Source organism: Erithacus rubecula (assembly GCF_903797595.1).
Source record: "Erithacus rubecula genome assembly, chromosome: 4".
Taxonomy (NCBI): domain Eukaryota; kingdom Metazoa; phylum Chordata; class Aves; order Passeriformes; family Muscicapidae; genus Erithacus; species Erithacus rubecula.
In genome coordinates this window covers 43,116,511-44,269,943 of record NC_136686.1, presented here as the reverse complement: position 1 = coordinate 44,269,943, position 1,153,433 = coordinate 43,116,511, and the positions used below count along the sequence as shown (strand labels likewise).

Sequence of the window (1,153,433 nt, the reverse complement as noted above, 5' to 3'; positions counted from 1 at the left end):
ATGAAAAGGGATATGTTGTAACATCAACTGGTTCTACATCTGCCAAAAGAAAAATACAGCTCATGGAAGGGTTCTTTAGAGGCCTGCTGGTATTTGGTACAAAAATTGGAACTTTCAGATGTCTAAAACCAGGTGATAACACCCAGTTTTCTTGATCACAATCACTGTTAAATATTAAGGGGTGGTGTCATTTCTCACAACTACATGGGGTAATGGCTTTTGCAGAATTTCCTGTCCCCACTTTCTCTTTGGAAAAGCACTTGGCTGATGCTGCTGAAGGCATAATCAATGTGTGGAGCACAGTGGTGATCCATGAGCTGACTTTCCATAAAGATTTCCCATGAGCTCTGATTTTGTGTGTCCTTCCTCCAGCACCTGCTGCACTGTGTCCTGCCTTCCCCTTTCAATAAGAGAAGGAACCCAAGTCCTGAACTAGTCTTGACTCATAGTTTAGACTCTAAAACTCAGTTCTGCTTGCTGTCCTGGTAAGTCTTCTAAAGCTTCCACTTAGAGGAGCCTTAAAATAGAGAGGAATTTGGCCTGACACATTTTTAGTCATATAACTAAACAGTGTTGTATTCAGCAGAGAGAGGTTATTTTTGCTGGATCCATAAATGGATTTCCATGGGAATGCTGTACCTAGGAAGTGAAAATCTTGTGTTAGCAGTGATATGGATAAAAGACTGGGAGCTGTTTATATCACATTTGGTGTTGGTGTTTGGTATCTGGCTAGGTATATTTGCACGCACCTGCAGACAGAAGAGTTCCTATCAAATCAAGCTTAAAGCCAGATTCTAAAAATAATTGATACACTCACTCATTGCAAATTTCCAGTAGAAGCTGTATTTTTTTAGCTTTCACTAGCCAAGTTCCACACCAACATAAATTAAATGTAAACATTACTATGCCTAATTTGCATCAGAAAACTGACATGAGCTCTCAAAATTGAAATAGGGATGGGAGCAGATACTTCTGGATTAAAATAAAACTTAAATAAAGTATTTTTACCTTTTATATTTATCTCTAAAAATTTCTGAATGGAAGCACTATAATTTAATCTAAACAAGACCTTTAAATTGTGCATAATTTATGAGGGATAAGAAAATTTCCTTTTCAACTGTTCCAGTCGATTAGACCTGACCACATTTGAAAACACTTTACTTTTTGCATTGAGAAATGGATATTCTGAAATGAGTACATATTCAATCATAATAAGAGGTTATATTTGTTAGGATCTGCTCCTATGCATCCGCCACAGCTCCCTGAAGGGTTTGGGGGTCAAACTGGAAGTGTGGGCAGCTGTGGGGACAGGGCTGCGTGCAGCCCCCAGCCAGGCTCCCCACAGAATCTGGGGCAAGGCAGCCAGGGCAGGGTCTCAGCCAGGAGCCACAGCTTCAAATCAGCAAGTCAGGTCAGAACTTCAGCACTGCATAAGAAGAAGCATATTTTCAAAGTAGTTTTGTACATCACATATAAATTAAAAGTACTATTCAAAAACTTTTTTTAAAGTATTCTTCAGTCTTTTAGAGTCGTTGTGAGTGGAGGAAACTGCCCTTTCCCTGACACTTTCTGTCTTTTATGTTTGCCTTCAGATGTGAAAACAAATCCTCTCATTTGGGACAAACATCACACAATGGCTGTGTTTCACAAAGCTCTTGCTTATCAGATACTGCTTGTCTTCATTTTCTTGTCAAAAATACAATCTTAGTATCCATTTCATAATAAAAATTCAAAGACCTTTCAACCTCAGAAACACGAGTAGAAAATTTCCAAGTAGATCTTAAAGTGCAAGGAGGCACATTTCTGGTACAGCTGTCACCAGTGTAAAAGCCAAGTTTTCCTCTGGCTGGCTCAATCCTGACCTGCATAGATCTTGAAGTATGCAGAGCACATTGAAATAAGCTTGTGACTAGAATGCTAAAATACCTTAAGGGACCTGATCTTTCCTTCACTCAGCACTCTTCATGCTTGTGTCATTGGCCTCTTGGTAAGAGACACCATGTTTTTCTGAAATCTTCTGATTACCAGTTTTGAACTCTTGGGTCCTCCTCAGTTCCCTGAAACAAAATTATCTCCCACAGGAAATTTACAAAGGAAACTTGAAATCCTGTGAGAGTATGTGAATTTGATGGAAATTTATCTTGGATTGTCCTACCTTTGTGATTCTTAAGGTGTTCAAAAGGAAAAATGAGTCAAAAATGTGTCAAGTAGGAAGCCTGGGTCATTTCTTACTGATTCAGACTACTCCTGCTCCAAAATCTTGCATGAAATGTAATTACAAATGGATGTTCAATGAAGTCTTGTCAAGGAATCAAATGCTTTAAATTTGAAATGCCAGAATGAGTTAATCCATTTTTTTCTCAATAGAGACTTTAGTGAAGGAAACAGTTTTATATTATATCACGATAAGGCTTTAGCAAGTAATTCTGTAGTCAGAAATGGATTTTAAGAGATCATTTTTTCGTCCCCACAGCACAAGACAGCTCTGCAGCTCTGGGTGCTGAGGTTGCACCAGTGCTGTTGAACTGAGTGGTGCCAGTGCTCACACCACAGCAGTTCTGGGAGTGCCTGCCTGTGTACCAGCCTTCTGGCACCATTCCTGAATCCCAGCATGACAGAGATTCAGCCCAGCACACACACTAGAGCTCAAAAAGTAATATTTTAAATTCTATTGATAGGTGAATGACAATACTGTGGTTTCAGAAAATTGAAAAACAAAGTGGGTTTTTTTGTCATGTTGACTTTAAATATATAAATTAACTCCTGGACTTATGAACAGAAATCAGTCAGAAAATCATAGGAAAGTTTGTGCTAGAAGAGGCCTTTAAATGTCATCTAGTCCAACCTTCCTGTCACGGGCAGGGGCATCTTCCATTAGAGCTGATTGCTCAGAGCTCCATCCAGCCTCACCTTGAATGTTTCCAGGGCTGGTGCATTTACCACCTCTGTGGGTAACCTGAGCCAATGTTTCACCACTCTCATTTTAAAAAAAATCTTTTATATCTAGTAGAAATTTATCCTCCTTTAATTTGACTACCCTTTGTCCTATCACTACAGGCTCTACTAAAAGTGAGTCACCAAATGTCTTCTCATGGTTAGAAAAAAGACCTTTCTCTTGGTAGAATAACTTCGGAAGATCACAGCCATTTTTGCTCAGTAACTAATAAAATTAAAATATCTTCTGTCATTTTTCTTCTTAATTGTTCTGTGGCTTATGAGTCAATTCAATTTAAACAGTGTCAAATTTTGTTTAGACCCAACTGATTTATAGTACATTTTGTGACCTCACCTTACTGAAAAAGCCACTTTGAAAATAATAATTTTTGTTTAAGAAGCACCACAATTATCTGATATAGCTCAGGCACAACCTGTCTTCTCCTCTAGGAAAACATTTCTCATATATTAGTTATCTGGGGTTATATAACATGAAGATATAGGAGGAAAACTTTTAGTTTGATAACTAAAACATTATACTGCCCAGTACTTAATTTATAGAAACAGAAAATTTTAAAATTTAAGTATTGAATTGTAATGCATAATTTTCAGTAATGTCATAAACTCACACATTATTTTTTAATTATTGGGTTGTTTGCAGACCAATTTGGCAGATTTACACTTATAGCTTAAAATATGCCAGTTGTAAACTTTGTGGTGTTGACTTACTTCAATAATGTTCCCTTAATTGTAAGTATTAATTTTTAGACAACAAGGATTAGATAGAAATAATAGGCCACAAAAAATAAATTTAAAACAGCAAAATGTGCAATCTAAATTTTTTTGCCTCTTTTCTGATGCTGAGCACTCTTGACTTGTTTGAAAGGAAACCCATTAGTTGTGTTCCTAAAATTTCTTTCTAAAGCAGGTAAGTTAAATTCTTATCAACAAATTATCTGTCATCACTTTGATCCAAACTGTTATTACTACCTAGTTGGTCAAAATTTTTTATCAAAATTGATTTGGTTGAAACTGAGCTATAAAGTTATGTCATGAGAAAACAGATAGGAGACAAACAACTTGAACTGGAAGGGAATGAAATAGAAATCTCTGCTAGCCATCATCTTCCTTAATACCAGATGTTGTAACTATGAGAATTTAACTTAAAAATGTAGAAATACAGATTAATTTTCAGGTATTTCCATTAACATAATTAAAATTTGCAAGTTAAGTTTTCCAAAACTCCCCATCATGGGAAATACTGAGCATATTTTTGATGTTTCATGACAACAAAATTCAAAATATCAATAAGCCATCAATTCTAGGGTTTAACCAATTCAGATAAATGCAGAAAAAAAAAAAAAAAGGACAGGATGCTATCTAATAATTTTGTCATTCAGCCAAGGAGGATTGGAAAATGAAGCATGAAGTAATATGTTTCTGATCTTCACAGGCAAAGAAGTCAGGAGAAATAATACAGTGTGCTGAGCTTTCAGACATTTCCTTTTGTTCTTTTGAGACTCCCAGCAATAAGTATCAGACATTTATTCTTTCTTCTTGGTCCACACATTTTTCTGAGGTGTTTGAAGCTTCCTCTGTGATTAAATAGTCCCATTTGTTTACAGTGAGACATGCAGAAAACTTGTCTGTAGCCTGTGTTCATTTTGTGTCAAGTCTCTTCAGGCATCTTTGAAGTCATGTGAATCATCTTTTTTTCCCCCTTCTTTTTCTCTATTTAATAATCTAGCTCTGTGACTAAAGTTGAATAGTTAATAATTTTCTTTCCCAGACTGAGGTCTCTATTAAAAACAGTCAAAAATATATATCTTAAGATGATTTACAGTCTTGCTGTATCCATGGAAACATGATGGGTGCAGAGAGTTCCAACAGACAACTGTTTACCCAGCTGTTTACACTTGCTGGAAACACATCATTTTTGGCTGTCTTTGTAACTTTTCTTATTGCTCTGCCTTCCAGGTCAGAGACCTTGAATGCAGAATGTGAGCATCTGATTTTCACCTGTGTTTATGGAAATCTCCATTTTTATATTATCTTCATGCTACACAAGTGTACTTGGTCATTCTTTGGAATGATGTTTGGAATTATTAGATTTTTTTATTTATTTTTATATAATTTATAGTTGTGAATAATTTTATTATGATATTTCAATAAATATCAGTCTAACAAGTCCCCATCTTAATTTTTGTTATTGCATTGAGAGAGGAAAAAGAATATTCATTACTGTTATATTTTAAAAATCAGATGGAAACTATAAATGAGGGAAACACTGGTATATAAGTGAACACTGAAATTCTTCTGTGCTCAATTATACACTCACTGCTCATTTACTCACTGTGTTATTAATAGACAGAGGTTCTATTTTTGTCAAACTGGCTCAAGTCATCTATTCTTTTCATTACAATGCTCAAGAGCACTATAAGACATTTGGGAACAGGATTAGAATAGTAGAAAAACAACACAGAAAAGCACTGCACCAAGCTTTAATTTGCCATAATCAAGTACTAGAAAAGGAGAAAAGCAAAGGAATGGTTTCCAGAGAACTTCCTCTTTCCTTGAGACACTCTTACAACCCAAATATCCATCTCACACCTTTTACACACATGGAACACCTTGCTAACTCCTTACTAACAAACACAGTGTTGACAGTCATTTAGAAAAGCTTTTCATGTTGTATCTCAAAGACAGTTACCTTTTTTGTTCTTTGTATTCTAACTGGGAAACTTGTGACCCCTATTCCTGTGATCAGAAACAATTTAATAATTTCCATTCAAAAATAGCTAATTAAATATTAGATATTAAGGATGCTTTGTTCATTAACTCAAAGGGCATTTATTCAACTATGATGTCTACTTTCTTTTCATAATTACAGACACAATCTTATCATCTTGAATCCATTTAATTTCGTTTGGTCAGATTGAGCAAAGTAATTTATTTTATGGTTTGACTACTTGAACAAGAACTCATGTCTTTATATATTTATCATTACCTATCTCCTGACCACTTCCATAACATTTCTTCTGCTAAATTCAAGACAGCTTATCTTTTAGTGAGAATGAAGAAAAACTAACTTGAACTTACCATGAAGTGAGTGCAGGCAGGCAAACACCAAGTAGATATTACCTATTGGTAACTACTAAATCAGCATTCTTTCCAAATTGGCACTAACTCATGCACATATCAATATTGTGAGTCTCCTTTTTCATTGCAGCACTTATTCAGTTTTAATTTCTTAGGGTAATTTTCATACACACACTTGAATATACTAAAAAAAACCACATTTCAAACATTTGAGTAAAGATTTTTCCATTTCTAGCATCACTGGAAACACTTTGCATGTACTTTTTTGACAGGCATATCCTTAATTGGCTCACAGGCATTCTGTAGTTAACACTTGCAGATTTTCCCTCATTTCTTATTTGCACCTGTTGTATTTCCAGTTTATGGCAGTCATTCTTCTTCTCAGTCCTTGGCTGCATGACCTTGATACCCCATGTTATCCTTCTTATCACTCCAGTTCTCAAGGTCATACAGCTCTTCCTGTATGATATTCTGATGCTTCTCTGTATTGATTGCTGCTCCCAGCTTTGTCTCATCAGCAGATTTTATCAGGGCACAGTTATTCTTTGTGCCAAGGTCACCAATAAAAACATGACATATAATTGGCCTCAAGACCTATCCTTGAAGATAGCTACCTTCTCTCAGGAATGCTGTTCTCCTTGTAGCAGTCTCCCTGTTAGTCACTTTTTACCTGATCTGCAGCTCTTTCGTTGTGCTTCAGTGTTGCCTAGAATTGGAAATAAAACCCTCCAAATAATATTAGAATTGATAACATAAAGGGCAGTCTTTTACTCAAAGCTTTCAGGAGCACAAAATATGTGCACATGTGGCATCAGATTTTCCCAATTTTTAAAAGTATGATTAATTAGTATATCTAGCAAGTATATCCTACAGGAGACAAGTTGCCCTGGTAACCCACCCTTGGACCTGTCCCACTGGAATCCCTCCAAGGAGTTCTGAGCCCTATGTCTTGTTATGTTTCCCAAAAATACTGGTGCCAAACAGGATGACCTCGTTAGAAATTTTTTTCTTTAAAAAAAGACTAAATATTATTTCAATAAGGTGACATGATGTGTGAGAAAGGGTAACTACTACCCTAAAGTGTAAGAAAGTTCTAGAAACTATATAGCTATATATTAAAAATCTACAAAGCTACAAATATGTAAAAAAGGTGAACATCTTTAGGCGTCATTTTCATCCCCAGAAAACTGTGTTTAAAAGCAGGTGAATTAATCCTTTAAGATTTTTCTCTCTTTCCTTTGTCCATGGTGTTTGCTATGTCAGCAAAGACAGACCAGGTTACTCTGGTGTGATCTGTCATGCATTATCCTCCATTGTCTCTTCTCCTATTTTCCATCTGCCCCCTCTGTCTTTGTCTTTTCCTTTAAATGCTCTAATGCTTTGCAGATTATTGTAATCAGACAGTCTGTTCATAGTAGAACAGGCATATGTGACTATGACCTAGCTTGTAAATAATTAGCAAATGCAAATTCAGATTTTTTCCATAGGGCATAGTGGTAAAGCCAATGCCTACCCACCTCCTGCTGTTATTAAAACAAAGCCCTAAGGTCTGTGTTTAAGTCTCTTATACCTTCATAAGTATCCTTTCTACCAGTCTTTAGGTTAAAAGGACATTAAGACTTGCACTTCCACTCATCTCTTGGAACAAAAAATTTCCCTTTGAATGTTGAAAATAATTAAGTTGGGTTCCTTGTTATGAAAGCGGTTCCCACATCTGCCTCAGAGAAGTTAACTGCCTGTCATAGGCAGGATGTAAACAATTCCCCTCTCCTTTTTATTTCTGTTACAGCAAACCCTGTCTTTAAAGCACTCTCCCTGCATTAAATAAGTGAGCATGAGTGCCTCATCCAGGATTGTGAACTATGTTGGGTGCCAAGGAACTGTAAATTGCTCACATTATTATTAATTCCATTTAAGAACCCTTCCTAATGTGATCTAGAGTTAGATTTTTTTAAAAAAACAGCACGAAGAGTGCTCAACAGAGAGCGTTCATTTCATCATCCCGTATTTTTTCTGTTCTAAGCAAGGAGAAAAGGATAGCAAAATATCTCCTCAAGGTTGCAAACCTCCCAGGGCAAGTGTCTAACTCAGTGTTTAGCATCATCTCAGATCCAATATACTTTACCAAGATGATTTTGTTTTACATTTGCCAGGAATACCAAGAGGCTCACCTCACCTTTGTAGTATTTTGACCCACAAAAATCTGTAAGGACTTTCAAAGGCACTCACTACAGTAAAGTAGGCTTTAGCTTTCACAGACATTCTTCTCTGTTTTCCTGTTCACATCATATACTGAGAGACAGGCTAAATCCTCCTCCCCAAATTAGCTTCTCTATTAGAGAAGTTTGTGATAATAAGATGTTGCTTTATGCACAATGGGTTTACTTTAGCTTGTTTCTAACATTTGCTGCATTATTTTGGTTGCTTAGTCCTTCAGAAAACTCTCATTCATTGACCAGATGCACATTATGGTCTTTTTGCATGTGTTCTAAAAGAAAATACTTTCACAACTTCTTACTTGTAGAGAGAGTAAAAAAATAAAACTCATTAATCATGTCCTGTAGAATGTCACTATTATAGATGCTGTGGAGAGATTCCACAGTGGCAGTAAAATATTCATATTTTCAGAGAGCCAATTACAAGGTACAGTAAATCATTTAAAGGTGTTATTGGTGATATTCGGAAAGCAGTCAGAATTTCTTCCTGCACACATGATTACCTGAGGCAACCACCTCTTTTCATGGTCAGTGAGGGGAAAATTATAGTTGATGGTGAAAAGAGGAGCTTATGTTTGCAGAGGAAATGTATGGCATTAAAAATCACCATTCTCTACCTTTGACTTCAGAACTGAAATGCAGTGTTCACCTCAGTAGGTAGCAGAAAACAAGCTCCAAAATTCCTTTTAAAACCTTACCAATGTCCTACTGAAAGTACAATTTGATTACCCTTCCCACTCCTGTAGTACTCCTGTCCATTTTGTCTGCACTTTCTGTGAAAACAAGACCAAAGTGAATTTTCCTAGCACTCTAAAAAAGACACAGTTGCTTTGTTTTCTGACAGAGGTCCTTTTTCTTAGTAGTATTCCTTAACTCACACAATAATGTGTAAGTTAAAGAGAAACAAATTCTCTGTCGCCATTCCTCATGTTTTCAACTTTTTGTGTTCCAAATCCCTCTCTCACAGCTTGTCCTGTCATAATGCTGCCAGGTCACTGGTATTTGGCTTTGGGGACATTGTGACCATTTTATATTATATAGGAAAGCACATGGTCATTGTCACCTTACTCCCTTCCTTAGGTCCATACCCCTCATGTATCTGCATGCCTTTCACAAATTACTATAAATATGATTGCCATATCTCTGGATTAGAGAGTAGCCTTTTCTTTGTATGTTTTTTAGCCAGGAACTCCTGTCAATTGAAATTATGATATAACAGGAGAAAAAAGTCCCACAGGTGCATCTTTTCAAGCTGCTGCATACAGCTGAGCAATACTGGGTATGTGGCAGTGTAATTGTTGAACAAAAGCTGCACACATTTTCCCTGCCTAGTTTCTGCTAATAGTTACTATGGAAATCTAAATTAAATAATTAGACTATAAATATACCTCTAAATGCTTTTTGAAGTTCCTGATTTTTAAAGCAAGATTATTTTGAATGAATATATATTCAACTTGTTTCTGAAACACAAGAGATGTCCTGCCACCATTACTGAACTGCCCTCTGGACAGCACTCTCACACCTGAGTGAGAAGATATGTTTGGTTTTGGCAGAAAATAAAAAAATCTCTCTCCTTTCTCAACATCTCCTTGTTTTATTCCTTTCCTTGTCGTTCTAATTTTCTATTTTTGTTGTCTTTTTTGTTTACTTTTCTGTTTAGGTGGTTTCTTTGGTTCTGTTTGACATCTTTGTCTCAACTATAATTATTCACTCTTGTCAGAGGAATTCTTTGGAGTTAAACTGCAAATTTGAAAATATGGAGAAATGTTTTTAAGCATGCTTGTCTGAGTTCAATTAGTTTTGCTTGATCAGTCTAAATCTCCTTCTTGTGATAACCTCCTTCCTTTGCCATTAGTGACTTGATCTTCACAACCTTCTTCTCTCACCCTGCCAGACCTCCCAGAGAAATAATGGATCCTTCAAAGTAACACTGACCTTCTTTGACTGTGGAATGATTATGCTGTGCTTTCCTGAAAAACATGTCACCCAAGAGCCAGCAGACAGCAACCTCTGATTGCAATCAGGGTGATTCTCCTGTGTTTACACTGACATTGATAGTAAATAACCCCACTGAAATCAGTGAGTCAGCTCTGTGCATTGGTATATATCTGAAATGAGAATCAAACCTCTGTGCTCTTATCTCCACACATTGATGAAAGCTTCCTAGAGACCCGCTGTGGTATAAAGTCTACACACAGCAGCTTTAATGCCCATGGGCACAGCTCTTACTTATAAAAGTTAACTGAAATTAAGTGTCTAAATAAAGGTAGGCTCTTTGAAGATCACATCATTTACCATTGCTTCACTGGTTATCACTATTGCAAAGCACTACTGTGATTGTTATCAGCTGTAAAAAGGTACATGGCTTTGCTTTTAAAGAAGCCTTCATAACAGGGGTGACACTTGGCAGTTTCTTATGGCAGCACTCTGAAATGTATTTGCAATGCATTAGCCCTCCACACACACACATAAATGTGTTGGGCTTGTAAATGGTACTCACATACACATAACCCACCTTACCTAACTGCACACAGGTTGTGCTGCTCTACAAGGCTTGAAATGAAGCCACATAATCAATCACTTAGCACTGATTTCATGGGCAGAAACCATTACTTCATCCCTCCTATTTTCTAAAATGTTTAAAATTATATGATCAGAACTTTTCCTGCTGGTATGTGTGTGTGCATAATTATATACAGACATATATAACTGCATTCACAAAGACACAAAACCACATGCATCTGTTACAGAGATTTTATTGTTGAGTTCAGTGAGAGATGCATTTCATCTGTGTGAAAGTGTGGACTGATGACAAGAAATAAATTACAGCTTTTTGCTCTTTGACCACCTTTTCTCTGTACATGCCAATGCATCACCCTTGAGAATGCCTCTGCATAGGAAACCAATGGGCCTTCTGAAAGACAGATTGAAGTGGTTTAAATTAGTCCCCAAGACAAATGTGCTCTGCTTCTTCCATATAGCAGAATTTCAACATGCCTAACTGATATAACGATTGATTTTTTTTTTAATTTTTTTTTTTTTTGCTATGCTTCAAATCCTATAATGAACTTCACTTGCTACTAGGTTATTTTCAAAATGCTTGTCTTAAAGCAGACAGCATAATGCACATGTCTGTGTACTATAAAGTCATCAGTAGGAAGTTCATAGTTAAATAGTTTGAGATTTGAAGGATTAAAATTACTTTATTTCACACTTTAAGGACTGGATTTAATGTCCAAATTAAACAATTCAACAAGCTAATTCTTCAGAGGACAACAGAATTACTATACTATTGTTTAATTTGATACTTGGTGACTGTTGCATCAGAAACAATTAAAATGAGTCCACTGGAGCAATTAAATATGAAGAGATGGACAACCATAATCCCTAAAATTTTCAAATTTCAAATACGCCTTCATTGTTACAACTTTTCATATTTATAAATTTTATAAGTTTTTAATATTTATAAATTTTTAAACATAAACAGAAATTATTTCCAGTACTTTCCATAAACAGTATTTTTACAGAAAGACTGTTGAAATCTCTTATTATCATAAACAAATAAACATCCTTAATACTTCTTAAAGTTAAGGTACTATGTGCCTTCTATGGGTTTGAAAGTAGCTGTGTCAGTAAATATTATTAAAATTCCACATTATCTGAATTAGAACTATATAGACATGGATATGTCAATTCATGTTGTGCTGAAGAATGAAGGGAAATTCCTGTGGAAATAAGAGGTGTGTAGCTATATTTGGATCTGTTGAGTATAACGGCAAGACACAGGAGCAGTAGCATTGTGTGACCCAGGACACCCTGTGAACTTAGGAAATACCTTGAACTGCAAAGTTAATGGTTCAGTAGTCATTACTGTTACAGCTGTTAATATAAAATATCTCAAGAGCTTCCATGAGGTTTAAGAACTGAAAAATCATCATTAATATAACTGTACATTTTCAGTGACAAGAGTTCCTGAGAGATTGAACACTAGTACATTTACCTGTCACAATTCAAGTGTTCATTTAAAACCAAACAACAATCTTCAAGAATATTTACTTAACGTATTGCCAACAGAAGAAAGAAAAATAAGAAGAAAAATATTTCAGTAGAAAAGAAAAATGCATTATATTTCAATGAATTCCATTATCTTCTTTAATTAACCATGATTGCACCCCTTAATGGATTCACTTAACTTACTGTTTTAATCATTCATTTAATTTATCTATAAAAATAATGTAAATTATAAGTAGTAAATCATGCAACAAGGAATAAAGACAGATAACATAGTTACTCTATTTTATTCTGCATGTAATGCAATGATATTACTTTATCAGAGGAAGGAAAGAGCAACATTACCTGATTTGTCAGTGATCTCTTTATACATGCAGGAAGTTTGGAGGCATGGTTTTGAGTCTGGGAGAACTGATCCCAAAGTCTTGAGACAAAGATGGGGCCTAGGTCACTGTCTGAGAGTCATTTGTTCCAGGGAGGAGCAACAAAACAACAATAAAACAGCAATTCTGAAATATTTTGACCTAGAATTTTCCCAGTCCATGGCTGTGCACCTGCAAAAAGTCAGAAGAATGTGTATAGGGTTGTCCCCTGAGCATGGGTACACATGTACATAACCCAAACCAACGCAAGAAAAATGTCTGTGAGCAATAAAATACCATCTTATCTTCTTTAAAGAGATACTTTTGTCAGTCAAATGCCTAAAGTAATTTCCTCCTGCTATTTCAACAGTGATTGGGTTTATGAACTGGTCCTGAGGAGTGTGTTTGGCAGTACTATAGTATAAATATGTACCTCTCCTCTTATGAACCCTCAGGCCTGTGATGTACCAATCCTGGACCACTCCAAGCACATGAAAATCTATTGAAAACAAACAGAAATGAAGACTGGCAAAAACAGATGTTTCTTTTAAAGTCTAAGAAACAAAGGTAATACTGTAGCCCACATTTTTTACAAATCTGCAGAATCTATGATACCTATATTTTGTATTGAATGGCAGAATTGCTCAGCATGATCAGTTCATACCTGTCTTCCTCTATTTCCCAACCACATGATGATGTACAATAATTGTGTGAAGTATAAAAGTAGAACTTTTGAGTAAATTATTTTAGAAAACAAGCAGTGAATTTTCTTTGTCTTCTTAGGCAAAAAAAATTATTGTGACAGTGCAAAATAAAAGCTGTAGTAGCATCCAGACCACACTGATAATTATCCACTTTAAGAGAATATTATGTTTAACCAAAATAGCAGTTGCTTGCACTTATCATTATATTCACTCCACATATAGGATCAATTGTAATATCTGTTTGAAGAATGAAAAAAGCCAGCTACAGTTTTCAGAACAAAATGCTTTTCAATTTTCTTTACATAAGCTGATAAGGTATATTTGAACATTTTAGTAAAACTTTATTTAAAATAACTTCAACTATGACTAATTTCCTGCTTTGTTCAGTGAATAAGTTTTTTTCTGTAAATACACAGAACTTTATAATCTAAAATTTAGGGTTTTTTTCCTCTGGGAAAAAAAAAAAGTACATTTTTTTGGTCAAAGACTAAAACAAATATCTTTTTTCTACATTATTTTTTTTATAAAGTAGAGGATTCAGCTGTTCTGCCAAGACAGACTTTAAGTTGATCATAGAATATTTCCTTCCTCCAAATTGCTGAGAACTTGATAGAGAATTGACACTTTTAATTTCATTTAGCAAAAACCACCATTTTTCTTGAAAAAAGCCATTTCAGTACTTCGTTTTTATAATTCAATAATCGAGCTTTCAGATAGCTAAAGAATCAGGTTGTACAGTATTTTTTCTGTGCATGAATTGTTTTTCATTTTTTATCTGAAAGAATTTGCAATCCCAGTTACAAATGTGATCAGAACAATCACTGTGAGGATATACTGAGGACTGAGGAAAGGCTTTGAGCCATGTAAAGCAGCTGAGAAAGTGCTAATAGAGGAGTGCTTAATGGAAACAGCGTACAAAATCTGTAAAAAATCCCTTTTTTAATGTTTCTGCCCCCAGAAGACCTTTTTTCTCTGTGTAATACCATTTACCATGATCTGTTGGGGGCTTGAGCTCTAGCAGATGACTGCTGATAACTCAGTATGGTGATTTAAAACATGGTCAGCTTCAATTCTCTGTTTCCTTTCCTCTGTTGAAGGCTATGACTGCCATTGCAAAGGCATTATCAAGCAGCCTGCTCCTAGCATCAAACAAACAAGGCTTCAAACAGCCTGTGCTGCCTCTGAAGGGGTGATGAAACACTTTTTGAGCTGCTGAAGGTAAGGCAAGCTGGCTGCTGTGCACACTTCCAGCAGAAGGTAATTCTGCTCCACAGGACCACCACATCCAGGGCACCACAGCACCCTGCCCAGCAAATGTGATTCAGACCTGCACATCCACCTCAACAGAAAATTCTCCATGATAAAGCTGTTTGTCATACTGGTTGCTTTGTCATACTCTATGTTCTGTCACAGTATATTTCCATATAAAACAGTACAAAATAAGGAAATGAAAAAATGACAAAATGTGCCGAAAGAATTCGCAACACGTGACACTGTGTAAATTTGGATTGTGATTGCAGTTTTATGAGAACATAAAACCAGATCAGGATCACCATAGTAATGATACTGCCAGTTCTTTAGTTGCCCTGCTTTTCATTGGTTCTGAAAGTGGTTGAAGAGATGCCTGTGTTGGATCATGACGCAAAGCCATTGGATCTTGTGTCACATCAATTAACACAAATAAACTCTCCCTGGAGAGTCATGGTGTGCCTGACACCTGAGAGCCTTCAGTGCCACCTATGGCCCCTGGGAGACTTTCTGCTTTTTTATTATTTATATTTTATTTTATTTCAGAGCTGCCTGCACAGATCCCTCCTCTCCTTTCTGGCTACAGAGAGGACATGCAGGGCTCTGAGCAATTGCTAGGATGCTCCAGAGTCTTTCTTTGTAGATTTGCCATGCTCAGGGACGAGGAGTGTTTTGTCATTTTGCAGCTCACCTTAGAAACATCTGTCTTCAAGAAGGTTAAGGCAACTGCAACTCAACATAATTTCCAAGGCAAATTACCTGAGGAAAGGAAACATCTACTGCATTACTTGATCTGAACAGCACAAATGTAAAAGCTCTTGAATGCTGAAAAGGTTTCACAACGTTTTAAAGAATTGCTCATCGGAAGAGCAAGTTTGGAAAACTTTTTCTTGCAAAATGAAGGCTCTCCATTGCCAGCATGCTGACAGTTTAAGTGTGCTTCTTCTCATGGTAGTTTATTGCTAGTGGCACTTGTGGTTGCTGATCCACCAGTCAATATGCACAGCACGTTTCTCTTTGGCAGTGGCAGCCATATGAAAGTTTGGCTCATGTATGAATTTTTATGTTACTGAGAAAATAAAAAAACCCTCTGGACTGCTGTATATCTGCCTTATTCTTCACCTCAGAAAAGCCAATGTGAAAACAAACACATAAGCAATATCCAGTACTGCACGTTAATTAATAAACAAAGTTAACAAAGAGAGAGTTATTTTCTTCCTTAATATTTTATATGAAATCTTTATGAAGAAAACAGCTTACTAATCAAATAACATTTTCTATCCCCCAGAGGAGCAAAAAAACTGTCTTAATCTCTATTTCTTACATTACTTTTGTAACCCAGCAGTGAATATCTGCATCACAACATACCCAATTATTCATGTTTTTTCTCAAGCCATTGCAGGTCCTTCATTTAGCTCTAGAAGTCCTGTATCTTGTCACAAGTACCCTGCCCTACTCTGAGTACAAGACTGCAGTACTGCTGACACTGTGGTACCATGGCAAACACAGATTTCCATCATTCCTACCACCATCCCATTCATTCCATGAACAGTCCAACTTCATGCTGCCAAACTCAGGAGTCTGACCAAAAGCACATTTTGATTTCCAGCAAACATACTAACTTCAAGAAAATGTGAGGGAAACTGGAGTCATTACATGTAGGTAGGTATTCATCTTTTTCTTCTTTGATCATTAAATAAGTAATAACCTAATATTTCTTATGCTCTTGCACCACAGAATATGAAATAATTTGTATGATTAACTGATAAAGAAAGTATGGAGAAAATAAGTATTTAGAGATGAGTAGAATATACTTTTCTGAACTGAAAATTTACCACTGTGTTACATTATCCCTGCTTTTGACTACAATGGCAAAAATCAGAAGATTAAAGTATAATCTACCATCCATTAAGGAAAAAATATAATAATAATCACTTAACCCAGACAACCAGCAGAGTAATATTTTGCAAATCTGGTTTTAATCTCGAGGGAATCACTTTTCCCTTTTTGACTTCTCTATGCTGTCCTAGTTCATGTCACCCCAGGCCTCTAATCCATCTGGCCTATAGGTGAATCTTTGACTGCTATCCATCATTTGTGACAATTTCATAAAAGTTGTAGTATATATAGGAAGAGCAAGAAAAACTAATTCTGGTTGACCTTTCCTTACTGAAGAATCAAGAACAACTCCATTACTGACTCTTCCTGATATCTAAATAGAATAAAAAGAAGCAAAGAGGAAACATTAATTATCTTGTTCTTCAAAGACACATTATTGAGCAAAGTAAATTCCTTGTTGGATCAGCAGCTTGGAATGGAGGATAAAAATGGTGTTTGCTATACATAATTATGTTTTTATAGAATTCTTGTTTGGTGAATTCCACAAAAAAAAAAAAAAAAAAAAAAAAAAAAAAAAAAAAAAAAAAAAAAAAAAAGAAAAAAAAAAAAAAAAAAAAAAAAAAAAAAAAAAAAAAAAAAAAAAAAAAAAAAAAACCACAAAGAAAGCAAGGATAAAAAAAAGAAAAGTTGCCACTCCATCCCCAGGCTCCTCACTTGATATTCTCCAGCCTCCTCTAAGCTGGCCATCAATGCCACTAGCAGGGAAAGTGAGAACCACAGGGCTGCTGATGCCAGCACCTCTGTGTCAATTGCTGTAATATCCAGTGCCCTTGGGATGAGAATATTTCTCCAAGCTGCAAGCCATTAATGCCCCTGTTAAGGGTCCTCCTCAAAAAGCCATTGACAGAAAAAAGAGAATGTTCTTCCTATACTCAATAAAAACAAAATGCAGCATATGAGAAAATTAGGTAATTGCAAGAACAGAGAGGCACATTTAAAATATGATTTAACTCCTCAGGTATCCAGCATAAGTACTGCATCTGTGAAAAAAATCAAGAACTAGGATTCATCTGAACATACATAATATCAAAGCATTAGTCAAATATTTTGCATAGAAATGGGCACACCTGAGGTTCTGTTTATGTAAACTCTTCAAGATGTAGGCAATCCCTGTCTGAAAATAGTGTAGGAATTAATTTTCTACTGAGGTTTCTAGATTTTTTTGGTCTTTGCTAAGATGGTCATAGCTTCTTGTCTCTCTGGTACTTCAACCAGTATCTCAAAATCACAACCTGTAAAAAAAACCCAAAAAAACAAACAAAACACCCCATCCTAAAATACTGGTGCTTTAAGCTATCTTCCAGTGATAATGTCCTTAATTTTCATTTTATAAATCACCTGAATAGTCACTTGGAGAATAATCTTATCTCAGGTCATTTCCATTCACTGGAAAACTTCAAGATGGAATGGTGGAAAAATATAGCAAGGAACTCCTTCAGGCTGCAGGTGAGAGGTCAGTGGAGTTGCCACTACCTATATCCACTGAGATTAAAGTATGCTTGTTACATATTAATAGACAGCAAGTAATTATGCTGCAGTTCATTGACCATGAGAAAAATCTGATTTTGGGAAAAAAGCAAAATTGTTTCCAAGTTCCTCCAGCAATATATGTTTATAGCTGTGAAAAATAGCCTATGTATGTGAGCATTCTCTTAAATCAATCAGTGGCTTTTTCAGTTGTTTTAAACATTGATATAAATCAAAACACAAATGCTTTTATCTACATCCAATGCTGCAGACGCAATGCTGATAAACACAATATACCATCTGGATTGAATAACACTGATCCCTTCCTCCCAGTCTCACTTTTCCCAGAGAAAATTATTACTAAAAATAGTAAATAAAATGAGATGGATTAAGAAAGAATGCCTTTGTCAGTGTATCTTTATGATTTAATAAGTAAGGGATGCTTTGATCTGGAATATTGAATAATAATAATAATACATTTACAAATATCAGATTTTTTTAATAATGAAATGTATATAATAGAAAGTAGTGGAAAGTGTCATTATGCAATGCATTATGAAGTTACAAAAAGATATTCCATCAGGGATAAGTATAAAATTAAATTGAGTGATTAGCTGCATGATGAAGTTTAAGTCAAACTTAGATCCTCTAAATGAAGGAAATCACTACACATCATGAACTGAATATTTTAATACAAATTTAGTAATAAAATGTATTAGGGGCAGAGAAAAAAAATATTTTCACTGTTGATAATGTAAATTTTATATATTTTTAAATGGGCTCCTAGAGAAAAAAATTAAAATTAATGTCACAAATTGTGAATCAAAAATGGAACTGAAAGAGGGTAGGTTTAGATTTTATATTATGAAGACATTCCTTCCTGTGAGGGTGGTGAGACAGTGGACCAGGTTGCCCAAAGAAATTGTAGATCCCTGGAAGTGTTCAAGGTTTTGGATAGGGCCCTGGGCAACTTGGTCTAGTGCCTCATGGCAGAGGGACTGGAACTGCATGATGTGAAAGGTCCTTTCTAACTCAAACCATTTAATGATTCCATAAATCCAAAATCTACTTTACAAATAAAAGCCCTGGAAGTACCTTTTATCTCTGCAAGCTGTCCTTAAACTGGTTGTTTCTGTGAAGAAACATTCTTTAGCCTGTATTGTCCTGTAGTTATTCAAGATTTTTTGCACATTCCTCTGAAACATTTAGAATAGACCAGTACTGGAAACAACACACAGGTCTTGATAGTTTGTTCCTTTCTTGACAGTTCCTGTCATCTGTGCTGCATCATTTTCTATCAGTGCAGGGGACAGCACTAGAAAGTATGTCATGAACACAGGATGTATTTCTTGCTGACATTCCATCCATATCCTCTGCAGCTGTCTCTGCAAGAGCCTCTAAGACAAACCTGCTGTATCACACACCTTAATTGCTTCTGCATTGATCAAAATTATAATTATATGTGGATAGTAGGATGCAGCTGAACTAAAGTGTTATGAAAAAAGATCTCACAGGGAAGAGGAGAAGGGAAATGAAACTCAGGAGTCTGAGATCTGTTGCTTGGGCTAATCTCTACTTAATTTAAATATTTAAGAATTCCTGGATTAAGTGAGAAGCAATGGACATGTAAAAAAATATTATGATCACTAACAAATGAAGGTAAAAATCTCTTAGATGGGAATAATTGCAGTGCTGGAACCTATATGGAAAAAGAATCAAAGTTTTGACATTCTTATGATATGAACTAACTTTCCCAGTGTTATCCAGGAAAACAATTTACTTTTCCAAAATGTTGATGGCTGGAATTCTCCAGTTCTAAAATTAACTAAAACTTTCAAAATCAATTATTACCCACCAGCTACTTTGCAATCCAGATGCCTTAGGGAAATGGAAACATCCATGCTATTCTGATAAATCAGATAGTAACTGCAGGGCTGACAGATCTGATGGAAGCTATCATAATTAGCCTTATCTATATTTCCTTGTTTATTACAGCCATTTGCTTCTTCAAGAAAATACTCCTGTCTGCCTGCAGGATAGCTTAGAGCTACAGTAAAAGCAATCTGTCTTTTCTCACTATACACAAGCAGACTAACACACCCATCATTACACAGAACAGGCATGGAGAACAGAAACTCAGAATGTTCCATCAATGTCACATTCTCAATTCTTGTAAATCCCTTTTGAACAGGACTTCTACAGTCAAAAATAGCCAGTTAGGGCCTTATGGCCTCTTTAAAACTTCATCCTAGTAGTTCATGCTGATTTCTATCCTATCAATAACTGGTAGCTCAGTTCCTGCAGAGCCAGTGCATAACAAGCATTTACAATGGCACTGTGTTATTTTATCTAGGGTACCCCAGGCTAGAATGCTAACAAAACTCATGGGAGAAAAACAAAGCAGAAAGCTCTTGAAGATCCATCAGGAAGCAGGCAATGCTCATTATCCATTCCAGTCCTATGGATTTGAAAGTAGCACAGGGGAATATCAAAGAGACCACGGGTACCTTGCAAGGATTCAATCACCTTTGCAAGGTGCCCAGCATCCAAAGGGACCTAGGACTTACTCACTCTCTACCTTTTCTCATTCTGTTTGATTGAAGCAGTCATTAAGACACTTTTTGTCAAGCTTTTGTCATCATGATGCAGGAAGGATCCTGTACTGCCTCTCTTCCTTTGCATCCCCCCATCACAACTGGTGCAGAGCATTCTGGGACCCCAAACCTCCAAAAATCCTAGAATACTTCAATGCCTTTTTTTCAGGAAATCTGATCAGCACCACACTTTACCTTTGCTTTCCAGTTGTCATAGTTTGAACGTTATGAGATTACTAATTCAGTAGCCAGAAATAATTAGCATTTCTGTATGACCAAATTTTGTTACTATTAATCGTACTTCAAAAGGACTTTCTGTAAAGGTTTTTATTTTAGTGAGACTGAAAACTCCCATTTTTTCACAAAAAATGTATTAAGCATTTTCTTCAATATGAAAGATAACTCATTTTACAATATTGTTTTACTCTGTAACATGATTTGGGAAGTAATCAGCCTCAAATGGATACTGACTGTTGCAGTCTAGTTTCTGCTGCATTGACTTCCACTCTGATTTGAATAATCTTGATTCCTACCAAATGGAGAGTCAAATGTTCAAATCCTTGAAAAATCAGGCCATATCTAACAGTGCTGATATCCTCTAATCCTTCCTCTCCTTGCTTGCTTCTTAATTCACAAAGGGTATAGCAATATCTTTGAACATACTCTGTGGATTTTCTGGTGATTAGTTCCCCAGTCACGATATTTCCTCTGGTTATGTGTCAACCATGGACTAGATCTGAAGTGTCAGTACAGGGGTGACAAGTAATAGAAATACTTGGCAATGTTTGGCATCCATAAAAATCAGTTTAACATGCTTGGTGGTTTGGCCTTGACTGAATGTCAAGAGCCTGCCAAAGGCATGCTGTCCCTCCCCTCCAGCTGAACAGGGGAGAGAAAAAAAATTAAAGGCTCCTGGGTCAGGATAAGGACAGGAAAAAAATAATCCACTGATTACTGTCACAGGCCAAACAGATTTGACTAAGGGAATTAATTGGACTTATTACCAATCAAAGCAGAGAAGAAAAGTGCGAAGTAAAAAAAAAACCAAACCTTTAAAACACCTTCCCTCCTCCCCTTCCTCCATCTTGGGCTCAACTGAATTCCCAGTTCTCGACCTGCTCCCCTGCAGAGGTGCAAAAGTGTAGGGAATGGGGACTGTGGTCAGTTCATCACGTTTCTGCTGCTCATTCCTATTCAGAGAGAGGACGCCCCTGCTCCAGCACGGGGTCTCTCCCATGGGAGACAGTCCTCCATGAAGCTGTCTGTGTGATGTCCTTCCCACAAGCTGCAGTTCCTCACAAGCCACTCCAGCATGGGCTCCCCACGGGATCACAAGTCCTGCCAGCAAACCTGCTCCAGTGTGGGATCCTCTCTCCATGGGGCCAGCCCTGTCATCTTGGGTGGATTGGGCTGACTGAGACAAAGCTCATTTCCCCACAGCAGCCCTCACAGGGCTGTGCTGTAGCTGCAAAGCTGGAAAGGTGCTGATAACACACTGGAGTTTTGTCTGCAGCACTGGCACATCATCAGTGCTGTCTTCCCAACTTTCCATCCCCCCCACCAGAAAGATGGGCAGGATATTGGGAGGGGACACAACTAGGACAGCTAAATCAAATTGACCGAAGGGATATATTGCATTTCATATGATGTTGACATAGATATAAATGCACAGAAAAGGGGGGAGAAAAGGGGGGCATTCATTATTTACAATATTTGCTTTCTTGAGAAACCACTACACCTGCTGAAGCCCGGCTTCCCACAAAGTGGCTGGACAACACACACTGCTGGGAAGTACAGAATAAAATCTTTGGGTTTTTTTCCTTTGCTTCTGCATGAAATATTTCACTTTAGTAAGCTGCCTTATCTCAATCTATGAGTTGTTTTCCATCGTATTTTCTCTATTCTGACAAGCTGAATAAGAAGAATGACAGAGCATCTTGGTGAGCACTTGGCATCCAATCAAAGTCAATCCTCTACAGTCCTTTTTGGTGCCCAACACACAAGGTGAGACAATGGCAGTTTTATATTAAAAATGCTATAGGTAATATCAAATAAAATGTATGTGGAGTTTGTCAGCTTCTGTGCTTCTCTCTTTATTTTGCTGAGTTAGGGAACATATTAACACAAACAATGGCCTGTGCTTTGCCCTTACACTGAAAGCCTTGCTGTTTTGGGAGAGCTGTCTTGTGGAGATGAGTGAACACATCTCTCTCCCTCTACTCAGGATTAACATTGATGTTTATTCATGCAGGCTCCCATGCTCCTTGTTCATGTCTGCATGCATTTTTAATATTATTTCATACTGTTAGCAAATTACAGGGTTTGTGAAATATGGTGCTGGCCTGGTATAAGACAAAACAAATTTTGGGTGAGAAGATATTGAAATGTGTCCTGAAGTGGGCAGTCTGTGGGTGGCAGAGTGTGTGGGAGGATTTGGGAAGGTTCTGAGGGTGGTTATCACCTCCCATTTCCTAGAACTTAACACATGAAGAGATGATCAACCCTGACAAATTGACATGTCAACTGCTAGAAAGGTGCCTTCCCTGCCCCAGTGACAACCAGCAGCCTCCAGCTGGGGCACAGTTCAGTACTCTCAAGGGACTGTAGTTGAGGCAGGAACCCAAACTGCAGTTGAGGACACTATAGCTGTGATAGGGATGGAAAAAACAACTACAGTAACTGCTGAAGAAGGAGCAGGAGGAAAACCAACAACAACAAGGAAATTGAAGAAAGTAGTGAGGCAATTCAAATAGAAAGACAGTATTTATCCAGTTTCTGACTTTATCAGAATTCTCTCACTATTTATAGCAGTAAAGCTGGAAATTCTAAGGACCACCACAATGTTTCTGGAATTGTCTCAAAATCTCACTTGGAAAACGTAGAATAACTTAGATAAATAATAATTTTTATGTCTTATTGTTTTATTTTATCTTAGTATCTTCACATATGATATGGCTGCCAGATTAGTGTGCAAAAATAAATAGTCTCTGTTCAAACATATCTTCAAATCTTATTATCAAATTTAGACCAAAATACTACAATGCCTGAGGAGACTGGTATGAAACACACACTTCAACTTTTTCTTGACTTTTTTAATGAACAAAACCTTTATGTGCTATTTGCTTGAAGACAGAGAAATGATTGATGTCAGTCATTCTCAGATGGGGTGTAGCAATTCAAATATCTTCTCCTGAAATTATTTGGCTTTTTTTTGGTAGTGATGTTCATCTGATACATATGAATTCTGGACAGCACTGCAACTTACAATAAGGCCTGTGAAAAGCCAAAGAAATGCACTACTGCAAAAGTTGTATCTGTGCTGGTGTTGTATAAAAAAGTAAGTATGAGAACTCTGCATTGATAATGAGTACAGAACCCCTGAATATCAGCAGTCAGTAGCTCATAAAAATTCAGAGTTTTGTTTTGAGTCCATTGGAAGTTGGATGACAGAAGAAGCTATGACAGCAGGAAGAGAAGCTGTCAAAGGAGCACCAATGTGTAATGAGAGAAGACATTTCAGAAAATAGAATATGCCTTCATTTCTGCTTGTCAGGATTCATTGGGCTGAATAGGTCTGAGTTCACTGCTCAAAATGGACAGTGTACACTGATGACTAGTAGCAACCAGCCGTTCTTCAACTACAAATTCATCTTGGAATGGAATGCATGCCCAAGCACTTCCAGAGCAGAGTGTCTGGTTGCATAAGGCTCTCCTTTCATGGTGATTAACATGATTGTCAAGCACTTACCAGCACTGGCACTGTGGCCCATTTACAGTGGAAAATGTTTATTATTGAAACATGATTTCTCCCATTTTTATAGCACGTGCTCAAGAAGGAGTTAGTTCTTCCCTTTTTTGGCTTGCAAAATTTATGTGCACCTTGGAGTAAATTCATTATTGGGAAAATATGGGAACGTGCAAAGAAATGCACGGAACATTTTCTAACACTAGACAGCTGTAGACTATTACATATGTCAGGAAAGTGCCATTTGAGTTAAATATAGCTCAAATAAAATTTAGTTTTGCATTGTGTCTTTCGAGTAGCAATCAAGAAAATACAGGTTCTTTTATCTCTGTATTCCTTTAAAAGACCTGTTTCCAATGAATCAGAGCTAGAAATTCTTAGAAGCTGAGTGTCCACAAATAAATTTATAAGACACTTTTATCTGAAAGGAAACCTCCAAGGCTAATTGTTCTAATGTGCTGAATGACATTTTACAGACACACCACAAGGATGCATGTCCTAAATACCCTGATACAAAATCTTTGCTTTCCAATTCCCACATACAGACCTCAAAATGCTGTTGTTTTACCTAAAATTGTTTACAAATCTGAGTCCTGCTACAAAACTTAATGAGAGATATAGAGAAAAACTGGTGTTAATTTTGTTGTTGACCAAGCTCTAACATATACATTGTGTCCTGTCTCCACATGGGTGAGCAGAGAGCATATGAATCATATTACAGAATAAGTAAAAGGGACCAAGAGAGTCAACAGTGAATAATAAAGCAAAAGCAAGTTCAAAAAAGAACCTCAGAAGTTGCAGGTTAGAATATATCTTCCAACAAGCCTAAACCTGCCCAGGAAAATCTCCAGAGCTCTTCATGGGCTGGTCCTAGAAAAGGCCAGACACTCCAAAATGAAGATTGACCTGGTGAAGTCTGAATCCCACCCCTCTGAGGGATTCAGGACTCTAATTAGAGGCACATCCCTGACACAGCCCAGCCATACCCTTGGCTCAGGCTGTCAAGGAAACTGTGAAGCTGTGAGAAAGAGAACTCAGAAGATATGTAGAGCAGCAGCAAAGATAAGGAAGTTAAAACTGTAGACACAAGGATGGTGAGACAGGTTGCTAGCATCTTAAGGAGGAAAGTTCAAGAGGAAAAATATGAACTTTAGAAGGTACAAAATTCTTGAATCTTTATTTTAAAAGAAAACCCAAGGATTTGAGGAGAAGCAGCTCATCCCCTCCAAGAATGGACTCCAGTGAGTAGTGAAGTCTAGCCTGCAAATCATTACCATCTTGTACTTGTGTTAGCCACTAAAAAATTATTCTATACATGTAAGTATATCCTATTTGCAGCCCCTTTGCATATGGTAAGAGGTGCCTGACCTGAAAAATTACAACTGACAAAAAGAATATGAGCAATTAAAAAATCCCTTAGGATGAGGAATAGGCAAAACTGAAAACAAACTAAATAAAATATGACCATGAATAAGCCATGGATGTGTGCCTACAGCCTATTTAGCAAATGCTACCAAGAGAGAGATTGCTGTGACTGCCTGCTGTGCATGTTCTCTGCAATACATGATATTTATTTAAAAATAAGTATGCCCCATCAGGAGGTAGATTTCCAATGAGTACCAATAACACCAAATAAAATCAGCATTGCATTTCAACTTTTCATATACATGAATTGTTAATCTGACATCAGCTATGCCTGCACTGCATTTGCAGATTGACATCATGATATCTTATACTGTACTAACTAGCCTGAATGTTTGTGGCAGTCTATCTCCAGCAAAAAAGAGGGATAATTTCCCAGGAAAAGCAGACAAATTCTGCCTAGGTCCATCTGGTGAGTACCATGATACTGCAGCTAGACTTCTGCTAATGTTTGAATAAAGCCTCCATTGCTGTAGCTGAACTGCAAATAAACTGTTTTGTTCAAAGAGGGGACAGACATCACCAAAAAGAGTCACTTAAATGAAATGCTGAATGCAGCTGAGGATGCTGCTGATCAACAGGAGGTTAGTAGAGAAGGGTTTTGAGACAGACTGCTGGCACACTACAGATGGGCCCCCAGGAATGAATGCCACAGCAACACAGACTCAGACACCCCTTCCTGTCTCAGAGTTGTGGCAGAGGAAGGACTCAGGCTCTTACACACTCTCAGAAACTTTTCTGGAAAGAGTAGTATCAAGCCTCGGGTTCCAGCCTTAAGCAAAACTTAGTAGAAAATAATAAAAATCAATAAATCTTATTATTACAAGAAACTATACAAGTAAGAAGAAGAATAAACAAAATTTAGAGAAGAGTTAGAAAGAGTACTGAAGCCATGCTACTTGAAACTTGGCCAGATGGTAGGATTTCATTTTTAAAAAAAAATCAAACAACTAAACCCCAGTAGAGCTACTTTATTTTTAGTAACTGTCCCATTTTCCCTTCACCATTAATCTACTTGGATTGATTCTGCACAATGATTAGCCACAGTTCTTTCATTTCCATCTTTGGACCTGGTCTGGTTTCAAGAGTGTTCTCCAAATGCTTTCCAGCCAAAGCTGGTATCCAGTGCTCCCTCCTTGTTATCTTTGAATAGTCAGCCCACTCTGGCACTGGTTTTCTAAATTTCCATGTTTTTATCTAGTCCTTTCTCTCATCTTGTAGGTTATAACTGATGACCTCTCTAGCTAGTTGGATAGAATGATGAGATGCTCCAGAAAAAGTAAATTTATTGTTTTTGTGATAATCTTTGTCTGACACTTTATACTAAGAAGAAAATTAATTAATAATAACACAGTTTTTCTCTGTAAAATAAACTTATTTTCTGTGGCAAGAGTTTAATTTTGTTTGGCAAGAAGACAGGAGGAAATATAGCAATTTAAATTTGAGTTCTCATTACAGAAGAAGAAGGTTTTTAGATGAACTATGCTTTATGTTTTTCTCTCTTCTGTTATTCCTCACTCCCTGTTTCAATTCTTGTTAAGCTGTCACTTAGCATTTTTTCCCTCTGGAATGACAGCAGGACATGCTGCTTACACTGGCTAGACAGATGCCTACCCCAGAGAGTGAGTATATCAGCTTCTGGACTGCACAGCCTGTACCAACATGGTATGTACTCTTGACATTAGATCTCTGGAATTAATGTGTGTCAGTGACAAGCTCATTAGCAAATCAGGTGGTGCAAAAGTTATGCAGTGAAAATAACAAAGAGCTAATTTTATCCCCTGAGAATAAATTTAAAATATTCCTGGTTATGGTATAAATAGCTGTCTGATAATTAAAATCAAATAAAATTCCTGCAATGATATTTAAATTGCTAACATTTTCTTATAAATCCAGAATTACTGAAAAATACTTACAGTTTAGCCTTACTTGAGCAATATTTTACAAGCACTGAATTATTGCCATTGAAGTGCTTAGAGCACCAGCAAAAATACAAATTCTGCTGTGAGAGGGGATATTACGTCTTCATAAAGTTTCCTGTTTCTAGAATCTTTGAGGAACATGTGCAGAACTGAAACTTTGACAAGATATAGCTCACCTGCTTATACCAGCATACGAGTCATTAAGAAGAATGAATTCTCTTTGCCAGTGCTCAAGCTTTAAGGGTGGCTGCACTAATTTTATCCTAACCTGTTTCCCTCATAAGAGCAGACATTACTATTATGTTATTGTGGGTCCTCATTTTCCACTTTCACTCCTTCTAAGTCCATTCAGTATCAGCATGGCAATATCTTAACCAAGACTTAACATTTCTCAAAGGAAAGGAAGAAGACAATCATCCCAAGCTCTTTTGAAGGATTGTCTTGATGAAGTGCACATAAGTGCACAAGATATAAAAGAATTTAAAGCAAAGAGTTCAATTTCACACTCACAGTAATTTTGGATTAGGTGGCATTCCAGCATAGGTAGTGATTTTATTGTAGATAAATGCAACAATATATAATAAATACAAGTTTCAGCTGATCCCACCAGTTTGTGGTTGAAATCACCACACTTACAGAGACATGGGGTTAGATCCATATGATTCACCATTATAAAAATATCTGAACTATGTTTGACTTTTACCATTTATAGAGGGGAGATCAGTTCCTCTGCACTGTGATTCCACCCATCCTAAAGTATGCTTACAAAACACATCAGAAAACTTGCAAGTGCATCTATTTCTCTACTGACTATTATGGGAGTCAAGGCTGACTACATGAAAAAGAGTTGCCTACCTCAGTTATCTCTAAAACCAGCTGTGATTAATCCCATCCTGGTGTCTCGACACCTCAATCAATGGAGAATCATTGAGGCTAATTTGCAAGATGGTTTTGGTTTGCATTTTCACTTGGACAGCAGACTGCTTCAGGTTTTTTATTTGCTTATGCTTTCACCAACCAGTCAACCAGCACTTTCTGTGTGCCATGGAAAAACACACTGTCCTATCTTACTGCCAGTTGGAGAACGTGTGAATGGAACATCTTCAGATTTCAGGTTGTACTGTAATGTGAATTTCAAACAGCAAAGATTTGGCACAGTTCTCATTTCATCCTAGCTGGTTCTCCCCTCCTGAGGCCCAGGTAGGTTGTCAGCTTTCAAACGGGATGAGATCCATTTAAAGACTGCAACATTGCTGGTGTCAGAAAAATCACAGATTCTACTTGAAACCAACATTTTTAATTATATTTGGCATTCCCATGCATATTGCTGTCACTTCTCTACCACTGATGGCAATAGGCTAGGGAATGTTCAACATAATTAAAAGCTTCCATTTCTAACACATTCTGTGATCTGTGACTTCTATGTACTTTCAAACCTTAGGAGTTCTGTACTGAGCAAAGTTGAATGGAAACTATAGGAGTCTTGACACCTCAAACACCACATAGAAAGTAAGATCCTGTCCAGGTACTTCTAAAAAGTGTGTGCCAAAACCAATCATAAGGAAGCAGCTGATTTTATTCTGCTACTCCACTACAGAGCCTGAGCCTTTTTCTAGTAGTAGCTGCTTAAATAATCACACTTACTTTTGAAGCCAGGCCTGAAGGAGAGGTTATAACATCGGTGCTGCTCTCTACATTCTTCAGAATTGCATTGTGTCACTCTAGAATGTAGAAAATGCATTTTAGGCTCTCTTCCAGGTGACAGATTTAAAACTTCCCCAGCAGACAAAAACAACATTAGGTAAAAATTTGTTTTCCCCCTTCTGCCAAAGCAAAATCAGTATAAAAATAAGGCATCAATAGTCTTGAGATCAAAAGTTGAAAGGTGATCAGATAAGAAAGGTGCCAGCACTATGATTTTGTGATCAGGGCATTCATTTAAGATAGGGTAGGAATGAGTGGTCTTGCTCCCTATTCCCAGAAGAAGTTGGGCAGCTGACAATCAGATGGAAAAACAGGCATGATTCACAGTGAAGAGTGTTGAACTTTTCATCCTCCCTTTTGAATTACCTCATTCAAAAGAGAGCAAATTAGCAGCAAAGGTTTTTAAGGCTCTTCTAGATCAACTTCAGCAAAAGCTCTCCCAAACATATACCTCAGGTGTTCAATTCCTCCAACTTAAAAGGCACACACCATCAATCTCCTACAATACAATACTTCTCTCTGAGCAAAGCTTCAGAACCTGAGGATATATATTATAATTTGGTGGCAGGTGTTAACTCTCCCAGCTCCACAGGACACCTAAAGGAGAATTCACTTATGGCTGCTGAAAGTGAGTGGGAACATAAGCACTATGTCTGATCCCTTCCTGAAGCAATTTATCAGAAGATTATCTGTTAGGTCAAATGGCACTACAGTTTTACTCACAAGTTTTCTTACAATGAATTAGGGAAAAGGACAAATTGGAATGACAGTGCAACACATGCCTCCTGTCCCATAATGTGATCTCCATGCAGCAAAATTTTAGAGCATCCTTAACTTCAATATCCTATCCATAGCAGTACATCCAGTGTAGAACAACCACACATTTTGTCCATATCATTTCTATGACAGTGAGTCAAAGAACACCTGACATCATAGATCCATACTGTAAGGAAAACTTGGATTTTGGTCTGAAGAATTGTACTAAAAATTAATGAAGGCATTTCGGAAGATTTAGCCATTGGATTGATAGGCATCTCTTAAGTTACTCTTAAACTGATATGTCAAAAAAATTCCCTCTATGCCACTGATATGTAACCCTGGGAACATCACATTTTCTATTTCCTCTTCAGTCATGTTTTTTTAAATAAATTCTGCCATGATTGAACATGAAGTCCATAATCAGAAGAGTAATTTATCTCAATTATGAGATAAATTTAAGGAATACCAGACTTACTGTTAGCTGGTCACTCTTCCAAAGGAGTTTCACAACAGCAACCCAGGACTAGCAAAGTTTACAAAGCAGTGATCCAGAGAGTTAAGCAATTGGAACATAATTTTGAATGAACCTTGCATCCTGTGATTAAAGGCCTCAAACAAACAAAAAAAAAAAAGGTTACAGTAAGACATTGTCTGCAAGTTTATGAGTCACCAAAAAAAAAAAACCCAACAAAATAGCCAGTTGTCTGGCAAGATATTTTAAAAAGTTACAAAGGAATAATGCAGAACAGTTTCTCAGAATGTTTTGTGTAAGTAATCTTTAAAATCTTGTGCATCATCAAGATAAAATTAAACAATTGTGGGCATTTCTAAATGCCTGGATTACAAATGTCTCCAGTACATATACAGCCAAGCAGAACTAAGCAGTTTGGTGCAACAAATGCTGTCACATGTCTGCTATCCTAATAATATAATGGTTCACATGCTATAACTTAGAAGTGAAATGAGCAAACAGATTTGTTCCTAAATGCTTTACAAAGGTATATTTTATAAACATAAGTGATTTTTATTCACCTTATACCTATATTCACAAATTTAATGGATAATCACAATATTTTTCTTTCATCTGCTTTGGGAAACAGTTGTCATGGCATACTAAGAATTCTCATCATTTGTTCACTGGTGCTTTATTTGGCTGCTTTAAACTTTTACAGTAAAACCTCTCCCTTTCTAAAGGAGAACAGTAAGCAGTGGCATTTGTCATCCAAACATCATATTTGATTGGCTTTTATTTTAGCAGGCCAATCTTTTTGCAAAGAAAGGTAGGGGGATATTTTTGTACTGCCTTAACAACAGCAGACCCTGTCTGAAACCCAGGATTCTAAAGAGTGGCCACGACCTCCTGAAGGAGCTGTTGTGATCCAGAAGTCTCTGCCCAGAGTGGAAATGTGGTTATGCACAGTTATGAATGTCACCATCCAAGTATGTGCCAATCTTAGTTTCATGTGAAGAATGGCAAACATGGGTATTAAATTCCTCCCATAGATGTTCCTAGGCTCAGAAAGCAGTAGGCTTCAGCTAAATAAATCAGTAGTACAACAAATGCTGATCCAGTATCTGACATTAATTCAATAGCCTGAGGCTGCTTTCCTGATGCAGAAGAAACATTAGCAAAACACAGGATTGCATCTGCCAGGTATTTCAGGCAGCTTCTGTCCACATTCAGAACATTAGCATATGGCAGAGAGATTTTATCTGTTTGTTGGTTAGACTGGGAACTACAACTAGACCTTCACAAAATGTCCAGCCTTTTCACATGCTTGCATCCCATGTTTTTCTTGGAATTCATAGTGAAACATATAGATTATGGGATAGACACACAGCAGTGAAATGAGCTTGTTTTGTGCATTTTAAAACTTCATAATTTTTTTTTTTAGGTTTTGCTTTCAGCTGCATTTGTTTATGTGATGTGGGCAATGTTGAAATCCCTTGACTAAGTGCCTTTATGTCATCCACCACCAGACTTTGTCTGATACAAGTACTGGCAAGTCCAATCCAAGTAGTAACTACTCTCTAATAAGAAATGCAATTATTTTAAATAACAGAATTTTGAATAACATAAATTTTCAATAACAGAATAACTCAAGAAAGAGTCTTACTTTCATTTAGTCTCTTGAACTAAATTAATAGTGTTCACTTCTAATAGTCAGTTTAAGAGCCAAAAAACTTCTCCATTGGTGTGAAGCCTTTAACATGTCCATTTTTAAAAGGAGTGTAGGGTACATTTTTTTCTACCAAAACGCTGCATTAACAACACACCTCAGACACTGCAGAGTTTTTTGACATTCATATTGAATTTTTGGTTTCAAAGACTTTAATACACAAATGAAAAGTAACTGAAGGCTTACTCAGGCTTTGCAGAGACAGCATAAGAAAGTTCAGGGATGAGCAAGTTGGTAATTCACTATATAACAAGAAGAAAGAGTAATCCAAATTCATTAGTGAGGTTATTAAACAAAGTAGAGTGAATGCCAGAGGACAGGCCCTGCATCCCCTTAGTGGTCCTGTCTTCTTCCTCCCTTCCTTAATATTGCCAGTTCCTCTTCCATCAACAAAGACAAGGGCATTTGCACCACATGCAGCAACACTTGCACTCCTTTCTTCAGTTTAACTTTTCTTATCTCTTAAATCTACCACATCTTCTTGCTTTACTACTGGGATATACTAAGCACATACAATGAGCAGGATATGCCAAAGATCTCGTTCCCTTTAAGACTTAAACATCACTGTTGCTTCAAGATTCAAACACTTTATAACTTTCATTGTGAAACTATTTTCTAATTTGCAATGCACATGGAAAACTCACAGCAGGTTGGCCATACCAAGTCAGGTAGACAATTTTTCCTTCTCTTTGTAGCAGGGAAGATATCAGATGCCCCAGGTCAGATTCACTTCTCTGACTGTAGATTAGAGATGTGTTTTGGTGTGGCATCTCACTTCACAGTGCCAATCCAGGACAGCATGTGGACTGTCTGAGGTAAAGCTTCCTGCAGATTTCTTGGAAATGAAAAATACCTTAAATGGCCATCAAAAAGCATGTTTAAGCAGCTGGATGCAGACATTCACTTAGGAGTCAGTCTGAGACTGACATCTAAATCACAGTTTGGAAGAAGAGTGAGATCACATAGTAGAACACCTGCTAAAATTAATTTTATCCATGCTAGAGTGACAAACTTATCCTCATTTCTATTTAGAGGCTGAAACCTTGCAACAGTAAGGAAATCAGGAGATATTATCACCTGCATTTTGTAAAGAATGAAGCTGAAGTGGACAGGATTAAGGGCTGGGCTTTGATTCCATGCTGGAGCAGTGTGTTTCTGAAAGACAAGCACCATGGTCTAGAGAGGGCACTCCAGCCTCAAGGCTCAGGAAATTGTCCAAAATTTTAGGGCAGTACAGGACACTACATAGGCAGAAAGCTTGTGCCCAACCACTCTGTGGTTTAGCAGCTGTGGATATCCTGAATTTTTTTCTGATAGCCATCATTAACAGTGTTTGCTTCATTTGTATGTGGTATTGCTGCTCTTTGGACTGTTTCTGTTGTATCAATGGTGTTTTGATATTGATGTTAAGCCCTAACATTTGAGTGATTTAAGTACTTGCACCCCTTGCAGCCCATGGTGGCCATGTCCAGGTGCTGCCCATGGCCAGGGCTGCTCCAGGCAGGGCACAGCTGGCTGCAGCTGGCTCCTGCCCACTGCCCCAGGCACGGCAGAGCTGAACCCCTCGGGCACGATGGTGCTGGTGCCCCAGGGACACAGATCCAAGAAAGGGCAGCATGCCTGATGGAGTGGAGTGAGAAACAGCCTTGCAAACAACCAGGTCAGAGACCCATGTTTGAAAAGTTGGTGAAGAACTGCATTAATTGACAAAAAATTAAATTAATCTGCCGCAAGTGGAGTCTGTTTTGTCTGTGACAATAATTGGTGTAATCTCCTTATCCTCTCAACCCATGGGCTTTTATTTTATTTTGTTTCCTGTTGAGAAGGTGGAGTGAGAGAATGGCCAGGTGGGCATCTGGCAGTCAGATCAGGTCAGCCCAACACATGTTTATAGTGAGTGGTAGTTACACTGATTGCATTTAAATTTGACCGCAGCATAGATTTGATGAAAGCTCAACTGGGCAGTTGCAAGTCTCCAAATCATACTGGCTACTTGTTGCTGTTAAAAATCATTGTAGTAGATCTATTTTCATGCACAGGGTCCCCTGCTTTGATGTGTATGAATGACCCCACCTTCCACAGAACAGTTTTCCCTACACCATGCAGGCTGCTGGCTCTGTAGTGCCCTGTAGTTGTCTCTGCTCCCTAGGCACTGTTCTCACAGCCACTCTGGTTCCTATGCCCCACTTTGTGTCCTCCTCCCCCCAGCTCCCTTTTCTACCCTAGATGAGCTCTTCTTCCACAGCTATTCTGCACTGTAGGCAGACCTGTGCACAGGGTCTTTGACCAGTCAGAGCCCAAATTGAACAAATAACCATTCAGATCACGTTTCAGCCTGTGCAGGCATTTAAATGGATGTTTGCCAGTGTGGGCTTTTATTCTGATGTCATTCCTCTACTCTACCCCTGCTTTTATGACATTTTTGAGAGCTTAATGTCTTCACGACTTCATTTCAGTAAAATTTTGGGGAAATTGGCCAGCCACTTCAAAATGGACTTGTGGTAGGGGAAATGACTTGTAGACAGAGACAGAACAATCACAAAAAAAAAAAAAAAAAAAAAAAAAAAAAAAAAAAAAAAAAAAAAAGGAAAGCAAGCTAAAAGTCAATTGAACTATATTGAGCTATAAGTCTTTTTAACTTTAATGCACAGAAAAAATCTGTAAAGTCTTCAGAGACAACAGGTGTCATCTACAACATTTCATCTTGATCTAAACAGCGTGAAATTGTATATTTGTACCTGTGACTCCTGCCATCTGCCCCTGAGATCACTATGAAGTGTTATATGCTGGGACTGCATATTCTATTATGAAACATTACTTGCAGTAACCTTCAGTCTCCAGGGGACACACTTCAGTTATTAAAGATCAAAGAGGCAACAATCTTCACAATTTGATTTCTGGCATAGAAACTTCTCCCTCTGCAAGAGATTAACAGTATTTCTAAAATTATTTTCTACAGCTTTCTAGAGTCAACTTGGTGGAATCATTTTCTTAAGAAAGAATGGAACTATGCATCAAAACCATGTTGAAAGGACAAATTTGAAAGTTGTTTTAGAATTAATGCAACTGCCTTTTATGCTGGGTGGGTAAATAATAACCTTATCAAGAAGATTGCCTAGGGAATATATGAAAATATATAACTGGCATCTCAGTGCTTCCTCCTCCACATTTGAACTCAGAAACTATCTGTGTTGCTTAGCCAACTCATCATGCCTTATCTGAGAAAATGTCTTTCTCCCTCTGAAATTTGAAAGCAAGATTACAAATATGAACATGCTGTATTTTTATTGACATTCCATTTCTATTAAATACTGTCTGCAAATAGTGGGAGAGTCCTTCCACCAGCAGGGGATCAGACAACTGAGATCCTCACTTTGCCCAAACTCCCTCAGGCTAATCACAGAATCATAGACCCATTCAGGCTGTGCAGGAGCTCAATGCTCTGTACTTAATGCTCATTAGCACAGGATGTATCAGCTCTGGAGGAGACCCAGGGTGGCAGAGCTGCATGGTTCTGCTCTGCAGGCTAGTGCAGATGGCTCCACAAACTGCTTTGTGCTGCACAGTTGTGTCCTGATAACCCCAGTCAGCAGAAGAGGGGGAAAAAAACCTCTTTGGAAATTGGTTAGAAGCCAGAAATCCAACCTTTCATAATGCAGAAATGTATACCATTCATACTGGTGTGCATGCAAAATGCAGGACAGTTTTTTCTGTGGTGACTCGACAGATATCATAAAAGTGCAAAATGGGGATTGGTTTTAATAGTCCTGAAAACTGCCACAGAATTTATAAAGTGGGATATAAACCCAAAGGGTCACAACTTACCAGTTCCATGGGATTTCAGTGTTTCAAAGACACCAACACAGCTATATGTATACTCTAATTTGCACTTTCTCTAATTGCTTCAATATTTTCTTCCCCATTAGAATTAAAGTTTTCCACTTTGGGAGCTGGTAGGATCTTAAAGAAATTAGAAAATATAACAGAAAATGTTCAGGGTTTACTTAATGCCCATTAAGTGATTTATATGTTTCCTACCTTGAGTTTAGAAGTGGGAGTTGAGGCAGAAAGGCCAATTTTATCACACATTAAACATTCACTGTGTTGAGAGGTAGCGTGTTCCTTTCATTTCACTGGCAAAAAGGAGAGCAAGTCCCCTGAGATTCCTAAAGCAGGCCTGGGCTAGTAAACAACCTCGGAGAGGTGAAATGAAACAAAATGAATATAAAAGTGAACTCTATGCAAGAGTGCTCCATCTTCACCTACATACTTTGCAGTCAGAAAACCTGGCCACTGTCAGCAAAGTGAACCATTAGTTTTTAAGATATGCTAGAAATTTTCTTCCTGTTTTCTCTTCCCCCCAACACATGACCAGAGGAGGAGTGTCCTTGATGCACAATGCCTCCAAGGGCTGCTTGCACCACAAGGTGCTTCAGCCTGTGCCACTTGTCTAAAGACACAGACATGCTGGAAGGGCTAGCAGCCAACATCAGCATTGTAGTCAGGCATAAGAACAGTAAACCAACTGAAAAAACATGACAGCTTCACTGGTTGAGATGAAGAAAATATTAACTGTGCATAAAAATTAATTTAGTTTGAAAAATGTATTTTAATGTAACAAGACCTGTCTAGGCACTGCATGGTGTTGGTCATCACACAAGGAAAATATTTTAAATATAATTTTCATCTTCATCCTTTTAAACTGTCATATATAGACTCCACTTGTACTGGTTATAATAATTTTGATCCACAGGAAAAACTCTACCAAGATATGACTGCAAATAAGGCATAGGAACAAGCAATTCCCAAGCAGTTTAAAATATTTTTTTCTCTGTGTCCTCCCCACTCCAAATCTCTTCAGATTCTCTGTAGTAGAAATAGAATGCAGTGTCTTGTGGTATGGATTTCCATTTAATTTAAAAAGCCAACACCTGCATATTTTGTCCAATAAAGCTCTCTACTTTTGCCAAACTATCTGATCTCTTAATGTCCTTCTTAAGACAGATGTAGAGCCTCCAGTAGCATTTGAGTGTTTTGGATATGTGAGACCATGAATTCTTTAAAGTGTACAAATTCCTTTAATTTGAATGAGTTAATTAGATACACCTAAGGAATTGGAGTACAACAACACTACAGGTGAAATTAAAAGGTAAAGCATCTACAATATGAATGATGTATGACAGGCTGGTTCTTTGAAGGTTCAGATGTGAGAATGGAGAATGTGCTCTTCTGCTCTCTATAAATTTGAGAAAACTAATTTAACATTTACCTACCTATTTTAGCTTCTGCTGCACATAAATGACTATATATTATTCATAATATTTCCTTCATTTTGATTTGATCTTCCCACTCGACTCTTAATAAGTCTTGGTTTTAATTAGGCCAGCTGCATCTTGTAAAGTAATGGAGGCACAACTTTAAAACTATGAATTCCAAACAGTAAGTGCAGCCTCACATGAAGAAATTTATCATGAAAAATAATTTGACATTAATGTTCGAAGCTTTGCATTTCTGTAATGTGATAAGTGAGAATAATTTCCTCTTGCTGTAATTCTTATAGGACACAATGTTCGTTTAATATAAAATTTAATAGAGCAGAATGTGCTCATGAAATGCAAAAAGACTAGAAGAAGTTATGCGGCGTGCATTTCAATGCAACTTGTCCCACATATCTATTTCAGTTATTGCAGACCACCTGTTAACTAAATGCCTCATGTGACTAGACACAAGTATCATGTATCTGCTGTGGCTGTGCCACTTGGAACACTAAGGAAGAATAACACTTGTCACTCACATAATTGCCTTGACAGAAGATAGCAGTCCAATTTCCTGATGGCTGGTATGCATCACTAGGACAGGATTCACTGCTGAATTGTCATTTGTCATTTAAAGGCACAATAGTTATTACATTTCTTGCTAAAACATTTGAGGGGTATCCTAATGATGTGTAAGTAACACCTAATCAACACATTGATATTCATAATGATTCACCACAAACAAATATGCTTCAAATAAGTAATTTATTTGCAGAGACACTCCATGCAAACTAAGACTAGTGAGCTCAGTCCACATTTCAAGGTAGTCTTGGTTCAGTAGAATAAACAAGGAATCAGACATGAATAACAAGAATTCATGACTAATAACAATTAACAAACTATATTCATTATCTATTCATCCACAAGTTGATAAAATGCAGTTAAATCTCTGAACTGCAATTTCTGAAAATCAGAGAATGACAAAGTAGTTAGTGTTGGAAGGGACTTCTGGGGATCCAATCCCTATGACAAGGCAGGGTCACCTAAAGCAGGTGGGTTTTGAATGTCTCCAGGGAGGGAGACTCCACAGCCTCCCTGGGCTGATCCAGCACTCTGACAACCTCAACATGAGGTTCTTTGTCATGCCAAGGTGAACTTCATGTGTTTCAGTTTCTGGCCACTGCTCCTTGTCTTGTCACTGAGCACAACTGAAAAAAGTCTAGAACCATCCTCTTGACACCTGCCTTTGAGATATTTGTGTGCTCAGTGTTCTCAGCTCCCGCAGTTCTCCTTGTAAGAGAGATGCTCCAGACCCCAAATGACCTTTGTGGCCTCTCAGGGACCCTCTCCAGGAACTCCTTGTCTTTCTCATACTGATGAGCCCAGAACTGAACACAGCACTCCAGATGAAGCCTCACTAGGGCCAAGTAGAGGGGCAGGATCACTTCCCTTGATTTGATATTCTTCCCAAGGCACCCCAGGATACCATCAGCCTGCCCTACATAATTTGGCAAAAACATTTGTCAAAACTAATAATCCACTAGAGGTGATATTTTGAATTGTCATTTTCTATATCACAAAGTCTTTATAATTCCACGGTTTACTCACAAAAGATTTATCTTTAAAAAGTGTGATAAGAATATACTATGTACTGAATGCTTTTATTACTGGTTTATTTAATAACTTTTTTTAGTGCAAGAATGACATTTTAAGTGTGCAAATGTGAAACAAGATATGATTATGTGAAAACACCAGGGTTTGTGAGATCATGCTAACTGGATTAAAGAAACAGAAATATCTGATGTAAGATAAACCTGTTTCAGCATCAATTTCCATTGCTGACAGATCTTATTTAGTTTCTAAAACTGCTTCCTACTTCCATATCACATCATTGCATGAAACTGTCAATTAATTTTGAAATTTTCCTTCTGCCATTTTTAATTACATGAAATAAAACTATCAATATGATACCTCTCAGTAATTGGAACTGTTAACATTTTAAAGTTTGCTTGTGAAATTACTGAATAATTACTTCTTACTCTAGCAGAAGAATTTAAATATGTTCTACTGTGAGTATGCAGCAAGTCAGAAACTTTGAAACAGTATTGTGTAGCTAGAAGTTTGAATATGCACAAAGTTTGAATACACAAGAAATAATTTTCTTTACCTCTGTGCTCCAAGATTGTCTCTACAGTCAACATTTTGGCTAACATTGCATGATTCCTTCCCATTCATGCCTTTCCCCAGACCTGAATCACAGCATTTCCTGACTGTCCCTCATTTAAATCTGTTATGAGATTGATAAAAATCTGTGAGATTGTAGTGTTTTGACCCTGGCTGGATGCCAGATACCAGAGCTGCTCTGCCACTCCTCTCCACAACTGGATGGTGGAGACAAAATGTAACAAAATGGTTACATGGGTTGAGATAACGTCTGGGAGAGAGATCATCCACCAAGTACTGTTATGGCTAAAACAGACTTGAGGATATTAATTGAATTCATTACTAACAGAATCAGAGCAGAATAATGAGAATTAAAATACATCTTAAAAACAGGTTCCCCCCCCCTCCCTCCTCCCCAGAGGAGGCAGACAGGCAATGGGGGCTATGGTCAGTTCATCACCTGCTGTTTCTGACCCCACTCAGGATGAGTCCTTCCCCTGCTCCAGTGTGGGTCCCCCCAGTGCCACAAGCCCTTCCAGGAATCCTGCTCCAGTCTGGGCTCCTCTCTCCAGGGCCTGCAGCTCCCTGCAGGGCTCCCATGGATTCACAGCCTCCTCTCAGGCACCCACCTGCTCTGGTGTGGGGTTCTCCATGGGCTGCAGGTGGATCTCCAATATGATTTGCAGGGGAATCACCTCTGCTGCTTGGAGCAGCTCCTTCCCCTTCTTCTCTACTAACTTTAAGGTCTGCAGGGCTGTTCCTCTCACATATTCACTTCACTCTTCCCTGGTCTCCATTACATCTGTGCAATAATTTTGGGGTTTTTTTCTTTTTAAATATCACAGAGGTGTGGCACTATTTCAGCCTGGCTTGGCCTTGGCCAGCAGGGGGTCTGTCTTGGAGCTGGCTGGCATTGGGTGAAGCTTCTGGCAGCTCATCACAGAAGCCACCCATTACCAAAACCTGGCCATGTGAGCCCAGCACAGCGACTTTGCTTCAAGCCCTTCAAACATGCTTCAAGATATGCCAAAGTTTGCCTAGATTTGGCATATCTGAGCATCCTTACTCCTCCATGAATTGAAAAGCCTGGTTCAAAAACCATCCAGAGACTTATTATCTGTGGATCACTGACACAATAAACAAGAAGCTTTCAAGGAACCATTTGGGTCAGTCATATTGCTTTGTGCACAGTACCTGAGGAATCTTTAATGTATCACTCATTGCAATTCAGAACCATGTCAGACTACTCAGGATGTGCTTAGGGAGGATTAATGCAATAAACCTGTACAAAATCCTAAGCTCAGCCTCTTAAAAATCCTTACTCAATTTTTTCAGCTAAAATTATTCACAATTTTGTGAGTGACCAGTCCTTTGTGTGAAGTAATTTGTTTCAAAGCATGTGCCTGCCACAACATAATCCTGAATGCCACTCTGGCACCATCTGGAGACCGAGAATTGTGTCACTTCAGGAGTAACTGAAAGATATCCAAGGATTTTGTGTCCCTTATTTGTAATCCAGAGGAGCACTAAGAATGCCATAAATGACCTGCCAAGGCTTAGAAGAATGAGCACTCTCACTATTGGCCTGATGACTGTTTTGCTTACAGGTGCACACCTTACAAGTTGTGAGCTGCAAGCAATAAATTAGAGAATTACTAAGCTAGAAACTTCAAGAACTAAGAATTAGTGAACTCAGGGACTGAGCCCCTGCAGGTTGTGTTTGTTTTCTCTTCTAACAAGCTCATATAATAGTTTATTTCACAGAACACCCCACCTGTAAATTTGAGAGATCCAAACAGACCATGACAGTTGTCATCTTCCAGGGTTTAACTGCCCATACCCAAGCTCTGTCCTGATCTGGTGCAGCCAAATAATCTGGGACCTGACTTTGCAGAAGAGACCCAAGTGGATCTTGCTTGATCTCCCACTGCTTGATAAAAAACTGATTGGACAACTGGAGGCTAGATAGCAACTGACAGTAGTTAAGTGTCAATTTCAGAAGGCTTTCTATGCTGTTTCTATTCCATTATTACAATGATTGCATTTCTGAAAGATAAAACTAAAAGGGGCTGCACATATCTAGGCTAATATCATTACAGTTCAAATATCCTTAACAAACAAGAAATTATGTACTGAAAACCAGGAAACTATTCACCATAAATAAATGCAGTCAATAATGGACTGCACAAATGTAGGATGTACAGAATTTGAATTTCATAGCAGATATTCAAAAACAGGGATTACAATGGAACACAAACTGAACATGAGTGAATAATGGATGAGATAAAAACATCCAACCATGCAAAGATTTATAGTTAGAAATATGTGAAGACAAGAGAAATAGTCTCCTTGCTCTGCCTAACACGGATTACAGATTAAGTTTCAGTCTGAATATGGGATCCTGGACACAGAATTTCAAGAAAGTGTAGCAATCTAAGCATAAAACATAAAGAGTCAATAAAAATGGAAAACTGTAGTTATTTAGTCAAAGTTACAATTAACTTGGAAATGGCTTATGCTGCAGCAATAAATATTCATGGTGGACACTGGGAAATCTTACTAACAATGAAGGAGCAAAGCCCTTAAACAGGTTGCATATTCTGAAGGAGGATATTCTGAACAGGGGATATTCTGAATTCTTCTGTACTGGAAGCATATTAAAAATTGTTATAATAAATGCCTTTGTCAGAAAAGATATTATATATATTACAGTGCCCATACTGGAAGTGGAAGGTCATTCTAGCCTATTCCAAATGTTAAAAATAAAGTATCACAAGGCTGCCATGAAAAATTTTAATTTTGATTATTCTTGTTCTTGTCATTGCCTTTATTTGTATTACAAAAGCTGCATTCATTGTGATGATGTTTGCTCAGTTTTCATCCATTTATAATCCTTTTCCAAAGTCTATTTCTTCTCTTAATGAAGCAAGATATTTTTGAAAATCATAACAAAGTCTAAATATTAACAGACATATAACATATTTGATAGTTAAGTAAGCTGTCTTTACATGCAACAAGACTTCCAAATATAAATCAATAAACATATATCAGATTCAATATTTAATCTCCCAACAAGAGAACAAGTATATTTTATGTTATTTTACCCTTAAAGCTGTATATCAATATTATTAGGTTATATATTGTGTATAATCCCAGTATGGTTTCCTCAGCAACTATATTTTGGGTATCTTTGCTATGGCAACCAAAGATGATTGCTTATTTTACTGTTTCAATTAATAATCCATGGCCTGAACCATAAAAGCAATAGTTAGATAATACATCTACAAAAGACTAAATAAACATGTGTTATACAAGTGCAAGTTTTCTAAAAGAGTTATTACTCTTAATATTTTATCTATTTCTCTTGTAGGAATAATACATATGTACATCACTAGTTAGGCTCTGTATTCCAATGCTTAAAATAGAAACACTGGGCTCAGTTCTAGCCTTATACTGAGGAGGGCACAATAGTGGGGTTTATGTGACAATCATCTATTATGCAAGAATCACATTATGTCAGAATCAACTTTTATATGAAGGCAGGAGAATGAATTTCCCAGTATGCCCTTCTGCTACAATCCTGCCCTCAAATGCATGGGAACAAATCTATTCAGTCAAAGGAGTGTCTCTGTAAACTGAAATTGAATTTCTGACTGGAAACCCAGAAAACCAAAAGAGAATTGGGCCATTGTCAATTTTGTTTGTAGAATTTCTAATTGCACTTAGCTTATTATTATGTAACAGACAAACTGTGTTTCCATAAGAGTTCATAAACCTGGTGACAAAATAATCTCAATCAAGAGCATTTTTGATTTCAGGATGGCAAACACCAATGCTGAGTATATCTCTAAGTAAACATGTTTTCTCTCTTTACTTTAAACAAATATAAAGAGTATCTAGATTATCTTAACCATTTTGCAATTTCCACTTATATAAGAATTATTTTATATATATAATTTTTGCAGCTCTCCACATTTCAGCACTCTGTCATCTGACAATGAAGTGGCTCACAGATTTAATTATAAACACAAGTCTAGAAACCTGGTCTATGTTACCAGTCTGGACTTGAATATTGCTTTCATAAACCACATTTACACAACAAATACACAACTTTTATTATGAATGCCCTTTCTCCAATCTGGTGAGACCCCACGTGGAGTGCTGCATCTGTGCAGCTGAGTGCCCCAGCTCTGGGGCCCCATCACAGAGTATGGGGAGTATTGGGAATGTTCAGCCTGGAAAAGAGGGGCTTTGGGGTGTCTTCATTTGGGGTTCCATTCCAGTACCTGAACAGAACATGCAAGAATGATGGAGATGGACTTTTTACAAGAGCCTGCAGTTACAGAACAAGGGCCAACATCTCCAAAAAGTGAGTAATTAGATGTTAGGAAGAAATTCTTTACTGTGAGAATAGTGAGGCACTGGGACAGGTTGCCCAGAGAAGCTCTAGATGCCTCATCCCTACAACTGCCTAAAGCCAGGCTAAATGGGGTTTTGAGCAGCCTGGTCTAGTGAAAGGTGGCCCTGCCCACAGCAAGGTGTTTGGAAATGGATGATTTTTAAGATCTCTTCAAATCCAATCCGTTCTATGACTATGAATTACTATGTTATGATGTTATGTTATGACTGTGCACTTGGTGAAGAGGCAACAAATGCATCTAGTGCATAATGTTATTTCTTGTGGAGAGTTAAGTTCTGAAGACAATACTCCCATGGAAAAACATCAAAATCTACTTAGCCACACAAACTTTTTTCTTATTTTAGTCTTGGCCCCATTGTCTTGTGCCTCAATCTATCCACAGAAATATCTTTCCTACCTCAAAACATGTAAGATCTCAAGCTATACATGTGGTAAAGTAGTATCTAAAGATGTGATGTGGTTCCATAATTAGCTATATTATTCTCCATGTCATTCAATATTTAACTGTTTCCCAACTCAGATAGATGGGAATCCATGATTAACAAAATCACCCTCTCTACATAAACCAGGGTTTCATAATTTTAATGGTCGTTGATGCTCAGATCCTAATACTTCATGCTTCAGTTATTCCATTTATTTGAAGAACTGAATAATCCTAAAACAGCCACTCTCACCTAGTCTTTTTTTACAGCAACTTTGCTAGCTGATGTGAGCAAACCACAGCAATCATTTTCTTAAGAGATTTCTGAAAAGAACATTACTTCCTGAGAAATCTAAATAAAGATGGAAATACAGATCAAAATCCTCATGTGCAGATGCAGAAGCACCCACTGAATTTTCAAAATACAACACCTGTGTATACTTTTCATGAATGAATACAAATGTTTTCAGTGGTACACAGCACCTTGACATTAAATGTCAAGATGACCTTATCGTTTATAATCAAATCTTCTAAGTGCTCTAAAATCCATATGCTGGCCTAGATTTCCTTCAAAATCTCCATACCTTAAGATAGTCAGACACAGATGCCTGAGCAAGCCACAATGCAGTCAAATAATAGTTAAAAAAAGCAAAGACAAACCAACCAAAACAGACAAACAAACAAACAAACAAAAACCACAAAACAACAAACAACCAAAAAAAAATTTAAAAAAGGAAAAAAAATCACATTCATAATTTTTTTCTTACGTACCCTGAAAAACTATGTCCCTGTCTCAAACTGGTATGTTGAGCTTTTTTTTGTGAAAACATTTCCCACAGTTTTTTTCCATGGTTAAAGTCTGAATATCTACAAACTGCAGGTAAAGCTTATTAAAAAAGCATTTTCCATGAGCAACTGGCTATTTAAAAAGGGAGCCTGGTGATTCTACTGCTGCATGACTCCCATTAATGTGCATTAATCATAGACTATGTCAGATTCTGAGTCTGGATCCCCAAAAGTTATTTACTAGGAACATGTAATTCTCCATCTGTAGCAGTGCATCTCTTCCAAGACTAACACTTCTGATTTAAAACATGATGGGTAAGATTCATTTGCTATAATTTTAGGTATTTTAAAATTTGGACATCACATTATGAGCTATATACCCAATGACCAGTGGACATTTATAAAAAGATGTTTTATCTCAAGAAAGAGGTCTAGAAGATGTTCAATAACTTCTAGAGAAGCTAATTTCCTCATTATTGAGTACCTGGTGACAGAGTCAAATGGATGCATCATTTTTGCACTGGTGAGGTGAAAGAGGAAAAGGAAGGGAGAGGAAGATGGAGGAAACCAGAAAATGGCACATTTTCCTTATGTAGAAAATTATGCCTCACTGGACAAAACTGTTGTTTTGTGTTGTCAAGTGAGATGCAGCTACAGTGGATTTGGAGAAAGAATCAATATCAAACGTGATTTTTCTTCTCCAGATATCATTCTCAGTAAAATGGTAATCCAAGTATAGAATTTCTCCTGGGTGCCAGTGTTCTATCCTGGTTTTCTTTTTTTGTAGATACCAGTATAACAGTACTTAAATAGTTTACTCTTATTTTCATTGCATTTTCCTTGGTATTTTATAAAGAAATTTTTCCTTCTATTTCAAGATGAAAATTCTCCCACTTTTACTTATAAATGCATTTAATCTTTCTTAATTAAAAACCCTCACCAAATTGTAAATGGTTCATTTCACTGAAATGTCTGGACCAGAATTATAATTAAAACACCAAAGACAAAAAAATCCAAAAGGAAGCTCTTCCGAAAAATACCATATTATAACCATTAAAGAAAAAGGAAAGGATTAGGAGGAATCTTAGCAAAAAATGTAGCAGATGAAGACCTCCTACACATCGTGGTTACATTATTTTGAAATTAATTTCAACACTTTTAGATATTTCAGCATTAAATATTACCAATTCTAATTTTATTTTTCCCATTAAATAGTGCAAATGACTTCGATAATCAGTTCCAAGAAGAACATATACATGCAATTTGAGACTGAGTTCTTTGCTTAATGCATGCATTTGTGTTGGTTTTCACACTCTAGTAATTATCAAGCAACTTGCCAATGTTAACCTTAGTTCTTGCCAAAAGCCCTGTTCTAGTAGTAATCAATCAACACTTGCTCAAGAGTAGATTAGGTTCCACAGAAACATTCAAAATATGCCACCAAGTATAGGAATACACTTGTGAGGAAATTGCAGACACTGTTTTCATACTTAACTGCATGATTCTTTTCTGGTTTTACCTTAGTAAATATGACAATGGTAAAAATAGTGCCTTGAATTCTGAATTAAAATAAATAAATTTTAATAGGTGATTATAAGCAGGCAATTTAGCCTTTGAAATCAATTCCTTTTGAGTGAGGAGGTAAACACAAGGGCAAAAATCAGCAAATGCCTTCCAGGCAACAATAGAAATGTCACAGTTGAAGGATGACCTCTTTAGGGTTATAGGGATTTGGGATTACCAAAAGTCAAAGATGTAGCTGCCTTAGAGAGAAAATGCTATGGAAGAAGATACAAAAAAAGGAGATAACCAACTTCCAAATTAGCTATTGGACAAAAGAGCGCTGAGCTGAACTGTGAAGAGTGTTGTTTCAAATGGAGATCCTGTACTAAGAAGCATGGACAAGGACACCTGCAGCCTTGAAACAAAATGCCAGTGTCTTTTGAATACTGAGCATTTCTTCCTGATGATACATAAGTATATACAAACCATCAATTAAATTTTGGTTTGTCAACAGTTATGATCCTGGGGGAAAAAATAAATCTAAGAAATAAATATATACTAGGAGGGTTGTGGGTTTTTTTCCTGGTTTTATTACTAGATGATGAATAGCTACTAGAAAATTCAGAAAAACTGACTTAACTTGTATAGTAACTTATTTAAGTGTGTTGATGATACTATGCAGAGAAGCAACAGCTTGCTACTATTCAGGACTGATGGAGCATAACAAGAAAAGATTTATGCAAGAACAACTTATGGAAGAAGTAAGGACAAAATAGTTGCTATTTGATTAACCTGACAACATTAAACATGAGAAGCACAATGGAGAAGTTCTCAAACAAATACTAAAATACAGGGTAAACATGAACATTCAAAAGTATATGTATACAAACTTCAGAGAATGAAGAACAAAGGAAATGCAGAAAATTCTAGCAAGTTCAAGAGATATCTATATCTGGTTTGAAATAGACACAGTTCCCAAAGACTCAAGGTAGTATAAGGAAACAAATTTTAAAACTTTTTCAGCTTCTAACAGAGCACACCAATAATGGTATCTATGTCAGAATTGCACAGCTGAGGCACACACCTTCAGCAGCTGTAAATTACTCTGAAAAAATAGCCCTATTATTGCTTCTTTATGTGTTCTGAATTTAACAGCAGCAATGAATGAGACTGAAAGAAGATCACTGTAATGTTGTGATTGCTGAAATGAAATCTATTTCTTATACTCAGTTTTAAGCTATTACAAGCACAGTGGGAGGAAATCAAGCTGTTCCATTGAGAAAACTGGTATTGAGGTTCTGGGATCCCTTCAGTGGGTACAAGGACTCCTGTTAAAGAATGAGATGGCTCCTGACTATGATCAGCCTCAACTTCTGCCACCAAAACATATTTCTGGGAGCAGATTGTCACTCCTACGTTCTCCAGATAAAGTGTGTGTGTGTCACCTGAGTAACAAGTGCAGATGTGTTGGCTTTTCCTAGAACTTTTTTTAGCCAGACATTCAACATGTGGATGCCTACGAGCATGTCCATGCCAAGTATGTCCAGTGAGATGCTCTTGCTGTGTCTTGCTGCTATAACTGCTTCTAATCTGAGACAAGCTTCAGCCTCTTTGACATGCAACAGTTCTTATATCACATGGCATGTGAACCCAAACTATTTTGTACAGAGCTCCTTAGCAAAGAGAGTGTTGCATACAGGTGCAACAACTGCACCAGAATTTCTCAAAGATTCTCTGTCCCATGTGAACTGAGAGAAAATTTTTTCACTCTCATAAAAGACATTTCAGAAGGAAATTAAATATTTATCCATCATAATGCATCATTGAAGAAGTTAAAGGACAGCATCATATCTTAAACCACAGCAGGAGAGAAACAATCTTGTCTTTTTTTTTTTTAGCAAGAAACTTTCCTAATACTTCTGCACCCCATTTCTGTCCCCACCATAAGACAGTACACAACCACAACTATAGTAAATGTTCCCAGAGATACCAGAGGTGTCAGGCACCCAGATTCCCAGAGGTATCTGGAGAGCAACTTTTATGGGGGCTTCTTACACACTGTCCTCACAATCATCTTCAGATTGCTCTTACTTAGCCATACCTCAAACATACAGTATTTTTTATGCCATAAGAAAAATGTGCCTACACAGCTTTAATCACTGCAAATGTCTACAATCCTGCTTAGCAAGGCACTGATGTAAAGATCACTACTGCCTGGAAAGCCCAGGGAAAGTTTTACACATCCCCTTCCTTCACACAGGGACTTAGACCCTGACACTTTCTGTCAGCAGCCTGAACTGCCCATACTGCACCCTCCAGCCCTTCCTGATATGATGTGATGAACACAGGCAGGGATCCAAGGAAGTCAGTTTCTTCACCAGGCAGGAAAAGTTCATTTTCTTTAGTGAAATTAACATATTTACAAGGGCAAAGCCAACACAAGACAGAGAAGAATCAGACCTAGATTCGTGCTTATCCACTTGTCTGAAGACATACATTAGAAAATGGTTTTACTGTTGAGAATAGTAAATGCAGACTGCTACAGAAGTACAAAATATTACATTATTATATCATTTGTACCACATTCTTTGAAAAATAGCATGAAAAAATGTCATTTCTAATATCCTCCAAGAAGCCTTTCTTCTTAGGAAAAAAACTTATTTAAGGGAGCTTAAAAATAAGAATAGCAGCAATGAAAACATGCTCAGAGCACCCCTCCAGGGACACTAATCTTAGACCTAACTAAGACCTGCTAATAGACATGCAAAAGAAGCAATGCTGCCCTTGCAGACAGCCATGGCAGACAGACAGGCTGCATAAGGCCCTGAGCAAGCTGGTCTAGTGTAGGATTATCTAGTTGGGACTAGATAATCACCCCAAACCCTTAACATTGTGTGACTTTATGATTGGCTTTGGGAGATGTCTCTGCAGTGGCTGATGCAAGAGAGATCCACCTGCAAATCTTCTAAAAAGGAAATATACAGGAAGTGCAAATGCAAATTATTCATTTTGTGCATTTGTTTTACCAGAACCAAATTAGAACAGAGATAAAAGCATTTTACCACCACACAGCTATTTAGTGTGCAGTGATACCTTTGACATGCAATTTGTCTTTCAGATGAGGAATCTGTCTATTCAGAGTGGCATGCCTTTGTGTTCCCTCTCTGATCTGAGGCAGTGGAGTCGACAGCAATGTTGCTTGGTGTCACAGCCTGGCTGCAATCATCAAGCTGCCCACTTCCAGAGAGGTGAAAATTTACCATGTTGACATATTCTTACTGGCAGTGTAGCTGTTTCATTTCATGTAGAAGGAACATACTGCCATGTTAGGTTTTGACAGGTCTCCAGAAAAATAAATGCACTTAGCTGGCAATTTCTCTGCATAGACACTACGATACTTAACCCACTTCCATGAAGACCAAGAGAAAGATTTTCATTATTATTGACAATGCAATCAGCATTATATGGATTTTCATTACAATACTTTCTTGTTGTAGAGTTTTAGAGAAGCTTTAAGATTAAAAAATGTTGTTTTAAGAGTATAATCTCTACCAAGAAATTAAGGCCACAAATTTCAAGCTCTAATTACTATCATTTTCTCTCATCCATAGTTCCTTTCTCTCTGTCAGGAGCTGACTGGAAGAAGTTTTGACATTGTTGCTCACCCTGTAGAATTCACTATCATTTGAAACCTTAAGTCTAGGCTATTGCAGTGTGTGACCTGTCTACCTGAGAGAAGTTAACTAAATTCAATCTCCTTTGTCTTCAAAGTATCTAATAAGGACTGGTGTGCTGTTAAAAAGCAATGCTCATTTATCCTTAACACAAACATATTCTCTCAGAAAAGAAATTCATTCTAGTTCAGCAGACTTTAGTCACTAAAGTAAACAGGATGTTGCCATAATTGGGGGATAAACACCCTGCCCTGCTGCATGTCCTCTCCTCACTTGGTTGTTCTTCATGATGCCTTCCTCTGGCTTTTGTTTGTCCTGAGTTATCCTTGGTGTGATCTCCAATATACTTCACACTTTGCTGTACTGCCTGTGCTCCACTTTTGGTTACTGAACAAGTCTGACTCTGGGGTTGTAGAGGAAAGAATATATTGGTTATAAAGAATAATAATACGTGGACTACATTAAAAAACAAAGAGCAAACATCAGTAATTAATTATCTAAAGCTATTTTAAGGGCTTGTATGTATATATTTTGCACACTACCTAGGCATAATTATCACTTTATGGTATAGAACCAAAAACAGCACTGGGGATACAGAAACTGTCCCAGTATACCTAAAAACTTGGTGGTGTTGCTGGAATCAGAATAGCCTCTGTAGCCTGCATGGCAAGAATAAGGTATGTCTTTGCAGTGACTGAGCAGTATTGGACCACTCAAAGATCTCAGCATGGTGGGGTGAAATGGGAAATAACCCTCTTAGGCTGGTAGCACCCACATATCTTTTTTCTTACATTAAAAATCCCTGTTTGTTCAAATAATGGTGGTTGAAATCATTCCCATCAATCATCTTTCCTACCTGACGCTGCTCATACCATGCAGGCTCATAATTCCCATAGGATAGAACTGAATCTGTGGTACTTTTGTGAGATTGTGTACAAAGACAATCTTCATTTCCAGAACTATCCATACCAAGGAAAAAACACTATGTCTATGTTACACTGCCAGCTAGAGCAGGGAGGCCTTGGGGTACTTCTCACCAGTTAAACAACCCAGGAGGGTTTATCATAGCCAGAATGGGAGCAGAAAAGCCTGTGGAAGGACAGAGATGAAAGTACATTGGTTTGGTACATATCCAGCAGAGAGGAACTAAGATCTAACCAGAAAAGAAAAATCTGATCAATCAGTTTAGGCCTTGCACTAACATAAGCCTTCAAGTCATCCTAACAAAGCAGTGAATAGAAGGGAATTTAATTATTTGTGATTCTAAATTCCAGTTTGTTATATTGTAAATGGTGCCTGGCATATTATAGAATTTTTAAGGTTGGAAAAGACCTCTAAGATCATTGAGGCCAACACTTGACTCTTAACCCAAGTCTTCCTCTAAATCCCATCCTTAAGTGCCCATCTGCATGTCTTTTAAACAGCTTCAGGGATGGTGACTTCCCTGCCAGCTCATCATTCAGCACATGGGGACAGTCTGCTGCTGTATCTTGAAGGTTTTATTCTGGAAGGATGCCCAGCCTTCCTGGACTCCTTTGCCCTTCAGGAATGCCTCCCAAGGTACTCTCACAACTAGTCTCCTAAACAAGCTGAAGTCTGCCCTCCTACAAGAGTCAAAAATTATCATTTAATGATTGCTGTGTCAAAACAACCTCCAACTATGAAACCACCCACAAGGGGATCCAAACCCACACCCCTGCCCCCTCCCCGCAAAAAAAAAAAAAAAATTAAGTTATTGAGTCCAGAGTCCTGCACTGGTTTTTTAATGACTTGGAATCTAAACTCCTGAATCAAACTACTTGGCATCCTCTGCAGTGATGCCAAGATGACTTTTTGTCTTTATTTTTTTTATACAACTTTCATATATCTTCAATATTCTTAACATGCATACTTGTAATTTCTCAAGTCTAATAACTTAGTATAACCCTAGTATTTTATTAGGCCAAGGGACCAAACATCCCAAAGGCCTCATAGTAAGAGGCTGGAAAACCCTACACTATCTTGGGAAAACAACGTCCTCTCTAGAACATATCCTATAAACTAAAATTTGGCCCAACCAGGAAGAAGTTACTCAAATGAAGAAATATCACACCATTCATCCAGGCCTCCCATTAGAGCATCTTTATTATATATGCTAATTTCTAAGGCCTATAAATTATATATGTGATTTATCACATGGAACATCGCACATACCACCTTGATGAACTGGTACACCAAAAAGGATCCTTATTAAAATACCAAGGTAAAAACCCCTTATGCTTTAAGTATGTCTGTTTAAATTCTTTTCAGACCAGAAAAAGGCATCAGCAGCATGCAGGAGACCTGCAGGCCAAGGACAGGACTCTTCCTAGGAAACTAACTGAGGAAGATGCAGCTTAGTGCCAGCCCTTTCACACGACTTGTGTTTCATTTGTTTAACACAGGTGAAATATATAAACCTGTTCTGGTCTGGTTGCTGTGTCCAGACCCGGTTCAGAGTGAACAAACATCACCAGGAGTGCTGAAAGCAGCCTTGCCATCCCAGAACAGTGCCAGGACTGCATTGGCAGAAACTGGAGCATGGCACGTGGTGGTGGTTGTGTACACACCTTTGAACTTTCCCTTACAAACTAAATGCAGGGGGACACCAGGCATGGGCAAGAGATGGTTTGAAAAACACTATCTTAATACAATTCAAATATAACCCTCCACTGAATGACAATTCACAACCTTGGACCCTTGTGTGTGCTTTGAAAAAATAGTCTGTAGGAAATTTAAATTGCAAATGAAGCTACTCTAATCTTAGCTTCTTTAAATACCTTACTACATGGATCCTTCAGGGTGACAGATTACTAGATTTAGATTTCTTTCAAGTTAGTCTCATGACAACCATTTGGGAGATAATATAATCTCCATTTCTCTGCAACTCTGTGGTAGGCTTTGGCTGTTTGATGCACACTAAAGATACCTTTGCTCCAGCTCCTTAATACCCTGCCCCACAGAAAGCTCAGCTACCCCTTTTAGTCCAGGGTCTGTGTAAGTCTTTGCCTGTCAACAATAACAAAAACCCCCCTTCAAATCACCAACATCACACAAACTATGGCTGAGCACATAGCCATAGCTCATCCACATGGACAATTACAGCATTTCTAGTGACTAAACCTTTCTGGCAGAGTGATTGAGATTTCTCATGCAGGGAAAATATTGTTTTAAAGCTAAAATATATTGCAAGCTATTTAATGGTTAATCACCAAACTGTAAAGTTCTTGGTACAATTTCTCAGTAGAAGTATATTAAATTCAACTGAAGCAATTTAGGGAAAGAGATAATGCTCTGTACTCTAATAATATTTTATTCAAGTGTTTACTACTGCTAAATTTTCTTTGGACATATAATCTCAAGCTACATATTTCAAACCCACAAATCTCATGCCAAAATTACTAGGAAAAATGTCCTCTATTATTCCACATCTTGGTAGCTACAGTGGGATTAAATTGAAGAACAGAGTTCTAAACTGAACCATAACTATTGTCACTGATGTAAATAATACAGTATTTCAGAACTAAACTTCCAAAAAAAAGTCAAAACCTTTTTAGTTTAGCTAAAAACTAAAATATCAAAACCTGATTGTTTTTGATCTTGCTAGATAACATCATAAAAAACTCCTATATCAATGTCCACATGTAGCAATGGATCTTTTCCTTTGAAAATCTTTTTTTTAAATAGTCTGACAAAAATCTGATATTCATATTCTCAAAGTAGAACTAATGACCTATGCACAAACCCCAGTATTTCTTCCATATCTTAGAAATAAATCTGAACTGATACTTTCAAATAAAATATCCACAGCTATGTTGTCACAATGAACATTTCTAGGAGGACATTAGACTGCACCTTAGGACTATTGCAATAAGAGTAAATTCCCTTTGTACCATTTCCTACTCCTTCTACAGATTTTGTCAGAAAAATTAATATGTCTTATACTGCATTCTGTACTTGCTGTAGTCTGTCTCAGGAATGAATTATCACCAAATTTTAATGCTTCAATACTGTGCATTTTTATTCTCATTATATTCTCCCTTTTTTCTCAATCTTGTGAGAAAAATTATAATAATAAAGAGAAAATAGCAGAACATTTATCCATTTATCCATTCCCTTGACATCCTTAATATTGTAACCAGAACAGAAAATTATATGAAAATGATTTGTTCTTATACTAAATATAGACCCAAGAAAAGAAATAAGTTTAAAATTAATCAGTCCCCTGAAGAATATGAATCCTTAGTCCATCTCCAGTGTCCTAAAATGTACTTCTACACTGAGTATTGTCATCAATTAAAGCTACAGTCAGTATTAAACATTGACATCTGCTACTGCAATGAGGGCTGCTGTGAAGTAAGACTGCAATTGGACATGATACCATTTTGGTAAAATGAGGCATAGAAAAAAGAAAGGACAAGCACTAGATCTCTGAAATGTTTTATAGAAGCACAGACATTAGGAAATCTGAACTCTGCAAGTCCTTGTCTCTAAAACGAAGATGATCACATTTCTGCTAAATATGCAGAATATGTTACATTTTAATGCTATTTGGTCATTCCTTCTTTTATAACAGAATGAGATACAAATATGTAAATTATCATTTTCTTGGTATATAACACTTCAATCCAAGGAAGAAAATAAACCCATCAAACTGTTTATTAGAGTACCATTTCATAACTAAAATTCATCTTTAAGTACATATATATTTCTTTAAATACACATCATTACAATATCTATACACACATACAGAACAATGATAGTCCAAGTAAAAACAACTTTTTGTAAGTGAGCTTAGGATAAGCTTGCAGCTAAGTAAGTTGTCAAACCTGTCTGCATGTCTTTACCAAGGAAGAAGCATAAAGAAAATTATCCTAGATGCCTGCAGACTCTGTGTGTACTCAATAGCAGTGACCATGATCAAATTTAAATTGCATTTTTTTTGGACATGACTAGTTCACCTGATCCTCCCAGTGTCAGGTCTGTCCTTTAGGGTGCTCTACTATCATGTAGTCAAGAACTATTCCTGTCCCAAAGAGATCATCAGCTGCCCCAGTAAGAAATGGGAGAAGAGGCTGAGGCACAAAGACTTGTCAGAGGGACAGAAAAATCAGTGACAAAGAATATTATACAAATTTCATTACTGTCATGCCAATATCCTTTCACTTTCTCAGAGTCTATTCACCAATCTGAAAAGCAAGATAATTTAATGACTGGAGCTGATGTGAAGGTTTTTATTTTGATATTGGTGGAATACTTCCAAATGCACCTGATATTTCAGCTGCCTTTACAAAATACTTTATATGCCATAAAGCTCATCCAAAGTCTAAATATTTTACAGACTACATGTATTTAACAATCTGTGTGAATCTGAATTCAAGTTCAGATTAGAAGCAGTGTGAGTTGAGGAGCTGTGAATTCCATTATGGGATAGAAAACCCAGGACCCCTGGGTGATGCTGGGAGGGATGCTGCAGCTTGTTTCCCTCTGCTGGTAAATCTGTACATCTGTCCTGTCCCTGTACTCTCTTGGTAATGCCTCACTGTGTTTTAAAGCATTGCTATTTACTAATAATTCATTCTTTTGCCCACAGTATCTTCCAATGCATTCTAAGAACATGAAAACCTGTTCTTATAACTGTAAGAATAACTACTAAACTAGTGTGTTAATACACTCATATTGGTGAGTTCCCACTAAAGCAGAGGCATCCACTGGATTTAAGGTAGCACAACACACACTAGCTTATTGTTTGCTTTGATCAAATAAACAACTAGTATTGTGTAATAATCAAAATGAACCTTTGGTTTGATTTTTAGTGAGCATAAGAATGTATCATATTATGCAACTGGCCTCCTCCCTACCTTCAATGCATCATTTTTGCTCAAAAAGGAATTTATTTTATTTTATTTGGTTTAAAAAGAGAAGTTTCTTCCTGGCACTAAATTATACTATCTAGTCCAAATCTGAGTTTAGGAAAGGCATAACAAATAACCTGATTATTATCCTAAAATGCACTTCTGTGGATATACACACACACAAAAAAAATATCCTATTGTTGACAAGAAGCAATTAACTACAAGCCTTAGCAGAGTCTTGGAGTACCTAGAAGTTCATGCTATTTGGGAAACTAGTAACTAGGTCTGTTAGCTCTGTATATGCATTGTACTACTTTAAAAGTCAAATAAAATCTCCATTATCCCTGAAAAGCAAGTAAATTATTTTCATATTAATAATACAGTGATATTATTATGGTACTATAGTCAAGGTCTTTTTCTACTTACGCACTCGATAGTGAACACAAAGGAAATAGAAATAGACTATATGCAGGAAGAAAATGGAAAAGTATGGTCAAAGTCCATGAAGATGTTAGATCCTGTGGGCAAGGAAAACAGTTATTTTCAAAGATCATGAATTTTGGAAACATGAGTCACATGGCTTAAAATCATAGGGAAAGAAATCACAGTTAAAAGTTTCCTATTTTCTTATTTGAATGTGTGATGAACAAACTGCAAATTACTGCTTTCAAGAGTCCTTTTCTGTATCAAGACCTTGGCAGAACTACTCCTACCACAAGAATTTCTGAAAATTCAAGAAATTTTATGTATCCAATGTGTTGGTAATGCATAAGAACAGCAAATCTGGGAAAACTGAAAATGAAGGAAAATATAAATGAATGAAGTTGAATATCTCAATTTAAAAGAGCAAACCCATGGAATTAAGATTTTTTTAAATGTAAGAGCTTGAAGAAGAAACTAAGAGCAACGTACAGAAATACTTTTGCATTCACCACTAAAAGTAAAAAGGTGTCTTAACTCCGTCTTCAATCATCTGAAATGACAGTAGCTTGAAAAAAGTGGCAAGAATAACAAGATTTCAGATCAACGAAGATAAAAACAGATTTGTGCTTGTAAATGGACCAAAATAACTTGCTGAAGTTTATGTAATAGCCAATAACCAGGGATATTAATGCAACCATCTTAAATACCTAGCAACATCAATTATTAGTAGCTATTGAATTCAGAAACATAGTAGGACATGAGAATTACATTTTTAAGCTATTAAACTCTACAAGAAGTAAGTAAATAAGCAATAGAATGAATTTTGGGGTCAGAAAGAAAGCAAGATTAAGAAAAGATTTAATAAGAAAGTGTGGAAAGCCTCGGACAAAATATCTGTACAAATACAGTGAAATTCTGTCAGCCTTGATGGGTGATCAGTATGATGAGTCAAGGAGACATGAGGTACATCCTCTATAAATATGAATTTACCTCTCTTAAGCCTTTGCAAACTGTTTAACTAACTACTTTTTCCTGTATGCTTTAGAGATCTCCTGCAGTTCTCAGCATTTTGTCTGAAACAGGTCGGGGTCTCCTAAAAGCACCTTTCTCTGTTTTTGGCTGTAAAACCAAGAAATAGTATCTCACTATGCATTATTAATATTCACAAGAAATATGCTCTTAGAGGAAAGTGATGCAGTGAAATTCTGAGAGCAGAGAGGGATCTTTCAAGTGCACAGTTTCAGCATGCCAGGAGCCCACCCTGCTAAACACACTCTTTTAACATAAGGGGACTTTTGGTATGACTCCTTGCTACCTCCACTACTGGCCATGGTGGCAGACTGCTGGTGTCTCCTCCTCTTCATTTCTCCTCCAGGCTAAATTCCACACTACATCTTCCTGCTTCTCCATAGCCTGATGCCTAGAAAATTTACAGCAGTGTGTCATCATTTTACTCAATCATTTACTTAACCTCCAGTTTTCATGCACCTGGCTGTCACAGCCTGTTTTGAAGGGCAGTTTATCTCCACACCATCAGTTTGGCACTGTCTTTGCAAGAAGTTATTATAGCAAGTAGCTATTAGGCATTAGTATGCTTAAAAACCCAAAATCTTTGCAGGTGGGGAGGGACTGATAACGATGACTCAACTCCATTACTGATTCCTAGGCTAACTCTTGACCAAACTTCTTGGTTTTTTCCTTTAAGATTTTATATCTTTTCTTGTTGTGTTTTCTTCTTGAATGCTTCAGCTGCTAACAATCCTGTCTCAAAAATTTCACCTTTATCTCTAAGTTCACCTTTGTGACCTTTCTGCATAATTTCTGACAGGTCTTCCTCAGCAGCATGAGCAAAGGTTATGCAGTGGGGCTATATGAGGACTTAGGACTTGTGACACAGATGCAGACTCCTGGGTTCATCTGGGTGCACACCCCTTGCTATTCTTTGCCAAGCTTTGGATCCTCATTCCCACATTCCTAGCAAAAGATTCTCTTCATCTCTCCCAGAGCTGACCTAAAACCACATGCAGACTGAACAGTGTAGCTCCCCACCCATTACCAGGTCCAGCTCAGGGTCAATCATCTGAGATGTCAAAGTCCCAACAAAAAGAATTTTTAAAACAAAGTGAGATTTATTGCTAGTTCTAGGACAGAGATTGTGTCTTTTAAGGCCTGGGTTCTTAGTGAGGGAGCTTTGATGTGCTATTCAAAGCCTTTTTTTTTTGTTCACAGCCCACTGTACAAAGGGACCAAAATGCAGCCAGAGAGCTGACATGGTATAGGAAACATGGCAAGCTTTTAGCAGTGTGATATCTCACAGCTGGTGTTTGATACAGCCATTTGCTTGACCAGCTGTGACAGAACACATCACTGGCCAGATGCTGCCTTCTTCTGCAGGACAGTTGGGACAGGGTTGATAATCTTTTCTTCTGTTCTAAAAGAGATTTATACAGTCCAGGGATCTTAACATGCATGACCAACTGTTCATTCTCTTCAGTGGTCATGGGAGCTTCATTTTTCCTGCCTGACCAGGAAAGGAGAGTCTGCACATTAATCACTGACTCAGGAGTTAGTTCAGGAAGACATGATGGAGGGTTATGACACATGATATAGCAAAGCTGCATTTGCCAGGCTTGGGTGCAGTGCTGAAAAAGTGCTTTGAAACACAGGAAGAGCCCAAGCACTCCTCTCCTATTATAACCATTCTGAGAGAGGAGGAGTGAGCAACCACTGATCACTCTGGATGCTTTTTGCTCAAGTGCATAGACCATGTGTAATCTTTTGACTACCAGCTGTGCTAAAGTCTGGCCAAAGAATTTGGCATCACCATTACCTACAGTTTATAACATAGAGGAATAGGACTCATATTTTATCAAATTTATCCTATATATTAATCGAATATTTTCTCTGAGGCATTTGCAACTCCAAAAGTCTAGCTAATGACCTTAGAAATATCAAATCTTGTTGCACAAGTGCTAAGTATCTTGGGAAGATGTTGGGTTGGAAATGGAGATGGGGACCCAAGACTTTTCAGTAGAAAATAAAATATATTTATTATGACAGGCCCTGCATAAAGGGCATTTTCATCAGAGGGAAAATGCATAAAATGTTTATACTGATAAACAAAAGCAACATATAATTTTCAATCTGTGTTTTGGAAAAAATTGATATGACATAGTGGTAGAAATAAAAAGTTTGAGAATTTGCACAAGTTGCCTAAAAGACTCTTCAGCCTGGATGTACAGTGACAATAAATACACCATTAAATACTCCACAAACATCCAGAGGGAGCACTTGAAGAAGACCTGTTACCATGAAATTATCACAATGAAGGGCCAAAGTTAATACCATGGTATCTAACTAGTTCAGGCTTTTTGAGCTTTTACACTGATTGACAAAAATTAGGTAACCCTACTACATTTCCCCAAGATAACTACAACTGCAATTTGGTGAGAATTTTTTTGCTAACAAATCTGCTTTTGCCAGACATGATATATCTGACAGCAGCTATATCTGACAACAGGCTTACAGCTTGAAGGACATTTTAGGATTTTAAAACTATATATGTGACTACCTATAGGATAGTGAGTCCATATTAATTCCCAATACAGAATAAAACATGGTAAAACAACAAAACAATACTGAGGTGGTTGTTCTTTCTGTGTTGGGTGATACAGAAGAACAGGGATGTTGGCTACTGAGTCCTAATCATTTTTTTGGGGTCTTCTTAGGTTAGTGATGGTTTTGGATGTGCTTTCCAGTACTTCTCAGAAAGGGAATGCAATTCAAATTCCTTCTCCATCAAGTCTAAGGATTTATTCAGTGTCTCTTGGTTTCTGATCTGGGTATCCTGAGAAGCTGTACATATATGCATTGAGATCCTGAAGACCTGCTGATATTGGTGTCATCAATACATGCCAGCTTTCTCTTGTTCTTTTTGGTGCCTCTGCATTTCCATTCACTATGCACTCATGTCAGTCTTCATGGTTCTTTATAATGCCTTTCATAGATAATATAATCACAAAATTATATCAATGAATCATGTGCTGACAGCTCCTGACACTTTGCTAAACAAAAACAAAATACCTGCACAGTAAGAAAACAACGTCAGAGTTACTGAAGAACTGCAGGATGAGTAAAAGACAAATTTGGGTATAAAAAAAGACCTATCAGTATTGTAGGAGCTGCCACCACCTCCTGAAAACAACACTGTTCATCTCTGGGATAAGAAACTAATCACCAGCATCTGTTTTTCAGGAGATTGACCCAAGACTTATGCAAGACTTTTTCTTGACAAATATGAGAGATGAACAAAAGTGTTTAGGAGACTGGAAAAAAGGAAGTGGAGAAGTGGGGAAAATGTGCCAAAAAAGGCCACAGAGAGACTAATCACATCAAATTAATCATGGTATAAATGGGTATCTGGACCTGCCACCCTCAAAAGTAGTTATGCTACAAGACCACAGACTTGTTCATCGAAGAGCAACTCAAAGAGTAAATGAACATGGTCAACATAGTATTTGTTTGGTGGCATCTTTATTTATAATGGCATGGCATATTACTATTATTTTTAATGCTAATCATCGGCAGGAAGAGCAAAATACAACACTGGACAGTACTGCTTTCAGAGACTGAGCTTCCCAGGCAGAATGTCTGTGAGCAGCACAGCAGAGCCCTTGAAGCTGCTGACTGAGTCAAACATGGACTAAGCCTGACCCCTGGCAGGATCCCCAGCACTGCACAGCCACAAGCAGAGGATGTTTCTTCAACAGTGCTTAGCTCTGAGACATTCTCAGTTAGGCCTGCAACCTGATAACCAGACATCTAAGCCCCTGCTACCAGTGGCAGGTCAGATAATAGTGCATAATTCCACACTGATAGAGCCTTGTCCCTGCACTTCAGGGGGTAAGGAGAGACCAGAGACCTGCTCTATGAGACCCTTAGAAGCTATGAAAACTTGATTTCACAGGAAAAAGTTTGGGTGCAAGCAAAGCAGCTAACCTCTCTGGGTTAACCCCTCATTTTTGCCTGAAACACTCAATTGTACATCTTTCTGTATTTAAGGACACTTGGCCTTCCAAGAGGCAGAGCAGCTTGGCAGCCAGGACACTCCTGCCTTATGTCTGAGTCTGAGCTCCTACATTGAAACAAGCCCAAGTAAAGATTTGAAGCCGAATATTTTGGGCTGCTTCCCACAGTACACCCTTGTGTATGTGCACTGGCATTTACACACCTGGGTCCTGGGCTGTGTTGAGCTCAGCCAGAGGCTGGGGCTGCACTGCCACAGTGGAGAGACCCACAGCCACACTGAGGATCCCTTCCTTGGAGCTGCCACTTACCCCTCTTGAGCAATTAACAGGCAGCTTGTTAATCATGCAGCAGTGTCAACTCACAGATGGTTCTGCACATGCCTGGTGGCAGGATTATTACTGATTAAGAGAATGACAACAGTGGTATCACATGGAGATACACTCAGGAAATAACTCCCCTTGATGAATTTGACCTGTAATTGCCAGGGTTACTACTACAGTGCTTTCTAGGTGTGATAATGTGAATTGTTGTCTACTGCTTTTTCATCAATAAATTTAAACTGCTAAATTGATAAAGCAAATACTTTAATTCAAATTCAGTTACTCATTATCTGCTGTCACAACTGAAACACTGAAAACAATTCTGAGTTCAGTTCAGTAACTTATAGAAAGAGTAAGCATATAGTAAAAAAAAGGTGCTGTGCCAGATTTTCTTAAGTGATCACAGCGAGGATTAAACAACATTTATCCTCTAGTTAACATTAGTCATCTCGTCATAAGGCCTATTGCATCTAAAGGCTAGATAATATGTTTTTCTGTAATACTGCTTCTTCAGGAAAGTATGACTGCATTTATCAGCTTGGAAATGTCAATTGGAGGAAGTGAACCAAAGAAATCAAGGTTTATTCTACTTCAGAATTATCCTAAACTCAGAGCAGATACTCAAAAAATTGTCAGAAAGAAAAATGGTAATAAATACATTCCATTTACAGGAATAAGTTATGGCTCTAGTATCAGGTAAATGAGGGAAAACAATTTGTACTGAACTTCTTCAACACATTAGACAAAGCACTAATGTTTCTATTAGTCACTCACTAGGGTTTATAATGCTAACAAGTAGTAACACTTTTCCTACCACAAACTGACATCAAGGGCTTATCATTCATCCTTCATGTATGCAGCATGAAAATTGACACTCCACAGAGATACTATGAATAAAGCCAAACACCATAGGATTATTAAGCAGTCCAAGTAACTTTCCTGATCTTCCAAAGAGACCTTTTAGCACACTATAACTTTCTACAAATGCATTACTGTCACAATGACTTGCTCTTGAGGTTTTTAGTCCAGGCACAGAGAAAAAAGTGTTCCTGTGCAATGTGAAGGACTACAACATGGAAAACTGTCAGTAACACTAGTTGACCTTTCACTGTAGAAAGCTGTCAGAACAGTGAAACTGAATATGAGGATTTTTTCAGTGGCTGCTGGGGTGTTATACAGCCTTTCATGTGTGCACTAAGTCAAATCCTGCCTGGGCCAGTATTCTTCTTTCAGCCATACTCAGCTGACAATTACTCTGCTAAAGTTAAATGATTGCCATAAACCTTCTCCTGAAGAAAGCAAACAAACAAACAAAACTCTTAGCCTCTCTCTTGTGTTCTACATAATCCTAGTTCTGTAAGACTTCCCCAGACAGCACCAGCATCGAAGTGCAAGGTACCTGTTCTAGTGGCAATGAAAGTTACAGAACTGATGAGAAATTATCGCTTTACAGCAATAAATTTAGATGACACCCATATGGCTTCACAATTGAACACTCACCAGAACTAATCTTCTGTTTTCTTTCCCATAGTATGAATAATACAACCAGTATCTGCAGCTCCAGCATAATCTTCTATCCATCAATACATTCTACCAGCACCTAAATGTCAATTGGCCTTGACATAGCTTTCTTTTTAAATAAAAATCAAACCTTTTCACTATATTCCTCCTGTTAAAATACTAGTCCATGCTCCTATCATCTTCCTCTTTGTCCCATGCAACCTTCTTCTTCATGGCCTCCCCACAATCTGCATAAATATTTTCTGATGCATTAAAAATAAAATAAAATAAAATAAAATAAAATAAAATAAAATAAAATAAAATAAAATAAAATAAAATAAAATAAAATAAAATAAAATAAAATAAAATAAGCAAGAAATAGAAGGACAGTATTTGTAAGGAAAGCAATGTCTAAACCAATCTGCATACAGCTATGGTACTCCAAAACACACACCCTAATCAATACAGGCTTTCTCACTTCCTGCAATCATGGATGAAGAAGAGGCTACATTACTACAAGCTAGGAAGAGAAAGTGTTGACTTATTATCTCAATTTGGACTGCAAATCATAAAAGTGTCAGAATAAATTTTGAATCCTTCAGTGCTTTACACTTCGAGAAGATGACAGATACTGCAAAAGAAGACCCCAGAGACTATGAATAGAAACAATTAATGTCACCTATTAAATATTTTCAAGATATTCTGCAATAGGAACAAATAGGCAATGGGTTTGTAATTTAGTCAAAAGCATTAGAATGCAGATGCTCAGACAAAATTGGTTTCAAATTCAGTAATCTTCTGTCACCCCTTTTTTGGGGAGTTTACTCTCTACATCCTCAGGAAGCATTACATAATAGAACCTATTTTCAAATGGTGTGGATCATAGATGCCTTTCTACATGCTTGCATGAAATCACAAAGTTTGTCTGAAAGGCCCCTGTTTGCAGGTATGCAATGGTACATAACACTGGGGCATAAAACTCAGCTTCTATACACTGAACATCCAACCTCAGCACCTAGAAAAGTCTTACCAAAAATTGGGATACTAGTTGAAGGAATTCATTGCCTTCTCTGCCTGCTGGGATACACATTTAGGGGTTGATCTGGCAAGGTCCTAAATGCACTGCTCCTGACACTGAGCAATCAAGCATGTGAGTAAATTTAAACAGCTGACTCATTTCTGTGACTCTCTGTGTTCCATGTACATGCACTGGGTGGCATGTGACTGATGAAATGCTTCATGGGATGTCAGCCAAAATGTGCAGACTCTCACACTGCTCAGACTGAGGGGAAGTTAAACATCCTAAATACTTCAAGAGAGTGTGTGTGTTTATGCACAAACATACATATACACATATACATATATATGTTTATATACATATAAAAACATTTACATTTTCATATATATATTATATATATATATATAATATGTATTATCTATTGTATATAAGAAGTGACAAAGTTTGAGCCTTGTCCTGCTGCTACTGATGAGTTTACAGCCACAGATGAAATTATTGCAGACCATATTTCTAGACACTTCTGAAGAGAAGTAACACATCCTTAATGCATAAATGTGGAATTTTCCCTAGTCCTGCTCTAGAGTTACATCAAACAGCCAATACCCCTCTAAGTGAGGCAGCCTTGATCCCATTTGAATTTGAGCATTAATAAAAGCAAATGGTTTGAAATTAAGGATGCTACAAATAAATTCTGAAATAGTGACAAGAGTATATATCTATATTACATATAACTTTACAGCTTCCATCACAGTTTGTGTTCTTTGTATCCCCACTGGAACATAAGGGCAGTCAGCACAGAAAAGATTGAGCTCTGTCATTGCAAAAGACATTTCCTCAGTCATTCAGGGGCACTGTGGTTTGGAAGGAAATTTTGTACATCCTGGCAGAGATGATGCATTTTCACAAAAGGATTTTCCTTTTCCACCTAAATCTGTGGAAGTTGCCACAACTACAATGGGAACAGAAGTGGCAAGAGTAAGAAGGCACAAGATCCTTTCCTGACTTTGCTGTTGAACTTCTGCAAGAATTACAGAGATTCATTTCATCTGTCCATTGACCGATTATCTCAGATGTAAACTGGTGATGAATACCAGAGTATTTAATGTGTGGTAACTTTAAGAGTTGTCAAGGGGTGTATAAATTCCTCCCAAACCCCTCCACTCCTCAGATCAGTGTAGAGTTTATAGGGCACAGCAACCTTGTAGGGACATTTTGCCAACAGCATCCTCGGCTGTGTTAGATAAAGCACTGCCAGCAGTTAAAGGGAGGTGATCCTGCCACTCTACCCAGCACTTTGCTCTCCAGTACAGTGACATGGATATGACTGGAATGAGTCTAGAAAAGGGCCAGGAATGTGACTTAGGGTCTGAAGGGTCTGGCATGTGAGGAGAAACAGAAGTTAGAGGGATGCATTAGCTTGGAGAAGGCAGGCAGGCTGTTAGCAGTGCATATACATATATACAGCAGTGAGTATACTCACCTGATGGGGGCTTAAAAAGTCATCTTTTCAGTGATGTCCAGTGACAATGGGTTCAAATTGAAATAAACAAAACTCCATTTAAACATGTGAAAAAACTTCTTTACCATGACAGCAGACACCAACAGGCTGCCCAGAGAGGGTGTGGAGTACCCAGGTGGTTGGACTAAGTAATCTCCAGAGATGCCTTTCACAGTCAGCAGTTCTGTGATTCTCCTTCCCTAGATAAGGAATTTTGGCATGTAGAGAAGCTCCTCCTTCTGAATTTTGTCCCTTCATCTGACAAAGATATACCACCTTCAGCCTAACTGTAATTTCATTTTTTCCAAACTGGCTTCTAATTTCAGCAAACATTTCTTGGGGCACCAATCTTGAAGAAAACATATTTTAGGCATGCAAATATGAGGGACAATTTATATAATGTCAGTTTTCTCATTTATAACTAACATGCTTAGATTTAGATGGTTCAAATTCCCTGAGAAGATAAACTTTATTTCTAATAATACCTAAAGATTGGGAAAAGAAACAAAAAACAATATGGATATTTCCCTCTAAACAGGTATCCAAATGTTGATTAGATCTAGATCTAGATTTGAAACATATTATTACACAAGTTTATGATGTTAAAATCAATTTTTATTTTCATGAAACTTCTACTTGTAACAACCATATGCACAGAAGTCAAGAAAATGTCTGACAGCATAGCTTGGGAAAAAAAAAGATGCACTATAGAAAACAACATGTGGCTGACAGCTGGTACTCTCCTTTTAACTCTTATTCAGTGACTCGTGTGGTAAACAGCATCTTCTTTTATTTACCATTCAATACTAATGAAGTTGTCATCACCAGCCCCTCTGAAGCTGAATTGTTTCTGCTGTATACATTTTCCTGGCTAATATGGTATAATACACTTTTTCTCAAAAAGAAACAGGCAAACAATATAAAATATTCAAACTACCTGTGAAAGCACTCTTGAAGAATGTGAGAACATCTCAGAAGCTTACACAAGTACAAACACTGAAATCAAGAAGACTAGATCCAGACTTTACTTTCTCAAGGCTGGAGGTCGTGTGGATGCATCATCCCAGTTGATGTCTACCTCTATTTTTGTTATGCTTCTACAAAAACCCAAGAAACCTGCTCCTTACAACCCACAAAAAGCATAACAGTGTTTATAATAATCACAGGGAATCCCCAGATTTGCCATTATTGATGAGTAGCTCTCACACTCCCCTGTGGAGTTCAGGGAGAAGTCAATCAATGGGTGTTTAACTCTGGCTGGCATCCTCTGCACTCACTCCTGCAGTCTGGCTGCTCCTGCCTCCTGCCAGCACCAACTCCAGAGCTTTCTTTATTGCAGGGCTGGCAGCTGCCTCCATGTCTCTCTGCTCCAGCCAGCACTGCACAGAGACATCTCTCAAGCGCTGGCAAGAGAGCTCAAAGAGATTCCAGCAGGCAGAGGAGATCCCCTGCCAGGCTAAAGGACTGGGGGAAAAGGAATCACTGGGCTATTTAATCCTTTATTTTCATGTCTGTATAAAGGACAGCAGGAAGTACGTGACCCCAAAGGAAAGAATTTTCTATCAAAAAAATGGCACCATTCTTTCTGTAAGCCTTTCTGTGCTCTCAGAAAGAAGCAACTTTTGCTTCTTGGAGGGATCAGAAGGAGTCTGCCAGGGTGACAAAATAAAAGGAGAAGTTAACCTCCTGACAATGGTAATAGGTTAAGCCAGTGTGAAGGAAGCTTATACTGCAAAGATCTTCTAGAACAGAGGAGAAAATTGTCTTTGGTTCAACAAAAGAGGAAATGCAACACCAGAGGATTAAGAAGAGAAGGAACACAGTAAAAATGAGAAGAGAGAGAGATGCCCCTTTGCAGCAGCACTTTGAATAAACAAAGTCACAACAAAAAGACAGGACGTGACTAAGTCTCACAGTCAGAGACAACTATTAGTAGGCCTGTGCTACAAGCAGCAAGACCTCAACACAATTAAGTGAGAATAAAAAAAAGAGGCAAGATGAAAACATGAGTCATGGATGAAATTCAAGACTCTATTTGTCAATAGGAGCATCCAAGGGACAATATTAGACAGTCAAAAACTGAAAAAAAACACAGATGGAAGCCTAGCACACTCCCAGCAGCAGAAGAGGAGCCAGCATTAAAGATTCAGAAAGCAAAAGCGAAGAAGAAATGGGAAGAGACGATTTTTTTAGAAGTGCACTGGGGTTTTTTAAGTGTTTTCTGGATTTGGGAAGAGGAATGAAAATTTCTAAAGCAGTCCATCAGTCAGAGCCAATGATGAAACAGGCCCTTATGTCTAAGTCATTAAGTGGAGATATCAATATGATATCCAGATGATGGAAGAAGGATTGAGCCATACTGAAGGAGATGTAGGATTAGAGCAGTTTTGAACAGAATGTTTGGAGAGGTTAGAGATGACATTAATAAAATAGATGAAGTGATAGCTACAGGAAGAGAATCCAATGGGTGTTTTTACAACAGGGATGATTCATGACTACCTACCGTTATTTGAGAGGATACTTAAGGAATTTGAGAAATAGAAAGGAAAAAAGGTAGGATGAAGCAGACACAAAGGATAGGAGGGGAAAAGATAATAAGAGAGGAAGCAAGAGAAATAATGAAATCAACATTTGTGTGACAGCAGATCAAGAAGCAAATATGGAAAAGGTTAACGATACAAGAAATTAATTCTGTATTTTAACTTTGGGTTTTTTCTGCAGAAGCAAATGAGGTAGTTGCAGTAGAGCCTATTTGTTCAAAGAAGGAGAAAGATATGGTGAATTCCAAATGTAAAAAGTAATGCTTGTTGTAGGAGAAAAACTGGATGTAGATATATGACTGAAGTGAAAAGATGAGGACATAGTGATAGTCAGCTAAAATGTCAGATTAAGTATCATCAGAGAAAAGTAGCTCAAGGGTGAACATGTGCATGCAGAAGTGATAATCACTGCCCCATAGTCAGCATCTTATCTATAATCAGTTAGTCTTTCTCATTACAGCAGTACAACTGATGTCCAAAAATTATTCAGAAAGCTTCTCAGACATGCTCATTTCAGCTAGGGTAGAGTTAATTTTCTTCACAGTGGCTGGTATGGAGCTGTGTTTTGGATTTGTGCTGCCCACAGTGCTGATAATGGGGGATGTTGTTTGCTGTTTCTGAGCAGGGCTTACACAGAGCCAAGGCCTCCTCTGCTTTTCATGCTGCCACACTGGCAAGGGCGCTCAGGGTCCATGGGAGGCTGGGAGGAGACAGAGCCAGAGCAGGTGACCCCAGCTGACCAAGGGCACATTACAGACCATATGACATCATGTTCAGTATGTAAAGTGGGGGGAAGAAGGAGGAAGGAGGTGACATATTGGAGTGATGGCATTTGTCTTCCCAAGTGTAGTGGGTTAAGCTTGGCTGGGTGCCAAATGCCCCCCCAAGCTACTTTATCACTCCCCTTCCTAGGGGGGAGAGGAAATAAGATAGAAAAAACACATAGGTTGAGATAATGCAGTTTACAAGGAAGAAAAATTAATTTTAAAAAAATCAAACAGAAGTTTATGTGTGCATAAGCAAAAGGGGAGAAATTGATCTCTACTTCCCATCAGCAAGCAATGCTCAGCTACTTCCCAGGAAACAGGACTTCAGCGTGCATAATGGCAGCTCTGGAAGGTACACACTGTAAAATAATGAATGCTCCTCATTCCTCCTCTCTCCCTTAACTCTGAGCTGACATCATATGTTATGGAATAACCCTTTGGTTAATTTGGGTCAGCTGGCCTCGTTTTGTTCCCTCCCAGAATCTTGTCCACTCCCCATCCCTTGATGAGAGCAGATGGAGGAAATGTTAGAAAAACAGCTCTGCTCAGCTGTAGCCAAAACACTGGTGTGTTATCAGCATCTTTCCATCTACCAAAGCAGAGCACAGTACTGTAAGGGCTGCTTGGGCAGCAGAACTGAACTCCAGCTCAGCTAGACCCAATACAATCTCTACCCCTTATTCCGTACCATTTACATCATACTCAGATCCCACACAATTTATCTATCTTCCGACTGTTCCACTGTATTTATTTCTCATTACTGGAATCCTTTCTTGCCCACACATACAACTTAAACTTCATCCTTAAACCATTTCTATCAACCAAACCAAACATACCTTTTCATTAACTGCTGTCTCCTGTCCTTTCACAGACAGATATTATCTTCCCATTTCATGGGCTTCCTCCATCCCTGCAGATCAATGATATGGGCACTACTCCATCAGGATGCTTAGTCAGGACAGGAGAAGGGGCACACTTGATCATTGGGCACCAACACCAGCCCAACAGAGGAACCTCAGCTCTGGTGCCTGGAGCACCTCCTCCCCCTCCTGCACTGACTTTGGTGTCTGCACAGTTTTCCTCTCACATATTCTCATCCTGCTCTTCTCTGGCCACAATTACAACTTTCCTTTTTTTCTTCTTAAATCTGTTATCACAGAGGCATTATTGCCATTTCTGATTGGCCCAGCCTTGATTAGTGGCATCTCTTGGGAGCTGCCAGGGATTGTTTTTGTCCAACATGGAAAAAGGTTCTAGCAGCTTCTCACAGAAGGCACCCATGTGGTCTCTCTGCTACCAAAGCCTGGCCATGCAAACCCAATGCACCAAGGAACTCTTATTTGTGAAGGGGCTCTGCCCTCCTGGGGATGGCTGAACACTTGACTGCCCACAGGAAGCAGTGAATTAATTCCTTCTTTTGCTTTGTCTGTGAGTGCAGCTTTTGCTGTCCCTATCAAATTGTCTTTATCTCAACCCATGAGTTTTCTAACTCTTACCCTTCTGATTCTCTCTCCCAAGCCTGGTGGTGGGGAAGGGAGTGAGTGGCCATCTGGGGCTGGACTGCTAGCTGGGGTGAAAGTATGAAATCAGATCAGTGTGGTCATGCAATACACAAAGGGCTCTCAAAAAACTAGATGAACCAAGAAAGAGGAAGAAAAAACAACCTAAAAACCCCACAAGTACCCCCCTCAGGGTGTAGCTGATTATAACTTTTTCTGCTCCAGAAAGTACACTTTATTTTCAATTTCCAGTCTCACACATACCTACCTCCTTAGCCTTGTGCTCAAAATTTACAAAGCTTTAGCTTGTCAGCTCTGGGAATTCTCAGACTTTCCTCTGAATATTAGTTACATAATAGTTTCAGCTAAGCAATCAAAGCAGTGATAGGTCAAAAGGAAGATTTGCCTGGGGTGATGCAGGAAGTTGATGGCAGAGCTTGAAGCTGAATACACATTTCTCTTCTATTCTGACAGCACAAAAACCAATAGAGCCTTCTTGACTGTTTGGATTTTGTTGGCTTTTTTCCAAAGAAACACTGTTTCTGAAGCCAAAGCTACAAAATGCAATGGCACTGAAACAGCTAATAAGCCAAAGAAATATCCCCAAATGGCACTGTTTTCTAGCTCTCAATGGCACTTCCAGGATGTTACTAATAAATTATAACTTACAATCAATATCTTCCCCATGCATACTGTACTTTGTGTCATTTCAACTACATGTGATTATGTACAGTTCTTGAGATATTAAAGAAGTGTGTTAAGCCCAGTCTTTCTCTTGGATTTTACAATCCTCATCTTCAAAATACTTAGGTCCACAGCTTTTTGGTACTGACATTTCTAGTTATAAAAAACAGACGTGAAAGTCATTGTTCAATCCCTTTGAGTCTGCTGTGTGGGACTAAATGACAATTACCGAAAATTTTAGTTGGTAAGTGGTGGCGACAACAAATTCAGCACTGAAATTGAGAGGGATTAATTCAACATTTTTGACATTGCAGAACAGTGTAATATTTACTTGTCAACAGTGCAGGATGCAGTAAATAGACTAAGCAAGGAACTAAGAGGGCCAGGACTCCAAGGCCCACTCTTCTGAGGTAACAGCAGTGATTGAGATGACACATCCTGTTCTTCAGGTTTTTTAGGGGTTATGATTTATCTGTGACTGATTAAGCAATGGGCTAGACATCACGGCATTACTCTCCATGCCATGGCATTCTCAGAAATTTCAGAACTGAATACAAAGAATGAAGTATTTAAGATCTGAAAAATTGTGAAATGAACATTTGGTTAATTAAAAGGATGTTTATGAGTTATAATTGGTACTAATATTAATTATTATTTGCATTATCAGAGTCTAGGGTGCTGCTAGTCTGCTGCTTCAAAGATGATGCCTTCATGGTACTTTGAATAATGGAGAGGAAGGATGTTTCTATCCCTGGAAATTTGCTATCTATGACAATTGATAACTGATGGATCCCGACTGATGGGGAAAAGAAGAAAGAATTAATAAAATTATGATCAGCACAATAGTAACATCCCACCTCAGACATGTGAAGTTCCTATAGCCAAGAAGAATGGCTGCTCAAAAGCAATTACAGTGAAATTACACAAGGCAGAGGCAAAGCTGTTGAGTGCCCTATCTGGATATCCATTTCTCTTTAAAGGAGCTCATCAGAAACTGTTTTGCTAAAGAGAAATGTTTATAAAAGTTGGTTTTTTTTACAGAGGTCACGGGGAACATTGTGAGGACATGGCTTCTCAGTCATGAGTTCATGCTTGTCATAATGAATTACAAATTCTATATTGATTTTGACATTAAATTAGCACAATTTCTTTGGGTATTTCTCTGAGCACTCCAAAGAGACATACTATGAACTTATAATAATTGCTTACTGGTCTTTTAGCCAAACTTAGGCACACACCTTGCCAAAAATAAAGACTGAGCTCTGCTTAGGAACTTCATAGTACAACAAAACGGCCCACTACACAATTTCTACAAGCAGCCTTATTCAAAGCCTAAATAAGATACAAACTAGGATGAGCTAAGATCTTGGGGAGTGCTCTTGATCACCTGTTAACACTTCCCTTATTTTTTTCTTTTACAAGGTGCAGGCTGCTCTCCACCATGTAAAAGGGCTTTAACTGCTTTCCTCAGAGTAGGAATTGGTTATGACGGCACACATTAGTAGTTATTAAAAGCGCCTAAATCTGAAAAGATGCAAACTCATGGTGACTTCTTCTACTCGTTTATTTGTAGAAAAAACCATCACACGACCAGCCCAAACACGGTGTGTTTCAGCGATACTTTGCCTCCAGTGGGGCCGCAGGGAGCGCAGGCGGCCCCAGCTCGCTCTGCTGACACTGTCACGGGCCGAGCTCCATCGGCACCGCGGGGCTGCGGCCGGGAGCCGCCCCGGGGAGCAGCCGGCACCGGCAGGGCTCCCTCCGCCCCGCCGCATCCCTGCAGGCCAGGCCGGTCCGCCGAGCACCGCTCCCGGGGCCACCGCCGGGCCTGGGGCCGCCCGAGCTGGTAGAGGCGTCCCGAGCCGCCCCGGCAATCCCGGTGGGCATGGCAGCGGAGCGAAGCGCAGCCGAGCGGAGGCGGCCCGGCCCAGCACGGCCCGGCCCGGCCGGGTCACGCCCGCCCCCGGCCGCGCCACCGCCCTTCCTGTCATGGCCGCGGCCGGGCAGCGGCGGCTCGGCGGGGCGGCGCGGGCCGGCGCCTTCGGCTGCTGAGCGCCCGCGGGCGGCGCGGAGCGGAGCGCAGCGCAGCGGGACGGCCCCAGCCCGGAGCCGGCGGCAGGAGGTGACTGAGGGCACCGTGCGGGCAGGGCCTGCCCCAAGCAGCGGCCGTCCCGCAGCGGGTGCCCCGGGGCTGGCGGGATCCGGGCGTGCGGGCGGAGCCCGGCTCTGGCCCCGCCGGGGTGCCAGCGGAGCAGCCGCTTATTCGGGCGTCCCGGCGCGGGAATTTGTCACTTGTTTGTGTGCCGTCTCCGCGGGAGGAGCTACTGCGGAAAGGCGGTCCGGGCCGGTCCCGGCGGCTCCTGCTGGGGGGGCACCCTTCCAAGTTGTAGGAACCATGGCAGACATTTGTCCCGCAGTGAGGGTGTGCACGGTGGCACTGCCCGGGAGGTTAAGTTCACGCTCTCCCCGGTGTACCGTGGTGTACGCTGCTGTACGGTGCTCAGGGATCCCGAGGGTGCCCCGTGTTAGCAAGTGTGGTGCGTGATGAGCAGCAGCCATCAGCCCTGAGCACCTGGTGGAACAGGCCCGCACAGCAAAGCACCAGGTAAGCAGGCAGGGGAGCCTGCTCTGACTTCACCTCACGGTAAGTCTTCAAAAGATTAGTTTCCACTGAGTTACCTAACAAGACAGCAAATCCACCGTGGTTGTCTCATGATAATAAGTCAATTGCTTTTGTAATTGGGAAGATAAAACCTAAACTTCATGAGCCCCACACAGATACCTGTAATGCATCAATCAGTTGGCTTTTGGCCAGACAGTTCTAGGGGGAAGGGAGGAAAATCCTGTAACGTTCCTTGTTTTCCTTGTAGACACCAGTGAAGTACCTGCTGTCCACCACTTCATTTATTTAACTTCCCCTTGGGGTCAGCTGGTTGTCAGCATGCCTTCAACCGAGAACACCTCAAAACTTCTCCTGGTCCTCGTGTCACTGCTGCTGGTGCTGCCAGCAGTTGAAGCCCTGGACGCAGGAGACACCATTGCCTTCCTCCTGGGGCTGGCTGTCAGCGTCGTCGGATTCTGCGCCTGCCTCGGCTTGTATGCAAGGAGAAGGAACGGGCTGCAGTGACTTCAGGAGAATGCTCAGATGAAGTGGATTTCCAAACACAGCTTGGGGTTGGGTGTAAGACTGAGCTTTGGTTCTGGATAACTTACAAAAAATACGTAGTAATTTCTGCAAGCCCCTCTTACTGTTCAGTACAATAGAGTCAAGATAGTACCCAGCGAAAGGGATTTGTACATCTGTCCTCATTACAAAGAGATAATTTTATATTGTCTGTGATTAAATATTGCCTTAGAGAAGGGTAAAAACTTTTTGAATGGAGAAGTAAAACTATGTAGTGGCTCACAGTAGAAGTTTATAAATTTAGCATGTGAGGGAGGCCATCAACAAGTTCTATAATTTTGGTTTCGATGTTTAATCAGGAGGAAGCAGCTATTAATCTTCCAGCCAAGATGACAAGAGTTTTGAAATTAGTCCTAACTAGATTGCTAGTAAGCAGACTGCTCTAACTTGTATGCTCACATTCTCTGTAATGACAGTTAACACCTAACAGCTCACTTCTGCTGTCACATGGATGAGACTTAAAAAGACTAAGGAAAACAGGAAAGGCTTTTTTTTTCTTTCAGAGTATTTTTATTTTAGAATATGCCGCTCCTGTAGCCTGTGTTCTTATTACCAAGTAGATACACCTAAGAATGAGATCACCATTTTTATTTAACATCTGTTTCACAGAAAAGTGCATGTAAAGCTCTATAAATCAGATTAGGGGTATGGTCTTTGTCTCTTGTTTATTTTTTGAACTCAGCTTTTTTCTAGGCACACCAGGTTAAAATTTAGTTCATTTGGTGTTTGTACTTCTTTTCTTCAAAATTGAAGACTTAACTATTTTGATGAGGAATTCAGTGTATTTCTGCATTAGAAGGTTATTACAATTATAATAAGACCATTGTGAACAACAGCTTTTTTTACAATGTAGAAAGAACTTTTTAAAATCCTGGGTTTAGTCAATTAGTCCATTCTTCTTGAGTGTATTCCTCATCACAAACCTATGTTGCTAGCTAAACATTTAGGCTTCTTTAAGTGATGACTTCCACAGAAGATTAGGACCAAAACCAAAGTAAAATATTCTAGTTAAAAATGGGAGATGTAAATAGTATTCTGTTCATGCTCAGTCAGATTGCGTGGTATATGGTTGAAAGACAGTAGTATGTCTAGGACCTCTGTCTTTAAGTACCAAAGGTGAAATGGCTCAGCCAAGAATGTCTGCCACACGTCTCTGACTTGTTAGGGTGTTCTAGCTTGAGCCAAGGAGCACAATCTGTAACAGCAGCAGAATAAGGAGCATAGGAAGGTGAGCTCTCCACAGTTCACAGAATTTCCTTCTGATCTTGTGCTGTGGACACTGCCACTCTTTGCTAGAACTCTTGGCTTTTATCTTTCAGAGTTACCTATTTTGATACTATTCTTCTACTTCCTCTGTGTCTCTGTTCAGTAGAGCATAAAGCAGTGGCTATGGGCAGGTCTTACATAAGTAATTGTGTGGGCAGATCATGTTCTCCAGATCCTGATTTCTGCATGCCATTTTTGGCAGAAAGGGACACAATGCACAATTACTGTGTACAAAAGAAATTTACAACCCTAAGAGGAGCTTCAGACAGAAGTATCATCTTTGAAAGCTGCCTAGCAGCATTAGATGATCCTGTACATGATAATTCAACTGGGTGGGTGCAAGCAGAGATCGAAGTGTGATCTTTGATATTCCAGCTTAGCTAAATAAAAAAAAAGCAAAAAGCAAACAAAACAAAAATAACCAATAGAAGCCCCACAAAATTTCCACTCAATTCACTTTATAGTTCCCAAAGTTTAAAAATTCTGTAAACATTTTTTCAGTAAAATATTAAGCATTGCTCTTTCAATAGAATGCATTTTAACACAAGCAGATTTTTACAGACTCCTTTATCTACACCCTGGGAATGATCCCTGGCAAGTTTCACAGAATCAGGCAACAGTTTGACTGCAGGAGAACAAAAATTTAAGAGAGTTAATTATCTTCAGGCAATAGGGATATGAGAAATTGTATTATTTGCCCAAAGCTGTATGTACTTCATTGAAAAGTGTTTTCACAACATAATGGCTTTGTTTCCTGGATTCTGATAGAAGCTTTATTGTTAGACTTGAACTTGTCAATTACCTGAGTGTAAAATCAAATACCCCTGTTCTTCCTCTGTCTTAATAAACTTTGGCATATGATTTGTCATCATCTTAATGAAGTAATTCTTATGAAAAGAAAAATTGAGATGACAGAAATTACTGAAACTATTGAAATTCCTTCTGTTGGCTATTATTTTCTTACCTACTTTTACATATGTTAGATAACTCTATGAACTACTGGACCGTAAGGTGTGATTTTAGTTAACATTTGTGCAGTGATTGTACTTCTCTTGGTCCTACTACTTGTTTATCCCATTTCAGTAACTTACTTTAAAACATTTCAGGGAACTGGTCCTCTTAACTTTGACACAGTCAGCTTGCAGTTGCAAAAAAAACTTGAAGTATTTCTTTTTCCTTTTACTATGAATTTTCAACATATCTTATGTAGTTTCCTTTATACCCAAAAAACTATTTTCAGTTTTCTAGCTGGAGACACAAAGATATAAAAGACCATTTTATGTTGGATTTTGGTTTTTGGTTTTTTTTTCTTCTAATGAAATATTATGTTCTATTGTTTTAGTTATTTGAGTTATATATTTTTTTTAACTTTAAAGGAGCTAGTTTTATCCCAGCGTTTTGTGAAAACAGAGTTCTAGCTCTTTCAGGATTACAGCTGCTGCACAGATCAGTTCACTTTCTGCACTATGCTAATACTTTTAGTAGCTGTTTTCAGAGCAGAAAGTAGAAACAGCCTGACAATGTCCACCTCTTAACAAACACAACCTACCCTCTGATAAAAAAACCTGCAGGACAAGAAAGAGTTGCTTTTGACTGCTATGATTTCCATATGCTTTAACAATAGTGTAGCTAAAAAAAAAAAAAACACCCATCCTAAAACATTTAAGTCTCTTTATGAATGGACAGAAGGCCTTCACTTCTGACATACCTTCAAGTGCTTGCACATCAGCTAGGCCTTACCATTCTGCTGTGTACAGCAGTACCTGGGGCTGGAATACAAAGGGCTTCACACAGTTCCTAATGCACTTGCTTCTCCGGGTATATGAACACTGGCAAACCTCTTTTTCCTACTCAGATAAATCCTGCTGCTGCTGGTGATGCTGCTTTAATACTGTTGTGGGACCTGGCAATTCTATGACATCTTGCATTTGAGGACCTTTACATGTTTACATTAGTGCTTGCATCCCCATTGTATCCTTGGGGCAAAGTGGAAAGAGAATGACTGGCTTATGATGGAGTCACAGGAAGCAGTTGGTATCTCCAGGATACTCACTGAGTTTTCTGGAGTGTGTTGGGCTTGTGGTTGTCAGCCACTATGCCTTTCCATGGGAGCTGTCCCTGGACTAGCCCAGACTTGTGTACTGGCTAGACACAGTTAGACACAGTCTGAAGCCCTGGTTCCCCTTTGCATAATGCTCTTTATGTAAGGTTTGTGAGAAGGGGAGTTCTTGTTTATAACAAGATGAACATGGCTAAATGGATGAACTGGGATGAATAGGTCTGTTAACGTGGTAGATGTACTAATTACTATGCTACAGAAGTAACCCTTCCATTCATTCCTACATCTGATTAAAGGTTTGGCAGATCTAAAATGGTGTAATTATGAAATTGTTAGGAGTGGTGGAAAGGAGAGATTGAGAGAATGGTTGTCCTCCCAGTTTACACTTGAACTAATAGTAAGTGATCTGAAGTCAATAGGAAGTATGTGTTCACCAGATGAAAAAGTGAGACTGATTCTGAACCAAATGCATTAAAACATACTGAGCAAGATCTGATGTGACTATTGATGCACAGGACCCAGACTACTTAATTCCTGCCAAAATCAATCTTCAGAACTTTCAAGTGACAAGTTTTTAATACTTTAGACACTGACTACACTGCTGTTTAATTCTTTAAGAATGTAATCAGTTTTTAAATTCCAAACATTGTCAGTTCATAGAATACACAGTAACACCAAATTACATTTGGAAAACAGGTTTTCCAGCAAGCAACCTGAAATTTACATACCAGGTATGATATGGTAAATAACATAAAGGTGCATCTTTCTTTGAACTAAAATTAAAAGAACAATAAAATAATATAGGCATTCAAAAAAATTTCCAGACCTTGTACTGTCTCCTCAGCTCAGTTTCTCTGTAATGGAATGTGAAAACGTGTGGGAAGCTCTGTCACATTAAGGTACAGGCATACTAGACAGTCAGCAGAGCCTTTTGTTTCTGGATCATTCATCTGATCAGATCAAAACAGAGATTTTTGTGAGGAAAAATAAAAATGTCCCTTTTGTGTGCTAAGCAGAGAGACCTGTAGAATCATAGAATCATAGAGTGTTAAGGGGTTGGAATGACTCTTAAATACATCCAGTCCCAACCCTCCCTGCCATGGGCAGGGACACCTCCCACCAAACCAGGATACCAAGACCTCATCCAGCCTGGCTTTGAACACTGCTGGGGCTGGAGCATCCACACCCTCCCTGGGCAACCTGTTCCATTATCTCACCACCATCACAGTTAAAAATTTCTTCCTGATATCTAACCTAAATTTCCCTTCTTTCAGTTTGTACCCATTACTCACTACAGTCCTCTCACTACAGTTCCTGATGAAGTGTCCATCTCTGGCCCCACTCAGATATTAGAAGGCTGCTATGAGGTGTCTATGCAACCTTTTCTTCTCCAGGCTGAGCAGCCCTAACTTTCTCAGCCTGTCTTTTAGGGGAGCGCTCCAGTCATCAGCTTCATGGCCCTCCTCTGAACTTGCTTCTAGAGTTACATCCCCTTCTTCTGTTTGGAGCACCAGGGCTGTACTTAATAGTCCAGGTGGGATCTTACAAGAGCAGAGTAGAACAGGAGAATGGCCTCCTTCGACCTGCTGGCCACACTCCTTTTGATACAGCTCAGGACACAGTTGCTTTTATGGGCTGCAAGTGACACTGCTGGCTCACGTTGAGTTTTTCATCGACCATTACCCCCAAGTCATTCTCTGCAAGGCTCTGAATCACCTCTCCACTCAGCCTGTAGGTGTGTCTGGGACTGCCCTGAACCAGGTATAGGACCTTGCACTTGGCCTTGCTGAACTTCATGAGATGAGGTTCACATGGGAACAGCATTTGAGCCTGTCAAGGTTCCTCTGGAAGGCCTCCCTTTACTCTGGTGGGTCATCTGCACAACACAGCTTGGTGTCATCAGCAAATTTGATTACAGAGCATAAGTGAAGGCTGGAAAGCAGTGTCCTCCATCAGACCTAGGAGCTGCAAACAGTAGAGGCAGGGAAGGGAGAATTGTGTCCACATGCACACTGATGCAGAAATCTAGATGTTGCTGCTGGGTTGGGTTAAAGTTTGTGTTCTGCTTCAGTCTTCCTGTATTGGCCATGTTCATTGTCTTGGAAATTTCGACTGGAACCAAAAGTACTGGCAACTCTCTAAGCTGCCATCCATTCAAGGCACTAAAAGTTTACATACATCTTCATACTAATACTCTCCACTTGGCAAGTATAAAAGCATGAAAATTACCTTCTTTTCCTGACCAGAGCTAAGACACTGAAGAGCAACACAGTTATGTAAAACTTAGAAAAGAAGGGTCTTTTTCTTCTGTTTTTCCATTCTTCTGTTTGTGCAGCTGATTGCACACACTGTGATAGTGCTAATAATAAATAATATAACTCCATGTCATTCCCTAGCATCTCACAGAAAAACAACCATCCTAAAACATGACCAATTTTCATCTTGGCAGAATTAAAGTGAAGAAAATGGTCACTTTATCAAAATCTGTTCACTTTCCATTTCCTGAGTTACCTGTGAAATGAGAATGTCTTTAATTCTAGAACATTTCAAGGACATTTTCAGCCAACATATTTCTTAATTAATGGTTATGGAAATTACATGCTCAATACCTGCACTTATTTCTCAGTCTTTAACCTAACATGATTGTTCATAAGTCCCATGGTAGCAGTTAAAAATTTTATTTTTTACCTATTCAAGATCAGCAGAAGCCATATTGACACATTCTTCCTCCACAGCACATATTTATTTCAGCATCTGTATGAAAAGCAAGGAACAATTAAGCTTTTTAAAACTTTGATCTTTTCAGAAATTCCATTTGTGCAATTTCCAAAAGTCTATCTGATACTTGCAGAGTATATAATCTATAAAGTTGTCTATATATATATTGAAAAAAAGTCCTTTTTAATAAAAAGTAATGACTAAAAAAAAAAATTAAGGATGTTGATTGTATATATGGAGCAGAAGCCAAAAAGAAACCACTATTCAGCACTAAATGCCACACAGACATGTTTTTCATCCTACTGAAGTTGCAGAAAAAAACCCACAAATCACAAAAATATATTTTATATTAAAAATAGACAAAAAGTGCTTTTCAGAGAGCAAGTGCATATTATTTAGTAAGAACTATGGCTCTAGTGCAAATCTCAATGAAATCAGCTCAAAAAAAAATTTTAGTCCTTAATTGCAATCAAGCTCTTCTAAAGGGATGACCATACTGCCTTCGGAATCCCATATAACTTTGCCACAACCATCCCCCCATGCCGGGGCTCTGGCAGCAGGCTGTCCTGATGCACAGGATGCTGACTAACCTCAAATCCTGCCTAGGAAGTGACAGACAGCTGTGTCTCCCTGGGTGACAAATGCATGCCCAGGCCACTGCTACGCTCTTGCTCTGTAGAATTCATCTCCTACTGTGAAAAAAGCCAAATAGGTGATGAGTTATTTGTTTAAGCATTCAGGAATAGCTGTGTGGGTGATATATCTTTAACCTTCTATGCCAGATTTTATAGTTCAAAATTCAATATTCTTGGTACACTAAATTTTTAAATACCAGCATATAATCTTTCAAAATACAACATCCATGTGGGCTTGGGTGAATAGATCTAGGAGAAGTAGAAAAGCAGAGGACACTGTCAGATGAAAGGATATTCTAAATTGTCCATCCAAAAAAAGGGAAACAGAAATCATCTTTGGTAAGAGTCTGAGCCAAGAAATGTACAAGGTGACCTCCAGAGGTCCTTTCCAACCTAATTTACTATATGATTCCATGAAATCCTAGTTGCAAATGGGATGCATAAACAGAAGCTCAATTCATTCGTATCTTCATCGCAAACAAGGATATATTTGTGGTGAACAAATCTAATCACAGTGTGAGCCCATAGGGAACCTGACTGCAAAAGCTGTGAGGCTGTTCAGTCATCATGTAAGACCACAGGGAAACCAGATGTACCAGGATTCTCCCACTGTGTCTAGTGAAACTCAATCCCTGAGGCATTAAAAGGTTATGGAAAAAAGGGAGCAAATGCAACACATGTACACTAATCCTCTTTTCAGAGTGGGATTTTTAGAGATGGGTTTATGGGGGCTAGTACTGTACTCCAAATGGAATTCAACTGCTTCAGTGTAAAGCCTCAAATGTAAATTATGTCAACTCCTGCCCAAGTCAACATTTTGAAAATATTAAGATTTGACAGCCAGAATAAAAGACCTTGTTGCACATGGATTTCCCATTGGCATCAGTGGGAGTTTAGGATAAGGTCAAATACAAAATACAGGTTTGGATGCAGTAGATAGGATGGAGGGGTCCCTGCATTTGACCAGTAGTGCACCATGCACCACATGGTGCTCATCGGGAACTGCAGCCATGTTAGTCTCCACCTACATCTCTTTCCTTAGAAAAATATTAGCTGAATTATTTATTGTGATATCTGAATGCCAAATTTTCATCTGGTTTAAAAACAGCCTGAAGTTTCTGAAATCAGTGCAGTCATCCTGATTTAAATTCATTTTGAACAGAAAACACAAGAGGCTTCATTCTGACCTTGCACCAGCCCTTATACTTCTGTGTAATGCACTAGAATTATTCTTGATTTCCATTTCTGTGAAAATCTAAATTGGTTCTTAAAATAGATTCTGTCTTTTCTTTTTCCTCCCAGTCTGCTACCAGTAAATTATTTGACCTACATCTTATAAAATATTAGAAAAAAAATATTCTCCTTACTCTTATTCCACAAATACACTTCAGAACTTTTATATTCAATTTAGACTCTACTGTTTTGCCCCCCCCCCCAAGATTTATCAAGAAAGGAAAGGAAAATCCACAAGTCAGCCCATTCTCAAGGACATCATACTAATATAAAGTGCCTCTTTGTACACTTTTAATGTATGTGTGCCATACATGACTACTGTACATCTGCTTCCTTTCTGCCTTGTTGTTCTTACTATTTCAGCAATAATAGCAATCTGTTTGTGTCAAACTGTTCCTTAGGAACTTTTTTCACCTAGTCTATATGAGGTTCTATGTATTAAATAAGAACTTCATAGATTTTCTTTTCCTGTCCAAAAGTAACACTGAAATCCCAGTAAAAAGGATTACAGGCTCTCAATTTCAGAAGGGCCAGCAAGGAAATTAATATAGCTATAGATAGAAATGTAAAGGACTAGAAATCTGAAATTTCATGAGTTTTGCCAGAGGTTTCTCTGCTCAACTCCCAATAGATTTAATAAGAATTAAGAATTAAAATCTCTTCTACTTCCAAAGGGATACTGACCTTCCAGTAGTGAATGTAAAGCATGTGATCACTTTATGCACACTACCAAAATAATCTGAATTTGACTTTACGTAATAATTGCCAGTCTTCTGCCTTAATATATGATAATGCCAACTGTTATAACTCAGGAAAGTTGCCTAATTCAGTGTCAAATACAGGCATTAGGAAATAAATGTCATAGAAACAGGGCAGGGACACTGACAGACATATCTTAAATATACTCTTTCATGCAGTAAGTAGCTAAGCAATTTGGTCAGTAAGAATTCTATGTCCTCTTACAGCACTGGTTTGTTTTGTTTTTTTCACTATCTGGTGTTGCAATCCCACTTTCCTTTTGTCCTGTACTTCAAAAGCTGCAACCTGGTCTCACAAGAAATAAATTGTAAGCAAATAAACCTCATGAGTGAAAAAAAGTGTTTTTCATTCTTGAAATGGTGGATCCCTGTCACCTGCTTACAGTAACTGTAATTTCTAGTCCTATTACAAAGGTAGAGAAAGATGTAGCTTTTATAAAACCAGGACATTTGTAGAGTATTATAAGTATATATGTTTCTTTAAACTTACCATCATAGTAATAGAAATCCATAATCTACACAGGTTCCAAAAGTTCTTTCTAGGATGCTCACACTGAACAGACCAGAACAAATCTTTCACCAACCCCTGGTAGAGAGGCATAAGAAATCCTTTCTCAAAACTGCTTTATAATGCACTTTTTTCACATCACAGCAAACCTAAGCCTTAAACCATAATGCTGAGTCAAAATCTACTAGACATGTATCTCTTTCTTAATTTTAGTACTTGGAAGTTCAATGTTTAAGTCTCAAGTCATATTCTTAGTACAATCAATTATTCATCCTCTTACTCTTCTTGTATTTTTCAATTTCAAAAGCTCCCAGGCATTAATTAAAATGTAGGCTTTTTACATTAAAAAGAAGCATTTGCTTTCTGTTTTGGAAGTGTATCTATTCACTAGGAGACATATTTGAATATCCATACCCCAAATTTACAGATTTTTAAGTAAAGGTTAAAGAGTTTAAGGGTTGAAAAACCTACCTCACCTTAAAACAGTTTTGGTTTTAGTATGTTCATAACTGTATTTCAAGACTGCCAAGTATACCAGAAGTCTGAAAGTTTCATAACTAAGGCCTTTACTTTCGCTCTATCCAACTTCTCACTGTATCCACTGAAGGTTATCCCAGCTCCATTTATTGTCCAACTAGGTTTGCCTAAACTGGTCAAAAATTAATTTGAATTTAGCACTTTAATTCCACTAATTTTATGTTTTCAACTGTCTCTGTCTGACTGTGGCAGCAGAAAATAACTTCTTACATTCCTGCAACAAACTTTTCTTCTGATTTCTTATGTCTTACTTCAGAATGGCCATTAAGTTACCTTCACTTTTTTAACTTTTGCTTCTTTTCCTTTTTTTTACTTCTCTTTCAGGATCCCCAAGCTTTCCCAAGATGTAATCCATGTTTTGGTAACTAACCTACATAGGAATATAAATCATTCTCAGCAATTGCCAGCTCTTTATGTCTGAAGGTCTTCCATCTGATTTCAGCTTGCCAGCACTTCATTATGTCCCATGGTTGGCCTTGTGGCAGTGTCCTTTAAAAATTCAGTGCACTAAAAAGGCTAGGAAAAAAGAAAGACGTTTCTTTTCAGCAATATAGAGCAGGCAGGTTGAAACAGATATACCTTGAGGACCCATAATTTCAAAGAGAATTCGTAAGTTTTACACAAATTCTTCAAATTGCCGGTTTTGTTATGCATGAATATCTATGAAGACATATTATACATAATAGAGAGATACAGTATCAACTAAATGTTCTGTTATCTTTTGAAGCTTTACATTAATACCAAATGTACAATGCAGCACAGAATTACACAACAGGTCTGTTTTACTTGATTACTGCTGTGAGGAGCTGGAGTGTTGACTCATTAAAAGAGCACTTTTCTGTTCACATACGTATCTCAGAGTGGGAAAAACTAATATTATTTGGATCTCTTTTTTCCATAGTTTGTTTTAATAATGTACAAATAAGTACAGTAAGACTTAACAAAATTATGCAGTGAAGAACTCTAATAGCTTAAGAGGTATTTTAATTATCTAAAACAGGACTTGAGCAGAATCCTTAAAAAAAGGACACATAAATCCCATTGGCAGCAACAGAAAGACTTATCAGTGCAAACTTTTCAACTGACAGCTGACATTTGCCCTTTAGACATGAGGTTTCAAGCTTTCCTTTCATATGCAGAACTGACCAAGAGTGTGCAGTGCAGAATGCCAGTGGTCCAGATGTGATACAGAGCATAACCTAAATGTCTTGCTTCCAGCAATGTCCCTACAAGAGTCTAATCTGAGTCGTGTGTTCAGGTCAAGTACATCAGCAGAAGTGCTGAATCCAGTGAATGCCCAAATGCTGCAGGAAATCCAGATTTTTTTCCACCTTGTACTTACTGACATTGCACATAACAAGATCTGGAATTCAAGCCCAGTCTCCCACCTCCAAAAAGAGTTCTCTGAAGTACTAGATGGGACAGTCTTGGAAAGAACAGTCTCCTATTTATCCTGGACTCTCCAGCTATAAAAATGCAAGAGCAATGAGAGAGGGAGAGTAGGATATGGGCAAAAGAGAATGACTTCCACTGCTTAGGATACCTGCCTCTTAGGGCAAAATTTAGGTCCTAGTCTCAGCTTCATAGCTTAATATTATTCAGAAAACACAGCAAAACCAGCACTAAACAATCTGTGTAGCTGGGATCAGATCCCATGCATTCCTCCTGCCACCAGACTATCTTATCTAGTACAGTGCAACATCCTGATTCTGCTCTGTTTCACTCTTTTCTTCAAATAACACACTCAAACTTTGGCTGACCACATGGAAATACTACTCCAATTTGGCAAAAAATATCTGCCATTTACTACTATTAGGCTTGACTACTTTTGCAGGTGACATTTCGAATTAAACATTCATGCTTTCATACCTCCATGAAACAGGCAATGCAGTAGTAAATTAATATTTACAGTTTTAGAGTTACATCAGAGCTGCATTCAGACAGCTCCTACTGTGCCCTCACAGTGCTGTTCTGATAGTATTTGCAGAATTCAAACTGTTGTGTTTCCTAACAAGATGACCTACCTTTATTGAGAGAGACTGTTCTGTGCATCTTAACAAGTATAAAACTTAAAATTATTTCTCCTTATGCTACATATAAATGAGAATTTTACATTTAATATCCAGCAAACTGACAAAATGGGATCATGGCATAAGGTTCTAGGTATCAAATTATTTGTAGTGAACAGTTAACAGCTGATCTGACATGAATATTCACTTTCTAGATCATAAGACCTGAAGCTTGGTAGTAAAACATATATTCATGGTAACTGCTTGCAAAACCAATCCTCACCTCCACTTCAGACTTTACAGATTTGACTCTCCATTGTCTCAATCTTGTGCATCCAAAGCAATTATCATTCAACAGTATACCTAAAAATCAATCCAGAGTCATTATACAATACTCTATAATACAAATATATAGACATATAAATATAATATCTATACATAAATATATAAAATGTGTACAGTGCATGTGTTATCTTGAAACTTGAAAAAGATATTTGCAGGAAGGCTAATGCCTAGATGTGAACTGGTTATATCAGAAAAAACCAAATATTTCTTATATTGACACTGTTAATTTTTGTCCCTAAGCACAGCCTAAAAGACAGGCTTTGAAAGATGTCAGTGACAGTTATCCTATTTTATCCTATTATTTTTAAATCCCCCTCAGTATATTGCTAGAAATAGAAAATTCTATTGTCAAATAGTCTCTCTAATCCTACAACATACTGTCCATTCCATGGTTCACCTCTAACCTACCTTAAAGATAGCAGAAAATTGAAGTATTCATATATCTCAGCTCTACAAAAATGATTGATTTGACATATATCCCTATGCACTGATAATATCCATGCAAATATGAACATGAGCACAAGAAAAAACGGTGCAGTAACTGCAGCAGAGGCAAGAGGAGCTCAGCAGCATGGCTGTGGATCAGTATCAAACTGATACTGAACTGGTCAACAGGATGTGCAGCCTGTCACAAAACCAGCATGGCCTTTGGTACCTGCCATTCTGCCCTGGATGCAGAAACCACAGCAACATATCCAGGGACTGTTCAGCTGCACAGTGTAGCCAAGTGTAGCCAAGCCTGGTCACCAAGACACCAAAAAATAAATGGATTAAAACTCCACATCATGACCAGTTTTGGCCAGCAGATGAATCACTGTATGCTAAAGCCTCAGTTACAGAACAGGGTCCCTAGGGAGTTGTGACCAGTCTGAAACTGGAGGCCAGCCAAAGGAAAAAGGTAAACTCTAGGACAAGCAGCCAACATCTACATTCACAAAATTTATAGGAAGCTTACTTGCCTCTGACACCTCTCTGCTCATGTATCAGACTTCACTAAAATCAGCTTTCAGGTTTAAAAGAGAAGAAAGGGAAGAAATATGCATAAATTCACTTAGGCATTATATAACTTGATGACAGAAGGTATATGAAAAATAATGAACCATAATCACTCCTTTCATTGGGCCCCAACTACATCCTAATAATCTCTAGTGAACCAACAGCACTAAAAAACATGTGAGAAAAACCTGCTAACCCAGCAGACAAAGAATATTCTGCTCATATCCATAATGTTGGAAAACTATGAAAGAGCTTGGGATAGAACTAGGTTTACATAACAGGTAAAGTTACATGCATCTCACATAAGTCTGTCTTTGCTTTATATTGGATGCATAAAAATGTTGAACACAGCTCAGCTGGAAGAAGTCATCTTTCCTCTGTCTCTCAAGCATTTTCAAGTTTGTCTCTCAAGGCAAGCATTCTGTTCTGTAATGTCACTAACCCCATTCATTTTGCTCCACAGTGTTCCATTGGCGCCTGTAATGGTGATAGGAAAACCTGTTCCTCAATACTGTGATTGGCACTGTTAATGACCATGACACTGCAGAGCTGCTCTGTGCTTCAGCAGGGTTAGCTGATTTCAAGACCTGAATTTCCATTTAACAAGGTAAACCAGGAGTATTGTATAACTGTGGGAAAGAATTTTACTGAAAATCTAATGTTAAAATCGCATAGGCAAAAGGATTATAAAACATAATACCTGAGAAGGGGTGAGGTGCACAAAAAACACAAAACACTTTGTTTAAAAAATAAAAACTACAAGCTTTCTAAAGCCAAATTTACTGTAAACAGATTCCCCCCCTGCAGCAAATTAACAAAGCTTTCCATGTTAGTGGTCCTGAGGTACTGGCTTGTATTGACAGGAAATCTTTTTTTTGTATGGGAGTGCTCCCCTTCGACTCAAAAGTCATTGATACAGTGCCATACAGCAAGATAGAACAATCACTGAAGACACCAAGGTTGCTTAGCTGTGCATCAGAAACAAAACATCATTAACACAGCCCTGGGTCAGTGCTCCCAATTCAGCTGGAATACTTTCTACCTGTTTCTCACCAGATTGTTTCCATATTATTTGTTAAATAAGCCTCACGCAAAAATCATGCTTTTCACTCATGGTGATTTAGTCATGAATTCCTAATGTGCTCAGCTGCTTTCAAATATTTTGGTTCTTGAATTCTACCAGTGTGATGTATTCACATTACCATATGTCATGCAGAGGAAAAACAAATAGTGAATGGAATGTATTTACAGTGGTTGAAAGACATACTGTATTGTAGATTATACTAAAAGATCAACAATTAATTGCATTAATTAAACAGCAGATGAAAATATATTAAATAAATGAATCACAATTTATGTAAGACTATTCCTTGTGTCTATGCATATGCTTCAACAAATCACATCCACAAGATTTGTAAGGAATGCTTGTTTTTTGTTTTTCTATAGAGAAAGAAGAAAGTATTCTCCCTCCTGTTCCACATTCAATTACCAAAACACCAACAGGTTTTCTAGCATAGAAAGAGAGTGAAGAGAATAGATTTAGCAGGAACTTCACTAAGCTTGGTTCAGATTCTCTTGATGTTCTGGCAGGTAAAAATAGTCTTCCTGAAGTCAGCAGCTCAAGGTCCTGCTGTAGACACTATTACTGAGACATCTTTACAGTGCTGCCCATATTAACTAAAAATGTTGATGGAATAAGAATTTCAATGCTTCCCACTAACAAAAATGCAAGTTCAGAATAATTCACATTAAAAGACTTGTTACAGAGACATGCAAGATAGTCCCTACCCTCCACTACGAAAAAAATCTAACCAAACAACCCAAAACTTGAACTAAACAAATTGCATAAAGATTACATTTTTAATATTACATTATTTATATATTTGCATGGAGAGATCCAAGATGAAAGTATTAGAGAAATACTCTCAAGTATTCTCAACCACTCAAAAATGCTATCTCAACAAATCTTCTTGAAACTACTTCTTCAGATACTACAAAGTTGCTTTTTTTTTTTTCTTCCACGGAGCTCAGTCAAAGATGTGCATCACTGTGAGTATGACTTGCTTTATCTTTTTTAAGTCACTTGTTATCACTCATGCTTGGCTGTGAAAACAAGCATTTCGGTGATTCTTCAGCATGCATACATATATGGTGCACAAACAACAAAGACAGCATATGAACCTTTCTTTGACTAGCACTCTCTTTTCTCTTTTCCCTCTAATCATATATGTGAAATCACCATTTGTGAAGTCCAGCAATTTAAAAATGTACCTTATCTTTTTTCAGGCACAAGTAATTAGCAGCACAATTTAACACTGTTAATTACTCATGGCCACTGTTAAATTCATTTGCATTTTTAACTACCTGATATGCAAGTGAAGTCAAATAATTCCATGTCCACACTACCTAAACTACACAATAACTGAACTTAACAGTGCAACAGTGCAAATCTAACAGTTCATCCACAAAACCTAGATGCAAATTATGTGTCCAGTCTTTCAAATGCAGTCCTGGTGAACAAACTGGTAAAAGGTATTTAGAAGCCTAAGGATACAGGTAAGTATCTAAAGAGATTTTTAGGAGCATATAGGTGCCTCACTCCATTGGAATCACGTAGAGCAGTTTTCCTCTGCAGGACAAAACATTTTTCATGTTTGGCAGATAAGTGTATTTGCATTTATTCCTGTGTAAAAGTGCAACATAGATCTACTTTTAAGAACCAAAATTAATTTTCAAAGGCACCTATGAAATATTCAATACTGAATTAAATGTTTTTGAGAAATATTTATAAAACATCAGAGGGTCTGACTAAATGTTAACATTAAAAAAAATATAATTATTATCCATAAGAATTGTTATAGCCACATTAATGTAATTTTGTTGTAGGTGAAAACATGCAGTGACCACTAAAGAGATTTTCAGTGTGGGGTGAAATTTATGTTTGTGTTGAGAGCCAACCCAGGAGCCAGACACTGCCAACAAATATCTTTGCTCTGAAATCACTTTACTAAGGATAAGAACCAAATATATTGCATGTGACATTCTCTGTTGTGCAGGGGTCCTACACAGGTCTCTGTATTATATAAGTCCTACTTAAATACTACTCAGAAGTTGCACAAATCTACTGCATGGGCAAGAAAGTTCCCTTTGAAAAGGATGCACTTTAGTAGCATCTATCACAGTTTCTCAAGCAATACATAAATCTCATGCTGGCCTCTGCACAGGGGTAGGCACTCCTTGTAGATTATCTCTCCTGTGTTGTAGAAACATTGTAAAATCCTACAGTGCTTAAATTTACATTTTGCAGAATAGATTGACACTGCATGTATATAAATTTCAAGATAATCAGTAAACACATTAATTACTGAAATGTTGAAGACAAAGGGAGTTGAGTACTTTAGATTTTAGCTATTCACATCTTCTGGCCCCATGCTGAAATCCTCACTCCACTAAAATAATTGAGAGACATTACTGACCTTAGTGAGCACAATATCTCACCCCATCTTTTCAACTGTCATCACTAGCCTTTCTTCTAACACAATCTCTACCTCAGATTCCATTAGTGAGATTTCTCAGTGTCAGACTCTCAAAAACCTCTCCCATTCTGAGGAAAAGGTTCAAAACAATGGGAACCACTCAGCATCCTTACCTGGTTCAGAACTGTGGTGCAGAATTTCAGGGCACATATCCTCAAAAGAAATAGATGGCAAGTACCACAAATGCTGCTTACACACCAATAAATTCCTCTGTAATAGTATTTAACTCCACCCCATCTCCACAAGCAGGTTCCTGGCTCCTTGGCCACAAGTACCCAAGCATCACCTCATGGGAATGAGCTGCTCAGACCTGCAGATGATATCAAAGACTGAGAGTATCAAAGTAGGGCTCTCCAAAAAGATGAGCTTGATCTGGGAACGGGCTTAGTGGATCCAATTCACTAAACAATGTTCCTTGGTCATTCTTGAATAGTATCTAATTTGGAAAAAAAACCCCAAAGACTTGGAATACAGAATCCTCAGTCATCATCAACAAAGCTGAGTATTTCATCAGTTATTTTCTTGGCCATGATTACCAAATAACTCAAACAGAAGAAAATGAAAGAGCTCTGTACCATAACTCTCAAGATCTTTATTTTAGAGTTGTCCAAATCTGGAGATGGTTCTCATCTTTGATCTAAATAAGAAAATCAGCAAAATTGCCTTGCCTTCCTCATTTTCCAGTGGAAGTTCTAATCAGTCTGCTGCTAACTCTCATAAGGTACATGAACCCTCTTGTACTTGTGCTTGTACTTCACTTACACTCTCTTCTTCTACCCTTCCTTCATGAGGCACAACAGTACAGAAGCAGGAAAAGAAAGAAAATTCAAGGAAACATATCTATTTTCCTAAGAGTAATCACTTCTGATATGCTTGTTTGGGACAATGCATCCTCTGTGTTTTGGAGCCTCCTTTGGGTTGCCCTTAGTGTTACCACTGCTTATATTGTATGGTGGGCAATTTATTCAAGATTCGGGATCCTTTCTTGTGCCAAAACCCCAAGAAATTCTTCCTGGCTACCCCTAGTCCACTCAGTTTGCAACATGTTAGCACAGACCTCATCACCTTTCCTTACATATCTCTTCTCCCTGCCTTCCAGTTGTTCATACTTCCTGGAGCCATCTTTTCCTGATATCTGCCTTCACCTTCCACATTCTCAGCCCCATGACTCTTGGAGATTTTTTTTCTCTACATGGAGGACATGACCTGCTACCTGTGCAACAGTTAAACACAGCATTATGTCACCCCACTCTCTTACTTTGCAACAAAGATTTCTCTTGACTGACTCTACCCTTACAACGAACAGAATGGAGTTCAAGCTATGTGATGGACTTTAGATTTGTGACTCAGAATGAGATAATCTGCTCCCTAATGTATCTCTTTCTCAGTGACTTCTATGATAGGAAACTAACTTTGCTATGTGCCACTTCAATCTAGATGTCTACATTCTGTTGAAAAAAATTGGAAGACTTGTTCTCAGGTTACGCCTATGATGACAAATGGGTTTATGCTGAACTGGTGGTTGAACACTGAATGAATTCTGAAATTCACAGATTACTTCTAAGCAGTTTGTTACATGTCTAGAAGGAGTGTGAGTTTTAAAATGCTATATAGCAACATAATTTTGTAACATTCTCTAAAAGAAAGCACAGACAGAAAAAAAGTTAAAACCTACGGCAATGGGTCTATTTTATGGCAATGATGGTGTTGCATTGTTTACTCCTAACAAAACATCATTCTTGCACATATCAGAGTATAAGAATAGACCCTGACCATGACAACAGTATAGTCATTCTGTACCACGTATTATAAATCTTCCTAATCTTGCACTGTAAATGTTTCATTTCCATGCATGGCATTTGGAGAACTCTTTGCTATATTAGACAGACCATTAAAGCCACTTCCTTGTCCTTCGCATTTTAAGAATTACTTCGGACGTGATTGTTTGTGTCTCAACAAAGAAATGATACCTGGAGAGTCTGCATAGCTTAGGTGATTGTGACATGAGAAGTGCAACTTGAATTAGTAACTTTAACAACCACCCAATATGCCAGTTTTTAAAAGTGGAGCTAACGCCTGCCACCCCAAAGATGAGCACCATCATGTCCTTGTGATTACATTTGCACAAAAAAAAAGAAATTGTGTGGTACCTGAGTTTTGTGTCAGTTTTCTGTATGAATGAAATTTATCTGAAACAAGCCACATAGTTGAAATAGTGCAGTGTTGGTTTTAAATACGTGCATTTTCCAGTGGCTGCAGACCTCTAGGCTTGGTCAGGTTGCTACTGGAGATAATTTTGTGGTTTGGCAACCAATTCCAAGGCCTTTTAGTGAGTGTCAAAAAAACCCCAAACCTGACAACAGCCTTAAAAAATGCCTGTAGTCTACTAACGGTCTCACAGATGTGACACACATTATGAATCAACCCCATAAATCTGTCCCACAGAAGGATTTATTCTGGCTTGAGTGGAAGCTCCCAGCGAAGAAGTTCCTCAGGATCCAAATCTCTCGATCCCAAAACAAGCTGTTCCTTAACTGCCTTGCAGCCAAAGCCAATTACTCTTGGGGCACGGCTTTCCCGCTCCCACTTCTCCCGGATAAACTTCCGTACAAACCCAGGAGGCGGGAGGGCGGAGGGATCCCAACCCTTCCCGCTCCCTGCCGGGTTTGCGGCGGCGGCAGCGCGGGTCGGTGCGGGCGGAGCGGGGGCCGCGGGAGGCCCTGCGGCGGCCCAGGCCACAGCCCGCCGCCTCCCGGCGCCGCCGCCCCGGCCCGGCGGCCCGCATGACATCATCGGGACGGCTCGGCATCGATCCCCGCCGGCCGCCGGCTCGGGCGGGCGCTCCTCCGCGGCGGCCGCCGCTGCCGCCCTGCGCGCCCACGGGGAGCGCCGGCCCTGCCGCGGACCGAACGGGCTGACACCCGATTCATCTCCCCCGCCATGCAGCGAGCGCGCTGACGGCTCTGCGCCGGCTTCGGGCTGCGCGACGGGAGCTGCTCCACGGGCTGCCGGGGGAAAGATGCGCTGTCCTCACGGCCCCGCGGCGAATGCGCCCTCCGCGGACAACGGCACTTGTTAAGGAGCCCTCCCTGGCTCGGGGCTCAGGAAGAAGGAATTCACCGGGTGGGAATCGGGAGGAAGGAAACCGAGCCACGAGCGGGAGGATCAAGCAGCGGCAGCTGAAGAAAGCGCCCGGTCCCTCTCCTGACAGGCTGCGACGCGCAGCGCGGCGGGCGCCTCCAGACCCCCGCTGTAAGCCAACGGGGCGGGAGGGGGAGCCCAGAGGCATAAACAAGGAGCGCAGGACCTAATTCCTTCCCCTCCCTTTCCTCACTGGCTTGCCCGGACTCGCCAATAAATCCAGCTCGGCTATACATCGCGATGGGAACGTGCTGCCAAGGAGGCTGCCTTCCCGTCACTGAGGATGCTGCCTTCCCCTCACTGAGGAGGCTGCTGCCGCCGGGGCCGCCTGCACACCCCTGAGCACGCTGCTGCTGCCGCGGAGGTGGCCGTGCCCTCGCTGAGACAGCAGCGGCCGCCGCCGCCGAGCCTGCCGTGCCTGCCGTGCCCTCATTGAGGCGGCCGCCGCCGCGGCGTTACAGGCAGAGATTGTGGCGCTGCGACAGGGGAGGACGGGGCTCGGCGCGCAGGGGGGCGGCGCGAGGAGCATGCGCCGCCCGAGCCGCTGACTGGATCCTCAGCCAAGGTACCGAGGCAAAAAAAAAAAAAAAAAAAAAAAAAAAAAAAAAAAAAGGGAAATAACAAAAAAAAAAAAAAAAAAAAAAAAAAAAAAAAAGGAAAAGGATTGAGAGAAAGAAGAATGAATGACGGTAGAGGAGAATAGAAAAGACCGCCAGGGCAAAGCAGCCCCCGGTCGGCGGGAAGGAGCTGCTCTGGCATGTGGGGATCTCCGGCACCAACAGGTAGGAGGAGAGGGGCTGGGGGCGCCGAGGGCTGCCGCGGCTGCAGGTGCGTGCCGAGAGGGCTCTCCCGCTCGGGGCTGCGGGGCTGATTTCCAAAGAAGTGGCGTGATGGAAGCCCTCACAGACAATGCCTCTTCCGCTCTCCCCAGCTCCCCGCCGCGGGGGGCTCTCTCACGGCTCCGGCAGATGCGGCTGATGCCAGGCAGCGGCAGCCGGGCTGCCTTGCAGCGCGGCGCAGTCCAGCCCTGCGCGGCCGGGCGCGGGGGAGCGGCGGCGGCCGCGGGTGCGTGTGCCGGCGGCGGTGAGGTGCCCGCGGTGCCGGTGCGTGTGCGGCGAGCGGGCCGGTGTGCGGAGGCTGGGCCGGCCGCGGGGACAGCTCCGCCGAGGAGGGGGAGCGGCGGGGCTGAGGGAGGGGGAGGGGGAGCCTGATTTCATGGCTTTAAAACGATGCCATGATCTGATCAGCCTCTGTTTACACAGCAGCAATCAGGCTCTTTTGTGGACGGTAAGAATGGAAGGATTTTGCTGGGATTCAGTGGGAATATCCTTTGTACACCCGAGGTGGCATAGGAAACACTTCGTGTGGATAACGAAGGAGCCTGATCGTGCCTGCTGTGGCTCCTGTCCCTGGCTCTGGAGGGGGAAAAAAGGAAAACAGAACGGAACCAAGAAAAAAAAAAAAAAAAAGAAAAGAAAAAAGCAAAAGCAGCAGACAGTTCTTAATTTTATTTTATTGCATGATATGGATTCTGGTACGATTCGCTGGGAGGATTAATGGGAATCGCGGAGCCCTAATTAGCTAAAAATAATTTTTAAAAAACCAAAACGAAAAAAAGCCACACAGACAATAATTTATATGTTAATTTAAGCATAACTAATGCTGTCCCTCCTGAAAGGATGGGCACTATATATTGGCTGTGCTGCCTATTTTTGCTCAGTATTTACACTGACCGTTGCTTATTATGAATTATGTCGAGGCTTTAACGATTTGCATTAAAGCACGGGGGAAGGGGGGGAGGCCGGGGGGACGACACCCTAAAGCATGCTGCTGTCGACTGTCTAGATACCTGTTTATCTAAAAGCCTAAATAATAAAATTATGGCTTATAGCAGGAAGGGAGGGGGATAGTGGATACTGTTTCTCTTACAAAATGCATAAAGTAACACTGTGTGATTAATGTGCTTTGGTGACTTGGGTTAAAAAACATAAATTCTGCAGGGTTTCTTTGGGTGTGATCCATATCAACACAGCAGTTGCCTCTTAAAACATTGACAACTACTGTATCCATAAAATAAATGTAGGTAATGTCAGAATATCAGCAGTCTTTGGGGATTCTTTAAAAAAGATGTCAGTGATTAACTCTTGGGCTTGCAAACTGGGTATCTTTTGATTCATAAAATCTCTGAGGCTTTAACTGGGAAACTGTATGTGCTACCAAATATAAGGGGCATTGGTCAGTTGTGAAACTGTAACAAGCCAAATCTGCCAATAGTCCATCATACTAGATAGTAAAAAAAAAAAAAAAAAAAAAAAAAGCCTCATGTTTTTTAAAAACAAACAATAGTACTCAAATTTACAACTTCATTTGGTTCTCCATAAATTAACATCTTTGTTAGCACTTTCTGACATCATTTTGTGTTAACTTAAGAACTGATAGCTCGATTTTTTTTCAGATATTTTGATGGCATGACAAATCAGAAAGAAGAGGATGTACTGTATGACTAGACACAAGATCAGTTCTGTTTGTGGATTACATTTTCAGTAAGATGTATGGATCTATTTTTTCCTTGTTCTTAAATATAGATCATGAGACTTGACTGAGGCAATATACATATCATCCATCCATCTATGGCGAACTACAGCCATGCAGCTGACAACATTTTACAAAATCTCTCTCCTTTAACAGCTTTTCTGAAATTGACTTCACTGGGTTTCATAATAGGAGTCAGTGTGGTGGGTAACCTTCTGATCTCCATTTTGCTAGTCAAAGATAAGACCTTGCATAGAGCTCCTTACTACTTCCTGTTGGATCTTTGCTGCTCAGATATCCTCAGATCTGCAATTTGTTTCCCTTTTGTTTTCACCTCGGTAAAAAATGGCTCTACGTGGACGTATGGGACTCTTACTTGCAAAGTGATTGCCTTTTTGGGGGTTTTGTCCTGCTTTCACACTGCTTTCATGTTATTCTGCATAAGCGTCACGAGATACTTAGCTATTGCCCACCACCGTTTTTATACGAAAAGACTGACCTTCTGGACTTGTTTGGCTGTTATCTGTATGGTGTGGACTCTCTCTGTAGCCATGGCTTTCCCCCCAGTTCTAGATGTGGGCACCTACTCATTCATTAGGGAGGAAGACCAATGCACTTTCCAGCATCGTTCCTTCAGGGCTAATGATTCCTTGGGATTTATGCTTCTTCTTGCCCTTATCCTCCTAGCCACACAGCTTGTCTACCTCAAGCTGATATTTTTTGTTCACGATCGCAGGAAAATGAAGCCAGTCCAGTTTGTTGCAGCAGTGAGCCAGAACTGGACTTTCCATGGTCCTGGAGCCAGTGGTCAAGCAGCTGCTAATTGGCTGGCTGGATTCGGAAGGGGTCCCACACCTCCAACCTTGCTGGGAATCAGGCAAAACGCGAACACCACAGGCAGGAGGAGGCTACTGGTTTTAGATGAATTCAAAATGGAGAAGAGAATCAGCAGAATGTTCTACATCATGACATTCCTCTTTCTGACCTTGTGGGGTCCCTATTTGGTAGCCTGTTACTGGAGAGTTTTTGCAAGAGGGCCTGTAGTACCTGGGGGATTTCTAACGGCCGCTGTCTGGATGAGTTTTGCCCAAGCTGGAATCAATCCTTTTGTCTGCATTTTCTCCAACAGGGAGCTGAGGCGCTGTTTCAGCACAACCCTTCTTTACTGCAGAAAATCCAGGTTACCAAGGGAACCTTACTGTGTTATATGAGGGAGCATCTGTAAATCTTTAGCCTTGTGAAACACTACCATTCTCTGCTAAGCAATTGTGGCCTGTAGCCATGTCTTGAGGAGAAAATCAAGAATGGGATGTCAGCAGCTGTAAGGATTTGGGCAACATTCTGCAGTCTCTGCAATAGCTCACCTCTAATCCTGTTTTAAACCTAAACATGTTGCTGCTGACCACTGCTGAAGGTTTGTAATTAAGAACAAAGGACTGAACTACTGCCCTGAATTCCTTTATGTGGTTGAAATCTAGATTATGAAAGTAGCAGGTGCTAAGTATCAGTGCTAAATGCTGTGTATATCACTACATAAAATAAGAACATCAAAAAGATTAGCATTGGACATCTTAATAAATTAAGTTGATATGAGGTTAATGTGTTGATAAAACTAATTTTAGACATCTGAAGACCTTTAAAACATTTCATACAATTATTATTTTGCAAAGACTGAAAACTGGGGACTCAAGTACTGTAACTGATTAAAGATGTGCCATGCATTATTGGATTATCACACTTACAAATCTGTTTGCCTTGTGAGTAAGTTTTGGGGAGCATTCCAAAGCAGTATTTTTGTTCAGATTTTGACTTTTTTTTTTTTTTCTCCAAATATATTACTCTTTCTAATTACCATTTTCCTTAACAGTGAAATTACTAACATTTAACTGTATTCTGTGTTTTTTGCTGATTTGGTATAAAGTTTAATAGACTCTTATTTATATTTTTTAAAAAGCTAGATATCAGTCTGTTAGGCAACGTTAATGATAATATCCAGTCATAATTGAACAGTTATAATTATACAGAATAAACACATGTTGCCTTAAAGGGTTATCTAGTATCTTCCATTTTGTTTAGCATTGAAGCAAATAAGCAAGGAAAATTGAATCAATAACTCTGGTCAGTCATTTGGGAGTGCATGAAAGACCACTTAGTCCTCTTTTTTCCTTTTTACTCCAACGGTTCCCAAAATCAATATGCACATCACTGGGATTATATGATTTTTTTTTTCTAGGTGTGCCGCCCTTTCTAGTTTGTTCTGAGAAACACAGGCAGTTGATGTATGTTTATATTTTAAGACAGCTGTCATGGGGAGACCGCAGCCTTAGTATGATATCTTGCACAATTTGTGAAGCATTTATTCTACTGAAGGCACAGTCTTGTTTATATTTTCTGCACATTTTGGTGTATTGGTTGTTTTAAATTATTTAAGTTTTAACTTGTGAAAGCATATAATATGATTTCTTAGTATTTTAGAAATACATTAGAGTCTGTGAGTCTTTCCTTCTTTAAGATACAGATGTGTGGATTTCAATATAAAGTTGCATTTGCCAAAATTTACCTGTGTAGCTTGTTAATTTTCTTGGAATAAAATTTTACATTTTTCCAGTTATACAATTAACCTTTTTTATTTTGTCTAGTGAGCTAGCATGAAGTACTGAGAATGTAGCCATTATGAATTATTATCCTTTGCAGTCACTGTATTCCCAAACTGTAAATGCATGAATGATGGGGACCACAGGATTGATAAATTATATTATCTGCAGTAGCACTATTGTGTAGTTTATCATAATTACCCATCTATCTGTTCTAATATGTCAGTTGTATTTAAAGTTACAACACAGTATTTGACTTTAACTTCACAGTTTAATTTTGGAAAATGTGTATAACTGAAGCACAAAATCATGAGTTTGTCAGTCATAAAGAACATAGATTTTTCTTAATTTTGGGAGAGACAAGACTAGAGGTCTTAATTCAGTATTGGTATATCTTGTCCTTTGTTGTAGTTTTATGACCAGCAAGTTAACCTATAGATACATGAGCAGCAGTCAACAATGGAAATGCTTAAATTTGTATGATAACATTATATAACATATGCAACAATTCAGACAGTTGTGTCTATATGTGATCAGACAACTTGATCAAAGATTTGGTGAGCAATCTGTTTGACCTCACTTACACTTTTATACTGAGGTTGAGTAGTTGAGAGGCATGGCTTTATATACTGTGTTGAAACAGAAAAATTGCTAAAATAATGAGTCCTCATCAGTATAGGAATGTTTCAGAACGTAATTTGAAATGGGACCAATAAACTTCTACCAGAAGGACATTTTTATTACATTGAAAAAGGCTTTGAAATTAAGGCAGTTAAGCAATTGTCGAAGATAGCAGGAGTGAATAAAAACTGAATCGTGTGTTGAGAAAAATTCTGAAAGTCATCCCACTTAAGTTTATTAAAAGGTTGATTGGCAATAACTTCAGTCTAATTTCTTTAAAATAGTAACCTTTACAAGGAACATTGATATTACATATTGTAATAAAGAACTACATATAAATAAAGTTGTAAATAGTATATAGTTGTAGAAGTAGTCAGTTCTGAGGATTAGCCAGAAAATTTTCAACTATGAAATTTCAAAAGCTGCAAATCTGGGGCCTGACCTAACTCTCAATAAAGTCAGTTGGTGTTTTCCCATTAACTTCATTTGGAGTAGAAGCAGGCCCTAGCATTTCTATAGTACTATACTTCTGAAATACTAAGAAGGCTGTATTTACTATGCAGTGGGAAAAGAAAAAAAAAATTATTTCCCTGGAAGTTTTGCAAGCAGCAACTGATGTAAATTAAAATAATAAACAGTAAACAAGTCTGAAAGCAAATATTTTGCTAAATGTTTTTCTTTTGATATGAATATGATTCCTTTGGCTATATGACAATACTGTATTGCTACCTGAGAAAGGGCAGGTACTTTTTATTAAGTGGATTTTTTAGAATTGTGCCAGTAAGAAATCTTGTGAAAGTATTTAGTTTTCTTTTTCTCCAGTGTTAAAAGGACAAGGGGATGTTCAGTGAAATTAAAAGCCAACATATAAAGTAGCATTTTATGCAAAGTTGTTACTCAGTGGAACACACTGGTAAACGATGTCAAGTAGTTTGGAGAGATTCCTACAAAAACTAGATGTATACATGAATTAAAGCAGTGCTTGTACTTTTGGCCATCAGTGTCATTTTGATCCTAGTCAGGATATCAAAACTAATGCATTAAGGTATAAATTCAAAGGAGCAAAAAGGTTAACTCCAATTCAGTACACTGTTATGTCACAGTATGAAAAGCCTTTTGCTTTCATTTTAGTACAGGAGTTAAGGTGTTGTGAAAGCTAGAATACAGGACTGGTGGATTAGTCCTTTCTTTTCAGAATAGCAAAAAATACCATATTATTTTATATCTGCATTGATCTTTAATACTCATGGGTAATGTGAAGTCAATAGCTTTAATTTTCTGGTGAGAGAAAAAAAAAAACAGATTTCCTGAAGAAAAAGCTGTCTACCCCTGTTCCTTTCCTGCCTTCCATTGCCCCACCAGCCCTTCAGCAGCCTGTCCATCAATCCTGTTACAAGAGTAAATGTTTCATACAATGGGTATTGTATTTCTCCTGCTCCTCAGAAGTGTCTCAGCCATTCCTTCTCCCCAGCAGATAAGCTCCTGCAGCAGCTTCCCAGGGTTTGTCAGTGTCTGGGTTCCCTTCCTGAGGATGGAGAGGGACCTTCAGTTCCTTCCAGGTGCCTTTGTAGTTCATGGATCTTAGAGCACTTGGCTAGCACACTAGGTATCTCTGTCTTTTGGCTTTCTCATGAAGTAGATGCTGTAAAAAGTGAGAATGAGGAGGGGGCAGCAGGAAACAACCTTCCCTATCACAAAATTTTCACAAGGAAACCACTGTTTTTGTTTCATTGCCCAAGCACATATTATATTTTAAAAGCATAATCGGTGTTAATTACCCTCTAAATAAATAAAATGTACAGTTAGCCAGTTAAGTAAAGGTTTTTGGGACAACTACAGAATCTTGTTATAAAATGGCTTTTTGTCAGTCTCTAGGCCTTGAGGGCAGACGAGTTCACTCTCTGTCTGCTTTTAGGTGCATTGTGTTTGTTCAGTTGTTTTGCTTTTGCTTTGACTTTCAAGCATCTCAACATTTTATTTTTATTAATAGGAATCCAGTATTGTATCTGATTGTTATCACTAATGGGTTTTAAAATAATATTAAAGGGAACTCTGATGATTTTTGAGGTGAGTTAGGAAGGTATTTTGGCAAGTGATTGGTTTTTAGCAAATGTTAAATAAACCTGTGCGCTGCTGGGCTCATCCATATTTGTACAGTTACACAGTCCATTCTTAATTATTGAAACTAGCATTGGAGTAGACTCACCCACATAAAGCTAACACACAGGTAATACAAAGTATGTCCACACTGGATAAGAGCTTCCTATGTGTATTTATCAAGGAATAGAGTTAAACTCAAGTAAAGAGTGAGATCAGAAATTCAAAGAATAATGGTGGGTGTTTTTCCCTTTTTTTCTGCTTTGTTTTAGCATAGCACTGCTAATCTGCAACCTGGGTTACACACCCACATACAACTGAGAGTTGCCTGTACAATTCTGCATAGCACATAGGCAACTTCCTTCTAGTTTATATTCATTGAGAGCTCTATGAGTGCACACTAGTAATCTGATTGACTTTTCAGAGAAAAGAGGAGGCTCAGTCTGAAATATTGTTTTTCAAAATTAAAACTCAACAGAACTTCTCTGATATTGTGTACTGAAGTGATTTTGAGTGTGAAGAAATCAGTGATTTAAATCAGCAATGATCATAAGTATACTCTGGCCATGGCCGTTAAAAACAGGACAGGACATTTTGCAATGCATATGCCACAAATTGAAGAGTTTGATGTTATATGCCAAGACTTTGTGTGAGTGGGCTGAAAATAGTTCCTATTTTGCATTTAGAAAAAAGTATGATGAAGCTATACATTTAAATGGATAAAGTCTTTAACTAACTGGTGTGGAAAAAGAAGGGCAAACTTAAAAAATGCTCATTATAAATAGTAAACAGTTTTGGTGGTGTTTTTGTTCAGCTGAGCTGTGTAATTATATAACTATATGATAACCAAGGAGTATCACAGCAAGTTAGGTATTTTAGTAGTCTGGAAAGGAAATAAGTAACAACTACCTTTAGACATTTGAAATCAAGTAATTAGAGTCATCTATGTTTTATAAGATTTAGATAACAAAATAGTTATTTACATTTTCTGTACTGATTGATTTATGTACTTAAAGAACAATGTCTTTGGACAGTGAGTTGGCTGATGCAGTCCATTGAAAGATTCTGTGTCACAAGTTTTGTGCTATGTTTTGTATGTAATAAGCACAAGAGATACAAAACCAGACTTTATCTGATACCAATTCCAAGCTGTGCATTAGGTACAAAACTTCTCCCAGTGCTAGGCAAATTACTGTCTCCAGAGATTATTTGAAAGTGTTCTGTGCTATTTCACAAGAATTCTACTTCACATTTGTTAAAGAGCAGTCTGGTTAAAGATGTGTGTTTCTTTTCATTCTATAACCATCAAGTTCAGGCATGCTCATATCTGTATGAAAACTGAAGAAATTGAAAATAGAAAGTTTTTGCACTATTATAATCTTGGTGGGTCAGGTTCTTGAGATAGTATAAAACGGTGTTACAGATACTCAATAACTACTCTAGGCAGAGGGTGGAAGGATGCAAAAAAGTATTCCTCCCTGTTTAAAATCTTGCTGTTGTACCATAGTGAAACTATCTTCTGTGGAACTGGCCCACCACAGGCCTGCAACCCACTCCATGTTGAGTTAAAGCAGGACTTTGCACATACTGTGAGTATTCATGGGAGAAATTCAGCATTAGCAGAAGTCAGAAATTCCTAGGTGATATTCATAGGCTACAGACAAGTGATAGGTGCTTATCTCCTCAAAACAGAAGTCACAGAATAAACAAAGGCCAAGAGATAAATGCTATTGTAAATTGCTTGGGATTTCATGCCCTCTTGACCCCCTCAGAGGTGACTGAGAAGACCTGTTCCATTCTTTCATTCTTTGTTTGGGTTTTTATTTGTTTGTTTGTTGGCTTGTTTTGAAAATACATGCCATCTCAGTTGCTGCCTTCCATCCCACCCATTGCCAGTTGAACATTTCATGTAATGCTTAATCAAGTCTGTATATTCTTTAAAATACACATCTAATAGTGAAATGTGTTTGTAGCTTTGCACTGATTATGCAGATATGTATTACTGTTTGTTCTTGCTCATTTCCATAAGCATTTTCTGTGTTTCAAATACACAAATCCTATTTTTGAAATGAAGGCACTCTACAATCATGTGTTTCCTCATTTTTCTGTGAAGACCTTTTAAGTTTTGGATGTTTCTCCTGTTTCTTCCAAAACACTAAATGCAGATTCTTAGGATCCATCACAGGGAACATTTGATTTTCTTTGGCAGAAGGACTGTTTGGACATCATGAGACTGGAAATGTATATTTAGGTCCTGTATAAGAATTTATGGTCATGACTGGGCTATAGAATCGATAGTGGTGGAACTGCTGGAATAGGATATTTTGGTAACTGTGGCTTTAAATTACATTGTAAGACATCTAGCACAAAGGAGAAATTCTCCTTTTGTAGGATAATTATGTAAATGAAAAGTAAACACACACACAAATGAGTAGACTTCTATAGGATTTTGATTAACATATTTGATTAACATTTTTAGTCATAGCTGTAGCAAGATGGGCATAAAGCAAAAAAACAGAGAAAGTATTTTCCATTTGAAACCTAATCCTTGTAAGTTTGGCTTGATTCCTGCAATCTCTACTATAGGAAAATTTCCCCTCTCTTTTGTGGAAACTCATCTCAATAAAGACTACAAGACCTTGGTAATTTATATCAATGTTTATTTTTTTTTACTTGACTAGTTCTCAGTGAGAGCATGACACAACAGGACTGTTAATGTAATCTCTGTCATAGCATATGTGCAAAAGGAATCTTTCAGTGGGTTTCAAGAGGGAGTCTGCACACACATAAATATATTTCTCAGACTGTCCAAAATCATGCAGTATAGTTGATACTGTGTAGGGAGAGCTCAAGCCCTGTAAAGGCACGAGGTATCACACTTGAGTATGATAAGTGAGTTTAAAATCAGATGCAAGGAAGGTGAGGGACATTTAGTAATAGCTTCCTATTAATAGTTGTAAATAATGCTTTTGGACTAATTTGTAAATCTCCTTCTAAGTTCCTAAGTAGTGGCAAGGGCATCTGCAGAAGGTGGGGTGAAATGCTGCAGCTCAGTCTTTATGTCCCACTGTTTTAGATGGGGATGGACTGAAAGCAGTACACATTATAGGCTGGTTCCTCCACCAACCACTTTGTGTGGTAGTAACTTTCATTAAGCTCATCAGCCTAGAGATCTGCTCCAGATGGATCATTTGGTCACTCAAATTTTTGAAACTTTTCTTTCCATTTTTTCTGTGAGTGGTTTCTGTTTGTAAGAGGTAGGAAGAAATGCATGTAGAGGGAACACGTATGTTGAGCAAATCCTTTTCAGCCCAGAATTGGAGTGAGGAATTCTTGTAAGGGTACAGATAGGCATGAAAGCCCCTCATAGGTTTACCACGTGTCAGACACGCCTGTTCTTTGGCATAGTTAGTGTACACACACACAAGGATCTCACATGTCCTTTTGTTAGTGTTCAGTCCCCCTTTCTCCTGTACACCACCAGAAGGACAGACACCATTGTGGAAACACTTCTGTAGAAATGACCTTCCTCCAAGAGACACTGTCACAAAAGCTGAAATTTGCTGTATCCTTTTGTATCAGAGAATGCAAATCAAATTTATTAGAACTTTGTGTTAAATTTTCTTCTTCTTGGCCTACTAGCTGAAAGGCAGTATCATATAAAATCCAATTCCCAACCAGGAAGACCATCAATCTAACTGGTAGACACACTTTCATTATTATGATCCTTCTTTATCAGTTTAATGAATATTTAATGTGATAATAAATATAAAAAATATTTGATTATACTAAAGCCCTGAAAGAGTTAACTTTCTGCTTTGGCATTTTCCTTATGTAAATATCCTCATTCCATTTCATGCGAGACAGGTTTGGCAAATGTGGATGTTTTGGGTGGCTTTGACATCTAAGTTATGCCACCTAAGGACAAGTGCTGGCTGATGAATAATTTATTCACTTAAATTTCAGAAGAGACCATGTAAAACCAGCTACCACAAAAAAACAAAAAAAAACCCAAAAAAACCCCACAAAAAAACCCCAGCAATGTTTTCTAAATTCATGCATGTGATCCTCTAAGTATTGGCTTTGGAACCTGGATATTGTCAAACTTAGCATTCAAACCTAATACAGAATTAGAAACCAAGCTGTAAAGATAATTTCTATTCACTGACTTTAACTACAAAATGTTATTGTTATATCTATTCTACCTGTCTTCTCCTTCACAAATATTGAAAAAATAGTTATGATAAGATTCGGATGGAAAATCCTTGACCATACTGAAATTAGTAACAAAATATCTATAGCTTACAGTGAAGACAGGATTCTATGTATAAACCTTTATTTCTAAAGACAATGGATGTATGCCATACAATTGATGTATATCTTGCACTCTTGTATGGCCATCTAAGAAAAGAGTTTTTAAGTCCCAGTTCACATTCTCAAGCTTTATAGTTCTGTTGTCTTTATATCAAGGTCTTCATACCATGCTCTTACAGTACTGAAATCTAAAGTCCTGTTGTAATTTGTATTTATATAATACTTGGTCCTTGATAGCCTCTTTATAGAAAATTATCTTTTTATGTTAGATGCTGTGAAAAAGCATCCTCTGTCTAAAAAGAAATAATTAAAAGATAACACAAGAAGGATACAGAAAAGTGGGATTTAGAGAAATTATGAGGCAGTGCTGTTAGATTTGTTTTGAGGCAGTGCTGGCAAATATGATGAGCAAGGCAATCCCAACATATTTCATCTTTTTTTTCTTTTTTTTTTTTTTTTTTTCTTTTTTTTTTTTTTTTTTTTTGAGCGAAAGAGATGATTGAAAAGTAAATTTTCAAAAGAATTGAAAAATAACAAGGGGGTGGATTCTCAGAAGAGAAGAGCAGCTTGGGAGAAAGTACAAAGGCTGTTCCCTGAAAATGTAATTGTCAGTGATAATTGTCAGTGGTAGTCTGTCAACATGAGCAGATTGGAATCTCTTGATAAAGAGAAAAAGATGATAGGCCAAGAGGAGCAGAATGAAGTCACATTGAAGCAGAGGGAGGAACTGCAAATGACTACTGATTCACAGCATTAGTTAGAAAGAGGTAATTAGAGGTCGTGTTGAAAGTAAGGTTGAATGAAAACAGTTGGTGAAAGCCAAGAACATTGACTCCAGGTAGTGATTGCAGTCTGAGAGCTTAAAAGGGAGATGCAGAATAAAATATCAGAATGATAACCAAAATAAGGGGGATGCAGACCACTGTCCTCTTTCTTTTTCTTTACAAATTAAGAAAGAGACTGCATGATGTCAGAATGGTGAGCAGAGAGAGGACAGAAGGTGATAAACCATAAAGAAGATGTTGAGAGTCAGAGCTAGTTATTGGAAAGGGTGATGGGAGGTGAGAATAGCTGACAGGAAGCTGGCAAAAAGAACAAATCTGGGTGAATGTCCTTGGAGTAACATGGGAAGATATGGATTGACATTCCAGAAGATGGAGGACTCTGAAAAATGGAGAGCATGACAAGAAGAAATGGGAATGATATCAGTCAGGGACTGGGAGGCACAAAGAAGCACTGAGCAGTGGTCTTGCCAGGAGGATGACAAGAGCCAGCAGTGAGGGTTCCCAGACAGGAACAGGTCTATTAGAGGGTCTGCTTGTCAATGGTGTTATGCTGACCCATGGCAAAAGGAAGGGAAGGGATACCAGGTAAGGGATTCCAACCTTTGTGAGATCTGGACAGCTGCCCCTCCACAGCTGAAGGGTTGGACTAGATCACCTTTAAAGGGTCCCTTCCAATTTCCAACTATTCCATGATTCTGTGAACTGTCATCTCAAAGTCTTGTAGCTAGTATTGCATCTGAGTCCAGTAGAACCTTGAGGAATGACAGTAGTTTCCAGTACTTACTATTCTTTCCATTTTAACATTTTAGCAGGATCTTCTGCTCTCTTTCCATATTCTTTCTCTTGCTCTTTTTGCAAAATTACTAAGCAAAACTACATTCTTTGTGTCACTATCTATTTAGAGCATGTTGGCCCAGCAGTTTTGGAAACTTTCAGACAGAATTATAGCTTTTCAGAACAGTGAAAGTGCTGTTTTAGTGCAATTTGAGAGCACTGCCATGTTTTATTATCATTGTCTCCCATAATGGTGGTATCTTAGTTTGGTGAAGTGACCATTAGGACGAAAGCCAGTAACTTCCAGGTTCTCATTGCAGCTTTGCCACTAAAATCAGTGCATAGGTGACCTTGGGTGATTTGTATAAGCCAACTTTTCAGTTATCCACTAATTTTAAGCAACTCAAGGACATTTTGGGCTTCCAGTTTAAGACATTAGTGAATAAATTCCCAAGGGAATGCTGCACCCTTAAGTATAGATTCTATTAATGTTGTTGGTGTATAGGTGATAAAATTGATCAGAAATTTTCTGTTTGACTTGTTTTGACAAGTTTCTGCAGGAAATTTCAACTTACATGTCTCAGACTTTTCCTTCCTGAAAATACTCCTTAAAGTTCTCTTTCCTGACCACTCTTTAAGATTAGAGCAAACAGTACTTGCAGCTAGTCTTTCAAAAAGAGGTAACCAGATTAGTGGTCATCTTGAAAATGTGTTCTAAAATTTTTTTTTCTGCATAATTTGCCAGTTAAATTAAATGGTTAACAAAATAACCTGATAACAAAATAAAATAACCTACTTGAAGGGTGAGAGATTTAGTTACATAAAGTTTCTAGATTTCTGAAACTCATTATAAATCAGGATTTACCCCCTTTACAAAGCCATGGTAAGATGCTGTGCTAGGAAGTAAATAATTGTTTTTTCAGCTAAAGGTCAATGAGGCAGTGTGGTGGTCAGCTTTCATTGCTGACTACAGCCCAAAAATTTAGAGACAAATGTGACAGATGATTTGGGATGTTCAGATAACCTCATCTTGCCAAGAGATATGTTCATTAAGTTGTCAAAGAACTGAAATGTATGCATTGCCCATCCATCTGGCATATAATTTAAATGCAGCTGAATTCCTGACCTCAGATATGATATAAGCATTTCTAAGTAGACATGACTGATAAATGTGCATAAACAGAGGCTCTTAGAACAAAATTGTGTTTTAAAAGCAGAGTAAAAAAACTCTTCTGTGATCTAGAGGCTCGTGACAATATTGATAGATGGTAACATACTCATAAAAAAATTAACTGAGTACTAAATAATATTTTAAAAATATTTGCACAGGATTTTTAGTACAATTAATAAAGCTCTCTGTAGCCTGAAGAAAGGTGTCAGAAGTTGAAGTGCTGAAACTGAGATACTGAATTAATCACAATGAGTTTTCTGAGGGCTGAATAGATAATCTGCATTATTTTAAATATTAAAAACCTTTGTCAGGGTAGATGTGCCTGCAAAAATGCAAGCTGGCAGTTGCACATGATTAAGTCACAGTTGTCTAGGCAATTCTATATCTGGGTTACCACGAACTATTATAAATATAAACAAGTATTGCTACCTGAGGTTTTTGTAAATTTACTTCTGTCAGGCAGCAATGTTGTCATCATTCAGGTGAATGTTAGCAATGTAATTTTAAACTTTATATTTGGAATTGTATCATACCAATATAATGTTAGAACCCAAAAACTGGGTGACCCATAATGACACTGTGGAAAGAGTAGGACTGTGGAGATTTGATGTGTCCCTTGGGGGTTCACATGAGCAACCCAGCTTCCCTTGAGTCTCAGTGGAGCTTCAGCAAACAGGATGATGGTGCAATTGATATTTTTGGAGAGAGGTTCTCTGATTTCTGGAGATTTTCAATGTAGGCATCTGAATCAGAGGCTGAGGCTGATGGTGAACACTCTTTCAGTCTATTTTCAAGTCTTGCTATATGAACACTGCCTCAACTCTCAAGACTGTAAGAAAAAGAGAAGATTCATCTTTCACAGTGCAGGGGATCTGATGGATGAATTTAAACTTCCACACAAACAGATGGTTACATTTTCTTTTGCACTCCCTTTTCTTGGCATGGGGCATCACTGTCTTCAAGTCTCAAATCCCGAGATATGTTTATCAGCAGAGCTAATAGCAAAGCCTGCTTGTGCTGTGTGAGCAGTTTTAAAGAGTGATGTGTTTCTGTCTCATGAGGACATTGAAAACCTCCTTCACTTGTGAGCAGTTCCAAGCACCTTGTCAAGGCTGTTCGTGTCATTGAGGCTATTGTAGATACCCATGGGGCACCCATGTCACCAGTGTAGGTGCAAGTGACACCTCCTAGTAGATCCTCAAAATTCATATAGAATTAGTAGATTCATAGGGCAGAGACTCCTGCCAACATCCAACACAAGGAATATAAAAACAGACTTGTAACATTTTGCTACTGAAGATACAGGGTTTAAGTATTTCTATGGCAACTGTCCCATCAGCACTTGATATGCCCAAGTACTGCCCCACTCTTATTTTATCCTTCCTCTTTTTCCATTTGATACAGTCTTAAGACAATGTGTTCTGGAGGGCAACAACTGAAGAATTGAATCATATTTGTCCCTATTCAACAAAAATTCAAAAACTAATTCATGTCCTGATCTCTCTCTGCAGGATGCACCATGCCAAGTGTCTCACTGTAGGAAGACAGAGTTCGTGCCCCAGTGAAAATTATATTTACCCTGCCAGGGCCACTTTAATCTGTAAAGATGTACAGCACCCACTCTTTATTCTGTCTTCATTGTTCAGTGGTATAGAGGTTCAAGAGCAACCTAAAGTGCAAAACATTCCATACCCCTTGTCACAGGTTCTTGTTTCAGCTTTCAGTGGCCATCCCATAGTACCTTCCTATATATATTGTCTGCAAAGGGTCCAAACAGACTGGTGTTCTGGGACACATCTGGTGAGTTCAAGCTGTGCTATGGGGGTTATGCCTGTCCAATTGCTACTGCTTGAAGGGCTTGCTTTAAAAAGATGGCTTGCCAGCTCTTGAAAGTGTCCTCCTGAATGTAGGCTTGCATCCAAACAGTTTGAGCTATGGCTGTAAGCCACACACAACTCACAAGGTGATTTCTACAGTCTAAGGGGGTAAACAAGCACTTCTGTACTTGAGAGCTGTGGTGGCACAGGATGTCCTTAGACAACTGGTTGATGAGTTAGAATACTCCTAGCTTTGTTATCATTGCTCGTGCCTCTAACTCAATAGCATCCTGAGCAGCAAGAGTTGTCTCTGAGGACCAAAGAAAGAATAAACCATGGTCACTGCAAGGAGGGCAAAGGGAAGCACTGCAGCAGGAGAGAGGTGGTGGACATTGGACTTTAATCTGAAAGAGGAGGACATAGCAGGTGACAGGAATTAGAGTCACAAGGCAGGGTACTTGGGAGCAGTGTGGGTGGTCAGAAAAGAGGTATGTGGACAGATGACAAGAGACAGAGGGATTTGGGGCAAGGATTATAAGAAACACATGGACGGGTAGACATGGATCTGAGTGGGAGAGTGTGGTGGTTGAAAGGCTGCTGGAATGTAACCATTTGTTAGTAGCCATTCTATGCATCCCACAGTCAGTTAAGACACAGACGAAGTGTCCATGTGAAACATGCCTGAAAAATGAGAAAAAATGAGTCTGAAAACTTTCAAGGACTCTAGAGGCAGTGGCAATTGGACCTGGTGATCCTGCTTTTTTTCAGGTCTGTAACAATTCTGGTGTACACCTCAGCGAAGCAGGAAAAGTAAGAGGGAAGGTGTGAGAGACCATACTTGAAGGAAGTGTGTAGTTTGATGCTTTCCCTGCAGGCTTTTTCACAGTGTGCTCCTGAGAGGCCTTAACTGGAGCTGAAAACTGTTCTTTTGCAGAACTCCAGAGGGAGAAGGGGAAAAGCATTGCCTTGCACTCTCGTGGGTGCTTCTTTCCTCGTTTCTTTGCAGTGTGACACAAGGAGGCAAATTAATGATTCATCCCATTGAACCTTCTTGGTGCATCTGGCATAGCATTATTTATGATGACTGATATTTTACCTCTATTTTTAAATTGATTTCATCTATACCAGCATTTGAAAAACCTTGCAGATCGTAGCATGTGCACAGACTCAGCTAATTTGTTTGTTGCAAGGACCCCAACCATAAAGTGTGTATATCCAAGGCACTTGTGAATTAAGACTTAAGCCATTCAAGCAAGTCTGTAAATAACATTCAGTAAATAACATTCAGCCTCCTGGTTCCCAAAAAATATCCAGGCAGAGCCAAGAGAATCAATGCTTTCAGCACAACACTGCCCTCTGGAGCTCTCAGAGAGACTTCACTTGTTACAAACCAAACAAAGAAAAAATAGAGGGGAAAATTAGGGAAAGGACTTGGTCTCCAATGTAAAAATGCACAGCACAGTGTACACAGTGTAGTGAGTAATGAAAGCAGCTATACTGAAAAAACAGTGTTAAAATAAAGACATTCATCCCCATCTCAAATGCCAGGAAATATTTTCCAGCATTGGATGGAGGGCGGAAAGAAATTGAGAATCTTAAACAGACCTGGAAAGAGTGACCTACCGTAACAAAAATTCTTTTGAATTTTACTTAAAAGCATTGGCAAAATTCTAACCAAAAAAAAAAAAAATCTAACTATTGGGAAGGAAAAAAATAATTTGCTGTCTCAAAAATCTATTTTAGATGCAGTTCTTTTTCTGCTGTGCATCCTTTCATATTTTGATAGTGTTTGTGTCAACACAAAGATGATATGTTACCTTGTGCTGTCAAAAGCTTACCAAAATAAACCTCATCAACAAGGCATTAAATAATAATATCACCTTTCCCCTGAAGTTTTTATATTCTCTGTGATGTACTTATGCATATTTTTAAAAGAACTTAAATTATTGATTCCCACCTTCCATCAAACCTGTCTAGGCAGTGAAGTGTATATAGAATGTTGTGTTGTACTAAACTCTGTTAAAGAACAACCCACAACCCTTAGTTGAAAGCATGGACATGTTAGAAGAGAATTTCTTGAGTTTATGAAAGGCTGAGTCTTGCAAATACAGCCTATAACCAGGAACAACCCATCATTGCTATTTCTGATGGCAGGTATTATTCTCAGTAATATACGTGCATGGAATTGGATTCCAGGATTCATGAGCCATTCCAATACCTTCTCCACTAAGTATTTTTCTGTTAAAGTAAATGATGGAAAATATGAGGTTGGAAGGAACCTCTGGAGATTATCTATGGCAAACATCTGCTCTGAGAATGGTCAGCTATAAAAGGTTGCTAAGGGCCATGCTGCCAGATTTTGTGTGCTTTCAGGGAAGGAGAATCCACAAATTTGTTTTGGGCAAATTGTTCCTTGTTCTGATCACCCTTACAATAAGGAAATTTCTTCTTATTTTAAAGTTGTATTTCCTGATTTTCAGTTTATGCCTATTGATCTTCATCCTGACACAGTGAGGAGTCTGACTGTGACTTTTGTACTCTCCCAGTCAGGCATTTATACACCCTGATAAGATCCCTCCCTTAAGCAGTTCCATCTCTCTCAGCCTCTCTCTATATGTCAGATGTTCTAAACCCATAATTGTCTTTGTGGCTCTTTGTTGAACTGTCTCCAGTGTGTTCATGTCCCTTGACATGAGGAGTCCAGTGCTGGATCCAGCATGCCAGATGTGTGTCTGCAGTGCTGGGAGATGGGAAGGATCACTTCCTTCATCCTGCAGATGAGGTTCTCCTAGAGCAGCTCTGGATGCTGTTGGCTGCCTTTGCTGCAGGAGCTTATTGCTGGCCTGTGCTCAGTTTGGGGTCCACAAGGATCTCAAGGGCCTTTTCTGCAAAGCAGCTTTGAAGACAGTCAGCCCCCAGCCTGTGCCAGTGCCTGGGGCTCTTCCTCCTGAGAAGAATTCGTTGTGCAGTTCAATGTTATCAGGACAGTAGCTGCCAAATTTGAAAAGAACTGAAAGGATGACTTGGGAATAAATAACTTGTGTTACTGTAGTTGAAAGAAAGGTTATTTGAATACCAGTAGACTAGGGAGAATGGTTTGATACAAACACAAATGGCAGCAGAAAGGAAACAGTGATCCTCATGTGAGTGAATGTTTGATCATAGAAACAGAATTCCTGAATTAATCCCTCAGGGCTTGAGCCAGTATGTATTTAAGCCTGTAAGAGCAGTGGATTTGGGGGCAAATGTACTATGTACATTGCCAAAATGTACTATGAAGAAAGGGGAAAAGTTTGCATCACATTTTTTCTATCTTGCTAATAATAAGCAGCAGCTAAGCAAGGATCTGGAAATACTGGGAAATTCTGAAAATATTGAATAAATTGAATTTAGGTTATGGAAAATGTAAAAATACTAAGAGCCTTAGAAGTCAGCCTCAGTGAGGTAATTTTTTACCTGCAAGAAATTAGTAATGTGCATAAATGTTTGGAGGACTGATACATATATGGGAAAGGAGATCCAATGTAAATAATAACGCAGAAGATCTACTGTCTTCTGTCCGTTGATCAGGGAAAAAAATTATCTTGGCACTACAAGATTCAAATTCCTATAAGTGTCCTAGATAGTTGACTGCTGTGCAAGTAGGAGGAAAAAGAAATGATTATACATTTTACTGTGAGGCTAGTTATGAAATACTGATGCCAACACTGCAGTATATGATAGAGCTAATACTAATTAGCAGGTTTCCTTGGCATCCTTAGTGCAGATGGCCAAGTTTAATAGCATGTTTTAATTTCACATCAGATCCAAATGGATAGCATGGGTCAGTTTGGCTGATCTGCATATGTTTATCAAGATCATTCTTAAAAGCTGCTTTTCCCTTAATTTCCCCAATACTTGGTTTTGTAAAATTTGTATGACAGCAGCTGTAATTGAAATGCCTTTTCTTCATAGAATACAAGCTGGAATAAAATTTGAATACAATGTTTCCAGCACATGTCCTGGTTAGGTAAGTGATATGATCTGATTTTAGGACCATGGATTAGGGCTGGTTTGAAAGATAATTTATGAAGAAGATATGGCCCTTTATCTGTGTCCTAAAGTAAAAATAGATCAGGGACCTGAGTTGCTTGTTTTTATTTCAGTATTGTATTAGATAATGTAAGTTTTCTATACAGCATTCCAAAGTTTACTTATTTTACTCTTTCCTTAATTTCAAAACTCTAAATGCAGGCTCTTCTTTTTAAAAGGTGAAGATGTCTTCACTTCCATGTGCATTGTATATTCACTTTACAAATACACTGAAGAACATTTAAACTTATTTCTGAGTCCTTCCAGATAGGATTGCCAAAGAAGAAATCATTAATGAGAAACCACTGCAGGAGTTACTTTTTTTCTTTCCAATGTTTATACAATTATCTCTATCATCCAGCCACTTTTTGATGGATGCTAGTATTATGACTTGTGATCTTTGGGTTTTGGTTTTTTTCTAGCTGAATACCTGCAGACACAAAGTTTTTACAGTGTTCATTTTCAGTATGGATAGTCAAATTTGTCTCAACTAATTTCTCACTGATAGCATTGTTGTCATTGTTTAATCACTAAAGGAGAGGAAGGTCTTGTCCTCAAGAACATCTGTTTAAGTTCAGCTCTATGTGTGTCTTTAGCTAGCTCAGAGGACATGATGTGGCTCATAGTGATTAATAACTATGTTCTCCAGAAGCTGGCATCTTCACTGAGTTCTGCAGTATATCTAATTGAATTGGCCTCACTGAATTTAATCTTGAGATCCTCAACACACCAAGATTAAGTACAATTTTAAGTATAGTTATTAAATTAAACTTTCATTTTGCTAGAAAATATGGGCATCTAACACTTTAGGGACACATGAGATGAGAGATTAATAATAACACAATTAAATTTAGAACAATATACAGCTTTTCCTTAGAAATAGAATGGAATTACTTTTCTTAAAAAAAAAGAAAGGAAAAAACCCAATTATTTGGATATTTACCGATTATAGGCTAAGTCTTTATTTGCTGTAGGTTCACTGATATTAGGAGTTAGACTGAATCCTGATGGGATCCTTTCAACTCAGCATATTCTATGGTAGTAGTGAAATCAATAAGCAGTTGAGAATGAGGAATATCACCTGGGCACAATGCTAATAAAGTCAAGGACTCTACCCTTGACTTAACCAAAATGACCATCAAAATGACCATAATTTAGGCATGGGAATGGCTAAAGATGAGGCAACTGTTTCATAATTGTTGGTTCAGAGGAGTGTCAACCTATCATTAGGGAGAGTATCAAATTAACAGATCTATACAGAGGGCAACCAGGAAAGCCTGTGAACTGAGCAAAGAGCTCACTGATAAGTGACAGTGGGTCCAGAAACACTCTGCTGACCTTCTACGCTGTTCAAACAAGATCCAGAGCACAAAATCCTCTCCTGGGGAAGCTGAAAACCAAAAGGAGACCAAGCATGAAAGAATTTAGGATAATATCTTAGAGATTGTAACTCTTTACTAAGAGATGTCTGCACTGGATTGTAGCCTACCTGACAGTCTCTAAAATAATTTCTAATAGCTTTGACCCAAATCCTGCAAAAAGAGTTTATGCTGAGTGAATAATACCAGAGGTTTTTCTGAAGTTGCAAACTGATGAGTCTGGTATCAGTATCAGGGTAGATAAGGAACAGATAGAAAAACCTAGACAAGAATTAGTCCCAGTGATAGGATTCATGATAGGATTATTGAATGATTAATTCTAATGAAAACAAAATTAATTTACCCATACTCCAATACTTCTTACTCAAATACAAATGTAATTGTTAAAAGAAATATTGCAGATGTGACATACTTGCACTTTGGTACATCACTTGACCTAGACTTGTACAACCTTTTACTTAAGAAACAGGATATAAAAATAACTGATTAAAGCTATTGAAACTGAACTGACAGTGTGACACTGGAGACTCTGAAATTTCATCAAATAGAAAAAAAATTACCACACTCTTCAAGGGTTTATTCTTGGCCTCAGATGATTTCGCTTTTTATCAGTGACATGGAAGAAAAACAAATCATGATGGAGAAAGTGTGCAGGAGTAGGGGGAGCAGTAAACCATGAGGGAGCAGTAAACAATGAGGCTGACAGATCACTGATAGAATTTGGATTGTGTTTTTGAGCAGGCACAAGCAAACAATATGCATTTCTGTTCAGTTTATTGGCTCATACTTAAAGATCAGGAGCTGTGTACTAATGAGTAATCACTCTGATGATGACTTACTGCCCAGGTAATCAGCCAGACACCAATTCTTAGAGCACAATTGTGGCTGAAGGGACTAAATTAAATCCTTCAGTATTAAAACAAAGCCACGTGGAAGAGGAGTAAAGAGTCCATCTCACTTTCACATTTGGTATGGATGTCACTGCTACCAGAATACTGTGACCAATTTCTGGCTGAGGAAGTGTGAAAAATTGATCAAGATTTAGAAAAGCAGAGAGAAGCACTTAAAAGAAATTTGTGCAAAGACTATTAAGCTTGAAAGACTAGAGGAACTTTTTTATTTGAGGCTATTGCTTAATCCCATCTAGGAAAAAAGAATTTGTTTAGCTGAAAGATCAGCCTGGTATAGGTCAGTAGAAGGGCTGATCAAACAGCAGCTCTACCAAGGTCCCTTACTGGGTTCTTGTGTTCACAGGAAGAGTTAGAAATATAATGTTTTAGTACTGGAGTCCTGTTGGGACTGAGTGGTTCTACAGAAACAAAAGATTGTAAAAACAGTCTAAATTAAAGAAAGAATCCTATGACTTGGCCCCTCATTGCTGTCACTGCTGTGCAGTGCCAGGTGAACAAAAGAAACAGAGAAGGTCAGATTAGATAATCATCTTAGATCTCGGTACTTATCTGAACCATATGGTTATCGTACCCTACTTTAATCATTCGTATCAGCAGAATTATTTTTTAATCTTATTAGGACAAAATGTCCTAAGACATTTAATATTTCACATGTCTAGTCAAGCTCTCCTTTTTGGGAAAAGTGTATTTTTCCATAATATCTCAATGCTAAGTCAGAAGTGCACCAGCTTGCAAAAATGAGGAATGGGAGGCAATCTTGATTAAATTTCTCCATTAAAATAACTTAGTCCCTAGCGAGGGCTTTGTTGGGATTTTGCAGCACATTGTTGTGACTAAAAGGGCAAAGCCATCAGCATTTGTTAGTTTGGAAATGGCAAAAATGCAGAAGATAACATTTGCAGTGCAGTAACCCACTGCAAGCATTCCTGCATTTCCCTTGCATTTCATATGCAAGCTGCCTTCCAATTAGTGCAAGCCAGATGAAGTTCTGAGCACTGCATAGAAGTTGGTGAAATGATTTTGCACAGTAATTGACCTCCCACCACATGTCACTGATACAGTGTCCTTTCCCCTAGCTGTGGCCTATAATAGAATTTTTTGGAAGAATATTAACCTGGCTGTATATTATTTTCTGGTTCATTAAATATAATAGCAATTCTGGCAAAGGCTCCAGTTGATGAGAGAGGTTTGCCCTCCACAAGAAAGCATCACTATACTAAATGCTGGATCCCTATCTAATTTGCTTACAGTCAATATATTTTTGAATACAGACATTAGATGGAAAACCCACACAGGACCATTTATAAATCACAGTCCACAAAACTCTCTTAGTTCTCAACTTTATCTTTACTGGCAAGCATTCCCCATGTCCTGTGAGATGTTTAATGGGTTTTGGTGCTCTTTGGCCATGAGGATTCTGAAGGAGGCATAAGCATATCACCATCTTGGTGGTATCACTCCCATACATAAGAAGGACCCTATAAAACAAAAGGGCTTAAGGGTCTGGTTTCAATACTTCATGCAACCTTAGAGCATCTTCTCTTGCCCTTAGAGTATCTCCCTCTTTCAGGTCATTTGTCACTGTCCCACCTTGACTGGCAGTGATAGTTAACCTTTGCTTAGCACCTGAAGGTATTTACTTTGTATTTAAATATATTTTCTCTCTTGCATACTGATAAAATACCCACATTTACAGAGGATTTTTTTATCCCAGAGGATTTCAACAAGCTCTGCAAACTATGAATTTACAGCAAGTCTGTACAGTAATGTAGCTTTTTGCTCAGTACAAAAGACAGTAGACAAAGTCTAGGAATCCTGATGTTTTAACAAGCAACAGCTGAACACAGAATTTAAGCAGAGGGATCTGAATTTTGCTGAACATTATTCTAGGTTGTAGAGTTAGGTTCAAGTTGCTAATGAACCCATGACCACAAAACTTTCCCAAGTGTCCTATGGGACTCATGGAGGAGCTAGTGCAGACCCTCAAAGCACATGGACACTAACATTGGAGTCAGTGGAACTGAAGCACTTTGTCCTAATGGTGCAACCCTCAAAGCTATGCCTGGGTCCTTAGACAATAGTAGATGTATCAACACCTTCATTTGTATGTTTATAATGATGACCAAAAAAAAAAAAAAAAAAAAAAAAAAAAAAAAAACTAGCAATGCTAATATTTTGCATACACAATATTCAAACTACAATGATGCTGCCCAGACTGAAAAACCAGGTGTGTCTCAAACCCTTTCCTGGTTAAGATTCACAGACAAGCTGTCCATGTCCTTGCCAGGCCTTCTCCATTTTGCTGGTTTAGGCCAAGCTGAATGCAGGGTGGCAACAGCTCATTTCAGTACTAAACACAGAATTACAACTACAGCAGGAGAAATCCTAATTCAGATTCCTGGCCTTGGCATTATCTGTCACAGATGGCTGAGGGGGAAAGAATGTGTTGTTTTCCATGCAGTCCTGGTTGAATATGAAATTGATAAAGAGCAAGAAGAATGAGGAATTTTCTCCAGCTTTGCTTTGGTCAGTGTGGGGATTGTATCACTGATGCTGAGGAGAGCCTAAAACTTGATGCTCCTTCTCCCTGAGCAGGCATGGTAACTATTAGACTGGCTTTACAGAAGACAGTGCTTGGTGGAATGGAAACCATGAGGCTTGCTCCACCGTTGGAAGGATATTTATTGGTGGGCATTAAACCTCAGAAAAGTTCTTGTCTATCTTGTGCCAAAGGTATAGATCTGGATTCAGAGACTGTAAGGAAACTACTGAGCAGTCTGTCAGATCCCTTGAGGTGAAGGATTGAAGGAGGGAGACCTTGAGTTACAGTACAAAGGATATCCACATTCAGCCCAGACACAGTTTTTATGTCTCACCCACCAAAAAGACCTAAGAAAAGAACCCACAACAAAATCAGCTTTCCTTCTTCACACTAGGAGGCTGCAGTGATATAGTAACATTTGAAGTCAGGATTACTTCCAAGTTTAAAAATCTGACATATTCAGAATCTCACTTACTTAAACTAAGCAGTCATTTTTAAAATTTTTGGCCTCAATATTAAAAGTTGGCTTTGAATCACTCTTAGTTAAAAAAAGATAAACATTTATACTGGATTTCTATCATAAACCAAATGCAAATTTTTACCTTTCCTCATTTTCAGTTACCTCTGGCTATTTAATACATGCTCCACTAATTCTGTTCTGCACTATTGGTCTGGAATTTAGTTTGCATCATGAGAATCCTCTAGTTGATAGCACTTTATACTTGTCTATAAACAGCTTTTGATGACTAATATACATTTTTCTGTTCCTGCATTAAATTTGTTTCAAGAAAAAGGAGGCTGTTTGGAAACAACACATTAAGTTCTCTGATAAATGAACTACTTAATATTTAATTTCAATCATACTAGGAAAACAAATTAATTTTTTCTCAGCTCAGGCTAACATCTGAAGAGAAAGATGTAAGATAGCCACAAAAAAACAGAATTAGCATCATTCTGATATGGATTATGTACTCTTAAACCATAAGGAGAATAATTTTATATGTGTGCTTTATATTGTTCTATATTAAAAGACAGTCACTTTAGATTAATTTAATTTTAATTCCTACATGACAGCTCCAAATAAAGAGGATGAATAACCAAATAGAAAATGCCTTTGCTTATTCCCTGCTCTGAAAGGGATTCATTATTTAAAATATTACCATTAAAAATGAACCATTTTCACAGATACAATGAAACGGATAATTTTTTACAGGCATCCTTACAACTCTGAAAAATGTGAATATCTGTTTACTGACAAGCTTTTGGAAGGTATCCTTAGTAGTAAAGGCACAAAGAGACATCACAGCTGTCTTCTGTCCTACATTTTTTATGCCACTGTCACACTAAATGGCACCAGACTTTATAATACCTTTCTTGTGGATTCTTCTTTTTGTGCTGTGTGCAGTCCCTGCTTGCATCTGCAGCTAACCAAACTAGCTCCCATTTTTCACAGTTGCTTCTCCTGTTCTGTGTTGTAAGACATCACTGCTGCTACTTAATGATACTTGATTTACACAGCTGCCTTATCCTGCCCAAGGACAGTGTGTAAGTGCCCTGTTCAGGTTTGAAAAAGCAGCCCAGCACACAGAGGGTGCACTGAGCATTTTTTGTGTTACTGTCAGTGGCTCTGGTAGTCTTATGTGGCTGCCTGCAGTTTAACCAAGGAAAACAATTTCATGGATTGACAAATATGATCTGAAGCAGAATCTCAAGGATGAGAAGTCCTGTCAAACCAAAATATAAATTCTTCCCCTCTCCACAAACTTAAAATGTGTGATTAGAGAGGATTCCTGATGGAGGTATGATGCACTGTGGACACATGCAGGCATGTAAAATTGGCATCCCAGAGGAGCAGCAGACCCAAACCCCATCTTTTAGGCAATTTGGCTGATTATTTCCTTCTCTGAGTTTTCTTACAATTCTTGGGATCTCTGTTTTAGCCAAAGTAAGCAGCAGAGAACTGCATTACCTAAAATAGTTCTTGAAGGAAATGGGAAACAAGCAAATTGAAGACAGAGAGTTTGACATTAATATTTTCAAGAGGTAACACAATTCTGTTGCAAACTCAAATTTTCATAGTTGTTTCTGCTGACTCCACGCAAAGGATTTTGCTACTAATATGCAATTGTATTTTGTGATGCAGGTCCTTACTAAGCCAGCTAAGCTTCTATGCCAGTGGAATTACAGGATTGACTATGCTATCCTGACTACATTAGGAAAGGTACAAGAAATTTATTCCACTAAAAGTGACCAGATCAGCACAAAATGACCTCTAGCTAAAAGTTGAGATACAGGTAATATTTTTAGCTTTCAGGCCAACTCATAGAGTCTTACTCATTCTGAGGTGGTTCATGCTCTTCAACATGAAGTATGTGTGGTTCATGGGTTTAGTCCACTCAGACTCCTTTACTGTCTACTAATATCTACTGTACAGGAGCATCATCTCTTGGTGTCATGAATTGCATCTTCTTCAGTAGTCTAATTTGGTTGGTATGATTTGGCTGATGTGGCTGCTGGGCTTTCTTTTTAGCCAAAAAGAAGTACAGAACATACTTTTTAGTAATTCAGAGCATTTTAAACTCCAATATGGACTTTTTGAGAAGCACTAGAACAAGTTATTATTGAGGAAAATAGTACATTGGAGAAAAAAAAGTAATGTTTTTAGCTTAAAACTGAAACTGATGGGAGGGTGGAGTTTTTCAGCTTGTTTGAAGAGCTGCACTGATTGATTGTCAGAATTCAATCACACAAGCCATTCACATTCCTTCAACAATGTTCCTATTCTCATTCATAATTTTGCTGTGTCCTCTCTTGATGAATTAAGATGGTCCTAATGGGCTCTTTTACCAGGAGAACTGTTTTAACCAAGAAAGGGTCATTTTCATTAGTCGAAGCAATAATTTTCCCTGTTGCAGTCTACAAGTTGTATTGTTCCTTATCATTCAATAATAAAAGGAAGTGTCAACATTATTTCTTTCTGCAATTTTGAAAAATCTGTTTCTTTGTGCAAAATAGCTGGTGCCATCATAGTCTATGATATTCTGGGCCATATCCAAAACACCTGACAGGTTAGCTGCATTCAGCAGCCTACCCTCTCACAGTATTTTCCCTTAGCTTTTGTGAAAGTACCTCAAGACTGTCCCCTGAAGATTTTTTTTCTTTACAGTGAATAAAACTCTATGATGATCAAGTAGTGCATAATGTTTATGTAATATCTTTGGCTATTTAATTGTCCTGTAGTTCTTCATTAGGTCCCTATCAAGGCATGAAGCAATTTGACACTTTGTCTGGTTATCAAACAACAGGAGATAATCTATAAAAATATAATTCTTGATTATTTCTACACTTCAGCAATGTAGTTGTTATTATTGCTTCAGAAGGAAAACTTCCTCTGGGGATTTCAGAGTCAGCCAGCTACCAGTCATGGCTTACAGTAATTTAAGCCATAGAGTTCATTTTAAAGGCTTAAAATATTTACTGATATTTATTTCAATTAAATGTATCCATTCAAAACAAATACTTTGCAGCTATTCAAATGCTGAAAAGTGTAATGCAGATCATATTTCTGTTCAAATTAATATGGCTCAGTATTTGCAATATTTTGTGATCAGAGTATAGAGACAGCTGGAGGAGCTTATACCAGAATGCCTTCAGGTTTAGTTCTCTAGTATAGTTTCTTTAATGACATAATTTCAATTTATCTTAGCTAGCAATAAGATTATACCATATGATACTGTGTTAAATGTTGGGCTCGATCTCTATCTTTAAAAATGCATTAAATACAAAACATATAAAACATAAGAAAAGTGTAAAAGAGCATGATAGTTCACAAATTAGCAAGGTTTTGTAGTTAAGACCATCTGGTTAGCTGTTTTACTATGCAGCCTACTCATCCCCAGCACAAAACTCTTAAGCAGCATCTGCTTTTTGACACAACTTAAAGACATTGGTCTAAGTTATGCAAAGACTTAGCCTGTGTGTGGGTATGCAGCAAACATGAAATGACATCTGAAACATTTATCATTAAGCTGCATATTCTTTGTATTGTGCTTTTTATATTAATAATGGAGACTTTTTGCCTCACCACCTCACCTTCACTGCATAGGCTAACAGAGCAGATCCTGGGCATCCAGGCAGTTGTGCATCACTCTTGAGCCAAGATTTTTCCTGGTCATGTGCATTTCCACTATACCCTCCTAACCAGAAACTCTGAAAAATTGCAACCCTATTTGGTATGCAGAGGGCAAGTCTAAGGTACCATTAATTTAATCAGTTAGAGTAAAATATTTGTGTCTTAACTTGTGTTCCCTAACCTTATTTTCTGTGTGAAAAAGGGAACAGCAGCAATAGGAGGCTGTCAGCCAGACTCTGCCCAACGTTGGGGCAGAACCAGCCCTCTCTGCACACTGTAGATGCTGAAATGCTGAGAGCAGATTGTCAGCCAGAAGAGAACACATTCTGTAGCCTTTGTTTCTCCTTGCCTTGTGTAAAGCAAAAATTGTAGGAGGATTTCTTTTCACAAACAAAATGTTTGCTTATGTTCAAAAGGACTGAAGCAATTCCTCCATGATTTTTCTAGCTTCTGCCATTGAATTCAGCCTTGTTTCACAGCAGTGCCTATACAATGCCAGTATTACATATAACCCTGTGAACTCGTTCAGGGAACATCTTGTTGAATGAGCTGGGATGTTTCCTTCATTCTCTGCTACAAGCCACTTGGAATAAATCCTATTAAAATAATGCTAATTGCTGTCATTAAGAAGATAATCCTGTTTGGCCTATATAGAGTACACATTTTTCTCCAGCAAAACGTTAGAAATTATTGTTTTTTTCATCAAACAGCATATAGGCTATGCCACTGGAGCTGAAAAATAACACAATATCCACTTTTCATTTTGTACCCACCCTCAAGTTATCATTGTTTTATGCAAAACAACTGTAAACCCTGGATTTAACTTAGCAGTTTTTATAGGTGAGAGTTACCTGAAGCAGGCATCACTAGTGTGATTACTAGTGCATGGGGTCTGACACTGACCTGAATGAACTTGTGCATATTCAGTATATCTCACAGTACTTAACACTAATATTTTAATTCTGGTAATCTATTATACTACGCATCATACAGTCATTCATAATGAGATTTTGTTGCTGGGGAAATGACAGCAGATCCTATGACAAAAGAATTTTAGCTTCTAGGACTTTGTTTGTATGGAAGATAGCACAGTCTGTCCAAATTAAATCCAAAAGACTGGCACCCCATAAGCTTAATTCACAGTCCTAAAAATATCATGCTGTCCTTTCTGAAAGTAATGTAAACCGTGACATTAACTCACTTCAAAAATTCCAGTGAAGGGTTTGGCTTGGAGATGGAATAGATTAAGCAGGGAAATTGACTGCAATAAAATACCAGTTTTATTTAGAAACAGGGATTTTCAGCTGATGCTTGATGCACATTATTAAATTAAAAATTGAAAGAATACTTTAAATGACCTGCTTTTGGCTCAAGATAGCTTTCCTCATATTCTTCATTCAGAGTACTAAGAGTATCTTCTCAGATTTCCTGGAAATTTGATTTATATAGAATTAGCAAAAAATTTTATGCAAAAGGAGCTTATTGTATTTATATATATGGATGGCAGTATAATTCCTTTCTAATTGTTTATTAGTACCTTAAAATCTGCCTAATACAGCAATGTTTATAATAACTATCAAACTTGTTTACTAATTCTTTCATTTTCTTCAGACTACAACAACTGTCTTCATAGGAAAATGCCTGAGCTACTGGCCATAGGCATTTTTAGAATAAAGGGATTATTAAAATTCCCTGTCATAGCAGTGCATGGAAAAACTGCAAAAGAGAGCACATAGCCAAAGCCAAACATGGATTCACAAACAGCAGGCAAAGCTTGAATAACAGGATGTCCTTCTATGAAATAGAGTGGCTTGGTAGATAAGGAGAGAGCAGGTGGTGTTTTTTTTTACCTGGACTTCAATAACACTGTCTCCCACGGGCTGGATGACCAGTCAGATGGATTTAAAGCTGCCCATAGAGATAGGCAGGAGGTGGGGATTTGTGCTAGGAAGTCGTGGTGGAGGCCAGTAGGTAGCAGTGCATCCAAAGGGGTGACACTGTGCACAATTCTGTTCAGTATGATCAGGGTGTGCCCTCAGCAAATCTGCTGAATAGACATAACTGGTGGGAGTGGCTGATACACCAGAGGGGTCTTGGCTGGAGAACTGGGCTAACAGGGACATCCTGAAGCTCAACAAGGGGAAGTGCACAATCTTGTACCTGCAGTAGAACAAGCCCAGCAGCTGTACTTGCTGGGCACTGACAGGGTGGAAAGTAGAAAAGGATCTGGGTGTCCTGGTGGAGACCACATCAACCATGAGTCAGCAATAGTCATTGTGGCAAAGACTAGTTGTATATCCTGTATGTTGTATATCCATTAGGAGTGTTGCCAGCAGGTTGAGAGAGGTAATCCTTCCCCTCTACTCAGGCAGGAAGGGCCACCACTGAAGTCACCAGAGTCCAGTTCTGTTCTCTTCAGTATGAGAGACATGGACATGCTGGAAAGAGTCCAGTGAAGGGCTGTGAGCATGATTAAGGAGCTGGAGTATCTCTCCCATGAGAAAAGGCTGGGAGTGTTAAGCCTAAAGAAGAGCTGGCTCCAGGGGAGCTCATCAATGTACATAAATAGGTGAAAGGAGGATACAAAAACAGATCCAGGCTCATTTTAGTAGCATCCAGTGACAGCATCAGAGTCAACAGGCACAAACTGAAACACAGGAGCTGCAGGCTGACCATCACCTTATGTGAAGGTGACTGAGCCTCAGCAGCGGTTGTGCAGGGAGACTGAGGGATTTTCATACTGGAAAATGTGACTGGACACAGTTCTGTGCAACATGCTCTATGTGGCCTGCTTGGGGAAGGAGGTGTCTTTGAACATCAGCCCTTCTGTGGTTCTGTGAACCACAACTCTATTGTTATGGTCAAAGATTGCAAAGGGAAGAGTGGTTATGTCTTCTGCAAGGACTAATTATTTTATCCAATGATGCTGACAGTTACACTTCTTTTTGGCTATACTGAGGCAGTCCCAGAAGCAGTGGGAAGTTCAGACTTTGGTGTTCAGCCTTCTAATAAAGCCTATCCTGTCCAGACCTCAGCACACACTTCAGACAAAAGGCCAAGCAAAAATTTTTACTTGAAACTTACCTGTTTATAGAACTGTGATAAACATCTGGGGATATTGGACATGGATTCATTAGCTTTCCATGCCATAATGTGTGCTGCTCAAATTATGTCAATCATTACAAATGTTTGGGTTTTTTTGCTTTCCTCACATTTGTTCAACAGATAACCACATCTTAAACATCGGATCCTAAATGTTCCCTCCTATAGACATAAGTTCCACCATTAGTCTTTCAGTCTGTTTTCAGACTCAGGATCTCTTCTTATCAGGTATTGCATAATTTTTTATTATATTTTAAAAAGAAAGAACAAAATATGGTTTTTTTCAGTTGGTAAAAAATAGTAAGTCAGATTTCAATGCAGCTTGCAAGTTTTCTATGGATTTCAAATGCTAAGGGAATAACTCCCCATTAAAAAATCTTGAACATCATTCCATACCCACAGCATTAATTTAGTATTTATTTCCATCAAGGAATATTTCTACTTCTATTTTCTTTTTCAGTTACTACAGTGACATGAAGAAGTATGAAGTCCCATCTTTATTCAAGATGACAGTAATATCAGTCCCTATAGCAAGGTTCTTTTGTCATTTTATGACTTAAAAAATTCCACTTAAAGGGTGAGAAAGCAGTCTCTATAAAAATTAATAACTCACAAAAAATGTATACTACTAATGCTGGATATACTACATCAGAATATTAATTTCCATAATTTCTGTGAACTGCCATTTGCAAATCCCTAGGATGGTTTTCATCCAACTGTGATCATAACAAACCTTTCCATCTGTGTATTTTTCTCTGAGAAATCTTCATCAGAGTTGTTCCCCAAGGCCTTACAGGCTCAAAAAATCTCAACATAGTTCCATCATTCTCACAGGAAAAGTGATAAGGAGTTTTGGAAAAAGTTATGATTTTCTTAGGTTTTCTCAGATATTTCAATGAGTAAATAAACTATATTTTTTCTTTGAAAACACTGATGTTATCAATACTATGTGTTGATGTCCTTCTAAGTTCTAAAATATATTTTCCTGCACACAATTCATACGGAGTATTTGTCACTTCAAATCTTCTAAATCCGACACAACTTTATAAACAAGGTTGATTATTCTGAAAAATAATAATTCTACATTTTTATTTGATTTCTGTTATATTTCCTGGAGGCTCCAAAAGTTCTCCCCAGAGACTTGCAAATTAAACAAATCAGTATTCCAGAAATACTGGAATATTGATGTAGGTAAAATGAGGCCATAAGAAAAAAGCCTGCTATTTCCAAAGTATTTCTTGTTCATGTCAAATAGTTGCCTGTGGTGCTGGATACAAACATATTTGACAAGTAATTTATAGCAAGGTCCCAGAGAAAAAACTTGTTAGAAGAAAAAGATCTAGATATACTGAATCTCAGTTCTGTTTTAACCTTAAAATGATTGTTTGATTTTTATTGATGAAATCAGAACAGCTATAGTGTATTGCAACAAAATGTTGTATATAAAATAAAGAAGTTACAGTTTCTTGAAACCAAATTCTCAGAGAAATTAAATTCAGGAAAGCACTTCAGTGCACATCTGAACCCATTCTTGTTTGCAAAACTGATTTGCAAAAATGAGTTTTTGGTGTTTCCTGGTTCAGCACACAATTCCCCTCCATTCCAGAAACTTGCAGGTGAAGAGGTAAATGGAACTAAGGGAATGAGAATCTTGCCAAGAAGCAGGAAGACTGAGGAAGGAAATAAGCACTATCTGAAAAATGCATCACAGCTTCTTTTAAAATAAAACATCTTATAAAGTAGGCCATGCAATGAAAATATGCATTTTCCTACTTTCTACTGAAATAAATACATTGAAAGAAAAACATTTAAGTGAGTTTTAAACTTTTAAGAGTGTACCTAGGTGAGGCACTGAGTAAACAGACCAGCAGAATCAGAGCACAATAAAGGTAGGAAATTGCTTTTGCAGGAAGGATGAACACAAAGACAAGCAATGTGCTCTGAAATGAACAGGAATATTAATCTAAATGAGATATCTGACTTAATACTTTTATTTATTATTCTCTTTTAAGTCAGAAAACAAGCATTTTCAGATAAGATATACCTTTCAAATCCAGTAAGGCACATCTCTCATGTGAGGTAACAGAGACACTCTAACAGCTGACATCAACAGGAACCAATATCAAAAGACATTAAAGAATCAATCAGCATGGAAAAAAAAATTTCAGACACCGTAGCAAACAAACATCATTTAAACATAGGCCAGTGCATTCCTGGGACCAGAACCAGACCCCTAATTTAGTGGGAGATGCTGTCACTTTTGCCACATGATAGAAGCACGTCTATCCAGTCATGTGTTGATGGGGGACTGTGGAGGGAAGGAACAAAGTAAGCAGGGAACACATCACAGGCTGGCAAAACCGTGATTTCAATCACCATCCCACTCCTTGCTCATGCCCGTGGGTACTTGGAAAAGAGGCAGCAGGAACAGGTTGTGGGCTATGAAAACTCTTAGCTGACTGTATCCATATGATGGGTCATGCTTTGGGATAAATTATCAAAGAGTTTTAAAGAAACAGTTTGAGAAGCCAACAGGTGCTGCTGAGAAGTTAAACTTTTTTACACTGCTGCTTGTCAGAGAGAATATAGAAGCACCCTCTTGGTCTAATAGAGTGGATGGTATTAAGGTCATGTGTTCAACACATCACTAAAACAAAGTGACAAAGGGAAACTAATCCCATAGTACAGAATGAATTTTCAGTGAAACTCAAAAGGAAGTTGAGATAGAGAGACAGTCTCACCCATGCACTGGGACAGGGAAACCAGAGTTCTTACACTGGACTCCTGTCACTTCCTCATCCCATGCTTCTGTTTCTACAGCTCCAAAACTCTCATGAAAATTAAGTGATTTTGAGACTTGATTTTGCCAATAAAAGTTGAGATGAATGTTTAAAAGGAAATGCAAGCAGAGGTATATGATCTGTTGCTAAAATGGTTATTGGAGGATTACATTAAAAAAATGTGTTTTACTGTTCTTTTAAGAAAACATTTGAAGGGTGAACCTGAAATTACAAATTAATAAGACTTAATCCACTTTAAGGTCTTTCTAAATGCAAGAAATAATTAAAACCAAAACAAAATGCAACTATGGCTGTGACAACAGAGCTTCGTAATTTAAAATAAATACTAACAAAGCACAAATAAACAAGATAACAAGACTTAAATTTATTTGCATTGTTTTGTTTACAAACAAAATACAAAATAGAGGGGAAATTGTTTATATTTATATTTTTACTAGTTTTACTGTGTTTTTGGACCCGTGAGAAAGAGCTGGTTTTTGAAAGCTCAAGGAACTTTCAGCTGGAAGGGTACAGTGACAGATTCTAGATTACCTCAAACCACACAAAAGAAATATCTGGGGCTTGGAGAGCTGAAAAAAAAATAATAGTAATTAAAAAAAAAAAAAAAAAAAAAAAAGGTAGATATCATTTTAAAAGGCTTAGAAAGCAACCAATAGTATTTCTAATCCACATCCTTGACTAACCTTCACAAAACACTAAGTGGAGATTAGAAGGATCAGAAACATGATGACTGTTGGAGAGAGGGGATGGCAGCAGCCCTGTCCAGAGGCTCCTACAGAGAGAAAGGGTCTGGGACAAAATTCACCTTTGCATTCATAAAAATGCCTTGCATGCTGCTAAATTATAGTACTTCATTTAGATAGCCTGCAGGCCCTGCTAATGAACTACAGCACAGAGAGTGCTATAATGTCATCACAGTCATTAATGTCACAATTTCCCCTTCAACATTGTCATAGAGCTTATGCGTAAAGCAGTTTAATTCCCAATAATTTTTGTGATCAATCTGTAGTAAAAGGTACCTTTTAGCACTCAAAATTTCATATTGTCACAATAAATAGGCTAAAATTTTCTTTCAAGGGTTAATTTAATTATTTAGACTTGTAGAATTACAAGCAGTGCTATGCCTATGAAATTTGGTAAGATATAGTTTTCATTTCTGGAAGAAATATTTTAGAAGACTTTGCAAATACATTTCTGGGAACTGTGATTTGATTTTAATGTTATTTTACAGAGAGTGGGATGGAGGAGTGTGTTGAACAAGATGAATAATATGTAAAAAAAATTATATCACTGTACAAAAATGCAGTGGTTTCCAAAGAGGCAGGTGATCCTCTGCAATGTATTTTATAGGAACCTTGTACTCAATTAAAACTTTTTCTGATGTCTAGGGTGGTGCAGCAAGTAAACAAAAGTGTAAATTTAATGTTTACTCAGCATTTGTACAAGGGGTTGTGCACTGTGATACAAAGCAAGGAAAGATTGGATTTCTGATTTCATATTGGTAGGTCAGAAATTCATATAGCTCTTATGAGCAAGGCACCTTGATGATTACCAGTTCCTAATCAATTCCTGGACTTCCTTTGATGCACAGAGTTTTGTTTCCTCGATAGGAATGTTGTCAGACTAGGTTTCATTAACTATGTTTGCCTATTAGATATCTTTGCTCATTAAAAGCATGAGTTAATTAAATGAGTCCCAAACAGTGAAAAAATATTCTGTCTAAAAAAAACCAAAAAACATCTAGCTGGAGGGCTCCTAATGAGACAAGATATTGACAATGGAGAAAAAATAAAACATTGTCCCTGTGCAAGATTTTGAAAAGCATTTTTAAGGATAGCTTAATATTGCATTAAATGAAAGAAAGAGAGCAGCCTGGAAGCTCTTTCCATGGTATTTTTTTAATAGCAGAATTTGCCATAATTTTGAGGCAGTCAGGTTTCCCAAATTCCAAAAAGGACGTGAGTGTTTTCAGCCTAACCTTTTTGAGGTTCAAGACTGCCACACAGCACAGGTCCATAACATTAAGATAGCAGTTCTCAGCAAGTGACAGAAGTATTTCTACAAATACATCAGCAACAAAAGGAGGGACAAGAACAATCTCCAGCCTTTATTGGATTTGGGGGGCAACATTGTGACACCAGATTAAGATTAGCTACTTAATGCTCTCGTAGTTTCAGTCTTTAATGGTAAGACTATTAAAGTGTTCACCCCTGTGGGCTGGAAGACAGGGACAGAGAGCATAATAAAGCCCCCATGACCCAAGGGGAAATGGTCAGTGACCAGCTGCATCACTTAGAAACAAACAAATGTATGGAGCTGGATGGCATCCACCTGAAGGTGCAGAGGGAACTTGTAGAATAGCTCACCAAACTACTTTAGCAGCAGCCCTAGATAGCTGGGGAAGTCCAAGTTGGGCAGGAGTGTTGATCTGCTGGAGGCTAGGCAGGCTCTACAGAGGGATCTGGACAGGCTGGGTTGATGGGCCAAGGCCAATGGTATCAGGTTCAACAAGGAGAAATGCTGGGTCCTGCACTGGGGTCACAGCAATCCCAGGCAGTGCTTCAGGCTGGCAGCAGAGTGGCTGGAGTTTGCTCAGGGGAAAAGGACCTGGGGCTGCTGACAGCCAGCTGAGCATGAGCCAGTGTGTGCCTGGAGCAGTGTGGCCAGCAGGACCAGGGCAGTGACTGTCACCCTGTGCCTGGCACTGCTGAGGCTGCACCTCAGTGCCACGTCCAGGTCTGGGCAAGAAAGGACAGTGGAGCTGGGGAAGGGTCTGGAGCACAAGTGCTGTGAGCAGCAGCTGGGGGAGATGGGTCTATTCACCCTGGAGGAGAGGAGGCTCGGGGGCACCTTATTGCTGCCTACAACCACCTGAAAGGAGGCTGCAGCCAGGTGGGCTTTGGCCTCTTCTTCCAAGTAACAAGCAATAGGACAAGAGGAAACAGCCTCAAGTTGTGCCAGGAGATATTTAGATTGCATATTAAGAACAATTTCTTCCCTGAAAGGGTGGTCAATCATTTGAATAAGCTGCCCAGGGAAGTGGTTGAGTCACCATCCCTACAGGTATTTAAAATACATGTAAATGTGGCACTCAGGAACAGGGTTTAGTTGTGGGCTTGGCAGTGCTGGGTTAGCTGTTAAACTCTATGATCCTAAAGGTCTTTTCCAACCGAAACAATTTTACAGCTTTATAATTCTGTGAAATAACATCTGACTTTCTCACAACAAAAGTTGCTGAAGGACAGCCAGCATTTTCTCAACTCTTTTAAAATGCCTTTAAAATAAATACATATTCCTATTTTTCCCAACTGTAAAAAATGATGACCGTTTTCCCTTACATTTTCAGAAATAGTAGCATTCCAACATGCCATGGCCAAAGCACACTGACGCTGTCAGAAATTATTAGATCAGTGAATTAAAGATGTCAAAAAGTATATCTTATCTGAAGGGAAAGAAATTTAGTGTGAGACATTTTCAAGAGAGGAAATGACCACCTTTTCCTTAAAGGAAAAATGCTTAGGAATTCTCAATTAAATTAGAAACTTATAGCAACACAGCAAAGAGATGGGTTACAGAGAGATACCTTTTTTAAACAGATTCTATTCATAAACATTGTGCCATGTAGGAGAATGAATGACACAAAGGAGATTTTTGTTAAGGTTAATTTTACATAACAGCAATTTACCCATGGGATCAGTGCTTATATGAAAATCACATCCCCATGCCAGCCAGTCTCCTTGGTGGAGGATTAATTCTCCCAGCAAAGTCAGGCAGTGGCTCTGTCACTACCCTCTGTGGACTTTCACTGTGGGGCAGAAGCTGTATTTTATCCAGGGTGTGTAGGAGCCCTGCCAATAACACAGAGCATCTCAGCTCCTTGAATGCACAGTTCCCAGTTAAGGTAGGAAAAGCAGAAAACGCTCTCAGGGGCCAAGACTTGTAGCTGCTTTTGTTCACAGTAGACTTTTATGTTTTTCTCTAGACCAATTTAGTTTTATATTATTCTTTATTCTGTCATCCTTATCTGAGAAAAATAATAGGAGCCAGTCTTTTCCAAAAGTACACCACAGTCTCACACACAAATGATATCTTACATTTCTTTCATTAAAACTGAGGCTTCTATTTAAAAGATGTTGATATTAAATTATAACAACACTTCTAAGGAGGTACACACATTTATTTGAGCACCTAAAGACATGACTAATGTGATTTCAACCAATTACAAGGTAATGTAAAATAAATATCACCATAAATATCACATATGTTATTTTTAGAGTATCCACACCAGTAGCAAAAACATCGTGGGGAACTGGGCACAACTTTCACAAACACAGTATAAGATGAGAAACCTAAGAAGACTATATTAAGTTACTGGCATCTGTTTTTCTAGAAATAGAATCATCTTACAGTATGCTCTGTATAGAGAAGGAAAACACACGCTTTTGAAAATGAATCAACATTTTCTAAAAAAGACACTAATTCTGAGTGTGTCATGTTCTGGTTGTTCAGTGTGGACTCATGGATGGTGCTTTGTTCCTTGAACATCCCTCCATATCTCCAGCCCCTCTGTCCATGTGTTTTCTGTCACATATAGAATGGAAAGCATGACCTCAGATACTTGGAGGTCCTAGACACCAGATCTCATCTATTTCTCTCCCTGCTTGGTATCTGCCCAGTGCTGAAAGAAAATAACCATTTTGATATATGTTGATTTTAGCCTTTCATTTCTCTTAAATGTTGAAAATTTTATTTCACTCATTAAAACTCCTATGAAGTGATACCCAAGATCTACAACATTGCCCAGTTTGTTGAAAGGCAAGCTGTCTTACAGACCATAAAAAAAATATTAGCATGATCTCCAGAAACTACAGTCACGATATGAATAAGCAAATAAAGTACTCACTTTGTTGGTTTTCATAAAGTTCACTAAAATTTTCAAATGCAAAATTTGATTCACTTACCCAGCTCCACAAGACATGACAATATGAAAGAAGTTATATTTTCAAAAAAACATAAAGGCCATGTTTCATGATATTTCCAAAGGGCATAATTCTTTAATTCATGTTTCTGAAACACTTTTGAAAAGTTCTGTGTGCACACATTCCTGTTGCTATTAACAATATTAAATTAGTCGTATTTAAACAGAAAAAGAAGAAATCATTATTAATATTGGTTATGAAGGACAAACAATAGATATTACAGATGTCTATTTATTTGCTGGATAATATTTTATTGTGAAAATTCAATGGAAATTCTGATAGCAGCATATTCCAGTATCTTCCCTCACACATTTCTTGACAGCTCCAGCCCAGGAAAGCACCAATGTTTCAATTGATGCAAATTTCTAAGCAAAATTCTACTGAAATCAAAACAATGAAAACACAGGTTCAAATTAAAACATATGTATGAGTGTTTACATAAAAAGAGATGGATTTGTGCACCCTTTTATATAACTTCTAAGAAAAAAATACATCTATTGAATTATTTTGTCTTATACCTTGCTACCTGCAGTAAAAATAACTCTGTAGAGTTATAATACCTGTGCTTAGCAGGGCTCTGCAAAAGTTGGTAAACTCAAGTTCAATTGTAAGTATATGTAAGTGATGAAAGTTGTAAGTAAAATTACAATTTTGTCAAATAAGATGAATTTTAACTGTTTGTCTTTGCACCATATTATGTTTAATCTTTTCATTCTAAATGAAATTCTGTCATGACGAAGGACAGCATGTGGATACTGTTCTGGAGCAAACATTAATGAAAACATGTTTTTTCATAAAGCCTGTCCCATTATCACAGTGGAGCTGGGTTTTGTCACTGAGAAGGGCTGTCAGGTCCTGTAGGACTGTATCATTAGAGACCAAGAGGACCATTGATAATCAATACCACCAACAGAAGTGATTATAAAAGCTTTCAGAATGCAATGGACTACTATAAATCATTCAAAATTCCATACACTTGATTAGAAAAAAGTCTGGAAGAATGCTTCTAATTAAATTCTGTAGAACTTTATAATTATGTGTGGATCATGTTGTATCTGGAATGTTTTAGCTGCTGTCTCTTAACTCAAAGAGAATATTGCAAAAAGCAAGGTAAACCTGTTATTTTGACTCAGCAATTTGTGTATCTTCTCCACATGTTTCTGTATAACTGTTAATCTATTTTCTGGACAGAGTTACACCTATGAATCTTTTTCTTCAGCTTCAAGTAAGTATCTCATGTTTGAGTCAAATTTGTGTAACCAAACCATGTTGCATGCTCTTGGTTTGGTTTTTCTAATTGTTTCAGGTCATTGTTGATTGGTTCCTAGGCCACAACCAGAAATACTGGAACATAAGTTCAAAATACTAATTTCTGCTTCTCAATGGGAAATTAATTTGTGAGAGATGGCTCAGAAGGATATCTGTGCAGATGAACATGGAGTGCAACATCTTCTCAGAAATAATCAAAGTCCCAAAAAAGAGAATGGGAGGTTTTCATTCCATCCTCCATAAGGTGAAAGAAGTGTTAATGAAGAATTTTAATTTTCCTCTTCGATGGTTCCTGGGAAACTTATTTTGTTGATGATGTAAGGTAAGACAGCAAACTTCAGTCATGTTCAAATTATTGAAAAGTCAAAAGTGGTCCCAGAATTTGGTTTCTGTTATAATTTATTATTATGAATGTTCCATTACAGTATAATTGGACAGGTCAAAACTGCACATTATTCACAAATTAATTCATTCCCAAACATTAAACAGTTAAAACTTGCAACAGATCTTTTGTTTCTATTAAACTCACAAGAAAATTCTGATTCATGTTAAGTAATTAAAATGTTGTGAACAACCAAAGACTAAGTCTCACAAAGCCTTTAGGTCTCCATTTCACTATGCAAAGATGTCATATTTAAGAATCACTTGGGGTCCACAATTTTTCTGCATGAAATCTCAGCCTTACAGCTGAAGTAGGAGATGGATGGATGGATGGATGGATGGATGGATGGATGGATGGATGGATGGATGGATGGATGGATTTTATTAAAAAATGTGAAGGTTTCATCACAAAGCAAGCTGACTTGTGCGCTTTCCTCTGCTCCATTGCTACTAACATGGAAGAGGCAGTTCTTACAGAGAGTAAGGGAAACACTGCCCTAGGAAAACACTGTATATTTTCCTCCATCTCAAAACTAAAGAATTAATTTCTCTTCAACTAATGAGAGACAAGCTTCTTCATACTAAGCATTCTTCCCTGAACAATGCTAGACTGGGATCTCCAATCACCCATCCTCTATTATATTCTGAAGGAATCTATTATTTTGAATTGCATCATAATAAACTCAGTTTTGCTGTCCTTCCTCGGGTCTTTGTAAATAAGTTCCCTTTTTTCAGTAATCATATTTTAGACATTTTAATATTTCTTTTTAAACTCTGGCATCACTTAGCTCAGGTAAGAGAAAAATAAAGTGTGAAATGGATTGTCAGATTCATCTGACCTAGTAACACTGGGAATGTTTGTGTGTCAAAAGCTTTGAAATATTTTATACCCTTCCAATAAAAAAACCCTCACAAACTGTAACCTTGCACTCTAAATCCATTTTTAATGGTGACTGATAAAAGTGAATGAAAACCCAGTACTTTTTTCTTATCTGCTATACTTCCATTCATGTTATAAGTGAAATTCAGGCCCCAGTGAAACAATAGATGATTTGTCATTGATTCACTAAGATCAAAAAATCTTTTCATTTTTTTGCATCTTCAATGATTTGTTGGTTACCTGGTTATGGTGAGAAATTAATATTAAATCCACATATGTTTTAAAAATATGAGTTTTCTTACAATTAAATTTGGACCAACCTTTTTATTCAATTATTCACTTTTTGTTTGTGGGTTTACATAATCAAGTAGTCAAATTGCCATTGATACAGGATTTCCAAAAATTGGAAAAAAGTGAAGATTGCTACCTTCTTTAGAAAATACTAGAGATTTTTACTTTAAAATCTTTGTTGCTGTTGTTGTTGTTGTGTCAGACTTTTTGCCAAAATATTTTTAGATATTGTACTTTATGGGCCAAGTTACTGATATCTCAGTAGACCTTACACCTTTAAGTAAGAGAGTGGTATCTTTCCTATTTCCCAGGGGTATAAAATCTTTTCACTCTAATCTCCCATATTTTCAGGCCGTTCTGTTCCATTTAGTGACTCCCAGACTGAGCAGAACAACCATGATCTGAAAAGAAAACTAGAAAGTTATTCAGCTCTGTTTCAAAAGTAATAAAAATTATGAACTGAAGCAGAAACAATGAGCTGTCATAGGGAAGATGATAGTGGAGCTGAATATTGAGCTTGTTTCTCCTGGGTCTGTGCTAACCATGCTAACACCTTACCCTCCAATCCACTCTACCCAAGGCAGCTTCCAACAAAAAACTTGAGATTTTAAGCAATATTAGAGCTCATGAAATGCTCCTGACTAAATGCCACCTTGTCAATCTTAGAACTTTGCAAAATAATTGTTCACCCTGTACTCCTGTTAAAATTCACCTAAATACATATGATCTAATTAAAAGACTTGTCCTGCAAATTTACTGCGAGTTTTGTTTTCAAATCCTGGTTATTTAATGCCTCCTTGAGTTGGCCTCTTGGACAGTCAACTGGCTGTAGCTTATTAGTTATGCCAAGACTGGGAGCCCTCTAAGGTGTTGACAGACACTGATAAATTCTACTCACAGATGAATTTTGTGGCTGGACATCAGGTGCCTACCAAAGGTGCTCCACCACTCCACTCCTCAGCTGGACAAGGGAGAGCAAACAAAACAAAAGGCTCATGGGTTGGAATAAGGACAAGGAGAGATCACTCTGTAGCTACCATCATGAGCAAAACAGACTCAGCTTGGGATATTAGTTCAATTTATTGCCAATCAAACCAGTGTAGAACAATGAGAAATAAAGCCAAATCTTAAAAACATCTTCCCCCCACACTTCCCTTTGTCTTGGGCTGAACTTCACTCCCACCCTGCCTATAGTGACACAGGAGCAAATGGAGTGGGGCTATGGACAGTTTATCACATGCTGTCTCTGCTGCTCCTTATTTCTCAGGGAGAGGACTCCTCACACTCTACTCTACAGGTGACTCTCACAGGAGACAGCTCTCCATGAACTTCTGCAGTGTGAGTTCTTCCCATGGGCTGCAGTTCTTCACCAACTGCCAGGAACTGCGTGGGTGCAGTCCTTCAGGAACAGACTGCTCCAGGGTGGGTCCCCTGCAGGGTCACAAGTCCAGAAAACCTGCTCCAGTGTGGGTTCCTCTTTCCATATGTCCATGGGTCCTGAAAGGAGTCTGGTCCAGCGTGGGCTTCCCACAGGCTCACAAACAGAAGGCATCCCCCTGCTCTGGTGTGGGTTCCCCCATGGGCTGCAGGTGCATCTTTGCTCCTCCATGGACTCCCATGGGCTTCAGGTGCATCTCTGCTCCACCATGGACATCCCTGGGCTGCAGGAGGATCTCTGCTCCTCCATGGACCCCCATGGGCTGCAGGAGGATCTCTGCTCCTCCATGGACCCCCATGGTTGCAGAGGGACAGCCTGATCACCAGGGTCTGCTCCAGGAGTTCAGGGGAATCTCAGCTCTGGTGCCTGGAGTGACTCTGTTCCCTGCTTCACTGACCTGGGTGGCTGCAGAGCTCTTCCTCTCATATTTTCTCACTCCTCTCTCTGGTTGAAATTCTGCAGGGTTTTTTCCTCCCCTTCTTACTACTACTGTCTAGCTCTACTACTGTCACTGATTATCTTGGCCTTGGCCAGTGGCAGATCTTTCTTGGAGCCAGCTGGCATTGTCTCTGTCAAGCATGCAGTTCCTGGAAGTTTCTAACAGAAGCTACTTCTGTAGCCCCCTACTGATAATACCCGACCATCCAAACCCAGTAAAGCCTTATAACTCTCAGGAGAAAAATTATTTTATAGACAAAGGGGAAATTCTGAATTTCTGCTGCATTGGTACCAAATCATTTGAACCTCTTTCGGTGAACAAATGCAGTTTCACAGCTCATTGCTCAGACAATGCATAACAGATAAACAAACGAAACAAAGGAAGAGAAGAAATGTAGCCCTTAGTAAATCTAGTGGTACCTAACCAGAGAAAGGTTTTCATTCCAAGGAGGGATTGTAATTTCCCTCATATAAAGCCCTGAAGCAGTGCAGAGATATTGCCACTTCAATTTGGCAAATAGACATATGGCCTTGTATTTTCCTTAAGCCATCAAGAATAGATATAGGTTTGTAAAACTTGGTCTTGTAATCTTTGGAAGTAAACACATGCAAGACAAATTAAAAAAGCTGAGAGTCACTTCAGCAGACTGTGGTAGTTTTCCATGAAGGCATTACACATCAGCTGAATAAGGTAACCCAAAAACAGCATAAGGTGATCTGCATTTTTCTACATTCAGAAAATAACTGCACAAAATGAACTTAATTGTTCTCACATTTGCCCAGTTTTTAAATGAATTCCTGTATGGTTTCTCTTTTGAGGATCCTGAATTAGAATGAAATGTGGTTATACACAGCAGCAATAAATCCAAATAAGCTGGATTGCCTTTCAGTGGTGAAAATGGGCATACTATTTTGGAACATCCTATGCATCTGCCATATATATATATATGACACGTCCAAATGTCTTCAGTTAGAATAAGGGAAGGTACTACAAGGGGCAGTGCTGTGAGAGGCATCAATTGTGCCAGGAACACAAGCCCCTCTCCCACTCCCACCAGGATCACAGAAAGTGTGCCTATCTCCTCCCATGAGCATTTGTATTTTTTTCTCAGCTGTTAGCACCTTGATTAATTTTCCAAGGAGATTAGAAGCAAGGCCTTAGGAATGACAAATGCTACTGAAAATAAAAGGGGAGAATTAAGAAGGCAGGCCCCAAAACCAATACCTATTTTACTGGGATTTGGTTCTGCTGAGGAATGCTTTCTAGTGGATAAGAATAAGAAGACATCCTCTTTTCCAGATGATAGGAACACGTAATAGCTGCACTCTTAGGAATCTCTTCTGAGTATCTGCTCTTTACTTTTTTCCAAATGAGTTCCATGTAAAAATGTCTCATTGTAGCACTGCTCAAAGGCTACTTGATATTTTTCTTTTCCTAAAAGAGCTGTGTATTCCCTGACATCTGAGATTTCTCTAATCTGCTCTGAAAATGGCTCTTCTTCTACATTGTTTTTCTTACCAAATTAGAAGGAAACACACAAAACCCCCTCTAATCTGTATATTTCCCGTTTGACTTAGAAAAATAATTAGTTTTGGAAGCAACATTTAAATTGTTGAGAGTCTTCTGTTGACTAAAATATTACTAAAGATAAAGGATTTGCTCTAGTCATGATTTTTAAAAGCACTTACATGCCTAAGCATTTTACAGAATATGACTCCCTATCTTCAAGCTTAGAATACACCAAGCAAATCATTATAAACTTCCTGCTCATGATATGGAACATTACCAGGTTTGAACAGGTTTTAGTGGCATTTTTTGAATAGTGAAATAGAACCTGTAAGAAAACAGAATGTGTAGATCAGTGGAAAATACTGTATTTCACAGTGCTTTACTCCAAACAGGGATAAAAATGTAAAATCAGAATTATATTTATGCAGAAGTAATATGATTTCTTAATATTGGAACACCTATGTTTTATATAAGAACATTAGAAAATATTGATATGAAAAATATTACATTAAAAGGGATACTTTAGAAATTAAAATCTACAGTGATTCTGAATGATACTTGAACTGAGAATTTTGCCTCATAAAGATGAGCCTTTTTGCTTCACTTATATTTAATAAAATTTAATAAATTTAAATAAATTGTTAAAAATGGAGAAACATGTTTTACTAACACTTAAACATTAATAAAACTATAGTCATAAGATGTTTAACAAAGAAATTATGAATCTTAAATTAAATAATCCTCTAAATACCTGCACAGGTGCAAGGTTTGACATGTATTTTGAACCTGTAAAACTGAAATAGGGAAATTTTGCATGTGTATGATTTTAAATTGTGCAAACATTAATTTCCAAGCTGCAAGTAAGAACAAAAACTGCATTTAACATTGCTTATGGAGCAACATAAGCACTGTTGAGTGTGTTGAAACTAATTTTAACTGATTTTTTTTTTAAATTCAAATTATTTTCCTTCTCTCCACAAGTATATCTAGAGCTCTGGAAGGCACAACACTCCAGCTTCATTACAAATGTCCCTCAAAAGCCCTCAAAAACACCAGCCATAGGATCTGTCATGTATGGATACATCCCATGACAGTTTGTTGGAGCCAAGTACAAAAATCAGGAGAGTGAGGAATGTACAGAAGGATCATGGATGTTTGCAGGTTCTGCTATTCTCCAGTACAAAGTGCAAGAAGAGCAAACTACACCTACAAAGTTTGCTTGAGTTATAAAATAAACAGCATACTAGGTTTTACTATTACTCCTGCAACCTGTGATGAAATTCCCTCTATGGATCCTAACAAAAAAGTTTCCTGTTCCCTCCCCAGAAAAATGAATGAAGGTTATATCAATTGTCTCAAATATTAACAATAAAATAGTTGAGGAAAATTATAAATTCCATGTTAATATTTTAATAATTTTTAACAAATATACCTTTACTTATTTATTGATTTTCTTGCAAGTGTGAAAGTTGTAACAATAAAAATTTAACAAATATTTTTTTCCTTAGTTGTTATATTTGTGTTTATGAACAGGTGGTATTCTTTATGTGTCATAATTTCAAGAGTTACTTGGTTCCTACCAGAACAGCTCCATTGAAATAGGTATGAAAAGCCAGATAGAAAGCAAAATCTTTATGGTTTATTTCAGTCTTCACAAGTTCTAGACATTGAATTTCCTGTAAGTTGAAAGGAAGAGTATGATGAAAATTGCAAAGATCATAAGGATGTTTGGTCTGTCTGAATGAAAATGTCACAATTCCCAAAAGACAGGAAATCTTAAGCTTATAAAGAATTCACCCACAGTGAAAGAGATGAATACTTTAAAGACTCATCAGCACCTCTTCTGTGACATGCTCTGGCCTTAAAATGAACTTTGGTTTGGCAGAGCTGCAGAAAAATTGTGTAAGTTCTAGAGGAGCAGCAGTGAGTGGGTTAGCAAAAGGGAGAATAGGCAGCAAGCAGGGGAAAGCAGAGGCATTTACACATATTGTCTATTACATATATCTAAAATAACTTAATTCTACCCAGTACCTGCCACAAAGTGGGGGGTCTGTGGGCACCCTTAGGGCTTGAAACTGCTGTTTATCTTTTATTTGAGTTCTTTTCCAGCCTGCTGGAAAAGTTTCTGATACACAGCACTTAAACATGTGCAGCAATGGGAACCTGAGCTTGAATGAGTGATGAATGGGTTCCTAAAATTGCATTAGGTTTGTCACTTCAGGGAGGGGTGTACATACATTTCCATACTAAAGCACATATCAGAATCACCAGGAGTTGAAGTACAGCACACAAAACCAAAGAAGGAACAGTTGCCAGAGAAATTTCAGATTATCACAATTTTTATACTAACTCGGTGAAATTGTACATGGTACTTAAAGCATGTCTTGATTTTCAGTTCGGGAGTTGTGTTTACAAGCATGAAGTTTGTGTGGCTTAGCTAGCAATATTGTTTTATTGAGCAAGTGCATACTTTGCACAAATTATGAAGCTTGAATATGAAACATCAAGGTTGCATTTTTAGCAAGAAAATCTGGCACGTTTAGCCAAAAGCCAAAATTTTAAGACGATTTTTACTTCATGATGAATTCTTTAAAAATTAGCTGCAGCCAAAGAGAAAATTGTGATGGTTCAGCCTTGTGGCTGAAATGTCTGCTGACCTCTCCTGTGCCAGAGCAGCTCCTTTACTGTGTTCCCACGACTCCCTCTGCTGGCAAACCTCTCATCCAAACTGCAGGACAGCATCTTCCCCTGGCTTTCATCTTTCACATGGATTAAGAGCCATGCTGGTGGATTCTCAGCTCGTTCAGGCAGTGGAAATCCCATTAAAGGGGTTTTTTTGAGCTTTAAGAACTATATTTTTTTCTTCATTCCAGTAAGAACTACCTCTTCAACCTAATAAAGAAACTACCATTAAATATGCATAGTATTGAAAAAACTGTATAATAATGCTAACTTGAATCAATGATTTGTAAATACAAATAATGTTTCTGGTTTATGTAATTCTCTTTCACATAGCCCAGTATATATACACCCTGGAAATGGTCCTGGTTTTTCTCAGGTCAGGCTGCTAAGGGCAAGAGCCTCATCACAAATGCAAATATAGGGACTTGCCATTCCCAGTTAGTGTCATGCTAAAAAAATGAAACCTGGATTTGCTTCTGAAGTGGGGAAATTTACAGCACTTGGTTATATAAAAGAACCTTAATGCCTATTGACTCACTTCCACTTTAAAGGTTTTTGCTTCCTTGCCACAGCAGTGCCCAGCTGCTGCAGCCCTTGCAGACCATCCTCCCTACCTGCTGCACAGGCACATGGCAGTGGAGCCTGCCAGTATCTAAGAATCCTGGAAACATGGTAGGAATCTGATGACAAAAGACCCCCACACAGCCTGGCTAGTGGACCAAATTGATTTGGTACCAAAATCATCTTACCTACTTAAGTCACTTTAAGGATGGCTAAAATAATTTAACATTGAGTTGCAATTTTTTTCTTGAGACTTGTTCTTTCTTGTGCACATCTGACCTCATCAAGCAATATCAATGGCTAAAATATTAAAAGAAATAATAGATTTTAAAGAAAAAGTGATCACCTTCAAACTCACATCTGAAAAGAAGATGAAAATACTTCTGTTTATTCTGTTGTCAAATCAAATGTGTTTATTGGTTACAATACAGAGATCATTAACAGGTTTTTGCAAGGGCACTTTGTTGGTAAGTCACATTCCACACCCACACCAAACATGTAATTCCTCCTCTCATCATGAATAAATTGTCTCAGCTGAGTACAAAAGGATGATGTGCAAAAGCAGCATGACTGACCCAGAAGGCAGAATGGTAAGTGGTGTGTCTGAGAAATGAAGGGAGAATGAGATATGAAGCACTGTAATGCAGGATGATGATGTACTGCTGTTCAAAATAGAGCAGGCTGCTATTAAACCATAGTGTGCATTACTGGGAGGCTAAGGAGGTTCTCTTTATGTTTCTTCTCCTAAACAGGCTCCTACTATTTTTAACATTTTAATTCAGGTTATAATTTAGGTCTCTCTTTCAGTCATATATATCCCTGCTGATATATACACTCACAATATATGTGATATAATTTTCCATTGCCTAAAGTGGAAATTTTTATTCACTGATTTCTTATTCCAAGGCTGTTGTTATTCTGAAGAAAGGTAGTTCCAGTTATGTGATCTTAGTGAATTCATTATGACTAAGACTCTGGTCTTTATTCTGTAAGTATCTATGCATGGGCTTTTTATGCTTGAATTTTATTTATTATAAATGAATCATACCTATTGCAGCTCCCATGAAGCAGAAGCATGTCTCTTGCAAGTGATGTGGAATGAGAATAATGGTGCAAATGGAACCTGAACACATCAGTCTTGTCCCTGTCTGACAAAATAGAGTAAACCCTTGCAACATATTTTGTCCTCTTCAGTTTGCCCTGTATTGGAACTTCTTAGAGTGAATTGAGGAGTGCCAATAATTAAAAAAATAAAAAATAAAAAATCAACACCAGGGACTATTTCCAGAGCCCAGTCCCATACCAATGTCATAACATTTGGTTGCATTTTCCATCCTGAAACTTTTTTTCTTTGTCCAAATGTTTTGTTTATTTTTTCAAGCTGCAGAGTGATTCAACTACAGCTGAAGGTAGAGCTAGCTAAACCAGCTGAAAAAAAAAAAAAAAAGGGCTCTCCTGGTAGAGGGACAGTGTGGATCCAAGCATCTACAAACTCAGGAATGGGTAGAAATCAGAATTTCCTGTTCCTGGGTCAGTGCTTCCAAATGTCAGCTATAAGCATGGCCATGTTGGTAATGAATTAAACAGTATTTTCTGCAAAGTCTCTGGATTTTGTCTCAAGTATTCAGTGCTGGGGAGCCCAAAACTGAACTGTTCAGTGTGGAGTTGCTGGCATTACAGTCTGTGAATGAGATGAAGCACACAAGAGAAAACACTGTAACTATGAGAATGATGCAATGGCTAAAATCAGAATTTAGAAGGAAGGTTGTGGGAGAGTTGGAATTGTCGGTAGAGGTCATGATCAGAAATATGAGTATCTCAAAGACTGACTGCTGCTAAGTGGGTAGGATCTGATATCAATATCTGTGGTGATAAGACAAGAAACAGTGACCTTTAATCAAACAGATAGTTAGGCTAGATAAAAAAGGCACATTTTCTTGCAGTAAGGTAATTATGCACTAGAATAGCTCACAGGCAAAACAGTAAATTATCCATCACCAGAATTCTTGAGCTATAGGCTATATACATATACAAACTCATCCAGCCTGGTGCAAGTGGAGTATTTGATGACCCTTAGCTTCTAATTCTAATCCTGTTTTTCTAGGTGTTAGGATTTTCAGAACACATCTGAGGGGTGAACTGAGGTGAAAAGTCACCTTTATTCTGGATTGCAATAGATGTTCTTCAGGGAATATATTTTGCATGTCTCCAAGTGAAGTAGATGCCTGCATTTAGGTGCCTGAGGAACTTTCAGAGTAACCTTGAGTACATCTCCAGGAATAGGCAAGGGCAAAGATGCTCTTTGCAAAGATGTTTTAGACATGTTTACAGCTGAACACAGTAATATCCATTCACAGTGTATTGGCATGTGATAAGAAGAGAATTTTAGACTTCAGTGAAACATGACTAGCTAATAAAAATAATTGCATAGTTTACTTATGGATGTAAACTTTCCCAAGTCTGCAACAAAACTATGCAATTATATACACACGAAAAACATACAGTTATTTCTAGATTAATAATTTCTTACCCAAGTTGTAAATGTGTACAAGTCAGGCTTAAACATGGCATAATAAGGCACAAAATCCTTTCCATACCTAGGCAAGACTAAGTATCCACAGAAAAAGTTCCACTTTTTCTTCCTGCTCTGCTTCTTCATTAACCAGACCAGCACTTACCCCAAGTGCTTCAGAGGCAGCTCCTCTTTTAGATTCTTCATGAGTTCAACTGTCTGAATGAACAGAAACCATAATTGCCTCCCATCCATATCAGGATCTCCTTGAATATCCCTGTTTTTAAGTCCAACATTGATGGTGCATCCTCAGGTAAAACTACTGTGTTCAGGATCACACACACTTAACCATTTATCAAAGGATAGTGTAAGTATAGATTTGTGGTCCAATACATGCAGGTATTTTTCTATGCAACTCCCTGAGCCATTACTTGTCAACACATTCTTGGGTAAAAGTGGATCTTGTTAGATCTTGTACAAAAATACATGTATCAGTGGCACCATATGTAATGAAGACACACACAGTATCATTTGAATTATACCCCTGTTGTTCAGTGACTTTATTAATCAAATAGTCTTGTGGAATAGATATAATTAGCATTGCCCATGTATTTCATTTCCTCCAGGGCTTAAAGCACTAGTTGTCACATTACACCCCAGCCATTATTTCTAGCCCCAATCCTTTGTGTCTTTACCCCACATTCCTGCTCTTTCCCCAGCCACAAGCTGCAGCCCAGCTGTAGAGATGGGACAGCAGCTGGCCAAAGGGAAGAGCTTCACTGTAGGTTTGCTGGCATTGAGCAAGGGCACAGCAAGGCTCTGGCTTCCTTCAGCTCCTTTTGCCAAGAGCCTGGTCTCTGACCGTGGCACATTCTGGCACCAGGATGCTGAGTTTCCCTCTGTGTGTCCTCTTCATTGCTGGTTTTTAACTCCATAAGTCATGGCCATGGTTCCAGCTGTGTGTGGGTGGATGCTGGAGTCCCAGGGCAGAACAAATCTCCATCTCATTAAGATTTGTGGTCATTCCTACTAATGCAGCAATGTTACTGATACTCTTGGAGAAGGGTGGTTTGTTGACATATTGCAAAAGCACATACTTTTGCTAACAGGTAGTTAAACTATTAAAGGTAATGTTCTCATTCCTGTAAATGAGCTCATTGGCTTAGTCCAGGAGAAAGGATGCATATAGACAGGAAATGGATTCAACAACTTTTTTTTTTTAATAAAGTCCTATTAGTTTGCCAAGGTTGAAGGATCATATTTATATATAGGTTGGTTCTGGGAATAGACTTTGTGGTCAGATAGGATTAAAAACTGTTTCCCATAGGTATGTTTTCCCCTCTACCAGGGCAATTTCTTTCCCCAAGTTACTTCTGAATAATAGTTTTTTCATCACCTCCTTTTCTCTATTTTTCTCTGGTCACTGGATACTTTATTTTTCACTTACTGCAATATTTTTCATGTACATTTTGAATCTACTTCTAAAAACTTCTTGGTGATTTAATGAAATTCATATGACTTTGATTTCTTTCCAGAATTATAGCCTAAAACATATTTCCCATCCTCTCTTTGATGTTTTGCTTTAGGGGAATGTTCTTTAGCTGGACTGTTCTTAAATGACACCCTCTGTGGAGACTCTATTCCTTTCTGTAAGTACATTTTAAGTTCCCTCTTAATAGTGAACTCTAGTATTCACCTTTAATGTCACCCTGCTTATCACATCAAAGTGATGTTTGTCCATAGTGCTTCACTGAGGTGTGATGAACAGTGTCTGACAAACAGCCAAAGAGCTCTTTTCAGTGGGGTATCTGCACTCCTTTCCAGCAAATAAAGAGTGTAGATAAATAAGCAAATAAACAAATTTGTCTCCAAGCTGAAGTAACAGAATCTCTTACTGAATTCCTGTCTAGAGGAATAAAACTCTTCAGAATACCCTGTGGTGAGATCCATGAAGCCTGGAGAGAACAGAGCTGCTCTGCAGCCTTGCAGGCTGTCTGCAGGGTGGGAATGGCAGGGTGGAGCAGCTCTGGTAGTCAGCACTGCCTCTCCAAGCACAGGTCACACAGGGCTCTGTGCTGCTGCACGGGTGGTTACTGCCCTTTGCGCTGGAGTCTCACTATTTTTGAATCATAGGAAGGTCAGAGATTTCAGATCACAATCTCACTAGACATGACTAAGTGTTTTCATAACATGTGCATTCCTCAGTAGCCTGCCACCACTGTAATTCATGCTGTTCAGCCCCTAAAGAGTGATTCTGAAATAGCCTTTTCCCCAGGCAAGCACCTCCCCAGCTGCAGAGTTCAGAGCCCAGGCAAGGGCAGACTGAGGAGTGCTGCTCCAAAGACACCTTCAGGGCTGATGTGTTTGACATTGTTTTGCTTACACTTCCTGCTGCAAATCAATTTGACACTTAGGAAATTAATATGTAAAGACCCTTTATTGACCCACTACATCCCGTCAGCAGCTCAGAGACCAGCTGTGAACACTTGCTTGCCAAAGCTTCCTACTGACATCATGAAAGCATAAAGCTTTTAATCAGACCACACAGAGATAATTTTTTAACAGTTTTTCACCACACCTCTTCACTTTTCCCTCACCAGTGTTGCTGGCCTTGGTGTTTTGTAACCCAGGAGAAATGCATTCTTAGAAAAAATTGTCAAATTTGTCAAATTCTAATGCCCCATTTGATACCATTCAAACAATAGCATACATGAAAGAAGGGTCTTCATTTGATTTTTCAGTGATTAAATATATATCAGAAGGATGTCACAGGGATACTGCACCTAAAAATTAATATCTGGAGGGGAAAATACATACATATGTTCTTTAATAGAACATTTTCTCTGCACTTTGGCCACATTAGACTTAGTGGTGAAGATAATTTTTCAAAAATAATTGCTATTGGAGCTGTTCATTGTATTAGTTTTCATAAATTCATCCAGTTATAATTAATATGTGCCTTTCAAGGACCTAAAAGGGAAGGCATTCAATATTTCTTGTCTCTAATTTTAGTATGATCTGATTTTCCTCTGGTTGCCTTTCCAAACACCTGGGGCCAGCCATATGAGTAAATTAGATTGTGCTAAAATGCATATTAATGAAGCTAAAGCAATGACTCCCTAAAGGGACAGTAAAACTATATATAGCTCCTTTTTTCCCTTCTCTTGGTTAATGTGCCTTTCAACACATTTAGATCCAAGTAAAAACATGCCATTTTGGAATAGCCAAACTAAACAAAACAAAACAGCAATGAAACTGTTAGAACAAAAACTAAGAAGCATGTTTATTTAAAGTGTCTAAATGATCTTTTAATACTTGTATTTTTAAATTGTTTCCTATTAAAAATGAATTTTCTATTAGTTGACTTATCCTATGAGAAAAAGATAATATAAAGACATTTGGGGTAGTAAGAAGTGGCTTACTTTTAAATTGCCTGTGGCAATCTCTACATTCTCTTCTCTATTAAAAAAAAAAAAAAAAAACAATTGCTCATTATAATGGATAGCTGTGGAGGGAGACAAGCAATTATCACAGGTGACTCAGTACACAGACTGAAGAGTTTTGGAAAAGGACACAGTACTAAATCCCAGTTCCTCAAGAAAGTCTAGTGGGGCTATCAGGGATTGTCTACAGAGCATTTCAGTCTGGACAAGGTGGGTGTTTTTCAAGTGGATAATTTCTCACTATGCCTTGGTTCACACCACAGAGTAGTCAAAGAACACACAGACCTGATCCATGGAGGAGAAACTAAACTGGAAGATAAACTCAAAGGGCACATTGAAAGGGCCCTGATTGCTGACAGGCATTCAGCTCACAGAAAGAGGATAAGTCCAAAATGGAAACCTCCTAAATGTGTGGGCACTGGGTCCTCAGCACCACCACTTTTAAGCCAGGTAGATGCAGAGGAAACTGCTTGAATGACTAAGGAAGGCCAGGTTATCATACCAGAAAAAAATGGTTTGGTTATGAAAACAAAGGATTAGAAAGGATGTGACTCAGTTATTAACTGCAGGAAGAAAACAGAACTACCAAGTCACAAAACAAATGACACAAGAACAAGTATTAATTACCTACATTCTTGAAATAAGAAGGAAGGTCTAAACACAGATCTAAGAATTAGAAAGAATATCTAAACAAAACAGAACTTTTGCAACAGCTTTTCAACTGGAATACCATGGCTTATGAGAGTTCCAAATGTTTTTAAAATGCAGCTTGTGGAAGAAATTGTGTAATGCTTTTTATTTGTTTAAGTGTAGGAGGCAGAACATGAGAGTTTAATCTGTTTGAAAGTGATGATTCATTTCTAAGCATTTTCAAAGCACTTATCTAAGTTCTCCTTCTTGCTATAATCAAACCACTTCTTAAACAGGTTGAAGTAATTTTAAGTGCCTTTCAGGGGAAATATAAGATAACTTACCACTAAAAAAAAAAAAAAAAATTGAGCCCATCTTTAGGATGAAGAATAATATCTCTGTTCACTTGTTAATTGCTTACAGCAATCTCTGCCTTTCTCTCTTTCAAGGTACTGTAGTACCTGTGTATAATGGATGACAATTTCAAACAGTGTTTTTACAAACAGAGTAATGGTCATGCAATTGCAGCTTGTGGCATGCCAGTAATTGCTAGCCATCAGTCCTGCCCAGTTATGTATTTATTTTTATTGCACATTGTAAAGCATATCAGAAGAGGCAATCAAGAACAGTGACACAGATTCAGTGCCTACTTTTCCAAGAGTTGCCTGTCAGCCAGAGACTTTGCCATGCATGTTTTTCAATTAGAAAGAGGAGATAATGTATTCAAGAAGCTTTCATACAGTTATTCAGGTTTTCATTTTCTTCTGAGCACGCTTGCAGAGTCAACAATTGAAAATACAGCCTAAAAGCTCTCTCTGTATTTAATGAAATTTACTGTTTTCATTCCACTCTTCTCTCCCAGTGAAATTAAAATTTTAACTGTGCCAAAGCCTTACTTGTTACTTTAGGAGCAGCATTCAATTTTACAACTACTGACGTTTCATTTGTTATTACCATTCTTTGCTTTCTTCCCCTACTGCTTGTGCTGTTTCCTTCTCTCCTCAAATACCCACCCTCTTGCTTTCCTCTTGGAAGACAATCCCAGCCTCCCCTTGCCACCGTGGGCAATGCTTGGAGTCTACTGGTTTCCATCACCAAGAACTGCAGGAATAAGCATCTCCTGTCTGCTCCCCTCTCCCTCCTCACCATCACTGCAATTCCATTATGTTCCCCCAGCAATGAAACATTAAATCAGAGCTCTCAAAGAGTTTCCAGAGACTCTGCTCTTCTTCTATAGGTTTGGATGGCTTAATTAGGCTTTGAAAAATTAAAATGCAAAAAAATAAATTTGTGCACGTAATAATAAATGCAGAATTCCAAACTGAAAATAGTGACAAAGCAAGATGTAGCTAAGATATTTTTTTTTACTACATCTGACAGCATCTTTTTATAAGAGCAATTCCAGGTCAGTTAAATTGCTCCTGGAAAAATTAAAACTTATGCATAAATATGCAAGACCTTTAACTTCTCATCTTTTATGTTTTAATTGTATGGCAAAACATTTTGCTAGAGTAATTTTGTGCATTTAACTTTGAAGCAGTTTTAAAAGTCAATGACATGGTTTTAAAATATAGCACATGAAATTATATTTCCATCAACATGCTGCAGTTGCCATAAACAGCCTTAATTTCCAGTCTAAATTACTGCTCTAAATATATTCAGACAAATTAATGCAATGGAAAATTATAGAACCCAAATTGTATATTTATTTATTGCAACATGTTTCACTTGCATCTCATCTGCCATTCATACAAGGTTACTTCAAGTTTAGTAATTTTTCCCCTTTTCATGCTTAAAATGAGAGGAAAACATGTCTCCAAATGTTCATAACCGAGCTGAAAAACATATTTTGGACAAATCTGTTCACTAATCAGCAATATTATTTCCTATATATCATACGTTATAATTTAATTTAAATTGTTACTGCTGTGTTCAGCTGTTCAAGACTTTAAGTGAACAATATGTAAAATTGGTTTTTCAGTTTGTGTGTGGGCTGGTTTTGAATCAGCCAGCCCTGCAAAGTGAACTGAGGTGCAGAGAATCACCAGTACATGTGCAGGGTTTTTTTCACCATCTGTCTCCTGGTAACAGCTTTGTAATTGGTTCTGGAGTGGCACACCGTGAACTGGGGCACTACTGAGACTGGCTCCACTGAGAGACAGTTGTACCAATAACAAACAAAACCTACTAATAGCAAAGAAAACCCTCTTAGATAGTGATATACCATTCATCATCTCAGGCTGGGATAACAGAAAGTAGATTACCTCCCCTAGTAATTGCAAATGCTGAAAATCAAAATTGGGGAGTGGTAAAATTTATTTCATAGTCCTAAAAAAGAGAAGGCTTCTACTATATTACAAAGTAAGGGCTGGTTTCTATCAGACAGACTGTCCCTGATTTTCCAGATTTTAAAATGAAGTATTTTTCTCTTCTTTTAGACATTGTAGATTATTATGAACAGAAACCTTAATTGTTCAGTGTGCCACCTGTTTGACAGAAGGAAATTACAGTCCGTGGATTTCACACAGAGCTGGAAAAGACAATGAAAAATGAAGCAAGATATGTTTTATACAGGAAAATGGAAAGAAACTATGAGCACCAGAAATAATAGCTCTCTTTGAGATTTTTTTTATTTTTAATTATGTCTCACAATTGAATTACAGTAGCCTCACCTTCTCTCTGGTAATTCTCAAATCTCTCTCGTCACACTGTGATATGGTGTGGGGAGATTGGGGTGGGAATGGTACCAATAGACTGAGGATCTTCTGCTCCTGCCTGCCCATGAGAGCCAAAGAAAACTGCTCTGCTCATCCCAGGGAGGAGAAGCCTTTGTGAACAAAACACATGTCCTGGTCCCTCACAGGAACTCCTTAAACATCATTAAACTGATTGCATTCCAGTTGTGTCTGATGCCAGTCAAACAGGCACAGCCTGGTTGTCAGGAGCTGACGTCATCACAAACATGAAATAAAAATGGAATAAGAATGCAGAGATAAAGAGAATAAAATTACATAAAGTAATGACAAATGAATTACAAATACAGTTGAGTCACTGGCAAATCTGCTGGCTCTTCTACATCACCTCTGTCCCTTCTTCCATTCACTTCAATGATTAAAATACTCACTTTGTGTCATGTCTGACATCAAGTAAGAGGAATTTTGAAAATCCCACCCAGTACTAGTCAAGACCAGGTGCTTCCAAAATATCCAGATTTTCCCTGGACACCAGTTGGATTTTGAGATTCTCAAAACCACAAAACGCTTGTGGTGAATGACTTCAAGCAGGGAAACCAATGGCTGCCTTTCTCCAATTTCTCAGAGCAGTGAACTTCTAGCAAATAAATAGATGCTATCTTGCAACACTGATATTAATATACCATCTGGGAAAGTCCCTATTGGTTGTGTGATTTGTCATAAAAAGCTAGAAGAGCCATTACTGCCAGCACACAGGTCAATCATGGGCACAAAAAAAAAAAAAATTTGTGTGGGCAGCATAGGGTCACCCAGCTCCAGATGTATAAAAACTCCTTTATATACAAAAGCACAAGGAAAGCTGTGTCTCATATGATTTTCATGCAGAAAAGGAAATTTCAGCCTTTCACATGTGCCATCCTAAAGTGGTCCAGAATGGTTTTTCCTCTTAGAACAATAAAACAAATGTAATATCATCTCTCAAATGTGAAACTTATTCCCCCAAAGTTCCATAAAGAAAACAAAATTGAAAAGGTTTTTCAAATGGAACTCTACTCCAGTACAGCACTGTGGTGGTGGGTTGACCCTGGCTGGACACCAGGTGTCCAGCAAAGCCTCTCCATCTCTATTACCCTCAGCTGGACAAGGGAGAGAAAATAGAATGAAACACTCAGATTGAGATAAGAAGAAGGAGAGATCACTCATCCACTACTTTCATGTGCAAAAATCATTTGACTTGGGAAAATAATTTTCATTTATTGACAATTAAAACAGAGGAGGTAAATGAAAAATAAAACCAAATCTTTAATACCTCTCCCACATCCCTTTTTTCTTCCTAGGTTTAATTTCACTCATGATGTTTTCTCCCTCCTTGTCCACAGCAGCACAGGGTGGCAGGACATGGGTGTTGGTGTCAGCTCATCACACATTGTCTCTGCTGCTCTCCCTCAGAGGGAGGACTCCTCACACTCTTCCCCTGCTTCAGGGTGGGATCCCTCCATGGGAGACAGTTCTCCATGTCTGTAGAAATTATGTCAAGATGGACCCAACAGGCACCATCACTGGTCCTTTATTAAAAACTTCCAATGCCTTTCTCAGCAACTCCACACAGTCCTGACTGCTTCCCTCTGTAAGTTTCCTTCTTCCCTCTGCATGACTGGCTAACCCCAAGCTGTCCCTTACCCAGTCACCTAGCCCTGTCTGTCCCTCACACAGCATTTTCTTACCTTGTCTGTCCCTTGCACAACCACATGTCCCTTCCTCCCCACAGCAGACCCCATCCCAAACTGCAGCAGATTCTGGGTATCAAGCTCCCAGTCCAACTTACTTGTGGCCAGCTACCCCACTCTTTTGTAAGCCCCATCCTCACTGAGCAGGCAAGGCTGTGTCCACTCCTTGGTAATCAGTACAGCAGTAATTCACTGGGGAAGGTTGCCTTCTGCACTATGCTTACAAACTATGCTCCTACAAGTGTAGGAGAAGGACTCACTCTTCTGTAAGTCCTTCACCTGGCTTTCTCCAGCATGGGTCCTTCAATGGGGTGCAGTCCTTCAGTAACAGACTGTTTCAGCTTGGGTCCCCCAAAAATCACAAATCTGCCAGGATCCATCCCACTCACTCTCAGTCTCCTTTGGATATCCATGTGCTCCAATGTGGGGTGCTCTGCAGGCTGCAGGTGGTTCTCTGTGCCATCACATATCCATGTGCTGCAGGGGGACAGCCTGACTCACCAGGGTCTTCCCTACTGCCAGGGGATCACAGGGAATCTCTGGAGCAATTGCTGCTTGGGTAGGATTTTTGCCCCCTTAAACACATTATCCCAGAGGCACTGCCACCATGGCTGATGGGCCCAGCCTTGGCTAATGATGGGTCTTTCTTGGAGCCATCCAACATATGGGAAGCTTCTGGCAGCTTCTCCTAGGAGCCACCCCTGTAGACCCCTGCTGCTGAAACCTGGCCCTGCAATCCCAATACAAGCACCTTTCCTGCCTCTCACCTCCCTGCCTCCCCAGCTTACCCAAAAAAATGTCCTGGGAAAATATGTTGTTCTTGTAGTAGCTTTTGATGACTGTTTTGTTCAGATTTTGGTGAAGTATGGCAGAAGACATAAGAACCACTGAGTATTTGAATTAGTCTCAGCAGGTCAATTACTACAAAGATTTTCTGCTCTAGTTGCTTGCAGAACAAAGATGTGCACCTCTTAAAATCCCAGTTATTTCCTGTTTAATTTATTTGCAAAGCAAGACATAACAGGGTAAAAAGATCATTTGAACACAACGATTTTATTGGAGTTCACCTGCTACAACAACGTGTATGAACACAAGGCTTCTAGCAAGACAAGCAAGCAATCCTGGAGCTGTTTTCAAAGATATCTGCTGTTTGCAGCAATGTAGGATGAGCACACAGTCAGTTTCATACATTTCCTCCTTGATAAATTATTTAGCCTTTCCCTTTGTTTTCCTGAAAGTTTGTGTTTGTTTGTTTTATTTAGTACAATCACTAACTTTAATAAAGGGTATCCCTGTACTTCTGCATGTTTGGGTTTGGAACACTATAAATCCCTGTTTTCATATCTCTGCTTCAGTGGTTCCTCTCTATCCCCAGTAGTTTGTCAGGCAGGAGAAGGATGAGAAGTCAAAAGAAGTTCCAGCAGATCAAAGAATAGGATGTGTCAGGTCTCCACTGCCTCCACATCCAATATTGTGTTGAGGTCTCCAGGGGCCAAAGCAGAGCTTTTAATATGGAAACTTGCACTGAAGAAGTTCCAGAATGCCAAAAAAATTGGTTGAAAGCCAAATAAAGTCTGTAGGCTTGGGATTCACAGGAATAAGGGGAGAATTAACACCATTGCACACAACCAGAGCTGCTGTATTAAAAAAAAAGAATATAGAAAATAAGATGTCTGAATAAAATTAGCTAAAAGTGCACTGTAATCTCCAATAGAAAAATAGATCCTTTAAAAAAAATTCCTTCCAGAAATCTTGTATTTATTTCCATGCATTCTTTTTTTGCTTTTATTCAAATACCTTATATACACTAAGATGCAATTGATATTTAAATTTGTTTCAATCCCTATGAGGTTCAGTAAACAGAAGCAATTCAATCAGAAACAGAGAATGATGAGAAAAGAAGTGAGGGAGTGCCTATTCATTCAGTGTACAGAAAAATTAACATCCACAGGACAGCTGTTAAATAGGGAAGATTTTTTTTCATTGCTTCAATACTAAAAAATCACACTGATTTTGCATGAAGCAAGCATAATAGGCTTGAGAAAAATGGGTGACAGAGCTGAAATTTGCTGAAAGGTGGCAGGGGAGAAAGTGTTCTACTTATTTGTAATGAAAAATACCACAGTAAACCACTAACAGCTGTTATTTTACTCACATTAATGACTTTTGTTTAAAACAAATGACAAAAAAAAGCAACAAAACAACTGATTTTGTCAATAGAACAATAGAAAAATCTCCTAGCTGCACACTGGAAAAGTAGACAGTGTTGAGTAAGATGTAATAATTAGTGAAACTTACCAGTTTATATCTCCAGTTAGAAGGAAATTATCTTACCATTAATAATCAGCAATTAAGTAAATAGCAGTGGAGGGAAACTGGACAAGCAAAGCAGCAAAAGAGACACAAGTTCTCTGCAAAAGCTGCAAAGCCTCAGGAGCCCTGGGACAGCAGGGGCAGAGCACAGCAGGCACCAGCCTTGAGTCACCTCCTGGGTCTGCCCAGCTCCTCTAGGCTCAGCCCAGTCAAGGCTGGGTCTAAAATAGCACATAGTTCTGCTTCTTGTCAGAGGAGTGGAACAAGATGCTGCAACAGCTAAAGGAGAAACAGGAGAAGCCCCAGGCTGGGCAGGACTTTTCCAGCATGTTGAGCAGAAATGGAGATCTGGTCAAAGCAACTGGCTTCTTTGCAAACTCTGGATGGTGAGAAATAGCTGAAACCTAAACCATTCAAACAGCTTCATCTCCTAATGCACTGCCATGACACATCTTATTCTCAACAAGATTCTGCACAATGACACCCAGCTTTAGCTCCTTAGAATTTAGAAGTACAGGCTAGGAAAACTCCTCTCCACAGCTCCAACATGGACTGTGGTAAAACCACCTTCTTCCCATGGGTCCCAAAACTTCCTGCACCACGGTCATGTATCAGCCAAGGCAGCACAAGACCTAAACTCTCCTCCCCCAAAGGGAGGTCCACATTTTCAGTACAGTATAACAAGAAGTTTTGTAACTAATTTGAGCTCAGAGGAGAAATGGCCTACTGTTCCTCATCATCTAATCAATGCTTCTGCCAGTTGAGGGCATTAAAATTATAATGTATCTGCTTCATACTTGTATCAAAATATAAAGAAGACATCAGCAGAAAAAAACTTCTATTCTTCTCCATACTACACTAGAGCAAATTTCCTGTATTATGGACAAAGGACCCATCTTTGCACAGAATTCACAATAATTAAAGAATAAATTAAAAAATCAGATTTTCCTCCCAAGACTAGAAAGAAATATGAAAAAACTGTTGGGAGGAAGTTGGAGGGGAACATTTACATAAAGTCCTTTTTATTAGAAAAGTGACAGAAATTTGAAGTAACATTTGAAACTCCACTCTTAGAGCTGAATTTCGATTTCTCACCCATTTTGACATACTAATTATAGAAAGACAAGTTATTTTAATCTAAGCTTACATATGAAAATTCCTGTAAAGTGTACAGATGTAACACCCTGATGTGTTACAATGGTTTATGGGATGGCTGGCTTTGTGTACAGTGATGACACTATATATGACATTTAGATTTTATTAAAGTGGTTGGTAATAATAATAAAGCCTATACAGCCTCAGTTTTAGGGTTGTTTGATAACACAGTGTTGTTTTAAAAACTTTATAATGAATCTACATAGAGATGGTGTGGTGCCAAAGAAAAATGGATATGTGTTTGTTCTGTACCAACACTATAAAATTGGAGAATTTTAAAAATCCCGTTTTTGGACCACATAAGCTCTTTTACTTTCTGCTCTTCGTTTTGTTATTGTGGGAATATGTAAACAGGAAAAAACCTTTCCTTAAGTACACTTTTTTCATCAATTTAAAGATGCATATGTCCTCAGTTATGAATATACAGCACTGATAACACTGATAAGTAAGTTATATGTGTATTTCCTACTTTTCTACTAGAGATGAGTTTTCATTAGCAAGTATCTACTGGAAAACTTTCATTTTTTTCATGTTTCCTAACCAGGTTGTGGAAGAAGGAAGCCATGCTGCCACCTATTAATTTTAATACTGTGATGGAAATAGAAAAAAAAGTTACAATTTTTAACAGGTAAGGAAAAAACAATAAAAACCAAATCTATAAAACCTAAAACCTTGAATGCAGCTTCAACACTATGAAACCACTAGATTTTGTGACAGTTTAACAGCTGAGACACCAGTGGGAAAAGAGAGCACATCACCTACAAGTAAGCAAGGGAAGATAGTGTAAGGAAAGCTGATGATAAGCATGTAATCATGGCAGGCAAATAAGAGACAGGTCTCACATCCGGATTTCTATCATCTGGAAGACTCAGGGAAGGGTCATTTCAGTACCAGCTAATGGGCCCTGTAAGGAGGAAGAAACCCCATGGCACACTGTGTTCCCTGTCAGAGCAGAATGGCTGCTAAGGAAAGACAGAACATTTCAGCATGGCCCAAACCCCTTTCACACTCTGAGTGCAGAGCCAGCTGTGCTCTCAGCACAGCTGGATGTGGAGGACACAGGGATGCTGCTGCAGGGTGCTCTCCACACACAGAGCAGGAGTGGCTCTGGAAGCAGGGGTCTCTCCTTGCTATTACCTTCTCTCTTATATGTCACACACAAATTATCTCTAGATAACTTTTATACAAGTTAAATAGAACCAGCTATATTCATATACCAAAATGTATCACTTTGATGTATCCCTTTTGAGTTCCACTGTACCTTTTCTTATGAGCTGGGAGAAGTTAGAAACAAGGATATGTCCTTTTTAGAGCAAGGATCAGCAGATTTGTTATGACTGCATTGGAGTATTCAAAGTGCCTAGTACCCAGATATAACATTTAGTTTTAGTAAAATATATGAGGTTATTTAAGTGTATTAAAAACCAACAAAACTGTTCCAAGAGTGGGAGAGACCTGAGCTGATGGGGCATGGTAACAGTTGTTTATTAATTAGTGAGAAAACAGAGCCATTAAACTCCAGAAACCTCAGATTTCTATGCCTATGAAACCAACCCAGATTTAAACCAGGAAAGCACAGACAACACTTAAAAAAAAGCATTAAAATTTCCAAAAACTGATTTCAGAAATGTTTACTGTTAGATGGGTGATAGCAAAAAAATTTAGATGTTTGAAGGGAGAGCCTGGGTAAAGAGTCTTCTTCTGGTAACTTTTACCTAGCAAAACATTCTGGCCAACTGGTGTCTACTAGAATCAGATGTAAAATATGTTAGTTCTTGAATTAGTTTTCTACACAAGCTCAAGGGAATCTGAGGTATAAAATAAATGTTTACACTACCCTTTATGAGCCAGTCATTCTTATTAGGGCACAAAACAATTGAGGTGATAGGCTGAAAATTGGCCAGAGCAGAATGCAGATAAGACCCAATTAAAACAAAAAGCAATTTGAGTTTACTGAATAATCTATAAGAGCAAATGACAAATTTAAAAAAGCTTAAGGAAATTATATGTAGGTTTTGCTATCAGTGCACAACTAGAAGTGCTGAAAGACAACAAACAAAACATTACCAAATAATTAGAGTGGGAAAACTTCACATTCAGTCTTAACAGTGAAAGATAAAAAAGGTATCAGCAATTTAAAAAGGTTCCTGCATTAAACCAGCTGTTTTTTGTTAAACAGAGGAAAGCTAGGACAAATCAAAATGCATAAAATGTCCCAAATCCAAGACATCAGCCAAAGGATCTTGCAGAGTTTATGCCAACAGCCCTCCTGACCAAACAGGTGCACAGATGTCTGGCCATGCTTCCTCACACCCTTACCCCACTCCTGGATGAGAATGTTGGTTTTCCTCTTCTTCTCTTAATCCTCAGCTCTGGCCATGTCCTTTCATCTTCTCTGACAGTGGTCACACTGGAGTTTTCCAACAAGGAGTGTTTGCACAGAGCTGCTCCTGCAGCCCCAGAGTCCTGCTTCCTTTCCCCCTCCCATCAAGCTTGGAGACAAAGGAGCTCTTGCCACAAGAGAAATAACTGATATGAGTTCCCTCAAATCAAAGATTTTTTTTTTAAAAAGCAATTTATTTTTTCTTAACTGGAAGATTTAGGTTCATCCATACTTGTGTGCTCTGGCTCTTGTGTATCTCTTCTGTGAAAGAAACACAGACACTAAAATGAAAGTGGCTTCTACAAAGACACTGATTTCAAGTCTTACCTGTCACCATCAGAGCACATAAGTGTTAGTGTACATCTTTGCTCCATCACTATTAACATCAGCAGCACCAGTCTGAAATACAGTATCCCAATTCATCAGCTCTGTGCAAAGCTATGAAAGCATATTAGTATTATTTATTTTTTGGCATATACATTTCACAACCTTCAAAGTAAACTCTGAATGCTCAGTGGCACTTACTGGAATTCCCAAAGGCATTTTGGTGCCTTGGCTGTTAACTGAAAGGATAACTTCACAAGTTTGGTTGCAAGACAAGCCCGGAGTTATTCTTCAGACCTTTATAAAGATTGCACCATCAAAACACAAGCAAATCCAGCATAAAGTCTGCAGGCATAAATATGACCCAGAGGGTTCTTTTGAACTTGCAAGGCTGAAGCATGACTAGAGAGAAAACAGAATAGGCTTTTTCTCTTCTTGTTCTGAAAACAAGTTCTAATAATTTAACTACTAGGTAATAAACTGCTAAAAGTAAGGAGCAAACTGAAAAGACACAGAAAATGATAATTTGTAACAGGATTATAAATGGCTGATTTATCTTTGAATATACATTAAAGTTACACCAAAGAATAGAAATCCTTAATGTTAACATTTTGGTACCTGTTTTTCATGGGAAAGAAGCCATATTATTATTGCAGTACTTAGTAGAATATTCACTGCAGTTGGTTATTTAATTTCTATTTTAGGCAGGACTTCCTTTACCAGGAAGAAAAAATAAAAGACCAGTAGGAAATGCTTATTAGGGCCAGGAGTTTTTTGGAAAGAAATATAACATATGAAATTAATTTAATGTCTTTCTGCTTTGAAATATGTTGCAAACAGATTGTGATTTTCTTCAACACATTATACAAAACTATTCAAGGATTCATTTCAACAATAATTGACATCCTGAACCTCATTAGAAAGTAGTTTGCTGCCAGTAGTCAGTATTAAAAATGAACTATTCCAATAGATTAGTCATGTTGCTTTGTCGAGCTTCTTTTTAAAACTTGATTTCACTGATGTAAATGAGACAATAAATTTACCCATGAGAAGACAGGACTTCAGTACTATGTTTCACCAATATTTTTCAATATTCAGTTATTCTCCATTTTGGCAATTACTCCTACTCCCTAACTTAGTTGCTATCCCTGAAAAATGAAACCACCAAAACAGTAGGAATATAGGCTACACGAGTTTCTTAACAAATGGGCTAACTAAAGCATCAGCCACTCTTTAGTGACTCTACAATTAAATTTTGTTGAGGTTTTTTTTTTTCTCATTTACATGAACATCATGGAGGCATCACTTTCTATTTGTACAAGTGACTGCAGTGGTAGAGAAGGCAACACCAGGTTTATCCACTTGCAGACCAGAGAAGTGTTATCAAAAGCAGAGCAGGGCTTTACAGTTAAAGTTTCAGTGACAAATAAGGTAACACAACAGACACAGGAGCTCTCCAACAGCAGTGTATTCCATAAATTGTATTTAGTTTCTTTACTTTTATACATGTAAGTTCTAGAGAGCCATGCTGGGCTGGCTGTTCTTCAGAAGGAGGGAGGGAGCTGCAGTCCTTCACCTTCTCTGCTGCTGTGGCTTCAAAGAGCCCATTAAGGACACAGAGCTGTGCTTTGATCCAGTGCCTCCTTCGTGAAGACAGGCAGACAATGGTCTGCCCTTCAGGTCATGCAAGTGGAGTCCCTCCAGATCACAGAGACAGACCTGCCCTGTGTCAGACTCTGGGAAATTGAACTCTGCAGCTTCTATTATAGAATGCAATTTTGCTCCTTACAAAGTCACTGCTACTTTACTAAAAGAAGCTTCAGCATCCCAAAAATCACTTCAGGAGCATAAGACTTACTAGGCTCAGTGGAAGCACTGCCTATACAGGAGCTGTTTATAGGGCTGACAAACACAAATCCAAAATGTACCACAGGATTATGCTTTGGTCACAGCTTATACAGCTTCACACATAACAGTTTCCATCCTTTCTCTTATTTAAAAAAATTTAGGAGAAAGAAAAATGTAATAGGAAATTGCTTAATATTTAACTGCACTGGTTTTGGGGGTTTTTTCATTTGTTTTTGTTTTTGGGTTTTTTTGCATTTTCACAAACATCTGGAACAATCATTCAGTTATGAAGACAGCAATCTTCATCTGCAATAGGAGGGTTGTCACATTTTAGTGGTCCTCCTTGTAACTATGTAATATTCTGTACTTCAGGTCAGTTATGAGCTAAAGTTCACAAAAATGAACTGGATGTGGTCACACAGCAAAACTTTTACACAACATTTTCCTTATGATTTCTAGAAGGGGGTTCATCTCTTCTCAACAAAACACTGTGAAGCTAAAAGCAATCTAACAGTCCTTACTGTTGCTTTCTGCTAAGATGTTTTCTTCTCCTGTTACTCTCTGTACTGGAAGACAAGAGTTAGATTTTGAGATATCTAAACACTGATGTCACACCAAGCTGTTACATGCTTTACAGCTGTTCTGCACAAGAGGATGTCTCCCCATTCACCACCCAGCCCCTGATTGTGGAAAGTCAGAGCTGCAGACTGGATTTCAGCTTCTCATGACATGACTATGCCAGTCCCCCTGCAGGCTGAAAAGACCTGACCTTTCAAAAGTAAAAATAGAAAACTGAATTCCCTGGAGAGAGAAGACAGCTAGAATTTGAAGCAGGAGGATATTTACTTTGTTTTCCTATTCAATTAAATAGATTCCTTAGACCACATATGCCCTTCAAACTCTCTTAAATTAATAACATTAAAATCTTAATTGGTAACCAGCCCCTTCTACTCCCCCAGGCAATTACAACAACAGAATTAGACTCAGGTAATTCAATTAGACATCAGCCCAAAACAGCACCCTCCAAGTCTAAGAAAAACTCACCATGAGCTTGATGAAAACAGCATTAGGATTGCTTTGTTGAGGTCAAATAGCATATGCTTTCAATAATCACTGAAGGCAAAACCATGTTTTAATTTTGTTTAGTCTATAAACCTCTCCACCTGGCTCTTGAAACTCTCATCCATTCTCACACAGAAATTATGCTGATCTCCTAGGTGCAGTATGAGGTTGACCTGGTGCTTTTTTTCCCTTCAGTCCTGTATCTTCCCAGACAACACAGCTTCAGACACATATGTGAAGCACAAGGGGCCAGGTAGCACCAAGCCTGAGCCTCATTTCAGCAATCTACCTTGCCTTTCCTCTTCTGCACATCCCCCCTTTGCACCTGAATGCAGAAGCAGGACTTTACCTTTCATATGAAAACACAACATGAACATGAAGGAGGTGGGAAAAAAGGCCTTAGTACTCAGTCTAAGTAAACTTGTGGCCATTTTAAAATGAATCCTTAGGTTCTTGCCTCTAAAGGATAAGGCACAGAATCATCAATGCAGTATATTGGGAGAGGCAGGTGCCTCCAACCAGCCATCCTGTTCCCTGAAAACTTGATGTGTTGTAATTTGGCTTACATTCACTAGCCAAAACCCTGTACTTTCTATGGAACAAGAATTTTCTTGTTCTGGGGAAATTCCCCTCCTCTGTGCTACCACCCTAGACTTGCAGCTATCTGCTCTCCAAACACCTCGTGGCTGTGCTCCTTCCTCCCTGGTATCCCACAGCTGCAGAAGGGTGGGAGGTGCCTTCCCTGGTGAAACAGGCAGTAACCAGTGCAGTTTTCCAGGCTGAGAAAGATGATGCCCTGGGCTTGCTCCTCTTCTCTGGGCAACTGCTCCATCTGCTCAGATGTTATGCAGAAAGTGAGAAGCACAACCAGACAGAAGGCAAGGCTTCTAAAATTATGTGTGTTTGCAGACATCCAAAAATGGGTTGGAGCCCTTGACACAGGCTCACAACCTCTTTTTTGAGGCTAGACATTAAAACTCCAAAAAAGAGCAAAAGTTCAGATATAACTCTGTACTCAACATCCCCCATCACTAACTCAGAGGAGATTCCTGCTGTACAAGGGCTGGTTCAAACCCCATCTGAGGCACGGATTTCTTCCCACTGCCTGTATGAGGAGCTTTAATATATGATTGCAATTTACTCCAAGCACTAAGAATTTGGGCACTGGAGCCATCTAATCCATGGGTATTAAGCCCTTTATAATACCTGCACACCATCAGTAACTTACTGACACAAACAAAATTGATATACACAAGGGTTAAAAGGATTGACAGAAACCTACATTACAGATTTGCACCAGATGAACCAGATTGATTTTTAAATTCACTTGATTAAATGGGTGTACTTTTTCAAGACTGATTCATTTAGCAATTTCTCCCTTTAAGGCTTCACTGGTATTTCACATACAGTGACTAATTACTTTTCAGAACACTGTGTACTTGTTCTCTGCTTCTGTGGACTTTAGTGACTTCTGCACAGTCACTATGTCTGGATAAAGTGGGTTTAAAGTACTATTCTGCTTGACAGTATTCCATAGCATTCTGCAGGAGTGTGTGAGGGATCACAAATGGGGCAAGAAAGTGTCTGACAACTGCTGTGGGAGGTGGAGCTGCAAACAGTGGGAAAATCCACTGCCAAAGCCATTCCAGGTGGTGGGGCTGTCATAATGGCTCTGTGAGGTGAAAAAAGCAAAGTCATGGTGGGAGCAGAGCCTGGAGGTGGTTGAGCCCTTGTTATGGAGAGCACAGAGGAGTTGAAGAAGGAGGAAGAAAGGGAAGAAATGCAGCCCTTCACCACCTGCCCCCTCCACCACTGCTGTGCCACAGGGCACAAAACTGTCTTCAGGATACCTGCAGTATTTGTGACAGGCACAGACAACAAGCAATGATTAAATACCTACTCTTCTCCTTTTCAGCATTCTTTTTATGCTAAATTGCTGAACTCTCTTCTCCACCACTATGCCTAGATTTACTTCCTCCCCTTTCTTCATAAGCAGTTTTTGTGCAGCTATGTGTAAGGTTTTCATATCTTGGTTTTTTTTCCCATGTTTTCTTTTCCCCATGTTTCCTTCATGTAGAAGTGGATTTCAGCTGAACATTTTACTCCCCAGTTAAGTGTATGTCAGTATACAAGTCTGCAAAGTCTTCTAAAACCTCCTGAAACTTCTCCTCCACAGCAATGCCCACAGAACCTGGGCAGGATGCAGGTTTGGCTGGCAGTTACTATTGTACATTCTGCTCCCTGATACTTTCTTATTTTATTTCTGTGATGTGCTTTAGCTTACACATCAACTGTTTACTTCATGGGATAGAGGCAGAATTTGTGTTCACAGAATCATATAGTTTTAAGGTCTCTCCAGCTATAAAATACCTGTTTTTTACCATCCACTGTTTCCTTGGGCAAAAGGAGTGTACTCATATGTTCAGGTGCTTTGCCTCACAGGAAAACAGGGCTTGTAGTCTTGTTTGTAAAGCCCTCTTGTCTTGAGGGGTTGTTTGTAATGGACAATTAGTCCAAGAGAAGACTCAGGCTGTGCCAGCTTTGACAGGCAGGGAGATCTGCATTCACTCCCCTCATGGTTACCCCAGTGGCAGAAGCACATAGGATCCAGTTCTGGAAGAGCTGACATAGCTGGACACGAGCCAGCACAGCTCTGGCTTTAGCCTATATTTGCTTCTCTACCATGAGCACAGTAACTGCCCCAGACAAGGCTCCAGCAAATATGTTCAGATCTCCAAATTCATCAAGTTATGGTAGTCATATGCTGCCCTGAACTGACCATCTCATTAAAATTAATGCTGCATACTAATGTATTTATCTAATACCAGTAGCCTTGTGCTACCAATGCTGTCATGAACAGGAAGAAGAAAGCCTGTGGTCAAAACAAGCTGTAGAAATCTGTACAAAGGGGATCTTTTTTCTTAAACTTCATGACTTTGCTTATCGTAGTGGTTAAACTCACATGCCCCATAATGGCAAGAAAAGCAAAACTGGGACAAAACCTCCCCAGAGACATGTCTCTAGAGCACTGAGATATATGCTTTTGCACTCTGTTGCAGTGTAGGAAACCTGGCTGATTTGCCTGACGTTAGTATCAGTTCACCCCAGCTCACACAACAGGAGTCTGGTGTCCCTAAACCTTCCCAACACAGACTGCTCATTTCAGAGCTGACCTTTACTCCAGTTACTCTGCTGCTTTGGAGTTGCTAGAAATGTAAAAATTCACTTCAGGTGTGTTCACAGATCTTCTCATAATGTTCTGTATTTAAAAGACAAAGAGTTCTCTGAAAAATTTATTTTAGTTTTCTTCCATGTAGCCAGTCAGGGCTGGAAGGGCAGTTTACAGCTACAACTCCTCTGTTACTCAAAGGCAGCTTGAAAACAATTTTGAAATTTCCAGAGCTGTTAGTGCCACCACATGCTCCCTGCTAAAGCTGCAGGAGCCACTTGCAAGCATACATGACCTCTGTTCTGACCAGTACATGGCTCAGTCTGAAGGAATAAACACTGATATTCAGTGCAGGAGAGGTGCATGCCAAGGCCAGCTCCAACTGGGCTCTGCTGCTGACTGAAGGAATGAAGTTCCTGTTCCAGAGTCCTCAGCTACAGAACAAGATATCTGCCCACACTGGGATGATGTAATGCTTAGAGAACAATACAACAGTGTAAACCCTTGTCATACTCTAATAACTGACTACCATCGATGGATAAGATGTGAATCACAGTGGAAATGAGCATTTCTAAATTGTTACAAGCACTGAGCAATTGAAAGAAAGGTAAGAAAGGTCATGCCTGACCTCAAAGAGACGAAGCTACAGAGACAAGGATTTTTCAACAGGGAGTAGCTGAAGAGGATAGGAAAGAGAGGAAATGGATAAGGAAAAAAAGTACGAAAATTTAACTAAGAAAGGAAAAAAGCCAAGAATAGGAAAACATTTTTAGAGGGGAAAATTGCAAATTTAAAAAAAAACCAAAATGTTGAGGAAAGTCAACACATGCCAATTAAAAAGGAAAACAAAAACAAAACCAAACAACAAAAACAAACGAAAACAAACCACAAAACCAAAACAAAATAAAACACAAAACAAAACAAACAAAATCCCCAGCACAAATAAAAAGAACAGAAATAAAAAGCTCCCCAAACATTTACAAGTGGTTTTCCCACAATACTCTTGGTTCTTCCTGTTAACACTTTGTGCTCATTCCTAATGTACTTTTAAAATCACAAGATCTGGTTAATCAAATACAGATAATATAGATATCCTCCTTGCTAAAAAGCTCAGGAAAAATACTGTACAAGTTCTAGGATAGAACTGGTATCTGCTTTTCCCATTAGTCTCACAAATTTGAATACTAAATGAATATGATTTCAATACATAATGATTTTATTCTCTTATTCCCAACCAATCATCCATTAGAATTCCTGATATATTTTGTCAGACACCACTTGTAGGAGTTTAAAACATTTGATAAAAGAAGACACTCATGACATTTAAATAATCACTGTGTGATTAATCCAAATTTTGAGGTTGTTCTCCTATATGGTTGACAAGGTTAGCACTTCCAAGGTCCCTCCTCTTTGTTCACATTCTGATTGGACTAATGACTTTGACACGACATAGATTTTATTGTCCTACTTTCCACTTTAGATAGTAATTCACCTCTTCCTCTGTCAATTAAGATTTATCTTGGAAAATTACTAAACTATACACTACATTGAACATAAGTCAAAACCATTTTCCATTCAGTTTGCAGGCCCCAGAGGAAACTGCTAGCATGTGCATGTTGCACCCTCCATAAATGAGTGCATGAATTATACATCAACATTATACATCTCAATTCTTTTTAGATTATTAGTTGTTTATAGAGTACATTAAGATTATACAGAGCTTATCATGCAAAGTCACACAAAGCCAGTCTTGCTTACTGCATAATAAAGGCACCAGATCATATCTTCAGAGAACATCACTATACAATTTACAAAAACAAAACCAATGGAAAGCTTCAGAAAGCAAAATATAAGAAGTTCACCTGCATATCAGAAATGTCCCACTGACAGACCATCAACAGAAAAACATCATCCATAGGCCTTACATGCATGAGTGACTATCTAGTCTAGTCTACCAAAACCTCTAAACCTGACATCTTTCCCTGGACACCTGTGAAAGTTAGCAGTAGATGTGGATTCTCCAACTGCATATTTTTTTCTGAGGATGATTTGAAGCTAGCATGAACCTTCAAGGTTACACAGGCTGCAATTTTATGATCCTGGAATCAAAGATTTCAAGCAAGGGAGAATCCACCTTTCTGAAGAACTAATCCAAACAATCACCATTTTCTTGGCATAACATGAAAAGATCTATTTTCAGCCTGTAAACAGCTGTATCCCAAGAAGCAAATTTCAAGGACTTCAGAAAGAGCAAGAACATCAAAAAGAGCAATGCATGTTAGTAATGCTGGACAAATGGGTAAGAGGATTATGAAGAGCTTTATCATGTACATATGTGAAAGAGTAATAGGTTGAGGGCTGGGGCAGAAATTAATGATTGAGAAATTACTACAGTCATTTGATATTGAACAGAGTTTGGAAATCCAAGCACATGGTAAGAGATGAGCCATTAATATAATGAGACAAATTCAGGTAAAGGAAAACATGATGACCTTCACATTTAGATGATGCACCAGGAAAAGAGAATTTGACTGCTTTTTCTGTATTCAGGGAGTGCAAGCATTGAAAGAAGGAATCAGAAAATAAATCCCCTTCCAAAAAATGGATTTGAAATTCAATGCAGGTAGAAAAAGACACTTTCAAACTACGATCCCCAAAAGTCTAATTTTAGCATTCATAAGAAGGACTGCCACTACTTTACCAGTACCTTTAAATGGATATACTGAACAGTAGAGATAGAAGACATTTTTAGAGATCAGAAATTACAAGCAGAAAGGCAAATCTTAAGACTGGTTTGAATTAAGTCAATAGTTTTAATGTTTTTTTTAATTAAAACAATTATCATTCCAAATTTACAGTTCCATTCCCAGTCAGAATGATGCATTTAATGTGAAGTTGATCCAAACAATTTAAAATCTGGTTTTTATGCTTGCCCCACAACAATATCCATTACTCACACAAGTCTGGTAAGAACCTTTCAGTCAGATGAAGGAAGCAGTAATTAAATATACCTGTGTATGATGACACCTGAAACAGAAACTCCTGCCTAAGGTTAAAGTCAGTATTGTAAGCAGTTAAGCCAGTTCAGTCAAAAGGCTTCTCTGATTTCTCAGTTGATTGCCAGGCAATGGGTAGAGGCATAGGTGTTTTTAGCTCTGCATTATCAGAGGCTGAGGAAAACCAAAACACTAAAAGGAACCCAGCAGACAGCACAAATTTTGTTCATTGGGAGCAAATGCAGGGCTTAGTGTTGACAAAACCAGATGGAAAGTCACACTTGGCTACTATAAGTTAAAAAGTTGCTGTGGAAGTCTGTTTGTACACTGTGTTAGGGGAATTAAGCTAACAGAGTTGCAAAACATAATTACCAAGGATTATCAAAATCTGCTGATTATTGAAGGAAGCCAGAAGAGCTTCCAAATATTGGCAAACCATTTATGCCAAAGGACAAGGAATTACTATGAAGCCATTGTTCAGAAAAATCATCCATATGAGAAGGCATGAAACCCAAGAAACAGAACCTTGCAGTCCTTATCTGAATTGGCCTCCTAGATCACAAGGCCCCCGTGAAAATGCACAGTGAAGGGGGAGAAAGATGCATCCACATACCTAGGAAATATTTAAATGTTTATGACTGCATAGAAGCCTTAGATAAAGGACAATTGACAGTAACAGTAGGCCTGACCATGCAGCACCATTCAGGTTTTCATGTCACTTTTTTGTGCCATGCTTTCAAATCATAACACACGAGGGGGAAAAAAACCAAAAAACAACAACAAGAAAAAAACCACCACAAACCACAGCATGTCATATACAGAGTCCATCCAATTGTTTGCAATAGAAGTTTAACATGTGTTCATTCATAATCAGGTCTTTTTGTACATGAAGGCAGGCCTCAAGCTCCTGATCTGTCTAACACAGAGCAATGAGATCAGAAGTGATCCTGGATCAGTGTCCAGGAAAGTGCTGCCTCATCCCCTGTCTTTCCTGCTGTGACAGTCAGATTCTTTGTACCTGAGTTGACAGCTGCTGTCTTAACTCAGATGTGTAGCATAAAATGTCTTTAAGGGCCTTATAGATGAGGAAGGTGACCTTGAACCTAATGTATTTATTCAGTGCAGAGAAGGAAAGCTGTGAAGGTAAGATAGGTCACATGTTCATGGAAATTTCTGTACCTGATGAGATGTATTTTGAACAGCACTGAAGAAGCCAGGAGAACAATCCCCCTCTTTAGGATTCAGCCATCAGCAGGGATGAATAGGCCCTTCAAGGACACAAAATGCCAATAAGCAACAAGCAAAAAGATTCTTACTTTTTGCAAGCTCCCACTTGCATGACCAGAAGCAGATCTTACATTAATATTATCCCTACCTTTGATGTAGCTTGTGTGTAATACAGGAAATGCTGGGAAAAGGATGGCAGTAGAGTTTGAATGTATCTGACAAACGTGTTACTTCTCTTTATAAATAAGATAAAATTGATTGATAAATTTGACTGATGATTGATTATGTTCATAAATACTTGTTTCCTAAGGAAAAATATCCTCCTTTAAAGGAGAAGTTAGCAATTAAAACTTTGTTCAACTTTTTGGTGTTGCTCTTTTCTTATGTAGACACCTCTCACAAAAACAGTTTTTAATTCTTCCATTGGATATTTATTAATAGAAGAAATTAATAAGATATTAATATGATATTAAAGTATTATTAATTATTAATAATACATTAGTATTTACTAACTACTTAAGCCTAGAAGCAAAAATTTTTACTTCCAGTCACCAAATCTTTTTTCAGCTCTTTTTGGAGTTTGAAGCAAAACTCTGTTACAAGAGCATGCAGTTTAAAGACCTTTTTTTTTTTTTTTTGTATTAACCATATAACCTCTACTTGTACACTAAAGTAGCATCAAAATATGTTTGACATCATGTTGGTATTTAGCATCCATGATGTTTTTATCTACAGAAGATATATTAGAGATGTAAAATCAGAGTAGGTAAGGATCTGCTTTTCCCATATTACTTGTAAAGCAACTGGACAAATATAGAGCTTAGGTTTTTTGGGGTTTTTTTTGGTCTCATGTTATAGACAGATCCAGTATTTTTATGTATTACATACTAAAACCACTGTAAACAGTGAGAACTCATGACAGCCTGTGAAAACTTTGAAGCTGTTTGGAATTAGTGCATACACTCAGTCTGGCAGCTCCTAATTACATCATCAGCTGTTTGCCTGTTTTTAATCCACAATGTTAACATTGACTGCCCTAAGCAAATGGCTAATACCTCGAGCTAGGAAACTTATTTGTCTTTAGTATTCTACCCATCTACTAATACTTAGCACCAGGCCTATGTTTTTAGGTGAAGCACATTTCATGACTGATATACTGCTATGTTTATGCATGGCTACAGAAGGAAAGAAATATGCATTCTTAATTTATGTTTGCTCAGAAGCAGTAACTCACATGTTGTAAAATTATGGAAAAGAATAACTTGTATTTTTAAGATCTGCTGGCAGACAAGCTGATATGGGGGAGTTTAGTGCCTACTTCCATCCTGGTTTTGATACATCTCTGACAATTTTCTGTGATCCAGGAAATACTTCATGGACCTAAAATGGTACACAAAACCACTCTTGAAAGGGGGCAAAATCATCAAAGCTCATTTAGATTTAAATAGTGGGACAGTTATTTTAATTTCAGGACATTCTCTTTGTTTTACATCAGCAACAGTCTCGCATGACTAAAATATCATAGGTTATTCCAGGATAAGGAACCAGAGTGAAACCTCAGCTTTTTCTTTTTAGACTTAAATTCCTTTTTAATTCCTTAGGAATGATTCCCTAAAACCTTAGGATTACTGTCAGCTGTCCAGGATTCCATTAAATTTCCAAAATATTTTTAAGACTGGAAACAGTATTCCTAAGTGTAAGCAAAGTTGCATGAAGCAGAATTATTTTCCTGTCCTTAAAAGTCTATTCTATTTATGTATCTGGTACAATACTAATTTTTTGCAGCTTCATCACATTGTGAACTCCTGTCTCATTTGCTCTCCATCACCCTCAGGTCTTCCTCTGCATTTCTGCAACTCATGATTAGGGAACAGGCCTTAAGTAAAAATAACCAACTCAATCAACCCTTACCCAGAATTTTGAGAATTCTGACAATCCAACAGAATATTTCCCTGCTCTCCCAACTCCATCTTCTCTAGTCACACTGCAAATAAGCACATTTACTCCCACCAGATAGTAATCCTATTATAATTACTTCTCAGAAAACCTTTGCTGTGGGTTGAGAGGAAATAGAGATAATAAAAAAATAAATAATAAAATTTTTAATAATAAAAAAACCCCTGAGACAGAGGCTCCAGTCCTGTCAGGGAAAGGTTAAGTGTTCCTTCAAGCACCTGCCACAATCCTGCCATTCTTTACACTGCAGAGTAGAAATAAGAACTCCTGCTTTATTATCCCTCACTCCAGCACCTTTTCATTAACAACTCCTATCTGAAGCATTTTGTTACCATCTCTGGTTTCCCTCCAAGCCCCACACAGCTGAAAAATTCCTGCTTGGTAGCAATGGACCATTCTCTTCTGCTTGGCAAGGGCACTACACTATTAAATTTGGAGCACGCTGAAGTTACATTTTATATTGCATTTCTGCAATCAATAACATCACAAACTTACACATAAAGCAGAGTAAGATGACGTTCTTAGCTGGTATGAGTCTAAAAGTTGACGCTTCATGAAAATCAAGAAAATAAAACAAACCTCTCTTTACAACATTAGTTACTTTTTATCAAAAAGGTTAACTGCTGCAAATTTAGCTTCCTGATTTGAAAGGCAGTCTCTCTTCTGCTGACTGCATTCCTACCAAGCAGCAAACTTGTGAAAAAGGAAACACTATGGTCAGCTTGTTTCTACTCGTGCTATACTGCACACGCTGCTAAAGGCAAAGGGATCCTCACCCCTGGAAGTTTTCCAGACTTGGCTAAACAAAGCCATGGCTGATCTGATTTAGTTCCAGGATAAGTTCTGCTGCAAGCAGGAGATGAGGTAGATGGCATCCAGAGGTTCTTTCTAAACACTCCTGGGAATCTGGTCTGTCTGTGAAAGTGGTGGGAAAGTCAATTGTATCCCAGTGCTTTATAGATGTCAAATACTGAATAAGGCCAGAGGAGCAAATGCATCTAAAAATAAAAACAGAGTCGAAGGATGCTTTGTTTTTCCTGTCTCACAACAGCAACAAGAGCCAGGAGCAGGCAGAAAACAAAAAAGATCTTTCTCTCTCTGGCAGCTTGGGTGGGTGACTCACAGCAAGTAATGAACTCTTTGCATACTGCTCCTGTCAGCACTGAGCAAATTCGCCTTTGAGCCCTGACCTGAGCCATGTAACTGCAGACAGAAAGAGGGAGCTTGGCTTCTTCCTGGAAGTTTAGTCAACAAGACACAATGCCAAGGACAGCTGAGGACAGCAATCACTGAAACTGAGACTTTGCAAAGCAGCTAAAAACCAAGTGACGAGAAAGCAGGTTTAGAAAATCCCAGCATCCCACAGCTGCTCTGAATTGCAGCATGCTGAGTGTCTCCCAAGACTTTTCTCCCCAGAACACAGAGTGCCTTTAGATCCTTTTACACCTACCTACTTCAAGCCAGAAAAATATAAGATGTGTGTTCTTGTAATTCTTTAGCAGCTAAGTTCCCCACCAGAATTTTCAACTTTCCTTGTGATTTCTAGCTTACAAGCCAAACCTAAAGACTGAACAAAGGCAGCATTTGCTTGTGGGGAGCAGGAAACAGGATTTGAGTATGATTTTGTAATTAACTCATTTTTGTCCAGATACTATATAATGTAATTGCACACAGTCGCTGAGGCATTGATGACACATTTCACTGAGATTGAAATTTTATGCATTTTCACAGTGCTTATATACCTGGAGAAACCTGATCACATTCACACTCTCCCAGAGTAACAGGAAGACAAGGTCTTGCTGTGATGATTTTGTTCTAAATTTCCACTTGTGTTTTCAAGATCAGATGCACTTGTGTATCAGCAAAACTTGCTATTACATTTATTAGACACACACAGTTTAATTATATTTCATTAGACTTTCATCCACAGGGGCTGGTTTTTAGTCTCCATAGCTCAGATACCCTCACACCAGGGTCTTGCTTCTCCATGTCAGTAGGATTTTTCACATATATGTAAAAGCAATGGGCATTATGCTGTGACATCTGCTCCAGTGCAGCTGTGGCTCCAGCTGATTTTCCTCCCTGGGGTAAATGTACAGCACAGTGCTTGGATTCTGGGGAGGAGGTGGTGGGAGGGTGAGTTTACTGTAGACAATATCTTCATGAACACCAGTAATATCAGTTATCTGTTTTCAAACAAGTTCTTTCACAGGAATTATAATTTAAGAAGTATTTCCAACATTTCTCAAGCTTAAGAATGACAAACCTGGGTTCTCTAGTCTTTACTGCAAACAATGTGTTACTGTTTTCACCCCAGGTAGAACATGAGCATCTTTTGTCTGCTTTGCACAGCTCAAGGCTAAACACAACCATCTCTACACTGTGCAGGCTTTAAAACTGGAAGTTTTCCTGATGAATTCACCAACACAGGGACAAAAGTGACTGTTCACATTCAATGCAGGGTTGGAAGCTTTTAGGTTCATACCCTGAAATGGATCCTTCTTGCCCACATTCTGGAAATGGCTCAGGAAGTGACAGCACACTTTCCTCTTTCCTGAGGATTTCCTCCTTTATATTAAAATATAAAATATTCTGTAAAGAGAGGTGCTTTTATTCCATGCTGAAACAGTCCTTCCCAAGAAGTCCTTTCCTCACTTACACTTTCTAACCCCCTACTTCAAATCTACGTCAGTTCAGTTTTAAGAGCAGCAGATTTAAGAGTTGCACATGAAGTAGGATGACCTATGGATGCTTAGAAGAACAACATCTCACAGGCTCTGCTGTGACTGTGGTGGAGGAGTCCTATTGAACAGTGTCTCCCTTCACCACTCCTAAAACAGCCTGCAGACACCATGAGTGACCCACCTGCCATGCAGGCATTTGTCCATTTGAAACTGTCCCTGACAGATATGAAAATCACTAATAGGAAATTAATAATTTCAAATTCCAGTTAGGATAGATCTGAATCTGTGACTTCAGCATGAAAGAGAAGGAGTTCTCTGAACTTCCTACAGTTCTAAGTTCCTACAGTTCTGAGGAAAGTTGCATGATATCAGTGCTTGCCTCCTTTCTGGTAGCCAGTCTCTGTTCAAGGTCGGGTAAGGACAAAATAAGTGAATACAAAAGTAATCGTTTAAGGAAAAAAGAGGCAACAAGACTTGGAATTTCAACTGACATGAAAGGAGTTTATGCTTATCTTAAAGATGCAAATGTTGGTAAATAAACACATGTTTTCATTTGAAGACAGAACCATTGATCTGTTTGCCCTTGCTATGTTGTCTAATTGATCAGTCTGGATGATTTGATTTAATAGTGTTTCTGGCACATGATCCTTCCTCCTCTTGGTTCTTATTTCTCAAATTTTTAGAGCATATGAGAAATCAGTTTGCAAGTCTTTTTTCTAATTGCTTACTTACACTCTTACAGTATCTTTTTTTATTTTAAACACATTATGAGCATTAGAAAAATGTTTTATTTGTTATTTTATTTTTATTTTATATTTGTCTCTGAGTACTGTCACACATGTGGTCACTTTCTATTTACTGGTAAGAAATCTAGTTTTTACTTACAGGAGATCCGCAAGTACTAGAATTCAGCTTCACCAGTATAAATAAAAAAAAAGTCTTTGTGAGACTACAGTCTCATAAGTCTTATTTTCACTTAGTCTGTAAACTTAAAATCAATCTGGTGAAATCTAGAAAGACAGATATTTAACATAAATTTTAAGTTTTGCTTTTCTTCTGCAGTTCATTAAGCCACTTTCAATCATGTACAAGGCCCATTGTAAATTTTGGATTTTTAAAATAACACTTGGCTAAAGTTACCATTTCAAACTATATACTCTTCAAAAATGAAGTACTATTTGCAATTAAAATACCAAATTGGGAGGCAGAAATTATAGATTATCAAGACCAAAAACCTGATTTATGGCAAGTTGCTCCTGTGGTACTCATGACCGTATTAAACACAATTATGGGAAAGGTAAAAACAGTGTAAAGTGCCAATAATTTGTATATAAGATTGAAAAACTGGTTTGGTATTTTTTTGGGGTTTTTTTTTATTCTGTTTACAAATCCCTTCTGATTGCAATCTCTTCTGCTCTTCTTATTTAAGGACTCAACTCTATAAGTATGTATATAAATACATTTACACTTAATTCTACCTATGTGAAATTGCAAAACCACACAAGAAACACTGAAGGACTTAAGTGAGAACATACCTCCTCTGAACACACTGACTACTATTCCTGCAGTCAGAATTGCAGCCTCTTAAAAACCTGTGAAGCTATTTTGCCTATTTATCAATCAAGATTTACACATTCACACACTAGCTGCCAGCATGTGATCTAATGGCCATTACCAGTTCTGTGGTAGAAAAAAGACTGATTGCATTAGTCTGGAGCCAACCATTTGTAAAACTGTTGTAAAAACAGTATATGCAGAGGAACAGTGATCACAAGTCATTTACTAAGCATATTGACCCAAGTCTTGCCACTGAGTTTAAGAGATTCAAATTTAGACCTGATAAGCACCTGCTGTCAGAAGTGATAGCTGCTTATGTCAGTCATCTCCAAGACCCAGCAAGCACATGTGAATTCATCTCCAGCAGCAAAGAAGGACCTCAGACTATAGTCATTGGCTTGTCACCTTCATTTAGGGGCCAGGTTCTTTAGGAAGAGGACTCTCAGAAACATTCACAGATGACCTGGTAACTTGATATAAGAACAGCAAGTATGATAGTCACTGAGCATATATCCCAGAGTGGAGAGAATGTAGAAGATAATTTGTTTAAAATAAAATTCCATTAGAAATGTGACTCACTGAAGATTAGCTAAGTCTTTCATAAGTCTCTTACCCCATAAGAGTAACACAGGCATTTTGGAAAGTCCCTCTCTTCACAAATTAAAAAATCTCACAAAGTAGATCAGATAGCAAAAAAGAAATCCTAGCAACGAAGTTTCAGCAATGGAGAGCTTGAAAAGCTCACCCTTGTGTTAGTATTTCTCTTATTCAGGATAAAAGACTGGACTAGAATTAAAAATAACAGGATCAACCTCTGTATTGTCTCTTCACTGCCCAAAGATTACATGCTGCCATTACTTTTAGGGTGTGTTAGAAAAATCTCTAGTTTGTAATTTCCAGCTAAGCTTCTTCAGAAAGAAGTTGAGTTCCTGTCTTCCAAAGACCTTTAGTAATGTAACTTAACGTCAACATCAAGTGTAGGAGATTCACAGGCAAGGGCAACTCACATCACAGAAACATTTCTGTAGAGCTTTTAACTGCTAATGTAGGCAGACCCATTCAATCCCCAGAAGCAAATGTTCCTTCCAGCAAAAGAGAATTGGCTAAGGTCCCATTCATGACCATCTGCCTGAAGCAGCTATTGCAAAACTAACAAGTCAGGTATGACTTTGAAGTACAATAGCCATTGTTTCTCAGTCTCCTGCATGTAACACTGGGGTGGCTACAGAAGCTGCTGCTCACAGCTGGGCACATTGTCTATCATTCAGAGGTTTTCCCTCCATTATTCATGAAGCAACAGGTGGGCCACCACCAATTCCATCCGAAAACTAAGAAAAAATTTCAGCCATAAATCATAACTAAGAATGCATTTTTGTCCTAGGTAATCCTAGGCATCCTAAGCAACATCAAGACCATAGAATAAATAAGATTTGTAGATAGCCTGAAAAAAAACTGTCCACAGTCCTGAGGATTCACAGGAGGCCTTGTGCTGGATCTGAGAACAAGGTGGAAATACGAGTGATCCTGGCAGTACACACCAAACATGATTTAAATATAACCAGTGGCCATACCAAACACAATGTCTTTCATATTCCATCTCATTTGAGATGCTTCTTTCATAAATGAGCCTCCACAGGCAAACAGAATTCTATTTGCCCCACACAGACAACTTCTTTTGAAACAGCTAATTGTGTAAAAATAATTACTCACATGGACAATCCTTCAACAACTGTAAGGTCAGGTATATCTTCTGAAAAAAAAGGATGTAGCCTTTTTTTCCAAAGGGAGTACAATCTACAATATTTTTAAACCCAAAAGAAAAAAAAAAGTTAATAAAATGACTGGCTTCAATATTATTTTTAAAATAGATTTTTGGTTATGCTTCTAGTTCTGGTTCAGGGACCTTTTAGGTAATGATGAGTAAAATTCACCTTTGTGAGTACAGAGCTTGAAAGGTCACAAATTATTTCATAAAATTGGCCACAATTACTTTTTTTGATGCTTCAGAACTATTTCTATGTCTCCTAAGAAAATGCTGTTTCTATTTATGTAGAAAAGCCTCCAGGAGACCATTCTACCTTCTAAAAAAGGCAAGGACAGCAATACTTCAAGTACCTGTCAGGCTGTGTGATAAGCCACAGGCTGCATTTTGCTGATCATGTTAGGCTCCAAAAGAGGAAAATACTTTAACTTTATAATATGAAATTATGTTCCTGCTGAGAATATGTCCTGGTAGCTGACAGCCATTTCTCTTGAATTTAAAGGAGCCATTCAGCCAAAATCCACCTGTCATGTTTCAGCCAGCAGGAGTACTGTCCCTGGTTCTTACAACCTTCTTACATTACCTCCCACATTATAATTTTATCTGTTTTGTAGTATGCTGTCATTATGCTATCATTCCAAAATGAAGTCTTCTCCTTAGTGACCAGTGAAGGGAAGTGAGTAGCCAAAATAGACATTTTTATTATTCAAGCATTCTTTACATTATCTTCCTGTAATGAAGTCATCAACATTTATAAGGAACGTTTGCATTGGTTTCAGAAATTTGAAAGTTAAAGTGGTAACTAAAATCTGAACATCAGTATGAGATATATCTCCATTAACTGCTACAGTACCTTTCTGTTCTATTTCCTATCTTTTTAAATACAACAGTCTGTCAGTATATCCTCAAGAATTGGAATGGTCGTTTAATTTTTCTCACAAATCTACCCAGGTTTAAATAAGCATTTCAGAACTGCCTTCTTCTTCTTCTTCTTCTGAAGTCTGTAGTACAGTTCATACCTCAGGGCAGCTGGTACCAGATTATTCTTAAGCCATAGTAATGAAGATAAAATTTTGACAAAATCTAGTGTGGAGGATGCTCACTTCATGGTATTTGTGTCACAGTTCTTTTATTAGATATTCTGGAGAAGTAAAAAGAAAACATTCTTTGAACAGATAATATTTATTTGTGGTGCTTATATGGGAAAACTACTGCAAATCTAAGTGAACTTCCAGTCAAAATTTCTGAAGCAGCATTAATATTAATATTGATTATTTCATTTTTCCTACCACCATTCTTTAGACTCCTTCAAAGCAATGAAAAGAATAAAAGCCCTTTTAATTTGATTGATTACATTTTAGATATTACTATCACTGAGACCAGACTCAACCAAACCTAACACTTAATTTGTGCACAAGCCAAATATCATATGTGCAGGACAAGTTAGAGCTTTGGCATTCCTTGCTCTTCCTGAAGTATATCATACTGCTTGCAATATGCTGTCCTGAAGATAAAGCTCTGTTTGATGTTGTATGAATAGACTTTGGTGTTGTTCTCTCATGTGCTTAGCCAAAAATTGACTTGAACTTCAGCAGAGTCCCAAATAAGCCACATGACAGCATTCAAGAGGCAAGAGAGATTAAAAGGAGTTGGGCAATCATTGGAACAGACAAGAACCCTTTATTCATTCTAGAGATGTATTTCTTTTATAGGTCATATCTAAAGATACCTAAAATATCTTCTCCCACGCCCTCCCAGGACTTAGGAGGGGAAAGAAGGAGAAAAGTGAAATGACACAGCATATGCTGAGCTATACACAGCATCACAGAAATAGATTATTCCTCACAAATTTATTTCTTTTCCTGACTCAAAAATTCACATGCACCTTAGCCTTTCTCTGGGTAATTTTTAGCATACTTTACTCCAATCAGACTTTGAGGTCATCTTAGTTTATGAGTCAGACTATCATACCTGCAGTACAAGATTACAGGAAACAGCAGTATTTCCCAAGTTGAAAATTACCTACAGTACAGCTATATTGCTGTTGAGTGGTACTGGAATTATACACACCTGACCCGTACAGGAAGACTGGAATTTTAATCCCAAAAATTGAGAACATCTTTAAGACTATCAGATATCACAGATGCACAAATAATCAAACATAAAAGTTTTTCTAGTAGTATCAAACTTCCTTAAAGTTAGTGTGTCTGAATCGATTACACAGCAAGTTTATACATAGCAGCTGACAGAAACATGAATCAGTGTTAAATCACATACTATTTTGACTGACATTGGAAGAAAACCAGTTAGACCTGCTTGATGTTTTGACATCTCTTGCTAAATCAAAGTGATTTTATGAGTTAACCTTTCATGGCAGCAAGAAATCAGCTAAGAAGAAACTCGATCTATAAAGAGTGGCTAGTACTCTTGTTAAAGCTATCAAGATATTGATTCTGGTCATTGAATAATTAATGCATTCCCAAAACAAGGGGAATGTGCTCAGACTAAAATCTATTTAAAAAATCCAACAGGTTTTTAAGGGAATTTAGGATTGATTTTCAAAAAATTATGTTTATATAATGATCTTTGTTACTATAGTACTAGTATGTTTGTGATGCTCATGTTGCAAAGAAGTTCCAATTAATACAGCAATTATTAGAAAGTGCATTGTCTGTTCCCAGCATTAAAAGCTTGTTTTACTTTCTACTCATGTACATAATGTCCAGGATAATTTAGGTATAAAGTGCTTTGCTGCTTTTCAGTAAATATTTCAGTAGTTTCATGACATTTAATTCCCACTTTAGTATTACACAAGCGATAGTCTGAAGGGATTTAGAAATTCTTTACTTTTCCCTCCTGTGTCAAAAGAAACAGCTCATTTATATGGACAGACATGGATGGTACCTGCTGGCCAGAATGGACAAAGAGAATGTATTCTTTATCAGAAATGCTGGCTGCTGTTAAAACTATCCCTGCCATTTTGCAACACAAGCTAGCAACTAAAAAACACAATTTCAATAAATAAAATCTTATACCAGTATCTAATTCTCATGATCTTAAAGATACTTAAATAGATGCCTCAATAAGCCCCTGTGTGGGAAGTACTTCAATCCTTCTACAAGCTGGGTGTCTCTACCTACTTGAGGAGCAACTTTAATTTGCCCTGCAGTAGAAAAATCTCTGCTTTCCAAAAGCAAAATGTTTATTTATGTAAATATTGGAATGTCAGATGCAAACCAAAGCCAATATTAAGCCTATTTTTTAATTAAGCCTAAAATACACAGGTTTCTAAGTAAAGGAACTACTGGTGTGTATGTCAGTCTCCAGAAATGGAATCCAAGATCTGTAGTAATAAAATTATTGTTATGGGGTAGCAGTTTTAATTACTATATAACTTTAATTACTAAATGACTGCAGTGTGTAATCTGGGGAATGTAATAATGGGCCAACTCTAAATAACTGCATCAATGCAAATTCAGATGTGACTCCCATTTTTTAAGCCAAATTATATTGTTTTCATGGTTTGTAAGACTCCACAGTTATTGAAGAAAATCTTAATTTCAACCCAAATATTCCATTGCTGCCTGTTTGTCTGCCATTCAGATACATATAGCAAAACCATGTCCACATCTAACAAAGAGTATTTTATTCCTTTTAAATCACCACCATGTTTCAGTGTTCCATTAAAAGAATTACATGTTTTTGGTAAAATTTTTGCAGATTACATTGCATTAGGGACTCTTATGATGATGTCATCACACTGGACAGATTCTTCTCATTTATGCCTTTTTTCCAATTGATTTTCAAACAGTTGAAATGACAGGAGAGAGGAAGAGGTTGAGAAGACTTGATTGTCAAAAGTGCCACTGATAAAGATGGAAGTAAAGCATTGCTGATTCCCAGCTCACAAAGTTTTTGTGTTACTTTTCCTCCACAGTTACACTGGGAGACAGACTGAAAATAAAGGCTGCTATCACCTTTCCCTTGGGAAGAGCACTTCCACTTCATATAATCTCATGGTGAAGATGTGGGTTCAGATCCCTGCGGGCAGAGTAGAGATGTGAACTGGTTTTCCCACATCCTCAGTGAATATTCCAGCCACACAAGTACTGGAAAATGCTGTCATTATTTGTCCTCCCAGCCTGTGAACCAAGAGTTTTTATTCCTCCAATGCTATTCACGAAATTGATTGGCAATACAATATTTCACAAAAGTCAAAAGAAACTATGCTAGTCTTCCCTAAATTGGATTTTAAGATTAATTTATTTAGGAAGTAACTAATACATAGAGGATCACTCATCCATTTTTTACATTCAAGGTAGTAAGTCTAGCTGATCAAAACTATTCTTTCCCAGAAAGTGAAATTCTATCACCCCTATCAGGACACTAGTAGTTTATTGTTTTTATCCCCTTGGAGTAAGTGCATGCATCCTTATTGCTCATTCTATTCCCATACCTTGGGGACAAATACATTTATGTTCGTCTTAATTTGTTCCTTGACTCTTTCCATAATGTGTTCAAGAAATGTATAGCACATGGTTTTTCTCCACCTTGACAGAGCACTGGGACACCAGTTCCATGAGGCTTTAGAGAACCAGTCCTGCTTTAACTGCCCACCAGTATCTCCATGAAGTGCTCTGGGTAAGCACCTCCTTCAAACATTTTGCATTTGAAGCCTGACACTGGGACCCAACTCCCAGCACATATTCCATCACATATTCTGTGTGTCCTGTGAGTATAATGCCTCTTCAGATATTATTTAATTTTCAAGACTGGAAAGACTTGACATCTGATAAATGCTCCCTACTTGCTTATTGAAACCAAACTTCTGTGTTATCTCATTGTGATAAATTAAAACTACTTTGTATTTAAAACCACTTTGCTAGTTTTAGAAAGAAATCCTGAGAACTGAAAAACAACAGTGATAACATAATTCAAACCTGTTATTCTGAGAGAGTGTATTTCACACAAGTGTAATTTCACCCCAGTTTTCCAATTCTAAATTAGATTTCTGATTTTCCAAATCACAAACACACTCATGTTTTGACTGTGTAACCTACACTTCCAAGTCTGGAGGCTCATGACTGGGAGTGTTGATGCCACAGCAGTATGTCAGGCATCTTCCAAATGCCTCCATCTCTCTTCTGTCACTCTGATACTCCTACTCTTCTGAGATGCCTCCCTCAGTGCTCTCCTGGTATGATGCCACACACAGAACACTGGCTCATGCTTTTCCTCCTCAGCCTGTGCTTCACCAAATCCTACACAATGTAAAAATGTAAAGAACATTACCACCATGTAGGCTCCCTGTTAACTGAAATGTTCCCAGCAATTATCACGGTAATCTCTTTTTACACCATCTTAATCCTTCTTAGGTGGACTTGCATATAAAACTAGAAATAAAAATATTCCAGAAAGATATAATTAAGCCTAGCATAATGTTTTATTTCTGATTCAGATTAAACTTCCTGAACTGGTTTAGTGAGAATGGAATACAATAATCCACACTAGAAGATGACTCTTGGATGTTTTCCAAGTCAAAGTAAAATTAATACACACCGGTATGTTTTTTTCATTGACACATGATCAGCTATTTCATTTTCAGAACTTAAGAGGAAAACATAACTAAAGGAAAAACTCAGTCACTACATTGAATTTTTCTTTCTTAATGCTGATGTTAGTTGCAAAAATTTAAATTCTCCTTCCATTATTCTGTATTTTGAGGGAAAATCCCACACCCAATAAAACAAAATGGAAATACTCTGACAATAAAATAAATAATAACATATAAACATAGTGATGAAATATCCAAAATATGATGAAGTTGTTTAAACACTCTCTAAAAAATATCAGCACAGAAAAAGTTAGACCTTTGAGCATTATTTGGGCACTTCACTCAGAGTGAGCAAAAAAGGGATGATTTCGCAGTCAGTAACAACGAAAACCTTTTCTTTTGACATAAGAGTTTTGCCTTGTTAATTGCCCCTTCAAAATAACTTTATCAGAAAAGCAAAAAAACACTATGTTTTGTATTAGCTGGTTTTTTTTTTTTTTTTCTGGCAGGACCATCGTGGTGCTGGTAAGAACCTGTTGTGCACTGCACAAAGTCGTGTGTCACAGACTTCTCATCAGGATGAAATCCCAACCCTACCCACTGTCAGATTTGTCACAGATTTAATTGTAGCTGCAACTACCCCCTCAAAGTTTTGTTATCATCTTCAAAGAAGACAATTAGCCGCTTTTGGCCACGTCAAACATGCAGCTTCGTGGGCTATTTCCCTGCCATGATATCGTAAGGAATGGTTTTGTCTATGCTATTTCCAACAACTGGTAATAGGGAGAAGTGAAGTCCTTTGGGTTTGGGGAAAGGCTGAGGCCGGGCACAGAGAGCTGCAAAGTGCCCGGTGCCTGCGGGTGTGTTCTGGGCTCAGGATTTTTCCTCCATCCCTTTGCGGGTGCGAGTGGGTTTTTTCAGACGCATTCCCTGCGGCTCTCCCACGGGGGGCTCTCGGCACGGCCGCGAGCTGCGGTAGCGCACAAGCTACGGGGCAAGTCGCGCTGTCCCTCACACTTGGTGTGTTTTCCGCCTCCCTGTTTCGCTGAACAGAGCGGCGTGACCCGCTCCAGACGTGCGGCGTGGGGAGTTCGCTCGGCGATAGCGCGTCCCGCAGCCCGGCCCGCAGCGGGCAGACGGCGGCGCCGGAGCGCGGGCAGGCGGGGCGGCGGGCGCGCGGACTACATGTCCCGGCAGCCCGCGCGGCGGGGGCGGCGCGCGCATGCCCGGCCCGGCGCGGCCCCGGCCCGGCGCGCGCCTCCCCCTGGGCCGGGCGGTGCGCGGCGAGCAGCGGGAACATCATGGAGGCCGCTCCGCAGCCCCGGCCCCGGCCCGGCGGGGCCGCCGCCGCCGCGCCGCCACCCCCGGAGCAGGAGCGGAAGCTGGAGCAGGAGAAGCTGTCGGGGGTGGTGAAGAGCGTCCACCGGCGGCTGCGCAAGAAGTACCGGGAAGGTAACGCGGGGGAGGGGGCCGGCCCGGCCCGGCCCGGCGCGGCGGATCGGGGTGTCCCCCGGGCGGGGGGCGGCGCGCCCGCCGGTGTCGGGCAGGGCGGCCGGGAGCCGCTCCGCGCTCGCTTCCTGCTCCTGCTCCTGGCCGGGAGCGGGGTCGCCGCCGCTGCCCGGTGGGGTCTGCGGGGCTGTGCCGCTTGCCCGGAGCGATCCCCCCTCCTGGCGGAGGGACGAGCCCCCGGCCCATGGCAGTGCTTTCCTGACTGCAAACGTGAGGACTGTAGGTGATGAATGCCAAGAGAGATTGAATGGCGATCTGGAAAGGCGCAGGTCTTTGTGAATTATTTGTGCCTCTTGTCTTTCAGTCATAGTGCAGTAGTTCAGGCAGAGGGATTGGGTTAAAGCAGTTGTAATTGCTCGTAGTCTTTGAAAAATCTACTTTTTCATCGGTGTTAATGCCCTTATGCAAGGTTTTTATGGGTGGTATTGGAATGCTTTAAAACCTTCCTGAAATTCTGGAGCAGGTTACAGAAACTTAATCCATCCGTTCTTTTAGGGAGCCCAGAGCTCACCTCCAGAGGAGCACACATGAAATGGGAGCTCTTCCTCTTGTAGGCACAAGTTCTTGCCTCTCCTCTCTATTTGCATATGACACTACTGTTAAAGAAACAAGGTCGTACTTCCTTCTGGACTACCAAAATCTCCCGTGGAGCCAGTTCATGGGATTTGGGCACAAACACCGACCTATCTAGATACTGATCAAAAGTCGCTGTTTATTTTGGCCTTGATGAGACAAAACTTAAGGGAGGATCTCTTTTCTCCACTCAAATGTTGGGAGAATTAACACAGTAGATTTAAACATTCAAATCCTGACAAAGGAGTCCAGCTTTTAGCAGTACATATTTCTGTGTTATTTCAGAGTGCCTGAAAGATTAAGACAGACAAGGGTTGGCTTTGTTAGCCTTTTTTTTTTTTTGAAGTGAGCAATCTTTAGCAACTGATTTTTTTTTTTTAGATGAGAGCCTAAATAAGGAGGAAGTTTTTATAAGCCTACTTCTTAGGAAAAAGCAAGTTCGTGCTCAGGGGTAAGTTGTGTGTAGCTGGTTAAGTGGAAGAGCCAACAGCATTTTCATTTACTTCCTGTGACTTGTAAATCGTGCATCATCATGTTAGTGAAAACTAACAATGCTTTTTCTAGTCAGTAGCAACATGATATGTCATTTCATTGAGAGAGTTAAAACCAAATAATTCAGCACATCTGTGCAACGGGAAGAGCTCTACCCATTACCTACTCATCCAATAATAGGTGGTCCTTGCAAGTTACCAGTGCTTACTAGCCAGTAGTACTTCCTATGTTAGGTTCTTTCAGCTTACAAAATTCAGTTTTGGAGTCTTTTCTGCCTACATCTGCCTTTGCTTTTAAAGGCAGACTCGAGAATCTCCTTCTTAAATGTCTTTAATGTTGTTCTGAAGTTGTAATACCAGGACATGCTTGATCTCTGAAAGGTCTTTTCTTGCAATTTTTTTTTTCTAATACTTTGTGATACTGGCTGACAAGTACTTTACCCTGAGAAAATGAAAGTGGGCAGTTTGTTAAATAGAAGTAAAAAATCAATAAATCATCTGTAATTCTGCTGTACAATTGGAATTATGGCTTGTTTATGGAAAAGCAAAGATCAAAATCTCTTCATCCTTCCTTATGTGTTTACAGCTTATACACAGGGAAAGCAAAGCCTCTTGACTCCAAAATTTAGTGCTCTCACCTCCATATGAAGCAGAAATATTATTCTGTATTAGTCCACAATCTTGTATTGTCTTTACTTCTCTTTTCTTTTTCTACTCTGCCTCCTCTCATGTTTTGCTAGAGTTCTATGAAGCTAGTTTCCATTTTGTCTAAATAAGCAAACATTACTAGCATTGCTGTTGTGTGGACTTCAGTGCTTTGTCTGTAGAAGCCAAAGTAGAATATCATATGAATTTTGTTGGTAGATGAAAAATCATGTTTATTATCCTGAAAGCTAGCTTATTATTTTGCACAGGATAGGTAAGTCTAAGAAACCCCTTGGTATTGTAATATGATCCTAAGTTACTGTCTTCTGTTAGAAGTGTTGAAAGGAAATAGATTCATCTTTGAGACACTGAGATGTGTGTTGATAGATTTTGTTTGGACTCTATTTAAATAAGCTGATTTCTTTGCTAATTCATTTGCCTGACAGGAGCAAGGTTTGTGTTTTAATGGGCAATTGTAACAGGCAAGCCAGTATATTATTTGAGCTGCTAATAACTGCAGCAGTGTTATGATTTTGTTTCATTTTCTGCAATGGATCCCCTCTTTTTTGAAGATGAGCCAGTAAAAAAGTGACAATATGCTCTGAAATTGCAAGCCAATGTGTTTTTGAAGAAGTTGCATACTTGTCAGAAGTGCAAGAATATTATTTCTTAACTAGGGAAGCATTGCAGCAAATTTTTTGCAGTTAGTAGGGAATTACTAGAATGAAGTTTTACTCATAATTCATGTAAAGGGTTTGATTTTGATTTTTTTTTTTTTTAATGAAAAACTAAGTCTGAAGATTAATCAAAGCTGAACCTTGGCTTATTTTTTAATTTCTGCAGTTATTGAATCACTCATATTTGTAAGTATGATGCATGGACTTCGTATATAGTTCTGCACTGTACCTCATGTCATATCATAGACATCATATCTTTTTTTTTAATCCTAATTTATTTCCTTCTCTTACCCTCTCTGTTAATAAGAAAATAAAGGGAAGCATGTAATCATAAATACCATGGCAGATTTGGTATTTTACAATCGTAGGCTGCTTTTTTTTTTTTTCTACTGTGGGTCCTGCAGTATTCTATATGATATTTTAAAATTATTTTAATTAAGTTTAGCAAATGAGTGTAGGTTTTAAATAAAAGTGGTTGGTTCTTGTTCACACTGAGTGAATGTCAGACTACTTTTAAGTAGTGATAGAGAAAGAGTACCTATAGAGAGGTTTCTAAAACTAAACATAATTCCTGAGGTTAGCCTGTAAGTTTTCTTATCATAAAGAAAGCTTTAAGTGAGAATAACTCAGATATGTAACATGTTCACTTAGGAGTCTCTCTCACTACTATAAGGCTCATGGGGTTTTTTGGTTTTATTCCTGCTTCCTGTTCAAATGGAGTCGTTTTAATCTTAATTATTTTACACACTGCCACCAGTAAAATCCAAAACTGGAACTGCTCTCAAGTATTAAGTTAATCACTTATCAGCAATTTCAGGGTGGTTCCGAATGCTTTACACAAGCACTTAGAAAGTTCAGAAATTTGGGTTTTTCATGATGTTTGAATTTCTGTTACTACATGGAGATGGAGAAAAAACAATGTTTGATTTAATCACTTCCTCTTGGTTCTGTTGCTGGGTACCACAGGTGACCCCAGGTTTTACAGAGCTTTCCTCTGTGCATCTTTTGGGCACTTGCAGCCCTGGGCTGGAGCATGTTGTATGGGTTGCATATAGGCATCAATGTTTCATGTACTGCATGTAGACTGATGTGTGTCAAGCCTGACAGGCAGACCTGTAAAAGCAGATTTAGTGTTCCTAAGGAACTACACAAGATCTCCTGAACATCTGCTGTTTGATATATACTTGTTTGCTTCCAATTGCTTGTAGTAACCAAATAGGTTTAATTTTTACTGGGATAAAAATCCCTTCCCCTGATGCAGAGGCATCCTGTTTTTCTGTCAGATATTTATTACCTTTGTAATCATGCAGAACTGTATTTATCAAGTACACATTTTCTCTGTAGCATGACCCTCAGTTATAGACACTTTGTGTATAGTCTGAAAGATTATTTTCATGACTACTTTTACTTGTAATAAGTGCAAGTGGAAAAAATTGCTGAGGTATCTGCAAAGGTATTTTATGAAATGTCTTCCTGTGTGTTCACTAAAATAGTTCATTTCTCCTGGTACATGCCTGCTAAGGCTGTTGAGGCTTAGAGAACCACACAGAATTGTTGTTTGTCCTGTTACTAATTACCACATCACAGAAGCTGACAAAAACATTTCGAGGTGGCAGTTTGATTCCTTAAAAGAAATATTTGCTGCAACTTCAAAGAAAAGGAACTTTCTAGAGGTTTTCTCAGAAAATTTACAGGACCCTACCTGATGATAATAAGCAACCAAAGAAGTGAGTGATTTAGACATTTAGAATTTAGTTGTTTCATGGTCTGTTCATGTCCTGTTTTCATGAAAAACCATGAGAGCTTAAGTTCTTCCTGATGTGAAACAGGAAACATTTTGAAATGGTGTCATTTTTCACAGGACAGGAAAAACTTTGTCATTGAACTTTTTATGATAAGTTAACAGTTGCTAACTTATTTTTCTTAAATATAACTGTTTTACAGTAGAAATAGACTTAAGTTTTTAAGATACTAATTTGTGTTTTACCACTTGCATTAATTTCCTGGAAGAGGAAGGCATTTTGTAATACTAACTATTGAATTTTCCAGTAAAAGAAACTAAATTTTATTTAATTAAAATGAAAATTGGTGCTACTTTATGACACGAGCTTTAAGGTATGATTGCCCTTACTGTTTGCCACCACAGTTTTGCAACACGGCTTTCATTAAGAATCATGTAAGATTTACATTTGGGGGATATAATTGCTGCTATCATTTAGTTAGCATGTAAATTGGAAAACATACTGGCTACAGCATGGGCTTGCATTCACTGAACAAACAGGTCTATGTCACCTTCCCTGCTCCTTTGTTGCCCTGGCAGGGAAGATGGTGATCCTGTTACAGGGTCAGCATAATAAAATCTATGCATCAGATACTTCTAAGTTTTGTGCCTGCATTTGCAAATTTTAAAAAATTCAGTAATTTCTGTTGACGTATTCATCTCTGTATTGATTGTGATATGGTGCAGCACATCCCAGAAAGTGAGGTTTGGGAAAGAGAAGTTTCCAGTAGAGTAGATCCAACACCTGGGGGCAGTAATTGCTTAAACTGTCACATACATGCTGCTTGTGTGACAGCCATCAGAGATTTATAGCAGAACAGAGACAAAAATTATTCTTCAGAGTGATCTAAACTGACCCCCAGTAGGTGCTGAAATATCAGTCATTTGGGCTGTCAGAGTCTGTTTCATGTAAACAGGTGGAAAGGAAGTTTACCTGAGAGGTCAGATAAAGAAATGCACATTTGGTCAAATGAATCCTCTCCAAGTAAGTTGAAGGGAGGAACATTGATACTGTGATAGAGAAAATTAGATTCTTGCACTTGATTTTTTAAAAAATATTTTATTCTGAAGTTGTTGAGGTTGCTCCTAAGAAATGTGAAGCAAATACTAGTCAGACATGAGAAGGAAAATATTAACTCTGATTGCTTGAACTTTGTCCAAGTTGAAGTTCATGTTCTGTATATGGACACGTGAAATTGGAAAACAGAGAAACCAAAAATACCTAATGCTGTTTGCAAGGAATGCTGAATATGCTTTTAGTAAGACAGATGTTCTGTAAGTTTATCTAGTATTCAATGAAAATTATGAATGTCATAATATTTGCTGAAATTTCTCATGTAATTAATTTTTCTTATCTAGTGAACAGTATAGGACTGCTTTTCTCATTTACTGTTTAGCATGTTATAGAAGCTAGTATACTGTTTCCAGCAAGTGAGAGGTGATCTTAAGAGACTGAAAATGAGATGGGTTGTTTTCATTCTGCAGTGCATTGCCATCAACAAACAAAAAAATGCTCAGAAATCTTGCTAGGCATTGCTATGGCCAGCAGCTGGTCATCTGAAGTTGTCCAGCATTGTCACGGACACTTAATTGTGAGGATAGGTTTCCTTTTGACAATGAACAATATTTATTAATTTTTATTAAGGTAATGTTAATACTGTGCAAATACTAACATGTTGGTTTTGGTTTTGCCTTTTGTTGTTAGTTAATATATTGAGGTTATTTTCTCTTCTACCAGAGCCATCAAAATTGTTAAATTAAGGTATTGAGAAGGGAGTGGATTGAATCTGGTTTTCTACATTACTAAGTTATACCTGTATGTAGGAAACTTCAAACCCTTAAACACTTGAGGGTGGGTTTTGGTGGGTTGGGAAATTTTCTGGTGGTTTTGGGGGATTGGTTTTTGTTTTTGTTGTGGTTTTTCCAGTTAGAGTTACCTTGAACTGAAAAAATTTTACTTTCCCAGAAGGAAATAATGGCAGCTCTAATTACTATTTTTGTCGAGTTTTTGTTTTTGTTTGTTTTGGTAGTTGGTTGGTTTTTGTTTGGGTTTTTTGGTTGTTTTTTAATTATTATTTTTTAGATTCTTATTAGTAATAGCAGTAGTATTTTATTTCTTTTTGTGGAGGAAGTTGTTGCTTCAATGATCTAAATGTGCATACCTGAAGACTTAAATGCACAGTGTCAGTGTCAGTTAACTTTTGATGTGCCAAGTCTTTTTTGATTGAGATTGTCAGAGATAACTGCACTGTTTTTCCAAAGAGCACCAGTGGATTTATGAAAAATAGCAATTATAAAGCTCTTCTTGTGGGTTCAGATAGCACTTCTGTAACTCTGTGTGACAACTGTTACGTTGTTTGATAAAACAGAATTATTCAAATCAGTTGTTTTGGGTTTCATCCCATTGCAAAATGAAAAATGCTGCCTTTGGCAGAACTGAGCTGTATTTTATGTTACAGAAAGTTGCGTTTTCATCAAATAACATTGTTTTTTTCTGTCAGAAGTTGAAGAAAAACTGCCTAATTAATTTTTTTTGTTTATTTTATAAGCATACCTTAAATGACAGTTCAATTTAACACTCTACAAATAAATGGCCTTTTAAAGTAAAATAATTTTTTTTAATAGGATGGAAGAAAGATGGATTTTTTTTTTTTCTTAATAACAGACTACCTGGAGAGAAGAATTACGATGTAGGTTTGTCTCACCAAGAATGGCAAACCTGATATTCTCATGCTGTGCTGGGAACCTCTGATAAGGACTTGTAAAATAAGTACAGAACAAGGGGAGTTCTTGCTAATTTTGTATGATTCTTTTCTGTTAAAAATGTTTCTGGTTGTTAGAAGTTACAGCTAAAATTTGGCCTCTATTGCTGTTACCCACAATGAAAATTATCTTGTAATTAGGATCATTTAAAAATAACTTTTATGTGCCTGACCTGTTTTCAGTAACTGCTGATTAGTCTGTGGTTGAGTTCAGGGTTATGACTTGGCTATTCTGTGGTCAATGTTGATGTGGGTGGAAATTACTTAGGATTCATCTGTTCTAGGTAAATAATATTGGATTTTTGTTACTGTAAAGTCCATGTTAGGAAGAACAAGTCGATCAGTCATTTGTTCAGTGACAGAATTCTAGGAAGCAGTGGGCTTTGACCTTTTTTGTTTTTAAAGGAATAGTTAATCTTCAAGGCAAAGAGTAGGTTTTTATTTTCTAGGTAATTCTGAATAAAATAAAACAAGCATTAATTAATTTAAAAATAGCATGAGTATAGTGGTTTGAGAGGTGTGTGAAACTCCTATTATGAGCTAGTTTTGCTGGTCATGCTTTTCAAATGGACAGAGGCATATTTGGCTCCTTGATGGAGATGTTAGGCCTATGAAGATCTCTGAAGGTTCAGCATTCAAAAGAGGCTGTAAATTGCTTAAAAGGTAATCTGTAATTATAGAGTAGAAGCAGTTAGTGTCTTCAACTTTATGTTGGGGTATGGTCATGAGTATAATGGGTTTAATACACAAAATCAAATATTAACTTTAAGATGTGATCAAAGATCCAAGACACTTCTATTTGGTTAGCCTACCACAAACTGCTGTTCAATTTACAGTGTTACTAATTGGTTAATACAAGATTTTATGTATCTTATTTCTCAAGTAACTACTAGTTTTGTCATGAAATCTTCCTGCATATTTTGCTGCCTGTCTGGTTATATAAGTAAAAATGTGAAATAATACATAATGATTTGTGTCATTATGGAAGTACATCATGGGATCAATATAAACAAGAATACTGAACTTAAAGCATGGACATGAAACAAAGGAAAATACAATTATTTCATTATATTTGTTTAAATCACCTTGCTGTGAATTGCTGGCTTTTGCTGTTATGTATTTTTTCTCTTTTTTTTGCCACTATAATATGAACTGTATCCAGTTTTTATGTATAAGGAAAACACAGGCTGGTCCAAACATGAAAAGGCTTGTCCCTGCTGTTCCCTGCTTGCTAGGAGTGTAACCTGAGAACATGTTCCAGCCTTGTCCAGACCTGGTGGGGACTTGTGGCCACTGCTGCTTGAGCCCTTGCCAGCATGTTCAGGCTTGTACCCCAGCACAGGGGCATGTCACAGCCCACCAGGAACTGCCTGGAAAAGGGGCAGTGACCAGGGTTAGGGTGGAGCACAGACTCCCTGCATCCCCAGGGCTGCATGGCCTGTTCCTTATCAATGAATTAATAAATTGCCTTATTGATTGACCTACCCAATTGTGGTGAGTAATTTATAACAAAAATTTATTGATTCATAAATAAATGTTTAACTCTAGAGTATAGAGTTAATGCCATATTTGCACCTGAATTATAATGTATTGCTTATAATTGGGATTATAATATAGTGATTGAAAAAAATTAATACATAACTTTTCTGTGTTCTGGATATTGGTTTGAAATTGAATGCTGAAGACTTCTTGTAGCCACTGTCTCAATAGATAGGAAGAACTGCTTGCATTTTCTACTCAGTATTGGAGCATGATTCTGGATTTAAAGTTCCTATACCTGGTGTGCCTGTTTGTGTCTTCTCAAAGTTCACTACGTTAGAGTATGGGGGGGGAAAAAAAAACACAGCAAGACAATGCACTGCCATACTACTTGCTTAAAGGAAATTAGATGCCAGACCCTTTTGAAAAGCCATTCACAATGGTGCCAGTGCCTTAAAATGACCCATTATCTGCAGTTGTTTGGAGCTTGTAGCCATGGAAGGGCAGAGAAATGGGCATCGTATCAAAATCAGTATTGACAGTGGGTCAGCAGCAGATGCTTAGACAAGAGTAAGTGAAAAATGCTGCTGGAGTGTCACTGTGTGCTTGCATATCATTCTGTCTTCTAGTGATTTTGTGTCTAGGAGCTCATGAGTTAGAAATTTCATCTTTGAATATGGAGTTTGTAATAGTTTTTTTCTTCCTGTCGTTTTCCCAGCTGCATGAACTTCACAAGCTTCAAGCTTAGTTATACATTTTATGAGGAAATAACTGGGTTTTTTTCCTTTTAAGCAGCTCTTCTTGAGTGTCTCATATTCTTGAAACAGCCAGTTGTTCCATATTCCAGAGTATTCCACAACTCTGTCAGTTGTGATCTTGTGGAAGTTAGTCCTCTCCTTATTTCATTTGCTGCCTTCTTTCCTCTGTTTAAGTGCTTCTGATACAAAAGCAGGGTGGTATCTGTTCCATGTAGACAATTTCTGTATCTCTGTATTGATAAATAAAAATAAACCAAAAGTGCTCACAGAATTGACTTAGTATGTGTGATAGAATTACTTTGTGACTAATTTTTCACTTTTGTTCTGCATCTCTCTCCTCATGGTCTGTATAATTAAATTTTATTTTCTTGTCAGCTCAGAGCCAAGAAGCTGTTACTGTTATAGGCAGCTCTGTTGTAACTCGAAGTTCATTTCTCAGTGTGCTGGCACTCAGCTCTGGGTCTGTTGCTGTATGTCTCAGTTTGAGACCCCTTATCTTCAGATGCTCTTAACCCTTGTCTGACTTCCAGGAAGAGGTGCAAATCTGTGCCTTGTTCAGAAGGAAATCAGAGCAGCTGCTATGAGAGCAGGATTTGGTGTTAGAAGGCATCACTGCTGTTACTAAGGGTAGGCTAGTTAAGAACATCTGGTCTTTGCATATTTCTTCTTTCCCATCTGTCTTATTTCTTAAGCTTTAAGGAAAAGAGGCATTTGGAAATAGAATAATTGCTTCAGGATAGACCAGATGAAGTAGTGAAATAAAAGAACAGTCATAAACTTCAGATTTGGTATTTTTGATATTTTCCTTCAGTTAGTGTTCATTCATTTACTTTTTACCTTTCTGATTGGCCGTGTGTTCAAACAAATCTTTAGCAACTGCAAGCATTGAAGCATTTCACAGATGTCTGGTGCATGCAGTAAGATTCAGAATATAGAGCTGGAGAAACTGCAACACTTTGTCTAAGTTGCCCCAGAATTAATTTGCTATTGAGAATCACTTCAGACTTTGCTTGTGCTTCGATGGATAGGAGTTGTGTTTGTTTTGCCCCCATGTTTGTAGGCCACTGTTGATGCTGTTTTTTGCTCCCTTTTGTCAGTAGAGTATGCTCCATTGTGCATGTTTGTTTCTACAGAAGGTTCTCCTGAAAGCTCTGGAAAAGTGCCCTGCAGGTTTTAGCAGAAACCCCTGTGAGGATTTGCCTGCAACTTGGGTGTTTGCTCTGCTCTGGTCTGCTGGTGGTCTTGCTGGTACCATTTCTTATAAAGCATACTTCTGAATTCGGATCATTTGGAAAATAATGAGGGATACTGTTCAGTATTACACCTTTTTTTTTTTTTTTTTTTTTTTGTCCAACGTAATAACTTTCTATATATGCTTGTTGAACAGCAAGTAGAATACATAATTTCTTACACAGCTTCCCCATTTTGATAACATTAAATTTTGGCCACTCCCTTCCATCTCAGCTGCCATCTTAGACAAGGGGAGTATAAACACCTAATTTTAAACATGACTCACTTTGATGATTGTACAAGTGTGCTAGATGCTTATTTCTGAAAATTGCTATGACATCCCTAAACCAAACCTAAGTAGGGAATAATCTGGATGGTTGATTAAAATCTTTTAAGTATACATCCTATAGATGTCCATCAGGGCCAGTCTTTCTGTGAGTGGAAGACAAATGAGGTGAGGATTGTTGCTGCTTTGCACAGGAGGGAAAAAATAAAAAGGTTGTCACTGGAAAAGATCCTTGATTTACTGCAAAGAAATCACCATAAGTGTGTTAGAAACAGAAATCTTACTGGTGTGAGGACAAGTCACTGTAAGCTACTTTCAGGCTTTAACAGACATTAATTGCTAGCTTATGGTTGATAAACTTATAAAGTATTTCCTTCTTATATTGCTACAAGATGAAACCATATTGTGAAAGGTTGTTTGTCCAAGTTAAAGCTTAAAATATAGCTATGTTCTTGTAAAGTAATATTTAACTGTATTAGCTTGTAAGTTAAAAATCAGTACGTACTTTTTATTCTGCAGATTGTCAGATTGTCATATATGCTAGATATGTGCATACATTTGTGATTAAAAAACACAAAAGAAATTAGTGAACACCATAACAGTTAAGCATCTTTCTTTGGGCAGAAATATCCTTTGGAAGGTACACCAAGGGTTTGCATGCTGTATAGGAATTGGGGCTAGCCATGACTAGCATTTATCTTGTTTTTGTTTAGCAGTACGTTATGTAAAGCAAGCTAGGAGAAGTGGATACTTAGGAGCAAAGAAGGAAAATCATCATGTTTAATTACTTGGAAGTGCCAGAATTTAACCTGCAAAACTTCTTTTCAGCGAGGTGAGGAGCATGGAAATAAATCTGTCCCTGGAGATCAGCAGAGGAGTTTGTCTGAGATTTTCTGATCATAGTTGGTTTGATTCTTCAGTACTATCCCTAGAAGCTAATTTACTAGGCCTGGCTAGATTAGACAGCAATCAATGAGAGTTTGAATTCCTTTTTCTTTTTCAGTATACCCAAAAGAAATTTATATTGTAGGGTTAACTTTCATGGCTTTTTCACGTAATGTCATCACAGTATTTGCCATGGATGTGAATGCTAGTAGAAACCTTTAAATCTTTGATTTCTAAAATGTTTTTTCATGTTAATGCTCATGCACAGAAACCTGCAAGCAAGTTCCCAGGGACTTTAATTTCACAGAACAAATGGAACAAAATCTGTGTACTGATATTTCTAATTTCTCAAGTACCTGACAGCCCCTTCCTGTCCCAAAACTTGGAATTTTGTGTTTATGACTAGAGAAAGGTGAACTTGTTTTTGTTATGTGCACGTAATGTAATCTCTTGGTGCATTATGTAACTTTTTACTGGATGGGGATTTTGCCATGGAGATAATGAGAGACTTTGTATCTGATGTGGAATTTTTTTGTTTTGTTTTGTTTAGTGGGAGACTTCGATAAGATCTGGCGTGAGCACTGTGAGGATGAAGAAACTTTGTGTGAATATGCTGTGGCAATGAAAAACCTTGCAGATAATCACTGGGCAAAAACTTGTGAAGGTGAAGGCCGAATTGAATGGTGTTGCAGGTAAATAGTGTATTGGAAACACACAGTTGCATGCTTTTGCTTGCAATTATTTATAATATAAAGCTTAATTTTATTTTTTTTACTTTTTGCCAATATTTAATATTTGTCCTACAGCATATTAATAATTTATTGCTTTTTAAAAAAATACCTTCTTAGTGTTCCAGCTTAGTAAGGGAATAGATTATGAAGTGTTTTGTTATTAGGTGATCTTTTTTTGAAGTATTTTCAACAATTTTTTTTTTCTCAAATGCTGAAGCTGCTTGCAAATAAATGTATGAAGTAATTTTCCATGCTTTTGAACCTAAGCTGAATAAATGCAGTGAGTGTAACTCAAGTTTAATTTTCAGGGGTTTGGTTTGACTTGTACATATAATAGTGTTTGATCTTTAAATGCAGATCTCTGGTGCTTAATTTTCAATTCTTAATCTCCTGTGACAGACTTTACCCCTGTGAAACTTGTTTTAAATGTATTTAATACTCTAAAATTCTGTTACTCATGAACATTTAGTTTTTGTTGCAATATGTGAACGCACAAAAGTCGTGAAATGGGAAGCCAAACTATTTCAGTCCCTGAGGAAAATAAATAGTAAAAAGAGGAGAAATGTTGGTTATTCAGAATTCCTGCATACAGCTGGCATCCAAGACATACTATGGAATCTGTACAGCAGGATAAAACAAAATGCTGTTGAGATTTGAATGGGAAGAGGGTGTATCAATGGTCTTGCTGTTTGGAAGAGAATGACTTCAGAAAACCAAAAAGTAATCGTGTTTGCCCGTTTATAGGTCCTGCAGGTGAGTGTTGCAAAGTGCTGAGTGAAGAACAGTAGATGTGGTATTGTTAAATTTAAATTCTCTTGAGCCCATAAAACAAAAGAGAGACGAGGGAATTGACTGTGAAAGAGTTGATCTTGGTGGCAGCTTGAGCTGTTCTGTGGCTTCTGGAAATGGACCAATTAATAAAAAGCTGAGGTTTTTTTCCCAAGCATAAAGTCTTAAATATTTGGAAACCATTCCTTTATTTCCAATGTTTTGTCCTTTAGCTTAGAAAAAAGCTGCCATATTCAAGTGTTTCTTTATAGACACCTTTCTGGACATGCCTTGTGTATCTATATCCCAATTACAGGAGAGGTGTCTCAGTTAAAAAGAACTAAGCCCAAAAATGGACAGAGCATTTCAACTGCTTTTTCAGGGATAAATAAAACAGATTTTACTGAGGTTATAGTAGACTCTCATTTATGCTATTGGCCTTGTTTGGTGGTGGTTTGATATTTTGTTTGGGGTCTTATTTGGCTTTTTTTGTTGGTTTTGTTCTTTTGTTTGTGTGCTTGTTTTGCTTTTTGGTAATTGGCATGGCACTGACTTTCACTCCTTTTTGATCCCCAGCTGACTATTTCTGTGTTGCAGCCTTCCTCAGTTGCTAGTTGTTTACTTGTATTTGGGCTATTCATTACTTCTGTGGAAATGCTGATACTTACATTTCTCTTTACTACATTACACTCTCTTGAATGTTATTGAATTCTAATACTGCAATGTCTTGCAGCATTGTCCTCCCACGCTGCCCTGATTTGGTACCATTCTTAGATCAGTTATAAGGAACTGAAACTGACTGTTCCACAGTTCAGGTTATCTGTGGGAAAAAAAATAGTTGTACTGGAGCCAGGGCAGACAGATTCCATGGAACATTGCTTGATATTTTCTTACAGTTTGATTGTCAACTAATAAGTGAAACACTTTCAGTAGAACTGAGAGTGTGTTCTTTAATTTCATCTAAGCAGTAATCCCTTAGTTTGTGGCAAGTTTGTCTGTTATCCTGTAGGACAGAATAATGTTTCTTGTGCACAGTGATGACTTGTATATAGAAGGTTTTGAGCTCCCACTTAGTTTCTGTTACGTATCATTTACAAAGGAAACATTGAAGTCAATTTCCAGTTTGGGCTTTGCAGCCTAAACTCATATTAGTAAGAGAATCCACCCTCTAAGAGACACTAAAATGTGCTGTCTTGGTATAAAGCTTCAGATAAAGCACATAGCTTTTCACTTTGCAAAGTCAAAGGATCAGGAGTTTTTACATTAGTAGAGAAAGACAGGGTACTTTTCAATTCTCAGATTATACCAAGGCCTGGATTGCTAAATACCAGAATATATCAGATTGACTTCGTGTTCTGCAGTTTTTTTGTTTCTTCTCGGGGGTCAAGAGGTGTGCCTGACAGGTGGCAGGTCCCATTTGTTATTCCTCCTTGTGCCTGGGTGCAGAACTGCATGCAAGATAACTTGCATGAGACTTAAGTGAAAGCTTTTGCTCAGTGGTTATTATTACTATGTTACAGCAGGAAGGTAACTGTTTCATATTAGATGATTTTAATTTGTGAGTGGAGTGCTGCAAATAGTTTGGAACCATCAGTGTATGCCTCCTGAAGAAAGGAGAGAGTTTTGCTTTAATTTGAAGGAATACCTTTTCAGCAATCTGAAATTGAGAAGTGTTTTTTTCCATTAGTTAAAAGGAAAAAGAAAAGTACAGAAGACTTTGTGGTGTTTTTTTCTTTCCTTCATTTTCCTTGTATTCTCCTAGGATCTGATAAAATAGATAGTGTAGAATAACCACTAGAGAAGCTATGTGTACTTCTCAGGATCAAGACTAACAATTTTGTTTTTCTTTCAAAAGTTTTTCTAGCTATTTAGTTGAAGACACTGAAAAAATTCTGACAATAATTCTTAAGCCAGATGACATAAATCTTACTGTTTTACTTCTTCATTAGTGTTGATTTAAGGAACATGTATTCAAACTCTAGAAACTGTAAAAGATGGAAAGCAGTACATCATAGACTGTGCTGGTAGCTGTTTGCTGAGTTGTGTAGAGCCAATTTTGTTTATTGGTTCAGGGAAATATTGCAGAATTGTTAAATGGAGAGAGGGAAGGGGGATTAAAACTATATCTGCTTTCAGATCCAGGTTTATGATCCCCTGAGTGGTAATGTAAAAAGCTTGGACAGCACTCAACTGTTTCTTCCTTCCTTTCTCTATACATATTTAGAAAATTTAATGCAAGTAGCAAGTGGTATTTGCAAATTAGCACTTCTGTTACTCTTTCATTTCTATTACAACACAAAACTTAAACAAAACATGTTAAGATGGTGTTTACCCTGAATAATTGTTGTAACTCTTTAATTTTTGCTGGCATAGGTAGGCTGGTGAACCTTTGTATGGACAATGAATGCCAGCCTGTTCTAGTTCTAGTTAGAACAGAATAAGCCAGACCAGCAGGTTTGCTTCCTTCTGTTGCTTTTGCATCAGTGCTGAGACTTGTGTTGACTGTTTTTTTAAAGAGCAAAAAATAAAATCTGTTCTAATTATCATGGCAAAACACTATTGAGATCTAGTCTTTTGACTGTTTAATGAGCAAAGAAATACAGTTTGATTAAATTAATGGCAGGTGAGTACAGAACTGTTTGGAAACATTTGCAGCGAATAGATGTGAGAAGCTTATCTTAAAAATGAGGTTTACTGAGTAGGATTTGTCAAAGTTTGTCTCTGTATCCATAACTAATCAATACTTTTATTAGCAGCCTGCTAAAGTGTATTTATTAAATTTGGAAATGAGACCAGAGAGAGAGGAACTGTCACTCTGAGAGCAGAATTAAAATTAATACAGTGATAAAGTATACTAAATAATATCTACTATATAAAGGCCTGGGAATAATTTATTGTTTCAGTCTTTCAAAAAACTATTTGGATTCTGAAGCAGGCCATAAACTGAATATGAAGTGGTCATGGGATACTTTTGCAGTAGAGGCAAATATCATACTTGAGTGTGTTAATGAGATTGTCCACAAGATATGCAAAGTACTACTCTGACTTTGTTTAGCATTGGTCTTAGCCAAAATGTCACCTTGGCCACTGCATTTAAAAAATACCAAACTGCATCTCAACTCCAAGAAAGATAAAGAATTATCAAAAACCTTCTTATTTTTTCCACAAAAGCCTTGGTGTTCTTTTCTAGAAACTGGAGCTGTCTAGTCAAAAGAAGAGAAGGCTAAGTAATCTGTAAGAGGATCTTTGAGAATAGCAGATCTCTGATAGAACTGGAAAGCTGATCCTATTTAATTGGAAGATTGAATGAATGAGTTGTTGAAGTCCCTTCAACACCATTTTGCAGTTTTTTTTTTTAATTAATGCGATTGGTGGAGGAATTCACTGCACGGAGAATGGAATTGAGGAAAGTGGCAGAAACAGCAGGAGGGGAGCCATTTAAAATGGGAAAGGATAATGTTCACATTCATATGACAGTCTTAATTTTTTGCTGTTAAACACATTGTTTGCTGGTGATATCAAGTTGTGAGGAGCTGTTACTCCCTTGAAGGCAGACAGGCTCTCCAGAGAAACCTCAACAAGTCAGAGGGCTGGGTAATCACCAACTATATGAATTTTAACAAAAACACATGCCAAATTCTATGCTTAGGATGGGGCAACACTGGATGTATGGGTGGCCTGGGGAATGAGATACAGGAAAGCAGTGCTGAGGAAAGGGACATGGGGTCCTGGTCTGTGGCCAGTTGAATGTGAGCCAGCAGTGCCCTGGCAGCCAGGAGGGCCAGCCCTGTCCTGGGGTGCATCACAGCCAGACAAGGGAGGGGATTGTCCTCCCCTGCTCTGGGGCAGCCTCACCTCCCGTGCTGGGGACAGTTTTGGGTGTCACAATAAAAGAAAGATGCAAAGCTATGAGAGAGCATCCAAAGGAAGGCAACCAAGATGCTGAAGGGCTTTGAGGAGACTGAGGAGAGACCTCATTGCAGTTCCTTCCTTTTTAGGGGAATGGCATGAAATTGTGTCAAGGGAGGTTTAGGTTGGGTATTATGAAAAGGTTCTCCACCCAGAGTGTGTGGGGCACTAGAACGGACTCCTCAGTGAAGTGGTCACAGCACCAGCCTGACAGGGTTCAAGAAGTGTTTGAACAGTACTTTTGTGCACATGGTGTGACTCTTGGGGCTGTTTTCTGCAGGCCCAGGAGCTGAACTTCAGTGGCTCTGATGAATCCCTTCCAACTCACGATATTCTATGATTCTATGACTATTCTGATCTGACAAGAGCATCTTTTGTTTGTTGAATGCTAGGGCTAATTAAAGCAATGATCATATGATAACTGCTGACAATTTTCAACTTCTTTGAATCCTCTGGCACTAAAAAATATTGCCTCCAGAAACTGGCTTGGGGTGGCCACAGTTCAAGATAAACGTATAATTACAGATCCAGTTGCATTTCCCAAAAGGAAAATGTCTCAAACTCCTAGAACTGAGACCAAATATCAAAGTGGAAAAATGTATTATATACAAGTTTCTCAAATTGAAGTTAAAAAAATATAATTACACTGATAAAAAATTATCATACTTTACATTGAGAAACCTGGTGTTCTCACTTATGCTGAACACTCTATTTCCTTAACTTAAAGCTGGGTGCACATGACAATCATGAAATATTTTTAGTCCAGGGAAACTTGACTGCTCTTCTGAGTATTATTAATATGTGCAAGGGCAATTGAGACTTCTCCCTCCCTTCACTTTGGTGGTTGGGACATAGATGGGTTAAATCTCTAGAAGCATTTGCAATTATATTTTTTTTCAGACTAGCAGCTCTGAGAGTGAACATGTATAAACTTGTTCCTCAGTTCAGGAGGAGAGGAGATATGTTTCGGAATAGAAACCCTGATGAAAAGTCCAGACATTCCTTCAGCTCTGAAGGGAAGTTTGCTATTTATCTGTACCCTCACTGAAAGCCATCTTAGGTTTTAGTAAGTAAATACTCTAAGGAACATGAGTCAAGCTCACCTTTTCCTCATTATAAAGCAGAAGGAGGGAGTGAGTCAATAAAACTGGGTGCTTGAAATCCTCAGACATTGATTACAGAAGCAATATCAGAGACTGCTTTTTGCCATGATAAAAATCAACCACATCAGCTTTAATTTAGTTCATTATTACTTGAGCAGAAGAACTAATTAACGATTCTGTTATGGTTTTTTAATTTCATATAGTGTTTCTTGGCAATGTCCCCCTTATTTTTTTTTTTTTTTTTCATTTTATGTTCTACTAAAACTCGTGGATTTAGTCTTTTTGAAAACAAAGAGTATTAACAAAATCATATGTATTCATATTGGCTTTTTCTGAGACTTCCTTTATGTATCCTGCCCAAGTGGCAGACAGAGCAGGGGAGTCAGCTGGAGCTTTGAGATTTGAAATATGGAAAATAAGTTTCACTGGGGAAATACAAAAAATTTGGGTTTTTATATTTCTTTTTTTAAAGCAAAGACATGAACTGCATATTTCACCCAGAAACCTAACCTGTCTCATCTAGGAAACTGAAACAGTTTAGACCTGAAATATTTATTTCACAGTTTGTGTGAACTGTAGCATCAGCTCAGATAGTATTTACATTGCACAATTCTTCACAAGCAAGTATGTTAAGTGTAGAGCTAATAGTGTCATCAGAGACTGAATATTTGTCAGCTAAAAATGGAGCCATGACAGTTTTTTGAATTATAAAACAGATTCCTTAATTGTATTTTGTAGATAATTGAGGTGCTCTGTTCCTTACTTGAGACAGTTATTAAATATATAGTCTTGTACAACTACATACTCAAAACCAGAGTGATCAATGATGGCTTTTAATGTCTGTGAAGTTAAACATCTTGTATCAGCAAGTTACCATGGAGTAAATTAGAGTTTACAGAGCAATATCTCTGCTAACTACCAGTGCATTGAGTGCTCATGTACTCACTGTTAACCCACAGGAGGTGTGGGGGTCACTTCTACAGAAAGAGTAGAAAGACAAGTCCCCTGAGAGTTCAGGACCATGTAGCAATCGTGCCAGAATGACTGTGAGGTCAGAAAAGCATAAAGGGAAGATAATCCTCTGTGGCTATGAAGTACAGTGTGATCTGAGGGTTTTTTTGTTTGGAGTGGTTTTTTGGTAACCTATGGCACTGCACCAGTATGCAGAGCCTGGGATGTGGATATGAAGAATTTTATCAATTATTGGGCCTTCCTGTGGCACTGGCCAGTTGTCCTCCAGGGGAAATACAGAAGTAGGAGAATGCTTCTCTTTGTAGTTGACTTCGGTAGTGTCTTAAGTGCAAATGAGGAAGGTCTGTTATGAAGAATATAGAATTATGACAACTCAGTTGACGTGATAGTGATTGAGGGATGGAAAAAACACTTATATGCATTAGTACCAAGAATGAAGAAGAAATGGCTTTTCAGTGGCAAGAGGAATTTGCACTTTACAAGTAAGTGGTTCTTCTGTGCTCATGAAGTGTTAAGCTGTGTAGCATACTAGCTCCTAGGGAATTAAAAGGTTGATAACATGATTAGTTAAGAAAAAAAAGAACCCATTCTTCCAAGGTTGAGAATTCTCTCATGTCTTAATGTCAGTGCAGCACTACTTAAACTGCCCTTGATTCTGGGTGTTTTAAGAGATGTACATTGAAGAAAGTTCTCTAGCTTGGGAAAAAAAAACTAGCTGAGCCTGAGAAAGTTAGACTAGAAAAATCCTCAAGATTTTTCCCTGGGCCTGTAACAGCCACACCTTCTAACCTGACCCTTTCTGTGATTACACATTTCTGGCTCAAGGTGCTTCTTTCCTACCTATCTTGGCATAAATTTACTTCTATCAGTACCTGCTTGTATATGTTTCCACCTAAGAAACTCAGTGCCACTCCAATGACAATTTTTTTCATTGTCCTTCACATTTTACATGATGAAGAGACTTGCTCCTGCTTTGTATAAGATATTATTAAACTGCACTTGAATTTATGTTTTGTGGAATGTTTCGTTCAAACCTCTGCAGTTTTGTTAGCAGAAAATGGAGTGAATTTCTAGAAAGCATCAAACAAATGAGTTGTTCAGAAAACATCATTCAAACAAGTATTATTTATGTTAAAATTTTCATGCAAATATTTGGATAGCAAATTTAATTTAAAAAAACTGAACTGTGCAGGGTGAGTCCGGCTTTTTCATTTCACAGCAACAATTTTTTTCTTTTTCTAGTAACATTTTGTGGATTAAATTCAGTTATTCTCAAACATGGTGCTTTCTTCTTATACACTAATGCTGGCCACTGATTGAAGAATGCAAGTGCTGTTTAACTTCTGTTGTAACATTAATTGGTTTAAACTGGCTAATATTTCTGTTCAGGTGTGATTAGATTATTTTGTTCTAGTTCCTATGAGAAAAATTAGTAAATATGGGGGGAAATGTTCTGACAAGACTTCTGCTGTCTTACTTCAAAAGTCTATCCAGATAAAAATATTTTGAATCTGTATACTCAGCTGTGGCTTATGGCATGATTTGGGGGAAAAAAAACCCCAACAATTCAATTTTGTGTTGTTGGGTGTATCACATCTTTTTTCAAGCTGATTTACCGAAGTTGAAATAAAACCAAGATTTGTTTAAGAGCTGACAGCACTTGTATCTCTCTAGTATGTATCTTAGTTATAGTAGTGACTAAGAGCATTCCATTTTCCTGGGGAATTTTTGTCTTTTCAGCGTATGCCGAGAATATTTTCAGAACGGTGGAAAAAGAAAAGCACTTGAAAAAGATGAAAAAAGAGCACTTCTTGCTTCTAAGACCACTCCAGCTTTAAATGTTCCTCAGACTCCCAAGATTGAAGATCCTTTGCCAAGCTTTGGCTTGGCAAATCATGAAGTTATGACAGAAGAGTAAGTTTTACTTGTTTTGACTTTTTTTCCCTTTTTAAAGTGTTAAAATCTATTCTCACATTTTTTCTCCTTAACGTGTTAGATCAGTTTGATGTATTTTTAATAGTTAAGAAAGGGAATTTCCATGTGAATATATAAATTTCTAGAGCTGTTTGTCTTGGAGTATATTTTGGTGAATGTCATAAAAAAATTGCTTGAGAATGACAACGTGGTCATCTTCATTTTAGTGCTAGAGCAATTTCACTTGAGTATTCATTGGTGTGCAATGCAATTTATATTAAACCTTGAGGTGAAATAAGGGAGATGTTAATTAAGTTAGAATCTAATGGCTGTTCAGCACTGTTGAAAAGTCAATTGCTTATGTAAGTACTAAGTGCCAAATGTAAATATCAGAGTACTTAAAACTTTCTCTTCATAAATAATTGCAGAGAAACTCTTGATTCCAATTACACACTTCAAAAGCAATTTGGAATTACAACCCTTAACTTTTAATGTGCTAGTTTTCTGATGACTGGCTCTGCAGAACTTGTAGTATCCTTGAGGTATTTTCCAAACAACAGTCTTAATTTTGTTTGTGACCTTCACTCAAGCAAGAATTTTATTTTTGGCATCCAAGACTAACTTCATTATTTCTGAAGTCCTGCTCTTTTTTTTTTCCTAAATAACATGGGTCATGTTTGGGACTCTTTGATGTGTGATGGAAAATATTAATATTTTACAGGTACAATGAAATATTTAATGCATAACCATGGAATCTATAAAAGTTATACTCACAATTTGTTTCATATTGTCTATTGATTAGTTCTTAGAACTTCCTGCAATTGTGTAAGGAAAATTGTTGCCTTTATTGTAGCATGTCTGCTATGATCAGCACTTACTTGAAGCTAGGTGTAGTATCAGTTGAGGAAAGAATGACGTGTTCCTAATGTTATTAGTAGGAGTGTTTGTCCTTAGGAGCTGGTGTCTTTTGTCTCTCATGTTTGTTTAAATCAATAGGTTTGATGATCATATACACTTTAAAGCTGTCTACTAGTAGGAGGCATTGGTCAGGATAAAGCATTGGTTCTTGCTTTGCATCTCTTTGCTCTCTCTTTGATCTCTGTCTTCATACTTTCTGCAGCTAATAGTGGCTGTTGCAGAGCTAACTTCACCTGCCTCCTTGGTGCCACTTCTTTGTAGCCTTCCCTTTTGTTTTAATGTGTACAGAAAGGAATTAATAGAGAATTTTTATAAATTATTGTAAAGTATTTGTTAGTATAGTGAGTACTGATGATTTTTATTTTCATTCTCAAAACTTTAAAAAGATACACAGTCCTTAAGACATACCTGGCAAAGGCAAATTTTACTATATTTACATGAGTAAGCTACAAATGACAGTTAGTTTTCAGTAGCCATACAGACCTTGAACAACATGGCATAACTGGTCTAAGTTGCTACCCAGAAAAATCAAAATTCATTTTCTTTATTGACACCTTACAGAAGAAATTACAGAATTTATTAGAAAGAAAATGGATTGTATATTACACAAAGCAGAGATCTCTCCTGCAATGCTTTATCTTGTCTACACTGATCTAGTAGTGAAGTCTCAAACTTGGTACAAGGGATATGGGGGAACCTACACACAGTGTTTAAAGACTGTCACTCCATTCTGGTCATGTACACTACAAGTAAGAGTTGTGGGTTTGTCTCTCAGTATTACTAAGCCTGTGTTTCTTTGTTTCACTCTGGTAGGTGTAAAGACAATAATTCTGTTCATCCCATATATAATCCTCTCTCAAGTAATACATAAAGATACATAAATAAGGTAGCTTTTGTAAATAGGCAGACAGAATACATCATAGTGATTTTTTTTCTCTGTATCATAGGTGAAGTGGCTGTCCTGTAAATCAGAGGCTTCTGGGATTTGCTGCTTAATTTTAATCCGTACAAGTATTTCATTGAATGAACACTTTAAAGGGAACAAGTTTAGATCTCTAGAGGCTCTCTTTTTTTTATGGGAAGTTTTCTCTGCACTATAGTGTCCTGTTTCCTCTTGTTATGCTTCCTGTAGTCCCATGTGCCCATTGATTTGTTGTTACCATATTGGATTCTCACATAGAATGCAAGCATACATACAGGCATACATTTTTGTGTTTGAATGAGGAAGGATCTGCCATTGGTGTCTCCAATTGCTAGACAAGGTCTAGCAATGGTGGTCTGAGAAACCTCAAGCTACCCTTATGTGAGAAAAGGCACTACTTGACTTCAGTCCCTGTTTGTGATTTATGGCTACTAGCATCTGCCTACTCAGTATGCAAATTTCTGTTTCAAATCTGTAAAAATTGTTGCTTTCATCTTCATTCTGAAATCTCAGTACTGATTGACTTACAGGGTAGCTTGGTCATGTTTGCAGCTTTAACTTAAAGGTAATTGTTGCACTATATGCCTTGGTCATAGTGGTGTTTTGAGAGAAGTGTGCTCTCAAATATCTTCTGTTCCATGTAGAAGCAAAATGCTTAAACTTACCATTATTATTTTGCCAAATGTAGCAAGATATTTTTCTCTTGCTATTCCAACATCCTCTTTCTGGTAGGTTACTTCTAGAAGGAGCCCAGATATCCCTGCTCTCTTACTGCTGCTTGGAGGCTTTTTTTTTCCTTTCTGCTTTCTTATGAGTAGAGCCATGGCTTGGTTTTACTCCATTGGCCCTGCATCTCTGTTCCTGAAAGTTTTTGCAGTTATCTGTCTCTCGGGCTGAGCCTTTCCCAGAAACAAGACAAGTTATATTGTGGAGAGGCCAATTGGTTTTGGCTACAGAAACTTGAAGCAAAAAACCAATTTCTTTCTGGAAAGTTATTAGCATTTGCATCTCTGTGAAAGCTGTGACTTTGTTTGCCTCCACTAATGGATCTTGGATATTCTAAAATGTTACAAATCATTATGCAATTTTTTTAGATTGCAGCCCTGTAAATTATGCAGTTAATATAGTTATTCTCTGTTTCTCTTTTCAACTGATGAAATTTTAACTCGGGTCTCTAGTGGGACTTCAAAATACTACAAAAAGTTAAGTGAGAAACACAAAACAATATGAGAAAGCCTGTCTAGTGTACAATTTGCCATTTTATTTACTTACAACAAGTGCACAAGTTAATAGTATTAGAGCTGCTCTGAACAAAACTCTTCTGCTTGAGGACCATCTGCTTTTCTTGATGGAGCTTGGTTCTTTACATATCAATTGAAGTAAGGCATTCACTTCTGTTAGTCATTACTGTGGTGTTCTGTGAGAATCTTTTGCTTAAGTTACCTGAAATTGTGACTCAGAATACAGCTTTTAAAGTTACATTTGATAAAACTTAATTCTTGCTGCTTCTTAGGTTCCTTCACTCCTTGGGAAAGATCAGATTACTTGATGTGGGTAGCTGCTTTAATCCATTTCTGAAGTTTGAAGAATTTCTGACAGTTGGCATAGACATTGTTCCAGCTGTTGAGGTATGTAATGTTTGCTGTATTTGATATAAACTTGATTGTCAGATTTGTGGAATGCCTCAAAATTACTGTAAAAAAGTACATTTAATACTTACATGCTTTCTAAATATCTGTTTTCTTTTAAAAATACTATTTTTTTCCTAGAGCCATGCCTTTATAACAGTGTTACTAATCTTGTAATTGGAAAATTTTAATAACCATCTATTAATGGTATTTCAGATGAGTCCTTGCATCTTAAAAGGTATAAATAATGATAAAGTAGGCTTATGCTTAGGCAAGAACCTCTCAGAAGCTGCATTCACTGACAGAAGGAAATGATCAGTGACTGTATTTGGTGAGGTTTTTCTGCGGAAGTTTAGTAATCAGAGTGTGCTATAAGGGAGCAGGGAGCATTTCTATTTACTGCTGAGTAAAAAGCAGAAATACTTTTGAGCTTCCAAAGTCCAGAGGACAAATCTATCTGCATATTTGGGGTAAACTGCTTCATTTTCTCCAGGCAGTAAGGTTCTCAAATGCCTTAATTCTGGTGTAATCATACAATCTTTGTCTTTTGCCCTTCACCCAGCTTCTGTCAACAGTAATTGCATTTATCAACCACACAAGAGAATAAAATGGAATAATTTTTTTTAAAGACACAGAAATACATTTCTGACAGAAAACAGAAGAGCCTTTGACTATACACACCTTGACTACTTACAGTTAAAAATCAGTCTCTATTAAAATCTGTGGCCTAAGGTAACCCTCTTTAGAAGCAGAGAGGTAAAAAGAAGTGTACAGGTGAAATAATACAGTTGACTGGAAAGTAATGTTCTGTTATTTGCTGCAGTGTGAATGACATGCTAAATGCCTGGTATTTTGTTGTTATTACTGTGTTTAGTCCATTAGCACCTCATTTGTATTTTTGAATATATAATGAGAGATACTGAAAGATATTCTTTAAAAATTCAAGTCTGATAAATTGCTTTCAAAAGCAATTCAGTGTTTGTTCCATCTAAAATACAAACTTTGAGTAGATTTTGTCTTGCCTAATATGAAACACAAGCATCATGATTGCATTGCACCAGTTTGGAGGCTGTAGGACTGTGTTGGGCATCATACAGGAGGTAAAAAAGATACATGCTACTTAAATAGCAGCCTGTGGCATTTAAAATGGCAAATTAATTTCTAGCTATGATCTATAGATCCTCAGTGTCTACATCTCAGGTTCTAAGTTCTAATTACAGTCAGCTAATATCTATTAAAAATAGTTAAACCTAAATATCTGCTGTTTGATGATATGAATTGTGTTCTGTATTCACTAATTCTCCAGTAGTTATAATGGCAGCCTAGGTACCTGAGTTGAACTTAAACGTTAATTTTTGGGAATGCCTAGTTAATATTTTTCTATCTACTAATCTGTTGTTCAGCTTTCATAAGAAAGTTACATTTGTTCTCATGAAAATCAATTTAAATATACAGTGACCAAAACCTTTATTGTGAAAAGTCCTGAAAAAGTAACTTCTGTGGATTTAATGGAGGGGCAAAAACAATTTCTATCTACTAACCAGTTCTTTAGATTCTCTCCCAGTAGAAAGGAATAATCAGACATTTGATTTCTGGTTATCTGACGTGGTTAGTACCACAGCTTCATGGTAGGAGCTTCCCAGAGTGTTAATGTACATGTGGATACACACATGCCTACTCTGAGGCTGTCTCAGGCTCTCCACCTTCTTTGATTCTCTTGGATGCTTTGGCTTGTTTAGGGCACCTTGAAGCCTGGCTAGCAAGTGTTCTTGGAGGGACAGGGAGTACAGTTTGAGCAGTCAAATGCATCTGCTAGAGTAAGCTGAGTCCTACCTCCAAAACAGAATTAATGAGCCCTGATGTACTGAAGATGTCTCTACTTTGAGCTGTATCAGCACCATAACCTTCTGAATAAATTTATCTTTAGGCCAGCAGTTGCCTGGGCTGATTTAAGGTTTTCAGAACAATGGCCAGAGTTTTATTATGGTAGTTAATGTCATCTCCTGACTTGAAAAATTTATCTTGGTAAGTTGTGGTAAAAGCTGAAAATAAAATAAACTGGTAAAATTTTCTGATTTAGCAGATTTCTTAAGTAAGATACTAAAGTACCTTTTAGAACAAATGGAAGCACAGAGACTTCTTGCAAAGCCACTTTCTTAAATAATTTTGATTAGAGGGTTAAATAGTTCTTTCTTTAGTAAAAAAAAAGATTATTCACCTTCATATAGACATGCTTTGGCTATAGACTAAGTAGTTGAGTGGTACTTCAGTTTATTTGGAGGAATAAGAATGATGCAATTGTGGAAAGACAAGGAAAGGAATAGAAATACTAGTTATGTAACTGAAGGATAAATATCTTCAAAATTTTTAGAACCTGTATTTCACATACAGAGAATACAAACTGGAATATGGAAATATATTTCCATTGAAGGGTTTTGAGAGAGAGGGAAACTCCTTACAAGAAAAGATTAATATTTTCTTTAGTTAGGCAGCATGCACTCACTTCCACTGTCCTGGTGTAAAGCACACTAGCTAGGAGGATGGAAAGTGAGACTGGAGTGTGCAGCAGATGTTGTATTGGAGTAAATATAGTCTGAGACAAAAAATAAGGCTGGAAGGGTACTGGAGTTTAAAATTAGAATATATATCTCGATACTTCTGTGAACTATCTGTGCAAATTATTCACATAAGTAGGACTGTGTTCTGAATGTCTGTGGATGCACTGAGATGTAACTGAGATGTAACCAGTGTCTCTGAGGACTTAAACATTAGTTCAAGACTTGAATATCAAAAGTTTAGTAGCAAATTCCAATTTAGCAGCATTTTTTGTCCTAAAGCTGATTACAGATTCCACTTGAAACATACTACCTTAGTTCTGAAATTGTCTTTTACATTATTTCTGCATTACTAATCTTCACTTCTTCACTACTCAGAAACACTTGCAGTCTAAATTGGATTTTTCAACTTTGTGTGACCACTAACTTTTTAACTTTTGAAGTTTTGACGTTCTAAGTAAAGTTAGCACGTCACTCTGAACAATCAGTTTTCAAACTGCTTCATTCTTTTAAAACTTACTAGAGGATATAATGAAATTGCTGCTGTAATTTCCTGTTCTCAATATTGCAGGGAAACAGAATATAGCCCTACAGGTATAATAGTTGTAATTAATATTTCTTGGTTATAGTCACATAATGAAAATCTTTTTCTGGGTCTTAGCATATTGAAGGCCAAGATTAAAGCTAACGAAAATAAATCAGTGGTTTTTTGAGCATTGATTACTTTTTGTAATTTTCTGCTACTCTTGGAAGAGAATGTGATTTTATATGAACAGAAATAGCATTATTTTCTACTTGAAAACAATTGTGGATATGGGTTCCTTTATTAACACCCTTGCAAAAGTGTTCTAGTAATCTTTTTTGAATATTGCTTCATAAAACACACTTTTTCTACTATTTTTCTACTGTTACTGCTTTCATGATATAAAAATGGAACACACCATTCAGGTGTGTTCCACAGAATGTTTTGTGTCTGCTTTCATATTTGCCTACCTGTTTAGTATCTCTCATTCACTGCACGTTCTTTAGGCATTAAGAACAATTTTTGTTGCTATCAGATAGCAACATTATATCCTACTACTTTTTTTTATTAAAAGTCAATCGAGGGTTTTGATGAAGTGTCAAAACTTAAGTTCACTAAAGTGCATGCATTTTGTTTTTGAATGTTTTGTAATTAAGGATATTAAGAATTTATTTTTCTGTATGTTGCATTGTCATTTATAGTGTGTCATTTCTAGTCTTCAACAGCTTGAGTGCACAAATGATTAACAGATGATTTGTAGTCCTTAGCTTACTTTGTAACTGCCCCATCACTGCTGAAAATCAGTATTGTAACTTCAGAATCCATATTGCCTTGTTATTTCTTGTGTCTTTACCAGTAAAAAATGACGCTTTTTTTCCAAGTGACCAAACTACTGAGTGTTTTTGATTATTTTTAAAGAACTGGTAGAAATTCTGAGGTATCAAGTTTAGCTTCCCATTACTTACTTCAGGTTTATAAAAACCTATAAAAGGCTTTCAGCACCTGCAATGTTCTGAGTTCTTAAATAATTTGTGAGATAGTTGATTCAATACTTTTTTCTTTGGAGATAAGTATTTTTAAATTAACTGTTCTCAGATATTAAATCTCTAGTAAAACACTTCACATCTAAAATTTTGCATATATGTTAATTTTTTCTTTTAGATTGATTTAATAGCAATAGGAATGTTCAATAGGCTTGACATTTCTTAAAGGGAATCATTGATTTTTCTGTGGATTTTGCTTGTATTTGCTCTTTAAACTAACCTTGATGTTTGGTTTTCTGTGTTTGTCATTCCACCAGAGCGTGTACAAATGTGACTTCCTAAATCTTCAAATTCAGCAACCTCTTCAACTGGCACAAGATGCTATAGATGCCTTTCTTAAACAACTGAAAAATCCCATTGATTCTCTACCTGGAGAACTGTTCCATGTTGTCGTTTTCTCACTCCTTCTTTCTTACTTTCCATCACCCTATCAACGATGGATATGCTGCAAGAAGGCACATGAACTTCTCGTATTAAATGGCTTATTGCTCGTAATAACTCCTGATTCATCTCACCAGAATCGCCGGGCTATGATGATGAAAAGCTGGAAAATTGCCATAGAGTCCTTGGGTTTTAAACGCTTCAAGTATTCCAAGTTTTCACACATGCACCTGATGGCATTTAGGAAAACTTCCCTGCAAACAACAAGTGACTTAGTTAGCAGGAATTACCCAGGAATGTTGTATATCCCACAGGATTTCAACAGTATAGAGGATGAGGAGTATTCCAGCACTGCCTGCTATGTTCGGTCAGACACAGAAGATGAACAGCTAGCTTACGGTTTCATGGAGCTGCCTGATGCTCCCTATGACTCAGACTCTGGAGAAAGCCAGTCTAGTTCTATTCCTTTCTATGAGCTAGAAGATCCTATATTGCTTCTAAGTTAATGTAGTTGTTGAAATGCCCTTTCAGTGAAACCTCTTGCTTAACTAATTTTGCTATACTAACATGGGCTCAACACAGAAAAACGGTTTGCATAAAGAAAATGCAAAGGTTTACAGAGTTTGCTATTTTTTTCTACTTTTGAATTTTAAAATTTATTCTTGTATGAAAGTGAAAAAATACAAGTTTTATGCAAATGACTCATGTCATAGCATAAATTACTGTTACTTTCTTTAGATTTGTATCGCTATTTTTTTTTTCCAGAAAGGTACCATTCTTTTCTTTAGTGCTGTGAAGTGTGAATTCTATTTAATTTGTTAAATGTTGTTTCAGTATTTTAACTCAATGTGGTTGAGCTTAAGGCACTGGAGTTGGTGGGCTTCTGGGAAGTATATGTAGGAAGAAATAATTTGCACTTTAATTAAAATGTGCAGATAGGTTAAGACACTTGGTTACAAATGTCCCTTCTTAATTATGGAACAAAACTTTTTTCTTCCAAAATTTGTTTCACTCTGGTTAAGCCTGGGCTGGAGAAACTATAATGCTTGCACATTTGATTTTATGTTTATTGCAGCCCTCTTGATGTAACACCAAAACACTGGAATATATTCATCCATAGTTGTACATACTGTGTAATTTCATTGCATAACTAGCAATTTCTGAAGAGGCTTTTCCCCCGGAGGAGTATGGTACGTTTAGACAATTATGTTTCACTTCAAAGCTGGAATATGTTTTGCAGTTTTATGAGTATATAAGCACTAACATATATCAGTATTTCCCCAACTATGGTGTTCTGTATTCTCTTCCAGTTGTGTTTTTTTGGGGGATAGGGTGGGGTTTGTCATGTTTTAAAGTAAATTATTTATACAATTTAAAAAGAAACAACTTTTTCTTGAATTGTTCTTATTTGTAGAACTTCTAAGTCAGCCAGTGACTACAAACTGATTTTGTGAGAAGGAACGTAACTGTACAAGTTTTTCAAGGATACACATATTTGCATAAAGCCATGTAATTCAGACCACAGAAATGAAGTTAAACATGCTTTTTCTTTGCTTATTAGGACCCAAAAAATCTCCAGTTAAATGAAAATTCCATAGCTGGCTGAAAACTGGTCAGCACTGTAAGGAAATGAAATATCTATTAAGTTTTTAATTTGTGCAATGAATCTTAAGAGTTTTTGCAGGAAAAAAATCAATTCTGTTCAGCGGTTTATAAAAGAGGATTCATTATTAGTTTAGCTTAGATTTTCTTTCATTTAAAAATAATGGCCAGAATTTTCAGATTTGGATATTAGTCTCTTAAATCTATATGTAAGTGCCTAGTAGTAAATTATTTGAACTAGGTGCCAGATCATGATTTATTTCTGACTTCTAAAAATTGGTAAAAAAATATTAATACAGTTTCGCAGGTGATTATGATGAAATACATTTATCCATATTAAATCTCCATGTTGTATTTACAATATGAAAGTTGCTAGATAAATTGAAGTTGTAGGATTTTACAGTGATTGCTACAAAAATGAAACTTACTCCTTCCACTGAAGTTTTGCACTGAATGTGTCACAGTTTGAACTACCTGTTTTTCTTTTATAGTATTTCCTAGAGTAATTGCATTGGTTATATTGCATTGAGTTTACACTCAAATGTGATCTGGACTGTGGTGCTGTATTCTTTACCATAAGCTTTTTTGTGTGTTTCTTCTTGAATTTAAAGCATTCCCACATACTTAATTCAAATTTGTTATTCAATCTGAATGATAGGGTTATGCAAACCAAACAATTAAATTCTGATGTAAGAAAAGAAAAAAAAAAATTAAGGTTAGACAACAAGAGTGATGGTTCAATTGATAATTTTTGTTACAGAGAATACTTCTCTAATGAAATACACAAAGGCTTCAAAATTGGCTTTAAGTCAGTATTGAAAGCCTTTCTTCCCAATTAGCCACTGCTTTCAGCAGTGCTCATGTTAAAATATTGCTGCTGTAAAATCAGGTGTTTATAGGAGGTTAATATGTGCATTCTTCAAAGTATGCCTAATACTTAAACTGATAGTCATTTTAAAAACTAGTACACCATCAAACATGTTGGCATTGATTACTGTGAATTGGTTTGTGATTCATGCACAAAGAAATGCAATTCAGGTCAAGATTTATCCCTCAAAATAGCTTAAATATTGAGATTTAAAGTTTAATTCATTCTGGGAGGTTGGTAACAACACTGTGAGATTCATAAGTTTGGTTTTCTTGCTGATCATTCTAAATGCCCAAAGTGGGTTTATTGGTTATTTCGTGGGGTTTTTTTCTCGTTTGGTTTGGTTTGTATTGTTTTTTTCACAAGGGACAGTAGCTTGTGGTGGCAGAGGAAAGTGTGATTTACATAAATACTTACATCTCCCTTAATAATAAAGTGATGATATCAGGAGTTGTTGTATATTTGGCTTTGGTGCAAGAATATTATTTCTAGGTTATGAAATATTTGAAAATTATGACTGTGCAAGATGTTTCATTCTTAAGGTGCCGGAGAAGAAAAGGAAGAAAACATGTATTGGCATCTCTGTTGTCTTTTATGTCACTACTTTTGTGAACAAAGCACATTTATTAAAAAAAATCTGAAAAACCGAAAACATTTTTTAAAATTTCTTTGGGGTAGAGCTGTTGTATTATTTTCTTTCTGTGTAATCTGTTTATGCTGAAATCCAGTGAAATCAATGCAAAGCTATTTTCTTGATTCCCAAGGAGATAGTTGTCTTGAGTTGATTTTATAACTCATAATGATGTTAAATTTGGTACTTCAGTTTCAGTTTCCACTTCTCAGTTGTGGCCTTTGCTTTTCAGAAGGGTTTTTTAAGTTCCTCCATGTTGCTTTGCCTGCCCACTTAGATGTGGCCACTTTCTAATGCACTTTCTCTTATCCATCTCTACATGTTCTTGATTTCTTCTCTATCTCACTGAAATACTTTTACAATGCCTAGTGTATATTGTCTCTTTGATATCATTATTGTATTTTTCTACATTGTGGTTCTGAATACTGAAGGTGTTGGGAAAAGGATGGCAGCGGGAAACTGAAAAATAAGTCTCCTGCTCAGATATGAGTTGTAGGAAGACTGGTTATCAGTAGAACTGAAGTGTGTCCCTAGCCCTGCACAGCCTGCCTGCCATGTTCTGGTCTCTTAAATGAGAGTGAAGATGACTAAATAGCATTTCACAGATGTGTTCAGTGTTGCTTTTTGTATATCCTTTCTGCCTTCTTCTGCTTCAGGAAGACTGCCTGACTTGCTTTACAAGCGTAATCATTCTAAGGCTTTTCAATCATGTCTCCATGAATCAGCAGCGGGTTTTCTGCTCATTTTACCTTCTCTTTCTGTTTCCCTCTGTTTTCGACATGTAGAATAGCAAGATGTCTTTCTAAAAAGGTTTCATTTCAAAAACTTGCACAGAAACTTAGTTGGGTTATTTTACTTTCTAAGTAAAACATTGACGCAGAAGTTTCCACAGTTGCTTGGGGAGTGTAACGATATCATGGTTGAATCAATACAATACCAATCAAGTGTTGTCCATAATGCTGGCACAAAGCACCTGAAGCATGTGACCTTCACTAGGCAACTGAGATTTCTACTGTAGTGCTTCTAAGGAAAATATCTTAGCTTGGGAATTTTTTTTTTTTTTTTGGCTTTTGTTTATTTGTGGGGAGGGGGGTTCATTGTTTTTGTTCGCTGTTTTTAACCTGTGTAACTTTTAGGCCTTTGGTCTAATTTTATCTAATATTTGAAGAGGTGTAATAATTTGGGGGATGACTGAGGTTCTTGTGAATCAGTTGGAATAATTGAGTCAGGAAAGAGGGGCAAGTTTAGATGCTTAGGCTGCCCTAGTGCTTCTTGACCAGGGGCAGAAGCACTGATGATGGTTGTGATGAAGGATTACAGGAACAAAGGATTCGTCTTCTTCAGTTGAAAGAGTCCTTAAGCAGCACTGTCAGTCAAGCTCTTCCTTTTTTGCCATTCTCGGCCAGGGCATGGAGTTATTATGTTCCAGAACCTTCCCGCTATATGCTCACCTCGCTGCGAGGGCCGATCAAAACGTGCATTTCCAGCAGCGAGTGCGGAGAAACGCACTCCGAGTCACGCCGGACTACGGGATGGGGAGGGCTCAGTCTGCCTTGCATCCTGATTTAAACGCAGTTGTCCGTTTCCGTGCCTAAGCATCAGTTGCCGCTGTTTGTGGGTTTGGTCGGGGCTATTGCTTGGTTGGGTTTTTTCACAATTCCATCCGGCCGCGCTCGGGCGGCGCGGCGGCGTTTGAGCCTCGGCGCGGCCCGTAGCGGGAAGGGCCGCGCACGGCCTCGACATGGCGGCGGCCGGCGCGGGGGGCGGGAAGGTTCCGGGCCGCCTGCTGAGGTGAGAGCGGGCCGGGCGGACTCGGCTGTGGGACGCGGGGCCGCCAGCGCGGGTCGGCGTGGCGGGGAGCTGCTCGGGGACCCCGCGCCGTCACCGAGCTTCCCGGGCCCGCCCCGCAGTGGGGCTGCACCGGGAACGCGCCCTTCCCCCGAGCCGGCGATCCGCGCTGGGGCGCGGTGTTACATCTGGAAAGAAACGCAGCCCTTCCCCGCGGGTTAAACCTGCTGGGTTAATGCATCGCCTAAACAGGACTTTTTGTTTTAAAAAAACTCTTGCAGAATGGCTGTAAAAAGAAGAAAAGTGCTAAACTGGAATAATAAGTGTAGGAAAGTGGATTCACTATTTTAGATAGGTCTCACCTGGGCTTAACTACTGAAACAGCTTCGGGGTTTGGTTGTTTTTTCAACTTTGCTACAAGTTAGGGTAAGAACTACATAGTGAGCCGTGCTTGTTTATATATAGGAAAGTTATTAGATAGTTTATTCTCTAAATGTTAATGAGGCTCCACGTTTTCCTTGAAATTATACTTGTAAAAGTTGACAAATACTTAAAAGTGGGTGTCCACATTCTGTTTTGAATCTAAATGTGATTTGCTGAGATATGTAGGTCGTGTTCAACCCGAAACCTTAAGGTCACTAGTTTAAAACAAACACAACAGCATTACCTCCCCCAAGCCCCAGGACTTTGAACAGTCCTTGTATAAACAAAGTATTGACAGAAATTGCTAGCAAATAGTTGTATTTTAGAGAACAAATCAGTCATTGAAATTTCTCTTTGAAATTGAATTTCTGTGGTTTTATTTGGTGATGGCTGTGTGATGGGATCTATTAATCATGAAAATGCACCTTTTCCTCTTCACAAAAAGTCGACCATGTATTTTGGTTAAAAAATGCTAATGTTTAATAGTGTTACTTAGGAGTACACATTATTGCTAATTGTCTCGAAGGTGGGGTCAGGAAGAAGAGATTGCATTCACAGTCTGAGCTGTCATTTTGCAAATCCTTTGTGCCCGGGTATATTTTGTGTCTTTGCAGTAGGAACAGATCTGTTGCCCCATTTGTTCCCCCACCCCAGCACCCAAAGCAGCTGGCGGGGCAGGAGCAGAGGAGTTTCATTTTCCTCGTTTTGCTGGCAGCAAAACTCCATTTCCACAAGCTGACGCAGTGAGAGATGTGTGCTGTCAGAGTGGGTTGTTGCTTGCCTGGAAGGGAGTTTGCTACTGTTAGCGATCCCACAGAAAACAATTTAGTGATCAAAGCAAAATTTTAAGCCAGGTGTGAGGCAGGAGCTTTACCACTTGCTCGTGTGAAAAGGGCTCATTCCTGCTGGTTTCTGAGGCTGTTGTACAACTGAACGTTTATAGGGTTAGCCCCTTGATTTGGAGGGGTTCCAGAAAGGCTCAGGAGCCCAGCTAAACGGGATGGCACGGCATGTTCTTCAGAGCAGCAATCACATCTCAGTGCTGTGGGTTTAAAGGAGATGAGAAATCATTTCCCTGTATTCATGGTTTGAACTAGAGAGAGGAGAGGCAGGGAGAGAGCATGTGTAGCAGCTGAAATAAATGGTTCGAGCTGTCCATAAAATGAACGTTTATTGTAGCACAGGAAACAGTGAGATCCGGTCAGTGCTATGAAATCATGACCTGGAATATGAAAGCAAATTCGTGTTTGTGTTATCTGTGTAACGGAGAAACGAAAGGGTGAGAGGAATCGAAAGTACATTGTGAAAGGAGGGGAGAGATATAGTGAGGTATAAAGCATGCTGGCAACTCTGAATTAAGTCAGTATCAGTGAAGCTCTCGTAATAACAAATACTATGAAAATGCACGATTGAATTCCAAAGAACTTTTCACTTACGATAACTTAATGTAATAGCAATTTAAATATAAGGTATGTATTCTGATTCAAGTAAGCAGGTTTTTATTGCATAGTTCTTCCAAGTAATATCTGCACTGTTGTTGGGTATATAACATTATTTGAAAATACTTGTTACCAAATAAGTAGTTTAAATAATAGGATTTCTTAAGCCTAGTTTTTCTCTGCAGCAATTACTTAAGCTGGTTTTACACTGTCAGTCTTCAAATCTGCCAAAACATGGGCAAATCAGTCAATTCACTTTATCATTTGTTGTTCATTGGTTTAAAAAATGAGAATTTAAAAATCAAGAGAGACTAAAGGCTAAATTTTGCATTTAGGGTGTCTTTTAACACTTCCCTCACCATTATAAATAAAAGCAGTAAGCTATAACCAAGCACTGAGTGTTCTTGGCACGCTGGTATGTCTATCATACCAGTAATGATAGTCATAAGTAATTTTCAAAGTCTCTGTAAGATGGGCAATTAGTTTAATTACTTAAAAAATTATGGAGGTTACAGATAAGTCTTTTGGAGACTCTGCCCATAACTTTACAAAATGCCCCTTAAAAATACTACTGTCTATTCCTAGCTATATTAAAATCACATCAGTTAAATGGATCTGAGTAGGAAGTGCTTGTGTTCTAAATGTAATATTTATCCTGATCAGCTTGTTTGTTTTCTTGTTTTTTGAGGAAGGGGAAACTGGCTTGAAGGAATGCAAATAAGGCTTTGATTTTGCATTAGGAGAAATCTCTGAAAATCATGTCAAATCAGTTATTAAATCTGTGTGTCCACTCTCCTTTTCTGAGATGGAGATAATAATATCTTTTTTACTGTAGGTTAAGTTCATTAATTGAGTTGAAAATTGTTTTTGTAAATCATATACTTATTTGACTGCTAAAAGGAAGTTTTGCAAAGCATACTGAAAAAATTTAAGATAAAGTGAGAACTTACTAATACAATGCTGAAATAAAATAGTGTTTTAAAATAATTATAAAATCTTCTAGAAACAAGTAGCTGTCATAGAAGGATTTTGGAAATGCATAGATATCTTATATAGATAACTAATCGATGAATTTTGTTGAAAACTACCCAGGCCAGGATTGTTTTCCTCTCATTCAAGTTGTGAAATAAAGTTTATGCAGAACCCATTTTATATTGGCTTTTACACTTTAATGGTATTTTTAATTTGTTTTTTGAAACTAGTTATTAAACTTTTTTGTGAGATGGGATGGGTCATGTTTGTGTTCTGTATGTTTAAAAGGAATTATTTGCCCCTAAAACATTTCTTAATTCTTTTCCAGGACTTCAAGGATTCTTGACCACTGTTGCTGAAATGATATTACAGAGGGCAGCAGTTGCATTGTGTTCATTGGATGAAACCTGTGTATTTACTGTCAGTCAAGTGGGTGAAACCCCTCCCTGCAGTTTACATGTGCAGGTCACTGCGTTACTGTGTTAGTCACTGTCTCTATGCAGCAATGACAAGGCTTGAAGAGGCAAACAGAGAAGTGAACATGCACTCATCAGTCAGATACCTTGGCTATCTTGCCCGAATCAACCTACTGGTTGCCATTTGCATGGGCCTTTATGTCAGGTGGGAAAAAACTGCAGATGCACTGATTTTAGTAATATTTATTCTGGGACTCTTTGTTCTTGGAATTGCTAGCATACTGTACTACTATTTTTCAATGGAAAAAGCAAGTTTGAGTCTCTCCAATCTTTGGTTTGGTTTTTTGCTTGGCCTTCTCTGTTTTCTCAATAATTCTGCCTTCAAAACAGATGTGAAAGAAGAAGCTACAAAATATTTGCTTCTCTCTGCCATCGTTTTAAGGATATTATGTGCTTTAGTTGAGAGGATTTGTGGTTGTGTCCATCATCGACCAACTCTGCTGACAACGGTTGAATTTTTGGAGCTAGTTGGATTTGCAATTGCCAGCACAACTATGCTGGTAGAAAAATCTGTAAGCATTATTCTGTTGGTCTTGGCTTTGGCCGTGTTGATTATTGACTTACGTATGAAGTCTTTTTTGGCAATTCCAAATTTGGCAATTTTTGGAGCCATTGCATCCCTGCTCTTTTTTCCATCACTGGAAATCCCCACAAACCCTTTTGCCTTGGCATGTTTCTTCAGCTGCCTCATTTCAGATCCCCTTCTGGACGTTTACTTCAGCGGGCTTTCCGTTACCGAGCGATGGAAGCCTTACCTGTACCGTGGTAAAATTTGCAGGCGGCTTTCTGTCATCTCAGTTGGAGTCATTGAACTCATCTTTTTCATTCTTGCAGCCTTTAAACTACGTGATTTGGGTCTCTGGTATTTTGTGATACCTGGTTTTTCTGTTTTTGGGATTTTCTGGATGATCTGTCACGTGATTTTTTTTATAACACTGTGGGGATTTCACACAAAACTGAATGACTGCCACAGGGTGTACTATACTCACCGTGCAGAAAACAGCAGCCTGGACAGAGTCATGGCATCTAAAGGAATGCGTCACTTCTGTTTGATCTCAGAACAGCTGGTATTTTTCAGCCTTGTTGCAACTGCTGTTTTGGGAGCTGTCTCTTGGCAGGTAAATAATAATCTCTTTATATTGATCTCTTCTTGACAATAAACCTGATAATTTCTGGCTCCATAAAAATCCTAAAATTTGATGGTGTGCTGTGGGTTAGCAGTTCAGAGTTGGAAAGCGTGGTTTTGCCATCGTGTACTTTGAACTTAGCACTTTGAGCTGCCTTGACTGTGATCTGTTAAAGCAAGTGCAACTGCCAGCTTCCTTATGTTGGCAGCATGAAAAACATAATGCTTCCAAGGCAGAAGAGGTGAGCAAAATATTTTGCATTCACCTACTTGGGAAATTGTTTTGCTTTTGAATTCATTGTGCCATAAAATTTGTTTTCAAAATAAATCACTGTGTTAAACCCTCACTCTTTAGTGAACATTTAGTGATGCTTTCTAAATCTAGGGCTTTTGTTGTGTACCATTTTAATTAGATTTAAATGTATTAAATAATGTGTTTTTCAATAATTTTGCTTTGCTTTTCATCAATTACATGGAATCAGAGATCAGCTGATAAAGTTCATGTAATACCAACAATTTATGAGTTTAAGTGTCTCAGTTCAAATCTGTTTATGTGATGTGATATCTGAAAGATCAATCATTAAAATCACACAGTATACTTTGACTTTTCTTTCCACTTATGAGTTAAGGATGTTATCTTTTCTTTAGCAGAAAGCATACATTTCTTTCAAAATGTTTGTTTGGTGCCCAAGTTAAGATACATGGTGTGTTGTCATAGTTGCAGGAGGGCATTCAGAGTCTGTTTTCTTTTTCAAGTTGATATAAACAACAATAGCTATTAATTTTGTGTCCATTCACCTCCTATATGAATTCCAAACATATATTAATATATATAAAATATCATTTACAGTCGATCAGATTTACAGATATGTCTTTGTGTTCCCAGAACAATTTCTTGCCCACTCCTGTAGAATTTGTAATCCTGCAGATTTTCTTAGATTAAATAACCTTGTGAATGAATGGTATTAGATAAGATAGTGGAAGATGAAATTAACAGTTACTTTGTAAGATCCTTTGTTGGGGTTTGGTTGGTATTGTTTTTTTGTATGAAGAGCCTGCAAGGAACACTGGGTAGTTTTGCTTTTTTTTTGGAAGATTGTCAGCACTCATAGCTATGGTGTTTGGACTTGCAGAAAGGACAGAAGGAAACAGAACCAAAAAAGTAGAGATAATAAACAATCCTGATAATAAACAATAAGCAATCAGTTCAGTGCAAAAGTTGAGGGGAGTCAAGTTGGCAAGAAGCAGGTTGGAGCCAGGTAGGTAGGAATAGTTCTTCATATGGTTCTGAGCTGTATATCGTGGCGTGGCATGTGTTCCCCATGGTTGCAGAGGCTCAGGGGGAAGCAGGACTAAATTCACTGGGGTATGTGTACTATCTGGAAACCACATCTGGCTCAGGAAGTTCTTCACTACTGGTTGAAGTGCTTGGGAAACATTTGGTCTATCCTTATAGGCATTCTAGGCATCCATTTGACCTCTTTGGAGATTAGATATTCTTCTGGATGGTACATATTAATACAGCCATTGATACATTATTTTATTAAGGAAATTTTTTGCATTTTACTTCTACATTTTTACTGTATTTTTCCTTAGAGTTTCTTAGGAATCCCAAGTATTCCTTGGTCACCAGTTCCTGAAAATGTGTTTGCTCTTCTAAAGACCATTTAAAAACATTTTTTGCATGTGTAAGAGGAACAGTTTTTAGTCTTTGCAACATTAGTTTGGGATTTCTCTAGTTGTTTCAGTATGTGTGAATTATATGTGATATCTGTTAAATGTTACCTGGAAGATGAAGCAATTTTTTTTTAATACGTTTCCTCACTACTGAAAACGTGTTTAATGATAGTGCATTTGGTAAGAGAGGTGGATGAAATCACTTTGTCTGCCATTTGACCTCATATGAATAGAATTGCTAGAAATCTGGAAAGGTGCTTCCTAACAGTCAGCTATAAATAAATAGCAATAGCTTATAAAAACATCTCACTTATAGCCAGAAATGGTGTAGTGGAAAGTGGGGGGTTCCCTTTCTTGGAAAATGTTTTGCAAGCACATTATATATGCCCTGTTAACATTCCTAATAACTCTGACATCTGTGCTTCAAATGAATCTCACGTGTATGAAAAGTCAAGACCTAAAGTGCCAGTTGTCTGTTAATTGGTGTCTAGAAGCATCCTATTTTATTAAAAATTTCGGGAAAATAGAAAACCTTCTTTTGTGGAAAGGTTTTTAAAGTAAGGTGAATTAATTTGCTGTAACAGAGACTGTGGTATTTCTTACTGATGTAGAACTGTTGAGGCTAAAAGTCCTGTTAGCCAAGGATCTTTCTTTAAGGGGAACACAGCCTTTGTAATAAGACAAGGATTTAAAGTTTCTGTTCATGGTACTTGGGTATGGGATTGGGGAAAACTGTAGAAGTAATGTGTTAAAGTTGGGTGCATTATAAAATGGAATAACAGCATTTCTTTCAGTGGGGCATGCTTAAGCTGGGACATGGTCTGCTCTGAGAATAATCCTTGTGATAGCTGCAGAGGAAAGACATCTTGTTGGTAAAAATATATGGACATTTTATTTGCAAAATCTACAGGATATGGTCAGCACTCGCCTTTACATTTGTGTGAGTAATTTCAGTCAGATCAATAGAGCACTCCAGCTCCAACTTATTTCAGCAATTAATCATATGCCTGTTCATAATTAGACCCTTGGATTGGACAAGATCCAGAAGAAGTAATGCAAATTACTCAGATATTACTTCTTCAAGAATCCAATAAAATGATGAAAAATTTGCAGATGAAGAGCTTGTAATTTTCAGACAAAGATCTTGGAAAGGTTTGGGGCACTCTTTTTCTCAAGAACTTATAATCAAATTTTGTTAAGTGCTCTATCTAAAGGTAACTACAGGTTTTTTGAATTACTGGCCAAAGAGAATTATTATCCCTGGAAGTCTTATATTTAATATTACCAAGGGAAAAATTAACTATGTTAGAGCAGGTAAAGTATAAATGAAGTATTTTTAGTACATTATTCTTGGTTTTAGTGAATTTTATGGGTTAGTAAAATAGTATTTTTCATTAAATGCTTGAATACTCATACTTAAATGGACAGTACCATTTAACTCAAATTATTTATAGGAGACATAATAAGTTTACTGTGCTTTCCTGTTTGGGGAAGAGCTAATGATTTTGTAGTTCTTATTCTGGTGTGGTTGCCTGTATATATAGTAACAGCTGTATTTGTTTAGACGTATTTTTGTTAACATCACAGGTTAAATAATTTGAATGTCAATCATATCCAGTCCTTCTTTTTCTCCTTACCCCTGCTTTTCTTCCTGGTTTGTATTTTTAATCCAATGCTCCTCAGGCTTTGCTTATTTGGGGCTATTTTTTGTTGTTTGTTTGTTTGTTTATTTGCCCAGAGGCCCTTCTGCATCCTCTGGCTTTTTTCCTTATTTTCTCAAATATCTGTGCTGCTCCTGGTTTTTTCATCTGTCTGCCTGGTCATGTTTAGTTCCTCCCTTTCTTTTTGTCACAGTTTTTCCCCTTCTTGCTGATTTGCTTTCAATACCTGTGCTTTGCTGTTATTTTAAAGACTTTTCTGTTGAGTTTCTTCTCTAATAGCTTTATTCCCTCTTTTCCTACTGTTCCATCAGCTCTTAAGCTGCATCCTAAGTGTCCATTGCTCACTGCTCACCATTTCTTCTCAAGCTCACACTCTATTGTATACTTTTGCTGCCTGTTTTCTTCTCTGTGGTGTGTGGTCAGCCCTCCTTGGCTCTCTACCTCTTCAGTCCTGTCCCAAGGGCTACCTCAGGTTGCTCTGAAATCCACAGTGGCAGCTCACCTTGCTGCTGTCACCACCACTTCCAGATCTCCTCAGTCCTGAGGAGGATCTCTGGTGACAAGGGAAAGTATTCATCTGAAATATGCATCTGAGTGTCCTCATCTGAAATAAGCTATTCATCAAATGCTTGTAGATTACTTAGCATGTTACCCTTTTTCTCCTGAGCCTTCTCTGTCGTAGAAGGTATTCTTGGTTTATAGTTCTTTTCTTTGGGGGGGTTTTGTGTATCTCTGTGTGTCTGTGTATAAAAACAGGTAAATATTCAGCTTGGATAATGGAAAGCAGGGCAGTATTTTTTGCTTGAAAGTGCACAAAGGCATCTTTGTAAGCTTTCTCAGTTATTGGTCTGTTAGATATAATCCCAGGCACCCTGCTGTGTGAACTGTGAATTGGACCAAACAATTTCCAGAGGCTCCTCCCGACCCCAACAGTTTGAGGATCCTGTGATCATCTTAGCTGACGTGTTTAGTGTTTCATTTCTGTTCTAAACAGAAGTTTTCTTCTATAGGTCTTTGTAATTGGCTTGCAATTACATTTTATGCATTTTTGGGTTTTTTTTTCTTAAGTCACACATCCATAGTTATAGTTCCAGAGTTACTGTGATTCAAAAAGTGGCTATTCCTTTGGATGGAAGGTGCCCTGTCCCTGAGTATAAAATGACATATTAGTTGTAAAATACCTCTAAATTTTTCTCATGTTCTGACTGTTCCACTTAACAATAAACAGTGTTCAAAAACAAAGAGAAAATGGGAAGGTGCAACTAGTAAAATCTCACCAATCTTTTATTGTCTGTCATTTTAGTCATCAGAGGCAAGAAATAGATTTTTTTCTTTTACATTTTCTGTGTTATTTTAAATGAGACTTCATTGTTAATTCCTTTAGAACTAGATAAACAAAGGAAAAAAACACCCAAACCTAAAGATTAGGAGAGAAAATTATTTCTCATAGTTTTTTGCCTAGATGGTCCCTGTCTTCTGTTTGCTTTCTGAGCAGTCAGTCTGGAATCAATGGGCACTTGGAGTTCAGGGATGTACTGCAGACTCACATTGCTAGTGCAATCAAAAATTATGAAAATGGGTGGAACAGATGAAAGAACAAAATCCTTTTCTGGCTCTGCCTGTGCATCCATGGCCATCTGCTCCATTAAGGGCCAATCATCAAATCTCTGGGATTTAATAAAGCACTGACAGTTTCCACTGGAATTTTAGGTGTTTATCTTCAGGGAGGATCCTGACTTTAGTTTTACTACAATTGCTAAATCAGATATTTTTTGCTATTTAAAGTTCTTATTTTTTAAGTGCTGCCAGTCATTTTTTTGCCATGCTGGATTAAGATTTTTTATTGTCCTACTATAGATTTGTTCTAATCATCATTAGTCATTTTTACATTTGTGACGTATTTCTTCTGAATTGAAACTGTTGAAAAAGTGCTGACAGAAGCATCAGCATGTTTACATTGGATAGATGCCTACAAATGTAAAATATACAACATTTTCCTAGTCCATAGCAGAAGATGGCCTCTAAAAACAACACAATTGAAACCTCAGATGGAGCTGATTCATAACACTATAGATCTTATTTCCCATTCCTATTATAATATTTGGTACAGGCTCAAAGCAGGATACAGAGCAAGATGGATCACTGAGATAATCCTGAGTGTTTCTGTGTGAGATATTTATTTCACAAGTACTTGGGAATTTTCTTTGCCAGTATCTTCATATTAGTAGGAGCATTTTCAATAATTAATTGTGAATATTTTTTAAGAGTTAAACTCGGAGTGAGTCTTTGTGACAATTTCTCTTTGTGGCAGAATGCTGTGGGTTTAATAAGTTGCATGTGTTTAGGGGATTGGGGAAGTGCAGGAAGTATTTAGAACAAGGTGGCATGTTGTAAGAAAACTGCAATAAAATTCATAAAAAGTAGTATTATAATAGTATTATTTAGGATATTACGATCACTCTAGTTTTTACAGGCAAATGTTCTTTTTTTATTTTGTAATATGTTTACTGCAATCAAAACACTAATGCAATATAGAAGCAGTTTGCTCTAGCCAAGTCCAAGAAAAGATATTTATATGTGGTAGAAAAGCTGAACTTGTCACAAAAATACTTCCCCTTTTTTTTTTTTTTTTTTGTTTGTTTTTTTTTTTTGTTTTGTTTTTGTTTTGTTTTGTCACTTAAAACACATTGCCTTTCTGCAATCTACAGTTGGAAATTAAGTCTCCAAGTCTTGAAATTAATTTTAGCTATAAGACTCTGCTCTTTCATCAAAGTCTTACACTTCATAAGGTTGCTACAGAAGAAAAACTAACCAGAGCTTTCTAAGCTTTTGTTGCTGTCACTCTGGGTCTTTTTCAGTGTATTGGGGAAACAGAGCAGCAAAAAAGAGGCCTGCTGCTGATATATTTGAAACAGAAATTATGTTTCCTTAGTTAAAGGATTTATTTTTTCCATATTTACAACAAAACGAATTGCAGTGGTACCATAATAGTTACAGTGTTTTAAGCTTTCCTGTCTTCTGGTGATTTCAGGTAATTAATGCTGTCAGTTAATAATGCCGTCAGTTAGTTATTATTTCATAGGAGTTTCTGGTGTTTTTTTGTGATTAGAAGTATTGCTGTCACCATTTCAAGGACACATAGGTGAGATCCTTCCATAGCACAGTTTTTAAAAGCAAGACAGGTAGCAAACTATTCTTTCTCAGCCCATTAGACAGGTAAAGATATTCTTTCAGGCTCAGTAATTGTGTTTAAAAACTGAATGTAGTTGAGCTAGTACCATGTGCCAACAAGATCTGTGTTGGTTTGCATGTCATTTTTTTTTTTCAGTATAATATAACTTCTAAATTATTAATAGTGTTAAGTTGAATTACCAGTGCATATCAAGTCACTGAGTCTTACACAGTAAGGCAATATCCAGATTTAAAAAAAAATTGATACTGCAGATTTGTACAAAGAGGGCAAATAAAACAGAGAAGAGGTCAGAGACCACAGGATACTTCTCAAGACAGAAATCTCTAGCTATAAATTTACTTCCTTTGCTGCATAGCAAACATCAATATTTAACAAATGTACCATGGATATTAAAGTTTTTGTTTAATTGTGTATTATAATACTGTTTCTATCTTTCCTAAAGGATTTAATACCTCATTAAACCTTTTCACATCATGCTGAAATAATTAAAATTAATCTTTATTTGTTCTGCCTCTCAGAGACATCTGGAATTTCAGAAGTCCATTTTTATTTTATTTTAATCTACTGGTTGACATGTAACTGTTGAAACTTCTTGTTTGTTTGTTTTTACAGAAATCAGCTATGTATTAGTAAGTGTAATATTTTTCAAAACTGCTTTTTGCCTATGAGGCAGAAAAGCTCAATATAGGGTATTAGCTCTGTGAATGCTGTGAAGTCCTGTAGGGGATGTTCCTTACTCATCTGATATTTATGTAACTGACAAAGAGCTGTCTTTTTAATTGAAATAATGTTCACAAATTAACTAAGAATTCATCTCTTGTGTGATACATAGTATTCCACAAGTTGAATGTATATTTTTAATGACCATAGAATGGTTTAGGTTGGAAAAGACCTCTGTGATCATCACATCCAGCCATTAGCCCAGCACTGCTAAGTCCAGCACTAAACCACCTCCCAAAGTGTCAGACGGACATGTCTTACATACCTCCAGGGATGGATGCAATAGAGTTCTGGCATCTGATGCTAGATCTGATGCTAGAATATCTGTTCTGTACCTTACTGATGAAGGCCTGACTCTGCAGATGCTTGCAAATCTTATTTTATGCACACAGTTAGTTTTGATTTTCTTGCCTCGGTTGGTCAAACTAAGCTATGATGAGACTTATTACATCTAAATTCTGTGCTGTCAGTATTTTCAAATGCATTCCTTTCAGAAGAGTGATCCTTGCTTACCAGCCACCTTCTCCCCAAGCTTTTCATTTGTATTTACAGTAACTCACCATGTAATATGTGGAAAAAGAAATATGCATGGCCAGTAATACTTTGCATGAATCAGGATTCAATTATGTGGGATCAAACAAAGGGACTTTTATACAGTGCCTAATCTCTTGATTTTTTTTTTTTAGCCAACCAATGGGATCTTCATGAGTGCATTTCTCATTGTTCTACCTTTGGAGTCTATGGCTCATGGGCTTTTCCACGAACTGGGGAACTGCTTAGGAGGAACATGTGTTGGGTATGCTGTTGTGATTCCCACCAACTTTTGCAGGTATGTTATGTGCATTTCAGCTTCATAGTGTGTAAATGTACTGTTTGCTCAAGGAGGCAGTGCAATGCTGTTGCTTGCATTTTTCAGCAATTAAATACAAATTCAAACAATAGGCAGATTTTCTGTTTCTCTTTTTTCTCACCCTGGAATGAATAACTCCACCTTTCTATCTAGGTAACTTGCTTTTAGAAAGCTGATGAATGCAGTCCAGCTGTGCATAGGTAGATTACACAGTCCACATCTCATGCAAAAGAGGGCTGGGGCATTTGACTGACACCAGGAGGAGATTTAAAAAACCAAACAGATCAGTTCAAAATATTTTTAATTCAATTGAGTGAGGTAATATCTACATTTAAAGTTCATTAAAATTAGATTTGCAAGTGGACTATATGTCATGTATTGGTTGAGAATTTGAAGCTGGTTTTTGTTCCAACATAAATGTTACCATATGTGAAATGTGTGATTGTACTATTATTATTTGCCCATTTTTGTGTTTTCCTTATAAGCCTTAAACTTGCAAATGCTGCTTTTGCCATAAAATTGTGTGCACCATGTTTTTTTTTAATAAATAATAAACAAGAACTATATAAATTATCTCTTCAAGTTACAAGAGAAATACAGTAATAAGTTGAAATGAGAAGCTTCAAAATAGAACTGCTCAATTTATGAAAACTTCACAGCTTCAGTATGTGTAATGGATTTAGGGGATAAGAAAGAACTTGACATCAAAGAAACCAAAGACAATCTTAGATAACTGTATCTTAAATATTGTAAAAAACAGATTTTCTGAGCTTCTGAACTACAGTCTTTCAGCTGTGCACCCTTAAAAAAAATCCCTGTCAATTGTTGTTGCAGATTTGAAAAACAGATTTTCAAAATTTACATTACAATAAAAATAAATTAATTTTGTTTCCATAGTAACAGTTTAATTCTTTCTTTGTATTATATTGTTGTGGCACAGGCAGTTCCCTCTAATTTTGAGCAAATGAGATACACTTGAGCAACTGTTTAGGACCTGACAGAACTATGCTTCCTTATTAACAAAGCTTGACTGTTTCAGTGATGGACCCAGTCTCCACTTGCTTAGACAAACAGTAATGATGAGCTATTCAATGTAGCTATACCAGAATATTAATTTTCATAAAAGCCCTAGACAGGAGAGAAGATGTAAAATTTAATTAGCTAGACCAATAAAGAGACCAATGTAGCTTTACACACTGAGTTGCAAACAAAATGCATAAAGAATACACACATATAAAGGAAAAAAAACATATTGTCATGTTTTGTGTTAGTAGAGTAAAACTTATCTCCATATTTTCGCCCACAGTACCTCTCCATGTAACTGAACATAAATGAGCCCAATTTGTCAGTCATGTTCCTTATCATTACCCTTATTACATCTGAAGCAATGAATGCTTTTCTCTTTCTGAAAATATATGCTGGAGAGCACTCCCCTAACTGGGTGTCTTGCACCAAATTTCCTATTATATGGTTAATGAATAGCCATGTAGACCTAAAAATATGTGTTTTTATTAGATATTTTATATACTATGTATATTTGGATTATTTGTTATATATTTATCTGTATTTTCTATAAAATAAATTAATTTTAGGGACTCTTTTTTATTATATATGCATTTTCATATGTGTAGACATGAATACACATACATGGTTTGGTCCAGGTCTAGTTTGTAACTTTCTTAAAACTTTGTTTTTCTAAGCTGAGAATACTTTATCTGAAACACATTTCTTATGTTGAAAGAACAGCATCTGAACAGCACAAACAAGAAAGAATTGCTGTATTTGTGAGTTCTATATTTCAGGGTATCTGAGCAAAGTGTGTATGTAGATTTCTCTTTGGTTTATTATTGGAAACTAGTTGGTATTATGGTTTGTGCAGATTAGCACTCATTTCCCCTGCACTTCTTTCCAGCTGTCCATGAAAATTTGCCTGTGTGAAGGAAGTGCTCCTCTGTGGGACTTTATGAAATTGTTGGAGCCTTGCTTCTTCCCACTGCAGCTTCCTTCTCCCTCTCTGTCTCTCAGTTGCAGGAATAGCATAGGGCTGAATAACGACTATGCTTCGAATTGAAGTGTGACAGAAGGGAGATAGTGGTCCCTTACTCAAATACAGTAATTTGAGTTGTTTATAAATGGTAAATTTAAAGTAAATTTGAATTTAGAACAGTGCTACCTCATAGCCAGGAAAATACACACTGGGGAAAAAAATCACCAGTTACTAAAAGTCCACTAAGCATGAAATATCAACCATAATAATTAACTTCTTTCCTTCTCTTTAGTCCTGATGGTCAACTCACTCTTCTTCCACCTGAGCATGTCCAAGAGTTAAATCTAAGGTCTACTGGCATGCTTAATGCCATCCAAAGATTTTTTGCCTATCACATGATTGAGATATACGGTTGTGACTACTCTACAAGCGGACTGACCTTTGACACCCTTCACTCCAAGATCAAGTCTTTTCTTGAGCTTCGGACTGTGGATGGGCCCAGACATGATACCTACATTCTGTATTACAGTGGTCACTCACATGGCACTGGTGAATGGGCACTGGCAGGTAAGTGGTTTGGGGATTTTTTTGTTGTTGTTGTTTTAGTTATTGGTAAACTTTCCAAATCAACTCATTAATTCTGTAGAAAATCATACTGTATTGCAAAACTTTGAAGTTTTGAATGTACTTACTATAGGATTGTTCAAAATGGCAAAGAACCATCAGTCTTTGGAAAACAGGTTTGTAGAAGTTCCTGACAGGGAGGGAAGAAAGGAAAAGGTGGTATTACAGAGCATGACTGTTATGAGATTCAGAGACTACAAGAAATTGAGAAAACAAGCCAGGTTGCAGGCTGACTACGTCTGCTAATGGAGAGAATGGAGAAATGCAGAAGCCCCTTTAGTATTCAGGTAAGTTATTGTTAAGAGGTGGCTCTTTCCTTCCCTTGCATTAAATGACAGTCAGGTATATTACTTCATGAACTTTGTAATTTTAGTATTTACTTATTTTGACAAAAATTCTTTTACAGCCAGCTAATCTTACACTTACTCTCAAAATTGTCTAATACTGTTGACCCCAAATTCCTTCAAGTTTAAGTACAGTTTCATATTCCCCTGATTTTCTTCCCATATGATTTTTGTATTCAACAAGTTAACTTTAAAGATTGCTATTTTCCCCACATAGAATTTTAAGTGGAAATTACACACTCCTGCTCTAAAGACAGATTTTTCTCTCTATTTTTGAGGAATATTTGTTCACTGTAATGAGCAAGCATGATCTTTTCTCATTCCTTGGACATAACAGGGAATTACAGTGTTCTGTGACACTGTGTCAGACTGTCACAAAGGACTGCATTTATGTCCTTAAGATGTGCTTTGCATTTTTTTGTAAAAGACAATCAGTAAAAGAAACAGGAGTCAGATACACAATTCACACTAGAAAAACAGGTCTTCAAATGTATAAGAAACCTTGTATCATAAAAACAGGTATGATGTGCTGACATTGCAGACTTTGGAAGTGATTGTGGGCACAGTGTACCCTCAGGACTGTAAAGCTGTATTTAATGCCTTGTCATACATTTGGCATGGACTTCACCATTTCCTCCTTTCTTGGCTGAAGAGCAGTGTGTATTTTTTCTCAAGGGCTTTATCTGTATCAGAAGTTTTAAAGAGCTACAGCTGTACTGTGAGCTTAGTGCAAGTGGTGGACTAGAGTGTTTGTAGGATGGCCAAATGACTTCTCTGGGAAGGGGGTGGTTTGTTTATGAGCAGCTGTCCCCCTGTGCAATTGCTCAGTGTCTCCACATTGTGTGTGGAGCAGACTATCAGCAAACCTTCACCTCCCACCTGTGCTCCAGCCAGCAGCATAGACAAAGTCAGCTTTCTTGCATTTGTCTAAATGTTGCTGCAAAAATTGGACAGCTTCCACCCCAGTCCTGGCTTACTACATCTAGCCACCCTGGAGTGTGACTGGGGAGCTCAGATCTCTCTGTACCATATAGGTAGCTGTAACCTAAATTAATACCTAGCTTTTAGGATAAAGGCCAAGATAACTCTTAAAACTTTCAGTGCTGAAAGATACAGTGTATAAAGCAGTGGAGCATTTCTCAAAAAGCTCCTTTTCAGTTCTCTGTCCAACCACATCTTCAGCTTCTACTTGGATACATGTATAGTCACATAAAGAGCAGGCAGGTGTCACAGGTCTTGCATGCTTTTTTAGTAATTAATTTTAGTTAAATGATGGAGTGTAATGTGATCCTCCTTCCAGATATCACTGCTCCCTCGTGTAACTTGAAAGTATAAACTGAAAAGATAAAGGCTGTAATTGTTCCCCATGTGTTGGACACTGGCATTTTGTGACAGATGGAACCTTGGTCATCAGTTCCAGTAATGTGTACTATCCTCTGTCCTGTAAGGAGGGTGAAAAGAGATGACAACAATGTAACTAAACATTCATCTGATTGAAAAAGTAGTGTCTCCTTGCTGGTTTATGCCATGGTACAGCACAGCAGTAGCAGTGTAGTCTTTGCTTTGTAATGACAAGTTTCAAAATAGGCTTACCGAATTTATTAATTCAGTAGTGATGTTTGTTGTTGGAAGCTGAGATACAACACAGTGGTATATAAAAGAAATTGTTAACTAGTCACACATAATATATGAGCAGTCAAATGACCTGGGGCTTATATTGTCTGAGTGAAGGCAAAGGCATGAGCTGGGCTAATAAAGTTTTATCTCTGTTCCTGAAACTGTTGAAGTACCTGTTGTCCTGCTAAATTTGCCAGAGAGACAGAGGTAGCCAGACACCTGCATGTCTTGGTGCCTAAATCTTGTGCTGGGTGATAAGCCCACATGTTTGATATCCATAGGGTTGGAAGCCAAGTGTATGTTTGCTTGCATCTGTGAAGGATGAGATGGTTTTCTTTAGGTGATTCTATCCAATGCTGTTTTGAAATCACCTACATAGCTATACTTAAATAAAGTTTATTCATAAGCCTTTAAAATGTGAACAAATAAAGAAATTTTTATAGATAATTCAGAAGGGAAACAACTTGTGTATAAGTCTCTGCTGTAAATAACTCCAGCAGTATGAGAGTCACATATGAAGACAAGTCATTCCTTTAGGTGAGCTTTGTAGAGATTTTTTTTGGTATTAAATTTTCCAGTTTTTCAGTTTCTTGGAGAAAGGTGTAGCTCTGTAATTTTCTTTTGCTTTAACCACAGTAGCATGCACAACCCTTTAATTGTGAGATACTGCTTTGAAGGACTTTTTTGTCACCCCTTACAGGTAGTACTCTAAGTGCTGAAATATGGAGTTAACAACATTTTAAACACTGCTTAATTATATTCCATAGTGAAAAATCCCTCTGGAAGTAAAATTCAGTTATTTTAAATACCTTTCTTCTTCATTTTTTTAAGCTGATATTTTCAGACTAGAGTGTTTTTGTTGTAAACCTGTATCATAGCTTCAACTAGCCAAAACCAAGACATACCATTTCTTTAGTTGAATATCACTGGGGAGACAATGGAGAGTTATTCTTGTTTCCAAGATGTTGCTGTTAGGTACCTGAGTAAGTACTCTGCTTTTCAAAGCTACATAGATCCTCCAGAATTCAGTACACTTCAGCAGAAGGACTTCCCAATATAGGTAACACTTCAGGTTCAATTGCAATCTCCTCTTTCAAAGTGCTTTTGGAGCAGGAGCTGAGACAGAACATGAGAAGTTGGACACAGTTGTGAAGGTCTTCTGACCTGACAGGAAAAAAATACTGTGCAAAAAATTCCAATGACATTTTTGTTTCACTGAGTTGAAAATCAGTACCAGTTTTCTTGAAGCTCTGAAAACAGGTGTCTATAGAGAAAATTTCTTTATTCCTGGTCATGTGAATTTTTGGGCTTGCATGTGGCCATCTCACTGTGCTTTGAAACTGTTATTGTTCCCACCATTTGAAAATGTATTTAATTCTAAATTCATGTGTTAGAGGAGCCTTTTTTTAATATTCATAAAACATGAAAAGTATCATATTCTGGTTCCTAAAATTCTTAAGATTTAATACTAAATAAATTTTATGTCATGTTTTTTCTTGTTTATCTGTATTTTCCAGATTTCTTCATTTGGCTATCATTTCATTCACTCTGTAAAGGAATTTCTTTTTTGTTATTGGTGGTGGTGGGTTTTCTTTCTAATAAAGGGTAAGTTAATGGCTTTGTGTGTCACAGCAAGTCAGTTAATACCTGTGTGGAGATATGCAACATTTACAGACAGAAAAGATGAATTGAAAACATCTGCCCAATTGTTGAAGTAAAGGATTTTTGGAACCAGGCAAAACAGTTAAAGTTCTGCAGAAGTTCCTGTTTCTTCATCCTGATATTAAATCTTTTTGTCCTTGTGGCAGGGGGTGATGCTTTACGACTTGACACGCTGTTGGAGTGGTGGAGAGAAAAGAACGGCACCTTTTGTTCTCGACTGATCATTGTTTTAGACTGTGAGAACTCTCAGCCTTGGGTTAAGGAAGTAAGAAAAGTCAATGATCAGTATGTTGCTGTGCAAGGAGCAGAAATGGCCAAAGTTGTAGACATCGAGGAAGCAGACCCTCCACAGCTTGGTGACTTCACCAGGCAGTGGGTGGAGTACAACTGTAACCCTGACAGCAACATCAGCTGGTCCGAGAAGGGCCGCACGGTGAAAGCCATGTACGGAGTGTCAAAGCGCTGGAGCGACTACACTTTGCATTTGCCAACGGGAAGTGATGTTGCCAAACACTGGATGATGTACTTCCCACGCATCACCTACCCATTAGTACATTTGGCAAACTGGTTTTGTGGTCTCAATCTGTTTTGGGTCTGTAAAGCATGCTTTAGGTGCTTAAAAAGATTGAAAATGAGTTGGTTTCTTCCCACAGTGCTGGATACAGGACAGGGCTTCAAACTCGTGAAATCCTAATCATCAACCAAAGAGAAAATGAAGTGAGAACTCTGTGAACTTTCTCACTGTACCATACTTAAAACTTTTTCTATGACTGTTTTTCTCTGAAAAAGTCTGCTCTACTCACTTTATTCAGCTTTTTGAGCAGCTACAATATATGCAACGGTTAGAAATTGTAATCTTATACAGAAGAGGGTAGAACTACAATATTTTGAATTTTGTAACATGTTCATATATAAGAGACTTATTTAATATGACCATGCATTTTGGAGACAGGTCACATGTTCATATGCCTTATTTAAGGCAGCCTTTGTTTAGAGAGACCAGTTTGATGGACAGGAACTCCTGTGAATGCTATACTACGCTGATCTGTCATTTATGTTCACTACAGAGTTTAAAAGCAGGAAAGGAACCAAACTAGTACTCCAGTCAATTTACATGTCCTTGAAATTATGTGGTGGGGCCACTGAGCCAAAAACCCCAGAATATATAGCTGCTCTATATAAGTAGCTACCAAGAAGTTTTAGTTTTATTTGCTTTTACATCTTGTGCCCTGCCTCAGTTCTCTATTGCCATCAGTGGAAATTTGCCATGGAAAACTAGGAAATCAGACAACCCTCTAATGCTCTGATGCTTCTCAGATGGTGTGTTCTGAAGTGAGTTTTAAAAACATTCAGTATTGCTTTCAACATTAAATATCTTGCTGGTGATCTTTGAGCATACATTCCCAGTAGTTAATTCATACTTGGAATAAAAACTGCACTGAGCATTTTTCCCTCACCTGTTAAGAGATTCGGAATTTTCCAGGCTCTTACAAGTTTGTATTTTGTAAAGCTACTCTGAAGAAAACAAAGCAAAACAAAACCCAAAGAATTTAACAAAGAAAATAATCCATAGATAAAAAACAGGAATACAAGTGTTGCCTTGCTTCCATGTTTATCTGAAGTCATAGGTGTGCCTAAGATCTTCATTCTGTGAAATTCTGAGTACAGAGTTGGACCAGTGAGTTCATTATTTATTTAAACCACAGGCAAGGTTTGTTTGAGTGGATTGTTCTCTTGGGAGAAGAGGGTATCCTCAGTATTGCTTAAGTCTTTTCTCCAACCCACAAGGTCTAGAGCTGGATGGGGACTAGAAATCCTTTCCTTCAGTCATAGAAGTTTCATAGCTTTTTTATGCTGTTTTCTCAAGTACAAAAAATAAGGGGTAAAACAAGTAAGTGGCTAAGACAGTTAAATTTGTGGTGGTTTATTTGCATATGTGTGTGCAATTCAGTAGGCCTACAGTTTGCTTTTTTTCTGTTTCCATCAGTATTTTAATAAAAGTATTAGGGAGTAGCTGATATTTGTCTAAAATACAACTTACTAATTTTTTTAAAATTTAAATACATTCAAATAGTATGTAGCTCTTTAAGTCTGCTGTTATGGCTTTTTCTAATGCCATTTGAGCTTTTTAGCCATATAGAAAATCTGCTAACAGTGATAACCATCAGTAACTCCCAAATTAAATAATAAAAACTACAACAGCCAAAGCAATTTGTACCCACCAACTTCAAAATGGTGATTTCTCAGATGTACAAGTGGCAACCACTACATTTCTTCATTAGTATGTATTACACAATGTTATTTAGCAGCACACCACACTGCTTTCCCTTTCTCCATCTCCTTCCATAACCTGAAAAGGGGATAAAGAAATGAGAGATTAATTATATCCTATGAGGACTCAATGCCTTTGGTCATCTCTGAGTAAATGTGATTACAGCTCTGTCAGTAAGGATAGAGAGTTCTCACACCATCTGACTTCAGATATCCACCTTAAGTTCCTAATGTGGGAGCCAGAGCTAGGAGTGATCTCATTTAAATTCAGATGTCCAAAAGCCAGAAATCTGAATCCATACTAGTGACCTGAAGTGTTCCACTGCTCATTAGCAAGGAGAAGTAAATATTTCCAGAGGAAAACTGATATGGTCTCTATTCTAGGATGAATTTTCCTGTGATTGAGGGCATTACATTGTTTTTTTGTTGTTTTGTTTTGGTTTGGTTTCCTGTGCCAAAGGTCAAGCAGACAAATCCCATATTTCTCTTGAATAACCTTAGAACACCTCTATGCTATACTCTGAAGCCTGAGCTGGGTACCTAAGCTCCTTGTTCAAGCATATAAACTACAAGCACAAATACTTGAAGATGGGTTGAACAAGCATCCATCAGGTTGCAGAAAAGCAGCACTGCCTTCTGCAGAAGTAACTGTCTTCCTTTCCTGGTCATCAGCTATTGAGTATAGATTCATAAAGACTGCCTTTACATTTGGTTTGTAAAAACATCATTATTTTGACTTCTCTTTCAGTAAAAGTTCACCTGATTGCATCATAAACTGTTACAGCTTGGGCCTTAGAAATTTTTAATGAGGTCCCTATAAACATGTGATAGTAACCCTGGTAACATCTGAAGTCAAAAAGTTAGTTCTGTAAAAGCTTTAAATATCAACCGTAACAACTGCCACTAGTTATAATTGACGGATCTGAATGGATAAATTTCTACATGCTACTGTTAGATGTTTATAGTCATCATCTGTATCTTTGTACATGAAGGGGAACAAGAAAAGTGTGGGATTCCTGACCTCTCCTGAATGTGTGAGCAGGAATCTGCTATGCTGTGCAGTGACTTAGCTCTGGGCAGAATAAATGCAACAGTTTGTCCTGCTGTTTTGCCTCTGGATATTAAATGGTTTCCAGCTTACTTACCAAAGTTAATTTTTTTCCTAGGATAGGCTGGTTGATACTCAGCTGTTTGCTGACAGATAAAGAGCTGGAAAACAGAGCAAAAATACTATTTGCAAAGCTAATCATGTGTTTGCAGATTTGTTTCTATTTTCTCAATAATAGACCTCTGGTTTGCTGAAATTTAAACAGTTCTGACATGAGCTAAGGTGTTCCTACTTCTGATATTGTTACAGTTTTAAACAGCAAAGGCACGGTGAAAATGCTAACTTTAAAAGAAATGTTTACAGCTGTTTAAATTATGAGGCCTTTTTGACAAAGAGACTGTCATGTGTTTCAAAACAATCAAACCAGGGCTATGGATGATGAGGACTTCAACTTCATCAGTTCTTCACTTCTGCACTGACTTATATCAAGGCATCCTACAGTGACCCACATTCCCAGGTGGAATTTCTCTCCAGCTCCTGGTGCTTACTCCTCTCCACAGGTCTCTGCCCAGCCTCAGGCATGTGCCTGAGGGAGAAACCCTGGGAGCCCCTGTAATCCAAGTGAGGAGTTATCCTTCTGCTGTTCCTGTATAAAAGACAAGGCCTGAAAGAAATTTAAATCTAATTCCAAAGAATGTTACATATGCTATCAATTACATACATGTTGTTTAGTGGTAATGTGTACAAATTTCTGGGTGGAGAAGAACTTTTTTGCAAGGTTTGTCTCTGTATTGTATATTCAGACATTTTGCTATAAACTTTGTTATAAATCTGTGTCACAGTATAATTTTATGTTGATTTTGTTTCATTTACCTTCTGCATAATATCAGCCTTGCTGAAGCATGAAAATGCACTGAGTCCTACAAATATAAGTCTTTTAAAGGGGTTCAAATTGCATATTCACAGTAGTATTTTTCTCTGAACAAGTATTGGAAGGGGAAAAAAGCCATTATTCTTAATTTTTGCACTACTAGAGTTATGTATTTGCAGTTCCTTATGCTTTGTATGCTTTGTAGTTGTTGTCCAGTCTTCAAGTTTTTCCAGAATAATTTTGTTTATTTTGTAAAAGCATAGTTAATGCTATGTTACCAGTAAGTGCATCTGTTGCCAGCATAGACAATGAAATAGGATTAATTTTCTTGTTTATAAATACCTTTTGTGGGAGAATTTTTACTGAATATACATTTTTAGATATGTAAATAGATTTTTTGAGTGTATTTGTGATACTACTTAAATATATTTTGCTGGTTTTGATGCTCATTTCAATTTCATTTTTTTTGTTCGTCTTGATAGCTTTCTAGATTTCTGTGCTCCCTCTTGAATTACATGGGGGTTTGCTATACAGGTTGCTTCACAGGAGGTTTTTTATAACTAGAAATTGCAGCAGAGTTTATGGGAAATTGAGTATTTTGAAAATACTCTAAGGAATATTTTTAGTTTAGTAATTTAATAGAAATGAGAAATACTAGCTTAAATTATCAATGCCTTTCACGTTGTCTTTTTTATCACTTATTCAACAAGCTAGTAAAAATGCTGTTGATACTTCAATACATAATTTTATAGAGATCTAATTAAAGACTTCCTTTACATGAGTACTTGTAGTTAGTCAAATTTCTTATCTCCAGAAGGATCAAGTTAATGGAGGTAGCCCTAGAGAACAGCACAGCCCACCTTCAGTGCTGCAGATAATTCTAAGGCTCTTTGAATGAAGTCAGGCAACCAAAGATATGTCTCCATCCATGGCACTGGTTTTGGGGGCTTTGGTAACTGCTTTTGGTTTCCTAGGAAATAAAAGTCAGTGCAAATAGCTCTGTCAGTGTTGAAAGAATGTTTCTCCTTCGGTTACACAGATACATTATTATTATTGGAAAACAGGTGTAGCAAAAATTTCAACCCGTTGATTTGGAGCAAGAAAGGCACCAAGGCATTGGTCAGTGTTATCTGCTGCACCAGCACTGCCCTCAGCTGGTCTCTGTTGGCTCTGCAAAGTCAAAATCAAACTTACTGCTGGGTTATGCTGGAGACCAGAAAGCTGGATCAGTAAAGACCCTCAGTATACAGAGCTCACCTTTACAGACTCAGGCCTTGAAGGAGTTCAAATTCCTCAGACAATCATGTGCACACACCTTAGGTGTTTGTGAGGGGTTGGTCACCCTGCAAGTAGCAGTCAAAATCTTAAGGATTTCAAAATTTTCTGAGGAGGAAGATATTCCCTAGAGGTGCCTGCAACATCCAGCTGCTTACTGCTAGTGACACAGAAATTTAAAATTTCACTCCTTGCCAGCACTGAATTATTTTTTCTACATAGTAGTTATACAGTCACTTCAAGGTGTAATGAAACATTCTGGGCTCTTACCTGAGATACTGCTCTGCATGGAGCTAAGGAAGTGCCAGTGCTGATGCTGATGGACAAACACAGCCAGCTCTGCTTATTACAGACAGTTCTGTGGTTAACTGCTAAAACAAATCCCAGCAAACCTGGTTTTACTATCCCAAGTGCAAAACCAGGATTCTCTAAGACAGTCTGTGTCAAGAGTGTAAAACAGGCAACTTGGCTTCTTAAGCAAATCAAGAAGAAGAGATTCAGAGATTGGCAATAGCCAGAAGAGAAGCAGAAACTTTTTACAAAAAAAATGTTTGCTCTATAAATTCTTTATAAGCTCCCTGGATACTGTGGTACTGACTACATTATAAATGCATAAGAGATCCATTAAGAGAGATGAGGAGGGGGAAAAAAACTGACAAATTAGGTTTTTATAGCTGAAAGCCCTGAAGATTTCTTCTGCCTTGCAAAAGAGAGGAAGGATTTTTTATCCTTAGACAAAGCTTACTTCTTTTCTTAGGAAGAAAAGAAGGGGCTGAAGAAAACTAAGAAAATAATGAAGAAAACAAAAAGGCAAGGGAAAAAGTATAATGAGGTGGCTCATGTTCAATGCTGTGGCCAGAAGAATAGAATTCTGGACCTGGAACTAGAGAAAGGCTCCAGAACTGATCTGTTTGCTTTCTCGTGGAGGCAACCTTTGTAACCTCACACCAGAAATATTCTGTGGCCCATCCTAACAAACTGACAGGATGGACAGGCAAGTTTCCATTCTGGGCTCATGTCCTGACACCATTTAACATTCTGGAGATGGCTTCTAAAAATGATGATGATTATATGTGGAATACAGTGCCTGTAAACAGGTAAGGCTGCACAGCTATGGCTGGCTGAGCACTGGGGCTTTTCTAGTACAAGCCAATGTAGTGGGTGTTACCTGCCCTTGGGCACATCCCCACAGTGGTGTTTGTGCATGATACATCTGCTGCAGCACTGAAACAATTTACATCTTCTGCCAGGGCTTGTGAGGAAGGTAGCTCAAATCACTTAAGCTGGGTCTCTGCCTCTGTTTCATTTCTACTCTCAGGTGAGTCTCCAGATGCTTCTCTGGATGAGGAAACATGGTACCTTCCAGCCTGAATTAGAACCAGGTTTCTAACATGAAAAACTGCTCACTAAATTGTTTAAAGATTGAACATGTGGTAAGGGATTTGATGGAGACAGAATACTGTTATAGCATACATGGATGAGGTGTGTGAACTGGAGCAAGGCAGAAAGCAGGGCTGGGAAGAGAGCCCTGTAAAGGAACAGTATCCTGCTTGTCTTACATCCACAATACTGCTTGAATTAGGAAGTTAAATATTTTGTAATTCCTGCTTGTTTGGCATAGGTGTGTAAAGAGATAAAGGTGTATAAAACTAATATAAGTACCAGGAAGGACTCAAATGAGGGACCTGCAGCCTTCCTCAGCTACAAATAAGAAAGAGCACAATGAGCCAGGGCCACTCAGGACCTTGCCCTTCAAGCCAGAACAGACTTGTACCACCAAAGACAAGAGTAAGAAAGTTAGGATCAGCAGCTCTTGATGCACAAAAGTGTGTACATAAACACAATGATTAACTGTTGAAGATGTAATAGATGTAGAGAGTCTTTCAGGCATCTTCACTTTGGGACAAGCAGTTTGGAGATGCTAGACTTAACTTAGTAAGTATGGGACTCCTGAACATTTGCTCCAAAATGTCTATTGGATATTACAAAATTGTGTTATTTAGAGACAATTTCTGTCTCTTCTGAAGGGGGCAAAAAAATACCAGAACCCAACTATCTGAAATACTAGTACATTTCTGCAATTTATTGCTGTGTGTCAGGTGCCCTGTGGCTCTTCTGAGGAAAGAAAAGAAATTGATGGCAGCTGGGATGTTGCTGCTCACAACTGCACAATGAACTGTTGTCAGAGAAAAGTAAACAGCTCTCACTTGTGCACACCCTGGACAGAAGTTTTGTTGGTCATTGCAGCATGCTGAATATCAAGTTGCAGCTGGAGTATTGTTACCGTTGTTTATTTTCCAACTTTTTACCCAGCTATTCACTAAATAACCTTAAACTATTAAACCTAAATAGAGATAAGCAGAGGATGGTGCAGATGCTTGTATTGATTTGAGAGATTAATGGGAAAAAGCTGTACCCTGGGCTCTGAGACACAAGGCTACTAGCCTAAGATCAGGACTGTTTGAACCATTCTTAAAGCTCATCCCATTTTGGTAGCTCTGAGAAAATGGTGCTGGGCTGGATGGGGCTCTGACCAGTTCCAATGCAGCTGCTCTCATTTTGCATCCTCCTTCCCCCTAGAAAGCCAGCTGCCCTCCTGTCTCCACAGTGACCAAAGTGTGAAACAGCCCCCAAGACCAGCACACTTGGTGGTTGCTAAATGGCTTCTATGATGTGTCACCTTACAGCTGAGGTGCATGAGCAGGTATTTGTTTGGGGATCCCAGGATCTTTTAAGATCCATCAGTAAAGTATCTTTATCTCTAGGCCCATAGTAGATTACAGGACAGTTGCTGTGTGGTCCTGAATACCCACAATTTGTTTGTGTGCTGGTTTGATCTGTAATGTTAAAACTGAAGTAAATACCCAAAACCAGCACTTTAAGGAGAGAACTCATTCCCTTCTCACTGTCTCTTCTCTTCTAGCTAATTACTGTTCATTGTAATTCCAGCGAACCTAGGGTGGTTTTAGTTGAGTTGGTTAGTGTTTTTATGTCTTCAGAATTTCTGAGGCACTCAGCTTTAGACCACAAAAAGAAAATAAGTCAAAACCAGTCACAAAGCTGTCAGTTCACAGCTCATTACAGCTCATCCATCTTTCACTTCTCATTTATTTATGTGGTAGTATTTCCCACAGCAGAAATCCCCAGTCTGAGTGCATGGTTTAGATACAGCTCCTATTCAACCTGTCACAGATTTACCTCAAACCCCACTCAGACAAAACCATAATGAGAATGGCACCAGCAGAGTAACCACTGAGCTTTCAGGCAGCTGTGTGAAGCATCCCTGTGCTCTCATGGAAGCATCCTGTATCTGTAAAGCTCTGGACACCAACGTCAGTGCTTCTGCCTGCACATTGTACAGTCTGAGAAACACTGGTTTACTTATTGACAAGTCAAAAGGAGACATAACATACCTCAAAATCCCTTGATTTTGTGGGATATGTAGTAGGACCCAGCTAGCACTTTTCCACCAGATGTTATTCAGACAACTAAACAAATTCAACTTTGCTTTCAGCCCTCCATTTGGGTTTCCTTAACATACAGCAACATCCTCTCCTTCACCTGAGCTGTGTACAGTCTCACATGCATTGCACAGCAAGGCTGCACCTTCAGGGCTAGAGAAGAGCTGCATTCTGGAGAAGCACTTATGGCCATTTCCCCCTCTCCAGGAGGAAAAGTGCCCGAGAGCCTCCACCTGCTATCAGTGCATGGTTTGAAGGTGCAGTGCTGCCACACCCAGCATTTCAAGTAGGCAAGCTGAGCAAGTGTCTCTGAGGCACCAGCAAGGCAGGACAAGGTTGATGAACTCTGAATAGATAGAGTGGCTTTTGGTGGGTACTTGGCCTCCAGCCAGAATCAGCTGGACACAATTTCCTTCTAAAGCTCAGGCTTGTGGGTGTGATTGGACAAGACCTCCAAACATGAGCTCTGTACAAGAGCTGGTAACAGGGGAAAGAAACTTTCCTATTTAACTCAATGATGGGTTCCAGTACTCATTGAGGATTTTGTCCTTGATTGCTGTCCCAGTCTGGGGTTCCTCCTCTGCCCCAAGATCACCCCAGAGGGACACGAAGGTGGTTCAAAACCTGGTTTTCCCCGAAGCCGCCGAAGAGAGACTGCCGGAGACAGTTTTCTCTTTTTCCAAGGACAGTTTATTGTTTCTTATCTCTGGGACACTTTGCCTGGCCAGCAGCGGTCTGCTCAGCCTGGCATCCATGGTGGGATCCGCCTGGTCAAGGCAGGGCTTATCTTATATAGTTAGTACTACGTATTACATGTTTACAAAATTTTCCCAATACAATACAATTTTATTAAATGGTCCAGCCCTGACCCCAACCAATCCAAGAGGCCAACGTGTCACCCAACATGGATGACATGGAGAAGAAGGAGGAAAAGGTGTCCACCCCCCCAAATTCTCCATCTTGGCCACGTGTCCCTTATCATAAACATTCAAGAAAACCTATTTATCTACGTTCTAACATTCTAATTTGCACTCTACTCATCATTATTTTCTGTGTCTCTTCTCTCAATGTGGGCAGATTCTCCCAAGGAGCCAAATCCAGCCCCTGCAGCTCCTGGGCAGCACTCAGGAGTCTCTGAGGGGTCTGCCAGGGGGGTTTTTGCACCCCCAAAGGAGCCAGGGAAAAACCCTGGACTCCCACAGATTGCCAACACTCCAGCTAAATTAAAGTGTTTAAAGATACTTGGGGTTAGGTTTCCTCTCTCAGGGGAATGTGATGCTCCTCAGGAAGTGAACTGTGACACCCACATCAGGGATGATGATTTTGGGTAAAAAAGAAAATTCCTGTCTCCTTGCCAAACAGCTGTTGATTTAGTAGGGCAAGGGTTGTAAGATTCCAGAAGCAGTTTGTCCTTGTGTAAAACAAAATCCCATCCTGTACAGCTTCATGGTGTTCACAGGAAAACTAGCAGTGAGTATTTACTTACCCCTCTTCATCTCAGGAAACCATGCATGAATGCAAGCACAGGAAGCTGCATTTTAAATGTCAAAATATGCTTTAAAAGCTTTGTATCAGCTATACTTTTCCAAACTGGAAAAATACCAACAAGAATAATACAAGGCAAGAAGAAATTAAATTACATTTTTCTATTCTCCTTTCATAAACCACACCAGCACTAATATATTAAAATGTTTTTCACCAGTGTCATTTTGCACATCAGGAATAGCTCCTAATTTTATTTTCAATTGGCATTTACATATTCAGTTAGTCAAATCTATTTCCTCTCATGATTAAGCATGCTGTATAATTGATATTCTTCTTTCCTGTAGTGTGGCACAGCATGTGACTCAAAACTTGCCTTCATAAAGATACTCATGAATGCTAAAGCACAACACATGCAGAAAAACATGTTGCATTCCCATATGCTTAGGTTGGAATAGCTGTAGTGCTCCCTAAACTAGCTTTCTTCAGATGACTGGGTGGTGTCTTTGATCTGAGAGAGAAATATTTGCCAGGAAATACTAAGAAAGTTCTCTCCACTTGTAATTTTTTGAGTTTAAAGAATGTTGAGAGAAATGAGCTGATCAGACTGAGAATGTGTCAATTTCTTGTAAGGACACCAATGTCAAGGACTGTTTTTGGCTTCTTTTTCATGGTTTTTTTTTGGGGTTGGTTTTAAAATATTGAATTTGCTTTAGGAAATGAGCCAAATTTATACTTAGAAAGTTGCTCCAAAAGTGCACAACCATCCCCATGGAGTTTTTGCCCTTACAGAATATGGAAAACAAGAACAGAGCCCTCTACTTCATCAAGCATTTAGAGAGGTATCACATGCCCAGCCACCTTTTCCCTGTATTTAAAACTCCTTCCACCCCAACCAGACTTTTCAAACTTTTGCTAATTGAAAAGTATGCCCCTGGCAAGTATAAAATTTTAATATTAACCCACCTGAGACATCCAGCGAAGAAGAAAAGTTTTTAAAGAAATTGAATCTGAGGAAAGGATAATTGCTGAAGCAGCCCCTGGAGTAAGTGAAAACCTTTGCAAACCAGGACCCAGGTGCTGACCACAGGCTTAGAAACTACTCTGCAGTGCTGGGGCAGCATGCAATGCATTCTGCCTACAGCTGTACGTGTTTCTCACTTCTTAGCAAGCCTTAATTTCTTATTCAGATCAATTTCTCTAATTCTAAAATGATACATAATACCAGGCAATGTCATTATATTACAAGACAGCTTAATTTGCAAATTCATTTCATGCCAAGAGAAAGGAAGCAGAATCCCTAGTTCTAAATAAGGTCTATTTTATGCCAAATATCCTTGCCAAAGCACTCTAATGAGCTGGCACCAAATGGCTTCACAGGAACATCCTACTGTCAGCAGTGTTTTGTGTTTTCCAGGCATTATTGGCACTGTATGCCAACTCTTCTTTTTCCTGCATGTGATTGTCAGTTTTTTTCTACCCTTCTCCAAATAGTAAGCATGTGAACTTCCTCTCCCAGCCACTACACATGCTAAAAAAGCAAGTCACTTCAGTATATTGTTCTTCAGTTTTGTCATATCTGGAAATAAATTTAACACTACTATTAAATATTTATGTATTGAAGCAGTTCTGTGACTGAGAAAATGGTCATTGTTGGAGTCTGAATTACAAATGCCAACATAACACCTCTCATTCATACACAGACAGGAGAAAAACAGTGTGGGATTCAATTGCTTCAGGTGCTTACATGAATTATCCTGAAGACTGCTTAGCCCAAATGCTCTTCACCTGTGAAAAAGTTGAAGATGGCCACTCACTGGCCTAGCAGGAGCTTAAAGAATGCTTTAAGGCCTCTCTTGACAAGTAAGTAATTTTCACTAAGGAGGAACCAAAAAATTAAACCAAAACACTGCTTTATCTCTAATTATTAAGACATAGTGAGACAAATTCTAAGGTAGTTTCTTACAGAACTGCCATTAGAAGAAACTTTCCCTAAGAAGTAATAGAATGAGCTCCAGAAAGAATCCCAATGTCTCTCCCCATTGCCCAGTAAATACAGCACATCCCTGCAGTAGCAAAATCCCAGTGGTACATTTTAACACAGCAGGTAAGGTATTGTTATTGTTATAGAGTATTGTTATTATTATCATGAGTAGTTGCACACATTAATTGAGACATTTTGTACTGTATTGCCATCTACAGGCATTGACAGTTGAGTATAACAAAATGTTTTAAAAAGAGAAACACAGGAGAAATAATTTCTTTGGATGCAGGGAGGATGTGTTCCTCACACCTGCCCCAACTGAAGAACCTCCTAACAGGACAGATCATGTCTCTAGAGATACAATAAAAAGCCAGCAAAGCTGGGGAAGCAGCACACCAATACCAGGCTCCTAAGGTCTGCACAATCCAGTCACATCACCCAGAAACCTGCTGCTTCTGCTCATCAGCCAGTGCTTGGGCTGGCTCGGGGTGGGACTGGCCTCTGCTGACATAAAGAAAATTCAGCTGCTGCAGGTAGGACATTATATGATTTCAAAAGGATGAAAGCAATTAAAGACCTTTATTTACTCCTCCGTGGTGTTCCATGGTGTCTGTGTTTTGGTAGGGTCCCTTACTCCAAAGGATTGTTTGGTGCAGTGATGTTTGTGAGCATTAATACCCTGTGCTGTAAAGCACCTACTTCCCTCAGTTTTCCTCTGAAGACCCATGTTATCCTCCTCTCCCCTGCTCAACAAAGCCTTATCCTGAATGGCTGATTAGCTGCAAGGTAAGGATGAAGTATGGATTTAGAAAACCAGAAGGCAAGTTGTAAGTTTGGAGACTTTCATTTAGCAGGCTTTAGTGCTAAGATTATATACTTGAAGGCACAGAGGTACAAATTGTGAGCAACTTTCTAGTTGCTCTCCAGAAGAGCTTTTTGCTGTCTCTGGTCAAGGCTGTCAGATCCCTGCTATGATGGAAAGGGATTATTTTCAATAATTAATAATTTAAAATAAATTCCAGTGAAGCTGCAGGAGTGCTGCCTTCATGTTTTCTGAATGGTCAGCCTATGAACAGCTGGTGTGAATTTAAGATCTATTTTGTGAATCTACTACAAAATATTACTTGTCTTCCTTTAGCAAAATGTAAGAAAAATGAAGAAAGATGTCTATTTTCTTACAGGTTGGAAGACAATTTATATTCCTTGTGGCTTTGATGGGTTTTTTTATTCTTTAATATTGTATGCACATTGCTATTACATGTCATGAATATTGCTATGAAACATAATGAATATTTTAAAATGTGGGGTCTGAACAATTCATGAAATGCAGCATACAATTTCATAAAAACTGGGCATGTGTTGGCTTGGAGTATGCCCAACTTAGAACATATTTCACTGAGATCTTAATTATTTTCATTATACACTGACATCTATATTTTATGAAAACCGCAGGGAGTCTTTTTAAAATACTTTAGATATTTCATGAAAATTGCTGAATATGAGAGGAGAACTTCTCTGGCTGAAAGTTATGTTTTTATAGAACTTTATTCAGTTGTACAGATGAAAAATACTTCATTTTAGAAAATGAGGCAGTGATACTCATCTTGTTTTTCCAAGTCTTTTTGCTTATAGTGAGATTTTCTTCAGTTGTAAAATGGCTAACCCCTCATCTTTCTCTTTCCTACCTTACAACAACTTTAAAAACGCTGTCAACACCTTGGAATCACAGAGTGTCTTGGGTTGGAAGGGGCCTTAAAGATCATCTAGCTCAACTCCTCTGTTGTGGACAGGGCTGCTTCTCCCTGGACCAGCTCAATGATCCATCCAGCGTGGCCTTGAACACTGCCTGGGGTGGAGCATCCACAGCCTCTCTGGGGAACCTGTTCCAGTGCTCAGCACCCTCACAGTAAAGGATTTATTTCATATACTTCTAATCTAAATTTCCCCTCTTTCAGTGAGAACCCATTATTTATTGTCCTATTACTTCAGTTCCTGATGAAGAGCCCTTCTCTGGCTTTCCTGCAGGGACCCTTCAGGTACTGGAATCTTGCTACCAGGTGTCCATTCAACCTTCTCTTCTCCAGGCTGAGCAGCCCTGACTCTCATAGCTTGTCCCCATAGGAGAGTTGCCCAGTCTCCTTACCAACTTCATGGCCCACTTCTGGACTTCAACTACTTACTCTATGTTGTTCAATCGCTTCCTCTTTTGATTCTTGTCTCCTTCTCGTTCAGAATTGCAAAAAAAGGAGGAAATTGTGCTTGACAGCATAAATGGCTCATGTTGCATTACTGTGTAGAGCAAGCAGAGTAGCATGAACTTATTTGGATGACTAAAAGATGCAGTGTCCCACACCCTTCAGTTAAGAGAAGTTTGCATCTTCCCTAGACTGGAAACAAAATTTGTTTCCTCACTTTGTTTTCCACAAGTATGCCACCATATGGTGAGATGTCCTCTCTGTGTGCTCCCATGGCATGTGGCCAGTGGGGATAGGGGGATGATTTTCTGTTGTGGACCAAGAAGGGCTGCCTGCCAGCAGAAACAGTTCCCATCACTTCAGCAGGAAAGGGAAGAAGAGCTTTCAGAGGATGTTGGCAGGGGAGTACTTGGGAAGGCCATAGAAGAAATGTCATGCTTTGAGTGTCTGCAGGAAGAAAACTAACAGTTGTTTGGTGTTTTCCACTTGCAGACTGTATCTAGTGTTAAAAAGCACAGCTGTACTTGTTCAAGAAGGCAAATGGAAACTCAGTGAGACTCAGGCAGATTGATTCCCTCACAGGATGCTGCTGGCATGAAAGGCTGTATCTCGATGTAGCAGAGCAGATGAGAAGGGAATGCTGCCTGGCAGGGTTACAGGTGTACCTTCAGTGTATCCTGCAGACAGGTACAAAGTTCATTCACAGTTATAATAACCCCTGTAGGATTCCCTTGTAGAATTGCCTTGTTAGGCAATTAAATGCTCTATCACTGTGGCATAATTCTGAGTGATCTGTCATAAATGTCATCTCAACAACCTAATGAAAAAAGTGAATCTAACTGCTTTAAATGATGCTTTGCTGCTAGACTGATCCATAAAATTGCTTCACTGTAATGTCCTATAACCCTAAGTCTAGCAAGTGGCACATTGAAAAGATTCCAGGTTAGGTTAGTCTGATCTTGTCAGCCCTGTGCAGCAGGAGCTGTCCTCAGATCTGAGGGCCTGGGTTTGTCAGCAGCTGAGAGAGGCTCACTGTAAACTGCTCTCTGATGAAATGCCACCCAGATTGTTAAGTCAATAATAAAAGTACTGCTGGACATCTGGAGTTTGCCCAGCTTCCTGTGGCAATGACACTTAGTAACTCTGTGTATGCACAAGTACATTCTCAGTAATCAATATAAAAATTGTTTCATGTCAAGTTAGACATGTTAGGTTCCTACAGGTTTCACAAAAGTATGCAGAGGACATGGAGGGGCATCTTTCATAAGCACCCCTTTTGAATGTAAGGCTGAATCCACTTCAGATGCTGGTAACCACACAGAGGAGTAAATACATCCTGTGTGTCCTATTGCCATAGTGTAAAACATGGCTAGTGTCACCAAATCATTCCAGCTGGGGGATTCAAATCTACTAATTTCTTTTTGGTTTTGCTACTCATGAAACCTGCTGTTTGCTATTTGGATATTCTACAGTTTCCTTTTACCTTGCAGGTTAATAAAATGGGCTAACCCAGATGCCTCTTGGTTCCCCTTCATGGGATACTTCACAAGTCCATTTGGAACCTTCTCTTCTTCCCCAAAGTCACAGAAGGCTGACCCTTGCTGACTGACACAGCACCTCTGTCATATTCTGCTGCTGCTGAAGCCAGCAATGTGCAGGTAAAAATGCCCACACTTTTCTCCACAGCTGGATAAGGCCTGAAGGCAAAAGGATTTCTTGGTCCTGTTGTGAAACACAACAGAAGGGCTGCTATGCATTAAAGCTTATCTTTGCTGTACTACATCAATAAGCAGTGAACTGAAAGTACCTTCAAAACAAACCAAAGAACAAACACTGTCTTGGCAGTCAGTACACTCTAATTGGTTTGCAATTTTAGTTTGCTGCAGCTTCTTTTATGAGCAGTAGCTGAGCTTAATGCAAAATAAAAACCCTTGTGAAGACACATCTTTAGTTTTGGATTTATCATCTCATCCAAAATGTTGCAGTGTCATGGGAAAATATCTATTTTTAGACAATCATTCTCTATACCACTTTCTTGAACTGTTTGTAAAGTAACCTTCAAGGAACATTTGTGTGGCTGTTAATGGTGAGTGGGATGACTTGGCCAAAGCAAAGCAGGTACCCTCAGATGGGTGTTTTTGCAGAGTGAGCCATGCAGTATCACAGGCCCAGCTCAGGAGAGCCCAGAACAGCCCCCATAACTCAGCAGCAGCCCCTGCCCTCCCCCTCCAGCTGGCTGAGCACCTGCAGAGGCAGCAAGAAGCTGGAGCCTGCCAGCATTACTCTGTACTGACAAAACTAAAAGTGGCTGCCAAAAGTTGAAGGCTGCTTTGTGGTGTCTAATGCCCTCCTCAGCTTGTTCAAGGCAGAGTCTGGGACATGGAGACAGAGGTGATCAGGGGGTAAGTAGTTCTCCTCCTCTTTAAGGTAAGAGACCTGTGTCAGGACTCACAGAAGGACACCAGGGTCACAGGCTCATGGTGGATGGGTTCTTCCAAGATTCTGGGAGCAACAGACCTCTACCCCCTACATATCAGTACAAATCTACCCCCAGTTCCTCCTATTTCTCTAGTTTTGCACATCTGATCATTCTCCCAGTATTGCCCCAACACTTCACCTTTTCCCATTATTTGTCTTTCTCTTCATTGTAACCCCAAGTTTTCTCTTCCTCAGCTTTTGATCCTGTAGTCTCTGTCCTTGGCAAACATTCACAGGTAGTTTATTTTTTAATTATCTGACTTGTAACTCATAAAAATCAGATCATTTCATAGGGTATTTCCTATAAGTAAACAGAAAAGATAGGTTCCTGCAACAGTCTTTTCTAAATTCAGCACTTTGAATTATTTCTGTCAATGAGGAGCATGAACATTACATGAACTGGATGGTGTTGCAGTTCAGTGGCCACACTATATCACCACTGAGTCATTGTCAAATGGAAACTTCTCAAGGCCACATTTTATTGACCCAAGAGACCTCCTCGAGTACCTCTAAAGAGAGAATTAAGCTCTCTGTGCAGAGAAGGGCACGAGGTGCTTTGCTCTGGCTAGATCAGTGTTGAGTAGCTAAGAATATTTGGGATATAAAGAAATGAATGATTTTCAGTTCACATCTTCACAAAATGTGGGATCTTCACTTGCTAGCACTTAAAAAGTCTTGTTTTATGAAATATAAATTAAATCTGAGGAACTGCTGCCTATATTTAAGTCACAAGAGCTATTCCACCTAAGTACAGGACATGCTAAATTTCAAGGCAGCCTTGAGTACATGTGTGTAATTTATACTTCAAAAAAACTACTCTTTATATTTGAAGGGCATATCAGCTTCATTCTAGCAGCCAGCACTGTAACATGAGCTGCAGATGAAGCTGAAGACTGCAATTCATGAATGCACAGATTACCTGTCATGGTGACTTAACCCCTTGGAAGGGTAACATGCCCTGCTTCAGGTGTGCCTCTGCACAGCTGCTAAAATGTCAAAGATTTGCAGAGATTACTCCTGAAATGTAATCCTTCAGCTGCTGGTACAGACACATCTGGGACCACAATAAAAATGAAAGAAGCAGGGCAGAAAACAGGAGCATGACAAGTCTCTGCATTACAGCAACAAACAATTATACTGAACAAAAAGATACATGGATTTCAAAGAGATTTTCTTGTGCCTACAGAACCTGCAGAACTAGGTCACGTGTTTTAGTGGCTAAATGTAAGAATTCAAATACCATCAATTTAGTTAAATTAGACATGAAATTTTACCTTCTTATTCTAAACAAGCCTATCACAGACCTACTGTCTTAAGATCACCTTCCCTGGTTGCATTTTCTGGGTGCAGGCTGACTTGGAATTCTGTCCAAAATTGCTGCAATGTAGTTTAAAGTTTCCTATCTGTATTTCTGAGATCCCACCTGGGACAGGTGAGTATGAGTACAGGGTTGTGTGTGCACCTTCAGGACATATCCTGGTAGAATGCTAAGGTATGAACTAACACATGCACAAAGGCAGCTAGGCTGAACTTCACACTGTGATATCCAAGACCATTGTGATGTTACAAGTTCTATTAAAGCCTGACACTTAACAATAATACTAAGATAAAATCATTTTACTATAAATTTTACTGCTAATTTTAAAGAAGCTAAATACCTGAAATCATTTGAGGTTTATTAATTACTTATCAGTATTCACAAAAGCATGAAAAAGATAACTATGCCGACATTCAATTTAACCTTTGTTTCTTTTCACTTCCATTTACTACAGATTTGCCACATAAACAAAACTGGTTTCTAGTCTGTGAACAAAGGACAGTTGGAGATTTATAATGTCAAGGTGAGAGCTGTGCAAGCATAGATTCAGAAACTGTTCCACCTGGAGTAGATAGAGATCTCCAGAGCAAGAGCAGGGAGTGTACAGAAGGTGGACACTGACTGGCCACTGTAGTTATCAGAGTTATTTACACTGAGGAAATCAAAATAAAATACTCTGATGCTACAATAATGTTTCTTTTTGGCAAACTTAAATAGCTACTAAGCATGTAATAGATTGACAAGAAAAATATTATATAGCCTTTGTAATCTGTTTTCTTTACATTATTTGTTGTCTGAATTAACAGAGGAGGATCACAATTTTGCTGCATTATGGTCATAACGTTGCATGTTTAAAAAAAGTTTTTGCATATAGGCTTGGATAAAAGTGACTGAAAATATTTTTTGCTTAGTAGCATCATAGATGGACATCTATGTCACAGGAACTGTTAAATGCAGTTAATGATTCTGGAGTTTCTGGTAAAGAGTCTTCCATTTTCTATCAAAAACAGGAATCTGCAAAACTTTTTTTTTTTTTTTTTTTTTTTTATTAGCAGCAACTCTAAATACTGTAACGGTGCCACAAATAGAAATGAAATAAAAGGAGAAAATTATAATGTTTTAATGCTTTGAATATAATGAGCAATAATGCTTTTGAGACCAGTTTTTCAAGACTGCTCAGCTTCCCCAAGTTGTGTGTGAATAAACAGCATTCAGTACCTCCTTAGGAGGATGGGTCCCACAGCATCCAGTCTGGGAATACTGTAAAGTTCTAGCACCTCCCAGAGGATGCTGACTGCTGCCAGCTCTGTAGCACCCAAACAGTCCATTCTCCCAGGTAGTAATCTCTTTTTTTGAGTGCACGTGTTGATGCAGGTGTGAGTTAGGGTGTGACATATCTTGCAAATACTACACAGGAAGACCTCAGGTGAAACCCTCACTTAGATACAGTCACACTGCCTTCAGTCACAGCCAGGCAATAATTTTCTGGTGAAACAGAGATCTTCCCACTCCAGGAACAAGGTGTAAGAGCTTCAGAAACTCAGAGCATTCAGCTCATGCTGAATCAGGAGTATAAAGCAGACACTTCGATTTCTAAAAGGAAAATGTTTTGAAACAATTAAGTGCTGAGAAATTTCTGAGGAACTTTTGTTATTTCACCTTACTTGAGTTATAAGTCATAGCAAGAGTATGAACATGGCAGAAGTTAAATCCTCAGATTTTTAAGGAATTAGGTTAAATCAATTGCATATAAAACTGATATGTGAGTAAGCATAAAATAATCCCAGTCCAGGACTAAAACTGATACATATTACTGCAGGAGACTTGTTTTATTTCCTCTGGTAATGGCTAGACTCAAAACAGTAAAGTGCAATTATTTAGAGTCCTACAATTCTGCAGGATTAAGAAGTCTTAAATTCTTCACCAGATTATCCATGCCAATAATCCAGAAATTGTTTCTTTTAAAATGCTCTATGATTAGCTGATTGCTGACCATACACATGTCAACATATTCTCCCCTTTCCTTTTTAACCAGATGGATCTAAATGAAAACATAGGCTTGATGAGACCAATGGAGTATTTATTACCTAACCCTCAACTGCAGGAAGCATATTCCATGGTGACATAACAAATACTTCCTGTTAGAGGATGATACTTCTAAGAGTAAACTTATTAACATTTAAGCAAGTGCTCTAAGAGCTTTGAAAGCCAGCAAACCCCAAATGATCCAAAGGAGTTCAAAAGAATTTGTTCCTTCTTTAACACCAGAGAAAAAAAAAATTTCATAATTCAAACAAAACATGGGAACATTCCTATTCCTATAGCCACTGATTTAAATAGAAATAAGAAGGAAACCTGAAATACAAGGTGTTATGTGCTGAAAGAATATGAGTTCACAAGAGCTGTCTCAAACTTGAAGTTTGGTAGAAGAATCAAAACATCTAATGCTAACTAATCAAATCACATGCTTGAACTAAACTGGAAAACAGTATAAACTTATAGCCTCAAAACCATATATGTGTGCAATTGCAGAATTTTGATACCTCCACTATGTCTTCAGTGCTGAGGCCCAAAATTGAATTACTGAACACTCATTCAGCTGTTGCCTGTCAGGAAGCATTAAACTACTATTTCATAGAAGAATGTAGGTGTCTAAAGTGGAATTTAAATCCAACACATGTATTTAAATCCAGCAGTACCAGTCAAAGCAACAGAGCCCCACATTTCCACCAGTGCAGGAGATACACACAGTTCTTCTTGAAAGAAAACAGTGAAAGAAGCCCATCATAGGGCATTAAGCTCAAAGCCTTGCCTTACAAAACATGTTCTCTCCTTAAGGCCCAAAAAATATTTAAGTATTCCATTTTAAAGTGGAACAATTTCAAATAGAGATTGCGATCACTCCTTCAATTAGGAACAATTCCTTTCTTCAAGAGTTATGTCCTGTTCAAATTCTTGTAAGAGGTCAAATCCTCTTCAGGGAAAGTGAGAAACTGAAACACTTCTCCAAGGTCTGAAATGAGTGGCCTGAGATATTAATTCAAACATTTGATATTTTCAAATAGTATGATTTTTTTCTTGATGCATTTCTAAGAGTATTCTGAAGTTTATCAATTTCTTACCTTCAGGGAAAAAATACTCTGTTAAGTAAACATAAAGTTATGAGCGTTTATCAGTGCCCAAAATACAAATATAGTCTCAGAAAAGCTACTTGATTTTTCAAAATAGAGTAAATGAAAATTAAGCATTCTTCCTACAGAAACATTAAACGTGCTTTAAATTGAGAGCCCCAGCTTTCATTTCCTCCAAACTGAGAAATGCAGAATGAAATCTCATGTTAGTGCAGTTCAAGGGGAGGAGCTCCCGAGGATCTCAGAGAATCAGAATAAGTCTGGATGTCAAACAGATTACATTAAGCATTGGCAAATACAAGGTAATGTGTGCAGAAAGGAACAATGTGTTGAGTTCTAAACTAACTTTACATCCCACCAAAATGAAATCTTGAGATTAAAACTATAATTCAGTGTACTATGACAGTTTACAACGCACACAGTCTTAGAAAAACAAAGATGCTGTGAGAAGAGTGTATTTCAACATGTTTGTCTATCATTGGGCTAGACTCCTACAAAACCAAGCCAAAGGAAGACAACCAAAGGATTGCAAGAATTAGAATCAGAGAAGAATAGAAATACTGTAGAGGGACAAGAAATAATGACACAAAGGAGGAGAGTTGAATGTTTCTGCCCACGTGTTCTTGGAAATGCAAGAAATAATATATAATATTTTTGATAAATATCATTCATAAGGTTTTCCATTCCAATGTAATAAATCCCAAGTGCTTGTCATCAGATTTTCTTTGGTGTGCAGCAGTCATGAGGAACCCCAGCTGAATTCTAAATGTCCTTATGCCTCATGTTGGAGCAGTCCTTTGCTCTTGCATTATGTAATACTATAGAGATTTACAATGGAAAGCTGTTTTAACCATGGAATCCACAGCGAATCATCTTCATTTCTGCAACAAATATTCTATTCTTTCTTTTTCAAGTATGTTTCTTCATGGATAATGAAATCAGCAGAGATGAGCCACAAAATTGCTGTTCAGGTTAGAGATTTGTGGGGAAAAAAAAAAAAATTTGCTTCTATTAGCGAATATAATAGAAGCAGTTCAAATTATAATGGAATGGGGTTGTTTCATAACAGTATCTGTCACAGTAAGATATTAATTTAAATAGTATTAAATATAAAAATCTTGACCTCTATTCTGTTTGTAATGGGCCACAAAGCCAAAGTGAGTTCCAAAGGATTCTGTCCTGTCAAGGTTGTCTTAAAGACCCCTGATCATGTCACTGGTTAGAATTTCAGCATTTTCCTAGATCAGATTGAGCTTGGTCAATGAGAAAGTTTATTAACAGTAAAAGCAAAAATGAAAGATTATCTTTGGTAGGATATAAAAAATATTAAATAATTTAGGAAGAATCTGTTTTGCAAATAACAACGCCATTTTTCCATAAATTTATCAGCATCCCTGGTTTTGCTCAAACCAAAGTCAGAAAAGTCTTTCAATATTCTGCCTATTAAATAATTACAGATATTTCCTGTGCCTATTAACATTCATTTCCTTATAGTCTCAGATTACCACTACCAGTTACAGTGTCACTATTACTAGATAACAACCAGCAAAGTACACCATTATCTTTAAAGAATATAAAGCTGTAGGGTCAGAAATAAATAGGATCTTGGTCGAGTTGAGACATGCAAGACTTGGATATAAAAATCCTGAAGAGTAAGAGGTGTTCTAACATCTCACTGGGGCAGCTTTGAGAGAGAATTTATGGAACTTTTGAGTTAATGCAATACAATCTCATCCACATTTCAGAGATGCAAGCTGCAGCTTTGGAGATATTGCTCTGAACAACAGAGTTGCTTCATTGCAAGTTTTCACTGGAAAGAGAGAAAAGACCCACAGAGATCCAAGCATTTTGAGTTAACCAAATTTCAGGCATTATTTTTTGTCATGTGGTTGTTGACCAGTTTGGACTGGTCTTCTGAATGTCTCCTCCACTGATCACTACATGTGACTATTCCTGCACTGAGAAATAGTGCAAACTGCAAAACAAAGAAACAGTTCTTGCCTGCAAAACCAAGATGGAGCAATAGAAAACCATGCCTTTTCTTCCCAATTACTTTTGCCTTTTGAAACCTACATATTTCTGATAAACACCCTCAGTCAGCATCCATGCTCTTAGTACAGGGGTTCTGGAGGAGACACATGCACTACAGTAAACCTGAATTGTCATGACTGATGTTTATGTCTAATCAGTCTCACAGATGTGACAGGATAATTCAGCCTGAATTGTTTACTTTCAGCAGTCTGAGTCATATAAGGTGTCAATTATACTGAAGTTAATAAAAAGATATTTAATTTTCCAACTGCGGATTCATATAATGAATCAGACAGAAGAAACAGGATTAGTTAAGAAACAACAAACAATAATTGCCTGTATTTTAAAAAAAATCACTCTAACAATTTAAAATCTAGTTCAGTCTTATTTTCCACATGCTAGTCAGATTATTTAAAGTCATGAATAATAGATATATCTCTTCTGTGATGTCTTGTTGCTTTCTATAGTATGAAAAGACAAGCATTATGGAAATGTTGTATCCTAAAAAAGTATCTTGTCAAATAGTCACCATTTTAAATTCATGTTGCTAATATAATTGACAAAATACTTGATACTACTAATTATATCTTTTCTTGTAAACCACTTATTTGATGGGCTTAAACAGCTGTGGGCTTGCCTTTATAAGTTTGTGAAGTTGTAAACAGGATATGAAAGAGCAATAGGGAAAGCTCTAGGCATACCATTCTACCAGCTGATAAACAACTTTTCAGAGCAGCAAAGATATAATTAATCAACATTACTACATTTCCAAAAAAAAAGGGAGAAGGTTACTTTTTTTCTCCCCTCCTCTTTCCCAAGTAGCCCAACTCATGTGAAATGAATTGAGATTTCATTTGCAAATCTGAATATAGATGTGCTTTATTTATATAGAATAACTTCAGAGATCAGTAAACTTCTATCACTATTAATCAATCTACATCTCACCCTGGGACCCCTTCAGTCAATTCATCTCTTTTCAAAAATTTTTTTAGGATCCATCATATCTGATATAAAATTAGACCAAAGGCTTATTCGAACATAGTGGCTTCAAGTTTAGAGAAAAAAGGTTAGAGTCAAAACATGTCTTGCTCATCACTACATTGCACCATTTCTGCAAGTGCAACCTTCTCAAATTCTGCTACAATGAAACTATTACAAACGAGAGGAAAATTCTGGCCAAAGATTTTGTTTTGAAACACTTACTACAAAGTTATTTGCCACTAGAGTACTTCAAACTTTTCAAGTACCACACCTTATTAATTCTACATTATCACAGACACTGAGTGAAAAATTCTCTTCTCAAAAATATCACTTTGATCAGTTTGATGAGACATTGGGGTTCAAGCTAGAGAAATGTCCATTCAGCAGCCAAGACAGAGAACTCAGAGACAGCACATCAAACTGGAATCCAACTGACTGAAGAGCAGCCCTGCTGGAAAAGGGGTCATGGTGGTGAGTCTCAGGCCAGCAGAGCTGATAGAAAGCAAACAATGCACACCCTGGGAGGAGTAAGGACACCAAACTGCAGGAGATGGCAACATCTCCCTGTTCTTAGCATTGGTGAGGCACCTGTGGAATAGTGGATCTAGCCTTGTACCACCTGGCTAGTACAGAAAATTGAGATAACTGGAGAAGGTGCAGGGGAGGGCTCGTGAGGCAGAGGACACACGGGCTGTGAAGAGAGGTTGAGGGAAAAAGTCTTGTTAAGATTGGCAAGGAGGAGAGGAAGGCTGAGAGGAACTAACTGCAGCCTACAGGAAAGGGGTTGCCAAAATGCTGGTGTCAACATTTTCTAAACATGGCATCATGTTTGAAATTGTATCATGGCATCAATTGTACATTAATACTGAATACTAAAAAATGCCAACACAGGTACATTAAAGCTATTTTGAGCTCTGTCTGGGTTTCCAGACAAAATGACCCCTTATTACCTACAGAGCTGTCTGTTGGTCTGAAAATACTGGCATGGATTATTATGGCCCAAAGCCTCACTTTCTTTCATATTTCACAATGGCAAAATGTGGAGGAAACATCTGGAAAGGAATTGTATAAAACTGCTTATGTCAATTCTGCTATTTTCTCCTTTGCAAATTTTGATGAGGCTATTTTAGGCTCATGAAAACAGAAATCTCATCTTACCTCCACATTAGTGCTTAGGTAAACTAACAATGCAAAACAATCTGTAGAGAAACAACAACCAGAAATGAGTTTACATTTGCACTTCAATTAGTTTACTTTTCTCTCCTCTGTTATTTCACCCTTTGACCTACACATGCAAATATACTCTGTATTTGGAAAAAAAAATCTGCTTTGAACCTTCCTGTGGTTATAATATTTCTTCCTCATGCCACTAACTAAAAGATGTTACTATTCTTTAACTGTTTTCATTCAGTTTAATCAATTTGACATATCCAAGGAAAAAAATCTTTCTTTGCAATTGAATTTTAAAAAACTCCATCCTTTTAATCAGCAAGTCAGTATTTCTGGTAAGTATCACTGAAAGATATTAATTTAGGTACCAGGATCTATGCCAGACTTTGAAAGTCATAACTTGATCATTTGCCTGCAATGATTTTATTTGTAAAGTTTTACATATCTTATATTTTTCAGATTGTTCAGGAAATGTAATCTACCTGTCTTGAAAATCCACATCTATAAGCTTTACATTTCCCACCTGTCCATTCTTTCCATATTGTCAATTAAAAAACAAAACAAAACAAAAAAAACTCCAATAATAACAATAATGAAAATTATAGTAATATCAATTAAAAACCCACAAATAAAAAATTCTCAGGCCACACTTTGTATAGGGGCTGAGTAGAACTCTGCTTTATTTTCCATAAAACCACTATGTACTTCTATATTTACCTAGAAATTCTTCTCAATAAAATGAACAGAACTAAAACTTCTAGGGGGAAAGAAATAGGCCTTTGAGAATAGACTTCTGGTGTTGCACCCATATTGTCTCCACATGTCTCCACTCCTTAAAAACAGCAGTGTTGTCTGATTATCTAGTTGGAGTATTGTGCTTAAAAGGCTACACTTTTTAACATGGAAGTTATTTAGTTGTATGCTTTCTCCTTAATGCTACACTGAAAGAAAACAGGCTTTCTTAGAGATGGAAGAATTTAAATATTTTAGTAGAGCATGTTTTATGGTTCAGAAACACATTTCTTGAAACAGTATGTAGTAAAACCTTCAGTGCATTCAGAATTATGGTGTGTAGAGTGTAGAGTTGAGGATGTTAACCCAGTGAGATGTATGGAAAATTTTAATGGCTATAAATGCTCTGGTAATGCATGGTGATAGTTTTACCTGTCTCTAAGCACTCCTGAGGCTGCCCCAGAGGCAGAGCTGCTGTGACCACAGCTCCAAGGCCAGCTCCCACACAGCCAGGTGTGAAACCTTAGCTCTGAGCACCAAGCAACCTGCAATGTGAGAAAGAGCACTGAGAGGATCTGCAGAGGGAAGCCAGGCAAGGTAAGAAAGGGAAAACTGCAAATGGAGGATTGCTGAGATAAGGATCCCTAGGAGCTTAAGGGGCAAAGAAAAACAACATACAAATGTAGAAAAACTTTCAGGGAAAAAACAGAGAATCAAAAGATGAAATTCAGCATCATCAAGGATCTGTTCCAAGAAGGAGCAGAAATCAACCTCCCCACTCCTGAATGACACCAGTCTGGCTAGCATTTATATCACATTTGCAGTAAGAAATATCTGTTTCCTTGTCAAGTTGTATCATCTGATACATACTAAGTGAATGATCTCTTTCAGTTTGACTTACTTTGTCTGATATTCATATTTTGTGACTGGTATTCAGATCACCTAAATTCTGACTGAACAGTAATGCAGGAGAACTTTTAGTGACCAACAAGCAAAACCATAATAGATCAAAGCTTTTTCTGACTGGCCATTTCAGGTAGGCTCTTTATTCTCTATATAATCAAATGAGTTCTCACTTATCACAGAAACATGCCATTTTAAGACTATAGGATCCTCCTTATCAAAACACTGGTAATTTTTCTTGGACAGTTGAAAGACCTGTTAAGGGAATAGAAATAAAATTTTACCTAAACAATCAACCACATAGGATTAAAGGTATAACAATGCAGTGATGATTCCTTGAGCAAGCTTGAGCATGTGGAGAAGCTATAGATACCAGATTCCCAAAACCATCACTCCTGATTCCTTGAGGGATTAATAATGAGAACAAGGTGTCCACCCAGGCAGCTTTAATACACATGATGTCAGTGTTGATCAAGAATCACTTAATCTGTGAAGAACAGCCTTTTGCCTGAGCAAGTCTCACAAACTTAAGGGGACTTCATACAGCACTAGCACTATGAGGATCAAAAGTTGCACTAAAAACACTTTTTATGGGTGGACCTTGCATCCCTATATCTTCTGTCTCCAGAGCAAGTACAAAGTCTACTGGAAAGGCACTTTTGGAAGGCAGAATACATGCTCATTATTCTATAATCAGAATAAACAGCAGCTTAGAAAAATTAGGAAAGTTCCTAAACTGAAGCCTAATTTCACCTTATGCTTTCTTTTTTTTTAAAAACAGAAGCAAAATAAACTAAAATTCCTATACATGTTCATGGTCTTCACAAACATTGTTTGTACCGTGGTTACTTACAGGGTTTGCAGGGTTCAACTATACAGTGTCATTAGCATCATGCATTGATTCTTTCCAATTTTTTTATTACCAATGCAGAATAAGTGGCAGAGAGCAAAACAATAAACTGTGGACATTTTTCTTATGAATAGAAGTTTTTCATAATGACATCAGAACATTTAATACATACATTATGAGTATGCAATACCATAATTTTTAAAACTTGTCCTTGATAATTTCTGAAAGTCTTCTTCTAAAAATCTGAAGTTTGCTTTATTCCAAGTTCAGCATGCATTGAAATCCCCAATGTGAGAAGCCTTTCCCCCAGAAACTTTGACACTTTGTACCAATAGCACTCCTAGCACTGAAAAGTAGTGCCATATTATACTTACAGCATATAAATCTGTGACAGACTGCACAATTCTAATTTTGATCCAAAATTGGTTCAGAAATTAATAAAAAGTTAATACCATTAACTTCTAAAACAATGTGTTCTAAAGGCAGTGTTTATGCAATGAGCATTTTAGATTCATTTTTGCATAAACAGAGGGTGCTTTCAATTATGCAAGTTGCTTTACATACAATTTTCCTAGCATCTACCAAAAAAATCTTGTGGAAAATCAATTTCTACTCAAAAATGTATTGGATTTTTTTTACTATAATTTTATTCCTATGATATTGCTGAATTTATTCTAAGGGAATATATCTTCTATTAAAAAGTAATATTTTGAAGAATTTTCTACTATGTAATTTGTACACATTGAAAACAAAGATTGATAAAAATCCCTAGAGTAGTTTCTTTTCAGATTGACTGTTTTAATTTTGTATTTTAAGATCATCTTTTACTTTCTCTGCATGTCAAGGAAGGGAGAATAGCATGGAGTATTGATGGGAATTTAGTACTGGTGAAGAAGTTACTGAAAGAGAAGAAGACCATCAGGCTGCCCAGCTGCCAAATTCACACTGTGCTCAGGCACAAAGAAATGAAAAACCCCTTTTGGACCCAAACACCACCCTACTGAACATGGGTGACTAGCAAATGAAACTATCTTCATTATTCAATTTCTGCACCTTTTCTAACACTCTGATTATGGTAAGAAACAGAAAAATTAAAAATAAAAATTATCCCCATTGGCAAATTTTTGTACCTGAACTTCAATGTACGTTGACTAAATTTAACCAGGGTTCTAGAGGATCTCAACACATTTCCCATTTCGTGTGTGTGTGCTTTCCACCAAGTGCTGGAGTGGAGATCAGATGTGGAAACAAGGCCAACCTGGCACACCCTCTGAATAAAAGAGACAGGATCATGAACTGTACAGATATGATTTAAGCAGCAGCATTACACTACATGAGTCTTATTACACCAAGTAAACAATTCCATTACAAACTTAATGATATTCTTGAGACACCCACATTAGCACCACTGGTCTTTTATTTATTTCAAATTACTGTTCTTATTTACCTCAGCAGGGCTCTAGGTGATTAACTCCCCAGACTGCTCAGACTCCTATGGGGATGATTTATATTGTCATTCCAATATAATGTTTCCCATAATTGTACTGTGTTTAAAAAACATTAGAACCCAAGGGGCTAGACAAGGAGTTATAATATTAACAGCATGCTCATATAAATCAATTTATTCCTTTGGAGGGGAAAAAAAATGAAAAAAATAAGTTAATAAGATTACAGAAGTACAAAGCCAATGCAACTGCTTTAAGTGTGTTTAATCAATAACTGTAAAAGCATCACAGATAATGCCTGAAAATGAAAACAAGCAGGAATCAATTTCCACATGTGTAGTACTATTGATGTTAATAGACAGATCACAAAAAAAAGAAAAAACATCATTTCACTGAAAAGACTCAATCCCAAAAAAGGAGTGAGTGCCCCCAGTACTTGCACTATATTTTTAAGCACTCTCAGACTCTTGTAAGATCAGCCTGGCATTAGTGGCAGACTTAGATTTATAAATGCATAATTTTAAAGATTCCAAGTGCATTGCAGGGATCAACAGGTAACACACGATTTCAGAAATTGACCACTAAGGATAAAACATAATGATAAGGGTTATGTGAGTAGAAAACCGGGGAACTTAAGTGTCTCTTTTCCATTACTCACTAAAATATTAAAAAAAAAAAAACCAAAAAAATTTCACAATTCAATTTTTAATATGCTTAATGCTATGTGCAAGTATAACTTAATACATGCAGAAGATGGATTACTTGTAGCTCAGTCTGGCCTGAGCCTCTAGATGCAGTATTGTTTATTACATTCACTGATCTAATTTTGCTGTACTGTAGCTATAGTTTAAGACACAGCTGCCAATCACTTTAGAATAAATTGGGTAAAAATGACCCCTATGAGACTGAAACAAGGCAACAAATATTTTAACAACACTTTTCTGATATACTGACTGTTTGAAAATGTAGCAGCCTCACTAAGCCCAGGATGTTCTTCTCCCCACTAAAGAACAGGCTATTATGCAATGAAGACACCATAAATCCTGCTGCAGATGTACCTTTAGGATAGATGAAATTTCTATTGCTTTAGTGAGTTCATCCAGAGCCTCTTTATGGTGATGCCATTTCTGTGAGGCTACAGCTAAGTGATCAGAATCACAACTAGTTTTTGTGGTTTTAATCTTAAATTTCCTTTACCCTAATGAAAACTACTTTTAATCTTTTTCCTGTGCAGCCATTTTATCCAAGTATCTGTCTACTTCAAATGCCTCCTCTAAGATACTTCCAGGCAGTGTCAGTCTTAGGACAGACACTTGCTTTCTGTAAAGCCCTCTGCTTTTTGGGATTAAATGGAAATATGCTGCTTCACAGCAGCTGAAAACAAAATCCTTCACTCATTAACTACAACAATGAAACTTTCTTGCTGATGTAAGAATTGAGTTATTATCTCACATTAAAAAATCTTCAGAAATAAAGGAGATGGTTTGTAAATCTGGCAAGTTAATTTAAATGTTGTAAACTTATCATTGTACCAAGTCACACAAAAAATATTATTTACTTCAGGCTTGTATAAAAAACTTAGTACTATGAACAGCAAAAGAAGGGACCACTGAAGGGGTAATCTTGGACCTAATGTAAGAGATAAATGGAGTGGCACTAGAGCAGATCAGATAGAAAGGGGCGACTAATTAATTGAGTATTGGGTGATATCAGCCAGTAATGGAGGAAATTGGAGTTCCTTCCCCCTGCACAACTGTCTTTTGAAATCAGGTTAAAAATTTGGCTTGAAAAAGAGTGTACTGAACAGCACTAAGACCTGTGCCTGTTTCAACTTGGCACTGCCCCATCTTGACAAAAAATGAAAGCACAGCACAAGACCAGTAATGGTCATACATAGAACATTTGCATGAGTTGGCCAGGTGACTGTGTTACCCTCATTAGGAAAAAAAAACAGGTAAATCAGGTGAACTAAACAGATAAAACATTTATCTCAGTCTTTTCGTAGTAGGATTTCAATTTTTTCCCAAAACAGCTTTAAAAGCCAAATCCATTTATAAGCATGGCACCATTCCTTGGAAAATACAACTGTTCAGTGTTATCTGTGGGTTTTGTGATTCCTGGCTTCTGCCTCTCATTAAAACAGGAAATAAAGAGCACATCATGTCATGAAGACCCATAACAGAGAATTTAAATGTCTGAATAATTTAAAGAACATAGGGTATATTTAAAAATTTTAAATTGATACAATATCTTATAATTCCTTAGTCATGAACTCCTCAAAATTATTGTCTTTATTTTATTTTTTAAGTGTTTCTCTAAAAGTATTTCTCTACACTGAGGATGGCAAAATGTTAGAAAGATATAGAGAAATACCTTTTTTCTGTGGTTTTTTCTAACTTGTTTTCTCCTGTATCATGTACATGGTGTATGGTTAAGCATCAGGCAGCCATGGGTTTCCCAAGTGCAGCTGCACACTCCAACAAAGAGCTGCCACATTAAAGCAATAACAAAACAACTCTTAGCAGGGAAATAGATCCTGTTTATTAATTCTTTGCATATTCATTAGCAAATTCTGACAAGTCATGAATGCATTGGGTCTCTTGCCCCTGTCCATATTTAGTCTCTGTCAATGTGCACATCAGAGATGCTGCAGACACATCCAGGTGTGCTGGTGCTTTTCACAGCAAACCATCCCAGGTGAAATATCTCAATAATGCAAGAGCTCCTGCACTTTCTCATTAAATATGTGACTGGTGCAGTTGTCTCTCATCTGGGTAGTTAAAATTTGAGTTTGGCATGGCATAAACATAATTCAAAACCCCCTGTGCACAGAAGGGCAATTTGGGAAGGTATCTCATCTCTACCTGCTGCCAAAAGAGGCAGCAGTGCCACTGCCTTCCCCAGCCTGAGCACTTGGCCCAAGGCTGCCTGGTGCCAGGGAAAGGCAGCTCCTGGAACCAGACTGGCAGCAAGCTGGAACAGTTCCTCTGCAGGACCAGCCAGACACCAGTGCCAACTGAGAGACTAGTGTAGCACACAGATTAAAGGAGGGAGCAGAGGTGAAAATAGATGTCTGGACTTGCAGCAACTGCCTCAGTTTAGCCATGCCACCTCACAAGCAACAGTGTCTAATACTGACAAGAAAGATTAAATGCAGACTAGGAAACCCAATATCCTATTAGCTCTGCAGAGTTTATGTTCCTGAAGTAGCTTTCATCCACAGAGGCAGCAGAGGCTAAGGTGCTCTCTCAAGAGTTGGTACTTACAAATGTCATCACCAAGAGCAGAGCAGGGCGTGCTATTCTTCTGTTTAAATCACAGAGAGATACATTTGTAAGTGACAGCAGGATGGTAGTATGTGAAAGATCAATATGGAAACCTCTTTTTGTTCATGGAGAAGTTTGAACCACATCTTCCATTTTCTTGAATAGTCCCCTCTCCATCAGGCCCTATTCTGATCAGAACAGTAGAGCAACATCCACAGCTCACAGTTCCCAGTGAATTGCAGGCTCTAATCCCAAGCACAATAAGAATTACACTTTCTCCAGCTGACCAAGGCAGCAGCTATAGCACACAACAAGCCAGTTTGAAACTATCAGCCCATCTAAGTTCAGAATCACACTACTGAAATGGTAAAATAGAAGTCCTTTAAAACTCAGGCTGTAGAATACATGAAAGGCCTAATTCATAACAAAATGATATTGTATGAAAAATAACCTTCATCACAAAGGTTATTTTACTGTTCATAGGTGCTAGAATTATCCACAAAAGAGATAGTTCAAATAGACTTACATAAAAGTGAACAGTTGTGTTCCTTTAAAGCAGCTGTCTCTAAGATGAAAATGCTTTGGCTTTTACCAAAGATGGGATCTGTAGGAGAGTCACAGTTCCCCAAATTGTAATGTAGATCTTGAGAAACAGGTGCTGTGAAACCTGGGAAGAATTTGCCTTGGAGCAAAAAAGGTAGACTGTAATGACAGCCCATTTTATGCCACTGTGACTGAAGAGGGGATTAGGTTAAAAAAAAATAGTTATAGCATGGTTAACAGAGACTCTGAGACCTGAGCTTTACTTCAGGCTACTGAAAAGGTTCTTTGAATGTTCCTTTCTCTACTCCATTAATATTGTTCCCACAGAGAACAAAGGGAAACAAGCAAGCAAACATTCCCATTCCATGCTTTCTGCTCTATTCTGTGATTGATGCTCCCAGTACTTAAGAAACAATGTGGCTTAAACTCTCATTTCCAAGTGAAGAGGAGCAACATTAGACATATATTTTGTTCCAAGAACAGAAGTTTAAGGGGGAAAACAAGGAGAAAATTTTGATTGTTCCAGTTCTAAATTGCTGACAGCTGATGAATCTGTAAGTGTATTTTTCCTAAAAAATTACCTGGTGAGATTTCAGGTAAATCCAGAAGGACTATATGGGCACTAAAGTCCATGTATCCCCCAAGTGACAGGGGCAGTGGCAGGGGTGCTCTTTTCGCCATCCATCACCTCTCTTGAACCAGTATAAATGTGCAACAAATTCACAAAACTAGCACTGGAGGAGATGAGATGAGCATGAATCTCATGAATTGATAGTTAGCAATGCCATCTTGGAAGGAGAACTTAAGCTTCTATTAATTGCAACCAAAGCTCAGATTTATGTTTTGTGTATTTTATTTCACATAATTAGATATAAAAGAGGAATTCTACGTGCAGAGAAAAAGTATCTGGAGCATCACCTGTCAGGAGAAGGTCTCAAGTTCAGAGCCTTTTCTACAGTTGCACTTACATGATCTCTGAGGGAGTTTGAATTTTTCTCTGCATGTCTGCAGTTTCAATGAACAAAACAGAGCCACATGCAGTAATCCACAGGTAACTGCACCTTCTTTTTTCTTTTTGTTTTTTGTTTTTTGGTTTTGGTTTTTTTTTTGAGATGGGAGATAAAGTTTTAGCATCTCTCATGCCTCAAGTTGGAGGGAGACATGGGATAGGTCTCAGCTGCTAAACAGATATTACCTGGGCTTCAAAATACAGCCAAGTCAGCTTCAAGTGCACGAAGGGCTGTACAACACAGCCTTCTGAAGCCAGCCACTCCTGGGAATGGAGGGACAAAGCTCAGTTTCTGGTTTCTGGTTAGGCTGAAGCTGGAGTCATGCAAGGAGCTGCAACCTTCATGGTTCTGGCCACCTCTGCAGGCAGGCAGCAATCCAGGTGCTGGCATCTTCTTTAAGATACACAAGCTTATGCTTAGTTACCTAAACTCTTACTGAGCCTTACTTCCAGCCCCTAATCCCCCTCTCTGATTGAGCAAATTGTTGTGCTATGAAGATATGCAATTATTAAAAATATAACCACAAATAATAAGCAAATTTTATAAAACTGGGAGTAAAATGTTTTTGGGTTTTTTTTTTTTAATTTAAAACATCATTCTAAAACTTATAGCATGCTCTTACTTACAAAATCAAATATTTGATATTCTGCAGTTGGTTCCACAGTTCAATTTAAGCTTGAGCATCTCTAATTGGCTCCCTCTTCCTTTCTGTGAAGAACAGAGAAAATCAGGCCTTTGACACTGAATCCAACATAAAATCTACCAGGGGGAAAAAAAACCCCAAACAATTCATATTCTGCCTGAAAAACACCATTGTAAGGCCTTGTTCTCCTCTGTGGATCAGCATGTTTTTCTATTAAATCTTAATACACTGAATAACTGCTTCTGTCATATAAAATGGACTAAAAGATTATAACTCATAGTAGAGAGAATAAATGGCTAATTTAAAAAACTGTAAAACAGTACCTACATCATTTTGAGAGATGCTGTATTGTGCTATCCAATACTAAGCATTATATTTTACTTCAAAAATATAAACACCTTCCACCTCTTGTCAGTTTTCAAAATAGATTTACATAACATGTTCTATTGATTTATGGAAATCTGGTCTGGAGTGTGGTGAAAATGACATTTAGTCTATTTTCAGTATGAATCATAAATGCAAGAGCAGGGAAAATGCTACCACAACTTTCATCCAACAATACAGAATAAACTTAATTCTTTCCCTTTCTGTGACAAAAAAAAAAAAAAAAAAAAAAAAAAAGAAAAAAAATGCAGTTTTTAGACTTTCATTATCCACATAGATCTTGGAAATGTTGTCAGAGGCAAAGGCCATCTGTGCAGAGATTTTGTGTTCCCATACAGCTGCTCTGAACATGCTTTGTTAATCAGAATTAGAGGACATTAAAGGTATAGTGCTGTTGGTTCTAGGCTCCCTTGTCTTATAGCAAAGGAATCACATAATAGGATATATTTATACCTAATCCCTTTATCAAGTAGCAAAAGCCTAGTACTGAGCTAATGATGTTTTTTTGTCAGCATTAATTATCAGTGGATGCTGGTATTTTGCTCTCCTGTTAATGAGAGGAAGAATCAGGTTGCAAATTTGAGAAAGATTTACAGAAAACTTTCAGGTGGCAGGTGCTTGTGTTTTTAAACAAGGAAAGTTACACTGTTAGTGCTCTCACTGTCCCAGCCATTCCAGGAGTTCCAGGGCATAAGGACACAGAGAAAATCCCAAGCTGATTTTTTCAGCTCAAAGCCAATGTCTCAAACTGCATGGGGAAATAAACAGACTTTCCACATCATGAAGTACTTTTGTTATATTCTCTTGGAAAATAATTAGGCTGCTCATTTCTCCACAGCACCACTTCCTTTTTCAAGACAGAACAGTAAAAAATGTGTCACAGGCCAGTATTTAATACCAGAGTTAGGCACCAAGGTCTTTCTCCAAAACAAATATTCATAGCTTACTGGGCAGCAGAAGCAGAAAACTCCTGTATCAATCCTTTCATGCTTAGTCAGGAGCAGCAAGCAATGTGCAATTTCCCATAAATTAGAACTTTATTCACAGCTGTCAATCACACATATTTAAAATGAAGATGTATTGTTTTCCACACCTTCCAGCAGGTCTCCTCAACTTCATACCATTGCCTCAGTTCAAAATACTGAATTGCATCCACCTGTGCCCCAGCTCTGTCCTGTTCAGAACCTCTTAACTGATAAAGTGGTGAACAGCATCATTATTATAATACTATATAATTCCTTCTGAAGAAAACATTAACCACCCACCTCCAGTGTTGGCTATTTTCTCTAAATTGAAGATTAACTGTTTCAGCCACAATTACTGCAGTGGTCATTAGAGGGTGAAAATAGTTCAGCACAATTAGATGATGAATCTAGCCAAAAATGTGAAGACTATTGCTTAGACAGCAAGGAAAAAATATCTACCTATTGGCATTGAATTTCAGTTAAAAAGTGATTAAGAAACATCAGGATAGCAGTTATCTCCACTATACCTCCTTCCTTTCAGGACAATTTCTGGTACTGGAGACTTTTTTCTCATCTTGAAGTGTGTAAGACTGGAAAACTATATTCCAAATTTCAGACTGAATTTCATAATGCTACATTGTAAAAAGCTCTTGTCTCTCCAAAGCATTGGTATCTAACCAGATGTGGATCAGATTAGATTACTTGTAGATTAGATTCCAAAGCATTAAATACTCAAAATTCAGGTCAAGTGTAATGATCTACTTGTCTATTTTTTATGAGCTTGGTTATCTGCCATTTCAGACTGCAACCATCTCAAGGCAGTACAGAGAAATTTCAAACTTTGATCAGCCATGAGCTCATAAATGTACTCAGTCTCTTAAATTCTTATCCTTCCTTGGTTCCAGGTGCCATCTCCAGGTAAATATTTAGTCATGTACAACAGTCTTTCTTTGTTACACATCTCTACTATGATTTTCCCAATGATATTGTATCATGAGATTGTCTCTCAAAAGTAACCTTCACCTCAAAGTTCTGAGAAGTTCTGCTTGGTCATTTTTGGTCTGTATTGTCACCTAACAAGGCTCAAACTGAAAGATGTCGAAATTTACATATTCAGAATGCTTCTGGAAGATGTAATGTCTGCCTAAGGAAGGTTATCACTAATAGACTTTTTTGGAAAGCATGTAGTCTCTGAAAGGAATATCTACAATGATGCACAGCACTTTTCTCTCAGTACCCTGATTGCCTCTATGCTCCTCTCCTCTCCTCTCCTCTCCTCTCCTCTCCTCTCCTCTCCTCTCCTCTCCTCTCCTCTCCTCTCCTCTCCTCTCCTCTCCTCTCCTCTCCTCTCCTCTCCTCTCCTCTCCTCTCCTCTCCTCTCCTCTCCTCTCCTCTCCTCTCCTCTCCTCTCCTCTCCTCTCCTCTCCTCTCCTCTCCTCTCCTCTCCTCTCCTCTCCTCTCCTCTCCTCTCCTCTCCTCTCCTCTCCTCTCCTCTCCTCTCCTCTCCTCTCCTCTCCTCTCCTCTCCTCTCCTCTCCTCTCCTCTCCTCTCCTCTCCTCTCCTCTCCTCTCCTCTCCTCTCCTCTCCTCTCCTCTCCTCTCCTCTCCTCTCCTCTCCTCTCCTCTCCTCTCCTCTCCTCTCCTCTCCTCTCCTCTCCTCCCTCCCTTCATTCCATTAAAATTTTGAAGATGAGAGACTGCCATTCCTTAAGAACAACCTACCCTTCAGAAGGTAAGTGCATCCAAATAAAATACCACAAAACAAATGTGTGAGTTATTCAAGCCATAATTCTCAATTCAGTGTTGGCAAGCATGAAGAAGCAAAATAATTTAAATTCCAGCATCCTGAATGGAGTATCTGTTTGTTTATAGCACACATCTGTTCTGAAAAAGATCTATGTAAGTAAAAAGATCAATGCACAAGTCTTGTCTTATGGGGGTAATGCTGTGGAAAGGGTAGAAAGTCAATGACATGCTTCTACAGAAGATCAGTCTGTCTACTTGGGGACCAGGATCACAGTGCAGTTTTATTTTCTGGAAGCATAAATCACAAGAGGAGATGCCTTTTTTGAAGATGGTTGTCTTTTTCTGGCACACAAAAAGAGAACTAAGCAGTCAGGCATGAGCAGCAGTAGCAATAAATATTCAGCACTCCAATATCTAATTCCTAAGCATTTACACTCTAAAACACAGTTTTTGCCAACAGTCTATTTTGGCATGATCCCAATTTTTATTAATGACTCCCAATTGCAGATGAACAACTAGAACACAAAATAGTATATCACTTCTGGAATTATGTCTTTGTCATTATCAAAAATAATTGTTGTCCTTCACTGTGAATAAACCAATTTTCTAAATGTTTAAATGTTGAACAGGAATAATCCCAAATTTTCTAAGTTAATTGCTTTTTTTTCTCCTCAGAAAAAAATCAGTCACATAAAACAAGCTTGCTTTCTTTTTCTTTCTTTCTTTCTTTCTTTCTTTCTTTCTTTCTTTCTTTCTTTCTTTCTTTCTTTCTTTCTTTCTTTCTTTCTTTCTTTCTTTCTTTCTTTCTTTCTTTCTTTCTTTCTTTCTTTCTTTCTTTCTTTCTTTCTTTCTTTCTTTCTTTCTTTCTTTCTTTCTTTTCTTTCCCATTACTACAGTATTATGCAATATGAGATTGGTAACACTCAGGCCCAGCTAAGACCTATTATTTTTATTGTTTTTATGTTTATAGGTCTGCTTTCATTGAATCATTTTCTTCCCATAAATCATTTGGTCCCTTAAAATTACTTAAAATATAGGCAGATCCACAGATGTCATTGTCTATAAAAAAAATATCCCAGCAAATCCTTTGAAGCAGTAAATAGAATCTCTTTAAATATATGTATTTATGAGGCCAGTAAGAAATTATCAAAACGATAGGTAGGCTCTGTGTCTCCTCACAGATAGGGTCTGGTATATGTACTAAAGAAAACTCCCTGGATATATTTCATGCCACTTTCCAAGCAGAATTTAGATGAATTTAGAATCTGTCACTGAAAAAGTTTAATTATTCCAAAAAAGAAACACCAACATTTTAATAAATTGTATGGTGACCTGCAAACAAACATTCTGCTAAGAAGTAAATACAAACTGTGTTCTCACTATTGAGTTAATTTTATCAAAACCTGTGACCTTGGATTAAACATAGAAAAAGATTCAGGTAACAAGATTTACAGAAGAAATGCAACTAGTGAAGTTAGATTTACCAAATAAAGGCTCAAAGCACATCCGGGAATCATAAATGAGGTAACTTTATTGATTGTATTATTTTCATGTTGTCATTTTTTCCTCAAAAAGCAGTAAATTATAAAGACTGCTATCCTTTTTGACAGGTACATCATAGAGAAAGCACTTTCTACTCTAGTAGAGTCAAATTCAGATTTTGCATTAGATGATTACCAGCATTAGGTCTTCATTAAAATAGGAACAACAATGCTTAACTGTAATAAAATTAAATCCCAGGGAATGTCTTAAAAGGATCATATACAGTGGAACTTCATAATCCTGAGCACTTGGGACCTTTTACCATTTCAGAGGACGGAAATTTTCCAGTGTTAAAATGTGATTGCTACTAGCATAAATCTATCTTCTTCCTTTTTTTTTTTATAGAATGTGAGGAATTTGACCTGAGATACAATATGCAATAGCTTTAAAATGAGTGCACTGAATGCATACAAGACAGGGCTGGGTTAGCAGCTCAGGAAGCACCAAGGTAATGCTCAGATGAGATTCAAAATGTACCTTCCATGGCACATTCTAGAATGGTTAGACAGAAAACAAGGGGAATTTCTCTCATGCAGTTATGTAGCATGGATAGGCATTAGGAACAAGAAGCAGCAGAGGTGACAGGTAAACAGAGCCCACATCAGTGAGTTTTACCTGTCCCTGCACAGGACTTGACTTCTTTTGGTTTTGACCTGATGCTCCAGTCATTACCCTGTACTTTCTGTAGCCATGTCTACATTTTTAACTCCCTTTGCAAAAGTTTTAATTAGCTATTAGACTGAGTACTTTATCCTTTCTGTATCCACCAGCTATACTGGTGGCACAAGAATTTGTACTCTGCTTACACTGGTCACCATACTTACTGGGTTTGTGTTTCATAAAACAGAAATCTAACCATTTCCTTTTTAAAAACAAATAAGATGCAACACTTATTCCTCAAAGTTGTAGCTCTTTTTTTCTTTTTTCTCCCACAGTTTCAATGCTTTTACAATTTAAAAATAAATTCATTAGTTGTTTCCTGACTAAAATGTAATTAAATCTGAGTTTATTAAGACTGCTTCTATGCTGTATTAAACAGAGTATAACAAAGATACAGAGTTTACACAATTAGAGTAAAAAAATCTTGTGACTAAGCCTTAATTAAAAAAGTAAATTACAATAATTTATGTTATTAAAATTCTTTCAAAATCTTTGTGTGTTCCATATCAGGATAAATTGCTCAGCTCTATCAGTACTGAACTGTAAGTGTGTGTTTTTTCTTGTCTTTTCAAGGATGGAGTTAGAAATGAATGCATGTTGTATCTGCATGTGTGTTCACAAATAAAAGTGAAGATGTTGCAGAATACTTTAATAGCTGTATCTAAAAGTCTAGAACAAGTAAATGCACAAGAGAATGTTCCATGGACTAAACAGATGAGATCCCAGGTAGAGATGATAGATCAGACTCTATATTTGTTAATGCTTTTACACCACCAAGGCACAAGCCTTTTTTTTTGAGTGTGAGAAAAGCAACATGTTGCCTCATTACCAATTCTGATACAGAAGCAGTAACCTGATTCTGCTCTCATTTGGAGATAAAAGCCATTTTTGGGTAAATCATGCATAACTTTCCTGAAATCAATAGGTTTAAAACAGTGCAAAATTGGAATGAAAGAGAAGACTTATATCTTTCAGCTGCATAGAAAAACCATTTCCATGATATATTCCATAAATTTGTAGGAAGCTTACATAAAATTTTCCATTTAGGCAATTTCCTGTAGCATAGCTAATTACTGTCATCTAACTAAGGGGAAACATGTAATTGCAATATGAGTCACTAGAATATTAAACTACTCGACAGAAGATATAGTTTGCATAAACAATCTCAGCAGCAAATTAATCTTTGAACAATACTGTTCTTTATTTATTTCAATATTTTTCAGAGATATTTAAAAACAGAAAAACTGCTCTATGGTTAAAGTTGAAGACCAGGAGAATGTGAGATGGCTTCTTTTCTCAATGTCACTGCCAGGTTGCCATAGCAGACCCAGGATTTTAACTATAAGGTTTTCTACAATAATATCTCCTGCATACTTCAATGCCTATTTCTGGGCAGGCTGAGATACATCTTAATTTTGACAGAACTCAGAAGCTCCCACCCTGAGGGACCCAGAGACAGGCATTTCTTCTCTGCTGTCCATGGGATGACCTGGTGAATGTTTTGTCACATCTGCCAAGTCAACACAAGGTAGAGTACTTGAGTATGTTAAACACGCCCAGGGGATGCAGAACAGCTCCCTAGGCTTTTTCTCCATTTCAAGAAAATAATTAAGTTCTTTGTGTAGGTTAAAAGTTTAGGAGGGCTTCACTCTTCAGCCTGTTGGTGGATACTCAGTCTGTCACAAAAGTTAAGTCACCTCTGTCAGTCGAAGTTTCCTCAGATCAGCACTCAGCCTTTTCCAGATTAAGTTGTGGCACTCTCAGGTATTCCAGCTGTATCCAGCCTGTTGATGACAGATGCCACCTGGCCCTGCAAGCCTTGCCTACCTCACATGCTTGTTCTCCTGGCTGTAACAGTACTGCTGGGGGTGTGGGGTGCACAGAGCACAAGGCTGCAGAGCCTGTTCAGTGGCAAAGCATTTAAAAAGTTTGGGGACAGCCAGGTAGACACAGTCAGAATAGTACTGATATCCACAGACCAGAATTCCCTTCAGTACTGGAAGCGAATAGAATTGTCCTTTAAAGCTGTTGGATTAATTTTGATGCAGTGTACAGACTTTGAGAATTAAAAGTGTTAACACAGCTCTGTCACAATATGAAATTCAATAGTTGCTTATAATCTGTCAGTTCTGCTACTGAAGCCTGCTTACTGTCAACTACCGTTAAAAATCTTTTGTTCTCTTTATCAAAGTACAGACAGTGAAGGGGGAAAATGAAAGCACTAGCAACTGAAAGTATTAAGCCTTAATTATATGCTTTCTTTCCAGTTGCCTTTTAGAGGGCAGTGGTTATCCTATTCAAAGGGCAAAAAGGAAAAGTTACAGGGATTGCAACTGCAACTGCTGTTATTGCTATTGAAATCTAATTTTGTGTTGTGAAGATAAACCAAACCAAGCAGGTACAAAGCAGGACAGAAAAGCTAAGATAACCTGCAGTTTTTGTTCTGCTATTGATTGGTTTTCAGTGCTGGAGCACCTGGTGTAACAAACCTTCCCTCAATCTTAGATTGCTCCCCTGGTAGCAACTGATATCTGAGCACAAAGGCTGCTTTGTAACTCTGCTTTCTGAGCTCCCCAGGTGTGTATGGATCCTCATCCTCTGGATGAGGACCAGAAGCATCCAACTTTGCCACGTGCTTTGTACTGAAGCTCTTAAACATGAGCCCTGCCCTCTTCTTCCTTATATCAATATTCAGAAGGAGACAAGCAACCCAGATAGAGCCAGGTAAAATGAAATTCAAAAAAAGCATTTCAGTCAGTAAAGACTGTCCTATATGTTCTTCAGTTAAGGGGCAATCTGCCAGTGCAAGTAGACAAACAGATGAATTAATTTCTCTCAAGCAGAGGACTAAAAAGATATTTCTGAACAATTTGGATGGGTATCCAAAAAGGCCCAGCAAAAAAAGGAACATACAAAACTGCTGCAGTAGACCAAAAGGGGAATTCAGCTTTATTTCACTGCTCCATCTTGGGAAGCCGAGCCAGGACAACTGGACCAAATTCTTTCCAACATGGTTTTTAATAGCATAGCTGACAGAACAAAAGAGGAAAGATTCTTAAGCACTGCTGTAAAATTATGTTGTCAGAGCCTTTTTTTTTTCCTATTTCAGTGCCAGATACATGTCACTGGATACTTAAGAGTTGTGTCTAAAGCTAAGAATGCTGCTGTGCTCTGCTATTTAGCTTTGGTCTGCTACATCTACTCAGGTACCCAGGCTGAGCCTGGGCTGATCTGATGTGGCCCTCAAGATCCATGGAGAGAGGGAATCTAACCTCTTTGGGAATGTTCTGGACATCACTTAATGTTGATTATCTCTAACTAGCACTTGCTTATTCCTGTAGTTCTTGTATGCTTGTCTAATATTTAGATCCTCATTGTTTTCAGAATATAACTTGGTATCTGTAGGACGATGTTCAGAGGAAAGAAAAAAATTAGTAATAGTAATTTAAAACTATAACCAGAGTTAAACGTATCTGTAAATTCATTCAATATACTGGCTCTTCTTTTTTTTTTTTTATCAGAAAATTTGACTTTTATACTGAAAACTGTTTCCTTCTAACCTCCATGCAGATTTGTTCATCGCAGACAAACTAGTAACTGCTTTGTTCTCTAGAATTACAAACATGGCAGTGTTTAACCTGATTTATGGTTATACTTTGAAGCCACAACTGTTTTTCATGTATAAAAATAAGTAACAGAAGAAATTCAAAAGAGTACCGATTTCTCAAGCATTCCTACAACTTTATCACTACTGAAATTCACAAATTATACTAAATATAACCAGACAAAATGAGTGCTTATATACAAATAGATGAAAGAGTTTCTAATTCTGCAGCTTCAGAAAGATTTTATTGGAAATAGAATGTAGCTCAAAACAGAACAAGCATCAGCATAATCACCATTAACTGCTACTAGATAGAGTTATATTTTTCTCACACAGATCAGAGAAGTGTGAGGGACAGCATCTGCTATATGTGCATCTGCTAAGTTGACCATGTATTTCAATGGATTTCCTGGTATGGCTAAACATTGAAGATCTCTACCAGAAAAATATCAGATTTGGGTTTTTTTTCCTGAATATCTCTGTTCTTTGAAGAGAGGACATTGGGAAATGACCAGGGATCAACTCTTAACATTACTGGTTATGTGTCTAATAAAATACAGAAAACAATATGAAGTGTTGTATTCTATTCTTCTTGCTTACAAAAATGTTATTAAGTCAATGCTTTCCTGAGGAAGAATGGCACATCTGAACCCCAAACTCATATATTGTAATATGGAGATATTTCCTCTATTATAGAACATTCTCTTCTACCTAGCCCAAATATAGTTTATGTTACTCACATTACCCTTCCCACCTCAGCATTTCCCAAGGTGATCTGCAGGGTGTGAGCATAAAGGAGCAACAATCAAATACTGACCAAATGACCACAGCTTACACAGGACAGCGAGGAAAAGACATTATTTTATATGACACATAAATATGCCTTTCCCAAAATTTCTAAAGTAAAACCAAACACAGCACCATTCCTCAGTAGACAGCAATCTCTTTTGACTGTAACCTCTCTGTTCAAATCTAGTCTCTTCAAACCACAAAACCCAGTTCACACCTGTTACTTTTGTTTCAGTGCAACTCCAGCAATTCTGCACCAAAAAAAAAAAAAAAAAATGGAATTACACTGGGTGTTGCTGCTGCAAAGTGAAAAGAGCCTGTTATTTGAGAGTGTTTGAGGAAGAGCAATTTTTGCCACCTAATTGCCACTGAAGTCAGATTATACATCAAAAAGAAAGTAGCTTTGGTATGTAAGGACAGCTTTTACCTCACAACATTTTTTAGGAAGCAGGAATTGATACCAAAAATGGAATTGCAATTAAACTGTGCCATTTGTGTCCAGCCCTGAGGTTGCTCAGGATGTTTGCTATGCATGACATTTTCAGATCCTTCAAACTGCCAGATTAGAGATAGCTGGCATGGAGAAATAATAAAAATATAAAACTGAATCAGCTCTTTTCATTTGTTTGTTGTTTAAAATTCAAAAGGCATTTCTAGGCCTACAGAGATTGAACTCCTAAGTTATTTCTACACAAAAATTCATAGATGGTAAAGCACTGTAAAGAAATAACCTGCAGCCAAGTTTTTCTTCATGCCCATTTTCTCTCTTTTGTAACAGTTCACATACTGTGACTGACTCAACATCCCATTCTAATATAACTACACTTCATCATTTCTAGCAAATAAGGTATAATGCAGTTTAGGATAAAAATCCCATAATACCAGTTTTTTTCAAATATTCCAAACCATTGAAAATCTTTATGAAACCATTTCTGGCAACATATCAATAAAATGGAAGCCTGAACCTACAGTCTCAAGTGAGATTTTAGAATGCTAAAATATTCTCTTCAACACTGAATATTTTAATATATTTTTAACATGCTCTGGGTTTCAGAACAGCAGAAGATGGCCAAAGGTTCAAGCTTCAGATCTAAAGAACGATTTTATTTATATAATCAAAATATTTTTTATTATTACAACTTTTCCCAAAATCACATCAAAAGTAATTTGGGGTCCACCAGGACTTGAAGCTCTGGCTAAATATTTTTTCAGATGAGCAGGTGCACTGAGAAAGTATTGCAAAGGTTTGGTTTAAGTCTGTTCTCATGATGAAAACTGCTGCTTATCCCAGTTTTCTTCTAAAGAGTGAATGATGCTAATATCTGACATGAGAGCTGACAGTAAATGAAACAATTTGGCTGCACTGGAATTGCCTTGCTCCTCTGTTTCACATGCATGTCCCAGTCATATTCTTCATTTCACCTCTGCTGTTGGAGCCATTTTCTTTCTCTTTCCCTCTACACAGTTCTTGGTTTATAGTTCTCATGCCATGGGGTGTCTCAAGAAACTGTAAATGTTGGGCTCTCCCTGCACCTCTGGGACTGAGGAGCAGGGCAGGCAAACCCAAATTTAGCTCTTTGGCTTAGGGTGTCAGGAACACACACACAGCTGAGTGCTGTCTACAGGACCACAAGAATTCTGCACTGAGACCTTCTCTGTCCTTTCTGTGGGCACTTTGAACCCAGAGTGAATATTTCATGATTCACATGCAAATTCAGAACACAAGAAAGAAAAAAATACATATAATCAGCAACCTAAAGCATTGCTAACAGGATATGGAAGATCCAGCTTAGTCCATAATCTGTAACAAGGAGTTTTTATGCACATTGCCTCAGCTGACATTTTTCTGTATCATTTAGGGAACACAGTATTTCAGGAAAATTGACATTCCCAGGGGTCACAGGGAGAGAAACACAGCTTTAGCCACCTGGCAAGTTTCCAAGAGCTTCTGCACCTAGTTCTAGACATAACTGGGTGAAAATCTCTGAAGTCAGTGGCAAAACTCCCATTGGTATCCATATGGGAAAAATATTCCAGGAAGGAAGCTATGTGCTCAGATGAGTAGAAGTTTTTACTGACTTCGGATGTCACAAAAAAATAAAAATTAGTTCTCACCACACTGAAGTTAAGAGAAGGACTGATGCAATCTTGTCCTCATTATTAAAGCAACTGATTTCAGTAGCCATGTCTGTCCTAGCTTTGCATGATGGCTGGTGATCCTACACATGACAGTAATCTCTACAAAAGAAAAGTTGCAAATTATTGTTAGTATTTGTTGAGAATCCATAGAAGAGGACAGAAAACCCATTGGCTTACCTGTGTACAGGTTAAAGTGCTCTTGCTGTCTGTGGGTACAGCTTTTTCTCTTCATTTCTATGGTAAAAATTAAGATCAGGATGACTATTAAATAGAAAATAAAAATTCTTTTAATCAGTTTCATGATAGAAAGGAAAATGGTAGAAATTGGTAGAGGGGATATTTTCAGTACAAGAGTAGGTGAAACCATTTCTTTTAATCATAAATGTAGGGAGTCTGATAAGGGATTTATATGATTCTGGACTTTGCAATATAGGAAAATTGCTCCTATAACAAGTTCAGTCTGCAATTTCCCATCATTTCAGTGTCAGACATAACACTTAACACTTGAAATTTGCCTCGTGCTTACCAAGCAATCTTCTAGAATTGTGTAAAATTGTTCCCATTGGATAGAAGCATTTTTTAAATTAAGATTAAATGTGATCACTTTTCCTAAAAAAAGTACATGTTAAGATAAAATGTTACATCTGTATGACCCTACATTTCTGGATTTTTTTAAATCTGTTTTTGCAATGTATCTGTAAGTAATACAACATTTTAGAGGAGCAATAACTTTTTTTAAATTTTTTATTTTATGTGCTTAGCTGTATGTGACTTTACTACAGTTTGCATGTGTGAATTTGGGCATGTCCATGGTATGCATATGTCTGTGTGTAATATTCAAAAACTTATGGCAAAAGAATATTCAGATTCCTATTTCAGACATTCAGAAATCAGAAAATGCTTGAAGGGAAGCTGTTGGTGCACTTCATTAGCTCCCTTATCCAGATGTAAGAATATTAATAGACAGTTTTTCACTTTTTAATGTTATTTCTGTTTCTCCCAAAGTGTCACAATGCTCTTCACAGACACATATAGATTTCTACTAGTTCCACCCATGCATAAAACACTCTTGTCAGCCTTTCAGAAAACACAAGCATGCATATAAATGATACCATATTATTACTATTATTATTATTATTATTATTATTATTATTATTATTATTTACTCATTTAATAAATTTATCTGCAATTCCATATTCATAGTCCTTTTTAAACTGGTATTACCATTTTACTTTTTTTCCTTTTCACACATGGACAGCCATTTCAAATATAGGAATTAGGAGAGTACAGTACTTTCCTCCATCAAGTTTCCTTCTCATTTTCTACCTTTCCTTTGGTTGCCTCCCCAGTTCACAGCTCTGAAATTCCTCTTTTGCCATAGTGGTATGAATTATAAAAATCACATCTCTGAAGCAGCCAGAGTGATTTGCTTCATTGTACTCCAATATATGAAGTGCTCTGTCCCCCAGGCACCTGCTTATCTTGCTCTCTTTCTTCCTCTTGCACTAAGGGAATTACAACACCTTCCAATTACCACTGATGCATGGATGTGTTGCACATGTTTCTGACCTGAATATAATTTATTTGGTATATTGTGAATCTTAAGACCATCTGAATTTGAATTTGCTTTGTTCTAGTCAAAATACAAGATAAAAGCCCCAGCACCTACCACAAAGAGCTTACAGTAAAAATGTAAAGGAAGAGGGAACATGTGCACCACCTGTCAATAGCTTGAGCAATTTGTGTTGGGAGCTACCAAATCACACCAGACATAGAAGAATGGACAAAAAAACCCAATTTCTTCAGGTTGCTGTTGTGCTTATTTCTCTTCAGTGTTACAATGCTGGTGCTAGAGAAATTCCTGAGTAGACTTTCCAACAAATGATCTGATGCCATGATGAATCCAGTGATCCACAATCTCTTGGGAATATTTCATCCTGGCAGACTGACCTTGGGCCACCAGAGCTCCTGGCAGTGGTGTTGCCTCTCAGTGGTGGATCAAAGACAAGACTACTGCACTGAACATCTGTCTTGTGGTACATGTAGGAATTAATAATGTCAACAATAGTGAGCAAACAAAATCAAAGGATAAAGGATTTGGAAGGGGTCTCAGGAAGTCTGTAGTCCAACCTTCTTCTCAAAGCAGGGTCACCTGTGAGCTCAGAGCAACTTCCTCAAGGATTTATCTGGGCAGCTCTTGACAAACTCCAAAGCTGAGACAGTGCAACCTTGTTAAGAAGTCCTTACCAGTGCCTGCCTGTCCTCTGAAACAACTGCACCTTATACCCAGTCAGAACCTCTCTCACTGCACTTCATGCTCCTTGTCTCTCATCATCCTGCCATGCACAACTTTGTAGAGTCTGGCTCACTCTCCTTGACACATTCCCCATTCATACTGACAGGATTCTGTTAGGTGCCCCCAAAGAATCTATCTCTTCTCCAAATAGAGTTGAATAAAAGTACTGTAATTCTTACATTTTAATACTATTGTCCTGGCTGGAAGTCACTACATAGTGAAGAAATTGTTTGGATTGTTAATGTAATCCTCTGTAATAGAAGCTTCTGAAATAACCTTTATATAAGTGACACTACATTTTTGAGGGTGAAGAATAACACTGCAAAATGAGAGACCTAAAATTAGGTGCAACATTTAATGAATAGTAATAGATTTCTGGAAACTATTAAAGAGTATCTGTGGAATGCAGAAATTCTGCTCCTTATAATTAGGCAGAATAGAAAATGAGGTTATTTTGAATTCTTAAAAAAACTTAACTTTTTGTATGACACACCAGAAATCAAATAAAAAAAGGGATATCTATCTCTTTTATTAGAATTTTCAACATAGTATTATTTGCTGTGGTTATCAGTGGTCCATAAAAAACACTCTGGGAAAAAAGTCTCAACTTTAAGTAATAGGAGAAAAGTGGTCTAGATATGATCACACTGTCTAAGTTTTGCTAGCTAACTGGAGATTTGCTGTCAGTCATCACTACAGCACTGCATTTCAGGTCATGCCATTTTAGCTTATATGTAGCCAGAACACGTGGGTTAGATCTCAGCTGAGCAGCAACACAGTATTTATCTAAAAAAAAAAAAAAAATAAAAACCAACACAAGCAAACAATCCCCCCCCCACACACACACAAAAACCCCCAAGCTCCCCAAAACTAAAAATCTCACAGAAAAAGCCTAAGTGCTTCAGTAACCACACAAGCCCATGAATGATTGATTCATTGAGAAGTATGTTACACTACTACTACAAGCACTGTATGCTCCACTAATGTCTGGCAATCACATAGGAAATGTTGCCAGGCATCCTGGAATTCCAGTGTGTGACAAAAGCACTGGCACTCTCTGCCTGCAAGGTTACTGGGTGTGAAGCTGCTCTGGCTCTGCACAGCCTCCCTGCTTGCAACATCACTGCACAAACCACAGTCAGAAATCACTGTCTGGCTCTGAGAGTAAAGGAAAGCACTGTGGAAGAACAGTGCAGAGGCAGGTATTTCAGGAGATGGCAGGGAAAATGGTGTTGGCCATACTTAAAAATGCAAGACCTCTTCAGCAGCAAGAGCAAGAACCACAACCTCTGCACAAATCAGTGGGTACCCACACAAAGTAGAGGCTGCTCAGAGATCAGACAGGCCAAGGACAGAGACCAAATGGCAAAATCATGTTTCCTGGCAATGCCATGGAGAAGCAGAGCTGGTATGACCCTCACTGGCAGGACCAAAGAGCACTGATTAGCTGCACCTCAGTAGCTGAAGGCATCTCACCATCTTTTTTTTCAAAATGGTGTGTTGATGACTGCACTTCTGGGATGTGTTGCTGAGATCAGAGCCATGAATTTCAGTGAAAACAAAACATCCTCAATGAAAACTATGATAGTTGCTTTCATCTTACAACATGAATCATGTCAGGTATGGCTTGGGTGTAGCTTTGAAGAAAAATGCATAGAATAAAGTCAGCAACAGCTGTTTGTTGGTGCTGTACTAGAAGAGTTACCAAAGCCTTGATCCTTCTGTGATGTTAGCATCAGAGCATGTAGTTTGTCTCTGCTGTTTCAGCCAAGAAATATGCCAAAACCAACATAAAATGGTGTGATTTACAAGTCTGTTGTTAAATAATTGATTGTTTTACTGCCACCATGAGGATGCCTTTAGAAACAATGCTTGCATGGCAGCAAGTCCTGGGTTGTGAGAGATCTTTGATGCATGTTAATTAAAAGTGCTAATTTAAAAAATGTATTTTGGCAGTTGAAGATAAATAAATGCATGAGAGATTTGTTTCTTGAGTTCTATGGTCTGAAATTACAGATGACAGTCCTTCTGTAGAGGGTGAGAGAATTCATTTAGATTAAATTATCCTTTCATTTCCTTTTCTAAAACATCAGAAAACCTCCCTAACTGACATTTTTGCCTTTGTGTCGGGGATAACATTAAGAATAATTTTCTATGATTGTCTCTTCGACAGGCAGCGAACTCATTTTAATCGATACATCATAAGCTGTTATTACAGCTATTTTCTATTTTAATTCAGCCTGCCCTTCATAATTATGTGGGTTTTTCCTGTTTTTTAAAGCTCAGGATGGTGGCAGATTTCCACCACCTAGTGGGAAAAGTATGTACTGTCTCAAAGCTTTGCTCAGATTTCCCCTTAATGCCTGTTTTAAACCTTCCCATTGTAAGCCCCTTTTACCAGCACTTATTACCAAAGTATTATTTTTTTCCCATAAACTGGTGAATGTGCCAAGCTGTATGAAACTCTCCTTGAAGGTGTCAGGCATTATATACTTCACAAAAAGTATGTCTCAATATAGAGGAACTCTATGCATGTTTTTTCAATTCAGTGATTTTTAATTGAAAGGAAAACTGAAAAGCTTAAAAAATTTGAGGAAGATCTGCCAATGAATGTCACTGTGACCCTTTCTCTGCTTCACAGAGACCCCTCATCCCCACTCAGGTTTTTCCTCATGAGCAAACTATGCCAAAACCCACCGTATTCATTCAGGCAACCTTCTGTGTCTAAATGCTCTGTGTTTTAGGTGCCAAGACTGAAATGCCAAATTAAGTCAGGGGAAACTTTCAGAAGGGAGAAGGTCAATGAAATCCAAATACAATTGCTATTATTACCTCTTCCTATTTGCTGCCAGGACTGTCTTGCACATTCATGGAGTATCCTCTTCCTTCCCAGCTCTTCCAAAGTGAGCAAGATGCTTCCTTTGGCCTTAAAAGAGCAAAAATTACTTTTCAGATCCAGCTTTGATCAGCAGGAAGAGCAAAAGCTTTTTTCCTTTTGCATAATACAGATGGAATAATGATTCAGAAAAATCCTGTGCCCATTGATCCTACCTACTGTTTTCCCAGGGGAGGGAGGGGAGAAAGCCAAAACCCAAAACAACAAAAACCAAACCAACCAACCAACCAACCAAACAACAAGACACCACCACAAAACCAGAACAAACTAAAACAAAACAAACTATACTGCTGATTCTTATCACTAGATGCCTCAAATTATATAGCTTATCCTAATAATGATTCTTTGAATTTTTTCATCCTGCAGCTTTTTGCCAGCACTTTATTTCCTTCTGCCACTTCATTCATCTGTGTTCAAAATTCAGATCTTCAAAACTCCACCTAATTTACCATGTAACTTTGGAAGTATGCAAACACACTTTTGCACCAGAAAAATGTCCTGAGCATCTAAACAGCCTCTCCTGGCAGCAGTGGTCAGTCAGTATCTAGTCCACAATTCAGAAATCAGCTTTCTGCATATCACTCTGTTCTAAAGTACCCAGTCTATTCAAGAATTTAGAGCCTTTCTGATGAATCATGGTTTACATAGGACAAGAAAGCAATGATAGTGTTATTGTCCCCTCTCCCACTTTGTCCACGAGCTCAAACAGAGGCTGCTCAGCTATCCTATGGTAGGCATATGGAGATGTGCAGATTTCAGCTCTTGCTTCCTGTTTCCTAGGTGAAGGCTACAGCTCTCAAATTGCAGGGCATTTATATGTACCTCTCAGTGACAGCTGTTCACCTTGTACCATTTATATGGAAAACATTTGAGAAAGAAAATGTTTAAAGTACAAGTGTCAGCAGTCAGGACTGCAGCTGGGGAAGGACAGCACAGGCTGGAGGCTGACCTGCTGAAAAACAGCTCTGTGGAGAAAGTCCTGGGGGTCCTGTGCACAACAAGCTGTCCCTGAGCCAGCAGTGTGCCTGGTCCCATGGTATTCCCATTAGGAAAAGCACTGCCAGCAGAGCAAGGAAGGTAATCCTATCCTCTACTCAGCCTAGTGAGGCTTCATCTGGGGTGCTGTGCCCAGTTTTGCACTGCTCAGAGAGACATGGAGCTCCTGGAGTCCAGTGGAGGGCTACAGAGATGAGCAAGGGACTGAAGCATCACTCTTACAAGGAGAGCTCAGTGCTGAGAAGATATGAATGAGAGGGGACCTCCTCAATGTTTATAAGTCTCTAGTGGAAGGGTGTCAAGAGGGTGGACCAGGCTCTGCTTGGTCATGCCAGGCAATGGGACAAGAGACAATGAGCAAAACCTGATGCACAGAAAGTTCCACCTGAATATGAAGAAGAGGTTCTTTTCTTTACTGTGCAGGTGATTGAGCATGGGAACAGACTGTCCAGGAGGCTGTGGACACTCTTTGGCTGGAGAGACTGAAGAGCCATCTGATACTCTGCCATGTGCTCTGGGATGGTCCTGCTTGAGCAGGGAGCTTGGATCAGACAACACTCTGTGGCCCCTTCCAACCTGACCCATTCTGTGAGTCTGTGACTTTCATATGAAGTTGATTTTTTTTTGCAGTAGGAACAAGAAAATACAGTGCATGAGTAGCTGGCAAGAAATTTACGGCAGGTGAGGAGTACAGTCTGTGGTACTCATAAAAGAATCCCTCAGGAAGAGGCAACTTAATTAGAAATGAGAAACCCCATTGCTTTTTAAGGTATCTAACAAAGAACTAGAACCAAGCTATGCAACATAAATTGTTGGGAACTACCATAAAGACTTTTTTACTTATCAAGGACACCTGGAGCTGGCAAGGAGAACCTGGATGGAAAATTTTCCAAATAGTTATTGCATGCCAAGTAATGGTATTAGTACTTGCTATTTCTAAGTAGAGGATAGAAGACTATATCAACAATTTGGGAAGGGTAAGTGTTCCTTCCAATTACACTGTGTAATACTTTTGTGGTTGCAAAAATGTGAAGACTTCTGTCCTTTAAATGCAGAAATAACTCTCTGTACTGAGATGCACAGAATCATCATGATATCTCTTACAAATAAGATGCTTCACTTCCTGCCAAGATGGGTAGCTTAATTGACTATAAATACAAGTTACAATTCCTTATATGCTAGGCTGACAGTTTTGAGGAGAGAAGCAAGAGACAGGTAGTGTAGCTATTTCAGTAGGGAGATAGAATTTCAAAGTACAAATACCAGATTCTTACAGAAAGGGAAATGTAGCAAGGGGTCCATAAAGCATAATGGAGGACATTTATTGAAGGATCTGGATTCATCATTACTAGCCCTATAGTGTACTGGGAAGGCTTCTTAAAGTGACATAAGAAATTCTGCATCTCAAAATAAGTGAATATACGAGATCATGGATATAAAATTGCCCCTTATCTTATGAAAATTTTCCAGAGGGCCTACATCTCATCCTAATCAATGTATGTGCTAAAGTGTGTGCTTGCATGTCAATGATGGTCTAACAGGCTAAGCAGTACATTCTCCATGTATATACATTCTCCTTTCTCTCCAGCATGTGAAAGGCCATTCCAGTCACTGGCAAATTGTCATTTTATCACAAATCTAAAGAAAGAAGAAATAATGCTGAATAGACTAGTGTACATCCAAGTTAACTACCTCTCAGAAAACATAACCCAACTCCCAGGCCTGGCAGTGCCACATGCTGAGCACAGGGCTCCTGCCTTGTCTGCCCCCAGACAGGGCAGCTTTTCACATACCCATAGGGGCACCACAGACAGACCTTTCCATGCACACCACAGGCTCCACTGCCCAAAAAATGCCCATTCCCTATCTCCAAGATGTGATGAGATGTGGGACTGGGATGAGAGTCCCTATCCCAGCTGTGCCCCTTACATGGCCAAAGCAGGTATTTGAGAGGTTCATGTTTTCCAGGATTGTCAGACACCATCTGTCTTCATCATCCAGTGCAAGACTCACCTGCTTGCTTGCTTGTTTGCTTGCTTCCTTCATTCCCTCCTTCCTGTGAAGGGGAATGCTGAAAGGCTTGGGCACATTTGAAAGGTCACTTACATAGTTTAATTCCTTTCTAGACTGGATTTGATCATGGCCCCCTGGGTGCACTGCTGTAGTCCACAGCAGAGTAGCTTCACCAACCTCAGGTAATGGAGTCAGCAGTGTTTGGATTATAAATACTAAAAGGCATACTGACACTAGTCCATGTTTATGATACATATTGCACATATACTAGATCATATCTCTCTCTCTTCAAGGTAGTATTTTTGACCAGATGCACTTTTGCTGAGCCTTTTCACTCTTTCTCCACCTGCAAGCCTGGTGAGTACATGACTCAACAACTTTCAGCAAAATAGCAACAGGCATCCTGAAATTCATTACAAAGGGATGCCAGGGTGGTGCCTCAGTGTCCCCGGGGTCTCCTTGCCCTGCTGGGGCCACCTGGCTGCCTGCAGCTGTCAGGGACTGCCTGCAGGGTGCTGCTGACCCCAATGGGATGGGATGGGATGGGATGGGATGGGATGGGATGGGATGGGATGGGATGGGATGGGATGGGATGGGATGGGATGGGATGGGATGGGATGGGATGGGATGGGATGGGATGGGATGGGATGGGATGGGATGGGATGGGATGGGATGGGATGGGGATGGGATGGGATGGGATGGGATGGGATGGGATGGGATGGGATGGGATGGGATGGGATGGGATGGGATGGGATGGGATGGGATGGGATGGGAGGGATGGGATGGGATGGGATGGGATGGGATGGGATGGGATGGGATGGGATGGGATGGGATGGGATGGGATGGGATGGGATGGGATGGGATGGGATGGGATGGGATGGATGGGATGGGATGGGATGGGATGGGATGGAGGATGGGATGGGATGGGATGGGAGGGATGGGATGGGATGGGATGGATGGGATGGGATGGGATGGGATGGGATGGGATGGATGGGATGGATGGATGGGAGGGATGGGATGGGATGGATGGGATGGGATGGGATGGGATGGGATGGGATGGGATGGGATGGGATGGATGGGATGGGATGGATGGGATGGGATGGGATGGGATAGGATAGGATTGGATAGGATAGGATTGGATAGGATAGGATAGGATAGGATAGGATAGGATAGGATAGGATAGGATAGGATAGGATAGGATAGGATAGGATAGGATAGGATAGGATAGGATAGGATAGGATAGGATAGGATAGGATAGGATAGGATAGGATAGGATAGGATAGGATAGGATAGGATAGGATAGGATTTCCAGCATGCTGCACTGGCTGGCACCTGCCTCCCCCTCAGCACAGGTGCCTGAAGAGGCCCCAAAGCATCTGCACCAGCTGGAGGCAGCTTCCTGTGGGAGACACAAAAGAGGTGAATAGCTTTAGGGAACAGCTTTCAAATTCTGGAGTCATTCCTCTTTCACCAGTTTATCTAGATGTGTTGTCAGTACCACCCTTCCTGGAGGAGAAGGCATTCAGTGAGCCCATCAGTGTTTATTTATAGGTGCTGAATCAGTTCCCTGGAATTCATCCACTTCCCTGCACTTCTGCGAGCTGACTCGTGCCCATAGCTGGGAATCCTCCTGCTATCTGCACTCAGATTTTTGTATGAAGTTGAATGTAGTTTCAAGCCTAGGTCTCTAGCTAAACACTAGGACCTCAGGAAGCTGGAGCATTGATTCACAATATCCATGCAAGAAGTGCAATCTAAAAGCTGTTTCAGATAAAAATAGCAGCTCAAGCACACCAATCTGAATGCATGAAAAGATATGGAATCCATGTCATACCTTCTGTTAAAAATCACTGAAAATATTTTTGTTATTACCTACATATACAATCATAGCATGGTTTGGGTTGGAAAGGAATTTTCACATCAACCAGTTCCAGCCCCCTGCCATGGACAGAGACACCTACCACTTAACCAGGTTGCTCAATACCCCATCCAGCTTGGCCTTTAACTCTGCCAGGGATGGGGCATCCACAACTTCCTGGGCAATGGGTACCTGTGCTTCACCACCCTCACAGCAAAGAATTTGTTCTGTATATCTAACCTAAATTTTCTGTCTTCAATTTGAACCCATTCCTCATTATCCTATCACCTTAATTCACAATGAATATCTACCCATATAATTTTGAGTCTCAGGGAGATTTCTTCTAAGAAAATGTTTCAGTGTTGCTTTAAGAAAAAAACTAAAGCTTAAAAAAAAGTCCACCCTAAAAATGGGAAGTTAATGAATTACCCATGAGCTTTTGCTGAGGAGTAAAGGGTGTCTGGGAGTTTTTGTGTCACCTTGTAGACAGACACTGTTTTCCAAAGTCAGTTATGTGATGAAGAAGATATTAAGATTAAATGAGCAGTGCAGAGCTCAAAAGCAAACCCATAATTATTAATAGATATTTAAATTGGCAGGCAATCGATTTTTAAATTGTCCTTTCACCCTTGTGTGTAATGCAGTATTCCTCGCAGTGACAAATTAGCAGCAGCACTGTGCTGTGTCTGTTCCTACTGGAAGGTTCTCATTACCATTCAGGGTGTTGCTGGCTCATCAGTGAATCGTGGACAGCATTTTGATCACTGAAGAGTGGCCCAGAAAACAGAGAAAGGATAGGAAACAGAGTCTGTAAAAACCTTTTCTGAATTCTAAGATTGATTGGGTTCTTGAATAGCACTGTGCTCTGTGACCTCAGTGTTATTATTTCTTATGTATCTCAGAGGAAGTGACAGTGCATGCATCCCCTCCATCCCTCTCTTTAAATCTTAGTACTCTTGTTAATCTGTCAGGAAAATAAGAACTGTAACATGTAATGAACTGAATGTGCTTTTTTTTCCTTAATTGAAAGGAACAATCCCCTTAATCCCAGTACACTGGGTTGGGATCTAAGGTTTTGATCCAACTTTCATTATTCACCAACATCTCCAAGATAATTATGCTAGCAGCCTGTAAGATCAAGGTAAGCATCTTCTAGGACAAATGATTTTCAGTTACTAGTCAAAACATACATCCATTTTTTAGTTGCTGCTTGGCCTTTGTTTTATCTAGGTTTTGCTTAATCAGAGTTCTAATTTTAATTAATTGCTATTTTCTCTGTTGAAATAGATATTTTTAAAACAGTAAAGCTTTCATGGGGCACATTGCTTTGCTACCATTTCCATGGGGTAGGCTCTGTATCTCAAGAACAGAAACTCCAGTCAGACAGGGTGAAGTTAATAAGAAAACTTGGAGTTTTGGACCTGGCCATTCATATTTGAAGGCAGCCTTGTGTAATTTTACAAGACCATGATTTGATAAAACAAAAGTAAATATTTGATCTTCAAAGACTTCAAAACTCCATGAATGGGGATTTTGTTCTTCATAGATTTTGTGTTCTGACAATAGTTCTTTTCTTTGTTCAACATTATTCCACTCTGCTCATTTTTCAAACACTTTGACCATATTTGGGGTTCCTGAACAGTTTGGATTGTGTGCCACACACAACACATCACCTTTGAGAGCGTGTGGTCTAACAGACTTGTGACAATCCTTTTACCACTTCTGATATTTTCTCTTATCTTTTTCCACATTCAGAGTTTGCACATCATCATTATTGTTTTTTATAACCTGTGTTCAGATTTGTACTGATACCAGTGAACAAAGCACATGAGCTGAACTCACAGTAGACTTTAAGAATAAATCTGAGATTAAAATTCCAAGTATCTCAAAGGGCAAAAAAACTTTCTCAAGGTTAAAATTGCTTTGCAGTTAGCATAATATCAAATAAATGAAAAAATGGAAGGTACAAATTATTTTTCATGTTCACAAGGAATTGGTCAGGTGATAATGGGCTTAAATTTCATCAAGGAAAATTTTAGTTAGCCTTCAGGAAAAATGGATTTAACCATGTTCATTTAGTTGAACATTAGAAGGGGAGGCCAATAGACAGTTTGTTATTTGAATATTTTACAATTTGAATAGACAAGCCTCTGTCAGGAATTTTTTGAGTAAGCTGAATGCTCCTGTCAGGTAGAGGGATGAATTTGATTGTCTCTTGGAATCTCTCTTTATTGTCTGTGCTTCATTTTCATTTGGAGCTGTCCTCTGTTAAGATTCATGTAACCTTTGACATGGACAGATATCTATGAAGGATATTTTGCCCTCATTTTTTATGTGCTGTTTGCAGATATTGAGCTGTTTCATTCTAGAACAGCACAAGGCCAAGTACAAGCTGATATTCTCAAGGTAACATGATCCCAAGCAAGGCAAGCAAATGCCTGCCCCAGTTGACCCTCTACCATTTAGTAATGCACATTCTCCCCATGGGTACTGTCAGATCCTATTCTCTACTCAGACACTGTCTGATGGTTTGAGGTTAGCAAGAACAAGGGCTGATGTGGTATCTGGAACAAAGGGGTGAGTTTCTCAGCAGGCTAACCAAGGCAAGAAAGTATTTTGTCAGCAGATTACCTAACAACATAAAGATTCAGCCACTCCTTCAGTGGCATGATGATGCTTTTGATGGAAGGTGGGGGGATATTATTGGTTAAGTGGCCCATGTTTTCCTCTTTGCTTACCAGTATTTTTCTAATACTGTCCAGGTATATTCAGCAGAAAATTGCCTGAAACCATGTTGTCATTTCAGCAATGATAGTACTTGCAGCAGATGAGTGTCAGTGGTATATTGTGAAATCTATCTGAACCCTCTGTGCACTCTTTTCATTTACAGTGGAATCACTGAAAGGTGAATGAATTACTTTGGGTAGATATCTCTACTGCCTGCAAATAAGAGAAAAAGGGAAGAAGCAGTACAGCCAAGAACAGCTGTGACTACTGTAAGGTGAAGCTGTCAGATCATCTTCCTCCAGCTGTAATACCAGACATTGCAAAGGCTCTGAGATGTGCAGCTATGCAGGAACAGAGATCTTACCCACGTCTGCAGGACACATTGAAACATCCATACACAGCACAGTGGTTGTGTCACATGCAGCTGAAGGTTGGAGTTTACTTAGCTGTTAATTTGAGATAAGGATTATGGTCTGATGAACTGAGCTGAAATTCACTTCAGGGTCAGGTTTCAAGGAGGTTTTAAGAGTCAAGGATTGGTTTGTTTGGGAATACTTCACTGTCAGTAGATTAGACATAGGAAAAATTCCCCTAAAGGAGTTTGTAGGGGGTCCTCCAGAAAATGTTGATAGAGGGATTGAGGCACTCTGCTCTCAACCCTTGCCTTGTCATACAGAAGCAGTTCTGACAGCAAATGATGTTGTTAACTATTGTTAACTCAAGCCAAAGGCAGCCACAAGCAGTGCCACCCCACACCATCTGTGTCTGCAAGGTGTCTCCCAACAACTAGCAGGATGAGCATTGGACCTTTGCACTTTTTCAGTCACTGATCTTAACTGCTGATCACTGCAAGTGAAGAAGCAATTAAATATTAAAAAGATGATCAGTCTTGTATGATACTGAGCATGCCTAGACATTGCTATGGCTCAGCTGGTCCTAAGTCTGGGGCAGTTGAGGTCACTCACCATCTTGCAGGATGAAAACATAGAATGAAACAACACTTCTAATCAATAGCAGAGACGGAAACGTGGACTTATTATGAGTACTGATTGAACAACCAGATTAAGAATAATTGAGGACATCAGAGACACGAGGAAACTTTCATTTCTTTGGGGACTGTTGCTCTCAGCACACATTTTATTTACAGTGGCCTGTCAAAAAAAAAAAAAAAAAAAAAAGTCTATTGGCTCTTGGTGTGTTTCTAGTGGACCACAGACTGCTCTGATAACTGCAGTTGCAATGAGGGGATGCAACAAATCCATGTTTGAGATAAATTGAGTGCCAAATACTAGTGTTTTTCTCTGGCTCACAAGTATGAATGTGTGTCAATGCAAGGCAGGAGTTTGAGGGCAGATACAGTAACTACAATGGGAGTGGGAGAGATGAGAAATTAACAGTCACTAAAAAGCAGTTGACAACTCAGAGCAGAACAGAGAAGCAACATGCAGGTGTCATGATTTTAGTCTTAAGATACCTTTTATCATTTAACAGCATTTACAGTAAGATGTTTGAGCTAGACTTTCAGGTTTCCTTTCCTTACAAGCTTTCTATACTAATTTTTATCATTCTCTGATACTAGAGTAACATTTGTAAAAACTACTTGTGATGTCCAGAGGAGATAGCTAAAACTGCAGCAGGGAAGTAACAGTAGGAGTAAAAAAATTCTTGAAACCATTTTCTTCACCATTTTCATGTGAATGACTTGATAGTAATACATCAGGAAAATAAAAATCAGGAAATAGAAAGAAGATGATGTAAAACATAGGTGTAAAGCAAAGCACTCATAATAGAAGGAATAGAATTGGTGGGCAAATCCAGGGAGAGTGATAGTAAGAAATTCTCCAGGACTTAATTCTTCACTTTGTTGCAGACAGTGAAGTAGCCATCACAGAAAGGACTGTCATGAATTCTGGAAAAGAAGACTGCAATGTAAGCTGTTGACTTGATAACTTTTTCTGTAAAACTGTCCAGAAGAGGTAAGAAAAAACTGGATGAGAATGAGAACTTTAAGTAAAAGAGATGATGGTAACAAATTTATTGCTTGATTATGGAGGTGCCTTCTTAATGTACATTTCAGTGGAAGGTTCTGAACCAAAAATGGCAAAGCTACCCAGCAGTCCCTTATACAATCACACTTTCAGGTGTCTGTCCCAACTGTGTAAATTCAGAGACGGTGGCTCCTTCCATCCTCTGAGATATTGCTTGCCATTAAAACCGTGAAGGTTCCAACCGTATTTCATCTGTCCCTTCTCTGGTGGTGACCAGCAGCAACTACAGGGGAGAGTACAAGAACATCTAATATTTTCCCCACATCACTTGGGCTTCACTTGCTAATTTTGAGTACAGTGTATTGGCATTGCTATGTGATAAAGTGCTGTGATGATGCTGTGACATTTCCAGACTGAGTCCTCTAAACACATTTTCCATGTAAGGCAATAGGCCACTCACTCTGTCAATAAAAATTTGGGCTGATTATGATATCTTATAAAAGGGTTTGTTGTTATTCAAGTTTGAAGGGGTTTTTGTTTGGTTGGTTGGTTGTTGTTTTTTGGGTTTGGGGTTTTTTTTTCCACAAAAAAAGTAGTATATCAGTATGTTTAGATGCACAGAAGAGAAAACCATGAAACTCTAGACTAGAAATGGATTTATTTATAAGTTATGAAATCTGAAGTTATCCTTAAATACAAATAGTAATAGAAATAAACAGAAAGCTTGTACAAAGGAAACAGAAGAATAATTAAGTGAGCAAGGTCATGCTGGAATCATGTGAATTAAACTTGTGATTTTCTGTGATCATTCTCTTACATTTAGAGTAAAACTAGGCCCTTACCCCTGTGATTTACTATGTACAGGGAATCTGGCAGTCTTGTCCCAAACTGAAAATCCATTGTTTATCATGAATCATATGAGCTTAGTATTAAAAATCTATGTCCAGATAAAACAGGATAAAATACTATTTGCTAATATTTTTCATTCAGCTGGCTTTTCCAGCAATGTTTCAGCAACCATGTTTCTGCAATCTGTGTGCCATATGTGAAAATATCTGAGTTATGAATATGCTGAATTTCTTTCCTAAGAAGATTTATTCTCCAGGGACTTTGAGCTCAGCATGGGTAAAGAAGAAATAATGAAGATCAGAAGGCTTTTCCATAATTCTGGATTGATTCAGATGCTTTAATATAATATTGTTGAGTTTCTTCAGCTGTTCTATGTTCTTCTTTTCAGATAGTAGTCTGCTTGATATTTGGTCCACCTCATTTCTAGTTTGAACTTTAAAAGGAAAACATATCACATTAAATTGGCAACATTTAAGTCAAAAGCATCACTACTCTCACTTGTATTCCTGTGAGACTTTGTAAAAAATTATGATGACTAAAAACATTAAACAGGAAGACAACTGCAGAACCTAGTATTAAGAAGTTATACATCTGGTGGGTTAACCTGCTCATTGCATTTTTTTTTTGCTTATTTGCTGGATTTTTTCTTTAATTTAGTGCAGAGTAATAAAATCATATATGGCTCAGATAATTTTTGCAGTTTTCAGGAGCATATCCATTAGTGTCCACAGGAAAATGTCTTATTTAGGGGCTTCAAGATCCAGTTTGTGGTAAATATCTGCATGCATTTTAAATTAATAAAAAATTCATGCTAATACTGGCATTTCAAGGCCAGCCTCCTTTGGCATGCCAATATGCACTTTTGGAGCTATTTTTATTTTGGCCTTCTGAAGTTAAAAAATTTTCCCATGGGTTTTGAAGCTTAAATGTAATAGTGGCAATGCTAAATGAATCTATGCATGTGGTTTGCAAGTATCTCAGGTTATATAACACACTATATCTATATGTATCTAATAAAACATTGTAACAAACTGAAACACCACTGGAAATCAGTTTCAAAAACCACAGGCCTCCACCAACCTGAGCCCAAGCAAACTGCTTTAATTTTTGTGTGAATTTTTTTCATTCCAGTTTATAATTTTTCCACTAGAGCAACCCAATACTAATTTTTCTATGCCAAGGCTCTACTTTTAGCAGCTCCTTGTTACATAAATCAGGATTTTTGCAATGTTTCAGTGAATTCCCTACTACAGGATATAAGAAATCTTGATTTCATATGGGTTTCAATTCTTTCAAAATAGACTTTAAATTGAAACAATGCACCTCAGATTCTGTTCAATATTATTAGCTCAGAAAACCCCAAGATGACAAGGGTTCCATTAACCAGCCATGTCTTTAGCTAAACCTGCTTGATCAGTCCTAAAAAACTGGAACAGTAATTACATCTATAGACTCAGTGCTACATACAAATCTTGATAAATGTCTAATTCTTTTTCTAATGCTTAAGACTTCCTTAGTTCCAAATCAATTTCCAGTCAGTACTTTGATGAAAAAAGGCCAGTTCTTCTCCAGGTAGCCTGATTTAAGTGTTAGCCCGAGTGGAATTCCAGTTTCAGTGAAATGACCCCAGTACTGAGTTTTATCAGGAAAGGACTGGAAGGCACGTTGCCAAAGTATCTCACTGCCATACAATTACCTTTAAATTTTAATATCATTTCCATTTTTTCAGCATTTCTAGCAACACAGTATAATGCTGCTGAGATGAACTCTTCGCAGCTGTTGAAGCTCACAAATCCTTAGCACTAAGAATAAAATTGTGCCTTTTAGCTCTGAGAGAATGTTGTTTGTCTGTGTTTCTGCCCCCAGGACCACGACCCAGTGCCCAGAGCCAGCCAAAGCCTTTGACCATACAAATACAGGAGTAGCATGTCATAAGGCAGCATGACACATTTCAACAAAGTTCTTTTTCTAATTGGTCCTATATTTTTAAGAACTACTCTTTGGTTTACTTACATATTAAGAATATTACAAATGAAACAAGTGCCAAAGTGACAGCCAAAGTAAGAATAAAGGTGGTGAAGAGTAAGCACTGGTTTCTTGTGTTGCTCCCTGCCATGTTTTCTTCAGTACCACCAGTGTTCTCCTCCTCATCTGTTAAGAGATAACAAATCATTTGGTGATACAGTTTTTAAAGGTTGGCTAGAATAAGCATGAAAAAATGCTTCTGGCTTCATGAAATGATGCAGAATACATCATATATTTGGCCACCAGATTTTATTTCCTGTGATATTTCATGAAAAGAAATCTACTTTATGAACTCAGCTTGAATTTGGAAATATGAAAAAATGATACATCTTTTATAGTTGTTAGAACATGTTCAACAAAAATGTTTCTGTTGTTGAAATACAGTGTTTGGTTGAAGTTGACCTGTTTTACAGTTCAGAGTTTTACATCTGATTTACACCTACAAGGTTTGCAATGAAGTTGTCACCAGGCAGCTTTGTAAGAGCTTGATTGCATTTTACCTTTCCAAAAGGGAAGAAAGCAAAATTCATGTTGAAAACCAAGGTGGAGATTGATCATTTACTGATCCTCCAGGTATGCTTCCTTTTCTGTTTGATGAGAAGTATCCCTGGAATGATTAACATCCCAAAGTAAACACCTCAGTTCAGCTTCTAATGTTGGATAGAATGAATGCAGGTCTTGACTGTTTAATCTTAAAACAAATGTTTTCAATATTCTTCTTCATCTTTAGGATTTGCTGGTTTCATTCAAGTAATAAATGAGGTACCTATCCTCCCAGTTGTCAAGAATGGAACACTCTCATATAGACTGCATAAGTTGTCCTTTAAGCACAGGAAGAATGAGGGGGGAAAGGAAAGACACTTGCAATGCTGACCTTGAGACAGCTCAACAAGTCAGTTAATTGCTTTTTAAAGAATATGTTGCATATATAGGGAAAGTCAGCAGTTTCTCTCTTAGAAATAGTTGCAATTAGTGTGAGGTGGCAGCAAGCCCCAAAGATAACAAGTCAAGTGAACACCACGAGGAAATTCATGTGAATGTAAAAAATTTACACTTGAGCCAGATTTGTTTAATCTTAAGTTTGTATACTCCTGTTATAACTTACAAAGATTTGGGTTTATTTTCTGCTTTGGAGGGAGGAGGAAACTCATGTAATTTCACTTTGGTGTCAGTCTCATACATACATACTAAAATTACATGCAAATTACTGTAATTTATCCTTCTGTAATTGATGTCTTGCAATTCTGAAAGGGAAAGTAGCGTGTGCATCTGTGAAAAATGTATTTCTAGATCATGTTCTTGTTTTAGCTGGTGGAAATCTCTGATGTCTTTGCAACTGAACCTGTAGTGATAAAGCTGAAGAAAGGCTGCATATGCCATATCAGCACTTTTATAGTGACCCTACTGAGGGATGAGCAATTCACTGAGCTGGTAGATCTCTGGGAATATCTTATTTTTCTTTATTTTGTGTTTAACACACTCCTGTCCATGAGTAACCTGATTTTCACATTTGCCCTTTGAGGTTCTATTGTTATTCCCTTCGCATTCCTAACAAATGTACCCAATATTAAGTGTTTGCACTAATATTATAAACAATATATATGCTTTCTATACAGAATAATAGGGATGGGCAGGGCCTGCTCCTGCTGCCTGCCAAGCATCCTAAGTTATCAATAGTGGTCTCAAAAGTGGTCTGAGCTTGCTCTGCCTAATGAATGCCTCTGAGCATTTCATCAGGCTGAACGTGCCAGGCTGCAGTGTTGTGAGGAATTGGTGAATACACATTCTTGTCCAACTGCAAACAGTGGGAACATTTTACCATCTAAAACATGAAATTACTGCATGGCTCCTACTGAAGCAAGCAAACAGTATAAATAACAGTATAAATTTTAAACAGCTTTTGACATGTCTCTGATTTTCTGGCAAGAGAACCAGAGTTTTATGCTGCTGAGTAAGGTAGCTGACAGCATGAGATATCTACAGACTCCCAAGCTTAAAAGCTACATTTAAAGAATAATCTTAGAAGGAACCAAAGAATTTTACTAATTTATTAAAGAAATACTTATTAAGCTACCACTTTTTACTGCTGAAATGTAGGGAGGGGGATGCATGTGATTTTTCCAGAGAATCACATATGTTTCCACAGAACCTTGAATATTGACCCAAAAAGTAAATAATACTGTCCAATAAAATTACAAAAGAAAGCAAAAGTCATACTGAAAGAAGTTTCTTTAACATTAAAATTGATGTATGCCATTGTCTCATTTTCTATATGTAGAAGTGACAATCAAGACTATCTACATATGAGAATTTAATACTTCATGTCTAAAATGTTTGCATGAAATGCAGAAACCAGCACCACTCTGTTAGTTGGATTAGGAAAAGTTAGGGGACTTGGAAACAGGAGTAATGAGAAAACATTTAACTAGAAGTATGATTAAGTAATGACCACTCAAAACATATTTCAATATAGCTTTTGATCTATGAACTTCTTCAAATTTGCCAAATTTCTCAAATTTGCCATTACAAGAAAGGAAATAAAAGCAGACTCAAATATTGTTATGGGGAATGCTGCTGAAGAGCTCCAGGTTTTAAGATATTTTCAGGTCATGAAGAACTTTAACTGTAGCTATCACTGGGTAAAAATATTCTTGTTGCTGTGAGAAATCAAAGGCAAAGACCTTACCAAACCAGTAAAAATGTGGGAGCCATGACAAAAACTAAGTAAAGGAAGTCCAGAAAATAAAATACTTAAAGATTTCAGAGGATATTTCAGGTAACTGAGTTCTTAGGGGATGTGTCTTAAAGGAATGAACAGAAATTCTCAGGTGCTTCTATTGCCACATATGAATTTTAGTGCTTGGGAAGATGCTATTTATTTAGTAGGTGTATCTTGGGCATTACTAGAGACATTGTCCTGCAAGTGATAACCTCATAATTCCCAACTAAAAGGGAAGATAAATTCAGATTTGACAGTAAATCCCTTTTTAAATGCAAAGATTTTTGGGAACCTAAAGTGGAAATACTCAGCAGGAACAGCTAAATCATTGTCTGATCTGTCTAAATGATGCTATTTTCAATCTTTCTCTTACATTTTTCAGTACAGAGCTTTGGCATACCTATTGGCTTATTAGGCTGTTGACATCAGTGGTGCACAATACTGATTGCATAAATAGAAATCCACTGATCACCTGTCATACATACCTAGTGAACGTTGGGATTCAGCTGGACAAACATTTAGCTTGTTTAGGTTGTTTAGGGAATCAACTACATAAAGTTTTCCTTCTTGATGAGTATCAGGCAGGCTAAATTCCAAGGAAGGCCTCTCCATTGTCTCTAAAAGAAATAATAATTTAAAAGGTAAATTAACACATGGCTATCAGAAATAACTTGTAACAGTTGGTATCCTGCTCTAAGGAAATACTGAGCAGCCTAAATGATCTTTAAAATACAGAGACTTGAAGAACTAGCAGACTTACTAGATCTTGAAGGCAGGGATAACTCAATATCTTGGAAATCTTTGAAGATTAAAACATTTCATTTTTATATTGTGTTTGTGCAGATGTGTATGTGTGTGGGAAAAGAGAGAAAGAGAAAAGTCAATTTGACTGGCTCCAGTACTGATTTGAATGCTCCCTTATTAGCATATTATCCTTTGATTTGTTAAGTACTTGGTAAGAGATCTTGGTGTGAGATCCTGACCACAGTGAAAGCCAAAACTTCACCAACATTTCCAGAAAGGATATCACTCAGATCCTCTTCTTTCAGCATCAAGCAATTGAGAGACATGGCAGGGAAAGTAGGTATAAATGTAGGAGATAAGCAACAAAAGTATGTGTCTGTTTATACACCTTAGAATGTCATTGTGAAGTTATTGTGAAAAATGGAACAAAAAATGTAATGTGGTTGTACTTCAGTTTTGGACAAATTTAGAAAGCTTTTTCTTCAGAGTAATACCCCTTGCTTTAAAAAAGGCAGTGGATGACGTTCAATTAGTAAAACCAGATTTTGTGTAGAGCATGAGCTCAGTGAATGATTCTTAATATAAATATTAATACAGTTTTGAAAGAAGATTATATATAGCAAATAAGCAATACCTAGGGAGGCAGCCTCTATGTATTGCACATTATTCCTTATAAGTCTTTTGCTTTTCTTCACACCACTCTGATTGCAAAAATATCTTCCAGAAACCAGCTATGCTTCTAGCCATAAGGAGATACAAACACTCTTAAGTAGGCATGTTTTTCTACAATTGTGACTGAAAATTCCCTCTTTAATTATTGAAGAAAAATATATTCCTCCAGGTAATATCCCTCTTATTCTAAGATATGCCTTTCTCACCTTAGAATTGCAGACTAAATGTACATTTTTCTTGCTGGTGAATGTAAGGAGGGAGCCCCTGCAGATTAGTTTAAATTTGGAGTAGAATGCATTTTAGCCATTTAGTATTTTATAAAGCTCCCAAGTGCAGTTAATCTGCTAACATAAATTGGCACTTCATGGGATGCAAACCTCCCTTGATGATGTGTTAAGCACCTACAGGTGATTTCTGAATTCTAGATGGGTTGAACTGTTCTCTCTGAGCCTTCTCTTCCTCTCCAAGGAATACAGAACACAGTGTGTTCCTAATAAAACACTTAAAAACCTAAAATTTGAGGCCTGGTCATTTGCAGAAAGTACTCACTCATTCCCTCATCAAGCCAAATGCAGAAGATTGCTGTAATTCCCCCAAATCTGAGCACACTGCAAAGTGGACATTCAATGAGCCTCAGTAAGTCTGAAGACTAAGCACTGAAACCAATCCTGACAATGGAGCATGCTCTCCTGCTAGTGGAGACTGACAGGACTATATGGATACTTCCATATTTATTTTTATCAGTCATAAGAAAAGATTCCCACTTTATTTTTTCTCAGTTCAGAAGTGTTGCTTCAAAGTACAAGGAAAATGTAGAAAAGCTGGCATAATAGGGGTTAACCTTACCTAGTACACGATTTTCAGGTGTGCAGCAGTAACTTCAGGACAGAAGGCTGTGCCCACTGCCCTTCCTCTAGAACATGACGTGGCAGCAGAGTCTGTGAGCCTCATCCCCACCAGAGCTGCTCTGCTGTGTCCCCACATGCACATCCTGAGCCAACACAATCACTATGGAGCCCTGGGTGTGCTAAAAGTTACCAATTCGTGCACAAAGGCTTCTGGTTATTTTTAGATTCTGAAGACCAGTTGTTTCTCTATTTTCATTAATACCTCTCTGCAGCTTCAGGGAAGACTCTTCTTAACAACTTGAGCTGTAACAAATGTGAGCACCTTTGATTCATTAGTATTATGAATTATATGTTTCTGCACTCATTATTAATTATTGAAGTATTTGTACAAGTAAATACAGCAAAGATTACCATTATTAATTCAAGAAAGTTTATATTACATTTGTTTGATTCCATTGACACGCCAGAGGAGAAAGAATACAAACATCAGTGTTACTGGACAAAGTACTGATTATTTTCCCAACAAACCAATCTAAATACTGGGGCCTTTGGATTCACTTTACCTTGTACTTGTAATATTTCCTAAAGACTTTTTTTCCCCAATGCAACTTTTAAATTTCTTCCTACGTCATTGTGGTAAAAAAGAAATTTAGAATGAGAACAAACTGAAAATTCTTCACAGAAAAAAAAAAAAAAAAAAGGAAATAAAATCTAAAAGGTTAAAAAACAAGAGAATGAAATATTACTTACAACATAATTACATTCAAGTAATGTGCCAGCATGGAAGAAATCAGCCAGTGAAAATAATGTGAAGAAAACTTGTTCTGCAGTTCCTCTCTCTACTTTCAGTCCCGTAGGAACCTGTAGAGTTCTGCAGTACCCATAAAGATAGCTGTGAAACAGACTGCCCCTTTCAGTCTATATTTAGAGTTCAACTTGGCAAAGTACACTCACTTCACAATATTGATCTGCCAAAACAGAAATCAGTACATTCACAGCTCTTTATTATTATACTGGAGTCATAATATCCCATCATGGAGAATGAGGGTTACTGATGATCAGGATTTCACTAACCTTTTTGTTAGTGCCAAACCTCTTAGGTTTAGGGCTTGTTTAAAATGCATTTGCTATGTAGAAGTCATATCTACAGTACTGCAGCTATGAGTAACCAGTTTGCTATGCAGAAGAGTCATATCTACAGTATTGCAGCCATGAGTATTTTAAAGTCATAGACATGAAAAATCAGGATCTTTTCCACCTTCTCCCATACACTTTATGAATTCAAATGGGACAGTAGTACATGGTGGACTAATTTGTCCAAAGGTCAAATTCTGATCAGCTGGGAATGAGTCATGTAATTGCTCCTTTGCTGCCTTTTGATCACTTGTTTCCTTGCTAATAGCACAGAGGGCAGCATTACAGCACACAGCAGTGACAGGCAACTGACAGAGGCAGCTCAAATAAATTCTTTCTGAAGCCATCTCACACCTAAAACTCTGAATCCCTTTAAACTGCCCATAAACACATTCCTCTCTCAGGAAACAACAGAGAATATATTGCCTTAGTCATATTTGCCACCCTAAGCAGACATATTCTGCTGCTCCCTTTCTCCAGGAATTGCCTGGAAGTCCTCTCTCCCAATAAAATGTTCAAGCCAGAAAAAAAAAAAAAAACAGTACAATTTCCATACCCCAAAAAGTAACACCAACACAACTGTAAGACAAGGACCCAGCCCTCTCCATTTGGAAAGGTCTGCAAACCCAAGGGATGTCTGCAGGGCTGCAGAAAAGCCAGCCACCCCTGCAACAGCCCTGGCAGCCACACAAGTCACTGTGGGTGGCAGCTAGTCTAGGAGGGAAAGGGGCAAGCCCCTGCTTGGGCCCCTGCCAGGAGGTGCTGCAGAAACCCTGGGCAGGAAGCTAACAATAGTGCCTGGCAAAGGACAGCAAAAGTGACTGTGCAGAAGCCACAGGAGACAGCACTGGGCTCAAGCGAGCAGTTTCGCTCAAAGGGAATGGCTCTGGGCCAGGATCAGTTTCACTTCAAGGATCATGTTTTTTCTCCACTTGTATGACACTGACATACTCACCATCACAGATTTCAGTTCAAGTGATCAATTTTGCAAGCCCAACAAGTTCTTACATAGTAGATTTTTTGAGGGGAAAAAAAAAAAAAATAGAAAGTACTACTCATTAGTATTCACTGACTTTCTGGAATAGGTTCAGCTCTAATCAGAAACTGGGAGGGGAAAAATGAAATCAACCACTCCACCCCAAACCCAACTTCCCCTTATCGGAGCAGGCAACAGGGGGTGGTGTTGTTTTCAATGCAATGTTTACTTCATCTGGTGACAAACACTTTAAGAATATTTATTCAAAGAAGCATTTCTATAGATCATGTTCAGAAACTGAAGTTTAGCTATGGTTTAGTGTCTTTATTACATAAAAGCCCCTGCCTCCCCCAATTCATAAGACAGTTCTCAGTCACTGGCACATTTCAGTTCTATACAACCAGAAATTGAGGTTAGAAGAGCAGTTTTTGACATGACTAATGCAGGGAAGCTGGAATGGTTCCTCTAAGATAGAACAGTATGTTTTGCAGCAAAACCAGAAAACTTTTGACCATTATAGAAGCAATGACAAATCCAGATCAGGCTGCTCTGCAGACTGCATGCAAATATGAGGCATCTTTGAAACACAGCAAGGTAGACTTGCATGTAGCATCTACTAGTGCACTGAGAATAACCAAGTATGTGTCTCAACCAGCAAGTAAACAAATCCATCTCTTTCAACCTTTAGGTTTTGCCAGTGTTACAGTTTTTCATTCATGGAATGACTGCTTCTACACAGAGAGCAGGCAGTGAGAAACTTCTTTATTCCAAAAATTAAATATTCAGTTTCAGAACACAAGAATCTTGTTTTCAATTTATGTGGAGGCCACTATTTTGTCATTCACTACTTGATTGTCAGTGGAAGTTACTGAACTTCATAGTCTCTGTCAGGATAAAGTTATATTTACATAGGAATTTCTTGTCTGCCTACCACTGGAGTTTTAAAAAGTTACTAAAATAATTTCACACAAACATGGTTATCTTTTTATATTCGCACATTTTTACCAGAACACTTGGCCAATGAATTACTTTATATAAAGAATCCAATCTGACACACAGCATTTGACTACAGTTATCCACCCCATTTAAGGTATCAGTTACAACACAATCAACCCTTGGAGCTAGTGGGGGGGGGTTAATGTATTTATAATGTATCCCTGCACCAAATGTTACATCAATCTATATACAGTGTATACACAACTAAGCAACAACATGCATTTTATTTACAGACTATGTAACAAGCATGTGCACAACTGCAAGCTGACTACAGAAGTTAAAAAATTTAAATGTTACAAATTTATTCGAATTATGAAAATTGAGCCCTATTGAAAAAGGGAATCTAAAAAAATTCCCCCACATCTGCTCTTTTATCACGACATTTACTTCTAGCCTTTGTCCGAGCCTTGAATGCTGCAGAGTTGTACAAGTGCTACAAAAGAAAAAAAGAAAAAATTATTACATATTGTCATAAGGCTTACACCTTTCAGAGATTTTTCACATTAGAAAACAAATGAAAATATCCTTTTATTAATCTTTGAAGTAAACTAGTAGGGCTTCTGAAATTTATAGTATGTGATCTTTGCACCAAAGGCTAATTTTAGTGTGTGTATATATATATACACAGATATATAGATATATATATGTATAAAAGAAATTTGGCCTGTATAAAAAAGACTGAACTATGAGCAGTTCTGGAAGCCAGCCAGTCTTGAACATCAAGCAGATACCATGTAGGTTACATTCACTCCCACATTAAACTTGATTATACACAGGATTAATGTATTCAAAACCAACAGAACACTGCCAGTCTCCTAATGCCCATTTCACACTGCATAGTTTGGGATACTGTCTTTACAAAGACAAAGTTGCCACAGTTGCCTGTAAGCCACTCCCCAAAAACATGCATCTCTTAGAAGAGATCAAGTTTCACAAATGTGGAGCATGTAGCTAGCACCCATTATCAACCACATCAGCAACCTTCATACTCCTTGGAAAAAAGACAAGCAGACATGCCCAGTGAAAAACCTAAGAACTCACAGATGCAAACAAGTAGCGCTGGGTTTCATTTAAGACAACATGAGACACTCTCAGAACTACAGTGACAAGTACAACAATGACAGCTTCTGAAGTGCAGGAATAATTAGAGTAAGAAGTAAAGAGAACATTAAGGTGCAGTAACCTACCCTTTCAAAACGGGATATCTTCATTGTTTTAAGAGTCGCAGCATCCAGCATTACTGGTGGACCAAGCTCAAACACATTCCGAAGAAAGTCATTTGACTAAACAAGAAACACATCAATTGATCAGTTTAGCTTCTAATCACCAAGTCTCTAAAGCTGACTACTATGAAATACCAAGTATTCCAGTAAGGAATACTAAGATTTGTGTCAAATTGCTGCTATCTTTTGCAATTAAGTCAGTAACTTCCTCTTTTAACCAGAGTAAGGCTAAAAGTGGAAACTGCCATCTTAAGACAGACAGCTCCTCCTAGCTCCTTTGATATTTTTGTCCCAGCAAATAAAACATTGTTCTGTTCTACACAAAAATCAGGCAGCTGAACAGACCTGTATGGTTTCACAACACCAGTTTAAAAACACCTGGATGTGAAAGCTGTACTTGAAAAAACCTGCTACATGCCTGAGCTCCCTCAGTCACATAGAAATGCAATTAACACAGGACTAAAGATTTTAACCCCATGATTATCACAGCAATTTGGGAGCATATATTCTTAAGCTACAGCTTCTGTTACATATGTAAACAGATGACTAGTAAACAAGCAGTTCCCAGAACAGAGAAAAAGATTTATGCCTTCTCTTCTGGAATGCTGTCATCACTGGGCTGCAAGTTGTGCCTGTTATTTTTGACTAAAACTCTGCCTTTCTTTTTCAGGCTTTAACAGGAAAGGTGGAGGCATACAGCTTTATAGCAGCCAGATGACTATACTACTCTGTTAAAAGAGGATAAGGATTCAGGAAAAACCCTGAAGCTAAAAAGATATTCTGCTTAAATTTCTTACCTCTTGGAGAAGTCAATTACTAAGCTAGCACACTCAGGCAACAAGCAGCTTACCCAGAACACTGTAGTTAATCTTTTTTTTTTAAGTGCTATCTTTTAACACCTCAAATGCAAAGCTCATCACTTCACTAAGTTCTACTCAGGATTTTGTAATTCAGACTGAATTACATTAAAGAAGCCAGACAGTGAGCAACAGTCTGAGCAAGTGTTAAGGAGCAGCTCACCTGCAGATGATATTGCATCCCCGACCCCAGAATCTCCTTGAATGTCTCGTAGGTTTGTTTTTTAACCCAGCAGTCAATATACATGCGCTCAGGTCCAAACTTCACCATCTCTGTGGGAAAGTCACGCTCCTGTGCAAAAATCAAAGCAAACAACATCTATCATTTTAATTTAAACAATCCTTTGTACTAGGAATTTTATGCATCTCAGTGAATTTTATTTTCACTGATAAATTTGACATGCCAAAGTCTTCCAAATTACATCGTATATGTATGCTAAAGATTGCATTTGTTCATAAAGCAAATGCACACTTACAGTCAAATCTCATGTAGAACCTGAAGCTTCATTATTAGAAAGCTTTTTAAAAAACAAAACACTAAACTTTCATCTTAAAGATTACTTAAAGAATTAGACTTATCTCCAGGAAAACCAGTTCTGAGTGCAGAAGTCACCTTTAAGTCACCCTGTAAGTCTCATTTAGTCTCTACTTTACAGGTAGGAGTAACTGCATTTGAGACAATGGAATGTAACAAGTGCTAATAGGTAACTGGGATCCTTCTACATGCAGAATCCTAAAGGTGACTTCAAATCATGAAGCCTCCTCCTTAGCTTACACAATGTTTAACTATTCCCACTATCTTTGTTCAACATTCCTAAAAAAAAAAGGCAGTTCTATTCCACTTATGGGATCAGACTACAAAACCTCACTTAAAATAGCTTTCTTCTGCTTCCTTCACTAAAACAGTAATTCTGTTTAATAATAAAATTATTTTCACTGAATTGTACACCACATATTTTGAAGGTCTAGATTATAACTAAGACAAAAGAATCACCTCAACAGCCCGTAAAACATCTCTGAAGACAGATCGCTGCTTTCTTTTATCCACTTTGGCCCGGTGCTTGTTTCCATCAGTAGCCAGAGCTCTTAGTTTCTCTGTTAGAAGGTCCATATCCTCATAAAAGAAATCCTAGGTTACAAAAAAAAAAAAAATTTTTTTTTTTAGATTTTAGTTTATTTTATGGCCTTAACCTCTTCCCCCACAAATAAGAAAATGGATCTATAAATTTTGGGCATGCAGATCTCTACAACCTCTTACTTTATTTAAAAGGACAAAGAGCACTTCTGCAGTTCCCATTTGCAGCATTGAAACCAGAAAGAATGAAGTCACAGCACCTAGTTTACCAGGAAAGGCATTAACAAAGTCTATTTTGGTCAGCCATGTGAGCCATATAGCTCCATCAGTATTCATATACACTTGCCAATCTGTTCTACTCCATAATCCCAAGGGAGTCAAACTGATTAACAGATTTGCTGAACTACAGTCAAGAAGCTGAGGGTGCCTTAATGTTGCTAGCACAGAAGTCATGCTGCTGGAGGCAAGCTGTGGGACAGCACTAGACTGACAGTACAGAACATTTAGCTATGAGTCATGTATGGAACGGAAAATTAAGAAGCATGTTTGCTTTTTTAAATGCTTAACAAAACACTTTAAGTAAACTGCAATAAAAAGCTTAGTGTTATTCACTGTATTCATGAATATGAGCTTTATGTATATATAAGTATTTTCTCCACTGCATTTAATAATTTGGCAGTAGTTCACCTGGACCAGTGAGAATGCATGCAAACTTATGCAAAAATGAGTTTTTGTGGTTTGTGGCATTTTCTAATCTGAATGTTTTGTCATGTCAATTGACTAGTGTGAGCTGACTGCTGATTATGCTTTCTGAAAGGAACTGGTGAAAATTAAATACATCAAGTATTTTTCATTTGCACTGATTGTTAAAGACTCAATGAGAATAACCTGCAATATACAATAATACCTGAATAATAATAATACTAAAGGGGCATTTCCTCAATGGAACAGAAGAGATTGCAGTGAATACAGTCTCATTTGTCAACACATTTTAAGATTTTAATTACCTGCAGTCAGCTTGACCAAATAAAGGATCAAGTTATAGTTTCCATTTATTTTTTCTTTCAAAGTTGACTTCCATAGCCAAGAGACTCAAACCCACACTGCTTGCACTTACACAGAAGCCTTAACATTGTTTCAGATTATGCTGTGCTAGTGTGACTTAAACGGAGTTATCCTTTCACTTTCGACAGCACTCTGACAAAGTGCAGCAGCCTTGATTGAGTTGGGAGCCCTTCAGGCAACTCTCCCAAACTGTGCCATATGTAAGCAGAGGAGGCTGCTCCTTCAGTGCTGTCAAGAAAAGTCTGAAAACTAGTAAGGCATATTGAAGAATGTAAAGGCAACTTCAGCTGTGGACAAGCTAATATTGAGCAGCTTGCACCTAATCCAATTCAAAAGCAAACGCCAAGAAATCTCACCAAGGTAGTATTACTGATACCTGTGCAAAATTTGTGCCAATTCTTAACAAATCTCCCCCTATGACTGCCTAGTTTTTAACTGACTAAAAAAACCAAATGTTGTGAAACCATCATGCAATACAAGTTCTTCTTAAGTTGGCTAAGTAAGAACACTGAACAAAACATTACTTAAAGTCAACATTCTTTCTACCTGATGATAGATTTTTGGATGAGAGCATAACTGTGTAGATTGTGAATTACTCAAACTTGTCTGCACAAGCATCTTATGAGTGTTCCCACTACAGTAAATAACATTTCATCCTGGAATCTCTCTAGACATAACTTTTTATTGTATTTTAAAAGCAGATATTGGATTTAAATTTAAATTTTGCATTCCATATTTCTAGCTATTAAGTAGTACTTGATGCATTTAATTGTATTTCTCTTGTTTCTCAATATCAAAATTAAGTGTAAAAAATGACAGCCGTGAATTATTGCTATACCCACTTATGCTGGGACAGACTCACTAGAACATAAACCATGGAATTATTTGCTACTTGCTGAGATCCAGGATGTTATGCAACACAGTTAAGTGACTTGTCTCATCACTGTCCCAATGACAGAAGGTTTAGCTGCTGACATCTACTTACAGAATCTGTTTCACGTGCCAGTTCAAACAGAAGTGCTAGTGTTTCTCCAGCAGCTATTCTCATGTTGAGATCATCACAAGACAGCAGACTTGGAAGTTTATGCAAGTGCCTAAGGAGTAAGTCATATTCCATTAAAATCCAGATTTTACTGACACTGTTTCATTGCATATAGAGAGTCGTTACAAACTCCACTTTCCAAGATACTCACATTTCAATTTTCTTCTTCACTTCATTCATTGGACAAATGGTCAACAACAGTGTCCATGCTAAGAGAGCACTGACGTGAAGCACAGTATTATGGGTGCTTGATACACCATTAGTGTCTCTATCCCGTTGATAGGCCTTTGTGAAGATGTTTTCCAGGCATTCCATAGTAGAGTACAGTTCCTGTACAAGGGAAGAAAATAATGGAAGTGGTTTAGGAGCCACACATTTTCACCTTGACGGTTTGCTACATTTGAAAGGTATCAATCATCCTCACCGTAATGTCATCAGTCACAATGAAACAGCAAATCCCTAAGCAGGTTGCACACTAGACACAAAAGAAAAAAGTGTCAGTATTTGACAATAATATCATAGTTGACAAAACTTCCAAACTTGGGACCTTTGAAATATAACATCTGGAGTAACAAACTTGAGATTAAAACCTTAGAGTCTAGAAGTCTCCAATACTGTTTTAATTCAGCTTATTTGCAATACTTAGCTCCCGGTTCCCATCTATTCTCAGGATGATTTTACAGCATTTGCTACTCATAAGCCTTTGCTTTTCATGTATTATTTTTTTTTAAACAGCTTACAAAGCCCTTGAAAAAGCTACACATGACACTCTTTTCACCCAATTACTTTAAATTCACTATGATTTACAAGCAGAAATTATGCTGATACTTACAGGATACTTATACAAGGCTGTGGGAAATATTTTCCCCTTCTGACCACTACTGCAATTAAATAACATTAAAACTCTGCCCTTGAAAAGCCTTTCCTGGAACTTTCCAACTTCCCCTGCAGATCTGCTCCCTGTGACCCATTTTCTAGTCCAATTTCTCTTAGTTAAGGAAAGTAACATTTGAAAGTGATGTTTGCACCAACTACACAGGACTCAAAACTACATTTGAGCAGGACAAACTTTTAATGCCTTTTGTTTATTTGTAGAAATAACTGCTGTTGAACTAACACTACCTACTGTTTGCAGGTGACAGTATCTCTTGTGCTATAGCTTGACTAGAATAGGAATAGCCAGCCACACCATGATAAAGGGAAGCTAAAGAATAGTAGTTAAATCTCTTAAGTTGAAGAGGTGAAACTTTTGGCAAGAGATTTGGACAATCTTCCCTCACTACTTCAAGCATAATGCTGATGTATAAATGAGAACTGGGCGAAAGTAACTTAAAAATACCTTTGATGGTATGGCTGTACTTTTTATGTAGTTTCCCGATGCACTCTATATGATTTTATCACAAATAAATGTAAATGCTTAAATAACATTCCTGTGTTGCTTAAGAATAAGATTAGATTTCAATAATAAAATTAACACAGGAAAGATATATCACTCGGTGGGAAAGAGGGAAAATGCTCTCTAGGACCCCAAAACTGCAGTAAGCAAGCTGCAATACAGTGAGTTCAGACACCTGACAAAGCATTACATGTATCAGCTGAAGAAGAGAATCATGGTCAACCTTCAGGTGGAACTTTTTAAGCCAGTGAAAACTGCTACACGTCATTTAGGGCACATGACATTATGAGTACACACTAGTGTGGTAACCTTTAGTTCTGGATTACACAACAGTGAGCTGGTCAAAAGCAGCCCTCTGTCCCTGCATGGCAAATATTAACATTTCTCATACTCACAGCCTGTCTGGCTTGGATACTGGCTGTTCCATCACAGACAATCTTCTTCAGAACTGGACCAAGGGTCTTAAAAATCTCCTCACTCTCAATGCCTGACCCCATCTGCACACACAGGAGACACGCCAGTCCAGCAGCTGCACACTGTTCATCGCTCTTACCTAGGGATTAACACAGTGAGAAGCAATCACCTTCTGCACTGCTTTCCTCCTTTAATCTTTTAAAGATAAAAGTCTGAAAGCATGTAAGTGGAAATTCAGAAACCAATAGATAGAACATAACTTCAGTCAATTTTCTAGGACAGGTAAAATGTGACACCTAAATTTTGAAGGTAATGTTACCTAAATTATTATGCACTCTGTAAAGTATGGGAGAACATTCACAATCTTGATTTAAACAATGTGCTATTTAATAGGGATTATTGCCTCCTAATAGAATGCATGCTAATTACCTTTCTTTATGCAGCGTTCAATGCTATCAGTTAGAGTCATTCTCCTTTCCATGATAAATTCATACAGTATTTTAGAAGAAAATGCACTTTTCAGACTTTCAAGGGCTGCTTGTCTTGTCTTGGCACTGTTAGAAAAGAGAAGGAAGACACCCTGAAATCAGCACATATCAGCTAAGTTCCACCCTTACTTTATTGAGGTTTATATCTGTCTGCACCCAACAGTAGAGTAACCCACAGAAGTACCATGAAGAATTAGATGCTCTGAATTGCCTCCTTACTCAAGGACAGCAAAATTTTGTTTGGAGAGAAGTGTTCACAGTAGTATTGCAGGCCAGAAATAAAGTCATTCTACTTCAATATACTAGGAAAGTCTAACCCATCCTAAAAAATCAGTAGAAGGAAAAGGGTTTTCTAAATCCCGAAGTCCTCCCCAGAGTAAAAATCTCAGTAAGCATAGAAAAGATTTGATGCGTATTTTCCTTAATAAATCATAGAAAACAAGAAAACAATGTATGAATGAGTTTCTTCAAAGCAGACTATACCTCTTGTCCAATGTAAGATCAATAAATCCCTTCAACTTGTATTCTAAGTCTTCTTGAGTGGCTTCTTCATCAACTTCAGGCCCTAATCCAGAAGAAATAATTGAGTCCGATTGATAGACATTTCATTAGCAGACACAGTAGTTCCAACACAATGTTTTTAACACTAATAAGAAAGCAGCTTAACAAAGACAACAGCTACAGAATTGTTCAGTATCACACCAGCACAATGGTGCTAAACATACTACATCAGACTGCACCCCAAAATACTTTCATAAAAACTGGCCTGTGGATAGATTTGTGGATACATTGCCAGATCTGTTTATTACACATGCCAAGATTAAATGAGGGAGTGAATCAGGTTTTACATAAATTTTCTCCATCTGATGACCATCAGACAATCCTTTCAACAACACATTTCTACCCAGTCCACTACCTCTACCCCTGGAGTACAGTGAGGTGCTCACAGCTGATGCAGTGAGTCAAAGCAGCCTATCCTACATGACATCAATTCAGACACCTCTGCAACAGGAGCCCAGCTAAGAGAAGAACGTATCCAGAGATGGCTCCCTGCTTATCCCCCTGTAGCAGGCTTTCAGGTCCTCTCCTCTCAACAAAATGACATTAGAGCAGTCTAGGTAGCAATAATACCAAAGGAAACAAAGCACAAAACAGGCAAATGTGACTCTTCCCATGTTAAACTCTTGTGCAGTCCTTACTGCTTCAACTATCTGTAATGAAAATCTGTATCTTATAATTCACTTTAAAATTCTTATTGTGTCTGTATCAGCACTCTGTATTTTATTGTCTCTATATCTATTGTCTACTCTAATAGGAAAGAGCCTGACAGTTGCACAAGGCTCATGAAACCTGGAATATATTCTTACCAAACAAAAACAAATAGCCACTGGGTTAACCATCACATAGTGTTAATGTGATGCCATTACTTCATTACTAATACTTGCAGTCTACTACTTAAAACCACTAAATCAGGTCAGGTTTATGTTTTTAAAAGATGAATTGATATAAATAAAAGAACTTACCATCCTCAGTGAAGCTAGCAGGATCACTGAAGCCACTGCAGTGGCTCATAGTTTCAATTGAAGCATCTTCATCACTAAAAGGCTGCACGTTTCTGGGCTGACCACCTTAAGGAAAGATGAATACAACAGTCTGGTCATTTCTCAGACAAAAAGGAAAATCTGAGCACCAAATTAGAACTGAACCCTCCTAGAGAAGACTGGCACTCCCTGACCCAACCACAGAAAGAACATTTCCATCCTCTGATGGTTCCTTCACTCCCACCTATTCTGAAGACTTAGTTGGCTCTGTTCTGAAAGATTATTTTTGAACAGTGAACAAGGGCCTGCCTAGTACAGGTCCAATTCCTATTCTAGATATTGGATAAATTCCTACTCTAAATATAGGATCTTTCTACAATCAGCTTCATATTATTGCAGTTTTCTGTGATGACACTTTAAAAATAGGTCTATGTTAATTTAACTGTTATAATGAGCTCCCTACAAAAACTGCCACACAGTCTTTATTTTTTAACTTTGGGGAACTTCAAGACAAATAAGTTCAACCTCCAGGCAAACATACATTACCCAGTTCAATGCAGGATTTATGGGATTAAGTGTAGTATGTGCAGTATCAGCAATGCCCAACTCTTTTGCTACTGAATTACAAATACAAGCCAGAACATCAAATGCTTCAACAGGGGATAGAAGCTTGCCCTCTTGGGGCCAAGAAGGCCTTGGTGCAGCAGCTTCAGACTTTTTGAAAAAAGTAGTATTTTTACCAGTGTTCACCTCCCTTTTCATATCTGCTATTTCTCCAACGGTCCCCAAAACACCATTTAGAGAACTCTAAATTCTGTTATTTTCTGCCACTTTTTAAAAAATTATTTATAAGGTTGTCCATATGGCTTACTTGTGTGAGCTCCAGGCACACTCCCAGATTACCAAGATCCCCCCAAAAAAACTATTTTTATCTAGGCAGAATCAACTTTCAGTTGGATCAGTGTCCAAGTGCTTTCCAATGAAGTTAGTCACACTCCGGAAGTTTTGCTGTTTTCAGCTGCATCCACGTGTATCATTAACCATAACCCAAAAAAACTCCACCAGCTAATGCACAAAAGAACAAACTTGAAAGCTCATAGCTCTCACAGAGCCACCTTCTCGCTATTGCTGCTATCCAACAGGGATTCAACAGAAGTGACAAGAACGACAGAAAGCGCTTCACAAAATAAGAGCATATAAAAATTGCGCACTTCCTGAAAAATCGGTATTAGAAACCGATGCTGCGCACAGCTATGCCAGCCTGAAGTGCAATTTCTCACCACCCACAAAACCTCCGTTCTGCCCCAAGCATCAGCACCTCAGACACGCACATTCGGCGCTCGCATTTAGACTGCTAATTTCGTAATATCCTATTTGAGGCTAAGAACAGGGGATCGTTTCAGCACGCAGCTGCCTTTCGGGCCGCGGCGGCACAGCGGCGGCAGCTGGGCCGGTGCGGGGGCAGACTCGCGGCCGGGCCGCCGCTGCCCGGGGCGCTCCCGTCGCCGCCGGCGGCGCCAGCGCGGCCGCGCCCGCCGGCCCCGGCTCCCGGCGCATGCGCGCAGCGGCGTGAGGTGGCGGTTTCAGGAACGGCTCCTGTCACCCGCCCGGCGCGGCCCGGCCGGCGAGAGCCCCGCGCCGCCCGTCCTGCCGCGGCCCTCCCGCGGCCACGCGCAGCGCCGTCTAGAGCCCGCGCCGCCACCCGCCGGCCCCGCCGCGCTCACCGGCTCCGCGCTGGTGGTTGCTCCCCCGCTTCTTAGGCTTGGGCATGGTCGCAGCGGCGCTCGGCTCGGCTCCCGCGGCCCCTCTCCGGGTCTCGGTCTCTCTGCTCCCCCCCGCCCGGGAATCAGCGACAATCAGCCGATGGAAGAGCAGGAGCGCTTTTTACTCCAACGCCTCTGCGAGGCTGACTTCTCGGGCCGGGGCAGCGGGGGTGATTGGCGAGAGCAGGCGGAGGGCGAACTGGCGGCAAAGGCAGAAATCCCCGTGGAGGCCCGTGAGCGGAGTCGATGCATCTTTCTCCTCTCAGACACCCGGGGCTAAAGGCGCGGAGGGGGCGCCGGAGCCGCTTTTATAGCCCCACCGGGCTGCGGGGGCGGGGCCCCGCGCCGCTGCAGCCAATGGCCGGGCGCTGCGACGGTGGGCCGCTGACTCAGCAGCGCGAGCTCGTGACGGCAGAGCACCGCTGCCCAGTGGCGGGGCTGGGACGTCAGCGGCGCCTCGCGCGTCGCGCCGCGGTGCACGCCGGGAGCGGCGGGCGGCCGCGCCAGTCAGGGGCGGCGCTGGGGGCGCCTGAGGCCGCGCGGGGCGGGGGAACAAAGCGCGGGGGCCCTCAGGGCCGGCTCGGCTCGGCTCGGCCCGGCCCGGCGCCATGTGCTCGGCTGCCAGCGGGAAGGCGAGCTCGGCTGGGCCGCGCGTAGCCCTGTGCGTGTGCGGGGCCTTGGCCGGCCCTGCTCGCCATGTGGGCGGGGAATGCCGGAAGGGTTCACAAAATCACAAAACGGTTTGTTTTGGAAGGGACCTCTGAAAATCATCCAGTCCAACCCCCTGCCAAGGCAGGATCACCTGGAGCAGGTGGCACAGGAACGTGTCCGGCTGGGGTTTGCGTGTCCCCAGAGGAGAACCCACCATCTCCCCGGGCAGCCTGTTCCAGTGCACCCCCGCTGGAAAAGTTCATCTTCATGTGAGGGGCAGCATGTCTGCTAGTCTATGGACACTACTTGTCATCCTGTCACTGAGAAGAGTCTGGCACCATCCTCTTGGCACCCACCTTTGAGTTACTTGTATGCATTACTGTGATCCCATCACAGTGTTCTCGACTAAAGGCCCAGCCTCCAGTCTCCATAAAAGAGAGGATCCAGACCCCAAATTATCTCTGTGGACCTCCACTGAGCCTTCTCCAGTAGCTCCTTGTTTTTCTTGTACAGCGTGCCTTCTCACTTTAAAACAGATATGCAGGATAGATGCCTAACTCCTTCATAGCAGAAATTAGTTTTGTCAATTATATCTTCCAATTTAGAGACTTGTATTTTTAATCCAATGTTTTTTAATTCAAAATTGATTTTGAAAGTTCTCTGCTAAACATCAAATAAATAACAAAATTAATTAATTAATAGAGATACAGTAGCTTTCCTGTCCACCAAACAGAGATTGGTTTGTATTTCTGAGCTCTGAATGTTTGTGAATGTTCACTGATAGGCCGTATCAGAGCTGCAGTGTTTGAGGAACGGAAGGCAGTTTTACAGAATGTGCTGAAAGGTTACATAAGACACAATAGTGATTACACTGTTTGAATTTTGTACAAAATGTATTTACAGTGACTTCCAGAAAGGTAAACTTCCATAACAATTCTCTATATGTATGCTGCACGAAAAACAAAGGAGTTAGTGACCCATTTGTGCATGCTGGGTCGGGAAATGCTAGAGGTCTCTATTTCTAGAAAATGGTGGCTGGCTGTACCCGAGCCCAATGTTTTCCACTGCTGCACAGCATGAAACTCCTGGTGAACAATTCCCTGGGCATAGGAGGTTCAAATTTCTAAAAAGGCTTAGCCAGGTCTTTTAGCATCCAGTTTAAGAAGAGCAGAGAAAGGACAGAAGTCCTTTCAGGGCAACACGTAAATGTCTCAAGGGCACTAGTTTTCCTCCTTCAGGATGAAATGTTAGTGAAAAGGACACCCTTCCAGGTAAGTTGGCAAGGGAGTGGCAATGAAATGCAGAAGGCAAAACTACTCCTGGGTACACAAGATGTTATTAGAACTAGGGAGCAGCACTGGACACACTACAACACCCAATAAGAGCCAAGCAAACTTGTATGGTGGGAGTATTTGAGTTGTGAGATGCCAATGCCACTGGAGTGAGAGCAGTCATGTCCTGACTATTTCCTGTGTGTTCACCCTCATAATATACAGATTGATTTTGGGGTGCAGGCCAACTGGCCTCAATAGAACTGAAGTGTTTGCCTTCTAGTTTATAGCTGTCTCATAACTGCTGTCTGAGGCTGCCAGGTTTGGTTTAATGCTGAAATCCTTGCAGGTGTGGCAGTCTGAATTGTGTGCTGAACTGTGCATGTCCATGTGGCAGCTCAGGTGTGTAACACCAGTGGTACCTCATGATAGAGTTGAAAGAATTAATATACCCTTGTGTACTTGAAGATGGTCCCACCAGGAAAGGAACCCTGGAGAGGAGAGAATGCTGCAGATGAGGTGGAAAAATCTACAGCTGAAATATAAAGTGCTGTTGCCAGATTTAGACAACTAGAATAAATTACAAAAGGTGACAAAGAACTTTTGACAACTTTGGGTTTGTGACCACTTTGCATTTTACTTGGGCCTTTGAAACATGATGTCTCCAGGTTACTGAGATTCCCTGGTTATTTGACTAACAGTTAAGTGAGGTCACACAAGGGGTGTTATGTATCACTGCTTAGTTTTGCTGTCTGTCTGTGATAGAACAGACTCTTTGTCTTGATTGCTGACTTCTTGCCCACTCTCCTGATTTATCCTATTGGCAGGAATGCATGGCACCAGTAAACTGGCTCAAGACAGCTTTCTAACAAAAATCTCTGGCTAAAAGGAGAGTCACGTGGTGTCAGCAATCCATGTTCCTATTGTCTGGCTTGTGCTGGAACTACTGGTGTCAGAAGTTTCACAGTTACAGTGGCACGATACCAGTGGTAGGTGAGAGGTGACATCCTTTGGAGTAAAGTGTTTTATGGAGTAACAAGGCAAGCTGGGAGTGGAAGGTGATAGTAAGACTTGCATAACAGTGGCTTCCTTAGCAAGTACCACAGCACCCAAACAAGAATAGCAAAGCAGTACTGGTGATGGCTACAAGTTCAGCCAAGAGTACAAATCACCAGTAACCATCCCAGTGAGCACAGTGACAAGGAGATCTGAGGCCAAGCCAGAAAAGCCAAGCCAGTGAGTCAGGATCAGAATCAGGTTCAGTGACAATAACCAGAACCAACCAAGCACCAGGTGGTCATCATTAAATAAGCCCACAGTGATGGGAAGGATCCAGGACCTTCTCAGTTGGGTCAGGGTCTGGATACGTGTGTGTGGCCAGATACAGTCATACCCATAGCTGAGGCAAGGACTAAGGGAGAGTGCTTCAGTGCAGGAAAGTGAGTGGCCCTCAATTCTTACAGCTCTTTTTCACACAGTGCTCTAATCCAAGGTCACTCAGCTGCACCACAGCAGAGCTGCATTTAAGCACAGGCAGCTTAATGCTGACTAAGGCCCCAGGAAAAGGTGTAATTAAGAACTTCACCCCAGTTGATACGTATGTGACTGACTCCATTTATGTGGCTTAGTATTTGTGTGCCAGAGTTTATTTTAAAGACATGTAAACCATCATAATTTATGACCAACTGGAGGTATGGCCAGACATACTCTCTGTACACTATTAAGTGTTGTAAAGAAGTCAGAATCGTATGGATCCTTGATTCTTATGGGTGTATTTTCTTCTTCTTTTGACACAATGCTCCTGTATGTTGGCATACAAAATTCTTTGAATTTTCTTTTTCCTTTCTCCTGTTCCTTAAGACATGACTGTCTTTGAATACAGAAGAGCACCCCAAGCTCATCCAAACTTGGAAAATGAGCCATGCTAAGGCATTCCCTGAAAAAATATTGCAAAATGCCTGTTTTTAGTGATGAATCAGAACTGACAGGCTTTCACAGTGCGTGCCTCAAAGCAGTGCCATGGTCCTCTCTCTGGAACACTTAATGCTACAAATGCTGTCAGCACTGACATGTAGTCACACTGCTGAAAATAAATTGCTTATGATAAATTACAGCCACAGCCCCCTCAATTCTGGCTGCAGTTTCTACAGTGGAATGCTTGCTTGGGGGCTGACTTGACTCCAGGCAGAAGAAAGTCATTCATCTCTTTTGCATAGGTAGGGCACCCAGTCTTGTGTCTTGGGAGAAAAAGTAAGACTTAGAAGGGAAATCTCATGTCAGGTCTTCACTGGGAAGATACTCAGATGAATGCATGTACTTTCAGGTGTACATGCAAGACATATCTGATCAGTTATCACAGAACTCCTCTTATTTCTGAGATAGGGATTGCAAGTGATATGAATTTTTAATGGACAACATTAGCCAAGAGCTGCAGCCTTTTTCCCTTTGAATGCTGGAAAACATATTGGAGGGCTAAGCAGTTCTCCATATAATATTTCAGGAGTATTACACTGTAGCAAAAAATACACACCATCCATGTTGGAGGTTCTTTCATATTTCTTACGTTATTTACCTCTCATCTTCTTGCTTATGTTTTAGAAGCCTGACCAGTAAGTAGTGGTGCAAGCACGTCCAAGAACCCCAAGTCCAGAATAAAATAAATGTGATGGCAGGCTTACTACTAGAGTCACTATTATTAGCTCCTGAGGGAGGTTTGGTCTTAGCTGCTGGATTAACTTCAGACACTGGGGGAAGCTCTTGATATCTGTAGGTGGCTGAAGTCCAAAGCTGTAAGGTGGCACAAAATGAACTCATACTTTTTTCCGAATTTTGGCAGTCGTGTGTGAGTAGACACACAGAGGACATTTTGAAGGGAAAATAAACCAGTCAGGAAAGAAGTTCAATTATTTATGGTGAGCAGATGGATTTAGCAAGCCTGCCTGCTCTGAGACAGAGCCATGACTGTGCAAATCAGGTAAGTGCCTAGTGGTCACAAATAAATCCTCTCCACAGCCGTGGTACTGTTCATACTATATGTAAGGTGCTAGAGGCATATATTGCACTCAAATTTATAGTCCTTTTAAAATTAACAATTTCTGCAGTAGAGTATATGTGGACTTTATGAAACAGTGCATTTATACAGCTGAGCACATCCTCAGTGGCACACTATCCTGGCTTTCCACAGCAGAGGGTTTCAACTGCATTCATAGTCCAGATATTTTGTCTCTTTTTATGCAGGTTATACTGATCCTTACATCCATTTTCTGAGGCAGATCCTTCACTCTGTATATATGATTTATTCATGCTAAGCCTTCTTGGCCCTCAGAAAGAATTTTTCCTGGTAAGTCATGAAGAAACAATGCATACTTAGGCTCTCTGGTACAAATGCCATTATTAATTTCATGTCTAAATTTGGTTGCCTGAACTTTGACTGTCACTGCCAATAGCAACTGACCACAAACATTATCCTTAACAGTAACAGCATTACAGAGCAACTGTGACCCCATGGAAAAAGAAAGATAAGACTCTGACAAACACAAAGCCCTTGTGAACATTTTGCAACAGCTAATAAGATTTTGTTGGAATAGGGATTAACTTTTTTTTAAAAACGAAAAATATACATGACTCTATATTTGTCTCCCATTTATTGTTTCTTGTGGGGCAAGCCACAACAAACAAATGACTTTGAATAATGAATGTAACTGCTATTGTAAAACTGTGTTGTAAAATCATGTATTTCATGCATCTTAAAGCCTTGTATGTTGTCAGTTTGAGTCTTGCTTCACTTGGTTCTCTGTCTTTTGCAAAATTTTGTCTTTCCTAATATCAACCACCAAGTTCACGTTAAGAATTACCGAGGAAAACAAGCTACTTTCTGCTATTCTGAAATGAAAGATGTATATATATAATATATATATAATTTTAGACACAGGCTCAAGCTTAAACATAACATTCAAAATTACTTTCATCCTTCCAAATTATTTTCAAAATACAAGGGTTGCATAGAATTAGGGGACTGTGACACAGCAATTCCACATCATGCAATGAAATAATCAGGAATATACATCTTGTTTCTTTTAGCACACATTACTGTTGCATTAGAATACTGTTGACCCAACTGGTTAGCTAATATCAGTGTAGGACAATCTGATATTTCTCTGTTTCTGCCACATTATTTTTTTGTCAGTGTGCATAGAGGGTCATTTCCCTGAAAATTAGGAAGGATTAAATAGCAGGAGAGAATACTCCAGTCTCATTTCTGCTAATGCTTCTGCCAAAATCCCTCTGTGCTTACATTCCCATGTCCTCTTCTATCCGTTTGCCAGGCCCTTGGCTGTGCTCTCCCACCCTTTTGGCAATACACAGCTGTGATCAATAGTCCGTGTTTGTATTTGCTGGGACACTTTTAACTGCATGGTTCAAGCACTTCAGGCTTGTACATGGGGCTGGTCCATGGACAATGAGTTTCCATTGCTGCAACAACTAAGACACTACCTTGCCTGACTTGCCATCAGTTGTACACCCTACTGCACACACTGCCTGTGCCACGACTGGGAGCATGCTGACACACTTCTGTTCCTTCCCAACAGCGCCTTGCCATGCATTGTCCATCACTTGGCATCCCTTGCTTTGGACAGCAAGCATTTTGCTCAGTTTGCTGAGTGTAGGTCAGTTGTTCAGCTGTAGCTGTTTTTTATTTTGGTCTTGAGCAATTCTGGTCTCAGGAAACAAATTTTTCAGTCCTTCCCCTTGATACAGATGGAGAATGACAAGGCAGCAGCACCTTCCAATAATTCTTTTTCAAAACACATGTGATTTTACAAGTCCCTTTTATGCCAGTATAAAGGATTAGTCCTGTTTGTAACAAAAAATCCAAATAAAACAGCATAGCAAAACACATGAGAAAGGAACTTTTTGTATCTGCCAGTCCAAATGTTTGCTCTTTCAGCAAATGTTCATATAACTCTTTCATATAACCTCTTAAATGAACACCTTCAGCTGCATTTTAATTCTAGGCAACTAGCTTATTCCTCCATGTATATATGGAAAGCTGTTTCCAAAGATCAACCTTCTGTTTATCAGAAAAATTTATTTGTGCCTAGAACATATCTGTTTGTCTTGCTGCTAAACCTCACCTTGACCTTTTCTGTGATGTTTACACTTCTGGGAGCACCTGGTTTCTTTCTGACCCTCTGTTTTTCAGGGTGCAATGCACATTCCCTAGGGCAATATGCTCCCTTTGTAGTTTGAGTATTTAAATAAATCATCTAATTTAGAAGCCAAGTCAGAACTTAGGTAGGCTGAATGACTGGAGGTGTCCATTTCCTTCCAGTGGCTACAGGAGACCCTGTGACTGTGCTCCTATTTTATGTAACTTTGTGAAATGCCTGAAGTTGGGCAGCATGAATCTAAACTTCAGTGCTATTGTTTTTTGTCTCCTAACTGGTCTTAAGTCTTTTTCTGCACTGGTTCCCATGGCAATTATTCTTTCTTGAGATGACCAGTATTCCAAATGAATTCTCCTGAGTGTCATTGATAGCTTTCCCATCTCTCTGTCAATTGGAAGTACCCTGTCTGAAATAGTTTGTCATTGTGCTTTTTTAAAAACAGGCCTGAAATTTGTATTTTATTTTCTCCCTCCCTCCCCATGAAGTTCATTATCAACCTAGCTGACTCCTGAAATTTTTTTGAATCCTAAAATCCATGATCTTTCACTATGCATTATTAATTCTTACCTTATTTCTGTTATTCTGGGACATCATAGTCAATTCTTCATAGGCAGTATTTAAAACCTCCTTTATAAAGGCACCACCTTTCAATTTACATGACAATTTTAAGTTTCATTAACAACCCCTTGTTTCTGGTGTCCTGGTAATTAGAGGCAGCATTAGGCTGCTTCCTCTCGAGAGCAAGAAATTCCTGTCAGAAGTCCACATTTTTGTGTTGCATAGTCACCCACTTGTTGTTTATACATTTGCAGGCTACCAAAATAATGACTATTAAAAGGAGTTGTTTCTTAATCATATTTTTTCCTTGAAATGGAGGGAAATGTAACAATATGGCTCTTACCATCTACCATGTAATTGCAGTTCTTTTTCCATTCCATCATTGGCAACTGCTGCTTATTTGAAAGATTATTATTTAATTGCTGCTTATATGAAAGGTGATTTCTCTCTGCAAGTCACACTGAAGCTGCTGGGACCTGCTAAAGCTCATACTCTACACTCTGAATGATATGCAGACTTCATGCTTCTCTTCACACTAAAAATTGAAAATACGAAGAGTGCTTCATTGTCAGAGGGAAAAGATTGTTTCAGCTGCTGGCTTACAGAGAGCTGATTAAGCAAGAATTGGCAAGGGTCATTTCCAAGGAAGGGGGAGCTGGTCTTTTTCTGTGGTATCAAAAGAGATGACAGCTACATGGCTTTTATACTACCAAAGGCAAAGCATGGAAGTACCAGGCTTATGCCTTATGGTTACCTCAAGATCAAAGTCCTGGCACATCCCAGATACTTCTGCATTCCTGCCTTTCTCTTCCCTGCAGGATGACTGTGTGACTCTTTTCTTGACTCTCCATTCACTGTCTCCAAGCCCTCTCTCCTCTCCCAGCACTTGTATCTGGGTACACTTTTCCTTCCTCAAGTGATTCAGTGCCCTTATATCCTTTTCCCTCAGCATGGCCACCATGAGCCTGTTATCTTTCATCCTGCTCCCCTCCTCTTTCACTTATTTGAACATTTTGGACTTAAACTGAGAAGACTGAGATATTCTCAGTGATTTCATCAACTTATTTTCTCAGAGCTGGGCTGTTCCAAGTGCTGTTGGAAGTGCAGGACATGCTAACTAGAGGCTCCAACTACTGTCTTCTGGTTGACTGGTCTCAGAATCAGGGAATTCCTGCCCAAGGATGTCTGTAATATCCTTTCTGTTCTCTGTAAATGATTGAATGCCATGTTGTATACTTACCCTATTATAAATAAGCAGATGGGCATGAAGGGTTTTTGTGAGCCTTGGCTTTGTCTCCCAAAGGACTCAAAAGGTTTTGACTTTTCATTGCCATTTCAAGCACTGATGTATAAATTTACAGAACCAAGTAGTCACCATTTGCTCAAAGAGAAACTATACAGAGGAGTTTTTGCACCAAGGGGAAGAAAGTATGTATCCAGTAGATACTGGCGTTGGAGAGCTCTTTCCAGCAAAACAAGAATACTCTCAGATGCAAAAACAGAAAAGAGGGTGTGGACAGAGCAGAAATAGGATGCAACCTATAAAAAACTACTGTGCAATCTATAGAGTGCAGGGGATGCACAGTTCAATAATGTTTGGATTTTCCAATTACTGTCAGTGCTGGCCAAAAATAATGACTCATTCAAATATGTTTAAGAGCTTCATTTTAAAATTAAGAATCTGGACAGACAGGTACTGTCATGGAAATGTACACAACAGTTTGTTTAAACAGTGTATTTCACAAGCAGCTACTCAGTGACACGTGACAAGCCACAATACTTTTGCCACGTCAGTTGCCTGTGCCACATGTCCCAGCTTTGTCACCTTGCTCTGTGTCCGTGCTTGGCATGTCCACTGCAATGATGTTGCCACACAAATCTCATTTGCTCTCAAGCATGTTTCAGACCTGAGGGTGCAGGAGTACAAACTCTTAGTCTTGTGCACCTGCTGTCCTTTCAAGGTTTTTCTACAGCATGTGAGCAGTTTTTTCAGGTTGCTTAAGAAAAGTGGTATTTTATCATGAGAAGTGTTGTGTAAATATCCATCCCCAAGAGAAACTTTGGAAAATACCCACATATTTGCTGTCAGAAATACCAAATTTCATTTGAGGTTTGTGGGTAAAAAACATGCTGTGTTCCCGATTATTCCCAGCAAAAGCACCTTAAGACAGAAGCAGAAAAAGGAAACTGTTTAAAACAAAAAAAAAAACAAAACTAAGCAAAAAAACAAACAAAAAAAAAATGAGAAGAGAGAGAAAGAGGGAGAGGACAATATTTGTTCCTGCATCAGATTCATATTGAGTATTTGCAAATGTGTGACTCCACATGGGTGAGATTTTTGCCTCCAGCAGTTTGCTTCCTCATATAAGAGAGAAAACTACTGAACATAGTTCCCGCTGGACCCTCAGCATGCAAAAAGAAACATGGAACTCTCAGACAGACAATGTGCCTCTAGACTCAGAGATTCCCCTGTGGCCTCCACACCATCGTCTCTGATGGCTGTCCCTGCAGGCAGCAGCATGAAGGGGCTGCACTCCCATCCCTGAGGGTGCCCCGTGGTGACAGTGTTGGGAATAGTGTAGCAGAGACACAGTGGAAATACCCAGAGATGTGGTGCCTCGTGAGCTGCCTGGCTGCCTTGGTAATCACAGTGTGTAGTGCTGGCAGCATTCCTCTGCCTTGAGGTCAGCACCCTGAACCAGTCAGACTGATGCCAACACCTCACCACACCTGCCAGTAATCTCATTACAACTCAAATCCTCATCTCCAGAAGATCAGCACTCAAGCCCTGTTCAGGCCTTGATTACCTTTTTGGCAGCCCTACTCCTATCAGACATATGCATGGGGATGGGGACAGCCTGAGGCCAGGCTGGGACATCAGCCTGCCTGCATGCTGGGGTCAGGATCAGGACTGGTAAGGGATGTCCTTACCTCTAGCAGCTCCATTCCACTAGTCTCCCTGCTACTTCTAGGACAGAGACAGTGGGGTCAGGACTGAAAACAGCATGAACAAGGCTATAATGGAAAAGATAAGATACTGCAAGATAGAATACAGTACCATGCAGTACTGTATTGTGTAAGATATTACTGCTGTGGTTATGAAAGGTGATCAAGTGACAAGGCAGGACAAGGTCATGCTATCAGGTTGTCTTCTATTTGTGCAATTTTTGTTGGGTTTTTGGTGTATTTTTTTGGTTGGAGGCGGTTGGGTTTTTTTGTTGTTGTTGTTAGATTTCACTATTGAATCTATAGAAAGCTCTCTTTTGTCTGGTGGCACTGGTGAGAGACAATCACTATTCCAGTCTGGATAATAAATCTGCTTCTAAATTCAGGTGTTTCAGAGGGCATCTCATTTTTAAAGGAGGCTCACAGAAATGCCGTGTTGCTACTATTAAAGGCAGCCAGACTCACTGAAGCAGGGAGAGGGGAGGAGCTCACAAGCCTCCCAGTGCCCTTTCCTCCTCCTGCAGGACAAAGCCGATGGAATGAAAAACCAGAGCATGGATGCTGCTGTCCAGGACCCCCATGCTTCTCTGTGATACCACACCTCTCCAGGCCTTCTTGGTCAGCATTAAGAAAATTTGCTCAGAGGGCATTTAGACACTGTTTTCTTCTTCCTACATCTCAGATTTTTTCTATTTTTAATTGTACCTAGAATTGTTAAAACATCTTTAAATCTCTCTTGTTTATTTATATGTTATATAATTAGGGCTGGAACAATGAGGGGCATATCCTATAGTTCAATAACATACCAGTAATGCTGCATGTACCTTCCCTTCCATTTTTTATTTAAAAGCATCTAAGACCAGTAGGATAACATGCTGAAAATATAAATCATGTTGCCTTTTGATGCAATTGAGGAGCTAGAAATAAGGAAGAGAAAAACATTACATATTAGAGTATTATAGACCCACCTAGGATGAATACTCACTGTAGCTTGTAGAAAAATTTTTAACACAGGTAGTAATAGGACATAATTGCAATTTAAGAAAGGGTGCTTCTTATACAAACTAACCACAGGAATAATTAGAGGTGCAAAAGTCCATGTTCCTCGTGTGCTCTTAGTCACAAAGTATATTCCACTATGAGCAAACCCAGAGGTTGTGATCTTTTGTTCTGAAAATCAACTAACCTCATAATTAAAGGTTTTTATATAGCTAAATGAGGCTTCATTTGATCTGCATTTCTTTTAGACCATTTGGCTTTACATCAAAATAATCACTGACCTGGGTTGCACGGAGGATCTCTGAGCAGTGTAAGTGATATTTTCTTGCAATAAAGCTCCCTTCACCCGGAGGGTTGTGGATCTTTAATTTACAGAAGGCAAAATTGCTTGGAAGTCTCTACCATGATTGAAGTGGCTTGTAGTTACAAAAAACATGTATCCCTCCTGGCAATATTAGCCTTTTTAAACTCAAGCAAGCCCCATAAAATCTTAGAATATAATTTGTTTCCAGTAGTTGCAACTAATTTCCCACTAATGGAAAAAGTGTGATGCAGGACAGATTGATTTCCATAAACATGATTTATTGTGTTATCTGTCTCATTAAGACAAGCAATTAGCCAAAGCTTTAAGTGTTACAGACTTTCTGTGAAGATACATTGATGATGAAAGCACATGTTTCTCCAGGATGGGAGTTCCTGTTTATTCACAAAGGCAGCACGACAATTTACAGCCCCAGATTTGACAAGAAACATGACAAGGATCTGAGTCTTTTCTCATCACTCAATTTTTTTTTCGGGGGAGCATAACTAGCAACCTTTTGCTTCTTAACCCTTTGTGGAGACACATGCCCAGGGTTGTCCTAGCTGTGCTGAAAGCCATGGACCAGGGCAGAACTGGGACTGTGCCACAGCCCCCAGCTCCACTACTCCTTCTGTTCAGTGGCATACAAACATTACCTCCTGGTGGGGAAGCTTATTTTCCCCATATGCTCTTAATTTTGGGCAATAAATAAATAATATGCTTGGAACAAAAGCTTGTAAGCGAGGCTGAGACAGTTTTGCATTTATCATGCATGATAAATCCTGGCTGTAACACAGGCATCCATGCCAGTAAATTTAGCAGCTGTATTGCCCTGAAGACTGGCCTGTATTTAGAAGGGTAAATAAGATCCTTTTTTTCCTCAGTGGTTGCTGACAAAGTTTGTAACAGGTCTAATAATGCTTGTGTCCTGTGGGAAATATGTATGGTAATTTGCCTGTGTAAACACTCAATTCTCCTAAGTAGATGTTCTGTCTGGCTCTGCATGTCCCTTCACCTGTTTCCTAAAAACAGTTAAATAAGCAGCTTGCTCCCTGTGCCTCTTCTCATCAAATCAGAGACATGGGTCAAAGTCCAGCAGCCTCAAACCCAATCTCTGATCTTTATAATTTTGCAGACTCCTCAGTCCTCCTCTGCTCTGGACTCAAATGTTTTCTCTTCCATGCCATGAAGATCAGATGAATTAAAGCTATTTCATACCCTTTTGGTTATGGTAGCCTGGGAAAGTCATGCCTTCCAATAGTTCTATCTATTGACATCTATCTGTGGCCTTTGCAAGTTACGTGGTGAAAAAATGACCTTCAGATCCTGGGAAGGGATCCCATAGTTCCTTTCACGCTTCATAGCTCTTTTTTTTTTCTTTTTTTTTTTTTTTCCCCGAATATTTCAGTGTCTACAACTGTGAAGACTGCTTTGCTTGGTTTTTCAAAACAATTTTTAAACATTGGTTGATAATCACATTGTTGTTGCAGCCCAGCACGACAGATCATTTCTGAACAGAGGGCACAAAGAGGTTTCTATTGCTGCCATCTCCTGGTGCAGCTAATGAACTCCACACCACAGTAACAAAGGCACATTAGCAGGGAAGAGAAATTAAACAAACGAAAATAGCATATCAATTTTCCCAAAGGCAGCTGGTAGATGCCAGGAAAGCATGTTAAAAGATCATATACACCAGAAGGACCATTGCCAGATGGAAATTTCAATGCTCCCTGGAACTGCCTTGCTCGTTGTTGTAGTACTGATATAACACCCATGATGATATTAGAAAACATAAGGAAAAAATTATATTTCTCTGTGTTTTGGTAGGCATTTGACATAATGACTCTGCAATCAATTTTAGGGTCTTACTGAAGTAATTTCTCTGTTGTTTGAAGGGCTCTTTCAGAGTGGGAAAGAAAAGAGCATTTTGAGGTTTAAGCAGGTAAATGCTTAATGCTTTAACAATGGAAATTACCCATGAAAGTTCAAGGAGAGGTGCAAGGTTAGAAATGTCTTTATTTAAAACTTCTGGAACTGATCACTTAATAGTGTCCCTATAATTGCTGATGTTTGGTAAGTGTGGTAAATGAAAGAAAAATTAATAAATCTCCTGGAGTTCAGTAAAGGCAAAATAAGAAATTCAGTGACCTGAACAATAAATAAATAAATATCTTTAGACGATGTTTTTTGCTCCATACTTAACACATTTCACTGAGAAAAATTAGGCTCTGCTGTGCTTTGCAAGACAGAAACTCCATGTGGTGCACAGCTGAATCCAGTGGGAATCCATCATACCAATAGAAAATACACTGAATTTCTGCCCTTATTCTGTGAACAAAAGTGCATTATTCTGTCTGTATTTCCTTCACTCGTGCTGAATTTCAGATTCTTTAGAGTTTTGTCATTGCTTTGGCTTCCTTGTGAGTTCAAATTAATTTTTAATGATTTAAAGGTGGAAAAAAACCTCTCAATATTTCCTGATATCACACCTATATACTTCAATTGCAAGCTTCACTAATGCTCAGAAATTCATTATGGGAGAATTGGAGCACTTGATAGCTTTTTGATCTCTTCCACAATCGTTACTCCGTTCCTCAGCCATCCAGCTGGCTGCATCAGCTCCCTTTGGAGTCCCTTTCCCTGACTAAGCAGCGCTGCCATAAAACTGCATTGTGCCCTGTGCTCTGCCCTTCCTCCACAGATGTTACTGCTTCAATGGGCATACACAGTCCCTCTGCAAAGCTAAAATACTGCTCTGCCAAGTTCCTCTTGGCCAAGATACTTCCTGATGCTGATTTTTTTTTTTTTTCTAAGAGCTTCTGTGAACTATGTACCTTTCCCACTCCAAGGACAGAATATCTTTGGTTTACCCTGGGTGGCAGCCTGCCAATATGGCATCCAAATTTCTGGAGTTAAGAATGGTTTCCATATGATCAGAAAAAATTATTTTTGGATCAAAAAAGTTCTGGCAGTGCACAGCACTCTCTGGAGCATAGTCATTAATGCTCAACAAATATTTTCATCTAAAAATGAATGTAAACCTCAGAAATGTAAAACTTAACCATTTAGCTGAACTATTTTCTTGGCATTGTGTAGTAAAGTAATATTCCTCGATAAAATGTTCTGTAGGAACCCCTGCCCCATGCAATGAACGAAGTAATTTTTTACCTGTAAATCTCTATTTTTAAATCCCACTATCACAATGTGAAATACAGCTGTCTCTCATGAAACTGCTCAAGAATAACCACAACCACAATCAAAATTTGGACTTACTTTGTATATGATATCACTGTTACTCAGAATAAAATAACTAAGGATGCACTCCTCTTTGCTCTACTTATGGCCTTCCTAGTTCATGTGTCACATTAAGAAGGTGTGGGCAAGAGAAAGAATTAGCACTCATTAGAGACAACTGTGAAGACCTAATGAAGAATTTATGGGGAGGCACAGGATGAGCAGGGAGTGCACAGGGAGTGCAGTGTGACAGCCATGCTGGCGGGTGGGTGTCTGGTGTGATTCAAGGCTGCTTACAGCAGTGAACATCAGATTTATTGCTTTCTCAAAGACTGGGTGAGAATTAAGGTGCACAGAAAATATAAAATATTTATGGTTTATTTGTCTTTTCATAACCACAATAAATGGCAGACGTACCTGTGGGAAAACTCCCCCTATCTTTGTCAGAGGCAGATGCCTGGAAGCATTTGCTGGTGGATTGCAGCCTGAACAAAGCATTTCAGTGAGCTCTGTGTGTGTTTGTGGAACAGGAGGAATGCTGGAAGCACGCATATTTTAGTGTAATGGCTCTCTAAGTGAGGGTCAGTACACGTTCCAAAATGTCTCCACTGCATTTACACTGCCCAGTAATTTTAGCATTGACCCCAGGACAAAAATGGGAGATAGGCTCAGTGAACAACAGGCTCACCCTTCCATGAAGGTATTTCATACTAATGGGGAACATGTTGTTTTGCTGTTGACTCTATTTCTCCCCAATCTAAAGAAGGGACATGGGTTGCCATGTTTTCCAACCCAGCAGTTTTCTCAGGCACGCAGTTACATCAACACACTGGTCAATTCCCAGTGTTGTTCTATAGACAGTTTAGTTCCTATAGATAATTTCAAATGCTGCTAAATGCTGCTCCTACATCCTCGTCACCTGCTCAGCATCTCTGCACTTGCTCTCATGTAGCACTGGCCAGATTCTGCTCTATCTCTTACTCTTTCCCTCATTTCTGTACTCACTGTGGTGCTTTCTCTCCCTCTCATGCCTGTGTATTTTTGGCAGCCCAAGAGGCAGCATATGCTCAGTGGGGTTGGGAGCTTGGCGTGTGCTGCCCATTGTGCCAGCAGCTCATGCTGTTCCACAGCAGGACCGTGCATCCTGCAGTGCAGGAGGCTCAGCTACCCTTTCCTCTCCTCCTCCAGGCCACTTCCTCAGCCCTCTCTGCCAGTCACCTGCATTCTTTGATCCTCCTAGGAGCTAAATATCTATCAGACTTCTACTTCTTTGGTAAATTTGGTAAAAATAGCAGGATGGCTTCAGGAGTCTTCGCACAGTGGGAAGGCAGATAGGAGGAGAGGCAGTTACTGCAATTATACTACTCCAATTCCCTAGAAAATAGAGCTAAAAATTAATTACTTTGAAAAATGGATCATAAGGAACTGGATTCAGTACCCTCTCATTTTGTCTGCCTACCAGACTTCCTGTCTCTCATCCTGACTTTGTATCAGAAGATCCACAAGGAAAGAAATATATTTTTGCTCTATGTTTTCTCTATTACAATAAAAAAATGAAAATAATAAAAACTTAAATATTAATGTAGTAATATGTAAAAATACACAGTACTTGGCTGTTTGTTTTTTTTTTTTTCCTATATGGCAATTGCTTCTTACAACATTATTTTAGAAGCCCCAGCACATGGAGCCAGTGAACTCAGAACTGCAATATGATTGAAGATGCTGCAAGATGCCCCTTGATCTCTTCCCCAGCTGCTCTTTTCCTCCCCCTATACGTTTTTGTTTTTATTTGGTTTTGGTTGGTTTTGGTTTTTTTTGTTTTTTTTTCTGCAGTGACCTTCTGTCACTCAGCATGCCAGGTCTCCATTCCAACTGTTGTCATGGAGATTTGGGCCAGCAATCCTGGGGGACAGTGTGCCCCTCTCAGCCATCCCAGTGACAAGTCCTGAGCAAACCTGGAGCATGGTCCCCAGCAATGTCTGCCTGCCACACAAAGCCTGCTGGCACCACTAGGGAAGCACCTGGTGAGTGTGCTGCAGGGAGACAAACCCTGAATTGTTAAAAACCCAAGTTTTTTCCAGATTTCCCTGCAAATCTGCAAGCTAATCACAGGAGGTCACCCTCTGGCTGGCTGCACTGCTGCAGCATTGTTATAGTGAAATAATAAAGCAAGAAGGGCTGAGTTCATAACAATAACATCTCTAGAGTTCATAACAATAACATCTCTAGAGGGGCCTGAAGAAGATGAAGTGGCTGAAACTTTGCTTTGATATACTCATTGTCAAGGGACTGAGGATGAGTGACACCTTAAAATAATGACTCAGCTTAGAGATAAATTTTCTTTTTTTCAGTTTGAGGAGTAGGATAAGCAATTGTTATTCTTACATGTTATGAGGGGGACAGAAAGACAGAGATTAGCTTACACAGAAAGAAAAGACAGTCCTAAATATCTCATCAAGATGAATGTATGAAAAACATTGAAACGGATAAGAGTAAGCCTGTTCTCAGTGGTTTGAAATACGGCAATATTTATGACTGCTCTTCAGCAAATTTGCCTGTCTTAGGTAGCTTGTCAAATGAAAATAAAAATTTCTCTTTTTCAAATGTAGTAGGCTAGAGCTATGTTGCTAGATCACCATTTCCAGTCTTCTGTCCCTGTTGAAGGTCTTGCTCCTTGCATGTTAAACCATTCCTCAAATCCACAGAACTCATTATGTTCTGCCTGTAATCCAGCCTGAGGCAACAGAGAATATTGCTGTTTGCACCTGCTAAAGCAGAAGTGAACCAGGGCTGGGGAGTTTCCCAGAAGCTTTGTTTCTGTTTTCATGCACTTCAGATACCTGCTGTTACCCTGAGTTTGAACCCAATAAATGTGATGTTTGGCAAGTGGACAGATACAGATATCACACAAGAAAGGCCAAGGGCTCAGCCAACTAACTGCATGCTATTATCCATGTTGGCCCCTGTAAAGTCATCTGTCAAGACTCTGAATACCAAAACTGCCCCAGGGGTAGCTGGAAGCCCCCGAGCAAAGTCCCATCTCCAGTGTGTGAGCCCAGCAATGCTCTGCCTCAAGCTAGCTGGTAGTGAGGGAAGATGAAAAATTCTGTCTGACTGTTAATTACAGAGGGTGGGAGGAGCTGATGTGCTCTTTGTTCAGTGTGGACAAGGAGGGGCTCTTTAAGGGACTTTCTGGGTGTGCTGACCCTTGCCAGCACTGGCTGGCAGGTGGGTGCCACAGCAGGCAGTGCCCCCTGAGCATGGCCTGGCAGCTGAGAGACACAGAGGCAAGGGCTGTGCTCACAGGGAGAGAGCACAGGAGAGTCCTGCTGGCTGCTCTGGGCTGCCTGGCAAGGATAGCTGCCTTTGCTTTCTGCCTCCAGATGTGAGGCCAGCTGCTGCCTGCTGGGTGCACACAGGAGAAGGTTCCTTCTGTGGCTCCTGGGGTGTGGGCTGGGAGGAAGACTCTGCATTTCTGTCACTTTGCAAGTCTAATGATCCCAGGGACCTTGTCCTTGGAGAGGTGAAGAGGTGCAGGTTTGAGTCAGGCTGGTGTGGGAGCTCAGCAAACCCTCAGAGGCAGCTGTGCCACCCCGCTGGTGCGCTGTGGCCACCCTGCTGCCTGCTGTCCTGCTGTCCCCATTCTGTCTGCCTGTCAGTCTCCACTGGCAGCACATGCCAGCCCTGTAGTGTCCAGCAGCTTCCAGCCAGCTCTGTTGGGGCAGGTGGGCCCCTGAGAGGCTTTATTTCTGTGGCTGCAGCCTGACCTGCTTCCCCCTATGGCCATGGTGCACGTGAAGCTCACCACAGCTTGCTCTGCCTCACACTGAATTTGCTTTCCCCCTCTGCAGGTGAAGGTAGGGTGGTTCTGACTCCTTTGTGTACTGCTTGCAGTGTCCTAAGCGAGTAGCTCTCAGTGGGTGTATGAAGCCAGGGCTGGGGTGGGTGTTTGGCTCTCACCTCCCTCCTTGCCTCTTGCCTGGGGCGGTGGCAGCTCTCTCTTCCACTGTGTGACAAATGGCTGCTGGGATGAAACTCTCTCCTGCTGGGGGCAACACACAAATGCAAGAGAAAATGAGAGCAAGAAAATGCTGAGGTTTCATAGAAATTAGTAATTAAACATGCAGCCTTTGAGGCATGGCTCCTGTCTGTATGCATGTGATGAGAGCTCTGTCAGCCTTTGGGGAACAGCAGATCACAGCTGCTGACACAAACACTCTTCCTGGCTGGTTTACACACTGTGTAAAACTGCCCAGTGCAGGACTGCTTTGCATTCAAAGGTGAGGAGAGGAACAGCTGGGCCTGTTACAGAAGAGCTGTACCAGTAGGAACCCTACCAGGAGTGCAACACCCAAGGAAAGCTGCAGCAGATCATCGTGTACATGTGCTTAAGTGACAAGGAGGTACTTGGATGCTCAGGCATGTACAGCTTGTACTGCACCTTGTTTAAATTCCGAGGAAGTAATGAGACAAAAAGTCACTGAAACTTGTGTCTTAAAGAACAGAAACCAAATCCTATTTTCACATAATTTCTGATATTGTTGCAATACATTGGATATAAAATTCTACTGTCAATAACTGTAAAAATACTCTGGTTTCACCAAATGGACATCCTGACATCCGTTCCTTTAAGGTGCTAGCCCAGAATCTACTGTAACCAGCTGCTTGTCTTTGGTTCTTATTTCTATCCTATTTAGCCTTAGGATAAGTCATTCAGGCCAAGACTGATTAGAGAAAAGGCCAGGCAGGGCCAGGCAGGACCAGGAGCTCTGTGTACATGGGAGGATGGGCAGTATCATGGGAGCAAACAAGGACATGACAACCACTGGCTGATCTCTGCATTCACTTGCAAGGCCCCCGGGAAGAAGGTGCTGGCACAGCTTAGGAAACCTACAGGAATGGATGGAGAAAGAGCTCTTGAGACCAATGACATATGTGAAGTTACAGTCTTGTGTGAACACTGAGTCAGTGGTTCAACAGGATGAGTTAATTTTGCAAGCTGCTTGGGCAAAGACTACTCAGTGAGTATGCCCTGTTTCCTGGCTCAGTTATGAAACACTGCTAATGGCATAGGAGCATATGACTAAATGATCAGCAGGGTGCACAAGCAAGGCTTCTCTGCAGAGGAGTGTCCTAACCAAGGATCTGCCTCTGAACCTCCCTGCCTGGGTAAGATGTGATGTCCCTAATCCTGCTGTCTGACTGCATATACACGCTGCCTCCTACAGCCTGCCAGACCCTTGGCACTTGTGTCCTTTGCCTTGGCCCCCTTCCAGGATGCCTGCTCTTCCTCCTCTGCTGGAGGCCACCTTAAAGTCATCTTTCTGAGTTAAAATGAGCTCAGTAGCCATGTACTCAGGAAATAAGACTGAATCAGGCACATTCTTCATCACCTTTTCTGGAATTTGAGTTTTGGCACTAATTTCCCAAAATGTTGTTCTCCTGAACTCGCTCTTTTGTAGACATGAGACAGCCTTTTGAATCACTCTTCTAATGATTTAACCATCCTTTTGCTTCCCTATATGTAACATGAAAACCTGCTTTCCTTTTCCTTGCTGATTTTTTTTTTGTTGCTTCCACCCATTTACTAGTGAGTGAGAACACTTCAATCACAGCAGCTTTTCTAACACACCTTTTTCTTCTCACTTTTGTAGGTCACACTTTCTCTGCCAGATGTTTCTTTTTTTATCCCACCTGTCTCTATGATGCATTTGGAACCAGCTTGCCTGAAATAAAGGTTTAATATAAAAGAAATTGCCTCAAATTGTACTGAGAATGTAGTTGGGCTTTCATAACACCACAGACCAACAGGGTGCAGTACCACACTGCACGCTGTGCCTTGCAGACACAGCACATACATTGGCTTATTATATGAGCAGAAAGCAATTTTCCAGTCACAAAACATGAAATTCACTTGGTTCTCCCCATCTTAACACCTATCTCTCAAGCACATGCTAGCATTCTTAGCTAAATGAATTTGAGTTGGGCATACATAAGAGAGGGCAGATGCAAAAAAATGGCTTTTTTTGTAAAGGCACTTATATACTTTTTACCTGTTCAGTCAAAACCCTCACAGCAGCAATTATCCACAGTGTGTTTTCCTGGCTATAGAGCATCAGCAAACAGCCATGAGTCTTGGCATGCACATGCTGACTGCAAAGGGGATTTAAAGTGATCTCTTATAAATACTTAATACCGTGTAAATGGAGTATAAAGAAAAAGAATTGCTAAGCAGGAGAAAGAGAATGGTGTCTTACTTATGCATGGCACTTGAAATCAGCCTGAATGCTTTTCCTCTAGCACAGTACACTAATTTCACTCATGGCTTGCCATTTCAATCTTCCAGCTCAGCTAGTACTGCTGCCTGAAAATTAGAGGAGCTGCAAGCCCATGTTTGCCATCTGCATCACAACATTCTGGGGAGCAGGGACTTGGGCTGCTGTGGAATGGCATGGATCCACAGAAAAGCAAAGAAAACCTCTCTGGCAAGGCACTGCTCTCTATGGTCATGCCATAACCTGCTTGGCATGGCCAGGTTATTTAGTTTTCAATCTGAAGGTATTTTATTTTCGCTTGACAATGAGAACAAAGAGCCCAACAAGCCTGTGTGTGAGCTATCTAGAAACTAACTCCGATAATACTTAATTTTTTTTTCCCATCGCCCAAACTCTGAAGGCTAAAATTACCTATAAATCCCCTGCAAGTATATGCAGAAATACCATGTATTTGGGGGTTTCATTTTCAAGGGGACCATTCATTATTTCTGGGGCAAGCAGAGAGCCCTGCAGCAGCAGGAGCAGCAAGGATGGTACAAGCTGACTGCTACCTCAGGGAGCAGAGCTCCTGGCTGCACAGCCTGTGAGGAGGAGATCTTCCTCCACTGTCACACCAGCAGCTGGTGCCTTTGGGTGTGCCTGTGTCTGAAGTTCAGCTCTCCCCTTGCACAGCCCAGTTCTGTCTCTGCTCACACCCACAGAGAGGCTGGGTGACCAGCTTGGGTGCAGCCATGCAGGTACCACTGGAGCCAAAGCAATCCGCTGAGTCCTGAGCAAACTGTCCTAAGTCAGTGGCTTCAGTCCTGCTTTTGGCAGAGCCTGAAATGCATCTCTGTTTGTGGAGGCAGTCCTAGTTAAATACTGCTCTGCAATGAGTACCTATTGCTACTTTTAAACAACCACAAGAAACCAACCTTCCTTGGATATTTCCTTCATTTTTTGGTTAGGCTAAGGAAGTATTTTTGACAACCTCTCAATGAATAAGGAAAATTATGATTTCTACTAGCGTTCTCAGATATTTGCAAATAACATTATCTCCCTAAAATTGCTTTGTTCTGTTTCCTTCCTGACTTCTGTGTGCCAACATTGGTAGCAAGCAGAAGACAAAGGACAAGGAAGTGAGAGTTCAGTTGTTCAGATATGAGATCGTCCCCAAAGAGAAACAGCCTTTATTTTTGTAATCTTCTTCCTTTTCTCCTCTAACTTATCTTCAGCTTCCCATTTATTCAGTCATAGTGCACTGCCTGAAGCACAAAGATGCCTTTTAGTAGAGTCAGTGTTGTGTCCTTCCATCTCTTGGAGTTCCTGACCTTTCCTACCATTTTTTTTGCACTAACATAGACTGAAGTCAGCAAAACTTGCTGTGGGACCAAAAAGGGAAATACAAACACTTAAGAAAAAAAAACCAAACCTGTTAGGCACTTCCCTATTGGCAGTATTAGGAAGTTTTTCAAGCAAATTTATTGTAGATAGTGCAGGTACAGGTAGCAGTGAGCATTGTCCAGACAGATACCAAAGGGGAGAAGGAGTGGGGAGACCAAAATCTACTGGAAAAATTACCCATGGGGAGTTCTGATGACTCAAAAAACTAGGACAAACAAAAGCCAAGCCTATTGCTCATACCTCTCCTCTGATGAGCAAATCTACAGAATGTGGCAGAGATTCTGCCCAAAGATGTGGGCAACACTGTGGTGGCTGTTGGAAGGAGAAGTGCCAAAGAACTCTCCTGAGAGCACCAGTGACATCTTTTATGGTGAGGAAGTATTTAATTGAGGAAGATTGTCAGAACACCAAAGGAGGATTAAAAAGTTCTAAAAACCTTTTGAAAGCCTTTATATTATTTCTAAAAAATATTGTGCTTTTTTTCCTCTGTGCTGTCAAACTAACACTTCAAAAGATGTAGTCATGGAGTAGAAGTGGATTAAAATGCTCCTTAAAATCCATTCTGTTTTCTGTCAACTTTTGCTTAATTTCTGTTTTATTCAGGTGCATCCATGTTATGTTTTTATGCTTTTGATCCCTAATACAGAGTGTAAAGTTACCCTCACAAAAAAGGAGATTTTACTTGCAAAAACCCTCCACATTGAGGCACGAGCAGGCACCATGCTCTGCTGTACCCATGCAAGCGAGTGCTTCCCCCATCCCTTGGCTTTTAACCCAGCACATACAACAGTACCCCCAGAAGGACTCTGCCTTGCAGTTACTCATTTCTCCACAACAGTGCATGCAATTTTAAAATGAGACACAGATGATGGCAAATAACAGTTTTAAGGTGCAGTTGCATTTTCTTCATTACCTGTGGTTTTTTTGGTGCCTTGCAACCAGACACCAGCTTTGTAAGCAGGGGGCAGCCCTGACTTGCTGGACCCCCAGCAAGCCCTGCAGCATCTTATTTGCTGATGACAAACCACTCTGATCTCCTTCTCTTTTTGCAAGATTCTAGTCAAAACCTGCAAAAATGTGATTGAGACTTTCAGGCCATCAATGGAAGACAGAGACTGCAGTAGCAACACAAATGATTAGGGAAGATAGGCAAAAACCAGTGAGGTACCAAGAAGTACGAAGCTGAAATAGTACTTCTTCTTCTTCTTCTTCTTCTTCTTCTTCTTCTTCTTCTTCTTCTTCTTCTTCTTCTTCTTCTTCTTCTTCTTCTTCTTCTTCTTCTTCTTCTTCTTCTTCTTCTTCTTCTCCTCTATGATGTAAACTTGGCTCCTGTGTAAACAGTGTCTGCAGCACTGACATCTCCAGCCAGAAGGACTGTAATGCAGAAACATATAATTCATGAAACTGTGCTGTATTTACTAAATCTTGCCTGTGTCAAGGTATGTCACTCATGCTGCATACCAAGTAACCTGAATAAAACATGGAAGCAGTGCCTTGAAAGATATTTGCTTTGGAGGTAAAATACATGAAACTGGGATGAGATTGTCTCTGCAGAGAGATGAATTCTGCAGTATTCTGGATTTCCTGCATGAATCATTTTGTGTACCTGTGTGTTCCTCTTTTGATGATGACTTGGCAGAACAGAAGGAATGAGTTGCACATATTTAACACTGGTTTGAATTCTGCTCTGGGTTTCCATCAGCATTACTGTTTGTGCAGTTTAGTTATTCAAGTGACAATGGTTTACATGGAGATTTGATTTTTTCTTTGATTTTAAGCTTTCTCAAATGGCCTGTCCAAGCATAAGATAGTATTTGTGTCAACAGAGAAATAGAGAGATTATGATTTTTTGGTTTATTCAAATGGTAATTCTAGTGGTAATGAAATAAAGATGCAGACATGAAAATCATAATTTGTTGTTTGTGTGACCCTGTCTATGACTAGGGTTAAAATACCTCATTTTACAAAGAAACTGGACCACCTGAAAGGGCAGAACACACAGGAACTAGATTGTTAAAGACACCAGAGTAGATTATTAGATCTGTCTTGTAATTGTTCACCCAAAGAGAAAGTTATTTTAAACCACCTCTGCAGACACACAGACATGTTTTAAACCAGCAATCACTGTCCTGTCTTCTGAAGCTTCTGCCAAGGAACAGAGATAAGATCAGCTCCTCCATAATTGCAGCCAGAGAAGAGTTGGTTTAACATACCTAAATCTGAGCTGTCTCTGAGTCTCTGTAGTTATGATGTGCTTATTTTATTTGACTTTCTATGTGGTTTTGCTACCACATTTCCAGAGAAGTTCCAGAGAAGTTCCAAACTTCCAGAGAAGTTTGCAGCAGTCTCAGTCACAGTGCTTTGGTCAGGTTGCCTTGTGCACTGCCTTGTGTATGCAGCCTTTGTCCTGAGATTCAGCTTGGAGCTGAGGAAGCTGCTGGGGCAGTGGTCTTCTTCTTGGCCACAAAGGACCATGTTCTCCTCCTCATCTTCACAAAGCTCCTCCCCAGATATGACTTCTTGTGATTGCTCTGTTGGGAAATCTTGGTTTTGCACCTACCACTCATGGCAGTTGCAGCACCTTCCACTTTCCATGCAGTTTTCAACTCCTGAAAATGTGCTACAAAATACATACTAATTCCAAAGAAAGACACTTCTTTTGGTGTATGGTCTACTGAAGATGTATGGTCCTTTTTTAGCATTAGATACACAAGCAGTTTAGCACACAGCAGTGGCTGGAGACAACCTGATTCAGATGGTGCATCTTCCACTGTGCTAGCTGGGAAGTGTCAGACTCTTCTCCTGGGGAAAACAGAGGAAAACTCAAAGCCAGGCTTGGCTTTGATACAGCCCTGGAGAAGGCCTTTTGTGCTGTGTGTGGAAAAGCCCCTGCAGGGACTGGAAATGTTCCCAGCCTTTGGTGCTACAAAAGGATGACCTGGCCCAGGGAGCTGCTGGTGACAGGTGGCAGTGGTGGGTGGATCTGTCTGGGCTGGCCAGTGGCACAGTGTGATGCTCTCCAGAGGGGGATTTGGCTTAAGAAAGGTTTTTATTTCCTTTTCTATTCCGGGTGTGAATGTACAGCCTAAGATATGAAAAAGTTACTTTAAATGAAAATAAATGTTCTTCTTTCTAACACTAATGTGGGCACTTGGTTGTTTGGAGCTGTTACTTGAAACATGAATGGGTAAGGTTAGACTGTGTAACACAGCTGTACATCACCATGTTTTTCCAACAGTTTACCTGATCAGTATTCCAGATTCAAGTTTCTGTAGCTGCCTGTAGAGAATCTATTTTAGGCTTATCTATTTCAACCAGCTCAGCAAGTGTTTCAGAGCTTTCTTAGGCATTATCAAGCTGGGATCCTATTTTTTAAGGAATAAAGAAAAAATGTCCTTCCATCTTTTTAAGGAAATTAGGTCCCAGTTGCTACACAGGTTTCAAAGCAATTGCCTTCTCTTCCAGATATGGATGATGCCCTAACAATACCTCTAACGCTGAAAGAAACTGGGAACTGGCAAACCCACTGCTGCCAGCAGGGACTGGGGTTGTAAGGGGTTTGAATATGTGTGAAGATCCAAAAGCAAATGAAGTAAGAGGCCTGAACTCTGGATTCTGGAGCTACAAATGCTTTTTTTTTTTTTTTTCTTTTTTTGGCTGGTGCTCCCATAGCTCTGCTTCCCCATGAAGCAAGAACGCAATGTTCAAAGGAAAAAAAAATCTTCAAAAGAGGTAGAGGTAGACAGTGGACTCAAACCTGAAAGGGAAACATCATAGAAAAGAAGAAGCTGGCATGGAGCCTGTTTCCAACAGAAGGGTTTCACAAGCAGTCATCCAAGTTGCCCCTTGCCTCACTTGTTTTCCTGACTTACTTCTAGCCCTGTAGAGCCTGATTTGCAAAACAGCAGTCTGCAAAACGCTGTGCAGAGCCCCTAACTTGCATGTCTGATAGCTGGAAATGCCAGATTTTCAGGGCATTCACAGTAATTGAGGATTTAACTGAGCCCTGCTGTTGTACATGAACTTTAGAGTGCAGCCCTGGGCAGTTATCAGAGCTTTTCTGTCATGTCTGTGGATCATTCTGTGTCTCCAACCAGAGCAGACTGCTCAATGGGATTAGTATATGAATGATTCTTAAAAAGGACTTGACAAGTTGGGGTTTAACCTCTACCTCCCTGTCTGTAGAGAGATCAGAGGCAGTATTTCTGGAATGGCCCTTTCACACCCTCTTACTGGGAGTGAAGATTTAAAGCAAGAATGTTTAGTCAGCACAAACTTCCAGCAGACCTTGCCTTGTCCTTTTGCTAACACAGACATCTTTTAATGGCCATCCTAGTTTCCATATGCACAATTTTTGCACCATGCAAGCACAATGAAACAATTGGTACAGCTTGAGGATTGTCTGCAAGGCATAATAGCACACCCAAATGCTCTTATGTGGAGGTGACGTGGTGTTTCTCTAATGAATTGCCTCATGCCTGAGACATGTACTTCTGTGTGTTTTGAGAAGGAAAGGCTTCCAAAATAAACTCAAAGCAGACCCAGGTCAAGTCAGAAAAAATGTTTGGATAAAGAGCCTAAAAATACAGCCATGGTTTCACAGCTCTCCTTGCAGAATAGCACAATTATTGTAAAGTGAAAGGATTTTTTTCCTCCACAGATAATGGAAGATTGAGATAAGACTCTGTGCGTTTCAGTGACATAGAAATTGCAGAGAGAAGATTAGAAATGATTTCTCATTCCCACTGGGTAACTATGGGTTTTCATTCAAATTCCTCTGCTCCTGTTGAGCAATACCTCTGTTTGGAAGAGGTGTTCAGCATCTAGTGAGTAACAACTGCAGAGCATTATCCCATGTGAATGCAAATGAATGTGTATTGGAAAGAGAAAAAGGTTTTCAGTATAATATCCTATAACAATCACTTCAAGCAGATACACAGTGAGGAAAGATGGAGAGCAGGTTCCACCTGATCCTGAAGATCTTGAAGTGCCTGGAATTCTTGCATGATAGTGCACAGTGTTTTTCCCTCTTGCCCAAAGCTTATTACTGTATACCTATGGTGTATATTGCTCTACTGTCACTATATTTGAGTATTTCAGCATATTTAATTCAAAGAGCTGAAGAAATGCAGTGCAATGTTTAGAAATGCTTTTCATCCTCAAACAAACACTGCTGCCTCAGCTCTCAGGTGCACCCAAGCACGAGTGCTGGAGACTGTTTGAATAGTGCTTGCTTCCTTCTCCAACTAACAGCCTTAGTGACAAGTGCCCTATTGACTTCAAAGTAATTCTGGAGAATAACTTTCCCTACAAGGGCATTGGTCTGCACTTGACTCCAGCATTTAAGGGTTAGACCTTCATGTTGCAGTTGCACTATCATCAAGTCTCTGCTTTAGGAGAATCCAATAGCTTCTGTAAGTATGAGTGTAGAACTGGGCTGTCTTAGAAAACATGAGGGTAATACATTAATGAAGTACTTCAGGGAGAGAAGGATGTGGTTTCTGAGAGTATTAAGAGAGTATTATTTACCTGCCAGCAGGAAAATTATGTGGAATTCTACAGTGAAGTAGCAGTGCCTGATTATAAATTGATGATAACCATCCATGGAGGATGAGAGAACACACTCACCTGATGCTTGAAAGAAGGAGCTGGGAGCTAATGTTATTATATATTTTTTTATATTACACCAGACCTAAGTCAAAGCAGAAAAGGTGCTTGGGATATTTTTGAGCTCTGCAAATACACATGGATGTATTTCTGATGGTCAGAGTCCAGGACTTAAATAGGATTAATGATGCAAGAGGAAAGAAGGAGAGGGAAGCAAGAGCAAGAATGTAGTAATGCTGTTTGTATTGGTTAATGGAACTGCAAGGCTTCCAAATATTTTTTAGTGAGAGCCTAATGAAACATAAAATAATCATTCCACCCAGACCAAATGTGGGGAATCACTGCTCATACCCACAGGGCACTTCTGAGCTCTGCTCTCCAGAGATCCTGTCTTTTCCTTAAGAACACAGCACCATGACAGAACTCTTTAGCATATTGGGGGTGCTTATGAGCATGGACAAAGAGCACTGACATGGAGCCACAAGGAAACTTGTTAAAAAAAAAATTAAAAAAGGGCTGGAAGTTAATATGCAGAAAAAAATAGAAGAAAATCCTTTATTTTTCTTCAATGTAGTAACTCCCTCAATAATTTATTTTTTATCATAAGTGAACAATCCTATAAATAAATTCATCTTTTTCTCCTTCAATTGCAGAAAGAAAGGCTATCATTAATCTTGTTTTCTAACATGTGAAATACATTCAGTAAGTTCTCTAGAGAAGAGAACTTATTATTTTCTCTTTAAATTTGTTTGCTAATTTGTCCCTTGATATAGAATACTGGCCAAATTGTAAATATGGAAAACCTGATTAGGATCAGATAAGCTTCTTTGTATTAAAAGAGATGGCTGAACACCACTTATACAAATATGCTTTTTAGAAATCTATCAGTAGATTAGACTAATAAATAGATTTTGTGGTTTTGAAACTCTTAAAATTTGCTTTGCAAGAAAACTTGCTTGGCAAATTGTTCCAATGCAAGAAGTGCAGTCATACTGATAAAAGAAGACACTGCAGTGTGTTACTTTGTAATATTGTATTGGGCTGCTTTTGCCCTTCTATGTGTAGTTTTATCTAATACAACTGATTTTCTGTCTTTTTCTCCCCAGTTTTTCACTAAAAAAAGCCAAGTGCCAACACAGAAGTTTTGGGTAGCAAACTTCTGAGGCTGGAATAAACTGCCTTTCTAATACAAAGGCACAAATATAATGAGAAATTTTCAATTCCCTTCAATTTCCCAGAAGAGCAAATGCAGCTGCTTGGCCTTGTATCCTCTTCTTAGATTGCCTGACCTGCATTAAATTGCATTGCACTCAAGCAAGTTGGAGAGAGACTATCTGACATGTGTTCTCACAAAAATGAGCTGAGTGGTCCATGAGGCTGTTGAAAGAAAAGAACTTGCAGCAGATAATTATGTACGTGCTTGATTTACTACTCTGAGTACAAATACAAATATTTGCTAAACCCTCAGACTGATTTCCTGTAAGAAAACCTTTTGGATAGTCAGAGAGACTAGAATTTATTCCCAGGAAATTAATTACAAAATACAAAATGCTAGACACTAAAGGGAGCATGGCTGAGGGCACAAGTTCCAAATACCTCTCCCTACACTCATAGTGAACCCCTACACACTCTCTGCATGTGCTGCCTGCAGAAACCATTGAGGTGGGAGTAGTTCAGATTCCTCATCTTACCTTTTGGACATTAGCAGGCTACTGAAAAGCAGTGAATAAGTACATGTTTAACATCCTGAAATTAATCTGGAGGCCAGGAGATGCCTCCAGACCAACTGTCAGATGTTACAAACTTTCAGCTCCTGAATGCAATTGAATTCCCTTTGAGCAAACAAGCAAAAGACACAATCAATAATGCACAGAAAATAATGAATAAAAGATCATCAGATGTATCAGTGGTTCAAAATAACATTTGAGCTCTTTTCAGTGTTACTGGGCTGAAGTGCTTGATTTGAGTTCAGTGACCCAGATTGGTATCTCTGTGAACATTTACTTCATTAAGAAAAGCAATGCAGCAGGAATGGTGAGGTGAAGCACTGCCCAGATGGGTACAGGGGTTTCAGCTCAGCTATTTACCTCTTGTAGTCTCTAGGTAACTTTTATGTGACTGAACGTGTCCTCACACAAAACCCTCTAATTGTCATTAACCAGAACTGGGACACACTTTGTCCATTCATTTCTTCTGAGAGTTCTGTCTGTGGTTTCCAGCTCCAGTGGTGCTCCAGTGGCTGCTTCCCAAATGACTGAGAAAAGCAAGTATGTATCCTTCATGTGGGACTCTCTTGGTGCCACCAGTTTCCAAGGTGTCTGTTCCTCCTGAAAAAAACAGGGTTTAATATTCCTGCTCTGTACTATTCCTGTCAGCCCAAAGCTGGCACATTTCAATTTTTCTACTTCAGTGACAGTGGTTTTGCCTATCTCAGGTAGAACTTGCCTTGCATGCTAAGCAATATTTGCTGTCAAAACATCACATCTGATTTTTTCATAGGAAGTTTGTAGCATGTTGCATGGAAGCAGCTGTTTCTACATTTCTCTCAGTGTGTTAAATGACAGTAATGGATGCAGAGCCTAAAGCAGTCAACTTTCTAAAGGTGAGGTAGTTTGCAATCTGTCACTGGTGACAAAATCAATTTCAAGTAAGAACAGCAACGCTACATAGAAAAGGACAGGAGGGATCTCTGCAGCTTGTTAATCCAATAATGGCAAACTTGTGGCAATTGTGTGCTTTCTACTTTTTAGCAACTACCTGCAGGACCCAGAGAGGTTAAACAGCATTGAAACAAAAAAGCTGCCCCAGTCCAGGGGTTGGGGCTCATTAACTCACTGTGTAGGGCTCATTAACTGCTCCTGTGTAGATGCTGTGGGAGCCTTATGAGCAGCTCAGAGGCTGTGTACTAACTCCTAGATACCTAACCTTGCCACAAAATACAGAACCCCCAGCTTCTACCAGCATTCCCTAGTCCATAGGGACAAGCACAGTAAACAAAGTCCAAACCAGTCAGCACAAAAATCAGGGATCCAGCGAAAAGATGTTTGCATCCATGCTCTCTAGTGTATAGTTACCTGTATGAGAGATGCAGAAATTCCATCTAGGTGAGATATGGAGCTCACACACTTCCCTGGAGGTTGTTTTCATCTGGTTTTAAATTATTGAAATGTGTTCATTGCTTGCTCTCATGCTGTGAGAGGAAGTGCTATGTAAGAGTCAGTGCAGATGTGCAGGGAGTGGGGATGTGGTCTGGCACCTTCCCTGCCTAAAAATATTTAAAGCATTTTTTACACAAGCAGCCTCAACTTAAACATTTTTAAGTTTCATGGATGTTTTGCCACAATAGAGATGCAACAAGAATGTGGCACCAAAACAGACACATGTCTAAAGCCTCATGCTGAGGGAGTCAGCCTGGAGGGACAATTCCTGCTTCAGAGAGCAGCATAAAATCTAGATAAACAGCCACTGGAGTAAAACCTAATAATTTGAACACTGCTTAGCTCAATTTTAAAGCACCCAAAGCCTTACTTGGATATGACCATGAAATGCTCAGATTTCACTGAAAATAATCTGTGCATATGTATGAACTTCCATATCAGCAATCATTGGGCACAAAAAAAAAATATCAGTAAGTAGTGCTGTAGTTATGTTTTAGCTGGCATATTAGCTATTTCCCTCAAGAGAAAGGAGGGATGAGAGAAATCTGGAGCCTGACAGTGAACCATCTGCCTGCAACCCCCTACAAGACCTGATGAGGCAGGGATAAAAATCTGTGTTCTTCCTCAAAACAGAGAAGGGGGAATGTAAACAATGTGCTCTTGGAAGAAGGAATCAGGCAGGTTTCTCATTCTTCTGCTGTCCTTGAATGATGGGGAGGTCATACCTTCCAGCACCACAGGAAAAGGTGAATTTTGGACAAGGCAAGTTGTCAGTTGCTGCAGAACAGGATAGAAGTGGTGTCACCTGCTGGAGATGGGAGGGGAGAAAATGAGTCTTTCCCTTCCTTGGTGTCTGTGCAAGCACTTGTGAGGCTCTTTGTCATAAAAACAGGCACTGCTCCCTAGAAAAATATTTTATAGTGTGACATATAATTCTGGCTTAATTTGCCAGTTCCTGGCTACAGCAGTCTGCAATGGGAATGAATACATTGGGTGACTGAATTTGAAAGCTGCTCCTGGCAACTCTCATTGAAGCCATGGAAAAACAAGGGCCCTCAAGATCTTCCAGGAGATTTGAGGACTAATAGAAGGGTGGAAGAAAAATATCTAGAAAGGATTCATAAGGTCTAGGTGGTCTGGCTATTGCTTAGTATTCAAGTGTAAACAAGCTGCATCTACTTCTTATATAGGCCTTCTAATAATTTCTGTGTGCTAAGAATGTTTCCAATTTCTGAGAACTAAAATTTAATTCCAGAAAACAAAAAATTAATTTCAGATTTTTGCAAGATTTCTGATTATTCTGGGCAAAAATGCATGTATTGGCATTGACAGTTTTGGAGATCCTGCATCTCAAGCTGTATCACCATCACATGGCTCCTGCCTTTTCTTAAATTTTCATTTCCAGGTTCTTAGCCTCCTGTCTTCCACATAATGTGATATAAAAATAAAATAAATGAAAAATAATTAATAAAACATATTAATAAAATGAAAGCAGCTAAAGAAAAAGGGTATTTTAATTGTCACTGAAAATGAGATTTATTGGACCCCTTTTTAAACAGATGGCTGCCTTATTACCATGTGTCTCACCAAGGGCTACTTTAATTGCTATTTAAATTCAGACAGGCAAACAGTGTCTACCTAAATACCTGGACAAAAAGTTCAAATCTCTTGAATGGATATAGCCTTCTCAAAGGAAGCCATAAAATACTATTTGATTATTTGAAATTAGAAAAAAATCCCTAAAATTCTGATTTCCTCAACCATTTGTAGTCACCAGAGCACTAATTTGCAGCCTGCACAACAGATGACACCAGTCATCTGTTTATATTATGCTCAAATATTATGTCCAATAGATTAGTACATATTTTATCATTATTTTAATAATGGTTTAATAAAAGCAGTTTTGCAAGACAGCTAGTGTTAACTACTGCTTTTACATAGATCATCCCATGTACATGCAGAAAACATGTTCTTGCCTTTTACTACAGAACACCAAAACATTTAACCAGTATCTTCCCCTGTCTCTGCAAAGGCCTTAGTCTGCATAGAAGGCATTCTGCACATGTATTGAACTCTACTAAATCCTTAGCTTGGAATAATATTGGAAAAAGATTTAGTCTAGCTTCCAGATCAAAGATTGCAAGGTAAACCTGACTGAGGAGGGGGAAGTGTCCAGTGATAATGGGAGGGATGGTGGCAGAGGAAGAAATGAGGAATAAAATGGTAGAAACAAGAAAAGGCAAACTCTAGAACTGTACTATTTTTATTCAGCACAAAGCCCCCCAAAATGTAGTAGATAAGCACTGTCACATATATTTAGGATTTTTTTCCCAATTGGAAATAAAACTAAACAGCAGGAAATCTTTGCTCTACAGGATGCTGACATTAATTTTAGATATTGATTAGAATCCTATCTATCTGGTTTCAAATCAGTCATTAGGGGTATTTAAACAGCTTTCCCAGTATCACCAAATAGGAGGCAGCAGGAACAACATCTCTTTCATCTTTAGATCCCTAGGGACAATCCAGCATCAATGGGAAAATGATCCACACTGTTGCATTGAAGCATGTATCCCAATATCAGTCTTTTAACAGGTTGCTTACTTGAAATGTAACTGTTTGTCTGAGTGGCTCAAGGCAAAGTAAAAGACTCAGGCCTCTGGCTACAATGGCAATATGAACAGAAGTACCATTGCAGCAACTTTTGAGAAGAAAATAACCAAGTGTCAGCTCTAATAGTGAAAAGAAGTCCTGTCTTGATCAGAAATTTTCCCACACTGAAGGAAAGGCAAGGTACATGCAATAACAAGCTTAAGTGAATCTGAGAAATCTAATCTACCTCACATGTGTACATTTGGAGAAAAATACCAAACCTTCACCTGAAACCTTCTTAAAGAGCTAGGATTTTAAATAGAGACTTATATAGCAATGGATTTAAAAGCAATAAAGCAATTTAAAAGTTTATAAAGCAATGGATTAATTAAATGAATTAAGGGATGCACAGTATTTTGCAATATGTTTTCTTTCTTTAATCTCAGCAAACTCATGAAGCAAGCTTTATACCTTTTAAGGCTAAAGCAGACTAGCAATGGACATTTTCTCTCACCTGTGCCAGCCATGGGTACTCTGTGCTACACAATAATTTTTTTCTCACAGGAAAACCATTTTCCTTAGTATGCAGCTGAACACTTGGAAGATCTGCAATATGACTAAAAGCAAAGGATTTTTTAGAAAATATACATTCTTTACTCGAAAACCTCAACTGAAGGCAAATCAGAAATATCCTGAAAATCTGGTTCAGAAGTTGACAAGTTGACTTTTCTTTTAAAAAAATGTCATTTTCAAAATGTTCAAATTTTGTTTCCTTATGGGAATGTAATCCCAGTATTAAGTTTCTTTCTCTTGAATGAGTAAACCTTTTGATTGTGATCTAGTCACCCTCTGAACTAAGTATTTCAAATCTGAAAGCACACCTAATGCAGATAAGCTGCATGCATACATTGGAATCCTATCTTCTATGTGTGGTTTTCTTCTTAATAGTTGTTATTATATAATCACAATCTTGTTGTTTAGGAAACTGAGGCAGAGGGAAGTAACAATATTTGCCAAAGAATGCATGCAAATCACTGTTTGCAAAAATACAAGAGGCAAGCATTGTCACATATTCATGATCCTTCTTCACAAATGCTAAACTCCATCCTTGCTTATTTGCTCTTCCTTTCACCTAGACTCTAACAAAAACCAGTTTATTACAACTGGTTAAATATTTGTGAAGATCCATAGCAACATTTCCATACGTGGTTTGAAGACACAGATATGCATCAGAAAGTAACAAAATGGCCTCAGCACAACTGGAAGCCTAAATTTACAACCACCTAAAGATTAAAGCAGTGCTTGGCACTTCAAAGCTGTGCAGGCAGTTTACAAAGACAGACTCTAATGAGCAATTAGCAATTCCTGCATTATTTATTCCTAGATTGTTCTGTTATTTCCAGAAAGCATAGAAATAAAAAGTGAGTCTCCTGACATTCAATGAAGCAGTGGCTGGAGGTGATACCAAAAGTCTGCCTGTATTTATTCTGAGGGATTTCACTACACACTCGTGATATGTGTCAGACAAATGCATTGTATGATCCCCTCAAAATGTGAAATTTTGAAATATTTGTTTATACTGAGAATTTCAATTACAGCATATCAGTGTTCCAGCAGTAACACCAGAAATCTTCCACTGGCATTTCTTTAGGGTGAGGTGAATGACTGTAAGATCCACAGAGTACATTAATCAATGCAAGGTTAGATACTAGACCTGTACGTAATCTACACACAGTCAGTTTTTCAGTCTCAATATAGCAAACCAAATGGAGAGAATTGTGTTCCAAGGTACATTTGTGGAAGAAAACCACTTTTATTTCTATCTAAATTTATGCAAACACAACTTATGTATTTTTAGTTCCAAATATTCTTAACTCCCTTGCTCTTCTTCTGGAGAGAGTGAATTTATCAAAGACTTAAAATATCAAATGTGAATTCAATGAAAGGGTTACATGTTAATCTCTAAAATAGTTAGTTTGTCTGCATCTTCCTGAGCAAGAGTTTGGCAAAATATGTAAAATCCAACTAAAAATTTCTTCCTGGTGGAAGAAGTCAACTTGAGCACGGCTTAGTAGGAGAAAACTTCCTAGAGAAAGGAACAAAACCTGCACTCAGAACAACAGCACATGGAATGATCATGAAGAAAAGGGATTAATTTTACATGCAAGCACTGCTGCATATATTTCTACAGCAGGTGAATTTAATCACTACTACATGGAAGCAGTAATTCCTTCTAGGGCTACAGATTACCCCTTTTATGTGACAATTGCTATCTAACCAAGTTTGACATACCTGGCAGAGGTAGACAAGGGCGTAAGTGGACCAACAGATGCTGCAGTTGTTGTATTGTAACTAAGCCTCAGAAAGCATAGTCTCTTAACAAAACCTCCTAGGGAAACAAAGTATTTTTCATGTTGCCAATGTGACATATGGCTTTTCTCCAGGGATCTTTGATTCTCTTTGGCCTCTGTATGCATCTAAGTAAAATGCAAACAATGCAAGAACATTTAATACAACATCAAGTCGTGAGCAAAGCCATGAAATTTGCTGCTGTTCATTGTCAGTAGACAGTAAATGATGCCAAGGTCTATGTCCACTGTCTGCTCTGGACTTGAATTTGAGGATGGACGCTGGTAACCTTGCTTACTTTACTCAAAGTTCAGGGTCTTGTGTCAGATTTAGGTCAAACACTGTTAAATGGAAGGAGACAGAGAGAGACTGTAACAACCATCTCACTCAACAGAGATCTGACTGGAATTCAGAGGCTGCTGAGAAAGGACAACAGCAGAGAGACTTTTCAGAGACTTAGTCTGGTGTTTCTCACATCAGGTACCATTTAGCCAGCTAAGAGAAGACACTGGCAGCTCTCACAGCATGCCAGACAAATGTAGACAGAAATAGAAAACAGTGTAGTAATGGAAGCCAACAACCATTAACTCCTTAAGTCAGATTAAGTCTGCACAGACTTGTCAGACTAAACTGAGTGTGGAGAAGCATCAAAGACATAACTAAGATATTTGTAAAAAGGGCAGGAAAGACCACCAGTCACCTGGACACAAGCATTTTTCTTCCTTTAACCCAGGTCCTTCTAAACAAGCCTTTAGACATAGAAAAGTGAATGTGTATAAGGAGTCCAGGTCAAGGTAGGAAGAATTATTGTAAAAAATGTTAATTGGAGTTAAACTAGTACAGATTTTATGCCAATTAGAAGTACTCATTCTCCTGATCTGTCTCTCTCAAGAGCATTTACCAACCTGAACTCTGTCCACTCCAAGAATTAAGGCATTTTTATATTCTTTTTGTTGCAATGCTTCCAAAAATACTTCTTTTTTTTTTTTTTTTAGAAGACTGTATTTGCCCCTAATAACTGTATGCAGTCATTACTGTGTCCTGTGTTTGTGTCAAAATATAGCTTCAGGTTTGAAACAGGTAAGAGGAAAGAATGCTTAGGGAAAATTGTGGGCATGATATGAACAAATAAGTATGCTCCTGCAAAATGACAAGCATCATTGTGCTAAATGAAAACTCTTGATTTTTACTCTAGAAATCATAACCAACCCTCTCTGTGAACCTACAAAAGACTTAAATCTACTTTGTTGCCTGTTCATAACTGAAGCAACAAGTTCAACCCTGATTCTTCATGTTCTTGATATTTCCAGTGAACACTGCTTATGAATTCTTCCTAAGTCCCTTTTTCTCTTTACTCAAAATAGACAACCAGTCTGTGTTATTTATACAATTTATCTTTAGATAGTCTCTTAATTCTACACTGAAAAATTGCTTTTTCAAATTTCTCTTAGAAATAACAGCAGTCATTTCATATTGCTGACACTGTTTTCATTTTGTAGGAATTTGAATGACTCAGCATTACATTCCTTATGATTAGGAAATGTTTTGCAATTTCACTTTATTATATATCAGTCAATTTTTATGTTTCCCTTAAAGTGCCCTCCTGAGATGGGCTTGCCATAAAACTCATTTGTGTGCTGCTGCCATAGTTCTTTTGCTGATTTTTTTCCATTGCTCAACTCACATCACTGATGTAAGCCCCATTAACTCTTATTCCCTCAGCTAAGAATATGACTAAAAGGCAAAGACTGAAATCAATTTCTAAGTTAGGAAGAAAATAATTGCTTGGAGAAAATTAGGGGGGAAAAAGGCAGCAACATCCCTTGCAATTACTGTATGAAATTGAGAATTTTACAAATGCAAGAAATACAGATTATAGCTTATTTAAGATGGTCAGGACATTTTAGCTCGAAAATACTGGGCTTGTGCTTGCTCCTCCTAGATTTTTGTATCAATGCAAACATACCAATGACAATATCTGTTTCCTTTTTCTGTCTGTATTCTCAACACCTGCTGCATTTCCTATATCCCATTTACTCTTGATAGAGTCAGATACTGTTTCTGTCTCTGTTTCACTCTGCAGTTATGTGGCTGATCTGTCTTACTCAGTGCATTTTCAGTATCCTGTTGGTCTAACTTATCTCCAGAGCACCCAGGCCTAAGAAAAAATATGAAAGAGAAAGCAAAGAGAGGTGCTAGAGGGTGATGTGTAATGGCAGGAGAAAACCAGTTCATGCAAAGGAAAAAAAAATAAGATTGCAGGGTGAATTAGGTGGGACGTAGAAGCTTAGCAGAACATGGCTAAAGATTTACATTTAGCCCCTGCTCCTAGAGACTGCTTTATAATTCACAATCCCCATATAAAGACAAGCAACAACTCTTATTGATAGCAAGGAATTTCAGGTAACAAGGGCTGTGCAAAGGCAAAGCTGCAGCTTTGAATCTTCTCAGGCAGGGAAGAGCACTGAGCTGAGACTTCCATTCTTTCAGCAAGTGTACTAACACTGACCTGAAGAAGAAAAAAGAATGTACTAACACTTTTGGAAGACTTTATACATATTATGGAAAGCTGAATTCTAAAACTACCTAACATTTCAGGAATACTTAGTTTGGATCATCCTAGCAGGACCTATGCCCTGAGCAGCTTTACCCTACTAGGACTGAAATTTTTTCTGGACACGCTGAAAACCTTCTGCCACTTTGAGAACTTTAAAAGGAAATATGGCAACTTTTTTGGACTTGAGATTCTTAGGATTTAATTTGGATTATGCGTCTGCAATTCCCTAAGTCATTCTTTAACATCACAGTTCATAACCATACAAGAAATAAACTTTAAATTCTTTGGGTTTTTAATACAACCAATATTGCAATCATTCCTATGCTTTTGTAGATTCCGGATTAACAGCTTATCATGCAGTCAGATATTCATGGGGCAGGCAGAACTTTACTGATGTTTCTGAGCAAATTTCAGAATAGGCACCATACATCTTAAATACTGATGATTAATAATACAGATATACAGATTTATTTTTATTTTCCAAAATGTCTAAAGCAAAAATTAGCAAGAATTCCTTCACACACCAGACCAAGAATTACATTTTCTGTCTGCTCTCTAACAGCAATAATCCACTGGCTTTCCACACTGTCTTAGTTGTTCCCACCTTTTACAAGGTGGCCTTAAAATAGAACTCATATTCTGATTAAGTCAGGAAAAAATTTTTAAAAAGATGAAAATTTTTTAAGTAACACTAATGCATTAATGGTATTTGAAGATCCTAGCAGAAAATCAAGCATTCAATTTTAAAATGAAGCTAAAATTTAAAAGAAGATAAACAGACAAAGTTAGCACTTGAATTTTTATTTAGCATTCACTTTCTAATATTTGTCTAGTGATAATAACATTTGTGAGTGTAACTGTATTCCAATAGTATTTAAATACATTTTTTTTTGTCTTGCTGAAAAAGCACTAAAGGTCAGCCACTGTACTTCCAGGTCAAAACTTCTCCTAACTCTTGTTCTCTTGACACAGAAGCTGGTTTAAAACACTGCTCTGTTTGAGAGCTTTTAGACTGGATATATCTTCACTTACAACAGGCACTTCTTCACTTTGATCCTCAGTTTGTGCATCTTCACTGTCTGACAGTGTACACAGGAGGGTATCATTTTCATAGGTAGGGAAATAATACCTGAAAGCAACAAAGACATGATTACTAGACAGTCACACATTTTGTTTGAAAGGATGAGATAAGAATTTTAAAAAAGGAAAAATGAGCAAGTCTGGTTATCTGGAATGACAGTAAACAGCATACTCAAAAAATCAACTGCACTCTGCAGGTATGCACAGTGCAGAAGAGTCACAGGGAAGAGCTGACAACAGATGAGCCCTTCCTCCTGTTTCTTCATCCATATGATGTTACAAAAGAGACTACAGATCCATATTTGTCCCTCAACAAGTGCTGAACTGAGGTGTTTGAGTTAGAATACCCCTGTGCTCTATCAACTGGTATAGAGCATCATTCTCTGGACTCATACAGCCTACTTAAGAGTCTGGACCAGTGTTTTGTTACACTCTCTCTATTTCCCATAGAAAAAACTATGGGTAAACAATCAACTTGCTCTGATGCCTAAAGTAGACATCATGCACATATCTACATTAGGCATGCAAAAGAAGGGGTTTGACTTGGTTCTGGAACAATTTGGCAACAACAAACTTCTCTGGCATAGTGACTTGAAAGATCCCATGTATAGGGACACTGTGTCCTGGATGTAACTAGAAGAGCCATATCCCATGCACACCTTCAGAAGGTAAAGAGATTTCTAATTCTGAGAAGTTCTGAGACCACTTATTATTTTATTTGGGCCACTAGAGCTAGGGAGTTTAGGGCACTGTTATATTCACAAACCCCAGAACTTTCAACTTACTGTTTCATAGAAATTATCAATTATTTATTATTATAAATGCTGGAAGAAATGTATTTGCCCTTACTGTGGTTGATCCCATGTAGACCTGGCTGGCAGGAATGCAATGTGTTTGGTCTCTTCCATGTGACTTATCAATCCTCCTTTGGATTCAAATTTCTCCTGGCAGTTGTAACAACGACAGTGATGGATTTCTCTTCTGATGAAATTCACTAGCTTTACTTGCTGATAGAAGTTCAGACCTGGGAGAGATGGTAGTGAACAAAGTGTATGGGCAACAGAAGTCTTAATTTAAAAATGCTTTCTTGGATTAAGCATATGGATTGATAAGAGTTTACTGAAGACAGCACAGCCTGAATGCTGTATCTTAGCAAATTAACTAAATAAGGTGTTTATTTCTAGCTGCTGGGAAGCCAACCCTTCTTTTAGTGCAAAAACTGCAAACATTTTGCTTCCTCTCAGTCTAAGCCTTTAGGCTTAGTGACAGAGCTTCAGGAGGAGACAAGTAGGTTGAAGAATATTGGGAAATGAGAGAGAGAGATTGACTATTGGCATTTTACTCTGGCTTCCCTGTGGCCAGCTACATCCATGTAACAAGTGATAGGGGGAGATTTAAGTTGGATATTAAGAAAGATTTCTGCACCAAAAGGCTTGTCAAGCCTTGGCACAGGCTGCTTAGAGAAGTAGTTGAGTCACCATGCCTAAAGGTATTTAAAATATGTGTAGATGTGACACTCAAGGACATGGTTTAGTGGTGGACTTGGCAGTGCTGGGTTAATAGGTGGCATCAATGATCTTAAAAGTCTTCCACAACCTAAATGATTCTGTTCTGCAGCAGAAAACAAACATTGACCATACAAAGCTTCTAGCTTGCAAGCAAACATTAACAGGCATAACAATAATAATAAAAAAAAAATATTTCCAAGTCTCCAGCAGCCAGATCTGGAACTCAGAGCAGGTATTTGTAGAAGCTACTCTGCAAAAGAATCCAATGTGTCTAATCCTTGGCAGTAACAACAGTTCCATAAAAATAAAGTGTTCTTGGCTTGCTTTTGTAAGCTGGCAGAAAAGTTTCCACAATGGAAAAGTTAAACGTCTCTACAAAAATAAAACAGATAAACTTGTTTTCCACTATTCTTATTATGTGGTTTTCTCCACACTAGTGGCAAATGCTGACAATTACAGCACCTCTTACTCACCATGCTCTGACTTTATTTTAAGAAAGTGAAATCCATGTGATTTCTGGAGGGACAGAAAAAAGAAAGAAAGAAAAAAAATCTTATTTCCACTACTTATACTATTCCAAGTTAAAAACAGCTCAGCTTTTCATGGGCTGACACAGACATATGCATATAGACACACAAACATGAATGCATGAAACAAACCCCAAAAATTTTGGTTCATCAGAAACTTTCACATTCATATTTAATACTGTTAAATAGTTTACTGAAACTGAAACAGATGCTAACCATAAAATATATTAAATCATGAAACCACTATCATATCAAAGATGCTATTTCTTTACTGCCTGTAGCAGTCTGTACACTCACAAGAAATAGCTGTCAATGCAAAGCTTGACTTCTCTGCATTTTTTAAAGAACAGATGCTGGAGGTGCATGCAGTACTTTAGTTCTGTGCTGAAGAGGGCATTCTAATGCAGCAACTGATTTGACCTTAATAAAGATGTTACAAACACAATTTTTCATTCCAAAGTGATGAAAAAACCTGTTATTTAAACGAAGTCTTACCTGCATGTGAAGATACAGTTTTTCTGTGGTGTCTGCTTGTTGTTCACAAAACAGGCAAACTGCACATACAGGATGCTCTTCCCAGTCAGACCAATCTCTTATGAATAAAAGTCAAAAAGATTAATTTAGTTGTGGAAAAGAGAAGAGACATTTTGAGAAAGGGCAATTCAGATTCTGCTTTCACGACATTAGAAATAAATCCAGAGAAACTGAATATTTTAAAGGGTTTGAAAAGACAGCTGGATTTATAGCTGGATACTTGATTATAGTCTTGTGTAGAGTCCAAAAAAATTACAAATTTCAGAATAACTGAGCAGTTAATATTGGGTAATTCCTATGCAGACAGGCATTTAATCCTACTTGAAACTGTCTGCACTCATAAATAGAATACTAACTTCAATTTCTATCCAGTTTGACAAATCATTAAATACTGATTTTAGTATTTATTTTTCTAAGGGCTTTTAAAATCCTTGTATACCTTTCTAATCTTTCAATTTACCAGCCAAAGTCATAATCATCAGGCAGAGCTAACTCTAAGTGTTATTTACTTATGAAATATTAATTACTCACATATGCTACAATTAGACACGTACACAGAGAATACTTTACCAAAATATTCATTTAAATCCTAGTAGTGCTGAGAGATAGAACTATTATTGACCAGGTAGAGCCAAGTAAAATTCACCTCAAGTCACAGAGAGAACCAGGAAGATCAGGGACCTTGATACCCATAAATTACTTCCTGCTTATTCAATTTTCTGTGGCCAAGGAAATCACCTCTGCAGTGATCTGAGGGCACAGAAGAATGCCCAGCAGGTGGATGCAGCACTGCTGAGAAGCTTCCTTTGAAATCCCTTTTTAGTCTCCAGTTATTACCTTTTTATCAATTTTTTCATACAATTTCTTCTTCATAGTGACTTTTTTGATGCTTATTTTTAATTTTTTAATTTGAGCAAAAGCTGTTTGACTATTTTCTGGTACAAAAGTAAAAAATAATGCATTTTATCTACTTCATTACAAATCCAGAAGGCTTCTGTTTGAGCCCTAGGGAAACAAAAAACAGGCTTGTGGTTGAAATATGAAGTTTACAGCTCTCATTGCTGAGAAGTGTTTTTAATGAGGACAATTTGGAGTTGAATTGATTGGCTTAAATGAATTTAAACTGTGTGCTAACTGTGCACAGCATTTTCCCTGCAACTACTTTAAGAAATAATGGTCCTTCAAGTCTGTGTAATGGATTCATGAGTAACTCTTACTCTTCCAGGTTATCTAGTAATTCCCGGTCATCCTCTGACTGCACTTCCTCCCAGGACTTTCCAAATTCCTGGCGGGGAAAAAGAAAAGAAAATTAAAAAAACATTTCCTGATTCTCATCACACATTGTCACTCAACTGAATGAACATCCCAGAAGTTGCAATCAATGTCTTATTTTGGATCACTTCAATATTGCTGTGAGTAAAAAGTAGTCATACAACATTGCTTTAGTAAGAATTTTAAAATAAGAATTATTTTCATTTTTAACAGGGCATTTCCCACACTATAGTTGAAAGGAAGATGATTTGGCACAGAGTTCTCAAGAACACCAGTAGTGTAACACTTCCCAAGTGTTCCTGAGGTGGGTATGTTATCACTGTCTCAAGCTTGACTTCACACTTCTCAATCCAATCTGCTCACCTTGCTTTTGAAGCAGCACCTGCTGCTCGAAGCAGCTGCCACACCTGAGGCTGGCACAGGCAGGCAGGGCTGTGCCTTGCTCAAGGCTGTGCAGTGAAAACATGGTGTAAACTCATCCACAGAGTGCTCCAGAAAGGCAGCATGAGCCAGGGCACAGACCTGTGAGACAGACTCCAGCTTGTCTTCCCTCCTCTCCTCGGCCATCAGCACATCTATTCATGGTGTTCTGTTCTTCCTTTCACTCTTTGGGTGGTTTATTTATACTCAAAGACCTTCAGCACAAAGTATATCACAATGCATTTGTGCAGCATTCAGCACAATGGCAAACTCTCTCAGCATGACTGAGATATAAATAACAGGCAATAAAAAGCTGAAGGGCTTTACTCAAATACCAGCAGTGATCTTTAGCTAGTGTTTTTCTTCCCTCAGAGTCTTCTTGTCTTTAAAAATAAACCCAAGCCAAGTAACCAGTAATCAGAATAGTATTTTTGAACCCATACTTTTGATGGCTGTGGAGGATTCACAAAGATTATAGTTGACAATCTCATCCCCATTAAAAAAAAAAAAAAAGCTAATAAAAAGAGAATCCTTTAATTGATTTTATTAACATATTCCTACAAATAAATATATTTAATAACATTCTTAGTAACAAGTAAGATTGCTGCCTTTATGGGTGTTTGGAAAAAGAAGGAGAATATATCCATCATGTTACAATTGAATGAGAATTTAAAAAGTTGTTAGTGTCTATCAGGAAAATTGTAAACAATTGTCTCTAGACAGCTCTAAACATAATGTCATCACATATTACAGAATGAAAATTCTGTAATTAATTCAGTGATGCTACATGGTAGTGTGTGAGAGGGGAGACTCATTAATGTCACCATTACTGAGAGATAACATGAAGCCATTAACACCTCTCACCACATGTTCTCCCAGCTGCACACTAGCTTCCTATGTCTGCTAATGTTAACACCTTAATCAGCAGATAGTGGCTCACAACCACTGCAAAATGCAGATGAATGCTCACCACTTTTCCCTTTACCAGCTCAAAGTATATCAGCATAAGAGAGCACATTCAAAAGTGCAACAAGTATTAAGCTTCACCTTCTAATTGAAGGTGAAAGGGAAAAAACATGCCTGAGCTTTGTTATTGCTGATGTTTTTTATGGTGTTTCTGTGAAGAAGGCAGAGAGGGAGCTTGTAAGATGTCTCTGTTTCCCTCATCTATTTGTATTCAGAGGAGAAAAAATAAAGAAAAACCAAAAAGCTAACTAGTCTTGTATCACTGAAAAATTGCATAGTGAATGGATAACTAGGAACACAGATGAAAATGCCAAGAGACTGAATCTGAGCAATTGGGTGGAAAAAAGTTCTTTGAAACATTCTTAAAAATCTTTCAGGTTTTTAATTTTTCTTTTTTTTTAAACACTTTTTCAGTTCTCCAGCTTGATGGGCATCTGGGACCAAGTGTGCCTTTGTTAAGTATTCAACTTTCTTTGCTTTTTCATCCAAGATGCAAGAGCTGCCAGGAATGACCTCTAGAGATTCCCAAGAAATTCTTAACAAAACCAGAGAAAAAATGAGACTTGACATTGTTAATAGTTCAAACACTAGAAAATGTATAATTAAATAAACCCTGAAGGCCTTGTTATATATTCAAGAAAAAAACACTTTCTCTTTTAAATACTTTCTGTGTACCTCACAGAGAGAATGATCCTACAGAAAAGTGAGAGTGTGCAAATGTGTGTGGTGTGATGATTTCCTCTTCCAAAATGCACAGAGATTATTGCCCTCACTGGCAATTTACCCTCTCAACCTGAGTGCAGTTCTACAGGCAGAAAGTCTGAGTGCCTCACTGAGGCAACACACCCCAGCTTGAAAAAAAAATGCAGAGATGGGAGAAACTAGAAACAGCAGCTGGTATCTCAAGCAGTGCTCCCTAAAGAGCAATTCCCAAACTAGATGAAAATGGAGCTCCAGGCCTGTGGAGCTCAGAAACTCCAAACATATGTTGATTTCCCCTGCAAATTTTCTCCTGCCCTTCTTCTCACCTGTCTTGCTGTGATCACCTGAGCTTTGTCATCTGTTTTATATTGCTGCAGAACAAGAGATGCTCTGGCTGGAAGAAGAGATGGCCTTACCCCTACATTAGTTAATCCATGTTGGATGAATTGCAATATGAAGCATTCCCCAGTTGGGTGATTTTCTTAAATCTTGAACCATCATCAACTGATGAAGGGTTTCCTTTACTATTTTACAAAATACACATCGTGAAAATCAAAAGAGGATAAATATAAGTAGTGACTCCCATAATAAAATAAGGGAGTTTTAATACTGCCTTCTGCTCTTTTATGGCCTCCAGCAGGCACCATAGATTACAAAGTTCTTCCCTCTCCTTTTTTACTTGGCTCTTTGTACAAGGTGTGTCATGGGACCATAATATAATATATGCAGAGAAACAAGGAAATTAGGTTGGAACTTGTGTTTTTTGAAGAAAACAAAAATAAGGAATTCTTCACCTATGAATCATGGATACATTGTTGCTCAGTTTTTCACACTCCAGTACCAGTTCATCTCTTTGAATTAACACTTCAAGCTATTCTGTAGGATTGGTATAATCTTCCACACTTACACAACAGAGATATTTCAGATACAATATGTAAACGATGTTTGTGTCATTGAAACTGTATAATCCCCTGGATATTCAGAGCAATGTGAAGCACAGACCTCTAACACTCATTGGTAAAAGTGAGTAAATCTTGATAGTACACATTAAAAAAAAATTCTGGTAAATTGTGAGGTGTTAGGGGAGAGGAAGCAAAATCACTACATTGAGCCATTACAAAAAGCAGATCTTGTGTAACATCTAGAATTTACTGAATACAGACTCAGCCTGAAAAAACCCATCCTATTACCCTTAATATAATCTACTGTAGAGCATGTATGTGCACTACAGAATATTTCCTCCTTACAATGCATAGGCCAATCTACTGAACTCATAGTAAGCAAACTGAGGTTCTTCCTTTTAGTCTTCTTGTCTCTGTGCAGAAAAATAAGGGGTTGTCAAAGGCTGTTTGGAAAGCAAACACTTTCCATTATGTAGGAACACTCCTAAAAAGTTCCTGAGTGCAAATATACATTATAAAGTGAAGTATAAGTGTTTAAGACAGAGTTTTTAGGTTGTTTTCAAGCTTTTTTTTTTTTTTAATTATTTCTTTAAAAGAAGAAATGTCAGAAATTCTGATGTGGGTGTAGTCTGAAGGATCAAAAAAGCTGAGTAGAAACAGTCCCCTGAGTAGACTGTGGTGCAGACAACTGAAAAACTGTGGAAAGACAACTTGGCTGTAGCAGAGCATGTAGAGCCAGACAAAGAATTGTGATCATTCAAGTCTGTCCCAGAAGATGCACTGGCACAGATCTTGCATACACAGTACCCACTGCCCAATTTTAAACATTTTGGTGATTTGACATAGCTTATTTGAGTTATATTTACTATTGTCTGTAATTTCAAGAAACTGAAAGAATACATGTCTGAGTGATGCTACTCAGTGACCAATACTCTGGCTGGTTCAGGCTGGCATGAGAGGGCACTCTGCAAAGTTCTGGCCAGAATCCCAGCTGCAGGCAAAGGGGACCAAGGACTTTTAACAGTTTGCATGTTCTGTGGCCATGCAAAGAGCATCTCCCAGACCACACCTGGATGTGGTTCAGGAAGCACACAGGCCACAGTGGGCAAAGCCACCAGTTTTGGAGCAACTGGAGAAAAGAGGTTAGCTATGTGAATATTAGCCTTGCTGTTATATTAACTTTGGCATATCCTGTTCATTAACATGGCACAGCCATTGTGTCTGTATTCATGTTATGATGTCCCTGCATGTCTTTCAAATTTCTCAAGTAGTACTTCATAGAGATTCTGGGTAGTCATCTAGCTCAATTTCCTGATCTACAATGGAACAGATTAAAATGTGAACAATGAATGCAAATGAGAGACAAAAGATAATTTAAAAAGATGCCAAGTTCTGAAAATATAGTATTATGTGCAGGACAAGCAGAGAAGAAAGAAACTATTAAAATCACTTAAAACAATTACATTAAATTAAAATCTGTTAACTGCCAAAGGAGAAGTAAAAAACATTTACCCTACACAGCTCCAAAACCTTTTCCACACTGTGCAACAAATACAGGTCAGTTTTCTAAGTTGTGAAATTTGAATATCTAGAAAAAAAACCCCCAGGTCTCAGATCATTGATCTTTGAAAGAAAAATATGAAATACCACCAAAGAAACTCATTCTCTCTTAGGTAGAAGGGACTCGGCAGAGCATTAAACAAATTTTTGTTCTCAGTATTAAAGTAACACCCATGGAGAGAAATTAAAAGGAAAGGGTAGGTAAACAGTCAAGAATGGCTGTTTTATTTATATTCTAGATATTAGCACATGTAGAAGGCACAAAGACTACTTCAGGTGAACTATAATTATTTCTGGGACAGAACATTGCAGCTTTTGAAGCAGCTCCCATATTTGTAAGTTGACGGCAGCGAGTAAAAATCTGTTACATACACATGCACACACACCCAAAGGTCTGAGATAAAAAAAATATTTAGCAACACACACCTACCTGGAGTCTAAAAACTAACTGTTTTTCTTTCATCTCTGTATCTTTCACTTTCCTCCTCTTTGTATTTAATTTACCCTCTAAAGAGCACTTCTAGCTTAAGGTTTGTAGAAAATAAGCTCAAAACCGACTTGCTTTAAGTTATATCCCATTTACTTCATTGCTTTATCTCACTTTCCCTTCTGTTTTAAAACAGAGAATGAGCACTAATGACATGATTAGTGTCTCTTCAAGCTACATTCTTGCATCTCTCAAAATTAAATCTCAACAAAAAATGTTTACTAGTGCTTAGTTTGACAATTATCCAGAATATCATACCATAAATGAGCATCCTTCTTAAGAACCCTTCACTTGACTTTTGACCTTTATACTAATTGCTACTTTGGATTTATTCACTTTTAACTAGATCAGGTATGTATCTATTTAGTCAATTTGCTAATTATTCATAGAACTACTTACCAAGTAATTAATGATATAAAATTTGTCATATTCTTTATTTTTGGCATTGATTCTGCGATGCTGCTTCTTTCTCATGTGATCTTTAAGTGTGTTTTTGTCCCTGAAGACTTTTTCACAGTATAAACACTGCAAGCTAAGATAAAAAAAGTAAAAGGTCAACATGTTAAAATGAAAATAGTACAAAATAATAAAATTAAATAAGCTGGAGTTATATATAGTAAGATTTATCTAAGCATTTCAGATCAAAGTAAAAAAACCAGAAAGCTTATTTGAAAAAAAAATTACCAGATAATCTTAGATCACAATAGAGTCATTTAAACAGAAATAACAATGACAGAAAATGAAAAATATAGATAACAAAAAAGTTTACTGTTTGCCCCATATGCAAAATGAGAGAAAAATCTGATTACCCAAAATTGGCACAGAAAGGCTGCTGATTGCTCACTGTGTGAGCTCTGTAACTCAGCATCCAATCCATCTGTAATTGTTTCTTTGTAATTCTGAGTGAAAAAAAACAAACTCTAAACATACTGCTTATCTTTTGAAACAATTTAAAGTAGCTATAGTTCTACAGTTACAGTTCTAGTTCTACTTCAACAGGGAGAGCAAATGCAAGTTTGCCAGGGTGGTCAATGCGTTTTGAAATCCTAAGAAGTAAAATTCAGTAGGTAAATTCATATCCACACACTCAGAAGTATATATAATTCATAGACAGACATACATACACATATATACACAGACATGAAAATATAATTTAATATTATTATGTCTTCCAGAGCAATTCAAACAAAGCAGAAGTATATGCACTGCTTTGGTCAACCAGCATCATAAAACTGTTTTGGTTCCAGATTCCCATCAGATGTTTTGTGTAGAGCAGAAATTCAGGATTCTCAGTATCATTTTGCCTTTCAAGAGATTTAAGAAGTTTTGAGTTCTCCCTGTGCTTGCAGACTTCAAACCAAGGTTGCCTTGCTGGTGAATCATAGGAATGATGCCAGAATACATCCATGAATTCTAATATCTGCTTTGCTCCACCTGCTAACAGCAGTGTTTGCTCTTCTTGAGAAAGGCATTCCCATGAAGAGTACAGAAGGCTTTCTGTCAGCATACATAATATGGTCTTATTTCCCTCAAACAAGATTTTTCTCCTTTAGTAATTTATTCTCAGGTGCTACTCTACTAGCATAGCTAATGAGTGTATTCTTAGCCGTAGGGGGAGTGGTGTTTCACTACTCTGGACACAATTTCAGCATGTGCATTAACTACAGAGAGGATCAGCTTTGAGAAAACTCCCTCTAACTGAAAGCCTCAGGTCATACTGATAAACAGTAGAGCTGCAAATCATCAGTGAGCATGGCAATTCAGTGCATTAGGCAACACCAATGATAAAAGTAAAGGCACTCTTAATATGTCTTTATTTCTGCAAAAAGTTAACATGTATCTATCCCCTTCTGCTCTGTGTTTACTCTGTAAGCAGTACAAAAGGGAGAGACCAAACATCCCACAGTAATGGTACATGGAGGCAAATGAAGACTGGAACAAGGACTCTGTATTCAGTGATTAAAGAGATGTTTGGCAGAAAGTTTGTCATGATGAGAAAGAACATTAATGCTAACAGCTTTGAGAAAAAGGCATGTGATATTATTGATGTCAAACTGTGCAACTCATAACTGAAACACTGCACTAGACTTCAAACTATGAACTGTTACAAATTAGCTTTCAGTAATTCAATAGAGACCTCTAAGAGGACTCACAATAAACTTACATGCTCTCTTTGCTTCTTCTTAACTAGCCACAAATGTGGAGTTCATTTAATTCATTTTTACCTACAATTTCCAAGCTAAAAGAAATACAACTCAAGTTTATTGAAAACAGAAAAATGAAACTCTACTTACTTGTCAAGCTTCCCCTGTAATACAGCCAAAAACTCATAGCAGTTCACAATGTTATCTGGCAGCCCAATGTTAAAGGCATGTTCTCTTGCCATATGATTGAGAAGAACAGATCTACAAAAGACATTCAAATAGAATGTTACATATTTTTGGGTATATATAAGAATTATTCAATTAGTGGTTTAAAATACACCAATGGCTCTAAAACAGCATACAATCCAATGTTAAATAAACAATAATGGTCTTGCTGCCACTGTTAGGAAAAAAAGGAATGCAATTTTATTGAAAGAGGAAATTTTTCATTTTCAGCTCTGCTGAACATTCAGTAACATTTCAACTGCTCCATCCACATGCATGAAATATAACTCTTTAAATCAAAATTACAGTATAGTTTATTTTGACCCTCACTGTTAGCAAAGCTCATTCATTGCCCTGTATAAGCAAATCACATTTCAAACAACCCTCTTGAGAAACATTGTAAAAAGCCATTTGTCAGACTTCTCTGTGCTGGTTAGCAGAGCAGAAATTCTTGGATGCAATGTGCTTCTACATCAATTTTGCTTCACACAGCAGTAGCAACATGAATGGCACTCAAAAGTGTACACAAATAAACATAATGGATGTTCAAATAAGACACTCTTCTAACAGAGAAGTTTCTGCTTTTGGGGTGTCTTGGGTTTGCCCATAACAGGAGACTAAAGAAAAATCCCAATATTGACACTTTCTTTTACCATTGTCCAGAAATGATTTTCAAACATGCACTCTGCTGCCAGACCCAAGAGGAAGCAGAGGATGAAGTTCCTCTACTGTCAGCAGACAGTAGAGAGGGAGGGACACTCATAGAACACTGGGATGAGCTGCAGGAATATGACCCTGGGTGCTTCTACCCTTCCAGACTAGCAGAACTACCCATGCAAACAGACTTAGCCTCTCCAACTGCAACTGATTTACTCTGAATAAACAAAGATTCTTTGGAGCATGCACTTCAATGCAATTCTTGTTTGGATGCTTTAAAGCCCTCTGTTCACACTCTAATTTTTCTCTCCTCTTTTTCATTTGATATTCAAATTCACACTAGTTAGGTGAGTTTTAAATAAGAAAATGTACAACTGGATAAAAAAAAAAAATTAACCATCACAATTGCTTACACAGCTGTCTGTAACTAAATCAGCTGCCAAAAATAGTTTCCCTTTAAAATGGTTTGTTCCCAGCTCCAGCCTACTGTGTAGTAGAAATAATTGCACTGGAATAAATGAAATAAAGGTTTGAGAAGTAGGACAGGATCTATTTAAAATGGCACTTCAGTTGAAAGAAACACTTAAACTATACTTTAAAGTTAATTCTATTTTCTGAGTCCTACCATTATGCATTAACTAGTTCAATGCCATTGAAAACATAAACAAAGATGCTTAGTAGATACTAAAAAATAAAACAAAAGCAAACAGGGCAACAAACAAACCTGTTTCCTGTGAATTCTTGATCACAGAACATACATATACTATGAAAACTTGTGTCATATCTCTCTTGTTGTTGCTGTTCTAGAATTTCTCTCTATGAAAAGGAACAGATATAGTTATTCAGACAAAACCATAATCATAAAATAATTCCATCAAATAAGCTTATTATACATATTTATCCCTGGTAACAACGAACACATAAAATTCAAATGTGCTGCTGGCACAAACCAGATGTTAAAATGTTTTCAGTGTGGGTTCTCACAAAAATTCCAAGTTTTTTCCAAAGGCAGTATGTGTCCCAGTTAACTTTCAGTAAAATTTTCTTAACTTTATATACATGGTGCATGGACATAAATACAATTCACAGTGAGATCTTACACAACTATTGAAATAATTCTGTATAAAATGTATCAGTTTAATGTTTCTAGCTGTGACTCAGGTTTACCTCTGCTATCAATGAGCAGGTTTATGGGTAACCACCTAACACCAAGTGGAATGGCAAACTCAATCCTACATGGCTAATTGCAGGCAACCTAGAGGGCTTTCTCCTAATACAGGACACAGCCTTGGCTGTTTCTGTAAGAAGCACATACCAACAGAATTTTAAAAATTTAAAAAAGGTGGACTCTCCTTTTTATGAAATATTGGCATCTTTCATTGCTACAGGGAACTGTCCAAACCAGAAAGCATATCTGATACTTGGACAGGTGAGGAATTAAAAGCACCAGTTCACATCAAATACAGCAAAAGCAACAAGGCTGCTCTTCTTCCCTAAAGACATTTCCAACCTTCTATTTCACTGCTGGGACTCCAAAAGGAGAACAGTAATTACAATAACTTACATAAACCAGAAATTTTTCTGAGCACAGACATTCTGGTAATGCATGTCAAGCAGAAACTGAAGTTATGAGGCAGGAAATGAGCAATTTGCTTAAATACTTGCACCAGCTTCCAACCTCCTTGAATGTTTGGGGATGTCAGCATTTATTCATTGTTGATACCAAGACAAAAACACCCGAAACATTTAAAAAATGTGTTTGTTACCTTTTTTATCCTTTTTTTCCTGTACCTCACCCTTGATTCCAGCCTACTCCACAAAACTAACATTGGAATGACTAACTGGGACAGGTATAAGGGATTGTTCCTCTAGCTGTCTGTCCCATTTGCTCCTCCTTTCTTTGCTACTGCTCCTCTTCTTGAGTTGACTCAGCTACTGAAGAGCTACAGGCTAAAACCTACACCTGAAAAGGCTGTAATCAAAGACAGGTCAGATGACAGACTTTGAAGGGTACAGTGACACTGATGTAGAAGACATCATTCCTTCAGCTCATTCAGGAAGCTGGGTCAATTAAAACAAAGGAAGGAAGGAAGAGCTTTGTGTTAGGATGAAGACTAACTATGTAAAGATGTACGAAAAGAAAAAGAGGGCAGAAATTACATTGGACACATACCACAAGCTGCCAAGCTGAAGCAGGAGAAAGGTGAAGTTTGTTTGAACTAAGACAAGCAAAAGAATATGGAGATAGGCTAATACAGTAAAAGGAAATAGGAAAAACTGACTTTCCCCCACCCTCAAATACATCAGAAATGAACAACAAAAAAGAGCATAGATCCAATGCAGCAAGAGACCAAACATGGACAAAGAGGAATGCTTGGAACATGCAGGGCTTCAGTCTAATTATGCCACAAAACTATTGAAGAACTGCATTTAAAACAAAATAAAAAAAGAACCAAGATCAGCAAAGGATAAGAAAGGGTTAAAGGTTGGACATTAAATGTATTTGAACCTGACATAATTTATCCAACAGTCATTATGGAATCAGATAAAACTGTTTCTGGCCATTATAATGACAAGTCTTAATGAACTGATAGAGGATGGGCAAGATTCCAGAGTGCTTGAGAAACACAATGAAATACCCAAAAGAGGCAAAGAAGGGCCTATAGAACTCAGAAACAGGTTTAACATGCTGACATTACCAGCTACTCAGTAAGCACTTCTGATGTTGTATTACATTAAACTGGACTAACATCTCCATCCCTTCCAGTGTGTATCTTCAACCTCCTGAACCTTGTCTCAGCTTAAGATTGTGACAAACTGGGGATCACACAAACAGCTCTTCCTGGGAAGCTTGCAGTCTTGGTGAAGACTCCTCTTCAGGGTCTTCACTTTTTGGGAGAAAAAGTCCCTTCACCTAGAGCTACCAGTCAGATAATGGGTGCATAGCTGTATACATGACAGCAAGACAAGGTCAGTGCTAATGTAGGAAGTATGTAATTTAAAAAAAAAACAGGTTTGGGGATGTTACATTTTTATGTAAACACCCAGGTGGCTTATATTGACACTGCCTCTCCATACATCTCTAGTTTTGCTGCCAGGACTTCCTTCCCTGGTAGTGCTTCACAAATACGAAGTCTTTGTCAAGACTGTTTTTACAAAAGACCATATCTGTTTTGTATTTCACAGCCTTGTCAGCTATTTCAGCAAGCTGTACTCTCTAACCTACTTCAGCCTCATTCCTTGGCCTCTCTCAATATATCACAGTCACCATTATGTCTCTGCATGACATCCACCTTGGCTAGCTCCCTGCTGCAATACAGCCTGAAATATTCCTAAACTGGAGTTTCAAAACTGCAGAATGAAATGCTTCAGGCAGCACATTTTAAAGACAGCATTTTTCCTGTTTGGGCTTGCTGTTGGAGACAGCAGTTAGGATTCAAAGGTTGCAGAAAAATCACCAGAAGTTGTATAGTTCTGTCTTTATTCTATGCAACTCACATGAACTAATTTGCCAGCTCACTCTTAATTGCTGGACTTGTCTGGAGGTAAAAGGCTTTACAAGCAAAATATCTATTTAACTTGCAAGTCAACACTCAGATTGCAGCAAAAGGAAATGAAAAAATAAACAGACTTTATTGCTGTAACTAAAGTAGTGGTTCCTTTAGCCCCAACTATAGCTGCAGCTTGATTTCACAAAATTCTTCTGTAAAAACTGAGGATACAATTCTGATATTAAAAACAATGACAATTGCAAACTATTTTGCACCATAATAAGAATGCATATTTATTTTTTTCCTAATTGAATTACTCTGTAAGCAAAATCAGCAATTGCTTTGGGCAAATTCTCCACTCATTCCAGAGTTTGAGGAAATGTCTACTTGCAGAGCAGATGAGATTGCTCACCTGCTAACAGACTCCTCATGCCCTTGGCACTGCAGTGGAGAAAAGGTTTAGTTGGTACAGGACTGTATAGCACAAAACACTATAAAAATACAAACAAATGTCCTTTAAAAACAAAAAAAAGTACAGTCCAATTTATAGTAGCCAGGAGGAATTATTTGTAATAAGATGAAATCATTTTTTCTCCCTCAAAAGCCACAAACATGATATACACTTTGAAAACAAATATCATTATGACACTTCATGACCACATGCAAAATTCAAGATATATTTCACAAACCTAAAAGGATTGTTGAAAACCATAAAAGACACAGGGAAGTGCAGTAATGATGCACTGTGAAGAACCACCAAATAGCATTCCTCAACCTCAAATCATCTAATCATTGATCAAAGGATCTCTTGAGAGATACAAGTCCAAGCCTTGTGCCCAAGCAAGGCCACCTCTACCTGGTTACCCAGGAGTGTGTTGAGTTTTCTTTTGAGTGTCTGCACAGAGGAAGAATTTACAACCTCTCTGGGTAACTTGCTCTAGTGTTTGACCACCCTCAGAGTAAAAAAAAAGTGAGTTTTTTATGTTTTTGGGGAAATTTCCTGAGTTTTAATTCATGCCCATTACTTCTTGTCCTGTTGGTGGGCACAACTGAGAAGAATCCTTTTCCATTCATCAAATATTTATACACATCACTAAGTTCCCCAGTGAGCCTTGTCTTCCAGACTTAACAGTCCAAGCTGTCTCAGCCTCTCCTTGTATTCAGGATGTTGCAGCCCCTTCAGCACCTTTGTGACTTTGCACCAGAGGTGCTCAAGGAAGTCCATATCTTTCTTGCCCTGGGGAGCCCTGAGCTGGACCCAGCACTCCAGATGTGGTCTCAGCAGAGCTGGGTAGAGGGGAAGGATCATCTCCCTTGACCTGACTGCAACACTCCTCCTAATATAGCCCAGGATGCTGCTATCCTTCTTAGCCATGAGTGTGCACTCCAGCACAGGACTAATGAAAGACATAATGTAAGGCAGATAAACCAGGAGACAAATCATTAATGGTTTGGATGATACTAAAGACAAATTCTTCACTCTCTCTTCTAATACAAAAACCTACCAGGTGTGACATGACAGGTTCAAAAGGACCAAACAGATGGTTCTCTCCCAGTGTGTGGTTAGCCTGAGCAACTCACTCCTGCAGGTACTGGGGATCCTGGAAGTTTTTCTGGGTTCAGAGTTGGAAGCTCACATTACCGAATTCAGATTTTCTTTTTTTTCCAATTGCAAGAGACCTAAGTGAGCATTTGAGAAAGAATCACCACTAGATCAGAAGACAGCACATACCAGAGACACTTAGCTGCTGTCAAGGGTAAGATACTGATCCAGACAAAACTTTTTTACTGATTCCAGATAGCTTTGGAAGGGAAGCATGCAAGGCATGAGTGCATCAGCTGTTTTTTTCTGAGACCATGCCAATCCAATGGGCCCTACATAGGAGATGCAGGTTTCAGCTCAGGCAACTCCAACTCTGTGGGAAATCCCCAGTGGAAGAACAACCACATTTCTTCTTTGCAGGAGCTGGGATCCTATAGAAAGCTGTGTAAGACTTGTACATACTCCTCCAATTCTGGGAATTCACTAGTCACATAGTTCAAGCTAAGAAGAATATTACTGCTGCCAGCAAATGGAAATAGCACTCACAGAGTAGCTGAACTAACTGGATTTTGCCCGCCAATCCCAATTTCTCTAGGACGAGAATTTGGGGTTTTTTAGGGTTCCCCTTCATTCTGAATGTATATCACTTAACGTGTCTTTATTTGCATGCTTGCAAACTTATAATATAAACACACCAGAACAAACAGCATAACAAAGGGTTAAAAGGCTGTGTTGACAAGTCTCAGGACACGGCTGCTAGCACTTAACTGAGAAATGTCTACTAAGTTACATTTTATTCTATTGGAGTGTTTACCTTAAAAAATGAAACAATTGTAATTTCTTACCAGTCTCTTTTGCTGAAGCTGTTCTCTAAGTAATCTGTCTTCTGGTAAAACATCACATAAAAGAAAATAATTGTCCTGTTCCTCTGTTAAGAGATTACAAAGTGTGAGTAAGGAATGGGAAGTGCAGCTGCTTTGAATATTACTGGCAGATAATATGCTAAGACTTTGGAATACATTAAAAATGTAAGAATGTGATTTTTAACCTATAAAAGTCAGTTACTTAAATTTCATAATTTAATGAAACATGTTTAAATATTTGTGCACATTTATATTGGAGTATGAAGGCAAAAGTCTTGCATAGCTTTTCTCCACTACCAGCTTTATTCATTTTTGTGATAGTTCATCTGGACACCGAAAACAATTAGCATTTATATTGGTTAGAGATTAAAGTCAGCATGAAAGAAATATGAAATCACCTTTAATGTTATCACTTGTTTCCCTAAGTAATTGTCAGTTTTCAGTTGCTATCATAATTTGGTTTATCTTCCCCTTGCTCTGATCTATCACATTACCTTTTACCATCAAGTATTTTTCCACCAGTGGATATACACAATGTTCACATGTTCAGTACCATATATTGAGACTTGCCTAATTTACATTTCTACTTACATATTGTACACATATTTTATCTTTAGTAATCTTTTTACTATTTATGGTCATAGGCATTTGAAGAAGGCAACAAATTTTATTCAAAGGAATTAAAACAAATCAGTATGTAGAAAATACAAAAGATAATGGGTTGATGTAAGAATCATTTTCTGGAGGGAGAGGGAAGGGGTGAGGAGGGAAGGAGAGAGAGAAAGAGAGAGAGAGGTTGAGAGAGAGAGAGAGAGGGAGAAGGTTCAATGGTATTTCATAATTCTGCCATTCAGGTGTTTGATTTGCAGTTTTCAAAGTGGTAAATGTTTGTGAGAGAAACAGAATTATGATTTTTGGAGTGATTTTCATGTTTTCCAGGGCTACTTTTCTTAAAATTATTTTGAATAATTTAAAAAGTTACTTTCATCCATTTTTTCACTTTCTATCCATCTCTGACATCAGCTGTGTGTATTGTCTTTTCTCTTTTAAGATCTCCATTGAGAATTAAAGACTCAGAAAAGCTATAAAGTTCTTATCTATTTTAGATAAACAATGTTTTTGTTAGAAAAGGAAAGCCAAAGTAATGCATCAGCTACTTCTGAGAAAACCACTTCCTTCTCACAGTCAACACTGTCCCTCTGATGGAATGTGCCACCACACCAATGCAGAACAGTGAACTATGGTTTTAGAGTTGTGTTGGAGCCCAGAAAGCTGCAGAGTTGTATGGCTTCTGTGAAGAAAACATCTGCTGACACTCTTGGGACAGGGAGCACTGTGGCAGGGGAAAGGAAGGCAGGTTGTGGCCCTGATGTCCAAGAAGAATTAGCAGCAGCATTGCAGGTGGTGGCAGGGTGAAGTCAGAAAAGGCAGCTTGCTGAGAATGTTTCTCATAATTTGGAAGGACAGTCAGTATTTTTTTATGCAGTGGGTACCAATGTATCCCCAGGCACGATGTGAGCAGCTCTGCTTCCAGACCTTGATTTGCACCAGGCCCCACTTCACAGGGCATTTAAGCATGTACTGAGCTCATCCTCACTCAGCACAGTGCTGAAGCACCTGCTGTAATCCTTGGAAAAGGTAAGTTTAAATATGTGCTTAAGAGTTAAACATTACTTCTGTGGTTTTCTGACCTAGTGTCAGACTCACTTGGCTGATCAAAGCAGCAGTATATGCCAGGAATTATCACATGATCTGCCCATCAGAGAGCAAGCAAGCAGCATACTTACCTAATGGAGCTTTTGAATTTGTTCTTATCACACTACAAAAGTCTGTGATAGGCTGTTCTGCAAACCTTCTCTTCCAGTACAATATGTAGCTTTAAAAATAAGGGGGAGATGATCAGTGAAAAAGCAAACACCAAAAAACTTTTAATAAAAAACTGATTAGTTCTTGTTTTTTTCATGCTCTAAATTCTTAAATGTTTTTATTTTTTTTAAAACTCCTGTGTCCCTCTTTTCTTCCTTCATATTAGTTTTCAATTTTATGAAATTAATTCAGTTTCACTGAAACTGGGTTTACCCATGCTGCCAAAGTGAAGAACTCAATAAGCAGATTTGCACCAAGCTTTACATAAACATGGTGACCTATTCACATCTTCAGACAGAAGTGCCACTCAGATGCATCTTTACCAAAAGGATATATTACAGAGCATTCTCAAATTCCCAAAATATTGTGCTTTGTGTTCTGCAAGATGCAGTCAGGCAGCTGAAACTCAGTAAAAACACCAACTTGACAAAAGTGAGGTTTTGGCAGGTCTCCTGTGGAGTTACAGTGAAAGCTGTAGCTTGGCAGACAAGCAGAAAGACAGAAAAATGAAGTCCCTGAACACCTGGGGGTGAGACAGCAGACAGAATAAGAAAAGACCTAAACACATCTTGAAAGTTTAACCCATCCAGTACAGTTGTTTAAAAACATTCTGTACTATCTTTGTTGGTATTACAGCTGCACCAACAGAACACAAATGAGATTAGATTTCCACTGAACTAGGAAGCTACTGTCTAACCAAGAAGAACTCATCTCTTCACTTAAATGATTAAGGGAACCAAGCAACTCTTGTGCTAATTATTCGGAATTCTACTATAAAAAATAATCTGAAATTGCTTAAGTGCTTGCTTAAAATTATACTAATGTATGATACAAATCATGTGAGAGCTGGTAAGGTAAAGGTTATTCAATGATTGCTTCTTATTATGTGACATCAAATTAGGAAAAGAATAAATGAAAACCCAGATATCATTATTATGAGAGCATTTTTAGATAGCTGTAGCTTTTAATACTTGTGCAATTGGTAAGTTTACTTGCCACAGCTATCACATCCCAGAGTGGCTCACACTGCCTCTACCATCTCACCTGATATATTTGAGGACTGCAACTGCAGCAGCCAAGGAATCAGCACATCTTTCTTTCTGCTAACCCTGACATGGAGAGTACTAACCTCTGGTGCAGCTGGGCACAGTGAAGCCAGCACATCTGGCTGAGGCTCATTCAGCAGCACCATCAGAAGTCAGTAAGTGAAAGGTGAGTCTGGTTCTCCCCCTGCCTACTGTTTGCAATGCACATCAAAAGAAATGCTAAACAGAACTGCAATTCTTCCAGACTAAGTCATCCTTGAGCTTTTAGGACATAAATGTAAAAATGGAGAGATTTCAAGAGCTCATTTAATAAATGTCTGTCCCTTGCACTGAGAGAAAAGAACACTGGTACAAGCTCACCTGCCCATAACTGTCTGTGACATGGAAATTACAGTTAAGGGATTTCATATCATAAGACTTAACCCAAATAATCAATGACCAGATAAAACCAATGCCTTGTGATACTTCCAGGGAGGCAGAATGAGCGATCATGTTGAGTCATGAAGCAGAAGCTTATTCCCCTTATCTCTTCCCTCTGCTCTTATGCCAACTTATCTTTATTCTTCAAAGTTAAAATGGAAAGAAAAAATTTTTCCATTAGCATTCATCTTTTCTGGATTATCCACTTCTTGCAGCTCTGTGAAGAAATGTATTCCCAGAACTGGCTGTAACTCATTTCTAAGCATAAAAATAATACTATCTTTACAGAGTTGATCCCCATATTTTCCACACCTAGGTTCAACACTTCAGAATATACTCTCTTTTTTTGTGCATAGTATTAGATGATTTTACTAATACAGCAAATCAAGAGAAAGCACACTTCAGAGCAACAACTCCATCATTTCATGTCCTGGGGCCACTGTCTGTAAGATTTGGCTACCTTCCAATTGCATTAGCAGCAAAAAGAATCTAAATGGGCACTTTTCGAAGGGGTGATTTTAAAATACATTTCTATTAATGCAAAATAATTCCCCCAAGCACACTGAGACTGGTGGTCCATGACTGAGCAGCTCTGATTCCTTTACTTACCCAAAGATACTAGCACTATCTCCAAAAAAAAGTACATTCTCCTTCTGCCTGCCTTCAGCAGAAAAAGCAAACAAAAACTACCATCCATTTTCAATTTTAAGCAATGTTAAGCTCATACATTTGATTAAGGATTTATTGCTAAAATCCAGCTTTCTAGTTTGCATACAACTTGTTGATTAGTGACAGGACCTGAGAAGACCCTAGGATATATTAAAAAAATGTCAAACACAGGAATTGACATATATTCTAAAACTGAGCTCCCTAGTCCCAGCAACATCGAGGAATAAGGGAGAGGGAAAGAAATAGGAAAACAATCTTACAATCCAGCAGCAAATTGCTCAAAAGAAAAGTTAACAGAAATCCTCCTACAATGTCTTTTAAAAGAGATGATCTCTACTTTTCCAAAGCTTTCAATAACACCAAACAGACACACACACTCATTTTAAAAGATATAATCCTTACCTTCTAAAATCTGCAACCAGTTTCACATCTGCTATGACAAGCTTGTGTTCAATAATCATGTGCTTCAGAAGCAGGTTTTGTTCTGCTAAGACATAGCATTCTTTGCAGAAAATACAAGGCACATAGGGGGTACTTTCTACTGCATCAATACCACCTGGACTTTCTGGCAGAGACAGAGGCTCCAAAATACACTCGGTATCTAAAATTAATAAAAATAATAATAATTAATTTTGACTAAATAAATATATGTGCATCTTTTGGAGTACTTTTAGGTAGTACATGAACAACCTGTTTGAGTCTCAGTTTTGTTGCATGGATCACTTGAGGAACAAGATGTTTTGTAAGCAGGTTGACTGCATTGATTCCAAGAAGGACAGTGGGAGGTTAGCAGAGGACAGTTCTCAGATGTCTGTCTCAAATGAAACTCCTAGTTGACACCAAGTCAGTCACACACCCTGCTTACTACTAAAGAAATTTTATGATGGGAAACCTATCTTCCTTCTCACTATCCAATCTACCTGTTGTTATGAATGAAGCTATTCTCTTTGTGGCTCCCTGAGCCACATTGCTCAGAGTATCAGGAAATATTTAGACTGTATAGCACCAACTGTTTTGCATGTTAATTTTTCCTAATCATACTTCTATTTATTGCAGGCTACTTCTGTAATTTTCTGACTGACTCTTGAAGAAATGTATTTGCCTTGCCTTTTTTCCCCATTAGCATCTAATTTACTGTTCTGTGACAAAACACTATCCTTGGTAAAGATTACTGCCATGGATGCTTATGCCCACTGGAACACCTTCTAACTGCATAGATGTTGAGGAAGGGGCAGCCATGCTCCATGTGGAAAGGTCAGTGGGCCATGTTTGTACCAGTCAGACACAGATTCCTGTGTGACACCACACAGAGTGAGTCACTGCCACATGCTGTCCTGGGGTTATGTGTGTGTGTTCCCCATTTAAACAATATATTTGTATATTCATTAGCTCTTCCATTGGTATAAATTAGTGTAATTTATTAAGAAACACTGACCAAGAGATAGTTCAACTGTCAGCCCCATTAGTCTAACCAAATTCTAGCTGTCCAGAAGTAAACTGTGGTTTTTCCAAATTAATCATACCTCAGTCCTGGGTTAGGGGTTATCTTGGAAGCAATTGCTAATTTAACAAGTATCTTGAATTTTAGCTACCTCAATTGCTCTACCCTGCCTTCTACCAAGACTCTGAAATAACCAAAGAAGGGCTGGAGAATCCCATTCAGAGAGAGACCTGGGAAGCCTCTATAAATCTGTGACAAATCTGTGTTCAGGCAGAGGAACAGGAGAGGGGAATGAGACTTTGTCCTCCACCACACAGGCTGTCCAGCAGTGTCTGTCCTGCCAGTGTTGACACTGAGTGCTCCAAAGGCTTCCTGATGGGGCTGCTCCAGGGGACTGAGGGTGAGCTGGAGCACAGGTGGTAAAGGGTATAAAACCATGGAAACACAGCTTTATCAGCTGCTCCTGGAATAATATATATGCTCTGCACAACTCTTGAGGCTTCTACTCAGGACTTCTGAAAAATACAGCTTCCTGGAAAAGCACTGACTTGACTGAAGACTGATGGCTGGGTTACACTGAATTCAATTTATCCCATAAAACTAAGCACTGTGGAAACATGGCAGCACACAGAGCGTGGTATTACCTGGAGCAATGCAGCTGCTGTGCACAGTCTAACACTTTTCTCATAATTTTATCTACACTTCAGCCCATTCCCTTCCCCCAGAAATTTCTTTATTAAACCGGCATTGCAGAAATTTTTCAATTTTGTTGTACTTTAAGAACAGCTGGGGCTACACTATGTGCTCGAGCAATCCTCATGAAAGGGTCAAATCTCCCAAGCAAAATTGATGGCACCTACAAGAGTCCAGGTTTGTCCATTCTTACAGTCAGTTCTGTTGCCTGAAGAAGCATTAAGCCATGTTTATTGAGAAAAGTAGAACTTAATTTCTTCTGCAATTGCTCATGCCAAGTGAACTAAGAAGATACTCTGTCAGCCAGTTTAACTGTACCCAGTAAGCAGCAACACTACTTTTTGCTAATTTTTGGTATAGTTCTCTTGCAATAACCTATTCAAACCTTGAGAAATCCAAATACATAAGCACCTCTCTGCCTCAAGAAATCAACTTTCAACAGATAGGTGTGTACAGCAGGAACTGGTAGGAAACTCAGACAAGGAGCTGATACAGTTATTTCATAAGGGTGCTTGTGAATAGCAACTGCTTGGGCTAGAAAAACAGAACCACTAAATCTTTGACTGTAGTCATTAGGTGCTGAAAGGAATAAACTGGGCTGAAGACTTTTTTTGCTGCCCAAACAGAGTAGCTAGTACTAAAAGAGAATAACTTTAGGCTACCAGGGCAGTTTGGCAAATGCAGAAGCTTATGCAATTTCTTTCAAAGGCACTTAAAAGAAGAGGCAAAGGAAAAAGAAATCCAGTGAATATCTTTTTACTCATCCGCTACCAAAAAACACTGAACAAGAGAGCAAATGCACAGAGCTGAACAAATGCACAGCCTTTAGCATAGCACTTACTGGACTAATGTAGCACAAACCTCAAAAAAGTACAAATAAATCTAAGCATAATATTGAAATCTCTGAAAAGCAGCTAATTTTGTTTTTATATTTGGAGCAGAGTGGTTACAGGTACTGAATAAAAGCTGTTAACTATAGCACAGCTCAGGGCTACCAGGGAAATAAAAAACTCTGAGATGCATTCTCAGACTCCAAGACTCCTACTTGCAGAAACACTTGAAAATAAGGGAAAAGTAGCAAGCTTTACTCTTAGACTCTACTGCAACAAGAATAACTTCACAGGGACAGATTATATATTATATTATATTATATTATATTATATTATATTATATTATATTATATTATATTATATTATATTATATTATATTATATTATATTATATTATATTATATTATATTATATTATATTATATTATATTATATTATATTATATTATATTATATTATATTATATTATATTATATTATATTATATTCCCCTCTAAAGCATGTGCCCTGGTTGACAAGGGTGAGAAGCAATTATCTAGGAATGCTATAACAATAGGACAAACAAACAGTAATCACACAAATAGAGTAGTCTTCCAGAAGGCTACATAAGCCCCTCAGTTAAGCAGCTTTTTTTTTTTCCTCTCCATTCACTTATTCCTGCATTATTATAAATTGTTGGTCTTTCAGCACCTACAAAAACTTGCATAAACTTTTCATGTTTTTGCAATGGTTCTTTATTCCTTGATGTTCTGGTTTAACTTGAGGCTAGTTCTATCTACCCTTCATATAAGAGGCAGCTTGAAAATGTCCAAGAGTGGAAGAAAATACAATTCTAAATCAGCACATGTTTTTTCTTTTTCAATCTCTCCTCTATTTACTTTTGATTTCTGGTATTTTGCTTGCTTTTAGGATTGCTGAATTAACCACTGAATTCTCTTCAAAGATTCAAAGTCTCCTAAGTTGTGAATCAGGTGTTAATGCATAAGACAGCAGTCATATTCTCTGTGTGTCCACTCCTGTGTATTACTCTGCATTTGTTAGCATTGAATAGAACTTCTTTGGGTACAATTTGCCCAAATAACATGAGATTTCCTGCAATGCTTCAGCTGGCCCTCCTGCTCACCACTTAGGGAAGAAAAACATAAATAAAGGCTGTCTGTTATAGAAATTATATGGCTTTATTTTATTTTAAGAATTGTTATAATACAGACTAGTTAATCTTCACAGCTAGTGAAACAACAAGACGAAAATTGATTCATTTTCCTTACTGGAACATTTTTGCTTTTGAATACAATTATTCTAAGATCCAAACCAATGTTCGTTTGCACAGTTAAGTAAATGTTACACCCACACAGCTATAACACAGACTACAGCAGAACAGGCAATGTACTCCACCTGCACAATCACATATGCAATTATTATAAAGCAATATGCCATGCAATTTTATGGCCAATGCAACAGGTATTATTATCAGAAAGAAAAGGAAGGAAAGATTCAGCATTTGAATGGGAGTTTTAAAAGGCAAGGTCTCCAGAGGTGGTTTAGCCAGTGCAATCACTTGCTGCCACTGAGAAGCACAGAGATGTCTCATTATCCTGTCTTTCTCCACCTTATCCCACTATTCCTAACCATCTGCCCCTGCCCTTCTGCTTGTGCTGGCTCCCAGGCTTGCCAAATTCTTAGATGAATCAATCCAAGTCTTTGCCATTAAGAATCATTCCTTCCTTTTTTTTTTTTTTTTTTTTGCTCAAGAATGTTGAAAATGTGCACACGAGAGTCCACCAAGGGCAAGAGCAAATTAAGGAGTGCACAGTGAGAAGCAGTAAGGTGAACCAGAACCTTCCTCTCAGCTTCCTCCTCAATCTCAGCTTTACAGCCTCAGCTGTCTCATACTATTTCAGCATAAGCCTGCCACAGTGTGCAAGGTTTCTTCAAAGGCATTACACACAAAGAAAAATAAGCCACTAAGATTTTATTGCTGCTTTCTAACCAGGACACTCAGCACTGGCTTCAGTTTGCAGAATCCACTGTTGACAGCATGGGCACACCTAACACACCAAATGCAGTGTGGAGCTCTTGTGCTCAATTCCACTTGGTTGCACATCTGAACTATGTGCTCTGACTAGCTCTGGGGACAAACTGAACACTGCTGCATAAATGACATTCTATAACTAGGAAGTGGAGCTATATGGGTTCAGATAAATGAAGTCAGTTCACTGTTAGAACTCTTCACTCTCACAGCCTGTCCCTGGTGCAACCTGCAGCTGTGCCTCCAGTTCAGAGCTCAGGGAGCAGCCAGCTCCTCCAGAAGGCAACAGAGGGAGGAGCTCCATAAACTGGTCTGCAGGGAATGCTGAGGACAGGGGCACTCACATCCTTCTCTTTGAAGCTTTGCCACTAGATAAAAAGGAATGAGAGTCGTAAGACAAGAGGAAAAGCAGGGAAGTCCAAAGACAAGGGTTTTTAACTAGGGAATAAGCAATCAAACTATTTTAAAACAGATTAATTGATTTATAATTAAATGAATAATACTCTGAAAATTAAAGGCATTGCAAAGTCTGAGAATTGAAATTATGAAAATGGAATTAATATAAATTTCCCTAAGATATATTTATGGATTTCCTGTAATTTTTTGTAGTCCATGGCACAGCAACGAGGCCTTAGGCTGAGGACTTTATGATGTAAATATCCCACTGTTGGCAACACAAAGATAATGAAACAAAATAAGAACATCTGCTGGAATGTTAAGTGTCTTTCTAATTAAATTCAATAGTTGAATGGATCAATTAATTACCAACAAATCTGGTTTATTATCTCATTAATACAGCTGGTTAATATTATGAGGAGATCAGCACAAGAACTTGAAATGATCCTAAAACAAAAATGAACACAATAAAGACATACTGGTGAATATAGCAGTCCAAATAATGAGCAAAAGACAGGTTTTTAGACATGCAAAGAACAAAGAGAAGAAGGAATGACAGGAAAACAAAAGACACCTAGCAAACCTGGCACTCCACACAAGCAGCCCAGCAGATGCCGAATGGAAAACACAAAGGCTGAGCAGCCTCCCCCAAGTTCTCACTGATTACATGGCAAAACCATTTAGCTGCCAAAACAACCAAACCCCTATGGAGAGTACACTGGGGGACCAACCTGTATTCCTCTGGGTAACTCTGCATAAAAGAGTGCTGCACCTAAAATTCTTCAGGAACAGAGGAGTTTTAAAGCTTTGTCTTAGAATCAATTGTTTTTGAAATGATGGAAGAGTATCGAGAAGGATTGGCTTGACACTCGGAATACATAGATGACAGCTTCCCCATTTTGCAGCCTTGGCACTGCAGCAGCTATTTGTTGGCACAGCAGCGTTCCCTAATTTGTGGTCATATTCTTGGAAGCAATTTTATACTGATTACAGGATTTTTCCTTTGTTTTTCAGAGTACAAAAGATGGATGACTAATGACTTGCCAAATAAACAGTATTCAAAGCCAAAACTCAGAATAATGAAAATAAAACACCCTGTCATGGTCCTCACCAATACTACATGCAAATATGTTTCCTAGTGAAAGAAGAATCAATGTACATAATCATCTCCTACCTCGATATATTAAAGCCCTCAAGTACTTCTATTAAGTTGAATTAAGTCTGAGTTAATGAGGAATTATTTAGCTATTACTTCTGCTTGTTAACACACTATGAATGATATTTAGTTAAAATGTCCAGGTGCTCTAGGGGACAACACATCCTGTAGCTTCCCCCAAGATCAATCAGTCTCAACCCTGCCTGTTTTTTCATTGAATGCAAATGAGCACTTCAAAAGAACACTTAATCCTACAGCTAAAGCTTGTCAGTTTTACAGGAACTGTACATACTCTGTAGCATTTGCTGTCTAGGAATATGAGAATTTTATTCCAGTTAAATGACAGCTTTAAGAAAAGCTGTAAGTTACCGAATCTTAATAACTCAGAACAGAGTTTCTATAGAGCAGGTGTCTGCTGGGAGCTGGAACTAACAGAAATACAACTGTGCTTAATAGCCATATTTAACAGGGCTGCTCTGTCGGGGAGCTTAGGATGTTGCAGTTTCATTAGCATTAACAAGTGTTGCTATGGGTACCGCAGCACAGGCACCAGAACACACTGAATAGCACTGGGAAAGTGATTAATAAAAATGTGAAGTGTTGGAATTTTAATAAAACAAAACCAATTTGCTTCCCAATAAGATCATGTTTAAATAATAGACTACATTATTGCCCAGTTCAGCAGCAGATACATGCCACTGCTTGTTGTCTTTCTGCAGGAGCCCAGACAAACCCCCACATCTGTAAAGACCAGAGCAAATCTACTGTTCTCACACAGAGGGACACACATGCCCACACACACACACTAATGAAAGTGACCTAATAAGAATTCAATATTTAACACACTACAGCAGGTTCTGTTGCAAGCTTGGAGCTGTATAATGCCTCGTTCCTGGGTAAATGACACAGACTTACATTAGTGCAACTAAATTCAAGGTTTGATATTTTGGTCACAGATATGAAACTATTTATCTACCTCAGAATTATATACTGAATAATTTTACTATACTTTTTAGAGCTTCTCTGATTTCTTAAGACTTGTTAAACAAAATTTCTATTTACCTTTTCTTGTTTAGTGCGATCACATGACTTGCTAGATGTGGAGAGCTGAGATCCATATTATGTGCTAAAATAAGGGATTAGAAGCAATGATTAAACCCTAGACTATTATCTGGAAAGATAACAAAACAACTGTGCATCCTGAATCTCAGAATGTGGAGTTACAAAGAAGAGGAAGAAAATATCCAACAGAAGAATTTGAAATGCAAGGACAAAAGTGACCATCCAGGTTTTTTCTTTTGTACTTATCACCCAAATTTAGCTAATAAAAGTTAGCAGCTTCTTTCAGTTAAACTTGCTATTTAGTACAAAGGCATAGGAAAACATCATAATAAAGCATAAAAAATGCTATTTAAATTTAAGGTATAAAGATTGAATTTCTGCTATTTTCACATGAAAACTCCTGGGGGAAAAAAGAAGAAAACAAAAAAGAAGTAAAATTTTGTGTCAAGGTGATCTAGGCCATCACTTAAAAACATTTAAAAATATATACCGGAAGGCACTGTATGTAAAAAAATGTATAGGCAAACGCAGTGCTTGTGTATATTACCACTGCAACTGTTCTGCTTAACACTCTGCAAAGAGCAGCAAGCTGGAAGAAGGCATGTCTTACTTTACATTTACTGTGTCTACCCTTCTTAACAATGTGTTTAATATGGATAGCAATACTTAATTGCTATCATTTATCTTTGCAATGCCTTTAACAAATACTGTACTGAGCCCATAACTTCTATGCCAGCATTGCTATGTAAAGCAGGTTAATTACTTTACTCTCTATTTTTTATCATGATCATTTAGTAGTGATCACTAATGCCTTATTACAAGGATTTTCCATTTCTGGTCACATGTTCTTTTCCTCTAACAGGATTCAATTTCCAAGCACGTTTATCCTTTTGATGTTAAAAGAATTGCCTTGTGGTCTTTTTAAACAATTGCTTTACACTCTGTAACTGAAGGAAAGGCTGTGTGATTTGCCTTAAAAACATAAAGCCTGCTTTAGCAGCTTCTGTAAGACATCCCTACGTCATTATGATGGGAATTTCTACCATGCTCCTAAGACATGTACATTGTAGGATTTATAACTTTTCCACTGGTAGACCTTTCTTGAAAAAGGCAACTATGTGAAAAAAACAACTGCAAATAGTGTGAAACTTTTATTTTAAATAGACCTTTAACTTTTTCAGACTCATACAAATTAGAACTAACCTCAAAATGCATCCTGAGAGGTCTTGTTTCTGCCATCCTTGTGTGTGTGGGTGTCATACTAACAGAACAGGCTGAAATCTCTCTCAGATATTCTGACTGAGCTTCCTGACACACAGAGAGCCTTCAAGGCTGAATTAAGTGAATTTTGTACTTAATGAAGAATCCGTATGAAGAAGAGGCCCTCATGTTAGAATCTCTGTGGTTTATTGCTGCTTTCTCAGTGAACTGGAGCTTTTCCAGATGGAGAGTAGCAAAATAAGTTGTTTCCACTTTTAGAATCAAACTTCCATAAACCGGTATACAAACTGGAAAACACAGTATCTCAAAAGGAAAGTTCATTATAGTGTGCAGTGATATGAATCAACATATTTCAGCCAACTGATACCATGATTCAGGAAAACAAAGCTTTGACTGTACTTAAAATAATCCACTATTTATACTCCTTACACATACATTTTTGAAAATTATTTTGAGAGGAAAGTATTTTTAAGTCAGGACTCAAATAATTATGTCTTATAGATCTCAGGGACATCTCACAGCAGACCATATAAAATTTCTATGAGTGTATTCTGACTTTGTACCAGAGTTTGAAATAAATATTTTTATGATGCTGACCTCCATGCATTTACAAAACATATAACACAGATCTTAATTTCCTAAGTATGACATATGCTTACTGATACTGCTAATATAGCTTTTGGACATGGATGATACAATAATTGAAATTAACTTCATTGAGAAACAGAATTAGAATCTTTGAATTACTGATACAAGTTGTTTCTATTTTTCAGGCAACATTCTCCTAACTGTATAAATACATGAAGGTTCCTTAACATTAAATTAGTACTGTAACAACACATACTGCATGCTTTCATTCCATATAAGACAAAATCAAATTAAAACCTCTAGCAGGATGTGTTTTTTTCCATACCAGTCTTTAGAGAAAAAGCTCTACCTCATTTATTAATGCATTATGGAGTCATAATAAAATTTGGTGCTGGCACACTGGTCAAGACAAATGCTAGCAAAATGCTCCTCTGACAGCAGTATCACTTAGAACTGCACATATTTGTTTCATAACCATTGCTGTTTTTATATTGTGAGCTTTGTGCACTTCCACCATGGAACTCCCAGACCTATCCTGGGGCATGTGCCACGAACTTGGCATGAGGTTGTGGATGGGAGGGTTCTGTGCCAAGCTTCCCCATGCTGCCCAGCAGCCCTGGGTCTCCTCTTGCATCTCAGCACAGGAGTCCTGCAGATCACTCTCAGCTGCTTTGTGCATTGGCTGGCTTTAGAGGTCAGTTTCAGTTTCCTGTTCAGTACATGAACAGGATTTGTTTGGAGCCCAGGTATATGAAAAATGCATCCCAACCCTTAACAGAAATGCCTGAGTCTAAACCAAGAGGGTGTTCAGTGTGGGAACACTCACTGCAGTATCACTCACTGCAGTATCCCAAAGCAGAAATGCCAAACCATGCAGTACAGCTGCAGGGACTGTGGCACCTTTATCTACTGTGGCTTATTACTTGTTCAGGGGAAGAGTAAAAACATACCACAAAAAATCACGAGGCTGAAACAGATGGCATGTCACGTTACAGAGTTTCTATACCAGAGGGATAGAGAGAAGGCGTTTTACCTGCTACAACTACACCGGGAAAGCAGCTACTTCTTTGCTACAAAGTCTCCAAAGACGAAGGGGAAGTTTACATCTCAATGAGCAAGAATGAAACAGAAACAGTTGGGCCATTTCACACTGGCCACTGCCTGTAAGTCATAAAAATCAGAGAAAAATATGCAAAATATTTAAAGAAAACAAAACAAAAAGACCAGCTGGAAGACATGGTCCAGTGAAAGCAGGAGGCAAAATACCAAAAGGAAAGTTTCAAGAAACACAGCTGAAATGTATTACATGGAACAGAGAGGTGTGGACCACTGAAGCTATTGACAAAACACCTACTACAAATCCTAACTTAAAGGTCTGCTATAGCAGAGTATTAGGACAGAATGGCAAACAAGCAGCGATGACAGAAAGGATGTGCTGTGGCAAGGATGCCACAGCACAATTTCAGTCTTGTTATGTGGCTTTAGTGGTACTAATACATTATTTAATACAACAATTATCAGGTCATTGAACACTAGCGTTTTCCCATTCAAGTGACTGTAATTAAGAACTGTAGACAACAACTCTGCAAAAAACCCAGACTTTTACAATCACATTGTCCTGATTTCAGTGAGACATTGGTCAGAATGACGTGTCCAGCTCTTCAGAGGCACAGACCTGCTTTAAAGTTGTACAAAACTCACCACAGTTTTTTCCTCCAGCTTCTTGAATGTCATGTTCTTTCCTGCATTGTGTGAGGCTTTTATTGATGCAATATTTAAAGCTACTTTAAAAAGCCCACAGAAAGACATTCAAATGCTTTCAGGCTTTTCTCCTGGTTTCAGCCTGCTGGGAGTTTGTGGATGAGAATGTGAAGCAAAAACCTCAAAGTGAGACTGGGAACAACTGCAGTTTTAGGATATAAATGGTGACACAAAGTTGCAGAGCTCTAGCAGAGATTTCAAGACAGGATATGGTGGAAAAAAACACACAGGGCTAGGAAAGGCTGTGAAGGCTGTTTGGATAGACAAATTTAACTTATACTGAAGTTAAAATACTTGACACTTCTAATTTCACAATACTTCCAACTGTTCATATGCACAACCATTGGTTAGTTCAAACCCTACATCTCCTCATCGAGAAAGCTGGCCAAAGCCTCAGAGCGTGAACTCTAAGAGCTGTTTAAGACATGACAGGCCCACCCTGTGGCAATCACCATTGCTGACAAGAACCTGCAACTCTGGTGCTCTTCCAGAAAACCAGCACACCCCAGCAGTGAACAAGGTGTTTCAATAGGCATAACAAATTATCCTGGCATCTGTGTCACACTCAGAAAATTCAAAACACTTGAACTACCTCTCTAGCCCATACCTCTATGCACATCTATTATTTGTTCAAGGGGTGAGAAAGCTTTTTGGGTAAGAGTCAGATATTTGCCAATACAGAAACAGTTTAAAGGTCTTCATCAGTCTGAGGACTGATGAAACACCACTCACTCTTGCTCCCCTGCAGGTAAGAAAGACTGAGCAGAGGTTTCAAAGAACTTGAAGGCTTTAGCACACAAACAAGTTACCATGTTTAAGACGTGTATCTGCTCACCAGGCAGTCTGAAGCAGCTCACTTCTAAATGTTCTTTGGTTAGAGAATAGAGGAGCTGATACTCAGTAGCTTGTTCATGTATCAAAGCCTTTACTTGCTACTCAAGAATTGGCTGAGACTACTAGAATGAAATACAAAGATAAAGGCCATCCATCATTTGCTTTGAAGCTATGAAAGTTTTCTGAATTCAGAGGAAAACAAAGAGTAAATCTTTATTGGGTATTTTTGGGGAATACAACATATCCTATGCCTTGTGCTAGCAGAAGTTATGCACTCGTGCTGAGGCGTGGGGATGCCCCTTGTCTTCAGATAAAATACACTGTAACACAATTATTTGTAACATTATGACAGGCATCACCGGCACTTCAGATCTCTATTACAAACCAATACAATCCATCATTTATTCTATTAAGCCATTATGATCTGCTTAATGAAATATTTCGTTTCCCTTGTATATTCTCCCATTGTCAGTTATTTAAGAAATGTGATGTGAAGGCTTAAAGCACTAAAATATTACTGCAACAGCTACATGAAAGGATTCTGCCTTATTCATTTTCAAACAGAGAAGCACATAAAAGGTGATTTTACAACAATAATTTAGTAATTTACAGTCCTCTAAAAGATCCACTTGCTTATCAGGTAAATGTTTAAAATTACTTTGAGATTGGATTTTTAATTAAAAATCACAAAAAAGGCTCTTAAAACATTTTAAATAATGCTGCTTTAGGAGATCCATTCTGGTAATCATATTAAAATAGTGTAGCACTTCCAGAATTAATTAGTGAACCTGTCTCCAGACGTAATTGTTAATTGTTCAGTTCACAACAATAAATCTACATCCTTTTCTGAGCTCATAATGCCCACTAGTAAAAGAAAACTCTTCTCCCTCTGTCCAAAATCTTTAGTATGGTGGAAGCCTCAGGTCTTGAAATCCTCTACTGCACACAAAGATTTAATCTGAGAGACACTAGTGGTATTCTGGATGCTTGAAAGTGCCTTGTGGGAAAACAACTGAGGCTGAAACCACACGTGTGATCATTTGGAACTGGTGGGGGTTTTTAGGGAAGGACAGTGGGAGGATATCAACCTCTAAACCCATGAAACAGAAATGGACAGATACACATGGGCTGCTCATCAGGCTAAGGTCTGAGGATCTCTTGTGAATGAAGAGATGAGGAGAGGCAGCTGTGTGCTCGGGGCAGTGGCTGCTCAGTCACCTTGCTGGAGTTTTCACCCCTGGACACGAGCAGCCAGCAGCTCCCCATTCACCACCATGCATGATGTGGATATTTTAGAGAGGAAGGTTATTTTGATTTGCAACAGCGATTTTCACGTATTTACCTAAAGACTCCAAATGGTCTGACAGGGGATGCAAAGTGAGTTTGGGAGCAAAGACAGAGAAAGTCCACTAGTCATTTCAATCAGTGTTTGTGCTCAGTAAAATAAGCATAGGTTTCTGAATTTCCAATTGCCTCAAAGAATTTCTGTTTTTTTCTTTGAACTGGTGTCAATGCGTTTACAAGAGTTATCTGCAAAAAACTTGGGTAACCTAATCATCTCTAGTAGTCTGCAGACATATGTATTCACAGAAGAGCTGTGCAGACTCAGCCACATGTTCTTTCCAATAGTTAAAACAGCACAGCTTTGCCTCCGGGTGCAACTACACCAGTGTGGAAATGCTTTAAAAGGGTCTGGCTTTCCATGTATGAGGTCCATGCCATGATACTGAAACACAGAAATAAAGCAAGAGTATGGCTTTAGCTACCAGCATAAATCGATATTACTTTTATGAATAGAATAAGGGCACATATATGACAAACAACACAAATGTCAGTTAAAAAACCACTCACTATCAAAGGCCCAAACACAGAATAAAAGTGCTCTTACTCTATGTTTGAAACTGCTTGCTCATACATGACTTTCTTTCATTGTGTCTTTCACACTATTAATGACTTGACAGCAGAAGTTAGAAGCTATTGAAAAGCTGAACTGAAAGCTACTCTCTTCTCTTAAGTGTGAAAAAATTAAACTATTTTTTTCATTTCAGATCAAAGCAACTAAGCCCATAAAATCTCTAGATACCACTTCATAAAAATAATTTAATTGGAGAACACTTTTCTAAAACCAGACATACTCGTTTTAGAGACAGATTGTAAGGCCTGCAAAGCAGCATCATTGTCATTGGTTTCCTCCCTTTTTCTGTCAGTGCCTTTCCACAGGACTGGACGATATCACCAGGCTGTTGCTCCTGCCTCAAAACACCCAGGTTTCTCCTAAAAGGACCAGTGCAGCTTGAGGATTTCTTGCAGTTTATCTACGGTAAGCTGTAGCTAAGCTCCTTTCAGGAGGGTCCAGACATACAGACTTCTCGACAAAGACACAAACCCTGCTGTTCTTGCTGCTTACGGTACCTGGCTTGTCCCTGCAGTAATTCCCCACGGTCCATTTGAGCTCCTCGCTGTGCATCATCGGCTTTGCACTATCTCTGTGTATGTGTGTGTTGACAAACGGATTTATGGGAGAAGCCAGAATGCCCCTGGACCATCATCTCCACGTCCCACCGCTCTGCGCGCTGCCGGCATCAACTCCACCTCGACCCGCTGCTGTAAACTCTCCCTGTCCCCACAGTTCCGTGTGCCAAACGTGGAAGGACTGGCATCAGTAGGACCAGAACAACTCACTCTCCCCTGCAATCAGCGGGAGGAGGGTACGGGGCTGTCCGCGGCTCTCCGAACCCCGCTCCGACGGGCGACAGGCGAGCCCCACCGCGCCGGCCCCGGCGCTCCCGGCTGCCCCGCACGTGTCCGCCGCTCCCCACGCCAGGGACGGCTGAGCCAGCCCCGTCCCGCCGTTCCAGCCGGGATCGCGGCACGGAGGGGAGCGGGACAGCGCAGTGTGAGACCCCACGGCTCCCGCAGCGCACTCACCTCCCCGCGCCGGCGCTCCCGCAGCCCCGCGGGACGCAGCCATGCCGCCACGGCCGCCGCTCCGCTCGCCCCGGCGCGGGGCGGCCCCGGGAGCGCGCCCCGCCCCGCTCCGCCCCGCCGGGGAGCGCGGGGCCAGACGGGGCTCGTAGTCTCTGCCGCTGCCGCGGGCGGCGAGGGGCGCGGCCGCATCGAGGCACTACGTTCCCCGGCGTGCAGCGGGACGGGGAATATAAGTGGCTGGCGGCGAGCGCGCCTCAGTCAGTCCGCCCGCCCGAACAATGCCTTCGCCGCCGGGGCCGGGCAGCCGCGGCTGAGCGCGGCGGGAGCCCCGGGCAGCGGACGCGCTTGCCGGCCACCGCCGCTCCCGGCGGAGGGGCTGGCGGGGGAACGGGCGCTCGCACGCCGCGAGCATGTGGATACCCACGGAGCACGAGAAGTACGGCGTGGGTGAGTGAGAGAGAAGGCGAGCGGGGCAGCGCGGGGACAGGAGCGGCGCTGCCGGCGGGGAGCGCATCCCGGGCAGAGCGGGCTCGCCCCGCGGGGCGCTGCTGCCGTTCCCGCTGGAGCGAAGGCAGCGCCCTCCGCTGCGGGCGCTGCGGTGGGGGCCGAGGTCCCATCAGGGCGCGGAGGGGCGGCCCCTTCCCCGGGACACAACAAAGGGCGGCCGATGCCCGAGCCGCGGCTCCGGCATCCCCCGCCGCTGCCAGGGGATGGGGCAGGGGCCGGTCCCCAATCTCCGAGGCGGGCGCTCGGTTCTCCTTGCGCTGAGTGAAAAGGCTGGCGTTTCACGGGGAACAAAGCAGCCTAAAAACATCTCTGGGAGCGGCGACCCGGTGGGAGCCGGTGTCCGCCGGCGGCCCGGCAAGGAGCGGCAGCGGGGCCGCGGGCATTGTTCGCGCGTCGGGCGTTTTGTCGCTGCTTCGCTGGAAACCAGACAAAGTGTCGCCTGTGGGAGCCGCGCTGCCTCGCCTGTTTGTTCCGCTGCCCGGTGCAGGGCTCTGGAGCCCGCGGGTTTGACTTGCGGAGCGATCGGAGAGACTCGCAGTGATTTTATTTTTCTTGGCACCGCCTACGCCAACACCCGGTGAGCGCCGGCGCTCGTCCCGGACAATAGCCCCCTCGGACGCGGGTGTCGCTGAGCTGTCGCACGGACCTGCCGGCGCAGCAGGCAGCTCTCCGTGTGTTTACATCGCGTTTGAGCGCCGAGTTGTTCGTATTGGAGCAAAGCGGGAGGAGCGCGGAGCCCTCCTTTGTGTGTGTATAGCAGCGCTGTGGCGAGCCGGGGGCGCGGGGCCGCTCCGTCCCATCTGGAGTTAAGCCCAGATGTTGCCGTCTTCCGAATGCTAAATTACACAGATCATCGATGGGATTTTTTTTTCCTTGACTTTATTTGTCAGGGTCACAGCTGGGTTACACGATATTGATCAGTCCTGCCACCCGCCTTTCTTTACGAGGATGAGCAAGAGGCTTAAAAACCACTCTGGGACTCCCTGGAATGGCATGCTGGATATTAGCAGTCAAGTATTTCAGGCTGCAGCCCTCCTCCCCATCTATTTGTTGTTTATGTTTATTTTTGATCCTAGTGTGCTATTTCACAACTCAAGCACTTCCTCCCCCCCACCCCGATATATGAGCTAAACATCACTATCTTTCTTATACTGAAAACAAGCAGATAAACAGTTTCCCCTATTTGAATAACTATCCCATCGTTGCTAAACAATGAAGAGATGCTCCTTAAGTGAGCTTTTCTACGTTTAATAATGCTTTCCAGGTACTTAGAGGTGAATTGCTCTTCACCTTCACCTTGCTTACCAGAGCGGGTATCACTGAAATCTTACTCCTGCTATGGAGATACAGTTGCAATTTCTCGATAGAGACCTTCCTTTGGATCACCCAGAAAATGTGGTCCACTACAAAGATTGTCCTTATTTGTGCAAATATAATATAGTCACCAAAACGATGTGTATTCTTATTTAAATTAATTTCCTGGTTTTCTATAATTTGACTTCCAAAGGCTATTCAAGATAGTAACAAAAAGCCACTGTTCAAATTGGTTTCTCTGCACCCCTAGGATGTGAATGATATTGTAGTTCAATATGACTATTGCAAAATGTTGAAATACTAACCTAAAGTAATTTAATTTTTCTCTTGGACTGCGTTTTATGCTATGTGCTCACTCACCTGCAGGATGAGTGCTGTCTGCAGAATCTTCACACCCAATTACCCTGTAAGCCATTGTACTACTTAGCTGTGGGAGGGCAGGCAGGAGAAAGGCTTGTATCTTGCTGTGTAATTATTTAAACTTTATATAAAGTGAACCTCATAAATTAGGCTTTCATTTTGCTTCACAGACCAGTTTGTGTTATTTTTTTTTTTTACTGATAGGATTATTACATTTCCCAACAGGTATTTTAATACTTGTGTGTTTATCTGCTCTGGTAAAATGGGTGTGTTAGGAAACCCCTTTGAGAATCCCGATTAGTTGTACCAAGCTCTTTATACAAAGAGCTCAGGACTTGCATCAATTTCAGACCTCATCTGCATTTTCAGTCTGAATTCTGCAGCACATGCTGTGTGCTGCACATTTCTGCTGTGGTGCCAAAATGGATGAATAACCAGACAACAGCCACCTGGCTGCACTGAAGGGTTGCTGGTAACCAGGTGGCTGTTGCTCACTTGCACAGCCTGACTGATCCCACTTTGAGGGGTAGGTAATACAAATCACACTCTTCTCTTCTGCAAATATTTTAACTTCTGCCTGCTAGCTATTGATAATAGCTGGTTGATTTATTTTTTTTCCTTGAGCATGTTGCTTGAATCTGAGTTAATTTAGTAGGCAGACACACTGCTAGCTCATTTCGTGGTAGGCATTCATGCTGCTATAAGGACAACACTACTAAACTTTTATGTGCCATCTTTTGTACTACAGCTGTGGGGTTTTATTTCCAAGGCTATAGCTTTTGTCAGTTATGTTGTATTATCCCTCAGGATGCTAAAAGTGAAATAAACACTGGTATATTTCTGGTATTGAGAATTTTGTCTGGGTTTTGATATCTGTATTTTCAGTACAGAAGTTTAAGCTTGTATATTTCACTTTGAAATTGCATGTGTTTTGAATCCTATCTTCAGCTGTGGGTGTCAAACCAGTGATGACACTGTATGAAGGATCCTGTGGTCAGTTATGTGGAGTATTGAGCACAAAGTATGCTGAAAGTGTAGGAGAGATAAGATTTTTTTTTTTTTTTTTTTTTTGCTGTTAACATGTTGAAATCTGGTAGATGTCAAATGGAGTTGACTTTGATAAATACTCTATGATGATCTATGTGAATTCAGAACCCTAGAGAATCACAAATTCATTTAGGTCAGAAAAGACCTCCAAAAGCCCAACCAATGGGCAATATTGTTTAGAACAATAATCAAACCCTTTGTTAAAATGAGTAATTTAAGACCGCATAGCTTTGGATGCTCTGCAGGAAGCAAACCAGTAAGTGTAGCTTTCAAAATTGACTATTACTAGTTGGGGCATACTGGAAAGTTTTAACTGTAGTAAATAAATCAGTGGCTACATAATTACTTTCTAGCTGCTGTTTGGAGTTAAGAGTCAATTTCTGTTTCTTCCTCTATATTCAGGATATCTGTTTCTTCTTTTTGTCTCACCATATCTGCATATTGCATCTTGCATATTGTCATCTGATTTCTTTGATTTACCTAAATCCATAAGGGTGCAGTTATGTTCTCTGCAAAGTAGGTAATTCACTTAGCACAAAATTTCTCAACATTTCTCTGGAAGGCATTTTTTGGATTAGAGTGTAAGAATTAAGGAGAATAATTAAAAACAATTGCTGAATGTATAACGTAATTTATAAGCAGAATGGTATTTCAGATGCTGAAGTCATTCTGTACAGCAAAATATATCAGTTTAACTCTGCCAAGCTAAAATAGTGGTTGATATTTTTAGTGTGTTAAGCCATAAATATGCCTTTCTGAGGAGGGCATGAAATTTGGGCATCTTCTACTTTATAGATGGAGAAATGTAAGGTTCAAATGACTTTGTACTGTAAGCTGAGGTTCATATGAGGAAAAAAGGCAGGAGCCTATTAGTTGATCACAGGAGCAGTATTGACTTGCACATAGACAAAAGCCAAATCAATTGGCTTGTGTCCTGTTTGGAGTAGCAGCCAAACTAGTCTTGGTAGCAGTCCTGTTGAAAAATAGCAAAGATATCCTTATCTCCATGCTGCAATGCCTTTTTTGACTGCAAGCTAACTTTACTGTAAGTGAACTTGGTTTGTTTAGCTCAGCTCAACAGTATCTCTATCAATAGCATGGTATATTGTGTTTTGTTAAACATAAACACTTCATTAGCTTTTCTTGTGTGTCTCTTCAAACAGTATAAATAAAGGTTTCAATCAAGCCTTATTTCCTCCATTCCTCTTTCCGAATGCCTCACATTACTGTGTGGAATTCACTTTGTATTTTTCTTAGACTAGTATTGCCAATAATAATGAGCTATATCCAAAACTTCTATCAAGCTGTCTAAATAACTATTTAGAGTTGAGGCAGGGCAAAACGCTATGTATTTGTGAGTTCATTTAACTAAGGGGCAGTTGAAAGATGATTTTTGCTTTTTAGTTACTGCTTGTAACTGTTTGTGGGGCTGGTCACTTGCAAGCAAGTGGAGGTGAGGTACCATGGGGCTCAAGAATGAGGCTGACAGGGTACCAGAGCTCCCTTTGATGCCTCACTGGGACAGTGGGAGTCCATCATTAAATACTCAGTTCTAACTACCTGAGATAACAAAGACCCACATATTTTCTATAGGAACATTTTTGTCACATGACACATTTGTCATGGAGGCTTTTCTTTTATATCAATTTAGTATGTCAGTCCAAGGCTTGTTTTTGGTGTTGCTTTTTTTGATTTTTTTCGTCTTTTATGTAAGCTGTAACTTTCAATGTCTTTAAAATGGAATTATCTCAACTTGCAGCTTTTGGACAAAAGAAAATGCTGACTGTATTCTGTTGGAGTGCAGAATATGAAGTAATTTTAATTAAATAATTTTTGGACATAAGGCTAGTCTTAGGTCAAGCAAATTTGGTGGTGAAATTTTCTTGATATTAAGCTAAATCAGGATTTTAAAATTAATTTTTAAAAGCTGCCTCCAAAAATCTGTAGACTTCCTTATGGGCTTGTGATTTTGTGATATTTTAAATGTCTTCACTATCTCCTAAAGACTGCTCAGAGCTGGCTGGCTCATTAACATGTTGTATAGTGCCCTTCAGAGACCAAATTTTTCCTATTCACTACACATCTGGAGCTACTGGAAAAAGCTTCTGAATGCAGAGGTTATTTCTTGGCTAGCTGTATACTGCTGTCACTCTTTCTTCCTCTTTCGCTGTGTTTTTACCACCAGTCTCAGTGTTGGACTTGTGAGGCTACTAGCTTGGCTGGATTTATCCAAAAGGTAATGGAACAATGGTGAATTAAATGACATAAGCCATGAAGGTGAGAATGTGTTCTCCCTGTGGAAAAAGACAAATTTTTTTAAAATTTTTTTTATATTTTATTTTAAATCTGACATAGGGTAATGTAACCTGTGATTGCTTCTGCATACTCAGGCAGCATGAGACAGTCACTAACTTCTCTGTCAAGGAAGCTGTAATTGGTTACTGGACTCTTACCATGCAGATCTCAGCAGCTTTTGCACTGCTGCAAGAGTGTCTGCCATTGACTCATCTCTTCGCTTCCCCAACCTGCACCCCAGAAAGAAAATTCAGAATAAAAACGGGTTTCATGTTTGCAGCCCTGATTCAATGTTTTCTGTGATGTTCCATAGTTCCCAGCTAATTTCTGAGTGTAATTCACTGTGTAGGGTTTGGTCTATAAAGCTCTCTGTAATTTGAGTTTTGGGAGTGGGGAAAATCCCGAGGAGAGCATTTGACTGCTTGGATCATTTGTGACACTTGACTGTATTAAGCAACTGAGACAAGGCACTTTGAGCAGACAGTTTGCACCCCTGGGAAATGTGTTGCTTCATTTCTTTTGTTTTGTGAGACTTTGTGTTTTGTTGTTTTTGTTGGGTTTTTTTAGCTGAATTTGTTGATTCTGTGAAGGCACAGGGGAACAAACATGATAACCTGTCAAAGCCTGGTTCTTCACAGAAAGGTTTGCTGCAAAGGTTTTGCTCTGTTTTCAGTCTGGATTTTATTTTTTTATTTTTTTTATATTTTTTTATTTTTTTATTTTTTTATTTTTTACTGTGGAATTTTTTTCCCCCCATGTAACTGTATATCATTGAATAACCTTTTGTTTTGTTTTTCTTCATTTTCTTACTAATCTGTTTGTGAGGAACTGGGCAGAATGACTTTGAATTGACCATCATCCACTTTCCAGTCATTTGGAAGCCAGGTGTCTAACCTGAAGAGAAATGTCTCTTTTTGGTTATTTCTCACATGCATTTAATTTGTCTTAAGTGTCTCTATTACATACAAGGGATTGATTTAGATTTTTTTTTTTCCTGAATAGAAATATAGAAAAATGTTTAGAAGAGTTTTGAGAGATTTAATCTGTACTGCTTTCTCAAGGCCAGATGAACTCTAGCTGGATATTTGCATGTTTTTGTAAAATCCTGTTAGCAGAGCATATGCAACTTCTGTAGTCAGGGCTTAGCAATCTCACTACCTAGTAAGTGTTTAGCACTGGACCAGTTTTCCTCTTAAATCTATCACTATGAATATATGAAGACTTGGCAAGAATTTTCCTTTTATGAAATAGCTCCACTTAGTTCACCCTTTCATTGTAAATAGGCTTTTTTCTATGACCAATTGATCCAGGTTCAGAACTGGACAGGCAAACTTTATCACATAAAGCATGAGAATCTTAGTGTGTGCTTTAGTTGATGTGTCTTGTCTGCTTGCCATTCCTGGTGTGACATTTGTTCCTTTTGCAGTAGCATTGCACTGACTCATGTTCAGTCGGGAGCTGCTAATCAATCCTTCAAATCCTTTTCCGGAATATGGTTGTCTAGACAGTCGTTCCTCCATCCTGTATTTGTCAGCTGATGATTTCTGCTTATGTCTCTTTACTGAATGGCACTTCACTTCCATGCTATTTATTCCATTTGTCAGCCACACTGACTCCCAAATTTCCTTTTTCTCTTATGCCTGTTTGAAGCACCCTGTTTGACAGATTTGAGACATGAAATTTAGGAACTGTACTATCAAAAGCAGATCTTGCTATGAGAAGCAGTGCATGATAAGCAACCAAAGATGCAAAGATGCCACAATGATTTGCTTCTAGTTTCATTTGTGTGTTTAAAGGAATGTGTTTTTCAGGACTTTACGATGACAAGAGACCAAAGTAGCTGCTTGCAGTTTTTCTTCATAATGCCTTTTTCTGGTTACTCAGAATTTTCTCAGTTACATAGTTTAAAGATATGATAATTTGTCAACCTTGCATTTTTGGGCACCTGAAATGTTTTGTTTAAAAATAATGCTGATCTAACTTCCAGATGCTCACAGATGAACAGGAGAGCTGCAAACAGTGCAGCTCTGAAAGTCACCTGTGCCATAGGGACAAAGAAACAAGTTGGATTTTGCAATCTGTCATGCATTATGCTTGTTCTTTTTTGCTGTTTTCAGTAAGAAAGTAGGATAAAAATTAGCTTTGCAGTATTATAAAATCAAAAGTCTTATTGTAGGAAAGAAGCCTCTTGCTGATACTGATTGCACCTTTCATCTTTCTCCAGTTAAGGAACCAAGTCAACTTATTTTTTTGGATTCATGTGCAATTATTTATCTACTTCAGTACAAACTACTGAATTTATTACAACTAAAAGTAATGTGTGTTTACTCAGGTCTCTAACACAGAGAATTTTGTTTTCTTGATAGTTTATATGTAGAAAAACACACTAGTAGATAAGGTAATAAAATGATCATGAGGCAATATGAAGTGATAAATGATATGAGGTAATAAAAGTGAAAATGGAGTAGTTAATTAGCATGACTCACTTAAGGTACTTGAGGAATAACTTAAATTTATTTCAGTTTTGTTTTTTGCATTACTGGATTTCAAGTGTGTGTTTTAGGGCTTTCAGGGCTCTGGAAGCAGGTGGTGGCTGGTCTAATCACTAGCTAAATCATGTGCTTGTTCAGTCCTTTCTGCAGTAGAGAAGAAAGGTGCCCTTTGAAATCTGTTGCTTGAGATTTCTTGATTTGAATTTTATTGTAGTTTGTACTGAACTTATGGTTTCTGAGTTTTATTTAGAAATGCTTTAACTATAAAGGTGTATACTGATGCATTTTCATGAATACTTTTCATGGAGTAAGAGGGAATCTACATACAGTGTGGGTAAGAGGTTATAATGCACAATAGGGGGCTCTTCTGTAATAGAAATTGTGGAACTATATTTGGCTGTTTTTAGAGCAAGACATTTTCTTTTACGATCATAAATAATTTGCTACATAATAGCATAATGTTTTATTCTTTTGCAACTCTTTGAAATTGCAGGTTACAGTGCAGAAAGTAAATGATTACCCCATAAAGTCTTATTTTAACTTTTCATCAGAGTAGTGGAGTGAGAGGAGTATTGATGTTGGGACACACTAGTACTTCTGATACTTTGTTTTGTTCCATGGGCTAACTGCAAAATTTGTTAATTTGATTGTTTTTGTTGTAGCAACCTTAATGGGTAACTTGATTTTTGATCAAGCAGGAGTTGTGTTATAGACTATGTAAATGTGCAGTAGTTGTGCTTTCATGAAGTAGCATTCATGCTTCTGTAGTTGTTACCCATAAAATAAAGACTATTATTTTTCTTTTTCCGAGAAAGTATAAAGATGGCTGTTGGGTTTTAAGTGCACTGTCTTATTTTTTGGAGAAAAATAGAACATGGGATGACTTAAATGTCATCAGAGGTAACCCTGTGAACCTCTGAGTCCATAGGTACAGCTATAAGGAGCACTCTCAGGCTTTCAGGTGCAGCTGTGAAGTACACTGCTTGAAACTAACAGGATAGAGATGGGCCACAGGTTGTAAATGCTTTTTTTTTTTTTTTTTTTTTTTTTGGTAAGTGGTAGTTTTGATAAGAAACAGACTTGGATAATATTTTTCATCTTCAAGGTATATGTCTCTTTTCCTAGGCTGCATGGTTCTTTTCTACACATCTGTACTAGGCTTGTTAGTACAGAGAAAATACAGAGCTTGACATGCAGTTTGTGTCTTTGCATGGGATTTAGAAGTTCTCCTTCTGGTGTTAAGATTGTTTCCTCTCTTAGTCTCACAAAGAAGAAATACAAGTCTGTAATTTTGAAACAATTTAATGGGCAACAGTTGGCAGAGCTGCTCTGTTATTCATGGTTAATAGTGGAAACTTCTTAAACATTCTTTACTTATCTGTTTCTTCCCTATTCCTCTTCATTTGCCCCTTGCCCCCAGCTTCCTTCCTTTTTTTTGGTCTGTAAGACTTAGGACAAAAAAAGAGGAAATCCTAAGGTGGAAAACAGAAGATCCCTGGTCTTCTGTTTCAGTGTAAGAAGCACATGTCAGTTCTTTACCAGGTTCCCAACCTCTATTCTTCCACCTACCCCTATCAGAAAAAAAACCAATTACTAGCTGATTATAAGTCAAGCCAAAATAATATCAATATCTTCTCTTCCATTTTGAGTAACAAGAACTGAATGCTTTTTCTTCTTGAGCCAGATGTAGTTCTGATTTCTTGGCTGTGTTGAACAGATGGGCCTATTCCTATTGCTTGCCAGGTTAAATAGGTAAAGTAATGGTGGATGTATTTGCCTGCACATATTTTGCCATTTTATTTGTCTTGGTGAAATATGATTATAGTAAGCATTTCAAGTTATAGATTCTCTGGTTGTTTCCATTACTGGAAAGCTCACTTCAATCACTTAGTTGTATTTTGTTGGTTTTATTTTCAGATTGAATATGAAGACAAAAGACTCGTATGTGAAAAAGACAACAGACAAGTTAGGCTTTTCGTAATGATTTAATTATACAAAGGCAATTTCTTTCCACCAATTAATTAAAAAAGCATAGAATACTATGTTTTTCCAGGCAAGTGTGTGCTGTTCTTGCATATGAGACAGCTGTTGGTTTTAGAGTTTAATCTTCTTTGAAGATAGTGTTTGCAAATATAACATGGTAAGCAATATTCAGAGGAATCTGAGGTAAGGGGCTCTCCAGCCTCAGACATGGTGACATGGAAATCACTTACTCCATAGCTGCTTGCAGTGTCACTTCTTTTAAGCTGCTGTCAGTGGTTGCTTCTAAAAGCCTTCTATTGTTTTCTTGGTTTACTTTAAAAAAAAAATATGAATAGTAGCTTTATCTCAACCTTATAATGTGCTTCAAGAAGTATAAATATAAAACTTGTTCTCTTGATGAAAAGTCTTGGCTTCCCTGTGGCATGAAGGATGAGTTTTGTCAGTCTTGCTGTTGCTACCTCTCTGTTGTTCAGTGTTGGACTGAGTCCATTGCTTTTGTATCTCCAAGATTAAGTGTGCTCTTGCTTGTTTACATTCAAAAATTTCCTGGGGAAGCCTTTAAGACTGAAATTCTTGTTGTGCTTTAATGTATTTGCATGCAAAAGAAAGTATTTCTTTGTTTCACTTTGCAAAGACTCGGTTCTGCCGAATTGGCCAGGGCTTGTATAGCAGTGCCTCTAAAAATGTATATTTAATAGTTATATTACATAGCATCAGTTTTAAAGATGGCTGAGATAAAGTGTATCTATTAACTAGGCACAAATTATGCTGGTTCCTGTTTTGTAACCTAGTAAATGGGAAAAGTGCAGCTGCAACATTAGAGAAATTGCATTGGTTTTCATCATGATGCTCACAAAGATATGTTTGGGTTTATATTGATAAATATTGCTTCTAGCTCTCTTTTTGAGCAGCCAGTTAATAGCATCATAATTGATATGCAAATGTGGTTGTACAGCTGATGGAGATCTGTGGTCCCTGTCAGTGTGCTTTGCCTCTTTTTTAGTTCCCCAGCAAAACAGTGACCGAGTAGAAAGGGGCTGGACTGATGAGAAGGTAGAGAGGCAAAGGTCTAGAACAAACCTATTTAGCATTACGGACTGAATGGACTCTTAAAATAGTAAATTAGCATCTCTTGGTTAGTCTATGAAGTGGTTTTTTTGTTTGCAGAGCCATCACAAGTTTGGCTTGTTGATGATCACTGTAAAATACCATTTATGTTTTTATGTACCTTATGCAAAACATTAAAAGTGCTCTGCAGACTACAAATTGCAGGTTTTGTGCAGGATACGAATATGCACAGCTACACTACCAAATGCTAAAGTAATTCAGGAAATTCAGAATAGCATATTGTCTTGAGTATACATGTGTGGCAAAACTTTGAGCAGAATGTGATTGTCTGGGAACCAGCATGACCATGGCCAGGCCAGCTCTGGGGCTCACACAGCTCTGGCCATGTGCTTCCCCCTGTGCCTTTGTAACAGCTTCTGTGATGAGCAATTGAGAGAGCTGATCTGGCTGAAAACTAATCGCTTTTTTGGCAGGGAGGTATTTACACTGCATCAGCACCTCTAGCTGGGTTTGGATTGTCTGCCAAAAGAGGTGTGCCAGTAGGGGGAGGTGAGGGAGATGGCAGGACCCCAGTGCTCTGCATGTGCCTGCAGGCACATCTGATGAGGTGTAACAGAAAGCTGCAGCCTAATGAGAAATTTAGTTGGCCTATCAAGAATATATGGCACTTTTAATGGGGCAGGAACAAATAACTGATAGATAAACTAGATAAACTGCATATCATCTTATCCAGCTGTTTGGTCTGGATTCATGTGCATTTTGTTTATGAAAACCATAGTTGTTTATAAAATTCTCATACATTTTAACTTGCTGCCAAACACAGTAAGTGCTTTCTTATTCTGGAGGCTAACAGACTTTTTCTTCCTTGCACCAACCAGAACAGTCCAAGCACACATTTTGGACATGAAGTTGAGATTTGATTTTTTGTGAACCTTTAGCAGGCTGCTAAAATAATTTGAGTGTCAAAAGATCAGAACATAATGAGCCAAACTATGCCATGGAGCAAAACTTATGGAAAAAGGTACAAAGTGACAGACTGAGAACTGGTAAATGTGCATCAGGAGTCTGTGAGATGCAAATAACACAGTAAAATAAAATGAGCACAGATGTCATACTTCTAACATCATTATGAGAGGTCTTTGTCCTACTGCTACATTTAGGACTTAAATAGGTAAGCATTAAGTACTTTCAAAATCAAAATAGCAAAAGATATAAAAAATATTTGGTATTTGAAAATTTCAAGATAATTTATTTGGTATTATACAAATGTGGCTGTAAGTACTTTTATTTTAATATTTTACAATGATGACATATAATAATGCGGTTGCTATGAGAACTTGAATATCCTCAGAATAATGAAAAGTGCTTCTGCTCCAAAATGATGGCTGTTAAGCATTGCCATTGCCTCTTCACTCAGCATAGATTTGGGAATAAATTCAAGGAAAAGGCCTTAGCAATTTATTCTTCCGACTACCTCTACTAGTCTTGTCCCATTTCTTCTTTGCTGAGGCTGTCTCTGGGTTGTCTCTCCTGGAAACCATCAGTGGTTGATGCCTAGGATTCTGCACTGCCACAGTCATATTCCCTTTATCCCTTTATCTCCTGTGGCCAAGCTCATTTGTCTCACTTCTGTCTGTCAGTTTTTAGTTCTGAAAACTGACTTGTGCTTAGAGAAAACACTCTTTAGCTAATTATGCCTTGTTTGTTTTATACCAAAATAAGTTTTGGAAACATAACAAGAACTTTCAGCACAGGAGGAATTGTTTGATTTGGCGATGATCTATGGGGTACCAGACTTCTCAGTGTCTATTAAATATGAAACAGCATCCTTACAAGTTTTCTGGTATGGTAGCTATAAAGCTGAGGCATCACATATGTAATATGCTGGAGGCATTTTCTTGGGTGTATTCTCCCCTTCTAAATTAGTCTAGCTATGAACTGACTTTGACTGTGTTCAAAGCATTTTTAAAATCTAAACCACCCTCTGGGAGTGGGTGTGTTTAATGTACAGAAGTGTATGAGAATAGGAACTGGAATGCAATGCATAACTGTGTATGTATTTTTTTCTCAGTTTCCTCAAATTGTCAGTCACCTTGCTTGTGATATTTCAATTACTAAGTGTGGTTTTGACCAGTTGTCACACAAGGTTTTGAATTTGTGTGTCCCTGCTGTTCAGCCCTGTCACAATGAACTGGGAGGTGAGGAGGAGAAAAATAAGCTGTCATATGTCTGATAATTGTTGTTTGGCTCATATCCAGGGTTCTGTTTATAAAGAATGCTATAGCATGATCTTAAAATATGTAACTTGTCTGAAAATGTCAATATTTACTTTTCTCATGAAGTCTTGATTTGTTGAAGTACTTTTAAAATTTTAGGGGCAAATAGTCAGTATCAGGCATTGGTTTTCCTATTACTCTTTGCAAAGACAGTTTAGATAACCCTTAGCCTTTACATCTGTATATGTTACTATTTTTCTTGTTTTCAAACAAATCTGTGCTACCAGTTTGCAAAAGGAAATGTTTGATGGGTGGTATCTTTATAGAAAATTAGATGCCAAGTCAACTTCATGATAAAATATGAAAGTGGTTTTGAAGGGAATAGCTTGGTCTCCTCAGATCTATATTTAATAGGAAACCTGCTTGGGCAGGTTTGCCCTTGCTTCTTTTTAGTTACAAAGGTTGGATACTGGGTAATTCCATGATGCAGTCATTTTTCTTCTTCTCTAGAGGACTTTAGCTCCAGAAATTCATCAGTGTGTGGTTCAGCCATAAAATACTTTGACTTTTCCCTAGTATTAGTTATTTTGTACTAGCTTTTCTAGTGCAAATAGAAATTAGTGTTCTGTATGGATGTTGACTTAATGAATATATGAGGCATTCCTGCAGCCTGTGGTATGCCCTGGGGGCCCTGGGGAGGTGAGAGGAATGCTGGGGCTTCAGATATGGCACTGAAACACTGACACTGCTGGTGTGAAATGTTACAGCACACAAACAGTGTAGCATACCTGATTTAAATACCTCACATTCCCCAAGTTTAGAAATGGACCAGAATTTCATAGAATTTGCTTTGTAATCTCGTGTCAAGCTCTCTTCAAGGCAGCATTATACACTCGTGTGTGAGTGGGTGAATAGCACTTGGCAGGCTTTTCTGGCACTTGGCTCTTCTAACATCTCCTACAATAATGACTTAGAAGCAGAACTTCTACCCTTCCCCCCTGCTTCATTTAGCCATGTGCTTCTCTCAAATATGTTTTCTGTACTTGCTGTACAATGTCCATTTCAGGCAAAATTAGATGAAGTTTCTCATAACATGAAAAAAATTTACCTGCATAGCTGTGTGCACATAAAGACCTAATGCTGACTGTTTTATGGTTACTTGCAAACTGTTTCTAACCTAGAAACCTTTTGCAGGTTAATCTTGCAAAGGTTAACTGCTGTAATTCACAAAGTATGTGACCTGAAAAGACTTGTGTTAAGTATGTATTTCATTTGTATTTTTGGAGGGGCTTTCTTGGTTAGTATGGATGCAAGTTACTGTAGCAATATCAATTGGAAATAAGGGGAGACTTGGACACATGTGCATACAAATTTCAGCTTGGCAGACCCAGAAGAGAATTGAAGGTACTGGGTTTCAGAAGAGACTGGATGAGAGATGACAGAGTGCAAGTGAAATGACAGGCAGGGGCAGAGAGGTCAGAACTGCCATGTGGTTTTATCAGGGTTTACTAAAGATCTTAGAGGAAAAAGCTGGTAGTCAGGCACAGAGAGTGAGGAGGAGTTATAACTTTAATGAAAGCAGAAAAATATGAAAGTGTAGGAGAGTTTGTAAGAAACTTTTTTATGCTCCACTGATGGCCTGTTTTGTGGGATCTGCTGCCTGCCTTTTCAATAGGGAAGTTGTAATTAAGGTCTGCTGCAAAACTTGCAGAATAAAGACAGTGGGGGAAGCAGATCCCCCACTGTACTGTCAGAGATTATGGTTTGGAAACCATATACATAACTTCTGGTGCTAGCTAGATCTTACTAAAGTACACTTCAGAAACAAGACTGTGCCAAGTTTTTGCAGTGCTTGATTCAGCTTGAATTTTCATGAAATCATGTTAGCTATGTGGTTTTAGGTAAGGACCCCAGATCTGAGCTTTCTATAATCAGTTGTCTTTATCTTAGTTTGTAGGTCATGCAGGTTTTAGTTTGCTAGATAACAACTGAGAGATTCTTGAATGTTGCTAATGAGCTTTGGGCTAATCAAAAGTCCTCGTCCTCTAGCTCAGGGCTCACTGCTATCTGAACAAACTGTTCCTGAAAATATAGTTTCTCATTTCCTGAAGGCTGCTTGGAAACTTTTGGCTCAATACTTCTTAATTGTGACCAAAGAAGCAATTGAATTGAGAGCTCATGGGGTGATGCTGTTTCCTGTATTATGTGCTCTAGCCACTGAGGTGCTAGTGAATTTGCTAGGAATAGGCAGCATTCAGCTGCAACTTGAGGATTCAGTCACTGTGTGACCTACAAATGACAGAGACAGTGGTAGATGTTGAAAGAATTAGACACTGCAGATCTTATCTGCGAGATGTTCATGCTTTTTTTCACCACGGTAGTGGATTCTGTCAGTGTCCTGTGTCTGCTGGGAATCAAGTTTGAATTAATTTGTAAGTATGGTTTTACCACTTGAAAGTTATCTTGATTAAATAACATGCTCACTTGGCTTTAAAAGAAATGCTTTGTTTGCTGTACAATACACTAGCAGTCCCTGTATTGTGTCACCTCAGTTCACCTCAGTAAAATGCATACTAGCAGAACTTGTGTACTAAAAAATACTATTTATTAAATAAAATGAAGAGTATGTATTTGTTCAGAAGTGTAGGAAGTGATGAGTGTGATTTATTTTTTTGTTAAGCTAAGGTTGACTGCAGGATTTGTTTTTCTTTCATTTTCTTTTATTTTAATAGGCTTTTGTGTGGAGCAAGCCTTCAGTCTGCTGGCAGGCATTCTTAGCTAGAAAACATGGCAAGTGTGTGTGAGTACATGTACCAGTACTGCTCAAAATGTCATCACAAAGGGCTGTGGCAGAGAGTGATAGGAGTTGTCTGTATCATCGTGAACTGTGCAGCAGAAGTGTGATGAATGCATATAGTGTTTGTCTGATGGCCTTTTTATTAAAAGTAATAAATATTTAATAATAAATTTGTAATTGTAGTTGAATGTTTTACATGTCTGTTCTTATAGAGTTCACTTCTGAAATCCTAAATATGTGTTTGAAAGTTCTTTCTGTTATCACAAATATAATTTAAATTTAAGTAATGCAGCTGTGTGTTAGTGGAAGACTGGTGACCTTACTAAAGACCGAATTCAGGCCATTCGGCTACCATCCAAATGCTCTGCCAGCTTAGCTACTGACCACCTGCTTCTGTTTTTCCATTCCCTTTGCAAATGTAGGTTTTGTTCATTTTCTGGCATCTCATCATTGCCTTTCACAAAAAGAAATTAAATTGTGTGGATAAGGTCTGTATTGTAAATCACTTGGGTGTCTTTGACTCTTGTAGTCATTTGAATTTTCATCAGCCATTCAAGCCAGGGCTTGCTGGAAAATAAGAGGATGAGTCCTTCTGCACCTCCATGCTTGCTCTCCCAATCTGTGCTCCTACCCTTTGGATTGCAAGATTCAGTGGCAGCCCTGTAGTTGTCCTGTGTCTCACTGTAGCTTTCCTGCTTCACTTGAGCTTGGTGAGTGTCCTCAGTGGAAAACATCCAGGTAGTGCTGATGTACTGTTGGAATGTGTGGATATTCCTTTGCCTGTCAAAACAGGCAGCTTAAATTCTTTGTGTTTGTTCATATCTCTTCAATATGCAAAATTGAAGAAAAAGGAAAACTGGTCATGAATACAACTTTGAGACCTAATGGTAAGTGATTTTGAGTTCAAATCTCTTAACAGTCCAAAGTAACTGGAGTGCTGAATGGGGAATCTTCAGTAATGAGTTACATTCCCACATCTACTACTGATCTACTCATTGACTACATCCAAATTACATGACCTCAGTGCCTGGTTTGTGAAGCAGCACTCTGAAAAGCAGGCTATCACTGCTGACTGAAAGCTTGTGTACTTGTTTCATCTGGCATAGCTCAGATAGTTCAGGAGTTACGTCTATGGTTGGTTGTTGAAAACTAAAGGAAAAATAGGTGGCTGTTTTGTAGCTTCTCACTGTGTTAAATGCTGCTGTTGGTTTCTAAAGTTTTTATCCCATTTTTGTCAAGCAATATAGCCATGATGCAGTGATTTGAGTGCACTAAATTTTAAACTAGAAATATGATAAATTATTTCTGGTTTCAGTATAAATGCCAATTGATTGCTTTTATCTTCCACTTTAAAAAATGCAGCAGTCATGGAAAAAAGTTGTCTCCTGCTTTTTTCTGTTGCATCTAAAGTCTGCATTTGGTGTTACCACAGTCTTGGTCCAGTGGAGTGGATAAGATGAAATAGGAAGGTACTGCATAGGCTGTGAAAATGCTTGATGAACTCTCACTTTGATTTTGGTGTTTGCTTCCATTGCATTCTGTATTACCTACCATAGGTGTAATTTTTGAAAAGGTGGCTTGACTACCTGTACTGTCTTTTGCTGGTGGTTTAGGCAGGAGAAAAAAGTCGCCTGAGGAGGCACTGGCTGTGAATCTGGTCTAAATATAGTCAGCTATGCACATACTTGCAGCATTGTCTGGATGAGTGTGATTTTTGTAATCTGGCAGTATTACTTGTTAGACAGATTAGTAACTTGGCAATGCTGAGGTGGGATTTGGTCTGGGAGGCACAGAGCCTGAGCTTGAAAACCTACATGTTCTACCATTTGAGAAGGTATCTGGTGTGTTAAGATCAAGGGATCTGGCATCAGGATGTGGTTGTGCAGACTCCACTGAGGGACTTTGAGGGCCTGCATGAGCTCTGTGTAGGTGTGGGGCTGATGAATTTGCTGGATTGCCATTGTAGTGTCTTCAGGTCCCTCTGGCATCCTAGAGGATTGTCATGAGGGTCCCAGCTAAGGTGAGTCAGTGTTGTTAAGAAACAACTTCCTCTAAGCTGTCATGCTATAGAGGCTTCAACAGAAATATTAAGAATTCTTTGAGCATAACTTAGTGTTTTTTGGTAATTTATTAAACAAAAATGGAATAATTGAGTTCCCACTCTTAATCTTTCTATAGTAAATATTTAGGTTCTCTTTTGGTTTGTATCTCTTGGGTACCAAAGATGAACTTCAGAGGCAGCATTCATTGATTTCTTTGCTTTCCTGCCCTTCTTTTTACAAAGAATCTACCACAGAACAAGCCCGCAAAGCAACATGGTAAGACTTTATTAAAAAACCCCAAAAGATTCCTACAACAAAATACAAACTAGTTCAACATTTACCAATTAGTATTTAGTATTCTGCTTTCAGCATATTAGAGAGTGCAATTAAACGATAAACATGGGAATAATTTTCTTTAGTTACTTGTGAACATTTGGACCTAAGTGTAGGGATAAATGTGTAGCTTGGTGTCATCTGATATAGGGGAAGATATCTGTGAATCTTGTTTTTGCTTCCAAAGTGATAAAACACTATATTATAAAAATGGGTTAAGGAAAGCATTATCTCTTTGAATCATTTGCTATTATTGTCTTGTGCAAATCACGTGCTGTCAGCCGTTTGGTTTTTTTTGTTTGTTTTGGGTTTTTTTGTGCCAAATGTTGATTATTTTTCCACAATGGTGTACAGATAAGTAGTAGATTGCAATGTGCCACTGCGAGTCTGAAGCAGTAGTATCTGGATTAAGATCACAAATAACAGCTTTTCTTGATATATCTTAGAGTGTTGGTAGAGCACCCAAGCTCTCCAGAGATTTACTTCTTTTTTAACTGGCTATGTGCTCACCATATTCGGGCTTTAGCCTGGATAGATTTGACACATCTGCTAGGAAGTGTTAAAAAGGTAACGAGGAAAAACTAACATTTTGTTTTCAATTGGTAATTGTAAGTGATCAACATAAAGACAAGATGTGTTTTTATTGGCTAAATTTAAGGCCTTGTTTCTCAAAATAAATGCACAGATCTGGACATTCTGTGATACAATGCCAGTTTAGTCTTATCCAAATACCTGACTGAAATGGTTAAAAGAAAACAAAAGATGCTATCAATATCAAAAGCAATTAGGTGTAGTAACAGTTGAGTTTGAGATCTGGTCATTTTTTCTGCCCTACCTTGTTATGTTATTGAAAGAAACGGGGTCAATATTCTTTGCTACTCTCCAGACAGTGCCACTGGAGAAAGACTGAGACTTATCCTGGCTTAAAGATCTGATGACTGACTTTGTTATGCCTCATTAACTGTCAGGTGAATGTGCTATACATGAGCTACTGATAGGTGGTCTGGAGAAAGTGATCTTGGTTTTCACGCTGCTCTCAAGACCCAGAAGCATCATCAGTGAATTAGTTTTGCTGTGACAGACTGTCAGTGTGAATGGCCAACATTTTGTCAAGGGGGTGTGGATTGGGTTTGTGTGGTCAGGTTTTCCCAGTGGTACAAGGGTGGATCTATGATATCTGCCAGGAGCTCCCCCATGTCTGACAGAGCCAATGCCAGGCAGCTCCAAACAGACCCACTGCTGGCCAAGGCTGAGCCCACCAGGAATGGTGCTGGGATAATGTATTTAATGCTGGAAAAAGTTGCTCCGTGACAGCAGCTGTAGCTAGAGAGAGGAGAGAGGTTACATGAGAGGAGCAGCTCTGCAGACACCAGGGTCAGTGAAGGAGGGCTGCCCCAGGTGCCAGAGCAGGGATTCCCATGAAGACCATGGTGAGTCAGGCTGTCCACTGCAGCCCAGGGAGGAACCCATGGTGGTGCAGGGGGATGCCCAAAGGCAGCTGTGACCCTGTGGGATGCCCATATGGGAGCATGGCTCCAGAAGGCTCCTTGCAGGACTTGTGACCCAGTGGAGAGAGGAGCTGGAGCAGGTTTGCTGGCTTGTGACCCAGTGGGGGACCCACATTGAAGCAGTGTGTTCCTGAAGGACAGCACCCCATGGAAAAGACCCACACTGGAGCAGGTGGTGAAGAGTTGCAGCCTCTGGAGAGGTTTTTGAAGGATAGTCTCCTGTCCCCCATGCTGGATCAGGGGAGAGGGACCCCCATGCTGGATCAGGGGAATCATGTCTTTTTTACTGAGGAGGAAGGAACAGAGACAATGTGTAGTGAACTGACTGCAGTCTCCTTTCTCAGCCTTCCTAAGCTGCTGGGGGAATGGACAGAGAAAGTTGAGAGTGAAATTGAGCCTGGAAAGAGTAGAGAGGAAGGTGTTTAAGATTTAGTTTTGTTTCTTAATATTCTACTCTGATTTGATTGGTAACAAATTAATTTTTTCCCCTAGTCAAGTCTGTTTTGCCCATAGTGGTAGTTGGTGAGTGATCTCTCCCTGTCCTTACCCTGACCTACAAGCCTTTTGTTCTATTTTCTCTGTACTATCCAGATGAGAAGGGAAATGATAGAGTAGCTTAGGTGGGCACTTGGCCTCCAGCCAGAGCCAGCCTGTCACAGAAGGGAATATGGGCTGATGTGTTTGGAAATACTCATTGCAAAAAAAAAAAAAAAAAAAAAAAAAAAACAAACAAAGAAAGTGGTGCTGTCAGGTCATTTATTTTGGGTGAGTATTTAGCTTCTACAAAAGTAGAAAGGCCTTGTTAACAAAGGCAGACTTCATGACAGACAGACCTGTAGTTCCTGAAAGGAACCAAACTTTGATTACCCACTGCTCTCACTCTGACTAGAAGCTGTCAGCTGCTGGGAGGAGAGCAAGCAGATGGTTAGGAAAAATTGGAATTTCTTAAAAAATGTCCACTTAACCTAAGGTATTTTTCAAATGTGTTTCTATCCTAATGATATTTCTTCTTGATATGAAGATTTTGATTGTATCAGTAATGTAGAATTGGGGTTTACATTTTCAGCAAGACCAGATTTTTTTTTCCTGACAATACTTCCATATATCTCTAGATTTACTAGAGTAATCCTGGAAAAGTTCCTTTATAGGCTCAATGAGGTAAAAATCCCCTGCAGAAGCACCTGCTTTTGTAAGAGTAGTAGTTTGCCTTAAATATTTTTTAATTATGATTTTCCTCTTTTTTTTTTTTTAAGGTGCTAACACTATCCTATGTTTAAGATAGTGCTGAGATTGTCCTTGAATGTTTATATGAAAAACCTGTTAGTTCCCCATTTGACTTGAAAATTTCATTTTTCCCTGTAGTTACAAGAACACAAAAGGTCTGTTGATTTTGAGCAACACTCAACAGTTATTTCTAACATGAAACAGTTATTTCTGAAAGTAATATATCAGATAAAAGGAGACCTTGACATCCACCATTCAGGTGTTTCACCTCCCTTGAGACTTCTTTATTAGCCATTACTTTGTTATATTCTGCACATAGTTTGGAGATACAAAGCAGCAACAGATAGAAGAGGAAAAATAGTGGAAAAAAAACTGAATTTGGTGGGATGAAGCCAGAGTGCAGACATATAAGAACTGAGGCTTGAAACTGTCAGGGAAAGTATTTGAGAGAGACTTGGGGGCAATACAAGTAGGATTTGTGAGGAAAGACTGACCATAAGGGAGCTTTCTGCCTTTGACTGTTTTCCAACTCTGCTTAAACCCATGGATGTGAGAATTGAATTAGGAATGTCACCTGTTGTCTGTAGTTTATCAGAATCCTCATTATTAGCTATTATCCAGTAGAGGACAGTGGGGGTGAGATTATGTGCAGCTGGCACTGCTGGGCTGAGAATGTGGTTTGTGCTCTGTGCAGGCATGCTGTGTTCTGCTGATGTCCTGGATTGCTACTGCCCTTTGCAGCCTGAGCTGAGCAGGTGTGCTCAGCCCTTTTGTAACATCTTCCTCTCTTAATCCCCAACATATATCCTTGTTTCCAACTTTCCTTCAAGCTCGTTTTCCATGCTTTGCAGCAGGCTGCTGTGGAGAGAATTGGAAGACCATGAGATTGATTTGAGGAAGTCAAAGCTTGGAATAACAAAAGCAGAACCATCTCAGGCTGGAGTTTGAGGAGAGGAAGTGAGAACAGACTAGTGAGCAGACAGATGCCTGTCCAGGATTCCTTGGGTTAGGTTATTTTTCATCCCCACACTCTCATCCCTCTGATGCATGTACAAGAAAGAGCCCAGGTCTGATGGAGACAGACTCCTGTTGTTTCTCTTAAGGTTTCTGGTTGCCTGGCAAGTGCTGAGGCATACATGCACCTCTCATCCCTCTTGGTACCAGCCTGGAAAGTGTGGAAAGGAGCTGCAAAGACAGTTTTTCCTAATACCTGCATGACCTAAGAAAAGCATTTGCAATATTCTTTGATGCAAAAATGGGGAAAGCTTCAAATTATTAAGTATAGTGTATTATTTTCATGTAATAGTTTTTAGAGTTCCAAGAGGACACCAGTAGTGGTGGCTTAAAAGCTATCATGAAATATATGTAGTACCTAACACACTTAACTCACAAGGACTTCAGGCTCCATTGTGATAGAAGTAATGGCCTTTATGTGGTCTTGAGATCTCTAGCCCCATTTGTACCCAATTTTTATGCCTTAAAATGATCACACTTGTCTTCAGTATGGGCTCCTTGTACCTGTAGTCACAAAACATCAGTGGATTGGTGTACAATGTACTTTGAGAGCTACCTGAGCTGTGTCCAGCAGTGGATAACCTGAGACTGTACCAGGTAATTGCTGAGAGTAAGTTCAGAAATATAAACCTCCCAAGTTATGATGTGAGAACTCTAGACTTAAACTTGAGAATGCTTTGAATATGTCATCAAAACACTTGTATAAACTCCAAATAATTAATTCTAGATTAACATTCACTGTGTACTTAACTAGATAGTACACATGTGTATGGGCTGAGGTTTTTGTGTGTCATGCAGGGTAAGTGATGAAAGACTGCTGTACTGGGCTAGCAGGGAGTTTAGTAGGTTAGTGCCTTAGTCAAGCTTCAAGGCTGTCTGGTACAGGGAAAAAAAGATTTTCACTCTTGTGAGAAGTGGTCATCTTTCCTTGTTTCACATAATGCCAGAGACTGATGATTTTCAGCTACTCTCAATGCATTTGGGTGGAAGTAGGCTCTTTAATGTCAACCTGAAATAATACTAGTGAAGATACCTGGCCTTACCTAAACCAGAGAAAAAGATGTAAGAACTTTTTTCTTTACCACAGACACAATCCCAAGTACTTTTATAAGTGGTTGATTATTTTTAAGATTTCATAGATATAAATGTATAGTAAAAAACAGATCTTTGGGAAAAAATGTATTGGTGTAACTTTAAGCAGATATTATTTTAACAAGTAATTTTGATGAAGTGTTATAATTTAATTGGCAGCTTCTTGTAATTAGTAGACAATTTCTTTCCTGCCTAAATTGATTTTTTTTTTTTTTAGTATTAATGAATGTAATGTTAATCAAAAACACTTTGACTCATAAAAGCAAGCTAGTGAAAAGAAATAATTACTGTAAGCTACAAAGACTCAGGCTTCTCAGTTCATTTTAATGACTGCTTCTAAAACTCCTGGAAAAAGAGCTTGGAGATCTGTTTTTGACATTAAACTGTCTCAATTTCTCTCCATACAGAGAATAAACTGTTATGTGATAGTTTTCAAATGTGTCTAGCATTTCTTGCTGTGTCAATGTACATATAGTACAGTCATTTTTTTGTACTGGACTTGTTTGAGTCCATGATAATTTAAATGAGTGACAAAATTAAGTAGGGTCTTTGTATCTTAAAAAGAGGAATTGTGGTAGAGATGAGCCTTGTTAAAGACCTTTCCTGTCTGGATTTATTAATCTGTGCCAATATTTCTGTAAGATTTGAGAGTGCCTTTATCTTATGGAAGAATAAATGCCAGTCTCTTTTTCTACAAATTCTTTGCAGGGAAAAATTGTTCTGTTACAGTAGACAGTGCTCAATGTAATAATCTAAAACTCTTCTTAAGAAACATGGAAGTGGTCTTAAATTTTTGATCTACTCTAGAAGCAAAGTCATATTTGCTTTCCTTTTTTTTTTCCAGAATCATAACAGAACTTAAATGTTTAAAGTATCCATTTACCTCAGCTGACATATAGGATATCATATAAGAAAAACTACTAGAAATTGAGAGAAGATGTTCAGAGCAGCCCAACAGAGAAGCACTTGGGATTCTCATGGCTAAAAATCTGGAGAAGAGCCAGCAGTGTGCACTCACAGCCCAGAAGGCCAAATGCATTGTGGGCACCATCAAAAGCATTGTGGGCAGCAGGTCAAGGGCAGGGATTCAGATGTTCTCTGCTCTGCTGAGAACCCACCTGAAATGCTGCAGCCATCTCCGAGCTCTTCAACACCAGACTGACTGTCAGTCCAGAGGAGGGCCATCAATATGGATAGAGGGCAGGAGCACCTCACAGAGAGAGCTGGAGTTGTCCAGCCTGGAGAAGGCAAGGCTTTGGGGTCACTTCAGGGCAGCCTTCCACTACCTAAAGGGAGCTTACAAAAAAGAGGGAGAGTGACTTTTTCCAAAGTGATAGGGCGAGGGGGAATAGCTTGAAGTGATGATACATAGGTATAGAATAAGATTATAGGTGACCTTGCCCCTGATAAATCAAAATTGTACTAATTACCAAAGAAGAGGAACCCTGTTTTGGAATTACCCTTGCCCTTAATGGCTTGCAGCTGTGACTAGTAAAGATAAGTGTGATAAAAGGGGTGGGTTGGTTGGTTAGGGGGACCCTTGAGGAAGAGGATCTTGAAGAAAGAGGATCTTGAGGTGGTAGAGGAGCCCTGAGGAAGAAGGAATGATCCAGAGAGACACAAAGAAGAACAAACCCAGGAAGAGAGCTGCTGCAGTAGAAGATCTGCTGTGAGGTCAGTCTGGCTCTGATGGAGTCAGAGCTGCTGCTGGAGCTGCAGTCTCAGCTGAGCTGGTGAAAGCTGTTCAGAGTCTGCAAACCAACACTGGCAGCCACAGCCCAGCAGGAAACAGCCACAGTCAGTCTGCAGCTGGACCCTGCAGTGGGAGCTTGCTGCAGCAGAGTCAGGATGGCTGAGCTGTAAAGAGGAATAAACCAGGACCCTTTTCATGTTGTTGAATGAGAGTCTGTGTCTTGGCTCATTTCTACACCTAACAACAGCTCTGCTACCACAGTGAGAGATCTAGATTAAAGAAATTTATTACTCTGAGGGTAGTGAGGCACTGAAACAGGTTGGCCAGTGAAGTTGTGGATTCCTTGTCCCTGAAAGTGTTCAAGGCCCAGTTGGAGGGGACTTTGAGCAACCCAGTCTAGTGGGTGGCATCCCTAGCTATGCTCTTGGGGTTGGAACTATATTATCTTTAAGGTCCCTTCCAACCCAAGGGTGTTGATGATTCTGCTTCTATTATCTTAGTTTTTTTCCGCCTGCTACTTTCTGCTAAGATGTGCCAGCATAGGGTGGACCTCAGCAGACTTTCTCTTTTCTTACTTTTACTACACATCATAAAAAGTTTTATGCTCAATGAATATTGACAAGCATGTAATTATGCAAAGTTGTTAAAACATAGTTACTACACCTTGCTTACCAGTATTTTTGCAGCAAGTTTTCATCAACTCTTCATTGCAGTCCCTTCATAATTTTTGTGACCTTTTGTTGGATGCTTTCCAACATGTTCATGTCTGTTGCCCTGTGGAGCCCAGAAATGGGTGCATTTCCATCTCTTTCATGTGTGGCCACTCCTAGAGCTGAATGGAGGGGAAGGATCATCTCTCTTGCTGGCAATGCTTTGCAGCTCAGGGTACCATAGTGCCCACAGGAGCACACTTCTGGCTCATGTTCAACTTGGTGCCTGTCCACTGAGACTCCCAGGTACTTCTCTGCCAAGCTGCTTTCCAGATGGATTCCCCCACTGCCTGTATAAACTGGTCCCTGGGTTTGTCCTTTCCTAGGTGCAGGGCTTTGCAATTCCTGTGGTTGAGTTTCAGGATGTTCTCATCAGCCTATTTCTGCAGCCCAATGTACTCCCTCCAGTTTTGTCATCAGCCAGCTTGCTGAGAGTACACTCAGCCCCTGTTGAGCAGGGCTGTATGCAGTGCTCACTGACTCCTGGGCTACTCCACTAGTTAGCAGCCTGACTTTGTGCCACTGGTCACCACTCTCTGACCAGAGCCCTGGGCCTGGCCATCCAAACAGCTTTCATCCACTTTGCTATGGGCTCATCCTGACTGCATTTTGTCAGCTTCTCCAGGACAGTCCTACAGGACATAGTGTCAAAGGCCTTTCTGAAATCCAGGCAGAAATACTCGCTGCTTTCCTCTTGACTACCAGACCAGTGACCATATAGTAACAGGATATTGGGTAAGTATGTGCCTGTACACATGTGTTTAACTGATAACTCTTGAAGCATTGCTCCTACTAGGTTTGTTTCAGAATTTGCACTGTATAGACCATAAATCTCTTCCTAGACTTCTGCACTTGAAGCTATTAACACTACTGGGTCAGAGAAATGACTAATGCTATGCTAAAAGGGAATAAATGTTTTATTAACTGTGAAATGCCTTACTAATAAATTTCAAGTTTTGGAACATCTTCAACTATTTAAAATAATTTTTTTTCAGAAAATCATGAGAATTACCTAAGGAGTGATCTGTGGTATCTATTCCTGCTTAGTCTCATCATACATGATTAAGCTGATTTTAACAGGCCTTTACACTGCTCAATTAAACCATAAAATTATAGAAAGTCTTACTGTAGGTTTCTGCCTTAAGGCTTAATATAAGTAAACTGAAATGAAACTTAAGCTTGAAAACAGCATTATATTTTTTCCCCATCTGTTAAAAACAAATAACCTCCCCCCAAAGCATCCCACAGTTGCTATGTTGCCATGGAAACTAACTTCCTACTGTGGGGTTTCAGAAATGGATGTGGTTTTGTGTACACACTTGAACTGATTTAAATGCAGCAAAAGTAGTGGGAAATATACTGTGTGAAGGTAACCTTATACCTCTTGCTTAAGTTCTTTCTGTGTAAGTATTTACAATGAGAGTGTGTGCATTGTTTGTTACAATGCATTTCTGTTGTACTTGTCATCTAGGGCAAGGGTTTCTGCTCTGGTGACTGGCTACCTGCTTTTTCTGAAGTTATAAAAATGAATGACAAAAAAAATCCTTTTAGATTAAAGACCTAAAGTTAAGTCTCTTCCAATCTCTTCCTTTGCTGTCATTTAGCTCAGTTTTTGCTTTTTTTTATTCAGTAGTGCTTTCACTGAATTTTCTTGGGTCATTTCAACATGAGCTAGGCTTTATTTGAGGGCCTTTGTGTCTCTGAATTTGCAGGAGTAAAACTAAGGAAAACTTGGTGAACCAAGTACTTTTAGTTTAAAGTGTTTTAGTTAAGGTATCTTAACTTTGCCATAGTAGTGAGCTAGTGAATTAATAAATAAATTGAGGTTCATTAGGTAGTCTGTAACATTTGCATTACCCTATAGAAATGAATGCCCTTTACAGTTGTAGGGGATTTTGCCAAACTGCAGCTCATGGTCTGTGGCACATGGTTCTGTGTTCCACAGCAGAGATATAGAACCTCCCTGAAGTCTTGCTTGTCTGATCTTGGCCCTTAGAAGAGGCCATGAGGCCCATGGGGGTATCAGGTGGGGATATCTCTGCCCATGCTATCTCATCCCCAGGCTTTGAGTATGTCTGTGGAAGGTGATGTATTCCTTATTGCACACAAGGAAATAAAGACCAGTCAGGGATGAATTTCAATGCCTGTTTTCTATTGGCACACTCAGCAAATGCAGACTTAGTAAAGAAGCTGTCCTTTGTAGTATTAGATGCAGAGGGGACCAAACATTTTCCATATTTGCAAAAAGTGATTTAAGATTGCTTTCATGTTGAAGTGGGGTAAACATCTCTTTTTATCTTTGACATAATGTCCTCAGTAGATGCTGCAGCCCAGCAGTCATGGTGCAGGAGATGTGATGGGACAGCTGCTTTCTTCAGTTCTGCTTTAGCTGATGTTAGCTGGCTTTCAGGAATGCCCTGGACAGCTTGCTGCTTCCAGAGTGCTCACATCTGTGCTGGGTGATGGGCTAAGAGCATGGCTCTGCTCTCTGGCCATTCCCAGAGCTCCTAAAGGACAGGTCTGAGGAAAAGACTTTGGGCAGGATCCTGTCAGATGTTATTGTAGCTGAAGCAATGCTCCAGGAATGGTGGGGATTGGTGTGCCTGTGTCTAAATATTGGTAGAATACTTAATGTGCAGGTTTTTCCCCTCTACAAATGATATGTTTGTATAGAATTGATTTGGGGGAGATTTTTAGAGTTGCTTTGGGACACCTGATAACTACAGACAAAGTCCAAAATCAGATTGTTTATCATTAATATTTAAAGTTTAAAGTCTTTATCACAGGCTTCTTATTTCAATATTTAATGGAGACAAGACCTCTAGTTGCCCTTTTCAATTTTGACAAAACCCAAATAAATTTCTTTAGGGACTAAAAAAGGTATTTTAGGGACTCCCACTCTGGGATTTGCATTGTTCATTTATGTCCTTTAATTACTGTCTGGCTGCTGTCAGCCACAAATTGCTTGCAGTATAGTTTTAGCTGTGGTAATTATGCCATAATGTACAGGGCCTGGGGTGAGAATAAGGAAACTGTGTTCTATTTCTATCAGTTCCTCAGTTTTGTTTTATGACACACAGCAAATCACCAGATCTTTGTATGCTCATTTGTAAGCCTAGGAAAAAAATTGTATTCTTACATTTGTGAAATACTAAAAGTAACTTCAGACAGTTAGTTGGCATGTACTGTGCACATTTTTTCTCCTTCAAAATATTTTTGCTTCTATTAAAGTTCAGAGGAAAGTAATAAATGTAACTCCTAATTTTTATATTTTTGTATGAAAGGGAGTTTCTGGATGTCATGGCTGAGATAAAGTGTAAATAATATGTGGCATGGAGTTTTGAAATGCAATTGTGTGTCAAAATATCTGCTTGCTAAATAATCAAAACAATAAGCAATGTTTGATATATTTTAATTGTATTCTTCTCTTTCCTTTTTACAATATATGAGTAGAAATAGTTTATCCTGGGTTGAAGCTTAACTGTATTTGCTTACATCCATATTTTTGGAATGTCTGGAAACAACATTCTTCAAAAAAAAAAGAAATGTGATAACTCGCTAGCATCATAATTAATAAAAAATATATATTTGACAAAATGTTGTATTCCCAAGATTAGTTGTAATTATTTGGAGACAAACTGCTAATTCTATTTTTTATTAACTTTAGAGTGTAGGATACTTGGGCAAAATGAAAGGAGAAAAAAAGTGTGATTCTTTGTTATTCAGTCCTATTTTCAGTGTACTTAGTCACTTTCAGTGCAAGGCTTTAATTTGACTTTTGCTCAGAAGAAAGTGAATTATTTTGGTCAGAACAACAAGAGAAGATTTGTGATGCTATGGAACCTGACTCATAGGGAGGAGCTGCCTTCTGTCAAAATCACTGTGTAAGATGTACCACATTAATGTTTACCCAGGGAGTCTATTATTTTGAAATTATTGCCATGAACAAACCCCAGCTGTTTGTGGATAGCAAGGAGCCATTGTATTTACATGGCAATTGTCTTTTTTTTTTTCTAAAGGCATATTTTGCAGTAGCAGAGTTAATTGAGGTCAACTGCTTGGCTGCTGTGTACAGGCACAGTTCCATTAACTTGAGCTTCTCCTGTGGTCAACTTACCCTTGTATGATAAAAATTTATGGCCCTAAGGCTTTTGGTTTTTTAAAAGGATTGAGCATGGACATTGACATATGCTTCTTTGTATAGAACAGGGAATTTTCTTTCTTATTTGAAGCTGTTTGGTTGATGTTTGATGAATGGAGTGGTGGGGAGAATTCTTAATGTGGCCACTTATGTCACAGGTAAAATGCATTTAAATTCATTAGAATACATTCTGCCTGACCTAGTCAGTCTTCACTGCCAGCCTCCATTTTTTTGTACCCTTAAGCATGAGGAAGAATTAGACCATTTTCTCACTGCTCAGTAGTTTTTTTGTATTCTGTGTCCTCCACAAGAAGTAGGGTTGAGGGGAACACACATCCCTAAATTTGAGCTAATTGTCTGTGACTTGGCTGAGTGACAGATGTGTACCTCCTCACAGGGTGGGCTGGGCAATACTTTCCTTGGCTCCACAAAGGCAAAACAGCTATTCCAGTTGGGTGTTGGTGGCTGAGTCCTGAACAGTGACTGAATGTTTATTCATGTTAAAACAAATATATGTTATGTAGACTATGAGATCAGGCATTTGTACTAGAATAAAGCAGAGAGGGAGAAGAGAATAAATCTTTCATTTTTATTGAATGGTATGCTATTAAATGTGTTAAAATGTCACTGGATCTGATAAGTCAGCATGTAAAAGTTATAAATGTACTGTTTAAAGGTGTGGCTCCACTCCCTATATTTTCTGCTGCTAGCAAAGGAGAATGAGATAAAGGACAGAATGATGGATAATTTAAAAGACTATATAACTTGAGGTGCTAATATTTAAATCATTTAGCAAACTTACCCATTCTATTTTTATCGTGCCTGGGTTTATTCTTTGAACAAAGCAATTCTTAAATCCTTCTGTAATACCTGTTGGAAAAAAAGTCAAGGGTTCTGATTAAATTTGAATACTTGGGCTAGTCCTCTCTGAAAAGAACAACAGCAGTAACTGTCAAGTGATAAGAACAGTACAGGAAATATCACAATTAAATTTACCCTTATTTAGCTATGTTGGGAACTATTTCTTTATTTCTGTAATGAATTTTTGATATTCAGCAGAATTTTAGTTTTTCAAGTGAGTTTCTGTAGGTCAGGATGTCAGTTGGCTGATATAAATTGAGTTCCTAATACAGCTTCTGTACGTTAATTTTTAATTTATGTAGAAAGAAGTACATTGTGTTATTTTCCTGTGCTCTGTATTTTAAAGATTTTTATGTGCTACTTAGGTGCAACTAAACAGTGCCTTAGCTATAGACATTTAGGTTTTTTGTCCTTTGAAAATGAGAAATGTCTTTTTCCTAAGAACTATTTAGTGGAAATTATAATTTAGATAAATTTACTTGGGTTTATAACATACTGAACTACTGTAGAACATTAAAACTTCCTTTTGAATTGTAGTAATTGTGTGTGTGTTTTATGGTCTGGTCTTAAAGATCTATTGTCCTCTTTATAGCATCAAATTGGTGGTGATAATGAGTTGAGCATATATTTGGAGGGAAGTATTACTCCTTGGTTTTTCTTTTGTTGTTTTTTTTCCTTTTAAGAATTGCTGTGGAAGATGTTCTTGGAAGGATGATATTTTCAGGATTTGTCACTGAGCAATTTCTAGGATATTGAGTAAGAGTACAAGAAAACATACAAACTTTTGACATGTTATAATGCAAAGAAAAACACCAGAATAGAAGAAAATATTAAAAGGAGACTTAAATACATGAATTCATGCAAAATATGTGAACTCAGATGTGCTTTTTCAAAAGCTTCCAAACAAAATTAACAGAAAAAACTTGGTAGACTAGGGCCCTTTGGAAATAACACATCATCTTATCCACTGCTTTTTTTTTGTGTGACTCTTCTGGGTGAAACTTCACTCTTTTGTTCCCATTATACTTATGTTTCCATGATTAAGCAATCACTTTGCATACAGCTTCTTTCATGTAGGTTTGCTTTTGCATTCTACACGTAAGAAAAAGAGAACAAATTTCAAATACTGTAAACAGTAGAATGCTGAGATGGATTACTTAAATGTTGTTGCCATTTAGAGTAGTGGTTCTCAAATCCAGTTTTAGAGACCTTACTGTTCTACTTGTCTATCACAGCTTCCATGTCAAACTGAACAAATTCAAACTCTAAATTCTGTAATAATGAGACTTTCAATGGCACTTCTCAAGAAGGCAAATTCTCTCAATCATTAGGTGACCTAGGAATTATGGGACTCTTTTTACTATTTATGTTGTAGAAGTTTGTGTCCAAGAGGATGAAACTTTTGAGTAAGGGCAGAATTTTCTTTTTACTTTGTCAACAGTTTTTCTTGAGTGTCTGTTTGGGAATGCAGCTCTTCTAGTATTCGTTATTTTTCCTGACAATTGTATGTGTTTTTTATACATTAAACAAACATTAAAAAAAAACCATTTGCAAGATAAGGAAGACCAAGCCAGGCAATAAAAAGTTAAGAAATGAAATCTGCTGAATAGACAGCTGGTATTATTCATAGTGTGTTGGGATATAGGAAGTGGAAAATTCATGTTATGGATTCTAGTGGAGTTAGTAGCCATGACAATACAGACTGGACTGCAATATAATCATGTGTGGCAAAATGTATTGAGGAGGTATATTTCTGCAGGGTTATTTCAAATTCTGCCACTGAACAGTTTGAGTTGTGTCACTTGAGATACGTAATTCTTGATTATATGAAAATGATAGCTTAGTGTAATGCATAATAAATGAATTACAGCACATAGCTCTCCCTAAGTAATTCCTTCTTTTAACATTCCTGCTGTTCAATTGTATATCTTTAACCTGTTCAGTTTTTCTGTTTATTGCAAGGAGCTTAACCTTACCATATGCAACAATCCCTTCCCCTTATTTTCCTGCATGTAAGTGAAGTGTTGTCTGATCACTTCAAACTGTTCCCCATGCCTACTTTGTGCTGTTCTTGGGCTAGAGACTTGGCTATTGCAACAGCACTAAATTGCTTTAAATTAACCAAAATCAGTAATGTTCTAGTAGGGTGTAGTAGGAGCTCAGGAAAGTAATTATTCATCAGAGTTCCACAGACAGACTGCTTCACTTCTACATGTGAACGTGTAGAAAACTGTAAATGCTTCCATTTGTGACTTGGACATCAAGAGTATTAGGCTGAAAAACTTAGAAGGATTAACTTGTTCAGCTGGGTTTATTCTGTTTCTCAGTCTCCCTGAGAGTTTGCAAGGCTTTTAATGAAAACACATTGTAAGTAAAATTAATAAAATCCATACGTATGGCAATGTTCACTTTTTATTAAATGAAGAGAAATGGAATAGCTGGCAAGTTTTTTTTTTTATTGTGACCCCCAATACTCCAGCACCAATTTAATTATTTATAATTAGGAAAAAAAATAAATCAACGAAGTCACCACAAGAAATAAAATTGTCAACCTAGGTGCTGACAAGAAATTGAAGTGGAAAATTTGAGGTAGAATGTGCATGTGACAAAATTTTTAATCATTGATAATACTATTATTGATTGGAAATAAAATTGGGCTGGAAGAAAAGTACCTCCATTTCAGACATGCTAAAAATCAAATGAGCTTATTTTTTTTTTTTTACACAGAAGAAAATATTAAAATGGAAAATTAGTTCTTACAGATGGATCATGTAGACCTTCTTGTAAGTAAATGGAAACTGCATTTTTAGTTGGAGGAGTGAATAATTTCCAATAAGTCAGGGTCTGTTTCAGTGGGAGGTGTGAAGAGAGCTCCTTGGGAGACACAGAACCTGCCAGTGGGGAAAGGGCTCCTCACTTGTTTCTGGGTAATGGTTATCACCTAGAGCCTGGCACTTTGTGTTTTCTCAAAATTCTTCTAATTTTAAATATTACATCTTATGCTGTTGAGGACCTTTTCAAATGCCCAATTTTTTTTTGGGTAGTTTTACTAAGCACTTGCCTTCTGTTTCTTGTAATTAGGTAGAGTAATTATTGTATGAACAAGTATTTCTATGTAAAGAGGGGTTTTTTGTTACAGTTTTCATTTAGTTGCATTGTCTACTTCTAATTTAATGAGAAATGTTGAATAGATGTTCCTGACCTACTTTTTCTGTGCTGTTCATTATACTGTATATGTGTACTATGTTGCCTCTAGGGACTTTATTTTTCAACAGGAGCAACTCCTTCTCTAGCCCTTCATTGGAATACATTTCTACTGCTCTAATCTAAAATTTGCTTTGGCTAAACTAAGGAGTTGTGGTCTCCATATTGTCAGTCCTCAGAGAACATTGTTTTCCCTTTTTGGCTATTGGTAAGAAAGCTTTTGCAAGGAGATATTTTCTCCAGGGAAATATTCTCTTCTGCTTTTTTCATATTTCACTGACAAAACATGCTGCTATTATGAGTGGGAATACCTTGCTGTAGGTGGATTCTCTTACTTCTAGATATCTTACCCTATTTCTCTCTCCCTCTGGCAAGACAAAGATTTTTTTATTTTTTTTTCCAGGATAGAGGAATGAGCTTTTCTGTATTTAGGTACTAAATTACATATGTGCAATTGTCCTCCTGCCCTCAAGGTAAGATCACTCATAGCTAAAAACCACAGCATGCTGTGACTTTGACTATTTTCCTTATTTAATGAGTTTGGTTTAGTAGAAGACTTATGGAAGTATGAACTTTCTGTCTCTGCAGAGAGTTTGCTTACAACTAGGAAAGCTGTCACTCAGATTGGTCTAAGTGTTGTATTTGGGGGTTCATCTGTAGCAACTGTTTACTGTGCTATTTCAGGTAATACTTGAGTATTCTAGACAAGCTGTTTTCTGGCAGTGGCTTCGTCTTTCCTACCAATGCATTAGAGTATGTGGATCTTACTCATTGTTCCAGTGGATGTTTGGTAGGTATCTGCAATTCACATGATTAATTTTCTGTTACTTAGTGCTGGACAGTGGCTACTCTTTGCCACACATGACTTAGTGGGGGCTGGTATGGGCAATAATGCTTCACTGGCAGATAGCAAAGTGTGTTTTCTTTTGGCTTTTGTGTAAATTCACTGTTCAGAACAAAACTGACTTAGGTTTACAGGGACAGGCATGGATATAATTAGGAAAAGGCACTTCTCTGTGTGTTTCTATGTATTGGAAATTGTAAACTAATCATGTGGTTAATCTTTTCCTGGTAATGGACTGGACCTGCTCATATCTCAAAATATCAATATGTAAGGGATTATAGATTTTAGATTAGGTTAAAAATTCAAGAATGAAATTTAACTATGACAGCAAGTTACTTGCTTTCCAAAGACAATTCATAACAGGGAAAAATGAGTTTAACTTCCTTTTCAGAAAATATTTAGAGAAGAGAGGGAGGAAGATACCCACTATATAAATCTACATCCTTAATAATTTTCTGTCTGGCTGCTTGTGTGAAATACAACCAAAAGATAAGCTCAAGAACATAGACAAAGAAATACTTGAAAAATATGGTCTCTCTAGAATTCCTTTTGGGAAATCGTGGAGAAATGGCTTCCTGGCAGTCACCAAGGAGTTTTATTTTTTGAAAACCAAAGTCTGGGTCAAGAATACTATTATGGTATTCAAAATTGCTGCCTGTAACAGGTATTCTGAGATGGCAGCATGTCTGTAAGTAGAGTGCAGCAGCAGCTGCATTACTTGGAAGTCAGCAGAGCACGAGGTTTGTGCAACAGGGGCCCACTGCATGTCTGTGTTTTAATGTTGGCTGCCTGCCTTGGATAGTCACAGCCATAGCTATGGAGAGAAGCAGAGGGACCTTAGGTCCCTTGTAACCTTTCCTGCCTGGTGGTGCTGCACTTGTGTGACTGTATGGAAAAACTGACCTGGAAGCAGCTGTTTGGACTTGCTCTAGCAACACAGTAATTGCAAGCCCTGAAAAACTATCTTCCAAGCAGTAATTACTCAGCTTTTGAGTACCAGTTATGTTCCTTTTCCCAGTTCATATATGGGTCTGTGAGTGAGAAGTTTTGTGTCTTGAGCCCATGCTGAATGGTCATGGTGAGTATCTCATTTTAGGAGAAGAAAGGTAGATATAATATAAACCTATCATGGTATGAGGGATTGCAAGGAATATAAGTTATTTGCCCAGTAATCATGATGGGGTGCTCAGAAGTGGGATGTCATATTGAAGAAATACAGTTTGAAATCAGGTGAAATGTGAATTTCATGCTGTAGAGAATGCAACTACAGGGCTGTCATTTCAATGTAGTTCCATGGCAGAGCAGGGAGGCTGGGGATGCAGCTCAGCCCCCAGCTGTAATGAGCTTCTGTAGTGATTATGAAATACTTCTTCTGTCTTCCTACTCCTTCACAGGGAGTGATACTGACAGTGCTGGTTCCTTTTTCCATCATGGCACATTTTGAAACCAAAGTATTTTTAGACACCATTTTTCTCTTGTGTTCTTTGTAAATGTAGCCTATCCATTTTGGAACCATGTTCATATGCACTGGAGTCCTTTGCTTATTTGAAAGGGCTGTGGAAAATTAACTTTTAAGTGGGGAAAGTAGAAAAAAGTGCATCACTTTAATTTTTACAAGCCTTTTTTTACTGTCTTCATTTTGTTTCCTGCTGAAGACAGGCTCTGAAATCTAAAAAAGCTGAAGCTGTTGGGACAGAACTCATTCTCCCACTGCAGGGTTGCTTTTTACAATAAGGTTGCCATGAATATGCAAATTCAGAATAATTGTGCATATGAAGAAGAAACAAGGCAAGATGTAAAAAGTGTGTGGATAAGCACTAAATAAGTCCACAGCTGAGTCAGTGGCTACAGTCTGAAGAAAATCTCAGAAAAATGCTGTTGTTTACTCCTTCCATGCAGTTAACATGGAAGTACAGGAAATAACAAGATTGTTCAAGTTCATTATGCCTATGATACCTCTTCTCTGTCCCCCTTCATGCTAATTTATTATGGAGTTACTGTTACCAAAGTGGCAATGGTGTTCACAAAATGAATGCTAATGAGGCTTAAAATACAGAATGTCTGTGCACTTTCTCTTGTCTGTCTAGAATTTACCAGTGTCATTTGTGTGACAAATTTTGTCTGTATTTTCTGAGATATGTTGGTGATGAGCTGTGTATTTGAGCATCAGTGGCCTTGTTGATGTGCCAGTTGGTGAGGAGTCAACAATGTGTGCAGTTCAAAGCAGCTCCAAATGCTGTGCAAGGGGTAACGCTGACATAATTGAGAAATCTGTTTGAGTGTTCTCTGACATACTTGGTTTCAGTCTCAGAATCTTGGTTTTTTTTTCCTCCTTGAATACTAATTCTATTTCAAGTATTTCAGAACTTAGTTCCTTCTGACCAAACAGTTTCTGCTTAGTCAGAAATGGGGGAAAGGCCATACTAATTATTGGCAGATGCAAATTGAGTTAAAATCTCTAATGTGGCTAACTGGAGACATAAGACTTTGAGATAAACATGTTAATGAAAATCACTCTTTAGAAGAAGTGAAGAAATTGGTTCAGAGAATTTATGAGATATAGACAGAATTCTGGCTTGAAGTCAAGTGTTTCTTACTACACTTGAGCTAAATAAAAATGCAAAGACAGGTTACTTTATCTGATGTGGGAAGATAATTGAATAAAGATTTTGGAGAGAAATCACCATAAACTACTGGAATTCTTAGTTATTTGCAGATATCAAAGCGCTGAATGAAATGTATGAGAAAATCATTTACTGTTTTTATGAAAAAACGTCAGAGTTATCAGTTATGCTCTAGAAATTAAAAGATGACTTTATAAGGTTGACAATAACCAGAAAAGCTTTCCTTGGGTTAAAGCTTCATTTGAAAACTAGGATGTGTGTGTTCCACACTAGTGCACACTTGATGACATCAAGTGTCAAGTGGAAGATAGCCTGAACAGAAACTGCTCTGGTAGAAAAGGAGGAACAAACAAAAAGACCAACTATGAAACAACATTTCCTATGATGCATGCTTATTGCAATTCAGTGTTGTTCAGTTTTTTCCAGTTTTTCTAGAATCCTGCTTTGAAATAGATTGTAGGACCTCATGCTGATTGTTCTTTGCTTGCTTGGGGGAGAGTAAGTATGTGCATCAGGAACAATCATAAATGCACAGCTACTTCCAAAAGGTTAAGGAATTGCCTCAATGTGTTATTGTTTTGAATCAATTTTTTTTCAGTAAGTGGTGATTTTGATCATCACTGGAAGCTCTCTTAAACCTAAAATAGTTGTCTTGGAAATGAAAGCAGCTATTGGTAGAAAATGTCTGCTTGCTTATAAATGTGAACTAGGTATTGTTACACTTGATATATCTTTATCCAAAAGCACCTCTTCCACTTTCAGTCACAGTATTGACATTATGAAATAACTAAATACCTCTTAATGCATTAATTTTAAACAAATTTCTTTTATTGATGTCTGAAAAGACCCTTATTCCTGCTGCCCAACTAGACTGAGGAATAAAATATTAGGAATGCATTGGAAGGAAGCTTGACTTCAAAGCAGAAATTTAGTAGATCAAGGAAACACTGAACCACACTTTTTCTTCTGCAAATTTTACACATTATATGGTGTTCTTCTGCTTTCTGTAGTTTGTCTAAATGAAACAATCTTCTGCACAAATATTTTTTGTTGCTTGATGTGTATGTGTGAATGCACATGTACCCAAAATCCCTGTTTCCCTGTCTCCTCTGCCTTTGTCTAAGAAAATGGTTGTCTTGTGTGTCCACAAGCACAAGAGATGCTGAGAGTAAGATGCTGGCTAGATTACAGCAGGGTAAAGGCCAGAAAAATGCTTAGTATAAAGGAGATATCAAAAGTGGTAATTACAGAGAGGAACTGAGTTTCTAACTATACTGGGGGTGTGTGTGAGTATAAGAAAAGATTTGGTCTTCATGATCAAGTTCTGTACCAGTTTGAGCTAAAAGGATTTAAATGAATATTTAGTCATTGCTAACTTGTCTAAACTGACTGTTCAACATAATTTCCATAATGGAGAAAGAATTCAAGAAAAGATAATTTGAAATAAGTAGCTTCTCCAAGTATATTAGGCATACATTAAGTTCTATAAAAAAGTTAAATGATGGGTGCGTTGGGACATTTACATGAAGTAAAAATTTAGCCTGCAACCCTAAATAATGTTTTCTATCACATTATCACATTTAAGTCAGATGTCCATTACAATTCAGAATAGTTTGTTGTTCTCTGCAGTAGGAAAAATATTAACAAAATCTTAACTGCTCTATGTATGTAGCAGAGGAAAGCAGCTGAAAACTGGTTCAGGTAGGTCATACAGAGGAGTTTGTATTTCAAGAAAACTGGTACTAATGGTATATTGGTGGGCAAAACTGGTACTAATGGTGTATTGGTGTGCTGGATTGACCATGGATGAGTGGTGGATGCCCACCCAGCTGCTCTCACTCTTTCCCTCAAGCAGGCCATGAGATGCAAGATGCAAAAGCTTTTGGATAAGGACAAAGAGGTTACTTCAGAATTACTGTTACAGGCAAAACATGATTGACTTGGAAAAAGCTACTTTACTGTTTGTTTCTCACTATCATACTCCATTTTCAATAAAGGTAAAAGCTGTACCACTCTTGCCCCTTTTCTTCCAGGCTCAACTCCATTCCTTCATTCCCCACTGCTCTACCTACCCAAGCAGTGCAGGGCCATTGCTAACTCAGGATCCAAATAAGACCATAACAACTCCTTCCAGTTTTTCTCTGCTCCATTACGGGTTCCCCCCAGAGTACAGTCCTTCAAGAACTGCTCCAGTGTGGCTCCTTGCCCCAGGCTAGACAAGCTGCTCCTGTGAGGTTTCTCCATGGCTGGAAGCTTCACTCAGGATGTGTCTGCCTGCTTCAGCATGGGGATTCTCCATGGGCTGCAGAGGTACAGCCTGCCTCACCACTTGTTCTGCAGAGTCTGCAGGGCAACTCTCTCTGGTGTGTTAAACCACTGTCTGGCAAATCCTACAGATTCCCTGCTGGAGGTTTTTAGGACACCTTGCTGGGCAGATGGGGCACCTCTGGATTAAGGAGTAGTGAAATCTGGGTGTGGAACCTGTCAGTATATGGCATGTATATGGGTTTAAAACTCTGAGTGGTTATTGTTCTTCATCTAGCTTTTTCAATTTTAATGAAAAAACTTGCTTAATGTGATTTAATAAGTAATAATTTTAGAGAGACCTTGCCTTGAAGAAGTGTGAAATAATTTATTACCACATACTCAGTTTAATGTGGTTATAAACATCTCTGAGCTTTTAACCCAGCCCTTCCCAAGCTGGCTGCAGCTGTGTGTCTCTTCCTATTGAAACATGAGGAAGACTTTGAACACCAAAAGGAGTGGAATTTATCACACTCTGTCATGAACTGAAAAACCTGTCAAATCCTTATCTTCATTCAAAATAGGATTTGGACTTTGGAGTCTGTCTAGAGAGTCATTAAATTTGGCCACTTGCTGTTCAAAAATGGCATTAATTCAGGGTCAGATTTTCTGTTAGAAAAAGGCCTGTGTGCAGCCCACACACAACCAAACTGAGAGCAAATGCTTGGGCTTGAGAGGCTCTGCTGAGTGTCTTTTGCAAAGCATGCAAAAAAAGCATTTTTTTTCTTTCAGAGTAAAATATAATTTGTGGTAAGTACTTAACAGTGCAGGGTCCTGAAAGAAAGACCATGCAATTGCAACTACTTAAATTTCAATAATTTCTGAATAATTTTTCTAGCAATGTAGACACACAAAGTCTCTTCCACTTCTTTGAAATATTAATGTGGGACTAGGTGGATCTGATAGCTTCAAATATTCTAGAGTGCTTCATTGGGAGTGATCTCAAATTATTACTATTTATCGTTCCTTATATAAATATTTGGAATTATGCAAGAATCAAACTTGTTGAGGGAAATCCACTTTTTTTTTTTTTTTTCCCCTCAAAACCGTTTCTCTCTCGCTTTCAGGAATCCAGGCTGTTGATTCTGTGTGGTTAACTGTTGAGCTGCTTGAATACATACTGTGTCACATTGAATACTTTTGTTTGTGGCTTTGTTATGTGGTAGTGTTTCTGAAGTAGACTGTTGTAATGGAAGAGCAAAAGTTACTGGAGAAATATTTCCTTGAATGCATATGTATTACTTCTCATTATTTGCATAATCTTCTAATTTGCTGATGTGTGAATCTGGAGCAGATGTTGCAGTATCCTTATATAGATACAGACTAATGGAATTTAATTCTGCCTAGGCCCTTTGGACACTAATTCCTTTACATGTTCATGCCTACAGCTGGTAGGAAAGGCTTGAAAAAGAACTCTTCTTAGACTTCTAATATATTGGATATGAAAAATCAAATAATATTAATTTTTTCTTAGCTGTAACGTGCAGTATGAATCTGAGACATGTTGTAATGAAGACACATTTTCTGGATGCCAGAAGAAGTTATTGACCAGTGTATTTTAAATAACCATTAAAAAAACACCCCTAAACCAAATTTTTTAAGAAGTTCAAGTCTGTTCTTAAAACTTCTTCCTTCACTTCATCTTTCAGGCATGGAAACAGGGAGGTTGCCCAACAGTAGTAATGGTTACACACTGAGGGCAGGCTTTGAAATGACTTGGGCTAATTAGCTGTGACTTCAGCTGAAAGATGCCACCTTCAGGAGACCAGCCCTGGATCTTGCACTGAACTACTTGTTTCTCCCTAAGTGAAGTCTCAGACTGAAAAAGTTTCTGCAACTGTTTATATTAACTGGACTGGATAAAATGGGTATACCTCATAGTGGCTAAGAATCTAGGGAATGCTAGGAACTTGGTACAGGAACACTTAAGTGACTCTCAGCAATATTTGCCTCATGTTTAACAGGGTTTATTCCCCACCATTAACCATGCAGGACTTGAAATGACTTTCCAATCAAACCAGTGTTGTTGTAGTGCTCAGGTTCTGCATGGGTGCAGCAAGTACAGGGACAGCAGGGACCTGTCAGGGTGCCCTGGAGAATAAAGCTGCATTGGATTTTGTGTGCCTCAGAGCTCACATGCCTTGGCTATGCTTGGACAGGCCATGAGCACTCAGGGATTCTGCAGCCTGTAGTCCACAGCAGTTGCAATTCAAGGATTATGTTCTTAATATGCCTGAGCTGGCTCTGCATAAAACTAGCTCAGCTTTATTGTCCAAGTGGGTAGTAAATTTTCTAGATCCATGCTGGTACTGGAAGTGATACAGCTGTTAATCCAGGCTTGTGATCATTCTTCTCTCTGCTTCCCTTGCTGTTATTACTTTCTAACATGGAAACTTACTATGATGCTTGAAAGCTGACTGTGTCTTTGAAAATGTTCTCTAGGTCTTTTATCAGCTTTCTTCTCAAATTTAAGAAGAAAATGTTGAAATCATAAATGTCTTGTCTTGCTATTTAGTTCTACTTAGTGCATCCTGCATAATTCAGCTTTATTTTTTCTGGCTTGCTTACTGGTGCTTTTACTTTAAAATAGTTGTTCACACTTAAAATCTGAGAGATGAGAATTGCATTCTCTAAATTCTGCAAATGGCTGTTCTGCCACAAGAGCCTGTTAGAGCTTCCCACTATGCCCATGGAATTTGAACTTGAATTTAAAAATGGAAGCTTTTTCTGTGCTAAATTAAGAGTAAGATACAAATTAAAACTTTAGGTTAACACTTGTGTCCTGTCATTCTCCATGTATTGAGACCTCAGTGATTAAATAGCAATCCTAATAAGCAGCTATGGCAATAAGTTTGTCAGGTATTAAAAAATCCCTATCTTTTGATGCCTAGTGTTTAAAGTAAAAACTGAAAAAACCCAATGGAAACTGAGAGTAGACATGCAAGAAATAGTCTCTTCTTTCATCTCCACTGCTTCCAGTTGCTGCTATTGTAAGGTAATTCTCTTCAGGATTTTCTGCTTACCCCAGGAGTTCATCATTCACTGCCTTTTTTTTTCCCCTCTTTTTTTTCTTGCCTCTTTTCTCTATGCTTTCCCATCCAGCTACTTGTTTAGTTCCCAATTTATTTAATTTTGTGGACTATTAGAAGCACTCATATTTTAGACTAAATTCCTCTTCCCTACAGGCTTAATCATATTTCATCAAATCTCAGCATCTAAGGATGTCTGTTTTTATGGTTAGTTATGCAAGTTCTGTGGATTGTACCCCTGACCTTTCATCCTTAATTGCAGCTTTTAGAGACATGATTTAGCACAACACTTAAATAGTACTGGTACTCTTAAGAACTTTGCTGAATTTTGTCATGGAACAGAAACCACAAATACAAGTGAATGAGGGAGACAAGCAGCAATTCCAACCTTTGAAATGTAGGTAGATAATATGGAAAACTCTAGTCTGGGTCTATTTTATGTTCCCTGCAAAAGGCCATTTTAGTGAGAGATGACTTTGCAAGGATTTAAGTACTCAGGATACAGTTGTACTAGATGTGGTCTTCTTTTTCCATTTACCAGCTGCTTCTGTTTATTTTGAAAGTACACTTTTGACACTAAAAGATTTTCTTTTTAAACATGTAAGAAGCTTCATGGAAGCAATCAACCTCTCTAAAGCCACTTCTTTCATTATAGCAATCTTTTTAAAAGCTATCTAGTTTTTATCTGCAGGTCTAAGTTAACAGGCTTTTCAGTTTCCTCTAGGAGAAATTGCAATCTCATCAATATGGATTTGCATGTTTTCCCTTTCTCAGTTATGTGAGAGCTGTAGGACTAGCCTCTGCCATCATCAATTCTTTGGCAGAAATGAAGAAGCAATTGATGTAGTATATTGGGTATAATTCCAACTTTTCTATGACAACACTTATGCTACTGTCTCGGCAGTAAAATATGTGGCTGTGTTGCCATTATTTATATTTTGAGGAAAGGAATAAAGAAATACCATGTAAAGTATGTTCATTCTTTTTAAGAATTGGTCTTGTTTATATGATTGCAGCTGTAGCTGTATCTCTGCGTGTGATGATGCACATAAAAACAAATCTTGTGGCATATTTTAAACCACTATGATACATTTTGAGAAAGTCATCTGGATCTCATTTGCCTGTTGAATTGTTGTTCCAGCCTGTGGTTCCTACTGTGAACTTGACTACTGTGAAGAGGGATAAGAAGCAAAACAAAACAGTAATGTGTATGTCATCTAGAAGGAACACTAAAAACAGATAGTTAAAGCATGCCATCTTTCACATGTGGCTGATGTAAAAATCCTGCTGAATTAGCTCTTGGTTACAGCTGGGAGTCTGAATGTAGCAATTTGTATTTCTGTGAAGACTGATACAGTGTTGTGTGCATTAGTTGATGTACTTAGTGTATGTTTTATGTTCAGAAAAACTCATGGTAAGTTACTTTACTGTTTTCTTCAGTAAATAGGAACTTAAAACTCAATCTCTTTTTTTATGGCATTTCTTTATATCTGAGTTTGTACTTTCTGCAGCTTGCAAGTATTTGAAGATTGAAGAATTTCAGTAAAACCATTAGATATTAAAATATCCAAATTCTTTTATAGTGCATTCATAGTTATGGTTTTTAGTCTGAGAAGTTCTAGCAAGTCTAACAGCATAAATTGGATTGAAAGGGTTAAGGTTAAATTTGCTGTAAAAGGAAGACTGTTTAGTTCTATTTTGCATCCATGTCTAGATGACTTGTATAATTAGTATTAAGAAATACAGACATCTGACTTTGATGTCTTTTACTTTCCTAGAATTATATGTTTTTATTATGTTTTACTGCTTTAGTTCAGTCTGGAGGATCCTAAGAAAAATTAACAATTATTTAATGTAAATAGTTTCAAAAGCTACAGCTATTAAAGCAGTGGGGTTTTTTTTTCTGGTTGTGGTATTTATGTGCTTTGAGCCACCATCCCAGTCTCTTATTTTGAGATCTGGACAGGATGGTTTCAAATCTGACAAATCTGCTTTTAGCTGCCTCTTGAAGCATTTTTTACAAGTCTCACAAGAGTTTTTAGAAAACACAGTTATTTGGATATGTGTTAATACTGTTGTAAGTGTCTTGAAATCACATTACTATCAGGTGACTGGTGATTAAATGACATGACTGGGACTAGTAATTACATAATGAATATCAGATGTTGATACAACTTCTTTGATGTTAAAACAATCCTATTGTTTATAGGATGTTGAGCTATCAGGAGATAGGTTTCTGAGTTAATAAAAGAAAGATTGTAGAGGAATTATAACCCATTTATTATTGCAGCATTTTGAAGATTATCATAGAATGCTTATAATTCCTGCCCACAGCTTTGCTTGAAATTATTGTTAGAATTGCAGTCAGCAGTTTCCAACATTGCTTTCTGTAGCTCTTGAGGTGCTCAAAGCCTGCTAATGAGAGTTGGGACTATTGTTTCCTCTCTGATAATTTCAGCTTCAGTCACATCAGTCTGATGGATGAGTTTTCCTAAACAACATCAGAGCCTGCATTTGTGATAACATTTCATTCAGAGCACTTTTAAAAATTCTTGAGTTGTTTATGCCTACCAGTCTCTGTTAGTTATGCTCTGCCCTTGGCTTTTACTGTTTTCATCTTCCTACTTGTCTGTTTCTGTTAAACCTCCAGAAATCCTTCAAGTTCAATTCTCATGAAGTATGCAGAATTCTTTTTCTCCATCTCCCTGCACAACCTGCCCTTATGAATTCCATTAATGCTTGATGAAACACTTTTAGATGTATAAACTGAATAAAGTGTTTCTGGTTTTAGTAAAAAAAAAGTGGTAAAATTACAGTTGAGAGGTGGAAGCTCAGCCTTAAACTTGCTAGTGGCTGCCTTGTTCTTCTAGAGATCTTGTGTTGATCACTAGTTTCAAGTCAGCTTCATTGGATGCAATGAGCAACTGAATTAATGGCTTGTTAAGTTTTGTTTTCTTGATTGCCAGTGATAAGTAAACTTGTACTTAGATGGGAATATAAAAAGGATCTACCAAAACATCTTTAAATGCTAGATAAAGCCTTTGTTTGAAACTGGATATAATAACTTTGATCTGGCTGCTATAAATACAAACATGCATGTGTGTAATTTCCACAACTTGTGGGGCAGTGTTGAATTTATTCATGCTGGAACATCATCACAATTGTTAAGAATTAATTATAGCTGCCTGTAACTTAATGTCTACATCTTCAAAGACTGTTTTAATTGATTCAACATGCTAAATCTTCCTTTTTGGCATGTTGATATAAATGGAGAAAAACATATGGGAAAAGGGTATTTCCTGCTAAGCAAAAGTAGTATAAATAATTCTACTGTTTTCTTTGAATTAGTCCTTACACGCACCCCCACTTTAATTCAACTAGTAATCCCTGACTTCTTTAAAGGTTTTTCATATGAACTTTTTTTGCTCCTCTAGGTTGCCAGTCTAATTGGAAGCTCAAAGTTACTCTTGTTTTTTCTTTTCTCTGTTGTTGCAGAGGGAGCTGCAATCCTGAGCTGTGCTGGCACAGTAGATTAGCTATAGCATGACAGCTGTGCTGCCTTCTTGTCTTTCAGCGCAGCACAATGTCTTCCAGTCTATGCCAGTTCCTCTCAGTAAGGCTTACCAAGAAAATGCTTTCACCTTGCTGGTTTCTCATAGTTGTAGAGAGGAGGTGTTGCTTGGTTCTGTCTCTTGGACCCAGACAAGGTGTAGCAAAACTAATTAACTCAGATCCCTGTGTCCAACCAATATTTCACATCCCTTAGGGATCTCAAAGACAGTGTAGCCAAATATAATAGTACTCTGCTTTACCACTGGTGGAGGTTAAAGCTGGAATCATGGTAAATAAAACATCATGCTTGGTACTGTAGAAAACCTCTTAGCACTAAAGAGTGTTATGGTTCAGATTTGTAGAGGAGTGGTACAATGGTATAGTTTGTGGAGGAGGCTTCTATTTTGTGTGACATTTTGGTGTGGCAACATTTGTAATGGATATGTTGTATGCTAACCAAAATTGTGTTTCATCTTATGTTGGAGCATGCTGGTATGACAGCAAGTAATGAATAGATCATCAGTAGAATGAGGTGGTGCTTCCAGGTCTATCCTAGGCTGAAGCATGATAATAGTACTCCTGCTCTGGTCCACAGCAGCAGGGAGCAAGTCAGCTCTGGATTGCTCTGCAGCATGTGGCTGCAGTCACATTTGGACACTTGGTACTTGTGTCTGGATGGCTTCTGAGGCAGCAATGGGACTTACTGTTCCCCATTTACTAGATGTGGCTGCAGGAGATAATTCTACTGTTGCAACTTTCAATCTCTAGCTTTCATATTTACTGTGATGCTGGAACACACATTGCTGCTGCTGTGTTTGAGAAGCTCTCTGGTGTTTTACAGTTTAGAATTAGAAGTTGCTCTTATTTAAATTTCTTTTGTGCGTCCCAGACTAATTAAGAATCCATTAACATGAACTGCATTGCCACTTTTTATTGGTCATAGGCCTAGAGGTGTAGAATAAAACCCTCAAAATGTATTTTACCTTCTAAATGGAGTCTTTAGGGAACAATAATTTCTGAAGTAATATTCCAATAATGGTAGTTCAGCACTTGGAGTTTGGGTACACGCACATTTCAATATATTGTAACAATGTGGGGACTCTGCATTAATGGGTTTACTTCTACTTTGATCCCACACTCTGTGTGTTGTATAATTTTATAAAAGCTTTTTCATACTGGGTGTGACTTTCACCTGTTCTGTTTGCAATTTAGCATCTGGAAACAAAATTTTCTTGATGTTTTTAGCCCCCACTCAGTGTTGTAAAAGGAAAATCTGGTGTAGTCCTGCAAGTTCCATGTGGAAAATACCCATAAATATTACCTAATTACTATATTCTTCAAGATATTAGAAAATATGCCTGTAACATAACCAATTAAGGAAAATGGAAGTGGTGTAGAAGGTGTCCTTGCTGCCCTTCCTACAGCATTATTAAAGAAATGCTGAGCATTCCTTAATACAATGTATATATAGGTAAAGAGCCCTGAACCTTATGAGGCTTTTCAGTCAATGTGGAGTTGCATAGTAGGTAGGGGATTCCTTTAGCATCAGGCTGAAAAACCCAAAAATCCTTGGAGAAAACAAATTACTTCCATTAATTTTTCATTTTTTGGGCACTAAGCAATTGAGATCGACATCAGATATGAGATTAGTTTCAGAGAACTTCTATTGCTGTGTTACACACTCAGTGTATCATTTTGACAAGTATTTTACTTAATTTAAGCTAAAATCATCTGAGTTCTTACAGTTCCTCAAGCTTTTTAGCCAGATTTGAGGACAGGCTTCTTTCTTCCTGCTATAGTAAAGACATCCTTTTGTTGAGTGCTAGAATACATTTCCACTAACATACAGCAGCCATAAAGGCTGGATGCTCTTTTGTAGAAGAATTTTACCACACCCCCCACAAACAAGCAAAAAAAAGCGACAAGCCCCCACAAGCCTGAAGTAATTTATTGCTTTAAGGAAGCTGAAGCAACATCTATAATGTAGGAATCATTCAAGAAATGTTTAGATGCAAATAATAAATTTAGTTTCTGGAAATCATCCATTGATTATAATTGAGCATAATAGACATAATTTCCAATGGCCTTCTCATCTATTTTTAGATTACTTTCCATAAAGTGATCTACATTTTTTCTGTGCCTGAGGTGTATATGTTTCATAAATTGGTATGTCTCATTTGAGTTATTAGATTTAATAGTATTGTATGTGGGCTAAATGTGGATTGAAAGGTTCCCAGAGTTGTAGGGTGAAGGCAGGAGGTGATCAGGATGCCTTAGCTCCCCATCACAGTTAGTGGGAAAAGAGGATGCTCTGCTGTCCCTGGGGTACCTCAGTTCATGCCTGGCTGCACAGTCCAGTGCTTTGGGGACCTTGTTCTGTGGAATCCTGGAGCTCCTCCTACAGTGAGCTCATCCTTGCTCACAGAACTTTGTGGCACTTCTGCATTTGCCTAATACTTGCTACTCCACCACACTACTGATTTCTGGGTTTTTTTTGCCAACTGAGCCAGACTTCTATAGATGGGGAGCAAACTTGAAAAGGAGGCTTGCATTGACCATGTAACTTGTAACTGGTCATTGTGCTTTGGAAATCTGCAGTTTTTCAGAAGCTGGTGGGTGCTATCAGGAGTATTCAGTGTCCCTTTTTGTTGTACTTGTGGTTTATTTTCTTTAATAAAAACTCATACCAATTGAAAATTCTGATTCCACTGCCCTCATTTTCATTCCCCTTCCATTTGTTTGCACTACCTTTTCTGTTATTCATTCATTTACTCCCTGGCTTGCAGATTTTGTGTCTTACTTTGCCTTCCCAGTGAAGCTTGTAATGTTATAGGGTAGGGTCTGGAGTGATCCTTGCTGTGGACTCCTCTGGGGCAAAAACATTATGAACAGGATCATAAGCCTCCTATTTGAAATGGGAAGGAAGGGCTCTTCCCTCCTCTTACCTGTCTCCTGTCTGGAAGGGGAGAGAGGAGGAAAACAAAGAAAGGAGATTTCTGCCATGGCACCAGCTGCTGCTGCTGCTGTCATGATAATTTAATTGCTGCAGCTACTCTCACTGCTAGCACATGGGAGAAATTAACACTGATCAAAAATGTGAAGTGCATCCTCACTTTACATATCTCCATGCACAAGCAATAAATCAAAATAAGAACTCAGCAGTATTACACAAAAGCAGCAACTTGCTGCTCTTGGCTTGGTTCTTGGAATGACAAGCTTGGGATTTTGTTTGTTTTCAAGCATTAATTGATAATTGAAAGCATCATATACAGTATTACTACAGAAGTAAGTTATTAATGTAAACAAAGCCCTCAGCTGCTTGTAAAACATCTCATAAAACTGCACTGCTGGCTCAAAAGGCCAGTGAAGATACACTAATTCTATAACAAATTACTCTAATTTATAGAACTGTTGGATTATATCATAGACTCAATCAGAAACCATCATTGTTCTTTAGCCCAGTGTTAATATATCTGTTTTTCCATTAATTGCATAATGACTGTTAACTTAATCTACAACAGATCAATGGCAGTGAACTATGGAGTATGTTATTTCTATTGAGTAGTAAGTGAATGGGGTATTTGAATTAGCTTAGTGTTATGTTGAAAAGGACAGCAGTTGATTGATATAGAAAAAATGAATGTGAGAGTAGCACTACAAAACATATGCAGATTTTTTTAATGCCCTTTCTGTGATTTTCTGATTTTTCATTAAAGTGATGTATGCCTGTAGGTCTCATGCAGAGGTCTGTGAAATCATCAATGTCAATCTACAAAAATTAGATGCTGTTTGTTTTTTTTTTCTTTTTTTTACAGTGTAACATTTCCTCTGTCCAACTCTTGTGACCAGCTCCTCCCTTGTCCTATATGGAAAAAATGTAATTGCCTTCTTGCTATTTGGCATTTTGAGTCACAGGAAGTTAGCTGAAAAATCCATTTAATTGAATTGTAGCTTAGTTGTTTGAGCAGCTGGTTTGCAGGTTTAGTGTCAGGCCCTTAGAAATTTTTTTTTAATTCCTTTTTTTTTTTTTTTTTTAAGGAACCTTAGCAGTAACAATACAAACAGTCTGAGATTAGGCATGGGCTTTAATGTGTGCTACCAGGAAAAGTTGCAGCTAATGTGCCCACTTCTTCCCTCTATCAGAATAAAACTATTGTTTTGCAATTGAAAATTAAAAATTACTTTATAGCATAGCATCATCTAGGCTACATGTGGTACTCAATGTAATGTAGTTTTGAGCATTTCTTCTTCACTGTCTGTGAGGGGAGCAGCTCCAGTGCACCTGGCCAGAGAGGGCAGACCAGGCTGCCAGGTGCCTTTTGGTATGAAGCAGCAGTAAGGTCTAGCAGTTCAGGGGCTGAAAAATATCTGTGGCATCTTTATTTCTAAACGTACCCTCTTCAGCCCTCAACAGGAATTTTGATAAAGGAAGGCAGAAGACAACAACATTCATTTGACTAGGGTTGCTACAGTAGCTGTTCTTAAATTTTTTTCTTTCTTTTTTCAAATGATCTTAAAGTGGAAGGAATGCAAATGGATACCATTTTGAGAAAGCAGAAGGAATGTGTAGGAGATAGGCCATGACTGAAATGTTTTGCTGTTTTATTTTATAGAAGTTTATACTGAATTTATAGAAATGTTTGTAAGAGACCTCATGCATTTTAAATATTTTTCAAATATGTATGTAACAGAAGTACAGAAGTCTTACTGTATGCTCATTTTCAGTAAGGTAATATTCTTTAAAACTGTCTGAAAGCATGCTTTATTCTGAGAATTCACTGATTGTCAAACATTATTGCTTTAAATTAGGCCCTTTTATCATTAAGGGGTTGGTGTAATACAAGTAGTCTTTTTTACTTTTATCAAGATTTTCAAAAATTCTGGAACTAATAATTGTCATCTGCTGTAAAAAGAGCATTTAATGTCTTAAGTTGAGTAAAATTGCTATCACTCATTACTAAGCAGTGGAAGCTGGTGCTAGTAAAATACTGAAAATGCAGGTATATCACACTACAGTAAGAGAAACATTTAACAAATGGTTTTGATGTTAACTTGAATTAAAAAGCATTATGATCCTACTGGCTTTTAGTTACTTACTCAGACTACTTGCTTTTGTCCTCCTTTGCCTCCTTACCTTAATGTGGTAAGAGAGAGAATATAACAGCTTTCTGTGAAAAGCTTATCAAAACAATAGGTTGGTTGGATGCTTAAAGTATGGTAGGTTAGGAAAATCCTCCATGACATTCCATCCACAGCCAACAGGGACATTCCCTTGCTCTTTCTGACTGTTTGTTGGTATCATCACTAGACCCAGGAGCACTGGTTAGTGTGCCTGGTAGTAGGAACCTTCCACCTCATGTTTTCAGATATCAAGCTCCCTTCAGGACAAATGAAGAAAATTTGCAGGACTGCCTTGTTTTCTTTGTGGCAGAGTAGCTGAATTTGTGCTTATTCTATGTTAATCACATACTTCCTTGGTAAAGAAATTTTCTTAACTGAAACTAAGCAGCTCTTCTGTTTATCTAAGAGGTACACTTTCTTGAAAGTTGGGTTCGTTCCAATTTTGAACCTGGTGATAGCTGTGTATTCTACTATGGTTAGTTCTTCAGGCTAATAGACCTTATGCCAACAGAGAGACAATCTTTCCCTACCTAGGGCTCTCATTGCAATGGTATCCTTAGGAGTCACCATGCTGGGAATGCTACAGTTTTGACCTGGATTCTTGTTATGCCATGATTAAATAAAATTGTGGCCTGCCACTTCCTTTCAATGTCAATTGTTCATTCCTCTCATAGCAAAATCACTCGTGTTTATCTGTTTTTCATTTGTTTTTGTATGAGTATGCAGTTTGATAAAAGGAAAAGATGTGTACAGCTTTCTGACTTGTAGCTCTACTTTCTTCAAAGATCACAGAGTCATAGGAAAGCAAAGGCTGGAAGACACCTTTTGGATCATCTTGTCCAATTGCTCTGCTCAAAGGAGGGTTAGCTATGGCATGTTGTTCAGGGCTGCAGGCTGTTGGGTTTAAAAAGCTTGAGTATTAGTTCAGATAGGATTTTTTGTGAGCAGAATTGTAAATTGTAAGTCATGGTGAGATTTTAACATTGAGGCAAGGCAGTTCATTAGTGCTGTACCTGCTTGTTGTTGCTGGTACCTGGTGTAGGGCAACACTTCACCAGCATTCCAAGAGCTGACAACTTTTTACTCTGGTAAGAGCTTTCTGCTAATACAAAAAAAATATTCCTTTTTGTGTCTGAATTACATGTATTTAAATGAATCATTAAAAAATAAACGCATTTTGTGCATTCAGTCTTTTGCATTGTCATTACACGTTGCTACTCTTGGTGAGGAGGATGCTTCAAAATGCTTTTCAAGTTTTCTCATAAAGTGATAGCAATATGAGTCACAGTATTAAAAATACTATTTTTATAAAAGTAATTTCTATAGCTTATGGAATTCTGTCTTGGCTTTTAAGTGCTGAAGACAGGTGAGGACCATTCTGTGTGCCAAGCATTCTCCCTGAAAGGGCCCAATGGTTTTGCTGACAGCTGAGCTAACCTACTTCAGCTGGAAAGTGGGACAGGGTTCAGTCGTGCAGATCATTTCTCACACTGAGTTATTGACTGCATTTGTCTCCTCTTCTCTGGGAAATTTCACATGAAACAGAATGAAGTGTATTTGCTGTGTCCAAGAGCCAATAAAATCTGAAAAGTACCTGATGTCTTGAAGTTTTGCTTAATATTGAGAAATAAAGTGGTAGCTGGATCATTTTACTACTAAATTTCCCATACTCATTTTACTATTCTTCAACTGCAGGAAACAATCTAATATCTAGTTGAAAGAATCCTATTTGCTTTTCATTATCTACAAAATAAGAAGGGTGTTAAGCAGTAGGGGTCACAGTTTTTAAATTATCTTCTGATCCTTCAACAGAATGCTTAATTCTTTAACATGAACTGCAGATTTTCACTTTAAAATCTTATTAATCAATGCATTTATTTGCAGTGCTCTACCAGGTTATCTGTTTATTCTTTCCTATGTATTTTGGAAGTTTATTCCATTTGTTTTCTGGAGACTGAAATAACCAAGCATTTTGTTGCACTGTGCACAGAGCAAGTTAAATTGTTCTTTCTGTAATACAGACTTTCATGATAGTCATACCTGACATGGGAAAACTCCCTGGGAATACAGAGTTTACTTGATCTGCATATATTTAATGGCTGAAAACAGAATTTTTTAGGGACATACATTCCCCTAAACATTGAAGAAGTCTGTGTTGCTAAGATTCTAATGCCTTGGGGATATTGAGGCACTCTGTTCAGAGAAGTAGTGATTTATTTTTCTTTGACTTACCCTGACAGAATTTTTTTTAGTAGACTTTATATTTCTTCCTAGGGAGAACTTTTTCCATCGAGTTTGTCCACATGAAGATATGCAGTTAGAAGTCAGAATTGTTTTTCTTTTTACTTTGGGCCAGACTAAGTAGTCCAAATATAAATACTAGGATTGTCTTTTGTGTGTGCTGTTTGTTCAGACAGGACCAAGAGGAAGAGAAGTGCTCTCATGCTTAATGACTTAGGGACTTTTAGCAGCTGAAGATTCAGGTTCCATTCAGCTAAATGCTGTAACAGTACACTGAAATATATAACTGCAGTAAGTAATATCTTTCCTCTCCACACTCTCTTGTCTTTACTTTTTTTATTTCTTTTCTATGAGATAATGTCTGGGAATGTTAGACTTGCAATACTGTGAAGCAATTGTGACTGGTACATTGGGGCTTACTGCACTAGAAAAATGAAATAAAAATTATTTGCTGCACAGATATTAATGTTAGCTATGAAAGCCCTTTCCACAGGAGTGTCTCTGAGGCAGGTGGCCATTAATAATGCTGAGTTTTGTGTGGATTTGAAGAGGTCTTCTCTCTGCCTGCCAGAGACGACAGCATGAGGATTAAAGCAGAAGTGCCAAATGTTTCATAGCTTCTCTCCCTCAGATTTTATGCAAATTCCATAATGGATCAATTTGCATATTCCCAGGTACTTTGCCTATTTTGTTCAAATGTGTGGGTTTGTTCTGAAAGTTAATCTTAGTAAATTAGATTTATTGTTTCAAAGTGAGATAGGGATTAGGCAAGTCTATTACTGTACTTATGTCTCACCTTGATCCCAAGGGCATGGGTTCTTTTTTGAGCAAGCTGACAATTTGGGCCTTCATTGTCTGGTTTATTTTTTACAGTTCTGCTAAGCACTAGATGCTGCATGGAGTTTAAGTGGTGGCAGTCATCTCTGAAATCCATTTGCTTAGGAGGTGTCACCAGGCACACAAGTGATGTAAACAGTACTGCTCACAACACACTGATGTGTGTGGGCCTGCAGTAAGTGTTCAGTTGAAAGAAGTGACATTATAGCAATAAAAATGCACGTTAATAATTGAGGCTCACCTTCCCTGCCAGCTGAGATGAAAGCAGAGTGTGCTGCAGGTCTGAAGCTGTGGCTTGGCAGGCACTTTTGATTTATGGTGAAGAGCAGTCTGGTGAAACCCAGAACAACCACAAAAGTTTTGATACACAGGTAATAAAAGCCTGTGACTTGAAGGTACAGAGAGGGTGTGAGTAGGATTTATCTGAGCTATGTTTACATGAGCCTTTTCAGGATTTATTAAGTTTGTAAACCCCATTTTATTTTATCATTAGTTTTTGTTTGGTTTTTTTCCTTGTCACTGCAGACTCCCAAGGTATTTGTTATTCCAGCTTTACATCCTATTTTCTCCCCATAATTGCTTGTAACTGGTGTTACCAGTCTCCCCAGGACTCCTTAGTCCCACGAAATTATTGCCTCTAGAATCTTCTCTTGCATTATTGCTATTGGACTGAGCTGCTGTAGTGGAAAGTGCTGCATGAGCTGAGCAGCTTTTATCAGCCTTGTCCCAATATACATTGTGAGAGAAAAAAAAATGGGATGGGGGAATTTCACCTGAGGGATTGTGAAGGTTGATGGAAGATGGCTGGCAGTGCAAAGCAGGAAGGTACTATAAAGAAAAAAAACTCACTGATGGAAGTTTTTCTCTGTCACTGACTAGAAATTAAATACACAGTGTGTGGACTAAACAGCACAGCTTTTTCCAATGGAGTATATGAAATCAATCATCCCTGGAAAGTGCTATTGACTGATGTCTAAACTGGACTGAATAAAACATTGTTGTGTACTGCACGATGTAATTTTTTCATTGGTAGATAACTTTTCTTCCTAACTGTTGTTCACTTAAAATAGAGACTAAAATATAAATCCTTCATTAAGGAGCGATTTGGGTTGAAGTGAAAGTAAGATTTGCTTTTTTTTTTTTTTCCTCTCCAGCTTGACTACTGGGCCGTGTAACTGCCCACTTTGTGTAGAATTGTAGGAATTTAAGATGTACAGTTCTTTATATATACAAACAGGTTCAGCTCCTCAGTATGCAGCTTTTTGGGAAATAAATTTTGTTACCAGCCTTGATTTTTGTTTGTATATTTTCATAGATACAACCTGGTGATAGTGTGATGGTGGTGGTGAGGTTGTTGGGAACTGGAGTGGTTTTTCATGTTTGGGTTTATTTGTTTATTTATTTTAAAGGAAGTTAAATGAAATATTACTTAATGGGCCTATTTTTCGTCAGTCTCCTAGTGAGTAAGTTTGTTGTCTTACTGTCTCAGTTCCCCAGATTCAGCCCATTACCAAAACGGTGCATATATTGATAGGTAGTTTAAAAGTGCCAAAGTGAAGGACCTTCTGCTTTTCTGCCATTATATATATTTGATACTTTGTTCTGTTGATGGTTTTTGAGGGATAAGTGTCCTTTTAATGGCATTTTCTGCCATCCCCCCCTTGAGGTAATAGATGCAGTGTCTGCTTTTGTTACTTTTATCTTTGTACACTTTCAACTACAGTAAAGTGAGGTGAAAGGTAGTCCTGTTTGGTTGTCATGGAAAACTGAAATCTAAAGTCCAGGTGTCTGGTTCTAGCTCTACTTGCTGGAATTTGTCATTCAGTGTTCTACTTTTAATACAGCAGTGATTTTATCCACCTCTCTGGTTTTTAGGGGCTACTTTTTTCACAATAGCACTCTGCTTATGCTTTTTTTGTGATAATTCAGGATGTACCATACTTTCTAAAAAAGTAGTTGCCACCATTTAATATTATAATTTTTATTTATATTTTCCTAATTTGGTGTGTAATGTATGCCTATATTTTGTTGCAGTATATGCAGTAAAGTGCAGACACAAATAGCTTGTGTGTTGTCTTTAACTCTTTTCCTCTACAAACCATTTATATTTTGATTTTACATGGAGGGAAAAGTGTTGTGTGTTGTTTTGGACATATCTTTAAGATTTCCTAGGTAGCCTTCAGTAGTTAGACCATTGTTATATCTTTTTCATTTTGGATACCAATTCTGTCACTAACAGTAGTGTTTACAACTCAGGTAGATGTATATCAGCAAAATGTGGAAGTGCTGCTGAATCTAGTGGTTCATCATAAATTCCCCTTTCCCTCTTTGAAAGCAGGGCTCAGACAAAAGACTCTGCTCTGAAGAACAGAAAAGCTTCAGGCTTCATCTAGACAAGTTTATCTTTGTTTAAATGCAAGTTATGTTCACTGTAGTTTCATCTGAACTGGGTACAAAATGTACAATAACATAGCTTTTAAAGGGAATAGGGTTTGTGAGAATACTGAATAATAGCTTTTTCTTCCTTCTTTTGAAGATCAAGCAGATTTCTCTTAATGTTGCTTCTGAACATGACAACAGGCAGGAAGGCTGTAATCATAGTAAAAAGGTTTTTTAAAATTTACTTGCTTGTTTGTTTTGGTTGCTTTTCTTTATCCTTTTCATGCATGATTTAGAAATGTATTCACAAATTCAGCTTGGGAACTCAGAATTAATCACAGCATATTCAGGGTGTAAGGGACCTCAGGAAGTCTCTAGTCCATGTTTCTGCTTGAAGCAGCATGAGTTGTGGGATGAGACCAGGTTACTCAGCACTCTATCTGGTTGGTAGCCTTGAAAACTTTTATGGTTTGGGAGACTGGGCAACCTCTTGTTCTGCTGCACTATCTTATTGTGACAGTTTTTTCCTTGTATCTTTTCAGAAGGCAGATATAAAGAGTCTAGGATTTCAAAAGGATAAGGAATCTATTTCATGTTTTCTACCTCCATTCTTCTGTGTAACATTTCCCATCTTCATCTTCTATTTTAACCTCCTCTCTGCTACCTTTCCTGGTGTCACTGATGTGATGTATCCATAACCTTTGAATTTCCCACAAGCACTACTCTTTAGTTTGTAAAGTTTGTAAAGATGATTACAAAAGTAACCAGAAGAGGAGGCTAAGGCAAAGAATGTTCTAATGGTTGCATTATGTGTAAAGCCATAATGCTTCTTTAACACTCAAAGCCTGGTACAAATGCAAAGGAAGAAATATGCCATGGTTATTTTGTAGTTTTCCTTTTCTGTTTCATTTCCTTTTCTGTTTAAGAATAGAATAAGAGTTAAAAGTGTATTTGAAAGATTATGCTACCAGAAGCAAATGGGGTTCTTCAGCTCTCTTGTGGAAAAGATATCCATTGACGTGGTGATTTGCCTTCAGCCAGAGTAGTGTTGATAGTGTTGAGTTCTAAAGCCATAACTGAGACTGAAGCAGGGTAGATCAGTGAATCAGATCGTTTCTTGTCAGAAATCAAGTTAAAATGGTGGTTTATAATCCATTTAATAATAAAATTATAATTTTTTTTTTATTGGGACAATATTAAATGATAGGTAAGGTGAGAATTAATTGGGAACTGAGAAGTAGTTTTGTTCCCCAGATATGTAGATGGTGCTTAAGATAAGATAAAATTTGGAGGTTATCTAGAAATCTTTACATGATTTGGTTTCCCTTTTTTTTTTTTAATCTCATTCATCTCCAGGAATAACTTTAAAAGTCCTTCAAAACAAATCATCTCCCAGGTGATTTAGTAGTTTAATATACTACAGAAATCATTATAACTGATCTTGTAAAAGGCAAATTTAGTAAGTAACCTACAGTCTTCATCATAGTGTAGTAGATTTTGAATAAATCTGCTACATGAATATATTTTTTCTATTCTGTTTTTTCTTTCCTGAAAATCTGTCAGCAATACAGAATAGCTGTTTCCAAGCCTTTTATTCTGAGGCAAGGCCATTTCTAGGAATAAATGGGCTTTTCTTGATAAATGTGACCCACAGAAAGTGGATGAGAGCTCTAGGCTTTGTCTTGGGGGTAACAGTATTTAATACAGATAAAGATCTTTCTGAGGATATACAACTTATTAAAATTAACCATACATGTTTAAGAGATAAAAAGTACTGAACTCTAGAATAGCAATAAGTTTTCATCAGAAAGCTAAAGTGGAGAACATGCATGCAACCCTGCTTATCAGCACAAGACATACTTAATAAAATCAGAGAGGAGGTGTCAAGCTGTTTAAAAAAGAAATCTATTGTTCTATGCTGAGACTTGTATGTTTAAGCTGCAGATAAACATTTGCTGTTTTGTGTTTCTAGTTTTGTAACAGATTGTGCTGTGTTTGCAGTGATTTCTGAGGTTTGAGCTAATATGCTTATCCTCATTGCTGTTTTGCAGAAGCCTTTAATAAATTTTAAGAAGTGAAGAAAGTCCCTTTGTACTTCCTTGTGCTTTTGGGTGTTAGGTAGGCAATGTCTAATTTTGTTCCTTTGTTACTTGTTTGTAATAACTGTACAGTCTGATCATCTACTTGTTGAACTCTTGCTTCCTAACTCAGTTTTATTTCTTTATTCCTGAAGGTGTGTTCAGTGAGTGAGTTTAATCAAGATCAGCATGTGGGATGGATTGTGTGGTTTACAGGATACATCATACTGAATTTTATGCAATTATGATGATTCTTAATGTCTATTAATGGTGTTCTCTTCCCAGACCTCAAATCTCTGTTTTCTTGGAGAAGCTAGAGGACTTCAAGACCTGAAATCCTTAATACATTTAAGTAGTTCAGGTTTATATCCATGTTTGATTTCTTGATACTGTCTTTTGCAAGGGAAGAACTCTGTGTTTTATTAATAAGGTAGTTATTATATTTTTTTTGGCCTGAGAGATTAAATATATTGTTACCTCAATAGCCTCATTTCCTAGTAACTACAGAAGAAGGTATTTAAGCAGGAACTTGCAGGAGTACTTATGTCAGTTTAGTAAGGAAGAATAAAAAGAGGCTTATTTAAAGTTGCATTTTATAGGAGCTTTAATTCTGCAATGTGTGAGCACCAGTGTCTGCAATGCCAAGTGTGTCCCCTCCCAAGTCCTTGTGCACTCCCAGCCTCCTCACTGGTGGAATGGGGGCAGGAGCCTTGATTCTGTGTAGGCTCAGCTCAGCAATTGCTGAAACATCCCTGTGCTATCCACACAGATTTCAGCACTAATCCAAAACACAGCTGCTGTGAAGAAAATTAACTTTGTCCTAGTCAAAACCAGCTCAAGATGTAAGCAAATAACTTGCAGACTTCTCTGTATTTGTGTGGAGGCTGATTTTCCATATTTCACTTGGATCTGCAGGCTTGGAAGATTGGTCCTAGTTTTGGTATCAAAGTTAAATTGAGAGACTAACAGTATGTCACAGATGGAAATTTGGATGCAATATAACTTGTTTTGCCTATGGTATCCTCATTTCTGTCTCTTACATTAAATTATTTGGCAAAATCCCAGAATGTTTGTTTAAAAGTAATAGAGCTGGGTGAAAAACTGTAGCCAAAACCATCATGTATACCCTAAGCAATAGTTATAAGAAAAAATACTGTTAAACTTATTTTAGAATACTAGATGCTTTATCAATTTGCCACTCAGTAGCTGGATTTCACAAAGGCTGCTCTGTGGACATATGACCATGCCTTTTGTTTGTTCCAGGTGTGTAGTAAATAAGAATGATGCTTTGTTGCAGGTCTGTCAGATGAATGAAACAATATTAATTTTAGAGACTCATGTTTTTCACTAGCTGTTCAAACTGAATTTTAGGATAAGCAAACACTTTGAGCTCAATTGAAGTTAATGAGCAGCCACTCCTGAGTTTGCTTCAGATTCCTGCTTTTCCTTCCTGAACTTTTAAAACTGTCTCATAATTAATCTCTCTAATGTATTTTAATTAAACTTTTATATATTTTTATAAACAAAACAAGAACTCTCTGGACTCCTATGCTGTGCATATTGAGCTGTTGACTAGGGCCTTCTAGATGTTAGAACTATTTCTTTGGGCTTGTCTTTACTGAAGGCTTGTTACATAATAAATACCTATGTAGGTATTAGTTGATGTCCTTTAGTCCTTCAAAATGAGGTAGTTAATTATTTTGTAATTACTACTTCAGATTTTGCTGTAATGTTTATTCTGGGATGTAGATATTTGTAATTTACTTGAGCATGTCTAGCCTGATCTCTAGGGTAAATTACATTTTTTTTCAATTTGGAAAAAAAGCCAGTTCAGAATTGCCTGTCTAACTTTGACAGCTATATTTATGGCAACATAATTTGTTCAGTCATCTTGAGTTTAAAATATAGTGTAATGTGACAAACTTATTTAACACATGCTTAGAAAATGGTATGGAGGAGGTAATTGAAGAAATGAATTGTCATCCTTTGAGACTGAGATTCTAATGCAAATCTTGTGGGAAGGGTTTTGGGGATTTTTTGTGTGTGGGGGGGGTGGTTGTTTTGGGGGGGTTGTTGTTTTGTTTTATTTTATTGTTATTACTTTCTTTTCTCCTAAAACTGAATAACAACCTTTTAAATTAGTTACTTAGGCTAGCTTTCTGAAATATTTGTTTTGCCATGTTTTTTGACTGCCTGTTTTGAAAGGAGATGCTCAGGTGCCACCATTGGTGTTGAAGCAGGACAAAGGGCCCTGTAGCTGCTGAGGATGAGGGCAGGAGGATCATCACAGTGGTCAGGTAATGAGTCAAGCTTGTCCCAGCTCTGCCTCCCATGTGCTCAAAAAGCAGCAATTCACAGAAGGCACCAAGCACCTCCCTGCTCATGGAGAGGAGAATCTTAGCTACAACTTTTCGTCACATTTCTTACAGTATCTCTGAAGTTTTCCTCCAAACTAACACTTTGATTGCAGCTGTGTTGGGAAAACGAGTCTTTGGAGTTTTGGGGATGAGTCTGTGGCTCTGCGCCTGCAGCAGCTCAGAGGCTGCAGTGCCACTGCTGCTCCTCTGGCACACTGACCTAGAATGCTGCCCTAGATCTGCTTCTGAGCATTGCTGTAGTTTTCCCCTTCTAGCTTGTCAGAAACCCCCTCAGGATCGTAGATAGTTGCAATGTGATAAATTAGCTGCTAATTAGTTTTCTTCTAGAAACAATATTTCTTATGTTTTAAATATTTTTTTCCCTTCATGTCTTGACACTTTACTTTCTCTGACACATCATAGTGTTAATTAATCTCCTCAAGTCATCTGTTTGTGTAAATACAGATCCTTTAGGTTATCTTTTTGCTTTCTATTTAATTTTAGGTTTGTGAACTGTAAACTATCAAAAGTTCATTGATTATTAGGAGATGCAAACTTTTATAGTGTCCCTTTATCACCAATTTTTTATTTATTGCATACTTTTGTTGTGATAAATTGCAACACAGGCTTTCATGCACAGTAGTTACTGTCAAGTCTCTTCATACTGGAATCTGTCAAATATGAAACTCTGACTGTGTTTTGTTATGGCCTCTGCCTGAATGAGAGACATAAATAATGATTTGAAATAGGAAGGGATGCTGGTGTCTAGTCAGAAGGGGCATTCACCTTTGAAATGGTGAATGCAGTCCAGAAATCATAGCAATCTGCTCCTTGTTTAATGGCTTACATGGAATGATTCTTCTGGTCTTAGCCCATCCTCTGAGAACAAATGATAATATTATTTTTAAAAAAACAAAACAAACAAACACTTCCCCAACAGTGTTAACACTTGCTGATTTGCTTTGGAGTAAGAAGTCTGAGAAGCCAGAACCAAAATAGGTTTTTTTCAGCATTTCTGAATTCAGCATCTCTCCTTTCTTTTCAGATTTAAGATCCTTTGCAGTTTCCTTCCAGCAGTTAACCTTCTGTCTGGATAAATATCAAAATCCAACTGTATGAGAGCTGTAGCCTTGTGTTAGCATTATTGGGTGCCACTTCAGACTAACAACCTTATAGTTTCTTAGGTTATGGTAGATTCATCCAGTATTGCCTAGTGTGGGTTATCTGTATTACTCTCTTTCATAAAAGCAAGTCCTGAGCCATCTCTGATTTGATGGACCACTTCCATTCTCAGAAGAACTCTGTCCTGAACAGATGCTGTTCTAACCATTCTCTTGCAACTGAACAGTTGCCTCTCTAGGAAAATGTTACAGTGAAAGGATACTAAAAATATTTAAGAATATGTATGTTCCCAAAAGATTTCTCACATAATTGCTCAATTTCTCACAGGTAAACTACTTTAACATTTCCTCCCTGCCTCAGTTTAACTTCTCTGGTACTTGCTTTCTTTTGCCTCCATTGGAGTGTTTGAAAACCTCATTCCTATAATTATGCATCCATCATTCTTTCTCCTGCAGAACCTTTCTGCAACTTCTTCAGATTCCTCAATTCTTCCACTTCCTTTTGTGGCTTCTTCCAAATCTCTCCACCTTGGTTCACCTGAGACTAAGATTTAGTAGAACTGGCATTAGTAATTTACAAAATTTACTCTGTCTTGGAGTGTTTTCCCTTCACAACAGACATAGTTTGGTTTTCACAGAAGTCATTGAAGTTTAATGATTCTTGATTCCCATTGCCCACCCAAAGAGCAGTTTGCAGACAAATGTCACCAGCCTCTTAGGAACAGAGAAAGAACTTGTAATATAACCTGGGCATGGATAGACAGATACTCAACTGTGGCAGTTGATCTACTGAATAATCTGAATATCATTAAATGATTTTTAGGAAGCTCTGTTCCATCACCTTAAGTAAAATTTGGGTTTGAAAGATTTCCTTTATACAACTACCTTGATTACAAAGCAGACATTTGAAAACATGACTGTATATTGACAATAAATGCAACTATTGTACTGGGGCTCTTAAAATCTAGAAAACAAAACTCAAATTTTAACATACATGGTTTCACCTGGTCACTATTGTATCCAGCATAATTTTCCCTACTATAACCACTTATTTTTGTCCTTTTTCTGTCAAAAACCCTGCAGGTGTAAAGTGCTGAAGTTTGAAAATGTTTTTAAAACAGAGTGTAAAGAAATAAAGAAAAAACATTTTTTTGGCAGGAGGTAGATTATTTCTTGGGTATAATGATCTAGAATAAGATTGACATGCTGTGTTGAATGCAGAGCTGATGCAGAAGCATTTTGCTTCTAACTAAATTTAATCATGAGTGCAATGCTTTATTCCCATGGTGAAATCTGAAACTTTGAGCTGAAAACAAAACCTCTAGCTGCTAATTATCTATCAGAATATGTCTTTCAGATTTAAGAATGTGATTTTGGAGCTGCTTATAAGAGTTGTGTGTAATGAAGAAGTTTGTCAAGCATTGACCTTTCCTTGGACCAAACAAAACTGTTTTGAGCTTGATATCCTAAATTTAGTCCAAGTTAACTTGTTGGATATAGGGAAAAAAAATATATAATTTAATTATTTAACTTACTAAGTGTTAAACATACAAAGTACTGAAAATCATGATCACAGTTTGTGATGTAATGAAGCCAGACACTTTGCAGACAATTTTCATTCTTGGCTATTTTTTTGTTTTACCAAAAATATAGTTTTCAGAATGTGCTGAACATTAAGGTAAATTTGGTTGCACAATGTTTCCATAAAGCTGTTGCTCAAAAAGAAATAATTTATTTTCCTCTTTACTTTTCACAAGAACATAATTTATTGTAGTTTGTTCTAACATACTTCTGTGCAAAAGTAAGATTAAATTCTCCTGAGTTATGAGAGCATAATTTTGTGGGGGAAAAAAGGCTTTTATAATTATGCAAATATTTTCAACTAGGATTTCTATATCATGTGTTTGGTCTTTTTAATACCTTCTAATCACAACATTTAAGATAACACTGACCAGATGTAAATCAGTAATTAAGAAAAAATAATTACTGAAGGAATTCTAGATCAATTAGACATGGTCTAAAAGCACATGACTTGTCATTAGTACATGTTTTTAGTCGTGTATTTGTAAATACTTTTGTGTTTGCAGAGACAATGGATCCTTTTGTATTTGAGGCTTTGTCAAAATCAAGGGGGGAGGGCGAAGAACTATCAACTTTGCAAAGATTATTTGCATACTATTACCCCTTATTCTTTGCTTTCTGTCAATTTTTAAGCTTGCTGTGGCCTACTTTAGAGTCTTATGATGAGATTAGGAATTTCAGTGAATTCTCTGTTGTGGGATGCAGTAGTTTCAGCCACTTGTGTTTATGTCACCATTTTTTGTTTTACTGGGAATAATGCAGTTTCTCATGACAAGCCTTTGAATTCCTTTCTCTTGATTTTATTTTGATTTTTCCTTGATTTTTTAAAATTTTTGTTTGTTGTTGTTTGAGGGTTGCTTTTGTATTATTTTTGATTTATTATATAAGAGGATACTGTCTTGTTTTCATGGTTTTAAGTTTGTAATTTATATCAGACAAAAACGTAGCAACTGCAGGTTTTTGTACCATCCTTTCAGCGTCAGACTTATGAATTCCAGGGCAAAGTTGACTAGAAACATTTGTCCTGTGCCAGAATGTTGTAGGTCTTTGCCAGGATATTCTTTTTGTCATTGCAACTTTGTCAAAGTCTGGTAGTTGCTTTTATTTTTGTCAACTTAGATATCCTGGAAATACAAGTATTTCAAGCTGCTTCAGTAGGAATCAGAATATATGAATCCTGTCTTTTAGTTTATGAATAATTCATAGTTTTGAAAAGTATTAATTATCAGTTCCTTTTCTTTAGCAATTCTACAGTTTAAAAAAAAAAAGTATAAAGTAATAAATTGCAAAAGATGCTTCCAAATATGGAAAGCAGGGTTTTAATAAGGGAGGAGACAAATGTGGAGTTTTTTCTCATTTGCTACTACCCTAAATTCATGAGGAATAAGATAAAATATGTCTGTCTGAATTGTTCCATTTTTGCTATGCTATACTTTAGGTTAGCTTTTTTACTGCTAAAACCAGCAATATTTTCTTTTTCAATATTTTTGAAACAAATTAAATATATTTCAAGAATGAATGAAGGAGAAAAACCTACCCCCAAACCAGAAAACTCAGAACACACTTGTCCTGTCATGCAGTTCCACTTCCTGTTCCTAGCTAGACAAGTTTTAAATAGGGCTAACTTTGATGAAACCGGGTCAGCCCTGAATATTTAATGTAAACCCCCAGTCCTGATGGAGTATGTTCAAAAAGCAAACCAGGCAAAGCAAGGTGGAAGGTTGAATGGTTAAGATGGTATTTTAATCTTTGGCACATACTTGCCCTACATTAGAATAATTCCATTGTTCAGTTTAGTATTTGAAGTGGTTGACCAGTCTTCACACTTAAGGTCAGGTCCTTTCTGTGTCCCAGGTGCTACTGTGCTGCTTTTACAAAGGCACAAATTAAAGATCTCTTTAATTTAATTCTAATTTTTCCGTTGCTACTTGATCACTTTATGTGGCAGTGTTGGTGGTTTATTCATCCCTTAAAATGACAAAGAGAGGGTAAGGAATTGAAACAGTAAAATAGAAATTATGGGGTTAAGATGAAAATAAACTTTCAGGAAAGGTGAAACATTGGTAGGAATATTTCCAAATAAAATTCATAATGTGTCTTCTCATATCTATTCCAGCTGAAATGCAAAGGCTGCAAACTTTACAAGATGTACTTGAGCAAGAATATTCTGTTTTGGCTCACTTGACATCTCCCATCCTTCTTGGAGACTGAAAGTGTTAAATCATCTAATTTCCATGCATTTTAGAAAACAAGTATGAAAAGTCATAGCACTTCACTGATTTTGCACATATATAATTTCCTTTCTGTTACACCTCTGTGGTTTATATGCAAGACTTCAAGGATTAGGTAGGATTATGTTGGTCACATAATGGTATCTCTTTCTGGCACAACAAGTAACCAAACCACCAATGACTGTAATTATCATAGCCATTAACATTACTGCTGGCTGGAAATAATGAATTTCAGTCTGAGCCCAGCAGTGATTGCTGGCTGAACTTTCAAGCAATCCTAGTGAAGTGGAAAAGGGATTCCTTTTAATTTGGATGGTAATTCTGGAGTTAATAAATAGCATTTTTTTAATAAGGGAGTTGAAATTATTTAAGTAAATTAGAAGCAAGTTGCAGGCCTGGATGCACCTCTTACTTTCCTTTTCCTTCTCAAGTTTAACTGTGTGTTGTGCTGTAAATCCTTTCCTGCTCTTATTACTCCTACTTTCTTTATTAAAGGAAAAAATACATTTTTCTTTGATTTGGCCTCTTCAATTTGCTCTTAGGAAAAGTTAGCCCATTACAGGCTAGGTGTGTTGTTGATTATTTGCACACCTGTAATTGTTTTAATTAGTGAGTGGGATTATTATGTGGCTCAAAACCAACTGCTGAATCAAATCCAATACAGTGTTTGTTCATGTATGATGCTCCAGGGATTCAGTATTTCATAGAATCACAGAATATTAAGGGTTGGATAGGCATTAAAGATCAGGACCCACACATGATTGCTTTTGGATCCCATGAATTTGTGCACATTTAGATGTACAAGTTCATATATACTTGATTGTATATATATATATATATATAGCTCTTGACTAGTTAAATTCAGAGTTGTTGGGCAAATGATTTTTGAGAAATGGGAAGAGAATAATGCAGAAATATTAAATAATGTAGTTCTAGTCAGTTCTTAGTCAGACATGACTAGGGAAATGTTTGTGCTTAACCATCTTCAGTTTCACCATTTGGTTTTGATCTCAGCAACTGATTTTTTTTTTCAGTGCCTTTGAAAGTCTTTTCTTTAAAAAGAAAAATATCTCTGTATAGTAGATATGCCACTTAATGCTCATCTCATCAGTCCTAAGGGCTTGTTTCACTCACTTTTAAAAGCAACTTTGCAGTATACTGTTTGTCTCATTTATTAATGTTCAACACCTGTGTTTTGCTGCTGGAGCTGAAGTTGAGATCAGAAACTGCTTGGTGGAGTACAGACACTGAAAAACTATCAAGCTGAATCAAGACACTAATGTCTGCATGAGTTTCATATTCTTATTTCAGAAGGTCTTTTCAAGCATGATAGAAAAATATGGTTTTGTCTTTTCCTTACTTTAGCTCCTGGACAAATCCCATAAGGTCTATGTTATTCTATTTGTAGGCTGTTAATTGTAGGGAAAAACCCCACAGTATTGAAGAAAATTAATGATTTTAAATCAGTGCATTAATTCCATCAGGTGTGTGTGATACAATGAGGTGTGGTGGCTCTCTGTGGCTCTGTGGCCAAGTGTAGCCCTGGAGCTACAGTTTGTCTGCTGTCCCTCCCTGGGAATGGTCCCTCCTGGGGAGGAAGCTCTGCACTTCTTGGCTGAAGGTCTTGCCTTGACTTTTCATTTCCCTCCATTCCCTGCCTGGTCCATGCCACATTCAAGTGAATTTTGGCAGTGTCTTTGTCTTTTTCTTTTACTGTGTGAGTTTTGTAGCTTGAGTCAGTGCAAGACAAGCACGTGGCATCTGGCTTAATGGTGTGGACAGTGGCCAAGTGGATAGATTGCAAATCTCCTTAATTTGTGGTATCTTATTCCAGCCTTGTTCCTGACCTGCTGGCAGACACTGGATTGACACAAAAGTCTTTTTACTGTCTCTGCCAATTTTTCTTAGGTATAAAAGTGAGTTTTTGTTTTTAAGTTTTAGGAAAGAGTCCTGTAGGTTCTTCCAACTGGAGAAAGGTTAAAAAATGCCATAATACTTAAAGACAAGAAGTCCTTGTGTCTGTTTTGCCTGGCACTGCCCAGCTACTTGTTAAAACTCTGATTAGTTTCACTCAGGAATTATTTTATAGAGCCAGATGATAGTTTGTGCCTCACAGTACTAATTTCTTGGAATGATATCATTGTTTTTCATGTTCTTCTGCACCTGTGGTATGTGAATGTATTCCTAGGCCACTGTGCTAAATCTAGAGGAAGGATAGAACTGTTACAATGGCAGTTATTTTTAGTGACTCTTCCAAAGTGTTAAAAACCAAAAGAACTATCTTGTCTCTTGAAATACTCTTACAAAATAAAATAAAATAAAAAAAGGATAAAAGATGAATCAATGAATTGTATTATAAACCTTTAAGGAGTACTGTAAACCCTCTTCACCCTAAATTTTGGAGTAACAGGCACTATTCTGAAGCAAGCATGAGCAGAAAATGAAGTTTCTGACATTTCGAGAAGAACCTACACTTGGATTTTTGAAAATGCACTGTGCCACAGAAACACTGTTAAAATTGTATACCCAGGTAGGTTTTTTAGAGCTTTGAGTAGGGAAAAAAGTGTATGCACTTGTTATATTTCTATTTGGTCATTTAAAAATAATTTTAGGATTTCTTTAAATATCCCTGAAGTTTTAACTTTACGGAGATTATGGATTAGTGATGGAACCCTGCAGGGCTAAATACACTGAATTCTGTTTGTTCAGCTGTTGAAATCAGGCTGAAAAGTGCAGTGGTTATTTTCAACCATTAAACCTAATAAACCAGCTTAAAGTCAGAGTGGGATGTTTAAACTTGCATTCACCTGTCTTCTGAGGATTTTCACAGGAGGAAGTAGTTTTGCTTTACTAGTCCTGATAGCTATGTTCCAATGTTTTGAAATGCCTCTCAATTACACTGGATCAAGAAAGTTCTGCCTCATTTAGGTTAAAAAAGCATATGCCAGGATATTTATAAGTGATTTGTAATTGTCTTCCTTAGTTGCACTTAATTCCACACCTTGTCAAATTTCCTTTAAGGAGATTTTGTGATATTTTTGTCTACAGAGAATTGGCTGATCTGTGGAACAGGCTACAGAAGCTCACAATTGCAGTTTATTTTTTGTGTTAGCTAAATTGCACAATTTGCTTATTGCATAAGTTGACGAGGTTTTTGTTTCAATTTTGAAAAATACCACATTGCAAAAACTTAAGTGTAGCAAAAAAAAAAATTTGAAATATATTAACAAGTAACTAGCAACGTGGTTAAGGCTCATAGCTCAAAAGCAGAATGATATATTTAGTTATTAAATGCTATAGAGAACATTGCATGGCGACTAAAGTCAAAGTAAACAGAAGTCTTATTGGTAAAAAGAAAGTACTTAAAATACATTTATAATATGGTTGAATATCAGAGAAATACAGCTTAGCAGGAGACTCAAACTCATCTGGAATACAATATCAGACAAGCTGAAAAGCAGTGTCATTGAAAATTGCAAGATGTGTTGAATTTTTATGTTTTATTTATGTTTCTAGTGTGTTTGTGGTTTTTAAAATTATCTTCCACTGATGACAGGTCAAATACAGACTTAAACCTGGCCCTTCCAAAGGGAATAGAACACAGCATACATTACATGGAAAGTATTTCATCTCTATGGTCAATTGACAGACCCAAGTTTTTTGTGGAAGAAGGGTGTCCTGGTTCTTGTATTAATAAAGAAAATTTATGCTCTGCTTTTCTTGGCTGCCTTGAATGCTATGTATTGCTTGAATGGGAGCAAACAGTGCCATTTTAAGGGGAAGATAGTTTCATTTACTAGAGTCTTTGATACCAAGCATATGGAGCTTTTGAGCTACTGCACTGTTGTCTACCTGTGCCTCTCATAGTTGATGAAAAGTAATTGCACAGTGGTTCTCTCTCTTTTTTTTTTTTTTTTTTTTTTTTTTTTTGTTAGTCAATAAGACTACAGCTCTTTCAAGCTTGAGTTTGCTGCTAAAAGTTTGTTCATGTCTCCAAAATGATGTCTCCTGAGTTCAGAGAACTATGGTATGTTTTAGTGCTTTTGGGGAAGAAAGAGGAGAATAGGGAAATGTGTGGTTATTAGACTTTGGACCATACCCACTGTTCTGACATTATTATTCAGCATTCAGTTGTAAGTACATACTCTTGTATTCAAGGCCTTCTTTGAAATAATTGTCATCCTATTATTCTGGAAAGATTTAACTGTGTTCTGGAAGATAACTCCTGTGTTTATGATCATGTGAGGTTTTTAATTTTCTGCTTCAGTTTCTGCTGGCTTTGCAGGGATATGATATGTAGCCAGCAAACCATCTGGCAGATACAAAATTGCACCATAGATCCATATTTGAAACAATGGAGAACTTTGTGTCTCAAGTTTTTTAGAGGTTTTGGTGAGCTGCAATGAAATTCAAAATGTACCTAGGAGTTGCTATGAGATCTGGCATACACAGTTTTGTTGGCTTTGGTAGATCTCATGATGCACTTGTGCTGTGGGTACATCCTAGAGTCACAGCAGCATTTAGGCTGGAAAAGATCTCTGAGATTATCAACTCCAGCCTTCGATCAGTCACCCCCTCTAAACTAGATCAGAGCACTAAGTGCCATATCTAGTACTCTCTTGAATACTTCTAGGAGGGGTGACTCCATCACCTCCCTGGGCAGTCTTTTTAAACATTTAACAGCCCTTTCTATGAAGAAATTCCTCTTGAATTCTAATCTAAACCTCCCCTGATGCAGCTTGTGGCTGTTCTCTCATCCTCCCTTCTTTGTCACACCTGACACTTACAGGAAGTTAGGAAACTTAGAAGGAAGTTAGAAAACCCCTGACTTATTTGCTGATTTAATAGATTTTGTTCAGAAAATTTGTTTCCCCAGAGGCTATGAATGCAGCATAAATACTTTTCCAAGTAAATAGCTGTAACTCTTTTCCTTGATCATGCTATCAATAATTAAGGCAATTCCTTAACAAAGTATAACAATTATTAGAACTTTGGAAATACTTATTCTTAATAAAAGTCATCACCATTTTTAGCTAAAAGAGGTTGTTCTTACAGATAGTGTCATCTGAACATAACCTACTTTTTTCACTTACTCCTTTCTACTAGCTAGATTAAGTTCTTGCTGTTTCCAAGTAATACAAGAAAATTCAGATTTAATCCTTCCTGTTTAGTGTGGCAGTCTTAATGCATTGATACTGCATGTCTAGCTCTACAGAAAAGAATTAAAGTTAGACCAACTAGTTGAAATGGCTGCAGACTATTTCTTTTATCATACTTTGATTAACTGCATGAAGACTACACCTGTTTTTGTGGAGTCCATCTTGCCTTCTTCAATGATGTCTGTGGTGGGTTTTACATTGTCATTCCTCCTCTGTAGAGGGCATTCCTGGGCAAATCAATGAGAAGAATTGTGTCATTTATTCATAAACTCTTAACTTGTACTAAATTTTCTGGACTTGTAAAGACCACCTTGTTTTATTTCTTTTTACTTTTAAATTCTTTGTTCCAGGACTAAATGCATCTCAAGAAAATGGTCTTAGCAGAGACAAGGTGAAGGCATAAAAATATCAAGCAGGATTTCAAGGGATATAAAGGGATTATCTAGATATTTGATGGAAGAAAGAAAACAATTAAGGGAATCTCACACCTGCAAGGACAGGGACACTGGTGGTGCATGCTGATGATTATTCCAGTTTTGGTGTTTGCAGCTATTCTCAACAGCAAATAGATATCATCATCTCTTGTAACTTTTAGTGCTCTGTTTTAATATATAGGTATGTATATGTAAGGCATTTATCATTATTCTTCTATTAATAAGCATATTAATATAAGGTAGCCAAACAAAAAGTTAACAAAGTTGTTTGCAGATATTGGAAGAACCAATCAAGCCGTCATCAAAGAGATTATAACATGCCTGCCTGTAGCTGAGATGCAGGATGAAGAGAGCTTGACAAGCATTCAGACTTCCACACTAAACTGATTATCTGTGTTAGAAATGTCCCATGGTTTTTGGCAGCATTGTAATCAGGGATTTGAAAGTGATTACCTTGCTGAATTCAAATGTTGAGCTGGGCACAGGAGGGAATATGATCTGCTGCAGCTTCATATCATTTGTGTATTTCAGACTTGGCATTTGCCTTATCTGTACATGTACTCATTGCTATTAGCATTAGGCATTCCAGATTTTTGTTTTACAGGCAACTCAAGATTAGTTTTCTATATCTATCCTGCTTTATACAATATTTTCAATGCTTGGACATTGATGCAAAGTTTTTTAAGTATTTTTGATGTGCCTTGACGTATTTTCATCAATACCTATTCAATAAATATCTATATTAGGGAGGTTCCATTCAAGCTCTTGTCTCTTAAGAAAACTGACTGCTGCTTGTGAGCAGCACTTGAGGTGTTTGAAAGTCACACTGAGCTGTCATTATCTGAACTATGCATTTGAGTCTTTTAATTGTGACATACACAGGCAACAGAACTCACATTCTTATATTTCAATACAAATTTGAAATCCTGGGTAATCTGCAAGAGATTTAAGGATCACTTCTGTTATTGAAGCTAACGTTTGTATATATATTGTGTTTATTGAAAGGAGATTAAATCGATTCCCCGCCCTGCTGTCTCTTTTCTGTCACTGCCTTCATTAGCTCGTTGCTGGTTTGCAGAAGCCTCCTGGGGTGGCTGTGGGCAGCACAATGCATTATGAACAGATGCCTGAATTAACTCGTGTGTTAGGAGCATGAGTGTGGAGCTGTGCTGTCCTTCCACTCCATCCAGATCAATTCCTGTGTGGCCAAAGCTCAGTGCATGTGATGGCCTTTTACAGCTCTGGCCATTTTGCATTAGCAAAGCTTCCTGCCTCCATGTGTTTCTGCTGCTAGAAATCCTGCCTACTTGGAAACCTGAAAAGGTTTTTCTGCTTCTTTTGAGGAGAAAAGTACAGCAGAGAGGGTGACAAGAGATTTCTTGTTCAAACTCTCCCACAAGAACAAGGGCACAAGAAATTGCACTGTGGAATAAAAGGCAGACTTTTTTTTCTTGAATGAGCATTACTTTAACTGGAAAGCTTACTGTGAGTTTTTGGACACTCATGATGGATATAAATCCTAGGAAAATTTATAGAAGAAAAATGCATCCATGGTTATTAAACACAGAAATTACTGGATGCTTGCATTGCTTGCCAGTGCTCAGTAGCTTCAGATGTGAACTTACAAATGTTATGTTTGGGAGAGTTGTTGACAGATTTTTATTCTTTTTCAATAATGGCTTTCGTGAAGATGATTTTGCACTTTCTGCAGCTGCTCACAGTGCCAGATTTCTGTTGTATTTACTATGCATAAAGCCATATCAAAGGATAGCTTTTATATTTCTACAAAAGGGCTGCTGAATCAGAACCTTCCTCAAAGGTAATATATACATGTCATTACTCATCAACTAAAAACCTGCATAAAAGCAAGTTCAGTTTTATATCATCAAGTCAAAATACAATATTAATGACTGTTTTAACCAATATAATAACTTCATGATGTTAGAAACACCCCAATTTAATTTGTTAGGTTTTTTTTTAACTGTTGACTAGAAGCAAAACTCCTTGAAATAATTGTTCATGAAAGTCTCCATCTCTTAAGAGAATGGCACTTTAAACTCCAGAATAAAAATTTTAAAAATTGCTTTTGATACCAAGAGGACCCGATTTCAATTATAGAAGATAATATCAGGAATCAATAATAGCTTCTGGCCATCTGTTAGGAAGAAAAGAACAACAGTGTCTGCCTCATTAGTTCTTATATGCAGATCTCCAGTTATTTCAGGCATAAAAATTTTAAGACTATAACCCCAAGCAAAACTTTGAAGTGGGCCAACCACCCCTGTTGCCAGCTAATCAATTCCTTTTCTATCAGAGCATCTTGTTCCCTGTCAAAGCCAGTCCCTCTGACAAAGTGTTGCCACCCTTCAAATCTGATCATCTAATGTGTACTTACCACATTTGTATGCTTTGTATGCCACCTCTCTTAATTGGGGCATCCTGACTTAGGGCATTGAACTAGTGTATTTTTTCCTCAAGTATTTTGCATACAGAATATGGCCAAGCAGTAATTAATTATTAAAGTAATTTATCTTCTTCTACCTCATATCTTTTTCCCATTCTCCTCTCTTTGGTTGAAGGACTGTTTTTTATTATGTGAAACCCAGGTATGCTTTTGTCATACAAGTGCTCATTTTTGAACATTGAACAGTTGCTGTAGATGTGACTTCATTCCTTTATATATTGGGAGTGTATGTTCTGCCACACAACCGAGAACTGAATGTAATGTGTGTCTCCTTTTGTGGTGTTGAGCTTAATTCTAACTTGTAACAAGGGCATCTTGAGCACCATGTTATGTCACACCCTTTCTGGGGAGACATTTTCCTCCTGTAAACATAAAGTCAAGCCAGTCATGAAAATTGCTTGCTCTGTCTCAAATCCTCTTTATAATGCTAACTTGATGGTAAGGCTTGTGTACAGTTGCTGCAAACAGAAAAACACTTTGTTTTAGTTTTTAGAACAGCAGTACTATCAGTGCTCTAGATGAGCAGCACCTGCACCAAAACGCCCCACTTAGTTTAGGCTTTAATTAAGACCTTAGGCTTGGACAGATGTTTTTAGACACCAGACACTTTCATATGTAAAACTGTCCAACAGTGAGCACATCCAACCAGAGATTTTGAATGACAGTACAAAGGTGAATTTTGTTTTGAGAAGCTGGACTTAGGACCAAAGCAAACCAAATCAGAACTGAAGTTGCTTTAATATTGCATTTCATTATAGTTCTCACCATATTATTTCACCTTCTGTAAAGATTAGGGTTTTGTGTCCTGTGTTGCTGTCTTGCTGTCTTATTCTCTGAGCACCCTTTGGCAGACAGAAAATATTTAGTAAAGCCAGCTGTCTGCAGTATTTGAACTCAGTTTCTAAAATATTTCTGAGTACATATCCTGCTACAAACTTTTATTGTGGAGTTCCATATTTCTCCTGTGGCCGAGAGGTGATTGAACAGGACATCCATCACTGTTGCTGAGCTTGGAAAGGACATTTACACGACCTTCAGCTACTACAATGACAAAAAATGTTTCTAGATGTGGTTTTGATACATAGCTTCCAGGGACATGCATGTAACAGTACATCTGCAAAGACTGCTGGTGGTGTTAAATGATCTGTATTTAGAGTAGATTTTTATTCTCCTGCCCATCTTCCTTTTTAAGGTGTCTGGTATACAGTTGCAATGTGAGAGAGAGAAAGTGGTAGTCACAACAGCTATTGCTGTCAGGAGAATTAAAATGGAACATATATGGTGCATATGGGTCAGTGAATGCTGTATATAAAATAAGTCCAGTTCTATGAGTATAATAAATATGTACTGTTCTAAGCTAGGTTGAGAATACCATAAGCCATGGTCACTGCAGAGTGATTAATTATATACTACTACTAGAAGAAAGAATTAAGGAACATCTGCTTTTGCAGAGCAATGTGGTCACTGGAGAAAAGAGTGAGACATTTAGGACATGAAATTTGTATTATGGCTTACTTAAGAACCCTGTGTCCTGGCTGAACCCTGGGATCTTCTCTGGTGGAACACCAGCTACTTCCTTCCATGCCTTAGGTTTTATTCTTCTTGTAGTCTACTTATGTACATGCAGTGCAGATGAATTAAAAAGACATTAATCATAGAATAGATGACTCTATAGATTCTGTAGAGTTCTATAGCATCTATAGAACCACAGAAGAATTGGAAGGGACTTTAAAAGTCATCTTGTTTCAACCCCACTGCTGTGGGCAGGGACACTTTGCTCAGAGCCCTATCCCAAACCTTAAGTGTTCACAAGAATCCACATCCACAACTTCTCTGGGCGACCTGTTCCAATGCCTCACCACCCTCAGAGTAAAAGTTTTTTTCAGTTATGTAAACTAAACCTATCCCCCTTCAGTTTGAACTATTCCCCACTGTCCTATTGCTACATGCTCTTGTAATTAGTGTATTACTATTATCTATTGTTCCCAGTTCTAGCAGTTGCTGTGATGGCCACCTTCTGTCTCAGTGCCAATTCCGTGGCATGACTTCAATATCTCAAAGTTAGCTGAGTAAACGTTTGTGAGCTAAGTTTATCTGTGGGTTCCTGTGATTTTCATTAAATCCTCTGCTGCTCTGCAGTGCTCTTTATTTTACTTTGATTGACACTGCTCAACACCACAAGTTACCTGTTTTGAACTTGACCTTAGTCCACAAGAATCCGGGGAGAGTTTTTCAAGTGTATCAGGTGAATGTGTTTAGAGGTAAAGATGATGCCCTCCTTTCTTTCTTTCTTTTTCTGGTACTCTGCAGGTCATCCTTCTAGAAGATATTTCAGGGTATAATTTTGTTCTTCTATACATGCTCTAAAATTATTTATAGCTATTTTCTACACTGTGTCAGATTTCAATCTCTTTTTGTCCTGAAAGTTTCTTTTTAATCTATTTAAAAAATAAAAAAATTTTAAAAAAGAGAAGAGAAAAAGAGAAATATCTCTAACAACTCTAGTAACTATGTAATAAAAACTGGATGTCACAGAAAGTCAAATCATAACAATGTGTCAGGATATATTGGCTCATAAGGACAAAATTAATGGTTTTTTTTTTGTTTGTTTCATGGGGTTTGAAAACAAGACATCTCAAAACTGTAGTAATAGGTGAGGGTTTGGTTTGGTTTTGCATACTTCTTTGGTTAATTCCTTAATGTTATTTCGGATGCTGTACATACTATTTTAATACTTCATATTTAAATTTTGCTTCTTTCAAACTAGAAAGTTGACCAAACTGACTTCTGTCATTCCAGTGCCAGAACAGAATTTAGATGTACATTGCATTGATATTCAGGGGGTTTGCTTTTTTTTTTTTATTTTTTATTTTTATTTCTTCATAGTTAATAAACTATTTTAGTATTGAGATATTTGTAAAATAATTAATTGGAAAATTCTTGGTTTTTTCTTGCTACTAAGCTGTTTTAAAAATGGTGTGCTTGATCATGGTGTGGAACCAAAGTAGCTTTTTATTTTATGCTGCATATCTCACAATATTCGGTTTGGTGTAAAAAACTTAAGAGTGGGAGTAGCACCAAGATGAACAGAGATTGATTCAATATATTCTTGAGGTGGTTCAATACTATACTGGTCTCATGTTATATCAAACTCTTAGTGACTGCCCAGGGATATAATCTCACAGGATTTTTTCAAAGGGATAAAGATTGTAGGTTAAGCACACTGATGATTTTCTTATGAGTGAATACAGTCAGCTTTGAAGTCTTCAAATTATGAAGAAGGATTTGGCAAAAATGTAATTTTTGTGCATTTTAAAACATCCCGTCCCATAGCATAAACCATATCCTGTTGGTCTACTCTTAAAATCTGGAACTTTCCTCCAAAGGTTCACAAATGAATTTTTGGTTTCTGTGGTTGCTGACAGCTAATCTCTCCTGCTGCCTGTGATGCACAATGTGGCAGGCACAGATGGTGGATGACAGGTTATGTTGTGTTTGAGTGTAGTGTCTGCCTGTGGCAGGCTAGACCTCCAGCAGCAGGCAAGAGTGAATATATGTCCTTGCATATATGCATATCCTTTTGGCTTTCATATGTGAAGTTGTCTTGTCATTCCTCTCAGTGGAGTTTCTTTTTTCCCTATGAGATTTGGGGTTTCCTGCCTTGATGGTCAGATATTTGACAGTAGTTAGGCTGCTGTTAGGCTATAAAGTCTTTGTGTGCCTCATGTTGAGGTGGATAGGCTGTTTTCCTCTTCCACTTCAAAATTAAGCTCTGAAAGAAGGTTACAATACAGAAAAAGAAAACAAAAAAAAAAGCACTACTTCTCGGTCTCATGGCTGAATTAGGCAATATTTTAAATCAGCATTTCAATACAGTAAGAACAGGACTGAATAGCTGAATTGCTAGCTAACGTGTAAATGAATTTTTAGCATTTTTAGGAGTGCGCTCTTGTGAGGCTTTTGGGTATTCTGTTTTGATTCTGAGTGAAAAAATAGCTGTCTACTGTCTATTGTTTTAGAACTAGCAATATAAGACTTAATATTTGGCTGTTGTAAGTGTTTGGGAGCATCACTGTTCTGGTGGATGTTTTATCTCCAGCTCCATTTCAGTAACTCTTGTCCCAGCCTGAGCTGATGACCTCCCTTCAATGGCTTGGGTGAAGCTGCAGGGGAAGCTGAGTGTGCATTTGATGTATTGGAGTGAACAGCACTCTTCAGTGGTCTCCACCCCCTAACCATTTCCTCACATTTGGGGTTATATGGAATGCTGGGTCTATAGCATCCATTAAGCAAATGTGAAATAAGGTTTTCTTTTCATGGTGTGTGAGTGGTATGGATGGCAAAAAAAAAAAATATTGGCACATATTGGCACTTTCAGCTTGCAAAATTCTGAGGTCTGATGCATGTTAGTGTAAGCATTTGGAATAAAAGACTTTCTGTCCTTCAGGGTACTTATGATCTATCTAACAGTGTTCTCCAGTACAAGCTTTCCATTCATGTAGCATAAGGCTGTGTTTAGATTTTTTTCTGAGTCCTGTATTTTGAATTTTCTGCTCATAAAAGTGGCTCATTCATTCTTTTTTTGAGTTTTTTCCCAGCCTATTAAATTTAAGTAATCCTGTTTGTTCTAACATGTAACTTCTCACAGTAATATACTATTTTGTTAACAATAGGAATAATAATTTGTATTGTAATGTAGTGAATAATTGAAACATGTTGTATTTTTCAGTAATTGCTGGTTTTCGAGGGACAGTCCCACATGGCCTATCACTGGAGATTGGAGACACCGTTCAAATATTAGAGAAATGCGATGGTGAGTTCACAGGTGATTCCAGTGATAATTAAGTTTTGTGTATTGGTGGCTTCAACCCCATTGATATTAATTTATTTTCTAAAGTAACACATTTTTGAAGTCAATAATGTAATACATTTTGGCCTCTTAATTTTTTTCCACTGTTCCAGTGAACTCTAATATCTATAATAACAAATTTACAGTGCAATGATTTTTATTTAATCTCTTAGCTTAATAAATATTTACATAAGATAAGAGTTATAGCAGAAAGGAAGTCTCTCATGATTCTTCTGCTTTCTTGGTTTTTTGAGGGAAACCTGGCTGCCATCAAGACATTTTCAAATTAATTCAAAGTCACAACTTAAAAAAACCCCAAAAAACATAAAGCAGTGTAAGCATTCTGTTCTGCCTCTGTTTTTAGAAGATGCTAATATAATTTTAGCAAATGTCTGTTGCTAGTGTCAGGGAAATAAAGTTGCATTTTCTTTCCATAATCTGCCTCCTTAACACAAAAAAATCAACACATTGATTTTACAATATTTTTATTATTATTTTAAGAATTTGGGATCATATAGGTTTTGGTATTTTTTAATATCGTATCAGAATTATATATGGTTAACTTTGTAAGAAACCTTCTTTTTGGAGGTATAGGATCTATTCTGTTGAATCATGTACATTTTGGATTTTGTATAATGTTGTGATTGATAGATGTAGAGCCTGAAGTCCCGAAAGGATTTATCAATGTTTTGAGTTAGTAAAAAATTATTTCTTTTTTGACTAGTGTGGTGTCCAATGTAGAATTTACCTAGGTTGCATTGTTAGAAATATTTACAGGTACAGGGTTTAAAAGTAATTCCTGAAATTGTGTGAATGAAGTCATCCAAATGTGAACTGGTTTAAATAAAGTATCTTTCACTGTATGGAAAAATCTTTTAAATTAATATAGTCTGACAGCACTGTGGAATTGTCATATCTGTCCAAAAGTGAAAGATGAAATCTGTTTTACATATGTAAATGATTTTCACACTTTAAAAAGCAAAATGTGCTTTCTTTACAGGATGGTACAGAGGATTTGCCTTAAAAAACCCCAATGTTAAGGTAAAGGTCAATTGCAGTTTTGCATTCTTGGGCAAAAAAAATGTGTATTTACTTTTTAAAAGTTAATAATCTGCTTGTACGTGCATGATATTTACTCTTAAAAGAAAACCAGAGCTTAGTTTTAAGTGTATTATTGGTACTACTTTAATTAGATTTGGACATGGATTACCCTTCTGAAATGCTTCTATGTATTAGAAGAATACATTTTACAAATCCAGGGCTGTGGTGAATTTTCTTTCATTTCCGAATTTTAGATTTTCCACTCAGAGGAAGCTAAGTTGAAGGGAAGAGACTACTGAGAATACAAATTGTAAACACTGTTGGAAAAGTTGGTTAAACTGTGCCTGTTTTTCTTGATGCTATGAAATAATTTAGAGCAACCAGTGGAGACACATAGCTTATAGGAGCCACATGCAGAGTATCAATTGAATAAAAAATATGTGATGCCATGTAAAATATATGGTTCATTTTGGTCTTCTTTGATGTGTAGTCTTTGATTTCCATAGTAGCATAGTATTCTAAATGAGACTTTACTGATTTATTTCTTCAGCATTCAGACATGAAAAGTTACTGGAATTTATGTTTTAGTGTCTGCTCATGTTGTATGTTGTCTTATTTGTCTTTCTGTTTTCTTAACCTCTCCTGTTGTCTTTCCTCTGGGATTGTACAGATTTTGTTTTTCATGGGAAAGATCATAAATTATCTGTTAATCCTTTAACCTGCATTACAGCTTTGCTCTTCTTTTTCTGTCCTCGTTCCTAAGATTCTTCAGTTGCAAAAAAGTCACATACACAATAATTTTTGAAAGTTTCTAGGGGCTCACATCAAGTCATTGGTCTTTTGTGCCAAGGCCTGTGGTCTCTAGTCACATAAATTTCCTTTCTTTATACGGGAGGTCAATTCAAACAATAAATTTAGCCACAGAGTCTAATTTGATATTTACTACTTTGACCTCATTGATGTATGTTGCAGTTTGATCTACAAGATATGAGCAGTTGTGGTTTGTTATTGCATCTTCTGTGTCTTTTGTTGCAATTCTCACCACATGCTTGCTGTCAGTCTTGCTTTGTGGTCTGTCAAATGTGTGATGGAAGTTATGAATAGGTTTTCTAAACATGACTTGATGTGTGAAGAGATGAGATATATATTCTCTGTTTTCCTAGTGTGAATGCAAACAGTTTTCTGAATTGGATTTGTGAAGGGAATCTCTCCAAAAGTGAAATCATAAGAGCACCTTGTGGCTCCTCTTGTTATTGGTATTGCTCTGTCAAGCTTCTTGCCTGGTTTTTCTGCCAGCTTTGGCACTGGAAGCAGTTGTGTGGCAGCTGGTCTGCAGTCAGGGTGCATATGCAGCCATCCTATTCCCTGACACCTTGTGTTACACCTGCAAGGCTGTGTCCTGCTGCCCTTGGGAGGAGCTCCCCTGAACCACTTTGCTTTACAGAGGAGTAGGAGCATTTAAAAGGGTAGTTGCCTCTGCATAGTAGATTTGGTTTTGTTGAAGGTCTAATGGCACCTCAGCACAAAGGAAAGCTGAATGCAGCTGTGCTTATTATAGAGACCATATATGTGTTTTCTCTCACTGCGTGAGCTGTAGTGTACTGTCTTCCCAGCCAGAGGCTTGGAGCTGACTTGCTTCATGTTCTCATTCTGATTTGTGAAGGTCAGTGTGCTCTAAGGTAGGACTGTTGCAGCAATGCTGTGTGTTGGAGAGAATGGCAGGGAGCCCTGAAACATCTGGAAAAGGACTGCTCCTGGCAGACAAGGGCTCTTTGACAGGCACCTTCCACCACTTCCCTGTGCACTGCAGGCAGAGTAGCCACCAAATGAGACTCCTTTTTTATTTTCTTTATTTATTTGACTTTCTTTTTATTGAATATTGTTAACTTCATTTATTCTGCTTAAAAAATCTGCTGAAAAATCCCTGTCTGAAAATCCTTATTTTTAAGATGTGGTTGACAAGACCTTGTCCCCCACAGATGGTCTGTTTCTTATCAAGGCGGGAATAATAAATAAAACTATCTGCCATAAGGGAGCTCTCAAACTATCTTCTGTATGTTCTACATGTGTTTATCTTCTAATTTTCTGAAGTGTTGAAGAATTTAAACTCTACCGAATATGGCATTTTAGTTTCTGTTAGAGCTATACTGAGTTTTTATTGCATTCTTTCCTTGTGTGTGTTTATTGTTAATTATTTGGAGGATTTTGAATTTGCCATGCGCTTGCATATTGAATGATACTTAGTGGAATGTCAGACTCATGTAAGGGGACTTTTTTTACTTAAACTTTTTTATTTTTCAGGGCATATTTCCATCTAACTACATTCACTTGAAGAATGCATGTGTTAAGAACAAAGGGTATGTATGAAATATTCTTATTTCAAATATTTAAACATGATCAGTTACTTGTACCAAAAATCTTTTACTTATAAAGCAAATGATTTAGTTATGTTATCATATCTTCAGCTTACTGCCAGAGGACTTGGGATGATTGTCTTTAGCTAACCTGATATAGTCCTGCATGGTCATAAAACTGGAATACTGTATCCAGAAAAGATACTGAATACAATTGGAAATATAATTCCATACTGTCTAGAGAAAAGGGAAAACAATTATGTTAAGTTTAGCTTGAAAATGTCGTTGCCTTAATTTGAAGAAATTATTCTGTACATAAGCTGGTTTTTAACTTACTGTTTAAGATTAGGTGTTTTCTTTGAGGGCAGTAGCTCTACCATGGTAGATAGTTGCCATTTTACAAAAAAAGGGTAAAATAATATATCAGTTCGATGGCAAAAGATTTTGCTAAACCTGTAAATGAATAGAGAAACTTTTTCTTTTCCTTATACAGGTGATGGAAAGCCAATATTTATTTTTGACAACAGCTGAGGTCTTTTCACATTCAGAAGAATTGATAAAAATCAATCATTGGTTAAAATTAGTTTCAAAATATTGTTTTTGAATACAAGTTGTCTGACTTTAAAAAAAATACACTGATTTTTTTTTTTTTGTTTTACTATGCAAGACTTACATTGATGGCATCACTTTTAAAAATTTGAAACTTTAAAAAAATGATCAGTGATCTTAGCAGTTTTTTCACAGTTTTAATTAGTAATTGTGCATATTGTATCCTTTATTTGGATTTAATGATAATGATAATGAGAACTGATACAAAACAGTTGGAAACCAGTTTAGGTGAAGACATTTCTCATATTAGATAGATGCCTGAACAGAAGTACCTTTTTCATGGGAGCACGAATGTGTTGAAGATCCATTATTCATGATGAGCAGAAATAATGATGAAGGCTGTAATAATATTAAGTTTCATTCTCACAGGTGAAAATGTCCCCCCGGTTACTGTTAAAATTCCTGCTCCACTATGAGGTTACAGTCATATGTGCTTTGTCATGCCCTGGATTCTTTCCTCCTTTTAAAGTTGGAGCTAAAACTGAAGGTTCAGTGAAGCAAAATTATAAGCCATCGCAATAAAATAAAGTTTAAAGGCAGAATAATTTTTATTAGTGGACTCCATGAAGTATTTGCATGGAGTTCAAGCCTTGTTGCATCTATTTCCTTTGTTAGTTTGTTTCCCATTCAGGCCATGTTCCCTGCTGCACATCACAGCCAAGAGCTGTCACATTGTTATGTTAATTTGGTAAGAGAGACAAGATATCCTGAAAAAAGTAATCCAGGCATGAAAAGCTGAAGTGTCAAGATCCCTTTGGAAACTATGGGATTTATTCTGCTATCTAAGTTGTTTTTGATATACTTATCTTATAATAAAAAAAACCTCACCTTGACTTCTCTAGGGCCAAGACACTGAATGGGGATTAAACTATTTTCACCCCAAGTTTTTCCATGGGGCTTCAATAAATATACAAGTAAAAAGTGTCATGCTCTGAAGGAGTGCCCATGTAGGTTGACAGACATCACTGGTGGCAGTAGGAAGTCTACATATTAGTAACTGCAATGGGATTAGTAATGATTGTGCCATATCATGTGTTCTTCTGCGTGTTACAGACAATTTGAAATGGTTATTCCAACAGAAGATTCTGTTATTACAGAAATGACATCAACTCTAAGAGACTGGGGAACAATGTGGAAACAACTCTATGTGGCAAGTACCCTGAATAATATTGCTTTGATTCAATGTCATCTCAAAAGATGCACTGTTGTTTAGATGCTCAGGTTTAGTTGAAGCATGTATTTCAGAAAAAAACCCAAAACATTCAGTTTGACTTTTAATTGTTTTACCAATACCTTGAAATTGTAGTTTGAGCTTCATAGTGTTATGAGCATGTCTCTTCTGTTCACATGAATAATAATAATTTACTTCAGTAGAATTTTTCAGGTACCAGGACACCAAAGATGCACCTGAATTACTGTTTATTCAATTTGGTTTTTTGACTGCAGAAATGAAAGCTCTGATGGAAAATTGTGAAAGCATACTGTCAGTATAGCTCTCTATATTGTTCATACAAAGTCCTTTTTGTCTTTTGTTTCTAATTCAAGGGCTCTTTCTATGGCCTTTTTCACCTTTGTTTTCTTTTACTTGTAATGTTCATATTTCCCTCTTATTGTTACAGCAGTTGTTTCTCTTTTGGCAACATTTTTCTTCACTGCTGTTGTTACTGCGTGTTCAAAATTACCCTGGTTTTCTTCCTTTCCAGACAGAAAGCCAAGACAAACAATAAATTAATGCCCTTTTAGTGAGCTTATGAAGTGAATGAATGTGAAGTAAAAGGAGGAGATTTATCAAATTGCGATTTTTCAGAGTGCTTGGAATATAAGACTTGTTGATGGAGAATAATGGTAGTTATGCAGAAGAAGTAGCTGAACTTTATTTTTATGCCTTTTATTCATAGGAAGAAGGAAAAAGTAAATGGGCAGGAATTAACAGAACAAATCTAAATAGAAGTGTTTTTTCAACTTTGTGTGAAGAACCAGTTAGATGATGGTTGTAGTAATTTTCTCAAGTTAAAGCTTCTCAAAAAGCTATGTAAAACTACTTAGAATTAGTGAAGGAAGAGTTAATAGAGTCTTCCAGAACAGAGATTTGTTTATGGGAAATTGTTATGTCCTTAGCTGGTATATAATTAGAGTAGGAGGATGTGGTTTCAAAGCAGTCATATTCACATAATTTCTTCTTCACAGTTAGATAAACTGTCTGGACAAGATTCTGTCTGCGTGATACTATTTATGATTAGGTGGTAGTTTGTAAAGTTACAACAATGTAAGGGAAAATATTAAAAGAAATTAACACTGATTCAGAGTTTGAATGCTCAGAGCTATTGTTTTTTCTATCCCTTACGTGTATGAGTTCAAATAGTCATGAAATATAGATGATATATTCAGTTTGGGTGAGACAGCAGCCCAGAATGAACATGCCCTTGGAATAAAAAGTGTTGTGTTATGAAGCACATGAACTTTTTTGTTGAATTTTTGTCATACCTGTCATGCACACTAGGTTAATGTGAGAGGGACGCAAGAAGTTGAACTGGAATATTGGAATGGGTGTGGTGCACAGACAGGGTCTGTGGCAAGGTCTGAAATTATTTTATATGCCCTCACTCACATGCAGGTAAAACTGTCACAGTGTAATGGGGAATGAAAGACTAAGTAAGGGAGAAAAGGGATTTTCCCAATTCCCTCATCACGTATGCATTTATTAGGATTACCAGCTCGCACAGGTGATGTAGATGCAGTGCCATTTTTCTCTCCCAGAGGAACGAGGGGGATCTCTTTCACCGGCTGTGGCACATCATGAACGAGATCCTGGACCTGCGCAGGCAGGTGCTGGTGGGGCACCTCACCCACGACCGCATGAAGGACGTCAAGCGCCACATCACCGCCCGCCTGGACTGGGGCAACGAGTGAGTGACAGCAGCAAAGGGAATGCAGGAAAACGGGAAAGCCAAGCCTGTAGGCTGATTGTGGAATGTTGAAATAAAGAACAAATTTCTAACAAGTGTTACCTTTTTTTTTTTTTTAACAGACTTTCTCTTTCATTGTTTATATGTCCATTAGTAGAAAGTGGCTTATTGATTCATTCTGCCTTTTTTATCAGTATAGTTTGTAGCAGTAGTATTATCTATAAAGAATTGCATTGGAATATCTGAAACAGCATTTTAGATCTTTTCAGTACACACAATCTGTGGATAATGCATTTAGCATAGCTTTGTGTTCTAACTGAAACTATGTTGGTTCACGTTGCTTCTTTTTTATGTTGGTCACACAATTTAGTTCCCACTTGGGCATCTCTAACATACATCCAGCTACTACACTCTGCATCTTTTTTTAATCTGAATAACTAAAATGAGCTAACACAAATAGTATTATCTTACTTTTTTTTTTTTCCTTTTTTTAACACAAGAAAATGGTTGGACCACCAAAATGCCAGAGAGTCTTCTTTAGCATATATTTATACAGCTAAATGTTAACTAAAGAAAGCAATATTCAATAGTAGAATTTACTGAACTTCCAGGATTTCTCCAGCTGTCTGAAAGCATAAATACCTAACAGAGTGAAAGGGTTGTGACTAAATGTGTATGATTACCTGTCTGCTTAGAATTTTGCAGTAACTGAAAGGAATTAATTGTGAAGGTCATAAGCATGGACAGCTCCTGCTCTTTAAAACATATTTTTGAAAAACATTCTAATCTTTTGAATTTTCCTAAATTCAGCTGGTCTTCATGTACTTTATGTGTTCTTAAACATTATTGCTTGCTGCTGTGCAGGAAATAAATTGTATTCCTGTTGATTCAAGCTCAGTTCCTTATTTTGTTCAGAGGATGCAGGCAAGCATCTTTGATACCATCCAGTCAAAACTGAAAATAAGCTGATGTTTTGGCATTTAATGGATTTTCTTTTTATCTTCCTTTCCATGGTTGCTGTTCAAAATGACAGTACAAGTGCTTCTACTGAAGCATTCACAGTACTGGTGCATTCACACTGAAATGTTCACAGTAGTACGAAGTCCATTGCACATTGTCCACAATGTGAAACAGATATAAAAATTGTGGGAAAACATTCTATTCGTGTTGATGTGGAGAAAGGGAATGAATCAAATGTGAATGGTGGATATGGCCAAAATAGATTAAAACAAAACCAAAGTTAAACAATTGTAGAGTACCAATTAAAATGTGCATTGTTTATTGGAGTAGGCAACAAACACAAGCAGAGTTAATTTGCTTATTTTGAGTAGAAACTACTTACTGTTATTCCATTTCTCATACAGACAGCTGGGGCTTGACTTAGTTCCAAGGAAAGAATATGCTATGGTGGATCCTGAAGAGATCAGCATTACAGAGCTCTACAGACTGGTATGTGAATGTAATATTTGGTACTTTTGTCATCAAATTACATATGGATAGTTTGATGGCCACTCTTCTTCATTTAACTAAAAGTACCTTTTTTGAGCCAATAAATTGGCATTTCATAATGTAACAAGTTTTTCAATAAGGAAAAAAATTTTTTTAACAGCTATGTCATCTCTTCAGCTGTATGAAACTTTTTAGTTTGATATCAAGTTTGTGTGTGCACACATGCTTAGTTTAATTGTTATTTGTTAAAAGTTTTGGTTTCTGATGTACTGTTAAAATTATGACTGCTAATATGAATTTAATCATCAATAAAAGCTTATGGGACTCTTTATCATTAGAGCTTTACCTGGCTCATGAGCCTGTCTAGATAAGCTTTGTGGAAATATAATAATGGCATAATATTGTCACAATTAATCATACTGGGCTCTTGGTACTTTCTAATATATTAATGTAAATAGCAGTTAAATTGTACAAGAAAGCTTTCCTTTGGGTGTAAAAGCCCATCTTGATTTACTAAAACCAACACTGATATTGCTTATTCTGATTAAATCTCCAGTGAGGTCTAAGAAAACTTGCCAATTCATTTATGTAGGCTTTGGCTCATATTGAAGTGCTGCAGCTGTTCCAGATACAGTTCTGAGCCTTATGTGCTTAAGACTAAGCTTGTATTTAAACATAATTTTATTTATGATAACTTTTGTATTTAAACACAAACCCCCAAAAACATCATTGCTACAATTTTTGTGGATCTGAAATAATTACGTATTTAAAAAAAAAAAAAAATTTAACTTGTCTTTTTCTTGTATTGCTAACTTGTAATGTCAAGCCTAATAATAAATTCTTTATGCTAGAATCAGTGTACCTTTGAGTAATTTCAAAGTTGTATGTAATATTATGGACCCCTGTTGAAGCACTAGATGAAATATGGTGAGGAGCCATTAATAAGAAAAAATATAGAGAGGAAAAATTACCCAGAAAACTAGTAATGGCACTCATGGAGTGTACTTTGAAAAATAAAAATGGGGGAAGATAACCTTAGGATGAAGACTATGTAGATTAGAAAGATTGCTGTTTAAAATTGTTTTTGTTACAATGTAAGAGAGGGATAGTGCAACTTAATATTGTCCTTCCTTTAATGAGTGGCTAAAATGCAGGAGGTATTGTGACATCAAATCAAGACAATTCATTAGCTTGTATAAGGCAGTTTGCTGGGGAACATAAAATGTGGGTATGATTGCTTTTCTCCTGTTTAAAACACTGGTATTTAGTCTTCTGCAAAAGCATTTTTTTAATGTGTTTGAATGCTGGAATATCAGATCATTAACTCTTTAAACCAGCTAAGAAATACTATGTTGTTATAGCACAAAGTTTTAAAGTGGCTCTACACTTTGAGTAGAAAAAGGTTAACTTCCAGAGTTGAGTGTTTTTCTCCTAGAGATATCTATGATGAAGTGCAACACTAGGAAAGTAAATTCCCTGTGTCTCCTTCTCAAATGCAAAAGTAAAAAAAGAGAAAGGAAAACATAGAAGTTAAAATTAAATTATAAAAAAATACTAATTTGGATAAAGAAAGTAATTCTGCATTACATATTTTGCCTCTTTTTGTTTTGGGAGTTTTATAATTGAATCAAATTGGTCACTGTTCTTTTATTTTTAGATGGAACATCGCCATAGAAAAAAAGACACACCAGTGCCAGCTAGCAGCCACCATCTTTTTGTTCAGATGAAGAGCTTAATGTGCTCCAATCTGGGAGAGGAACTGGAAGTAATCTTTTCACTCTTTGATAGTAAAGAAAATCGACCCATCAGGTACCATATGATTTCTATTTAAATACTGACTTTACATAAGTTTTACAATAAAAATGGTATCTTTTGATCCAGGTAACAAATTCCACATTTAGTAACAAAAGCAAGGTGTTTTTGTTTCATGAGAATATTTTGCTTCTTTCTGCAATTCAGTTATGTCTAATGATTTGTATTGTCATTAAAGATTTACAAAAATGTGTATATCTGTCTTGTTTATGTATTTCACCTTCCAGTTGTTTTTTTAATAGGAATAGATATACATATATGTGTACAGAATATTTCAGTATCCCTGTTTTCATCTCTCCTAATCAGTGCACATTCAAAACTTTGAACTTTTGTTTTCTCTGTAACATTCATAAGATGAATTTGCCTTGGTACATGAGATTGGATGGCTGCCCTTAGTGACTTAAGCATTTGTCTTTTATAAAAGAAGCCTTTGCTTCTAAGAGAAGGTGCTGGTTCTTCAGTGAAACTGTCAAAATCAATCTGTCCTAGAGTTTAAATTCTCTGAGAGACCTGATAACCTTTGATTTTTAAAATATTCAGTACCTATTTCTATTTTCAGAATTCTGGCTGAGAGAGAAAACATGAGAGTGACTAGTAGTGAAGCCACTATGCATTTAATAAATATGAGCACAGAGAGGAGGAGAGTGCAGTTAGTGCAAGGAGTCAGTATGTTCTGTTAGAGGAATATACCAGGAAATTTGAACCATTAAATGGCTGTGCAGTGGTGATGGGTGTGGTGGGTTGACCCTGGCCTCCAGCCAGCCACAGCCACCCTGTCACTCCCCTCCTCATCTGGACAGGGGACAGAAAATAGAACAAAAGGCTCACGGCTCAACATAAGGACTTGGAGAGATCACTCACCAATTACTGTCACAGATAAAACAGACTTGACATGGGGAAAATTAATTTATTACCAATCATATCACAGTAGGATAATGAGAAATAAACCCAAACCTTAAAACATATTTCTTTCCACTTCTTCCTTATTCCTATGCTCAGCTTCATTTCTGATTTTCTCTACCCAGCAGTACAGGGGACTGGGAATAGGAGCTGTGGTCTGTTGATCACACATTGTCACTCCCTCCTCCTCCAGGGATGGGCTCCTTATAGGCTTCCTCTGCTCCAGCCTGAGAGCCCTCCCACAGGAGACAGTTTTCCATTAACTTCTCCAGCTTGAGTCCTTTCCACAGTTGTTGTCTTAAATATGGCAGTAGGAGTTTAGGGATCTATGTGGAAGTTGGGCTGAATTTGACAACACTGTCTGTGCTTTGCAGTGCAGGAAAAATAAGTAACCAGTACTTTGAAGGAGGGATATACTGGGTACATTAATTTTTATATTTAGTGAGATCATGTATACACAGCTGGTATTACAGTGTTAGCTGTTTAATAGTGACATTTCATTCTGGCCTGCACTTCGGACCGTAGTCACCAAAATACAGTTTCCTGTCATTTCTGAGAATTAAATGTGCATCAGGACATGTTGTTTGTGTTCACTCCAATGAATGCCACAGCAGGTGATAGATTTACAAGAGAGCTGCAGACTTTGACAGAAAACAATTTGGGGTGATATGGATTGCTGAAAACAAGGTTAAGGTAGTGGTTGTGGTGTGAAAGCAAATGGATTGGATTTCATGTTACCTGAAAGCACAAATTCTAGAGCTGTTTCTCACATGCTTGCTGTGATCTGACCTTTAGTTATTGATTCCTGACTCCAGTGTCTGTTTTCAGCTGCTGTGAACTTCCTCATCCCATTACTGGCAGACCTTGAAGAAATGTTGCTACAAATCCAAACTGCCTTCTTAGGGCATGGGGGAATGACAGGATAAGCTTTGTGAAGCTAGTTTGCATCTGCAAATCAAACACGCCTACCATCCTATAACAAAATAAAACCCAATAAGCACAACAAAAATACCTTCCCAAGAAACAACTTCTCAACATACTGGAAAAGCTAACTCTAAGAGAGCTTTTACAAGAGCAAATTAAATGCAAGGTGTATGTGTATCACAGAATGAGATCTGGAATACAGAGGTGTCCAGGATGAATACTGTTATGGTCTGTCTGGACTAGACATGGAAGTGACTTGCCCAGTTTATTGCAGAGTTAAACCAAAGCTGGTTGGTTGTGGTACACAACAGTATGGTACAATGTATAATTTTTATTCAGTACAAATGAGTGGGATGTTTCAGAGATCTTTAGGCCCTTACTGGTACATGCTTGAAATGAACAAATTCCCTTGGAAGAATGATGATGTATGAGAGGAGACAGTGTCCCCAGCCCCATAGTTCACACCCTGCAATGATGCCAAAGCCTGTGGGCAGCAGTGGAGTTGAGGAGCTTGGATACACAGCCTCTTCTTGGTCCTAGCAAAGGTGCAGGTCAAAAGCTCTGTGTGGCAACACCTTGGGCTCAGTCATAACCTAGTCGTGTCATTTGTCCATTGGTTTCCAAAGCAGTCATTTTGTGGTCCAGTAGAAAAATGCAATGAAAAGAACAGATGAGACTTATTCCAAGCACAGGTAAAGATAGAAGCATCTGAATATAAATGACTTAAAATTTCTTTCTTCCAACCATTGCTATTAGAATATTTTGGGCTTTATTTCTTTGGACTTTGCTGTTTTATATGTTTTTGCAAGCACTGTATGTGTACCAAGCTTTCCTCAGGTGGATAATCCTGTTTGCTTTAATGAGGCTGTTTGAATGGATAATAGAGTGTTCATTGTCTTCCTCACAGAAATTGACATAAAGCAAGTCTGCTCTGTAACCTCTTACAGAGTTCAATTGGAGAGAGTAAAGAATTCAGATTTAATAACAGAATGTCTTAAAACTAATTTAGCTTCTTCTCGGGCAGATCTGCAATTGTAAGATCTCTCTATATCAATGTATCTATCTCTAATAAATCTGTTTTATTTTTTCTAACCTCAGGTATATGAAATTAAAATAGCAGCTTTAAAAGAAGCAACCTTGTCTGATTACTTTTTAAATTGATTGGATATCTTTTTTTATTGTGTTTTATGTTATCACTATCATACATTCAACTGTTTGAACAGCAATATTTGGTCAAGTATCACAGTAAACAGAATAGCAATTGTAGATACTGAGGTGGGGAGAGTCTCTGCAAAAAGGAATAGTATTTCCAGCCCAGACTAGTGCAAGAGAAAACCCTGTGGAAAAGTCCATGCTTTGGAAAGTAAGGTAAAAAAGATACTTCATAACATAGGGAATGCATGGTTTACTAGCTGAGCTTTGTATTATAGTGCAAGAATAGCATTGTCCTTAGCTCTTTTTAAGGTATAGTATTTTCATGCAATATTAAGATATTATCAGACTTAGAAAATTGCCATTGAGCAATGAAAAACAGTGAAAATTTTTATTGTTGTACAATTATAGATTCTCTCTGAAAAAAGACATGCTGTAGCAACTGAGACAAAACAAGGTATGAGGAGAAAACAGTGTGTTAACAGTTCTTGCATTTGGCTTAGTGGGACCAGAATTAAATATGTAATAAGGAAATATAGTATCATTACATGCTAAGAACAGAATATAGAGTATAAAGAAAGAATATAGATGTATAAAGTAGAAAAAAATTAGATATCAAATTGAAAACTATGATCCTGGATGTGAGCACAAAATTTTCACTAATTCTTGTGACCCATGTCACAGGGACTATATTTAGTAAGTATTTTGGCAGAAGGGGATTCTAACATGATGTAATGTAGGTACTGTTTGTCTTTGTAAAGACAAGCAGACAAGGAAAAGGGGGACAGTAGTAATTTTACATTCTTATACAGTTGATGAAATATCTTAGTGCAGATTGCTGTGGCTTAAGAGAGTTCAGATTCTTTGGCAGATAGGAAGTGTAAGTTTGAATATTTAAAGGCAGAGCAAGAAATTGGACATTGGTCTTTTTTCGCTCGAAGGAAAACGACACCTACTAACAGAAGTCTATTCTTCACCTACACTGCAGTCTTATTCCTCTTTATTTGAAAAGTAAATTTTGGAAAATCCGCAAAGTGCTTTATATTTAAATTCAGCATTTGCTCTTTGTTTCTCTGAGTAGTTGTGCCTCATTAGACATGGATTTGTCCTGAAATAAGGTACCTAAAATAAGGTACAAGTATGTCTTCAGGTGGATGGCAGGGGGAGAAGCAGACATGTCATTGCCTGTGGAATCTGTGTGGATGGATTTATCTCTGCAGTCACAAGGAAGATGCCAGGATTAAGACATAGGCCAGTGCTTTCCTTTTTGTCTGATTTCAGAAGGTTATATGATGAATCAATGGACTTTAGGATTGGAATCCTGATCCGAAGACATCTAAACTTAAGATCTTTGTGTGAATTACATCTCCAGTAACTACATGCTAACTATAGTCAGCAAAACCTAGAAAGTAATTCAGCTGATGAAATGTCTGCATCTTCTTTAGGGCATTTTGAATAGCTCCTTAGGATCCATAGATACTATTGATTAATAGTATATATGAGAGCTGCTCATCATACCCTGAAGCAATTTTGATCTGAATCTATTTTATTTTTTCCTGTTGTACTGCTTTAGATCTCAGTAAAGTTTGAGGCTTCAAGTTCAGAAAGAGTTGATACTGAAATCCTAAAGGATATAAATTCTCAGTTATCTGAGTTTTTGACATCAGCCCTTAAGAGTGGAATCAATGGGAAAAGCAGTCTGAATTTGCTCTTAAATATTTGCAAAGGACTTGGGGTAGTCAGATCAAAAATAAGTGATAAATAGATATATGGACAAACTTACTGTTTTCACTATGTGTTGAATTTTTTTTTAGTTTAACTAGAACTATCTTGTAATATCTTGTGATAGACCATGTACACGTTTAAGGAATATTCTCCTAATTAAACATAAACATTGCTGCTCTCATTGTTGGACCTACCAGTACATTTTTAGGATAAGTGAAGAAATGGAAATTAAAATCATAAAATCATTTAGCAGTTATTCTGGTTTTCATTATGTATCTTAGTATTCCTTTAGTATTTTGAGTAGATAGTCATTGGATGATCTTTATGGTGTGTTGCAACCCAAACTATTCTATGATTCTATAAATAAAAGAAAAATTAGGTATATTTATAGATAGACTATTCTCAAATAATTTTTCATTTTTGACAGCATGTATAAATGCTCATAATTTTTCCAGCATATACTGAGAATTAGATAAGAGGTTTTTCATAAGATGTGAAAAACTGATTTTGAAATGCATTAGTAACTTTTCTGGGGAAGAAATCTGGTATCAGATAGTGAGAAAAAATCAGTGATGCTTTGAGACTTTATTTTCAGACTTTTAGCTAAAGATTTCTCTGTATTGGTAGGGACTGTTATGCCTTGCTTACACATAACTTAGTGAGATCAGCACCCACTTTGGGCAATAGGAATGATTTTCTATCAACTTTACTAAGCTAGAGGTAAATACTCTTTTGGGATCACATCCCATTTGTTTGGGACAGGATGAAATTGTACTTTTCTCCTGACTTTGCTTTTGTTGAGGGAAATTGTGATTAAAAATAATTGTTTCTAAATATGTTGACCTCCACAATACTGGCAATCCTGTTGTTTCAAGTTAGGGGTAATAATAAAATACAGTTTTATCTATGACTTCATTGTCAATAGACAATAATAATAAATATTATTTTGCAGGCTGTTTCTATATTAAAATAATTGTCTAATGTGTGTCTTCACACTCTAAAAGGCTTTTTTTGAACTTGAATATTCAACTTGTATGAAAGCAAGAGAACTGTCAGTATTTAAGTCAAGTAGTTAAATCTGAGTCATGATATGCTTCTGTTTATTAAAAGTATAGTTGCAAATCGTTAATTTTCTACTTAATTGGTGCATGCTAATTTCTCTTGATATGTATATATATCCATATTTTCTGGGTAAAATAGCTGCTAGGAATAATCTCTGCTATTACTTAAATTAACAATAAACAGCTGAAGTCAGCCCTGATGGTTCCTACAGTTTTCCCTGGTGTGTTTTTGTATGATATTCCATTTGTCTCCCCTTCCTTCTGCTTTGCAGTTTTCTTTCCTAGAACAGTAATAGCCCCTGAGTGGGGTAGAGCAAGTGAATGGCACTGGTGTAACATGGTATAGCCATATGGCTTGTCCCAGTAAAATTATTTGGTTTATGTGCTGTTATGTCTTTTAACCTAATATTTCTGTTCCTCTTCTATTTCTGTGAAGGTCACAATCCCAGTTTGTGTATTCCTTGGGTAATTTTGGTTCTTTAAGAAAGTGTAAAACTATAATGACGGCACTTAGGTTTTGGAACTAATTTCACTAGTATGGAATCCTTAAGGAAGCATTTTGCATGTGCAGTTGTAGAGAGGAGCTGCTACTGTAGTTGGAAAATGAAAGAGGCCCATAGTCACATCTCTTGAGATTTTTGTCTTTTAGTTCAGTCCTATTTTTCTGGGCACTGCTGAGTGTTTTCTGTCTACTTAGAGTTTTTCCTCTATATATGTATATGAGCTCAAACATACTCTATCTGGATGTGTACTGGTACTTCATGTTCTTGAAGAAAAGCTTTTATAAAATCTGTTCTGGAATCTGGCATGTTGCACAAATGTTTGAAAAAAGCTAAATCAGAAGGACTTAGCAATTTGGTATAGAGCCTTGAAGATCTGTTTTTATACAATCTAATTTTGTTGTAAGCAAATCAACAGTTTGAAAGGCTAAGACTGCTGTTTACTTATGCAAGTAGTGCCAGCCAGTAGGAGTGGATTTGTAGAGCAGCAGTTCATGCTAGACCCAATCTTAACATGCATAAATGTTTTAAGGATTTTACTATGGACTAAGTCTGTGGTTGTGTGGACTTGAGTGGCAGCAGCATATGTTCTGTTTTGGATTCATAGCTAGACTGCTCTAGCTTGTGAATCAAAATGTGGAGATGATTTCTGATTGTCTTCAGAAGCACCTAATTCAATTTAACTTGATTATGTAGATCATAAAATCGTGTATGTAAGATGGATATTACGGGATCATAGTTTGAATGGGGGAAAGTTCTGTAAAACAGAGTAACTCAGCTGTGCTTTGAGACATAATTGTTTCTACTACAATCACATTGCAAAAACAATTTCAGTGTTCAAAGGGATTATAGAGCCCTGATTGCAATTGATTCAATGTGAGAAACACTTAATAACTTTAGGTAAGAGGTAGGCCATTGTTACAGCTCCAAAGAAAAACTGGAAATGTGTGTTGGCAGCAGTTCAGCACGCTGCAACAATCCTGTGTTCTGATGTTCTGTATTAGCTACTTTATAAATCAGTTTTAGTGTATAGTGATTTGTGAAGTTTTACAAGTATTTCTATTCCTTGGAATATGAAGGTAAATATATAGAGTCCCGGCACTTCAAGTACTGAAGAGTGTGAGTGTGTTGATGATTGTTGGCTTTGGGGATAGCTTTTTCTCTTACCCCAACAGAAATTAATGAAGCAAACTTTTTTTTTTTTTCAACAATAAGATCACACTTAAAAAGCCAATGATAAGTACATCAAGGGGTTACACAGTTACAAATTTTGCAGTGGCAGATTTTCAGAGAAATAAACGACATAATAAATAAAGATGACAGTCTGTGCTTTCCATTCACATGTACTAATACCAGCTACCCAATACAGCATTTTTTTGCAGCAGTGATGACCTTAGTATTGCCAGGGGGCCCATTTACACTGGAGCTCTAAGAATACCAATCATATAGTCAAAAATACATTGATTTTCTTTTTATCAGATCATGGAAAGATGATCTTTATTAGCTTTTAATAGAATCAGTTTAACAAGTGACAAGGGACAAAGTAAGAGCGTAGATGTTTTCTAGACAATGTATATTATTCACTGAGGCTGTGTTAACTTTGTTGCTGTAAGCATATTCTGCTGCTTTAAAAAAAGCCACAAAGCCAAAAAGCCCAAAGAAAATACTTACCAGATGACTGTGTTCAAAAAAGTTATCCCCATGTCCTCTGAAATTCCTATCCTTTCCAGTGTAGGTGCCATAAGGCTGTATTAATATATGTAGCACGTAACCATCTAGGGATCTTCCCTGGGGTTTTTTAGGAGAATTTTGAAAACACCAGCCACACTGGGTAGTGTATTATAAAAAAGAGAAGGGAAGGTGTTAAGGCTGCTGCCTACATTTGTTCTATTCAGACTGTAGCTCCTCTTCTTGGCATTGATAAGTATGCATAAGAATGCTTCATCATCTTCTCCTCAGAATCCTGTTCACTTTGCTGACCTTTACATTTATGTAGAGTTTGTGCCTCTGTCTTATGCCAACATAGTGCTGTAGAAATTCTTAAATCTGCAATATGTCCCATAGGTCTTACATAGCATTCTAAAGCATTTTTTCCCAAGTAGCAATACTATTAATGGGAACATTTCAAGGCAGCACTTCAGTAAGATGGAGCATGTAAAATTTTCTCTCATTGATGTACACTTTGAGTCTGTGTCAATATGATATGAACATCTTATCAGAAATGATTGATGCCTCTGGCCCCATCTGTGTGGGGAGCAGAGATAAGTTGGCATGCTAATCCTCCTTGTTCTGTCACCTTGAACAACCTTGTTTGTAGCTATCATATTGCTCTCAAATGAGAAGAGTTTCTTAAACAGCACAAAGAGAATAGGCTGTTACCCAAGGCCAGTGAAAGCAAGCTGCATTTTTTTTTGAGCTTTTGATTATACCCTTAATGACTGTGTAAACATCAGGCCATACCAAAGGATAAGATTACCCTTCCTTTATATTACTCTCAACATCACCTTTGTGACATCCACATCATCAATCTTTTTATCCCTTTCTTATTTCAGTTTTGTTATTCATTTAATTCAGTGAAATCACTTGCCAAAAGCTGAAATCCACATTAATTAGTCAAAATATTCACTACTTGGTTTTCTAATTTATAAATTTTTGCAGAAATATGCTGTCAGTTTCCCTCCCCTTATTTTACAATAACATTAAAAGAATTTTGGTATAGGAAGAGAATGTTTAAATAGATACTTTGCAACTTCCATCATCTTTGCAATCTCCAGCATCTTCAAACCTGAGAATTGCTTATTTCAAAGAACCTGACTTCTAGTCATAACTCTAGCTAAACTTTATGCAACTCAATATTACTGTTAGCATCAAGGAAGGGCTTGGATACCTCTTGAATCAAGCTAATAGTTTTGTCTACCCTGAAGGTTCATTACTGACAACCCAAAATGTCTTCAAATATATCCCTATGGTCTCTCTTGTACAGGAGCTCAAAGATTCAATATTATTCTAAGCACAGAAATGGGTTTACAATTGACTTTCAGTATCTAGTTTACTTAGAATCAATGCTCCAGACATCACCACTCTAAATGCAGGAGACTCAAGTAAATTCCTTGTTGCTTCTAAGTCATGTTGAACACTAGACCACAAAGGAGATGGGGATTATATTTGTGAAGCTATAGGGTGGGTACTCAGTGCAAGGCTGCAGAAGTTGATTAAAAGGTACAGCTGAAGAACCTTGACACTCTGTCTCACAAAAAACATGTCACATGTTGTTGTGAGGGATAGTTCATTAATTACAGTCGTTTGGAACTTCTGGGCAACTAGACAAGTGGCAGAATATTGTACCATGACAGTTACTAACTTTCAGAGGTGGAAGAGGGAAAGGACTATAAAAAAAACATATTTCCATAAAGACCCAAATGACCTGACTGTTTATCTGGGCTGCCTCTATGTGGTACTTACACATAATCACAAAACCATGGAACAGTTGAGGCTGAAAGCAAAGTCCAGAAGTCATCTGGAGTAACCACTCTAGAGCTGGTGTCCCAGAATCATGTCCAGATGGCTCAAAAGTGTCTCCAAGGATGGAGATTTCACAGCCTCCCTGGGCAGCCTGTGCCAGTGCTCAGACACCCTCTGTCAAGGGAGAATTTGTTCCCTGATGCTTAGTGGGAACCTCCTATGCTTCAGTTTGTCCATTGCTTCATGGGAACCACTGCAATTTGCTTGACTGTCCTCCTTGCATCCTCTCTTCAGATCTATTCCATATTAATAAGATCCACCCTGAGGTTTCTCTTCTCTAAGCTAAACAGTCCCAGCTGTCAGAGCATCTCTCCAGTGTCCAAGTGTGATATAACCAGTGCTGAGTAGAGAGAAGAATCACTTCCCTCATCCTGCTGGCAATACTCTGTCTAATGCATCCCAGGATATCATTGGTGTCCTGTACTGCAAGGGCACATTCCTGGTTTATGTTTGACTTGGTGTCCACCAGGATGCTCAGATCTACAATATGTGTATCTATTTTTACTTTCCATCCTATTTTCAGACTCTTGTTTCTGGATTTTATTCTGACATCAGAGATGAGAACAAATTAAGTTTGGAAAATTATTGTGAGGACACTAATTTCAGATTTGGAAAAAATTTCAAATGCTGAAATATATCTCAAGTACAAAAGCTGGAGAGAGATGGAGAAAGAAATTTTTTATGAGCACATGCATGCACATTAGTTGGTATTAAGATTTTCTGTTTCTGCCTATGGTTTCTTTTTCTATATCTGATTGTTTGGTGTTTAAGTCTTATGTCTCTGAATGTCATGAAAATTCAGAGGCTCTATTAATAAATAACCTTGCATAAAGACATTTGTTTCTAACATTATCTATCAGAATTAGTAAAAAAAAAAGTGTATGTGGTATTTTTGAGTTGTTTAAGGATATGTGTTAACTGTGCCTCAGACAGAATTACATGGTACCAATAGCACAGAATTTCTGGAAGGTATGAACAATGACTAAAGGCATAGTTCAGACTGGACTTTGTTGTACTTTTTCAGCAATGTGAATTATTTATATTAGGAACACAATCCAGGTGCTCCCTAAATTTTAATTTTTCATTAGGTGATAGTCTACCTTTTCCCCTTAAAATATTATTTTTAATGTGTTTAACCTCCACTACGTTATACTGTTCCTTGGAAATTATTGCTCAGATACCTCCACATTATCCATGGATGTTTTTTGTCTTGAGGTGCTCTTGGATCCTGACTTTTTCCATGCAAGTGTGCCTGCTAAGCAGGGCAGGGATTTAAGCTAAAGGAACTAGCAGCATTTTTGGTAAAGGGAACAACCCATGGGAACCAGAAGCAATTGGTTTGCTCAGGGCTACTTTTCTGTTACAGTATTTCCACAAAACACGATTGCACTTTTTGTGGATCACAGCATAGGGTAGTTCAGTGTTGTTTTCAATTTCCTGTGCTGTTCACAAAAATATCTAATCTTGCACTGTATTAAAACTGTGCTGCAGTGAATTATGCAAAATGAATGCACATATGTATATGTGTGTGTGTATATATGTGCCTCAGATGCAGGAAAGATGAAACATCTTGGTTTTTCTGGCTAGCAGACTCTAAAAGGAGTATTCCATTCCAGTTTAGTCACGTACTGCTCTGGTTTGCTACTCCTTAGAAGCAAAATAAAACAAAACCAGGCTAGTTTTATTTACTATGTGCTTATTCAAGAGTTAGTCCCAATTTTAGCAGGAAAGTTAAAATACCTCAAAGAAAATATAAATGTCACTTTGACAAGAGAGCAGCCACTACTGTTTTATGTATTTGGAATAAAAATAATCTCTTTAGATGGCTAATTGGTATGTACATTTCTGAGTGTGGTTGCTCTTTTTTTTATGCCATCCTATATATACATATATGCATGTTTACACACAGTATATAAGCAGGAATGATGTGCCTCAATTGAATTCTGCTTCTTTGAGAATTTAATTCTGCTTGAGAATACTGTCTGGAGCTGCTTGCTGTGGGGTTCCTCCAGAGACAAGAGCACTGAAGCACTGGCCCCTGTTTAGTACCTTGTCATTTGTTGTTTTACATGGCAAAACAGTTACTCACTATAACTATTATTCTGACCCATAATGTAATCAACATTCCCTATTCAAACAGGAACTTGAGCCTCTTAGGTACCCCTTGGGTATTCAAGCTTACTTGTCTTGTCTGTTCTTTCCCTAAGTCTGATTTCAGGTTTTGACCTGAAATCTGTTTTGGATTTGGAAACTCTTCACAGGAACATGCCAGGACCAATGGGAAATTTCAAAATCAGTGGGTTGGTATGTTACAAATATTTTTACAAGTCTGTCCTGTTTCTCCTTTGTACCTATTGATATTTTAATATTTTTTTTAGTTTTCAGATACCATACAGTTGTGGAATAGATTTGATTAGAAGGATACCAATAAGATCTAGTTCCACCCTCCCTGTCATGGTCAGGGATATCAATATCAGTAGCAAATATATATTTTATTTCTTCCTTATACTTCATTAATTCTACTTGTAGCTCAGTTTTACATATTCATCAACACCAATAGTATAAGCAGATAGGATTCATCTAGTGGGAAGAAGATGTATGAAAGGAATGTTTGACACAACTATATTCTCCTTCCAAATGTTTTGGCTTTATGGTAGTTTCTGTAAGAAGATATTTTCTGCAGATGAAGATTAACCTTAATTGTTGGGTATCTTGGTTTAAAACAATTTAAAGAGGTTCACACTCTAAAATTAGTTACCTCCCCTTAGTTTCAACCAATTCCTTTCCACCAATAAGGAAGAAATGTGAATAAGTATCAGTGGAAAAATAACAGTTTACTAACAAGCAGAACAGCAACAGGAAAAGAATAACAGGAAAAAAACAGCTGTCCCTGGCTGACCCCCAACACAAGGATATCCCACTCCATAAGACATCGTGCTCAGCATAAAAATCTGGAGGAGGAAAAGAAGGAAAGGCGGCATTTGTCTTCCTCACTCACTGTTCCCTGTCATGGAGCCCTGTTTTTCTGGGAATGGCTGGACACCTGCCTGCCCATGGGAAGTGGTGAATGAATTCCTTGCTTTGCTTTGCTTGTGTGTGTGGCTTCTGCTTTATGTCAATCTGCCTTTACATTAACCCCCAAGTTTTCTTTTACCCTTCCAATTCTCTCCCACACCCTACTGGGGTTTAAACCACAGCACTTTTACAAATCATTCATTTTATCTGACTTTTTGCAATGCTGTATAATTTGTTGCCATTAATGAGAGAGTTTTGATAAATTGCTCTTTAAATACTAGCCATTCTTGAATTGCAAGAGAATTAACACTTTCATTCAAGCTAGTACAAGTATTTTTTGAGGAGCTGGTGTTTCAGCAAGTGTGTTTCTTTTGCCTGATGGCCTAGACTGTCCTATTCAGCATGTGTATGGGAACTGCTGCATGTAACTTTACTACAAATTGCATTTGTCAATAAGTAAAATGAGGTAGATATGGTAAGAGTGAGTTCTTAAAAAAAAAAAAAAAGAAACAAAAAAACCCCAAAACCACCAACAAAAAAAACCCCACCATAAGTGTAATCCAGCAAGCAAATGCTTCCGAGAAGGTTTGGTAATTATATCTTTAATAAGCCCTCCCAAGAGTGAGTTAGAAATTAGTTGCATTTCATGATGTAGCTTCATTCCTCTCAAGAAGAACCATATTCAGTGAAACAAATCCTCCTTCTTATCCAGATTTTATCTTTAAACAGATTGTTTCTCAAATATCTTCCACTTGCTGTAGTTGTACTAAGGCTTATATAGTTGGACTAGCTTATATAGATCTTTGATCTTTGTGTAGACACATTTTAAAAGTAGACAAAACAACCCAAGCAAGAGGAACCTGTGGTATCAATTCCACCACTCATATGCATTAATAAATAACCCACTTACTGATTCTGTTGTATAAATTGAAAACTGACAGGAGAAATAACTATTTTTAAATGTGATGATGAAAACACTGGACAAAGTGACCTGTATGTGGCTAGTGTAGCTTAAACAATTAGCTATATTCAGAAATAAATGCAATGTTGGAATAGGAGTATGTGGACCAGCCATGACACGTATGTGCCAGATTTAGGTAACCATGAGATATTTTGAACACCAGTGGTGTATGTGTGTGTATGTGTGTATAGTTGGTTTACAGAGCATCTCACAAAGAACATGTTGCAGTCACACTGGCTACCAGCAAAAGGCATGCTAGGATTGACACAAAATACAGGCTTGCTGCTTGTAAACCTCCAAAGGGTATTAAATACATAGGAAGCTGGGGGGTGTTGGAGGAAGGGGAATTTTCTTAAATGCTGTTGTTTTCCTTCACTTTTCCAGTTTCTCCTGCTCTCTTCAGGTTTAATTTCCATCTTTGGGGAAAGATACTGCAAATCTGCTTGTATCCATGCTGTTAGCTCAGTCATAGACTAGGATAATAATCGAGACTGTATTTCAGCTTAAAGGATCTGTAGGTTTGTGTGCCAGTAATGCTGTGATGCAAAATGTTTATCTGTGGTGGCAGACTAAGATCAGTGAAGACTCCAGCTTCTGGTGTATTTTTTTCTTTAGCCATAAATACCTGCTGATAGATTCCTAAAAACAATGTTCTGTTTTTAATCTGTCATCTTCCTCTGGTTCCTAGTATGTAATGAAAAATAATTTAAAGTTACTGCTTTCTAGCTCTTTTAAGATACATCTTCCATTTAAAATACAGGCGCAAATATCTAAAATAATATTGGTTATGTTCATAAAAACTGTAATAAAAACTAATTTCTCAAGGCAATCTTCTGTTAATAAAGAGGTAAAAGAGGATGAGGGCAGGAGCTTGATTTAACTCTGTAAGATTGCTTTGCTTTTCCTCCAATCTCCTTTTCTGCTTTCTCTTTTCCTTGTTAACTGTACAGATAGCCAAAGGAAATGGGCATCACTGCATAAATCTATGAACATTCTTTGAGTGCTTTTTTTCTTCTTCTTCCCTCACATTGTCAGCATGGCTAGGGGATAGAAAGATAAGCTTCAATGTACCACCATAAGATATTTTTTGTGTTAGTATTTTTGCTTCAATCTTTATCTGAAATTGGCTGACATTTTTAGAGTGCTCATTCTTGCATTTTACAGTCAGAAATTTGGGAATGGTTTTTTAAGTACTTAACAGATGCAATACAGGGACTGACTTCATGTGGATCAGCTGGTACTGCTAAGTCATGTTGGCACATTTATCATTCAGTTATTCTCTGATTAAGGGTATACTTCAAGGCTTTATGATCTTCCAGTAGGTTATATGTTGTACAACATTCCTCTATTATTTATTTCACCACTAAATATGAGGGTAACATTTTGTGTGTGGTGTGAGTTTTAAGAAACCACTGAGACTTTAGCTGTAAATGAAGTCACTTCAGATTCAAGTTCTTACTGAATATCATTGACAGTGTTCTGGAATATCATAAACTTGAGGTGGTGAATTATGTGGCAGAATTCTCTTATTGCTCCTCATTGATTACTTTGGAAATTACTGTAACCTATTTTCAAGTAGGGAGCATTTATAAAGATGTCTGAAAGTGGAGCTGTACTGAGAACTGTGACTATTTGATGTCATGGTTTTTGCCACAAGAATATGCTGTGTGGTATAAGTCTGGCTGGATTTTTTTTTTTTTTTTTATAGTGTGTTTATAAATCATAGAGCAAGCAATCTGTCTAGACTGGTACCATGTGACTGGTAATATTTTCCTGATAATACTAAGGAAATAGAGGTCACATATGAAAATAAAACCATTTTCAGCCCTGTTCCTTTAAAATGCATCTGTTAAGCCTGCAGATTTGGAACACATTGTTACTCTGCTAATACATGAGAAGTTACAGTACAAAAATCCCTTGTTGACCTTCTTAAATTAATCTCTCCGGCATTAGTTATTTCCTTATTTTCAGTGGGAAGACAGCTGAGTTTAAATGTGTATGACATGTTTAAGTGGTGAGATTGGTGCTCATAAAAATTCATTGCAGTCTAAACTAAAATCAAGTCAGCTTAACACAAAGAAGAGGTATTTTTGCTTTGGGGTACTGCTGTGTGTTTTTGCTGTATCTGTATGCGTAGCTGGCTGCTGAGAAAACTGCTGTGCTGTAAGGTACTAGCTCTAGGTTTAACCCTCTGAGATTTTTACTGCTGTTTGAAGCCAGGCTTCCAGATCTTGGGAAGTCTATCTTTATGTTGTTTTATGAAGGCTGTTTACTTTCCTTAGGACTTTTCCCAACCTGTTGGTCTCTACAGAAATCCTTTGAAATGGTGTGTAAATGCCCGTGCTCTATGTACGTAGATATAACAATACCATTTTTGTCTTGTAATCTTACAAGTCTTAACTGCTTGTATTTGATCCCTGGAAATGTTCAAAGATAACCATAATCTGAGCTTTAACTGGTACTGTCATATTTCTAGTGAAAAAAAGCTATCATAAAGCAAGGATTAAGATTTTGTTGTTGTTGCTGTTTTTGGTTTGCTCTTTTCATTGCCACTGGGTCCTCTGCTTCACTGAAGCAAAATTTCAAATGCAAATGAGGAAAGTAGATCTGCATAACCAGTACATATCTGTTGCAATCTGTATATTTCTTTGTGGCATCAGAAAAGTCTTTGGTTTTTAGTTGTGTTGTGAATCATAATCTCATGATTTGTGAGTATAGCAAGGCTTGGAAATTTCATCTAGTAGTTGATAGTGAATAGGAAGATTTCAAAAGATGTGCCTTTGTTTGTGTGGAATATAAATTTAATTAAATACAGAATACACTCCCAATTAAATATATTTCCCAGTTAACAGGTAAACGATGAAGATAGTTTAGGAATGGTATTTTTCTTTAAACCAGTATATCTAACATTTGTTTTAAAGACAAAAAGATAGTGAAATGTGATATGTATGTATTACTTTCAAATTGTTATATAGACTGAAGGTAAAGAGTGAAATTCAGAATCACCTTTACTTGCCAGATTTTTATTGACACGTACCAAGGGCACAGAAGCTCTGTTACTGCTGGAAAAGACTTTTTCATTTGTATCCAGTTTGGAATGGTACCACACATAATGGGGTACTAAGACTTTAGCTCCTTTGGCAATATAGTTAATAACTCTTGTTCAATGTACAGTAGTTTTGTGTGAGACCTATAAACAAAGCTCTGCACTTTTTTTACTGTATTTTCCAATATTGCAAATTAGATAAATTCTAAATGAAAGGATATAATTATTTTGAAACCAGTTGTAAATCAATAGCAAAATACCAACTTGTTTTTCTGCAAAAATACTCTTTCATAAACAGTCTTTGAAACTCAATTTGTGTTGTTCTCATGGAGACCTAAGCTGCAGAAGTTTGCTGTATCATAAAAGGTGAATGAGAAAAATAGCATTTTTCTGAGGAAATAATATTTTCACATACTTTTAGTGTGTGAGCTCCACTCTACTGTTGCTTAGGTTCTGCTTTTTATGGTGTTTGATAAAAAAGCTGTACAGCTGAAGATTGCATATGAGTTTTTAAAGAATCACATTAAGAAAGTCTTAAATATCTACTGGTTCAGCCTGGACAGCTGGAACATACAAACATAAAGCATTCTCTAGAAATAGCTCTTGAGAAATGTGCTCTGGAGTGTTACAACACCTTGGGTTGTGTCAACAAGCATGTAGCCAGTTGCTCATGGGAAGTGATCATTCCCTACTCAGCATTGGTCAGACCATGCCAGTTTTGGGTCCTTCAGTACAAGAACAATATTAATGAGCTGAAGTGAGTTCAGCAGAAGACTTAATTCACATTGTTTGTGGGCAGGAGCTCCTGCACTGGGAGGTCAGGTTGAGGCAGTGGGGCTTTTTCAGACTGGAGAAGAAGATTTGAGGGGAGCTAAATCACAGAACAATCACAGATGTGTAGAATTTTTTGGGTCAGAAGGGACCTTAAAAGTTCAGCCCTTCTGCCATGAGCTAGAACATCATCACAGAATCATTAAGTTTGGAAAAGTCTTCCAAAATCATAGAGTCTTGGAGTCTTTGCTGGTCCGTGCCCTGTCCAACCTGACTGAATATTTCCATGGTGGGGCATCTATTACCTCACTGGAAAATCTGTTCCAGTGTTTTGCCACTGCCATTGTAAAACAATTATTTTTTATTTCTAGTGTAAATCAACCCTCTTTTAGTTTATAATCGTTATCACTTGTCCTGTGGCAATGGTCTCCAGTAAAAAGTTGGTCCCCATTTACCTACAAGAAGATCAATGACATCAGTGGTGCATGTGGGACAGTGAGAGACAAGGATGCAGGCTGAAACAAGAGAATGTGCATCTGAATGTAAAGATAAAGTTGAGGACAGTCAGAAACTGGAATGGGTTTTTCAGAGTGCCTTTGTGGTTTCCATAGCTGAAGGTTTTCATGACCCAACTGGCTAAAGCTCTGAGCAAGCTAATCTGACCTTATAGCTGACCCCACTTTGAGCAGGAGTTTGGACTCAGAGGCCCTCTGAGGTCCCTTTTAATGTGAATGACTGATTCTGTGAATGGTCGATGCAGATTTTCTACAAGGCAAATGCTGGTGCAATAAAGATTTAATTAGTCTCTATTGAGATGGATCTTTTCCAACATATTCCTAGTGATTTTCCAGCTGCATTTTGAAAAGCTATGCTTGATATACAACAGTGGTAAACCATGTTTAGCTTCTGGAATAAGCAGAAGATGTGGATACAGCTGAAGAAAAAAAAAACCTAGTTGTACTTTGGAAATTTTATTTTTGATTTGAGCATTATAGGACATCCAGACTCAAGTGTCTGGCCAGCTGGGGCTCAGGGTGAGAGGGTGAAGGGAAATGTCCATAACACTTGCCTTTTCCATCTTCATCTCTCACTACAGGAATATGATTGTTACATTTCTTATGAGGCTGTGTCTTATAGAAAATTATCCAAAGCATGGAGAGTTGGCTTTTTCATAATACTGCTGTGCATCAATTTCCAGGTTTGCTTAGAGTTTATCCATGAATCCTATTATCTAATGGAAATACTTTAAAAATTATTTCTCTTCCAGTGTGGTCTTGTGCCTTCTTCTATGTGGAAATAATTCTCTGCATCACCCTACTTGCAGTATTAATACTTGTATCACCTGCAGCATTTAACACCCCATAGTAGATTGCAAAACAGGATTTCAAAAATGAAATTTGCCCTACTGAAACTTTCAAGACTTGCAAAACTCAGTGTGCTGTAGTGAAAGGTTTTAATGGAATTATGTAAGAAAAATATCTCTTACAATCATCATCCTATATATGAAAACGAATATTGGTTGAGTATAAACATGGTGATGTTGACATAGCAAGAATCAATACCAACATACTACACATCTAGTTTTAGTTCTAGGATAAATGGATTTTATTGTTTGTGTTTCTCTCTGTACTAGAATATGCAATATAATTCTAAATGACAATCAGTCTTCTATTTTGTGTTGAGTTTTTAGTAATTTTCTTAGGTGATTAAGTTAATCACCAGTCTTCACTAATGTCTCCCTTTTTTTTTCATTCATACACCTGAGACTTTCAGAAAGAAATTATTTCATTTGTTTTTATCTTGAGGAAAGTTGCATCTGGAAATAAGATCAAAATGAGATCTACTTTTGCTGTAGTGTTGTTCAACATATCTGTCATATTTGTTTTCTTGCAGTGAAAGATTTTTTTTAAGACTGAATAGAAATGGTTTGCCAAAATGTCCAGAAAAGCCTGAAAGACACTGTTCCCTCTTTGTGGTGAGTTCTTCCTAGTCTCAATTGTTTTTTGTACTGCATGTTGAGAATAGAAGTTGGATTAAATTGTTGTTGTGTGGTTGACTCAGAGCTGCTCCCTAAGCTTGTGCATTGCTATGAACATCAACTCAAAGGCTGGTTTGAGGGGCTGAAGGGCATGGGTGAACCCCCAGTCTGAGTGTTTTATGTATGTGGACACTCATTGAACTTTCATGTAGGCACATGTACCACTTGTTCTCTCTGCAACAAGGACCAGTTATGTTTCCTCCTTGTACATTTTACACAAATGATTGTTTGTGCAGCTCTCTGTACTTCCAGAATATTTGGAATTGCACAAATTCATCACTACTGTTCAAGGGACACAGCAAGTCTCTTGTGCCCTCCCACTGATTTTACAGCAAATTCTAACCAGGATGTTTTAGGACTCTCATCTTGAGTGCATGGCTGCCAATTTAAAGTGTTGATGTGATTTGTTAATGCTGTATAAATGAACTCACTGTGCATTTATCACTTTCACTGGCATTAAAAGCAGTGTGTACAGATCTCTTTATATGTTGTATTTTAATCAAGAGTCATAAATAATGAGGTTCTTATCTTGTGCAGGATTTGGGTAGCAGTGAACTCAGGAAGGACATCTATATCACTGTGCACATTATCCGAATAGGTAAGTATTATCTCATATTTGTTAGACACATAGCAGTAAATAAAAGAAAACTGCTTGGGGCTACCTTTTGGGTTTGTTATAATAGATTTTTGAACAAACTTTTGGAAAAGAGGATGCCTGCTCTTTGCTGGAAAAAATGGCTTGGATTTCTTAGCATTCTTTTATGTTATTTATCAAGTATACTACTAACTGGGTTTAGATGCAGTATTATACTTTGTTACAAAACAAAATGAAAGTGTAAAAGATGAGCTGTTTTAAGATGATGGAGTTGTCCTTGGGGAGTCCATTCTTTTTCTGAAGTGTAATTTCAAGCATCTTTTGAACATAGAAAAGCTTTCCTGGAAATTTAGTGTACCCACTTCTATATGATATCTGATGTATATCTGATATTGTTCAGATGAATTTTGTCTTCTCCCTGATTCCTTTTAAAAGGGGGAGAGATCAAAAAAATGGACAATATTTCATAAAAATTTTTATCTCTGATACTATAGACAGATATCAAGTCCTTTAGGAAAAAAGTGAGGGAGAAGAAAAGTGTACATTTGTGTTAGGTACTTATTTTAAGAAGTCCTCTGGGCTGTACTGATGTGAAACAATAATCTTTGGGTCTGCTTCTGACCTCTTAGATACATTGTTTTCTTTGTAAACTGCCTCTAGTTGCATCTGCAGTACTAAATATAACTTTTCTTCCTATTTTTGAAAGACATTTTGGTTTGAAGTATACTTGCTATAACTTGTGCTGTGTTCAGAAACAATTTGTTACAAAGTAAGCTTTATTTTACAGCTATGAGATAATTTTCCTTGCATTTTTATGCTGATTTAATATTTCATCAAAATACAGTGTTTTGGTTTTTTGGCAAAGTTTTAGAAAAGATATGGTAAATTCTGATGTAAGTACAGTTAGAAGGATAAATGCTTTAAAAAAATTAAAGAGCAGAATTTTTCCAGTTGTATAATTTTCAAATATATTCACAGCCAAGTTTATATGTGAACCACTGAAATATTAAAACATTAAAACAACATTTTCTGCTTTGTAGTGTGAAAATGAATAATTACTCTTCAAGCTGCTGTGATGCATAGAGATATTTGGAGGAGACATTGCCCTGCAGCAATTGCAGCCATAGGTTTATTTTGTCAGAAATTAGGACTTGGTGGGAAAGATACATAACTGTTAGTGCACAATTAAATAAAATGGCTAGAAAGATGGCAGTTTCAAATGCCAGGAAAACAGCAAAAATATTGATAAATTGTATTTAAATCAAATAGAAAAGCCTAGAAAAAATATTTAATTTCAAATCTCTTTCCCTTGAGTGCCTTCTTTGTTTCCTTATCATAAATTTTTCTTCTGCCTTTTGTCATCTTTTCTCCTCATGTTTCATCTCTTCTTCTGTATTTTTCTGCAACTGGTCAATTATCCCTTTGCTTTCCAGTTGCCTATAAGGTAACATCATTTGCATACCAAATTGTGTGGTTCAGTCATAACACCTCTGACATAAGTGATGGGTAGCAACAGCCACAGTGAAATAATTCTTACCAGACTGTGAATGTTGAACACTCTGTCATGTCTGAACTCTTAATTTGATGGTGTCATGAGGATTCTACTCATAGAATAGGTATTACAAAGTGGTGTTCATTAAATGAGTATCATGAGAGGATGAGCAAAACCTCTGGTCTGAGGCCTTTCAAGATCACCACACATTGGATTTGCTGTACCATTTTCCTATCTGAATGTAGTATAAAGATGGACCAGGCTCCCAGTGAGAGTATGCTTGGCATTTTCTGGGCTGAATTGCTTGCTGCCTCCTTTCTGTGGTTTGGAGAGACACAGTTCCATGGATTATGCATCAAATGTGTGTTTTGTTTGGCAGGACGAATGGGAGCTGGAGAAAAGAAAAATGCCTGCAATGTACAATATAGGCGGCCCTTCGGCTGTGCAGTCCTCAGTATTGCAGATTTGCTGGCAGGAGATTCAAAGGATGACCTTGTCTTAAAAGTCTACATGTAAGAAATGTTTTTCTCTTAATTTATGAAAGCAACCTAGAGTAATATTGCATCAGAATCAGTGATGTTAAATGCAGTGTGAGTAAATAGCCCTAGATCCTTTTTTTTCCAAAAACTCACAGTAGCTGTGTTTTTTGGCTTCTTTTTATCCCAGTGTGGGAATTTTGGCTAGTTCTACAGGTGTGTTTATACATCCTTTTATGTATTTGTGTATGTATTGGCGTTTTTCATATTTTTCTGGAGCTCTCTTATGGCCACATGAAGTGCTTTTAGGACTAATTTAAGAGCTTTGTGCTGCCAAGGCATCTAGTGGAAGTACTTTGTAGCTACAGAAAAAAAAAAAGCAGGCAGAGTATCTTTTTGTGAAATGATGCAACTCTGTAGTGGGAATAACAAAAATATAGAAGACAGTTCTGGAGAATGAAAAATTTAAAGTAGATTTAAAAATGAATGCTAGATTAGATAGTGGATTTTTGCTAATAGCAATTGGAAGAAAACTTGATATTTTAGTAGCAACTCAATGCATGGTAATTTCCTGCTCATCTTGGCCATTATAGTAAGAATTGTTTTGTGGAGTGGTCTAGTCTAACTGCATATTCCTGGGGCACCTATTGTAATGTGTATGAGAGAGTTCTGCCCTTCCCGAGGGCAGCTGAAATCCTGAAGGCTTGGTGTCTTTCCTCTGGCTCCATCTGTGGTGAATTAGAACTGCTGGAATCAATGCTGTAGAAAAGCAGCTTGGTGTAACAGTGGACAGGTGGGCTGTCTCTTATTTAGACTCCCAGAATATTTAAGTCAGATAAATGGTCACTCTTGGTTAACAAATTGTTAGGTGTATCTACCAATTATATTTTTGGGTTTTTAAAAAAAATAATTGCCCGCTTCTGTTAAGATAACAAAAACAATGGAAAAGGAATTTTCACTTGAAATCAGATTTAATGCTAAGACTAACTGCAGTCTAACCTTTAAAAAGTGATCATTAGGACATAGTCAGGTTTTCCTTATGGAAACCCAGCTATTTTCTAAGTGTATACTAAAATGTAATTCCCTCTTTCATTGACTACCTCCTGAGGATAACAACCTTTTTAAGTAACTTTGAAGTGTATAGCACAGATTTTTCTCTTTACTAAGACCAGCTCTGAGTCCTGTGTCTTCTTTGGAGTGTCACAAGATAGATTTCTGTGTGGATAACCCTGAAGGATAGATCTAAACAGAAATGAAATGGTCATGGCTGAGTTCCTCAGCATAATTGTTTCTATCTTTCTTCTATCCTTTGCCACACGAAGCAGGTATTTCATGGTGCCTTTCTCAAGTGCTAAGGGCACTCTTTCCATTGAGACAGGCAGTTTCATGGGGCTTTGTTAGCTCCTCTTGTGTTATTTGTTTCATGAGCTAAAGAGGATTTATATAGAGGTATGTTGTGAAGTTGTTCTGATAAACTTGTGTTCCCTTTTCAGAATTAAGAAAGTTTTAATTTTTCTAGGTGCAACACAGAGAGTGACTGGTACCAGATCCATGAAAATATCATTAAAAAGCTGAATGCACGTTACAACTTGACAGGTTCCAATGCAGGTGAGTAATTTGCCACCTTTCTGTTTGCATTCTTAGAGGTTTCTTAGTTTGCAAATGAAGTAGCTGTATTGTAGAAAGACTAACATCTGCGAAAGAAACATTTTGCACATAGAGAAAAACAGTCAGATGAAAATGTACAATTCTGCTCTTCATTTAAAAAATGTACATTTAAAAATAAAGCAAATCACTAAATTTTCTTCAAGGAACTATATAATAAACTTATATTTTGTACTGAGGAGCTACAGTTTTCTGGAGTTCACTTCTGGAGCTGATGAAATTATTGGTCCATATTGCTTGACATTTCTGCTTCAGATTTTAGTCAGGAATACAAAATTTGCCATGGGCATTGCTGTCATGCTTTAGGAATGGAATTCCCCAGTTTAAGTACTCACACTAGAAAGAAAACCAGGAGCCACTCTCCTGCCCCCTCTGGTATCTGACACGAAAGGCAGAGAACCTGAGGTGACATAATAGCAATTCACTGGAAAGAGCAATGAGATAAGAAACAGAAACAGCAGCAATATTACTTACAAAAGTTTACAGAAGAGGTTGATTTGCATGTAGATGCTCATTGAGGGGCTAGGCAACAATCAACAATGGTGGAGGAGTTTCCTCTCTCTCCAGGCTTTCTCTTGACCTGGAGCCACCCCTCTCCTTCCTGGAAGCCAGAGTTCCTCACTTCCGCACCATGGATGATGTAGCTGGTATAGAATAGCAACCTAGACATGCTCATGTGGCTCCAGAGCTCGCCCCTCACTGGCCCAAACCAGAACTATTACACATTACACTTCAGAAAAAAATGAGTGTACATTTGCATTCCTACTTGTAGCTTTGCATTCCAGCTGAGCAAGATGCAGAGTTGTAATTTAAGAACTTAGCAATAGTCCTCCACAGTCAGCTGTATGTGACTGGAACTATCTAAAATAAATTTGTGTGTGAGACTTAAGGAGTGGGACACAACTGATCTTTGTTATTATGAGATGGTGGTTTGGCTCACAGGAGATGATGAATTTGGGGTTTTTTTCTTTTCTTTCTTTAATATCAACTTGCTATCTTTTTCTGCATTCTGTCATTTAAAAGAGGTGTCAAACTTGAAATGAAACCTGAAATGGAGGCTTAAGAGTCTATTGTCCCTGTATTCAAATGTTGGTTTTCCCTGTGAAATGTCAATTAGTTGAAATATGACCATAGAAAAATCTCATTTTCAAGGTCCTTTCAAGTAGTAGACTTCTTCCTTCTTTAGCTAACTATATTGTACATTGCAGGCTTCTTTAACTTGATTTCAAGCATAAAGTTTGTCTTGCAAAATGTATGTTTTACCATTTTTAGTGGATAATCAAGAAGCAAGTGAAAGTTCATTTATCACGACTGAAGTTATATATTTAACCATTTCTAATTTGATTATTTTCTCATATAGAATCTAGCCATATATAGACATATATTTTAAGTCTAGAATATCATGGATCTTATTGGACAATGAGTATTAAAATCATGTACTGAAAATAGAAGTATACATTACTGAGTATGTTTAATGTTTGACTTCTTAAACATGTTGATAATATTCATCAAGAAAAAACTTATTTTTGGTCGTTCTGACTGTCCATGCAATTATGTGCTTGCTGTGTGATACATTGCTAATCCTATTCTTCTCTCATGAAATAAGAGTTCACAGTTAAATGTGCAGTTCTTAGAAGACATTGAATAAATTTGAATACTCTTAATTATGTGAATATTCAACATGAAAGATGTGACACATTAATTTTTTACATGTTGCAGGGGGCTGGAAGCTAAATGGAGGACTAGTTACATTTGGAAAGGGGTGGTCAGGGTAAGGGAGGCAAAGAGGGAAGAGCAGCACAGAATTCCAGCAGTGGATGTGGAGGTTGGAGAGGGAAAGAGGAATTGAGCAGTAATGCCACTTGGAGTACTGAGCAAGTGAAAGATAAACTATGGGAGGTTATTTATATCCCACACATAAAATTCATTCTCCTGTGACTCCTTAGCTGCCTGAAAAAGCACTTGCAAGGTTTTAGCAATATGTTTAGATACTTCTGCTGACACCTTATGGAAAATATTGTTGTTACACTACTTTTTATTTTTCATTTGCTGTCTTTTTCTGTGATAGTGTTTTGTGGCTGTCTCTGAAGCCTCATTAGCTTTGGCTGCCAGCTTGTTGTTGTCAAAAAAGGATAACACCTTGCATTACAGGAGAGAGAGGTCTTTTGTCTCCCTTAGGAACTGTTGAAGGTATGAGCCAGATGTAGGAAAACTTGATTTTTTGGTTTATATTACACTTGCCCTTTTCAAATCACCTTGAATTCCTGCAAAATACTTAGAAAGAAAGCATGGCAAAAACAACAGTGAAGATGCTTCAGACTATTATCTGTTCTCTAAGCTTGTTCCCTCTTCATATTCCTGTACAGTTTCTTTCAATTCTGGAGATTTTACATGCTTTAATTCCCACAAATTGTTGTGTCCCCCTGCTAAAACAGTTTATCAGATAGTTCATAATATTCTTAAGGGGGAAAAAAAATCTTCCAGTTTTTGTGGCAATCTGAAAAGGAATTAAAAATGTACTTTGAATGTCTTGCGTGAAAAATGCATAGTGACAGACTATAACATTTGTGTTTGCCACTCAACCCCCACCACCAAAACCCTTTTTCTGCTTCAACTCATGATAGTTCCTAAGTACAGAATCCATCTTATTCTCAGCTTGTGTCTATAAAGGATCAGATAAAGGCAAATGACTGTCACTTCTTTATGAAGTCCAAAAAGGAGCAGGGGACAGATGTTCATCCCCTTTCCTCTTCTCGGTGGTGCAGGAATGGAAGAAAGGACATACTCTCATGGATAATTTAGTATCCTTTCAGTTCCACTGAAGTGGGAACTGGAATGTGTTTTCTGTATGAATTTCCAGAGTGAAGTAGCAGGTAGTGGATGCAATTCCCATTCACCACTGGTCTTTGCAGCTGGTGTGAACTATCATGGTGTGAACAGCTGGTGTGAACTACCATAACATACTGGAAAACACCTGGCTGGCTGGTGTAGGAGATCAGTATTGCAAAGGCCAAATTGTAGAACCTTTGCTGCATTGAGTAGCATTGTTATTTTTTACATTTCATTTCTGGTATTTGTAGAATATCATTATTAATGTCAGTAAAATCTGGAGCAGAGCTGTCTGTAAAATCTATCTTGTGAATAATATTTTTTTCTTAGAATTAGAAGCTGGTTACTTTTTTTTTAAATGCAAAAAGCTGTGGAAAAACTAATATTCCTGCATAGACATCATACTTAATTACATTAATTTTGAGGACAATAGCACATTTCTATTTTTGTATCTGTAGAATCAGGGATCTGATTTGGAAAAGGATTTTCAGTCAGTCTTGCATGTCCCAGATGAGCATGCTAATTGCTTGGCTTCTCCAAGTTCCCTGCAGCAACTATTCAACTTTGTATATGATCTGAAAATATTCATGATACCATGGGGAAAATGGAAGTGGCTCTAAAGCCTTCTGAGTAGCACATAATTTTCTTAAGTGTGATCTATATTCATGTCCTCTTACCAAATCCTACATAGGAGAGATTTAAGCTGGGATTTCATGATATGTATGCTCTCCCTAGTGAGTTACCTGATAAAAATCATACTTAAATATCGATGGAATACTTGCAAATTTCTTTTTCTTCACATTCCTATGAAAAAATTGACTATATGACTTAAGGAGATTCAAGGCATTCTGTTTTGCTCTGCCTTTCCCTTTAGGCTCCTAATAGTCTCAAGTGTAAGCTTTTCTGTAAATGCCAGTTAGGATTTCCTTGCAACGAGTCTTGAAAAGTTGCATGTGGCTGATGCAGTAATTCTTGGGAGCTGAGAATGGGATACTTGTGTTTTTCAGTTGTGACAGCAAAGGAAGCAAAAATCATTTCATATCCTGTAGAGATTAAATTACTGATGTAAGAAATTACAGACATGCCTAGCTGCTCTGTAGCTTTGAACTCGTATGGAGTCCATGAAAACAACTAGTGTAGTGGGGAAGTCTTTCCTTTTGCCATTGTCTTGGAATGTTCTGATGAACTAGACAGGAGTGATATAACCTAATTGCAAATTTACTGAATGCAGTGTGGTGTATTCTGTGATAGCAATGCCAAACTTTGCAACTCTACTGAAAACATTGTTAATAATATATTAATATATGTGACTGCTTGAAACAAGAATGAAGATTGAAGCATGGAGGACTTGAAGCCCATGTGTTGATAGAATTTGCTAATATCATCATGAGGAAAGAAAATCTGTCATCTTAAGGAGGAAAATTATTCATCAGATCATACAGTATGTTAGGCTGGAAGGGTCCTCAGGAAATTATATGATCCAACATCAGCAGAAAGAGGAACCTACCTCAAAGTGAGAATGAACTTCTTTGAAGTTCAGTGAGGTTGCTCATTCAAGTAATTTTAATTCAAGCAATCTAAATTAGGTTTCATAGAACATCCTTCTGTTTAAGGAATTATTTTTACCTCATATGTGGGACTTTTTTCCTGCACTATACCTGTTAGTTGCCATTAAGTCTCAGTCTGGCTCAGTGGTCATAAAAAGCTTGGTCAGAAAAGACATGATGTAGACCAGCCCACTGCATGAACTCATCTGACAAGATACAAGTTCTGGGACAAGTATGACAATGGAGACAGTTGGTTAGAAAAAGTGATGTGTGCTTTGGGGCTTTCTCATGCCTGTTTACCTGCATTCAGCAGTCCCTTGGCACTCTGATGATATCATTTCTCCATGGTTACTGTCAAGCACTGAGAAATTTAAAGGAATGTATACTTTGTCTGTTTGATTTCCTATTTCATGAAAAGTAAGCTTTGGCTTACAAATTCCTTCATCTGGAGCAGGAAGCCTGTAAGTCATTATTTACCTTGCAGGGGAGAAACTGCAGAGGGCCCTTAATCAAGGAGCATCATTTTTTCACACTTGTGAAGTGAAAAGCTACAAGAGATCAAATGCAGTGGGGAATTGGTAGCTCAGTATAAGTTTATAATATTTCTAGGAATAGAGCTCTGGTAACTGAAAGTATTTTCCAGATACCAGAAGTAATGTGATTGTGTTTGTCTGAGAGTACCCCAGCAGCATTACCACACTCAGAATTGTTGCAAGGAGAGCTTTTTCCCATGAACCAGTACAAGAAATCTCAGATGGGAAACTAAATGTGCATTCCATGTTAGAAACAGCTATGAGTTTTAGCCAAAAAGAAAGCACAGTGAAATATTTACAGTGAAAAATTGACTGGAGCAATGACTAGGGAACAATGAGGAGGAATGATAGCAGGAGCAGTAACATGAACTTCACAGAGAAGGTAAAACCAGAATGAAGTACATAACTTTTAGGTAACTCCTGGGCATATAATAATCACCAAAAAGATTTATGATGTTTGCATTTTGTCTGCAAGGTTCTCAAATGTCAGTATTGCTTTGAAATGTCTTTTTTATCTTCACATAACTAACATTTAAACAGCAAGTGCATTTGCTTAGTTACTCTAGTTCGAGGATAATTAATAAATCTGTAATTTTAAATCTTTGTTTTGTGACAAGGAGATTATGTGTATTCCAGTTTGATGTGTTTAAGAATTAGTTGTCACTGCAAGCTGCTGTTTGAAATACATTTCAAATAAGAATACTGCTGTTATGTGCTTCACTAAGTATATAGTGAATCAAGGCAGTTTTTGTTCTCAAAAAATGCTAAAGCCAAAAAATTACACATATAAAGAATTTTGCACATAAAGTGTAGTTCCAAGGTCATTTGGCCCTGAAGACATAAGGGTGTACTAGAGTAAAATTTATATTGTTCTCTTCAGTGTTGCTAAAAGACTTGTTTTTAGAGAAGAATGAGAAATACACCATTGGGTACTGTCAGGGAGATCATCTATTCAGTAGAAACTGATTTGTTGTTCAAGTCAGTACTACAATAATATAATCATAGAATGGTTTAGGCTGGAAAGGACCTTCAAGATCAGAGTCCAACCATTAACCCAGTGCTGCCAAGTGGGTCTTATAAATATCTCCAGGGGTAATGACCCAAGCTCTTCTCTGGGCACCCTCTTCCAATGCAGTTTTCTCTTCCTACTTGTAATTTTAGAGTAGAGATGGACCCTCACTGCTACCTCCTGTCTGGTAGTTACAGAGAGCTCCCCTGAGCTCCTTTTCCTCCAGATCAAACAACCCCAGCTCCCTCAGCTGCTTCTCATAAAAACTGTGCTCCACACCGTTCACCAGCTCTGTTGTCCTTCTCTGGACAAACTCCAGCACCTCAGTTTCCTTTCTGTAGTGAAGAGCCCAAAATTGAACATAGGATTTGAGGTGTAAAATTTAAATGCAATATGAAAAAAAAATTGTGCAAGATGGTTTGCCTTTGCAATATAACATTGTAGTGTGCAAATGGGTGCTAACATGCCCTGTGACTTGTAAATAGAAAGGGCAGCAGTGGGTTGCTAAGGCAAGAACTTGGAGACATTATTTCTGAAATCCTTATTGTCTTTACATGGTACTTAGATTAGATGCTTATAATAGTAATTTTGCCTTTTGGTCTTTTGTCCTTCATCCTATGGTAAGTCTGGCAAGTGATACTTGAGGTTCTATCATCTACCCTATAAAGAAATTCCAAGCCAGTTTTCCTATGCCAGTTAAATGTTATTTGCCTTTAAGTCTTTCTATTCCATTTGAAGAAGAAAAGCATCCCTACTTTATACACTTGCAGGCATTTCTAAGAAAAGTCTTGGGTACAAGAGCTCCAAGAAAGCTGTCAAAATGTTGCCATAGCATTCATGCATTCTTTTTTTACTGAATTAAACCCCAGAATTTAAAGCTGAGGAACAGAGGAGTTCAGATTTTCCTTTGATAATTCAAATTAATCAGAATGAAATCTTCAAAAAGCTCATCAAGGACTGAATCTAACTCTCCTTTTTTTATCTCTTTTCCGAGACTGTAACTTGTGGGGTTTTCTACACAGAGTTTTCTGTGGCCAAGATTTTTACAACTGTTTGTCCCAGATCATAATAAATCAGTAAACTATTTGTGCAAATCTACTGGTTTTACCTTTCACTTTTTACCTTTACACTTAAAACACTTCTGGAAATGGGAACACCTGTAAGCCCTCAGAATGCTTTTAACACCTTTAGGCAGCTTTATTTGGACAGATGCCTCATTACCTTTCTTAAAATACAAACAGTGCTGAATAACATTATGTCTGAGGTTTGTTGTTGTTTTTTTTTCCTTCTATCAGTTTCCTGAGCAGCTGCTAGGCATTTTCTTCTTAATATGATCTAGGATTCTCTGCTGCCAGTAGATAGAAGCTGAATGTGAATTCTTTCCCCTCCCCCCAGAAGCTCAAATGCAAATAAAGGGTCTATAAACATAATGAACAGATGCTTTTTGTCATAACTAAGTGCAGAAATCAATAATGCAGTACAAAAGCTGTTTGAAGGTAAAATGACAAATGTAACAAAAATCTGGGATGCTTATTCAGCAGCTTGACAATTTTCTGCATTCTCTTTCATCTGAATGATAAAAATAATCTGTCTTGTGTTGAAATTTAGTACAAGTTAATGGTAGGAAATTTCATGTGCTTGCAAAGGAAATAAAAGCATATCTGTTTGCAGGATATTGTAGTAGTGGTTTCAAAACTGGGGTAAATAAAGAATAATAGCTAACACAAGAGGTTTTAATTACCACTGGGGAGGTAATTGAATTTTCTTTTCTGAAGGGACAAAGCTAGACTACATAGCTAATTAAAGAAAATGTGCCAGTCCTTCAGAGACTGGATAATCATTTTCAGTGTTATGTTTTAGCTCCTAATGTTCTAGAAATGGAAAATATATAGTTATGAAGTTTTTGATGGCTCCCAGGTGTTATAGACGGTGTAGTGATTCTATCATCCACAGTCAGATGCAGTGTATAGTGGCATGTTACAGGTCTCTATTTTGCTTTGTCTCTGCACAGCTGTCCCATCACAAAATACTCTAATTCTTTTCTAAAGCTAATAATTTTGCTGTGTGCAGTCCCCCTGCTGTTGGCAGGGGTGCAACCCACTGGATCAGGTTGCCCAGAGCCCAATTTAACCTGGCCTAGGACACTTCCAGGAATGGGACATTCACAATTGCTTTAGGCATCTTTTTTCAGTGACTCACCACCCTCATTGTAAGAAATTTCTTCCTGACATTTGGTCTAAATCTTCTCTCTTTTAGTTTAAGGGTGATGTGTTTCAACTTTGTTTTGCAATGGGTCTGAGGGAGTCCCTCTAAAGCTGAATCTGCATCCTTCTGAAAATCTGAATGTAATGTGCCAATGTGTTTTGAATTATGTTAGTTTACACTTACTGATATTCGGTAGCTCAATTTATAATACACTTACAAGCTGTTGGCCCTTGTAAAATGTGAATTTTTCCATCTTTTTAAAGTGCCTCTTCCCTGTGATTTTATTACATTGTTATGGTTCCTCAGTCATGATGATTGTCTACTTTCTTTATCAGGTGTATTGCATTTTTATAAACCCATGAATATGGGATTGCTGTGGTTTGCAACTGGCCACAGACTTTGTATTTAGCTGACAACAAGATCCTCTTTACTTATCTGGGTTTGGCTGGCTGAGCTTGTCTTACCCTCCTGGAGATTTGTTCTGACTTGTAAAATCATGCATTTAATCACAAAATAATAAATATTATCTTCCTTATTATAGCTCTTGCTTAGTTTTGAGCAGTTGTGTGGTGTAACCCACCCTGGTATATATGCTTTATATTTAACAAACAAGTATAACATGCATAACTCAGTGTAGAGTCAACTATCTGTAACCCTAGACTAAAATGGAACAAGAAGATTAAAGACATGTGACATAACTGGCACCTTGAAAGTACTGGCATAGGATGATACTAGAGGTCTGTGAACAGTTCACCAGTGGCCAATTATCATCATCAAATAGTGTGATCTTGGCAGCAGAATGACACCAGTTCTTGGGGAAACCCTTTCATATACAGAACGTTCCTTTTACCCATCTCAACATTCTGATGTAATAAATCATTGGGAATTCAGGCAGCCCGTTCTGTAATGTGGGTATCACACTTCAGTAAGAGTATACCTCTTGTGATATTATGTCCTTAATGGAGGATACACTGGGTGCCTTGAAAAAATAATGAAGCTTTGACAGATCTGATTGCTTACCTGGGAATTGTGCTCTTTTCACTGATTATGGAAAGTTTATGTGCTCCCAACTTTAGCATTTTTATTGGATTTATTAGTTCTACTTCACTTCTTGTCATTTCCCTTTTGTTTGGCAAGGGTCCTCAGTGGCAAGACTGTTAACTTGAAGACTTGATTTTTGGAAGTCCATCAAATTTCCTTCCCTATGCATTCTTGCTTTGTTTCCATTCTGCTTAACGTTCATTCCTTCCTTGTAAATGTAAACAGTTACATTTTTAAGTAACTTTGCTATCTGTAATCCATTGTTCTTCATTTTTCTGAAAAGCTGGTGAATGTATGCCTCTTACATTCCAAAGATGTATTTAAAACTATAACTAAAATGACTAATCTGTGTTTCAAGTGTGTTCACTGAGAGATTTCTTGATGCTTTTGAGTGTATAAAGATGACTCTTAATTTTCTAGCAATGAATACCATGAAATGCAGAGCTCTACATCTTTTGCATGAGCAAGTACTTCAAATCCTTGACAGATAGCTTTTTTTTCTCAAGTTAAAACTGTTTAGCCATTGATAAGATTTTTTGACATCTGATTTTAGAGTTAAATAAAACTCTTCAAGGAAACCTGTGAAATCTGTACTGAAAGAAAATTGAATTTGGGGTCTTCGACCTTTGTTTAGAAAGCACAGTAACTTTACACCAGGTGGTGTACAATATCTGATTAATGCTGTTGAGGTAGATGTGATCTGTAACAATAGCAAATAGATTTTTCATGTTTCCAAGGAAACAGTGCAATAGGGGCATATGAGGGCATGATTATACATGTGTATGTATAACAATTTCTTAAAATATAAAAGCAGCAAGATTGGGGGTGGGCTAAATATCCATATTTATAAGGGAGTTATACCCAGCTTAGCTCTTCCCATACAGCAATTAAAAGCCTTTCACCTGCTCTAACAGAGCCTGAATTTTGCCTGTATGATTTTTCACCAAGTTTCTGTTCCATCAGTTAGCCATAGTTTGTTTTCTCACCTGTCCAAATAAAAATTGTCTCTACTTCCTAAAGGTTGTTCACTGTACAACCATAGAACCAATTTTCCTTCAAAAATAATTAATATCCATGGCATTAAATACAGTTCTTAAAATAGAAAAAAATCCACTGAATGCTTTCCCGTGCAAGATTTGTTTATGTACCCAGTTGGAGATGTGTAGGCGAGTGTTTTTCATGAGAAGGAAAGTTTGGTCAGAGTATCACGTTCTCTAGAGTTGGCAAAATAAGAAAATGTAAGTGTAGGTAAGAGGAAAAACATAAAAGTTGTCATGGTAATTAGATATCTGATCTGTGGGAGCCTGGCCTGGCAGTACATAGTGCAGAGTTTTGAGCACTGATTTCAGGAATTGCCAGACTTCAAGTAAATTTATTCAGTTAAACAGTACCATGGTTGTAGGGAAAATTTCTTTCAAAGCTGAAAGGACTGATGACCTTGTTGTTCAGTCTGTGTTGTACGTGTTATGTGCTTCAGCTTAATCTCCAATTCATTATGACTCTTCTTCTGAGTTGTCTGTTTATCTCCAGGTGTTGAGTGTATACAAAGAGTTTGTTTTATCTTCTCCTTGATCTGTATGTTGACACGTGATATGCTGTGGAAATGCTGAAGGTCAGGCAAGATTAACCTTCACAAGCTATATCATTCTGACACTTGCCTCAGTGATTATATTTTAAACTACCTAAAGGCATGCCTGTTGCTTTTGTTAGTCTCAACCTGTAATGAAGTATTGTCTTAGCAAATTATTAGTATACTGCAGATGTAGTAGAAGTTATGCTTCCTTGGTTCTAGAGGAATAAAAATTGGAAAATTATTATATGGCCACCCTTGTATTTTGCGTGTCTTCTAGCAAATGTAAGAAAGAGTGTGATTAAGTGAATGTTGAAAAAAAATTGTAATTTCAGTCATTATGATATTACTGTTCCTAAGAATACTGATTATGCTACATTGGCTTACTAGATTTTTTTTTCTTCAGATTTTTGGATGAATAAATTGTATAGCTTTATATCAGGTGATATTAAGTGATACACTGTGATGAGACTTCTGTGTTTCACCCATAGCTCAGGACCATTGCATGTGCACTTTTCCTTGTATGTCAATAAAGGCAGGATTGTGTTAGAAGAAATGAAAAATTGAAATGGTAGCAAATACTCTGATTGAAATTTCTCCAAACTGACCTCTTTCTAGTTCTCTTTTTAGTTAAAACATTAGTCTGTCCCTACTGAGATAATTTTCGTACACGTCATTGTTGTTCAATTACACTTCAGTAAGAATTTGCTAAAGCTTTTTCATGGGGTTGTTTTCAAGTCTTTATGGATTTTTGGATGTTTATACACATCACAAATACACTTGAAACTTCAAGTGGGTTGGCTTGTTATTACTAAACTTCCTCTGAATTTTCTGTTCTCAAGAATGCATATATACTTGCAAATGTATAAACTTTTTAAGAGCTACTGATAATAATGTTTGAATGTCTCATTTTTCATTGTTTTTTCTCTTCATTTTCAGGTCTGGCAGTTTCTCTTCAGTTGCTTCATGGGGACATAGAACAAATTAGGAGGGAGTATACATCAAGATTTACCCATGGAGTATCCATAACAAGGAAACTAGGTTTTTCCAATATTATAATGCCTGGTAAGTTAAAGAGAAAACTATCCTAATAAGCAGTAAAAGAAAAACTCATGAGAAATTACTTGATTTTCAGCTGGTTTTCAAACTAATACTGTGTCCTGAAACTTCTTAAACAATTCTGGGGACTTTTATGTTATCATTTTTTCATAAAGATAGAAGAAAACTGTGTCCCAGTGTTCCCATGACATTATATTGTATAGTTACCATTCCAGTGTCAGAAAGCATATGGCTATAGCAGCCTTTTGTGAGAGATGGAACCTCACTTTGTAGAAGTGAGGATGACTGAATGCAAGCCTGCTGAGCTCTATGAAGGTAAAAAGATAACCAGCAGAACATTTTGTTCATAGGAGCTGGTAGCTTTCTAAATGAAGACTCACAGAATTTCTCTGGTACTGTACAGCTTCTGTTTTCATGGGGTTTGTGTCTCCAGTCCTGGAAATCATGGGAATGGATAATAATATAGATGTAGATACTTCATTTTGCTTATATTATATGACAAAATATGCGAGTACTTAAACCAATGCTAAGGAAGGTGGGAAGATTGTGTCAGTGTGAATGTGAATAAGCAAATACAGGAAGCAGATCATAGAACAATTTATAGCTTCATCCCTGAAATGAAATTTTGAAAAGTTCAGTGGGTTGCTGGAAATTAGGAAGCAAATGTCTCTTTAAAGGAAATCATACTTTCAAGCAGATCAGTTTGGCATGATTATGGTGTTATGTTGTTGCTGAGAAATGTTGCAGGGAGGAGCTCACATCTTACTTTCAGCTGAGTCCACACATACAGTCTTGACTTTCTCAAATGTAAATCATCCTCATGACTTTCAGATTTTTAGTAGAAACTGTCTTCTTCATATAAAGATGTGTCTTTGCATTCCTGTGAGCCTAAATCAGAAGTAAACTAAGGTTCTGAGGCAGGAATAAATAAACTTTCATACTTCACTAATCAAGGAGGTCTCAAATAGGCATTTGAAACTCAGTAATGAGGCTCAGCTTTAATTGTGGGCTTGTATTTCTCTTGAACTTCTGCCTGAAACTTGACAACTGAGAATTTACTCTTGTGTGCTTACTGCCAATTGAACATCTGTCCTTCTGCATCCTTGATAAGCTCTACTGGTCACTTAAAACATGCACATAACACAAGTTAATAAAACAGTTGAAGCACTACAATGAAAATGGTATGACTGCAGTATTTAGAATAATAAAATGCATAAGTGAGTTGCCATTTAATTTGAAGTTGTTTTGTATATATACCCCTAGTGGAAGCAATTCAATTGAAATTTTATGTCTTATTAGCTAGGCTTTATTTGTTGTCTTATTGTTGGATTTGAAATTTGAATTAAATGGGTGTTATAGATAGTCTAGCAGATAGCAGTGGAAACAGTTTTACTGAGCACACTCTAACTCCCATTAGGAATAATTTCTCCAGTTATCTATGATTTAGTGACCTGATACTCTGTGTTATCAAATTGCTAAGTTCTATAAATAGATCTTATCCCCTCATTTTCCAGTTGAGATATAATATGATGTACCAAATTGCAAAAAACATGTTATAGCAGAGTACAGTGTAATCAGCTGCTGGAGGAGTTTGGTACTGTTTTGAAGAATTATGCAGGTTCGCTTTGTCACTGTTTTACTTAAAAAATAATATATATGTTCTGGTATACTGCTTTCTCAGCCCAGGTGTATGCATGCATCAGTATAAATTATGTACAACTTCTGTGTTTACTGGCATATAGGGGGTTTCTCCTAAAGAGAAATAATCATCTCAGTCTCACAATGATGAGTTTCAAGGACTAACCACAGCAGTGTGCCCTAGGCCCTGAAATGCCCTCAGCAGCCTAGCCTTTGAAATGCTTTTTTTATTTTCAAGTTCCCTTTCATTTTATTTCTCTTCTAGTGTTTTGGGTTTTGGTTTTTTTTCGGATAAATTAGAGAACTTTATCTTTTGCCACTAGAAATGATCATTAATTAGCTCTTATTTTATATTTTTGTTGAAAGGGTGTTGCTGTGGCTAATTAGCACTTAGGTTATTTTGAATGAGACCCTCTTGAATTATTCAATCAGAAATGCTTCGTGCTGCTAAACTGCAATATCTCTCTTAGAAATGCCATATTTTAAGTCTCTCTCCTATTCTGGTGTATTTAAACTCTCTCTGACCTTCTTTTTTTTGTCATATGAATACTTTTCTCTGTGGAGGTTTTGCTGTGAAAGGAACTGGGATCAGCATATGTGCCAAACCGGAATTGAAATAATGATGCATTTTTTTACAGAGTAATTCTTTTTATGTCACTGTGGCTTGTCAGGCTGAAGTCACAAAGCACACTGTCCAGGATCCTTGGAATTTCTTAATGAAGAACTCCAAGTGGTTTAGGAAATGAAGTAGATGGCTGGAAAAAAGTAGATAGGCTATGATTCAAAATAGCTGTGAAATAGGTAACTCACTTTATTCTAGCCAACAAAGGAAGGACAGGCAGTGAAAGTGTCAACTTATAAATATAATCAATATGCATTTTCTAGGTTTGACCAGGATTTCAGGGCAGACTGGTAAAATCTATTCCAGCATTCCAGTGTGGTTGGCTGCAGATGTGCAGCCAATATTCTCAGGAAGCTTTGTACAACATTGAACAACGGTGCTTGCACACTGAGTTTGTGTTCACCCTTTCCTGACAAGCACATCATTACTTAGTATATAAAATTTAGCTTTTTATATTTACAAATGTAGAATACTTTTGAGGAGCACTCTTAGTTAAATTTACGTATGTAATAGGTAATGAAATGTGAAAGCCCTTTTTCTGTGCATACTTTTACCAGGTTTTTTTTGCTGTTTTATGTAGTTCAGTATTATGGAATCTCTTTCCAAATTTGACTTAGACAGTGCATGCCTTCAGTGCATGTTCTTTGTGAAAAATACCTAATTCTGTAAATAAGCCTAAATAAACTCTAATATGTGTTGCCTGGAGTTTTTAGAATTGGAATAAACCCTAGCACAGCTGTTTGTATAAATGAGGACTTAAGTGGCTTCCCTAGATGCCCACTGTGCCTCCCAGTTGTAAACAGACTAAACTTTTGTGTGGTAAGCATACCTATGGGTGCACATCTTCCTTTGTTGAGCATTCCAGATCAGAGCTGCATCTGCTTTATTTCATTTAAGCTATTCTGTTCTTTACAGTGCTAAGTCTATTACTGGTAGTTTACTGGTAGTTGTTGTCTTAATTGCTTGGTACATTCGAAGACAAAATCCATTCAGTGTGAGACATTAGCACATACAGTAATCTCATCATCTTCCTGTAGAATACTTTTTTCACTGAGCAATTCAGGGAGGTCCAAGCCTTACAGTCCTGGAATTTTGCCTACAAACTTCCTCTATGAAGCTTTGTCTATAGTAAAATGACAAGATAATTCTTACTTAAAACTGCTAGGAATTTGATCTTGAAAGGATCTGTGAATTATTGAGGACAGCAGCTCAAAATGTGTTTGTCCATAAAATATACTTTGGTGTGTAAACAACTGGCCTGTTGGGTGACATTTCAAAAGACTTTCTCTCAAAAGACAGGTGGATATCAGTTAGTTATAGCCAACATTTTTTTCAGCTTATGATCTGAACTGGTCCCATTACCACTGCTGTTATCTGATCACCATATGCTTTGATTTAAGGATAAGAGTTAGTATTTCTTCCTGCCCATCCAAATTGTTAAACTCTTATGATATTAGAAGAAGTTAAAGAATAAAGAATCACTATAACAGTTTTACATTGACCACTGTTTACTTTGTACATAAGCTTAGCGTAGTATCTTTACTAGTATCTAGAGCTGAACTAGTCAGTCCTGACTTAACTTGGAATTTTGTGGCTCTTTTCTAATTTGGTGATGAATTTTGACAAATAGCGTTGCTCAAGACTCTACATGTTGCTGCACTATTCATTTTTGTAGTGGAATTTTAATTCTTTCAAACTTAATTTTCCAAGATTAAAAGTTGCATTTTGTTTCAATGTTGTCTTTTTCTTTTTTACAATTTCTGCTCATTTAGCAGTTAGAATGAAGTGCCCAGGATATTTGATGAACTTTTAAGATTCTTGAATAAAGCTTCCATATGCTCAATTTAGGAGAAGTAGCTAAATTTTTTACCATGACATCTGCGTTGCTTTACATTTGTCACCTTTTAACTTCATTAGATGTCCTTTTGCTGTACAGTTAAATCTCATCAGATCCTGCCCTTCAAAGCTAATGTACTAATCATGTCTTCATCTGAATTATTAAAAGGTCTTTTCATGTGTGAGTACACACTCACTAACCTTTCTTGCTGTTTTCAGAAACTTTTAAAAATAAAACTAGAAGTAGAATATATTTCTTCTTATGCAAATGATCTCACAAAATGCTATCTTTGTGATAACATTCATTTTCAATTATGTGATTTTTGACTAGAGACATTCATTCTTTCAAAGCATAGAAAAATATTCTGAAGAGCAAAAATGTAAAGAAAGCTCTGGAATATATTGGCTTCATCATGGTAAGTGTCTGTATCTGCCAGTGAGCTTGGAGTTAGTAAAAAGTTGTTGATTCTTGGAGAAGCAATCTGTGTCTGACACTTGAACACTTTTCTCCCTTGAGCAGTGGAATGAGTTTTTCTGAGTTCCTTTATGCTATATGAAGTATAAACAGTTTAAATTTAACTTCCTGGATATATTAGTTACACAAGATATGTTTAAACAGTATAGTGGAGTAAAGACACATCCTGCATTTTGGCTTTCACTAAACTGTAGTACTCTAGGGGGAGTAACCTCTGCTTTACAAATTCTATTTTAAAAACTTTAATCCTATCTATTGAAGAAATTAACATTTGTGCAAGTCACCAGAGAAAAGAAAGATACAACATATTTGGTTAGGCAAGTGCAAGGAACTTGTGTATTGTTTTCCTTCTCCTTTCCATCTCCTCTGTCTTAATATTTTTGGTTCATTAGCAAGTGAAGGAAAAAACAGAATAGAACTGTGGAAAGGGAAGACAAGCCAGGATTTAACTGTACTTGCCTTAATTTAAAATCTCTGGAAATGTAGAATGGGTGAAAGTGTTTTCTGCAGAATAAGCTGCCTTTCTACTGAGTACAGAATATGTAGCAGTGATGCATGGGAAGTGTATGCAAGGATAGTTATGGCTTGGAAATTTTTCTTTTTTCTTTTTTCTTTGCCAGTGAGGAACACTGGCAAACCAACAAGTGAGTGCTTTACCTCTGTAAAAATAAACCATCTTTCAAAATTATAATGGAAATATTTTCTTTATTTTGAAGCTAAACAAAGTCAATGGGTCAAAGTTTTGTGTTGAAAAAAAGTTTGCAAATCTTTTATTCCTCTCTTGTTCGAAACAACTCATTTTCCATCTCATTGTTAAAAGGAAGAAAAAAAAGTTGCAGAACAATTGACTATTTAGTGGTAGATGTACAATCCATTTGAAATCTGAAAGTATTTATTTGAAAATTCCTTGTAAAGGGCATTTTATTTGCTTAATCAGTTGCTTTCTTGTGAATGTGTCTTAGGGCTTGTTGAATGTTTTTCCAGTAAAGCTGAAAATTCAGATGATGTTTTATTAACAAATGAAAGTAAAGTAATTGAGGAAAGTACTAAAAAAAGCAGTTCATTCATCTCCAATTTAAATGCCCAAATCTACTTAATCCTATAATAAAAAGGCAGTGATGTTACCAAAGTGACCAATGCTCCCAAAATCCTAATGTATGCAGAGTTGTTTTAAGTTTCCCATACATAAACAAGAATACCAGTCATAATATATAAATTAGCTGCTAGTATATAAATAGTAGAAAGTGCCTAAAATTTTTCTGCCCACCCCCTGTGATATACTTAAATACAGACATACAACCTGCCCCAAATAATTTTTTGTCAAGTATCACCCAGAAGGTCCCAGTCTCTACGTGTATATTTTAGCACCAAGTAAAATGTTTTCTGATTCTTGGGTCACGTGTGTATATTACTTATAAATATTGTGAACATGTGCAAAATTTGTGTGGTTGTTTTTTGCCTCAGCAATGGAAAAGTGAAAGTATGCTCTGTGGGGAAAAAGCTCTGAACAGACAGCTGAGTGGTGGTTGTCAGAGTCTTTAAAACTCAAACATGTTCACTGGCAGCTTCAAGCATGTCAATGAGATTTGCCCCCCTTTTTAAAGAGCTGAATATATTCCCTGATAAGCAGCCAGTCAGTCTTTCAGTATCTTCTAAAGTGCAAAACAAAAAAGAAATTGTTTCAGTAATGGGATTTCATTTTCTACAGTGATAAAATTCTTTGTGAAGTGCAGCATGCCTGTGTGTTTTCCTGAGCTGCTGTCCTTAAGAATGCCCTTCTCTCAGATAATATCCTTCTGTAATACAGTTTCCACAAATGATCCTAGATTGTTTAACTTGAAATTTTTAAATTAATTTTTGTTTTTAAATTAAATGTGTAAGAAATCAGGAAGGGAGGGCAGGGGAACAGAATAGTTGAGTGAAGACATGCTGGTCAAAATAAAGGACAGAAGGGAAATGCAGAAGCAGTGAAAGTCAGAACAGGTATCCTGGGAAGAATATTGGGATGCTGCCCAGTTGAGTAGTAATGGGGTCAGGAAGGCCAAGGCAAAGCTGGAGCTGAAATCAACAAGGGAATGCAAAGAAAAATAAGGACTTCTGTAAGCAGACACCTTGTGATGAATATGACTGATAAACTGCTCTCAAGACATGAGAAGAAAAGGCTGAGATACTCAACAATATTTTTGCCTCAGTCTTCACTCTTAGTCTCTCTTCTCAACCTCTCAAATCAGGGGACCTCAAGGCAGGGACTGAAGGGAGCAAAGTTCCTCCCACTGTAGGAAAGCATTAACCACCTGAGGAATCTGAAGGTGCCTAAGTCTGTGTGACCTGGCAAGATGCATCCCAGGCTCCTGAGGGAATTGATGTAGTTGCCAAGCCACTCTCCATGATATTTGAAAAGTTCTGGCAGTCATGTGGAATACCCAGTGACTCTAAAAAAGGAAACATTGCACCAGTTTTTTTTTAAAGGGTAGAAACACCAACACAGGTTGCCCAGAGAGAGTGCAGATGTCCCATCCCTGGTAACATTCAAGGATAGATTGGACAGGGCTCAGAGTATCCTGCTTTAGTTGAAGATGTCCCAGCTCATTGCATGGAAGTCGGACTATGAAGTCATCAAAGTTCAACTGCTAGATGGGGATTCACAAGAAGCAAAGCTTTATTAAGCTTCCTCAACCCTTTCTTCAACTTAGAAGTCAAAATCACCTTCTGCTTTTTTCCTTTTTATTTTTTTGTATTTTATGATCCTCCCACTGGCAGTTCTACACAGCTCTTTTCATATTCTACAAAGTATTCTAAGGATCTTTTCTCTAAAATGTCTTTTCATCCACAAGATTTACATTCTGGGTTAATACCATTTTTCCCGTGCCACGTCCAGAGGTCGACAGTCTCCACAACTGCAATTTTTTTAGTAGCTGCTCAAGATGTGTTTAGAGTATAAAACCACTCATTAGCTTGTATTTTACAAAAATGTAAATGAACAGGAACTTCCTCTAAACAAAATTACGTTTTTTGCTCTTTTGCAATTCCTGGTTCTAAAGGACCTGCAATTCTGAGCAAAACTTTCAAAATAGCAGTTCCAAACAAAGGCTCCTAGTGAGTTCTGTGTACTTATATTTAAATTTGTGGCTGTTGTCAGTACAGCAGTAACTCTCAGAGATTCTTGTTCAAATACAGTCATGCTGTGTTTTGTTAACCTACTAAACAATCAAATTGAAATTTATTTCACTAGAAAGCTTTTTTAGGATTACTGGCAAACTAAACTCTTGTTTCTAACAAAGACACTACCTTTGATCTTTGATAGGTATCTTCTGCTTGAAAACCTTGTTTCATATTAATATGCTACAAGAGACTCTGAAGTTCTAAATATGTTTGAAATGCAAGAAAAGTCTTGTTATAATATATGTGTTGCTGTTGCAACTCACAGCTTTGTCAGTGTAAGTTTAAAAACAATTTTGTGATGAAAGATCATTGCTTTGATGCTTAAGTTATGTGCAAATGTTTTTCTAAATATAACAGTAGAAATGATAAATTCATACAAAAATTCTCCTGACACTTATAGTGATCTGACCTTCTCCTTACTAGTGACTATTACCTGTTTTTCCTGTCACCTGAGGTTCAGTGGGAGCAGTTAAGCCTCTCTAAGCTAGGGGCAGTTTACACATAGGTCCAGCTTGGGAGCAGCAGGAGACCAGTGCTTGTACAGAGGTCCTTGATAGTGATGATGGAGCCTCCAACCTGTGAAGAAAAGGGAGCCTGCAGAGCCATCCCATAATAAAACAATGAAGTGGACATAATAGGACTCTGAGCACACATCTCCAGCCTGGAAATTACTCCTGGCTCTTTTCTCTTTACTGCTTATTTAATATTTGTAATTTATAGTTGACAGGTTGAGGAAGGCTGACCCCCATTAACTGTGTCCTCCAGCCGTCTTCTTGTAGATGGTTTTGACTTTAATTGGTCTTTCCTACTGTTCCTAATATTAGACTTTTGCATGTAATTGATACTGATCCTGTCTCTATCTCTTGCTCCCATCCTGCTCTTGTGCAATTCATTGCTAGCTGGATTTTAGTCATGAAGCTTTTGCTTCTTCATAGGTCAGAATTCTTGAGCTATAATGTACCTGGTAAGTGCCTACAGCTGGGACAAGAAGGGTATGGAATTTTTCTTCTCCTAGCCCATGGAAAGTGCTTTCAAGATATTTTTGTCAGATCAAAGCTGCAATGTATTGGCAAGACCATATGAAGAGGAAAGTATTGCCAATGCACATTTCTGTTTAGCAACCCAGATATTTAAATTCAACACCTTTCATTTACAATTAAATTACATACCAGAGTGACTGTCCATGCAGAATGTGCACTGAAAGTTTGTGGTACATTAAAAAGTTATGTCTGTATTCAGCTTGACCTTTGTTGTTAAATTCTGTGGAGTTTCAGTTTTCATATGGCTTTAACCCTCACTTAATATTCTAAGCTCTTGTAGGATTTCATCAGCCTACTTTTGGTGAAAAGGTGAAATCATAGGGTGCTAACTAAGAAGTCCCAAAGTGTTTTGTTTATTGGGTTTCTTCACATAATTAGGACAGCATATACCTTTTTCAACACATTCAATTGCATGATTGTCAGAAGAACAAACAGCTTCCCTAGATACACTCTTTGATCCTCGCAGTTGTTTTTTCCAAGAAACTGCTTCTTGCTTCCAACTCTCATAGGGACCAATGCCAACTTTTTTATTTCTTTTTTGTTGTTTACCATCTCACACCCAATGTACAACAATCTTACCTATGCTGGTTGTAACATGTTAACATTTTTTCTTGAAATAGTGTCTAGAAAGTAGCTTTACCAAGATCAACAGCTTTTTAAGCAGTGAAATCGTTCAGATAACACAGAAATGCAACACATGACTTCTTTAATTTGCTTTTCTCTGACTTCTGATGACTCAGAAGTCCAATATACTTCTAAACATGTAGGTTATCAGCTAAGGAGACCTAGGTGGTTTAGCTTCACAGAAAATGTTTAATGATTTTAAAATGTGCGTGATTCACTATTTGATTGTCATTTGTACCCAGAAAACTGACAGTCCTAGACAAAGCTGATTTACAGTGGGGTTTGACTCTGGCTAAGAATGTTACTAACTGGATGTTGCTCTCTGCATGTTTGGTCACAGTCTGGATGCCCTAAATTCAGAAAGCTGAAAGTGACCTGTCATAACAGGGGCCAGGGAATGGAAATGCTCCATCAGAACAGGAAGAGATGAGCTGCCTTTTCTTTTGAAACAAATGCTGAAACAAGTGGTCTAGGTCTTTCATACCACTCATTATAGGTAGAGGTAGGTTTGTTCAAAAGCTGAGCACAATTTTTGATACTCTTTTCAGTTGCTTATTCCTGTGCCAAACTTAGTGCTGAAAACAGCAATTGGAAACAAGCTTGGAGGAGACAGAACACAGAATTGGGCTGGATTTTGTGTGTTGCTGTTTTAATCACATCTGAAACCTCTTGTCTGATAGAGATTTAATTCTGTAGGTATGTTTTCAACCAGTAATTACAATCACATGTACTGTGCTATTTGAAATGTGCCCTTCCTATTTCTGTGTTGATTCCCCTCATTTGGTGAAATGTAGCACTGTAAAAAGTCTCAGTGCACATACACCTATAAGATTTATTTGAGTCATGCAGATAGTTTAGCTGAAGATACAATTTGTCCTCACCAAAGTCTACCTCTTAACTCTGATATTCAGCAAGACTTGACCTTTCAGTGCTACTTATGGTTGTAATTGACCACCTTAGTGAAAAGAAGTTGATTTAATCTGTCTGACGTACTGGTGAAGGCAAAGACCCCATGGAAGGCTTACTCATATTCTTATAATTAAATGGGTAATTATAGTTACCATAAATAAAAAAAAGATCAGTTAAAGGCATATAGATAGATTCAGCAATTTGCTGATGTTTGAATGTTTTATAGAGGGTTTGGAATTATTTTTTTAATGGGAAGTGGGGACACAAAACTTAGTTTAAACAGACAATCTCAATTTTTAGAGCAAGAACTTCTATTAAGGAAAATTTTAAAATGCCATTTTTGCAATGAGAAAGTAAAAGTGATTAGGATATCTCCAGGCCATTATATAGATAGTGAAATAGTTTAAAAATTTGGTATCCAAATATATTTTTCTAGGTTTTAATTCTAATTTTCTTTCCAGAGTGACATTTACTATCCATCTTGTTTTTTACCAGCAGCTGTTTTCTGATAAGGCTTTGTGCTTGATATTTATAAACCTGCTGATTTTTTGGTTTTCTGACCTTATACTTGTAATATGTTTATACAAATACTGTACTAAAGATTAGTCAGGAACATGATGTAAAGCTCTTAACATCTCAGGACTCACAGCTGGACTGTGCAAGTTCAGTGTAATTGGTTTTCTTATACTTTGGTTGCAGGCAATGACTGTGTTTGAAATCATTAGTGAAATATCTGTGTGCCTCCAGACAGGAGGCAAGTTTACATTGAACCCTACATTTCTGTAGATAATATGAAATGCCAGATATGCCACATACTTTGAGGAAAGGAAGCTGATATTGTGTCCACCTGTTACAGATTGTATACTTGATACATAGTCCAGAGTTTACTTTTTGTTTAAAAATTAATTTTCCAAACTATTTCAATCATTTTTTTTAATGTTAAATGCATGAAAGGGACCAACAGGCAGCACTAACTAGAACCAAGCCCAGTATATGCATATGCTAAACAAGAGCCCAACATGCTGCAAGCTGTTTGGTAACCATACCATTTTAACTTAAGAAATTTTTCAAATGAAATAGTACTGCAATGTAAAAGCAATCACAATCTAATTTTGTTACTTGAATAAACAATAAGAGCAGCTTTACAAATTCAGATCAAGGGTCCATCTAGCTGAGGACCTTTGTAGTAAGGAGATCCTAAGGAAAAGTAAAAGCTGAGTATGCAATATGCATGTATGGTAATTACCCCCTGATGCTCTCCCAGCCTCCAGCTATTTTCAACTCAGGGGATTTCCTGCATCTTTGTGGTTGCCTGTTTCATATCCTGTAGCTGATCTTTTTTTCCACAATCTCTCCATCCTTTCCTTTCATCCTTTTACAGTTACTAGCATTCATAACATCCTTTGGAAAGCTTTGGGTTTGTGTTTGAGCTTTGTTTAGAGATTGCTTTTGTGTTTGGTGTTTTTGCTTACAAGTCTTGCTGTCCATCACCTGAATAACCATCACCTTTTGCTTGTTTTAAACCAGTTTACCACCAGGAATCAGAGACTGATCTGGTGGTTGCACACACTTACTAGTAATTCAGCTCTTTCATCCTTGACTTCAGGCACTCTTAAGTAATTAGTGTCTAATATTTGTTCTGGTGGTTCTGTCTGGCTGTATTCTGGCCTCTGCCCTGATTGTTTCAGCAGGTAACTGAAAATAAGGTAATACAATAGCAGATTTCCCCCCTTGTTTATGGGCATGGGTCTTGAGGGATTTGTGAAATGACAGTTTCTTCTTTGACTTTTTTTTATAATTTAGATTATGCTCGGAAGGAGTAATTTAATTATTTTGCATCCAGTAATGTAGTATTGTAAAAAATTAGATGACTATGGCAATATTGTTGTTTCTGTTACTTAAAAATCCCTGGAGAGTTGCAGCCAGTAAAATGCAAGCAATGTGAAACATGAGTATTATGGAAAGTTCAAGCAAGTCAAATTCTACTTGCAAATTAAAATGAAGCTAGAAATTGAAGATGCATTTATTATTTATGTTACATATAATTAATTTTACCCACAATGCAAGTACAAGTGCAATCTCATGGTTACTTTCTGAGTGGCACACCTATAAATATATAAAACTATCACACTTTCAGCAGTGCTGAGTGAAAATCTGCCTTATTAAAAGATACTCCCTTTTTACTAAACTTGAATTTCTCTAGATGAAAGCATATATTCTCAATTTCTGTTTCAAAGTTTTCAAGTCATTAAATAAGAATTTTAGAAAATTATCCTAATTATGATGCTGTTTACCCTTCATTGTTCTGCCTTTCACAAGGAAAGTCTCCAATTGCTTCTGAGTAATTCAGATAATGTTTGTCAAGAGCTGGATTAGTTTACACTCTTCAGAAATAGATTCAGCATCTTTAAACAGAACAGGGGGTTCCTACTCCAGCACTTCAGTCACCACCAGCACTGCTTTTCCACCTGTCCTGTCTCCACTGCAACCACTCTCTCCTCTTTTTATCAAACTTAGCAATTTGTGTCAACTGAAACTAAAATAGAATTACTATTGATCTTGTCCATATAATCTGTTTATGTTCTGACAGACTGCTTAGCATGATACTGTGTGACTGTGCAAAGAATTTCAATTTAAATATGCTAGCAGTACTTGTACATACTATGTGGTACTTAGGTAGTGTCTGTATTGAATTTGTAGTTTAAATGTCCTGGTAAATAGTCCAAGTTCTCAGAAACCTTTCCAACAAGCAAAAAATAAGCTAAATAAGCAAACTTTTTCCTCATAAGTTTTGGAACACCCTATTAATGTAAAATATATTGAGATATTTTAGATTATAGGTTGGAATGCTCACAATCTGGGAAGACTGCCCATCTAGTACAAAGAACACCAACCTCTTGGCTTTTCCTTTTGCAAAATAATGTGCTTCCTTTTGAGATTTTTGTAATCAGTTAAGCAGAGAACTGCAATGATTACAGGTGAAAGAAAGTACTTTAATATTGCCTTAGATTAGAAGAAGAATTAAATGAGGTGGAGCTGGACACTAGCTTCAGTATAGCTACAGGGGACTACGTAAAGACCTAACAGATGAGTAGAAGCCCCTAGAATTGGTTGAGTATGGCAGATAATCTTTGGGTTTTGAGAGAGATGAAGATCTTTTGCTTTTTGGTTTATGAAAACAATTACTGTTTAAAAAAAAAGCTGATAAATTGTGAGCATAACACTATCCTTTGTAACATAAAATGAAAATCTACTTAAATGCTAAAAGCAAAAATAAGCAGGTTGGACTGACTTTTGGACACATTGTTTTGTTTGGTTTTTTGATAGGTGAAATGAGGAATGATTTATATATCACTGTAGAAAGAGGAGAATTTGAGAAAGGAGGGAAAAGTGTGGCCAGAAATGTGGAAGTGACAATGCATGTGGTCGACAGCAGTGGTCAAATTTTAAAGGTATCCTTGTTTTCTTTCCTTGCTGTAGTCAACTTTGATATACTTTTTCATATATAAGACTTCTTTTGTGGCACTGATTGAATGTTTATCTGTTGCTGTCTCTAGGTATTCAAAGTGTTTCCACTTTGCTTAAAACATTAATAATGTGTCTATATAAAACCTTAATATGTTTGTTTTATTTCTGTGATGAATTACATGATTGGGATAAACACATAAAATTGCCAACCACATAACTAATGATTCCATTAAGGGTGCTGGAAAATGTTGAAGCAAGATCAAGTTTGGGAGAATTTTGTATTTCCTAAGAATTCTTCTTAGAAATATGCAAATTTTTATGTTACACAGAACACTTGTCTTAATAATTTTTAATTTTTGTCTGATTTTAATAAATCAGAGATTGTCACTTCAAAAGTCAGCACCATGTATCAGTAAAAAAAAATCAAATAATGTTCCTTCTCATCTTCAAATTTTATTGTGTGCTGCTGGTGATGGTTTAAATTTTAATTATTAATAGATGACTGTTTCTCAAAATTTTTCTGTACCAAAAACATTTCTGTTCACATTCAAACTTTCCTTCACATATATTTGTATCATTTTTGTTTTGTTTTAAATTTCAAAGTAGTATTTTCATGTGTTCTGCATGATTTTATGGGCTGTGGGGTGATACAATGAAGAAAGGCTACACAAATAGCTTGGTTCAAATTGCATGTTTGTGTATCTGAAGTGAAATTGTGCATATAGATCCAGGACATGCAATATAGATACACATAAGTGTGTGTGTCTATATATTGAACAAAAAAAAAGATATTGAGATTATAATTGCAAAAGCTGCACCTTGCCTTTCCCACAGAGAATTAATGAATATCCCCAAGTCAGGATTTCAGACAATTCCAATTGTCTGCCTTGCTATGGAGAGTCCATCATGTGTGTTGTAAAGGCAGCTGTGCTAGCCTTTGCTTCCCCCAATCACAGAACCCACATTTCTTTTCTAATGCTGGGACGTATCACTGATAATGCCAGGTTTACAGGCTTGTTTCAGATGACTGAAGATCTTGGTCCTGGGCTGTTCTGGTCTCAGTTCCATTCTTTGTTGCTGAGGCTTAACATTGGCAGGACCATGTTGTGTCATGGGACTCCACAACATGCGCGTTGTTTAAGCCTCCCTGATGACCCAGTACACCCCATTAAACACCTCGATTCTCAATCATGTGAATGACTCTTGCCATTTCTAATTTTCTGATTGCAAATATAAAAAAAGTGGGGCTGTTTTTTAGGGTTATAAAATACTGAATGTTGTACCACATTTGGCACTTATGATATGAATATAAACATTGAATAATTTGCCTTGAAAGAGCAGTCCTTGATGGCATTTCACCAGTGAACTATTCCATCCTCAATCGTGTTTTTTCTTCATTAGGATTTTATCTCATTTGGCTCTGGAGAGCCACCAGCCAGTGAGTACCATTCTTTTGTGCTTTATCATAACAATGGCCCCAGATGGGCTGAGCTGCTGAAGCTTCCTATTCCTGTGGATAAGTTCAGAGGAGCTCACATCCGCTGTGAATTCCGGCACTGTTCCAGTAAGTGGTGCTCATGACTTCTGCTAGTCCTCCCTCTTATGGCTGCAGTCAGCACATGAGTTTCCATAACACCTCAAGGAAAAGACAGCTGCATGAACTTTCTCTGTAATGCTTTTTTTTTGCATGCAAAATTCTAAATTTCTTAAAATATGAAACATTTTAGAGATGATTTTGAGGTAAAAATTGCTGACTGATGCCACTTTCTGCATTCCAAGGTACGGAAGACAGGTTTCACAGAGGATAAACTTCTATATGTAGCTGATATTGCATATTTGGTGGCTTATGGTACTTGTTGACAATAAATACTAAATTGTTTCAGAATACTCCCTTCTGATTTAAAGTGAGATTAAAAAAAGAACATTACAGGAGATAATGTGCAAGTTGGAACAGCAATTCAAGATCATCTTCATCTGCCTAGCTGCAGCTCCAGCACGCTTTGTTATGTTGCATTGTATACATTTATTTTGTCTAAAAAATATACTATTATCTTTAAGTGTTGCTAATTATATATGCATTTCAGCAAAAGAAAAGGGTGAGAAGAAGTTGTTTGGCTTTTCTTTCGTGCCCCTGATGCAGGAAAATGGGAGGACTTTGCCAGATGGCACCCATGAGCTAATTGTACACAAGGTAATTTGAATTAGCAGTCATTAGCTGTAATGATTCCACTGGAACCTACTTTGAATGCCCAGAGACATTAAGCTGAGAAAGTCTGTATTGGTTATCAAATGAGTGATAATCTTGTCACCATTAAAATATTCATTGCTGATTGTTTAATATTCACTTTCTTGATATAAAGTACAATGGAATCTGGGTATGTGTTGCAGTGCACTGGTTTTTCCTAAGATTTACTATTATATCACATTGTGTTATAATGAATATCACAAAGGTAAGTTATTTTAAATTTGTGCAATTCTCATTCCACATATAAGAGTTGTCACTTTGTTCAGAGGATTTTTTGTGCTCCCACATAAAGTTTAGATTTCACCATGAAAATTTGTAGCTATTCTTTTAATGTTATCTGCTTAAATCTGTTAAATTTCAATGTCAATATATGATGCCATATTCTAAAACCAAAGTTGCAACAGGCATAGTGGAAATTCTTCAGTTTCTGACAGAGAAATGATGATTCATATAATTTAGAGATTTGGTCAATTGTTTTGTGCAGCATAGTTATTTTAACTGGCTTTTTGTTTTTTTTTCACAGTGTGAAGAAAATGCAAACCTTCAGGATTCTGGTCGCTACCTCAAACTCCCCTTTTCAAAGGGAATATCACTAGGAAACAACAGCCAAGCAGTAAAAACCACTAAAGAGTCCTTCTGGATTACATCCTTTCTCTGCTCCACTAAACTCACACAAAATGGTAGGGTATGTTGATTATTTAAAACATGATGAGTTGAAATGAGTATGATATCTAGTCTTTTCCATGCCAAGCAAGCATGGATGTACTCAGAAATAGCTTGATTTCTTTCTCTCTGTTTTATGAACTGGTTTTCTTCATAGTTTTTTTTTATATCCAGATGGAAACAAATGGATCATGATAAACCACTGTTTTTAAGTAGTTCAAGAATGCTTTTTAGATGACTATGATATTGGAATCAAATGCAGCACTTCTGGAATCAACTATCAAAACCCAGCTGCTTTATAAAACCGCTTAATCTGTTTGTTGTAGAGTTTTTATGAAGTACTTATTGTCAGCTTTAGGCTGTAGCAGTTTGTTTCTAATTAGGCATATATTGCTTTTTTGTTTCTCTTCAAAGCAACAAACATTTACTGCTACTTAAAACAGTCTTATACACTGGCTATAAGGAGCAGTGAATTTAAATATGTGTGTTTACACTCTCTACCAGTGCTCTGGGTAAAGTTCTTAGCCAGTGTTATGTATAAAATTCTTGAGGTTCATGTTTACCTGTCATAACTGGACTACCTGTATTTAAAATAAAAAACTGTGGAACAGTTATCCAAAAATTTCTAAATATTGTGTATTTGCTTGGTAATATATTTCTGGCCAATCTTTGATAGAACCACAATTTTATGTTATTACTTTGATCTCTTTTGTGTGTATCTGTGACTTTACCCATCTTCTGTGTATGATAAGATTGCTAACTGCTTGCAGATTTATTACAGATGTTTAACAAAACCTAGAGCAGCTTTTTTAATTGAAACTGTGCTCTTAATTTTCACCCTTTAATAGCGAGTGTAGAAAATAGAACTGTGTGCAAACAGTAAGTGGCTTGTTTCCTTGCGCACACCCATTTGGTATTGTCATAGAAATTACCTTAAAAATCAAAGTTACTCAAAGGAGGATATTCCCAAAGGTTGCTAATAGGGTGTCAGAGACTAAATTTGCTTCAGTTGAAGGCCTAGATTAAGGAAATTACATGAATCTACTGGTACTTACACATTCATATAAGTGCTGCCTGGAACTTAAGTGTCTCGCTGATAAATAGTTGCCCTGTTGTCTGGGGTTCTAATACTACTTTTTGTTTATGGAACAGGAGTTATTTTGTACTTAATGTAAATAGCTGTGTGACATAGGGCATAAAATTTCCTCCTTCTTTTTTTTTAACCATATTCTGAGTAAGAGGGTGTAGAATATCTGAATAATATTGATCCCCTTTTCAGCTCTGAAAGAGTTAACAATTATTTCAGCAGTACTTCAGAGGGTGGAAATATTTTCAATAGACAGGCTCATATTTTCTCCAAGGATCTTCTTTGGGAAGTTCATCTTGGTGAGTTTCCAAATCCCCATTCTTTTAAACAAAAATTTGCCAAAATCTATTGCATGCTCAGAAAATGAACATAGAGCAAAGCATGTGGATATTTGGTCATGTGAGCATTACTTCAGTTATCCCTGAGAGAATGTGGCTTATGTATTAAAAAATACAGGATTAAAAATATCTCTCTATTTAATTTTTTTGGTAAACATTTGTATTGATATTTTTGAAAATGGTTCATTATTTTTTAATTTGTTTTTAAGTCTGGAGATTTTTCTGAATGTCTCAGAGATTCACCTGTTGTTTACAAACAACAATATTCAGTCTGAAAATAAATTGAAAATTATTGTGTTGTCTGGTGATGGGGTGGGAAAGGACCCCAAACCCAGACTTGTAAAGGGTGTGACTGAATCAGGCTGCAGCTTTACTCACTTGCTGAGACATTTTACTCAGCTGTCATTCTCTCATTGATTATTCCCACATGCCATCAGCTCTCATGCATATTAAAATTATGGGGACTGGGGGATCGAGGCTGACTCCTAGTTGTTGGGATCCATAACTTCCTTACCCTGGGTACTTTGGAGAGGTTATTAGGATTATTTCCAACAGTTTTTAGAGACCTTCTAACCAGAGGAGTCTGTGCATTCATCATGGCTAGGAATGGGTCCTTATCTAATCTTTCTACTAGTTAGTTTCCCTTACTTTTCTCCTTGATCCTGGATAGTGAATCAGTTAATACTATCAAAAAGTATATTAGTTTTTTTTCTATTATATTCTTAGAAGAGTGAATATTTTCCATTACTTGTAAAACCTCAAAAGAATGAGAGAACACACTATTTTTCTACTGAGTAGTTACCAAACAAGTCTTAGTTTTTGATGTAATATAGGGATCACTGGCTGCAAGGGAGTCAGGATCCTTCCAGTAAGTCTGGATATTTTAGCTGTTGGCATCCACTCATTTCTCAGCACTGATCAGTGCATCGCTGGTCAGCAGCAGAGCAGCACACCATGGAGCATGGCAGAGGTAATCCTTATAGCTGCATTTAAAAAACAAACCAGTGAATCACTACAACAAAAGTAGCACTGGGAAGCTTTCTGAGTAACCCTCATTTGGAGGAAGTGTTGGTGACCACAGAAGCAGCCTGTTGGAAGAGACATGCTGACTGTCAGTTTTGAAATTCAGTCTTTTCCTCCTGAAGTGTAGAAGTATCATAACAACTGATTTCTGATGTCTCAGGATTTATATGAGAGAGAGAAAAACCACTTCCTTAAACTCATGATTCTAAACCTTCTATTAAACCTAACTCTTTGGATTTAGATTACATGCTTTGAGGAGGGATGTGTTTTATTTGGTGGGGATAACTTTAAATATACAGGCCTTGAAGGTAATGCATTGGAAATATTTTTATTCTTCAGCAAAATTAATCATCGCCAACTTTTTCCCTTTTCCAAAACCATGATTTCCTAGTGGGCCTATTTCTGGGGACAGTTTTGTATTCTCATGTTTCTTACTACATGACACAGTGCTATCCGTTCCCCTTGTGATTCACATGTCAGATTTTCTATTCATGTCATTTATGCTTGGACTATTCACTAATGTTATCTTAGAATGTCTTTCCTCCTTAGCACTTCCCTTGAAATAAGTCCTTTGAAGTGAGTGTCTTAGATTTGCTTTCTTTTTCTTTTTAAATCCCCCAACAAATCCCTAATATTGAGTGTCAACTATTTTCTACCAAGTTCCTCCAGCAAACCTGTTAAAGAAGTGTTTTTCCTGCTCTGAACTGACAGCTTCAGCTACTCTTGCTACTCATCAGCTTGAGCTGAGGCTTAAAGTTTAGAAGTACATTTAATTACCCAAAAGACAAATGCAGTTCACTGGATTTGTAAATCTTATTTTCTTAAAAATTCCTGACAGAAAGAATAATAGGACCTATCATTTGTTCTTGATCTTTGGGATGTGTCTCTGATGCATGTGTGGGACTCTGTCACTCAGTGCAACTCTTTATTCTTTTGCCAGCACAGCTTGAAGCGAAACAAAAATGTAACACATAAATGTATCAAAACAATTTGTGTCCATCAAAAGCAATTAAGCAGCAAAATATTTATGGAATCTTTTGTTGATTGTTTGCCATTGACACCTATGGCAAAATTTGAATATAAGTGGATATTTATTTAATGTTAATAAAGTGAAGATTATTACTTCATTTTTTGTGGGATAGAGGAACTTCCTGGAGCAAAACAGGAAAGAGATGATGAAAAGATGGGTGTTGTTTGAGTATTACTTGAGTGTGAAAGCAATCTGTGGTAAAAAGCAAAAGAGATGCTGAACTGAGAGGAAAACTTGTTATTAACTTCTTACTTTAATAACTACTGAGAAAACTTCAGTGTTACAGCACTTCAGTAGCACTGTCTCCTCCTAACACAATGCTGGGCAGTGATCAGCTAGACTGTAGTTGAGCTTAAACTGATGGAAGGGTTGGATGGTGATTGAGGTTTTCTGCTTCAAACCACTAGGCATTGAGAATTTCTGAAAAGCTGGTCAGTGAAGCCTGGCATTAGGAAACTTGAATATAAAAGGGATTTGGCATTTATCTAATTCAACAGTCAAAAACTTGTGTAGCTTTTACTGAATACAACTTGAAAGGAGCTCTGCAGATGTGCCTTGAGTTCTGCAAGGAAAAGCTGCTGAAAAACCAAGTCAAGCTTGCAAAACTATTTTAGGATATTGAATGGTATGGAGAAAGAAATTCTCAATCTTATGGCAAGGTGGGTTTCTTAATACATCTGTGAAGCAGTAACATGTGTCCAAAATTATTAAATGTGGAACTTATATTCAAGAGAGGTGGAAGGGCAGATATGTTAATTGGGCCATTCATCCGTGATGAATTTTATGGAAGTATCTACAAGAAATCATGAGTGAAAAAATCAACATGTAACTAATTCAGATGTACTGTATGATCAGTTTTTCAAAGACAAATCATGCCAGACTAAATTTCTTAATCTTTCTTTTCAAATTGTTGAAATTTATTATCAAGAGGAAATGCAGCAGTTCAATAATGCAGCACATGAGAAACATGCACAGATTAGAAATAAGAATTTTCAAACAGGCAAATAAAAATTAAAATGGAAGTGGAAGATTGCACTATAGTGGATGGAATTTCCTTCCCAAGCACATGGAAAATACTGCTAGATCTGAAGAAATCTCCAGAATTTATGTCTGTTTTAAAAGACTGGAAGGGTGTGGAGATGAGAGTAACTTTACTAAAATCTGACACAATTTTCTGCTGATATGCTGTCGAAAGGTCTCATCAAATGAGAGGGACAAAATTAAAATATGATATAGCAAAGCACTGTAACTGTAATTTAAATAATGAATAAGAAGAATAGAAATTAGACTGAATCTAATGGTAGAAAATGCAGGATACAGTAATGGAGACTCCTGGGGATTATTCTCTACCCAGGGAGCTGAGTAGTGTTAAACAGGAGAAGCATCATATTGGTGACATAAATATGTCTATCTAAAAGGCTCTCAAATTCTTGAACATAAATGTCAGGTGTTTAAAACAGATGTATGGGCTTGCTAATGATGTAATCTTATCTATAATGTAGTTACCAGTTTGGTTAAAAAGCTGAAGGATAAGGAATTAAAACTGGAGTAAGTTTGAACACACTCAGAATCTTTTAGCTCAGAATAGTTCATTTTCCAGAAGAGATTTTTTGCTTGTTAATCAAGTGGGATCTTAGAAGCATTGTATTTGTTCTCTAAAAAGACATAGAAACATGAATGTTTCAAATATATTCAAGCTAGTAAATAGGAGATCATTTCTAGATTTCTCAGAGTAACTATGGAAGGGATCCTTTAATGGGATGAGAGAGAGTAAAACAGTTTCTTTATTTAAGATAATATCTGAACAAGATTGCATGATAGAGCTGCCACAGGAGTCTGATTTTAATGACCTGATACCATGTTCTTATGTTTGTATTGGTGGAGCAATTACAGAATGGAATGAAAATCTGTTGTTGGGAAGATCATATTGTAGCAAATCTGAAGCTGTTTTCTTTTGTTTTAATGATGTCAAATTTTGAGCGGATTGTAATAGTAACATTTAAAATATGAAATGCTGCTTTGCTTCCAACTTTAATCTTACATTTTCTTTTTGCAGGAGATATGCTTGACCTTCTGAAGTGGAGAACCCATCCAGACAAAATTGCAGGTTGCCTCTCAAAATTAAAAGAAATTGATGGTTCAGAAATAGTGAAGGTATATGCCCTTTTATACTTTTACATGATATACAGGAAATAATGTATTTTCATGTCACAGAAATATCTTTTTTAATAACACTCTTATTCTCTCCCATTAGTTTCTTCAAGATACACTAGACACTTTATTTGGGATTTTAGATGAAAATTCTCAAAAATATGGATCAAAAGTATTTGATTGCTTGGTGAGTTTTACTTTGTGATCATGCTTAACACTAGCTTAAAGCTAAGTAAAACAAAAAAAAAAAAGTGTTGGTTTTTTTTCTTTTTCTTTCACATTAGGTTCACATAATAAATTTGCTGCAGGACAGCAAGTTTCACCACTTTAAGCCTGTAATGGACACTTACATTGAAAGTCATTTTGCAGGAGCACTTGCATACAGGTGAAGTCTGTACTTTTTCTATCTGACTTAATACTGACAGTTATTACTAAACTAAAAGAATCTATTATTAGGTTAAGGAAATGGTGTATCCTTGTTAAAATCATTCTACTGCATATTTAATGTTGGTATTATTGGTCATTCATCAGAATCTAGGTGCTCTTCAGCAGACTTAAAACTAAATGTATTATTGAGTCTGTGGTGATCAGTCAAATCTAGTCATATATTTTTAATTTTTCCAGTGTTTGTCATACAAAGCTATTGGCTTGCATTTTATGGGCCAAGTTAACCCTTCTCCCATTCTGTGTTACAATACTTTCTGATGTGCTTTTTTAGAGATCTTATAAAAGTACTGAAGTGGCATATTGATCGAGTCACTGAGGTGGAGCTTCATGATCACATACAGGAAGTACTAAAGGTAATAAAAACTGTTGAAGACAAATATATATTTGAATGGTGTATTCATACAGTACACACAGGTTTAACTTAGGGAATGAAGCAGAATATGGAACAGTTGTACTAATTCTAGGGACCTGCAGACTTTCAGTGCAGTCAGTTTATTCATTATTCTCTTTTGTCTATAAGTTGACCATTGAGGTTCATTACCATTAGTCTGGAGCTCTGTGTTTCCTTACTGAATGAGGCAAAGGAATCAAATACAGATTACACTGATGGTGTGAACATCCATTGCATGAATCTAAATGTCAGACATGCATGCTGACCTAATGGTTCAGTCCTGACATCAGGAAATTGTTCTGATTATGGTGGTTGTGGTTGTTCTTGTTGCCCTGGTTTGTACCATCAGAAGAGCATAACATGCCATCAGCCTGAGTTATACAATACAGTAATCCCATTTGGGACATATCTACAATTTTGAAATAAAATCTCAGTGTGGTACCCTTCTGTATTTTTGTATGCTGCTGTGAAATTTGATGTCTTGGTAAGAAGAGAGGACAGTTTTGTGGATTTGCATTCCAACAACTTTGCAACTTATTTTAAGCTTTTTTTTTGGGGGGGGAGGGGGAGGGTGGGAGGAGAAAGTGGTGTTGAGTTTTTTGCTTGTTTCTTTAGTTTTGGATTTTTCATTAAAATGTTGTTAGTGTTTCAATAGAGAGATTTACCAAAATTAACTGATGGGATCCTGTTTCAGACTCTCTTCTTTATTTAAATATATATATATAATATTTGAATAATTGAATATAATTATTGCATGTGTTCAGTCTGGAGACGAACATGTTCATTTTTGTGAGTTACCTCTGATTTTGGCATTTGTAGGCACAGGAATATATCTTTAAATACATAGTTCAGTCTCGAAGATTATTCTCTATTGCTACTGGTGGACAAAATGAGGAGGAATTTCGCTGCTGTATTCAAGAGCTCCTTATGTCAGTACGCTTCTTCCTGTCTCAAGAGAGCAAAGGAACCAGTGCTTTGTCCCAGCTGCAAGTAAGCTTTCTTGCTTGATGGCATTTTCCACATCCAGTATTAAAAAAAATGTGTGCCTGTTCAGAAAGAAAACATATTTTTGCTAGAGCAAAGTGGCATCTTCAACTTTCCACCCTGTGAAATTTTCATACCAGCACCTTTTAAATATACTTGGAGTAGATAATCCTAAACCTGATATTTTATTTTGAATTATAATAATTCTGTTTATGCATACAAATAAAACAATTTTTCTGTTTTGGTCTTTTTATTGCTTAGTTTAACCACATTGACTCTAAAGAATTTGAGCCATACAAAAGACTACTATCAGAGTTTTCATGCATTACAGAAATTTTTAAGTTGTGATGAACCATATGGTTTAATACTCAGGTGATATCTTTATTTCATTTGAGACTACAAAAATGGGCTACTGCTAGAGTGTAGAGGCAAAGCACACAGGAGACAGCTCTCTACATTAAATGCTCATAAATATGCCATCCTCTTCCCATGTTTCTGTAAAAAGAGATGGTTAAGATCCTGTTAAGTATTAATATTTTCCAAATTGCTTTTAGAGAACTGATCCACCAAGAAAATGGCAGATCAGGGAGAACAGGGTCAGAAAGGTAGTTCTTCCACCTCATATGTGTAAGCAGCTGGAGTCAAAAGACAGCAAAGCTTACAAAGAACCACATTTAGAATTCTTTTTTAGTATTTTTATTCACATTAGCCTGTTCTGCCATCAGTGTGAATGTGTAAGTAGCTTTTCACAATCAGCAGGATTTAGAGAAGAAGGGAATGTCAGTTTTAGCTTCTTTTCTGTGGCATTGTTCTCCTTACTTTTACAGTGTTTTGTTTTCATATTCATCAATGACTTTTTAACCCATTTTAAAGATTGTTGAAGGGAGCCAAGAATGTCTGTGCTGTCTCAAGCCAAAATAAAAATGTTCAGTATTTGAGAAATGGAAGCTATAGAGGCTGTTACATTACATAGGTTAAAGCAAAGTAAACCAAAACAAGTGCACACAAATATTTTCATATCATATCAGCTAGATTCTGCCATCCTTTTAAAAATTTTCTCTACCGAGATGTAAGTGTATTTAATGAATAAATATTTTGTTGTGAGTTGAACTTTCACTTTGTCCTGGGAGAAATTAATAATCGTTGGATATGACTTAAAGGAAATAGTTCCAAGTGTAAGTCTGTTAATGAATGTGAGGCTATTAATTCTGAAAATAAGTTCATTTTTAAACACTATTATCTACCCTTGAAACCAGGCATTTCTCTAGAGTTACTTAAATATCTGTAGTTATTTAAATTCTATAAATGTCAAACTGTTCTGACTGTCCATTTTTGCCCTGTTCCTCCAGGCTGTGTTTCTCAGCTCCTTCCCATCAGTCTACTCAGAACTTTTGAAGCTCTTTGATGTGAGAGAAGTGGCAAATTTGGTTCATGATGCTTTGGGCAGCTTGCCAACAATCATGCATGGAGATGAGTCTCTTCAAGCTGTTAAATTGCAGAGTATTGGGAAAACTGTAGAGAGTCACCTGTACACTAACCCAGGTAAGGCTGGCTGCAGGTGGGGAGCTCAGATTGTGTGCTTTGTACCTGGGCCAGCAGGTGCTGAAGGGAATGGTGTTCCTCAGGAACAGTTCTTGAAGCAAACCGTAGTGCTACCTAATGCACTGGAAGTAAAAGGAACATAGGAAATAACAATTTATTCAAATGTATGAAAATTAGGAAGGTTTTTCTTAAATTTTGTTATCTGGAGCTAACCTCATTGGCTGCCTAAAAAGAAACAGATGAGAATTTTCCTGCCAGTAAAGTTCATCAGTATTTTTATTTCTTGGCCTTTCTTCCAGCCTCCTGGGTATTTTGGTCTTTGGACTCATTCCTGTTGATACTTGTAGAATGTCCAAACTGATGATCTACATACGCCCATAAACCAGAAAACTGTCTAACTTTGTTATTTCCCATACATCAGTAGTCTTGCATGCTTGTATGATTTCTTTTTTACATGAAATATTCATATAGCATCCTTTGAGGAAGAGTTAAATCTAGCTGGCTGGGAAGAATTAAGGCTAATAACAGAAACGCATCTTGAACCGTGTCTTGCTTGACATGGTTAAACAGGAATTGATAGAAATCCAGCTGTTTTTTATCTAAGGGCACGACTTTGAGCTTGCAAATTCAGTAGCTGTGAAAATGAGAGGTGCATAAGTGGAACATCTGGGTTTTATCCTCCAAAAAGGATGAGTTTACTTGGAATCATCACTGATACAACGCGTCAACATGTTAGCAGTATAGACATTACATTTATAGGTAAAATCCTACAAAAAAGAAAACCTCATCTTGATAAAGCCTGTGTCTTAGCTAATTCATAAGCAGTGGTGCAGCTCTTTACCATACCAAAAGCAGTACATGGCAAGAAACTTTGTGTTTTCCCAAAATATGAGGATTTGGACTTCTGTGTGAGGGTAGTTGCATAGAAATCTTCCTTCTAGTGAGGCAAACTGCTCAAAGCAGGTAGAGGAGAGGTTTAATTGTATGATCATTTACAAGATATAGATCTACCAGTTATATTATGAAGCTAGGAAAAGTTTCAAGTTATTCTTGATTTCATATGTTAGTTTTAGTGTGATTATTTTATATATAACTTATTCCTTTTCTTTGTTTTATTGTTTCTGATCCATGCCTGTGTTTTCCTTCTACCCTACAGACAATTTTTTTCTTTCAACAGAAAACAGTTCCTGTCTACAAGTTATGAGTTACTTTCCCTAATAACTGTTATGAGAACAAGCATATATGTTTGGTTTTGGAATTGCAATGATAGCTACTTCTTTAGCTTAAGAATTTTCTTCTCCTGAAATCCTTAAGTCCAGTATTTCATCCAAACAAGGGGTCATAAATTGAATGGGTCAAGTAAAGCTACCAAAACCTAGAGCAGCTTCCTTGTTTCTTATTGTTTAAGGAGAATGCTTTTTATTTGTTTAAAAGGTTCAAATTTTCCAAGTTGGCTGAAGCTTTGACCATCTGTTTAGATACAGTAATTGGAATGAATATCATCTTTCTGAAAGTAATTTTTAAAATATACTAAATTGAAGAAAATATGTCTCTGCAGATACTTTACACTGTATGGAAATGAGGGAGGAAAGATGTGCTGTGTATTAAATGTTAATGTTGCATAGGAAAGTCACAAAGATTGCCCAGAGTCTAAGATTGCCCTCTTTCTAATTATGCCAAGCAGATACTTGAAAAGCTCTGTGTCATGATTTTTTCTTGTCTTTCTATATAATATTTGTAAAGGGCAAATATTAGCATTTTAAACAGTCAGCTAATTTAACTTCCTGCATAGAGGAAAAAGTAGGACAGTGACTGATGGTTCAGAGTTCTGATTATTACACCATTCCTTGTGCTCATTAATTTTTCCATATCCAGTGGCTGACATTGCAGCTGACAATTAGGAAGAAAAACAGTCACTGGAGACAAATATTGTCCAAACTTTCTCACCTAGTCCTTGGTTTGCATTAGAGAAGAATGAGCCAGCTCTCTTCTTCTGTAATACCACTACATCTCTCCACCAAGTAGATCAAGACAGAGGAATATTTAGATTCTGGGCTTGTAAGGAATATATTTAAAGCTGTGTTATATGTGGTGATTGTTTCAATAACTGGCACTATTGCCTCACCTGTATAGTTGCAAGTGATTGTAAGATGCTTTTTGCTAGTCCCTTTGGTCTGGTAAAATAGAGTTTCTGATCATTTTATGAAACTTTTTTAAAAATGGGATACTTTAAACGGTTGAATGAAGATGCTCAGTTTTGCCTGAGATACCTCAGACCATGTCATGTGCAAGAGCTGGCTATTTACAAGTCAGGTGCTGCTACGTGCAGATTTTTAGTCTTCAAAGTGTAGTTGGTGATGCTGCACTTATGGATAAGCAGTGTGCAGAGTAGATGCCACCTCAGGGTAAGTGCCAAATGCTGTGTGGGCTCATCAGGAAGTTATCTGGAGTTCACCAAGAAGAAACACCTTGGCACAGCTACTCCTGCTTTCTTCTGACCTTCTGGACTGAGGGATTTGAGTTGTAGCTGCAAGAGAGGACCTGTGGCCCAAACAATAATGCTCATACACAAAATGTGTGAGAGCTACTGTTGCTGCTCTGTGATAGTTGTGGAGTTGAGTGACGATGGACACACGGCTGACACCGAGAATGGTTTTCAAGCATCAGCACTTTGTTATTCCCCAGTTCAGCATTGTAAACCCTTTTCCCTCATATGCATAACACCTCTGTGCCTTTTACTCTTTCGTGGTTAGTCAATACATGTCAGCATTCCATGCTTCTTTTACTTCAGTGCTGCTCAGATGCACTCTGGGATGAGGCTCATATGGCCCATAATCTGTTCTCCCACAGTTGAATGGTGATTGGATTGAGCTTTCTATCACCTGCTGGCCAGCAAAGTACCCCAACCACAGAACTATAGGCTGGTTTACACAATGAACCCTTCATCTTTTCTCCTGATGATGGGTTGCCAGGTAGTCAAGAATTTGGTACGTGTAAGGCCTAAGAGAGCACAGGGAAAAGGAGCTGTCCCCTGTAATCCAGAGGCTGTCCTTTTTATACAAAAAGAAAAGTCCTGCTTTATTGCTTCAGCTGAAGGCATTAGCTCTGTTTTTTCATCCAGCAGGAATCAATAAGCAAATTTAGCAGTGGGCATCAGAAAGTAGCACTTTTCTAACCACAGCTCTGCCCATTTGCATTTCCCTGCCCGGTTTCCCTTTGACCCCACAAGTCTTGCAGTGGGTGGGTCAGTGGCAGCTGTGCACACTTGACATCTCAGAACCATGGGGACAAACTTGGCTAAGCCAGGTTCTGAGGTAGAGAAAAAGAAGATGCTGCCTTGGTTTTGTTGAGAAACTTCCCCCCATTTGTGGTACCATAGGCAGATAGGAGCTCTCAGGCCAATCCTGATGAAAACCTGCTGAGGCACTTGCAGTAATTAGCAGTCATGGAGAGAGACTCTTTATTGCCCAGCATTGAGTTTCTGTACCACTGGTTTTCAATTGATTTATGGTCATTTGTCTACTGCCATGCAGCCTTTGTTTATTATTTTCTTTAGTAGGAAGATACAGAGGTACACTTGAATAAATAATTAGTATGAAACATCCATTTGAAAAGAGCAGGAAAGCTTTTATTTCAAAAATAAGAATATGCTTAAATATCTTCTACAAATGAACTTGTCCACATGATTTGTCTTTTGTTACACAGATGACTAGGCAGTGAAAACAAGGAAATAGTAAAGCATAACAAGATTAATGATGATTAGTTTCAGTAAGCGAAAGAAATATTAGACAAATAAAATCTCAGAATAAATGTACCTTCTTCTTCATTATGGAAAAAAATAGAGAAAATAATGGAGGGGGGAAAGTGTGTGTAGAGGGTGTAATCCACAAATACCTGCTTGGCAAAATTTTTTTTAAAAGAATAATTTTCCAGTTAGAAAAATCAGTTTTTAGCATACAATTGCATTAATGAACAAAGGGAATAGATGAATATATTTCTCTAATGCAAGTTATAATAATTTAAATTTTAGCAGAGAAAATTATTCAAATACATTTCTATGGGAATATAATCTCTTAATTATGGAAAATATTTTAAAACAACAACAAAATGAAAACAGGTAATATCCTTCCTATTTATCAAGCTGTGAACAGTTATTTAAAGTGTTATCATGAGTGAAATTATTAGGGTTCTTCCCATGTAATATTGTCTTTAATTGTAATAAAAAGAAGCAGAAATAAGTAGCATGTTAATGATGTTCTTGCATAATTTTCAGCGAATTTAAAACTGCAAATAACTAAAGACATGTTCAGAAAATGAAATCATGGAAAAGGCAAATTATTTTATGTAGACATCAGTATTCTAAGTTGCTCATACTCAGTAGGAGTGAGGAATCTGGAAAAGTGAAAATTCTCAAAAAAATCTGACAATACTGCTGCTGGTCTGTGAAGTAGAACTCTTTTGTAGAATAACATAAGTTCCTGATGAAGTCTGCCGTAACCTTGGTGTATAAATGGATCCTGTCACATGGCAGGAACACTAGAGCATAATTTCTCATTGTTTTGAATACAGGTATATGTTCTGTTATATTTTTTTATTATTTATTTTGTATGACAGTTCAATAAATAATTAAAATTTCTTTCACATGTAGTATATTCCATACAGTGATGTTTTTCTCCATCCATGATATACCATAGTGACTTTCAGCATATGTTTGCTCTTCAAACATTTGCTTATGATGGTGAAGTAAAAACTTCTGCATATCAAAAATGTTGGTTCAAACAAGCAAAAGCTTCTGCTTATCAGAAATAGTTTCAGACCGAGGACACATTTTATATATGTATTAAAATTAAATTACTCTGTGAGTAGCTCCTATTGATGAAATTTTTCATTTTTTCCAGATTCTAGATGCATTCTTCTTCCAGTAGTTTTACATCATCTCCACATGCATTTGCAAGAGCAGAAGGACCTTATAATGTGTGCCCGTATCCTTAGCAACATATTTTGCCTCATCAAGAAGAACAGCTCAGTGAGTAAACACCATGTCACATCCAGTTGATCTTCTTTATATGGCTCAGTGACATTTAATGGCACAAGCTGGACCTTGCCCAAGAGCATTTTAAAGAGTTCTCTGTGTAATGAATCTGTATAAAGATGTCATTTTAATTTTTTCATGACTATTTTCTTTCCATGCATGAGAATTTTAATTGTGTCATATAGTGTTCTGACAAGCTTTTGTACTTCTTGAGTGTTGTGTTGGTAAGAAAGAAATGTCTACTTTCTTTTAGGGGCATTTTCTGTTGTGGTCTGTATACTGTTAGGGGACACAGGGCTGATGGAGGTAAAGAGATTGATATGAGTATTGAAGGGGGATTGCACTTAGTTGATAAACTTTGTGGCCAATTTGATGTTTGTGATTTAATGTGTGAAAGCTGCATATGAGAGCTTACTTAGGTGTATTGCAAAGGGGAAGGTGATGGTAGGCTCTGCCAGGCTACAGGCTATAAGACAATTAAAACAAGCATTGCCTGTAATTAGTGCAACACATGCATGTTGAGGTCAGCATACATGACTTTGTAATGCATTAGTGAGAACTCCTTTATGTGCTTCTTCATTCCATACCCCTGTCAGCAATTAAAATTGCTCTGTCAGTGATTTGATATGGATGTGGCTTGCACTTTTGGCACTGTAGCAACATGTTTCTTCCTGCTGCTCCTGGATAAGTATAAAATCTTATCACAGGAGAAAGTGATAGCCCCTAAATCAGAACTGTGGTTTTGGGCCGAGAGAAAGGTTTGCATATCTGGTCTGAATTTCAGGAGATCTTCCATTTGGAGTCACCAAGCCAGAGATGTACACAATTGGCTATCTACATAAAGTGGATATCTACACATTGGGTATCTTCAAGTGGATATCTACATAAAACTCTCCCAAATGTTTGGGATATGCAGCTACCATTTTTAGTACTCTTTGAGTAATTGAGACCATTAACAACTTGGTGATTTTGACATGTTTTTTGATACATCAATATAGCACTTCAGTCTTTACATTATAATCGAGATAATTTAGGGATTGAGGGAACAAGTGAATTTGCAGTAAGGCAACTTTGAAAATTAAGGCTGTTGCTTATTTCAAAAGTAGTTTGTAGTAGTAAAGAGAAGGGTCCTCATGGTGGATGCAGTTCCTAAATATCCTGTATACTGTCTGTTTTCATAAGAAGCCAGTTTAACAATCCTGTGATGTTAGATTAAGTGACAGAGAATATGACTTGACACTAGATTCAAGGTAAGTCCAAATTGGAATTTTGAATTTTGTGATAAATTATATGCTTTAGGGTGTCTAGGAAGCAAAATTAAACAAAAGAAAAAACCTCAAATCACTCCTACACCTCAATGTCACCAAAGTCATCTATTCGTTTGCCGGTTGAGTTTTAGCTTGGTTGTGTGCATTTGATGATAAAGTGTTTCTTTCTGTGAAGAAACAATGGATAAAATTTCTCAGTAATTTCTGCTGCAGTGGAGACTTAAAAGAGTCTTCAAACAGGAAAAACATATTTCCATCTGAATTAAAAAGGAAAAGCAGTTACAACTTAACTTTATAAAATGTTTTTATGCTGGTAACCGAGGTGTTCATGGTCTGTTTTGGCAGTGAGCGCTTTGATTCCTTTGTTTTGATGTTGCACACAAGCAGTTGCAGGCTCACATAAATGACCAATTTGTGCTACTTAGCTGCTGGGAAGCAACATAGCTGGGCCTTACTGATGAAGCAGGTCCTGGAGGTTGAGCACCATCTGCTTATTTCTGGTGATAGCTTCAAAGTGTAAAACAGGATTTTGCTTTTTGGATTTTAAGCCTTTCTTGGCAATTTCCTCAGAAGATATATGAGTGTTACCTATAAAAATCTTGCCTGAAAAGTTTTTGTATATTTTTACTGCTTTCTTCTAAACATCAAGTGAAAATAGACCTATGCTAATTTGATGAACACTTAAATATTCAAGGTCATCACTGTAACTGTCCTCTGTGATGTAATTAATGGAAAACTGCTGGGGGAAATGAATAGAATCTAACAATATCTGTATTAGAGAACAGTCCTTGTGTCTTGAATGTAGCATTCACAGTAAACTGTAATTTGTTTCTAAAACTACATCAAAGGAATTATCCTTGTGGTCATACTTATGTTTTAAAATCTAAAACATTTTATCTGTTATTTAAGGAAAAATCAGTCCTGGAAGAAATTGATGTGATTGTAAACAGTCTGCTAGATATTCTATTAAGGACCATCCTGGAGATCACCAGCCGACCACAACCATCAGGCTCTGCTATGCGCCTCCAGTTTCAAGATGTGACTGTAAGTTTCTTGCATTGAAAGCACTCACAATTGTCACTGGTTGGACTACTAGACTGGTGAACATATTGTCATTATATTGTAATTCACAGTGTTAGACTTCGTGTATAAAAGAGAGAATTAAGAGTACAATGAAAGCATTTCTTGCATTCTACTCATTTTTAGTGGAAATAGTAAATTTTTTTTCATTAAGTTTATTTATAGATTGTGGCCAAAAAAACACAAAACAAAGCAAAAAACAAGCCCAAAAGGTAACCTTGTTTTTGAGACTTTTAGGTTAGTAATGATTTCAGTATGTTCCTTTTCTTTGCAGTATAATAGCTTTCTGAAACTCTCCTTCAGTTTCAATTCCTGAAAATAGAAGAATATCAATCAGTAATAGTTCCTGAAATGCATGCATTTTTCATGATGAAACAACTCTAAAGATGCCTGCAGAATTTGTGATAACTTGTACTAATCTAAATTTATTACTTGAGAGGCATTTTGTTGTTCTCTGGGCAGAGCATTTGAGCTTTGTTTTTGTCACATGAAGCTGAGCATACAGGATAGATTTAGAAGATTAGTAAATGATCTTTTGGTGAACCTGCTGTAACAACTTGTGGAAATTAAAAGGTTGAAATACAGGCATTTACAGAAAAGCCTGTGATGAGCATCGATCAAATAAATTGAAGTGTTATTTTGTTTTGTTTGCAGCAAGGTTTTAGCTTTGCTTTTCAAGGGCAGATTGGTTCAAATATAGCCAGGGATGTGACCCCAAGATGATGTGAGTGGCTAGCATTTTGTGTACAAAACATACTGATGATTTATCATCTCATTATACATTTATTAATTGCTCAGTTTTTACACTGTAACCATTTTTATTAATGAATAGGGGGTTGCTTTTCAAACCAGAATTTCCTCTGAGAGCAAACATTTCAATTATTATATATTATTTCATTTATTAGCTGTAGGAAAAAAAAAAATGTTGTTGGAGTTTTTTGCTTGTTTTCTTTCTTACTTTAGCCCCACAGAGAGCAAACTGTATATGGAGTATTTTATGGAGCTGACCAAGTTGTGTAATTACATAACATGCTTTATTCACTGGTTCAACAGCAATATACATCTAAGAGTTTGGGAGTTTAAAATTACAAAATTGCAAATGTATGCTGTGTGGCATATCAGGGCACCACAAGAAAATCTAAGCTGAAGAAAGTGTGGTAGTGTTAAACTATTAGTGTAGCAAAGCTCTGATCTCATTGGTTTTTATGAGATATCCCCTTGCTTGCAGATTACGTTTTTGTTAAACACCATGACAGCCTAATTCTTTTGTACCATCAAAAAATTAGACTCTGAATGCACTTTCAAGTTGCAAAATTTTCTTTTATGCATCAGAAAAGCCATGTTATTGTCACTGCAGGCTCTCAAAGAATACTTAATGTGGAAGTGACTCACAGCACAGCATAAGGCAATTATATACATTTATGTAGAAATATCATACAGTATGGGCTTCTGGCAGCTCATGGAGCCAGATTCTTGGAACTATTTGTAGAGCATGTATGATAAAGTACTCAGTGTGACTACAGCAGTAAAGTCTGTTCCAGTGTGTTACCATTATTTCAAAGTGCATGTGTCATAAAAAATTCTTTGTGAGATGTACCATGGGAGCACACATTACAAAATTCTGTCATAGTTTCAAATGAGACATACTCTTCCTTGTGAAAGTAGTCCCAAATCCATCTGAGTGTGGTCTTCTAGGCCCACGTGTCACTGTTTTTCTTCACAAAGAAACAGCATTGGATCAGGCAGCACTGGGTTTTGTGCTGCCATGACTCCAGCATTTCTTTCAAGCAGCTTTGATAACATTTAATTCTCATAGCAGTCTTGTTCAATGGCAACCTGCAAGATGGATGGGATGCTTCAAACTGAGCATGAAGCAGACACGGCTTCAGGGTGTCAAGTGTTACAGATGTTGAATTGATAATCACGGAATTTAATGCAGTGCTAAAAGTGATATTTCTTCTTTGATTTGTCACTGAATTAGATCTTTGGACTTCCTTAAGAAAAGAATGTACTCGCATATAAAGAACTGGCAGAAAGCAGTCCAATTAAAGTGAACTTCAATTGATTTCAGATCTTGAAAGTTCAGTCCCTCAGAACCTAAATGAACTGCAATTTAATTGAGAGCTTCATGTTTTTTAATAATTGTGCACCTTAAATAAGACACAAAAAATTACTTAAGGAATCTACCTAAGTGATTTTGCTATACTGCTTGGCTTGACTTTTGATACTGGAATTGGACCTTAAATTTTTTTAGCAAGGTTTTTGTGTGTAGAATTTGCTTTTGTGCATTATTTGGAAGTTAATCTGTGGCCAACACTGGAAGAAATCCTACAACATACATTTTTTTGTTGAGTTCAACAAATGAAGCTGAATGTGCATTGCTATTTTAAAAGCCAGCTGTAAAGCTACCTACATTCAAATTAAAAGCTCAAATTTACAAGTCAGTTAACAATTAGCTAAAGTTGTTACTTTTATAACACTAATCTGTCTGTCAACTATAATAGTACAGCTCTCTGTAATAGGTTGTGATTTTTAATATACTACTATATAAGTTGAAACAAATGTGAGTACATAGAAGAAAGGCGACTAAAAAGAACTGCTTAAAATTCCTAGGCAGGGAAGGAATTTTGTCACTCAAGCTATTGAGTATCTATTGGGTATACAGATATTTACAAGACAACAGCTGTAACCTTTGTGTTTATGCCTAGAGCATGAATATTAAGAGATTTTGTAGCCTTAGGATATTGTTTTGAAATTGTGATTCTATGTTTCAATAAATGTTATGTTCACTGTAAAATAAAGGGAAGAAATTTAGAATATTTACTTCAGTGTAAAAGTACCACATGTTGCCAGTGAAAGCCATCACACACAATCAAGGATATCAGGTATAATCACAAATGAATTAGGCCTTCCAAAATCCAGAACAGCCATTCCTGTGAAAACATACTTATTCTTTTTTATCTTATTATCTGTTTTTATTGAAAGACAGAGAAAAATCTTCCCAAAATTAGACTTGGCAAACCAATGAAAGACACCATTTTAAAGTTCTGTTATCACCTGTCTTTTCTCTCATTCTCTATTTCTGGTGCAGGTAGAAATATATTTTCCCATTTTTTAGCATGCTTGTAAGATTTCAGAGTTGTTCTTTCTAAGTATGCAAACCAGACCTTGACTCTTTCCTGTCCTCATCCATGCTGCAGTCACACCTGACTGAGACCATTCAGTGGTTCTTCCTAGTCCAAAAGTGAATAAGCAGACAGGAAAGGGTGAATGGGAGAACTTGTTCCTTCCTATAATATCTTGGTTTTTGTCTGCTCACTGGAGATACCCAGTGCAGTTCTCTGCTCTTTGAATAAGAAATTCTTCTGTAAGCCCAAAGAAATTTCTGATCAAAACATTTTTGAAGTTTGCTCAGTCCTACAAATGAGCTTTGTTTTTGACAAATCTTGGGGTTTTGAGATGACAGAATGTTTTTAAAAATCCCCAGCTAATTCCATTCATTTCTTCCCTAAAGGAAAACAATAGCATTCTTCCCAGAATTCTTGCAAAATGTTTGTTTATATTTGCTTCAAAGCTGAGTTGACTAAAGAGATTGAAATTTTGGCAATCTAAGTAATTTGTTTAAAAACAGATGCAAGGAAAACAAATCACAAATAAAAATTTTACTGGTTTAGCCCTGCTGGAACTATTTAAAATAGATTTTTCTAAGCAAATAAATCCATTTAGGAAAAGTATTTCCCGAAATGGGAAGTACCATCAATTATCACAAAATATAGACTTGAAGCCTAATTGTAGATTAATTTCCCTTGCATTTCATTAATTATTTTGAAGTGCTTATAATATAAGAGTTAAAAGCTTGAGGGCAGACAACATTATAATATTTCTCCTCTTGGCTTATCTGAACAGGGGGAATTTGTCTCCTGTTTGTTGTCACTCTTGCGACAAATGACTGATAGACATTATCAACAGCTTCTTGATAGCTTCAACACAAAGGAAGATCTGAGGGTGAGTAACAGAATTGTCTTTACACTTGCTTAGCCCTTTTTATTTCTCTTTTTGATTTATGTCTCTTTAAGATATCCCTGTGCTTTGATGAATCACTTCAGTGTTTAAATGCAATGTGTTTTACAGATTAGCTAACTATTGCACAGCTTTTCTTGAGAACTTGAGTCCATTCTTACAGTGGGGCAAGGTTATTTCTTCTGCCATGACAACAGAGAGAATGTGGATGGAGGGAACTACAAAATTGCTTTAAAGCCATGAACATAGCCTCCAAATCTCTTTTAAAGATGGTGTCAGTCTAAGGTTGCACTTCCCTTGTTTGCTTCATACTGTCAGGCCATTGGGTAATTTTATGTTTGACTTAATATTCTTGCTTATTTTTTTCATTCATTAAATTATGTATGGCAATAGAAAACATGCAGCTTGTGAAATGGGTAATCAGCAAACTCTTCATTTTTCTTAGCTGTGCAGCACATCCATTGGCAGGAGGATGTGTCAGACTTCTAATGTCTGTCTGCTCATTTGGATCATAGAAAAGAGTAGCTGAGGAGGTCTTTTAAGGCATTGTCTACCAGTTTTATTAAGTGAGTTGCTGGTTTTGTGGAGATGCATTTTTAATTCCTTTATGGAGAAGGGGTGTGGTTTTTGTTTTTGTTTTGTTTTTTTAAGATTTCCTGCATAAATGTATATACTAAGATTTTACTTTATTGCAGCCTGGAAATTTATGTAGTACCACAATTTGATCCACACAACAATATCTTGAGTAATCATTTATGCACATTATTCAGCCATAATCATGTCTGAATGTAATGTTTTAGGTGTTGCTCCTCAATTACCATTTGATATTTTTAAGTGCTGCCCTGAAAAGGGGATTCTAGTCATGGTGCAATTTCAGATTGACTGAAATTCCTGATAGCTGCTTAGAGCTGGGGAGAGCATATCATTTGTGAGTGCCTTTTCTTTGACTGAGGTGGTCATATAGAACTTGAAAGACAGAAAATGCTGCTAAGAAGTTATCATAAATCAGGGGCACTACCTAGGAGTTGCATAGGTTGAATGATTTTTATATAACCAAGACAGCATCTGTTTTCACCTAGCATAGTTCCTATCCTTGGACAATTTTAGTAAATACTGTGGAACCTAGCCAATTTTTAGTGGAAATATTTTACCTTTTATGTGAGTTCTGAACAGGTATTCCTAGGGGTTTCAGGCTTTATTTCTGTTTGATATATCTGTGAAATACAATGTTGAGTTTATTCAGACTTTTCTTCCTTCTAGAATATGAAAAAATCTCTGGAATTAATGCTTGAATGGTGTTTGATTTGACACATTTAAATTCCCCACACACACATACCCTACTATTACACAGAGACATATGGAAAGCAGCTGGAGCTGGTGCCATCAGCTGTCACAACAGAGGTCTTAACAACTCAAGTCCAGAGTTTGTTACTTCCTTTCGCTCTCGTGATCTCATTGAATCAGCATCAGCTCAAGCAGTGATTCAGTGCTAGTAGTCTAATCATCATCAGTGCAGCATTCCTTCTCTTCTGAATCTTAAATAATATATTGTTTTTTCCCCTCACTTGGAAATATTAAATGTCACTGAGAGCAAGAGGGAAAGATGAGAGCTAGTGAGACCAACACTGCTGTTAATCATGAGGTGATTGTGTATGACTAGGCTCTCCAAACCATCTTGCTACCTCTCTTTTTACTTCTGTGCTTTGATTGCCAAGTGTGGAATTTTCTTTGCTTTAAGATATCTTAGGAAATTATATCAGTATAGATAAATGAAAATTCAAAAGGTGTAAATATGAGTGATAGGATTTTTCTTTTTCCCTGAGAGGCTTTAGAAGCTGAAATAGTAGCCTTAGTGGCTAGTTGGGATTTAAACTTCAGTGATAATTACTATCAGCTTGCTGTGTTTCTGACTCCTCATTTTGTCCCTAGTCAGTGGTATCAAAGTGAGTTGGGTCTTCCTGAAGCCCCTTCATGATTTACAGATCTGATCAGAGGTTTACAAGGGACTTACCTTACTTAAAAGGGAGTGTAACTTAGGTCTTTGAATTGCTTTGTGCTCTGCTTTTTTTGCTGTAGCTACCTCTGGTTATAGCAACCGTCTATACTAAATAATTAGGCACTGATGCTACATCACATTTCATCTTTCTTCCAGACTAATTCTCAAGATGACTATGTCAGTACTTGCATGAATATATGTTTACACAGAATTTGTGATACAGTTAATAAAAATACCTCTGCCAAATAACTTCTATAAACAAAAAATCACTCATGAAAGTTCTTGCAAAGAAGGTTTTGCGGTTCTTTTTTTTTTCTTCACAGTCTATACTGAACTTACTAAAGGCTGTTTCCAGCTTGTTAAACAAAAAAAATCAAAATGGAGACTTTGAAGGAATGACATGTACACATATTTATATAACATGCATCTGAGTGATGCCTTAAACAAGTGGTTGCTTATGGAAATTCTCCCTCTATTTTGTGAAAAATTTATCTTAAGTAATTGACATGGTGACCATTTTGTCAGTTTTTTAAGAGAGGTTTTTGCACTCAAAGCAGAAGATAGGAAAAACATTTTATATTTGAGAACATGCAAATGAACAACAAAAGAATTGACAGGAGTTTCATGGCTGAGTGGTAGAATGAGGCACTATACTTCACTCACTTTTTGAAACCCTGACTTTACCAAGATGGTAATTTTAAATGCTTCCTTTTATCTTTTGATATTATTTTAAAGGTATGCTCTTTTTGCTTCCCACAAAATGCTTCCTACTTCTAGTAAATATATTTTGCAGCAATTCATAGAACGGAGGGACCCTTGTAGGTGGATATTTGCTGCTGTGGAAAAGCTCTAATGTAATTTATGACAAAAGGTAACAGTGGAAGTTATAAGTAGGAGGAGATCAGTGGGAAAATGAATGCAAAACACAGTGTAAGTTAGCACAATGCAGCTTTCACCACAGTAAGGTGACTTTGATCAAGTGTCTGGGGGTTTTAGTTAATAGATTAAAAGATGCTGAAACAAGTAAGCACTTACTAGAAAACCTAGTTTTTTATTCATTGGCAGTCTACCTACATAATGTGACAGAATAAAAATTTTATTAAGGAAAAGCTAATATTTCATAGGGATGGGTGTAAATCTTAGCAGTTCTGTCATCCCTCTCTTCCAGCATGTCATCCCTCTCTTCCAGCTCTAGGAGACTGCACAGGGTAAGGTGGATGCTGAACTCTAGTGGGGCTACTTTACAAATACCAAGTGGAGTTTTTTCCACTGTTCTCTGCTGGCCCCTGGGACACATGGCATGTGAGGTGTGTAGGCATGGGGAGTGTCTCTGGTGAAGAAGCTCATTTCTAGCCACCATCCTTCCCCTGCTATGCAGGGTCATCCACTCAATATTCCCATATGACTTCTGAAAGGATGAGTTTTGGGGCAGAGAAGTAGTTCTAAAGCCACTCATTTATGTGGCTTCTGATGTAGTTTAAAAAAGCAGTGAAGTAAATAGGCAGAGGGAAAGGAACTGGCCAAAAGATGGATGAGCTGCCCAGGGAGTGACAGCTCACTGTGAAGCCATCCTCTTTCTTATTTGGCATTTGACACTCTGGATGCTCTACAAAACCCTGCTACCATTAGGCTGATAATCCTACCATGGGAATCAAAGCAGTGGAATATGATGCAATTAGCTTCAAAGTAGACTGTTAACCCAAATGAAAATGCTTTATAGGGGTACCCCAAGTGATCCAATGAAGAGTCTGATCTGCTTTGCAGAGGATTTTATATGCATACTGAGAAATGTGCAAAGAAATTCCAAGGCAGTTTTTGGTTAAATGAATAGATGCTTTTCAGTCCTTCAGGAGGCTATGCTTCCCACTTAATCACAGTTTGAAAATTTCATTGAGCAAATATTGCTGCTCGAGGAAAACCAAACTGTGGTATTATATTATTTAATCATAGAACCAAGAATGGTTTGGGTTGGAAGGAAGCTTAAAGATCAGGCAGGAACACCTTGTGCTGGACCATATTGCTCAGAGCCCCATCCAGACTGGCCTTGAGCACCCCAGGGATGGGCCTTCTACAACTTCTGTGGGTAATCTGTACCAGTAAAGATTTTTTTCCTAGTATCTAATCTAAACCCACTCTCAGTTGGAAGCCATTCCTCCCTGTCCTGTCATTACATGCCCTTTTATATAGACTCTCCCCATCTTTCCTGCAGGCTCCCTTCAGATACTGGAGGTGATTCAATTAGGTCACCCTGCACCTTTCTCTTTTCCAGGCTGAACAATCCCAATTCTTCCAGCCTTTTCTCACAGGAAAGGTACTCCATTTCTCCAACCATTTTGGTAGTCTCATTCAGACTCCAACAGGTCCCTGTCCTTCCTGTGATGGTCCCCAGAGCTGGATGCAGCACTCCAGGTGGGGTCTCACCAGAGTGGAGCAGTGGGGCAGAATCCCCTCCCCTGCCCAGCTGGCCATGCTGCTCCTGATGCAGCCCAGGATACAATTGGCTTTCTGGGCTGGGAGGGCACTTTGCCTGCTCATGTCCAGTCTCTCATGCACCCCAAGTCCTTCCTGGCAGGGCTGCTCTGGATCTGCTCCTCCCCCAGCCTGTGGAGATGCAGGGACTGCCCTGACCCAGCAGCAGCACCTTGCCTTTGGTGCTGTTAAAACTGCTGGCATTTCCACCAGCCCAATTCTTGAGCTTCTAGGTCCCTCTGGATGGCATCCCATCCCTCAGGTGTGAAGTTAGTTTAGATGGTATGAATTAGTACTGAACCCTACAGTACTATCTAGTATTATCTTACAAACAGGAATAGACCTTATGTACACTAGGTAGGAATATTAAGAGATGGTATTTAGAGTATGTAAAAGGACAAAGTTCCTTCCTTTTTTGTCTTTTAAGATAGAAGACATATGAGACATGAATTCTATCTGTACGCAACCAACCAAATGTTAGCTCACTTATACTGCCTGCAAAAATGTTTTTTAAATGTTAAAATCTGTTGCTAAATCTATGTTTTGCATCTAATATCACTACATTGATGACACAATTTTCTATTTTTTCAGTGAAAATTATAAATAATTGGTCTGGTATTAATGATTCAAAATTTAATGCCAGTGTCTACATTTGCTTTGTTTTAAAGTTTGCTTGGAATAAAAGATGTATTCTGATTCTAGCCTAGTTACCAAAAGAAATTAAGTACGTATGATCTTCCTTTCTGACTGTTATTCTTAATGTCTTTTGAACAAGCTATCTTAAAGGTGCTAAATTTACACCTCACACAGCCCTTGGGTTTTAAATCTTCAAACTATTGCATGGTTTTATGGTTTCCCAGTAACATTTGGTCTCTTTAGTTCAGCAGTCTACTGGTGAGATCCCTAATGGCAGCAACATGTATTGTGTCTCTACAACAGATAAAAAGGGAGTGCAGAGGAATTTGGGATGTTACTGTGAGGTGATGTGCAGCAGCATTCAAGGCATTGCCATATTGTTGGGATTATGGCAGAGCCACGGGAGGTAACCCCTCACAGGGGAGGGAGGTAACCTCTGCAAAATAAAAAGGCACTTAATTGCAAGGTGCAAAACTATAGAAAAATGGCCCGGAATAAATGTGTTTCTCATGGAGGTACATACTTGTTTATCTGTAAAGCTGGTCACCTGCATTCGAACAGCATGTTATCTGCAGTGAGTATTATTTATACTCTTTAATACAGATAATTTTTTGGCATCTTGTTCTGAAAACAGGTTGTCTCTTTATGTAATCTTCTCTGGTGGGTGGGTGTGGGGATCTCATCTGCCTTACCCAGTGCCTGTATTCTTCCCCCTTTACAGTGATTCTCTAATGAAAGACATCTGTTGTGCAATGCCTGTCATCTACACTTTGATAAATGCACTTGAGAATATATTTTGGTGTTCAAAATTATTTGTATCTTCATCTCATCTGTGTTTCGGGGTAACTGTGCAAGTGATGTGGGCAGAATGAACACCAAACATTTCAAGGTCAGGTACTGCACTGATTCTGTTAGATGTGTTTATATCACTTGCCTCATGCTCTTCATGTTGTCAAAAGCTCAATTTTTATACTAAAAGAATACTGGCAGTACCATACATAATCAAGATGGTCCCTTGTTGTTAGTTTTATTTGTGAAAAGAAAAATTGGAAAAAAAAAACATGCTGAGGGGAATAGTTTAGGTATTTATTAGTGTGTTACATGACATAGGAGATGATAATGCTGAAAGCTTTCAGACAGTGCTTTCTACATTCAAAGCATCTCACAGGTGTTGACTGTCTTTTAGATCCAGCAAATGAGGCAGAAAGGTTAAGTGCCCTGCACACAGCCAGCCAGCTGCATTACCAGTTATGGGGCCATCTCTATTGGAGTCACCAGTCTTTGTCAAGTCAGTGACAAAATTGTCCTTACGCTCTCCCTGACGCTTTTAGAATGAATCTTGAAAGTGATGAAAACCTGGCATGATTAAGGAGATATTCTGAACTCTCTGGTGTTTGTAAAGTGCTTTTTTGATTTGCAAATTGTTCTCAACATCACATTTGGGGAAATGTATGGGTGGAAACCAAATGCATCTTTGACATTTCTTTTATGCATTGCTGTCAATCAAATGGCACATTATATTATTTTCGTCATTTTAAGAAGAAAGGATTAAATCACTATTGGAAAATTCTTGGGAGGTAATAAAAAACATTCAGAGGTTTATCTACGGTGAAAATAAGTGCAATTTTGCTATTTCTATGATGATTTTTTTTTTCTCTCTGATTAAAATACTTCTGAAGCTCACTGCTCTTTTTAAAGCAGCAAAGACATATGACTACTTCTTTTCCTTCCAAAGGATTTCCTGCTGCAGATTTTCACAGTATTTCGGATACTAATACGACCAGAGATGTTTCCAAAAGACTGGACAGTGATGCGTTTGGTTGCAAACAAGTAAGGCATTTTTAATGTTATTAACAAATATGGGTAGTATGCACAGATCATGATAAAAATAAAGTTACATGATATATGTAATAAAAATTCAGTATATTTTTTTTATAATGCTGGCTGCAAATTTTCTTCTTTTAATTTAAGATTTCAAATCTCTGGACTTCTTTTATGCCACAAATTTATGATATAATCTGCACCTCTTTCTGTTCTGAATTTGAGTAAGCACATATAACTAGAAACTCAGAAACACTTTTACCGAATAATGCTGCAAAGCATCAACAGCTTTGTTTTCCAAGTAACAAATGACAAGTCTCTAAGGAACATCTTTCCAAATCTGTTTCTTGAAATTCTGAGTTGGTAAAGACATCTTTGCTCTCAAGAAGAAATTATCAACTGTAATATTGTTAACAATGTTTTTGCATGTTTGCTCATTAAGTGTTTGTCAGAAAAATCACAAATCAGGACATGAGGTACAGCACAAGGCAACAGGCACAGAAGGCTCTGAGCACTGCATAGTGAGATTTGCAGATGAAACCTGCCCATCAGCCTTTCTTGCTCTGCTCAGGCCTTATTTTTAAAGAAACAGGTTCCCAGCATTTCTAAGAAGTAATTACAGCAGTTCTAAAACAATATTGTCCTATTTCATCTCTATCACTATCTGTCCTTTTTGCAGTCATAGCTTTAGATTAGATGAGCCAGCTGAACAGTGAGCACAGTTATACAAACATCAATGTCAGCAGAGGAGGGGCATTGTGTTGGGCAGAGCTTGGAATCCAGAATGCAAGATTGACTTGAACTTTATATGTGATATGTGTTGCAATGCCTGATTAAAATTCAGTTTTAGTCTGCATTGTGCCTGCTGGCTTCAAGGAGAATTTTAATTTGTGGTACTGTACATACTACTAGTAGCAATATTACTGGTGCAATTAAATTTAACAACACTTGTGTTTATGATCTGTATTTCTTATGTGTTTGTGGATATGCAAGCATAATAGTATTTGTTCAAATTTTTTATGACTTGAACCATTTTTTTGTTATTTTTTATTGCCTCAGTGCTGATAATCTTTTCAAGTTTGAATTCCAGAAAAAAAAAAGTTACTAATTAAAGAATTTAAATGATCATTTGCTTCTGTGTATGATACTAAATAAGGTATGACTGATACAAGCCTGCATCTGGTGATCATGCTTAAGAAATAAACAGTGAAACACAAGAAGGAAATTTTTAAAAAATAGGAACTTTTAGCCAAAATAAATAATCTAAGAAATTTTATATATTTCAGTAACAGCTGGCTTGGCAGATGGCTTTGCAGCAGCTGACATACACAGAACTCATGTTTAGGAATGACCTTGGCACGTGTTACATGGCTGGTGATATTCAGATGATACCAAGTTCTGCAAAAGGAGCACTTTTCTTCTCCAGTATTTTAGTAACCATCACACATCCCACACATCTCCCTTTATTAGTCCATGTCATGTTGTTTCTGACCACCTAGGAGATGAGTCTATGCCCAGTTCTGTCAGGCAAAGAAGATAGGCAAAAGATGACAATAAATGCTGGTGGGAATTGGAGGAGCTCATCAGACCAGCCAACTGATCCTGATAACACACACTTGCATAAGCACTTCTGCCAGCAAGTGGGCTATAGGCACATCTTTACCAATTCAGCTTTCAATACTTGCTTGGCTGGAATTCATTCCTTTGTGGAGGAAGTGCTAGTTTACTGTGAAAGAGGGGCTTGAACAGGTATACTTAAATGTGTGATGGAAGCTGAAGCCTCATTATTCCTATGTTCCTATTCTGTTCCTTTTTGAAAGGGAGCAGAAAGGAAAATGTGCTTCTGTTCTCCCATCAGCTGCAGAGAACTAGTTTTTCCAGAGCTGTTTCTGAATGGGAGCTTCTTCCTTTACCTCACTGCAGTGGCACTGACTGCCTTCCTTCAGCTTCCTCAAGGTGTTTAAAACACAGAGTAGTAGCTCTGCTAGAATTGTTCCAGCCTAAAAACTTTAAGTGGAAAGAGCCTAGAGACAGGATGTGAAATTAGGGCACTGCCTGCCCCACAGAGAGAGGTGAGTTGTTCTTCCTGAGCTTCACTTCCTCAGCCAGACCACTTCCAGGGATCTGAGATCTTCAGAACTGAAGGCAAAACTTCTTGAACTCTCTCCTCTGTCTAAAAGAAAAAACTAGAAGGTCTAGCCCATCTTTTTAAGAGAAGAATTAAGTAATCCAATAACAGTCTGGATCTCTTCAAACTTCTGCTTGCCAGGAATAAGGCAAGAGCTCTCTTTGCTGTGTCCCTCAGCTGCCTCCTGCTCTGCCTGGCCTTCCATCCTCTGTAGCTCACCTGGGGCAGTGTGTGTGTCAGCAGCTCCATCCATCAGCAGCAGCACTGGTGCTCTCCCTGTCCCTAGAGTGATCTAAGACCTCAAACTGTCTGACATTTCCAGGAAGAGATTTAGCCTGTCTGAGCCTAGGGAAGAAATAAGTCTTAGGAAGGATTTAACCAAGGAATAAGCTTTTCCTGGGGGAGAAATTACTTTTTTTCTCTTACATATGCAGAACAAGAATTACCTGAAATATTTCTAAGTCTTAAAATGCCATAATTCTTACAATATACAATATTTACATGTAAAAATATCACTGCCCCTTGGCTCCTAGAGTTTTTTTATTTCTAGTTGCAATGTTTTCAGTAATTGTGTAGCATCTGATACTTGGATGGTCTCTGAGAAATTAAAAAAACCAGAAGATACTAGGAGCTCAAGAAGTCAAATCTGTTACTGTCCAGAAACTGCTTCATGATGACACATGTATACTTCTGAATGTTGTGATGCCCAGTGTGTGAAAGTATTAATGGCCAGCATTATAAACTGCCAATTGAATTCTACAATTTGAGAAATAAAGTGACATTTAAAAAGGCAAACTTATCACTAAAGCACAGAAATAGATTTTTTCATAATTGTATTCTGTAATGGAAAGAGAACATGCAAAAACATCCTTAACTTCTAACAATTGGGCAAAGAGACAGAAATTACTTTGTTTAAAGCTTTATAACCATGTAATATCTGAGCTAATCAGCATGCATGTAGGAAAGCAAAATAATTACTTCTGGTCATTTAATATTTCTAACTTGGATGTTACTTCTGAGTGCAAATATGGCTTTATGCATAGTATGAAAAATAAAATTTTAATTTCTTTCTAGGAGTAGACTTTCTTTCTGCATAACTAGGTGTATCTAGCTTCTATTTGTAACTGCATTGGAGTACCACATAATATAGGAAGATGCCTGATTCAGTTGCCTAGTGCCAGAGAGAAAGACTAAATTTTATAGCAAAGTATGCCTGACTAAAATTGAAGCTTCTAGAGAAGAACTTCACAGTTTCAACTGGGAATCAGTGTGTAATGGTCACTGGCTTCAGTTATCTTAAGGTTAGGAAAAGAATGACTTGTCTAATACTTTAATTGCCTGGCATCTTTTGAGAGCAATTAGCAGACTCAGCTGAACTTCAGGTATGTCATGTTATTAACAGTTGAGGAGGGACTTGGAGAGCAAAGGAGTTTCAATTACTTGCTGAGCAAATCTTTGATATTCATAACATACTATGCCTATGTATTATTGAACAAAGAGCTAATTCTATGCTGCTCTTGGTATGAAAGAAGCTTTAATTTTCAAGATCTCTGTGTAATTAATTATGCATATCTTTTCAGAATTCGGCTTAATGGTAGAGATGTTAGGTCATCCAATCCTCAATTTGAATATTATAAGTATACAAAATAGATGTATAAAATAGCATTATTTATAGTAAAATAATTGATCTGTAAAGAAAGGTTTGCACAATATATTGCTTAAACTGAAGATTCAGTTGTATCTACTGACAGCTGGGCAGCAGGACTTTAAGCAGGGAATCCTTTTGGTTTTCAAATTCAGTAATGGCTGAAATACATTATTATTATTATTATTATTACTATTATTATTATTATTATTATTATTGTTACTATTACTATTACTATCATAAAAGTAACTCAAGTGGAATACACAGTGAGGGAAGACATCAAATCAGCATTAGTGTCATCATTATGGCTGCTCTGAAGAATCCTGTTAGCTCCCATGGTGTGGGAGTCTGAGACTCCTACAATGAACAAAAATTCTTGCTTTTATGTAATACATAGTGTTGCTAACAACATTTTTGCTTTTATGTAATACAAAATGTTGCTAACAACTGAAGCTGGCATTCAGTCCTTCACAAAAAACATATATACATAGGCATGCATGTGTAAGCTTATAAATATATAACAATAGATACATACACATATACATTATTCAAGGTTTATTTAATCTCTTTATGAAATATGAAATAATTAATTTTTCTGCTTGAATACCTTTGTGTTTGGGATTATTTCACTCTGAAATAGCAAAGAATGGAATGAGAAGCTAATGTTATACATTTGTCCTATATCAACATGGAAAAGGAAAGCTTTCATTTTTTGCCATTGGCTGCCCAGGCAAAAGCCAAGTTGCCAGAGCACAGCTCAGACAGTAAACAGTTGTTGAACTTCTGGATTTTTCAAACAGCTTATTGTAGAAAGGTTTGTTCTGAAAATTTGATGGAACAGCCATTCCATCAACAATGGCCTTACCAGACGTTGGGTTAGCATCCTCTGTATGAGTCCAGAATAACTCAGTAGCTAAAAGCAGAGGGTTTTCTCCTGTAAAACAGGCATTCTGAACAAATATGTGACAGGTGGTAAGAGGAAGAAAAGCAAATCTTGTCACAAGCTCAGTAGTTTATAGTTTGATACTCAGATGGATTTCAAATGCATGTTGTTGTTGTTTGGAAGTCGCTGGCTGGGAATCAGCTTGGAATGTGAGTGCTGTACTGAATCAGGCAGCTGTCCTCTGGCTGCTGCCTCTGCTTTTTTTGGTGCATTTTTGCTTTTTTTTGCATCTGAGCATCCCCAACCTTAGCTTGTTTTCTGTTCTACCTGATTTTAGATTGTTGTAGATTCAGAATAACAGATGGTGGGTCAAAAACAATGTCTTCAACTTTGTGTGTTGCATCTGGTGTTTTGAGGCTTTTTCATCTTCAACATATCCTCATGTTAGAGACCTATATTTTATCAACTAATCCATATCATATCTTTGGCTTACCAAACAAATGAAACCTGAGCTAAGTTCCCTATAGGAGGGAATAATTGCATTGCAGTTATTCTGTTATCTCAGGAAAATTCTTTAAAATATATTCTAAAATTTGCATTTAAGATGTCTATTCACCTCCTAAGAAGTAAAGCAGATCTTTCTCTTCAGTTTCACCTGCTGTGGAAGGAATGTAGCAAGAAAGGAATTGTCTCAGGCATAAATAGAACTATGTAATGTAAACTTGGCAGTCTGGTTACAGATCTTGTGGAATTTTCTCTTGAGGACAGTTTTTCAGGGATTTATTACTTTGATCTTCATACAAACTGACTTTTTCTACCAGAATGTTTTCCTGAAATATACAAACTATTTCCATTTTTTGAAGCATATGGACCTTAAATTAAATCATGCACAACAACAAGAATGACAGAGCTCTGTTCTTATCCATGCCTTGATTATTAACTTTGCTTATACTGCATTTTACTAACATTTCACTGTATGTTCCATGCTGCAACAGTGAGTCCTGTGCACAGGCTGTAACTCTCCATTGGTGAAAAAGTGGGATTAATTTACCAATGAGTGCTAAGCATGGTACACTACTTGGATAGAAAAGTTACAGTGTAATCCTTGAGAAAATAATATGTATGAAAATACACTTGAGCAATGGAATAGGAATAAATGGAACTTGAGACTCAAGCACTGTTCTAAAAAGAGTCTCAGAACTGGCTGTTATGGGTGTTCAGGCACATCAAACAAGAAAGTAAAGTTTGGCAGGGACAGTAATTTTAAAAGCTGAAGGATGAAAGCAAACATTTGAACTATTAATATGTTAAATTTTACATAGGCATTTTTTTATCTATAAACATGAGAATTGTCAAAAGTGCTAGAAGAAAAATATAGTTTATTTCCTAAGTGGGTTGGCTAACATTTATTTCTCCAGTGTTGTAAAAATGAAAAATGTTGTAACTTTGTAATATATATATTATATATATATATATTGCAGTTATTACTTAAAAGTTGTTTTGTCTTGAATGCATTGCAAAAAATAGTAAAATAAATGAAGTCATATATAGAAAGGGAAACATATTTTAGCACTATAACAGCATGCAGGTCAGGAACTATATGTAAAGAACTAAACGTATTAATAATAGACAAGATGGTAATTAAATGAAATGTATGCATATAACCTTTTTCTCAGAAGAACTTTAAATAGTGGATTGTTTTAAAATACGTAACAGCAAAAAGATCATTCTGTGTTTATTTCTCTCCATAAGTATTTGCTTCTGACTATTTTCAAAAAGAATTTAATGTTTTACATGGAGTTTTAGTTTAAGTATGTTGGCAGAAAATAGTGCTGCAGAGATCAGTTTAAGGTTTGAACCACTGAAATTAGGTGTATTTAAATAATCTCAAAGAATGTTCTATTTTTGTAGATTAGCAAAATTGGTTGCTACAATAAAGCCATCATTGACCTCTGGTGGCAACCACTGTGAAATGATCTTGGTCATATATATTCATTTAAGGTAGATTATTGTAATTCAGGCAGGTGTAAATGTAGGGTAATGTATGACTTTTTACGACATACAGCATAGAGATCTTTAGAAGCAGATCCTTCTCTCAGAGCTCATGCAGTTTTGCATTTACCTGTTGTCATTAAAAAGACCTTTTGGTCTATAGGGATATCAATATTGAATATCAACATTTGCTAGAAATTTTATACTTATAATCTATATGCACATATTTTCAATACCAAGAAAGCTGAAAAAAATTGTGCAACTATATCTATTAATGCTATCAAGATAAGGCATGTAATAAATCTGAATTGATAATTATTTTCAGAACAAAGTTTATGATTGGTCATGATCAGTTATTTTCTTCTATATAGAATGTCTGTTTTCGGTGCACATTCTTACAGCACACCTTATTATCTTAATATTTTCTGTCAATAGGTGTTGTTAGGTACTTAAATGATCTGTTGAAAATGTAGTATTTAATGCCACCAGACATGCTATGTCTGTTTCTTTACTGGAAAATTGTCCTGCTTTGAGTATGAAATATAAATTTCCACTTAATGAAAGCTCCTGTCTTTTTCATTCTTTTCTTCCCAGTGTGATCATTACTACAGTTTTGTACCTTTCGGATGCCCTTCGTAAAAACTTCTTAAATGAAAACTTTGATTACAAGGTAGAGTAAATAATAGATGCAACAGCTGCTATATCATCCTGTGACTTGGTGGTTATTAAACTTAGCTCCAACATCTAAATAACTTGTATATGTATAAAGTCACCAATTTCAGGCACTCAAAGATATTTTTTCTTAAATATGGGGCTATTTTAAAAGTAAGTGCTGTGAGGTTTTTTTAAATTTCATTTTAGTTTTCATTTTATTATTTGAGCCTCTTTTTTAGGCTACTTATTTAGGATTTTTGTGTAACAGTTTTTTGGATCATAAAACTAATGAAATTATTTAGCTGGGTTTTTTTAGTTATTACAGAAAGAAAAAATATTTCATTTTTTTAATCAATGCAAATTTATAGAAAATTCAGATTTTTTTTTCATTTCTCTCAGACTAATTAACATGCTGCATAATTAAAAATAGAAAATTATGACACCTCATGGTGAATGTAGTTAAAGATGTTAGTACGTACCTCATATAATGAGATACTGCATTTATAAAAAACTGTGAATTACAGATTATGCTTTTAGGATTTAGATGAGAAGATCTAGGAATGTGTCTGGAAAGACACATTTCCATGGAAACAAACCTGAATGAATATTCTGCCCAACCAAGAGATGTTAGTCCAACTGCTGCATCATGAAAAGTGCAGCAGAGTCTCCTTTGTAGAGAAGACCCTGAGCTCCTGTTGACTTTCAGCAGGGTTGTGGGTTCTTCTCTGAAAATCCAGACTCCTGTTAGATTGTCAAGAATGCAGGTTTATCTACTTAACTGGACATGAGAAAGCCTATTCTTTATGTATATGTAAAACTGATAAAAGAATTTCCTGTAGACCAGGCTTTTGTGTTCCTTGGTTAGCAATGTTATTGCTATCCTGCTGAACTGCACTTCCAATCTACACTTCCAATCATGGACTATCTATAATTGGGTTGTAGTAATTCGTATTTTGCTTTAATTTTATCTCTAAGTCTTCTAAGTAGAGTATTCAACATCTAATTCATAAAGCATGAGTACAAAACATCTGTATATTTGCAATATCTAAACAAAACCTGGCTTTAATTTTGTCCACTAATTTTGTCCACTGCAGCAAATGAGACCTGCAAGTGGTATTATAAAGTGCCATGGACAGAGAATGTCAGCCCTGTTATGTGATAGCTTTTGAGGTGTCAGAATTTTGGGGGTTTTGGACTTAAAGGCATAACTTTAGTATTTTTCTATTTAAATATACCCAGAATAAAGTGACCAAAAGTAAGGCTTTTTGGTTTGGAGGGATGAAAAAACCCAACCTGTAACGCTGAAACTTTTGCATTTTGAGATGTAGGATATGTAAATAGATGTATTTCTGCTGAACATCATGGGGTTGGTGAAAAGTATGTTCCTAGTCAAAGAAATTTAGTCAAAAGCAGTTTGAGTAATTTATTATTTGGACTGAAACAAGGACTGTGATTTGAAATTTTGCATCTTGAGTGATCACAACTTGTACTGAGAAAATGAAATAACCACATACCATATGCTTGTTGTAGATATGGGATTCCTACTTTTTCCTTGCTGTCATTTTTATAAACCAGTTATGTCTGCAACTGGAGATGTTCACACCTTCCAAGAAGAAAAAGGTTTTAGAAAAGTAAGTATTGCTGTCAGCTTCTACAAAGCTGTAACAGATTTAAAACTTCACAAAATGCAAGACATTGGAGGTTGCAAAAGGACTCGCCAAAGTTAAAACATAGCAGCATGTCCACTGACTAGAACAAGAGCTGGTTCTGGCCCTTTGTACAGGTCTTCAGAGCCAATGACCTTCATATGAGTGCCTAAACTGGTTCAGACACTGGCAGCAAAACAGCCATTCACTGCCAGTGAATGCATAAGTCAACTCAAACTTGTTAAGGTGTTTCTGCCAGGCACTGCACTATTGTCTGTATGAATTAATTGTATTTCTTTAAGCTAGAGTAAAACTATTCACTCTCAGAGAGAGAACTGGAGCATGTTATGGCCAAAAATAGGTTTTACTACACAGCTGTGTTACTGATGTGTAGCATTTTGACAATATTTCAAATAAACCTGGGTCTGGGAATCCAGTTTTAGCTGGGTACAATCAAACAAGCAAAAAACTTGGGGAAAAGCAGCACTTTTAAAGTTGGTTTTTGCAGACTACAAATTGGACATTTCATTTGATAAGGTCACAGAATGGCATATGAACTTGATTTTCTTAAATTATCTTTCACTTTCTTGCTTTATTTTTTAATACACTGCAGATACGGTGACATGCGGGTAACAATGGGATGTGAAATCTTCAGTATGTGGCAAAATTTAGGTAAGTGATTAAACACATCATCAATAACTCAAAAAATGAAAGCCAATTATTAGTTCTTTGCCTATTATATATACTTCTCAGTGGTAGATGAATTGTTGATATTTATGTTTAAGACATGAAGTCTTGATTCAAGTTTAGGAAAAAGTTTGTCATCTGTAGTTCCTTCCTTATAGTTGAACTCAGCTTTTTATGCCTTGGTACTGTGACTGATCCATCCCTATTTCTTCACAGAGAACTGAGAGAATACTATCAGAGAAAATTAAGAAAGAAAATGCTACTTCTTTTGGGCAGAATTATTATGCCTTGAAATATACTTATGTTCTTATTTTTAGTCCTGTTGTCAAATTGTTTAACGACATGTCTTGATTCTGAAGCTCTCCTGAGATCCTGGATTTGCATCAAATCTTCTCTGAAGTCTTAGTTGCACTAAAATATAAAGGCATAAACAAGAATGTGACTAATGTATAAATGAGACATTGGACAACATGGAAAAGTACATGCTTGAATATGAACTTAGGCACACATTTATATTTTTAAGCAATAGTTGTGCAAACTGTTTGAAATTATGGGTGTCAGAGAAATACAGTTGAATGGTTTTTGGTGGAAAAAGGTGAGTGGAAGATTTAGATACTACATTTGTCATCTTCATATTTCAGTTTTTCAATATTCACCTAATCAGAGGGCTTATTAAAGATACAGCAACCATCATCAGTGAATATCTGAGATACTGTCATTTCAGTTCTATCAATCTGTTCCCCAGCAAGATATGTAGTTGCAAAAAACTGGTGTTTCAGCTCAGCCTGTACTAGAGAGACATGTTCAAAATAAGAAATATTTTCTTATTAATATCTTGTTAACATCTGATAAGCATATTTTACTTATTTACAATATTTAGTATTGCTGACTTACCAAGACATCCCTCTCCATTACATGGATACATTATGAGTATTTAAAACTGGTATATCACACAAATACACTCCCAGGTCCCATCTCCTTCCTGCACTTACACCTTAGTGTGCATCACTTCCCAACTCATGTTCTCTGCTGAGTGGAACCTTGGGATGCAGGCAAATGATGCCTTTCAGCAGGGGTGAGTTTTGTGGGACACAGTGTAGAGCTCATCTGCTAATATGTCCAACTAAATGCTGGGATTTTTATTTCAATTGGTGTTATGCTAGTCAGCATTTTACAATGTTTATAACAGTGAGTGTCATTGTGTCATAAACCTTGATCCTGGTTCAGTCACCTTCCTTTCATAGGGATAAGCATTCTAGGACATTTCCAGAAAAGGGAGTTCTTGTTTTCCTTTGCATGAACTCAGACACTGAACAGAGCAGCAAGCAGGGTTGAATGCCCACTGGAATATCCAGAGATAGGCTGGATGTAAATTAATTCCTACCTTGGAAAATCCTGATTCATAATCCCTACATTTTGAGGATATCAGAAGTCTTACTTGTGGAAAACTGAAACTGAATGGTCAGTGTTTACTGTATGCCATTTCTGCCATTTCTAGCTTTTCTGACAAGAACTTTATTTTCTTTCAAGTGGAATGTGATGAGATAATAGAAGTTTCAGAACTGATTTTAAAGCAAGTTGTTTTGAGAACAGCTGGGTCATATTTTCATTTTCCTGCCATTGAAATACATATTTCAATTTTTATACTTGCAAAACTAAAAATAGGTAAAATCAAAGTACTTAGCTCTTTTTAATAAGCACAGCATATCAGACAGTTAAGCATTTTGTAAACACAAGGATGTAGAGCTTAGAAGCCAAATTATTCCTGTGAAAAATAAATGTAGAGAGAGTGTTTTGTCTATTCTCTTGCAGGAAGATTAACTTTGGATACAGCTAACCCACTGTCACTTCTGAACTCTATATTGCATAATAAATTCTGATAAATTATGTTTGCCTTATTTTTTATTCTATAGCTTTCACTTTTTTGGGCTTAAGAAATTGCCCATGCTGTGATGGGCATGTGATTTTTGAAAAAAAACAAACCTGTAGGCATTGAAAATGTTCTTTTTTTGTTCATTGGATTGCTTGATAACTCACAGGACACCCAATTCACATTCAAGTTTATTTTCATTTTAGGGGAACACAAGCTTCACTTTATTCCAGCATTGATTGGCCCTTTCCTGGAAGTGACCTTGATCCCTCAGCCAGACCTGAGGAATGTAATGATTCCTATTTTCCATGACATGATGGACTGGGAGCAAAGGCGAAGTGGCAACTTTAAACAGGTACTTGGTGTGAAGCTGTTTATAGAACAGGACTGAACATCAAGCACTTCCTAGAGTCCTGGTGGACTTGAACCTGGAGTTCCATGGTGGTTCAGGGTGGAGAAGCTATCCGCTACTCTGCCTGTTGGAGAGGGATTGCAAGAGCTTTCCCTTTTTTCTCTTTGCAGGGCTAGTAAGAGTCTCCAGGTCATATTATCATGTTAGTTATGTGAGATGAGGAATAAAACCCATGGCCTGCTGAAGTGAAGAACAGAACTTGAGTGTTTTCAACCAGGTTGTTTTGGTGGTTTCTCACCTCTGCTTTACAGTGGTACAGACTGCTGGTTAGATAGGATTCAGCTTCACTTCTGGTTACTATGGAAAAAGATCAGATGTTCTTCAGTAAAGATCCAAGTATTCTTGTTGCTCAAACACTTTCTTAATGGGCTAGGAAGGAACCACCAAGAGTGCCATCTGCTCTCTCAGCTCCCACTCACTTCTTTCAGACTGCCTCAAACCATTCCCACTGCCCTCCTTCCTGCTGCTTCAAAATGAAGGAGAAGTATTTTAATTACTCCCAGCAATCATTTAGGGTGGGAGCTGCATCTAAAACACAAACCAAACTATTAAAAACAGAGTAGTTAGTGCATGTGATGTAGGTAGGTAGCTTATCACTATGTATATATAAGCTTATTGTTAAAAATTACCACAGAAATGTTAACAAGGATTGAGAAGGAAGAAAATCCACTTGTTCTGCTTCTCTGTCTTTTCAGCTTGGTTTTAAGTGTAAATTGTAATAGATTTATTCTGTAATAAAATAATGACAACAGCTTGGTCTGTCCCCTATATTTGTGATTTTTCCTATATAACTGAAAAAAAGTGGGTTTGAAATATAGATACACAGTGTAGCATCAGCTCTATATTTCTTTGTAATCAATGGACTTAAAAACATGCATAGGAGGAATCATTAGCCACCAGATTTTTTTAACCACCAAGTTTCCTTGATAGCTAATATGTAAGTCCAGGAAATTTGCTGATGAACTACACTGGCAGATAAGTGTTGGGAGAGTCTGAGCTCCCAAGTGTTCTGAACAGTGCAGACATTTATGTATATTAAATTATAAGAATGGGGTGCAGGTTGAGAAAAATATTTTTACTTCAGCCTAAGAAAACAGTGTGTGCTTACAGCCTTGCAGTGAGAATTCAGGCAATTTATTTGGGCTGTGTGCTTTTCCTCTGACTCCATAAATAGATAGCTGCCTTAGCAGCAGTAAATGCTACTCAGCCTGTAGTTTTAAAGTCACGTTGCTCCATTTAAATTAGCTCCCTCCCTCCAAAAAAGAAAAAAAAAAAAAAAGAAAGCCCTACAAACCTCGGGAATTATATCAGCTTCAAAGAGATGAAGTGACTTACCACATGATTGACCAATAATTCTAAAATATGCATTTAGCAAAGTCCCTTGCATAAAACCAGATCTTCCCTCTGTTTTCTCTAATCTCATTAAAGGAAAAAGAAGCTGTTTACACCACACTTATATGTTGCAGGTGGAAGCAAAGCTGATTGACAAACTGGACAGCCTAATGTCAGAAGGTAAAGGTGATGAAACATACCGAGAACTCTTCAACAGTATGTGAGTAATATGTTTATCTTATAATTCCTTGAGTTCCATTGGTTGTATCAGATGCTAATGTCATTGTAGGGAAATAATGCTTAAACCAGTTGTGATGCTAATTTTTTCTTTTTTTGTTCCCTTAAAATCTGAAGAAATGTTTCATGGTGTTGTGTAGCATCTGTAAAGTCTGGCAGTACTTCTTTCATACAGCTATAATTGGGAAAGGCTTAATCTGTTATATCACACAACATTCTCTACCTACTAATTTTAAAATCAGAAAAAGCAAGAAATGCTTCGTATTTGTATAGGGCCCAGGTAGAGCTCAGATGGAGCATTTTGAAAACAAGGCATGACAATTAAACAAAAAGCATTTAATAAGTGATTTTTTATTGCTACAAACTTGTACTCCTCTGAGAAATGTCACTTGTTGATTTCTTGCTTGATGTAAACAATCGTGTTTATTCTGATGAGGTGGTTTCTTTTAAATTTTTTAGGTAAATTACTGGCTAAGCTTTTACTCTTTTTTACTAAATGACATATTGCTTAAATGTAACAGGAAAAGCTAATGATAATGCTGAAGTCCCTAAAGTTGTGCATAAATTATTCTACTGACTGAAATAAATGATTTTCACAGAGTACAGGTACAAAGTAACTAACTGGACTCTGTCTCTGTTCTTCCTCAAAGCTCAGTTTCACCAAAGTGAAATATTTCACTTATTTCTGATGTGTTTATTTTTGTAGGAGATGTATTGTTCCTCTTTAGAATTTCTGCTGTATTTTCTTCAATTCTTTTAAATACATGATTTTTTCCTCCTCTTTATATGGTTTCTTAATAATTCGCTCTTCTTTAAGTATTATTTTTAGCTCTCTTGTCTTTGGCTGTAGAACAAGATTCAGGTCTTGGGGTCTGAAAATAGCAAACATTTAATAACCTGTAATTGTACCGAGTTAAAAAAATAGAGTTCCTAAATATTTATCAGCAAATGTGAGAAGAGAGATTAGGCAGAATAATATGGAATTGAATGAATAATAGCAAACAGCAGCAGAGTATGCTAAAGCAGAACTTTCCTGGACATTATTCAGGGCATTTTCATAATATGAGTAAAGATAATAAAAGGTAAGATGTTTTCAATATTTTAGTGATGCAGTATTCTAACTGTAAAATTAAGTCATTAAAGGAACAGCTCTAATTATAAAATGAAGCCTATGTAAAATACATCAGTGCGTCTATCACTAAAATAACTTGAAATTCTGTAAAACAGCATATTGGTATCAAATATACTTCCTAATTTTTTATGATTTTGAGTTAGATTTCAACTGGAGAATGTTAAACATGATACAGTGAAAAATGCTGAGAGCCTTTTATAAATCTAAATGCCTAAAACATAGTCATGGTAATTTAAATTGCAGAATGTCTCACAGCATCAGTATACTTGTGGTTTCTGTCATGGTATGACAGAAGTTGAAACTAAACTCTGAGAAATTTCAGAATAAGTGCTCAAGTTCAATCTTAGCTAATGAAAAAGGTAATTTATGATTAGGTTTTTTTTACTTTTGTTGACTATATGCATTACCACCTCTCAAGAGGAGAGCCTGTAGAAGATACTAATCTAAAATGGAGGATGACATATTATTCTAGGGTATGTGAAGAAAAATTATGAAAATCAGATGGGCACTTTGGGGAATTCTGTGCAAGAGACAGGGTTTTTTAGACTGAGATTTTAGGGTTTCTTTATTTCTTCCATAGGTAATTTAAACTAGGCAATATTAGAGTGTCTTTGCACAGTGCAAGAAAGCAGACTTGTTTAGGCTGAAGTGGCAGAGATCTAGCAGGTACCCAAAAACTGAAATAGTACCTACTTTGAATACAATCTGGGAACTGCAGCGGGTGTGACACTTTCAGGATTTGTCATGCTGTTTATTTTGTCTGAATTGGAAAATGAATTTAAATCTCTTAACTCCCACGTTAACTGCTTTTTTTTTCTTCCCAGAGATAATCACTGCATCTTTCCTTTGAACATCTATTTTCAAGGATAAATTATAAGCATCTCTGGAGGTGGCTAAAATATTATGTGCTTAGAATTTGCTGCCTACAATGGAATTATCTATATCAAATAAAAAGAGAAAGTAGGGGGAAGGTGACTGCTGTTTGTTTTGAATCAATATCTTTCTAGGGACTTGACTGTGACCATTCACTGATTAGCTCCTGATGTCATTTGAAGGAGCTGCAAAGCATGAAGTAGTGAGCATTTTGCTATTGTGAGAAACTAGATGTTGCAATTGCTATCCATTGTAATTATGGTATGAAAGCTGTTCTGATCTACATTTACACTGTAATACTGCAATTGAATTCCTGAGTTAATTAGCACAGGGAAAAGAATGGTTTTACTTTATTAAACAGTTGGTAGTTAAAATAAAATCCTTAGAAGCCAAGGTATATACTCAAGTAGGTCTTTCTTCTGAATCCAATGGATGCTGCTGGTTTCTTACTTCTGTAGCTGTATTTCAGTTTAGCCTAAGACAAGCCATTTCAGATTTTAAAGTTAGGTAGCCACATTGAAACACAGAACCTGGACTAATGAGTTCTGCTGGGGGCCTAGCAATGAATTCTTTCTCTTTGAAGAAATTGCAGCTGGCATTCAGCTGAACAGACATTTGAGTTCTTCCAGTTTCTGGGTGATTTCTCTAACCATGAATCTATTATATAAAAAGTGATGGCTGCTACCTTTCCTTTGCTGTCATCTTCATTTCTTCTCCAAATGCATTATTGAATTCAGCACTGCCCAGTCCATTGGACTCTGTCTGGAGTGAGTCTTTTGAGAACCTTTGACTCATTCAGAGAGCCTCTGACTATAATGAAGTCTTTGCACTCCAACACAGGCATCCAGATGTTAGGATTGGCTGCCTGTGAGATAAAAATCTGAACAACACTGTAGTTAGGCATACAAAATCCATTTACTATGTGATTGAGCTAGCCTGAACATTTGTAAGCCTGCTGTTTGTCCCTGGAGAACTCTGGTCCTCTGGATTGCTATTCTTTTACTCCTGTGGTACCTAAGATTAAAAAAAGAATTAAATACTCCCCTTTCCCCCACCAAACAAAACAAAGCAAACCATTGTTGGTTGGATATAATTGGTTCAGGTGAGCTTAGGTGGTAGGCTATACTAACATGGATAGACAGAAACATGTTTATAGTTTCCCTTTGTTGTTTAACCCCTTAGTGCTTTGTACAAAGTACAAATGCTTTGTTGGCAATGCTTTGGGATCTGTAAGAGCAGGGATTCAATTCTACCTCGATTTAACCAGAATATATTTGAGTAGCTTTTTCATTCTGAGAGTTTATTCTGTGCATTGTGCTAGAAATGGGGCAGGGAGAGAGAGGGAGGCATGCATCAGAAGGCAAGTCTTCAAATTTTTTCAACCAGCCACATTGATGTCAGTTTGTATAAGCACTTTGAATGTATCTGCTCAATTCATTATTAGAAATTGTGTGTTTATAATGAATGTGCCAATGTAATTTTAAAGAAAATATGTAAGTCAAGTGCAGATAAGAAGCATCTGTTTTGAAAGAGAAGTCATACTTCTATTGTTTTTCTGGAGGAGCTATTGGTAATTATTTTGTTGAATCTGGGTTGAAATGTTCCTTTTTAACACAGAGTTAAAATGAAGGAGAAATGAAAAATCCCTGCAGTAATCAAGATTTAATAATGTGACAGGCTATACTCTTATTTCTTATTAGACACAAAAACTTCTGTTAGAAGGAACATAAGAGATTCAAAAGTGAATTAAGGTAGCCTGTGTATTCTGTATGGAAAACGGAGGTGTAGGCTTAGTGCTTCAGCATTTTCTAGTGAAGGATGGCCTTGTCATCTGCCTGCTAGCAATGCAAGATTTCCAGTCTCTGATTGTGAGGGAAAGATATCTGACTGCCTCCTCAAGAGAAGAAGCAAGTTTACTATTTGCATAAGGGTTCAGGATGAAGATCAGTATTTGCTCCTCAGTTCCAGCAGAGCACAGCTTCATTTAGGTCAAATCTGCTTGGAGAATCTCATCTGTGACATCCCTGAGCCTGTAAGGAGCAGAGCTGGAGTGTATAGCTAGTGCAGTTGGCATGTAGGAGTTCCTGAGCACTGTTACAGGTTTGAAATTTGGATGTAGGAGTTTTTAGGGACTGAGCATGCCCAGGGTAGATGAAGGTCAGTGGAGCTGACAGACAGAAGGTTCAGAGATGCTGTTAACAACTCTCTGAAAGCTCTAAGGATATGGATGTGGGAATTTTCAGAGCTTTCTAAATAAACCATAACTGAGTGCATTTTCAGGAAGATTGCTGAAATATCTCCATGGATGTGTCATCCACCTGAGCTCCTGCACTAAAGCACAAAAGTAACATGGCTCTGTGGACAAATATTTCCTTGCTCATTCTTGCAGAGAAAACGTGGGAAATTCGTGCCTAAATGATAAATATTTTACAAACTCAAGCAATGAAAAGCAGAGGCCTGAAGCAGAATTATATAAAGAGTACTACTAATCAAGAAAATTATAGGAAGTATGGTTTTACTGACAGGTCCACTTACATTACCATTTTGAAATCTTTCCACTTCAGTGTGTAATCTGCATTTACATTGGCACAAGAGTTTTTAATAAAATAATCTTATGACACTTTAAGCTAATGGAATTGTACATGTGCACAAGTTCTCAAAAAGAAATACTGAGTGAAGTGGGGGGAATTATCTTGTCCCTCCTCTATTCTTAAATTTCATGCATACTGAAATATTAGAGAAGAGAGGAGAAAAGAAAAAAATCTTTTTAAAAATTGAGAGTGTATATTGAGCTGATGAATGTTCTTCTCTAGAAACACATTTAAATTCCATGTATTCTGACATATCAGCATTAAGTGAATATATAAATTTTATAGAAGAGTTGTGTTAAGTCTTTGGGATATTAATATATTCTGAAAATTAGGTATTTGATATATTTTAACCTGATGCAGCTAATATAAAAATCATTTGTTTTGTCAATGCTTCCTGGACTAGAATTCCACTTTTTGGTCCTTATCCTAGGTAAGACATTGTTTGCAAATTGTGCTTCTTGGGAGGGTGTTTGCAAAAGAAAATCTGTCAAAGATGTTGCTACGGTATTAAGGTACTGGTAAAAGCAGAGAGGTTGTCATAGTAACTGTTAAAAATAAACAGTGACATTTTTCTGGCTTCCGTTTTTTTCAGTCTGCTGAAGAAAATTGAGCGGGAAACATGGAGGGAAAGTGGCGTTTCATTAATTGCCACCGTGACTCGCCTCATGGAGAGGCTCCTGGACTACCGGTGAGTGATTATCACAGCTTAGAGGTAGGATTGTCTCCTTTGAAATATTAGGAAACAGAGTTATCTTGATCAAACAGTGACTGAACATGGATATATCGGCTGTGAGTGCTCAGGATCTCTGGCAGCAGCTGCTTAGTCAACAGGAAAATGCAACTGGCAGGATGAAAACAACCAAGCATACTCCCCATGGTGTAAAAATCCAGTGGCTGCTTGAGTCTCCTGTCAGGGAACGTAGTAACTTTTGGCAGTAGGTTGGTGACTCAAGTCTGTCTGAAGACACAGAGCTCAGTACTAATCACCTGACAGTTGTTTTACACAATATGTAAAATTCTAATCTCTATGTCAATCATGCTTAGTTGTAGTGTCAGCTGGCACAGCAGGTATGTATACAAAGATATGATCTCTGGGTGAGCACCTCACATCTGACTGTACCACATGATCAGAGGAGAGAGAAATGAGAGGCATGTACTCTTTCAGGAGAGCAAGACTAAAAGCAATTTTCCCAGTCAATTGTGAGCCTGTGTAGAGGCTTCACTCAGCTTAGTCCTCCTTATTGCCACTGGCTGCAGCACTTTCTAGAGCTTAAGTGGTCAGGTTTTCTCCCTGATTCCATAGGGACATATGGTGAGACCTAGTTCTGCACTTGCTGTCATCACTGGTAGTTTGAAAGGAAAGCTATATCATCAAAAAAGAGACTAAACTCTTAATTTTTAGAAGTATAGCACTTCCATTTCTCTTCAGGGATCAGCTGGATTACAACCTCTAGGACTCCCAATATTTCAGAGCAGTGGTGTGGTGTTAGTTATGAGAGTATTTGGGGCAACTGTTTAGCTAGTGTATGCAAGAAGGTTTTAAATTTGTTAAATTTCTTTTAGTGACTATGTGGTGATGTCTGCCTGCTATTCTTTTATTTCAGCATGGTTATACTCACTACTTTTTTTCTCTGTGTGATAAAAAAAAAGGTCACATAGTAATGACAGAGCCAGAAAGAAAACACTGACTTTCTTGACAATTGAGGTATTCAATGCACTACAAAAGGAGGCACGAAATCTCTTAGCTGCTGGGGTCAGCTGTTCACCCAAATCCCATCATTTCAGTCAGCTTGCCAAGTCAAATATGTCTGTTTTCTGAGGTGTGCTTCTCTGTTAGAGGATAAACAGCATTCCTTTTGACTTTCATTACTTTCTACTTTAGGGACTGCATGAAAATGGGAGAAGTGGATGGCAAAAAGATTGGCTGCACTGTTAGCCTTTTGGTTTGTATAATATTTTATCTTTCCCTTTTTTATTTCAGTTGAGCATTTTCTACTATACATTTTCTGCTATACAGATACACATTTGAATAAGACACACTTTGCTTCTTGTTGCAATCTGAGTGGAATTTGACAGAGTAATACTACACTTAGGATCACTGTTTATTTTTTCCAGGCTGAGATCAATAGAGTAGGAAGTTGGTCTTCCTTGGGATTTCATAGCTTGGTTCTGAAAGGTCTCCAAAACTGCTTTATTCAGTTTTAAGTCTCTTCCTACTGAATAAATTTCACCAAAGTACTTTCCAAGTTTAATTAGTCTCTGAGTTTGTAAAAACAAACATGCTTTTCCTCCTCTCCAAAACCCAACAAAACTTACATGATTTCTCTTGTTTCTGTTCTTCCCCAATAACTAATGCAAGTTGTTTCTTATGACATATAATATGGGATAGCTTGTGAATACTGCAGGCTGACTATTCTTTCCCCAGTAGAAGAGACAGAAATGCTGCTCAAGATGTCCTGTTGTCATCCTATCATCGTTACCACAAACCAACAGTGCTAAACCATAGTATGAAAAACATGTCATTTTTGTTTACAAATGTATTTTGATTCTAGGCCAGTTTCCAGTGACAAGTTTGTTGATTTCCATCAACCTTGGAAAGTTTCCATTTTCATGGTGAATCTTTTGAGGAGCTGTATTTTTAGCCAGAGGGGAAAAAAAACCAAAATAAGCTGACTTGTAATTCTGCATTTTTGACGTCAGTGAAACAATTTGGTATCACTTCTAAGTAGCAGTTAGACATAAGAGAACAAAGGATTTCTTCAGTAGGAAAATAGGGTTCTAAATAGGGATGATATTTACTATGAAGCCATAAAGCAGCTGGCTTGCTGTCAAAATATCTGGCATGATCTGAATTCTGTAAAGCACCTGGATTATTTTCATCCCTAAGGAGTTTTTGATCTATTATTAGCAAATCATCCAAGACTTGTACAAAAAGAAAATTAAAGTATTTCAAAATTCCAAAACACCATATTACTTGTTAATGGGATTTTCAATGACTCATATGGGCTATAGGATTTCATATCCCAAGGATTTTCAAATAATTTTTTAATATTTTTGCACAACAGAGAGACAATGAATGCTAAATTTTCTTGAATCAATTTTAAAAATATTTTTTATAAAGTTTTTATGTTTTCATAGAGTTTCTTCCACCTTTTTTTCTTGATAATAACTCAGTGGCAAAAGAATACAAATACTGTACATTAGGAGAAAAACTGCTTAGAATTCAAAATAGCGATTTAAATAACAGAATACAAAGTGTCAATTGATAATGAGAACCAGTGCTTAAACTCTTCTAGCCTATAAAGATTTTATTAACCAAGGCAGATTATCCTGAACATGGAGTATGTCTAGCAGGAGGACTTCAGCTGCATGTCCATTATGAACGTAGTAGTACTTGTGAGTAGTGCTATAGGCTTGTGCTCCTCTTCCTGTAACTTTTTCATACTTTACTTTAGTGCTTGCAAATAGATAAACAATGTTTTGGACTAAGAATTATGGTATTACAGTCCATGTTTTATCCATGTAACAACAAATAGCAGTTATATGTTCAGAAATCAAATCTATGAATGTATTTCTAGAATATTATGTTTGAAGCTTTTTTTTGGTAACCATTGTCATAAATTTATTAATTACAACATTTTATTATAAAATTCAATTTTATTTCAGAATTTTTACAAGACTGAACTGAACAAGGAAGAGATGTATATTCGCTATATTCATAAGCTCTATGACCTACATCTGAAAGCACAAAACTTCACAGGTAACTGAATACAAACCAGAAAAAGGTATTTAGAGCTGGTCTGTGGTTTGCAGTCTTTTGCAACCCTGTAAGCTGTATCCTCAGTGCAGAGCATACCAACCCAGGCAACAGCTGAGTTTCCTTGCCTAACTGATGTCTCAATATTTTCAGCCCCATGGCACTATTATTTGCTGAGCCACAGTGGATATAAATTACTTCTATTAATATCCACTAGCAATAAATGTGTGGTACAGTCTTTTTTTCACTGAAAAGGAGTAAAGTTTGGAGGAAATTTTTTATGAGCTCATTTAGTGGTATCTGAGCCTATACATTTTTTTATAATGCTCCTGGCTATCTGTTTGGTGAGGTGTTTCTATACAGCTGCGTTTCAAAACCTAATTTTTGGATTAAAAAAAGAAATAAAAGAATGGAAGACTCATATCACTTATTCATGATGAGGTAGACACCCTAAAATCTGTGACAAGTATTGCTATTTCACGATGTCTTTCTAAATCTTCACATACCACATTTGCTGTACTATTGTCCAAGTTTAGTTTTCTGTAATTTTGTGCCAAGGCTGGTAGTTAGCTTTTACATGAGGAAATGAGAAGATATTGTGCATGGCTGTTTTTTATACAGCTTACCATGCACTTCATTTAGGGAACTACATGTCATGGGTAAGTGCTGGAGAAGGTAAAATCAGTACCCTTTTAAATCACAATACCTTCATCTTTTCCCCAGTGTTTGCAATTGCATATGTTTAAAAATTCTAGATTTTTTTTCTTCTTACAAGCAGATTAGTTGGCTGGGGGTCACCATTGAACAGCTTACAGGTACCTGGTGTCACAGCAACATTCCTTATGCTTTTCTACTATCTGTAAGAAAGTTTGTTCTCTTGGAATTTCCACACTCCTTTTGTAGTTTATGGATTTAAATGTCAACTAGACAGCAAGATGTTAAGGAGAGATTTTAATTTCCTCATGTGACCTGGCAATAGTGAGTCACAAGAGAATTTTGATTATCAAGAAGTCTCTTTGCCACAGCTGGCTTTTGTTTCAAACTCTTGTTTTGTATAGAAGATCTTAGTAACTCCTTGAGCAATGTTGAGTTCTCTTTATGCACTGGGTACTATTATGTGTCCAGTTTACCTCCGACTGTTATATGAACCTAATTTTTTTCATTGTTTTCCCATCCATACTGATTTTAAACAGTATTTTGCTCAAAGTTTATTTCCAGGACTTTGTTGTATTTCCTGTGTGTTTATTATCAATCTGTGTGATTTTTGCATTCTTTACTGTATTAGATTTCACTGGGGTTTTTGTTGTTTGTTTTTTTTTTTTTTTTAATATTGTTATTAGTATTAATTTTTTTGTTTTAAGAGCCTTAAGTAAGACTTGTCTCTCACCCATAGTTAGAAAAAAGACTTGTGTAGTCCATTGCCTTGCCTTATCAGAGACAATACAGACTTTGGTAAATCAGGTGGTCTAGAGAATTTGGGATTAGGAAAATAAGTTTGATAGCTCAGCAGCATTCCTACATGTTGCAGCATTGGTTTCTTAATTGTGTAGTTTCATCCTAGGGATGAAATGGTTTTTGTCTCCTTTCTATAGTATGATTTACTGGACTGTTTCTAAAAATGCTCTGTTGAAAAAAAAGTCCTTTTTATACAAAACATTACTTCATATCTTTCTTTACAGAAAACTCAGTTACAGCTATAAATATACCTCCCTTGAGGCTGAATCACATCAGTGCACTGATTCCTTGTGTACCCTCAGTCACCTGAGAACTGTAATGAGATTGTCTTTTAACCTATCCACGTTAGAAATATCTAGTGTTTTGAATATTTCCTGTATAAAATGAATTTCCCACATCATGAGTCAACTCTATGAATCTCTCTTTAGTGCTTTGGTGCAAGTCAGTAGTTACAGACCTCTCCCTGAGGTACCAGTATTTTATTTGTTGTGTTTCCCACTGTCAGACATATAATGCTGGGTGGAAGAACCTTTCAAGTTTATAATCCAGTATGGTAATTCTTATCTTAGAAACTCTGTATAAATTTATAATTTAAGAAAATGACATTAAGGCAGACAAAATTTGTTATGGCAACAAAACTTTGTTAAAGTAAAGGACTCAGATGCCAAGTTTAGAAAGGAAAGGTCAAGGTGAGCTATCCTGAATATCTGCTGATGTTCTACTATCTTTTGCTTCCTTATGATTTTGAATGATTTATTATCAGCTTCATGGATTATTTCAAATGTTACATAGATGACCTTTATGTCTTGAGTACAAAAATGTAGATTGGAACTACTACAAAGGTGGTTACCAGCCAAGCAGCCTGAGAGCTGCTGAGTGTGATGCCAGAATTAAGGTTGCCTGTGCTACTCTAGCTGGTCTTCCTTGCATGGGTGGATCACAGCAAAGCAGTTTGCCCCACAATTAGCATTTTACAGCATTGGAATTCAAGGATTTTCTCCCACAAATATCTGCTGCACTGATGGTTTTTCATCCACGGATTCTTAGTTGGGCTTGTAGAGGAACACAACTGCTAGAAAAAACAGTGTAGAGTTTGGCTTAAGTAGCCTGTCCTATGGGAGCTCATATGGCAGAGGCAGAAGTAGGGTATGGTTGTCTGGGGCAAACTTAGCTTAGCACAAAAAGTACTTTAGTCCTTTATTGTTATTTTTTTCCCTTATATACAACCAATAAAATCTGCAATAAAATAAGTCCAGTAGGGAACTTCTTTCTCCAATGCAATGCATCTCCAGAACATGGTCTGTCTCTGCAGTGGCTCACTTGTGCAAAGTGGTCCTGTGAGTGGAAACATAAACTGTGAATACTAACTTGGAAATCAATAATACATATGCTCAGTTAGCCAAATTGAGTTGGACAGTAGTAGTTCTGGTGTTTTGATTTTATAACCAGTAGTAATTCTGTTTGCCATTTGCCAAAGGCTGACTTTCCAATAAAAAGATTAATTCAAAATATTAAATTTTAGTGTAGTAAAATAACATTTTAGTATTTAGGATTTCCTGAAATCAAAGTAAAAATAATAATTTTTATATTACCAGATAATTTCTACAGATTAATGTAAAGATTACTACACAAATCTCTGACTGGAGACCAACAACCTGTGATTTCTGCCAAACCAAAAACTAAATAAAATTTTAAAAATTAAAAAGAGAAAAATATTGCACTTCTAAATTGCTTGTAATGGCCAGCTGGTAAGGCTCAGCTATCAGGGATTTATTTCTCTGTGGAAGGAGTGGATTCTACAAAACACACATCTGCCTCCCTGTTTTCCTCCCAGCCCTGGTCTCTTTTGGACTGTGTCCACAGTCTTGTTGTCTTTCCTCTTTCACTACTGATGTTCCTCATCCTCCAGTCCTTGTTCCTTCTTTCAGACAGCAGAGTCATTGAGAGTTTCTCCTTAGCTGTAGGGAAGACTGGGCTAAGCAGGAAATGATTACTTAATTTCTGTCTCCTTTGTATTTTCAGACTCCAGGAGAAGTGTCCCAGTGACTCCACTTTAAATAGTGTGTGAAAATTTTAAGCTATTTTCATTATAGCTGCAGATAGTAACTCTGTCCAAAACCACCACGACCATCTGCCTAATACTCAAAATAAATCAATTACCCGTTAAAAAGGTGCCTCTCAAGGAAAGCACTCAGCTCTCTGCGTCCTTGTTCTGTTGTATTTGTTGGGGGTTGGTGGGTGCCACGCTGTGTTTGTCTTGCAGAGGCTGCCTACACCCTGCTGCTGTACGATGAGCTGCTGGAGTGGTCTGACCGGCCGCTCAGGGAGTTCCTCTCCTACCCCATGCAGACCGAGTGGCAGCGGAAGGAGTGTCTCCATCTGACCATCATTCAAAACTTCGACAGGGGAAAGGTAAAATAGCCCCATTTTGCTGAGTGGGTCTGGGAAAAGTGGTTTATTAATTTTAGGATATTAGTTCCAGTAGTGCATGCTTTTTTTTGTATTGAGGGGAAGTGTTTGTCCTTGCTTGATTAAGCACTTTCTTAGCGATGTGGTGCATTTCTTCTAATCCTGTGGTTGGATCCTAGAAATCCCTCACTTATATATGAGAATAATTTTCACTTGCATAGCAGTTAGCTTTGGAGCTGTCAAAACACTTTATAAAAGGTGGTATAATTTCTCCCCATTTTAAAGGTGGTGAAAATAAGCCATATAAAGCTAATGAAATTCACTTTGTGACCAAGTGAGGATTGTAAAGGCTGTATTAACACCTTACAATACCATCTCTTAAAAACTAAATATGAATTCATTTGAGGGATTATATTTTATTGTTATTACTACAAATGCCTATTCTGAATTAAACAAGTGTAATTATCCTGTAGTCTAAAAATTTTTTATGCACATAGGGCTCTGATTTGTCTTACTGACAAACAAGCAATGCATTACAGTTTTGTGTAGATTATGTAAAATTCCTGTAAGCCTAATAAATGCAATCAAATGGATATTGGTCATCATGTTTTTCAAACAATTCTGCAATTACATTATGTAATTTAACTTACTTGGTGCAATGAAGTACTGTACAACCTAAAAATATTAAGGAAGATGTATTAAAAGTACAATTTTGAAATGTAAAAATCTTGCTGTGTTGAATCCATCTCATGTAGTGTCAAAAGAGTTGTCCATTGCTCTTGCAATGGCTTACATTTTGTGCAGAGTGCAAAACAAATAAGTAAGTCTCTAAATATGTTTTTAATTCTTCAAAGAATTCATTGGTTTTTCATTACTCAGAAGCTATCAGCATGTTTAGTGGACAGTTTGTTCAAATGTTTTCAGTTACAACAAGACTTAGTATAGATAGAATAGACCACTAATAAATCAAAAATTGTCAAACCGTTGCTTTGAAATACTGAACACCTTTTATTTGCTTGCAGTGTTGGGAAAATGGCATTATCTTATGCAGGAAAATTGCAGAACAGTATGAAAGCTACTATGACTACAGAAACCTCAGCAAGATGAGGGTAATGTGCTTGAATATGTTTCATCAATCATGAATCCTTTTAATTTATAAAAGCTTTTTAATTTAGGTTATAAAATATTACTTAGAAAATTAGATTTACCACAGAATGGTCCTTAGGTTTGGTTTGCAGATCTTAATATTTACCCTGAGGGGTTTTTTCTGCAATAAGGACTATAGAAAATGAGTGTGAGCTTTTTGAAGAAAAATGAGAAAATCCTATCTTCATAGAGTAGTTTGGATTGGAAGCCTAAAAGATGATCTCGTTCCAGCTGCCTCGCTAGGCATCTTCCACTAGACCAGGTTGCTTTATTTTATTACAAAATTAGTGTTCTTCCAATATTTGTACCTGTACAGCATCCTTTTTGTGCACGTGCTTATGCAGAAAAATAATAAAAATTCATTCATCAAAAATTGCATTAGTTTCCTACAGTTTATCCAGGAACTGTGCTCTGTGCAGTCCTTCAGTAGTAGCAGCAGCATGTCTTTGCAGTTGTAATTGCAAGCAATGCTACAAGTAATGCACACCTTTGCATTTTTTAAAATTACTGCTTAAAATATAGTCTGTTTATTATTATATAGTAAAAATGAATCTTTCCTGGTACAGTCTTCTTGTTGTTTCTTTCATTTTAGAGCTCTAAGCACTGTTCTCATTCATTCAGATAGTGTATTTTAAAGATTATTGAGTCTTCTTTTCTTACCTGATTCTGATGGATTCAATTTTGTATTGAAGCTTCCCTTTTAAATTTCCTGTACGTGTAGGATGCTTGCTGCTAGGACTGAGTGAAGTCACTTTAATCCAGAGCTGCTTAACAACATTATGCAAAATTCTCAACACAGAGCCATGTGGCAGGGCTCTTATCTGCTTATTCCATATATGTTTTGCTATGTCAATGGCAGAGTTCTATAATCAAAAGCAAACTGACTATCATCATGTGAATAAACTGATTAGTTTATGCATGTTTAATTAATTGTACTGAATGAGTTTTGTGTTTGAAATGTTATTTTACTGTATCTGTGCCACCAATGTTAATCCAAAAATGGAAGTTTGGGGTTTTCTCATAGCAGTATAATTAAGCAGCTATTGATATCATATGCATATTAAAGAGCTGTCTGTGTTACCTAAAATAGGGCTAAGACTGTGTTTGACTTTTTCCACAGTATTAAAAACTGCCAAAAATATCATCAGAAAAAGGCGACTTTGGCATTAAGTTCCCCTTGAGTCAGTGTTACAAGTGAAATAAAAACCAGATGTATTGACCAAAAATTATGCTAATTGCTATTGTGGCATTTTAAAAGAACTCATATTTCATGCTTAAATCATTGGAATCTGGTATAATTTGGATGCAACTGTCTTGAATATGGAAATGAGATTTGGCTGATTTAACTGACCACATTACTGCCATGTGTTTGGGAGATTAGCAGATTACTGGGTCATATGTTTCAAACTGTCTATTTTACCCCTTTAATATATGGGACATCATATTTTAAAGGATTTCTTTTTTAATTCCTGGAAACTTTGAGATCCTTAAGAGGTATAATTACTTAATCTAATGCATTCAGAAACTTCTGCACGTCCTATTTGTTGCTATCAATTGCACTTCCAGTACACCAGAGGTGAAAGACATTCCTTTTTGTGATAGTTTATGGTAAAAACAGGCTTTCAAAAAAGACTAATTGCATTTCTTCTCAATCTCACACAGATGATGGAAGCATCTCTGTATGATAAAATTATGGATCAACAGCGTTTGGAGCCAGAGTTTTTCAGAGTTGGTTTCTATGGGAAAAAGTTCCCATTCTTCCTGAGGGTAAGTGAAATTAAAATAAAGAGAATGGAGTAATACTGTCATTCATAATCACTTTCACTGTGTTAAAATTTTTTCATACCATATGTGAGTTCTTATCCTGTGAGAAATCCTTTAGCTCATGTTTCATGGTTAAGAAAAGGTCCTGACTAATGCAAAGACAAATTCTAGGCTTCTAGAGTCCTACAGAAACACAATATTCATGTTTATGTTGGAAAACATGCACCTACACTATTCAACAGATCAGTGGTTCATGGTGCTTTGTTCCTTTTATCCTGTTCTGTTTCTGCTAGTGGGTACTTAGAGAAAGGCTGTCAGTTGTATCCATTGGTGGTGGGATAATCAGCAATTTAGCATTTAAGCAATTACATTGCCAAGGGTTTTTTGGGGGTTTTTTGTTTTGTTTTGGTTTTTTTTTTTTTAATGACAGAAAATGCACATGCTGAATGTCATTGATTATTAATGCACTAAAACTGACAAATAATAAAGTTATTACTCTTGATCTATCTTTAGTCTGGAATTCTGAAGTTAATGAAGTGCCCTTGAAAAAGTTCGTGGTGTTTACACTGTTCCTCTCTTCCACAGTCTACAGCAGTTTAGCTATATTGACTGTCACCTTGGGAAGAGGACAGAATCCATCTTATTCATAATCCAAGCTCCTCTTCCTTTGGTAGTTAAAATAAGTGATGAAGGAACCTCTTTTATGTGGTGGAGGCATAAAAAGCCTGATTTGTCTTTGCTGTTGTGGTGGGGGGAAATGACAATTTCTAATTGGTAAATATAACATTGAACTCTCCCCTCTAAAAATAATGCTCAAAAAGAGTCTGATGGGAAGATAGTTATTGATATTACCTGATATTCATCTGAATATAACTTCTGTATAAACCAATTTGAAAATATTAATCAGATTTAATTTAACTGATGGAGTAAAAGTAGTAGAAGGAGTTGCACAACAGTGCAGTACTTTCAAACCTTAGGTCTTTCACTGCTTATGCATCTTCAAGTTAATTTTTCAAGCTAAACATACACAGCATAGATTTGTGCTTGCAGCACCAACAAGGACAGACTTAATACATTTGATTTAAATTTTTTATGGCAAGGCAGTTTGTAAATCTGGCTGTGCTTGCTGTAGAAGGAATAAAGACTAAACTTCATAATAAAGCCTTCACATTTTAATTTGTAGTTGAGCTATAATACAGTTACAGGGTTTTTTTGTAGCAATTCCCATGAAAGTCTTGACTCTCAGAATTCAATGCCAGAAGCATTCTTTTACTTTGTGTTGTAAAAACGGAATAATTTTAATTTTCCAGGCTGATAATTGATCAACATTACAGGGTAAGGCAAGTTGAATGCCTTTATAATTTTCTTATGCAGTGGTTTTCTTCAGAATTGTATAACATCAGGACAGAATTTTTTAGTTCCTCATGGAATCGACTTTGCACCCATTTCACTGTCTTAACTGTTTGTTGGGTTACATTTCTGTTACATATTTTATGCAGTCTGATATAGCATGTTAATTCCATACTTTGATCCACTAAGAACAATTTCTCCCTTAAGATTTTTATTACACTTTGAAGTGCAATTATTACATTTTTCAGACTTTTGAATAAAACATAACTTATAAGATAACATTTCCTTTATCTAAGTAATGTGTTCTTTCTATATTCCTTATTTTCTTCTTGCCTTTTGTTTCTTTTTTTTCCCTTCTTTAAATGATGCAAAAGTTGCCTGGAAAATCTATATTTAAAAGCATGTGTTTGGATCCCCATTATTTTCATGCAAGTTGCTCTTGCTTTTTGTTTTCTTATTCTGCTCAGAATAAGGAATTTGTTTGCCGAGGACACGACTATGAAAGGCTGGAGGCCTTCCAGCAGAGAATGTTGAATGAGTTCCCACATGCCATTGCTATGCAACATGCTAATCAGCCAGATGAGACCATCTTTCAGGCAGAAGCACAGTGTATCCACATAATCACAAAGCCATACCCTGCACTTACATTTCCTATGCTTTTAAAAAATGTAAGTACGCCAATGTCAATCACACGGTGCCTCCACTGAAATAAATGGTAGGTGAGAATTTCCCTGCATTTTGTCCCAGTTCACTCTATTATGTTTGGAAGTTCTTTGTATAATTGTGGTTCTATTTAAAAATTCCTTGACATGTTATTGACATTATTTCTTTAGCTAAAAATGCCTATAGAACTATCACCACTGTTATAATGGTGTAGCAGTTCAAGGTACAGCAATTTAGCTTCTTACAATACAACATTATATTAGCATGGCATGACATATTGTGAAAGAATATATTTGATTAAATCCCTTTATGTACTATTCCATGTAAGAAGCTCTATTTCAAAAATAAAGATAAACTTTTCAACAAAACAGTACAAAGAAATCTCAAACAAAAAATCTCTCTGGTTCCTTTCCCAAACCATTTATAGTATAAAAGCACTTATGAGGCATTCTTTTTAAAGATCCTTCAGGAATTGCTAATCCATTGCTAATTTGAATGAAGTGGGATAGCCTTAACTCTTTACACACAGATTTGCAGATTTATGCAGTGACACCAATTCCAGAAAACCAGGAAGTCTTGCAGAGAGATGGAATTCCTGATAACATCAAGAGCTTTTACAAAGTAAATCACATCTGGCGATTCCGATATGACAGACCTTTTCACAAAGGGACCAAGGACAAGGAAAATGAATTCAAGGTAAAGTATCATGCCCCTTCCTGATCTACTGGACCTATGGATTTGTTTATAACATCAACAAAAGCTGCCTTATTGAAACATCATCTGCATTTGCAGTATTCAGCTGAGTGTGGTACAATGAATTCTCTAGGGGAGATGGTATCTCAGGTGTGACTATTTCACTTCTTGTTTTTAATAAATTTTTATCAAAAATATATGGGAGATGCAGAGGTCTTGCTGTATATGTGACTAGGAGTGAAAAAATTAATTTGGTTTTTTGTATCTGTGATATATAGAAGACAGAACTGGAGAGAGCAGAGTAGTCTCAGAAAAGTTTTTTAGGCAGATGGGAAAACATTATTGAGGAAGTAGTCTGGGGCATGGATAGGATTGCCTAAAGTTATCTCTTTCTAGAGCAAGGGAGAGACAGTTTTGACTGAACTGCAGCATAATGACCTGTTCCTGTGATATCAAGACTAAAAACTACCTTTGGACTTAGAGATTGTCTCAGGGAAAAGCAATAGTTCCTTCCCTAATAGGTAAATCCCTTCTGTTCCTCCTGCTGTGCATTCTGGAACCTCAAATAGGGCTTCTCAAAGGAGACCTGAGCATGCTCTCTGATCTTAGAACTCTTGTTCTTCTTAGATGTAGATGGCTGATCAGAAAAGAAATATTAAAATACCAATTCAGAGTGACATGTGATGATTTAGGAACAACATATAGTAAAGTTTAAGAGTGAAGAATCAGCAGAGATTACTGCTTAGTACTAGGACTCAGAAAATAAGGAGAAAAGCGAGTATCATTGACTTATGGAATAGACATTTCAGTAAGAATTTCAATGTTAGTATTTTTTTAAATGTATGCTGTTACTTTATTGAAGGTGTTCATAAAGGAATTGGTAATGATTAAGGAAGATACAGAGTCAAATAAGGAAATAAATTGCTTTTGTTTATTTTAGAGTCTATGGGTAGAGAGAACCACACTGATCTTGGTGCAGAGTTTACCTGGAATATCTCGTTGGTTTGAAGTAGAAAAACGTGAAGTGGTGAGTATAAGACTCACATGAATACATATTGTGGGTTGGCTTACTTCCTTAAATATATGTTATTTGATGAACTGTTTTAAGATTTGTTACACATATGCAATTACTTTGACCAAGGTCTCAGGGTGGCTGAAACAAAATCATTTACAAAGTATATCACTATATGATTTCTCTTGTCTTGAAAAGTATTATTGAAAATCACCCTTAGGATTCATTTAAACAGCTGAGGAAAAAGAAGTTGAGAACAATAATGGGCACACAAAGACAACATTTAATGTCAGTAAATTATTTCCTTAAAACTCAGCACCATCTAAGATTTAATACTTAGAATATGTATAACTTAATGTATCCTTCAGTGTCCTTGAAAAGTAAACATTCTCCAAGTTCCTGTACTATAATAAATGCCATGAGCTGCTGAACAGAACCTATAGGAATAGGGTCTAATGTACCAGTCTGTTATTGATGCACTGGAATTTCCTCTCTTTGCTTGTTCTATTACTTTAAAAATCTTTAAATAGATTCTGGACATATTTGGAGGAGTGCTCCTCCTACAAAGATCTCTAAATAATTGGTCCATTTCTGAGCCCTGGAGTATAGCATCTATAAGTGTTTTCCTTCTTGTCAAAGCCAATCTTAGAATAATCCCATTAAATAAAAGGATACCATAGTACAATTGATTTTCTCTAAAACTCTTTTGTGTTTTTCTTTTATCATAGCAGGAAAATGTCATTTGTTCACCATCTTGATAGTTTCCTGTAGAAAACCAAAGGTGGAGTTTAATAAAAGAATTAATAAATTTTAATAAAACATTGTATGTGACATGAGAAATTTTGTAGTTGGCTCTTGTTGAGTCCTTACTAGGTTAATATGACCACTAATAGAAGACTTTCAGTTTACTATCATTTTACTATTATAGTCACTGTTTTCAAAAGTAAACTGTAGTAATTTTTCCTGGGAGTATATGAGGTCATGACTCAGATTTGTGCTTCTGTGTTTTGGTAAATTATAGCAGCTGCAAGCATGTACTCTTCCCATTGCTCAGCTTTTGGTTTTTCTGACAGTTCACATTGCCTGTGAAAGAATTTCCAAACTCTGAGAGATGAGAGGCACATCCTGCTTAAGGCTGCCTTTGACTATAACTTAATCGTAATTTCAGTTCAAAGCTTGCATTCAAATTCCTGATCCATAAAGTCTCATTGTTGACTTCACTTCAGATGGGGAAACTAAGTCACTAATACTGCAGCTCTGCTCTGTACCCTTAAACTGGTGAAGCTCCCTCACCCCAAGCCTGTTTTTGGTAGTTACCAAGGACAGTTCAATCCTCAATTCTGAGAGTTCCACCACTGGTTGAAAGTATATGAATGTTTTGCAGCAAAGGCTGGGTCATCTCTCAAGGTGAGATAATGAATCTACAAAAGAGGGACAGTTGTTTGTTTTGATCATTGATTACATGATAAAATCAAATCTCTCCCCCAGCTGAGAAGTACTTTCTCTGTCAAATTACTCTAGGACATAGAATAACACTGTTTTAATGTTAAGAAATCAAAAATTACCTACAATATATTTCAACCTTTCAACTGAAGATTGTTGTTTACAATGTTTCTCACTCATGTTTCAGGTGGAAATGAGTCCCCTTGAGAATGCTATTGAAGTCTTAGAAAATAAGAACCAGCAGTTAAGAACACTGATTAGTCAGTGTCAAACTCGACAGATGCAGAACATTAACCCTCTCACAATGTGTCTAAATGGGGTCATTGATGCAGCAGTTAATGGTGGAGTTGCTAGATACCAAGAGGTAAGCAATTTACTTTCTGTTTATTAAAAATCCAATTTCTCTCCCTGTATAGATGCAGCTCCTCTGTATGAATTAAGAACAGAAAGTACTATATGACTAATAGTTATAATTATACCTGTACTGCAGTTTGGGGTTAGGTAAAGTTAATGATGTGGTTAATTGAAATAACCATTTTGCTGCAGATAGTACCATAAACTTACTCCAGTGATGACTCAATTCACAATTACCCTGAGTTTTTCAGTGATTTGTTTAAAAAATTAACTGGTTAATTGTAAGTAAATTATTATAACACATTGCCTGTTCTAGGATAGGAGATACTTCTGGCCAACTACCAGATTCACGTTTTTGTGCCAGCATTCTAGTTTTTATATGCATATGCAGATTTTATAGCTATGTTTATAGCGATGTTTTATAATATATATACACACACATATATGCTCAACAAGACGTTCATTGTCTTGAAGAATCATAATTTTCTAGATCCTTCTTTTATCTCTTTTCCAATTTTTTAAGAAAAGCTTTTTTGGTGGGAGGGGGGAAAGGGATTTAAAAAATAAATACAATGTAAAAATGTCTAACACTGGATTTATTTCTAACAGTTGTTCTTCATTATTATAATTTCTGAATCACCTTAGAAGAACCGTACATGTTTGGGAAGCTGTATTTATATAAAATTCTGTGAACTTTTGAAACTTCAGTAGAAAGAAAAAGTTGGGGATTTTTTTGCAGCCTAACTTGATTTTTCTCTTTCTCGTAATAGTCTTATGAAATACTTGAGGCTGCTGGTTTTTCCTTTGAAAATGTCAAGCTGAATAACATTCTGTCCAGTTGTCTCAAAGGCTGAGAAAATCATTGTTCACTCAACAGTGTTAAATTTGGTAAAACTGTATCTTAATTAAACTGCAAGAAATTGAGTCTGGTATAGTATTAGAATCTGTCATCAAAACTACAGTATTATGAAATTGTGAGACTGAAGCAAAGCAGTAACATTTTTTGTATTTCTTCACTGCCTTTAAACAACAACAAAACTGTTTAGCATAGTGAAGCACTATGAAGGGCATCCCTGGAGAAATACAGTCATGTCAGAACTATGTCTGGTTTGAATTAGTAGAGTCAGAGCTAGCTCAGTGTCTCTGCACAGCTTCCATTCTTCACAAGCATATCAAAAGTTCTTGCTTGCTCCTTGTTGTTGTCCTTGGCTGTATTTCTTGATCTCATAGACAGTGTTCATGATTCGATTCCCTTCTGCCCTCTGCCTTTCACTATATAAAACAGCAATTCAGCAACTCATTTTGTAAATATCAAAACTGTTAGCAGTAATTGTGAGGCTTTTTTTTTCTTCCATTTCTCTCTAATTCTTGTCTTTACATATCCATTTTTCAGTCTTTATATGTCTACCTGTTATTTTGCCAGCTCTTATCTTCTACCTTTCTTGCTATCCTGTTCTCTGTAAATGCTTTTTCCTGTTTCACTTGCTTTTCCCTTCTGCCCTGTATGAAGCTCAAAGTTCAATCAGTCTTGAAGCATTTGGTTTTGAGGTAAGAGTGACCATGTCTTTACCAATATCTTCCTTCCCTTCAGGCAACTTCCAAGTTTTAAGAAGTGTACTTTGACCATCTGCTGCTTTCTTGATTCAGTCTTCCTTCTTTCCTCTTTTCCTCTTTACATTTTTTCCTCTATTTGTTTTTTCCTCTTCTGATGGGGAAGAAGCTATCTCTAGTTATTCAGCACCTTCATGCTGCAAATGTTAAAGTTATTCATTTACTAGTGACTGCATTTTTTGCTTATAGTGTCCACCAATGACTTAATTAATTACTTATTTAATATGTATTATCAATTATTGCAGTTCAAAAGAACTTTGAAAATATGTGAAAATGTTATCAAGAAACTTCTTTTTTTTTAAAAAAGGTAATCAAAAGTGGAGTGTTTTTTCTCACGTAATTTCCTTTGTAATTTTTTTCTGTTTAGGCATTCTTTATCAAAGAATACATCTTGAACCATCCAGAAGATGGAGAGAAGATCACACGCTTAAGGGAACTTATGCTCGAGCAGGTAAAGTGGGGAAAAGACTGACAAGAGGGGCTGCTCAGCTGTTCTAGATAAAAATGTCCCCAGATAAAATAAAAAAATATCAGAAGTTAATGACTGCCCTGTGGTCTTTAGTGTTTTCAGAGTTAGATTCCAAGTAGAGTGACTTTCTGTACCAGCAGGGCCATGTTAATATTTTTCCCTAATCCTTTCCATCATCACCTTAATCACTTCAAACTGAGTGAGAGGCTTGTCTTGTCATTCTCATATGCAAATATTTGCATAAAATATTTTATCACTACTACATAATAAACTTTATTTCATTGAAATGCTTGATGGTTTTGGCATATTTTGTATTTTACCAATATTCCAGAAAAATATTTTCACTACAAAGTTTGCCATATAAGCAAAAAAGCATTCCAATTCTTATTGTAATCAAAGATATCTAATAGTAATTGGCAAAGTAGGTAGGGAGTAAAATAAATACAGAGTGATCAAATTAAGCATTTGAATATTTTATGCATTATATTTTTTGCATTATTTCTTCATTCATTTATAAGCCAATGACCTACCAGCCTCAAATATGAAGTGATTCTATTTGAAAATGCTGATTTTTTTAAAATCAAAGATCTTACTAATATTTCAGCTTTTTCAACTGGCACTTATCTATTTTTGTTCTATGCAGCATGTTGAAGTTTGAAATTTTATTACCAGATTAGAGTAAAAATGGTCACAGTACTGGAATTTGGCAAGATGGAAATTCCATTTTTCATCAGCATTATGGGATCTTTTGGTCAGAGCAGCCAAATGACAGGTCCTCAGACAGTATAAATCAGAATAGATTCACTGAGATCACTTTCATTTCACTAATGCAACATATAGTAGTTGACATACTTTTACTTTATCAAGCTACAGTTAATCTCATTAATCTTTACAATGTAAAACTGGAGTCAGTAACTTCCTGTAACAAAGATGTGGGTTGCAGGCAATAGCAGTTCAACCCTGTCTGGCACCCACATCTGCTGTAACACAGGGCATTCAGAGGGCTGTGTGTGGATGGATGTGCTGCAGTCCTGACCCGAGGTCAGGGATGCTGTGCAGCTGTGTGCCACTCACAGGCTGCCTGAAAACATCAGCCACGAGCTCTCATCCAAAGATATTACAACACGCTGTAGCTATTTTGTTTTTAAATCTGACTTTACCTGATTCCTCATCTAACTGATTCAATATTTTGAATGCATGTGGCCAAATTTGAGTAAGATTTAAGTTTTTGCACTGTAATTCTGAAGCCTGTCATGCCTTGTGTCAAGGATATACATAAGGCCACTACTAGGAGGAGGTGAAATTGGATAGGGGACCATGGACTTCATTGCAAATGTATTACAGAATCTGTGGTGGATTTGATCATTGCTGTTGTATCGTGCTTTTTACAACTGTTCTGGTAGAAAATGTTTTTTATTTAGGGTATAGAGCTGCTCCTTTGGGAAGTTGCCATTTAAGTCAGATTTTTCACTCTGTTATCCATAGTGGTTTTTTAATATTACAGTTGAATTTACATCAGTGAAACCTTTGGGAAAGTTGTATGAGAAGAGGCAGTAAATCCTCTTGTGTGCTTTTGGTCCTAGGCCTTTTTTGATTATAGGTCTTTCAGAGATTTAGATAGGTGTTTTTAAGGCAACATGCATTTTGGGTTTTTTTGTTTTGTTTTTTTTAAATCAGTATCCTGATTGATGATGAGAGAAAAATGGATCAAAACCATTTTTTCCCTTTCTGCAGGCCCAGATTCTAGAATTTGGCTTGGCAGTGCACGAGAAGGTGGTGCCACAGGACATGAGGCCACTGCACAAAAAGCTGGTGGATCAGTTCTTTGTGATGAAGTCAAGCTTGGGAATACAGGTACTCGTGTGCAGGTGCATGGACAGACTGGAAGACAGCTCAGCTGCATTAAGGGTTGGTTCATTTTCTCAGGCAACAAACAGTGACATCTTTTGGTTGTTTGTCCTCATTACAGCTTGCAGCCTTTTTGTAGCACCACAAAGCAAAAAGAAACATAAACTTCCCATACCATGCAGAGAAAAGTAGTCATGTTTTACTAATAGTCACATTTTACTATTAATAGTGAAAAGTTAAAATATTTTTCTTATTAATGATGAAGCGGATCAAAAACGCCACATAACTACATTTATATGTAGTTATCTACATACCTGTATCTTACAAAATGCTTAATGATATTATGCTAATTTTAATTAATCTTCTCTTACTAACTCACCAGGAGTTTTCTGCCTGTGTACAAGCCAGCCCTGTTCATTTCCCAAATGGAAGTCCTCGTGTGTGCCGGAATTCCATACCTGTGTCTATGAGCCCTGATGCTGCCAGGGTAATACCACGACGCAGGCAAGTTCAATACACACTTTGCTACCTGTGGCAGATGACCCATAAATACTTCTGTTACAGGCATGCCTTCTTGTATGGTCTGGCTGAAGTGTGTTCAGCCTTGAATAGATGGTATATGTATTCTCTGTCCTTCTTTCTCTCTCTCTCCCCTCCCCCAGCTGAAGATTAATAAACATGTGCTGTTCTCACATAAGAAATTATGACTGACAATAAGAGTTAATCATTTTATATTTCATTATTCTTGCAATAGCCCCTTGAGTTACCCAGCTGTCAATCGGTATTCTTCCTCATCACTGTCATCCCAAGCTTCTGCTGAAGTCAGCAACATCACTGGGCAGTCAGAAAGCTCAGATGAAGTTTTTAACATGCAGGTATAATTTATTGTCATTCTTCAAACTGTACATAATCTTTCTTATAAGGCTATTTACTAAATTAATTCTTCAATTATTCTGTTCAGAAATCTCATAACTATTGCTGATGTTTCTTTTAAAAACAAAATCTTTAAATGAGATGTTAAACTCATTCACTTAGAAATAACTATTTAAATGCAACTGTTTTTTTCTTGTTTATATTAGAGCATCCATTTTTTACAAATGTGATAAGTAGCAATGGACTATAATGCAAAGTCATCTGACCTTGTATAGACTTTTCTGTCCACTTGTCACATTGTGGTGTAATTATTTTACTGTATTAATTACATTTTTATTTATTTGGTATTTTGCTACATTTTTGTGCAGTTAAATTTATGTTCTTTATATTAATTTGCTATTTTGAGTTACTGATAAGCTACTCTAAGAAGTTAAAATCTCTTTGTTCTAGTGAAAAGTATGCTATAAATTTTTATTTCCCAAACCAGTAAATGTGATCTAGTAACAACAACATCTCTTCTATACACAGCCTAGTCCATCTACCTCAAGCCTGAGTTCTACTCATTCTGCTTCACCTAACGTGACCAGTTCTGCTCCATCCAGTGCCAGAGGTCAGTGCTCATCTGCTGTGGCAAGCCATATTAAATGACTCTTGATATGTTACACAGCTGAATTTCTGCATGATGTCACTGGTCAGACATCATATTTAGCCAATTACTTGAGGAATCTGAATTACTAGAGACAAAGACTTTTTTGATATAAACATAGAATTGAAATGTCTTGAGTTTCACTGCATGAATTTAATCTCTAGACACATTTATATTCTAGCCTCTCCTCTGTTGTCTGACAAACATAAGCATTCCCGAGAAAACTCTTGCCTGTCTCCCAGAGAGAGGCCCTGCAGTGCCGTCTACCCTACTCCTTTGGAAACTTCTCAGGTAAGAAGTTTGTTGGGACTCCTCAGAGCACAAATAGCTAAGAAGACATTAAAGACACATGTTGAACTTGGAACAGATTCAGTGTCTGTTCATTGTTGTAAATTTTCAAGGTTTTTTTAATGTTTTATAAGTAAATACTCTAAAATGTAAGAGATGTGAATAGAATACATAGTGCTTGATCACATTTCTGCTTGATTTCTTTAGGAGTAGGTCTATTTCTTTACACCTGAATCCTGATTCAGTTTACTTACTGAAGTGAGAGAGAGATGCAGAGACTTACCAGGTGACACAGCCTGCTTGTGTGGAACAAGCATTTGTTCAATCTAGAGAGGAAGACAAAGAATGAAAAGCTCTTATCATGGCAGTTGTCCTTGTTGAGCTCCCATCTGTTTCTTCTGAGAAAGCTAATCCTAGCCACAGTGAGATAATAACCCATTCCAATGTGGCAATTCCTGTTTTCTAATGTAGTTTCAGAAAAGAATGATAGACATTTTGTTACTCCAGAGATAAGACTGTATTGTGTTCCTGCCTTAAAATACTGTTAAACAGGTCTGTATGAAATGTGTATTTTTTGAGTATTCTGAAATTCAGCTTGAGCTTGGTAAACTGGTCAATACTGAATCCTCATTTCGTCTTTTCTTCACAATGGACCTATTTTCCTAAAGTGCTTTTCTTTAACACAGCTGCTGTTTTAATCCCTGCCATCACATAATGCACCTCTTGCTGGAAGCTGAGAAAGATGAAAACACATACAGTGTTAAAGGCTCTCCTTTCAACACTCTCATGTCTACCAGAAGTTTTACTGCTGATAAAAACCAGCTCCAAGATTCTATATTTCAGAAATTATTTATTGGTTTCTCATTAGTTCTTTTCTTGTCCCTTGTTTCTTCAGTTATTGAATTGGCTCTTGATTTAATTTTTAATCTCTTTTCTGTTTAAGTCCTCATGCTATCACTTGAGGGCTTAAGAAGTAATACTGAGGCTTAGCCAGACTTAAGGACCATTCTTGGGAATAGCTTAGAGCAGATAGATCTACTGGGCACTTCATCAGTGGTAGTGGAGCCAAAACAACAGACAATAAAGGTCAGGAGATGCTCTTTGAACAGAGCAGTTTTACAGTTTGCCACAAAGAAAAATTATCCCATTTTTGCTCCCAGACTACAAACTCTTGCTTTGCCAAGTGGAATGTGACTTCTATCCCCCACTCTATCCGAGATTGCATAAGGGAGGCTGAGGAGCTCGTAGGCCCAGTCTCTGCTCTCTCTGAGACTCGCCCTGCTGGAAAGTCTCCCAATCTGTCTCTACCCTCAGTGCCCCATGAGAGGGTAAGTAGAAAATTAACTTGCTCATACAGTGAAGTATATTTCAAAGATGAGAAGGTCTGACGGTTTCTTTCTGCCCTTATAACTGTAAATGACGATATATCTTTCTGGGTAAAGGTAAAATTTCTTTCTCTGCTGCTCCCTCAGCAGTAAATATGGATTGTGATCAGAAACAAAATCCTGATTCTCTGCCTTCTGATAAAGAAGGGAAAAAGAAAAGAATTCCTCAGGACAATTGTAAGGAGATATCTTAGAGATACCTGAAACTCTCATTTAAATTTAGCTGCTCAAATTGTTCCTGGTCCTTTCTCTCATTCTGTTACCACTTCCACAGTATTGGTTGGATCTTCATGCTGAAGGGACCACTCATTTATGAATTACTTTGTTACAGCTTGATGAAAGCAATATTCAGATTAGTGTTTCAACTGGGAGAGATGAGATACAGAGGCAAATTTCTGAACTTCAAGTCTTTCAGGCCATAGCTACCTTATTTAAGGAAGTTTGATGGACTTTACAGAACAAGACCACAGCAGTACTTCATCCACTTCCTCACTGAAATTGATGCTCAAGGTTATGTACAGCTGTTTTTAGTCAACATCCATTTGTGCTTGCTTTGTGATCTCTGGCTGAATGGTTGTACAGTGTCTCTCCAGCTCTGCCCATCCTCTGAAGAGGAATGCCTGCTGTCACTGACTGCTCAACAAGCCTCCTTAGTTTTTGCGCTGTTGTTCTTCCTATTGAAGCTTTTTGAATTTCACATTTTTGGGATTTTTATTTGCGTGTCATTGAACATCCTATGATCGCTCTTGTTCTTCCATATGGTTTTATATCTCATTCTTTTTAGTATGTCTTTGTTTCTCTGTATTTCATTCAGCTTTTGTCTCTTTATCCAATTTCCGTTGCTTTTTCAGCCGTTGCTCTTTACCTTTGCAACAGAAAATGGACACTTCAACACTTGTCCATCACATCTTAGTGCACTGCAGACTCACTAGGCAGTGAGCACTCAATCCAGACCGGGCAGCAACATATGGTCACACTTTCTGTCACATCAGAGTAGGTTTGCCACCTCAATCTAATGTGCACTCCAGGAAAATCAATATTACCTGACCCAGAATGACTCCCCCATGACATACAGCACACCTACTGTAGCTCAAAGTCTGCCAAAAGCGTTTTGTCTGTGAGATGTTTAAAGTGAAGTTGAGTTTGGTGTAAGTATTTGTTCCTCACTTTGTAACACAAAGCTGCAACATCTTAGATCAATGATGATCACTTTGCAGCTGGGTTTGCCATCTTGTGGAACTACAGCATAGTGCCTCACCAACTTGGCACAGTGCTCTGTGAACACTGGGAAGAGACACAATAATAGGATTTTATTTGGATTTCACTGATAAAAAAAAAAAAGGCAAGAAAAGAAAATAACGTTTATCTGTTCCCATTTCCTCTGGAAAATACATCTGGCTTACTTGTCAGATTGTATGCAGTTTACATATGTTTTCAAGACAAACTACTGAGCCATAGATTATTTGAATGCTACTAATGAAAATAAATGGTAGAATTTTAATTTTTTTTCATACATTTACTGTGGTTTGCAAACAAAATGGATTTTAAGAAAATTAAGGGCAAATATGCTTTACGCATCAGCTTTTATCCACAGAAGAAGTAAGAGGACTGCTACCAAAAAAGTCAGGGTTGGGAAACAATGTACAATGCTTTTCTTAGGTAACAGCCATAACTTGAATATTGTCTTTTTCGGATCCTGATTTTATAATGAAATTATTACAAATCTATCCTTCTATTTTTAAGTAATCTATTAAGATATCTCTTTAGGAATGAGCTTTATTATGTTTTTAAAGGTGCTAGAAACTGTCAGAACTCAATACATAATAATCTTCCCTCCAACTGTGTGTACAGTTTTTAGAAAATTAGTCTACTTCCTATCTGTCTACAGATATTTTAATTAAACTGTTTATATTGTTATGTGATGTTTATCACTCTACCTCCTAAGCAGACCTGGGGTTGAGGGGGGATAATAACAAAAATATATTTGTTTTCTTAAGGGCTAGTGAAATACAGCAGTAGCTATGTGTAAATCATGCTGCTCTCAATTTGCAGAGAATGCTGTTTAATCATATTGGAGATGGTGCTTTGCCACGAAGTGATTCCAATCTGCCCGGCGCTGACAAAGGTAAGCAGAAATGCTACAACATGCCAATCTTTGAAGAATGAAAAATTAATTACTCCATCATGTTCCTGTAGAATGCCAGTTCTTTTGAGTGCATACTGTCATCTTTAAGTGTCAAAATATTCTAAGTGACTAAATGAATTATGCTAACAAATCTAAGCGTCAAAACACTTTGCCAAAAAAGGGAAAACTGAATTTTGCACTCAAATAAGGCCCAGAAGTTTGCAGGAGGGGGTGATGGAGCAGCAGGTTTCGTCAGGCTGCCTGTGAGACCTGTCCTTTCTGCTTCTCAAGGGAAACATATGGGGGGGGGGGGGGGGAAAGCCAACTGCTGGAGAATGGGGGTACAGAAAATTTAGAGATGGACAGAGTCCTGAAGTTTGGTACCTGCAAATCCTGTTTACCAAATATAACTCAGTATGCATCTGATTACACTTGGATTGAAAACACCAATGTGTGGTTTCTTGCATTTTGGGGATTTTGTTTTTAATTAGAGTAAATGAGAAATATATGCATTTCCATAGAAAAAATACTGCCTCTTACAATTTTGCGCATGGGGAAATCCAATGTTGCCACTTGTTGGCATAGTAACTGTCTGCCATGATTTCATTATCTGCCTCACATCTATAAGATGCTCCATCATTTCATTAAGGTACCTTTGTGGTATGCTGAATAAAGAATACAGTAAAAGAAGTCTATAGAAAGTAACTATTTTAATAATATACTGTAATAAGAGCTGACAAGGTATCAGATCTTCTTTAATAAGAGCTGGGTTTTATAGGTATTTTTGTGTTTACTTTTTTATGAAACGCAGGTGGAATTTATTTCACAGGGCTGAAAAATATAGGAAATAATTTAACATGGAAATATCCAAACTTTTCCACTGGCCTATGCAGTCAAGTACATCACAGAATAGTAAAATGAAGTATTCTCTCCTGAAGGCTTTAGCCATCCAAAAAACTGAATGCTTGGATGACTTAAAAGAAAAAAAAATGGCTTGTCAGAAGATTCAGGCATTTGAAGTACCTGCATCTGGTGCCAGGTGATTTTTAGGATGAGGGCAAAGCCATGCTGTTGGGTTACAGCTTACAATATAAATGCAAATACTGTATTGCATATTTCAGCAATAACAAAGAAAAATTATACTCTAGAAAATAAATTATTCTGTTAGTTGATCCCAGGGTCAATTAAAGTGCAATTATATTATAGCAATATTGTTTCAGCTATGAGACCAGTGTTATTTTTACTGTATTTATTGTATTAAATCCAGTGTGTAGTGGGGTTGCAGTCCTAAGAGCTCTCAGAGTTGCTACAATAGTGATAATTGATGCCATCAGTTAGCAACAATACTTTGCTTTTTTGTTTCATCTTTGTAAATAAACACAGGGTCCTTGCATGTGATTCCATACTCACAATTGAAACAAGTAGACAAGAAGGAAACTGTCATGGCAGGGAAAGAGGTTTGAGGCTTTTAAGGTGAGGGATTTTTTTGGTGGTGCATTTGGGAGATGAATGGGAAGGTTTTAAGTGGTTATTTTCAACTCGTTTTTAGGAAGTGTAATGAAATTTGTATTTTTCAAATTAGCTTTTGTCCTGCCCATGTTAAATGCCCTGTCCTTCTGTCTGATTTCTTTCCAATATTGGTGACTTCTTGATGACATGAGATAATCCATTTCTATCAAAGAAGCTGTTCCAGATCTTACTAGATAATTCAGTTAAAGTCACAGAATCTGATCACGGTAACAAACAAAGAAAATAGCATGTCAAGGTGATAGTCAATTTACATGATCAAGCAGAGATCCTTGACCACAGATACAGTGTACAGAAATTTTGCCAGTCCATATAGTTTCTCAATTTGATATTTTTGCTGTCATTTTTAATTCCTTCCATTTTTTACTCCCTACATTTTGTGCCCTTCTTTCCACCTTTTTCTGTTCTGAATTTGTAGTCTATGCAGGCAACACAAGAATGTTAGCACAGAAATTTTTATGTAGGAGGTTGATAGGAGTTGCTGAGTTCCTTTCTCTAGTCTCTTCTGTATATAAAATGAGTTAATGGAAACCTCTAAGTAGAAGTCTGGTGCAAAGATAAACTGATTATATTAACAGGCTTCAAGCTTATCTCCCTTTGTGGCTGGATTTGCAGTGCACCAGAGTGCAATCTCAGCTGCTGCTGTTGATGGCCACCACTGCTGGTCACAAACTGACCCGAGGGCCAGGTGCATCCATCAGGCATCCATGAGATTGATGGCTGCTATTTAAGAGCTTTGCAAGCACAGATGTAATCAGGAGAGCTTTTCATGCATGCTGATTGAGTTGTTAGGCATTTGCATTCTGTCTGGTTTTACCCTCATGGATAAAAAAGCAAGTCAGAGAACTGGAAGTGTTGATGCCCATGACAGTTTTTTTATTCTCTTCCAGCTGTGAACACCACCCCCAGCAGCTGGAGCCTAGACAGTGGGAAGGAAGCTAGAAACACATCAGAAAGTGGAAAGCTTATATCTCCTCCTGTACCACCAAGACCTGTACAGACTGGTGAGTTAATGGACATCTCAGGTAAAGCTCCAGTACTAGAGTGCTTAGATTCTTTCCACTCTGTTTGATGTTAAACTTCTTGGGCAGGTTGACTTATTATTTGATTTCTTACATGAAAGGCTGTAGAACTGCCTCTGCAGGTATTTTCATCTAGTTAATGTTCTCTGTAGTTTCCAATACTCTGCCCCTTCATTAATGAATGAGCAGTTTCAGACAGTTCATGCTAGTATGAGGAACGATGATCAAATGTGGTCTTTTGATTTTATGATAATTGGAGGTTAGCAATCAGAAATGATCATTAACCCCAAAGAATCTTACTGGCCAGAAAATGCACAGCAATCATGGAAGTACATGAGTTCTGTTACAATAACCATTTTGCCTTTCAAAATATTAATTTCCATTTTAAAGAAAGGCTGCTGAAGTAATACTATAAATATAATTGTTTTCAAGGGAGTAAGCAAGCTTTTTGTGTATTATACTTATGCCTCTTAGTTTGTCCAAGCATGTTTCTACTATATTTGGAGGTAAATATTTGATATAAGTGTATTATGTATTTTTTATTTTCCTTATTTGACTTACAAATACATAATATATTTCTTAAGAACAAAAAGGGAAACATTGTTATACTCTTTAACTTGTTATCATTTTGTAGATTATAAATCAATTTACAGTGATATTAAATTTGTCAGAGAAAGCAGATGCAGAAATGTTTTTATATTTGGTTGTACTGCAAGATAATCCAGGGAACAAAGCAAAGTAAACAAAATCTCTAAAACTATTTATGGCCATCGGCCAAGGGAACTAGAGATAATGTTTATGTATCAAATGATCTCCTACCCACTTAAAAAGATTTCTTAGTGAAAATTGTCATGCCACAAGTGCACTGAAATCTTTCTACCTTTACAGCATCACCAGCAAGACACATAGCCTCCATTTCCCCTTCTCCTGCTGGAAGATCACCGATGAAGGTACTGTCTTATTGCAATGAATTGCCTTTGTGAGACAGATCTTGTGTATTGTGGGGTAGATGGTGTATATTTAATGTACATTATTTGGGATTATATTATGTTTTCTTTTTCTTATCATATACCTGTACAAAAAACAGTGTTCTGTCTCCAATGTGGAAGACAGGGAGGTACCAGGAAAGCCTGTTGTGCAACCCATTTTTCTTATTCTTCCAGCATCCAGAGTTATTAGATTAGAGAGTATTCCTTGTTTCAATCATTTTAACACCTATTTTCCTCTGCAGGATGATCCAGGGAGGTTGTAAGAAGTGGCAAGTAGTTTGACACCTGCCAGTATGGAACATTAAGCATAGGCTGTGAATAAGCACTGGTTCTTCTCTGGCAGTTAAACACCCAAATTTGAGATCCAGGCTAAACTGAGCACGTTTCATTTCTATTTCCAGATATTTGCCTGTGTTGGTACCCACATATTGGTACCTGTTTTTATGCTGGAAAAACTTGATTGGGAAATCTGTATTTTCCACAGCATTGGAGCACACAAACACCCAGCCTGCTTATTCCAGGCAAACCCTCATGCTGGTAGAGTGCAAGACATTGGTCTTGAGGATAGCCTCTGCCACCCCATTGAAGCAGAGATGATTCTGCAGGCAGAAATACAAGAGTCTACAACATGGAAAGAGAGCAAATAGAAAGAAGCATGTGCTTCAGGCACTGAGATGTAAGGACAGAGGGAAGCAGCCCTGCCAAAGTAACCCTCAGCAACCCAATGCCTAACTAATACTGCAGAGATACACATTTCCTGAAGAGGAGAACAGCACTCCAAAGTATTTTCTTTCCCCTCAAGGTCCCTAATTACAAGTCCACACCCATTGTCTTGTTTGCCTTCCTATAAGCCTGTAACATTTCTACTTGTGTCTACACAGTAATCCAAATTGATCACAAAGCAACTCTGCTGGCCATCAGAGTGCCCCACTGTCCTATTACCATTCTGCTGAAGTGAGCAGCAATCTCAGGTTTTGCCCTAATTGCTTACTAGGAAGCTCCTTAGAACATTAGGATCTTATCCAAAGATGAGTGACCCTTCCTTTTCATCCTGAATGGACAAAATACTGACACTTCTTAGGGATGTTTGAAGCTTGTTGTAGCATTCTGCTTCTACAGGTCTGGACAGAATCTAAGCATTTTTCAAAGTCTGGATTGCTGCTTGGAAGAGGAATGCTGGCCCAAAATACTTCTGAGAACTACTGGATCTCACTTTGAGCATCCATGAGTTTCCAGACTGTTTTGGTATCTAGACTATTATTGTTTTATCAGAACCAAGTGGAGTTTTTACATATTTGCTGTTGTTCTGAATGACAAAAGCAAAGGTCCTAAATCTTATACATGGTAACTTAATCCAAGTGTCCAGTGTTCTTGGAACTGGAGCCAAAAAAAATTTGAAAACCTTGACCCTGGATGGTTTTGGGAGTAGGAGTGCAGTTACAGCTTCCTCATGTAAAGAGGAATGGAACATGAAAAAAGTAATTTAACAGTTTCCTGAGAAAGTCTGAAGGGTCTTCACCAGGTGTTGAGCTTTAAATAAAACTCACTTTGTTTTTCCACAGCCAAGGTTCAGATTTTAGCCTTTCTTCTAACAGTGTGCTACCAGAGAAAACCATCCTAGCACAAAACCCACTGATGTAAATGAAGATTTTTTTTTCTCTCCATTGATTTCAGTGCTCTGTGGATCCAGTCCTAGATGGATAACTAAAATTATCTCAACAGCATAAAGTCAGTGCAGCCAGCTCTGTACACCCTTGTCCCTCTCCTCCTCCTCCACTCCCATCCTTTGTTGCATGGCTCACTATCACCTCAAGCGGAGCAACTGAGCATCAACCAGTCTAATAAGAATGGAAGTGAGAAATTTGTCTTGTTTTGATTTCTCCATCCCTTTTATAGTCTGAGGCTTGAGGCCAATAAGTCAGGATTGTCTCAGATGAATACAGTCCTAATTAGATATGTTGCAAAAAAATTTTAGCTTGGAAAGTGTGGGCTAACCTCTTACAGTTTTCAGTTGAAGTTTCTTCACTGGAGTAGAACTGCTCAATGGTTGTAGGTAGGCCTTTATTGTCCATGCCTTTTATTTGTCATCAGCACTGTTGTTGCTGCTTGGGCCCTCAGCTGCTGGTCCCTCACCATCCCTCACTGACCTATGAGGTCACTGGTGCAGTCTCTGGCCACCTGTGCCCTCCATATGGCCCTTGTCCCTGAGGCACACGTGGTATGTTGTGTTTGTACGTCTAAGGAACACCTGGGAGATGGGGGAGAGGAAAGGTGGTGCTGCTTTCATCTCCTGCCATTCTGCTGCTGCCCCAAATTGGGAGCAGGATCAGCAGAGAAGGGGGCTGGCACCCAGCAGTGGCTCTCACCTTGATACCTGCTTTGTGTTACCCCTCCAACACTGTTTTTGTGGTACACTCAGAAATGATGCCATGATGTAAATGCACTTTTCACTGCACAGCAATGCACTAAAAGCTGTGAGGAAAAGCTTTGGGAACTGAATTTGGGATATGAGAGCCTGCAGTGGCAGCAGTGGCTGGGCTTTGGCGTTAGGGGGCAGGACACTCCCAGGTATGCCCTGCGCCCGGTAATGCATTCCACTTCCAGCTGGGAAAACTAAGGGTGCATTCTAAAGACTTCCAGATGTTTCCAGTGTGTTATCATAGTCAGATGATATTTTAAAACAGTTTTATTTCCACTTATATTAATTACCAGCATGACCACTATCTAAGGTGTACCCAAGCACTATTGAAATGAGTTTTTTTATCAGTTTCTTAAACAGGGACACAGCCATTTCTGTTTATCAAAGCTGAGAGCTACATGCACTGTATCTATGTATGTTTTCAGTCTGAGCACAGAAACACTCTCCCTGCTATATGCCGGGTAAATTCTGCCCTTTCTTTTGAGCAGGGGTCTGTGCAATCATTCACACCGTCTCCAGTGGAGTATCATTCCTCGGGGCTCATATCCAACTCCCCGGCGCTGTCAGGGAGTTACAGCAGCGGCATCTCTTCGCTCAGCCGATGTAGCACATCAGAAACATCAGGCTTTGAAAGCCAAGGCAGCGAACCAGCAGTGACTGTCCCAAGCTACGGCGTTTCTGAGGAGCCTGTGAGAAAAGAAAGCAAAACGCCTCCCCCGTACAGCGTGTACGAGCGGACTGTGAAGCGCCCCGTTCCTCTACCTCACAGCCTCTCCATCCCGCCCGCCGCCGAGCCTCCGGCGCTGCCCCCCAAGCCGCAGCTGCTCCGGCCGAGCAACCTGGAAAACAGCAGCAGGAGGACTGAGCAGGTGCCCCGGCCCAGGCCTCTGCCCCGCAAAGTCTCTCAGCTATGAGAAGCCACTTTTATATTTAATTGCAACGCGTTCTTTACTGTTTAAGAAATAATATTTTTTAAAAATGGTAAAACTCATTTAGTTAGGCACTTTAATATTTTGTCCACCTTTTCTTTGGAGTAATTTCAAAAATGCTTATTAATATTATGTTGCACATTTGAAATGAAATTACTAATTTAGGTTGCCAGATATTATAGGAAGCATGAATGAGAGGATTTTTTTTTTTTTTAAATCTCATGGTGGTGAATACTGATAAATGCTTTTATTTGTACTTTATTTTTCTTTAAAACATCTGAAACCCTACAACTCCCATCTGAGTTAACTGAATGCTTCTTACGAAATGCAGAATATACTGATTGGATCTTTATTACTAGAGATAAATGCACGCTTTCTAACAAAGTAGTCTGTAGACTAGGATGTTTCTGCAAGTAGACTGAAAGTTGTTTCTCTTGTCTGATGAACAGGTTGGTCATTTCAAATGTATGTGGCAAAACTGAGATATAATGCAAGTTATACAGCAGAGGACTGTTGTAAGAATGTGGTTTGGAATTTTTGAAACACACCCTTGGCTTATGTTATTTTTAAGATGGAAAAATATCTGTATTTCATTCAGCATACAACACCATTTTGATGAATCCTAATAAGATTTTGTGCCATTAGTGTATGCACAAACACATCCTTTTTTTTTTTTTTTTTTTTTTTGAGGTGCAATTTGCTTTTGTTCTTCCAGTTAATGTATTTTTTGTTGTTGTTGTTTTAGATTTGTTTTTTTTTTAAAGCTAACAGTTTTCTAGTGAATGCTCTGCTGTTCTTGAAAGTTCACCCTAAAATACAATCTGTATATGAAACAGGTACAAATTAATTGTTCATTTAACTTGTGTACAAGAGTCAGTACTGACTAGTATCAAGACAGTTCACGAACCAATTTTTAAAAATAAAAATGGTTCATTTACAATCCATACATTTCAAAAGTGAATTGTAAAGTTCATTAATAATTTTGTAAAAATCTAGCAAAAATTCTGAACAGTTCCTTGTATGTTTATGTGCCATTGGAGCCAGGATTTTGATTTGCTTTTTAGCTTGAGTTCATCACCATCATCTTTATTGCTGAGAATGGTGTTTGGCCCTAGGTTGTATTTTAGTGACTGGCATCTGAAGAGCTCTGGAAAGCTAATGCCAAGACATAGGAATGTGGAGGGGAAGGAAAAGAAAAAGCACCTTCTGTATGTATGTTTTGTATCCTCTTTCTTTTATTGACTGTTTAAATGTGCTTGGGAACAGATGTGTGATCTGCATTTTGAATCATATTGTTAAAAATATTCTCCCTCTTTTGTTGGGAAGCTCATGTTGATCTTAGCTGTGTTTGATTTGTTGATAGTTTAACTGGAAGAAAGTGACCACTTTTTTATATTCTCTCAATTAAACCTTCAGCAGTTACAAGCTGTTGACATTAGTTATAGACGTTTTCTATAATAAATGTTCAAGTATTTTTGTACATAATTGGTAAATTTTAATAAGGAGTGTACCATTATGTGAAAAAGAAGCAAACAATTGTGTATGCAGTAAGATTGTTATAATTATGCCAAATACTTTATGTATGGAAAAAAAACAAATATTTGTAAATATGTGCTTTTAACAATAATTCTGCCATATTGACTTTACAATTTTGAATGTCAAAAAAAATAATATATGTTAAAATATTTATGTTTTAGTGAAAGTATTCATAACTTGAAAAGGAACATATGAATTTTAGCTTTGTATCTTGCTGATTTCAAAGTCTGAAATTCCTTGAACTAGCTCTTGCTTTCTACCATAACATTTTTATTTCTGTGACCACATCATAAAACCTGTAGAAGGCTACATATTTATGCTGATATAAAGAAGTAATGCCTGAAATTTAAATAAGTTGTCACAAGTAAGATAACAAAGCTGCTCTGATTTTTTTATTTCCACCCATGTAGTTTAATAGATTTTGTTGACTAGTGCTTGAGCACAGTACAGTATGAATCAGTGTTACTTGCTCCTGAAGCCTTTGGTTTTTTATTTCTGGCAATAAGCAGACTTGATGACTTTATCATTTGTGTGCATTACTGGTCAGCTTTGCAGCAAAACATTTCACAAAGTCTCTGTTTACCTAGACACTTGTATTGGTTGCTGCATAATGTTAGTATGAAATAAAAGGACTTGATTAATCTTTACAGTACAACTCGTTTTCTACAGAATGAGAGATTCTAATTCAGTTAGCCACAGAATGAAAGTTCTGATTCCTTGACTTGTTAAATCCTGCTCTTTTTTTTGTTAAAAATCTCCTGATAGATCAAGTTTTCTCCCTATTTGGACCCGTAATTGCTTTGTGAGACAAGGTGAGGAGAGCATTGCTCTTCTGAGCAAGTGAAGAACATAAAATTTACTAGAGAGTTCTCTGTAAATTAATTTGCATGAGCATTTTGTTTTTACAACCAGGACATCAGAAATACTCTGAGCGATAGAAAATTATGTAAAATTGACAGAGTCCTCTTAAGCCGAGTTGCCACATTTTCTGCTTAGCCAGTTTTGACAAATTGATTCTGTAGATCAGTTTTTCAACCTGATTACCTATAAAAAATGTAGTATGAAATTTTGTTATGTATGCTGCAACACCCACTGCTTGAAAGCATAATGTAAATAAAGGTCTTGTTGGAATTTTATGCAGTAGTCATAAATATAATTTTACCACTGTCTGGATGATGGTGAGTAATTCAGAAGCTCGTACAGGAAGACCAATGGGAACAAGCTGCTCTTACTTCTCAATAGCTTGAATGTCAGCCAATGTGTGCGTAATAGGTGACAATCTTATATTCAAATACCATTTTTGAGATGGTGGTGTCTCTGGGATGCCAGAGAAACATCCTCAACCTTGGCTGACTGGTGCAAAATGATGCAGTTCAGACTGGTTCTCATGATGGCATAAGAGCTCCATAGTGTGAGTGAAATCAGTTATGATGTCCCAGGTCAGATGCTGTGTCAGGCCAATTGCTATGTCCTGAAAGAAGCACAAAGCTGACATTACCCTTCTTAGTAAAGATTTCAGGGCAGTGCAGTTATGGCCCTGCTCACACAGAACAGGGTATAGCTACATGAAAATCTTCTGCATAAAAATGGCACCTGACCCTCCTGCCTGACCATTCTTCCTGTTCACTGATTGCCCAACAGCACCTGCAGAAAGAAGTGATGGAACAAAAACATACCAATAGGCAGGAGTCAGTGCCTGTGGTATAAATGATGAAAAGCATCCTGTTTTGAATGTAACTGATCAGTGAGGCATGTAGCAGCATTGTCTCAGTAAACCCAGGTGCTGACAGATTCAGATCTTTGCTCCAGAACTCTGCTGGTTGCTGGAATTTCTGAAGATTCAGGCAGAGCCCTGACACATGCTGGCCAAAGGGCAAAGTCTCATCTGGTGAGATATTGTGGAAAGATGGTCACCACTGGATCCCTTGAGATTCTGACCTTGAATTAGATTCTGTGGCAGAAAGCCCCTTTCATATTAATTTAATTTGTCTTTACCTTATTTCTCATTGACATTTTAATTCAGCTTTTGATATATACTTCATATAAGAAAATAGAATGATTGGTTTGGTAACATTAAGCAAAAAAAAAATCCCAAAAACAACCAGAAAAAAAAAACCCAAAAACAAACAAACAAACAACAAAAGAAAACAAACACCACTTGGTGTGTCTGTTTTGACAGGCTGAGGGCTATCAGTCTTCAGTGGATATGCAGCCTACAATATGAGCCTTCCAGGCACAGCTGGGCAAATTTACCTAGGTTAGAACTTTTGTTAAGGACACGGTTCAAAACTCCTCTTTAAATGACTGATATTCATCCCAAAGACTGCTTTAGAAGAAGGGAAAAGAAGGTCAACAGCTGGGAGAAAAAAAAAAAAGGGAGGGGGCGGGGGGGCTGCAAATAAAACTTCGGCAAAACCCTTGATGGCCTGACAATTAATCACAAGTGTGTTTTAACTCAGCCAGGAAACATGGTGGGAGAAAGTGAAATTTTACCAGAAACTGAAGCATCAAGTATATTTCTTTAGGCTAGTTTGGAGCATGATGTTATACCAGCTTAACTACTGGTTGAGCTGAAGGGAGTGGAAGGGAAGTTGGAAGTCCTGACAAAAGAGAGGGTCATAATAGAGGTCACCAATAGAGGGTTGAAACATTGTACTAAAGATTTGTATATGGATTCATTGCTTCCCTGCTCTACAGCTCAAACACACTTGTAAGCAAGATGCACAAAGTAGTGCATAATACCAGCACTAATTTGCAGATTGAAAGAGAGGAAAGAAGGTGGTGGTTTGTTCCTAGTATTTCAAGGATTCAGAATTGTGATTTTAAATAGGTGTTGTAGTAAGTAAATTCAACATTCAGGGGAAAAAAATCGAAATACTGAAAATGTCTTGAAAAGACCTCTGAAGACGCCTTGGGGTGGGGACTTTTCTCTTTTGCTATTGCTAGCCAGAGGATAGACTGACTGTCATGAGCTGCAAAGGCAAAGAGTTCCTAAATAGCAAAGCCCTACAAAATATTCCAATATTTCCCTGCTAAACAGTTATTTTCTTAACCTATGGTGCATAACTGATGCAGTGCATTTTGCAAATAACATCTCAGTATTTTACACAGCAAATCAATGTCAAAATTCCATAGTAAATAGTTTTTCTGATAGCTCATAAGCTGCTGAAATTTTGGTTAAATATTTAAATGTTTTACATCATTGATTTGCCTTTGGAAATGCATCCATTTGTGTATTCAAATTCATTTTACTTCTGGAAAATTCTGCAGAAAATCTCTGCATTACATTCTTGCTTATTTGTGAGAGACTGCTGTTGCTGCTGGTTTTTATTGACCTCACTGACTTCCCTTGAAGTGTTTCCTCTTGCTTTTCAAAAGAAAGACCATCAGCAAGGAGCTATTTCTGCCTTTCCTGCAGGGAATATTTCAAAAGCACAGCCTGAAGGGGATGCAGCACAGCAACTGTTCCCAGGGGGGACTCTAAGCAAGGGCTTTGGGAACAAAAGCTGAGGGGGAAGTTTACCCATAAACCCTCCTACTCCCATAGGAGTTTGTGTTCACAGGTAGAGCAATAGCTCAAGGTCAGGGACTAAACTAATTTCTATAAAATCAGGAGGTGGGATGTAGGTAATGTCCAAGAGGCTTTGCTAAAGGGTGAGGCTCAGTCCCAGCATGTCCTATAAATGGGAATACTTTGCCTTGATTCTTCATCTTTTCATGGAGAAAGTAATGCCAGGTAGACCCACAGGGTAGAGGTGTAAATTTTATTTTAGGGTTGCTGAGCATGGATAGGGACAGGGAAGAAATGCTGAATCTACACTTCAAGCCTAAGTTGATTTCAGAGATCATTCCTCTGGGTCTTTGGGCCACGTTACATTCAAGGGATGTAACTTGTGCAATGACTTGTCCTTATAATCTGACTGTGCCCTGGAGAGCCAGCTGTCCATCTCAACTCCCATGCCAGTCTCTTTTTGCCTTGTATTGTGAGAGGAGGGCTTGCTGCAGTGTGCTGGAGCAGACTGATGCAGCCTCATCTCTGTGCTTCTTTCTGAGATATTCAGTTCACCTTTGTAAGTACAGTGCTGTGGTAAACCCACGGATGTGATACAACACCCAGTTAAATTAATCTGAAGATCATACCAAGTTTTTAGAAATGGCATGTGCCCAGGAAGAGTTGGCTGAAGGCAGCTGATACCTAATGAATTTGGTCCCATCTGAAGAAATTAAAACTTACTAACATGAGCACAAAACACTTTACAAGGAAAAAACATATCAATAAACTCAACTTTTTTTCAGCTAGTGTATTAGGAGTTGAGGCAAAAAAAATATCACTGTGCTGTTCTCTTCTCAGGCCATTAAGTTCAGCAAAGGAAGATTGTGTACACTGGACAGAGGCTTTTTATGTTGCCAAGGAGAGTTTTCCTGCATCTACAGCTCCCCCTCCAAGTTCTGCCTCAGAACTAAAGCACATCTTGTCAATCCCCCTGAAGCTATAATTCAGTGGACTTTTCATAGCTGTAAAACCTGAGCTGCATGATGATAAGCAAGCAAAATCAAAGCAAGTCATAACCTGCTACTTTGAACATGCAGACACAGGCTACAGGGGAGTAAGCAGGGAGGAAAAAAGGAGGTAAAATTGGTTTTCAGGCCATAAAGATCAATTTTGACTTCTGGAATATTTTCTGCATTTTGAGAAGTACTGTATTTCACCACATGCTTTACTGGGTTTTTCCCCTCTGTGTGAGATAATGCTGGGAAATTATTTTCTATGGTGTTTGTGTAGATTTGAATTACGGCATTTGTCTTGTACCCAAAAAAAGTGGTTTTCATAATTTTGTTTGTTTTTCTTCAGTCTTGTGACAGGGTAGGACAGCAGAAATAAGATAAAAAAGACTGGTCAATGTACCACCAGAGAGGTCATGAACAAGGGGGAATGGCTCATAACTGAAAAAAAGTAGGTTTAGATTACCTATCAGGAAGAAATTCTTTACTGTGAGGATGATGAGACACTGGAACAGGTTTCTCAGAGAAGTGGATGCCCCATCCCTGGAAGTGTTCAAGGCCAGTTGGATGAAGCTTAGAGCAACATGACCTAGTGGAAGGTGTCCCTGCCCACAGCACAGGAGGCTGGAACCAGGTGATTACAGTCCCTTCCAACATGGGCCATTCTGTGGTTCCATGTCCAGAGAAGAGTATCTATATTCTCTAGGTAATTCTTAAACTTATACCTGCAAAGACTAAAATTCAGTTCACTGTGGACCCTTCACACCTATGCATAAGGACAAAAAATGGGTGAGTTCCATCTTGCTGTGGGAAGTGTGCTTCTGTATGTGCCTCAGGCATGGTGAGGTATGGACATGGATGGGAACCGTGGAATGCTGTCCTCTCTTTGGTGTCTTTATTCCTGCTGCAATGATGTACTTGTGGTGTACAGGGATGTTAAGTATCATAACTAGCTGTCACAGTATTGCACACAATTGTCTTACCTGCAACTAGCTGCAGCTGTGTAATGCACACAGAAACAATCAGAATGTCAAATTGTAAGACAAAATTGCTATTTATCATTCTCACCAACTCTACACTTACTTGAAAACTGGGAAACTTGGTGGATTTTGCAAATTGTCTCAGTGAGACAATTTCTGGTTCAATGCTATTTTTACTGAAGATAACACCAGCCCATCTTGCAAGTGAAGCTTTCAGCAGTTGTGCTACATGAAACCAGGCACAGCATGAATGACAAATCCTCAACACTGTGTGGGCTCATTAGAAAGATCTGTATTCCACACTGAGCTGAAGGAGAGGGAATGATCTGGGAGCAGGAACTAAACCATGGAAGCAGCAGCAGAAATGACAGCAGATGGCAGGGTCAATTCATTAACTGCACTTATCTAATGGGAGACTTCCCATATATTGTCAAGCAACAATAAAAAAAAAATCTGTCAGAAATTCCACCTGGTCATAATTGATCATCGTTAATAAATCTGTTCCAGAACAGGCTGACAAAATCTCAGCTGTGATTGCATAACTGAAACTAATCAGCAAATTATAATTGCTGAGGTGAGTTGCTTTGGTTGGGTGACAAAAGGAACCAAAGCTGTGGCTGCTGCTGGCAGAGTGGAAAGCTGTTCTGTGAAGGTGTGCTGGGCTGACAAAACATCTGGCAAGCTTGCTGTTTTGGTCTAGCTCTGTGTTGTGAAACATAGGATTGTAACACTTTGTTCTAGAAACACTGATTATAGATAAATGAATAAATATTGCAGCTATATTAACATGAATTTGCCCTGTAAACTATAGATTTATTCCTGATTTCCACCTTGGTTTCTACAAAAAGAGGCAGGAGACAGAAGTGTACCTGAACCAGAACAGGGATTTTATTTAAACCATATTATGAATATATTGTTGACATAATGCTGACAAGTTTCAAACTATAGCTTAACCTTTCATGTAGTTATCCATGCAGCACCCCTGAAGGGTCCCCAAAATGAGACTCAAGGTGAGGCCAAGTCCCAGCTCCAGTGGGTGGGGGCCACTGGAGGTGTGATGATGGAGAGGTGATCGCTCTAAGGCTGCCGTGCTGGACTGCCAGGGCACTTCCCCAGCTCCTCTGTCTTGCCCCTTTGGAAGACCAGACCCCTCACCCCACTATGCCATCGGAAGTGTTGGCACCTGCTGCTGTGCCAGATGCTAACACAGCCTTTCTGTTCTGCTGCTCCACCACTCAACCAGCAGCACACAGCACAGTATGGACATGCTTCAAAACACGTCTTATCTGGTTTGTCCCAGTCTCTTCAGGTACCAGCACCACCTCAGCCGCAGGTGCAGCCTGCCCTGGACCTGGTCCCTGAGCTCCGAGGCATCGCTGGTGGCAGCACAGGGCTGCCCTGAAGGGCTGCTGCCGCCCGACAGCTGCGGTCGCTTCTTGCTGAGAGCTTCCCTGGCTCCCCGCTGCAGCGTGTGCCACATCTGGCCCTGCTGGGGGCGACCAGCAGCAGGGAGCTCCGGGCAACAACAGAACCACGGGCAAACAACAGAACCACGGGTAAATAACAGACTCACGGGCAACAACAGAACCACGGGCAACAACAGAACCACGGGTAAATAACAGACCCACGGGTAAATAACAGACCCACGGGCAACAACGGAACCACGGGCAAACAACAGAACCACGGGCAACAACGGAACCACGGGTAAATAACAGAACCACGGGTAAATAACAGACCCACGGGCAAACAACAGAACCACGGGTAAATAACAGAACCACGGGCAACAACGGAACCGCGGCCAACACGCGTCTGCGGCGCCACCATGGCCAGCGGCACATGCGGGGATTGACCGGGGACATAAACATATGGCATGGGCACGGGAGGCACAGGTGCAGGTACAGACACATTGTTGAGACTATCATCATGTAGTTAAGGTTGTGGAGATCATATCACAACGTGGGGCAAACCTGCAGTAGTAGTCCCTTCCCAAATTTTATGTTAAATATTAGGTACAGTTAATTACGTTTGGGTTAGTAGGCATGTATTAATGTTATATATAATATACTTAAAATGTGGTAGATATTAGTTGGTGAGCCTGGGACACAGATATCTAGTTAAACCTGTATGAAGATCAAACCCAATAGAATGAAGAGCATTTGGTCTTGTAATGTGTCTTGTTTTGTCTCAGTTGTTCTATGTGTGGTGTGCTGGTTGCTCTCATTGGAAAAAACTTCTGCTGCACTCTGTCATCTACAGCTTCCCCAGCACATGAAAATGCTGTCCTTAATAGGCTCCCAGCACAGGGTAAGGCTCCCCTTGTACAGCTCTCTCTGTTTAGGTGACTCAATCAGCAGTTTGCCATATTGTCAAACACAGCATGATTCAATTCATGTGTTTCTGGGGGGGAGCAGGTCACTGTGATTACATACCTGCCTGCATTCTGCCTAGATAATTTCATTTTTCATTTAAAAGTTGCCTGCTGAAGCAGAGTCAGAGAGCAGCTCTCACAACTTGCTTATCTCCCTGGGTGACCATTTCAGTGAATAAGGCATCACCTACATCACCACCAGCAGCAAAGTACCACAGCACACAGCTCATTAAAAGAGCTACTGCAGGTGCCTGTCTTTGGCACAGGATTTGACACTTGGGGCTCTTTCACCTGAGTGCACTGAGGCACACAAGCCTTACCAATGGTGCTGCTCCAACCACAGCTGTCCTGCAGCTTTACTATTGACTGAGGACACTCACAATGTGAGTGGACACAAGTGGACACTCTGAGGATCAGCTGCCCCTGGGTGCTTCCATAAGGCCAATGCATTCCTGGGCTGGAAAAGAGACAAGGCAAAAATCTAAAGGCTAGGGATTTGCTTTTGGTACTAGAGCTAGCCCAAAGTATGTAAACCCAGAATATATTACAACATTTGTTTACCTGCAAGGGATTTATATCCATTTATTGACAGGTTGCTGAAGAATTCACCTGGTCATAGCTGAACACATTTTCACAGGTTTCTAAGATGCTAACCAGTAGACATTATTCAGATGACAATCTTTTGATCTTCAAGTTCCAAATTATTTTTTGCTAAGCCTTAAAAAGTCTTTCAATGTGTATGAAGTTTAATGGACATCTGAGATGAATTTTGCAAAAGAAAATGAGCCATGTAAGCTTACTTGTGAATGTACAAACATAAGCAAATTAAAAATATGACTGTTTTTAAGGGGATGCTATCACTGAGATTAATTTTAATGAGAGACCCAAACACCTGTGCTGCAATGCCTTCAGGCGAGAGGATACATGTAACTGAAGTCTAGAAAAAGCTTTTGAATAATTTCCATTGCTTTCCCTAATTACTACCATTAAATTTCATACTTTTGCCTCCTGATGAGGCTGGTTTTTGTGAGTTTCAGCTTTAGTGGTTCATTCAGGAATGTCAAGATTAAGACCTGAAAAAAAAAGAGTCTATAAAATGTTTTAAAATTACCAAGTATGCAATGAAAAAGAGACCTTTTCTCATTGAAAGAAAAATCTTACATCAAGTTTCAAGTAAGTGGCTCCAAGGTCAACAGATGGAAACTGAAATGCAGTATAGTAAAAAATGGCCCTATTAGATTTAACCAATTTATGTGCCCCTGAAAACTACAGTGTGTTTTATTGGTGTGACCAGCAGACAAAGAGTGACAAGTGAGCCAAAGCCTTAACTCTGTCATGCCTCCTTTGCCTGTTGCTGTTCTGTAGCTTAGGTGGGGCTGGCACAAAGGAGTTTGTCTGTCAGGGTACAGAATCCCAACAGAATGGACAGACCAAGGTGTGTTGGGTGGACAAAAGTGGTCAGACAGATGAATGGCTGGGTAAGTTACAGACAGAAATTTTACTGGTACATATATATATATGTGTGCGTTGGTGTGCGTGGGGGGTGTGTGTAGAGAGATACTGAGGGAATAGATGGCAAGAAGAGGCCCAATTCCACTCAGTCATATGATCATTGTTATCTCAGGTATCCTCATATAAACACATTAACCTTCAGACTGAATGTATTATAAAAGAGTTCCTTAATGACTCAAAATTTCTATCCAAATAACATGAATATGACTCAGAGGTAAGAAATTAAGCTATACAGTTGAGAACTGCCTCCTACAAAGTACCACAGCTAAACTTTATGCCAGCCTGATTAGGTTTTGTAAATGACTCATTTTGTCTTCAACCCTTGAGGTCCAACAGGAAATTTTAGAATCGGCATTGAACACTCTGAAAGAAGAAGGAGCTGTGTAAATTACAGGAGTAAGTTGCCATTTTCTTTCACATGTTTACAACAGCAGTCAATATCTCTCTTGTACATGGAGTCAATCTGGGATGTATGGATTAACCCTAGAAACTCCTGAGCTTCAGAAAGAAACCAAAGATTTGAGCGAGGAAACTGGGATCAAAACCCCTTCCCTACATTTGATGCTTGTACTGTAAATGCTGCTATTTTAAAACAAGTTAGATGTTTTGACAGTCTTGATTCATTGGGATAAGCCATGCTCTGGCAATTCATATCAGATTTAAAAGCCTCATTTTTTCAGTGCTCTGATTTAGGTATGTGTAAGTTTTGCTTGCAGAAAGAAGGATTTCACAAAGAAGTTGCAGGTCAAATGAGGAATTATCCACAAGGTTATACAACAGCTGAGCAAGTAGTGTTTGGACCGTAACTCTGGATTTAAGTGTCTCAATTCTGCATCTGATGTCTTAGTCATTTATTGGCTCTAATTTCATGTATTTGGAAGGAATTTTTCCCATGGGAGGTTTCAAAAAGTCTGCAGCTAGTTGTTCTTTGGAGATTCTGGATTCAGATGGTGCTGATGTAATTTTAAAAACATTTAAACTCAGTTCAGGCTATACTATTAGAAGTAAAAATTGTTTCAGCAAACAAGATGTGCTCAGAACATGGTGACCTAACAACCTGTAATAAGGTCCTCAAAATACATACTAAATGGAGGGAAATGGAGATGCCAATTCCCCTTGCCAGTGACACCCACTATTCTCCTGTAACATTGTATCACACACTTATTTTAAATACATTAGTAAAGAATGCATTATACTTTTTCAAGCAACAATAGATGAGAAAAAAATCAACAAAGTTATTTGTGTTAATAAAGGAAACCTTTGAAGGATGATTTGATGGTGCCCTAGGAACTAATGGTGCTGACTAGGAACTAATTACAGCTGCCCCTCCGGCCTTGGGTTTGCTTGCAGGGAGCTTCTGCTTACCCGGCTCTACTGCAGAAAACAGAGATACCGCACAAGCTGCTGCTGCCTGAGGGGTGGGAGGGTGAGTTGGAAACAAGAGACAGAAAGTGTTGCCATTCTCTTCAAAGTGCTGCGCTTGGGGTATGTGTCCATTCAGTAATTGCACAGGAGTTCGGTCACAGCAGGATTTTGTGATTACACAGCTTAATTGTTCCTGCCTATTATGAAAGGCTCTTTGTTTTTGCCATTTGTCTTTCATATGCATCCACACTTTCTATTATGTTTCCGCTTGCTTGTCCCCTACCAATTCTTCCAGACTATTATTTGCCATTTCAATACACTCCGCCTTGCATGTCTCTGTTTAATTTTCTCATGTCTCTGCTCTTTCAGTTGTTTCTGTCTCGGTAGCTCTCACAACCTGCTCCCCTACTTCTAATTCAGCTCCCACTCACTGAAAACCTCTCATGCTGATTTTACTTAATACAGTATAATTAAGGGTAGGGTTTTTCAGAGGTACGGGCATACGAGGATGGACTTTTCACGGTGAAAGCTATTTATTAAGCTTGTTAGAAACAATGTTAAAATAAAGGTGGCTACAAACACTCCAGGGTAGACACCTTTGACAAAAGTAGACAATGGTGGCCTCTGTGAGACCCCAGCAATGAACATGTTTTAAAATGTCTCCCTCCCTACTGCTTGGTTGAAGGGTGGTTTGCCCCACATAATTTTTATTCCCTCTACTTAAAAGTGAATAGGTGGAGGTGGACTGAGTAACAAACAAGATACAGTTCCTGAATTGCCTAAGTCTTCAAAAATAGCATATTATTAAACAACAACCCGAGAGTGGTCAGATGCACTGCTACAGTCAGAAAAAAAAAGTACTTAAACTGGTTATTTGTGTCAGGGACAGCAATGCTGTGTTCATGTGTCACTTACTATGCCTTTGATTTAGGCCTCCCTGGACACTAATGTTTAATGGAATTTGAGGAATTGCAGATGGCTTCACAAACCACTTCTTACTCTGATGAAACAAAGAAGGAATAATGCAAAGGGTAAAAATGCTTTCACATCCTGCTCTCATCAGAATATAATGGGAATCATGTAAATAAAGAAAACAAATCAGCGCCTCGTTCACCCTTCATCAACTACCTAACAACTTGCAGCGAGTTAATTATATACCTTTAAAATGCGTGTACAGGAGAAATGATTCAGAAACAAAGCCTCTGTAATGAGAAAGGACGGCACAGAAATACTGACTCAATACAGGTAAATTTAAGCCTTTAAATCTGACAGTACTGAAAGAATGTGCGGCATGAAATAGTGAACTGTTATCAGTTTTATGCTAAGCATTTAATAATCATTAATCTACAATGATTGATCTACATTTGTTTTTTGCTACTATGCTTTGTAACTTCTGTTCTTCACTTAAAAGTGAGATAAGGGTTTACACATTACGTAGAAGAATTGAATGCTAAATTGATTAAATATATTGAAGAATATCAAGCAATGATTAATATTAGGGTGAGTTACTTTCACATTTCTAAATACTTAGGACCCATGCAGATCAGTAGCTCAGGCTCAGTAAATACATTATTGCTATGACCAGCAGCACAACATGGACTTTATACTGAGTTTGCAAATCTTCTGGACTTGTCAGGCTTTGCTGAGTTTGCTTTAGCATTCTTGCATCTGTTTTACTTTGCTTACCTGTAACAATAATCTCATAATGATCAGGAGGTTTTTCTCTAATGTACTGACTGCCACACTGGTGACCAGTGCTAGGCACAAGGACATGAGGAAATGGAATGGAGCTGGATCGGGGGAAGTTCAGATTGGACATAAGGAAAGGGGAATCACTGGAACAGGCTCCCTGGGGGAAGTGGTCACAGCCACAAGCCTGCCAGTTTTCAAGCGGCATCTAAACAACTCAGCCACATGCTTTAGATTAGGTAGTCCTGTGATGACTGGGTCCCTTTCAAATTGAGATAATCTATGTTTCTTTGTTTTACTTTTTGGTAATTTTTATGTAATGGTGGGATACAACCATAATACATAGTAATAAGTGATAATAAGGAGTTGATAGAATGAAATGTTTATTCCCTTATCACAATAATGCAATGCAGGGGATTACAGTGCTGGAATGACAGGAGTGAGAGGAGGCGCAAGATGACACTGGAAACTTTAGGGCTGTAAACAAGTCACTGTTGGTCAGCTAAAAATACACTGACCTGGGGAGTTGAGAAAAGCCAGTTGCAGGGCCAACAAACAACTCCTATCACACTGAACCAAACCATCTAAAGGCATGTGGAAAACACTGAAGGGTGAACAAAACACCAGGGAAGTGAATGTTAGAAGTTGTTATAAGAATTTTAGCTGTCTATTATATAGACATAGATTTTTCCCCCCTAGTAATAGCATTGTTTTGTTTTTTTGGTTTTTTGGGTTTTTTTGTTTTTTTGGTTTTTTTTGTAGTTACCAAATCTGAACTAAAAAATCTTTCATGAACCTGTCAAGAATTTACCTATGTGGATAACAGACCCTTGACTTTGCAATTCACGTTTGTTTTCTTCTTTCCTATGCGTAAATGTGAGTTTAATAACTGTTCCTTGAGGAATCCAACACAGTTTACCTATCATAAGTTATTGATATATATTGATATATTTTCTGGCCTTCAAAGATTATGCTATTTTCACTGACTCATGATAGGATTTTAGGAATAAATTTCTTGTGTTTTAATTCTTCTTTTTATTCATGATGAATAGGTTACTAGACAGTTTTATGCTCTGTGGCTTGCCTGACCAATTGGAAGTAAAATCTTTATTCTGACCAGACTGTGTTTCAGTGTGTATAAGGCATAACATGAATAGTATGTGATGGTTAAAGGCAGCAGGAGTTAGGTTCCCAGTCATGTAATGAAATGGAGATGTGTAACAATGCAATACTGAAGATGCTGCAATAATATTTTTCCCAGTACAACAGCAAATTTAAGATTTATTGGCCTCTTTTTTGCAACACATTTGATTGTTACCCTTGGGCCACAAGTTCTTCAAGCCACAGCTGGATTATACACAGTGTTCATCTGCATTATCCATTAAGCAATGAGACATTTTGATCCTGGGCCCTTTTTCACTGCACCTTTTCTGTGCTCTGAGGCAGTTTGTTCCAGCCTAGCATTTTGCTCCAAAATGCACTCCCTCAGAGCAGTACACTCAGCACCATTCAAACTTTCATTCTTTTACTATATGGAGGAAGATGGAAATGCCTTAATTACCCTACAGGTAGTTGTATTTGCAAGGATTTTAAGCCAAAGCAGGTCTTGAGTACCTCCCATAGATTTTCTGTGCTCTTAAAATGCAAAATAAAATTAACCTAGAGGAAATGGAACTAAATGTGTTTTTAGCTTAAAGCTTGCTGTTTGAGAGTCTGTTGAGAGTCTTTTAAATGGGTATTGGAGTGCAGAAGTTTTCTGGATTGCCAAGAATGCTTTAATGGTAGTCTCAACTGAAAAGTAATTGAAGAGGTGGGTAAAAAGAGTTTGCTTTTTCTTTATTTCAGTCACAGATGCATCAAAGCATAGAAGGAGCAAAATATTTTCAGTACCTCCTTGTTAGAGTTGAAAGCAAAAAAACTTGTCATTTACTTTTGGGTACCAGTGCAGCTGAAGTAGGAATACTTACTAAAAAAGAGAAAAATAAAATGGTGCAAACATTGATAATGCATCATTTGCAGGTCATAACTTTAGTATTAGCTTTGATAAATTTCACTTTACCCACAACTAAATAAAGAGTAAGAATGGGCATTTCCTGCTAGCTGCTTAGCACACACATGGTTTTAAATTGAAGATAACTGATAAGACATGATTTGATCTTGAGAGGTTTATAGAAAAAATCTTTAATCTGAAAAGTTTTAGCTCAAGAGTTTTAGAGGAAATTGTTTCATACTGTTAGTTTCAAGTGCATGGAAACATTGAGGCACATTCCCCGTAAGGTGCTTCTCTAACGTTACAATTAAAAAGACAATATTGTGTTTTGCAACAATATTTGTAAACAATTAGTGAAGGTTTCACAGTAAAATTTTTACATGAAAGTGGAGATGGTGGATAGCAGTGGCCAAATCCTCTATTCATTGCTGCACAATGCACTGATAACCTACCTGTAGAATCTTAAAGACAAACAATACTAAAATGTGTTAAAGATTGCATTAAATCCCCCCAGCCCCACAAAACAAAGCATTAAAAGCAGCATTTCTGGAAGGTTCACACGAGGCTGGGCATGTTGTTTGGAACAGAGTGTAACAAGAAATTTGATAGATTTTGTGTACATAATTCATGTACCTTGTACTAAAAATAGTCTTAAAGTGGGCCTTCCAATTAAGTTTATTAATAAGCAGTCTACTGCAATGTCTTCTAAGATAGTTGACTCCTATCTCAACAACTACAGAAATATTTTATCTCTGTAAAAAGATCAGATTAAAAACAACTATGCATTCATGCTTTCATAGCTCAGCCTCAAAGTCAAGATCAATTCATTTATGAGTAATTTTTTATTTGAGCTTAAAAATTACATTTTAGTAATAAATTGTAAATATTTGACCGCATGGACTCAGACAGAGGTGTCATCTTACATTGGTTTCCAACAATGGTCTGACTAGAAGTATCTCCCAGCATCTTGTCACAAACTCCCTGAGCTAGACATAGTTTGTATGTGTGTGATAATCTGTAATGAATTTTCCCTGCATGAACTTGCCCATTGACTCTTGAAGGTACATGACCCATGTGGAAAAACGGAAAAACCTCCTTCTTCAGATTATACTGCACTGCACTTGTTATGGCAACTGATAAAAACAGCTAACCACTGAATGAAAACACAAAGCCTAGTGTATCCATGTGCACCAGGCAGGAAAACCCAGGCTCCATCCATGGAGCCAGAGCAGCGCAGGCAGCTCTGCGTGCAGCAGGTGCGGCTGGCAAATCTGCTGCGCTCCAGGGGAAGTCATTGCCTCAACAAAAATAAATCCTGCCTTTCTGTGTGCATTACACTATATGCAGAGTGCAGAACAGCTTTGTACTGAAATATTGAGAACTCCCAGTATTAGGTATGAATAGCCGTAGAGATTTATTGCTGTCCAATTGCAAAAAATGGCCGCAAGAGTAGACTCCTAGTGTATGTGAATCTCCATCCTCGCTGAAGGAAAACACAGCCACTGCAATGCAGCATCCTCAGTTTTTTGGGAGTCAAACTGCAACCACAGGGGCGGAAACAGGCTCAGGCCGAGTGCCATGCCCGGTGCAGGGGCTGTCCTGCTCTGTGCGCGGCGCACGCTGAGCCCGCCAGGCCGCCCGGCCGGGCCCCGCAGCGCCGCAGCCGCGGCCCCTCAGGCGGCAGCGCCGCGGGCTCCGCGCGCCGCGCCCGCGCCTCACGTGATGGGGCCGGCTGCGGCCCGCCCCCCGCGGAACGGAGCGAAGGGTGAGCGGCGGGAGCGGCCGGGAGCCGGGCGGAGCCTCGGGAGCCGGGCGGGCTCGGGGAGCCGGGGCGGGGAAGGGGCCGGGGAGCGCGCTGGTGGAGGAGGGAGCGGGGACGGGCGTGAGCAGAGCGGGCTGCAGGTGCGGCGGCGGGGCCAGGCGGGCGCCGCGCAGGGGGCCCGGCCGCGGGCTCGCGGCTGCGCTCGGTGCCGCCCCTGCCCCGCCCCCGCCCCGCCCCCGCTGCGCTGCGCATGCGCCGGGGCGGGGCCCGTGGGGCGGTGGAAGCGCCGCTCACCAATGGCGGCCGCCGCTGCCTCAGCTCCCCGGTCGGGTGTGGGTTCCTCCCTTCTTCGCCCTTCAGATTACCGCGATAGCTATTTGCCGTGGGAAGCGGCTGCATTGAAAAGAGCCCGCAGAGTGAATAGCGAGAAGCACCGCTCTGTGTGTGCGCCTCTTCCGTTTGTCGGACGCGGTGCGGCAGGCGGTCGTTCCCTGCTGCCGATTTTCCCTTTTTAGTTAGTTTATTTATAATGGTATAACCTGTCCTAAAGTGGCTGATTTTCCACGTGCGGTGCTTGTCGCACAATCTGTTCTTAGTTAAATGGTTCTCCTTACAAAGGTTGCAATGCTTGAAGCTGAAGAGGTTCATCCAGTTCCTAGATATATCTCTGGTGTTCCTACTTTTTTTTTAATGCATATTTCCCTGGAAGTTAGCAAAAAGCTTAGGTAGAAAAAGTGCAGCTGAACAACAAGTAGACTCAAACCTTCTAAAACCTTTTAATTAGCCAATATTCTGTTATAGAAGTTTTACATTTTTTTTTAATATTACCATTCTTGTTCTGTGGAACTGGAATTCATTGAGCGCACCAAGATACCAGAAAATGCAAAGCTGCTTTATATCTGTAAATAACTTTATTGTACCAGCACATTTTTATTTGCTTTTTCTCCCCTAAATGCATATGCTACACATACTTGTTCAGCTAGGAAGAAAATCAATATTGTTAACAAAATATACTAAGAGTGCAGAATTTCTTGACGATTTTCAGATTAAATAATTTTTCTAGAAAACTACAGAATTAAGCTTGATTTTTCCAATATGCAGCTTTATAACAATACATTTTGTAAAAAAAAGTTAGCGTTTTTGACTACTGTATTTGGAAGATTTTTCACGAGTCTTTAATTTAATTTTCTTTTAAAATTAGGTGTTCTTTTATTTAACTTTTATGTTGTAACCAAAATAAATTTTCTTCTGGAGCTCGTGATAAATAACTATACACATGGTATAGTAGTGGGTGATATCCAGATTCCTGAAAATAATATTTTAAGCATGCTAGTAATAATTTTAAGATAGTGATTTCGCAGTCACAGTTGTAATTTTGTGGTGACATCTTTATAAGTTGACCATGGTGCCACAGCTTTCAGCAGTTTCTGGAAATCTACATCCTTACGCTTGTTTAGTTCTTTTGCTTATTCTTGCGACCTGAGAAACTTATGTGACAGTTGAAGTTATCACAAATCCCAGAGTCAAAATCAATATGGTGGGGAATGATGGAATACCCCGGGTCTGCTCTTAACAAGTCCCACAGTGACCTCTAGAGTTCAAGGATAAGACACGAGTTGTTAAAATAAAGGCAATTACTTTTGAAGGCATAATTTTCTGTATTAGTTTATACATTTAGTTTATTACTATCCTCCAGACAGTTGACAGTAAGTAGGTGGCTCATTAGGTTTTACTGCTGGGTTTCATGGGAATGTTCTACCGGGGAGTCAGTCCCAATTTTCCCTGACAGAACAAGGGTGCCCAAAGCTGCTTTTAGAGCAGTAGTGGGAGGACCAGCTATGTTTGTGAAATATGCTGAAAATGGAAAATACCTTTCAAATAGTAAAAGCGTTTTCTGTTCTTCTCTTGGCATCATTTTTTCATACCATAATAAATATTATTTTCAGTCATTATTCTGTCTCTATACTCAGTGCATACTGGCATGTTTTAAAGATTCATAGCTGAGAACTTTGTTTCTTCTATTAATTTTTTTTTATTCATTTGAATTTCCATTAGGCTAGAAGAAACTTGCCTGTTCCATATGAAACTTAGTTCTTCTTAATGCAAAAGCAAAACCTTTTAGAAGAATTTGTTTCTGTTGATATTAGTGTTTGAAGCTGAGTGCTGTTATTCTTAGGCTGTTTATTGAATTTTTCTGAGTACTTATATATTTTGGTGAAAACTGAATATTCCCTTTTTCTGTTGTCCTTTTTGCCTAAGTTTGATTCTGGATAACCACAACTAACATGACAGTTCTATAGCACTTGAAAGAATCCAGAGAGTTGACTAGATGAATGTACAAATCCATTGAAATCCAAAGGTTATACAATTGTTTACTGTAAATATAATTTACAAATTCAGTAAGTTTCAAAGCAACTCGTCATTTATTAAGTCTACTGGAGAGCAAAACATAGCAGCAGCTGGTAGTTGTTTGCAAAGACACTTAAAATTGTTTTAAACAATTAATTTTGGTTGCAGGCATTGAATCCTTTGGCTGAAAGCAATACAACTTTCAGTTGCAAGAAGCTGAACGTGTGTTATGTTGCTCTCTTAAGTGAGTTTCAAAAATTGATGTAATTTAGTACTTTCCTTTATCTACAGTGTATATTAATGATCTTTAGTTTCTTTGAAGGTGCAGGAACATGAATAAGCCCAAATATTGTAACATTTATGTTAGAAGACCTGGTACTCTGCCAGTCGCCGTGTGATAGTACTTGGAAGATATTTCATTACATCTGAAGTTTTAAGTGCTGGGAAAAAAAATCTGATTTGTAACAATTGCTAGTTTTTAGAAATTTTACTTCCTTTTCTAGATGCTTGTGTGTATAAAGTGGAATCCTGAACAACTTGTCAGAACTGAAGGACGGCTGATTAGTTGCCATCCTGAACTAGTTAATTTGATTGCCGAGAGTAACTTTGGTGTACAGCTGTGTTTTCTTCCAGTTTTGCTTATATTTGAAGAGTGAAATGTTTTGTTTGGACATACAACATTCTCCATTAGGGTAAAATTTGTATACTTGGAACACAAAATTAATTTTTAAGGATAAACCATAGGAATTTCTTTCTGGTTAAAACCAACACATCAACCAAGCCTTTGTACATGACACAGATCCCAGTGATGGGATATAGTAATATTTTATTAAAAGAAGAATCACAGTTTTTTCCCCCCCAGCAACAATTCTGAGACTGATTATGTTGATGATTGTTTTGTTTTAAGCTTTTCTATGTAGTTTGTGAGCTAAAAGCTTATTATGGTTGATCTGGTTTTGTCTGCTTATGGGAACTTCTCTGTATGTTACATCACTGAGAAGATTAGAAAAATGGATTTTTATTATTGGTTTTCTATATTGTGGTATACTGGAAAAAGTCTATGTATTTCATAGGGCTGGGAGCTATTACATGGATATTGTAAGTGCTGAATTCAAGTAAAGGCATGAGAAAATGGTACAAAATGGAATTTAAAATAGCAAAGTGTGGAACAAGTGAAATATCTGGGTGTCAGAACAAAGTGACTAATTTAGAGAAAAGAAAAAAGAACAGCAAAGCATACATGTGCAGTTGCTGAAACTGCAGATTAGGTTAAGATTTGCTTCTTGGATAACACAGTAGTTTCCATGACCTGTGATATTTCCAGACTCACAACAGAGGAGTGTTCTTTAATGTCTGTATGGTAGGGGATAAAAGGAGAGTAATATGATGGAGGAATAGGATGAGTAAAACCTGTGCAGAGTTTTTTCAATACGTTAATTGTATAGCCATGTTACCACTATGGTGGAATAATATCAGGATAGAGTTGAATTTATTGAAGGATAAATGAGAGCTCCTTCTGGAACTAGATAGGATTTTTAAATGAAAACTTAAATGCACTGATCTGTATTGATTATTTTTACTGAAAACTTATGGGCTAGTCTATTTTGATTTTTCTGTGGCATTCATCACCATCATGTCCAAACTAGTGCTTGGATAAATATACATGAATGAAATTAACCTACTAAAACCACAGCACACTTGTGCCCTTACAGTAATCAGTGTAATATAAAAGTTATGGAAATGTACAACTAAAATGGGAAATGAAAGTCAGGCTGCATGGCAGTATTTAGCTCTGGCCATGTATCATGAAAGATTGTAGAAAAAGAATGTGTTAAAAAGATCACACAAATTCTTACATCGTGGAGTATCCTGGTAATTGTGATTGTTAAGCCAGGTATAACCTCATCTTCAAGTTAGACCAGTCCTAAAACAACAGCTTTTGTCTTCAGTTTTATGTTTCATAGGACACAATAAAATTTGTCTTATTCATGTGTTGTGGTGGAAAGTCTCCTTTATTTTCAAACCATATATCCTGAATTCTAGTGTGATGCCGAATTCTAGTGTGAATTATAGAAAAAAACATATATTTTGATTGACAGAGAGGTTGGTTGTTTCAATGGATTATTGAGCTATATATTTTCTAGTTACTAATTCCTGAACAAGATCAAATAGTTTATTTCATACTAATGTAGCAGTCTTGGTGGGGCAGTTGTTTTGCATATAGGTTGTAATTCCCTCCTTCCCATTCCCTCACATGTCTTCTTGTAGAAGCACATCAGGGGCCATTCTGTTTCCTTTGTGGATGACTGCTAATGCCTTGTTTTTACAGCTATTTTTCCTATCATACTTCTGTGGGTAATTTTTAAGTACCTAGGTTTGCAAATATATTGTAACCTGGGGCTTTCTGAATTACTTGATGATTTTCTGCAGGCTGTTTGATAAACAGTGTCTTCTAATGTGCAGGCAAGTGTAAGAAAAAATAAACATTTTGTACATAGAGACCTATCTAAATAGCATCTCTGCTCCATATGTTGTCGTAGCCACAAGAGGCTCATTATAATCCCTGGACCTTTTGTGCACCAAATACTTCAGTCTGGATAATGCTGTGCTCCATCTGCCTTAATCTCTGAGCTGCACAATGTGAAATTCTTAATGCTTTGACCTGCTATATGCTAGCATTTTTGATCTTGGATTTTTCTTGTCTATGTTTCCATTTCAAACGAGTTTTCAAGGTTGTTGGTTTGAAGTTTGTCAGTTCTACTGAATTATTCTGTGGTTTTTTGTCCCTAAACCAAGTGTAACTTACAGATGCTGAAAAGGGTATGCATCTCTAAAATATTTTATTCTGGTTTATTTTTTTGTATTTGGTAGTGTTTCTTCCCCCCTCCTGAATCTTTTAAGTGTTGTGACTTGTTGATGTTATTCAAGGTGTCAAACTGGGCAGAGATCCAGAAATACATGTTAGGGAAATTATATTTTTCAGCAAACAATGCTTTGCTTGCCTCACTGATAATGCATTTAAACCTGTGATCATAAACCAGACACTGCACTGTATTTCAGAATTTCACTTCAGAAACATGATACTTTTAAAATCTAGAGATGTTTTGGAAATCTCTAAGAGCAGAATATTATCTTCAAGTGTGATGGCCATCTTATGTTTTCTTTATTAAAAAAAACCCCAAAACACGACTCCAACTAGAATTTTCTCTCTTAATTCCAAGGGTCATTTTTGTGTAATATCCTTTACACCCCAAATTCTCTCTTGTGACTGCAGTAAATGCTTATCACTACTTTTTCTCCTTCTTTTCTCCTACAACCATCAAAATATTAGAAAATACAACACTGCACCTTTTAATCCAGCAGTATTTGTCAGTTGAGGGTTATCCATTCACATGTCCAGTTACTGGTAGAAGGTAGTGCTGCAAATTGCCTTTCTGCTGCCTATGTTCCAGCTCTTCCTGTGGCAGTGCAGGACTACTTGAAGCCCCTCATATGGAAAGAATGAGGGGTAACTTCCCATTCACTGGGAGTTGGGTGTTGAACTATTTTGTCAACAGTTACATGGCAACTCTGCATGTGCATTTATTTGTCTGTGCTTTTTTAGAGGAGAAAGCTTATGAAACAGACCTGGAAAAATATGTGCACTGTGAAGTCAGATACTGATATTTAGTAACTTTCCTTTGTGTTGAAAATGCTTCACTATATGAAAGGATTTAAGGTTAAAGATGGGTTGTTTTTAAATAATTCTTCTCAAATAGTCTGAAATATGTGTGCAGATATTTTCTGTCTTTTGGGAAGAGAGGCTTCTGCTGGCTGGCTCAGTTTGTATTATGGGGAAAAGCTGTCCTTTGGTGCGGGAGGTGGGGAACCAGGAAAAGTTCAAAATGTAGCACATGATTATAAATTAAGGATTCATTGTTTTGGGGAGATGGAACCAGTGGTTTGATCAATTACCAAGAGGAGAAAATTCAGGGCAAGTAGAGAAATCCTTCAGCATGTGAGCTGTTGTTGGTTTTGGTGCCTTTCCAAATTGATTGTTTGTAGGGATGCTGCTGGTGCTTTTTCCCTCTTTTTTAAATTTTATTTTATTTTATTTTTTTTATTGCACTGTGTAATGCTACATGTGTTCAAACCCACAAAAGTAGGACTTTAATTCCCAGTGTTGTCCACAGCTGTTAAATACTGCTGGTGCTGCCTTGTCCAAATGGTGTACTGAGAATGAAGCATTTTGTCTTGGCAGTTTTAACCTGACTTCTAGATTCTCCGTCACTATTAATTATCTTGTAGTTCTAGGAAGCATATGGTTGGTCTCCTATGGTTTGTCTGACCAATTACTTCTTTCAGATTCTAGATTTTTCTGTAGATACTAGCATGGGGCTTCTGCAAGAAGTTTTTAACAAAAGCTGTGTGTGGATTTAGTAGAAAGGATGGGATGAATATTCATGTTTCAATATTAATGAAAAAGAGGTTTGGCTCTGAGGAATTTTAAAAAAGTAAAATTGTTTGATTCCTGAATTTTTAAAATTTATTCCTAAATCAACCATATTGTAGCACATGCATCAGACAGTGTTTTCCTCCTCAAGTTACTCTAAAGAACATGGTGAATTTGTAGTTAAAGTCTTAAAATGGTGTTTTGTGGCTGACATTGCTGTTAGAGTGGAGGACGTCTGAGATGCCAGACCTCATAACCTTAGAAGCCAAGTTCAGCCACAAAACTCAAGATGCAGTTTGAAGTGAATAGGTTGAGAGAAGGGAATTAAGGTGTAGGCAGTGATGCAGTCAGAAGGTAGACAAACCCCTGATTTTTAGAGATTTTATTTTTCTGTGGCATATTTTCCACAGGTAAAGCTCTGCTGATTGAGTCAATAGTCTCTTTTGGTGGGTTGATTTTAATAACAAGTTCTTAAATGATATCTGAGAGTAAGTCCTTATAGCTTTTGTCTTTAAATGGTGAGGTTTTTGTTCTGTTTCACAACCTATTTAAAATTATTTGTAAAAGTGGTTGATGCAAATTGAAAATATTTGCACAAAATATTCAGAAAGAAAATGACTGATTTATAAACAGTGTGAAAGTTTAAACTTATGAGCAAGTTATAGATTATGAAATATTTCCATTTTAAAAATAACTAAAACCCTTCAAAGGTGAATGTCAGAAGTCATAGTCTTAGAAGACAGTTCTTGTCATTGCAAAGCTATTAATATCTATAAAGAATTCTAGTGAAGACTATGCGGATGGCTTACTTTGTAGAACTGAGTTTTCTAAGTTGTAGGGTTTTTGGAAATACAAAGCTCTATCTATGACAGATATACTACCTTCAGTACTATTTCATCAGTGTTATCAGCTTGTATTCTGCATACAAATAGTTAATCACTTCCATGTTTCTTAAAATGCAACAAAGAAAAATTATTAAATTGTGAAATTTTAAATACTTTGTAAGAGGATTGAATGAAACTGCATATATTTATGTTTTCATTATTTTAATTGAAAAATAACTCTATGTTCTTGAGTATAAACACAAGCTAATCTTCCAGGGATTCATTAGGTGGAAGCAGGACTTTAAAAAGACATTTCCAATAGGTGAAGGGCAACATTTCTTATATTGAAACTGCAGTTATGTGAATTAGGCTTGAGTCTGTGCAGCAGTACCTGGACATTCAGCTTGCTTTTCAGAGGTATGACTAATACAATCAAACAGCTGGTGTTTTAGTGCACTTTGTAGGTGTTTTCCAAGCATGTTCTGTGGTCCAAGGCTAAATAAATAGATAGCATAATACATGGAGTTGGAGTGAAATCATCCCATGTGCCATTACATGGCTGCCTTAGTCTGCCAACATGCTTTTAACTTTGTGATGGAGTGGTGAACAAGGAGTCATTGGGTCTTAACACAATGTTAACCCTATGTTACAGGGTGTGTTCCTATGATGTATGTGACAATTTAAACTGATTTTACGTTTGCAGTTAATGCCAGTGTGGAAATCATGCATTTGTGCATTTTCATTTGTGAAAATATTTAATAAAGAGAAGATAATGTGTTGCAAATAGCTTTCCTTTGCTTATCACAATCTACCTTTGGGGGTGAAAAATTAATAAATAGCAGTGTATGGAGAGAAAATTATTTGCAGTGCTTCTTTTTTTCCAAAATGCATTATCAAATTTTGTCTTGTTGCATCACTTTTCTTGTTTACCTGCTACATTGAGTCATTCTTGTCCAGTACTTCTGTTAGTACAGGATCATAAGCTATGTTCAAATTAATTAAAGGGTATATGTGAAGTATCAAGCTCTGTTCTGTAGAATAGACATTTAAGAACTGATGAAGATTTCTGGTTTGTTGGTTTGGGTTTTTTTTTTCATTCTCATGTGTACACTCATTTTTTTTCACTCTGGGTATTGTGAGACTCTAACAGATAATGCATTTATTTCTAATTGTGCTGTGTTTAATTGCTACATGTTGATGTTACTTAAAATTTGTTGTATAACGATTTTTCTCTTTCCTTCATGTTTTTCAGATTATGGCACAGGCTCAGGGTTTGGGGAAGAGATACATTAAAGCCTTTTTTAAAGGTTTCTTTGTTGCTGTTCCTGTAACTGTGACTTTCCTGGACAGAGTTGCCTGTGTCGCAAGAGTGGAAGGAGCATCAATGCAGGTATTGCTGGAAATACTTTTTGTCTGTTAGGAAATTGAAAGGTGGCTCTCCACTGATAATAGCGAGGTGAAAAAATATTTCAATTGCTATTGAATGACATTTTAGTATGGAATAGTTTAATTTCTACTTTATTAAATATTTTGTGATGTGAAAGAAAATATTTTTGAAAACAAAACTCCCCAAAATTCTGGGTCACTAAAAGGAAAATATATGGAGAAATAGTGATAGATTGTTTTGATATCTTCCTAAAAATTTAGAAATATTTGGAGCAAATTTGTCTCTTGGTATTCAATTAATGACTCACAAAGAGGCTTTATTAATATATAGTAGCTACATTATAGTAATCGTATGGCAAAACTGTTCTTACTAATGAACAGACCTGGCACCATTGCAGGGAAGAAAACTGAAAGTGGCATGAGCCTACTATTATTGCTTATGTTTATCAGGAAATAGGTACAAGTTCACTGTTTTAGTTTGGTTATATGGAATGTTTATACAGCATAAGCAAGTAAATATAAATAGGATAACATTTAAATGATAAATAAATACTCATGAACACTGGTTTTTGAAGAAGCTATATTTTAATGTAGATAGAAAATTTCCATATTGTTCCTTTGCATTTTAAATCATATGCACTGCACATTGGTATGCATCACCACTCATAACTATGATGTTTTTTGTTCCAATGTTGCAACATTCCAATTAGCAGAGAGTAAGGATTTGATTCTTGGATGTCAAGCTCTCTTTTCTGATTGGCTTAATAAGCTCAGAATCTTGAAGAGAGGTTTTGCAGCAATCAAGGCCAGCTGCTGGAGTTTGAATTATGCAGAATTTACACGTGGGCTAGAAAATTCAGTCTTGAACCTGCACTTGGCTGATTTATGTTTAATGTTCTAAAAAGCAGGTGGTGGGGAGGAGGAGATGGCAAGATGACATTGTGTCTTTTGTGGCAGTCTGTAATCTGATGTTTAAACTCTGTCAAGAAACCTCAGCAGGCAGCTCTCACATCAAGAACAGAAATGAAAGTAAAATCAGCTTACTGCAGTAATTCTACAATCCAAGGCCAAAAGCTAGGTGTAATGTAAGCTATCTTTGCCTTTTTTATGGAAAGATGACCAGTGAAAGAGAGGAGTATCTCAGAGCTTGCATTTGCTGAGCCAGAAATTTGCACTGAAAAGGAGAGGAAGGGAAAACTCTGAAAAATAGTTTTGTTATCTTTTTACTATCTTCAGACAGGAGAAATTCAAATATATAGCACAGCATCTAGAGAAATACAAAATCAGCCAGATGAGTACAGGGTAATGCAGGAGAGAATTTTCTCCAACAACTCACAGCTGTATTGATCACCAAAAAGTAAACATCTGTACCTGGCCAATCAGTTTTCAGGATACAAAGGAATAGGCCAGCTTTCTAACAGTCAGAGGCATTTGTAGTTGGAGGTACAGAGAGCTTGGAAGGCTGCTGGCTGTGGTGAGAGGACCCAAGGGCCATGTGGTTGTGTAAGGGCCAGATAAGGTAAGATAATGTTGTATGAGGGACAGTCCAGGGTTAGGCAGCTGGGAGAGGGAAAGCTTGGGGTAGCCAGCCATGCAGATTGAAAGAAGGAGCCAAAGCTGTGTGAAGCTGCTGATAGGTAAGGGAATCAGTACAAGTTGCTAATAAGGGAATGGAATCAAAACTAAAAAAAAAGAGGTCTGTAAGGTAAGGAGACAGTTGTACAGAATTAACAGAGAGGCTTCTGAGAAAAAGAGTTAGTGCTGTATAAAGAAAAGGTCTGTAGAAGAAAATATGTTGAGTTCAGAGTTGTATGAGAACAAGGACTGAAGATGAAAATGTGTAGAGTTAAGACTGGTAAGCAATGTAAGTGAAAGGGCTGATGGTGCTGTCAGCCCCATCCATCCTGACTTAGCTGTGATATTCCATCTTTCTATTTTTTGCCTTGGCTACAGGTCTAGGGTCACATGGAGCATTCAAGATGCAGATTCATGTTGGATTTTCTGGTTTTGGCTTTCTGCCTTTGCTTCTGCTTTTTGGGTTTTTTTGCTACTAGTGAGTGTGACCTGAGCATTTAAATTCTGAGGTGTTGGTTTTTTTAACATACCACATTGCTATTCATAGTTTGATCTTTTCTGCCTCTGATGTAGTGTTCTGTTTGACATCCATTAGTGCTTGATAGTTTTGATTTAGTAGCTGAAAAGAAAACCTTAGATTTCCCTCTCCACACATCTATTGTGCCCCTCTGGTTAATACCTCAGTTTTATGTTACCTTTGAAGTCAGTCCCAAGTGTTTGAGAGTGCTCTGGTATTGTTTTGGAGTGTTGCTTCTCTACTCACTTGAAGAGCATGTGGTTGACTGTGATTTATCCATGGAAGATTTGAAAAACACTACAGTTGTTTGGTTAGATTTATTCAACTTGACAAAGGGAATATTCACTGGATTATTAAAATTGAAGCTTTTCCCTTGCTGTGTCTGTTAACTAAATATTCCCTCAGTTGATTGAAAAATGGATAGCTTGAAAGCTGACATTTATAATTTTACTGACACCTTGGTGTATATAAAACTCTGTTTTTATTCTGAAATAGAGGTTTGTTTTAAACATCTATGCAAATGGCCATTTTTCAGACTGAAAAAAAAAAATCCTAGTGTTTTTAATAAGATACTAATTTCCTTGCTGAGGTTTATTAGACATCTAAGCCAGTCTCACAGGGACAGAATTATAAGGAATATATCCCTCTCTTTAAGAGTAGCTTGAAGGAGTAGTGATTGTGTTGCAATTCTGTCTGTTAGCTGTGCTCTTTGAAGAGTGATCTATGTCAAATATATCTGAAAGCCATAGGTATGAGGAAGACAGAAGTTCAGTCAGTTTGTAGTCAGCATGTATCCTTCAATCACATACTTCTAGTGATACCTTATTGTCTCAATTTGATATCCTGGTAAGATTCCCAAGGATTTGTTTGTAATAGACCTCTATTCATTGCCTACTCATAATTCTGGCTCCTGCTGAGCCTGAAATTAAAAGTTTTGACAAGAAGCAAGAAATACGTTTCTCTGTGTCATGCTTGCTCTCCTACTCTTGTTCTCTGCTGTGCCTTCTTTCTCCTGCTACACTTTCTCCTTTTGTTCTGGATCAGCCTTGCTGCTGCTTTGTAGTCACTGATGATGGGAACACTTTTTTTGACATTCTGGCAAGCATATGAATAAAGCTTCTAATGGAAATAAACTTTTTTTCTGACCCAATCAATTAAGAGAGGCTTCATGTATTCTTTTGTCTCAAGCTGATTTTGTATTTGTCAATGCTTTCAGCCACTTGTTGTAATTTCACTTGTGCTGTCTTCAGTATATGTGTATTAACTCTAACCTATAGGGAATAACAGCGAACTATTGCAGTTTATAATTTTAACAGTTTTAATAGTTTCATTACCTTCTCCTTAATTTCCAAATTTGCTGGGTTGTTTTAATCATCAGGTAGTTTTGTTGCTTAGGATTTTAGATGGATGTGCTTATCTAGCATTCTAGTAATAGTGGGTTTCTAGTGAGTTGTAGTCTTTTTACAACATTAAATGTAAGTGATACAAATAACTGGCAATAAGATTTTTTTAATGGCTTGTTGTGGATTATTTTTTTCTTTTTTGTGTGACTTCTTGTAGTGCAGGCTGTATACTTTTAAATGTTTGTCCTATAGGCATCTTGATATTGATTTTATATTATTTTTGAGTTTCATTGCTTGTCTGGTATTATGAACTCTTCATACATAAAGATGTGGAAAAGGAACCCCTCATGGATATATAAATTTGTAAATTCATTAAATCAAATGTTTTATAGTGGGATAGAAGATGAGTGTATGTGCAGCTTTATATGCAAGTTCTATTGCAAGCAGTTCAATACCAAGGATTATAGGAAATGGCCTGGCCAACGATCTCTGATGAAGCACTTGTGTTTCTGCAGCAAACATTAATGAATGTTCTATTCCATTATGCATAATAGCAGTTGTAATTATTCTGTGGCAGTTTCTCCTAACTTTATTATTAGGATTACTGTACCTAAGCCTGTAATCTCATGTGAATATTCTTTGTGTTCCCCAAGCTACAAGCAAGTAAGTTGTGACCTTCACTAGCAGCATAACAACTATCAAGTTAATCATTATTTATAGCAAAAGGGCATGTTTTTACCTCGTACTTATGGAACCTCATGTCCTATGAGGCTTCATCATATGGCTGGGGATCTCAATTTGCATGCTTTTAGCATTAGATTAGTTAGTAATTGGAAAGAGTAATGTTTTGTGGCTTCTGCACCACAGTTTAAATTAAGACCTGTGTGCCTCATTTGTAGCAGGCTTTTATGCCAAGAACTTGAGCAAAGAAGTTAATGCTTCAGACTAGAAGGAAGAAGCTGCTGTGTCATTCTGTTTCTTATGAAAAGCCCTTGTGATCCTATTTGTTGACTCTTTTTGCAGAAGCTGTACTTTGATTTTGCTAGACCTGAAACCTTACTACTAGTTAAAATATCATGAGGAATAAGTTGTATTGTTTCTATACTTGTTTGTTGTTATGCTTGTGGGTATGCTTAATTTGTTATTTGCAGTAGAGAAAGGCTTGCTGAAGGATTTAGCCTTCTATTATTTTAATAGACAATAGAGATTGTTGATGTAAATGAATAGTTTTCCTTCAGTTTCTTCTAACAAAATAGTATTATTGTCTGAACATTTGTCAGATTTTTTTTTGTGAGAAAGAAGGAAAAGAACCCTATACCATTGTATTTTTCTCAAACACAATTCTAATGTGTAATGAGTTGGATATCCACCTTGTATGTCAAAATGAGGTCAGGTATTGTTAAAAATGCATTTAGAGTGCTTTAAGTTAAAAAAGCTTATGCAACATCTAAATGTGTTTAAGTTCTTAGGCATTTCCTTTGTTTAAATGCAGAAAAAAATAGGAGCCAACAAGGATAGTCCAACTAGGCCATTACTGTAACTACATGGTGTATTTCCCTGTAAGATGTAGTTGATGTACGTTTATTTGATGCAAGAAGTGTGTGAACACTCATTTAGATATTTTCTGTGTCAACTGTGAGAGACATTATCTTTTGTAACAATGGTTTAAGGTTTCTATTTGTTTCATCCTTCTCTTTTGACCTTTTAAGGCAGATACCTTTGAGTACTAAGGAGTTTATTTTGTGAGAATGTCATAGGCATGATTCCTGCTTTGTGAGATTGGCCTCCACTCTGTACTTAGTAGCATTGTATGCTTCTGGCCCCTATGTATCTGCATTTGGCAAAGGTGAGAAGGACTGAATTGTTTGTGAATTTGTATGTAAGTCAGTTGTATGTAAATATTTGATCCTTTGGTGGAAAATGCTGTAAAGGTGATAAATAATTCTGGAAATTCTGATTAAAAATGAATAATAAAATAACTACTAATTAACTCCTGGTTTTTATTTATCTGGTTCTTGCAGTGCATTGAGTCTAGTAAATAAAACAGCAGAGTGTTAATGTATTTACAGCTTAGATTCGGACCTTATCTCTATGGATGCTAAAGTGATCTGCTTTGATCCCTTGATTTACCTAACTAGAAATTTGCCTGTAGCCCAAAATGTTACCTGCCTTGTTTGTTCTTTAACTAAACATAGGATGTCATATCCCTCCCCCTTTCCTACCACGTTTTTTCTTTGACTTATGACCTCTCATATTGTTTATTGTTACTTAGACCAGCTGAGGACCCTACCACATGGCTTCCTCTTGCACCTTGGAAAACCAGTTTTTTTTTACAAATCCCACTTAAACTATGTTAACCAATCTGTTTAGCAATGATGAATGAGAAACTGTAGTAGAGAAATCAGCACTTCTAAATAGCTTTTGAAGTTAAGTACTACATTTTATTTGAGAGAAAAGTTTACTGAGTAACAATAGAATGAAATCCGACACTGTGTAATTTCTAGGGTTGAGAAGAGTTAATTTCAGTCTCCCTGTTGGTTTACTCATCAGAGCTGCCATCAGTTTGGAGAGGGGACTATCAGCATTGAAAGTCCAGTGGTTTATGTGTTAGTTCCAGTTATAGTGTAAGTGCCTCTTCTGCAACAACAACAACAAATTTTTTAGCTAATTTTGCGGTTATTGTACAAAGGATAATAAGTAGGCTAGTTTATGTGCTTAATTGTATGTATCACCCAACTCTAGAGTCTATATTAGCAGTTGTCTCTTGGCCAACCTGGGAGATTCTGAAAAATCTTTCTGAGAAATAAGCTATTATAAGACTTTAGTCAGGAATACTTTTGAATCATTTCTGTCTAGTAAAAGGAGTCTGTTTTAAAGTAAGCCTTGCAAACATAAATGAAGACAGTTCTGTGATGGGCTTCTTCCTTTCTCTGCCCTTTCCCAAGAGTTAATTCAGATCCATTGATACTCTGGTTTGTCTCCTATCACCCCAAATATTTTTGGGGTATTTTATATACTTCCTAATTATGCATTAAAAACTTGGTTATTGTGATTCATGCTTTTAGTGTCCTGTTATGGAAGGCCCCCATTTATTGCCAGAGTCAGCGTGTGCTGTAGGGCTTGTATTTTCCCTTTGCAAACGATGCTGAGATTAGCATTTTTTAGTGCGTTATGTTTTTATAAATAGTAAGATGCCTGCAAAAACTTGTTTGGTTTTTTTTCCTGGAAATTAGGTACTTGGTTCTCCTTTGATTTTAATATTAAATGATAAGCAATAACAGCAATCTCTTCTTTTCATCAGGCTTGCCATAAGTATGTATCCTATGTAATCTGATTTGCATGCAGTAGTGCATTGAAAGATGTGAACTAGTTTGTCATAAATTAATGATATTTGACATGCCATTTAATAAAGAAATGTATTTCCTCTAATACAATAGATTCTTGGCTTCTTGGCCTCTTACTGTAAGTGGGTATGTTTTTTGCCAATTTTAATGGGTGTTACCTGTTGATGGAAAGAATAAGGTAGAAGATTGGTAAAGGAAATGTAGATCTAAATGTAGATCTATTTTTCTCCCCTTCTCTCAGCCTTCTTTGAATCCTGGGGGAAGACAAGCATCTGATGTAGTACTCTTAAACCACTGGAGCATTAGAAATTACGATGTACAGCGTGGGGACATTGTGTCACTAGTGTAAGTAATTTTGCATACATTTCAATACATGCTCATGTAGATGTTGAACCATTGGTGTTTCACCTACAATAATGTTGGTATATGCATGAGCAAGGAGCAAAACATTTTTATAGTGCATTATTGTTATTCTGTTGTCTGTTTTCAAAACTCACATGTTCAAAGGATGTATTGCCAATTTTTTTACTTGAAAGAAATGCAGTGCATATCGTGTGATACAGTGTGCATCTGTACCAAAACTGCCAAGAACAAAGAGTTGTGAGATAGAAAATAGATAAAACATTGTGTGGCTTAAAGGAGTATAGTTTTAAGTTGCTTGGCTGTGTACTTTTGAGAAAAATTTTCAGTTTTCCGTATTAACTAATACTGTATGTTTTTCTTCCTGGTGAAGTATATTTAATGGATAAAACTTTAGATAAGATCACAAGAATTCAACCACCTCCATAAAGGACAAATGGAGCAAAAAATGTAACTTTACATTTAAAATTGAGAGGTCTGTGTACCAAGCCAAAAGGTGGCAGTATTTCGCTGTTGAAAATACTCAAGACTAACAGGGGACAGAAACTCCATTTCAGCCTTAATATAATATAGAAATAGAATGTCAAAGTGCTCATAACTGATGCAGGGATATAATACATACTCATAGTATATGCTTGGAGAATTTAAGACTTTAGTTTTGTAAGTGAAATGCACAATATGTAGATTTTGAAAGACATTTGTGTTACAGCCATATTGTCTGTCTGCCTTTTTGTCATATATAATTTCTAATTGTCTCATTTTTTTGCCTACCTCTTCACTGTAGTGGTAATTTATAAGACAATTTTCACTGCTGGTTCTTAAAACCAACTCTCTCATGTATTCTTCTTTTGCTAGACACTTAAAATTTGCACTGTGATCTGTCTCATTTTCTGTCATGTAAATTTTTCTGTAAGTAGTCTAGCTAAAAGTATGGGGTTTTTTTTTTCATGTTTGCTACAGCTAATATTGCAAAAGGACTCCAATTTCAGATCACTTAATGATTTCTGTAAAATGTGATTCTGCCTGTGTGTGCATCCCTCTGCCCAAGTCATGCTCTGGTGATTGTTTAAAAGAGTCAGTATAACTGATTAGTAATTAATAGACTGAACAGAGAAAAAGCACATTGTCTGATCAGAAATAGTTTCGTTCCTATTATACTCCTTGACTGTTTGTGATTCTGTCTGAGCCATCTGCATTGGTTATTTTCACTTTGGTGTATGTTTGAGCATGATAACTAGTATTTTAGATGCTGTGGGGTTTTTTGTATGTTTGGAAACTTCTCCCTAATCTTGATGGAGTTCATGTACACCCACATAGAAGTTGTTTTATTTATGCACTGTATGGAAATTTTTCTTAGTCTCTTGGAAGTCCACTGCGTAATCAGATCAGAGTATTCCAAAACCACTTAAAGGTCAATACAAAGGAAGTTGAACAATGTAAGATAATCTATTGGATAGTTTTAATATAAAATATCCTTCAATCTTTGCATTTATCAGTAGCAACTTTTAAGTACCTCATGATACAGGTTTGTTGGAAGCAGTTTTGACATGCTTCCTTATTGTGTTGTCAAGTTTTTGATTGTGTGGTAAAGTCTTGCAGGATATAGTATCTGAATGTGATTTTGTACTCAGTTTTTGAGACTTAATTTTGCTATAAAATGCTTTCATTGTGTAAATAAATTACTGCTTTCATCTTTTTCATTTTGATTGTTAAATTATGATTTCTATAACTCATATATATGCATGAATTTTACTTGCTGGTCCTCAGTATCTGATTTAGCTAAGGCATCAATGGGGAAGGCTGATCTCCCATCAGGTGCTCCTTTACTATTCCCCTCAGAAATTGAGTTGAGAAAATGTTGGTGTGACTGAGAGGCAAATGGATATGTAAACCTTTGTTTCGCATCCTTGTTGGCTGCTTTACATTTGTCCACTGTCTCCTCTTTGCCAAGATGTAGCAGGAGATAATTTGAAGGTTGTGGAAGAATGGTCTTCTGCAGAACAAGAGCTGAAGTAAAATACTCCTTCCTGGTGGCATGACTAGGGCCATTCAAACTCATCTCTTTGCTTCAAGTTTTGGCTGTTAGCCCTCTACTTACAATGGACTTTGCTAGCTGGGATCTCAACAATCCCTTTAGGAATTATGGTGGAAACAGCAGCCATCCAGAATGATGTGGTATCTCTGATGGTATGAAGAAAGCAAAGAGGTGAGTTAGTCCTGGTGGTTCTGGATGCCTCAGAAGAGAATCAGTGAGCCTGTGGTCATGGTTCTGATACTGCTTGCAGATCTGAAGGATTTTCCTCTGTTGTCCAATCTAGTTCTTGATAAACATGTATATATATTTATTTTATGAATTTGATTGCAAATGAACACCCAAGTACTCAAGTACTTGGTGATGTTTATACCTAGTAAAGGTACTAGGTACTGAATGGAGATTGCATGTGTCTGTAATCCCAGTCACTCATCTCAACCACAGCTGTCAAGTTAGCCACTGTATGCACACATGTGGATTTACCTTGTTTTAGATAAAATATTTAGATTGACATTAGTCTTTAAAAAGATTAAATTAGAGTCAAATAAAATGAATGGAGATAAGTTAGTAGCAAAATTATTTCTTTAGTTGCAGTTTAGTGTTTTACAAATAGTTATTTGTTACCTCAGCCTTTAAAATATTTTTTCCCTTTAACTTGAACTCATTTTTATTGATACTAGAATTAGGAGAGCTCAATGTTACATGCTGTAACTTTTGAACTCACAAGTTTAACTTGATTCAGAACTAAGAAAAATGTTATCATTCTTAACTTGATCACTTACTCAAGTGCTTAATTTAGGTACTGCAATATTACTGAGACTTAATACATTGAAAGTCAAAACGGGAATAATTTTTAAATAAAAGAAGTAATTTCAGTTATTCTGTCTTCCAGAATACTATCTTTCCATCTCTTAAATGAATTTAAAAAAAGAAAAAAGTGTTACATTTTTAGTTTTGGAAATGCATTTATTTGTCTTCAAAGAAGAAAAAATACTCATGTAGCACATGAGGTTGTCTTTCAAAGATGAATGCTGGTTTTTGCCAGGCAGACCTTGATTTTTCAATACTTTTATGTTGAAACACGCATCTATTTTGTAAGAGCTCAGCTGAGGTAGATCTCAACAGTTGTGTAGAACTGTATCAGATATTGCAGTGTTCCCTCAGCTGGTTTGTGAAGTTGGAGTGCCAGCAGCATTGTAGCTGGAGCTGTATGTGTCACAGAGGGGGTTGTACAGCTCGTGCAGTTCCCTGGGAATACATGCTGCAGCTGCATTTCCCACCACTTATAGAGATAGTGCTCTCCCACTGCACATTAAGGGATACTTTTGCCAACTTTACTTGTATGCAATTTGTTTTTTACTGTGTACTAATGCAGGCATTGTTATAAAAAGATGTTGCCAAAGAGTGATTTCTAGGTCTAGAATTCATTTTGGTTGCTGTTATGGAAAACTTCCTGTCCTGAGTGCACAATCATGCCATCTTTTCATTCCAAAGTTCCTGTCCTAATGTAGAAAAAGGTCGGTGCTTAGATTTTTCAAATTATAAAAAGTTAAGATTGTAAATACTCTCAGACACTAATTTTAACCTTGAGGTAAAAAATTAGAGGTTATTTTAAAGGTTGTGCTATGTCTGGAATACAGAGAACACCTTCTTCAGCAGTTAACTGGGAGCAGGAACCTGCTTGCTGGATAGGTTGCCAGGTGTCCCTCCATTGCTAATTTAGAATGTGTTCTTATGTGTCAAATAAAAATAGCTATGCTAAATTAATCTGAATAGGGGAGAAAGGAAAAAAACATGCTGTTTGTTCTGTACATTCTGAATGGTAACATGCTTTTAAAAGTATGAACTATAATAGCTAAATAGGCAGTATGTTTAAAAGCATGTTTTTAAAGGTCAGCTACAAAAATAAGGAAATAAGTGTTGTATATTTTGTCAGCTTCTTTTGAGTTCTCATATAGGAACATAATTGCTTTAAATACAAACCCAACTTTCTACATAGAAAATTCCTTGACATTAAAAAAAAAAATCCCCAAATCATACTTCTTGTCTCCTATCCTTATTATCTTTATGAGATAGATTAAGTGGCTTTTGTCACTGCTTCCTCAGGCCTGTTGGTTAACCTCTTTATTTTGGGCAAACTGCTAAGCATTCATATGGGCTTGATCTTTGAAAAATCCAGTGCAGATCATCACTCTGGAGGTAGAATTTAAAGTACTGCATTTGAGGTTGTTTCTGCAACTGTCCCTCACTGGCATCTGTTGAGAAATGAGAACTGGAAAAGATAATTGTGATGATGATTTTATGTAATGGTTCAACAAGCTTCAGCCTATGCACACAAATCTGAATAATGCAATTTTTGAAGGAATGTAGTCTTTAGTTGATGAATACAAGAGTTCTCAAATGGTGCAAACTGAATATAGGTTCTTCATAGAGGATCACTAATTGGAATTTCATTATTGAGACTAGCTTAGTAAAATAAATATCAGTGAGAAGGTACTTACTGAAGGAACTGCCTTGAATTTGAATTAGTGGTAATTATGATATGATCTTTTGCTAAAATCTCATAGATATAGCATGAATGCATATGTAATGGTTCTTGCATTATGTTTAAGAAAGCTTCTTTCTGACTAAAATACTGGACAACCTTTTATGAATACCTCTGCTTGGATTTCTTAAGTCTTCCAATTTCTGTTCTATTTTTGTTTGTATTTAGGTCTTTATACCAAGTCATCTGTCTTCTGGCAGGTAGGACACTGCAAAGGAGGTTGTGCTGACACAGAAACTAAATAATCACTTTAGTTGCTGTGCCTCAGTGACCTCAGAAAATCTTTTCCTATTCTGTTCTTTTAGCTGGGGAAAAAACCCTAACCCTCTCATGTCTTTTCTTGATTAAAATCAAATATATAGTTCTACTTCTATTATCTATATTATGATCTATTCTTAGTGTGGGTATCATACTGTATATGTGCTAGTACTGTTGGTGGACGAAAACCTTGTGTCTTCTATTTATAAAGTAAAATTCTTTCTCTAAGGAAGTTTTTCAGATACTGTACATAATCCTTAGTTGTATTACGAAGTGGTGCTGTGAAAACTTCATATTCTGGTTGATTTTGATTTTATTTGACTTGCTGTTGAATTAAGTACCTTGCTGTTGAATTTAGAAACAAATTGTTGCTTGCTGAGCATTTATTAGAGTATCTGTTAGAATACTACATTGGAAGTTTACTAAATCCACTTCATTAATTACCCAGTTGTTTTAGGTTTTGGGTTTGGTTTGTTTGTTAGTTCTTGTTGTTTGTTCTTGGTTTTCCTGCCTATAATATAGTCTTTGTTTCATTTAAAATAGAACATTGAGAGACTTGACAGAAATAATTAGTCAGAAAGATGGTCTGTGGTATTTGGTTGAATTTCCTTCCGAGGTAAGTAGCATAAAGTTTCTTTAACATCCATTGTAGTGAAAGTGATGGGAGATTAGTCTTGCCCACCTCAGAAGCAAAATACTTAGAGCTGTAGATTATCCTATATAGAACAGCTTTAGTTTTGATGCTACTAAATTGGTACTGTATATATGTGTATTGACTAATCTATATTTACACTGGAATTACTGAATTGTAGTAGTATATACTGGTATATAGTAGTGTACTCAGCTGGATTAGGATGTAAATAATAAAAATAATTTGAAGTTACACAAAAATATAAGCATGTCTGATTCTTTGGCAAGTGAGAAAGATGTGAGGAAAAAATGGTTATGTTGTGATCTTCATATTGTAGGATGATTGGGTGTTAGTAGCTTAATCGTTGCATAAGGAGGCCCTGCTGTTGGAGGAGTGTTAACAGTTATTTTCAATCTCAACATTAACTGATTTGTTAATTCAATTTAATTGCTTCTCCTTTTAGTGATCAGGCAAATGAAGAAGAAGAAAAAACCTATTTACTAAATGACATAATTTTTACCTTTTAAATAGAATTTTTTTAAAAAAGTGGAACAACATAGGATAGTTTTTTATACTCTTCTGGATGATGGGCAGTCCCAGTGTGTTGGAGGTCCTGGGTCTAAGTGGACAGCTGGTTGGAATGTGGCAGAAATTGCAGCAGTGATTTGGTTGGATAGAAAGCTGTCTCTGATCCTGTAGCTCTGCCTTACAGTAGGATGGCTGTCTGCCCTGTGAAAGTCATGTTGAGCAAAAGGAGTTTGAAACCTGCCTTGGTTTAGCAGTGTGTTGCTTTTACCTTTTGAAGTAGTTATAATTTAGATGCTAGGAGTATGGTTTGCTGCAGCAGAATCTGCTGCCATATATGTACAGAAAGGTAACAGTATATGTTTCCTGATCTTTTTTCTTTGAACCTTAACAAACTTTAAAAACTCTTACAGGAAAATATTTGATACCTTTTTTCTCAGCACATTTCCAACTGCTGAGAAGTCATTACTGGTTATTTATGACTGGCATTGCTTGTAGGTACTTGGAACTAGGAATGGTTTTACAAGTCAGTGAAATAAGCTCCACAATCTCATTGCAGGAAGTGGCAGACAATATGATTGTTTCAGCAACTAATGTGAAATTCTAGTTCTCCTTCTCTGTAGAGTATTCAGATTAGACACCTCCTTCTTATGTAAATTCAGATTGAAAATCTGGTAATATAAAATAAAAAAGATTAATGGGTATTCATATGGTTATTCTTGCACTTTAGATCAAGTGCGTTTTTAATTATGATAAATATAGATAGACTAGATTTAAAACAATATGCTCTGAATACATTCTCTGTTTAATCTGCTGTCCAGATACTTTGACACTTAAGGAGATTGTTAAACTAATTCTTTGTTGAAAGTAATTTCCTTCCCTTGAAAGTGAAGCCAATGTTCCAACTAAGATTCCTAGAGAAGATAACAAGTCAAAGTACTTAATGTTAGGTTCCACTGCACTTATAAAATGCTGGGTGCTGAATTTATGAAATACTAGATTCAGTTTAAGATGAACACTTAAAATAGTGATGTTACTTTTCTTATGTTTTACTTGAATTGTGAATAGTACACATTTTGGACCTAATGATGTTATATTATCTATTAAGAAGCTCTATACTTATGAGGAGAGGGGGTAATGAATGTTTTGTTGTTCTTTTTTTGTAGAATAACTCTGGAAATCAGCTTACACTTTCTTTTCTGTGTGAAACCATTATCTTTCAAAGAGATCCAGTTCATTGGCAACAAGGCTTTCATATTCCAATGCTAAGTTCTGCTACCTGCAGTAGTATGAAAGCTCTAACAGAACTATAGGTGGGATATTACAGCATGATTCAGCAGTTCTTGAATCCTAGAATACAGTACATTTTTCTTAAGAGATGAAGCTTGATTATTTATATTCTAAATTCTGGATGTAAGCAATTAATCAAATTAATTTTGTTCTTTATATGCAAAAAGATATCTAAATGCATTTTATCCAAATTTTTTTTTGCAGTAAGCCTGTTTTAATTTTGTGTGCAATTTGGGAAATACTGGGGTGATTTTTTTATTTTACTGGAGATCTTAAACATTACATTCTTAGAAAAATTATAGATTAAATATTGCCACAGCTGACTTTGTATTTTTTCAGTAATAACTTCCCCTAAGCCGGTTTAGTCAGTTGCATTATGAGCAACCATAAATATTAACTGCAGGATGTTTCTTCTAGGAATCTTTCAATTAACTACACATATGCTGACAAAGTGAATTTTGCTTACACATGAAAAATATTTATTTCCAATCTAATTGGTGAAGTTGGAAGAAAAAACACAGGTCTTGACCTGTGCTGAGTATATTGTGGACGTGAATATTTTTGCATGTAATAAGCAGTCTTGGCCTTGTTTTCTGTTTTTTCAACCTGTTAGCAAAGGCAGAAGCAAGGGAATGGCATATTATCAGGTTTAAAATGATAATTAACCTTATCATCACTGTATTTTCTAGGGAAATTATATTGATGAAAGTAACATTAGGTTTTTATGCACAATCAGCTGCTCCTGAAAAGTGTAATTGAGCAACATTTAGCTTTAAACACATGTGTAAGTATTTTTATTTTGGACTTCATTGTTATTGTCAACTGTCTATCTGATACTTTGCTGCAGAGAAAATTCCTTAGAGATGCACAGCAGAATGATGAGACAAGGGCCACAATTGCAGCAAGGGACATTCTGACTATACACATGGGGGTAAAAAAACAGAATTAGAAACGCCAAGTCATTAGCCAGAGAGGCTGTGAAACCTCCAGCCTTAATTGAAACTGGACTAGCAAAAACCCAAGCTTCCTCATCTGCCTTTCCAGTTGCATCTATTTTGGCCATGAGCAGAAGTAGATGACTTCCAGAGGTCCTTTTCAACCTGAATTATTCTGTTTGTTTACATCAAATGGAATTTTTAGCAATGGAACTTTTAAGATGAGGCATACTAGCTATACACTATCAAGGCTAATATTACTAGTTAATGTTTACAGTAAGTATTATGATGGTTTTAATTTGTTTTATAGCATGGAAGTGGAATTTCTAAAAACCTCTTGTTCTGTATATGTGGTTGTAATATTTTCTAAAAGATTCAGCCATGCATTTAAAATCTGCTTTGTTAATAGCTGAACACACAGAGAATGTTAAGATTGCATTTGAGTTTTATAACTGGATTGTAGAGTCTCTGAAGGGCAAACAATGGGTAGGTTTAGGCAGATGTGTGTGGTGCAACAATGAGTGGGGGTGGTTGGCAGTCCACAAGCAGATGTCTGAAGATTGGGACAGTTTAACATACTATAGTGAAGGGAAATGCTTTGCCTATATATGTGGACAGTGGTGCCCAAGTGGGAAGTGGAGCCTGCTGAAGTATACAAGCAATTTTTTTGCTCACTTGTTAAATTTTCAATGACATCTGACTGGATTCATTCATAAAGGACTGCAAACCAGAGAAAAATGTGTCAGGAATAAAGTGTAAAATGCACCTAAAATGGAGGTGAAAAAAATTAATGTGTTAGAGCACTGGAAGTGAAGACAGGGGTTTACCTACAAATTTTCATGTCATGTCTGTAATGACTTATGTAGGAAGAATCGACAAAAATCTTTTTCATTTATTTCATAAATAGAACTTATATTAATTTGAACTTGACCTGTGTCTTCTGCCAATATGGAGCAGAACACTCTAGCCAGCCTATTCTCTTGCCACTCAGCTCTGATTTTTTCCCTGCTATTGTAGATTTATTTTTTTATTGTTACCTTTGTGAAATGTAAAAAAATTAGTATATAGGCAAAATGTTGGACCAAAAAAGGGAAAAGGTAGGAGTAAAATCTTAAAATTATTGTTCTCATAAACCGATCATCCATAGCATAATGCTATTTAGGTTTTCAGTAATTAATAGTGTATATCTTAAGGCAAAAAAGAGATAGCTGGTGAGCATATTTCTTGTGTTGAGTTGTTTTATATGTTTGCTTTGAGGGATAGATTACTGGCATTCTCAGAACAATAACTTTGATGTTTCCAGAACTAGGGCAACTGTAATGACAGAAGTGTGGTTTTGCCATATATAGAGAAGTATGTTGTCAGCAAGCAAAGGATAATAGCATCCTGTACACCCAGAAGGCCCACTGTGATGTTTGTGTCTGCATAAGATCCCCTTCACCCTCAGAACAGGCTATTTTTAAACTGGTGCTGAGTTTGACCTTAGTAAAGAAATACTGTTGGAGGATTTTTAAATGCATGACCATGCACAATGTGTTTCTCAGTCCTATAGGACGCTGACAATAGTATTTTTTCAACAGAAAATTTTAGTTTGCACTTTACTTGAGTTCAAAGGCTTTCCTGTTTAACATTACCAGGGAATACCTGATTACAAATTATTTTCTGTATCCTTAATTGATATAGCTTACCTGAATCTATAAGACAGAATTAAAGATTTAAATTCATTGTTCCATGCTGCTTATGATGAGATGGTGTCACATTTCTGATTAAAAGAGAAATAGCTTCCACAGACTTTGTTGTTAACTACATTTTCCTCGCTGTGACTGGTGTTGTAAAATTTGTGAAGAATATTAATTGTTTGAGGTCAATACTACTACTACTTCATAGGAAGTGTGCATATCTTTAACAGAAGGAGAATGTTGGTATAGTTGACATACATTTATTGTAGCATCTTGTAAATACCTTGCAATGCTAGGAAATTTTAAGAACAATCTTTCATGGGCCTCTTGTAACCTTCTAAGACCCTTATGTTATCGCATGATACCTTGAGACAGGTTTTAAAGCTGACAGTGATGGCAAAGTACAATATTGAAATAATTCCTTACTGGGAGAAATTTCTGATGTGACTATATGTTAAATAACATTAAGTTAAATCTGGCTTAGCAAAACAAAGGCATTAAAATGTCAGAACCCAAATTTAGCAGAAGAAAGTGCATCATAATATCTGAACTTTTTCTAGATACTTCTTAGCTTTAATTGAAACAGGTGAGCACATTCATATGGAACCTCTTCTCCCCTTAATTTCTTTCTTTGCCTATCTTTTTTGAGAAATTATCTCAGTAATTATCTTTGAGAGAGTTCTGAGTAGCTGGCCTTCTAATTTTATTAATTTTTTTCAGTTCTCTTTTCTAATCCTGTGGTCATTTGTGGTGTTGAAAAGCCTACAGGGTTTATGAATGCATAAAGTGGGCTGGGGGTTATGTAAGTATTTACAGTAAGTCTGTAGTTTTAGAGCTATTGTCTCCCACTCTTCTAAAGCCTGCTGCTCTTTTTTCAGCCAATTCTTAAGTTTCACTCTTCTCCTTTAAAACACTTCAAAGGTTTTTGTGCATGTTTGCTATGTATGTTTTAATTAGCTGTTACCTGTGGTTAGTGAACAGGTATAGCATAAGTTTGATACATGTGTGATTGAATTGATACATTTGAAAATACTAAAGGTTGCAAAGCCTCCTAACAGTTGTTTCACATTTCAACAGTGTAACCATATGTGTGACAGCTCAGCAAGGTTTTCCAGTTCGCAAGATTTGCTAATGCAGCAGCAGTTAACCACCAAGGGAAATTTAGATTTGAAGGGACTCTTCATGTCCTGATTTGTAAAAGCCCTCCTGGGCTATTCTAGAAACTTCTGCTAGCAACTACATTTAGCTCTTCTGTGTGGCTTGTTTCAATTCCTGTGTGCAGCTGTATATAGTATTTGCTGAAGCTCATGAAGTATGACATGGCAGCAACAAGTACATTCTTTAGATGGTAGCAGCAGGGCTGGCAAATGTGTCAGCTCCTGGGATACAGAGAACATGAACAGAGCATTTGCTCTTATTAGCACAGAGCATTACTTCAGGCTAGAAGTAATCAATCTTGGTGTATCTAATCTACCAGTTATACTCCTACTTTATGATATATTAATAATAATGACTGATACGGGAACGGGCTGAGTAAAGGTTTTATTATTGTACTGTTTTGTTCTTTGTCTCATACTTGCAATTGATAAAGTGAACAAAAAAGAGAATGCATCAATACTGCTTCTATCATAAGCTTCATCTACGTGAAGCTAAAAGTTGTACAATATTTAATGTTATCTCATGAAGAACCCTTTTGAACACAGCAGGGTTATGATTGCTGTATTCATATATTCCTGATTGGTCTTCCACGTGTTTTTCTAAGAATAAACTGATTTTGGAGATTGCTATGGGAATTTCATCCAAGTACAAAAGCTGAACTAACATAGACTTGTATGAATAGCTGATATTCAAAATCATCTTTGACTTAGGAAGAAAATAAACCACACTCAGAATTTGAGAACTGTAATAGCAAAATAGGACCCATTAAAAAAAAAAAAAAAAAAAAAAAAAATCATTCTGACCTGTATATTCCTGCCCATGGCAGAGGGGCTGGACTACATGACGTTTCAAGGTCTTCTTCAAACCAACCCATTGTGTGGCAATAAGATCTCTACCTGAAGTTTTCTTGCTGGTTTTGGGTTATATTCAGGTTCATACTAATAAGTCAAAGGGAATTTTTATCACTTCAACCTATGTAACTGGGATTTAAATGGAGGTTATATGCTGAAGAAGCACATATTTAGGTTTGTCTCCAGGTAATGGTTTGGATGCTTAGACTGTATCTGTATCTGGGGTCACGTCAAAGCCATAGATAATGTGTTGCTGAAAAATGAACTGCTTTGTGTTCCCCACCTCATTTGAGTGTGTACAACCTGGGATGTCAGTCATGCCTCTTTCAACCAGTTGTAATAAATACATTCAGAGAGATCAGAGAGAAAACAAGGAAGCTGAGAACAGGCCTGTGAAGGAAAAATTATGATTGACACTGTTTTCTTTTGTTGATCCTTGCTGCACTTTGGTGGAGTGTGTATTCAATAGCTGTTCTAGGGGGAAGATTGTGACATGTTTATTTTATTACTTATTTTGTTTGTTTTACTTTATCATTGCAGGCTTCCTTAAACAGATTACAACAGGCTGGTTCATCTATTAAAGTTTGGCCAGTACCAAGCTTGTGTCCTTTTATTGCCTCTTATGTCTTGTTTGTATTTCAGTAGTCTCTAATGAAGGCTTAAGGATGAAGCCCCTAACTTATTATTTTATTCTTATTTATAGTCTGTCATGCCTGAGGTGCTGATTTTGGACAAAAGCATAATTATTCAAGAGATTCTACATAGATTTCTTTGTCACCTCAAGGGGGGTTTCTGCATTAAACTTACTCCAATTATCTCTATTGTTTTAATAGTTAGATATCATAAATCAAGCCTATTCACCAGAATTTCTCTCTAGTCAATGGAGAAAAATGAGCACTTACAGAAATGAGTTTTTATCAATTATCTTTAGGCATTTTATCTTAAATGATGGGGCAAATAAATGACTTGTAATTTAATTAGAATAAAATAATATTTCTATATAAATTTTCTACTCTTGTTCCTAAACAAGGTGGTCAAATTGAGTGTGTTTCACATACAGTTTTAAGGATTATTTATGTGCAACTTACTACTGTTCAGAAAAACCCTCCATGTTATATCGTAAATTTCAGGGTGACATTTCCTACTTTTTACTGTACCTATTTGGACACTCCTTTTTGGAAGACTGTGATAGCTGACCAACAAGGGTCTTCAGTTTTACTGACAAATTTCCATCCTGTTGAGATGAAGCATCTGTTAATGAGCTATACAAGCAGATAACTAATGTGGGGGAGCTTCCATACTATTCTTGTGTTTACAATATTATTTTCTTTTTTCCCTTCCTTCCTCTCTGTCTGTTAACCACACAGAAGAAATAAGGTCATAATTTAATGAATAACCCCTTGGATCACAGATGCTGTCAAAATGAAGCCTGAACATTTTAAATTGGCTGGCTGCTGTTATCCTAACAGAGCCCATTAAAGTCACATAAGAGAGCATAACTTACTGTGTAGTGAAACTGTGACTTTTTCATGGTTTCTTTGTAAATGTGAGTAAATTTATGGATGGCATTAGTGATACTAAGTTGACAGAATTAAAACACTGTTTATGGACACAGTTCAGTAACTTGATTTAATTAGATTCTCACCACATTGGTCTAAGAGGATTTTCAGGCAATATTTTATGATGAGGGTTTGAAAGAGGATGCAGAAACTCTCACAAAAGTGAAGAATTAAAAGCAATATTTTCATTTAAATGCATACATGTTTAGCTAATTAATTAGACTCTTGGACTTTGAAACACTGGACAGTGTTTTGTATAAGGGCTTCAGCCACTGTCCAGCCTGAAAAATCATCTTAAGCTAATGGTTTACTGCATTAACAGTGAGTGTTTATAACACTGAGCAGTTCAGCTCTAACTCAGATAAACACATTAGAAATGGGGTAACAAAATCTAAGCTCCACTGATAGCATTAACTATATTTGGAACTCCTGACCCTTCGTTCTCTTATTGATACCTAAATTGAGCATGGGGTACAGAACAGTATCAGAAGTAAAGCTATAAGAATAATCTGTTATCTTTTCTGTCAGAGCAGATAATGCCTTTTAATTTTTTCTTTCCCAGTTTCTTCTTGTCTTTCTCAGGTTACCTGTCTCCATTAGCAATCAATGTGATTGTAAAGCTACTAAGCATTGTATTATTACTATTGCCTGCTTTTTAGACTTTACTGAAAACAACAGGCTATAATAATCCCTGGGATTTTAAAGATGAATCTTTTGTGCATTTAAATATGATAAGCTTTTGGAAAATGCAGTATAAGCCTGTGAACTAAGTATAAGGAGTTATACGTTGAATGAAAATCAATGCAAGAAAGTTAAAAAAAGTCATTAAATTACTGGTATAGATTTATAGAGATGTCAGTGTTAGAGGAGGGCTTGTGGTCTTTTAAATACAATAAATGGTTTTAAGGACATTATGCTGTACACATCTTAAACATTTTTGACAGAGGTTTTACTTGAAAAAGCAGCATCGCTTAAAAATCAGACTTAATTATTCTGGTGGGTCTTTCCAACTCAGAATATTGTGTGATTCTGTAAATATAAGGCTACTTACTGTAACTTTCTGACAAAGAAATCATTTGCTTCAGCATGTCTCTTCAAAAGTGGCAAAAGAAGGTGCAGATTGTCACTTGGTTTCCTTGTGTGCCCTTCCCTGTGTAGTTCCTCAGCACTGAGAGACACTGGATATGTTTCTTTCTATTAAATAATACCTGAATCTGTACAGCATCTTATAAAACAAATTCAGTTTATCCGTAAACTGCTAGATGTTACTTCCTATAGCAACAAACAGCAAAAATTATCAGGTGTTTTTTATTCTTCATTTGGTCTTCATCCAGGAAACTTCACAAATCCATGCATCTGATTACTAATTTGAGATTTAGCTGAAAATTGTGCCAATATTGCAACTCTCAGTAGCGCTCCCTGTAAAATTCAGGATGGGAGTCTGAACACAGTCGTCAGAGCATTGTTTAGATTTGAAGAATCTCTTCAGATTGATTTTTCTCAAAAATAAGAAATTGTCATGTATGTAAAAACTGTATTTCTTGCTCATATTTTACCTTCCTTTGCATCAATAGTATAAAAAATGAGAAATAATCAAAGATGATCTCAACTCAGTACTTTATGTACTGTAGGAAAGTATCCATAGACCAGGTGTTGAGTCCTGACATTAACATTGTCTTCCTTATTCATATTATTAGCTCCAAGCTAGTATTAAATTTGTATCTTAGTGATGTCAAGATGCATATGAAGGTGTATTTCTGGAACAGAAAAATGTCATTTTGATAATAATGATAATTTTCCCTTATGTTCATGATTACTTAGTGATGGCGCACTTGAAATGACATATGTTTATTTAACTTTTATTTACTTTATTCTGCTATGTTTTTCATATTGCTAACTTGTATCTGTGAAATTCACTTGGATTGTGAAATTGATGCAATATAAGAAAGCAGAGGAAAAGTTCACATAATTCCAAAATTAAACTTCACTGCAATATTATAGTGAGAAATATGCCTGTAGATGCGTGTATTGGCTTGATGTAGGGTTTTCTCATGATAATGTCAAATTCTGCTATGAAACATCAAAGTTTACTATGAAATCTTCACAAAATATTTTTTCTCAAATGACAGAACAAAACCCACAAAGAACACTGCACCTGTGCTCTTTTTTTTTTTTTTTATTTCTCATGCTAATGATTCATAATCTAATACTTTTATTTGTTGTTTAAAAAATTCTGTTGTGATGCCTTGCTGATGTCTGTTAAGTTTAGTGGAAGTAGTAATGGTTCTGGTAGAAGACCAAGGTGTATTGAAGAAAATGGTAGTTTTTAAAGTTAAGTGAATCTGGTTTTGTATTTTTTATTGCACAGTAGATTTCTTTTTTACAGATACTGGTTTAACTTTAGAAGTTCTTAGCCTCTCAAATATTTTCCTTTTCCTGAAAAGAGTGTCATGACAATATTTAAAGCTGCTGAGCAAGAGGAACAAAGATTTTGTTTTGCTAAATATACCCAACTGGCCAACACTGACATACTCACTTTATTGCTTTCTAGTTTAGTTGTAAAAATAACCCAGCAAAGCTTCCTTCTTTGAAAAGATTATTCTAGGGAACATTTGCTTTACAGAGAATAAAATATATTTGGTATTACTACATTTGACAGAAAACATGCACAATTCTTATCCTGTATTTATTATGAGGTGATGTTCTTTAGAGATTATTTTCTTAGAATGATATAAAAACCCATTCCTTAAGGAGTTTCATGTACATTTTATAAATGCTTTCTTTTTATAGGGCTCTTCATACTAAAATAAATAATAGAATCTCAAAGGCATGATGGAAGGTATATGGAAATAACTGCTACTGCAATGAAAACCAGTGAAGTTTGAGGGGATTATACAGTAAAACAAGTCTAATCTAAGAAAACACAGCCATAATATTGCTGAATGTTTTTACTTTCAGGCATTTTACAGAATGTTGATGTAGACAATAAAAGGACATGCTCATCAAAATATATAATTTAATTTAAACACACTCCCCCCCCCCAGCCTCCTTCCCCCACCCCAGCTGGGTTTAAATATACTCAGATTAAGTACTCAGATTTCACAGGATGGTGAAGGAAAAAAACCCTTAGGACGTGTAAAATTTATGAGGAGTCTTGAGATTTCATTCATTATGTTGACAATATGCACAACTTCTTTTCAAAATGGATTGGACCAAAAAAGGTGAACAGACGCAGGTGAAAGACTTCTTCCCATAGTGTGTGCTGAGTTATGTGAGTTACTTCTGCTTATACATTACCCCAGGGGACTGCTTAATGTGCTTGGTTATATAGAGCTGCATTTTTAGCTGTGGGCTGGTATCCATATTGAGCCATAAATTCGTAATTGATCTATTGCTTTCTGGGCAAACCAGTCATACTCAGATGGAATTAAGGGCAGTAATTGATTTCCTGCTAAATAAGACTCATTTCAGTTTAAAATGTAAAAGATGTAAACTAGAGTCTCTATATTAAGCAAATATATAGTCTAAATATTGCTTATATATATGAAAACCTTTCTGTAATTATAAATTTGCATATAGATCTGTAAAGTTGCCTTCTGAATGGAAATCAATGTCTATAATTTTTTTTACTATTTGAATTTTGAATGACAAAAACATTTTTGCCAACAAATCTTTGGCTGCTGTGGCTGCATCTTTATTCTGACAATGTACCATACTAGCAGAATGTAATTTTAGCTTGTATTAAGTACCAAGGTGAATATGATATGAGTTAGGGGGTCTCATCTGCTTATATGTACCATAAAAGAAACTTCTTTATAGAAAAGAAAAAATTAAGCAGTGATTGCTTATCAGTGTCTGTGAAATTTATAACGAGGCTGATTCACTGAGATGCAGAGCAAAATCTTTTATTAACTGAAGATGTCTTTTTCTGATCATCAATTAAGCTGCCAAGTAAGTCTGCTTAATTTCACTTCCATCCTGTGAAAATCAGCTGCTGTTCTCATGATACTGATATAACAAGTAAAGGAGGAAAAAATTACCTCCGTTGATAGAATAAGGAAAACCTTGTTGTGTTATTTCAACTTAATTTATATTTGGAATTGCATCCTGCTTCAGAATTTAAAAACCATCAATCTCTCTTCCCACCCTCCCTCTTCCCATGTACTCTTTTTCTCTCTTCTTTTCTCTTTTCTTTCTGTACCTTGTTTTTACAGTGAAGAATGTGCTGTGTAAAGTTGAGTGAACTTGGATTATTTCTCATCAGGTAGACATTTATCCTCGAGGATTTCAGCCCACATTTTCCCTTTACTATAAACTTTTTCAGTTGACATGAAGTAATCTATATCCTTCCTAAGGATAAAGGAAAAGTTTTTCTTGAAATATTATTTCCCAATTGGAGTCTGATTTTGTGTCAAAGCTGTTTTGCTGTGTAGAAGAAAAACCTCATCAATCTAGTTTTTATTTTCTAGGTGAGTTATTTGTTTAATTAATTTGTTGTTTTATACACGTATGGCTGAAATGACATATTAAATTTGAAGCAAAAGAAGCAGTGGCCATACTACAGTGCTTTGGCTACTTGGTTTAAGATAAATGCCCATTGTTTTTTCTAGCAAATGCTAGAACACGTGCTCCATAATTTGGGCTTTCTGAGGAAGATTTTCCTTCATTATAGCTTTAGAAATTATTTCAGTTCTCCCCTTTTTCCTAACCATTGTTTTGCTTCTATAGGCAGATAAATAGCTTTGTCTCTGGCACTTGAAGTTCAGGAGGAAGACTCTTCCTCTTGTCTCTACTGGTTTCTTTTTTAAAACAAGCAAGTCGTTGTGCCTTGTGCTAGCCTGAGAGCCTCATCTGCAAGGAGGGGCTGTGTCTGTGCAGCTGTTGTTACTCACTGCTCAGGCCTTTCTCAGCTCTCATGTTTCCCAGTGCGAGAGTGTGCATGGGGAGAGCCCAGCCCAGATTAAATGGGATGGACACCAGGAGAGGGGGTTGCAGTTTCTACTCATACATGCATTCCATACATTGATTACAATAGTTGCAATTACTCTTCTGGAAAGAAGACAGAATTTTTTTGAAGTCTTCTCATAGCATTCTTCTCATTTTTATACAATTTGTTCCAATTTACCCTTCTTTTTCTGAGCTAGAAGTAGTAGAGGGTATAGTATGAAAAAAAACATATTCTAGGAATGAAGGATCACTAGACTCTTGATATTTCAATACAGCTTTCTACTTATATTTTTTTTGTATTTTTATTTAACAAGATTTAAAACTTTCAGAGTTCTAAAAGATTTTATTACTACTGTTGATTATGACAGTTGAAAAGAAACAGCTTGTCAAGTTCTGGTTTTGCCACCTTAGTTTGGAGTAATCTAAGACTTTAAAATTACTTCTTTACTCTAAGCTCTCAATAGTAGTTTTCTTCTATATCAAGCTTTGAGTCTAGAAATTGTTGAAAGCATTTTCCAGAAATGACGTTTATCTAAGATTGTGAATTCAGAGTTGAATTTAGGCAATTTTGAAGAAGTACCACTTTCTAGGTTGGATCTTATGAGTGACTGTCTCCAAGCAGGCATGCAGTGCTATGTCTGCCCCCAAATTAAATCTATTTGGTTTTTTGTTTGTTTGTTTTTTCCCCTTTCCTTTGGGCATTTTATTTTTGTCCTGAGGCTTTTCTGGAACTTTCCTTAGCACATACCACTGTTTTCCAACTGTGAAGTTGTATCTTTTGTTAGTTTCTTGTGTCTTGCCCTCCATCCTGCAGCTTTGGATAACTGAACTGAGCTAGTATCCATCTTCTATAATGAAATCTGCCAACTGCCTTAATTATAGGTCTGACTCATTAGTTTAAAATTATGAAAAGATTATTCAAGGAATTTTTTCACATTTTTTGAGTTTCATTTGCAATCTTTCAAATGTATCTTTTTTCAGCATTATTGCAATTTCGGTTCAGAGCTTGCACTTTCAGTCTTCTCTAAACTGGTTTTCATCAGTAGGTGCAAGTGCAGCAAAAATAAAAATGTAGTTATTAGTAAAATTTATTTTTTACTTCATGTGGATTCCAGCTTTTCTCCTACAGATGTCAGACACTTACTTGACTTTCTTCTTGCCATCCGTGTAAGATTAGTTTCAGCTTAGTGACCTTTAGTTCCTGCACTGCTATTATTCCCTCTCTCTCATTTTTAGGTGTCTGTCTTCCTAATTTCTCTGATAATCATTAAGTAGTTTAGTTCCTAACTGTGAATTTATATGCTTACAACTTTGTAATCCAAAAACATGCCTGAAGTAGAGCTAATGTTGGATCAGGTTGTGAAGGCACTTAAAAAGGCATTTTGAGTATCTCTAGTGGTAAAGTCTTGTGTGAGTTGCAGTTTTGTATTATGTAGCACTGAGGAGAACAAGAAAGTATTAAAAGAGCAAGTGTTATTGAAATTCAATACCTGTATTTGAGAGTCTGTGATGTAGGGAGATCCTAATTTTCTTGCCCATTTGCACAAGAAATTTTACTATTTATTTCTGAATATGCTCACGCTGACGTCACTGCAGAGAACGTGACAGTAATTCTGCTGGAACTGTGACTGTGGCTGATAGACTGCAACTCTCCATGAATGAAACAAACTCTACAAACAGAACCTGACCATTACGTAAAGAATATATTAAAACCCCAAAAAATAAAAAAAGCAAAAGCAAACCAAATCAAAACAAACCACTAAATGCCCCCCAAACTAATCCTTTATAGGAAATTCATCTGCTTGTATTTGCATTGTCTTACTATGTTATTAGATTTCTTTAAATTTTTTTGGTCTGTTATAGTGGCCATTGTGCTGTATTGGATTATGTATTAAAATATTTTTATGTTACTGAGAATGTTAATTTCCAGATTAGCAGTCAGATGTTATATATTTAACTGAATGAATATTGGTGTTATGCAGATGTTGTGCAGTGGCAAAGACTTCTAGTTTAAAAGTTTATTGTAGTCTGGGAAAACATAGGGAATAGTACTTGAGTGGGGAAGTTTTGTAGTTACCTGCTTGAGGGAGAAAATGTAATATTTATCCAGTGCTAAGTATGGAGATTTAATACATGCTCTGTAGAAATTGAAAATAGTTCCTGTACACTATTTCAAATATTTTTAGTATTATTTGGAAATGGGAGCTATTCTTAAAGGACAGATGGCAATTAATTGCATGCAAAGCATGTTCTGAACTGTTTGCTGTCTCAGATTCCATGAAAAAATAGGAAGTTTGGCAATCTATTCTGTATTATCCTTTAAAGGAATAATAATCACTTCTTGCAGGTTTTTTCTATAGGTACTTCATCTAAAATAGATCAGATGTAAACTATTATGCTTTCATAACAAAAGACACTGGTTCTTGTCTATGTCATCTCAATGTTTGAGAGCAGCTTCATAAGCAGGATTTTGAGGTTAAAAGTTGAAACTTTTCCCTTAAGTTTGAGAAATTACTACTATGCTTGTCTTCACGTGAATATAGTATTTTGTTTTCTTTGTAAATGTTTAATATATTGAATATTCTATTATCTGAGTCCATTATAATAGTATGGGTATCTCATCCTTGCTTAGAATATACTGTTTTCATACACAGTGATACCTAAGCCCTAATTTGGATAACTCCATCTCAATTTAACTCTGATAAACCAAACTCATGTGCACAATATAATATGCTTTATGAAGCAATGGGAATAAGATGAGAAAAGGTGTTTCTAAAGACAACTTGCCCTTAGTACAGCAAACTATGAAAAATGAGATTAAACTCTGTGCAGGGTTCGTTTACACAAACCATTCTGTGAACTGCTGCTCTGGCATTTCACTGACATGTAAGATCAGAAGAGGGAGTGCTGATTTAATTAATTATTAAGCCTTTTTAGATGGGGCCTTCTGCCCCAAAGTCCTGCTTATGGTTGCAAATTTTCTTTATAGTGACTAAAAATAATCTGTGGAAGCACATGTGAGAGCTACCATGCTATAATTTTCAGAAGATTTGCAAAATTTCCACAAGCTCTGAATGTCTCACCAGGTCAGTAATGTAGCTGGCTGGGCATATATTGCAAAAAAATTTTTATTTCTTTTTCTTTTCTGTTTTAAATATTAACCACACTGCATGGAGATCCCTTTCATATATTCAGTTTTTCCTTGTTCTTATATTACAAACATTCACCAGAAGATGCTTACTAAGTTAGGAGAAGCAGTTCCAGAATATTTTTGTCTGCCTTTATAAAGCTTTGGCTCTCTAAATGAATTCAGAACTTGCCACATTGCCTGCTGACAAATATTACGCATAAGAAACTCATATTATTGTAGGTCACTGAATTAATTTTTAAAATGCCAATTGACATGATTCCCTTAGGGACTTGTAAGTTGCTGCTATATATTATGTTCCTACATAAATGTGGAAATTCAGAGTTTTAGAAGGGAAAGCATTTATAGTACAGAAACAGCTTAGCATGTCAGGTAATGCCTTTCTAACGTTTAAATTCTAATAAATGGAAATAGGCAGACTTTCTAGAGACTTTTTTCATTGTCATTGCATGCTTAGCTCTCAGGGGAGTATTGAGATTGGTGTTCTTTCTTCTGGCACCAAACTTCACATCCTCACAGTATTTTACATAACCAGAAATGGGAGTTATGAGTACAAATAATGAATAAAGCTGGGTTCAATCCATAGTGAGAGCAAATGCTTGAAGTGAAATAGCCAAAGAAGGATAAACTAGCCAGAGCTTTTTGACTGAGTGATTTTTGATTGAAAAAGGCCTTAGAGATGATACTACTATTTGTTATATCTTGCTGATGTATGTGTATTTTGTTTTTTGTCAAATAGTCAATAATAGAATGCTGTAGATGGGAGATGGCAATAAACCAATAAAAAAAAATTTCACTTAAATATAGCACTGCCCAGTAGCAGTGCTACACTAAATGGCTGGTCAGCAAGTTCAGTGTTTCACTTGTGCACTGAAATTTATAAACGTGGTAATTTTTATTTTATAGAATTCTGAAATATATATGGCAGGTACAGTATATGCCTGTGAAAGCAGGGTTGCTGCCTTTGGCCCATCCTCCATTACATAAACTCCCTAACACAATTTTGTCAATGTGAAAATTCAATATTGTTTGGGACTAGTAAATATTGACAAAAATTTTCGAATCACTTACTATTAAAATGCTATAAGCATCTACAAGCACAGTTATATGCCAACATATAATTCTTATCTTTTCAATATCAAGTTGGTTTTTTTTTCCCCTTTAAGTTTGCTTTTCTGTTTTCATTAGGAATTTTTTTTCCACTTAAAAGAGTGGAGTGTTTGTGAACTGCTGAAATTTGTCAGTGATGCTGTTGAGCCATGACTCTTGAACTGGGAATCCTCACCTTAGTCATGGGAAAAACACTAAGAAAACATTTAATCTACCTTGAACTGGCTAGAATAAAATGCTGGGTAGTACATGATGCAGAATACTTTTTTTGGCAATGGGAAGAAAGACTTGGAGGTATATTGGGTAATTTTCCATTTCATGTCTTTTGTATGATTGTGTCATTGAATAAGTAGAATTCTTTTTGGTACTGTCCACTGAGCAAAGGTAAGAATAGAAAGGACTAGATATATTAACAGATATGTTTACAGATGTATTAATGCATCTTTGATTTAATTTTGCATTTTGTAACAAATTATTAAATATTTTTAATAATGGTTTGGTTTCATAGCTTTCATTTTAATGTAAAGTTTTTAATGGCACCACAGCGTGCCATTATTTTATGCTGATCTTTAGCAAATGGTTTGGATTCTTTTTTTGGGTTACATGGCTAATGAAGGGTTAAAAGCTAACACCAACACAGGTGAGAAATGCTTGCTTTGTATTGTTAAGAGAGAACATTTGAATTTTTACATGAGTATTTTATCAGCATTCTTGGTGATATGCCTACTCTGAATGAATTCCCCACAGATGCAAGTTTTTTGGACTGGCTTCTTTATTCTATCTTTCTTCTTCTGAGATACTAGCTTAAAAGGATATATCTGCCTTTTATGTCCAGAGAATGAAGCCTTGAGACTTACTTGCCATATATTTCAGACAGCCTGTCTAGTTGTTGGAAGTAAAGAGCAATTTTGCAAATAGGTTTGACTTGTACCAGGAGTGAGGTCAAAGCAAAGAATTAGGGAGGGCAGCCACTTCTTTGACCATCATTTTTTACTATAGTTTGTGGAAATTACTCAAAATCTTCTGAGCTTTTCTGCCTGTGTATAAGAAATGTAAAGAAGCTGAGCATTTTTTTATGGACAAGTGTACATGTCTTTAGATCTTCACTAAACAGGGAGACATAGATTATAAGATCATATCCCTAATCATAGGGTAATTGAGGTTATGACCTCATGGGGTTCAATCTCTTACTCCATCAGAGCCAGCTATAATGTCAGACCAGATTTTGCTAGGCTTTGTCCAGCTCAGTCTTTGAAGCACAGACTGTGTAACCTCTCTGGGCAGCTCTATGCAGTACTCCATGTATTGCTGGCTCCCCAGCAGAGAACCATCCATCAATCACCACCCTTGAGCCTGATAATACAGCCTTCTTATTTTTCACATTTCATTTTTCATCCAATGACTGCAATGTCTTGATGCAGATACAAGAATATTGTGAGAGACTGTGTTCCTTGTGAGAATCAAGAAAAATTTCGTGATTATTATCAACTTTTATGTTCTGTTTTGGATTTCAAAAGAATTCAGTTAGTATTATTGTAGTAAGACTTATAGGTATAATACAATAGCTGAACATATTTTGTTGTGCAATTAACTTGGCTCTCCTGTGTAGATTACTAAATTCCAAGTCATTAACATGAACTCAGTAAAGTAAAATAGAGAAAAACTGTTGCTTTGACTCAGATACTTGTGATTGTGAATTTTTTTTTCTCTATAGATCTTTGCTTAAATTTTCAGCTCTTAGGAGATTTTTAGGAAGAATTTTTTACAAAATCAGTGCTTGCAGATGACCTGGCAAAAAGCCAAACTGGAAAATATATTTATTTTAAATGAGATTTAAGTCAAAAAAGAATATTTGAAAGATTGGTAATCTATATGTAGTGCAATAGTGTGGTGTCATTTGTTTTCTAAACTGAGATCAGCTGTCTTTTCTACTAAAAAGCCATTAATCAGTGTCTGTATGGATCTTTGCTGTTTTTCATGTGAGTAGAACACGGGACTCTTTACATAAATTTGACTAATTAGTGGTATGGGTTTTTTTACCAGCATGTCAGAAAGATAGAATCAAGTTATTGCATAGTGATGCATTTGCATGATTCTTGGCGTTTTTGGTGTTTGGATTTTTGTTTTTTTTTTTTTTTTTTTTTCCCTTTCGTTTTAGTTTTGTGGCTTTCTTCTTTTTACCTTCAGATGGAACTACTGTAGGAGGTAGGATTTCATCACTTGATTAATTTTGTTCTTTTTGGAGAAAATGCTGAGGACCACATTAGGAGGTGTAGAAGTAATCTTGTATAATGTTATGAAATCTGAAGCCTGATGTTTTAAGCTATGAGGTTGATCAGCAAAACCTGGAAAAGAGTAATTCTGCTGGATGTAGCCTGGAATTTTATGCATTCACCAAAAAAAGGAAAAAAATCAAGGTTTGCAAATCTAAGTGAAAAATTACTCTTACTTGAAGTCAATGGTGTGTCAGGTAGCTTTTGCACTTTTACATGTTACTTGGAGTTCTCAGGCTAGGGTATGGTAGTGACAAATATAGGGAAATTACATCTTTGTTATGGAAGAGGGGCTGGTCTTACTTGATGTTTCAGCATCATGAGGATGACCTAGGGCTTCTCTCTGTTTTGGGAAAGTTACAACTTGGTACATTTTGTCTCTTTACATCTGGGCAAGAACATCAAATGAAAATGCTAAATAATGAATTATTTTATAAAGTTGTTAGCATGTTTTATCATGGGCCTAAAAGATAACCTGAGGGTTTGGGTCTTGAAGTAACTTTTGATTGTATCATGTATAAACAGAGGGTCCCCATGCTGGATCAGGGGAGAAGTGGAGGAGTCCTCTCCCAGTGGCAGAGGCACGTGATGAACTGGCCACAAGCCCTTTCCCTGTCCCCTTGTGCCACTGGAGAGGAGGAGGTAGACGAAATCAGGAGTGAAGTTGAGCACAGGAAGAAGGGAGAGGTGGGGGAAAAATGTGTCTTTAAGTCTTGGGTTTAAGCTTTGGGTTTATTTTTCATTATCATGCTCTGATATTATTGGTAATAAATTATATTTATTTTTCCCCAAGTTCAATTTGTAGCAGTAAGTGGTGAGTGATCTCTCCGTCCTTATCCCAACCCACAAACCTTTCATTCTATTTTCTCTCCCTTGTCCAGCCAAGAAGGGGAATGATAAAGTGGTTTTGGTGGGCAGCTGGTGTTCAGCCAGGGTCAACCCACCACAGGTGTATCATAAGGAGTCTCATCAGTACAAAGTTTCTTCCTTTTTGAAGAATGTAATACATGACAGATTGGGTTCAAGGCTGTTGTCTGATTTTTGAAAGTTTCAGTTGTTGAGTTTATTTTCTTTCCTCCTGTGTTTCTTTACTTCTTCTTATAGAAATTATTAAAGTAATGGTTTATCACAGGGCTAAAGGGAGACCTGATTTATAGATTTGATATCATTAAAACCATAATCCTTCTCTTATGCTCCTTAACACTGACATATATATTGTTAAAATATTCAGTTGTTATTGAAGATAAATTGTTCCAGAATATCACCTAATGATGCAATTAATTGGGTATTTTCCATTTTTCCATTGTCACTATGACAAACCAGAAATGTAGCATTTTGACATGCCTTTGTGAAACGCCCTCTTTTGTTTATGAATATTAATATAAAAGTAATTTCTTTGCTTGGCATTTCTGCCTTTGTTCTTTGGACTCTGTCTTCTGGCTGAGGCATCTTAAAAGTAGTTGTTATTCTGCTCATTATAACAGACTTAATTCCTTTTATGGTCTTTCCATACTTATGTTTAAAAAAGGCAGGTAAACATCTGTTTGTCATGGTAATGATGGCAACTCTTCTGTCAATATGTAGCTGAAGAACGGTTAAAGAAATTGCATTCCAGTAAACTCAAATTTAGAAAATGGGGGAAAGATTATTTGGAGGATGGGTCAGTCTTATCTTTTGTAGCAGTATTCTTATTTAATTCTTTGACATATAATCCTATCATAGAATTATACAATGCTTTGGGTTGAAGAGACCTTAAAGATCATTTACTCCACACCCCCTGCCATGGGCAGGGAACCTTCCACTAGACCAGGTTGCTCAGACCCCCATCCAACCTGACCTTGAAACAGTGTAAAACCACTTTCTCTTGTCCACTATATGCCCCTCTAAAGAGTATTCCCCCATCTCTTTTGCAGGCTCCATTTAGTTACTAGAAGGCTGCTCAAAGGTCTCCCTGGTGCCTTCTCTTCTCCAGGTAGAACCACCACAACTGTCTCAGCTGGTCTTCATCAGAGAAATGCTTCAGCCTTCTGATAATTTTCCCAACCCTCTTGAGCAGGTTCATGTCTTCCTTGTGCTGGGAGCCCCAGGGCTGGATGCAGTGCTTCAGGTGGGGTCTCACCAGAGTGGAGTAGAGGGGTAGAATTGCCTCCCTTGACCTGCTGGCCATGATGCTTTTGATGCAGCCCAGGATAAAGTTTGCTTTCTGGGCTAATGGTGCCCATTCCTGGCTATAATTCACTTTTACATGCACCACCATCTTCAAGTCCTCCTCTGCCTGCCTTTTTTTCCATCCAGTCATTGCCCAACCTCTATCCATGCTTGGGATTGTCCCAACCCAAGTACAGGACCTTGTACTTGGCTTTGTTGAATTTCACAAGGTTTGTACATCATTCAGTGGGAGCTCACAAAAATACCTTGGTTGCAGCCTGACACACAGTTACTCCTTAGCTGCAAATATATATCAGAAACCAAGGGATTAACTCTCTTAGTAGTTTACATCATTCTTATATTGTTACACTCCTTATGATGTACTTAAAGAGCATTGTATTCCTTGCATGAACAATAAACCCTTTTACAGTTTAAAGTAATTATAATTAACATTCTGTATGATGAGGCAATTTAGCTGACTTTTCAGAAGTTTTTAGTAGTTTTCTCTAATTTGTCCAATTCTTCGCTGTTTATACATTTTAGCCTGAAATTGCAATCCCTGTTTGGGATGTATTATGTAATTTTGTCAGTGGGGAACACATTTAAAGTCTGCATTTTATATCAGTATACATTGTTAAATCACTTGAATCCCTTGAGTTCTGCTTGAAAGATGAGGTGTTGGGCTGTTGAGCTGTGTTGGTACCTGCTTTCATTCAGACTTGTAAGCAGATAGGGTTTTGCAGTGTGACTGTTTCAGGTTTTCTACGTGAAACATTTCTTCAGGGTGTTGAACATTTGTAATGGAATCCTTGGCATCACCTCCAAAATTTGCTCTCCCATTTTACTTAAAATGAAACAGAAGAATGGCTACAGACGAATATTGTACATGAGGGAAAAGCAATTTGCTAGAGCTCTCACTTTCTCTCCTTTCCCTCTGTATTGAGCCATAATTAAGGACCCATACTACATTCCTTGTATGGTGTCACCATGGCTTTGTTTTTTGAGGAGACTTCTATGTTAAAAGAACTGAGATCTTGTCTACAGAGTAGAATGATGCAGGCTAAGGAAGGCAAAATGAGAGATATGACTTATGTTGTTGAAATGGAAATAAGTAAAAACACCAGTTAGGAAACAGCAGCATGAAAAGGCATACAGACCTGAAGACAGAAATGGATCATTTCCACATACCGGTGAATGGTGGCTCTTTCCAATGTGAATGACAGCACTTAAGGGGAAAAGGCTCTCTGTGTCTTGACTGGATGGTGACATTACTAATGCTTACTTACCTAAAAGTTGAAGGTATATTTTGTGGGCTTTAGCCAATAAATAGTTTTACATATCATATTTATTGTTGAATAAATGTTCTATGCCAATGATACTCTAAGGTTTATTTAGCTTTCAGTGACTTTTTGCATATAGCTAGTGATATTTGAAAAATGTGACTCGAAGAAAGAGGGCTGCATACCTTGTTAAAGAGTTAAAATGAATTTTTCTTCAAAATATGAAACACTTTTTTGCAGCCAGTATTGCATGTTTTCTGAGCTGACTGGGGAGTTTGTGTTCATATAAGCTTTCTATAAATCATTCTGCTGGAGTTTTAAAAATTTAATAAATTTGAGTTGTGTCATTTGCCATGCTTCTTTTTTTCACCTGGCGGTTATTTGCTATCTATTATTGTGTAATGTATATTGTTCTAGTTTAGTCCCCATCTTGAAAACTGCTTTATTAGCCATTTTGTAAGCAATAGCGTACATTAAAGTGAAATTGAGTCATAATATTACTGCACTATCACAGTAATGTGATCATATTCTTTCTACAGTTGGAGGTATACATAAATCTGTCAACAGCAAAACCTGCAAAATAAAAATAAAAATCCACACCATTGTATTGATGTGTTTTTTAAGATCTCAGGTGTATCAACCATCTAGCCTGCATATATTGAACTTATCTTTGCTGCAGCAATGAAGAAATCAATTCTGTAGTTTTGCACATAAGTGTCATAAAAATTGCATCTAGGATGTCATTGTGCCCATTTATAAAGAATAGATTTATTATTTACATTGAAGTTGAAAAATTATGTGAATGTAAAAACCAGTTGAAGTCATGACAAAGATAATTCTGAATTCCACAAAGCCATGTGGATGTGGCCCAACAACTGTTTGTAGGTCGCCCTGCTTGAGTTGGTTGTTGGATCAGATGGCCTCCAGCTATCCTTTCCAAATATTCTGATTCTGTGAAAAATAAAACATAGATGAAACTGAGGTGCCTCCTATCATTACAAATGGAGAATTGATTTATTTTATCATTCTTGCACATGTTTTAGTAAGGATGTGGGAAACTCATGCTATGTAACATTGCTAGACTTGAGATTCTGGAGGAACAAAAAAAAACTGTTTTGCTTTTTAAGAAAAGCCTTATGAATCAAGACAGAAACCCTGACCCTTAAGGGCCAAGGAAATAAAGAAAATAAGGAAGAAACATAGAATTCTTGATGTAAAGAGTAAATTAGACAAAGTTCTACCAGGAATAAATCAAATATTATTGATTACATCTCAGTGCAAAAAGACTCTACTGTATCATCTCCCTCTTTTTCTAACCTGATTTTAACTCTTTGCCTTTCTATTTCATACAAGAAAAGTGCATTATTGTTAAAGATCAGAACTGATTTCTGATAATAGGGCCTTAAATCTAGGTTTTATTAATGATAATAGTTCCCTTAATTAACCTGGAGATTAGAAACAGGGCACAAGTGCATGTTGCTTGCTGCATTATAGGTTTCTGTCACTGCTGGCTGATACATGGTATCAGCATGTCTGTACTGTATTTCTGTCCTACTGCTATGACATGTACTTTCTTACTCCTCTCACTACTAATATGGAGCAGGGTGTCTCATAAAGTCATTGTGGCTGTGTTTTCTTACTGAATTCTCTGAAAAATTTTACTTCCCACTCAATCTTTATTTTCCAGACAGAAGCATATATCACTTTAAAAAAGTGATGTAATAAAAATGACAATGCTGACTACACGGCAAGAGTTTTATTTTGTTACAGCTTTCTTTTGTTTTTCATCTTCAGTCTTAAATGTATTATTGCCAAAAGTGTTCTTTTGGTTCTTCAGTCTTAAATGTATTATTGCCAAAAGTGTTCTTTTGGTCACAGGATTGAGAGGAGGCAAGAAAAAGCAGTATTTGTGAGTTCAGTAGGCACAGCAGAACATAAGTTTATTACTGTCTTTTCTTGCCATGTTTGCCTGATGAATATCAGGTCAAATAAAGCTTTTGTAATTGCTATTTTTATTTGAAGAGATTAGTTTCATATTAAAAAGCCTGGACATACTTATTACAGCTTTTATTGTAAGTACATTTGATGAGGACAAAGCTTCTAATGTATGAAAACACAAACAGGTGGTTAAACCAACATTGAAATCTGTTTTCCTTGCATTTACTTCAGAATCAAAGTTTTGGCTTTACAACATAAATTGTTTCAGTTCACAAGAAAAATTACTGTGCTGGTATTGGGCCACCACACAATCCAAACCCAAGGGATGATGTTTGTGTACAGATCTAGAAATGTGTTTTTTCCCAGCACATGCTGTTCTGTATTTCAGTAGATTTCTTAGAATACTCCTTAATGTTTGCTGTGAACTTCACTTCTGATTCTCACCTCAAAAAGAGTATAAACCATGAATGCATAGAATAAACACTAATATCCAGCAGGATTCTTTTGCATCTCGGCAACCACACTTAGCTATGAAGTTTGTAAATATTTGACTAATATGTTTGCTAAATCATTGGCTTAGCTTTCTTATGGTTGGCATTCTGGTCCAACCTTATAATAATGGAATTTTGTGAGTGTAGCAGTGCTGGGTCATTGTAGAAGAACAGCAAACCAGCTAAAGGTGCTGTGCAGATACTTTTAGTCTGAGTTCTGCTCTGCTGACAGCAAATACTTCTTTTTTGCTTAGTTTGTGTCATTCTGCAGAGGTAGTGTAACTATACTATCAGAAGTAATCCTGTTTCCATGTCATGGCTGGATTGCGTTTTATTTAAATGTATCTATCTAAAAATGAGATTTTCAGTAGAGCATAGTCACTTAGACTTCCTTTATAATTAACTGGGCAAGCAGGCACCCCAAGAGAGCAGTATATGCCATTTTAAAGGAAATCTGATATAGATGGAATGAATTGTCTTCTTTTCATGCTTGTCTGTTCGGATGAATTGGATAGAGGATTTGGGTGATTAGACTAGACAAACCTATGTTTCAGATTGGTGAAGTTAAGCATGATGAATTTGACATGTAGACTACCATACAAGCATACAAGTGAGTAACTGCAAGTCATTCTGGTGGATAATAATTGCACCATGAATAAGATTTTAAAACAAAATAATGAATTATGTTATTAGTTAGAAAATAGGAGTGAGCTGTATGCAAATTCCATGAAGACAGTTATGCATAAAATAGATTAGGCATTTCATTATATAAAAAAGTAATGAAAATGTAAGAATGACATATTAACTTGAAGGGATTTATTTGTTTATTTATTTTGTAATACGATACACAAGGAAGGAACATTTGAATTGCTGGTGTATTGTAAAGAAAAAATAAGTATATCTCTTGGGTCATAGCTTCTAGTCATTTTTAGAACAGTAACTAAGTAGGCTTTACTGTTTGTAGGAATAATGTAACTATGTAGAATCTGAGTAATTAAATCTAATGAGGGATTGTTAGTGGGAGAATAGAATCAGAAGTGCTTTAAGCCCTCATTTAATTTTAAAGAGAAGGGATGAAAATTTTAAAGAGAGCAGATTACCTCATCTGGCAGTATTACTACAATGTGACCTTTTAGTCTGTCGAGATCAATTTTATTGTGCATTACATTTGCACAGATTTGAGCTATATATCTGTTTACAAACAACTGTAACGGTGTACAGATCAGCTGATTTTGTGTTATCCTTTAATGATTACATATTTAGTCTGCTTAGTACTAGCTGACTGGATTAAAAATTTCCATTTCAGAAGAACAATCTTCAGTTTGTTTTGTTGATACATTGGTTTGAGCTTCATGCAATGGGTCAGGTCTGTCCAATCTGTGGAACACAGACAAGGCAGGGAAAGGAGCAGAGCGAGATGATTTTTAACTTGCTTTATTTCAAGCTTATATTGTCATTCTGGAATCATGGAAGGTTTTTGGCTGGAGGGGACTTGAAAGATTACCTAGTTCCAGCCTCACTGCAATAGGCAGGGCCAACTTCCACTAGACCAGATTGCTCAACACTCCTTTCAACTTGACCTTGAACACTCCCAGGGATATTTTTTTATATTGTCCCCTTTTCCCCATTGCCCCCATTTTCCTTTTCCAGATATTGATATTTTACTTCCTTATATAACAGCTGAGAAGGTCAAGAAATGATAGAATACATGCATTTCTGTAAAAGTTGATCCATTAATAATCAGTTCATTGGTATCTGTAGACTTTATAAACCAAATAAATCTAAATAATATAATAATAATAAAAATAGGGAAAATAAAACAAGGCTGCAGAGGTTCACTGTTGTGCTGACTCCTAGTTTCTGTCAATATTTCTGTGTTCATTCATATTTGTATTTTGAGCATTCTACTTTTAGTGCAGTATTGATTTCTTTTGCCTGCTGGAATGGCTTAATGTCTTTGTAGAGGCCTATAAGAAGATAGATTACTGCAAATGAGTAAGATGGGAAGTTATGCAAGGGAAAGGAGAAGCAGATGGACAATAAAAATGGAAGGTGAGAAAGCATAGTAAAAAGTGGGGGGAAAAAAGAGCAATGGAGCTGTATGAGAATGGAACCAGTATTGATAATAAAAGGCAATGACTAAACCCTTCCCATTACATATACTGTTTCTTAGTAATAAATTGTGAGTAAGCCAAATGAAGAGTTTCTATTAAGGTTTTCATTGCTTACTGTAATGATTTCTAAGGTGTATGTAGAGAAGACTTGGTAATTACTTCATAAGGCTATGCCTTGGCTTTATACAAAGGAATACTAAACTGCAGGGAAGTATACATGACTCTATAGGTTTGTTATATACATGTACTTCTCAAAAATCTTGCTTGAATGAGAAATGTGAAAATAGGCTAATAAAAGTTTATGTCCTGTAAATTCTTAGCTTTACTTAGCAGGTATAGGACACCTCAAATTATTTAATAGAATATTAAGAAATTTTTGTTTGCAGTGTTACACACTTAGAAAATTTTTCAGTAACACATCTAATGTGGCCTTTGAATTTGAGCAGATGAAACTTGTCATACCTTTCACTGTGTTTTACTTATCATACTGTCCTCTTTTGTGTTCCACTACTATTTTCTTATGTTGGTCCCACTGTGTATATTTAGGGTCAGATATCCTGCATGTTTTCACTGTTTCCTGCTTCATTTTTTCAAACAGTTTCAGAAAAAAATCCCAGCATAAAGAATAGAATACTTGGCAGGTAACATCTATTTTTGGTCTTTGACTTATTTACAGTCTTGAAACTTGTCTACAGCTGTTTTTGTGTTTTGTTTTCATGGTCTGTAATCTCATTTTTTGAGTTTAAATTTATAGAGCCTTTTCACTCACCTCTCAATGTCATGTGCTTTGTTGCCTAAGATCTGCATTTCTCTAGCTCATTTATTCATAAAGTGTCAGGGGAGGTTTAGTTTAGATATCATGAAAAGGTTCTTCACCCAGAGGGTTGTTGGGCACTGGAATAGGCTCCCCAGGGAACTGGTCACAGCATCAGCCTGACAGAGCTCAAGAAGCATTTGGACAACACTCTCAGGTACATGGTGTGATTGCTGAGACTGTCCTGTGCAGGACTTGAACTTTAATGATGCTTGTGAGTCCCTTCCAACTCAGGATTATTCTATGATTGTCAGACTGCATCTTTCAAACATTTTGATATCTTCAAAGGTGATGCTTGCCTTTGTGAATTTCCTCCTCCCTTTTTTTGCAAGAGTTTATAAGTATTTGTATATTATGCCTCATTTAAGAGGGGCTTAGGGACAAGGTCTTTATCTTGCTCAGACTTTAGTCTCTGAACCTTCTTTGGGAGATGTATACTTTGGGGGACACCACACACATAATTACAAATAGAGAAAGGGAATTAGCAATCTCAATTTTATAAAACATTAGTAGTTTCTAGAAAAATGCTTTAATTAATTTCTAACAACTATGGAAGATAGAAATTTCTTGCTTTTGTGCTTTAGCTTCCATCTTTATGCCCTTATTGGATTTTTCCATATTGAGCTATTACAGCAAACTGGGTCAGCTACTGTGTGTTCTGTCTGCCATCTTACTTTTCAAGAACGCTTTCACAGGAATCTGCTAAGGAAAACGTTTTCAATTGCCTCTTCCTCTGAGGCCTGCAGAGTTATTTTGTTAGGAAAAGGGCTTGCTGGGAACTATGTGCTTAGTACAAAAATTGAGCAGAAATCCCATTATGTTTCTGCCATAATTTGCAGATTGAAAGCTGGACAATGATGAAGCAATCTCAAACTCTGACTGTTCTAGTGTGAGGGAGGGTGCTGACTATTATTTCTCAAAGTGCTGGATCCTACTACATTTTGGCCACAACAACCCCCTGCAGAGCTATGGGCTGGGGACAGTGGCTGGATGGCAGGCAGCCAAGCTGAAAGGGATCTGGGGACACTGGTGAACAGCTGACTGACTGTGAGCCAGCAGTGTGCCCTGGTGGCATCTGTGTCAGGAATGGTGTGGCCAGCAGGAGCAGGGAGGTCATTCTTCCCCTGTACTCAGCACTGGTGAGGTCACACCTGGAGTGCTGTGTCCAGTTCTGTCCCCTCAGGTTAGGAAGGATACTGAGATTATACTCAGAGAAAGGCAGGAGGTGACAGGCTTGCAATACAAGCCCTGTGAGGAATGGCTGAGGGAGCTGGGGGTGTTTAGCCTGGAGGAGGTTCAGGGGAGACCTTGTCACTCTCTATCCCTGCCTCAAAGGAGACTTTAGCCTGGTGGGAATTGGTCTCTTCTCTTGGGCAGCCAGTGACAGGACAAGAGGGTCTAGTCTAAAGCTGTGCCCGGGGAGGCTTAGGTTGGACATTAGGAAGAAGTTTTTCACAGAAAGGATGATCAGGCATTGGAATGGACTGCCCAGGGAGGTGGTGTCACCATTCCTGGAGGTGTTTAAGGAAAGACTGGGTATAACACTCAGTACCACAGACTAGTTGACACCATGGTGTTGGGTCATAGGTTGGACTTGATGATCTCAAAAGTCTTTTCCAACCTAGTTGATTCAGTGATATTACTATGACCTTTGTTTCTTAGAAAATTACATTTCTATGGAATTAAAATCACTGTAATTAATGACCTTTTCCAGCTGTTGATGATATTCAAGATATTCTCCAGAGCTCACCTACCTTCCTTTTACTGTCCAGGCCTTCATGTGGTGTATTGTTGCTCCTATAACTGAGAATCGTGGTTGGTGAGAAGAACCAGTGTGGGACACACTGGTGTCACCGGAGTGCTGAGATAGATGCACACTAGCCCCTGGAAGTTTGTATGAACTGAACACTTTAAAACAATTTTTTCATTTCCTTATCAGTTAAATAGTTTAGCTCTTGGCTTATCTGTGTCAGAATACTATAAACATATCTGCATTAATTTTGACCCTAGTTGTCAGCTGTTCAAACTTTTTATTATCTTCTGTTAACTTTAAGAAAAACTTCCATCAGCCTTCTTGGGAGTTGACCCAGCACTTTGAATATTGTCAGTACTAAACTTTCATATTTATGCAAGTAAGATTATTGGGTGAAAAGCCTAAAAATAGTTTCCTCAGTCTGAACTAGGACAGAGTTAGCAAAACAGTTTTTTTCTTTTCTTTTAAGTAGTAAATATATTTATAGAGCAAGATATCTTGAAAGATATTTTTAGTACATAATTTCTTCATGAGAAGGCAAACATGGGCTTTAATGAAATGATGCAGGAGCTTTCTGAGCTGAATATATGAGAAAGGTACTACAAGATACATTAGAATAATTTCATACTTTTACATTGGCAACATCATTTAAATGTGATGCATGTTTAAGGTGATAACTGAATTAATGATGCAGGAATGTAGGGAAGAAATGAGGGTAGTTTTTTAGAAGACTAATTATAAGAAAGCCTACTTAGGCAAAGTAGAGTGCAACAAATTGGTAGAAGTGGGCTACCTTCATATAAAGCCTTCCTCAAATGTGGGTGGTTTGTGTTTTTAAAGTGGTCATATGCTTCACTATGAGACAAATGTCAGCTTCTATAATTGCATGGGTTTGTTTCTTTATATTCTGAATACTTGTTCCTGCAATATTGTTAATTGTGCCTCCTGCTAAAATAAAATTGTTATGCATGTTGCTTCCAGAACTGGTCTCTAGGCTTCTCTAATTTCCATGGTGAGTTGATTTAATAATTCAGATGAATTCACTGAAGTGGCTGTTATACTGTGACAGTGACAATGAGAGTCAAGAGAGCTAATTAAAGTTAGAGAAATCAGACTTTTCTGGTAGTAGTCCATCTTTTACATCAAAGAAAATTCCTAGACTGACTTCAATGAAACCATCAAGTATCTTTGTTTTAAGAATTTTATCTCAGAGTTACTACTGTTGCTGGAATATATTAGAAAAGGAAGCTGCAAATTTTTTACTTTTTGAAAAAGTCTATTCTCTGATGGCAATAATTTGTAGTTTAGGCAAAAATGTAGTTTTATTATGTAATTAAAGATTAGAATTCTATTGGAAGATTGATGGTTATGTTTAAGTGCCCACTTGTGGGTATGTAGCATGTTAGTTGTTTAAAGTTCTGTGATATACAGCAGAGGTCTAGTTAGAACCATCAGTAGAGGCTAGAAATTAAATGGATACTTACACTTTAACAGCTGAAAAGGGCTTTCTGAGCTCAACTGAAGAGTACTAGCTCTTCTCTCAAAAAATGCTCCTGCCAAACATCATTATTCTTTTGCTGAAAAGTCATGTACTATGTAATTGAATTCGTCTTTGAGAGTGGATGTTGAACCTTCTACTTGTATTAGAGTACTGCCAAAGTAGCTAACTTAAATATATTCTGACAGCTTTGTTTCAAGAGGGATTGTTTGAATTTTCTGTAACACTTCTGTTTATGCAGCTGTAATCCAAAATGACCAGACAAGTTGAAGAGAGAACATCTGTGGTTACTTAATCAAACAATTTTCATTTATATCAATAGAGCTCAAAAGCAACAAAAGGAATATTACTTCAGAATGTGAAGCACAAAGGAAGGGGAATTATATCAAATGTAAGGACTGTTCAGTGATGGGAAAAATATCTATTTCTAATACTTTGTGTATCTTTGTGTCCTATGCATGGTTCCAGGGTGGACCAGGATTTTCATTTCAATAAGAGATCTCATAGTAAATTCTGCACTTTTTTTTTTTTTAATTTTTTTGTTTCTGTTTTTGTATTTCCAATCTTTGGTGTGTTGAGGGTGGAGAAAACTACATAGCCTTCAGTTTTCTCACTTTATCTGCAAGGGATCCATACAATTTAAAGTTATATATTTATAACATCAGTAAAACCAACTTCCTTACTTTGCACTGGTCCTAGTATTTTTGTGTATAAATATGGGTATAAAGGTTGGGTTTTTTTTTTTTTTTTTTTTTAAGCTATTGACAAGGTCTCTTTTTTTCAGTTAAAATCCCCTAAAATGTATCTACTTACCTTCAAATAATTTTTATGCAGAATAATTTTTTCACTGTTTCAAGAACTTTCTATATTTATGTAGAAAGTGGTGAGTGAAGCAGGAATTGCTAGCACATGATACACTGCCCTGCCATACTTCTGCAGTAGATCAGTACTTTCCAGAAGAGTCAGCTCTGTGCCTTGTTACACCTAATGCTGCAGTTTTCCAAACATTGCAAGAGGCATCCGTCCTCCTTGGCTCACTGCACATGAAACACACCCAGTAAATTATACTGAACTGGTTAACTGGCAGCCATTTGGAATGTTTTGTTCTGTTTGTTTTGTGTTCTTTGTTAGCTTTGTTTGTTTCCTGAGAACATTGTAGAGCAGATCAGTTCATGTTTTGGAGAACTCTACAAATGCTCTGTCACAGCTGGAATGGGATGTTCAAGGTAAAAAGGTGAAGGCAAAGGGTTGCAGGATGAGGAGAATACTGAATTCATTTGATGCAGTGCTGGTTGATGTTAGGTATCACAGTACAAGTCAATGGATTTTGTCACTTAGCATGCATGTACACAAATGTGTGTGTGTTTTAAGGAGGATTGGTGCTTGCAGAGTATGGAGTTTCCTGCACATACGTGTTTCTGTTTAGGCTTTTCCAACACAGTAGAAAATAATTTTAATTTTGCAGTGAAATCTTCAGCTTGATATATTCTAGGTTTGAATTTTGCTTCATAGCTCTGCTGGACATTGGTACATCTAAGGCTAATTACAAAATGTTTTTGTATTGTTGATGCTGGATTTTTTGCTTGAGATTTTTTGATATTGATTACAAGAATTGCAATGGATTATCTTCCAAAAAATATTGCTCATTCTCTCTGTGATTAACTTGGTTTAGCATTTGATCTTTCTTCTAGAGAATACAGCCTGCAGTTTAGACATGGTTCATGTGACTCAGTAGCTAAAAATTTCCACCTTTCCACCTAGACTTATGTTGCCAGCAATGTTTTTGAATTTTTTTCCTTTAAAAACATCAACTTACTGTATTTCCCAATTAGAAGCCCATTCGTCTTTGCGTTTTTATGATTTACAGGGTATTAAATACCAAATGATAAACTGTAAAAATTCATTTCCCCCTACTATTAATAGAGAAATGAAAAGTGCAATAACAAAATTCATACAGAATTGTTATTGTTTTCAGTAAAGTATTCATTTCATGAAGGTTGGAAACTCTCTCTCTGATATTTTGTACCTTACTATCTTACAGATTTTTTCCAGCTGATATATTTGTTTTGCTGTTTTATCATCACTTTATAAGAAAAAATTGATCTTTTGTAATGTATTTCTTGCAATGTAATGTCAAGGTTTCTCTTCTCACTGTACTTTTTACTTTAGAATTACTGAATTTGATTTCAGTTTTTGTAACTTCCCTTATCAGAAAACTTGCTTTTATTTTTTTCTTGGCAATAAATTTTTTCCTCGTATTTTTGTCTTTCCTGAAGATAAAATTCCTTTTTTTTTTTTTTTTTTTTTTTTAACCCACATTCATGAGCTGAAGAGCTGATGCATTTAGCTCTCTTTCTCTTGGTTCATGACTAATCACCCTGTCTCACAGCCAGTAACAATAAGAATAATTTCCTAGTGCCTATGGTGGTTCCTTGGGAAAGAGATGACATTTTACATGCTTTTTTTTTTACTGTAGTGAGCAGTACACATTTTCATTAGGAATATTTCTGCTCTCTGTGTCAGCTTTACAGGAAAGTAAAAGATAAAGTGATTATCTTGCTTAAAGATATCTGGAAAAACAGGAGAATAAAGAAATCTGATAAACAAAGGACACAGGGTAGGTTATTTGTATAATCTGTGTGTATAAGAGGAGGCCAAAAATTTCATGAGTTTCATTTCTCTCAAAAAATGTTTGGTTAGACTGAATGAAACTGTTGGTGATAAGCATAATAATACTAACTTGAGCTTTCATTTCTTTTATTACCAAAACTTAGGATGGACTATGTAACTTAATCAGGATGCATATTTTTGGGAAGACATATATCAAAACATTTGAACAATCAGTACTGAAATAAAACTAAGAATTTATTGAGGTTCAAAATAGGACAAAGTGATGAAAATATCTACAGTAATAATCAAATAATCAAAATAATCTGACATTTCTTATGTTTTTCATGGCATGCCTGGTAGTAATTGCACAGTGAGAAGGGATTAGGGCTAAGCATGGCACAGCTACTTAAATGCTGGCTACAAGACACTCTTCACATGAAAAATGCAAGTATTTTTGAATTTAGGGTGCATATTTACACTAAATGAATTTTAACAAAACCACTGCTATGCAGAAACATGACTTTGTAAGCTGTATTTATGGTCATTCCTAATTCATTAGAATAGTGAGAACTCTAAATTTTGTCTAGCACTACTGTTTATTTTACTCCTCACAATAGCTCAAGGGTAAACTAAAAGAAAAGATATAATTCATCTTGGTGGCGAACATGTGGTAGAACTTGATTATGCAAATTGATTTAAATTTTGTAGTGCAAGTGTACAAATGAGCCTCTGGTACCAAACTGTTTAACTCTTTCACAAATAAACATGTTTTGGGAGAATAGATGAATAGATGTGTTGTTCAATTTGAAGGGAATGCATTTTATAGTTCTAATGTTTCAATTAAACGTGGTTAAAAACTACACAAATTACCAAGTTTTTACTGGTGCTTATAGTCATCACAATTCAATATGGATGACTGAATTTTAACTGTCCATTATGAGTAGATAGTCCTGTATTGTTGTTTACTAGGAAATGATGCTTCATGCTGTGTCAATTTTTGCTGAAATAAATGAAGAATTTGCTGAAAATACTATACACAAATGTCAGAGCTTCTTCAAAGGAAATTCCCCACGTAGTTTCTGCACAGGACAGAGTTAAGAATTAGTCTATTTTGCCAGAAAACAGTTTTTCAGTGATAAACATTTGTTAGTAATTTTCAGTGATATATCAAGGTAATGTATGCTAACTCTCAGAATGTATTAATTTTCTAATGTCTTTTTTGCATTATTTAAATAAATGCAGGATGTGCTATGCTTTGTATGATTTCCATTTCTGTTATTTGCTAGGTGGCCATCTTGCCCTTTAAGGCCTGTTATTTGATCCCTTATTTCAATGCAGAAAATTTGAAAATAGGTTTCTCAATTGGGTATCATATTATCTCTAGGTTCTATGCCAGGATTCAGTTAATTTCACCCTCTTCTTCAAAAATTCTCTCTTCACATTAGTGTGCTTGACCATACACATGAGCTGAGTTTGAATTTGCAGTTCAAAACTAAACTTTTACAGAATACATTACTTTTCTAGTCATCTCTGTTTAAACTTATCATAGCTCAATTATGGGAAGTCATCAAAATGTATAGAATTATGGATTACTCTCTAAATGTACCAAAGAACAAAACTTTTATGTAGTAGTCACAATTACTGTTGTGACAGTTTTCTCTTGTGTGTTGTTTGGTTGTTGGTTTTCTTGGTGGGTTTTTGGTTGTTTTGTTTTGTTTCTTATCACTGCAGAGTTTCTAATTGTTTCTTTTTCAAAAAAAATCTGAGTTATTTGAAAAATAAATCTATGGCAAATGCAAAGAGCTAATAGAAGCCTTAGGTGAACCTCAGAGTGCAGACACTGTATTACCTCAGGGTAATAGGAGGCAGAACAAAGTCCTTAGTTAGATGCTTTTCCATCATGATCAGCTACTGCAAATTTGGGTGATTAATTTGTACACATGACTGAGGGATAGCTCCAGGAATGGAATATTTATTGAGGATATGGGAGATTCATTAGAATTAAGATTTTTAACTTTTCTCAATAGAAGTGTTATGGGATATGCTGACCTGAAAATACAGAAACAAGAAACAGGACAGGTAAGTGTTGGAGCCATTCATTCCATTATAGCAGTTCCATGGAAATTATATTCCATTCTGGTATGTGCAATTATTTCTTTGATGTAAAATTTTCTCTTCTGTGGTTCTGCTTAATATCCTGAAGTGTTAGCAGCCTTTTGAATACTCTGGAGATTTGTTAACAAGTCAGAAACTACCCATGACTGGAATTTCTCCTCAGATGAAAGTTAAAGGTCCCATTCAATATGACAATTCTGGTTGAACCAAAATCTCATAAAAGTGTTAGAAGGTTAACTAAAAGCAGTTCAGAAGGGCAGATTTAACCACCAGCTTGAAGCAATAGTTTGCTCTTAGTCAGAAAATCAGTTAACAGCATTTTCACTAAAGAACTGTGTTATTTAGTCTGTAAACAAGCTGCAAATTCTTTGTGGCTCTAAAGTGCAGCCAGCCTTGAGGTGACAAAGAGTGAGTGGGTGGAATGCTCCATATCTGAGTTGTCTTGTTCCATGGAAATAGCTAAAACAATTTTGTACTGAATACTTAGGAGATAGTCTGGAGATAGCTTGTGCTATCTCTGGAGATAGCTTGTGCAGACTGACATCTACGTTGGCAACAGGAGTGACAAGGAACAGGCACACACCTTCAGAGCTGCCATTTTATCTAAGAAAAGGTTTTGTTATCTACAAACTCAGTTACTATGCCTAAAAAAGAATATTTGCATCCTCAGCTATTATGAATTATTCTTCATCTGTTTTCTGTAATCGTGCTGATATATTTGTATACGTTTTCAAAAGTTTTCAGCCTTCCACATTTAAATCAAGTTATCCTGCCTCAAACGAGGCAGGACTCTGCTGTCTCTTGCCAGTGACTCAGGTAGGCTGTGGACATTACTTTGAGATCAGATTCACTTACTTTCTTACAAAACTCAGCTTTAGCAGACCTTTTTATCATCTATTCCTGCTGAAAGAGGACTTAATTTTATTACTTATGATCCTCTTACCTATATGTAATTGTAACTTTATGGCAATAAAGTGAATTCCATGCTTAATTTACTTTTTTTTCCTCTGAAGAAAATAACAATTTTAGAATAGCCAACATATATTTTTTTCCTTTATAAGTAGCTAGTGGTCTACAATGCATAAGAATGAGACACATAGTGTAATACTTGCTTCTTGGTATAGTTTTAGTCTGTAGTAATATTAAGTATAGTTAAAGATGCATGGATAAAAATAGACTTGTGCATTATTTTCTGTGTTATCTTACATATTCTATATTTTGCCACTTTATAAAATTTGCTCATTAAGAACCAATGTCCTGTAAATCCCAGCAGGCAAATTTGATGTTATCCATAGCATAGGGTGTATTCAAACATCTGTTTATTGCAGAGCAGTGGACCAAGGAATATGGTTCTGATGTCCAGATATAAAATGACACTGAATAGGCTGAGACATGCTTCAGTCAGAACTTGACTTTTAATGAAGTGCAACCAAAATACTTTTATAGTTGGTCTCATCAGTACTTTCTTTATATGCCTGTGTATACAAATTATTTATGTTATGGTTACAATTACTGTCAGCTGTGCCAAGGAGGTGATTAAATTCTGTGTTTTCTTTAATTTTTGTATTTATTTTGATCAAGTATTGAAAAATATAACTGCTTCAGATTTTTTTCAGATGGAAACTGCTAATTTTATGTCAAGTTAATGCTAAATAAATCTGTTAATACTTGCAATTAAAATCCCCTATCATTACATGAAAATTGCTGTTGAGAATATACAGAAACACCACTAGTAATTGACTTCTTTCGTTTTTTCTGGTTGTTAGATATGAGGCTGGGAAAGTATTCCATCCTCTGAGATTGAGGATAAAGTCAAGTATGACAAAACATCGGTGTGATGAAACACTGGACTTGGTTTATATTTTACACTAAATGGAATTCTAGGAAAACAACACCAGGCTACAAAATTCATTGAGATAAAAAATAGAGGCTGGGGAAATATGTGGTCAAAGGAGAAGGAAGAATAATATAGGCTTTTCCCATCTTAAAAACACTTTAGAAGGCAATTCTTTTTAACTGTTGTCAGAGATGAGATGCAAAGATAGATGAGCTCTTTGATCAAGTTCAGCATGGCTGTTCTTATGTTTTAAAGTATTTAGGAGAAAAAAAGATTGAAGAATTATACCTTTCTTGTTTTGCTTATTTGCAAGAAAAAAAAAAAAGAACAACAACAACAAAAAAGGTTTTTTTGTGTCTTTTAAAGGTGCTGGACAACATGCACTAAAACAGTTACTTTGCAGATAGGAAAATCTCTTATTTAATCTTGTGCTTAGGCAGTGTATCTTTGCACAATTTGTCTGTAGAACAGAGTTTTTACTTCTAATCAGGTATTGGGGGGAAGAAAAAAGTTTTATTGCTGCTATTCAGTTCGTTAGAGCATGGCAAGACAATGGCTTCAATGGGGTGCCCTTGTTCCAGTGGGTAATTCCTGTCAGAGGAAATGCAAATGAAAAGGGTCAGAAAATAGCTTGTATTCACTTCCTGATTTGAAATGTAAATGTACTGCTGAAAATCTACCACTGGAGACAGGAATCAAACAGCTTTATGAAGTGCAGGCTAACAGCACAAAGTATCTTTTGAGAGACTGATTTGTACACTGGAAATGCTGTTTGAGAGCAACAGGCAAGTGCAGTCTGTCTTCTCTGGAACTCTATGGCATGGTGAGCCAGCTGAAAAGGAATCTACAAACTTGTAAGGAAGTGCAAAAGTTAAGGTTAAATATCATCTGTTATCTTAATCCTTTTTTCTTTTTGCTGTGTTAGAAATACGAAAGTGGTGTTTTAAATCCACACTGTCACAGCCATTTGAAAGCACTGATATGCCCTGGAGTGGAGTTGGAAAAGTTGGAAATTAGTTAATTCAGTGAATACGGATGTTACCACCTGGGAGTTTGGACTCCCTGCACAGAGGGATAGAGCAAAATAGTTCCCATGGAAAACCCGAAAGGAGAATGGGCAGTATGAGTTGCTTTGGAGCTGTAACAACATCAGCAAACCCCAGGACTGACTGTGCATTATGTTCCCTTCTTTTCTTCCAACCACCCATCTAACAAGTTTCAAACTAAAAATTTGAATTAATTATAATATAAAAACTTTGATCTTTTGCTGTAAACATACCTTAACATTGAAGGTTTGAAAATTAATAGGGGAGTTGTACAGAGATGTTCCAATAGCTCTTTAAAATGCAATCTTATTAATAAAATGCAGTAACATAGAAGATGTTTGGAACAACAAAATTCAACTGGAAGGTTTTGTATCAAAATATATGATTTATATATAATCTGTACACCAGCATAAAATGGCTGTATACTTCTTAGAAAGGAGTATACATTACATGCTGTTTTAAAGATCAGCCATAAAGAGACAAGAAAGAAAATAAAGATGAATATCATGAATGTGAGTCAATGTGGACACATGAGCCATTAGTCACTTTGATAGAAACAGGGAAAAGATATTGTAATCTATAAATATAACTTGATTTTAAAATCTCTTTCAATTTTGTTAGGGTACACCTTAATTGTAGTCATGTTTATAATAACACCAACTATAATTTCTGACTTGTCAGAAATTGCTCCTTCTTCATGGTGACCATGTATTGATTTAGGATTTGCCCTTCAAGGAGCTGACAGTGATTATGATCTTTTATCTCTCCATCCTATACCCCTTCTCTGAGTCCTTAGAATGTACTCACTATCTCTTGTCTGGGTCATTCAACCCTGTTCTTTACCTTTCTGTAGATCTTCAGTTTATCTACAGTATACTGTCCCTCCCTCTAGCTTGTTCTTTTAGATTGTTTTTATAATTGGCATGTGCTATGAAGTTGTGTGTGGAGGGCCTTTAAGGCTGATTAATGTAATTTTCATTAATATATCCATTTATATAGACCTTTTGTAATTCCTCTTTGTTATTTCCTTCCCCTCCTCTGTATTCCCATTTATTCTGCAGTCATATCAGTGTCAACATTTCTATTAAAAATCTCTGCCGCTCTGTGTTTTCCTAGGTCTGTGTTTGCTTTAATATTTTTTATACTACTGTACCTGTAGAACTACCAGGATACTAAAATTTAGAGAATAACATTGCAGTCAGTGGTAAATGGCTCAGCAGTTAATCTAAGTGAAATGCTGCCATAGTGGGTCAATCAATGTGATATTTTCTCTAAGGCAAATATTTTGGGTCACTGGTACCTGTAAAATCAGTGAAATTATGAGGAAAAAAGATAAGAGAAAAATATTACCATCTCCCCCCAAAAAAGTGTAATATAATAGTGCATCAGTTTTAGAATAATACTAAAACTGTCCTATTTCTTTGTCTGTAACAAACTTCCTTAACTATCCTATTTCTTTGTCTGTAGAAAGTTCCTTTTGATCCTTGATGAGTCTTTGGATCTTGATTAGGATGGAAAGATTCAGTGTATCTCTGAATGTTTTTCCTTTTTTCTTTTTTTTTTCCCCCACTTCTGCCAATGTATGCAATTGGTCCTCCACAATCAGTAAGAATGTTGAGAAAACAAAATTAGTTTGTGAATCCCCGCAGGGGCTGATAGGCTCATCCAAGGATTCCTGAAGGGATGGATGGATCTCAAGACCATCTTGCTCTCTCTTGGTGGGTGTTGAATGTGCTCTTGCAGGAATAGCTGTGCTTTGAAGCTTTGTTTCATCATAATCTCATGCAGCTGACTCTGTTGCTGGCAATAGAGAAACAGCTGCTTAGGATAGAGGGCAAGGCAAGTGTTCTGTACTTGAAGGTCCCTGGCTTTTCTGTTAGAGGGTTGCAAACACAGGCATGTGCTTAATCAGCGTAAAACCTTTTTAGCCCGACAGATAACTATGTATGTGGAAAGTAGGAGGATGCCTTTTCCCTTACATTTTCATCTTTTAGACAAAACTAAGATGGTTTGAATTTGGAGCAGCAATTGCTGCTAATTTTTTCCTTAGATAATTCTGTGATTCACTTATTAACTCTCTTTTACAAAAGATACCATAGACTATTAGAAGTATCAAACTTATCTGCATTAGCAGATCTATTTTAATACTAAGCATATTACATACTTCTCATTATGTTTCTTAATTTTAAATAGAGGAAAGAAGTAGAAGAAAATTACATTGATGTTTTCAACTAGATTGAGCAGACTGCCTGAGGAAAAGTTTGGATGAAAAAGTACAACCTTCTGTGACTTAACTTCAGCAGAGGGATGACATTTTCCCCCAGTTTCCACCCACTTGTTGAATTGTATCCACAAAGAATAACGTTTTTTGTTTGTTTTAAATCAGCTTCTAATCTTCAGTTGCCTATCATCAGATTCTGGATTCTGTTTGCTGACCTACCTGCAGCCACTTAATACACTGTAAACTGAGCACCTTGAAAACAGTCCCATAGGTACAGGAGACATAAGCAATTTTATGTTATTGAACTGCAATAAAGTAGACCTGTTTAAGGAAAATTTTTTTCTGGTGATTCTAGATGCAGGAGGTTTAGAATTTGAGGACTGATTACTGCATGAGCTGCTACCACTTTTAAACTTCAAAGTAGGCCCAAGAAAAAAATTAGTTACTCAATATCATCCCTGTAAAGCACAGAATTGAGAAGCCATGACAGAGCCTCTGAATCATCTCTTTGAAGGAGAGATGGTTCAGGAGTGAAGTGTTATTTTCTTTCATAATTGACCCATGTGTAGCATTATTTAAAGCTCAATATGCAATAAGAAGCATTTTTTATATATATATATTTGTGAATATGTAGCACATAATTATTTGGTTGTCAGGAGAGAATCTTTTTTCATATTTATAACAATTTCTTATCTGTGTTGTCATCATTCTAATTACCTGGTAAGAATGGATAAGGGTGGCAAATCTTCATAACTTCAAAGCTTTTACTTGACCAATCCCAGAATATGTCTTTCAGCTTGGAAACTATAGGATACCTTTGTATTAATCTCACAAATTTCTACCATAGGTTTTTTTTTTAAAAATAATTTAGTGTCAATACAACTCAAAAATTCACTGTTATATTTTAGGAAATTTTGAATATATTAATATGAAGTGGTTGTGTATATTTCTTCCAATTGACATTTCCATAAAAAATAATGCTAAATGACTTTGATAATTACTTAATGGTAATAATTATTTGTCTAATTTAAAAGTTCCTTTTTCCATATGCTTAGTTTTCAGAAAATACCAGCATTTCTAGAATTTTTTTTCTTAACTTACCAATGTGTCCTTTCAGGTAATAAAGTAAACTAAAAATATGGCTATTTAGAGGTTTCAGGAGTTAGGTATTTGCTTATATAATCAATTGGTTCACAATTAAGGATATGCATCAGTGAAGACAAGCACATAATGAAGATAAAGAATGGCTGTGAAGGCTTCCCAATCCTAATATGAAATAATTAATTAAATTAACCCAAATGTAGGAAGCTCTGGCAATTATTAAAAGGCTTGTAAATCTAAGCAGACTTTTGTATACTGATGGCCTGAAGGGGCCTGCAATTTTGTATGACACATTGCAGATGCTCTCAGATTTTTTACAGAAGGTTTGGATATAAAATTCAGCAGATCAGCTGCTATTAATCAAATATATTGGTGCATGTTTGAAGAAAATGTCAACTTCCAGCCTCAAGGAGGCTTCCAATTTCCATTCACAAGGAGGCTTTGTAAAGAAAGGCCACCCCTTTGGTGGAATTGTACACATAGAATTTTAGCAAAATATAACTGGACAGACCATGAGAGAACACATGATTCAGCTTTATTGAAACTGTGAGTCCAAAGGACTTCTTTAAATATCCTCTACATATAGAGCTATGTACACTGATGAGACATAATGGGCACTAACTCTTTAAGGAAGAGAGGTAGAAGGAAAAATAAGAACCTATGGACAGAGATGGCTCTGGAAGCTGGGGTGCCTGAAAATAGAGAAAGGATCTGGAATGAAACTGGGGAAGTAGAGCTAGTAATTTTTCACTGGATGGTGTAGGGAGCAGCAAGTGATATAAGGTCGTGGTGTGAACTGATGGGATGGCACAATGGGACAATACAAGGTGATCTGGCCTGGCCAGTGTTTATGCTGGTTTGTAAACTACTGTTTATGTTACTTTGAAAAAGTAACTATTTTGATGATCCCTTAGTTACCTAGGCATGCTTTTTCAAACCTTACTTATTGTTACAAATGTCGAATTTTTTCCTCATTTTCTTGTCTACACTGATGCCATTTCAGCCCTTTGCCTTTAATCCTGTCTGTCTACAGTGGACATGAAGAACTGTTTATTGCCTTCCTCTTTACAGTTCCTTTGTGTTTATTTGAAAACTTCAAGAGTTGAAGTCTTTACTTCAATCATCTTGTTTTATTGTACAGATTCAACTAACTGGGTTTCTCCTACAGACCTTTATGTTTTTCCTGTATTTATAGACTGCTGATTGTACTTGCTGCTCTTCTCCAGTCTTCTGGATCCTCCACAGTTTGTCCAATTTTTCCTGAATGTTAGCATCCTAAATAGGATGGAATATTTTGCTTAAGAATAGTACTTACTAGTGCTGGATACAGTAGAAAAATTGCTTAATTCATTATAGAATTACTGAATGATTTGACTGTTGGAAGGGACAGTAAAGATGGACTACTTTACAGAGTTTCAATGAGAATGGCATCTTCATTCTAACAAGCAGGACACAATAAGAATGTTAGAGTGTAGTACATTCTGGAGAGGTTTCTTCACGTCTTTCTTTGATTGAAAGATCTTCCTTGACATTTCACATGCTTTACCCCTTTATTTAGGATGTCTGCCACTTCTTTAGGCAATTAGATCCCAAGATCTTGTTTTTCTCCACTGTGTCCCAAAATATACCTGTTAAGGAAGCAAACCCATTTCTTTTTAAAAACAACATTGCATTGCTGACTCATGTTCGGTTCATAGACCTCTTTGCCAGAAATACTTTTTTCCTTTGCAGACAGAAAAAATACCTCTTTTCAAATGGAAGGTGGCAATTCTAATCTCTGATGGTAGGCACCCACTCCTTCATTAATGACATTTCACATTTGTGCAATAGCATAATGAAGAAGAGATGCAGATATCAAAGCAGGTATGATATTTTCAAAAAGTATGGTCTGAAAGAAACAAAGACATAAACATATTTATTACAATGTAAATTGTGTGTTTCCAGACTTTATCAGGAGCACAAATTAAATCATTCTGTTATCCTATTTACCAAATATTTTTAGAGCAAATCTTGCCAGTGGCAATCAGTATTCAAATAATGGGAAGTTTGTTTTAGCTGATGTATTAGAGGCAATGATATTCTGATCATAAAAGATGAGATCCATCTCATCTTACCCTACACACGTAGACATGTCATCATGGCTCCTGTAATGCTCAATGGGGAGAAAATACCATCTGCAGGGCTTAGTTCACCACCCTGTAAGATTGCTAAGTAAAACTTTATGAATAATTTCAAAGATATTTCTCTTTTTCTTCACTGACTGGAGAGGGGATTTAGAGCTCTAGCATAAACCATGTGTCAACTTCAAATGCTTAAAATTAGTCGAGGTAAATCCCCATGTGGTTTAGAAATAGTTGTTTACAAAACATCTATGAAGGCAGAGTAACTGTAATATAAACATTTATATTGTGATGAATTTTATAATAATGTTTTATAAGAGGCATTATGCATTTATATGTGTATAGTAATGTTAAATGCAAACAGATTCTCTAAATATTTTTGTTTATTGATAGCATTAAAGTGTAAACTTCCAAAGAATGTGTGTTTTTGTATGTACCAGTTGGAGGATATTTTCAGTATCATCATATTTGGGAAATATTCTGACCCTGAATGTTCTGAGTATTTGTTCACAAAATTCTCTGCACTTAAAGAATTCTGTTGTATCCAGTTTTAGACTTGCATTAGCTTTTCAGAAATTCATTGTGGTAAACAAGAAATTATAATATATTTGAAACAAACTGTTCTTCAAATATGCTTCTAACAAAACAGCAATCAGATTCATAAAAGAAAAATTCAGATAGTCAGGCTAATTTTGCTGCCAGTGCATGTTCATTCTAGAGAACTTCTTGCACATAATGAGGAAGGAAAGAAATAGGAACTTGGACTCAAGAGAACTTATGAGGAGGTGATACTTGTTTACTATTGCTCCTGCTATGATATCTTTTATCTTCTTCAGCTGCTTTGCTTGCCAGTAAGGAGTGATAATGAAGACTTTTATTTTAAGTGCTTACTGCATACCATGAAAGGTGTGAGGATAAAAGATTGCAGATAAAACCAGTGCATTAGTTCTTCTGTAAATGTACTCTGCTCATTATCTTATGAGCATAATGAAATGGAAATCAGAGAAAATTCAATAAGTCATAGCTAAACATTTACTAGTGCCAAAATGTGAATCAGTATGCTTTTGAGCTCTATTTCTGATCGACAAACCAAATCCTTCCCATGGTTCTGTTTAAAAAGTCACCTGGGTTATAATTTTGACTGGATTTGTGCTGCCTCATAAGCAGGACATGAAACAAATTGTGCACGTCAAATTAGTAGGAAAAAAAGTGTTTTTGTTGTTTAAAAGAGAGAGTAAAACTATAATATGCCTTATTGCCATAAGAAATTAGGGAATTTTGTACCTGTTGGCTTCCTTTCAAAATAATCTCAATTTCAATGCTTGTAGCATATATAACTCTGGGTAATTTCTAAACTTCTTTCTGCTATCTAGTGGAGATACAGCCTGCCCTACCACTTGAAACACCTCTGAATCTGTCAGGCAGAATCAGTGGCTATGTTTTCATAGTCACCATTTTATTTCATCGTGGAGAGCTCATCTTGTATAAATACAGAAGCAAAACAGGTTGAAAGGCATGTTGAAGTTGCATATGAGACAGATGTGGGAATTTGTTGTAGTGATTTCTCCGCTGTTTAATGATAAACAGTTACCCACATCACTTCCCAAGCTGTAGATCTTGTTCTGGCCATTCAATGTTGTATACAAGTCACTCCCCCCAGACATTAATTCTGCCCAAAAATCGAACTAATACCTGATCTAAGAGGCAATGTACTTCTAATTTATCTGTATTGATTCAAGTCACACATCACAGATACATGCAATACTGCTTGTAGTTTTATTTGGGGTTTTTGTTTGCTTGGCATTTTAGGGATGGGCTGGGGGTTGGGAAGACTTTGCCTTGTCGTTAAGGCTTGGAGTTTTGAATTACTTTTGAGACATGAAAATGCTTCAGCAATTTTCTTGCTTGAGATGGGAGGCTCAATCTGGGGCTCCAACATGTCAGAAAAACCATGAGGTTTTCTGATTAATATTTTAGGTTAATTATCTAGTCAGCAGTGTAAGGCATATAAATGTGCATTGTGATTAAACTCTATTACAATAGAATATTTCAGATTTTTTTTTAAAGGCCAGGGGAGCATGTAAAAAAAAAAAAAAAAAAAGAGAGAATAGAATATATTCCATAATGTTCAAGTCTTTATTGAGACCTTTGCATTTTTTAGATTCAGGCAATGACTGAAGCATTATAATGTGCATTTAAATTACAATCTTTAGATACCCTTTGCTAAATGATATTAACTTTGCCACTTTCATATACACACTGCATGTGAAGAAGGGCCAGGATTGAGATACAAAGTTCTGGCTTGGTAGGTAGGGCATGAATTTAAATTGGTCACTAGTGGCATAAGCTTTTAATTCCTGGGAATTCAGGTGTCTAGTCTAAAACAGCAAGGCAATGTCTGTGTCTTCTGAAAATCCTAAAATTCAGCCTCAGATTTTTTTTTAAGTCCAGCTTTCAAAAATCGAAGAAGGATGGGTAAAGAGGGAGTGAAATAGTGCAGCTTTTATTTTTCAGTAGTGCCCCCTGCCCTGGGGGGCTTCAGCTCACTTTTGTCCTGATAGAGAAAATTTGTCACCTGGGACCACACCATAACTGTGCTGACATAGAGTGTGCTGAGGTGAAGGTTTCTTATCTGCACCAAACTTTAGCAATGGAATTGTAGGCACTGAGTTGACTAAGAGGTCTGCTTGGTTTTGAGAACCTCAGAAATGTTTAAATATTTTACTTGAAATTATTGAGGTGTCTGGTCTCCTGTGTTCTTACTGGAAATTTTTCCCTAAGTACACAAGGAAACATACATACATAGGAATAGTTTGAAAACAAATGCATTTTTAAATATTGTTACATTTTGATGTTTTTAGAAGTAATTAGTTTATTACCTTTAATCTGTAGATTTTAGAACTTTAGTACTTGAACTAATTTTTCAGATCTGTAAACTTAAAATGAACATCTACCATTACAAGTGCTGTGTTGGAGTCAACTCCCATGTCATCTCTTCTGAGAGCTGGTTATATGTCAAAAACTAAAGCTTGAAAAAGTCTTGACAGATTTGTGTCAGATTGTCAAGTTATGCAAATCAGCCTATTATCACTGAAATTAATGGATCTGTACTGATTCATACAAGCTGTAGATGTGATTTATTGCTTCCAGGTGTATCAAGGATATTATGAGTTTTGTCCACAAATGCTGACTTCCTCTTGTCCAAATTGCTGATGCAATAGGTAGTACTCTTTGAACTATATTATTGAGTCTGAATTCCCTTTTACATTTGCTGAATGTTGTCTTTAAATTAAACTTTGAGTCAGAAAGACACAGGTTAAATATTGTAAGTTATGCAAACTGTTGAGATCCCCACTAGCTAAAAAAGTTTAGTACTGCCATTGATTACACCAAAAAGATCCTTTTGTCCTCTTGGTTCAAGAAAATGAAATTCTGTCTCAAGAACCTTTCAAATGGTAGTTTCTTAATTTGCTTTCTCTGCTTTATCCAGGAGTTACCTGAAAGAGGTGATCGTGGTAAATATTATAAAAAAAATTATCTGCCATTAATAACACTTAAAGAAATTGCCCTATAGTTTCTTCAAAACTTGTTTGTAGTTTGTTTCCCTATTAAAAAATAAGAATATTTTTTAAATAAATATGACAGTAGGGAAAAAAGAAATATTAAAATACTTTATAATATTTAAAATGTATTTTATATATTTATATATATAATATGTAGTTACATATATTTAATATATTTAATATTTTTAACATAAGTGATTTTATTTTAGGTATAGCTTGGTTTAGATACATTTGTATTGAAATAGCTACAGGAATGGACTGAGAAATTCCAACAGATTTTGTCTTTGGAGTATTGGAAGGTGACTGAAAAATATCTACTCCTTTCACTTGGTGTATTTTCAGATGATGTAGAAAACACATTTAAGACTGATATATTGTCTTGCTTTATTCTTGTTGAAAACTGCATAGATTTTATATTTAAATAATTAATTTCCTGAGAAAAATTACTTTTTTAATCCACTTAGAAAAGCATTGTAGAGCTTTGTTTGAAACTACTTATTATCTCGTTATTTGATAATGCCATATGTATAATTAATCAAATCCATTAAAATTGTTCTTTAATTTGTAGACCACATAAAGAAACCAAACCAAGCCACATTCACATGATATGGTCCCTGATAGAAATTAAAAAAAAAAAAAGTACTCTAACTAGTGTTCTTCAATAATGTATAAAATACAATTAGAAACTCTTAGGGAAATTAGCCCTTTTTAATGGCCATTTTAAACTACTGCTGCAGAAAGAATGGTTCTTTTGGAGGAGCAAATTTTATTTTTTTTTAAATTCAGTAAATATATTGTGACTAAGTACTAAGTGTTGCTGGATTGCATTATTCAGCATTCCTCTAGGTTAAAAGCAGAATTTGAGATGAATATTTTTATATTCTGCTAAATGATTTGGAACATCAGGATCATTGTTACCACAGCTTTGGATAGATCCTGGTATTGTAATCTCTGTCAAGAAATGCTTTTGACATATGCAAAACAGCTGCTGATTATTTACAGAGAAGAAAAGGGCTGTGTGAGCTACTGTGCTGGGTGCAATTTGGAGAGAGTGAGTAGGGAATTGTTGAAGGATGGAGCCTTAGCTGCCCTTTTCAGCTGTGAATCTCTGTTGCAGCTCAGGATGATGTGATGCTTCCAGAAGTGACAATGTATAACATATATGCCTTTTCTGTGCTAACTTTGATGGACTCTGGGCTTAAGCAGGTATTATAATTAGAAATTACCTTGCATCTAATCTCTATGTTTGTAATAGGAAAACCCAAACAACTTGAAAATCATGTGGCAGAGATCTCTTACATACAAACCAGGCAGTTTAGTAAGCTTAGTTTTTAATTGGTTCTATCCTTGTAAACTATCGAATGAAAATTATTAATGTATAAAAGATATTGCTTGCTTGCATAATAAAATAAATATAGTGTGAGTTTAATATCCCTATGCAAAACTACAAACATTATCAACAGGCTAATCTCAGTAGTTTGCTACCATACTTCCTTAGTAAAGAGCTTGGCTTGCTGATTTAATGAAAGCAAGTACGGAAACCAGTAACTGATCACATTTCTAAAAGCTATTCTCCTTTAACTGAACCCCTATAAGAATTGGTTATATACCTCTATGTTGTGTAATTTACATGCATTTGTAAATTGCAACTAATAATTGCATAACTCAGTATACTTCCTGTGCTTGTTAAATGCTGGTTAACATCATTGTTATACTACTGTACCCATAAAGTTTCAGCACATTTCAAATTAAATTTGCAGATGCATAAAAGGACACTGCTTGAATTTTTTATAGTGCAACTGCTGTTAAAATATTATTATGCTTAGTTTGAAAACATTCCAAATCTAATATTTAACTTACCACAAAAGTAATTGCTTTTGTTACTGCAGTAAGAGGCATGCATGCTTTTCCTTAAATTAAACAAGTAGATAATTATCTTAATTTTATGTGCTGCATAGATTAATTTTTCTGCTGTAGACAAAAGAACATTGTAATGAGGTTTCTCGAAGCTCTACATAGTTTGTTTTATTAATCTCTCTTAAAATGAGCACTTGAAAGTCTTTATGTTAACAACAAACACTTTAATACACTCATAGAATTGTAACTGTGATTTTTTTTTAAGAATAAAAGCTTTACAGATTTTGTAAGGAGGTTGTAATATCCTAGAATTATTGCAATAATTGGAAAAGATGCCCCCTTTTGACCGTGGGAGACTCTTAAAATCTGTAATAGCAGGAGAGGTCTTGAAGAACAACAAATTCTTTTGAATTTAACTGGTTTACTGACCTGCATGATTTGAAAGAAAAAAATAGTGGACACCTGTGGAGTAGGGGTGGAGGAAGGAGAAACGATGTTATCCAGAGAAGACACAGTAGAGCCATTAAGTCCTTTCAGGCAGGGAGACAGAGATGAATATGGAGCTTTTTGTAAAGGATGAGTGAGAATTATAAAGCAGTAGAATCCTGATGTTCTCTGTTGTGTTGCTTAGCATCCTTTGAAGTTTATGTTTTGGCTCTCAGAATTATCTGGGTTTTATGAGTTTCCTTCACAGTCAGAACTGAGAGGTTTAGAGGACTCAGGTAAGACTTGATGGATTTCTCTGGAGTGGTGTGTTTATTTAGTTAAGGGTTTGAGATTGCTGAGCAGGTCAATGTGAGAGAATGATATACAATGGATGTTAGTGGTGTCTAAGGGCTTTCTGCACATTATAGCTTTTTTGGGGTGTTTCAAGAGCACCTGCTTTTATAATGATGTATATGATTCTTTGCATATTTTTCATGTATAACAGTTTGTATACTTTCTGCTTTGTGTTGAGCAGAATGGCTAATAATAGGATACTGCTGTAGGTACATTTGAAATGCAATTTGATGTAGAAGCAATGATTATGAAATTTTATCATAGTAATTTGAGGGAGTCCAGAAGATAAGACTGTTATCTGTGTATTTTACGAGAATAACAAAATTGTGCTGCATTTAGTGTTTCATTTGTAACTTGCCATGCTGTAGATCAGTCAGTATTGGCAGATAAGGTAGGTGTGAGTGGGAATGGAATCAATTTGTGTTTAGGCAGGAAATCTGAGTATTAGACTTGTTCTTACTGAAGGCAGACAGTGATTTGTCTTTTGAATTGGCCGAGGTGATGGTGGCTGTGGAAGAAATCTATTGTGTTTCCCAGAAAAAAACCTCTTGAACAATTGGAGGCTAGGTGGTTTTTCTAAATTCCACTGATTCTTGAGAGTATTCTTTGGCCTGTAGTATACATGTGGTAGGATTTTCTTCCTTTTGTTTTCCTTAATTTGCTTGGTCTGTAAGTGACAGAACAGATTGTATGTAATTTCTAGGGGATGTGTGAGGATGGGGTTTGCTGTCATTGACAATATTTTGAAGCAAGATGCAGAGTCTCTGTTAAGGCCTGGTACCAGCTGGGGTTAGCTGATCATTACTGCAGCTTGTGGTACAATATCACATATTTCTTTTGACTTCAACAAAAGAATGAATGATGAAGTCATGAGCAAAACCAGCCATCACTACAACTTTTCTCCCACTGGAAAAAAAAAAAAATCTATAAAGTCCTTGCCTGTGGTACCTTAAATCAGCAGAGAAAACACAAGCTTAGAAGAAGAGGGATCAAATATGAAGATGGACTTGTGTATCTGAAAGATTAGTTGTTCATCTCTTAACATTATAAGATTCCAGCTGAGAGGAAAAGAAAGTGTGAGACTGAGCATAGTAAGTAATTCATGAGATTGATTTTATTTTCTTTTCTCATCCCCTTCCTTTCTGTGAAGAAGGATAACTTTTGAATTACATTTCAGAAAATTATAGTGGGAACTTTTACAAGCTGCGATACTTTAAATGATAAGCATATACAGATTACTGAGAGCAAAATTGGCTGGTGACTACAGAATGAGGATTTTAAGGGTTCTTGAGAAAGAGCTGACATTAAACATACCTCTACTTTTTTACTGAAATAGCTCTACTGTGCCTAGGTATCTCTGGTAGGTCAATTTTGGAGATGTAAGACAGCAAGCTGTGGCAGCACGTCTTCAGATGCTACTTTCCAGAGGTAAAGCCTCTTAGAGTCACAGCAGTCAATACCCATCATGATTGCTCCTCTATAATGACTTCCCACATCTGCACTCTCAACTCTGGCTGGTATTGACTATCAGTAGTTAGAGAGTGTAGAGCTAATGAACTGCTAGCCAGTGCTGTGAGAGCAGGTAAAGGTTCAGATAATGCTTGGGGAAGGTTTAGCATTTTTTTTTATTTGAGATATCATTTTAGCTGTGTTTTGACTGAGACTGGAGTGCATGTGTTTATTCCTTTTTTAGTAGAAAGCAATTTTTCAGCATATGCAGAATCATGCAATGCTTGCAGAATTTCAGAGGCGGCAGATTTACAAGAACCACAATGAGTGAGTCTTTACATGGATTTCTGCAGTGACAAATGGAATTTTTCTGTGAGGGAGAGCAGTAGCATCACTATTCCCCCGAGCATTTGAAGAGTTGAATCATTCCCCTTTTCTGACCTATAAAATCTGTTTTTTCATTTGTGGATAGGAGAAAAGAACAGTTTAACTTGACATAGTAAAAAGGAAATGTTTCTCTCAAAGACCTAAGTTTAGGAAGAGGTGTCAGAGAAGTAGGTTGAGTGCTGTTGAGGAATGTGTGTCTCCTGACAATTGCTTACTATGCTTTACAAAACTTAGGGTAGAAAAATTATATTTACAGACATGAACAGAAGGTTTCAATCTCAGAACAACTGGAGGATATGATTCCAACCTTACAGTTACTCAGGGGAAAAGAACAAAGTTATGTATTACATTCCTTTAATGCCAAGGTTAAGGCGAACCAGAGACTCTTGCAGTAGTTGTTACTTGCCTTTATAACTTACACCTTAATGCAGGTCTATGGGCATATAATGGTTGCTTAATTTATATGTTTATTTAATATTAGGAAGAATACAGCAATTTTTAAAGTGTCTACATGAAACAGATAGCTTCCTGAATAGCAAGTAGTTGGAAATGTTTTAGGGCGCCAAAACCAAATTATATTTTAGCTATAAAACGTATCTCTTGAAAAAGAATAAAAAGAAAAGATTTCTTTTGTAGGTGATCAGTGCAAAGAAACCTATGGAGATGCTATCTCCATATAAATGATATAAATAAATGAACTGTAGCCATTCCATCAAAGAGACACTTCTGACTGTACATGCTTCTTTGGGTCATACCTTTACTTCTTTGCTAGTCATATAAACTAATTTCAAGGTTCTGATTTACAAAATCATACCAATTCATGAAGTATAATTATCCAGTAATCAGTTATAAGTAAAATAACAGGGTCAAAAATCTCTTGGAAGATGATACTGAAATCCTAATTGTGCATGAGTGTGTTGACTGCAATGTGACATTGAATCAGTGACCTTGGAGCAGACAGGTGTTCTGGTAGTCAGCAGAGCTGCAGGGGATGCTGACAGGAGGATCTGACAAGTGTGAAAGATTCGTTGCTAGCTGGGAATATATTCCTGGTTGTGTCATGTTTAAACTAATCTGATACCAAATTGTCCCTTTCCATGCCCCCCAAATCCCCATTTCAAAGCAGTTTTCTTCATTCAAAGTCCAGATGATACATGAAAACTCATTTTGTTTATGGATACATATCTGTATGTGGAAAAGACTGAAATGCATAGGTGGTAAAACTGCACCATAGGCACTCCTAGATAAATAGTCCATATTTATGCCATAGTAAAAAGCATTTAAACCATGGTAATGAAACAATCCTGTTGCTTAACAGCATTGCATTTTTCAAAATAAAAACCCCAATAGTGCATCCTCCCAGCGAATAGATCATATAGAAACATTTAGAATCACAATGGGGAAAAGCCCACTTTACAATGCTGTCAATAATTGATAATAAAACCTTTTGATCATATAAATATTTTTTAACCTTCACATTTTTGTCCTTCTAAAATTAGATCTTCATAACTGAGTAACTGCTTTGTTCTGTCTTTTTTGTTTTATTTCCTCTTTTCTTCATAAAGCATCTTAACATGTTATTTTTGGTATTTTCTTGTGAAACATTTTGATTGTATCAGGTTATTTGGATACCTGCTCTACATCTAGACAACTAGAGGTTATTAAAGTCAACATTATGCAAAGCTTTTGCTATATTTGTATCCAGATATGAATTAAGGTGTTGAAATGTAAGAAATTTTATTATTTCTTTTCTTGCTGCTATTTTCCAAAACTTGATATTGAAGTTTTAATCTTCAAGCTGGCCTATGTATTGATAAACCTTCTTGTTCAGATTTGTGTGTGATTTAGTCTGTGCCTTTTTTCTCCAGTTCTTTGCATCATAAAGCCCTTATATTAACAAGAAGAAGATTTGCATTTGTTTCAACAAAACAATTATGAGCAATATTTACTTCACTGAGAACTTCAAAAGCTTTCTTTGTTCCCTCTTCCACTAATTTGTTTTCATTGCTGTCCATAAATGTTTTAAAAGGAAATATTTAGACACCTTCTCTTTTTTGGCACTGTAGGTTGAATGTCTTCTCACGGGAAAAATGCCTGGTATATATTATATATATTAAATTCCAAGCCATTCATGTACATTACTGCCCTGCAAATATTATTTAATGCACAAAATACTTTTAAAGCAAAATTCAATAAATGTAGAATTCTCCACGGAGTGGCAGTTGAAAACCTCATAAATTTAGATTACACAGTCATGTCAGTGAATTCAAATTAATGAAATGGATTCCCATACAAGCACTACAGTAATTTGCATATTAATTTCTGCTAATTTTTTTATGGCTGTAACAGACTTGTACTAGTCATATTCTATAAAATACAACAGATTGTGAAACAACAAACAGTGAGCAGTTGGGCATGATTTATCTGTTGTTCCATTGGATCTTCATTTTCCCAGGAAAATGCTCTGTCTACATTATTAATGTCTGACAATTTTCTCGTATTCATGCCCTGAAGCAGAATATGTCTGTTAATTTTGTGTAATGGCTGCTTTCCTAACAAATAGTATTTGTTTTTCATATGATGACAGTACTAATAAACAGGAAATAAAGCTTGCTTTGTGGACTTGGGCACTAAATGTGAAACTGTTCTGTGTGTGCATGTGTTTATTTTGGGTTAGAGAGATGTTAATATGGTTTTCACTGGAATTTGTATGCTTTCATTCTATACCATCATCCCTACCTTGATGCTAAATGTATCTTTTTTTTTTTTTTTCCCTGATTGTTCCCTATGAATGTGGGCAAAGTACGTGCTGTTGCAGAAAGTCCTATTAACTTGCTTCTCTCCAAAAAACACCCTGTGCCAGGGCAGTTGGAGTAACCTTCTCCAGACGTCAGGTTTTTTTTTTCACAAGGTTTTCTTGTATTCACTATCTCAGCCTGCCTTCTGATTGAGTGGCAGTGTAGAGCAGAATGCAGTGTGGGTGAAAGGAATGCTGTTTTTGGAAGTTTCAGAGCTACAATAACTCTCTGGTGGGTAAAGTCGCATACAAGGTCTCGAGGAAATCTCAAAAGTTTCTACTAGATTGCAAAACTATCACATGCTGTTAATTTAAGTGGTATCTATCAATCTTTTCATTCCTTAGATTATTAACATTACATAACTAGTCAAAGATATAATGACATGTATTCCTAGATTCTAGAAAATGAATGTCTTGCTTTTATAGAGTTGTGAACTTTTGTGGGAGAAACATTCTATGAAAAGTCTGAAATTGACAGGGTAAGTAGGGATAGTGAGAATGTGTTTTGAATCTATATTTCAAGGAAGAAATTACAATGCCTCTATCTCTATACTTGAATACAAAATATGCTCTTTTTCTTTATTTTCTTTCTTTTAATTTTGGCAATAAATGTGTCCCTATGGAATCTCAGAAGACTTAATATTTCTTTTTACTACATATCATTTGCATTATTCTGTGCCTTATTTTATCATTGACTTTGGCTTCAGAGCTTCAAAAAAGAAATATCAGATCATTTTCATGTCTAAATCAAAATAAAAGTAAATGAAAATCTAAACTTTTTGCAAGTTTTTAGGCAAGGGAGTGTGTTAGACAAACTTAGGTGTGACTATATAATAAAGCTGTAATACTGATACAAATCAAAGTGGTATCCTGCAGTTACAAAATATAATGCTTCAGGATATGTTTATGGGAAAAGGATATCTCACTATGGTCTAGTCCAGCCACTACCTTTGATAATTATTTGCAGGTATTTTCCATTCCTGGCTATGTAGACTAATGGTCTCAGTTTCAGGTAGGTGTTTGCAGTGCCAGCCCGTATTTAGTTGATGGTTGTTAGCTGATTGTTGTGCCCTTCACTAGCTCCAATTGCTTACGTTTAAGCATTTTTAGCGGTTTCTAAGCTGAATAAAATCGTGGTTCAGTGCCACCTATACATCAAGATGTAAATTAGACAAATTTACCTGATAAAACATTTTCAAGTTAGATTTTCTTTCTGTACAGAAAAAATGAAGCAAGGTGGTTTTGCCCACGTTTTTCTGGCTATTTTGATTTAATAATAAATTTCTGTCGTAGTTTCATATCTCAGTCTCTGCCCAGCCATGTGTTTTTCACTTGGACCTGTCCCACAGCCGGTACTATACATCTCTAAATGCTGCTGCATCATCTTTGGTACAACTATTATGGATTGAGCGAGAGCTTATGGACCTGAGCTGCCTTAGGCTCAGACTTTTGGCAGCAGCTCTACTCAGGTGACCTGCACCTGAATTACTCTGGCTCATAAGTGCTCAAGTATGGCAGATCAGGTTTGTTATAAAATGAGTCTATTGAATAGACAGGAAAAAACCTTAAACAGAAAAAAAACCTTAAACAGAGCTACTTACTACACAGGATAAAACAAAAGAACTACTAGTAAATTACATGAAACAGAACACAAGATAAAGGCACCTATATTATAACTAGCAAAGAAATAGTATAGATTAGGAGTAAATGTAACTTGCCAGCAAATTGATGATGGGTTTCACTGTGTCCTTTCACTCAATCCTCAAGAGAGTAACCGTGACAGTTGGCATCCCAACTTTGGGCCAAAGACCCCACACATTTTCAGGGAATGTGTGGAAGATTTCTGCTTTGTGAAAGTTTGGTGTAGCTTTTCTAGTTTGTAAAGTGACTGTCAGTCAAAATTCCAGCTTACCTTCCTACAATCTCTCTTTCGAGGCAAGATGTTTATTGTCAGCTGGGAATGTCACCTCCATGTGGCCAGAATAACACTACCAGGCAAACTGTCCTGATGGAGTTATTTCACCAATTAGCAAATTCATGTGGGTGAATTTGAGGGGGAAGATGCCCTGAGTTATTGCAGCAGTTATTAGGCAGAACAGATGTCCTCCTGTGATAGGGGAATGTCCTGCTACATTAACATGTGGTTGTACAACTCTGATCCTCCTATCTAGGAATGGCTACTTTTCCTTGGTTTTAGAAAGAAGAAGCAGAAGCTCTTTATATATGCCTTTATATATGTATTTTTACCAGAGTGGAAAGTTTCTGGGGTGTCTTCTGAATGCTTAGAATGATTCACTGCTAGGAACAGTAGCAAAAGGAATAGGAAGTGAAATCCTGTGACAGTACACCTACAAATGCCTTTCCTTCAGCATGTATGTTTTCAGGGTGTGCTAGATTTGCAGTATGGTGATGTCTGTAGCATCCTAATATGGCTGTGATCTTATAATAGAATTTGAGTTATTGCAGCCTTTGTTAAAAAAAGATTATTTAAGAAATGTTATTTACAGAACTATTAGAAATGGTCTTTGAAATGGCCATAATGACTAGGGAAAATAAGATAAAATTCAGAGTTTGTACTTCTATATTTTTCTTTGTGCTGCACATTGCTTATATTTTAAAATATTTTTCTTTCCAAGTATGCTTTCTTACTTTATCATTTCAGTATTTTTTCATGTACTCGCTGAACTGACCTTATCCAAAGGGACATTAATTTAGAGTACAGGAATGACTATGCTGGCTCACAGCAAAGTTTGCTTAGCTCAGCAACCCCTTCTTATCAGCATTATCTAGTCTGTGTTGTGCTCTTTCCATTATTACAGACAGATAATATCTCCTTGTGTAAAAGTTACATTATATGGTGAGACATGAACTGTGCCAAAATATCTATTTACAGCTGTAAAATGATTTTTCCATACTGATTGATTCTATATCAGCTACTTGGAAACTTCCCCTGCTTTTCCCACATGATATCAGTTTACAAGAAGCAGTGCAAACAGATAAATAAATTGAGCAAGATTACTTGTCCGCAGAAGTCTATCTGAATTAATCAAACTTGATAGAACCCTATGCATATAGAAGTTTCAAGTGTTTGGGGAAAAATTTTAAGGGCAAATTTAAGTAAAGGAGACTAGATGGAAATAAATAACAAATGCTTTTGCTAGTAAACAGAACAAGTTTTGAAGGTCATATTTCTTCCTAGCACATTAAAAGTGGATTCTGAGGAAAATATTTCAATAATGAAAGGTCACTTCAAACCCAAATAGTTTGCTTCTGTGAGTTGTGCATTTCTCCATGCAAATATATGTTTTGCATCTCTTATGAGATTTAGCATACTTATTTTTGCAGCAAAGAGAAAATGCCTTGGTTGGTATGGATTATACATTTTATCAATATCATAGTAGTAAATCAAATTATATAAATTCATAGCATTTTACAGACTTCTGGCTAAGTGGTGGACAGAATTGCTAAATGACTTGTTGTTTCTAAAACATTTCTTCGAAATATAGTTTGAATTATTATGAAATGGAAAAATTTAGTTGCTTACCTTGTCAGTAGTTAAGTAACAAATCTGTATGTAGTGATAGATTTTCTTAAAAATCAGGTTTTCAATTTGTACATGAAGCCAAACAAGAAACCATCTCATTTATGAGATAATATTAAAAAAATGTTTTGAAAATTGTTTTAGTTGCCTCAAAGAAAAATTTTAACAACCTATGTTGTTGAATAACAGAAGTGGTCAAGAAATTGGACCTTAGAGATCTGTAATGCAGGTCTTCCTTTGGATGATGTAATCCAGAAACAGGTTGTTTTATGGGATGTTTAGAATTCTTTGGACCTTAATACCAGTGAAGTGTGTGGATAGTTGCTTTGACTATCAAAGTTATGCTAGTGATCTTAATATGAGATATGAAAATCTTTCTTTATAGATTCTCAAAAAAAACTAAAGGAGTTTTAACTACTGGAGAGATTCCTGCAGCTGTGCAAATGATTCACTACATATATTTGTACAAAGATTAGGTTAGATTTACAGAATTTTCAGTAAACAGAGAACTTACTTTTATATAAATCTATTATTTAAAATATTTTAATACATCCTTAAAATTAGTGCTTTCTTGTGTAATGTTTTGCTAGCTATTCTAATATGAATATTAGCTATTTGTTATTTGTAAGTTTTGCCTAATGGCTTTTTCTTGGATGAATAAAATAAGCTTTTCAAAGTCGAGATGCATGTGAAAAATTTAAATAGTGTTTGTATCTTTCTGACAACTAAGTGAAGTATTTAATTATCTGTTTTGAAGAGGGGAAGGGGTAGAAGAAATAGAGAAAAAGAGAGTGGGAGGAAGAGACCAGAAATCACAAAGTCTTAGAAATGTTTTAGATTCTCAGTTTTATCTTCCCCCTGCCAGATTTTTAAAGTGGTTTTTTTTTTTAAGATCTGTGTAGTGCATTTGTAGGTTTGTTATAATTTTCTGAGGGATTTTTTTCCTTTTTTTTTTTTTTTTTTTTTTTTTTTTTTGCAAAGGAATTGGAATTAAAGTAAAATCTTTGCTTTCAGTCTAGCACTGCTCAACTGGATTCATACCCTTTAGCTCACAGAACATTTTCTCATAGCATCACATGGCATCACATGGCATCACATAGCATCAGGCTTGTTATTTGCCACAGACAAAACTCATTCTTCATTTCCTTGTTTTTATGAATCTTTTCCTTTTGTCTCTGGAAAAGGTAGAAGAGAGAAGGTAATCTCTTCTCCCCTTATTCTTTGCATAGAGTCTGAGAGACAGAAGTCTCTGGAGAATAAAAGCTAAGTAAGAAGATAAACTATTTCTTCTGAGCTCATTCTTATCTATAATATTCTTTATTCTGGGATGAGTTTGGTACTGGATGAACAATGGAAATGTGGACAAGGACAAATGGGCCCTGACATGATGCACTAGACCTCCTAGTAAAGCTCATGTTCTCAGAAAATTTAGAGTGTGAGCAGGAACACCAGATAAGAGAGCATATAAATGTTGCTTTGGGTGGATCAAGTAAGATGGAATTATTGGTATGGAAGCTCATGCAAAGGCTATTATGCAGCCTGTGGCAAAATACTATTTGAAGTTTTTAAGTTGTATGTACTTTGTAAAGTGTCTTTTCCTTTTTATTCTTAATGCAACATGGAAAAATACATACTTTTGTTTTCGGAAGAGACAGTACAATTTTGTGCAGTTGCAAATCTGTTAGCATTCATTTTACAAACTGTTTTTCTGATGCTAAAAATTCTTCATTCTCTTTACTAATTTATTCAAATATTAAATCCAAACACTGATGTGCAATTATGACAGCAAATAATAACCAACTTCTGGATTTCAAACGAGACTTGACATGTACCAGGGATGTGTCTGGTGAGCTATGCTGAGAGAGATGGGGGAAAAAAGACTCTCCTGTGTCTATTATGAATTTTGTTGCTTTGAAGCATTAAGCACAGGTTCTAACACACCACATGAGTTACTAGGTTGCGTTTGTTTTATGTGCAGTTGGCTAGGGCAGCACATCACAACACCTGAACTTCAGCACAAAAGCCTGTGTGTGATCATAAGTTTAGTTCTCATTTGGTAGTAATTTACTGTCCCAGATAGCAAGAAAACATTTCTGAAACATTTGCTCTGAAGCTGCAGTATCTGTAAAAACCTTTTTCAATTAAAATAGCAGCACCCTCTAGTGTGGATTCAGTTATACTGGTTAAAATCCTTCACATAAGTGTAGGTTTTTAAAGGAACAATAAATCCCTATAGCACAAAGAATTTTATACTAGCATAAATATGTTGAAAGTAGAGGTTGTCCTGTAGAAATGTGGCTCTGCTGAGAGAGATGTACAAACACCTGGTGGATAGTCACATCTGAAATGTATAAAGCTGTTTGGAAAGCTGTTCCTTGTCTTTGCCTTTCTAGAGATGCTAAACTCTAGGTCAGGGAAAATACAAGGGATTGATTTGAATAATTTTAAAGTTAAGCAATTGCATTAAGACTTAAAGCAAAATGACACTGTATTATGATAGAATTGAAATGCTTTTTGCTTTATTTACCATGATTGTTTCTCATAAAAACTAATTTATTTTTCAAAAGGTTAGGGAAGGATGATAAATTGGCTTGCACTTTCCTGTGTCATTAAGCTGCACTTTTAAACCAAAGAACATATGGACATTTATGAGAACTGATGGAGATCTGCAAGTAGTGCTGACAATTAGTGCTTCAATAAATGTTCATCCAAATGAATCCAGCAGGAAGGCCCATTCATTAAAAAATATTTTGTGGTATTTAAACTTTATTGCAAAGCTTTTGAGTAAAAACTTTTATATATTTTGAATGTATATTTTGAATGTTCTCCTACAGTTGTGAGATAATACTCAAAGCCTATCACCTGGTTGAGGAATTGTTCCAATTCATATGTACCATCATGTTTATTTCCAACTTCTGTAATCCAAGTCTTCATTCTTTAAATACAATAACAAAACCAACAATTGTTCTACTTCTGATCTCATCTAAACCTCTTTTTTAGCTTCTCAATCTTGTAAGTGATTTCATCCTTGCCTTTGTAAGGGATCCTCTTATATTCTTTCTTATGAGCTCCTGTGACCTTCACAAACTGATTTAAATCCTGTGCTGGTGCCCAAAATGTCCATGATGTTTCTAGGAATAATTATGCCAGTTGAATCTCCTCCTTGCTCCCAATTTAACATTTTTTTTGTGGTTTAAATTTCTTGTAATTTTAAAATTTATTATTTTTTGTTTTGTTCTTGAGCCACAGAATGCAAGATTTGGACACTCAGAGAAAATTATTTCAGAATTTTATTTTTTCCTCTTTCAAAAGGTTAGCTTCTTTTTGTTAACTTTTTTTTGACATTCAATATTTGGAATTTTTTTTGATGGAGGTGTTAATTCTGTAATTTTGGTAGGTACAGTTCTACTAGATGCCCATGTATTAGATGTGTACATATACTTAGTGAATGTTACAACTTGAAAATGAAAATATTTTGAAATATTTTCTTTGAGTATTTTGGCTTTAAGAGAATCTGAGAAATAACCTTGGAGTTGCAATCCAGGATAATTTGCAGCTAGAACCAGGATCAGATATAAAATTAACAATGCACCCAGTTATAATCAGTTAAGCATAATGATCCCAGTTGAGGATTTCTGACTTACTTTTCAAACATATATTTAGAGAAGTGTGATAGATTTTTAGGTTGGATATTAGCACATGAGACAATCACTTTTGGCAATAAAGTAAAAGCACTGGTTTATATTGCCTTAGGAAATTGCAGATTTTTAGACTTTGGTTGGTGCATAGGAAGAGACCTGAAATGCACCTTTTGTGCAGCATAACAACAAATTTGGAGACCTCTGATTCTGTTTAAGAATTAGGCTTTCTCTGGAATGATGTTCCATAATCGTTACAAAACAATTTGCAGAAATTAAGGTTATATTTCTTTAGAATACTTCATAGTATCATTGAAGAACTTATACTGACTTTGTAAAATTCTTTTATGAAATTATAATACAATGTACGGTGTTAATGATGTTCTTTTCTCATGACTACTGAGTAATTTTCTCTTTTTGTGGGATGATATTATAGAAGATTAGTTGGGAGAAATAAGAAGAACTTAACTCATTTTCCTTGCTGGTGATCCATAATATTGGGTTTTTCGCACAGAGGAGATGATCAAGACAGTGAATATTTCCAACTCTTTTCATATGTTCTTTAACAAATCCCTCCCTTTTCTTTGCAGTTTAACATAAAATTTTATCCTTTTTTGCCTCTAGTGTTCAATTTTCTATAATGTTTGATAGAATTCCATGTGTTGGAGTTTAGCTTGGGGAAAAGGAGGTTATCACTGGAGTTTCAGTTTCATAGAGTTTATATACATGAGTAATGGAATACTAAAAAAAATTAATTATTTTTTAAAGATTTTTTTTTCTCTCAAAGGATCTTATTGTATGAAAAAATGTTTTAAACAATTGACTGCAGAAACTTCAAAATTCTTCTGATGAAAACTGCACCATTGTGAAATGGTAGTTTTGAGCCCTGTTACAGTCTTTGATTTTTGGCCAAATAGGAGAAAGATGCTCAAAGAGCATTGGTTATGTAAGAGATGAGGAGAGAATTTAGATTTTTACTGCTTTTCTTTTCTTGCTTTTTCTACTAAAATTTTATCTGCTATATAGAGATTTTGCCAGGAGTTCTGGTGTTAAAAATCTGTAGAACTCCAGAATGCTCTGGGCAACATTTCTGCCAAAAACATAATTATATTCTGGAAAAATATATCTTCAAATAGAAAGAGAGTACAAATATAGAAAAGTTGACATTTGGATGCTAAAATTCAGATTCAGAATTTTAGACAAATTCAGATTTACAGAAATTTGGACCTATAATTCATTTGTTTTCCTTTTGTCTAAATTTGGTAGGGTATTCTGATGAATATAAAACAACAGTCAAGAAATTTGGACCTAAATATAAGTAATTTTTCTGTCTCCAGATATGACATTGGCCTCTCTAGGAGGTATGTTTCAGTTTGCTTCTTTTTTAATATGAAGTTTTGGAGTGCCAGCAGTGCTACATTAGGTCTTACAAAACATCGTACATAAGAGATTCAGTTCTGTGTAAATGGATCTTTGTGAGAAGGAATTTTTTTTCTGTATGATTCTTTTTAGATGGTGAAATCTTGACATCTTAGAAAACAGATGTCAAGTCTGCATGCTGCCAATTGAATTATTAGGATGCTGTGGTAATTGAAGAAATTTTTGTTTTGTCAATAGCTAAAATAGGTGTGCTCTGGGTATAAAACCTTGAAGTTGATTTTTGCTATTGCTTTACAATTTTAATTTTGAAAGTTATGGAAATATTTTGTTCAGCAAATAAAATAGAAACATTTTAGGCTGATGTACTTCCTTAATGTTTAAAGCTGTAAGAATTTATATTTACCTTTAGGATTTTAAAACATAATTTCATTTTCAGTCTTTGGTGTGTGAGGATGGATATGGACTTCCCAAGTGAAATAAATTGTGCTTATTTACATGCTCTTCTTCTGGAATTTTCTTTGATATTCCTTGAATTAGAGAGTAAGTAATTTTATAGTCAACTTTTCCAATGCAGTTTTAAGGCTTTTTTTTTTTTTTTGTTTTTTTTTTTGTTTTGTTTTTACTTGAAAGTTTGTTGAAAAGTGCTTTTAATATCTTCATTTTTATTAATTCAAAATATGAGATGTTTTTCTTGACTTATTCTGGTGAGATTTAGAATTTAAGGAGTTATCTCTTAGTTTCCTGCTGGAAAATGCACAGTTAGTAAGACCACTTTAACCAATACCTTTCCACTATTACAAGCTATCACACCCTGTAATATTTTTTATAAATTTGTGTACTCGGTGCTTTAATTGGAAGATTGTTTCAGCTTATCTTATTGCAAGGTCAGATACTAACATTTTCTTCAGATCAGCTAATTCAGGTCAGCTGAATGTTATGCACACATACATAATTTTTATATTTTTGTACTTATTTGCTCTACTATTACTACTGTCTTTCACCTGAAATAGTTCTTCATTCTTTGTATATTCCTTCTTAATGCACTTTAATACACAGTGAAATCCTTCCCACTCTTCATTTGATGAGAACCAAAGATCTTACAATTAACATATAAAACAAAAACTGTGATGCATTGTTGCACTTTTGTTTTCCTAAATACCATAGAAGTCATAGGATGACAGTTGTTAGCAGTATAGAATCATCATTCCAGTTTCTTGATTAATGCAAATTGCAAATTCGGATGAAGTCTGTAAAAATAAAAGATGTCTTTATATCCTCCCAAAGAAAAAGCTGACTTTATGTTCATTTGAAAAATAGTGGGGAGAAAATTAACAGTATGGATCTATATAATAACCAATAATTTCTGGGTTTTACTTCTTTAAAGGAAATAATTGCAATAAAAAACTTTGTTGAAGAGTTGCTTTCCACTTCTTGTCTGGAGCTCAGTCATACACAGATTTCTGCCTGACAGCTAAATCTGCATTTAGGCAGCTGCTTTGTCACATGAACTGTGGGGTTTGTCATTTATTGGAAAACTGAAGATGGCACAGGAAGGTTCTCTGTTAATCTGGTCCCACTGGATTCAGTAACTTGTTAGGCTTTTTTCTGCAGTATGGTATTTAGTTTTAGTCTACAGTTCCAAAATAATGCTAATGCAAAATTTAGTGTCTGTTACTTAATGCATATTCATAAAATAATTTGGACTGAAATATCAGAGCTTCTTGCTGTCAAATATTTCAAATTACTTTTTATATGCCACATATGTTTTGCAGAGATATTGAAAAACAGGAATGGCCATGCTGATCATGTAGGTATCAAAATAAGAAATGCTCTTGTAAGAGGGGAAACACCTTACTTTGCCTTTATGGTAGTTTGGATAAGAAGAATACAATTTGCAATAAATACTGCCCAAGTTCATTGATAGAATGAAAGTTGGTAGAAGAAAGCAATGCACTATGAAAATGCCTCCAGGGTGGAAGGCAGCCTTTTCCTTTGCAATTTTTGCTATCTGAAATTAAACTTTGTCATTTCAAGAATGATAATGAGCAGCAAACTGGAATAGCCTCCCTATATTGACATCCCTCATCTCCATGTAGGTAGATAAAAACATGACACTTTATCTTGTCCATTTCAAAATACCAAACCCTTTACACAGATTAACTTAATGGTTTTCTATTAGGTCAATGTTTGAAGATTATTCAAAACCAGGACTAGATGATTTCTTGTTTATTACTTTTATTGATGCTTTTGTAATTGGTATAATGGTTTGAAATAGGGAAGTGTTTTGAAGTGGAAAAATAACCTGTACATTAATTCAGATTTTTCTTTTTAATTTAAAATATAATTCTGTGAAATAACTGTGATCATTCCTAGTGGATTTCTGTGTTCCATAGCCTAATAAGATAAAGGCTATATTTCTTCTGTGGTTGCTCTCTCATCATTTGTGAAATGAAGTACTGTCTCTTAAAGTCAGAAGCCAACAGGAAATTTTCTAGGATGACCTGCAGAAGTTTTAGACAGCATATTAGATACACAGTCAAAAACTAAGTTCCTTTACTTCTATTTAAAGTGGAAAAGTCCACTCATTTGCTCCCTGGTGAGTAGAACTCCTTATGCAATAAGTGTAAGTTAAGTAATAACTCTTTTTGCTTATGTAATTTTTTTTTTCCTTGCAAAGGTTATTTGCTAAATGAGTGCTGATTTAACAGCTGACGTCACCATTTCCTCTCTGCAAAGGTATTTTGTAATGGTGAAATGAAATCATAATTTAAAATACTGTAAGTACAACAATGGCAATATGTTTCTAAAAGATTACACTAAATATGCTGTCTTTATCAAACTACTTTCATCAACTTAACTTTTCTCATGTACAACCTTAAGTGAAGTCTATGATCTGAATCAACAAGTTATTTTTAGAAATACCTGATCATGACGTCCCTCCATTCACTAGTGAACAGATTCTGCTTTTGCTTCGTGAGGTGTTTCCACTGCATATTTGCATATATGCATCTTTCTATGCATATTTTCACTTTTATTTAAAATGTCACACCATTACATAACAAAGATGTTACTTGCTATGTGAGTGCTATATTTGCTCTATATTCATAGACAGGGAATGAGAACATTTTCCAGAATTAGGAAAGATTATAAGACAAGTTGCCAAAAAGTTCTTAGGGATTTTCTTTGATTCTGATTTGATTTTGATGAAAACCAAACAACAACCACAACAAAATTAAAAAAATTGTTACCACTTTGCATCTTGTCCTTTTAGAGCACATGAATGAAAGCTAAATTTTTTAATTTACTGAAGTGTTGCATTTAATGATTCATGAAAATAGGAGATGAAACAAAGTTGAACCCACACACATATGTCTACCAAATAATTAACGACAAAAAGAAGTTACACAAAAAGACACTGGAGTCAAACATATTTTTTTTTCCAAGAATGGGTTTATTTTCAAAATTATTAAAGTACAGTGATCTAGGATCATGTTATTTCAAAACAATTGCAGCAATTTTATGGTTATGAAGTGACTTTAGCTTTTGAAACAATATGAAAGAAGATGTGTTGCAATAAGATAGAGAGAAATGGAAAACTAGGGATAGTTAGGAGTAGTAATTATGTTCTTCTTACTCTTTTACAACAGCAGAAAAAACTACAATATCCTGACTTCTCAGTGTGGGACTAAATTCTCAAAAGTAGGATGCTGTTGGCCATATATGACAAAAGGTCTCAGTTTAAAAAGTGAAATTACTTTTTAATCTTAGCATTTCATTCACTCTTATCCATAAGAGTGCTTGGCCAACATTTTAATTTGTTAATTTAATTATTACACTTCTGCAGTGCTTCTCAGTAGTAAAAGATATGCACATATTTCACAAGCTACAACAATTCTATTCATCTCAGAGGAGCTATTGTATTGTATAATTAATACTGGCATAATCAAAGTAACAGTTTCTTTTGTATGTCACTAGAGCCCATTCCTACTCTACATGCTATAAAGGGACATGAGTGCTTGAAAACAGGTCTGCAAAATAGTTCTGTTAGATTTTACTCATCTATTTGCTTGGTGCTGGAGCCAATCATGTTTTTTATGGTTAAATACACACTTTCATATAATAAATGAGAAAACATGCAGGGATTTGGAATATATGAAATTACTAAATCATTGTACCATAAATGAAACTTTTGAAACAGTAAATTATACGGAGTGATAAAGTGCCATGAGTATATTTGATCTGAAAAACATATGACCCCAGACAAATTTTAAATTATTTCTTTTTTTTTTCTTTGCCTGCAAAATACTTCCTACCAGTTTCTTTATTTCAGTTGTTTCCATTTTGTTTTGAAACTTTTTTTTAGCAAAAACAAGCAGCCCTTAGAACTTGCTCTTCTGAATGTCATAATTTTCTAGGCATTCTTTCTCAAGGTTAGCATTTATTTATTAGTCCTAATGTTCCATATCTTGCCTCCTACTCAGTTGTACATACCTTTCTCAGTCTATCTGCAAAGCATTTTTGTTCTGTACTTTTAAATCCTTTCTGTAAATTTTCTGATGCACATAAGGAATTTACTAAATTGTCACACATGGGTATAAATTTTAGGTCCATTTGTGCATCTGAGTTGACATACCTTTGTATTCTTTCCTTCACTATGAACACTGTCTGTAATCCAGTCTGGTAGTTTATAGGTGTTTTTTAGCCAGTAAAATACCAAGTATACCAATGATATTTTAAAAAATAACTGTTTCATAAGACTTTGTGGTGAAGTGGTGAAAGATTTTCTACGCCCACCACAATTTTTTAAAAAAGGCAAAGAAGGGACCACTTTTTCCTATGTTCAGTCTGTTTCACAAGGAAGTACTTTTCATTCCTTCTAAGCAGCAGCCAGGAAACACATTCATGTGTGGCACTAGTTTGTCAAAATTTCCCAAACTAAGCTCTTCCTCAGAACTATACTCTCTTGTTTTTGATCTTTTTTCCATATCAGTAAGGCAAGATTTACACAGAGTGGTAGTGGTTTTTATCAGTTCAGAAAAAAACCCACATATGCTTTTGGGAGGCCCAATACAAGATCCTAATTGCAGACAGTCCAGCTTTTATCTTCAATAAAAGATAGTACTACTTCTTCCAAATCTTAACTAATCTCCTTTAATCCTCACAGCTATAACAACACTATGGCTTTTGACCTTATTGGCATTAATCTGGCCTACAGAGCAGTCCCATATAGGCAGCAGCATATGTGATGATATTTATCAAATACTGTTTCAGCTATGAAAAATTAAAATTCTGCTTCAGAGTGCTAATAAAGAATATGTTAGGAATGAATAATATTGCTTATGTAAACCTGTGATGAGATTAGTCCTTGTCCTGGGGATGGTTAAATTTACATTTCTATAGTTTACAAAGGATTCTTAAAAATATTCACTCTTTCCTTAAATTTTGGAACTATGGGCAGATTCCAAAACTTCAGGTTTCTCTTGAGGTTTTTTTCCGAGTTTTAAACATGCATGTTTTATCTTGGCATTGTAAATCAGTCTAAACAGGAGAAATTTTTGCTGTATGCAGGCTCTAGAGGCTAGAAAGGCTTAACACCTATTCCAAGAAAAACCAAGCTGTTCCGTAATAATTAAGCTGTCAATAATATTTCTTATATTTACTGCTATAGTAGGTGGAAAAATATCAGAAAGAAAACATTAAATCTGTTCCTAAATGAACTGGACAGGAGATGAGGAAATTTGCCTGAAGGATATATGTTACTTTCCTTTAGCATTTTTTGATCTTCTCTGTAGAAAAGCCTAGGAAAAACAAAAGATGTTAAAGGAGAAGCAAGGTTTCTCAAATGGACAGTGTCTGACAGAAGGAATCAGTATGTAGGTTCAAGTTTTATATTAATAGTGCAGTGTACTTCAGTTCTTTGCTAGGACTCATGTTAGCTTTTAATGTGTTATTATTAGCCAGAAAATGGAAGATGAACAGAGAAGTAGCAAATTTTGCAGAAGACACAACACTATTTCAGCAATCAGCAGCTTAAATGGAGAAGGTTGTGAAGGGCTTTAGCAGGTTGACAGTAAGTTGAGTGGCATGGCATGATTGCAATAGAATTTTACCCGGATAGCTGCAGGGCAAAACATCGTTGGCAATTATTAGAAATGTCTCCAAGTCCTACAGTTACAACCACTCAAACAAAGTGTTTGCATCAGACCAGACTTGGGAATGAGTATTAATGCCTGAAACTGGCTAGCTATAATTACACTGTGCTGTATAGCTGAATTCATGTTGCAGTTTTTTTCCCTTCTGTGAGCCAATTTCCAGTTCTAAAAACAAACAACACCAACAAACAAACTAAAGAAAATATAAATATAACACTCACTACTATTGAACAATGAGGAACACTAGAGGAAATCAAAACTGGAAATACCACATTGACATTAAATTTTAAAAGTTAACTTATCATAAGAAAGGCAGAGACTTTGGAAAGAGAATGGGAGGAAATTACAGAAAGCTAATAAATTATTGTAAACGTTGAGCAAGTTTACTTCATGTGGAGATCATTATCATTGGATGATATAACTTTATTCTGCAAAGATCATTAAATCTGTGATAATATGTAGCTGGAGGATTAAGTAATTTCTACTTCAGCAAAGCAGGGTATTAATTTGTACAGTTGCCCTGGAGGCAAGCTACTTTGGCCAAAGTGGCTTTGTGTAGTTCACCCCAGTGGTCTAAGCATCATTTTGAATCAAAGAATCCTTTTTCTGAGCGATGAAACTGTTGATTGGGTGCTCATTGGAAGACTGTTGCCTGCAGAAGGAAAGACAAGCAATCTGCAGCTGTGTATCCAGTGTGATGAGCAGAGGAATCAAAACTCCTTGCTCACTGGATGCTTCTGGTCTTCTGTTAGTCGTACATGCATGCACACACAAGCACTAATGCTGTGTGCTGGATTTTGAATTCCTGTCTACAGTGATAGCCTCTTACCCACGTGCTCCTCAGATATTTCTCCAAGTAGAATTAGCACACTGTCAGGAATGGTTTAACCTATCCTTAAAAACCTCCAGTGGTTAAGACTCTATAGGCTCCAGGAGCAATGTGGTTTTTTTTTGATGGCTGTAATATGATATGGTGTTTTTAAAAGTCAATAAATTTCAATAATTTTTTATTGTAACAGTGGAAACAGCGCAATGCTCCAATTTGATCCTGCCATCACAGTATTGGCCAGCATAAATTAATTTTCATCTCAAATTTCTGGAACACCACCAAATGAAGTGCCTCTGATTTGAGCAGTGGCTGTTCCTATTCTGAGATCTGATTACTGTTTCCTTTGTAACAGGAAACAACCTCCTGTCAATCAAAGCTGCAAGGTAGAAAGTGTGATAGTCTGGTCTTTTAAAGAGTAAAATCCTCTACAGATGATGTGTGTACTTAGTACCATGGCTCTGGATTAATCTTGACATGCCATCATACAGATTCATCCTGAGAATGTAGGTTCTAAAATAGCCTAGGAACTAATGTGAAGGGAAATGGTTAGAGATGCGAAAAAACTTACTCAAACAAAATGAAGCTTCTGGGGCAGTGTTTTTTTTTCATCAAGAAAGGACTTCTGAATTGATGGAGAGATACAAGATATTATGAAAAGACATAATCTTCAGATTGGTCTGGAGAAGAAAGAAAGATGAAACCTGATCCAGAAGCTGACATTTCAGCAAAATTGAATGGTGTCTAAGATTAAAATGAAATGAATCTGGTTAAGAAAGAGATTACAATAACAACACTTTCACTATTTAAGATACACATGGACAATACATTCTTCTAAAATAAATATGCTAATATGATAGTTGTCTAAACAAACAGGCCAATCAAATTGATAGTGTTTGAAATAATAGGAAATAATAGCAAGGTACTGATGTCTTTATTTTATTTCTTTACAGACGACAGTTAAATATTGAGAGAACAAAATAACCATTTAAATAAAGAGGTTTGCTTTTTTCACCAAAAAAAGTTATTGTTTAAAAAAGAAATACAGAAAAACAAGAGGTGCATGCAAATGTAAGCCTGTATTTGAGTTGCTGTCTATTATTGTGTTGAAAGAATATCAGGCTATTCAGTAATTGCAAGCTAGTGTTAGGCTATATAAGCAGCAGCATGGAAGGATGAGGCATTAACTTTGCTAGTGGCTTTTGCTTGTAATTGGTGCCACAGGAGTAGTTTTCATACTTGAAAAACCCAAGTTCTGTTCTGAAAATGAGTATGTAGACTTGTGAAGACAATTTTCTGTGTGTCTTTTCATCCTGTTTTACTGTTGTCTGCTCAACTTTGCCCCAGGTTATTATCTGGTCTACTTCTGTTTTCAGCTCCCAACAAGACAAGCTACTGTTCCTTTCCCTGAGTTCCCTAGTTGCTTTGGTAGAGCTACTGAAAGTACAGGAGAGACATTCTGCTTGATTTTGGTCCTCATGCTGAACCTCTGCATCCTCAAATACCAGGCATGGGGAGCAATTGCACAAAGAAAATTGAATGCTTGACAGCCCTGAAGTGTCATGATACTAATAACTTAGCATGATGCAAATAGTCTTCAATGTATTATTTGCAAGAAAAATTGAATTAAGGACTGTTTTCTGACATGATTAGTTTAATTTGTGGAGTCAGTAAAGCTGGTAGACATGCCAGTTTTCCTTTGGGGGTAGATGAACCATGCTTGGCTCTATGTGAGGATTGAATATGTTCAATTTAAACAAGGTTGTCTTAGGGTGAAGTAGGAGATCTCAACAGAGTATAAGCAAAAAGCAGTGTGTAAGGGTTTGTTACTTTGCAGGATATAAATAGGGTCTTGTGGGTTCAGAAGACATTATAAATTTATAAGAATTTAATCTCTGGACAGATTTGAAGATCTGGTTCAAAAGAAAGGGTCATTTAAATTTCTTGGTGAAATTATTTTAAGAACATAGTATTGGCAGAATAATATATTCTACCTTTACTGGTTTCCAATAATAGTTGAGCAATTTTAATTGGAAAGTTAAAGAAAAAAAAATCAGCTTTTAATAGATGCTCAGCAGGGAAAATTTTACTCTGAATATCAGACACTGTAAAAGCTGACTCTGACAACTAAGGTGTCACAATACATGCTGCCTGTAATGATCCCAAGGAAAAAGTAATTTAGGTATCAAAACAGGGAAGAAATATTTCAGATGACCTGTTTTGTGTAGAGGCTAATCAAACAAATTAAAACAATTTACAAGCTAATTATAGTCCCTTCACAGCAGCAAATGGTACTGTGGTAGTGCTTCAGATAACTCTTCTCATTAATTTGGAGCAGGATGTTTAAAAGATACAGTAAAAATTCTAGGTTGATAACTATGGTAAATCACTTGTCTGCTGCCTGGTGAGCTTGAAGAGTGCAGCTATCAAGCACGCATACATTTGGACATAGTTTGGGACACTGTTCAAACAAATATTTGATGCATTGTAGTCTGCTATGTAGAATTGGGGTGAAATACCTTCACTGACAAGTGTTACATTGAATCTATTTGAGTACAACCTTTCAGGAAACTAAAATAGAATATTTAAAGCTCCTTTCATTGAGAATGCTTCTTAGAAATTTAAATGCTTCTGCTTGTTTGTTCATTCCTGTTCTTTCCTATATTTCATTTGCAAAGAATAATACCATTTGCATTGTAAGCTCCCTGGGCAGAGACAGATCTGCCATTTTTAGAGTTTTGCACAGTAACCATTTGGGGCCTGGTCCTGCTCATTATCATTATCCTTCTATTCATGCAATTTGAAATATCGAGGAAAGCTATCACAAATACATCAGGTCTATTTTGCTCTTTTCTCTTGAAATGTAATGTAAATCACATGTAATACTAATTGGCACTTGACCTTTATTTTGTTAAATAGATTACTTTCTAAAATGTTTTGGAGTGAGTACTATTTCTAAATGAAATATTTTTAGTCATCCTTCTGAATTGCATTTGAATTTGCTGGCCAAATGAATAAAGATAGATGATGTGGAAGATGATATTTCAATGTGGCCTTGTGTATTGACCTATTTGACCTATTTGATATCTCTGAAATAGGTATAGGCCCAGTTTAGAAATATGTTATGCAACATTCATTTCATGAATGTGGGTTAGAGGGCTTTGTTCAGGACAATATGTCGCCTTTAAAAACTGCTTCAAATATGTCAGGGAGTGAGATCATAATTATTGACATGGCTGTATGGCAATGCAATGAAATCTAAGGCCTTCTTTTATAAAAAAATAAAATTTTTAAACATGTTGATTGTAATATAAACTAGTGTTGCTATTTGAGAAGGAGAAATAGATGAATGTAAATGTGATGTTTGTGATTACCTAGTTTTCTATTAGGACTCGTCTTACATAATTAAAGTGATACAAAGTTTTAGGCTTCATCAGAATCAAGCATCATAACAAGTATCAGAAATTTTACTAAACACAGAAACCCATTGTTTGATCTAAAGTCAGAGATACTGATATGTACTTGTATTTGTGTGATTTCTAAATCTGACTTTGATATTATATTGTCCTTCTTTCTAATCTACACCTGCTTGTGTTCATGCACCTGGCTAGATGCAAAGTGCTCAAATTTATGGCTGTACCAAATATAGCTGATCTTTAACACGTTTGTGCCCCTATTTGGGTCTCTGCTTAGTCATATTTTTCTACCATATGTCTTAGTCTTCAATGAAAAAGCACTTTGCCAGTTTGTTGGGTTGTTTTGTTTTTTTAACAGATAAAAGATTAAAACTTTGATAACTGTTACTTTGATAACTGAAGAATAACCCTTCTTTCACTGAACTTTTTGGTTCCTGCTTATCTTTCAGCTTCTCTATATTAAATTTTCTATGTCTCCTAATTTTATCTTCTGTAACCACAATTTTTATAACCTCTGAATTTATGTAATTAGAAGTGAGTCAAGACTTCTGAGAGAAAGAAATTTCAGTTTCATAATCATTACAGAGTACATTTTGGTCAGGAGAGAGAGAGAGAGCTGGGAAGAATAATTTAAGGGGGTTCAGGGTGCAATAGAGGCTGTAGATTCTGAAGGACTGGGAGTAGCCCTATTTTTTTTTTTTTTGGCTTCTTGTCTTTCTTCTGTTCAAATTAATTTGTCTTGCTCAGTCTTCATTCCTGGTCTGCATCAGAAGAAGCATGACCAGCAAGTTGAGGGAGGTGTTTTTGTCCCTCTGTTCTGCTCTGGTGGGACCTCACCTGGAGTGCTGCATCCATCTCTGGTACACCCAGTGTGAGATGGACATGTAATTGTTGGAGTGAGCTCTGAGGAGAGCCATAATGGTGATCAGATGGCTGGAGCACCTGTCCTGTGAAGACAGACTGAAAGAGCTGGGATCATTCAACTTGGAGAAGGCTCCATGGAGATCTTATTGCAGCCTTTCAATGCCTGGAGGGGATCTTTAAAGATGAGAACAGTTTTTAGCAAGGTCTGTTACAATAGCTTAAGGTGTAAAGGTTATAACTCAAGGAGTGTTGATTTATATTAGATGTAAGAAGGAAGTTTTTTACAGTGAGGCTGATGAAATGCTTGCACAGGTTTCCCAGAGAAGTGTTGCATGCTTCATGCCTGGAAACATCCAGTTTGGGTGGGGCTCTGAGCAACCTGATCTGGCTGAAGATGTCCATACTCATTCCAGGGTGACGGCGTTTTGATCCCTTCCAACTCAAACTATTCTATGATTCTATGATGTTTTTAGTGTTGAGAATCCATGACGCTCTGTTTTTAGCAGTTTTCATTAATGGCATTTTAATGCTATTTCCAAATGAATAGGTTGTTTTGCTAGTCTGCTGTAGTGAATGATAAGGAGGAGAAAAAAATGGGGAAGTCAAGTCATGTTCTTTCTCTGTAGAGTCACTTGGTCATCAAAGCTACAGAGCTAATATAGTAGCCTGATTATCTTGTCCACTTTGTCATGTGGGTGTTTTCAAAAGAAGAAAAACTGTCAATTATGTTAATGCAAGCTTAAAGGTGACTGACTAAAAATGTAAATAGAACTTCACTACTTCTAGTGATCCAGTATTCCTTTCTACTGTTAATTACAAGTATTTTTTACCATAACTCTGATTATATTTGGCATGCTTTTGAGTGGATTCATTTGAGAGATTAATGTGAACAGATGGTAAGGTGAGCATCACAGCAAGCACCTAAAATATGGACCATGGCTTCAAGGTCTCTTTTGTGCCTGTAAAGGACAATACTGCTGCTATATAACTGTGATACAAAACACAATAGTATGCAGATTTCTTTAGAAAAGGAAAATCCGGGTTTGTGCAGCTGTTTGAAGTTGAATGGCTGTGGTGGAAATCAGTTTAATTTACATAATGATTTCATAGGCGAAAATATTAGCAGTCCTATAAATGACTGAAATGTCTGTTCATTAATGCAGGCTATTTATGCAGTTGTTACAAATGTCTAACATAATCTTTAGGCAGAAATACAGACAGAAGAAATTGTTTGTGAAAATAAAGCACTTTTTGGTATAACTGTGGTATTTCTGTTATTCTAAGGAAAACATTCAATCGCCTCCATCATTTTGTGTAATTGATCATTGCAAAACAGAAACTCTTCCTACTACCATCTGAATGCATTTGAAGTAATGATTTCTTTTCCTTTTCATTATTGATTATTGAGTGGAAATAGAACTAATGAATGAATGGGTAAATGTCATATGCTTTTGGACAAGCAGTGGCTGTTATAAAAGGAAAATTTTCATTTTAGTTATAGGAGGGATATAATTTGAGAGAATTGTTTATTATGTGAATCCTGTTAATTAACGTATTTGGCCAGAATTTATAGAAGATGTTAACTCTGGTACTTTACCAGAGGTTATAAAGGAAAATAAATAGTTACTGTGTTTAAGTTTGCAAGGATTAATAATTGATTAAAATGTGTGGTGCTTTGATCAGTGAATGATGTTTTCCTGTGAAGTTTGCAATATCTTTATTGAACATAGGTTTTTCAATATATTCATCAATAATATGGAAAAGCCCCAGTAAGCAGTGATATGTTTCAATTTGGTGTTGACTTGCTAAGTTACTCTGGGTAGGTAAGGTAGCGCCAACATTACCCAGGGGCTTTCTTGAATTGACTGTATGGCAATAGGATGCAAATCAGGATAGTTAAATTTAAGGTGGTGTGCATGGTAGAAAAAAAGAAATCCTGGCTCTATATCTAAAATTATGGGTTTTGGTTGACAGTTATCACGTGGTGATGAAAGCATGAGATTATTAAATGCAATTCCTTGAAAATTAGATGTTAACTAGCAAACAAAAAGCAAAACAACTGGTATGAATTCACAAGAAAATAACAAAGCATAGATCAAAGTATGTAATATTATATATATCCATGTATGTGTATATATATCCATATTCCTACACCTTGATAAATGCCTGTGTCCTTAGGTACTATATTGAAAAGGATGTGGTAAAACATCTGAAATATTCACATTAGGTTAGACCAGTGGCCAAAAGCATATCAGCATGAATTATGTTTTTCTTAGGGTTTTGTGTAAGCACCTAGGGAAACTAGATGCTCCAGATACTTTTTTGGTGCTAGTCAGGCAGTGTTAAGGGAGTGAGATCTGCCAGGAATACTTAAAGGACAGGCTGTTAGCAAATTGTACCAATCAGGCAGTCTAAAGGGAGTGAAAGTTTGTTGTAAATGCCTGTCACATGATTTTAGTCAAAATCTGTTGAAAATTAAGGGAAAGATTTGGGATTAAGATAGCTTTTTTGACCACAGAAACTACAGAGACTGCATGTTTTACAAAGATTTTTACATCTCTTGTGCCTACTGCAGTTGTATGAAAGATCCAAACATACATAGCATAGAATGGTTTGGATTTTAAGGGACCTTAAGGAATCTCTAGTTCCAACCCCCCTGCCATAGGCAGGGATACTTTTCACTAGACCAGGCTGCTTGAAACCCCATCCATCATGTCCTTGACACATTCACAATTTCCCTGGACAGCTTGTTCCAGTGTCACACCATCCTCACAAAGACTTCTTCCTCATATCCGCTCTGATCTTTCAGTTTAAAGCCATTAACCACTGTACTGCCACTACAAGCCATCATAAAAAGTTTCTCTCCAGCTTTTCTGTAGGCCCCCTCCAGGTAGTGGGAGGCAGAAGATCTCCCAGAGTTTTCTCCAGGCTGAATAACCTCTCAGCCTGTCTTTGTAGGAGAGGTGCTCCAACCCTCTGGTCATTGCAGCCCTTCTCTGGAATTGCACCAACAGTGCCAATGGTAGTCTGTGGGATTGGGCAGTACCAACAACACTGTTCTAAGTGCAGTAGTATGATTTACATATCACAACACAAGAGAGTTTCTTATTCACCTTTTATTGTAAAATTGGTTTCTGTCACATACAAAAGTTTTTCCAAACTTCACAGTCTTGGGCTAAATCATATTGCTTCAAAACAAACAGACAAATTATTCATTAGAATTGCATCTTTTAAGGAAATGATGCTATGTCTGAATGTTTCTGTAAGAGGTTCTCAAAAAACTAAACACGTGGAAAATGAAACATTTAGATTTTTGTATACAAACAATTTAGCTAAAATTACTTTAAGTGTAAAAACAAGTCCAAATTAAACCCATCAGCCAATCTTCACTTTCCTGCACTCTACAAATTACTCAGCTCTGCTAGATGCCAGACATAAACATTCATACTAATTCCTTCATTACTCTATTTGCTTTTCAAAGAAAAGTAATAATGGGTAGAAATCCTATTTCTAATTGTGAATAGTCTGAGCTCAATTTTGCTGTAGATTTTTATCTGTTGATCTTGATGGGCAGCAATAAAAAGATTCATTCTAACCTTTTCCATCTTGCCAAGCAATTTCAAATGAGGAATCTCTTGGTCTCTTGACTGTGTTCCTGGAATATTCAGTTTGTCAAAAATACATAGTTAACAGCACATGCCTAAAATATTTTGCTGTGTCATATTTGATTCTGAAGGATAGGGAATGTGTTCTGTCAGTGTGAGTAATGACTAATTAGACACTCTTATAAGTGAGCAGAGTAAAATTATAGTTAGAGACTGACAAGGACTTTTAGTACTACATATGTTGAGCTTTGAGAAAATTAAATTTATGCTTCTCATTAGGCATATTGCAATGTACCCTGGAAATATTCATAATGATTTTTTCCATCCTGTTGAGTTTTCCACAGCATATAAAGCAACTAAATTATGAAGAAATGTAAAGAAATTCTCTAGAAAACTAGGGAATATATATCATATTATATCAATATCATATATTAACTCATAAAGTCTAAATTAAGCATTGAAGATTAACTTAAAATGCATGACCAAATCACAACCAGTCATCATAACAGGTTATGAGCTATTTTTGAGATCAAGTGTCATCAGTTGATGTAGCACTGCAGAGTCTTCAGGTTCTTCAGATCTTCAGTGTTAAATTAGAAGAGAGGCTGTCCTCCAGCAAAAGTCTTTTACATTGTTTGCTCACAGGTCAGTTGCATTACTTAGATAAATGTTAGCTTTACTACTTCTTGAATGTACTGCCTTCTTAGCTGTGCTGAGACCATACGTTTACTATTTAGGAGGTACTTAGCAGGACTGTATAGCCACATTCAAGTGTCTGTTCCTTGGAAAATAAAGAGACAGTGTGATGCTCCTTGATACTTTTGTGTATACTGTGAGTTTTTGGAAGACCTGGCCATTTTGGAAGCAAAATCATCTTCATTAGTTTCTCAAGAAGGAATTGCAGAATGGGAAGTACTGCATGTGTGCTTCTTCCATGAGTAGGGCTCACATCCTCTTTTCCTGTCTCATCATTTCCATAGTCATCTGTCTGCAAGCACTTTGGATGTGCCTCTTTCACCTTGTTTGCCATCTTAATGCACATGTCACCAATGTCATTAAAGTAAAATGTGTTTAAAGTTCACTCAAATTTGTGAATTTTTTCCAAACAACTTTTTCAGGCAGGGAAGCACTGTGATATTGCATAAGTGGTCCTGAAATATGGAGGTGGAAAAAAATACTAGGTTACAAAAGACACAAGTGTGAGACAGCTGGAGTGAGAAGTCCATCTGGAATCCCCACATACCTAGCACCCTTATTTATGGGGAGATTGGTAATGGTGGTAGTTAAAACTGAAGAAATTATACTGGTGTGAATAGGTTATCACAGTCTTTCTCTCAGGCTTGCTTCTGCATGCAAAGGTTATGTATCTTCTGGACCTGTACTGTTGAGTGTCTCTGTAGGGAAGCTGAGCTTTCTTTCCAGGAAATCTGAGGCTTGTCTCCAATAAACTTTGTGATAGCAACTTACTAAGAAAGTAATATAGTCCCTTCCTTCCACTTGTTGTCACTTTGAAGTCAAGAAATGTAGCACCAGAATTAACATAGATAAATTAGTCTTGAAATACAATGCTCTAAGTATGAACAAAAGCTGTCAGATGACTTGCTCTATACAACATTGCTGAAATCAATGCAGTTGGCTTATTATATCTGTGCAGATAATGTAATTGTAAATACAAAGTGTCTGGTCTTCCAAAAGGGATTTATCAAAACATGTAAATGAAAAATATCAAGGTTACTGTTTTTGTTCATGAACTTCCTTAAAACATTTTCATATGCAGTCAGCAGTATATTTTGACCTTGGATTTTGTTGCTGACAATTCATTTGGACAGATATTTTTGATTCACATGAGAATTATTGGGAGGCTAAAACCTGAGCATGTTTTCCCTAGTGTGACCAGATTGAAATAAACTGGAAGAATGCCGAGTTTATTTCTGATGTACCTCAATTGCAGCATAACACGCAAGAAGAACAATTTTGTCCCTTGGTTTTTGTGTATGAAACTAAATGTCAAGCAAAGCTACAAATGGTGCAGTACAAGTGGTTTACATATTGATGGAGTCTTTAATGTGTCTCTGAAGAATTAATACTTTAAACAATAAGTGGCTGTATTGCTTCTCCTGGGAATCAAGCAAGCAAAACCTTTCTATTTTGTTCCTAGACATTGAATTAAATATTAGTTTGTTTTAAAACTGGTTTTTTACTCCAGTGTTGTTGAAGAGTTGTTAAGAAAATCAGAACTGTGGTGTACTTGACAGCCTCATCTTGGGTTACTGAGATTTAGCTATATCAGTGACTTATTTCTGTTTATTAATTGCAATATAGCAGCAGTTTTAATTTAAAATGCTTGTTAGTAACAGTCTTTCCATCTTTTGAGGGACAGTAGATATTCTGTGTCCTGCAAAGGGATTAGCAAGTGCCAGTTGGGGAATTAAATAATTATTTAGTGTAAATGAGTCTATAAGAAACCTGTCCAAAATCCAAAATAGGTTAGAAATAAGAAAATAAACTCAAAGCTATTGCTTTCGGCTATTAGCTCTGTTCATCACCCGAGTGTTTAAAACTCAGAATCTAATATGTAAAGGTTTTTAACATTTTGTGGAAGAAACATCATGTGAAGAATTTTTCCAAATAAAGGGAACCAATGTAAGAGAGAGCGACCTCATCTAAGACTGAACTGTTGACACTTAACATCAAGAAGATTGCACAAAAATTTTTAAATTGCAGAGCTGTAAGAAAGCTGTGAAGTATAGAACAGGATGTGGTTTAGGATGACACCCTTACTGTTGAAGATAATAAAATTTTCCTAAGTGCAGAATAGCTCAGAGAATGAAACTAATTAGAAAGGAAATATAAACTAATGGGTTGCCCCATTAAAAAACCTACAAACCAAGGAATGGAATCAATAATACACCAACTTCTATAAAAAATTAAGAAACTGGAAAAATGAGGGAAAATGACTAGCTCTAGATCTGCCCAAATTTTTGTGAAAGTTGAGCTACATGATGCTATAATAGCAGAATCAAAAACATACAGACAAGAGAAAGCAAACTGTCACTCTTGGAATAATGCTGTCTTTTACAGAGTTTACAAGCAAATTACTAGTGACTGGCTCAGGGAGTAGCACAGTGGAACTCTGTCAGGAAACAAGGTTCTATTATACAAGGTTTAAAAGCAAAAGGCCCATTGGGCCTGTGAAGTAGATATTGTATCTGGAAGGACTATAGGCCTGGGTTTCATCTGGCCAAATGAAGGTGTCTAAATTTAAGTTCATTGTTTGGACTTCTCTCCCTTGCCCTCAGTGGTGATAAATGGGCACTCCCAGGTGAATAAGCCATCTCATTTTGAAACAGACATCTAAGTTACATAAATGGGGTACTAAAAGTGCCCAGTTCCTCTCTATTCACTATAGAGCATAAGGGAAGTAGCTGAGATACACACACCTCCAGAGTAGATGACATGAATCCTTCCTGAAATGGCAGTGAAAGTAGGCCATGCAGATCTCCAAGTTTTTTAAGTGCCAGGGGAAAAACTAAGGAAAAGAAGTAATGCAAAAAATTGATACAAAACACAAATGAATTTATTCTACTTTTCAGGTCTTATTTTGTTTTGTGTTGTTGGTTTTTGTGTTTGTTTTCTTTTAAGTCTAGTAAAAACTTTATCTCATAAATGAATGTAGAATTTTTAAGAAATTGAAAACCGTGGAGTAATTTCTGTTCCAGAATTTTGAAGGAATATTCTGCTCAGTCTTTTTTGGATTTGGTGCATATTACAGCTGAAGAAATCCATGTATTCACATTATTTTACAAATTTTAAGATTTTTAATATGTGAAAAAAAAATTGAGGGAGTGGTTTCAGTAACAGGAAGATGATCTTAAGAAACAAGTATTCATGCATTTTTTCTCACTGTAATGATTCAGTGTTTTATGGAAATCTATAATATAGACTGGCATAAAAAGATATAAAGAGGTTTTAATTTAGAAGGATGTTAATCACTGGGCTGAAAAAGAGATACAAAACTTGAAATAATTTGTCTTGAGAATTGCTTCAGTAAAATCCCTGAATGAACAAGCTTTTGTTGGACAAAAGACTGTGATTATATCAAAATTGAATATTTCTTCACGCTTTGAAATCCATGCTACTTGAATCATTGTTTAAAAAGGCACTGGCTTATTTAAATTTGCGTTATTACATATGGTGAGACACTGTGAAAGAGGAATGTGTAATTTACACATAACTTAAATCAGTTTATTTTGCAAAATGACAAGCTTTGAATTTTTTTTATTACATTATAAGAATTTAGTGTTTTATAATGAGTAATATATTTTGTTTTTTATTTTATTTCACTTTATTTTGTTCAGTGAAAAAAATGCACATCTCTGTGGGTATTGGTTTGATTTGTTAGGTCATGCTTGCGTAATCAGGAGAAGAGTTTTTAAACCTTTCTGTAGTCTCTGGAAACTTTTCAGATAACTTCATAGCAATAGAACTACTTTAGTACTCACATCAGCCTGAGCTTTCCCCACTTGTTGATGCCTTCTTTGTGTGTGGGCTACAGTTTTGGCTATAATGAGGCCATTTTCTTACACTATAACTACTTTTGTCAGTTCTTGTAAATAAGATGGGCTCTTTAGAGAAGAACTCTTTAGGTAAGTGGTAGGAAAGACAGACATAATGACTAATGTTGAACTTTCATATAAAATTAAAGAATATTTATTTTACAAAACTGTTGAAAAAAATGCCACTTAGTGTATTTTTGCTTTTCATTGAATGGAAGATATATCTTTTTATTTCAAGAATCCACAACAAATTTAGAAAACCAGATGAGATGAGAACTCCTCATTGATACAGAATTAGCTAATTTTTACATAAGCATAGTGAGTGATTTGCGTGGTTGCAACAAGGTGTCAATATGTGAGACTCGTTATTTTGTTGGTTAGTCACTGTGTATTCTGACAGTCCTCCATGAAGACAGATTTATTTTACTTTACATACAATAAGTTGTTTCTGTAACTGTTACTGCAGATAGTTTTGTCGTGTAGTCATTTTTTCATGTAGTTTTTACTGTACATTTCATGATTCAAACTGCATAGAAGAGACAATAAGACTATTAAAAATTGAATATATATGTACAAATAAGAAAATTAAAGTCTTAAGCTGTGGTTTCCAAAAAGAATATTTTCTATCCTGTAGTTAAATTTTCTGAGTGCTTGAAATGTAACCCAAAAAGACGCTAAAAGCAGTCTGTCAGAAAGTTCAGTGAAACACTGATTTGACAGTATCCTGTTCAATGCTGTCCTGCAGTCCATTTCATCTGTATGTGCATTTGGTCTGCAGTAACGAATGCATATATTAACTAAATAGAAAATATTTAGACTAACCTTTGTATCTCCCTTTATTCCTGCTTTGTTAAATATTATTTCACATTAAAATATTTATTGTTGATCTGAAATAGCAGTCCTACAAGAAAAGAAAACTTTATGCTTAAAGGTAGAGACAGGAGATAAAACACCTGAGATGCAAGTATATTTAGTTATATCTGTGTAAATTATTCCAGATCTGTTAATTACTGCTAATTGTGGAATTTTTTGTTAAAGCTATGTTTTTTTTACATTCATGTTTTTAAAGTTGTTACTGAAAGATGTTATGTACTGCAAATTTTTTATTCATCATATAATTTATATTCTTCTGTTGTGTTATGAGTGCTACCAAAACTAAAATAAATCCTGAGATTAGCAGTCCAGAGACTGATTCGAATCTGCACAGATTATAGGTAGAAATGAACTTTCAATGCTTTTTCATAGCTTTGCATCTTTCTTTTATTGTGGCACCCAGACCTGCCCCCAGCACTGGAGGTGAGGCTGCCCCAGCTCAGAGCAGAGCAGGACAATCCCCTCCCTTGCCTGGCTGTGATGCTGCTCCTGATGGACCCAGGACAGGACTGGCCCTCCTGGCTGCCAGGGCACTGCTGACTCACATTCAACTGGCCACAGACCAGGACCCCCTGATCCCTTTCTGCAGCACTGCTGTTCAGCTTCTTGTTCCCCAGTCATACATCCAGGGTTGCCCCAAGTGCATCTGAGGTGCAGAATCTGACACTTCCCCTTGTTGAACTTCCTATGGTTGTTGATTGCCCTCTTGTCTAATTTTCTGAAGTCTCTCTGCATGGCCTGCTTTACTTTCAGAGTCAACAGCTCCTCCCACTTTTGTGTCATCTGTAAACTTGTTCAGTATTCCTTCCAATCCTGTGTACAAATTTTTATGAAGGTTAGGAAGAGCACAGGGACAAGGATGGAGCCCTGTGGAACCCCACAGTGACAGGTCCCCATTTTTATGTCACCCCATTCCCTGCAACCCTTTGTGCCTGACCCATGAGCCAATTGCTCACCCATCATGTAACTCAGTTATTCAGCTGAGTACTGGACATTTTCTCCAGAAGGAAGCAAGTTCTTCCAAATATTAAAATCAGTCTGTGTAGTAAGAAGATTCAAAACAATATACACTTAGTTTCTACACATTTTAAAACAGCTTTTTTGAAAAAGTGTCCTGTAATAGCTATATTTAAATCCTAAACAGGGATTCATTTCTGCAGTATTCCTGTAGATTATATACTAAAGTGTAGTGTATGACAACCTTAAGTTACATCCTTTGACTGAAATCCTGCAGTGAGTCTCACATTATTAATCTGACATATATATATTTAAACCAAAGGCAATTGTACACATTTTTGGCAGATATATTCCTCAATTTAAACTGTCCTGACACTTCTATTGTCATTTTTGCTACAGCTAATATATGTAGTGCTTATCAGTCTATGGTGTGCCTGTGAAATCCCATTTCATACATAATTTTTTACAAGAATCACAGAGTGAAAAGATTTTTGCATAATTGGTGAAACAAGAAGCTAATAAGTTAAACCATCTTTTGTCGTGTTACTAAAATTGGTGGTCAGGTTCTTTGCGCCTCTCTGTTTTCTGAAATCAGCTGCTCCATTTTACATACTTTTGCACTTAAATTTAGGAGTGTTAGTACTACTGATTTTATTTTCATAGTATATAAAGCAGGTATTTTTCAAAGCATCCAAGTAAGATATTTGGTAGCTACTTCCAAACAGACATATGCAAATTATGTCAGTCTTAGGATTTCCATCTTTCCACTTTGGCTTCATTTAACTGCATTTTTCAATACAGTTTTCCACTTTCATTTTTGTTTCATTAGCATGGAAAAGTCCCTCCCTTTTGCAAAGTTTAGTTATCTTTCTATGTCTTTTAGAGTTTTTAAGCTCTCAATTAAATATATAATGCACCTCTTGTAATTCTGTTCTAGATTTTTTTTTAATGCTTGATAGAGGCTCTTCTTTTTATCTTCAGCTTTTGGACAAGCAGTCTGGTTACTCCCTTTTTATGTTTTGGTTATGGTGGGTTTGTTTTGTAAATAATTCTGCACTATTCTTCAGCAGGTGCTAATTTATCCTATTTCAAATACAGATTCTCTGAATTGTTTGGTTGTCTAGTTTTGGCCTTTTGCCTTCCTGCAATTTGAATATTTGCAATAACTGTTGTCTCTTCTGCTTGGAAATACCTATTGAACTGTATTCTCAGGTGTGTTTTTTGTTGTTTTTTTTTAATTTAAGAAGTATATTTTCAGAAATGCAAAAGTCACTTTTCAAAAGCGTTGTTGCTTTACCATTTTTTCAGAATAGTATTTAAGAACTGGAATTTACAGCTTTGCTTTTCATTGGTGAGCAATGGCTATTTTCTCTCCTCATTTTCTGTGGGCCTGTGGGGTTTTTCTGGAACCACTGGTTACTGTGTCTGAAAGTTTCAGATTTTTCCTACTCCTATTTCAAGTCTGAAGCAATGCTTCTCTTGTAATCTTGTCCAGTCTTGTCCCTGAATATTTTTATTTGTGATTTGCTGTGTGCTCATTTTTTGTTGACTGGGTTCATGCTCACATGATCGTTGCATGGAGAAATGAAAAGTATTCCTGTAGATATGGACAAGACAAGGAGCAGAAATTGACCCAGAATTGTAATTAGTGACCAAAATTCCTTTCCACTTTTTAATTTGCAATTAATGTGCTTGAAGATAATTTTGAATAAAATCAAGTCATGTGATAAAATAATATAAAATATTATTATGTTAGCCACTGTTACATGATTTTAATATTTTCACAGTAAATCCAATTTAAAATGTAAACACATTCAAAAATACTGCTTTAAACTAACACATATAATAAAAGTTAAATATGAATAATTTGAAAAGCACCTTTCCAGGGAGATGCCTTGATGCAAGAGCTGCCCCAGCTGCCCCTGGATGTCCTGCTCCCTGGCAGAAATAGTGGGAAAAGCCCTGGCTACCAGGCTGTGTCCTGTGGAAGCCCCTACTGCTTCCTTGCCCACAGGAAGCTGCTAGCACACACTGTGCTCTGGTACTTTAAAAAAATTTAATTTAGAGCGTGTTTTACTTTTATATAAAACAAGAATCATGATCTAGTTCTCTGAGTTCAACAGAATTTGCAATTTAAGCATGTAAAGTAAATTGAGAAACAGTAATATAATGAGACAAAGTATGGATTCTAAGCCAACAAGTATACATTTATAAATCTGAAATAAAAGGTGCTCGCTTTACAGATGTGATTCAAAGGCCTTCTCTTTCAGAGAGTTCTCTGCTTTCTAAAATTGCTTTATCAATCATTTCTGTAAGTTAGCCTGTAAATCGGTGTGCAAATGAAGTGTTGTATCTGTTTCTCTCTTTTGTTTTCTTTTATACCCTGAACGAATCCTCTACAAGGCAGATTCATTTGTTGTTGAGTTGCAATGGAATGGCTACAATTCCACAAACAAATTGGGCCTCAGTTAGGTGCACTTTGTCATAAATAATCTGTGAGGAGATTGGATTTCTCTCCTTGCTGATGTACTTCAGCTCTACATTAAGCTCATAGCTTCTTGAAGGGGCTGAGTTATTGCTCAGTCGAGGAGCCCACACTCGTCCTTGTTCTCCTGTGTTGTAGCTGCCTCTATTTCCCTAAAGCATATTCAGGAAAGTTTATGGTAAAAGAAACTACTAGTCCTTTTTTGTTGTTGTTGTTCTTTGTCCCATTTTTTTTTATTCGAGTCCATGATACACAGCTCTTGCAGTGTATATTTCTTCATGATCTGGAAAGAAAGCCATTTTGTAGATTGGTTAAGGGCATTTTCCATGCTCCGGTCACCTAATACTCATATTTCACGTTCAGCAGTAGGCCCTTTAAAATTTAACACAATGTCTGTACCAGCTGCAGGAAATGTCCTTTACATTTTCATTTATAAATTTTACAGTTATTTCTTTTGCTTTGTTACAGAAATTCGCTCTACATTTCAAGGTAGGCTTTTCACTATGTTTTTTAAAAACAAATTCAAACTCCATGGTTCTGTGGTGGACATTGCTGATGTGTTGACAGCATGATAATGTAATTTCTGCCTTTTCCCAAGCTACCTTCTGCAGACTGTGTAAATGGGTTGAGCAACATCTGCATAAGTATGGTAGTTCTGTTCTAGACCCATCTACTTCTGATCTGTGTAATTTCTGTACACAGCCAATTGTACTAAATGGGTCTGAACAAGACTTTGTTTAGATGGGATTATATGACTATCCCAATGATAAAAATTGAACTGGATTATTCCCACAGTATAGAAAGCTCAAAATCTTTTCATATAAGTAGGGAATTGTGCATGTTTGATAGATGGCATATTCATACTTTCGGTTTCTTTCTATTTGATCTATTTTTCATCTGGAAAAAACTCAAAAAATATATATAGAAGGATAGCAAACAATAGTATACAGACTAATTATTATATAAAATCCCAGAGTAATGGAATAGCAGAACCCTTTATTGATGAGTGAGCTATTTTTTGATGCATATAATGTATATGGGGCTCATGCAGGAAACAGATGAGACACAGTTCTTGTCTCAAATCTGATCAGGTGAACAGATGCAAATATGGGGACAATATCAAGTATCTCCACTGCAGTTACAGCATTTAGGAAAAAATAATTGAGAAAGCCATTAATATAAATCTTTTTGTTAAGCTGAGGATGATTATCAGATGTAGAAGGCTGAGTAGTATCTACTTAGATGAGTAGTAGTCCTTCAACCACATTACACAGTAATCACAGGCATTACTTATTAGCTGCACCTAGTTTATAGTGCAGTATTTCAGTAGCTTAGAAACAATGAAATTCTGTCATGCATCATATATGAACATGTAGAACATGGGTACAAGAGTGTGCAAATACTATAATCACTACAAATGTTATGAATGCACTGTTAATAAGACAAAAATAACAGTATATGTATAATACTCTTTTTCTTTCTTCTGCCATATTGCACTTCTTATAGCTCAGGTTGCATTCCTGATATAAAGCACCTCAGCAGCCATGTCAGATTGCACATGGGTGTAAGTAGAGCTGGATGTAAGTGCAGATATGTGTCAGAATGAATCACTTGTCTGGTTTTATGTAGGCTGAAGGTAGATGTTAACAAAAGAGGCCTTTGATGGAGGAGCTTAACAAAAGGGATTTGAAGAATATGTGGACAACCTATGGTGGATTGGATGGTGAGGAATTTGGCTCAGGAAAGCAGACTAAACACAGTGTTTTCAAAAATTTTATGACAGTGTTCTTAATCTAAATTTTGAAATGGCAGCAGAGAAAGTCTTACCAAAAAGAGTCAAAACTATGTGGTTTGACAACAATGTCCTTGCATAAAAATTGTCACTGATACAGAAAGGATTGGTGAGAGAATAGCTCAGGGCCAGAACAAGGCCCTATTAATAGAAGTGATGAGTTGGTGAATGTCAATGCTAGCTGAAATGTGTATGGAAATAAAATGGTAGGTACTAGAGAGATATTTTTGGATAACTAATGAGGAGAGAGAGTAGAAAAAATACAGTGTATAGTCTTGAAAGATTAAGATAATAATAGTCATAATAATGATGGGAAAAAGGGAAAAAAATTTGAAAGTGAAGATGGGAGACTCATATTTAAAGTGACAGTGGCATTTAAATAGAAAATATAAAATCCAATGTAGAAGATTTCAGAGGAATTGTGTCATGGACTTTTCATAGATGCTCTTTGTTATTTATTAGGCAAATATGTTACATAGAGAAAAATCTGTTATTGTGAAAAAAGAAGCAGGATGGTTTAAAAACCTTCTATGAACTTTTAAACAAAATTGCTATATTATTCATGTGGTACAAAAAGGGGTTTTACTATTTAAATTGCACATTGCAGACATTATTTTAATTTTATTAGTGTTACTACCCCGCAAAATAGTTATATGTGGTTATGACTAATCATTATGTATATTAACAAACCAGGAATTAGTTCTGAATTATATATACTTCTATTTTGTCCATGCAGCCTGTGCTTTGCATGGTGCTCATTGAAGGTAACAACAATTATTTACTTTCTATTGAATATCATAGATACTAAATATCCATGATATTTAGTTATCAAACTTCTTTTGTGCATAATTTTAAATATATTTTAATATACAGTAAAGGCCTTTTTCTCATCTGTGATGAGATGGGCAGAATGCTCTGGTGTAGCAGGGCTGAAGAGGAGCAAGTTCTGAATGTTGGTTTTCCTTTCTTCCTTAATATCATTATGAAACTCCATACCCAATTTATATTCTACTTCAGTTTCTTCACTGTGCAATATGGATAGTGACAGATGAGTATGAGCAACCTAATTTTTATAGGCCTTTGAATCTGTTAAAGTGAAACGTTTGCTATCTTTTTTCAGATAGGTTTATATTATTATACTTTTTTCAAATTTACTGATGTTAAAAATCGGACAGGGGCATACTCAATTCTCTTGCTATGATGTGGGACTTTGGTGTGATTATTACTTTCTTTTATCATATGTCTCTTTTAGAAAATACCTGGCAACAGGGAAAAAAAATTACCTGGGATCACTTCTGTCAATTTGTCCTATTTAATTAGTAGGAAGATGGCAACATTTAGTTCCCAAGCTTTTGACAGTGAATTCTTTAGAATTGTATTTTCTTTGTACTATGGAATATTACTTACATGTTGTCTGGTCAGCCTAACATTTTGCTCTATAGTTCTCTAGCAATTATATATAAGTTTGAATATATTTGCAAAATTCTCAGTTCTTTTTCCATTATTTTAATTTTTCTGTCTTTTTCCCTAGGCTCCTGTAGGGAGTTAATATAAATTATAACTTGACAGATGAAAAATTCACGTTGTGTGCATTTTTTTAAAGCAGATTCAGTCTTCCAATAATTTTGTAAGAATATGAACACTGGAGACCCATTATTATTTAAGCAATAATGTTATTTTAATGATAGGGGTTTTTTTCTCAATACAACTAAGTAAAGAAATATGGAAATAGTAGCAATAATTCTTTGATTATCTTACACAGAACTTGTGTTAGTGAATAGGTTCATGGTGACACTAATAGCATTCTCATATTTATTTATTATCATAAATGCATTCTTGAACTGTACTGTAATGTTACATATGATTCCATTATATTTTAGGCAGGTTCATGTTCTTTACACAGGGATCTGTATTCTTTGCTTTAGTACAAATTTAAACTCAGATTTTTGCAATTGCTTGCTAGCCACAATGGGGCCACTATTATGGGAACTACATCATCCATCTGATTTTCTAAGCCCAGTCACAAAAACAGTCAGTCTTGGACAATTTCTACTGAGAAATCAGCATTGTTAATGCTTCTCACTGCCCTGATGACCTCTCAGTACACTGCCTGGTGCTCATCAGCTAAACTCAACATCTACACTAAAAGTGTTTCAGCTTTTTCGCCATTGGAGGCTTCCAAAGTGTGTAACACAGATCTCTCGTGGTGCCATATTGAACTTGGGTGTGTCTTAGGCTCTCACTTGGCCATTTTAGGCTTTTCATGCTTATATTTGAATTATGTACCTAACATGGTTACATTATGCAAATATGCTGAATGTTTTAGAGAGTCTTTTCCTTAATTCCCTTAGTTATTGTGAAAATTTATTCAGGGTCATAATGTTTAGACTTCTATAATCACAGTGGAAATTGATCCATGAAAATTCTTAATAGTGTGTTGACTATTTCTTATCTCAGTTGATTCCCATGATACCTTGTATTAATTCCTGTATAATATAAGTTAACTCCTGGATCCTATATTTATAATATTTAAATATCGCACCAATAATACAGTAATATATGTTAGGAATCTCTCTCTATGCAGCTTTCTGTCTGAGCCTCCATATATGGTTCTTCCTTGTGTGTAACTTCAATTAGTGCTGATTTTAGTCCTCTATGGGGGCCCAATTTGGCTTTTTTTTATTTATTTTTTTTTAATCTAGAGCTCTTACAGTTGGCCACATGTGGTTTCTATTTATAATAGAAAGTATTATATCATGTCAATGTCAAATGTGCACAATTAATTGAATTGATCTCTTTTGATGATATTATTAAAGCCAGTGTTAAACAGAAAATTACTTAACAGAAGAGAATATATTTTTCATGGATTTCTGAATTTATTCTCATGATTTTATTTTTGTAAACTTTAGCAATTAAAATAAAATTAATAATGATATATGCTAGAGCAGCCATTGTAGAAGTAGTACATTCTCATATAGAAAGATAACAAAATGTTTACATCTTGAAGCATTTTTTATCTATATTATATTATTTTGAAGACTAGAACTTTTATATAGTAATACCTTTAAGAATTTCAATATCAGTTTTATCTCAACTTTTCATACACTTTTTTCCTTTTTAATAATTTTGTTTCCTTTTTGCATATTAGGAAACACAATATGAATATATTTCAAGATAGCAAAATCCAAGAAAAGATTTCTTTCTTTTCTGTGTTATTATCACTTTTAGTTTTTAAGAACAGGAGTGAACTACTTTCTAGGCTTTACAAGCAGGTTGAATCTTCTCTGGTGTGTGGGTGTTATTAGTATTTTTAACAGTCTCAACAGTTACTAGAATTGTTTTAATGCCACAGAACAGGACTTGTTAGACTCCTACAGTGCTATGAAATAAGCTGTAAAAATGTCTGGATTACTTAGAAATATTACAAGTCCATAGGCAAAGCTTAACCTGCTTAACTTTGCCTGCAGTCTTTATAGTTTTCATAGAATTAACAGTATGATTTTTAATGTCTAAGTTATGTAGATTCAGACTCTGATAACGCTATAGTACAAGGCAACATTTTATTTGGGAAAATTCTCTAGCATTTCAGTCTCTAAAAATTAATTTTTACTGAGTATTTCTTTATCTTGCTCTGCTACTTGTCATTGTGTGAGGAGATGCTTCTGCAAGTTTGGCACCTTCTGCTGTAACTTTAGTGTCTCCAAGGCAATACCATTTGGCCATTGTGTTCACTTTTAGAATTCTTCCTGTTCTTCCACAACACCCATGTGAATGCCAAATGCATTTGGCTTGATAATAAATGTGACCGTATTGCTTAAAACAGAAGGAACTGTGCTTCAGTGGCTTTATAGGAAGCCTGGGATACGTATGCAAATAAAGCATATAAAGTAGGTGGTGTGAATGATCCCCAACTTGAAATACTCAGTTTCCAAAGGTCAAACCCTTAATATGTTGTCACCTTCAATGAAAATACATACTGACGTGTTGAAACAACTGGTAACACAGCATGCTATTGTTTTCAAAGATAAAATGTAGCAGTTCATGATTCTTCTAAGTTTTCAGTAAAACCACCAGTCCTTCATGAGTATTTTCTTTTGCAGTGCACAGTAGGAGAATCTGTAGTTGCGCATCTGTAGAGACAAGTGAGATGTATGTCTCTGATTTTGAGATTCTGCTGGAAATCAATTGCTGCTGATTTTTATCTGACAGCTTGCCCTTGGCTCTCTCAAGGAGGTCCCAAATGATCCATCAGGACAATCCATCAGGAGAGTGTTTGTGGTGGTTGTTTGCACTGGTGGCACAAATAGCCCACAGCTTGTAGATAACCTCAGTGAGGTAGATAAAGACAATCTCTATGATATATAAAGTTTACAGAAGCACAAACAGCATGGGAAAAAGCTGCCAATAAGTTGTGACTACTTTGACTAATAGGAGAGAGTGGGATAATTGGATATTTAGTGTGGATTTAATTAAAATGGAACAAATCACTGAATCACAATGGCAAGTTTTTTATTAAAGACTTTATACTGAAAGTGATAAGGGGAGGAAAATTGATAAAAATATTAAACAACTCCATTTGTTTTGTTGTTTAATGAATTTTAGGTTATACTGTAACCTCAAACATTGCTTGGACTTGGTCAAGGGGTGCATATCCAGTATAACTCTAAAGTGATGCATAAATGTAAGCATGTGATGCATTCTATTGAAAGGAAATATATTCTTTCTGTTAATGGTCAAAGTAGGCCACTGTAGCCATGTGAAGAGAGCCTCATGGGGCAAGTTTTCAGGAAATTATTTTTTGGATTCATATATATTTTGAATACTTATTTTAAAGTATGAATTTAAAAATATATTTCTTAATTTTCAATCTTCTGTCTCTCTCTATATGAAGGCAACTTAAAAAATTAAATGAAAAGAAACACATCTAATCTTGCATTCATATCTCATACAGCTAAGAAAGGAGTTTTAGTTCCTGTTCCATGCACCTTGGCCAGTGAAATTTGACAGTTTTCAGGCATTTATGCATAGAAGATTTTAACTCCAATTAAAATTGTTAAATTATAGGTTTTTGTCCTCGTGCATAGGTTGGAGTGTGTATTGGAAATCTAGCTGAATAGAGATATAGTGGTTTGTAAATTGTTATAGATTTTGGAAAAAAACCTCCCATTTTGTTTTCGAAAGGGAGTTACTTTTAAAGTTCTGATAACTATTGATGTCTTGATGGAAGAATCATCTCTCGTTTCTCAGAATGTAGGAAATACAGCAGGGCATATAAACCTCACAGAAACAGCCCTCTCTCATGAGGAATACATTTATTTTCATGAAGTACATTGACAGGTAGATGGATCTAATGTAAATGGATGTGCATATAAGCTTTTCTGTTTCAGCTGGGCAATTAAAACATAAGACAGAATATTGGATTCTTTAAAATTCTTTATTAAAATAGAGAAGTGACAGAACATTGACAAATGTTTGCTTTTGATTTCATTAAGAGATGAAACTGTTGAGATTGAAACTTTCAGAATACTTGGTTTGCTTCCATATCTGGAGTAAATACCTCTAAATATATATATATATTTTTTTTCTACCAATATTGCCAATACAACCAGGGCTCTTTAGAAAATGTAGTTTGTTATTGATTTTATTTTTTTATTCTGTTTGAAAAATCCAGAGACAGAAAGTGTCAACAACTTGTTCCTGCTGCATCCAAACAACCTCTTTTTGAAGATATTGTCAAATCAAGAAAAGACTTGTATGTTCATGAAATAGGTTCAGATTAGTTTTTCAGATGTTATGGTGAGTTGGTGAGGAAATGTTCTTATTGATCTAATACTTTGAAATGCTCTGTGTGTTTGCCCATCTTACTGCTTTAACTTAAAAAAAAAATTGCATAATTAGTGTTCAAGAATCATGTTTCATAAGTATCTTGTAATTTTGACTTGCTTTACTTGGATCTCAGTTGCAATTTACCAATATTATAAGAGCTCATATAAATAACAGTGGCAGAAGATTGGACACTATTAAGGTAAAAATGCAAGAATTTCTATTAAAATAACAAATCAGAAAATTGTATTAATTAATAGACTCCATACAAATTTTCAGATTTCTTTTTTAAGTATTTGGGTATCAGATGTTTAAATTAAGCCTTTTGAAGTTGAATTATCTTCTGAGTAACTTTTTTTCTGGTAGGCCTTTTTAAAATTTTAGATTACAGTGAAATGCTTGCCTTCCTTTATGTAGAATATATGTAATGAGTAGAATTGAATCAGGTAGAAAAGGCATATTTATAGTATAGATGTATTTTAGTCGAATTTTAAAGTTAGCTACATTATAAGCTCTCTATTTGCAAGTCACAATTCTTACTTCTAGTGCTGTTGCACAGCAGGTAATAAAACTTGGATTATTCTCTGTCCTCAGAGTTAAATTTCAGAAGTATAGTAGATGAGACATTATTAGGCATTACTTTTTTTCTTATGATCTTTCAAACCTGATAGTACTGAGATTTTTAGGATGTGTCTTCTGGACCAGATGTTTCCTGGGGAGGGGCTTCTACCAAAACAGCCAGTAAGAAAAAGTACTTACCTAGTTTTGATTACCAGCATGTTGGAGCTGTGAGGTTTATCTGGTACACTCTATAGTTCTTTAAGTATGCTTTTTATTTATATTTTATATCTGCACTGCTCTTAAGGCACAAGAGTGGTGCAGATATAAAATATAAAATGCAAATGAGGCAGTTTTATTGCAAACTAATGTGGATTTCACAAACAATTCTGTCAAAATTCTGGGAATGATGAAGTAACAGTCATTAGGATTTTGATGATAACTAAAGAAATAAGAAAAAAAGACAACTATTTTGTGAGCAAAGTTCAAGTCTGATATAATGAAGGTGATCTGAATACAAGAAAAAAAGTCTGTCCCAAAATACCTGTTAATTAGATAGTTAGATAAAACTGGTAGTTTTATCTACCAGTTAGGAACTTTTTAAACCAAAGCTAATCCTCATTTGGATGACATGTTAATAAAAAATAGTTATAGTGAATCTAATTATTAAACTTAAATCATAATATTTAAATTATTCTAGCCTCTATTGGTATCTCAGTTCCAGCAGTATTTAAAATTTATGAAAATAACCCCAGAAATAGATTTAATATAGAAAAAGGATCATGCTGTGTAAAATGATAGGATCATAAAAATATTACTTGATGTACTGTTTAAAAAGAGAAACTGAATACTAAGCTACTTATTTGAATGCATTTGTTTGTGCTCTGAGTTTAAAGCAGATGCAGGTTAATTCACAGAAATCTGTGTTACGTACCTAAAAGGTTAAGTCTCCATCAAGCCAAATGAAACTATGTGAAACTTGGCCTCTTAGGACATGAGGTCCTATGAAGGTTTTGATTGCTGCACTGGTGAACAGATTTCTTTCAGCCTTTCCTGGATCTGCTGAAACTAGCAATATTAATAAAAACATGCTGGCACGTGTTTTGGCTTTGGCCACCATCCTTGCTGTGCACTGAGTCTGCAGCAGGCTTGTTGCTAATATGTTCTGCATTTTCAGTGCTGATACCCTTTGATAGCTGTGCTGCCTCATACTGCAGCCCAGCATTCCTTTGCCCTGTTAGATACACCAACAATTCTTTAAAATTGCTAAAAGGCTTTTAGAGAAGAGGTTTTGATGAAGGACTAATTTATTAACTATAAGACAAATCTCAAAACACAAATCCACTCATTAACAGTTTTATAGCTCAATCATTTATTCAAGAAGTGGTGCTATGCTAGGCTTTAAGTGTCAGGTGTAGGCAGTGTCAATTGCATAAACTGAAAAAAGAGCTGTTTTAAAAATACCTAATTTAAATGGACAAGCTAGTTTATTTCTTTAAGCCTTATAAAGTCTTGAAATAAAAACATAGACTTAAAATTGTGGCATTCAGCATTCTGATGTTTTCTGTTCACACATGATCTTCAGTGCATTACATCTTTATTTTCTTGCAGAGTATATAAACTGAGGCATAGCCCCCAGTAGTAAGGCGATGAATGTTTAAAGCATTTATGAATAAAGCTACATCAAAGGGTAATTAGGTGATTATAATGGTAATTTCTTTGAGAGAGCTAATTTAAAAAACTCGATCGCTCCCAAGCCTAATTATTTTAGTAATGCCAACAAACCTCAACTTTGTTGCAGCCAGCTACAGTTAGGAACAAAAAGTAAGTATGAAATTTGACATTTCTATGTTACATCCAAAAGGAAGATTTACTAAATTTTGATCTTAATAATTTTATTTTTTATGTACTTTATAGCTCATAACTAGATATTTAGAATTTTATTTAGATTGTCTGCTCTTGTGCCATATGTGAATGCCAGAGTATCTTGATGTGTTGTATGGTAGTTGCACAAGTGTCTGCTCACTGCTATTTCAGAGGTGAAAGGCAGTGATGCATCAGCTTCCATTGACAACCTCTGTTATAACTTGTGTAGTTGTGAAGGCAGGTCTAATTTATATCTTTAGCTGGCCAGTCTATTGCCACCTCAGTGCTGCAGAAATAGTGGGATGTATGTGTTTGTGATATCACCCTTTAGTTATAAGTAAATGAATTAAATAAGTTTTTGCTTATTTTTTTTACAGCTAAAGCTTAAGCTCTTTGTAAACATTTCTTCATCTTATTATAAACACTTTCCTGGTAGCATGTCACTCTGATAAACAGGAAAATGCAAGAGAAAAATAGTTTTCATTGTTTCTGTGCCAGGACACCTTTGTCATCTTTACCTCATCTAAATTAATAAGAATTCCAGGTTGCCAATCTACTTCAGTCAGTTGTTTGTTGGTGATGCAAGATTTTCATTACTTGTTAATGAGTTCTCATGGTTCTATAAACACTGTTCTTTTCCTGTTTCCCAGTCACATATAAAATCAGAGAAGAGAAACCCAGTTTTGTGATATCAGAGCATCCTTTCCTGTCTGCCCTGAAGCTGTAGGAAAAAAAACCCAACTAGATATCATTGCAGGAATAATATTTAATTTTCTGATGCTTAACTATTTAAGCCATGATGAAAGAAAAAAAAAAAGCATAGAACAAAGGATTATTTTTTTCTTCCCCTTGAAATCAGTATCAGCTTCTTAGATCACCTAATAGAAAAATGTTGATGTCCCATCTTTTCATTTTGTGATCTGATGGTAACACTCTCACTGATGTCAGTTAGGGCCATGATATTAACATGTAGAGAGCATTGTACATATTGTAGAGAGCATTGAATTCTTCTTCCATGACAATTCAAGGAGTGAGAAAAGCACTGAAATCAATGTGTAACAGCATGTATTACTTAACTCAATGTGATCACTGATAACCATTTTATAATGTTTACATTCATCCATTCTCAAAAATGCTGTTAGCTGTATCAGCCTAGAAGAGTAAATAAGTATTTTTTAAAATTTTCTTGTGATTTTCCTAATCCTAGGTTGTAAATATCAGCGAAAAGGGCTTCATACCTTTATTGAAACCTCAGTATCTGCATTTATGTTTATAATGTTAGAAACATAACATTGAAACCTGCAAGTTGTGAAGGATAAAAAGTCATGTTTAAATAGAGAAACTAAATTACTTCTTCCAAGAGTCAATAAAACTGAAAAGCATTCACTGTAAAAAGTAATAAAAACTTATGAGTCCCATTTTATTAAAACTACTATCCTCTTTCCTGATGGAGCTGGATTACTTAAAGGATAGAGTAGTGACATTTTATGTCTAGTATGTGATGGGTTTATGTCTAAGGTGAGGTCTCCTGAAATTAATATAGTCATTATTACCACTAGCTGAACTAATCATTGAATATTTTTAACTCTTTGAGTACCCACATACCTTGACTGAACTATAATGAAGATGTGTTGACAGACTAGGAAAGAAAGAAAAAATGATAGTGATGGGTAGGTGGACACTGATTTACATGGAACAGGTGATGGAAAAGAGTCAACCATTATGTACTGTGCACTATTGGTATGAAAGGATGAAGAATGAGGTTCAGAAAACAAATGTTCCTCTTGGTTTGAAAGAGAGAAAAGCATAGGAAGTGAAGAATAAAAGCATGTGTCCTCTGACACTAGTAAAAGTTCTTGATGTGATCAGAATGCCACTGAACTGAGTTTGCATGACCAGGTTTTGGTAGCATGAGAGATACAGGGATAGCTTCTGGGGAAAGGTGCAAGAAGCTTCCCCCATGTCCAACAGGGACAGCTGACTCCAAGATGGGCCTGCTGCTGGCTGAGGCTGAGCCCATCCATGGTGATGTTAGTCCCTCTGGGATAACAGATTTAAGGGGGAAAAAGTCCTGCTGAATGGCATCTTCAGCTGGAGAAAGTAGCAATACTGTGTGAGAGAAATAAGTCTGCAGACAGGCAGGTCAGTAAAGAAGGAGGAGGAGGTGCTGAAGGTGTCAGAGCAGAGGTTCCCCTGCAGCTCATGGTGCTGACCCTGATAAATCAGGCTGTCCCTCTGCAACCCATGGAGGTCCATGGTGGAACAGACATCCACCTGCAGCCCATGGAGGAACCCATGGTGGAGCAGAGATCCACCTGCAGCCCATGGAGGAACCCATGGTGGAGCAGAGATCCACTGCAGCCCGTGGAGGAACCCATGGTGGAGCAGAGATCCTCTGCAGCCCGTGGAGGAACCCATGGTGGAGCAGAGATCCTCTGCAGCCTGTGGAGGATCCCCATTGGAGCAGGTGAATGCCTGAAGGAGTCTTTGAGGAAGCCTGTGCTGGAGCAGGCTCCTGGTTAGAGCCATGGAGAGGAGCCCATGCTGGATCAGGTGTTGTAGGAAGCTTTGTGACCCAGTGGGGGACCACAGTGGAGCAGTGTGCTCCTGAAGGACTGTACCCATGGAAGGGACCCACCCTGGTGCAGGGGAAGAGTGTGAGGAGTCATCTTCCTGAAGAGGAAGGAGTGGCAGAGACAGTGTGTGTGATAAACTGATGGTGGCCTCCCTTTGTGATCACCCTGCCACTGAAGGGGAGTTGGTAGAGAATTTGGGAGTGAAAGTAGACCCAGGAAGATGGGAGAGGTAGGAGAAAGGTCTTCTAAGATATGCTTTTACTTCTGATTATTCTGTTTTGGATTAGATTGGTGACAAATTAAACTAATTTCCCCATATTGAGTCTGTTTTGCCTGTGATGATATTTGGTGAGTGATCTCTTCCTGTCCTAATCTCAGCCTCTGAGCCTTTCATTGTATTTTCACTTCCCTGTCCATCTGAGGAGGGGAGTGTTAGTATGGCTTTTGTGACCACCTGGCATTCAGCCACTATCAGCCCAACAGAAGTCAGAAGTCTTCTCTTTCAGTAATTTTAGTAACATTGTAAACTACACATTATAAAATATCCTGGTGTATATAAATGACCAAAGGAAAACTGCAAAATTCTTTTTGATCTGCTTGTGTACCACATAACATGAAAAGCAGAAAGGGTCCATTTTTCCAGTTAATTGAACTGCATCACCAGTTCTTCTTCAATGGGACCATATTCTTTGTCTTTTGACTGTAAAACTTGCAAGCACCTTCTTCTAAAACTCTCATTATCTGTAAATAGCAATATAGGAAGACAAACTCAAAGAAGACTGTGTTGTGAATGTGTAGCAATTACCCAGAAACTGGAAGTTTGGACTATTAGTTCGCCTATATTGAATTTCTTTGCTGTTCATTATGAACTCTAGCAAATAACTGTCTATGGTATACGTGTTATTTTTGAATAAAATAGCTTTTTATTTTAATTCAACATGATGTAAACAAGCAAGCATACAAAAGAGAGGTATCTTTAAAACCACTTAAACAATGTCTTAAATTATGTAAATGTACATTTTTATTTGGCTAAAGGTAAAGAAAAATCTCATAAAAATCTGGTATATTGTTGAGTCTCTTATCATTGATCGCTACAGGATTTCTTTTGTGTTATCAGAAGATCTTAGAAACTGTCTTCTATGTCTTTTGACATGTAAAAAGTTGATGTAATGAAGTTAATCTTTAGAATCAGTTAGTTTTCTGTCAGCCCAGTTTGAAAAAGATGAGCAGTAGGAGCCATCAGATGAAAGACAGTTCTAAAGTGCAGCAGATATTCCATAGGTAATAATGAGATTCCAGTTCCTCCTGTCTGTATTAGTTAAAATCACAGTAAATAAGCTCAGACAGTTGTAAGAAATGCACCTTTAATATGCATGTCGTTACAAGTTTAAAAGTAAAACTTTGAATTATTTACTCAGCCTGTTTAAAAATATATTTACCCATGAAAAATACTAAGTACTGTTTTGTTTGAAGATGGTTAGGAAAATCTCTTTCTGATAAAAGAAAATTTATATTGGAATTATTTCAGTACTCAGATACTCATGGTTCATTAAAGAGAAAGCAAAGATATTTAAAATTTATCATCTGCATCTATTTACCCTCAAAATATTTGTGACTTAAGTGTTCTGTCTTATTTTTAATGTGGATCATTAGATGCATCATCATGTAATTGGTGATAATATTTAATATTATTATGTAAAATTCACAAATATTTTCATTAGCTGATATTTTCAATTTTGAGTTGCTTCTTATTGCAATACACAGCTTTGTGATTACAGCTAAAGTCCTTTAGTAAATGAGGTGTAACATTGTGAATAGGTCAAAATACAACTTATGAGTAGTTAAAAGTGAAGTAAGTATCTTTTTAGATATAGAATGTTATTTATGAAGTGAGAAATTTGAGATAATGTTTTCATGATATGAAGGATTATGGGCATGCTTCAGTATAAAAGCAGCATTTTCTGAAAGTTAAGCATCTTTAGATGAGTCAGATTATACTCAAAATTCTGGCCTTTGCTTTTGGGTATATGCTGCTAATGATAGAAACCCATCACAATTTAAAGTGATTCACAAAATTAGGTCTTAAAAAGAACTGTTCAGCAACTTATGGTTTAATATTTCATTTGTTCTCTTAGTGAATTCAAAGGTCAATACGGGATGGCATGAAATGAAATAGCAGGTGAAGGTGATGGTCAGAATGTACAAATCATATGGAACAGTTTGGGCTACAAGGTGTGGGATCAGTTGTTGGCTAAGGAACTGCACCAATAGTGACAGGGCTATATATGTTACCTACAGTTATGCAACATAATATGAGGAGGAGTCATTTGGACATTAGTAGAGCTGGCAAATATTGTATGTTTCCAGGAATTCTGTCCACGTCTAAGGGACAAGACTTCCCATGGTATTGATAGCAAAGTTTGATTCTTCGTGTCTTGAGAGACAGGATGAGTATCCTTTCCTCCAAGGTAATTTTTCAGGTGATTGATTATCCATTTCTTAGCCTGGTTTTTCATGAATGCTCTAGAAGAAGCACTGTGGCATGCATAGCTTTCTAGCCTCTCATGCCTTTGACAGGCAATGCTCATCAAGGAATATCTCTCCAAATTCTGACTTTTAGAGTGAGCAACATTCTTTGCTCCCACTTCAACCTTTTTTTTTTTTTTTTTTTTCTTTTTTCCCCAGGTTCTCTATAGTACTGAAAGCTGGCAATGAATATATTCCAACATGGTTTGGCAGTATGTAGGAGCCACATAGTTTCTAGGAGTGGATAAAAGAGCCAGTTAGGGTTACAGTTGTGTTTTATGATGGGGAAGACAGGAAGCTTTTGAACATCATAAAATGGGGAAAAAATTGTTATTTTAGCTGGTATATAAGGCTTTTGACGTTTCTTTGGTTATTCTGCAAATTGTCAGGAAGTAGGGCTAAAAGATGAACTTGAGTAATTTACCTTTTAAATATTTTCACATCTACTTAAATTTGTGGACTTCTTGTTCAAACAGTAGAGGAATGTCTTTCAAACTATCTTACTGTACAGCTTTCTTGCCCTCTTCAACTTGCCACTGCTACATTGTATTTTGCTGTCCTTCCCTTCTCCTTTTAACCCTGTCTTCAACTTTTTCCACTTTGAACTAAACGGAAGATCTTTGAGGTTTTTTTGCACTCAGGTTTCACACAGACCTAGAAGCTAGGTTTTCTGAAAAGTTATGATATACCCCCCTAGACATCTCAGCTTCCTCCCTGTTTTCCCACATTTTCCTTCTCCTTGGCAGTATTCTAAATTATTTTCTTTGCCATCTCCCTCAGCAGTAACTCCATGTCTCTTGCTGGTTGCCACTGCTTTGTAACCACTATAATACTTCTGCTTTTCATCTAACACATTGTGTAATACCCACTGCCATGCTGGGAATTCCAACCCAAAGGGGAGGAACTATGACATGGCTCCTCTGACCTCAGCAAAATCCATGTGGAACATAGAATGATTCTTGTTATTCTCTAGTCTTCTCCCATGAGAGTATTTAATTTCAGTGTCTCCCCTGCTGCTGATTTTCCTACATTTGCAAAAGCTTAACACCGTGAAACTTAATACATTGACATTTCATACTCCTCTGCTAAATTAGGTGAAAATTATTCAACAAATTAAAAGAAAATTTTCAGACAGGTAGATCTGTGAATGTAGGTAATGCAATCATTTAAGAGTTGATTCCTTTTCTATTTCATTAATCAAATTCATTCTATCTGTCTCTGTCTGTCTATCTATCTATCTATCTATCTATCTATCTATCTATCTATCTATCTATCTATCTATCTATCTATCTATCTATCTATCTATCTATCTCTTTTGCCTTGGGTGTCTTAAGACTGAAAATTCCCCAAAGCTAGAAAAATTTTCTAGGGTAGTTAAAGTACACAGCTTTTCACTAAACATTTTGGCTGTTGTCAGACAGGATACTAGTTTAGGTGAATAATCCTTATTTGCTTAAACTAAGATACAATGGAATTGGTAGGACAATTTTTTTTCCCTTACAAATTGGATAGATTGGAAAAATTATGCAATTGTGTGATAACTTACTCTGTTACTCTGTTAGAGCTAGACACCAAATCAGCTGAATTAAAGAACTATTAGGAAAATACAAGGATAAGAGGGATGAAAACAAAACCCAAAAACTACAGATAAGTGCATGAGGCGGACCACAAAACTAGAAGGTCTGGTCATCTGAGCAAAGAGCCTTCAAAATTATTTTGTTATTTCAGTCTGTTATAAGCATTTTAATAACTATAAATATCTAGGCAGCTGTTTTCATTTTTGAATAATTTGTGAACAATAAACACAGTTCACAAAACTTCAGTGTCATTAATGGAAATTATAGGAAAAAAGATTATTTGTCCTTCTGACTTATGGAGTGGTCTAATCTATTAAAAAAAATTTGAAGGGCTTTTTTGATCATTCTAGTTATCAACCATTTCACCTGACAAAAACATTAATTCTATCTGTGTGTTCATTCACTTTATCTTTTTTTTTTTACATTGGTCTCTGTTGTGATTCACATGCGTGCATATTCTTAGATTCCCTTTGTGCCTAAATATAGTAATGCTGCCTGTTCTTAACCTATTTTCCCAGATTATGCCCTTGTAGATTCAGATTCACTTTGAGGATTCCTGGAGTAACTCTTCCTTTAGAGCTAAAAAGTTGGCCTGTACTCATGCTTTGCTCTAGTTATTGAGTGAACACCAGACAGGTGTACTGTATAGTAATTTTGAGGTGCTGTCATTTGCTATGTATTTTTGAGTGGTATGTGTAGGTGATTTAGCTTTCAAGTGGCAGTTGTATTATGTCTTGAATGCTATTTTGTCTGGGAAGAGTAATCGTAATCTTACTCATGGTAATAACTTTTTTGTAATACTTCATTTGAATATAATAGAAATTTGGATGGATATGTGTTATCTTGTCATTCGGCATTGGTCCAATAAATCAGATACAGACATAATTCCCTACTGGACAAATTCTGCGCAAAGACAAAATTTAATATAAACTGAAAATCATGCTGCCTGATAAGTAGTTGGCACAAATATTAGATATAAAATAAAGAAGTCTTTTCTCATCTACCTCAAGACTTTTACAGACCTATAAAATTATCTTTATAAATCTTTCTAAATCCCATATAAAGCACATCTCCGTAAATTGTGTAAATCTAGAAACTGTTAATCTACAAAAGGTATAAAGATATAATATTGAAATATTAATAAAATGAGGCTTGATGCAGAATTCTAGTGAGCTCTCATGCTTCCCTGAGAAAGCAAGAGCTTTGAAGAGAATCTGCTTTGACCTCTTTATAAGATGCTCCTGAAAAAGATTAATAGGTTTTTAAAGTAATACATCCAGCATATACTCTGTAATTATTTTATTGATAGAGAAAACAAAAATCCCAACCAAACACACCACATAGCTGGCTTAGGCAAAACAACATAAATAATGTTTCAGTTTTACTCTTTCCATGCACAGCAAGTAGGTCCTTCATTCATGGTTGGTTTCAATTACTCCTTGACTTTATGGGATTAAGAAAATTTTGAATCAATGTCTCTGATCCTACCTAGTTTTCTTCTCTGATGCCTGTTTGCATGTGCCCTATTGCCTTGGCATGCTCTGCTCTGCCATGTCTTTCTGTCTCGGGACCTTCTGTTCCTTAATGCTCACTTGGCCACTATGATGGCACACTCTTCTCCTAGCTCCTTATAATTTTATCTGGCTCTCTACTTGAAAAGACAAAGTAGACAATTAATCATGCACAATATATTAGGTTACAGCTATCACAGAAACCATAGTTTAAAGGAAAAGTAATTTAGAAGTATAAACTTTGCATTATATACCAGGACTGAAGTACTGAGGAACTCATCCCAATATGTTTTCTTGGAACATAAGAAATATAGTCCCATAGGCATTAAATGGATATATAATTCAGCATAAAGTTGCTGATTCTAGTGTAATTCTTTATTTTGGCGTATTAGCAATAAATGAGTTCAAATAAATTCAGGGGATAATTACAAGGAAAAAAAAAGATTATCAGTACACACATCACTGAAAGTTGATATTTAGAAATGTCCATTATGTGACCTAATGATTCACGTATGTAACTTGACATATTGAGATTAATCTACCACAACAGTTTATATCCCTGCAAAATTTGGGTTGAGAACAACAGCCTTTGATGTCTGAGTATAATTGTTTGAAAATAAATTAGAACAGAAGAAGAACACCAGTGCTTTTGGTGTCACAATATGTGGAGCATTATTTACTGAATCAGTTATAAGGGAAAAAATTCTACTGTTAGCAGAATGCCCAATTTATTTGTACCATATCACTAACAATCAATGCAAACCCAACATAAATAAAACAGAAAGCATTGTAGATGTTGCATTTTATGGGGTTCATGTTTTTTTTTTCCTTCAAGTAAATGATTTTTAAAAAATAAGGGACTTTTTTAACAGAATAAAGCATAAGCGATGTTTAAGAACAAAATAAATACACATCAATCTGCCCAAACTGAAACATATGGAAGAAGCATCATGTGCTTCTTCCCCTGGTGAATCTCACTTCCAACAAATAGGCTTTCAGGGGCTCTATGAGTCACAAGTTACATTTGTATTGTTTTGTTTAATACCTCCAAATTATTCATTCTCCACTCTCCAATAATTCTGATGACTGCTTTTCTACCTCTTAAAATTTTTGGTCTGTAAAGCATCCTGAGGCAATGAGCTCATGGTAATGACAGTTGTACTACTGATGTTGACGGTCATTCAAAGTTATTTTGAAGTGGAAGTTTCAATATTTAAATTCAGACATTTAAATATTTAAATATTGTGAGATTTTTTTCCCTTGACTTTGCTGGGTATTTGTATTTTCTGTCCTCTGCATCAGGTTGTTTTAGAATTTGTTTATTTATTGATTTAGTCAAATGTCTAGGCAGCACAGTAGAAAAGCACTAAGCAAAACTCAGAAAATAGCTATGTTCTTTTTAGTAAGTGTTAGTGAAATTTTGCTTGTCCTTACTGTTGAGCTAATTTCCTGTCTGGCAGGCACTAGCAGTATTTCACATTTTCATTAAAAATAAAGAGAAGGAGAGAGAGAGAGAGAGATATTAAAAAAAAAGTGAATTAGGAAGATGTAGTAGATGATGTAGTTTACAATACTAATTGATGCAGTCTTGTAACATGCCACTGGGAGAGTGTATAAAGCCTTCTGCCTCTGAAAACTGCAGTACAGCTACTGCTGATTGGGTATATGAACAGTGATAGAATTTGCTTTTTTTGAAAGTTATTTGATGGAATTAAGATGAGAGGAAATGATCTTTCAGTTATATGAACTGCTCACTGAAGCTTCTAAATATCAGTATGTGATTCCTTCCTAGTGATTTTCCACTATAAAATTGGAAGTAAAATGAATTTTGGTCTTAGGTGGAAATGGCTGCTGCCAAGTTGCTCCTCCCGCTCCTTTCTAGGAAGTCACATTTAAAAATCTTTTATCACATATAAATTGCCATTCTCAAATTTGTCCATCATCATGTTTTGGTTTTAGGAAGAGCTATTAATGAAGTACATTTCTTATTTTATGTTATCTGTTTGCATAATTATTTCTGAAGTAAATTTATTAAAGGATGAGAATTTCATGTAAAGCTAGGGTTTTTTCACTTCTATGAAAGTGAAATGTGCTCAGGAAATGCATTTCATTGTGTAAATAAGTGTCATAGCAGTCTAATCCCTCTAACTGCTGGCCACTGCCTTCCTTCACCCTGTTCACTTACTACTCTCTTTGAAATGCTTCAGTTCACATCAGATGCTGAATGAGCTCTTGCAGCACACTAAGGGATCAGAAAGCTAACCTGGCCACCAAAATCAAAGTGCCTTTGATAACTTAGCATGTTGAAATTTCTCAGTAATGGGCCTGATGGGCATCAAAACCAGAAAAAGAGTAGGGAAGGGCCATAACTAACCCCCAGCAAAGCTGGCTTTGAGGCATATCTTTGATAAGTATTTGCTATGTACAGTTTAGATCTGCAGCCCAAATGCAGATCTTGGGCTTGTCCAGGAGGTAGTACTCTTCAAAAAATTATTTTTAACTGGCAGTGGATAGCACTGTACAAAAATAGAACTTCATAGATAAGGGATAACCTCCCTGGATCAGTTGATGGTAATAACTACAAGAAACCCAAGAGTTAGTTTGCCTCATCAGAAGCAGAAATGCAGCTGAGAATGGTATATATAAGCAAGCTTATACCAACAAACAGTGTTCATTTTGTTGAAAATGTAGGTCTTTTTAAAAAACATTTATCTAATTTCTGGGTATATGTTTACATTGCATAGAAATGTCCCAATACCTGGTAGAGAGAAATCACTTTGAACCTGGGATCAGAGTGCAAGATAGCTATCAGTTATAATATTGGTTCCTGTTTCTGTCACTAAATTTAGAAAATAGTGCACTTGGCAGAATGAACTAATATTCTTTCACTTGCAAATTTATTGAGTATTGGGGGCTCATGGACCCCACTCATGTCTTTGTCCATGTTTTGGCCATTCAGTAATAAAATAAAGATGAAGGATTTCCTTTCAAAAGCTTTAAGTCCCTTCACCATTTTGTGAAGCTGAAGTCCAGTGCCTGGCTTGGAAACTTACTTGTGCAAGATACTGGTTAGTGACATTTGCCTCATTCTGGCAACCATTATCCAGAACTTTATTGGTATCCATGTTGAAAATTTGAATTTTTCCACAATTGAATTTAAATAAATGTTATAAAGATAAGCAGCTACTTGGAAATAAACTGTATAAAATTTTTGTGTTTCCTTCATGCCAGATTGCTTTCATTACAGAGTTTGGTCAGATACCCATTCTGTTCTAAGTGCTTAAGTATCTTGAATCCAGCCAGTTTTAGCTAATTAGTAATTTCTCTAAGTATGTTTTCTTCTGTCAAGAAAACCATATGTTTAGGGACAGTTTTGTAGTCTTGAAAACTGTACATGTTCTCCAAGTGCTTCTGAACTCTGGGCATGATTATCGAAGCATTTATGTCTGGTGATAAGTTTTCTGTTTTCTACCCCTTTTTGGCCTAATGGTTGTATGTCAGTAAAGGGGGATAGTGCTTGCATGATTCTACCTATTTTGCTTCTAGTTACTGAATTCAAGAAGTACAGATTTGAAAAGGTGAATTATAGGTGATTGCTTTTATGTATTAATGGTGCCTATGTAGGGTCTCATTAACACTCACAGCATGGAAAATTCCTGCAGCTACCCTACAGAGCACTGGAAAACACGACTGCTGAGCAGGCTTTATTGTTTATGCTTCATTTTTCTAATTTATTCTCTTAAAGGGTATTTTTGCAGCCTCCATATGACAAATAAGATACCATATGGGAAAAGAGAGAACTGGACAAAGGCAGCAGTAATACTATTTTCTTTTATTTATCACAGGGGTGGGTTTTTTATGATTTATTTTAGGAGTGAAGTTTTCATTTTAATTGTATTCTTGTGAATATTTAATTTCCAAGCTGGCATTTGGTATATTATTAGAGCAGCAACCAGTGATAAAACATCTTGTTGCAATATTTGCACTTGGGAAACTGAATTATATATGTGCAATGAATATATATATATTATTTCAGAGTTGTTTTTTAAGCTATAGCATGTTTTATATATTTTCTTATGAAGCTATTAAATTAAATCTAATGCTACTACTTGTTGATATTTGAGGCCAATTTTGTAAATTTAAACCATTTTACTTTAATTAAAATTTACACCTTTTTAGAACAAGAAGAAAAAGTATTTTTACACTAAAAAAGGGCTTACTTCCTTCTCCTATCAGTAAGAAACAGGATACACCCTGCAATTCAGTGGTTCAATGTGTATTCATTAAGTAGCAAGGAAACTATTTTCTTCATTACATATCACAGTACTTTGGATTGTTACCTACGACAGAGTGTCTACCCCTTTCTGTCTTGAAATTGTATTCCTCGGTGTTTTGCTGGAAGAGCTAAATGGTTTTCCTGTGCTAGAAATGATACTTTTGTTGCCCTGTGAAATAGCCAGCACAGTGGCACAGCAGTGCTGGGGCACACATTGCCCTGAGGGCATCAGTGTTCTGTGATGGGCACCAGCGCATCCCTTGGCGAGCCGGGGAGTTGTAGCTGGCAGCAGAGCCTGTGGCTGGCATGACACTGCATCAGCCACAGCTTTTTATGTAGGCTGCTGAAAACCTCTGCAGCACAGCTGACTTCAGATACAACCTTATCTTTTGTAAAGATTTACTACTAGAATATATTGGGATTTTTTGAGTAGGGGTTTCTTTAAAAAAAAGAGCAGAAAGAAGGGTGCAGACAGCTATGTCCTGCTATGGTTATATTCCCTCTCAAGAAAACTGGAAAGTCTTGTGTTGACTCCAGCTTAAACCTTTTTTGTTTTGCTTTCATGTTAGAATTTTCTGTTTTAAATTCTATTATTTGCATGAATACTTGTGTCATTCTCAAATGTGTACTCTTTTCCAGTTTGTGAAACATACCAGATGTTTAACTGATTGCTTTTCTCTCTATGCATTTAATAAAACAACGTAACCAAATTGTTTGTGAATAGTTCCTTGTGAAGGTTGTGCATTCAGTACTCAATATCATGATTTTGTACATATATTGTTACTGGATAAAGTCACAGGACCTTAGCTGATTGAATGCATGTGTGCTTCTGTAAATAATTATGTATATTCATACATGTACAAATAATATCTTTACGTATGATTTTTAAATGTCATTTTATTTGGCTTAAGAAAAAAAAATAAAATAACTCCTCAAATTTCATATAAATGAGAACTTGGAAACTAGATGTTGCCATCTGTTGTTGATACCATGAAAATGTATGTGAGGAGCCTTTTGATTCCAGGTATTCCCTTTGCACTAACTCTTAATGTTCCATCTTGGATGCCTTGAATATTTTAAGGGAGAGAGCGTATCAGAGAAAGATCTGCCAAAATTTTTAGCTTCTGTAACTTGTGACTGTGGTACAACAAAGATGAGTCCATGGACTTAACATCCTCCGGGAAATTAAAATATCTGTCTCTGTCTGCTCAAGAAAAGTGGAAAACCAAAGGTTTTCTGTGCCCCAATCACAAAAAACCCCCAACCAAACAAACAAAAAAACCCAAAAATCAACCCCACCCCCCCCAAAAAAAAACCCCACAAAACAAAACAAAAAAATGACTAACAACTCAGACAGGTTCCCTAAGTCCTCTAGTCCTCTTTGTTCTTACTATTTTACAGCTTGCAGCACTCTGAATGGATCATTGTGCTTGTCATAAGGCCGTTTTTCAGCATAGAGCAATTAAAAGATAAGGTTCCGTGGTCTCTAAAGCAGAAGAGACTGTGAAAGATGTGACACTTGCAAATGATCCCTGTCATTGATCAGGACCTTCCAGGAACATTTTAAATATTCATTGCTTTAGGAAACAGGCATTTTTGTGCTTCTTATTTAGAGAAGAATTTCTTAAAGTCAATGTTCTGTGGTTAGAGAAAAGGTATAAAGTGATTCTAGAGAAAAATTCTATCCCCTCCAAAAAGTGTATCATATATTTGATAGGTTTTTCGGTTTTTGCTGGTTTTATTTTTCTAGCCTATATTGGTATCCATAGGGCAATGACTGTAGTTTCTTTCTTTATATCTTTCTGTAGCTGATGTAAAGCTAGCAAGCTTTTAAAGCCCAAGGCAATATACACTAAAATGAAGGTGGGTTGCTGCCACCTAAAACACATTTGTTTAATATATTTTTAATTGATTCTACCATAATTTTTCCCTTATTGGTCTGAGGCAATTAAACACCCTCTTACTTCGATTCTTTTGGAATTACTACTCTTTTGTAATCTAATTTACTAAATATATTTCTAATATTTATGATAAATGCTGAGAATAGCATACATCAAAAAGCTTTATTTCACTCAGTTCAAAGAAATGTTTACTGGTGTGAATTTAATGGAGATTTTATAGGTCTGTAATTATGCAGTGATACAAAGTATCACTAACCAAGTGTAGATAATGTGGTTTTTAAGAAATGCAACAGTTTTCTTGACTTCATTAGTTAGGTGTGCCACATCTTAAAGCTACTCAGCAGTGTTTGAAGATTGAATTTTGCCCCCTTGAGAGCGAAGATAAAATGCTTTTTTTTTTTTTTTTTGCATTCATCTAATGAATTGTAAAATCTTGCTGAAGCAGAACAGCTGCTGTTCCCTGTCCTCCCTCCCCTACCCACTGGCACGATGGCCTCTTTTATGTGAGCTCACTGCCCCAGCAACAAGCCAGCTGTGCTTGCCAGTATCCCAGCCTCTGCAAATGTCAGATGCTTGTACCCCACACCTTTGCACAATGCAAGGACATTGATAAGAAAAGGACACAAGAGGTGCTTCACTCTGTCCCTGATCACCAGGCAATTCACTCACTGCTCAGCATCTCTCTCCATGGGCTGTGGATGGACTAGAGGATAACAATCACAAAAGCCTGCACCCCATAATGTGCCAGCCCTTTTCATTACACACCACTGTGCTCTTGTTAGGGAGGCTGATGCTTCCATGCTCTCCTCCTCCACGTTTTGTTGCCTTTATTAGCCTGACAGTCCAAGTAATGGCCTTCTTTGATGATAGCTAAAAATAGCTCTGGGAAAATATACAGCCCTGCTCTGATTCCCTTGGAATTTATTAACAACATAGCAACTGTGGATCCTTATTTTGAATTAATTAAATCCCTCAATTTTACATTTGCCAGGACAATGTTGTTCAGGGCTACGTGGATAATTTACTGGTACCTTAAGTCAGACAAATTTCACTCTTAGTAGACATATTCCTATTTTGCTTCTTCCATACTTAAATTTAGATCAGAATAAATTTTGTGGTCTTTAATGAAGAAATACTTAGTGGTTGTAACTGTTGTGTTTTTTTAATGATCTGAGGTTTGTGTGAGATCAGCTTTTAAAATACAAATTTAAATTAATTTGGTGTGGTGTAGATTGGCTCTTTTAGGAAGATGAAACCAATTAGGGCTTGAAAGAGTGAGATTGGAGAGTGCGAAGAATTGGCCAGGTTTAGGAAAAGAGATACAGTTTGGCAATTTTGGCACAGTAAGTAAAATATTTCAGACATTTTTAATGATGGCTTGGCTAGGAGGCATGTCTAACAGGGAATGGTAGCCAAAGGGAAATTCATCTCTGTATAGAACTTGGACTACCTAACCAGGGAACTATATATTCCTCTAATGTTAATTTTTCAGGATGAAATGCTGTTCCACTGAAGTCAGTGAAAAATGTTGACCTAGTAGAATTTTTTTTTCTTGCATATTGTAAGGATCTTCTATAGAAGACTGATCTAACCTGAGTGTACCTTTGATATTTTACTGTTTCTGTCTTGCTGCTTAGTTTCCAGCTGTGTGTCTTGGACTTCTTGAACCATGCAAGCATTAAATATACTGCTTGAATAGCAAAAGTGCATAGAGAGGACCCTGAATAAAATTGCATGCTATCCTTCTCATCAATAGTGAGAGACATTTCATCTTCTTTGGAATTCGTGCTTCAGTCATATGTAGCTAACCTTGATTTTAGTGTAGTGAACCACACACTCAACCATGTAGGTTGCTTCTTTCTGGGAGAGTCATTACTTATTGATGTTTCCCAGCATTAGGTCTGACAAATGAGTAGGAAATAAGTGGTATCTAGAAATAAAGGCATATATTCCAAACTGTTAATTAAATTAAAAACTTTGTTGAATGTTTTTTGTAGTTGACTTGTGGTCAAGTGACTTGTGGACTTTTTTTTGGAATGTGTTTTCATTCTTTATCCAGATAGTTTTAAAAGAACTATATAAATTTAGTAATTTAGTGATTTAATAATCATTAATTACTCATTAATTTTTCAGTCAGTGATTAGGGTTTCTTGATTTTTTTCATATCTGCTAAATAAAAAAGGCAAGAAACTATGAGTGAAATAGTTCTAGCATTTGCATTTAACAGGACTTATGAAATGAATTGATTCTTGGAACATTGTCATTTGCAACCATATCTACTAGTTCCTGGTGTCTCTCCCAATATTAATGAACAAAAATAATATGATGCCATAAATACCAAAGGCTCTTGTTTCCTTCAATTAACTATATATATGTTAAAAATGCAACTTAAAATATGAAGAAATCTTAAGTTTGGATAAGAGTAGTGAATGCCTGAGAAAACCTTTGAGTACCTTCTTCCTGGAGCTTGAGATAAAAACCCAAGCCCTTCAGGTAGGCAAAATCTGTGAAAACTGATGGATGTGTATATTAAAAATGTCTGTGCTACACTGACAAGTTAAAGGGGTTTTTAATGACATCAAAGTTTTGCTTACATCTTCATAGACTAAAGTCTTTCAGTGATGCAGAACTGGAAATGAAGTATCATGTGATGTTGAGATCTCGAGCGTCTGTCAGTGTTTAATGGCTGCACATTCTCTCTCCTACCCCTCTGCCTCCATTTTAATGAAAGACTAAATGCTTTTTAGAGATTCTTAACTAAGTTAGAAGCTTTTTAGGCTTTTATCTACATTGTCTCCTCAGTGGTGATGCCACTCAGTCTACTTCTATGTAGGCTGCAATCTACAAAGCTGGTAACAGCTTTCAGATGCAGATCCACTCAGTCCAAGCCAGCAATGCTTGGTGAGGGTGGCAATTCTTGTAAAATAACCTAATGTTTTCAGGCCAAAGGCACTCTTTAAGCCATGTGATATCATTATTTTGTCATTCCCCCAACCCTTTTTCTGCATTTTCACTAAATATAAATTACCCAACGTAGGCTCAGCTATGAGATAAAAAGGTTACATTTTGTAATTTTAAAAAATGTGAACAAGAAAATGGCATCCTGTTGTCAGATCTCACGTCTGTGCCTACTGCATATTATAGTACTGTTTGTTATGATATTCAGTGGTTCTCTGATCAACAAATTTAGTTACAAATATTCTGTAAAGAGAGTTTGAAATCCCACCATTATCTTTTGAATCTGTGGCAGGCATTTTTTACCTGCAGGCTGCTTGCTCATGTGAAAGCGAGCACATTTTACATTTAAAAGCACTTCAGCTTTTTGCCTGGAGTGAGTTTCTCTTGCAGCTGGCAAAGTCAGGATGACCTCAAGGCTTTAGGAATAAACATGTTTGCTATGTTTTCATTTTACTAAGTATGGAAATTGATAAACAAAAAAATTGTCTTCTTATGAATAAATCAACAAATATGCCCCAAAATGAAAACAACCACAGATTAAAAATAACTTCTGTCTGATACACCATCTTTATAATATCATGTAGCATATGTAATTTTTTAAAAATCTAATTTATGCTTATAAAAACTGGTTGCAAGTCTCCAATTGTTAACTCAGCTTAATTTCTCTGTTTTTTATAGCTGCCTCTATAAGCAAAAGCTCTCTGGGGTGGGTTTATCCCCTCATGAATACATGGCCAACATTTATGAGGTTAAGTTTTTAATTTGGCCTGCTATGAAGAGGAGCATGATAAAATGTAACTGTTCAATCAGCAGCAAGTGGTGTTTATGTAGTGAAGTTTGCTATTTTGTTGGGCAGACACAGTAATCAAATCAAAATTGATTTGATTGTGATTGATGGAGGAAATGTCAAAAAATGCTATTAAGGATGAGAGGCTGTTATATTCTTTAGAACATGAAGAACAGTGTTAATGTAGTTCATATTTTCCAACAAAAGAGTGTGCAGCATAGATTCCTTGTCTTTAAATTTCCATTAATTTTTTTGTAGCATCTTTATGCAGTTTTTCAGAGAGATAAGCCCATTGATGTAATTGTGTTGCATAAAACTAATTTTGTTCAAATATTTTGAGTGTGTTGTTGTTGTTTGAATGCATTTTCAGTCTTCCCATCTATTTTTTTTAATAATAAATTGTAGTTTGATTTAAAGTATATAATTATTTTAAACTTTCATAAAGACCATTTTAGAAATCTGAGCTGTCTGGTAATTCAATTACTTCTGATATTGATTCGTTGAGTATGTTTGACTGTTAGAAAGCTGTTTTTCCTCTAAATTCTATTGATTAAGGCAGCATACCCTAGACAGTTGCAGTGGACTCCATTTAGTGTTGCAACATGCAAAGATTTTAATCTATTATGCTTTATTAAAGTATATTTTACTTATTAACCTTCTTGTCTAGAAAAAAAATATTGTTTTTTTTTAATCTGAGTCCAAATCATATTTTGTCCAATCTTCTTGGGTTCTGAAATGCCTCTTTGAGGCAACTGAGTTTCTTTAGGTTCATATAGCTTATCAAAACTAATTTCTAAATATACCTCTGTCTTCAAAAATATGTTACAGCTAGTGGTCTGAAGTACATTATGCAGTGTCTGTGCTAGCATGACTATGCTATCTCAGCAACTGAGCACATTTACAACTATTTTAGGCATCTTTTGGATCCACTTTCAGAAGCAAATTGCTTGCAAAAAAATTACCATTACAGGTTTCATTTATCCATATTAAATATGTACCAAAAAAAGTAGGTTGTGTATCTACAGAAAGGAGTGAATTACTTAGTCTTTGCCATTGTTTTCAACAAGGGCTTAATTCATAGATTTCTCAGGGTATTCAAGTTATGATGAAATGGACTGCCTCAGTGCAACTTCAAACTTTTGTTCATGAATTCTTGTTTATGAATTTTTGTTTTGTTCTTGTTTGTCTGGTTTTCTTAATTCAGGAAGAGTAGAGACGAGAACATTAATGAAATAAGCAAGTAACTCTGTGAACTGAGTAAGGGGAAACCTTGGGGAGTCAAGTAGGAGCACTTGTGTGTCCTCAGGGCCCAGGCATTTGTCTAAAAAAAAAAAAAAAAAAGGCAATGCACCACTAACAGTCTGATGTTTGTATTTTTGAAGTGCATATTTAGAGCCAAATGGCATCTTGGTTTTTAATCACAACATGTAAATCAAGTTTCTTAACAAAATTCCCATAAAACTAGCAAATATGAGGTACCAGTTTTTGCCCTTAAGTTTAACAACTTGTTAGTCATTCTGAGGCATGCATCAAAATGGAATTTAGTAGTATCTGGTACCTAATATTTGTCTTTTGAACACAAATTATCATGCCAAGTTCTTAAAAGCAGTTGAAAAACAGGTTGTTAGTCCCAGCAGGCTTTTTTAAACACTCAGAGTTTTGTAAAAGGGGGGGGTTCTTTAATGAGCCCTTCTGGCATCTTTATTTATGTACATAGTTTAGATGGATTTAAGAATTTGCTTAGATTTTGCTTAAGATTTGTAGAATCAGAGAGAAGTCATGAGCTACTTCTGCTGATCTTGTTTCCAAAATTGCCCAAATAACACACAGAAGTTGTAAAACTAGAAACCTAAGTTACCATCTTACATGTTCAAGTCAAAACAGATATACATCAGAGATTTTAAATAATGCTGGTAGCTTTGTCTGCTGACATTTTTGCTGAGGAGTTGACAGGATAAATTCTAAAGCTTCTTTCAAGATTATAGTAATGTTATAACAATCAATTTCTTTGCTTCAAATTTTTTTCTCTTCTAGAGAAGTAAATATATATGGAGAATTGTGTTAAGACTGAAAAAATTGTACAAAGACCATTAAATTAGGGAGTACAGAAGATTATCTAGGGCTTAATTGGAAAAATGTCACTATTTTCCTTTCACCTGATAGTGGTGAGAAATCCCTGGCATTACTATTGCTGCTTAGATCTCTTTACCTTTGACAGTGGTGATCTTTCAGCTTATGCATTTCTTATACCTATATCCATTTTTCATTTTCTCATACATGAAAGCATAAAAGTTGGGGGATTATTGGTATATTTCCATGACCATAAAAGTTAAAATGTTACTGATTATGAACAAATAAGGACACAGAAACTCAAGAACTGATTGATATAATGAGTGTTTTGTTTTCTCAATGTCTTTTTATCATTATTATTCATTCCAATAATATGTATTTTGAAACAATCCCCCATGTATGTCTAATTCACAGGGGAAATGCTTTTATTTTGCTGTGCTTCACTTTCTTTCTTCAGCTCAGAAATGCACCAATGTCATACTAACTAAAGAAACCCCAACATGTACATGCCCAAGCTATGCATTTTTTCTTGTGGATCTTCATTCAATTTGCAATTTTGTGTGCTGATTTCATTGCTATGTTTTCAGCCTCTAAAAACAATGATATGGAAATGTTTCTGGGACGACACTTATTTCATAGAATCATAGAGTAGTAGAATGGTTTAGGTCAGAAAGGACTTTGGAGATCATCAGGTTCCAACTGCCCCACCATAGGCAGGGAACCTTCCACTTCCATTTATTTCTGAACTTATTAACTGGAGCAGCAGGTCTTCCACAGGGTAATGCAGTGTGGTCATATCAGCAGGACTGTGCAGTTTGCTATTCTCAGCTAGAGTTCTGTGATTGAATTAATATAAAGATCACTGAAGGATTTATATGCTCATTTTCAAGATAATGCTGCATTACAGCAAAGATACAATACTTCAATCAAAGAGAAGGAACCCTCCTGAATCAGATAATATGATAGCTGGGTATTTTTGTGTGAAGTCTACTTTTTCTTATTGTTGCTACAACAAAGAAAAGAAAAAAAAATACTGTTTCCTTAAGGTTAAGTCCTCTTTTATATATATATGGTCTTTGAGATTGTAAGATAAAGGTTTGTCCCATGGTAATTGTGCAACTCTAAAAAGACAATTTTTATGACTATTTTTATAGTCATATGATGATTTTTAATGACTATTTTTTCTAAACACAGGATAAGATAGCATTAAAACATTCAATAAGTAGAGAATTTACCCTTCTAGTGCATGGAAAAATACTATCCGTATCTATGCCTTTGATTTAGAAATAGCCATTATTGAAAAAGTGTAGTATGAATGACTGTCTTCTCAGAGAAAAGAAAGAATAACAGTAGTAATGGTTTCAGTTTGCAAGACTAGTTTCCACTCTAATGATGTGAAGGTTTACAGTGTAGTGACCTATAAAACTGGCTCCCATCCAAACCTCCTGTTTCACAGTTGCTACTGGACTGTTTGCCTAGCAACATACTTAATGGACCTGTAGGGAATTTAGACTTACAGCTAAATGAGTGTAGAATGCTGAAGAGAAAGACCAACAGTTTAGGTATAGGAAAAAGGAAGAGAAGAAAGCATTTTGTCTGACAGAATCCTGAAACTGAGTAATTTTGCAAAGAAACAGCTCCTTTCACTTGCTTTCTAGATATATATTGAAAAGTTCTTACTGTAGGGGTAGGAAGGTAAGCCTCTCCTAATTTTATTATCCTAAAGTCTTTATCTTGTTTTTCTTATTTTTTACTTTTTATCCCTCTTCACCCTCTCAAATTTAATGGAGTTGAATGAAAAGAACATTTGAAAGTAAATGAGTGAGACAAAAAAGATTTTAAAGGCCTGGAAGAAATAAACATGGGTATTTATGTTGATAATGAATGTCCTTGATTCTGTTTGTCAGTCTTTCAAGAAAACTGCTATCTAATAAAAGTTTTCTATGAACCTGACTGCTTAATTAAAAAGGAAGAAAAATATCTTTAAATGTTTTATGTGGTGTCTTAGGTGATGTCTTAGATGCAAAACAAAACAGAAAGCAATTCTTTATGTGGGGAGGCAGTACTTTTAGGCACTTGAAATATGAATTAAGTTTTAGTTAATATTTTTTCTAAATCTCCCTCCTAGACGAAAATCTCAGTTTGTTTTTCAAAAGGCATGATGTCTAATTTTTTAAAAACTTAGTAAATGAGAGGTTTTTCAGAGTTTCAAGTGGCAGTGACAAATATTTTTTTGAGGCCTTTTGCATTATTTTTTTTCATAATTTATATTAATCAGTTAAGCTAAAAATACGCCTATTTTGTTGTGACCTTTTGATGTTGCTTTATAGCATTGAAACAAAAAGTTCTCAATTTTTTATTATTTTAATTTAAAAATATACTGTTTGAACTATACACTGTAGTTCAACAGCAATTTGAGCTCTGGACTGAAGCTGTGTGATTTGTAAAATGTGAGACTAGATTATGGCAATAATTTAGCATCACTTTGAGAATCTGTTAGTACTGTTGTAAGATAATCATCCAGCTCATTCCATGCAGAAATAACTCAGTTACAGGGCAATATTATTTTACATGCCATGCTGAAAAGAACATTTACATAGTACTTCGAAGTTTTGCTTGGATCTGAAAATGGGCTGCTTTCATCAGGCATGGAGTCAAAAGGCAAAGATGCCTGCCCCTCTTGTATCTTAGAGCTCTCTCTGCAGGTTCTGTTCACTGCCCTCCTTAATATCTAGATTTCCTCATGAGGAAGACAGAAATAGTATATAGGCAACCTGAGCAGGTTATCCAGATTAGATTATGGATTATCCAGGTTTGGTTTTTTTTTTTTTTTTTTCTTATGGATAGTTGAGAACTGACTATGATTGAGAGAGGCTTGTCCCTCAAGAGTTATTCCCAGTACTTTTGGATCCTGGCTATCATAAATATGGAAGTTATGCCTTAGATTCAGCTTGCTTTATTTGATCCCCTGCATCCTCTCCCCAAAAATTTGCCTTGTTTGTTGCTACTGATTTGTCTTCACATGAAGATAAAGTGGAGCATCAAAACATTCTGTTCTTTTTAGTGTCTTAGTTACTATTATGTGAGAAGAGTTACCTAATTTCTTATCAAGAATACACTTACTGTTGAATCCGTTTAGCCAAAATATCTTTCTGGAGAGAAAAAATTCCCTGAAATAGTCGAATCATACAATCATGTAAGCAGGAAATGACCTTTCAGATCGAGTCCAGCCATTAACCCAGGACTGACAAGTTCACCACTAAACCAGGACTTTTAAGTGTCATGTCCACTTAAATACATACTCTCAGGGATCGTGACTCAACCACTGCCCTGGTTTCCAATGCTTGACAATCCTTTCAGTGAAGAAATTGTTTCCTAATACTCAATTTAAACCTTTCCTGGTGCTACTTGAGACCACTTCCTCTTGTCCTATCACTGGTTGCCTGGTAGAGACCAACACCCACATTGCTGCAACCTCCTCTCAGAGCTGTAAAGTCTGGTCTGAGTCTTCTTTTTCCCATAGCAACAATCCTCAGCTGCTCCTCATAAGATTTGAGCTCCAGACCCTTCACCAGTTTTGCTGCCCATCTCTGGACACACTCCAGTACCTCAATGTTCTTCTTGTACTGAAGGGCCCAGAACTGGACCCAGGATTTGAGGTGTGGCCCCACCAGTGCTGAGTGCAGGGGGACAATCCCTGGTCCTGTTGGCCACACTATTGCAGATCCAGGCCAGGATGTCATTGGCCTTCTTGGCCACCTGGGCACAGCTGGCTCATGCTCAGCTGCTGGCTCCTGCTGGCTGTCAAACAGGAGTCTCAGATCCTTTTCCACTGGGCTGCTTTCCAGCCATCTGCCCCCAGTCTGTAGTGTTGCATGGGTTTGTTGTGACCCAAGGGCAGGATTGGCACTTCTCCTTATTGTACTTCATTCAGTTGTCCCTGGCCCATGGATCCAGCCTGTCCAGATCCCTCTGCAGAGCCTTCCTACCCTCCAGCAGATCAACACTCCCACCCAGCCTGGTGTCATCTGCAAACTCACTGAGGGTGCACTTGATCCCCTTGGCCAGATCACTGATAAAGGTAGTGTTGCAAGATTTGTTATAAAATATCCATGTTAATTAGTTTTCAGCACTTGACAACCTAAATAAAAAAATAAATATGCTCTCTGCTCATTTTTAAAGTTTGTCAATGCTCTGTAATATTTTTGTATTCTCAGCATCATGGAGAAAAATCCTTTTCTGTTTTCTATAAACATTGGCAACTAGGAATATACTTTGGAAAAGTGTATTCTGAATTTTCTGGTATTTTCAAACAGAAGGAGATTCCGTGCAGAAAAATGTATTAGTGTGACTGTATGACAGTTTAGTGTATCTGCAATTGTTTTCTTGAGAGCAATATATATATTAAAAAATCAATTTGCAGGCTAGTAGGATACAGAAAAGTGCCATGATTGATGGTCCAAGGTAGTCTGAAGAATTTAAAAATGGACTTAAAGAATTTAAAGAAGACAAGGTACAATACATTCATAAATGTTTTAGAGTTGTTCTAGGGAAGACCAAGAGAAGCCTGGTCAAGCTATGAACTTAATTTGGGCAGGATGATGTCCACAAGTGTCTACAAATGAAAATTAACCTGTGATTAATTTCCAGTAAATTTATATTAAAACAAAAAATCTGGATTTTGTTTCTCTAAGGCAGCATCCATTTTAGTGATTGAATTTATTTATATTTAGGCTAATTTACCTGTACACAATCCTGTAAGAAAGAAAGGTAATTCCTGAAAGGTTTTCAGGAAATTAAGATAGAAAATGTCTACAACAGTTGAAATTCAGTAGCACACAGAAAGTATTTTGGCTTAATCAAAATGTGACAACTGTAAACTGGGGTCACCTTACTGGGGTCACCTTTTGCTTCTGTAGTTGGTCAATCTGCTTAGTAATAAAATACTTTATGGAAATAAATAGATTGTTTTCTCACAAGAATTTTACATATGATTTATTTCCTTCATCAGATGTCTTGTCTTATTAGCTTATATAATACAAGAGATATATAAATAATTTACAGTTCTAAAGTTTATTGCTCTAATCTTGACAATGGTGTATGACAATACTGCATCTTATTTTGTATTATAAATTGCTGTGCCCAAGGGTTACAGAATAGAACAATGGTGATGGCTTTAGTTTATGATCACAGCACTAATTTCATGTTACTGTTGCAGAATTTTTTTTGTTATAATTTCTTACTTCTTTTTTTCACAAACTTTTCTTCCTTTGATATTCTAAATCTACTGCCTCCCTTGTTAAAAAGACCAAACAAATTTTTTGAATAACTGCAGTTGTCGTTGGAACAGAAAAACAAGATTTGGTCTTTTCTAGATGCAGGTAGCAGGCCAGCACAAATACAAACATTTCAAATATATAAAATGATGAAATTTTGAAGATTATGAAAAGAGTTCAAATGAAGAAAAATTAAATAATGCGAATTTTTATTATCTCAGAAGAGACAGAGTAGATCTAAATTTTTACAATTTTAAAGAAAAAACCCAGACTCGTTGCTACAGTAAGGCTTTCTCAAGATCAAGTGACACCTTAATTATTCCCAAGGAAATATGACAGGCTCCATTAAAATTGCCTTATTGCCATTTGTTTTGTACAGATGGTACTTATATACTGGGATAGTAATTCTAAGATTAGACTGGAGAGATCGGATAAATGAATGAGTAAAGTTGAGAGATTTTTTTTTGCTTCGTATAAAAATTCAGTATGTAAATTAATATCTTATAATGTTTCGGCTGTTTAGGAATGACACTGTTGAACAAGAGAAAAATTGATATGTAATATAAAATTATTTTAATGAGAAAGTATCATGGAAGATGGAAGAACTCCAGAAAAACAGCCAAGGTGGATAGGCAGACTAATGGAATGTAAAAATTCATTAGTAACAGATGAATAAAGAAGTAGTAAGCATAGTTACTCCAAGAGTTCCTAAGTGAATTAATTAAATTTATTATTGCCATATAGTAGAATTCAGGTAGAATGATGAATACAGAGAGAGATTTTCTTGAGAAGAGAGATTTAAAACCTGCAACTATTTCATTTGGTCAGTAGATGAATAAAAATGTTTTCTGGAGAAGTGTTAAAAAATAATGATTTTTACAAAGAGCCTAATGAAATTGTGCTGGTTGCTGCTTCTGGAAACACAAGAGCAAAGATTACTTTGAGAAATTCAGAAACTACAAAATTTTGAACTTCATAATTAATAATTAAGTTTGTCTTTTCACATGTGTTCTTAACTTCTGGAATACAGGGCATTCACTGATACTGAGGAGAATTACTCAGATATAAAATACCATCTTTATTTGCTTTTTCTCCTGCCTTCTGTTCCAGGACAAATTCTGTCAAGTGCAGATTTATTGGCAATTGTAAATAAGTGGCCTTTAGCAGACATGTTCTGCCTGTGTGGCTCCCTGATCAAATTGAAGCTGTGTCTGAGTCTGTGTGTACTTAAACATGCATTGGAGGAATTGATAAATATACATTTAATACAGCATAAATGCCATTCCTTAGAGGAAAGCAAGAACAAATTAAAAGCATACTAGGTGGTAAATATGGGAGTGTTTAGCAGGTGCTATTTATTAATATAAACTCCTTTCTTTTAAAAAGTGATTTAAAATAAAAGATGTTGATCTGATTGGCTAGAAATTCCATTAAGTTTCCTTCTTATATTAAAGATAGTAATTTGATTTCATGGTAAGAGCAGTGTTTGTGTAGTCATTCTGCAACAAAGTAGTCATTTTGTGGATATAAATAAATTAAATACATAAACTAAATGCAGGCAAATAATTAAGATCAATTTTCAAGATAAAAACCAAATATAACCATCTTTCTATGTTGCTTTGATAATAGTGCACACCAGGATTTTTTTTAAGTTTTCCTAAACCTCTCTTGTCTTAGGTAGCCATTGCATGTCACTATCAGAACAAGAGAGAAAAGTTTGAGGGAGATTTATAAAACTCTGATGGGCTTGAGACTTATTCTTTCCAAAGTATTATCTTCCTCTGGATTAGTTAATTTTAATTCAAAGTCTGAAAAAATTTAATGAAATTGCTTTTTCATTTTTTTAATGTGTCTGTGTTGCTTATCTTGCATATTGATAACTAAACTGATACCACTGAATTCATACCTTTGTGGAGTTAAATTGCAGTAAAATATTTTTTCAAAGGCCAATTCCATTTTTGTAGGTGGTATAGAGTGCAAGGCTTTTTGAGGCATCAATTTTAGACTAGTAATTAAAGCAGTTATTACTGTAAGCCATGTTACTAACCTTTTCAAACTCTCTAATCTAGAACAAAACCCCCTCAATTCTTCAATGTAATTACAATTACTTGATTTCTAATATGGCCATTTTTGCCTTTCCTGCTCCTTTTCTCTTGCTTGTAGAAAAATCTTCTGACACGCTACAATATTAATATCTTGGTGGGGGGGACGGTAGGGAAGGTGTTGCAGGGCACCTTAACTGACTGTAAATATAAGAGCTATTATTTTTTCAGTGTTGATATTGAATTTACTGATCCATGTGGAATAGGTACTTGCATATTGCCCAAAATACTTTTCCAAGCTGCATAAAGTTAATAAAAAGCTTTTAGCTGAAGTACATCAGTTTTTGTGTGTGTGTGTGTGCAATTCACCATTTCCTGATTTTCAGGAATGAGAAATCTATTTAGTTAGGCTTTCTATCAATAATGCTGCTTGTATATTTATGTACTCAGAATCTTTGAACACTTGACTATCTCATGTTGAATACAGTAGTGCTTGATTTCTACTCTGAACAGAAGTTGGTGGAGCAAATGTGCAGCCACCACAGCACTCCAATTCTGAGTTTATAGGCACTTATATGCCTAAGTATGTGCTAAACTTTATTCTAGGATGAAGTCTTAAAGCCAGTGATTGCTAGATTAAAAAAGTATGAACATGTCCTTACTTATATTAACCTTATAAGAAAAGTTTTAATGCTGATCTTCGTTGATTTTTTAGTTTTGAGTGAGGATATTAAAGTTGTAACTTCTATTGTTTGTAGTAGTTACTGGTTATCATAATAACAATAATATATGCTACAGGAAATATGCATTTGCAATTTTTTATATGTAATAAGTAGGCAAGGGATTGTGAATGACTCATTCTCCTATTAAATGGTCAAGAATCAATCCTTTGGCTTTAAATAAAAGGATGAAAACAATTAAGAACTAACTAGTAGCTCATAAAAATTGAAAGAATTGTTCAGTGTGACATCTTGAGGCAATTAAAAAAATGACATTATCTAGTACACAGAATTTGAATAAGCAATAGAAAATATGGATCTCTGTCTCCTGTTTTTAACTAGATACACTATATTGTGTGGCACACGAGGGAAAAATATCCATCTGCTTTATAAAGCAGTAATTCATGCTGCGTGGATATGAGCAGTCATTCAGTGAACAATTGATTTTACAGTATTGTAAACTGGGTTGGAAACTTGGGTAGTCATTGCACTATATGCAATTAAAATTTGTATATAAGGTTCACAATCAAGTGGCTATTTTATTAGGAAAATATTTTAAAAGTGACACTGGACCATCTTAAATGGGGAAGAGGTTTTTTTTAGCAGTATCTACAAAGCAGTTGAAGTGTGAAATCAGTGTAAGAGTGAAATATATTGAAAAATAATTTTTAAAAATTACCAAATAGTTTGACTTTCTGTGTTTAAGTAAGTTAAGAGCTATGAAAAATCTTTAAAAGCTCTGGTATTTCCTAATGTGAAATATTTAATAAGTACTCTTTATATTTATTATTTTGACTATAAAATCAAAGTCTCAAGCTTTCATAAAGTTAAAAAAAAAAGAATGAAGAGTTTTGGATCAAAGGGAGCTTTAAAGAACATTTAGTTTAACCCCTTTGCAATGAGCAGGAGCATCTTCAACTAGATTAGGCTGCACAGAGCTCCATCCAGCCTGACCTTGAACATTTCCAGGGAAGAGACATCCACCACCTCTCTGGGCAACCTGTGCTAGTGTCTCACCAAGCTCATTGCAATGAATGATCAACTGAATACATGTTTGACATGAAATTACATTAAATAAGTTGAACGTACTAGTCTAACTAGTATGAACCAGGAAGTGCCTGAATATGCTAGAGAATGGAGATTTTCTTGACACTTACCTATCTGGTACTTTACTGTGTAAATAAAAAGTAGATTCTGTGGAGGAGACTACAGAAGTCAAAGGTTTTGAATAAACATGGACTTAAATATTACAGGTTCTTCCATCATTAACAATTTGACAAAAGGGAGGAATTATTGCTTCTGTAGCATGATTCATTTTTAGTTTGAGGAACAAGAATTAATGGAGACCTATATGACTCAAGATTCTAGGAAACAGATGCTCTGAATATAGTTTTCCATTCACTTTCAGAGAAAACACCAGGAGTAGGGATGAAGGTAGTGTTTAAACTCTCTGTAATGGTTTAAAATTTGGCAACTACTTTAGGAGAGGATGTCAAGATTATGGGCATCAGCTGTATATATAGACTATAGAAGTAGTCAAACTTACTAAACTGGCTTTTTGTGAGAGGAGGATAACATATTCAAGTCTATGTTTAATTATTGTTTTAAATGAAAGAGCCTAATAATATCAGAAGGTAAAATGAAAATAGCTGCTTTAAAAAAAGAAAAGCTAAATAAGGTGTGGGTCTCCTGAATTGGTTCCTTAGGACATTTTGACCATGGTTGGTGCTGTCAATTTGAATTATTATTAGGATCTCAAAGGTTGTTCACTTTAGTAACAGGCAGTTCTTTTGCCTGTGGTCAAAAAGCAAATTATTTCAGTGGTGTTTGAAATCCTAGAGAAAACTAGTCAAAGTGTTTGTCAGCATGCATCAGATTCAATAAGCCTACCCCTGATCAATTCTTATTGCCTGTGGTGGCAATGTTGTGTGAGAGTTTATTTTGTGCTGTACAGGGGAAAAATGTGATTAAGCTTGGGAAAGTTCTCTAATGAAATATTTTTAATTAGAAGCTATTTTTAAAGTAGAAGAACACTTATTCACAGATGTAGTGATTGTTGGATTAAACCAGTCATCACCTAGGATATGGTTACTTAAAATGCTTTCATTGATAGGATAACCTTAGAAATTGTGTTAGAGATGCTGAACTTCATGAACTTCACATTTCAGGCAGGATTTTTTCTTTAGTCTGCTACTACCAACTTTGGTATGTTGTAGGACTCAGGGAGGCTCCTGTCCTGATGCCATAAATGAGATGTTGCTGTGGTTCTTTCTACCAGAGTCCAGTCAGTGGTGAGCCTAAGCATACATTGTGCACAGGCAGAAGCACACACCATGCAGTAGACGCACTTAACTGACCACACAGATAACCAGAGAGAAAACAGTTTCTCTATCAGCACCAGCATAAGCACACAAACATGAACAGCATGGATAGCCAACTGATGCAGGCTAGAATTTGTTATTGCTCACATTCAGACTCACCCACAACATAAGGGTTTTATACAATCAATTATTCCACCCAGAATTGTGTCTCAGTGTCTCACGGTTACTGGCAACAAGAGCTATGGGTCCCCTACACCTGCAGTCCTTCTGGAATGTCTCATCCAACAGAGGCTTCAGTTCAGCCTGGTGTTCTGTAGAAGATTTTGCACACTCACAGACACACGCACACAAATTAGACAGCATATTTACACAGAAAATAGTTGAGATGAGAGTTTAATATATCAGGCAGATTGTGGTGATCAGGCACCATATTTTGCCAGTAAATGTACTGACCATCCACTGGCTTACATGTGTCCCCCTTTTTTCATTATGCTTTCCTTACTTAGAATCATAAAATGGTTCAAGTCAAAAGGGATATTTAAAGGTCTCCCAGTTTAGTCCCTGTGGGCAGGCTTATCTTTCACTAGATTAGGTTGCCCAAAGCACTATCCAACTTCACCTTATTTGCTTCCAAAGATGGAGAATACAGAACTTCTCCATGCAACATGTTCCACATAACTTTTTGAGTCAGGTAATAGACAGCCCTTGCAGAGAGAATATGTTCCTGGATCTGATGGTCACCAACATATGCAAGCTGAGCAGGGACTTGAAGGTTGGAGGCAGCCTGAGTGGCGGTGATCATGCAGTGGTAGAATTTGTAGTCCTGAGGAATATGGACAAGGTATACAGTACATTTAGGCCTCTGAACTTTAGGAAAGCAAAATTCCAGCTCTTCAAGAAGATAGTCAATAGGATCTTCTGGGAGAGTGACCTCTGGGACAAGGGAGCAGGTCAGAGCTGGCAGGTCTTTGAGGGAGTCTTCCACAGAGCACAAGAGGCAGAAATGCCCAGAACCATGAAATAAGGCAAGGAAGGCAAAACACTGGTATGGCTGAGTGAGGACCTGCTGGACAAACTAAAGGCAAAAAAGCAAATCCACAGGCAGTGAAACAAGGACAGGTAACCTGGGAAGGGCATAGAGGTGAAGGTCACTTGTGCAAAGATGGGGTAAGGAAGGCCAAGGAGAAGCTGGAACTGAATTTGACAAGGTACACAAAGAATAATAGGAAGGGTTTCTATACGTATGTTAACCAGAAGAGGAAAGCAAGGTGTAAACCCCCTGATAAACAATGCTGATAAACTGGTAACAACAGAGGAAGAGAAGGCTGAGGTACTCAACAACATTTTTTTCCTCAGTCTTCAACAACAACCTCTCTTTCCATGCTTCTGGAGTGGATGGACAGTGGGATGGGGTCTGGGGAAGCAGTCCCTCCTCTGTAAGTAAAGATCAGATCCATGTCCACCTGAAGAACCTGAAGGTACATAAGTCTGTGGGACCTCACAAGATGCATGCCAGAGTCCTGAAACTGATGTAGTTACTTGCAAAGTCACGAAGGATTCTATGATGGTATGGAACAAAACCATACCCCAAAGAAATGAAAAGTCATGATAATTGGCAGTACACAAGGAAAGATTTTTCTGTCGTAAGTTTCATGCTTTTTTAAAGAGAGATTAGGTTGGTTGATTAGAGCATGGTACTGGGAATGGAAAGGTCATGGGTTCAAATTCTGCACACAACATTCATGTGAGTTGGATTTCGTGATCTTTGTGGGGCCTTCCAACTCTGAATATTTTGTGGTTCTGTGAATTTCTCATGTGAATGGATTTATTCAAAATTTTTTATATTTCAAAAAAATATATGCTAGTTATAGCTGGTTACTCATGCCTGTGTTGGTAAAGAAAGAAGGAAAAACTCATGTACTCAGTTTCATCTGCTGCTCTCTATTTTTGCAAAATCATACCATTTAGATATGTCAACAAGCATTATAATGAAAATGGTAGAGCATGAGAAAAGGCATGTAAGAAATTCCTAATATTTTGTTCAAAATAGTAGAGTAAATATATTTGAAATAAAGTATGGCCACATGTTGAAAGAGTATGGAAATAGGAATATATTTTTAAAATTTGGACATTTAAAAGGCCTAAACACCTACTGAAATTGTAGCTTCTCTTGAAGAACTCTTGGAATCATTAAAAAAAGGTGAAATTATATTCCTGTGTGAAACTTTGGAGTAATTTCAGCTAAAATTGTTTTTGCTTCTCTGAACAGGTTACATTGCATGTATAGTCAGGATAAAGTTCCTCTGCAGAATTATTCAGGTTAGAAGATAAGTCATCTATTCAACCTCATGCTCAAACAGGGTGAATTATGAATCATTTTGCTTATAATTGCATACCATATCTCTGCAACCTATTCCCAAGATTTTTTTCCTCATAATTACTTATTTTTCCTATATCTAGTTAAATTCCCTTCTCCCTAACTTCTGTTTTAGGTTGCTGTCACTCATTTTCCTGTTGTGCACATCAGTAATGAGCCTGATTCTCTCTCCTCAGTAGTCATATCTTACATACAGGAAGGTTGCTACTTATTCTTCTCAAACCTTTTTTCCCAGGCTGAACAAGCCCAGCTGCCTCAGAATTTCTTCTTAAGAGTAGATCTCTGGCTCTTGACATCTTGGGAATCTCCTGCTACGCTTGCTACAGTTGATCAATGTCTCATATGGGGCTGGGCAATTAGGGATCCAAAATTAGACACAGTACTACAGAGGTAGTCTAACAAGTGCTGAATGAAGGGGCATTCTTTTCCTCAGTCTTCTATTAGTTTCATGTTAATACAGCCCAGTATCCTGTTAGCCAACTGTATTTAGGAGCTCCAGGTCATTTCCAGCAGAGCTGCTCTCCAGTGAGGCTGTCACAGGTTGGTACTTGCTCAGGTGTTAGTCCACTCTAGGTGCAGCACTTGTGTCCTTGCTGAATTTCACATCAGCCTGTTGGCCTAATTCTCCAGCATTTTTAGATTCCTCTACACATCAGCCCTGTGATTAAATGTATTTACTGCATTCTCAAAATTAGTATTGTCAGATTGAAAAGGATTTTGTCTCCTCCTCCTGGTCATTAATAAGCAAGTTAAATCCCAGAGTAGAAGCCTGAAGAACACCATTTGCAACTGGTCTCAAACTGGTACAGATCGTTGACCTCTACCCCCTGAGTGTGGAGTGATGTTTTCCAGACTTCCATGGCTAGTACTGTGTATTTTAGCACCTTTGTGTATACAGTCTGCATGGGAGTGATATTAGTGTGTCTTTCTGTCAAACTAATAATGTCCAAATGTACTTTGACCTGGGCTAGAAAACCTGTTAAGGGTTTCACAGCACTGTGTGGACTTCCTAATTCAGATCTCTCCAAATTACACTGAAGGGGCAGCTTTGCTTGTAAATATATTGTCAGAAATTTAGCAGATCAGCTCTGTTTTATACACAGACACCAAGCTGGCTTGTTCAGTCTCTCTTACTTCCTTGATTTCACTGATTTTTCAGTTAGCTTGCTAAGAGTTTTAAAACGGGTTCTAAAATATTATTTTTCAAAAACTAGGTTTCTGTTGCTGTATTCTGACTGACTCTTTTGCATTGGTCATTATTTTAGTATATAATATAAATATTAACTTGACTTTTATAACATAATTTTAAACAGGATTATTCTTGTCTTCACTTTTTTCTCATCTTAATTTAAATTGATTTTGGTTTCTTTGTTTTCCCCTCTGCTCTTGGTCTTCCCTTTTATTTTTCTTCAGGCTTTTATTCTATGTAATGATTAGCTTCTTTTTGGCAGAATACACTTGCTTTCAACATCATTTAAAACAAACTCAAATACCTTCCAGTGTCTTTCATTGTTGCCTTTAAATGGATTTTGTAGTTAATCCTTCAGAATTAATTATTTTTAAAGAACTTTGAGGCTTCTTGAAAACAATATTTGATATTGCTTTGGCTCTGGTAATATTTAGAAAAATCACAAATCTTAATTGGTTATTAGTGGCATTATAATTGATACTGTTAAGCAGCTCCTGGACCTTGAGCTCTCTAATTAGAGGCTGTAGTGTCTCCTTCCCTCTGAGATTTCCTTATGAAAGTATTTTGCTTAATAACGCAGGGTTATCAGCTTTCAGTTGTCTTCTGAATGAAACCTCCCAAATGAGATTACCTGTCACTGCCTTCTGCATATTAGCCAGAATTTCCCAACATGCTCTTTGTCATCACTTAAACATTTTTTTTTCACTTTCTAATAAATATTTTTGCTCTTGTTTTGCAATTAGTATTGTAACTTTTTTCTTGACACGTGATCACAAGGTGTGGAAGTTAGTTTGTCCCTTTAGCAGTAGCTGTTTACTACATATTTTTTGCCAAATCAAAGCACAAAGGGCTATTGTCTTCTTTTTTGGCCCCACTTTTGTTGAATCTTGTCTCAACTTGAAACTTTGATATACATATATTTCATGGTATCTTCAAGCTCATTTGGTGTTCTTGAGTCTTTGTTTATGTCTTTATCCATAATTTTTCTTAACTTCTGATAATACTGTCACTTCTTTTTTAAAGTTTGCTTGACTAATGGCTAGTCTATTGGCCATATTGAATTATTGTGTTTCCAGCATGGGCTATTAGACACAATGCCTCCATTTGTTCCTTTTCTTTCTTATACCTTTTGTCCATCCTGCTTTTCTCCTTCATTGTCTTTAAACCTACTTGTAGCACCTTTGTTCATTCAGCTTATTTTGTCTCTTATTTACTGATTTGATCATGTTGCAGAACTTGTTCTTTTAGCAGTTTTGGCCCCTTTGGCCACAATGTTACATCTCTTTTCTGGTTTATTCTAAAGTATTTGTTCTGTCTTATATTACAATTGGTTTTAAACATTCACTTGTCTCTCTTTGAGTATCTAAAGTTTCTTATTTTTCCTCATTTTTACCTGTAATGCTTACATGGTCTGCACTTTATTGGTTAGCAAAATATGAAGGTTTCTAATTTACCATTTTTTGTTTTAAGTATTTTTTTTCTTTCTTATATTCTTATATTTTGACAATTTTCTGAATATTTTTGAGAAAGGTTTCACGCACTTGTTTAAGGCAAACTCCTACTCAGCACAAAGTCATCACATTATACATAAAGTTTGTCATTTTAATGTAAGTGTTCTAGCAAGAAGTATTTAGATTATTTGTACACAACCAATGTGGTGGAATGCAAATTTTTGGCAAAAAAACAGTAGAGTTCTTTGCTAGAATGATAAAAAAGAAATGCTGATAGTGAGAACACAATATTGTACTACATACAAGAACAGAGAATTTTCATAACATAATTGGAACAAAAAAATGAAGGAGACAAAAGGAAGAAGACAAGTTGAAGCCTAAGAAATTCTGTAGGATGATAATTTATAGTTAGAGATGAATAGCAGGAGCAGACTTGAAAACCTTTTAGGTCAGGAGGGGTAAGAATCTGAGGTAAAGCTATATTGTTTGTCGTACCTTAAAATAATTTAGAATATATTATATGGTATATTATTTTGTTTGTAGCTGGATAATATCTGAACATATAGAAAATTTCTTTGCTGGTGTTTAATTTTCTTCACTACCCAGAATTTCATTGATGGATATTGAATTATTTAATCTTGAAACAGATGCTCTCCAAAAAATATTCTATTTTAAGCATTTTAAATAAATAACATAGTTCTTTTCCTATTTTGTCTTAATTAAAAATATATGTAATGTTTTCAATTAAATGAATGATGTATATTGCATTTATACTGTCTTTAGTAAAGCTGTGCAGATGAAAGTTCTTGAGGGTTCTCAGTCAGGTGAATAGGTTCATATGGCCAGACTTTTGGTCATCCAGGGGCATACTCTGTAATGTCCAAACCACCTTAACAGGTTGGAGACTAGTATCTGTTAAATTCAGTGGAAATTACACACCTAAATGCTTTCACTATATGAGAAAGTACTGGTGGGTAGTTGTCTACCTCTCAGTGTGGTAGAGAAAAGATTTAAAATCCTTTGATAATATATTTCTGTTTCTTTTGTTCTAAACCTTTAGTTAATTGCAGGGGTTTTTAATCCTTGGTGTATGTGCTTTGGTGTGATGTGTTTATTGGTATATGCTTATAAATTTTTGTATGCTTTTGAAAGCATGGATGAATAATAATAATATGATGATGACGATGAATAAGAGTATTCTCTTTCTGTTTTCTTTTCTAATAATCAAGAGATGGCAAAAGCTACAAATAGCTTCAAATTACTCTACCTGATATTGTGGACATCCTCCAATTTAGTCAGCTTTTTTAAGACCAAGGGGGAGAAAGGGAGCTTTAATTATCATAATACTATTAAAGCAGAGCTGACTGCTGAAGTAGGTTGGGGAATAGAATGCTGAGTTTTCAGGGCTGCCATTTTCCTCTTGCTACATTTGAAATTTCCCTTCAAATCCATACAGCAATTCAGCTTTTTTTTGTTCTTGTTCTCCAGGGTTTTTCTCCCATGCCATTGATAATTACAAAATGATAACAAATATAGTAGAGAATAATACTGTAGAAGTAGGCTAGGAAGTAGGATACTCTGGAAGTAGTCTAGTTCATAGGAGGCTGGGAAAAAGATGAAGTATTAATAAAGTAGAAAATAGAAAGGCTGCTGATGATGTAATTTTGTGTAAGAGCAAACAGTAGGTGATTGCTGAGTGAAGGAATGGAATGTGAAGGGTACAAGAGAGGTTGAATTTCTTGGAAGGTAGAAAAGGAAGTAATGTTTAATTTGACTTAAACAGCCTGAAAGGCAACAAAGTGAATTGGACATGATACATTTGTAAGTGTTGAGACATTGGTCAGTACTATTGTGATCTTGTCAAAATAAAAGTGCAAGTCCTGGGGATACAGCTCATCCTAGCTTGAGTAAAGAAATCCGTTTACATTCCTGTAGAATAAATGAAATTGGGATAGTAGTGTGCATGTGCTATATATTTTAGGTATTGATACTTTAAATTGTGCAAGCAGGTATTTTAGGAGAAAGGATTTTTTCACATTTTGGAATACACTGTGTAACACATGAATATTCTGTATAGAATTTAGTTTACTAAAAATGGGCATGCAGTTATTATGAATACCTTCAGAACATTCATGAAATAAATTATGTAAGACTTTAACATCCTTTTTATATTAATTGTTAAGGTAAGATTAATCTAAGAGAGTATAATTGATAGTAAAAATTTAACTTAATCCCTTTATTACCTGGTACATAAAGAAAAACATAGGCGACTACTTCTAATTTAATGTTGTTTGTTCCTTTACTATTGTGAGACTAACTCTAAATGGTTGGGTTTTTTATTTGGCATAGTTATTGGTCACTTTGCATTTAATTTGATGTGATCATTCTGACTCTATTTGTAGCACTTTATATTCCATTTAAATGTTGGAATATTTAGGAACAGATAATTTTTATCATCTGTTTCTGTGTCCTTTGAAATCATTCCACCATTATGTCAAAAGTGTGTTTTAGCTGTCTTTAGTAGACTTCAGACAGTAACCCACTTTTTCTGTTGTTATAAAGAATTCAGCTGTGTATTTTTATGTTTAGCTGACATTCATGCTAGAGATAAACGAAAAGAAGTTATAAATGTTAACAGCACAGAGTAAAATTTCATACAAAAAAAAAAAAAAAAAAAAAAGATAAAAGAATGTATGACAAGATTCTGCCCTCAAAAGTCATTCCCAACAGCCATCTCAGGAAATCCGACTTGTACTCACGTGCTAAACGACAAAACTGGAAATTCTGACCTGTAAAGTGCAGTATATGAAAGCTGAAAGGCTTTCTTTATAGAATCTAGGTCTGGACAGGAAGAAATGTGTGCAGATGAGGACACCAGCACGGAATTTAATGTAATTTTGTGATTCACAAAAGCATTTTTGCTGTTTGGAGCACAGTGTGAAATTGTCATCAACATGGATAACAAATAATAGCTACGTAAGGGTGAGGCAGATGGGGTTGTTTTCCACTTATCTAAACTGTAATATTAAAAAGAATATCAGCTATTTTAGGATCAGGAATAGGCCATCTGCCCAAATTGCATGCCCTTCTAGCTTTATCTAAGTCCCATATTTTCATCTGAATGTTGTTGCATTATTTCTGCTTTGTTTCCTCGTGAGATGCTTCACCTCATTACCTGATCACCTTTACAACTAGGTTCTTCTCTAAGAATACCAGATCTTTCTTTAGTAGTTGTATTTCTCTATTCAAATATTTTGCCTCTGAGTATTATGTTTCATTGGTAATTTTTTTTAATAAGTCTGGCAACATCTGTCCTTACTGGAAGTGTTGGAAATGATGTGACAGTCTGGCAACAATAGTAACAGGAAATATGCAAAGAACCCACAGGGAGCATGGGAGGGAACAGAGAATTTGCATCAAGGCAAAGAAAAGGGCTTTGGGAAAAAGGGTCTAAAAATAATTTAAGCTGAGAGACAGAAAGATAAGCAAGTGAGAGACGTTTGTAAAAACCATTTTTTTTTTTAGCAGAAAGAGGAATTTAATTTGTAGTTTTCAGCTTTGTCTGAAGGAAGGAATGACTGGCTTAATAACAGATATGGTTGCTTTAAAGGTACTTCAGTACATCTGCAGCTTTATATCTCTCTAAGAATATTGTAGTTGAGTAGGCAGATGCTCAACATATATATTTAAAATTATTCTTGATTGTTCAAAAGAATGTCTTTTAAACATGTCTAATGGCTTAACCTTCTATGTCTTTTTGGTCACCCCAGCTGTAGAAAGGAAACAGTTGTACATCATAGGGTCTGTTTCCATTATTCATTACTAGTTTTACTGTATGCCTATGCTGTTTACAAAGGTTGCTTGTACATTTTGTCACAGAATACTGAAGTGCAGCTAACCATGGACAGAATATAGTACTTCATTTTCACACTGCCCTATAGTGAAAACATTGAAGAGGATGCAACTCCTTTAGAAATTTTATTGAAGGTGAAGTGAATAGTTCAAAACACAGTTCTGACTAGACAGGTTATGATTGTGTATTTTAACATTCCAATCATGCAAAGCTTGCCAAGTTTCAATAAAATATTGAATTTATCCATAAAAATGAGTAATTGCAATTCTGTTGTTTAATATCTAACTTCTGTAGGTGTCATATGCAGAAATGAAGTTTGGCGGTTTTTTCCTTTAATTTTCACAAATGTTGTCATCTAACCTAATTTTTGTTCTCTGTCTTGATTTCATCTTTATTGAATATTTAGACTATCTTTATCTTGTTTTGATAATGCTTCTCTTTTTATGTTGTAGTTTAGCATTTTTCCTGAGTACCTGTGTAGTCTTTTCCTGATAAAATTGATTCAAATTATTTCCAGTGGTATTAAAGGAAAAGCTATTCAACTTACACATGTGGTACATTAGTCAACCGACCTACCAAAACCGGTATTCCAGAAAGATGTGAGGGGCTTTTTTCTTACCTAGTAGGCAATACCAGGATTTTTTTTTACTCTGGATATATTTCTACTCAGCTGGTTTCTGACCTCTACAAAAGCTGCATGCAATTGTTAGTATTTTTTCAGGTATGTTTTCTAATCTTTAGCATGAGGTGAATTTTCAATCTCTTTTTGGCTCTTTTTGGTAGTATTTAATGGCTGTCTCCTCTATTCCATTTTAGTAATGAACTTTTCATACTTACTGTATGCTTTCTTCCATGGAAAATTTCTTGCCTTCAGTGCCACACATCCACTCTATTCAGTTCAATAATAAGAATTATTTTCTTCCTTATGCCTAACAGAGTGTTGCTTTTCAGTTTTTTTCCTGCAGCTCTTCTAGAATTATCTGGTATGTGAACTTATTTTCTGTACCATATAGCAATCTTTTTCAGAAAGGTCTCTTCTGGCTTCAGATAAAAAGAAGAGTATTGCAAGAGTATTGTTGATCATTGTGTCTTACTGGCCAGTACAAGATTATGGGAATAATCTCAATTTCTATTTTAAGTTATCTTGATGTCACTACTTCAGGCTACACAAGCAGAATAAGTTTTATTAGAGAATTTTGGAAATGGAAATTTCCTTGTTGGATATAAATCAACATATTTTTCTCCAATCTCTCATCTCGGTTTTATGGGTACTTTTTGGAGCATTTTAGCTAAACTACAAACTGAAATATTCCTATATAAGATAGCATTTGGCTGTGTTAGCTGGTGAAATATTACAATTTATATTTTTAAATGGCAGAAAATTTTTTACCCAAAAGTAAATGCTTAATCATTTTATTAATAAAACATTATCTTTCAGGCTAGTAGGTGATAGAAATAAGTAATATAATTTTTTTTCAGTACTGTATTTTGGGTATTTCCTAGCCAGATATTTCAAATACTTATGTTTGCCTTCTCTCTTTCATTAGTGGTACATTTCAAAATGAGGTTTGCTGTTAAATGCCAAAGAAAAGTTAATCTATTTCTACTCTTTTCTCGTTTGCATAACCAATAAGTACTGCTTTTAATGCATTAAAACATTAAAGCATTTTAATCCATTCCTGAGAGAAAAACTATGAAATAAATGAAAACATGGGTTTGTAACAATACTTTTCTGTTTCTGAGGAAATGAAATATAGCTACTTATCAGTTTCTATCTCAATTAAAGAGAGTAAACATCCCAATTATAGAAATATGTGACTATTTTAGCCCTATGCCTTGTGTAGGAAAAAAGCAACCTTCATAAACTTCATGTAAATGAGGAGATTATGAAAAGGCATACTTTAGCACAACTAAGTTATTTCATTGATTTTTAAGAGATTCTACTTTGCTGAAAAAACTGCTGTTACTTTTTTTTTTTTTGGTCTGTTTGTGCAAAAATGCAAGTTAATATGTATTATGCTATTAAAGATACAAGGTGGATTCAGACTAAGGACTTCAGGCTTATGTAGGATATCTGTAGAAGGAACAGGTTTTATATACAGCTACACAAAATTTCCACTGCTCACCTGTTGCTTCTGTGGGGATTTTGACAGTAAAAAAAATCTTTGGACATGAAAAATGGCTAATATCATGGAGATGCTTCTGTGTAGAGATTAAAGATGATATGTTCATATGGATGGTGGGTCACAGTACTGCCATGGAAAGCATTGCCATGTATTCTAGAAGAGACTTCTGTGTAGTAATAAAATTACATAATACAGATTTAATGAAATAAAGATCTTCAGGCTCACATGTTGCTAAGAGAACAGAAGTATTTCACACAGATACATAAAAGTGTGTAAAGTAAAAGGAACAAAGAACTATTCAATAACCAATATCTATGCTGAAATCTAATTTTAGTGGGTTTAAGTGGACTCATCTCCAACACCTCTTTTGCCTTTATAATGTTCTTAGAATAAAGAAAATTTGATAAAAAATCATCACTGAACTTACGTTTCTTTTAGAAACATTATACAACCTAAAATCAGCAAAAATATATTTTATGCTGAGATTAGCATTTTAATAGGAGAATATGTAAAGAGATATTTTATTAGACTTTGGAATGTGTTTGTTTATTATCAGACAAGAACTCCCAGAATGGTGGGGTGGTTTCTTTAGAAACAAACAAGACAAAAAGTAATTTGATTTTAATCAAAAATGTATTTTTTCATTAAAAAAAATTCACATACTCACTGTGTCTACTCTACAGAATTTGTCCATTTCATTACACCATATGTCAACCCTAGTATATCTCTTCACTGAAAAAACTCGTGGCTATTTTGTGTAATACAGCACAGGAGGAGGTATTGCTCAGTTCCACTACTTTTATATAATAATTAAAAAAAAAAAAATACAGAAAATGTTCTTGGCTACTTCCACAGTATTCCAGACTTAAAAGTCCCATGAAAGTTCCAGAATATGAAGTTAATTTTATTTGGTTGGTAGAATACCCTTAGAAGCCAGTTAATTAAAATTCTTCTCTTATACTGAGTCATACATATTCCATTTGTTGGCAGCAACAAAGTCCAGGAATCTAGTTCCTAAGAGAAATATTTTTTCTTGTCTCCTTTTTATTCAGCACAAATACTGTCATGTGCTTTTTATTTCAGAAATTAAATTATATACTGACATATTTATGAAATATTTGTTGGTACACCTATTACAGTTGCTTTCACTTCCATTGCTGTGCTTTTTTCTTTGCCCATGTCCCAAAGAGTGATTAGAGGAGGATAAAACTCATTGAATGAAAAGGATTGTTTCTTCAGGTAATTCCTTAGATAGCTGTGTCCAATGCCATAGTTCATCTCTTGAGAAATGCAGCTGTATAGATATATCACAGAGATGATTCCCAAAAGAGCGCCAAGGCAGGCAAGCAATCCTATTATGTTGTTCTTTTCATAGCCTTTCACTTCCAAGTCCAGTCCTTTTGTGGTTACATTGACACATTGTTTTCTATTCTGAGAATAGATAGTGGGAATGTCTATACAAATTTTGTATTCAGTTGATGGATTTAGATGTGTAAGATTATATACCTTTATGTCAGATGGTATTCGAGCACTCTGTGCAGCCCGGGACTCTTCAGCTTTTGGAAAGGCTGTCCATCTAACACTGGACTTCAGAATTTTAGAACTTGCTTTCCATGAAACCAAAACAGAATTAGATTTTATGTCTTTTATTTTAATATTTAAAGATCCATTGTGTTCCTGAGGGAAAGAGCCGTCCACTTTAATCATGACTGACTTTAGATCTGCCCCAACTAAATTTGTTGCTATACATGTGTATAAGCCGCTTTCTCTTTGTGTTACATCACTTATGTCTAATGTTCCTTCAGAATGAATGTAGTACTTGTCAGAGATAGTATTAGGCAAAAGTTTGTGTCCTGATGGTGTTATCCAGTAGATTTCAGGTTCTGGTTCTGCTGTTGCTCTGCAGTGCAAAGAAATATGGCTGCCAGCTTTTATATCCAGTGTAGATGGAAAGCTTTCAGGAGCTATCAGGGGAAGACAGATTTCCATCATTTCCCGAAAGTGTATCTGTCTCACATTCTGACCTTGGAATTCAGGTGGGTCTACACAAAACAGGGACTCCGGCTCCATGAAGCGAATGTTTGTTTTGTTCATGTTAATCCAGCGGATGACACAGTCACACCTGATGGGATTGCTGTGTATGCTGACCTCCTTGAGGTTAGGCAGGGACTCCACCGTGCTGCGGTACAGGGCACTCAGCGCGTTGCTGTTGAGCATGAGCGATTCCAGCTTGGGCAGTCTGTAGAATGCATTGGGGTGAATGTATGATAACCTGGGGTTATTGGTCGCTTCTATTTTTCTTAAATCTGGCAAATTATCAACAGCAAGACTATCTATAGAAATCAGTTCAGGCATGTTATTAATTCCTAACTCTTTTAGGTGCAGCATATTGCTAAAATCCCCTCGTCGTATTCTGTTAATGGGATTCTTATTTAGATCCAGAAATTTAAGATTTGTAGCCTTTTGAAGAGCGATGTGGGGCACTTTAACAAATCTGTTGTCATAAAAGGAAATGCTTTCCAAGTTGTCAAGGCCAGCCAAAGCATTATCTGGTATTTCAGTGAGATTTATACCTGCTAAAACTAGGCTGCGCAGATTGCTAAGAGGCTTGAAGTTCATGTCTTCAATTCTGATTATTGGGTTTTCTCCAATCATGAGAATTTCAAGATTAGGAGTAGCTTCAAACCACTTTCTGTTAATCACTTGAAGACCATTTGAATTGAGATGAAGTCTGAGAAGATTATTGAGGCCTCTGAAAGCTCCTGGTGCAATCACAGAAAGCAGATTATGATTAATATAAAGCTCTTGTAAATTGTTGAGTCCAGAGAGACATTCTTCAGGGAGTTCAGTAAGTTTATTTTCTTCAAGGTACACCGAAAGCAACTGTGGTATCTTTCTAAGATTAATACTGGTCACTGAGGATAAATTGTTCTGAGATAAATCTAGACCAGTTAAATTCACTGGGAAGTCTACTGAGTGTTCAATTTTTGCAATATTATTAGTTTGTAGAAGTAGAACTTGTGTGTCAGCAGGCAGCGTAGCTGGAAAATGAAAAAGGCCTAAATCATTACAGTCCACTGTTGGAGCTTCCATGTAGACAGACCTGGGGGTGAACCATGGTCTGATTTCACATATACATGACTCCGGGCAGTCTGCTTTTCTTCCTACAGCTTGTAGTAGAGCAGTGGAAACTAGACCAAGCAGTAAATTAATTTTGAGTTGCAGGTCCTTCATCTTAGCTCAAATGTTCAAAGGAAAGTAACACACCCTTTAGTATTCCGCAATTATCGTCTTGGAATTCAGTATGACCTGGTCAATTAATAAAGCACAATCTTGCATTTATCAAATGACAGTCATGAAGGACTTCCTTCCTGAAGACAAGTGATAAATTTGTAACCAACTTGTCCAGTAGTAAGAAGCATTTTGTGGAAATGAAGGTCACTTTGTCCTTGATGACATAAAATTGATGAGCTTTGTGAAGATGAAGTATGTATAGATGGTCATAGGAGATTAAACAATTCATTTATTTAGTAGTATTAACTTCAAATCCCATGATTGATTAGTGTTTGCAGGAATGACAGGATGACCTAAAATACAAGAAGAGGAAATGATTAGTATAAGAAACTATAAAGTTATAAATTAATTTAGCCATCTTTTGCTCTCTACTGTTAATTATTGCAAGTAAAAAAAGAAAATGACTGTGGTGTCTGGAGTATTGTAGTGGTATCCAGATAGCATAAATTAAGTTAATATAGTAATATGTCTTTAGACTTTTAGCTTGTCATGCATCCAGTGGAGCATTGTTCTACAGAAAGATGAAGATCCACAGAGTATTAAGTAAAATATATCAGTGAGATTTTTCTACATATTTTATCCTCCTTTAAAATACTTTCTTTTCTCTTTCAGTTATCACTGGAAGCAGACTAATTTCTGTGGTCTTTGAAAATGTAAACATTTAGAAAAATTCTACAGAGCATGAATATTTAACTTTTTTACATAAAGTTTGTAACTATAAAGAATATAATTTATGCATAATCAAAGGGAAATTGAATGGTTGGATTAATACACATTCCTAATGACATTCTTAGGAAAGGCTCTGAGATATTTATATAGAAATATATGAAATTGAAAAGCCACAGGTTTTATAATTTGATACTTTTTGCAGCTACCATTTAGAAAGAAAACTTTTTTTCTTTTTTTTAAAGTGTTATTTAGAAAGAACTATGTACCTTATAATAAATAGCTTGTAACCTCGGCAAATTCAAGCTAATCGCTTGCCTTCTTGTTCTGGTTTCAATAACCTCAATTACAAGGAATATTAGCAAAAAAGTGCCTTCACAGTGATAAGAAAAAAATTACATTACTTCTTTGCTCTATAGACCTGCAAGAATCTGAATTCTGTAGACTAACTTCAGGTCCCAAATTATAGCAAAGACTGAAACCTTGTAACATCAATGCCACTTGTGTCATCAAATGTGATTATCCCAGGCTTTTGGTATGTACTTTCTTCTTGTGGAGTAAAATAAATCTGGCTTTGAGTGTACATTTTGTTTCAATGCATATAAAACAAAAGTTTCTATGTTTTCTTACATAAAGTAGTACACATTCACTGCTTAATTTACTTCAGAATACAGACTTTACACTTCATCCAGACTTTGTTTCTGAAGACTATTGTGCGATGCACATTTATGCCCTTTCTCCCCTTGCCTTTAGGTATTAAAATTCACATTGACATTGATGCCATAAGATCAGTGCTTAATTGACATTGATAAATAATTTTGAAAGGGTTGCTGGTATAGATAGACAGAATTGCAAAAGTTAAGTGTCAAGCATTTGAATTTTAGATGTTCTTTCCAGGCCCAGGAGGATTTGGCTTAGTGACCACTTATGCATTCTGTAACAGTTCAGAAGAATGGTGTTTGACTGTGTAAAGTAATATGAGCATTGTGCCAATTTGAAGTACGTTTGGCAAGTCTTTGAGGCTTTTCTTTGTGTTATGTGCATTTAAGGACATTTAATATTTTATTTTAACATGTAAGTTTATTAATAGAGCGAACAGACAATGTGTGAGATAAACATACAGAAAACATTCTGCTGTTTTGAGGATCAGTAGTATGTTTTTATGCACATAGCCCAGTTTAAACCAAAATACTAAGAAATACTGACTGAAATAGTAAAAATATAATCTGTTCTTTTGTTCTGGGAAATGAGATAAACTTGAGACTTTCAGAAAAATAAAGGTTTATGTTGAAAAGTTAATGCCTTGCATTGAATTTTGCTACCAAGAGGCAAATGTGGAGTACTGTCACATTTACCAGAGACCTATGCCAAATGCATAGATGTAATTGTGTAAGGGAAAAAGAGGATGGCCATGTGGGAGAGAATTTTTTTGTCATGTTCTTGATACATATTCTTGAAGCACATTTCGTAGTGACTATTGTAGTTTTCAGTTGGATTGTATATTCAATATGTAATTTGAGCATGACAAATATAAAATGTATGTTTCAAATAATTGAACAATTATTGAAAATCCTACCTAAATTGTAAATTAATTGAGATTCAACAGACTGCTACTGCAGATGTCTTATCTCAACCTTTGAATCCCACTAGGATGCTCAGGGGCTTCTGCTCAGTAGAGGTACTTGTGAAAGCATTCTGGGGAAGTGTAACCACACAGCTGACCTGATTTTCTGTCCCCTCTGTAAATTTGCTATTGGCCACTGTGAAACATAAAATATGGATCAAGATGGAGTTTTCATGTGTGTTTCAGGCACCTGAGAGGCTGTACCATTTAAAGTACATAAACTACACTTTTGTACACTTTTGAGCCAACATACTCCCCTATTTGCAATTATACTCCTGATTTTATATTCTAGTTTCTACAGGATTCACAAACCAAAAGTAAGGACACCAGTGGATATTTTCATGTCATACATATCAGATAAGCTTTCTGTAAAAGGCAGCAGAAAAAAGAAGAGCTGGGATCCAGGTTGAAATTCTGCTTCATTATGATTTAATCTGATGTCTTTTCTATTTCTGGTGAATGTTTTAGCTAATAAGTCACCAGCTCAAGCTCATATGGTGTTCTAGCATAAATCTTTCTTATTTCTTTGGTTAAAGTGCTTCTGTCTTGTGTAAAATATTCACTGAGGTTGAGTGGTTTGAATAACAGATTGTAGAATAATTTTGACACTTCCAGCCTGCAGCTATCATTCCAAAATACACAGTTTCAATTGAGAAAAAATTTTGTTTAAAAAAGTGGCATATCTATATATTATTTTATATAAAAATTATTTGTTTTTAACTGTCATTCTGGAGTAGAATGAACATCTATGGTGACTTATGAGATCATACAATCATAGAATACAATATTGCAAATTGGAAGGGACCCATAAGGATCACCTGCTTCTGGCAGGACAACCTAAAACTAAATCATATGACAATAGTACTCCTCACAAGACAGAGTACATAAAAAAGTGATCCAGGACAGCAAAAATTGTATATAATGCTTTGAGTGGCATATTTTTTTTTAAATCTTTTGCTTATAACAGTACTATAGTGTGACATCAGTATACATCTTGACTACAAATGTAAGAAAACATGGATTGCTGATGCAAGTTTCCCAGTCCCACTTGAAGTGATCAAAGCCCAGAATCAAGTTAAGCAGTGTAACTGCTTAACTGGTTGCATTGATTATGTGTGTCTGTGTGTATGTAGCTAATTTCCAGCCTTGAGATGTCTTCAAATAATTTTGAAGTGATAAAGTGAGCTGTCATTCACTGTAACAAAACAAACCTCATGTAAATCGCACTCAGCAGCATAAACTGTATCCAAAGTTCAGTTTTCTCAAAGAATGTGGTGTCACAGAGATAAGTGTTTGTTCTGGAAAAAAAACCAACTTTGTGTTACTTTCAACTTCTGGGAAGCATTGATTCCTTTTCTTCATTAATGTGCCAGTAATAGTAAATACTGAGTAAAAATTGAATGTATATGCTCTTATTAGCAGTGATTTTCAGAGATTTTTTATGTGTTCTTGTGCTTCAAAACTGAGTGATTTGTAACATCTAGTTTTATGTGAAAGTTTTGTATTTCTAATATCCAGTTTTAAAGGTGCTAATATAAGAATAACACGTAGACCCTGAAAGTTTTTTGTTCTGTTTCTTTGAGTACTATTTAAAGTAACTAAGGTTTACATACGTAAAGGTTTCTGTGCCAAGATACCATTTTCTTTCTTGCTTTAAAAAAGAAGTTCTTTCAATTAATGCAAGTATGTCAGCATTAACTCTTTGTTAGTGAATTTTGGTGACCTCTCAAGATTATTGATGTGATATTCTAAGCAATTCTTAGAACTTCTACTATTCTTAGAACTTTCTCACAGTAGAGAAACTTGTACAGGTAAAACTCCACAGCAGATTATCACCAGTAAGCTGAGGTGTGGGATAGATGGTTCTACACAAGCAGCAGGATGAGCTGTGCATCATAGGTTTGGTGTCTTTGATGTAATTGTCTACCCTGCTGCATTTATAAATCTTTGTGTGCACTCTGATTGTACTTGTATTTCCTCATCCAGATGAAATAGTATGGTTTGCTTCCTTATATCTGCAAGAAAAAAGATTAAATATTTTATATCCAATAAATTAGTATTCCATATTAGCGCTTTAGGATTTTTGTTATTGTTTTCATGTACTAAAACTGCTTACATCTTTGTGAACTGATTATCTGTTCTATTCTGGAGGTCCATCCCTGTTGTCACCCATACTCGGTGTCTTACTAAACATGGTGTGTCTCTTGCTTTTAAGGTATTATCTCTTGCTTTTAGAAAAATGTACCCTGATGTGTTTGAGTTACAACTTAGTTATTTCTTGTGTCTTAATTAGTTTTATTTACTGCTTTTGACTGCTGGAGACTTGATTTACAAGAGGGTATCACCATTATTTGAGCTGGAAAAGACATTCAGTGAATGAATAAACTGAGCAACATTTCTCATCACTGGAGCAACAGACAGCTAAGAACCAAGTCAGAGTGGGCAGAAAGGAAAAGAAACACGTCAGGTTTTGGCAATCGTTCTTTTCCACTTCAGCAGTTAGAGAGACAGTGATAAAAACTAAAAATGCAGCAGTTACAGTGCAATGTGCCCTGCTGGCAATAAGGCAAACAGTGCACTTCACAAGGACCAATTTAGAGGTGGCAAGCATTTTGAAAACACAGCTGTTCATACAAAGCTACCTTTCAAACACATCAACTGAAAGAGCACTTCTCAATTCTTGTCATTATATCCACTTTGAGCAGTTCTATGGACGGAAATCTGGAAATGTCATTAACCAAAAATTGGGTGTGAGACATTCCATGACTTACTTGATTTCACTTACAGCACTTAGGGGATTTTTTGCTTTTCTAAATATTGGTTATGAAAATATATAGACTGAAATTTGAACATGTTAGATCTTTCTGATAATTTTATAAGGCATTTTTTCTTTCTTTGTTTCATGGTCAAGAAACCCAAAAAAGTTGCTTCATTGGGGAGCTTTCTATTACACTACAATTAATAAAAAGATGCAACATCTTGTATATTTGGCACATTTCACTGAAGCACAAAAAGTTAATATAAGAGATATAATAGATTTTCATAACAGAATGGGTCTCAAAATAATATTTATAGAAGTGAGCTATACTAGCTGATCTGAGAGGATTCCTGAAAATTATATAGGCACTGTAAAAATGGAAAGCACTCCTGCTAGCCTATGCAGTCTTGCTTTCATTCCACTCTGGAGCAAAGTATTTCATTCTGTTTCTCTTTACAAATACAAGCTAACAGTTCATTGTAATATACTCTTAATATTTTATATTCCTATATGTACCTAAGATATAGGCTCACACTGAAAGACTAATGAGGATTTTCTAAATATTTTGTGTTTCTGAAGTGTTCAACTTGGGCAGCTGAGAGTGTCAAATGTCTTAGGTTGAAAATCTCAAAAGTGAGTACCTAAAATATCAGGACATTTGTGAAAAATTTGGGTAGGGCTCTCTATTGGGACGTTGACTAATTTTGGAAATGCACTTTACTTTTTTCCTAATGATTGGATTTTAGAACTTCAGGCTGTCCCTGAATAGCATTACATGAAAGATGTAAAATAAATGTCAAAGCTGGTATTCACCCCTAGAAGGAATTGGAGTTACATGACTAACTATTTCAGCATCTGTGTTTCTATTTATTTTTTGTTACACCTCCTTTTAATTGTTCTCCTGAAGTGGAATAAATTTTACCTGAGAGAAAACCACAATCTTGGAATTTTTAATATGTCTGTAAAACAGGACAGGTTCTCATACCTTAGGCCATTGCAAGAAAGACAAGGTTTTATAAATCATTAAAAATTCTTATATGAATGGACATGGTGTGATTTGAGGTTACATTAATCTATAAATACAGATAGAGTCAGAAAAACATTATGATCAGCTACATTTGCATGAGATTTAACCTTTCTCACTAACTGAGTCTGGCTTACTATTCAACTATTCTTGTTTACTGTCTCTTAATGGAGTTTAGATATCAGAGGAATTATCACCACATACAATTCATTAAGATCTTACTACAATTCTCATTCCTGTATCAATCAAAAATTACATTCTAGTATTTTGAACAACATTGCAATCCATTAAATCTTACAGCTTAGAAAATACAGTATTCAAAGTAGATGTGAGGAAAGCAAAACATTAAATGGAATGCAAAGTAATATACATATATATTAATTTATTGTATATGCTATTCTAGAATATTTTTTCCATGGATATAAATGAACATTTAGGAAAACATTTTTTTAAAAATATAGGATGGAAAAATATTACGATGTTTACTAGCCTTAAATGGGATTACCATCACTCACCATGGGATGGCAGACAACTTTGGGAGTAGCTGTATGTGCAGTAAGATGTTTGTCAATCAAAATCAAAAAGCTTAACAGAAGTAGTGTTTTTGTTAGCATTATTAATATGGTGTCAGCAGCATCATTGTGTATTGGAGCTAAAGCAGTGGATCAGGACCACATCACCTTGTGTGTTCACTTGCTGCAAAACAAAACCGTGATCTTTACTCCATGGAGCTTAAAATTAAAGGAAAGGGACAACTGATGATTCAGACAGGTAAGAGAAAAAAGTCACTGTGGCAATTTCTTAATATCCCTAGGTTTATTCTTCTCATTCAGCCGTAGTCTAACAGTTTACTATCATGATCCTGCATTACTTTTCTAGTCTTTGATTTTAGATTTTCCTCCTATTGTTCCATCTCTCATGTGCTTTTAACTTTTTATCATACACTACCTAGCCATTGAATACATCTTTCCTTTTCACAAATGTCACAGCAAAAGATGAAGAAAAGTTACTTTGATCTCACAAAGGAATTAATCATTTCAGTAATTACAGTTACCACCTATTTTTTACTTGTCTTAATATAAAGTGCACAAAATAATTTTTATTTTATTTTTTTTTAGTGAGCAGAGATTTTAGAAAATTATATTTATATGACAAGAGAATGAATTTCAATGGAAGCTACACATTTCTTTACCGTTTGTATTTTAACTTGTCATTTATGTTCTGATTTTTAATATGGCTTTCCAAATCCTCTTGCAATATATTCAATGCATGTCCATTAAAATACATATAATTTTATGTACTTGGATGAAGAAAAAGAAACTTTAAAAAGAACCCAAACTGATTTTTATTTTATTTCTTCTTCCTGAATCTGATATTGCATGTATAATTCTGATGTTTTTATGTAGAGATGTAACACATCTCTAGTATTACATTTGTATTTTCTAGTTGTCAGAGAAAACAGACTAAAATGTTACCAATAACTCTTCAAAATACTTAGATCCTTGATATCTTTGTTCTAGTTCTTAGCCTTAGACAGATTTCACTGTGCGACTTTCTTATCATCGCCATTATCAAACAATTTTGTACAAAAATGATGGCTGTAACTTAGGAAAGTAATATGTTAGTTTAATTTAGATTTATTCGTACATGTTCAGCTTCTTTTTGACAGTTGTCATGTTAGCAGTAGAGAAGCACATATTGGCAGTTACCTAGGCACATAGTTGGCAAGAGAGCAGTCACGTTCTGGATGTGGGTGCATGTACCCAGCTACCAGATGCTTCTAGCAGATGGCCAGAACTAAAGATTTCGGACCAGTTTTTGGCTTGATTTTCTAGAAAGCTACCATACAGATTCTGGAAATCTGCAGTACATTTGACTAGTAAAAAAGCCTAGCCAAAATCCAGCAAAGCTACTGGCAAAATCTGCATTTGTTTTTCTTCTGGGGCTATTAAAATGTAAATATTAAATATACCTAAACCATAAAAATAGGTGTGTTCAGATATCTGTAATAAAGACACTAACAGGTTGTGGCTATACTTACCACATAATATTTTCCTTAGAAATTTCTTTTTTTTTTTTTTTTTTTTTTTTTAATCATGGGGAAAAGGTCGCTGTAATAAAACTAGCACAATAGATTTAGGAGTTTCAATTTCTATTTTATAAGTTTTCAATATCAGATATTTAGGCTTGGAAGACTAAAATTAGTTTAAATTGTTGGTCCTTAATAGCAACCTCTGAATATTTAGTGAATTCAACTTTTAGTTTATTGGTATATTTATGGTTTGTTTGGGACATGCTCACATTAAGGTAAATGCTCTTATAATATTTTTTAAAAAATTTTGTCCAGTGTGCATTGTATTGAGTATCAAATGTAATAATACAAAGATATAAATGGGCTTAATGAATGCACTAATATTAGCAGCATTCTGCTACAATGACAGCCAGTAATTGATGTATACTTAGAACATATTACATGAAATTTGGTTTGAGGTACATGAGGGGAAAACATTTATTGCTTATCATTATAGTAAGCAGAAGCTAAGAAGCAAAAATTGGTTTATTTTTGAGGTGCCAGTAGTGATTTTATTATGAGATTTACAATGAGATTTTATTATGTCATGAATATTCCTACCAAATTACACTGACTTGCCTTTTTTATAATTGTGACTATATTGGGTGATTACTTTCATTTGGAGCCACCTGGGGAGCCAGGTTCACAATGTACTGTTCAACAAAATTGGATAATTTTTAAGGGTTTTTTTTTTTTTTTTTAAGTTTTTGTAATTTTTTGTAGTTTTTTTGCTTGAGGCAGTGTAGAGAAATGGATTGATAAAAAATAACTGCAAGGACTGACAATGCATAAACCAGAATATTATTTTAAAGATCAGGAAATAAAAGGTCTTTTTCTGCTGGGCTTTATAACAGTTGGAGTAATTTAGGCATATTCATAAATTACAAACTCATGGAGATACTGCCATATACTGGTTTGATTGCAGAAAGTATTTGGGTTTGTATTTAGTTTTAATCACAGTTTTTGCTCAACTGAGCATGTCATTAATAATATTACGTTAGGGTTTTTTTTATGTGATTTTCAAAACTAATGTTATATTTAGACCTAAAATTATAGGGGTTTTTGACTTTTATAACCCATTTGTTTGCTCTAATCCACCCTATATGTTTACCATCATTCACTTTTTATTTCCCCAGAAATACATACATTAAAATAATGATATAATCTTCTCAGGATTTACTTTTTAAAATAAGACCAGAAGAAAGACAATAAATACAATATAGATAAACAGCAATACTTAGTTAAATATCTTATTTATTCTACAGTGTGTGTCACTACAGCAAAGTAATCTTATAGTTCCTGGAACATTAACTGAATCCTCTTTCAAGTGTTTTTCATTTCCTTTCAAAATTGAAAGTTTATTTAAACCTTTTCAGAATGTATAGATATAATACCCACTGATCCCACTCCATTACTTCTCAATGTATAACTCTTCTAGTGTTTTACTATTATTTTAAAATATTCTTTTAAATTTTGTCTGAAGTGAAAGTTTGACTCAATTCCTTAGTGTTAAAGTGAAAGTTTGACTCAATTCCTTAGTGTTAGTTGATTTGGCTCATTAGTATTGAACAGGATTATTTCAATTATGAAACTTACAACAATATAGTCACATCTTGATTTTGTATTTCTTTCTTAGCTTTACAGAATCTATCATCTTTACATCACTTTTCTGAATTTTGGATGCCAAATCTGACATCAGCACAAAATCTGACATTCTGACCTTCCAAAGAATTTTGACCAGTATTTATTTTCAAGAATTCATGCCAATCAACCAGATTGCAATCACTGCAATCAAAAGCTTGCACTAGCTTTTCCTTGACACTCATAATTTCTCTTGCATTTTGTTATGATTCCTACTTACTTTGGATAGACATATCTGCTGTAGGTGCTTATATAGAGATATGTAGGAACACTACCTCACACATTATGATCAGAATGATGGAGATGCAGAGATTTATTTGTGCAACGAAATGTCTCTTGCTATGGAAAAGTTGCTCTTCAGACTGAAGAAAAGGCAAGTTTGAATTAAGATGCTGAAAAGATGCTATTAGTGGTGATTATGGAACAGCTTTTTTTATCATACTTATTAAAGTGGGATGAGACAGATAAACCATTTCAATCTGTCCTTCCAGTTTGTCCTTCCAAAGATGGATTGGGCATAATTTTATAATGATGTTATGCCAAAGCAACCTGCTTTTTTATTCTAAGACTTTTTTTAAGCCTGACTTCAGCCTTCATGTTTCAGATAATGGCATGGTTGTCTTTTTCAGCAATAAAACAACTTGAATAAGTAAAGATAGATCTTGCAGTAGTGTGATATTTCAACAATGTAAAATGACAAGTTATGCTTTAAGGGCTAGTAGTAATTTCTGATTCAAAGCTGGAAGTCATCAGAGCAATCAGCAGAAGTAAAGAGAAAACAAGCTATGCTTCCTTACTCATGGGGGGAATCACTGGCACCAGAGTGCCTGTGAAACAAACATTATGAGCCCAGCAGATGCCAAAAATCATGTTAGCTTACTGGCTGCAGGTGAGAACCCTCATGAGATGCTGTATATGGTTCTGGTCACTGAGGTTCAATATAACAAATTGGAATTAGGGCAGAATCAGTTGGTATGAGGAAAATTGTAATAAATTTTCTGAAAGAAGCTAAAGAAATGAAGGTTGCTTGCTCTCTAAAACAGTTTTAGATTTGTTGACAACAAAGGAGAAAGAGATGTTAGTTCTTTATACAAATATTTCGTACAGTGGCAAATCATTTATAGCTAGATAAGGAGTAGTTATATTTATTCAATAAGGTGCAGTTGTTTTTCTCCCTGTATGTGCATCATAATTCTAGAAAAATATGTCAGCTTTGAGGGGCCATATGAGGATTAATTGCTGGTAGTCTGTTGAATTAATAAATGGTTCTCCCCAGTTAACTAGGAGTATGTATGGTTTGGGTTTTTCCTTTAATCCTACATGCAATCTGCAGTATTTAAAACTATATTTGTTGCTACAGTTGAAAAGAAAAATATGCATATACCATGGAAGAGTTTAAAGCAGTGGACACTGATATTTGGAAGGGTGTATTGACTTCTTAACTTGTCCTTCATAAGCTAGTATGTTAAACTAGGCAGACAGCTTCCCTATATCATTTGATTGACCATCTAAAAGAAAGACATTAAAATACTGAGGTATTTCTCTAAAAATATTAATAGGTCTTCTATGTTGCAGCAGTGCATAACAGGTAATGCAGCTACTTTGGAGATAATTCACCTGATGGAGTTAGCTGATGCAGTACACATACCAATACCAATAAAAGGGAATTAAGGGTTAATATGGTTAATCATAGTATAAACAGGTAAATGAGGATAATTCAGCTTTGGTGTGTGGCTTTGTTCTACCATTTCTTATCCATGTGAACTAAATATATAGTTTAAGTTCTCTTGTAGTGTAATTATCCTTCCTTCAGGCAATAGTTGTCACCTTGTTTGATATTTTAATGATGGAAGTTATAAACCACCTGTCTGTCTCCTTGCAAATGACTTTGTGTCCTCTGTTAATGAGCTAGGAAATGTCACCTTAAGTTGCTTTAACATTCCTAATACAAAGAAAATAAACCATGGAAACGATTTGAAGATCAGAATCCTTAGCAGTCCTTAGGCTTGTTTAAGTAGGCTTTAAACTGTTCTTATCATGGTATCCTGTTGTATGTGGGAAATGCAAATTTTGAAAATAAATCCAGATTTGGAAAATGGAATGTGGAATACTGAGTCTTCTAATTCCTATTTTTCAAACCTTAACCAATCAAGTTCACTTTCCACTGCTCATTGTGGAGAATGATCCTGATGTATTTGTGAAATTTCAGTTCTGAATCTCTGATGCCATCCAGTAATTTTCAGTTGGTTAAAGGTTGAGATCATTCTGTGATTAAATGAATAGGCAAAGCATCACATCTGAATGGCTGAGAATTTGAACAGTCCTGAAAAAACTCCCTTGAAGGTGACAGAATGTTTTTTTCTGTCTCTTGGTATTCATGAGCAATAATGTGAGCAACATCCAGGGAAGATGAAATAGCATTTGAAAGTTATAGAAGTAATGAGTAGAAAGTCGAGTAGTTATGAGGTGGAATAGCTTTGTTTGGCAGTCCTTCAGGAGCAGGCTTTTAGGACTTGCATTTCAAGCAGTAAGGAAAATACCCTAAAGGCCATAAAAATGTTTGGCTTGAAAATTGGGGTTTAGTGTCATTATAATTCCCAGGTTGCTGTAAAATATTAGAATTGAATGTAAATTGATAAGATACAAATAATTTCGCTGTTTAGTTGCCTTTTTTTGTATAAATTCTTATTTTTTGGTAGTTAATAGGAGCCTATATTGGAACAAAATACTGAAGATTTATTGAGATGTGTTCTCTCCAAAGTCAGGATGTCTCAATCCTTTTTAATGTCCTCGTAGTTTATAGTCATCTGGACACAGAAAACCAATATTCACGAGACTGATGTTTTAATGAAAGAAGGAATTTCTACTGCAGGTGGAGACATAGTTACTTAGTTACAAACCCCTATAGTTAGCTTGAAAGAAATAAAAATGGAATACTACAATTACATGTTGACAAAGATAAGGCAATCCTTGGTATTCCTTCAAACATTTCATATAGTGATCTGCACCAGTGCAAAAATTTTGAGCAGGTTACTAGTAGCTTGATCTATTAGCAAAACATCTGCACGTTTCTCCAGAAGGATTAGACATCCTTTTTCTTATCATGACTGTCCAGGATGATGACCTAATAAATAAGATGGTACCAAGGATGTTTTGGTTGTAGCAAATGCTCAATGTTTGTGAATCAAAATGCTAATTATTAGCTATGTATAATTAGTAAGCATTCATAGTTTTTTTCTGAGGCTGAATAATCTCATTTTAGTACCGTATAACTACCAAACCAATAACTAAGGAAATGGTAAAATGAGGAACCCTTGATATATTTCATTTCTTTTCTTTGTGGTCTTCCAAGTATTTTCAGGGTTTAATTCTTTCAGGAATTGCTATTAGACCTCCCCTATATGAGAGAATACAAATTCTATTCTGTTAAAGCAGAAATGCTTCTAATTATGTCTCCAAATACTTCCCCATATATGAACTCAATTTTTAGAACTGTTAAGGAGAAGGAGGCAACATTTTTCTGAATGTGTAATAGAATGTAAAAGAAACTTTCAACAAACTATTTTTGATTAATGGGAAGGGTTTTTTTTATTTTGTTTTATTCTATAAATAAAGCAGTAGATTATACACAAATGTGTTCCTTGAAATCCAATGGAAAGATAAATCAGCACATTTTAGTGAAAAAAAAAAATCTTTCTGGTTCATTTGCTTAATTGTGAAATAGCATATTTTTCAAGCTGTTATTAAGGTTTGAAATGATTAACCTTCATTAGTTTGGTAATTAGTTTAGGCAGATTGTTTTGGAACAGGATCATTCCTATCTCATTGCTGTTGAGTCTCTAATACTTTTGTTATGAAAGTCGCTCTTGATGAATTTTTCACCATGGTTTAAATTGCTTTCTCTTTTAAAAATAATAATAGCTAAGCAGCATGAAACAGAATTTGTTTCACTGGAAGAAAAATCCTTAGTTCCAGAGGCTACCCATGCTAGTTTGATATTTTAATATTTACAAGTGTTAGGTTTCCATTCTGCGTGTTACAGAAAGAATTTTCCAGGGTTACAAAACTATACCAGACAAATACAGGTAATTCTTTGGGACTGTCAGGCAACATACTTCTAAAGCAACAGTTCTTATAAAAGTCTTTGTTATATACCCCTTTTAAATTTTAATATTCAGAATTATTAGCATTAGATTTCAGTGACATCTGTCTGATATGAGAATATTCATGGGGGCACTGACTCACATTGCAAAACTGCATCCGTTTCCTCATAAAGTAGACATTTTCAGTAGAGTTAAAAAAAAAAATTTCAGTGTCTGGCTGCAGGAAAGGAAGATACAGATAGAGCATTCTGCAGTATGGGCATGTGTCAGAATCCAGCTTAGGTTAATTGTGGTCTCATTTAATTTTGTGCCTGGAAAATATTCGGAATACTTATTGACTGGTAATCAACTTAAAGTAGCTCCATGCATGTCTCCCAGTCTTTCACAAACCAATTTACAGGATGCTGCTATGTACCATGAATTATATTCATATACTTCCTGCCAGCCATGTTCAGAGCTTAAAAGAAATATATTTGGTAAAAAAATTGTCAGAGTATTCAGAATGTCTGTGATTTTCTTTAATATTTTAATATTTTTTAAAATTTGGTCTTCTCAGTTGCATCTTATGTTTGTTAAATAGATGTGGAATGATAAGGTCTTACTAGGAATTATAATGAATTAACTGCTTCCTTGATGGATAGTATTCTGAGCACAATTTAAAATTATAGCATAATATTATTACGTTTAATTGTTGATTATGCTGAAAGGAATAGGTACAAACAAGTTTTGTCTACTAGAGGCACATGAGAGAGTAAGATGAGAACAAAGAGAAGGATTGGGGTTTTTTTGCTACTTTGAGTTGGAAGCAAAACCAAATTGATGTTAACTTAATTCTAATTCTGCTCTACACAGTGATTTCTAGTACCTCTCATAAAAAAAATAATTAAAGGTTCTTTGCTTTGTCCTTTGAGGGTTTTTTTTCCCTGCTTAGACTGAGGCTCTCTTCCTAATGACTGTTTGGGGACCCATGTGGTAAGAATTAGACTTCTCAATCCTTTAGGCCTAAAAGAGATGAATGAAACCAGCATTTACAATGCCATCAACCTGTTACAAGAGCTCAGTGTTTACCACACATAACCTGAAAGTCTCAAATTCTAGCCCAAGCTCCATGTCTCTTTGGGTTGTCAGTGTTTCCTACTTTCTGCAGTATGCTGTCATATGTACTAGATTTCATTTAGCAGTTCTTGATTAAAGTAGTTAACTGCAAGTTTCTTCAACACTTTTTCCCATTTAACCAGTCTGAAAAAACAAAATAATTCATATCAGTTATTTGATACTCTGAGTTTACTGCTACCTCCATGTAATACTTTGTGTTGGAAGTACTTTCAAAGTAAATGACTCACTTTTCATAAACTGTTGCTTATGATATGAACTTTATTGACTCCAAGCCAGAATATGCTTTACAGCTGAACAATTTCAAGTAATAGACTCAGAATTTATTTTGCACAGCTTTTTGTGTGAACACAGATTTATTCCTGTGAACAAATTTGAATAGCAGGAAAAAGCAAATATGATTCAGGATGTCTGGATTCTGAATGCAACATAACTTTTGCAAAAATCCTTAGCAATTTTTTTTGATGTTTATATTTCTGTGTTATAGACATAAATTCTAAATATACCAGGGATACTTCTAGAACTACTAGTAAACTATTCATTAAATTCTTAAATGCAAGGAATTTGAACAGAATGATCCAGTGCAGTGTTTTCTTTCTGCTGAGAGATGCTTTTTATGCCACTTAGGAAAGTCCATTAATTCCTGAGGGCTCAATTGTGTCTGGTTAGGCATAGATTGTAGAATTGTGTGGTGATGAGCTTTATTTTTTAAGATAACCACATGGACATAGAGTGCCTCTGGGGCTTAGGCTTGTACAGTCAAAAAACCCTTATCTTTCTGAGATAACCACATTGACCTACAATGCCTCTGGCTGTGGAAATGGTGGATTTGAGGACAGGAACTTCAAAAAGGAGGTCTCAAACCTCATTAATGGTATGAAAAGCAAAAACCATCACAAGCCACTCTTTTCCATATTTGCAATAAGATTTCTGACTGCTCTTTCCTCTCTGCCTTCTCTCAAAGATCTAGTCAACAATCAGGTCAAATTTGCATCAGTTTGTTTCTAGTGTTAAAAATAAAAAATAAATTTCTATTAAACCAAAGCATATCATAACAAAGAACCTACAGTTTAAGAGACTGGTGTTTCATTGATAAGAAAAGTATTGCACAGACAAATCATCTGGAGGGTTCATTATAGACATAAAATTGTTGCTCTCTCATCTTGAACCAACAAGTCTATGGCCCTGATATTTAATCAGACCAAGAATGGCATTTAGTGAATCTCACATTCACTAAGTCTTGAATTAATGTGACTTACTTAGGCAAATAAACTGCAAAATAATTATATTTTTACATAATTTCCTTTAATTACTTTATGTGCTTGTGCTTTCACTTGAAGATGTGCTTGGGGACTTTAACCATTGGGTGACTTTTAAATTTTTTTTTTCTGTCCCTTTATCACACATACTTAATATACTTATTTTATCTGATTATCTACTGAGACCAATATAAGACAAACCAAATGTAAGATTTTGTTTAAAAGTAAAGAGAATTGTTTTTAGACTTATACTATTAATAGCTCAGTATTTTTTTTTCTCTTGAGAGTGTACTTAGAGCAGGTATTGCTTATGTAAGACCTGAATTAAGTAACAGATGGAGAACTAGCACTGACTTGAATGCTTACATACAGATAGATTGTACAACATGAAACCTCTGTGCTCTTGAGTGGCTTTGCATATCTGTACTGTTTGCCTAAATGTAATGAAATGGTTATAAATTCTCAAGAGCTGGTGGAAGATTTGATGCACTTACATAACTAGTCTGAATATTTCTTGGTAGAAATTAAATTTTATCTAGTATTTTGACTCTTGCATGTAATAGAGGTGTAGATTACAGTTTGTTGGCATTTACATCCTTGATAATTGTTTTGCATCTCACTATAAAAAACGAGTTTGAATACATGCATAACATATTAGAATTGCCATTAAGCAAATGATTCCAAATTAATGTTTTGCCTCTCTATGCTATACCAAACAAATTTTCCCCAATTAATTTACAATTGATTACTCTATAGTATGTCCCAAGGGAATGCAAAAAGGTCTGTTTATATGTTCCCTGCTATTGTGTTTCTGTACTTTGATTAAACCAAGCATCACAAAAATCCAAAGGGAAGCATATGCTCATAGCAGTAATGTCTGAGGCACTTTTAATTGGAATGCTTCCCAAAGCCTAAATACAGAATAAGCCTCTGTTAGTTTACCCTTCCAATCCAAGAGGACACTGCCAGATCTGTTCAAAACCTCTAAATTGTTCAGGAGTTGTATATGTGCTCTTGTTTTGCTTGACAATCTAATGCCAAAATCCCCATCTCTGAGAACCACAGGAAAAAATATTTATTTTTTCCTGGGCTTTTTTTTTTTCTGCTAAGATGTTCCTTAGCTTTTGTATTCTTTTCAGGTATATGATGATTTAGAAGAAGCCAGCAGAGATAAGTAAAACAGGCAGAGCTGCATTTGCTGGTTAGAGCTTGTGAAAATAGCTAGCAGGAAGAATATTCAAACATACAAATGCTTATTTAAATTCAAAGACTTTTAAATTTTTGATTATTTTGTTTCAAGTACAGATTTAGAAATATTTTTATTATCATAATGGGCAAAATCATGTATTTGGAATGAGGAGTCAGGATGTAACCAAGTATATTCTTCTATTATATTTTAAAAATATTTTCACATGGAAACTAGAAAAAAAAAAATCTGGAAGATGGGAAAAAATGCTTAATGTTGACCTATAAATTATGAGCCCTGGCTTGGTTCCTGTGCAGACTACTTGGATAAAGTAGTGGATAAAGGGCTGGATCTCCAGTAGACACAGAGACTCATTTCCAGGCTTCAGAAGTGAATATCAGAGTTTTCCTTAAGATATGTTTATTAATGGCTAACTTCAGCTGACTCCCTTTTTATCATTCTGGTTACTTTGTACTACTTTTCAAGACATCTCATAAATTATATGGGGCCTAGACATGTAACAAAGAAGGCTGCATTTTGGGGAGAGAGAGCATGTATGAGCAACTGCAAAATCCTTTAATTCTTACTTTGAACTAAATCTTACCCTTTAAGAGATAATGAGAATTTGAGATCTTCATAATTATTATAATAGAATTATCATAGAATCATAGAATAATTTGGGCTTAAAGGGATGTTGAAGATTGTCTTATTTCCAACCCCTCCCACCATGTGCAGAGATACCTCCCACTATACCAGGTTGCTCAGGTCCCTATTACACTTTGGAAGATTATATCTTATACATGATTAAAGAAGTTTTGAAAGCTTTACTTATTTGCTATAGATGTTTACTAGAATTGTAATAAAAAAAAAAAAAAGAATGCAGAAAACAACTATTAGGTTGGATGCAGTATACATTTTTCTCCATACAGCTCCTAATCTTTGTTTTTAATTTGCACACAAACTGTAAAGAAAATGAGTTTTCAAAGTACACACCATACTCTTTCTTTAATATGCTTTCTTAAAACCTTCAGAAAATACCTGCACATGCTGGCACATGAAGTTGTGGGTTCTCTGTGGTGCTGAGAGTTCCTAATAGCAGTGCACAATATTATTCTTTCATAGGCTGCTCTGTACCTCAGAAATAAACTGAGTAACATGTGGCAGTTGCTACGGTAACCAGTTTTTGCATTTTGCAGAAAAAGTCCAAGAATAAAACACATGTAAATTGGCAGTGTGGAAAGCAGTATCATATACAGTCTCATGTTCTCAATTTGTTCTTTATGGTTTTCCTCTATACTATTTACATAACAATGAATAAGGTCTGCTCCATCTCTTTGAATCTCCCATACACTTGTATTTTGCATGGCTATGAAAGGCATTTAAGCATTCAGCTGCTAAGCTTAAACTGTTTTTTGCCCTGTCAAACCATCTAGATTTACTGTCAATAAGATATAGCTGTGGTTGCTGTAAGTGCTGATCATGTTTACTGTGTGTGATTATCAGGGCATGTAAACAGAAATTAAATTGAATTTTAAAAGTTGTCCTTTGCACTCAAATATTATTTCCTGTAATTGTTCAAATTATTCAAATTGCATTAAGCATCTATCTTGAATATAAGAGTCTGAGTTAAAAGCCAGCAGGCATTTAGAAAGACAAGATTTTCTTGCTCTCACAAGAGTCCTATTTAGGACTGAACTGGAATTCTTGTTAAACAAACCTTTCTGTACTTGTTTTGGAAAATGTTTGTTAATAAATTCTCCAAATTGCTACATAATGAGAAATGCATCCTTCTTACAAGAAGAAATAATTTTATAATGAATCATTAACATTTTGAGTTACATTCAAATACTTAAACCCAATGAATGCCAACAAACAGACTTTGCCTGGCAGATGTAACCGTCAGAGATAAACATAGTCTATAGTAATTATTCTGTTGAAATTCTTCTTCTATAATTTCTTTATTCTTCTTATTTTTGAGTTTAGAATATTCCAGTGCTAGAATGTTTACTTAGGGAGTTGATATAACACCAGTGATAAATATCAGCAATATAATTTTTTCAGGAATGTATTTCTTTAAAAACATTATCAAGTTATAGCCTTTTCCCAATGCTAAAGAATAGAAATGTAATATGTCTGCATGGGATGGTTCTCATATGAAAAAAGTGCTTTAAGGCCTTCCCAGCCCTCCCTTTAAACTTAGTACTAAGTAAATCTCATGACAATGATTTTATGCACATGCAGAACTAAGAACAGAAAGGGCAGTCATATGTTATCCACTGACAAGATGAGATTCAGTGCTGCAGTTTATTTCTGTCCTGCTTTATACTCAACGGCTTCCATGAAGTTACAGGTAGTATTGTGTGATTCTAGTTGTCCTTTGCACATTGCTTTTTTCAAAATTGGGTCCTAAAATGGTGTCAATTGAATCATTAAGGGTACTCTAAATTTCAGGCAAATTTAATTGACCAATTTGTGTTTCTTAAATTACTCTGGTAGAGTATCTTGATAATCTTTATATTGGAGTAAGCAATCTTGATATTGGCAATAACTATGAAAACTCAGCATAAACAATACCTTCAAACTGACAAGTTTTCTCAGCAGAACCACTTCTCATAAAACTCACTGCAGGTTTTTAACATGTAAAGAGTGAAACAGTTTAAGTATATTCACTACATGAGGTAAAATACCACTTTAGGAAGTTAAAGCCAAAGTTTAGCACTTAATATGAAGTGGTTATTATGCTAACTCTAATTCATGATTGCAAATGCTGTATTTTTGAAGCTGTGTATGAAACTGTAGTGTATTCAGTCCCAGATCTGTGGAAAATACTGAACACCTGGCTGAGCAGAAATGTGGAGATTACAAATTAAGATGGTAATGTTTCAGGGAATCATGCTTCTCTCTTCCTAGAAAATAGTTGCTTTCTGTTAACTGAATAAATATAGTGTGTTATTTTAAAATTTTTAAACAAGCCAGTGGGACATTTAAACAATTTTTGTTGTCCTGCTGGGATTTCATTGAATTACTCTTCTCTTGGTAGGTAACATCAAAGCAAATATTGCCTCATGACCAAATGGAGTTTTATTTCCTTTAGCTGTCCAGCAGACTGTCTGCCTTTTCAGAATTTCCAACTCAAGAGAGCTAGCTCAGGGACCAATTGAGCAGTGCCCTTCACCTCTAGTAACATCTAAATTGCTCTCATCTGATGCAGTCATACCAAGGCACGCAAGCAGGCTCTGATGACAGTGGTGCTGGACATGGCTCCCAAGGCAGTGCTGGCAGAGAAACCAGCCTTCCCTTGAGAGGATCATCATGGCATAGTCGAGTGGAAGGGACCTAAGGAACTCTTTAGTCCAACCTCCCACTCAAAGCAAAGTCTGCTCTTATGCCAGACCAGCTCATGGAATGTAAAAAACAAAGTGGAGTTTGTTACTACTGCAAATCTTGTTCTTTGACCATTCTATTGCAAATAGATCATGGTGCATTCAATATTGTACTTTGACATGCCAAACAAAATTGGTATTTTAAAGCAATACTAATGCATTGTTTTTTTAAATGGAATTGGACATTTTCCTCAGCCCTGAGCATTGATTATTCTTTATTGTTAAAAAAAAATAATCTATGTTGGAATTAATTATGGAGTAGATGGCTTTAACAGAATTTACTCAGACTTTCTGAAAGTTAAGCTAACTTCTATTTGAGAGATTAAATATTAGTAAAGTGGATTTATACCACTACTTTTAATGTACTTACCATTGAGTAGTTGTAAATGGGTAGTCTACAATCTCAATATAACTATTATAGTTTCCCTGCCATATTTGTGTCAGGCACAGATACTGTGTATTTATATAAACCTTTTATCATTTTTTTCTTCATCTTTAATGTTTTCTGTACTTGTTTGTTGTTGCTAGGATTGACATAATGGCATGCCAACACAAGATGCTTTTTGAAGAACTGATATATAAACCAAATTTAAAACAAAGTAAAGATTACTTAAATATGATTTAAAATACTTAGTCCATATTCACCTAAGGTAAATGTTTTTTTGTTTCTTTTTGTAAATTTTTATTAAAACTAAGAGACTGTCTGAGCAGTAACAAAAATAACATAAAATGCATAAAACATAAAAAGCAGTAACGAAAATAAACCAGCAAGTTTATGTATTTTCAAACCCTTAAAAGTGAAAAGGAGCTCTTCAGTATGGAGCAGAAGGCCAAGACCTCCAAGTATGCAAGTTTCAGATATGTAGAAATCTATATACTTGAACTCAAATGACCAGAGATTTTAAATGTACTTAGTAATTTGGACAATATATGGGTAAGATTTTAAGATTTCAGCATTTAAGTCTTTGAAATTGTATGTAATTTTAGGTATCTATTCTAGTTAGAGTTCACTGTTAAATGATACCTGCTGTAGGCAATATTTAAATGCCTAATAAAGGCACTAGGGATCTGCATTGCCTTGAGTACCTCATTAAAAGGACCCCATGCACTAATATCCACGGTGATTTCCTATCAGAGAGGGTGTAGGGTTTGTATAATGTGTGTCCCAACATGCTTATTATCCATGGGTGGAAGTGAGAAGTGCAGAAATATTTCTGTGCAGTTCCTCAGATTGACTGGCTCTTCTTTCTGACCAGGAAAGAGCTCAGCAGTTTGTCTGCTGGTGTTGAAAGAGTACTTTTCCTTATTTTCTGGAGCTTAGAGTTGGGAGTCTGACCCTAGAATAGTATGATGAATATCCTTTTTGTCTGTTATTTTACAATAAAAACAAAATGATTGAAAATGTGTTTGTCTGACAAAATATTGATGACTGGATAATCTATAGCAAAGCAACATTCAGAAGAATATGTTACCTGAATTATACATGCTGTGTGAAATTGCTATTCAGACAAGTATTTCTAGCTTAACAGATCATTATATTTGCAATTACCTCATTTTGTCTTCTTTCACCTCATAAGGATACCTCTATGAACTGGTATAATCGTTATTAATCATTCAATTTCTCTCTTGAGTTTTAGCCTTTTATTGGGCTTACCAGCAAGTAACTGGCCAAACATATTAAAGTGAAATAGTAAAATTATTGTATTGTGGAGTGTGATGAAATAGCGGCTCCACAGTCTCAGCTATCTTTTCAGAAAGTTAACATGGTGTAAAAAAGAAATATATGTTCAAAATGGTGTAATACACATGATATAGCTAGGATAATATTTTGGTGTTATACTTAGGAGGATAACCTAAGTAACTATGTTTTGTTATAAAGTGATATTAAATAGGAGTTGTGCAGATAATGTCCCTCAAGCTACAGTGGTAATGAAACACCACTTGACTGTAATTATATTTTTCATACTGAAAGGCGTTCTTTTATTTGTTTAGAATTTGACAAGATAAAATACTGTACTTCATAAATTGATTGAATTTTTTCAGAACATCCTTTTGCAGTGTAGAGGGAGGAAGAATTTTTACAGAACAGGCTGGTTTCTATATGGAACACACAAAAGACAGCAGTTTAGTATTATGCAGCGGGTTTGAAGCTGTTGTTACACAGAAAAGAGTTTTTTCTGGAATACTCAGCTCCCACGTGAGTCTTGACCAGAGTGGGCTCTCCTGTCTCTCAGCTCCTTCTGGAGCATGCAGCATGAAGCCAGGGGTGGGGAGCTCAAATTCTGCACTTCACTGGAAGCACTGCACTGCACTGTACTGTACTGCGCTTGGGTGAATTAGCTCACTGCTAAGTGTCATCTGCAAAAACTGCTGATGCTTGACATGACCTCTAGAGAAAGCTGCTTTCCAGAGGGGAGAGGAAGTTCAGTGACTTGAGAGAACTTGGCAACAGGAATGACCTTGGGGTGAGGAAACAAATATCTCTCTCTAGTCTTTCTATTTATATCTGCCATGACACTAGCTAAAATCTTTGAGAGAAATTTCTGTTTTCATGTAAAAATTATTCCTGTCAAGAAGAAATATTTTATTCAGTCTTTAGGTACTGAATAAATCACATAAATACAATATAAATAGTAACACATATATATCTTTTTTCAGCAGAGATATGCCATTATTGTAAAGTAGGAGACATTTGTATTTATCCTTATTTAGGGAACGAGTCTCATAATTGTACTTACTTCAATGCTTCCCAAATCTGGTATATACTTCTCATTCTATTTCAAAGAATGGCTTTTTTGTTTTAGCACCATGACAGAACTAGACAACCCAGTTTTAACCTCTCAGCACCACACTAGGAGAGCCCTGATCTCTGACCATCATCAGACAATTTGGGAGTAGTCTTTTCTCATCCAAGATGATGGTATAATAGAATACTACAGCATAGAGTACTATGGCAATTTAAAAAAATGCCTCAATGCACAACTTTGCTCTTAATTGTGTGTTCTATTACACCACACTTTTTTGTTTTATTATTCCATAATTTTATTTAATTAGTAATTTCTGAAATTGTCTGATGCCTAGACATGTAATTCTAGAAATTTTTTTTTTTTTTCATACTAGTAGCTGGATGCCATGGGATTTTTGGTGCAGATGAACTTAAGATTTGTACCTTTTTACACCAAATGTTTGAGAAAATTTAAATTAGTTCCTGGCAGACTGGTTGCTATTTGCATAACAAGAAGTGTCTATTAAAAGACTCTTGGGGTAATACTAATAATCAGTAGACATTTTAAAAAAATATTCCCTGTAGCATTTTATTCTGCTTTGAAGTGTTTACCTCTAAATACAGATGCTTATTCATGAAAGAGAAAAGCTAAATGATTTCTTTTGTGCCAGTGTTATCAAAAAGCATTTCCCAGTTTGACTGTGGGAGCTGAAAGCACAAAAGAAGCAAAAATTATTTTCTACTCTAATACAGAGGTCAGTAGAGTTAAACTACCATTAAATTTGGGGCAGATATTTTAATGAATTCCAGAAATACAACAATTGAATAGAAATAATGTGAATACAGAGATCTTATTTCTTATTTCCTTTGAATTAGACCACTGCTGCTTGTGGTCAAGCTGAAAGAGAGTTGAGGTAAACCTTCTGTGAAAAAGAAATATTTTTGAATGAAAGATAATGGTGTCAAAGGTATGCTGTATAAATTTGTGTTTATAAAATGAAAATTCCCCTTCATTTTAATGTCTGCATATGGTTTTGCTTTGAAGAAAAGTCAGCAGTTTAGTGAGTGCTGGGGGTGAGAGCATGCCCATAGGTATTGTGGTTGATCTTCCATGTATAAAGAATATGAAATCCTTTCAGGAGAGGGTAATTGGATCAAGCAAAATTGGGAAAGTACCTTGTATTTGGCCATCATGAAAATACTCCTTCTCACAAGGTGTCACATTCAGCTACTCCACAAGAGCCCAATGTGAAATAATCTTATTGACATCCATATTGTATCTTTCTCTGGTGCAGATGTGTATAGGTCCATGTGCTGTGCTAATAAACATTTATCAGTTCAGTTGAGTTAAGGATATGAATTTATTGAGGAAAAATTGATGAAATAATTTGTTATAGATTTTGTGTATACAACTGAAGGTCATACTGTTTATTTAAATAAGTTCTTTATGAACTACACCATTTCACAATAACGGCTTTTAACAGTTTGTGGACTGGTCAGTTGAATAAATAAAAGGCACAGTAATTCCTTTTTACAGTTACATTACAGTTTTAATGAGAAGCATTGATTTTTCTTTTAATACTAATGTGTATAATGACCTTTCTAATGACACCTGTCACTACTGTTTCTTCTCAAATTGTACTGGCATTTTCTTTCAATGGAGCAAAGGATTTTAATTGCTTGTTGTGTTGTTAGGATGAGAATTAGTACTCTTTTAAAGTACTGTGAAGTCTTGTAGAAGGCATATTCTGTTAAAAAATAATTAGAAGCTGCCTGATTTTTTGATCTTCAGAAAAATTTTAGGAACATTCATTCTTCAGAAAATAGTTCTTGAGTGCTACACGTGAAAGTGGTTTTTCACTGTCAGTTTTTACTACTAAATATCAAGTAGAGTTCATGCAATTTTACATGGAAGACTATGTTGAGGTAGTTTCTGCCAATGTCTCTTTCAAGAATGGAGTCCCTTCAACTTTTAATGGTACTATCTGAAGAAAAGATATCTGAATTAAGTAAAACATTAACGTACCATAAATCATTAAACCCATATATAGTTCCAAAAAGGTATAATTTTTCTCTGTGTGGTGACTTTTCTTTCAATTGTAGATAGAGCTTGTCTTGAAAAACTCTTTTGTTTTCTATTGCTTATCTTCAATCGTTTTAATACTCTAAAACTTGGCGACTAAATACCAGTCTAACTTTAGTTGATTGTCAGCAAGCAACAAAGCTTTTGGTTAGCTTGTAATTATTAATATAATAAAGGTTATGGGTGAGAGTCAAAGAAAGTGACTCCAACACAGTTTGCAGACTTAGTGTCATTTATTGGCAAGGGACAAGTGATTACAAGCAAAAGCAGGATGTGAGTATTTTCAAGAGCTGCTCAATCTTGATCAGTTAACAAAGATTATGAATTCTAGTTTTGGCTGCATTAGGGGTGGCAGGTTTCTTAGTTGACCGTGTGTGATCCAGGTGGCCAGAGGAAGGCTCGCCCGGCCCAGGGCACACATCCATGCTCGGAGCTGCCACCCCACAGGGCGGGACCTGGGGGTTTCCATAATAACATCAGCCCGTGCTGGCTGGCACTGCCGCCTTATTGCAGGAGCTTTGAGGGACTATTAGCCAAAATACAGTCACCATGCATTTTGCCTGATGGTTAGGAGTGTCTGTGATGTGCAGAGATGCTTCATCTGTGGCGTTTGTCCTCTGTACATGTATGATTGAAATGGGCACATTTTTCTGAAGCTCTTTGGCATATCTGTATGGAATTTTGAAGTAGCATGTAGCACATTAGAGTGCATGTGGCAAAACCCAACATGCTTTTGTGTAGTTACTCATATTTACTTATTTTCTACATTAAAAATGAGTAAGAATAAACATTCAGAAAAGCTGAGAAGCTATCGAGGCATGTAGAAAAAGTTTCCTCTAAGTAGTCCTTTGCACACAGCATGAAGAGATCAGAATCAGGTTTTCTCATTTTATAACACACTCTGTAAAATGCAAACCAGGAGCTAGAGATGTTTGTTTTAACAACTAAAATGCACATGCAGTGTGAATGAAAACAGGATATTTAATTAATTAGACCAGAGATTTTTTCATAAAATAAGTCAGCTTGCTTTAAACAGGTTTCACAGACCACCTAAAACAGAGGAAGCAAGCTTGCCAATAGCAGGAGCTAATGCTTCAATACCTTTCATTTTGTACTCTGAAAAGAAAACCTCTTTTTAAGCTCATTCATTTTCCAGAGGGAATGTCGAATGCTGTGGCATATTGTCAGGGCTGCTTTATTGTCACCATTTACAAAGGTCACCTGAATTAATTGACTTCTTACCATACATATTGTTAGGCTACCCATTTCCTGACATTTTTGGAAAGGTGACAGACTTAAAGCCACTGGCTATCTGTTGATGGTTCTTCCACAGTATTTGTTTCTCAGAACACAGTAGCTCTAAAATTACAAGCAAATAATTATATTGGTGCAAAGAACAGAATCTTTATGATGTTCTCTTGAGTTCATAGGAGTGAGGGGGCTGAAGGGAGAAAAATGGGTAGGAGAAATAATCAAAATACTGAGGTATTTTTAATACAGATGTAGTACTCTAAAATGCAAACAAAAGCATATGGGAGGGTTCAGACTGTATTTTTTCCCCTTTGAGGCATGCATTAGAGGGCTAACCTGTCTTTTCATGGTGTAAAGTAAAATCTATCTCTGTCTTTCACTGATGCATGAATCACAGATCCATGCTGATGCACTTTACCAAATGTGTTTTCATCTGAAAGGATACTGTGGTACTCTGATACTGCATGGAAGAAATTACATACACATGCATAAGCACAAGCACATTAGACAACTGTAGGCTAGCCTGGAATTGTAAGTTGATTAAATTGGTTAAATAGAAAATCACTGATATTTTTCTAGCCCCCTGCATTTGCTGCCTTCGCCTTCCCCGTGTTGGGCTCTCTTTCCTCTCTTTCTCATCAGCAGTGCTGGGTAAAAACTCCAGCTAGACATGTGAAAACAAAGACATGGAAAGCAAAGACAAACAGTTCTGAGCCTTGCTATACTAAAACAGGCAAAGCTTTTATAGTGATGGATTTAAACACTCTCCTTCCATGTAAATAGAGGCACCCTGCTGACATCCTGTTAATTACCAAAGAAGATTAGAACTCCTCTGCTTAATGTGATCCTTTTCACCTAACGCGTCAGTTCCAGCTGCATCAGTAATCAGACATTCACACTGTCCCTTCTGACTGGAAAGGAGATGTTTTACAGTGAAATCATTTGCCACAATCCTTAAGATGTAGCCTGGCAGAAATTCAATAACTGTTTGTGATATGCTCATTTAGCCTCATTGCTCAGTGGTTTTTAGGTCTTGACATAAACAGCATTTCCCTTAATTCGAGCACTGTAGAGAAGATAGGAGTCTGTCCTGTACCTTGTTTTATTGGTTTCAAAACACAGAGCAAGTGTTTAATTTGATATTGCCTCTGAACATCAGTGGAAACATTCTCCTTTTATATTTTTTCATCCTTTGATGTTCTTTCAAGATAACAAATGCACAAATCTGATACTATTGCAAGCATATTTAGATTGTCTCTGGCATAAAAAGCATATTGCATTTGCATTTCTGTTCAGAAAGTTAAATGTGAAAATACACTAATAAAATAACTTTACAAAACGAAAACAGAGGAAAGAGTCTAGAAGTTAAGATAAAAGTCGGGGTAAAATTGAGAATAAAGAGGAACTTACCCTATATTAAGAGTAGTTTCAGAGGTGGAGGAGTTCTTGCATCTCAGTAATTTTGAATCCTTAGTTCAGGTAGCGTAGACATGCTTGTATTAAAGCCAGTCTGTGCAGATGAGCACACACGCACGTATGGGTGTGAGCCGGTGTGCATGCGTGTGTCTAATATAATACAAAGACGTATCTATCGATATCCTACAACGGGAGCGATGCTCTGTGCTGCCAGCTGAGATCCCTTGCGTTTGCCAGGCGCTGTTGCTCCCTGGCTGGCTGAGGCTCGCGATCCAGCGGAGGGAGGAAGAGGCGGGGGAGGGAGGCAGAGCTGCTCGCTAGCAGCTCTTCTTTCCCCCGGTTTCCATGGTGGTTAGCGGTGCACGGCTGGGCCGTGTGCCGGCGGCTCCCCGGGGAGCGGCGGGGCCGCGCCGTGCCCGGCCGGGCTCAGGAGCGCGGGGCCGGCGCTGCGCTCGCTGCGCTCGGGCACGGCGCCGAGCGGGCCGGGCGCGCTCCCGCCGCCCGCCAGATGCGGGGCTTGCCTTCTGTCTGGGCACAACGCCTTGGCAGCTCTGGATTTTCTCCCCACACCCCCCCGCTTTTTACTTAATTTTCTTTTTTAAGGGCTGTTATTTGTACTCAGAACAACTTAGACATCACTGAAGTTGTGCAAAGGCTGCTGTAGTTCAGAGGATACTGCATGATGGAACCATTCGGGAAAAATGTGTTGTGCATTGCCCACAGATATGGTGCCTTTTTTTTTTTTAATTTTTTTTTTTAATTTTTTTTTTTAATCCTAAGACAGGAGAAGATTTTACATATTCTTCCTTTTCCAGATTTTGTCAAATATTGCATTTTACAACTGGTGTTTATCAGTAGAAACTAAGAGCAATAATACATCTTCCTGAGAAACAAAATTTCAGAATGAACTGTGAAAGGGGTTAGTTAAATAAAAAGACAGCTTCTCACAATCTCTCTCTGCTTGAGTCTGTCTCTTATGGCCATTCAATTATATAAACAATAGGATGCCCAGATTTTTCCCTCCTTTCTTTCTTCTTTCTCCCTTTATGCTATGGTCTTTGGTGAATCATTTATTTTCCCCCTATTTATTCTGTGTCCATGACCAAAGGGCGTGCAAACTATGAAGGTCTGAAGAACTGTAGAATAATTTGTGATTGTCATCACCCTTTCTTCTAGATATACAAAACAATAATTGAGATAGATGTTGTTAGGAAAAGAGTTTTTTAATCATATATAATAGTTAAGTAAAATAAATTACTTTATAATAGGAGATTATTAATAATGAAGTGCAAAGAATTGGTTATCAACAGGTAAAAAAGAAAATGTTGGATCTCTTGTGTGAATTAAGTTCCACGGCCCTGAGCAAGTGAGGCCACCCTCTAGTGGACTGAAGTGAGATGTGGTTCTCATTTCACAATGGTCTGCTTTGGAGAAAGGCTCATGGTCTTGTGCAATAGGAGTATGAAAACTTTCTGAAGATTAGTAAATGGTGTAAATTAGTGTACTTTTTGCAACAGCAATAGCACCAAAATTGTACATAAGAATGGTTGCTATTTTATGAATACTGAGTCTTATCTCAATTCACTTTGAGTCAGATCTTGGACTGCATTATTTTTATTTTCATTTGGTAAGAAAATATATTTATTTCTCATAAAATCAGTTCTTAAAAATTAATTAAATAAATGCCACCATTCTGAATAAATTTCAGGTTGTTATTATTGCTTAGGGCAAATTTTACAAAACTACTCCTGTTAGACTCACAGGTACTTATACTGTGGCTCTATTAAAGCAGTCTTCCTTCTGCCTCAAATTTTGGAATACTCACTTAAGATAACTACAGTGAAAAAAGTGTTTAATTTTTTCAAAGATGTGTGCTGTTCCTTTGTTATTCATCCAACTGAGTGGGACTGTTTCATAGATGACTGATTAAATGCAAATATGTGAGATACTCTAGGCCAGGGAAAGACCAAGTGGCCTTTTCATCTTCTCTCATTCTTTGTTGTGGATATTCAATTTTTTTTTCAATGTGGGTTAAAGAGTTATAGCAAAAAAGTTGTGGCTAACTTATCTTCCGTTACTTTCAGGTCTTTTTGCATGAGGCTGGGACAGGGAAAACTAAGATCAGAAAGATGTCACATAATCTTTCTGTAGCCTCAGGGCTCATTGGTGAAACCTTGTTCCTCCTTTGCCCCATGAGATGGCTCTTGGAGCTCTCACATATGCAATGTCCACCACCATGAGCTGCACATGCAAGCCAGTTCAAACTTCCAAGCAACCTATAAGCCTTCCCTGCTGCACAGCATACTGTCCCATGTTGGATGGGATAATGCTCAGGGTGTTTTAAGTAAGCACAACCCAAAGCCCAAAGAGTAAGACTTCTTACCATTGTAGGTCCCACAAGAAAAATGGAAATCCTTCCCAATCTCAGCCCTCTCCTACCTCTCCCCCTCAAAAGATATTAACCTGTGCTTCTGGAGTGCTGTATTGGGTGGAGCAAGAAAATTTCAGAAAGTTTGGACAAAGCTGAAAATTTCATTTTAAAGGCAAATAAAAACTGCTATTTCTCATATCTCATCCAGTGGAGAAACAGAGGATCTGGAGAATGGTAGGAAATAGATTGAGACTAGCATTGCCCTTTGTGAAGTCTTTCTTGGTTTTTTCCCTTAGCCTCCTCATGAGCTCACTGACATTCATTCAAAATCTGGCTTTCTAATTAACATGAGAATCATGCAAAAACATATTCAGTTATTTGACATGTGAAATTAAGACTAGAGAAGTGCTTCATTTTGGTTGATTGGTGTGGACTATGTAATTAGAGGGCTAGATAATTAAATCAACTAAAGTATACTTGCATAAAGAAAGTGAGTTCTTATGATAGACTGTATGTGCAATTAAACTACTTCCTTGATAGGCATACATTTACATATTTGTTAAAATGTTATTAAATCATGCTAAAATTATGTTTCATTTAAAAAGGTGAAGTAATTCAATTTTATGGTTTATATAAAATAATATATCTTTTTCAAACAATATGCAGGAGAAAAACATCTTTTATAACCAAAACAATTATGATGAATAAAGTTCATTAAGTTATTTTTCTACTGATTTTACTATGATGGTTGGTGATTTTAAAATAGCAATGTAATCTATTTTATGAAAATCATATATATAGCTTAATAGGTTACAGGATAGAAAAAAAATTCACTCAGCCTGATAGAGAGACAATGAAATTAATGTAGACTAACTCCAGCAATTTATTTAGCATACATTTTATCTGATTACTGAGTGCACATTAAATAAACTAAGTAATTATTTGTTTGTAATGGATAATAAACACAATCCATAAACCCCTTAGTTATTAAAATACAATGATTCTGTGTCTGCATTTTTCTCAGAATTGGAAGATGATTTCAAACTATTTCCCCGTTTTTCATTATGTAGAATAACAGAGCATCCTTGGGCCTCCATATCCTTTTTTGTGGTTCAGGATTAACCATGACCATTTCCAGTGTTTTCAGTTTAGTGAGAACACAGCTCTGTTTAAAATACAGCAAATGTAGTTTAAAACTGTAATAAATGCTATGCAGTTACAGTAAAAATCCCACAACTATTTCATTTAAATTCTAAGATGACACACTTTATATCAGAAATTGGTAATTAAAATTTTTATGTGTGTATCCATGTAGATTATGTCCATGTGTAAAGAGACAACCCTTTTGGAGCAGCTTTATGGCTCATGACTACACTTACTCCTATCCTGGTTCCTGAGACACCATGATTACAAGGAGGAGGCTCAGAGTTGGCTTTTCTCACTTTCTTCTTGTAGCCTGTAGAGTAAAAATGAGCTGGTGTTTATTTGACAGATTAATTCTCACCAGTTCTGCAAAGCACACCCTTTTGTACCCTTCCGAGTGGGAAGGTTTTCCTTTCTGAGTGAAGGTCAGTTTCAAAGAAATCTGTGCTGTGGTGTCATCAGTTAATTTATTAATTGACTTATTATAGTCAGTTGTCATTGTGTGATTTGCCTGGAAGAGAGAGAAAAAAGAGCCACCACGTCATGTTACCCTGTTCTGCCAGCATTTTCAGAACCATGTCATCAACCTGACATTGTCACGTGCATTTTTTGGTATTCTGGCAAGACTATTGACGTTTTCCTAAAAGGGCTAAGCTCCCATACAGATTAATTTTTATCTTAACCTATTAATAACATATATCTTTCCAAAATTGAGTCATTTTTGCAGTGATAAACAAAAGCAACATTTCTGGCTCTGGTTCTTTCTCTTTTTTGAAGATGAAAGGCTTGTTGCCAACAATGAATTCAAATTTCTAGAGTTGCACTTCATAGTGGAAAATGCTGTATCAGATTACTTAACCTGCTATGAAATTTCTTTTATCAGATCTGAGAGCTAGTGTTGATACAATAGAGCAAAAGCAGATGGAAACAAATCTGTAAAGAATTTCACATAAGGAAAAATTCACATATACACAAAGCCCCAGTAACTTCATTAAATGCTATGTAGGTAGTAGGTGCTATATGACTTGGCAAAATCTGGAACTGCATAGTAAAAAGCCTTGTAGTATAGGCAAATTCAGTCATGTGTGAATGAAGGCAGAGGTGAAAAGCTGATCTTGGTGATCAAAGAGATATTCCTATTCCAGAAAACTTGCTTATTCATGTGGCAACTGTTTTCTGTGAAACAAAAAGTATGAGATCCCAGGCAAAAGCTTTTGTCTCTTTCCACATTATAGGTCCCAGAGCCATAGTAAGCCTTTCAAGCCTTCAAGACTGGCTTGAGGTCTGAAAAATCTTAACAAGTTTTATCCCTATTGGGTCCAACACAGGGTGATATGTGAGTTCTTCGCATTTTCATCCTTGACCCTATTTTAATAGGCAAGAATCCCTGGCATACCATTATCTGCAGAAGGCTGGAAGTGAGTCACACATAGCAACCACAACCTTGCTATGTCACATGGGATTCTTAATGAAGACAGAGTAGTGAAAAGCAGCTAGAGAATCTTTATATGCAGCTGGATAAGGCAGATGAAATATCTAAAGCAATTTTCATGCTCAGTGTATATGTTTAAAAATTGATTTCCTCTCAGTAAGTTTATCTCTTATGGTGGCATCTCGGGTTTTATAGCCTTCATTAATGGGATATTACTTATTGGGATCTTCTCTGTGGTGGATCTTTTAAGACTGAAATATCCTTGTTGATTTCTTAAGGATCTGCTTGTTTGTGATCCTTGTTTGGAGGACCCAGAATATGCATGGAATGTAGCAGTTAGTGTCATAGCTCTTGGAGCTAATTTGTAACTAAGGCTGATGAAGAAAATAGTGGCAATAATGATTTGAATGCAACGCCTAGAATTTCCATCCTGATGTGAATTTGTTGTAATTGGGTAGTGACAGTCTTGAAGTTTCTGTCCTTATGGAGAAGCCATTTTGTGTTTCTTTGCTCATATCTATTGACCTTTCTATGGAACATTATCTGATATTTTATCTGAAACAGGTTTGTACTTTTTCTGTTGACACTGTGTGGTGTGGAAAATAGTATGTGATCAGTAAAAGGGAACCTCCTTCTCCCAGTAATAATTTTATTTTAAATTTAGCCACCTTCCCTGATAATGCCATATTTGTGGCAATAAATGCTATATATATATATATATGTATAGTATGTGTTTCTCAAAGGCAGAACTTCTGTCTTGAATTTTTAAACTTTTCAATGAGACAGAACAAATTATTCTTGTTGCATTTTATTGTTTAATATTAAAATGGATGGATAACAATAGAAATTCTAAATTATCTGTGTTTTGTAACTATTTGCACAAGAGCTATATTGGTGATTTAGAGAACTTTAGACTCACTAAGCCAAATATTAGAACTAGAATGTTATTTTGCTTTTAGTTACTTTTACTCTGAGATTGAGAGAAGTATGAGTTATTTTCCCATGCCATCAGTAGCATGAATTTGTTCTGGTGATGACAAGAAAAATCATGGTTAAGTGCAGGGTGTGTTCAGAATACGGTTAACTAATGTTAGTTTAAATAAAATACACTAAACTATCAGAATGTAATGGGTACCTAAGTGAAGCCCTTAGTAGTTTAGTTATACAATTTCATTCTTTTCAACTTGTAGATCTAGAAAATTAATGAAAAGGTCACTGGATCATACAATAGCCATACTGATTAAAACTCAAACAATGTAACTAGGAATGCAGTAAATGTCTTCTCTCTCGTCTCGAGTTTCACTGCCAAAAACTGTACACATTAAATATTTTATTGAAATGTAAAGCTATCTTTCAATCAATAAGCTGGGGATAGAAAGGATCACCTACATCATGACTTACTGGAGGAGGAGTTGTTTCAGAGGCTTTCACATAGTTTCCATTACTAAGGAAACCACTTATTTTGTCTGTGCATGTTTTGAATAGATCTCTCATTTGAAGTCTGGTGCTCAGACCCAGGATTGCATTATAGCACTGAGAAAGAAGCAAGGGAAACAAAAGAGGCACAAAACCACTCCATCTTTAAAGAATAGAATGTATTGTATTACATGCTTATGGAAGTGTACATATCTATATATATTTGAGAGATCTGTCTATATATGTTTACATTTTGATTATTTTGGTCCTACAAAAAGCAATGTGAAAATATTAATAAATTACGCAGGGAAAGCAGAATTTGTTACCTCCTGCACTTTGCATGCCTCTATTATTAAGACATTTGAAAAATCTGGTGTACCCTTTAAGTAGCAGCAAATGAGAGTCCTGATTTTCATTTCATGAAACAAAACATAGTGTGAGATTGAAAAAAAAAAGAAATATCTATCCATGGTTATGGATAAAACAAGGCTGCAAGGATGGGTCTGCACTCAACAGTTGATCAAACATTTGCTTGGAAAGTAAGTCTGTTTTGGTAAAATTCTTGAGAAGTTTAAGACCTGACTGCAAATACACACCCACCTGTACTTATACACGTTATAGTTCGGTCAGCATATTTTCCCCACATGAATAGCACATATATTCTGTGCTGACCAAACACTTGTATTAACAAACAATTGAAATAATAATCCCTCTATTACCAATCATGTGTGATCATCTGATATGCTCAGAAACAAAATGGTTGCCTTAATATAGTCAGATAAATCTGGTCTGATATGTTTAAAGTGTAAGTATTTCAGTAACTTGGAACTGATTTCAAAGTATCCTCAAAGATGAGACTTGTTCACAAATTAGCTCAAAGTGTCAGAGAAATGTAGAAATCCAGAAGATTACCAGAGATCTGTAGGGAAATGAAGTTTCTGGCTAATAAATGTTCTTATTCAGCATGTTCTACTATATGAATTAATTTGTCAGGTAATTTTTTTCCAAACACGGTAGAAAACTGAAGACAAGGAAGGAAATTCCTATTTTTAAGGGCTATTAAGCCCTCAGCTCTGTAGGGTTATGTGACAACAAACCCCATACTATAGAAAATAAATTTCCCCTATGTTTTGTGTGTCTTAATGCCAATTTATTTTGAAAATAAGGAACTTAAGTCATCGGTTGTTGATATCTGATATATCTAATTAATAATTATTTTTAATATATGCTGCAAAGTTCATGAGCCATTTTGGATGACAAAAGTTTACTTTTAAAGCTAATTTGCCTCAAAGGGATTTATGTGTGTGTTTGTATGCACCATTAATAAGCAGCCTGTCCCTATAGATTTGTTGCTGTAACTCCTTAACTGTTAAATGCATGGGAAAATGACATCTGTGGTAAAGCTGACATGTCCTTCTCTTGACTTACTTGGATACTTTTGGGTGAAGGAAAATAAATTAGATTACATAGAGATATCAGAACACATTTGTCTTGGTTGAGAAATATAAATTTTTAATATTTCAGAATATTTGTGTTATTTCAATACTGTAGTGGCTATGTTTGCTTTGTATTGTTGAATTGTAAGAATTCACTACATGTCTCAAGGACCACTAAAAGCATTGCTATTCATTATCGTTTAATTTATGTCTGCAGCAAGACATAACATCTTCAGTGTTTGGTAATACTGACCATTTCCTTTATGCTGTAACTGGTGTATTTCCAGGAGAGTGCACTGAGCCTCTAACTCCCATCAGTATTGTCATAAAAGAGATGAAATTCATATTTTTTATAAAATAATAGGGATAGGTACTTTCAGAGAAAGTTAACAGTTTTTTTTTTTTTTTTGTTACACAGATATCACCTGGTGAGAAGCAGGACCATTTGATACTGAGAAATAATTAATGGTTAATAATTTAATTCAGAATTCTAATTACCAGAGAAGAGAGACTAACATTTTGTAGAAATTTAACTATTTGGTAATTGTGTAAAAGTATAATATAAAACCCAGTAGAAAATATAAATTATTGTTTGGTGCCAAGTAAATCTTTCAATGACATTATTCTGATAAGAAGGCAAAGGACAGGTTTGGGAATGGGAAGAGGGTGGTTTTCCCACAGTAATCAGCTCAGAGGAACATAGGAGTATCATTCAGATAGGCTGCTTGAACATCAGTAATAGGAATGGGATTACATTTTAAGTAGTTGACAATGGAGGGTTATTTGGAGCCAATAAAATGTAATTCTGGTTTAAATTGTGGGCTTATTAGAAATAATTGAGAGGGAGAAAATATCTTTGTATTAGTGGTTGACCAAAAGGTAAGAAACAGGGTGACACAGCTGTGAAAAAAAAGCAAATATGTCTGAGGATTCATCAGGATTGTTGTTCCAAGTTGTTCCAGGAGCAGTAAGGAACTGGTCACTTCACTTAAGAGTAATTAATTCAGCTATGATTTTATTCTGCTTGAAAATCATATGAATTCAAAGTGGAGCACATGCAATTAAATACTATTCAGGTGACAGCAGAGCCTCCATTACAGAGGGGTTTATAAAACCTTGTCTTGTGTAGAGTAGGAAAGTCAGGGAGAAAATAAGATTCCTGCTGATAAATACATCCTGCTGGTACATAATGAGGAAGAGGTAGCAGAAGAACAAAATTTGTGTGTGACTGTGATTAAATTTAAGTCAGGGTTTTTTTCCCCCCCCTGTGAGTCATCACATCCTGGGAAAAATTTCCAGTGGAAATAGTTTGGATAAAAAAATCAAAGCAAGAGCAGTCCAAACCAACCACAACTTGGGAGAAATAAATCAGTAGCAAAAAAATCCCACTTCAAGGGTACTGATTGCCATATTTATAAAAGAGGTGTGTTTACAAATAGCTGACTTCATGACTTCATGCCTACAGAAGAAGCTAAATTTCACATTTTTGGAAGATCTTTCCAGTCCTTTTTTGCTTATTAAAATTAAGCCTATTAGCAGATTTCTATATAAATCCAGCCCTTATCTGTACGTTATAAAATGTATTAAATTCTCTTTGATAATCTTGAATATTTGTCACAATGAAAATTTCTAACTCCTCAACTGGTGAGAATACTAATTTTTCAATGTTATAACAGCTTTTATTTATCTAAGTAAATATAAATAAAGTAAATGTGAGTTTATTATTTTACATTTAATTGCAATTATAAAGTAGTGGTTTGCCTGTCTCTGCAGTAAAATAGTTCAGTAGCACTACAGAAAGTTTAGAAGAAAAATAGGAAACTAATATCCATATTAAGTCTTTTATTTTCAGTCTTCTGGATAGTTCTGTAAACAATAATCCTTTTGATAATGCTAACACAAATTGTCAGGCTTTAGATTTTATCCAAAATTTTGTTCCATTCTGCCACTTTGATCACTAAATAGAAGCCTCACTCAGCTGGTCAAGTACTGTCATCACTTTCTTCCTCTGTTTATTTTTTTTTTTTTTTTTTTTTTTTTGGTTTTTTGGTGTTTTGGGGTTTTTTGGGGGGGGGTGGTTTGTTGTTGTTGGTTGGCTGGGGTTTTTATTTCTTTGTTTTGGATTTTTTTATTGCAACAGATAATCTAAGTTCAGCTACAAGGAATGAGCAAAAAATTCATATAAGCCCTAACTATTTTGTATGCAAAATCCCAAAGCCCCAAAATTGTCTAACTTTTCTTTGTGTGATCTTTAGCACTCCTAATTTTGCTGACATCTACTTTTTCTTTGAGTACCAGGAGAAATAGCTGCAATAAATCCCCTTTTTAGATACATCTGTATTTCTTCCTTGGGCTTTAAGGTTGAATTTTTCTTCAGCTAATAGGCCATTCATATGTTCAGCCATCTCCTGAAGTGGCTTTAATAGGCAGGTGCATTAACTCATTTCATATTTTTCTACAGAGAGATATTCATCAAGGTAACAAACTTGATGATGGAAGAGCGTATTCTTCTCATTACTGCTAATTCCAATGTTATGCCAAATAGGCTTTCAGGAACCAGAACACAGATAGTTATGGCCTTAATGAAATAGTAATAACATTCAGACTGGAAACCCAAGAAGTTAAAATGCATGGGTCGAAGAGGGAGAAATCAAACTGCTGATACATTCTCATATTTTCCTAACTATACTCTCAGGACACATATTTTTTGTCATGGCTTCTGTTATGTCATATGGAGAATATTGAACTAAACATAAAGGAGACTCAATATTGCTATTTAAAAATGCACCTCAGGAGTAACATAAATGGTGAATAATTTGGTACATTGGGCAGGAGCACTAACTTTTGACCAGGAGAGGAAATTCTAGTAATTCCATTAATTTCACTAATCTCTCCTGAGACCGTCCATATTCTGGATATGAGTGCAACTACTTTTGGAGAGAAGCCAAACTTCATTGCTGCCTACACTGCATTTAAAAGCCTTTAATTGAATATTCCTAACTGAGCTAATTATAAACTACCTTAGGCTTTGAATCTCACTTTCCACAGATTCATCTTTCCCATGCCCAGTCTTTTTCTCCTCTTTGTGATTGTACAAAGAACATGCAGTTGCTTTCTCCCACCCTGCCCAAAATTTATAAGAAAAGGAGTTCACCTCCCTTTCTCTGAAGTCTTCCCCACTGACTGTTCTGGTCTTTGTCTTTGCTAGCTTCTGTCCAGAGGAATGCAGATTTCAGTCCTCTCCTTCCTCTTTCATGGTGTCTTATGCATCACACACTTTCAAGGATATCAGAGGCAGGTCTGTGTGGAATCTATTCCTTCCTTTGGCTGTGGCAGAAAGACTCCTGTAACCTTGGCTTAAACACTAGTCTAAGATGGTCTGCCTTAGTAGGGCTCTACACTTGGTCAGTCTTACCCTAGGACATTGCTGGCAGCCTAAGACCTGCTTAATAGGCTCTGTTTCTGTGGATTTCCCTTCTTTGCAATGAAGGATGTGCATGGGACAGGCATGAGAAACACTGCCTAAGCAGCAGCTGCCCCTCACTCTGCTGGAGTCAGCTGCTACAACCCCATTTCTCAGTTTAAATTGTAGAAAGGTAAGATTATGGATGCAGTCCATTTTTCTTCTTTTTGGTGGAAAGGAGATGAAGCAAGGTATATAAATTCATCATGGGTAAATCCTTTGGATGCTTGTAAGGCAAATAAATTGAAATGTCAGTATTCTGGCTTGGATGAACTGATGAGAACTTTTATTTGGCATATACCAGTATGGCTTTTTCTTTGCCCATGATAAGCACAACTGTACTCCAAGGGTGCTGATGGCCCCAAATATCCATTGTCTCTCTACAGAAGCCTTGACTAAGTCTCTACCTTGATTAAATTTTATTTCTAAAGAGCTTGAAGGTCTATGTGCATAATTTACTAAAACCCATTTAAATATATAGTTAAAATTGGTCTAACATCTTCAGCATATTTATGATCAACACCTATTTCTGTGCTTTAAATAAATGTTCTGCAGCTTGCTTTTTTAAAAAGAGTGAAGCTAAAGTTTATGATCCTGACTAATGAGGAATACAAATTATCTATCTTCTTTAGTTTTTATGGTTCTTCTGTGTCAACCTTAGTGGCAAAGGATTTTTAAAGAAAATGAAATAACAAATTAGACTTCCCCCCTCCCTCCCTGCACCCTTCATATCTTAACACAGGAGAGTTAAGATATGCCAATTCAGTGAATTCAATACCAGAAAGGGGCAGAGTCCAAAAAGGTCTGGAATTTAAAACCAAGTGTCCCAACAAATAAGCTGTCTCTTGCACAGGTTTGTAACTGTGAATTACTATCTTTGCCTGCATTAGTTTGGGCATAAATGTGTCGCAACCTTTAAACAGTATGATTAATCAATCCTTTCCGAAAAGTTCTAGTATTCAAGTGCTCTGTAATACATGGCAAATCTTTATGTTCTGAGAACCATACTTCTATTATTTTACCTGTGTGTAAATCCTGTGAATATTAAAATTTTCATAGACTTTTGAAAGGGTTCAAAGAAAGAGGGAAATTTCTTTTAAACAATAAAATACTATAGGTTTTTATTTTTGAAAGCATTCGATAAGCTCTATAAACACATACCTCACCTTCTATGTAATTCTGTATTTCAGTAGTTGAGTGGGATAATGCACTGGCTCTTTGAAGAGCTTGTGGAAATTAAACATTTAGCATCATAATCATGGAGCTTAATTGGAAGTTCATTTGCAGTTATGTATTGATAGCATTTAAAGGAATCATAGAATTATTCTCACTTTCATTGACAAATCATTCCCAACATACTTGTGGGGAATAAGATAGATGTATTAAAATGTTTTATGTGATTGGATTCAGAACTAAAATTGTATAAAGAGAAATTTACTTCTGGTTTTCTTGAATCCATGAAAAATCTGAAAGGGAGGATTTTGAGGTAGCAATTACTGCATATGCTGTGGTCACTTTTCCAAGACCTGTTGTAAACTCTGTTTATATGCTTGGGAACTGAATTACCCATAAGGTTAAAAAAAAAAAAAAAAAATTAAAAAAATAGTGAGGTCCATATAAAACTGGGGGACATATATAAGTAAAAACCCAGGCGAACTGTTGGTTTTGTTGAAGAGAATTTGTGAATTACTGATTTCAGTGTGATCAGAAATTCAGCTATAGGTTTAAGAAATATTAACACAAAGGTATGTTAGAAAGAGGAATAGAAGAAATACATTATTTTGAGATCTACAACTCATTAACACTTAATTTTTGTTATATCATACTGGATGGAATTTGCTGTAATCCTGTTTTTCTCCTGCTATTTTTCGTATGTGTACATCAGTGTGTGTGTGATAGGAATTTCTAATGAACTTTTTAGATAACACAAATGTATCTGCAGATGAAAGGATCCCAGTACTTAGCTAGAGTGTTAAATTAGCAAAAAACTCAGAAAATATTTTAAATTGCAATGGAAGAACAGCAAAATTTTGATTGGTAAAACCGCCCTTGATTGCTATTTGTGCAATTACCTGCAACAGCAATAGTAGGGTGCATGCCATTGAAATAGAAATAAAAATGTATATTTTCATAAGGATGTAAGGTGGCTCAGGAGGAGATAAATTTGTTAGGTCTTAATCCTGGAGTCCATTTCACAGATTCACAACAGTACTTTACATGTAACAGGAGACTTGACTAACAGCACAATAAATTTGTCTGCCAGGTACTAACTCTTACCTTGTTATGCTTAGAAGTTGTGTCCTTTACCTTCCCCCTTATTGCTGTTTCATTTGTTTTCTGTTTTCTGTGTTAGTATTTGGCACACATTGTCCATTTTCTTTTATTCCAAACAAAGAAAACTGACATCCAGACTAAGAATATGTTCTGGTACCTCTAATACTTCTTCTGAAAACAGAAGTTAATTGTAACCTTTCCCCGTGTGTTTATCAGTTTTGAAGTAGTGCTGACTCTGAGTGGGTTTGTGAGTTGTACAAATTTTGGCATTCAAGAAAACACCACTTAGTCTTTTTAATAACTTTTCTGTATTGCCAAAAGGTTAATTGTGTCAGAACCTATATTCCATTCTCGAGTCATGTAATAACTGGGGGACGTTTTCTCAGCTGCTACCTTGGAGATAGAGTTTGTTTCACAAGTTGCACTCTACTGCGTCCTGTTCTCATTAAACTTTCATGTTTTTTTAAAGCAGAAGTTTGTCTTTATGCAAGTAAGTAATTAAGTCATAAATATTTGGACAAGAGACTTTATTGAACGATATATTTCTATATCAGCAAGTGTGCATGCACTCTAACGTGAGAAGATGGTCGATGCCTATTTCAGTGTTGCAGAGTGGTGTCCCAGTATATTTCTTCTGAAGGAAAGGCATAATTTTCCCTGAACTTTCCTAACTGACCCACTGGGCAATCACAATTACCATGAGCTCATATTGTAGAGTCTGGCTGAGTTAATAATTTAAATCTTCCCAACTCCTAAATACCTTTTGAACAATTAAATTGGTATTTTGTTTTTAACACTGAGTAGCAGTGACTTGGTATATGAAAAGAAACTGAAATTTGTTGCTTGGTAGTTCATTATTGATAGTACTTAGTTTGTATTACAACCCATTGATGAAACAACTGAAAGAAGAGATGGAAAAGAGCTGCATGGTCCTGCCTCCATGTCTCTCTCCCTGCAGTGTTCCTGTTGGACACCTTACATGCATGCAGTCCCTCCCAGTGTCTCAGGCAGTCCTTGGCTCTGAGGTGGGTGCAGGTGGCAGTTCACAAAGGGACTGAGCAATGCCCAGGGCAGGAGTGCATGGCTGGAAGCAGTAATAACACAGAAAGGAAAAGGTGAAAATGATCTGGTCCTCTGAGAGCAGCAAGCTCTTACCAATCTGGTACTGGTCTGTAAAACAACCTTTGCAGATGAACTTCTGGCTGCAGTTTTTCCAGCCTTCTGCCATCAGCAGCTGCATTCCCACCCCTCCATGGGCTCTCCTCTCTGACCCTTTGCTTAGCCCTGTCCAGATCCTGGCAACAGGTGAATGATGATCTACGTTCTGAGCATCCTGAAGCAGAGCAATGAGTGATGGATTGAACAAGTGCTGCAGCCAGGAAGAGATAAAGCCTAATAGCAAAGAGGAGATTATGGCAGTCAGCTGTAGACAGGCTGAGGCTAGCAAAGGACTCCTGGGTAATGCAGCTGCAGCAGGCTGATGTGTCTGTGTTACATCAGTTGAAAGCAGCACATCCTCCCTTCTGGGCTTGTTTTCACCCTCATGTTGACTGTTGGCAGAACCTTTATGATAAACTGCATAGGGAAGCCAATGTGGAGCCACATTTTTTTCTAGTCTTAGATTAGTTTAATTCAGATCTACAACTGAAATTCATATTGAACTATGTCCTAATTTGGAGGCAATAGAAAATATTTCTCTCAGTGCAAAAATAAAGGCTGGAGAACTGGCTGATAGAAAAAGATGTAAAAGATTAAAAAGTCAGAGAAGGAAGGGTGAGTGAAACAAAAAGTATGTACTACAAAGTTTAATTAGGAACTAATATGGTTTTTCTGTTGTAAGCTGGGAGTTATAATTGAAAGTGTCAGAGGAAGAGAGAGATCTGGCTTTATTAGTCTCAGGGTGACTAAAGCCATAAGTATGACATGGCAATGAAAAAAGACAAGTGTAAAGACATATCAGGATGTATTACAGCGTTTTTAGAAGTGGAAAGAAAATATTGAAGGCAATGTACATGGTACTGGTGGGATTTAATCTCAAATTCTGTTTGTAGTTTGGGTCACATATGATCGAAACTTGAATTCTAAAAGGAAGAAGTGCAAGATGGGTAGCTGAAGTTGAGGAAATAGAGATTCTGTCATAGGTATTATTAGGAATTATTATGTCTCCTTGTAGAATAAAGAAATGAACTCTTTATTCTACTCAAAGAGAAATGCACTGGCAAAGTGAGAATGTGTTTAAGCTGCAGAACAATGTTAGCAGAAGAACAAATGTGTATTTGCTGGCAATGATATCTTGTTTCATAGAAATGAGGGACAATAATCATCTGGAGGTAAAATTCTAGATTAATCAGTAAATGTGCTGGGTAGGACCTTTCTCCTAGCACTGTGAAACAGTTTTACATTTTTGTCATATGAAATATATAAAATACATAATTCTAAAAGCTGGAAATCAGACAGAAAATAAAAGCTCTTTCTTTCATACTTAAAAAATGTTAATCTCCCCCCACCCTATACTAGAAATGTTAGAGGGTAGAGGTGAATTGAGAGTAACTAGGAACATGCCTATTTCATGAAGGAAAGAAGTTTGATATAATTACAAATATTTAGTGAAGCTGAGGTTTATTTCCTAACATGAAGGAAAGATTTTGTGAGTGAACATTGTCTTGCAGTAATTCCTTCCTGAAGCCTTCAAAGCCACAAAAGTCAGGCTGTACAAGGATATCTATAATGAGAAATGTGGTACTCTTTAAGGGCTGTAAACAAATAAAAATATTCAATTTTTTCAGTAGTTCATAGCATTTATACAGCTTATAATACAAACAATATATGTGTTTTCTTTAATAATTAATAACACTAAGTAATAAATTCACTAAAAATAGATGGAAGAGCATATTCCTTTGGATACCTTCTGCTTTTTTGTTTTGGTTACACTGCTGTTCATAAAAATAAGTATTTTCTATAGATATTTTTCTATAATATTTTTTACCATCGGTGATAGAGATGTTGGCATTTTTCTTTTACAAGAAAGAAGGTAGTGTTCACTAAATGGCTTTCTCCCATAGGTTTGTGGACTTGCTTTCAGAGAAATTACCAGCTTAAAAATATATGTCTGAAATACATAAATTCCTCTAAGAATTTTGTTAAAAAAGAGATGTTTTGCATGCTTTTCTAATTTCAAAATTTCAGCTAAAGTATAAATACTCTAATGTTTTCTTTATAATAAAATATGCTTCTCACATTCATTTTTGTAACTATACACTCATTCCAATAAGCCTCATTGTGTCTTAATCACTCCAGTCTTGCAGTGAAGAGTGTCTCAAATATGTTTATAGTCAACTTCAGATATGACTGTCAATGCATATGAAAATCGTATATTTCCGTAGTTAATCACATCCTGTTCTTGTTTCTGTTAAATAGTAAGGAAGCTGAATGCATCAATTCTCTGAGCACTCTCTATTTGAATAGTTTTGTGCACACAAATGCAATAATATATGTTTTTATCTGGCCCTAACTCCACAAGGCCCCTAGGCTCAATTCAAGAAGGTATTCTGGCCAAGAGGGCCCTTTAGCAACATCCTTAAATGCTTTGTTGAAGCACGGCCAGTTAGAGCAGCTTGCTAACATTTCCTGTCATGGGCAATAGCCTACTTTTGCACTCATCTGCTTCCTCTGCAGCTGATGGGTTTGCTTAATGCAGTTACTGCTACAAATCTAGATGCATTTAGGAGTCCTTTGCAAAGCACATCCTTTATCTCATGGCCTTTCAAGCTTTCTTTACTTGGTTCAGGGGCCCCAGTTTTCATTCTGGACCTCAATGGTTACAGAGTCATAACCATCTATTATTATGTAGTACTTTAAAGTGTGAATGTGTAGGTATAATGGGGCTGGGTGACCAAAGTTGTTTTATTTTCCTCTTGCTAATTTAATGCATTTAAATTTGTAAAACTAGTATTTAGTAAAGCTGTCTTTCTGCATTCAAAATACATCTTGGCAGCACAGTGAAGTTAGTTTATGATGAGAATTAAATTATGTCATGTATTCAAAAGATTTGAGTTAATTGTTTAGTTAAACATCAATGCTGACCAATATTGAGTCTCTGGAGGTTAGACAGAGAGGTGGGTCCATTCCAGAGTGAGGCCTCAACTCTCAATTCCATAAAGAAGATAAAAATTAATATCTATTATAATCTTTGTGTATAGCATAATAAACCTTTTTTATGCATTTTAAGGGGTTTTTTATTAGCAAAGAAGTAATAATATAACTCTCTGTGGACAGGGACTTGAGGTGTGGTCTTGGGAAAAAATTTATCCTGAATAATATTATGTAGTGTTGAGCCTTTGTTTTGTAAGTGTTCTCAGTACTGTGCCTTTCACTATTGATTGCTAAAGAAATTTTGATTTTTTAGATTAAAAAGCTAAAACTATGTTACACCACACATGCAATTAAAAGTTAGTTAATAATGTTTTGTTTTAATCCTATTTTTCACTTGTGAACATTCTCTTACTTGTTTCTCTTAAAAAGAGTATTATGCCGAAATAGGTGAGAAAGTGAGTGTTCCCAATGGTCTTCTTATCTTTTAAATTTTCTATCTGCAGTCACAAATGTTGTATGATATGTAAGTGACTTTAATTGTAACTGTAGTATTTTCATTAATATCAAGTAAGGAATAAAGGTAATTATATGGATTTCAATACAGAGTAAGAGATATGGGCTTTATTAGAACAAGTGGGTCCTGTCTCTTGACATGGGCTTTCTTTGTCCTTTTGCTTTTGTCCTCATCTATTGCAACACTGTAGACATAGGCATATTGACTGTGGCTGTAGCAATAAAATAATTCAATTTTGTCATTATTTTCTAATATAAGATCTTACAATTTTACTAATTTTTCCTCTTCTAGTGTTTCTATTGCTCTTCAGGCTGAGAATTTTTCATTCTCAGTCTCTGAAATGCCCTTTTGGCCACCATATCAACCCATTTACTTTATTCCATAAATTCATGTGATGCTTTGAATACAATACATTTCTCTAAAGTGTTCTGCTGGTACTGATCATCCCTATCAGAAAACATAAAGCCCCAAGGCTTTGACTCTTCCTTAAGTGTTACACAGTAAATTAATTTTGTTATGTGTTTGTGTCATTATAACCCCAGCCCCATTCAACTGCTTGCTCACTTGCCTTACAGTGGGATGAGGGAGAGAATGGATGGGTAAAGGAGAGAAAACTCATGAGATGAGAGGTAGTTTAACAGGTGAAGGGAAAACCATGCATGCAAGCAAAAAAAACCTAAGAGATTCATTCACCATTTCCCATGGGCAGGCAGGTGTTCAGCCATCCCCAGGAAAGCAGAGCTCCATCACAGGTAACAGTGACTGGAGCAGACCAACACCATCACTCTGAATGTCTCCACCTTCCTTCTCCTTACCCCAGCTCTGTATGCTGAGCACAACACCACATGGTCTGGGGTGTCCCTGTGGTCACTTGGGGTCAGCTGTCCCTCCGTGTGCACCCCCAGGCTCCTCACTGGTGGGGTGGGGTGAGAGGCAGAAAAAGCCTTGACTGTCTGGGTGAGCTCTGCTCAGCCACAGCTGGAACATCCCTGTGTTATCAACAGTTTCCAGCCCTAATCCAGAACACAGCTCAACACCAGCTACTGTGCAGAAAGGTAACTCTATCCCAAGCAAAACCAGCACAGTATGTGAGAAAGCAATATTCTAATAGGACAAGCTCTCAACTTGTGTCATAAGAACTGCTTATTTTACTGGAAGTGAAGTTTGATTTAGCTTCAGGAATTCTGGCCTATATATCTCTGCCCATTGCCATGGGAAAGAGGTCTCAAATGAATACTAAATTTTTTTGTAGAATGTCTGCACAACTTCCACATGTAAAATTTTATAGTGGTGTTTTCATTAGTTGTCTTTCCTTTGAAAGTGAAACTACTGGAAATTGCTAGTGACTGGGGTGACATCATGAATTAGAAAGGACATGAATTTAGTCTTTTGTAGAGACAGCTGTGTCTGGTATTTTAATACGGTTTTGAAGAGAAACAAAGGAAGGCTAATTAATGTGTTTATGTAAATTCTGCAGATGACAGTGTTTAGCCACAGTCAGTTCTTTACCATGGAAGCAAACGATGGTTGTCCTGTCCATGTCTGTTTAGTGATTTAGGGCCTACCCAAACATATAATTAAAAAACTGAATGCTGTGGTTGCTAAAGACAAAAGCAATTAAACAAGAGACTGATGAGAAGAAGCTTCTGGCAAAATAATTTTCTACTAAACAAAGAAGGAAAGATTTCTATTCAGATGGTGCTAAGTAATTGAATCTCAAAACACAGTGCCACATTATTATGACCATAAAACAATAAATTTTGTTCTGTGGCAACTGAACAAAATTCTCAAGTTTAATATCACTGATAAATACAGATGTGCCACTGAGAAGCATCCTTTGCTTTATGGAAGCAGTGAAAAGCTTTGTCTGCTTTTTCAAAGGTCTTGCCATACTATTTTGATTTCATATTTCTACCAATGGTAGTAACAGAAGCTGAGCCAGGGGGAATAAGAACTCAGTGACTATTATTGCTACCACGCTCAGCAGAATTAGAGCTGGTCAAAGTTCCTTATACTCACTGTGTGATATGCCAGCTATTGTTCATGTCTTAATTAATTATCCCTTAAAATTTTGATTCTGTAGCATAGAAATAATACTTTCTTACAGTTTGTGCTGCAAATTGGTTCTAAGATGCCTATAATTTTAAGCATTCCTAATTATATTGTTACTGGTCTAGCTTTTATAAAAATCAATGCTAAATGCTTTGACATAAAGAGTTAGGCAGAGGAAGAAAAATATGAAATCTAATGTGAAATCTAATATGAAATCTAAAATATGAAATCTATGTAGTTCTAAGATTCACCTTTCATTAAGATTCAAGTGGCAAAAACAGGCCACAGAAACTCAGTAAAGGCAAGCAAATGCTCAAAAAATGGAGTTTCACAAAGATAGTAAAAGAAATTATATTATGAATTTTTCAATAGAATATTTATACCATAAAAACAATTATATAAAAATTAAGAGAGAGAGGGAATAATTTTAATACACATAATTTGGGGCAAGTATGGTAAAATGCAAACCAATTACATATTTTTATGTTGTTCTAATGGCTAAATTTCATTGGAAAGCAACTTGTATTTGACAATACCAAAGTGCTCTTCTCTCTTACAACAGACATAGAGATCACTAGGTCTTATTTTGTGCCTAGATGTACCCTCCATTTATTAAATCTTTCTAAGAATAATCTCCACTACTTATATTTAGTTGTGGGATGTCTTTCATCTCAAGGCATCATGTCTGAATTTATTGCAGTTATTTGGTTTCTTTGTTCATAGTCCAGACTCAATATCCTATTTTTACTTATTCTATTTTACATTCCAAAATTCTTCAAAACAGATAGAATAAGTCAGTATTGGTTAAGACAAGAACCACCTTTTCCTTCTGGGTGAGTTATGATTTCTTTCCTTGAAAATTGAAAAACATTGCTGTTAAATTGGCGTGGGGAACCCCTGACTTAAAGATGTTTTACTGGAGGCCAGTGAAACTATCCACTATATGCAGTTAAGTGTGCATTTAGAGTGACTTTGTGTCACCACAAGCAGGAGTTTTGCTGTTGGGTTTTTCTTGTGACAATGACATGGCAGCTGCAATGCATTGCTTTATCTGGAGAGAGGGATCAGTGACATTGGGACAGCCTTGGGTGTGAAGCACTTGGGTTGCCAGTTGAAATTAGGCCAAAGAAAGAAACAAATACGAAAACTTGCAATGAGATGAAATTTTCTTTTGCAGAGTGTTACATTTTTATGAAGTGAAAAATCAATATGTAGAGGAACATTAATTTTATTGCATGCTAAAACTTTAACGGAGTGAGAGCCTGGCTTAATGCAGCCTTTGTTGGAATAAAGACAGTTGGGATGAGTCTGCTCCAGTCCTCAGAGCTGCTTCTTTCCCAGGTGTGCCATATTTAGGTTTTGCCTATTACTGCAAATTACCACTTCATTGATTCTTGCTGATACTAAAGATCTATAGATGACATCTCATTTCACTCTAAAATTGAAATGCCTTTAGATCACTTTACATCAGAAGCTGTAAAGATAAGTTTTGGGTACTAAATGTGACATTATACAGTAGAATTTAAGGGTTTTAAACGTCTTTAGATTTTAATAATGTAATTATTCACTTTCCTTATTGCTTGAATTCCAAAATTCTTTAACTAGGTATAAGATCAGTCATAAAATGAGTCAATGTATGGTAATTATCATATTTGAGTAAACTATGTGTTTTCCATCTGCTAGACTGTGTTGCTTGGACCTGGCTTTGTAACAGATAATTTGCAATCTATCTAATGTTCAGGGTCTGTTCCACAGGTATTACTGTTGTGCATTTTTCATTCCTATGTACTGTGAGAGACCTCTAGAATTCTGCACAAAATTAGAAATGTTTCTGATACTTTTAGGAGCTTGAGATATTAAACAGAACAGTGAAATTGCAATTTTAAGACTTTAGTTGGCAAACAAGATTGATAAAATATTTAAAAGAAAAAAATATGCTAATTTGATTTATGTATCCAACAGTATATTCTTCTTTAAGAGGAAAAATAATACTTAAATTACTAATTGTGTCTAAGAATTCTCATCTCCTTATTTTGTATGAATTCACTTAATTTGAGTTTTGCTTAGATAAGTTATAAAAATATATAGAAACTGCATAAAAGGTTTGTCCTTGTGTTATTTCCAAAGCAAAGATTCCTGTGTAATATCAGTGTCCATTTGTATGTATACATGAAAAATGTGGATCTTGATTTCTACAGTTGTATGTCTAATAATTCTATATTTATTCTTTAAATTAGCATGTATATACTTGCTGTTACATAACAAAACTAGGTCATCAACTTTTTAATGATTCAGGATTAATTGCTACAGTTGTTGTAATTTCATTAAATGAACCAAAGGACTGCCTGATGCCTGAGTTGCTTCTAATATAGCTACCTCTCATCAATGAAGAATCAGCTTTATCTAAATTATATCTGACAGTTTTCTGCCTAACACAGACTTAATAGCTTTCAGTTACTGAGTGGTTTAAGCTAGAACATATTTCCTGAATTAACTTCTGTGATAGCACAAGAGTCAGTAGCAAAAGTCTAATGTCATTAGGTTGTGGAATATTTTAAATTATTTTTTTTAGCCATGCTATCTCTTTCCAAACTATGCTACTTACATTTAGGAGTGAGACTGCACTTCTTCCATAGACTTAAAGAAAAAAAAAACACTTTTTTTACAAAAGCTGTTATGATTAAAGACTACTATGTGAGTGAGATAGTTTATAATTTAGTATTTTGTAGATGCTTCATCGTTATATAGATCTATTAGACATAAATTTTCACTGTTGTGTGGTTGAAACTACATTCCTTACCTGACTGTAGATGCAATGCCATCCAAACATACATAAATCAATATCCCAAAATGCTGCTGAAGATGATTCTATGATGAGCAAAAGTGAGGACAATGGAAGTTTTGCTCTAAGACAGAATTATTAAATATACATTAATATTATACATATATATGCTTTTCTGTTTGTGTTTATGTATTGCATATATATATACATATATATAGTTCAAATTATGGGTTCAAATTATACATATGGTTAAGTTATAGTTTGTTGAGTTTTTAAAAAATAAATGTTTATATATAAGATAACAGATTAGGAGAGGATTAAAGAAATGATTGTGAAGTATTTTGTAGCTATTAAGACCAAGGCAGGAAGGAACCTGCAGGGTATCCCACACAGGACAGTGTATGGTAAAATTAAAAGATGAAATACAGATAGAATTGTGAAGAAAACATCTTCAGAAATGTATATTAAGTAGAAATTATCTCCAAGAGGAATGATACAAGTACTGTTTAGCACATTAAAAATTTCACTGGTGGAATACTGGAAAATGCACCATGGAGAACAAACTTGCTCTAGTGCATAGAGAGCATAGGTGGCCTGCTAGGCAATTTTATCTGTAATACATATGGTTCTATTTTTTCTGTCCACATTTTAAGGACCTCTTTTCAAAAAGGTTCTGAAAAGGTTTACTGGGGAAAGCAAGAGCTGTAGAAAAAGGACACCATTCATTTAATGTACATTAATCAAATATGCACCCAGTATGCTAGTACTTTCCCAACAATGAAAAACACTGTTGCCTCCCTACACAGAGGCAGAGGTTATAAAATTTGGAATAGGAAAAAATTATTTATGTACAGAATACATTGCTTTGCTTTAAATGGAGTTAGATCCTTAGGAAGAATTTTCATGTAGGTTTTATACAGTTATTTTAATATGAGCTAATGGAAGTCACCAAGAGTGCGTATAAAAGAGACTAAAGGGGTTGTATAATGAATACCTTGTTTGAAATGTTGATTTGATAAGAGATTAAACCAATTTATCTACCTTTAAGCATATGACTTTAAATGACTACAGTAGGTCAATAAATTGTTATATAAGGCAAGTAATTGGGTATGTTGTGGCCCACTGGCTACTGTTGAGATCAAGTAAGACATCTGCCTAACAGCACAACACAGTACTGGTACCTTCTTTTTATTTGGGAGAGATGCAAAAATGTGTTTGCAGCAATCACCTCTTCTTCCTTGTCAGAAGTCTGTCTTCATAGCTCTTTGTAATAGGAGTACTATTCGTCTTTGTTACATTTACCCTGACAAATCAATTCAACCTTTGCCATCCAGTTTTCTTTTTAGATCTTAAGTACCCAGCTGTACTATCTGGAACATTATAAGTGAGAGGAAAAAATAAAGCGTGAAGTCAGAGTACAGGTAGTTTGAAAAAAAAAAAGAAGTATATAGTCCACTTACGCTTGCCACGTTATTTGATTGAGCCATTTGATCAACTAATTCAATCTCTGTAGAGAATGATTTCATGATGTATTTTAGAATGCCTGGTCAGGCAGTGAGAGCTGCCTTAGAAAATGGAATGAGAATCACATTGGGAAATTTTAGCTGTCTGTTACTCCTAAAAGAATTCCGTATAAGTAACTCTGCCAGGTTCAGCTTCTGAACCTCAGAGGGTGTTTCTTTAAGCTGGTCAACAGAGTTGATTCTGTGTCTACTGCAGAGTTTCAAGTAGAATAACACTACAACTGGATTTGTTTGGCAGGTAGTCCACCTTAATTCAGCAATAATATTTAATCAAATCTTTCATGAAAACTTAGAAAGGCACTGTTAAAAGTGGATCTCTAAGCTTAAAAATGTTTTTTAGAATTGTTTTATATTACCCAATAACTAGCTGTACTAACATAATTAGTAATCAGCCATAGACTAGGAGCTCATACTAAAGGTTACCACCTTTCTCCTGCATAAATATAATGACAGAAGGGATTTTAATATTATTTTCTGTTTAATGTCTGTTCTGCCACTGATGAGTTGCTTTTCTTTTTGCATTGGGCTTATGTTATTCTTAAGCATAAGTGGTTTAACAAGTGAGTAACACATCCGAGCCCTTGAATGTTAAGAATATTAAGAATGTTAAGAATGTTAAGAATGCAGCTATCCTGATTAAAAAATTGATTTGATTAGCATCAATTCCACATTAGCACACATGACTATTCATGCCAGTGCTGCCTCTGGATTGCACCCTAGGCTTACAGGGAAAACTTGTTTGGAAAACTTTACTGGGAATTGCATGTGCCTTTCTATAGCCAAATGAAATGACTTGAAGAACTCTGGAGAATAAATCAAGATTAATTTCTGGGCATGCATAGCAAGGTGATCTTGAGATCAAAACATTAAAAAAAAAAATGTAGTGCTCCTCTGATAAGAGGGATTTTCAAAATATATTGGATGAATTCTATTAAAAATATAAAACTGTGGAAAATTCTTTCTCTTATTTAGGTATTTATGGAGGAATAGTGATTTCTACATACAAATTAAAACTGCACTAGAGTAGAAATTGTATTTAAAAGTCTACACTGAAAACATTGGGATACACACACAGAGAACTAAAAAGATTGAAGAAACTTTAGGGTAGTATTAAAATATACATGGACCATTTTAAATGAAGATATAAGTATCTCTATGGACACATGCAGAAAAACAGGAAACAGGAAATATTATTGCAAAGATTGGTTTTATATTTGAAGATAATAAAGATTTCAGACCAAGAGTATGCTAATAATATGATCCAAATTAGCCACAATACTCTTGAAGTGTAGGTAGTGATTATCTATGAAATATATTCAGAGTTGTTTATAATACAGGTTCTTTCCTTGGGTGAAAAACTGTTTATGTATAGTTATTTATATCTTAAAGAACAATTGTGAATTTTTATAAATATTGTCTGACTGAAGAAATTTAAATAGTTAGTCACAGATACTCAAGTCTATGTGAAATTTAATTGAAATCTAGACATATTTACCATTATTGCTAGTCTTGTGATGGAAAACACAATAGGTGATCTACATACCACAGTGTTATGCCTGCATGGAAAGTTTTAAACTACCTCTTTGTTCTTCTTTGCCATACAAAAAGTAATATATCAATTAAGCCTTGTGTTCTCAGTATTTTATTTTTACTTTTCTCACTTGATAGTAACTGGCACTCAACTGTAAAATAAACGTATTCCTTGTTCTGTTAGTTGTAAGTACTTATGGTAACAGTAAAATGTATTTAACCTCGTTGCTACAATCTGCTATTCTTCCGGTAGACAAATCTGTTCCTTACTCAGAGGTGGCTTGGCACTGAGGGTGAGGTGTGAATGAATCTCTGTGTAAAGATGAGGTTCCTTGGATTCAGAATATTCAGTTCAGCCAACTCACGTGACTCAGAGCTGCAATGGCTAAGTTGAAGCTGAGAGCTGCAACTTTACATCCCATTTAATGCATTTTCCTGAAGGTATTTTTGGTGGGATGTAAATAAAAGTGTTAGGTTGTTTGTTGCTAAGCACATTCAGAACTGTGAAGCTGCTGGTGTAAAGCGTTGTGTCCCAGCACATATTCATGCATGAATAGATAATCTTTTGAGAGAGGTGTTGCATATACTTGGCTAAGACCTTAAAAATAAAAATGATAGAGTATGTTTTATGCATTGAGGTTTTCATCAAAGTTCTCACAAAGTGTAAAACCTGCCTGAAATATCTGGGATCAGTATCCTAGTTCAGACTAATGAGGTTGTAGCTGGAGGGAGATGGAGCCTCACTGATCCTAAGCCATTGCAGTGCACACTGATTTCTGTCATTATCATAATAAGATAAACTTGGGGGATTCTCAAAAAATCTTTGTATTGTCTTCAAGTGACATAAATTTACAGGCAGGAACTACAGAGTCTTAGGATAAAAGTGTCTCAGTTTCACTTTCCTTGAGTGTGAGTAAATATCATATCATCTACTTATTTTCATAAAAAGGTCTGAATGTGATACGGTCTAGTCAGAATGAGAGTAACAATAGCATACACTTCAGATTTCTTTCTGAACAAGTGCTGGTTTAGTTGAACTTGGTGTCTTTGAGTTCTTCGAGATCTTTGCATGCTTTAAACACTGAAACAACTGAGCTTACCGAAACCCTCTCTGTGAATTACTTAGTATGAGTTACATGTTAAGTTAAAGCTACTTATCTAATTTTTGGAAACACTATTCTGCAGGTACCAGGCTGTTTTTCTGTTGGCAGTAGATCCTCTTGAGGCTGTAAAAAGTATAGTTTCCTTTTCAAGTAATTTGTAATAGAAACACCCATCATTTTGCACTTTCTTGCTTTGAATTACAACAATATTTTGCTCTAGAAAAAGGCTTCTAAAAATAAGAAAAATGTAATGGGTTTATAGCAAACAAGTTAACTTTTGGTCAAGAGCTTTGAACCCCTGAGAGTATTACATCATCACAGCCCTTAAAAAGTTAATTTCATAATTAGGGCAAAATTTAGCAGTGGCAGCAGATTTAGCAATAGTACAGTCTTCATATAAATATTTTGTAGCTAAGGGAAAGGATTGAAGATTCATCATAATTCCTGCAAATAAAAACCCCAAAATATCCCTGTAATTTCTAAATGCATTAAAGAGAGGACATCAGAATATATTTATGCTGTTAATGCTATTTCACAGTTCAATCAGTTATCTTGCTGTGTAATAAAGGACCCTGAAATTAAAAATGACCCTCTTTTCAGAGTGTAACTGTAGGATTTTACTATAGCTGCTTTGATTTGATCTTACTCTTACTGAAACGGAAAATTATATCCAACTAATGCATCTGAAGTGGGTTGTTATAACCATCCAAAGCTCTCTTGTCAAAATTAATGGCTTCTGCTTTTTGCCTTGATTTCATCTTATGATTCTCCAATTCCTCTCCTCTCCTCTCCTCTCCTCTCCTCTCCTCTCCTCTCCTCTCCTCTCCTCGCTCCTCTCCTCTCCTCTCCTCTCCCCTCCTCTCCTCTCCTCTCCTCTCCTCTCCTCTCCTCTCCTCTCCTCTCTCTCCTCTCCTCTCCTCTCCTCTCCTCTCCTCTCCTCTCCTCTCCTCTCCTCTCCGCTCCTCCTCCTCTCCTCTCCTCTCCTCTCCTCTCCTCTCCCTCCTCTCCTCTCCTCTCCTCTCCTCTCCTCTCCTCTCCTCTCCTCTCCTCTCCTCTCCTCATCCTCCCTCTCCTCTCCTCTCCTCTCCGCTCCTCTCCTCATCCTCTCCTCTTCGCCTCTCCTCTCCTCTCCTCTCCTCTCCTCTCCTCTCCTCTCCTCTCCTCTCCTCTCCTCTCCTCTCCTCTCCTCTCCTCCCTCTCCTCTCCTCTCCTCTCCTCTCCTCTCCTCTCCCCTCCTCTCCTCCTCCTCTCCTCTCCTCTCCCCTCCTCTCCTCTCCTCTCCTCTCCTCTCCTCTCCTCTCCTCTCCTCTCCTCTCCTCTCCTCTCCTCTCCTCTCCTCTCCTCTCCTCCTTCAGATACATATTTACAAAACAAAACAGAGCTACCCAGATTTGGAAATGTCAGGAATATGATTAATGTTCTGTGCTATGTGTAGGAATTGAGGATCTTAGTCTTTTAAAGCAACTAACAGCTTGATCAAGAGAATCAACAGCAGAACAGCATAATGATTGTAAAATACTAATTTATTTTTCCACTGTTAACCCCTTGCATTTTCTGACAACAGTGTTCATAGATGGAAACTAAATATCTTCTTCCTACCTGTAAGTGTCATTAATGGTACCTCTTACTCAGTCTACATGTGTACTTTTTCCTCTGCAAAACAGTGTCATACAAATAAAATTTAAAAATAGATATTTATTTCTAGCTGCAAAACCCACACTTGTATTTCTTATTAAAATGTAACTAAAGTATAATGCAGACTGTTTGTTTATACATGTTGTAAATTAATAATGAGTTTCTTTTTTACTTTTATTCTTTATAAAATTTATGAAAATATGTTCTATTTCTACTAATGTAAAATTTGCTGCTTTTAATAACTTTTAAAAAAACGAGGGCATTATTTGTCATGTAATTTCATTCACTAAACAAACACAAAGTCTGCAGTTGCCAACGTGATAGATTTCTGATTATGATCTTATAACAAAAAATCCTTTTATATTTAAGAATTCCCTGCAAATCTTGTGTGTGCAGTGTTGATATTTGCATCTCCTTCCCGAGGAGACTGAGCTCTTGTCTTGAAGTTAGAATATTCAGGCTTGATTGCTCTGTCAGAATTCAGAGTCAGGTTTAAACTCTTGTGTTTGGTTGGGTTCATTTACCTCTAAATCTTTTCTCTCATGTCTCCTTGCAGTGAAGAGTAGAAACCATGATGATTCAGACTACTGCTAGAAGTACTGTTTATTCAGTGGATCCCATAATCTCAATTATTTTAAGATTGATTTCATTTTGTCTTGAACATGGCAGATGTGTTATATTGTATGAATGGACATCCTGTGACAAGGAAACAGGAAGAAATGAGAAATTGTGGTAAAATTGAATGGTGAAACTAAATGATTGTTCCATTCAGAATTTTTCTGCTTACACTATTTGATTTTAGGTAGATAAATATTTGTCTTTCATTATAGCATCTGCTTTCAGTGAGAAGAAACATAATAATTTTATTTAAATTATTTGTTTGAAGAATCTGATTCAGCTCAATTTACAGCTTCTGTAAGAGCAAAAATGTTTCTTGTGAACTGCTGCTCATTACTGAAGTTTCAGAATGGTTCAACTCTGCTTCAATCCCTTATTTTTGATTTGAACACTGGTGTCTTTTTCAATGCTACATAAACCAAAGAATACTTCTCCCCAAGTAGACTTCCTTGAATGCCAACTGCACTGCCCATTCAATGTTTTCTTTCAAATTTGCTAATGTTTTTTATGTCCCTAACCTTCCTTTTTTAGACAGGTGATCGATTGCAAAGATTGGCACAACAGTCATGATTCTAGCCCACATCTCCAGACTAACTTAACCAGAGTTAAGAACTGAGCCTTCTTTGGTAGAAACCAGGTTGGCCATTTACTTGCAAAGGAGTATTTTGATGACATCTGGTAGAAAAGATCCAAATCCTTTGGCCCCTCCTCTGCGGTCTGTCAATATGCTTTCCTCTCTTTTGAATGGCAGGGAAATATTTTATTTGTTGTTCTCTCACTGCCAGTGTATTTATAGGGGTCTGTGTTCATATTAATCTTGTTCCTGTATTGTTTGTGTTCCATGATGTATGTTGGCTTTTCTTATTTTTCACTGTGTGTTTTTGTGCTTGTAATACTTTATACTTGTTGAAGATCTGTGAAATATCATATTTTTTTTTGCAATTCCCAACTTTGTCTCCTCTGGACAAAAATTACTCTGTTAACTTATTTTTGCTGTCTTTCCACTGATTCATCCAAATTTGTTTGCCTTCTTGAAGTTATTTGTTTTATTTTGCTGTTTATTTCTTCCCTTTTAAAGTAATATTAACTCTGTAAATTATTCATTACCCAAGTACCACCCAAGTTGCCTTCTACCCACCATGAAATTCTCGACCAGCTAGTTCCTTGGGGTTAATATCCACCTCTAGAGCAGCCATTCCTCCACTTGTTCTTTCTAGCTCTTGTTCAACTGTAAATATAAAATGTATGTGCAACTGTATAACTTAAAAAAAAATACAGTATTTTTTAAAACTCATCAGTGTTTTTGAAGACTTCTAGCCATTATACCTTTTCCCATATTTCTTTCTCAACATCTATCCTTCTAGTTAGGGTGCCATCTATACAGCAAAGCTTCTGTTTGGCTTGGTTTGGCTAGTTGCTGTCTGGCAAAAATATTAATAAACTTAATCCTACCATTGCTAATATTAATTTATTTTTTAAATGTTTATTGTCATGACATGTTAAAATTTTTCTGTTGCATACTGAGAGTAGAGCCATACATTTGCTTGTCAAGGATTCTTTTAATGAGGGACGTGGTGCCATTGAACATTACAGAAGTTAACAGTCTTAGTAGCAATGGTGGTAGCAACAGCTGTCAGGTGGTGCTGGATCATGAATCCTGTTTTATGAAACTCTGGCCAGTATAACTTGTTTAGAAACCATGAGAAATACTCTTTCATGAAGGTTGATAGTAGTGGAAAAGTTATTTCCTGTGGTATATATCACATATTTTATAGAGGTGCTTCTAGTACCTCTCAGGGACATATTTTAGTGTCAAGATCAGTAGACAATTTTGTGAAAATTCTCACGTATGAAAATGAGTTGCTTTCTCCTGTCATTTGAATGTGAAGGTTGTTGTCTGTAATAGCATCCACTGACTGACATTGACACAGAGATATCACAACAGTGTTGTCTTGGTGATGGTTCATGTTTCTATTCTGTATTCCAGTAACATCTCTCAACTCTTAGGTGCTGTAAGAAAGTCAGAATTTTTCATTCTTTTTGGCTCTAGTGCCAAGGTCACTGATTTCCTTGGGTATTGCTTCTTATCGGTCCACGGGGAGCCAGGGAAAAGCGAGTCAAGCGCTCATGGGGCCCTAGACAGCCATCAGATGGCCTGGGAGAATCTCCACTGCTCATTTCAGCAGCTGTTTCACACCTGCTCAAACATTTATAGATGGTCCCTGTACCATCAGTAGTGTTTGGATTTCGAACATGATAGAAACCATTTGGCTTGTGCTGTGATTTCCTGGCAATGCTGTGAGAAATGGAAGTGGTGAGTTTTATTACCAACATCCCTCTCGAGCCTTTAACCAAGAGCTCTGATGTCTGAGTATGCAAGCAGTGCATCATTGCATAAAAGAGGAATGATCTGAGCCTGGTGCCAGGCTCTGACCTAAAGCTGAAGAGCACAGTATGCCATTATCTTTCCCTGGAGCTATACAGTCCTGCTCAAGAATTTACTCTGACATTTGTCCTGTCTCTATAGATTAAGCAGTTTGCTGTTTGCTGCAGTCTCACTATCAGAGAGTAATGTGCTTTGGTTTTTTTTCTTTGCTTTCAACCTTTATTGCTATCTAGTAATGTAGCAAAAATTTATTTACAATATATTTCCTCATGTGCTTTATATATCTCATAATATTAACACAATTGAAAATATACTTTAAATGATTGATGTTGCAGTACAAATAGAAAAATAAAATGGCTTTGGTCTCTAAAAGTAATGAAGTAGCTGATTTAATACAGAGCAAGTCTTCAGTGGGATTATGTGGTATGGAAAGCCTTGTAGTATCAAAGAAAACAATAAAAACCATTATAAATATATAAACCCCACAAGTATTGTAGGTGTTCAAGTGTTAAAAATAAAAACACTGCAATTTGGTTTATTTCCTTGATAAATAATGTTTATGTGGGTGCAAAATCTTAACTTCAAAATAGTAGTCTTACCTGTGAATTAAGATATTTTCACAGTATGATTAACACTTTTATTTTAGAATTAAAGTGGCCAAGTAGCTGGAAGAATTATAGTTTGAATATAGACATTTACTATATCAGTGCTTTTAAAACCATATATTCATTGCACATGGACTCTGTCTTACATATCTTACTGAATTAAAGAAGAAAAAAAAAAAAAGTTGGGCTAGACCATGGAATTTGCAATTGTGATATGGTATCTCTGTAGCATCATACCCTACTTCCTATTTTTAGCTGTTTCATTATCACCTGTTGAATATATTTTATATAAATTTTTTTCCTGATTAAACATATACAGCAGAAACAGTCTTTAGATCCATAGAATACAGATAGAATGGGGTAAAAAAGGAGACAAGTTTTTCTTCCTTTCGAGCAGATTCCTATTTCAGTTAAACCTGAGAGTCTTCAAGAAGAGCTTCATTATCTATCATAAGATTTTTTGTAAGTGTCCCACATGTTCTTTCTCAGGTCAAGAGAAAAGTACATGAAAAGCTTTGATTTTTTTCCCTCCTTCTCCACCTCAACCCAAAATTAGTTTTCACTGAGTCAGGCTATTGTCACATTTTAGACCATTCTTTGTCTTTCATGTTAGACATTCCTTTTACAACCTTTGTGTGCACAGCTTTTCCCACAGCAGTGTGTCATATAACAGGTGCAGTTCAAAACTAAAGAAAAAGAAATATTTCTAAATTGAGAAAAGGAATGGATTGTACTACTGATACAGATAATTTTACAATCTTTCCCTTTAAAAGGAAAAAATCTGAGGAAAATTTTCAAGAGAATGAGATGCATGTGGGAAATTTTAGATAATTATTTTACACTGTTTTCCTTTTGGAAGAACCTCTGTTCAGTCAGTGGTTACAGCCATGCTTGCAGAATACTTTTGCAATGCTCCCTTTCCATGTGGATTTTGTGGTTAATTTCTTGTGTTGGTTTGTGTATTCTTTAGAGGGTAATTATTAAGCAGATTCCAGCTAGTTTGTGAAATTTGCAGACCAAATCTGTCCTGAAAATATTGTGGCAGTTTGCTTGCTGCCATATAACTTGCTGTTAGTATTTGTTATTTAGAACTGTATGCAAAGTAGGGAGTGACTAGAAAGCAACTATTATAATAGTAGAAATACCACATGTATTATAGCTGGCAAAGCATTTTTTATGTTTACAAGATGTACTTCAAGAGTCATATACAGAAATTTAATATCAAACCATATTCATCTTTTTTTTTTTTTTTGGTGAGTATTTGCCCAATCATGAATGAAAGAAGATTATAGGAGATTAAAGAGTGGCTGAACAGAATACTTTGTCAGATATTTGCTATTTCACACTAGTAACTATTGGTTATTTGTCACGTGATTTGTCAAAGTTTTTAATTTCCTGATCTTTCAAATTTTTATCACTTTGAATCTCATTAGCTATTAAAGAAGATGTATTTAAGCATTCTATTGGTTGAAGAGCTCTCTCTACTTTTCCATTTGTTACAGGTCTGCTACTTGAACTGACACTTCATGTAATCTAAATAAGCATTTTCAGTGTTTTCAAAAAGATGATTCATTAAATCCATTTTGTATTTGGACAAAAAAAAGGCTGATAAAATCAGAAGCTGCATTTGAAAATATTTTTGCAATTTTAGTCTCTGAAATGACTATCTTGTATTCAGGGTTTTGTCATTTGGTAGTATTGCAAGTACTTACCAATCCTTTTTTCTGACTAGGTATTTGAAGTTAGGGCAAGGAAAAAGAGCATAGATGTTCTGTTCTTTGCTGTTTCTTTTGAATTTGCTTCTTGTACTTGGTCAGTGGAAGAGGAATGCCTATGACCTTAGTCTTGCTGTAGTAATACAGCTGTGTAAAAGAAGTGCAAAATTGCCCTCATTGTCTGGGAATCCCTGTTGGACACTTTTCTTACACTACCTTTTTGAGATTGAAAGTTTTGTCTCTGTGGGACAACCTGTATGAAACTTTTCTTAAAAAGTCTGAGACTCAAGTGGTCTAATTAAAACCAGGATTTATTAACAGCACAGAAGCTGCTCAAGATTAGAAGAAAAGAAATGTTTTGCAGAGCATATCTAGCCTGACACTCTGCAAAGCTCATCTAGATAGGTCTCCCTAGAGTTTAGCTACAATGAATACTTTACATTTATAGAAAAACCTTTTTTTCTTTTTCTTCTTGGATTATTTTTTTTAGGCAGGTTAGTTGCAGAAATCTTTCCTTTCAAGGGGCTCAGCCTATCTTTTTGTTCCTTATATTCTGCACATTTGCATTTGTGACCTTTTCTGTTGTTATCCATTTTCAAATTGTTGTATCAAGTCACTATTAATGTATTTATGCCTTCCAAAGAGAGGTCACCCTCTTCCTAATTACAGAATTCAGCATCCTTTGAGATTCTCATTCAAGGTAATTGAACAACAGCTATGAGCTGGCATCTGGTCATGTCTGAATTTGGGGTTGTCTCTGACAGCTGAGTGGTTTTGATCAGTGAGTGAGAGAATGATGGAGCAGAGTCAGCTGTGGATCAAACCTAAATGACAACAGCTTTGATCCTATTATTCACTATTGCCAATAGGACTGCTTTCTTTGACAGCAGGAGGTTGCTGAAAAAATATGACCATAAGAATTATTGCTATTTTATGCATTCTGAAAGTGGGTTAAAGGAACCCAGATGTGGCAGGATGTTACAAGACCCCCCCCCCCCTTTTTTTTTTCTTTTCCTATTTCTACCACAGTGGCTTCAGGAAGACTATGTAGTGATGCTCTTTCACTAAAAGCTGTGGTAAAATTACCAGCTGTGTGAAACTGGAGAACAGGATATGGATTTATTTTTTTTTTAATCCAAATTCACTCACTTGAAAATATTTTTTTTCCTGGCTTTGTGGGAAAATGTTCAATCTGATTGTTTATAGAACTTTCACCCAAAATGCTTTTTCTTTGTCTCAGGGCTATTTTTTGTAGGAAAGAAGTATTATTTCTTAAATCCCAAATCTCAGAACTTAGTAGACAAAACAAAAAACCGAATTTTTATCTTGGAATCAGTCCAGTTTTACTAGAATTAAAAGAAAATAGACAAACAGCAATACCATAATGGCAGCATTAGTGTTTTATTTCTGATAGAGATTAGTATCTTTGAGTCATTTTTCATATGTAAAGCAAGATATTATATCTTAGTCCTTTATCACATAGCACTGTTAAATATATTGAGCATTTACATACAGTGCATGTGAACTCAGGAGTTCACAGTTGGAGAGTTCATCTAAATGGCATGGAATTAATCCATAGAGCAGTGTGGATTCCACATATATAAATACTGCTGGATCTACTCTGTGCACTGTACTCTTTGTGCTGGCATCAGCAGGAACCAAGCCAGCAGCAGGAACTGTCAAGAAAAGGAAATATACTGATCCTGGTGAGGTTCAGATTATTGCCATCTTTCTCAAGAGAATGTACAAAAAGTTGGGGACCACTGACTTAACTCGTAGGTCTCCAACTGACTGAGCCCTGGGCTATAATTAAAGCACTTCTAGGCAGAAGGAGAGATGCAGTGTGTTCAAATTACATTCTCAGTATTGTTCTTTATATAAGAATAATTGTCTGACATTAGAACTGAACTTTTCAAAAAGACAGTTGATTCAAAAGTCAGGTGCTCCTGGTAGTGGAGCTCTGATTGTTGTAGAAGTTATTTTATAAAAATCCATGGCTCTTTCTCTTCCAATAAGGACCTTATAATCACTTTCTATCTGTATATCTTTTGTTTTCAAGGTATATGGCTGTAGTAATCACTTTACTAAGCACTGGGCCTCACCTAAGTCTTTTTTAACTGAACTCTAATTTTATGTCTTAAGGTAGATCTTATTTTGAAATTTCTTGGCTATTTTTATTCAAGTAAATAAAGTTTCTATAACTGCTACTAGAATAGCCTGCTTTCAGCCCTATAATCAAGTCTAGGTTGCAACCTTTTTTTTTTTATTTTTTTAATACATGACCCACTCATAATGGCATTGGGCACAAACAGTTTAATACACTTGTCAACATTACTTTCTTACATAAATATAGATTAGAAAAAAACCCGTTGTTTTGAGGACTAGATACAGCTATTTTTTAAAAGTGTGCAGTGTTAGACATGGCACAACAACCTAACTGGGAACAGAAAATAATAAGTGCAAAAGTAAAAGAGAGGATTCAAATAATTTTCTTCAAATAGGCATAGGAAGAGGAAAGAAAAATAAGTGGGATTTATTTGAGATGAGAGACCAAGAAAGATCAGACAGATAAGTAATTTTGGAATGTAATATTTAATGTATTTAATGTGTTTAATTCTTAAAGGCGTATCTTCCACCACAGAACTAATTCAAAACTGTTCAGAGTCAGTGGACAGTTTCAACCACTTTGAATGAGTTAAACAAAACCTAAGTGTATCTGTGCTGCTACAAACAGGGAAGTCATATGCTCGATCCAGAGAATTCCTATATTGAATGGCAAGAAATGCCTATACAAGGCTCTTCCTGAAAAAGAAGTGACACTGAGAAATGGCCTCAGATTGCATCAGGGAGGTTTAGACTACATATTAGGAAAAATTTCTTAATCAAAAAGTTTTTCAAGCACTGTAACAGGCTGTTTAGAGAAGTGGTGGAGCTGCCATCCCTGGAAGTGTTCAAAAACCATGTGGGTAGGGCACTTGAGGACATAGTTTAATGGCGAACATGGTGGTGATACTACCATGATGGTTGGAATTGATGGTTGGACTTGATGATTTCAGAGGTCTTTTCCAACCTTAACTATTCTGTGAGTCTATGTATATGCTATAACAGGGTGGAACTAGCATGTAATTCCTATTAGTGGAGCCTTAGTTTCATTTTGAAATGTGGAAAAGTTGAATTTTTCACAGAATACTGAGAGTATTCTTTGACAAAAAAAAAAGCATGGGAGACAATAGGAAAGTTTTTGAGGAGTGATTGCCCTTTCTAGAAGAAATTAAATAAAAACTGAATTTATATACAGGTTATTGTGGTATTATTGTTATAAGGCTCTATCAAAATCACTTCTCTCAAAGATGTGTCATTATAGCAGTAGTTCTCATGCAAGCATTTGCCAAAACAAACTTGTAAACATTATTCTGACTAGGAAAATTCTGTTCACTATAGCAGCAATTGGAGGCATTTTCTGTAATTAATTCTCCTCCAATGATGTTTAGGTTCCAAAGAGAGACTTGCAATGCTTGATAAACCTTAAAGAGAAATAACAACATGGTTTCAAATGGTACCTTGAAGAAAAACCTGCTAGAACATGTCTTAGGAACATGGATGAGAAAGCTTTTGTTTTCCTTCACCGTGTTGTGCTTAAGATGGCTAGAAAGTGGACAAAAAAAAATCTTACAGAATTCTGTTGATTGTGTTAAATATTTGGGAAGTTTATGGAGTTTTGGGAATATGTATTTTAAAATATCAGCAGCAGGGTTCCACATTAAACACTTGTTATTAAATGATTTTGGTTTTCTCTGTCAAGTCTGTGCAAGACAGAAACAGAGAAATGGGACTAATATTTTTTGTTCTGTATGATGTTCTCATTTCCTAGGACAAGTCCTCTTTTCTCTATAGATGCACATATGGCAGAAGGAAGCAAAATAAATCTGGTTCCTCTTTGTAGAATGGAACAGGATGTGTAAAGCTTATGGTGGAGTGTAAGAGGACTGAGCCTTTCACATTAGGGACATATGCTTGAAGGGGATCCATCTGTACTCTGTGCAGACGTGTTATCAGGGCTCTGTGACTGCACTGGGCAGGAGCCAAGGCTGCTGCTGCTGCTGCTGCTGTCAGGGGCTCCAGCCTCCTCCCAACGGGGGCTTGGAGGGAATGAGGATTCTGCACCCCCTTGAGGGCTCCTTTGTCAGACAGACCTTCTTCAAATTGATGTTTAGTTCACTCTGTGTTTTCAGAAAATGATTTTTAAAAATTTGTCCTCAGATGATTGCTGTGAAAAAAATCAAAATATCCACTCTTGACATGAGATCAAATGCCTCCCAGGAATGTATTTTCATGGGTGAATTTTGAACCTCTTCATAGTAGAGAATTTTAATGGAAACTCAGAACAGAACTGTTAGTTTAGTGTGCAGTTGTAATGTGTTTTCTGAGCTGAATAGCATGCACAGTGAAGAGCTTTAAACTTAAGTGACAGGTAAATAGGGAAACAGGAACATTTCTTACTCTTGAACTTGTCTGTCCTTAAGCCTTTACTTAGCATGATGTTATTAACACTTTATTTTAATGGAGAGTTGCTGGACTTTGAGTGAGTAGAAAAGTGATTCAAATTCAAAAATACTAAATTGCATAAAATAGCTACTATTCACTGACTGTAATTGTCTTTGGTCAAGGGTCTTTTGAGGTAGTTTGAATCAAATTCAAAGCACACAGTTGCTGATTAAATATAATCTTTTCATTATGGGGAGAAGGAGGTTTATGTTTCTTGTTACTAGGTCATCTTGCTTTTATTTAATTTCCTTTCATTTTTCTTGCCCATGTTGTCATTGTCAGACCCAAGCAATTGCTGTAGCAGAGCAGTTATAATAATGCAGGAAAAGAAATTCAATCATATTTGTATGTAAACTGCAGAACTGACACGGTTTATTTTGGCTAGCTGCTTCCCTGCTGCTTTCCGGGCATTGGTAATATACTTTCTTGTATTATCAGAACTGCCACAGCTGAGGTCAGTATGGATTAAACTTCACTACAGTATAGTAATAGTATGAGATTGCTCTTTCAGTGCTCTGAAATAAATGTTTTCATTACTTCCTTGAAATAAATGCATTTGGTGCCTCCAAGGTAAGCAAACCCATAAAACTATCTTTAAAAGTCTTCACCACATGTAAATATTTTTTTCTTCCTAGTGAAATATTTTTACCCTTTTGTTTGCCACAGTTTCTGCCCTATGCTACTCTTAATGCCAATAAGCACAATTTTTCTCAGGGCCAAAATCATATTTCAAAATCAATTTCTTGCTGTAGACTCAACAGCTTGCTATTTGTGTAGTCACAATCTGTCCTACTTTCCATGTGCTGTGCTCCTAGTCCAGTCTTGTTCTAACTAGAGTTATGGGGACTGGCTCCCACTGTGGAACATAGACAGGCACAGTCCAGCCACATCCCCATTCCATTTTAGTCCTAATTGCCCCAGAAAGGAATCCTGGGTGCCTTTGCCAGGGAAGACATCAGCATGTCACCAAGTGTAGATGGTCTGGGGAGCAGAACTTCAGGACCATTGGAGAGGCACCTCTTCTGTTCTAGATGTGGTGGTCAGGCTGTCAGTCTCAATCACAGTATGAGAAGGCATAATGAGCACACCAAATATGTCTCTGTGTCTGATAATAAACTCTCCAAATACTGACTAGAAATAGGATACATATGGATCTACATCTGTAGTGTAGGCTGAGAAGATTGTTTCCCTGCCTGATCTTAGGAACAAAGAAAGAAGATTATTGTGCTCGAAGATGCCCTCAGTTCCTTCTTCCAGATTGTCTGGAATGCTGTATTGTAGTAGGCATAGCTACTCTGCTTGAGGCAGAAAGCATTCTTCCTAGTGGTTTCTTTAAATAAAAAGCATGCTGTCCTTTTTCTGCTTTTCTGGCACAAAAAAAAAAAAAAAAAAAAGTAGGTTTTGCAGTATCCACAAGAAATGTGTGTGTATGTTGGTGTGGTAGTGGTGTTAACCATTGTTCAATTTTCCTTTTGTGTCCTGCACAGTCAAGTCACTCTAGTTGGAGACTATAAGCCCTTCAAACAGTTAAAAGCCTTTGTTTTCTGTGTTGAATGGTTTAAACAGCGTTGGCAAATATTACAAATAAGGACTAACTGTGCATTAGACAAAGCAAATGAATTTTTGGGGTAATTTAATTTTACATGGGCTATACAAGAGTGGCTAACTGGGTATAAGTCATTCCCATAGAGAAAATATATAAAAGATATATCTGAATAAAAAGAATGAAATTATTTTCTCTTTAGAATAATACTAAAGAAGTGAAAATGTATAGGTAGTTTAAAGACAACAAAGTGATAAACATTCTATCACAGAAGTGATAGAAACTAAATCTCCAAAATTTATTTTCAAGTTCTTTGGTGAATAATATTTTGTCTATTTTAGTTCTATGAAGTCTTTAATATGTCTTGGGAACCCTGCAATTATAGTTGAACAAAACATTCAGTCACTAACTGACTTTTATTATATATTATTCATATTATGAGTTTAAAACATAGCTCTTATTCATAGGGATGATGAGAGGAAAAATGCCAAGTTTTGGCCTTGTGAAATTGGAAAGGAGTTGCAATTTCTTGTTTGGCTGAACACTTCCATGAGCTGGTGTTCATGAATCATCAGCTTTTTAGTCTGTTTGCATGACTGCAGCAAATTCCTCATTTTTCTTTTTATTTTTTTTTGCTTGTTTCCTTTTTCTCTTCCTTTCTCTTTTCTTTGTCCTTGCCTTTGCCCATGCCCTTGTTCTTTGCTCATCGTGTGAGACTCCAAAGCGTCTTTAATCTTTTCTTTTACATGCAAACTATTCAGTTGAGCCTTAAATTTAATAGGAGCTTTATATGATACTAAGAAGGTTCTGCTTTCCTGTACAAGCTTGCTATCTCAGAAGGAATTAATTCAAACTGAAACTGAAATGCAATTGTCTTTATATTTTTATCTATATACTTATAAATAGATATAGATATACTTTGGGTATAGTGGGGGTATATCTCTCAGATCACCCTGTGGTTTTGCTGCCCAAACAGAGCAGCTCAGATTTTGCCTGGGTCAGGATCTTTTCCAGAGAGATGAGACCAGTATCATTATTCCCTTCCCCTTAGCAAAGGGTGTCTGTTAAGAGCTGACTAGAGGGTACCAACATGCTGCTTTTTTTGCTAATCTAAAGGCCCACTTAAAAATGGCTGTAGGTTACAAAATCAGATAGGTTATAAAAGCAAATAGGTTGACCTCTTGGAGAAGCACTTGTATCCATGACTTCCTGCATGTTTATAGAAAAGGAGAATGTGACAGAGAGCCATTGATTTAGTTATAGTTAGGTATTGAGTCTATCGTGTTAAATAAATTTTCCTGCATGTCATCTACAAGATCTGTTTATAAATAGAGGAATTATTCTGGAAACCACTCAAATGCTGTCACCACTGGAATATGTTATATTTACCTCTGTACTTCAAGATACTAAAATTGTTGTAGAGCTATAATGATGCAGTGGAGAAATATGCTATATCCTTATTTCCCAAAGCTTTGGGAAGAGTAATTAACATGCAGATTTGTCAAGTTCTTTATTTCCTTTTCTTTAAAATCTAGCAAAAATTTAGTAAATTTCTATGAGGTTATTCGGTTTTTATCTTGCACAGACATTCACTTAGAAATATATAGCAAGTTATCCAAAGAAAAGCACTTAGTATTCCTCATTGGTATGTGAATATAATTAACAGAACTAAGCAAGTGAAAAAAATTGACATTTCAATAACTGTCCCATGCACTATGGATTTACAACTCTTTCATTTGCAGCTATTTTGATCAAACTTAGAAATGACAAGCGTAAAAATAAATTGTCTATGAGTGGGAATGCTTATTATTTCATATTTGGATGCAAAGTAGTCTTGTAGTCACCTAGAACTGTAGAAGCATAGAATATCCTGAGCTGGAAGGTGCCACAATATCATCAAACCCAGCTCCTGGTTCTGCACAGGACACCTCAAGAGGGACACCCTGTGCCTGAGAGCATTGCCCAGATGCTTCTTGTGCTCTGTCAGGCTGGTGCTGTGACCACTGCCCTGGGGAGCCTGTTCAGTGCCCAAACACCCTCTGGGTGAAAATAATGTTCCTAATATCCACCTTAAGCCTCCTCTGACACAACTTGAGGCCATTCTCTTGTGTCCTGTCACTGTCGCCACAGAGCAGAGATCAGTGCCTGCCCCTCCTCTTCCTCCCAATGAAGCTGTAACTGCAGTGAGCTCTCCCCTCAGTCTCCTCCAGGCTGAACACACCAAGTGACCTCAGCTGCTCCTCTTACAGCTTCCCCTCTGGACCCTTCACCTTCCTCGTGGTTCTCCTTTGGACATTATCTAGTAGCTTAATATTTTGTATTGTGGCTCCCAAAACTGTGGGGGCTGCACCAGAGCAGAGTACAGTAGGACAATGAAAAACACTTTCATATGTTGAGGTTGGCTATGCTTTTAATTTGTTGTATTAATCTAGTTGAAGAATGCACCCAACTCACCACCCTCAAAGATGCACCCAAAGGTAAACATACACATGGTCTAACACTGGTGATGCTGTGAATAAATAAATACAGCCTAGAGTGACATCAATGTTCCTTTACAAATATTACATTTACATATACACAGAAATGATTTAAAAAAGCATGTATAGATAGTTAAAGGGTAAAATGTGAATTGCATCCTTGAGGGTGGTTTAATTTTTGCAAGTGCTTTATTAGTAGTTCTCTGATAGAGCAAAGAGCCCAAATACTGCTTTGGTACATGATCTTGTAGAGGAACCATTATGCATTAGTACCAACTGTATTTCCTTATGCAATCACTGGGCATCATTCAGTTAGTAACAACTTGCCAAAAAGAGCATAATGGCAGAGGTTGTGTTCCTGTGTCCATGTGTCATCCCACTGTTATTGTGAGATTTAAGCTTTTGTTATCCTTGTGTGTGCTAGCCAAGAATAAAATTATTGTCAGTCTTGCATGTCACATTAATTTATGATAGACTGAATTAAAATAGCTGATCCATGGTAGCATGTGTGACTCCACACAATATATGCTACATTTTCCTAATCCTGGAAATAAAATTATGTTAATCTGGGTATGCACTGTAGAAAAAGAACAGGGATGTAATAAAGAGGTAGCTGGAGTAGGGTTAAAGACAGTGAAAAATATCCATGCTGCCAAGAGTGAACATATCAATAGGTGATGCTGATTAGAATAAACAATGTGCACTGTGAGATTGATGTCTGCATATATTACATTTGTATAATTCATGTCCATTTCCTTCAGACTGAAAACTGAAATGGCACATGATGAAGTATGGACATTTCAACATTAATATTGAATATTAGCATCTTCAATATCCACTCAAATCACACTGAAGATAGTATCAAAAAGAAAACTGTTTAAATCAATGTCATTTTAGAAATTGCCTCTGCTGCATTCTGAAAAACATAATTTTATACAATGTTGCTGGTTTCCTTTAGAAGAGTCAAAATCATAATTGCTCACTTGTCAAGAAATAAGCAGAAATTGTGACTTGCCTTGATGAACTCCAAAGTCCTCACTGATTTAAAAATGACTGATTGGGAGAGGAAATGTTCAGTAATGAAAGTAGTGGGCTAACAATCTGTTTTCACAGTATATATATTGACTAGATACTATTTTTTTTCCTAAAAATCTAAATTCTAAGTCAGGACCGGAAGAGCACCTCTGTTGTCACGCACCATATTTTTTTTTCTTCAATTAATATTAATTTTAAAAAAAGGCAAAGGCATTAGAAGTTGGGTGAGAATCATTATTATTATATTGCTGTTTACTTGTTTTTTTGAAAGCACAGGATAGCTTAGTACTGCAGTTGCAGGACCATGTTCATATGTCGTGTTCATACTCCTGGTGAGCGCTCATTCTCAGCAGAGATTGATTTCACTGGGCAGACAAGTATAACTGCTCATCAGTGTTGACAAAGGTTTTGCAGTTTGCCAATGTGATTAGATTACAGGCAGATCCTACAGCTACCTCTGTGACTTGCAGTATGTAAGTTACCATATCACAAATCAGCAGTGTCTAAAAATACACGGGAAGTGTGCAGTAGTGACTCAGGAGTGACAGTTGTATCTGGTTCATTATTTGTGTGTTTGCTACATGAGATGCCAGCTGTATAAAACTTGCTTCCACTTCTCAAAATGGAGAATATTTCAGCTGATTTTCTCTTATCTGAGAATGCAGCAGATGAACTACTATTTGATGAAATAACCAGATATTCTTCCTTAAGTTCCTGTCTGAATAGAACATTTAGAGAAGCTGAAACTGTGCTCATCAAATAACACTATCTGCATTTCCGAGCAAGGGATGGGAATGAATACAATTTGGTACTATCACCAAGTGTGTTGATCAGTAATGTTCTGGCATTTCTAGGGCAATAGCACAAAGCTTGCTCCCCACGCATGTAGGAAAAGGAGGAAAATAGACCATTTGCTTCACAAAAATCTGTCTCTGGCTATGTCCAGGATCAACATGATATACTTCCAAAATTCCAAGTTTTATTCTATAATAGGTTAGTTTTTGGAGGGATTTTTGTCTTGTATATGAGGACTATTCCTTGAAAATGAATGCAACATTTGTCTAGTCCTAGGCTAAGTATCTTTTCTGTAGTTTCTAACAATTTCTATCCTCACAGTACTTAAATAAAGCAATAAACACTTTCTACTTTTTGCTTCAATTTCTGCCCCCTAGTGTATATATAATGCCATATAGTTTTCTGTTTTTATTTTGTCAGACAAACCAAATTCCATTCGTTGTTTTTTGTGAAATTAGTGTAACTTTCAGTCTCACTGTTACCTTTCCTTGTCATGTGTTCTAAATTTCCCCAGAATGGATGGCTGATGTGGTATCAAAGTGGTGCTTTCTGTTCTTTGCTACAAATAGATCACAAAGGTGTCTTTCACAGCTGCATCATGGTAATGACTTGTAGTCACCTTGACAGACAATTATGACACATTTTATTCTGCTGCTTTTTTGTTCTTTTGGGATGTATGTTCATCTTGCATAGGTGGAAAAGGAAGAATTTATTTATTTTGCTGTGTTTTACAGGGTAAGACTGTAAACATAGTGTAGTTCATAAACTGTAATAAAAAAGCCTGGTACATCTTTAAGTGCAAACAAGCTGGTGATTACTGATGAGATTTTAAACCCAACTATTTTAATAACTTGTATAATATTTTTAAGAACATCACATCTATTTTATGTGGACTTATAACAGTAGTATTTTTCTTCTTGAAAAATTCTTAATGGCACATTTGTACCTTTTTTTCTCTATTGAAAGAAACTGTTGCAATAGGCTCTTGTTTTTATATGAATTATTTTATGTTGTACTGGATCTAGCCTTCCTCAAAAAGTACATATAGCTCTTCTCTTTGCCCCTTACATCTGTGAAAAATATCTTGAATACTCATCTACAGAAGCTAAAGTCATGGCAATATGGCTGAATCTATAACTGACCAATTAGAGCTAAATTGCCAGTCAGTCTATGGCTAGCTTGGCTAAATAAAGGGCATGGTGATGCAAAGATTTTATTTCTTAATTTTCTACACAAGTAAAAGAATATTTTTAAAAAATAAGTATTGCCTTAAAGCAGTGGCAGAGTACACAAATGTAGTCCAGAGCTTATTTTTAATATCTCTTCAGTGCCAGTAGCACTGCACACAAACTACATAATTTTCAGTTTGCACTGAGAATGCTATATGTATGTAGAACAGATTTTCCTTAGGTTATTTTTGAAGTTTGCCTGACTTTGACGGAACAAATTTTCCTTTTAATGTTCATTTGGACCCTGTAAGAGTCATTGCAACCAGAATACTTAGATGTTGCACGTGGACTGAAACCCATGACTCATCTTAGAATTGGTTAGCTCAGTGACTTCCTGCTTTTTAACAGTGTGAAAGCCTTTTACAATTTTCTGATGACATGCAGATGCTGGAATAGTGCTCTCAGTCTATTTGAAAACAGTCTTGCCATCACCTTTCACCATCACCTTGTGCAGGCTTCTTAAAGTAACCTGCAGCCCTAACTCCTCTCTCTCCCTCTCAGTTCCTGGAATTCCTCAGTTGCTGCCCCAGCTGAGCCTCAAAGTTTCATAAGTGACTTGCATGTTCCCTCTGCATCTTTAAAATTTTTCATCTCTTATTGTTCATACTTGAAGTCTGTGTGTTAGAGAGAGTGGCTGTAGGAAGGACCCCATTCAGGATTCCAGAAGTTTCTCTTCCTGGCATGACACTTGTTTTTAGGGAGGGAAAATCTTTGACTTTTGAGAATTCAAAGTGAGTACAGCATGCAGCTACCCAGATCACAAAACTCAGGTTTTCCCCTGCTTCCCAGCCATAGTCCTTTAATACTACATACATGCTAACCTGATGGTTCTTGTATCTATTCTGAGGAGCTATAAAATGTAGAGCAGTAGTCTGCTTGCTGCAATATAGCAGGGACAGCATTGACATGATCTAAGTGACAAAGTAGGACAATCATTTTTGGAGCAACATTCTGAGTGGGTATGAGTGGAACAAGATTGCATTTGCTAAGGGCAGAGAAACTCCTGCAGCAAATGAGACATGCAATACTGAGTGCACAGTTGGGAGTTTTAGATGTGTGAATTTACAGACATAGAAGCAGAGAACAGAATATCACAAAAGGAGAATTAGTTTTGAAGAAAATACCGAAACTTTATCCCGCTTGAGAGTGAAGGAGGCAATAGACAAGGGGTGTATGATCCTGTGTTGAAACAAGCAAACAGGGAACAGCAGCATAACTGGAGAAGCTAGGGTGTCTGGAGAAGATCAAGTCTGTTGAATGTTTTTGGGAAAGTGATGGATTTGGAGACATACTGCAGTGGGTCAGCAAAGAAATGACAAATATGTGAGGAGGTTAGGAAAATGATTCAATTATCATAGAAATTGAAGCTAAGACAAGAGAAGGAGAGTATATGGAAATAAGAACTGGAAAGGGAGCTGATAGTGAACAGTTGAGCATAAGTACATCGATATAAGTACATGGAAGAAAAAGAGGACAAAAAAGGAAGTTACTGCTCTGCCATTCCAGAAAAAGAGCTAATGGGTACAGGAAATTATTTAGAGAAGATCAACATGTCTTCCTCACCATCTGTTCTGAGAGTGGTAAGGCAAGTAAAGAAAGTTACATCTTCACTGTATGGTCCGTGTCTTTAGAATTGATAAGAATTTTGAAAAAATATAATATGTAGATGCTCTGGGATAGATGTCAGGTGGCACAACTGCAGCAGAAGTGTTATGCAGAGGTGTTATAGCATCAGGAATAAGTTGGGTGCAGAAAGGCCTGTTTAGGGGAGGTATTACTGGAGCTTGAAGGAGAATGAAAGATCTAGATGTGTTCTGAAGGAAGATTAAGATCTATTCAGATCACAATGTGATGGTGGAAAAGTGGTGGAAAGCATGGACATGAGTGTATTTTAGGGATATAAGGGGCCAGTGGGTAGAAAAAATATAAGGGACTAGAAAGGAGAATATAAAGGAGTATGAAGGAGAATATAGAGTCTCAGTAAAGGCATGTAATTTGTGCTTTAGTTGAGTGATTATATGTTCTGTTTAGCAAGAAACTTGTAGATAATTTGAACTTTGCAGAAAACAGTGACATTCCATCACATCTGCATACATGATTTAAAAGAAAAATGAAAATGTAAAGTATAAAACAATATGTAAAATGAGCACTATGCATTGATTGGTTTTTAATTATGTCAGCTTCGTATACTGCCCAATGAATTTTGTCTGTGGATAAAAACTAAAAAATTCTGCTTGTCTTGCTAACACAGGGAGGAAAATCTTCATTTAGTAAGACAAAATAGGTGTTTCATTAGCATGTGGGATTTTCATTGAATTATATACAAAAATCTGGGGGGGCTGTGTGTTGTAGGTTAGTGTAATCTAACTTCTAACCCCACTCTGAGGCAGATTCTAAGGGGCACTCAGGCTATCTCCTTGCCTGGAATATGACATGGAAAAGTTGGTTGTCTGTATCCACAAAACATACCTCTTCATTCACATAAGAAGTGGGAATGAAGAATTAGACAAAGGGATTTTAGATACTGGGATAAAATGGAGTTTCTGTGTAAATAAACAGACTGACAAATCAATAATGCATGAAGCCAAACTGATTGAACCCAAATGAAATGTGGCCAACTCCATTTCCTTGATTAACCATCAGGGAATTTAACAGAAATATATTTAATATATTTAAAAATTAATTTAGTATATTCAATAATATCAAAATGACAGTCAGTTATACTTAGAAAATGTTAAAATCAGAAAATTGTTATAAAAATGTATATTTAGTACTGGACTCCTCTTATGAAGGCTACATCTGAAATAGCACTAGTAGAATCACTTTGTAAACTTCTGAGTGCCCAGTAATTTGACAGTCTTATTATATAAAATATGTAGTATTAGATGATATGTATCAGAATTGGAATAGGTAAATGCTGCTTGTGAGCTGGTGTACTTACTAAATGTGATGAGCAGTTCAGGCAATAAATGACATTGTAATAGCTAATACGGTATTAATTGTGAATATTCCTAAAGAATCACAAATGAAAGAAAAAGTAATAAATGAGACAAACTAGATGAAAAGACAATAATATTCTCTTTACAAACCTATAATGCCAATAAATGCTTAGTTTCAAGCCAAGTAGATTTTTATTAGAAATGTTTATGACAGACTAATTTTTTATGACATCTTTGAATATCCTGAGGCAGAAGGGTCCCACAAGGATCATCAAAGGCCAACTCATTTGTTCCCTTGAACATGGCAGTATCACAAGTGTGGGTTTTCTGATTAAAATGTTAGTGTTTTGGTATTTAGGACTTAATCTTTTTCTCTTCTTTTGCAAGGCAAATAGATCAAGATACTGAGAAAGGGAAGAATAGTACTTAAATGTAATTACTCAAGAAAATTAATTTAAATTGTGTAGGAGTTAATCCTTGAGTCATCACTGGCTTGTTTTGATAAAGATGTTGGTTCTGTGCATAGATACCAGTTTTAGTTTTTCACTTATTTTTACTACATTAAATACAAGCCTTTGCAAACATACAGAAATATTATATACCGTGGTAACAAATTTAGAATTATTTTTCTTTATTTGTTACCTTTAAGTGTTTATTCCCTAATCACCAATATTATTAGTAGAGACTTACATTAAATTCATTATCAGAAATTAGATGGGTTAGCTGAAGAAGACCTATGTTTTCCTGAACCCTTCAGAAATACACTGTTATTAAAATTAAAAAGAAAAAAAATAAAAGAAAAACCCAAAAAACCCAACACAATGAACAACCCACAAATACTAGCTTAAACAGTAAAGGAATATATGTAGAGTTTTAGTCTACAAAAGATGATATTTTAAAGTTGGTGAAATGGTGAAAACATTAGTGATGTTTCTTAGTTGTAGCAGTCCTTACATTTCTTTCATCAGAATAGTATTGCATATAAATGGAACAGAGATCTTCTGTTTCTGAACCCTTTGTTTAAGAAGATTAGAAAAAATTATATTAAAAAATTGATAACATTCTTCTTCTTTGAGTTGTGTTTTTAGGAGATTCAGGCCTGAATCTGATGCAGATCACATGTAAGATGTTGCAGGAATCAAATGTCTTACCAGTAGTGGTGATGGTATTCCATCAGACCCTTTCATGTGATTTTATCTGAAACAGACACTGTATTTGGCATTCTTGTATTCAAAATTCTAGCCTCTGCAAGGTATTCAATCTCAGGGGTATCCAAAGAACAAATAAGAAGTTACATTTCCTTTGCTTCTCTGTTTGAATGTCACTAATATTTGTTCTTTTTAGTAAATTCACACATAACATTTCAACAATTTGAATTAAGTGCAGAGTAACAAAGCTTATTGTTGTTTTCCTTGGCCACTATTATATATATTATGCATTTAACTGACAAAGTATTTATTGAAAACTTTTTTGATTTCTTTGCTTTCACTTTCTTCTTGCTAGTCAGTGTTTTCATCTTGTTTTTTGATTGTTTATCAATTTAATTGTAAGAATTCACTTACAGCTTTTAGTGGCCGTGGCCTGCAATCTATCATTCAGAAGTTATTTGGTTTATGTAGAACATTTGCTTATGTTTTAATTGCTATTAGTGCAGATATTATTACCTATGAATAGAAAAAAAAGAGTAATTTTTGGGTAACACCAAGGTGTGGTTAAAGCTCAAGAAGCAACATCTTTCATTTTTCATTTCCTTTCTGACCCATTGAATGTTGGCCAAGAGAGTGATAATTTTAATTGTGTGATATGTAGCTGGATGTTAGCCAAATTAGTTTAACTCTGGGTATTGTATGCAAGTGAGATACAAGGACAACACCAGTATATTCACTGTGAAACTGGTAATCTGAATAAATATAGAAAATAGTCTAAATCTGAATGTATGCCTTAATTGTAAGTCTCTTGATATTGTCTTAGAATGTTGATGCTTTTGGATGGAGGTTTCACATAAACAAATGCATGACTGGTCTTATTAGAGCTACCAATAAATCTGCTGTATAGTATGAAATTCTTGCCAAGACATTTAGAAATGCAATTAACTAATAGAAAGGTGTAATGACAGAAGTTGTTTTGCAGAAAAAGAACATATTTGTTTTAATCAAATTTATTCTTAAAGGCATTGGTGAAAACAGGTTGTCTTAAAGATGTTTTACTTGACATGTTGTTGGATGACAATAAAACATCCACACCATGCTTACAGTAATAGTGAAGGAATAATTTTTCTACTCATTACTAACATGCAAGTCTGTGGTTTCAAATGCTATAACATATTACTGTATTTCAATTATGTTTCAAAAATTATTCAAGTGCCATTTGCTTGTCTGTGGATTTTTTAGGTAGATCCCCAGGAGGACTAAAACTCTCTTCTTTGGAACAGGCAGCATTTAAAAGTATCTCCATGTCCTTTCAAAGAAGTCTGCATCAGGACTGATATGATTTATTTTTCTCAAAATGTGTCTTGAAAGCTGCTTTTCAGTTTCTGAACACAAAGGTAAACATCCTAAGAAGAAAAATAATCCCTGTACCATAATCTTTAAAATTCATGAGTTGGTTGGTTAAACTTCAAATCTTGAGCTGCATTTGAAGACAAGACTATGGGTTATAGTTTTTTTAGTAGTTATTTACAGTTTTTCTTGGTATAGTCATTAGGATTTCAAATGAGAACTACAGGCTTGGTTTTGGCTTGGTTAAATGAGTGGAAGTTTTTCCAACATTTAGTTCCATGGGAGCTAAACCAAGTACTGTAACTTATTTTGTATTAACTTGCTCTTTCCTAGAAAAGAATACCATCTTAGTTTTTTTGGTTTTTTTTTTTTTTTTTTTTTTTAGAAGCAAAGTAAATTGTCCTTGATTTGTAGCATTAACAGTAAAACAGTAAAAAGCTTCTTATTTGGAATTGAATAGCCAAAGTTCACAACAGGTAAGGAGTCTCTGTAATTTCATACTTGACTTTTGGTTGTTTTAAGAGCAGCTGATTTCTCAGGAGTAGAGGCAAAATTCCCATTTTCATTCTTCTTGATCCTTTTATAATCAACAAAACAGAAGACATGAATTTTTCTTTTTATTATTGCTAATTATGTCTGTACATTTAGGTGATTTTATATGCTGTTGAAAATATTTTTAAGTTGAAAATTAAGTTTTTAATATTTTCAGTATTACAAAATCTTTTTTTGGTTTGTTTCCCATTCTATCTAACAGAATCTCACTGTTCCTCAAAATTAGAAAAAAACACTAAATTGAATGTATTTTCACAGTAAATAGCATCTTTGCAAAGAGGAAAAATATAGGCAGTTGTGGAAAAAAAGAAATAGACTTACTTCAGTGAAACTATGGAAACAAAAAATTACAAGGAAAAAGAAAAAAAAATTTGTCAGAAGTTTGTAATAACCCTCAGTGAGAAAGGAGAGGTAATACGACTTCTTTTGAGATATCATTTAATCCTTTCACTTTAAGAAGTTAGTTAGAACTCAATATTTTCCTCTCTCCAGAGCAGGAATGGGTTGGTGTGCTGGCTAATCTAGCTTCATGTTTGCTTTGGGACTCACATAGAAAATTTCCAGAATGACAATGGCAGGACAGGATATAATCTGTTCTTGAATATGGAGATCATTCCTCAGCCTTAGATGTCAGTGGGCCTATTTACATGATTGTATCTTTTCTGGAAGAGAGACAGAATGATTAGCACAGTTGAACACATTGTGCAAAGTGTACTTGGTCTATAATAGCTGGCAAGTCACTTTGACAAGTGAGCTCCTATGTAAACAGTGATAATTTTAGACACCTCTAAAATTTCCATTTCAATGATACATTTTTTTTAATGAGGTGATTATTTTAAGTATTTAAATGTAGCTTGATAGCCTTTATTTTGCAAAAACTTGAAAACAGTAAGTATCTTTATGAGATTTTTCAACTTTCAAAAAATCTATTGTGGAGTTAATCATGTAAACAGTAGGTTTTTGCAGTAAGATATTGTACATATGTAATCTGTCAAAACTGTTTGTTCCTGCAGGATTTTATTTCAGCAGATATAATTCAAAGTGGGAAAATGTTTTTAGAAGTGTCTCATTGCCTTCTGTAATCTGCTAAATCACCTGTGGCCACACTGACCATTTAGTGCTACAGTAAATACTGTAAAAATACCCCACTCCTACTTAGAAGGGCAGATGGAACCCAATCTGAATACCCACTCAAGTTAGAGAAGGCATGAATTGCTCTTGCTGTTAGGAAAAAGTAAACAGAAATGGAACTACTTTGGAAATGTGAGAGCAAGATTCTACAGACTTGTATTAATTACAGAGGAGAAAACAAAAAAAGAGCATTTTACCACTTCCCAAGTATGGCCTGTAATCAGAGTCCTTTTAAGGTTTAATGAAGCAGAGGACTTGAAAATAGCAGGACTGTAGCTGAGGGAGGGAGTGAGTGGGTTGGTGATGTGAGACAGAGTGTTGCTCAGCTCTGCCCATGTGATGGTGAATTCAGCAGCATTGGTGCAGGAGGTATCAGGGCCCATTCCTCCCCTGCTGTCACCATAATTACCATGCTCTGTGATGGCCATGTAGGAAACTACCCTTGGCAGATAACAGGCTCTTGGTTCTACTGAAGTTGTTCACTTTTAACTTTGGTCACCAAACCTCAGAATTGCTTGAACTGATTTAACCAAAAACTGTGTTTGTCTCAGAAACGGATTTGAGTTCAAGCAAGTAAAAAAAAATTGCTATCACTCTACAGTAGTTACTACTCTCAACATCTTTGTTACTAGTTTGGTGAATGCTGTTAATTACTGATTTCCAGCCTAAGCTTGTAAATTCTCCCAGAAGTTTGGTGACTTCATAAATTCCCCTGTTGTAATTGTCTAATCATACCACTGCCAGTTTCTGCATGATAAAACTATTTCTGTCCTTCAGTCCTGTTCATCACCCAACCATTCCATCCCACAGTTTAGTGAAGCTTAGTCTCCTGCTCCCTGACAGTCTAGATTTTAGCATGGGGTTGCTCATTGCCCTGAAGAGATGTCAAAACCTGTGAAACTTCCTCTTTTCTGCTCAAAGTAGCAATTTTCTTTCTTGCCCTGAGCTGCTTATCTAGTTTTGTGGAATGATCTTACGGAAGCAAACATTTTACTCAACACATGGAAGCTTTCATTTTTTTGCCATCCTCAAGGGATAGCAAATAAGAAGAATCAAGAACATGCATGGAAATGCACTAGATCTTTGTTAAACTGGTTTAAACTCATCTGCACTGGGAAATTTGCATTTGTTTAATTAAAGTAATTAAAAATTTATTTCAGTTATGTTGAAGCCACTTTGTCATTGCTAATCAGGTCCTTGTAGCTCTTTAGAGCTATATGAATTAAGACAAAGGCATTCTGGTTTAGTGGGTGGCCTGAGCATAGAGCTGAAACTGCAAACCCTCAGAGAGTGACAGGAACAGGCAAGAACAGAAGGGGCACAGGGAGCAGTGGACAGTTGGGTGCCAGGGCAGTCCCTCAGGCCTTGGGGACAGGCCTGCAGCCCTGCAAAAAATATTTTATGTTACAACTGCTCCTTTTAAAAGGGTGTATAAGGCTCTGCTCTGTCCCCTCAAAGGAATGTACAAATATCTTGTATGGGAATAGGTAGTGCTGCAAGCTGGAGGAGCTTGGAAATGGAAATGGAATGAAGCTGTATCAGGGGAAATTCAGACTGAGTGTTAGGAAAAGGTTTTTCACCCAGAGGGTGGTTGGGCAGTGGAACAGGCTCCCCTGAGGAAATGGCCATAGCACCTGAGAGAGTCCAAGGACCATCAGGGCAGGACTCAGCATATAACTTAGATACTCCTGCAAGGAGTAGGGATTTGGACTAGATGATCCTTATGGGTCCCTTCCAACTTGATGTTCTATGAAAAGCAGTGTGGGACAAGGCCAGTGTGGGATTGGGGCAGCTGAGTGTCCAGCCTGCCAGACAAGTCTTCAGGCATGAAGCCTGAAGGTCCTATAAGGTCAAACCAGAGAGTCAAATTTGTGGATCAGGACTAGCAACATCCTATAAGAAAATAATGCATTTGCCTCTTAAGTGTTACAAGAAGGTTCTGCCTTTTCCTGAGGGCAAAAATATCTCTGGCTAATTGGAGGTCTAATAATTATCTCGTTTTGATGTTGAATGTGCAAATTCACAGATCATGCCAATTCACCAATGCAAGATTGAGTGATATAAGCTCTCACAAGTTATGTATAACTCACCATTAGTGGTCCTTCAGATTGCTTACAATTGACAAAATAAATTTTTTTCTATATACCTTTGACTTTTTGACCCACTTTAAAGTAGAAAAAAAAAATAAATAAGACCCTCAGGCATCCTAAGCTGGGCATCTAGTACCACTGCTCATTTTATAACATTTCACTTGAACTGTGTTAGTACTTTCTAATTTTTGTATGATTATAAACTGATCAATTGAGTAGAGCACTGCATTTCCACACATGATAAAAATCATTAAATACACAGTGCACATTAGTGTTTATATGGCTAATTTTCTTTCCAAAATTTATTATGCATTGAAGAGCTTGTTATATTCAAATGGAGAAGGTTTTTCTAATTTCATTCGTACATTTTCTGCTTCACTACATGAGTGATGAAATTGTTATTCAACAGTTGAGGAGAAGACTGCATCTGTCTCATTAAGATACTTAAAGTCTAAAATTTTTCTGGAATGTATGCAGTCTCATGGAACTGCTGCAAGTAGTATACAACACATTCACAAATGAACTCAGTGTTAAAAATTCTAGTTTACACAAGTTTTTATTCCCTCTTTTTGCCTTATCTCCAAACCCAACATCTTAATACCATTATTTTTTTAATAAAAGAAATAGTACATTTTTGTTCAGAATATGATTAGGAGCTGTTACTGTAGCTTACAAATTTTTTCTTGAGGAAACACTGTTTTACTGTTAAATGTAATCCATAAACTTTGTACTTCTTTATATTTGGAGTTTTTTGTAGGTAGGTTGTGATTTTCCAGAAAATCTGAATTTTTGTTTTACCTTTTTGGGTATAGTTATAACTCTGCTGACTTTTGCAAACACTGGACTACATCTAACCAGGACTGAGAATGTGTTTAAAAGACTCAGTGTGATCCGAGATCTGGCAAACAAGAATGTTGCATAAATTTATTTAACCAACTGTCCCCTAGATGGACCAGAACTCAGCTGTTAGGGATTGAAGAACTATTTTTATGCATCTCCTTTCATGTGACTGTTCAAATTAGTCAAATAATAGTTTTTACTTTATGCTTGTTTACTTTATTGTTTATTTGGGTCATATGCTGTTAGTCAGGCTTCCTATTAGTCTACCTGACCTTGCAAAATTTTTCTACTTAGATGTCTATGTTCTTAATTCAGTCAAGTTAACCATTTCAATGCACCAAAACATGAAAGTCAAGAAGAGAGAAATCTGTTACTGATTCTTCTATTTCCCCACTAACACAAACAGAAGCTACACAATGCTTTAGGTTATAGTGTGATTTGGTTTGTGCACTTGGATTTTTTTTTTAATTTTTATTTTATTTTCCTTTTTTTTTTTAAATGAGGTTTTCCTTTGGCTCCATTTCTTCTAGTTCACCCAATGTTTGCACCAGCTAATGTAAGTTAGTGGAACAGAAGTGGGAACAAAGTTTAAAGAAATGAAGATGAATGACTACGGGAAATAATGTGAGGGGACTGCAAGGTTTCTTTTCCCTTGTTTAATTGTTTTCAAGCAGGCAGCATTAAATTATTCACAATGTAGTAATGGTGAAAGCAGAGTAAGTTTTTTAAACGAAAAAAGATCTTGCATCTGTCTTTGAATTGGCTAATGACTCTCAGGATGTAAAATAGTTTTAAATGTTCCTCATCCATGTCTTCAAGAAGAGAAACTCTTCTAAAATTGTGCAGAGTTCATCATGCATAAAGATGAGCACTGGAAGTTTTTCTGTTTGACCCTATTCTGTACATCAAACTTAATTTTGAGAAAAACTTTAAAGTATGTTGGACAAAAATGCAATAGAAAGTGACCATTTCTTCAAATGAAATCTTCAAATGAAAGTAGGATGCCAAGTTGTGTTTTAGTCAATCACAAGTTATTAGACTCAATATCAAGTTACATGGTGAAATCTCATGACCTGAAATCTCAGGCCTACATGTACAATATCAACATAGTTGTTTCATGGCAGCTACCCATATTTTACTCTTTAGCTCCTGAAAGAGAAAAAATAATTTGATCCTTCTTTTACTGGAAGCTGGAGTGACTTTGTCTTAGAGTTGATGCTGACTAGTAGCAATGATAATTGCCATCAAGCAGATAATAGACTTTTGTACATATCCCATTTTTGTAGGGATGTAAGAAGCAGCTTCATGTGATGTGCATTCCTACCATGTACACACTAACCCTGTACATGTAAGAAGTCAGGCTCAGGGCTTTTTCCCTTCCTTATTGACCCTAAGGTATATAGAACAAAGGAAGAAAGAGCTCTGGTGAATAAGCCATGAAGTCACCCATTTGGGCCAAGATAATGCCAAATGTATTATCATTATGTTGAAGTATAGCCACTGACTACTTGCTTTCATTCAGAAGTTCAGCCCAGACTGTCAGGTTTCTTTGAGATGCTTATTCTTAAATCTACTTTAGACTTTGCCTTCAGACTCAGGACAGGTATTCATGCTGTATTTTTTTCATTGTAGATACCACATGAAAATCCTGAAATTTTGCAGTTTTCTTTATAAACATAGGAACTGAAAAAGAGCACAAATTAGATGCATTGTTCTCCATATTTTTTCATCCAGCAGTGACTTTGTTGCAGTCACAGTTAATCTGTTATCTGATTATAAAATGTCTGTATAGAATGCTGTGTAATGTACATTCCTCTCTCAATTAAAGACAACATGTAATGATAGTGGGGAGATATTTCAAATATTTCTTTAATGCATAATTCCCCATGCTTTCTTTATGAAACAGAAGTATAATAAAGTTCAAACAAGTGTCTATTATTTCAGTGATTGCATTGACTGAAGTGACCCACATGTGAGTGTTGCCCTTTGTGGAAACGTGTGCAAGAGTTCAGAATCCCCCATCCCTGTGAAGGAATTGGCTTGTCTTTGTGGGGACACTTGCTCTTCACTACATTCAAACAGTTAATATTGCCTAATTCTAGCAGACACACTTGTGAGCATCTAATGGAAGAACAGCTTTCATTTTTTTCCTCCTCCAAGCTGACAAACAGGCAGGAATCTGAGGGATTCCCATTATGTTTTATATGACAGATTTGTACCACAAGCATCCTTGCCTGATGAACACTCCTTGCCTGTCACTAGTTGTTTTGCTGCTGGCAACTCATCTTGACAACTTGAACTGATCACAAAGCAGAGAAATATCTAGTGTTTCAAATGTGACAACTATTTTTTAATAACATTTTGATTATGTTCCAATTAATCATTTATAAAGCTTAGTTCCATTGCATACTGCCTGCACAGCAAACTTGAATAGCATAGATGAGTACACTGGCAGCTTCTTATCAAACACCATAAATCACAAATGTCAGTCACTCAGTGCTTTGAATGTCCAGAGAGTTACATAAGTAGTAAGTCTTAGTATTGCTGTTCAGTTAAAAAGAAACTTAACCTAATCTTACTGTTTCTGAATTATATAAATAAATCCTTTGAACTAATCTTTTTATACTTTTGCACAGCTTCTTTCAGGGGAGTAAGGTATACTTCTAACATTATGGCTCTGACAGCCTTACCATTATCCTACTTTCTAAACATATTGCCAGCTTAAATTTTAAGGAACTGTGTTAGTAACCATTTCTGTAGTGATGCATCATTTGAAGCACATATGCAAAAGCTATCTTTAGAAGTATACAGCTGCATCATACAGCTTAAATACATTCCAGTATATGCTTTTTGACTGCAACAAGTACTGATCAGAAATGTAGTAGAATAACCTTTGGAGAATCAACATTATAAGATTAGGCTGTTCTAAATAATTAATTTTGTGATGCAGTAGTCACCAGTGTTGAAAAGAACTATGATTTCCCAATTTTTACTCTTACTTTTCAGCTGTTCATAACCAAATAATTTGTATTGTTGTTCTTGCTTTCTTACAATAAGGGTGTGAAAGAGTTTCTCTCAATCCCAGATGCATGAAAGTCTTTGTTTCAAACTTGTTGTGGATATACTCTGTTAATGAAAATGTAAAGGCTTAAAATTGGAATGGCAAAGGCAACAATGCAAAGTTTGAATTAGCTGAATTAACCTTTTTGTGTTTCTAATTGATATTCTCTGACAGCAGAGACAGTTAACACGGTTAAGAATTTGCCAAGATTGTCTGAAATATACAGAATAATATGTAAACTACATATTTAAAATATTCAGCAGTAGAGCCAGGAGAATTTCTGAAAAGTTTTTTTAATCCCACGCCATATCTTGCATTTTTCCTCCCAAGTTTTCATGCTGCTAATACTGCCAATACTTCCAGTCACTAAAAAATAAAGAATTATTCTTCCATACTAATTTCTCATACAAGCTTGTGTCATTAGTCCTTCTGGCTTGCATTTTGCTTTGCTATCTCTCTGGCTGTTTTCTGTGAGCAGATTTTTTTTGTGTGTGTGTTCTATAAAACTGTCAGAAATAAGAAATTCTATTTTAAAAATCCCAAGCCAATGGATCAATGGGTTAAAAGAATTTTAAGACTGGTACAAAAATTTCAAATTTTAGTAAAACTGGAATTCACCTTGTTCTTCATGGATTCAGTTTAAAAGGTGAAGATAAAAAATTAGGAATAATTTGTTTGAGCGTTAGTCCCATGGATAGAGGGTGAAGAGGAATTAGTCCTCAGAATATGAAGAAAGTGTCTTCAAGATTTAGTCTGTTTTTCTCTCTCCCATCTTTTCTCTTCTGCCAGTCCCTCCCTTATCTAGCCATATTCTGGGCAGCACATCACTTCCTCAGAGAAAATGGTGACAGGGACCTTCAGTGGGAAACTGTCACACAGGCTTGGGTTTGACAGGCTGGATGGGGCTAGGATGGGGTTTGCTGCTGCCTGAGACTGAAGAATTCATTCTGGGTGGAATAACCAGGGCAGACTGGAGTGTGGGAAGAGCTGGGAAGCAAGTGTGCAGCCCAAAGCCTGAGGCTGTGTGCACAGCTGGGGCAGGGGGAGAGCACATTGGCCTTCACAGCAAAGGGCAGCACTGTCTAAAAAGCTTGTAAAGTGATGTGCATGGAGGGAAAAATAATCTGTAGATATTTTAAAATATTTTTTAAAATATGTATAGATATAAATATTTTAGTCATTTAAACTGTTAACTGTTGATCATACTTCTTATTTATTTCTTAATATTTTAAATAAAAATATTTTTCATCATACTAGAGAAGAAATGTTTTACAGCTCAGAATCCTTTGTTAATGTGCAGGGTCCCTTCTTTCTGTGGAAGCACATAAGTACATGATAATGCAATTAGTACCAAATGGAGCAAAATGCTTGATGACCTGCTGACACAGATCACGTTTTGGGATAGAATATCATGTGAAAAAAACCCTCCCTGTTCAATTTGCCTTTGCCTCTCTTTGCTAAATCCTCATAAGCAGGTCATAAATTCTGTTACTACAAGGATTTCTGTCACAGCAGCCAATCTATGGTGATTCAGCTTGACGTCATCTGCAGGATGGACACCTGCAGTTGATTCTGTATCTGAGATAAAAGCAGAAGCTGTGAAGCAAAAATATCCAACTTCAGGTTGGTTTCTTTTTATTGTGAGAAGTTTTACCTTGTCCAATAGTCTCGTAACTTCTGCAAATGATATTTTTTAGCTGTGGTTGTGTTTTGCTAATGTTTATTTTCAATTTTTTTTCTGTAGTCTAAATTTTCAGCAGTATAAATCACTTATCCATAGCAGCACTCTCTATATCTGAAATGTTATTTCATGACATAACTGTATACAAGTTCCAGTGAAGTTAATGTTGTACAGTCTAAAAATAATTTATATATTTGTATGCTTAAGAAGAACATAGAGATATTTAGTATTCATATCATATGGACGGGTTTTTTTGATGACGATGAATAGAGTTACAAAATTTTTTCTTAGCTAAAGTTCCATATTTATGTTCTACAAGATGGAATATAGCAGATTTTCATTTTGTTTGTCACAAATACGAAAAAAAGTATTTGTATTGCATGCAGCACTATTTAGAAAAAGAAAAAAAGATAATTCTGAAGTCAGGACTTCTATTGACCTCTGTAGGGAACTTTAAATTGATGGTTTGTTTGGGTTTCGGTGAATTGACGTTGACATGTGTGTATTCTTCAACTATTTTTCACTAAGAAGGTATATTACAACTATATAAAAAAAATACATTATATTGTTATTGGTCTTTTGTTTACCTCACTGTTAATACTTATTTTTCTGTGCTATTTGAAAAACAAAATCTGCTATAGATATTTATAGGTAGATGAAATAATATTTTTAAGCAGTTTAATCATTTAATGTTAAGATGGCTAGACTGAGCTGATGTCTGTCTTCTTTTGTAGTCATTGAGTAGAGAAACACCACTCTGAAGTCTGATTCATCCCACTTTAATTGTTACATTCTGTGCATTGACTATAAGAGACTTAACTCCTCTGAAAGGCTTAGGTTCTTGACTGTAGCTGAGATTACACTGGAGAAAATATATCCAGCTACTTAGAATTATCAAGAAAGAGATTTTCACAACAGGTGCTTGAAACAGCATCAGAAAAAATTAAAAAGCAATGTGCTGATGGAGTTTAGGTGATTTCAAAATAGATAAAAACTTTGGCTTCTTTAGTGATCATTTTTTAACTAAATATAATGCTAATCCTATCTGACATGCTAAAATTAGTCTCCATGAGAGACAGTATGAGAAGCAGATTTCTTAATGTTTATTACCTCAAAAGACATAATATTTTGGTTCCTTGATCAGGTTTTTAACACCTAAAAATGCATCCAGTACTTTTTTTTTACTAGTTGTGGTGGCATTTTATAACTAGAGAATTTTTTTGGAACTCCATCAAAAAGGAATAATGACTGAAACTTGCAGCACCATGTGTGGTGTGTAGATACAATTGCCATTTTAGGGTGAGCAACTGATTACTTAATTTTGTACTCTTGGAAGAATTGCCCAGAACACAGAATGGAAAAAGATATAGAACTGTATATTACAGCATGCATAATAATTTTTTTAAATAATTTTAATAGGCAATGTGTAGATTATTTGTGTTATTTCTATCTAATATCCCATATGGAAATGTAAGAATTATTTTCAAGCGTTTGGTGAGATTTTGCTGTTCTCTGTTCATTTCCCTTTGTTGTCTGTTGTGATGGAAGTAAGATTTTATTTCCATTACAAGGTAGAATGTTTGGGCAGCTGTGGTTAAGATGAAATGTGGTTCCTACAATACAGCATAGTGGTTAATGAAACAATGCATGTATTACTGTTTTTGACTTAAGCATAGAAACCCAGGTATTCTCATTCCTAGATCAGGCTAACTTCCTATTTGGTAGATAAATATTTCTCTGTATGCTTCCAAAGTCAAAGGTTAAGGTAGAGTTTCTCAGCCCTTTTGAAAAAGGTGAAGATGAGGTGAAATGGCCAGTTAAAACAGCAAGTAATTAATTGAGTCTCTCTGTTAACAGGAAGAAGGTCAAGTGCACATAACTATTGTGATTACACAGCCTGCATTACAAGCAGCTGAGTCATTTAACCTCAAAGTGCTTAGATTGGAAGGCTGAGAAACAGTTTAATGTGATTTTACATCAAATTAGTAGCTATACTTCCAAGTTACTGTAGTATTTTGAGGTTTTTTCAGAGTTGTTTTGCAGTAGCAATTAGTTTTATTGCTGTGAAACATTTTATTTAGAGTTTTCACTGGTCCTCCTTTTTCCCCCCCTTGTCTTACTGTAGCTAACTAGATATAATTTAAAAATTGTAATTTCTAATGGAGATGTATTTTTAAATTATTTTTTTACTTCATTTTGTATATATTTCTGAAAGTTTTTCAGATACACAGTTTTAATTGCCTGATCTAAAGTGTAGAAAAGACTGATTAATTTTGTTGTGTAGGAATCATGCATCTAGTTAATACTGGGGAGAATCTGTAGTTATCTGTTGATGAAGATTAAATTATTTGGAATATCCTTCCAACACCTATGCAAAACAAAATCTGCTGCTGTCTTATCATACATTGAGGTTGCAATTCTATAGCATGCTGTAGATATACCAGGGAAAACTTAGTTGTTTTGAAATTATGCTGACCTTTATTAATTTCCCTACAACTCTGTCCTTAGTGTAGGAGGTCTCTGCTAAATAATGTCTGGTGCCAGGAGACAACATTATGGATGTTTATTTACATGGAAGCTAATTTTTCACTTTAGAGAGTTACTTCCTGCTCTGCTTGAAAGCTCAAGACTAAATCAGAGTGTAGATAGAAGGAAAGGAATGGAAGCCCATTAGAAAGGGAAAGGAGGAATAAGCATGCAAGAATCATAGAATTGTTAAGATTGGTAAAAACCTCCAAGGTGATTGAGTCCAACTTTTGATTGAACACCACTTTACTGATTAGGCTGCAGCATTAAGTCCACTTGTTTCTTGAGCACTTCAAAGTGCAGAGCTTGAGAAAATTGTTTATTGGCTCTAACTGTGGCTGTACGACAAAGTGTATGACTCCTTTTCGAGGCTTCATGCAGGTATTCTATACAGATTGTTATTTTTGTTTAGAGGTTGCTCAGAATTCACCAAGAAATTTCAAGTGAGCATTGCTCTAGGTTATACACAAGTAGTTTGAAATGTAAGAAAAATAAATTACTACCTTTCCACCAGTGCATGCTTAGAATCTATAATTATTATAAAACACTACTTTCAGTAAAAACAAATTTTTTTTTTTTTTTGGTGGTGAAAGATTTTGCTTTTTAGCAGAGGTTTGACTAAGAAGTGTTAATGTAGTATGGAGTTAGGAATTATAGGATGTTCCTAGAAGCAGTTTCCCTCATATTTTTAATTATATCTTTGTACATGTTTTGCACTGGAGATGCTGAGCAAATCAAGCATCACCAGAGCTTATGCCTGGCCAGTTGGTGCAACTGCTATCTTTAAGTACTTATAAAATAAATTATGAGTGAAAAATGGTGAATTCAAAATGTTTCACTAAACCAGTATTTATTAAGTCTGGAGTCTGCTTCCTCAAATTTAGCCCAGAGGAAATCCAGGAGCATTTGAAGAACTGTTTTTTATGCTCTCATTATCTGCTAACATTCTCAAAATTGCATATAATTGCAGAATATTATTTCTGTTTGAAAAAAAATTGGTAATCTAATCTATTTCACTTCCTCTGAAGGTGTAACAGAGTTTTAGGCCAGAAAGTGGTTCAAACATTGATACTGACAGGCAAGTATGGTCTCAAACAGTTTTTCTGGTGTGGAATACTGTTTGGAAAATGCCTCTTTTGAAGAGGCTGAAAGACAAAGGAGAAAATGCAAATTACTTCATGACCTGCAATAAATTTGCAACATTCAAACAAAGCGAAAAGCATTAGAAATGTCTTATCTGAGCAAAATAATCACATGGTTTATTTTTCATTCTATTATTAGAAACCAAAATACACTTAAAAATGTTAATTCAGGAGTAGATTTTATCAAGCAAACCTGGTATGTTATATCGGGGAAAAACAGCTGGATAAATATAATTTTGATACAGGCTATAATATAACTACTCAGTTTCTTCAAGCATTCTCTTTACTGCCACATTATATTTTGATCAAGAAATTTGCCTTTTATGGAGTTAATGTGGAGCATTAGACAGCTTACAAAGAGGCTGTGTTCAGCTGTGAAGGTGTAGATATGGTTGGAGGCACATTTGTGGGCAGCAATATTTCCAGCAGATTGTGCATTCCAAAGGCAGGTGCTGGTTTTGTCAATTGTCTTTGTAATCATTGGCCAAGTGTGGAAGCAGTGCAGGGAATACAGGGTAGTATTGCAGTATTTGTGAGCACATGGTCAGTGTTCACAAACATGCTCTATACAATGTGAAGTGCAAATAGGGATCCAAACTTTATTGTTTAATTTAGCAACGAGTTAACTCAGAGAAGGTTCAGTTGTCACTTTTGGTATCTTTTCAACACCATCTCCTAGGAAGGAAAGGATAAGCTTTTTGCCTATGAAACAATAAATGGAATGTTAAGAAGCAGGAAAGAATTTTTTTGATTGAGCCAGCAAACAAAGCTATATTACTCTGCTTAATTGATTACTAAGCATAGTAATAATCCAAGTTGAATAATGCTAGATTCCCATGTGGGCTAAGAAGAAAATGAAAATATTGGAGGAGTTTGAAAAGGCATCCTGGAATGGGAAAACTGTGCTAAGAAGTTTAGGCAATTCTAGCTGAGGAGTCCAAGACAAATTTGAGATCTGATGTACCCAAATCTTTCTTCATGAAGAAGAAATAAGATGTTGAGAGGTTTCTCCCTTGGAGGAGAAGGCATGAAATTGAAATTGAACTAGGATAAATTCAATTTCGAATGCAGATGCAATTTCCTAATAGCAAGGATAATTAAACTGTGGAGTAATTTCTCTGGATGTTAGTCTCCTTGCAACTCAGAATGTTGAGACATGATATCATAACGTTCTTTAAAAATGCCTTATAATAGAATTAGATACTGCAAGAGAAACACAGAAAAATAATCTGTGGGCTACAGCAGATAAATAAAGTGATCAGTGATCAGGGCTTGCATCTGTGACAAAATATTTTGCATTTTAAGATATTAACATCCTGATTCTTCATACACTTTAATAACTAAAGGCTGTAGTAGTGAAAAAGAATTTATGTCTGAAGGCACATCTAGTGACTATCTAATCTTACCAACCACTCAAAGCAAGTTGAATTTGGGTCAGACTGTCCACACTTGTGTCCCATTCAGCTCTGAGTATGTCTCAGCCTCTCAGGGCAACCTGCACCACTGAAATTTCCCTTGCTGCAACTCATGTTGATTACTAATCTCTTTTGTTGTGTACCTTTCCAAAAATTCCTAATCAGCAATTAGATGACAATAGCAATTGAACCCTTTTTCTAATTTCTGATCTGCACAAACCCAATTTCCTTAGCCATTGCTCTTCTGTTACTATTATTTCAGTGTCACTTTTTTCCAGTTGTTAATACCTTTCTTGTGCTGGTAGGTCCACAGATACTAAACCTGGTACTGGATACATTTAATGCAGTAATTCTGTACAAAAGAAATTGATGGCAAGAATGACAAAAAAAAGCAAGATTAAAATGTGTGAACATTTTTTTCTTTCTTGCCACAATATAGAAATTGTGTCATAACCTATAATGTAATTAGATATTACATTTATTATGAGATTCTCTTTCTGCATAAAGAAGCCTGGAATTTAGATGAAAGTTATGGACTGGGGAAAAAGCTAAACAAGCAGATTAAAAATATTTTGATTTAGAAAATATGTGCATATATTAAGTAAATTTCCATTCTTATGCATTATTTAGAATTGTCTATGTTGGATATGTTCTATCATAGCTGTGGTACTAGGAGGAATGAAAGAATTGATATTGCTTCATATTTACTACTGTAGAGAGTTTGAGCATTAGCTGCTGTGCTGGCAACAGGAAGTAAGGATGAGCAACAGGAAAAAAAGAATGAGCTAACTCCACTGTTTCTGTTTCCTCTTCCTCCAAGCATGTATTTTAGGTAGAACCACCAAAATCATACTGTGAACTTCCCAAACCTTTAGGTATATTAATGCCACTTATTCTTTTATCCATCTGTATTTGAGTTACTTCTCTAGCTATTTATTGGATATAAATTGTTATATAGATACAAATGGTTTCAGGAGACAAACAGACATGTTTTTCCCCCTGCATCAATCCTGGAAATTCCCAGAAGTGTAGACTCCAGCTATGTGGGAATTTTGATGAGAGAGGAATTAGTTTTGGGGAATGAAGAGCTCACTTGAGTGAATGTCTTGGGTCACAATGTTAGGCTGAGATCTCAAAAATTCTCTCTTATACCATTCTGCAGAGTTAAATCCTTTTTAGTATCTGTCATTAGCAACATAAATAGAGGCAGAAATTTTAATTTTGAAGAATATGATCTTCTTTATTTCAGTGTGTTTATGCTACAACACAGTGCTAATTTCTTCAGTTGCCTCTATGTAAATGATGATCAAATCACATAAAACTGAATCTGAAGTAAACTGAGAATAATCTGAAGAAGACAAACTTCCAGGCTGCTGCCTAAACATTTTGCTTCTATCTCATAAAAAGTGATGTAATTTCCTAACAGTAATATACATACATATGCATATACATAGATAAACAGATGCATATTTCAATCAAACAGATGATTGAAAACTTTAGGCACTTTTCTCTGCAACTTTTTAATATATGACTGTTATTTGTCCTGTTCTAGAGGATTCTAAGTGGGTATAAAAATTCCTGTAATTTTCATAGAGTGAGCACAAAATCTTTACAGGCTGTCTATGATAATAAATTGGTAATATTAAACACATGTAGGTCATCAAAGTATCTAATTGAAGCTATCCCTTTGAAATATTTTGTCCACTTTTTCTTTGAGTTCACAGTATCAGGTCTCTTTCTAATATAGGTACAAAAAAAAGCTGAGTGTTTATTCAATGAAAAAAGTATTATTGTGTGTTATAGTATTTATTTAGTTGGACTGTGTTTCACTTATTTTGCTGGGATCTTAGCACATTTTCTAAAAGTTTTCTCTCTAGAAAAGCCTGTAGAAACTGAAGTTAAGCATGATTTGCTGTGGATGCTCTTGAGAAGAATGTACTTGGAAAATTCAAAGAATGAAGGAAGAATCAAATGGCACATACAAAACCAAGAAATGTTATAAAATTTTATGTTTGATCAAATTATATCTAGCTCATGGAGCAATTATTTAAAATTGGGCAGGATCCACTGGAGTAAATAAATAATCCAAGTGTTTGAAAGGGAGCTGCTTAGGAGTAATATTGACTGAAATACTTAGTTTCTAAATATGTAAAGAGAAAGTTTTCAGGGAATGTCACTATTTCTATCTGACAATTGCTTGCTAAAAAGTGGATTTTTCTGCTGGCTATATATATATTTTTCTGTTTTTCTTGGGAAATGTGCTTTGTAGTAGTGTGATATCTCACTGTTCTCTGTAGGGTTGAATGTAGAAAACAGAAATGACCTGTATGTTTTTGTGATTTCAATAATCAGTGAAATCCCAGTATAATGCTATACACCATTCAGGAAGGCATCAATATCCATCACTTCAGAACCTCTCTCTCACCTCCTGGTTCCACACTGGCTCTTGAAAAAAACCCATTCTGCTCAGCTCTTGAAAATCCTTGGTCTAAAAGTGCCTGTATTAATGGCCACTTTGAGCCTGCTAATCTGTCTTTTGTAATTTTAATTAATTTTAATATGAATATTACTATCAATTTTATTTTAAAAATATTCTAGATTCCAATATTAAAAATATTACTCTTTCATAAAAATATCTGCAAAAAAATTCCTTGAAGTTTTTCTGATAAATTATATTATTATTATATTAAATTATATATTATATTAAATATATCATCGCTAGCAAAAATGTAACTACTCTTAGAACAACTAATCATACCTCCAATTTAGAGAGATGTTTTTACAAGGTCAGTAGAAATTTTTGCATAAGGAAAGAAAATTAAGGGAGATGTCAGAAATTTCATTACAATATATATATCCCAATCAAGTGCAAATGCCTGCTTGGAAGTTGCTGAGAATCTTACTTTGAAAGTTAGATGTTAAACCAGAACAGAATTTTGAGAGAGCGAACATAAAATTTATTTTTATTCAATCTTTAAGAAATGCACATTTCATCAAATACATTATGCATTATTATTTCCATAGCTTAAATTTTACATAAAAATATTACAGTCTGAGCTTAAATGGATTAAAAATTAAATCAATTTGCAGAAAGGAACTTAAAAAATATTTTAAATTTATAACAGCTTGTAATAAAGGTTTGTCGCCTTTTCATAGACTGTGCATTGGTTGAGATTCAGCCATGGTCAATGCTCAGATGAGTGCTCAATGATGTAAGTGTTGCTTGCAAGGAGCATCATTGGAAAGTGGTGTGGATATTCAATTTATTTAAATCATAAAAGCATCTAAAACTTGATTAATTCCTCCCAAGATCGACATGTAAAATATGATGAAACTGTGTGTTCCTACATTAAGAAAGTAGAACATGAAATGCAAGGCTAAACTGGAATATACAGCTATTCAGGTAAAATTAATGCTAAATAAAATACTACTGTAAATTACATAATGATTTGAAAATTCAAGTGATGACTAGGGAATAAAAATATATTTATTCGTATTTATTTATTCATGTTTTATTTATTTATTTATTTATTTATTTATGCTCTTTATTCGTGTTCACTGTTCCTCATTGCTTGTTGAAAATAAGGCTTGATAAACTGTAAAGGGAAACTTTGGTATTTTGAAATTCAAAATTAGGCTTCTTGAATTTTACTTAATTACTTTGAAAGATAAATTTATTTCAAATGTATTGGCATGCCAACTAGAAAAAATATTAGAACTTCAAACTAATTTTTAAATACTTGGATATTTTTTTTGCATTATATTAAAAATAAGAAAAACAAGCCTGAACCCATTTTTCTTTTTAATTACTGGAACTGGAAGTGAACCTCAAATGCCTTTAGTCATGCAGCAGTGTGGGCAAGCTTTTCATCCAGACTTAGCTCAGCTTTGCTTTTTAAAGAAGTGTAATCTTAGTGTGCTACCATTTTACCAGAGATGAGCTCAAAGATGATTTTAACCATGAAAATGTAATATACACCTCTGTCAGTGGTGTGTCTAGCAGACTGTACTTGAAGCCTTAATAGGGAGAACCCAAGCATCAACAGAAGATAAAAACAGTTTGTTCCTTCCCTGACTTTTCTATGTACAAGCAGCAAATAAAAAGGTTTTTTTAAAATAACATGAAGATATTATTCTAAATTTGCATAGTTAGATAATTAAAACTGAAGAGTAAAATAGTAGAGGTCAAGTATAAAGAAAAAGAAAATTTGTGGTGCATATATACATTATATTACATTAACCTGTTAAAACTACAGTAGAATAACACTTTTAATGGTCTACCTAATAATATTCATCCAGGAAGTTGGGATATTCAGACTGTTGGAATATTCAGGCTGAACATGCAAGTTCATCTTTGCTTTCTCATGTTATGTAATGTATGATCAGAATCTACTCAATGAAAGATGCTATGGGAAAATAACTTTAACTGAAAACAATGCATTCAGAGGCTGCAAATTTCAGAAAATTTTGGAAGTTTTATTTTTCAACTTCCACAATTCCCTAGACATGGCTTACCTAAAATAGTGATAGATATTAAAATAACATAGGCATATTTTTTTTTCTCCCAAATTGATTGTATGACATAAATGTTTAACACATTTACCCCACAAATGAAGGGGAATTCAGTTTTTAATACATTAATATATTTGCAAAGGTACCCTCCTCACTGGTAGTGGGATGCTTTACTTTTAATGTTGTGGAGTGTGTTTTTCATGCTAAAAGATGTGTTGATTATTGTGCTGTTTGCAAGCAGGTATCAGGTGCTTTTCAATGATGCCTTGGCAAGAATTGCAGTAGCTTCACCATGGAGCAGTGACTGATGCTAACTCTGGGAGAACACAGAACCTTCTAATGACTTTCATAGGTCTATTTCTTTGCTTTCTTTAAAACAATGGGAATGTTACTGATTGTGTAATCTTATCCCCTGTCTCAGGTCTCCTAGAAATCCTGAACAGAAGATCATTAAACGAGTGATTGCTCTTGAAGGAGACATTATCAAGTAAGTATTTTAAGCCTTAGTCTCAGAGTCTTTATAGGAATTGTGCAGCTTTTCAGTACTTTAAATCAGTATCCTAGACAACGAGTATGTTCTAGCATTTTCTGTCTATTATTAACAAGGATGTCAGCATTGTACCTGCCTGTTTTTTAATGACAGGAGGAATACTACACAAAACTACTCATGAAATGTACAAGGATACAAATGCTTGTTTCTGAGAATATCCCTGCCACAAATCAAGGCAGGTAATTGTACAGCACTTTTCAATGAGATTATAGGGCTGTGGTTTTTCATTTAGAAACTCCAGTGGTTATTTTGCACTGGGGTGGGAAAGTCAAAGTAAGTTGTTTTTTAGGCTTTTGTTTATTTGTTTGTTTTTTTTCAGGATCTCATGTTTGATATTTTATTTTATTTTACTTTATTTTATTTTTGAGACAAAGAACCCTTATAGATTACTGTCTTCACTGCAGTGTGTCAGCATCTATAGGGAATGTGGTGCAACTGATTTTGAGTAAATTATTCTATCAGAAAAAAATCCCATTGTAGCAAGAGTAGACTCTAGAGTACTTCAAGACTTGGTTTACACTGACAGATAGAGCTTCCTACTGAGGCTGGGGTGAAATATATTACTGCTAGATATAAATAAAATGTTTTTGTGGAAACAGTATTATTTTGAAGAAAATGCTTTCTTGAAAAGGTTTCTTTTTCCCAGGTACACAATCAGATAGGCATAGAGGTGGGAGAGTAAATCCCTGGTTTCCCATGCTAAGATGTGAATGACCCTGGGAGGCCTCAGACAATATGGCAGATTGTGACTCAATTCATTTAGATAATGGCCCTTGCTCTGGTGTAGTGACTGCTTAACAAGTACTTGAAAGCTGCAATTCAAATTGAGGTTTTGAACTTGAACTCAGTGGGCCCTAGTTAATAGCATGGGCATGTGGAATATGTCTATGTTTTTTTTCTCTTTCAGTCAATACAATTTCTGTTTTATTGAAAAATTCTGAATTATCTGAGTTTGAGAAATTAAAATAAATTGTTACCTCTCTTGTGAAGCAAAATATAAAAAATAACAGGCATAAAGAACATAATTTGATGTCCAAAAACTACAAAGCTAAAACTAGCTATCACTTTCAAGAGCTAAAGACAGAGGAGTAGTGGGTGTACAGTCTTTTATTGACCTCTGTCCTTAAGAAGATGCTTATTTCTTTCTGCTATTGATATTAGTGCTGTAATTCATGTAAGTGATAAGAATGTTATTCATGCTCATTTATTTGTGTGATAATATCAGAAAGAGATTGCAATATAAGGTAACTTCAAGGGTTACTTTACATTGTTCTATATTATTAACATATTTGTCTTAATACTTGTAACTGAATGTAGATTTTGATTTAAAAAGGACAGTTAATAACATAAATTCTATCTTTAGGAAATTAGCAATGCTGTACATTCAAACTCTTTAAAACTTGGAACTTTTCATTAACATTTGTGGGTGTTCCTGGCCAAATAGAGAAAGGTGTGTGTGGCACCAGTGTGTTCAGAACACTGATGAGCCTGCAGGTTAGTGTCCACTCATGGACTCAGAAGGCTGTACAATGATTCACATTTTTCTGTGGTAAACATGGTTACATTACTTTATTGATAGAAATACTGATAGAAATATTGATAGAATTCTCAGTAATTCAGACATTCATTTTTTAAATTTTTATTTGAAGATGCGACAGTTGTCCCAGAGCTTTTTGCTGTATGTCTTGGTTTTGGCTAGGTTAGAGTTAATTTGCTTGCACTGCTATATATTTTAGCTTTAGAATGAGAATGGTGTTGATAGCTGTGATGCTTCAGATTTTGCTGAATAGTGCTTACCCTAAGTCAAGGACTTTCCAGTTTCCCATGCTTTGCCAGTGAGAAGGTGCACAACAATCCAGGAAGAAGCATGGCCAGGACAGCTGACCCAAAATGGCCAAAGGGATATTCCATACCATAGAATGCCATACTCTGTGTGAAATGGATGGAGCTGGCTGGGGGGGCAATGATGACTGCTTGGGAATGGGAGGTGAGCAATTTTACAATGCATCACTTGCCATTCTTGAGTTTTATTCCTCTTTCTCTCCTTTCAATATAATAATAAGAACAACAACAATAGCAAAGATAGTAGTAGGAAATATTATTGTATTAGTTTATGTTGTTTATTAATGTTATATTTTATTTCCTTTCCATTATTAAACTCTTCTTTCTCAACTTGTAAAGTTTACCTTTTCTTTCCAATTTTCCTCCAGGGAGGATAGGAATGAGCAAGTGGGTGTGTGGCATTTCATTTACAGCTGCAATTAAATCAGACAAACAGTATTGTCATGGGTTGAGATAAGAAGAGTGATAGGCAAAATGATCTGTGATTCTGTAGTTGTGCTTTTGTAGCTGAACAAATTATCTTTATTTGATCAATTTTGAGCTTGATTAGGGATAATACTAGAAGCTGTGTTTTCTCGTATTATCAGTTCTCTATTCCTGTTTCCAGTCTAGTTGCTCCTGCAGGTGAAGTGAGTTTGTTACTATCTTGTAAATCACCAGAAGCATATAGTACATGCCACAAACTTGTAACAGATAATTTAATTTAGATAAGTTGGTACAACTTCCTCTTCAAAAGAATTCAAAGAATGGACAAAAAAATTTCTCCAATTAGTCCTTGCAAATGAGTCTATAGGTCAGTTTGTATACAGACAAAATTGCAAAATGTAGCTCCCATAGATCAGGATTTGTTTTGTTTCCCATGGATTCACAGGAGAGTTAACTTTAAGTAGAAAATCGGTTCCTGAAGACTGTTTAAATGATAAGTCTCCAAAGGAGGCCTTATTTTAAAAGTCAATATAATCTAATTTGTTAAAAATTAATGTTGGTATTATAAAACACTTGGAAAACCTTGAAATTAAACTTATTAAAACTCATTTATCTTAAATGCATTACTGGTAATTCAAAAATCTATAGTAATCTTTCACAGATGAGTTATGGTATGTTTTAAGTAACAAAAATAAATGATGGCTTATGAGAAAGAAACGAAAATTGGTATTAAGCTAGTAAAGTTAAGTCTAATCAGTACCTTGCTGAACTAATTTGTTTTCTCCTGTCTGTCACAGTTCCACAGGTCTGCAGGAGCTTGCTGTGGCAGTTTTGGTATTTTTTTTTTCATCTATTTGTTTGCTTCTTAATACTGTACCTGAGTTAAGAATGATTAGTGAGCCTCTCAAAAGAGTAATTTTTTAAAAAAGGTTTTGTCTGGGAATATTGTTAGGTTCTTCAGTAGTTAGTGTTTTGAACTTAATGCTTCAGGAAAATGTGTGTGTTTACATATTGTATCTTGCACAATTACTCTGAAGATGTGAGAAAGGAAATTCTCCTTTTTTCTCAAAGAATGACACAGCAGACATAGATCATTACCTTATTAAGCTGTAGGTCTAAACCAACCTTTCAACAATAACATTTCAACTTTTATTGCAAGATTTGTTATTAAGCTGTAGAAACTATTGCCACAGAAAGTTAGGGAGTTATAATGGAATTTGAAAAAGGGTAGAGAATTAATAGAAATAAAGGCCACCCAACAGTAGCTATTAAATGCAGCAATCACTGTTATTAACTTTACATACTCTTGCTGTCAAGTTCATGCAGGCTGTTATGTTTCTTCCAGTCAAAGACCCCATACTTCCTTAAATTACAAGCAAAATCTGGTCATTTTGACAACTTATTGGAGAACCCTTTCAGCTTCAAACTGTCATTACTCCATACAGGTGTTGGGTTGCTTTTTTTATTCTTAGAGAGTTTGTGTCTGTGGCATTCAGTATCCATTTAGTGTGAAAAAGACAATCAGTAAGGGGTTTTTATTGTTTTGGGGCTTTTTTGTTTTACTGAATCAACTCAGTTTTGTCAGATATTATGGCTGCCATTTTTTTTTTTTTTTTTTTTTTTTTTTAACTGAGGTCCAGGAATGCATTTCCAACAAAACAGCTGTCTTCACACAGAGACCATACGGCTTGATAACAACTCATGTTAGATTATACCAAAAAATCTGTGCCTGCCTCTAGAAAGCAGAGCAGCATTCAGAAAAACTCAGACTTTGCCAGTGTTAGAGCACAAGAATGTCTCTGTACATAACATCTTCAGGGCAATCACCTGTCAAGAATTACATAGAAACCTTTGCCATTTAATCATACAGAAGCAATTTATGTTCACTAGTGCTATAGTAAGACTCTATTTGTTCTCTCTTTCCTCTCTGCCCCAAGCCCATAGGCCCCTGGTAAACTATTCTGAGGTACTGCTTGTGTGGTAAGGTACTGCTTGAAATGGCTGATAGTTAGAATAGGAAAATGAATTATCAGTAAAGCATATTAAAATCTGGGAATCACAGTAGATGATGACACAAAAAGCATGTTTATGGCTGTGTTCTATTCTCCTCTTTGTCAAAGTCTGCTATGTTTGTCTTTGAGTTGTGAATGTAAATCTGTGAGAGGTCAGATCCACATCGGAGTCAATCTGTGGAAATGAGAACAGGTTGTACTCTACAGAGATACAGCACCATCCTCATAGATTGCAAATTTTGCAACATCTTTTATTTTGACTGTATTCTTCATATTATTCTGTCTTAGTTCTTTATGTATCTAAAGAACATAGTAGCAGTCAAAATACCTTAGATGGAATCTCTTCATCCTCTAAAAAATTCTTGTTTTGTGTCCATGTTCACAGAATATATATCTCACCAGTTTATACATCTCTGCAATTTATTTGGCAGTACTGACTTTTAGGTACTGATGGGATATTTTTTTAGCCAATGAAAGTTTTCTTTTAGGTTCAGATGTACTGCTCTGTTATGACTCTTTATCGATTGTATTCCTGCAAGTCTCCTAAATAGAGTTTCCATTGATTTTTATTCCATTTCCATATGCAGAGTCCTTGCATGACTGGACTCCATTTCTGTAAATGCAAATGATGGGAATGTATATTGGTGCAGCATCTTTAACCCAGAAAAACAAATTGAGAAATGCGCGCTGAAGATTTTCGGTATCCATAATGAATTTCTAAAGTTCTGTCAATCTTTTAGCCCAGTAGTAAAGGTACAAAAAGATAGATTTCTGAAATTTGACATTATGACCAGGGCTATGATACACACAAGTGTTTTAGGAAAAGAAAAAATACCGTTGTGTCATAGACCACACATAGATTTCAGTGTGCATTTGGGGCAGAACGAGAAAAGTAACACATAACAAGTATAACAGAGGACTCTGTGCCCTCAAGCTCAACATGGGCTGTAGCAGTTGCCTTGCCAGGAGATGTGGGCTTGTCCAGTCTGGAGAAGAGAAAGCTTTGGGTGACCTAACAGAAAACTCTCAGTACCCATGGGGAGGTTGGCAAGAAGGTGGAGCTCAGCCTAGTGATGCACTGGCCATAGAAGTTCAGACCAAATTAAAAAAACTTTCTCTTTGAGGATGGTCAGAAATGGGGCTATTTCCAGGAGCTGTTGCCTCCATTCTTGGAGGTGTGCAAGGCCCAACTGAATGAAGCCCTCAATAATGGACCTTGTAGCTCACTGTGGTTTTGGCTGGAGTTTGGCCAAAACCATCACCTCCTGATGAGCCCTGCAACCTGAACTACCCTATGATTCTACGACAGCAAATACTGATCTTCAAACGTGTTACTTCACATTTAGATGAATGTTTTCTCTGTTATAAGTTTAAACAAATGCAGTATAGTCATCTCCTGTAAGACAGCATGACTTTCATAGATATTTTTCTTCAAAGAAGCATATTTGATTTCTGTTTCACTAAAAGCTGATTTGCTGCCAAGACATCAGATGGTTAGAAAGGACATGCATACAAGTATAATCATCCCAATGGGAAGCTCAATAGGTTGTCTTTATGAAGATTTTTTAAAAAGTGAGCAACAAGAGACTAAAATGCAGTAACACTTTAAAAATCTAATACTGAAAAAATGGCCTTCATGTATTTCAATTTTCAAAAATTACTTTTTTTTTTTTTCAACCTATGGATACAAATGTCATTGGTCATGTGAAATTTGGCCCTGAAATCCATACTTAGACATTTGAATAAAGGGTGTGTTAAGTAAAAATGCTCTTTGTTCTGAACAGTTTAAATCTGCATCTTCTCAGTGTTTAGATGTCTGGTTAAGCAGTTTGTGGGTATAAGCTCAGCTTCATTTCAGCGCTGGCTCTCATCTACGTGTATTGCATGAAAAGCTCACTGTGACAAGAACAAAGATGAGGGTAGGAGGAAGGAAAGAGTATTAAACCCATTTTATAGATGAGAAAGTCAGGATGAAAGATGTTGTTGCAGGCTTATGCTTATATAAGAAGCTTGTGGAACAGATATTAACTGAGCTCCCTGGGCTCCTCATCTCAGAAAATGAACAATAAGTTCATGTATTTGTCAGCACAGATTTTTCTAGGTGTACTGGAAGGCAAACAGGTTCAAAACCTAGAAATTCATGCACTTTTCTCCTGTAAATTGAAACTACAATTTTTATTAACTCAAGCAGTATTAGGACCAAACATATTCTTATGTTTGCAATTTGAGGAAAAGCATGCTGAAACAAAATACTCTACTCTGAATGATGTGAATAAATCTTACTGGTTATTTTATTTTCAAGCAGTGCAAAAGTTGTCTTTCTGTCTTACTTGAATATGTTTTGTGTGCTGAACTCATCCAGTAACACTGTGAGAGGGTTGTATCCACATAACTATAATGAGTAGAAAACCATCTTGCAAGATAGTCTCAGTGTGAGGTTGTTTTATTATCTGCATCATTTTTCTGGCTTTAGAGTCCCAAATGATGACTTTTTAGAGGTATGTGAGGGGGTGGGAGGGGTTTCCATCTGAATTTCTTTCTCCTTTGATAAAAGGTTTAAGCAGACTTTCTGTTCATTTTGAATTGAGTAATGGTTAGATAACTGTAAATGACTAAAGTGGTGTTTTTAAAAGGTACTTATTTTCTTGATCCCCTTCCATTTCCACACACACACACAAACCCACTCTTCCGTCCCTCCTTCCATCTCTCAGAACTGGAGATAATACACACTCATGTGATCAATTTAAGCTGATCATATGCATTATATTACTGCAGTCTAATGACAAAAATAGTTTCTATCTCCACACATGTGCAGGAAAACAACAGCAGCTGCATAATTTTTGATGCTGATAAAAAAAAAAAGCAAAGCTTGCCTCCAGTGTTCTTCCTAACTGCTCATCTTTCCAGTGCTTTCACCTGGGCTCCCTTTTGGAACTGCTGAAAGCAGCTTAAGTGAACACCATGTACTTGTCATTGCAATGAGCTGACAGGGACCACATGTCTGCTTACCAACCCCAGCTGAAGCACAGTAACTCCTTAAAATGCACCGACACTGCGGTTGGGATCGTCTGAGCAGACTCTCCCAGGATCAGAGCCTCAGCTGCTGTCACGGCTCTCAGCTCTCTTAATGCTAAAAAAATAGGCCAATTTAGTCTAAAAGAGAATCTGGTTAAAACATTTTTTTTAAGGATAAGTGCATATGTAAAGAAAACATTTTTTGGGGGATTAGACTTTATGTAAAGAATACAAAAAATGTCATCTCTTCAAGGTTGATTTTATGCATATTTTTCCATTGAGTGGAGTAATGAATACACAATTCTACACATAATGAACTGATCATGCTTTTGCTGTCTATTATTTTTTTAACTTAGAAAAATAGTGTGAACTTTCCCATTTGTTTGCTTCATTTCTTCATGAGATTTATAGCCTGACAGTTTTTTAGTGCTCCTGCCTATTTTACTGCACTGCTTGTCAGCCATATGAAATAATTTGCCATGTTTTAATTTGAAAATTCTGACATAGTGTTTTTTATTAAGGAAAATTTACAAATGTATGCTGGCAGAAATATTAATTGTAAATTGCTAATTTAAAAAGATTGCCTCTATAGTTTTGTATTGCAAACAAGCTGATGTCCTGAGTAGTTCACAACAGCAGAACTAATAAGGTTTTGAAATTGATCACCCCAACGGTTATGAGATTCAAATGAGAACAGGAGGGAAAATGACTATTATCTTTTAAAATTATTGTAGAACTGTCTATTGTTGATGTTCTGCTTCTGTGTAGTAAATTGTGTGATGAAACTGTAGTGTATTTTGGGTGTAATGGGTGACAAGTCATTAAGTAGAGTGTCCAGCATGTGTGCACAGGGAGACAAGAAATATTTTTTGCTTTACTGTAGTCTGTAGGCAGTGATTGCACAAATAATTTCTGTTCACTGACCATTATGCCACAAGGTTTTTAATATGCAGCCAAAAATGGTTGTGATCAACTGTATGTCATGCATTTCTAGAACTTTAGACAGACTCCAGCTAGCATGTCTAATGGCTATTTTGTATGTATAGCAAAAGTAAATTAATATTTAATCATTTATAGTATCATCAATGGGAAGAAGTGATAAATGCTGAAAAAGGCTGTGATAGGATTTGCTGTACTTGAAAACCAGAGTCACCTGTTAGTAGAAGTGGGAGTCTAATAAGTGATGGACCTATAAAAGAAATAAAATAGAATAATGAATGAGGAAATCACTGAACAAGCTAGAAATAGATATATGCCAAAAAAAATAAAGGTAAGTTTTAATGGAGTTAGGAGAACTGACTTGTTGATGGGCTAAATTAATCACAATCCAACTGCTTGTGCAAAGCCCCCAAAATTGCCCAGGTACAGCATCATAGAAACAGAGGGCACATATAATGAAAGGACCAGTATTGTGTGTATACTCAGGAGTATTATGAGTGTGTCTTGTCATATTTCTGATATAATATATGTAGATATGATCATATTGAAAAGAAGAATTTAGGCTTATAGCAATAAAAGTCATTGTACTGTTTCTAAAACTTATGCAGTAGTTAAAACTTTAATTAAACAGGTTTTCAAGAATGGGGAATAGAGACTGAGTTCATAAACCAGACAGATATGCTTTGTAAATGAAGAAGAGAGCTAATTAAGCCAAGCATAGCAGCATAATATTAATTTTTAAAAACACTTCGAGTATATTTGTAGTAAATCTTGCCACAGCAACTGCATATTTCCTAATGAATTATTCTACAGTTTAGATTCATTGTCTATGCTGCCAATACTCCATAGCCAGGTAAAAAATTGTATCCTTAGGCATTATGCTAATGTTTATTTCAGTACAATTAACTCTTTGAGCTGAATTTATGGGAAGGTCAAAAATGACATAAAGAAACTTTTAGCACCAGAATATTTTTCATCCCTGTGATTTTTATTCAACTGATGTTAATTCTAGTTTCTTTTTTGAGGAGGAGCTACATTTACTTCCATATGAAAAAGCTATTCAACTCTGTGTCTTTTCATTGTCAGATAGTTAAGTCAAAAGCACTTGTTAATGTTTGGCTGCAGTGTTTGTGTTTCTATGATTTCTCAGACTATTTGTCTAAAAACCTTGAGCATTTTGAATTATTTGAAAGATATAATAAACTCATTATGTTATTAATTCTTTGGTTAAGTTTCTGTATTTCTTTAAAGGAAGCTTTAGTTTCCTGGTAGATTGCAGAGACCTCCTTAATTTTGTCTTCTGCTGGGAAATATTGATGTTTGTGCAGTTAGATCAGCTTTAGATATGTTCTTTTGAGATCTCTGCTACAGAGAATATCAAAATTTGGTTTAGTTTTTGAAGCAGTAACAAAGCCTGAGGACTTTTAAACCCAATTGTTTCCCTCTGTCAATTCAAACACTCTAAATGTTGTTTTTTTGGTTTTTTCAGGAGAATATTAGAGGTATAGTTAATATTGAATTTTTCATAATTACTTTCTTTCTTTCTGGGCCACATAGACTTTAACTATTTCACTGTTTTTAATTAGTAGCATCATTATCCCTTTTACTGCTATTCATGCTTGAGAATACCCAAACATGGGCAAAAACAACAGACATACCAGGAATGCTACATATATGTCTACTGAGTTCTGTAAAAAGTTTCTTAAAATCTGGAGTATTCTCTATGTTTCTGAGTATTCTCTGTCTGCTGAGAAGATAGGCTTTCTCCTGGGAGCTCCCTAAATGATGGAATGTACAGTCTTAAGGAAGAAAACCCAAACATTTATTGAAAAGAAAATCTTGAAATATTTTTTAAATAAGCATGTAACAGAAAGAAAAGAGGAAAGCTACACCCCCAGCTGACTGGAAAGTAAGAAACTGGAATATCACCAGGTGAGATTTTCCTTCCCATCATTTTCTCCAGCAGCACAGATATTCCCTAGAACACTTCCCACCATGATTATTAGGTTAAAGCAGGATCAGCTTGGTGTCCCAGCTGGCTTCCTTTACATATTAGAGCTGAAGTTTGACTGCAGAAACTGGTCAGGTACAGGTGTTGCACTCATTTCACTGTTTGTGAAGTTCTGTACATGTCTATTTCTGGAAGTTTTATGGGATAATTATTACTTAAATATCTACTGATGTTATCTACTGAGCTCTACATATTCCTGACTATAAAGTTATAAACCTCAAGCTAGAAAGTAAAAGGTGGAAGAAGGGTGGGAGAAGAAAATAATGAGTTAAAAATCAGTCATAATCCATTCCTGTGAGAAACACCACATCAGAGACTTATCAAAGTCTTGCAGTTCAATGACACAACACCATGAGGACAAGAGCATTTGGGACTAAGAGGTAAAAGCATTGCCACAGTAACCTTGGGGTATGTCAGTGCAACACAACAAAGTCAAAAGTGAAATGTTACAGGACTGTAAAGGGAATGCCCCTAGTGTTACATACCTTAAAGCACACCTTGACATTCTCACATTTCACTTCTCTGTGGATAATGTGATTTTTTAATGATTTTGAAGAACAAGAAAAGTCAGACCATTTTGTAGCTAATTTGAGACTTGTTATTTAATATAGAGACTTAAAAATTCTGGACAGAATGCAAATGGTTAGTCTAGACAAAACTAACCATTTACTGTAGAAATATTTGCATCAACAGTTAATCAGCTAATGCAGTGCAGTCTAGTCTAACTCATCCTATAATCCCCCTCCTTTTCTTTTTATTTTTAGGGAATGTGTGGGAAATTATGTTTCTGTTCTGCCTGCCCTGTCCTCAACTTCATGCTCATGTATCCCCCATTTATCTCTGTACCAGTGCTAAAGTCAGTCTGTAAAACCCTTTGCAGAGGTAATCAAGCTCTGTTCCTTTGCATCCTTTGATGTACATAATGGAGTTTAGAATTGTTAGAAATATTTACGGATCTCTTTACACTATCACTTGATACACAGGCATCTAAAAATAATTTTGAACGTGTCAAGATATGTTGGACATCTACTTTTTGACCCAGAGTTGTCTTTTACGAGAGCTTAAGATTTTTATGGCAAGTTTCACCTTTTAACTGCTCAATTTGGTTCTGCTGTTTTTACTGTTAGATGCTGACTTGCTGCCAGAAGAAGGGAAAAAGATTAGCATATGTTGATGAAGGATGCTTTTTCTTAGTCTCTTAGTGATTACCTCTTTAGGTATCTTTTCAGCTATGAGAAATTTCTATGTAGTATAGTCAGTGCTGGAAAATTGTTCAATTCATATTTGAAATTGTTGCATCAATGGTCTTCTATAATTAGCTGTTGAAAATTGAGTGATGAATTTTAAAAAGCCTTTTGGTACAACCGTTAATATCCAAAGGAAAACTCTGAGTTTCACAGGCTTTATGGATGGGATTCAGTTGCTTTAAACATACCTGTCCAATGCCATTTTAGATGTCCTAGTTATCCTGTCTGGTTTTATAAACTACAGTTTCAGAAAGGCACAATTCTCTTGAACATTGTGTTATAGCTGCCCTTGTCATGAGGATGTCTCAGCAGACTACCTAAAATAGCACCAGTCATTTATGTGTAGGCATACAAGTCACTCTTCATAATAAATTAGAGGGTTCATGAAAAGCAATTAAAAATATCATGCTGAAGTTTTGGCAAACACTCAGCAACCTTTTGGGCTTAAATCTTTGACTCATTTACTGTATGAAAATTGTTCTTTGAATTTTCTTACATGGATAAAGTTAGCTTAGGGATGGTGGTCCTTTGTGGTGTGAGTAGGCACCTTTTACAGCAACAAATGAACACTATTTGACTTTGACCTGTTCTTTGTCTCCCAAGTATACACTCTGGTTGATATTTGAAGGATGATCATTAATATAGAGTATCCCTGATTTAAGATGTGTGACAAGCTTCCAGTGTGATTGTCTTGTAGTCATTATTGAGCATGTGATTACTGGGACAGCTGCTTTGTTCTGGAGAAGAAATTTCGACTATGTTACATTACTGTGACAGCCTACTGTAATTTATATTTATAATACAGTAATTTATAATCCTAAATTTATAAGCAAGCTCTTCTAAATATTTCATATAATGTACTTGGAGTTTCAACCTGAATATAGAGTAGACATATATACATATGTCTACTCATATAAATATGTTTTATGAATATGTATATGTGATTTATATATGAATGAGGAAAAGGCCTGCCAAATTTGTTAGGAATTAAAAGGTATATGATAGGTCTGCTGAAAAGAGAACTGAAAAATAGATTGAAATGAATCATGATTCAGCTTTTCAAACCTTGTTTCTGTGTTGTCCTTTAACAGGCAACTGAAACTTTCAGTCTAAATAGAACTTAAATGTATAATATGTGCTTAAACACTCTGTGTTAATTATGAGAAATTCAAAATATCCTTACTCACTGGAGACAAATTCTGCTTAGAATAAATAGAGACAAATTGGAGGAAGAAACCTCATATCTCTTATATCAAGGAAAGATTGCTAAGCTGGTGTTCTCAAGTAGCTGAAATGCTCTGACATGACAGTGGCTGGCAATAAACATAAATTTGAAAACAAATGAAATTGCTTTCCTTCTTGTTGGGCCTTTTTCAAGGTATGCCTTGAACAGGACATCTCTGAGAATAGGATTTGCATCCCTTTAGATCTGCAGAGAGAATGAAATGTTCCACTTATTCTGAAAATGAGAAATTTACCAGAAATTGCCCCTTAAATTCAGATTAAATTGAACATAGCTATTATTTTTTTTTTTTTTTACTTCAGTTTTAAAGTACTGCAGAGATACAAGTGTGATTTGCTACAATAGTTATTTCTAATGTCAGACATGTAAGCATCATCAATTGTGATCACCCTGCAAGGTTCTGTGCAGAGAGATTGCTGGATAGGTGAGCAGTTGAGAGAAAATCAGAATCATTAGTCATGTTTATTCCCTGTCAGCTTTTTAGATACTGTAATTAAGTTAGGGCTAAAGATCTTATAAATGAATGGAGTTTGTAGTCCCCACTGGAAGATGCATTACAGGGTGAATCTCAAATTCCAAACTAAAACCTGTGATTCAAATTAGAGCTTCACAAAAGAAATCTTATTTACAAAAGAATGGAGTTCCAATTTCAAACAGCTGTGTCACCACTCCATCTCAGCCATGTTGTGATTATACCTGTCTTGGGGTATTGCAAATAAAATGAGTCTCAATTTCTGACCAAATCACCATCAGGTACTTTTAATGTTGTTTTTAAAGTTTCTGTAGATCTTGAATACATAAGTCTCCAAGCTTCACATCAGCATAATATCAAAATCCCATTAGTTTCACATTATTTGCTACAGCAGATCAAGTCCCTGGGTAAATTTCAAACCAGATGATTTCAGACACACAAAATCCAGTTACAAAGTGCTTTATCATGAAACTGGGTCTGGCTGTGCTGCAGCACACACATTCAGACTGTCAAAAGGAAGAAGGAAAGCCATCAACAAAAATTAAAGAAAGCCAAATGTATATAGCAGGAGAATAATTTTAAGCTGCAGTATTTAATGCGTATTGAGGCTAATGAAAATTCTTGAGAACACTAGGTGATAGAAAATTATTTGTGTTTTTTAATTTTCTCCAAGCTTGTTTGGTAGTTAACAGTCACAGTGATTTTAATGAAAAAAAAAAAAAAAAAAAAAAAGTAGATTGTTTATTTATCTGTTTATTTAAAAATCTTTTAACGTGGATTTCTGATCACCTGATCAGAATTGGTTATAACAAGTTCTCTGACCCACAAAGTTATGAAAGCAAATAAGCTGTCTGGTTTTGCAAGAGATAGTTTCTCCTCATTTCAGCACAGAAATAATTAATTCCTTCTTCACTACATCCAGTCACTACAGTCCAAGTGCAAAAACTGTATGGTTGTTTTCTGAGTCCCGTTGCAATCAGATTCATCTCTGCTCCCAGGAACAGTGCTTGTCATTTTGTCCTTGTGAAAATGGAAAAGCTCAACAACGATGACAGTATGAGGAACTGAAAACCTGACACATTTCTACAACTCACTAAGAATGATAGGAGCAGATGTCATTTTTCCTTTGCACATCTCTGGAAGAGACTCTGGAGGTCTGTCACAGTGTGGAACATCTCCACAACCACTGTGTTACAACTTTTGGGCAATGCCTGTAGCAGAAGCAAAAGCCAGTTTTTTCTCGAGTCTTGGCAACATACTTTGATTTATACAGATATTATGAAACAGTAGTTTCAGGATTTCGATATGTTACTGGATGCATGATTGTATAATATACAGTTAATATGGCTGTAAGTCTAATAAGTCCAAATCTAACCTAAACCATAATCCTTCTGTTTTAAGTGGCCATTGTTAAAAAAAAAATTATTGAGCATTAATCTTGAAAAAATAAAATCTTTAAAAATTGCAAATCTTTAACTACCTCAGAGATATTTTCCTGGTATAATATCCAAGTTATTTTTTGCATGACTTACCTGCTTTATTATAGTGAAACTTTACAGAAATAAATTAAAGCAGAGAGTTCTAGAATTTCTAGCCTGGGAAAAGTCTGTGTAAAATACCTAATTTGAGTTTGTTTCAGTTTGTTTAGAGCTATTGCCTAGAAGAAATATCCAGATGCATGATTTTGGTCTTGATTTGATTCCCAAACCAAGGGACTTCTTGTCAGTTAAATGAATATATGGAACTGTATCAGTATAAGGTAGAATTTGCTTTCCCTTGCAATCATGTCTGTTATCAGTAATCCTCTTAGAATTGAAGGTTCTAAATTCAATGTAATACCTATGTGTTCATATTCAAAGCACATCAAAATATAATATTATCTGCCAATACAAAAAGTAGGAACATAATTTTTTTTTCCCCAGTCTGGAGCATGTAATACGGCAAAATTTTGTTCATGGAGCTTCCATTGAAAAAATTATCAGTCAAAGAATTCAGCTTTTCTTAAAACAAACAAACAAATAAATTGAAATTCATACAGACCATGTCTTTCCTGTATGCATCAGTATAGGCAGCCTGATGGAGGTGATAAGGTGGTGTCATGTGCTTTTTAAATTGAAAAGCAGCATCATTCTTGTCATTACATTAATCATGAAAATTGCAAGGTGTGAGATATTTGCCATATGTTATAAACAAGATTAGTGTGGGGGGAATTTCTGTACCATAAAGTGAATGAAAAGCAAGAATATGCTAGTTTTACAGAAGCTACATTTAATTACTTAAGAGAAACATCATTTTAGGACAAAGTAAGTAATTCTTTTCTTCAGTATGGAAATGGAGAAGCTTCAACAGCAACTGCAGGTTGATTTTTGAGTTCACCTAAAAGTTGCACACAGCATGGATAGATGAGGGAATGCTGAAGGAATAGGAACACTCGGAAAATATAAGATTGATAGAGCAGACCTAATAAAAAAATCTCAATATGTAAAAGTTTGCTACATGATTGATATGATTAACTACTCCCCATAGCTTTAGAAAACATACAAAATTAGAATTACTGTGTGCCTTAAAGTGTTAAGAGCTATACATTATCTATTATGAATAATTTTATAACTAAAGGATTTTTATGTATTAGATATTGTTTATCCAAAAAATTGTGGCATTTATGTTACTAGAAGATTTTAATTCCACTCTACATAACTTTTAAAGAGATGGTGAAATTTCCTTAGACATCTGTTTGTTAAATTGGATGTCAATGTCCATAGCAAAGTCAGTGTGAAGGGATTGGTCCCATCCTGTCAGTTTGGGGTGAGAAAGAAAAGGTGAATGTATTGTTTGTGACAGTATTTTCAATATTATTTGACCAAATTTTTTTTCACTAGAAGGACACCCACGACTGCATTCGAATCATCAGGGCTCTGGAAATTATGTGAATAGAATTAGAAAAGCAATGGGGCATAATCTACATAGACTTATTTGCCATAATTCACCCATTGTTTTGCTTCTTTGTAGCTCATTCTGTGTCTCCTGTCTTGCCTCTGTACTTGTTTTTCCTTTTCAGGGGATGAAGGGAAGGAGAAATAGGATGTGCTTGTACAAACATAGGACCAGGGAAAATCCAGGAAGTATCCCTGAGCTCTACAGTTTAGTGGTAGACTGAGTGTCTTAATTTTACTAGACTAAAGGGCTACTTAGAAGCCAAGAACTTAAAATACTGTGCACCACAGAGGAAAGAGAGGTGAGTCAGTTGTAGATTCCCATAGTGAGGTAATAAAATGAAAACAGAATGTGTAAGGTAATTTCTTTCCACAATCACAGCTTTTCAAATGGCATGGTTTAAAAGAAAATTTCATCCATTTTCAGTGATTGCAGCTGGCAATGCAGGGAGAGACAATTGAAGAAGGTCTAGATCTAGACTTGGGAAGCTTGTTACTAACTTAAGCTCTGGTTTCCCCTATTTGTTTTGCCCTCAAAGGATATGGATATTTAATTGTATAAAAGAATATATATGTACACAGACATACATATTCAGAGTGAAAAGATAAAATATATAATATGCAATATTATTAGATGTGCTTTTATATGTGTATTATATATATATATTATATAATCTTATATTTATACTCTGATCCCAGTTACCTGGTGGTACCTGTGGCTAGAAGAGCAGGGTTCAAAAGGAGTCCAGTCTCACTGCAGACAAAGATGCAGCAAATACGGCAGTCAAAATTATGAGACAGAATGGAATTAAAGTCTGTTGCAGACATTAAGTTTTATCTTACTACCTAGGAGGAGGAGGAGAAAACACAGCTATTTAGAAGACTTTTGGTGGTTTTACAGACATATATGAAAAACTCTTCCCCAGGGAAGACAGAGAAGAGAAAAAAATTAAGTGATTTGGATATTTTCTGAACATGCTTCTGTCTTAATTTCCCTGTTTCTGTAGAGATTTTGTGTGCCAGTTGTTTCTTTTGGCGCTGCCCTTTTTCTTCCTTAGTCCTGGATGCTGTTGGAGGAGGTCTAATTCCTTTTGGCCAGAAATTATTGTAATAAGTAATAGTATTAATGGAAAAGGGCTCATTGTGCATTGAATAGAAGGTCTGGTTAAGCAACCTTTGTATCATGTCTCTTTAAATAGTAGAATCCTTTCTTTTGTGCTGCTAGCAACTTTTAGCATTCTACCCTCCTATTTTTACACCACTTTTAAAAGAGATGATGATAAACCTTTGGAAGACAACTGTATTTCAAAATGTTGGCATCATTAAAGCATTCACCAAATAAAACAAACATTTACAAAATTCTATAGGTGTGCATGAATCTTCTCTCTGCTCTATAAGTTTTAATGCAAATACAGTGATTTTCACTGGATAAAAGTAATTCCTGGTTCCTTCCTTCTCCATTTTATTACCTGTCACTCTTTTTCTAGAACTTTGTCTGCTTTCTTCTATCACAGATGCAATCGATTTTATTGACTATTGCTCTGTTATCCCTGCTCTTTAAAGTGTTTTTATACTTTTTTCTCTTTTACTTAGTCTTTTGAATTTTGGTCCTTTTATCTGGTACCTACAGCTTATATTTTTACTTTCATTCAAAGCTTATATCTAGTACTTAATCCAAGGTTTTTTGATAGTTTATTTGGTTGGTTTTTTTCTCCATCAGTGAATGAGATTTATATTGTGACCCTATACTTTGCATAAATTATTTTCTTGAATGTATGTCTAGGTTTTTGGCTATATATTTTGCTGCCAACTGTCAAAAGTTAAATCTTGTACTGCCACTCTGACTGTTTCTTGTATATCTGCCATCAACAACTCCTGTTTGTTATTCCAGGACTCTTATTTTCTCTACATCCAGGCTGGTCTTGCTGATTCTCTTCTCAGTATGTCATGCTGTCCTTGCTTGTGTTTCAGCTCTCTTGGGGAACTGTGCCAAACTCCACTGTATGATTTTGTCAGTCCTAGTATCAGGCTTCAATTACACCTCCTATCTTCTCATTATAAAGAATATTTCATACTTCTAAAATGTGTGTGAGTTCCTGTTTCTCTTCAGAAGTAAATGCAAAAGGCTGAATACGTTTGGACTTGAGTATTGTAACTGATTTCTCTGGTCTGGTGAATATTAGGGGACTTTGGGACTCTTCTTGCTCATAGATTTATCTTTATCTTACTCTCTGGATTTTTGGGTTCATCCATAAATCATCTTGTAAATTATCATTCTTGACACTCAGTTTTTCATTTGTTTTCTAACCCTTCAACATTTTATCCTCTTGAATTACACAGATCTTGACTCCTGCCTCTTAGCCTGAGGAAGAGCTTTGGGAAAAAACAAAAACAAACAAACAAAAAACCTCTGTAAATTCTTCACTTGGCTTTTTATAATAAACTTTATTATAAATCTTTTTAATATTTGTGACTTTACAAAAAATAGTGTTTTATTTCTTTTTTATAAGGATCTGTTGTTTCCTTGAGTGCCTAATATATATATACCCTGATTTGGATCCAGTGCATCTTCTGAATCTCTTGGGACACAAGGATAAAAAGCTGTCATATTAATTCCAAATCAGTATGGCACTAATTAGAGAACATCAATAAATAAAGGCTTTATTTAGTCATAATTCCCTGATTGCATGGGGTTTGCAAAGTGAATCTGATCTGTGTGATCTATATTCTGTTCATATAAAAAGCTTGAGGAGTCTTTTAACACATATCTGTTAGGATGTAGATATATTGAAGATGTACATTGAAATAGTGAAAATACCTTAAAAAAAAAGAAGTATGTCTCTGAAGTTATAAATAGCACTAGTGGTGTATTGCCCTATAGTGCTTTATTTTTATTAATACCCTTCTTAATTTTTTGTATTTGTCTCTTTTTGTTTTTGAAAATCAAATCTATGCTGTGGTAATGTGACAAAGGAAGGAAATGAAGAATAAAGTACTACAAATGAAGTGCTTTTAAACAAACTAATTAATTACATGTACAAATGCATTGACTAAGTTTGGGTTTTCAATTAGGTAACTAATTATGTTGAAAATGGCATAGCATATTTAAATAGATGCCAGTGCCTCTGGCTCATCCAGTTCTCTCTAGAATGTTATTTAAGTACACAGCTAATTCCCTTGCTTTTAGGTATCACCTGTTATAATTTAAAATAATGGTTCCATGCCTAATTAGTCATATAATGTTGATGTTTACATAAGAAAAATATAAATTCTTTGTATTAATTTAAGGTGTATTTTTCTACTTCATAGAAAAGCTGTCCATCAAATGCTGTGCAAAATACCTGTTTCTTACTGCAGCATTCTATTTAAAAATACCAAAATTTCTTACTATAAAGTACAGAATTTAAACTGGGCTTGTTTGTATAATGTCTAGGGGCTATTTAGTAATTACTTTGGAATTAGTCTTTTGGTTAGCTGCTTAAATCTTGTTCCAGCCTCGTGTGATCTTTCAATGCATTTGTTTATACAAAAAATTTTGACCTTCCCATATTAAGAAAACTTAGAGATTTTTAAAGAAATAGTACAGACAATTATCTCTGAGAAATAATGTAGATCCAACCTAATTGACCAAGGTAAAATGAGATTAGTCGTGTCAACAGCATATGTTTATGAATCATGCCACCAGTTTCTTAGACCTTTTTCAAATAGCTAGATACATTTTGCATGGAATCATAACATTACTTGGTTTTTTCTAATTTGATTGTTGATTTCTAAGACGTGAGGGCCATATTTCTAGTAAAGAATTTCAGAGTTGTCAGACCAGAATTAAAGGTAGATTCAGGGACTTCTTTTAGCAGAATTTTTATATATTAATGGCCACACAAACTGGATTCCAAACAATAAATATCCCTTATAATAGCCATTTATTTGAGGAGTCTTCCAAAAGAAAATACAGCTTGCTTACATTCACACTAGCAGGAGATAATTGTAACATTCAGTTAAATCCATTTATGATACTGCATACATATGAACATGTGGGAATGATTTTATCAAAATACAGGGTATTGATTGCTTGTACAGTAGGAGATATTTTCATTGTTTTAAAATTAAGACAAGTTCTCATTTAACATTGGGGATTTTTAGCATTATTCTTAGGAGAGAGACTGAGGACAATATTTGGATTTTAAAGTTCTATAATTACATAGGAACCCCTTCTATATGAATTGCATAAGAATGTTTAAAGAACTATCATTACCTTTATCAATTCACTGTTGATAGTACTGGAAGAGTAGGCATCTGGTGCAGATTCCTGACTGTGAAACCCAGTCTTTTTTTTGTGAAATCTCTTTACTTTCTACCAATCTGGGGAAATATCAAAAACTAGTGAACATAATGTTGGGCAGAACACACACCCTTCAGTAAAAATGAATTGCATCATAGTATTTAAAAAAAAGATGCAGTTAAAATTTACTAATATTTTAGATAGTTTTGTTAAATATGCCTTGGAGTTTTAATGAAGTGCTCATTCTGTTTGCAATTTTGCCCCCAGAGAATATTCCAGAGCAGCTCTTTTGTTTGTTGGTGAACAGCAGAAAGCAAACAAAGTTCATAAATCATACTGCCTGAAAACATCACTCCTGGTTGCTGCTTAATGAAGCTTTAATCCATTTGAACAGTTGAGCTTTTGTTGCTTTTCATATTTTTTTTTTTGTTTAATGCAATTTTCTTTTTCTGAAATTCCTAGGGGAGGAAAAGAGGGAATATGGTTAGAACACTAGCATGCCTTCTATGTAGTTTTTAGAGGAAGTAGAGATTAGGGAATTTTTTCCAAAAATTTTTCAAATATTGATTTATTTTTAATAAACCTTTTCTGAGCTCATTAATGATCTCAGAGAGCTGAACAATCACAGAATCACAATTATGGTTGAGGTCAGAAGTGACCTCTAGAAATCATCTAGTTCAGCTTCCCTGCCCAAACAGTGCCAGCTACAGCAGGTTGCCCATCCCCATAAGCAAAGAAATATTTGGTGTCCTTTGAAAATGAAAAAATCTATGAAGTCTATGTTTTACATTTGTAATATTTATTATGTTACACAAAGCACCAGCACAGGGAAGATGAGTCATCATCTTTCTATGTCATTTTCCAACAAATTTCCTAAGATGGTTATAACTGAGCTGTGTAAACCAGAGATTATAAAGACAGTTCTCTTCACACAACAAGTTCAATGTGTTTAGTGCTACATTTTACTTTATTAGTTTTTGGGATCTAAACATACTTACATACTTGCATGCATATATATTCCCCAGGAAATATTATCTTCATAGGATAAAACCACCATGATGTATTGAATTCAGGAAATGGTTAACCAAAACTTTTTTTTTAATTACTGTTTTCTGCAGTAAATTTTACTCAATAGGATTTTCAGAAAAAATTTCTTTGACTCTCTCAATGTACTAGACATCTTCTCTCAATACCACTTTAGAGCAAGAGCAATTACATTCCTTTCCTTCCTTCTTTCCTCATCTTTTCATAGCAATCTGTGAAGAAAATAATACCTAATTTAGGCCTTCTTGATAGATTATTTTAGTATTTAAAAATATTGCTGCTAGAGATCCACTGTTAATTATCTGTGATGAGTTTTCTAGAAATGTCACAATTGCATTTTTACAGGAAAAAAAATCACATAAACATCAGTATTTTATAACGAATTTTCCTCTAAAATACCTAGATTGGTTTGGCTTCATGAATGCATCTCTCATGGTTGACTGGCTTAATATTCATTGTGTCAGCTGCAATTCGAAGGTTATTAAGCCTGACCTAGATTTCATTGCTGTATAGGTTAATCTGCTCTGTTATCTTTTTGTGTATGTATGTGTTTTAGCTCACACCAATTTCTACTTTCAAGCTAGTAATTTGGAAACTCTTAAGACCAGTACAGGCATGATAAGAAAGACAATTACTCCCTGCAAAATCTAATTTCATACCTTTTTGTCCTTCGTATTGCATCCTATTTGAAAACAGTTATCCAAGGATAAACAGGGTAAAAATAGTGATGTAACATATCCTGGCATCATGCTTCACTAATTTGCTACAGAAGCAGTCACCAGAGGAATTCAGATCTTTATCTCTCATCCCACCCCATGCAGAGAAGACAAACTGAGAGGAAGAGGGTAAATAAAGAGAGATTCAGTTAAGAGGCAAAAAATTAAGATAACAGTCAGATGGAGTCAACAGGAGGACGTTGTTGAAAATGAATCTATTCCCACTCTGAAAAGTAAACAATCCTTTTTCTGGAGGGACCTCACCCTGCTTTCTGTTTTAAAGTTTTATTCTAAATTAAATGGAAGATTTTAATCTTAGCATCTTTAGGAACAAAACTGGTATCAGTTTTCTCTCATTAAAAGTTTAGATTTGATAATTAAAAAAATGCTTTTTCATTTAATTTTTTAGTGTTCTGAGTTCTTTTCAACTGAAAAGCACTATCTGGGTAGCCCTAGAGTCTGAACTATGCTGTATTTATCCACAAAACTGACTTTGTACATGAATATACTGGAATTTATGTATGGGCTATTTCTCTCTTTATTCAAGAGATGATCCTTCTGCTAAAATCCATCCACTGAGGCTCAGTTCCATGCTCACATTTAATTTTCAATCACTCAGGCTTTCTTCCTCTTTTATCAAGTAGATTTTAAAGGACAAAAAAGTGCCAGAACATTTTTATTATAAAACATTTAGTTCTGTTCATCACCTCATTTGAAAGAATGAAGCAACAGATGTGTTGTCTCAAATCTTTATTTAATTAATTTATTTGACTTGTTATTTTTTAAGGGTGCACTTTTTATTGAAATACATTTTCATTTTTTATCTATTCTTCTGGAAATTGTATCCATAAAATACAAATGAAGCTGGAAGAATGAGCTAATCAGCTCTCTGGGAAAGAAGAACAAGTATATTCTAAGAAATTTTTGTCTGCCTTACTCTTTTAAACCTTGTCAAAGTTATTCTACAACCTCCACAGAAAGACTATTCTAGTGCTTTACTATCTATTTAGCCAGAATATTTTTCATAATAATTCATAATAGTAAATTATGTTAGTGAAAATTAGGCTATTATTTTCTTTTGCATCCAAAATTATTGAATAAAATTGTCATTGTTCCTTCTAAAGAATTTAATACAGCACTATAGAGTATATGAGCTGCTTCTTGCACTTAGTCTAATTCTTCCAGGAGTAAGAAAATATAAAGGCTTTCTATTTTTCCTGACAGATCTTATGTTTCCCAGAATAACACTGCTTCATCAGAGAGGAATTTGAAGGCAGGTGCATAGGGACACTCTTCCATGATATCATCTGGGCTTTGAGCAGCATCCTAACCTGAGGCTGATGATATCTTTGGATAAACCTTTTACTAAACTCTTCCTCCATGGGTTTGATCACGTTTCCAGCCTTCTATCATCCAAAGCATCAGGTGTGCTGTGCCACACCTGTGTCAGTGACAGGGACACTGCCATCCTCAGCAGTTGCTGACAGCACCAAGCTGTGTGGTGTGGTCAGTGTGCTGGAGGGATGACACCAGAGGGACCCTCACAGGACTCAGGTGGGTCTGTGCAAACCTCATGAAGTTCAACAAGGCCAAGTGCAAGGTCCTGTGCCTGACTCAAGGTAATCCAAAGCTGCAGACAGTGTTCAAGATGAGGCACATCACAGTTTTTTATATTAACAACATGGCCTTTTCTGGGATATTTTTTTTCTGCTGTCCTTTACTATAAATGACAACAGATTTGACTACTAATAGGCATTAAGCTAACCTTTGTTCAAATTAGCAATAATTTTCCCAATTATACCTTTACTGTGTGATAACAATTAGATCAGAGCCCATCCCTGTGTGCATAGAAGTAGGACATGGCTTTATTTAACTTTTCCCAGAAGCATTCTTTTACCTGCACTTAGATCTACATATTTTTGAGAATATCCCTTCTTTGCTCTATCCTGGATTCTCTCCAATAGATTTCACTTTTTCTTAAGTTGTGGTACTCTAGATGGGACCTCAGCCACTAATAGAAGATCAAATGATTTGTCCATTTCCTTCATGTTTTATATCTCTTAGTACATCTCTATTTTACAGCTTTCAAGTGTGCTTGTCTTTCTTTTTCATCAACATTCACACCTATCCTATTTTGGTTTTGATTTGGTGTAATGCTGAAATCTTTTCTGCAAAATGATTCAGAAATATTAGTCAGTGTTTTACTATTGTTAAACTTCTTTGTGTACAGAGTCTATCATATATAACACATTCTCTCTTTATTCTGGTTTATGATCCTAGCACTTCGTTAAAATTCTTTTACTTAAGTGTTCGGTCATGAATTATTTTTGTGAATGCTGAGGCTAAGAAAGTATTGAGCCCACCAGGCTTCTGTCTGCCCTGTGAACAAAATATCATAGCTTACTGTGCAGTGAAAATACAATGACTGTTGAGTAACTGAAGTACACTTTGTTTTTATTGTGTTACCAACACAGCCATGGATTGAGGACTTCAAATTTCTTTCCATTACCTTTCTCATTAAGTGTTTCTTCTAAAAATCCCTATTTCATACTTTTGAAATGTAAAATTATATTGCATAAAATAGGTTGCTAAGATAGATACAATGAATGATAACTCATCTGAATGTGTTTCCTTTGATAGTAATGAATTTAAAATAGACTTGTAACTTTTAAATTTAGCTAAATGGAATCCCAATTAATGGGTTTATCCAGTACCTAACAATAGGACTCAAATCTTGATTGCTGCTTTTAACATCTTAGAGAACAAGAATCACAGTGGAATCTAATTATTTTGAGTGTGATGACCCTACTTCTAAGACATTACCTAAAATGATATTTGCAATAATTAAAAGGATTTTTTGGGACTATTTACATAAATTTTAGAAAAAGAATAAGGCTATGATCTTTATCAAACATACTGCAATGGAAAAAGTTTCTGTTGGTGTTTGATCTACTGGTTAGCAGTTGATGCTGCTATTAATACAATGAACAAAATGAAGGCAATAACGCTGACAAAATGCTGAACATTTTTAAAAAAAATATTAATTAGAGGTTTTATTTAAATAAAATGCATGTCAAGCACCATGGTGTGATGAAAATAAATCCATTAATATATATTTTGTATATAGCTAATATATACTATTCCCATTTTAATCAGCTGTAACCAAAATATGAAGTGTGATAATGTTTGAGTAAGAGTCAGGCATGTGCTGAAAATAGGTGCAGTGTGACAAGACAAGTTGGGCTGTAATAGATTAAATTGTATCAGCAGAGACACACATCTGCAGCCAGACTTCACCACTTATCTACCAGTTTCCAAGACTAAATATAAATTCTGAGGAGGTCATTATTTTTAAAAATCTTGAATGCAGGCAGATACCACTGGTGCGCTTTCTTAGAGCAAACTGCAGAAAATAATAGTCTGAACACATGCAGAGGGTTGGATAAAATATGTTACACAATTAAATGTTGACTTTCTAATTCAAACACAAATTATGCAAACGTACTTTTATTAAGAGCTGTGCTAATACTGGTTTAGGAACCCAGATCTTCCTGCTGTAGAGCCCCTTCAATTAAGGCAGGAGAAGACCAGATTATCTTAGACAGGGATTTAGAGTCCACAGAGTGGACAAGTGGACTGGGTGGCTGAAGTGACTCAAGAAGTACCATAAGTCAGTTTATGTGAGTTGAGACAAAAGAAGAAAGATTGCATTATCATAAAATACTTAACCTTTAAAAGAAAATTCTAAAGATTTTTAATTAAAAAATCATCTGGGCTTGTCCAGAGAAGAAAAGCAATGAGATCTAGCATAAGATTCAACTGGGACTGTGCTAAAAGCTGTGTGACCACTTTTTTTGGGTGTACAATAGAAAACTTCAAACATTGAGGATTTTAAAATACCAGTGTGACATATGTTAAATAATGTAGTCTTGTCAGCTTTTTTGAACCACTGTTGTGTCTCCCTGCTCTCTTCAAGCAGCTTTAATGGTAGTGAGTTATGTATAAAAGGAGTGGATATTTGAAGCTGGAGAGATTTTTATTGTCAGGAGCAACGTTTGAAAAGAGTTGGCTTTCATTATAGATTGTGCAGCCAGGTTAATTTTTAGCATTTCAGTATTTCTAATCTATGTTTTGTTTTTTAAAGACTTTATGCATTATAAACATTACAGAAGAATAAAATCAATTTCATATATAAAGTTGTTTCTTTGAAACTACTTTAGTTTACTTTTATTTCTGCACTGTATGCATTTCTCTCATCATTCCAAAAACATAAAAATGTATTTATTTTGCAAGATGCTACTCAATTTTATGTTGAAGATTTAACCAAACAGTTTACCACCTAAGGTAAACTGAGGTGCTTTACTATGTGTTTTGCAGACACACTGGTCTTCTAGTAGGGTATTTACTGAAATAGTATTTCTTATGAATGTCAGATAAGTCTGAGAGAGTAGGAGTTCTATTATTCTCATTTATCTGTTTCTTTGACCCCATCACTCATCTTCCTCCACTTAAAAGATACATAAATACCAAATAAATGAAAAAGAAGCCTGACATTTGGAGATTGACATAGTCTTCAGCTTTCAAAGGTGATTAATATCTGTAGCTTCTGCTGACTGTGAAGTGAGCAGAGTTCAGTTTTCTAAGTCATTTACAGGAGTTTACAAAATAAATGTTATTAGTTCGTGGTAAAAGTCACTGTTTTTTAAAAAAGCATACCACAATCTGAAACATCTCTCTTATTATTTACTCTCTTATTTTACTGTTAGCTGGGGACTGGGGTAGCCAAGGAATACATGGTTCCTGTGCATCCCGCTGGAGTGCATGTATAGAAGTGTACACACACACTCACACACATTTGTAGAGGTGGATAAGTTCTGTCAGAGCTGAGTGGGCCTTCAGGAAGCTGGAGTGCACCTCCATTTGTGCTAACAGCTCTAACAGGCAATTGGAAGATAACTAAGCCCCTCAAAACACTCAACTCAAGTAGAGAAATGCCATGTCAGAGTGGGTAAAGTGCAAAGCACAGCAGACAGGCCCATGAATTTTGATGTCAAAATATTGCTATAAATGCACCCTCTTTGGACACTATTTCCTCTAGATATGCCCAGCTATCACAGCATGTCTGAACTTAAGTTTAGAGCTGTAATAAATGTCTGGCTTCATTTTTAAAAAAGAACAGACGTGAGGTCATTGACAGAAACCATACTAGTTAGTTCTTGAGACAAAGGAACTGTTCTGATTATATTACATTTGGATTTATACTGTTAAGCTGAATGATGAGAAAATTGCCAAAGAAATCATATAAAGCATATAAATCTGACATGGAACAGAAGCCTTTCTTGGTTTCTTGATTTCTCACATTATGACTTTTTCTTGCTTTCTTGCATTTATGATTTTTCTGTTTCTCTCTCTCCACCCCTTTTTCTGTTCTGCGTAAGTGAAACCAGAATAAGATCTTCAGGGCATATTCCTAAGCAAATGTATTTGGAGCAGAGGTCTGGAATGAAATTATACCCCCGTACTGAAGCAGACAGTAGAACTCCCACTTACTTTAAAAAGGGCAAAAATTCAACTGGCAGGGCAGTCTACCTCTTGTGAGAAAGTAGTCTATTGAAAACTGGTGAGAAAAGAGAAAATTTATTACTAAACAGTACATGAAAGCAGCATTATATGTGAGAACATGTGTGCAAAACTCACAAAATTTAATTGTTTCCATAGCAACAATAACTCTGCCACATTGCACACTTCTAAGAAGGTGTAATTTCTACAAAAGCATGTAGTATAATAAAAAAAAGTATTTGATATGCAATGTATAAGAAGAAGGAGCTATATGGTCTGTAAAATTGAGTTGCTTTATGTTGGTGTATTTAAATCCTTAGGTGTTTTTTCAACAGACTGAGTAATTGCTATCTAGTTTAATTTTTATATCCCATATTGCATGACCATTAGTGCCCTGAAGATAAGACAATAATATGAGCAATGTTTTAGACTTTGTGCTTGTTCAGATTTTGGTAGCTGATAAGACATTTCATTGATTAAATACCATGGTGGTAACTTTTCTGAGGAGAAAAAATTACCCAAAATTATTTTCTGATTTATAGGTCACTTAAATTATAGGAGATATAAATTTTGAACCTTAGGAGAAATTTGAACCAGTGGCCCCATGACAGGGGGATTTGAACTAGATGATCTTTAAAGTCTATTACAACTCAATCCGTTATATGATTTTTAAACAAGAAAGTTCTCTATTCTGAATTATCTAGCTTTTCAAGAAAGGTATATTACTGTGCAAGATTCAAGCCCTTTGAGGTAGATATTATCATCACATTTGTGCATTGCTGACCATGTATTGACAGTACTAAAAAAATATAATATCTACTGTAAGAAGTGTCCTGTTTATATTCTTGGCATTCAGTTTACCTTTTTATCTTTTCCTGTCGTTCTTCTCCTTTGATTAATAACATGCATCGAACAAGCATAAAAATGTAAAACTGATACAAGAGGTACTGATATATGAAATTCACGCTTTTCTTGGGTTTTTTTCACTGAAGATGTATAGGCTATTAATATTAAGACTAGTCAAATATTTGTCTGATGGATGGTGAAGTATTATCTATGCAGAAAACACAAAAGGGCTAATAAGAAATTCTTCTTTATCTCTGCTATGCCTGCTGCTGGCTGGTTAGTAGGTCTAACCTAGTCCTGAAGAATCCTTTTCTGGACTTCCAAAAACGTGTAGAAAACACTGCCATTTTCTAGACATTTGATAAGCGAGAAAAACTTCTCTCTGAATTCAATATTCTTGAATTCCAAATTTCTTCATAAAGCAACAGGTGTAATAGCACCATGGTTCACAGGTATCCACCTGTTGGGACTCCTACCTGTAAAAGCAGTATATCAGAAAATAACTTGCTTGTTTGCTTGCTGTCTTATAAGGATTGGGGTAAAGTTTCCAAATACTTCCTGGTTGTTATGAAACAAATTCTTTTCCTGCTCTATTAATTCCACGTTTTTTGCAAAGATAAAGTAATGTATAGTCTTCATTCCATATGTTGTGTTTTCCAAATAGGGACTGAAGTCTATCATGTGATCCATCTTCCAAACAGAACAGTCAAACTCTCAGACTGAGAACTGAGTTTCATAATTGCCACAAATGCTTTAAATTGAAATATGAGATTCAAGTGATTCATTACATTAAGAAAACTTGGTGTCATGGAAATCTACAGAAAACTAGGAATTGTACCTCTTGTGTCAGATACATACCAACTGAATACAAATGTACATCAAAACATTATGTACTTGTCCATTCCTATTATTGACCCATCTATAAAAATCCTGTCTCTTACAATTAAGCTGGAGCTAGGTTTCACTCTAAAGCATTTTGTTTTCTTTCCTGCTATCTTACTTAGCTTTTGTACATTCTTTCTTATGTGTTATAGTAGTGGTAATAAATGCTAATGCTAATGTTATGGATGCAAGAAATGTTCCTTTAGTGGTAGCTTATGCTTATGTAAATTACCCATTCTAGACTTTTAATAGCATTTTCATGATTTTTCTCAGTGTGTTCAAAAGTTGCTATCCATGTCTTTGCACTTGAAGTGTATTTATGGTATCTATATCATTCACACATACATATTGTTTCCTAATTATCTCTAACCACAGGACTGTCAAGCAAGTCTGGAGTTGTACTTTCCTGCATGGAAAAAACCTATTAATTTCCCAATATCTTCAGCCTTAGAAATCTGTTGCTTTCACCAATTTAATGCCTTATCACCTACCTTTTACTGGATTGGTGCTTGTACTAATGTGCTCTCAGAGACACTGTATTTTTTATCAGGAAGGTTGTCATTCTTGAGAAGCAGGTATGGCCCACAGCAGAGAGCTGTGTTGACAGAAGAATGTGCAGATAAAGGATATGCTCTAATGTGCTTTTCACAAAGCTATGCTTTGCAACCCGATTTATGGAGTGGCTGCATCTCAGAGGTGTGGAGGAATCTTTTTGGCTGTTGTGAGTAAATGAGATCCTATTAAGAGAGTAGAGATCACAGAATCACAGAATTAACTATTGGAAATTTTTAATTCTAACACTAATTCTAACCAATTAGAAAGACATTTGAGATCATAAATTCCAGCCTATGACCTTACACCACCTTATCAACTAAATCATGGCATGAAGTGCTACTTCCAATTTTCCTTTAAGCACCTGAAGGGACAGTGACTCCACCACATCCCTGGGAAGCCCATGCAGCTTATGAGTCCAGCTCTACAGAAGGGCTGTATCACAGTGAAACTGTGCTCAAGGCTTTGTGGTGTGTTCAGTTGGAAAGGACACTAAGAATTTATTGGACAGACTAATCAACCCTTACTAGGTGCATCTGTCCATTTCTGCTTGGGTTATTTGGGCCGATTTTTTTTCTGAGGGTTATTGAGAAAATGTTGTGGAAGAGGTCTAACATATATCAGCCTTTACCTCGAGGATGCATAAAGGAAGGGGGAAAGTGTATATAAGGCAATATAAAGGCCTATAGGAATCAATAAGAGAAAGAACAACAAAAACCAGAAAAAAACTAAAGCTACAAAGGTCTGAAACAGAAGTTACTGGTTTGAATCTAGTCCTTTTTATTTTCAGGTTTCCTCATAGCTGTTTTTAAGCTGTTATTTGTATAACTGGAAAGTAGCTTGGCACTGACAATGTGAAAGACTGGATTAGAAATCCTGCTTTCTACTTCCTCTTCAGTAGAGATACTGAAGAGTAGATAGTTTTGATGCTGCTAGTACTTTTTCTCAGTGCAGCAAGTGCTGTAGTATTTCCACAGCAATATAGCAGGTAGATTTTTAGATATCAGGTTTATTTCTGATATACCAGCTGTTTTGCTGGTTATTGCTTTCTACTGATTTTCTATACTGAGGTACTTGTTGTAGCTCATGAGAAGCTGAAAAAAGAACTGGTTATGTACTGTAGAAAAGCATATATTTTGCTTTTATGTCTTAGGAGTTTTGCCAATAGGACATAACAAAGTATGATTGTCCCTCTTATAAACTAGATGTTAACTAGTTCATTGACTAAGAAGACCTGGGAATTGCCTGGCAATGACTCTCGTTTTCCCTCCTTGCTCTCTCTCAAGGCCTGGTGAAATATAATAGAGCTCTAACGGCATCCTCTCAAGAAATCCATGTGTGTGTTTTTTGCTTTGGATCAAGTGTTTGAAGGGGTTTTTGAGCTGTCACGTGTCTGTCAGATTATTCCTCTTTCTGTTGTAAGGATTCTCTGCTGTGACAGAGAGAATGACTTGCTGAGGATTATACAGTATTGCTTCCTTGCATAGCTGTGCATGAGGAATTAATTACAATCTCAATGCTCAGCAGAAGTGACAGATTATGACTGATGGGGAATTGTGCTGGAGCCACTCATCTGAAAGAAAGGCAGGGAATGCTGGCTCCCTTGGCTCCCCTTGCACAGTTGGGAAGTATGTGTGTTTTAAAGCATGGCAACTGTGATAGGAGTCTCTTCAGCCCAGCTCTACACTCCAGTGAAATATGCAAACCTTTGATTGCTTCTCTGCTGTGTGGCAGTGTTTTATCCCTCCCACAGACACATTCCCAGTGGCTGTGATGCATCTCTGTCTGGCCACTGAAGAGGTGAGCAAGGTCCAATATCTGAGATAGAAGTTCTTTCTCCTGGTAGTTATGACTGACTTGACACAACCATGTTATTTTAATTCTAACTCCTTTTGTCTTCGTGATGTACCTTCTTTCCTGTGGGGGAAAACTCCACTCATCTATGAACTTGAAAGAAGAAGCTGGTGGAAACATGCTAATTTCAGTCTTTCTGCTTTTCTCTTTGTGGTCCATTGCCCCTGGTTCAAACAAAACTGTTGGTTTTTTTTCTGGTATTGAAGAACAACTGTGAGGAGATGGGACTGGATCTTATACACCTAAGTTATTAGAACAATTTGCACAAATTATTTTCTCCTAATGTATTATAGTAACAGCAGTTGTTGGGAAAAAAAAATCAATAGAATAATTGCAGTTAAAACCAATCCTTACAAATAAAGCCATACAAGTGGTCAAATAAGAAAGATAGGGTCTGGTCTGTCACTTAGGAAATCTGAGTTTTGTTAAACAGCCTTGCACAAACCTATTAATCTTCATTAAAAATTATTCCACTAAATAGTCATGCTAAATCTTCCCTACCTTTTACTGGCTTTTCTATATGGATAGTAAGGTCTTCTATGAAGAAGTTTGTATTATAACTATATTATGCTCTTTTGAGCACAAAATGATAAGCATTTGAGGAGCCTCATTTTGGTTAGGACAACATTGCACAGTTCTGTGGAAATACACAAAAAATTTCTGCTGGTTTGAAGCACCAGCCTATGAAAACTGATTTAATAATCTGAAACTGAAATTTGTAATCTTTAATTAGTTTAATTCTGCAAGACATTAGACTGAAGTCTTATTCTTGATCTTTTTGCTTTTCATGATACATGTAAAATTTCAACTTTAAAATATATACTGACAAAAGGCAATGAAAATTTTCCGAGTAATATTGTGTTGATAATTTTTTTTCTTTCTCACACCTCAGATTCAGCTTTTTGCCTGAATTACTGAGCTTTACATTTTACTAAAGCAGGTAGAACCTGATATTCATTATTTCAAAATACATTTAGCAACACATAATTTGTTGTGTTTTGATCCTGAATTATAAATCTCTTCTGGCCATCATTAGTAAAAATAATTTTGACTTGTATTGATATTTTTCTTTTTTTTCTTTAGTTTATAAATAAGAATTTAGAGTTTGTGTCTGTCTCAGACTATTTTGACTAGGAGGCTTCCTATCATTGTCCTCTAACTTATTTAGAACCATCTGGTCATGCTGATAACACTTTTCTTTCCAGAAATACCAGCATACTGGGATTTTCCGTTGCTATAGAAAAATAGCTATTTTTTCCCAGTCTTATGATGCAAGATTGTAAAGCAAAGTCAAAAATACTTCCTTTGTAGCACTTTGTGTCTTAAAAGAAGAAATACAAAAATTCCCTTCTTCACAACTATTTCTTAACACTACAAGACTCAGTAGACTGTTCAGCATACTTCCTGCTAATACAGGGGAGTGTCAAGGAAGTTACTGTTATGGCCAGACACAGAATTAGATTCTCTGTTGATATTTAAAGTGAAGAGCTTTTTCAAGAATTACTGTTGAATGAACATTTTTTGGTCCAATAACATTAAATGGGAAAACATACTTGAGAAGGAGAATGTGAGAAATACAGCAATTTAATGAAATATCAATTGACTCAGTGTTGTGAGGTTATTGAATGCAGTGGAAGTAGTAATGAGGGCAGTGTCCTTTGCTTTTGCAGGTAATTCAGATTATCTTTTTGATGGTCTTTGGTTTCCAAATGTTACTGCTTTGCAGGCTTTTCCCTTTAACAAAACAATATGAAATTTCATTGGTTTGAGAAAAAAGAAAACTGGTATTAACACCTACTCCTATGAGCAAAATTCAAATATCTAAATTTTTCCAGGCTCCACGAAGTACTTTAATATTTCCCAGTACTGGACCTCATGTTACTGAGCTCTTCCAGAAAAAAAAAAAAAAAAATTATATGAGTTCATGTGGCAAAAAATAGGCTGCTCTTAAAAGTATTAGACTTTTTCTAAATTAAGTGTTTCTGTTTATTAGATTTCCTCTGATCTAAATTGTAATTCCAAAGGTGAAAAACTAAGAAAATGTTCAAAATATAGAGCTGCCTTAACAGCTTTGGAGTATAATTCCCCTAAATGATGCAGTCAGTTCTCGCTTCAGACATGATTTTAAAGGTGGTCATAGAAAGAGATTAAAAACAACAATGTTGATGAACCAGCAGAACTATTCATCAAATCCCACAATACAGACACAAAGGCATTTTGTGTGGGAGGTTGCTCTACAAAAGACAGAAGAAAGTCTTTGTGCAGCAGATAGTGAACTTCTGGAATTTGTTGCCCCAGGATGCTTTGAAGGCAGACAGTATAAGCAAATATAAAAATTGTTTAGACAAATTCATGGATAATAGATCAGTAAGCAGATACTAAAACAAATAGAAAATGATGTACAATTAACATCTCTGATAGATTAAATCTCGATGTTCATGGAGAGTAATAAAGCTAATGTGCTTTACCTGGGCACTCTCTGCTTTTCCTGTTGTCTGTAAACAGACTATTGGCCTATATGAACTGCTGCTCAGACACAGAAATAAGGCATTTTTTATAATCTTCATTAAAGATTAATGATGAGTAGTGATGTTTGCATATATCATAACATTATCTTGCACACTTAGGAAAAAGAGCATCTATGTTTAGATATGCATCTAATACAAGAAAAGATTTTTTCATGGTGCTTACTTCAAATTGCAGTTCTTTATTTCTGTAATTTGAAAGTTCAGTCTGAAGAGCCACCACCAGTTCAAAACTAGGTATCTGCAGTCTTATATGCTCATATCACTTAACAAAAGATATATGAAACCTAGTACGTTTTAAGACTTTTTATTGTATTGAGATATTTGCGAGTTTTAGAACTCAAAATCATAACTCGTATTGTAAAATAATAATTCATTTTTCCATATAGGTTTCATATTTTTATGACTTACTTGTAAGCTTCTCAATTATCTTTTTTACAGTACTGTTCTTTAAAACAAAAATTGCACTTCTAAAAGAAAGACAATAAAAGGCTTTTGTAAATATTATTCCCCAACAAACATAAATAGGAGATGTGAAGTTTCAGGCTTCCATTGTACAAAGAATAACAACTCTCTCCATTCCATAAATTAAAAAAAGAACAAACCAAACAAAACCATCTTGAAAACACTTATTACACTAAGGGTTCCTCATTTTGCATATGCTGCCTAAAGCAGATTAGAAAATTTTAATACCTTTGCTTAGTCCTTAGCAATAAAGAAAATATAGCAATTATCTCCTTGGTGAGAAGTGTGTGGCTGGGGAATTATTTCTTACTGTTGGGCCTGGGCAGAGGTACTGCCAGACTCTTTCAGCAGTCACAGCCTACAAGAATATAGCCCAGTGAACTGTAACAGTGTTGAGGAGGCAATGCTGCTATGGCCACCCCTGTCACCACCTTTTATAATAAGAGCATTATTCATCACAGAATTTCCTTAGGAGAGGAGCAGGCCAGCAGGGTTGTCCAAGGTGGTAGATGCTGTGATTTTTCCCTCTGGGATACAAGGAATTTTAAAACCTTTTATTTTTCTCCTCTGCTCTTCTCCACCTCTTCTACCTCCTCTCACAGAACCTGTTTGTTGGAAAACTGGCCTGGCCAGCAGCCTCCACTCTGAGACTGAGTAAATACACAGAATTGGTAACCAAAGGTCAGCCTGCAGCCTCTCCCTTCATAGTTTCTGTCACAAAAGTAATGGCAGAAGAGCTGCTAAGGGAGAGGATTTGGGTGAGTTCAAAGAGGAAGAATTTTATGGAGAGCTGTGTTTAGTAATTGCAGATTCTGCAGGCTAGAGTTTTGCTGCTGAGTCAAAATTTGAAATCCACAACTTAAAATGTAGAAAAAAGATTGGTCATCTCTTTTCTTTGGCTGGCAAAGACATTTTTGAGAGGAACATTCCTACATACATTGCAAAAAGAGACAAAAAAGAAACCATTATATATCAGGTGAAATTTTCATCTTAGTAGTACTTTTGAAATTCACTTCAAAACCATTGTCTTTGACTCCTTAAAATGTGCCTAAAACTAAAATGTTCTCAGTTAATTCAATATTAATAAAAAGAGGATGTAGGGTGAAGGAATTAATATTTTTTATAGCAATACCTCTTGGTCTGTATATGTATTAATGTATATTAATACAAGTGTAGTTTCCAATTTGACAATGATGTCAGGATTTGGAAACTCCCTTAGATTACCTAGAATAGCTACTAAGTTTTTATCTTGGTCAAATGATGTAGCTAATGATAATGAATCTAACAAATGATTCCCATCTAATATATGATATAATATGATACTGTTAATATCTGCTAATGATATTAGCAAAAACCTGTCATGTTAATTATCAATATAATCTAGTAGAGAAATGTGAGAAGGTAATGAAATTATACACTTTTGTGGTTAATGGCACTTTTATCAAAAGAACCAAAGTGAATAATTTTCATAATCTTAACTTGAAAGGGCATAGTGTTGGCAGTTGGAATCAGACAGATTCACAAGTGAAAGATTTGTAGAGAAAAATGGGACATTGTGTGTTTTCTTTCTTCTAAATCAATAAGCTGGTTAACTATCTAAATGAAAGTTTTGCAACCAATAAAGATTGATCTGTTTTTCCATACAAAATTACTGTTTTGTATTTGTTGCAAATTTTATCCTGAAAAAAGTTATAGTTCTTTTATCAAGAGATTATGGTGAGCAAAAGAATGATGTTGTTTTAGTATTCCAAATGGGAGTGACAGATTTGTGTAAAAGTATGTAGCAATTTCTATTTGCATACATCTAGTGTATGCAGTCACCTTTAGATATTATCCACTGTTGAATAAATTGAAAAATACATATTTATTTTAAACATAGAATTTTCTAATACTCATTTTAAATAATTATACTCCTAATATAGTTAGAGGTAGTAATGTAAGTTATGTATGGATCTTGAAAGGAATGTGGTCCTTGAACAGATTTTCAACAGTACCATCTTTGCAGTACTTTGCTTTAGGTTTAATTAATCTGGGAAAAAAAGCCCAAGCAAAACAAAACAAAACCCAAACCCAGCCAACTAAAGAACAGCAACCCTCCCTCCCAAAAAACAAACTAAACAGCCCAAACCCAACCCAGATTCTGGACTTATCTCTTTTATTTCAAAAACAAGTTTGCAGAAGACATCCATAGTTTCATTAAAATTCACCAAAGTTGTATTTTCCTGAATGTGTCGAGGAGATCTCCTGTATAAAGCATAGTAAAACAAGAATTCTGCTAGTGCTAGAACAGATGAAACACACACAAGGAAAAGAAAACCCCCAAGAACAAAACTATTCACAGGTGTTGTGGGAGAAAGTGATAAAGTAGGCTCTGTGAGGGAAGCTACTAGTAATTGATCTTAGCAGTTGGAGCAAGGTTAGTTCTGCATTTTTGGGACATGCAATATTAAATGCTTCATGCCTCCTGACTAGGTAAGCAAAACTCTCAGGAGCAGAGGGACATTCCTGTGCTGCTGAGTGTTGTGTGGATGGGGATCTGCAGTGGCCTTTTACAGTTTCTGAAGGAAGGTAGTATGAATTTTAAAAAATTACGGAAAAAGTGTGAGGCTGGAAATGGGAATCATAAAATGTTCCTGCAAATGAATGAAAAGAAATTGTACCCAAAGGAAATTATTTCCTTGAAATCCAGATCCCCTGGCATTTCTGGTAAGTACTGCCTGAAGAACTCTGTAGTTCACAAGACCGAGAAAAGAGCTTCTGTCAGTTGCAGCTTTTTTGAATCAACATATGGAGGGCTTGCCAGCACCAGCATAACAGATCTTTTTGATATAAATACCTGCATATTGGTAAAGTTACCAAGAGGGGCAAAACCTAGGCCCTAGATATACGCTATATCTTTAAAGCATAGAAAAATAAAATAAATTCTAGAAATGCTATCAAGTCATATGATTGTAATCCAAGATAAAATTAAATTATAGCTTTGGGAAACAGTGAATGTGGAATGGTGGAAATCATTAAAATCTCCAGAAAGAGATATATGAAGGTAAAGAGCAGTGAGATAAAGCATTTATTTTATCAGGTATATTGATCATACAGAACTTCAGCAGCTCCACAGCTGCTTCCTCATTATGAAACTTAATAGTATTTTGAGGATATTTTGAAAATTCAGGAAAGAAAAGAAAGAAAAAAAGAAAGAAAAATTAATTGCATTGACATATGCCTTGAACATAAGCTTCATCAGTTATCTGGGAAATTATGTGATATTAAGAGAGTTAAGAGACGTTAATTGCTCTAAGTCTTTGATATGTTTTGGTCATATATATCTGGATTTAGAAGTATGATTAGCATTCTTTTCCTGATAAATTGATCTATCAAGTATACTTTCACTCATAGCAATGATGCCATAAATTTTGTGAATCTTACATTTTTTCACTCTTATAATTATTTCTAGTCTCTTGTTACAGTGTCCTCTCTCATACAAAATGAGATGTTAACAAGGGAATGTCAGCTTGAAATGAGTCTAATCTCTCTAGTAGATGAGGTGTCTTATTCTTTGTCCTTTCAATCATAATATCATTTTAGATCTATAAGCACAAATCGAGTAATTTTCCTGAATAGTGTGTGTTTTAAAAGTTATTAACTGCATTATGATGATGCTGGTGAAGCAAGTAATGGGTAAATCACTATGTTTTTTTGAGAATAACATGCTTTGTGAGAAATTATCTAATTAATAAAGCAGAGCTGCAAACATCTCCTGTACTGTCCACATCAGATTTCTATGTATTTGTAGCACTTTTTAGTTATAGGAACCTGCAGTGATGCACTTTAGTAGGAATGCTTTAGCTGGGAAAAAAAGAGATGGCATTTGTAATTCAGCTTGCTTTAACTGCTTTGTTTATTTATTAAAAAGGGGGTGTTTCTGTAATCATAATTCTGTTCCAAATGAGGAAACCAGTAAATTAGTATTCATTTTTCCTGAGACTTCAAAATATTTAATGGCAACACTAATACAGAGTTTATATAAAGAAAAAATTGCCCAATTATAGGCAGAGGGAATCACTGCCTCCATAATGGTTATTCCTAATATCACTGAATGGGAGTCTTTTGTTTCAGATTCTGTCATCCCTGTCATTTACATGTCTTCCTTTGGGGGTTCCCTTCTCAATACAGCAGATCTAGCAATGCTTATGAAACAGTACCTGAAGCATTAGGAATCCTCTGCACTTCCCAGGCTCTGAGTTTGGATACATTTTTTATTGTCAGGCCTCTCAATAACTGGTGGATCTGCAGCTTATATGGAAAACAGATTTCAGCTCTGAGGCAAAAGTTAATAGCTTCACACAACTGGAGAATACTCCCTAACCTATTTACTTGCATAGACTGTAGCTGGCCTTCAAAACAAAATATTTAGTTGCTTCATATATATAACCCTGTCTTCATGTATTTATGTATGTGTAAGGGAAGAGTTAAAGTAGAAAGGCACAGATGGCTGTATGTGTGTGTTGGAAGTGAAAAAGGAGATTTCTTAGGAGCTGTAAGGTGTTTAGCCTCATGTGTAAGATTGCCTGCAGTGATACTAATAAAACTTACATGTTATATTGCAGTAAGGTTCATGTTTTGGGATCTGGGTGTTACTTGAAATGGAATATTTTGGCATTTGTTCATTCTGTGAATTTGATTAAGATGGAGGTAGGTGCAAAAAATTCCACATTATGGTGTGTTGACTCTGTCTGAATGCCAGGTGCCCACCAAAGCTGCTTAACACACTTCTCCTTAGCTGGACATGAGAGAAAAAGTAGAACAAAAGTCCTATGGGTGGGGATAAGGGCAAGCAGAGATCACTCACCATCTACCATCTTGGACAAAATGTACTCAGCTTGGGGAAGTTAGTGTATTTTATTACCAAGCAAATCAGGGTAGGATAATGAGAAATAAACTCAAATCTTTAAAACACCTTCATCCACCATTCCCTTCTTCCTTAACTCCACTTTCAAGTTTTTCTCCCTCTTCCCCTGCTGTGGTGCAGGGTAACATGGAATGGGTTGTGATAATTTCATCACATCTCTGCTGCCTCTTCTCCCTCAGGGAGAGGACTCCTCACTCTCTTTGCTTGATCTCGGTGTTTCTCTGATGGGGGAGTCTCCACCATCAACCTTCACAGCCTGAGTTTTTCTCACACTTTGCAGTTCTTCATGAGCTGCAGCATGGGTCCCTTGCATTCAGTGCAGTCCTCCAGGAACAGCCTGCTCTAGTGTGGGTCCTCTGCAGGGTAACAATTCCTGCAGGAAAACCTATTCCAGCATGGACTCCTCTCTTCATGGTGTCACAGGTCCTACCAGGAATCAGCTGCAGAGTGGGCTTCCTTTGGGGAATCCTTCTTCAAGCATCTGCTTGATCCAGTGTGGGGTCCCTCATGGGCTGCAGGTGGATCTCTGCCCCACCTTGGACTTCCCTGGGCTGCAGAGGGACAGCCTGACTCACCAGGGTCTGCACCAGGATCTGATAAGGAATTTCTCCTCTAATATCTGGAGCATCTCCTCCTCCTTCTTCACTGACCCTGGTGTGTGCAGAGCTAGCATATATTATCACTCTCTTGGTGAAATTACCATTATACAGCAACTTTCCCCCCTTCTTTGCTTTGTTATAACACAGGCCCTACCACTATTGCTGATGGGCTTGGCCATGGCCAGCAGCTGGTCCATCTTGGAGCTGGCCAGCCTGGCCTTTCTGGACATGGGGGAAGCTTGTGACAGCTTCTCACAGAGCCACCACTGTACACCTCACACTGCCAAAACCTGCCACGCCAAATAAACATGTACAGCAATTCATGTTGCTTGGAGAAAGTTCTTCTTAAGTATGATAGAGACTGCCTATTTTACAAAATAGTTTGTATTTTTGTTTTATCTCCTCTGCAACAGGGCATTATCTACAGTGTCTGTTTGGGATGACACCCAGAGATATGCAGATTGCTGAGACCTTTGCATTTCTCAAGGTCAAATCAAGCTGAAGGCAGCCGTTCCTCATCCAGCTTAGCTGAGCCAAGTTGCTTGCTTTGGCACTGCTACTGCATCCTAAAAAAGCAGATTTTTCTTGCTCGTGGGCAGGTGGTTAGAATACCATATAGAGCTCATTTTTGACTGTCAAGATTGAAATTATTTCTCAGCCAAGGATAGCTATAAGTACATCTGTTAGCTATTAAATTGTGGAGAAAAAAAAACTTTGCAAAGGTTCAAAATGTACCTCATATGTAAGAAAAAAGTAAATCAGAATTTCAGACCAACTTCTGTAAAAATGTCTCAAAAGATAAATGAGATTCCATTATGTTCTGAACAAGAAAATTACTGCAACTCTGGTAGACCCTGTTCTTAAGCCAATGAGACTTCAGCTACAGTTTGAGCAGCAGCAGCATAAGTGATTATTACTAATGTGTCAAAGATTTCAGTAAAACCTGAAATTATTTTTTTCACTCACACCAGTATGGTTTCTAACAGGTGTTTGGATTCTATATAACAAAATCTGAACGATTTTAATGTCATTGCCTGTAGTACTGCTAAAGCAAACAATTTAAATGGGAAGAGTAAGAGGTGTTAAATACTTCTTATTTTTTATTACAAGATAGCAAATGCAAGAAAGTGAAATACTGCACTTTATTAGTAGAGGCTTTATGAAGTTTAAGAGATTGTTCAGTAATTATAACTCATGTTAATGAACTAGATAGGAAATTAACAAATACTAAGTTAATTAATACTAACAGTAATTTTTCTCTTAAGAATTCATTCAGATATCTTCTAAATTTAATTGAAAACTTCATGTGTGAGAGCTAACAGAGGTCATGGTTACAGTCAGAGAAATGAGTCTAAGGACACTCAATTGAGAAAGAAAAATAGAAGTTTGCATTGCTGTCTAAACATGTTATATTATTGACTGCAATTGCTTTGTAGCCAAGATATCTCACAAGGAATTGATGTAAAATTCCCAATGAGTGAATAGTGCTTTAAATTGATATTTGCCTTGAGGATTTTCAGTTTTGCAGATATTACTGAAGAGTGCTAGAAGAATTCTAAAGTATTTTTTTACTTTGAATGGTATTTATTTTTCACAGAACTGTTGATCATTACACTTAAAACTGATATTCTTTTACGTAGATCTAAACCCCAGAGTTGATAGCAGTAGTCTGCAAGGCTATCCTTAAGAAAAAAAGTGGAGTCAACACTTTTCAAAAATGATGTTTGTGTTAGTAATTTGATCTTGTAGGATTGCACAAAAAGATGGATGATTTTATTTCAGCATGCCCAGCTAAAATGTTTAGCTTGTGAAACAAATAAATGGTAGTTTGTACATTTAGATCAGGAGCCATATTGCCAGTGTAGCACACATGTCTGGTCTCTTCCTTGCAATTTAGGTCAGAGATTAAAACTTCTGCAGGATTAATGGAAGAGAGGGCAATGACTAATTTTGGCTGTTAATCAATTTGGGTCCTCTTCTTAGGAAAAAAAAGCAAGTTTGTGGGTTTTTGTTTTAAAAATACCAACATAGTTTTTGCAAGAGTAATTAAAAATAGCCTACCATGGTGAACAACCATGACTTTCTAAAACCTGTAGTCTGGTTTGTTTGCAGGAGTACTTTATTGCTCAACTGTGGAGTAACTCAGCAATGAAATTATCCTAAAAAATAAAACCAATATCAAGAACCAGATGATCCATTTCACTGTAACATGAGCCTTTGCTGTGGTTTATTAACACTGTTAATTTTAATTCTATTTCCTCAAAGTAAAACCTACTTGTGTAGGATAATCTGCTTTTTTCAATATGAGAATTTGTACATAATTCCTTTTTAATCACTACAAGAGACTTTATTTTTGCACAATTATAAAAAATGTTTTGCTTCATGATGCTTATTTCAAGAGCAGAAAAGAAATATGTATTTATCATGTTTTAGAAATAATAAAAAAGTACCAATTATAATTACTGTACTCTGTAATATTTTTCTTTTTGTCTTAGGCTTTAAAGAGCACACCATACACCTGTGTTAAACCCTTGGATTTTCACAGGGTCTCTGAAAACCTTTTCAAGACCTATCCATGCAGACCATTTCTTTTCCTCCAATTTTGTTCCTAAGTAGTTACTACAAATCTTTCCCCCCAATTCCTCTTAGTGATTTCCCAATCATAATAAAGGAGGAGATTATTTAGGGATAAGAGATTGAGATTGACTCAAGAAATTGAGTCACTAACTGGCCTTTGCCATATTATTTTCCTGACATTTATGAGGTAATCATGCCAGCAGAATTAACTTTCAAATCCTTTCACCTCTCTGAGTAAAATTCAATCTTATGCATGAAGTCTGTAAGGGTACAAAACTTTATCACAATATACTCTTGAGTACTCAGGAGGATGAATGGAAGAGAAAATTAAATATTTTTTTAGCTATTGTTTGCCTTTATCACTGATGGAAGAGACCATTTTAAAATTAATTATCAAATTGATTTAAATTAAATTAAAAATTAAAAAAAATTCAGAATTGTCTAATTAAACAGCAGAATTAATGGACAACTCTTAACTTATACTTTAAAACATTTTACTAGTAAAATATATGACACTTTATAAAATAAACTATCAATGAGATGAAGTACTATGAAATCTCAAAACAAAATAATTTTATTGTTCAAACTGCATGCCATATCTCTAAAAAAAAAAAAAAAAAGAAGAAGATTTGCATAGTAATAAATTGCTTTTTTAGAATAATTGAATTATTATAGCATATTCATTGTGTTAAAAAATCATATATTTACCAGCTAGGACAGTTTTACATTTTTGTTTTGAATGGTTTAGGAATTTAGTCTTGAATAATGTGTAATATGGAACTGTTCTAGAAAAAAGGAAGATCAGTCTTTTTCTTTTCTGCAAATAGGCTATTATTTTTTCAGCTTTCAATGAAAGTACATGTGGAATTTCATTAGAATATAGTACTGGAATGCTCATCCTTTTAGCTGCCAAAGAATAGCTGCTTGGAAAAGGATTAGTCAGATTTTGTGACTTGCAAATAAAGTAATTATTATTTTTATTTGACTAATATAGTCAAAGTTAATAAAATGCACTTTTGAGGATTCCTTATTCATCTAATATTTCATGGCCTCCGGGTTATTGATTAGCTTGTCATTTTCACATACTCACCCTTCACAAACCAATTTTTTTTTATTTTGACTTGTGAATATCCCTGATTAGTGCTGCTGCACAGTTCAGCTGAATCTCCTGGTGAAAATGATTTTCTCTCCCCAGCTGATTTTTTTGTTTTTAGCTTTAGAGTGTGCTCCTTCTGCCTCATGCTCTGAGGGCATTTCTTCTAGACAGTGGAAAGCAATGAGCAGCTAGAGGCAGCAAGCTAGATCACAAGTCTGTTTCTGTCTGTGGACAGACTTGTTTATTCAAAACTAAATAAGAGGTATCACTATTCATAGTCCCATCTGTAAATGCTTCATCCTGGTAATAATTCAGGGTGCATGACAATGACATACATTGCTGTCTGGGGTTAAAGCACGACAATTTCTCTGCATGAGTGATTGCAGAATAACAGGTCCCATCTGAAAGAAAGCAGAAGTGTGTTGGAAGGCAGACTGGCATAATGAAAATGACAGCTACTTGGGGAACTAAATACAGGAATTTTGCATACTCTGCACCTCAGCTTTAGTATTAATCTGTAGTTTGTCATTTTGTAATACTGGGACATTCTGCAGCTGTATAATTTTCTGTAGAGGGTGGCATCAATGTCATTTTTCTCCATCACTTGGCCTTAAAGGTTTTTTTTTAAGTTTATCCTGTTTAGCTCATTACAGATGAATGATTCCTACCCCCAGGACAGAATAATTGCAGGAATCTATGCTCTGAATCTGAGGCCAGTTCAGATACAACAGTATATTTTTGATAAAGAAAAACAATCTTAAACAGTATCTTTATGTGTCTGCAACATATGAATGTTCACTGGTATTTACCTGAGATGAAACCTGATGGTTCAAAATTTTGTGATTATAGAGGTGGAGTTAATAATCTGTTAATTATATTTAACTGAAAAGTCTCTTCTTCCTTTCTTGTGTTGTGATTTCTGACAAAACAATGTAGTAAAGAGGCCCTGATAGTGCAACCAGCTCATAAAATTTTTTTATATATTTTGAACTTGAGTAACACTCTTGAAGTCCAAAGGACTTCAGTCCAGGTAGTTTTAAGCTGGTGGTGAGTTGTATGCAAGGTCAAATTCCAAACCCAGAAATATGTGAATTTTCCTAACAAAACATTGTTGGGTTTGGGGGTTTTTGTATTTTTTTGGGGTTGTTTGTTTTAAAAATCTTTTTTAACTAACCATTTTTTCCAATTCTGCTTAGAACCATTGGATACAAAAAGAAGTATGTGAAAGTTCCACATGGTCACATTTGGGTGGAAGGGGATCACCATGGACACAGCTTTGACAGCAATGCTTTTGGTCCTGTAAGTTGATTCTCTGTATGTCACATTTTGCAACTGAGAAACTTTGCATATGTGGAACACAATGAGTATGAATTGATTGTCATTGTAGTTTTATTATTTTTGTGAGAATTATTAAGCTTTCTAAAATATCTTGGTCAGTGGATATTGAGGTTTTTCTTAGCTATTCTAAAAACAATAAGGACTTCATTCAATTCCCCACAGGAAGGAGATGTGGTAGAGATTTTAAATTTGGAGGGATATACTGGAATTGTAGCCAGAGGGTGAGCCAGCTCCCTGTAGCTGACAGATGCACCCTGAGGACATCTTGCCAGCTGATATAATTTGGAATTATTCCCTCCTGGGAGCTGTGTCTTGCTTTAGTGCCAAGGGTGGGATAAAGAATTGGGAAACTGTAACCATGCTTCCCAAGTGTTAACTGGTAAATTGGTTAGTGGACAATAGTAGAGATATTTCAAAACTGTTCCCAAAGTAAATATTTAAATGTTCTTTGCATATTGAATGAAAAGAAAATGTAACCTGTAAAATCTTGTTTCTTGATGGGTAAAAGTCTTTTCATCAGGAGGACAGTAAATTCTTTCTCTGAACTCTGGTTTGGTTTTTGCACTTTGTACAGATTCTTGCTTTTGTTTTAACTTAATCTTGTATGCAGGAAATAGTTGCATAAACTATGTATCCTGCTGTGGAAATACAAACTCTTTTAGCTCTATTCCATGTGCAGGATTTTTCTCTTTTTAAGAAAGAATATTCCTCTAATGTTATTTGAAAACCTACAGTTTGTCACAGGGAAGTTGTCAAGATTGGATTTTTCTACTCTTATGAATTGAATGTCTATTTCATACAGAAGTCATCACACTGACTAATTGAATTAATGACAAGAAGGACCTTACGAGTTTGTCTGGCTTCTTGAAGTTTTGGCCAATTATTAAGTTGAAATAAGTTGTTCACAGGAAATAGTACAAAATGCTCTCTGATTTGGAGGATGTAATGGTGATACCTTTTTTTAGTTTGTCTCACATGTTTTATGCTTGTATTTCTTGCTGTTTTCATTATTATTTTCCTTCTACTATCTTCTAAGATTTCTACCATTTCATTTTAGAGGTTCTTTCCTTAAGAATTGAATTCAGTCTATCCTGTGCAGATATCTCTTTCCTCCCTTCGTAAGCTTTTCTCTGTCACTCTGTTCTCAACATAAATCTTAGTCATAAAGCCACTAATCTTCTTTTCACTTACAAATATATTGCCAATGTAGGCTCAGAGCATAAAGAATCTTTAGCAGTTGGACATTGGTTTCAGATTTACAGCAGCTCACACAGAAATTCATACAAGGTAAAATCCTCAAGGTAGGTACCATGCAGCTTTCATGCAAGATTGAATTTTGGGGTAAATCTAAATACCCTCAGATTTTTGCTCAATTCACTGATGTTTATATATATTAGTAAATCCCCTTCATTAGGCTTTGACCTCAAATTAAATATCAATTGTTAGATAATATCAGATAGTATGTCACTTTTCTTATAGCAATGGCACTTTTGAGAGGTAGAAGGACAGGTTTTGACAGTGAATTCTTTATCTTTCTGTGGGAAGAATGACCTTTAACATTGCTTTGATGAATACATTATGGGCAAGTCAGCTGTAAATAGATAAATTAAGTTAGAACAACATCTCAGGGTTTGAAAATTGCCTCAGAATAATAAAACATAGAAATGTCTTATCTGTAGAAGAAAATGGAAAATGGATTTAGAAGGACATAGTGTACTCCGGGTTCTTTTCATCCTACACATGTAAGATTTTAGGTTACTGGGACATTTTCTACTCTGTACTCTGGAGATTATTTGCACAAGTGAATTAAAATATTAAAATCACTCAAGCCATTCAGAAAGTATGTACTTTTTGAAAAAAATAAAAACTCTCTCATAAGACTGCAGCAGTGGTAAGGAACAGACATGGTAGGACATGGAAGTTTTTTCTCACTTTGTTACTATACAGGTTACTTTAGACATTAGGTTAAACATCATGTGTGTCAAAATTCTGACTTTCAAAATGATGTTTTCTTTGATCCATAAATGCAGTAGAAATAGTGAGGTGTTTATGTGGACTGTGTTGCAGGCTACTGTTTTCTATTTTCATGTGATCCTATAGTAGAAAGACATTTATGGTGCAGATAGACTCAGTAATGTTTTGTAGATGAGCTCAATGTGTTACATGGGGCATAAAAGAAAATGATGGAAAAACAGATTGAGAACAGATGTTAGAATAAATTTTTTCTCATGGAGAATGACAATATGGCCTAATGGGTTAGGTTGATAAAGCAAAAAACCTGATACCAATGAAGTTCTAAATTAGATGCACCTTTGGAGAGATATGAGTTTCTAAACTCTAAAACTTGGCCTGATTAAATTGTGTTTATTTAGTTCATGAAAATTATTTAAATAAATAATACATTGTTAGTGCATGGTTTTACAGGACTGAAATTGGATTTTCAAAGAATAGACACATTTCCCTGAAGTGTGTAAATAAAATGAAAATGTTGAAACTAAGATTTTTAAAGGTTTACTATTCCTTTCTGCTTAATTGTATCTTTGAATGAAATTAATACCTTAACTGATATTACAAAAATAACAGGGTATCTATGGTTACTGCTGAATCAGAAATGCTATTAACTTTGAGTATGATCAAAACATAAATATTAATTACCTTTCCTTAATATGGGACTAAATCAATTATTTCATGGCTATTGTACATGTAAAAATGCTTTGTCTAATACTGAATGGCAGGGGATGCATAATACTATTGCTTTAATACTGATGTGTTTCAGGTTTGGAAATCTGTCAGCCATTAATAGGAGTGAAAATAGCTGTTATGAATAGAAGCTAATAAACATCTAGAGAACTTGCATGTTTTTACTATTATTTAAGGGGTAAAAAATTGCATATTGCTGGAATTTCTTTTCAGTTACCTGGACAAGGATAGAGATTTCTGTTAAATTGACTGTTGCTGTTTCTAAATTCTGAGTGAAATCAAGTTTTTATAATATTAGGTTAGCATTCCTTATTTGGCAAACTACAGAAATGTGATAATGAATACCTTATATAATTAAGATACCACTTTTTGAAATTTCTTCTTTTTGTTTTCAGTTTTGGCAATTTTCCTATTTGAAGGACCTCTTTACTATGGGCTGTAGTTCAACACCATAGGAAATATAAAAGTAATGTTCCTGGTGATGTTTCTGCTTTCTTAGATCAGTAATGCAGGAAATATTATAAAGAATTGATGAAGTACTAGAATCCTCTGCTGCTTCAGATTTCTTAAACATTTTAAAGGGTTAACTTCATGACAGATCAGGAATTGTAGCTGGGATAATATCAGCATAAAAACAAAGTGACAATTTATCTTCGGTGTCCAATATTTTGGCTAAATCATGGGAAAAGGCATTATAAACTATGCTTTGTTTAGATTAAATGTTTAGAGCTGGCATCCAGCAGTGCAGAGATGGTTATCCAACCAATATGTGAGGGTATCTAAGACAGAGTTATTAATAAGTGCATGGAATAACTGATGTATTCCTGGAAGTACACGTGCAGTGAAAAGCTCTCTCCTAGTTTTAAAAAGGAAAATGGGCAAATTTTATCTTATAAGGCTCTTATTTATACATTTATATGTTTCCAAATGCCTCCAAGCTGGGGATATGAAAGAGCTTTATAAAATTAGGGCCTGCAATCAATGGCAGTCTTTCAGCTGTCATGTAAAAGACCTGAACAAAAGCTCATTAAAGTCAATGAGAGATTTCTATTGGCTTTAATGGCTTTGGATAAAGTTCTTTATGAGTTAAGCCTCACAGTCTAGTGTAAGGGAAAAAGTCTATTATCCTCCTTATCTTCCTAGGAAACTTTTGACACAGGTAGGTTGAGTACCTTGTCAGAAACATCTATTTTGGCTGATCTGGGTCCCTATCCTAGACCTTTTCCTAAAAATATACCTATCTTTAATGTGTTTATTTTCAAAACTAAATCTTGTTGAACCTTAACCTAGATTTTTAATTTGACAGAAGTTTTACATTCATATGCTTCAAATGAGTAAATTGCTTTTAGTCAGCATAATTGTAGAGGGCAATTTTTATGATTGCCTATTCTGTACTGTAAATTCATGGAATAAAATATCTGAAAAACATTTCTATCTGTTTAACTACATTTTTATTTAACAGCACTAAACTGTAGACTATAGCTAGAAAACTATAAACTAGGATGACAACGAACAGGATATGCTGGATTTATTAGTTATTTTAATTTGATTTTCAAAGGCAATCATCATCCCTTTCAGCTATAAGATAGAAATGGTTTAACTGTTAACCCTCAATGGGCAAATTCCATTACTAATGGTAGTAGAATGTGGCCTCTTATGATTATTCTTTTAGGCTGATCAAGTATTTCTCTCTGTAACTGCGGTTAGTGGATACAAGTAGTCAAAAGCAGAAAACATGAAAATTGCATTAGACAGTAAGTTGAACTGAAATATAACACTTCTAGTGGAGTGCAGAGGTTACTGCTGGTGAAGGAGATATTTAAACCAAGGTGTCTGCAGCTTGTGAGAGTACCTCTGCCTCATTTGCTCTGTCATGGACAGTGGAAGGAGGAAGCAGATTGCTTTCTGCCATTTTGAATTACTTACATAACTGCAAAGAGTTTCCTGTCCTAAAAGTGCACATCATCTTGGGGATGATCTTGCCATCTGGTGAAACTTTGCTGTGTGAGCTATAAACTAGGATTACATATCTCCCTGAAACAGAGCAGCCTCTGAGACAGGAGGTGGGAAGAGTTTAGCAGCTCACAGCAGTGCACTGAACATCACTGCATTAAATGGCACAGTAATGCACATAGCTAGGGCACACTTCCCACAGAGAGCTCTGCCAGGTCTCGAAATACCTGCTGACCCCATTTGTCCCCATACTCCAAACTGCCATTAAAAGAGGCTTAAGACAAGTATGTCAACAGCAGAGTACCAAATCCTGTTTTTCTTAGTTCAGAAGAGTCAAGAAGAGATAGTCAAGGGTGGCGATACAAAAGTGTGATTTTAACAAGGAAACGCTTATCTGTGCTTGCATTCATAAAATTAATGTAGGTGAGGAGAAGTGTGATGACAAAGTAGTCAGTGAAGGCTGGGGATGATCTGCTGGGGACATGTCTGCATCAACTTGCTGGCAAATGTTTCAGATTCTTCTGTTATCTTTTTGCTGCCACTGCCACCAGTGCACCTTCACTCTGCTGCCTTGGAGAGTGGCATGGCTCTTATGGGGCCACTGACATTTCTAGTTCTCTCTTGGGTATTAAAGAAGTAATGAAGCCTGTGTTTAAACATGATGCATTATGCAAATGCACAATAAATGCCATTTCCATATTATTTATCTCTGGCTACTGGCAAAAAGGAAATAGGTGAAACTGTTTACAATCTGAAAAATGACTTTGCATATGGAGCATGAAGTTACCAGTAGTAAATAGCATGGATGCACAGCTTGAACTTGTAAAAATCTTTGGTGAATAAAACGGATAGGACATTATGTGTTATGACTGATGATAAATAAAGCTCGAAGGGTAAATATGCTTGTCCCTTTGAGAGAATGCTATAAGTGAGATGCAAATTGGGATGGTGGCTTTTCTGTGGAGAATGACAATTCACTCCAGGAGCTGCCGAAGGGGAGCCTTGCTAATAAGATTGTGTGGCCTGACTGTCCATTAAATTATCATGGCTAACTGAATTTGCACTATAGGGAATAAAAAGTCCCCTATAGCTGTCCTAATTATTTTGAAAAGTAAAATATTTAGCTTGACTCTAATTTAAACCAATGCATATGGCTGGCTATTATCATGTGACTAAAAGCTCTCAGTTAAGGCTACTCTATTTTTTAGTAATGGAAAGTTTGCTTTTTGTCTTAGTTATGTCAAATCTTATTTTATGCATTCTAGCTAATTTTCTCTATTACTTGTAAATGTAATTTATTTAGCACTGATAAAGCTTCAGTCATTCTGCGTATGGAACAGGATTTATGTAACAAGTTCAAGCACAATGAATTATTAATGCAAATATTTTGCATTTCTGAATGCAAAAACCTTTAAAGAATTTTTCAACCACATTGGAAAGAATGGTAGTCTGAGCCAACTACGGCTGGTATTGAAACAAACTAGGAAAAATGTTGAAACTATTGGATCTATTTAATGAAATATTATAAGAGATCAGAGAGCTGTCAGAGTCATCCCATAATTTTGAATTATCTAATTTGAACAGATCTGCATTCAAATATAATCATTTGCAAAATCCTGTATACTCCTTCACCAGTTTCATTACAATTATATTTCTTTCAAGTTACTGCTAGAAATACCCCTGTATTTGATAATCTCTCTGCAGGATTCGTAGCATTATATTGTCCATATAGATTTTTACTTGTTTTAATCCATACAAGGCACAAAGGAATCTTAGCTGACTTCTGTATAGCTTAACTGTGTAGGGAATTTTGATTCATGCTGGCATTCGTACTAAGATTTGCCAGGACATAATAAAAAAAAACACTTAATGTATTTATTTCTTTATATTTTTACTCCCTTGGATATAGATTATTGTCAAAGCTCAGACAGCGATTACTAAACAAAAGTTCTAAATTCTAGTTTGCAGAATTGTAGGAAATTTTTATTTACCTGATTCAATTTTTGGATAAGAAACATGCTTTTCTGTAATAAGTACTCATGTCATTAAAGGTCCCAATCCTTAAATAGGACTATTTCACTACGACACCTTGTTTTATGATTGCACATCATATTGGAAAGTTAAAAATGTGTATTTGTATGGCAGTGAATGTGCAAACCAATGTGTATATATTTATTTACAAGTGTAGGTTTATTTCATTTAGAAGCAAAACATTATTGAAACATGATGAATAGTGTCCCAGTACTTCTCTGAGTTTGGGGGAAGTGATGTTTGGCATCCACTGGTGTGTGTGCAGTCAGGATAGTGTGCTTTGGGGATTCCCTGCAGAAGGGTTGGCAATGTGCCCTGTGAAAGGCCCCTGTGACAGACTGTAGCACACCATTAGCACACCATGTGCAGCTTCAGGGACAAGGTTTGCTCAGCCTTGGGTGGGAAAGCTGCAAGGAGAGATCTCAGCTCTGCACAGTGCATGGGGATGTCAGGGCCAGACTCCTCTGAGACAGTCGTGGGACAGGGGACAGCAGGCACAGCCCTGGAAGGTCTGAGCAGACATTGAGATACTTGTTTTCTCTTTTCATGGTGTCAAAGTCACACATTGGTTATTGAAAAAGTTAGGAAGATCTCCATTTTTGGAGATAGGAAGAGATTTTGGAGAGCTCTGACTCCTCCTGTGTAGAAAGTTAGACAAGGTAATCTCCAGATGTCACTTCCTACCTATGTCTCTGCATAAAGGAAAGAGATCTTTATTTTATCAGTAAATTCTTTTATTTAGCACATAGGACAGTAAACTGACAGAAGTTATGTATTAACACTGACGGAATCACATTTATCAAGAGAGATAATATAGTAAATTTACTTTTCTATTGCTGCAGTGTCTCAGAGGATTATCAAGGACATCAAATTGCATTTTAGATTGTACAAACATTTCTTTGCAAACCTTTATTTATATTCCCTATTTTCTAAAATGAATAGTTTGGAAAATATACTAGTTATCATGAACTTTCATAAAGTCCAGCCTGAGTAGAGAAGAAAAATTTTCCTCTTTGATTTGGACTAGGATCCTGATCTTGCAAACCTTTTTTTTGAATTATATTTTATGTCTATAGGATCTTAGTAAAGTCAAGGGCCTGCGTATTTCAGACTGCTTCTCTTGTTTATATTGTGTCTTTTCTCTCTCTCTTATTTTGAAAGACTTAATAAATTAAGCACCCCAGTTCAAACTGAATCATTCTACTCATTCTGGTGTTGACAGCTGATTCAGTAATAAATTACATTTTTAATTAAGCAGAACTTCTGTTGTTAAATAATTTAATTCCTGATTGTTATCCAAGCAATCAAAGCATTTTCCAAACTGTGTGGGCTTTTTTTGTAAAATACAATTGCAATGGACAGATTTTTTTTTTTTTAAATTTCAAACTATAAAAGTATAGAAATAGCTTTCTGATGAACATAATTGTTGTCTTGTCAGAGTAACGTTCAGGTTGATAGCAGAATTTTAAAGTTGTTTGTTCTTTCTTTCACTGCATGAGAGACAAGAATAATTCTTCAGGGATAATTCCCATAGAATGTTACATTTGGTGAAATGGATAATGCTTAATAACAGAGTAACAAATATGTTTGCAAAACAAATCATAAAATATATTCCTCTTCCCTTGATTGGTATTTGAGATAATGTTATTTAATTAAAGTTGGGTATCGTTCTTCTAATTTACTTGCTCTGAGGATTTGGGCACTGCAGATTAGCATCTATTAGGGTTTGAAATTTTATGTAGATTTTAATTAAGAGCTCCTGCAACTCAGTGTCAGATTCAGGAACAAGCAAAGTTTTAGTTCTTGTCTTGTCAGTCTGGAGATTTGGAATAGAGTTCTGTATAATAAGAGAACTGGTATTATTAGCAGCATGAAGTAACAATAACTCCATGGTAGTTCCTCTGTAGTTAATACACAGAGCTTTTTCCTTCAAATATGCTCCAATTATGTAGCTAAAATGTATGTCCAGATGGAATTATTGAAAATGTGTTTGATTGCATTTGATGCAGAGCAGAAATCTCCTGTCATGTGGTCACCAGCCCTCTGTGGTCATGAGGGCAACTCCCATGTAAACTCTTGTTTGTGAGCCTTGATAACAATGCCTGCAAGCTGCAAGATCTTGTATTCAATATCACATTTTCTAATGTAATTTTTTTTTTTTTTTTACCCCAGGTAATCAGGTAATCTACCCCAATAAAATTTAAAGGAATGCTGTTCTGAAATATGTATGTATTAGAGCTTATACCAGTGCTGTCTCTTACTCCATGCAATATATATCTTCTTGAAGCTGGGAGAACAGATTTCAAGCTTGGAGGGTTATTAAATAGTACACCTCATATTTGTGAGATATCACATGTTAAAAGGAGAGTAGAAGGAAACAGTGGTAATTAACATGATGTGGTGACAAGATCTAGTATTTCTTTCTTAGCAAAGATATAAATCTGAAGATTATTCACAATTTGCTCTCTAAATCATGGGTCATTGGTCAAAAATTGATCAATAATTAGAAAGAATGAGGAAGAAAGAAAGAAAAGACAAACCTAAAATTCTGCAAAATAACACTTCCACTTCTGGTGGAAGACATGCAATTTTAGTAAGAAAAATCCGTGTAGCATCAGTCAAATTAATAAGAAAAGAAAGTTTTTCAGTATTCTGTGATGGTAAAATGAATTATTTTTGGACAAGTCACCCCATGTTGTTTCTTAAGAGCATAGTAAGTGGTCTCCACAATGACTTTACAGCCTTTGGATTAATGTATGTGTAGGGGTACTTAAGCAAAGTGGTTGGAGCTTTTTAAAACCTTTAGTCAACACTGCCAGAGTTTTTATTTGTAGTATGTAGCTTCGACTTGGTACACAACCAAGATAGGAAAGCAAACAGCTACAAGCCTTCCTAATTTTTTTTTTGGATCACCTTACAAGGACTCAGATTTTTTGTAGTTTAGCCTGTCAGAAATTCTAAAGCCAAAAGCTCATCTTCTTTCCACTAAAAATGCATGAAAGATATAGCAGAAAGTTTAAAAATACTATCATTTTTGCAGTATCAATTCTGTATTATACCCAATCATATTCACGTATTTTCATTTTATGCAAATTAAAATTCTGGTTTAATTTGCAACTTATTAAAAACCAGGATTTGTATCATTTAGATGCCAAAATAACAGACTCTGGACTACTCTGTAACAGATGTGGAACTGGTATCCAGCACTGAATTTTGGCCATATACACACTACCTCTAATGAAAGCCAGGGGAAGCCTGTGACCAAAACAAGTTGTAATACACTGAAAAAGGAGAGGGATCACAAGAAGTGACTACCTACAAAATTCTCCATGACTGCTCTTTGGCAGGTTATAGCTCCACCTAAATGTAATGATCACCTTCACATTTCAGAGGCTTTGGCAGGTAGAAGGAGCACACCAGATGATGTTTTTTACAATTTTAGCAATTAGACACAGGCATTCCAGGATCCATTTTTTTTCAAGACTCATATAATTTTATCACAACCATGAGACAGCAATTGAAATTTGTGCTTCAAAATGCTGGTAATCCAGGTTTCCACACATAGAATAAGTCAGAAATACCTGTGTTACTCTTCCAGACTGAATAGTAAAAAATGAAGATGCACTTTGGAGTTAAATTAGGCATGCTCCCCCAAACGTTCTGCTGTTTTCTCTGTATCCTCAAGCTGTGAAGAGATATAACTCTCCCCTCTGACAAGCTCAATATACTGTTTTCTCTCAGGCATGCATGGTTTTTTGGTAAGTCCTGTAGTACAGCGCTTCAGAAACTGTTTCATATTTTTGATATCTGTACTCAGATGTGCTGTTAAGTCTTATGTATTGTCAGAGGAATTTTAGAGGCCCTCAGAGTTCTGCATGCATCAGTGAAAGCATCAATTCAAAACATTCCTTAGTTAATATAAGACCTCATTATACTTAGTGAGTGGAGCCATTTTAAGAATAAATCTAATTTTCACAGTTATTAAAATATTTGTAATATCAGAGTGAATTTTTGTTCGCATCAATTTTCAAAGAAATTATTGTATTTTCAATTAAAGAGTTTCATAGTATTACAAAGCATTTAGCTTTTAAATGAAAAATTTTTAGATTGAACAAAACAAAAAATGCTAATGAAGAATAAATTCTTCATGTTTACACTTAATGATGTGAGTTAGGAAGAAAGGTCCTTTAGTCACTTTGGATCCCATTCAGAACTGTCTTACATCTTCCTACCATTAGGTTCTCTGAGAGAGTTTTCCTGTAAATCTTTCACAAGTACTTTTCTGTTGTCACAGCATCTCAGTTTCAAGAAGCAGCCATGGTAAATACATTTGTATAAAATCTACAGTTCATTGTATCCTTATACTGCTGAGTGCACTACTAGCACCATTAGTAGTGCACATACCAGTGCAAACAGGTGTGTTTGTACAGTGGAAACTTGTTCAAGAACTGGATTTTAGTGCATAAGTCAGAAACAAAGGTCGTATCAAAAAGCTCTTGTCTCTTCCCTTATATAATATTCACTCTTCCCTTCCAAATTTGTTCAAAACTGTGTGCTTTGCAATGTGCATAGAAAAAGATGCAACTCACATAACAGTAAAAGAAAACCTTGAATTTCTGTTATAGCATTCATCTAAAGTTTGAACTATATTCTTAAAAAAGAAAATAATAAAGATACTGTCTTGATAATTTGTATTTACATTTGCATGCAGTGTGGTTTGTATGGAAGACTTATTTTACATCTGTGTTTTAGTTTGAAGTTTCAGGAAGTACTGCACCTTGAAGTAAGGCATGCAGTAGAAGATTATAAAATAAAATAGAAGATTATAATGGGGTATCTATCTTCCCTGGTTTGCTTTTAGAGTTCTCTCCTGGCGCATTTTACACAAATTAATTTGACAGTAACAAAAACTAAAAAGGTATTTGGATTACTTCAGCAGTAAACTAGCAACAGAGCCATGTCATTTCAATTTATCACTTGTATTTAAGTGTGAGAAACCTTGGTGCTTCATCACATTCAAATAGATTGCTTATATATAGAAAAAAGCTGCAGATTTCACAGAGAGGGGAAAAAAAATCGACTGCCAGCTGAGCTTTCACATTCTCCCTGACTTGCAAATTTTTCAGTGAATCTCACACTACCTGAAGTAGAACAGCATAGTAACCTTAGTTTTACCCCTGTTACTATGTCTCAAGCTATTAGGAGTTTATCCATCAAAAAGAGCTCTGGCCCTAACAACACACTGGTCCTTTGAAATGATAACCTGAGAGACAAATCCTGTGAAACCAAACCTAACTTCTACAATTGGCTTTTATTCTACTAGCATAAATCTGGGTTTTTTGGTGCACTGAAGAAACCAGGGTTAGACAGGAAAAGAGAACATGCATTTATTCAATGATGTTTGCATGCACTTTAAAAACAAAAGGAAAAATATTAAATACAAAGAAATTTTATAATAGAAGTTTATACCTTTTCCTGTGATAATTCTAGAGAGACTGAAAAATGGAGAGAGGCTAGACAGGTGATACATTATAAAGTAATTGTTTCTTTAAAAAATACAAATATTTGAGTAATCTTACCTCCAGGTATCTCATGTTTGTAAATTCAGAAAGAAAGAAATGAAATTTCTTCTAGTATTTCAAATCTGAAGTTTTGCCCTTTTTTTGGTCAAAAATTTGAGGTCAGAGCAGACATACTATTTTTACAGAATCCAAGATTGAATGATTGATCTATTGTGATTTATTATGCACAATTAAAGAACTAGCACCCTTATAATGTAAAAGCCCAGTGAATTAATTCTTCCAACTCAGTGATAAATATCTAAGTAAAATGAACTTAATAAACAACATCAGTACAATCTCTATTTCAAATTATATTCCTTTTTTCAATGGGACTTAATAATATGCTGCTAGATATGCTAGTTTTATTATTGCTTGTTATGGTCTTGTGCTCTTGACAGAGTCTTGCTGCAGAAACCAAGACTAGTGAAACAAAAAGTAGTGATAGTATAACACCTTTAGGTTCAACAAAGTGTTGATACAGTGGATAAAAATAAGGTTTGATTATTCTTCAGAGGCTTTTTCCTTGTCAGAATACCTGGGTTCTTTTTCTGAAAAGTAAACTCTATAATCTAAGGAGAAATAGATCTGTTTACCAGAAGTAGACATAGTAGAACATGCCAGTAATATCTGGGAAAGATTCAGTTACCTTGGGAGTAAAAACATTAACTTTATTCTTCTTTCTGAATTCCACTTTAAAACCTTTATACTTAGCTCTCTAGAGAAAGTCCCAATTGGCATTTAAATGCATGTATTTTTAAATGAGATTCATAAGGGACTAAATCTATCTAAGTTTCCTATGAAAAAAAGTAATAGAGAGATGCTTCTTATAGGTTTTGAAGTAAAGAATTAAATTATAGCTTTAAAATGGAATGGTGCCAGCTTTCTGGAGACTAATTTAAACTTTTCATAGAATAAGCATTCCAGAGCACTAAGACAGGTAGCTTTAGATTTTGTGTCTTCACTGCAACAAAATAACATGTTTCTTTCATTGAATTTGGAATAGGACAAAAGATACATATTCTTTTCATTATTTTGAAATTTCAGTAAAAGTCTAAATTAGAGTTCAGTATTAGCAAGGCTTTCAGTGAAAGCACAGCCATGACATTAAGCCATCTCTTAGAGAACTCTGCATTCATTTTTCCATTCTATATAGATATAAAGACGCATTCCACTTTTTAAAAAAAAATTATTTACCTCCTTGAGGTCTGGGACATTTGCAATAGCTTTATTACCTAAGTCAGGTAAAAGATCCCCAAACCTTTGGTAAGCTAGGGTGGGTATATCTTGTGTCTGGTTTGTACAGTATGTTAATGGAATAAAAACTTGGGAAAATCTTATCTTTGGGATTTTTGCCAGGGTCACTGATGTCAGGACTTCATCCCCCAGCAGGATTTTCCTGCTGATGCTGTGCTGCAGACTTATGGCCACAGACTGTCCCCAGCAAGGGACAGCACACAGCTCTCCCAGCAATGCCTTCCTCCAGCCCCTGCCACGCTCCATCTGTGCAGGCTGGCAGTGTTTGCAGAGAAAGAGATCATATCTTTGTCATACACCATGCACCAGAAGATTCTTATTCCTGGGTCAGATTTGAAAATTCCCTCTGTTATTCTGGTGTTTTGTGGCACATAAACGCTAAATAGATCAGCAGAGCTAATCTTTCCATTTGTATGGTAAGAACCAACTTGTCCTTCAAACCACCATATTCAGAGGTAGCACTTTAAAAATCTGCCAGTAACTGGGGCTAATTCTAAAACTCATAATTGACCTCATGTTTTCACAATAAGAAAAGGATTGCATACCATAAATGGAATACCTTTTTTTCAGCTGTGTATGTGACAAACGCTTGTAGTTTCTGAACTGTTTGTTATAATTCACAGCCTCTGTGTATCGCAAGCTGAAATTGAAAATAGCCAGCAAATTGCAAATGCATTTGCTAGATAGGTACAATTTGAAGCATGAAACAATAAACTGAAAAGTCTCTTGGGGCTCTGGGTAATTCACCAGAAATACACTTAGTGTGGCATTGCTAATCCAGTTATGTAAAGAGGAAAAGTAATTGCTAAAAGTAACAACTTTTATTAGGCTACCTAAATAAAATGCACAGAGAACCTCTTAGGAAAAATGTCTTTGGTTTTTTTGTTTTGTTTTTGATTTTAAAAATTTTAATTGTTGTAAAACAATTTTTTTTTCAGTTTGATTATGTATTTTTGTTATATTTTCACTCCTAATTTGTTCTATCAGTAGACACTTTTTCATATTTAGTCACATACTGGGGTAAGGTTTGCAGAATTGTTTGGTATTAAGTACAAAAATGTCTTACAGACCCCATACAATCTCATCTAGTTTAATATTTTACTCATCTTAACTTTTTTTTTTAATAAACTGTATGAATACTCATGGCCACATTTTTTCTTGATCATCTGAACAATCCTAGATGCATTTGAAAGGATTACTCTCATGGTGGGTCTCCTGAATTGCATCCCGTCTGTCATGCAGCAACCTTTGTTAGCTCACAGCAGAAGACACTATAGATTTCTGTTTACATGGATAAAATAGAAAAGAGTTTGCTTTTCTATAATACCTTCTCTATTTCAAGGCATTTCAAAGCACTTGAAAGAGCATCCTGGCTGAGTTCAATGCTGCTGCAGTGTGTGAGTAGGCAGTTGCAGCAGCCCTTCAGGACTGTGTATTTAGTGAGAGCACAAAGCCAGACATTTCAGATAGTATAACGAAAGAAGGTATGTTGAAAGGATGGAGAAAATGAGTGCAAGGGATTTCACTGCAGGAGAACAAGCAAGCTGACAAAACCATCAAAAACTGTGTGAGAGGCATAGCGTGTTTTGAAACATTTTCCTCATATATAAAAGATGCAAAAGATTATATGTTTGCAAGATGTTTCATGCTGAAGATATTTTCTTGTTTAATAATCTGTTCTCTGAACTGGGTTCATATAAAACTTTCAAGATCATCGAAAATATAAAACTAATATCATGTTGTGCTTTAAGGCTTCTCTGCAGAAAAGACAAAGAAACAAAACACTGCAAATATTGAACTAGATTTCATTACTGAATGTAGCAATTCCTGTGTGCTCTAGAGACTGTAAACTTTATATAGATTTGGCATTGCTAATGTGTGTTCTCTACCTTTTTGTGGAGCTGACACTTGACAATTCTCAAATTAGCACCTTTCCTTGACATTAATCTTGCAGTAAATATATGGGTATCTATACATGCAATGATTCCACTCTTGGTTGTTTTGACACATTTGTCAAATTCCCAGAGTCTGCTTTCAAGTGCAGGCTAATAGAATGTCCCAAGACAAGCATCTGAAATGTGTATGTGCTATTTTTGTAGTCAGGAAGAGAATATTGATAAGCTAAAAATGCTTGAAAAGGCCTAACCAAAAGATCAAAATATGCTGTTGTATGCATAGGCATGGAGGAAGATGTTAGCAGCTTTTCTTAGAACATCCATTTCATGGCTGGGCTCATTCCCTCCTCACCAAAACTCAATTAATGCAAAACCAGCACAGCTGTTTAAAAAAGTATTGTGCAAAACTGTTATATAAAGAATGGAAGTATAAGGTATGATGTGCTTTGAAATCTGTAATTTCAAAATGTCACTTAATGAGAGATCTGGCTTTCAGTAATATGCTGCATATATGATTCTTTCAGTTCAGGAATCTTCCAAAGAAGTTAATGATATTTGTTGAAGTCGGGTGAACTTTGAATGTAAGACCCACTCTCAAGACCTACATTTGTGAAAAAATCCTAACCCACTTTTTATTTTTTTCCCCTGTGTTTCTGTTTCCTTCCATTCCCTATTTTACCTGTCCTTTTTTTTCCAGTAACAAAAGACTTCTTTTCTTTTCCCCCAGTGAACTTCATGCATTGCTGAAATGGAAGCACAAACAGCTTTCAGTCTCATATCCTTAAGCACAGAAAGTCTCAACCTCAGTTGTCTGTCTCCTGAGGAACAATTTTTATTCTTCCTAATGGAAGTAGCAGTTCTCAGTCATTTGGATCAGGAATTCAATATTTTTAGTTTTTAGAAGTTTGGGGGACCTGTGGACTAACTTTCAAATGCTGCCTATAGTTCTCAGTTTATTCCACTAAATTCTGTCTAAATAATTAATTTTTGTCTCTACATCATGACTTCACACTACAGATATTTATACTATTTTTTTTCATTTCCTGTTTATTGTATCATTTACATTTGTTTCCCTAGGTGTGAGTCAGTCCATGAGCAGAGGGTCTATATCATACATCTGCTAAAGCTCCAAACACCTTGGGCACTCTGTAGGAATTAGGAAAATAAGTTTTCTAAAATGATGAAACATGACATTAATATAGAAAATGTCAGTCACTTGTTATATTTTGTCAGATAAATATTATTTGCTGTGGCAGAGTTCAATGCTTAATAATACATTGTTCTTGTCAGTGCTGTTTAAAGTGCACATGATTCATACTAAACCTTTATCTTAGCTGATAGTGAAAGTAGGCACTTAGCATTTTCTGAAACCAAATCTCAGTTCAGAAGTTTAATACACTTCTGTATTTCCTGCAATAGAAAAGAATATTCTGCCTTCTCCAGAGATTTATTTAGCTCAGTAGTATAGAAGAGGTTTATGGTGCCAGTGCGGAAGTTTTACAAGATCTACTGAAACAGTATTTAACAATGCACAGTATGATAATGCAGGATTTGCATATATTGGAAAATGTTTTCTATTGAAATTTAGTTTAGAATTAAAAAGTGTACTTCCTAGCAGAATGAAAATGGGAGGCAATGTTGCTTGGTAAAAAATTAAGAAGCTTTGCAAAAAAATCTGTTATTGGAAGATAAGTAGTTGCAACATTTTAGAAAAATATAAAATGCTATATTCCCAGCTTTTTGGTTTTTGCTTATCTTCTAAAACCTTAAAAATAAATATAACGGTGTTTTAAATTTTCTTGCAATATTGGTAATTTTAATCTATTTATCTCTAAATATGAGAGTGAGCATGTTCTGATAGAAAATACATTTTATCTGGGACTGTGTGAATACCCAGACGTTTTTTTAGATTTGTCCAAACTCAATTAGGTTTGCAAATGTTTGCAGATAATCAGTTTTTCTTAGATTTGCTTTCACCTTTCACTATTATGAGGTTACAATGGAGAAGTACACCTTTTAATCATCTTCTCCATTCTATTTAGCAAACTTCTAAACATTCCTATTCTTACACAACTAATGCATGTGAGGGAATGGCTTGAAGCAGCAGGTGAAGGTTATTTGTGGTATTAGGGAATGACTCCTCATTAAGAGGATGGTCAGTTGCTGGAACCTGCAACCAAGAGAAAGGGAGTGTGGCTGCAAGCCTTTAGCTGTTCAGCCATTTGGATAATGCTCTTGGTTTATATGGTTTAACTTTGAGGTGGCCCTGTGTGGAGTCAGGAAAGTTATCCTCATGGGCACCTTCCAAATGGAAATGTTCTATGGTTACTTTTATCATAGAACGAAATTTTGTACACTGATCTAATCTGGTTGTTGTATAAAAATGGTAAACATAAGGAAGGTCTCATATCTTAGACTGTGAGTTTTAAAGGTTTTTGAATATTTAAAGTTATATATTGATATTAAAAAATATCAAATCCTCCAGTAAGGAAAGCTTGCAGAAGTTTTGCTGTCAAGAACTGCTGAAACTTAATATGTGTCCAGATTCAAATACAGGTACATATATGTTGATATTTTGCACTGAATTGGAGATTGTTGTGATATATTTTAAAGACTGACACATCACAACAGTTTCAAATTTTAAACAAAAATGTTCCTAAACTCATTCATTAACAGCACACAGTGCTGATGAAGTTCATTTTTCATGTTATTGGCCATGAGCAATAAGTACACAAAACTGTTATTGTTTATAGTTATTTAATGGGCTTTTCTTCCTTCTTCTCCATATTTTCTCCTTGTGATTGATGCTTTTATGCTATTTTGGAGTTAAATCTGCCAGTATTTCAGAGACGTTTGTAGAACCCTCCCAATAACATTTGGTCAGCCCTGAAGTGGTCAGGCAATAGGACTTGATGTAGGTCCCCTGCAACTGAAATATTCCTTTCTATTTCATTCCATTCCATATCTTCATTTTAATTCCAATGATATTGCACAATACTCTATTATTCCCAGTAAATATTAGGGCTAGTTTTAATAATATTTTTCGATTTGATTGTCATTGGTATCTCCTGTGTCTGATGTCCACTGTTGGCACCTTTGGTACTCATGTTGTTGACATACTTATGTGAAATGCATGGACACTGTGTCTGCTACACATTCTTAGAATCACCAAGGACATACTGTTGCTGTTTACACTTTTTTTGGTGAATTACTCTTGGTTTGCAGACAAAGCATAATAATTATATCTTGGTTTATATTTTGTCACATGCTTCTGCTTTGGCTTCACTGTGTTGCTTTGCTGCCACACTAAGTTCAACTAATCATCTACAATCATTTTTTAACCTATGACATCTCTAGAAGGTGATTCATCTCTTGAAAAGAGGGATTCTTTGATGGCTGGATGAATAATCCTCCAAAAGTGCCTAGAAGAATCCAGGACACTCTGTGACTAATTTAGGTTACACAGGTCCCATCAGATGAGAGGAATTCCACCTCTATGGCACTGTCAGCCTTCCCACTGACAAGCTGTTCACACATGCAGGAAGTTTTCCAGCTTTACTGGTACTAGTGCTAAGTAGGGAAGATCTATCCCTGCTAAGTGTTGCAAAGGTAGACATTTATGGACATAAACAATTGCAAAATTGTATTGCTATTGTTGCATTTCAAGTAAACTCTACAATTTTCTGACAGAAAGGAATTCTAGATTCTATTGTAGATTAGCACTTTCCTAGTTATTCTCAGAAAGTAATTATTTCTGTTTTTTTAGAGGGAACGTGATGCACTTATAAGATTAGCTTTTTTTTTTTTTTTTTTTTTTTTTTTTTTTTTTTTTTTTTTTTTTTTTTTTTTTTTTTTTTACTAGACCCATTTTCCTAGATTATTTAGGGCTCTAAACTTGTGAAACTTAGCTGGACTTATTCAGGTAATATTGTTTGCAGTCTAAATCATGATTAACCTTTTCTGTAATACCAAATGTCAAAGGTCAGGAAAAAATATCTTATCCTGAGTCTTATTAAAACACTGCTTTGGTTTAACAATATGCAAAATAATGACTAAAGCCTACATCATATAGAATGGATATTCTTGATGTCCACTGGTCTGTATTTTTTTCCCTTTTTCAAGTCAGAGTTCCTCAACTTTTGGTGCAAAATTCTCTGTAGCATCTCTGCTCTTGCTGCATATCACTGAGCTGTAGTTACTTCTGCTTTTCACAGTTGTGCAACTTCATTGTTTGATTTTGTTTCTCCCCGTGTACTGCTATGCCTTTATTTCTGCCTTGGGAGCTCTTGTTTCTCTGAAAAAATCTTTGCCTTGTCTGTTCAGATGCCTAATCAAAGCATGTTACTTTGTGCTCAACATTGCAAAAATGGCACCAATCTTTTGGTTTTTTTTAATTAGGTAACAATAAAATACAAAACAAAGAAATAAGTTGACAACTTCTTTTATAAGTTCTACACATCTTCTATACATTATAAAATGTATAATAATGGATATTAGACATAAATTCTAATATAAAATAATATATAAGCAGTGACCACACTTGAATTCTTTATAATCAAACACAAACCTTGAAGCAGTTTGACAGCTGATTTTAACCATGACTCTTTGACCCTTTAGCTGTGCTGGGCCTGAGCTTATAGCTGGAATTTGAGTAGTCCCAGTCTCCAGATGTTCAGTGTGGAAGTTTTGCTGTTTCTTTGAGGTCTGTATACACATGGCCATAAGAATGGGTTTTGCACATCTTACAGTTGCCTTGAAAATGTAGTCTGGAAGGTGCCCAGATCTCCCTGCTGACACACAGACTCACTATCAGCTTTCATTCCCCCAGTTCTTCCTTGTCATTTGGCATAGGATTGATATTAATGTTGGGATACAGAAGCAGCTATTTCGTAACTAACTGGGATTCATTAGTAACAATTTGTCGGTTTTTACTGTTAATACTGCAGCAGCCAAAATGCTTGGGATTTCTCAGTAGTTTCTAAGTGTTCTTCATTTCTCTACTGTACACAGATGCTTTTTTCAGCCTGTGCTTGTCAGTTGTAGCTGACAGATTCCCCTTTTCTCTTTGAAGGGCAGACCTTTTAAAAGATCAGATGTCCTTTGATCTCAGGTTTGATAATTTTCCATATTCTCAGCAGTCAGTTGAGAAACTCCTCCTTGATTAGACTCTTAGCTGCTATTTTGAAAGAAGGTTCTGGTTTATTTTTGATTAATCTGGTTTATATTTGATGAATAATTATTGTTGTTTATAAAGGAATTATTTTGAATGTGCATAAATTATATATGAACAAGCAATTACAGATGACTTTATAACAAATGAAGGATTGTAAATGTAAATACAATGGCAATCTGTGTGTGTGCAAGGTAGAGATCCTATGTTCTCCACACAAATTTCACTGAAGTTCCCAGCAGCAGAGGCCAGAGAACCATCCCACATAAACCCCCTTGACTCCTTTAGCAACATACCCCACTGGGGTATGCTGCTATCTAATAAAACAGTTTGTCTGTGATTTTTTAGACAACTTTCAAGTAATGTTTTCAAGAAAATCTGAAATAGTTTTAGTGTGATGCTTTGCAAACATCTTACAGCTCTGTCTTTATCCACCCACTTTTAATTCTGTGAGATTGAACAACGTACGTTTATTTCATTGCTGTACTATGTGCTGAGAAAATATAAAGGAAATCGTGGTCCTTTTCAAAAAACTTTCAGTTTAAGCAACCATAAAAGAAGTAAATTTGCGTATATAGGGATAAATTTATCCAAATCTCCATAAATTACTATCCATAATTCCAGAAAACTTAACATAATATTCCTCTGGGATGTTTCCAAATATACTGATTACTTTGGCCAGTCTTATTCTTTAGAAATTAGTGAATTCATATGTATTACACATTAAAAATATAATAATTTTTGGTCACCTATTCTTGAGCTTTTATTTCCCACGGTGGACTTTTTTTCTTTTCTCAAATATTTGTGTGACTATCTATTTCCACTTGAAAAACCTTTATTCTGATTACAGTTCCTTGAAAATTGCCTAAAAAGCTGACCTCCCTATTTGGAAAAAGAAATGCTGTGACATTCCCATTAGTTCTTATGGGAAAAATGAACAACATATTATCAACAATTAATTAACAGGAAATGGGACTTTAATATTTTTTATAGAATTTATTTTGAAAAGTTTATGTTGGGGAGAAGGGTAGATGGGTGGGTGGGTGAATAGTCAGTAGTAGCTTGTTTACAAACAGCCAATCTCCAAAGAACAAAAAAATATCTTCTGCAAGATCATCTTGAAAAAGTGATATGTACTGAGTGGAATGCTTTAAAATATTGAAAAGGGGATTTGCATGCAGGAGCAGAATTTTACAGCCCTTGCTGGTGTAGGACTGAGAGCATTTTTTCACGCTTTCCCTTACTGGTTTGTGAAGTGTAGCTGGGAATAAAGGCGTATGGGCTGGAAGACTCCATGTGTGTTAATAGCCATCTGTTACAGTATCCCTTGGGGATAATGCATCAAAGGAGATTTCAAAATGGAAATGCTGTATGACCATTGCAGTGATGTCTTAGTTCACAGAAAGACTTAAATCATGACATGAGAAAGTGTGAATTGCTTCTCTTCTTCTTTTAGGTGTTAGTCTTGTAGACCAGTGTTCACAGATTAAATGTCAACACTGTTAGATACCATCCCGCTTATCAAAGTGCCAAAATTTTCAAATTGTGTATATCTCCAAACCCCAAGCAGTCCCCTTTGCCAGATCCCTAAAGCTCTCTGCTCAGCTCCAAAGCCATTTCTCTTTACAGTGTCCTACTGTGTCTTTGATGTGAAAACCTTACCACCCCAGAAACCGAGCTACAGTCAAATTAATTTAATAAAATAAATAATGTAAATAGTACAGAACTGATTGCATTAGCCAGTTTCATATTTAATTCATAAAACTTTCCTTGTTTTAATTTACTTGCTGCTGCTACTGCAAAATTTACATTCTTCTTCACCACAGGTTTGCTGAAGAAAAAAACATTTTTACTGATAGAATACAAAATAGTAGAAAAATATAAAGGATTAACTGTGGAAGTGAGTTAAATTGTATCACTATGGACAACGTGAACTACTGCTGTTTTTAGCAAAACTTAGCTCTCTAGCAAGGTTTTTGTGGTTTAGCGATAGTTTTTGTGATAAAATGAAGATTGGCTATATCTGTATTTTTATTCGTAGAATTGTTGCTGTTGCTCTTCTGAGGATAACAGCACAGATGTAACAAACCCTTCCCAGACACACAGAGCAGGACCATAGTTTGGCCCAGGTTTGACAGGTGCCCCTCCATTCCAGTGGTGTGCAGTGCACCTGTGCAGACTGAGGTGCAAACTTCATCAGCTCTAAGGGAACACTAAATTAAGCCTGGGCAAGGAGCCTTGATGACTTTCTGTTCGGAATTTTTGCAGCTCATTTCACTTCATGTTTTTCTGAACTTAGGTTTTTGGATTGCACTGATAAGAAACCCTTTGAATTCTCTTTTTCTATTTGTTTTAAAGGACTGCAGTGACTTGGAACAATATGTTTGCTATTTCCATCTGTGATTAAAATTATGTTTAAATGAAGAGAGATACATAGATCTTATGCTGGTCTTTATACTTCTGGGTGTTCCAGCTCCCTCAGTGCACTTTCTAGCCTAGAGCATCCTCTCCATGGCAGCCCAGCCAGATGCTGCCTTCCTCAGCTTCCAGCTCTCTTGCCCTTTAGAAGCAGCTGGCCTCTGTTCCCTTGTGGAGCCTTTTTTACCTCTCTTAAGGAAGCAGTTTTAGTCCTACCTTCCTTAAACGGTAACACAAAACTTACAGAAGTATAAAAATGGTAGAAGGATTTTTCAGTGAAAGTTTCCATCTGTTTCAGCCCTCCTGATTTAGATTTTATAGCTTCTGGCTGCAGAATGCATTTGAGACATCTTAAGCTCAATGTCCTGTTTCGGCCAGGAATTTTAAGTTGCAGGACAAATACCTTGATTTTCAATTATAGTTTTCTTCCCTCATCTGCTTCAGCTAGAGCTGCCTTCCATAAAGGACTGCACAAAACCCCATGTACAAGGATGAATAATGAAATGGCTCACAAAGTTCTCTTTTTGTTTTGAAAAGCATAACACAAAATTGTTAATGAACAAATACACAGTGCAATCTATTCTCTTCTGTTGAGCTCTGCTTGTTTAGCATAAATTTTTCATCTTTTCTTTTTGTGTGTGTTTTTTTGGTTGGGTTTTCTGTACATCTAGGTGAATACTTCTTCATGCAAAAGTTATTTTTGTTGTCCATAGTAGCAGCAGAGGGCCTAACCAGGCAGAGGAGGGGGAAAACAAAGAGAGGAAAGCAGGAGTGGAGAAAAAGGAAAAAAACTAAGAATAAGCAACCTGTGGCGATCTCTAATGACCACCTGTGTGAGCTGAGTGCAGTTAGACTGATCTCTTCTTTTATTGCATGCCTTTGCTCTTGTCTCCTTCCCAACTACCTTCCTTATGTTAAAAATCTTACCATGAGAGAGGCAAGAATCATATCTTGTTTAGGAATAGCCTGGCAGTCTTCCCCGTCTACCCTTGGGGGCTCCCTGTATCCTTTCATCATTGTTGTTCTGTGGCCTGTGAACCTGAACTCAGATTTCCCAGCTGGTGAGATAGCATGACGTTTCTTACCATCTGGCAAGTCAGTATTTTCCTACAAAAAACTTTTGGATTAGTAGTGCAAAGGAGCTAATTATGTTCAGTGAGTGTTTCATGGCTTGCAATTATGCCCAAGCAAACATGAGATTAATTGTGGAAATGTTTTCGCCAGCAAGTCCCTACTCAATTGATCCAAAGATAAAACAATGTGCATAAAGAAATAGTGGTTTGAAAAGCAATGAAAATGCTATTTAATACCTACAGCATGACTTATTTATCTATATGTTCTGAATTACAATTCTTTTGGGGTTCTTATGGGCAAGTATTCTTAATACCTTGGGTATAGTTCATTTACAGAGAGTTCCATAGCAAGTCCTTTAGCATAGTCCTATGGTTGTAGGGTGCTATTTTTTACCCTGAGGTTTCAGAGTGAGTTTCCCAGGTGAAAGAGTTCATTTCCTATTTCTGTAAAACCCTATGCAAATGCTTGTTTGCTATCTAAATTTTATTTTTCAATTATTTCAAGCTGAACTACATGAGGATAACATGCATTTTTAGAAAATATGCAGGTAAAATTGAATACTATAAAATGAAGTTTGTAATGAATTTAAGTTTATCAATTCTTTGAGCTGAAGTTACTTTTTGTGTTACCATTCATGCCATTTTGTTTCTGGTATGTTTTTTTGTTTTGTTTTGTTTTGTTTTTTTATTTGAAATAAATATGTTGTTCCCTTTTAAAAAGTTGAAATGTAGGTATTTATTTCTGCTTCAAATTTGTGATATCAAAGAATTATAAATCTTATTTGTGGCCATCTACCCTGTATTTCTTTCACAAATGTTGTGCATCTTTCTTAGTATCACACATAACCATGTGCACTTCTGTGGGGAAAGCCTCATGAAAGCTGCATAGAGGAAAATTACTGGCTTCTGTGTGTCATGCACAATTCCATTTTTAAAACAGACAAGAACAAGATTTTCTGTTTTGCAAGTGTTACAGTGTAGACTTATAACTGACTGCCACCCTCAGACCCTTTACTGGGGATTTTAATGATTTTTCTCTTGCATAGTAAACTTTAATGAACATTAGAGACTTGTCTTTTAGGTCAGAGTATGCAGGAAATATTCCTGATGATTAAGTGGAAAATATTTGCAAGGAAGATGAAAATACAGGGTTTTCCTATTTTTACTGACATTTACATGTGCTGCTACATCTGAAATGTCTGTGAGAGTAATCTTTTATTTCTTCTAAATTATCAAAGTGCAAAAGAAGCTGAAATGTTCTGTATATTTTGTATTTAATTTTAAACAAAGTTTCACTGTTTATTTAAGATGAACCTGATAATCTGGTGTTAAACCTACTTCTTGTCAATGTTTTTTTGTCAAATTTTTCTTGTCATATTTTTTCCACTGTCAGAGCCCTTGCACATGCTGTTGTTGCTCCTCTGTTTATAAATGACTGTGGGGAAAGCTAATGCACCTTGTGTTTGCTTGAAGTATAGTGAGAAATATTTGTAAGCAAGTAGCAAACAGTGTTATTTTTAATAATTAAGATTGTTGAAATATATACATAACAGCTGTGACCTGCTGGTATTTAAGCCAAGCTTACTCTTCTTTTACTGCTTAGATCTACATCTAAGCAATAATCACGTAGTGATTCCACATTGAAGGAGGTAGGAGAGTCCTTTGTGTTGGGCTCATGATGGGGGGAGAAGACAGGGCTGGCAGGAGTGTGATCTGACTGCCTGAGACCATCCCCAACCCAGCATGACCTGAAGTGACTGAACAACTACCACAACTTCCAATACTGATTCCAAATGACCTTTCAGTGTATAGCAGCAAAGTAAATATCTGATTACTGCAGGAACATCTGTAGCAGAATGGGGAGCTATGAGAACATAACTACATTTTTTATAGTCTGACCTTTGTGCAATAGTTCAGGATCAAGAGCTCTAATAGAAGTGGTAGATTGTACCTGTTCATACCCACTGTACTCTTTGAACAGCCCAGTGGCAAGGTATTCCACACAAATAGGAGATATTAATCTGCAAATTTGTATTTAGAAAGATGACACTGGAATTTGCAACAAATTTGAATACAGTCTAATGGAAGAAAGTACTACTTCTACTTAAAATTAGTGCAAAACCAAAGAGAATCTTAAAGTCTTCCTGATTTTTACAGTCAGCTGTTAAATGCATATATTTTCTCCAGGCATTCACCAGAGGACAGCAGCAGAGAAGAAAGACAGCAGCAGCCATGCACTGAAGCTGGGGAATGTGTCTTGTGGTGGCACACTCCCTGGCAGCTGCAGTGCCCCAAAGCCTCTCCTGTCACACAGTTTGGCATCACTGGCACATATTGCTGTCCTTGGCCATGTGCACGTGTGTCTGCTGTGGGGCCATAGATGCAGGGCATCTTCTTCTGTGAGTCTGATGACTTGGGAGGCCTGAGAAAGACAAAAACACAACAGAAGAAATCATAAGCAAATGTGACCCACCCTACTGCGCTAATTTGTAGGATGTAACAAGTCTCAGTGTTCAGTTTCTCAGACTGCCAAGCCACAATGCTGTCTTAAATGGAAGTTTTTATAGTCTGTGAAACAGAACTGTCAGAATTAGTGAACCCAGAATATCTCTGAGTTTCTGTTGCTATGCTAAGAACTATGAAAAGGCAAAGGATTCATGAATCAATTATAATTTATGTTTCTAGGTGTGTACAGGTATATATGACTGTTTGGAAGCCCTTCATTGTAAGATAAAATAGGTTATCTCTTTTTTCTTTTTTTTCTTTATTCTAAAAATACTTTTTTTTTGCTGCAGGAATGTCTTGCACTCACAGTTGAAAACAAGAAGTCAGTGCTATATATTCTTTAATACAGGAGGATTAATGTATCAATTATTGTACATTATTCATGTACAATTCATTAGCTAGGAGATATATTTTAAGAAATCACAAAAGTAGAATCTCTGGCACAGACTTCACTGTTAAAAATGGCTGAGAAAGATGAAATACAACATAGTGATAGTATAATACTTCGTCTCAAAAGTCCAATCAGAAATTTTATTGTTTAAAAATCTCTGCAGCCCTGCTGAAGTCTGAGCTGCTTCACATTTATATTTACCTCTACCTGAAGTAAGAATTTCTGTTGAAAGATGAAAAAATATCCAGATTTTTTAGGATATTGAATCTTAAAAAAAAGAAAATATTTGACACGGGAGAAAAAAACTAGGTCTTGGAATTTCCTAGCTTTGTTGGTGTGTTTCCAGAAGACCATGAGGTTGGCCAGGGAGATTGTGGTGTTGCCATTTCTGGATATATTAAAAAATCATTTGGACATGGTTCCTTGCAGCTGGGTCTTGGATGGTCCTGCTTCAGCAGGGGCATTGAAGCTCTAGATGATCTCCAGTATCCTGACTCAATAGTAACTCTGAAAACTGCAAGGATGTTGCTGTTTCATTGTAAGCCCATTATTGTTTCAGATTCAAAGATAGGCAAATATTTGAAATAGAGTTTATTGTTAGCTGAACTATTTTGCTATGCTGAACTTTTCCAGTGATATTCAGCAAGGCCTCCTTTTAGCCATAGCTCTCATGAGACAGTGTTTCACATTGCATGTATAAATGTGATTTTCAAAACAAACAAAACTTTGTCCAAGCTAAACAATTCCAGATCTCACACCCTTTTAGGGTTCTTAGATTCTCCAGTCTCCTAATTGAGATTCCCTTGGACTCCAGTGTGTCCATTGTCTTGTACTGAGGAGGAGCCCAGCACACAGGTGTGTCTGCAGGTGCACAGGGAAAGAATCACCTCAGAGCTTTGTCTAATGCAGCCCAGGTTGCCAATGAACTAACTGAATGAACTGAACCCAGTATGATGTAATGAAATAAACACAATAAAAATAGAAAGTGCTACTAAGTTTAAAAAGAACAGAGATATTCTCTGAAGGATATTATCAGAAATATTAACTTTCTGTAATAGAAATGCGAAATTCATGCTTCTGTGGTTCAATTTTGCCTTTTTCAAGTTTAGGAAATTTTAGTTGTGAGTCCAAATTGATTTGAAGTGCAAAAGTCTTTGTTGGCAGATAACCTAATCAACTTGTTTTGGTTTTATATGATGACATGCCTGCACTTTATTATCAATGAATCCCTGAAAATAAATGTGATCATATCACAAAAGGAGGTGAGTGAATCACTGAGTCCTGTTAAATTCTAGGCTTGTGAATACTCCCAGTAGCATACACTGGCCACACTGATGTAATTTAGCTGTCACAAAGAGCAGAGCCTCAAAAAATATTTCTTCATATTTTTTTGTGGGGGGTAAATACTATACAGTGCTCTGAATCTGTCATTTAAAGTAAAGTAAGTTTTGGCACAAATGTTTGAAATAGGCATAGGAAAAAAAAAATTTTTTGTTTAGATTGAGCTTATCAGAGGAGTTAGTTTGGTGCAACCTTAGATTCATTCTCTGCTTTTGACATGCCATTGGCTGCATCCATAAACATTCTAGTGTTTAGAAAAACACTTAAAATAAATAATGAAAAAGGAGGCAAAATATAGAATATTAAAGCCTTTGGTTTTTTAAACAGAATTTATTATGTTCAAAGTTACAACTTGATAAAAGGCAAGCATAACTTGAATTAAAATATTAATCCATCCATGCCATTTAGTTCTTTGAAATATTCATAGCCTTTTTTCAGTGGTCAGGGTTTGTGTTGGGGAATGGGGGAGGCTTTGATGAAAAAAAGCTTTCATCGAAACAAACACAGTCAAACTGACAAGAATGTGAATGAATTTGGAAAATTGGTCCAGTTGAGAATTCCATTATTGTAGAATATCCTCTTTAAACTTCATAGTCCATATTCATAAAACACTTAAAACACCATCAATATCTTCCTGCAAAATCCATTTCCTTCTCTCTGTTTCTAATGTGGGCTTCCAGCTTTGTCTTATTTACTTCCCCATTTGTTCTCATTTCCAACTACTATCAGTACTGTTCAGCTGCCAAAAAAAATTCTCATATTTTCCCTGTGTGCTTAATTCTTGTTTTGTCTGTTCTTTCCCATCATCCTGCTTTCTTTTTTTTTTCGTTTCTATTTCTCACTCTATGATCTTCAAGGCAAAAATCCTGTATTTTTAATTTTTTGCATTTTTAAAGCACTACACTGAGTCTTCTCAGGTGAAAAAAGGACAACTGGCAGTCTGATTTTGTTTGTGACAGTCTAAGTTCATGCAGGGTGGATAGCAGAGTGAAATATGCAAGGATACTGCCTTGCAATTACATGGCTTGACTGTATCTTCTTTTATACCAATTCTAATTTTTTAAGTCTGCCTATAAAATATAGCTTGCATCCTATTTCAAGGTTCTTTTTTTTTACTGTACGCATACATTTTAAAAATGAAAATTTAAAAGCTTCCATTTAAAAATGGAAATTCAAAGATGGAAAAAAGAAATGTGAGCAAAAGATGTCTGAGGAAGATAAGACAGAAGGGTGCTGAGTAGAGCTGGGCACGTGAAAAGCTAGGCACAAGCAAGTCAAAATAGGTGACTAGAGGAGGGAAAGATAAGTAATGGAGGGTAACATAAGGTTAATTGCTCAGATGAATTGTTCTGGTGGCCAGAGAAACAGACAGTAGTTGCAGTGACTGGAAGCACAAGTGGAGTGCCTCCAGATTCTGCTTGCCCTTTTGTACCATATCCTAATTATTATATTCTCTCACTGAGTCATTCATACTCTTTACTAATAAGAAAAGGTAATACAAGAGGCCAAGGAAAGATCTGTAAGATATGTTATGGAGGAGAATGCACTGAGTCCTTGTCCTCTTAAAATAGAAAGCTTGATTTTTTTTTTTTTTTTTTTTTTTTTAAGCAACAAATGTGTTGAAAATGATTTATTTAGAGGCATTTTTGAAATTCACCCCAAATGTATGGTTTTATCTTTGTGTGACTTCTGCTAAATGAAGAACAAAGCTTTTTCTACTTCTTCTTGTGTTTGGTGGGAGGAGTATATGACAAATACATAGCAGTCCAGGTAAAATTCAATGGTCTTTTATTGTCAGCCAAAATAACTGTAAGGAGAATGATAAAAAATAAAAACAATAATTAAAAAATAAAGTTTGAAATACTGTTCCTTTAGACATACTAAAAAAACCTTTAGATAAGTGTAAATTTAGTTCAAGGTGATAAGATTATCAGGCTTAACTTTTGTAAAGTTAGTTGGGTTGAGCTTTGTTCCTTGTGTATAAAAATAAAGCCAAATTTTTGTCTCAGTGGTTTCCATTTTTGAACTGTAAAAGGAAATATTTTCCAGAGTTAACACAATAATTAGATAGTACAGATATTTTCACTAGCGTTTTAGCTGGAATTCTTTAAATTACCTTTTCCAGCTGCAGAAACAATCCTTGATTTATCTTGCTAAAATTCCAGAGAATATAGGCCTTCTTACGTTGACTTTTTATAAAATAATGTCCATTGTAGAGAATAATAATTGATTATATTTTTAGTAATTTGTTGTAAACACTCATAGAGCATCATATTCTTTAACTTTCAAACAATGTATTATGTTCACAGTATTGTTTTGGAAAAGGAAGACTTCCTTACCTTCATTGGATTTTGAAACTGATTTGCTGTGACATCATATGAATTTTGTCTGACTGCTACTTAAATTTTATGAAATCCAAACCTATAATTACCAGAAAACTCTATTGTAGAAGGAAATCACAAGAAATATCCTCATATTGGATTTTAATTAGTTGTGATCAAAGTTGAAAGGATACAAAATATTCTAATTGCTGACATTCCTATATAGTCATGAATTCTGGACTTCATGTTTATCCTATAAATCCTCTTGTTTCATAATTATATAAGGGGAATAACTTCTGGGCATTCTTCCCTAGCAATATATGCAAATGTGACAGGCTGTAAAAGTGTGTGTATGATGAGTTCAAGATGAGCTATTTCAAAACAGCTAGGACTTCCCTTCACTACTGCTCTTTATGAGAAACAAAGACAACTGCAAATATATTCATCACTGATATTCTGAAAGACTTCAGAGTTCCAAGTTTCATAAAAGGTGCTAATGACATTGTTGTAGCCTTTTCACATTGTTTGAAAACAGATGGTAAAAAGTCCTGAAAAATTTTTGCAGCCACAGTTAATGTTGGAGCCATGGACCACTTTCCTGTACACAGGTCAAGGAATACTGTACATGGCCTGTACCTTGGCACTCTATTAAGGTGAGACTAAGATTCTATCCCCCATATCTTCTGTAGAAAAAATCCAAAGCGTGCTCAAAAAACAGGATTTATGCTGCTCCTTCTGGATAAATTTCATGATCTGAATAATTGGGGTTCCAAATCAGGCCACAGCTTTGCTGTGCAGGTAGTCATGTGAATTGTAATGCAAAGCTTACTAAAAATACAGCAGCAAATAGGAAACTACACGCATTGCAGTTAAACACAAGTAGACAAGACAAACAAGGTCAAGTGTTGCAGTAAACAATGAAAATTCTGCTTTAAAATTCCTATGCCTTCCAGGAGAGTTGAAAAGACAAAAATCTATTTCTTACTGTTTGCTGCCTCTTATTTTAATTTATTAATATGTTATCCTCTATCACCTTTCTCACAAAAAAAATAATACTTTGCAATGTAACCCTGTCGATCCAAGTTCCAGGTTTTTCTGGGACACTCTCTATTAGCCATAAAAGCCATGCAAATATTTGCAAATTGACAATTGGTGTTTATACAGCCTTATTGCACTTGAAGAGTCCAGGAAGAACTTCTAGTATTTCTCTCTCTATTTTGAAAGGACCTTAATTCACATATCTGAAATGAGTAATTTTAGTTATGTCATGCTGTGAAGCTCATTTTCCCTATTCCTAGTTGTTAGCAGCATATAAAGATGTTCCATGTTCAAGAAAAGAAAAATATTTTTGAGTGAAAATGTGAAAGGGAGATAGACTATAAAAGTCTTTATAATTTAAAATAATTTAGGGATTGGAAGGAAAAAAACACAAAATTATTTCTCTTTTTATTATGTTCTTTTTTTTCCCCTAGACCACAGTTTCTAGGTATTTATACAATGTGAAGTAATAGAAGCAAAAGGGCTACATGCATTATTATCAGATGTAATATATATCATGAACACACCTGAGATCTGCCAAAGCCCTACCGTAGGGAAGATATTTCAGACAGAAAGAACTCTTCAGCATCAGCCTTGACCCTGAGCATGTCTGAAGGCCATTTTCTGCCTGTACAGGAAAGTCAATGTTGGGCCTTTTAACTTTGCTTTACAGAATGATTCATTCATAGTCTGTGGTACTTGAGGAGCCCCTCTGGTGTCAGGTAATCCTCTTGTGCAGATGTGTGGAGTGTGCGAATCTGGTTTAGCCTCGTTCAGGGGAACTGAAAGTACAACCACGGTACAACAGAAGGGAAATAAATTCTCTTTGGTATAGGGCTGAGGTAGGTTACATCTGCCTTTATGCAGGGGTTAAGGAGGCTTTAAAGAGTTTGCCTTTGTTGATGTTTAATTCTTGGTCTGCTCCAAGACAGGATGGCAGCGAGCTCTTTTTTATTCAATTCGACTTTTTCAATTCGACTGGCTCTGTCTTTGTTTCTTTGTATTTTATCAATATGTAGAATTTTTTTTTCTCAAGATGAAAAATTATTTACAAATTTATTCGAAGATTTTAAATATTTTCTTTTTCTGTAAATTTATATGGAAAAATCTTCCACCCTGCTCTGGGGCTCAAAGGTGTATTTTTAAGAAGATGGGAAATGCACTGTGAATTTTCTAGCATTTGTTGGCATAATATGGAACAAGAACATGATAATAATCTTCAGATTTTCCTATGACCCAAGCAAGTAGAAGGCTGCAAGTAAAAGGCTATTATTTGTGCAAAGCCTTAAAGAAAAAGGAGCAGCAAAACCCAATCTGTCGTCTATCAAAGCACCAGCAAAGTGCTAGTACTGTTCAAGAAGTGAATGATCATTAATTCCCCTGAAAGAAATTATCTCCATTCAGCTTGCTCTGGATTTGTAACTCCTTGTGAGAGACAGAATCCCAAAATAAATTAAAGCTTCCCCATTTCAGTGGCTAAAAGTCTAAATACATTGAGATAATTCATGTGCACAAGATGTATCTTTTCACTGGCAAAAGAAGGAAGAATATATCACAAGACTGTACAAAAGCATAGTAATCGCAAGTACTACTTGAGGAAATTATGCTGAGGCAGTCTTAAGGAAACCCAAAACTATTTAACTAACAATCCATTAATTTATTAAGAGAAAGTGCAACTTTTTACTTCAAGCGAAATAATTTGATATAACACTATATGATTCTGAACACTGAAAAAGTTAAGGTCAAGAAAGAGTTAAATTTGAAATGCTGGAAAGCATTGCAAGATAATCAGTGGCCATGCCTGTGTAATGTTGTAGATGCTCACATGCCAGAAGCATGGAACTGTGTTTGTTTGCTGACTCTGTCACATCCTATATGTACAGTTTGAATAAGAAATTTGGAGTAAATTGTGGTTCCATAGCCCATTCTTTCTGACAGCCACAGTGAGCTGAGTGAACTTTGGATCAGGTTTTTATTATAAGTGAATGCTTATAACTTGATGTCATTGTACTTTAAAAGCTTTAAAAGGTTATGAGAAGTCAGAAGATGTGGCATCCCACTGCACCCTCCAGTGCCTCGATGTGCTGCTTTTGTGTCACAGTTTGATACCAAGTTAAATGTCTGGAACTGATTGAGTTTCATTTTGTTCTGCACAACCTAGGAAATCCTTTTACTAGTATGCAGAAGGGTGTGTTCTTTGCATTCCCCATCCTGCAGAGGTTTCCATCAGTCTTGCCTTTTTTATTAATCATAGTAGGAATGTAAATATGTAATTATGTGTAATTTCAAAATAATTATTTTCAGTGTTTTCCTGAGTATTGCTTTGTTGTTTCATTATCTTTTAAAATCTCGTAGGCATCCAGCAATTTTGAATGTGTCTATTTGATAAATGCAGAGGGCTTTTAGACTCAGTTGTTTATTTATTATGCTTTCAAACATTTTGAATATCTATTTAGTATTCAGTGAAAGAGTGTAGGAAAAACATCTGTACTGCAGCTGCAATGGCACCACCTTTCTGCTTGATCCTTAGGGAATTCAATGTATCGATGTATTTGTATTTTTCTGGGGGTTTTTTTGTGATTTAGGGCTTTGGAAATAATAAAAAAATGCAGAAATTGTAAACTTTTATCCATATTCAAGTGAGGCAGCTCAATAATGTAAGTGCTGTATTCACTTTAGTCTTCTCATCTGCCTTCTTGAGTGCACCACAGAAGATTGTTGTAAGAAAATGCTTTAAAAATTTATTATTCTTTTCTTTTCTTTTTTATTTTTTTCTTCCTCACAAGTATTAATCCACATGAAAAGTACTGAAATTATCTTAGGTGTTTCCAGTGTCTTTAATGAGGAATCTTAATGTAGAAATGATCTGTTAATTAAGAATTGCCACTTCACAGAGGTACTTCACCACATTAAGTGATCAAAATAGTCAGAACATTATATGATCTTCTTGAACCTGTTTTAAGAAAGTATTTTTTTTATGTACTATATAAATAATAATGACCTCTTTGCCACAAGGCTTCAATCTCTCATTTATATTAGATTGGAGAAGCATCCTAGTTCATCAAAATATTTTCAAAGGATTAGAAAATAAAAAACGTGTTTATTCATAATACTTCAGAAGAAAATGAAATTTTACTTTAATTTCTAATTACTAAACCACATTGGAGCTGCCATTTTAGTGTTCTGAAATTTATTTTTGCAAACTTTTTTCTTATAAAACCTTTTTTTGTCTAGTCTTGTTTGTAGAAGACATTATTTAGCGTTTTTGTTTTTTTCCTTGACACAAAATACATCTTTTTATATATATAGTTAAAGTCTGAGGACAAAACCTGACTATTAATATTTTCATGCACAAACTCTGATATCAAATTTGTTGAAGTTATTCTTAGCAACAGTGGCTAGTAGATTTACAGTATTCGGCAAGTATCTGAAATAATAATGAGACATCTACCCCATTAGAGTTGTATTTCTAGAGCAAGCCTTGAAGAGCAAAGGCAAAGGAGGTTTTCCAGCAGAATGGTGCATTTTAAAATGTTCTTTCTCACAATTCTGGTCTTGATAAAAAATAAAAATGTTCTACCCAAACAAAAGAGTAACCATTTTAGTTCAGAAGGTTCCTGGTGAAATTCAGAAACTTTGAAAGTGTAGAGGAAATTTCTTATTTCTCTCAATTTAGAATGGTTTAGAATTGCAGGGGGCCAAAAGAGAATGAAAATGCTATTTGTTGTAGATATATCTATGTCAATTCTATATTGTGTAGTTAGAACAGAGACATTTTGAGAGAGGAGGTCTGATCATGATGCCAAAGTATGAGCTATCCATGGTAGGAAGGGTGTCTTAAGAAAGCTGAGGTTGCTGATATCTCACTTTGTTATAAGCATACACAGAAGTAGAATTGAGTTTTAGTGGATGCTTTCATATATAATTCCCATCACATATGAATTTTCCATTTCCTATTCTCTGTACTCTTCACTGACTGAACAGTAAATGAAATCTCAGTTGGCATTTCTGCACTGATCTGTTTCTTGGGACTGTATTTTAATATGAGCACCTCATCCATCTGCTTGCTCTCAAATTTACTCTTGGGCTTAGAACACAGGTGCTACTGAAAGAGAATTTATTGAATATTTGATAAAGTTTGCCTTATGTTTACAAGTAAAAAAAGGTCATCACCCTTGTTTATTGGGATTTCAGCTATCCTGTGCTGACTGCAAGGAACTGTTGATGTAAAAGATATCAAGCAAATAGGTGAGCACAGCCTTTAAGGAAAAGCCAATAGTTTTTAAAGACATAATTTACTACAGTACAACTTCACTAATATAAACCACAAGCATTTCTTGGTTTCAAGAGAATCAAGAACTGTACTGCAGTGAGTGGTATCTTGAAGACAAAGAGCATTTTTGGAGTGAACCCAATCTGATGTGTCTGAACAGGCTCTATTTCACAAAACATTTCCTTTCTATTCCAATAAAGACACTGCTGTGTGTATTCAACATTGCATAGTTAGACCTTTTGAGACAGAGACAACTGAGTAGTACAGAGCAGGATTTCCTTTCCATCAGCCCCTTTATGTGGCATGCCCAATTTCACCTGAATTTATTACCACCCTTTGAATCTGTGTTATTGCAATGAAGGATATTGAGGATCCAGACAAAAAGAAGACTCTGATGTAAATCATACTAAACTGATGAGTGTAGCATTACTTGGTATTTAACTAAAACAAAATATTTGATACTGCCTTTTGCTTAACCTCTAAAGGTTTGTAAATTGTTAAAGTGAAAATGTATAACTCCATCTTAACAAACGACAAATTGAAAATTAAATGTTTAGACAGCTATGGTTAGCACAGGGAGGATTACTTTCATTTCAGAAAACACATCTTTTTTATAGAATAGGGAGTTCTTTTAAAGTAGTCAGTGGGAATATTGTTAAATACCAACTAGCTGTGCTTCTTTTGAGTATTTAAAAATCTGTCATGTGTTTATTCCAAGATTCATTGCAGTGTAATTTTAGAATCAGTTCCTGCAATTATTCTTTAAAAGTAAAAGCCTCAAAGCAAATCACATTAACACTATTTTGATTTCAAGAAAACTGAAATTTTATTGTCGTTTGAGAGCTGGTGTTGAGAACTTCTAAATCTGGGTCCATTTATCAATACAGTAATGCAAAGCTAAGATCATAGTTTGTGTATTTGGCATTGCAGTGTTAATTACCTTGCACACACTAAAATATTCCTTCAACTTTAGCCTTAATTAACTGAAAAAGAAAACACGGTTTCTTTTTTTCTATGTCATTCATAACTGAATATGAAATTAATGCTTTTAGTTAAAAACCTGCTTTCTGTATGAATCTTACTGCTGTGTTCTGCATGTTTTATGCTCTGCCTATCCAGCAATGGGCCAGTTTTCCAGACCATCATTGAATTGAAGCTTATAATGCCTTTCCCTGAGCAAAGCAGAGTTTAAGAGGCTTTACTGAGAAAATGGAATAGGGGTCAAAAGAGCTGAGTACATTTCAATCAGCACTTTAGACGGAGTAGCCAAAGTTATGTATGGTAGCAAGCCAGATATACTTTTTATCTCACAAGACCATGAAAGGCTTTTAAAGGTGTGAATGTTTTTATTTTAGGTTTGATAAAAGAGATTTTATTAGATTTCTAGGGAAGATGGTTTTTTTTTTATTCTTTGCAGTTTCTTTATTCTTATGAAAAAGGAACCCCTTGCAAGAGTCTTAATAAAGATCTGTTTCAGATACAAATTATGGCAATTTTCTTCCATGCTGCAACTGGCAACAATCTTCCCAAGAGTTTTACATCTGCTGAGTTGCAGAACTAGCATTCTATCCTAAAGTTTTTCAGACAGCTTATGGAAGAAGCTACCTGATGGATACCTATGGATGGTGATATGGCAGCTTTGTTACCAATTTTGATGAATGAAGGAATCAATGTCTGCCTGAATCAGATGCAGGTCTTGAGAAAAGATTTAGATAGTTTTACATTGCATTTTTCTACTGTCTCAGTGACAATTGCAAGGATATATATGAACCATATAAAATGGTTCCCTCAGCATGGCAGACACTTAACTAGAAGTATGATCACTATCCTGCTGGCAGGAACCTGCCAGCTAATAAACAGCTGCTCCCTTTGCAAGTGACCAAAGATCAGATGCCTCACCAGAGTGAGGTAACTGCATCTGGGACTATTTACTTCATCTGAGATAAAAAGAAAGTGTTTTAAATCTGTATGCCTTCTTATATTATGTCTTCTGTGTGGGGACTTGATCCCAATAAATGGCCCAGTTAGACACTGAAAGGGTGTCTCTTCTCAACCACTGCATCAGTGGTGACATTTCTGAAACAAGCCAAGAATGCCTAAATTAGCTGTAGATGCCAGGAGAACAGGCTAATTCAAGATGCCATGCAGTCATACACACACACATCTTCAAAGTGTCAGGTGTCTAACCTGTCTTGTAATCCTCGTGCTTTTGCAGAAGTCTTGCTTGTAGGTCCTGCAAATGCATCTGATAAACTTGCAAAGGTTGTAATTAGTCATCTGCTCCTTGAAGGTTCATTAAGTAATAGAGACTTAGGAACTAATATATCATATCTAAGAAATTTATTACTCAGTATTCTTTCACTCAGTATTACTGAAGAGTACATAGCACACCAGGGTCTTTCTATTCAAATATTGGCAGAAACCTGTGATCTATTATTGGAAAAGTAGTTTCATATGGAGTCCATGTCAGTAGATTATAAACTCACCAAAGAAATCTTTATCACAAAAGAAAATACTGAGGCCCCAAATTTTGTATTCCAAAGAGGGCCAGGAGCAATTTCCTAGATATGCTTAATCTTTATTTCAAGATTTTTTTTTCTTAGTTCTATTGATCAAGAAGGATATTCTTTAATCAAATATATTCTTAATCATCCACTGGGGATTGACACTGAACATTTCTTAAAGATAGAATGGTACATTTGTTTGGGTAACTAATTCTTTCCTCATGAGGGTCTGGTCATTGTCCCCTCTTTTTTAATAGTGGTATTCTTTCAGGACTGTCAGGTTGATGATGTAGGCACTCCCCTCTTACATCTTTCCAGAGGATGATGATGGCTGCACAAAGTCCATATTTACTGCTCAGTTTCTTAAGGTCTTGTTATCCTGATTGCTCTGTTTTCATTTTGTTACTGGTATTAGTCTACCAAAAATTAAAGGAATTTTAGAACAGAAAATATGTACTTATTCTGATTTTTAATTAGGAAATTAGAAATCCAGTTTTTTTTTAAATGTATCAGTTTTTTTAAACTGTTCTACATCTCACCTGACCTGTCATGACTCTTTTAACCTGTCTGAGAACATACATCTCAAAGAAGTCTGTCCCAGGTTAGGAATATAATTTTCTCAAGATGCAATTGTCCAAGATATTCTCAATTATAAAAAAAGAAACGTGAATATTTTAAAACAAAATTTAATTACTTTGTTGTCTATTCAACATATACTTATTAATTGTTGCCTTGATATAAAAGTTGCTAACGGTTCTGAGTGAATGTTTTAAATCCACCAGTGCTATTTAGGGTCTTGTTGGAGTTGGTTTTTGCAATCATGTGATTTGTGAAACTTCCATCTTCTCCACCCCTAGCACAGACCAAATAATTTTCTATTATTTTCCCTGTGCCTCCATAAGAAATAGGTTCTATCATCCTTTAATGAGTCATTTTCTGTTGACAGTTTCCCACTCTCTGGGATACTATCTGCTTCTGGGCTGCTCTTATTTCTTTTGTATGCAAGCTGAGCTGTTCAATGTCACTGTATGTTAAAATGTGTGGGTAACATTAGCAGAGTAAGACAGAGGGATATATGTGCGTAAAATCATCCAAATGTCAGACTGGATCTGCTGGACACATGACTTCATCCCTTGTAACTCAATGTTATAATTGATGGAAACTTTTCTTCAGATTTCTGAGTAAAATCTACATCTTTCTTATCATCTATACCTATTAGACAAGATTTAGTATCTGAGTTGCCATTATCCTGAATTTCATCTTTCAAATGAGCTCTGAATCAACGTTTGGACCATTCACATGTTTGTAAATTTAGGTAGGTTAATTTTGAAGTAAATATCTAGGGAGGTTGAAGTTTGAAAATGTGGAGCAGCTATTAAGAATACTGTGATCCCATTCTCTTATGAGCTTCATTGCTGAGTCAATAAATCCCCACTGTGACACAACTTCTTATGTTTCAGATATTTTTATGCCCATAAATTTTTGATAGTTGCCAAAATTCAAAGTATTGACAGAAAATAGTGAATTGTAGCAACAATGGAAAAATGTATGAGTGTCTTAAAGGGAAATTTCTTAAAGAAACATGAATCACAGATAGTAACTTTCAAAAAATACAGTCAATATAACAATTCTGAGTTTTAACACTTGGCTTACATGTTAAAATAATGCATATTATTTAATCTTAATGTTGCAATTTAATTTATTTCCATAGGCATGAGAATTAGCCTTTGAAGCACTTGCTAAAGAACTCTGTCTGAATATGAAAACATTCTGTGACTGCATTGGAATTTAAAACTGGAAACAGTCCACAGTTACAAGCATTTAGAGAGATTATTGAAAGAATCTGCTGATACCTATTTTACTGTGTAGAATACACATAAACTTATAAAGTGAATGGTAAAGTATTACATAGAATTTGAAAAGAAAAGATAATCTTTCATTAATTTGGTTTCATTTGCAAATAAATTAAGTGTGCTTTTGTAGAGATAATGATAATGTAAGCTCCCAATTACGAGTGGGCTGCTTCTGTATCTGCCCACAAATGCAACTTGGATAATGTTCACTTGTGAAAAAGTGTTTTGGTATGTCTGGGTATGACTGAGGAGGTTCATGTTCAGATTCACTTAAGAAGGAAAGAAATAATTCTTAATCTTAAGTTTTATTTTTCAGAACTATTTCAAATTTCTTTTCCAGTTTAGTCGAAATTTAGTTATGTAGGTATATAGGAATCTGGTGAGAACTAGAACCAAATGAAATTTCATGCAGATGGAGATATAAATTTGTAAGGAATTTTTGTGCAGTCCAAAACATTTGGCCACATTCATGTACTGTTTTAACATATTCTGATTCACAGACTCAGTTGGGACTAGTACCAAAAGTTCTATAGAGTCCTGCATGAGGCTGTTCTCAGTTTTTATCTCTGTACTACAACAAACCAACTCATACAGCTTTCACAAGCTGTGTATCCCTGAGATTTCCACTCCAGAATTAGGTTCCATAGACTTCGTGCACTGTTAAGTTTCAGGAAAGCACTGAAATTGTATACACATCCAAGTCTATCAAATCTCTAAAACTGGAAATTTGCTTTTCTCAAATTCTTTCTTTTATTACACTCTGCTGACCAAAGTGGAATATATGTTCTATGCCACAGTTAGGTTTCCAGTCCCCAACTGAGGATTCTTTGCTTATATTTATATGGCTGCAGGAGAACACTGCACACAGTTGCTCCTGCAATATTGAATGATAAGTTGTGTTTAAGTTAGTAAATATTTGTTGTTATTGCTGTTGTCATTGTTCTCTATTGGAGTGCACTCTACTTGACAGGTAATTGATAACAATCTCTGTTTTAACAGAATTAAAGAGGTATGGCATCTTATGCTCCTATAATAGCTCATGGTAAATATATAAGGACAGATTTTTCCTTGAAAGAAAATTAGTTATCTGTATGGAAGGGAATGAGATAATCCAGTATCATCCCAATCAAAGAGATTGAAAGGTAAACAAAAGTTTGAGAAAAGCATAAACAAAGTCACAAGTCCAAGAAGTGTGATTAAGCTTGAAAAAAATTTAGGAAATTTAAAGCTAGTCCATTGTAGTGCACAGATACTCTGCAAGTCTTCAACTTTTATAACTGCATATTTGGCAAGCTTGCATTTGCAAGATGAAAGATCTGCCTTGCTCTACAATCCACAGAAGCCATATATTATCCTTGGGGATTTGGCAATGTAGTAGCTTAGATTTCACAAGTTAACTGTGGACATTATAATATCCTTTGCTTCATCATAAAACAATTTTAAAAAAGTTGACCTCCCTACCCCCGAGAAAAAAAGGTAAATTAAAAACAATAAATGAGAAAACATTCTTTAACATTTCTTTATTTCAAACCTAGCCCACAGACATAATATAATAAGACTTGATAAAAAGTATGTCTAAAACGTCATCTGTATTCAGAATGTTTTGCTTAGACATGCAGACTTTTTAAACATTCAAAAGCAGCTATGAGACAAAAAAAAATATATATGCTACTGTTTTCCTGTCTTCTAATAGAATTTTTGTGTGTGTTTGGGTTTTTTTTTCCTAATTTCTTTACAGTTGATAGGTCATTTTGTTAATCTTGTGAGAAATTTTTCATTCTCAGCAAGGATGTCATTATGTATCTATCTTCATTTTAACCTGAATTTCTGAATAAAACTACAGATCTCCCAGTAGGTTATCACTGTGCTATTTTTTTAAAACCTGTAGGCACTTTACAAGCCTTTTATAGCATCATTTTAATGAAATGGAAATGGTGGCTGCTTGGTAAGGAGACCAGACAGGAGATGACACCATTCTGTGTGATTCACCCTTTCATTATGCAATTACTTTTATACCCTACACCTATAACATTTTAACACTGCTTAGCTAATACTTGAGCTAAGAACAGATTTTTGTGGTATAGATATGGATGTGTAAAATTGTGTCTTCCATGATTGGTATTATGTAGTGATTTTGAAATCAAATACATTCACATGTAACATTAGAAACATTTTATTTCTTTTTTTGGTACAGTGACTGAAATTATTCTCTGAGGACATACAGGTTGTTTGCTTCTATTTTGTGTCAATACTTAAGAGTTCACAGGTCAATATTTTTACTTTTTATTACATTACAATTGTGCTGTCTTTTCTGTGAGTAATTGCATTTCCTAGATCTAGGCACTACATCTAAGTAGTTTGCATGTTCCTTCCAATGGACTATATTATGCCTATGTCAAAATTGAATTTTATCTGTTGTCATGTTTCCTGTTCACCTACCTTTATTAGATTCCTCTGGGGGTTTTCACCCCTCATTATCAGTTTTCCTTATTTCAATCATTATCAGTTTCAAATTGTGAAGCAGCTCATGAGAAATTAACACCAACATGACCTCACTCCTGATGGCACTGGTGTCAGAAGCACCACATGAGAGAGAAAAAATGTGCACAGGTTTGGACAAGAGGAAGGGCTGAATTCTGGCAGCCACTTAATGCATGTGGATGCCAGCTATTTCCAAATCACAGGGCTGAGAACATGCCCAGCTGTGCATCACAGCAGGCTGTTTGGATGAGACCCTGCATCCTCAGCCCTCCTGGCCCCATCTTCTGTTGACAAAAAGTGTGGCAATTAACTAGAAAGAGCCCATGGTCTTCTCAAAGTCCTGATCTGTTCTGCCACTTGTGAAACCTGGGATTTCCAAATGTCCACAGTGCCCATTTTCTGAAATGTCTTTAGTGTCTTGTTAGCACCAGTGCTTGCACTGTGGCTGCTAGGAAAGCAACAGCAAAGTTGTCAAAGGCAACCAACAGTGTTTGGGAAAAACTTCTCACTGTGACTGCTGTTCTAGAGATGTAATCTTACCAGCATATTTCAAAAAGAGTTTTACTTCATGATCAAATACTTAGTTAAAGTTGTGTGTGTGAAATGCACGCATATGGATTGTACATCCTTGTAGAAAACAAAAGATTTCTTCATATATAAGCAACTGCCTGCATGAAGCAGGAAGGTAGAAATCTGTACCATAGAACTGGAAGGCACAACATGAAATAGAAAACTTTAGGTAATTAAAGTTCTGATACATTTCATATTCCCTGGTACCATTTTGCTTCAAGGTCCTTGATGTAATTACAGGTCCTTGGAAGAGCATCTCAGTTATGGTGTCTCTCCTACCTGCTTGTCTTATTTGCCGCTCTAGTCAAAATCTCCTTTTAGTGCTGTCAAAATCTTACATCCTGTCACTCTCAGCTCCATGATCTGTTTGAGGGGCATTTTGTCTTTTCTTGGCTGAGTAGATTTCTCCTTAGAACAGGCACTTTAAGTACTTTAATCTTGTGTAGATTACTTAAATGAAGGTAAGGGCTGACTCCTTATTTGCATTAATATTTTAAACGAAGCCTTTAGTTCCTAAAAATCAATAACTTGTCTTTTAAATTCTACACCCCACAATTTTAAAGCACAGCTTTCTCCTAGAGGCTACTAATAATTAATTAATGAACTTAGTATATTCACAACAATGCAGTTACTTTGGATGTTGATGTTTCATTTAGGTTCATGAGTCTGTACATGTTTTATAGAACTGACCATTGTGTTCACAGGTCAGTATCCATGAACATGTAAATAAGAGTTAATGAAATGAACTGTTCTTCTACTTAGAAAAAAATAAGCCTTAACAGGATATCTGAATGTGTGCTGTAGCTATAATTATCTCTGTGGTTTTTACTAGTTCAAATGTTTTTAGTGTATTAATGTATTTAGGCCTAATCTTACGTAGAACACATAAGACAGAAAACATGTAAACAGTGTTGTATAAAAATATTAGTTAACAAGACTTGTAGTTATCTACAGATAGAATAAAGTACAGATAGACTTTCTGGAAGTCTTGAAATATTCTACCCTACTTATTGTCAGTTTCTGGATGTTGTTCCTAATGAAAACTCAGGCTGTAAACTGTATGTATAAGAAAGGTAAGAAATCTGACTGTACATGCCAGCACACTACCTCCTCCCAGATTTTCCAATGTTTTATCAGCCCACATGTTGGAAACTGCAATAAACGATGAAACTGATAACCAGGAGTGATTGGACTATATTAATATATTAGTTTTCAAATCTTTACTGGAACACAATGGATCAAAATACAGCTCATCATTATCCAGATGACTGTAGAGATTCTCCATTTCCTGCCCTGAAGTGAAAAATTCAGAATGTACTCTGGCTTCAGTACAGCTGATAAAATTGCATATGACAGTGACTGCAGAACATTTCATACAAAGGATGATTAATTGCTTTTCTTTTCTTAAATCAATGTGCAATTCTTTTAGTGAAATATAATTTTGCACAAAGAATGCCATATGATGTTGATGAAGATTCAAATTAGGTGCAACATTAAAGTTCTGTTGCTGTTTTATGGTCTTTAAGAAAAAAGATCTTACAAGCCCTGAAGATTTCAGCTTCTTTGAACAGAGTTTTAGTCTCAAGTGTTTAAGGTATCTCTTACTATGTGAATTTCAAGGGGAGAACACCTTCAATATTTTTAATTTCTAAATTATTGGTCCAATAATTTAATATAATTGCATCTTTTTATAATTACTTCAAAGAAAGGTAGCTCCTAAATTGAAAGGTAAGAAGTGGGAAAATGACACCAGTAGCAAACAGTTAAATAAGGTGAAAGAAAGCTCCAAAATACACTTTGGAAGAGCTGCACTCAATGTCCTGATCTGTTTTAGATTTTCCATTTGACCTTTGGAAGGCAAGTTTATGGGTATACATGTCCATTTTTCATATGTCTTCTCTACAAGTATATTTAAAATACTGAAATGCTTTAAAGTCTAGTGAAAGGCCCATTTAAGTGCCTTCTATTATTAGGAAGAGCAATTACTGAAAAGGCCATCATATATTATTGACAAATGCAGGACAAAACAGAATAGACTGGAACTTTTTGTAATTTAAAATACCACTAATATATCTTTTATTTGTTGTCATCGTTTATCCTTTATGTGGCATGCATCATGTTTTCTTTTGAAGCAAGCACTATGAAATTGCTGCAAAGCAATAATTCTAAACTGCTAGGTAATATATTATGTGCTGTGAGTATTAACTGTGGCAAAGTGATGAGAACAGTAAACAATTTTTAGGTACCCCCTGAAGGAACTATTCATTTTTTCTATCACATAAAGTAGAATTTCAGCCCGTAGGTTAAAAATAAGAAGTGCCTGACCCTGAATTATGATCTACCAGTTTTCAACTCCCTCACCTCTTCAAACCTAATACCATTTTTCTGTGATTTCAGTTTTTGACTTCCCTGAGCCTTTTTTGCCTCTTGCTACTGTAGCTCAGCTCTGTGCAATGCTCTGGCATCCTAATGCTTTGTCAGTGGTTAAGGAGAACGTAGTCAGTCCATATGCAGCCTCTCCAAAGAGCATGCAAGCTCTGCTTAATGATAAAATGTCTTTACTGCTACAAGATCCTGAATTATTCCTAATCATAAACGTTCTACAAGTTTAGTAGTACTTCAGTGCTTATTCTTTTATCTCTGGCAGCATCTACCCCTTGACAAACTGAATGCTTAAACCATTTACAATGGTGAGCATTAGGTTTTTCCTGAGGGACACCACCAATATTCAGTGTGTTTAGATACCAGAAGAGTGGAGAGGGAAGTGCTTGGATGCCTAAGACAGTACTGGTGCCTGTTTTTTCATGCAAAAACTTCCTTGGATACATATAGATGTGCTCCTTTTATCTTTTAGTGTTCTGCTTTTCCTGGTTTTTGAAATGTTCAAGCATGTCTAGGAGAAACATTTATCAACAGTTTCAAGGTTTTCTTCAGCCTTAATAGATTTGAGTGCTTCACTTCCACATGTTATGAGTATCTTAATTGCTGAGCTATGTACTAATCTGTCCCTCCTGTTAAAACTGGATCTCTGCACAGAAAGAAAAGAAGTTGGCATTAAAGTGAGCTAAAACTGAGCTTTAAAACACAGGAATTCAGGCATGGAGTCTTAGTGTGACAAAGAATGACTGCCACCATTCAGAGCTTCCATCATTCCTTCTTTTCCTTTTCCTGCATCTGATTTAGACTGTCAACATTCAAAACATTCAGCTTTTGGAATTACAGTCTAGGAACCCAACTCTCTTCTGTACCTTCAGGAGGAGCTTAAGTGGAGTAACTACTGTGAAATTTGCTAGGAACCCTATGTATTTAAGTCACATCTATGAATGACTATATAAACATAAAGAGTAATTCCCATGCTTCTGGAGCGGGATTACTAAGTAAATTAGTTTGACCCACTTTTGTTTTATTATGAATAAGATTTTCTGAAGAAGCTCTGAGATATCCAGAATCTGGTCTTTTATTAATTTTGGTTGCATAGCAGCAAATGAAATGATCACTCCTATATGCCTGTCTGAGCAGTATGCCTAACTAGGGAAATAGATAGGGTAATCTTCCAGGGCATCTAAATAATCTTTTTTAAGATTCTCAGACTCTGTCTAGTACTAACTGTCTTGGGGAAGACAGTCATTGACTTTAGCATGTATTTTATCAGGACACTATGCCAAGGTAACAAATGACACTTTTAATGCAGGAATTTTAAATCAGTATTTGTAGGGAATGAACCCAAAATTATGAGGAAATTATAGAGGAAATTATGTTTTGATTCAGGAAAAGAGGAAGGTTGTATCAAATTTCTCACCAGGTGATACTGTCCACCTACAGAACAGTGTGATGTTTATGACAAAAAAGACTGTGGGTTTATCAGAAATACTGTGTACATGAACAAATATGGGACATAAAGCCTGGGCTCTGTGCTGTTGAAACATACAGCAACATTCCTGTTATACTTGAGAGGTTGTTTGGATGAGGAACTTTAGCAGTGCCAATGACTTTGTTGTAGCTGTTAAAGTATTTGTAGCCACTTTAGCAAGGAGAGCCAGATATAACAGGGTTTGACGGGTTGCTGCAAAACATCACTATGGCTTCTCTTGCCAGTAATCATAAACTGAAAGGGTTGTTATCTTGCTATTTTCTGTCATGCAAAGTGCTTGTAGGAAGACTTTTCTTTGCTAAGGCAGTTCTATAATGATGATAAACAGTTTGACAAACTATCAAATGTGACATTAAGGACATAGAAGAAAATGTATGACAGTGTACTGGATATTACAATTTTTTTAGCAGTTTATTAGGGAAAAAGGGAAACTTCAAGTACAAAAATAGCAAAAGTGTCCTCCAAAACGTGCCTTATGCACTGTTGCCTGAAGCTACTTTTACTCTGCGTTTGTATGGACAAGTTCATATCTGCTTTTTGAACTGTGTGGTTTTTTAACTATTAAAATGCTATTCTTCTTTCACTGATGTCCTCATAGTTTGACTATTTAAGAAAGGAAATAAACAGGCAGAAGGTACTTTGTATTAAAAGATGGTTTTAAACAAGTCAAGTTATCTGTTCTGTTCTGTATATCTTGTTCTAGACATTCAAGTGGTGCTGCAATATTCCCATTTGGAGTAGTTTAGACCAATTTTATCACTTCAACCAGTTGTCTTGGACATTTCTGGTAGCTAGATCTTTTTTGTCTGGTGTTGTCTCAGTTGGATTTACCTCATAAAGCTTCATTATGTTACTCAAAGAAAATTTCTGTGTTCTGTAAAAGCAATTAGCTTAAAGAGCACCTCAGTATCCTTATTTCCTAAACAAATATGTTGCATAATGAGGCTTAAATTAGGCTGAGCAGCTCAGAGTCTCTGGACATGACAAATACAGCTTGGAAAAGCTTCTGTCTTGCATTTTCTTTTTCAGAGTAACTAACTAAGTATCAAAATGCTCAGGAAATACCTGCCAGCTACTGTCCACCTCCAGCTACCTGCTAGTTAAAAACCATTTTATGTGCATAAGAGATGCTCATTCACTGTTACTTTCCACAGTTTTAAATTTCATGTCACAAAGACTTTTGCAAGAGAATAAAGCTGACCTTAATCTAGTAGCATCTTAATACCATTGCAGGATTTTAATACTGACAGACACAATGATGATAATAATTAATGTTATCATAATGACTTTCCTGTTATTATTATTGTTATCTATTTTTCATTTTCAGCCAAATTGATCTAATTTAACTTACAAGATACATATCAAGCTGTTAATGTTGAACTGAAAACAGCGTTACAGTTTCATTAAAACTCATCAGTGTTATAGTTAAAGACACTGAACAACCTAGCAAATTGAAGAAAAATTGATACTGTTTTATTTATTTAGTAGTTGTTTTTGGAAGAGAAATATTGGCACATAAGAGCAGTGATGTAATTTTTCTTTTAAAGAAAAGCTTATATATATATATAAAACTCTATGGTTACATAAACTTTAGATTGCATTCTAGGAAGTAACTGAGTTTGGGTATTTCTGATTTTGATAACCCAACTGAATAATATAAAGGAATTGTAGCTCAAAGGCTGGATGTTTTGTGTTTACTTGAATGCTTGAATGCCGTTCCCCATATGTATTTATGTTGGTATGTTGTTCAGCAGTTCAGAACTGAGGCGCCTAAAATCATTCTTGTGTTTATGAATGTAGGCTGATTACAACACTCTTTTCTTTGAAACTTGAGATATATACTTTGAAAATGATTTGCCAAATTTCTTTTCAAGTAGTAAAACTCTGAAATAATTTGATTGAGAGTCATCTATGATTTCTTTCTGAAACCTTTTCAATTCAGTCCTTTGTTGTAAATACTTTTCCATTATCATGCCTCATTTTTTCCGTTATACATGCCATCTTTTAGCACTACATTAAAAAAATAAAGTAATGCCAAAGCTTTCCAGAATTTTGCTCAGAGCTACCATTTCTTACTCTTAATCTGTGTGAGAAAATGTCAGCTTTAGATGGACAGAAGGCAGAGAGACACCTGCTGTTGACAGGCAGTAAAGTGACAGAAAGATGGAACAGTGGCTCCTACAGTCTGGCCTGAATGAAAGCATGAAGTAAGTGCAATTTAGAACTGAAAATGTCTGTGATTGGAGAGAGAGGAACAGCTAGCCTAGAATAAGGAGCATAATAAAAAGTTTAAAAGAAAAATAGTAAAAGTGATTGTCAAAGGTGTATAAGATAGAAGGCACTTGGTGAACTATATTATGTCATGATTTTAAATCATGAATTTACAAAAAATTCCTTTGAGTTGTACCATGTAGTTATGTTCTAATCATGTGGGATTGAGAGATATTACTCTGTTCTGCAGAGAATAAGTATCAAGGCCTAAAACACCTGCACATACTTGCTTCAAAATCACCATCTGAATCCAGCTGCTTCCCACGCAACAGGTTTTGAATTTCCAAATCCCCTTTATTCTGTTCTCCAAAAAGATTGTCTCCCTAAGCTCTGTGCTAGCTGTATTCATGCTTCACATATCCGTTGCTTGCTTGGTCTTACTCCTTAATTCCTCACTGTTTCTTGTGTGAAACTCACACGGTGTTAATTCCTATCTCAACCTGCTAGTTCTGTGAACTGAATCTGCTAGTTTGAACTGAAGCATTCTCTTATAAATTAATCTTTTCAGCTTCACTAAAAATACTGTTGATTCTTTTGGTCTTCTTTTCTGTGTTTTAGATAAAAAGAAGCAGAAGCAGGGGTCAGATGAAGGGAAGGTGTAATACAGAAAACAATTTTAGGAGAAAATGCCATGAGGAGAAAAAGAAGCAAAAGAGGAAGAAGTAAAGAAAGAAAAAAATTGGGAAACCTGAAAGCAGCATTTGAATGAAATTTAAAAGAATTATTCTTATGAAAACTGGATTATAGGTGCATTTTGACCAGCTTTTACCTGCTCCAGAGAGAGGTGTGTTTACTGTCAGCATTCAACATTGCCCCCACAGTTCATTGTTGTGAGATTGCAATTACACACCTATGAACTTCCTGTTATTACTTGTCATTAATGTGAAAATGAGCCTCCAAGGATGCTGATTGCACACACCTCTCTGCCCATTTAAAGGGTTCAGTGAACTTTTGAGTGGTGTAAGGAGTGTTGTTACTCCCTCCCATTCTCATTTTTGATTGAGCAATACATAAAACAGTACACTTCTTAAAGTAAAAGCCTCTGTTGTAAGTCTTCTTTTTATTTTATGCATACATTATTGAGAAAAAGAATTGTTTTATATTCAAGCAAACCAGTTTTGAATCCTGATTTCCAATATAGCAAATAAATTTGCTCTACCAACTACATTTTTCATTTTTCCATTAAAAAGCCAGAGTTATCATTAAATAAATATGTATAAGTAGTATGTATAAGGAATTTGCAAGAAGTTCCTTTGAAAAAACAGTATTAGATATAAACAACCTTTAATGCACATATCCTCACTGAATAAATTTTGCATTTCTTATTTTCAAACCTGTCTGAAAGGTAAAAATCAATATGATATGTCAGAATTTGTAGTGTGGTGTAGAGAATAAGCTTTATATTCTTTGAAAGACCTGGTAAGGACCATATTTACATGTGCAATTTAAGAATACTTAAACATTGAAGAAATCTATATAAGAATATGCAGACAATTTTCACCCACTTTGATACTCCAAATGAATGTAGAAGCTCTATGGTCTTAGAAAAATATACTTTTTCTTATACTTTTTCTACAACTGTCAAGTTAGTAAATATGAATGCATTAGGAATATAAAATCAAATACATTAATGAGGAAAAAATCCAACCTTTATGGTTTATTTTTATTACTGTTACAGAAAATACAATGTATGCAGTTTTCTATAAAGAGATGCAAAACTGTGAACAATAACTAAAAAAAAGGTGTTTGAAATATGTTCTTTTGAAAAATTATTGCATAAATAGTATTATTTACTGGTATTATTATACTGATACTAAATTATTAAGTATTATTAATCTGATAAAAGTTTGCACACAATCATCATGCATGGCTACTGTAGTCATGATGTTCAGAATGTACTTCTTTTTCTTTGACCTACATAATTAGAGTAATAGATTAGTTTAGGGAAAGAAGAAAAAAAAGTAATCTCTTATTTTAGGTGCCATCTTATCTAAAAATTAGACATGTATGTCTGAGTTGTGAGTCAAGGTTGTCTGTTCAAACAGTGAGGAAGAGAAGCATCCCAGATGAAAATTCATAATGAATGAAATGACACAGCTCACGATAAAGTAACTTTTGGTTGGGCTAAATAGCTACAATGGAAGCCAGGATTATCCTGTGTCCATCCTTGAAGTTCAGATTTTAAAAACTACAACATAGGTTGGATGTATAGAATCATTAAGCACAACTCTAAGCTAACAAATCTTGCATAGAAATTCTGTCCTTTTTCTTCCCAATACTTCTGTAAAGTCTATGATTTTATTCTTGGTTTCACTGAAAAGCTATATCAATCCATTTTTATTTATCTTAGGATCAAATGAAATAAATAAAATAAAAAGCCTAATTTTAAAAAAGTAAAAGCAGCACTACTCACTGTACATTGTTGCTTCCATTAAACATAGTCTCATCAGCCTAACTTTGAAAAAATAATGGAATAGGTGTTCAGGTAAACAAAGACTTAACCTAGTCTGCCTTAACCAATGTAAGTAAGCTAGTAATTATGGAAAATATTATAGAGTTTACAGAATCAAAAATTTCTAAAGAACTTGCAAGTACAACTGTAAAAATAACTGATATTTAGTTCAGATGACAAATTAGAAACCATGTAGGTAAAGGGAATCTAATTTAATTTTTTTAGTATTTATTTTATTATACTAAAATACTGAAATGTACTTTAGAACAACATGAAACTTTTATTTGGAAACTTTTATTAGGAACGAAAGGTTTCATTTGGGACAAACAAAGCCCCCAAGCATTTATTTTAATGAAGTCTTGCAGTGCTGAAGGTTAGAATGGGCATGTTCAGAATGCCCTGTGTCATTCTGTGCTCCCAAACAACCTTTCCAAGGCTGAGGCCACTGAGGTGTTCTGAATCACTTACCCTGCCCTCCAGTAGCTCGGGTCCTTTCCATTCCCACTGATCAATGAAGAAAGCTCAATACGTTTTGCTGAACATTTTTCAGGGAAAAAACCCCAAACCATTGAAACATTTTAGTTTAAGCATGTTAAAATTGGAGCTGAGTGTATTTTAAAATGATGCATGTATACAATCAGAAACTTTCAAAACTATTTTCTGCTGCACCAAGATTTCCATGGCAAGGTCTCCCAGGTCTGAGAAATGATTGATGCTTGGTTAGATCTTATCATACAAATGAATCAGGAGGCAATCAAGTGCACATCTTTCATTTGAAATGAAACCAGGATGCATCTTTGAGTCTAGAAATAGACATAGCCTAAATCTCCTTACTTAAAAAATTGTGGTTTTTTGAGGCAGTGGTGATTTTACTTGAGAAAATTAGGTTTTTCTGATTTTTAATTGTTCTGAATGGTTGATCAAGTTGGATGCAGCTGGATTTTTCAAAAGATTATGTAATTTGAATATGACTGTGCCATAATAGGTAGTGCCATGTTTTAGACAAGACTGAACAGTAAACTTTCTCTCCCTTTTTAAAGCAGTATGTCACTTTTGATTATATCTATTGTGTAAGAAGCATTAAGAAGTATGATAATAAAATAATAATTTTGAAAAAAATATTAACTCACTTGTTAAATATTTTATCAACATTGTTTTCAGTCACAAGTAAAACCCAAACAACTAATTATCTTCAATGGCATTAACATTCATAGGAATATTTTTACATGCAGTAATAAGTGACACTATTTTGAGGGAATATTGCACTTTGAGAATTGTGTTTGTGCAGTCATGAATTTGCATAAATTCATGCTCCCATGAAGCATTTGGAAAATCAGAAAACACAGTTTTTCATCACTATGTGTAAATATGTGCATGTGTACGTCAGCAGTATCTTTACATTTGTGTGGAATAAGGGTACTCATACCTTTGGACATCTAGGTAATATGTTAATAATCACTAGAATTCTGAAAAATAAACAAGATTTTTTGAAGTTTAGAAGGAAAGTATTTTGACCTGCCATCTTGTCAGGAGATTCTGCAGCCCTGCAGAGGAGCTGGGTGGGTGAATAATGTCAGTCAGGCTCTGCACTCTCCTCAAGGCATGGATATGGTGTCTTGTGGGCTCCTCCCTGGTGATTTTGGATGCTTCTGCAGAGTCAGAGAGTTTCCTTCCCAGAAGCCTTTACAGAAACTCTAGACAAACTGCAACCCTCCCTAGGTGTCCTCAGTTATAGGATTGGGTAGAGAACAACTTGTTGATGGTTAGTCTGTTCAAAATGTGATTTCTTTTTTCTTATTTGCTGGCATTTTTGGTGATGCTCACAGTCTGAACATTTCATTCATGCTTTTGTACTTCATGATGGTCAGCAAATTGTTGGCACAGTTTGTGTTTACTTGAGCACACAAAACCTATTTAAGATGCAGGCTGTTATTTGGGACAGGTGAGTGATCACATTTTGTCTGTTTCTATTTATACAAAACAGTTCCTAAACCCTGCTACTTTTTTTGGCAAGAAAATCTGACTTTAGCTCATGTGGTTATGCTGACAGCTATGCTAACCAGGATAACTCATGCTAACTGCTGTGCCAGACATTATGGGAAAAAAAACTATGGCAATGCCAGCTCTCCTTTCCTCTCACTGTTGGACTTTTGGCTCTTTTTTTAATCATCTATTTCTTGTATGGTTGCAAATGGTGACAGTACAGTGAGGCTTCATAGTGATGTGATCCTCTACATAAAGAGTTTTACTTAAAATTTTTTATCACTCAGCTTTGAAAACTTCAATCTTTTTACTTAAAAACAAGGCAAAAAAAAGTAAGCAAGCAATGTCAGGCTCTTTTCATAGTGCATTGTTCATTGATGGGTGTTTGAATTTCAAGAGACACAGTCAGTTTCCTTCAGTGTGGGCAGCTTTGATACAATGTAAAGGTGGGAATAAAGTGAATGAAAAATAAGACGAAAGCTAAAATAAAGCTTTCTTAAACCAAGCCTTCATTTAAACTGCTGTCATTCAGACTCAAAAACCTTGTAGAGAAACAACAGTTTTGGCTTCTCCCTAATCAGAGATCTGGTGACCTTTCCACATTTGTACTGTTTATTCCCAAATTTGAGGCTTTCGGTGGTAATTGACACAACGTGTCAAACAAGTGGGATAGCTTTCTGTTTTGAATAATAAGATATAAAAGTCAATGCCTTTGAAGTACTCAAAATAACCAACAGTCTCCAGGAAAAATACACTTTTATGTCCTCAGCTGTACAAAACCTGAAAGAACTTTGTGTTACTGCTTCAAAATCTTACACAGTACAAGAACCATGCTGAGCTGCTGAAGTTCTTTCTGCTCTGTCTTCCTGTCAATCCATCAGTGAAAGTGTAATCCTGGTTGTGGGTAAAAGGATGAAAAGACTGGATTAAGTTGCAATATGGGCTAATTTGCCAATGTGAATATTAACAAAATGCATTTTAATGAATTTCAAAAAGAAAAATAGGTTAGATCCATAGGGTATCAATATGATTTCAAAAGTTATTTTCCTTTTCAGAGAAAGAGTTAAGACAGGCAACAAATATGGCTGGAACATAGTGTCTCTTACATCTGTATATAATTCTGGAAGCGAAACAAAATATTGAGTAAAATTTTTAGATGTTTACTTACAATATAAATTATTTACTTTAGATAGTTGTGTGTACCAAGCAGAAGTGATAAAGAAAGCCCCAATGAGATGTCAATCACATGATACACACTTCTTGCTTTGTATCTTGGAATTAATTCTAGTGTGTTCCCACAGACCATTTGCAAATATAGAACTTTAAATACATACTACAGTTCAGTTTCATTACTTCTGGAGGTAATTGTATGGCCACTTTCTGGACTTAATTATTTGCACATCCTTAAATGGATGCAAGGAAACCTTGTAAGCAGAATATAGACAAATATGCATGTGTGTAAAGTGCATACACATATATGCCTGTATTCAGGCTCATAGTATATAAAACATAGTAAAGGGAAAAAAAATATGTTTAAAGGAATGAGCTATTTCAAACGGAATCACCAGAAAACTAGTTGGTGAATAGTGACTTGAGTTTGTGACTTTGTTTTAAGAAGGATGTTAGCTTGTAATTTTTCAGAAAATACCAGGTATGACTTGTGTTTCTTTGTATGAGGAGTTTGAGGAATTGCTGTGAATAGCAAAATATTAGCATGTGATCATATTGAACAGTGTGAGTGTGGTAGGTGCTTAGTTACAATAGGTTTTTATTTACAGATTTTTGACAAAAGGAATAGTTTAAGAAACATGACTTAATGGGATAAAGTGATTGGAATCTGAATTTGGGAGAATTAAAACAAAAATTAAATAAAATTAATAATGATGAAGAGTAGTAACCTCCAGGACAGTTTGCCTGAGAGTACTGGATTCTTATCACTTGCAGTCTTAAAATCAATATTTTCTCTTAGTAAGGAATATTTTTACACCTCATTAAATTAAACTTTTGATAAGTTCTTACTCCAGAAGTTCATGGCAAATTAACATAACTATTTTTAAATTATGTGGCTCTATTAAAGAGTATTTAATACATACACTTTCACTCATTAAGGTCATGCAGTTCCTGTAAGTTTCATGGAGGCTAGAAGGGATCCTTGGATGATTTAGTCTGATCTCTGGAATAATGAAGTCCATAGAATTTTGCCCAAGGACCTTTTGCTTCCAGACAGGTTATTTCCTAACTCAAAAATGCTTTTTAGAGAGAAGAAAAATTATTGCCATGTATGGAAATGGTGACCTGTGCACAATGCAGTCCACCATAATATTTTTACTGTTTTTTGAGCCCATCACAATTCTCTAAGATTACCACTGATAATTCCTTATATATTAGAAGAAATGCTTCAAAACTGCTTTTTTTTGGTAATTAGAGATTTTAAATCAATGCAGTACTGCCCTCAACCTTTGACTCATGTTTAGGATGATATGAAAATGGCTGAAAGGATCACTCACGGAGGGAGCTCAGGATAAGCTAAGATGGAAATCTAGTTATCCACAGTACAGGAAGCTCTCGCTGTTTGTTACTTTCACTATTTGTCTCAATAAGCTTAAAGCTCCACAGACACACTTGCATGGACATAATGAGCATGCTGTGGTAGAAATTTAGCTGAAGGACTTTCATGAGTAATGCAAATAAACTACTGCTTGCAACTGTGCATCTTTCAAACTGCTTCTATTCCAAGCAGGCTACAGCAAGAAAAATGCCTTGCAGGTGGGCTGTCTGCACTTTGGTCAATGATTATATACTTCTGGGTCTGTGTGGAAAATAGATAGAGCAGGAAACAAATAGCAGATATTAGACACAAACCCGTTCAGTGACAAAGTGCCCAGAGAGAAATGCACCTTCTGCAAACCAATCCCTTTTATTTGTAAATAAATAAAACCCTGAGCTGCAACTGGGGTTGGAATTTATGACACGTAACTTGAAGCTTTGTAAAATTAGCTGGCTGTGTTTAGCTCCCTCTGCCACCAGTGCAGAGAAATATTCACTCCTGAAGGCAAATCATCCTTTGCCTTGGACACATCCTGGAATGGTGTGGATGGTTAGGTACTTAGGCTCAACTGTATAAACTCAACCTGTATCAAATATAATAGTGTAATAATGATGTATTTAAATATTTTTATCTAGAAGTTAACAAAACTGCCTAAATGCTTAGTATCTTCATCTTACAGCAAACACATCTAAATAATTATTTTTGTAATTCTTGTAATCTGTGTTCCACAAAAGCCAGGTCACCAGATATCACTGCTCAAACCAGCAGATTTTCAGCTACGAAAAGATGATAGGTTCTTTCCACACAGGAGAAGATGAGATGCAACAAATTGAAGAGAAAGCTTTGACACCTTTCTTTCATCCTATTTAAATATGCTCCATCCATAAGTACGTTACTTATTCATAAAGGCAATTTTCCTAAAAGTCTGCTGAAATCCTATTGTGCTCGGTCTCTTCCTATTAACAGTCCAACTGTAACTGAGGAAATGTCTGATCAGTTCTTTTCCCTTGCCCATGCATTCTCACCAAACTAAGTGGATTGAGGTACTCTGCTGCTTTCTTATGTATGATTATACTTTAGATCAAAAATACAATATACAGAACACTTTAAGGCATGCATGCTGTAGAATAAGTGCTGTCCCTTAAGAGTATAAGTAATCCCACAGGCCAATTGATTTCAATGGAAATATTAAGTTATTTGCAAGATTTTATTCATAGTGAGCCGTAAGTAAGGTTGCCTTAAAAATAATATTATAAAACATTATCTATCTATCTATTTATCTATCTATCTATCAATTTATCTATCTCTCTATCTACTTACCTGTCTGTGTACCAATCTATCTTTTTTTCTAATATAAATATATAAACTGTCCAATTAATACATTATTAAGTAAAACTTGGAGATTGAAACATGGGTCATGCCATTCCTTAAACATCATTGCTGAAATCCTAAAAAAAATGGAGGTATTTGAGCCTGTCATTTCCTCATGTTCAATCACCTTCTTTTCTAAATAGTGATCATAATCCTGTGCTTATGTTTTATAATCTGTTACCATGGAGATATTACCATACACACAGGATGGTTGCTCCATTGTATACAATCAAGTGGGATAAACGAGTTGATTAAAATGGTTCCAAAAATCTTCCTAATTGACATTAAATATTTCTTGCTTTGGCTCTTTCTCACTATAAAATGCAGTGATGATAAACAAAAAAATCTTGAAAGGACTGAGTTGAACTTGTTATATAAATTAATATTTAATGCTTTTGAATATTTCCAGTAGTTTATTAGAATTCTTTCCACCTTTCATCTAATGCTGGTGTGTGCTAGACTTCTCAGGACTGTGGGTCAGATGTTGTGAGCCCTCCTAAATAATGCAAAGGCAGGAAATTATCAATTCTACATCTTTATTTTAGGTGTTTGCAGTAAGAATGTTTGAGTTACCATTATGAGTCTTAGGACTCGAATAATGGCAACAGTGTATACTGGATGCCCTTCATTTACTCCTTAGAGGAAACCCAGTTTGTGGAGGCATATGTTGTGCAAACTGAGCCCACATCCTTTGGTAGCAATATATACAGCCCAAATCTGTCAGCATATCACAACAAAACTGTGTGTATCTAACTAACATGCTGACAAGAATACCAATAGACACAAACAGGAGGCCAGAATTCTCACTTGTGTTTAAGCTCCATTAATTACATTATGGACAGCTTTTCAGCCTTTTGTTTGGATGGAGTAAAATCCTACAACTGCCTTGCATTTGATTGTTCTATTATGGTCTATCTGTAAATCAAATTTCCTTCTGTAATGGCTGTTTGTTTTCTAATACTACTGAAAAATTAGATGTACACACCTTCTGTAATTTTTAAAATTTTCATTCTTATTGGAAAATACATGTTGCTGTACTGAAAATGGAAGTATACCCACTGGAGTCTGCAAAAATGTAGGATGCTGTAAATTAACGGATTGATTTTCTTTGTTACTATAAAGAGTTTTAGAGGAAAAAAGGTCTGTATAGTCTATTTGAATAAAATAATATTTTTCAATTAGATGTCTTAACCTACTCAATACAAATAGCATACATAAACTACTTTATAGGTACAATTTGATCATAGGCAGTCATTGTGATATTCACTAAAGAACAGAAATTATTAGTGTTTTGAACTACACTTCTCCTTTAAATATTACAGAAATATTTTGCACAGATATTTCTATTCACTATCTGTGCCTGCAAAACACATTGAGGGTTGTCTCAGCATTTTCAGAAGAATTTATTTCCTTTATCTAATTGAAGTTTAAAGTAGCTTTTCTAAAGACTGGCTTGAGAAACTAGAAGTGGTTGTTGCTATGACAGGTTCAGAAAGCAGATGATAACCTTGATGTCTGGGCCAGCATTACTTGTTACAGGAAAATAGGTTTGGATGTAAAAAGCTGTAAATTTTATTGAGTATGTTTCGGTTTAGAATTTTTTGTTTGCCTGCCCTGTCTACTGATACTGATGGGATTACTCTGCTCTTCAGAATGCCATGTGCTGGAGAAAGTAAAATAGAGTCTCAAACTAACAGCAATTATGAATCAGTGCTGAACACACTGGAAAAAAAAGCACTTGGAAGCTAAATATTTAGGTAAATAAAGTACTGTTTTTAGGCTACTAGTTTGTCTATCTTTATCTTTTTCTTTACAGACTACCCCAAATTCTGATAGCCTTAAAATAGATGTCTGAAAAACCCTCAGATGACCTTCTTTATCATATTCACAGCATGTTTCCTTGATATAAAACCCAAGTTGACAGCATTGTGAATAGAAAAGTTAGCTGTAGATTCTGTGTGATTCACATGTTACCTTGCAAATGTGCTCACATTAGATTCCAGAAATAGACATTAGTATATAGTGAGATAGACCCTCGTGGGCAGCAAATCAGATGAGTTTACCAAGTGTTTGAAAAGAAGAACTTACACTTTAAAATGTAACAAACTTTGTGATGAGCAAGGGAAAATCTCCAGATTGTCTCAAAATTGAGCATTTTGTTGCCACTTGGCTGAGTGGGTGTTTGAAAGGTGTTGGAAAGATGCAAACAAAAAAAAAAGGGTGCAAAAAGCAGAAATCTCTAGCTAAAAGGCAGGGTAGTTTGCAGGGTGGCTTGGGATTCTAATACCTGAAGGGTATTAGAAGAGTTTAGGTAGATCATTTTCACCAAAAGTTGTTATGAGGCTTGTGGACTATTAAGTCCCTTTTGTATATCAACTTAGGAATAGAAAGAGAGAGAGAGGGAGGGAGTGAAAGAGGAAGGAAGGAAGGAAGGAAGGAAAGGAAAGGAGAGGAAGGAGGAAGGAAGGAAGGAAGGAAGGAAGGAAGGAAGGAAGGAAGGAAGGAAAGGAAGGAAGGAAGGAAGGAAGGAAGGAAGGAAGGAAGGAAAGGAAGGAAGGAAGGAAGAAGGAAGGAAGGAAGGAAGGAAGGAAGGAAGGAAGGAAGGAAGGAAGGAAGGAAGGAAGGAAGGAAGGACAGGAAGGAAAGGAAGGAAGGAAGGAAAGAGGAACGGAAGGAAGGAAGGAAGGAAGGAAGGAAGGAAGGACGAAGGAAGGAAGGAGAAGGAAGGAAGGAAGGAAGGAAGGAACAGGAAGGAAGGAAGGAAGGAAGGAAGGAAGGAAGGAAGGAATGAAGGAAAGGGAAGGAAGGAATGAAGGATAGGAAGGAAGGGAAGGAAGGAAGGCAGGAAGGAGGAAGGAAGGAAGAGGAAGGACAGGAAGGACGGAAGGAAGGCACAGGAAGGAAGGAAGGAGGAAGGAAGGAAGAAGGCAGGAAGGAAGGAAGGAGGAAGGCAGAAGGAAGGAAGGAAGGAAGGCAGGAAGGACAGGAAGGAAGGAAGCGAAGGAAGGAAGGAAGGAGGAAGGAAGGAAGGAAGGAAGGAAGGAAGGAAGGAAGGAAGGAAGGAAGGAAGGAAGGAAGGAAGGAAGGAAGGAAGGAAGGAAGGAAGGAAGGAAGGAAGGAAGGAAGGAAGGAAGGAAGGAAGGGCTGCTTTTATCTGAGATATTTCAATTAGTTATAAGTTCATTGCTTTATGATGAGATATTTTTAATGAAACTAATCCTTTTCCTTGAAAGTCCTTTGTATTCACTTGAAATCAAACATGTTTTCACTGGTTTATGGTCTGTTTTTTCTCCATGAATTCCACCTTTAAGTTTCAGTCACACATACTGCTACTAAACTTGGGGTCAAAGAAGAAGGGATGGGTGGAATCTCTCAGTATGCTGTGTGTTTCAAAACCAAAGGTAGGAATATATTTTAAATATAAACTGCATTTATGCCTATAACACTGCTGGAGGTAATTTCCACACCATGGGGACCTTTTCTGAGGGAAACGGGGTGCAGCTGCAGCAGGGTTTCCCTGCAGCTGTGTACTCAGTAAGAATGTTCCTTCTAGGGAATGTGCAATTTCTAATTATGAGAGAATCCTTATTTGGCATAGGAATGGCAAACTCATCTGCTAGTTAATAAAAACATTTATTGTCCACATTATAATATGGTGTGTATTGGAGAAGAGCAGTCTAAAATCATTATGCAAACTTCATTAATGGCTCTCTATAGTCTGGAAATAAAATCTCTTCCTTAAAAAGCTAATCTTAGTCTTTATTTAAGATTAGTGGACAAAAATAGGTAGCTAGTTTTCTTCCTTTTTTTTTTGTTTGTTTGTGCTTATGTTTGCAATTTGTGAGTAATTAGCAAATCTGTTCAGACAGTTTGATCTTCGCCTGTAATTTACTCTAAGTGGAAGGATAACTGCCACTATGGGAAGCCCTACTGAAATCAGTGGGGATCTGCACAAATCACACTTTTGTTCCCTAGTTTTAGATAATAAAATAAATTTTTCTCCTGCTGCTAATTTTATTGGGAAAATTAAATTACTGTGTGTTTATCAGATTCATAACAAGCATAAAATGTATTTACTCATTGCCATCCTAGGAAAGATCCCTAAGGTGCAAATTCACTGACCTTCAGGCATCTAAACCTGAAATTTTAATATAAACCCCACTGACTAGTGCTTACCTAACTCTTAGGGTCCTAAGCTTTCAAAGTGTCTTCCCATCTCACACCAAAATTCCCTAGTAGTACTGTGACATACATGTGATTCTGTGAGAACTGTGCTTTAGGAAGTGCCTGCATCCACCTTGTCTTCTTGGAGTCCAGAAGACAGACTGAGATGACCTGTAGACATGTTCTGCAAGGGCAAACTTCTGTGGAGGGGTTTGTATCTGTGTGCCTGATATAACTTCCTAACTCAGAGTTCCCACACACGTGCTGCATAATCCTGGCTGCTGTTCCCTGCTTTCTGTGTTGTTTCTGCTTTGTGCAGCCAGTCTGTTTCACTGTCACTTCTTCAGAGGTTCATGAGGCTGCCTTCCCATGGCCATGGGAATTTTGTGTCTTTCTACAGTGATATGCACTTTCAGAAGGTTATCACAGTGCAGTAGTAGCCTGTTGGAGAAGAAATGCCTTGACAAATGCTTGATACACCTTGAATCTCCTTTAACTGCATGAAGGCATCTTCCCAGGCTGGTATTCCCAACACATCCAAAGCATGCCTACAAGGCTCTTTTCATCTCTTTCTTTCCAGATATCTTTATGACATCAAGTGTTAAAGTTTTTCCCCATATATGAAGCTCTCTAGGGTACAGGACCTCCCGGGCTTAGCATTTTTGTAGGCTACCTTTTTTGTTGCCAATTCTGAGAAGGGAATCTGGCCCTTTGAAATACTAATGAGATTATTTTTTTGATAACATTGACTATGCAATCCTTCAAATCTATTTAGAGTTATATATGTACACAGTAGAGTAGTCAAATGTATTCCTTATGTAGGTAAAACCCTTCAGGTGTTCATGGCTGTTCTGAAATTTTAAATACAAATGAGTAGGAGGTCAGCAAGAAGGCACTGAGCAATCAGTTTTTCTGGTATCTCATATCAGAAGAGACTAATTTGGAGCCAATCTTTTCTATATGGCAGTACAACAGTTAGAGTAATTTGTGCTAAGTAAAGGCCAGTCAGAGCCACAGCTGAGGAGCTGCAAATACTTAACAAAGCACAGAAGCTTTTGGTGAGATACTTTTTGATCAGAATATCTTGGCAGTCATGGAAAAAGGTGAACTCTTATGGGTCCTTGTCCTCACATTTCATGTTCCTTTATTGGGTAGTGTCAATTGCTTTACCCCTTCTAAAACTGGCTGATGCCACACGAGTTAACAAGACTCTTTACATTGTCACAGTCCAGTCAAAATTATTGCCTCCTTTGAACCTTAACAAAACCCTGGCCTCACTGAAATTGCGCAGGTTTTCCATACATACCACTGGAAAAAGGATTGACACTTTTGTGCTTTTAATTCTGAGAAGCTTTCAATTCTGAAAAGCTTTCTCTGAGTGGTTTTCTTTATTATAAAAATCTGATTATATATTACTTGTATATATTTATATATGAAAATAAAATATAATACATTGTATACAAATACATTTATAGAGCATTGCAATGTGTTAGGAATATTTTGGTAACATCAAGTATACGGAGATGAAATTTATAATCATATAATTGCTAAGAGAATTAGGTTGTCTACTTCAAATAATCTACTTTTAATTTTCTGGGTACCTTATCTTCTTTCTTTGAGATCTGCTAGTCTTGCTTGACTGTGGAATTTGAGAAAAGGAGTTGGTCTTCTAGAGAGCTTAGTCAAGAAGGACTAGACAAGCCAAATATATTAAAAAAAAAAAATCAAAGATATGCCATTTTTTTCTGCTGTTGTGAAGACAGACCATGGGATGCCATAAGTTCTTTCAACAATAAATAGTAAAAAGTGAAATTACCAGTCTATCTTTTTTGTCCATGCTATGTGTCATTTCAAACAATTAGGAAAAGCTATGTTTTCCTTAGGCAAATATAGCCCTTAGCACACAGAATATAGGTTCCAGCATAAAAGGTCTAAAAGGTTAACCAACAGATAGATATCATTATTATAATAAATTTGTTCTCCAACTGCCCTCAAGCTGAAAATCATATGTGAAGAGACAATTTTGTCTGAAGCCAAACTAGTGTGACAAATTAAAAGACATGGTCTCTATATGACAATCAGTGTTTTCTGATCATTAGTTGTATTTGCTTAAAGCTCAGGAGAGTCCTGTTGTGCCTATTTCCACACCTCTGATGTGAGCCTAATGGTACCAAATTATAAAGTTTACTGTCACTCCCTGAGGAATAGCTCTATAAAAATGTTGGAATTATCAGTAATTTTTAATATATTCTGTATAAGAATGCCCGTTTGTTGTTTGAGCTATGACCTGTACTTTGGAAAGAGACCAGTATTAAAGCTTATAATTTTCTTCCTGCTGTTGTATTCAAAGTAGCTCTAGATTTTATTTGCATGTTGAACCTCAAGCCTGAAACAATTTTAGATTTTAAAGTGATGAGGCTTCTGAGTTGCTTAACAGTCTGTGAGAATTTTTTGGTTCTGTTTGCATAGTCTCAGTTAAAATAACCCTTCTATGCTGTTATAGAAGAGTTTGTGAAGTAATCCAACTGAGACGTCAGTTCCCTCATGGTCTGAGATAGTTTTGCTTGACAAACATACTCTTGCAAATGGTTATGATAAGCTGAATATGTTGATGTTCTTCTCAGTGCACACAGATCAGTAGGCAGCAGCTGTAACTGTGTCTTCATTTTTTTAAAAGTGTGAAGAATGTACGTGTTATAGAGGGAAATATGCCTGAAAATCATAACTGTCATTTCAGATTTGATATCACCCTCAGAGTCCTAAATGAAGTGGTCCCTGAAAAGTTTGAATACTGAGCACTTTTATTTTAGAGGTGTGCATGTGCTTCTGCAATTAAAAGCATGCCAAACTTACTCAGAATGTCTGTTCGTCAAAAGGTGGAATTTGGATGTTATGAAATGTGTCTGAGCTGAAATATGGCAGATAATCTTATTTCAGAAGCAATTTATTACAAAATTCAGTTTAACGTATTTTTTTCATTTTCATGTAGGAATTTAGATTATATTTCTGTGCTGCCAGAACAAGTTTATTTAAAAAAATGTATAGGTATTTTCCACAAAGCATTATACCTCCTTTTTTTTTTTTTTTTTTTTTTTTTTTTTTCCACGCTGTATCACTATTGCCCACCATGAGATACTAGGATGCATAAAATTTATGGAAGCTTTAATGCCCAGTGCTACACTGATAATTTTTACACAAAGAGCAGTAAGAGAAAAGAAACACTTGGGGATATTTGCAGCTTAGCGTGTTCCTTTTATTTCTTTTCTGATTACATTTACCTGACTTAAAGCATGACTATCTTGTTTTAGATAATGGAGATATTGCATTGCCCAAATCTCGTCAACAAAATATAAGATTAAGAATGTAATGACAAGGGTTCATTCAAATTCATAGACCTTCCCAGCTTGTCTTTAAAATGTCTTAATGATGTGTACCAACAAGTAAGGCAGTTCATTTGATACAACCTCAATACAACCCAGGAGGTATTTTGTATTAATTTGTACTTCCATGACAAAGCCTGGATTAGGCAATTGTGGTGAGAAGCCCATTCTAATCTCACAATTGTTAACACAGGTAGAGCTGCAAAAGTCGTGGGAAGTTTTAAGCTTGTGTTTACAGATCTAGAGATGCCTTTGCATGCAATAATGGAGTTGCCTGTCTGGCTTTTATATATTTAAACTAAGTATTTTAGCTTTTGAGACAGATGGTAAAACCATCAATGAATTGCAACAGTTGTGAGAAGTGTAGGAAGAGCTAAAATTGCTGCAACCCAAGATTGTTTCTAGGTTTATGAATTCTAACCCACATTTTTAACTACAAACAGGTCTGATTTACTTACTATTGTTTATCTAGTTCCTTATGATCACATTCATTCTTTAAGAATATTTTAGGTAGTTTTTGATCTTTCAGCAATATATATTTTTGTCTTTTCTACATCTGCATAGCAATGCATTGGAACACCTGAACCTCTGTATGTGGTCCCCTGCTTGGGAAATTGGCTAAAAATGTCATTGGTTTGTATTCCCAAAAGCTAAATTTAGGATGATCTCTTTAGGCTGCATCTGTGGTCAATGCAAAACCAGAAAAATAAATTAATTCTGTAGAAAGTGGTTCAGCAAGGTCTTAACATCTTCACCTTTAAGAGTAAAGAGAGTGAAGACTAAGTAGTTAGTGCCTAGATTTAGCCACAACACACATATTCTTTCTTGCATGTATTTTTGTCAACTTATGAAACTATTGCTGAATGCTTTATTTGAATTAGACTGTTCCAGATTTCACAGCTTACACTTGGTTGTGATGCTGCCTAATCTAAAATACCAAGTATTCAACCTTGTAATGAATATGTAGTATATCATTGTTAGAAAGGCTCTAAATTTGGATTCTGATGATTAACCTTGCTAATTTTAATTACATACAAGTTGCCAATTGTTTATATTTTAAATAACTTTCAAGATTTTTTTTTAGTATTTTGAATTGAATCTGCTTTCTAGGACTTACTTCCAAATTGAACAAGAAAATATCTCCCCAACTAAGAGAAATAATTATTAACTTGCTGTACAGATGCCCTAGCTTTAAAAAAATCTTAAAAACCTAAATCTGTGTCACACTAAACCTGTTAATATTACTTTTCTTTAGAGTATGGGTGACAGCACAAAAATTTGTAAAATTTTTTATGAGGAATGAGAAAAGGGAGGAATGTCTGACAGTAAGTGGGTTTGTTCATAAGCTCAAAGATATTAAGAACCTTTTCCTCAAGGCTCAAATGATAACAGCAGAAAATGTCTCCTTAGAAGTAAAATTATTTATTTTCTGTATGCTTTGGGGAATAAAACAAATAAATGAAGGAAGGAATGTGTTTGCCCATTCACAGCCATAAATTACTCATTGTTCAAAATAATTTGAGTTGTCAAGTGTACAAGAAATTATCTTCTTTCATATGTTACTATATTCTCCTTTGTTCATGCTCTTTTTCTGGTTGATGTAGTTTGCTATTTTCACTGGTTCATGCAGAGAAAAATATGTTCTTTTTACTTTATTACAGCATAGACACTTCAACACACATATTAGAGGTCACTAAATGGGGACAATATAAATTTATCATTGTCTTGCTAACCTGTATTATCTGGTATTGATTTATCATCAAATCATTGAACCACAGGAGGGCCTGTGTTGGAAGACAGGCCTTAAAGATCCTTAAAGATCATCCTTTTCCAACTCCCTGCCATGGGCAGAGACACCTTCCACTAGAGCAGGTTGCTGTTGCACCTGGCCTTGAACACCTCCAGGGGCACCCACAATGTCTCTAGGCAACCTCTTCTTTTGTTTTAACACCCTCACACTAGAGTGAAAGAAATAATTTATTAAAGATATCTAATTTAAATCAACCTTCTTTTAGTTTAAGGCCATTATTCTTTGTCCTATCCCTACATACCCTTGTAAACAATCCCACACCATCTTTCTTCTAGGCCCCTTTAAGTGCTGGGAGACTGCTCTGAGTTCTCCTCAGACCCTCCTCTTCTCCAGTCTGAATAACCAAAACTCTCTCAGCCTCCCTTTCATAGGACAGGTGCTCCAGCTCTGTGATGAATTTATTGTCTCTCTTTGAGCTCTCTCTTGCCAGGTCCAGGACACTTTTATGTTGTTAGTCTACTTCATGTCTTTCTGGGAATTTTTTTTTGAACATGTTATTAGTGTAAGTAACATGTAAACCCATTGTTCTGTAAATTCACCCAAATTATTCACCCCTTCCTCCCGCCCCCGCCCCCCCCCACCCCATGGTTTCTATAAAAATTAATTCAGGAACTGTAGAAGGTTTTAATCAGTCCTTTTAGGCATATTGCAACTGGCTTCATATAGCAGTCAGATGGCCACCAGTTGTGGACAAACTAGTAACACCAGAATTAGGATTTCACTATTGCAAGTATTGCACTGCTATTTAAAAGAGTTTTGCTTTTAGGAGAGAAAGGATTCTCTCTTGCAGTTTAGGAAAAAAAACAGCTTTTAGCTTTGCATGATAGTTTAAAATAAACAAATAAAATATTAATGTTTCCTGTAGTTCTTAATATAGTGCATTTCATAATACTTTATGACTTAACCAGTGTGAAAGCTACTTTTTACTGCTTCTAGGTAAAGCCATGAAAGATGTAATATTCTAGGTATTTGTAAGTACACATTTCTAGTGGAGCATCTTTTTACACATAGAACATCCTTATCAACTTATCATAAAGGTATTGAATTTGAATTTAGCAAATCTACTGAAACAGTGCCTTATTTATAAAGCTTAAAATTGTTTGGAAAGGTATGTAGTACAATGACTGAGATAAAAGCAAAATATTAGATAAATGGAAAATCCAATTTTTATTTTCTAATTCTAGCTTTAGTTTAAATTTTAAGGAATGATATCACTAATGCCTTGTCCTTACTTACTAGAAATTAATGATTTTACAAGAGTCTCCAGGGACATTCAGAATTTCCATGAAACTGAAGGTTTGTTTTATCCAGTCACACAAATTTTCCCAGGGTTGCTCTTGGGGAAGTGATACATAAAGGTGTTTAACCACATTTCCCCCCTAACAAAAGATACTTTCACTTTTATTTTTTAACAATAGTGCAATGATTTATGCATTCTGTGGTCTGTAATTCGTTGTTAAATTTTCCTGCCTGTAAGAGCAAAGCTGTTCCCAATGATGATACAAGCTGGGACAATATGAAAATGGGTGATATGGATTTACACAGAAAATTATAGAGCTCAGTCATACAATTTGTTAAGCTGGGGTTTGTTGAGTCTAGAGATGCCAGTCATTTTTACCCTGTGTAATTGGACTTTATAGACTGATTATTACAGTGTATTAAAAAGGATCAAAAATTAAAATGGCCAGGCACAACAAGAAATCTGTGGATTACATGCCTGTTGCAGCAAAATTAAAGTTAAATAAAAAGAGAAAAAGTGAAGGTGACTTCGACTTAATTCTTGGTGTTTGTGAGATATGAAGTGCAATTTAATTCACAGATGGAACGGCATTTCCAAAGAATCCTAAAATTAATGTCTCCTTGAAGAGATGAATAGCACTGTTAAACAGAGTTCTCCCTGATGCATGAGCAGTGAGAGCTGCCTTGCTGTGCAGTCTAATCTAAGTCTAATCTTAGCAAAAAGTTGCAGCATCCCCCAGCTGAGAAGCTCTGAGGACCTGCACTGGATCCTCTGAACAACCCAGCAGTGCCAGCCTGTCTACAGGCTTTGATATCTTAGTTCTCATTACTTTTCTAAAATGCTGCAGTTTCTGTAGATTTCAAGGCTGCTGATTTATTAGATGGATTTTTTTACACAAAATTTTATTTTTGGGAAGTGGGGTGAATTTTAAGGCATGTTATTGACAGTATAAAAATAGTAAACACTTGACATTCTTTGATCTTTAGAAGATCAATATTCTAGGAACTTCATCATTTGTTCCAGTTATCCTTAAAAGTCTCAAGTGTTGATCTGCTTGATAATTGTTGTTATTTTCATAGAAATAGTGACTTCATTCTTTTTAACCTGCCTTATCTCAAAATAATTTCCAAGTTGGCTTTCCTTTTTACCTTGGGCAAGTCTATGATGGCACTAAGTGGCTGCTTGGATAATTCAATTTTACTTGCTTCAGTCTGCTTCTAAAAAGAATAGTGACTCTTGCAAAATAACATAGGCAGCCAGTGTGGATTCTTCTATAATTCATAGAACAGTATAAAATGCAAGAAAATTATCTCAGAGATACCGCTTTTCTGAGAAAATATTCATCAACCTGCAGAAACAAAGCTCCAGCACAAATCTTTCAGTAGAACTTATTTTTTCTTTTTTTTTCCTTTTCTCTTTTTTTCTATTTAAGAATAAAAATTAAAACCTCAAGCTTATTTAAATCTGATAAAAATTGTGAAAAATTAAACCTATAATCCCTATTATCTCAATAGAAACTTATATAATATTTATAATCATAAATTACTATAAGCATTGCATGTTAATTAGTCAGGGGTAAAACTAGGCTCGACTGTCATCTAGGAACTGGACAGTGATTTTATCTTGTATATAAAAAGGAAATAAAAAAGATCATTATTAGTCCTATCTTTCTTGTTAAAACTCAGGCTGTTTTTTTTTTGTTGGAACAGTTCTTGATGAATTTTGTATATGATACTTCTTTTACTATCCATGCACTCTGGATGTAGGCTGGATACACAGAATCTTCTAAAAGCAGACAAAACTCAAACTTTCACTAGCACACCAGCTTCTGATATTTTCTAGCAATTATTTCTCATCTCACGATTGCATCTCTGGCAGTGAGTCCTCAATATATTTTTATTCTTCACTGGCTGCAGATTGCTCAGGCTTCACACAAAAGATTCAATCTTAAGGCACTTTTAGATGAAGTTCTTTCGACTGTGAGTAGTATAGAGTGACTGACTCATTTCAGATGTAGTCCCATAGAGAAAACATGGCATATCTACTGCACTGGAAGTGAAATCTAAAAAAGAAAACCTGGGAGCTGAGGTTAAACAGAGAGTTTTTAAAAAGAAAAAAATTGTGTGATAAAATACTAGCCAAGAACTCTTTGGGTTTAATGTGTTATGCTTTAATTCTGAAATGAATATTTTTAATCTAGTTTTGCAATTACTGATTTTTAATTATTTTAATATTTTTTTTTTTTTTTGTGGCAGTGTGTTGCCATGGTTAGAACAGAGGCAGTATACAACAATGCTTTTGTGATGACTGAGATGAGGTGATTTCTTTCTCTGAGCTTAGCAGCTTCCTGAGCAAACCATTTTAAAGCAACAAAACTAGATATAACAAATGTGTTATTTAGACAGGTTTTGCTACATTTTATCAGACTGCCCCAAGGGATTTTGGCTCTACTATTCTTTTATTCCCTGACTCCCAGAGTTGTCACGTAGCATAGTGGTGTTTAACAAATTTCATTTGGAAACTGATTCCACTCAAGGTCACTAAGATTTCAAACCCTGTAACCTATGCTCAGTAACCGACCTGCAGTTATTACTGCTCTCCTTTAGCATTGCAGGATCAGAATAAGGACTTCTGAGAATTTTGTGAGGAAGAAAAAATCCCCAAAAATTATTCATTAAACTGGGAAATGCAATATCAGTTAGTGTATGCAGGTTCTGGTCCAGTGGAAGAAGCTTTGCTTTTGCTCTCTAAATTCAGTACCAAGAAATTTAGAAAGCTAATTTAACGTCAGATGATGTCTTGCATTTATTTTGAGGATCTCTTTTGACCAAATAGATTTTAATGGAGATCATTACATGATTTTTAAGTCAATATAGAAGCCCAGATTCTTTTAATGTAATCACAAGCCCTGAGCAGAGACACCCAAATTGATAGCACAGTAGTCTAGCTTCCCTCTAAAATCAAGGGAAAGAAATGGGGAAAATGAACACAACTTACAACTGGTCTACATCACAATGTCAAGGTCCACTCTTTCCACTGGTTATCTACAGAGCTTAGCATGATTTTCATTTTAGGCTATTGATTTAGATGAGAGAATCCAAGTTTGCTGAATATCTCATGGGATTTCAGGAGAATGTTGAAAGGTGAAGTAAACAAACAATTCAATCAGTCGTCATTTAACCTCAGGTCTTGGACCTGAATGTTTTCTCAAACTCAATTTTATAACTATAATTTACTAAAGTTAATATGCATAATAAACTTCTCTAAATAAGGTTAATACCTTAATAGTAACCACTGCTCTCTCACATTTGTCTCTCTTTGGTTTGGACATCAGAGCACTTCAGCAAAAGTATTAATTGTCAGCTTGAGTCACTTTTTCTGATGTCTTGTTCTAGTACATGTAGTTAATCTAGAGCTATCAAAACACTTCAGGTATTTAATTTTTTTATTCCTCCTGCATGCAACAAAGTCATTTTGGGCCAGAGAGATGTTTGTGTAGGAAATCTCTCTAAAGAAGGAAAGATTGCAACATCAATTCCAGTACAGAGGAATTACTCAAGGTCATTGTCTGGTAATGGCTAGGGAACATTTCCTATGTAAAGACAAGTATCCATGAATTAGGAAAAAAATGCAACAGTGTAAGCCAAGGATGATAGTGCTAAAAATCTTTGACTCTGTTACTTCATCCACTCAAAGAACTCTGAATATGGGCCAGCATATGATTCCTTTTGTGGATATTTGTCCATATGCTTCAGTAGATGTTGGAACATACCAATGAGATTATATCCAATGTCTATTGAACCAAATGCAATTATACCCCTTAAATTTAATAATCTCTGTGTCAGTCTTGTGAATTTTACAGTAGTGTTCACTGTATTCTAACAGCTGTCTGAATGTAATGCCTGTGAGGCAATTCACTGCCCACTGTTTGTCTCTTGTCTTACATAAATGGACAGGAGATTCAGAAATTTTGGAGGGAGCAAGTGCTTCTCCTTGTTTGCATAAGGCTTTGTTCTGTTGGATAAACAAGTTCCCTAAACAAGTCCCTTAGGTCAGTGACACTTTTTAATGCTGAAATATCTTTTTGTAGTATTCAAAATTTTGTAATAGAAACAAAATATTTGAGATTTGATTTGTATAGGAGTGGGTTTACAAAAGCACTTCATTAAATACCATGAAAAACAGTGCCTGTATAATAGTGACATTCATAAATCTATGTATTTCTTGCACACTTTCATGTTTTTCAGATAAGTCATGACAGGCTGTGGCATTGTTACATATTACAACTGTGGGAAATAATCCTCATCAAAAGAAAAATGTAGTGCAATGCATGTCATGTCATCTACTGTTGTCTAGTTATATCAGAATAATAATACTTTTAAGTCTTGTTGCTCACACTGTTCTATAAATTAATATTTAAAACCTTTAAGATTCAAGAGATGAAGTTTGACATTCACACTTTACAATCATCTATAAATCCTTTTTTTTTTTTTTTTAATCTCTTATTTTGAAGAGGAAATTAAATAAATCTTTGGGTCAGACTCAGGTGTCCTTATACATGAGCAATAGCCCTGGTTTACAGGAATAGTCCTCTCAAATTATAGCAGCAAGCTTTCAAGTAAGTTACTAATCAGTTTGAGGACTGGTTCCAGCCTCCAGTCAATGTTCAAATTATACCTGAAAATAAGAAATTCACATTTGACTTTGGCTTTTTGTATGCAACATCTATCATTATTTAAAAGAAAATAAATACACACACACATCACACTTATATAGATACATAATTAGCCCTGGGCAGCTTTGTTTTCTTTAGGAAAAAATAATGAACTAAGAACTAATCTCATAAGATGCCTTAAACATTATCACAATCAAGAAATTACCAAAAAAAAAAAAAAAAAAGTTTTAACTTCTACCACTGATCCTGTTTTGTTGAATATTCTTATTTTTAATTTAACTTTTAGTTTAATTCTAACTGGGTTTCTGTAGAATAGCAAAGAAATACTGTTAGCAGAAATTATTTTTATGTTTTTGTTGGCCAGTGCATTTTAACCATCCTGCACTTCGTGTCTTATTTATGAAAAATAAAGGGCACTTCATATTTAAGAATATCTTTTTTAAGACAGTTTTTATACTGCACTTTGAAGGCTGAGAAGTTTTCAGAATCTTTACTGTAATCCTTGCCATGCTCTTTAAATAGCAAAACAAAACAAAAACTCACACCCAAGCTTTCCCTATGGGTGCAATGTCATGAGCAAAATGTTGACTCCCGAGTGATAGAATGTGACACACTTCAAATCCAAAAAGGGTTTTACACAAAAATGCCATAGCTCATCATGTTAGTGTCTCTGTCAAACAGCAAAATTACAATTTCATGAGCAGTTGGTTACCTTTTCTGTTCAATTTATGTCTCACTTATGTTGTAACAGTGGCATTTGACAGTGGAAAAGTTGGAGGACACAGATTAGATAATTCATGATTTTCTAGTGTTCAGCATGATCAAGTCAATGACCTAGGTGTCATGAAATAGGAGGGACAAGGAAGGAAGAAGTAATTGTGAGAAGAGAAATTTTAACTTCTTTTTTTCAAGAGAATAATAAATTTTCACTATTTAGTGATCAACAGGGCTCATGTATCAAGCATAAATTTATGTGACAAGCTGTCATCTGAGCACTATTTCTGACATGGCTTTAGGATCCAATCACAAGTTATTTAAAAGCTATCATTTTTAATTACTTATAAATAGTTCTAATGAGTATGTTTCAGAATTTTGCTATTTTAAACCCTTTTTCAAAAACCTCATTAAATAAGAATTAATTTTGACATAGTTCTAAGTAAGAAATCTAAAATTATAATCATCAAATAGGCTCAACCTTGTTTCTGTAGGAGCAATAAATTTTGTTAAAGTAAGATGCAATTTGAATTAATAAAGATTCTGATATCTTTTTCTTAGTAGCTTCATGTCTATGGTGCTCAAGAAAACGAGTATTTTACATGTGTTTTGTCATTATGCAAATGAGTATGTGTGAAGTTCTAAAGAATGGCAAGTAGAGACTCAACTTTTTGATTGTCACACCTTTGAGAAAGTTGTTGATTTGAAAAAGAATGTCTTAATTTCTGTGTATGTATATTCTGAAGAACAACCTGTCTAGCATTTTCATTAGCTTGAGGCCTTGGTTTAGCATTTTCAGAAGTGAATATTAGGGATTAAAAAGTGTTGATAGCAATGCCATGGTACATACTAGCAAAAACTTTAACATAGAGTTGTAGGGAATGGGGTTTACATAACAGATCTTGAATATCTTATAACATTTGAAAACCAAAAATGCATTGAAAATTTTTTTAAAAGCTAAAGCTAAAGTCTGAGGCCAGCTGAAATATTGTCTCTGTGAATAAACTGCTTTTATTATTTTCTGTTTTCTGCTGTGTTTTCTGAATAGAAGCTCTAGCATATAAAATATGTACTGTACAAATTTCATGTTTAGTTTACCTTTTTTTGGAGGAGAATCTCAAGTTCTCATTGAAGAGCCTAACTCTTTATGATTTAAAGATGACTATAACAAATTGCTTTCATTGCAGTCAGGCAGGTGAGATGGCTTCCCTGATTCTAGATGAAGTTTAAAAACCAAGAGAGAGAAGCTATGCCCCATTAATCTCAATTAAGGCCTAATCTAAGGTGATGTTCTGTGCTCAGAGAATTAAGTATTTATTCAGATGCCATGGGATTTAGTTTTTTGTTCAAGAATTTACCTTTCGGCTGAACTTGGAAATCAATTTGTCTTAGAAATTTTTTCTCTATTCCTTGTCATCCACATTCTGCGTGTGATTATGCCTTGCTCTCCAACCCTCATGAAACAGCATTTGGGGATTTCTGCTGGATTCCCTTGCCATTCCATAATGGAGGGAGGCAGCAGAGTCTGGGAGCTGGAGCTGGGTCCTGCTCTGCACAGCAGTGGATGAAGTTTTCTGGTTTCTTGTGCCTGGGGAATGCTGCCAGCCAGCAACCAGGAAGCCTTGCAGATAAATAATAGAGTCCAGCTGGCACACACATGGGAAAGATAACAAGCCTGCCAGAATGACACTGTAGGAGAGGCCATACAGGAGCTGTGGCTGGTCTTAGGAGTCAGGAAAGTAGCAGGATTCTATCCAGATACAATTGAAAATACCTTACATAAATGTGTACTAAAGGGTTTTGGACTGTCTGAGAATTAATTTCAGCTGAGTTCTTGCAGAGACTATGAAGAAAAATTATATAAGGTAGTATTTTGAGGTTGAAGAGAAAGCTGCCTTGCTGCAGAACACAGCAGGTGCTGCATTGGACTCTGCTGTTGCCATGGATGCTCAAGGCTAATCTTGTTCAGTATAAGTTTGAAGCTCTTGGGTTTCTTATTTAATGTGTTAATATTAACTGGGAATGTTTTCCAGTTGCAGCTGATATCGATTTTACATAATTTCTGTTTGGGAAGGAAGTGTTCTAATTTCAGGATGTGGGCTGTTCAAGCATCTCTAAACTCCTGTTAAAAGGCTGTAGATGCTATTTACATATTCCTTTTTTTTTTTTTTTTTTTTTTTTATAATTAAGTCCAGCTCTCTTAATAATCTGGCCCTGCATTTGTCCACATTTGATATGAACAGCACTTTACCTTATCATTAGCTAGTAATTTTCATCTTCTTCCTGCATTTACAGAATCATGATTTTGACCAATGTATTTCACTCATCTTAGGACCATCCTCCAGTCTACAAGCACACAGTGTGGCTGACTCCAGTTTAAGACCAATTCTCTCTTCAAATGGGATAATGGTGCATACCACCAGACTTCTGAGGTCAAGGAAGCTTCTGATTCACTTCTGCCATTGTATGGCTCCAGACAGCATGAAAACAGGCCACTGTGAGAAGGTTGGAGTAAAGCAAACATGGGAGCCTTTTTTTTGGTTCCTTTTGTAGGTGTGGTTGTTTTCCTGTTCCAGAAAAATATGCATTAGATTCATTGAACAAGAAAATGCACAAAATGTTTTGGAAATAAGAATATAGAGTCCTTACCAAGCTCAGACTGGGTTGCTTAAGCTGTGCAGTCATGGGAGAACAAAGATGCTGTGGGGAGGCTGCCAGAATCCATTGCAAAGCAAATGTAATAGCCATCTTCACATTGCCTTTACCTGTAGCTGATGGAAATTCAGTACTCCAGCAAATAAGAAGATGAATGATTAATAATGGTCTCATTAAAATATGGAGCATTTTTTTATCTGCTTTGAATCTTAAGATCCTGAAGCAAAAAATCCCAGCTCAGTAAACATACAGGAATATATTTTCTCCACAGTAGACTGATGAAAATGTATCAGATTGTGCTGTCTGCAATTTCACTGCTGCTGTCTCCTCAGCTAATTTGGGAGACTTGGATCTTCAGGCATTGTAGCAGTGGTGATAACTACACAGTCTGCTGCTGATACAAAAATGTGATTTTTGTCCCCCAAAACACTGAGATGCAAAATAAGCATTGGACTTGTAGCATATTTTATATGTGATTTTGTTATAAAGGTAAGTACTTAAAAGGAATTTTAATCACATTGATTTTCTTACTGAAAGTGAAAGAGCTTCATGTAAAAAATTAGTTTTAGTGGTGTTAAGTTTTAACATGCATATCTTTCAAAGCTTAAATGTGCTAATCCTTTTCCTGTACTGATGACCTGGCAGTCCTGTGTGATTATATCTTGCTAAAGTAGCTTAATAGCTACATATAACCTGAAAAATTGAGTCATTTAAAGAGTTAATAAATCTAGATCATCAGCTCCCTGGAAATTTATTCATTTTATTTTATTTTACTTAATTTTAATAATGTGCTCAAGTGTATTATTTGAATATTTAAAGTTCAGCACATGCTTTGCTGAACTATGGCTTGATTATGACTATGAGAGAATATTTTATTATATATGCAGTGAGCTGAATTCATTAGTCCTCACTACTTTCTTGCTTATCATGTAGAGCTTAGTTTTAGTTTCTCCTTGAGATAAATGTAAATCTTAATGGTAAAGCTGTGGATTTGGTTTGTGTGGCCAGGTTTTGCTGTGACTGGGGTTGGGGACAGGACTCTGTGGCTTCTGTGAGAAGCTGTGTCTGCTAGAAGCTTCCCCTATGTCCAGCAGAGCCAGTGCCAGTCAGCTCCAAAAGGGAGCTGTCTCACATTGAGAAGTTCATGGAGGATTGTTTCCATGGGAGGGATGCACATTGAAGCAGGGTAAGAGTGTGAGTTTTCCCCCTGGGCAGGAAGGATCAGCAGAGACAATGTGTGATGAACTGACCGTGGCCCATTCCCAGTCCTGCAGTGCTGTAGGGGGAGGGAAGAGAGAATTTGGGAGTGAAGCTGAACCAGTAGAGAAGGGAGGGGTGAGGGAAAGGTGCTTTTCAATTGTTTTTTTTTTTTAATTTTTTTTTTAATTTCTCTATTCCCTTCCCTGATTTGACTTGAAATAAATTCATTTAATTTCCTCTAGTCAAGTCTGTTTTGCTCATGACAACAGCTGGTTGTGGAATCTCCTTGTCCTTTCTCAAAACCACGAGCCTCTTGTTACATTTTCTTTCCTCTGTCCAGCTAAAGAAGGGAGTGATAGAGTGGCTTTGGTGGCCACTCCAGCCACAACTGGTTACTGTATTTGGGTAAAGATGAAGGTACCTTGTTTGTAATTTTGAAATTATGCAGCCTGTGACTAAGTTATTTGGTTTGGTATCCTGCCTTGTTTTGCAAGGACATGCCAAAGAAGGCTAGAGATCAAGGGTAAAACAGAAAAACACAATTGGTGAGTGTGTGCCAAGAAGAGTAAAAAAGGTCTTGAAGATGTGGGAGAGCTCTAGTTGTCTACAAAGCTGCTTTTCCTATGTCCTAGTGAATCTTCCACAAATTTTATGTGCCTTGTGAAACACTGGACTTTGAAGATAGCACAGGCTTGAAGAAGCCTCTGCTCTTCTGAATGAGGAGGCGCAGTGGCCAGCAGAGGTTTCCTGGTGCATCTCAAATGGCAGAAGGCAGCACCTCTCTTTGGGCCAATTAGCTGAACTTTGAATGTAATGGTCAGGGAACCATATGTGGGCTCCTCTTGTTCTTTGTGTTTCTGATGTGCCCATAACTGAAGGGAGTGACTGCCCCTCCTCTGGCTGGGGCTGCTGGGGCTGCTGCTGCACAAGCCAGGCTGGGGACTTGATGTCACTGCTCCATAAAATTGGCTTCTCCATGAACACTGCTGTTCCCTCACTGTGGGCTTTTCTGTGGGAGACTAAATATCATCTCACATGTAAAATGTGCAGTCCTTGTAGACTCAGGATTGAGAGAAAGAACAGCAACAATATTTGATAATGGTTCTATCTTGGTAAGGATGCATATCTTGTTATATTTCTGATATATTATTGGGAAACTTTTTTCTCTGTGAAACCTCTTATGCCATTATCGTAAGCTAATCAGGAGTGAAGTAAAGAAAAAATAAGTTGAAGAGGATTAGTTATAAAGACTGGAGAAAATATATTCATAAGTATAGTGTCAATTATTTAATCATAAATTCTGTTACGAAGTGAAAGGATAGCTGTATGATTTAAACTATACAAAGAAGCCTTCTATTTTGACAAATGTCACAGTATTATATAAACACAGAATGCTGAATAATAGTAATAATGAATAAGAAAAAATATTAATGTTTTTGAGATTTTTTTTTCCAAGTTAAATGAAGGCTGGGTTTAGTAAATTTAATCTTCTTCTCCACAATTTTAGCAAAATATAGAATAAATCAGATAAAGAAAAGGTAGAAAGTATTTACTATTCTTAAATTCATAGCTATTATTATAGCTTTAAGGAAGAGAAAAATATTTATATATATTTGAAGTATTTCTGTAGAGTTTTTTCCAGTAAATTGACTTGGGGAGATTACGTATATAGAATTATCTTGATGAAATTTACCCATTTAGATAAGCTCTAGCCATCCTCACACGAAGAGCTCTATTAAAAAGTCTTTTATAATTTTAATAACATATCATGCAGCTATTTAATGACATTTTGATATCCTAATGCTCATTGAATATTTACTCCCCATTGTTTTTCATAGCTCATATTGCCAACAGCATGTTTTCTGTAAGTCAAACTGTTTCTGTCGCCATTTTGAGAGAAAATGTGGGCAAGCCTCACAGTAGGATATTTTGAAATATTTAGTTAAGTGGAATAGTCTATTGAACAGTTGTCTTTTTAAGGTGAGAGAAAATAAAAATTATTTTATGAAACGTATTGCAACAAATTCATTTGTATCAGACTAAATCTAAAAGATGTAATAAAAAGCACAGAAACTCTGAGCCAGCTGATAGATGTGTTTGCTGTACATACAAGCTATTGTTGCTGAAAATCTCTGAACAATTTAGGTTTAGAAAAGGCTTGCTATGCCCAGTAACAGTTGTAATATCATAAGGTCTTGTACCATTTTGTTTTAATTAAGAGATAATTTTTCACTGATTACCTTAAATTAACTTTTCTGGCTACTGCTGGCATTTTTTTTTTTTTTCTTCCCTCAGCATTTAATAATTACTGTAACACATCTGCCAATAAAAATTTAAAATAATGAACTTTCCCAAATATTCCCAATGCTGTCCCATCACAGTGCTCACTGATGGAACTAGAGTTCAGGCTAGTGCTGCTCCTACAGACAGAAAAGACATCAGTGGAATGAGATGTTCTCCATGATATTCTTTAGTTTTGGTGCTTCTCTAAGTTCATAAATTACTCTGATTTTTGACCATGAGATCAGATACTTTTCTGAGCTCATAGGAAATATATGAAGAATAGAAATTAGCTGCAAGTAGCATGTGGGGCATTTTCACATCACTTATCTTGAAGAAGAATTTGAGTGCTTACAGAAATTAAAGCCTACTGCTTCCTCCTACAGTTGGACTCCTTCCCTTCTTTTTAGTTCTCTGTACCACTGTGTTTGCCAAAGCTTCAGGCTGAAATTGAATTAATGACATGCAATGGCACCAAACTAGAAATCAACTTAATTTGTCATGTACAGTAGTTCTATTTAGTGTCCTAATTGTCCAGTGAAGAAAGGCAATAAACATAGTCAATATCAGTGTTGTAAGCTGAAAAATATCCCTAAGCCTGACATTGTTCTGACTGGTGGCACTGGTACAATATATTGCTGGACAGGAATTCATGTTGAAGTATTTTATATATTCCTACATAATTAATATGCATAGATTTTGGAATTAACTAATACTTTCTAGGTGAAGATAATATTTTTTTAATAATTCTTTTTTTCCTACCACTATTTTTATCAATTCTTAAAATAATGAATTGCAAATGTATTATGCCTTTTTAATGTGTGTCTCTTTCATGAGACCTGCCAGTACATTTTATTTTTCTGCTGAGTTACATGACTTAGTAACAATCCTATTTAGTAAGGAACTTTGTGCATCATCCAGTGAAATATTAAAAGCTTTTAACTATTAAATGATTTTTATGCAGATGCAGCATGCAATACTCTGCATATTGTGCAATAAGCAAATTATTTTACTATTTTTATTGGTAGAAATCTAAAATAAATAATAGATTGGTTTATAAATCCTTTTATAGACATATTTAGCATAATGGCTCTGTAAATCATAAACAAGAAAGAGTCTTTGTTAAGACTGCTATACTTAATGAAGAGAAAAAAGTAGTAGTGCTGGGATATATGCTAACCTCAATTTTAAAAATAAAAATATAAAAATAAACAGAAAACACAGAAAACTCTGTGAGGGACAGAAGTTAATTAGCTATAGTGGCCTTTTCAATAATATATCCACAACAATTCCAAGAAAAGGTATTGAAATAGAATTCAGTTCATGGAATTTTTGTACGATGCCTTTTACCGTATTTAATTTAGGCAATGGCATTGACAGCTGATTTCTTCAAAAGATGAACAAGCAATGCACTGCTTTATACTGAATTCCTTTAAATCTGCACTGCTTTTTTGAATTTCAATTATGGTTCAGTGTTAGCTAGTCTTTTTCTGCACATTTAACTGTAAAGAAATCTCATATGTGAAATATATTCTATTTTCACTGACCTTTTCCTTCCTTTTCCTCTTTGGTAACTGAAGGTTTATATAATCATGTAGACATGATAGAAAAATGAGAATGCAATCCAGTTATTGTGATATTTAGTACGTTTTTTCAATACAATCAATAACCTGAGTTGTCATTACAATGCAGTGCTCAACTCTTCTTATATGAATAGCTTAAATTGCAAAACCGTGTTGGATGGGTGCAATCACAATTGTTATTATAATGTCACACAGCCATTCTGTGCAAAAGTTTTATTTATTCTGGGAATTTTATTCATTCTGGGAATCAACCATTTAAAATGCATTTCTTTTACATGATTTTTTGTGATTTTGTCTCTGCAAATATGTGATATGTGCATAATTTTTAAGTGTATATTTTCACTGTTTAGAACTTTCTTGAAATTAAATAATCATTTATATATTTTCAGTTTTTAAAAATATATTTTCTACCTAAATGAGCACTTCTAAATTTGATAACTAATACAGACTTTTACTGATTATATACTAGCTCAGTGAAAGAAAACACATATGGGATGTTTTATCTGTGTCTGGAGCTGCTGTTTCAGCTATCAAACTAATGGAACTGTAATGGAACACTTAGTAGCAAAATTAATGGGCTGCATTCTTTTCTCTGTCACTAGATCTGTGTGGCTCCATTAGATGTGATTTCTTCAGTTACAAGAAGAAAGAACAATGAATATGCTGGCACTTTGCTATGTATTAGAAAGGAATCTATCACTTTTTGTCTTCTTGGGCTAATTGGCACCTTGTTACATCAACCTTCAGTGAGCCAATATAAGTTAAAGAACATCATTCTGGCATCAGTTTATTTACAACATAATGTATTGATTCTAATATTTGTGTTATTTTTGGTTTCATAAAAGAGACAGGGGAAGAATATTTGTTTCTTTTGTCACTATTCATTATCACAGATATTTCTACTAGAGGAAGTGGTTTCTCTGGGATTTTACTGTAATCCACAGGATTTTATTTTTATTGAGCTCTTTTCCTACTACTGCACTTGATAGTACTTGTTTCAAGGTTCAACCATGTACAAAAGATGAAATGTAATAGCAATCATGTTTCCTTTCTATTAAAGTATGGATTTTTTTGTGAGATTAATTTACTGGGACAATTCTCTGTGAGACCATTTTACAGCTACCATCTAATATCAAAACTCAGTGCCACAACCTTTCTTAAAAACATGCAGTCTAATTTGACACAGATAGATGTTCCAGGCTTTATATTTTTGTTAGGGTTATAGGTGAAACACTGAGTAGTTGCATTAGAATTTCTATCTTAAGGATTTCTTTTGATTTTGAGGGCTGAAATACTCTTGAACTTTTTCTCACCTTTTTCATTAGCCTGGTCCCTTTACACCTTTTAATCCATGCAAATTTGCATTCTCAGTCTTTTAAAATATCAGTATCATCAAACTGCAGCTGTTTGGCTGATGGAATATGGGTTATGGGGCAATGAACTACTAGGTCAGGAAAAATTTATTGAAACTCTTGCTTGAATGGGGCCATCTTTAAATCACTCAGGGTTTTTCCATATTAGAAGATTTTTCATCTTCCATGTATTGGCACCTTTGAGAGCCTCTTTCAGAACTGGCAAGTATCCAGTCAGCAAAATATAGTCTGAATAGACCTCTGCTGCTCCAGGATTACTCCTGACCACCCCCAAAAGAAAATTTCAGAAGGAAATTTTGTATATAGCTAATATATATTCCCATGGCACTATGGCTGATGTTCCATAGAGCCATGTGAAAGGCTATGTACAAAGCTTAGCTAACCCGCACGTGAAGGAAAAAATATAAGAATATCTTACATCAGAGAATGGAAAACATAATTTGAAACACTGTGATTGTTTCTATTACTTTATCTTCTTTGGTTTGAGAAAATGTTAGACTTTGTGTTTGCATGTTAATCATTGGCCATGACATTTGAGAGGCCTGTGCAGTATTACTAGAATATAAAAACCTAAAGCAAAAGTGACTACAAAACCAGAAACTGGCCTTTTAAATTGTAGTTTTGTCACTGGTGAATGAATTTCTCAAGTACACAGGTAGTCTGGCACTGGCAGTTTAGTTCTAGTTTGCTGAGTAGCTGTTACTGTTCTCTTTCAGTGGTATTTTAGGGGATTTGCACAATTTAAACATTTATTAATGAGACTGGAAGACAGGAGTGTTGACTATTTGCTAGGTTGAAATATGATGAAACAAGATAATCTTCTTCATAAGTATATTCACATCCAAGTATTTTTTCTTGTACACCCTCAGAGAGGATTTTCATGTTGACTCAATGTTAAGATTTACTGCTGTGCTTTATTATTTTCTTACTATTACTATTATTATCATCTGTGACTGATCTAAATATTCCAAGATTTCTCATTTTGCACTTTGCAATGTGATTATTACATCTCTTGTTTCAAATATGTAAGTGCTTAATGTATATTTCATGGTTTTATTGAAATAACTAAAATTTCTATCACAATCCCCCTAAGTCAAAATACATTTTGAGGAAATCATGAAACAGTCCATTTAATTTTCTAATTTTGATTGTTTTGGAGGTTTTTTAAATGGAAGAAATGGTGAAATGAATATTAACATTTCATCAAAATCACCATTTTGGTTTCAGAAAAGCATGAAAAGAAATATAAACTGAGTAAAAGAAAGATAGCTTTTCTTAACTGTGAAGCCTTAATGAGAACTTATGTAGGCTCAGAAAATTAAAAATAACATAATGTTACAATCAAAACTTTGTTGTGAGCAAACCAGGAAAATTCCATTATATGCGGCCACCGAGTCACAGCTGCATTAAAATCACACCACTTTACAGTGTTTTACTGACTGTAAATAGGATTAGTTCAGAGAATGATAGTACCCTTTGCACTCCAAATTATCAAATTAATGCACAAGTCTCATCAAAACAGATTAAAAATGTCACACAAGTACTTTTGAGTATCTGTTTTTATCTCAGTTGTTATGCTGCCCCTTTGGGTCCCAAGATTGGCAGTACCCATCCTCTTCAAAAAGACATGGAAAGGGTGCTTTCATCAGTTACTGGCACCCTCAGTTCTTCATTAGGAGAATTGTGATGTCATTGATCTCTTCTTTCTCAATTCCCAATAATTTAACACATTTTCTAACTTTTTTTTCTTTATTCTTTATTGATTTTCACTTTGTGTCTCTATTTATTACATATTTTATTTTGTGCTAGTATATTGCTTGTTTTTTTCCTCTTTGATCACCTTAAAACCTTTTTGACAGTCATTTGGGGTTTTTTTGACCTTTGCTAGGCTTTTTCAGTCTGTTTTTATTATCCCATGACTACAGTCCTGTATACCTCATTATTATTTGCAAATCACTAATATTTCATCCTATTGAAACTGAAAAACAGAATATTCACTTTTTAATGTGTATGTAAAAACTGATTACACCACAAGATTATGCAAATATAAGCAAATATAAGCGGTATAAGCAAAACTGCAACAAATTAGTCAATAGTCACCTGATCATTAGAAAATTTGTTGCAGCTAAACAAGCTGAACCAAAACTCCAGGAGGAGTTTTAGGCAGGGGAGATAAATTCAGACAAATCCTGAGAAATTATTCTTGAGCTGAGGCCTTGCAGAGCTGATACAAGGTCTACAGCTTGTTAGTGGCAGTGGCTATACTGAATTTTGGGGCTATGATACAGGTGTAGGAACATCCTTGCATTTTTGTTCTGTCCCTTTGTTTTATTACATGTCTGGAATTGTTCAAAATGCATGTGAATCTGACACGTGGGGATGTGGTTTAGTGGTGTATAGTGACTTAATGGTTGGGGTCAATGATCTTAGAGGTCTTTGTCAGTCTAAATAGCCTTTAGTTCTATGATTCTATGGTTATTACTTCCAAGTAGAAAACTGACAAGTTAGGAAGTCTAACTTTTTCTAAAGTTTTAAAGATTTAGATTTTTTGGTTCTGCAGTGCTGTTTCTCAGGGTTTCAAAAACGTGTCTATTTTGTCAATCCTGTGTTCAGCACAAGTCCAAAACACAGTCTAATACCAGCCACAGTGAAGAGAATTAACTCTACCCCAGCCAAAACCAGCACACACCAGTAGGATCACATCCTTATTTGGAATTTTCCTTTCCTTGAGATCCAAACAGAATTTCCATAGAAATTTTGATGTGCTCCCCTGTATGCTACATGCATACAGGCTCTTGTACAGTCTGAATACTACTTTTTCCATTTTCATGTTGTATTTTAGAATCAGAGGAAATTATATTATTTTAAGACTTCATACTAATAAAGGTGGTTTATCCAAGCTTATTAGGACAAAATGAGCACAATTGTTCTAAGTACCACTGCAGATAGCACTATCAGTCTTAGGTTTATCTTTTCCTAATGCAGTGCCAAAACTAATCAGTTTCCATACAACTAACATACTGACAACAGGCAGACACTGAGGAAATATGCTTTTAGTACAGTGTAGTATCAATACAGTATTAATTAGAAACTTTCTCTGCAGATAAAATTGCTGTGTTAACTAAGTGAGTTCTTAGTTGTTCAGCTTAATATTCAACGATTTTAAAATGTTTAAACAGCTCAGCTTAGGCACCATAATGTGGGTTCAATTCAACATAATGTGGTTGTTACCACAGCAAGAATAACAAAGAGGTCATAATGTAGAAATAACCTCCAACTATTTAATTGCTGGCATCTCTGTGATGGAAAGGAAACATGTTCCTCAAAGAATTCATGTCTGTTAAGTGCTGATTTTTCTGAAGTTAGGTTAAGACAGTGTTTCAAGGGCATAAACTTTTTTTTTCTTACATAAAGGGAGAAAATAATGTCTATAAGTGAAGTGATAAATAGATTATCTCAATATTTCACTGTTACAACAGAAAGTGCAGCCTTTTAGCTCACTCTTCTGAATTCATTCATATCTAACCTTGATGAGGGTAAATCCATTAACAAGGGCAGGTTATTCTCTGCGAACAATTCTGTTCTTCCTCAGTGAAATTCATGGCTGCTGTGGTAAGTACAGAATAATAATAGGCAATGGAAAAAAGTTATTATGGTTGTTTGCAGAAGTCAAACATCAAGGTGCTTTTAAAGTGAACCTTTAAGTTATTATAAAAGAAGTCCTATAGCATCAGTGTAATTTGTTGTTTAGCAAAGGCTTCCATCACCCAACAGTATCTGTTTTTCCTTTTTAACTCTAGTCATGTTGTAAATCATGTTTATAGGAAGGAGAGTTCTTTATTAGTTTTCAGGCAGATGATGGTCAGTAGAAGTAATCCTCTGGGCAAAATTATTCCCAGCCTCAGTTTAAAACATGTTTTGATTCATTTATTATATTCTCAGTCTGTTTGCAGACCTCCTGCTGACATCAGTAACAAGCAATGTACTGAGAAAAACACAGAGCTTTGAAAATGAGATGTTATTTGTGTTTGAAAAGAGTATTCTGACATTTTTTCTCTGTACTAATGCTGTCACATTTTATATGCAGCTGTGGGATTTGCTGTGGTTTTATATTTTGGCACCAGCCTGTAATGTGTATGCTATCATGCTGTATGCTCAGGGAAAAAACCCAACGTGGTAATACTACATTTGCAGCCCACTTTATGGCCTAATTAAGATAAAGGATGTTTTGAATTCCATAAATATGAACCAAACTACAGAAAAGTGTGTCAAGACATTAAAAAATGTTGCTCAATGCTGTTGAAAAAGAATTGTCACTTAGCAGCCTGTCCTTTGCTTAAATGTAGGAAAAAAACTGCAATGGATCTGGGGAAAAAGTGGTCCCTGCAAGGGATCAAGCAAGTGAAATATGATACTAGACTTCAATTCAGTGATCCACTTCAGATTCTTTTAGATATCATGGGTTATTAAGTAACCAAATTATATTCAAGTAATGCAGCACCTGCTTCATCAAGCTACAGAATATGGAATTAGATATATACCACTTCAGCTTCACTGATTTGATTATGTAGCAGAGAGAGAGACTGGTGAATATACATTAATCCTATGAATTAAATCAAGAAAATTAGCTGAAGATATTCCTAGGGGCCTATTTGGTGTCTGTTTGCATAAAATGCCAAATTACCTGCTTACTAAAATCACTTCTTTTTTTTTTTTTTTTTTTCAATGAGAAATGGAATGGAACTGAGTTTACATAGGAATTTAAGCAGCAAAGTAGAAATTAAAACTAGAAATCCATTTAATTCCTGGCTCTTACAATAGCCTAGACCAGATCATTGAAATATAAGAACAAAGCAAGTATACATGTTTTCCCTCCATGGTTCCTAGTATGGACACTACACTGTTTGTTTATGTTAGATTACCTGGGTTGGACTTTGCTTCCATCATTATTTTTTTATCCAGTTTGCAATTTCTTTCTGGTCCCTTCAGTATCCTGTATAATGTATGCAAGTATGATGTAATGCTGCACATACTGAAAAGCATTTCCTTTTTGATGGCTTAAAAATTGTTTTAGGATAATATCACCGATGTTTCCTTGTTATTATGAGAAATAATGGCATAAGATTCAAATAAAGCCTATGTATTTTTTTTAATGCATGCCATTACTAATTCTGTAGACTTGTAACACTGTTGTCTATTTAGGATTCTTCAAGCATTACACAGACATTCCAGTATTTCTAACCATGATTTTGTCCTGTTTATAACTTTTCTATTGGTGCTGGATGCTATTACATGCTATTTTCTCTACAAGTCTAAAGAAATAATTTAAGATGCAGAAGTTTATGCTTCAGGCTTTTCAAATTAGCTGAGATTAACTCCATACAAAATGACTTAATTTCAGTGTTAAGCATGGACTGTCTTAGTCTGAAATTTTGACTGTTTTATTCTTACTCTGAGTCTAGCCATTTTCATACCATATATGAAAAAGATCTTGTTTATAATTTACATAAGATTTTCTAAGCAATTCTTTTTCTTTACTATGTTATCTCTGATTCATTTATAAATAATATCAGATATGAATTTTGTTTTGCTCTATTGAAGTAAAGCATTAGTGAAGTAAAATTACTGAAGTAAACAATAATAAATAATAGATGGTAAAATGTATTTGCAAAACATGAATTACGTTTAAGTATTCCTAGCACTTCAGAAGTTTTTATCTGTAGAGAAATACATTTTCATCCTCAGAGAAATCTTTACAATTTACTTTTACAAGTAACTTTTATTTTTGGTTGGAGACAAAATGGAGTTTTGAAGGATAATGATAAATAGTAAACACAGTGGTTTGGAAAAGCCACTGTCCTGGTGTGGTTGGTACACATGGCTCAAATCCAAGATGCAGATTCTGTTGAACTTATTCAAAACAGATACTTGAATTTTTTTTTCTGGAGCTAGAATAATTAATAGCCAAAAGGATTTATGTGGATTATTGATGCCTCACCTGTTTTGAGTGGCATTTTTCCTTGAAAATGAAAAAGAATCCTACTTCTTTGTTACAGCCAGTGCATTTCAGCAAGCTGTTTTGAGTTCCAAAAAATGTTTTATCAAAAAAAAAGAAAAAAAAAAAGAAATAAATTGTTGCTAAAAGCATTTTTTTTTCCCCTCATTACATGCCTGAGAGAGTACTGACTCTTCTGCTTTGTATTCACCCACTGCTCTAACAAATTGTCACATTTGGATTTTTCACGTTCTGATTTATTTGCATTGCCTAATAAGATCTCTGTTTTATGTTTTGGGTGCAGGTTTCTCTTGGACTCCTCCATGCCCGAGCTACTCATATCCTCTGGCCTCCCCAGCGCTGGCAGAAGCTGGAGCCGATGCTGCCCCCGGAGCGCAAACCGCTCCGCAGAGAGCAAGAGTGAGCTCCTGCTCAGCCAGCAAAACACTGCCATGCAGCTCAGCCAGCAAGACTGCAGTGCTTGTACCATCACCTCTAAGAGCTTTGCCAGGTGCTTTGACATCACTGTCACATCAACAAACACACGTGACATCTTAATGTTACAATGCCGCCAGAAATTCTTCGTGTTTCTTTCGTTTGTTTGTTCTGTTGTTTGGTGGGTTTTAAAACTCTCCAACATTAGGGCATTGTATATTAATTCAGTTTGAAATAACTGGTTGAAGAAGGACTGAATGTTCAGGTTTTTTCTGGAAGCAATAGCATAAATGGCTTATGTCTGTACCTGTGCTTCTCTGGACAAGAAGCTATTAAAATCTTCAATAAACTATTTTGATCTTTTACATTCAGATTGTTTCTTTTGTAAATGTGTGGAAGCTTTATTAATATTGATTGCATATGAAAAAAGATAAAAGCACCCAAAACATATGTATTTTGGATTGTCCTATAATTACTATAATGAAGAATCAATACTTCTGTAGGTGAAAAGTTTTTTAATGCAGCTTATTTCTATTATTAAACTGAGTACATATGACTTATTTTCATTTTATTTTCCAGGATAAAAATAAGTACTTCTATATAAATATTCCCTCTATATCTTTCTGAATTAGATACTCAGTCAAAATGTATAAATGATATTGCATTATCTGATGGCAGTGTTTAATTAATTTTTCTAGTAGAGTAAATCTTCATTAGTAATGATTGCCATATTTCTTTGAAACTATGTAATTAGATAAGAAATATGTGATTAATATTCTAGTATATAGTTAGTAGGCACTATAGCTTCTGTACACATTATAAGTGAAAAGAACTTGGAAAACGACACATTTTCAATGACAAATCAATATGAGCCAGTTTAGGTTCATATTTATCGAATTTTACTTCACATAGGCTAGTACTTAAACAAAATTTAACAAGCCACACAAAAGGTCTTTAAGCATTTTCAGCTAAAAACAGGCAATTATCAGAACTTCAGGCAAGATTGAAGTCTACAACTGTTTGAACAACACATCTGCCTTGTGAGTTAGATGATAACCTCCATCACTATGAAAACTATCTATTACTATCTAACTTTCTTCTTAAATGCTCCAGCTCTGTAGACTCTCTGAATACTTTATTGTCTATGTGTCAGGATCTTTCTTTGTTCCAAGAAGGTGTTCCACAGGCCTCTGAATTCTCCCAATTAAACTAATGCAGTTTGTTTCAGTATTATTGCAGTAGATTCAGAATTATTCAGGGACAGAAGAAGAACCCAGGGAACTACATGCCTATAAGCCTGCCCTTGTGCTGGGGAATGTTATGGAACAGATTACCACACAGCCAACCAAGGGGTCAGGCTCAGCCCTCAGCCAGCTTGGGGTTTAGAAACAGCAGGTCCTGTTTGACCAACCTGATCTCATTTTATGACTAGGGGACCTTCCTAGTGTATGACAGAAAAGTTGTGGATATTTTCATGGATTTAAGTAAAATCTTTGATGCTGTATCCCACAGCATTCTCATGGGCAAGCTGGCAACCCACAGCTTGGATAGGTGCTCTCTTCACTGGGTTAAAAATTGTGTTCTTCTGTCTATATTTTTCCACCCTTGATCCTCCCCAAACCATCTCCATTTCACTGTCTCTGATTCCCTAAACACCTCAGAAGTCTTGTGCAGTACTGGAATGCTCTGCCCTGCACTCCACAGTAAAACCTTACCATGGGCAGGTCTGCCAGGCAGCCTGGCCAGCCTCCCTCTGGCTCTGGTGTTAGTGGTACCCAGTGGGGCAGCTGCAGGGACCTCAGTGCTCCTTCACAGCTGTGAGGTGAGGCTGTCACAGTTTGAGGAGTCCTGTAATAGACACAAAGGAGTTAAATCATGGTGTTATTTGGCTTCCCCCAGCTTCCATTATTCCTTTGGGCTCTTTTGTGTGAAGACCAGCTGGTTATCACAGAATATACAGGCTATGAAAGGTTAAATGTCCCCAGTGTTCAACTGTGACATGCCTCAAGGAATATTTATTCACCTATATTTGCATACATATATCTATAAATATTTATGCATTTATATGGAGATGTATCTAGGATATACACGATGAAATGATGAAATATGTTAAGTCTGAAGATGGTTGTAAAGACTGATGTAAATTTGGAGAATGGTATTAGAATACAGTGATCTGAATTTGATAATGATGAGCAGAGAGTTTGGTGCATTGCCCATATACAGACTGGATTATGTTAAAAGAAAATTTGGGTATTGTAGTGGATTGTAGTTGAGCATGAGGCAACAATATGCTGCAAAAGGAAAATACACACTTTTAAAAAGCAGTACAGCTGTAAACACAGCAAACAGTATTCCTTCTACATTCATGTATTGTATGATTTTAGGCACCACATGCAAAAAAAAAAAAAAGAGGATAACCGTAATATTTAGAAAGACACAACAAAAATAGAGAGAAACCAAAAAAATATAATATTTGAGAAATGTTGGAAGGATTTGGCTTTATCATTTAGTCTTCAGAGTTTGAGACTCTTCAAAATCATGAAAGATTGCTGTGAAGTGCAAGACAATCATTGGTTCTCCAAGTTTGTCATGTGTGAGAGCAGAACTAATAGACTTATAAAGAAACATTTGGACTCTTAGATTAGACTTAGAGAAAGAAATATTTTAGTTATAAAACATAATTAAACACTTGAATAGATTATTTTTATTGCAAGACAATTTTTTTTTTATAACCAGGCTTGTTGGAGACAGAAGGATGGAAGAGCTAGACCTGAGGTCTCTGATTAGGTCTTCTGTGCTTGGTAAACTTGGTAGTGCCTTTGATGCTGGGCAGACAGTTGCATCAATATCTAATTCCTTTACACTGATAATTATGATTCTTTAGATTAGATTTTTTAGCATAACAGTATTACAATGTAATGTACCTTATGTACCTCTTTCCTGTAATAAGCATCTAAGGAATCAGTTTCCTGTAAAAGAAGCTATTTTGCTTCATATTGCCATCGTATTAATGTGCATGACATTTTACATTATCATGTAGGCTGATGAATAGAAATAGCTCAATGAAATTATAATAGATAATTCAGTATCCAGAGCATGAAGGACAAACCTTTCCTTTCAAGGCAGAAAGGACTGAGACTGGCACACATGAGCACATATTTAAAGGTGCTGTTATTTAATTGATATATTTGGGTTTCAAGCTTCTAATGTGAAAGACATAATGAGAAACCTGTTCTGGAGATAATGAAATCAGTAGCAAAATTCTCATGGCCATCATGATTTGCTTTCAAAGGCCTCTTCACAGGCCTTCTGGTTTTGGTGCTGGCTTATATTTGTAATGTAATAAGGTATGATTTCATAGGAGTTAAATAAGAGTGAACACAAGTAAGGAATAGGGCACTAAGAAATTAATGGATGACAGGATATTTGAAAGCTTAGTTTTTTAAAATATCTTAGGTGTCACATAAACACCTTCCTATGGCCCAAGAGAGAGAGACTAGACTGCCAGACTGCACTTGCACAGCAAAGAGAGATGTTGCAAAAAGATCAGGAATTTATACTCTTAGCAGACATGCACAACTACATCTGAAAGAGTGACAGAGCAAAGCTGTGTATCTCAGCAGCACAGCCTCATGCAGAAAACACCGACTGAGAAAATGAAAAGCTGGTGTAAGTAAAGAATGATCATCTAATGAATCTAAGGATCTTCACTTAGCTTGTCAGGATTTCCTGTGGCAAGGAAACATCATAGCATAGAAGATGTGCTGAGCTTCATTTCTTCCATCTATTCATCTTTACAATAACATGCCTAGATGATGCCACATGAATACTGACAATCTGTCATTGCATGCACAAAGCACTAGCTGTTCAGGTCTGAAGCAATTGCAACATGGATAATTTAGTGCAGAACTATCCAAGGAGGAAAAGGTAAAGCCAGGAAAATAGATTGTGCTTTATTAAATAGTTTGCTCTACCTGGATCCTCACGTATTAACACTGATACACCAGACATTACAATCACAACTAAGACATATGAACTCAAAGTACCACAGAATTGTCAAGTGATGACAGATATCAGCTCTTCCTGTGCAGAATTAAATTTTCACATATCTTTTTCATTCCTTTAGATTAGTTTACTGTGCAAATCACACAGGGTTCTGAACACTTCCAGCATATTACAAGTAGGTCAGCTGTCAAAAATTTCTTTGTGTAGTTGTGTTGCTCAGGTGTCTAGCAGCTGATGAACCTGCATGCTGTTGTGCAACTTCAGGTATCCTTTGGTATTTTACTATAATGTGGAATAATTTTCTCACTTTGGAATATTTTACTATCACTACTATTATGATCAAGAAGCTTATTACTTTCCTCCTTTCCATGCTGACATGGTCTATTTTTACCATGGTCTATTTAGCATCTTATCCAAGGTCTTAAGATACACAGGATAGATTTGGAAATAAATCACAGAATTTCTTAGAACTATTTATTTATAAATATATATGTATACCTATATATATACATATATATATACATATATATATATTTATACATATATATATGTATAAATATACCTATTTATTGTCTGTCATTTACTGTTTGTCATTTACTCAGTCATTACCATGCCCAGTTAATGAAAAAATGTACAATTTGTGATATAAAATACAAATCTTAAGGAATTTAAAAATCAGTGAAAGCAAAATTCTGAGTAGACAGCTTCGCCTTCCACAATTGTATGTTGAGAGGAAAATATGAGTCTTCAGAGCTAAAGTTTCCTGTGGCATTATAGGCTCACAGAATATGAATGTGGCCATTACAGTGGCAAATATCTTAGGATATATCCCTCCAAAAATACCCAGTTTCACCCCAAACCACTGGATTTGTGTAAACAGCATGCAGCAGCTTTTCTCACCATCCTATAGGGGTTATGCTTTTGTGCAGAAATAAATTGAAGTTATTGAAAAAACTAGAGGACAAAGGCTGCAAGACAACCACATGACAGTGGCTGTGGGAATAGACTGGGAATTCCAGAGGTAGCAGAGCTGAAGTTCTCATCACTACATCTGTACTCCTTTTCAGTAACTCCCTTGTGTGAATTAAATGCTCAGACTATTAAATCTGGTACCACAACAACAAATTTAATTTCAACTAGTGTTTTCCAGTGGTTTTTAATTAAAAAACTGCTGTGTAACCTATTGTGGAAATTTTAGCAGTACACTTTATGACCCTGAATGCTGTGGGATTATATGTTTGGTTTTCAGTTTGTGAAATAGAAGATAAACCAGAAGCTGATTTATGCAACTGTACCTCAAGAGACCTTTAAGCAGAACATTACACAGAAAATATTGCCAATACTTAAACTATATCATCATCCAAATATTTTCTTGATTGAAATTCATTACTTGTGTTATTGGACCAGGGTTGACCTTTGGAAGATTCAATAGTTAACACCCCAAAGGTGTAGAATACTTTAAAAATGCAGCAGCTGTATCTGAATAGCAGGTTACCCCAAATGTGCAGTGAGGAAAACTTTAATTTAAAAAAATATTTAATTTGTGATAACTTGTTGGAACTATATTAACCCAAGATATAATGTACTATCTTCCTTTTCCATCCCACTCACAAATGTCTCAGCATTTTATTTAACATCTAACCTTTTCTCATATCCTCCTATTAAATGTCAAAATTGAATTTTACATCCTTTGGGAGCTAAACATACCATACCCATATTTTTTTTCATACACACATTTCAATTAATAAATGAAACATAGAACACCTTTTTTTTTTCCCCAATCCCCAGAGATTCATCCATTTGATTACAAGTCACACATTAATCACACAAATGGTCCTGTTTTCTGTAGGACTTGATTGCCTCAGGATCTAAGATCAGGCTATAGTACTTAACTTTCTAACCTGCTTTTGATGAGCCTGTAATTAAAGAAATGCTTTTCCTTTATTCTCCTTTCTTCCCTCATTATGAATGGATGGTTTCTAAATCTGACATGAAATATCTTAAGGGTTTAGATAAGTAGTCCATTTGTCCAGTAACCTGTTTCTGACAGAGGTTAGTAAGTTATACTTCCTATAATGAAGAGTTTGGAGTAACCTGCTAAAAGGGAAATTACTTTTCAGCCCCAGGCAGTTAGTGTTACGCCCTGGGGCATGAAAGTTTAAATTTCTTACTTATATTCTTTCCAATGTAACTGAAAATTCCACTATCTGTATAAATGTTTAGTGCTCTCTTTAGCAACAACATCTGAAAGGTCTGTTTGTAAACATAAAACAGCTGAATAAGGTCTGAAAGTTTTATCTGTAACTTCTGTTTACTTGCACTATCCCCTATGTTAAATTGGGAGCAATTATCGTTGTTGCCATCCTAACCATATTACAATAGTAGCAACTAAATTAAAAAATCAATTATATGAGCAAGTTAAGTCTTTGTATTATATGGGCTAAACACAGTAGTACCTAGCAAGTTCAACAAAAATAGAGGTTTTTGTTCTCACTCTACAGTTGGTTAAACTTATCTGGGTCACAATTCCAAATCTTACATTGAGTCTTCAATAACCATGTGCCAAAAGTGAAACTACCTGTTCTTCAGTGGTTTACATTTTAAAGCATTTTGAAAATCAGGTGGTTTTCATTTTAACTCATCTGAAATGAAGTGCCTGACATGCAAAATCACTAGTCACTATTGAAAATCAGTGTAAGGTCATGATCGTAAGCTTGAATATATTTTGTCTTTTTATAACTGACTAAGAAGAAAATTATTTACTCCACCCTTTCTCTATTAATAACCTGTATTTTAAACAGACCCTTCTTAGGGTCCAAATTTTTAAAGACATGGAAAACACTGATGGGATTTTCTAAAAATACTTTAAATATTTTATTGCACAAGTAGATACATTGCCTTGATTGAAAGGAAATGGAACATTTTATGCTAAATAATTTTGTGCTAAATTGATAGAATGATTTAGTTGTCTAACAGTAAACACAAGTTCTTTTAGCCTATTTTGTAGGTGCAGTGAGTCTAATCTCTGTTGTATATTTGTTTCTCTCTGTCTCTCTTTTACACATATACACACCCCCACCCATACCCACGATACTTAATCCTGTAGGTGTCTAAAAGCTACATTCCTGTAACATTGCAAGTGCTACAATACTTGAATTAATTACCATCTTCAATATGAATACCCAGTGTCCCTATTCAGCATAAGAATTAGCTGTGGAAGAATGAGATTTTCAAAGTGTGCTGAACAGGGCAATGTCCAAATTGACCAAAGCTTAGTTAGTGTCTAAGATGCATTGGTCCTTGTTAATTAAACCTGCCTGAGAAGAGTCTCAGGAAAATTAGTGCTTTTTCAAAAAGCAATCAAGGGTTGGAAGTAGTCTCAATGACCACACCTAATTTTTCTTCAGATGACACAAATTATATCCTGGAAACTGACAGGGGAAGAGTTTGTAGAAGTGTGCCAGGAAGAATAAGTGTCATGAATGTGGCTACTGTTATGAGTGATTAATCTAAGTTTATTTGGAATAAATAGTTCCAATAATTCACCAGTTCCAAAAAGCACCTATTTGGAAAGAAAAGAATATGGCAATTCAATCAGCAAACACTTTTCAATAACTTAAAGCTTTTGAACTTCTTACACTCATATTTAGCTTCTACTTCTTTTATTTTACTAATTTTTCTGTTTGTTTTTTCTTTTTTCTAGTCATAGTCCATAATTTTTATTTTCACACTACTGATCTGTTTGATCACCATAAACTTTCACTCTCACTGGAAAGGGTGAAAATCCTTTTATTCTCACTTTTCCTAGTTTTCACTCTGTTGCTTACCTACTTACCTATAGTATTCCCTTTTTCATATGTGCTCCTTTTCTTCATAGTCTTCAAAACATTTATTTTGATTTTTCCAATAACTCTACTGTGCAATTCGACTTTGTAGATATTATTAAATAATCCTTATATATAATATAATATAATATAATATAATATAATATAATATAATATAATATAATATAATATAATATAATATAATATAATATAATATAATATAATATAATATAATATAATATAATATAATATAATATAATATAATATAATATAATATAATATAATATAATATAATATAATATAACTTTCAAAATAAAAATATAAACCATTGTTTCAGGATTTTATTCCCACTATATCTTTGAATACTGCATTTTGAAATTTAATTCTTGTGTATCCATGTAAGAAGACATAATTATATAGCTACATGATGGACCTAAATTGACATTCTTCATCTCAGTATTCATGTGTCAATAAAAGAAAATGCTGAAAAATTGAAATCCATATGGTGCATGAAGCAAATCAAGTTAGATTTAGAGGGCAGTTGAAACATGATGGGGAGAAAAAGCCCATTGATTAATATCTTGCTTAAATAAGGTGGTACTTGTCTTCAAGTATATCTACTATATCAGCTCAAGATTCCTTGTTTTATTTTTTATATGTCACCATTGCTTGCCTTTACCCATACAAAATTATTCAAGAAAAGTGCAACAGGTTTGGTTGTTTTTATTAAAGGCAAATTATCTTGTTTGACAGATTTTGCCTTTCATGATTGGAATTAGATAGTGACCAATTGGAATGTCATAAAGTCATTTAAATTCTGAGAGAAAGAGAACAGGTTGGTCAGAAATGCAGTTTGTAACAGTGGCTGGGTCAAAACCAAAACATTCTCTGAATGTGGTTAAACAGGACCTTGACCTGTAAGTCAGTCTATAAACATATTGTTCAGATATAGAACATGCCAAGGATTTGAACTCTAACAAGAAGTTTGAATTAACTGAAGAGACATCTTGGTACATTTTTGAAGAAGGAATGAATTGGAGGGCAGACTGAGACAAAGGTTAAGAGAGCTCTTGTATGGATTGGTTTGATTTTTTCTAGATGGAAATGAATTAAGTTAAAAACCTCAACCTGAACGATAAAAAGATTTAAGACTCAGAGTATAACAGGGTTTCATGCCTTATGTATTCCTATGCCGTGGTCCTAATCAATCTCAGTTATACTGACAGAGCTGTAAGTGCCTCTAAAGCAAATCAGATACTGTAGGTAGAATGGAAATTATTCAACATGACCAAGTAGTTTCTTTGAAAAATATGTATCCCTGGGCTGCAAGTGCTCAAAATCAATGCTCAGTGCTCTATTATGGATGGCGGGCAATATTGCAGGGCATATAAAAAATATTCATGATGTTAACTTCCTTTGTCACTGGAATGTCACTGGGTTGTCAAAATGAATAAATGAAAATGCATGTATTTAGTTCAAAAATCTCTTTATGGAGAAATGATATCTGGTATATTAAACAATTGCATTGCCATATGAATTAATATAGTTAAAGGAAGAAATAATAAAAGAAAAATTAATATATAGAATTAATATTGTATGGGTTAAGAATTCTAATGAAAAATAATAAGTGAAAATTTAAAAAATTATTATTTTTGATCTTGTCTATGAAATAAGCTTTCAGGGGAAAAAAAGCATTGTTAAATTAATGATATGCAATGATTTGTACGTAAACAGCTCATAAGAAGAGTTATGTTCAAGAGGCCACTCTCCGTGGGCTTTCTGGCAAACACAATTTTGAGAATGATTTCTTATGTAGTAACACAGAGCAGTGGAACTGGAGATTAATGAACAAGCAATACATGTGCATTTAAAAATGGATGCACCTCTTGGTTAACTGCATGTGGAAACAATTCTTATATTATAAAGATATTTATCCATTTTTATCAATACATGTTTTCTCATCCAGAGTTGTAATCTACTAGACATTACTTACTTAAATCATTCTTTTACCATTGCAAATTAAGAGACTGTTAATACTTAGGCTTGTCTGGAAGAATACTAGTGCATAAAACATGCATTGTTTTCTTTCCTTTTGCAATGCTTCAGGACTTTTTCTCATGTTTAGACTATATGGAGTATATTAGCTCAAATACACAGCAATTAGGGAAAGGAAACTATTTGAAAATACCTGTGAATCTATTTATTCCAGAGCTTATTTTGCTACTACAAGCTAAAAATCTATATTCAAATTTTGACAGAGTACTTGTATTGGAACTCAAACAACAGTAGCAGATGTATTCCAAATGTGTACCAGCATTTATTCTCTCAAGAAATTGCACTTTATCCAATTCATTTTTTGGAGACATTTGAAAATATACATGTTCTGGAAGACATTACAGGTTGGTGCCTGAATTCCTATTTGTAGGTGTGAAATCATTGTTCTCTCTTCACAAGAAGAATTGTGTAAGTAGTATTACACAAATTTCTGAATAGAAGAAACTGTATAATCAGCAAAAGACTTTGCACCATACTTTGATTGCTAGCTAGACTCTGTTCCCAAGTCATAATTTACCCATTGAGGCTAAGTCAGATAGAAATGTTTTGCTTTGATTTCTGAAAGAGGATTATTTGAGTTCTTTCCATCTCTGTTCCAGGACTTGTATAAAAGGGTTACGCATGAAAAAACACCAAAAGCCTTTCAATATTTTTTCCTGTATTGGGAATTTGACCTGAAAGATGTTGAACATCTGTTACTAGTGTTTATCTGGGATTTAGATTTGGATGGTGAGTTAATATAAGAATAGACAAGTGCAATTAAATACAAAATGTAGGGAAGATTAAGAAACATAAGCAAATTGCTTGTGTATGACTGCTTTTACTTTCCTGCACTTCTCCTGCTTTATAGCACTTTGACTATCATTGGTCAGATAAAAGTGAAATTATAAATATATATATGTATGTAATTTTTTCTTGCCAAGTATGTGTGCCAGAGCTCCTGTTTCCTCCTACAGTGTGCCACTTTACCTGTCTCCTTATGCTGACAAGACCCTGCCCTATGGTACTGCTTTTAGAAATAGAACTATAAGCTTGTAACTTTTCATATTTTTGCATTCATTATGTTGAACTATTTGCTTCACTGTGAGAGTAAAATAGAATAAAGGGTTATTAATAACATATTTATTTTAAAGTGAAATGTATCTATAAATAATGCTTTTTGAAGGCACTCCATTGTATACAATGAAGTTTTATTTAGAACATGAAAATTTAAGTCCACACTCTCACTGACATTCATGCACAGGAAGAAAAAAACATTATGTTGAGAATGGGATTAGGGCATTAAGGTGGTTTCACTCTGAACATTCTTTCATCCTATTTCAGCAGGATAGGAAATAATTTTTTTAGTTCAAGTGCTTGAGTTCCATAGGAAAAAGCTCAGTCAGAAACATATAATCACCTGAGGCAGAAGGCTTGCAAACAGTATCTTTTGCAAGTATCCCTTTACTTTAGAGAAAATCTGAATACTGACTTTGTAGTTTTTAATCTATATCTGATCAAGTTTTTTCCCCAATGCAAATATGGTAGATTAATGGTGCTGCACGCTATAGGACAGATGACTCAAGGATAAGGGCTGTGTCACTCTGAACAAAGGATCTAGACCCTGCATACACACCAGGTCATTACACATTTTGGAGCACTGGTAGCAAAATAAAGTCACTGTTTTGAGAAATTAAACTGGACTCATTTGGAAGGAATAAGCAGATATCCCCTCTGTCCCTTCCTTGTCCGTTGCCAAAAAATGTTCTCTTGATTTGGTTAGCTTATGAAAGAGGGAGAGTATCAGTTTCAGATGGGTGATAGAATTCAGCAGCTGTTGGAATGGTGCATGCCAACTCTGTTAAATTGTTTTCTTAGGGAAATTGCAGAGATGAAAATCATGTAGAAGTTAACATTGATTCCATTCTGTCTGTTTCATGACTGACTGGTTTTGCTGCCTTGATCTTCAGGAAAACCAAAATTTTGACCTGATCTTTCATAATTCTTTTACATTCTTTGATTCTATGAATTGCTATGCTTTGTGAACAGTCCTTTTGCATGCCCTGATTAGTAAATCAGCAATATCCAGTCCCATTATATGAGAATGATTGTTTTGTCTCATTAAGCAAAGATGTTTGCTGGAATATTTTGTGCTTTTTGAAAAATAAGTTAAAATTCATAATGGCCCTAGCAGTGTGAGTGATACCATGTTGATGGACACATTTAAGGTCAGTTATCAGCAAGTGTTATTTCATATTCTTGAAACCTGCAAATTCAAAAAGATCTACAGAAATCCCATTGACTACTGATCACCTTTCTACAAAGCACAGTGACCTCACAATCTATGAAAAAAGCCCAAGGCCCAGAGATTGTGCATCCCACAGGACAGATTGGCTTTGTAAAAGTCCCCCACAGTGTCCACTAAATATGTGTGATACAGGCTGCCAACAAGTTTTCTTATCTTGGTAATGAAATGTAGTGATTGCTGATGATATCACAAAATGTATCAACTTGGCTAGCAACATTTTGGTAAATTATGGTTCCAGCCACTGAGTTCAAAATTAGTTTTTGAATGGGAATATTATGCTGCTGTTGTCATAGTTTTATGGCTTCAAGATTTGGACAGATTGCTATGTAAATGCCTCATACATTTCCACCTACACTGTTTTCAGCAAATTCCTGATGTCAAGTGGTAAAATAAATAGAACTGAGGCTGTGCAGATTTGTAAAAGCTTTGACATTGACACTCGAATCATATCTCAGATGAGAAACCAATGTCATGGAGTTCATGTGCCTGAGGGAAACATCCCATTGTTTTAATGGAAAGACAAAATGCAGAACTGGGTGGCTGAAACATTGGGAAGATTATCTCAGGGATAATCTTAAAGTATCTAAAATAAACATATCTAAAGACAAACTTTGTTGCTTCAAGTTCTGTAATTCTAATGACCTTGAGGAACATATTGCTGCTCATACATTGAGCTAAAAAGTCTTCAGTGTGTAGCAGCAGAAGAGAATAAGAACACAATTCAAAAATTAAGATCAGAAAGCCCACAATTCACAGATGCCTTCAGGCTGTCCCAGGTTTTGCCTGTGACACATCCACAGGGTACTAAGCCTTCCAACTGGTCTCAGTCTTATCCTTAAATTCATGAGTGAACTTTGGAAAACAGGTGCAGTTTCAAGTGCTGATGACAAGGGTAAGTTTGTTTCCCCTGCAATAGTACGAAATGGGATGTTCACAACTCCCTCTTGGATGACTCTTAACTGCTCCAAAGGATTTATAGTCTGCTATTTCTCTATTGCCTGCTAGCTTTGAGTATGAAAGTGGGAAAGATCAGATTTACTCCTGAAGCAGAAGTCACATTAGTGAACTTTAATGAGAGGGTGTTAGTATCTAAAGAAATTTTACTTGAGTATTGTGTTATTCGGGAGCTTTTCATATTCAAAGGCAGAACAAAACCAGAAATTTAAACTCTATAAGACTAATTATAAAATGCATAACTACAGCACATGTTAATGCAAACTTTCTATAATTATGAAAGATGAGTTGCTGTCTTTTCATGCCATAGAAATGTTAAAGTGCCATAATTACAATTTGAAGTGTTCCCTAGTCTTGAATCAATGAAGACAAAAAATAAATATCAAAAGACATAAAGATCTCACCTTTGCTTGGATTTTTATCTCATATTAAAGAAATTGTAATTGCAGTTTAAATTATAAAACTATATTCTATTTCAGTGCAGTACCACTGAAACTATTAAACTTACTCATGTTTAAACAAAGTACAATTTATTCAGCATAATCTGGTGCAAAGAAAAGCATCTTGTGACTTAAAGGGGTCATAAGAGTTTCCCCCTCCACAAGAAGCCTTGTAGGACTTTATAGATAGTTGGAAAAGTTAGATAAATTAAATCTACCCATTTGAAGGTTAAATTAAGAGAATGATACACGTTCAGGTTAAGTGATGCTATTAGTGCTGTACTTCACACAGAGCCTTCCTAAAGAACTAAAACATGGTCACGTTGCATATGCTTTCATATCCCTTTAACTGCTACATCTATTATATGCACCAGAATGTGTTGAAAATGAAACATATACCTTTGAAATAATGCATTAATATAATGAATGGATATCTTTTCTCCTGTGTCTAATCCTGGAGGCCAGAGGTGTGATATTTTGCATGGCTCTCTTTATTCTCTCCCTCCATCTCACAGTATTTAGGGGGGCCAGGGAATAAGGGCTGTGGTCAGTTCATCACATGCTGTCTGTCACTCCTTCCTCCTCAGGGGGAGGACCCCTCATGCTAATCCCCCACTCCAGGGGTTCATTCCATGCAAAAGAATCCTTCAGGAACAAACTCTTCCAGTGTGGGTTCTGTGTGAGGTCACAAGTCCTGCCAGGACCCTCCTCCAGTGTAGGGCTGCCATGGAGTCCCAGCTTCCTTTAGGCATCCACCTGCTCTGGCACAGAGTCCTTCTCAGGCTGCAGGTGGATCTCTGCTCCATGGATTTCCATGGGCTGCAGAGGGACACCCTTCCTCACCCAGGGTCTTCACTAGGGGCTGAAGGGGAATCTCATCTCTGGCTCCTCCTCCCCCTCCTTTTTCACTACCCTGGGGTCTGCAGGGCTGCTCCTTTCACATATTTTCACCCCTCTCTCCTGGCTGCTGCTGCCTAGTGGTTTTTTTGCCTTCTTAAATCTGTCATTCCAGAGGCCCTATCATTGTTGCTGATGGGCTCAGCTTTGGACAGTGGTGGGTCTTTCTTGGAGCTGGCTGGCATTGAGTCCATCAGACATGTGGTAACTTCTCAAAGATGCCGCCTTCATAGGACCCCTGTTACCAAAATATTACCAAATATTCTCAAAGAATTCTGGTTTTCAGAATAGAGGAGGGTGAGGTTAAGTGGGCTAAAAGTCTGTACCTCTGAGTAGGCTGCAGAAAGCTCTTCATTTGCTTTGAGTGATGTGTTTCTGATTTTTATAGGAAGGGATATTGCGCAGTTGGTTTTTTTTTCCATTCTGTTCTTTGTAGATAGAAGAGGTCTTTAAAGCTTCAGAAGTTGACACTGACATAGAAGATAGCATACCTTGTTGTCTTTTGCTTATATCTGAAAATAGATCTTCTTTAATCCACCAACACACTAATCTTTTCTATTTTTTTTTTCCTTTTTTATTTTGGGGAGTGGGCATGACAGCTGTTTAATCTTCAGCAGAGTAACATTCAGCAGATGGATTAGAATTCTTATCTTGCTAAAACCAGCAATATCAGAAATCAATATATGAGTGACTTCCTGAAGTAATATTTCAAAGCAGAACACAGTTTTCATAAGTTTATAGAAATGATCCTAACTCTTAAAGATGTGTCTGTGAGGTGATATGAAGAAATTAATACAGTTCAGGTTTGTATAAAGTCATGAGGGGTGAAAGTTTCAGCCCAGGCACTTCTGCAAATAGTTTTTTGCTTACAAACCTTGAGCCATTTAATTTTGATAGATGCGCTGTTATCTTTTTTGTTTTCTTTAATTCTACATCAGGCACAATGAATTAAATGCAAATAACACTTCTTCAATCAAGTCGTTCTAGACGGAAAATAGATTTATTTTTGCATGGGTAAATAACAGCATCTCTTCTACACCAAATTTCTATAAAATGCCTAACATGACTTTTGTAGACTGACTTAGGCCCCTTGCATGTAGGGAGCCCAGCTCCTGCAAGTACTTAATGGAATGAGAGTGCATATGTAGGGAAGCTGAGACACAAAAGCTCAGCAAGCATTCAGTGAATGTTCTTAGATATAGTTGAGCCTGACCTTTGTCTGCTGTAGTTCCACTGATACAAAGGGAACTTTAACAATTTATACAGGGTGAGGATATCATACACATGTTTATTAAGCCTTTATTCTACTGTGGGAACAACTAGGCACCCAACAGAACTAAATCAATATAGTTTCACTGAAATATATGGAGACAGGATGATTTTAAGAAAGAAAGACCTGGTCTTCATACCTCTCACTAATGAATTTTCTCTTTTTGTTGCAATTGTCTTCATCTCTTTGTGAAATTCTTATATTTCAAATTTGCTTTTCTCTCTTTGTCTTTCTGCAGTAACAGTTTCAAAATGTGAGCAGCCTCTCTGTCACCACCACAGCACTGTTAAGGCTGCTGACTCACAGGCCACAGATTTCCTCTTCCATTGCTTCCTGTGGACACCATTTCCACCTTTCCACCATTGCCACAGAGCTGCTGGCAGCACTGCTGAGAGTTCTGAGTGTGACTGTGTTGTCATCACAACATCAGATCTGGCATGAGCTGCCTGATGAGGCCTTCTACCTTTGTCACGTGTAGCAAAAGACTCTCAGTCGAGGGAGTACATGGCAAAAAAACCTTTGAAGCTTTATTAGAATTTTCAAACTACTACAAAGCCCTGCACTGAAATAGTAAAGATGTGTTCATCACCACAGACCTCCTAAGGCACTGATGGTTAGCCTCTAAGGTTGTATTGAAAAAAGACTCAGTATCTTTGGGTTGGTTTGTGAAGCACCTCATCTTTAAGGGGCTGTTTGCAGCCATTTTCTTAACAGTCTGCACAGCTCAATCTTTAGAACATGGAGTGGATGGAGAATATTCCAAAAGGCTAAAGAGTTTCTGCCTTTTGATTTGCAACCAAAGGATCACTTTACTTTCTCTTGCAGGTGCTCTTCTCTCCAGTGTCTAAGCTCTAGAGGAAAGGAACAAAGAAGGGATGGCTCTTTCCAGGGTTTCTGCTGAGCTTGTCACTCGTGTTCTCACCCTTTTGTGAAGGCACAGGCACAGATCCTGACTGTGCATGTGCTGATGTGGCAGAATTGGGTGTTTCTGAGTGTGAACTGCTGCTGCCTAGAGCAGAGACTTACAATCAGTTATGTGGTGAGAGAAAGCAGCACACTTGAAAAACTGAACCCCAGATACTGACCCCTTTCAGCCTCTGTTGGCAGTGGTAAAGTCATGGGTGAAGAACTAGTCATCTTGGACCTGGAAGGAGAGAAAACTTGATCCAGAGAAATTTGAGACCGTCTCTATCTTCTCTTTTTTGAGCCTCAATGGTAGCTGACTCCATCCCACCAAAGCCCTCATTTTGCTCTGATAATATTCCTGCTCTGTGTTTGTGTCCAAAGAAAACTCATATTCTCCTTTGTACCATGGTTCCCATGCTCTGAAGTTGCTGAAGGGGATGCTCTACTAAAACTAATATATCTTTTGCTTCAAAGTCTCAAAACACATTTCACTGAAGAGGATGCAGCTGCATAGAGAATTGAACTGAAAAGCTGTGTGCCATGGCTTATACAGTCTGCTGCACTGGTTAGAGAACAACAAACAGTTCTTACATTTGCCTTTGTCTCATATCAATTTGCATATGGTTGAAAGTGAACAAACTCAAGGTTATAAAACTTTAAAGGTGCAGAATGAGAAAAAAAAAATATTGATCAATAGGACTGCTAACTTTATCTTTTTTTCACCTTCTGTTTTTATGAATCTATTCTCTGTGAACAGAAAATGAAGAATATGTATTGCCATAAAAAGTGCCTTTAACATAAGCAACTGTCACAGCAGCATACAACTTGAGATCTTCCTGACCTTGCAAGTTTGTACAAGGTGTTGGGAATTGAGTTGTTTTTTCTCATCTTGGCATATAAAGCTTGAGAGAGTGCTTCTGGCTCCATCTCCTACGTGGCATGAACACAGTATGTACACAGCAACTTTATATGTATCAGAAATAGAAATACCAGGAAGGTCTGCAAACACAGGCCATTCTGGAACATTTTCCTTCTACCAGATGCTGAGCCTTTCATACAGATGGAGTCTGTCTTTGCTTTTATTAAATCCTATGCAAAGCTCTCAGCAGACATTATGCGGTAGATTGCTCTTCTTAAAGAGCAGGGAAATTCTTGTTTACTGTAAGATACCCCAACATTGAGATGCTTGTTTATAGTTAGATCAGGTATTTGGAGGTCTCTTTTATGTTAGGGCAGGTATTTATTTCACATATCTTCAGGAGGTGTCTGTATCTCAGGGATGTTAATCCTCAGCTAAAGACTTATCTACTGGAAAGCTCTGAAGCAATCTAATTTACCATAATCACTGCATGAAGTGAGGTAGGTGGGTGTGTCCCCCTCAGTACAAGGCAGATTTAAGCAGTGAACTGTTTATAAACCAACAGCTCTTCAGAGAAGGCATTCTTTTCTAATAAACAATAAATTTTCTTTCCCTACAGCTTTTTCAACATAATTTTGCATGGAAAATGCCAAAATCCCATGTTTTTGTCACAAATTAAGGACTGTAGATGCCTGTGAGACAAACATAAGAGGCACAGGAAGTTGAGAGTCCTAGGCAGCAAGTTGACTGGTAGTAAAATCCAAAATAATGATTACATAGTTGTGCAATTTAAATGCTAAATCTAACAGAGCAATAAAAGGATGTCATGGAAACTAGGCTGTAGTGGCTAAGCTGAAAGCAATATGCTGAACTAGAGGCTTATACACAGGCTCAGAAGGGCTAGGAAGATCCAGTCATCCATCTGATAGCTGTGAATGAGTATTTTACTTTGAGGTCAGTACTGGACCTCTTACTGTACCTCATACATTTTCATTGATGCCTGGGTTGATGAGGACTGCAACATCAGCAAATTTGTAGGTGGTTCTGAACTAGAGACAGATTTATTGACATAGAAAATAGCTCTAGTTTGAAGGTGCCTCCATAAGCCTGAGGACAACTGACATCAGTGCCAGGAAAGACAATGTGGAGAAATGCAGAACTCAGCACCTGGAGCAGAAACCTGCACTGTGTGGTGGTACAGACCAGGAGCAAGTGACTGCACATCACTTACAACTTCCATCACCTGGATATGCTGCCATCGTGGGACAGCTGAACCCCCAGGTGCTCTGTCCTCATGAACCTTTGCTATAGTCACACATTGTGCCTGTGGAGGGCCTGGTGCAATCAGCCTAACTCAGGCAGAATCAACCAGCATTGTGGGGAGAAAAAGTTATCCTTTTAATATTTTTTTTTTTCAGTAGTAAAACACGTTTTGTTTCATTTAGAGGTGTAGTGAATGCTCTATATAAAAGTTAATTACCTGTTTGTCTTCCTCTATATGTCCAGTTTTACACCCATGATTTCTAGTCCCCAATAGATCCCAGCAAGACTCATTATATTGGTCATGAAGTGGAATAAGTTGGTAAATAGAAATTCTTCTGTTATCAAACCATGGTAGACTTATCTGTTGTCTGTGACACAGAAAAATAACCAGGAAAAGGTGAGTTGGCATACTGCTCTGTACTGAAAATTCTAAAGTGTCCAAACCTGCCTCTGGTTAAACTGTAGTGTTCAGGATTTTATCCTAGTATCAAAGATCACTGCTAGAAAAGCTCAGTTGCTCTGTACTTTTCTTTCTCAATGCATGGTTTTTTTAGTAAGATTCTGTGCCAAGGTTAGAACCAAATATTGTGTCATATGAATTCAAATTTGAATTAGGAATTATTTTCAGCAATCTCACTGAAGAAATATCCTCCTTTGGTCATGTAGCTACATACTTGCTGCCAATTGTTTTCCATTATTTAAATTTGGAATTACTCATATTAGCAGGTGAACACAAAATTCTCATTCCTACCTCCTCTTTTTTTTTTTCCTCTCATAATTCCTGGAATATTCATTCTTAATGTTTACATGTTATGCTAATAAATCTAAGGTTTTCTACTATAGTCACATGCTGCTTGCAACATTTTTATTTCTTCAAATGTTTCAAAAATGGGGAAAATTTAAAAACATTTCCATAGTGATATACATATACTCTTACACTTACTGCAAAGTATGTAGTTCGTTAGAATGCATATTAGAATTACAATTAAAAAAAAAAAAAGCTGGAATCTTACACACTTCAAAGTACAACAAGAATTTTCCAGGCTTTCTTTGATAACTGCAGCTATAATGTAATACAGCAGCAGAAAAATAAATTACACACAAAAAATCCATTTCCATGCTAATGGAGTGTGTTGTATAAGACTGTTAGCAAGCTTTCAGAGAGCAAATAGATGTTATTTAAGAAACTCACTTCTTAGAATAAAGGTGTACATTAAAATTGCTGTATGAAAGATTCTAGTCAGCTAAAAAAATCTATTTCTTCTTAATGAAAGCATTTATGAAAGCATTTATTTCTACGTAAAAAATGCCGATGAGAGCAATGACTGGATGAAAAGCAGTGAAGAACTGTAAAGCTTGGGATTTTCCATTTCAAAGTCCTTTAACTGGTTTCACAATAATGGTTTAAAAGTGAATAATCTAAGAGAGGAAATTCTGTGGTTGTCAACTGACAAAGGTTTCTTCCAGTTTTCAGCCTGTACAAATGAAATTCCTCCTGAAAAGCCTTTAACTGAGAAAAAAGAAAAAAAAAGGCAAAACTGCAGCGAATTTAGCTGATAACCGTCATAATCAAATCTGAACAAAGAAAGAAATGTTCTGTGTGTGTTTTTATACCAAGGAGTAGCAATGCTAGTGCCAATGGAAGGAGCTGCTGAAGTTGAAACAAGATGTGCATATGAAGGCCTTGTGGCACCTGAGCTACTTAACTGTACTTATAAGAAGGGCTTTCAAGTTGGCTGCTGCTCTAATTGTTCATGAAGCTCTTGAGACTAAAGCTGTTATCTCTGCTTTACATGGCTCTCCACCATACTTTCATGCCAGCCTAACTTGAAATAGCTCAAGGGTCTTCACAACATATTTTACTTCATGGAATAAACACCCTATTTGATTCCTCCCTCAAAACTGTGAAGTCTTACTAGAGGGGTTGTTTTAATTGTTGCCTTGGAGCTAGAAATCCTAAACCTAAATTTCTTCTTGGCATCTTCTTCTATCATCTAGCAACACACAAGAAGTGGAAGTAGGGTGAGATAACTCACTGTGCAAGTGAAAAGGGATGGAATCAAGAAAGCCAAAGATCATCTAGAATATGGTGAGGGTCATAAAGAGAAATTAGAAAGGCTTCTTCAGGCATATAAGAATAAAATGAAGTTTGGGGGAAATTAGGGCACAGTGTAGATGGGATTGTGTGACAAAGGACATGGAAAAGGCTGAGGCACCTAGTGCTTTCTTCTACTCTTACTAGAATGATTTTTTGGGGGGGAATCACAGACCCCTAAGACTAGAAGGAAGGCCTGGAGAAAAGAAGTCTTACCCATGGTATGGGAAGGCTCAGGCTGTGGAATGTTTAAAGAAACTGGACATGCACAAGTCCATGATTCTTAAGAAAATACAGTTTTGACAGTCCTTTCTGAATTCACAGGTAGTACTTAATATATAATAACAAGATACACATTTTTCTTTTCTTGCAATGTTACCTAATTTGAAGAAAACTCCAAGTCTTGTTCTTATAATTGGATACACATTCATACAGCCTGACCTGCTAGTCAATTGACATCCCATAAGCAAAAAATAAAGAAAACTGCATACACTATTACTTATAATCTTTCAAATTCGGTGTGCATTAGATTTTTTTCCTCTTTTTATCTTCACTACTTTGTGGCCAGCCTTTGAAATTGGTAACAGTTCCTGAGTATTAAATGTGTCTGTTAAAGCACATTGTCTGAGGCTGTTGTTACTGTTTAGGCTAGTGGGAAAAATTCTGATAAATGATTGTTCTCTGTTTCTTGTTGATAAAATGCTAACAGTGTTAATTATTCTACTCTTAGAAATTTTACATATTAATTATGTTAGCAATAGAGTTTTTTTTATTACTTGATATCTTGTTTGCTGATGTGAAAATGATTGCTATCTAAATTGGACATACTGAGATATTTTCCTGATGCAGTGGGATGCTGTTTTATAGAAATAACATACACATTGTCTACTGTCTCCCTAAAATCAAATGGACTTATATTTTGGTTTTTTCCCCCTTGCTAAGGTATGTAGTATTATAGAAACTTTAGAATGACAAGGATATGAACAAAACACATTGGGTGTTTAATAATCTATCCCAAATTTTTTTCATTTTCTTTTTGACAGGGAAGGTGACATTAATATTGTTAGCAGTCATCTAATTCACACTGATTTCTATCAGGTTTCACTGAGATCTATCCTCTCAAAGTAGACTTTATTCTCTTGCACTTTGTTGATTTTCATGTAGCTTCCAGTGAAAACCTCAAATTTTCAAAAGATTGTTTAGTATCTTCCATATTGCTGAATGAAGTTGTCAATTCCAATGTTAGTATGCCCAGTTATCCAATGTTAATATTTTGTGTTCTGTCCCAAAATTCTTATGAAAATGCCCTTCCTCGTTCATTTACTGCAGCAGAGTGTGTCATACAGATATACTGAAATAATTTATAAGTGTTATAAAACACAAAATTCAAATTGGCAAAATCAGAAAATCTTTTTATCTTTTTAAGGTGCTTTCACAGCTGCTTAAGGGAAAAACATTATGTTTTATCATTGTCATTTATCATACCTAAAACAGTACACCTATCTTAAGTGAAGTTAATGTCCTCTGCAGTTTATTCTATGGTAGACTTACAGAAATTTATATCAGGTGTACAATTTTTTTTTTTATTTTTTTTGTTTGGGGCTTTTTTTGAGCTTTTCCCTCTTTAATTTTAATATATTTATGCATTAAATGATCTGCTGAATAATGTATATGCATTCAAATACATATGGAAAAACCTCATCTGTAATGGATAGAAAGTTTTGGAAGGTCACACGTTTTACGAGCACAAAACATGAAAAAAATATATTCATTTTCTTGAGGATCAGGCAGAAATTCTTGGATGAATGGTGAAACTACTTTTTCTAAATTTGCTATAGAATTGTCTGTGCCTATGTTTAAAGCTGGTTGGTGAAAATTATGGCATTAATTGCCACTTATTTTTATCTAAGAAGATGATGAATTAATTCTGATAATTACAAAATTTCTTGAAAAATACTGTTACTTCCTTTACATTTTGGAATTACCATACTTGTGAGATTTTTCCTAAAGTGATTCAGAGTTACATCATGGCACCCTTCATAGTATTATTTGAAACACTGGTGAAAAGAAAAGGCCTCCCATACACAAACAAAATTAATTGTGGATGTTTTTTAACCTAAGAAAGATAGAGCAACAATATTTGCTTGTGCTTTTAGTATAATGCCTATCACTCTTACTGTGTTTTTAAAAAATCACTCCATTTTAAAATCTCTGCTGAAGGTAATAGAATCATAGGATTATAGACAAGCCTGGGTTGGAAGAGACCCTAAAAGACCATCTAATCCAACACTTTGTTAGGAAAAGGAGCCTAGATAAGATTATCTACCACCCTGTTCAATTACATCCTGAAAACCTTCAGTGACTCTACCATGTGCCAGAGGAGGCTGTTCCAGGCCATGGTTGTTCTTACTATAAAAAAATGTCTTTCTTATATTGAGATGAAAGCTCTCCTGGAACCACATCACCCCTTGTCAGCCTCTGTCCTCTTTCTATCTGATCTTTAAGGGCTGGAATACTGTGATGAGATTCCCCAAGCCTTCCCTTCTCCAGCCAAAAGAGACTTTATTTTTCAGTCTTTCTTCACATTGCAAGTTCTCCAGCCCTTCAATCTGCTATTACACTTAGGAAGTACAACATATGCCTATGGATTAAAACTGGTTAATAAATGACAAATTTGGATTAATGCCCAGCAGTTAGAGTGGGGGCTGTTGAACATGAGCACAGCCTTGACACAGGTCTCAGTTCAAACTGAAGGGGTGTAGGACAGGCAATAAGATCCCTTTACATGACTCCCCTTTTAACATTATAATCATGGATAATTTGAATAAAGTAAATGTATGAAATGGAAAGTGTTAGGACAACATCAACTGAGAGCAGTTCATCAGGTCGACAGAAGTAAGAGAACAATTTAAAGAAAAATCTATTCTTGCTTCTACTGCTGTAGTAATTGTGATCTAATTTAAATAGGTCCCTTGTATATTGTCTTTTTCCTTTACCCAATATAGTGTTTGCATTCCTCCTAAGGATGCTGAAAACTCATTCTGCATGGAGTTAAAACAGTTAAAGCTGGCTATGAAATGTTATCTGTGGACTCTTGGGATCTTTTCCTGTCTTTCACTGATGGAATAATTATGTGCAGCATGAAGGGATACATAGGTAGGTAAGTCTTGTAGGAATTCTATCCTGACTGTAAATGCTGAACACACAAGCTTCTCAGGACTTGTTTCCTTTCTGCTCTTTTCCCTTTTCTCTTTCTTTACTGTAGTATCCTATGCAGTGTCACCTTTGAATGCAAAGAGAGATTGTCACCAGAAAAAAATTTACTTGCACATATTTTATTTATCTACTTATTATATCTTTAGTAAGACCTCTGAAATAGATTTATTTTCTCTGCCACCTGGATGCTGTTGTTGAAGACGTGGTATATCTTTATCTTGCCAAGGTCTATTATGTTGTTTCATTGTCACTAACACATCTGAAATCTAATACATTTCAGTCTACCATAAATGATGTTTTCATGGCATGTTTAATGCTTTCATGCTTCTCCTAGAGATATGGAGCTTTGGATCTTAAAAATAATTCAGTATCTAAAATATTAAGAAAAAGGAATTTATTCTTGTGGAACAAAGAAAACTTGGATTTCATAAATCTGACTAAATCCTAACATGACTGATGTGTTAACTTCAAAGCATCATTTAAGGCTGATCAAGGTGCTGAGCTGTTAGACAGACAGCAGTTTTGCCTTCCAAGTCTTTATAAAGCTATTTCCTTGTATTATTATTCTCCCATATCAGTTCAGATCATTTAGATGCTCTTATTTAAATGGAAAGAATATTTCAAAGATCACCTCAGTCAAGCACTATCCTGTTTCTTAACAGAATGATGTGAAGCTGCAAATATCAATGCTGCCAATGGAAGAAAATCATTGTTCTAAGTTCACTCAAAATAATAAAGCAATAAGTAAGTATTCTACAATCATGCCCTTAAGGATCTTCAAAGGTTTAATGATTTCACTGGTATTGCAAGCATTTCTGGGCAGTCTGGGTAGAAGCTGAGCACGCAGACTTTTCTGCCATTTTCATCAACATAAGATAGCCTAATGTGAGATCCATGATTGCCAAGCCTGCTCGAGGGCTTCAGAGAGCTGACTGCTCCTCAGCTTGGAAACTCAGTAGGCAGAAATCATCCCAGTATGTATATGCATGTGAGATTCAAACATTGAATCCATTTTGTGCTTATTTAATTGAATTCTGTATCTTTTGCATCACAGGACATGACAATTTCAGTTCAATGGTGATATGCAAAACTAGGAAAATACAACAGAGAACTGTTTTTGCCTTTTTTTTTACTACATCCTCCCTCTGGCAAGATCAGAAAGACAGATCTTATACACAACATTTCTTATACTGTTTTCCCATCCTATTCTCCACTTCCAGAGATGAAAGGCTATGTGAAAGCAATTTTAGTAGCATTCTGTGCATGAGATGAAATTCTTCTGTAGATCTACATGACTCACAGAAGAATGGCTTGATTCAACCCAGGAACTAGGCAAAAATGTTTGTTATGCCCTTCGTTACTGAAAGTGATTAAAGCTGTAATTGAGGATGGTTTTGAACAGGCCTAACAGGGACAATCAACTAACCTCCCTCCCAATGAGGTCACATCTTTCTGCTGCTATATCTGGCTTCTGCAGTCACAGTTTCCCCTCAACACAAGCTGGGAGAGCCAGATCTGCTTGCCTCAGGTTGCTCTTCTGCCTAATGTAGTTAGAAAGGTTCAAGTTGTACCAATTTGCAATGACACTCATTGGCTTAGACAAGGACAGGCTTTGATTATTCATCTTTTCCTTATTCTTGCCAAGGCAAAGGAGGAACAGATGTCAATTTTCCAAAAATCTCCCATTTTCATGCATGTACAATTTTTTTAAGAAGGACACAGCCCCAAGGTAAGCTAGTCTGCCTGTTATTTTGCAATTTATACTCTTAATTTAAAACTATGCTATGTCTTCTTCTGAAAATGCAGAATATGATTTGATGCTTCCTCATACAATTCTTCTTGAGGAATTAATTCTTCTTTTAAAGACACAAAAACAGAAAGAATAACTTCTTTCCCAGCTCTCAAACAGCTTCCATGTCTTCAAATCACTTTTGTTAACAATGTAAAATATTGTGTACTGGCAGGCAGAAAACAAAATTGGACTTTTAAGCTTGGGATGTTTCCTCTGGGTTGTCACTTTTAGACTCTTTCATTTATAAACTAGCAGGTAAAGTATGATATATAATAACATATGTTTTTATAAGCTACAGGTACACCATTTCAGCAGCATTCTTTACAATAGCAACTGTTTACTTTACAGCTTCATAAAAGTTTTTCATGTCAAAGAAACAGATGAAAACTGGTAAGTGGTCTATTTAGCACGGTAATATACAAAAAAAAACCAAACAAAAAACCTTCTTCAAAATTAACTGATTTTTTACTGTGAAGTTTTGCAAATCCATAGGAAATTCATCAGGACCTTACACAAGACAAGGTTTTAACAAAGGCTTGCTAAATCCTTGTGCACCTTTCTATGCTTTTGGTGGTCATCCTCTCCACATCCTGAGATGTGGCTTCTAGAAATGGTCAACCTGAACTGGATTTTCCTTCACATCAATTTCCCATCCCCAGATTTAAGTATGTTTTATTGACAGTGGCCCTTTTTATAGAGCTCTACCTTGTGATGAAAAGGCAGCAGTCACCATTTGACTATTCATTGGGGAGGGCAGTCCAAGAACCAACCAAATTTGTGAAAGCCTTTGACCATTTTTTCTACTTAATTCACAAAATCCATCTGGAAGAAGTACATTAAAAGCTACAGAGGCTTTGCTCTGTTTTGGAGTGCACTGTACCTTTCATGTCTGCAGTGTGGGGCTTGGTTGACAGATTTAATTGTTCCCAGAATCAGCAATCCTCATTAGTTTTCATTTAGTGCTGTGTCTTTTATGGATGGTAGATTATTTGACATGACTTGCTATTGCAGAAATAGTTATTTCCAAGCTGCTGCCAAGAGACTGCAAATTATTTTCATCTAACACTCACAAGTTTATACTTTCACGTTCTTGTACCCAATCCTAATGAACCTGACTTAAAAAGGAAAATTTAGGCAATTAGTATCTCCTCGCTGTAATTTCACACAGATTATTTTAAACAAATGGGAGTGTCCTGAGAATTTCACAGTGCAGATGCCAGGGAATGCCCAAATGCTCATTGATTACATTAACAGTTTTGGTCACGGATGGTGCAATTCTCCCCTGTGACAGTTCCTAACATAGAAACACAGAAGGGTTGGTGGCTGTATTGCTTACATTCAATATTAAAACACTTTGCTGTTAGACCAGGTGAATTTCAGCATTCTGGGAATTATGCTGTTCCTTTCTCTGGTAGCCACAGAAACAAGTAAGTATATTTGTTGTATAATAATAAATAGGAACAATTATTATGCTGCAATAATAGTTTACCTATAAACTGAGTTAAGCTTGCTTCATGTCCTGTTTATGTTGTCATTCATAGTAATACATTCAGATTTATTTTTGTTTGTTTATTTACTTTTTGCTTTTACTTTTATTTTTACTTTTTATTTACTTATTTACAGTACTACTAACCTGTGTCCTGCCTCATGTTTCTACACTGTTTCCTGAATTTATAATCTCTTTATAAAAGAACGCCTATAGAGAGGTGAAAATCGCAGCTAACACTTAGGCTGTGTGGATACAAAGCTGATTTCTTGGCTGCCTTTCAATCTAAATTCTTTCTTCCAAGTTATATTCAGGTAGCTACTCCTTCCTTGAGCAAAATCTGCAGTTATCTTAATTTTTCTGTGACTGTTTCCTGAATTGATGGGGCAAGAGCTGATTAGTAAAAATGGTGTCATAGGAATATGGCCTTTATTAACAGCTCATTTAGTTTTGTCCAGCAGATCTTTGTATTTACTGGACAATTTACTGTTAATTCCTAAAAATTACTGTTTGAGTTAAAGCTCCTGATTTCACTCTGGCTTTTGACTTGCCTTTGCTCTGCAGGTGTACTTGATTTCATTTCTAATTCCCTGTTATATTATACACCCAGGATTATTCTTTCATCATTTGCTTTGTATGAATGGTTGTGTGTCTTTTTGAAGCTTACACATTTCCATTTTCTTCTGCTGCTGATGTCTAAACCAAATACTTGAAAAACATGCCTGAAGTTTCCCAGTTGGGTCTCAACTTAAAATCCATGAAGATTTTTCAGGAATGAGTGCTCATTAAACATAGATTGGGAATGTAGTCCTGCCTGCAAAAATTATGTCTGCCTTAGTGTTCCAACACCAAGTTGTGATTTAATGATGTTGGAGAGTTTTATGATGTCTGAACAGTTGTGCATTTCATGCTGTTCAAAATACATGTTCAACAAATTCATGGCCTGTAGTTATGACTTTTGGCTTTCTCAGTGCATATTGGTTTACATTTAGTATGAAATGTTTGCTCAGCTAAGTGTCAGCTCCTGCAACACTGATGAAATCTATCTCACATTCCCAGCTCATCCAGAAATAAGCTGGCTGTGTGTAACAGCTGCCATCAGCGTTGGATCCTGAATTCTAGAGTATACATTGTTTTACTGGATGAATCAACTCACATCAAAGTTCTTTTGGGTTGTTTGGGGCCTTCTGGAGAGATCATATGGATTATGCTTTTCTCCTGTGCTACAGAACTGTTATCTGCAGCGTGTGTCTGCTCAATGCACTTTTCTCTGGCTTACCTTCTCATTGTACCACTGTAGGCTGAGCTAGAGAATTTAGAACTGGCTTGTTCTTGATGCTTTTTTATATGATGGATGTGTGGACTGTGAAAAAGTAGTTTACCATTCCCATAAATTGTTAAATCTTATTTATTTATTATCACATGTCTCAGCTGTCAGCCTGTTTGTTTCCCTAGGTGTCAATATAACCAAAACAGAATAGTTCAAATTTTTTCAATTTCACCTTGCCAGCACACAGCCATTACTGGAACCTGCTTGGTTGTCAGTTTAGGTTGGTGCTGTGGATCTGGATTGCTTTTTCTTTTACCTCTTTTTTTACCACAACAAAAAATACCATCAGAAATTTTATTCCTGAGAGATCCTTACTGCCTGGTTGTAACAGCCACGTTTGACCACAAATTTATCTGACCACTATTTAACAAGACCCTGGAATTTGAAGTCATTAGTACCTTTGCTCTGAATAAGTGTGGTCCTGACTATTGTTAGTGCATAGTGAAAATGCATCACAGCTACACTCCAATTGATATTTGATCTTGTATTGTAGTTATAATTGAGTAGCTTGCTTTCTGCTTCAATGTATCTCATGGAAAATCTTGGGTTTTCTTAACTCACTCTTGACATTCAATTCCCTGCATCTCCAGTGATGAAAGACCCTGCTGCTTTTAGATCTTTAATCATAACTTAGCACAAAAATTGTTTACAGACCATATTTGGTGATAAACTAGTACAGCTGCACACCATGTTGGCAAAACTTGAGTGTTGGAATGGAGATGAATTTACTGGTAATACCAGAAGTGAGAAGACAATTTCTGGCATGACATGTAACCTGCACTTGAAGATTGCATCAAACACTTTGAGCCTGCTCTAGGTGCTTCAGTGAACTTCAGTTAACCACAGGGCCAAATCAAAGTCAGGCAGAAAAAACAACTGTAACTTTTTCAGAGGATTCCAGACTTTATAGGCTACTTCACAAGAAATGCCCTGACATTAGTTTTCATGTGTCACTTTCAGGCAGCCTGAATGCAGTGTGAGTTCAGGTTGCTGATGAGAGCATTGTGACTGTGTAGATCCATGTTAATTGTGAAGGCACAGGCAAAATTTCCTGGTGTACCTTCCCTGAGATGTCATTCACACACTATTGGTGGCTTTGCTCTTGCCACTGCATGCTATAGACAAATATTTCCCTATGGCTAAATCAAATTTTTCGATAATTTATCAAAAAAATTGTGGCTAGTCTATAATATAGGAACTTGCATGCTGTGGCAGGATGGATGAATGGCAGAGTAGCCTTCCCAGAGCTCTGAGTGGGACAGTCAGATTTATTGACTTGTATGCATACAATAAATATTGGCGTATCTCTAAATTTCTCTTACTAAATCCCGTGACTATGGTTGATGTTTGCTACAGGAGTAAACCAATGCTTATAATGAGCAATTAAACCTCCAACATATTACTGATGTTAGATGTAAAATGTACCAGTTAAAGTATATTTTAAAATCTAAATGTACCAGAAACATCTATTGTTGTAATGTAAAAGGAACACATCAGCATTTTATTAAGAAACTCTGCTGGGAAAAAATAATTACATTTAGCATAGTGCATTTTATCAACAAAAATGTATTAATAAATTTGTTTTGGAATTCACTTAATAATTTTTTTCCCTCATTCAAGTTTTATTTTAAAAATTCTTTACTAAAATGTTATATTTTAAAATTATTATGTTCTAAGTGCTCGAGCAAAAAGGTGTTTTGTTAAACTGTAGCATTTTGGACAGTGATTATTTTTTAAAAAAGGAAATTAATTTTGGAAGAGAAAATTTGCTCTACATGAAAGACAGTCTTTGGAAAAAAAAAAAAAAAAGTCTGTTGCACAATTTAAAAGTAGCAGGATAAGTTTTTAATTCCTGGTTTTATTTGATTCCTGGAATGTCAGGAAGACTGTCAGTGAAAATTTTCAAGAAGTTCATTTTATTGTACTATGAATTTTTAAGGATTGTATGTAATAATTTTCAGTTTTTCAATGTATTCTAAAGAAAAATAATATTGCAAATCTTTTTAGTGTTTCTAGAGCTATGGAGACATTTAACCTTAAAGGATTTCATGAGGCCAAATAAAGCCTGAGAAAGAAGAAAAGGACAGGAACATTACTCACCAGTTTCACTGTAGAACTGTCATAGAGAAGTAAAAAGCAGCAGAGAGATGAAATAGGTGTTTCCATGGATGGAATGAGTAGTTGGGATAGGCAAGGAACAACAGCCACCATTCCCACTCTGCTTAACAGAGAGATAAATTTGGTGATTTTATTTGCTACAGTTTGGTCTCTTTTGCCCTTTGAGATTTCTAACATTACCCTCCCCAATGTCTGCAGTTTTGCACCACTCTTATCTCCAGGACTGTTATCAAAAATGCAGAGACAGTGTTCCCTGGCTCTGCTTTGATGCATCTTGGCCCTGATTTTTGTCTCACTAATCTCTTCAGGATTGATTTGCTAAACGGAGGTTTAAGTCCTCAACCTTGGCATTCATAATGCTAAATATGGTTGCTAGGCCTCTTTCCAAAATGTGGGTGTTGAGAATTTGAGCTCCTTTACACTGAGGACAGAAAAATTAGGTCTTTAGGTCTATAGTGAGCATAGAGAATCCTCAACAACTGTCATGTGGAGAGGTGTTAACAGGTTGGAAGTGATAAGGAAAATTTACTTTTAGCACATAGGGATATGCAGCCAGCTGGCATTTTGGAGTTACATACACCATATTCACCAAAGCACCAACTTTGACTTAGGCTTTCTCTTCATAGCAAGTCTATTCCAATCAGGATATGGCATAACCTTCACATGAGATCTTCTTGCATTTTGATGTAAGGTGATGTGGGTAAGGTGAATTACCCACTGCAGGAATGACAGACTGAATCCCAGTAATGCAGGTCACCCAGTTGCTGATGAGGCCATTTCTTGGAGTAGGAGCTCAAACTCCTTGTGACAGGGGTGATTTGGACACATGCATGATGAATATTATAACCCTTAAATTCATGGATTAAGTGAAGCTGGAACATCATAAGCACCACTGCCAACTCCACCTTTCCAGCTACATTTTCTAGTGATTTGTGCCAGGGGGTAATGTGAATAAATGAAGCACTCTTGCATGCTGCATAAAATGAGATGGAAGACAAGTGTTAACAGGAAAGTGCAATAGAGATAATGATGTTAAGTTCATCTCTGAGCCTTAAAGTTTTGTGGAAATTTTCAGTTGGATGAGTATCTACAAAATCGGGCAGGGAGTTTGGGAATATCACTGATGCAAAAAATAGCTGATGTGATTATAACTGTCCATAGCATGATTTCATCATTAATGGCATAAGACAAAAATAACAAGGGCAAGGCTGTTATCTGAGCTACCTTCTGTTTTGTTGCACAGCTTCATGGAAATAAAGATGTATTTTGAGAAAATAGGTTAAAAATTAAGACTTTGGTAGATTTTTTTGTACTTAACAAATTGAGAACTTCCATTTTAGGAACCTGCTAGTCATTGCATGTGAAAGAATTTTATGAAATATGATTAAACCTAGCTTCAACATATACTCTAAAACAGATATCTTCGTATTCGTATTTACTATCCAATCAGATGTTTGACATTTTACCAGTTCTTGCTATAAAGAAAATGAGGAAAAAAAAGAAGAAAAAGAAAAGAAAAGCATAAGTAAAACCAAAAGGATATACAGAACACGTCTCTGAATGCAAAATAATGGCAATTGGCTTTGAATGCTGTTTCACAGTGCTAATGTTTTCCTAGAATTGTTGAAAATTTAGAACTTTTTCTTCTGTAGAGAGATAATCATACTTGTAGACTGCCAATCAGTCAATATAGTGATGGCTTATGTTTTAATTTAGATTGTTTTTATGGCACTCTATCATAACTCATACAGACTAATCTTAAAAAACATCATATACTGAAGATGGATCTCTGGCAACCTTCAGCCTAAATGCTGCATCTGTAGCCTAGGTTAAAAATACCCAACACACTATACTGAAACTGTCTTAGTTCAGAGGAGAGAATTTTGGTATCTTTCAGCTGTGTGTCTTTGAATATGTTTGTATATATGTATAGTGTTAAAGCAACCCCTCTACATTTCCCTGGTAAACCAGTGCCTAATTAGTTTACTGACTCATCATTTCTGGCCTTCTAATTAACCCTCTTACCTTTCACCAATTAAGAGTGTTGTTTGTTTGCTTGCTTTTAAATTATATAAAACTAAGCACATAATGCTCTGAAACATAATATTTTAAATTTAATATACTGAAGCTGGATATTAAATAAGTAATCAGCCAGTTGAGTAGCTTAAAAAGTTTCTTTTTCTCCAAGTCTCCCAAGGCACCCACTTCTCTTTACAAGTGCTATAGATTTTTTTGCATATGTGTTTTATTTTCTATTTATATCTTATGGCAAGGGAGGCAATAGCTTAATTAAAATGCAGCTATGGTTTGCCAAAATTGGAACAATATTTTTAGTACTATAAACAAAGATGATAGCATAATGAGAAAGAAAGAATGGTGTGATAATGCACCTTTATTTAGGTAGGTAACATAAGAGTATGTTCCCAAAAACAAGTCAGGTAAGCCAACTTCTGACACCTGCTTCCTTGAAATGCATCTGGACTTCAGGGGTCTAAAAGAATTATTCAGAATTAAACTTCTTAGTAATGAAAATAGTGAATAGAAAAAATTAGTATCACTGCACCATTCACAGCACCCTTAAAAAAACAACAAAAACAAGTAAAAAGTGATGGAAATATTCAGACTGTTTCCCTCTGTATGAACTGGATAGAAGAATCTTCTAACTGGCCACTAATTCTTGATTATGGACTGAGACTGCTTGTAATTTTAAAATTATATCAATTAGGCTTTATGAGGATATGACTCTGTATTTGGAAGTTTAGTGTAATCTTCCCTATTACCAAGAATTTCAGATCACAGGTGTTTTAAAATCTCAAAAAAGAAAAATAAAAAGAAAAAAACCAGCAACAACAACAACAACAACAACAAAAGGCAAAAAAACCCCAAACCAAAACAAAACAAAGCACACAAAACCCTCCAACTGGAAAAAAACAAAAACCAAAAAACAGCCTAAAAAACCCCCAACTCCCAAGATTCACATATTATAAGAAACATAGTTTAGGTAGTTCAATGTTTGAAGTTAAATTTTAGAAACTTAAAAAACCCCTCCAATTTTAAAACAATTTAAACTATCCTATTAAATCACTGAATTTGTTTTCATACACATTTCAATAATTGGTGAAATTATTAAATTCATGATCTCACATAGCTATATCTCTGCTAAATAGCAGTTGAATGTTAGTATTCACTTTTTTTTTCTCTTTGATAGCTTTCTAGTAATGTACTGAATTAAGAGGTTTTCTTATCAGTGGGAACCATCTTCTACTCTGCAGTAGAGCATGTCACACAATAACCCACTGGAACCATGCAATTTGATAGCATTTTAACGTTTGCCTCCTCCACTATCTGTTATTGCATACAAAAACCCACAAAATAAGCTTCTGTGGCTGTAAACCAGAGATATTTTTTTTAATTGTCCTGCTGGAAAATGTCTAAACTTTGGAAATGCCTGCATTTTTCAACACAGATTACTGGATTCAGATTTAACTCTTTCTAATTATAGCTAAAGTGTAGTGTTTGTTAATCTGTTACTGAATTTGTAAGAGGATAAGATTTTTATACATGTGTGAAAATCTTAATTCTTAAACTGACATAAGAATATGTTTTCACTTAGAGCTGGTGTAGAGAAAAATCCTGTAGGAGAAGATGGGGTGGGAAAAACTGTGTCAAAACCAATCTTTTTTTTTTTTTTTAATAATCACCTGAATTTTAATGGACATATGAATATTCAGCTATGCTCAATAGTGATAATGGAAAATTACAAGGGAAGGAGAAATTGTCCAATATTTCTTTGTAGGTGTTAATTTGCATTTTGGCAGCTGGCCAGTATTAGATGACAAGTATATGACAGGTTTACAGAAAACAAAGTACTGGTGTTAAAGCCTTGCAAAGTACCAAAATATATTAATAACACTAGAAGTCTAAGGGACAACTTACCCATTCATGAAGATCAAAATTCTGAGCCTTCCTATTAACTTATATCGGCTTATATTAATGAATATTCTATGTAACATCAATCTTTAAGTTCATATTTGTTTTGTTGCTATTATGGGGAATTGTCTAATATTTCTTTGTAGGTGTTAATTTCCATTTTGGCAGCTGGCCTTTGGTAAAAATTTTAGTGTTCTTCCATTTGATATGACTTTGACATTTATTCTTAGAAAGGTAAATAGTGTTCTAATGTCTTTCATTTTCTAGATTGTACTTACAAAAAGAAAGATGAAGCAGACACAGAAGTGATTTGACCTTTCAAAAAATATTTTCAGTGACTTGTTGCTCTGTTAAACTGCTTTGCATAATTCAAAACATGGCTTCCAAAAGCTAATTATCACATCTATATTTAAATCAGTGTTCACTGAAAACTTACAAAATCTTGTCACAAACATTTTTGAACAATTTCAAGATGAGGCAAAGTGCTTATGGATGAGAAAGTAGAATGCTGATATATATAGAAATTTCCAGAGGTGAACAATTCTACAGATGTACTTACTTTACTTGTATCATAGGTGGGTGTAGAAATGAGGCTGTTTTACAGATAATTTCAGTAAATAACATGTCTGTTTCCTTTACATAAATATATTGGCAGCCAACTTTGTTTCCATGACCTGGTGAGAATATCATAGTTTCAGTTCAGTGACTTTAATTTATCTGAGTATTACAATGTTTTCATAAAACCATAGAGATCTTCAGTCCCATGAGGATCATGGACTCCAACTCCCTACTCCTTCCAGGATGGCCTACAGCTGAACCAGATGAATAAAGCATCATCCAGATGCTCCTTGAACTCTGGCAGGCATCCTACCTGTATGGATTTGAGTAGGACAGCCACACCTCTCAAGCAGCCAGGGATACCATGCCTGATGCCCTTCTGGGTTCCAGGGAGCATTGCTGGCTCATGTTCAACCAGAGTCCACAGATATCTTCCCACAGAGCTCTTCTGCAACTTCTCATTCCTCAATTTGTATGTATAAAGAGAATGTTTTATTTAAATTACAGTCACTTCATCTTACTGAACCAGACTGTGGATATTTTGACTGGGGTTTTTTTGATGTTGTTGGTTTGTTTGCTTATTTGTTTGGGCTTTGGGAGAAGGGTGATTCTGGGGCTCTTTTTTACTGATTTTTGTTTGTTTACTTTTTCTTTCCTTGTTGTATGGTTGATCCAGAAGAACAAATGACACACAGCAGTCAACCTCAGCCCAACCTTTGTTGAATAAAAAAGCTGAAACAATGAGAACACCAACACATTTTCTCATGACAACACATTAGTCATCTGCAGTAGTAAAACCAATGAAGTCTGACCATATACTGCCACTGGACACAGAGTAATATTTAGAGGTTTTGTTAAATTCAAGTTTTTAAAAAATTATTTCTTCTGCAAAGAAAGAAAACATTATTTAACTATTTGATTAGTGCCTGGTACTTGAAGAATGGGGGAGGCCTGTAAAAATTAGAGTTTATGCATGTGTCATTTTCTTTTAAAGTAAATAAAATGTTTTAAGTCATGTCTATAATTTGAGAAGAAATAGGCATTTCTACTTTGTAGAAATTACAATTTTAAGGAAGAAAAGCTTAGGAAAATGAGCTCATGCACATCAGAAGATAAAAATACTTGCAAGAAGTATGTAGAACAGAAAACCTAATCTTTAGTCAGTACAAATCAAATTAATGTTGTAAAATCAATCTCTGTGGATTTTTATTAACCCCAAATATTTGCCTCCATCATAGCTGGTATATGTATTTGAAAGAATGACACCACTGGGGTACTCTCCACACAGCTAAGAGTTAAGAATAAGCATTTTAAAAATATTTAGTTGCTGTAGTTGGTGTGTATTGCGTACTGCACTTTGTGGGTGTTGTTCAGAGATACAAGAAGTGTTATTCATAATGCCTCTTTTTATTGCAAAATGTATGCTCTCTAACTTAGTTTCAAATGTTGCTAAAAGAAAATCTGCAGACAGAGCAAAAGGGCAAAAGGGTGACATCTGGCTTAGCAGACTTTCTAAGATTGTTTGGCACACAGCCTGCATTAAACGGCAGACGCTGAGAAAAAAAAAATGGAATAAAAAAAAGAGAATACAATAAAAAATTTATTTCTAATCTTTAGCTATTGCAAAGATAACCACTCAAAAGTAGTCAAAGCACTTTAGTTTATTGTCTGCATGCCTTGCACTGGGCCATTCTGTGATCTCTAAATTACCCAAAACCAGGTCTGAGGTGTGACATTTTATCAGCCTGATTACAGCTACTCACTGCAGCGTTTTCTAATCACTCTACGCTTGATTTCACCTTTCCAATTTTCACCTGAATGAGTGATACACAAAAACATCCTCACCATTACCAGCCTTCATGCACTTCATTTTCCAGAATGGTGGAAAGATGATACACATGCCATGCTGTTTGAAGTGTGGCAAAATGCATTTTGTACTTTAAACAAACAGAGCCATGGAAACTATGAGATTCATGTCCTTGGAGGAAAACAGTCCATTCATTTCATCTACACAGCAAAAGAGCATAAAAAGAATATGTAGATGTTATAACTATTAAACCTACCTTGAGGCTGGAACATTTTTTAGAGATCATGTCTGACTGAGCAAAAAGATAAAATTATCAATCTCATGGGCCGTTTTTATTTCTCTGAGCTGCTTACTGGACTTCTTTGTTTCAGATGTAACTAAGAAGGAGTGGAAAGGTGGGTATTAATTTTTAGTGGTCAATAACTCATTGCTTTATGATTTAAAGAGTTAATTCTGCCAGATCTCTGAGTTACTGATGCTTTATGTTTTGTCTTTTGTGCATCTGAGAGTCTTTGACACACATATACACATTAGGGAGGTGCTCCTCTGCTTTCTGTGGTGCTGCTGAGAAGCCACACTGCAAATTAGCTTCCAGAAATGTGTTTGCATTTATGTATGTGCTAATCTGAAACCACAGCACCTCCCTCTTTTTTGGTCTGTTCCTTTCACCTTAAATGAATGTGGAAATGCAACACTACACAAAGGGTAGTATAATAAGTTATATGATAGTCAATATACACGATAGCTATAATAGCTACAACAACAACAACAAAACAACAACAACAACAACAATAAAAATAATAATTAATAATAGTGGTTTTGCATGGCCTTGGGTTTCTTTAACTACTTTTCTCTAGTTGTTTTGCTTGAATCCTTGCCTCACCATGTAAATTCCTCTACTTTGTCAGGCAAAAAAAAATTAAGGTTTTTTGGCCTCTAATTTTGGAATTGGCTTGGACTAATTGGGCACTTGAGGAGCAAGTATTTGTTCTATGGTGCCTGGTATACTGTGAATTTAAGTAGATGTTATGGAAATGGCATTCATAGATCAGGAGATTTTACATTTTTTGCTAATAGAAGAGAAAGTTTGATTCTGAGCTCCTCCAGTAGATTTGACAGTTTCCTAAAATTCAGCAAAAGGCACGGAGTAACACAAGCAGTGTATTTGGATAAAATTAAACAACCAAACAAGCAATCAACAAATGTAGTAAATTCCCTTTTCACAGAGGCTGTAAAGAAACTTGGAAAAGCAAGTTCATTTCTACAGCTCTGTGATAAGCTGTCAGAAAAACATGCATACATGCTAGATATTTATCTTATCCAAATTTCTTTACTCAGTTCTTGACGACATGAGTCATCACTGAGATAAATTTTGCACTCCTAAAGCCATGAAGAGTCATATTTTGTAAAATTTAAAGGAAAAGATTATAGATTGGACTGTTGCAGTGAACTATTGTTTTGGGGAAACAATGAGAATGAAAATAATTCCCCATTGAAATAAATCTTGAAGTCCTGACTTATTTTCTCAAGAACATCTGCCTTTCATCTGATATAAACATAAGATTTGGCAGAGTTTACTCATCCTTGCTCAGATGAAGCCAAGAACTAAAATAAACATGAAGAATAATTCAGTGTTGAATGCTGATGACAGAGATTTGGGCATAAATTTTACAGTGATTTTAGCTAGTGCTATTAATTCTTCATGTTTAACAGAAAAACATGAGTTGAGAAAAAACTAATAAAAAAATAACGTTTGAAAAATACATTGTTTTATTAGAATCCACCCTTGTAGTTCAAAAAGTATCTAAAAACTTTCTTCCTTCCCTAAAATAGAATACAAGTATCTAAATGAATTTTTCAATTTTTTTCCACAGATCTTATTTTCACCTATATTCATCTTGTAATATTGCTAGTTGATAAATTGGTTCCTAGCCCTTCTTGAAAGGAGTCACAGCTACACAGAAACATAAAAAATGGCTGAAAGTTAATAAAGCTTCTTCCTTTTCTTCCTTTTCTTCCTTCAGTGAATTATACCTGCATAAAAGTAATTCCAATAAGGTGTATCTAGGAAAGTTACAAAGCAGAGGATTTTTGAAATTGCTTCAAATTGCTTCATATCTGGCTAGGGACTTATTTTCATCCTCTTCCTCCCATGCTAAAGAAACTACTACAAGTAGAGCATACACTAATACAGAAGAAATTTCTGAACATAAATTTATTTAGTTTGAGTTATTAAAAAAATTGGTTCTTGGTATTAGTCTATAAATTGTTCTGAATAGGTAGTGAGAGATATAAATGTCTAAAATGAAAGGAAGGAAAAACTTCTCTATACACATGAAAAAAGGAAGTATTTCAGGAATACAGAATGCATTTTTCATGGGCTTTCTCACTGGTTATTAGTGTTAATAAAAGCATCCACACATTTTCAATCTTGCATCAACTGTTCTGTAAATAATTGTTTGATGGAGGGGAATTACATACTTGCAGCATACTAGTTGGGTTAGTGGTAGTATGAAGATAATTTTTTCTAATCTCAACTGCAACAAACTAATCTTTTGAAAATTTTTAAGCTTTATTGTCCTACTAGCTCTGATATAGAATCTGTCTTGTTGATAATACTTCACCTTTATTATCCTTTTAGCTGTGATATAAAATCTGCCTGATACTGGCTTTTAGAACATGCTGTAAGGACATGATCCTAGGTGAAAAGGTGTGGGGGAACATTGCTTGCTGGTTTGGATTCAGACATCTTCTTTGTTGGCAAAGAAAATTGCTTGTGTTCTCCAGGAAAGAAAGGAAACAAAGGCTATAGAGGACAAAATGCTTTATCTAAAAGAAGATGGCACAAATGTCAGTATGCATCAACATTCTGTAGTAATATATTATAGGTTTAGTGCATTCATTGGGAACACATTTCAAGTTACTTCACATTCTTTATTCAGCTTATTGTAACAAAGAGACAATTCCATGATCAATTCATCAATCCAAATACTGCAAAACTTGGACTATGTCTCCATTATCTAGTGATCCAGTGCAGTTCACTGGATACATATAATGAATTTCTTTATGTTGAAGACCACCTCTTACATCTGCTTCATATTTGATTTTGGATGGTATGCTCCACTTGGGCTTGGATTGGCCTCATGAACTGACATCCTCACTGCACGTATGCCTCATTTTTTATCACCTTGTGTCATGGTTTAAGTCACATCAGCAGCTCAGCTCCATGCTGTTACTCAGTCACTCCCCCCAGCCTATTTCCCCCCATCTTGGTTGGATTGAGGAGAGAATTGGAAAGGTAGAAGTGAGAGAATTTGGAGGTTGAGATAATGACAGTTTAACAGACAAAGCAAAAGTTGCATATAAGCAGCTATATATGCAAATAAGCCAAGCAATAAAAAGAAATTAATTCACCACTTCCCAGGGGTAGGCATATGTGCAGCCATCTCCCAGCACAGAAGGGCTCCATCACAAGTAAAGGTGAGTGGGGAAGAGAAACACCATCACTCCAAATATCCCCCTCTTCCTTTTCCTTCCCCCAGCTCTGTATGTTGAGCACAACACCACATGGTCTGGGGTGTCCCTGTGGTCACTTGGGGTCAGCTGTCCTGGCTGAGTCCCTTCACAACTCCCTGTGCACCCCCAGCCTCCTCCTGGCAGGGTGAGGGATGGAGCAGTGAAGCCTTGACTCTGGGTGAGCTCTGCTTGGCAACAGCTGAAACATCCCTGTGCTACCAGCACTGTTTCCAGCCCTAATCTAAAACACTGCCCCACACCAGCTACTCTGAAGAAAATTATGTCAATCCTGGACAAAACCAACACACTTTGCCTCTCAATCAAATCTGTCAAAAGCACTTTTTTTTTTTTTTTTTATTTAGAATACTTATGTTTCCAAAAGGAGTTTTAAAGAATTTAGTATATTTCCAGATTCTAGTGTAGAGTTTACTAAAAAGTAGCCACCCTTCAAAGTGAATCCACTCACAGCGAGTGAATGAAGAGTTTATTCACAAGAACCACTAGTGCTCCAAGAGAATGGTAAAGACTCAGGCTTTAGTAATTCCAGTTGTATTCAAAATATAGCATAGAAATTGATGGACCTGATGCCTTAAATTTTAGCTTTCATGGTTTCCAGATTCTGTGCTGCACTAGTATATAACTCTGAATTTCATATGAAGTGTTAGCAAGCTCTTCTCACAGTTTAGTGAGACGAAACAATCCTTTTCCAGCCTGAGAACCAAGGACACCATTGCAGCTTCAGGCCCAAAAATTATAAACAACAGCAAATTGAGGAGAGCAAACTGGGAGGATGGGACTTCATAACATGAAGCTGTAATTGGACAATTGACCCCAATATGCAAATGATCCAAAACTTATGAAAGTGTGAAAATGTGTGAGCAATCATCTCTGTCTTGTGTGTAGCCTCAGCCAGGCTCTTGTACTGCCCTATCTTTTGAAGGGCTTTTCAAAAATACCTATTTTACTCCCTAAACATTGTCTAGCCTCTATTGCAGGTAGTCTCTGACAGGCACTAGTTCCTAAGAAAGTCATAAACTCTGCTTTCTTTTCCCCCAAATTGACATATTTAGCAAATAGCACAGAGCAAGCAACTTTGGGTTTGGGTTCTTGCATTGTTTTTGTAGAAAATGTTGCTTGCTTTACATGTAGCTGTCAGAGAATATGGTTTCACCTCTAAATTACATTCATCCCACATTTTCCCTCTCTGAATTGAGCTGGCTGTTTATTGCCACCATTCTTGAGGTTGGCTTGTGCTGAAGCTTGAAACTGGACTGAAATCTGCAGACTTGATTGCAGTCTGTAAATAAAGATACACTAATTTGATTAACTTTGGAAGTTGTTTTCTTTTTTTTTCTTGTTGTTATTCACCTAATTAAAGTAATTGTAGTTAATTGAAAAGGCATGATTGCCTTAATTAGATCTGAAGATGCAACAAGAAAATCACTAACGATGAAGATGGAATTGATTTGATGGAAAACTACTCCAAACAAAAGTGTGGTCTGAGCAGTATGGATCTCTTTTGAGGAAAGTATTCAAGAAACATTGTCATTTTTTTCTTTGCAGAAGCAATGAACAGATGTAGGACTCTTGAACTGAAAATAAGTTGAAATAGTGTTGATTTGACAAAGCTGTCCAGCTTTGCCATCTCATATAATGAGTCTCATCTTTCTAATTGTATTGCCAGCTGCTTTAGTTTTCAAGAGATGGTGGGAATGGAAATTTTATATTGTTTAGGGAAGCAGGCTGTACCCAACATTGGTCTTTAGGAAGATTAAGGTATATTGGGGGAAAGCTCACACCACATTAAAATTCATTGGATTTTTTGATAGCATGGTGTCCCTTGATTTGGTAAGGTCTCTTTATAATAAATTTATATAGAGAAAATGAGTGAATTCTGTTCTGGTTGTGTCCCACAAGAAATTAGGCAATAGGGTTTTGTTACTTGGTACCCATCAGAAAGAGGTCCAGACTGCTTTCATAGGGCTCATGGAAGGGGACTTTGAAGAATTTTGGAGGAGAAGCAGCAATGAAATTAGCATAATTATTTCTCAGACAAGTTAGTCAGGAATCATATTGTCTGAGAAAACATTTTAGCAGCTTGTCTTTGAAAGTGCATGGCTTTGCTGAAGAGTCAGTTTTATGGTTAATGGTCTACAATATGTTTCTGGGGGATTAAAGATATTTCTCAGTGGAAATGAAGTAAAAATGCAGATGTTAGCCATTGTCCACTGCAAACAACATTACAAACCATACAGGGTCTGGTTTGTACAAACTCTCAGAGGAGCACAGAAGAAAAATGAGATTAATTGTCACAAGATTAAATTAAAAACTTCATTTTTATTAAATAATTCAACATAAAGGGTGCCAACAAAAATATTTTTCATTGGCTGAAAATGATGTTTGTTCTCTAGCTCACTGAACTGAAAAACAACACAAAACACTGTGATATAAAGAAAATAAATTTAAGAATTATTATGATAGCACTGAAAAGCATAAGTTAAAAATAAAAAGGAATATTGCCTAACCTAGCTAAAAGAAAGGCTTTGGGGGCCAGTGAAATGTAAATGTTGAACTACCTGGAGAAGTAATGAAGACATTTATTAGTTGTAATTAAAAGCATGCAAAGTAGAAATTAAAATGATGGAAGTGCCTGACCCTAGAAGTGATACTGTTTACATCAGCTAAGCAATAATTAATTATTAGGGAAGAAATATTTTCTCTTCTTGCCTACTTGGAAATTGCATCAGTAATTAGATTATTTTGAGACGGCATTTCGAAAGTAAAAACAAACCCTCCAAAAATAGATTTGAGCACATATGGCTTTTGAAAGGATTGAGAAAGACCTGTTCTTCTTCAGAAGAGCCCTTAGTGAATGAGGAACACACTGTTCTGAGAAGAGTTTATGGATATGGTTTATCTCATGTAGCTGCACTACTGAGAGCCTGTGCTGGCTCATGCCCCTCAAACAGGGACTCCTCCACATTGCAGTTTCATGGGCATTTTATGTGCTGTCTTGAACCAATCTGCATCCCTGCATTTCAATATGTGCTGTCCTAAATGAAGGTGAAAAATTTTGCCTTTGAAATAGCTCCATTTTGTTAGCTTGACTTGAAGGATCAAGCAGTCTGTAACACAATCTTGACAAAATTCTTGGGTCTCTCCAGTGTTCCTTGGAAAGCTGTGGTACAAAGGATTCTTGCTTGGTTTGTTCTACTGACTTTTTATTATATATTACTAAACTAATTGTCAATATATTAGTTTTATAGCATTATTTAAGTGAGGGATGATAGGAGGATGTGATTCAAAATGGGCATGGGAATTTTGAATCAACTCATTCCTTTACTGAAAAATAACATCCACAGCTAATAGCGAGTAGCAAGAAGCATAAAATGTTAGTTTTATTTTAGATCCCTATATTGATATCTTCAGTATTTAGCTTCTGCACACAAAGCCTACAAAAAAGTCAGAAATTAAACCTATAACATCTGAATTTCCATCTTTAGGGCATAATGTCAAGGAACCTCATCAAAGTGCAAATATATGAAGAGAAATAAAAAATGTCTTTAGGTCATTGAATTACAGAACCTGCTAATTTGTCTCACAGTTCCATCTCTGACACTTTCCTCCCTCAGCAAATTCCTACATGAAAATTTAAAAAATACATTTAGGGTGGAGGAAATTTGAGAAAGTGAAGTATGTTAAGTTAAATGTAGGGGCCTGAATTTCAGCATGACCTTTTATAGTAGTGAGCATATTTTTTTCTACTTATGCATCAAATTTGATATCTAGATTCCTAATACTCCTAGCTGGTGGTAGAGTTGATAATACTCTGAATGTTGTGGTGTTTCCTGTACTGGGGGCTGCTGGGCACAGGTGGCTTCTCTGAGAAGCTGCTAAAGCTTCCCCTGTGTCTGACAGAGACAATGTCAGCTGGCTCCAACACCAAGTCCTCACACCCCAAGGACCTTGCTGAATTATTTTGTCTGTGAATGTATTAAGAATGCTCTGCATGTGCTGTGCTGTAATGCAAAATTTCACCTGTACTATTTTGATAACATCTAAACATTTTTTTAAAGTTACAATGACAAGCTGTTTCATGGCAGCTGAGCTGTAACCTGCTTTTTCCTTTTCTCAAAACAAAACAAAAAAGAGTGTGCAAAATAGGGGGAAAGCAATTTTATGTCAAATGTAAAGCCTTTCTATTACAGATCTTGGTTCAAAAGTGGCAGCTCTTACATAAAAAATGATCATGTGGAAAGAGTAAATGGGGAAAAACATAGTTTTCTATTCCTACAGAGATACAAAATATTAATTTGTTTCATGTTTAGGTGTTGATGATGAAACATAACTATAAATTTTGAGAGTAATTTTTACACTGTATAAAAGAGAGAGTATTGTTTCCTTAAAATAGTAATATAAAAATGTATAGCAGCATGCAATTTCTAGGAATAATTGCTTTTTTATTATGATCATATAGCACCTTGCTGGAGTGAAGCTCATGGACTGTGGAGGCATTTTTGAGTTACAAAGTCATGCTGATGACAGTTTTCTGTAGTAGCAATATATTTTGTGTGACAGCTCCTGTAAATGTCTCCCGACTGAAATCTCCAGCTCATTTGGATAACTGAGTCCTTGTAAGTTGATGTTGAAAGTGTAAGGTCATAATTTTTATTGAGGTACACAAAATTCCTACTGAACTTCAGGTTGGAAGCTGGTTGCAACAATGTACTTGAGAAACAAAGAGTGTGATACTATACACTATTTTTCTACAAAATTGAATTGCTTTTTCACACATGGCAATTACTATCTGATAACTATATGAAAGCCATTTTAATGCCACAACACCATATTTTAACATCATCATAAAACTCTTCTGTCTTGTTTTTGTCTCATAGCAACTAGAAATTTAAGTAATATCACCTTTTTTTTCTTTATTGGGGAGTAAACATTTCTTATAAGGTTTTAAAACTGCATGACTGTATGTACATACCCAAATGTAGTTACATACTTCAGAATGAAGAGGAAAAAAATGCAAGGTGATGTAAAAAATATTTTACTGACCTTCAGTCACGGACATGGTATTCACTGTGGTAATATTTCCTCTGCTTTTTTATGGAAAACACTGTTCTCTAGCTGCTAGACCAGGAAAGTTACCAAACATAAGGAGTGAATCTCCTCCCAATCTGCCTCGTTTCATTTATTTATTTCTTATAGGTGAAAATGTCAATGATGGCTTGATGAATGGACATGGAACTGTGATGAGTTTTCTATGCTCCATTGCTCTCTGTGCCCAGTCTCTGTGTTTTCCATTGTAAGGGTGAGACTCAGGGACTTAGTTGTGTTTAGTAAGGATAGTGTGGCTGTAGTTCACAGCTTACAAGAGACTGCTAGGAATCCTGTGCTGTGAGTAGCACTGAACAGTTCAGTGTGTGATGGAGTGCAAAAAGCAGTTAATTGCTACCCTCTGATGAGACAGCAGAGATGATTGAGGTAAAGGCTTAAAGTCTAAGAAATCACCTGTGGAAAAAAAACAGGGCAAAAATTGAGTAGGAGTTTTACTGTGGCAAAGCTGTGACTTCGGAAAGCATCTACAATGAGATTAGGATTTTAGTGCAAAACAAATGAAAGTCTCAGAGGAGAACGCTAGTAACCAAAATTCAATATCAGACAGAGATGATTAGATGCATTGAGGTAAACTAAACCTTTACTGAAAATAAAGAGGTTACTGAAGTGTACTGAGTAGAGGAAGTGAGAGCCTGTTTCTTTAAGGAATAGGAGCAACGACTTTGTAAAGAAGTAATGCAGAAACTGCGGAGGAAAAAATTTCCTTGAGAATGAAGACAGGAAGCTAGTTCTGCAATGGAAAGGTTTCATGCTGTTGAAAGCAGTGTCTGGACTCCAGATACAATAAACAATAAATAATAAAATACAAAATAAAAAAAAATAAACAATAAAATCTCAACACTAAAAAGTCAGAAAAAATAGGTCAATATGTTATCATGCTAAAAGAAAATTGAATATAATGATTCTTCTGGATTTAACTCTGGGTTCCAACCACCTTTGGATGATGATCCTTTTGGATGAGGTAGCAGAATTGTCCCTCTGCTTGCAGTTGTGGGTATAATATAAAAGATATTGTCCAGTCCTCAGGGGTTTTTTTTGGTCTATATATCACTGATTTCTGATAGCATTCTTGTAGGCTGATTTTGTCCACTTGCTGAATCAGCCTAATCCTTTGGATAACAAAAAAAATTTTTGTGTGTTTGGGAGATACTTCATCTGTGAAATTACTAGTGGTACCAGCTAAGGATTACAGAATGGCTACCTTCTATGACAGAGAAATTATTAGGAAAATTCAGTGGAGATTCTAGTGTATCTGGAGAGGTTTTCCTAGGAGATGAATTGACAGAATGAAGCCTCTATGCCATTTTAAAGGCCTGGGTGAGATTCCAAATCTAATATCATGTTCCATTTTGTCAACATACTAAGGAAAAAAGAACTGAAAAAATATCTGAATATGTAGAGTTTTTTAAGGAGATGAAGAATGTTAATCACAGGATAAGAGATTAATCTAGCAAAAATTAAAAATGAGGGAAGATATTACTGTATATGAGTATGTCATGGTAGCCAGCATGCGAGAGAGAACTGTTTCTTAAGATAAAAGATCTGACTGCCATGGGAAGAGGTGACTATCAACCACTATGAGTAAGTTGAAGTTGGAATGAGAAGACAGGTTCTAACTCTCAGAGCACAGTTCTGGGCCAGTCTTCCAGGCACAAGTACTGAGGGCAAATCATCCCCAAAATGCTTTAAAGATAGAACTTGGAGGGTTTATGAAAGTGATTTCAAATTGATTTGTCTGCAGGGAGCTGACCCAAGAGGTCTCTGGCAGCCCTGTGAACAGACCATATACCTTTATCTCTTCCTTTAAACCCTTTCAGAGGACTCGTTTATTCCAGGCAATCTTCCCTGCATTACCTGCCACTATTCTCTCTCTGCAGTTTCCCATGCATCCTGTGCTTTGTCTTGTTTCTTTTGTATGGAGTGTTATTATGAAGTCCACAACACATCAAAGTTATTTTTCACACAATGGCACTTATTTTCATAGTACTATATAGATGATTGATTAATTAATTAATAGTACCATCTGGACTATCAAGCAGTAACAACTAATAATCATCAGAATTTCACAAAATATTCTTACTTGGAAGGGATCCACAAGGCTCATCAAGTCCAGCTCTGAAAACAATGGCCCATCCAGGGATCAAACCCATGCCCTTGGTGTTACTATCACCATGCTCTGAAGACTTAGCTAATCCTCCTTTCATCTGTCTTCTAGACAGCTATTCCATTAACTCTAAGTTTTCAAAATATAATTAACTTTAAAAATTTCCTCAGAGAAAAAAAGTATACTGGATAGAATAAAAATCTTAAACTACTTCTGTATATAAATTATTATATGAATAATATTAATGGCTATATATAATGCAAATGAAAACTGTATTTAAAATAAATGTTAAGTGAAAAAATAAAAATTAATTTAAATAATGGGACATGGTGAATCTAGTATACTCTGTTACTCTGTATCATTCATGAAAAGCACCTTATGAAAATTTGGTTATGATGGGTTGACCCTGGCTGAATTCTAGGCACCCACCAAAGCTGCTCTATCATTCCCCTCTGCAACTGGAGAGGGGAGAAAAATATAACAAGGGTTTCACAGCTTGAGTTAAGGACTGGGAGAGATTGCTCACCAAATACTGTTACAGGCAAAACAGGCTAGAATTAGAGATATTACTAGAATTACTACTAGTGGAATCGGAGGAGGGTAATGAGAAGTAAAATGAGACCCTAAAAACACATTTCCCCCTTCCCAGCTCCACCCCTTTGCCCCAACAGCACAGGGAGACAGGGAATGGGGTCTACAGTCATCACAGATTGTTTCTGTGTGGGGTCCCTCCATGAGGGATAGTCTCCATGAACTTTTCCAGCATGAGCCCATTCCACAGGCAGCAGTCTTCCAGAAGCTGCTGCAATGTGGGTCACTCTTCCATGGGGTTCTTCGAGGGTGGGTGGCTCCAGTGTGGGTTCCCTGTGGGGTGACAAAACCTGTTCCAGTCTGGGCTCCTCTCTCCAGGGCCTGCAGCTCCCTGCCAGGAGCCTGCTCCAGCACAGGGCTCCCATGGATTCAACAGCCTCCTCTCAGGCATCCACATGCTCTGGTGTGGGTCTCCTTCAGGGGCTGCAGCTCTCTGCATCCCTCTGGATCTCTGTGGAATCCTGGGGACAGCCTGACTCACCAGTTTCTTCACCACAGTGTGCAGGGGAATCTTGGCTCTGGTCCTGGAGCACCTCCTCCCCTCATTCTCTGTTGAATTGTTCCTCTCATGTGCTTTCACCTGCTCTTCTATGGCCACAATTCCATCTGCACAATAACTTTATTTCCTTCTTCTTCATAAATATGCTACCACAGAGTTGTTACCATAACTTCTGATTGGCCCAGCCTTGCCCAGTGGCACATCCATCTTGGAGCTGTCTGACATTGGCTCTACAGGACAAGGAGGAAATTTCTGGCAGCTTCTCACGCCTCTAACCCCTCTGCTAGCAAAACCTGGCCACACAAACCCAATATATGGGCTTAGAATGGAAGTGTTCATAGTTAATTTAATTTGGAACTGTTCAGATTATACCAAAGTCAATGACCCTTAGAGGAAATCAAGCAGGTTATAATCTGGAAGCACACACTTAATTAATGCCTGTGGTACTACTAAAAATACTCACCATTTTTCTGTTATCATTTATAGCACCAAGTGGGATTAATCTTTCATTGTCTGCATATTATTTCCCCTGTATTTTGGGGTAGTCTGTTGTCTAATAGTGAAGGGCAAACACAATTCTGATGTCCCTGCAAATGGGTGTATTGGCCTGTTTCTCCCTGTCCTTCTGTGTCACTTCCTTCCCTTGTGTTGAGTAATTTAAGCAGTATTGACAAGGCAGCAGTGCTGTGAAGTGCTATTCATGCCCAAGAGCCCCAAAAGCAATGCTCCACAGCATCTTTGAAAAGCAGCAAGAGTTAAATGAAAAACCTAAAATTCAGAATTCTTGGCTCATTAATAGTAGTCATTCATTGAAGTAAATTAGTTTTTAAGAGGGTAAGGGTGGCAAGTAATATCTCTGTTGTCACAGTAGCCACACTGATGTGCTACACATACTATTCCCCTGACCTGTCTGTAGTTTATGTAGCCATAACAATTAGAGACAAGCTGAAATAAAACCTAATTTCCTCAAACAGAGTTTATGAACCAAATTTCAATGAATGTTAATGACAGAAGGACTAAACAAAGATTATCCTGTTTTTATGATCATTTGGGACAAAATCAAGACTGAAACTGTTGCCAAAATCTTAAATACCCTGAATTTTTAACTGATTTTAAATAACAAACTAATTAATGAGTGTGTTTTTAAATTTTTAAAAATGTGGTAGGGATATGTAGTAGCATACCTGACACGGTTTCTGTTTAACAAAAGTGTACTTTTGCTCTTTGTAACAGACATATTAGATTGAATTGACAATATTTGGGATTGAAAATCTTGTCACACAGTAGTGTGAATTGCAAGATGCCACATCCTCTTGCAAAAGAAATTTTCCTGATTGAGAGCTATTTAAAAGTCATCTCTTGAACCACAATGTCTAATGTTGCCACTAAATAATTTATTGAGTATTTCAGAATAATTTTCTCTGCAATGTTATAATGGGTATAATTTATTCAGAAGCCTACTTCTAGGAATCATTATTAATCTGATGCTTATAAATGTTATCTTAGTTTAAGGAATGATAATGAAAAAGGTATTTTACGAATTGCTATTGAGCAGCACCTTTTCCATTTATTGATGAAGTAGCTTTGTTCCATAGAAAAATTTTCTGAAGTTCTCAATAAGTTTTCCTGTCAAAGACATTGAGAAAAAGATCAACTCTGCTGCCAGTTTCATGTAACATATTTTTGTACTACTTAGCTTGCACTTTTCAGAAGAAACAGATAGCTGGACTGATAAAACTGGAGGAGAAGAGAAAAAACTGTCTGTATCTCACAATAACTGGACAGAATATTTCTTTGTGCTTTACAAGAACACTTGATGAAGTGAATATTATATTTCTTTACAGTTTCCATTATTTTTGACATTTACCACAAACTCATATGTTGCTGTATAGTTAAATATATATTCCTCAGTCTTTGTTAGACAATCCCTAGGGCTCACACATTGTCTAGAAATGCAGGGTCAGCCTTATTATCACTGTCCTTCAGCAGTAAAAAGCAACGAACCTGCCAAAACTTAACACAAACTCATTTATGCAAATGGTTTCAGAGTAACTTTGTGTCGCTGTAGAAACAAGGAAGAACCAAAACATGCCAGTGAATTTATCTTCTGGTTACAAACTAAGCTTAATAAAAAAGGTGGAGAAAAACCTTAACCCCTATGGCACATGTACTGAAACCTGAGCTTTTGCCATTGATTTTAGTGTGTGAGAGAAAGCTGATGCCAGGCTGTTGCTAAAATAAGAAGACATTTCAGACCTAATAGAATTCCATTCCACTAACAATTTTCTCCATGGATCAAGATTTTGGAGCCTTTTATTCTCTGAAAATGGATATATGAATTAGATTTCATTCAAACCAAGTAAAGTGATATTTTCAAGTTTTTCCCAAAGATCTCAGTTTCTTATCTTGGGGAGTCACCACCCTCTTCTTGAGCTTGAGAACTCAGTGAAACTTGACATTTTGCTTTACAACTTTGTCTCACAATTTTAGATCCTAGAGTGATTTACAAATGTGAATTACTGCTTACATATTCTTGCAGTAGATACCATTTATGACTATATACAGAGTAACATTTCTTACAATGCTACCAGTATGATATTGGATTCAATTCAAACTGATCTTCAATTTCCAATGTCCTTTGTAAGCAAAGATGAAGGTAATCTTTACCCCTTTATCTGGATATTTTTCAAAATATATTTCCCAAAAAAGAAGTCATGTCCTTTATTTCTGGGCTTTATATCTCTAATGTGATTTAGACATAGACAGTCTTTGGTGATGAAAACTAGGAACAGAAGAATTTTGTTCAATATTTCCAGCAGTGCATGAAACAGAACCTGTTTAGTAATAGTTTCTGCAGAAGGGACTCTTGTGCTGATCTCTGTGGCTCTTCTGATGAGAAAACCTCTCTTGTTTATTGAACAATAGGGACTTTTATCCTTTGTTTTCATTTGGAATAGGATCTGACCCAATCTATCACTTGCAAAAATAGCCATAGATAAATGAAAGACCCAGCTTAATTGTCCACATTTAACATTTTCCCTTGCATATGTTCTTGGCCAGGTCCTCCAGATTAATATTTTGGGTTGCCTATGTTGCTGCTATTGAAAAATCTGCAGCCAATGCACTCAATCTGCTGTATCAAGTATTATGCAAGAATGAAAATATGACCAGGCAGAGCCCTTGGGATATTTTCCTGGTTCAAAGCCTGTATTATTTCCTGATATTGCTTTGTAACATTTTATTTATGGTGAATTTGATGTTCTTTTTTCAATATATTATTCTTTATATTAATTTTATATTTACACATCTTGACAAAAGCCCTCTAAAATTCTTCCATTTGTCAAAACTTTGCTATGTGTTGGGGAAATTCTGACTTGCTTGATGAATTGCATTAGATACAGAAACATAAAGGTGGTAATACTTAGACTATTCTTGCCAATCTTGGTCAAGAAAGAATTTAGGTTTCCTGACATTACCATGCTGATAATTTCTATACTGATTTTTTAAATATTCTTTTGCATATGAAATGGAAATATTCTTCCTTTTAATGCTTCCACATTATTTTCAAGATGCATCACTTTCTTTTTTTTAATAAATCATTAGAAACAAGAAATCTATTTTTTGGATATAAATTCGCAAGAGAGGAAAGGGTAGCTGTCCATCTACACCTGTACTGTCAGGATGGCAGGTATTGTATATCACTTGGTGGTGAAAATGCTACTTTTTTAATACAGCCACATTATTTCCATGCTAGGGCCTGAGTCAAATGTAGGTAATGGAACTCCACTGACCTACTAAAAATCTAATGTAATGCATTTAGTCTACAACAGAAATTTGCTCTTCATTTTAAAAGGTTATTTATGCTGTTGCTTTTGATTTAAATATTTTTTTTATTAACTCCCATCTTCTTCCTACACCTTATTGAAAAATTAATCCATACAAGAAGTTCTTATTTAATGTGTAGAAAGAATAGGATTTAGTTTTGTTTTCCCTATCCTTGTGAGCTTACAACTGCCAACTACTTACATTATGCAATGGCTTTACTTGCTCTGCTTGTTTTAGAGATCTGTGCATTCTTCTGTTTGTGCTACCATATCTGCATTTGAAATCACTGCCATCTGCCTTTTGACTTTTGCTTAATCTCATTGATTTCTATGCTGCCTTCTGACACTTAGATTTTATGAGTATTAATAAAGATTTTACAGTTTCTATCTATTAGTGAAATATGTTCTGGTTTTTTCATTACACATGTTCTGTACAATAGTTGACTGCAATCATCTTTCCTGAACTCATTACATATTCTCTGCAAATGTGCCTTTTAAATTTTAATATCTTCAGCTCCTGTCTTTCCCAGATAAAATCTGATGATGAACTATGCAACAGTATGAGTGCTACATAGGATAATTCAGAATGTATTTTCAATACTGCTTCCTCCTGTAGATCATAAAACATTCTCATTCCATTAGATCATTAATATGTTTTCTTTTCTCCAATAATTTTATTGCTGCATGTGATGAAAAGGAGTGACTATATTCCCAAACACACCTTCAGTCACATTTAACAATTAAAAAAATATACTTTTCAAAGGTCAAGTCATTATTTGACAACAATATAGTATATTACACATGAGCACCCTACAAATGATGCCAAAGCATGTATTGTGTGTACTGTTTTTGTGGAGAGTATAGTATAGAGACAGAAATGCATACAATTTACCTTTAAATCAGACCTTCTAGGAGTAGTACTCTAAAATAAGAAACAAATTTCTTCATTGAAATTTGTAATTTCTAACATAACTTTGATAACCAAAAACCTGTTTAAAGCATAATGAATGGTCTGGACTTCTCAAACAAGTCTTTGAGACAGTAGAATATCTCTGCATATACCTTGAGTAGAAGTTTAGTAATAGTCCTTTTTTCTACACATACCTAATACATTCCTTAGATGCATCTGCATCTCAGGAGCCCACAAAACACACAAATGTGCCTTTTAACCAGTGGTACAGTTTGTATCACCCTTCTGAAATGATACTTTTCTTTTTGTTCAACCATTTTTCTTTAATTGGAGCTTCCAGGAGTGACTCCTAGGCTTCCAAATCTTTGTAACAGCCTACAGGAGGGATTTTCAGTACTTCTAGAAGCACATCCAACACTGGCTGATATTGAAATTAGTGACTCAAACAATTCAAAAGATAACTTAAGTCCCTGATCAAAGTTTGAACTCTGCCCTTGTTCCATTTTAATGGTACTGCATTTCTTCCTATATCTTCCCATTTCCCAAAGTTCCATAACTGAATATAAAGCAGACAAGGATCCATATCAAAATATAGTTAGAAAATAATTCAATATATTTATGGCCTCTTTTGTTTTGTCCCTAAGTAACTCCTGGCTAACCTTAAGTCTTTGTTGCTAGCATATTTTTTTTTTTGCAGTATTATCTTTCATGTACAAAACTCCATTATATGCATATTTGTGACAACTTCAAGTAATCTATTCCTTCAATAAAATATTTATTTTGCACTCAAAACTTTCTGATTTGAGCTAAGTCTCAGTTGTCTCCTTCTATACTTTTATTGGTTATTGTGGTTTTGCCACAAAGTATCACTAACACTATCAGTCAACAAACCACATATTACCACAGAGAAAATGATGAAATAGAAGAAGAAATAAAATATAGGAATAAAAATCCAGATGATAAAATCTTTTAGTAACCATGTCCCATATATATTTATTGGTTATTATATGACTCTAGATATCAAATAACATATTGCTCAATATAAAGTAGACCCTAACTCTTGTCTCAGTTGTAGCAATAGTGAGAAATCATATGACTGATCGAAAACATTGGTTAGTTAGAATAAAAGATATATCAGTAGAGATTTTAGGTACTATTTGATGCTGTTTATTATTGAAGGAGACAAATGATGGCAGATAAAGAGTTTTACTTTAGCTGTAAGAAATGTTTCATTGAAGCACCATGCCTTGCCAAGGGAATATTCTGAGCAACTGATTACTGTAGGTGACATGAGTAAACTTCTGAGGTACAATTTTCTTGGACAAAATTAATTTGTTTACATTTGTTACACTAGAAAATTTTACCTGGTCTTTATTTGCCAAAGTGGGACAGGTCTCCCATAAACTTCATGTTTTATAAGGATATAATGGGTTTAGATGTCGCTGTCAGGGTGACTTCTAAACTAAACACAGAGGGAGATGAAGAAATAAGGGATCTGCACACAATAGGAGGAGAATTAATTTGGCTAAACAGATGCATTTTTGAGATTCTATGCTAACTGAAAGAACTGCTGTGGATTGTCAGATACACTAATGGATTCATGGGTAACACATGGTGCTTTTAGAGGCATAACTTGTAAGCCAAGTGCAATCACCCAAGGAAATCAGCTTGGCTGTGTGTTCAGAGAACTAAATCCTACCTCAGCTGTTTCCCTTTCAGTGTTAGTGAGCAGTGCTCTGAAATGGTTTTTGCTTAGGCAAAAGAGCTTAGTGTTATCTGAGATACTCGTTAATCTGTGTAAGTTCTTTTTTTTTTTTTCATTTTTACGATTTCTCATGAGAAAATTTCAAATTACTGTACACAAGCTCGTGGCATCAGATATTCATTTGCCATTGTTTTTTGAGAGGGAAAGCTCAGACTTATGACTTGTCTATTATTGTAAAATATTGAAGCTAAGGAGATTATTAAGGGACTGGAACAACTTTTGTACAATGAGAACCCGAGAGAGCTGGAATTTTTTAGCCTTGGTACAGAAAGCTCAGGGAGAGGCAGCAGTTCTTTCCCAAATGTATTTTTATATATATATATACCATATGAGAGCATGTGAAGAAGAGGGGGACAGACTTGCCCCAGTAATGTTCACCAACAGGACAAGAGGTAATGGCACAAACTGAAAAATATGAAAACATGTCTGAAAACACAGAACACTCTTTCGTGCTTTGGAAGTTGTCCAACACTGTAAGAGATTTCCTGATAGGTTATGGAATCTCCATCTGTGGAGATAATCAAAATCCAACTGGACGTGGTCCTTGGCAACCAGTTTTAGCTGACCCTACCAGAAGAGGCAGTGGGACTAAATGTTCTCACCTGGTTCCTTCCAAACTCAGACATTCTGTCACTCTGTGACACCTGCCATTCTGTGTCATCACAGTGGCATCTGTAGACTGTCAGCAGTGAATCAGTTTATACTAAAGTCTATGTTTGGTCCACAGAATACAGTGGCCACTAAAGATCTACTCCTAGAAAACACATACATCCTATATGCCAGGGAGATTTGGTTCAACTGACTGAATGCTTCTGTCATGCAGGCTTCTAGGTCTTTATCTTCTGTCATGATGGCTCAGGGCATCCTGCCTACTCAACAGCTGCTGTGCCCGAGGGATGTGGGTATCCTGCAGAGGCTCTGTCATCTCTGGCAGAGTCATGTGGGTGCATCAGTTCTGTTAGGGCACCTCAAGCATTTTCTGCACCTACAGGCAGCTTAGAAGAACCTGAATTTACCTCTTGGCCCCACTAAATGTATTGATTAGACCATCACTGGCTGTGATGGGTTCTTAAACCTCTCTGATCTTTAGGAGGTCTAACAGGGATATTTAAATTTAGACCTCCTATTACGAACACACCCTCTTCCTGTTCTCTACATTGGTATGCTAATGTTGTTAAGCTAATTAATTTCCCAGAAGACTGTAGAAAAAGAACAATAAAAGCCATAGTTTGTGGAAATCTGCAACCACAAAGAGAACAGAAACTGAAGAGTTCATCTGGGAAACAAGGTACACGATGAGCATTTAATAGCAGACTTGAATTTATTTGCTCAGGGAAAACAATTTTTTCCCTTTTTTTTATTTTCTGTAAAAAGTACAGGTGATTCTTGATAGATGCAGATACCTGGGAACCTTCCAATACTAACATTTTTGTTGAAATGGAAAGCCATAAGCAATAATAATAAGATAATTTATAATAATAGTAGCAACAGTAACAACAACAATCATCGTTATAATCAACACCTGTAAAGAAATACAACATGCAAGTACAAGCTGATGGAAAATAAAAGGTGTAGTTCTTGAATGTACCCTCAGAGTTTTAAATAATTGATATTTAGAATTTTTAAATGCATGCCGGATAAAATATAACTTAGGAAAACACTGTTACAGTGACCTGTGATATTACTGAATGTATCAGATCACACTGCTGTAGATATTTTAAAAAATGATGGTAAATTAACAAACATTGGGCATTTCTTAAAATTTTCTACCATTTAGAAGTTGACTGGATAACAGAAAAGGTGTTTTTTATTTCAAAGCAAATTAAGCAATTAATTTAAATAAAAAGTAATTGATAAGGATATGTCAGTATCTATTTCAGTTTGTATCTGGGTACATGGAAATTTCTGCATGAAATGTTTCATACTAAAATTTCCATATAAAAAGGCAGTTAGAACAAAGAGGTCTATTACTATATACTCTTCATAGTAATAGTAGTTAATTTTTTTTATTATATCCAAAAGCACCAGTATGGCCTCCTCATCCAGGTTTACTTAGTCTTCAGCTTTGACAGCACATTGGTTAAACTGAGGAGCACTACCATAATTTAGAAAGAGCTTTCTCTCTCCTAGCCCAAACAGTTTTCTTCCAGTTATTCTTATCCATCAAAGAGCCTCTGTTTCCACTTCAGACTTACACCTTTAGGGTTACAGATGCTTTGAATAATTAACAAAAACCAAGTTATAAATGCCTATGAATTCATCTTGGCTATCATTATTCACTAGATATCTGTTTGACTGTGCTTTCAAGACACAGTTACACACTTTGTCTTTCATTAGACAATGAAAACTGTGCAACCTTGGGCTGTCCAAGATAACATAAAATTTTAGCAAAGTGACTATTAACAAAATTGACTATTCTAACCTTCATGAGTTTATGCTTCTAGGAAAGCTATTTTTATCTTGTATACAATTTGGATGAAACAAGTGTGACAAGACCAATGGATTTTAGGTTATAATTATGAAAAAAAAAAAAAAAACCTAGCTGTATATCAGCAGTTTTAAGTTGTTAATTCCTTGAGTGATTCATGATCTCCCCAACTAGTTTGTTGGCAGGCAGATTGGTGTATAGCTGCCTTCTGGAACCAACCAGCAACAATTAGATTTTTCAGCTTTTAACAAACTCTGTCTGTGTTTCCCATCCTGTATGTAAACACAAATGGAAATACATTGATCAAAAGGAAAAAACTAGTAAGATTATGCATTGTAAAAGGATATTTCTATTACTGAATTCTCCCAAAGGGTTTTAACATGCTGCATAAAATTGCACTTTAAATTGCCCAAGTACTTACAGATATTTGTCTGCTTTCATTTGATTCTAAAATGGAAGGGCTTAGAGAGTAATTAGGTGGCATGGGTAAGGTGAACTTACTTCCTAAACACATGCAACATCTGTAAGCATTTAGAAATGGTAGAAATTGGAGTGATGTTTCAATTTTTTTTTTCTCATTTTCACTATTTCCCTTCAGGTTGTGAACTTATTCAAGTGAGTTTACAAGCACTTTATTGTTCTCCAGAGTTCAGATAGCTGCTAAAATGCTCACTGCAGCTTTACATTTAAAACAGGTGTTATAACTCCCTACAGTGTAGTAAAACATTGTTCCTTTCTCCCATTTGAGCATACAGAAGAATTCTTTTAACACCTTTGTTATTGCTGCTATTCTAACTAATACATTTACTAGTCAAAACCAATTGCCATCACTTTGTAATTAGGAAACAGTGGGAAAAAAAGCCCTCCGTAACAAATGGGCATTATGATTTTCTTCTTTGTGCACAAAAGACAATTCTGCACAAAAATTTTACAAATTGACTCTGAAATATTCAAATAATCACATGCTTATGACCCAGAAAAACCACTAATGCTACTGTACAGAGGTAGAAGAGCTCTGGGTTCCAATAATACTTCAAAAGTTAGTTTTAAGTCTAGTCAATCGGAAAGCCATTAGCACTTCACAGTTCTCTGATTTCTGCAGAAATCTTCTTGTGAGGACAAGCCAAGCACACAGACAATGCATAAATGAAGAGATTACAAGGATAAAAATACACCAGTTTTTGAAATAAACAGTGTTACCTTCAAAAAACATTCCCAGCCTGAAATAATTGAGTATTTTAAATTAAATATAAGTTTCTGCTTCTGTACCTAACATACAGAATGAAGTTAAAAGAAAAGCTTGTGGTGGTTACAGTTTAGCTTGTGACACTTATATTGAAAACATGATGATAATTCAACTTTAACTTGAGTCAAAGTTAACACTTATTCTGACTAAAGAAGAGTGTTCTGGATTCATGATTCCAACTGCAAGAAAACATATGGAGATACAACTTGCAATAAGAATTACAGAATGACAATACATGTAGTAAAGAGAAAGGAGGGACAAAAGCCAGGTCAAAAAGCAGGGTTGTTGCTTCCAGACTTTTGTTTTCCAGACTTTGACCAAAGAGGTCAAAGTCACTATCAATGAATTTGTCTTTTCATTGACACTGAAGAAAGGGATGATGTGAGGAGGAGAAGTTGGCTACTCCTGCAAAAAGCATATTCCACACTACATGAGATACGTTTGTGTCACAGGAAAGTGCATTAAGAAATCTGTCAGACATTACTGAAGACTATATGTTTTCTTCTTCTGTATGTCTGTCAAAGTTGGATGCTTCAAAACCCCCATAATGCAAGACTCAACACACACATAAGCTTCATCAGGTTAAGTGATTAATTTAAATTAGTCATCTAAGCCTATTATTCAGGTAATGGGAGTGATAGGCACCTCTAGAAGGCAACTTCTTATTTCAAAATTTTTGGGACAATAATATTCAACTCTTGGATTATTTTATGATAAACTAGTTGGGCAACTAGAATATTTTGACATGAGTAATACACACAATGGATAAAGTTATATTGTGATTTTAGAAATGGCAAAGACATCTGAGGGAAGTTTATATTAAAGACAGAACCATAATGTACTAAAAGGAAAGAATGTACATTTGTGGGCATTTAATAGACATCATATGTCATAGATGGGAATTTGTACTATCTCACTGAAATAAATGGGAAGTCTAATTACACTGGATCTGAACCAATCTCTTTGAAAACATTCATAAGTAATGTAGGTGCTCCAGTTATATAGGGGATTTTTTTGCTCAGTGATCTCCTATACATTCCTAAATTTGAATAGAGATTACCTGGTCCATAATCTTTAATGATTTTACATCAAAGTACCACCAGAATGTCTTTGTATAAAAATGTTCTGGCTAGTTTTTGGAGCATAATTAATGAATACTTTTCTGTATTATATTTAGGACCTTGAGTGGATGAACAGTCAAAAACATTTGATCAGGTCTGAGCTTTACTAAGTGGCATTTTACTTGCAAGGTTTTCTCCTTGAAACCAGTGTGACTACTCAGTGAGTAAGGAATGGCTACTCAGCATGTGCACTGAAATGGAATCTGACCTGTGATATATCACTTCTGATGAAAAAACAGGATATTAAACAAGGTGCATTAGATGACAGTAATACCCAGAATGCTCTTTTAAAATTAGCTTTCTTGAGTGACGGATTATTCTCTGTTGCAGACTCCAAGATAAAAAGGTCATTTGAAATATATTATAAATTCCTGCTTATGTTTCCTGTTACCTTCACATTTTCATATTCATCTTATTATAATCCCCTGCTTTACAATACAGAATCTAAAAAGTAATCTTATTTATTCATCTTTTCCTGCAAGCTGCTGTTTCATTTCCTTTCTTTTTCTTTTCTTCTCCTTGTTCCAGCATTCCTATTCTTTCCTAGTTGCTAGTCTCACTTAATTAAAATATAAAAATGTCACTCACTTCTTTACAACATCAAACTAATTTAATCTACCTCATTCTCCTACTGGCTGCAGGCAAATTCCTTGTCTAAATACCAGTTGAACATTGCATATAAATCTGTATTCTCATCCCCTCCCCAGCTGCAGTTTTCTGCTCTTTGAAGCTGCAATGGTAAGAGATTGAAGGAGCCTGGAAGGACAGATGGGGCAAGGTTCTGGGGATAACTGACCAAAGTCAAAGTGTAAGGATTAAAAAAAAGGGTAGCTTTGCAGCTAGAAAAATAGGATTTGCAATGTTTTGGACAAAATAAATCTATTTATTTCCTTTTTTTTTTTTTTTTTCTTTAAAGAGTGGAAGTATGCAATTACCTGAGAACAGAAAGAAAGGTTATTTTGTAAAGAAATTGCTTTGTAAAATCTTCCCCCTTGTTACAGAAATTTGTTCAGAGAATCCAATGATAAATAGCTTTCTACCCCAAGAAGCAAATCAGTGAAGATGTTTTGCTTTAGGCAAACACTTACTTCCCCTGCTTGTGACCTGGAAGCAGAGTCAGTGGGCCCCTACTAACAGCACATACCCAGTGCAATACATGCAGTGCATAATCTCTGCATGAGCATGGTCACTGCTCACCTGGTGATGCAAAGAGGAAGGGCTGCACACTCCTGTAGTAGTGCAACACAAGTAAAAGCAAAGCAGATCAGGTATTCAGTGGGTGCAGAATGTCTATAGGGTGACATTGGCTCTAATACAAGAGTGTAGTCATTGGGAGGATTTTTTCTTTTGTTTTGTCTGCTTTTATTTTTAAAATTACTTTAGAAAGAATTACAGGCTCTTGTTTTCTTCTTTGTCTCCATTGACCCACTTTCATCTGTTCGCTTCATTTAACTACAGTGTCTTTGTGTAGTAGTCAATAAAGACATGCTTCATCTCACCTAAATTCTGATATCTAAAAGCTAGAGGCAGGTAATTTCCTTAGGCTACCACTATAACAGTTGCAGAGAAATGGATACCACAAACTGAGTTTGAGCTTCTCTTTGTCAGATACACCCACCACAGCCAAGAAAATTGTTTCCTGATAAATCCTGTTTATTTCCTTAACAACATGTTCCTAGCTGGGATCCAATTCTATCTTTACATACTGACATTAGAGCAATAAGTCCTACCTCATTTTTATATTCATTCTTATTTGTTCTATTTTAGCTATTTCACATAAGAAAGAACCATATCACTTGCAGAGGAATTGAACCTTGAATTTTCAGATGAGAGACAGATCAGATAGAAACAGTTTATTCTGATAATTTTGGATTTCCAGAAAATTGTATGAGATCTGAGAGCAAAAATTCATGTGGAACTGAGTATTGTGATGGCTCTGAGTGGATCATGCTGTAAAATGACACATGAACATACCTAAAACCCCTTGCACTTAGAAGGATTATATGCTCATTTCAATTTCTAATTGGGCATAATTTACTGCTTATGACACAGCTGATTCAAGGAAAATAAGATTTTATTTTGTATTTATAAGATTTTATATTGTATTTATTTAAAACATAAAAAGTGTTTAGAGACCAGTTTTCAATATCAGACTGCTTGTTAAAACATGCAATCAAGAACAGCATAAATAAACATGTGAGAAAAATATTCCTCACTATGGAACAGGTAATTTGGAAGGATAATGCATTGCTCAGGTGTAGGGAGAAATCAGTGAGCAACTGATTCATGTGAGATACTTGGGTTTAAAAAACCCTCAAAAAGTATCAGAGGGAAGAGAGCTCCTCTTGTAAGGATTAGGAAATGACTGAATAATACAAACCATAAGATGGGGATTGGTGAAAGCATTTCCTGCTGGTAGAAAAGTTACATCCATGATTTTGTGCTTAGTTTCCTGCTGTCCTGTACCTCATTAAATCATAAGGATGACGAATAATGAAATGAAAATTCTCATATCCAATTCATAAAAGCAGCTGAAAAATCCTTCAAGGCATTTGCTGGGTCCAGTCAGAGTCCCAGTATGGAAAACCAACCCGAGAGTCAATAGTTACAGGAAATACTAATCACCCTTCTTATCATCACTCTCACTCCCCACATCCCATCCAATCCTAATTCACCCCACTCCAGGTGTGACTCCTCTAACTGATTTAAGTAGCTGAAGATGGGCCCACCCTTTTATGCTTTGTATGCTCGAGGATTATCCTGGGAATCCAAGTTTTGTCATGGGCATTTTATGAAACTTGTGTTTGTTCATTCCACTTTTGTGTGAGGAAGGTCTTATTGTTAAAACATATCAGCTGTGTTTCATGTGCCATGTATGTAACTCCATAGTGAGTAAAACACACAATAAATCCTTAAAACATGCCAAAGAGGCAAAACAGCTACAGAAATTTAAAGGGGTATGGGTGGCGAAAGTAAAACTCCCCTTAACCAACTTTAAATGAGAAAGAACGATCTTTTTCTTCCTTTAGCTCATATTTAGGTGATTTGTGATAAGTTGTCCAGACAAGGTGATTGTTAGCAGTTTTGTATTTTTGCTTATCATGCTATTTGTGTTGCATTACTAGAGAGCACTCTGTCTTGGTGATGCCTGTTAGCTTTTATGGCCAATCTCTCCTTTGAAATCCTCTAAAGTTCCAGACTTATAATCACTTACCTCAAAACTTTTTATGTCCTCCTTCTGCAAGAGACAGACATCTTATGGCTCTTAAACCAAAGAAGTGGATTAAGCCAAATCCTTGGGAATGTTAATATGTCTTTGTTGAATCAAATGTTATTTTGTCCACTTTGCTAGATAATAAATAACTTTTGACTTATCAAGAAGTAAATCATCCCTCTTTACCCTTTCTCTCTTAACTTATTTTGTACATTTCATTATAAAGTGTAATTAGAATTAAAACGTATATTTAAAATAAATCTTAATTTTATATCAGTCTGCCTACAAAGATACATCTAAAGATATAAAGAAGATAAATATGGATACCTTCTCATTGATTTTTGAATACTGGTGAGAAAAAACAATAAATAGTTTCTCTCACATGACTATTGGTCTGCATAATTTACTCCTGTTAGCAGTCTCTGAAACAATATTCTTATAGTAGAAAGTCCAACTTGTTGCCTGGAGAGACAGGACTATTTCACAATAGCAAATTATTAGGTGACAAAAAATGACAAACGAAATTCAGTGTGGGCAAGTGAGAAGCAATGCATATGGAGAAAAATATATCCATAATGACGGACCTTAAATTACTTAAAATAGCTCAGAAAAAACAAGACCTAAGATAGTTTTCTGAAAATCCTATTACATGTTTCACAATGATCAGAAAAGCAAATATACTGTTTAGGGTCATTCCAAGAGGAATGAAAAACAAATGGAACAATCATTATACCGCTGGGAATCCATGATGTGCCTTTAACTTAAAAATTTCTGCAAGTTTTGGTCTTCCTTTATCAAAAAGAAACTAAGGACTCAGGCACAGGGAAGCAGAGTAAAGGTTATTAAAGGTTTGAAGCAACCTCCTGTGAAAACATGAAGACTAGTTATAAAATGGACCAGACTTCTTCAGATTAGAAAAACTAAAGGAAGATAACACAATAGTTTCTACCACTGTAAATAATGTGGGACTTTATTTTCCTCATTTATTTAACTCTGGAATTCATTGCCACAGGGTGCTGTAAAAGCAGAAGTGTAAAGACAAACAAAGCAGTCTACAATGCTTCAGGATGGAAAGAGAGATGAAGGGAAAGACAATGGAAGCTCATAAAAGCACATATTGTGTGGAGAATGTAAACTGGGAACTGTTTTCCTTGTGTCTCCATTATTAAACTCTGGGTCTCATTGACACAAGTCTCATGGAGGTCAAAGTATAAGTGGGTTCAAAAAGAAATTCATAAAGCTGAGCTCCACTAGAGTACAATTAACATTATGGTTCAACTCCCACCTCTGTTTAGAGGTACTAAACAACACTTTTCTAGAAATTATCTCTCAGGCCATGCTTCTTGTACTTTTCCCCAGGAATAGTTTTTGTCACTGTCAGAGGGAGAACACTGAGACAGACTAATATCTTGTTCTTGTGCTACTATGATTGTTTTAACTAATCTTAGAACTTCAGGAGATGCAATTGGTGTCCACACATTTGTCCTCAGATCAAGGAAGTGTGCAAGTGAGACCTGCACATATTGATTTTCTGTCTGTATTCTTTGCCATTGTTATGATCCTGTTATTAAAAGATTTTATTTGATAGAAATATGAGAGAGACATAGGGAAAAAAAGAGAAAGAGAAAGAGAAAGAGAAAGAGAAAGAGAAAGAGAAAGAGAAAGAGAAAGAGAAAGAGAAAGAGAAAGAGAGAAAGAGAGAAAGAGAAAGAGAGGAAGGAAGGGAGGAAGGGAGGAAGGGAGGAAGGGAGGAAGGGAGGAAGGGAGGAAGGAAGGAAGGAAGGAGGAAGGGAGGAAGGGAGGAAGGGAGGAAGGGGAGAAGGGAGGAAGGGAGGAAGGGAGGAAGGGAGGAAGGGAGGAAGGGAGGAAGGGAGGAAGGGAGGAAGGGAGGAAGGGAGGAAGGGAGGAAGGAGGAAGGAAGGAGAGAGAAGAAAGGAGAGGAAGGAAGGAAGGAAGGAAGGAAGGAAGGAAGGAAGGAAGGAAGGAAGGAAGGAAGGAAGGAAGGAAGGAAGGAAGGAAGGAAGGAAGGAAGGAAGGAAGGAAGGAAGGAAGGAAGGAAGGAAGGAAGGAGGAAGGAAGGAAGGAAGGAAGGAGGAAGGAAGGAAGGAAGGAAGGAAAGGAAGGAAGGAAGGAGGAAGGAGGAAGGAAGGAAGGAAGGAAGGAAGGAAGGAAGGAAGGAAGGAAGGAAGGAAGGAAGGAAGGAAGGAAGGAAGGAAGGAAGGAAGGAAGGAAGGAAGGAAGGAAGGAAGGAAGGAAGGAAGGAAGGAAGGAAGGAAGGAAGGAAGGAAGGAAGGAAGGAAGGAAGGAAGGAAGGAAGGAAGGAAGGAAGGAAGGAAGGGGACAGAAAGATAGTCACAGAGACAAATTAAAGAAAGTACCAACATGCTGTGGATCCCACTGGTGTCCTGATGTTCCTCTCCAGATGGTCTTCTTGGTGGTGAGGGTGCCCTCAGAAACACAGAATCCAGTGGATTAATATATGTTCAGGCCAGGTGGGAGAGCCCAGTACCTCTCCTGCACGGGGGAGTTTGACACAGCAGACTCTGGATCTGTGGCATCACTTTGCATCCTATGCAATCCTGTCATGCACGGCCTCATGGGAGCTTTTTGGGGGATCTTTGATGGATTAGGACATTTCCTCAGCTGCCTTTCACATGAATGTCCTGTGGGTATGGCCTGTGGGGTTGGGGGTTCCAAGCTGGGTTGGTTTGTGTAAGGGAGGGTGGGGATGGTGTTCAGTGCCCCTGAGGTTACACCACACACCTGAAACCTTCTCCTCCTCCTATACCACACTCCTCCTCCCCTGTCAGTTGGGGGTTTGTGTTAACTTGGCCTCTGTGGGCTGTGGTCTACCCCAGCCCAAGCCCAGCCAGAGATGATTTTCTGCTGGCTCTGGCTTTATTGTGGATGTATTCCTTTCCTTCAGCCTTGCTTGTTTCTCCCCAAACATGAGATAATGGAATAATAGTGTCTGCTTATCTTTTCTAGAATGTTTAGGTCACAGTCCAAAGTTACAGTGAGGTGTCTTCAGGGAGGTGTGGGTTTTGGTGGTTGTAACTTCTTTATACAGATTTTGCTATAATGGGCAAAACTCCTTCATAACAATGTTTAAGGCATGAACTGTTTCAGTCTCTGACAGACATTAAGCACAGCTAGAACATGCAATTGGACCTTTCTCCCTGATGACTTGCATGGATCATGATATACTTAATATAAGGAACAGCTTGTTTTACTCTAAAAACTTTGTGATTTTTGTAGACTGAATTGCTTATATTTAGGAAGTTTAGATAATGAAACTGTTTTACTTATCTACAGCTTTTATAACTGAAGTCTTTGTGATTTGATGGGCTTCACCTGATCCACCTGCCCCTTTTATTTTGGAAATAGGGAAAAGGTAGAAATTGTCCTTAGGAAAGAGACTATTTCATTTCAAAGCATGAACCTGTTAATGGATACAGTTTTGAAATACAGTCATCGTCACTCTGCCTCAAAAATATTTGTTTAAGAATATCCTAGGGTAGGATTCAAGCTGAGAAGGTGTCAAAATAAATGAAGTAAATTAAATGCTCCACATCTATGACATTAAAAATAAAATTAAAAAGTGATAATTCTTATTAACATTGGACACTATATTTCAGGGCCTTATAGGCCATGCAGTCAGTAAATATACAATCTAGGCATACAATATATGCCTCTCAACAAAGGTCTGTGCTTTTGCAGTGTAATGAGTTTTAAGAATAATGCAGAAATCACTACAAAGTTAAAATGGCAAGGCAAGTTCTTGCAATAGTATCATTAAATGCAATGAAGTTGCAGGTCACAGTGAAATAAGAAAATGTTTCTGCTATACATCTCCTTTGTTGTTAGGCTAATATTACTTTAACTGCTGATATTCACAGTATTTATAATTTAGATATAATTTAAACAGATAAAGTGCCAGAAAAAATCCATGATGTGTTGCAGATCATGATTGATATGATGCTCTTTTCATTTGAATACATTTGTATGTGAACAGTCATCCAAATATATCTATTATAACTCCAGCAGTATGACAGAATCATCATTTCTTAAAATCTCTATTACTAGACTGTAAGTGGACTGTTAAACGTTGGCTCAAGGGCACAATAACCCTCACATCAGCATAATTTAATCATAAGTTAATGGAAAGTTAAATTCAATGTTCAAGGCAGAGTAATTCTTTTCTGTTTCATATATTCCACACCTATAGATTTTCCAAAATTGGTAAGATTTTTGTATTGAAATGCCTTTCCAGACAAAATACTTTAATGCAATTTTATTGTCTTATTTTTTGATGGAAAGGAAATTAACTTATTTCTTGTCTGTCTGCCTTAAGAATGATATTTTCTTTCTTCTCAAAAATATTTTCTGATACACAATTTTCAGGAAATTGAAGTATATATTTTTCTGTACTGGATACTCTGACAATAGTTCCTTTTAACTGACAAAAGCTTTTTCTAGGATGCCGTTGACAACTGTATAAAATATACTAGTTGGCCTAAAAAAGATTGTGAACCTTTATTTATAAAGGGAAGTGACCTAACAAAAGTTCATAAAATCCTTTTGCTTGATATATGAATCTACCCCAAAGATGTTCTCTGACATGTTATCACCAAGGGGCATAGGGTAAAACAAGGACATGCCACGTGGGAAGACAGAGCAAAGACTGTACATCATCCTGATAATGTAGATTGAGGTAGATCATGGCTGCTCCACACATTTTAGGGCATGTCTGATGAATACTGAAACATTGCCTCATTTTCTGGGCACAACTGAAGCATACAGAAGCTTTCTTGGCACATCTTCCTTCCTGTTTTTATTCTCTATGACAGCAATAGTAAACTAGCTGTGTATGGGCAACAAACAGCCTCCACTTGTGGCTGAATAGATTGTGCCAGGCAGGTGAGCACTAGAATGTTTTGCTGCACTAACCTGATGTAAACCAAGTTAAATGAAGAGGGTGAGTGGGACCAATACCTCTGTGACACTCTGTGGGGTTGATATGAAGAAAGTAATGATGGTTTTGTTGCAGTGGCTCCATTAAATGATTTTTTATGTTACTTTAAAGTGAATTAATTTCTTCAAATTGTAGCAGAGCATAAACTGACCCTATTATTTCAAAAAAATTATTTCACTCTAAAATTTCCTCTTCTGTGTCCATCAATGACATTAACACAGCTTTCATCATAGACACTAAGTTTATGCTTAATATGTCCATTCAGTAAAAAGGTAAACCACAGATTCTTATCCTTAGCCTTGTTATCCAGGCTTTCCTAAATTTTCCTTCTCACTGAATGATTGCTTGATTTCTTGTGATTTCTTTTTGTCCTTAAAACCAGCTGGGTATTCAGCACTGATGGAGTAGCCTTGGATGAGTTTGATTTAGATTCTGCATGTGAGTGTGGAAAAGAAATATAACTTAAAGGAGTTAGACCTTAAAAATATCTTTGTAAATAAGAAGTCAGGGCATCTAAACTCTTTGCAATTATTTTTTTCCCTTTAAGGATTGCAGTTTGTTAATTTAAAATATGTTAACCCATACTTATATTACCTGATAATCCAAATGCATCTCCAAAGTTTAAAAGATCTAGGCAATCCTTGAGTATTTGAATGGAATGCTATCATCATGTTGCCTTGTAAAATATGGCATTTATCAGTGAAACTTTTAGTTGATACCTAATATTATCTTGTTATGTATTGATCATATTTATTACTACAATTGATATGAAGAAGAAACAATCTTTTTCTTAGTGCACTAACAATGGAATTTTAGCACAAATGTAGTCAATTTTATTGGCTTTTTTTTTTTTGTTATGTATTCAGATCTTATGGGTTTTGGAGTTATCTTTTAAATCACAAGGCAGAAGGGTACTGAATGACTGAGAAAGTTAAAGTCATATTGATTAAAATGTTTGGAGTTTAGCTAACACCTGTTTACTTGTCTATACCTTTGCCTGACACAAAATCTTTGTCAAAATGTCAACAATGGAGAATCTTCAGCTAAAGAATGATCCTGAACATTTTTGAGAGATTTAATATTATATTCTCGCAAAGCCAAAGAAGAAAAAACTTTACTTCCTTATCATTTATAAATAGGAAAAAGAAAGGAGAAATAATGTCTTCATGAAAAAATAAATGAATTAAAAACCCAAATGAAAAACCAATCTATTGTCACCAGATATGTCCATGAAGAACATTGCTTCATTAGATTTGTGTCATAGTGTGGCAGACAACAAAACAGGTATTAAAAGGGGAATTTATTAAAACAATGCATAATGGAAACTGGGTTAAGAACAATTGGATTCCCAGGTCAGAAGTGCCAAATTAATTTTCTATTTTATATTTTTATAAAACACCTGATCTTGTAGGATTAAATAAATTAATAAATATATTGTGTGCAAAGTTGTGCAAATATCATTACATTAGGGTTGATGGTTGTTTACCAAAATTGCTGAACAAACATAAAACTCATTAAAGATTAGAAGGTAGCTAGGTGTCAAGAAAAGAGAATGTAAAACAGAGAGATATGAGTACTGCATTCCTCAGCTCATGTTGGTGGCAGGAAAAGTGGTTTGCATTGCTGACATTTGACAGATAAGCTTGAGAACATTGTCAAGGAGTAAGATATTGAGTGAGAAAAGATGTTATTGATCCAATAAAACTGAGCAAAAATTAATCAAGAAAAACAAAAATCACTGACTTTTTGCATCTATCTGTTAGATCATTAAGCAGAAGAAATGTGGAGTACATTAGATTATCTAAAATGTTTATTAACAACACATAACATTTTAATACTGAGTTAATTTATCAGAAGTTGCTTTAGTGATTATATCATAACACTATTGAAACTTCATTGGTAATAATGTTCACCTTGCACATATGTTCAAGGCAAATGAATTTGGAGTGCAGATGTGAAAAATGTCTATTTGCTGTATCAGAGAAGGAAATCTAGCTTCTTCCCCCCTGTGGTGAAAGTAAGCTAACTCACTCTACTTCCACAAAAGCTAATTGGGACTTTCTCACCCCACATACCAAAAGGTCAGTCACTCAACCACTCATGGGGTCTGCCCACATGTAGGCTCACTCTCTGGCATAACCAAGAAAAAGTGAGGCAGCTTTTATTTCAGTAGAAGAGGGCTTAGCTGCCTCTTATTTACTGCAGGGCATCAGTGTACCAGCTTTGAGTGACCTCTACTCAGAGGACTGTGGAGATGCAGTTTACCATTGCAGGATGATTCCCTAATGGACAAATCTAAAATAACCCCTGGATATTGCAGCCCTAATGGATGCAGAAATGTCATGTTGCATACAGATAACTATAGTATATGGCATGACATAATTGCCTGCAGTAGTAAATTACTGGACTGAATGATCCAAGAGATCCATATTCATATGTATTACATGTACCTTTAAAGTGCAAAATTATTGTAGGATTTAGGTTGTTAAATATTTGAAACAGTGCAACACACAGCTCTTCCTAGTTTCAACTAAATTTGGTATTTTTACAGAATAAAATTTTCTGAATGTTTCCTGCCTGCTGTTATTGCCAAGGATTTTTGAAAATGTTGAAGGACAGGATGACTCTATGGCTAAACCTTTACATATAGTGAACAGTTGTATAGAAAATAGAAGTTATTTTTAAATATTAAAGGTCAAGATTTTGTAGTCAAAAAGGACTGTAACACAGCTATTCAGTTCAGAGAACAACTTGCAATATTTATTTCCTGTGGTCATAAGCACAATGTCACTCTTTAGGCAAGCTTCTTATACGGAGGTTATATACACTGAGATGTACTGGAATAGAAACTGATCTCAGTAGGAGCTTAAAGAAATTATATGCCTTAGACAGCAAATTATACTTGAATGCATGAATGTTCACTAGCAAATTCAAATAGGACCTTGTGAGTAAAATGCAGGCTATGAGGTGCTGAAATGAGATTAGAGTTGTCAGGGAGCCTATAACAGAATTCATTGCTATAGTTAATTTCTTTCCGATGAAAACTAATGGTGGGGACCACCCAGCCCTCCTCCATGTCAGAGACCATAGACATGGGAGTGCTAAGTGATTTAAACTAAACAGGGAGAAGTCCAGTCAGAAAACAGCTGTTCTGATTGTGAAAACAAATGGCAAGTATCAGAGAATGTGCCCCAATGTTTCCTCCAACAAAACCAGAGAAGACCAAATTATTTAATGAAGACTGTTTAAAAGTGGCAAAATTAATAAACATTCTATGGAATATCAGAACAAAAATGAAAGAAATTCAATAAACATCATCTCAGAAGGCAGACAAATATTTTTGGCAGACTACCTTTTAGTGAGATTCAGAGATAAACCATGCTTGTGCCTTGACACTCTTTCAATTTAAAGTTTTCTGTACTTTCACTTAAACAAATGACTTAGAAAATCACCTTGCTGAAGAGTATTTCTTTAGTGATTAATGAGATTAATTTATAGGTAGCCTATGGTTTAGGATAAAAGGGCAGACTAGTAGAGGTGACACTGCTGTGGGTGTTTGCTACAGGCTACCCGATCAGAAGAAAATGGATGACACCAACTAGAAGCAGCTGAAAGTAGCCTCAAAGTCACAGGTGCAGGTTCTTGTGTGGAACTTTAACTACTCTGACATCTACTGGAGAAGCAACACAGTGAGGCACAAACAATCCAGCCTGGTGATTTGGTCAGCCTTCGTTCCTGTTCTCCATTCATTGCTTTTGATTAGAGAGATTTTGTTTTCAGGGTTCTTTTCCCCCATAGGTTAATAGCAAGCTGATATTTTGGATGGGTAATGAAAAGGCTTAATTTGTGATTTCTCTTTCCCACTGAATTATTTATTTCACTTGCATGGGAGAAAGTATCATTCTTACCATAGTAGTTTCCCAGAGAATTACTGAATGTATCTGAGCTTCCTGCCTGTAGAATAACATTAATTCACTAGGGAATGATCAGATCCTAAGAGAACAGATGAGTTATAGCCTATTATTTCTGTGAACAGCATACTCTATACACCTCCAAATGTTTGAGCCAGTTTTTTTGAAAATTAAGCAGAGACAGGTTATGTTCCATTCCTCTAAATATAAAATTAAATTCAAGCAAGTAAGTGGATATGATAGAGCAATCTCCTACAAAGAATAATCTACTGATAATGTTTTGTGCTGATGAAATATGATGATAAAGGGAAATTCATCTTTCTACTCTATGGTCATTTTACAGTGTCAAGCAAGTTTTAGATTTAACAATATTACCAGTAGTGCAACACTAACTTGGCTGGGCACAGAAATATGTGGTAATTGTTTCCCAAGCTACCTATATCTCTTAGCCTTAGCTTACCTTGGAGCTAATGCAACTAAAATAATTGAGAGCCTCCCTCAGGCAAAAGCTGCCTCAGAAAGTGTGAAAGCAAATACTACATGTTCCCTTATAGCTGTAGTGTCTGTCCTATTATCTCTTGACACTTGAGATACGGAAAAAAAAAAAAATTAAAATGTGTTAAAATTCTTGTAATTTTCACACAAGGCAATTTCACTTTTATAAACGAAATGTATCCCTTCATGTTTGGTTTTGTATCCATCTTCTGGCATCTCTGAAGGATATTTTTGTTATTAGAGCTTCTGTAGTTTCAAAACACTGTGCCAGACAAGTACTACAACTTCAGAGCTCCGTAGGGAGAAGGTGGGCCCACTGGAATAAGAACCATTCTGTCTGATAAATGCTTTCAAAATAAAGATAACTCCACACAGATGAAACATATATTTATAGGCATATGGGCACATGGCACCACAGATTTTCTTTTTTTAATAGGTCTAAAAAGTGTGCTGCCTTATGTTAGTTGCGTGTGAGGGTCTCTCTGCTCTGTCAAAGAATTTAATCTGTTCTGTATTCCTGAACATGAGTAGGTTTGTTTGCTGTAAGTGAAACCTCTCTTCACTAAACATTAAGCACTGAGACTTAAGCAATACATTTCACGACAGATATCATGTGTTACTCTTTCTTCATGCCAGGCTCTGGATATAGAAGACACAAGTCAGCATGAAATATATGATTATCCATAGCAAATGCAGTAGTCCAGAGGGTGTTTGCATCTATCCTCATGCTGAAAAAGCAATCATTTTTCTAGCAGGAAATTCTTTTCTTACATTTTACAAAACTTCAGAGACTAAAGAAAATTTCACTTCCAATGTATCTCATCTGTGTCTTGGAATTTGAATGATCCCACACAGATTTCTGTCCTCAGCAATGTGGTCTTTGTTGTCACTCAAGCATATCTGGTTTCAGACTGTGCCTAGTAGATTATCAGAAGATTTAGGTCTAGTGTTGACTCAGAAATAATTCAAGTGAAACACTCAAAACTGCTGAACCACGCCATGAAAGTGAACCTGGGCACAGACAGTAGCCAACATATTAAATTTTCAAATAAATATGTAGACCCATTGGAGTCTGAGTCATCTGCATAAATATATATGCATTTTAAGGAGACTTTTCATGGTCAGTGAGTGGGTGCTTCTATGGTATAATCTCATCCTTATATTCATGGCTAAAATAGAACTGAAATGCACCCTATGCATTTGTGGTCATTCACTATAATGGGCTTTGAATGACCTGCTCAGGCATAAATGCTGATACTGTAGGTTCAAGGTATGTGAGAGGAAATCCTCATGGACTCTGTAGATGTCAAGGTATCTAGGTCATTAATCCCATATGGGCTACTGAACATTTAGCTTGTTCTTAAGTTAAACAGTACTCTTAAAGATTGTTCTTTTGGTTGTAGACCAAAATTTTATTTAAAACATACTGTAGATACTGGAAATTTTTTTAATAGCTTGCCTTATATAGGGAATCTTACAGAGGACTAGAGGGGAATTGTATTGTAATTTCTCCTAAGAAATTGTAGACTAAAAAATTGAGACCCAGGACACTGTACCCATGTTCTGATTTAAGTTTCACTATCCTCACGATACTGAGAGAAGGAATTGAAATATATTCTGTTGGAGATGGAGAAAAACATTTGTTACAAATCTCACTGGAAGTAAAGCCTAGTTCTTAAAGGGTCTGTTAATCACATTGCTCATATTCTTCAAAATAGGTGAAACATAAAAGAAGAGTCTTCCTTGAAGATGGTGTTCCTAGTTAAATATAGCATTTTAAAATTTTGAATTTTGCCTATATTCAAGAGAGGTCTTAGGTTGTAAGATCTGATTTTAAGAGATGCCTCTGCCTGAATTAAGGTGCAAACAAGACCATAAAAGCATGGATTTTATTTAACAGCAAATGGGAGGTAGAGAAATAGAAATAAACAGAAAGGGCTAAGGGGGATGGAGGATAGAAGGAGAGAGGGAGAGAGTGAGAGAGAGAATGTGTATCCTTTCAAATGGTTTTGCCATTTTGGTCTGGATAAAAATTATCTTATGTTTCCACAGTCTGCACAGCCGAATTTTGTCTGTTGTGCTAATTCCAGTTCACCAGCTTCATTAGGCCTAGGATTTCTGGTTTGTCATCTGTGCTTATTCCTGTTGTGGTGGCTTATTTTATGGGAACTTCCTTCTCTAACAGTGTTTTGAGACATGCAACAGCACTCTGTAAGTCCTCACAGGTAAAAGAGTGTTTCTAGTATTTCTAGAAGTTAAGTGACACCTGTATATCTAAATCTTTATCTGTCTAAAGCACTTTACCACATTTAAGTGCTTAATTTTCAACTTTTTTCATAAATTTGTACATTTTTAGTCTGTTTTATTAATCTAGTGCCTTCTTCCCATCCTGGATTTAACAATTCCAGACAGCAACCTAAGACTACAGAAATTCCTCATTCTTGTTGCTTTGTTGACAGTCAGATGCACCATTGCCAAATAAATAAGTGGAAGGTATAATACATCATAAAGAAGAATACTGACCTGGTGGAGCTATGTATTCTCTGCTCTAGTTTGCTTTCTAGTGTAAGGAGAGTCTTCTCTCTCCAGCTCATCATTCTGTCACAGCACAGGGGGCTGGTTGCAGTGTCTGTACACAAGATCACTGTGACTCAGAAAAGACTGCCTGAAGACTGTAACTCATTCTGGTTTCATTGCATTTATGAAGGTGCCAAAAATTTTAACGGAATTTTTTTTCAGAAAGTGACTCTGGATGACACATAATACCTTTCACTGGGTCAGAATTGGAACAAATTTAGTGATAAATCTGTTGGAAACTGAACAGATGTCAGAGTTCACTGTAAAGGAAAAGAGAGCAAGAAGTTAAATTTTTTTGCAATTCTCCAGTCATTAGAGCATTCTGTGCATGATCATTTCCCAGACTAAGTTGCTGATGTTGTTACTGTCATTATCTATATTAGCATCAGTCCTGCTCATAGACTAGTAAGCCACTGTGTTAGGAAATACTAACAACAATAGCAAAATGTCTCTTCTGCAGACAATCAATATTCTAAACACAAGGCATGAAACATCAGGTAAATACAAGCACTGGAAAAAACCATGCACATCAATACGATAGGTAGTACTGTTACTATATCTGTTGCTTGATTTTTTTCATTATTTTCCCCTAGGAAATTTAATAAAAAGGAGTTTACTTAAAAAGGATAAAGACCAGCACAATTATGTAGAAGTAGCTCCTCTCAAGTGGTAAAGAGGAGTGTTAAGCACATAGGTAATTGGTTGAAAATTTTTCCAAATGGAAAGAATATTTTTTTCCAGATGGAAAGAGAATCTTTCCAAGGTGACAGAGAATATAATTGTGGTCCTGTCAAGAAATAATTACTAGCAAGACTGGGTACAATCTGGATACAGAGAAGGGAACTATATTTAACACAGTACAGAAGGGGCAGGCAGAGGGAGAAGTGGAAATGGATAATGGCTAAAATTTGATGATGTAGAAACAAAATCTTTTTAGCTGCATCTCTGTGGTTATTACTTAGGAGGAATGCCCTCTCTAATCTGAAATTAAAAAAAAATCCTTCCAGCTGTTAGAATGCAAGGTAGTGAAAGTTTTATCTGTGTGAATAGACAGGACAGGCTGTCTCTTAGATCTGTCACTCAGGCTACAGCTCTTAAGAAAATCCTTTATAGGGCATGAGAGAATGCTTTTAACCAAAGATGAAATACAGGGTGAAGGTGCTGACCTGCACTTCTTGATAAAAGGGCTAGCAAGAAATATTTTTAATAGCAATGAATAAGGCAATTTAGCTATAATGCTTAGACATTCCTAAAATAAAGTTGGAGAAATCACTAATATTTTGGATTGGATGAAAAAGCAACTGTGGAAAAATTAACAATGCCCTTAATAATGCACACCCCAAAATGCTACCTTATGGAACTTCTATCCAGGCACATTCCACAACATGATGTCAGTATAGATGAATGTTTAAAGATTTTTATTCTGACTTTTAGCAATTAAACCACCCTTATGCTTTGTATAAAAATTTTGAGTTTGTATTGTCATATCAGTTTAGACTGGGATCTTCAAGTGCTCACATTACAAAAAAATGCCAAAACTCTTCACCACGAATCCTGACAAATAAAATCTGAATGAAGAAACAAGATTTTATGCACTTATCCCTGAGGTACATAACAGCCATTTCCATAAATATTGATTGATTGATAATAAAAATTGAATTATGTATGAAGAAAAAATAATTGAAAAACAATATTTGTGTTCATTGCAAATTTTTTGTTGAAGTATTCACTCAGATATTTTTCAGAAAGAAAAGGATCTGCTAGTAGGAATGTGTTTTATTCTTTGTTTAGGAAACATAGAATTTTCACAAGACAATCAATTAAGTCCCACTAAGAAGAGTTGCTAAATATCAGCTGCCTGTATACAGTGACCTAGAGCTCGCTATTATATGAATAATGGAGGCTGAAGTGGAAGAAACTACTGAAGTGGAAGAAAAGAGCAAATTACATTTTAATTTATCTGTACTTTGAGTAGATAAGCTTGAAAAATTTTTGAGCTTAGGATAAAATGCGAATTCATTCACTTATCTACTTTGTTCTACTTCTCTGCATGGTAGCAATCAGATCTATTGAGACTGGTTGAAACTAACAGAAAAATGTATTTGACAGAGACAAATCATCTGTACTATGTACTAATAACCTGCAAATAATTATGTTGTCTGAAAAAAATAATAGTTTTAAAAGTCAGGTTAATTACTTAGGATGTTGATGTCTGATATTACAATAGTGAAATTAATATTTGAGTTTACTAAACACTGCATCTTTAAATTGTGTAGTAGCATAAACAGATTTTATTTTCCAAGCTGTACTGGGTAAGACTTAAGGAAAATGGAGATCCTGACCTGAAAGATTAACTTAGCCTTATGTTGTTAATTTATCATAAAGCAGCAAGTACTAGTAGTAGGACAGGGACAGGATTTACACAGATAAGCCTTGATTAGGAAAATCTGTAAAAAAGTGACATATAACTGATCAAAATTACCTGATGGAAATATGTTTTCAAGAGAACTATGGAGAAAATTTACTGCATCAAGTGAAATATGATTGTACCTAGGTACTTAGGTACTTATGCAAGACAGGGAACCACAGGGAGCAATATTCTGGATATAAATGTGTGTGCTGTGCTCTTGAAGGAAGTACATGTTAGAGCCCTGGAGCCAGGGGATACACAGGGGATGGATGCACCAAGCTGCTGTGAAACACACAAATGGATGAGGCTGACAGCACTGAAACGCTGGGAGCTGGCCAAGGGGTGAGAGTGGAGATGGGAAAGAGACAAGGCTGCAAGCAGATGCAGTCATGGCCTCACTGCTTCTCCCCATCATTTGGCATGCACAGGTGGAGGGGGTGTAAATCTGTGGCTGATTTACAGCAGCACCCCTTTAGCATTGCTAAGAGGCATGGCAATACAAGAGCAGGTGAGAGAGGTACAAAGAAAGCAGAGCTGCTACAACAGACACTTACCTGCCTACATCGTGGGTGTGAACAAAAAGATCAGTGCTCAGAAATGTTTTCAAAGTCAATATGCACATGGCCTTTATGGTTCAGAAAAAAATACTGAAATCATGTGCATGTGCATCTCAAGACAGGTTGGTAAAAATGGCTCTGATGGGATGAGCCTCTCATTTAGTGCCTTGTACAGGAAACCAAATTAGTGAGATCACAAGTGTGAACTAACAAACAGCATTCCATTGTGTGCCATAGTTAAAACAAGAGGAATAGAAAAAAATAAATATATTTTATTAAAATATATATTTTAATATAATATAATATATTTTATATATATATTTATATATTTAAATATAATATAATATATTTTAATAAAATATATTTTATTAAAAGAACAAGTACTGTGGCTGATGTGTTGACAGTTTTATTAATGTCAAGATGCAATTTACCACAGAACTTGAGTATGATTTTTTTTTTGGCTTCGAAACGAAATGCAGACTGTGCAAATGAGGCCATAATGTCCAAGGACTGTGCCTGAGACCTTACATCCAGGTCTCACAGAATGAATGAAAACTTGTAGGATGTTGCCATGAGCAGTCATGGTGAGGACAGTGCCCAGTACCCAGCATTTGATAAAATGATATCCCACTCTTGCACACACACACACACACACACACACAGAGACACACACACAGACACAGACACACACTCTGCTCCCAACTGATTCCTCTGGGAGTTTGATGCATCCTCAACACTTTATCAGAACAAGGATATGCCCTGGTGAAGACACCTTAACAAAATGTACTGCTTAAACATTTAGGAAAGTAAAATTTCTGTCCCTTGTATTCTGTCAATGAAACAGTGAATTTAATAAATGCTCTTTAAAACCCTCTGAAGCAATGCAATCCACATTAAAAGACTCTTCCAACATCTAAGCATGCTACAGGGCATAAGGAGGATCATCTATGAAGTGTTACTTTTGTAAATTAATTCCCAGCAGCCAAGAAAACCTGGATACACAGCTAATGAAAAAAATAATATACTTAGGCCATAAACCTCAAGGCTGTTATTTACTGAAGTCTAAAAAATAACACATTAAGGAATAAATTTTCAGCAGTTATTGGAGTTGTATAGCTAAATTTTCATAAGCACCTCTGTGAAAATATAAATGCAAGACCATACACAAACAAGCATTTAATAACTTTTAAAACAAGATTGTAATTAATTTAACAGTTATTTCATTTAAGTACTAGGTTTATTTTACTGGAATCAAAACTTACTTTTCTTCCCAAGGGGCCACCTGCCAGTGGACAAATGGGGCTTTTTTTTAAGGCAAAAAAATCTGTTTGCCTTATGAAACACTGATTGTGAAACTATCTGAATGACTCAGTTAACAGTTAATAAATAACATCAAACAATCACTGTGCTTGTGACCTTGATTGTACAAAATAGACTTACAAATTTTAATGATCAAAATGATATGACAATATAATTAAACATAATATTATTCCTATATAATTACTGAAACTAGTTGAAGTATTGTCACAAGAAAACTTGTCACTTCACCATGATAAGACTATTTCTTTATAATTTCATCATCTTTCATTTATGCTATGAATCATTTTAGTTTGGCCTGAATAATGTCTTGCTACTTCATATGTTGTAAATAATAGCAGATCTATCTACACACATATATACAATTTTTCATAGTTTAATGATTTCACATTGTTAACGAGAAACTCGTGCTGAAATTCTGACATTTCCAGAGAAATACTTCCCTAGAACTGCACTATAGAAAATGTTGACATTTGGATTTTTCATTTTAATCATAATAAGAGCAGATTTCAAAATGTCAGATTTTCCTACAGAATGGTAATTCACTTTTTGACCACCTCTAATGTCTACCAAAAAATCTGGTAATGGTTCAGTGGGTAATGTCTTGTTATTTTAACTTATTTTGCTGAGCTGCCATGCCAAATTGGTACCTTATGATTGTTCTCCTGTACTACTTTAAACCCTCTCTTTCTCCTTGTATTGCATTATTACCATTATTAAAGAAAGCTCACCGAATTTTTGTTTTTTTGTTTGATTGTTTTTGTTTGTTTGGGTTTTTGTTTTGTTTTGTTTTTGTTGTTTTGAACTATAGCCTTCCACACTGGAGCAGCGGCTGTGTCTGAGTCAATTAATGGTGACCAGAGTTATATCTCCTTTGGACACCAAATTCCCTTTTGGGCACAAAGTGTCACTGCTGGTCAGTGACCTCTCTTTGAAGCCAGGAACATCATCTTCCCAAGACAGGGGCACCCAGCCACAATCTATTGTTGAATGCACTCTGGTGACTTCTACTGGCAAGAGCACTGTGGTACAGGTGGTAATTATTGACTGGTTTATCTCTAGAAGGACGTGCAGGTGGTGAATGAAATGGCCAACAAATGATTCAAAGGGCAATATAAAAGGTAGACACAAATCTACAATATATGTTCCTGTGATCTTGTTCACCAGGAACAAAAGCTGAAAATTAAAAGTCCCTACAAGAACTAGGGAATAAAGAATAGATGCCAATCAGATATCCAAAGGCATGCACTAGTAGACCCTTTGATACTCCCCAGCTCCACAGTGCCAGTGCATTTCTGTGATGTGCAGAAGATTCCATGTGATCAGGAATTTCCATGTTCAGTTCCCTTGCTGTTTTCCTCTCACTCTAATGTAGAACTGGTGAACATTGTCAGTGACTCAGAACTTACCTTGATCTTGTACAACATGAGTTAATAACACCTGAAGAGAACAAGAGCAGGAACTTAAAAAGAGGTCATAAAAGAAAAGACCTTTGAATTACCCACAGCAGTTTTAGATCTCTATTACAAAAAGTTAAGCCATTCTTAATATGCAGAGCACTCCTTTACAGTATTATCTTGATAAAATCTGGATAGTTGGATACTTGCAGAAATGTTAGTCTTCAATCACTGCTCAATTTGACCTACTTCTGTGAAATATGTAATTTAGAGGGATATTGAATATCTGTAGAAAATGTTCTCTGTGATCACAGAGCTATAATGACTTATCATATAATAATGACTTTTTCTGCCCGTGATGGTAGGGTGAATGTACATGGGACCAGAATGAATCATTGGGCCTCTCTGAAGTAGTTAGTACAATAGTTCATTATTTCAGACAAGAGTGCCATTTGATTCCATTTTCATATTCAGTAACTTGTATCTTTTTTCAAAGCAAAATGGCAAATTAACTAAAGCAGATTTAAAACAGATATCGAAGAAAAGATATCCCAGGTAATGGAACTATGGAGTCATATGGTGCTGGCCATGAACACACATGATGGTAACCAAAATTTTATTTATATCTGATAAAATATTCCTTGGTGCAGCTGGTTATGTATTTTATACTGGTTGAAAGGATACTTAAAGAATAAAATATCTCCTGGAATGCTACCTCTTATCTTTTAAAATCAGGCAAAACAGCTGTATAAATTATTATGATGCCTATAGAAATCAGAGGTATAGATGCAGTACTGAAAATAATTACTAGAAAGAGAAGGGATAACTGCCTATTTTATAGCAGAAACAGTTGCAAAACAAATAATTCCAGGACAAAGTGACTAAGACCAGCAGTATGAGGTTCAACAGCTTGTTGGGTCTTGCCTTTGGGTAACAGCAACCCCACGCAGCAGGGGAGGAGTGGCTAGAAAGCTGCCCAGAGGAAAAGGACCTGGGGGTGCAGGTTGGCATCTGGCTCAGCCCAGGTGGCCAAAAAGACCAATGTTATCCTCCACTTGTATCAGAAATAGTATTGCCAGCAGAAACAAGGAGGCAAATTTTTCCTCTGTGCTCGGAACTGATGAGGTCACGCCTTGAGTTCTCTGTCTAGTTTTGGGCTCCTTAGTTTGGGAAATCCATTGAGGTGCTGGAGCATGGCTAGAAAAAGGCAACAAAGCTGCTGAAGGGTCTGGAGACCCAGTCATATGAGGAGTGGATGAGGGAGCTGGGGTTGTTTAGCCTGAAGAAAAGGAGGATCCGGGAAGATTTTATTACTCTCTGCAACTGCCCGAAAGGAGATTGTGGCCAGGCAGGAGGTCGGCCTCTTTTCCCTGGCAACTAATGACAGGATGAGAGGATTTAACCTCCAGCTGCACTTGGCTCCACATCTGACTGGTGGGAGCCCACTAGGGCTAATTGGCATCAGTGTTGATACCAGCCCTGCCAGAGCCAGGCTTGAGGTGTCACCGTGCTCTGCAGGTTTCTCTAGTGGTTAAACTATTGCACCAGCTTGCCTCCTTTCACCACGTAATCAATCATTCCTAGCCCTGCAGTCTCAGCTGCTCGTGAGGCTGGTGCTGTAAGATGGCCCACAGGAAGGAGAGAAACAAACAGAAATTGCTTAATGTCCTTAAAAGAATGTTAATATTTTTTAATACTGATGATTTCATTAGTCTGGCTCACAACATGAATGCACATGCAGAGTTGAATCAGCTTAACTGAGTAGGTAGTAAAATGTGTTATGGAGGAAGGTTCAGTCAGAAAAAAGGTAGGTCAGGGACCTCAACTAACCATCTTTGCTATTGCACATGGGGAAACTTGAAGATCTTTTCTGAGCAAGTTATCTCAGATACAAAATTTGACCTGACTCATCAGAGCTCTTCACGGGGCAGGGTAACCTTTGACTTTGTCATAGCTGTGAGGGATGAGTACTTTGAAACTTATTTTCAAGTCAGACTTCTTGAAAAGGAGACTGTAATTATTATCCACCTGGTAAAAGTTTAGCAAGAATTAATCAGTTGCCCTAATCAGGGAGAGATCTTTCATATTGCTACAGTACAGGTCCTTGCAGTTATCACTGTGTGATCTCATTAATGCATATAAATATCTCAAAGGTGGGTGCCAAGAGGATGGTGCCTGACTCTTCTCTGTGGTGCCCAGTGACAGGATGACAAGTAGTGTCCATAGACTAGCAGACATGCTGCCCCTCACATGAGGATGAACTTTTCCAGCGGGGGTGCACTGGAACAGGCTGCCCGGGGAGATGGTGGGTTCTCCTCTGGGGACACGCAAACCCCAGCCGGACACGTTCCTGTGCCACCTGCTCCAGGTGATCCTGCCTTGGCAGGGGGTTGGACTGGATGATTTCCTTCCAAAACAAACCATTTTGTGATCCTGTAATAAACAGGATTCATATCCAGACATGTTTTTCTATTATTTCAGAAAAAACAAGATGTGAAAGTAACTCACCATAGTATTCTAAATATCTTTAGATCTGAGTATTTGCCTTTGTAAATTTAATAACATTATTTCAATATCTTTCTCTGTGTAACTGTGTGGATAGAGGGTGGGGCATCAAGATGGGGCCCAACACCTCCTTAGTTTCTGTGACTATTTGCCATGCTATCAAAGGGTCTGTTTTCATCTTCTGTGTTATATATGTGCATATTTATTTTAAAATCTAAAATCTCATGGATACATATTTTTCAGTTTTTATGCTCAGTACATTCTTGTGTTGCAGGGCAAATTACCAATGCCACTACAATAATTTAAAAAATAATATTAAAATAAATAATTTTTTTTCTCCTGTCAAAGTACATTGTATTAATAAAGACAATGAGACGAATTATGTTATACTAAATAAGTAGCATAAAATGATATATTACATTCTGTCTATTCAGTTGTACAATTATAAATTCAGCAAATAAAGACTCAGGGATAAAAAAAATTACAATTACAAAACCCAAACCTTTTCTGGTGTTATTTCTCTAAGGTATTTTCTTTCTAAATTACTTATTATACTCAGAAAATTCTTACAATTATTCCTCCTATTCTTTACAAAGTATCCTTGTTTCAGGATCACTTCACTGTCTGTGTAAGTTTGGAAACATGACATTATTATATTATGCACAGGCTGGAACAGTGATAGTATTTGATTCCACCCCCAAAAGAGCTAGTTCATGGGAGAAAAAAATTCCATCAATGTCCTTTCATATAATCATATACAGCAAAAAACATAGAAGCTCAGACTCAGGAAGTCCCTAAGCTTTAAAGTGTTGAAAATTAGGACTGTGCACTGGAATTGTCATTTGTTTATGCTGTTTTAATACTTATTTGCAAAAGCAGCCATCATTTATCTGTTAGTAAAAATTCGAGTTGACTAGAATTTTAGTATGTCCCAGCATTACTGTGGTGTTATTTTGGTAAGTGCATTGTATTGCCATATAATGTCATTTTCTTTTTCAGAGAATGGAAGTAAAAAAAAAAATAAAAATTGATTCTTACAAGGCTTACAGTGAAGTCTGTTTCTCTGAAACATGTTTCCTTAAAAGTTATTTCTACGTTAGAACATTAGCTTGTTTTCTCTATCATGACATGAATGCAATTAACTTGTGTACCATGCTAAAACTAGCACCAGTGGACAAATACATATTTCAATTCAAATAAAAAACTCAGTAGTGCCTGTATCTAATTTATCCTGAATTTTCTTTCAGCTGATGTAAATTTTAAAATCTAGAAAACATAGAACAGGATTACAAGCAAGTTTACTGATGACACAAAGCTGGGAGGAGTGGCTGATAGCTGTGTGCTGTGAGCCCTTCAGAAGGACCTGGACAGGTTGGAGAGATGGGCAGAGAAGGACCATCTGACATTCAACAAAGGCAAATGCAAGCTCCTGCACCTGGGGAAAAATGACCCTGCACCAGCACAGGCTGGAGGCTGATCTGCTGAAAAGCAGCTCTGTGGAGAGGGACCTGGGGGCTCTGTGGACAGGCTGGTGAGCCAGCAGTGTGCCCTGGGGGCCAGGAGGAAAATGGTGTCCTGTGAATCAAGAATTAAAGGGTTAAGAGCTTAGCTAGGGAATAGAAGCTATACATATATATACATTAGAGTAGAAGCAACGTAGAAAAGTGAATTATTAGCTGATGGAACTTAGAACTATGATGATATACCATTTGCTTGGCTTTGTTGTGTCAGGATAGGAGGATGGGGTAATGTCAGGATAAAGAACCCATAACTACACCTGGGCCCCAAAACCAGCCAGAACTAATTGGGGAGCTTGGACTTTGGCCAAAGGACCAGAAAGCCTGCCAAAAAGACAAAGGAGAAAAGATTAACTTGAGAAAGATGTCCCTGACTTCATCCTAGAAGACCACTGACCCATTTCAAAGCCCACCAACCCATTGGAAAGAACTTCACAAATGTGAAAGGTCTTTGAAGTAGGGCTAGGCAGGATTAGGTAATGCATGTGTATAGATGTATTGGGTAATCAATCATATGAATGTAAGATTTTTGTGGATAGAAGAGGGCAAGAGCCCCCTGCATTTCACACATCCCTGTGGAAGATTTCTCCAGGGTGTGCCTGGTGTCCAGTGGTATTTTGAGGATTAAAATCCTCAAAGGTCAGCAGTGCCTAGTGCAAAGTACCAGTGCTAACATATAAGGTAGGGAGTGCCTAGGTTAAGGCATACTGGAACTAGAGTTAATGGTGGTAAAGTAAGTATCAGCAGGCTGTTCCTATGGGACTGGGAGTGGAAAAGGGAAGTACAAAGATTGTGAAAAAGAGGGTCAAAACCCAGATAAGTAGAATACAAAGTTTTCACATCACACAGTTGTTACTGCTGTCAGGGTGACATGAGCATTGAACCTATTTCTGCAGTCAGGAGGATGGGAATCACTGGTGACCCTGGCTTGTGAGGTTAAAACCCAGACTTGACAGTTCATGGCATCTTGTTTGAGCCTGGTAGCATCAGTATCTCCCCAATAATTGCCTAATAGAAGCAACTGGAAAAGTATTCAATCTCTTTGGAGTCAGCAGGAAGTAGAAACTAGAGGCAACAATGTCAGCTTCCACTTGCTAAATACACGACCTTGCTAAATTACCCTTTTTTTTGCCACTTGCTTAATGGTGCCTTCAGTTCATTTTTCTACCACTGCTTTCCACAGAAATTCATTACAGTAAATAATGTTGTGAGGTTTTTTACAGGTTCTAAGTTATAGGCCAGGTCACTTTCTAGAAGTCATATCTCATAAATTAAAGTCAGATAAAATAGAATTATCATATATCCACAATTCTCATATGCACCCAGAGAAATATCATATTCAGTAGTTTTTTAAAAGGTTCTCAAAATTGAGACTTTTAGTATCATGTGCTTACATACAGTGATGTGAATAAATATAGATTCATCTACGTATACCAAGTTATTTTACCTTAAAATAGTCTACAATCCAACCCTTTCCCTGTTCTCAAAGTAAGAAAGAGAGAAGCACCTGCACTTCACCATTGTCTGAACTCCCACTATTTTATTGGTTCATCATTCCCATAACAAAATCAGTGCTTCAAACTTTCAGAGTTCAAAGGCTTCATGGAAACCATCACATGAAAGATTATTAAAGTATGAGTATACCTCTACTCGATATTTGCTACTTTATGTCCATTAACAAATAAAGATTAAAGGTATTTACACAGCAAAATAGAGTAGACTCATAGACTTGTGCTACTGAATAGTCAGATTCCAAAATGCATCAGTACACATGAATGCCTTTTTCCACAGGCTTTTCTTCTCTGATTTAATTGAAAAGGCTTGGAGAAAGTTTGTTATGCGTGTAAATTGTGATGGTAGTGATAGAATATCGGTGACATTTTTACACTGAGCATGGCAGTGATTCTTTCACTGACCAGCTGCAAGGCATTTTTTTTCTCCAGGCACTGCAGAGTGCCTGCAAAGCACAGCTGATAGCCTTTTCATCTCCATCTGGAATCTGTTCTGATACTACTTCCTTTGTCACACTTTAGGGGCTTTTCACAATAAAACTGTGGCCCAAAATGATCTTACTGTTTCTCAGTGCCTCTTCTTAAGGTTCTGTTTCTTCTCTTCCTGCCTTCACTCTTTACTATGGAAATATTTGACATCCTTTTTGTAGAGTTGCTCTTTTCATGCCAACAGAGCAAATAGACTTGGCAGGTAGTTTGGCTATAATTGACCATATCCAAACAGTAATTGAATTTTGTTTGCTGTCATAATGAAGGAGCCAACACCATGTTGTCTGTTCTGTGATGATGGGCACCAAATTACATTACTCACTTCTTTGCTCATACTACAATCCACATATCTGGATATGAAACTCTACAAGTTACGAAGGTTGGAAAGGGAGTGAGAAGGAAAAGACTGAAGACAGTGTGGCTCAGTGCAGTCACATTAAAGACTGGAGCTGTCACATCTTCTTCCAAGAAAATAAATTGTGCTTTGGTTTCAGACAAGAATTTTTGTTCAGTTCACATTATCAACTCCACAATTTTCAGGGCAATAATTTCAGATTACTATCAAGGGAAAATATCTGCAATATTTATTTATCAGTGGGCCAGATAATCCACTTTGGCAACTGTGTCAAACACCAGCTGGGGCTTGGGCTCAGTTTTCCTTAATTACAAACAGTGTAATTGGCTGTGTATGTAACACAAGAGATATTTTTGTGTCTGTTTCAATACAACACTTGTCACCAAGATTTTAAAGTTTTATTTACTGGGACTTCTTTCAGATGTGAATAAGAATAAAGTAAGGAGACTGACAGTCCTGTTCCCCCACACCTAATCTCTAAAGTATACTAAATCTCTGCCAGTGTGTTAATAGTTTTAATAAATGACCAGCGACTACCAGAGACACAGCTAGAGGGAGGAGAATAGATTGAAGTCAGCATTCCCATTCATGTGCCATTAAGTGGATGTGAATAGTCCCCATCAATATCCAAGGACAAGAACAGAGCAGCCTCAAGAGAGGAAGAGTACATGCTGAGAGGAAAGGTGAAAATCTCCCAAATGATGACTGATCAAATACTTGTCGTCCTGTTGTATTTTCAAGAAATGAGAGATCCAGAGCCTGTGGCAGGTGTGTAAGGCCATGTCAGTGCCAGGGAGGGCTGTGCAGGTCAGTCCCCATCCCAGGTGGGGCTGTGCACCCTCAGAGACACCAGGTCTGTGTGTGCTGCTGGGGGAGCAGTGAGGGACTGTCACACCTGCCCAGGGGTCACTGCCACCAGTGCAGCTCCCGTGGGGAGCCAACAGCCAGCTGGAATCCACACGGGGCACTGGGAGGGACAGTGGGTGTGACTGGGGCTGGGGCTGTGTGACAGTGTCTGTGTGACAGGGTCTGTGTGACAAGATCTGTGTGACAGTAGGCTCGACTACAAGAAAAGTTTTAGGAGTTTTTGAAGAGTTTTCCAATGCCTTGTAGAAGCAATTACACTATTGAAAGGAAAAGTCTCAGATTAGCATTGTACCTGACTTAATATTGTGAGTTAGAATTTAATTCACTTCATCAAGATTGAAAGGAAGTGATTTAGGACATGAATTGCTGGACAAGAGTACAATTGCTGGTCAATTAGGACAAGACCAATGGATACATTACAATCTGGTTTCCATTTCCTCATTGAAGAAATTGTAAAAGCAATGCCATTTCAAAGCAGATCTTTTGCATTTGGACCAAATCAAGAGGCCATCCTGTGTTTTCTTGTAACACAGCACAGCTTGATCACTTCTGAAAACATTCAGCCTTTGTAACTCCAGTAGTAAAACAAAAAGGGCATTTATGAGTGAATACAACAGTGGGCTTGATTTGGAATCTATCTTTTGGAAGAAAATGACTTAGTTATGTTTGAACATGAAACTGTGATTTCCGTGTGATAACACAGGATTAAAGAGTACTCTTTTACTTATTATCTTCAGTTTACTTAGTTCCAAAACTGTGGGTGAGAATGAAGTTGACTTGTGAGTACAATCTATTATCCCTGTCAATTCAAGGTACCTCTGAGAAAACCTTGAAAAATACAGGTAATCCTGATTCTTTTGAGATACAGCAGAGAGAAAGTTCTCAAAAGAACATAAAGTCATTTTTGTTTTTGTCTGTAAGGGCAGTAAATTTACGAGAATCCTGGAGAAAGTTGGTGCAAAATTAAAATCCATGAATTTAAGAGAACTTGCCAAAATGCTCCAGATGAATCAGATCCCCTTGTGACTGTAGAAACATCTGTATCATTTGTGAAGTTTTCTAAAATATACAAAGCATTTAATGAATTTATTTTGCCTTGCTTCTTTCTCTCTTTAAGTTTTCTCTTAGGTTTTTTTTTCTTAAAGAAGCTGTATTCTATTTTATTCTGGAGAGTGTCAGAGGCACTCAACTTTTCCCTTGAAGTCTGCTGTACTGGCAACTCTGGAGGAGAGGAAATATTCCAGAATCCTTCTGAAAAGAAAACATAAATGTCAGAGGATGAGATCACCCCTAGAACTTGAAATTAACCTAGAGAACAATTGAGAATAGGCAGGAATGCAGTACCTCAAAAACCTGTAGATCTAAGATGCTCTTACTGGAGGCTACTGGAAATTTATAGGGGGAAAACCTCAGTGGATCCTGATATTCTTTCCATTAAGGTCAATCTAATTCACAGATACAGGTCTTACCTTCCTGTTACCTGAGATGAGATATTGTCTCATGGGAGGATATTCTCATCCTTCTCCTGAGTTTTCCCCATTTCTCTTCCCTGCAGTAGTTACTGGTCTGACCTCCATGGTCCAGTTTTCTCTCCTTTTGTGCACCTGCTGCTGTGCAGCTACTCAGCTCCTGGGTATCATTCAACCTTTGCTTGCTTTAGCTATTTTTTTAATTAGACAAAATTAGTTAATCTGATCATGATTTCTGACAATGTCTGCATGTGACTCCATCTCCCCTCTTCACTGCAGGTGTTGGAGAGGGTATTAGGATCAGATAACTGATACTGCAGAAACCCTGAAGGGATGGCAGTACTTGGACTGGGTAAATATGATTACTTTGCATAATTTAATGCAAACATACCAGTGAATCTAATCAAGAATGGAAAAATGGTGCACTGAAAAATGTTCAATGTTTTCTAGTTCTCAATGCATTTCAGTTAGATAAGTAAGGCATTACTGAGTTGGTTTTCTGTTGAATGTGTCAAAAAATACCTTGGACCTGAATCTACAAATGAAGCTCTGGCTCATTTCAGAGTGAATTATCTGTCTCAATAGCTCTGAGGAGCTGGGCTTGAATGCTTGTTCAGACTAAATATAATTTAAAAACTGAATAAAAATAAAGTTAGTTATTTTTTCATCCTTTTAAAAACCATTCCAATTAGTAGATTGAAAAGGATTTAATTCTAATTTAGGAAAAGCAGATAGATTTGTAAATAAGGAATGGCTATTCCTACCTAGCAGTGCAATTGTTTTTGGGCTTTTTGTATTTCTGTAAAATTTTATTTTTCTCTCTTTACAAAATTAAGCTCAAAAATTTTCTGAGAGGTAGAGAATTGCAGTGTCACTATTTTAAACATGAGGAACTGAAGAGTGTAGAAAAAAGAGGCAGATCTAAGCATTTTAGCTGCAGTGTTTTAATATCTGCCTTTATGATACAGGCCTAGTTTTTCATCCTCAGCACTATATTCAGCACATTTGTTGCCTATCTGCAGTTAGCTTGGCACTGAAGAATAAACTCCTTTGACATTTGCATGTTGAACAGAGAAGCCCCTTAAATTGGCTAGTAGAAACACTAAAATTACATTTTCATGGTTTGCAACTCAGCTGGCTGTAGCTAAACCTCCTGTGGTATGAGGAAATGGGAACTTACAAAATATCTTTCACTGGGCCAAAAGAAGATGCCTTCTCTCTGTTTCTTGCCAGTCACTGTAAAGGAGCCTAAGAATTACTAGCTCAGATGTGGACAACTACTTTGAAAATACCACAGTGAATTGGGATGCTCAGTTTATCAGAGTTTGAATTGATGAGTCTGCAGGGAAAGACAAACAAGAGTTTGGGCACTTGTATTGTTTTGAGCATTTACCCCAATTGAAATGCCTAAAGCACACAGAGCATGGAGCTGAGAAGGCTTTACTACTCGATTTCTTCACTTTTTTGCTGAATGACTAGTTTGAGACTTCATATTTTCTACAATGATTAAATGAGACACTGTCGGTTAAGCAAAATGCAATGTTGGATTAGGTTCCCTGTGACTCCTTAGTCTTGGTTTCAATCTCCTGTGAGCAACAGGCTGGGATTTTCTTCCATTGTCTTGGCTCTGGGCCTCTGTTCACTAAGGGTCAAAAAAAGGTTTCTTAAGTCTTTTGTGGGCTGAGTGACTGGCTCAGGAGATGCAGATCTCATCTGTGTTTTACTTGCCATCAGCCATTACATTCTTTTCTGGATGTCTGGAGAGATCAGCACGGTGGCTGTTCAAGCAGATCACAGCAGTCACTGACACACAACTTAAAGTTGATTTTCTTGGCAGGACAAATACAGCCTGTGGCCATTGATGCCTGCCCTGCAAACACAGAGCTCACACAAATCACAGCTCAGCCCTGCCCATCCAGCCAGTTCAGATGACTCCAGGGAATGGAAAGCTCACCATGATCATGGCTGATAGCTCAGATCCTATATCTAGCAATTCCTCTCCCCAGCCTGCAGCTTCCATATGGTGTTGCAGATCTGAGTATGGTGTTCTTCCTGAGTGGGGGTGCTATTTATTGCTTTCTGAGTTAGGTGTTACCTTATTATCCAGCTCCTAATGGATTTAGATAGCCAGTTCCAGTTAGGGATGTGCAGTGAGGTCTCTTTTGTCCAGGTCAGCTTTTGGTTTCTGTTCCAGAGATTCATTCAAAGCCTGGGTGATGGTAGTAGTATTTCAGACAAAAAGTAAGTAAATAAATAAATAAATCCATAGGTGGGTGCATCATTAGTGAATTTTTTGAGTGTTAAACTTCAACAATTTAGTACAGTCTGTCCACTACGTTTATATAGATAGAATGCTATAGAGGGATTGGCATAACAATAAAATAATAAGTTCTAGATTTCCTCTAACACTGTGCAGAATTAAAAAGTCTGTTTTTCTAATAGAATACAGAAAGTCTTTCCATGAATATTCCATCCAGTATAATGTATTTATTCAGGCCTTGAATAGAAAACATACATAGATCCACAAAGAACTTCTGCAGCAAACTTCATAGCTAGAATACTAATGGAAAGCAGGTTTGAAAAGGATATGAAAATATGTGGATTAATTTTAAAGTCAATTAATGTTCAGAGATAATGTCTTGCAATACATGATGAACTTTATTCCTGACTTTGTAACAGTTCCTGCATTCCTTTATGCCATACAAATTGACATAATAGGGTATTACATTTGTTTACAATAATTTTCTTAATTTTGGTTTATAATTATTATTTTTTTGCTGGATACAGTGGTTAGTTTGAAATATAAAAAGGGAAATTAATGAGTATCATGAAGCAGTAGGAAGTCACAACTTTTATTGACATTTAGGCAACCTTTTCTTGAATCCTAATTAAACTACCTAATACCAACGTAGGTTTAAAAAAAATGAGATTGTATCACATCTATACAAGGTGATACTCAGAAATAAAATTTACACAAGAGTACAAATCTACTTCAACTAAACACATCTTTACCTCTTTCAAGCTCACAAGTTAGCTTTATGATACGAAAAAATTTCTGAGATCAGAAGTTGTGGACAGAAATCCCTGCAAGGCCTGGCTAGTAATTTACCTTTGGAAACAATTACACTCTTGTGGCGGGGGCTGTAACTGTCAATCTGGGAGAAACTCCTCTGTACTAATGGAAAATACATTTTAAGTGCAGTTGGATAATAATGACATCATCTCTGTGATAGGTATAGAGGCTGTTACCACTGTGAATGCTCTTATGCATGAGTGCACATGCTTATTTTTTTACATAGAAGCAATCATTACATTAGTGGCTTGCTGGTTTTGTTTCTCTCTTTTTCTTCTTACACAGGAGAGGTGATATCCTGCTTAGATGTTGACAGTATAAAGGATGCACACAAGCATACTTCAGGAAGGGTAATTTTAATTTTTGACAGTTTGATTTAACTTCAGTTTTTCCTATCACAAATGAAGCAATATAACATTTATTTCTTATGCCTGCCTGCACACACTATATATTAATAGATTTATTTTTGTTTGGCTTCATTTCAGATAGCCTTTTTTAAAAAAATATAAGTTATTACTACAGAAGAGTTTAGATTAATTTTTTAAATGGAAGACTGGTTAAGTGTGAAAATTGTGGTTTCTCATGCACTTTGTAAGTGATCTAGGTTTGGAAATTCCTGTCACATGGTATGATAAAGCCTAATTGCTCATGCCATGTTGAATAATACTTTTTTTGTGAATTCCTGAGAGGAAACCCATGAATATATGGAAAAAAAAGGATGTTTCAAAAGCATTGAAAATAAGGATGGAACAGCCAGTGGTTCACACAGAAGCCTTTCTTGTCAGTTTCTGGGGAAAGTGGAGCCATCTTCTGGTTTCTCGTTCTAAACAAGTTCCTGTAGAAAAAACAGCCATGGAAGAAAGGAAAAAGCATCTGTACCAAACAGAAACCATAAGAAAAGCTATGATTCATGCTCTAGCTAAGTTCTGCATTAGATATCTCATGTTTTCTCTACTTACACCAGTAGAAGTAACCATTTTCAGCAGTGGTGACTGAGGAAACTCCAATCACACAAGAATTTATGTGGAAATGCTGAAGACTGAAATATGTTTAGTCTTAAAAGAAAAAAGAAATTACATTTCCTGAAGGACTGCAGTAAACTCAGACTAGTTATTTAAAATAGTGCATCAAGCACCAGAAACATCTTTTGTGTCTTTTTTGGAAGTCGTAAGCATAATCTATTCTCATTTTGATAACAAAACAGGGCTATGTGAAGCAGAGCTTTGTTTTCTAGACTCTATGGAAAGCAAAAACTTGAAAAGGAAAATTATTTTCACTACCAAAGATTTATATATGAGTAGGATTTCAACCATGGCAATGTTTTCAGCATTGTGATGCTCTGAGATACAATTGATGCTCCACTGCAACACTTAGATCCCAGATCTTCAGAGATAGACTTTGAACATTAGAGTATTGGCATATATCTGGACACCTGGGATTGTCAGGACATAAACTGAAGGAATAGAAAAGAGGAATGAGGCAGACTGGAAGACATAGTTGAATGTTAACAGAGAGGATAAACATAAGAGAAAAGACAAAAACAAACCAGGGCCACTTTTCTTCAAAGAAGAGGAAACAATCTATTGCATTCACAGTAGCTATTAAAACATGTAGGCTTGAAGGACTGAGTGTGAAATGTCTCTAGTTTGCCATTAGGAAGGCAATTTTCTTTTTTTTTTAGTTGTGCTTTGGTTGGTTTTGTTGGGTTTTTTTTGTTGTTGTTGTTTTTTTATTTTTTGCTTTTTGTTGATGTTTTAGGTTTTGTTTGTGTTTTTTGGTTTTGTTTCTTTTTTGTTCTTAGTTTGGGTTGGGAGTTTTGGTGTGGGCCAGGATACACACAACCTGTGTTTGTGTTTGGTTAATTTGTCTTTCCACTCATGACTATCTGTTCCCTAAAATTTTGTCTGCTGAGTAACTCCAGTACCTCTTGGAAGCTTATATGGGTTAAGACACTTGACTGCTTTCTCCCTTTCTGGGTGAACCTAGGCTGCATCAGCATTTCTGTTCCCTCATCAGTTATGTTCAGTCTGCAAGGAGAATGAAAATGAAAGGTGGGAGCTCCTGCAATTCATATTATGAATTTCCAATGTGTCTGGGGAGGTGACAGCAGGAAGAGAGAGGGGAACATAAAGAAAAGTAAGAAAATCTTTAAGAGAAGATGTGGTCTTGTGCTTAAAAGTAAGAACTGGCATTCCCATAGGAGCAAAGTCTTTGGGATTTCAGTCCCTGGGAGCTGGAAAACCCAGGAAAGGGATTGGTACAGCTGCCAACACTGGCAAGAACGTGGGCCCTGGCCATTTGCCTGTGCTTTGTTGATATTTGGAAATCTTCTGATTTCTGATAATCATTATGATCTGCTAAGTGGAGACAGACCCAAAAGGAGATGGAAATGCTGCACACAATATGTGAAAGGCTAAGCTGAAATTTTCCTGATACTGCCAAGTATCTATTTAGTCTCTAGAGATCCTCTCCTGTGCAAGGTCATAGACTAACATTCTCTTCAAGCAGGGCACAGCCATACACTGGCAGTGCATGACAACAAATAACACAGAGCACCTTGCACTTGGAGAAGAAATTACTGACTCATTTTTTATGAAACAAAATTGCTGCAGTTTTGTAGGTGTTCTTTTAGATGTCCTTTCTGTAAACTGCAGATAGGTTTTTTCACCTTTAGAACAAAGTTTCAAGCTTCAGTAACTTTTTTCTTTTTTTTTCTCTGAGGCAGAGGCAAGAGGCAAGAAATCGATATTCTTAAATAAATTGGTTGGTAATACAGTTTTATAATTTTATTTTCCTGGTTTTTAGTTCTTTAACAAAGGAAAAAAAAACTACAGCCTGTAAATTCTTGAAGGACTTAAATTAGTCCTTCATTGCATTGTGAAGCAAATTGAAACTTTAAAAGTTTTGTGCTTCATTTTTTGTACAGTATGTCACGGGCCACCCTCCATTCCCAATTCCCACTCTTATCCTAAGTGGTGTTCTTTGATTATATCATGTCAGAATATGTGATTATATACAATTAATTTGTCTCTTTTTTCTACTCAAAAGAAAATAATTGACAAAAGGTTAAATTATTTACCAAACCAAATTACTGTTTTCATATTTCAGTAAAAGCACACACTAGGGTAAATGGACCCATTAGGAGGAGGATGAAAAATCCTTTTTTTAATATAATTCCACATTAATTCAACCAGAGACAGTCATAGATGTTTTGTATCTCCCAACTATAGGGCTAAATCTAAAGCTGTGCAGTCCTTCCTAGCCCCTCATGCAAGATTGAGTTTGGGATTCTGCTATCCTTCTGAGAACTACAAATATTTTCTTCTGTTTTAAGTCATGCATATTTTCAGTCTTTGAAAAAAAGGAAAAAAAAAAGAAAAAAAAAGAAAAAAACCTCAAGAATATGTTTGTATTCCACTGAATCTATTAGACTTTGGCACCGATTTGAATGATTGTAAAGAGAGGCCTCCAACTGGGAACATTTTATGCCTATTTCGAAGGCAGTTTCACACTGTTAGAACAGTGATCATTAAGGGACCTAAGCAAGGCAGCACACAATGCTCCTAAGCTTGGCATGAAATAACAGGACAGTCAACATTTAAATCCTAGCAAGTCCCTTACAGGCATTTACCCTTATAATCTTTGATTCCAATTGTATGATAATTATGATAAGTACTCCCTGTAGTGTAGGCACATTAAATGCAGACAAAGATAAGTTTCAAAACAGAATTATCAGTATAAAACAGAGAACAATGCAGGGGCAATGAGTTAAGCCTGGGAAATCTAGGCTTGTGTTGATTTAGAAGCTGGAATTGCCTCCACCTGGGACTGAAAATCTGTAACATCTGTATTCAGAAAACAGCAGAAAGAAGAACATAAAGAAAATACCTCTGAATGCCTGATATGCTTCAGGAAAATAATTTTGAAAAATTTTCTATAATTTAAATATGTATTAATTTTATACCTTTTAATTTAATAATTTATGTAATTGATCCCTATAGGGTGCTACTGGTTCCCCCTTGCCTAATTGCCTAATGCTGAGAGTGACTAGTAATGGAAAATTATGGAGATGGCATAAGATATATGATTTTTACAAAACAAACCTTTCCCTTATGCTCTTCTGCTTAGCTATAACCAGAAATATCTCTCTCCTACCTGAAAATCTGGGTCTCATGTAAGCCTGATTATCCCTTAAGGTTCATCCCTCCTAGCCAGTATAAATGCACATTTCCTGAATTTTAGAGAAAAGCAAGAAACCCCCAGTGCTTCCACTTAAAATTGTTGTCTGGTTTTCTATATTTTCCTCTATCTTTATTAATTTCTGTCTTCTCATGGAAAATATTTTAAAGGACTTTTGCTTTTTCCTTGCTATCAGGAAAGTTCTAGTCTGCCACTGCCTGTGTTAACAAGTTGTGATCGGTGATATATGGACAATTATATACAGTCAGCACTTTAAAAGTTTATCACTGAAAAAGAAATGTTTGTCTTCATTTGAGGAAATTTTAAGTAACTGGAATTGCTTGTTGCTTCTTAAAAATGCCGAAAAGCCTAAAATCTGCCAGGCAGAGATTTAGTGGCTGAACAGGGGGTGAGATGATTTAGCCATGTCCATTATTAGCCATTACATCTCATCTTGCCCAAATTCTGGCTGAGCAGCTCCCCAGTGCCACCAGTACTTTTTTATCCATCACCACAGTGATGGTGCCAGGAAGAGTTTCTGTCTACAGTGAGTCCAGCTCTTTGCATCGTGACATCTTCCACTCTGCAAAAAACATTTTCTTTTAGGGGCAGAGGATTAAATCAGGATTGGCAAAAGAAGTCTTCAAGTATTAGAGATACTTTAATGACCTATTCATAATCTCCACCTTAAAAAAAGTAGTGTTTGGTTCCAGTTTTGTTTTGGTGTTGGTTTTTTTTTTTTTTTTTTTGGTTTGGGGTTTTTGTTTTTGTGTTTGTTTGTTTGTTTGTTTGCATTTTTATTTTGAGTCTATTGCCATTAGCATTAGTGTTTTTCAGAAAAATATCTCTTAGCTCTGATGTTTATAATCTTTCTTTTGCATTGCATATGGTCATTCTGTTCCCAGCTTTCTGCACTGTTGTTTAATTTAGATGGTGATCACACTCTTTAATATGTATGCCATACTCTATGTATCCCCATATTTGGCTAAGTTAAAAAAAATACATTGCTTTCCTTCCCTCAGGGGGTTTTTGCCCCTTGCTCATCCTAATCACTATGTTTCTTCCAGGTTGTATTTCTCTTTCTACAGAATTTTACATAAATTTAATTGCAACAGCTGATATCCCTTAGTTGCACAGGTGTAGTTATTGAGTTGCAGAATAGACATCAAAAAGGAGTGCAAAAAGAGAGACAAGAGACTCCCTCCAAACACTGCTTTTCCAAATCCTCTCATAGTGATAGAAGAAAAAAATGAGAAACTGTCTCCAGGATTTGATCTTTATGAATCTAGCTAGTCAGTCTACTCCTCCCCTCTTCTTTAAGATCATTTGGATGTTCAAAGAAGCAAAATGGCAACATGGGCTCTGTGAAATGTCCTTCACAGTGATCAAGGAACCTATGTGGAAAAACGCTTCTGGAACACCCCTCCCTGTCACAGTGTTTGTAGTAGCAGGACCTGGTTTAAGTTCAACCCTGTCAAAAAAGTACTACAAGTAAACACCTCAATTTTACACTTCATTATGAAATTTGATGCTGACCACTCATAAACTTTGAAACAAAATCAAACCTTTTGTTGTTGAAACACTCCACACTTTCCACTCCTTTGAGAAAGATGGAGAAAGAATAGCAAAAATCTTCACTGTTTTCTCTTCTCTAATAACAGATTTTAGACACAGTTCAGTCCTTTTTGCTTTGAAGATTTTATTTGTTTCTTTGATTTTAATATTGCCACACTATTCACCAGTGTTTGTATACCAATAAATTTAACAAAAGAAGAGGTTCTAGTCTTTTTTTCCTCTAAAAGCTCAACATCTTCATCACATACTTGTGTTCATCAAAAAGTGATAGAACATTTTATCTTTCTAAAATGCCTCTGTAATTTGGATGCAAAATTTGAGGTTCAAGGCACTGAGAACTTTAGGCCTAATCAAGAAATTGCTATGATGGTGTGTGAATGAAGATTGCTGGCAAGCAGTTATTACAAGAACTGAGAAGTCTGAGCATCTTTTCCATTAAAATCATTGCATTATCTCAGCATTGTACAGACTCAACAAAGGAAGTTACTCAGCAATTCTAAGGAAGAAGAGCCATGATCCAGCCATGATTTGCTGAGTTTCTGCATAAAACTTGTCTGTAAAGCTCTGTCAAATTACTTTTTTCTTTTATTCCTTTGGCAGAAGCACATTAACTTAAAACCAAAGTAAGAATATTGCCAGCAAATCTTTTGAGGTGAAATGAGCTTGGGATTTAAAGCTAAAATTATTAGAAGTGTAAATCTTAATGGAAATTATATACATTAGTTTGAATGTCTGATGAACTGCTAAATATTTTATTAATTTAAAATTTAAATAATTTTAAATGTTTTAATAGTTTTGTTAAACCTGTACCATTTAATTACCACTTTCTTATCAATAGTCTGCTTAGGGTATACATTTAACTGCTTGCCAGACAAGGTCCCTCTATACAGAAAGACTATAAGACAAGGATTTCCAGATGTGCTCAAGGGCACTAGACATCTGGCTTCAAATGGTCATGAATCTTAAAGATCTAAAATGTTTCTGTAAAGGATTGCAGAATCCACTTTCATTTTTATTCTGGTAGTGCTTAGAAATCTCACTTGTGCTGGCTGTAATGCACATAAAAATGATACTAAAAAGCCTTAACTACTGCAATTCAGTGTTTTCTTTGATTTGGTTTTTAATAAAGAAGTATATGACAAGACTGACCCTCGAGTTTAGAAGTGGTTTAATCCCTTGCATAAGAGTGGAGTATCTTATGAATCTAGGAGAACTAAAACTGGTCATGGATGTAGTACAGAGCAAGACAAAGGTTATACTAAGGCAGGGAGAGACTAATAGAGGGGAATGAGAAAGTGGTAAGAAAGCAGTGAAAGGAAATTAATTTTCTGATTCAGTATCCAAGAGAAAACTATTGCTTTCATTTTTTGGTGGCACCTGTGGAGGGAGCATAGGATACCACATGAGACCTGAACACTCCTGCTGCTCCTCCTAGTTCCAGCTACTGTTGGAGAACACTTCCAACTCCTAAATGCTGATTTCTGCCTCTCCATGCATGTGGAAAAGGGGGAATTTTTATCATTTGTTACCTTACTGTCTTCTGAAGAGGAAGCTTGTTTAACCCCTGGGAGTCAATTTACACCAGCAGAAATTACCATTTCATACAGGTCATATTAATTATTTTAGTATAGTTTTTGAATAATTAAATGAAGATCTTACAATTCAGAAGACAGAAACCAGAGACAGAAAGAATTAATGCATATTGTGACTTCTACATCTTGGGGAAAATGCTGCCTTCTATAACTTCAATATGTATTTTCAATTAAGAACAAATTTTTAATTGTTTCTCTTAAAAGTATCTGTAGTCTCAAATGTATTATTTAAAGTTAATTTTGTATCTGTTAAAAAGGGCCAATGAAAGACTAATATTTTCAAACCAACTTAGATAAAAAACTGTGTGATGTAGAAGCAATTTACACTTTTTAATAACTACATTGTTCTTGTAGAAAGAGATTGTCATATTCCCTGACAGCCAATTTTCTAGTGATGAATTGTCTAAAACCCATTGTTTCTGATATTTTTGGTAAGTAGATGAATAAGTGGTAAGCTAATTTTTCTGTTTTTCTTTACATATCAAAGCATTATTTTAATTATATTTTACACTACTGTCATAGATAAGCATACCACTGCAAGAAACAATAGCCATGTTATACTGTTAGAACAGTAAATCTGTCTCCTGTTGTTTAGAGTGGTATCTCTCTATTTGTTTAATTCTGTTATTTGTTCATCCAAGGCGTGGACCAATGGCCACAGAAATCAGTGAGAAAATCCCAACCAATTTCATAGATTTCGTAACAAAACATAGTGCCAAAACTTTGTTCCTACATATAAATACTTCAGGTTTTTTGTTAATTGTAAAATATATTTACCAAGGATAAGGCATCTATAAAAGCCTTGTTACTGGGAAATGGTTTCTTTCAGAAGGAAATCTTAATCTTTGGATGTCATCTCGTGGTTTCCTGATGTATTCTGTTCGCTCCTTTTTCAGTCAAGTCTTGTTAAGTAACAGCCAAATTTATACAGAAGAAGTAACAAGTATATATGACACTGACTTGTGTCCCAAATGAGACATTTAAATTGTAAAGGGAAAACATATGTTGGGGTTTTTTCCTATCTTTCTCCTGGAAGTACAACAATCATAAATGCATGAAACAAAACATAATCCTTGCCTGTTGAAAATATTGAATGTCCTTTTCTCAGATTCTGCATACTTGCAGAACTGCAGAGAGCTGAAGCATACACCTGCTCCATGACTCTCCATGGAATACTTTGGTCAATTGTGGACCATTGGTGTGACAGTCACCTGCTGAGGAACACTGGACATAATTTCTGCTGTTCCTTTTCTTCCAGGCTTTTCTGGACAAGATGGGAAGGCCCTCTTTTCCTTCCTGCATCAGGTGGTGTGATGAAAGTAGTGTCTATGCCATAGAGCAAAAAAGAGAGAATGTGTGTGGGTAGCAAACCTGACTCCATTACCTGCTGCTTTTGAAATACGTTATTGCTTTCTGGGAGTGTTGGGCATTTTTGAACACTACGGCCCTGGAAGGATGGAAACTATAGCCAGATGGGAAATGGGAGCAGTAACTGGGAAGTGAATATGACATCTGAGTGTCCCCTCACGATTTAATAAAACAGAATCTGGATGCACACTGCAGCTGGGAGGTTCTCAGGCTCATAGCATGAATGTGCTGTTTTGGGTTTTGCAGGACTCACATGTTTATTCCAAATTTTTCTGTTTGGCTCTGGCCAGTGACTTCAGACTGGCTTGTGCAAAACTGTGACTACATAGGAAATGAATAATAGAAATTCTGGTACCTTTTTTATTTCTTCTCTATCAGTGAAATGTGTTACCAGTTAATAAAAGGACACCCATGTTGAAGAATGAGGCAGTCTACCTGATTAGAGTATGGACAGCTACATTTACCATAGCATCATAATATAGAAAATGTAAGCATTTATTGAATGGTAGCATTAGGATTCTGTTTATAGACATTACAGCACAGTACTAAGTGCATTTATTTAAATTAGCAAAATGTGTATATATATCGTGTGTATCTTCTGGGTCTTATGCAAAGTCTGTAGAGGTTATTGAGTGTGTAGAATTTTGGACAGTTGAAGTAAGATACGGAAATTCAAGGAAATATCTGTTTTCTCTTTATGTAGTCCAGTTGATGTGATGAAAATGCTGAAGATGCTGAAGTCATCTAAACACCATACAGACAATCTGAGGTAGACAGGAGGAAGCAGGGAAAGCCATGTCTAAAAACCCTTTTGTAAAAACTAGGCTTTGTACTGAGCATTTGAAATCTGTGTTGATTGGGATGCAATAAGCTTTTTCACAGAATGTTTCTTCCCTAAAGATGGGGGAAAAAACACATAGTCTGAAGACACTTCTTCCTATTTAATGCAGAGGGACAGTAAATGACCTGGCTTTCATGACACACCTGATGTCTAGACTCCTAAGTGGAGATGAGTTGATCAGTCTTTTCATTGACTTCAATGGCTTTTAGGCTCCAAAAGCCAAGCAAGTAAATGGTAAAGAAGAATTTTTCCTTCTTTTCATCCCAAGACTCAAACCCTGGATCCTCAAAGTGTTTCTATTGGCATAAAATAACATATAGCTAAATGTCTATATGTTTCAATGAAAGATCATGTTATTTCTATCATACTCAGAAAACTGCAATAAGCATTCTTTTACTGTAATTTGATGTCTGACTGAATACATGACTGTTAAAGAGATATTTAGAAATTTCCCTGTTCACAGGAAAAAGATTTTGGCGGACCACAGAAACAGGTCATGGAAACCAAAAGCTATGTTTTTGTGAGCAGACAAAACAATTAAAGACTGTGACACCAAGAAGGAAGATTTTGCATCTCTTCCTTTCACAAGTCATACCTTCCTGCACCCCAACAAGTCCCATTCATGCTGTCCTGTCAGCTTCCTGAAACTAACTTTGAAAAGTGTTCACAAGCCTCAACAACATTTATCTCTCCCCCTCCCTTTTCCCTTTTTCAATACATCTGCTCTTAGGGAAGACTAACAGGCACAAGGTTCATAAAATAAGACCAGGGGAGTGAAATAAAAAGAAGAGAGCAGAGAAAAGAGAGGAATAAAATCTAGTTTAGGTAGTTGCAAACTCTTAAACCAGTTTGCTGTCCAAGTGCTGGTGCTGATAACCATGGATTTCTGCTTGCAGATGAAACAACTTTAAGTGTGAAAACATAAGAGGAATATACTTAAAGAGTATTGGGGACACTTCTAATTTGAAAAGTAAACTCTTTATATAATAAGATGCAGACAGAACTTTATTTTAAACACAATGTGAAGTATCTGAGTTGAGAAAATCTCACAATTTACTAGTAAAAATGAATAAAGTTAGCAGAAGTGATACAACTTTCAGGCTAATATTTTAAAGGCATTTCTCTTCCCAGCATTATGGCACTATTTGACCAGGGGCAATAACACTCAAACAGTTTTCAATCTCTGGTTGTACTTTAATATGACTGTGGCAATCAGTGAGCACTTAACTTCAAAGAGCTTTACAGGCAATAAAAGCCTAATCCTGCTCCTAGTAATTGTGTTCTGTGATCACTTCCTTATGATGGGGGTCAGGGCAGCAAAACCATAGGCTGGGTCCATTGCCATTGTTCACATTGAGCACCTTATTCTCCACCTTTTGATTTCTGCACTACCACTAGGGAGTGGGCACAAGGTGCAGTCAAAGAGCTTTGATGTATTTCTTTATACTGTTCTATTGTTGTAATGTTGAAGGTGATTTAAAGGCATTTTCTCTAAAAGAAATTACCAGAATTCAAAAATGGTTTTGATCTTTCTGAAGTGCAACTAACAAATAAGGGCAGAAGCTTTTAGCTGCTCACCTTATTGGCAGTGGAATTAAAGAAGTTTATTCAATAGTCTACAATTCAGAACAGTGTGTATAAAAACCCCCAATATAACCCCCACAACCATTTTCTCTATAGCTTATGACAGATTGCTGAATTTATACTTCAGTACTATTCGAGCATTCAATCCATAATGTTCAAAGTATATTAAATTAAACTTATTGCTCTCATCACGTTATGCTTATAATCAGTATATTTTATTCCCAACCAAACATATGAGTCTTCTGTCTGAAGCCAAGCTTGTATTACCTAGCTGAGGGATTTACTCAAAAAGTAAGAGTTTGGGGAGATAGTGAGATAAGTGCATTATCTTTAGAAAGCATATATTGCCATCTAATAAATGCAGAAAAGCATTTTTAGAGCTCACAACTTTTTCCTATTTGTATTTGTTAAAGGGGTTACTTATTTATTTAGAGGATATTTATGTAGTCTGCTCCTGCAAATAGAATAAAGTTTGGTTTCTTATCTGTGATTACATTTTTGTGTGTTGAGTTAGCAAGCTGCAGGGTAATATCTTCTGCCTTATCACTAATATTTTTATGTATGTTATTGAAATTAAAGTTATTATCAAATCTGTTAAACATTTCATACATGTGTATAGTTGGCAGAGAGAAAAGGATTCATTTGAAGGAAATGTGTAACTTAAAAAGAGCATAAAAGAAAGAGAATTCCTAGTCTAATGCTATCCCATATATTTTCAATTTTGGAATGAGAGAGACAGGAAATCCTGTGCATCAGTGGTCCTTTCTTTATTGTCTGATTTTAGAAAGAAATATTAAGGTATCGGTTTAAATATAGTGAGAGTAAAAGGACTTCACCATTATAACCTTATATGCTTATTATTAAAAGTACTATGGAAAAATCTAAGAAGGTAGATTTGCACAACTGTCCAAAAGATGTTATGAAAGCCAAACCATTAGCTTGGAAAGGCAGAGGCACAGGAAAACTGTAATTTATTGTCTTTAGTGGTAGATGATACCATAATTTTGATTTTTTTTTTTTTGTAATGAGAAGTTCCTAGAAGTGCTTCAAAACTTATCATATGTGGTCTAGTCAATATTTATTTTGAAAATATTTTGAGACTTTCCCACTAACTTAACTAAAATATGTGGACTACTACAATGATTACTACTTGCCATGAGTAGAAATTTGACTGAAAATGCATTAGGGAGAAATAGAAGACAGGTTTCTAGCTCTCATCCTCATTTTTTCAAACCCTCAGGTACTTAGAATTCACAGGAAGAAAAGTCAGATCTCATTACATCTAGTTTTGATATTTTGTCATCCAGTTAGGGGAATAAACATGCACCCTGGATTAGGCAAGGGCCATCAATGCAGTGTGTAGGTGAAACTGTTAATTCTCCTGTGGGTTCCCTTACAGCAGTACTAAGCAGTGTCATATCATTTCACTAAGCAGTTTTAGGAGGTTTGTGTACACAGCAAAGCCAAGGCATATTGCTCTGAATTGCTGAAGAAGTGCTTCTACTCAGTAAGTCTAAGAATCCCTTTGATTTATAAATACAGCAGGAATGTGCCTTTTTTTTTTTGTAGGAGCTGATTTTTATTTCTTAATTCTCACTTGCAGCAGGTTTAGCACACAGTAGTTATACCCCCATCTCTTTGAGATCAGGGACAGTTGTGCACACAGTGGGAAAAGTTACCAGGAGCAGTTCACAGTGGAGCTCTCTTGCTGTCTTTGCTGATACAAATATTGAAGATGCATTAGCACTACACCTTCCCTAGGAAACCTAAACCCCTTCTTTTTTGTTAGAGTCTCAACACTTCAGTGCTCTAGAACTATAGCAAGAAGGATGTATTTTCCCCAGAATGTTAAAGATATGATTCTTGTTTTCTTTTGAGGGTTCCCTCTACATTTCACTGGATTTCATGTAGCTCTGAACATAATAGTAATACCTTTCTCCACACATTGCTCTCACTATTAGTTCTTGGTGAGATGGGTGCAAGTCCTGCTCAATCAGTTGAATAGCACACAGCTGATGATCTGATAGATCCCACTGCAACCAGTATTAAATTGCTAGCTTGGCACATGTTTGGTATTCAAAGGATCAAATTCTTACCTTCTCAGCAGTTGCCAAAATAAAAATAGGTCATACACAGGTGTCTCATAAAGAGGTAGACTGTTTTGAAATATATCTAAACAACAAACTTACACAGTACAAAGTACACATGGAGTTAAATATACTATTAATACACAAAGAATCAGCAAAACCATTTATTGTACCATTTAATGCAGGATATTGAATTAAATGATCTTATTTGGCTTGACAGTTTTACCTCGAGGTAGGTCTATAGTTCACACAAGTTGATTCATCAATATTTATGTTAAAAGGGGAAAGGGGTAAAACTGGAAAGTTACCTAGAGTATTTTAGAAAAATTTACTGCATCACTCAGTATGAAGTAGACACATTATCGAGATATATTATTAGAAAATGGGAATAATTTATTTGTTGCCACAGAGACAAAAATAATCTGCTTGATATGAAAGCTAGCTTCAATCTCTTCTGAGGAGGAATATCTCTCCCAAGCATCCAATTTATTAAACATATATAAAATCATAGTATATCACAGGAAATTTGAGAATTAAATGATGGAGATGGGTTGACAGTTTTCTAACAGTAAGATTCAATAAAGAAGAAATAATGGAAGCAAAGATTAAAGCATTGAAGAAACCACATAAATCTCTATTAAAGAAATCTCTATGCCTAGCTTATAACACTAGTTAGGGAGTTTGAAAAACAGGGAAATAAAGCATAGGCAAAATTATTACTTATTCTGACATATTATTGTCTATTCTGACCAATTATTAGAATGTTTACCAGGAATTAGAACAGCAAATTTTGCCTACCTTGGTGCTAGAACTTGATATAATTTTAGTAAGTCTGAAGTTAAACACAGCCTGCCATGTGAATATCATGGTCTCCTTTGATCTGGATCACCATCCAGCAGAAAACTAGCAGAAGAGAGTTATTTCATAATAACAAGCACAGGTACTGAAATTGCTGACTTCTTTGTAGGACCCCTCAAAAATGCTACCTATCATAGCTGTTCAAAGCTTGAGTCATGACCCTTCCCAGAAAGACACTATACAAATTAATTTCTCAGACATTCCTTCTAAAGGGCCAGGGGATAGCTTTCACATCTTCAAGTGTCCTGGATGAAGCTGGAGTTTGTTTACCTGCTTAGTGTTTGGATTGATGGGGTTTTTTAATTGTTTTGGGAGGGGGTTTGTTTTGATGGAAGCCACCTCTGGAACAGATCATGAGTTTAAAGGATTTTAATTCAGACACAGACTCTGTGGACAGTGAAAAATTACTGGTGTTGTCTTGCTGAATTTCCTAGGAAGAAATCCAAGAGTAGATGAAGCCTGCAGTTGCAGTTTCATCACAGCATTTAATCTTAATATATTGTGATGGGGACAGTACCACCTAATAAACTATAGTACAGTGAGGTTATGCTAATTAAGTGGAAGTGGATTTCTTGTGTGATCAGACTGAGTCTGGTTGATCTGTGATGGAGATGACAGCAACAGTAATCTAATCTCATCCACCAACCCATCTGGTATTTCTAATGTGTTTATTGTGCTGTTGTATATACACCATCAATCATGGATGTAAAAATATGTAAATACTGCAAATATAAATAAGGGATGACATATTAATTGAGCAACATGCAAATGGCTACATTTACAGAGCTGGGAAGTGGGTGCTCTAGGGAACTTCTCATTACAGATCAGCTGCTGATATGCAGCTATTAACACCCAGCTGCTTGCTTCTGCCAGGGAGAGCTTTGTGGTGATACCAAGTGCTGCTTAGCACTGCACAAGAAATGGCTTAGTACCACACAGTGACTGCAATGAAAGAAAAAGCTTTGCCAGACACTTAAATGTGGTTCTGGAAAACAGTTGCAAAAAGAGGGATGAAACAGGGTGCAGCACTATTTCATACACATTAAACTAATTTACTCTCATGAAACTTGCTTTTGCAGAGAACCCTCAGTTACAAACACGGTCAATGCGTCACTACCCTCTCTTGCTTTATTTTTTCTTACTGCCTGCTTTGGGGCATCTGCATACTCACTCAGTCTTTCTTTTCAGATAATTAGTCTCCCAAATAAGCTCTGTACTGTCCCTCAGGCTCTAACTATTAAGATCTCCTTACTGCTCTTCAGTCTTATCACCATATCTTATGCACATATCTTTATGCACTTATCTCCCTGCTCTGGCCTTATCAGGCAATTCCTTTTTGACAAGAATTCAGGGACAATTCTATTGCAGTTGCATAATTTTCAGCCTCTACATAGTGTTATCAGCCTAATGAAATAATATGTTGGCTAGAATGGAAATCTCAATTCTTTTTTCAGGTGCTATTTTGCATGCACTCCCATTTCTTCAACTTCCTAATTGAAAGAATTTGTTTTACATCTTGCTTCAACTTACATCTTTATTTTCCATGCATTTCACTTCCTGTCAAACACACTAACATGACCAGAAGTTTTATTTTGTATTTCCTTTATATTTTAAAACTTAAACCAGCAGGTTAAAACTATCCGAGGCATGAAAATGAGAATTGCTTTAATTTCTGTTTGCTTTTTATGATTATGTCTTAATAGCATGAAAGACTATTTTAAGGTGAAAGATAGAAAGCTCTTTAAATGAATGCTATGTCAGGTAGAAAAAAAGTTAATTTGATTTGTATAAGCAAATTGTTTACACAATAAAACGAACATATACACAAATTTGTAAATATATGTATTAACTCTATCTGTCTCCCACTTTTCCCAAGACTTTTTGTATATGGAAGAAAACAGTGAAAATACAGATATAAATTTCTGTGCATTCATGCTCTGTTACTTGGGTGTGACCTTGAATTCATTAATATTTAAAAGGCAGAGAAGCATGCTAGCACATTTGAATTGTTAGAGCAAAGATTTGTTTAAATCTCAGACACCTTTTTTTCTCTGGTGGACAGAAACCTTCATGAAGAAAATATTGATGAAAAAAGTAACTGGCACACAGCATTCAATTGCCTCAGATAGAAAAGCCAAACATGTAGAAGGGCTGGTGCTGGAAGGTTCTTGTTCATAGTCTAGAACTGCATTTCCCAAGTCAATTTACAGTTTCCTTTGGCTGCACTAACTGTGCTGCAGGTATAGGTTGTGATCAAAGCATTTGGAACCTATGTCAGCAAGCACAAGAGCTGTCCTTACAAATGTTGTACAACCCCAATCAATGTCACTGAAAAAAGATGAAAAACATAACTAGGTAGCACGTAATTTGTATTTGAGTTTCTGAATTTAGCTTCCACTACACCTTTCCAAGCTTTTGAAAGCACAACATGAAAACATTTCTGAACATCAACTGGATACTGGTATCTTCGTGTGACATAATTAAACCTCAACAATTTTGTCTTTGTTAGTATTGTGATACAAATTGCATTAGTTTGTATTAATATATAATGTGTTACATTATATATTAATATAATACATACAAATTCTGTTTTAAAACAGAATTATTTTTTTAAAGTACATTCTAGAAGAAAAAATACCTCAATATGCAAAACATTATGCTTAATTAGATTATTTAAAAGCATTATATGCATAAAAATATTTAAGAGATGTCTGAAAGAAGCATTATTTAAGCATTTCTCAAAACATGTCAAAAGTACATTTCACCTGCTCAGTAGAAACAGAGCATTTGCTTTGGTGACCTGGTAGCAATCAGGGAAAAATTACTGTCCCATGGGGAATTTGTATGAAATATTAATTGAATTAAGTTTTCAAGACCCTCTGAGCCATTCAGCTACCGAGTCAAAAAGAGGATATTATAGGAGCAGAGACATTGTTTTTATGATGATGCATGCAAACAGATCTCTTAAGAAAATGCACTTTTTGATGCAGAGATTGACCTATCAACAATATGGTGATATAAGTTATTCCTCAGCCAGGAATTCCAGATATCTTTCTGTCATCTCTGCTGCACAATAAATGCAATTTGCTGTTCTCTCAGTGAAGTTGCTAATATGTTACATTGCCAGAGCTACTGTTCTGAGTTAGGGTGCTGGTTTGCTGGGTTATCAAACTTGTGTTGGGATCCACAGTCTGCTAGTTTGGCCATTTCTCACTCTAATCAGCATATTTTAATTCTGTTTTTAGACTAAGTTTAGTACCATTGTACCATTAGTACCTCTATACTGAGGCCTTTATCTGTTTTCTTTCATATTCTTGATTACAAGAAGAATGGAGACATAGCTTTTCTTCTGGAGCAGGTTTCCAAGGACCTTTTCCCCATATTTATATAATACAGCTCCAAGATTCAAAAACTACCATCATGGGCCTGGCTCAAAGTTCACTTAGCCCAATTTTTCTGCATATGAGCAAGGATAAATACTTCACAAATACCTCAGATGAGAAAGGAAGAAATAGAGGACATAGAGATCACTTTTCTTCAAGATTTCATTTTATCTATAACAATTTTATTATAAATGTGCACTTTATTTTAGAAGGTTATTGTGTAGCCTTTTGCTTTTAATTACTTCTCAAAAAATTGTTGACATCCTTTAGTAATTCATTTGCACTAGGTTGCATAAAAAATTTTATTTTTCTCCTTTGAATGAGAAAGGGTTTTTAAGGTTTTTTTGTGGTTTTTTTCTGAGGTTTTTTGGGGATTTTTGGAGGTTCCTTTTGCTTTTTGGTTGATTTTTGTTTGTTTGGTTGGTTTTTTGGGTCTTTGTTTGTTTGTTTTTGTTTTTTGGTTTATTTTTTTAATCGGTAAAATCAACTGCATATTTCACTCATTTAATCTTAACCCTGCTGGGTTTTTTTTTTTGAACCTTTGTAAATCTTTGTGTAATTTTACATCTTTGTACCTGTCCTCCAACTTGAAATGTGTCCTTCCTCTTGAGATGTTTAAACAGTCTCTTTGTTGACATTTACACTATGATTGCTCTATTATAAAGTGACTATTCTGGAAGCATGAAATGTGAACTACTGAGAATTAAGTCAATTTTTTTTTTTTCTTTTTGGAGATCTCCACTTACTCTGAAAATGAAAGAAAGTGAAAATGTTAAAAGACAGAGAAACCAATATTAAATATTGAGACAAATACTGAAATGCTAAAATATATATATATATATATATATTTGAAAAATTAACCATAAATTTATTAGCATTTGCTGATTAGCTTCACAGCAGTGCAGCAAAAGGTCTTGCAGTTGATTCAATGCATACATTCAATGCCAGTGATCTGTCTGACTTTGAAGAGAAAGAGCTGGTGTTTAATTTGTGTGCTCCTGTGTGATTCCAGGACCATGGGTGTACATTGGAAATTGTCTAGGAAGGAGGCTCACAGCTCTCTCTGCTCCAAGTACCCATTCCCAGGCACTGGGGGTGACTGCTGAGAGCCTGACCAGGGGCTGTGCCTGGGGTTGTCTCCTCGTGTGAGATCCCCACCAGGGCCTGCCAGGAGTTACCAGTTTTAGACATCACCAGTGCTGACCCTGTATGAGCACTCCCAGCCTGGATTGATCAGGACAAACCACAGCCTGCAAAAGTTCAAAATGGTTTTAGCAAAGACAACACTCTTCTGTGGCTTGTGCAGCCATCTGTTCTTCCTTCAGCAACTTCCCTCAGGTGCAGAGGTTCTTCATCATCTATTCTTTAATTGCATGGCAAGTGCTACATTTTTATAATATTTTATGCCTGATTAATTCTATATTTTTTAATATAAAATTATTTTTTCTTAGCAAACTCTTTTACAAAGCTATTCAAGCTTTACACAGAATTGATTCCTAAGATGTGATTTTTGCCATATTTTGACCCTTATTGAAACTGCATATCTGTTAAATGCAGCAAAGGATAGCAATAATAAATATAATGACATAAATTCTTGTGTATCATATTGGCACTGACTGTAAAAATAATAACATCACTGATACAGAAATCTAATTTACGTATAATCCTAGCTCTTTTTTTTTCCTTTTTTTTCTTTTAATTTTTTATTTTGAGTAGGTTACAAGTTCAAAATAATACTTTAAAAATCTAAAATTAACAAAATACTTTGAACAAATGGAGTCACTATCTGTATTTGCTTCTTATCTATCTAAAATCTGTCTTCTTAGCCCTGGATTCATGCCACATAAATTTACATAATCAACCATAGTGATTAAATCAAGAACATATTCTCTCTAGTGCCCTTACACAGTCAACAAAACTGGCTTATCTGCTTCAGAAGAGTTTTCAAAGAACTTAACCTGGTAATGTTCCTGGAAGTAGGTACTTGGTAACTATTGATCACTGAGGAAACAGTGACTTCCAGAGAAGTATATTGTAGTCAAGACAGCACAGGATAATGCCTGTTTCTAAATAGGAAGATAGGAACAATAAAGTCTAAAATAATATGAAAAGGCTTGTTGTAAACTTGCTTATTTTAAATGGCTTTGAACAATTTAAACATATATCTCCAATACAGTATATTTCCACACCGATTATTTCAGGGAACCAAAAGTGATTCAATCATGGTATTAGTCCTAAAGCTGGGGTATTCAAACTCAAAATCCTTATAGGACAGAACAGCCTTTACTATATCTTTGAAGTGTAGAAAATGAAAATGACACAAGAATTAGGACAATACTGAAAAGAGAACTGAAAGAGTAAGTTGAATTTTCAACATATAAGCACTGGAGACTGTTTAAAGTAACAGTAATATTGGCAAATAGAAATCATCAAAGGAAAAAGTCACAGAAAGGGAAAAATAAACAGTCAAGATGATTATATGTCTGACTAAAAAAAGGTGAATAGAGGCAAAAAAAATGCCGTTCAACAAATGGAAATTGTGTTCAAACAAAGAAAACATTATAGAGGAGGTATTCTGGAAAATAACCATAAAACTAGTATAATAAAAATTATAATAAAAATATTTGCAGAAAATAATGTTAGAGATTGAAAAAATAATACTATTTTTAATATATCTGACTGCAGTAAATGCAGAGAGACAGGTTCCTCTGAAGAACAACCCAGAAAAGACACATCTTCAGTGTGCTTTGAGAATGAGAGAACAGTAGCATGCTTCTCTGGGGCTGACATGCCTGAACCATATATTAGAAATCCTGTCTATGAATAAAAACAGCAAGGAGTCCATCACCTGAGAGGTGACAGCTGATGCAGAGTGTTCCTCTGTCAGAAACTGAGGAAGGTTTTGCTATTACTCCTTTCTGAGTAATAAGTCATGATTATTGCACCTGCTTAGAACATGAGATTTGAACTTAAATATTTCTCCAGACCACAGACTGAAAACCATAGAGGGTTTTCTCTCCTGGTTTGTAGTCAGGGTATTTAAAGATCAAGGGAAAGATTGGTTTCTGGTAACTCTCTTGAGTGCCTCCTGCCCCTCAACTTCTCCATTTCAAGAACCCCATTTGCCATCCTGGGACTCAGAGTCACCCACGCCTCCTCTTCGGGCACTGGGAAGGAGAAGGGAAGGAGTGTGAGTGGGGGAAGAACGGGAAGATCCTTGCACAGATGGCTTTCTGGTGATGCAGCTGTTGGGGTGAGATTGTAGATGTAGATAGAGTGGGACATGCAAATTGCACAGCTTGAGGGTCCTGTTCCTGGTTGTAGCAACTGGAATAGACACTGGGTAACTAAAATAAGTGATCTTACAACCATTTATAAGATTCACCATAATTCTTTGCAGCATAATTCCTTGCTGCTATGCATGTCTTTACACTATCTGCAGTAAGTGTCCAGTGGAGATCAATTACTGCCTTTTCTTGGATGGCAACCAAGATTTTGCACGTTTACAAATGTATAATTACTTTTTAAAATCATAAGTATAGTAAATTTTCTATTCAAGTTCTTGCTGGAATGAAGTTTGGAGTTTTTCAATGACTGGGTTATTTTGACAATATTTGGTTGGGACTGGTGTCAGTGACTCCTGTATTAAAGCTAAAAGTGGCTGCCCTAAAAATGTTTCAAAAAAAGCTCAGCAAGCAGGTTGTTGTTGCAATAGCTGTATAACTATTACAAAGTAAATCTCCCAATTAATGTAATTTACATCCTTATTACAAATAGAATTTTGCACTGCATTTATCTGAAAGTATTTAAATATCAAACATGGAGGTGGGCACTTCACTGTAACAATTTGATTTTAATATTTTTTCTCCTGACACTCAAATGTCTATTTCTACTTTTTTTTTTTTTTTTTTTTTTTTTTTTTTTTTTTTTTTTTTTTTTTTCCCTCATACTTGAAAGCATGAAAGATTCTTCTTTGATGTTCATGTTTCTATATTTAGGAATATTAATTTCTCAGAAGTTATTGGAAGTTACAGAAATTAATCTTTCTCAGGGTATCACTGTCTCCTTGAGCCTATATCCATTCATCCATTCAAAGAAATATGAAATATCCTTTTTGATATAGTGTCATTACATTTTTATTATCTCCTTTCTATTGAGTTTGAAATTTGCAGTATTTTCCTTTTTGTGAAATTAGGCTGAAAAGTGCCACTCAGCTACTACAGAAATTAAAGTCACTATGTGTGCATGTGCAACCTGACTAAAATTTATTTCTGGTAATGAGTGTGCTAGTAAAAATAGGAGCATTTAGAAAAACAGGCTTGCCACATCCATACACACCAAAAATTAAAAGTTTACAATTTCTGGATTATATGATCTGCTTTTCTCAGTTAAGGTAGCCTTAGGAAAGGCAAGGCCTTATCTGAAGGATCAATGTCTCTTCAGCTCTGGGTGTGACTTATGACTTAATGTCAGACTCTATCTGAGCATTATTTAAATGACTTCTCTTCCCCATCCAGGCTTGGATGACTGTTATCCACTGCTATGCCTGTTTATTCTGAAATAATGTTGTGTATGGAGGAGACATCATAACTTGTTGAAATGCAACAGTGCCAGAATTACAGTGCCAGAGTTGATTTTAAGCATCCCCAAGGTGTATCGAAAGAGATTTTCTGTTCTCCTAGTAACTGTCACAGTTGTAAGAAAAATGTCCAGAACAATAATTTAGGACAAGACCTGAGATTAAGATCATTGAAAAAGATGTGTAAAACTACTGGGGTGATTTGGATGAGGTTATATGACAAGTAGCTGAACTTCATGGATGATCAGAAGGAAATGCTACGTTTTTTTTAAAAAGCTAAGTCTTGCAAATCCAACTCGATCCAGATAACAGTATCAGTGATGCCATCTTGGGGAACCTCATTACTGGGAACAGAAATATCAAAGTTTGGAACAGATGGAACCCAGGAACCAATGGCAACAAGAAAGGAAGGGTGTAAAGCAGGGTCATATCAAAATGTTTCCTGTGAATAAGCAGAAATCTGATGATGAGGCTCATGTTGTAGAAGCTGAGCATTTTAGCCTAACATTTTGCCTTGTACAGGCTTTTTCTATAGTCAATGAGACAATGGCCAGGGAAATGGTCCCTCTGAGGAGGAAAGCCATCTTCTCTGCAGAGATGGAATTAGCATGAAGGTCTCCCAGAGGGCACACTTTCTCTTCCTGTCATTATAGCTGCATATAAACTTCCTGTACAGAAGTTGCATGTTACACAACAACTACCTATACATATCATGTACAGGATACATAAAGCATAGCACTGGTGCATTTTTATTTGTTTACCTCTTAAGAATTAAAAAACTGGTAAATAATAAAATTACAATCTATTTTCTTCCTCTTTCCTCCACTTACAGCAGATGGAGCCTTTTTGATTACTTAGAATAGATGCTCAGTTATAGGACTGAGGTTATCTCCAGCAAAATCTAAACCTATTATCTTGAACAGGACAAGAGTCCATTAAATACAGGGGGGAAAATCTCTTACATGGGCTATGTATTAATAATGAGCATACATATTTAGATTAGAATTCTTTAATAATCATTATTGCTAATAAATAATTCAAAATAATATATTATCTATCTTCCAAATCACTAGATAAAGACATAACATATTCAAGTGCTGAATAACTGCTAAATAATATCAGTGCATATAGCATGCAAGAAAAGTAGTCATATGAAAGTTTATCCAAAATGTGCATTTATTTACATATATTTAAAAATGGATATATTTGGCTTATATCATTATTTAAATGGCTGTATCAGACATCAGAATGCATAGTGGCTGCTCTGGCAGATAAATATTGTAATAACAATTGCCTCCTTTCCTCCTTGTTTCTCTAAGCTTTTATGGGTGAGCAGGTATGATATTGTATGGAATAACCAAACTGATCAGCTGTCTTTGCTATGTCCTCTACCAAGATCTTGCCCACCACCATACTACTGGTGTTTGTGGAGATGTTTAGGACTACACATTCAGCTACAAGTGGAAAGCACAACACTGTGAGGGCTGCTGTGGGAAAACTGAGCTCTATCTCAGCCACACCCCATACATACCTTATATAGCAGAAAATTCTCTCCTATAGGTTGCCTATGAATTAAGAAAAAAAAAGACCATGTTTTAGGCATGAAAGCAGTATATATGTCATGGAAGTGAGCAAGAACACAGGGCATAATGCTGCCAGGAGTTGTCAGATTAATTAGGTCCAGTTTCCCTGTAATCACAAGCAATAAGATTATGTACTACTACTGGTATGTGTACGAAGCTTCTCTCCATCTCCTGCATTGTACTGGAAAAAAAAGCTGAACTATCAATACAAAAAATGTATAAACCAGGCATGTAGAAAAATTCTATTTAAACACTCAGAACACCCAGAAAGTGAAAGGTAAACAAATGGCTCGCTTGGGTACATGAATAAAATAACCCTCTCTCTGATGCAGTTTCATCGCTGGCAAGACCAGTATGGTAACTAGTATGTGTATTGAAGCGGTGAAACGGCAAGAAAACTTCTGCCATTCACTCATCTCAGGAAAACAGCATGTTCTCCCTTCTATTTATTGCTTATTTCATGGACAACCTCATAGCTGTTTTCTAATGAAACATTGTATTGTTAATTACTCCCTCACACAGTTTCAGGAGCAGAAAGGAGGTCTCAAGCTCCCTGTAGTTGACAGTCATGACCATAAAGAGTGAAAAATAATATAATTTAATATACCTCTGTTAAGATGTAGTAGAACTTGGTGAGATTCAGTTTCTTGAGGTGGATCTACCTGTGATTTCTTGAAATTATCATCCTAAAACCATCAAAAGCATGTTCAATCTCTAAGTGTAAATTTTACTGTTACATAAAAAAGGGGAAGAGGAAGAGTTTTAAAGATAAAAACTCAGGTTTGGGAATTAAGAGATTAAAAGAAGAGGTATCTTTCTTCCAACCCACAGAACTCTTGCTGATCACTTTGTTTTTCTACACAGCAACTTTCAATGGCTCCCGGAGTTGTTATAGTCTCTGTAGATTAGCAATTACACTGGATAATTTGGACTGGAAATGGTCTCAGAAGGTCTCAAATCACACTTGCAGCTCTAAACAGGGTTAGTTACTATATCTGTCAAAGTTTTATCCAGTCAGGTCTCGACAATCTCAAGGACAAAGACTGCGTGAACTGTTTAGGCAACCTACTCCATCACCCAACAGTCCTCACGTGGAAACAGCTTCTCTTTCCACCCAGACACTTGCTCTGTGTAGCAGTGAGAATGGTATCTCCCTGGCTTCCCCTGTGCCCTGTCTCTGGTTCACTCCTTTCCCCGCCCCTTTCCCCGCCCCCTGTGCTGATTGGCTGGGCTCTGGTATTACTCCGCCCCTGGCGGGGGGGTTTAAAATCCAAGGTCCAGGCATTCCCATTTCTTCTTTCTCCCTGGAAGACATCCGGAATAAAGCTGTGAACCCCTTTGGGAGAGGGAACCTCTCTTGTTCTTTTACCTCGTTCCTGCAGGGCTCTGGGCTTCCTTCTAGTAACTGAGCTAGCCAGAGGAAAGCTCAGATTGTCTCTGCAATTGGCGCCCAATGTGGGGCACGAGTGCCGTTCTGTGTGAAGAACATCCTTTGTTTCAAAAAATGCCCATTGCCCCTCCTCATCCTGCCATGTACCAATCCCCTGTCTCCTTATGGGGAGGTTGGCAAGAATTATATGATTCTTGCTAACCTCCCCACAGGTTCTAGAAAGGCAGCTACCAGGTCACCCCTCCCAAAGTCACCCCTTTCCAAGCTCAGCTCCCCCAGCATCTCTTCAACAGACAGGTGCTACAGCTTCTTCTGCGTTGGAGGCCCTCTGCTGAACTAACTCCAAGTTATCAATGTCCTTCATGTCCTGGAGAATAGAAAACTGGACATAGAATTCTAGATGCATTTCAACAAGTTCTAAATCAAAGAGTACCATCATACTCATCATATTCCCCCACCCTAGTACCTGTCCCCTCCTCTGTACAGCCTCTCTGCTCCTGAGGCTCACTGCTTCAGTTGCCTTCAGTTTGTGGCTCATCAGGATCCTCAGGTTCTTTTCACAAGAGCTGATGCACAATTATTGAGTACATCCCCATTCTGTTCTGTTGTGGGTGGTTAGTCCACATTTGATGCAGGACTTTGAATTTGTCTTTATTGATTTTAATGGGGTTCTCTTGGATAATTCCTACAGCTCTGAATACCTGCTGCTGCCCTCAAGCATATTAATTGCACTCTGCAGTTGGTTGC

General features: G+C 36.6%; 9 protein-coding genes and 1 long non-coding RNA gene across 19 annotated transcripts; 6 read left to right on the top strand and 4 right to left on the bottom strand.

Annotated features, from left to right (window-relative positions):
* The first annotated feature begins 73,616 nt into the window (after positions 1-73,616).
* LOC306801767 lies at positions 73,617-76,386 on the top strand. Its single transcript, XR_013774183.1, has 2 exons — positions 73,617-73,760; positions 74,509-76,386. It is a non-coding gene; the product is annotated as an uncharacterized lncRNA (long non-coding RNA).
* A 17,400-nt stretch (positions 76,387-93,786) lies between these two features.
* On the top strand, positions 93,787-99,141 carry GPR85 (G protein-coupled receptor 85). 3 transcript variants are annotated; one of them, XM_079304916.1, is made up of 3 exons: positions 93,787-94,674; positions 94,787-95,128; positions 97,019-99,141. In XM_079304916.1, exon 3 carries the CDS (start codon positions 97,194-97,196, stop codon positions 98,304-98,306), a length of 1,113 nt encoding a protein of 370 aa, XP_079161042.1. In that variant the 5' UTR covers positions 93,787-94,674; positions 94,787-95,128; positions 97,019-97,193; the 3' UTR covers positions 98,307-99,141. The 3 variants fall into 3 exon arrangements, with proteins under 3 accessions (XP_079161042.1, XP_079161040.1, XP_079161041.1); XM_079304914.1 differs by having other exon boundaries at positions 93,787-95,128; XM_079304915.1 differs by lacking the exons at positions 93,787-94,674; positions 94,787-95,128 and adding an exon at positions 95,144-95,345.
* An 87,741-nt stretch (positions 99,142-186,882) lies between these two features.
* On the top strand, positions 186,883-219,217 carry SAMTOR (S-adenosylmethionine sensor upstream of mTORC1). Of its 2 annotated transcripts, none has more exons than XM_079303584.1 (5): positions 186,883-187,082; positions 199,256-199,397; positions 207,929-208,102; positions 211,456-211,570; positions 215,949-219,217. In XM_079303584.1, the coding sequence occupies exons 1-5, from the start codon at positions 186,932-186,934 to the stop codon at positions 216,576-216,578; spliced, it is 1,212 nt and encodes a 403-aa protein (XP_079159710.1). In that variant the 5' UTR covers positions 186,883-186,931; the 3' UTR covers positions 216,579-219,217. The 2 variants fall into 2 exon arrangements, with proteins under 2 accessions (XP_079159710.1, XP_079159711.1); XM_079303585.1 differs by lacking the exon at positions 186,883-187,082 and adding an exon at positions 195,489-195,561.
* A 1,610-nt stretch (positions 219,218-220,827) lies between these two features.
* Positions 220,828-244,371, top strand: TMEM168 (transmembrane protein 168). Of its 2 annotated transcripts, XM_079303368.1 has the most exons (6): positions 220,882-220,964; positions 221,881-221,977; positions 224,124-225,389; positions 233,335-233,477; positions 235,778-236,052; positions 239,879-244,371. In XM_079303368.1, exons 3-6 carry the CDS (start codon positions 224,196-224,198, stop codon positions 240,424-240,426), a joined length of 2,160 nt encoding a protein of 719 aa, XP_079159494.1. In that variant the 5' UTR covers positions 220,882-220,964; positions 221,881-221,977; positions 224,124-224,195; the 3' UTR covers positions 240,427-244,371. The 2 variants fall into 2 exon arrangements, with proteins under 2 accessions (XP_079159493.1, XP_079159494.1); XM_079303367.1 differs by lacking the exon at positions 221,881-221,977 and having other exon boundaries at positions 220,828-220,964.
* Positions 244,372-302,061: 57,690 nt separating this feature from the next.
* Positions 302,062-310,876, bottom strand: LSMEM1 (leucine rich single-pass membrane protein 1). Of its 2 annotated transcripts, XM_079303701.1 has the most exons (5): positions 310,030-310,876; positions 309,278-309,582; positions 307,501-307,632; positions 304,285-304,422; positions 302,062-302,704 (listed from the first exon to the last, which is right to left on the bottom strand). In XM_079303701.1, the coding sequence occupies exons 3-5, from the start codon at positions 307,625-307,627 to the stop codon at positions 302,517-302,519; spliced, it is 453 nt and encodes a 150-aa protein (XP_079159827.1). In that variant the 5' UTR covers positions 307,628-307,632; positions 309,278-309,582; positions 310,030-310,876; the 3' UTR covers positions 302,062-302,516. The 2 variants fall into 2 exon arrangements, with proteins under 2 accessions (XP_079159827.1, XP_079159826.1); XM_079303700.1 differs by lacking the exon at positions 309,278-309,582.
* A 1,260-nt stretch (positions 310,877-312,136) lies between these two features.
* IFRD1 (interferon related developmental regulator 1) lies at positions 312,137-323,739 on the bottom strand. The gene is made up of 12 exons (XM_079303699.1): positions 323,211-323,739; positions 321,469-321,573; positions 320,429-320,510; positions 319,887-320,011; positions 319,439-319,596; positions 318,072-318,122; positions 317,799-317,977; positions 317,591-317,699; positions 315,460-315,594; positions 314,629-314,757; positions 313,573-313,668; positions 312,137-312,818 (listed from the first exon to the last, which is right to left on the bottom strand). Exons 1-12 carry the CDS (start codon positions 323,254-323,256, stop codon positions 312,729-312,731), a joined length of 1,305 nt encoding a protein of 434 aa, XP_079159825.1. The 5' UTR covers positions 323,257-323,739; the 3' UTR covers positions 312,137-312,728.
* A 37,675-nt stretch (positions 323,740-361,414) lies between these two features.
* ZNF277 (zinc finger protein 277) lies at positions 361,415-400,272 on the bottom strand. Of its 2 annotated transcripts, none has more exons than XM_079303583.1 (12): positions 400,116-400,272; positions 385,583-385,781; positions 382,967-383,055; positions 381,162-381,244; positions 376,007-376,098; positions 374,551-374,661; positions 372,656-372,788; positions 367,165-367,232; positions 365,909-366,005; positions 365,360-365,402; positions 364,228-364,402; positions 361,415-363,427 (listed from the first exon to the last, which is right to left on the bottom strand). In XM_079303583.1, exons 1-12 carry the CDS (start codon positions 400,156-400,158, stop codon positions 363,247-363,249), a joined length of 1,314 nt encoding a protein of 437 aa, XP_079159709.1. In that variant the 5' UTR covers positions 400,159-400,272; the 3' UTR covers positions 361,415-363,246. The 2 variants fall into 2 exon arrangements, with proteins under 2 accessions (XP_079159709.1, XP_079159708.1); XM_079303582.1 differs by lacking the exon at positions 400,116-400,272 and adding an exon at positions 399,600-400,027 and having other exon boundaries at positions 362,747-363,427.
* A 91-nt stretch (positions 400,273-400,363) lies between these two features.
* On the top strand, positions 400,364-621,956 carry DOCK4 (dedicator of cytokinesis 4). Of its 2 annotated transcripts, XM_079303580.1 has the most exons (53): positions 400,364-400,562; positions 479,102-479,185; positions 480,222-480,262; positions 482,564-482,619; positions 484,279-484,375; positions 485,983-486,131; positions 487,496-487,580; positions 489,238-489,389; positions 508,863-508,944; positions 509,545-509,605; positions 511,474-511,606; positions 513,090-513,178; positions 524,909-525,034; positions 538,662-538,786; positions 540,204-540,366; positions 540,887-540,993; positions 541,571-541,727; positions 547,245-547,342; positions 547,443-547,526; positions 547,624-547,724; positions 548,058-548,139; positions 548,997-549,167; positions 550,511-550,703; positions 555,602-555,729; positions 557,913-558,047; positions 561,990-562,088; positions 568,940-569,034; positions 576,268-576,343; positions 577,858-577,958; positions 578,587-578,645; positions 580,737-580,885; positions 582,409-582,494; positions 587,700-587,795; positions 588,990-589,050; positions 590,774-590,867; positions 594,583-594,731; positions 595,751-595,837; positions 597,537-597,641; positions 599,456-599,597; positions 600,181-600,347; positions 601,285-601,371; positions 602,987-603,163; positions 605,132-605,215; positions 606,968-607,087; positions 607,464-607,585; positions 607,836-607,956; positions 608,483-608,564; positions 608,782-608,891; positions 610,049-610,216; positions 612,326-612,398; positions 614,816-614,929; positions 615,836-615,897; positions 618,844-621,956. In XM_079303580.1, the coding sequence occupies exons 1-53, from the start codon at positions 400,526-400,528 to the stop codon at positions 619,267-619,269; spliced, it is 6,048 nt and encodes a 2,015-aa protein (XP_079159706.1). In that variant the 5' UTR covers positions 400,364-400,525; the 3' UTR covers positions 619,270-621,956. The 2 variants fall into 2 exon arrangements, with proteins under 2 accessions (XP_079159706.1, XP_079159707.1); XM_079303581.1 differs by lacking the exon at positions 610,049-610,216.
* A 10,801-nt stretch (positions 621,957-632,757) lies between these two features.
* On the top strand, positions 632,758-1,035,173 carry IMMP2L (inner mitochondrial membrane peptidase subunit 2). Of its 3 annotated transcripts, none has more exons than XM_079303729.1 (6): positions 632,758-632,793; positions 645,847-645,984; positions 653,001-653,104; positions 899,967-900,032; positions 945,335-945,437; positions 1,034,678-1,035,173. In XM_079303729.1, the coding sequence occupies exons 2-6, from the start codon at positions 645,850-645,852 to the stop codon at positions 1,034,795-1,034,797; spliced, it is 528 nt and encodes a 175-aa protein (XP_079159855.1). In that variant the 5' UTR covers positions 632,758-632,793; positions 645,847-645,849; the 3' UTR covers positions 1,034,798-1,035,173. The 3 variants fall into 3 exon arrangements, with proteins under 3 accessions (XP_079159855.1, XP_079159854.1, XP_079159856.1); XM_079303728.1 differs by lacking the exon at positions 632,758-632,793 and adding an exon at positions 636,861-636,992; XM_079303730.1 differs by lacking the exons at positions 632,758-632,793; positions 1,034,678-1,035,173 and adding exons at positions 636,861-636,992; positions 981,322-981,372.
* Positions 798,465-829,825, bottom strand: LRRN3 (leucine rich repeat neuronal 3). Its single transcript, XM_079304963.1, has 2 exons — positions 829,439-829,825; positions 798,465-801,434 (listed from the first exon to the last, which is right to left on the bottom strand). Exon 2 carries the CDS (start codon positions 801,079-801,081, stop codon positions 798,955-798,957), a length of 2,127 nt encoding a protein of 708 aa, XP_079161089.1. The 5' UTR covers positions 801,082-801,434; positions 829,439-829,825; the 3' UTR covers positions 798,465-798,954.
* Positions 1,035,174-1,153,433: the final 118,260 nt, after the last annotated feature.

Coding starts and splice junctions, on each gene's coding strand:
- GPR85 (XM_079304916.1), top strand. CDS start 97,194: ATGGCGAACTACAGCCATGCAGCTGACAACATTTTACAAAATCTCTCT.
- IMMP2L (XM_079303729.1), top strand. CDS start 645,850: ATGGCACAGGCTCAGGGTTTGGGGAAGAGATACATTAAAGCCTTTTTT. Junction 653,105..899,966: donor GGGGACATTGTGTCACTAGT/GTAAGTAATTTT, acceptor CCCCTGTCTCAG/GTCTCCTAGAAATCCTGAAC. Junction 945,438..1,034,677: donor ACAGCAATGCTTTTGGTCCT/GTAAGTTGATTC, acceptor TTTTGGGTGCAG/GTTTCTCTTGGACTCCTCCA.
- ZNF277 (XM_079303582.1), bottom strand. CDS start 399,657: ATGATGCACAGCGAGGAGCTCAAATGGACCGTGGGGAATTACTGCAGG. Junction 383,056..385,582: donor CTGGTTGCAGATTTTAGAAG/GTAAGGATTATA, acceptor TTATTTTTAAAG/CTACATATTGTACTGGAAGA. Junction 374,662..376,006: donor CAAGAATTCACAGGAAACAG/GTTTGTTTGTTG, acceptor TGTCTTTTGTAG/ATCTGTTCTTCTCAATCATA.
- IFRD1 (XM_079303699.1), bottom strand. CDS start 323,256: ATGCCCAAGCCTAAGAAGCGGGGGAGCAACCACCAGCGCGGAGCCG. Junction 320,511..321,468: donor TGCTAGCTTCACTGAGGATG/GTAAGTTCTTTT, acceptor CTTCTGGATTAG/GGCCTGAAGTTGATGAAGAA. Junction 319,597..319,886: donor TGAACGCTGCATAAAGAAAG/GTAATTAGCATG, acceptor GTTAATCCCTAG/GTAAGAGCGATGAACAGTGT.
- LSMEM1 (XM_079303701.1), bottom strand. CDS start 307,627: ATGGAGAGGCCTTCCTTGGAATTTAGCCTGCCTGATACTCATCAAGAA. Junction 304,423..307,500: donor TGAATCCCAACGTTCACTAG/GTATGTATGACA, acceptor ATCTCTTAACAG/ATGAGGAGGAGAACACTGGT. Junction 302,705..304,284: donor ATTTGTAATATTCTTAATAT/GTAAGTAAACCA, acceptor TTCCTTTTAAAG/TTCAAACTAGAAATGAGGTG.
- SAMTOR (XM_079303584.1), top strand. CDS start 186,932: ATGGAGGCCGCTCCGCAGCCCCGGCCCCGGCCCGGCGGGGCCGCCGCC. Junction 187,083..199,255: donor GCGCAAGAAGTACCGGGAAG/GTAACGCGGGGG, acceptor TGTTTTGTTTAG/TGGGAGACTTCGATAAGATC. Junction 208,103..211,455: donor CATGAAGTTATGACAGAAGA/GTAAGTTTTACT, acceptor GCTGCTTCTTAG/GTTCCTTCACTCCTTGGGAA.
- LRRN3 (XM_079304963.1), bottom strand. CDS start 801,081: ATGAAGGACCTGCAACTCAAAATTAATTTACTGCTTGGTCTAGTTTCC.
- TMEM168 (XM_079303367.1), top strand. CDS start 224,196: ATGAAACCTGTGTATTTACTGTCAGTCAAGTGGGTGAAACCCCTCCCT. Junction 233,478..235,777: donor ATTCCCACCAACTTTTGCAG/GTATGTTATGTG, acceptor CCTTCTCTTTAG/TCCTGATGGTCAACTCACTC. Junction 236,053..239,878: donor TGGTGAATGGGCACTGGCAG/GTAAGTGGTTTG, acceptor TCCTTGTGGCAG/GGGGTGATGCTTTACGACTT.
- DOCK4 (XM_079303580.1), top strand. CDS start 400,526: ATGTGGATACCCACGGAGCACGAGAAGTACGGCGTGG. Junction 482,620..484,278: donor GCATGTGTTAAGAACAAAGG/GTATGTATGAAA, acceptor TGCGTGTTACAG/ACAATTTGAAATGGTTATTC. Junction 562,089..568,939: donor ACACAAAGGAAGATCTGAGG/GTGAGTAACAGA, acceptor TTCCTTCCAAAG/GATTTCCTGCTGCAGATTTT.